Source organism: Molossus molossus, unplaced genomic scaffold, assembly GCF_014108415.1.
Source record: "Molossus molossus isolate mMolMol1 unplaced genomic scaffold, mMolMol1.p scaffold_m16_p_5, whole genome shotgun sequence".
NCBI lineage: Eukaryota > Metazoa > Chordata > Mammalia > Chiroptera > Molossidae > Molossus > Molossus molossus.
Window position 1 is genome coordinate 70,588,102 of NW_023425388.1, and position 1,132,894 is coordinate 71,720,995.

Consider the following 1,132,894-nt stretch of genomic DNA (forward strand, 5'->3'; position numbering starts at 1 on the left):
ATCGAACCAGCAACCTCTTGGTGCATGGGTCAATGCTCAACCACTTTGCCACACCAGCTGAGCTCTCTTTGTCTTTAATCTTTTGCCTTTTGATGTTGATGTGTCTTGATGTCAGCCTCTTTGGGTTCATCTTGTTTGGGACTCTCTCTATGATGCTTCCTGGACTTATGTGTCTGTTTCTTTCACCAACTTAGGGAAGTTTTCTGTCATTATTGTTTCAAATAGGTTTTCAATTTCTTGCTCTTTTTTTCTCCTTCTGGCACCCCCATGATGCAAATGTTGGTTCATTTGAAATTCTCCCAGAGGCTTCTTACACTATCCTCATTTTTGTGGATTCTTTTTACTTTTTGCTGTTCTGATTGGGTGTTGTTTGCTTCTTGGCTTCACCTATTCTACTATTGATTTCCTGTAAAATATTTATTTCAGTTAGTGCATCCTTTATTTCTGAGTGGTCCTTTTTTATGCTCTTGAGGTCCTCGCTAAGTTCCTTGAGTATCTTATAACTGGTGTTTAGAACTCTACATCTGTTAGATTGCTTATCTCCATTTTATTTAGTTTTTTCCTGGAGTTTTGGTCTGTTCTTTCACTTAGGACATGTTTCTTTGTCTCCTCATTTTGGCTGCCTCCCTGTGTATGTTTCTATGTATTAGGTAGAGCTGCTACATCTTCTGTGGTCTTCTGTGCTTGGTAGGGTAGCCTATTGTAGTAAGTGTCCTGTGTGGTCCAGTGGCACAGCCTCCCTGATCATCCCAGTGGCACCCTCAAGGTGCACCCCTTGTGTGGACTGTACAACTTTCTGTTGTAATTGAGTCTTGATTGACATTGGTACAAGTAAATCCCAATGGAAGGGCTTTGGGCTGATCAGCTGCAAGGACTGGCTATGCCTACTGACCACTGACCTCTGACTACCTTGGAAGATCAGCAATGCAGAGAAAGACTTACTTCCACAGGGCTCTGGTTTTACCCTTTGAATATGTCACTTGTGGAAGTGGTTGGCTGATGGTGTTTCGACATGGTCTGCAGCTGTCCACTGGGTATCTTGGCTCTGGGGCAAGGTCAGTCACTGCCTATGTTGTACCCAGGGACACCAGACATAAACTACAAAGGGATCTGCAGATGGCTGCTTCTTGTGCTGGACTTGGGGATGCCCAGGAAAAGCCAACCTGTGAACCAAGGCTGGCTGCTTTTAGTGCCAGGCCTGGGGCCACTTGGCCAGAGGTATGGGGCTCACTGGGGCCAGATGCTGCTTGTTTGAGAAAATTTAGGAAAATCTGAAGCAGGACCAATACAGGCCAATCCTATGGTAAAGCTACTGGAAACAGCTTGTGTGGGCCTGAAAGTTGGGTGGAACAGGGCCTCAGGGAATCACCAAGGGCAAACAGTGTGAGCCAGATTGCTGGAGTCCCAACTATGGCACCCATCTGCTGACCCCATGGGGGAAGGCCTCACCAAAGTAACAATGGCCTCCACAAGCACAGCCTCTGCCAGCATGTCTGTCTGGGAGAAAGCTGCCTCTCCAGCTCTTACTCAGATGCCAAATAACTCAGTTCTTTCCCATATGTCTCTGGTGCCTTTCCAACTGCTTCCTCCATGCTGGAGCCTGCAGGGAATGAGTCTGAAGTCCCTGTGCAGCTCTTTAAGAGGAACTGCCTGGGGCTCCAGAGCCTCAGCCTCCCTCAGCCTCAATTCCCACTGGTTTTTCCAGCCAGAAGTTATGGGGAGTTCTCTTCCTGACACTGGAACCCTGAGCTAGGGGTCCTGGTTTTGGACGGGGACCTCCTCACTCCTTGGGGAGGGCCTTCACAGCCAAGATACTCCTCCCTCCTGACTTTTAATCTATCACACCCTAGTGTGGGACCAGCCTGTCTGTGCCTCTGTTCCTTCTACCAGTCTCCATGTGTCTTCTTCTTTAATTCATAGTTGTAAGACTTTCATTCAGCTCAATTTCAGGTGGTTCTGAAAGATGGTTGTTCTGTAGTTTAGTTATAATTTTGATGTGGTTGTGAGAGGAGGTGTTTACCTATACAGTCATCTTGACTGGAAGTCCCCAGTCATCTTTTTGTATATCTAGAAGTTGAATTGATATCATCTTCCTTGTATACAGTAAAGAAATTTGCCCTTTTAGAAGTCTGCTGTATTCCGGTTTATGGAGAAGTCATACAGATACTCATTTTCATTCACTCAGTACATCACTGTGCATCTACAGTGTGTCAGAATTTGCTATGGATTCATTCATAAAAATGACAATCTCTTCCCTTGAATGGATTCATTCATAAAAATGACAGTCTCTTTCCTTAAATGGCTTAATCTCATGGGTGAGATAACAAATTGGCAATGCTACTAGAAAGAGAGAAAGAAAGATTACAGCATTCTATAGGAGTTCCTAAGAGAAAGCATCCAGGCCAGAAAGTCATCTTCTCAGAGTTTATAACATCTCAGCTGGGTCAGAAGGACTAACAGGACTGGTGACAGAGAGATCAGATAAGCATTCTTGCAGGTAACTATCAAGATAAGTAGTTAATATGGGCATCTGAGCAGCTGCAGGTAAGAACACTGTGGCATGTGACTGCTCAATTACAATGCATTCAAATAACATTCTCTACACATTTTGGAAGGGTTCCCTTTCCCATCTTCCCTAGTAATAAAGCACTTTGCCGTCTTATTCTTAAATCATCAGTTTTGATGCCTATTAATTGACATGCTAAGTAAATGCATTCTATGTTTTCTTATATTGAATGAATGAATGAATGAATGAATGGGGGGTGGGGATCAAATATTCTCAACTGACTAGGCCAGAAAGGCCTTTTTGACACTATCTTTGCTCGGTAAGACCAGGCAGTTTTTCACTGCAGAATGGTCTGTAACATTTGTCTTCATACATACTTCTTAATGACTGACCTATAGTTTCTTATAATCCCCTAAAGCAGTATAAACTGAACTGGAGCAGAGCTAAGAATGCTGATGGAGACTAAATAGATACCGTGGTAGGTTTTGACAGTGGTGGGAACTAGGTCAATTCTAAAGTCATTCACTGATCAGGTATTTTCATTTCAAATTTATCCAATTCACCTTATTACTTGAAAAGCTCCTGATTGACCTTGCATCCTTGGTGCTAACCATTAATTGGACTGAATATTTATTTGGGCAAAATATTATTTTCATATATTAGCTCCAATCTTATTTTTTAACACCTTTAAAAATCATTTTACAATCCTCCCTTTATACTATACATATATTTCATGTTGTAAAAAGCTTACTGTTGTCATAATATTGTCTGTAGAATGACCAAAGACCTATATGACTAAAGTTTATCTTGCATTATGCCTGATTTTTCTGTTCTATGGTTGCTTTTAAAGGTAAATCATTTTTATGACAGTGTGGTTCTATTGCCCTTTCATGGCCTCTTTATATTGTACTGAGGAATATCAAAAGGGTAGTGCTGGTTGAAATCTGATGGTTTCATTTCTTTCCTCACAAAGAAAGAATGATTTTGTGGGGCTTTTTTTGTGGGAACATGAGTGATGATTATCCATTGGTTTTCTGACTGCATGTAAAACATGCCTTTGTTATAACGTCTGTCTTTTGTGAAGGTGTCATCCTGTGATTCAAACTTGAAAGGCTAGACTAAGCTAATTAAAGTTGGCACTGAGTCCTGTAATATATTACTATCCCTATAAAGTATCAATGAAGGGAGTGGTTCTAGGACAAAATAGAGCCTTTTCCCTTTTACCTGTCTATGGAGATGACTGTCATCCCTTCATCTAAAGTATTAAGGGTAGCCTTGGTTGTTTGTGTGTTTCACCATAAGAAGAATTGATTCCTAATGCCCTCTTCATTACTTCTCTGTTATCAGTTGACCTGAAACTTCCACATTTATTAGTATAATTTCTTTTATCAGACATTCCCCAAGGTCACTATGATTAGGATTCTTTTCTAACTCTGTGCATTCTGGGATTTCAAACCCCCTCCTATTGACATAGTGCACTGAGAGCCATGGCACCAGGGCATGTATCAAACAAGAAAGAACAGCAATGCTGAGCATTTGGACCAGGCATACAGAGCTACAGTACTTTACAGACAGCGCTAAGCATTTAGAGAAAACATAACCTTCAGCAAAAATTATCTGATGAAGAGCCAGCACTGAAAGGGTACGTTTCCATAGTGATGCCACCTAGATGGCAGAGTAGGAGATCCCAGCTTCTGTCCCCCAACAAAGATCAACAATTAGACAGCCATGCAGGAACACAAACAGCTCTGGGAGAGCTCCAGAATCCACTTAAGAAACTTCAACAACACAGGGTAACAAAAAACTTGAGTATAAACTGCACAACAAGGGAAAGAAGAACAGCTTCATTCTACCTATATCATCCCATCCCCCCAAGCCAGTATTGCTCAGCAACAAGAGAGAACTTCCACACTAGAAAGAGTTTTTCTCACTAGGAAATAAAAACAAGGTGAGCAACCAGTTTTCCAAACCTTACCAGGCACCACACAGAGAACCTACTTGTTTTTTCCCCAACCAGAGACAGGCAAAGCTGAGATGAATAGAGAGGTCTAAGAACAAGGAGGAAAAGCAGGAGACATCAATATCATCCACACAGCAGAAGTGAATGTGGTTCCCAGTGACTAGCTCTGCAGACAACCCCAGTAACTTTCACCGCTGAAGAAACCAAAGGCCAGCACAGCTGCTGTGGACTCCCTGCAGATTTCACGTGTGGGTGGGTTGCCCCACAGATATTCACATTAGCTGGTGCCAGCCAGCACCCCAGTTGGAGCCCAGAACCTATACCAGCAGCCAGTCCAAGCCTCTGCAGCTGCCTAAGTGCAAGAGGACAGCCTAGACCCCTGCAACCTAGACCCCAGTAGCCTAGACCCTGGAAGCTGACTCAAACTGCCATGTTATGCCATTGGCAAGACCCTGCAGCCACAAAAATGCACACTGATAGCCAAAGCCTTTTGTGGGACCAGATTAATTCTATCCCCTGTCACTGGCCTGCACCGCTGGGCTTACCTGCACCAAGCCTCCCACCTGTCCAACTGCATGCTCCTGGCAAAACCTCCATCACTAGCCTCACTGCAATTCACACTCCTGTAAGGGAATCATGCAGCCTCCATTGGTTCAACTTATGAAAGCCAATTAGTGTGATGCACCATATTAATAGAATAAAAGACAAAAATCATATGATCATCTCAATAGATGCAGAAAAAGCATTCGATGAAATTCAACATTTATTAATGATAAAAACCCTCAACAAACTGGGTATAGAAGGAACACACCTCAACATAATAAAGGCCATGTATGACAAACCTACAACTAACATCATACTCAATGGTGAATGGTTAAAAACCATCCCTCTAAAGTCAGGAACAAAACAAGGGTGCCCACTTTCACCATTCTTATTCAACATAGTACTGAAAGTTCTATCCAGAGCAACCAGGCAAGAGAAAGAAAGAAAAGAGATCCAAATTGGAAAGAGGTAGATAAAGTCTCTTTGCTGATGGCATGATATCATACATAGAAAATCCTAAAGACTTCACCAAAAGAACTATTAGAACTAATCGATGAATTCAATAAAGTTTCAGTATACCAAATTAACATACAAAAATCAGTTTCATTTCTATACACTAACAAAGAATTATCTTTAAAAAGAATAGAGAAAATAATCCCACTTACAATAACATCAAAAACAATAAAATATCTAGGAATAAATTTAACCAAGGAAGTGAAAGATCTATACACCAAACAATATAAGACACTGATGAAACTAATTGAAGAAGATACTAATAAATGGAAAAATAGCTGATGTTCATGAATTGAAGGAGTTATATTGCTAAAATGTACATATCCCAAAGTCATCTATACATTCAATGCAATCCCTATCAATTTCAATAGCATTTTAAACAGAAATAGAAAAAAATAATTCTAAAATTGGTATAGAACCATAAACGACCCAGAATAGCCAAAGCAATCTTGACAAAGAACAAAGCTGGAAGCATCTCACTTCTTTATTTCAAACTATGTTAAAAGCTAGAGTAATCAAAACAGTATGGCACTGGCATAAAAACAGACACACAGACCAGTGGAACAGATTCAAGAGCCCAGAAATAAACTTATACTTGCCCTGACCAGGTGTCTTGGTTTGTTGGAGCATCGTTTCATGCACCAGAGAGGGTCATGGGTTTGATTCCTGGTCAGGGCACATGCCTATATTGTGAGTTAAATTCCTGGTTGGGGCACTTCTAAAGGCTGCCCACATACTTCAACTTCTGCTTCTGTCTTCACATCTTCCTGTCTGACTCTCACCTGCCTAGGTCCTTCTTATAAGGACACTTGTGATTACATTGAGCACACTTACACAATGAAGGGTAATCTTCCAATTTTGATAATCTTAGTTTAACCAAATCTGCAAAGTGCCTTTTACCATGTAAGGTAACATTCACAGATTCCAGGGATTAAGACTTAGATATCTTTGAGGGCCATTATTCAGCCTACCATAGTGGGGTGAATTTTCAACAGTTATTTTCAGACTGAATTTTAGTCAGTAACAGTCAACAAATTCTTTTTGTCATCCTTATTGTCCACTGTGGCTACCCCTGATTCAGAGTCATTTGTGGTGTCCATGAGTCAAGTCTGAGTGAAGAACATCCTACACAAAATTGTATTAGTGAGATTTCTTGTTATCTAAAACTCATGTGCACTATATATTACATAATGCATTTCTTTATTCAAGTCACTGGTGTAAATTTTAAACTACTAAAGACAGAGCCATTTTCTAGTCAAATAAAGATCCCCCTCCTTAAATATTAAGCAGCAACTCTTCGAGAAGTTAGTAATTCATTTAATAATCCATGAAGTGTTTTACCATTTTACCCTAAATAACATGAAGGAAAAATGATCAAATCTTTCACTGAAATCAATAGGCACTAAGGTGGTGATGCTTGCCTCAATTAGCTGTCAATCATTACTTTAAAATGATATAAAATCAATATGGCTTCACTCATGCTTGGTGAATACATATTGGTTCCTAGTCATCACCATATTCTTTCTACAGACTCAGAAGCCTTCTGTTTTAAAATTTAATCTCAGTAGCTGATAAAATTAAAAATTCTGCTGTTGACTTCCAGTCAAGATGGCGGTGTAGGTAAACGCAGTATCGTGTCCTCCCACAACCACATCAAAGTTACAACTAAACTACAGAACAACCATCATTCAAAACTGCCTGAAATCAGGCTGAATGAAAATCCTACAACTATGAAATTAAAGAAGCAGCCACATCAAGACTGGTAAGAGGGGCAGAGGCGGAAGTGCTGGTCCCACACCCACGTGTGGTGGATAAAAATCAGGAGGATACCTCGGCTGGGAAGGTCCTCCCTGAAGACTGAGGGGGTCCCTGTCCCACACCAGATGCCCCGCTCAGGGTTCCAGTGCCAGGAAGAGAAGTCCCCATAACTTCTGGCTGGAAAAACCAGTGGAAACTGAGACTCAGGGAGGCTGAGGCGGCTGAAGCCTCAGGCAGCTCCTTAAAGGGTCTGTGCATGGACTTATCAGACTCACTCCCTCTCAGCTTGGAGGGGAGGCAGCTCCAGGGGCACCAGAGACATATAGGGAAGAACTGAGCTGTCAGAGGCCTTTGTTCCTTTGGTAAGCCTTTCCCTGGGGCAGCAGACAGTCGCCATATCTGGGACTCAAGCAACTTGGCTCATATAGGTAGCCCCACCCTGGTGACTCCCTGAGGCCTGGCCCCACCCATCTTTCAGGCCCACCCAAGCTGTTGCCAGTTGCTTAACCATAGGATTGTCCTGTCTTGGATCCTACTTCAGGTTTTCCTAAATTCTTTCAAACAAGCAGCATCTGGTCTCAGATAGACCCATACTTCTCATTAAGTAATACACAGAAACAAACACAGGGAGGCAGCCAAAATGAGGAGACAGAGAAACAGGTCCCAAATAAAAGAACAGAACAAAACCCCAAGAAAAGAACTAAGTGAAATGGTGATAAGCAACCTAACAGATGCTGAGTTCAAAATACTGCTTATAAGGATGCTCAATGAACTTAGTGAGGGCCTCAGGAGCATAAAAAAGGATCAGTCAGAAATGATGAATGCACAGTCAGAAATGAAGGAGGCATTAACTGAAATAAAGAATGATTTGCACAGATTCAATAGTAGAGTACATAAATCCAAGAAGCAAACCATTGATTTGAAATATAAGGAAGCAAAAAATGCCCAATCAGAACAGCAAAAAGAAAAAAGAATCCAAAAAAATGAGGATAGTGTAAAGAGCCTCTGGGACAACTTCAAGCCTGCCAACATTCACATTTTGGGAGTGCCAGAAGGAGAAGAGAGAAAACAAGAAATTGAAAACCTGTTTGAAACAATAATGGCAGAAAACTTTTCTAACTTGGTGAAGGAAACAGACATACAAGTCCAGGAAGCACAGAGAGTCCCAAACAATATCAACCCCAAGAGGCCCACACCAAGACACATCATCATCAAAATGCAAATGGTTCAAGACAAAGGGAGAATCTTAAAAGCAGCAAGAGAAAAGCAGTTAGTTACCTACAAGGGAGTTCCCATAAGGCTGTCAGCTGATTTCTCAAAAGAAACTTTGCAGGCCAGAAGGGAGTGGCAAGAAATATTCTGAGTGATGAAAAGCAAGAACCTACAACCAAGATTACTCTATCCTGCAAAGCTGTCATTTAGAATCGATGGCCATATAAAGACTTTCCCAGCCCTGGCCGGTTTGGCTCAGCGGTTGGAGCGTCGGCCTGCGGTCCGGAGAGACCCGGGTTTGGTTCCCGCTAAGGGCACGTACTTCGGTTGCAGTTTGTCCCCAGCCCTGGTTGGTCGTGCGGGTGGCAGCCACTCGATGTGTCCCTTCACGTCGATGTTTCTCTCTCTCTCTCCCTTCCTCTCTCTCCCTCCCACTCTGTCTGTACAAGAAATGGAAAAATATCCTCGGGTGAGGATAAAAAAAAAAAGACTTTCCCAGACAAGAAAAAGTTAAAGGAGTTCATCACCACCAAACTGTTATTATATGAAATGATGAAGGGTCTTTTGGAAGAAAAAGATAAAATATATGAACAAACAAAATGGCAATGAATACATATCTATCGACAATGGAATCTACAAACAAAATGAACAGGCAGAACAGAATCATTCTCATAGATACAGAGAACATTTTGTTGGTTGCCAGATGGGAGGGGGGTTGGAGGAATGGGTGAAAAAGGTGAAGGGATTAAGAAATACAAATTCATTGCCAGACTGACAAACCTCAAAGGGAAAGGGGTTGGGGGGTGGGAAGAAATAAACCAAAGAACTTATATGCATAACCAATGGACATAGACATTGGTGGGAAAAGGTCAAAGGGGGGCAGGAGTGGGGAGCAGGGGGTCAATGGGGGAAAAATGAGGAACATCTGTAATACATTCAACAATAAAGACTTAAAAATAAAAATAAAAAAGTTAAAAAAAATTTAAAAAATATTTTAAATAATTTTGCAATTATTAAAACAAAGCACAACTTAAAAAAAATTCAGTTGTTTAGTTCATATATTCTGGCATTAACATGTCTCTCTGTAAAAAGTGAGATAGTATATGAAAGTCTGAAGTTTTATTGTACCTCCCTTCATCTCTACATAGTTAGAATAATCTCTTTGATCATCTTTTTATTCTCTCTCTCTAAAGCGTATTCATTTCACCTGTGCTTTAGGCTTTTGGGTGCTTTTATTTTATATTAATCTTTTATTACATGTCTCCCTTTAGGTCTTTTATAAAAGTCTTTTATGAACTGGGACTTAGAATGAAATACCTATGCAACCACATCATTTTTGTTAGATGTCATTTCCTTTTGCCTTTCTCATTGAATTTTTCTAAACTTGTGTAGCCTGAGTTACATTTACACAACTTTTCACCTTTTGTCATTTATTTTCCTTTCTGAGTCTGAAAGAATTTTAACAATTGGCTTTTTAGGTGTAGGACATATGAATAACTAAGCTCATTTTTTTCTTTTCTTTCATAGTAGGCACTTACTGTTACATTAATAATATTTTTCTTTGTTAGTTAAAATCACGTCCAGGATGATATTTTCCTATATTAAATCTCTTATGTTCTCAGTAATAAAATAATCTGGTAGTGAAAAATTTATCAAATGCCCTTCTTTTGGTCAAATTAGACTTCCAATGGATTTTGAGAGAGCTGAAGTCTCCTGAAACGCCAATATCTATCTTTGGAATCTGCCATATAGAAACATATTTTGTCTGTTCATGAAGTCTGCAAAACATCACACAATATCATTTTAATTTTGTTTTCTTTCTATGTTATTCAATTACCTTCTGCCATGCTTACAGACTCAAGTTCATAAATTTGCAAACATTGGTATATGTTTTTCTGGGACGAACTTCTTTTCGCCTCTTTTTAAAAAAATATATATATATATATATATATATTTCTAGTTGCTATATTCCTGTTTGAGCTAATAACATCACTCTTAGTAATGCTTAAAATTGTGTTTACCTTCTTGACAGCATATTGGATCCAATTTATTACCCATTTGGGGGTGGGACTAATTATGAATCAATCTAAGGCCAAAGTGTCTTTCAAGATTTGTTTTCATACTGTTTTCACTTGATAATTCCTGTTCACAATAACCACTTTTAAAAAGAGGTACTATGGCATACAGGTGATGTGCTGTTAAATAGAATCTACACTTCAAAGCCAACCAATAAGAAATCAATACATTATGGCAGATTTGCACAGTGGAATAGCATGGCTATATAAAATAAGTATGTGGATGATATTGATACATGGAAATAACCATAGCCTTGTATATGGAAAATGTTACAAGAAAGAAGCAGATCACCCCACTGATTCCAAATATGTGAAAATGAATATGTATAAATTAACAGCAATTGGATCATTTGGAGAATGTAAATAGTTGGCAATTAATCTTCAATATCAGTTGGAGGTATATCCAAGGAATCAAGATTTTAAAACTAAGTAACCAAGCAACTAAGTAACCAAGAAGTCCATATTATATTTCTATACATACAATGAGGCAACTTTTTCCAATTGAAGTCTACTCCAGTGTCATCATTAGCTGACCCAGATATAATTTTTGTGAAGTTGACTGGGACCAGAAGAAAGAAAGACAGAAAATTTTGATTTCCTGTTTTTGGTCTTTTATATGTATGTACATATACATATGTGTGTATAGTTGTGTGTATATATACACCTAGAGAATAAATATATAGAGATACAGACATACATATGCAGACATACATAATAAATATCAAAGACATACAGACATACATAATAAATATCAAAGATTTTAACTGGAGGGTTTATGAACTCCTTGGTTTCTCAAATGCAGCCAAAACTAACCTGAATCAGACTCAACCGGTATTTTTGTAGAACATGGGCATTCCTGGACGTTATCTGGGCCTACTCTAATCACAAATGTTGGAGCTTGGCACTCTTTCTTTGTTGAAAAGCACCTGAGTTTATTCATAGACATGCTAAATTTTAAGAAGTACAGCACTATCATGAAAGATTTTAAAGGATCCATGAATCCCAAAACCCTGTATGTATGATTACTTTTCATGGCTGTCATTAGAATTTTAATGGTCTTGACTCCCAAAAGCTAGAAGGAACCAGGAGAAATTTTGAGATGCCTCTCTCACAAACACACAATAGAATTGATTAAGTTTTGGATGGCCCATCGTGCTTTGAGAGATAAAAATAATAAACCCCCATTCCCAACTTTTTCTTAAGGAGTAAATAGTTTTCAAGGTATATTTGAGAACCAATCCTCTTCCACTTTTGGGGCTTAAGTAATATTTACTTATGGAAGGAACCATCTGAAAGACCTATTTGCCACATAGACTGATCAAGTTCAGAATTCAATTTGACATTAACAGGTCTGGTTTTCTTTAAAAAGTACCCTGGTGCTTAATAATGTGAGATATAATTTATGCCTACAGTCTTTATTGTATAGCAGTTCTAAAAATCTTTCCTTAAAATGCAGAGATTGGGCAATGATTATGTTATTGAGGATATCAAAAAATTTCTTTTAAGAATGGCAATTATTTGATGGCAGATATCTTTAGCACAACCACATTTATGGCAATAAAAATATCATCTAATTCTATTCCAAATTACATTGATCAAAACTGTGAACTTCAAACTTGATAATGATGCTGTAATGGATATGACTTTGAGGGGAGAGAATGAGCACATTTTATATTTGGAAGCCAGAGAATAGACTGTGGTAGATTGAAAAATTAAGCTACAATATTTGGCAGCTCTTACCATCAAAAAGTAGTCTATTTTTTTCAGTCTTTGAATCTGGCTATTACAATTTGCTTTGACCAATAAAATATAACAAATTCTGATATCTGGGGCACAATTTCTATATTTGCCTCCTGAAACACTTCACTTCTATGTAAAAATACAGCTACTAAATGAGAGGTTACAAGGAGAGGGAGGGAGGGAGGGAGGGAGGAAAGGACGGAGGGAGGGGGGGGAGAGAGAGAGACAGCCAACAGCCAACATCAAGATCCAGACATGTGAATAAGACTATCTATCTACCCATGAGAGTAAGAGGGGACATGACTGCAGCTACATGAGTGACCTTAGGCAAGACTAGGAGAAAAATTACCCAACTGATCTCAGCCAACACAGAGAATTTTGAGAAATAAATCATTATTTTAAGCCATTGAATTTTGCAGTGTTTTGTTACATAGCAATAAGTAATGCATGTCATAATTTTATATTATTTAAAAAGTAGGTAAGGAGACTTAGAAAACACTAGAATTCTTCAAGACAATAACTTACTGTGCTAGATAAAATTATTTTCTGCCCAATGCAATTAGCAGACAGCCTTCAAGTGCCAGCTCCTTCAGAGTTTATTTCAGCTGCTGAGAAACCCCTCTCCCAGGGTCATGCCTTTCCTAGGGCAACCCACATTCAGTGACTGATTGAAGTGAGAATACAAAATCTCAACAATGAAGTGAAATGCTAATGGGCCATTCTTGCTCAAGAGCTCTCCACTGGGTTGGCCAAGGTTTTTAAATAAGTTTGTGAGAATGGTTGTACTGAGGACAGTTTCTTTAAGGTTGTAGACTGTGATGGTAAGCATTAGCCCATACTTGGCCAGCTTCTAGGTTTACTCTGATAAGGAACACCATCAAGTTCCCTCAAGACTACTACCACCAAGTACGATAAGAAGTGAAGCTGTTATAACTTATTGGTCAATGTGTACTGTAGTCTTGCCAGTTAGGCAAAGAAGACAGTTCTCAACACTTAACCCCACTGGACTTTTTAACCTGGCTATTCAAAAAATAGAAGAAAGATGATGTCAGACTCTGTCTTGAGACTTTCATTGATTTGTTTTGAAAAATTAGTTTTAGTATAATAATATTAAACTACATGCCCAAAGTTTTTCGAATCATTTCATTTTCACAATGACTCATCAAGATGTGTATACTATTCTCATATTTAAAAAAAAAGCAAACCAAAGCTCAGTTACTCAAGGTCATACAGGTAGTAAATGACATGGAGATATTTGATTTCAGTTCTCACTGTTCAGCCCATATTCTTTCTGCAGGTATAGGATCAAGCATTGACTAAAATAGAAGAAACAATGTGACTTCAAAGAAAGGGCATGGCCCAAAAGCCTAACATGTATAATTCTCCTTAGTATACCTAAGTAAGAAATAAAGCGATAGAGACAAAGAAAAAAAAGAGAGAGTATGCCAGAAAGGAAAGAATCAAAAGAAATAAAATAATCACCTCCATGGGAGGAGGAGAGAGCAATGGCCACAACACAAAAGGCTGAATAGAAGCCTGTAAGGTCATGCTTTACATGGAGAGAAGGGACATAAGAGTGCCAAAACTTTGATATGTAAGAACTGAGACCCACCCCTTGAAACTTGATGTGGTTAGTTTTAGGACAAATAAGAAATACCCCCCTTACACAGTGAATTTAAAGAACTCATCCTATTGAGATAGTACTGGCTAAAAATACAAGAGTTACAAGAAACAATTTCATGAGTATGGGGTCCTTAATGGTTCAGTGAAGAAACCCAGAAAATTTGGGGTTCGAGGCAGGAAGATAAACCCATAATGCTCAGTTCCCACAGCCCTTCCCTGGTTCTTGGCCAGAGTCAGAGTTCTGGGCTGGCTGGCCTTCACTCTGCCCTAGTTTAGCATGTCTTATGTTCATTTGCTTGCTTATGGGAGAAAGAATATGCTGCTCCTACAGAATTTTCCTGACAAGGCTTGGATTCAATTTCCAAACACTGAAAATAATCTCTCTCTCTTTCTCCCTTAGAGACAGTTTATCTATGTGTTGAGGTCACTTGCTTGGTGAGATGTGGGGTAGGAGTGGTCCAGGAGAAGTTGAGCCTCTCCATCAACTCTCGGAGCAGCATCCTGTAAGCCCAAAGCTTCCTACTTGAGTTTAGCTGCTAGATTTCTTGAAGACAAACTTCAACTCTGCCCCTAAATTGTGCCTGTAGTGAAGGGGGTTAAATTTTTTGTTTTCACTCTATCGTTGGTAGTTCAATAGATATTTGTTTCTTCATCTCCTGCCCCTCCGCTCTAGGGCTGGAGGCTTGATGTTTAAGTCTCTCTTGAAGAAACAGCCATGCTTCATTTATTCCTGCTGCAGCCAAACTGCTGTGGCTATTATGCTTGTGCTGAGATATTAAATCAAGGTAAACATTAATCCCTCAGGCTGGAGCTTCTATGAAGAGAAGAAAAATGTGGCTTCACTTCACAGGAAACACTGCAGTAGATCCAGGCCCTCTTCTTTGCCCGCAGACCCCACACCCTTAGAGTTAATTATAAAATACCCCCTCTGGAATATATAAAAAACCATATTTAATTTGATAGAAAAAATATATTCACAAACCTTGCCTGAATACAAATGCCTCTGATGGGTAATAGATAACATTGTGCATCAAAACAAAGTACTTTCATTTGCAACAAAGATGACCAATACAATCAAATATTCCTTCATGACCTGGGTTCAATGAAATGAGATACAGACTATATGGGCAATCATGCAATCCAGTTAAATCACCCAAAAAGACCAAAATACATTTGAGAAAAAACCAAGAAGATACCAACTCAGGACTGCTATTTTATACTGTCTTCCTCTAAATGTGTTTTTCATACTTCAATTTAACCTGGAATTTTGATATTAGTTAAGGACATTATTTATTTTAAACTAATTTTCCCAGCATCATTCATTGGAAAATTTTTTATATATATACTGATATAAAATATATATGCTAGGCCTATGTCTATGCTCTCTATTCCATTTCAATGTATTGCCTACTGATTCCCATTCCAGTACACTGATTCAATTATTGTGGTTTATTGTATCCTATAATACCTTATAACCAAGTCTCTCTATTTCTTATTACAACATTTATTGCTATCCTCACCCATTTATTCTTCCAGGTTAAATATTCACTTTGTCAAGTTGAAATAAATAAATCTCAATGGGGTTATCAAAATTTAATTAATTTTGGGAAGAATCAACATATCATCTAGAAATATATCTCCACTAAATAAATTATTTCTTAAAATGTTTCACATTCTAATTTTTAAAAAAATGTGTGAGGGACCTCCATACTGTTTCTTATTGTGGCTGCAACATTTTACAATCCCACCAACAGTGTGTGAAAGGTCCCTTTTTTCCAGATCCTTAGCATAATTTGTTATTTGACTTTTTGATAACAGGTGTGAGATAATATCTCATTGTGGTTTTGATTTGCATTTCTTTGATGATTAGTCATGTTGAACGTGTTGGCTATCCTATGTCTTCTTTAGAGAAATGTTTATTCAGATCCTCTGCCTATTTTTTAATGGATTGTTTGTTTGTTTGGGGATGTTGAGTTGTATGAGTTCTTTATATATTTCAGATGATAACCCCTTATCAAATAAATTATTAAAAGTGTCTTCTCCCATTCAGTAAGTTGTCTTTTTGCTTTGTTGATGGTTTTCTTTACTATGCAAAAACATTTTAGTTTGATGTAGTCCCATTTATTTATCTTTGATTTTGTTGCCCTTGCCCATGGAGACATATTCAAATAAATATTGCTAAGACCAATGTCAAAGAGTTTTCTATGTTTCCTTCTAGGAATTTCATGATTTCAGGTATTATATTTAATTCTTTAGTCCACTTAAGAGTTTATTTTTGTATATATTATAAGAAAATGGTCCAGTTTCATTTATTTGTGTGCACCTGTCCAGTTTTCCAACACATTATCTACCATATGATCCATCAATTCTAGTTTTGAATATTTATACAAAGAAAACAAAAACTCCAGTGCAAAAATATATATGACTTAGCCGGTGTAGCTCTGTGGATTGAGCATCATCCCAGGGACTGAGAGGTTCCAGCTCGATTCCCTGTTTGATTCCCAGTCAGGGCACATTCAGGCTCAATCCCCAGCAGGGCACATGCAGGAAGCAGCCAATTGATGTTTCTCTCTCACATCGATGTTTCTATCTCTCTCTCCCTTTCTCTCTCTCTAAAATAAAAAGAAATCAATAAAAACATATTTTTTTAAAAAAGATATATGGCCCTGGCCAGTTTGCTCAGTGGTTAGAGTGTTGGCCTGAGGACCAGAGTCCCGGGTTCAGTTCCCGCTAAGGACACATACCTCAGTTGCAGTTTGCCCCTGGCCCAGGTCAGGGTCATGTGGGTGGCAACCAATTGATGTGTCTCTCTCACATCGATGTTTCTCTCTCTTTCTTCCATCCTCTCTTCCTCCTGCTCTATCTGAAGATAAATGCAAAAAAATATCCTCAGGTAAGGATTAAAAAGAAAACAAGAAAATATTAAACCCTGGTAAGAAAGTGCAACAATGGGACTTTTCAGTGCAACAATGGTAGTAATGCAAAATGGTAGTCACTTTGGAATAAAGTTTGGAAGTTTCTTGTAACACTAAAAATATATTTACCAGAAAACTCAGCACTCCCATGTTTAGGTATTACCCAATATTATCCAAGAAAAATGAAAACATGTTAAGACAAAAACCTATATGCAATTATTTATTATAGCTTTCTTCATAATCACCAACAACTGGATATACTCCTCATGCCCATGAACAGGTGGATGGATAAGCAAACTATGGTATATTCATATAATAAAATACAACTTAATAAAAAGAAACAAATTACCGATACTTGCAATAATGTGGATGGATCTCAAATGCATTAAGTGCAATGAAAGAAGCAATATTCAAAAGGCTACATTTTTTATTATTCCATTTACATAACATTCTGGAAAGGCAAACTTGAGGATTAGCGGTTGCCGAGGGCAGAGTAGCAGGAGAATGACTATATAGGAGCATGATTCCACTTTCCAGGTTGATAGAAATATTCTACATCTTGATTGTGGTGGTAATAATACAATCTTTATATGTCGATCAAAATTCATGGAACTATTCATCTAAACAGGGTGAATTTTACTGCATTTAAATTATATCCCAATAAATCTGTCCCAAAAGAGGAAGAGGTTATTTATTGGCTCATATAATTAAGAAATGTGGGTGTTTTCTGCTTTCAGGCATATTTGTGTCTGGGTGCTTAAGCAATGTCATTAGCCATATGTCATTCTCTCTTGTCCTTTCTCTCTCTATGTTGGCTTATTCTCTCCAAGTGATAGGGCCTACCAGCCATTCTCATATTACAGTGATCTTTATAGCTTATAAACTCACAACAAATGAGATCTTCTTTTCCCCTAACAATAGCAATCCCCCCTATTTAGGTCTCATACTACCTCAGTCCATCAATATCTGGGCCCTGGAAAATAAGATACTCTGGTTGACTCCCTTGAGTCATTTGTCCACTGCATCAGAAGCGCTTGGTGTGGTAGAGGAGCAGCTTCCCACAGGAAGGGGAGCCAGGCAAACAAAATAACAGATGCTCCACCCTCATTCTTGATTACTACGACACATCAGTGATCTGTCTGCTGTTCTTGTTGCTCAACAATACTCAGTCATCCCTCCTTCAAGCTGTGTTCCAAGAAATCTGTACAGCATGTGTTCTAGATCTCCATCCTGTAGTGTCATATTTTCTCTCCCAATACATCATCTGCTCTGGATACTTCTCTTTACCTCCCCCTTTTCCCACGTGAGCCCACCTCAGTGTCTTTGGGTTGAAATGGCTCTTCCATGCTGAGAGACTGACTCCACCTTCCAGTTGGTGATCTGACCTGCCACTTCAGTGACAGCAGTCCTAGGAAGAAGTCACACCGCTGCCCATATTTGCCTGATTCTATACTGACTCTCTCAGCAGTTGCCCTGACACAAGCAAGAGAGGACAAGACCAACAGGTGAGCTGGACTGACTTGCATAATTAATCTCATCATGCAAACCTAGCCTGTGCACAGTGCTGTCATAGCTCTCTTCTCAGCTGCAGAGACTGATTATACTGCCTGTGGTTTTTTTAGGGCTCTCAGGAAGCAAACAGTTACACATTTGGAAAAAACATTAGAGATTATTTAGTTCAAAAGTCTAATTTTACAAAATGAGAGGAAGTCACTCAGAGCTCCTTGCCCAAGAGCTAGGACTAGAATTGAATCTATCAACCTGTGCCCTTGCGACAGTGTACTTGCTAACACTTCTCTTTTTCTGAGATTTTTCTCCCTGGTTAACAGATTTGTTCCTGAACATTTCTACCACAAATGAATGTAAATGCTTTGAAATGCAAATAAATGAAGATTGCCACTCATTTTGCAGCAGATTGTGATGTCAGTATGTTATCCTGGGAGCATGTACAGCTTAGTGATTTTGGAGTCAGAAAGGCTTGAATTTGAGCCCTGGTTATAAAAGATATTAGTTGGGTGACCTTGGCAACTTAATCAGCTTTTCCTCACCTATAAAATGGGGATATTGATAGTATCTTTTAGAAAGATATAGTGCATGCCCTGGCCCGTTTGGCTCAGCGGTTAGAGCGTTGGCCTGTGGTCCGGAGAGACCTGGGTTCGGTTCCCGCTAAGGGCATGTACCTTGGTTGCAGTTTGTCCCTGGCCCTGGTTGGGTTGTGCGGGTGGCAGTCACTCGATGTGTCCCTTTCACATCAATATTTCTCTCTCTCTCTCTCTCTCTCTCTCTCTCCCCCCTACTCTATCTGAACAAAAAAAAATGGAAAAATGTCCTCAGGTGAGGAAAAAATAAATAAGTAAATAAAATAAAATAAAATAAAATAAAAGATATAGTGCATAATTAATAAGATTTTAGAAATATTTAGCATAATACCCAGTACATGGTCTATGCTTCTGCCCTAGTCAAGAGACAAAGGAGAAAAGAGCAGATAATTTTCCAGACAGTAGAGCTAGCAGAACTAAAACAGCAATTTCACTTAATGCTGCTTTAGGAAAATATTGGTCTCAGCCCCACTAGTATGGCTCAGTGGATTGAGTGACATCCCATGGACTGAGAGGTTTCAGTTGGATTCCCAATCAGGGCACATGCCCGGGTTGCGAGCTCGATCCCCAGTATGGGGTGTGCAGGAGGCAGCCGATCAATGTCTCTCTCTCACATTGATGTTCCTATTTCTCTCTCTAAAATAACAATGAAAAAGAAAATATTGGTTTCTCATTAAAATATTGCATGAATGTTGAATGTTGGGATGGGGGAAGAGGATGATGATTTATGACCAAAAATAACAAGTTCTTGGATTTTTCTAGGTACTATAAGTTTACATTAGTATCTTGGTCTCTTAAAACCCTAGGATGATACAGAAAGGAAAAAAGGTCAGGGCAGGATTTGGGCAACTAAAAGTTGGGTAGGACAGAAAAGACTACCTAAAATGACACATGAGTACAGAGATATTCTTAGATAAAGAAGAAAAAGAAAACAAGGACATTGGAAAGCATCTTGGGTTCAGGTAGTGAAAGAGTCAAGTCCAGATCAGTCAATATAGGTCAAGGAAATGGAGGGTGCAGTTGCAAGAACAAGAAGCAAGAATCAGTAAATTAACTGAAGGATCTGAGTCTCACTCTAAGGAGCTGATACAATAAGACATTGGATCATATGATGGGACTACCAACAAGAGACCTGGGTTCTAATAAATGAAGTCAACATGCCACTAAGGCAAGGGTTCCACACACTTGTCCTGTCCAGCTCCAGGACTGAACCAGAGTACTGTGAAGTCTATAGACAGGACAGAGCGGGACTACTGAAGACTAGCATGGGTAAGTGAGGAAACCCATTTGTGAAGGAAGTCCTTCACAGTCTTCACGTGACAAGTCCCTGTAACTTGAAATAGAAATAAAGAACAGAAAAGCATAATTGCAGAATGTATAGAGATATTTGGTGCATGTACCCAGAGGCATTTAAAAAATATGGTTTTTATTTTTCAGAATTAATAAACTGAATACATTAATAATAAGGATGATATCACACTAAAACCCACTGATATCTCTGTAAATTATTTTCAAGAATACTCTAAGGCTTTTAGGGTGCAGGCTACTTAGTCATGTGGCAGTTATTCTTTCAATTTCACATTTGTAAGGATATGTAAGGACTTTGAAAAAGATACCTTTATTCCTTAATATACCAGTTTCTCTCTCTCTCTCTCTCTCTCTCTCTGTGTGTGTGTGTGTGTGTGTGTGTGTGTGTGTGTAGTGGGGAGCAGGTAGAGGTATGGGTGCCATATGTGGACATGGGAACTACTAAATGAAAGTTGAAGAACTGAATATAAAGCCAACTAGTAATTACAAAAATCACCTAATGATTTTCAAACAGTGATTTACACAGATCCAATAACTGTGTGTTTGGGTCTCAGTGACTAATCTAAGGAGGAAGCTTAGTCAGAAGCCCTGAAACTCATTTCAGCAAAAGTGATTCTGCTTTTTATGTGTGTTTTAAATTGAGATTGATTCCATAGAACATTTTGTTTGAAACAAAGGACTCCAATATTTATCTCAGAAAAATTGTAAAGGATTTCAAAATGGACAAAAAAAAATCTATTACTGAGTATCTTGTTGAGTAGCTCCTTTCAGTTTATTTAATTTGGTGAAGACTACACCTTTTATTGTCTTTGAGGTATTTTGCAATTATATGAATTATAGAATACTTTTAGTAATGCAAATGATTCTTTTATAATTACTTTAGAAAACTTTTAAATTACAATTTATAGTCACAATTATTTTGTATTAGTTTCAGATGTACAGCAAAGTGGTTAGAAAATCACATACCTTACAAAGTGCTCCATCGCTGCTACAAGTACCCATCTAGCCCCACACATAATTTTCACGTTATTGTTGACTATATTCCCTATGCTGTAATCTACATCTCTGTGACTATTCTGTAATCACCAATTGGTACTGCTTACCGCCCAGCCCCACAACACCCTCCTCTCTGACAACTGTCAGTCTATTCTCTGTATCTGAGTCTATTTCTTCTTTGTTTGCTTATTTTGTTCACTAGATTCCACATATAAGTGAAATCATATGATTATTTGTCTTTCTCTGTCTGACTTATTTTACTTAGCATAATACGCTCTAGGTCCATCCAGGCTGTTGCAAAAGGTAAGATTTCACTCTTTTTTTTATAGCAGAGTAGTATTCTGTTGTGCAATGTACCACAGCTTTTTATCCACTCATCTATTAATGGGCACTTGAGTTGCTTCCATGTGTTGGCTGTTGTAAATAATGCTACGAGAACACAGGGGTGCATATATTCTTTCAAATTAGTGTTTCAAGGTGCTTTGGATATATTCTTAGAAGTGGAATTGCTGAATTATATGGCAATTCCATTACCAAATTTTTAAGGAAACTTTACATTGTTTTCCATAGTGGTTGCACCAAATCTTCATTCCCACCAACAGTGAACTAGGGTTCCCTTGTCTCCACATCCTTGCCAACACTTTTTGTTGATTTATTTATTATAGCCATTCTGACAGGTGTGAGGTAATATTTCATTGTGGTTTTAATTTGCATTTCTCTGATGGTTAGTGATGTTGAGAAACTTTTAATATGTCTATTGGCCATCTGTGTCTTTCTTGGAGAAATGTCTAGTCAAGTCTTCTGCCCACTTTTTAATTAAGTTGTTTCTTTTTCTGACGTTAAGTTTTCTGAGTTCTTTATAATTTTGGATATTAACCTCTTATCAGATGTATCATTGGCAAATATCTTCTTCTATTCAGTAAGTTGTCGTTTCATTTGTTGATGCTCTTCTTTGTTGTGCAAAAACTATTTAGTTTGATGTGGTCCTATTTTTTTATTTTTTATTTTGTTTCCCTTGCTCAAGGAGATATATCAGAAAAAAATATTGTTTAAAAAATGTTCAAGATTTTACTGCCTATGTGTTCTTCTAGTAGTTTTACATGGTTTCAAGTCTTACATTTAAGTCTTTAATCTATCTTGAGTTTAATCTTGTATATAGTGTAAGAATAGATACATGCAAAAAAAAAAAAAAAAGAAGAAAGAAAAGAAACTAGACCACCTTTTTACATGCAAATAATTCTTATCAATAGAAAGGCAAATGATTTTTTTCCTGGTGAAATATTTTCTTGTAGATATTGACTAATTTTGCATTTGTTTGTAAACTTATTTCTTATTATTTATGTGTGTGTGTTGTTTGAATTATCTTGAAAACTAATCGTCAGATCGTACTGGTTTCCTCATTGTTTAAGGTGTTAAAATCTTTGAAATGTGTTCATTTTATATAAGTATGAGATTCATAATTTTGCATTTAAATGATCTTTTAAAATTTATGAAGTAATAATTTGCAGCTACTAATGTAAACATCATAACTCACAGATAAAGAAATTAAAGCCTACTGAATCTGATTTGCCAAGTGACAATAAATTGTTAGTGTCTGTACCATGACTAAAACCCAAATTTCACAATTCCCTGCCCAGTGTTGATACTGTTCATGTGAGAAACTAATCATTAGTATTTTAAGTTTGATGAGAAAGAATTTTATTTATCAATACACAAAAGTTTATTGGATATCAAAGTATAAAGGTAAAGTCAATCAGTTAAATTTTGTCACTTATGACACAATTAGCTTTGTCTTATTTGAGAATATGCATAAAATATCTGATTTAAACTTAAATAGGACATGTCTAGATTAAAAATAAATTGTTCTTTACCTTCCTAAGGGAGGCCTCTGGCACCTAAGAACTCTGGGTCTGAAGAATGGCTCTCATCCTTTTTCCTGCCTCGACACCCATGATGGATGAGAGTCACATATGTGACACATTCCCATGGGCACAGATATGGTGACTGTTCATTATATACAAATTCCCACACACTGGCTATGCCTTCCCTTTCTTCTTGCTTCAAGAGAGCATGTCAGAATGCAAATGAATGGGTGACTATTAAGAGTGTATACCGAAATACATACTTTTAAAAAGAAAATCATTAGTGGAATTGGGTATTTTGCCAATTTTAAGGAATAAATTATCTAAATATATCTTACAACCCTGGGATTCACTAGGGCATTTCACCTCCAGGGTTAATAAGCACTGGTTCACAGAGATGTTAACTCCCTTCCCCCCTTTTTTTAATATAAGAAGCAAAAGCAAGTATCCACAATAAAAACTGGAAATAAGCAGGAGGGGGAAAAAACATACGAAACAACAAAGATCTTGAAGGAGAGTATTAGGAATGAGAGAAAAAGAAGATTGCTAATGGAGAGTCTTAGACAAGAAAGGATTGAAAGAGAGCAGAGAAAGATAAAGACCAAATAATAATGTCAACAATAAAAAATAAAATGTAAAAGACCAAATGAAGAAGCCAAACAAGTAAAGAACTGGCTCCACAGTAAGCCTTTAAATATATTTTGTCTACTTGTGTTTTCTGATGTAGAAAGACTATCTTTCTGTTATAAAAGTTGAATTGTATCTTCTCCCAAAATTCATATGCTGAATTCCTAATCCCGAGTACCTCACAAGGAGACCTTATTTGGAGATAGGATCAATACAAAGGTAATCAAGTAAAAAATGAAGCCTTTAGGGTGGATTCTAATCTAGGATGACTGGTGTATTTTTTTAAAAAGAGATAGTACATGCACACAAGGAGAACATCATATAAAGATAATGGCAGAAATAAAGATCATGCTTCTTCTGCCAGCCAAAGATTACCAGCAAACCACCAGAAACTAGGAAAAAGGCATGAAACAGATTCTTCCTCATAGCCCTTAGAAGGAAGCAACCCTGCTGACACATTGATTTTGGATTCCTAGCCTCCGCGACCATGAGACAATTAATTTCTGATGTTTCGACCATCCGGTTTGTGGTATTTTGTAATGGCAGCCCTAGGAAGCTAATATAATTCCAAGGCAGTTGCAGTGGTCCTCAAGAAGATGGGCCCCTATCTCCTTGTCAGGTAAGATGGTTTTCTTTGTTGAAGGTCTAGAAATCAGAGAGAATTAGGGGCAGGGCAGACAGGGAACCAACAGCTTGACAGTGACTGTCAATTAATGTTAATTAAATGGAAAAGAAAAGAAGAAAATCAGACATCTTATTATATATATCCAAAACACATTAAAATAACGAATGGGTTACCAAGTGCTTCTAGGGTTCAGAATTCTGTTTTTGGCAGCGAACAGGTCAGGCAAGGTGGAGGATGAGATAAGCCTGAAAAGTCAGGCTTATCCAGCAACATGGTTCTCTCCAGGTCTAAAATACTGTTGAGAATGTGAGTTCCTGCAGCTTAAATGATAATTCCTTGAGTAAAACAAACAAAAATAAAATGCATGTGTTTTTTTAGCTATTCTTTTTGAAAATGGACTGATTTCAGCTCTGTAAGTTTGCAAGGGTAATGAGTAAAGAGTTACCATGTTTGTTTTCACAGGACCTCTGGGCTTTATACCTCTATAGATGAGTCCTCACACATTTTTCAAGCAGGGGGAAGTGACCACTGGAATGATCAAAATTTTGGATTTAATGAAAAAACCAAATGTGTATAAGAGTACATGGAGGACAAAGAATAATGATTCCTAAAGCTAGCAAACATTCAAAACAAGAAAAGGAGACCTCTGCTTGAAGGAATGAAAAATGTGTTCAACCATCAAAAGTGTAGGCATCAAATAATACAAGAACAATCACATATAATTATATAAAATGGTTGTCACGTCAGATGGTTAGATGGGTCTGACTATATTGAGCTACTATATTGTCATGTGAAAACGTCATACACCCACCATCCCTCCAGGCACCCCAGATCCTGCTTTCTCATAACAGTTCTATAGTGTCAGTAAGGCGCGACTACTGTTCCATTATGTACATGATGGTCAGTAGCCCTGTGGAAAGCAGTGATAAGGGGCATACTATCCTGCCTTAAGAGTAAATATGATATGATATTCTTGACTATCAGTTATCAAGTGATTGTTACAAACTTGCAACACAGTTCTGGTTACATGACATTCTCTTGTCTGGAATATTCCCTACTGACATTATACTTTAGCCTGGATCATCATCCCTGTTTGCTTTTCTCCTTTGTTTGGTCTTCCCTTTTTCTTCTTTGTTTCTTCCTTCCTTCCATTATTGCATTCACTTTCTAAATCAAGTCAAATTTACATTTCATACTTCTGCTTCTCCAGAACACGGTGAATGGTCCCAGCACCTGTCCAGACTGACTTTACCCTCTTACCAGGCCCATATCTTATATGCCTTAACATGTCTTCTCAAAAAGGACACTCTAATCCAAATAGCCTTTATTCTATAGCAAAATAAGTAATTGGGGTAGATATTTCTGTTGTAGGGGAGAGAAGTCTTCCCAGTGCCTTCAAACATTCACAATCCTACTCCTGTCTTTAAAAAATAAATAAAACATCTCTACTTGCCTGTTTCCATCACCTTTCTCTTCCCTTACTCTTGTTACTTAGTCACTTATGTTATCACAAAGAGCATGAGACTAGGAATAAAAAACAAAAACAAAAAACCTAGATTGAAGTCTTAACCATTATCTTATTCTATAAAAGGAAAGTCTAGAAAAGTCCTTGAACTTTTTTAAATGATCACTTATAAAATGAGATGATCATCATCAATCTAGACTACCACACAAAATTATTGAAAGGAGACTGTGTGAGAAACACCTGATCTGTCTTAAATTAGAAAAATCAGCATATTATTGAGACATTAGATGGTTTGCAATCTTGCCTGAGAGAAGTCCATGACCTGGAAACAGATGAGTGAACTAAACCTTATCTAAAATGTTCAAAAGAAGCCCACGTAAGATCATATTGACCAGGAAGCAGTGTCATATTTTGAAATGTTAGAAAAAAAATTTTTTTTAATTGTGAGAAGACTATCTGGGGACAGTTTGAGGAAAATAGCATGCCACTCACTGTCCCTTTATAGAATTCTATTATTGTTTCTCTCCTACTGAGCCAAATTCTTTGCACCCTCTTCAATAATTCCAGTCAACATTGATCGTCCTCTTCCTGACTTCCCAGAGCACAGAAGATCTATTTCATTTACTTGGGTCCTTAATCATCAGGCTATTGCATATTGCCTTGATTCTGTGCGTTCTTTAATGTATTAACATTTAACAACTTCTCAGGTTCTGGGGATTTATACTGGTTCATAGGAATGAGCACACTATTGGACACATTAGCTATTATGTTACCTATCTGACTTTGCATTCTGGCCTATGATGTTTTCAGATTTCTGCTTCTCTTTCCCAGACTTGATGCAGTCTTGTATCCTCTTGGAAAAGCTAATTATCTAAAATTTTCTTCTAGATGTTACAAAACCATTTTCAAAAAAGATTTTTTTAACTTCCTCCCCACACTATACTCTTCTCAGGTATACAACTGGTCTGGGTTGATGTTAACAACTTGGATTTATATGAACTTCTACTGGGCTAAAATGGCTAACTTCCTGGCTTTCTGACACTGAACAGATGAAGTTTTTATATAGACTAGCCTGCATTCTCCCCATCTCTTTTTTATTGATTTTTTTTTTTTTTTTTTTTTAGAGAGAGAGGAAGGGAAAGTGAGATAGAAACATCAATGTGAAAGAGAAACATCCATCCGCTGCCTCCTGCATGCCCCCCACTGGAGATCGAGCCCACAATCAGGGTAGGTATCCTGACTGGGAATTGAACCAGGACCTCTCAGTCCCTGAGATGATGCTCAAGCCACTGAGCCACACCAGCCAGGCAACTACTGTATATTTTACATGTGAAGACTACACTTCCATGATGCAATGCTCTCCACATCTCTTCACCACCTCCTGGTAATGTATCTCCTTTTCTGGTGATGTAGGTTCTAACTTATTATAAAGAGCGAGGTCTTCACAACAATGTGAATGTACTTTTTAACACTACTGAATTATACACTTAAAAAATAGTTAGGATGGTAACTATTATGTTATGTGTTTTTTACCATAATAAAAAAAAATAGGTTTTAGTTCTAAAAATAGGTTTAGTTCTAGCTAGCTCATTTGGTTGGAGCATCATCCCAAAGCACCTGGGTTATGGATTTGAGCCCCAGTCAGGGCACATGCAGGAGTCAGCCAATGAGCACGTGGATGGGTGGAACTACAATCTGATGTTTCTCTCTCTCTCACTCTCCCTTTCTCTCTTGAAAAAAAAATGTATATACACACACACACACACACACACACACACACACACCCATACACATGTATATGTGGCCCTGGCCAGTTTGACTCAGTGGTTAGTGGGTCAGCTTGCATACCTCAGGGTCTCTGGTTTGATTCCAATCAAGGGCATGTACCTGGGTTGCAGGTTTGATCCCCAGCCTGGTTGGGGTTGTGCAGGAGGCAACCAATCAATGTGTCTTTCTCACATGGATGTTTCTCTCTCTCTCTCTTCCTCCCTTCGTATAAAATATATAATGAAAGTGTTTGTGTTACTGCTTGGGAACAAGGGGAAAAAAAGAAAAGGGGAAAAGACAATATAATGGCCACCCCAAAAGCAGCAAACAAGTGGTAGAGGGGTGACTTCTCAAGTTTTTATTTGAAACAAAGATAGCTTTTGTGAACCAAGTGGTGGAGCATGGGATGTGATTAAGAAGACAAGGTCTTCCTGAGTGCTTTCAACCACTTATTATGTCTTTCAATCTAGAAAAAAAGACCTTATAGCTAGTGAAAATTCCCTCAGGTTTCAGCAATAAATTGGTTGCCATTGTTTTCAGTATCAATGAAAATTTTCACTTTTTTCTCTCTTTTATGGGTATGTTTGTAGGAAGACACAACAGAACTTTATTAGAAGCCACTATTAAGGTGTTTTACATGAGAAGCTCCATTGAACAAGTAAATTTTAAATCCACTTTTTATTTTATTTAAAGGTTTTCAACTAAGGAGAAGACAAAGGCAGCCTAATACCAAGTTCTTGAAAAGTTAGAAACTGATTAGAAAAAGAGTAGGAGAAGCTATGAACTATCAACATGGGAAATGAGAAGTTCCAGTTATTTTCAAACATTATAAAACACAGTCTAATTACATGGGAAAAGAAGAACTCACAAAGAGCCATTCTGGTAAACTGCTTGCAAAAGGATTTTTATTTAACGCAATAACTTTTCAATACTGGACAAATGAGGGGTAGGTTCTTTATTAGCATATAGCCAACATTCTGTTACAGTTTCCAGATACACAGTGACACTAAGAAGAGAAAACTAAGACAGCCCACTACTCTCTGAAATCATCAATCTGTGTCTAAAGTATATGGATTCCAGAAAAATATAATCACTCATTCCACAGATATTCACTATTTATACAGAACCAGGTCTAGATCTTACATGAGAAGAATAGCAGTTGCTTCCATGTTGTGTGATAACAGAGAATTTCCATGATTCTTTGTATTATTAAGGGGCCTTTCTCACAAAAGGCCAATGCTCCCAACCCTACCAGTTAACACCTGTTCTTTTCTCACACTAACCATTGCTACCTTTGGAGACAGGAAGAAGGAATACAATCAAAAGACAAATTGCAGCAGAAGTAGACCTTTTCTTTTCTTTTATTTAACTTGGTTTTACTGGGCTCCTACCATATGAAACCACCGTGCAGGGCGCTGTAAAATATGCACAGATTAACAAGACACCATTCTAGCCCTCAAGGGAGATTTATAGTGGAGGGGAACCTCACCTTCATACAAGAGTCTATGGGAGGAAACAACAAAAAGAGTCCATTGATAGTGGACTAAATTGGGAGAAGGAGGTCTCAGGGTCCAGCCAGTGGTGTCTCATCACTTTCAAATCCTGGTTCAGCAGAGAGGAAACTTCCTCTGATCTACTGATTGGGGAAGAGGCTACACACAGGAGTTGCTTTTAAATTTCACTCCAGCTACCTCACACATCTATACCAAAGTTTAAGGGCACTGGAAACATCTAATCCTTGATAATTAACACATGGGAAGGGGAGATACATTTTAAGACAAGAGAATTGCACCCACTTATCAGTTTTATGAGAACAGAGATCTGTTTATCACACTCATCTCTAAGTACAACAGAATGTTACAAAGGCCTTGCAATGATGCAAAATTATATGAAAGGTCTTAGGGAAAAGTAAATACTACTGTCCATTGCCTGATAAATTGATTCATTTACTCATTCACAATAGTTATTGAAGAACTTCTAGATGTCAATCACTATTTTTAAAACTAGGTATATGTAAGATACTGTACAAATATACAATCTAGAGGACCAAACCCAGACCATCCAAACACATCTTCCAAATGCTTTGTAAGCCATATGTCCAACTCTTACATACAGGGATACATCTAGCTGAATAGTCCTAATCTCAATAATTTTGGCATATTTGGCCTTTGACCTTTGGCTTTCTTCTACTGCCAGTGACATTAAGGATTCTTTAAGATATTCACTTGAAACTACCTGTGTTATTAGAAACCATTACAGTCAGAAAATTAGAAATCATTAACAGGCAGATAATGTGCTTGCTTCTATAATATGTGGGACTATATCTATCATGCAGTGCAACATATCTGCTTTATCAGTGTAGGAACAGGACAATCTTTCATCTGGATGAAATAGCCTTGAATGCTTTGTCACTGCAGTGCAGCAAGAAGCTACTTAAATGGTTCTTCCTAGCCTCTTTCTGCTGATTAAAAAAAAAAAAAAAAAAAAGACTGCACCACCTCCCAAGGGCTTCATGCAGTTGCTATAGCAACACTACATCTGAGTCAGAACTATTAAAATCACCATGGCAACAAGTGTCTCACTTGCCATTTCCAGAAACTCATTGCGTTTGGACTAGAATCATCACACCATGTAAAAAGGGGTGGGGTATTCCTCTCACTGGGAAACAGGATACTTTCTGCAAATAACTTACCCAAAACATGTTTTAAATAAAATAATAGGGATTATAAGGGGATCATGCTGTCATAAGCTGATTATCCTTTTTTAAAAAATACTATAGTCTAATAGAAATAATGATTAAAATGTTAGTAATTGATATCATAGATTCATTTTTCTCAATAAAATCCAGTAAAATCTTTGTTATGTAAAAGTTCCTTCCTATTTTGTAAATTCCAATAACTATTTTATTTCTCTTGCCCAGTTCTTTTTGTCTCCACTAATCTTTCTTCCTTCACTCTGACACACACCCTCTTGAATATTTAGCAGAGCAGAATTCTATAGAGATTTGTGGATCACACTTGTCAAGTAAGAAGCAGCAGAAAGGATCACACATTTCTGGAATTGCACCAGTAATGTAGTGTGTGGTATTTGGTGGGAAGTGGTCATGGTGGAACTGTAGGCCCATCCTATTTCTCTCTCTTGCTCTCTTTTTTAAAAACAAAAGATGGTAAGAATGAGCAAATTTTCACCCAGCGTGTGGCTTCCACAAGTGGTTGGATACCAGAGGAGAATCATCACATGGCAGCTGTAGTCCCTGAGACCTGCAGGGTCATCTTTTCTCTCATGTCACCCTCCCTCCCTACCTGTCCTGGCATACCTCTCCACCTCCTGATCTTGGTGCCCTCATCATATCATAGCATGTCACACAATGACATTTTCTTGGGATTTTTGTCCTGAATCACAGTAGCTAGGGCAAGATAAGGTCGACTAGTAGCTTTCAGACAGGTTGTCATGTGTACTGACCAAAAAAAAGTATAAACACAAAACAAATTTTCTTAAACCAAAAGCCAAATTACATCAAACTTTAAATTGATATTTTTCTTTTCTAAGTATCATGTTTCATTGAAAACAAAGATTCTGTGTTCTGATGAGCCATTTCTGATCTCAGAGATCACACCCTGAAGAATGAAGCCAGGCTCCAGAATAAACTTCAGTGCAGAGAATACAGCTCTACCAGTGATGGGAGAAGATTCACTGTGAATCCTAGGTTATTTTATCCTGCAATCCCATTATTTAGAATAGAAATTGAAGAAGGGGAGAGGCAGGTAAAAGTAGACTCGCACTAAATCAATGTAATAGGAAGTCTTTGAGGAAAGACTCTCCAGCCTGTAGTTTTGTTAGTTTGTTTTGTTTTTCTGTTTTTGTTTTTGTTGAGAGGTTAGAAGAACCCCAAGGTCAGGATGACATGAGACTGAAAGCTGAGGGCCATCCTGTAGCCTAGGGTAAACAGCCATTCAGAAAAAAAGAGAAAAAGTTAGCAGGTTATAAAGAAATGAGGCTCCCTCATTGCTGCCCTGCAGCTGGAAGACCCAAGAAAATATGAATTAGACCTTCTCCAGAAAAGGTATGTGATATTGGAAATGCTCAAATTTGCAAAGTTTTGTTTAGAATTCTATAATTTGTAAACAGGTTGCTTAATTGTTGACTTTTCAATATTTTTTTTCATGTTCTAAACAAAATCAATGCCCCTCTAAAAAAGAAACCTGCCTTATGACAAGGTATGGGGTAGTCAAGTTAAGGATTCACCACCTACACAGTAGTCAGTGTAAGGGGCTTCAGCTGGTAGACTCCTACTCTGACTGGCATTTACAATGGTTATTTGTGTATCAAACTATGAGTAAATTACAGAAGCACTCATTTTGGATTCAAATCCCTCTTCCTCATTTTACTAGCTGTGAAACTGAGTAGTACATAACATGATCATGCTGACCACATTTTTTCACTTCTTTGAGACAGGGCAAATGATAATACCTAGTTCATCAAATTGTTTCAGTGATTAAATGAATTAATATACATAAAGCATCTGGTAGTGTGCCTGGCATTTAATAAATATTACATTATAGTTTGATTCTATATACCCACTGCTTCCTACTTAGAGAAATATAAAAGATATTTTTTGCCTTAAAAATTGCTCATTAATTTTATTCATTTATTTCTTCATTCATTTAACAAACTTTGATCTCAGAGAGAGAGAAATAGGATGTAGGCCTTGCCTTGTAGGAGTCATAATTCACTAAAGTAGAACAGACTGGTAGAGGAGGGAAAGCATTACAAATAGTATTTTGGCTTCAGAATTAAACAAGAGATTTTTCCCAACTGAGTGAAGTGGTCATACATTTATCTTAGTGGACTGTTCTCCAACACAACTTTTAATGGGTAAATATACCCACAGGCTTTTGTACTCTATTTGTGAAGCTATAGTATAGGGTGTCCCAATACTGCCATTAAAATTGCCTAGATAAAGTGTGTGTTTCTCTTGGCTGTAAAAATAAAAGTTCCCCATAGACTGAAACTTGGCAAACATAGTTTGATTAAGTTGGGCTATTTTGATTTTATGCTCAAAGGGAAGCAACATGTACTAGTGAATTAAACTAGTGAGAAAACTGGACTTCCATTTTGAATTTGCCCTTGAGTAATATTTGGAAAGTTCCTCAGTTTCCCCCATTTGAAAAAAATGGAGAATAGTTTCTGCCTCCTATGTTTTATTATAATGAAAGTTAGTAAAAGTGTTAAATGTTGTAAAGAACCCTAATTCATTCACATGCTGTCTCAGAATGGGAACCTGTAAACACTGCTTCTACAAATTTCTTTTTCTTTTCTTTTTTTTCGTTTTAAAGTAAGAAGGGCAATTCTCATTCTTTTTTTTTTTTTAATTATACTGACCCTGACAAGTGTGGCTCAGTTGGTTAGAGCATATACAAGAAGGTTGTGGGGTTAGTTCCCAGTCAGGGCATATGCCTAGGTTGCGGGTTTGATCCCCCCTTGTATGCAAGGCAACTGATCATCGTTTCTCTCTCTCTCTTCCTCTCCCTCTAAAATCAATAAAAACATATCCTTGGGCCCAGCTGGTGTGGCTCACTGGTTGAGCTTCAATCCAAGCAACAAGAGGTCACAGTCAGGGCACATGCCCAGATTGTGGGCCAAATCCCCAGTGGGGGACATGCAGAAGGGGGGCATGCAGGAGGCGGCCCATCAATGTTCTCTCCCATCAATGTTTCTATCTCTCTCTCCCTCTCCCCTCCTCTCTCTCTAAAATCAATAAAGAACAAAATAAATTTTTTTAATCCTTGGGTGAGGATTGAAAAACAATTTTTTTAATTTTTAAAAATTATATTGGTTTTTAATACAATCTTGATCAACAAGTCTAAAATAACAGATTCTCACAAATGCTTTAAATATCATCAAGGACAGATGAATCCCAATTGGTATTTTACTTAAAAGTGCATTTACAGATTAATTTTGGGAGAACTAACATCTTATCAAATGAGCCTCTTCAATAAGCTTAATACATCTCATTCATTTAGTAATTCTCTTATGTCTTTTATCTACAAAATAAAAGTAATTAAATATAATCAATACAGCCTGGTTTAATCATGTGCAAATAACCTAGCAAGTGCCATAGATTGAACATTCTAGCAAACAGCCCATTCTAAAAGAATTCAGACATGTGTGGCCACAATCAAAGAACAAGAGGATAAAGAGGGGTGTTCATCCCTGAGCTCCACTTCAAATACTCTGTATTTGTACATTGCTGTTGGTTCTTTACAAATTTCCGCCTCACAACAATTTACAAAATTAGGAAATAAATTGCTTTGAAACACACTCTGCCTTCTATTTCTGCTTTCAAGGAAGCTCAGGGAAGACAGCAAACAGATAAGTTTCTATTTGCCACTCCCTTACACACACATAGAGGTACACTTACAAATACCCACCCCTAAGGCTAAAATCACTTAGTTATCACCATCCCAAGTCCTCTTTCATAGAGGTCATCCTGGGTAAAATTAACTGCACGCCTGACCTGACCAGTGACACTGTCCCAGTCTAGCTTGGACTGGGAAATCAGCTGGTAGGTGAAAGTCGGCAGTAATTCTCAATGAACACAATTCTGCTTTTCTCCATTGTCTTTTCTTCTACTCTCTCCAGCTCAAAGAATTTATCTTTCTTTTCTCATAGAACTTTCAAGTCTGTTTATCTGGCAACATCTTCAAAAAGGTTACATTCTCTCTGTGGGCAGGAATTGTACCTTATGTTTGCTTTCCTTATAGCAGCTAAGACAAATAACTTGTATGGTCTTGTTAACAAATATTTTGATTTTAGAGTTCTACAAGGACAAAATAATTAATAAAAATTCCTTCTGACTGCTGCTGAGATATAGACAAGGGAAACTATTCCATCTGGACACAGTAAGTACAGTTTTCTTTGCAACATTGCCTTCTGAATATGAACAGTGTTTATAGTATACATTGACTCACGATCACTCTAGTAATTTTAACTTATTTATATGGGTCTTATTAGGGCCAAAAGGCACAGACAGCTCAACTTTATCCTAATCAATCAAGGTATGACAAGATGAAGTGGAGAAAACCTAGAAACATGGACAGAAACCACCATTCTGAAGTTTTAAGATTGTCCCTATGATTTAGACTATACAAATGTTACAATTCTGTATTTAAATTGACTCTGTTACTACCAAAGATCCACCCGTTTTGGTGACCCCTCTGACCCTCTTCTCTTGTAAGAAGTAGTCATTCTCCCCTGGCTGGTGTGGCTCAGTGCTGGAGCATCCACCCATGCACCAAGAGGTCGCTGGTTCGATTCCTGGTCTTGACACATGCCCAGGTTGTGGGCCTGATCCCCCATGGGGGGCATGCAGGAGGCGGCCAATCAATGTTCTCTCTCATTGATGCTTCTATCTCTCTCTCCCTTTCACTCTCTCTCTCTCTAAAATCAATAAAGAAAAAAAAAAGAAGTAGTCATTCTCAGATTTAAAGTTAAAAAACTATTCATTAACGTTCTTTGGTTGCTAACAACAGAAATCACTCTGGGTAATTTGAGCAAGTATTATTGGAAAGCTACTGAGCAATACAGTCAAAAAGAAGGTTGGCCCTGGCCAGTTTGGTTCAATGGTTAGTGTCAACCCATGGACCAAAAAGTCACGGGTTTGATTCCTGGTCAAGGGCATGTACCTTGGTTACAGGTTCAATTCCTGGCCCCAGTCAGAGTCATGCAGAAGGCAAACAATCTATGTTCCTCTCTCTCTTTCTCTCTCTCTCTCTCTCTCTCTCTCCATCTCTCCCTACCTTCCTCCCTGCCACTCTATCTAAAAATCAATTTAAAAAATCCTCAGGTGAGGATTATAAAAAAGAAGAAGAGGGTGGAAGACCCCAACAATCAAGAACAAGGTAGGTTCCATAGTTTTGAGAAGAATCTCAGTTAAAGCTTTCCTACTAGAATGAGAGAACTCTTTTTTTTTTTTCCTAGGAGGGAGTCATTAGCCAAGGTAAGGACACAGGCTTACTGCTTGGCTGTCCTAGAAAGAGAATCTGGCAGAAAGAACCTCCAGGGAAACCCATGTTTCCATAGAGATAGGACAGGTATCCAGATCACTAACCCAGCAAGATTCCACTGAATGTAAGGAGAAAGAATCCACCCTCTCTTACCTCCCAAAATAGTTAAGAAGCTTTAAGCAATGGGGAAAGGCTACTGGGTATTTCCAAAACAACAAATACTCACCATAAACACCACCCCTTTTTCTTCTGCTGTAGGGGCAACATTAGACCTAGTTCTCTGCTAGCCCTTATAGAAGTGAGGAAATTATGCGTGCCTGTGGTTTAGAACCTTGCTAAGGAACTTGTCCCATCAGTTAGCCTAACATTCCCAGGATACTCGATTCACATAAGCTTCTGAAATAAAGATTCTGCCTAATCTTCCTCCTCGTGTATAACAGCAAATAATCCAAGTGCTCAAATGAGCAATATTTTGCAGCATTGATACTACCCCTTCCTGATTTGCTTGAAAGATGATAAGTGAAATGATATTGGCAGCTTTCAACATTTTCCAAGTTTAACAAAGGAAGAGGGGTTCTATAATATTAATATACAGTTGGATTGAAATAAGCAACTAAAGTGTTGGCTGTGCAAGGTTTATAATGTCTAAACTCCCACCAAGCTTCTACCACCTCTATATATGTCGCCTGGTCATTAGGAGTCAAGTTTAGGATTTATAAAAATTAGGTTAATGCCTTTTCTGGTCATAATACCTGTAAGTGAGCAAATGATGAAGATGACCTACTGTTCTCCAAATCTGCATGTTTAGTAGCTCTTATCCAAAAAGCATGCTAGAGAGCCAAGAGAGGACCTGCATTTATATAAGCCTTCAAAAGAGAATTTCTGCATGTCCATGTTTCTCTCCAATATTTACACATTATCATATGACAGCATAATGTATATTTACTCTGATTACGAGGTCATTTTCACTTCCCAGCTATTTGGCTGATAATTGCTATCACTGTGTTTTCTAAATGCTAAATGAGAACATACCAGTGCTGAAGAAAGATGTACGTGCAATTTTAGTGCGATGCTAGAAAAAGAGGCCAGGATCATAGGGGTACCAACTGCAAAGGTTTACTCTGTACTGAGCAAACCTAAGATCCTCACTTTTCCATTCAACATTTCAGAAGTTATATCTGCAGTTATATATTTAAAGTAATAGAAATGATTTTTGTGATTCATTTGTGCTGTTGATTAGCCAGAAAACTCAGTCCAAAAGTTCTTGAATTATCTATGTTTTAATTGATTCTTTACAGTTTAAATACACAAATCAAATAATTGCCAACTCTTTCTTCTATCCTGTACATTTATAGGCCAAAAGTTTGGTTATCTTTCATGCTGGTTTTAAATGGCTTCAGATGTCTGTACCAGCTATAGGAACACATGGCTACCCTTTAAGATGTGGCATTTCCTGCCCAGTAAAAACCCTTTGAAAATGTATTTCTCCTAGACTCCAATTTTAGATGCATCCTCTCTGCAACTTTCCAGGCCTAGGCAAGAAAAGGAAGATTAAAGCTAAGGATATCATGCCTGGCTTTGTTTCCTGAGATTTGGGGTGAAGATCAGTAACAGCACAGGCATGACTTAATGTACTTCACCTACTTCTGGTTTCAGGAGAGCACATGTTTCAGACATAGGTTTGCAGAGCTGTAGAATCAAGAAATCAGCCACCAAGAAGTTGAAGCAGAAGCCCTTCCTAGATAAAGCTCCATGCTCACCTGTTCAGCTGTAGTTGCACTTTCCCAGTAAGATGCAGAGTGTTGTATACTAACAAGGGAACCGAGTAAAAAGGCAGTAAAGATAAGGGGGCAAAACCAGGCTTGGTATTCTGTAAGTCTGTTCAGGTTAGGCTACAGAATGGAGAACTGTTCCAGTGCTTGTCCCATGGGTTTGCAGATAACTTAAATTAGGCAGATATTGCTGGGAGGTGTTCCAGCAAAAGCAACAGAAGTTTGGAAGTTTCTGATTATGAATGTAGAGGTGCCTGAGTAGCAAGGAAAACAATGTACTTATTTTTAAGCCACCAGAGAAACCAAGAGACAATATATAATCATTTTAAAAGTGTCACAAATTCAAGAATGAATATTATGTCATACATGCAGTTTGAAAAGGAATAAAGAGTGGCACTACCAATGACAATAACAAATAATCCAGAACACCATCTTTTCCAATGTCCTCATGTCACCCTTGCTTCTTCCTCCTATTTTATTGTTTCCACAGCATGGTCTTACCTTGACATACAGACTGTAATTACAAGATAGCCATCTACTATCATTCACTCTGGGGCTCCACATATTTCTGATGGATCTTGGTTTTACCCCTTGTTTGTCTTTGTTGTTGTTGGTTAGTGTGTTAAAGGAGCTACTAGTCTGTTGGGACCTTTGTATGACACTTCAAGGGAAGATAACTGAATTTGAGTGAGAACATTCGAGTTCCATTCCCTTTTTACAAGGTAAGAGATGAAACCTCCCTGGGCTTTGGCATCTCTATTGCAGAATAACATCTACCATGCCTAACTTACAGGATTGTTTCAGGAATTAAAATAGTTGATATAAAATATGCTTCATAAATTGCAAAGTGCAAAGGAGGGACATCTGTAATACTTTCAACAATAAATAAACAAATGCAAAAATAAATAAATTGCATAGTGCAGAACCAACAGGAGCTGATTCTTTTTAATACAATGTTTTCTTGATTGTAGAAACTTTGAAAACCAAAGAAATGCAAATATGGACAAAGTCCTTTCTCAAAAGAAAAGTTTTAAGTCACAGCTAAAATGTCTCATTCCTCACTTCTGGGGCAATTCTTCTCTTTAGTAAGGTGGCAACATCTGTCACATTCATATCTTGATCTCTGATTCTCTGAGTCCAGAAAATACAAGGGAAATGGGAATTCTCAGAATATACTGAGAATAAAAAAATATACATTCCTTTAAGGAGCACATTTTCCAAGATGGAATGTGCAATATTCATCTATACATGTACAATAGCACACATACGCGTATAATCTTTTTTGTTTTGTTTTGTTTTGTTTTGTTTTGTTATAGATGTTTCTCCTTTTTCCCCCATTAACACACTCCCCCTTCCCTCCCCGCCCCGTCCCCAGCTTTGTTGTCCATGTCCATATGTTATGTGTACATGCATATAAGTTCTGTGGTTTATCTCTTTCCCCCTCTCCCCCTCTTCTGAAGATTGTCAATCCGTACCCTACTTTCATGTCTCTGGGACTACCCTGTTCTTCAGACTGTTATGTTCATTATATTCCACAAATAAGTGAGATCATGTGATATTTGTCCTTCTCTGCTTGGCTTGTTTTGATTAGGATAATACTCTCCAGGTCTCTCCATATTTTCTCAAAGGATAAGAGATCTTTCTTTCTTACAGCTGCATAGTACTCCATCATGTATATGTACCACTGCATTTTTATCCACTTGTCTACTGATGGACACTTGAGCTGTTTCCAGATATTAGCTATTGTAAATAATGCTGCTATGAACGTGGAGGTACATACATTCTTTCTGATGGGTGTTTCCGGCTTCTCAGGGTATATTCCTAGAAGTGGGATCACTGGGTCAAATGGCAATTCAATTTTTCATTTTTTGAGGTAACCCTATAGTGTTTTCCACAGTGGCTACACCAGTCTGCATTCCCACCAGTAGTGTACTAAAGTCCCCTTTTCTCCACACCCTCACCAACACTTGTTGTTTGATGAATTGTTGATGGTGGCCATTCTGACAGGTGTGAGGTGATACCTCATAGTTGTTTTAATTTGCATCTTTCTGCTGATTAGTGATGTTGAGTATTTCTTCATATGTCTCTTGGCCATTTGTATGTCCTGTTTGGAGAGGTGTCTATTTAGTTCCTCTGCCCATTTTTTAATTGGGTTCTTTGCCTTCCTTTTGTTGAGTTGTATGAGCATTCTATATATATTGAAAATTAACCCCTTATCTGATGTATCATCAGCAATTATGCTCTCTCATACAGTGGGTTGCCTTTCCATTTTGATGGTTGTTTCTTTTGCTGTGCAGAAGCTTTTGAGTTTGATGTATTTCCATGTGTTTATTTCTTCCTTTGATTTTGTTGCCTTAGGTGATGTATCAGTGAAAATTCTGCTGCGTATGATGTCTGAAATTTTGTTGCCTACATTTTCTTATAGGATTTTTATGGATTCACAAATCACATTTAAGTCTTTTATCCATTTTGAGTTTATTCTTGTGTATGGTGTAAGTTGATGGTCTAGTTTCATTTTTTTGCATGTAGCTGTCCAGTTTTCCCAAAACCATTTATTAAAGAGGCTGTCTTTACTCCATTGTATGCTCTTGCCACCTTTGTCAAATATCAATTGAGTATAATGTTTTGGGTCAATTCCTGGGTTTTCTGTTCTATTGCATTGATCTATGTGCCTGTTCTTGTGCCAGTACCAAGCTGTTTTGATTACAGTAGCTTTGTAGTATAACCTGATATCTGGTATAGTGATTCCACCTATTTTGTCCTTCTTTTTCAAGATTGCTGTGGCTATTTGGGGTCTTTTTTGGTTACAAATGAACTTCTGAAGTATTTGTTCTAGTTCTGTGAGATATGTTGTTGGTATTTTGATGGGGATTGCAATGAATCTATACATTGCTTTGGGTAGTATGGACATTTTGATGATGTTAATTCTTCCAATCTATGAACAAGGTATATGCTTCCACTTTTTTATATCTTTCAAAATTACTTTTTTCAATGTCGTGTAGTTTTCTGCAAATAGGTTGTTTGCTTCTTTGGTTAAGTTTATTCCTAGATATCTTAATTTTTTTGCCGCAATGGTAAATGGGATTGTTTTTTAGTTTCTCTTTCTGTTAGTTCATCATTGCTGTATAAGAATGACATAGATTTCTTGACGTTAATTTTGTATCCTACTACTTTGCCAAATTCATGTATTAAGTCTAGTAGATTTTTGATGGAGTCTTTAGGGTTTTCTATGTATAATATCATATCATCTGCAAATAATGACAGTTTCACTTCTTCCTTTCCAGTTTGGATCCCTTTTATTTTTCCTTCATGTCTGATTGCTGTAGCTAAGACTTCCAGTACTATGTTAAATAAGAGTGGCGAGAGTGGGCATCTCTGTCTTGTTCCTGTTCTTAAGGGAAATGCTTTTAATTTTTGCCCATTGAGTATCATGTTGGCTGTAAGTCTTTCATATATGACCTTTATTATGTCGAGATATGATCCCTCTATTCCTAAATTGCTAAGCGTTTTTATCAGAAATGGGTGCTGGATTTTGTCAAATGCTTTGTCAGTGTGTATTTGTATGATCATATGGTTTTTATCTTTCATTTTGTTTATGTGGTATATCACATTTATTGATTTGCAAATATTGTACCAGCCTTGCATCCCTGGGATGAATCCCACCTGGTCATGGTGAATAATATTTTTGATGTATTGCTGGATCCAATTTGCTAGTATTTTGTTTAGGATTTTGGCATCAGGGATATCGACCTGTAGTTTTTTTTTTCTTCGTAGCATCTTATTCTGGTTTTAGAATAAGAATTATGCTGGCCTCATAAAACAAGTTTGGAAGTCTTCCTTCTTGAATTTTTAGGAATAGCTTGAGGAGAATAGATGTTATATCTTTGAATGTTTGGTAAGACTCCCCTGTTAAGCCATCTGAACATGGGCTTTTGTTTGTTGGGAGAGTCTTGATTACATCTTCAATTTCCTTAGTTGTTATTGGTCTGTTCAACTTTTCCATCTCTTCCCAGTTCAGTTTTGGGAGACTATGTGTTTCTAGAAATTTTTCAAATTTGCTTAGATTGTCCTATATGTTGCCATACAATTGTTCATAGTATTTAACGATCCTTTGTATTTCTGTGGTGTCAGTTATTTCTTTTCCTCTTTCATTTCTGATTTTGTGTATTTGGGTTCTCTATGTTTCTTGGTGAGTCTAGCTAAGGGTCCATCAATTTTATTTATCTTTTCAAAAAACCAGCTCTTTGTTTCATTGATCCTTTTAATTTTTTTTTGGTCTCCATGTCATTTATTTCTGCTCTGATCTTTACTATTTTCTTCCTTCTACTTGCTCTGGGGTTTTCTTTTAGTTTGCTTTCTAGTTCTTTAAGTTGTGAGGTTAGGTAGCCAATTAGAAATTTTTCATGTTTCTTGAAGTGGGCCTGTAGTGCTATGAACTTCCCACTCAGAACTGCTTTTTCTACATCCATAGATTTTGTGTTGTTTTGTGTTCATTTTCATTGGTTTCCAGGAAGTTTTTTTATTTCTTCTTTGATCTTCAATGGTAACCCATTCATTGCTCAATAGTATGTAATTAGCTTCCATGTTTTCAAATGTCTTTGCATGTTCTTGTTGCAATTGATTTCTAGTTTTGTGCCATTGTGATCTGAGAAGATGCTTTATATGATTTCAGTCTTCTTGAACTTGTTGAGACTTAGTTTGTGCCCTAACATGTGGTCTATCTTTGAGAATGTCCCATGTTTACTTGAGAAGAATGTGAATTCTGCAGTGTTGGGGTGTATTTCTCTGTAGATATCTATTAAGTCCATTTGATTTAGTGCTTCATTTAGAGTCTGTTTCCTTGCTAATTTTTTGTCTAGAAGATCTATCCAGTGATGTCAGCAGGGTGTTGAAGTCCCCTGCTATTATTGTATTGCTGTTGATTTCTCCTTTGAAGTCCTCCAGAAGATTTTTAATATATTTTGGTGCTCCTATATTGAGTGCATATATGTTTACCAAGGCTATATCTTCCTGGTGGATAGATCCTATCAATATTGTGTAGTAGCCTTCTTTGTCTCTAGTTATGGCCTTCATTTTGAAATCCATTTTATCACATATGAGTATTGCTACCCCAGCTTTTTTTCCTTTTCGTTTGCTTAGAAGATTTTTTCCCAACCCTTTACTTTCAACCTATGTGAGTCTTTTGTTGTGAGGTGGGTCTCTTGTAAACAACATATATGTGAGTCATGGTTTCTTATACAGTTAGCTACTCTGTGTCTCTTTATTGGAGCATTAAATCCATTTACATTTAAAATGACTATTGATATGTACTTATTTATTGCCATTTTTGTTTAGCATGATTGTTTTTCTTCCTATTTCTTCTACTAATTACAGCAGTCCTTTTAACATTTCTTGCAGTGCTGGTTTGGTGCTATTGTATTCCCTTAGCCTTTTTTTGTCTGAGAAGCTATTTATTTAACCTTCTATTTTCAATGATAGCCTTGCTGGATAGAGTAGTCTTGGATTCAGATCCTTGTTTTTCATGACCTGGATTACTTCATGCCACTCCCTTCTGGCCTGTAGTGTTTCTGTTGAGAAGTCAGCTGAGAGCCTTATGGGGGTTCCTTTGTAGGTAACCTGTTGCTTATCTCTTGCTGCCTTTAGGATTCTCTCTTTGTCTTTAATTTTTGGTATTTTAATTACTATGTATCTTGGTGTGGGGCTGTTTGGGTTCTTCTTACTTGGGGCTCTCTGTGCTTTTGAACTTTAATGCCTTCTTCTTTCACTAAGTTAGGAAAATTTTCAGTCACTATTTCTTCAATTATATTCTCTAACCCTTGCTCATTTTCTTCTTCTTTGAGGACTCCTATGATGTGAATGTTATTATGTTTCCAGTTGTCCCACAGTTCTCTTAAGCTGTCTTTCTGTTTTTTTCATTGCTTTTCCTTTTGGTTTTCTGATTGGTTGATTTTTTTCTACCCTGTCTTCTAATTCACTGATCTGGTCCTCAGCTTCCTCTACTCTCCTGGTTAGTCCTTCCAATGTGTTCTTTATTTCTGTCATTTTTCATTTCCACTGGTTGGTTTTCAATGTTTCTATATCTTTACTTATGGTGTTGATGTCCTTACTCATGCTGTTGAGCTTTCTCAAGATCATGGCTCTGAACTCTACCTCTGATAACTTGCTTAACTGGATTTCATTTATCTCTTCTTCAGTAGAGTTCTCTTGTTCTTTCATTTGGGGTTTGTTTCTTTGTTTCACCATTTGGCTATCTCAGTGGGTTTTGCAGCCTGCCAAATTTTTCCTGTGAGTATAGGTGTTCTGCTGTTTGTGGCTCCCTCTATTGGGTTTGGACGAGTGTGAGGGCCCATGCTAAACACCACTGTAGAGTCTTACTTTCCTGGGTAGATTTGCAAGCCCAGGAAAGGTCCAGTTATCCTCTAGCTTTTGCCTGGAGGCTATTAGTTGTGGTTACTTGAAGAGCCTTGGGTTTTCAGTTGAATGAAAAACTCCCTCAGGTGTTCAGCATAGGAGGATTTCCAGAAGGTAGGGCAGATTCTCGTTGTTACTGAGCCTCAATTTGCATTTCTTTGGCTTACCTGGGTGGGGCTGAATCTCTGAGAGAGGGTGCTGCCACAGCTCCAGAAAGGAGCAAGCTGGCCACTGTCCTTTGTGGCCGCACCTCAGCACAAACTCTGAGTGCCCTCCAAATCCCAGTGTCTCTACAGAGTTCCAGTCCAGTCCGCCCTTCCTCTGCTGGAGCCCAAGGTGAGTGGTTTTAGCCAATCTAGGGTTCTGTCCTGGTTCTCTGTGCTGTGGAGCCGCTTGGGATTTTATCCCCAAGGGTGCTGCTCACAGCTAAGGCTGCTGCTTTCTATGGGCTCCCAGCCCACCACCCTCTTGCGCCTTCGCAAATCCTACCAGTGTCCCTGGTTATATGGTCCTCTCCTGCTGTTTTTCTCTTGCTTTTTTTCTGATGATCTGTCTTTGTTTTAGTTGTAATTCCAGTTTGGTCCTGGGAGATCATCTGTGTAGCTTCTATTCACTCTGCTGCAATTTTTTTTTTTTTCATATACTTCTTATTCTGATGTTCAAAGCATTTATGAATGCTCTCTCAGAATACATGTTGATGGATTGCTAGAAAATTGTGGTTTCAATCAAGACACCACAAAAAGCAGCTTTCCACTGTGGAAAGAATACCTTGGATTTGTGGTAGGCACAATCCTGGTGATTGGTGGGTACCTTTTATCAGGTCTTTCCTTGTCTGAATCTGCCATCAGTTTGCTGGTTTGCTGATGTCTGTGTTTGTTTATTTGTTAGTTTAACCCAGTTTTATATGTGTTTCATCCAGTTCCATCTATGAGAGTATCCCCAGATATAAGCACTAAGGTGTATGTATTAGTCTTGGTGTGTGGTTGAGCTATGTTTTCATCCTTTCCTGTATACTCACGAATATTTTACTATCAATTAAGAGATAAGATATTTTAATTAACTAACAAATATTTTGCACATTGACTCAGAGGATGTGATTATCTATTGGTTTTTATCCTTGAATCATTGGATGCCACAGCATCTCTGTCCATGCACATCCTCCCTAACACCTGTAACAGTGTAACAAGAAGGCACTCTTAGAGTAGAAGTAGTAATAAAGAGTAGAACAAACATTGAAAACTTACATCTCCTCAATGTCCTCTAATGTAGCACCCCACCCTAAATTCCTGGTTCCCATTCTGGTGCTCTCTAACTGTAATACCTGGTTTCCATTTGCCAAATGTATCTCATCTGTTATATTTTCTTGTCTGAAAGAGAAACTTTAAAATGGTAGGAGCAGAGAAAAGTTAAAGGCCTGATATTGATATAGTAGAAAGGGTTGACTGTGGCAGGGAGCCAGCACAAGATGAGCCCTTGTGAGCACTTGTCTTCCCTTGAGTAGCAAAAAGGGTTCAATCATGTTCATCAAAGATTAAAGTGCTTTGAGCTGCCCCTCCAGAGCACTTGCAAAGAGATGTCTTCTTCTCTCTCATACAGGGCAGTTTAAGTTTTTCCATTTATCTATAAATTTCCTACATCTGGCACAGTTTTTCCAACTTTCCACCAGGGCCTCTTCTTAGAAAACCATTGGTCATTCAGAGACATTTATTTTTCCTTCTCTGAAAAAACTTTGAAAGGCTTGAAGAGTAGAAAGAGGGGAGAATAGGATTGATCTGCAAAAACTGTGAAGTTTTGTTTTCAGAACCTCTGGTTTTCAGCTCTAAATCATGGATATGCAGAAACAGTTCTGAAAATGAAATAGAATGAGTAACAGGAACAAACCTGAATCATTCAACCCTGTAAGAAAGCATGAGTCTGAACCAGGTTCAATTAATTAAATAAGTATTGATTGACTGCCTAGAATGTGTTATCACAGGGTTAGCAGACTAAAAAACAGAAAACCTACAAATAGAACAGTGATTAAGTCTCTATCACTTGTTGTACTTAGTTCTCTTTTATACCTGCATCTTGACTAACAATTTAGCTTATGAATTATAGAAAAATCTTGTGAGAAGTTTTGGTCTTCAGATTATTCATTCCCCATATCCAGGTAACAGGGTACTGTTTTTCTTTGGGAAACACCCACACACACACACACACCTTCAATTCACAATATCCATTAAAATCGATTCCACCACCAGTAACAGGAGATGCAGTAACATGATGCAAGCAAAGGTGATCAGAGCATAACATTCCCTAACTACAGTGATTGGTCCGGGGAAAGCACGTGATAATATCAGAGCCAATCTAAGCTAATTCTGAGACTGCTTTCCAGAACCACCAGACTAGAGATGCCAGCTCTCTGAGGAACTTTCTGAAAGCATAGATTAAGGAACTAAAGCTGCTGGCAATCATGTTACAATTAAAAGAAAGAGGTGCCTGAGAAAAGACCCGTCCAGAGACAAGCAGAACCAAGTACCAAAAGAAAGAACTCTGAAGACATTGTTTGATCTATTAGATCCACCTTTCTCAAAGCCATTCCCCTTGGTATTCCTAGTTACTTGAACAAATAAGTTCCCCTTCTTCTTAACCCAGCTTGAACTGCATTTACTGTCACTAGCAACTCAAAGAATCCAGACAAAGTTATCTCTATATTTGAATTATCCCAAAGGATACAAATTTCCTTCCATTAACCTTTGTTAATAGAAAGAAAAGATAATCATTAAGATATTATATTTATTTTTGTATATAATTTTACAAGCATGTAATTTATCTTAATTGACCTTCCCATTGGAAAGGAACCCACAAGTGGAGACCCACCCTCATTTGTTAATTTGGAATAAAGAAAAGATTGTATATATATATTTTTTTATCCTCACCCAAGGACATTTTTTCACTTTTTGTTCAGATAGGGTGGGGGAGAGAGAGAGAGAGAGAGAGAGAGGGAGAGAGAGAGAGAGAGAGACATCGACATGAAAGGGGCACATCGAGTGGCTGCCACCCACATGACCAACCAGGGCCAGGGACAAACTGCAACCAAGGTATGCGCCTTTAGCGGGAACTTAACCTGGGTCTCTCTGGGCCGCAGGCTGATGCTCTAACCATTGAGCAAAACCAGCCAGGGCAAGGAAAGATTGTATTTAAAACCACTGATCAAAAATGTAAGTTCACAGGAAATGAGAATAAGTATTAGGGTATATTTATTTATTGATACGTTCACCAATGGTTTTTGTCAACCTCTTTTTCCTGTTATCTCCTGCTATAAGCACATGTGAGTACTCATCCCCCTCAACTATATGTAGTAAGTAACTAATTCAATTCCAAAAGAGATCAGCAATTCTACTTATTTGTCTAAAAGATCTTGGGACAACACCAGTCTCCTACTGCAATAGCATGGAGCTCACCATCTCAACAGATCTGCTATTTGTTACAGAATGTTTACTATCTTCCAGTCACCACTCCAAGAGCTTTACATGCCAAACATTTCAATGAATCTTCACAAGACCCTATTATGAATCCCATTAAAAATGAGAAAAATGAGGTTCTTACAAATTAAACAACTTAGCCAAAGTTCAGCTAGAAATGGAAAGCTAGATTTGAAACCACATCCATGTAATCCCAAACCTGTATATTATTCTCAGCCTACAATTTTCTCACTTTCCTAGTCCTTGCTCATCATCATGGTTACCAGCCGAGCTCAACAGAATCTTAAGGCAACTAACTCAATTCAATTACCTGAGGTTCCAGCCCTGCTTTGCCCACACGGCCCTCTTTTCTTAACTCAATGCTAGGATTTACTGCCCCAAACTTTGAGGATTTAATCTATGCCAGGGAGCAACTACCCAAGGAGGCTCAGCCTAAGTGTGGGAAAAGGCAAAGAGCATACAAGGAGTCCTCTAGTCCTTTGTAACTCACATGTCCTATTGCAAACTCATCATCTTCCTCTTTAAACCAACTCGTTCTCAAAAGCAAGGACCAAATCTCAAGTTACTGAGATTGCTTTCTCAAATGAAGTATCCAACTGTTGCCAGCAGAAATGGGGTTCTTCCACAGAGTCACAAGAAAAGCATTTCTGGGAACCCCTGTGTGAGAGGACGAGGTGTAGTGGTAAGATTTATTGGGGTAGAAATAAATGACTGCCCCAGGTGCCCAGTGTTTCATCCATTACTAGATGGCTCGGCTCCATTCCACTGTTGAAGAAGTCCAGTCTTGTCTCCACCAAGCCCCGAGGGGCCAGGATCCTGAAATTCTGTGCCATTGGCCTGGCATTGGCAGGACATAGTTCATTTCAGTCCATGCCAAAGCTTAATCCAGCTCAGTCTCTGTCTCCATCCAGCTAGCTTGGTCTCTGTTCCCAGCTGTGCTCTGGCCAGCACTAAATTGCCATTCTCAGGCCTGTGCTTGGGCCCATGGCTGCTACAGAGAGAATGTATGGGAACAAATGGGCAAACACATGCTACCCAGAGAGACAGGTCTTCGATAAGCTTTAATTATATTACCTCCATCTTGGAAAGGGGCCAACTTTCTTTCAAACTAACCAATCCTTTTCCCAATCCTTCACGGGCTTGTTCTGGGTCCTACCTCTATTACCTGCTTTCCTTTGGATTAAGTTCTTCCCGACCATTTTCACCCCTCTGATCTCTTTCTCCCTCATTTCTCTCAGAAGGTAACCTAAAAGATCCTTTTTAGCACATTAACCAGTTTAAAAAAAAAAAAAACAACTTTATCTGCTCCCATTGTTTACTGAATGGTTATTTAAAAAATTTTTAACATATCTTTTGTGGTTGTTGTTAATCCTCACCAGAGAATATTTTCTCCATTGATTTTTTTTTTTAGAGCAAGTGGAAGGGAGGGGATAGGGGAAGAAGGAGAAGGGGAGAGAGAGAGAAACATTGATGTGAGAGAGAGACATCAATTGGTTGCCTCCTGCACACACCCCAACTGGTGCTGGGAATTGAACCTGCAACCCAGGTACGTGCCCTTGACTGGGAACCAAATCCGAGACCCTTCAGTGTGCAGACTGACGCTCTAACCACTGAATCACATCAGCCAAAGCTTAACATCTCTTTTAAGGACTTTGATAAACTGGCCTCTGTCTACTTTTCTTTATCTTTACTTCCCTAAATTTTTATTCTAAAGTGTCCTGATGGCCGGCCACTGAACTTAGCTTGCTTCCTCAACTCAGTGATCCTGTTCACTTGTTTACACTGCATGAGATGTGTTTCCCCTTGTCTCCACCCATGGTGATTCTATTTCATCCTTAAAGATCCAGATTATATATTTTTAAATATATAGAGCAACACCAATGTGAGAGAGACACATTGATTGGTTGCCTCCTGCACAACACTGACCAGGGCCGGTGACTGAACCACAACCAAAGTATGTGCCTTTGACTGGAATCAAACCCATGACTCTCTGGTCTGAGGGCTAATGCTCTAACCATTGAAGCAAACAGGCCAGGGCCATATATATATATATATTGAAACACCAACCACAAATTACTCCTCTTGCTCTGAAAGCCTAAGGAGCTTACTGACATCACTACTTCCTTGATACTTACGCCATAATGCCTTGTACTGACATTGCAAATGGGGATTTTATCCTTCCCACCTAGCATTGACCTTTTAAGAGCAGAACTCACAACTTTCACATCTTTAGCCTGATACCACACCTGTCTTAGTACCTAGGCTATAAGAGATACTGCACAGATATACTAACTGAATAAATGAAATATATGAAATGAGTAAAATACTGTGATGGTCAACATCCAGGATGGGCCCTAAGTATCCCTACCTCCTGGTATTCATGCCCTTGTGTAATTCCCTCTTGCACTGAATAACCTATAAGATATAGAAATAACAGATTGTGACTTCCAAGGTGAAGTCATAAACAACATTGTGAATACCAAGAATGACCACAATGTAAACTATGGACTTTGGATGATTATAATGTGTCAATATAGGTTCATCATGCTGGTGAGGGATGTTAATAATAAATGAGGCAATGCATGTGAGAGGGGAGGGGGTGTATGGGAAATCTCTTTATTTTCCCCTCAATTTTGCTATGAACCTAAAACTGCTTTAAACAAAGTCTTTCAAAATAATAATAATAAAAGATATTGTGGCTTTCACCTTGTGCTCTCTTCTAGCACTTGCTCTTGGGGAAGGGAGAAACCATGTCATAAGGACACTCAGACAGTCCTATGGCTTGGTCACAAGTTGGAAAACCAAAGCCTCCTGCCCACAGCCAGCTCCCGCCTATCTGCTACATAAGTGAACCAGCTTGATAGTAAACCTCCTAACACTTGTCAAGTCTTCAGATGACCATGGTCCCAGCCAACATCTTAACTACACTCCTGAGAAACCCTGAGAAAGCATTACCTAGCTAAGCTGCTCCAGAATTCCTGACCCATAGAAACTGTGTGAGATAATGTATGTCTATTTTTTAAGACCCTAAGTTTTATGATAACTGTTTACAAAGCAATGTATAACTAATACACAAGTCCATAACAGTAGCTGTAAACATGAGCAGAAGAAAGTCCAAAAACTTCTATTGAATTTGAGGAGAAGATGAAGAGGGGGAAAAAAGAAAGTAATAAAAAAGAGACAACTTAAAAATTTGAACACCTGAGTTGTACATGTAAGATTTTCCTGTTGCAAGAGACTATGAATGAAAGATTGTTTTTAGTATTCAGGTTTCTGTGCACATTTCTGATCTGTGAGCCATAATCTCTAGGTAATTTTGCAATCCTAATTATCAATCATATGATAAATATTGGTGACTATCATTTGTTCAGCATTCCTATGTACTAGAAACTGTTCTAAATTCTTCTCAAAAACCCTAGGATTTAGGTACTCTCAGTATTCCCATTTTACAGAAGAGATCACTAAGGCACACAGAGTAACTTGCTCGAGGTTTCTGAGCTAGAAGTTGGCAGAGCTGGTTGCATCCAGGCAGCCTGGAATTAATTACAGCCCACACTCTGAATCAGTATACTGTATGAGACATCATGCTTCCTTTAAAATTTGACAATATGCACATTTCAGAGAAATCATTTAAATGTATTAAAATAAAGTTTATTTAAAATCAGTGACTAAAATTAATTCATAGATTGCCTCAGGAATCATCATTTGGTTACAAGATGGTTTTACTTTACTTCCTTTGATAGTTAAAATCCTGAAGTAAAGCTGAGAGGCTGTCTCATCCTGAACTCTCTCAAGAGATACTCTCAGAGTCCTGAGTGTATTTATCTCCAGCCTAGTGAAATGTGAAGCATCCTTTGATTCAAGTTGGGTACACCAAACAGGGATGTTTAAATACAGACTGCAACTGTTGAATTTTCAAATACAATAAAATTTATTTTATTCTTTTGGTGAAGTCTAGAAGAAACATGATAAATAAAAAGAAATGTATAACATAGTAGATATTTTAGTTCAGCATATTTTTAACAAATGCTGCTTAAAATTCTGAGGAAGATTAAAAAATCTGTAAGACCCTGTGCTCAGGGAGTTTATACTCTAAGAGTTATACATTGATTATAATAGCTTTTCATTATAAATTATATTGTAAGAATCTAATAAAGTAGACATGAATATTTTTTATATCCCAACCATATAACAAAACTTCTATTGATTAGAGCATAGACTGGTAGGACTGAGGAGACTCATAATTAGCTGGTCTTAAACCCACGTGTGGCAAATTATTGGGAGAGTATCTTGGCTGCGGAGGTTCCCCCTGAGAAGCGAGAGATCCCTGCCCATACCAGCCCCCAAGCACAAGGTTCCAGTGCCAGGAAGAGAAGTCTCCATAACTTCTGGCTTTAAAAACTAGCAGGCACTATGGCTGAATGAGATGGAGGGTCCACACATGAACTTACTCAGACTCACTTCCTCTGAGCTTCAGCACTGGGGCAGCAGCTCCAAAGGCACCAGGAACATATAGGGAGGAACTAAAGTGTCTGGCATCAGGGCAAGAGTTGGAGAGGCAGCTTTCTCCCAGACAGAAGTGCTGGCTGAGGCCATTGTTCCTTTTCTGAGCCCTTTCCCCATAGAGCTGGCAGGCAGGCAACATATAGGAATCTCCATCAGCTGGCTCACTGCCCTGTTAATCCCCTGAAACCCTGCCCCACCCAATTTGTGGGCCACTCTAGCTGTTTCCAGTATCTTTTCCATACCAATGGCCCAAACCTCTCACTAAGTGGTCCCAGGCCCAGCACTAGCAGCAGCTGGCCTTGGTTCACAGCTTGGGCTCTCCTGGGCACCTCCAAGCTCAGCACAAGTAGCAGCCACATGCATATTGCTTTGTACCTAATGCCTGGTGGCTCTAGGCAGAACACAGGTGGTAGTTGACCTTGGCTTGTACCTCCTGGGAGGCTCCAGAGTCAATGCATCCAATGGACAGCTTCAGACCATGTGGCAGAGCCACCCAACCACTTCCACAAGCAACACACTCAAGGGCAGAGTCAGTGGGCACCAGAGCCCCATGGAAGTAAGTCCTGCTCCATGGGATGAGACCCTGCACAGCTGATTTCCAGGGTAGATGAAGCAAGTCTTTGCAGCCGATTGCCTTGGGGGTAAATTCCTCCCACTGACATGCCAACAGCAAGCAAGGCTAAACCACAATATAAGGGTGTACACAGCCCACATGGGAGTGCCCATTGGAGTGCTCAGTTCAGATTAATGGGGAGGCTTGCCACTGGACCCTATAGTACACCTACTACACAAGACCACTCTACTGAGCCCAGGAGATGTAGCAACTCTACCTAATACATAGAAACAAACACAGGAAGGCTGCCAAAATGAGGAGACAAAGAAATATGCCCTGAATAAAAGAATAAAACAAAACTCCAGGAAAAGAGCTAAACAGAATGGAGACAAGCAATCTAATAGATGCAGAGTTCAAAACACTGGTTATAAGGATGCTCAATTAACTTAGGGGAAGAGTAAATGAACTTAGTGAGAACTTCAACAGTATAAAAGAGGACATGGCAACCATAAAAAAGAACCAATCAGAAATGAAGGATACACTAAATGAAATAAATAATTTACAGGGAATCAGCAATAGAGTAGATGAAGCCAAGGATCAAATAAGTGACTTGGAATATAAGGAAGCAAAATGTACCCAATCAGAACAGCAAAAAAACAAACAAACAAACAAACAAAAAAAAACAAGGATACTGTAAGGACAACTTCAAGCATAACAAAATTTGCATCATGGAAGTATTGAAAGGAGAAGAGAGAGAGCAAGAAATTGAAAACCTATCTAAAAAAGTAATAATGGAAAACTTCCCTAACCAGTGAAGGAAACAGACTTACAAGTCCAGGAAACAAAGTCCCAAACAAGATAAACCCAAAGAGGCCCACACCAAGATACATCATAATTAAAATGCAAAAGGTTAAGGACAAAGAGAGAATCTTAAAAGCAGCAAGAGAAAACAGTTAGTTACCTATAAGAGGGCCCCATAAGATTGTCTGCTGATTTCCCAACAGCAACTTTGCAGGCCAGAAAGAATTGCCAAGAAATATTTGAAGTCATGAAAAGCAAGGACCTACAACCAAGATTACTCTACCCAGCAGAGCCATCATTCAGAATCAAAGCACATATAAAGAGCTTCACAGACAAGGAAGCATGAAAGAAATTAATCACCACAGAACCAGTATTACAAGAAATGTTAAAGGGTCTGATTTAAGAACAAGGATAAAAAGATAAAAAATATGAACAATAAAATGGCAATAAATATATATCTATCAACTACTGAATCTAAAAATAAATAAATAAATAAATGAACAAAAAGAAGAAAAAACACAATAGTTTTGATTCACATAAAATTGGATTAGCAGAAGGTAAGATTTATTTAGAGCAGAAAAGCTCTTGAACAACAAGATGTAGATTTATATATAGCAATAGACAGGATAGACAACAGAAAAACCCATAAGGTTCCTAACCAAGGATCTCTGAATGAGAGAGGCACACAGACTGGCAAAATGTGAGGAAAACAGGATGGAGCATGACCATAGATTAGACTGGTAGAACCCAGAGCTAAGGGGAAAGACTGGGGATAACTTTAAAGTAAATGGACATGGGAGCCAAACCCACATCTGCAGACAACCTGTGGCCATCCAACTGAGCACAACACATGTGCTGAAGTCCAGGTTGGATATTCTACTCATGCTGTCAAGTGAGGTCGCGTATGACACCCTGAATTATGCTCATATCTAACATTAAGACTTAACTGATTTCCACCTCAACTTTGAGGCATGGACATCTTCAGGACACTTGTGAGCCCCTAAAATAGATGGTGTACAGCATGATACCCAAAAGCAAACTGGTAGCAGTGTAGAAGGTGAAGTCCTCAGCACTTGTATTTGGATAGGACTGGACACTGTAAAAACCACCAATCACAAGCATTTTAAATAAACCTCCAATGGCACACACACAAAAAAAGAGTATGTTACAAAGTAGTTTTAATTGCTGTAAAGGAAATTTATTATTATTTCCATGTCAGTTTGAAGACTCAGGAATGTTTTAAGTGTATAAATGTTGATAGTGAATAAGGTTGCTTTTAGTGTCTACTACTTACTACTCAATAGAAGCTATTGATAATAGTTGAAACAGACCCTGGCCAGGTAGCTCAGTTGGTTAGCGTCTTGTACTGATGCACCAAGGTTGTGAGTTCAATCCTGTCAAAGAACTCCCAAGAATCAACCAATGAATACGTAAATAAGTGGGAAAAGAAATGCTCTCTCTCTCTCCCTCTCTCTCTCTCTCTCTCTCAAATCAATAAATAGAAAGTGTCCTCTAATACCCAATGATAAACTAGTATTCAAAAATCATAAAACAATAGTGAATATTTCAACCAAGAAAGATGTATCAGTCCTTGATATAGGGAAATCATAGCTTGGCCTTGGTCTGTATGATCATTCCAGTTCCGAATTGGAACACTAGACTACATTGTTTCTTATCTGTCAGTATACTAAGAAACCATTTATGTTAAATAATATTGCCTGAAGGTGGTTGTTTTCAGTCACTGGAGAAAGATCAATGCAATAATCTAGGACCTTAAATTCAATATTTAGTTTTAGAAAGCCCACAATTTTTGAAAATATAGTTTTTTAAATATTATTTTTCAAAACACAGACTCGATTAACATTTTACAACAATATGCCTGGCCTTGGCCAGGTAGCTCAGTTGGTTAGAGCGTCATCTTGATATGCCAAGGTTGCAGGTTTAAGCCCAGGTCAGGGCACATACAAGTATTAACCAATGAATGCATAAATAAGTGGAACAACAAATTAATGTTTCTCTCTCTCTTGCTCTCTCTCTCTCTCCCTTCTTCTCTCTCTAATGATCAATTTAAAAAATATATACACACACATACATATATTCCTATTGTGTTCCTTTGGTGAACAGTAAAAAATATAGCAGGAACAGCAGTAAAATATAAATACCAAAAATTTACTGAAATAATATTTTGAGGAAAACGTAAAGCTCTTATCGATCCAAAGGGACTTATTTAAGTGACTACAACCTTTAATATAACTATCAATCAGATGGGTTGGATAGTCACTCCCTTCATTTCCCACACACTGCAAAAAGCTACACATGTCTCTGACTTGCATAAATAATAAATTGTCCTTTGTACAAAAATGAGCCTTCATTGTTCGATCCTTCAATCAAAATGGAAATGCCAAATAGAAAACTATATCCCCAGGCAAGAAAAGAGTACACTTCAGAAGATATAGGGTTTAAAAGAAAATTAATGTTGTAAAATAAAGAAAAGATTGAAAAACATATCAGGGAAATAATATCTAAATAACTAAGGGGTCCTGTGAAAAAATAATGAGCTATTTAAAGTATATATACAGAACTCACCCATGGCAATATTTCTTCAAAGGAAAGAGAATAGCTTGATCTGGTCCCAGGGTAATGACCATAATGGTGAAAGTTCCGGGTTCTATTTCACAAAATGCTACTGAAATTGCTGTAAGAATTTGAGCCACACACCGTGTCTGTTGGTGGGATCCCAAGTATTTTCTATTCACCCCTTTTCAATATTCATCCACTGAATCTATGCTATAATGAGCCCAGGTAAAGCCAGAAGCATAAACACTCTAATAGCAGAATTCTCAATAGGGAATACCCAACAAATATGGCCTGCTTCTTAAATTTGCATTATTCCAAGAACAACATGACATTTCTGGAGAGCCCTGGCCTATGTAGCTCAGTTGGGTGTTATTCCATGCACGAAATGGGCACATGCCCAAGTTGCAGGCTTGATCCCCAGTAAAGGGTATGTAGGAGGCAGCTAATTGATGTTGTTTTCTCACATCGATGTTTCTCTCTCTCCCTCTCCCTTCTTCTCTCTCTAAAAATTAATAAACTATAAAAAGAAATTATTTCTGGAGAGAATGAGGTAACTATTGGCCTCTTCAAGGAGCTTCTTGGTTGATGGAAACACATGGATAGCACCTCCCTTCCTATATCCCCCCCCCCCTTTTCCCACCTTCCTCCACACCCTCAAATAGGAGATGGGTAGATCTAAACTGGTCAAATAAGAGTGTACACACTAGGCCTCAGCTCCAAGTGCTGCAGTTTTCAAAATCAATTAGGAATGGCCTTCAGGTTCTTTTTTGGACACTTATTGTCCCAGCAATTTGGAGATTTAAAATATAATCCAAATATTCATACCTTAATTAACTTACTTAGGTCTCTCAACCTTGCATTCCCATCTGATTCTCAAGGGTGTGTGAGGCCTGAGTTATAATACCCAAGCCCAGGTTTCAGCTGGGAGGTGAAAATGAAGCAACTAGGCCTTTCAGCCTCTGGTTTTAGGCCATTCAGTACACATTGCTCACCTAAAGGACTTCACAGAGTCCAGCTAAATGCACCAGAATTCTTCATTGGAGTTTGGAGCCAAGGCCCAAGCTAATAAAAATATGTTACTTTTCCACGATTTGCCTTCTCTGTTCATATATTTCTTGGAGACTTTCTAGGTGAGAATGGCCATAAAGATCTAGGGGTAGATACTCTGGTCTCTTGGTCAAACACCATCATAATACTACCTTAAAAACAAAACTATTGCCCTGGCCTATTTGGCTCAGCAATTAGAGCATTGGCCCGAGGACCAGGGAGTCCTGGGTTCGGTGCCCGCTAAGGGCACATAACTTGGTTGCAGTTTGGCCCCAGCTCCTGTTAAGGTTGTGCAGGTGGCAACCAGTTAATGTGTGTCTCTCACATCGATGTTTCTTTCTCTCTTCCTCCCGCTCTATCTGAAGATAAATGCAAAAAATATCCTTAGGTGAGCATAAAAAACAAAAACAAAAAACTATTACATACCATTTTGATACAACTCTATTGCTACAAAAATTAAACTATACTGTCAGCATTTGAGCAAATACTGACAAATCCTCTAGGAATTGTAGATTGAGTTTACTATTGTCTTACCAATTAAGCTAGTGGGCATATATATTAAATAGTTTCTACCTAGATAGGGAACCCTTTTTTTTCTCTGCATCTTTGCAGAGTGTAGACTGCCCAGGGGTACTGTTTTGGCTATGGCCATGAGACCAAAAACCATGTATAAATTCAGATTAGGAACCAGCCATGCTCAAGGGATCTATTTGAGTGTCAATGTCAGAATTCACTGCTCACACGTTTTGGAGACAGTGACCTCTGACAGTGTAAGGTGATTCCTGAGGGCCTTGTGCCACCTTGAGCCAGGAAGATCTTACAGATTAACTGTGGGTTCTGTGTATCACCTTAACTCATGTTTCGATTTATACCCTGCCTTACCAACCACACCAACTCTTCAGACCACACCTTACATCTGTAGCCATGGTCCCTTGACTTTTCGGAGGTTAGTGAAGCCCTGAAATTTTTCACAACAGCATGTTTTTTAACTAAAACTATTGTGGCAAACCCTACATATCTTTAAATTATGCAGAATATATAACAGTTTCCTGAGCAACAGTGAGACCCCTAAGGAACCAGTCACATTAGCTAACAACATGCCTCCACTTAATTTAGCTTTTTCTTGAGAATCATATCATTGCCAGCTCCTTTCTGGTGCAAATTTCCCTACCAATTATCTTATATGTGGATTATATTCTAAAACCTCCATCATTGAAGGTCTAGTATTTCTGTTTTTTAACCAGTACACATGTTCACACCCAAATTTGAACATGCATATTTGCAAGCAGCAATACAAAATATTCATGAAGAATGCATAATCTCTGAAAATTATGAACACATCCCTGCTACCAATACATTTCTAAATACAAAACTGACTACCATATTGTTACTTCTGTGTAGCGAGAGAAGTTCATTTTCAAAACAGATAAAATTCAGTCTGTAGGTGTGAATGGTATGAATGACAGTCTTTTTTTTTTTTTTTTTTAATTTCTTAGTGGGTTGGGATCCTTAAGCATGCAAAACCTCAGAGAGGTTGGGTCCACAAAGGAACCAGGGTTGTCTTATGGCATTCAGTTAAGCTAAAGCTGGGAATGCCTCTGGGTCATCTGCATCAGGAGCAGAAGCACTTGACTTCTGAGTCCTGCTGCCATGGTTTGGATGTCCACCATGCCCACAGCCTCCTTGACCTCCCCTGCCACCATGTCCTGGGCCGCCAAGGTCCCAAAATTGATCTCCAGCTGAGACTTTATATTATTTGCAGCCTTCCAGAAATGATGGTCCATAACCGAATCTTCAGCATGAACCTCTTCATTCTTATGAAGAACAAACCCTTCTTCCACTGTCCATCAGCACCTTCATTTGGTTTTCAGATATTAAATTCTACTTTTGCCCGATCCTTATTTTGAATAGCCTTCCACTCTTCCAAAGTCACTTCTTTTGGACCCTCTTCCTTTACTTCTTGAATTTCATTCTCCTTATTTTCAGTGTCTGCAACTGGATGTTCTTCACCTTCAGGTGTTTCCTCAGTCACAGTGGTTGCTCCAAGTCAGTTAATTCATCTTTGACAGTTCACCAGTTGTGAGATTGTTACCACCACGTTTATCCTTTTGTTTCAGGCCATTGTCATGTGAAAAAGATCCATCACTTCCACTATGCCCATTAAATCCACATTCACCACGAGAATCAAATTCATCTCCTCGGCCCATTCCACATCCGATGCCTCCTCGACCTCTTCCAAGACCACCACGACCTTGAATAGATAGATCAATAATCGGTCTACGTATCAAGTGAACATTCTCCTCCTTCACCCTTTTCTTCATGTAGCTTTTCAGTCATTCACGAGGGGGTCGCCATTCTGGTCTCCTACCAATTATTTTTCCTTCACCCTGAAGTTGTTGATCAGGTCTTCTTCCAACACGTCTTATTCCTTCTTTCTTAAGCGTCTCCTCTTCCTTGTCAGCCAGCGGGTTCTTGTGATCTTTCTGGGACTCTTCATGCAGCCATTTGCTGCTGCATTGGAGTTGTTCTGGGCTGCAATCTGAGCTGCGCTCTTGGCCACAGATCCCCCAACACTGCCACCGCTGGCTTCTTTTTCTTGTTCTCTGCTGCCTTCAACACCTCAAAGGGGTCTGATTCGTCATCAATAACTGGTGGAATCGGTTGGTGACCTTGCAGCTGAAGCCTTCCTGTAAATGCCCAGCATGATGGTGGCTCGGCCACGCGTTCCTCCAGGGATTGCAGCAGGCCTCGCCGAGCCAAGAGCGCCTGCTTCAGCTCTTCCTCCAAGATTGAAGGTCTAGTATTTCTATGACTTCATTGAACAGGTTGCTGGTGGGAAGTCATCATCTCCTCCACCGAGTAGTTTCTACAAAAGCCAAAGGCAATTCTCCTAAGGGGATCAACATGCCCTTTCCCCTTTACAATGGCACTCCCAGAGCAGAAAGAATCTGTGACTTCGAGTAAAAGTCTTCTTTGGCCCAATCTGGTAGTTCTCTATCCTGTTCATAGAGCCTTGGATATTACTCGTTTCCTCTACTTTCTTGCTTTTTGGAAGCCTCCAAATAGAACTCCCAGAATTCTTGACTGCAGATTCCATGGGGTGCAGACCAATGTCCCCAAGGCTCTTATATTCCATAATACACATTTCTGTTCATTAGCCTTTCACATTAATATTCCCAAAGTCTCCCTTCTCCTTATTACTCAGCTTCTGAGTCTATCGGCTATCTCTGTTAACATTCTCTTTCTATAGCTTAGGTTTCCTTAGCCTCTCTTGAGAACATGCATGTCCCTGCTAAGCATTCTAAGGGAATTCGGGGGACACATTTCACAATCATTCTCATGGGAGTCAGCAGATGAAACAATTCTTCCTGGTATCACCCTTTACTACCTCCCCATACAGGTACTCCTCCTCTGGATACTAAAAATGCACAAACCTACTACTCTCCTTTAGATTAAAGTGATTATTCTAAGCTACAGAGGTGTCTTGAAGGGTACTACAGTAGAGTTTCTTACTGTCTCTCAACACCGTCCAAACCCAGGGGTCTTGGGCATGGTAATAAGGCCTTGTGGCCAACTGTTAACTGTTCTCAATGAAACACCTTTCTTAGACTTTATTGCCAGGGAATATGTCCATATTACCAACTCTGACCAGTATGATATGAGAAGTTATATGTGTCTCTTCCAAGTCTTATTTTTAAAACAATTGGACATGCACTCCCATGATACCCTTCCTTCTTCCCATTGACTGCCTGGAAGATGGAGAGAAATGGAAGTGCTCTCTTGGATCCAGAGGTGAAAACCTGAAGGTGAGTTTTGACAGAGTCACCTCATGATTCTGGATTATTACAAAGAAATTATGAGAGACACTATTATAAAAGAAAACTCTTTCTGGTTTAAATCACTGTATTTTGAGCTCTGTTTGTGACAGCAATTTTAGTGTGTATGTAGCAAATTCGCCCCTTTTAAATTCCATATAAATTTCCCAAATCTCATAGGTAGTAGAGTTTTCCAAGAAAAATAAATAAGCCCAACTCTAATAATAATGCTTGATTACACGATTCTATCATAAAGGATCTAGAAGGGGACAGATAATAGTTCTACAACCCTCTGTAGTCAACAAAGAAACTTGCAACACTGCTTATAACTGTTTTGATATTTATTTTTCATTTCAAGCTCCATAAATTTTCAAGAACCTTAAATTCTTCCTTTACATCTAGTGTAATTCAGTATCATATAGTGCAAAGCTATATAGGACTTTTCTTTACTAAATGTGATTATCTGGAAAAAAAAAAAAAACTACTATGTCTCCCTTCAAAAGAAATGTAAGCATAACCACCAATCATAAATTTGCCAAACAAAACCTGAGAAATTTACTGAGCAGTTATGAAAATTGCCCCCTTATAGCTTTTATAATTTTTTAAATGTGTTTTTATTGTTTTTTTTTTTTTTTTTAGAGAGAGAGAGAGAGAGAAACACTGACCAGCTGCCTCCTGCACACCCCTTACTGGGATCAAGCCCACAACCCGGTCATGTGCCCTGACCAGGAGTTGAACCAGGACCTCTCAGTTCATGAGACGATGCTCAGTCCACAGAACCACATTGGCTGGGCACCCCCTTATAGCTTTTAAATTTTTCCTTTACATTTCAGGCTGAGTATTATGATTGACCTCCCCCCACCACTCAAGGAGAGACCCGCTGCAGTGTTGTTCTGTACATTGGTGATAAAGGATCCATGACAGCTCTTGGGTAGGTACTTCTGGAAGTGGAAGAAAATATCAGGGGACTTGATTAGCAGTTTTGATCCAGGGAATGTGATGAAAATGCTTCAGGTACTTGGAGATACTTTTCTGGGATATAGGATCCTAAGAGCCAGTTTGAGGATCATTTCTCTAGGGTGCACAGGCTCATCCCATCATCATCATCATCATCATCATCATCATCATCATCAAACAGCACTATCAACAACTGTGTGAATTTTAATCTCCCTGTATTAGGAATTGTGACTGGAGATAGAAACAGAGAAATCCTTTACCCAGTAACTTTCAAAGAAGAGGAAATGATATGTAAATTTGTTCTACATTTCTCAACATCTGCTTCAGAGATTTAAGATGCCTTCTAGGAACATGCTAACATCCTTTTATCTCTCTTATCAACTTACTTATTATCTCATAACAACAACCTGGAATTTTTTTTATGTCATTCTACATATCATTCTAAAGAAGCCACCCCTCCCTTTTCACATTCTCTCCTCCCATTGCCTCCAACACCATCTGTATTGTACAAGCACTGTCCTATAGATTGATCTGAAACACAGCATTCTGTTTCTATGCTGTCCAGTCTATACTGATACACATCAGTTCCAATGTTTCACAGTCTGTCACACATGTGCATTTTTACTAAACACTCACAGTGAATGGAAATATAAATGGGACTACCTTTTTTTTAGCATTGAGTACAAAGTAACAATCATTGTTCTCTAGTTCCTTGTGTTATGGCTGACATAAGACATAGATAAATTAGTACTCTACAGAGTGACAAGACACACTGAGACCATTTTGAAGAGCATATGATAAGTCAGTTCACTGTACCTCTTGCATTGCTATTAAACACTAAATCTTTGAAAGCAGGTTTTTTGATTGCTTTGATATATACTCCTTTCGACTTAATTGCCCTAACCCAATCATCCTAATAAAATGTTCCAAATGGACAGGAGAGCTTTGTGAAACCAGTACCTTTATTAACACCAAAATGATTACTGTACCTAGTTTCACTGCTCATTAGCCCTTAAAGGCAAGTGATAAATAATGTCATAAAATAGGTGAGAGCCTATGTACTGACACCAGCACTCACACATTTACAGGATTTTTGTGTTGTTCATCTGAGAAGCGTTTGCTGGGCATCCCCTCCCCCTGTACCAAACAGTACACTAGGCTATGACAATGAAGTACCATGCTCATTTAGCAATCCCAAAGCAAAGTCTTCAGCCCTATGCATGCTCTTTTGTTCAGCTCCTTTTCAGTGCAGCGATATCTGAACAATTCACTAGGTGATACCTGAAGGGAAAATAGAGAAAAACAAAATTCTTGGTTTGAATTGTTCTCATAGTTGGGCTTATATAATATAAAAATTAATGATCCTAAGGAATGTGTATTTTGACATATTATGATGTTGAAATGCTCAATTCAACACTGAGACACATAGGACTAGAATACAGTGTTTCCGGTAGAAAAATGAAAGAGACAGACAATGTTTTGCTTCTCTTAAATAAACCAGTCACATTGCTCAGTATGAAAGGCTGTGTGTGTTAGTGTGAGATAATCCTGCCCTCTCCCTTCCTCTCTCCTATTTCTCCAGGGAAATGAGTCACACCTGGTCGCTGCCCTTGATATGATGTTTGATATTCTGAATTCCCATCAGCCCTGCACAGCTAGGATGATGTCAGCACAGTTGACATTGTTAGATCCCTGCTCTGCTTACATCAACTCCCTGTCGCTCCAGCGTCAGATGAGTGTGGCAAAGGGGAGAAGGCATCATCTTCTTAGCAACAAAGCCCATGTATCTAGGATCCAGAAATGACATCTGGCACTTTGCTTTGGGGATTTCCAGAGCTTCCCAGAATTTCAGCCAGATTGGAATACTGTTGCTGTGAGTTTAAACATCATTACTTATTCTCTTCCCATCAGGATGTATATGCTTTTATAACATTTCAGATCAAAATGTTGATCACCAAAGTACCTTTTTACCAAAGTCCTCATCCCATAGTTCCTCAATTCCTCTGGGATATACTTTATTGACATTTTAGAAATAGTCTTACTTCTGGTTAAAGACGTAAAAACTGCCCTGGTCAGTTTGGCTCAGTGGTTGGAGCATCGGCCTGTGGATCAAAGAATCGGGGGTTCAATTCCGGTCAAGGGCACATGCCTCAGTTGCGGTTAGTTTCCAGCACTGGTTGGGTTGTGCGGGAGGCAACCAGTTGATGTGTCTCATCAATATTCTCTCCCCCCCTCCCACTATATCTGAAGATAAATGGAAAAATATCCTCAGGTGAGGATTAAAAATAAAAGATGTAAAAACGAAAATGAGACCCTCCTATCACCCTCTACCTCAAATCAAAGATATGTATAATGTAAACAATGAAGTGGAAAATAAAAATGAGGGTGCTAATTATAATAGTCTCTTAAAATGATTCCAGAGAAAGTGTGCCAGTATTTCTGTGTCTCATTTACTAGCTTATACCCATTTAGTCTAAAAAATACAATGACACAATGAACTCAGACAACTGCAGTCTATATAGACATTCAGTCATATATGATTTTCTAGGTGGTGGGGGAAGGGAGAACTTTGAGAAAGAGGCCTAAGAAGATATTTTAGAAAGTACTGTGCTAGTAGAAGAACTGTGGTAGAGCAATGCCACCATTCTATAGTCAGAATTCCCAACAATGAATAGTTAATGTCTACATTGCGAGAGCAACAACTCCAAGTTATTGTGGGTATCTTGGCCACTTCACATAAACGGTCCCAGTTATTTTGTAGTTCTCTTTCTGTTCACTTATTTATCCAACAAACATTTTGGGGGAAGACCCCTGTCTCCATGACACTTAGAGTCAAATTAGGGGAGGTAGGTAAATAATTAGACAACCACAGTAGTACTGTGTGATCAGTGTTGTCATAAGAAATGAATCTGGGATGCTGAAAGCAAGGAGAACCAGAGCCCAACTCATCCTGGAGCTGAGGTATAGGAAGAAATCCTCAGGGACGGCTGCCTTGAGTTTTTTTCCTTTTTGCTGTTGTAATGCAAATGATTTTCTTGGTCATGACACTTTATCCATCAAACATTACTTCTCAAATTTGTAACAAGCAGCTCTATTCAGTCCAGATAGTTCATTTACCTCCTGACATGTCCAGGTTCTCTTGAGCATCCACATTCCACAAACTAAGAAGCAGTCATTACATTTAGCCTCCCATGCAGGGAAAATGAGAGGAGTTCAGAGAGATCTCTCTTTAAATCTCAAGATCTGACTGAGCTGAAACTGATGGTTGGGGACATATATAGCCCTTGTAGTTTCTCCTCCACGCCACCCCTGCCCTCAGCAGATTACTTCACAAACTGTACCATAACTGCTTATTTACGTAACCCTTGCCTTCAAGAGACGGAGCTCTTTGAAAGTATGTTTCTGTCTTCCTTACCCCACAGCATCACTGTTCTTACCTAGGTTCTGGAGCACAGCAGGTGCTCAACAATACTTTTGTTGAGGGAATCGTTTACGCTTTTGCCTTCTTTCTTGATTTTAATCCTGGCTTTAACCCTATAGTTTGCTGGTTTAGAGCAGTGTTTCCTAACTTTTGTCTTATACTAGCCCACATAGAAAATTACATTTGTGCCAGGCCAGTGTGGCTCAGTGGTTGAGCATCAACCCATGCACCAAGAGGTCGCCAGTTCGATTCCCAGCCAGAGCACATGCCCAGGTTGTGGGCCCAGTCCCCAGTGGGAGGCATGCAGGAGGTGGCCAATCAATGTTCTCTCTCATCAATGTCTCCCTCCCTCTCTCTCTCTTTCTCTCTCTCTCCCCCCCTCTCTCTCACACACTCCTTTCCTCTCTCTAAAATCAATAAGGAAAAAAAAAATTTTTAATGATATTTGCACCCTGGCCAGTTTGGCTCAGCGGTAGAGTATTGGCCTGTGGACCAAAGAGTCACGGGTTCAATTCCGGCCAAGGACACGTACCTCGGTTGCAGTTTGTCCCTGGTCCTGGTTGGCGTCATATGGGAGGCAGCCAGTTGATGTGTCCCTGTCACGCTGGTGTTTCTCTCTCCCTTTCTCTTCCTCTCTCTCCCTCCCACTCTATCTGAAGATAAATAGAAAAATATCCTCAGGTAAGGATGAAAAAAAATTATATTAGTAAGGTACACTGACATAAATGGCAGAGGCTGCTCTAGGCTTGAGGCTCTTAGCCCCAGCCCTGACTGATGCCCTGAGACCTTACTCTCCACAGTCAATGTGCCCCTTCCCCAGAGCTTTAGGGAGCAACATCAAAGCATATCTGAAATGTATTTAAGCCTCATATCTGAAAAGCTCTTTTGGTTTATAGTATTTAAAAGGGAGAGCAAAACAGGTTAACTTTCTTCCATTTGGCTTTTTATACCCCAGCTTTAATTCTCAAAGTTTTGTAGTGTTTTTCCTGTTAATTTTCAGTTTTAAAAATATCTTTTTTGCCCTGGTCAGTTTTGTTCAGTGCTAAGAGCATCAGCCTGTGGACCAAAGGGTCTTGGGTTCGATTCTGGTCTAGGGAATGTACCTGGGTTGCAGTTTCAATATCCCCAACCCCATTCAGGGTCCTGCAAAAGGCAACCAACAAGGTGTCTCTCTCATATCGATGTTTCTCTCTCTCTCTCTCTGTCTCTCTCTCTCTCTCTCTCTCTCTCTCTCTCCCTCCCTCCTTCCCTCCCTCCCTCCCTCCCTTTCTTCCTTCCACTGTCTCAAAAAATCAATGGAAAAAATATCCTCAGGTGAGAATTAACAAATATATATATATATATTTTTAGGAAATCTTGTGTATTGCTGGTAGAATGTATAATGATGCAAACACTATGGGGAAGAGTATGGCAACTTCTCACTAAATTAAACGCAGAACAACCAAGCGATCCAGCAATTCCACTTCTGGGTATGTACACCAAACATAATTGAACAGATATTTGTACACCCATGTTCATAGCAGCATTATTCACAATAGGCCAAATATGGAAGCAAGCTAAATGTCTATTGATGAATAAATGGTTAAACAAAATGTGGTCTATACATACAATGGAATATCATTCAACTTTAAAAAGGAAATTCTGAAAAATTCTACAACACAGATGAACCATAAGGACATAAGTGAAATAGGCTAGACACAAATGGACATTTATACAAGATACTTAGCGCAGTCAAATTCATAGAAAAAAATTTAAAATGAAAGGAAAATAGTGGTTTCCAGGGGCTCAGGGGTGGGAGTAATAGGGAGTTATTGTACAACAGGTATAGAGTTTCAGTTTGAAAAGATGTAAAATTTCTAGATACGGATGGTGGTGAGGCTTGTAGCACAATATGAACGTACTTAATGTCACAGAACTGCAAACTTACAATGACAAGTTCTATGTTATATATGTTACCACAATAAGAAAAAGTATATATTTTTAAATGGCATTATTCAAAACACTTAAAGTAATAAAATAATAATTATTCTTACTATAACTATTTGTGGAATGATCAATGGAATGCTTAGGTGCACTGTTGACTTGTCCAGACATCAGGGAAGGCACTTTGTTTCTCATCTTGCAAAGTAGAGATTGTCGATAAATATTCATCATTTCCACCCCCAACCCAGCCCACCACTACCAGCACCAGCCTCTGTTGTCCAGATGGGTCCCGAACGTTCCACACATTATGAAATTCTCAAGTCATTTCAGAATGGATCTCAACTTGACTTCTTTGTCATAAGCACAGAGCCATACACGCTTCCATTCCCACTCTTGCCTTAAATTTTTAATAAAATGTGATTGATTAACATTTAAATGCAAACACAAAAGCCTGGATCGACCTGCACTTACACTGATCAATGCTTCCAAGAAATGCAAAGCTCTAGTCTCTTGAAAATGGAACACAGTTTGGGACTGACAGGTTTTCATAATGTGTCTAGCATTAGATTAACACTTTTCTCATGACGTGTTTATACAGTACAGGACAGAATTTAACATGACTCGAATAGCCTATTCTTTGCTCATTTCACTCATTGCCTTTCCAAGGAAAAACTAAGACATGTTTTTGTTTTTAGTTTTTTTAATCTTCTACGCCTTTTTTCTCCCCTTCATCTTAGACTCTTAAAGTCTCATTTCTCATTCTTGGATCAGAATCAAATTGAGGACAGGTTAAAAAAATAAACTTGTTTGGCCTGGGCAGTGTTGCCCAGTGGATTGACAGTTGCCCTGTGGACTGAGAGGTCCAGGTTCGATTCTCAGTCAGGGCACATGCCCAGGTTTCGGGCTTGATCCCCAGTAGGGGCTGTGCAGGAGGCAGCTGATTGATATTTCTCTCTCACATCAATGTTTCTATCTCTCTCTCTCCTCTCTTCCTCTCTAAATAAATAAATACATACATACATACATACATACATACATAAATAAAAGTTTAAAAATAAATAGACTTGTTGAGAGTGAGAAAAGGGCCCAACACAGGATCTAATTGTATAGTCACCGAGAATTCTGTGCTCACCCCAGGAAAAAAGGTCAGGAGCATGCCAAGAAACTAAACTTAGCATTTTTTTTTCTTTATGGATTTTAGAGAGAAAGGAGGGGAGAGAGAGAGAGAGATAGAAATATCAATGAGAGAGAACATTGATTGGCCACCTCCTGCATGCCCCACACTGGGAATTTGGCTCACAACCTGGGCATGTGCCCTGACCAGGAATTGAACCAGTGACCTCTTGGTGCAGGGGTTGACACTGAATCACTGAGCCACACCAGCTGGGCTAAGCTTAGCATTTTAATCTCTTGAGGATACAATACATTATTGAGACAAAGCAATTTGGAGTATATACTTCAAATATGTATATGCTTGACCATTGTAGTTTCAACTCCTTTCAAATTGCCTGACCTAGAGAAGGCCTTCAATTCTACTCCACAGAACCCCTTTCTCCTAAATCAGTAAGTGATGCCAGTCTCTGTAAAGTTGCTTAGTATAGGGTACTGTAGCTAAGTAAAAAGTTGACTATGATACTTTCTATTTCACTGAGACATGGCCTTGAAGGGCTAAGAAATGTTCACTGGAAGAATTTATATTCATATTGAAAAATCACTGTAATAATAAGTAGGAGAGGATAAGGAGGAGTTTGACTTTCTCCTTGAAACAGGGATCTATTTAAAGGTTTTAAGCAGGAAAGGAATATGATTAGATTTTCATTTGGAAAGATCTGCAGTTTGGAGATGAGATTGCATTGAAGGCCAAAAAAGAATATATAGTAGGATGAACAGTTCTTTTAACCTAAGTGCTTCTTGGGTAAATTTTTAGAAGATAAAATTTTGGCCATGGAGAAACTGTGAAGGTTCACTGGGTCCCATAACTAATTGTGGTCTACCTCTGACCATACACAACTTCAAACCAGAAATGACCTCAATTAGACTTGGCCTGTTCTTGCTCCTTCTGCACACAAAGCATTGAGCCAGCTCCTAGGGGGGGGGGGGCTCTTTGTTTTCTAGCTCCTCCTAGGAACCCCTTCCTATTTGCTCCATAGGTGCCTCAAATTCAACATGCCCCAAACCAATGGTCGTTTTCTGTCCCTCTCCCTCCTTGACCACAGCTATGCAATCTATATCCGTTATTTCGATCAATAGCATTGTCTTCTTCACCAGACATGTAAAACTGGGAATCTTTGCTCTCCTAGATTTCTCCTTTTTCTTTACCATATACATTTGTGTACTACTACATTCTATCGCCTAAATACCTCTTAAATCTTTTTCTCTTCTCTGACCTCATTGACTGGATTTACTTCAACCATGATAACAGCTACTACTAGGTCTCATTGTGTCCAGTGTCTCTACTAGGAATCCCCCTATCCACAAGTATTGCTGCATTAAACTTTCTTATATGCAAATCTGGTCATGTTGCTCCCCAGTTTAAAATCCTGCAATGACTGAACTAAATTAAAACTCAAATGTTTTCATTTCTGTATGTGGCTCGACTCCCTAGCCAAGCTGTCTGCTTAGCATCATCTCTTGTTAACCCCAATTTCAGCATGCCAGCCCTAGTCCCTGTCTCTGATTGAGAAACCCATACTCAAAATGTCAAACTCAGCATTCAGTGTCAATTCCCTGTGCCCTCAGGGAAATTAGCCACTCTTTTGCTCTGTGCTCCAATAGCACTTGGTATATGTTTGGCTCTAACATTTTTGGCTCTAACATTATTGCTTTACATTGTAACTATTTACTTGCATGTTTTTCTCCTGTCCTCTAAATTCTACGTCTTAACTCTAGTTCCACTGGCTCCAGAATCAGTTTGGATGGCCCCATGCTCCTTCAAATAGCATGCATAACTGTGTGTGCAAGTGTGGGTATGCACTTGCAGGTGATTTTTATCTGCTCTCTGAGATGTCTATGACCCCCCAAAAGTTAAATTATCGCTACTTCCCTAAACCATGAAGTTTTTAAGGGCACAGAACATATTATGTGCTTTTTTTGTATCACCAGTTTATTGAAGAGTCTGATCTCAGTGGGGCATAAACATGAAACAGTTTTATTTTTCTCTAATCCTTCCTTTGAACTATGTTCTGTCAAATCTTCTTTTCCTGCTCTTTCATGACATCTCAGACAGATCTCATAGCTTTCCGGTCTCTTTCAGTTATTAAAAAGACCAGTTCATTTGTTTGGCTCCTGATTCAAACAAATCAACTCTAAAAACACGTCTTTGAAGCAAATCAGGAAATTTAAATATGGACTGCTATTAAAGATCATAAAATTGTTGCTAATATTATTTGGTATAATAAAACTGTGGTTATATCTTTTTAAATATTTTTTTATTTTTTTAAATATTTTTTATTGATTTTTTAGAGATGGAAACATCATGTGAAAGAGAAACATCAATTGGCTGCCTCTTGCACGACCCCTACTGGGGATGGAGCCCGCCATCCGGGAATGTGCCTGGACTGGGAATTGAACCAGGACCTCTCAATCCATGAGAGGATGCTCAAGCCATTGAACCACACTGACTGGGCTTTTTTTTTATTTTAGAGAGAGAGAGAGAGAGAAACATCGATTGGTTGCTTCCTGCATGCCCCCTACTGGGAATCAAGCCTGCAACCTACCTGAAACACAAGTATGTGCCCTGACCATGAATTCATCAGCAACCTCTTGGTGCACAGATGACTCTCAACCACCTGAGCCATACAGGCAAGGGTGGTTATATCTTTTTTAAATGTTTAAGTTTTAGAGCTATATACACAGAAGTGTTTTCAAACTAAAACTACATGTTATATTGGATTTGATTTATAATAGTCCAGACAAATTGTTAATAAGGATTAAAGTTGGAGAATGGGTACACGAATATTCTTAGTATTACTCTTTCTTTTTTGTGTATATTTGACATTTTACTAATATTGTACATTTTTTCTAAACCTAGTTCAGTGTAACCTGAAATTTCACTCTTACCCAAATCCAGTGGTGAGTGACTAATGACCAGCATCTTTTGTGGGGAAAATAGACCTAATTTGTAACATCTACCTATTTCCATAGTGTATACTGCCACAGTCAGTTTCAAGTTATGAACATACTACCATTGAATTCAGAGTTTGGGAGAGATCCACAGTAACACACTACTTAATAGTGTTTTCAGAACACTGATACACTAAAAGTAAATAACCACATTAAGTAAAATGCAGTGATGACTTATGAGTATTTATTGCCTTTGTTTTCATGTAATTTACCTATTTAATTATATGTTAGTATAACAATTTTTAATAATAGCTATGTAACAGTTGGCTTACAAACTTCCTGAAAATTTAACAGTCTGATCGGCCAGGTTCAGAACACCTCTGCAGATCCTCCCTCCCCTTTTCCAAATGCCACCAGAAATTCCTTCCAGCATTATCAGTCTGACTATGGTGGGACAGCCTGTTATTCACATAGAGGGGTTCTCTGTTGCATACGCCATTTGATTTAGGTATGCCATCTTTGAATAGATTTGTACTGTGGAAATCCATGTAAATCCCAGAGATATTAAAAGAATTTCAAAGGGTCCTGGGCAGTTTGGCTCAGTGGTTAGAGTGTTGACCCGCAGACTAAAGAGTCCTGGGTTTGATTCCAGCCAAGGGCAGGTACCTCAGTTGCCATTTGTCCCCGGCCCTGGTTGGGGTTGTGTGGGAGGCAACCAGTCAATGTGTCCCTCTCACATTGATGTTTCTCTCTCTCTCCTCCTCCCTTTCTCCCTCCCACTCTATTTGAACATAAATTGAAAAACATCATCAGGTGAGGATTAAAAAAAAAAGAATTTCAAAGGTTGAAAACCACTGCTTGAACCTGAACTGACACATCTCTGCTCCTTACTCATTACTGTGAACACACCCAGATCCTCTTCTTGAGCCTTGTGTTTGCTTCAAAATAGTTATGCATATAACTCTACAGTATTTAATAAATGCTTCCATCTCTCATAAAACAAAAGCTTAATTTTTCATGAATTGTATTTTAAAGGAAGAGGATGAGATAAACTTTTTTACTGCTAATAAACACTGTTAGGGTATTGATGCCTTAAATTACTGAGTACCCTCTTGGCTTAAGCTTAAGTACAACACATCCATTCGTTATTTATGACCATTTAAAATTTTTAAGTAGTCCAATCCATGCCGTTACTTACACTTGTCTTTTCTGTATTCTAAATTATGTGACTTCAATTCAACAGTGAAAACCTATAACATGCATTTCTATATCCCAGTTGAAAAGACAATTTATTTTTACTACTTTTTTCCCAAAAAAATAACATATTTTATGTAGAAAAAACAGACACAACAAAGCAATTTCAGCACAGCATTTTATCACCAAAGTAAAAAAATAAATAAAAAGTATTAAACAGTATGTACCTGCACTTCCCGTAATCTTTACTCAACCTAAACCGTACCAATTTACATGGATTTCCACAGTACAAATCTATTCAAAGATGGCACCCCTAAACCAATTGGCTTATACAACAGAAAACCCTGCTATGTAAATAATAGGCTGTCCTGCCATAGTCACAGACTGATAATGCTAGAAGAAATTTTTTGCCAACATCTTAATTGCCAGAGATAATGAAAAGAATTTCAAAGTTGCCTTTCACATACACATACACATACACACACATTTCACACAGCTAATTAGTAAGAAAAAGAAAATAAAAAGAATTAATATTTATTGAGCTAAAACTGGACCCATTTATATAAATCTCATTTAATATTCACAATTCTAGTAGGTATTATAATACCCATTTTGTAGATGAAGAGACCAAGATTCGGAGGATTTTAAAAATTTGGTCACCCAGCTAAGTTGGACAAACTGGACACAAATAAAGTCTGTATGACCCCAAAGACTACAGTCTTTGCCCCAATTCATGTAGTCTTCCAAGTCAGGGACTTCACCCTGGTCTGCTGACTCTAATGATCATTAGTGCAAGAAGCAAATACTGCTACCCATTGAAGTATGTGAAATCTTTTTTTTTTTTTCTTTATTGCTTTTAGAGAGAGAGGAAGAGAGGGAGAAAGAGATGGAAACATCGATGAGAGAGAACATCAATTGGTTGCCTCCTGCATGTCCCCCACTGGGGATTTGGCCCACAACCTGGGCATGTGCCCTGACTGGGAATCAAACTGGTGACCTCTTGGTGCATGGGTTGGCGCTCAACCACTGAGTCACACCGGCTGGGAAAAGCAAGTGAAATCTTAAACTCTTCCCTCTCCCAGGCTCTCCTACACAAATGTGGAATAAGAGACAAAACAGCAGTAAGCTGTTTTGATTCAAGGGACTTTGGCCTGTTGCCACTACCACATGTCTGAAGGTGTCTATAAACTAATCCATACAATGCAAGTCAAGAGAATCTGTTAGCCTTTCCAGCCTCCAGCCTTCATCTCTGGCTTAATGCTGAAACCCTATCACCTAGAATAGTGTCTGGACCATTGTAGGAGCTCAAGAAATGTGTTGGCTGTATAGATAGCTACTTCAAATTAGTAGGATTTTGCACATGGCAAGCCACCTTACAGCAAGATCCACAGCTCCTCTTGTGTTCTCCCTTGTACTGATTTAAAATGAAAAATAAAACAAAGTCTTTCACACAAGAGAAGGCAGTCATAAGCAAAACAGATGTGCTACATTGCAGCGGTGAAGGCTATGGGTTGAAGTGAAAAAACCACCAAAGCAAAAATGGCTTTCCTTCTTGAAAATAAATGTTCCTTGCTTTTTATGACTTTTAGGCCGAAGGTTATTTAAAATCTTCCCCAAGAATACAGCTAGGCTGCTGTGAGATAGTCCTTCATTGGTTGAGAATTCCCCAAGGGCTTCTAAACAAGTATGCACAGTAATTTTGTTTTATTTAGTTATTTATTTTTGACAGAGGCTTTCAAGATTTGTGCCCTTTTCCTCAGCAATTTTTTAATTAGCATCTCTGTTACCTCCGAGTGAGACAATTGCTAGAACTGCTGCAATGGCTGCCTGATTGACATGCGAGAGGCATCTCAAAAACATTCAGCTTAAGAGAGAATCTGTAAAGCCTGTCTGTTAGAAAATAAATGGTTGCAAGTGAGTGCCAAGTTATGGGCAGTTCTGCAGCAGAAGATGGTGGTGAGAATCAAGAACATGCATGGGAAAATACTGTGGAAATCATGAAATGGTTCCAAAAAGGAAGAATTGTTATTGAAGTGCTAATGACGGTGCCAAATTAATACATTTGCTACCATCATTTTTATCTTCTTTAAAATTAAAGAAAATTGGTTTAAATCACAGACTAAAATGGAAACTTAGGCTAACAGTTCAAGCAAAAAATGCTGGGCTCTTATCCAAATTGATGCATGACACCCTGCACAGAGCAGCAGGCAAAGTGTTCATCTTTTAGAATGGCCATGATGTTGCTAATGAACTGATAATCACAGTGCAATTTGTCTGTTTTTTTTCCCCCTATTTCAATAGCCTCTCACCTTTTAGAAGCACAAAATCAGCTTTTTTTTCCAGCTATTTTTTTTTTTTACCTAAGTGGAATATGAGTAGGGTTCGTATGTACAGAGAAAAAAAAAGAGCAGCCAAAGTCAATGTCACCAAATCCTGAGCTACAGCACTCATTCATTCTACCATCCTGAGCAGAACCTAATCATGCTCAGTTTGTACACAAGACTTGTCTTTATGGTTTTCAAGGCCACAGTGGACTATAAGCAACACATTTTTATTAGGGAAATGACCAATTTAATCAGATATACTGCACATTGATAGTGAGAAAAGATACCAGTGTAGTGCCTGCAATATTAAAGTCAAGGTGGAAAAACTTCCGGTCAATATGGCGGCGTAGGTAAATGTGGTATCGTGTCCTCCCACAACCACATCAAAGTTACAACTAAACTACAAAACAACTATCATTCAAAACCGCCTGAAATCAAGCTGAATGGAAGTCCTACAACTACGGAATTAAAGAAGCAGCCACATCCAGACTGGTAGGAGGGGCGGAGGCGGAGGTGGAGGGGCTGATCCCACACCCACGTGTGGTGGATAAAAACCTGGAGGATACCTTGGCTGGGAAGGTCCTCCCTGAGGACTGAGGGGTCCCCATCCCACACCAGGTGCCCTGCTCAGGGTTCCAGTGCCAGGAAGAGAAGTCCCCATCACTTCTGGCTGAAAAAAACAGCAGGAACTGAGGCTCAGGGAAGCTGACATGGTTGGAGCCCCAGGCAGCTCCTTAAAGGGCCCACGCACAGACTTATCAGACTCACTCCCTCTAAGCTTGGAGGGGAGGCAGCTCAAGGGGCACCAGAGACATACAGGGAAGAACTGAGCTGTTTGGCACTGGAGATAGGGCTGGAGAGGGGGCTTTCTCCTGGACAAACGTACTGTCAGAGGCCTTTGTTCCTTTGGTGAGCCCTTTCCTGGGGCTGCAGACAGCCGCCATATCTGGGACTCCAGCAACCTGGCCACACTGGTTGCCCCGCCCTTGTGATTCCCTGAGGCCCTGCCCCACCCAACTTTCAGGCCCACCCAAGCTGTTGCCACTTGCTTAACCATAGGATTGGCCTGTCTTGGATCCTACTTCAGGTTTTCCTAAATTCTTTCAAACAAGCAGCATCTGGTCGCAGCTAGCCCCATACCGCTCATTAAGTAATACACAGAAACAAACACAGGGAGGCAGCCAAAATGAGGAGACAGAGAAACAGGTCCCAAATGAAAGAACAGAACAAAACCCCAAGAAAAGAACTAAGCGAAATAAAGATAAGCAACCTAACAGATGCTGAGTTCAAAATACTGCTTATAAGGATGCTCAATGAACTTAGTGAGAACCTCAGTGAACTTAGTGAGGGCCTCAAGAGCATAAAAACGGACCAGTCAGAAATGATGGATGCACAGTCAGAAATGAAGGAGGCATTAACTGAAATAAAGAATAATTTACACAGATTCAATAGTAGAGTAGGCAAAGCCAAGAAGCAAACCATCAATTTGGAATATAAGGAAGCAAAAACCACCCAATCAGAACAGCAAAAAGAAAAAAGAACCCAAAAAAATGAGGATAGTGTAATGAGCCTCTGGGACAACTACAAGCATGCCAACATTCGCATCTCAGGAGTGCCAGAAGGAGAAGAGTGAGAACAAGAAATTGAAAACCTGTTTGAAACAATAATGGCAGAAAACTTTCCTAACGTGGTGAAGGAAACAGACATACAAGTCCAGGAAGCACAGAGAGTCCCAAATAAGATGAACCCCAAGAGGCCCACACCAAGACACATCATCATCAAAATGCAAAAGGTTCAAGACAAAGAGAGAATCTTAAAAGCAGCAAGAGAAAGGCAGTTAGATACCTACAAGGGAGTTCCCATAAGGCTGTCAGCTGATTTCTCAAAAGAAACTTCGCAGGCCAGAAGGGAATGGCAAGAAATATTCTGAGTGATGAAAAGCAAGAACCTACAACCAAGATTACTCTATCCTGCAAAGCTATCATTTAGAATCTATAGCCATATAAAGGGTTTCCCAGACAAGAAAAAGTTAAAGGAGTTCATCACTACCAAACCGTTATTATATGAAATGTTGAAGGGTCTTTTTGAAGAAAAAGATAAAATATATGAACAAACAAAATGGCAATAAATACATATCTATTGATAATGGAATCTACAAACAAAATGAACAGGCAGAACAGAATCATTCTCATAGATACAGAAAACATTTTGTTGGTTGCCAGATGGGAGGGGGGTTAGGGGAATGGGTGAAAAAGGTGAAGGGATTAAGAAGCACAAATTCATTGCTAGACTGACAAACCTCAAAGGGAAAGGGGTTGGGGGGTGGGAAGAAATAAACCAAAGAACTTATATGCATAACCAACGGACACAGACAATAGGGTGGGAAAAGGCGGGAGTGGGGAGGAGAGGGTCAATGTGCAATCCATTTTAGAAATATATCTTTAATAAATGCCTTAAAAAATGTTTTAATCCTCACCGAGGATTTTTTTTCTATTTATCTTCAGATAGAGTGGGGAAGGGAGAGAGAAAGAGAAACATTGATGTGAAAGAGACACATTGACTGGTTGTCTCCTGCACGACCCCGACCATGGCCAAGGATGAACTGCAACCAAAGTACGTGCCCTTGACAGGAATCAAACCCACGACTCTGGTCCACAGGCCTACGCTCTAACCACTAAGCAAAGTCATCCAGGGTAATACCTTAAATTTTAAATAAAACTTTAAGTAGGCAAACTTGCTACCTAAAATGATGTATTCCCTAATAGTTCTGAGTCCTTGAAATTCTCACAAGTCCTACATCTTCTATTTTCCTTATCCTAGTTTCAGAGCTAAGACTACCTGTGCCTTTCCAAGCATTTGAAACTAGTTCTTTCCCTCTTGGTTTACCGTCCAGCTAAGTGATCTTACCACTACCACCTCCCCTTCCCAAAAAACATGTCCCAGGGATCCTAGTTTTGTGGCTACCAAAGCTCCAGCCTATGCAGCTAACGTCTACCTCATACCTAGTGAGGCCTAAGAACTGGGTCAGTGAGATCACTGTGCTGGAAGTTACTAGAAATATGGAGGAGGGTACAGGGATGGATTGGTGAAGGAAAAACCAGGGGAAGAATACAATTATTCTTTATTATAGATCGCTATGGTCTAAATTGTGTCCCACCTAAAATTCATATGTTGAAATCCTAACCTCCAGCATGATGGTATTCACAGATGTGGCCTTTAAGGAAAATTTGGTTGAGATGAGGTCATAAGGATGAGGTAATCGTGATGGGATTAGTTTCCTTCTTAGAAGAGACCAGAGAGCTTGCTCTCTGCCCTCCTCCCTACTTCCCCACTCCCACCCTCAGCAAGAAAGAAGCCATCTGCAAGCCAGGAAGACCGTCCTCACCAAAGTCCAACCATGCTGGCACCCTGACCTTACAGTTCCAGCCTCCAGACTGAGAAGATAAATTTCTGTCCTTTAAGCCACTCAGTTTAGGATATTTTGTTATGGAAGCCTGAGCAGACTAAGACACAACACTCCCCCCACCACACACCCAGCAACTCTTATTCACCATTTGCTATCATCCCCGTAGAAAAGGGTTTAAGGTTCTTACCTTTCCAACCCATAGGTCAGCATGGGAAGGAAACAATCTCCCCAGGGAGGGGAAGGACAAAGCAGGAAATGATGAGGCTGATCATTCCATATATATTTTAATAACTCCTTGGTCCAGCAAGCTTCTGCTCTGACTTGATATTCCCCCTGTGGATGCCAGCACCAGGAATCTGGGCCTCTGCAGTAAAGGAGCTCATAATGATTATTTATATCTTAGGAGAGAGGAAAGAACAAAATTTAAACCACAGACGAGATAAATAATAGTGTTGTTAACAAAGCATATTTCCACCAAAGATAGTAGTTTTTTAAAAATATGATCAGATAATCAAAAAGGATCCTGAAAGTGGTTCCTTACTCCTAAAAAAATAAATAAAATCTGTGTTCTGGGTACTCAATGAAAAGAAACCAAAGTTTGACCTAGTGTGAGATTCACCCCATGGTGAGCTCAGAGAAGGCTTGAAGGGCTGCAGGAGAACAGCTATGTTCAAGTCAAACCTGAGTGCTAAGGAGTCCCAATTATAACTGAATCTCGTTGGAACCTCCATGACTATACAATGCTGGCTGCTAAAAATATCACCAAAATAACCTGTAATAAGACTATTCTAACTGTGGTAAGGGAGAGCACTGCCCCAACAGCCATAGTAGCATCTCATAGGGGAAAAAGAGAAGCTCAGATATTTACAGGATTTTAAAGTCCGATTTATAGCAGGTCTTTCAACAAAGAGGCTTGGTTCGAATTGAGTAAGGATCATCATGATAGTTTAGGACTGGTAGACTCAGAAAATATTTTGAAGTAAGGAGTTCTGAGGTCTTGAGGTATATACTGGGATACTCTCTATGAAAGAGTTGATAGATCTTTTAGGAAGTTCCTAGAATGAACAATAAAGTTATTTGTAACTTTTGTCTTCTAAGGTAAGAGCATCCTAGACAAGAGTAGCATAATATGCCAGCCCCATATAAATATGCCACTTTGACATAAGGATAATTTTGAGCTGAAGGCAATTGAGAGTAACAGATTTTTTTTTTAAAGGTGCCCCCCACCCCCCTTCTAGAAAAACAGAAGTTACCAGGAAAAACTCTAGACCAGCGGTTCTCAACCTGTGGGCCGCAACCCCTTTGGGGGTCAAATGACCCTTTCACAGGGGTCGCCTCAGACTGTTAGAAAACACATATTTCCAATGGTGATTCATAACAGTAGCAAAATTACAGTTATGAAGTAGCAACAAAAATAATTTTATGGTTGGGGGTCACCACAACATGAGGAACTGTATTAAAGGGTCGCAGCATTAGGAAGGTTGAGAACCACTGCTCTAGACTCTTACCAACCCAGAGATGGCATTTTACTAACTAGCCCTTATCTTCCATTAGTTCCTCCATATATTTACCTTCCCCCAATTTGCCACTCTAGAATCTCAAAGTTCTTGCCTTATCAATTCTCTAAAACTTTGTTGTTCTTTTATTAAGACACTACATAAGCCTAGCCTGTATGGCTCAGTGGATTGAGCATCACCTTATGAACTGAGAGATCCTGGTTCAATTCTCAGCCAGGACACGTGCCTGGATTTCAGGCTCAGTCCTCAGTAGGAGACATGCAGGAGGCAGTAGATCAATGTATCTCTTTCACATCAATGTTTCTATCTCTCTATCTCCCTTCCTCTCTTTCTTTTTTATTTTTTTATTATTTTATTTTATTTGGGAAATCACAGGGGTCAGCACATTCGGAGTGCAATGGATAAGCCTCGCCCTAGGAAAACCACCTTCGTAATCATGGTATTTCCCCTGCCAGGTAAGTATTCCCTTCCCCTCATTCTAAAAAATCAATAAAAAACATTAAAAAAAAAAAAAAAAAAAAGAATGCTACATAATCCCAAATTCTAACCACCCCTTTGAGTTAGTCATCTCTGAACATTTCCATTTGCAAGTGGGATGCACATGTTTAATAATCTTCTGTTTATTTTTTTCCTGTGAATCTGGTTTTTGACCATCTAATTTATAGGGTTCCAGTTGAAGAAACTAGGAGGGCAGAGGGAAAATGTAATTTTTCCTCCCCTGACACAGGAATGACAATGTTCTACTGAAGACAACAGTGAAGAGTAAAATCAGGTCATGTAGAAATAATTTGTGTGGATGGTTTTCATTCTCTATAATACTCCTAATTGTGTTCAGTTGTGTACATGTGTGTTTCCCACCCAATAACTTGTAAATTTTTTCAGAGCAGAGATTATATCTACTCCTGAAACACTGCCCATTGTTTTTTCTTTCATATTGTTTCATCTTCAAAATCACCGTCATCTCTAGGGCATGTATATGTTCTAGAAGTTTCTATTATAATTTCCACACCTTCTGTAGGCAAAAAGCTGTTAAACAAGATGAGAAACACCAGTTGTGGGTTTTTCTAAATAAAAAACTAAAATTGTCTTATATTCTCTAAGCACGTTCAATTGAATTCATTCAGAGAGTGTGTGTTTTGAGCTAATTTTAACTTGGATTGATTGTTAAGCCTTCTCAATTGTTTGCAAAACAGTGCTAAAATAAGATAACTTGGATATATAAAAGTGTATTGTTTTTTTTTTCCATAGCAGTGCTAAGTGTTTAAGAATCACAATTGTAAAAATTCCATTTCAATGTGTCTTTATTTTTATTACACCAGTTTGTCATCAGCAAAACACTGTGAAGTTTCCTGAGGAGAGACGAATTCCTTTGCATTTGAAATGCCTCAGAAAGAAATGTTTCTAATTATCACTGGTATTATTTCAGATCCCATGTTAGTCACAGGTGCCCCATTGATGACCTTTTCTATAAACCTGATTTTATTTATATCTTGTAAAATGCTTTTCACTTTCAGAAAAAATGTTGCTCTTCCTTTTCTCGCTTTTATTGCATATTATGGATCACTTCATCAAACGTTATAAGGAAAGGAATTTGAAATGAATTATAAGTTGATGGAATGTTTCTCAGACACATCACTTGAACAACAAGAATGTTCTATGACAATAGCAATGGTTGGGACTTTTTACAGCTGGATTTGCCATACCCAGGCACCCTGGGCATTTTCTCAATTACTCCTTAGGCCTATTTCACATTCCAGATTCAAACTGAGATCCTTGGGTAACTGGGCTTCTGAGAATTCAAATTCTACTTCTATCTCACGTTATCATTCTTTTTCTTAAATAATCTATCAAAGTCTCTTCTTTTGGAGTCTTGAGCACAATTATAAGCTAAATGCAACTCTGTATTCTCCACAGTTGTCAAGTGATGAATTCCAGTGTCCCCTAAAGGCAGCAGAAAAGTGTTATATGGGGTTGCATAAGTCCAAATCAATAAAAACATACCCATCTCTTACATTTTATAATTTGTTTTTATATCATGATCTGCACCTTTTTTAAAAAATATGTTTTTATTGACTTTAGAGAGAGGGAGAGAGAAATAGAAACATCAATGTGAGATAGAAACATCAATATCAATCGGCTACCTCCTGCATGCCCCCAAATGTGGATCGAGCTGGAAACCCAGGCATGTGCCCTGACTGGGATTGGAACCAGTGACCTCTTGGTGTATGGGACTACGCTCAGTCACACCATCCAGGGCATGATCTGCACCTATTATTATTATTATTATTACTATTACTATTAATTTTTATTATTTTAGAGAGAGAGAGGGATAGAAACATTGGTGTGAGAGAAATACATAGATTGGCTGCCTCCTGCACACCCCCAACCGGGGATCGCTCTCACAACCCAGACATGTGCCCTGATCAGGAATCGAATCGGAACCTCTCAATCCATGGGATGATGCTCAACCCACTGAGCCACACTGGTCGGGCTGATCCACACCTTTTAAAGTGTTAGAGGGGAAAAGCTAAGAAAGGCAGCTTCAAAAGAAATAGGAGATAAGGTGAGCACTGCCTTTTATCCTGCTATTAAAATCTTGAATGGTCTAACTACAGTTAGGCAGATAAATGCCTACAGTTGTATTTCCCAAAACATGATAAATAGTAAGCAATAAATGAGCAAAGAGGGCACTTTCATTGCATACCTTCGAGAAAGCTGAATTAAACAAAGATGTCTCTACTGCAGAGCCTTTAAGTTCTGAGGAGGATATATAGTATGCAATGTTTATGTGTAAACATAAACAAAGGTCATGTGTAAAATAGAACACTTTTTCACAGAATGTTTCTTAGAACTGAGTTTAAAGAAAAACCATCAGGAAATGGAGGGCTAAAGAATTAATATCCATTAACAAATGGTTTCAGGTAGCTCTGTTCTATCCTTTATCAAAAGCATATGAAATTCATCTTCTCTTATTGAAAATTTCTGCCGTCATGGGACTAATCTAAATAAATAAAATGAGGTATATGCCTGTCCTTCATTATTTGCTGTGGCCAGAGGGGGAAAGAATATGTTTGTTAGATAACCTGGGACATGTGGCCATCCATAATGTCCCCACCTCTGGGAAGGTGGGAAAGTCAATGGGGCCTGTCCTACCCACATGGACTAAGTGAAAACTCATTGGCCACTACATTTGGCATAATAATATCTACCTTTTAGATATTATTAATGAGATCAATGTATTTAAAGCATTGTAGCACAATGCCTGCCTGGCTCTTAGGAAGTGGTAAATAAATGGTAATTTCTATAACAATAATAAAGATCAACATCATCATACTCTCTATCTATTCAGGGTATGCCATCCTTAGGCATTCTAATCTAGAGCAACTGCCTCCCAACTGATTTACCCCTAATCTTGTAAGATCATTCTTCAAACTGCATCTAAATTATCTTTCAAAAAGTCTTATGTGAGCTCTGGCCAGGTGGCTCAGTTGGTTGGAGCGTCATCCCATACACTAAAGAAATGTTGTGTGTTCAATTTCTGGTTGGGACACTTACAAGAGGCAACAAACCAGTGTTTCTCTCTCATGTGAATGTTTCTCTCTCTCTTTCCTCCACCTAAAATCAATAAACATGTCCTTGAGTTAGGATAAAAATTAAAAAAAGAAATTCTTATCAAAATATGCTATACACCCCTACCCTTCATAGAACTCTATAAAGCTCAAATACTTGCATACAGGAATATCTCTCTGCTGGCTGGTAAAAGTCTACCTTTCCAAGTTTATCTTCCACCATTTGCCTGGTTCCATGGTCTCTGCATTTCAGCCCTACAGTACCTCTTATCCTTGAGGACACTACAATTCTCATTCATCTGTTTAGTCACGTCCTCTGCACATGCTCCTGCTGTGCCCTCAAATTGAGCGTGCTCTCCTGGACTCCAGCTGCAAAGCTTTCAAGGCCACTCAGTATCTATCCCTGATGCCCCCCGTCAGCCTTCACCACTTTCTATTCTCTGCTCCCACATAATTTTTACCTCTGTGATAGCACTTCTCACACATTCTCATATAACAGTTACTTACAGGTATCTATTTCCATGCATTACTCGGGACTGTCTGTTGCAGGTAATAGAAATCTAATTTGAACTTGGTTGGGTAAAAATATGAAGATTAAATTATAAATATTTTGGGTCACTCATGTAATCCATAGAATATATAAATAACCAAACTCCAAAAAGACTGGAGATACATCCCAATTTCTGAAACAATTGCAACCACAGACAAAACACCAGAATTCTATTCTAAAGGCAAACCTGCATCATACTTCCTCTCTATGGGTGGGTTTTCTTTTCTCTGTGAGGTGTGCTGAGTTAAAATCTACATAGAGTAAAATATACCGTTTGTATACAATTCTACAAGTTGTGGCACACACATATAGTCATGAAACCACCATTACAAAACAAAATATATGATTTTATCATCCTCTAAAACTTATCCATACACTTTGTAATCAAATTTTGCCTGCGACCTCAGCCTCTGGTGACCACTGATGTGTTTTTTGTTCCCATATTTTTTTCTTTTCCAGATTGTCATAAGAAATCAATATGTAGCCTTTTGAGTCTGACTTCTTCCAGTGAGGGTAATTGTATTTGAGATTCATCAATGGTTTTGCATGTATCAATAGTTACTTGATCTTGCCTTATTATATTAAATAGGACCCCCAGCATGATGTTGAACACAAGTGGTGGATATTATTGAGTGGATATTATTGCTTTTTCCTCAGTTCTTTGGGGAAAGCATTTGATAGTTCACTATTAATTCACTATATGATGTTAGTTGTACATTTTTTGTATGTGCCTTTTATCTGGATGATGAAGTCTCCTTCTATTCCTAGTTTGCTAAGAGTGATTATTGTTGTTTTAAACCACAATGTATACTTTATAAAATGCTTTTTTGCATCTATTGTAAGTATTATGTATTTTTTTGCCCATTACTCTGCTGATATGGTGAGTTACAGTGATTTTTTTTTTTTTTTTTTTTATCCTCACCCGAGGACACCCTTCCATTTTTTTTTGTTCAGGTAGAGTGGGAGGGAGAGAGAGGAACAGAGAGAGAGAGAGAAACATCGATGTGAAAGGAACACATCGAGTGGCTGCCACCCGCACAACTGACCAGGGCCGGGGACAAACTGCAACCGAGGTACATGCCCTTAGCGGGAACCGAACCCGGGTCTCTCAGGACCACAGGCTGACGCTCTAACCGCTGAGCCAAACCGGCCAGGGCAACAGTGATTTTTGAATGTTGAACCAGCCTTGTATTTCCAGGATAAACCCCACTTAGTTGTAATGTGTTATTCTTTTGCTATATTGTTGGATTACTTTTCTAACATTTTGATGACAATTTTAGCATCTATTCATGAGAGATATTGATTTTTAGTTTTCCTTATTTGTAATATTTTTGTCCGGTTTTGGTAACAAGGTAAAATGAGTCGATCAGTGTTCCCTCTATTTATTGGAAGAGTTTGTGTACACTTGGTGTTATTTATTTTCTAAATGGTTAGTAAGAAGTACTAATTTCTTTAATAAATAAGGATTATACAGGTTAGCTAATTTTGCCTGTGCTGTTTGATATCATCATAATTATTGAATGTATAGACACAGAGTTGTTCATAATCTCTTACCCTTTTAATATCTGTAGAATCGATAGTAATGTCCCTTCTTTCATTTCTGATATTAGTCATTTTTCGCCCCCCCCCCCCCCGCTTTGCTCACTCTGCGTAAAAGTTTATCAATTATATTGATCTTTTCAAACACCAGCTTTCTGTTTCATTAATTTTTTTCTATTTTCTTTGTTTTAATTTCTTTGATTTCTACTCCTTATTTTTACCTCAACTCTGTTTGTTTTGAGGTTTAATTTGTTACTCTTTCTAGATTCTTAAGGCTTAGATTATGAATTTGAGGCCTTTCTTCTTTTCTAATACAAGCATTTATCTATTAATTGCACATATAGCACTGCCTTATAGCACTGCCTTAGATGAGTCCCACACACTTTCATGTATTACACTCATTTTTAAAAATCCTCACCCAAAGATATGTTTATTGAGTTTAGAGAGACAAGAAGGTAGGGGGATAAGGGAGAGAGAAACATAAATGTGAAAGAGATCAGTTACCTCCCATACCCACCCTGGCTGGGGATTGAACTGGCAACTTAGGTATGTGATCTGACTGGGAATCAAACCTGTAATTTTTTGGTATATGGGACGATGCTCCAACCCACTGAGCCACCCAGCCAGGGCTGCATTCTTATTTTTATTTAGTTCAAAATGTTTTTTAATTTTCTTTGTGACTTCCTCTTTTAACACATGGATTATTTAGAAGGTTGTTGTGTTTACTTCCCAAAATATGTGTGGATTATCCACATGTCTTTCTATTATGGATTCCCAGCTTAATTCCATTATAGTCAGAGAACATACTCTATATAATTTCAATCTTTTAAACTTCTTTAGGTTTGTTTTATAGCCCAGAAGATGGTCTACATTGATGAATGTTCCATATGTGTTTACAGAATATGTATATTCTTTTGTTGTTGGGTTGAATGTTCTATAAATGTCAACTAGCTCAAGTTGGTTGATAGTATTCATGTTTTCTATAACCTTCCATACCTTACCAATTTTCTGTCTTCTTGTTCTCTCAATTACTGAGTATTAAATTCTCCAGCTATAATTGTGGATTTATCTATTTGTTTCCAGTTTTACCAAATTGCTTTAAATTATGTTGTTAGGGGGAGATCCAAGATGGAGGTAGAGGAGGTGGAAGCTACACTCATCTCCTCCCAAAACCAGCCTAGAATTACAACTAAAATATAGGACAATCAACCTGAATAATCACTGACAACTAGCCAAACAGAAGTCTTATAACCAGGGATTTACAGAAGACACCACATTGAGACTGGTGGGAAGGGCAGAGATACATAAAGGGCTGGTCCTGAACTCACAGGCAGCAGCTGAGAATCCAGAGGGATATCTCTGCTGCAAAGATACCCGCTGAGGAGCGTGGGGTCTTGACCTCATGCCAGGCTCCCCAGCCCAAAGCAACAGAGCTAGAAAGAGGAGCCTACATTAACATATGGCTGTGACAATCAACAAGGATTCTAAAATTATGCTGTTAGGTACATATATATTTAGGATTGTTATGACTTCTTAAAGACTGAATTCTGTTATAACATGCATGGGTGGGTTTTGAAGTCCATCATAACTCCTTCACTCACAGAAGTCATGAGCAATGCCAGATCCTGAGTTTCACATTTTGTCCCCTATCACCACAGATTGACTATCTTCCCAGGTAAACTTAAAAATTGACTCAAATTGGCTCAGTTTCAGTTAAATACTGAACCCTGGAGAAACCAACAGTGGTGAGGTGGCAGAGTCTGCAAGAACATGGCACCTACCCTGTAAACTGAGGGATGGAATGAGAGAAATAGTTCATAGGGGAGGGAGGCTGGGAAGATAGTACCAGAGGTGTCCACCACACTCTCTTCTAAATCATGACATGGTCATATTGGTAATGTCTATCCCACAGAATCTATCAAAACATCCACCATAGAAGGTTTGGCCAAGGACTTTGATTGCTTACTTCTTCCTCTGCCAAATCCTGTTTCTCTCCCTTCCCCAACAGGTGTTATTGCTAAGGATACTTTCTTCTATACTACCTGCACCCTAATCTGCATCTAGAGTCTGCTTTCCAGGAACTCAACTTGCAACACAATCTCTTCAAGATATAATGAAAGATATAGGTATGCTTTTAAAAACGACCATGTAAACATTCAATTGCATATAAATTTAGGATATTCACCGCACTCTGATTCTCACCATGGCCCCTAAAAGAACAATCTATTTTATTTTATTAAAATGTTTTTCTTTATTGATTTTAGAGAGAGAGGAAGGGAGAGGGAGAGAGAGAGAGAAACATCGATGCGAGAGAACATTGATTGGCTGCCTCCTACATGCCCTCCACTGGGGATTTGGCCCACAGCCTGGGCATGTGCCCTGACCAGGAATTGAACCAGCAACCTCTTGGTGCATGGGTCGACCCTCAACCACTGAGCTACACCTCTGGGCTAAAAGAACCTCTTAAATCTCTCATTTTGCAGAAATTTAGGCCTAGAGGTAGTTGTAATTTGCATCAAGTCATATGATGACTCAGTGGAAAAACTAGAATTAAATCCCTGTTTCTAGTCACATAGTCCATTACATTTTCCACTGTCTTGAGAAATTTGGGGCATTTGCCTGTGTCTATATTTTTAATTACTCAAATTAATAACCTAATAATTATGGAAACTCAAATTAATAACTTAGTAATTATGGAAAACACATCATGTTTTAGTTATTGTGCTTAATGTTTGTCCTGTATTATTTCATTTAATCCTCAGAGGAGACTTTTAAAGTAGATACAATCATCCTCATTGTTCAAATGACAGAAAAGAGGCTTCTTCAGAGTAACTTTCCAGAGATAGTTTGAGAGCCAACATTTCCATCCAGTTGTTTTTCTATACAGCCAGTTCTAATAATAGCAATATTATATTATATACATACATTGGAAATGTTTTTTCATATAATAAATTTTACTGATTTTTCCACTTATTACAGATACATATAATAGGAAGTCTATACAAAATCTGAAAACCTGAACTCATGCTAAATGGTTGTTTCATTAACCTGAAAAATAACATTTACTGAGTGCTTATTATTTGTCAGGAGCTTCAATCAACAATGACCAAGAAACACAGAGTGTCTGCCTACAAGGAATTTAGAGTCTAGCAGAATTACAGACATTAAATTATTATAATTTAATTTATGCTAAGTTTTATTTTTGAATCAAATTTTGATAAACCAAAGTACATAATGTTATAAAGGCATTTAACAGGGGGACCTAACATAGAATCAGGGTGTTTAGGGAGACTTTCCTAAGGAGTGATATTTAGGCTGAGACTAAAGATGAGTATAGCAGAGTCCAGTAAAATTAGATGGGGTAATGTGTTTGGCAGGTAAAACAGGGGTAGAAGAAACAGTTCTCTATTTCAGTGGAAGAAAAGTCTTATAACAGGATTCTGCATGGCTTTGACTACCCTTGCCTCCATCTGTCCTATTTTGAGCATGTCTTACCTTATTTGTACAATGTTTTTGCTATGTTTGGTCTCTCTTCTTCAGTTCTATAATATTCTCCTTGATGAATGGAAATAAGTAGTTAGTAGTTCTCCTTTTCTTTCTGGTACAGGCAGTCATCTCTGTGGAATGACTTGAAGAAAATGCTGAAAGCAGTCTTTATCCCATTCCACTGCCTAACTCATCAATACACAGCTATGTAATACCTCCCACTCAGCCCCTTCATTCATTTAAGTAATTGCTACCCTCCATGGTCCTCATTTGGAAAGGCAAACCCTCCTCCAAGTGACTATAAATGAAGCCCCTAAATCAGGCTGAATGATCCAATTACATTTTCTACTTCCTTATGACCCAAATAAACAAGTGTCAGCAACCTGTCCCCCACTTTTGAAACACTGTTAATTCCTGGTATAGTCTCAGAAACTAGTTTTCCCCTTCTGTGACTGTGAATGCTTCATTTCTGTCTTTGGGACTTTGTAGTGTCACTCAAAGGTGCAGAACAATGTTTCAGCTATTGATAAGAGTGTCCTCCACTCATCTAGAAGAGTAGCCAGGTATTCCCACAGCCAACCAAGTGACCTTTAAATCTAAGAAGAATAATAGCTACTCTTTGAGTCACTCAACTCTATGTTCAGCCCATCCTAGGACCACTTGATGAGAAGGGCCACTTGCTTTTATTGCATAAGCCTATGGTCTAAATTTATGTGACCTGAGAAACTGATAGAAGACCAGACATTGATAAGAATAAGGAGAAAAATAATTCTACAGACATCTTAGGTAGGTCTTTTCATTTCTATAGGCCTCATTTTTTCAACTGTAAAATAAGATTTTAGGACTAGATGGCTTCAAAGATTGCTTCCAGCTAGGGTGACCAACTTATTCCAATTTGCCTGAGATGGTCCTGATTTTAAAACTGCAAGCCTCGCCCTGGCCAGTTTGGCTCAGCGGGTAGAACATTGCCCGCAGACCAGAGAGTCCCGGGTTCGGTTCCTGCTAAGGGCATGTACCTCAGTTGCAGTTTGTCCCCCGGCCCCAACCAGGGTCGTGTGAGTGGCAGCCAGTCGATGTGTCTCTCTCACATGGATGTTCCTCTCTCTTTCTTCCTCCCTCTCTCCCTCCTGCTCTATCTGAAGATAAATGCAAAAATGTCCTCCGGTGAGGATAAAAATATAAAATAAAAATAAAATTGCAAGCTTCATATCCTTGAGCCTTTCTCAGTCCCTGGGAACCTAAGATAGTTGATCACCCACCTCTTTCCTGTGGCTCATGAGGAAGTGCTAACTCATCACTCGGTACACACATATTTAAATTCACTGTTTGGTTTAAAAGGTAATAGTCTCAACTTCATAATATTTAATTTCAACAGAAGTGCAAATCTTTTTGTCTCATTTCTCACATGGGCTTTATAGTCCTTTTATATTGTTCAATGTTTGCTTAGTTTGGTAAATGAATGCTAATAGAGTCAAAGGTTGAGGGGGTTTTTGCCTTGTGAAAATTCTGGATGCACCAAACTACTTGTTTTGACTCGGAGTGTGGCATGGCAACTTTGTGTGGCATGACATCTTTCAAAAGTGCGAAGCACAGTGACGTGATGCCATCAGCGATCTTCTCAAGAGCCGCTCTCCCAGCATCACTTATCTGACAGTGCAAAGCACTTCACAAAATCTAAAACAAGGATCATAGGTATTTGTAACTGCTGCAAAACTATCAGCTGTTATTTGATATTAATATTAATGTAATTGTTTCTGTAATACTTCTAAATTCATTCCATTTCTAGTCTCTGCTTTAAAAGGAAACAATGACCTCATCCTTAGCTACTAGTCTGAAATCAGTCATAGTGACTAAAACCCTTGTTTTCTTCACAAAAAATAGAAATCAGATGACCTTTGTTCCGACCTTTGGCTTGATATTTACAAAAGCTAATTATGGGTGGGCAACTCTCCTTTATCATTCAGGGACATTTGGTTAAGGTCTACACTTTAAATTTAAAAAAAGAAAAGAAGCCATTCTGAGAGCTGTTTAGAGCCATATACAGTATGATGAAATCTAGAAAGGGATAGTTAATTTTGAATTTTCTCCATCAACATCAGTTTTCTGAAAACCAATAAAGTAGAACATAGAGGCGATGTAAATCAGTCATTAAAATCAGTGTTTCAACTAACAAAATGGAATCAGTCCTTTGGTGTTCTGGTGGTTAGAGGTCACAGAGATATACAGCTTTAGCATTAAACCTTTCTCATTTTTCCACCACCACACCCTCTGCTCCTGCATCTGCAAGAAAGGAACTGCAGGCAACTCTGTATTACTTAAACTCTAAAGGTTACTTGGCTAATAAAGAGAAGAATGCCCCTAAGATTGAGTGTAGTCATATACATTATAGTGCACATATCTTACTTATGTAGCTTTAATACAATCTTTATACTTATAAATAAAGATTTTTGAAGGGCAAAAATTAAGAGGAAAAAAAACAAACAAACATTTGTAATTAAAAAAATAATGGGGAGACACAGCATTCTTCTTTCTCCCCAGGCTGCCCCTGGCAATCCTGTTCACAGGGTAAAAGTAGAGGTCTGATTCCTTTTGTTCATTCCAGCCACCGCCCTTTAGTCAGAGCAAGGCTGCCACACCCAATCATGGGACAAAGGCAGATATAGGGGAACTCTGGGCACCGGGATAGCCTGGTCCTATTTACAGATGTGTAATACACTGGTCTCAATGACATGAAGGTGCAAATAAGTTGTTATCTCTATAAATGAACCATTAAAACGGAGGGGGGCTTAATATGTATATGTTCTAAAATGCTAACTGATTAAAGTATTCTTTTCCTAGAAAGAAAGGAATGTGGCCAAAGGGTTTTCTGATTTTCAGAAAAAGGGTGAATGCTGCCCCCTTTTGACTGTTAAGAGCTATATACAGTACAGCTTTAAACCTGAAACATAATGCAATGAATAGACTGTGTGACTCAAGATCCCATTTCTGTAATGAAAAATCTGATTAAATCTTGGAAACTGAAAAGCTAAAGGGGCTCAGAGTTTATCTAGTAAAACTCTTAATAGAATTTTTCTAGCTTCCTAGAAGACTGGTCATTTTTCATCTAGCCTCCTACATCATTTTAGTTGTACCTCTTTCGTTGACTCTTAATTCTGCCTGGAATAATCATTTCAGTTTATTGCTTTTTTTCCCCACTAGTGATAGACTTTTCTTTTTTCTTGAATTTTTTGTGGTGACACTGGTTAATAAAATTGTATATATTTCAGGTGTACAACTCTATAACTCATCATCTGCATATTGTGTTGTATGTTCACCACCCCAAGTCAAGTCTCCTTTCATTAACATTCTCCTCCCTATAACCTCTTAGTGATAGACTTGAGATCCTGAACCATGTTTTGCTTATGTAAGTGTGCAAATGTCTAGCTGAGGTCAAGATTATAGTTTACTAATGAATGCTAGCTATGAATGGTTCTCTCTGAACAAAGCTAGTGAGTCCTTCTTGGGTTTAAAGTCACAATATTCATATAAGTGGTGTCATGCTTTAATCTAGGAACTCTAAACATTTTGAGCACACATTCCCAATAAATATTATGCTTATTTATAAATTATAAGGACCTACCACTGAACTATTGTTATATACATTAAAAATACACGAATCATAAAAATGAAAAACTTAGTTACACTACAGATAGATATAACATTGAATGAAATGAACTAGACACAAAAGAGTGCATACTGTATGATTCTATTGAGATAAAACTCAAAAACATCAGTAGATTAGTGGATAAAAAAGCCGTGGTACATGTACACAATGGAATACTATGTAGCTGTAAGAAAGAAAGATCTCTTAACCTTTGAGATGACATGGAGGGACCTGGAGAGTATTATGCTAAGTGAAACAAGCCAAGCAGAGAAAGACAAATATCACATGATCTCACTTATTTGTGAAATATAATGAACTAAAACAAACTGGTGAATAATATTGACCCAGAACATAGAGGTAGAGTACCGACTGACAAATCTCAGAAGAGGGGGTGGAAAGGGAAGAGATAAACCACAGAACTTATATGCGTGTATGCATAACCAATGGACATAGACAACAAAACTGGGGCTGGGATGGAGGGGGGATGGGAAAGAGGGCATCAATGGGGGAAAAGGAGAAACATCTGTAACAAAAACAAATTAATAAAAATAATTTTTGAAAAAACAAAAACAGAACAAAACAAACAAACAAAAAAAACTAACTTATAGCATATAACATATAATCACAGGCTAGTGATTATCTTTGGGAGAATATTGATTAGAGGAAAGAACATGAGTGATTTCTAGGATGCTACTAATGATTCCTGATCATGATGCTGGCTATATACATGTATTCAGTTTATGAAAATTCAATAAGCTCTGTATTTATGAATTGTGAACTTAGCTGTACATTTGATTACATTTGGCCATTACATACAAATGGCCAAGAGACATATGAAAAAATGCTCAACATCACTAATCAGCAGAGAGATGCAAATTAAAACAACAATGAGGTATCACCTCACACCTGTCAGAATGGCCGCCATCAACAATTCATCAAACAACAAGTGTTGGTGAGGGTGTGGAGAAAAGGGGACTCTAATACACTGCTGGTGGGAATTCAGACTGGTGCAGCCACTATGGAAAACAATATGGTGTTACCTCAAAAAATTAAAAATTGAACTTCCATTTGACCCATTGATCCCACTTCTAGGAATATACCCTAAGAAGCCTGAAACACCAATCAGGAAGAATATATGTACCTCCATGTTCATAGCAGCACTATTTACAATAGCTAAGATCTGAAAACAGCCCAAGTGTCCAAGTAGACGAATGAATAAAAAAGCAGTGGTACATATACACAATGGAGTACTATGCAGTGGTAAGAAAGAAAGATGTCTTATCCTTTGAGATGACATGGAGGGACCTGGAAAGTATTATCCTAAGTGAAATAAGCCAAGCAGAAAAAGACAAATACCACATGCTCTCACTTATATATGGAATATAATGAACATAACAGTCTGAGGAATACGGTAGACCCAGAAACATGGAAGTAGGGCACAGACTGACATCCCTCAGAAGAGAGGGTGGGGGGGGGGTGGGAAGAGATAAACCACAGAACTTATATGCATGTATGCAAGACCAATGGACATGGACAACTAAGCCGGGGACGGGGCGGGGGTGGGGTGGGGAGGGGGATGCCAATGGGGTAAAAAAAGGTGAAATATCTGTAACAAAAAAATAAATTAAAAAAAATAAAATAAAATAAAAAAGGATCTTTAAACAATATATTTCTTAACCCCCCAGAGGCTGACTTGCATATTTCTTAGGGTACATGCCCCCCATTTGGGCTACCTCTGCTTTAATTAACAAAGCTAATCGAACTCTTTGAGTGACTTGTCAGACAGGAAGACACCTTTCAAAATGGAAATTCTCTAGCAGGAATGTCTGTGCATCAGTTCTTAGTTGCTATAGCAACTACAGGGCCCTTACCCTCCTTGAGAAAGAGTTTGTTCATCTTCCTGCCCCTCTCAGGTCTGCAAGTTACTATTGCCCACTTGGGAAGGTCATTTTAAGCATGAGAACCCATCTTCTGGGGTGAAGGAGAACACTTTCTTAGTGAAGAGCCCCAAGTGCACCTCCCACAGCCTCATGTTTCTCATCTGCAAAATGGGAAGTGGACTTCATGGATTTATGAGAAGGATTTACTACATTAAAGTCTAAAGAGGACAGTCTAGGCAGTGTGTGTCAGTGGTTGAGAGTCAACCCATACACCAAGAGGTCACCGGTTCTGGTCAGGGCACATGCCCATGTTGTGGGCCTGATTCCCACTTGGGGGCATGCAGGAGGTGGCCAATCAGTGTTCTCTCTCATCGAGGTTTCTATCTCTTCCTCCCTCTCATTCCCACTCTCTCTCTAAAATCAATAAAGTAAAACAAAAAAATTTTTTAAGCATAAAGAGTACAGAACTTGGCAACTTGTTGATCCTTTAATAAATTTACTAATTTAGGAAATGTCCTAAGTTATTAGGGAAAACATCCTGCTCTAGGAGTCAGAGGACCCAAAGCCTAGACCTGGTCCTCCAGCCATTACTGTGAAAACTTCAGCACATCACTAAATGTCTTTTCGTCTTAGTTACTTCAACTAAAATTACCAGATGGCCTTCAAGTCACAAAGGTAAGCATCTAGACGTGAATAAAGATTAAAAGAACAATGCAAAACTCTGCCAGCCATTGAGTAGACTCAGGAGAGGTTCAATTTATCCCTGCTGCAGAATGAGAATTTTATGACTTGCTGGACAGTTGCTTCCTTGGCTTTTCACTTTATTACTACAATTTCCTGTGATAGTATAATTTCCTGTTTTCTCCCCTGCCTTTTTTCACCTTGCTTAACCACATTGTGTTGTTAGACCACGAAGTTTTAAGGAAAGGACTCCGAGGAGACGTCAAGCCCTTTGTGATTGCCTGTTAGGTCTGCTAACAGGACGTGTCCTCTGACACACTGGAGGCAAGTTACGGTAGTGAGAGCAAACAAAAATGGTTTGGCCTGTGTTGAAAGGTACAGCAAGGAAAGCATATTTTAAAAGGAAGGATGTCATTATTGAATTTTCAGAAGCAAAGTAGAACAATGCAAACCAATTGCTATAAAAAAAAATGAACTGGAGATGATGCTATTGAAGAAAAATCTGTGGAATATTTTAAGCATAAGAAAGGCCAGTGAGAAAAACAAGAGCTTAGACCTCACGTATAAGTCTGCTTTTAGAGAATATTCAAATCCTCAAAGCAAAGAGGTAGATGGGCACAGCTCCAAAAAATACATTGATGCTCAAATGCAAATATTTAGTCATAATGCATATATGAAAAGATATTAAAAGGGGTCAGAAAAAATAGAAAGGTGCTGTTCACTCTTTAAGACTCTGGGATAACTGAACAGAATTACAGAATGAACAAATGGCTATGGAATTGTTGATTTGTAGCCTTTTATATTTATCTCATTAGTATTCTTGAAACAAGAGCTGAGTAAAACTAAGGTTAAACTATGCTAAGGACAGAGTGATGGATGAATATAATTGCAAAGAAGAAGTATGAGAGGAAAAAATTGGGAAATTGAAGTTACCTTTCAAAGACAGTAGGAGTAACAGAAAGAAGCAACTCAAGATAAGCATCCTTATAGAAAAGAATAGATAACAAAACAGGTATTTTCATCTGGGGAAGGCTGAGAGGCCAACGCAAATGCCAGAACTGTCCACAGGAAAGGTCAGAGCTATGAGGGGTGAGGCTGATTCACAGATGGAGGGTGGTTGCTTTAAGCTTACTTTTGGAAAAACCATCATTTGATTTCTACCTAGATTCAGGTGCATAAATTTCTTTAACAAATAATGACAATTTCTTCAGAGAAACTGACTTTGTTATGTAAGGCAATGTTTTTCTGGCTGATGGGGAAATCTTACCAACTCCTAAAGTTGTACACTCCATCAAAGTATGTATCTGAGACAATGAAAAGGGGTTTCCATGTGTTTTAAATGCAAAAGAAACTCTATTAGGTGAAATATCTCCTACACCAGTGCTTCTCAAATGTTATTGTAAATATGAACCCCATGGGGGTCTTGTTATAATGAAGATCCTGATTCGCTAAGTCTGGAGCCTCAGATTCTGAATTTCTAAGAAGGTCCAACATAATGCCTGTACCTGCATAATGGTCTTTGGGGCATACTTCTAGTATCAAAGAAAGCATGCACATTTTAAGAGGAGACACATTAACAATATGAGACATATACCAAATCACCATTCATTCCAGTTAGAGATTGAATATTTCATTTAATAAACAAAGATAACTAGATATAATTCCAGCCCTCCAGAAGTTCATGATTCGAACAGACATTGCATTGTTTGCAGCTGTTCACAAAACTAAATGCTATAGCAGAGATGTAAATATGGTGCTTTACAGCACAGAGATGGGGACCTGACTGACAAGGTCTGAAATAAAAAAATAAACAGTTTGCACAAAAGCACAGAGGCCAGCAACTACATGTAGTTTGGTATTGCTTAAATGCAAAATTTATTTAGATGAGGCAAGCAGATGAGATTAGACAGGTAGGTACAGATCACTACAGACTTGGTCCTTACCTGGAGGCATTTGGGCATTAATCTAATAAGTCATGTTAAGCCACCGAAGGGAACAAAGTAGCATCATTAGGTTTTTTAGTTTGAAAAGTCATTCCTGCCCGGTTGGTGTGGCTCAGTAGATTGAGTGTCACCCCATGGACTCAGAAGTCCCAGTTCGATTCCCTGTCAGGGCACTTGCCTGGGTTGCTGGCTCGATCCCCAGTAGGGGGCGTGCAGGAGGTGACTGATAGATGTTTCTCTCAAAAATATATTTTAAAAAACAAAACCTATTAAAAAAAGAAAAAGGCAGAATTGAAAAGTCATTCCTGCTACAGTATAGGTTTAAGTGTGGGTAGAGCCAGAGATGTAGAAACTATTGTAATAGTCCCAGTAGAAAATAATAGAGGCTTGAAATAAATCAATGGCAGTGGAAATAAAAAGATACAGATTCAAGAAATGTGTATTTAAGCAAGCTGCCAGAGTAAGAACCAAGATACAAGATGAAATGCTCAACAAAAAAAACCTTCAAGTAAAGAAAGGATATGCTTAGACTCCAGAAATAAGTTAGACTCCAGAAATGTAAGACAGTCATACATTTTGTGTCAATGATGCATTATCAGTTTGGAGCAAACGATGATAATGACACAACATACATACTTACATAACACATAAAGTGAACTAGAATTTTAAGGTAAATGTGCTAGAAACAAAGGTAGACTCCACAAAGATGGGACAGAAAGCAGCAGTTGTTTTTTTACAACCTAAAGCCAAACGAACCTTTGTTCAATGTTTGTAAAGGAAGTGAGAACCTACTTAATGGAGAAACTACTTGGAGAAATCGTGAGAGCCTGAATTACCCATCAAACAAACATTTTGGAGATGGACTTAGGAAAAACTATAAACATATAACAGATGCTGCCCAAGCTCTATTGATCTGAAAAGATGTTTTTCTAAATTAATGTGTATAGGTCATGACAGTAACCAAAATGTGCTTCCTGACTCGGGCCCTAATAACATCATCCATGGAAGAGCCTTCCCCAATTCTCTTCCAGAGGGGGTCAGCAATCATTCCTGAACAACTGACACTGGTAAACTCGCCTTGAGTACGTATGGGCCAAGCAGCTCCACTCTCTGGCCTCGCTTTCTTGGCAGCTTCTTTCTCTGTTCGTGCTGCCTCCCTTGGCTTCAGGCTGCACTGCAGCTACACTCATTTCCCCAATGGCATCTGAGCTACTCTCCCAGGGGCCAACCCTCTCCCAGTTAGCTTTTAAGCACTGCTGTCTTTCTTTCCACTCTTCTAAAACAACATCTTTTAGGTTCCTGAACCCAATTCCAATGTCAAGTATGTGTGTGTATGGTCGGGGGGAATCCCCATACAAACCAGCAATTTTCTAACACCACTGGGTGTCCAACCATTCAACTCAATTCTGACACTGTCTACCTGGAAATAGCATCAGACTCCATAGATTAAGAGTTCAGTCCCACAAGACTGCCACTTTCCTCTTCCTGGTGCCCCCTCACATACTTCAGATGCCAGTCACAAGCCCCAGTTGTTACCTGAGCTTCTGAATAACCAGCTACAAATTGGAGGCTCCAAAGACCCTCTCCAACTGAGGACGCCAGTCACATGTTCAGGTTGTTACCTGTACTTCTGGCTATAGATTGGAGGTTCCCATGGCCCCCTTCTTGGGTTCAATTAATTTGCTAGACCCATTCACAAAGTTGAGGAAAACAGTTTATTTATGTTTACCCGTTTATTGTAAAAGGATGATGAGGGATGCAGTGAACATCCAGATGGAAGAGATGGGTAGGGCAAATTTGTGGAAAGCAGCTTTCAGGCCCTCTCCTGGCACACCCCTCTCCCAGCATCTCCAAGTGTTCACCAAACCCAGTCCCTTGCGGCTTTCATGAAGGCTTCATTACTTAGGCATTATTGATTAAACAAATCACTAGTGCCCTGGTCGATTTGGCTCAGCAGTTAAAATATCAGCCCACGGACCAATAAGTCTCAGGTTCAATTCTGGTCAAGGGTATGTACCTTGGTTGCAGTTCATCCCCAGTCCTGTTCAGGTCGTGAGGGAGGCAACCGGTCGATGTTTGCCTCTCACATCGATGTTTCCCTCTGTCTCTCTCTCTCTCTCTCTTCCTCCCTCCCTCCCACTCTGTCTGATGACAAATGGAAAAATATCCTCGAGTGAAGAATTTTTTTTTAATTAATAAATAAATAGATCACTGACCATTGGCAATTGATTCAACCTCTAGCCCCTCTCCCCTCTCTGGACATGTGCGTCAAGAGGAAGAAATGAAAGTTCCAACCCTCTAATCACATGTTTGGTGTGGCAACCAGTACCCTCTTACTTAGCTGGTATCCAAAAGCCACCTCATTAACATAACAAGAGTCATTTTAGTAGCTCTTATCACTTAGGAAATTCCATGGTTTTTAGGAGCTCTGTGACAGAAATGGGGAAGAAGACCAGATATATATTTTTTACTATAAACCACAATATCATCCTCCAGAACACACCTGTAAGCCTCAACCAGGCTGAAAATGGAAGGAATCCCTGCCTCTTACCACATGTAGACCTTTGCCCACTCTGCTCCCACTGATTGTCTCATTGTCACTTTCAAAGATTTGCACCTATCTTTACCATGTGTCTCTGCTCTCCATCAGGGGATTCAGTTCCCATATCTACCTCCAGATCCTAGCCATATAGTAAAATGCCTTCATGAGAACTGATATTGCTACAGCTGAGGCCATTTTGATTGAGAAAGGACCCAGTACCCAACTGAAATGATTTAAGTGTGTTGGAAAATAAAATGCTTTCAATAAGAAATGATTCATATCAGGCTAAATCTAATGGGTGTTGTACTTCAAATCCAAGCTGTATGAGCCATGGTTGTTATTTGAACTAGACTTAGTCATAAGTGTACCTTACTCATTAAGAGGAAGAAATTACTTTCTCAAAAGTCAATGAGTTCTTAACGGACAAGTACATCTGTTCTTTCTATACTGACTTTGGTTGCTGTCACAACAAATTGCCACAAACTTAGCAGCTTAAAACAACAATCATTTATTACATCACAAAAAGTGGGTTCAAAAGTCTGGGCACAGAGTAGTCACCTGGATTCTCTGCTCAGGGTGTCACAAGGCAAAAATCAAAATGTTGACAGTTCTTACCTAAAGGCCCTGCAGGAAAAGCCACTTCCAAACTTATTCTGGTTGTTGACAGAATTTAGTTCTTTGTTTTCTGTTTTCTTGTCACACAATCCCCTTCATCTTCAAACCAACAAGGGCATTTATAATCCTTCTTAGGTTTGGAATATGTGACTTCCTCTTCTACTATCAGACAGAGAATGATCTTTGTTTTTAAGGGCTCATATGGCTTAATAGGTCCACCTGAATATCTGAATGAGCTCCCTACCTTAAGATCAGTTGATTAGAAGCCTTAATTACCTCTTCAAAATTCCTTTCTGCTACCTAAGATAAAAAATTCACTAAAGTAACCCCAGGAGGTGAATGAAGGCCATCATGGGGGCCTAAATTCTGCATAACACATTCTACATCACTTCAACTAAGTAGATTCCATTGTTAGGTCATCTCTATCAATCAGTACTAAGGTTTTCAATCCTGACTGCATATTATAATCACCTGAAGAGCATTAAGAAAAACTGATGCCAGTCCTTGACACCAATTAAAGTAAAACCTCTGGGAGTGGAGCCTACCTCAGTAGTTTTTAAAACTCTCCAGATGATTCAAATGGCAACACAAACTGAAAACCATTGGTCATCACTTTTCTCTTGAATTAGTTTATCAATTGATGTGCTCTATAATAATAATCTTCCAGTCTGTATCTTTATATCTGACCTCTGTTCCATTCCAGACCCAAAGCCCCAAAATGCCTGCTGATGAGAAAATCAGCCCCTCCGTGATCATCAGATCTTCATGTCACCTGTTCTAAAATTTAAATCACAGCTAAAAAAAAGATCTGTAATATCTTTGCTCTCCTAGAAAATTATTATAACTCCTTTATAGAAACAAAATATTTTTATTTATATGTGGCTTTATATTATAACATGCTTTTAAATGTATACTATCATTATTTTTCAAACAGACATTTAAAGTTTGCTCACCCTAACAGAGTCCTTTTCTGTGTCCCTATTGAGTAGCCACTTGGTTTCATATTCCCCATCTGAATGTTCCACAAAAACTTTCCCTTCTCTTACCACAAAACAATTACCAGAGAAGTCTCAGGATATAGTTTTATATAAAATGGAGCAAGGAATCTGGATGTTTTAATGACCCAAGGTGTGTCCGACCGGTGTGGGTCAGTGATTGATCATCAACCCATGCACCATGAGGTCGCAGGTTTGATTCCTGGTCAGGACACATGCCCAGGTTGTGGGCCCTATCCCTAGTGCGGGGAATGCAGGAGGTGGCCAATCAATGTTCTCTCTCATCAATGTTTCTATCTCTCTCTCCCTCTCACTTCTTCTCTCTCTATAATTAATAAAGAAAAAAATTTTAATAGAAATAAATAAAGAACCAAAGTGTGACAGACAATAGTGTGTGAAAAGCAGGAGGTGGGTGGGAGCGGAGAGGAGGGGATCAATGCGGGGGGAGGGGGGGGGACAAGAGGGAACATCTGTAATACAACAATAAAGATAAAAATAAATAAATAATAGAAAGGAATTAAGATCTGATATGGGGTGATTTCCAGAAATTAATGGATATCAAAGAAAGGAAAGAAAGAAAGAAGAAAGAAAGAAAGAAAGAAAGAAAGAAAGAAAGAAAGAAAGAAAGAAAGAAAGAAAGAAAGAAAGAAAGAAGAAAGAGGGAGAGAAGAGAGAGAGAGAGAGAGAGAGAGAGAGAGAGAGAAAGAAAGAAAGAGAGAAAAGAAGGAAGAATCAAGGTGTGATAGTTTCCAGACTTTGGCTGCAAACACTCCCTCATTCCTTGCTGTACTGCTGGCCATTTAAATAATAATCTTGATTTAAAATTCTAAGTATATGTTTTCCCCTAGAACAATCTAGAACAATTCAATATAGATATCCTTTAATGCCTTCAAATTCAACATATCTAACACAAATTCACCAACTAGTGTATGGATTGCTCAGTTGCTTACCTGCATGACTACAAGATTTTCACCAGAGCTCAACATTACACAGAGCTCTCAACTGAGCCAAATGTTATGTCAAGAAAACAGGCATCTACTCTCCATAGATATTATAGCTTTGTTTATTTGTTTCAGGTTAAATCTTGAGAAAGTCATATATCCTCCAAGAAGCTACAAGCAATAATTAATTTTTTCCATTAATATTATTTTTTCACAATGAACATGTTACTTTTATCATCAAAGAAGCCGTATAGCCCCTTGTTCCGGAAGCTGGTCCTAGAGCCTAAGTACAAATCCCAGTGCTATTCCCTTGTGATCTCAAATTACTCATTTTTCTGGGCCTTGTTTTTCTCATCTGCAAAACTGGACAATATTTACTTTGTTTTACTGCATTGCACTTTATTGTGTTCACAGATGTTGCATTTACAAATTGAAGGCAAGACACTCCAGTAGCAAAATGATTACGACTTGCTTTATTGCAATACCTGCTTTAAGGTCATGGTCTGGAACTGAACCCACAATGTCTTTGTGGTGTGCCTGCAGTAATTCTTAATAGGATGGTTCTAAAGATTAAATGAGATAATGCAGGATAAAGCACAAACAACATGGTAAGTACTTTTAAAAAGCTGAACATTATTTCTAAATAAAGTATATGTTAAATAATTTTAAAAAGAGAAATGTTACAGCCCAGCCAGTGTGGCTCAGTGGTTGAGCATCGACCCATGCACCAAGAGGTCACCAGTTCAACTCCCAGGTGGGGCACATGCCCAGGTTTCAGGTTTATTCCCCAGTAGGGGGCATATAGGGGGCATGCAGAAGGCAGCCAATTTATCTCTCATAGATGTTTCCATCTTTCTCTCAAAAAATCAATAAAACATTTTTTTTTTTTTTAAAGAAGGATGTTACATACTGAGACTTCCTTAGCTTAGCCCTACAGAAAGTCATTAGGAAGGCAGTCTAGCAGAGTGGTAAAAGAACAAGTTCATATTCTAGTTATGCCATTTCTTAACTGTGTGGCCTGACTTAAAATTGCTGAACTTTCCCTCACCTGTACCCCTGGGAAAATGTTAGAACCTACCTCATGGGGCTGTTATGGGGATTAAATCAGTTAATATTTGTAAAGAATTTAGAACAAGACTTGGTTCATAATAAGTACTATGTAAGCATTTAATCAATTTTAAAATGGTTGATTTTGTCAACTTTCATTAAGGGTTAATGCAGTAGCTATAATAACTATTTAAATAATTTATATATTCAAACATATAAACTTAGTAATTTTTTTTTTTTTTGCTTTCTTTAAAAATAGAGTTACTGAGGCTTCCGGTCAAGATGGCAGAGTAAGTAAACGTGGTATCATGTTCTCCCACAACCACATCAAAGTTCCAACTAAACTCCAGAACAACCATCATTCAAAACCACCTGAAATCAAGTTGAATGGAAGTCCTACAACTACAAAATTAAAGAAGAAGCCACATCGAGACTGCAATCAATTACAAAATAAAGGTGTAAAGTCCACGTGAGAGGTGCACCTCAAGGGCCCAACTGGGAGACCAAGGAGGCTGTGCCACTGGACCCTACAGGACACTTACTACAATAGGCCACCCTACCAAGCCCAGAAGACATAGCAACTCTACCTAATATACAGAAACAAACACAGGAAAGCAGCCAAAATGAGGAGACAAAGAAACATGTCCCAAATGAAAGAACAAAACAAAACTTCAGGAAAAGAACTAAACAAAATGGAGATAAGCAATCAAACAAATGCAGAGTTCAAAACACTGTTTATAAGGATGCTCAATAAACTTAGTGAGAGCTTCAATGAACTTAGTGAGGGCCTCAAGGGCATAAAAAAGACCAGTCAGAAATGAAGGAGGCACTAACTGAAATAAAGAATAATGTACAGATTCAATAGTAGAATAGGTAAACCCAAGAAGCAAACTATTGATTTGGAATATAAGGAAGCAAAAAACACCCAACCAGAATAGCAAAAAAAAAAAAAAATCCAAATAAATGAGAATAGTGTAAGGAGCCTCTGGGACAACTTCAAGCATACCAACATTCGTATTATGGGGGTGCCAGAAGGAGAAGAGTGAGAACAAGAAATTGAAAACTTATTTGAAACAATAATTACAAAACACTCCCCTAACTTGGTGAAGCAACCAGACATACAAGTCCAGAAAGCACAGACAGTCCCAACAAGATGAACCCCAAGAGGCCCACACCAAGACACATCATAATCAAAATGCAAAAGGTTCAAGACAAAGAGAGAATCTTAAAAGCAGCAAGAGAAAAACAGTTACCTAAAAGGGAGCTCCCATAAAACTGTCAGCTGATGTCTCAAAAGAAACTTTGCAGGCCAGAAGGGAATGGCAAGAAATATTCTGAGTGATGAAAAGCAAAAACCTACAACCAAGATTACTCTATCCTGCAAAGCTGTCATTTAGAATTGATGGCCATATCAAGAGTTTCCCAGACAAGAAAAAGCTAAAGGAGTTTATCACCACCAAACCATTACTATATGAAATGTTGAAGGGTCTTCTTAAAGAGAAAGATAAAAAATATGAACAAACAAAATGGCAATAAATACAATTGAATACAATATTGGCAATTGAATCTACGAACAAAATGAACAAGCAGAATAGAACATTTTGTTGGTTGCCAGATGGGAGGGGGCCTGAGGGAATGGGTGAAAAAGGTGAAGGGATTAAGAAGTACAAATTGGTTGTTAGAGTGACAAACATCAAAGGGAAGGGGGTGAGGGGAGGGAAGAAATCAACCAATGGATATAGACAACAGTGTGGGGAAAGGCAGAAGGGGGGCGGGAGCAGGGAGGAGGGGGTCAATAGGTGAAAAAGGAGGAATATCTGTAATACATTCAACAATAAAGATAAGTTTAAAAAAATAGTTACTATTTCTTTTTACATTCTCTCTTTGTTATTTATATTTTGGAAGTTGGAAACTTTTTACTGTTTCTTAAAGTTCTGATAATAAAGTTGTGTACTTGAAAAATTAATGCTAATATCCTAATCACTTTATGAGTAACTTTGATTTGCTCTCAAGCTTCTGTGTTTCCTCCTTCTGATCTTTCTTGGATGGATGTTGTTGAAAAATTATTTCATATCTCTTTGGAGTAAAATACTTTTTCTGTCTTCAGAAAAAAAGTTAATTTAGTTACAATTACCTAAGAAAAATGGAGCTTTGTGTATTTTCTGCCTCTTTATTCTGAGAATAATATTCAAAATTAATGTGATTTTGTATCTGTAGTTTTCTCTACTTAGATTTAAATATATTTTAAATATTAAAAATATAAGAATTGAATGTATAGAAAGCCTTTCTTTGAGACTATCTTCTGATTGGGATTCAAATCCTAAACTGAGATATCTTTTACATCAACAAAAATGATAGTGAATGTTTTATATAGTTTCCATGTACTCACAGGCCTTTCCCAGGAGATGCTAGATGCCTCTGCAGGCCAACTTTGGATCCAGAACCCATTGGTCCACCTTAAGCTGTTCTGTAGTCTAAGATGCTTCCACCCTAAATTTCTTCACTTTCTCCTTTACTCAGTTGACTTGCATGTAGTATGATGGCTCCCTCGCCATTTTATCACATCAGCAATTTTCCTCATTAAGTACATTTACTTAATCCCTTCTTGGCCTCTGTGTTTTAGAGAACACGGACTAACATAGTGCCATATATACATTTGGAAATACCTACAATGTAGGTCTAGTACCAGAAATAATGGGAAAGCAATAACTAAAAGAAAACCAAGTCTGGCCAGTGCGGCTCAGTGGTTGAGCATCGACCCATGCACCAAGAGGTTGCTGGCTCCTGGTCAGGACACATGCCCAGGTTGTGGGCCCAATCCCCAGTGGGGGGCATGCAGGAGGCAGCCAATCAATGTTCTCTCTCATCGATGCTTCTCTCTCTCTCTCCCTCTCACTTCGTCTCTCTGTTTAAAAAAGAAACAAAGGCCCTGGCCGGTTTGGCTCAGCGGTTAGAGCGTCCGCCTGCGGTCCAGAGAGACCCGGGTTCGGTTCCCGCTAAGGGCATGTACCTCGGTTGCAGTTTGTCCCCGGCCCTGGTTGGTCGTGCGGGTGGCAGCCACTCGATGTGTCCCTTTCGCATCGATGTTTCTCTCTCTCTCTCTTCCTCTCTCTCCCTCTCTCTCTTCCTCTCTCTCCCTCCCACTCTATCTGTACAAAAAATGGAAAAATGTCCTCGGGTGAGGATAAAAAAAAAAAAGAAAGAAAACCAAGAAAAGGCAGGACACACTTTATAGAGCATTGTTCTACTTGGATCCTTAGTCTACACATCAATAAACCCATCCCATTCTAAAGTAATTTGCCTTTTATTTTTTTTATACCACCTGTAGTAGATGAGTAATGTCTGTATGATCACCCATCACAAATCAGTCTTTCCTTTATTAGTTTCCCATCGTGCTTAAAACATAAACTTACCACAGCCACAGGACTCTGCAAGCATCAGGTCCCTGCCTGTTTCAGTCAGTGATGGACCAAATAAGATTATAATGGAGCTGAACAATTCTAATAACCTAGTGACATTGTAGCCATAGTAACATCATAGCCTTCCTAACATCGGAATGTAATGCATCATGTATTCATGTGAACAAACCTATTGGTCTGCCAGTCATATAAGGTACAGCATGTACAATTATGCACAGCACATAATACTTGGTAATGATAATAAATGACTGCTTTACTGGTTTATGTATTTACTATAGTATACCTTTTTATATAAGTAGAAAGAGTGTATTCTAAAATAATGATAGCCCTGGCCAGTTTGGCTCAGCGGTTAGAGCATCAGCCTGTGGTCCAGAGAGACTCAGGTTCGGTTCCCGCTAAGGGCACGTACCTCGGTTGCAGTTTGTCTCCGTCCCTGGTTGGGTCATGAGGTTGGTAGTCACTTGATGTGTCCCTTTCACGTCTATGTTTCTCTCTCTCTCTCCCTCCCACTCTATCTGAACAAAAAATGGAAAAATGTCCTCGGGTGAGGATAAAAATAAATAAATAAATAAATAAATAAATAAATAAATAAATAAATAAATAAATAAATAAAAAAAAGTTTGCTGTAAAACAATATGCCATATTATGCTGGCAGCAGCCTCAGACATCTGTTTCCTATGTCTCTTGGTTGCATTATTTTCTCTTGTGCTTGATTTAATCTCTTGTTGTTTTGTTCATAGTGGTCCCTATGTATACAAAATCCACTGCTAGTGTTTTCAGTAAGAGGCCACATCAAGTAACTGACCTGGAAACAAAATGAAAAGTAATTAAGGACTGCAAAGGTGAAAAATCAGTGGTGGTTATTGCTTGTCAGTCAGGCATGTCCCTTCCCACCATAGCTAAGATATTGAAGAACAAGAACAAAGTGATGGAAGCTCTTAAAGGATCTGCTTTATTGAACTGCTGCAAGGAACTAACAAAAATTAAAGAAGGGCCCATGTCAGACATGGAGACACTTCTAATGACCTGGATTGAAGATCAGACACAGAAGCGTACCCCTCTCAGCAACATAACATGTACAACCAAAGTCAAATGTTCATTTGCGATGTTGATAGAAAGGGTTGGGCCCGACTACAATGTTGAGTTGACTGCTAGTTCTGGGTGGTTTAAACAATTCAAGAATTCTTATTCATTACATAATGTAAAAGTGAGTGGCAAGTTTGCAAGTGCTGATGTGAATGAAGGCAGCTGAAGAATTTTTTTAAACTCTAGATAAGTTGATAGTGGAGGAAACTTATTTGCCAGAGCTGGTATTCAATGTGAATGAATACTCCCTCCTTATTCTGAAAATGGATGCCTGAAAGGACTTTCATCCATAAGGAGGCTAAATGAACTAAATGAATGCCAGGTTTCAAGGCTTTTAAGGACAGGGTAATAGTCTTGCTTGGGGACAATGTTGCAGGCTATAAACTGAACCCTTTGTGATTTGGCATAGTGAGAACCCAGGGCCTTCAAGTATGTCAGTAAGTACACACTGCTAGTGCACTAAGGAGCAATTAAGAAGTCATAAATGACCCAGATCCTCTTCTAAGATGCCCTCCTGAATTGCTATGCCAATGAAATAGAGAAGTACTGTTTGAAGAAAAACATACCTTTAGGATTTTACTTATTGTTGATAATGTTCCTGGGCATTATTTTATTGGTGATCTTCATTCCAATATTCAAGTGGTGTTTCTCCCTGCCAAAGCCAATCAATGGATCAAAGACTTATAGCAGCTTTTAAGGCCCAGGCTATTGCTGCAACTGAGAAGACATGGATGCAGTTCTGGAGGGATTACGTCTGTGACTGCATCCAGAGCCTTGCTTGCGTTTGAGGTGATGTCACCCAGGAGTGTATGAATGGCATCTGGAAAATGATATTCAAGAGATTCATCCATGACTTCAAATGATTTGCCAAGAATGAGGAAGTTACAAAAATCAACAAGCTGGTGGTTGAGATGACAAACAACTTCAGTCTGGGTGTGGATAAGGATGATACTGAGGAGTCCCTGGAGATAGTTTCTGAGGAATTGACTAAGGAGGAGCAGTTGGAGCTGGAACAGGAACACAAAGATGAAGAAGAGACCAGAGAAACGGGAACTGTAGAAGAAAAAGAGGAACCTCTAAACAAAATTCACAGTGAAGGGTGTAGCAGAAACTTTCTGAAGCTTTAACAAACTCCTTAAAAAGTCTGAAAACTGCCCGGCCAGTGTGGCTCAGTGGTTGAGTGTCAACCCATGCAGCAAGAGGGCACTGGTTTGATTCCCACTCAGGGCGCATACCCAGGTTGTGGGCTCAATCCCACTAGGGAGCGTGCAGGAAGTGGCCAAACGATGTTTCTCTCGCACACATAGATGTTTCTATCTCTCCCTTCCTCTCTCCCTAAAATCAATAAAGAAAAATATTTTTAAAAAGAAGTTTGAAAACTGCCCTGGTTGGTATGTCTTAGTTTGTTAAGCATTGTCCCATGCACCAAAAGATCACCAGTTTGATTCCCAGTCAGGGCACAGGCCCAGGTTGCAGTCTCTATCCCAGGTCAGGGTACCTGTGGGAGGCAGCTGATATTAATGTTTCTTCCTCTCTTTCTAAAATTAATGAAAAACATATTTAAAAAGAATCTGAAAACATGGACCCAAACATCAAAGGTTTTCATTTGGAGTAATGTTTATAGTGCATTATCTGCTTACAAGCAAGTCTATGAAGAGAAAAACAAACAAACCAAGCAAACCACCATGGGCATATTTCCGAAAAGAGGGACACCTCCTCAAGAACAGCCTCAGGCAAGTCCTTCAGGAGGTACTCCAGAAGAAAGAATTGTTCTCATAGGAGATGACAGCTCCATGTGTGTTGTTGCCCCTGAAGACCTCCAGTGAAACAAGGTGTACAAGTGGAAGACAATGAATGTATCGCTAATTGGTTCATGGGACAATGCCCAACCAACTAAGCCACACCCGCCAGGGCAAGAACCATGAAAATTTTGTTTTCTTTGTATAGAGTGCCTTAGATACATCCTAGTAATAAGTACCCTGTCCATACTAGTTGAATGAATGAATGAACATTTTAAAACATTTTCTTCAGTTGGGGTTATGTAGCTTGTTGCATTATTGTTCTTTTTGTGCTCACTTCACTTTCTGATAATGAAGGAAGAAAACCTTAGTCACAGTACAGAATACCTTTTGACCTAAATCCCATAAAACATATAAAATGTATACAACTATGATATCCCAGAGATAGATATTCTTTTTAGTGAACAGATGACATCTTTCCACCTTTTCTGGCTTAAAACAAAGTGTTGGTCATTGTCACCTGCTCAGATCCTTAAGCACTATTTTGGAAAATATTCTCCTGAACACCAATATCTGATACCTTCTTCTTCCCATCTTCCACTTGTGATATTCCAGATAGTAGACATGGCTTTCCAAACTGCTCTTAATTTTTTGTTTAGCAGTAATAGATTCTCCCCGGTGACAGTAATTTATTAAAATCTAATATTAAAAGATCATTTTCCTCTATGGAGAACATTTTTAACAGTTCTATCAAAATTAGAAAAGCACCTGCCTTTGGCCAAGTAATCCACTGAGGAATACTGTTTTGTCTTATCAGCTAATTATTTCCATTTGTTTACCCTTTGCTGATGTCCTAATCCATGCAGGTCTCACAAGCACCCTGAGATTGTCTATATAGCCAGCCAATTAGCAGTCTTTCTTTCCATGACAAATGTCTACCCTTGTCCTTTCTATCGTTTCATTTTTGCTAGTGTTTGTAGTAAATTAGTGAGCCTGAGTTCTCTGGAACAGGATCCCAATCCTGACATCTCCAAGTGAGAGAAGTCTTGTCTATAGGGCACAAAGAATTTACTAGATTCAAAGCTTTTGATTAATCTTAAAGGGATATTAGAAGTAGACATCCATCTATGAATATCAGGAATTTCAGCTGGGAGAAAAAAAGGAATGGTTTAATTCCAAGGAGGGAATGCCTAGCCCTTCCATAAATGAGCATTATTCTACACATTTGAGGGTAGAGTCCTATTTCTACTATGACTATCAAAGGAAAATCCTTGGATTTGTGGAAGTCCTCACAGAGTCATATGAAACTTTTACTCCCACTAACGTTCTACATCCTTCCCCAGAACACAGAATTGTTTAAGAGGTTAAATCCCACAACATAGCAGCCTTCACAAGTATCTTCATTATCTCATTCTTTCCGGGACCTTCAGGAATGTGTCTCAGCCCATTAAACTGTACTCAGGCATGCTGTGCTGTCAGGAGCAGAAAAAAAGGAATGAGAGTTAGCTAGACCAGCAGAATTGGAGCAAAGGGTATGAACTTGGCAGTAGGGCTGGTCCCTAAGGAGGAGTGTAAATTTGAACCCAGCCCAGGCTTAGGCTGATATTCAGGAGATGTCTAAGAAGACAGGGCACTATACGATGAGTCTCTGGAGAATAGCTGTATTCTGTTGGTCAAATATTCTGGTTGAAGTTAGTTTAGTCCCATTTGAAAGAGGGCCTGAAAGTAAGGCCCATCACCCCAGGAAAACACATTAACAGAAAAAAAGAAAGAGGATCAGAGCACCAGGTAAATGTCATAGAGGTTGAGTCAAGGCTGCAGTCCCAGCAGGAAGTTGTATGTTGAGAATTACTGGGCAGATTACCCCTCACTGCAAAAGCAAGCAGCAAAGGGCTTTGCCCAGAACACTAAAACTCAGATTCAGACTGGAGGCCACAAACTATTTGTAGGTGCTATCTACTTGTTAATTTGGGCAATGAAATTATTGGTACAGGTGTTGCAGAATTGCGCCTATAGGAGAAAGGTTGTTGGAGCTTGCATCTGGTGAAGGCTAGGAAAGCAATAACTAAATAATATATAACCCTGAGTAAACAGTGTTCTATGGAAAGTAAACTCACAGGGTGATCTGATCATAAATTCCTAACTGGGCAGGTCAGGGTGAGTAGTCATGGCCCAGGCATATAACTTTTTAGTGAAAGGTTTATCTTTGCCTTAAGCAAGCCCTGTCCATTGCATTTACTAGAACTCACTACTGAATTAAACTCTAACCACCCTCAAGAGAGCTCATAATCTTAAAGACCTTGTAATCTAATCTCCAGGAGACCAACTCCAAGCACATAATCTTAACTATTCTGTAATCCCATCTCACTCTCCTCCCACTTTCATGTAATCTTCCTTATCTTCCCTCCTTAATCTCAAATGCATAAAAGAAACTGCAAACTGTTATGTCTTAAGCATTTATCTCAGTCTATTGAGATCCTGCTTCCAGGTGTATCCTCTGGTTCAAATAAATCTTTGTAAATATTACCTACCGGTTTGGATGTTTCTGGCATTGATACAAGCAATATTCATAGATACTACTTCATAAAAACTACAATACCTTATTTCCGTAGCAAAAGTGTTGTGATAAAAAAATTTTTTAAACCTCTGCTCATTACTTATTCCCTTGTCCTTGTGAGTATGCCCACACCTTTTTAAATAATAAGATTTCTCAGCTACGACTCCCTTATATAAAATTTTTATGAATATTTTGTGCCTTTATCCCTCCTAAAAACAGGCTTAAAAATTAATGACAAGCCTGGCTGGTGTGGCTCACTGGTTGAGGGTCAACTCATGCACCAAGAGGTCACCAGTTTGATTCCTGATCAGGGCACATGCGGGGGTTATGGGCCCAATCCTCAGTGAGGGGCTCGCAGGAGGCGGCCAATCGATATTCTCTCTCATTGAGGTTTCTATTTCTCTCTCCCTCTCCCTTCCTCTCTCTCTAAAAAAAAAAAAAAAAAAAAAAAAAAAAATCAATAAAGAAAAAATATTTTTACAACAAAAAAAAGAATGACAAGAACTAATTTGGTTAACAGATATATTGCAAGGTATCCACTTTATTTCCTTAGTAAAGACATGCAAACTGCCTGTAGTAACAGCAACCATCTTAGCTAGTTCAGGCTGCTATAATAAATTATCACAGTCTGGCCCGCATGGTTCACTGGTTGAGCGTCGACCCATGCACCAAGAAGTTGCTGGTTCAATTCCCTGTCAGGGTACATGCCCATGTTGTGGGCCCGATCCTCAATGGGGGGCATGCACGAGGTGGCCAATCAATGTTCTCTCTCATTGATGTTTCTGTCTCCCTCTTACTTCCTCTCTCTCTAAAACAATAGAGAAAAGAAATTTTTAATGAATAAATTACCACTACTATGGGTAGTTTAAATGACAACATTTGTTTTGCACAGTCTAGAGGCTAGGAAGGCCAAGATCAAGGTGTAGGCAGTTTCAGTTCTGGTGATAGCCTACTTGCTGGTTTGTAGACGGTTGTCTTCTCTTGGTATCCTCAGATGGCAGAAAGCAGAGAGAAAAAGAGAAAGCTCTTATTTCTCTTTTTATGAGCACTAATCTCATTCATGAGATATATGATCAGTGGTACAAGAGCTTAATAGTATAAGTAGTTAGTAGTAATAACTAGGAGCCTGAATCACTTCTGTGATCAACCCCACAGTTCCTATCAGAGTTCCAGTGATTGGGCCTGTCTCATTTACTGTGCTTAATTGATTACACTGATTGATTATATACATTTCTTTGTTCATTCATACAAGAACTATAAATTGAAATATACACTGTGCCAGGCATTATTGTAGCTGCTGGGAATACAATATTGGATAAAACTAAGAAAATCTGTGTCCCTGGGACTTACATTCTAGTTGAAGCCATCCAAAGACAGCAGTATAGCTGGAGCAGTATATGCAAGGAAAACAGAGAACATGATGAAGTAGGAGAGATTTAGCAAAGGGTCAGATCACACAAGGCTTTGTAGATCATGGTAGGGAGTTTGAACTTTATTCTCAGTGGTATGGGAAGCTACTGACCAGTTTTGAGCATAAAAGTAACATGATGCTGGTGTCCATCTTAAATATGTTTTTATTGATTTCAGAGAGAGACAAAAGGAGAAAGAGAGAGAAAAAGACAGGCAGACAAACTGACAGACATCCATGAGAAACATCAATCGGCTGCCTCCTGAACACCCCTTCTGGGATCAAGCCGAAACCCGTGCATGTGCCCTGACTGGCAATATAACTAGTGACCTTTTGGTGCACAAAAAGACGCTCAATGAACTAAGCCACATGGGCCAGGGCTGGTTTACATTTTAAAAGAATCACTCTGGCTGCCCTGTGGGAAAGCTAGAGTGGGAGCAAAAAGGATTAGGAAGCTATTGCAGTTGTCCAAGGTAGAGATGGTAGTGGTTCAGATTTGAATGAAGCAGTTGAAAGGGAAAGTGGGAAGAGAAAAAGAAAAATTAGGGAAGATTCCTAGTTTTTTTTTTCTTTTTTTTTTAACCTGAACAAGCAAATAAAAAGGTGTGTTATTTGCTAAGGAAGCATCAAGTGTAGGAGGTTCAGTTTTGGATTTTGAACACGTTAAGTTTGAGATGCCTTTTAGATATCACATTCAGATAGTGATATCAAACAGGAAATTGGATAGAGCTTGGAAGATGAGGGGAGAGTAAAACTTGAGAGAGGCAGTTGGGAGTCACCTGTGGACTTGTGTAGACTTTTAAGAAAATATATTATTACTTTGTTCCAGGGAAAAATTGATTTTCTTGTGTTGTAAATATGGTACATTTCTTCGCAGTGCAAGTTCCAACACAAAGCCTATGTTAGTTATTATATTTTTTTGATTGCAGGCATCAGAAACTGTCTTTGAATAGCTCTAACAAAGAAGGAAATTTATTGAAAAGCATCTTTCGGTTCTCTCACATAATAAAAGAAAAAGGTGAAAGTCTTAACTCAGGAAGGGCAGCAACCAAGGCCTCGCCAGAGACCTTAGTGATGTGAAAAGAGTTTGAAGAACCGTCATTAATACCAGTCAGCTCTAATGACTTTAAGTCCACCAGAGTCACAGTAATGCCCTGCAAAGTGATGTCCTTCCCACATTCAATTCCCTCATCTATTAAACAAAAGGGTTGAAATAAAACCTTGCTATACAAAGTGTGGTCCTTGGACCAACAGCTTGTTTGAAATGAGAATCTCAGGTCACATACTCTAGACCATCTATCAAAATTTTCATTTTAACAAGATCCCCAAGTGATTCATATGCACATTAAAATTTGAGAAACACTGAACTAAATGGTTTTCCGAACATAAAACTCTGGCTGTCTGAGCAGTCAGGGGTTATATGTCGGCTACATTGTGGAAGGCTCTTTGGATTTCAACCCATATATACTTTATTTTAAAAAAAAGTTGTAAATAATTTTATATTAAATGATCACAAAATAGTTAAATTGCATGTTGTGTGTACACCTTGGTTACATGCAGGTAGGTTATAAGATATTGTAGAAATGTTAGAAACTTCTTGTTGTATCCTATGACCCTTCTTCCCAGAAAGTTTAGACTTACTTTTGAGCCAAACTCTACTCTGATGATTGATATATTTACTGTATATCATTCAGTGTTTTAAGACTCAAAGATATGATATTCTTATTGGGTCAAAGTGCTCTAAAGTAGTCTTTTATTTACACCACATAGCTTCTTTCATTGATCAGAATTCTGCATTTGTAGAGCTCTATTATTTAAAGTTTCTTTGCCATGCTTCTTATGACAATATTCTTGGGAGTTCATGCTACCTACCTATTATAAAATAATAAAAATGAAAGAAAACCTATAAATATTAACACCATTGTTTGAAGAAAAGCCGTGACAATTTTTATGTGATGAAAGTAAACATTGGCAGCGCATGAAAATTTTAGCTCAGAATTGTGTGGTCCAGAAAGCCAGCAGGTCTCGACCTATGAACTCAAAATCCTCCTAAATAACTTCCATGATTCCTTAAATAATCTTGTCCAAAGATTTCTCCTAGAAATGTATATAGAAGATATAATTTAAGAAAAATCTTTCAAATTTTTAAGTAGGTTAGCTATTAAAGTTTACTCATTAACACTGTTTCCTTCTTTCTTATTTTTATTATTATTATTATTATTATTTTATTTTTATTTTTTGTACAGATAGAGTGGGAGGGAGAGAGAGGGAGGGAGAGAGAGAGAGAAACATCGACGTGAAAGGGACACGTCGAGTGGTCGCCACCCACACGACCCAACCAGGGCCGGGGACAAACTGCAACCAAGGTACATGCCCTTAGCGGGAACCGAACCCGGGTCTCTCAGGACCGCAGGCCGACGCTCTAACCACTGAGCCAAACCGGCCAGGGCATCTTTCTTTCTTATTTTTTTAAAGCATACTTTATTATGATTTTTTTAATTCATACCCAAGAATATTTTTTCCACTAATTTTTAGGTAGAGTAGAAGAGAAGGATGGGGAGAATGAGAGAGAAAAAGAAAATTGACGTGAGAGTGATGCACCAATTGGTTGCCTCCGCATACCCCAACTGGGGCTGGGGATTGAACCTGTAACCCAGGTACATGCCCTTGACTGGGAATCAAACCCTCAACCCTTCAGACCTCAGGCCGACACTCAAACTGCCAAGTCAAACCAGCCAGAGTTTAGTACTGTTTCTTAAAATAACCTCATATTAGAATTATCTGGGACACTTATTAATATAAAATCTATGATCCACTCCAAACCTACCGAATCAGAATCAAGAATCTGCATTAAAAATAGTTCCTGCCAGGCCGGTGTGGCTTAGTGGCTGAGCGTTGACCCATGCACCAAGAGGTCACCAATTCGATTCCCAGTCAGGGCACATGCCCAGATTGTGGGCCAAATCCCCAGTGGGGGTTGTGCAGGAGGCAGCCAGTTGATGTTCTCTCTCATGGATGTTTCTCTCTCTCTCTCTTCTCTCTCTCTCTCTCTCTCTCTCTCTAAAAAAAAAATCAATAAAGAAAATAAATAAGTAAAAATAGTTCCTTAGCCCGCTGATGTGGTTCAGTGGTTGAGTGTCAACCCATGCACCTAGAGGTCACTGGTTCAATTCCTGGTCAGGGCACATGCCCAGGTTGTGGGCCCAATCCCCAGTAGGAGTTATACAGGAGGCGGCCAATCAGTGTTCTCTCTCATCAATGTGTCTATCTTTCTCTCCCTCTCCCTTCCTCTCTCTCCCAAAATCAATAAAGAAAAAAAATATTTTAAAAAATAGTTCTTTTGGTGAGTGTTATCACAATAAAATTTGAGAATTACTGTACTAAAAACTAAATTTTCAAGTTTGGTTTTCAATTGACATTATTGTCAATTTCCAATGACTGAGCCAAGGACTCACCGTTATTATTTCATACTGTATTCGTTCAGATTCTTCATGCTTTATTTTGGAATGACAGTTTGACAAGTACAGGCTTAATTTTTTAAAATTTCCCAAAGGATTCAAACAAATATTTCTTCTATTTTTTTATCCTCACAGGAGGACATTTCTGCATTTATCTTCAGATAGAGAGGGATCAAGAGGGGAGGGAAGAGAGAGAGAGAAACATCGATGTGAGAGAGACACATCGACTGGCTGCCACCCACACGACCCCAATCGGGGCTGGAGCAAACCGCAACTGAGGTATGTGCCCTTAGCGGGAACTGAATCCGGACTCTCTGATCCGGGGGCCAACGCTCTAACTGCTAAGCCAAACCGGTCAGGGCAAATATTTCTTCTTAACAATTCATTAAGACAATATGTACTAAGATGCAGCATTTCCAGAGCACCTAAGAATATTGCCTTGTCCAGGAGTGAGAATCATTATTATCATTTTTAATTTTCAATTACAGTTGACATACATTATTATATTAGTTTCAGGTGTACACTCGAGGGTTTAGACATTACATAACTTACTAAGTGATGATCCTGATAAATCTCACACTCATCTGACACTATACATAGTTATTACAATATTACTAACTATAGGAAATCACTTTTAATAGAGGATCACTGACCTGCAGTGTGGGGGAGAGAGAGAAAAAGAAAAGAAAAAAAACGAAAGGAGAGACCAACTTAATATTTTGAAATAGAAAAATATGTATCTGCTTTATTTAATTATTTGTTTTTATTAATTAATAAGTTTTTAAATTTTATTTTAGAGATAGAGTGGAAAGGGGCGAGAGAGAAACATTGATAGGTTGCCTCCCGTACACACCCTGACCAGGGATTGAACGCAAAATCTGGGTATGTGCCCTTACTTTGAATGGAACCGGAGACCTTTTGGAGCATGGGTTGACACTCCACCAACCAAGCCACACTGGCCAAGGCAATATTTATCTGTTTTAACATTTAAGAAATCTCTTTGGATTGATGCAACTTTATTGTTTTTCATAGTACATGATTATTAAATCCACAAAAAGAGAAGATAAAAGTTCTCTCATTATCTTACACCCCATATAAAACAATATGGATATCTCTGTAGTGATTTTACCATGCTTAGTTCTTAGAAGGTACACTATAGTTTGGCCAGTGTGGCTCAGTGGTTGAGCATCAACCCATGCACCATGAGATCACCGGTTCGATTCCTGTTCAAGGTACATGCCCAGGTTGTGGGTCTGATCCCCAGTTGGGAGCATGTAGGAGGTGGCCAATCGATGTTTTCTCTCATCAGTGTTTCTATCTGTCTCCTTCTCCCTTCCTCTCTCTCTAAAATCAATTAAAAACTATATTTTTTTTTAAAAAAAGAAATTTGATTAATTTCTAGTTATCAATATACCACAGAATTTTTCTGTAACAATAGAAATCTATTAGTCTGTTGTATTTGATGTATCATAAATTATTCAATCAATATCCTACTAATGGACATTTACTTGCAATTTTATACTACAGAAGTTAATTCTGAAATAAAGATATGTACAATTGTCCGGTTATTTTTTAAGACAAATTCCTAAAGTGGGATTGCTGAATCAAAGCTAAAATTTTAATACATGTTGTCCTCCTGAAATGCTGATTCAATACCTTTATAATTTTTAACTATTTTTTCACAATAGATATCTTTGTCAATCTGATAGTTAATAAATATAATCTCATTATTTTATTTTAATTTACATTTACATAATTACTAGTAAGAATATATCTATTTTAGACATTTCTTAGCCCATGTGTGTATCTCTTTTATGAATTTTGCCTGTTCATGATTTTTAATTTATTTTCTAATAGAATGGAACAGGAAATTTTAAATTCTGATTAGTAAATAAAACACCACGGAAACTCTATTGTTTTGTAATCATAAAAGAAGAAAGACATTTGTAGAAAACTAAAATCAAATAGAAATTGAGAAAGCCATGAAGGAAATGCAGAAAGACAGAGAAAAGAGTAAAGTCATATAAGCAGAGGGATACACTGAAACGGACATCGACATAGAGAACACAAAACTCATATACCTCTACACAGACAGACATGCAGACACAAAGACACACAGGAGATGCATTGACAAGGCATAAACAGGGGTCAAAAGTAAAAAGTGACACCCAAAGGAAAAATACACTGAGCACACATGAAAAGGCACACATATATAGGCACAGAAAATGACACATAAGCAGATGTATATACACAGTGGTATATAGAAAGTCATATAAAAAAAAATAGCACAGAACTAGAGAAAAAAATCTATGCACAGAAATACAAGGAAGAGAAATGAAAGAAAGACAGGCAGAAAATAGACTTAGCAACATGAATTAAAACCCTATAATACGTTTTTTTAAGGCCTTTTAACTTTACCTGGCCTTATCCCTGGAAGCCATAGTTAAGGTTATATTTCTTGCTCTTTCATCTGCAGATCAGATAATCTATAAGCAAGAACCAACCTCATCTATAAGCAAGAACCAACCTTGGCTAGTGTGACTCAGTTGTTTGGAGCATTGTCCCTTACACTGAAAGGTTGTGGGTTCAATTACCAGTCAGGGGCACATACCCAGGTTTCGGGTTCCAGCCCTAGTCACGGTACATAACTGCTGGATGCTTCTCTCTCACATCACTGTTTCTCTCTCTCTTCCTTTCCTTTCTTTCTCTAAAATAAATTTTTAAAAATAAAATAAAAGCAAGAACAAGATTATAATCATACTTCAATTTCCCTCTTTATTTAGAAAAATACAAAAATGAACCCTACTAACGAAAATATGCAAAATGACTTCTTATTTTAGTGATTCCACATAAATGCACAGATTATTTATCCATTTTCTCTCTCTCTCTCTCTCTCTCTCTCTCTCTCTCTATCTCTCTCTCTCTCTCTCTATCTCTATCTCTATCTCTCTATCTCTATCTCTATTTCTCTCTCTTTTTGTACATGCCCCTAGCGGGAATCAAACTCAGGACCCTCCAGTCCACAGGCTGAAGTTCCAACCGCTGAGCCAAATCAGCCAGGGCCCATTTTCTTTTTTCATTTAGACATAGTCATAGAATATAAAAAATAACTTTTAAAAATTATGTAAGCCCAATATAGAGAACCACAGTTCTCACTAAAGCTACTTCTTTTACTAAATCCTAATGCCAAAACAATCCTAACAAATCTACCATTTTCTAAATTTCTGTTGGGAAGGCAATGAAGGGAAGAGGTAAAATAGCAACTGAGAATAAAGCATCTGAAGAGATTATGGTAAAGTTAATCTAATTTGTTTATTAAGTTCCCTTCTCTGAGAAGGAAGAAAGTTCAGAACCCCCTGGTTGTTCCAGACACCTTACTATTGAGTTAATCAAATCAACTGCATGGAAATTCTATCAAACATTCATCAATCAACCATTATGAATGACCAAAAACAAACAAAAAGACTTAACTAGAAACCCATCAATTCAGCCTTGCTATACAGACTCCGCCAAAGTATTGCAGGGATGCATAAATATTTTGAAATATGTTTAAATAATGTGTCCTGACTGCCAGTAAAATTTTTCCAAGCAAATGTTATTGAAAATGTTTGGGCTATCCACAAATGTTTTTACAAGCATTCCTACTAGGCAACTACTGAAGCCTCAGAAAAAAATTCTGGCCAACAGGAGAATTCATGAGAAAGAAGTGCTGCGTAGAGGGTGACCTAAGGAAATGCAGGCAGGATTATTTGAGGTGGTGGGATGGTTCAAACACAAATGCATGTTTCATAAAAGCTTTTGAAACAAATAGCTCTGGCTAAAAACAAACATTTGGACAGTGAGGGCACACCCAAGAAAAATGTTTGTTTGCTGATACTAACATTTTATTTGGCACATATTTGCCAGAGCAGAAGTGGGCAAAAATAAGATAAACGCAAACATCTCGCAGAAGGCAAAATTACAGTATATTTATAAGTGTAAGAAAGATGAGAACATTTGTTTTCCTGAACATAGAGCAAAAAATAGATATTTATGGCTTGCTTAATGACAATTTTACTAGCATAAGATTCCTTTAAAAATCCCGAAATATTAATCATGTTGGATACTATTGTAGCTTTTACATCTGTAAAATGCTGCATAGTTCTTTTCAATTAACTCACATAACAATTCTATGAGATCAGCTGATGACAAGTGTTATTATCCCCTTTATAGATGAAATATATCAACTAGATAAGGCTGTTCTTGACCTTTACAGTACATTTGCTTCCTGGCATTATAAAATACACTTTTAAAACAGCATATTCTTTTGTTCTTTTAGAAAAAAAGAATTAAGGTATATGCTATTGACTAATATAAAGAAAAGAACTTGTACAATAAAGGAGAAAAACTAAAAATTGTAGAAAAACATAAAAGCTTAATTAATGGTGTATTTCTTTAATAACAATTTTTAGAATGCCTGTTTACTCTTTGTTCTCATCCCATATCTTAGTCAACATCATCACAGTATGTCTTAAACTACATAAAATCTTATTTATTTTTCTATTTAAATTTCTTGATCTAACTAGACCCAAATTCTAAATGTTGTATACAGAGGTTCACACTCAAATACAATTTTCCCCTTACTTGACTTGCCTAAGTTTCTGGATCTCCTTTAATTTTGGCTTCTCTTTTCCTTCTTCCCCTGAAATATGGTGAATTTCATAGGTTCTGGTACCAGTTTTTTTCTTCCATGCTGACTCCTTTGCTCCTCTACTCCTTGCAGGACTTTTACTGAGCCTAAGTGGTAGGTTGGGAGGAAAGGAAAAACAGCTTTATTTCTGGCCCCACTCGTCTCACAGCCCAAATCCTACATTTCCAACTGCATGATGGAGATCTCCACTTGATGTTCTACATCTAACTCAAAATGTCTAAGGGTATTCATCAACTGTACCCACAACAAACTTAATTTCTCCATTTTCATGGATAGTAATATCATCAACCACAGATTGAATGTTTGCGTCTCCCCAAAATTCATATACTGAAATCTAATCCCCAACGTGATGATATTTGGGGAAATGATGATAGATGGGGCCGTTCAGGTATAATTGGGTCTGGAGTGCAAACCTTCAATGTTGGATAAGTACCTTTTTAAAAGACACTCCAGAGAGCTCCTTTGTCCCCTTCCTTCCTGTATGGTTAGTGAGAAGACAGTAGTCTATGAACGAGAAAGAGGGCTCTCACCAGACAATGAATCTGCTGACACCTTGGTCTTAAACTTCCCAGCCCCCAGAATTGTGAGAAATAAATTTCTGTTTATTAGCCACCCAGCTTATGGTATTTTGTGATAGCAGCCTGAAGGGACTAAGACATTACCATTCTAATAGCCTTTTTAAAAATCCCTCCAGCTGCCTTTTCTATAAACACAATTGCTGAATCCTATTGATTTTACCTTCTCAATATCTTACACATATAATACTTTCTCTTTATTCTCATCAACATTACCCCAGTTCAACCACCAATCATCATCAACTTTGGCTTCCTTGCTATTTCTACTGTTTGTTTTCCATCTCTCATTTTGCTTGCTGTTGTTAGATTAATCATCCCAAGGCAATGCCACACATTCACGAAGTAAACTAAAGCCCCTCTGGTTGATTTTCCTTTAGTTTTGTGGCAGCCAGGAGAAGGAGTTAGAACTCAGCTTCAAGTACTTCTCACATTTCTTTTACTTCTCCAAACAAGGATTGAGCAATCCAGTCCAAGGTGTATTATCATGGCGTGGTCTTCATGATCAGAACAGTTATAATTTTATAATCTTTCCTCACTAGTTATCATCATACTCCAGCAAAATGAACTACTCTCCATACTCAGAGTACATTCTACATTTTCCAGCTTCATTGTTTTTGCTCAAGGTGTTCACTTGAACACGGGAGTGTTTAAAACTCCCATCTCCACTTGTGCAAGTTCTTTCATTTTTTTTTTAATGATATAAACTAGTCCATAGAAATTTTCCTGATTTGACCCCACACAGGAAGCAATTCCAAATGCCCAAAACATTCTCTGAACCATGTTTGTACTTCTCTGAACTTCTAACACATAATATGTGCCCCTATCACTTTACTGACCAGTAAGTTCTAAAAGAGTTTTCAATCTCCCTTAGCCTTATAACAATAGTTATGATTATCAATATAACTATTGAAAATTGTCATATGATTGGATAAAAGAATCAAGAACTAGAATGAGAATTGCATTATAACGAATATAAGCAATAAGGCATAAAAATGACTTCTTAAAACCTGCTTCAAGGACTTATAGTTTAATAGTCTTCACAGAAATTAATTGTAGAAGCTGTTAAATCTAAAAATTCTACAAATATTGTGTCACTTTGAAGAATTCTAGTGTATTTTGGGCTAGGAACTAGACATATTATCTTTGCAGTGGACCTCTTGTTTTTGCAATCCCGCTATGCATTCCTTTTTATTCTGGTTACAGCATCTAATTTTGGTTTGGCATGCCTTCCCTCTTCAACTCTCAGTTGATGGGATTCAGATGAAACTGATGCCCGCTGTGTCTCCATAAAGTATATCCCTCCAGGCTACAAAATTGATTCAGGAATGGGGCCCTGCAACACCAATTAGAACTCATCTCTGAACTTTCATTATAACTATTGGAAAAGAGGCTTATAAAATGTAAACCTAAAACTCCAAGGTCCAACTTGACCGCATGAGAATGAAATCAACACCAAGGAAAACAAAGATATGGAGAGAAGCATTTGCAGAAGATGTGATCCAACTTGGATCCACCTGTCCTCAAGTTAGACTATACTATACCCTGGTTGTTGTTGTTTCTTCCGGTCATGAGTCAACAACTTCTCTTTTGTTTAATCTAGTTTGTGCTAGGATTCTGTCACTTAAAACCCAAAGAATTCTAAATAATGCAATCATTAATTCTTGCATCAGCTCTGCAAGTTAAGTCTTATTATCCCCCATTTTACAGATTGGAAAAAAATGGGTCTTGGAGCCTTATAAATATACCCAGAAAATTTAAGAAGAAAATTCAAAAATGTCCCTCAATTATTAATAGCATTATTCATGGCTGCTGAAAAGATAAATTATTTATTTTTAGGCTTTTCTATATTTTCAAAATTTCTATAATAAATGTGTATTAATTTTGCATAAAATAATTATTTAACAGTATCTTATTGTATGCTTGTGATATTATTGTATAAACATTATATTATATAACTTTCTTTATTCTTTTAAAATTAAGTCATCAGTATATTAAATGTCATTAATTTTTTTCACAAATATTATTTTTAATGAATGCAAGTAATTTCTTCCTTGCCATTATTTAAACATTTTCCTATTGTTGGGACATTATGTTGTTAAAATTGTTGTGCCACTATGAGTAATGTTCTAATGAAAATATTATATTATGTAAATACTTGTTCACATCACAGATTAATTCATCAGGTTAAATTCCCAGAATTATTTTTAGTTCAAAGGTATAAATGTTTATTAAAAGCATTTCCCTTAAGAACAGGAACAAGACAAGGATGCCCATTTTCGCCACGTTTATTTAACATAGTACTGGAAGTCTTAGCCACAGCAATCAGACATGAAGAAAAAAATGAAAGGGATCCAAATTGGAAAGGAGGAGTTGAAACTGTCATTATTTGCAGATGAAATGATACTATACATAGAAAACCCCAAAGACTCAATCAAACATTTACTAGATTTAATAAATGAATATGGCAAAGTAGCAGGATACAAAATTCACGTCAAGAATTTGATGGCATTCTTATACACCAATGATGAACTCACAGAAACAGAAACTAAAAAAGCAACTCCATTTACCATCGTGTCAAAAAATTAAGATACCTAGGAATAAACTTAACCAAAGAAATAAAGGACCTATTCGCAGAAAACTACAGGTCATTGGAAAGAGAAATAGAGGAAGACATAAAAAAGTGGAAGCACATACCCTGTTCATGGATTCGAAGAATTAACATCATTAAAATGTCCATACTACCCAAAGCAATCTATAGATTTTATGCAATCCCCATCAAAATACCAATGACATACTTCACAGAACTAGAACATATACTTCAAAAGTTCATATAGAACCAAAAAAGACCCCGAGTAGCCACAGCAATCTTGAAAAAGAAGGACCAAGTAGGTGGGATCACAATAGGTTATACTACAAAGCTACTGAAATCAAAACAACCTGCTACTGGCACAAGAACAGGCAGATAGACCAATAGAACAGAATAGAGAACCCAGAAATGGACCCAAGGCAATATGCTCAATTAATATTTGACAAAGATGGCAAGAGCATACAGTGAAGTAAAGACAGCCTCTTTAATAAATGGTGTTAGGAAAATTGGACAGCTACATGCAAAAAAAAATGAATCTAGACCATCAACTTACACCATACACAAAAATAAGCTCGAAATGGATAAAAGACTTAAATGTGATCCGTGAATCCATGAAAATCCTAGAAGAAAATGTAGGCAACAAAATTTCGGACATCATGCGCAGCAGAGTTTTTACTGATACATCACCTGAGGTGACAGAAACAAAGGAGAAAATGAACACATGGGACTACATCAAACTCAAAAGTTTCTGCACAGCAAAAGATACAATCATCAAAATGGAAAGGCAACTCACTGTATGGGAGAGCATTGCCAATGATATATCAGATAAGGGGTTAATTTCCAATATATATATCAAGTGCTCATACAACTCCACAAAAGGAAGACAAAGAACCCAATTAAAAAATGGGCAGAGGAACTAAATAGACACCTCTCCAAACACGGCATATAAATGGCTAAGAGACATATGAAGAAATGCTCAGCATCACTAATCATCAGAGAGATGCAAATTAAAACAACAATGAGGTATCACCTCACACCTGTCAGAATGGCTGCCATCAACAAATCATCAAACAAGTGTTGGCGAGGGTGTGGAGAAAAGGGGACTCTACTACACTGTGGTGGGAATGCAGACTGGTGCAGCCACTATGGAAAACAATATGGTGTTACCCCAAAAAATTAAAAATTGAACTTCCATTTGACCCAGTGATCCTACTTCTAGGAATATACCCTAAGAAGCCTGAAACACCAATCAGAAAGAATATATGTACCCCCATGTTCATAGCAGCACTATTTACAATAGCTAAGATCTGGAAACAGCCCAAATGTCCATCAGTAGACAAATGGATAAAAAATCTGTGATACATATACACAATGGAGAACTATGCAGTTGTAAGAAAGAAAGATCTCTCATCCTTTGACACGACATGGAGGGACCTGCAAAGTATTATCCTAAGTGAAACAAGCCAAACGGAAAAGCAGAAGTATCATATGATCTCACTTATTTGTGGAATATAATGAACATAACAGTCTGAGGAATGGGGTAGTCCCAGAGACATGGAAGTGGGGTACAAACTGACAATCCCTAAAAGAGGGGGTGGTGGGGGAGAGATAAACCACAGAACTTATATGCATGTATGCATGAACAATGGACATGGACAACAAAGCTGGGGTCAGGGTGGGAAGGGGGGAGGGGGGAATCAGTGGGGGGAAAAGGAGAAACATCCCTAACAAAAATAATCAATTAATTATTTTTAAAAGAGGTATAAATGTTTAAAAAAAAACTCTGCACATATATATGGCCCGTATGTCTTCTATAAAAAGAGTTCACCTTTCATCAGAACTCACATCTCAATTATGAGATGACTGCTTTACCTCGCCAACACTGAGTATTATTACTGTTTTTAATTTGCCTATTACAGACAATTAAAATTAGCACTATATTATTTTTAAACATAAATTAATTTTATTATTGATGGCAGCAATGATCATTGCTGAGTTTTTTTATATTTTTATGTTTCTCAGCTACTCATAACAAAATGCCTGTTAATGTTCTTTGCTGATTTACATTAGACTATTTATCTTTTTCTAATGTTGTTATAAATATTAACTCCTTTCTCTTAACTATTTATCATATGCCTGAAGTTTTGTATTCACAAAAGTAAAAATAAATTTTAATGCAAATAAATTATTTGTTTTTTTTTATTGTTACTATGTTTAGAGAGTCTTTCTCCTACTAATAAGCAAGCCAATATTTTCTGAAGTACCTCTCTTGTTTGTCCATTTCTCTTTAACCTCAATCAAATCTCCACCATCTTTCTAGTCTTACCTTTATATTTAAATCTTCAAAATCTCATCTATTGCAATAGTTTCCTATCTCCCAGCACACCTTCTGGCTCCATTATAATTTATTTCTATCAGGGAAATCAAAGTGATCTTTTTACATTATGTTAATCTGACTGCATCTTTACCCAGTATAAAAATCCATGATGAGGCCTGGCCAGTGTGGCTCACTGATTGAGCTTTGACCCATGCACCAAGAGGTTGCTGGTTCAATTCCGTCAAAGCACATGCCCAGGTTGTGGGCCTGATCCTCAGTGGGGGGCATGCCGGAGGCAACCAATTGATGTTCTTTCTCTCTCATTGATGTTTCTCTCTCTCTCTCTCTCTTTCTCCTTTTCTCTCTTTCTAAAATCAATAAAGAAAAATTATTTTTAATAATAATAAAAAAAAATCCCTGATGATACTTACTTAGCAGGGGAGATACCATGATCATGAAGGTGGTTTTCCAGGGCAAGGCTTATCCATTGCACTCTGGATGTGCTTATCCCTTCAATTTCCCCAAATGTGGGAAGTCGACTACATGATTTGTGGTAGTGAGGGACTGCGTTCATGCTCTCCCCTGACCAAAAAAATCCCCAATGACTTTTCACTGTCCTTAGTGTAAAAACCAAAACCCTTATCAAAAGCATATGCAAAATGACACATCATTAATTGTCTAGCTACCTATCTCAATATTCTTTTTTTGGAGGGGTATGTATGTGCCCCTAGCAGGAACTGAACCCAGGACTCTCTGGTCCGCAGACCAATGCTCCAACCGCTGTGCCAAACCAGCCAGGGGTATCTCAATATTCTTTTCTTTGGTTTCTATTTCTAGTCTGTTGAACATCTTTCCACAGATGGCCTTCACATGGACTCTTCATGGTCTTTTAATTTGTTCCCCCTCTATACCTAGGTTGCTAAAATCCTTGAGGTCTTAACTGAAATGCGGTTTTCTCCTATAAGTCTTTCCTAATTTACTCAGTATATTTGTATTGTAATTATTGTAAACAATAGCTACTTTCTCCAATAAATTGTAATCTCCATGACAGCAGGGAAAGTGTATAATTTCCTGAACACTATATTCTTAGTGCCTACCAAAGTGATAAATAATACGTATTAAAAGAAGACAAGAGCCCTGGCTGGTTTGGCTCAGCAGCTGGAGTGTCAGCCTGTGGACCAGAGAGTCCCGGGTTCAGTTCCTGCTAGGGGCATGTACAAAAGAAGAAGAAGAAGGAGGAGGGAGAGGAGGAGGAGGAGGAGGAGGAGGAGGAGGAGGAGGAGGAGGAAGAGGAGGAGGAGGAGGAGGAGAAAAGACAATGTATTATTTCACCAGGGCTATACTATTCTAATAGTATAGCTTTGTTATATGTTTTAGTATTTGGTTGAATATATCATCAAATTTCTTTTATTTTTAAAATGTAGTTTGAGTATCTTTGTTCATTTATTTCAACAGAAAAAAACATTTGTCTAGTTCAAGGAAAAATGTCATTGGTATATTTTGAATGACTTTGAAACTATAAATAAATGTGGGCTGAAAGGACAATTTTATAATATTTGGCCCTCTGATACAGGTGTATGGCATGTTCTCCATTATTCAAGTCTTCTTTTATCAATTTATTTAGAAAAATTGTTCATATAGATCCTGCATATTTTTGTTAATATCCAAAAATTTTATAGTTTATCTCTACTCAGAATGAGATCTTTCTTCCCTTATATTTTATAATAAACTATTTTATTTTAGAGAAGTCTTACATTTAAATTATTAATTGCAAAAATAATAGAGTTCCCCTTTATCCCACACCCAGGTTCCTCTATTGTTATCATCTTACATTAGTATGGTACATTTGCCACAATTAGTGAATATATACTAATACATTATCACTAACTAAAGCTCATGCTTCATTCAGATTTTCTTCACTTTCACCTAATGTCTTTTATCTGTTCCAGGATACCACATTATACTCAGTAGTCATGTGTCCTTAGGTTTCTCTTGGTTGTGATAGTTTCTCAAGTTTGCCTTGAATTTCGATAATCTTTTTGAGGATACTGATAAGGTATTTTATAGAATGTCTCTCGATTGGGATTGGTCTGATTTTTTTTTCTCATGATTAGAGTGGGCTAATGTGTTTTGAGAAGGAATATCACAGAACTAAAGTGGTATACACATCATATCATATCAAGGGCACATATTATGAATATGACATCCCTCTTAATGTTAACCTTGATCACCTAGCTTGTGGTGTTAGACAGGTTTCTCCACTTTCAAGTTACCTTTTTTGGTTTTCTTTCCAATACTCTGCTCTTTAGAAGAATCCCCCCATATATTTTTTTTACTGAATGTGCAGTTTTTTTATATAAGTGAAGATTATTTTAGTATTTACATACTATTTTAAAGTAAATTGTAAAGACCACACTATAATCAAAACATTTACCAATTACAAAATATTAATGAGAAATAAGAGCCTTCCCATAAACAATGCACAAGGACATCTAATTTTTCAATCCCATTTTACAAAAACATATTTACTTGCTGTGGCTTAGCAGTATTTCCATAAATATTGAAATTGTGACTCCAATATTTTATCATTTAAAAAAATATACACAAAAATTCAGGACAAATGCAGGGTTCTAAGTTCCATGGAAAGCTACTCAGTAAAATTTGATTCATTTAGAAGTATTGATTTTGTATAGGCAAGAAGCAGCCTATCCGGCTGTGTGCTATAACTTTTTTACATTTCAATAATCTCATCTTTGTTTTTATTAATTACCTCCTATTATTTTCTTTTTAAATTATTTATTTATTTTTTGTTATAGATATTTCTACTTTTTTACCCCATTGGCACCCCCTGCCCACCCCACCCCCACCCCACCCCCGCCCCATCCCCAGCTTAGTTGTCCATGTCCATTGGTCATGCATACATGCATATAAGTTCTGTGGTTTATCTCTTCCCACCCCCCTCCAACCCCTCTTCTGAGGGATGTCAGTCTGTGCCCTACTTCCATGTTTCTGGGTCCACCGTATTCCTCAGACTGTTATGTTCATTATATCCCGTATATAAGTGAGATCATGTGGTATTTGTCTTTTTCTGCTTGGCTTATTTCACTTAGGATAATACTTTCCAGGTCCCTCCATGTCGTCTCAAAGGATAAGAGATCTTCCTTTCTTACCGCTGCATAGTACTCCATTGTGTATATGTACCACTGCTTTTTTATCCATTCGTCTACTGATGGACACTTGAGCTGTTTTCAGATCTTAGCTATTTTAAATACTGCTGCTATGAACATGAGGATACATATATTCTTTCTGATTGGTGTTTCAGGCTTCTTAGGGTATATTCCTAGAAGTGGGATCACTGGGTCAAATGGAAGTTCAATTTTTAATTTTTTGAGGCAACATCATATTGTTTTCCATAGTGGCTGCACCAGTCTGCATTCCCACCAACAGTGTAATAGAGTCTCCTTTTCTCCACACCCTCGCCAACACTTGTTGTTTGATGATTTGTTGATGGCGGCCATTCTGACAGGTGTGAGGTGATACCTCATTGTTGTTTTAATTTGCATCTCTCTGATGATTAGTGATGCTGAGCATTTCTTCATATGTCTCTTAGTCATTTGTATGCCGTGTTTGGAGAGGTGTCTATTCATCTTCTCTGACCATTTTTTAATTGGGTTCTTTGTCTTCCTTTTGTGGAGTTGTATGAGCACTCTATATATATTGGAAATTAACCCCTTATCTGATACATCATTGGCAATGATGTTCTCCCATACAGTGAGTTGCCTTTCCATTTTGATGATTGTTCTTTTGCTGTGCAGAAACTTTTTAGTTTGATGTAGTCCTATGTGTTCATTTTTTCCTTTGTTTCTGTGATGTATCAGTGAAAATTCTGCTGCGTATGATGTCCGAAATTTTGTTGCCTACATTTTCTTCTAGGATTTTTATGGATTCACGGATCACATTTAAGTCTTTTATCCATTTCGAGCTTATTTTTGTGTATGGTGTAAGTTGATGGTCTAGTTTCATTTTTTTGCATGTAGCTGTCCAATTTTCCCAACACCATTTATTAAAGAGGCTGTCTTTACTCCACTGTATGCTCTTGCCACCTTTGTCAAATATTAATTGAGCATATTGTCTTGGGTCCATTTCTGGGTTTTCAGTTCTGTTCCACTGGTCTATATGCCTGTTCTTGTGCCAGTAGCCGACTGTTTTGATTACAGTCACTTTTTAGTATAATCTGATATCTGGTATTGTGATCCCACCTACTTTGTCCTACTTTTTAAAGATTGCTGTGGCTATTCGAGGACTTCTTTGGTTCCATATGAACTTTTGAAGCATTTGTTCTAGTTCTGTGAAATATGTCATTGGTATTTTGATGGGGATTGCATTGAATCTATAGATTGCATTGGGTAGTACGGACATTTTAATGATGTTAATTCTTCCAATCCATGAACAGGGTATGTGCTTCCACTTTTTTATGTCTTCCTCTATTTCTCTTTCCAATGACCTGTAGTTTTCTGCAAATAGGTCCTTTACTTCTTTGGTTAAATTTATTCCTAGGTATCTTAATTTTTTTGGCGCAATGGTAAATGGGATTGTTTTTTCAGTTTCTCTTTCTGTGAGTTCATCATTGGTGTTCAAGAATGCCGTCGATTTCTTGACGTTAATTTTGTATCCTGCTACTTTGCCAAATTCATTCATTAAATCTAGTAGATTTTTGATGGAGTCTTTAGGGTTTTTTATGTATAATATCATGCCATCTGCAAATAATGACAGTTACACTTCCTCCTTTCCAATTTGGATCCCTTTTATTTTTTCCTCATGTCTGATTGCTGTGGCTAAGACTTCCAGTACAGTGTTAAATAAGAGAGGCAAAAGTGGACATCCCTGTCTTATTCCTGTTCTTAATGGAAATGTTTTTAGTTTCTGCCCAGTGAGTATGATGTTGGCTGTAGGTCTTTCATATATGGCCTTTATTATGTAGAGATATGATCCCTCTATTTCCACATTGCTGAGTGTTTTTATCAGAAATGGATGCTGGATTTTGTTGAATGCTTTTTCAGCATCTATTGAAATTATCATGTGGTTTTTATTCTTCATTTTGTTTATGTGGTTTATCACATTTATTGATTTGGGAATATTGTACCAGCCTTGCATCCCTGGAATGAATCCCACTTGGTCATGGCGAATAATTTTTTTGATGTATTGCTGGATCCGATTTGCTAGTGTTTTGTTCAGGATTTTGGCGTCTATGTTCATCAGGGATATTGGCCTGTAGTTTTCTTTGTTTGTAGTGTTTTTTTCTGGTTTTGGAATTAGAATTATGCTGGCCTCAAGAAGAAGTCTTCCTTCTTCTTGAATTTTTTGAAATAGTTTGAGGAGAATGGGTGTTATTTCTTTTTTGAATGTTCAGTAAAACTCCCCTGTGAAGCCATATGGGCCTGGGCTTTTGTTTGCTGGGAGAGTCATGATTACATCTTCAATTTCCTTAGTTGTTATTGGTCTACTCAAGTTTTCTATCTCTTCCTGGTCCCGTTTTGGGAGACTGTGTGTGTCTAGAAATTTGTCCATTTCGCTTAGATTGTCGAATTTGTTGCCCTATAGTTTTTCATAGTAGCTGTTAGCGATCTTTTGTATTTCTGTGGTGTTAGTTGTTACTTCTTCTCTTTCATTTCTGATTTTGTGTATTTGGGTTCTTTGTCTTTGTTTCTTGGTGAGTCTAGCTAAGGGTCCATTGATCTTGTTTATCTTTTCAAAAAACCAGCTCTTTGTTTCATTGATCCTTTGAATTGTTTTTTTGGTCTCTATGTCATTTATTTGTGCTCTGATCTTTACTATTTCCTTCCTTCTACTTGCTCTGGGGTTTTCTTTTAGTTTGCTTTCTAATTCTTTAAGTTGTGAGGTTAGATAGTCAATTAGAAATTTTTCTTGTTTTTTGAGGTAGGCCTGTAGTGGTATGAACTTCCCTCTCGGAACTGCTTTTGCTGCATCCCATAGATTTTGTGTTGTTGTGTGTTCATTTTCATTGGTTTCCAGGAAGTTTTTAATTTCTTCCTTGATCTCCTCGGTGACCCATTCATTGTTTAATAACATGCTATTTATCCTCCATGAGTTGAAATGTCTTTGCATGTTCTTGTTGAAATTGATTTCTAGTTTCATGCCATTGCAATCTGAGAAGATGCTTGATATAATTTCAATCTTCTTGAACTTGTAGAGATTTAGTTTGTGTCCTATCATGTGGTCTATCTTTGAGAATGTCCCATGTGCACTTGAGAAGAATGTGTATTCTGTAGTTTTGGGGTGTAATTCTCTGTAGATATCTATTAAATCCATTTGTTCTAGTGCTTCATTTAGAGTCTCTTTCCTTGCTAATTTTTTGTCTAGAGGATCTATCCAGTGGTGTCAACGGGGTGTTGAAATCCCCCGCTATGATTGTATTGCTGTCGATTTCTCCTTGGAAGTCCTCCAGAAGATTTTTAATATATTTTGGTGCTCCTGTATTGGGTGCATATATGTTTATCAAGGTTATACCTTCCTGTTGGATAGATCCTTTCAGTATTATGTAGTGACCGTCTTTGTCTCTAGTTATGGTCTTCATTTTGAAATCTATTTTATTAGATATGAGTATTGCTACCCCAGCTTTTTTTTGCTTTCCATTTGCTTGGAAAATTTTTTTCCATCCCTTCACTTTCAACCTATCTGAGTCTTATGTTGTGAGGTGGGTCTCTTGTAAACAACATATAGATGAGTCATGCTTTCTTATCCAATCAGCTACTCTGGGTCTTTTTATGGGAGCATTCAATCCATTTACATTTAAGGTGATGATTGATATGTACTTATTTATTGCCATTTTTGTTTAGTGTGGTTCTATTTTTCTTCCCATTTCTACTGCTAATTACAGTAGTCCTTTTAACATTTCTCGTAGTGCTGGTTTGGTGCTAATGTATTCCCTTAGTCTTTTTTTGTCTGGGAAGCTCTTTATTTGACCTTTTAATTTGAATGACAGCCTTGCTGGGTAGAGTAGTCTTGGATTCAGATCCTTGTTTTTCATGACCTTGATTACTTCATGCCATTCCTTTCTGGCCTGTAGTGTTTCTTGTGAGAAGTCAGCTGAGAGCATTATGGGGTTTCCTTTGTAGGTAAGCTGTTGCTTATCCTTGCTGCTTTTAGGATTCTCTCTTTGTCTTTAATTTTTGACATTTTAATTACTATGTGTCTTGGTGTAGGCCTGTTTTGGTTCTTCTTACTTGGGACTCTCTGTGCTTCTTGAACTTGAATGCCTTCTTCCTTCACCAAATTAGGGAAGTTTTCTGTCACTATTTTTTTAATATATTCTCTATCTCTTGCTCATTTTCTTCTTCTTTGGGGACTCCTATGATGCGAATATTATTACGTTTTCAGTTGTCCCACAGTTCTCTTAAGCTGTCTTCCTGTTTTTTAATCGTTTTTTTCTTTGTTTTTCTGATTGGTTGATTTATTCTACCCTGTCTTCTAATTCACTGATCTGGTCCTCAGCTTCCTCTACTCTGCTTTTTAAACCTTCCAATGTGTTTTTCATTTCTGATATGTCATTTTTATCTCTTCTTGATGGTTTTTAATTTCCAATTGATTTATTTTCAGCATCTCTATGTCCTTACACATGCTGTTGAGCTTCCTCAAGATCATGGCTCTGAATTCTAGCTCTGTTAACATGCCTAATTGCTCCACATTGATCTCATCTTCGGTGGAGGTCTCTTGTTCTTTCATTTGGCTTCTGTTTCTGTGTTTCACCATTTTGGCTATCACAATGGGCTTTGGAGCCTATCAAGTTTTCCCTGTGGGTGTTGGTGTTCTGCTTTTTGTGGCTCCCTCTCCTGGGTTTAGATGAGCAAGGGAGGACCCACGTTAAACACCACCGTCAAGTCTTACTTTCCTGGTTAAAGTTGCCAGCCCAAGAAAGGTACTGTTATCCTCTAGCTTTTTGCCTGGAGGCTAGTAGTCGAGGTTACTTAATGAGTTTTGGGTTGTCAGTTGACTGAAAAACACCCTCAGGTGCTCAGCATAAGGGGATTTCACGAGGGTGGGGCAGATGCTGGTTGTTAATGAGCTTCAATTAGCACTTCAATGGCCCACAGGGTGGGGTTGGATCTCCGAGGGAGGGGCTGCTGCCTCTCCTCAGAGCCCCGGGAAGGAGCAATATGGCCACCATCCTGCGTGGCTGCCACTCAGCAAAAGCTCTGAGTGCCCTCCAAATCCCGAGTGTCCCGACAGAGTTCCTGTCCAGTCTGCCCTCCCTCTGCGGGAGCCCAAGGTGAGTGGCTGTGGCTTTTTTAGCCTCTGTCCCAGCTCTGTGCTGTGGTGCTGCTTGGGATTGTAACCCGAGGGCACTGCTCACAGCTAAGGCTGCTGCCGAGCTGCTGACCGTGGTCTCCCAGCCCCCGTCTTGTGCCTTCGCAAGCCTACCAGGATCGAGTCAGTGTCCCTGGTTATATGTTCCACCGAAGCTGCTTTTCTGTTGGTTTTTCCTGTCAATTTGTCTGTGTTATAGTTGTAATTCCAGTTTGCTTCTGGGAGACGGTCTGTGTAGCTTCCATTCACTCCATTGCCATTTTGGAATTCCTCCCTATTTTCTTTCCTGTAGTAAATTATTTGACTTTTTACCAAATGTTTCAGCTTATCTCTGAATTAATTATGTATTGATGTATAAAAAATCCACCCCCCTCCCAAATCACACACACAACTTAGTGGCTTAAGACAACAAGTATTTATTATCTCATGCTTTCAGTGGTTCAGGAATGTGAATGGCTTAACTGGTTCTCTTCTTCTGGGTCTCCCGGGAAGCTGCAATTAAGGTGTCATCCAGGGCTGAAGTTATCTCAAGATTCAACTGAGTCTGCTCCCAAGCTCACTCAGTGGTTGCTGACAGGATTCAGTTCCTCCTGGGATATTGGACTAAATAGAAGGGTCTTAGTTCCATGCTGGCTATTGGCCAGAGTTCACCCTCAGTTCCTAGCCACATGGGTTTCTCCAGCATGGCATCTTGCTTCATCAATGTGAGCAACTAAAGAAGGCAAGAGAAAGTACCAAGATAGCATATGAGCAAGATGGAAGTTATAGTCTTGTATAACTCAATAATGTAAGTGACATCCCATCACTTTTGCTAAATTCTATTTATTAGAAGGCAGTCACACTCAACAGAAAGGGATGGCACAAGTGTGTGAATACTAGAAGGCAGAGACCATTGGAAACCATGTCAGAAGCTGCCTACCATATCATCTATGTGATGTTCTTGCTACAGGAGTATTATATAGCCCTATCTTGGCTTGATTCAGTTCCCGGTTCTATTCCCGGTCAGGGCACATGCCCGGCTTGTGGACTTGATTCCAGGTTGGGGGTGTGCAGGAGGCAGCCAATTGATGTTTAGCTATCACATTAATGTTTCTCTCTCTCTAAATAAAATTTCTGTGTCAAGATGACCAGTTATATTCCAGATAAAGGCAGTTTCAACAGTCTGGGACCCAAAATGAAGACACATGTGGAGCAGAGTAGCAAGCAAGCCATGATGGATGCAAACAAGAAAACAACCTCTGTTGTTGTAAGCCACCAAGATTTAGACACCTTTTATTTTTAACCCCAGCATAACAGCCTATTCTGACTGACACATTTATCTTCTAAGAAATAAAATGTATTATAACATATTTGTGTTAACTTTTTTACTTTAAGAAGTAAAATGATTACTAAATGTTTTCTGTAGTTCTGTAACAAATATATGGTTCTTTAAATTAAAAATTTTCTGTAACAATTTAGTGTTTCATGCAACTTGAAATCATATAACAAAATTATTTATACATATCTGCACAGTACCTTACTTAGTGGTGGGAATACCCTGGTGAACAAGATAGACATGGCCCCTATCTTCACAAAATGTATAGTCTATAAATCTGTTTATTATCTGTATGCTTTGTATAATCCACTAAAAGTGGATTATAATTTCATTTTAATATTTAATATCTAATCCTTTTAAAAATGAACTAGATAATCATCCTTTTAGATTAAATTTCTGTGACTATCACTTTTGACTTACCATATAATTTTTGAAGTATATATTTTAACTTGCAGTTCTTTGTTATTTCTACCAGCAGGTGGAACCCTTTAGATTTGTCTCTTGCTTTAACACAGCAGCATCCAGTATAAGCCTTTGTGATTTCCTTTCATTTAAAAAACTGTTTTTTCTTTGATTTAACTTTTATTTCTAGAACAGAAGTTAATGATAGTAGGCAGAAACAGTCAGCCCACATATAAAAAAAAAAATTCTACATTAATGAAATCCGCATCAGCATATTCAATTAAAGTTATAAATTGACACTTTGTCATAGAACACCTGTGATGGAGTAAATGATTAAGATAGACTCTATACTTCCAATGGAGAAAAATATGTATGAGCTAAATTTCAATAGACTTATATACTCTAGATGAGGGGTAGGTAAACTTTCTGTAAAGAATAAGATAGTAGCCCTGGCTGGTTTGGCTCAGCGGTTAGAGCGTCGGCCTGCGGTCCTGAGAGACCCAGGTTCGGTTACTGCTAAGGGCGTGTACCTCGGCTGCAGTTTGTCCCCGGCCCTGGTCGGTTGTGCGGGTGGCAGCCACTCGATGTGTTCCTTTCACATCAATGTTTCTCTCTCTCTCTCTGTTTCTCTCTCTCTCTCCCACTCTACCTGAACAAAAAATGGGAAAATGTCCTCGGGTGAGGATAAAAAAAAAAAAAAAAAGAATAAGATAGTAAAGCCCTGGCCGATTTGGCTCAGGGGTTGGAGCTCAGCCTGCGGACCAGAGAGTCCTGGGTTCATTTGCCGCTAGGGGCACGGACCAAAAAAAAAGGGATAAGATAATAAGTATTTTTGGCCTTAAGGTCTCTATTAAAACTACTCAAGTCTGGCCCTGGCCTGTTCGGCTCAGCGGTTGGAGCGTCGGCCTGCGGTACAGAGAGACCCGGGTTCGGTTCCCGCTAAGGGCACGTGCCTCGGTTGCAGTTTGTCTCCGGCCCTGGTTGGTCGTGCGGGTGGCAGCCACTCGATGTGTCCCTTCACATCGATGTTTCTCTCTCTCTCTCTTCCTCGCTCTCCCTCCCGCTCTATCTGAACAAAAAATGGAAAAAATGTCCTCGGGTGAGGATAAAAAAACAAACAAACAAACAAAAAACTACTCAAGTCTGCTATTGTAGCCCACTGTAGCAATACACAATGAACAAGGTTGTATTCCAATAACAATCTTATAAAAGAGGTAGGCACATGTGGCCTTTGGCCATAGTGGCTCTCACAATTACGCATGCATCAGAATCACCTGAAGTGCTTGGTAAAGCACAGATTTCTAGGCCTCACCTCCAGAGTTTCTGATTAGGTGGGTCTGTGGAGGTGCTCAACAATCAGTATTTCTAACAAGTTTCCTGGTGATGCTGATGCTGCTGGTCTAAGAAATAGTTTACTAAGAAATTTCTTTTCTAGGCTATCTTTTATCATTTCTTCTGTGTTGTTTCTGTAACACTTAAAAACAGTTAAAATAGACTTTATCTTAACATAAACACTGTAAGATTTCCTAAAGAGATCATTTGGCAGGAAAAAGGGTTGGATGGGTAGGAAATGAGACTGGATTCTGACTTACCTGGTTTAATTATCACCACCTAGTATAGTGATAGGAAATACATCCTGCACAGGGTCACAGGCTGAAAATGTGCTGACATTAGAGGGAGAAGGTGGGAAAAGAAGCACTCATTACTCAGAAGCAAACATAATTCTCAACATAATTCCTGTATTTTTATTTTTATTATTTTTCGTTTTAATACCACAGTCTTTTACTTTATTGATTGATTTGAGAGAGAGAGAGAGAGAGAGAGAGAGAGATCAATTTGCCATTTTACTTGTCAACAAAATTCAAACCTGTAGAGAATTTTTGTAAATTTATTTGAACCAAACTGTTGACAACAGCCAGGAGGCAAAATCTCAATCAACTGAGATAATGCCCTAAAGAACGGCACTTTTGCACCTTATTTTATACACTACAATCAAAAGAGGGGATGTATGTGAGTTACATGCACTCCATTGGTGATAGATTAGGGAGGCGGAAAAAAGCAAAGGGGCAGACCTCTGGGATTGGATAGTAAGTAAAATGATAGACACGTACATCTTTTACCTAGGTGGGTAACAGTTAACAATTAACATGATAACAATAACTGGTTAGAGAATTTATGGTCTCCCTGGTGCATTGGTTCTGTCTTGAGGGGTCTGGAAAAAGGGGAGTTACCCTGACATTCCAAATGAATGTTAGGTAGATGCAAAAGACAACAGACAGGCTTAGGTAAGGTAAACACTGACTTCTTTTTTTTTTTTTTATCCTCACCCAAGGACACTTTTTCATGTTTTGTTCAGATAGAGTGGGAGGGAGGGAGAGAGAGAGAGAGAAGCATCGATGTGAAAGGGACACATCGAATGGTTGCCACCCGCAAGACCCAACCAGGGCCGGGGACAAACTGCAACCGAGGTACATGCCCTTAGCGGGAACCAAACCCTGGTCTCTCTGGACCGCAGGTTGATGCACTAACCGCTGAGCAAAACTGGCCAGGGCAACACTGACTTTTGTCAGGGAAGAATCTAGACTGGGGCATGACTACCTGCCATAAACTGCTTTTATTTAAAAAGTTTTTTATTTCAGACCATCCTTTGTGGCTACTTTAGGTGTCTGAGTTTCCAAGACCATCTGCAGGCCTTCCCTGAGCTTGTCAGGTTAGCATGTGGCCCCTTTCCAACGACATACTCATCTACGAATTCATTGGTTGACTCACACATGCATGTCCTGAGCAAGGAATGAACCCGCAATCTAGGCCTATTTGATCAAGGTTCTAACCAACTAAGCTATCTGGTCAGGGCTAATTCCTGTATTTTTAATGCATATTTTTATACAGTTGATTTTGTAATATGCTTTTTAAACTTAGTGATCAGAATCATTCCACTTGTTATTAAAAACTGTAAACATTTTTAATGGACATGTAATATTATATTATATACATATATAATAGAGTGAAATGCTGGGCCTCTCTGACTTCATTTTGTTTCAAGCCTGCTGTTTCCATTACCCACTGGTCAGTCCTGCATTATAGACATGCTAATCATTAGAGGAATTCTGCTTGGGGTCTGAGTTTTACAAAAACAGCTACTTATCAAAAAGTGCCTCTCCTGAGCAGATAAGAGAAATGTGTATAAAGATAATGATTGTTTATCAAAGATTTGCAGGAACTTCATGACTGAACTCACATCAACTACTAGAGTCAACAGACTAAGAACAAAGCACAATCTTTCTCAGACCCTGCTAGTTGTCAGATGTCTGCAGTCTTCGATCACCTCTTGCCCCTCCCATTTGCCCCTTCCCTTGATGTAAGAAAAGTCTGAATTTTATATTTTCTCAAGATGGTTCTTTAGGACACTAAGGTGCCATCTTCTTGGCTTGCCGGCTTTCTGAATAATGTTGCTTTCTTTGCCCCAACACTCAGTCAACTGACTTATTGACTGTTGTGCGATGGACGGTATGAGCTTGAACTCACATGTATATAATCACATTCTGAACCATTCTCACCACCTCCATAGTTCTTGGATAGTTATATTTTCCTCAGACTTTCCTGTTAAAAGTAATGTTGTAACAAACATAGTTGTGCATGAATTTTTGACCATTTTAGATGTCTTTCAAAAACAATTAATAGAAGTGGAATTTCTGATATTTTTGAGGTTCTTGATGACTATTAGAGTTATTTTGGTTTTAACTGCACCCTTATTTTATAAGGTTTCCAGCTTCACTATACCCTACCAACACTGTGTAAATACAGCTGTTTTCTTAATTTATATATAAAACAGAAAATAGCTGTAATTGGCTCAATTTTCCCTATCATATTAGAAAAATATCTGTTTATCTTCTCTGTCTTCTGTACCAAACTTGTCCCCTTACGCTGTCTCGTTCTCCTACCCCTCACTGAGTTACATACACAAAAATACAATAGAAAGACACCTGGCTTCAGGCCCAAACACTGCCTAAGGCTGCATTCTCTAAGGTGTTGTGGTATTTGGCAAAAATACTGTATGTATCTTTATGAATGTGCATTGCAAAAGTCCTGCTCAAGGGCAAAACCATACTTAGTGACACTCCAAAGAAGGGTCAGGGGTCAGATCTCTCCAGCCTTGTGGCAGCCTCTCCCTCTCCATGCAGCACAGCTTAAATCAGTAATGGTTGAAGTGAAACAGCACAGGAAAAAGAATGAATTAACTTCTACAAGAAGCCACAGATGTGCTTCCATGGCTATAGTAGCCCTTGCCCAAGGAAATTTCCCCCTGAAGATTGAGGAGAAGAATTCAGCTTTACAGCTTCTGCTTTGCATGGCTTTAAAAATAGTATTTGAGCCCTGGCCGGTTTGGCTCAGCAGTTAGAACGTCGGCCTGCGGTCCAGAGAGACCCGGGTTCGGTTCCTGCTAAGGGCATGTACCTCGGTTGCAGTTTGTCCCCGGCCCTGGTCGGTTGTGCGGGTGGCAGCCACTCGATGTGCTCCTTTCACATCGATGTTTCTCTCTCTCTCTCTCTCTTCCTCTCTCTCCCTCCCACTCTACCTGAACAACAACAACAAAAAAATAGTATTTGACAAGTTTATGGAGAAAACTTAGAAGAATCTTACTGTCAAAAAAAAAAAAGAAACTCAGATGTGCTCTGTGCTGATAGGCAATGAAAGATCAGAGAAACCTGGCCAGTGTGGCTCAGTGGTTGAGCATCGACCCATGCACCAAGAGGTCACTGGTTCAATTCCCAGTCAGGGCACACACCCAGGTTGTGGGCCCAATCCCCAGTGGGGGGCATGCAGGAGGCAGCCAATCAATGTTCTCTCTCATCAATGTTTCTATCTCTCTCTCCCTCTCCTTTCCTCTCTCTCTAAAATCAATAAAGAAAAACAAAAATTTTTTAAAATCAGACGAGAGCCTGACCAGTGTGGTTTAGTGGCTTGAGTGTCCTCCCATGGACTGAGAGGTCCCAGTTGGATTCCCTGTCAAGGCATGTGCTGGGGTTGGGGGCTCAATCCCCAGTATGGGGCGTGTAGGAGGCAGCAGATCGATGTATCTCACATCGATGTTTCTATCTCTCTCCCTTCCTTTTTCTCTAAACAAATCAATAAAAAGTAGTTTTAAAAAATCAGAAGAGAAACAGTCTTGAAGATGCCAGGACTGATAGATGACAACCTATGCCGAATTCTCCCTCTATTTCCACCCCCACCATGTCTTGGCATTTAAAAGTCCCAAGACTCTTGGAATCAGCACTGGGAGCACAGGGGTGTAACTCCAAAGTGATTGAATTTCCACTATTCAGCAGAATGGGATCTCAAAGTTGAAATTAAGTTCAATTGAGAAATAAGAGATGAAAGTTATATTTCTTGCAAGCTGGCTGTGTGGACTGAGACTCAAACCCAAACGCCTCTCCTTTTCTGATATTCTACTCCCAGGTACGGCTCTGATCGTTACAGCTTCTACCCTGTATGAAAAGCATTTCCAGAAATGATGATGATGGATATAACTGAGGTAAAAACATGTCTACACAGTATGAATATTTTCAAATAATTAACATATTGGTGGAAATAACATTGTACCGTGTATTTGATTGAGTTAGTAAAGGAAGCCCAAACAGTGGATCCACAGGATCTCTATGATCCTATCTTTGACAGCTTGACCAAATTTATGGAGAGTAACTGCAGCAGACCCAAGTTTCTGTATTTATATTTCTTGCTTGAACCTCATGATGAAAAACAGAAAACTGTTCTGAGTTATTTTAACATTAAACAAATTCGTCCTTGGACTTGAAAATGCTAATGCTTTCCTATGCCCATATGCCGAATAAAATTGAAAGTAAACAGAGCTAGCATATTTTGGGAGTTGCTACTATAGTCATCAAACCAATTAAAAACTCATTTCAAGGTGTTATTATAGTAGTAGTTGTTATTTATATGTCTGAAAAAGAGACACTTCTGTAGTGGTACGTTATACTACATATATTAACAATATAAAAAGAATCAAGAGAACTTACCTATTTCATAAATGCCAGAATTGATTCTTAAAGCTTAAAATTTTCAGAATCAACATTTTAAGGATGAAATTCTTTCTGTACTATCATGAATTTAACATTTTCAAAAAATTATATGTATGTCATAAAAGTATGTAGATTAAAAATAATAATGTTTGATTGTCTGACTCATATCTATGAGACTTCATTTATTTAATCAGATTGCCAGAGCCTGCTCATAAATTAAAAGGCTTTTAAAGAATTAAGAGTATAGTTTGTCCTTGACTATAACATAGTTTGCTGTATCTAACATATTTACCAATTTAGAAAGAGAAAAAATTAAGTTCTGTTTATGATACTAAATATTAACTTAATATTTATGATATTAAATATAAACTTAAAAGATTTTAACTTTTTTCTTTATTGATATTAGAGAGAGAGAGAGGGAGAAATGGAGAGGAAGAGAGAGACAGAAACATCAATGAGAGCTCTGGCTGGTTTTCTCAGTGGTTAGAGCATCAGCCTGCGGACCAATGAGTCATGGGTTCAATTCTGGTCAAGGGCTTGTACCTCGGTTGCGGTTTGGCCCTGGCCCTGGTCAGGGCATGTAACATGGAGGCCACCAGTCAATGTGGCTCCATCACATCGATGTTTCTCTCTGTCTTTCTCTCTCTCCCTACCTCCCACTCTATCTGATGATAAATAGGAAAACATCCATGGGTGAGAAACAAACAAACAAACAAACAAAAAAACACTGATGAGAGAGAACATCGACTGGCCGCTTCCTGCATGGCTCCTACTGGGATCGGGCCCACAACTGGTCATGTTCCCTGACTGGGAATTGAACCTCTTGGTGCATGGATTGATGCTCAACCACTGAGCCACACCGGCCGGGCTTAAAAGACTTTATAAAGTATTTGCCAGAAAGTTCCTCAGACAGGTAACAATTTTTTCATAGCTAATAATCATTCTTATATACAGAATTTTGTCTTCTCAACCACAGAGTAAGCATGTAGAGAATGGAGAAAATGTTGTACATTGTTGTTTTATACCTCAATGTGCCACATACTTCTCTGTATGTTTGCGCAACACCTTAAGCCTGACAAGATCTCTTTCTACATCTCAGGAAGCTTCACATGCACATGCACCCCTCCCTTTTCTTTGAAAACATTAACTATAGAGTACCATTAGAAATTATTATTTAAATAAATCAAGCTAAAATTATTAAGTAGCTTGTGAGAGGGAAATTGCAGTAGTGGCTATCATACTCCCAAATGTCCCAAACACACTAATGGTGATCATTCTTGCCCTGCGCCATGAGAACTGGTGGATATGAAAAGTCTCTGTGTGGTCTCAGCCTTCTTCAGGGTATGTCACAACTACACTGACATTCCTGACCAGTCTCACAAGCCAAGATCCCTCTCTAGAGAAAAGTCCTACTCTTGGATCCTGAGTTTCTGGCTCAAGTCGCACCTGAAACTCCATGTGCACTTCCTCATCCTGTCAAATATCTACGTTGTCCTACATTTTCTACAGCTTTCTATGAGTGTTGCTTAACATGATGAAAAGGTATGAAAAAGTCTCAGCTTCTAACAGATTTTCTCTTCCAACAAATGCCGGGGATGCCTTCTCTTATGGATATACTGCTTGGTTTTATAACATTACATTGGATTTATCAGCCATATTCAGAGCCTAGAGCACCAAGGATTGAGATTTTGTATATGTACTCACACAAGGAGACACGTTGTTCCTTACCTGAGTTTTTTGTGTGATCAGTGTTTTTTGTGTGATCAGTCTCTTTGTCTTGAGCTTTAAGGGAAACATCTCTTCACTGCAGGAAAGTTTGTGACATTTTGTGTCCCTGTCATCCCTCTATATAACTCCAATCTGGTTAAAGCTAACCCAGCTACAGACTTATGTTGAAGAAATCTGTTAGTTTGCTCTTGCTGTGTGACAAAGAACCTCTAAATATGAATGGCATTTATTTAGCTCATGCAGCAGTGGATTGACTAAATGTTGGCTCATCTAGAAGGGACCAATGGGAATGACCCAGTTGGGGTACTTATATGCTGCATTTATCTCATTCTTTTCCTGGGTCCAGCAGGTTGGCCCAGGCCTGGTCTTTCCATGGCAATGGCAGAAGTACACAAAGATAAGAAAAATCATGCAAGTCCTTTGTCCTTGGCTCAGCACTGGCATATTGCCATTTTTGCCTCATTCTATTGGCCATATGTCACATAGCCAAACCCAAAATGAGACAGTACATTCTGACTCTTCAGCAGGAAGAATGTGGAGTCTCATGGTAAATAGCATGGATACAGAGAAGGGCAAAGAACTAGAGCTATTAATATAATTTACCATACTGTCACAGCTTTCCTTACGCATAAACTACCTTGCCATAAACCCCAGGATCACACTACCTTTGCATTGTTAAGTTAGGAATTAGCATCTGATCAATAGCAGCCATTTTTGTGTGTATCAGTTTATGAGATAACCTGATAGAAGAGTTCTGATCAATGAAAGAACTTTTTGTTGAATGATAATTATCTAATACAATTAGATATTTTCTTCATGGGAGGGGATTTGAAATATAGAGGGACACAGACAACTGAACAGAGCAGAAACTGAATGATACAGAGAATGAAGGCAATGAGTGGGAGATATCAGGCTTTGGCAACTGTGGTAGGCTGAATAATGGCCCACAAGGATGTCCACATACTAATCCCTGAAACCTGTGAATGTTATTTTATCTGGCAAAAGGGACTTTGCAGATGTGATTAAGTTGAGGATTTAAAAATGGGGAGATTACCATGGATTATCCAGGTGGACCTGATACTATCACAGTGGTCCTTATAAGAAGGATTCAGAAGTTAGAGTCAGAGAAGAAGGCAATATGATGACAGAAGCAGAGAACAGGGTGGTGTGCTTTGAAGATGAAAGAAATACAAGCAGCCACTAGACACTAAAAAAGTCAAGGAAATGTATTCTCTCCTCAGGGCCTCCGGAAGGAGCCAGCCAATACCTTGACTTAGCCTACTGATTTCAGGCTTCTGACCTCCAGAACTGTAAGAGAACAAATTTGTTTTAAGGCATTAAATTTATGGTAATTTGTTACATTAGCAATAAGAAATTAATGCAGAAGTGGTAAGTAAAAAATGCCATAAGGTAAAAAGAGAGTACAGATGAGGCGAACCCATTGATTGGCACCAATAGTCACCATAGCAATGTCAGTAGCTAAGAGAGGGAGTAGGTGGGTCTCTTCCATAATGGAACACAGAAATTGGAAGGAATAGATTTCTGATTCTAGGTAGAAGTACTCTATACTTCTGTTGCAATCTCCACTCTAGGGCAAAAGGAGTGGAGGACAACACTATGTGAACAAATGGGGCTGTGTTCCAGTAAAACTTTATTTACCAAAACAGGTTGCATGGTTGAATTTGACGTAGGTCGATCTATAGTAGTTTGCTCAGCACGTGCTTAGAAGGTGACTGGCACATAATAAGTACTCAATAAGTGTTAGTTATTTTTATTATTATTACTGTTATGTGATCTCACAAGAACCTTAATATTCGGTTTTGGTTACTTTTGTCTTTAAGAGCTCATGGTTCTCTCTGGCAAACTATTAAGACCAAAGAAGAAAAATAGGAATCAGTACAGATATTAGGTCCCTTTCCTCCTATTAGAAGTCATTCCTCCTTTGAAGAAATGCCTAGGAATGATACAAAATCTTGCCCAGTTTCCCGTATCTACCAGAGGTCACTGAAATATCTTTTGAAAGGAAAGTATATAGTAGTTCTTTATGGTGCCTTGGGGATACTACAATCCTGACCAATGTGGAAGACCAACCAGAATTATAATTTAAGTTTCCTCACAAACTTTTTTCGGTACTAAATTCTAGAGAACTCTAAGCGAATCACATCAGGAGTTCAGATTTTGAAGGAAGCAAATTTGAAACTAAGCCCCAAAGGAGAAGGAAGGCTTGACATTTCTTGGTGTAAAATAGATCACCAAATTAAACAATTTTCATTGTGTCTGCTCAGGACCCCTTTTCCAAGTATTGCTTCACTCAATCCCCCTACCATAAGTTTGCAGAGAGAGGCCCTTCATTCCTAAACTGTCACCCATCTCTAGGCCACAGTTGATTTGTTCTGGGGTGGACACTAATCCTGGTTGAGCAAATCAGTTCTTGTTCTGAAAATTTTGTATCAGGGATATAAATAGAATGGTTTTCATGTAGGTGCCTAGACATCCCCTAATAGGCACATACAAAGCTATTGATAAATATGGTTTCTACCAGTAGATGGGGAAGCAAAGGAAACTGATCCATACCTTTCCTAGAATGGTTAGAAACTGTACTTCCTAACTCTGTCTTTGCTAGGATTCTCCCCTTTCTTCCCTTCTAGTTCATGTGAGGATTCAGTGTATGCTTATCTCCACTTAGAGATCACATCTCTGCATTGAAGACCTACTTAGTTAGTGGGGAAGAAAACTGTTCCTGGCTTCACCACCACAACTAGAAAATTAGTCCTTAAACAAATTAATTAAATGCTATAAGTGTTTTGGGGCTCAAAGTAAAAAATTTTTAAAGTATATTAATATTTTCCCCCCAGTTACTATGGGTAAAGATAAGAGGTGGTTTGTGGTCATTATTCAGATAGCACAATACTTTTATATTAGCATCCTTCCCTCTCTGTTCTCTAAATTATATTCTTGCCCACCATTCAGGACACAGTTCAAATCCCTTTGTCATCAAGTTTCAATAAGCTAACAATTCCACATTAAGTATTCCCTTCTTTGATTTCCCAGAGCAGTGCTTTTTCAACCTATTCCATCTCATGGCACACATAAACTAATTATTAAAATTATGCAGTACTGCCCTGGCAGGTTTGGCTCAGCAGTTAGAGCATCAGCCTGCGGACCAGAGAGACCCGGGTTCAGTTTCTGTTAAGGGCACGTGCCTTGCTTGCAGTTTGTCCCTGGCTCCGGTTTGGGTCATGTGGGTGGTAACCGGTCAATGTGTCTCTCTCACATCGATGTTTCTTTCTCTTTCTCTTCCTCCCTCTCTCTCTCCCATTCTATCTGAAGATAAATGCAAAAATAACCTTGAGTGAGGATAAAAAAAAATTCTGCAGCACACCAAAATATATATTTTTTGCTGATCTGACAGAAAAATAGGTATAATTTTGATTCATTCACACTGACGGCTACTGTTGTGTTGGCTGTTGTCGTTTTTAAAAATTTTTTATTCGACAATCTAAGGAAAAAGAGGTCAGTACCCCTGACTAAATAGTCAGGTATTGCATGTTTTAAAAATTCTTGTGCCCTGGCCGGTTTGGCTCAGCGGTTAGAGCATCGGCCTGTGGTCCAGAGAGACCTGGGTTCAGTTCCCGCTAAGGGCTCGTACCTCGGTTGCAGTTTGTCCCCGGCCCTGGTTGGGTCGTGTGGGTGGCAACCACTCAATGTGTCCCTTTCACGTTGATGTTTCTCTCTCTCTCTCTCCCTCCCACTCTATCTGAACAAAATATTGAAAAAATGTCCTCAAGTGAGGATAAAAAATAAATTCTTGTCCTGGCCAGTGTTGTTCAGTGGTTAGAGCGTCAGCCTATGGACCAAAGCTTCATAGGTTGGATCCAGTAAAGGGCATGTATCTAGGTTGCGGGTTCAATCCCCGGCACTGGGGAATGTGCAGGAGGCAACCAATTGATGTCTCTCTCTCTCCTTCCCTTTCACTTTCTCTGAAGATCAATGGAAAAAATATCCTTTGGTGAAAATTAACACACACAAAAAAATTCTTGTGGCACACTAGTTGAATATTGCTGTCCCAGAGTATTTACTAGCAACATGCTTACTGCCATTTTCATGTTGGTTATAGTGCCTTCTACCACACTCACAAAGCCTTGTAGAAGAGGCAGCCCTAGGGAGCAGTGTCCTCCATTACCCTCACCCACCTTGCACCAGCTCTCCAACAAACAGCCAGTTTATCTGCCCTTCCACTAATAGCTGGTTGAGAAAAGTTCAGGCTGAATGAGATCTGAATAATTAGCTAAGCCAAACAGACTCTCAGAATTTGAACTTAAAATCTAAGAGAGAGGCAGAGAGGAAAACAGTGACAAAAATAAGCCCAGAGAGTAGCCATTATCACATTAATAGTAGAGCATTGGTGCAGGAGTCCTCCCAGCGCCTTGAATCCAGGACAAGCCTCCAGCTCTTATCCTCCTATAATGCCATGGCATGGATCTTTATCCTAGAGCTCCATTATATCCCATGTCTCTTATTATTACATGAATTCTAATGAAAACCCCCAATGAGTCTCTATGACTGGAAATGGAAATAACTACCTAATACACTAGCCATTTATTATATCCTCTGTTCTCTTTTGTTGCATGGTTCATGCTTGACTATTTACTGAGATTACCAGCTCTTTGAAGGCAGAGATATTACATATCTTCCCAAAGGAGCTAGCACAGTCTTCCCACACACTGAGATCTTCAGGAAGAACTTATTAAATTGTAGTGACATCCAATCCCAATATTCTTTCTAAAACCAATTTAAAAATGATCCCAAATGTATTTGTTATATGCTATTTTAAATAATGACAGCTGAATTTCTTCTTTCAAATGTGGGATGTCCTACAAGACGTCTTCCCAGACAGCAGAAAGAACAGAACACTTTATCTAATCTATTATTTTCTCCTGCATTTAATTTACCTACAGTAAAAATAGAGAATCACCCAGAAACTTCCTTAAACAGTGCTATGTAGTCACAGAACTAGATATCTGCTGGAAAAACTTTTGTCCCTGGATTCTCTGCATAAATAAAATCATACCTGGAGGTGGAAAAATACTATGGCAAGGCAGAATGAGAAATGGTGGTGAGCCAGAAAATATCAGGCAAGTATATGTACTGTTGGGTGTTTGAACTCCCTACCACTAGCTACACTCACCTTGGGAAACAGAAGCGGGGCATTGAAGTACTATTGTCAGACTTCATCTCCTCACTGCATTCTGACAGCACACTAGGGGCTCATCATATATAAGTATACGGAGTAATTCTATGAGGCTTAAGTTTTTTCTCAAGTCTGTGATGTTTTGACATTTCAAACTATTAATCTTTAATAGAAAAGATAAATCAAAGGTAGGTTACCTTGGAAGTATTTTATTTAGCAATATTTTAAAATTACATCTCACAACTTTGATCTTTCCCTGGAAGTCTATACTTAAATTTGGAACTTTTACAAAAATTTAAATCTTCAATTTTAAAAATACTCAATAATGATGCAAGAAAGACAATAATATATCTTAAAAATGTACTCAGGATCAAATTACTTATTCTTTTTTTTTTCTAATAAAGAAAAAGAAAAAAAATGCATAAATATTCTCTCTAATACTAGAGACTATCTGTGTCTCCTGTTTTAGAATTAAGTCCCTGTATCAGTCACACATTTCTGTCCTCTGAAAGTCATACTAATTCTTAAATTTTATGATAGAATTTGGAGAAACTGTCTTTTTTCTACCAATTTGTCCTAAAACATGACTCATTCTCTTGCAGCTTTCATTTCCAGGAAAAGAGATACTGCTTTCTTTGTAAGAAATGCTATTGCTATAAATCTCAATTTTCCCTTCCCATTGGAAAATATTATCTAATCTTTTCATATTCTAAATAAAAATTCAGCTGTTAGTGTTCAAGAATTCTAAAATGTAATTTTTCTAGTTTGTGTGTCCATGGCAGCCGACAAGACTAACTTCTATCTGGAATATAAAATAGAGCAATTGGAGATGTGATTTAAAAGTATGTTATAATACACAACTATTGCTTAGCCTGCTCCCCAAACTCCTCTCTGCCTATAGAGACCCACTCATTCTCCACTTTTAGTCCAATGAGGTCTAGATGAGCCTGAGACTTACATTAACCAATGGAATTCTCCCAATGGGAACTTCCCCCTCCCCCAGGACTTTTGCTGGAATAGTAGAGAAATATGCATCCTGCCTTTCTGTGAATGTGGGTATTATTTTGTCCAGTATCCATCTTACCTGTTTCCTCTTATATGGCAGACATTCAGCTTGGGTTGGACTGATACAATCCCCAACTCCAGAGGTGAGTTCTGTTTAGTATAAGCCAATCAGTAGAGTTCCTATCCCTCTTGCCCTGGGATATTGGTTCCAGAATGGGCAATGACCTAAGTTGGTCCTCACATAATGAAATTCAGAATTGCTGTTCATAATTGAGGAGAAATATTTGTTCTCTTACTCTGATTGATGTGGTGTGCAGCTGACACACAAAGAAGGGCTAAGAGAATTCCAGAGAGTTTCATCAAACTTCATTCAAGTACATCCAAACCACTGCACTAAATCTGGACTTTTTTCTTATGTGAGCTGGTACATTTATTATTATATAAACCAGTTTGTGCTGAAGGTTATGTATGGCTGATGTTTTCATTACCATCTTTGCCATTACATGGAGATAGCCCACCTGAGCATAAAGTCAAAGTGGCAAGAAGCAGAGCCAGGAAAATGAGGAGAGGCTGATTGCTGGTAACATCACCTGAGGTTCCTTCTTTATATGTAAATTAATACAGTGTCCTTTCTTATTTAAATCAATTTGAGTTGGGTTTCTTCTACCTTTAAATGTGAAATTCTGACTAATTCAGTAGTGTTTCTGGTCTGTACAGTTTACGTTTCCAAGACTGGGCTATTCTCCCATCAAAAGAACCATTATAAGAACCAGATTTCAAAACAAATCAAAGAAATAAATATCATAATCTTTCAGAACCAAGTTGAGTATAATATAACTAATAGTCAGAAAACCTTAATTTATTATTCAGACAGATCACCAGTTGCTACTTTAAAGGACAGTACTGGCTAAAATATACAGAAAAAAGTTTTAAAAAATGATTTTGATAAATTCGACCACCCTCTCAATACCTGGTTTAGTGCCCATTCTATATGTTCCCATTGGATGATGAGTATTATCTATACTACATTCCAGGCTCCAAAAAAGATTTAAGGCTTCTTCTTTCCAACACCACCACCACAACTAAAGAAAGATTATATGGATCAAGGCCAAGAGCACTACTAGACTCCAGTGCTAACCCTTCTAATATGACACAAGAGGTCTGACATCCCTATGGCTTCATTCTTCTTCTCTCCACAGGCATCAAAAACTCTCTTTTGGTGCTGGCTTTGTGGGGGGTGGGGACCCTATTCTGGGCTTTTTCCTTCTCCCATGTAACTATTATTGTCAGAGGAGTTTTGGCCCCTTCTTTCCAAGAGTTTTTCTAACCTCATTACTCTAAGGCCTTGACAAATATAAAAAACAACTAAGGACATCAAACAGGACGTAAGTTTGATGGTTAAAATAGAGTTTGGAAGAGAAAGTGGCTATATTAGATAATTTTCAACCGGCTTATCAAAAAAAAAAAAAATCTCATAAATCAATTCTATTCCCAAATAAGGGATACCTCAACTATAACCTAGCTGTCAGTTACAGTAAACTATTTGAGATTCCCTAAATTTACTATGCTTTTAACTTTGTTAAACCTCAATTCTTCATTTGTATTAATGGATATAATAATTGTACTTAGCTCACAAAGCTATTGAAAAAATTAACTATACATATAGTCCCTAGGCTCACAGTAAGCATTAGGTATTAAAACATATCTCTACTGTGGTCCATACAAGATTGTGATAGAATTATCATGTTTCTTTTAATAGACTGTGTGATTTGTAAGGGTAGAACGGTAGGACACTGACTGATTTGTATTTATACATGCAATATTTGGCAAAATTAGGAAGTTCTCAATAAACATATGTCCAATACACAAATGACTGAATGTTTACAGTTCAACAGTTCTATTGGACATGAGGGAGAATGGGAAAAAGACTTTTCCTAAAAATATTTAAGCCATATACAAATCATATTTAAATTACCATATATAAATGCAAATACTAATGTAATAATGTGGTAATTTTCAAAATATGTGCTTTGCATTCCTTCCAAATTAAAATTTTATATTATCTCTGAATTTGAAGGGTAGGCAATAGAGACTACAAAGAAAGGTAGCACTGATCTAGTGCCTACAGATTAAAGTAGATCAGGGTGGTCATAATGAGAGAAAGGAAATAGGTCTAGATGTCTTTTCTTCCCTTGTTGTTCCTCTCCTCTAGGAAGGAACTCAAATTTATGTACCACTTCTCTTAAACTACTGATACAGGGAGGCACTAAAATGTCTGAGGATTGACAGGAAGTAGAAGAGCTAGCAAGGTGTTCAGCGAAAAGGCCATGTATGCAAAAGTAGCCCCTAAATGCTGAAGGAGGCCAGAGAGCGCAGAAAGCAAGGCAGACAAGTCCGGCTTGTCCATTAATGTGTTTAGCAGGGAACTTATATACAGTCCTAAGCAGCCAGAGGACTTTCTGATCTCCGCATCTTTCACCCTTTTTGGCCCCTCTTAGAGATGTGCCTACATACTAGAAAAGGAGTGCACGGGTAGTCAGGGGAGACCGAAAAGCCAGATACTAACAGGCCCTGGTGCCAGGGTGAGCTAAGAGATAGATAACATCTAGGGCTCCTTGCCCCAGAGGAAGAAGTAATGGAAACTTCATGACTAGCCTGAAACCTCTGTACACGGTTCAGAGTCCACCCCGGGGGGTCAGAAGAGAGGGTCAAAGGTCCAGGCTATTTCACACAGAAGTTAGGCTGAAGATTAACTTCAAGATGGAATCAGCTTTTCAAGATGGGCTCAGCTCTGTCCACACACAAGGGTTGTAAATATATGCTCTCCAACCTCAATTATTTATAAGGAACTACTCCTTTGCTTGTCTCCCAAATCTAAATAATCCCAGTTTCCTGAGAATATAACCACCTATTTTAACTGTTTAGTTCTTACATGCTTTCAATAATTCTTATCTTTCAACCAAATCCTTGAACATTTTTAAAGCTCTTGGCTCCTGAACCAGCCTTCTACCCTATAGTGAGCTTATCAGTACTGGCCATAATGACAGATGTATATGGATCCAGTGAAGAAATTTCATTCAGAATGACAGTACTGCTATCTCACAATTTTGAACATTATTTGAAAAGTGTATAGTCTATGAAGGTTTGAAGGAAATACTAAAATTAGAAAGAAAATATTTTTTGTGATGACTTGTTTAAAAACTAGGAAACACATCTTTTTTTTTTTTTTGGCCAGGGGTGGGAATTGGGGGTTATGTTCTCTAAATAGGCCAAGAAAATAAAGTTAAACATAAGATACTTACATATTCTTTAACAACAAAATTTATTGTATAACTGTAGAAGGTGTTGAAAATTGGCATCATTTTTTTCCCTAAACTATCCACCCTTCAAACTTAAAACTTTATCATTCCCCCACGAGGCTTCTGTACTTTCCAGTGATTTTTTATGAGGATAATTTTTTTAATTTGACTTTCAGAAAGGCATCTTGTTTTGAAACTTAAAATGTCCTTGGCATTTAAAATATCATTCATTTAGGTGCATTTTAAAATCTAGAAACATTAAAATTCTAACTAAAATGAAGAACACTGGAGTTACTAAAAGAGGTTTTAAACAAATATTCTCTGGAGACTTAATACAGAGCAGATTGATTTTCTGCACAAAGAGTTTAGGGATGAATAATTTGAGAAAAGAAACAATCTCTCCAATTTCCTTTATGTTTTTCCCTACCAGGTAATGCTCTTTAGAATTTCTTTACTTATAGACATGAGCCACTTGTGGCAGAGTTCACCAAGCTAGCTATACCTGTCATAATGTAAAGTCATATTCTTCATGAGAGAGAGAGAGATTAAAAAATGCTCTGCTGCTGGCTTTGAAGAGGAGGGGACCATGAGCTAAAGAATGCAGGTGGCCTCCAGATACTAGTAAAGGCAAAGAAATGGATTCTCCCCTGGAACCTCTAGAAGGAACTCAGCCATGTGACACCTTGATTTTAGCCCACTGAGATTTTGAACTTCTGATGTCCAGAACTGTGAGATAATACATTTGTGTTGTTTTAAGTCACTAAATTTGTGACAACAGCAATAGGAAACTAATACATCTTCTCTGATAGCTTTCCAATGTATATCAGGTCTATGGACACCTCTTTTAACACTAAAATTGGTCCTGTTAGGCATTCATTGAAAAACAGAGCCACAGAGAGGGAGAACCTTGCTGGGAAAAATCACACTTAGATGATCGTTCTTTGGTATAATTGTAAAATTTTTCCCTAGCTGAAATGTGACTGATCCACTGACAGAAACTGCAATAGACTTTAAGGCTATGAGAGGAAGAATTTCATCTTTACTTGAGGATTAGGAAACAAAGTTTACATGAAAGGGCTTGTTCTAGCCCAGCATGTGATTAAGGCAAGACATCCTTCTGATGCAATCGCCTATCCATTATATGAATACCAGAAGTAAACTGTTTTTCTATCTCTCTCTGTCTTTTTTTCCCCCTGAAAGATCTCTATAATGAAAGAACTATAAATTATATTGACACAGGGAAAGGGTACCCCGCCACTACCACCACCATTCCTGACTCCTAAGAAACCAGGTTGGGACCATTTATAGTGACATATGCATCAGGCATTAAAGCACTAGTTACCTCAGAGAGAGATTCATCTGTTTTCAAAGCAACCCTGGTTGGAAGCAACAGCATCAGTACAATTCCTTCCTGGTGAATAAACCAGATATTTTGGTCATGATACCATAAATGATACCTTGGACTTACTTGGTAGGCATCTCTGAGAATCTTAGACTTTTACTGGGATATCCTGAGTTGGGCTGAAACACATTCTTGCTTTATTTGATGATGGTTGGAAATTTTTAATGGAATATTAGAAGATATGTGAGCTGTTTTTGTATGCTTAACTTGGTAAGTGATATATATTCATTCATAGAGGTTCCAGTCATGATGAAGTAGCTTATCAGACTAATTATGCCAGAAACAACTATAAAAGCTGAATAAAATAGAAATAAATATATAATACATTTGTTTGAAGACAACTGATGCAGACAGAGTTTGAGGGGCTATGATTCCTGAGAGAAGGAGCATAAGGAGAGCTCTAAAGTCAGTCTGGCCCTTTCCCTGAGGCATTTCCCAATTCACAAAATGAGGAAATAGACTCCGAGTAAAAAGCTAAGGGCTCACTTGGTAGAGGCAAGAGGGTATAGGGTTTGACTCTGCCAAAGTGGTTGAAATTTGAGGGGCAACATTTCAGTAAGAAATGACGGATAAGTAAGCCCAAAACTGCATTTGAATTTCTCTTGAGGAGTTTGTGAACTTTAACATGTGTATGCACAGAGTAACACCAACAAATCCATCAGAAAACAGCAGCTATGAGGCTAGAGCTGAGCAGAAATTTCTTGCTAGGGGGATAGAGGGTCAGAGACTGCAAAAATAAAGGAGAATTTGTAAACACCAATAATGTCATTCAAGACTCAGAAAAGCTAGCCTATGGATATAAATCTGCCTTGAACAGACTTGCCCGGTTAAACACTAATGCCAATCTTACTCAGGATCAATGTGATCTGCCTGCACACTATATACCTCCCAGAAGAAAACTTAATCACCATAAATGTTCATTAAATATCTAGAATTCAGTAAAAAAAATATTTAAGAGACACATTTAAAAACAGGAATGAATAACTCAGAAAAACAGTAGAAACAGGTCCACAGGTATGGGGGTTTTACTTAAATATTTAATATTAAATAAGCATATTTAATATGTTTATTTATTTTGTATATCTCTGTATTTTATTTATTTTTATTTTTATTTATTTAATTTTATTTTTGTTACAGATGTTTCTCTTTTTTTACCCCATTGACACCCTCCTCCCCATCCCCCCCCTACATATTTAATATGTTTAGAACAAGAGAGAAAGATGGACAATTTCGGCATAGACATGATCCACCAATAGGAATCAAACAGAACTTCTGTAACTGAGAAATACTATATCTGAAATTAAAACTTAAATATGTGAAACTTTTGGATAGACAGGTTGTGGAAGAGAGTAACATGCCATAACTCCACTTGAACTAGAAAAAAAAATCAGATGAATTACAAAAACTATTAGAAACACTGGAAGCTGTGGACAAATAGAGGAACTGATAAATCAAAATACCAGAGAATCACCCTGGCCAGTTTGTTCAGTGGTTAGAGCGTTGGCCTGTGGTCTAGAGAGACCCGGGTTCAGTTCCCCGCCAAGGGCATGTACCTCTGTTGCAGTTTGCCTCCAGTCCTGGATGGAGTCATGTGGGAGGCAGCCATTCCATGTGTCCCTTTCATGTTGATGTTTCTTTCTCTCTCTCTCTTCCTTTCTCTCCCTCCCACTCTATCTGAACAAAAAGTGAAAAAATGCCCTCGGGTGAGAATTAAAAAAAACAACAACCAGAGAATCAGAACATGCTCAGACTCAACAGATAAAAGTGGTGGGCAAATTCAGCTCACCCCTGCAAATCCAATAAAACATAAAGGGCTTTAGACTTCTGCCATATTGTGCATTTGGGGGTTCAAGGCAAATTTTATATGTCTCCAGGGACAGAAAAACTTGTATCACATTTGGGTTACAGGTGAATTTATAGAAATCTCTCTTTTGCTGCTTTAGATGAAATTGTCAAACCTTAATTAGTGGCATGTTGTCTTAATACACTTTGATGTTTAACTCAGTTTTACTTCACTATGAAAGGAAGACTCATTTTCCTTTTAATATTCTTTTATTGGCTATCATCTGCTCAGATTTTTGGTGAGAACTTGAATAGAAAAATCATACCTGTCTTTGAGTAAACTGTAAAAAATATCAAGTAATGTGGCAAGTTCTCTAATATATCCTTCAAAGACCATCTCAAAAGTCACATTTTTCATTAAAATTTCTGATCTCCCATAGTACTTATTTATTCCATCATTAAGACTTTCCTCATTTTGGCTAGTAACATAGATTTTTTTTCATGTATATGTCTAATTAGTGCCCTTATCAGAATTTAAGCATGATCTGATTTGATTAACTTTTGAATTCAGTACAGTGATGAGTTCAATGTATTACACATATTCCCAAATTGTTGAGTTAGGTATTTTCTTTTCTACATTCCCATGTTGTATATACCACATATGTACACAGTCTAATATTTTATTCCTTTACTTCTCTCCCAATATACCATGAACTCTTTGCAGAAAAATGCCAAATCTTATCTTTAGTTTCTAAATTCTTAGCACTTTTAAATGCTCAACAAATACATCTAGTATGAATAATGTACACTTAATATTTGATGAATGAATGAGTATATAGCATAGTGAAAAGAGGCAGACAATCTTGAGTTTGCAAACAAGGTCTGCCACTCGCGACATTGAAAGTCAAAGTGCCCCCATTTGTAACATAGGGAAAGTACATTTACTACTAGTTTGGCCTCTTTTGAAGCACGTCTGAAGCTTTAGGGACTATAAGTGATTTAGGATCTGTGAAGGCGCTGGGTTAGGGGACTAACAAGAATTCCTTGTGAAGTTCTTTTCTAAGCAATCATCAGTTTTATTTTCATTTTCTATCAATCATGCTTTCATCACTCTCCCAAACTTCCTTATTACATCATTCTTATTGTATTCCTTTCCTTAATTCTGTTAATTGCTAACCAAGAAAACATGTCTTTTGCCTCGACATAATTATAGAATTCTTTTTTTTTTTTCTATTAGGGAAGGACGTTTTTATTTGTTTTAATGTAAAATTACAGAGATGATAGAACAGAAGTGATTTGCTTCAAACATGCAACTTTGCTGCAAGTGTAGAGGAAGCCTGGCAGACCTGGTCTAATCTCAGAGAAGAGGACCCCACTCTGCGGACAACTTCTGAAGACTTGCACAGAGAGCATAGCCATTCATCAAAATGCTATGGAATGTAGTCTTGTGCCAGGCACTGGTGGTGGGAGGTTAACTAAGAAGACATCAGGTTGAACTAAGAAAAGAATAGTATATTTCTTGCCCCTTCTCTAACAATTCACTCAGTTCTGTAGGCTATTTATCCTTCCCAGATAAATAAAGCAAGCCTAGTTGATGGGTGCCAACAGTGACCGGTTCATTGTGACCTGCCCACCCAGACTCCATATTCAGACATGTAGTGAAGTGGACAGCTAAGGGAATACCAATTCCCTCAAGGTAGTAGAGGATTGTTGAATCACTGAATACAATCCTTGGTCTACAACTCAGCATTCATTTGAATTCTTAAATTATGTACAATTATTCGTTATCTAATTCCAAAGTTGCAATGTAAGAGATAATCTCTCACGTTGAGTATTCACTTAGGCCCATCCTATAAGTACAGGTGCTTTACATATTTTACTCAATTTACTTAGCTCAACAGTCTTGAAAAGTTATTACTATTATCCTGCTTTAACAAACGAGGATGCTGAGTCTTAGATTTGCTACTTTATTATACACGTGTGCAAGTGTGCGCGTACACACACACACACACACACACACACACACACATTGTACCTAACTTCAAAGGCCATGCTTTTTCAAGTACACCCTACTTTGCTCTGGAGCCCAGAGTAGGGCTCAGTTTCTCAGAAGTGGTTACAGTTTGTGTCAGAGCAATGCTGCTTTGAGAAAACTAAAGGTGGAGGAAACATGTTCGATGTAGCTGCAGTTTGCAATGATTTCGGTTCAAGAAGTATTTTTGAACAACTGTGTACTTCCCCTTCACCCAACACACACACATTCCCTACTGATCAACTTGGTGGTCACTGAGTAGGAATTTGACACTCCTCCAGGCACTGACACTGTAAGGATATACTTGTATGTTAAGCACTACACCATGCTGGGCTATGGTCTGGTGACTCTTCTGACTGCGGGCGGGGTAATTATGGAATTCTTGCTACAACTTTTGTGGTATTTGTATTTCTGTATGTGTGCGGTTGATGGCCTAGGTGTGTGTGTATATAATGTAAAGATAAAGACCGAGGCACTCTTACAGACAGAACTTTCTAACCCAGATTCTAACATCAGGAGAACTGGATATAACCACCATCTTGTACAGGGCCAGTCATGTCCAAGGCCTCACCTGACCACCAATATTTGAATTAGTATATTTTACACTGCTTTCGTAATGCTTTATCGTTATAATCCTAACAACTTGCATGGCAATGTTGAATAATACCTTTAAAAACTTGTTGAAAACTATGTTTTAAGTAGTACTTGGAGTTGCCACTGCGCCTTGGAAAAATTATGGGAATAACTAAACCCCATAATAACCTTTGTTAAGTTTTACTTACTTTTCTAATTTGAAACTGATTATTGTATATAGAATACTTATTACGGTCACTACATAAGTGATATAGTGACACCAGTTTTTAAGCTAAGATGTATACATAAATTCTAAAATGTTTCAGCTTATAGACTCAATAGCAATTTGTACACTTTACTGGACTTCAAATGTGACAGCTGATGCAATAATTTTGTAGATTCTGAGACCCTCATACATATATTCCACAAAAGATAGATCTAATAGTATTTATGATGTTAAGGCCTGGTACATATTTTTTCACTAGGGCCAATTCATTTTGCTTAAGTTCTGCCAAAAATCTCCTAATCAAAGCCAGGCATCTAATGCCTTGTAAAATCCAGTTTTAGCAAGAACCCAGCTAAGTCAGTTAAGCAAAACCACCCCAACCCCACTCCTCCTACATCTGATCACCCTGGACATCTCATCAGGTTCCTGATCCTCCCACCTTTCCTCAGGTGATGTTTGATCACTCTAACCTGTCCTCAGTAAGAATCCTGTTAGGTTGGTTTAGCCAGAATTCTACCCACTCCCTCCCTTACTGCTAATGTTTCCTCGGTAACATTCCATCCACTACCCAGCCCCCAACCCCCCTGGTCCTTGGCTAAAATTTCCACTTGCCCATACTGTATTTGGAGTCCAGCACAATCTCTCTCACCCACTGCAAAATTCTAGCATTATTGGTCCCTACTGATGGTCCTGAATAAAGTCTGCCCAACCATCTTTAACAAGTGCCACCCATAACTTTTTCTTCATTTTAAAAAATATTTTTTCTTTATTGATTTTAGAGTGAGAGTAAGGGAAAGGGAGAGACAGAAACATCAATGAGGGAGAACATCAACTGGCTACCTCCTGCAGACCTCTATTGGGGATGGGGCCCACAACCTGGGCATGTGCCCTGATGAAGAATCCAATCTGCGACCTCTTGGTGCATGGATCCACACTCAACCACTGAGCCACACCAGCCGGGCAATAATTTTTCTTTAATGCATGCTGTGTCCAAGACAGCCTAGAATAAAATTCAGAGGACTTAGCACAAGTCTATTGGAAACTATACATCAAATACATGTCTTATAAAAATATTGTTTTAAAATTGCAAATATAGCCCAGGCCAGGCTCAGCTGTTAGAGCGTTGGCCCACTGAGCAGAGTCCCGGGTTCAGTTCCCTCTAACGCTACCTACCTCGGTTGCAGTTTGTCCCCAGCCCGGTTGTAATTGTGTGGGTGACAACCACTCTATGTGTCTCTCTCACATCAATGTTTCTCACTCTCTCTCCCTCTGGTTCTATTTGAAGATAAATACAAAAATGTCCTTGGGTGAGGATAAAACAAACAAAAATAAAATTGCAAATGCAGTATATTCTTTGTATGCATGCTATTTTTAATTGAATTTATTGGGAAGACATTGGTTCCCAAAACCATATAGGTTTCAAGGGTATTAACTCAATAAAACATCATCTGAACACTGCATCATGGGCCCACCGCCCCAAGCAAAGTCTCTTTCAGTCCCCTCCTCCTCCCTCTCATCCCCCTCCACCTAGCCCCCAACCCCACTTTCCCTCTGGCTATCACCACACTGACGCATGCTATTTTTTATAAAGTCCCTTATTTTAAGTCATTGATATACGACTTCCCTAAAATGCCCAACTTTTTATTTTGGCAGGATTGATTTTTTTTTCCTTCTTTCTTTGTATAGTGAAAGGAGAATTTGTTTTTCTATCTTAGCCCTTTTTAGGAATCTTCTCTGAGCTTCCCGCTGCCCTTGAGCCTCATTCTTTTCCCCTCCCAATGCCTGAGGACGGCACCAACACTTGGTAAAAATTTGGCTCTGGGCAGTATTATGTTGAGTGACAAATGGATGAGGATGGTCGTTTTATTGAAGCATCGGAACCGCATTTAATTTTCCGTGTTGCTTTATTTATTCCCTAACTCTCAGAATAGTGAATTTCGTGGACTCCAGTTGGGTCTGTGGTACTTCAGACGTTTAGTAATAAGAAACATAATCTGCGTTTCCCGTTAGGATACTAGTCTCATTTACATTAAAGGCGGCTTATTCTGAACTGTTTTACACAGTATTTTTCAAAGCCCCCTGAAGAACAAAATTTCCCTTTGCGTTCCGGCATTGCTTCAGCGGCCTCCGGTGACCTCCTGGCTTGGCAACCTGCGCCCCATTCCGCAGGAATCAAGCCTGACCCAGTATGGCCTTGTGCGCGCCGCCTCGCCAGACCCTCTCCTCTTGCCTTTCCCTCCCACCGCCCAGGATAGAGCTTCCATCCGGCCGCCTCAGCCGTCGGCACAGCGACACCATGTCCTCCCCTCCAGCGGCTCCCCAGCGAGCTCGCCGCGCCAGACAGCGGGTAACCGCCGCCTCCGCTGGGGCATCCCGGCTCCATAGGCCTAGCACGCTCCAGACACCTGTCTCTCACTGGTCACCGCTGCTGCCCCTCACCCCGCTGACGCCTCGGCAATTGGCCCCAGGCAGTCCTTCGTCATTCTCGGCCTCTCGTTGAGTCCCGCCTCCGTCGCCGGGTCATTTAAGTTTATCACAAATAAATAAATAAAGGAGGAAATAGAAATGCGTAGAAAGTAAAAGCAGTCGGGAGGGGTGCGAGGGAGTGGGGGGTGGGAAAAAGAGAAGAGGGGCGGAGGCGTAGACAACCAAACCTGATTGTACCTGTGTCGACCAATCACAGCTCACTCCAGTCCAGTCTGACGGGCTCTCTCAACCAATAGCCTCCGACCTCTCGGATCACTGAACAACAAGCTATGACTGACCTCTCCAGACTGGGCGAAGGTGCGGCAGCGGGGGGCGGGGTGGGGAGACTGTCGACCAATTGTCTGTTAACAATCCTCTGAGTGAATTTTCCACGCCCCAATAGCTGTTTGAGATAGCGGATTGGGCTTCTTCTAGCCCAATCGACAGTGGTAGAGATGAGGGAAGAGGAAGATAGGGGCGGGGACGGGGAGGGGAGGAGAAAGAGTGAATGTTGTTTATGGGCGGCAACCTCACGAGGAGCGTCCCATTTCTATAGGACCACTGAAGCTAGGAGTGGCATAAGAATAACCCAATAGTAAGGAAAGACAGAGGGTTCTCGGTGTGAGACGCCCAATGTGGACCTTCTGCCGAAGAAGTAAGGGCGGGGAAGTTTAGGAGTTGAGGAAAGAAGATTAAAGAGCGTGAGGAGGTAACGCCAAAAACTCTAATTTGTTGTTGGGCGGGAGGGAGGGGTGTGTGCGTGCAGAGGGGGGTGAGGCGTCCGCGAGGCGCTTGGAGTCGGGGGCGGCGGGACAGGAAAGGAGGGGAGCGGGATGAGGTTGGTTGGGGGAGCGAGCAGGAGCAGCGAGCCCGCGGGCCGTCGGCCGGCAGAGAGCGCGCGCCCCTGCGCTCCGCCCCGCTCGCGCCTCCTCTCCCCAGGCGCCCCTCCTCGCGTCCGGCATCCACTACGTCCTCATCCGACCCGGCGGGGAGGAAGGGAGCGCGGGAGGGTCTCAGGTTCCAGGAGCGGGCGGGGCGTCCTGCAGCTGGAAACGTGTCTTCTACCTACTTCTTTCTACTCCCTGCGCCTGGAGCTGCCGTTTCCAAGAAGAGGAGCTGGGGGCGACTAGCCTGGGCTCGGGAGCTGCTAAAAGCGTCCGCTTGTCTTCCGTCCCCCTCCCTCCTGACCCTCCCCTGCTTGCCTTGGCTTCGCGGTCTCTGGAGCGTCTTCAGAGAATTGGGGGGCGGGAGATGTCCTGGCTCCAGAGCCGCTGGACGCCCCCCCATCCCCGACCTTGGATCTACTGGCTCCCGCCTGCTTCGCTGCTACGACTAGAGAGGAGGGGGTTTGGGAAAGGAAGACACACCTTTCCTTCTTTCTCTCCTTTGGGCTCCTTTGCAAACATCAAAAAATGTTGTTTCTTTTCAATAGCTGAGATAAAAAAGGTTGGAAGCTTTTTGAAAGTTGAAAAGAAACGCACTCTTTGTTACATTGTTTAATGCATTACTATCTGTGTGGCTATCTGGTCCTCTTCCCCACCCACCCCATGCCCGCTACCTCTCCGAAGCTGTTATCTGCTGAGAAGGAAGGAGACAGGAATTTTCCAAAAGTTCTATTGATAAACACACTTGCACAACATATGCTAGGCACACACATAAACTATAAACATTAGCTAACAACACAATATGGCGCGCAGCTACACTACCTAGTGCTGTTATCCGCTGATCTCTAACACTGAACCCAGTTGAATGGGGTCAGTAGTAGGATGATAGTTATCCAATTAATCCGAATGAAACCGGAAATGATTTGGCCGCCAGCGGCTTAAGTAGTGTCCGCAGAATCAGCTAAATTGAACATGGTAACTTTCTAGACGTGTGAAAATTGTCTTATTTACCGTTAAAAATACCAAAATGTTGCTAAAGGCGAGTTTTCTCACTTCGTGGTCATGTCTGTGTAAATTTCAGCTAATAAAATTAGCAGAGGCCAGTCTTTGTTCCAATATTTTCAAGTGAACTCAAATCTGAAGTACTATAGTAACTTGCTGCTTTTGAAAATTGTGAAACCTAAATTATAATGACCATTTTGTAAATAAATTTTATAGCTGTAAACACTATTTAAATAACTTATTAACACACTCATAACTCTTTACTGTCCTACCTGTTGCTCCTAATCCCAAGTACCCTTTGCTATCACCTGGAAATAATTAAAATGCACCCTTCCTCCCTCCCTCCCTCCACCCACCCTACACATGTAAATTTGACCACTTCAGATTTGGCTACGTTATGCATTTATGCTTTACAACTAGGTGTTTATATGTTTCTAGGAAAAGAACAAAAGCCCCAAAAACAATTTACATAGATTTTTCGTCCCTGTTATTTTTACTCAGACTATATCAAAGTTGTTCATGCACACATAGTGCATGGGTGTCATTGTGTCCTCTCTGGACTAGTCTTCTCTCAAGAAAGCTTTTGGAATTGTCCTTGAAGGATTGCTGATATTACTCATGGTTCAGTGCTCAAGATTCAGTTCCTAAAACTGGAGTTGTGAGTTCCATTGGGCTCAATTTTGGAAGGCTTTCGGCTTGAGAATACATGGTACTCAAACAGGAGAGAAGAAGAAAAGTGAGTTTTCTAGAAATTTATTAGCTGCTCAGTGAGTCCAGCAGTTGGGTTTTTTTGATTTTGTGATTTCAGATCTCACAGACCAGTGGAATAAAGGCCTTTTGCATATGAAGATCAGGTGACAAGTAAACTGGCTACCAGCCTCCAAAGCAATAAACCCTTTCATGGTGAGGTCCTGATTTTAACAGATTAAAGAAAGAAGTTTAAGATTAAAATTGTCAATTTTTATTCATTTTCAGGAAGAAGTCTTTATGCTTACCTGTATAGTCCAGTTAAGATGCCAGTATTTTGAGATTACTACTGCACCAAGAAAATACAGATATAATTCATATGTACACTGACTAGCCATTGAAAGACAATACGAGTTTAAAAGGAATGCTAGCAGAAATAAAAGCTTTCATGTGAGGGTTCTAATGGGGGTGAGTGTGTATGCTTAGAACAACTATTTGATGTGATGCCAGTTTCCTATGTAGTTAGGTCAGAAAGTTTTTGAGACTCACAAACATACAACTACTCTTGCTGTCAGATTAACACAACCTGACTGCTTGGTATAGGAATAAAATCTCAGAAAAAAAGTCTTTTTAAATGAGTTGTTTTTATCTCAGAAGTGACTTTCTTTGACGAAATTGAACTTCCTAGGAAAAAAGAGGCTAGACTGAATAATTAGGTCATTTTAGAAGAGCAATAAAAAAGGTACATCTAAGTTCCTTTAAAGGACCTAACATGTATAAATGAATTACAAATTATTCTGAATATTTTAGAATGAATCGTAAGGAGATACTTCTTTAAAACTTTTGGCACTAAAAAAAGTGGAGCTTGATGAGCTGTGCTTTATTCTCTGAAGTAATCATGTTTTTCAAAAGTGGTTGTTTAGATTCAACAACTTGTTCTAGACACTTGGGAGGTACGGTGAACAAGAGATGAAATTATCTGCATTGTAGAGTTTACATTCTAATGTCATATATACTTTATGTTCTTCAGATTGTTAGGAGGAGAGATTTTAGATGAAACTTTAAAACCTAGCTGTTTTCTCATTTTAGGGAATACATTCTGAAAGAGCTTACAGAGTTTGAGGGGCAGGGAGTTGTTTACCGTTTGCCAATGATAAAGGAAAAGGTTATTTTATTTCTATTTTTACCCTTTATTATTGTCATGAAATGATCTCCATACATTAAAGTAGAGGTTTGATTTATTTTTTCATAATTTTAAGCATGCCTTTGAAATAAAATGTTATATTTTTTGAAGAAAACCTGTGTCTTGAAATTTTCTGTAAAATTCCTATGAAGCTTTTGTTAGGAAATTGTGGTAGAACGTAAGCTAGAATATCCGAAATGTTTTAGTTAGAATGAATTTCATTTAGAAATAGGTCTGAAAATCAAGTACCTAAGTCTTTTCCAGTTGTGGTTTTTGAAGAGAAGATGGAAATTTGTTGTAATTAATTTATAGGTGACATTAAAGAGAGAAAAAAGAGAAAGGCCTGCAAAAAAAAAAAACACACTTTATTATTTAAACCTTTCTTTCAAACTACAAAAGCATTTGATTGGCACTTCTCTGATTTAATAGACCATTTGTAATGCAAAAGGAACATTACAGAAGATTTTAGCATTACTTTAAATCTAGTCATTTAGTCTGTAGGTGTAAAAATCCTAGGTTTCTAACAGAAGGAAACTTGGTGTCTGGTTATGAGTTTATATGATTTAACAGTGACTGTTGCTTCAAGTAGTGGGTGTTTCACCTTTCCAAAACGTAGTTCATAGTTTTCAAATAACAAGTTCTGATTTTTGTCATTTTTCGTTGTCATGGTGAGTCTTATATTGTTAGCCAAATACGACTTGTTTTCTTAAGTAGGATAATTCTTTTTACACAGTCCCTCCACCTCTGGTTTTCCCATCCTCTGCTATAAAGGGCTTATATTTCTGATACCTACATTAGAACTCGGTTTATGCTAATTTTTTAGCATAATCACCTCCTCCAAAGAGAGTACATAGTAATGAATTTCAGAAAACTTTGAAGTTGTCTCTCACTATTTGTATAGAGACCTGCCAGCGTCTGAAAACTATAAACAGGAAGATTTAGGAAGAAAAGCAGAGACTATTAACTAATGGAACATGCTGTTTTATCTGAAATTTTGGTTGATAGAATGTTAAAAATTTAGAACTTTTCCTAATTTTAGTGAGGATGGTTGATGTATATGTGTTTATGCACATGTAAGTATATATTTATATTGAGCAGTTTTTGAATAAAGGCATATTTCATTGCTGGATAAATAATTCCAGTCCTGCCTGTGGTCCTTGACATGGAAGGCATTCAGACTTGCCAGGTGATTTTGTTTAACTCTGTTAATTACCAAAACTTTGCTCTGAGCAAAATGAAACACAAGCTAATTAAATCTTTGTAACTTATAATAATTTTGGATTCAAAGATATTTTGGAATTTTTTTGTTTTAAAAAAAATTTTTTTTTTTTAAATAATTTTTAGAGAGAGGGAGGGAGAGGGAGAGCGAGATGGAAACATCGACGAGAGAGAACATCCATTGGCCCCCTCCTGCATGTCTCCCACTGGGGATTTGGCCCACAACCTGGGCATGTGCCCTGACTGGGAATTGAACCCACGACCTCTTGGTGCATGGGTTGACACTCAACCACTGAGCCACACCAACTGGGCTGGAAGTTTTTTTAAAAGCAAGATTACCAAGCAGCTCATAAAATGAATGAAATCTAAAGTGAAGAGTTCTTAACACCCTGGATTCACATAAGACATTTGAGAGTTTCAAAAAGAGGTATTCATAGGGCAAAAGATAAAATCTTGACATCTGGTCAAATTTTTATGATATTAAAATAAGCATGACTAACTATTAATATTCATATTTTTAGGTAAGTGCAAGTATGTGTACAGTGCATTTTAAGTCAAAATTTGGGGTGTTATTGGCTAGACACAGTCATTTCTTTGCCAGAGATAGGCTGTGTGAGGGCTAACCATCTGTCAAGTGATAGAGACAAAGAAAGGTTTAATATACTAGTCTAAAATTTCCACAAACTTGTTTTGAATTGTATTGTCATTTTGTTTTGGCCTTCATATTATGTGTTGAATCTGCACTGGGTCACTCACCCCACATTGTTTTATGAACAAACTATTCAAGGTCTGGATGAGGTTATTGTCACAGCTGATGTGATCTAAGGACAAGATAAAATATATTTTGATTTTGCTTTCATGTAATAATAAAAAATTCACAAGTGGGCCACCCACTAGCGGTTATACAAATGACTTTCAAGCACACTTATTTTCACCCACCCATTCTGAATTTTGGGTGTCTTAATTCTTGTGCTTTATATATTCAAGCCTTGTATTTCATACCCATTCCTGAGCTGTTTGGTGGTGGGGGGGAAGTAGCAACAGGAATCCAGATTGCCTGTTTTAGGTACAATATGGTGTGATGTGAAATTGAAACAGCAGATTGGTGAGAAACTTTAGTTTCAAACAAATATAAACTAGTTTGTTCAGTGAAGTCATACACAAAACAGTAGTCTCTATTGACAGGGCAACATTTTTTTTCTCTCTCAGTAATTTCCACATCATGAGGTCATTGTTTCTTTGGACCAGCAGTATATTACCAAGGCATCATATAAGAAAAAGAAGCCCTAATATTGCTGATTGTAATGATATACTTAGATATGGCAGGCTGAGAAATTATTTATAGCAGTGCTAATTATATCAATAAAAATAGCAATATTAATGCTGTGAGTGTCAAAATCCATTTCTGACAGTATGAGGTAAACAGAACTATAGTCAAACAAAGCAGCCAGCCTGTCTCTACTGTCAGCTCATGAATATGCACTTCAGGAAAAATATACACACAGTTTAGAGAATTGGGCGTATTAATTTAATCTTTTTCAATTACTTTTGACTTTTTGTTGTTGTCAATCCTTACTTGAGGATACATTTTCCATTGCTTTCTTTTTTTAATTCTCACCTGAGGATATTTTTACATTTATCTTCAGACAGAATGGGAGGGAGGGAGAGAGAGAGAGAAACATCGATGCGAGAGAGTCACATCGATTAGTTGCCACCTGCATGACCCCAACGGGGGCCAGGGACGATCTGCAATCGAGGTATATGCCCTTGGCTGGAATCGAACCCGGGACTCTGGTCCACTGGCTGATGCTTTTACCCCTGAGCCGAACCAGCCAGGGTTTTTTTTCCCCCCTTTTCTTTTTTTTAGAGAGAGTAGAAGAGGAAAGGGGGGGAGAGAGAGAAAGAAACATCGATTTGAGATCCATTGGTTGCCTCCCGCTTGACCCCGACTGGGATGGGGATCAAATTTGCAAACCCATGTACTTGCCCTTCACTGTGATTCAAATCTGCAACCCTCTGGTCCTCGGGCCAACGCTCTAACCACCGAGCCACACTGACCAGGGCTACTTTTGACTTTTTAAAAAATGTTCTTTATTTCTAATTCATATGATATTAAAACATCTTGGATTTTTAGTTTTGAAATTCTTGGTACCTATTTTACTATGATTAGTAAGATTCTAGAGACTTATTTATAGTAAAGTGCATTAACAATTTAAAAAACAATACAATACAAAACAAAAACCATTACCTACCATACATACACACATACCCAATAAATCTCTGGCTTCCCTTAGGCATTAAAAAGTATCCTTTTCCATGGTTTTAATTTTATGGAAATACATATGTTTCTTTGTTGTTTTCATTACTTCTAGTTAGTTTTTTTAATTTTATGATATTTTAAAGTTACTTTCCTAGGAATATAAAATCAAGGTACTAGAAGTCATTGTATTTAAAGGTTTTAACTTAATGGGACAGCATCTAAATTTTTAATTAATCTCTCATATATTATATTTAATTGCACATTGTCAAATTCTTAGATGCAGAGTTTATGCAGAGGAAAGATTATCCTAGGTCTAGTGCCACCACTATCCTAGGTCTAATTGTATAATCTTGGGCATGTCATGTAATCTGTTTGAACCTTTCCCTTAGCTTCATCTTCAGGGTCCTTTTAGCTCTAATAATATGAGTATGTTTCTTTCAACAATTGAATATTTTAGCTTCAGATAATGTTACTGGAAGTGATGTTTAGGGTACTAGGAAGGATTATATGTAAAATATTTGACTTTACTTTTTACTTTTAGTCCTTGATAAAACTTTCTTTTAAATCATATTTCTTTTCAAGTATGTCATAGTAGTATAAGTATAGCTATTTAATATTAAGTATAGGTAATTAATATTAAGTACTTATAACCCCTTATAGTTGGTAATTATAATAAATTTATTAGTTTACATAAGTAAACTTTTTCCCAACTCACCTTCACTCATGAAGAAATATTGGCAATAGACTTTATAAACATGATTGTTTGCATTTCATTCTGTATAAAGCTGATTAACTGGAAAAGGCAGGTAATAACATTAACTCACAGTCATTTTCTAACTCTATAAAATAATATAGTTAGATAAATATATATATTTCTTCAAAGTGAAAAGGTGAACTTGGTTTTTGTGCCTCTCTAAGCAAACAATCAGGAGCCATGTTCATATAGATCTTATAAAATTGGTAATTTTTATTGCAGTTGATCTTTGATCAATATAACATTGTACTCATCTGGGGATAGATTTACATAAGAGGATTGATAAGATAGACAAAGGAGGTTGACTATTTTGATGAAGAATAGTAGAAAGAATCTATTAGAAAAGATTTTACAAGTATTTCACTGTTATATATAGAAACAAATAACTGCACACATTTCGTGTGTAGCTACTTGATAGGTCTTTATTTAAATGTAACATCAAAGTTTTCATTTAAAATTGAAAATAAAAATTCATTCTCCCTTTCTTTTTTTTTTGACTCATATTCCTTTTCCTGGTATGATAGTAGTATGAGGCTCAAAACCATCAGACACTTAACCTATTCACAAATTGAAAGAGCAATCTAGAGAAAGGTATACTATCTCTGGAACCTCCCCCTTCCCTACACCCACCCCCACCTCTAGATGTTCCTGGTATAACATTTTATAAATCACCTCATAGACAGACTATACAGCTAACATATCCAATGTGGGGTGAAGCAAAAGTAGGTTTACAGTTTGAGTACATTAAATAGTTTATTATTGTATTATTACTTATTAATTATTATTTTCCATACGAACAACTGTAAACCAACTTTTACCCAACCCTGTATATTACTCTGGCCTTCTAAATGTTTAACTGATAGAAATGACAAGACTATTTAACTCAACCATTGGACACAAAAGGTTAAGTATGAGTTTTCAGTGTGCACAAATAAAAGAAAAAAAATATTCCAAGTGATATTTAGAAGGGAAGCTGAGTTTAGACTTAGTTAGCTTATACACAGCACATGTATTGGGGAATTAATGTAGATTCTTTTCTAAAGACATTGGTGCCAGAAAAGACTATTAAAAGTACTGATGAGAAACATAGTGAAAAGAAAATAAAGTACATTCTGCCCTTTTACTAAACAATAACAATAGCAAGAGTAGCCAATATTTATTGAGAATTTACTCTGTACCAGGCATTGGTTATATCTACATTTTCTCAGTTAATTCCATAATGCTATGAGACAGGTACTTTTACTATGCCATTTTAAAAGAGATGCTAAGGCTCAGAAAGGTTAAGTAACTTGTTCAAAGTCACACAGCTAGTATATAACAGCTGGGAATTCAAACTCAAGTTCAACTCTAGAGAACCTAAAGCTTTTAATCACCATCCCATCATGCTTCTATTCTGGGACCATTTTCACACAGTGTTTGCCATATTAGTACTGGTAATTTTATTTTAAGAACACTATAGTGGATTTGGTGGAGAAGGGCATAAGTTGAAAGGTGTAAGTGGAAGAAATGGTTGCTTTGGGAGAGTCTGTTTTTAAAATTTAACTCATCAGTCTAGAATAACAAATGCTGAGAATTTGTCTAAAGGTTTTACAGTGGGTGGATTGGGTAGCTGCTGCCTGATTTGGTTCAATGAACAGCAGAGATTGGTAACATTTGTTAAAGCCAACTGAGGAAATCCTGAGTAGGAAGGTCAAAGGAAGCATTAGATTCTGGGAGGACTGGTAAGGTTGAGGTAAAAAAGAACTAAATCTAAAGAGATTAAGTAACTAAGAACTAGGGATTATACAGGAAAAAAGGATGAGGAAGAACAGAAACAAATATATTAAAAACTGTGGCAGATCCTTCAGACTGAAAAGCCCTTATATTTATTTGTTGTTTGTACCCTTACATTTGTTTCAGAAACCAACAGCTGGCTTAAATAGAGTCATTCTAGAACTTGGGATAGATAGACTGTTTTGATTTTGACACAAAAAAAACATGACCATGAATACTAATTTAGAATTAGGCAATAAGTTCAGGTGCATTACAAAGAAATGCAATTTAGTACAAAAACGTATATGGCAAACCTGAGAATAGCTATTATTAAGTACCTACTGTGTGTCACTCAATTATGAAATCACTGATTCTGGGGGAATTTATAAATGGATGTCTGCTGTCCAAGTGTTAAGTATAAGAAAGCTTTTCTTAGGATTTGATTGTTGAAATAAATAGTACCTCAATTTTATTTCATTTCATTACGTAATTTAGCCTTTAATCTCCTCCTCTGCACATTCATAGAGTTTTAAACCAGGCTACACCAGACTTAAGGAGGAATAGAGTCTACTTCTCTTATGTAACTCTAACTTTCCCTTAATTTGTCACTATACTGAAAGAAAGGTTTGTTTTTATGTGATAGGATAAATCCATTTCTATCAGAGTAACAGGTTCAAATCGTCAGCCCAGATAAAGTTAGTTTATGGGAGTTTCGATTATATTTAGGATAGCCAGCATAAGTTAATGGAAAGGGAATTACAGAAACTTTTAAAGTGAGTTTTTATTTCAAGTAATTTTAATGACATCAAACCAAATACAAACTGATATGTATTCCATTTATACATATATATTCACCCCTTCATACAAGGTATTCTAGACTTCAAAAGTTTTTAAGAGGTAATATTCATTGTCTGTGTGTATGTGTGTGTGTGTGTGTGTATGCGCGCACGTGCGTATATATGAGTTGGAGCATCTGAATGGAGTAAAAGGAGAGATGAAAGTGCTGTACCATCACTTTTGTGACTTCATTAGGAAATATGGTGCAATCATTTTATGTGTTTTCAAATGGATACATCACTAAGAAAAATATACTGTGAAGTTGAAAAGGTGATTAGTGATCAGTTTATACATGATACCTTTCCCCTTCAAGTTCATTGTCATTGGAACTCTTTTGTTCTTGTTCTTTTGACATTTTATGGTACCTAGTCTTTTTAACAGCTATATTGCTTGCATCTTACTTTCCTTTATATATCTGACCTTTAGAATATCTTTGAAAATTCATGCTTTCAATAATTGTTCAGGTAAAGAGAACAAGGTAGTACTATGTTCTTTACTATGATTTTGTATTATTTGAGCTGAAAAACAGTATGGGGGAAAATGAACAGAAGTCCAGACCCTTCTGATTCAGATAAGTCTACATTGTAGTCTCAACATTTGTTATAAGTGAATTGCCAAGTGTATAAAAGCCAAAAACAAGTAGTGGTTGTTTTACTGTAATTTTCTTTTATGCATACCTCTGCTGCTGCCTGTTATTTGTGTAATAGTGAATTTCATTATGCAAAATGGGTACATCTGATATAAAGTGTTTTATATGAAGTTTAACTCTTGACTGAAATTCTTTGACATTCATCATTCAGGAAAGGTAACACAGAATTATACTACACTAAACGGCAGTTCCTTAAGGGCAGGTACCACTTTTTATTAATCTTTAAAGCCTTAGTGCTTAGTTAGCATAGTACCTGGCATACTAGAGGGATTCAGTCTTGATCAGGCTCTTTTGTAGTTGTCATAGGAAGATTACTTTGATCTTTGCTTACCAGGCTACCCATTCCCTCATTTTCTTTTGACTGGTTCAAATTTAGCATTGTTATCATTATGACCTATTATAGGCTTTCTCTCTACATTTATTTATTTATTTATTTATTTATTTATTTAATCTCACCCGAGGACATTTTTCCGAAAGAGACACATCAAGTGGCTGCCACCCGCACAACCCGACACAGGGCCGGGGACAAACTGCAACCGAGGTACATGCCCATAGCGGGAACCGCAGGCTGATGCTCTAACAGCTGAGCCAAACTGGCCAGGGGATCTCTGTACTTTTTTAAATCCTGAACATTTTTGCACGTGCTGATGATCCTTTCTCTTTTTACTTAATGAAATTTTACCATGGCAGAAGTTCCAATAAAAGATTATGTTTACCATGATTCATAAAAGAAATATATCTGGTATCATCCATCAGCAGTAAAGCAAATCTACTACAATCAATTCAGGATATTGTGTTGAATAGAGTACACTGAATTACATTACCTTGTGATTCAAGAATGAAACCCAAATTTCATATCCTATATGATTCCTATCTGGTTAGTAGGACAAACAACCCATAGTGTCTTTTACACTTAGTAAATTGCAATTGAGATTTGGAACATTCTGTATTGTCTTTCTAATTCTTAAACAATAAAGTTCATAAATTTTTACACAACTAAAAAACAGAGTTTCAGCTTATTTTAACTTATCTAAGTTGTTTAGAGGTCTAGTCCAGTGAAACACTTTAATGTTAGGTGATATTATATCCTTTGCTTGTCTGGAAAGTGAAAAAGGTAATTGGGCTATGAACAACATGGAGGGTAATGTCATATACCACTATGTAGAATGCATGTTTAATTCCTATATAATGGCTGGCATGCTTTTTCATATTTACAAGACTCAATAGTTAGACATTGGGAAACATACATGATTGGCCAAGGTCATAATTTGTCTTTCTACTAGCTGAAACTACAGCAAATTGATTTGAAGTTGTTTCCAAAACAAAAGATAATTATGTCCTGGAATAATTAAAACTGGGATTGCATTGAAGCTTACTACAAGTGATTAATAGCTGTAGTATATTTTGGGATCTGTATCTAAGAGCATAAAGAGAACGTATTATCATTTTCATATATTCAGGAATATGTTTTCTGAGAAAAGTATTGATTCTTGGTAATAATTATAACGAAGTCCCAGACACATTGCAGACTCATATACCTCCCTCCCTCAACATTTTTAAAATTAAGGCATCTGAAAACAAGGTGACCTATGTATGGCTATCTTCCCCTTCATTTTCCATTTATGGCTGCCTTTCTGAATCAACTGTCATGACACCTTGGGCAGAAAAACACTGCTTTGAAACTTTTCTGCCTTCAGTTGAGCAAGCAACTAGAGAACAGTACTAGAGTTGAGAGATAAAGATCAGAAAACAAGACACTGGAAAGAACAGCTTGGGTTTTAGAGGGCCTTGAACCACTGTGGGAGAAGATCAGTGTTCACCTACTTTAAGTATCCAAGTCTCTCCTCAGCTAGCTAAAAAGCTAAAGTAGCTGAATATGCTGGCTGAGTTTTCTGTCTCTGAGGTTGTAGAGAAGTAATGAGAGAGGACAACAGATTTTCCCCCCTCATGCCTTGGAAGGGAACCGATAGACTGTCTACCTGTTCTTTTCACTAGTGTGATACTTCTGTCATTTAGGATGCTTCAACACCAGACCTGACCTCCAGTAAGTTGTCATTGAAAAAATAACAGTCCATTGAAGGGGACTAAGTCGTTGGGGGAGAGAGGAGGATCCGTTAGGAAAATCTGAATAGACACTCCAAGCAACTAGGGTTATTAGCAAAAATAAATGAAACCTCGATTTGAAAAAAAAAAAAGCATTTGAGGAAATTCAAATACAGAACAAAAAGAATTTAGGTACTAAGAAAACTATCTCAGCTGAACAACTCAGTGGAAAAATCAAAGGAGAGCATATTGCTGTTGAAATATGAATCTGAACTGAAAGAATAAGTGCAAGAAATATATCAAAGCACATAGAACAAAGACAAAACATGATGAAAATCTTGCATAAAAAGGATGAGTCCTAGAGGATGGATTAGAAGTCAAAACGTGTGAATAATAGGAGTTATAGAGGGATAAATAAAAACAAAAAGGAGAGGTATAATTAAATAATAGAAGAAAATTTCCGTGAGATAAAAAAAGATCAAAGTCTGTGAATTGAAAGTGTTTACTGATTTATACATTTTAGGCCAAATAAACTTTTCTACAAGTTTGAGATCAGATCAAACTCTGGGTCATACCCATGTAAGGGCTGACATGCAGCTGATATCTTTTGATAAAACTTAAATGGCATATTTCAGTTTGCTCAATGTTTATTCTATTTGGTTCGTACCTTCTGTGTCAGTTGTTAAAAAATTTTAATACTACCCTGTTGATGTTACAAATTAATTATAACAAAAATTATATACGAATTGAAGACTTGCATGCAGAAGTTGCTTAATAAATACTTGATGATTTGACATAATAAGTTTGAGGTTCTGTAATGATTTTGACAAAATAGCAATATAGAAATGAAAACATTTAAGAATATTTAACTAGAAGTTGGCATATGATACAATTTTAGACTAATCCCTTGACTTCTGTGTCTCAGAATCTTAATCTTTAAAAGAGTATATTTTTAACACTTGTTCACACAATTCTTTGGAAGGTCAAGTGAAATAAATGTCTAAGTGCTTTGAAAAACACAATGCTTTGTGCAGAGAATGATGATGATGAAAATCTGAAGGCAGTCATATTTTATACTTAATGATCATTTATTATATATATATATTTTAAGTTGCATGTTTGATGTTAAGCCTCTTCACATGTAATAATTGAACATATTACTGATGAAGGTATCAAAAAGCTTCAGAAAGACAGTGGGATCCATGGAAGGTATGAATAAATTTAATTACTTAAAATCCAAGATGAGTCTGTAGAATTTATTTATTTTCGTGGTCATTGAGGGAAATTCTTTATTCAGATATATCTCCTGATGACTTCTTATTCTAGTATAGAAATATTAATGTTTTATGTGAAATCTGGGCTTTTATCACAGCTGGATAAAATGATAATGTTGAATTTTGTTTTGACTTACTAAATGGCCTTGGACAGTGAAGCACAGCTGTGTAATCTGTTGTTATATTTCATTAAAAATACTCCCTGTAATTTGTAGCTACAGTTAATAGAGACTGTAGCAATGAATACTTTAACAAAATCTTTATTGTCTTTTAGTAACCAGACACCAAATTTGCCATTGGGTAATTTGGGAGGGTGGGTGGGGTGCAACTATCAGGAAATAAGTACATTATGATTTATTGGTAAAAAAACAGTAGAAAAGAGTAAAAACTTTTACATTCTTTTATTATGGAAACATAGGTATAATCTTCATATTCTAAAGTCTTTACTATATTATTTAAATGTCTAGATTTTGGTTTGGAAAAAATGGAATGGATGAATGTGTTTCTCTAAGTGTAAATAAATTATTATATCTGACTCTAAGAATACATCCTCATTTTATTTATTTACTTTATTTTATTATTTAAAAAAATTTTTAATTTATTTTAGAGAGAGAGAGGAAGGGAGAGGGAGTTAGAGAGAGAGAAACATCAATGAGAGAGATTATCAATTGGCCGCCTCCTGCATGCCCCTTACTGGGGATTTGGCCCACAACCTTGGTATGTGACCTGACCAGGAATCAAACTGGGGACCTCTCCGTGCATGGGTCAATGCCCAACCACTGAGCCACATCGGTTGGGCTATTTTTTTGGGGGGGGGGGGGGTTTACTTTCTTCATAAATATTCATAAGTAGTAAATACTTCACTAGTCTAATTTTCTTCAGTTTTTCTACCATTCCTCCAGTAATGGAGACAATATTATAAAGAAAGTTGAAAAGAAAAATCTTAAAAGAAATAATTTCCCTTTGCATTTCTTTTTTGGTACGTGCCCCTAGTGGGAAACGAACCCGGGACTCTCTGGTCTGCAGGCCGACGCTCCAACCGCTGAGTCAAACTGGCCAGAGCAACTCTTTACTCTTTTTAAAAAAAACATGTTTTAATTGATTTTTATAGAGAGAGAGGAAGGGAGAGGGAGAGAGAGAAACATCGATGTGAGAAAGAAACATTGATGGGCTACCTCTTGCATGTTCCCTACTGGGGATCGAGGCTGAAACCTGGGCATGTGTCCTGACCAGGAATCAAACCTGGACCTTTCAGTCCATGGGACGTCACTCATTCCACACTGGCTGGGCTATCTATCTCTTCACTCTTGCTTAGCAATACTGGTGTTACTAGAACAGTAGAAGGACTTTTCAGAATACCTGTCTGCATTCTTGGATGTATGTGTCATTGCCAGTCATCTTTTAATTCTGTTTTTTTTCTGCCCCTTTTCAAGAAAATTTCTACTCACAAATGATTGCTCTACCAAATGGAAGTTGCAGTTTGATAGAGAACAGCAGGGACATCTTCAAGTAATCTCTTTATTCTGATCCTCAAGAAACTTAAGTGATCTTCCCTTAATTCTTAATATTCTTTAAGTTTCTTATAACTCAGGAAGAGTTTCTTTCACTTCAAAGTAAACCCTGAATCCCAGAATCTTTTATCAGTATTTTCCGCTTCACTTTGGAATGGGCTGAAACCAAATCATAATTCTTAACACTAATGAACTTCCCAAAATAATGGCACCAATCATCCCATTCAGTGGTGAGGACAGTTTATTTATCCTCAAGTCTGAATTTCTTTAGTAACGGATGCTCAGACCATGGTTTTATTTTTTTCTGCTTAGTTTTTTCTTTTTTCAAACTAAGTTTTAATTTGACTGAATAAAAATGTTTACTTTTTCCATTCACTATCCTCTTTTATTTCATTCTTCATTCATTTGTTATTTTTAATAAAAACCATGATTAAGATTGTATATGTGACATGGTGTCAGGTCTCACATTATATTTGGCTTTAGCTGGTGGGAACCTCTCTCACTCATTTGATCTTTTATCTTTTTAGACGTCCAGAGCTTGTATAGTGGTATATTTGTCAGAGAATTGACAAGTATTCTGCTTAATATTTCTGGTAAAGACAGTCTTTAACAATTTAATCTGCCTCCATTCTTAATCCTTTGTGTTATCTAGAATACTTACTTCTTTTGTTACCTGTTCTCTGTGTCTACTTTGATTTTTAAAATAAAAATATATAATCAGATAGTAAATAATTATATGTTTTATTTATAACTCATATTAAAACATATTCAACTATTAAGCTCCTATTATAGGTATTATTTGTTAAATTATGTGAAAAGCAAAGTTAAGAAAGAAGTTTCTATAGGATGGAATGAAAATAGATGACCACAAAAATATTAAGATATGGTGACAAAGAGCTGATTTATGAGACTCCAACTATTTCTGCTGAATAAAGCTGTCTTAAGAGGATGTAGAATTAAGAAAGTAGAGGAAAGAACTTTCACTGACCTGGAGTGGATGCAATAGGGAAAACTGTATGATGACACAGTACACAGAACTAGTTTGTGATGGATCATTTGGAAAGGAGCAGGAGTTAGAAATTTATGGAAAATCCTGCATGTTTTTCATAGTAATGGGAGTTTTGAGGTACATTATTAGACCTTGACTTTTTTTTTTAATCCTCACCTGAGGAATTTTTTTTTTTTTTTTAAGGGAGAGAGAGGAAGGAGGGAGAGAAACATTGATGTGAGAGAGAAATATCAATCAATTGCCTCTCCTGTGCACCCTGACCGCAGATCAAACACACAACATAGGTATGTGCCCTCACCTGGAATTGAATCCACAACCTTTTGGTGTATAGGATGATGCTCTAAGCAACTGAGCCACCTGGCCAGGGCAACCCTGATTCTTTAATTGATTCATTTTTGCCTCAAGAGTGGATATTTGATATTGGAAATTAGTGCATAGAGAAGGCAGAACTTAAAATGGGATATACCCTACAAGGTTTAGGAATATATTAGAATGTATAGCAATTGTAGGAATGTGTGGTCAGAAAAAACAAAGAATAGGATGTGTGTAGATGGTCTCTATAGACACTCATTGGAAAAGCAAGAGATTAGACTGTGTGGAGAAGCAGAACACATAAAGGCATTATGGGGTTGTGGCATCTTTTGAATGAATTAAAACCTGTGGAGAACAGGGCTGTCTTCAGAGGTATAAGGTTGTACAGAGATATAATTTGAGTTGATTTACATGCAACATAGGAAGGAATATTTTTGAATGAGGACATTTTGTTTTCACATGTAAGGGAGAACCGAGAGCAAGAGACAGCTAGCTATATGCTAACATTTTGCTAAGGAAAATACAGGAAAGAATTAGACAATCTTTGTTCTTTGGATTTGCAATCTAAATGGATAGCCCCTTAATACAGACAACAATGTGAAGGCTGTGTGTGGGGGAAGGGGCTGGGTGGAGCTGGGCGAAGGGGGGGAATGAGGGACATCTGTATTAGTGTCAACAATAAAAAAGAAGTCAACTTGGAGGGCCCAGATTTGAGAAAAAGAACATTTGTCTTGATATTTAGATTCATTCTTTAAAACTTTAGTTGGACCTTCTGATTTAAAATAAATGTTTTCTTTATTTTAGAGAGAGAGGAAAGGAGAGAAAGAGAGATGGAAACATCATGAGAGAGAACATCGATTGGCTGCCTCCTGCATACCCCACACTGGGGATTTGACCCACAACCTGAGCATGTGCCCTGACCAGGAATCGAACCGGGGACCTCTTGGTGCATGGGTCGATGATCAACTACTGAGCCACACCAGCCGGGCATGATTGATTGATTGATTAATTGATTGATTGATTGATTAATTGATTGATTGATAGATTGATTTTTAAAACCTCACCCGAGGACATTTTTCCATTGATTTTTCAGACATAATGGGAAGGAGGGAGAGAGATAGAGATATTGATGTGAGAGAGACACAAGGACTGGTTGCCTCCTACACGACTCCAACCAGGGCTAGGGATCGAACTGCAACCAAGGTATGTACCCTTGACTGGAATTGAACCTGTGACCCTTTGGTCCGTGGGCCACAATCTAACCACTGAGCCAAACTGGCCAGGGCGGGCATGGTTTTTTAATTTAAACTCCCCTCTCCACATCATCTCTCATCTCTACCTAATTTTTGCCTTTTGCTTTATGATTAAAATTGAGACAGTTCAACATAACATTGTTCACATGTTCTTTTCAATGAAGATGTTTTAAATATGCTTACATTTGTGACATGACCAGCTTCTAATAGTCTCTACCTTCAATATTTAGACAGGAAACAAAAATGAGATTCTAAATAATCAGAAGAATTCTCTCAGGTCTAGGAATAATGTAGTTCCATTAAGATCATAAGACCAGTGGACTTGACAAAGTCACTTTATTTCTAATTTAAAAATTCAAAATAAAAAAATGGGAAAACTTTCTTTACATGAGACTCAATGGGAAATAAGCTATTTATACTGTTAAAATAAACTTTGAGCTGTAAAAATAAACTTAGACTTGGTGATATTGAAATTTTGTAATTAGTGCAAACTGTTCTTTCTTTTTTTTTAAACTTATCTTTATTGTTGAATGTATTACAGATGTTTCTCATTTTTCCCCATTGACCCCCTTCTCCCCACTCCCGCCCCCCTCCTGCCTTTCCCCACACTGTTGTCTGTGTCCATTGGTTATGCATATGTACATATAGGTTCTTTGGTTTATTTCTTCCCACCCCCTAACCCCTTTCCCTTTGAGATTTGTCAGTCAAGCAACCAATTTGTACTTCTTAATTCCTCCACCTTTTTTACCCATTCCCCCAACCCCCCTCCAATCTGGCAGGCAACAAAATATTCTCTGTATCTATGAGAATGTTTCTGTTCGTTTTGTTTGTAGATTCAATTGTCGATAGATATGTATTTATTGCCATTTTGTTCATGTTTTTATCTTTTTCTTCAAAAAGACCCTTCAACATTTCATATAATAATGGTTTGGTGGTGATGAACTCCTTTAGCTTTTTCTTATCTGGGAAACTCTTTATATGGCCATCAATTCTAAATGACAGCTTTGCAGGATAGAGTAATCTTGGTTGTAGGTTCTTGCTTTTCATCAATCTGAATATTTCTTGCCATTCCCTTCTGGCTTGCAAAGTTTCTCTTGAGAAATCAGCTAACAGCCTTATGGGAACTCCCTTGTAGGTATCTAACTGCCTTTCTCTTGCTGCTTTTAAGATTCTCTCTTTGTCTTGACCTTTTGCATTTTGATGATGATGTGTCTTGGTGTTGGCCTCTTGGGGTTCATCTTATTTGGGACTCTCTGTGCTTCCTGGACTTGTATGTCTGTTTCCTTCACCAAGTTAGGAAAGTTTTCTGCCATTATTGTTTCAAACAGGTTTTCAATTTCTTGTTCTCTCTCTTCTCCTTCTGGCACTCCCAAGATGCGAATGTTGGCAGGCTTGAAGTTGTCCCAGAGGCTCCTTACATTATCCTCATTTTTTTGGATTCTTTTTTCTTTTTGTTGTTCTGATTGGGTGTTTTTTGCTTCCTTATATTCCAAATCGATGGTTTGCTTTTTGGCTTTACCTACTCTACTATTGAATCTGTGTAAATTATTCTTTATTTCAGTTAGTTCCTCCTTCATTTCTGACTGTGCATCCTTCATTTCTGACTAGTCCTTTTTTATGCTCTCGAGGCCCTCACTAAGTTCATTGAGCATCCTTATAAGCAGTATTTTGAACTCAGCATGTGTTAGGTTGCTTATCTCCATTTTGCTTAGTTCTTTTATTGGGGTTTTGTTCCGTTCTTTCATTTGGGACCTGTTTCTTTGTCTCCTCATTTTGGCTGCCTCCCTGTGTTTGTTTCTATGTATTAACGAGAGGTATGGGGCTATCTGAGACCAGATGCTGCTTGTTTGAAAGAATTTAGGAAAACCTGAAGCAGGATCCAAGACAGGCCAATCCTATGGTTAAGCAACTGGCAACAGCTTGGGTGGGCCTGAAAGTTGGGTGGGGCAAGGCTTCTGCTAATCACCAGGGAGGGGCAAACAATGTGAACCAAGTTGCTGGAGTCTCAGATATGGCGGCTATCTGCCGCCCCAGGGAAGGGCTCACCAAAGGAACAAAGGCCTCTGACAGCAAATCTGTCCAGGAAACAGCTGCCTCTCCAGCCCTTGCTCCAATGCCAAATAACTCAGTTCTTCCCTGTATGTCTCTGGTGCCTTTCAAGCTGTCTCTCCCATGTTGGAGCCTGGAGGGTGTGAGTCGGAGTAAGTCCGAGAGTGGACCCTTTAAGAGGAGCTGCTTAGGACTCCAGCAGCCTCAGCCTCCCTGAGCCTCAGTTGCCATTGGTTTTACAGCCAGAAGTGATGGGGATTTCTCTTCCTGGCACTGGAACCCTGAGCTGGGTGCCTGGTGTGGGACGGGGACCCCTCAGTCCTCAGGGAGGACCTTCCCAGCTGAGGTATCCTCCTCATTTTTATCCGCCACATATGGGTGTGGGACCAACCCACATGGGTGTCACACCCCCACCCCTCCTATCAGTCTCGATGCCTCCGCTTCTTTAATTTCGTAGTTGTAAGACTTTCATTCAGCCTGATTTCAGGTGGTTTTGAATGATGGTTGTTCTGTAGTTTAGTTGTAACTTTGATGTGGTTGTGGGAGGACACACGATACCGCGTTTACCTACGCTGCCATCTTGACCGGAAGTCCAGACTGTTCTTTCTTTAGGTGCTTATTGGATTATGTTTGGTTGGTGACTATGTGAATTTAAAGATGATGAAAGTAATCCTAATGTTCCTCAAACATAAGCCAATCTTTAGAAACTAGAACCTCAATGAAACTTTATAGTTTTTCTTGTCTCACTTCTTTGTGTTAAACCAAGAAAGTTGGAATATGGTGACTATTCTTTAAAATGTCTTCATTTACCATAGACAGTAGTTCTGTTTGTCAAATAACATATCTAGGCTATGCCTCTAGCAGACTTTCACTTTATTATTCCTAACTCTTGTATTTGTTTGCCTAGCAATGTAGAATCTTTCTGGTTCAAGTATCAATGGATAACAGACTGAAAATATTGCTTCCATCCTTTCTTTTTCCTTTTCCCAAAGATGGTTATCTTCTTCATCTTAAATGAGCTCAGTCATCCAGAAAAAAAAGGTGGTGGTAGCAACAGGTAAAATATGAAAAGTAAAATGTTGTGAATTATTGAAATTGGATAATGGCTACAATATAATACACTCATTATATAGTATTTATATATGCTTAAAAATCTTCATAATAAAATGATTTTTAAATTGCCATCAGAAAAATGAAATAAAATAAATTAGCCCAACCAACAGATGGATTTATTGCCCAGTTATAAGTAGATATGAGTTCAGGGACTTTCAGGGCACACAGACTATAAAATTGACCTTATCTCAACAGGTTATAATTTTGTGTCATTTAGTGCTTTATGTTATTTTATGTTACTTAGTCCAGGCTTTAAAGCACTTTGAATTATTACCTCAAAGGCAAAAGCTCAGGTCTGAAACTACCATGCAGGGAAGCCTGTCCTCACTTTCATCCCTTTTCAAATCTCTTTCTCTTTTGGTTAAAGCCATTTTGAAATTGTAGGCATTCCTTGCAGTACTGGCTAGAATACTTGATTCTGACTCAAAGATACTCTATTTTGTCACCTTTTTCTTTTTTCCAGTGTACTTACAGCCTGGAATCAAATATGTTCTATTGCGACAATCTGTTATAGTAGAAAGAGCACTGGATTGGGAGTGATGAGTTTTCAGTCCCAGCTTTCCTGTGAACTAGCTTGATGACTCTGTACAAGTATTTCACTTCTTAAAACCTTCTAATCTGAAATTCTCTTCAATTTCTCATTTGGGGATCTTAACCATTCAAAGCTATATATTAAAAAAAACAAACACACACATTTCCTAGATTAAGGCACTATAAGACTTTGTCATTTGCCCCCGTTTGACTTAAATGCATCCTAAGCTAAGGGTCTCATCACCCTCAAGTTTTGACCTTGTATGTTTGCATTCCCTAAACAGCTCCTACTTACTTTTTTTTTTTTTAACCTCCCCCAAGGACATTTTTTTCTATTTTTTGTTCAGATAGAGGGGGAGGGAGAGAGGGGAAGAAAGAGAGAGAGGGAGAGAGATAGAGATAGAGAGAGAAACATTGACGTAAAAGGGACACATCGAGTGGCTGCCACCCGCACGACGAACCAGGGTCGGGGACAAACTGCAACCGAGGTACATGCCCTTAGTGGGAACCAAACCCAGGTCTCTCTGGACCACAGGCCGATGCTCTAACTGCTGAGCCAAACTGGCCAGGGCCCTACTTACTTTTTTAAATTGAATTTTTTCAAATAAGTTATTATTAAGAACTATTTTAGATTTCCAAAAAATTGAGAACATAGTACAGACAGTTTTCGAATATCACACACCCAGTTTTTGTTATTAATATTTTATATTAGTATGGTATATTTGTCACAATTAATGAACCAGTATTAACATATTAACCAAAGTCCATGGTTTATTCAGATTTCCTTAGTTTCCCCCTAATGTCTTATGTTCTATGATCCCATCCAGGATACTAAATTTTATTTCAAGAGTATATTTCTGGAGCAGTTTCAGGTTTACAATAAAATTGAGAAGAAAGTACAGAGATTTTCCCTATACCCCTACCCTCATATGCATAGCCTCCCCTATTATCAACATCACTGGCCAGAATAGTACATTTTCCCCCAATGATGAAGTTACATTAATCATAAATACCCAAAGTCCATTTTTTGTCTTAGGATTCACTTTTGATGTTGTACATTCTATGGGTTTGGACAGATGTACAATGTCATATATCTAGCATTATAATATCACAGAGAATATTTTTGTTGCCCTAAAGTCGTCTGTGCTCTGTCTCTGTTCATTTTTGCCCCCTCTCCACCTGTGGAAACCACTGCCTTTTTTGCTATCTCCATAATTTTGCCTTTTTTAGATTATTTGGTTGGAATTATACAGTATATAACTTTTTCAGTATATAACTTATTTTATTCACTTAGTAATATGCATTTAAGTTCCTTCCATGTCTTTCCATGGCTTGATTGCTCATTTCTTTTTGGCACTGACTCATATTCTGTTGTCTGAGCATACCACCTATTCATTTACCTACTAAACGACATCCCGGTTGCTTCCAAGTTTTGGCAATTATGAGTAAAACTTCTATAAATATCCTTGTGCAGATTTTTTTGTGGACCTAAATTTTCAACTCCTTTGGGAAAATACCAAGGAGTATGACTGTTGGATTGTATGGTAAAGGTATGTTTAGTTTTATAAGAAACTACCAAAGTGTCTTCCAAAGTATTTTTACTGCTTTGCATGCCCAATATATGAGAGTTCCTATTGCTTTATATCCTTCTCAGCATTTGGTGGTGTTAGTGTTCTGGATTTCAGCCATTCTAATAGGTGTGTAGTGGTATTTCATTGTTTTAATTTGCATTTCCCCAATGACATATAATGTAGAGCATAGAGCATCTTTTTCATATGCTGATTTGCTATCTATATTTCTTCTTTGGTGAGGTGTTTGTTAAGGTTTTTGACTGATTTTCCAATCAGGTTGTTTGTTTACTTACTGAATTTTAAGAGTTCTTTGTATATTTTGGATACTAGTCCTTTATTAGATGTAACTTTTGCAAATATCTTCTCTTGATACTTCTTTTATTGAACAAAATTCTTTAATTTTAATGAACTAATCTTATTGGCTTACTATGGGGACCTGGGGGCCTCTTTATGACTGGATCACTGGGCATTTTTATAATATATATTTTTATTGATTTTTTAGAGAGAGATGAAGGGAGAGACAGAAACATCCATAGGCTGCCTCCTGTACACCCCCACTGGGGACTTAGCCCACAATCTGGGTATCTGCTCCTATCAGGAATGAACCGGGACCCTTCAGTCCATTGGATGACACTCAATCCACTGAGCCACACTGGCTGGGCTCCCCTGGAATTTTTTATTCTCACCTGAGGACATTTTTCCATTTTTTTGTTCAGATAGAGTGGGAGGGAGAGAGAGGAAGAGAGAAAGGGAGAAACATCGACATGAAAGGGACACATCGAGTGGCTGCCACCCGTGCGACCCAACCAGGGCAGGGGGACAAACTGCAACCGAGGTACATGCCCTTAGTGGAACCAAACCCAGGTCTCTTGGGACCCCAGGCCAACTCTTAACTGCTGAGCCAAACTTGCCAGGGCTCCCCTGGAATTTTTAACTCTTAGAGTTGTCTACACTGAGACTGTAGTAACTGGTCAATTGCAGTTCATGCTTTCTTACCCCAACATTGGTTCCCATGACAGTTTCCACTGGTGAGTCCCTACTCCTGGAAGCTGTGACTCCCTATATTTGCTTGTCACTCTCTTATCTTGGGGGCAGCAGTTTGCCCCCCTCTTTTGTTTTCTCCCCTCTTTTGGACCCAAGAAGAATTGTTGATTTTTCTATCTGTTTAACTTTTTACTTGTTGTTAGGACTTCTAAGCTTCGTACATGTGGAACCAGAAAACAGAAGTTGTGTTGAATTTTATTAGTTAAGTGCCATATAGAAATCTGATCCTTTTTTGTAACCATAAATAAGTCATTTATAATTTAGTGCTTGTGTTCTCTCTTTTTTCCCTTACCCCCTTTCCCCTCTTTTAGAATGAAATTGAAATATTTGGGGACTACTTCATTTGCTTTGGAACTATTAATAAGAAGTTGACACCTAGGTAAAATAGAATTAAACACAAAAAAACATAAGCTGAGATTTATTAAGTGCTTACTGGGTGCCGGGCATGAAACTTATTGGATTATACTCTTGAATTAGTCTGTTGGATTTAAATTCTTGTTCTGGTGTGTTAGTTGTGGGACCTTGGACCTCACTTTTTTTAACTGTAAAGGATATAATAATAGTACTTAACAGAATTTTGTGATAATTAAATGAGATAATATGTGTAAAATTTGTATCATATGCTTAAGTGCTTGATAAGTGCTACTTATTATCAGTACTTGAATTACCACATTTAGTCATCACAAAAGCTCTTGTCTATAGGTACTTTTTTTTGTTTTTACAAAATATTTGGAATACATGTTTTTACTTTAGCCACAAACATTTTCTTTCTCAATAATGTGTACTGAATATATTATATCAGGCCCTGTCACCATGGAAAGAACTCCAAAGCCAAGTCAGGGAGGGTTGGAGAAATGTGTTGTCTGCAGAAAGGGCAAAGCCAAGTCCCCCAGCTACCCTTCCACTTCAGAAGGAAGCACTTCCTCTTGGTGCCTGCGAGTGGGTGATAGGTCAGAGCCACCAAAGGACTGAAGGCCTGGGGGAGTGGAGTGCTGGAGTGCTGGTGAGGGCTGGCTGCTGTGCAGGCGGGGGCTTAGAAGCTGGGTGCTGCTGGGGATGAGGGGAGGGAAGATCTAGCCCCCAGCAGGGAGAACTAGGTGAGGGCAAGTGGGAAGGGCAAGCAGTAGTCCACAGGCCCTCAACTCTCCAGTACCCCAAGGTTCAGAAGGTTGGGGCAAGAGGGTCAGGTCATGTCTTGACATCTAGTAAAGGGCATCCCCTTGTGGTGGTAGCCACTCTGACAGCCACATACTACTACCTTGGGGTTTTCCACATCCGAGTGTAGCTCCTGCTCAGCCTCGTGTAGCTCCTCAGCAAGGTTGTAGTTGTACATAGGGAGCAGGCGATGGCGAAGCTGTTCACCTGCTTTTTCATCTGGACATACAATATCTCTTACCACTGCAACCTGACAGGAACAGCCTCAGTTGACACAGGTAGGGTCAACTTTATATATTTGGAAGCTCAAGCATTCCCTGAATGAAAATATTTTGAAATAATTTAATTGTCTAAGATTTCTCTTTATATAATGATACTTCTGAAAAAGTAGTAGTGGGTACAACTCTTTTATGCCTTAAGACAAATATTTGTGAAAGCACAATTTGTTAGAGGTAAAACTCTTTTAAAAATATTTTTTTACACCTGAAGTTTTTTTTTTAATTAATGTAAAACAACACAGGAATGCAAAATTTTCCATGAAAATGGGATTTATCTTAAATCTCAAAGTAAAACACATTACAGTATAATAAAAGTCTTGCTGCTGAGGGAGACTGACGTGACTGTCCTGCACTCGTTCTCAGCCAGAATTGTGCTGGAGAATCACCATCAACTGAGGAACTTAAAAAAGTTTACAAGTGAAGGTTCTTCCTTGAAGATTTTGATGGAATAAATCTAATTAGGCCCAGACATGTATATTGAGAAATATTTCCTTGAGATTCTGATACAACTCTTGGTTAAGAAGTACTGAATGGATACGTGTAATGTATAAATTCACAGATCCCACAAACTTAAGAAATCTCTAGAAGAGTTGGAATTTGATAGGTGATACTTCCTTCAACTCTTTCCTTTCCAGCAATATTAACCTGACTTTCAACTGTTTCTACCTCTTCACTTGAGAAATTATATGGATCATTATCTGTGATGTCCACTGGCTTAAAGATCACCTTTTTTCTTTCAATCATCAATCATTTACTGGTACACAAAGTCTTTAGAAATTTGCTTTTGGTCAGTCTGTTAGTAAGTAGAATCTGACCCTTTATGAATTTTGCAACTTTTATTAATTTTTTTTCCCTCACCAGAGGATACTTTTTTATTTATTTAAAAAAAATTTTTTTGTTGTTGTTACAGATGTTTCTCCTTTTTTACCCCATTGGTACCCCCCCCCCCCATCCTCCCAGCCCCGTCCCCGGCTTTGTTGTTTATGTCCATTGGTTATGCATACATGCATATAAGTTCTGTGGTTTATCTCTTCCCATCCCACCCCCCACCCCCTCTATAGGTACTTTTATTTCCCCTATTTTAGAGATGAGGGGGGAAAATTTTTAATGATATTAAGGGATTTATCTAAAACAATTAGGCCAAGATTTGACTGAATCTAGAACCCACACACACCTTTAACTGTTATGCTCTATTTTCTCCTAATTAGTAAGAAACAGATATAAGAGAAGATAAGGACTCAAAGAAGTGTTTCTCTAAGTGTGGTCTTGAGAGTCTTGAGCTCATGCATATGATTAATCAGTTGTTCTCTTAGAGTTGGTTAGATGAAATGGTTATCTTATTTTAATGGACCATTCAATATTTTAGACATACTTATTTTGCCAATATTTTTTTTTTTTGATGATTAGGTAATTATTTTATTAAGATATTTTTGTAACTATAAAATAATTTGTACATTGTAAAGTATTGAAAATACAGAAAAGTATAAAAAAATAAAGTATGTTTCTAGTATTGAGACAGCTGTTTTGAAAAAAAAACTATGCACACTTTTTTATTTATCTAAAAAAAGTTTCCCTAGTTTTATTGAGCTATGATTTACAAATAAAAATTATATATACTTAGGTTTTACAATGTGATTTTTAAAGGGGTAACAAACATAATTTAATACACATACCTATTGTGAAATGATTACACAGTTAATTAACACATCTGTATCACCTCATATAGTTACCATTTTTTTCCTTTGTGGTGAGAACACTTAAGATCTATTCTTAGCAGATTATAAGTACATAATATAGTATTATTAACTATAATCACCATACTGCATATTAGATACCCAGAACTTATTCATTTTATAATATCATTAGAGAAGAAATAAATTGATTACTGAGAAATTTTACTATATTGCTGAAGAATATAAAATTATACCTTAAATTTTATTTGTAAGTTATTCCTCACCTATAGCAACCGTACTAGCTATTACAAGTTTTCATATGGGCGTGTCTTCTTTAACTCAATGTTTTTCCATAAAAACTATTTTCTAGGAAAGTGTTATAAAATCATTTGGATTTAGCAGCTGAATTCTCAGGTCCTAGAACCACAAGTGATAATAATACGAATATGTCCTTACTTTACTTCTCAGCTAGGTAAATAATTTAATAATATTAATTATCATTAGATATTACTTTCTTAATATAAAACATTCTGTTTATTTAGTTCTGGGTAGGCCTGTTGTTTAGTAGTTGGGGAACCAAGCTTGATGGAATGGTAGGTGAAAGTTCCATTTTGTAACTTACTACTTGTAAGAATTACAAAAAATATTTACTTTCTTGGAAGCTCAGTTTATTACTGTGAAAAATTAGAATGATGTCAAATTACTTCCTAGATTGGCAGTAAGGATTAAATTCAGAAGTTGTGAAGAAATTTTGTAAGCTATTTTGTGGTAGACAAATATAAATTGTTGATGAAGACTTCCATAAATTGAGAACCTCTGGTTTAGGAAGAAAAGGAAGAAATGGATTATCATTTAATGGATTTTTGCTGTGGGTCAAACACTTTATATCAATTTTCATTTAATACTTTCATCTCATTTTTCCCAATGAGAAAACGGAAATTCAAGAAAAATGAATAACTTGTTTCAGGTCATAACTAGTGAACGTGGAAGCTTGATTCATATCTGGGCTTGTTTGACTTTAAAGCTCATATTCTTTCTGTCAAAACACTCTGCTTCTCATTCACCTAGAGAAGGTGTGTACCATCCATGAATAATTGAGAGTGAGATGAAAAGCTAATTTTTTACGTTCTCATTAAGATACAATGATGCCTTACATTTATTATTCCTCCTTATACTGTACTTTTTCTAACTATTTCAAAATGATTTGCTTATTTTTCTTTTAATTTTTTTTTTCTTAATTAACTTTTAAAGAGAGAGAGGAAGGAAGAGGGAGAGAGAGATAGAAACATCGATGAGAGAGAACATAGATTAGCCGCCTCCTGCATGCCCCTCCACTGGGGATTTGGCCCACAACCTGAGCATGTACCCTGATCGGGAATTGAACCGGTGACCTCTTGGTGCATGGGTCGATGCTCAACCACTGAGCCACACTGGCTGGGCTTACTTATTTTTCTTTTTAACAGCAGTATGAGTTAGGTAGAAAACTGTGATATTCCAGATATATGATTAAGTAACTAAATATTGTATATCACAAGTGACCTCAGGTCATTTATCTGAAAAAAAAGTCATGAAGAACATTTATGGTTTGTAATGCAGAACAAATTAATAAAACACTTTATAAAAAATCAAAATGCTTAATTTTAGTGAGGCAAATGGTATATATCATAATATATTTAAAGTGATTTTTTTGTAATACCTAGATAATCATGATTTTTGGTTCATTGATTAGAATTGCCTACTTTATGCAGAAAATATCCCCGTGGAAACCAACATTTAAACATTTCTTATCTTTAGAGAGGGTTTGAGAAAAGGCAAGTTCCATGTAGTTTGAGTATGGTGTAGGTTACACACAGGAGTAAAGAGTAAAAAAAAAAAAATCACACAAACTAAATTACATTCAACTTATTTCTAAGCTTTTCATAGTGCAACTTATTTTGTTGGAAGTGCATTTTCTTTTATAGAATGTTAGGCATATCAATACTCATGTATAAATATGGAAACATTAAAAATCCAAATAGAAATTATTTTTTGATTATCCATACCTTCTACTGTTAGTACAAATAATCAGGGGTTATTGTATTTTCAAAAGCTCTGGAGAGTGCTATGCTTCCTGCAAAGGTATAATAGAATATGTATAAAAATAATAGCATGTTTTGCAATGCTTGTGCAATTAATTGATTATTCCTGTCGATAATGGAGTTGCCAGAAGTTATGGTGGCATCTTATGTATATTCATTTAAAAACATTTATTTAATTATTCAGCACTTAATACATTCAAAGCATTGTATTTTACACTCTATTAAGATACAGGGATGGCTACAACATGACTTTGCCTCCAGGAACCCTGAAGTTTCATGGAAGAGATAGGCATGTAAACAACCAACTGTATATTTTCCCTAATAAATGTTCATGATTTTATACAATTACTCTCTCTTATGGGGAAGCAAACTAATTTTTATTGAGTGTTCATTATTTGTAGACATTATACTCCAAAAATTTACTGTGCTTTGAATAGTGCCTTGCACTTTGTAAGCACTCAACAAATATTATCTGTTTTTATTATCAACCTAATGTAATAATCAGAACAACTCTATGAGATAGCTATTCTTATTGTTATTTTATAGATGAGCTATATGAGACTTGGATAAATAACTTGCTTTAGGATATATAGCCAATAAGTATTAATTCAAATCTGAGTCCACTACCCATGCTATAGAACAGTGCTCTCAAAAGTAGTATGCGTGAACTCTAGGAAATACGCAAGATGACATGTTAGGATTTGAGAATATATAATCTTTTGTGTATATTTTTAATTTAAAATCCTAAGAAATTAAAGTTGACTAATATTTTCTGTAGATAGTTGCTGGCAATGTCAGAGTATTATTTACATGCATTGTAAGTTATACAGAGTATCTTGAGGGGAGTGGGAGTTTATTTTCTTTAAAATTTGGAGGTACTGAATTAAAAAAATTTTTATTGATTGATTTGAGAGAGAGAGGCAGGGAGAGAGAAAGAAAGAGATTTGTTATTCCACTTATTTATGCATTTGTTGGTTGACCCTATGTGTGCCTTGACCTGGGATCAAACCCACAACCTTGGCGTATGGGAATGACACTCTAACCAACTGAGCTACTCAGCCAGGGCTATCGAGGTACTGAATTTAACTGTGCCTTCTTATAAGGAATCATAGATTACACTATTTGGTTTCAACTAAACCAACACTTAGAAAACAGACAAAAAAATAACAAAATAAAGATAATATTAATAATCCAAGCACATTTGAACAAGAATATCCCTGATACATATTATGAACACTTTGTTGACTACAATACAAAGTAAAAGCACTGCCAATTTAATCATATTTGAAAATAAATTAACCAAAAATAATGATCAAGAAGTCTATTTGAAATGTACATTTATATTCACTCTCATTAAGGATGACCCTCATCCTTAGTGTATGGTATACCTTGAAGTATAGACAATGAGATGTTGGAAGGCCATCTCATTGGTAAGACATTAAAATCTAAATATCCAGATCATGAAGCAAGCAGTGTTTAATGTCACATGACTGTCAGCCCAGACTTTACAAAGTTATTAAGTTAATGTTTAAAAGACTTTGGGGGATTTTCTTAACTGCACAGGAAAGGACAAACATATATCATTGGAAACACTGAACTTCCCTAAATATCAAAAATGGCGGAAGTAATGCATGAAAAATAATTTGGCAGAAAACTATATCACGTTTATTTGTTAGCAAATGCTGTTAGATAATGTGTAGAAAACAGTCCTGAAGATTTAAAGGATTGGTTGAACAAATTTTACGGTTTGAAAGATTTCCTATATAGTTAAGTTAAAGTACCAATATGTGTAATATTTCAGCCAATGGTATTTGTTAGGTTTAATTTAAATAATAACAAAGAACTGCATTTTGCCCTGGCCGGTTTGGCTCAGCAGTTAAAGTGTTGGCCTGTGGACCAAAGAGTCTTGGGTTTGATTTCGGTCAAGGGCACGTACTTCAGTTGCAGTTTGTCCCTAGCCCTGGCTGGGGTCGTGCAGGAGGCAAACAGTTGATTTGTCTTTCTCACATCGATGTTTCTCTCTCTTTCCCTCTCTCTTTCTCCCTCCGCTCCGTCTGAGATAAATAGAAGAATAACCTCAGGTGAGGATTAAAAAAACAAACAAACATACAAAGAACTACATCTTTATAAATCACTAAAAGGATTACTGGAGGAGATACCAGCAAAGCATCAAAATTCTAAGTAAAACTGCATTTCTACAAAAATTGTTAACATGGTTATGGAGTGTTGGAGTGGTTGGTTTGGTAGGAATGGAAAAAAGATTTCCAGATAACATTACAGAGCTGCTTCTACACATGAAATTAACTTACTAATCATTTATAAGCAAGCTATTTTGGCAAATCAATGTTAGTCAAAGTTATACACAAGTGCTGTCATGGATGTGATTAATTTGTTGTGTGTGTGTTTTTAAATAAAAGCTTTCAAATGGTAGAAAACAATCAGATTTGGAAGAACAATATTTTGTAATAAGATGGAGAATGGCCATGAATATTGTTTGCACCACATCAGGTTCACTGATTAGCCAGTGGCAGACTATTGAAAAGTGATATCAAATTTATGGCAGTTGTGCATTTTTCTTTTACACAAAGAATTATGTTTTACTTCTCTCTTCAGTGATGACAGGTGGCTGACATTACTATGCCCTATAACATATATGTATTTTTGAAAAGCAACAACATACTTTATCTCTATTTTTAAAGTAGTGATACCTAAAATGAATGAGAAGGTAACTACTTTTTAACAGACCCATGTTATGGAGAGGACATTTTCATACTGAATGTTTGTAATTATTTTGTTTTATGTTCTTCTTTCCTTTTAATTGAATTGATTGTAGTGACACTGGTTAACAAAATTATACAGGTACCAGGTGCACAATTCTACAACACATCATCTTTCCACTGTATTGTATATTCATCACCCCAAGTCAAGTCTCGGTCCATCACATTCTATTCCCTCTATACCCTCCTCCACCCCCTCACCCCTCTGAGTAATTATTTTTATTATAATGTAATTGTGTTTCTAAAACCAATGTTATTGTAAAACTGTAGTATCTGTATAATTTAAAAGCTGTATAAAACTGTAACTGAATACTCAGAACAGAATTTTATAACTTGTGTTAATTTTCCAAATGAAATCTTTAAATCAGTTTTAAACTTCTTTTGTTAAAAAATGAAAATGCTGTATTTTTCTCTTAGTTTATGAGAATGACTGATTGACATCTGGGAAGATGGAAACTTACTAGTCAAATTTCAACAAAATCTTTTATAAAATTGATGGTTGGGAATGAAAATTGAGTATTGTGATTTAATAAGCACAGCCAATGATCCTCTTCCATTTGGACCCCCCCCTCCAGCCCCCATGAAAACCATGATAGCTGAGTATCACAATAACTTGAACACAGTACCAGATTTTCAAATGACTGTTTTGCAAAGTGTAAAACCAGGCCAAGATATAAAGAAAGACAAATATTTAATCAAATTACTCTTTCTAAATATTTTGTTTTTTAGTGAGAGCAAAAATGTTTTTTAAATTGTTGATAAATATAACAGAATTAAAATTTATTTTGAGTATTATTTAATTCTTATTTATCTCATCCTTTAAAATGCTTATTCATATATTCTATGCTTATAATATAGTGGTATATGTCTATAATTTATATATATATTTATTATATATATGTGTGTATATATGTATGTATATATGTATATATATATTAATCAGTGCCCAGTTAATAAAACAGATATGATTTCTAACAGAGTGACTTTAATACAGGGAATTTGTTACAAACGTGTTGGAAAATCTGGTGGAAGGAAAAAAAGGTGGCACTGGCACTATTATTTAGCAATGAGTACCTGTAGAAAGCAAGGGGAAATTCTGTTACCCAGAGATTACAACAGCACTGTGCTGCTTAGGCAGCTGGAGCTCTGCTGTTACTGTAGCTGTTGGAATCACCACTATCACTGCTTTTCAGGAAGCCAGGTGCCTGCACGCCTACTGACACCAAGAGACCAGGAGTCCACTGTTCCAATGAAGCTGTGGTCCTTATCAAGGTTGCTAAAGCTTCCAGTCACCTGTGATGGCTGCTGCTGTTCTACAATTGCAGTACCATTGCTGCAGTCAGCAGTCCTGAGGGCCAGACCCCAAGAGTTCTGTGCTGTAGAGGCTGCTGAAGCACCATTGCTGAGATTTCTAGTGTCAAAAACTGAAGGGGGGAATACAATTCTTTCTCTGATCTTCAGCCAATGCTTCTCATTCTGGCAAAGCAATCTGGGAAATGTAGTTTTCATGTTCCACCACATTAGAGAGCATGGAAGGGTTGGGAATGGAATTGAGAATCAACAGACAAATGATCTACATAAAGTTCAAAATATTTTTACTGATGGGGTGTATAATTTTTGAAAATTGTAGAATCCTTTGCTCTAGAGTATAGAGGTAGTAGCTCAATAGTGAAACTGTATCCTACTCCAAAGTTTATTAACTTGTTTTAGATGTCAGATTCTTATTGTTATTTCAGGAAACACACATTGGTAATATATCATTTATTTATAGTCACTATCTGTTTTGATTAGTTACAGTTACATTTATTTTATTTTTGTGTGTGTGTGTGGTACGTGCCCCTAGCAGGAACCGAACCCGGGACTCTCTGGCCCGCAGGCTGACGCTCAACCCCTGAGCCAAACTGGCCAGGGCACAATATTTTGCCTATTACCCTCCATTACCTCAAAACTGCTTGGATTTATTATTTATGTCTATATATTTATTAATTTTACTTTAAAAATAATAGTAATAGTGAAAATGTAGCTCCTGGAAAATGCTAGAATTTGTTTATAACATCTGATATTTTTTAATATAACATACTTTATATTTATTATAAACATTTTAAACATCTGATTAAAATGCTAAAACAAGTTAATTATTGAATGGCATGTTGAAATAAATGCATTTATTGTTGGAGAGAATTTAGGTGGAGAAGTTTAATTACTTTAGGCAAAACCACATGAATTTTATTAAATTGTTAGCTTAGAGTCACTTGCAGTTTGTTTCAATCACAGACTTTTAGATATGACAACATAAGAACTGTAGTATTGGAATCCAAGACCATTAAATTATAAAATGAACTCAATGATAATTTATTTCTTTCATAGTTCTTTTCATAATACAGATTTAATTATGAGCAGTGTTCTTCTCGTTGATTATTAATTAAACTGTTTCCTCAAGTGGTGAGATACTTGTTTTATATTTATATTCTACATAGGTTTAATTGATGTTGGGAGTATATGTTTGTGTTATGGAAGGACCAGTTATTACATTTTAAGTTGTGAAATTTCATCAGTTTCAATTAGAGTAGGACATCTTATGTAATTAGTGATAAGTTCAAATTTATGGATATTCAACTTGAAGTTGAATTTATTTGGTAATTTGATAATTTTGAAATACCCAATGTAATTATTAAAACTTAATTTAATGTAATTTATTTAAAAATTTATATTTCACAAGAACCCTGTAAAACATATCTTATACATTATATTGTGAATGTATATACTCTGCTTAATAAGTTTTTTTTTTTGTATTTGTTATTAATGGAAATGAAGATAGAAGTTTTATGTAGATTATTTATTTAAAAAATTGACATGACCATGTATATTTAAAAGGTTATGGTTGCGACCCTATAACTAACTTATTGGGGTCAAATGACCTTTTTTAAAGAAAATTGAAATATACTGTTTTTACCCATTTTGAATCATCCCAATGGCCTCTTGCCTCAGAAGAGTTAGCAAGCTGCTGTCATGCTGACTCTATTATTAATAACTGGCTTCAAAATTACTGGACAGATTGTTATTAATGTTTCCAACCCTTTAATCAAACTGGTTCATAGTATGTTTCTTTTGTCACTTTTGAAAGTTATTTATTTAAACACTGCTTTTCTTCATTATCCTTTCTTTAAATTTTACTTTAAGATACAATATATATATATATATATATATATATATATATATATATATATAAAATAAGTATTGAAATTATGTGAGGAATGCTTTTAAACCTGCTCCCCATCATTAGTCTTCCAAAATTTCTTCCTAATGTTACCAGTTGTTTATTCTAGAAAATTTTTGGAGTAATTTTGTCAAGCCCCTCCCTCGATCCCTCACAATTTTATTTGGATTGAATTTAGGCCTGACTTCTACCACTTCTTAGTTACATGACTTTGGACCTTAGTTTCCTTTGTTACAATGCTGTTAGGAGAATTAAATGAGATAGTGTATGTAGCACTAAGCAGTTTCTGACACCTGTGATAGTAATAACTTTTCTTACCAATAGTAACAGCTTTAGTAGTCTGGAAGAACATGAAGACTGAGTTTTGTGTTTTTGTTTTTTTAAAATCCTCACCTGAAGATATTTTTCCATTTATCTTCGGAAGGAGTGGGAGGGAGTGAGAGAGAGAGAGAAACATGATGTGAGAGAGACATCAACTGGTTGCCTCCCACACAACCCCGACCAGGGCCAGGGACCGAACTGCATTGGAGGTATGTGCCCTTGAGTATAGTCGAACCCGCGATCCGCGGGCCAACGCTCTAACTGCTGAGCCAAACTGGCCAGGGCGATGACTGAGTTTTTCAGTGTAGAGATGCCTACAATTAAGATGCCTCTTTTATATCTTCTATGTGACTTCTAATTTTCCTGTATTCACATATTTCTACCATATTTATATACACTTTCTACCATATTTAATATAACCTGTACATATGAATGCATTATTATGTAAGTATTGAAACTTTAAAGACAGTTATTAGAACATGCTGTCCTAGATTGTTTAGGGAAAGGATTGAGCAGGGAGCCAGAGGAGTTCATATAGTATGTATGTCTTACATTATTTTAGAGTATTATTACAAATGACATTTTTAATCCTTTGATTCAAAATTTATTTATTGTATCATGAAAGTACTATCACCTCCTAAATTTCTGATGATATATCATTTAAGATCAGTTTATAGGTGTAGTAGCAATAACAATAACCATAATAATCTTGTAATTCAAACATTAATCTCTATGCCTCCTCTTCACTTTGGCCATATTTCTTCCATATATTTGTGGGAAAAGGTGATTGATTCATAATCATATCTGAGTGATGCTATGTTAAATGCACTTTTGACTTTTTACTATTCACTATTCGCTATTTAATGGTCACTATTCACAGTGCCACTGGTTTGCTCCTTGGAACTCCTGGAGTATTTCTCTCATTAAGGAGCTTCTGTGTTTTCAAAGGTGTGAAAGTATGGCAGTGTCTTCATTTTCTATCCTTTAATTCCTCATTACACTACTAAGCAAGGCTGTAGAATATATCAAGCTATCCACAAGGTTTGGAGAATAGAACATTAGCATTGCAAAATGCAAGCTTCTTAGAATTTAATATTAGGCATCACTATTTTAAAAAAAATTTTTAGCCACCTTTCTTTCCTGTCATTCTCCTCTTATTCCCTTTCATCTCTATACTCCTCTACCTTCAAATTGTTATTTCTTATGCAGCTCACTTTAACCCTACAGGAAGAATTATTTAAGCCCCACTCCTTGACCCCAACTAGCTTACCAAAGTGTTCTCAAAAGGAGATGCTTCCATTCCTATGAAGAACACTAAGGCCAACTTCAGACTTACCCTTGAACACTTAACATTATAGATGTGAAAGAAATAATGGATAAATGAAATGTAAAGGCAAGCTGAATTTTATTCTCAGAGACTATAAATTAAAATTTTGCTAGCTATAGGGCAGTGCTTTTTTTATTCAACATTTTATTATGGCATTTTCAAATACACAGCAAAGTTAGAGAATTACCATTTCCACCCCCTACTATAATCATTTTTTTCACAAGATCTTAAAGTAAAAATGTTTTATATATTATTTAATACATCTAAAATGCTATTTACAGGTTGTTTATATCATCCCTAGAATTAAAATTTATTAAATTTTTTAATTAACCAAGATTCAAAATACCATGTATTGTTGCTTTGTTCATTTGTTCTGTCATTCATTCATTCATTTATGGAGCTTCAATTCTATTTCAGGTGTTTTGTCATGTATTAGGTGGACAAAGCTTAGTAAGTAGAGCCTCTTCCTCAGTCCAGTGGAAAAGTGACTACAGCACTGCAAAAGCATAGTAAATGTACTCCCAGTGATGTAGTTTACATGTAATGCTTTGTTTTTGTTTTAAACTTAAGTATTTGTTGACTAGAATTGAAATTAGACCTGTATATCTTCCCACATAAGGATCATATTACTGGTCTACAATTAGCAAACTACGATTTTCTACACTCCTAGTTTTTTGATAGACTGATAGGATACAATTTTAAAACATGACCAAGATAAAAGATTGTTATCTAATTAGGCCACATAAAATTGACTTTATGATAATAGTCTCAATGACAAAGCCAATAATTTATTAGCACTTATTCATTTTGTTCTACTAATTCCAGACTTCGCTTTTCTACTCATTTACTAGAGCTAAAGACTTTTGTGCTATCCATCATTGCAACATAGTCTTATTTTTACTCCTCCTTCTTTTTAACCTATGCAATAAAAATATCTTTTGGGAATGTTCTTGTGAACAATCTCAAACTATCTTAACATTTTTTTCCTGTTCACCCTCAGGTAATATAAGGACATTAATGTGTGGTGAAGGCCAAAGAGGGGTGGGTGTTGGGAGCAGGGAGGAGAGGCTCAATAGGGCAAAAAAGGAGGGACATCTGTAATACTTTTAACAGTAAAGATAAATTAAAATAAAACATTAATGATACCTGAGAAAGGACTTGGTAAAAGTGTATTGGGATAGTAGAAAATAGTTGAGAAAATTAGTTTTCTTTCCTTTTCAAAATTAAAAAGTCTTACCAGTTAAGTACTTTTGGCAATATTCATTTGCCAAGACACAATCTCTGATCAAGGTACAGTACATTATAACTAAAATTAATGAAATTTTATGTTCCAAGGCAATGGCTATCACTGATTTCTATAATCATTTAAGAAGAACATGTACTGTGTACTTGTAGAAGACACTTTACTAGGCACCTTGGGGACAATGGATAAAATATATTCAAAGGGTCTATAAACTATCTGCAATCTAACTTCAATACCTCCCCCTGCTCCAGGAATTGGTGCATTTCCATGCATGGGCTTGCACGCACACACATACACACATGCACATACATACACACGTCTCTTTCATAAGCCACATTTTTTTTCCCTTTATTGATTTTAGAGAGAGAGGAGCGGAGAGGGAGAGAGGGATAGAAACATCGATGAGAGAGAGCATCGATCAGCTGCCTCCTGCATGCCCCTCACTGGGGATTGGGCCCACAACCTGGGCATGCGTCCTGACTGGGAATTGAATTGGTGACCTCTTGGTGCATGGGTTGATGCTGAACCTCTTAGCCACACTGGCCAGACTCATAAGCCACATTTTAAATTGAGATATTTATTTTGTTGAATTTTTAGCTTTTTGAGGGAGGGGAACAAAGTTTAAGGCACTTCATTACATGGGATATCACGTTATGTAGTGGCAAGATTATTTGCTTGCACTAATATTATTTACATGCCTGTCCCCCACCAGCCTGTGGTTTGCAAAAACAGAAACTATGTCACACATTTTATGTTTACTTTTCACCCCAAATTATACTGTATAGCACATAATGGACATGCAATATATGTTTAGTTAATGCACAACGATCAGAGCAAGGGTAAATTCTTGCAGAATGAATTTATCAAAATCTTCAAAATACATCCATTAATATTTCAAAATTAAAACCAACTGTATAAAATTACATGGTATTAGCATAAATAGATAAAATAACATTAGCATCTCTTAGAAATTATTTATAATTGAATCCTTGCCTTTTTTATACCTGTTTCAGGCTATAGGAAACAGGACATTTTTTTTTATTGTATTTTATTTAATATTTATTTAGTTCTTTAAATAATTATTTGCATTAATATTAGCTATTGTACTTGAACTAATGAATTTAAATAACTATATAGAGGTCCCCCCCCCCTTAATATGGCATTTAGAAAAATCTATGGGAACTATGTATAATGCAAGTAGGCTTTATGAATTGAGAGCTTTATTGATTATAGGTTATTTTCTAGTTTAAGCAAATGGAAACATATTTATAGATATTTGGTAATAAAGAAAAGTGATTGAATATATAATGTAAACTTAAGTATTGTTGCTAGACTCAAACCAAGTGTATTGATGATCTCTGGGCATAAATGTATAAGGGCATATTTGCACTATGCTGTATTAGTAATCAAGGTAGGGTAAGAAATCATCATTAGGATATGTTGGATTTGACTCATATCCACAGAATCTTTTGGCTAGATGGGGCCTTAGTTATTATTAGATACTGGGAGACAGTATATCATAGGGATTAAACACATGAGCTCTTAATCAGGCAGGTGGGTTCAAATCCTATTACTGCTATGCTGTGTGATCTTAGGCAAATCACTTAGCCTCTCTGTTTCATCACCTGGAAAATGCAACTTAAAATAATCTCTCTTACAGGGTTATTAGGATTTAATGAGTTAATAAATGGAAAGTACTTAGAAGATTACTTAGCACCCAGTAAGCACCTAAACACTAGCTATCATCATAATAATTATGTTGTCCAGTTCAATTTCTTCCTTTAAAATGTAACTTTATTGTTTGTGTGTGTGTGTGTGTGTGTGTGTGTGTGCATATATATATATAAAGAAATGGAAGCTGAGATTGGTTACATGCCTTGCCCAGAATATGCAAACTACTCATGGGTATGCTGAGAACAAAACCAGTTTTTAACTTCCACTTTAGGATAGATTTTTCTTTCTTTTTTTTAAATCCTCACCAGAGGACATTTCTGAATTTATCTTCAGATAGAGCAGGAGAGAAGGGAGGAAGAGAGAGAGAGAGACACATCAAGTGGTTGCCACCCACACGACCCCAACTGGGCAGGGACAAACCGCAACCAAGGTACTTGCCCTTGGCAGGAACCAAACCCGCGACTCTGGTCCAAGGGCCGACGCTCTAACCGCTGAGCCAAACTGGCCAGGGCTAGGATCGATTTTTCTACAGGATGAAATTGCCTCGTGGCATAACTTTATAGCTTGCAGAGTCTTATAGTTAACTAAGATGACAGATGATTTCATGTGGTGGTGTGGTTAATTCAGTACATGGGTCTCCAGTCCCAGCAGGGAGAGTGTCTCTTGAACTCCAGAAAGTACTAAGAATGTGCCACTTATTGTGCTTGGAATCTAGTAAAGTGTGCAGATAATGGAGAAAGTCTTGAGATGTGCATTTTTTAACTAGCTAGTTGTTCGTTAGAAAAGGTGAATAGCCTTATGATGCTTTATGTTCCTTTTGGCTCCTGCTGGTAGAAATCAAATACTGTCTTCTTCTCCTTGGGTTAAAACAAAACAAAACTACTTAGAACCTTATTTTAAAAAGGATTGGCATACTAATATCTGATTTGAATCAGTCTCTCAAACTGTGAGGCTTGTGCTTGTTTTTAAGTGGCATTTTTCTTCCTACATATCAATAAAGCTTCAGAGCAACAATAGGGCAATAGTAGAAAACCAGAACTGCCAGGGTGAGCAGTAAGGGGCAAGATGCATGCTGATACCGTAGGCACACTAAATGTATTTTAGAAAGTTTTTTTTAAAGATGTGACCAAAAGTAGGGGTTGATTACATCCCCTTTCATGTTTGTCTGTCCCTGCTTTATTAAGCACCCACCCTGGAGAGGGGTAAAACACAACTGCAGCACCAGAGAATTAAAACTGGTGGTTTACAATGAGAGTGGAAGGTTTGGACTCTTGGTTTCTTTTTCTTTTTAAATATGTTTTTATTGATGTTAGAGAGAGAAGGAGAGAGAGAAACATCCATGATCTGCCTCCTGCATGTCTGCTACTGGGGATTGAGCCGGTAACCCAGGCATGTGCCCTGACTGAGAATCGAACCCACAACCTCTTGGGGGCATGGGGCAACACTCAACCAACTGAGCCACACCAGCGAGGGCTGGTTTATTGACAGAATTTTCCCAGGACAGTTTGCGTAATGTGTGGCTGGACATTGCCTTCTAATGCTATATATTTTGTACCCTTAAAATAGCTAAAACAGTATTGATCTCTGTTCTGAACATGCCTTGAAATTTTCCTGACATTCTAAAAACTTTCTGTGAATCAGGTGAAGATATAGTTGATCTCTAAGTTATATATTGAAGTAATTTAGTTTATTAACTGAAAACTTACTTTTAAATGAAGAAATTAATGCTTAATGTAGTAGTTTTGTTTATGCAAAGGAACGCATTCTAGTTTTTGAAGCATGGTAAAACACTAAACCATATAAGAGGATGATTTTACAATTAATATACTTAATATAGAATTAATTATTGATGCCCAAATGCAGTGTTTGAGTAGATTAGATCCACTTATTTTTTATTTTTATGTATGTTTTTAAAAGAATAGTTAACCTGCATTGTAATGTTTCTACTTCCATCTAAACGGCTCACAGCCAAACTATATAGAAATATTTTACGGAAGGTGCTGTGTAGGTAAACGAGCAGAGTCTAGTCTTGAAAAATTGGGGGACGAGAGGAGGACCGAAACTAGTTCCATTTTCTGATATTTGTAGTTTCATAGCTGCAAATATATCACTAAAGGGAGAAAAGGCACCTGGGAGTGGGGAAAGGGGTGGGTTTCACGTGATGGGGTGAGGAGTGTAATACTGTCATTTTAAAAAATCTAGCATGTGAAAAAAAATTGGTTAGAGGTATCAGGCAAAGAAAAACATTCTTTTCCCTTTTAAGGATGGTTTATTTATAAGCATTTCTATTATTTTTATTTTTCCTTCCTGATTAAAGAACAAGGGGTTTCTGTTATGGTTTGAGATCCATATTGTATGAAATCTTGTCCTGCTTGTGATGGGAGCTCCTTACAGGATTTATTTCTGTTGTAACACTATGTACTATATGCATTGCACCTGTTCACACAGAGTACATTGCATTGTGACGTTTGTACAGATAGGTGCCCCAATTAAGAATCCAATCTGCCTTCTTCTAAAGTACTAGTTTATTAGGTACTTAATTAAGCTTAATTCTGTTTTTGTCTGCAATTTTGCTTATGGTCTTGACTTGTTTACTGAGCATTGATTTCTTCTTTGCAGTTATCAGTTTTGTCTGAGATCAGTTTTCCTATTGTATGGAATCTGTTTCTTTTAGAGTCTCCTTTAAGACTGCTCTGACTTTAAAATCATTACTAGGCTTTTGTCAGAGCAGATTTGTTGACACTGTTCTCACATTAAAAGAATAAATTTAAAAGATTGCACAAATAAGCTATGCATTTCACTATTTCATGCTAATATGCAAAAAATATATTTATGATAATTACATGTACTGTGTGCCAGAAGTGAAACAATACATTCCTCATAATGGAGCATAAATAAAGAAGGTGGAGCCAGCTGCTCTTAAACTGTTTATTTGCAAGCAGTAATGATATAGAGAATATACCTTTTTTCACTCTGTTAGTCTGGCAGTACTGAACCTGTTGCTGCATTAGACGAGTTGCATTTTGCTGGATAGGGGAAGGAAGGCTGTCTGCTGTCTGGTAGGAGGGCTTTGTCTGTGCCTTTCTCTCTCTGTTTCTTTCTGTTTTTCTTTCTCTCTCTCTCTCTCTCCTCTCTCTCTCTCTCTTACTCGCTTGCTCTGTCTCTGTCTCTCTCTCCCTCTCTACCCCCCCTCTCCCTCCCTCTCTTGCTCTCTTTCTCTTCCCGTCTCTGTGGTTTGTAAGGTAGGTTGCAGTGTGTGTATATACACAACATCAAGAGCAGGAAAATGGACTCATTAGGGAGGCAGGCAGTCATTACCACTCACACTGTACTTCCAGGGAGACACCGATTATGAGAAGAGAAACTCAGCGCTGGGGAAGAAGGTAGGGCAGACAACTTTCATAAAAAAAAAAATCCTGCTTCCTCAATTCCCTCCTCTACCTATCATCTCCTTTAGCACCCTATGCTTTGATTCTTTCTCCCTTGGATTTTAATTTGTAGATTTAAGTTTGACAGAGCTGTTGCTAGCTTAAAATTTGGAACATCTATAGGAGGCCTGCCCTTTGCTAATTTTCTTCTTACTTATTTAAGGGTGTGCCCTTGTGATTCAGTTTAATTACTTTAAAAATAATTACAAACAACCCTATTTTTCTCACTAAAGTACCAAATAAATCAGTATCTTTCACTCTTAAAACAGACCCCTCGTATGTTTGTTAGTCTCTTTGCTTTTCTTGTCTGTTTATGCAATTCCATCTGTCTGTCTATATATCATGTTGTCCTTATTTATTGCTAACTGGGTTTTGTTAGTTATGTGCCAATGAGTTTTAGCTGCAGTGCCAGTGTGGGTATTACTAAAGTGAGACTCTTGTTCTTTGTTTTACATTGAAGTTTAAAGTCCATATTTACAGTGTGAATCCTTGAAGCAGGTTGAATACTTTTTGCCAGCATATTTATTTGATGGCATTGGCCATAAGAAGAGGGGTAGTCACCGAGGGTGGGTGAGAATTTAGTAATTATTTTTATCATCACTCTTCTATAGTACATCTGGGGGATGTATTTGGAAAGGAATAGGGTACTCTGTTTTGTAACTTTTATTTTGTAGATGGACTTTTATAGGGATATCACTGTGGTTAGTAAGAATGCAAACTTTCTTAACAAGCAGTTTTTATCCTAGGATAGTTTCCTTTTAGTATGTTACTATTTATTTAGGCTTGGGGAGGGAGGAGTGGGGGCCTGGCCATCTTTTTACAAAGTAGAAGCTATGAAGTATATCAGGCCATCTTGTGCAACAACTGTAAGTATTCTTTTAACATTTTGGAGACGATAAATAATGTATTTGTTATTTCAAACATAGTTTTGAGGTGTTTTTTTCCCTTTATATTTTTTATTTTTTATGGTGGGAAAAGTTGCATTTTACAACTAGCTGACATTGTTGAAGCGTTTTCCCAGAACAGAGTTCTTCGAAATTCAAAAGAGTGGTTAATAGGTCCATTTGAAATGGACTTCTCAATTGAATTTTATTCTGATTTGTTCAAAAGTAAACTGCTATTCATTTGATAAAAATTAAGTCAGATAAGATATAGAAATTTTTTCAGCATGTACATGAGCAGTGATAGAAAATGGATGCTGATCTATAGAGATCTTTGATAATAACAATCACCTTTTTTGTAATAAATTATTTATTTAATAGAAGTGGCAGACTTTATTCTTTCTTTCTTTCTTTCTTTTTTTTTTTAATTCCATTAGGCCTCTCTGACAACACAAAGAAGTCCATAAAGCAATATTCTTAACCCACCTGGGACACCAGAGTAGATTCCCAAACACATTCTCAAGATTCAAACCTAGTAAAATGTTTATTAAAAATCCATTATTACAAGTGGGTGGTGAACTTTTGCTGTTAAAAGTATGTTTTTCCTTTCTTTTAAAAATTTTATTTGGAGACTTTTAATTTGTTTATATTGCCTAAACTGTCTTCTAAGCTGGAAAGGCCAGCTTTGACCAAGAGTAGTACAAATGCTATGTATTATCAGGTCCTGTAAGATTTTTTTCTTAAAGGGGAACTTTGGGGGGGAGTCAGTTGAAAGTGTATGTTAATAAGGGGTACAGAGTATATTATGTTTCAAATATGATTTTCTTCATTTCAGATTCTTTACCCAAAAATTTGTTTTAAAACTAATAAGTCAAAAGTGTGCATGTGTCATGCACCTGTCATTTTCTATGTTAACATGACGAGTACCATCTAAAATTCTATGCCTTTTCTGAAAAGAACCTTTTCATATATCTCTTGATCAGCAATTCTCTTTTTCTGTACTCATGTATGTGTGGAGATATCTGTGTGCTTATGTGTGCACTTATGTGCATATTCTCATACCTGTAAGGATGAAGGAATTACTGATTTTTTTCAGATACGGCATTTAAAAAATTTCATGTTAAGCATATTTATTTTAACCTTTCCTTAAATGGAAAGGCTTTTAAGGGAGGATGAAAAATTTTTTTAACCTAGGAAGAGTATAAAAGAAAGTACAAATTAAATGATTTTTATGTTTGGCTTGGTTTTTAAAATGTGTATATATGTTTTCTTCTGAATTATAATTCTTAACCTTCAATAGATTTAAAATATTTTTAGTATGAGAAATAATCGGGGCATTTTCTAGAAAGGACTGTCACAATCTCAATACAGCAGGACATTGTAAAATGTGTATAAGTAAACTTAAAACCAGTGTACTCTGCTGTATAGGGGTTTGGAAAGCTGGAAGGCTTGAGTCATAGGAGGGCTATAGAGAAATTCATTAACCAGCCTTGCTGGTTATGGTGGGCTCTTCCTATCAGCACATGAGATCTGCCTGTTGAGAACCCTGAAGTCTTGGTCAGGTCACAGTGTGTTTCATTTTAATGTTGGAGCAGACAGTTATCTAAAACACCCAGATAAGGAAGTGCTCTAGAGCAGTTATTTCATGCTTTGCCATGCCCTATAGCTAAAACAATTTAGTATTGAATGACGTGTGTGTGCGCGTGCACTTTTTAACTCCTATCTGATAAAAATCAGCATTGACTCCTCGAGAAGGACCAAAACAGTAAAATGCAAGGCAGTATAATTCAAATGCTAAGCACATGCTGGTTTAAACTTTTTTTTTTTTTTTTTAACTAAGGGAGAATCACTATGATTATTTTTAAGATAAAGACTATATAGTAATTTCCTGGACTTTACTCATCAAGATTTCAAAACTTGCAAATACTTTTCTTTTTTATATTTTTCTCTAGAAACCATTCATCAAAGGGATAGCAGCTGCATACTTTCCCCTGAAATGTGAACAAATAAATGGCATCCCTGTTTATCTATTTTTGAATTTTAATGATTAGTCCTTGTGCTAATTAACAAATTCCTGTATTCATAAAATCTGGCACTTCATAAATATCTAATTGTGTGATTATCTACACATGTTCTGGCCTTCTATAAATATAGAAAGTATGAGTGGACGTGTTTATGGACTTGCCCAGCTTCAGTAGCGGCTGGTAATGCTGCCACATAGTAAACCAGGTTCAGACCCTGAGCAAATGTGTTGCTCCAGGGTCTGGCAAGGTATATGGGAGCAGCATCTGGCTGATACTGCTAACTAGTGAGTGATTCTTTCTGGCAAAGGAAGGACTGATGTTGACATTCTTTGAATGCCGCTAGTTCCATTCTTCTTCAGTCCCAAGGGTGGCCTGTTTAGGTCTAAAAGTTAATAATGAATATTAGAGCCGACTAGCCTTGGAGGAAACTTTAGAAATATACTTTACTGAACTTTTAAAAAAGAAGTAAAATAGTATGCCTATCCTAAGTTCCTTAATCACTGAGGATCTAATTAGCATGAAAAGCCACATAGCACAGAAAAGAAAATCTAAATATTTTCATTTGTACGGCTGTGTAACTATTGTAAGCAAATTATAGAAATCAAATATTACTTACATAGGAACAGTACACCCTGCATCAAGGATTATAAACAGTAGTAGTTGGGTAAGTGTGTACATGCAAGAGTTATTATTAAATTAGAAAACAACCCTTTTAAATGATTTTTTCATATTGTAGAAGCCAGTGGTTATACAAATACTAGGTATTATTTACAATACTACTAGAGTCAGCATTGGTCATTTGATTCTTTGCTCCAAACTTTCAAATCATGTATAGGTTTTCTGGGTATTTGGCAAAACTTGAAACTTGTAATTTTCTTGAAAACCCATGTTTCATGCATTTGCATTGCTTAAGTATTTTCTAGCATTTTGTAGAGTCCTCAGGGATTATAGTCGATGTCAAATAACTAGCAAAATCCATTTAATTCTTTACCAAAAACCCCAGGGCCATATCTATATCCTAGAAATTCTAGGGAATGCCTGAATCCATATGTTTTCCTGTAACATAGATACTATATATTTAATCATCAAAAAAACATTGATGCCATTATGTTTAATGTATTAAAATATATATTTCTTGTGCTCTTTTACTTGTAATTTCAACATAGGCAAACTTCTGAGGCTGTGGGAAGAAATAATGCCATCTATTATTACTATCACGTATGTGTAACCACTACAGCAGATGTTGGAAACAACTTTCAAGGGCCTATAAGAAAAAGGGCTTTTCTGACACTCTAGCTGTTCAACTATAATAATGAAGAAGCAGCATGTCATTTCTGCACTAAACTGGGGAAAAGTTATGCTCCACTTTGGCTTCATAACCTCTCTTCTACTCCAGGATCAAACCTTTTGGTGATTCTACAGTTCACTTGAAAGTAATCAGCTTGAGGACATGCAGCTTGCCTTTCTGGAATCTTTTGACATTGAACTGAAACTTCAGCCTGGGGTGTTTTGTAGTTCAGTTAACCAATGTAAACTTTATATCACTGCTTTAACTTAGGGAAAGTCAGCTACTGACTTCCAAGTGAGAATACTGAGATAAGGAGCAAGGGTGGAGTTAATTGACCCATCCAGTTACCAGATGGGAACTGAAGATATTATTATTAATTTCTTAATATTCAGTCTTAATATTGAAACCTTGTTAGAGAGGGTGGTAATTATAGCATTCTGTATTTACCTTCTTGACATTAGAAGTCATTTTGGCACTGAATACTTCTGTGTCTCAAGGTAGGAATTTAACATTCATATTACACATTATGCATTTAGAATGTTAAGAGTTAATTTGAAAACTTTCAGTATTAAATAGCTAATGTAAGGATTTGCATTTAATAAGTGTAAAACTACATAATGGAGTTTGGCATTTTTGAAAATTAAAAAGATGTCTAATATTGAAACTAAAAATGGCAATAATTACAACTCATACATAATAGTATTGTTTTGGTCTTTGGAAATTCTTAATATAAACTTTTTTAAAAACCATGTTTGAATTTAAATTATTTAAATTTATGTATTTCTAATCTTTAGAAGGCTTTAATTTTTTTTTTTAACTAAAGAGTCTAGATATTTGCTATTTTTACCTTTCCTCCCAGGAATATTCTTTGAATCACTGTTGTAATTAATTTATGATTTATTGTTGGCAAATTTCCTTTTGCAGTATGAGATCCTTCCAGTGAATGAAATGCAACTGGGAAAAAATAAGATGATGTTGTCAGTTTGCATAGATACCAAATTAAAACTTAGTAAAAAATACTATTACTAGCAGAAAATTATCAGTGTTTTAGGCTATGTAATTTTTCTGGTACATGTATGTACATCTGGTAGATGTACAGATATATGAAAACTGTATGTCTTTTATTGTAAACAAACAAAACCCCTTATTTAGATACCAAGACATTTAAACAGTGAGAATATGGTCCTCTCTGTTACTGTTTAAATATGAACTAGGCAAATATAATCACAAGGGCGACTTTATACTGTTGAGTTTCTTTGTGTTGTTGGGTTTCTTTCTTTTTCTTTTTTTAAAACTGGACACGCTAAAACTCCTTTTGACCCAGTAAATGTACTTTGATTCTATATATATACACACACACACATACATACATACATACTGATGTCTCTTTTTTTTTGGTTATTTGCACTCATCACTCAGGCTTTGATTTGGGTAAAAAGAACTGGAATAGTTCTTACTTTTTCTAGTTCTTCAAATCAATGATGATTTTTTGTCCCCTCACTTCATCTCTAGAGGGGAGAAGAATAGAGACGATCAAGAAGCAAATGGAGCTCTGGCTGGTTTTGCTCAGTGGTTAGAGCATCATGGGCCTGAGGACAAAAAGGTTGCTGATTTGATTCTTGGTCAAGGGCATGTACCTGGGTTGCAGGTTCTATCCCCGGCGCCAGTTGGGGTAGTGCGTGAGGCAACCAACCCATGTGTCTCTCTCACATCGACGTTTCTCTTAATCTCCCCGCCTCCCTCCCTTCCACTCTATATAAAAATCTATGGAAAAATATCCTCAGGAGAGGATTACCAAAAAAAAACAAAAAAAGAGAAGCAAATGGAGATGAGAATATAAGTAAAGCTCAGGGTGGAGGGGGTGGGTGCTTTTGAAGCTTCTAAATTTATAAGTGTAATGAAAGAAATAAAATTTTCCCTACTGCTCAATAAAAGCCATCTATCTGACCTATCTGACACAGCACCATCTCATCCCTATGCCTGCCCAAAGCAGATCTGCCTAAATTCCTTCTTCACTCCAAGACAGATTCCAGTGGTACCACCAAAAGAAAATAGAAGAGAAAGTCAAAACATCTCACATTTCTAATACAGTCACTACCAGATGTGTCCCTCATACCTTTTACCTTTTAAACTTTGGGTTTGGAGTTGTGAGCAGATTTTCATAGATGTAGACAGATTTTGTTTTGATAAGATGCCTTCCCAACAAGGCAGTCAGTCCCAAGGCATGTCCCAAAACAGCTTCGGACGATGGCGTCCAATGAATGTGTGTGTGTGTGTGTGTGTGTGTGTGTGTGTGTGTGTGTTCTCTTAAAGTAAAATACTTTTTATATAAAACAAAACACAACTCTAAACTTCTATTAGTCTGAATGAATTCAGTTTTCTTTTTGCTAAATGGCTTTCTGAAACCATTTTTGTATAGTGGTTTTGACCAGCACATTCTACACCATACCTTGCCCACTTGCTGCTTTGCTTTTTAAATGTTGATGAATGTGAATAATTTGTTAGTTTAAAAAAAAAAAAGCATGTTTTTTTAACAGGCTCAGAATATGGCCAAAATATGAAGATATGCTGGAGCATACACAATAGTTTCAGTCCTATCAAGTTAGCATGAAAAATGTGCATAAAAGTTTTAGAATATAATGTTTTCCCTAGTATGTTGAGAGAAATCCCATGGTGTGGTAAGAAACAAACAAACAAAAAACACTGAAGCACTGCTTTGGAGAGTAGGAGGCATTAATTAATGCTAAAAAGGATTTAAAGTAGGTAAATCTGGAGGCCTTGTTTTTAGTCTTAACTGACTATACAATTTTGAAAAAATCATAATCTCTCTATCCTCAGTTTCCTTGCCTGTAAAATGAAGGGAAAAGTTCCTTGTTAGATTTTTTATTTTATTTTAAAGAATGTGATTATATTTTGATTACGTATATAGGTAGTTAATTCTGCTTGCATTTTCTACCTGTAAATCATTTTCGACCTGTATGGAGAAATTGTGTAGATTGGTAACGATGGAAGGACAAAGGGAAGTTAGGTGATCTGAGAAAGCAACTTTATTATTATTTTATTAATAATAAAGCATACTTTATGATTTTTTGGTGGCGGTTGTCCTCAGCTCAAGTAGATTTCAAATATATTATTGGTTCTATTTAATGATTCAATGAATGCAGTAACCCCCAAATTTTTATGTCAGACAAAGTGACATATATTTGTCTATGGGTGGTTTGATAAAAGGGTTGCTTTTAACAGAGGGAAGCACAGTGTGGTTACTGTGGCTCTATTCCTCCCCACTGGCCACTAGATGGAGAGGCGGTTCATGTCCATGGCCTTGCACATGGTAAACAGCTCACCTCTGACTTTCTACTCGTAAAGCTACACTATATGTCTTTGGATATTTCTATGAACACAAGTAACATTTTGCAGAAACCATCAGAGAATAGTTCTCATCTCTACAGGCATGATGTGATATTCATGAAACAAAAAATGATTTGCTCCTTCTTTGGCTACTATTAATGCTTGTAGACGTAGGGGAAGGCCAGTATTAAATTCTGGTTTTAGTTGTCAAAATAGGGTCTTTTGCCTCTTTTCAATTTGTCCATTTAGAAAGGACCCTGAAATGAATGTCAGCACCACAGTGCCACCTTGTGTCCCTGTTGCTGTGAGATTGATGCCTGAGCCAGTGAAAAGGAAAGAACAGGACATTTGCAAAAATTTGGTAAATTGTTTCAAGTTCTGATTCTAGTAGTTGCACAAAAGTCTATGTTTTATTACTCAAAGAGAAGTTAGGATGTATGCACCTTACTCCTCTCATGCAAGTGTATATTAAAAATATTTAAAAATTTCCAGTCACAAACAGGGATGTGTTCAGTTTAGAATTGGGGATAATGAAGGCAGGGATTGTTAGAGATACTCACTTAATTCTTATCACTTATAAAGCATCAGCTCAAACATTTCAGACAGGGAGTGGCTCCTTCCTGCATATTCTCAGAGCAACTTTTATATACACACCTTGGTGCTATCACTTTTCACATTATATTGCCATTGTTTGTAAGCATATTGAGGATGGTGTCTGTGTCTTCTGTGTCTTATTCATCCTTCAGCTTCCAGAACTTTCTGTGGAATTTAGCCCAGAGGCATTCCAGTGCTTGACATCTGAATGAATGATTATGTCAGGATGGTTTATAATGTCTCATTTGCTTTATTTTTATTTTTGAATTTTAAATAATTTTAGATCCTTTTCTCTTTGGAAAAAAACCTTCTGATGCCACCTCCTTTCCAAACATCCCCTTATAAATTTACTTTGTCTCACATTAAAATGACCATTTCTTGTTTTAATTATGAAAACAATGTATTGCCATTTCACTAGTGCATTACTATAATTGACTTTGGGATAAAGACACATTATTTCTAGTTCTAGCATGACAAGAAATATACTGTGTTATTTTGGGTAAGATATTTAACCTTTCTAGGTCTGTTTCTCATGTACACAATGAGCAGGCTGGACTAGGAAATCTTTTTTTTTTTTTTTTTACCCTCACCTGAGGACATTTTTGCAATTATCTGCAGACAGAGGGGAGGGAGAGAGGGTGGAAGAGAGAGAGAGAGAGAAGCATCGATGTGAGAGGGACACATCGAGTGGTTGCCACCTACACGACCCCAACCGGGATGGGGACAAACTGCAACTGAGGTATGTTCCCTTAGCGGAAACCAAACTCTGGCCTCTCTGGTCTGCGGGCCAACACTCTAACCGCTGAGCAAAACCAGCCAGGGCTGGACTAGGAAATCTTAAAGTACTTTAGATTATGTTGTTGTTTTTTTGTAGGGATTGGACACATGTTAGTATTACTCTAGTTGTATATTTGGTTTAACAGTTTTTACAGTACTGTTATAGCTGAAAATTAAATTGCTAGTCCTTGAAATTATTACTTGATATCCCATTTTTAGAGGAGGAAATTGAGGCATGGGGACTTTTATTATAGAAGGCTGAACCGCAGATGAACATGGTAAACACTATTGTAACTGATAGGCTTTCTGATTTCTTGCTTTATTTTTATCTTTTTGTTTGATTTTGGTTAATTGATCTCCACTTTCCTTCTTTTCTTTCACCGTACACTAAATAAATGACAACATATTTAAACTTAAAGCTTAAGCTTTTAAAGCTTGGTTTTCTGATTTTCAGAAAAGTTATAATGTTATCCTTCTTGTCTACCTCACAAAGTTATTGTGAAGTTAAATGAGTGAATATATGTGGAATTTTTAAAAACCCTAAAGTAAAGCCCTAAACTAATTTAATAACATTTATTATTATTATTGCACTAAGTAAAGAAGGAATAGATAATAGAAACCTAAGTCAAAGTAAAACACACAAGACACATTTTATTTTTTACTTTTTTTCCTTTACTGATTTGAGAGAGAGAGGAAGGGAGAGAGAGATGGAAACATCAATGAGAGAGAACATTGATCAGCCACCTCCTGCATGCCCCCCACTGGGGACTGGGCCCACAACCTGGGCATGTGCTCTGACTGAGAATTGCACCAGCGATCTCTTGGTACCTGGGTTGACGTTCAACCACTGAGCCACACCGGCCAGGCACAAGACACATTTTAAAAACACTGAAACTCATGGCATTTGTTAGCTGGATGCTTCTCAGTGGTGATAGGTTCTCTAGAGATGACTTGATATGTTTGCCTAGTTTCCTATGTTTTGGTTTAAAAACCTGTAATAATAATAATGATAATGCTTATGAGCCTAAAGTTAGTTTTTTCTTTCTTTTTTTTTTTTATGGAATAGCTAGCATATATATTTTTTTATTTTATTTTATTTTAATCTTTATTGTTGAATGTATTACAGATGTTCCTCATTTTTCCCCCATTGACCTCTTCCTCCCCACTCCCGCCCCTCCCCCCCCTTTTCCCACACTGTTGTCTCTGTCCATTGGTTATGCATATAAGTTCTTTGGTTTATTTCTTCCCACCCCCCAACCCCTGTCCCTTTGAGGTTTGTCAGTCTAGCAATGAATTTGTACTTCTTAATCCCTTCACCTTTTTCACCCATTCTCCCAACACCCCTCCCATCTGGCAGCCAACAAAATGTTCTCTGTATCTATGAGAATGTTTCTGTTTTGCCTGTTCATTTTGTAGATTCCATTGTCGATAGATATGTATTCATTGCCATTTTGTTTGTTCATATATTTTATCTTTTTCTTCAAAAAGACCCTTCATCATTTCATATAATAACGGTTTAGTGGTGATGAACTCCTTTAACTTTTTCTTGTCTGGGAAACTCTTTATATGGCCATCGATTCTAAATGACAGCCTTGCAGGATAGAGTAATCTTGGTTGTAGGTTCTTGCTTTTTCATCACTCTGAATATTTCTTGCCACTCCCTTCTGGCCTGCAAAGTTTCTTTTGAGACATCAGCTGACAGCCTTATGGGAACTCCCTTGTAGGTAACTAACTGCTTTTCTCTTGCTGCTTTTAAGATTCTCTCTTTGTCTTGAGCCTTTTGCATTTTGATGATGATGTGTCTTGGTGTGGCCTCTTGGGATTGATACTGTTTGGGACTCTCTGTGCTTCCTGGACTTGTATGTTTCCTTCACCAAGTTAGGAAAGTTTTCTGCCATTATTGTTTCAAACAGGTTTTCAGTTTCTTGTTCTCGCTCTTCTCCTTCTGGCACCCCTGAGATGCAAATGTTGGCACGCTTGAAGTTGTCCCAGAGGCTCCTTACATTATCCTCATTTTTTTGGATTCTTTTTTTTTTTGCTGTTCTGATTGGGCGTTTTTTGCTTCCTTATATTCCAAATCAGTGGTTTGCTTCTTGGATTTATGTACTCTACTATTGAAGCTGTGTAAATTATTCTTTATTTCAGTTAATGCTTCCATTTCTGACTGTGCATCCATCATTTCTGACTGGTCCTTTTTTATGCTTTTGAGGTCCTCACTAAGTTCATTAAGCATCCTTATAAGCAGTATTTTGAACTCAGCATTTGTTAGATTGCTTATCTCCATTTCGCTTAGTTCTTTTCTTGGGGTTTTGTTCTGTTCTTTCATATGGGACCTGTTTCTTTCTTTTTGTACAGACAGAGTGGGAGGGAGAGAGAGGAAGAGAGTGTGAAAGGGACACATCGAGTGGCTGCCACCCGCACGACCAACCAGGGCCGGGGACAAACTGCAACCGAGGTACATGCCCTTAGCGGGAACCGAACCCGAGTCTCTCCGGACCGCAGGTGGACGCTCTAACCGCTGAGCCAAACTGGCCAGGGCACCTGTTTCTTTGTCTCCTCATTTTGGCTGCCTCTCTGTGTTTGTTTCTGTGTATTACTTAAGAGGTATGGGGCTATCTGAGACCAGATGCTGCTTGTTTGAAAGTATTTAGGAAAACCTGAAGCAGGATCCAAGACAGGCCAATCCTATGGTTAAGCAACTGGCAACAGCTTGGGTGGGCCTGAAAGTTGGGTGGGGCAGGGCCTGAGGGAATTACCAGAGTGGGGCTACCAGTGTGAGCCAGGTTGTTGGAGTCCCAGATATGGCGACTATCTGCAGCCCCAGGGAAGGGCGCACCAAAGGAACAAAGTCCTTTAACAGCATGTTTGTCCCGGAGAAAGCCCCCTCTCCAGCCCTCGCTCCGATGCCAAACAGCTCAGTTCTTCTCTGTATGTCTCTTGCGTCCCTCGACCTGCCTCTCTTCCAAGCTTAGAGGGAGTGAGTCCAATAAATCTGTGCATAGGCCCTTTAAGAGGAGCTGCCTGGGGCTCCAGCCGCCTCAGCCTCCCTGAGCCTCAGTTCCCGCTGGTTTTCCCAGCCAGAAGTTATAGGGACTTCTCTTCCTGGCACTGGAACCCTGAGCGGGGCGTCTGGTGTGGGATAGGGACCCCTCAGTCCTCAGGGAGGAACTTCCCAGCCGAGGTGTCTTCCTGATTTTTATGCGCCACACGTGGGTGTGGGGCCAGCCCGTCCCCTCTGCCCTCCTACCAGTCTCCATGCGGCTGCTGCTTTAATTCCGTAGTTGTAGGACTTCCATTCAGCCTGATTTCAGGCGGTTTTGAATGTGAGTGTTCTGTAGTTTAGTTGTAAGTTTGATGTGGTTGTGAGAGGACGCGATACCGCGTTTACCTACGCCGCCATTATGACCGGAAGTCAGTGTTTTCTTTAGATACATTTTTTTTACCCTTCATTCATAAATTCATTTTGACAGTGATATTTATTAAAATAGGCAATAAATTTAAAATAACAAATTATCACCCTGGCCAGTTTGGCTCAGCGGTTAGAGTGTCGGCCCGCGGACCAGAGAGCCCTGGGTTTGGTTCCCACTAAGGGCATGTACCTTGGTTGCCGTTTGTCCACGGTCCCTGTTGGGGTAGTGTGGGTGGCAACCACTTGATGTGTCTCTCTCACATTGATTTTTCTTTCTCTCTTTCTTCTCCCCTCTCTCCCCCCGCTGTATCTGAGGATAAATGCAAAAAATGTCCTCGAGTGAAGATAAATTAATAAATAAATAAATAAAATAAAATGACAAAATATGATGAAGTAAATTGTACATACCTTTTTGATTTGTAGTATTGAACTCTAGTCCAGCAGTTCTTAATAGCGAACTTAAGAACTACATAGGATATTCGTTACAATTCAGATTTCTGAGCTCTATCCCAAATAGGTCTAGGGAGAAACTCAGCCATCCTGAGTTTTAGCTGGTCCAAAACTGTTAGAAAATGCTACTTTCTTCTACATCATAATCAGCTGGTGGCTTTTAAAATGTAGACTTCTAGGTTCTGCTCCCAGCTATCCTAAATCAGAATGTTTAGACTGGTATCAGACATCTATAGTTTACAAAAACTACATAAATTCTAATACTGCTCTTGCTTTTAGGGCATAAGTAGATTGCTAAAATACATTTACTATTGCATCTGAATTCTTTCACCTTATTTCTAAACTAAACATAAACTCACTTTATATAGGGGGCAAAGTTGAAACTGCTATATAAGAAAAGTTTAGGCTTGAAAAACAGCAATTACCCTATAACCCCAAAATTAAGGAAAAGGAAAGTTACTAAGCACCTCTTGATAAGTTGCTTAATTTAATCTGCACAGAAACTCTATTTTACACCCTGGTCTTCTGCCTGTGTTGTAGACCAGAAACAGAAAATCGAAGCTCATAGAGTAAGTTGCTAAGTTCACAAAGTTGTTAAATGCTGAAGCCAGTATTCAGAGCCTGTACTCTTTCTACTATATCATATTATTTTTTCTCTTAATTCACTAAATCTTTACCAGGTCCCTATTATGTTAAATGATAATTTAGTTTTGAGGGCCTCAGAGTGCTGACATGGTATAACAATTATTGCTTACACCATGTAAAATAAATAGTAAAATTTTTCCATTAAGAAATAATTTTTAGCTGGAGGTAGAATTCAAGTTTTGTGAGTGCTCAGAAGGGTTCTAATTAGTAATGGTAATCATAATTATTGAACTGTTAAAGAACATTATCTAATGTTCTTAACCCCTGTGCCTTTGCTATGAGGTATTTCTTAATCCAGTTTACAGGTAAAGCCAGAAGAAGTGGGATGGTTAAGTGACTTACCCAAGATTGCAGATTTAGTAAGTGGCACAACCAGGATTGAATTCTGGTCCAATCTAACTTTGACAGCAAAGTTAGTGCTCTTAACTGGTGTATGTAATTTCTGACTGCTTTACAGTTAACCTCCAGAATCAGGCTGTTTCTCCATTTGATAAATACAAGCCACTCAATGCTGATTAAACTTTGTGGGATTTAAGTTCATTTCCTTTGTGGGGAACAAACCAGTTTGCCACACTGAATCAGACCAGTAATTTTTTTTGTCTCATAAAGTTTGGCGTTAAAAATGAATGCCTTAGGGAGGTCAGTTGTCATGAACAATCTTTTGTTTATGTTTTTATTGGATATTTGAAACTCTTTGATGGGACAGATTATTTGAATGAAAATTTCAATCCTACCTATTATAACACACTATGAAGCAACAATTTCATGGCATAGCCACTGTTATTGGTCTTAAAATAATTGATTTGCATTTAAAATCCAATGACATTATTAATAGATTCAATGCAGCAATGCTTCATAAAAATCTAAACATTGACTCCTGAGCGTTCCTGATGTTCTTATTTTTAAAAAATGCCTCATAGTATAAAATGACAGCCTGTGTACACAGTATAGTGTACAAACTAATACAATGTCTTATTTACCCATTACACGAATTGCTAAAAACATTATGTTTATATGTTTTTATAGATTAACTAATACTTTTAAATGCAGTAGGGGTGTTGACAATTTAAAGGAGCCCTGAAATATGTCTTTTAGGTCTGAAAGTAATCATGGTTTTATAAATTTTGATATGCATATATTTGGGGGATATTCTTAATGCCTCTATAATTATGTTAAAAGATACATTTTTAAAAAGACCCACAAAGTCACTAACCAGAGGATTTAGTGTTGTCGTTAGCAGACTTTCAAGTTTATTGGAAATTTGGGTTCTTTTTCAACTTTCTTCGCTAAGGGTGGTCTTTTCCCAAACGGCATTCTTTTAAAGTTTATCAAGTGAATGAATGCTACCATGAAGCAAGAAAGGTAAAAATATAAAGTGAAGAACTTTATCTTTACTCCTTTTTCAGATGTAGAAATTAAAACACGATTTTTAAAATAAAGTTCCATTTAGCAGCAGAGCATAAATTGGAAAATTTGGTCAGTGATTTATTTAGGCTCCACAGGGAAAATCCTGTAGGGTGTTTTTGAATATCCTAAATTTATTTTGATTTGAGACCAGCTTAAAGGGCATGTCTATCTTAAAACAGTTCTCCATTTTCCTGAGAAAAATTCCAGTGGGGCTAGTTGTGGGAGGTAGTATCCCAACAATGAACCTTTTGGGGCCAAATAAGCACTTTAACACAACTTACTCCATCCCTTTCCTTAAACCAAAGTCCGTCTTGCCCACTGGGCTTGTTTAACTTTGACTGCTAATTTTATTTCTCTGCAGAGGCAAAGGAGACAGGAAAAAGTAGGAAAATAACTGATGGCATGTGGGTGAGGTTTTGGCTCTGGGAATACATTTTAAAAGATCCTAGGCAGTATAGGGATGCATAAAGCAGTTGGTCTCTGAAATTTACCCCTGTTTTACAGATTAAGAAATAAAAGTCAATAGAGGTTGAATAACTTGCCTAAGTTTCACCACAGGTTACAGTATTGGGATTAGTCCTGAGAACTAGGTTACTCATAGTTTCAGTAACAGAATTGGACAGTCCAGTTTTTCTTTTGATTAAGATGCCCTTCTAATATCCCTAACATGCTCCCTTTCCTTTTTGCTACTGTCTTTTAACATATAAAAACTATTCTGCTTATAATTTCAGGTTTAGAAGCTGGTTGAGCAAATATATTTTGACTGTTAAGTCTGTTTAGAACTAGCTGAGCTGTGAGGACAGTGTGCATCACGTTAAGCCTTCTGCCCCTGTTTTATTGGGATTATGTAAGTAATGAACATGGAAGCAGAAAATGAAAATGGCTCTGAATAAATTGGGTCTGAACTCATAGCGGAGCTCTAAACATGAAAAAATGTGGTGGGTGCCTAATGCAGGGATAGGCCATTTTTTAAAGTTCTAATTACTGTTGATCATAGGATTTTGAAATCAACACATGCTGTTTTGATACTTTTTCTTCTAAATTGATGCCATTATATGGCTTTAAGGTGGAAAAGGGACTATGATAGAAATATAAATCAGAACTTTAGTCTTCCTTGAAGGGGTTCATGACTGCCCCACATAGCTGCTCTGTTTGGACCTTGTGGGAAAATTGTTTCTTGGTCCCATTATCACTCTGTCAAAGTTGTGAGTATATATTGAGTCATTTCTCACTGATATAATAAATATTTGCTTTAAAAATATAGGCAAAACAATTGTGATATTGAGGTGCCTGGCGAGTATTGCCATTTACCTCTTAATGCCATCAGTACGGCTCTAGATACCAAGCAGACTCAACTACAATATGAGTTTTATTTGGTTACCAGCAACTACCTTAGAAGTGATGCCATCATATCAGACATGTATGTACAGGCTGCAGTATACTAACTAATGTACCCCCTAAATTTTTATTAGGAAATATTTCAGGGTTATGCAGAGCTTCAAAACCTCAATGAAATCCAGGTATATGTCGTCATGTTGACACATCTGCACACTTGGTTTCATTTGAAGAATTGCAGTTTGAATTAGTTGAGAACAGAAGCAGTTACATGTTTGATTTACCAAATGTGTCCTGTTTACTTGCAAATAGCAGCTCCGCTCCTTGTAGGGTCTGAGGAGGTGGTGTGGTTCTTTATGTAGCAGCACACACAGGCTAATTGTCAGAATATAAGGCTTTGGTAGAAATGGAACATAGCTTTCTGGTAATTCTCTTAAATTCACACCAATTGGCAGGAAATTAAATATGGTTCTCTAAGAAATATATCGCAGAAGGCTTAAGCTGGAAGTGGTTAAAAAAAATCCTCTTCATAGGCATTTAGTTATTTTCTACCCAAAAAAGTAATTTTAAAAAATCTACATCTTTACCAAGATTTTAACATGAAAGACAAGAGCTGTAGAATGTCAGTGACCTAAAAGTATAAAGTTATAGTTAGTGGAGTTTGGTAATCTTGAGGACAAATACAGTCCAGGATATTTATCAGTGAGCTAAAAGAGGAAATACTACTAACAGCATACTGCAAATAGAATGCTTCATTAAAATTCCCTTAGAAAGTAACAACTTGGCCCTGGCTGGGTGGCCCAGTTGGTTGGAGCATTATCTCATAACCAAAAGGTTGCAGGTTTGATTCTCAGTCAGGGCACATACCTAGGTTTCCGATTTGATCCCTGGTTGGGGTATGTACGAGAGGCAACCAATCGATATTTCTCTCTCACATCGATGTTTCTCTCTCTCTCCCTTCCTCTCTATAAAATCAATAAAAATATATCCTTGGGTGAGGATATATAACAACTTGTTCCTAAGAAATTACTTTGTTTTGAAGACATTAAGACTGGGAAAAAGAAAAAATGAAGAAAGAAGAAGCTGGTGGTTACAGTTTTTTTCTTACATTTAGGTACTTTTTTTTTTTAATCCTCACCCGAGGACATATTTTTGCATTTATCTTCAGAAAGAGCAGGAGGGAGAGAAGGAGAAAGAGAGAGAGAAACACAGCAAGTGGTCACCACCCACACAACCCCAACCGGGGCCGGGACAAACTATGACTGAGGTATGTGCCCTTAGTGGGAACCAAACCCGGGTCTCTCTGGTCCATGGGCCGACCCTCTAACTGCTGAGCCAGACTGGCCAGGGCCATTTAGGTACTTTTAAAAATTGTTTTTATTCTTAAATTTAAATATGAGGGAGATGGGATTAGATTAATTACCATTTAAATATGCAGTTCCAGGCTTGTAGGCATCTTTCTGAACCAGGTTGGAAAGACCATAGAACAAAATTTTAGTGTGGAAATTATATTTCATGTGGTGAAACAAAAATACAAGAAGTTTCCTGTTATAATAAGGTAAAAGTGGTTACCAAAGAAACAAAAGTTTCTTATCACTCTGCCTGAGGCAAATGTGGCATATTAAGCTTAAAATGAATTCTCCTCTCCTGAATGCACACAACTCTTATTAAGGTCTTGGCAATTATGCACAACAGGAGAAGAGAAATAAGAATTTCTGGATGCATTTGAATAAGCATCCTTTGGGGTATAGGGGCTATCAAATATCTTTGGATATGTTAGTACTGAACTGGCCCCAAATCAGTTTTTGCTATTTTACCTTTTTCTTGGGTTTAACTTTAAATGAAATGACTTGTTTTCATCTTAAAAGAGAACTTTATTTTAGTGAGAGTTAGGTTCCCTGGTGGCCTGAAAGAGTTAATGCAGTTTCCAAGAGTGTCCAACTTACTTCCAGGGAGTACTGCTGTGCATGTGAGAGTCTGGCTCCAGGATATTTGTTCACATCCCAAAACCAATTTGGCACAACTTAAAATGTCTGCTGGGGAGAGGATTCAGAGTGTTGTTAGGCCACGCAATTAGTGCTTTATTTCATGAACACCAAATTCACCCAATAGTGTTTTGTTTTAAAGAAGAGCTTGAAATTCACAATAATGGGTTTCATTTATCAGAGCCATATGGGACTCACCATCTTTGGATATATTTGTAAGGCTTTCACAAAGAAGACTCCTTAGGCATCTCAGATTTCACGGATTGAAGGGCAATCTGGATGAATATTTTTTGGAAATGATGAACTATCTCATATGTAGTCTCCAATTTCAGTAATCCTTGAGAAGCCCCCACCCTCCCATCCCCCAACAGGAAAGAGTTAAGTAAACCTCAGCTTATTAGCTTTTACTGGAAAACAAAGACCATGGTTCTTAGATCTGGTTCAAATGCCAAGTGTACCACTGATGTTGAAATTTGGCCATCTAATCATTACATTTTGTGATGTGGAAGTTATGAGAGGGAAGGTGGATTCTAAGTCTCACTCTATTTTTGCACTTTTTGCGAGTTCTGTCATGGTCAGATGTCAATGGATCGTTGGGGAGCTATCTGCAACATGGCTGACTGATAATATAGCATTGTGGTTTTTTGATGTTTACTTAAGATTATTTCTTTTCTGCCCCCATTTTTTTCCATACTTAACTGATCATTAGAGACCTATCTTTGTGCAATGTATTCTTGAAAATGTTGGTATTAATTGATTTTTTGAGAAACCTCATCTTTTTCAACTCATCTGTAAATTTAGAGATTTAAAAATTAAATGAAAATGATCTTCATTTGACAGTGCTTGCTAATACTTTAATTTTTGGTTCCTAGTTTCTCTTAAGCTATTAATGACCTATAAATAAATATTTAAGTGTTTACTATTTAAAAATAAATGTACTTTTAAAACAAAGTGATATTGTATTATGACAGGCAACAAGTATTTTTTTTAGGTTTTCAAATTTTTGTTTTCTCAATTCTGTAGGCTTTCTTGTAAAGGGCATACTTGATTCTGTTTGAAAAATCTGGTAAATCAGAATATTTACAAGTCATAAATACTACTATAACAGTTGTTCCTGACCTGTATAAAGTCTATGTAAACTTTATAAGAAGGTAATTTTAGTTTTAAGTTGTGATGGTTAGTTAAAGTAACTCTTGCTCATCTTTAAATACCATTTTATTGTGTATTCAACTTTATTTTATTATCCTCTAGTTTATTTTTTTAAAAACCTCTAACACTTTATTTGCTACTGATGTTTATGTTAGTATGTTTTAAGTTTCCCAGAGAATGCCCATTATATTTTGTTCAGATTTGAGCATGTTGAATAACATTAAATTAAGATAAAATTCAGTATATTCTTGGCTACCATTTAAACTTTATATTGATACCAATGACATATATTTTACATACTATTTCATGAAGGTTCAAAAGTCTACTCCCTACCATTTATTCTCTAAAATGCAATATACACTACAGAGAGAGCACTTACATAGCAGTCCTGTAGGGTACATACCATGTAGCTAATATGTCCTTGACCTCCATACTATAGTCTGATGAGGCTGCTAGAAAATATGTAGAACAATGGAATTATAGAATGAGCTGTAAGTGCTGAAATTAACTTGAGTGTTAATTGTGCTGGATGGTTGATTGTCTCATATTTTTTCTACATTTTATTCTTAGTCATGTATTCCAAAATCATTTAATGAGTATAATCAATTGTTAAAATGCTCCTAGGATTAAATTATATTATTTCCTTGTTTCTACAAACACAGACATTGGGACCCAATGAAGTTAAGTGGTTTTCTCATGGAAAAAGTTATTATGGAACTAAACATAAACTCTTTTTTTTGGCTGATGCCCTGGTGTTTTCTACAGAAATTTTGAAATATTTTCTTCAAGAAAACAATATAGTGAGATAGTTGAGATAGTGGTCAATGACAACAAAAATTAAAGATGGCAGAAAGACACAGGATAGCATGTGTGGATATAGACACAGTAGTATTTTATAGGTCTTTGGTTTCAGTATAAACTGTAGGCTGTGAAGAGAAGATGGATCAGATAAGAAAATGTAGATGTAATGGCCAATCGTTAATTCTTTATGAATATTTTTACTAAAGGAAAGATGATGATGGAAAGAAGGACATAATTTGATGGAGTGTATGCGTGAATGGCAAAATAGTTGGATGCTGAGAGAAGGAGAGTGTGAAGAAAAGAGATAAGGATTATACATATGTAGTTTTGTGACTATAACTGCCTAGTTTTCTACATTTACAGTGGGTTTCTGTTGTAGGGATGAATGGCTCCTATATATAATGTTGTTTGTATAAATAGAATCCATATATCATGAGGATTGAGCAGGAATTTTATTTGCTTGTAAACAGACCTGTTTGATTTTGAGGTGTGGTGTGCTATTATTCTTACCTTATGGCCAGAGTAAAGTTTATATTGTTTTTGTTCAAGTTATAATCTGAATATAATTGTGTGGAGCAGGTGTGTGTGTGTGTGTTGTGTACATGCATGTATTTATACACATGTAAAAAAGGACCTTTTCATTTCTATCTTTGCTTATCTGTCTCTGTCTCTCCTATGCTTGCTGCTTTTTTGCTTGCCAGGTTTCCTTTTGATCATTTTTCTTTGAACCCATCTATGTAGAAAAGAGAATGTTTGGTTTTCTAATTTTTAGTGATTTTTTATTTTTTGTTACTATGTTCTCCCAACTTGTTTTCACCTCAAGCATTAAGGCTCAAGTATAAGGCATGTTAGTTCTCACATTCAAGAGGTGTTTCTGCTTTCTTTTCCGTCCGTTTGTCCATATGTTTACTGGTCTCTGATAGGCTGTGCAGTGAGACAGCAGTTTACTATCTGTGTGTGTGTGTGTGTGCGTGTGTGTGTGTGAAATTAGCTAATTGGTGTTAGCAGAAATATTTTCACATGTTTTATAAGCAAAGTGCAGCAAGGTATATAAATGTAGATATGATCCAGACACGCGCACGCTCACAACTGTCACTGCTCATGCATAGGCGCTCAGAAGTAATTAATGTTAATAAGATTTTAATGTGCCTGTGAGATCATAATGAGGAGAAATGAATGCTCTGATTAGGAAAAGGTAACTGTGTGTGTGTTTTGGCTTAGAACAAGATTTCAATTTTTATAAACCGCAATTTTAGAACTTGTTTGTGATTGCATCAATTGGTTTTTATTTTCAAATTAGAGGTCTGTTTAGCCATTTGAATGATTAACCAAATAAATGGGTGAAACCCTGATCATAAGGAATAGTGCAGGTTTTCATTTGCAAGGCAATGTTAGTGTACAGCAAGGCTGTGATCATGTCTTTTGCCAGTGTACCATTTTTATGTTGTTTCTTAGAAAGCTTTTTCAGAAGCTACTTGTGGAGACACTATTCATTTTTATAAATGTAGATGTTATCTATATGTTCAGAGACACCAATCAGAAACTGTAACTATTGTGTCTGAGACATATTTCTGCCAGTCAGTGAGGGTGCGTGTATTCAGTGTCCAAAGAATTTATATCATGCTTCTTGAAATGTTTATGGGGAAAAATGTGAAACAACCAAGATTTTTCTTCTTAAATATAATCTTTACACATTTTAGAGGCTTGACATCTTTTATGGTGAAGTACAATACCTCAAAGTAATCAATGATGCTGTCTTATCGTGAACTCAAATGCTATGCAGTCAACAGCCACGCTATAGACTGGCTTGAATCCAGCTGGACACCAGGGGTCCTTCTCCACAACAAATTTTTTGAAAATACTGTTTACAGAGCTTTTGCATACATTTGCATTATTATTATTTTTTAATTATAGGATAAATCTAAATATCTATTAAAGGCCCTTGCCCTGTAGCACATAGAAATCACTTATGCAGTTTTTTAATATAAATAGTAGATTAAGATATTCAAAGATTGTAATCCCTTTTAAAGTAAGCATAGTACTGAAATACAATGAGAAGTCTTGGAAATGAAGAATTGGAATATGGGGGTAGTGTACTTTGTAACTGAATCCTCCAGATGTGGTTTAGGTTATCCTAGGTTAGGATCATGTTACTACAATCTTTCTGCTGTAGTTTAAAAATGATGATGAAGAAGGTGAAGGTGTTAGAGTTTGTTCTACTGAGTAAATCCACATTTTTGTGATTCCCAGAGGTATGCTGGATTTTGCTTTCCTTAGAATCCATGAGAATGATGATTATCTGACCAAAAGAGTCATTGGTCTTTAATATTTTTTTGTTGACTTTGTTGGGTATTATGTCCCCGAGGCATAATCAGGAAAAAATTTCCTACTTGCGGTTTTTAAAGGAATTCATTTACGTTTTCTTCCTGTACTTGCATGGTTTCCTATTATAAATTTTTCTGTGCATTCATACATATTTTTTTATTTTTTGTTCTGTGCAACTGGTCTATTTGTATGTCATCACATTATTTTAATTATAGAGGTTTAGAATATCTGAAGTGTTAACTTGCCCCACCCCTGCGATTGCAGACCTTGAGGTAAAAATGATGGTATTTTTTTATGATAAAATATGAATTAACATAGAGATAATTAATATCTTTATGAGGCAGAATCTTCTTATCCAAGGACCTGCTTTTTCCCTCATTTGCTCAATAAGTTTTGTGTCTTTTAGAAATGTTGTATATTTTTTCTTACTGAGGTTTTAAACATGTGTTACTGTTTGTTCCTTGGTGTTCTATTCATTTATTTATTTACCTGCTTTCTTACCTTTTTACATATTTAATATCCTAAACAGAGTTTTCTCTTTCATATGTTTTCTAACTGGCTTTTTGTTTCTGTATATAAAAAAAAAAACAACTATAGATTTTTGTAGGTTAATTTTGAAAACTCCCACTTTACAAAATTATCTTCTTATTGGTGGTACCTGAGGTGGGTTTGAGCCCATATTCTAGCACAGTGTTTGGTATCTGTAAGACTTTGGACAAGTTATTCTGAACCATTTTTTATATGTAAAGTGAAAATAAGAAAACCAAACTCCCAGAGTGATGGAAAATAAATGAGATCTTATGGTAAAGATCTAATATTTTGCCTAGCACATAGTAAGTATTTGACTACTGATATTCATTAAGTAATGAATACTGTGATATGAAATGATGTAATATGCTATTATCATTATTATTCTTAAAGTATTACTAATATGCTATTGAATTATTGAAGGTTTATTAAATCAAGCTTTTTACTGCAAAAATGGAGTGAATTAAATAAATTAAAAAAACTTAGACTTCCTGATAAACCTTTGTGATTTAAGACACTTGGACTGAAGATTAGTTCTGAGATTAGGATATTTTGTAGCTATGCACATGTATTTCCATTACTTCTGTTTTTATTATAATTATTGTATGCAAGACTCTTTAGTTCTGGAGACTAAGTAGAGAGGACTTCTTGATCACCTAAACTGGAGTGATTATTCAAAGCAATAATCACTACATTAATACATTAGAGTGTATTGATTCTAGCACTTGTTAACTATGTGAGTGAATGGAAGCATCTAATTTAAAGTCCTATAATCATGTTCAACCTCAAGAATCTGGCAACTTTACTACATTTTCATAATAAACAATGTAAATATTGAACATACATGAATTCATGATGGTATTAATGTAAACAGAATAATAGTGCTTGCCAGCCCATTATGTAACGATTTTAATAAAGTTGATGAAAAATAATAATTGATAAAAAAAAAACTCCAATGTGGTAGTCCTATGACTTTTAAACTTCTACTTTAATTTAATAAAATGGATACTAATGTTTCAAAGTGCTCCTTTACTTAATCTGAAAAAAATCTATTGTTAAAAAATGTGAATGCCAGAATTTTAGGGTTTATCCTATTCCTCCTCATGGTTGTTGTGAGGGTTAAGTGAGATAATGCACCAGCACTATATAATGCCATTAATAATGATAATGCAGATGCTTGGCTCATGGTAAGTGCTGGAAAATCGTACCAATGTTTCTATTGCCATTGTTTTATTATTACCTTTGCTAGTTATTCACTCCCACCTCCACACATATTTTTCACCTATATTTATTCTTACTAGTAATATTGTTCTATGCTTACAATAAATGTATGAAATATGTCTCACAATGGTCATTAAAAATAAACTTACAATTATATATCTGTTATTTGTCAATATTGAAACTAGCTAAGGGTGAAATAAGACTCTATCATTAGAGCACGTGAAAGCTTTAATTGCTTGTGGGTAAAATTTCTGAGGAGCTGCAAGGATGAAAAATAATTTCTCTCAAAGGATTATAGGTACATTTTGTCTATAGATTAGTTTCCCAGTGTTGTTCTGGTTTACCACTTAGTGTAATTACTCCTCCACAGCCTCACAGTGTTCCTTTGTTCATTCATTCATATGGAAAACAACACAGAGTATCCATTAGATATAAAACATTGTTCTGGGTTGTATGAGATATACAAATAGCAAGATTAGTTAGATGAACTGTCTCTATTCAAGAAGTCTAGTAGATGATTCAGACAGCAAAAATCTGGGTAATGTATATGGGCTTTGGAGCCAGAGTATTTGGTTTGAGTCCCTGCTCTGAAGTTTGCTAGTTGTGTAACATTAGGCAAGTTATTTTGTCTCTCTGTGTTTCAGTTTTCTTACATAAAAAATAATGCCTACTGTATAGGATTGTCCAGAGGATGAAATGATTTGGTATGTGTAAAGCATTTAGAGCAATAATGTAGTGAGCACTCAATAATTGTTAATTAACATTAATATTATTAGGTAAAGCAGAATAAAATTAATGCCATAAAACAATAAAAACAAAGTAATACAGTATTATAGAGGATGATAATACTGATTTTTACTGTGCCAAGGGGCTTTAGAATTAGGGGAGCTTTATTGGATGAAGTAATGTTTAAACTGAAACTTTGAAGCATAATTTCCATAGGACAAAGAAGAATACAAGAGTATGAGTGAGTTGATTTCTAGGCTGATGGTGTAGTCTTAGCCAAGATTTAAAGGTGGTAGAAAAGTAAAAATGAAAACTTCTGGGGATTTTGTAGTCAGACTTGTATCTGAAGCTTAGTTCTACTCCTTATTAGCAGTGTGGCCCTGGGCAAGGTAGGCTGTGGTGGGGTTCTACCAGAGTTGTGGTCTGGTAACTCTCTAGGCAGTAAGCTACAACAGTTGTAGGGGCTGACTTTGTCATGTGCTACTACTTGTCCATTGTCAGTAAACCATTATTTTGTGTAGTTTTTAGTGGTTTAAGTCAGGAGGCTAAGTCCTGTTTCTGTTACTCCATCATTTTTGGAAGCAGACTACCAACGTATTACTTCTCATTGAGTTTAGGATTTACCATCTAATTCTGTTAGCACCCTGTAGTTAGTTACCCTTTTTTTGTATTCACTACACTGCATTACAAGTTTTAGTGTATGTATTTGCCTCCTCACTACAGTGGCTTCTTTGGGTACGAGGACTATGTCTGGTTCATCTCTGTCCCCACTACCAGTCCTTTACTCTGTGGAGAGTCTGAAACATAGCAGGCAGTTAATATCTTTTACATTTAAATTGTAATTTAGTACCATACCCTGAAAGACTTTGAATGCTAAGCTGAAGTTTGATTTTATCCAGTAAATCACTCAGGATTTTTGAGGAGGTAAGGGATATTCCATCAGCTTTTTTTTTTTTTTTTTTTAAAGAAGATAACTCTAGAAGAATAAAGATAGATGACAGAGGTTAGTAGTTCAAATAATTAAACTACATATTTAGGATTTTGGGCAATACAAATGGGAATACAAAGGGGACATTGATGGAATCTGATGATTATTTAGATCGAGGCTACAAAAGGAATTGTGAGAAAAATGGTGAGTCAGATTTTCACAAATAGTTGGTCAATTCCTTTAGAATGATATATTAGGTTTTTGTCTTCTTTGAAGGATTTTAGTATGAAAATCTGAGAGTAAAATTTTATGATGTAAAGAATTAATCAATGGTAGAGATTTATTTAAATTCTGTTTTAGTGTTTATTATAGACTAAAGCTTCAATTTAAAATATTTTATATGAAATGAATTATGGATTTTATTTTGTGTATGGATAATTTTCTATTGTACTCCAAATATCATTGCCTTTATATGCATTTTTCATTATAATCTCTCTATTTGCATACTATATTTATATATATATTTTCTTTCCCTGTTAGTTTTTAGGTTTTTCTGAATGATTGCTTCTTTTAGTCTTGAGAATTTGTTGGTAATGGACTCAGGGCTAAAAGTTCATTTTGTGCAATTGAATAAGATAGTACCTGTAGAATGACTTAGAGTGAGAATTAATTTTTCGAAAATGTATTTTAACTTTGGTTTTGTACTATCAATTTCCATCCAAATTGTCTTCTCTTTTTAAGAGAAGTTATAAGAGCTACTAAAAGAGCAGAAGTGGTGGTACAAGTGGGGGAACAAGAAACATTAGAACAATTATGGATACCCTCTAATGCCAAACGTTTCTGTATAAAATATAATAGTAGCTCTTTGAAAAGTTAAAACGCTTGTACCAGGAACTTGTTTACAGTGGTCTGAAGGACATTAATTAGAACTAATGGATTGAATATGTGCAAAGGAAATGTTTCTCCAATGAGTTCTGTTCACTTTGGCATAATCCTCAAGGAAGTCAAATGCTTTTTGTAAAATGTGATCTAACCTGAGAAAAATGACACAATGTTTGAATCAACAATAGTATGCTGACAAGGTAGGAGAATATTTTTTATATTATATCTCATTTCTCATTTCAGTTTCTTATGTGAACTATTTGTTAATCCTCTTATAAAGAACAACATACACAATGACTACCATTTATTGAATCACCCTTTGTGCTGGTAACTGAAATAAGACAGGTATTATTTACGTTTTATCAACAAGAAATCTAAGGCAGAATTAGATTAAATACCTTCTATGAAGCTACACATCTAGCCCGGCCGGTGTGGCTCAGTGGTTGAGTATCAAACCATGCGCCAAGAGGTCAACAGTTCGATTCCCAATCGGGGCACATGCCCAGGTTGTGGGTCCAATCCCTAATGGGGAGCATGCAGGAAGCGGCCAGTTGATGTTCTCTATCATCGATGTTTCTATCTTTCGCCTTCTCTTTTCCTCTCTCTCTAAGATCAATAAAAAAAAAAAATTTTTTTTTAAAAAGCTACACATCTAGTTATGGCAGAGTTATTTAGAATCAGTGGTATAATAGGTAAAAACAGATTTTCTGAGTCTAACGTGTGTACTGTTATGTGCAATGAAAAGAGTTTCTCACTTTAATTTAGTACACAGAAAGATGAGCTGTTTGGAACAGGAGGGGAAAGGGCTAGGGAGGGAGGGCAAATGTTTGTAGTTTTGACAGGTAGAAGTAAGTTCATTAGGGAATAGAAGGCTGATGCTTCACTGTGGCATGTCTTTCCAAAGTCCTAGGTGCTGCTTTTGGCCCTCCTTTAGACACTGATGTCTAGCGAAGCTGGAAAACTGCATTATGTCTTGCTGAGACCAGTTGAGGGGCAGGAGCAATGGTGGCTGCAGGGAACGTTCTTATAATTTTTAACTCTTTGGAATACTTTTTGTGGGCAAACTTACTCAGTGCAGCTATTCCAGGCTGTTAGAGCTTGTTGGACCTGATGCCATGTGATGAGTGTCACTTCATGTTCACTGCTGATCTGCCCTTAGCATCTGTGGTCTTAACCAGTGTGCCCTTCTATATACAAACATATTATTCAGTGTACTCCAATCAGTTGCAGAAAACAACATCAATTCCTGTATAGTTTTAAGCTTTGAAATAACATTGAGCTTTAGCCCAGAGGGGAGAAATCAATGATATAATATGATCTCTTACTATAAATGAGGAACCTGAAATGAGTATAACCAATTAGAAATTTTCTAAGTTTCTGTTAATCACAAGAGTATTTACACCTGGGTGAATTGCGGAGCTGAAAAAACCCCAACTCTCCCAAGTTCCGCTGTAAAGAAGTGTAGTTATTTGCCTTAGTTTCAAAAGAATGGTTCCCAAGTATTTCAAAATGTCCAGTTGGCTGCCACAGCCATTCTCTTTGGAAGCTTCATTCTCATCCTCATGGCACATCCCTCTGGCATGCATGACCAGCTGCAAGCTAAACCCTGTGGAATAAGAATTCTTTCATCCCTTTGTGTGATGTGTTTCATTTTCAGAGTTTGGATGATCCTCTTCAGCAGCAGCAGCAGGCATTGTTAGTTTCAATAGGCGGCCTGGATGCACAAGAACAGTCATCATAGAGAGACAGGCTCTCAGGGTCTGTCCCTTCGTGCCGTGGTGCTATGTTAGATCATTTTCCCCTGCTGGATTAATGGCCAGAAAAAAAGGGAAACAAACTGTACCCAGAGGAATCCAATTAAAGTCCTTGAACTTCACTGACGTCCATCCTATTGTTTTCTTAACTTCCTAACCTATGGTTAATTATTCTGACCAGTAGAAAGGAATAGCATAAATTAGAGAATTATCTCAAGTTCACTACTTTTTTTAGTTTGAAAAGGCATTACAATTTTGTTGTATAAGATGAATAATAATCTATATTTGCTATAGTTGAACTTTTTCTTTTTGGCTGATGTTTTAAATCTCTAATATCTTCACCAAAGTCGCTGCCAGGACTTATTGTATAAAACTGCTCAGCCTTTAAAATGTTGTCTCTGATGACAGTCTGTGCTGTAGCATTCTGGCACTTTGGTTTCCTTGAATCTCCAGTTGATCCTATTCCCTTGACTGTGATATTCTTTTCCTGGTTAATCAAGAATTCTCTATTTCTGCTCTATCATCCATGCTACTGTAAGTAGAAAAGTAATTTAGGCTTTTGGCTCTCAGTCTTGTCATATGTGAAATGACCTCCCCTGACTCTTAAGTTCTGTGTCCAAAATACAAAGTAGGGTTTCCAAGAATAATAACTTATGTGTGTATGATGGTTGATAATCTTCAGAGAGTTTTCATATATTTTATTTTATATCATTCCCACCATAGTTCTGTGAGATGGGGGGGCAGGTATTATTGTCTTTTTTTTTTTTTTTTTTTTTTTAGATAAGGGTACTGCAGCTCAGAGAGGTAAATTAACTTACTGCACATCAAAAGGTAGTACATGGCTGAACCTGAGCTTTAAATTCAGTTTTTCCCATAAGGTGATGGTTTCCTTTAGCAGGAAGTTTCTTTTTTAAAGCCTAAGTTTTTTCATTTATTAATTACAAGTTTTTGTGTGGTCTGATTGTGGATGTTCATGCTTTGGGAAGGGGCTCCCTTATACTTAATTCAATTTGGGATGGAAATTTGTGACTAGTTTTTTTTCTGTGAAAGAGTCTCCTAGGATTTCTAATTGAGAGAGATATGAAATATGTTACCTTTTTAGTTAAATTTAGAATTTTGATGTTATCATTAACTCCTCTATCAAATCTGATTATATTTTTCAATTGTAAATTAATTTTGCCAGAAAGGTAATATACCTATTAAATAGTATACTTTGTGAATTAAGGAAGCTTGGAATACAGTAGAGGTTCTCTAAGTCAAGCCCTGCTTCAGGCCAATAGGATACCTTCTGAAAAATGGTGCATTTCTGTTTATCTTTTTATCTGCTGGTATGCTTACCTAGAGTCCTTTGTGTGTGTTTTCAATTTTGTTTATTCCAGTCGTATGTGCAATTGTAATTTAATTATGCAAACTGATGAAATATGAGTAAAAAGTATAAAAGGTTGTCGATTTAATAAAATTTAAGTTGAATGCTTTGGGAATACTTTTTAAAGGTGAATCACTCAAACAAATTACAGTTTAAATAGGTGTGCCCTAGACAACCAGGAGATTTTGCCTGGGGAGGGGATAAGGGATGAATGTAAAAACTCAGGAAGGATCCTGCATTCAATTTACTTTGCAAGTCCCTTTGAACACTTTCTGACTCAAAAAACCAAGACCTTTATTTTATTTATTTATTTATTTTTATCCTCACCCGAGGATATTTTTCCATTTTTTTGTACAGATAGAGTGGGAGGGAGAGAGAGGAAGGGAGAGAGAGAGAGAAACATCGACGTGAAGGGACACATCGAGTGGCTGCCACCCGCATGACCAACCAGGGCCGGGGACAAACTGCAACCGAAGTACGTGCCCTTAGAGGGAACCGAACCCGGGTCTCTCCGGACCGCAGGCCGACGCTCTAACCGCTGAGCCAAACTGGCCAGGGCAAAAAAAACGAAGACCTTTAAATTCTCACTTACTTTAAATGATACATTGTTTAGTTTAAGCAAGAAGAATAATGTGACATAGCAAATCAAGAGTCAGTGACAGCCCTTGGTCCTATAGCAAACAGTTGTTCAATAGGTGTACATTTTATGTTTTAACTTTAAATAAGCTAAATATGTTGAAAATTGCTTTAACTAGCTTCTTTCTGTGACTCAGTATCCAGTATAAAGAGAAGATGAAAATAATTTTTCCTAACAAGGAAATTTTTTTGTTTTAGTGTGTGAGAATTATATGAGATAATACATGCATAACACCTAAAACAATGTCTGGCAAAAGTACTAAAAAAGTTCTTATCATCGCTATCATCTTTAACATCGTCGCATCTGCAGCAGCAGCAGCAGCATTTCAGATTATCTGTGGTAAGGCTTGTGTACACTTATATAACAAACATAATCTTCTGGATCACTACTACCAGCTATTGACATATTTTATTAGCAAGACGTAATAGTTCTGTTTGGGTGGGCAGCAAAATCATTTCCTACTGAGAAGAGGAAGTCTGATTGCAACTACCTGTTCTTCAGGAAACGCTGAGACCTGAATATGTATTTGAGACATAGTGAAAGGCCTAGGTGTAGTCTCAGCTGAAGACCATCAGAAAGATTGAGCTATGGAGAGATTAAGATGTACTGGTGGAATTGTGGGACTGCTTACCAGGGCTCCTATCCATATTGAGCTAAGTTATTTAGCCAAGGTGTTTCTCACTACACTGAAAACTAACCTTCACATAGTTCTCTCACAATTGTAAATAGAGAACAAACAAAGGAAAAGAAAGCAATCTTGACAACAATTCCTTGTAGCTAAGCTCCAACAGTTGTGTAGTAGTTGCATACTGATCAAAAGGGTAGGTATTATACTGTATCCCATTAGTTCCTAAATGCTTCTGCTGGTTGGTAGATTACAGGTTTTTATTAATGAATCTACATTTAAAAACTTATTATTATTATTTTTTTTTGGTAGGAGAATTAAGCTTTTACCTGCTTTCTTTCTGAATACTGCCACACACATCTTCATATCCTTTCACGTCCTGTTTGCCTACCAGGAATGTACTCCTCATAGGAAAGGCGCTCCAACTTCAAAGTCAGAGAGGACACCAGCCCTGCAGATAGTTTCCTCCTTGGTTTGAATGTTTTAATAATTGATTCAGTTTTGGTGGCATTAGAATGAAAATGCGATCAACTGTTTCTTTTGTTTTTGTCATTATTTAAATAAGTGATACCATTCACCTTCTATAGATGTTTTATATGGCACTTCCGTAATTTTTAAAAATAAGGCAAATGGGTAGTAAAGTGTAATGTAAGATGTTTTCTACAGTTGAAAAAAGTTTTAAATGATATCATCTAAAGTTATTAACTACCCTTTTGCATCCTTAAATAGCACAAATATCCCTATTGGTCACTTTTTGTGCCTATTATGACATTTAGATCTATTCGTTTTGCATATTGTAGGCAATCTTTACCTGTCATAAAGCTTTTGGATAAAAGAAATATTGTTTTTCTTTTTCATGGAGCATTAGAGCATTGGGGTTACTCCTCAGTTCATACAACATACCTTTTTCTACCCATGATATTATTCAAATTTCTCCTCTACTCTTTCTTATACTTTTCTTTCAATCATTATATGTCCTTTCAATTTTGGCTGTCATCAGGCTTTTGCTCTGAGGTGTGTCTTCATACATTTTTCTTTGCTCTTCTGTATGTCAGCATTTGTTAACATGTATTCCTCTCTCTAACTTATACTTTTATTCCCTAATTTTTTTTTTTTATTAACCATTTTTTTCTTTGCACCATATCCATAGAGTTATGTTACATGAGAACAACAGTGGAACTTATAAAAACTAGATAGTATCCCAGGAAATATCTGTCTTTATACTGAAGTACCATAGATGAGGTATTCAGGCTTCTACCCAGGGAGGATCTACCCATCATAGCCTTTTGTTATACAAGGTATTTTTAAGGAGGTAAGATTCAAGCGAATTTTCTTCTTCTTATGTAATTTATGTTAGTCAAAACAACATTCAGAACCCCTTGCTAAGGACATTTTAAGGCAGAGAAAAGAGCCAATCTCAGTTTGGATGTTCAGAATGCTCTGTTCTTGACTCAGATCCCTGGGGCCCAGCCCCTTAATATTTTAAATTTTAGGTTGTGGATTAAGGCATTTGTATAACTGGCCTGGGATGCATTACAAACTTCAGGTTATGTGTTAATACCTCACCAGCAGTGTTTTGCTGTGACAATAAAATTGAGGTAGGCTAGCAAGTTGGCTTTAGTGCATAATAGTGGTCAGAATGTCATGGAACCTGAGATTGATATGATAGAAGAAATGATCAGTTCGGTGTATGTGCATATACAATGGTGCTGTTTCTATTTGTTTAGAAGGCAGTTTGGATATAATTGCAATAATATGAAAGGCAGTAACTTAAAGTTCTAGCTGAGAGAGTTCTCATTTATCTGAATTGGAGAAATGTATGTTGGCCAATCTAAAGAATACTAAGAATGAGATCATCTTTTTTTTTTTTTTTTTAATTCTCACCGAGGATATGTTTTCATTGATTTTTTTAAGAGAGAGAGGAAGAGTACGAGAGAGAGACATCAATGTGAGAGATACATAGATCAGTTGCTTCCTATATGTGCCCTGACTGGGGATCAAACCCACAACCTAGGTATGTGCCCTGACCTGGAATCGAATTCACAACCTTTTGGTGTAAGGGATGATGCTCCAACCAACTGAGCCACCCAACCAGAGCTCATCTTTTTTTTAACTTGTTTGGCAAATAGTATATTTTTTTGTTATGTTGGAAATTTTTGCTGTTATTCAATGAATGATTTAACAAATACCCAAATAAAGATCAGACTGATGGTTCATATAAAGATCTGCTGAATCTATACATACTCTTTTTTTTTTTTTTTTATCCTCACCCGAGGATATTTTTCCATTTTTTGTACAGATAGAGTGGGAGGGAGAGAGAGGAAGAGAGAGAGAGAGAGAGAAACATCGAAATGAAGGGACACATCGAGTGGCTGCCACCCACACGACCAACCAGGGCCGGGGACAAACTGCAACCGAAGTACGTGCCCTTAGTGGGAACCGAACCCGGGTCTCTCCCGACCGCAGGCTGACGCTCTAACCGCTGAGCCAAACTGGCCAGGGCTATACATACTCTTTTAAAAAATATGTAATTCATGCCATTTTGAACAAATTGATCAACTATGATAATAAGTTCCATTGAATTATTTGGCTTTTCAAATAGCAGATAAGCTATTGCTGCCTGGGTTTGTTGGCCCAATGTTATCAATAATTCCATTGAATAATTAATTAATTCACTGGGCACCTATTATGTTGGGGAATGTATTTGTCACTGTAGGGAATAAAATATGATTAAGACTAACCTATTAAAATTTGTAGTCTAGTGGCTATTGCATGAAACATTCTTAGATTTGGTCTTTACTATAATAATGTGTTGATCCCTTAATTAGTCCACATTCAAAAGGTCTGATTATTATTATCATGATCATATATGTAATTTGCATCTTCAGTGTTTTAGATACTCAATTTAATGTACTGCCAATACATTTAAACAGTTTATAACCCCTAAAAGAACATAAAATATCAATGTGACTATTATGGTAAACTGAACTTTATCACATACTTTTATAGGATTAATCCTGGGTTTCACTCATATCACCCTCTTTTGTTTCATCTGCTTCCTTCTTTATTTGGGAGAAGAGATGGGAAAGGACAGTTGGCACTTGGTAGTGAAAATCCATTTTGAGTAGGAAAACCTACAAAAAGCATTTTGGTTTTTACCAGGTTTCTAGTTCAATAAAATGCTAGCTTAGGAGCCACAGGAGATGAAGGTGGAGAGCTGCACAGTTACCCTATATGAAGTATTTTATGTATGCCATGCTCAGTTATATTGAGAAAAAAACATTTCAGCAATTGAATGAGGAAGAAGGGATGCAAAGAGAAGAGACTGGTCTGTGAGACCAGGTGGAAGGCAATGAATGGTAATCAGTAGAGGATGGAACTAAAACAGTAGCTGTGAAGCTGTGAGGAACAGCACGAGGGATGGATTCAAGATATTTTTGGAGGTAGAATTGATAAGATTTGGGGACTACCTAGATGGAGTAGTGGGGTGTGGGTGTTGTTAAGGGAAAAGGAGTTTAGGATGACTCTCAAGATTTTTCCTTGAGTACCTGGGTGGTGCTATTCATGGAGGAAAGAATTATTTTAGGAGAAGCAGGTTGCTGGCCAGCTTGAGGTCAGGAAGAGGGTGAGACCGGGAGATAAGGAAGGATATAAATAATTCAGTTGAATTTCAAACATTACTTTGCTTTGAGAAAACATGGTGGGATCCTGTGACCTGAAAGGGTAAAAATTAGGATAACTCTGGCATGTTCTGGCAGGCTGAGAAGAGTGAGTTTCATGGGAGAGTACTGATTAGGGACTTTTAGTGGAAAATAGAAAGTCTGGAATCCGATATTTATTCTTGGAGTTATTGTTTTCCAGATTTTCTTTAATGGAGCTTTCCCCTATTTTGTTAACCAAAAACTAAAATGGCTTATGGAATGTTTTAACCTTGGAGAGTAGCTGCTTTAAGGAGTTATCTATATGATAAGGCAGTATGGTAATGAGGCAAGTTCAAGTACCAGCTGTATGAATTGGTAGTTAAATAACCTTGCAGAAACCACTTAACCTTTTTGGGTTTCCATGTGCTCATTTGTAAAATAAGAGGGCTGAATTGGATGATCTCTGAGAAGGCTTTTTAATAGCAAAAACTCTATGATTTTGTGACTCTGTGAATAATATGATTATACCTGTAGGATTAACATCTTCTGAAACTTTGACAACAGACTTCCAGTTAAACGTGGTGATGGAACACATGGTTTTCACATTCCTCCCTAGGATGGGCTTAACAGTGTGAGTAAAAGACAAAATAATATATATGAATTCATAAGCATAAGGAAGAGGAAGCAACATATGAAAGAGGTACAATTTTTGGAAGATGTAAAGTGGTTGCAGGAATTAGTAGAACTGAGAAAGCATACAAGTGCCTGGAGGGTATTGTGCCAATGAAAATGCAAGCCAGTCACACTCCAGGTCTGGTTCAAGAATTGGAGGCAGTACTTCCTATGGAAGACGATAGCTGAAGTAAAAAATATAATTAATATACTCACAGAGATAGGATAAGATAGTATTTTCATGAAAGTCAGGATGATATAAAAAAGGAATAATCAGAATAAGCACTCATAATAGCTGAAATTACTTTAACAGAAGTATTGAAATTTTCCTAAAAATAAAGCAAAGAGTGAAATAAATGGAAAATGGGAGAGAAAAGACAAAATCAGACAAACATTCTAATAAGTAAAATAAATATTAATAGAAGTTCCAGAAAATGGGAGAACAAAGAAAATGATAAGAGATTATCATAAAAAAATCATAAAGAGAATATTATAAAATATTTCAGAACTGAAGAACATGAGTTTGTTGGGTGCACATTAAAAAATAAAATAAATCAGATCTATACCAAGTACAAAACTGGATTATTTTCGAATATCAGCAATATAGAGATAATAGAAGCCTCTAGAGAGAAAATATAAACTCTACACACACATTTGCTCAAGGATCAGCATGGTATTTGATCTCTCTCTCTTTTTTTTTTTTTTTTTTTGAGAAACAAAAGCCAAGTATATTTGTTCATTTCTCGCATTTGAAGTACTCCTGGATGACAACCTTTGCCTGAGATTCTTTGCCATAGTCCTTAACCACCACACAATGGCGACCAACCACTTTATGGGGTTTTCCCTCTCCGTGGATTTTGCAGAGGCCTACCCATTCCCCTAGTTTCTGGTCATCAACCTTGATGAGGTTGATTTGGTGTTCTGCACAAAGGGCCTTCACCGACTTGACATATATAGGCTCATCATAGTTGGAAGCGAGCACACAAAGGTGGGCATGGCGCTTGCCTAAGGCTTTGGCAGCTTTGTGAATTTTGTGCGCGAGGCCATCATGGATGAGGACAGTTTTCAGCACCTCTTGTAAAGCTGTGTTAACGTCCATTGTACCTGCAGCAACAATACCTTCCTCGGCATGGCGGTGGGTTATGGGTAGAGCCGAATCTTGAGCGCACCCAAGCCTCCGCCTCTGCGCATCTCCACAGGCAGCAGGGAAAGGGGGTATTTGATCTCTTAATGGCAATAATCAAAGCTAGAAGATGTGGCCTTAAAATTCTGAAGAAAGTTACTTTTAACTTGTGTTTTATACCTAGCCAAACTATTAATCAGTGCGAGGGTAGAAAAAAAGACATTTTTAGATTCATGATCCTCTAAATGTACCTTCCATGGTCACTTCCTGGGGAATCTTTTTATATGTAAATTAAGGTTAATAAGAGAGAAGAGGAAAACAGTTTTTAGGAAAGAAATAAGTGATGAAATGAGATAAAGGTGAAGGGAAGGAAGTTCCTGGATAGCAGTTGTGTATTGATCTTAAGCGTAATCAGCCCTTAGTTAAGTAGGAAGATGAAAAAATCCAGAAAGAGGTGTTTAAAATAAACAGTTGGAATTAATAGAATGCTTCATGCTTAAGAGTGTGAAACAGAAAGGATGAGAAGTACTGATTCGTAGTTACAAAATAGTGATGAAAAGCACAGGAAATACAGTCAACAATATTGTAATAACTAAGTATGGTGCCAGGTGGGTACCTGAAATATTGGGGGAACACTTTGTAAAGTAGATGATTGTCTAACACCTGAAACTAATACAAAATAATGTTGAATGCCAACTGTAATTGAAAAATAAAATGAAATGAAAAAAAAAAAGTGTGAAATATATTCAGAGAGGTTTTACATTTCTGTTGCCTAGCTTGGGAATTGAGGACAAAAGTGGCAGTATTAACTCTAGGAAGGAAAAACTGTTACTTAAGAAGGGAAATATATTAAAAACATACTAGTTGGCTCAATATTAGAATGAAAAGACAGGAAATGGGTGGTATAAGAGCTAAGTCTTTATCTTCCATGATAGGAAATTAATATATTATGTTTACAATTTACAAATCAAAAATAAGAATATAAGCATAGTGTTTAGAGATAACTACTGGAAAGAACTTTGATAGGGGGCCTCAAAGGTTAGAATATGGGCTGCTGTGTGTGTGTGTGTGTGTGTGTGTTTTATGAGTTTATTTGCGCCAAACTGATGACATGCTAGGGAGCAAGATCTCAAATGCTCTAGACCAGCGATCTCAACCTGTGGGTCATGACCCCTTTGGGGGTTGAACGACCCTTTCACAGGGGTCAACTAAGATATAACAGTAGCAAAATTACAGTTATGAAGTAGCAACAAAAGTAATTTTATGGTTGGGGGTCACCACAACATGAGGAACTGTATTAAAGGGTCAGGGCATTAGGAAGGTTGAGAACCACTGCTCTAGACAATAATAGGATTGCATCTTCTTTTATACATTTATTTATTTTATTTTTTTATCCTCACCCGAGGACATTTTTCCATTTTTTGTACAGATAGAGTGGGACGGAGAGAGAGGAAGAGAGAGAGAGGGAAACATCGATGTGAAAGGGACACACCGAGTGGCTGCCACCCGCACGACCAACCAGGGCCGGGGACAAACTGCAACCGAGGTACGTGCCCTTAGCGGGAACCGAACCCGGGTCTCTCCGGACCGCAGGCGGACGCTCTAACCGCTGAGCCAAACCGGCCAGGGCTTCTTTTATACATTTAAAATTGAGAGAATTTAAGGAATATTACCTGAAGGTGGGCAAAAGCAAAACAAGGATTAAATTACAGGATAGTTAACAAGATTATGTGCTCTCTTGAGGGTGGTCACAGTTTATTTCAAATGTGTGTTCACCTCTAGATGCACAGAAACAATGGACAGGATTTACGTAAAACAAAGATAAAAACCTTTCACTAAAGAAATTATGTCTGGGGCATGACTACCTACCATGACCTGCCCAGTTAAAATTTATAATTAGATCACACTGTGAGGTTATTTTTCATAAAACCCCATAAATTTTTGGTCCACAGTCCCCCCTTTTGATTATAAATTAGTTTGAAGGATGCATTCATGACAAACCTTTTAATAGGACAGTGTGGTCTCACAGTGGTAGGAAGACTCATTTCCTACAGAGTCTCAGTATGGACATCATCTTGTTGACTATTGGGGATGGGGCTATACTATAACCATGGATTTGAGTTGAGACTGAATTTTCCCAAAACCTTAAGCGCAGGTAAAAAGAAGAAAGTCAAGTGTTATGGCTTTCATTGTGGAAAAACAACAACATCAAAAAACACTCTGGATTATACTGTTGCAAGAGAAATCAGTGGCCAAATTTCTCCATTGCTAGTGGGAGTGGGGCTCTTGCAATATCTTGAGAAAAGGAATTTTCTAAGACTTGCATGGGAGAATGAATTTTTTTGGCCTCACCCAAGGACATTTTTGCAGTCATCTTCAGATAGAGTGAGAGGGAGAAAGAAAGAAACATTGATGTGAGAGAGACACATCGACTAGCGGCCACCCACACCACTCCAACCAGGGCTGGGGACAAACTGCAACCAAGGTATGTGCCCTTGGTGGGAACTGAACCTGGGTCTCTCTGAACTGCGGGCTGACACTCTAACCATTGAACCAACCAGCCAGGGTGAGAATGAATTATTTTTATTTGCATGGAGTTATATTCTTCAGGCTTTAAGTCTCAGTTTCTTTAGTCCAGGCCTAGAAAAGGGGCAGCTGGGGCTTTAGTAGAGCTAGAAGTAGGGCCAGTGTCCAGAGTTTTTGTTCTATGGTGGAACTGGGTCCAATGTGGCATCGGGCATCAAGTTAATTCCATTCATTGTGTGGAGTCTACATGGCCACGGGCCATGTGGGTGCATGCAGGGAAAGGGTCCCCCTGCGATAGGAGTCCCAAGAGAGCAAGAGGGCCAAGTGCCAAGAGAGACCAAGAGAAGGAACTTCCTTTGTTCAGGAGTTGCACCGTTGTAATGGCCACACCTATTCTGGTCATTAAGTTGTTCCCAGGTGTGACTGACAGGTAAATACCTTCCCACGTCACCCACACCTTAGTGGACATATACCTATACTGCCTTTGTCCAGTTCCCTTTCCCCATCAATCTACCAGGAACAGACCTGGTGAATGTTAACTTGCAGCTTCCTGGCAAAGCTGTATAAATGGCATGCCTATATTATCTAGTCTTCCCTTTACTCCTTTCCTGTTAAATAATAACCAAGTTATTAATTGTATCGATGCATGTCTGTCCTGTGAACTATCATGATCCCAGTTTTGCCTTCTGTCTCATTTTTCTGTATTTGGCATCTAATATAACATTTATATAAGCCATAAAAAGAGTATTAACAGCCCTGACCAGTTTTGCTCAGGGGTTAGAGCGTCAGCCCACAGACCAAAGAGTTGAGGGTTTAATTCTGACCAAGGGCATACACCTCAGTTGCGGTTCGTCCCTGGCCCTGGTATGAGTCGTACAGGAGGCAACCAATCGATGTGTCTCTCTCACATCGATGCCTCCCCCCCCCGCCCCCTATCTAAAGATAGATGGAAAAAATGTCCTCGGGTGAGGAGTGAAAAAAAAAAAAGGTTTTAACAGTTAGGTTATTCATATTCAGTAATTGAAAACAGTTGGACTATATAGAAAAACCCAAAGAACAAGTATTATTCTTATTATGACTAATATTATTAGCAGACAGGTAAAGATAAGCAGTTGGTTTGTGTACAATATCAATATATATGCCTTGCCAATCTCTTTGGATAGCTATCTACCTCTGAAGTCAGCTGCTTCTCATAGAGGACTTTGATGACCATTGTAGGCAGAGTCAAGTGTCAGAAACCTTAGGTGTCAATTTGTGGTTAGGTACCTAGTAAGGACCCTTCCAATGAGGTTGGAGAGTGTCTTTTATTTGATGTTCTTTCCAAAAAACAATGATCTAAAGTCTGTCTCCTGGGAGCTTGCTGTGAGACTTTTTTTGTTTTGTTTTAAAATAAATGTTGTGGTACTTTTTAACTAGTAAACTTGAGAAATTATAATTTAAAAGTTATAAGAGATTAGGAATATAAGTATTTTGGATTTTGATTTTTCAGTTAGAAGAGTAACTATTGATGAAGTGTACGTATTTGACTTCCTGGAGGAATTATATGGGTTATACCTGGTATTGCATAAATTTGGACATTCTGTCTCTTGAGAATAAATGTTTTTTTGGAGGGTTTTCTTCTTATACCTATATGGTACACATGTTGTTTGTATGGTAAAAGTTATGGTGAGAAATCTAAAAGTTGTTGGTACAATTCTCAGAGCTTAAGTATGTATTCCAAATACAAGCAAGTTAACTACTGATGGCTAAGGAGAAATAGAAAACACATGAGTAAACTTTCATTTAACTTTGTAGGTATAGTCATATAAGACAAATTAAACATAGTTCATTTGTTAAACAAAGAATAGCTTCCCCTCATTCTAAGTAATGTCTAAATACTTAAGATCAAAAACTTCACATGGCTAGTTTATGCATTCTCATGGAATGCTTTTAACTGTTCACTGACTCATTACCTATTCATCTATAGCTAATGTAAAACCACTTTTGTTGTGGTTTCAAAAATATGGAGGTTATGTGATTCAGTGCATGCAGTTTAGAATGTAGATTATCTTTCAATAATAAAAAACATCCTTTGCCAAAAAATCCAGTATGAGTGTGCTCAAAATATCAAGTGCTTTTGAAGTTTTAAAATAAAAAAAGCTCCCAACAACAAAAATCCAACAACAAACGAACAAAACCCCCCAGAACATGTCTTGTAAACAAAAGCGCTTAGCAGACATCCTTAAACCTCCTTGAGAGAATTTTTAGAACATAAGAGGGGCAGAGACAGAGACAGAAGTAGAAAAGGAGGGAATTTCTCCTTGAATTTTTTTTTTAACCAAGGACATTTGGTGTTGAGAGGAGAAGGAGGAGAGGAGAAATGAAGAAAGAACATGATTTGTCTCAAAGATTTATTTTGTAATTGATTGTAGCTTATAAAGGTTTTCATTGATAGTTGTACGGGAGGGAGAACTCTAAGTTTCAATGCTGACACTTTGAAGAGTTGCCCTGTTGTTGCAGCTGCTTGGGCAGCCGTGCTCAAACATCAATGGTGCATTGTGGCAGCTTGCTCCGCTTCCCTGTTTCTGATGGACGTTCTCCAGGCAGTGAAGGGCAAAGGGGCTGGCAATGCTGGTAACTGGCATAATAGAAGTTGTTGGACCAGTTTGGAGTGTATGTGTGTGAACTGAACACTTAATGACAGATTCTGTATTATGGTCAGTCTAAGTTCAGGGTCAGAAAGTACTTTCTGGTCAATTAATAGGTGTGAAATATATATTTTTATGTTTCCTTTCTGTGGCATACAATGCATATTATTTAGTTTTTGTTTAGTGTTTGGTAGAAGGGACTAATGTTTATGGCCTGGAAAAAAATCAGTATCTACTCAGATATAACTACACTGAAATATTTCCATCATAAAATAAATAATTAACTTTTACTGTTCATAATGTTTTATTATTGATTTTTTTTAGGATTTCTAAATAAACTTTTCTGCTATTTGTGAAAATTTGTTTCAGTTTTTTGCTCTCTTCTATATGATCAATGACACTCTAATTTATTCTTTTAGAATCATAAACTTTTAGAACAGATATGAAAAGTGACCTCATACTGAATAGATAGGGTCATTACTTGGAATAATATGACATAATGTTAGGAGGTGATGCAGAAAAGGAAGAGATAATGAACATTTTTTACTTATATATTTTTTCTGCTAAGAGGAATAGTCTTCATCTTGGAAGGAGGGAATGGAAATCAATGATTTAATTGGTCAGTAGAGGCCATTTTTGCAAATTTAAAATTTTGTAGAGTTTGGCAAATTTTATTTTAGAAAGATAACTATATATATATACCTGCACATTTATAACTATGTGTTCTTTAAAGTATTGTCAAGATATATTTTTACTGAATTTTACGGTGATTCTGAGAAGTAATAAATTATGATTTAGCAAGCAACTAAAGAATTTTGAATAGTACACCCTAGGTCAGACCTTTCCACTCAATCTCATTTATTATTCACTATCCCCAAGAAGATGCTATTACCTCCATTTATAGATGTGTTTACTGAAATTAAGTAATTTTTTCTTAAAATTTTTTTTTCTTTTATTGATTTTACAGAGAGAGGAAATGAGAGGGAGAGAGAGATAGAAACATCGATGAGGGAGAACATTGATTAGCCACCTCCTGCATGCCCCCCACTGGGGATTGGGCCTACAACCTGGGCATGTGTCCTGACCGGGAATTGAACCCGTGACCTCTTGGTGCATGGGTCAACACTCGGCCACTGAGCCACACTGGCCAGATGAAATTAAGTAATTTTTTTTAAGCGACACAGTTGTCCATCAAAGCACCTGGAATCCAAACTTAAGGACTTTTGTTCCAGAGCCTATGCTTTTCCCACTGAAATTCATAACTTTCAGATATGATTACATTTGGAGAGTTGGAAGATATATAATACTGGATATAAGCAAATGTGTAAAATCTTAAAGATAAAATAAAGATAAATTTTGCAATCTACAGACTTAACTTTGTTTATCTTTTGCAAAATTCTGAAATGAAATATTGACTAGATTATTTGTAATCATGTAGAAACCAAGGTGATTATGAAGAGCCACATCATGATTTCACCAAGGGCAAGTCATATCATACTAATCTCATTTCTCTTATTTGATCAAGTTAAATAGGTTATCAGATAAGAACATTTTGCAAACATGTATCTTGGTGTAAGCATAGGATTTGACAAAATGATGTCGGTAGAGTTAGGTAGATTCTTAAGCTATTTGAAACTACTCAGGTAGTCATATTTGTTTTTGGTAAATATTTAGTAATTACCTACTTAAGAAAACACACTCTCAACTTGGATCTAGGAGAAGGATTTCCTGTAGAGGTGGCATTTTAACTGGACCTTGCATTATAAATAGGATTTGTATAAAGAAATAGGGGAAAGGTTTGCAAGTAATAACGTTAGCTCACATTTATTGACTATATACTCCGTTATATTTATTCTTCACAAGAATCCTTTTTAGGTAGATTCTGCATTATTATTCCTATTTTTAAAGTGATAATACTAAAAGTACAGACGGTGTAAGTATAACTTGCTCTGTAAACTGTTGGAGTCAGGATTTAAACTTAAGCAGATTACCTTAGAGCCTGTACTCTTAAGAAATAAAATCAAGCAAATGGGCAATAAGAGGTTGTTTAGGTAATGATACACAGTTCAGTATGGCTGGAACGTAGGTATGCCTAGAGGAAGATATCAAGTAATACCTTTGACTTTGTTGTTGTCAGTGTTATTTTATATACAATGATTTGGATGAAAGTATAAAAAATCTCCATAAAATTGGCCCTGGCCGGTTTGGTTCAGCGGTTAGAGCATCGGCCTGCGGTCAAAAGAGAGACCTGGGTTCAGTTCCCGTTAAGGGCAAGTACCTCGGTTGCAGTTTGTCCCAGGCCTTGGTTGGGTTGTGCAGGTGGCAGCCACTCGATGTGTCCCTTTTATGTCGATGTTTCTCTTTCTCTCTCTTCCTCTTTCTCCCTCCCACTCTATCTAAACAAAAAAATGGAAAAATGTCCTCTGGTGAGGATAAAAAAAAAAACTCCATAAAATTGTAAAATTATTGACGGATGAACTTTAAGAGGAATAAATATAATTTCTGTATTTTGTTTCAAAATATTAATACCATAACTAAGTGTCACATAAAATACACAGTTCTTGAAAATAAACCCTGACATTTATATGAGACAATTGGGAGAGGCAGATACTTAACAAAAGGAACAACTAATGCCATCTTCTTCTGCATTGAAATAAGTATATGTTCTGTGCCTAGATATACTTTGCTGGCCATAATGCAGAGAAGGGGAAGCAAAGAAGAGCACAAATGATCACACTGAGTTGAGAAGACAGACATTAAATGTCAGAGAGATTGAGAAAGTGGAATTAGTAGGGTCATGCGGGAGGCAACTAGTTGATGTGTCCCTCTCATGTCCATGTTTTGCTCTCCCTTTCTCTCCTTCTCTCTTCCTCCCACTCTATCTGAAGATAAATAGAAAAAAATATCCTTGGGTGAGGATTAAAAAAAAGAAAGATGAACCACTCGCAGAGCTTATACAAGGATTGGAGATACCTAGCTTTGGTCAGCCAAAGTGGAGAGATCTTTTAATAGTGTGGGGAATGGAAACCCAAAAGAATCACCCTTTTTTCCATATCAGGTAAGATTGACAAATTTCAGGAATTAGGATGTGGGCATGTCTTTGGGGCTATCAGTCAACCCACCATACCAGAGAAATTTAAAAAAAAATACTTTTAACTAAATTATAATGAAAATATATTTTTGGATGCAGCAAACACAATGGTTAGAAGAAAAATTGTAGCTTTAAATTATATTAGAAATGAGGAAGATCTATAATCAATGATCTAAGAGTCTGCCTTAAGGAGTTTGACAAAAATGGCAATTGACCACAAAATAAGTAGGAGTGAGGAAATAATAAAGCTAGAAATAAAATAAATAAAAATATACAAACAGAAGAAAAATAAATGATAAACTTTTAGGTACTCAGATCATGAAAAAAGAGAAGGTAAAAATTGCCAATATTAATCATGAAATAGGGAAATAACTACAAATCTTATAGATATTACATAAATAATAAAAGAATATCGTGATCAGTTTTATGCTAGTAATTCAGCAACTTAAATGAAATGGACAAATTCCCTGAAAGACAAAGTTAAATAATACTTAATGATGAAAGACTAAATGCTTTCCTATGAATATCAATAACAAGGTAATCATATTCACTTCAACCACTTCTAATGGAGAGCCACAAATGCAATAAAGCAAGAAAAAGAAAGGCATAAATGTTGGAAAGGAAAAAGTAAACTTTATTCATTCACAAATGACATGATCTTATTCTTTTTTTTTTCTTTGCTAAATAATTAAACAGTGAAGTGAAATATTTCCTTTACTCTTTCTCCCTTTTTTATGCACAGAACAGAAACACATTGTCATGCCTTTATACTATTTTTTTTTTATCCTCATCTGAGAACATTTTTCTATTTTTTTTGTTCAGCTAGAGTGGGAGGAGAGAGAGAGAAACATCGGCGTGAAAGGGACACTTCGAGTGGTTGCCACCCGCACGACCCATCCAGGGCCAGGGGCAAACTGCAACCAAGGTACGCGCCCTTAGTGGAAACCGAACCTGGGTCTCTCTGGACCACAGGCTGACTCTCTAACCGCTGAGCCAAACCGGCCAGGGCTCAAACTATTTTTTATTTGCAAATGCAGCTACATGATTTCACACAATTCTAAACGACATAAAATATATTTCCTTGTGTATAAATAACTTACATACTCTCCATAAAGAAAATGCTCAAAGGTGCTAGAACAGATCATGCACTCCTACAGTGTTCTTATATGCAACAGAGTTGATGCACAATATATAAGCAAATCCAATATTAGAAACTCAGGCACTCGATTAACTTTAATAAAATTTCTCAAACTATATCAATATATCTAAAGTGCATATATTTTTTAAAAAGAATTTATATGAAATTCTATGAATCTACAAAAGCTAATAGAACTAATAAGATAATTCATCATACTTACAGAGTACAAGATAATATACAAAAATCAAGTATACTGCATGTTAACAGCAAACAATTAGAAAAGAAAATATAAAATACCATTTATAATAGCATAAAAATATTTAGGTATAAAATTAACTCTGTATAGATAGATACGATATAGATAGAGATATATGTGACTTATACTTTGAAAACTAACAAAATATTTCTCAGATAAATTAAAGATGACCTAAGTATAAGGAATGATAAACCATGTTCATGGATCCAAAAACTCAAAATTGTTAATGTTGCTTTTTTCCTGATACAATCTATAGAATCAGGGAAATTCCTGTTAAAATTAAAGCTAGCTTTTTTTGTTGTTGTTAAATCCTCACCCGAGCATATTTCTCCATCTTCAGATAGAGTAGGAGGGAGAGAGAGCAAGAAATATTGATATGAGAGAGCTACATTGATTGGTTGCCTCCTGCACGATCCCCATCAAGGGCCAAGGACTGAACCGCAACCGAGGTATGTGCCCTTGGCCAAATCGAACCCGTGACTCTTTAGTCTGCGGCTGACTCTCTAACCACTGAGCAAAACTGGCCAGGGAAAAGCTAGCTTTTTATATATATATTGATAAGGTATTTCTAAAAATTATTTAAAAATATAAGTGACCCAGAATAGCTGGGATAATATTTTAAAATGAAGAACTAAGTAGAAGGACTTGTATTACCTGATTTTAAAACTTACTCTGAACCAGCAGCACTCTAATAGGCTTTTTGCATAAAGATAGACTTATAGGTCAATGCATAAGAATAGAGAACCCAGAAACAGACGCACACATACATGGATAGTAGATTTTTGACAAAGGTGCCAAGATAATTCAGCAGGGAGAAAAAAATCTCCCTAACAAATGATGCTAGTACAACTGGTTAAATCTAAACATTTTCTAGAAGATGGGGGAAAATGTTTGCAACTTTGGAGTAGGCAAATCTTTCTGAAAAAAGATACCAAAAGCATGAACCATAAAAAAATAAATAAATTTTATCACAATAAAAAATGTAAAAATTGACTCTGAAAAATGAGAAGGTAAGCCATATATAATACAGAAAAATATTTGCAGTGCTCGTATCTGACAATTTATTTGTATTCAGAATGCTTAATAACTCTTTTACCCAATAAATAAGATAAACAATACATTTAAAAAAAGTGAACAAGCCCATCCATTGTGACTCAGTAGCTGAGCATTGACCCATGCACCAAGAGGTTGCCGGTTCGATTCCTGGTCAGGGCACATGCCCAGGTTGTGGACCAAATCCCCAGTGGGAGGCATGTAGGAGGCAGCCAATCGATGTTCTGTTTCATTGATGTTTTTATCTCTCCCTCTCCCTTCCTCTCTCTCTCTAAAATCAATAAAGAAAAAAAAAGTGAACAAAATATTTTGATCTTTCACCAAATAAGATGTAAGAATGGTCAATAATACATGAAAATATGCTCAGTTATCATATTTTTTGATTTAGTTATAAAAAAATTGCAAATTAAAGCTGCAAGGAGATAGCACTGCACACTTAATAGAATAGCTGAAATTACAAACTCTGATGATACCATATATGGTAAGGATATGGAGCAGCTAGAATTCTCATTCCTTGCTGGTGACAAATGTAAGGTGGTAGACAACCACTTGGGAAAACTGTTTGACTATTTTTTATAAAGTTTTACCATACGCTCACCATATAGTCCAGCAATTTCTCTCCTAAATGTTTCCCCAAGAGAAATTAATGTGTCCACCTGAAAGACTTGTAAATGAATGTTCATAGCTGCTTTATTCTTAATAGCCTAAAACGAACATCGACCCACATCAGTCTATTGGACAAAAATTATGGCATATTTATATAATGGATACTATTCAGCAGTAAAAATGAATAAGCTATATGCATGGATTTTGTTTTTTATTTCTTTCCTTTTGTTTTTGTTTCTCTGCTAGTTTATTCCATCAAACATTATTTCACAGGATCAACTGAAATGGAGACTGTGTATGGATTCTACAGCAAGATTACTATATATCATTAGTATCTGTTATTATATAGAATGGTATTATATTTATATATAATTGTGTAAGAGATTAGTATATATATAGAAGTTCACATGTCCAGCAGGCCAGACTGCAGGTCTCTCCTTGCTGCTGTGGTGCTAGAGCTGAGTACTAGTTGCAGTGGCCGGAGTCATGGCAAGACAGGCATTTAGAAAGTTTCTTCCCCTCTTTGAAAGAGTGTTAATTGAAAGGAGTGCTGTGGAAACTGTAACCAAAGGAAGCATTATGCTTCCAGAAAAATCTCAAGGAAAAGTATTCAAGCAACAGTAGTAGCTGTTATATCCCACTCCAAGGAAAGGGTGGAGAGATTCAACCAGTTAGTGTGAAGGTTGGAGGTAAAGTTCTTCTAGAACTACCAAAGTAGTTCCAGATGACAAGGATTATTTCTTATTTAGAGATGGTGACATGTTTGGAAAGTATGTAGACTGAAATAAATCACCATTAAAATGGCATTATGTGAAGCTGCTCATTCCGTTGAAGTTCTGAAATCTTTCATCATGTAAATTATTTCTGTGTCTCTTCTGATAAACTAATAAACCCGGCTGGTGTGGCTCTGTAGACTGAGTGTAGTCCCATGGACTGAGGTCCCAGTTCTATTCTTGGTCAGGACACATGCCCGAGTTTTGGTCTGGATCCCCAGTAGGGGGTGTGCAGGAGGCAGCCAATCAATGTTTCTTTCTCACATTGATGTTTCTATCTCTCTCTTCCTTCCTCTCTCTCTAAAAAAAAAATCGATAAAAAATATTTATGATAAGCTAATGATATCCAAACTAATGACATCCCATGTCTCTTAAAATTTAGTTTCATTGTATGAATATAAATATTGCCAAATAAAAAAAATAAAAAAATGGTCCAAAAATATTAGTATACATATACATATATAATATTGTATTGTGTATTTAGTTAGATATGTTATTTATAATAGTATAATAATAATCTTCAGTAAGTGAGGGACATACTTTTTTGTAAGCCCTACACTTTCCTGATACCTTTCTTCTTGAATTTCATTGAAAACTGTCTCATTCTCGCAGTAACTAACAGTCATCAAAGATAAATACATTGAGCTAAGCATTCTTACAAGGGTTCTCACAATAGACCTTTGGTGAATACTTGGAGAGTTCCTTTTTTTTTCATTGAGGGATACTAAATCACAAAGGGGAAAGAGAATCTGTCCAATAGCTAGTACATAGCACAGCCAGGATTTAATCCACCTTGTTTGGGAGGGATAGTACTGGTTCTTAACCATTGCCCAGTACTGTCTCCTTCACTAGTTGAAGCCCAGTGTTCAAGTAATTTGATACTCTACTTGGTGCCAGAACCTTCTTCTCAAATACTGTTGGGGTCCAAAGGAAAATGTCCCATTCTTTTACTACCTTTATACCTGGTTAACAAAATTATATAGGTTTCAGTTGCACAATTCCATAACACATTATCTGTACACTATTGTGTGTTCACCAACCCAAGTCAAGTCTCCTTCCATCACCATTTACTGCCCCATAACCTCTCCCCCCCCTTTCCTCCCCCTGGCAATCACCACGTTTCCCTGTCCGTGAATTTTTTTCTTTTTGCACAATCCCTCCACTACCCCTCCCCGAGCCCTCCACCCCTAGTTCCTCTGACAACTGTCAGCCTGCTGCTTATTTATTGGTCAATCTGTATTTTGCTTATTAGTTCATCTTGTTAATTGGATTTTACATATGAGTGAAACCATATAATTTTTGTCTTTTTCTGACCTGCTTATTTCACTTTGCATGATGCTCCAGGTTCATCCATGATGTCGCAAAGGAAAAGATATTCTTTTTTATGGCCAAGTAGTAGTCCATTGTGTAAATGTATCACAGCTTTTTTAACCACTTATGTGATGGGCATCTGGGCTGCTTCCAAATCTTGGCTATTGTAAATAACACTGCAACGAACATATGGGTACATATATTCTTTTGAATTAGTGTTTCTGTTTTTTTCAAATATATTCCCAGAAGTGGGAACAGTCATAAGAATCTTCCATTTTTAATTTTTTGAGTTCCATACTGTTTTCCACAGTGCCTGCACCAATCTGCATTTACATCAACATGTAAAAGGTTTCCCTTTTCTCCACATCCTCGCCAACACATATTGTTTGTTGGTATGTTGATACTAGCCATTTTGACAAGTGTGAGGTGATGTCTCACTGTGGTGTTAATATGCATTTCTTTGATGATTAGTGACATCAAGCAACTTTTCATGTCTATTGGCTATCGGTATGTCATCATTGGAGAAGTTCAGTCCTTTGGCCATGTTTTAAACTGGATTGTTTGTTTTTTTGGTGTTGAACTTTGTAAGTTATTTATAAATTTTGAACATCAACCCCTTATCAAATGTATCATTAGCAAATATATTCTCCCAATCTCCCAAAGTGGGTTGATGGTTTCCTTTGCTGTGCAAAACCTTTTTATTTTGGTTTAGTTGCATTTGTTTATTTTTATTTTTTCTTTTGTTTCCCTTGCCTGAGGAGACATATCAGAAAATAATATTTCCACAAGAAATGTTTGAGATTTTATTGCCTATGTTTTCTTCTAGGATTTTTATGGATTTGAGTCCTCCATTTAATTCTTTAATCCATTTTGAGTTTATTTTTGTATATGGTGTGAGAAGGTAGTCTAATTTCATTTTTTTACATGTTATCTGTCCAATTTTTCCAGCAACATTTATTGAATAGACTATATTTCCCTTATTGTATGTTCTTGCCTCCTTTGTCAAATATTAATTGAACATAAAGGCATGGGTTTATTTCTATACTCTCTATTCTGTTTGACTTATATGTCTATTTTTGTGCCAGTACCATGCTATTTTGTTTACTCTAGGCCTGTAGTATTGTTTGATATCAGGTGGTGTAATTTCTCTGACTTTGTCCTTCTTTCTCAAGATTGCTGTGGCTCTTCAGGCTCTTTTGTGGTTCCATATCATTTTTAGAATATTTGTTCTAGTTCAGTGAAATACACCATTGGTATATTGATAGGAATTTTATTGACTCTGTAGATTGTTTCAGGTAGTATGGGCATTTTAATGATGTTAATTCTAACTATCCATGAACACAGTATATGCTTCTGCTCATTTGTATCTTCTTTAGTTTCTTTCATCAGTATCTTATAATTTTTCAAGTGCAGGTATTTGATATCCTTGGTTAAATTTATTCCTAGATATTTTATTCTCTTTAAAGCAATTGTGAATGGGATTGTTTTCTTAGTTTTCCTTTCTGACAAGTTAATTATTGGTATAAAAAAGCAACTGATTCCTGGGTATTTATTTTATACCCTGCTACTCTCTAGTAGTTTTTTGGTGGAATTTTTAGGGTTCTCTGCAGTATGATGTCATCTGCAAATAATGACAGTTTTACCTTTTTCTTTCAAATTTGGATGCCTTTTATTTCTTCTTCTTGTCTTCATTGCTGTGGCTAGGACTTCCAGTACTTATATGCATGGATTTAAAATACATTATACTGAGGAAAAGAAGCTAGACCCAAAGCATCCATAATATATTAAGCAAACTAATCTTTAGTGACAGGAAGCATATCATTGATTGCCTAGGGCCATGAGTAGGGATGGAGTATTGAATAGGAAAGGGTACATTGAGATGTTCTGTATCTTGATTATGGTGGTGGTTAAATGAGCATACACATTTGTCAAAATGCAGCCAATTGTGTACTCAAAGTCTGTCCATTATATTGAATGTAATGTATATATCAATTAAGTTAAGTTAAAAAAATGAATCCAATCTTCGGGTGCATGAAAAGAAATATATTGTCTCAGTCAAGAGAGATGGCTGTAGATGAGTGAAGTTGCAATGGCAACTTATCCACCAGAGCTGCTGGAGAAGGCAGAAGGGTGATGAGATGATGTTTAATTCTGTGGCGCTATAATAACTTTGAAAATTATGTGTAAGTAATTGGAATACGGTGATTATTTTAATCTCAATAGAGAATTTATATGAGCACATACTCTGGAATAGATAAGCTTAAAGAGTGCTCCAACAGAATAAATCATACTCTGAGGTACTAATTAGATACAACTTATTGTTATGTAGCTACTTTTCATTTAAAATTGTATTGTGAAGTAAAAGGGGAAAAAATATTTCTTTTTTATTTTTTCTCCTCTTCTCATATTAAGCCACAATACCCTCTAAGTAAATATTGGTAGCTACTGATATAAATGATATGCCATAAACTTGAGAAGGAAGGATTTGGCTATGAAAAGCTAGATAGCTGTATGATTTAATTATCTAGATATAAACTGGGGATCCCTCATTGGAGAACATTATAGTTATATATATCCTTTTTACTAATTTTTGAAGAGAAGACAGTTTAAAAAAACAAAATAACAACATATATATTCTATACATTAATATAAAAAAATCTTAGAAATAGAGGAGACAGGTTTGTTTTTCAAGGATATATGTGTATCATTGTAGATGACTCTTTGTATATTGGGTGATAATTTTCTTAGGATAAAATCATTGCCAGCTCCAGTGGGAAGTGCACATAAAAGACTGTGATATATATTGCCAGAATATTCTTCAGAAATTTCGGACCAGGAGGAAGATGGTAGCGGGCAGGACCGCAGGGAGGGTGAGTGTATGAGAGAGTGAGCGAGTGTGTGAGAGAGTGTGAGTGGACGCGAAGGTAGACAACCAAACCCGAGCAGTGCAGAGACCTGGAGCAGAAAGTTCCTGTGCTGTGGATAGGAGCAACCGGCTACCACGGTAAGCGGCTCTTCAGGTCATTTTTCCCTGCGCTGTGGGGAGGTCCCACCATTTTGGAAGATCTCGGGTCTTCCCTGGGAGGAGGCAGTGGGAGGGGCTAGGGCCCAGCAACCTGAGCCCACCAGCGCACCTGGCACCATCAGACCAGTGGACACTCTGTGTCAACATAGACCAGTGCACAGTAGTGGAGCTCCCAAGGTGCCAGTTGTGGAAGCCTCAGACAGCCCGGAGCCCAGCACCATCCCCCATAGTAGCAGCCCAATCAGAGTCCAGATATACCCCCAGCAACAGAGGCTGGGTAGCAGACATTCATTCCCAGGCAACAGAAGCATAGACCAGCAGCTGAGACCCATCCCCAAAAACTATAACAAAAGCTGAGCAAGAGTTGAGCCCCACGGGGCAGCAGCACTTCCCAGCTGCCAATGGTGGGACCTGGGGCTCCACAGAGGCCTGTGCGGTCCAGTAACTCACAAGAGCAGTGGGAAGCTGGAGCTCGAGAGAGACTGGTGCCATCCAGCTGCCTGCCCTAGGGAACTGCAGGGTGAGGGGGCACCAGAGAGGTCGATGCCACCCAGCAGGGACGGTGTGATCTAGTTACCCAGGGGACCTGTGGGGTGCTGAAGCACCAGAGAGGCCTGTGCAACTCAGCAGGGACTGTGCCATCCAGTTATCCATGGGAGCTGCAGGGTGTTGAAGCACCAGAGAGGCATGTGCGACCCGCTGCCCATAAGATAGGCATAGAGCCCGGTCCCCAAAGGGCCTGAGCAATCCAGTTACCTGCAGAACCTGCAGGGTGCCGGGGCCCCAGACAGGCCTGTGCAACCCACCTGCGCACAAGATAAGCATAGAGGATGTGAAACATGGAGGCAGAATGAATACAAGCTATGCAGATGATCTCCCAGGAACAAATGGGAATTACAACTAAAATAAAGATAAATCCTCAGTAAAAGCAACAGAAAAGCAGCAGGACAGGACCATATAACCAGGGACACTAGTAGGATCTGCAGAAGCATGAGAGGTTGGTGGGCTGGGAGCACATGGACAGCAGCAGTCTTAGCTGTGAGCAGCGCCCTTGGGGAATAAAGGCCAAGCCCACTCCACAGTGCAGAGAGCCAGGACAGAGCTCTAAAATAGCCACAGCCACTCACCTGGGGGCTACAGCAGAGGGAGGGCAGACTGTGCTGGAACTCTGTGGGGACACCTGGGATTTGGAGGGCACTCAGAGTTTTTGCTGAGTTGCAGCCAAAAAGGATGGTGGCCAATGTGCTGCTTCCCAGAGATGTGGGGAAAAGCATCAGTCCACCCCCCTTGGAGATTCAGCCTTTCCCAGGTGAGGCAAAGAAATGCAAATTGAGGCTCATTAACAACCAGCATCTATCCCACCCTCTGGAAATCCTTTTATGCAGAACACCAGGGCTACATTCCAAGGCACTGAGTAACCGAGATTACTAGCCACCAGGAAAAAGCTAGAGAATAACTGAACCTTTCCTGGGCTTGCAGATCCACCCAGGAAAGTAAGACTTGACACTGGTGTTTAACGTGGGCCCACCCAGGCTCATCCAAACCCTGTAGAGGGAGCCACAAACTGCAGAACATCTACACCCACAGGGAAAATTTGGCAGGCTCTAAAACCCACTGAGATAGCCCAAATGGTGAAACAAAGAAACAAATCCCAAATGAAAGAACAAGAGAACTCTATTCTAAGATGAGATCAATGAAATGCAGCTAAGCAAATTATCAGAGGTAGAGTTCAGAGCCATGATCTTGAGGCAGCTCAACATCATGAGTAAGGACATCAGCACCATGAATAAAGATATAGAAACATTGAAAACCAACCAAGTGGAAACGAAGAATGACATAGTAGAAATTAAGAACACATTGGAAGGACTAACCAGCAGAGTAGAGGAAGCTGAGGACCAGATCAGTGAATTAGAAGACAGGGTAGAAAAAAATCAACCAATCAGAAAACCAAAAGGAAAAAAACAATTAAAAAACAGGAAGACGGCTTAAGAGAACTGTGGGACAACTGGAAACAGAATAATATTCACATCATTGGAGTCTCTAGAGGAAGAAAATGGGCAAGGGTTAGAGAATATATTTCAAGAAATAGTGATAGAAAACTTTGCTAACTTGGTGAAGGAAGAAGGCATTCAAGTTCAAGAAGCACAGAGAGCCCCAAGTAAGAAGAACCCAAACAGGCCCACACCAAGACACATAGTAATTAAAATACCACAAATTAAAGATAAAGAGAGAATCCTAAAGGCAGCAAGAGATAAACAACAGGTTACCTACAGAGCAAACCCCATAACGCTCTCAGCTGACTTCTCAACAAAAAACACTACAGGCCAGAAGGGAGTGGCATGAAGTAATCAAGGTCATGAAAAACAAGGATCTGAATCCAAAACTACTTTATCCAGCAAGAACATCATTCAAAATAGAAGTTCAAATAAAGAGCTTTCCAGACAAAAAAAGGCTAAGGGAATGTATTAATACCAAACCAGCACTGCAAAACATGCGAAAAGGACTGCTGTAATTAGTAGAAGAAATAGGAAGAAAAATAGAACCACACTAAAAAAAATGGCAATAAATAAGTACATATCAGTTATCACCTTAAATGTGAATGGTTTGAATGCTCCGATAAAAAGACACAGAGTAGCTGACTGGATAAGAAAGCATGTTGTTTACAGGAGATCCACCTCACAACAAAACACTCACATAGGTTGAAAGTGAAGGGATGGAAAAAATATTTCAAGCAAACGGAAAGCAAAAAAAAGCTTGCGTAGCAATACTCATATCTGATAAAGTAGATTTCAAAATAAAGGCCATAAGTAGAGACAAAGAAACGGAAAGAAAACTCCAGAGCAAGTAGAAGGAAGGAAATAGTAAAGATACGAGCAGAAATAAATGACATGGAGACCAAAAAAAAAAAAAAAATTCAAAGGATCAATGAAACAAAGAAATGGTTCTTTGAAAAGATCAACAAGATTGACGGGCCGTTAGCTAGACTCACCAAGAAACAAAGAGAGAGAACCCAAATACACAAAATCAGAAATGAAAGAGGAGAAATAATAATTGACACCACAGAAATAGAAAACATTGTTAACAGATATTATGAACAATTATACGGCAACAAATTCAACAATCTAAGTGAAATGGACAAATTTCTAGAAACACATAGTCTCTCAAAACTGAACTGGAAAGAGATAGAAAACTTGAACAGACCAATAACAACAAAAGAAATTGAAGACGTAGTCAAGACTCTCCCAGCAAACAAATGCCCACGCCTGGACAGCTTCACCGGGGAATTTTACCGAGCATTCAAAGAAGAACTAATACCCTTTCTCCTCAAACTATTTTTAAAAATTTAAGAAGAAGGAAGACTTCCAAACTCATTTTATGAGGCCAGCATAATTCTAATTTTAAAACCAGAAAAAAACATTACAAAGAAAGAAAACTACAGATCAATATCCCTGATGAACATAGATGCCAAAATCCCGAACAAAATATTAGCAAATCAAATCCAGCAATACATCAAAAAAATTATCCACCATGACCAAGTGGGATTCATCCCAGGGATGCAAGGCTGGTACAATATTCGCATATCAGTAAATGTGATACACTACATAAACAAAATGAAAGATAAAAGTCATATGATCATATCAATAGATGCTGACAAAGCATTCAACAAAATCCAGTACCCATTTCTGATAAAAATGCTCAACAATCTGGGAATAGAAGGATCATATCTCGACATAATAAAGGCCATATATGAAAGACCTATAGCCAACATCATACTCAATGGGCAGAAACTAAAAACATTTCCCTTAAGAACAGGAACAAGACAGGGATGCCCACTTTTGCCACTCTTATTTAACATAGTACTGGAAGTCTTAGCCACAGCAATTAGGCAGGAAGAAAAAAATAAAAGGGATCCAAATGGGAAGGGAGGAAGTGAAACTGTCATTATTCGCAGATGACCTGATACTATATGTAGAAAACCTCAAAGACTCCATAAAAAATCTACTAGACTTAATAAATGAATTTGGCAAAGTAGCAAGATACAAAATTAATGTGAAGAAATCGATGGCATTCTTATACACCAATGATGAACTCACAGAAAGAGAAACTAAGAAAACAATGCCATTTACCATTGCGGCAAAAAAATTAAGATACCTAGGAATAAATTTAACCGAAGAAATAAAGGACCTATTTGCAGAAAACTACAGGTCATTGAAAAAATAAATAGAGGAAGATATAAAAAAGTGGAAGCACATACCTTGTTCATGGACTGGAAGAATTAACATCATTACAATGTCTATATTACCCAAAGCAATCTATAGATTCAGTGCAATCCCCATCAAAATACCAACAACATACTTCACAGAACTAGAACAAATACTTCAAAATTTCACATGAAACCAAAAAAGACCTCGAATAGCCACAGCAATCTTGAAAAAGAAGACAAAGTTGGAGAGATTTCAGGTTATACTACAAAGCCATTGTAATAAAAAAAGCCTGGTACTGGAACAAGAACAGGCATATAGACCAGTGGAACAGAGCAGAGAACCCAGAAATGGACCCAAGGCAATATGCTCAATTAATATTTGACAAAGGTGGCAAGAGCATACACTGGAGTAAAGACAGCCTCTTTAATAAATGGTGTTGGGAAAATTGGACAGCTACATGCAAAAAAATGAAACTAGACCACCAACTTACACCATACACAAGAATATACTCAAAATGGATAAAAGACTTAAATGTGACTCATGAATCCATAAAAATTCTAGAATAAATTGTAGGCAACAAAATTGGAGACATCATACGCAGCAGAATTTTCACTGATACATCCCCTGAAGCAACAGAAACAAAGGAGAAAAAGGACTACATCAAACTCAAAAGCTTCTGCACAGCAAAAGATACAATCATCAAAATGGAAAGGCAACCCACTGTATGGGAGAGCATAATTGCCAATGATATATCAGATAAGGGGTTAATTTCCAATATACATAGAGTGCTCATCAGTTCATCAAAAGGAAGATAAAGAACCCAATTAATAAATGGGCAGAGGAACTAAATTGACACCTATCCAAACAGTACATACAAATGGCTAAAAGACCTATGAAGAAATGTTCAACATCACTAATCATCGGAGAGATGCTAATTGAAACAACAATGAGGTATCACCTCCACCTGTCAGAATGGCTGCCATCAACAAATCATCAAACAGCAAGTGTTGGCGAGGGTGTGGAGAAAGGGGGACTCTAGTACTCTGCTGGTGGGAATGTAGACTGGTGCAGCCACTATGGAAAACAATATGGTGTTACCTCAAAAAATTAAAAATTGAACTGCCATTTGACCCAGTGATCCCCACTTCTAGGAATATAGCCTAAGAAGCCTGAAACACCAAACAGAAAGAATATATGTACCCCCGTGTTCGTAGCAGCACCCTTTACAATAGTTCAGATCTGGAAACAACCCAAATGTCCATCAGTAGATGAATGGATAAAAAAGTTGTGGTACTATGCACAGTGGAGAACTATGCAGCTATAAGAAAGAAAGCTCTCTTATCCTTTGAGACGACATGGAGGGACCTGGAAAGTATCATCCTAAGCAAAACAAGCCAAACAGAGAAAGACAAGTATCATATGATCTTACTTATTTGTGGAATATAATGAACATAACCATCTGAGGAATGTGGTAGTCCCAGAGACATGGAAGTGGGGTACAGACTCACAATCCCCAAAAGAGGGGTGGTAGGGGAGAGATAAAACACAGAACTTATATGCATGTATACATGAACAATGGACATGGACAATAAGGCTGGGGACGGTGGGAAGTGGGGGGAATCAGTGTGTGGGGGGGGAGAAACCTCTGTAACAAAAATAAATTAATTAACTAATAAAAATTACAGACCAGTTTACCCTCAAAATGCTGTGTTAATTTCTCCATTCCCTTATGAATTCTTTTTTTTTCTTAAATTTCTTATGTTTTTATTTATTTGCTTAATTAAAAATGGGGGTCACACTATCCCTTTTGTACTACAGCATTTTTATTCGTGATACCCTTATCAATTCTTAATGTTTCATCTAGGCTAGGTAGAAAGTGATACTCTGATATTTTGATTTTGTATTTTCTTTATTTTGTAGCATCTTTTTAATTAATCGTGAACTTTTGCTAAATTTTTCTTCACTTAACAGTTTGTTTTTTTTAAACTTTTTTTTTTCTTTACTGATTTTAGAGAGAGAAGAAGGGAGGAGAGAGAGAGAGAGAAACATTGATGAAAGAGAACATCAGTTGGCCACGTCCTGCATTACCCCAGTGGGGATGGCCCCACAACCTGGGCATGTGTCTTGACCAGGAATCAACCTCTTGGTGCATGGGTGGACACTCAACCACTGAGCCATATCGGCCGGGCTCACTTAACAGTATTTAAAAAAATATAGTATATATTCATCCTTTTGTCATTTGACTTTCAACTTTTTTATAAAATTGTTTATTTTACATTTAGCTTCAATTTTTATGTAGTCCCATCTCTCAATATTTTCTTTTAAAGTTTTTTTACCTTGGCATTATACTAAGGAAAATTTTCCTACCTTAAGGGTATAAAAATATTCTTCCTATTTTCTTCTTAAACTTTTATTTCATTCTCTATAATTTATTTTAATTCTCTGTACTTATTTTAGTGTGTGAATTTTAACCACTTAGGTTTATAAAGTAAAAATGAATTGACAAAAGATTATGAAACATCGTAAACTTTGCTAATGGTATTGCTATTTTATAATAATAATAATAGTAAAGTAATAAATAACCGTTACTGAGCTTTTACTGTCTGCTAGAAATGGTGTTTTATATATTTTTTATCTTTATAATGATGTAAGTTTGGTATTAGTATGACTGTTATCTCCCAGCAGTGAAGAAACAGATTCAGAGAGCTATGTAATTTACCCAGTATCTCATTTTGCGTGTTAGCTTATCTCTTGCTGTTTAACAAGTTACCTCAAACTTAGCAACCTAAAACAACAAACATTTGTTATCTCATTTCTGTGATCAGGGTGCTACTTAGATGGGTGGTCCTACCTCACAGTTTCTTATGAGTTGTAGTCAAGATGTTAGCAAAGAAAGCAGCCTTGTGAAGACTGGGGCATCTGCTTCCAACAGTGGCCTCCTCACATGGCTTTTGGCAAGAGGCCTCAGTTCTTTGTTGACTGTTGATCAGAAGCATCAGTTCCTTACCACAGACGTCTCTCTGAAGGGCTGCTTGAATGTCCTGATGACATGGCAGCTGGCTTCTTCCTGTGTGTGTGTGTGTGTGTGTGTGTGTGTGTGAGAGAGAGAGAGAGAGGAGAGAGAGAGGAGAGAGAGAGAGAGACAGAAAGAGAGTGAGAGAGAACAAAAGTTTGTGTTTGTGGTGGTTAAATTTCTTTGTGGCTGTATATATTAGTGATAACAAAAGGAAAACCAAAAAGCTGCGTGTTAAAGTTTTGTACATGGCTCTGGTCTTAGGGAGCCTCTGGAATGTTTGTGTTATCAAGAAAACATGAACTATGTAAAAATTCTGACTTCTACAACTGTGACTAGAGGCTAAAACCTTTCAACATGAACTAGCATGAAAATTGGAGTCAGGTCCTAATGGTTCTTATAATTACTTTCTACATTTCCCCATTGCCTATAAAGCATTATAAGAGTAAAATTATTGAGTGTGAAAAGGATAACGTGCTAAAATATTCAACAAGATTGTGTTACTTTTAGGAATAATTGTAGTGACAATAATTTCTGTAGGGGAGCCATTTCTAGTGTTTTTGTTTTTGTTGCATGTTTAGGTTTTGTGGAGATCAGAGTGTCAAATCAACCAATTATGTATTATCAAACTATTCGTTGCTTTCATGATAATGGATAACTTCAAATACTATTCTTGGTTTGGCAAATAATTAATTATGCATTGTTAATTTGTGTTTGAACTGTGTAAATTTAGCTTAGAGAGACTAAACACAGAGCATGATGTAGTGTTCTAATAGAACACCAAACTGGAAAAGATTTGGGTCTGAGTTTGGGTTATAAAGCAGCTACCAATTAACTGAATAATCTGAGGCAATTAATATAATCTCTCAACCTAAATTCTTTATTTTTTAATTTTTTAAAAATCCTCACTTGAGGGTTTTTTTCATTGAATTTTTTGTTTTGTTTAGATAGAGTGGGAGGGAGGAGGAGAGAGAGAGAAACATTAATGTGAGAGAGACATATCAATTGGTTGCCTACCACACAACCCTGACAGGGGGTGGGGATTGAACCCACAATTGAGGTATGTGCCTTTGACCAGGAATTGAACCCACGACTCTTTGGTCCGCAGGCTCATGCTCTAACCTGTGAGCCAAACTGGCCAGCACTAAATTTTTTATATAGGAGTTGGGTGAGAAACTCACAAATTTGCTATGATTCCAATTATTGAGCCTAAATTAACAAAGCCTCAAGACGAGTTAAACTATATGACTCTTATTGGTTATTTCAGCCCTTCCTTGGAAAGACAAATGAAAAAGAACAACCTATACTGAAAGATGAAATAGTGTTTTTTATTAACAGATTATTTGATATTTTTATCTTAATAAGAAATGTTTTTCTTCACATCTAGTTATCTATAGTTTATTTCTTCATCAGTTGAGTGATAGGTTTTCTGTCTCGGGTATGTAAAAAATGTGGAATATGCTGGCTGGTGTGGCTCAGTGGATTGATCGACTTCCCACTGAGAGTGACTGAGAGTTCCAGGTTGGATTCCTGGTCAGGGTACGTGCCTGGGTTGTGGGCTTGATGTCCAGTGGGGGGCTTGCAGGAGACAGCCAAATCAACGTTTCTCTCTCACATCAACGTTTCTCTCTCTCTCAAAAAAAAATCAATGAAAACATATATATTTTTAAAAGTGTGGTATATTTTAATGCCTCATGTTAAAATTCTGAATTTTTATTTTTTCAAAGCAGATTTTTTTACCCTCACCCAAGGACATTTTTCCATTTTTTGTTCAGATAGAGTGGGAGGGAGAGAGAGAGAGAGAGAGAGAGAAACATCGATGTGAAAGGGACACATCGAGTGTCTGCCACTCGTATGACCAACCAGGGCCGGGGACAAACTGCAACTGAGGTATATGCCTGTAGCGAGCGGGAACCGAACCCGGGTCTCTCTGGACTGCCGGCCGACGCTCTAACCGCTGAGCCGTACTGTCCAGGGCTCAAAACAGATTTTGACTAATGGAAGATAGTTGGCTATGATTATACCTACAGAGTAAATAATTTAAATAATTGAACATGAAAGCCCAATTTAATTGAAATTATAATCATTTTTAGTTTTTATGGTAAAGATGGAGGGTTTTTTAGCTATAGTACCAAACCCACCACAAACTAAACCAAATAAAAACTTTGCAACATATTCTGATAACTATGCATTTTGTTACAGTCAGTTTTCATTTTTTACATTTGTTTTTGTGTTATATTGCATCTCTCAAAAGTTTGATTCAGAATTTAAGTATGATGGACTGATACACAGGGAGGGTGTTGAGATAATTTAAGTAAAGAAGAAAAATGATTCTCAGATTTCAGTACTGAATTCCTGAATTATAGAATGTATATATATTACAATGCAAGTTAAGATGGCTGAAATCTCGTTAATAAATATGTTAATATAAGCATATTTAATTTACATCAATTTAGTCATATGCATTAATTAAAAGCAAAAATATATAATTATTGTGAGGAACTCAATACATATTCCACTGAAATGAACTATTGCTCATTAGTGAGCTCATCATTCTCAGGATGAGGAAGGAGACAAGGTTGAACCTTGTATACTTCTCATGTGAGCATTTTTCCATTCTGAATTATGATGACACTTAAATAAATCCTGTATAGTCCCTGAAATCAATTAAACTACTTTGGTGGTGAACTGAAAGAAAAACAAAAACAAACACATAAAACAACAGAACAGTTTTTTTCTATGTTGAATTAAATTTTATATTTAATTTAATTTTTTTATTACAGATGCCCCCCCTTTAACACCCTCCTCCCTGCCCTCCCCGTTCACTGTACTTTTGTCTGTGTCCATTGGTTATGCACATATGCCTATAAATTATTTGATTTATCTCTTCTTGTACCCCCCCTTCCCTCTGCAGTTTGTCAGTCTGTTCCCTATTTCTGTGTCTCTGGATCTATTTTGTTCATCAGCTTATTTTGTTCATTATATTCCACAAATCAGTGAGATCATATGATATTTGTCTTTCTCTGCTTAGTTTATTTCACTTAGCATAACACTCTCCAGGTCCCTCCATGTCATCTCAAAGGGTAAGAGATCTTTTTTCTTATAGTTGCATAGTATTTCATTATGTAAATGTACCACAGGTTTTTTATCCACTCATCTACCGATGGACACTTGTGCTGTTTTCAGATCTTAGCTATTGTAAATAGCGCTGCTATGAACATAGGGGTTCATATATATATATATATTTTTTTCCTCACTCAAGGACATTTTTCCATTTTTTTGTTCAGATAGAGTGGGAGGGAGAGAGTGGAATAGAGAGAAACATTAACGTGAAACGTGAAAGGGACACATCGAGTGGCTGCCACTACACAACCCAACCAGAGCCAGAGACAAACTGCAGTGGAGGTACATTCCCTTAGAGGGAACTGAACCTGGGTCTCTCGGGACTGCAGGCCGACGCTGCCAGGGCTATTCTTTCTGATTGGTGTTTCAGGCTTCTCAGGATATGTTCTGAGAGGTGGAATCACTGAGTAAAATAGCAGTTCAATTTTTACTCTCTTGAGGATACACTATATTGTTTTTTGTAGTGGCTGAACTAGTTTGCATTCCCACCAACAGTGTACTAGAGTCCCCTTTTCTCCACACCCTCTCCAGCACTTGTTTGAGGATTTGTTGATGGCTGCCATTCTGCCAGGTGTGGGGTGATATTTCATAGTCATTTTAATTTGCATCTCTCTGATGATTAGTGACATTGAGCATGTTTTCATATGTCTCTTGGCCATTTGTATGTCTTCTTTGGAGATCTATTCAGGTCCTTTTCCCATTTTTAATTGGATTGTCTACCTTTTGTTGAGTTGTATGAGTGCTCTGTATATTTTTTTATATTAACCCCTTATCTGATGTATCATTGGCAAATATGTTCTCCCATACAGTGGGTTCCCTTTACATTTTGATGCTGGTTTCCTTTGCAGAAGCTTTTTAGTTTGATGTAGTCCCATGTATTAATTTTTCCCTTTGTTTCTCTTTCCCTAGGTGATGTATCATTGAAAACTTTGCCACATGTGATGTCTGAGATTTTGCTGCCTAGATTTTCTTCTAGAATTTTTATGGTTTCACAAGTGACATTTAAGTCTTTTATCCATTTTGAATTTATTCTTTTGTGTGGTGTAAGTTGGTAATCTAGTTTCATTTTTTGGCATGTAGTTGTTCATTTTCCCAGCATCATTTATCGAAGAGACTGTCTTTACTCCATTGTATGCTCTTGCCTCCTTTGTCAAATATTAATTGAGCATAACATCTTGGGTTGATTTCTGAATTTTCTGTTCTGTTCCATTGATCTGTATGCCTGTTTTTGTTCCAGTAGAAGGCTGTTTTGATTACAATGACTTTGTAATATAACCTGAAATCCAGAATTGTGATTCCTCCAACTCTCTTCTTCTTTTTCAAGATTGCTGTGGCTATTAGATGTCTTTTTTGGTTCCACATAAACTTTTGGAGTGTTTGTTTTAGATTTGTGAAGTGAAGTATGCCATTGATATTTTAATAAATATTGCATTGAATACATAGATTGCTTTGGGAAGTATGGACATTTTAATGATGTTGATTATTCCAATCCATGAACATGGGTATATACTTCTACTTTTTTATATCTTCCTCTATTTCTTTTTTCAATGTCCTGTAGTTTTGTGAGAACAGGTCTTTTACCTCCTTGGTCCAGTTTATTCTTAGGTATCCTAATTTTTTTGTTGCAATGGTAAATGGGATTTTTTTTTTTTAGTTTGTCTTCCTGTGTGTTCGTTATTGGTGAATAACAATGCCAACAATTTCTGGATGTTGATTTTGTATTCTACTTTTCCAATTTATTTATTAAATCTAATTTTTTTGTGTTTGTTTGTTTGTTTGTTTGTTTTGTTTTGTTTTGTTTTTGTGGAGTCCTTAGGGTTTTCTATATACAATGTCATGTCATCTGCAAATAATGACAGTTTCATTTCCTCCTTTCCAATTTAAATGGCTTTTATTTTTTTCTTCTTATCTGATTGCTGTGGCTAAGACTTCCAGTAGTATGTTGAATAAGAGTGGTGAAAGTAAACATCCCTGTCTTGTTCTTGTTTTTAAGGCAAATGCTTTTAGTTTTTGTTCATTGAGTATGATGTTGGTATAGGTTTGTCGTGTATGGCTTTTATTATGTTGTGGTATGATCCTTCTATTCCCACTTTGCTGAGAGTTTTTATTAAAAATAGTTGCTGCTTTTTTTCATGTGGTTTTCCAGCAGTTTTGTTTTGTACTTCAAGACCTGTATTGACAATATTTTAGGAAAAAAATCACTATTCCTGAAAAGAGAGTCAAAGTGGCTACCCAAATGAGAGAATCATGGGCACTGATTTTAGCTCTTTATTGTAGATTTTACTACAGTGTAAAAAAAAAAAAAATTAAATAACTAATGGGATTGATTTTACTACAGTGTAAAAAAAATTAAATAACTAGTGAGATTGATTGATTATAAAGATTTTAAATTTAATTAAAAACCTGATTAAAAACATGAAACTTATTGCTAATAGTAACTAAAAACAATTTAAACACCAAAAGTTTACAGTGCTTGTTTTGCAATGGTGGGATTCTGAAAAATTATAAAAGTATTTATAGTGTTATAATAGAAAATTAAATACACTTCAAAATTGTAATAATACTCTTTGAAATTTAAATTTATAAATTTATAAATTGAATTAGGCTTGATTTTGTTTGTTTGTATAGGATAATCAGTGGTAGAAATTAAAGCTTGACACCTTCTTCCAAAGAGAAAGTTTATCTTTTGATTATAAACTTTGCATGAGGAAAGATGATGAATTCCCATTTAATAATACAATCTAATTCTAATTTTATCTCTTTGACTTCATATTTCTTAAAAATTTTTATTTATTGATTGATTTTAGAGAGAGAAAGGAATGGAGCGAGTGAGAGAGAGAGAGAGACATCAACTTGTTTCCTTATTTATACATTCATTGGTTTGATTTTTACATATGTCTTTGGCATGTCGGGACAACCCTCTAACCAACTGAGATATCACCTAGGCTTTCATATTTCTTTAGTACACAAGATAGTACTGTAGTCTAGGCACTTTCATCTTTAGAAAACTGGTATTATCAAATTTTGAGTAAGCCTCTTGCATTAAGATATGACTAATTCTGAATTTGTGATAATTGGAAAAAGAACTTACTGAAATTTCTTATGTAAAAATGGGTTTGTGAAGCACATAGAGATTATGAACAACATTACTAGAATAATTTCTAGCCTACTTAGTAGGACAAACTATCTAGACATTATTTTAGCCCTGGCCGGTTTGGCTCAGTGTTTGGAGCATTGGCCCGCGGACCAGAGAGTCCTGGGTTCAGTTTCCGCTAAGGGCACGTACCTCAGTTGTGGTTTGTCTCTGGCCCTGGTTGGGGTTGTATGGGTGGCAATCACTCAATTGTCTCTCCCACATTGATGTTTCTCTCTCTCTCTTCCTCCCTCTCTCCCTCCCCCTCTATCTGAAGATAAATGCAAAAAAAAAAAAAAAAGTCCTCAGGTGAGGATTAAAAAAAAGATTATTTTAGCAACATTAATTTTTTAACAATTAAATAACAGCTCTTATTGGCCTATATATTCATTTAAGAAAAAAACCTCTAAATCTTTATCCTGGCCCCTACCAGCGTTAGCCTGCCAGCCTTCAAACTTATACTCATCCCACATATCTCAGCTTAAACATCATTGAAGGGAATCTTGATCAGATGTCAGATTACTTTCTCAAATCATATAATAAAATCTTATTTTTTCCCTCCAAAATGTTCTCGCTGATAATTATGTAATTATTTATGTGATTCTTGATTCATGTCAGGCTTCCACTATGCATTAGTTTAATGAAAACAAGGTTGTGTCTAATTTTTCATCTTATTGTCATTTTGGGAACTAACACAGTACTCAAAATGTAATAGGATCACAATACTTATTTATTGAATTAGTATCTAAATGTCTGAATGAATTATTGAATGAATATACCCAACAGAAAATTTAGCCAAGGTACTTTAAGCTTAAAGATTTAGCCTTTTAAACTTTCAATGAATTCTTTTATAATTTGGATTAGAGCAATTTGGAATTTCTGAGTATTGGGGCAGAATTGGGACCTGAAATGGAAGAAAGTGCTTGAAAATGGTAAAGCAACATTTCAAAATTAGTATTCTATAATTTTTTCTTCCTATGTTTCTAGATTGACTTTATCATTCTATTCTAATTGAGTTTTAAAGTTTTCATTTTATTGTCATCCCTTTATTGTTACACTTTTCTGTAGATGAAACTACATAGTGATATACTAGCCATATGTCCATATCAGTTTGACATATTGATTATATACTTTAATCAGAACTGGAATCCATACATAAAAAGTTCTTTCTAAAAGTTCTCTGAGCCCTGGCCGGTTTGGCTCAGCAGTTGGAATGCCGGCCTGCGGTCCAGAGAGACCCGGGTTTGGTTCCCGCTAAGGGCGCGTACCTCGGTTGCAGTTTTCCCCGGGCCCTGGTTGGTCGTGAAGGTGGCAGCCACTCAGTGTGCCCCTTTCACATCGATGTTTCTCTCTCTCTCTCTCTGTCTTCCTCTCTCTCCCTCCCACTCTATCTGAACAAAAAATGGAAAAATATCCTCAGGTGAGGATAAAAAAAAGAAAAGTTCTCTGAGTTTACATTTTAGTTCACCTTTATTTGTAAGATAGTATTTGCTTAAATATTTATTGCAGGTATTGTAGAAAGTTAAATGAAATCAAGAAACCATTGTGAGATGCAGAGGACCAATCATATGACTGCATATATTCCCAAGTTATGTTAACTTGTAAAATGTATTATAAACTTTTTTTTTATATAAAAGTATTTGATAATGTAATAACTAGTTTTGGTTTCTAAGAGGAGATGGAAAAGAGCTTAGTTCATTCACTTAGTTCATTACTCATTTAATCATATATGTAGACAATTACATAAAAGCCCCAAATAAGATAACTCTTATTATTAAGTCAGTGATTCTCTGTTTTATCATGGTAAAAACTTTTGGGGGAAACTTTGGAGGAAATAAGTAAATGATTCTTTAACTTCCTATTTAGTGCCATGTGTAATTAAAAGTAATGCCACATAAGATAACATTTTAATTACTAATATTGTTTTTCTGTCCTAATTTTATGTATCAATTTTATGCAGATCCTTCACATGCATTTAAAAAATTAATATCTTTTACAGTTTTCTGAAAAACATCATCTTCAGTTTTATCTAAGTTATTTTAGTTATAGCATGGTTTAAATCCTGGTATGATATTGTCACTTAAAATTTTATCACAAGACACAAATACTATTTGCATAAGACTAGGAGCTTTTAACACTTGTCCCTTAAGTGTATATTTATAACCACTATGATGTAACCATCTACTTTTTTTGCTTTTCTAAGTGATCTTTGATAGCCTTATTTACTTTGACATCCAACATTTACAAGTGTGAATAAAATTGCCAGGAAGAAACACTGAATTTGTATTAAAGGTTTTTGTTTCCATTTTTAACTATTCTAGCAAAATGACCTATAAAACCATCCAAAGCCAATACTGGTTGAAGTCATTTCAATCTAATAAATATTTCCCAAGTAGTAATTTGTTGTTTAAAATGAAATAATTGGTAGTGTGCCCTAAGACATGGAGCCTCTCTTCTGTGAAATACTACTGTGTAAACAGTTTGCCTTATATTCTAAAATATACTATATTTGGTTAATACCTACTATTTGTCTAGTTGCTAGAGATATAAAAGTAATCACCAAATACTCCCTGTCCTCAAAAAACATATTGTATAGAGGGGAGACAGGCAAGTCATTGGACATTCTCAAATACTGTACAATAATTGCTGTTGAATTAATTTCCTACAGAGAATTATAGAGGCATATAATAGGGGCACCTAACTTAAGCCAGGGAAGCTTCCTGTAGGACATGATGGCTAAGATTTTACTGAAAAGGAGTGTAGGAATTACCCAGAGGTAGAAGTCTAAGGGTATTATTGAAAAAAGAGGAAATTGCTTGTCCCAATGCCTGAAGGTTAATAAAAAAAGTGTGTGACAGGTTTGTGGTACAAATAAGGTTGGAGTGAAGTTTGCAGATAAGAGTGTATCTGGCCTGGCTGGTGTGGCTTAGTAGTTGAGCATTGACCCATGCACCAAGAGGTTAAGGCACATGCCCAGGTTGTGGGCCTTATCCCCAGTGTGGGACATGCAGGAGGTGGCCTGTCGATGTTCTCTCTCATTAATGTTTCTATCTCCCTCTCCCTCTCCCTTGCTCTCTCTCTAAAAAGAAAAAAAAATCAATAAAGAAAAAAAATTGTTTTTTTATCCTTACCTGAGGACATTTTTCCATTTTTTGTTCAGATAGAGTGGGAGGGAGAGAGAGGAAGACAGAGAGAGAAAAAAACATCCATGTGAAAGGACACATTGAGTGGAGTGGCTGCCACCCACATGACCCAACCAGGGCTGGGGACAAGCTGCAACCAAGGTACGTACATGGCTTAGCGGAAACCAAACCCGGGTCTCTCCGGACTGCAGGCCAACGCTCTAACCGCTGAGTCAAACCGGCCAGGGCAAGAAAAACATTTTTTTAAAAGTGTATCTGAAGGAAGTTGTACAGGTAAACTAGAACATACATCAATTATTATAAATGCCTTTTCAGATAATAATCTTTAATACATACTCTTTTGTACATCATCCAAAAAGTACTGTTTTAAGACAGAAGTATTTAAGATATGCTCAATTAAAATGTAAACAAAAATTAAAAAAATAGTCACATCTTTATAAACAAAGGACAAATCACTGGTTTCACTTTCTATGTGTGTGAGAAGAGACTGATGGATGACCTTTTACAGCCCTCCTTAATACATAAGCTCTGTGAGAGTAGCAGTTGTGAGTTTGATTCATTTTGTGAAGCTTATGTTTACTTGGAAATGTAAACAGTAATAATTATCTCAACATTTGTTTTAATTCAGCCAAGATTATTTATCTTACCTGAAATGACAGACACTTTGGTTGGCATATTATTTTAATTATAATTTCGATTTACCAATATAAATCAGGATACCAAGACTCCGACTTTGGCATAGGATTTAAACCCACATTAAGTACACAGGCCTTAAGATGGTATGGAATGGGTGTTGCACAGGCTTGTGTGAGAATTTTTCTATCTTAGCTAAAGTAATTCAGGAATAAAAGGCCAATGGCATTAAATAAAAATAATAGATTTTTCTTGTGTGTGTAGATACACTTCAAGTAAAAAGATAATTGGTATCTGATATAGAAAAATTTTATCAGCTATTATTAGTTATTTGTTTTGTTCATTCCAACATTATGATCATAGTCTTTCTGGGATCAGGACAGTGCCACAATTCCAGGTAACTGCATAAGGAACACACTTTATAAACACTCAATTTTACCATGTATGAGGTACATTTATGTACGAGAGCAAGCTATTTGCCATCAATTAAATCATGATTTTTTTTGTGTTAAATAAATTGTAACAACATTCTGACGCAGCTTCAGATTCTTTGTTTCTGAATGTTTCCTGCAAAATACAATAATTCCAACCATATACCAGAAAACACTCAGAATTTAATAACTAGAGAAATAAGTCAGAGTCTACTCTTGACTACATCTTTTTTTCCAAAGGAAAAGTTGGTTGCAATATGTGGAGAGTAAGCAAACTCAGCAGAAAGTAACAATTGACTTTGAAAGACCCTGCACTGCATATCTGTAATCTTCATTGCTTTTGGTTCTATGGCATTCCCTCATGGCCTCTCATTCTGCAGTATGTTTTTAGAAGTCATATTATTATGACTGAGGGATATGGCCATTAGAAGGTGGAAATTTACGTAAGGATTTGTATCATCATGTGCCAGACAAATGCATGAGCTTGCTGTAAAAATAAAATGAACATTGAGAAAGAAAATATACTGAAATTATATCTACCACGTGTTACTCTGTTTTGCTTGCGTGAGATATTGCTCAAAAGAAGATCCTTTTCAGATGCCTTCTAAGCCATTTCACACCAAGGAAGCTCACTTACATACAGACTCGACTGTTCATCTGAGGTTTTATTACTCAAGAGATTCATTGAATGTGATTATGGTTGGTGTTTTCTTTCACAATGATTCATAATAAGGTATTTGGATGAAGGATGTTTTTCAGTCACAGATGAGGGCAAGAAGCATTGCTTATGATGTGATGGGTTGCTATTCTTGAAAGTTGCTCAATTACGTAGAGTAGTTTTCTTACGTGTAGCAAAGATCTGTCTTTGCTGCATCACCTATCCTAATTCAGACTTCTGTTTTTGTCCTTTATAACAGCATTTCTCTAATTTGTTGCCCATGGACCTGGCAGTTTATCAGTAGGAACAATGAATTTTGGTAGTTTTAGGGAAAAAGAAGAAATGAAATAATTTTGTTCACATTTATTTCACAACATAAGAAATATATATGTACTTCAAGTTCACATATATATTGCAAAGTTTATCTCAACCAATAATCAATTAATTGGATACAGCATATAATATGTCTTGGCTAATATGTTTTTATATCACAGATCATTTACATTTGTTAAATTTTGCTTTGTTTGTCACTTTTTTTACAGTCCTAATTCACAAATGTACTAGTAATGTACTAGTAATTAAAAATAGATTAATTGAATATAAAAGTATCAGTGAAAAATTTTTAAAGAATTATTCACAATAATATTAGAAGTACTGAATATTCTGGAGCAATCTAGAATGTATATTGAGTATATGCTGGGAAAAGTGAATATGACAATTTTGTACAAGCGTTAAAATAGCAAACCCCAATGATGAATATCAGCAGTTCTTTTTCATCTTAGCTCCTTATGTTGTCTTTTCTCAAACTTAGTCAAATAATTAAAGGAAGCCATTGAATCTTTTTTGTCATTTTTAATGTTTTCTGGTACAAAACTTGATGACTTTTATTGCCAAAAGTGAAAAGATCAAAACTACAAAGGCTTAATTCAGAGTTGTATTCCTCAAAGCAAAAACAGATACAGGTAACACATAGGATTGTTTTAAAACTGGTAAATCAACCTTCAAGTTAGTGACAAATATGCTTAGAGATAGTGTACAAGAACCTATTGATAAAATTTCTTTATCAAACTACATTGTTTGATTTTGGATTATGTCAACACATTAATACATTGTAGAAAAATAGATACCATCTAATGTATGTGCTAGCAGATAATTAAATTTTAAGTTAGAAGGTCTAATTCAGCTCTTGACATTTATGCCAAGAATATCTGAGAGAGAAGTGCTTGATGACTTTTTGTTTTGCTTATCACTAAAAATCTATACTCTACAATAGAGATTTGTGTTGGTTTGTTTTGAATAATTATTTTCTGAGCTGTGATGTTGACTGGAAAATGTCATTGTTACAGTGTGGAGAATCAGTCTTACCCATAGCAAGGTGGGGTTTTGTTATATATGAATCAGAATGTTTTCTCTTGAAAGCCAATCCATAAACTACATTAGCAAGTATGAATGAGGGATGAGAGAATATATTTTCATAATTCTTACAATGCCTATAAAGACTATTCCTATAATTGCAAAAAGTGCCAAATTGTATATATCAGTTCTTAAGTGGCCTTAACTTATTAATTTAAGGTCACATGATTTTTAGTTGAGGTAAGAAAGCAGTATTTCTTTACAATCCAAACCCTGTTGGCAATGACTCCTTGATCATTGAGAATGTGACTCTTACTCAACATTAGATATCTTGTTGTAGTTTGGGGGCAAGAAATTGGTGCTACATTTTTAATGCACCAATGCAGCGATTTCCAACCTTTTTTCTTTACTTATTTTTTTTATCCATTTATCTTCAGGTAGAGCATGAAGGAGAGAAGGGGGAAGAGAGAGAGAGAAGTATCAATGCAAGAGAGACACATCGACTGGTTGCCACCCGCACTAACCCAACTGGGCCCTGGGACAAACTGCAACCGAGGAACGTGCCCTTAGCGGGAACCAAACCCAGGACTCTCTGGTCTGCAGGCCGACGCTCTAACCACTTTGCAAACTGGCCAGGGCTCAACCTTTTTTCATCTCATGGCACACATAAATTAATTACTAAAATTCTATGGTACACCAAAAAAAATTGTTTTTGGCCAATCTGACATAAAGATAGGCATCATTTTGATTCATTTACACTGGATGGCTATTGTATTGGCTGTTATAATTTTTCTTTAAAATTTGACAATCTAAGGGAAAAGAGGTCAGTACCCCTGATTAAATAGTCAGATGTTGCATGTTTTAAAAATTCTTGCAGCACTCCGTTTGAAAATCACAATGTTAAAGGATGGATTAAGAATTTATTCTTCTTGCCCGTCTGGTGTGGCTCAGTGGTTGAGTGTTGACCCATGCACCAAGAGGTCGCTGGTTTGATTCTCGGTCAGGGCACATACCCAAGTTGTAGGCCAGGCCCAGTCCCCAGTGGGGGGCATGCAGGAGGTGGTCAGTCAATTTTTTCTCTCATCAATGTTTCCATCTCTGTCTTCCTCTCTCTCTCAAATTAATAAAAAAGAAAAAAGAAAAAAAATTCATTCTTCTCAACATTTCAAGTTGAAAGCTTCAGTTTTTTGAGATCTGAGTAATTATTGCCTTAGCATCTGACACATACTGAATTAGTCCTCAAGCAGAAATTCCATAGCCTTGGGTTTCATGGTTATCACAAATTATCCAGAACTACTGGACAGAGCTACCACTAATTTGCTACTAACCGCCAAAACCTATAACTACAAATCATGGTTCTCGGATCAGTTTTAAAAATTTCTTTTGTATAAAATTTTACTTGTATGGCTTAAACAACTTGTTATTAAGGCAGATAAAGCTACCTTAGTGGAATATTGCAAAAGATAGTAATCTTTACTTGAAATTTCATGGTCCATTTGTTTGTTCACCCCTCATCAAGAGATCTAGCAGACATTAACAGTTTGAGAAATAATCTTAGAATCCTTACAGTGAGAGAAGAAAGAGTAGAGAAAAAGATTCAGAACAAAATTTGAACTTAGGGGGAAAATTTGGAAATGATAGAGAAAAAGAAATATACCCTGAAGATTTTTTCCTACTTTTCTTAAAAGGAGGATTAAATCCTGTATTCATATCCCCTCCCTCTCTTAGTTTTTATTTGCTGTTATAAAGCTTTTTTCCTCCAGTGATATTCTGGAGAATTTGTAGCCCTATGAATTTGACTAAATCAATCCATTTTAGTTGCTTGACAGTTTTCATTTTCATTGAAGAAAGAAGAATTTCAGATGTACAACATGATGATTAGACATTTATATAACTTACGAAGTGATTCCCCATGTAAGTAAGTCTAGTACCCATGTAACACCATACATAGTTATTACAGTGTTATTAACTATATTCCCTATGCTTTACTTTACATCCTTGTCACTATTTTTATTTTTATTGTTTTTAATTTTTAGTTTTTGTTAATCCTCACCCGAGGATATTTTTCCTTTGATTCTAGATAGAGTGGAAGAGGTGGGGGGTAGGGAGGGAGAGAAAGAAAGAAAGAAAGAAAGAAAGAAAGAAAGAAAGAAAGAAAGAAAGAAAGAAAGAAAGAAAGAAAGAAAGAAAGAAAGAAAGAAACATCAATGTGAAAGAGACACATCAACTGGTTGCCTCCTGCATGACTCTGATCAGGGCTGAGGATCGAACCTGCAACCCAGGTATGTGCCCTTCATCGGGAGTCGAACCCATGACCCTTTGGTTCCCAGGCTGATGTTCTTTTTTTTTTTTTTTATGATGATGCATTAATAAATGCAATTTTGAGGGGTACTGATGGATTCCTATATCTCTTTCTTCATACTTAGTTTGTCTCCCTAGTATCAAGTAAAGTTGTATGAGTTTTTAATATTAATGGAATAGTCTGTGACCTAGAATTAAGAGTATACATAACTTGCTTTTACTTACGCTTTTTTTTTTTAATGATTTAAGCCTGTTATAAATTTTTTTTCTTTATTGATTTTTTTAAGAGAGAGAGAGTAAAGAAGAAGGAGAGAGAGAGAAACATTGATAAGAGAGAACATCAATTGGCCACCTCCTGCATGCCCCCCACTGGAGACCGGGCCCACAACCTGGGCATATGCCCTGACTGGGAATCAAACTGTTGACCTCTTGGTACATGGATTGACACTCAACCACTGAGTTACACTGGCTGGGCTATACTTATGCTATTAATGTTAACATCATATTCTGATGTTCTAACCACTGAGAAAAACCAGCCAGGGCCCTGTCACTATTTTTATAACTGGCAATTTGCATATCTTAATTCTTTCTCCATTTCTATCCATTCCCCTTTCCATCTGGCAACCATCAAGATGGTGTCTATGAGTTTGTTTCTGTTTTCTTTGTTCATTTATTTTGTTTTTAGATTCCACATGTAAGTGAATTATATGGTCTTTGTTTTTCTCTGTCTGATATATTTAACTTCGCATAAGTCTCTCTAGGTTCATTCATGTTATCTCCAATGGCAAGATTTCTATCTTTTTATGACTAACACTGTAACATATATATACCACTTCTTCTTTGCCAGTTGGTCTGTGGATGGGCACTTATGTTACTTCCATATCTTGCCTATTGTAAATAATGCTGCAATGAATTTAGGGATGCACATGTCATTTTGAATTAGTGTTTTGAGTTTCTTTGGATAAATAACCAGAAGTGTAATAGCTGGGTTCTTCTTTGTCTCTTGTTATCACCTTTGTTTTAAAGTTTATTTTGTCGACTATAAGTATTGCTACCTCACCTTTTTATTATTTCCCTTTGCCTGAAATATCTTTTTCCATCCCTTTACTTCCAGTCTCTGTGTGTTTTAGATCTGAAATGGTCTCTTGTAGGCAGCATAGCATATGCATGGGTCTTGTTTGTTTTTGTTTGTTTGTTTATTTCTTTTTTATTGAATTTATTGTAGTGACATTGGTTAATAAAATTATATAGGTTTCAAGTGTACAATTCTGTAACACATCATCAGTATACTGTATTGTATATTCAACACCCCAAGGGGTCTTGTTTTCTTACCTATTCATCCACTCTGTGTCTTTTGGTTGGAACATTTAATTCATTTACATTTAAAGCAATTATTGATAGGTCTATAGTTATTGCCATTTTATTATTCATATTTTTTAGGGTTTTTTTCCTTAAAGAGATCCCTTTAACATTTCTTGTTCTTTTTTCTCTTTATCTTTTTTTAAATCTCTTCTTTTCTTTTTTGCTTAATCATTCCCCTCAACAAGCCCTCCCCTCCCCAATAGCTGTCAGTCTGCTCTCTATGAGTCTGTTACTGTTTTGCTTGTTAGTTCATTTTGTTCATTAGATTCTACATATGAGTGAAAGCATATACTTGTCTTTCTCTGACTGGCTTATTTCAATTAGCAGAATGCTCTATAGGTCCATCCATGCAGTCACAAAGGGTAAGATTTCCTTCATTTTTTTGCAGTCAAGTAGTATTCCATTGTGTTAATGTACCACAGCTTATTTATCCACTCATATACTGATGGATACAAACTGCTTCCAAAACTTGGCTATTGTAAATAACACTGCAATGAATATAAGGATGTATATATTCTTTTGAATGAGTGTTTTGGGTTTCTTTGGATAAATTCCCAGAAGTGGAATATCTGTATCATAAAGCAGTTACCTTTTCAATTTTTTGAGGTAACTCTATATTGCTTTTTGCAGTGGCTGCCCCAATCTGCATTCCCACCAACAGTGCACCGGGGGTTTCCTTTTCTCTACATTCTCACTAATACTTGCTTGGTGATTTATTGGCAATAGACATTTCGACAGGTTTGAGGTGATATCTCATTGTGGTTTTAATTAGTATTTCTCTGATGGTTATTGACATTAAGTATGTTTTCATATGCCTATTGTCCATCTGTATATCCTCTTTGGAGAAGTGTCTATTCAGGTCGTTTGCCCTTTTTTAATTGGATTGTTTTTTAGGTGTTGCGTTATGTAAGTTCTTTATAAATTTTGGATATTAACCCCTTACCAAATGTATTGTTGGTGAGTATGTTCTCCCATTCAGCCAGTTGTCTTTTCATTTTGTTGATGGTTTCCTCTGCTGTGCAAAACTTTCTAGATTGATGTAGTTCCGTTTGTTTACTTTTTGTTTCCCTTGCCTGAAGATATATATTAGAAAAAATGTTATGAGAAATATCTGAGATTTTACTGCCTGTTTTCTTCTAGGATTTTTATGGTTTTGAGTCTAACATTTAAATATTTAACCCATTTGGAGTTTATTCTTGTGTATGGTGTAAAAGGTGGTTTAGTTTTATTTTGTTTGCACGTTATCTGTCCAATATCCCAACATCATTTATTGAATAGACTATCTTTACACCAGTGTATGTTTTTGTCTCCTTATTAATTGACTATAAAGGTGTAGACTTATTTCTGACCTCACTATTCTGTTCCATTGGTCTATATGTCTGTTTTTATGCCAGTACCATGCTGTTTTGATTACTATGGCCTTCTAATATAGTTTGATGTCAGTAGTGTGATTCCTCTAACTTTGTTCTTCTTTCTCAACATTGCTGTGGCTTTTCAGGATCTTTTGCAGTTCCATATACATTTTTGGAATATTTGTTCCAGGTCTGTGAAATATGCCATTGGTATTCTGATAGTAATTGTGTTGAATCTATAGATTGCATTGGGTAGTACAGACATTTTAATGATGTTAATTGTTCCAGACCGTGAACACAGTATATGCTTTCACTTACTTGTATATTCTTCAGTGTCTTATGATTTTCTGAGTACATGTCTTTTACATCCTTGGTTAAATTTATTCATAGGTATTTTATTCTTTTTGAAGCAATTGTGAATGGGATTATTTTCTTAGTTTCCCTTTCAGGTAAGTTAATTATTGGTATAAAATAATGTAACTGATTTCTGGATATTTATTTTGTATACTGATAGAGTTTTGGTGGAGCCTTTAGGGTTCTCTATATAGGGTATTATGTCATCTGCAAATAATGGCAGTTTTTATTCTTCCTTTAGCAATGTGGGTGCCTTTCATTTCTTTTCCTTGTCTGATTGCTGTGGCTAGGACTTGTGATTCTATGTTGAATAAGAATTGTGAAGGTGGATATATCCCTATCATGTTCCAGATCTAAGGGAAACACTTAAATTTTGCCCATTGGATCTGATGTTGGGTATGGGTTTGTCATATATGATCTTTATTACATTGAGGTATGTTCCCTTTATTCTATTTGTTGTCTATTAAAAATAACCTATTATGAATATCATTGTGCACACATTTTTATGAACATCTTTGTTCTTAAGATAAATTATTATAAGTAGAATAATTGAGTTCAATATATATGCATTCTTTTCAAGCTTTGGATGCATTTTAGCTATATCTGTTACACATTACTGTAGCATTACCAGCAGTCTCTGAAAGTGTCTGTTTTCTCATATCCTCATCAGTTCTTGGTATATAACATTATATGGCTCAAAGAACAGCTATCAATGGTCTGGAAAGGATGAAGACATTGAGGTGGGAAGAGGTCAAGCATAGGTAAGTGATGTTTTTGTCTAAGAGATGTTGCAGGCTTCCGTAGGCTATGGAGAGCAGCATTCTCCAAAGTGAACTTCCTTTTTGAAGGCAGCTCAGACTCTGGTTGTTAACTTGGCACAGTTGATATTTTCCTTTTTGCTTTGAGTCAGTGGCCTGACCCTTCAAGCACACGCCATGTATTCAGTGATTGAGACCACTTACTTATACTAAACATTGCATACAAAAATATGTAAGATATTTGTATTCATCAGTCAATATATGAAGTCCCTTTAACATTTCTTGTAATAGTGGTTTGGTAGCAATAAATTCCTTTAGCTTTTTCTTGTCTGGGGAGTTCTTTATTTGTTCTTCAATTCTAAATGATAAGCTTGCTGTGTAATCTTGGTTGTAGATACTTGCTTTTCATCACTTTGAATATTTTATGCCATTCCCTTCTGGGATGCAATGTTTCTGTTGAGGAATCAGCTGACAGTCTTATGGGCATTCCCTTGTAGGTAGCTACTACTTTTCTCTTGCTGCTTTTAAGATTTTCTCTTTGTCTTTTACCTTTGCCTTTTTAATTATGATGGTTCTTGGTGTGGGTTTTTCTTGTTTTTGTTTCATGTTGTTTTGGACTGTCTGTGCTTCCTGGACTTTTATATCTATTTCCTTTGCCAGGGTAGGGAAGTTTTCAGTCATATTTCTTCAAATAAGTTTTCAGTTCCTTGCTCTTTTTCTTCTCCTTCTTATACCACCCCTATGATGTGAATGTTTGTTTGCTTGCTTTTTTAAAAAAGCTATTCTAATTGGTTGCTTTCCACTACCTTGTCTTCTAAATCAATAATTTGATACTTTGCTTTATGTACTTTTGATTCCCTTTATTCTGTAGTTTAGTTGCAATTTTGATGTCATCATGGGAGGAGGCAAGCACAGTGTTTATCTGTTCTGCCATTTTGACTGGAAGTCTTGGAAGTCTGGCATTGGTATGTTTAAAAAGGTTACACGTGATTCTTATGGTTATTCAAGATTGGAAATCACTGACATAGATCATGAATAAGTAATTTCTTTTTTTTGGCAAAATTTTCATATACACTCACTGAAGTTCACAAACCAATTTCACTTGGTTTAGCTGTCTTTTAAAATATATTTAAAATAATTTTTTTTATTTTTTATTAACTAGGTAACAGGACTGATCAACATTAGGCTTTAACTTTTCATTTAGGGTCTGAAGCTTAGAGATAAGTATGTGTGACACCTATAAATTAAATGACCCTTTACCTCTGCAAATTCAAACCAGATTTATGGTTTAAATGATTGCTTTTTTTCTCACTAATGAATAAAAGAGAGTAAACCTAGGTTGGCTAGCAGCAACATGCTAATGTTTAGCTTTATATGATTTGGAACCTTTTGGAGAGTAAACCCCCAAAATAGGGCTTATAAATTTAAGGAAATAGAAAATAATAGAGGAGAAATAAAGAGACAAAGACAATGTGTAAATAGTATCTCAAAACTATTCTCACATAGTTGACCTTTTTTTTTCTGGTTTCAACTAGGTTTATTTTTATTTTTTTCTTTATTGATTTTTAGATAGAGAGGAAGGGAGAGAGTGATAGAAACATTGATGACAGAGAACATCTATTGACTGTCTCCTGCATGCCCGTTGCTGGGGAATTGGCCCACAACCTGGGCATGTGCCCTGACTGGGAATCAAACCTGCAACCTCTTGGTGCATGGGTCAACGCTCAACTACTGAGCCACACTGACTGGGCTTAACTACGTTTTTATAATTCATTTAAGGATGTTATACATTCTTTCAGAGAATATATTTTCAGAATTAAAATATATTTTTTTAAATTTACCACTTATGAAATGAGCTGATTCCTTCTGATATCATAAAGAATTTATAAGTCAATATTTAAAACCTTGTTAATATGGGACTTTATGAGTATCAAATAATGATTATCTCCAACCAAAAAAATGTAGATATTCTTTAATATATATTCCCTTGGGCACTAAATGTTGGTCATCATGTTCTTTGGCATGCAGTTTCTTCTAAAATAATTCTCAGAATAGTATGCAAGCCAATTTAGGGTATTCACATTCTCTATCTCTCCATTTTTTACAAAATTACATAGAATCATTTGGTTCTCTCATTTCCTTGTCTTAACCTTGTCCTAGTTCTGAACTGTTTTCAGTTGTGAAATATGACAAAGGGAACCAAGGTTTGGAATAGAGGTTTTGTTTTGGCACTATAATTTACTAATTGTAACATATGAACTGGGGAAGTAATTCAATTTATATGAGCCTCAGGTTTATTTTTGGTAAAATGGGAATAGTAATGTTTGTTCATATGGTCATGGTGGGATGAAAGCAGAGAGAGGAGATGATGAAAAAAAAAAGACTTTAAAAATTTTATGTGGTATGTACATACATGTATTATTATTATTTAAAAATAAATGGCAACTTCTGAAAGAGAAATTTAAAAGCCCATTGAACTCAAGGTTTTACTTTTAATTTGATCTAATATTTTTATCCTTGAATTAACTGCCTTTTCTCTATTGTGTACCAACATGGCCTTTAACTCTTTAAAATGATTATTCCCTGTACAGTAATCTTGTACCAATCAATCTAAATAGTATTGACTCATTTAATGGAACTTTTGAATAAATGAATTATTTAAGTCAAAAATACAGGCTCAGAAATAATAACTGATATTATAAAGAATTGGGTGCTCTGTGATGCCGTCTGGAGCCCATTAGCTTACCCTTGCTGGCACTAATAGTTGGAGGACTCAACCCTTAACCCCAGAATAATATTTCAAAGCAAAAACTAATCTTTGAAAAAAATGAAGTTCTCACACTTATGCTCATAAATTTTCTAAAATGCAAATCTGGTCAAATCATGTCACTTCTCTACCTGGAAACATCTCTTTGTGCTCCAAGTTAACCCAACTCCTTATATTGTCCTGAAGTGTTTAACCACAAACTACTTCATCAATCTTTTTTCTTTTTATTCTCTCCTCACTCTATGTCTTACACTTCAGCCTTCCATGTTGTTTTTGGCCATTTCTCCTAAACACAACACTTAGTTAAATGCTTTAGACACCATGATGCTTCCTCTGCCTGAAATGCCATTCTCTCTCCTTACTATCTAGTAAAATCCTAGTAATCTTTTAAAACCTAGCTTAAATATCACCCCCCTATGTGGAGTCTTCCCAGATTCTCTTGGGAAAAGTAAACAACATTTAGTATGCTCCCAGAGTGCATGCTTATAGAATAAGACCCAGTACTTTATTATTTTTATTTATTTATCTATTTATTTATTTACTTTTATCCTCACCTGAGGACATTTTTCCATTTTTTAATTCAGATAGAGTGGGAAGGAGAGAGAGGAGAGAGAGAGAGAGAGAGAGAGAGAGAGAGAGAGAGAGAGACATCAACATGAAAGGGACACATCGAGTGGCTGCCACCCGCACGACTAACCAGGGCCGGGGACAAACCGCAACCAAGGTACGTGCTCCTAGCGGGAACCAAACCCGGGTCTCTCTGGACCACAGGCCGATGCTCTAACCTCTGAGCCATACTGGCCAGGGCAAAACCCAGTACTTTAGAAAATGATTTGTGTGTGTGTCTGCTTACCCTAATAGATTATAAGCTGAGGCCCTACCTTGCTCTCTCTTTTTGCCTGCCACTTTATAATCTTTGGAACATATCAGGCTCTGAATAAAAACATGTTAAATGAATGACTGAATGATTCAAACCACTAGTCATTTAGCACTTTGTCAGTCCATATGACTTGAAGTAAAAAATCAACAACTTTTGAAAAGCAATCACCATTGTAGAAACTACTTACTAAATTGGGCAAAAAATAACTTTTTCATATTTTGCTATTCAAAATCAGATAATAATGTAGATTGATAACTGCAGATTCCAGGCACCATCAGAAAAACATGTATATCTCAGCAGGATTAAATATTTTAGTTCTTAGCTTTGAGAAGAATCTTAGACTCATATGGTAAATTTACTCTTAAGTGTAATCAAGTCTGATTCCCCACATTTTATTTTTATTTTTTATTTTGTTCAGATAAAGTGGGAGAGAGAGAGAAACATTGACGTGAAAGGGACAATCGAGTGGTTGCCACCCTCACAACCCAACCAGGGCCGGGGACAAACTGCAACCGAGGTACATGCCCTTAGCGGGAACTGAACCCGGGTTTCTCTGGACTGCAGGCCGATGCTCTAACCGCCGAGCCAAACCGGCCAGTGCTGATTCCCCACATTTTAAATAAACACCTTCAGTCTCCTTATGCTCACTTATATTTTGAGTGAGGTATCATATAATCTGTGAACAATTCTGATGTTAAGATGTTCTTATTTACTTTGAGTAGAAATCTATAGCTAGTATTCTCAATCCATTATTTTAGTATGTACCTTGAGATGATGCAGAGTAAAGGTAATAGGAAATTTTCAAACATTTGAAACCTTTCCTATTCTAATTACTCTCCCCAATTCCATAAAAAGATGACATTCCCTTGATTCTTTCAACCATTCCCTGTCTGTTATGATTTTAGTCTTGTACTTTTCCTTGTCCCCTTTCTTAGAATACTATAGTAATTCTGGGTCATTCTGTATCACAATATTGATCATGTCATCTGACCATTGCTGACGAGAGTGGGACTGTTATCTCCTTCATTCTAGATACTGTTATTTTGTTAGCTCAGTTTAAGATTTAATCTGATTTCTTTTAATGTTCATATCACAGAGTTGACTCATGCTGACCTTACTGGAGATACTATCTTTTCCTATTCAAGGATACAGTAACAGGTCACCGAGATATTAACTAATAGTGATTTCAGAGAAGAAGCCTTTAGTCTTCAGTTGAGAGAGAGAGACTCCACAAAAAAGAAAGAAAATTTTAAACAGAATGGTGAAAATTGTGTGAATTAAGTATAAACATGATACAATGGCCAAAAGCTGTTGAAAATATTACATTAAAATGCTAACCCTTTAGATTCTGCAACTTTCATATTAAAGACATATTTCACAAATGTTGAAACTATTAGTTTTTAGAACTACAGTATAATATAAATTTAAATATTTTTAGCATTTTCAAAATATCATATAATGTGTTATATTGTATTATATTGTGTCATGTAGTTTATAAAAAACATTTATTTTATGAAAGTTGTTATTGCTCTAAGGTTGCATGCATTCTTTATATTTAGAGATAAACTTGTTTTAGGATAGTATACCTTAAATTTTATAATAAAAATTCAAGAAAACATGATTTACATAGCAAAAAATATATTACAAGAACTTCATTGGGATGAGTTTAGTCCATTGAACAAGTAATCTATATTATTTTCATTCCTTACTTTCTTGAATACTTAGTAATTTACTGAATTAGTACATGCAGTATATTTACTGATGTGACTGGTTTGTATTTCCATCTATTTATTTGATATTTTAAAACTTCCTAGTTAGATTATAAAACCTATATAGCTAAGTCAGTTTTTTTATTCCTATGTTGAATTGCTCTTATAGTTTTTCATGGTGTTACTGTGCACATAAGGAACAAGCTTTGTTACTGAAGATTGATAGTTGGGTTTGTGAGTACCTTTGGAATGTATGATGTATAATACTCTCCTTGTTCTTAACAAATACATTTTGGATTAGTATGTACTGGTTAACCTACCTTAAAGCTTACATATATTTTCCTTATAAGTTGTTGAACCCGTGACATTTGTCATCTTGCATAGGTTTGGATAATAGATTGGAAGTCTAACCCTGAAAAGATGCTTACTTCTTTTTGTACATTGACCAAAATATATGCCATATGTAGGTGGTAATGGCACATATGTGAAACTTCATTGTTTGAATATAGCTAAGTTTTCTATATAGGATAAGTGAGTTCATTATTTCATTATGATTTTCAATTCATTTGTGCTATTTAGAAATTAAAAGAGAATTCTTTGTATTAAGATGACAGAATTAGTGTTTTCTAGTGGATATATTTATTTAAAAACTAACACTCAAAACCAGATTTAAAGGAATAGCCACATGTAGTTACAGTTAATTTTTTGTTTGTTTGTTTTAAATTGATTTGAGAGAGAGAGGAGTGGATACAGAGAGACAGAGTAAGAAGGAGAGAGACAGAGAGAGAGAGAGGTTTTTGTTGTTACACTTATTATGCATTCATTGGTTGATTCTTGTATGTGCCCTGACGGGATATTGAACCCACAACCTTGGCATATTGGATGACTCTTTAACCAACTGAGCTATTTGGCCAGGGCAGTTATGTGATTTTATAACTGTCTCCTATCAATCACTGCTTAAACCTACCACTTTACATCAGATTAAGTCATGCAATGTATTCATGTATGTACTAAAAGCCCATTAGCTTGTATGTAGCTCAGCTCCCATTGTTCTTTAGATCACTTTAGCTTCAGGTAGTCTTGCAAGGGGACTTTTATTTTAAATTACCAACAATGCCTCAGGTTTGAAATTCCTGTTTACTTAGTTAAAGTCCTTGACTTTGGATTCAGATAGATGTAGGTTTCACAATCACTCTTTGTGATTTTGGTTAGTATTCCTGAGCTCAAGATCTTTGTTTCTAAAATAGGTGAATTTCATCATGTTAAGAGAAAATGTTATGATATTTTATAAAGAATGCTGAACATTGTGTTTGCCTTTAGTAAGAATTCAATAAATAGTAATTATCATAACTATATATTACTATCCAATGAAATTTCTCTATGTCATCCTTTTAAATTAGTAATTCCTCCGTCCCTTTAAGTGTCCTGAATATAGTTCTAGTTTCACTGTAAACTTCCTTCAGGGATGAAGCTGAATTTTATTTGGTATTGCTTTCTGTTACTTCTAGGGAATGTTCTCAGTTTACATTTTGTACATTCCTTATAAATTCTCTAGGAGCTTAGAGTTCTTCCAGAGGATCTTTTTGTTTTTTTTCATTTTCTTAGTCAAATTAGAAAAAGAAAGTCATTACTATTTCTTCCTACCAATGCTTACCAGGTAAGTTGTCCATAATTTTTTTTTTTTTTTTTATCTTTTGTTTGGTGGGCAAAGAGCAAGTAAAAAGTTACAAAGCATTACTGCCATTTTTTTCCCATTTTTTAAAATTATGATAAAATAGCTATAATATAGATATCATCTTAATCATTGTTAAGTGGCTCTCATATTGTTGTGCAACCATCACCACCATTCATCTCCAGAACTCTATTATTCTTGAAACACTGAAACACCCTTAAGCAATAATTCTCTATTCCCTGCTCCCTCCAGCTCCTGGAAATGACCATTTTACTTTCTGTCTCTATGATTTGACTACCTTAATTACTTCATATAGTGGAATCATACAATATTTGTCTTTATGTGATTGACTTACTCATTTAGCATGTGTGAGAATTTCCTTTCCTTTTTAAGGCTGAATAATATTGCACTGTTTGTATACACCACATTTTGCTTATGGACACTAAGGTTGTTTCTGTATTTTACCTATTGTGAATAATTGCTGTGAACATGGGTGTACAAACATCTTTTTGAGACCCGGCTTTACATTTTATTTATATTTTTAGTAAATACCCAGAAGTGGGATTGCTGGGTCATATAGTAGTTCTACTTTTAATTTTTTGAGGAACTATCATAATGTTTTCCACACTGGCTATAATAATTTACATTCCCTCCAATAGTATAGAAGGGTTCTAATTTCTCCACATTCTTTCTTACACTTGTTATATATTTTGATATTAACCATCCTAATTGGTGTGAGATGATATCTTATTGTGGTTTCAAATATCATTTCCCTAGTGATTTGTGATGTTGAGTATCTTTAACTGTGTTTACCATGCGTTTGTAGACTTTCTTTTGAGAAATGTCTCTTTAGGTCCTCCTTTTTAAAAATGCCTATTTTTGAATAAAGTTTCTGTTGTTGTTGAATTTTAGGTGGTCTCTGTCTATTCTCGATATTAATCCCTTATCTAATATATGATTTGCAAATATTTCCTCCCATTCTGTGGATTCCTTTTTTCCTCTATTGATAGTGTCTTTTGATGCAAAATATTTAAAAATTTTTATGAAGTCCAATTTGTCTACTTTTTCTTTTATTGTTTTGGTGTCATATAGATAAAATCATTACCAAATACAATGTTGTGAAGCTTTTATCTTACGTTTTCTTCTAAGAGTTTTATAGTTTTAGGTCTTGCATTTGGGTTATGAATTCATTTTGAGTTAATGTTTGTATATGGTGTTAGGTAAGGGTCCAACTTTAGTCTTTTGTGTATGGATATCCAGTTTTTCTAGTACTATGTTTTGAAAAGACTGTATTTTTCCCGTTGAATGATCTTGGTACCCTTGTTGAAAACCATTTGACCATATGTGTAAAGATTTACTTCTTGATTCTCTAGTCTATGTCATTGTTCTATATACCTGTCTTTATGCTAACACCATGATTTGAATACTGTAGTTTTTTAGGAAGTTTTGAAACCAGGAGTTATGAGTCCTCCATTTTTGTCTTTTTCAAAACTATTTTGGCTATTTGAGGTCCCTTGAGATCTCACAGGAATTTTAGTTTAGGTTTTTCTACTTCTGCAAAAAACATCATTGGGACTTTGATAGGGATTGCTTTAAATATATAGATTATTTTGAAGAATATTGACCTCTTAACAATATTAAATTTTCTAATCCACGAACATGAAACTCTTTCTATTTATTTATGTCTTCTTTGTTTCTTTCTGAAATGTTTGTGTTTTCATTGTACATATCTTTTACCTTCTTGGTGAAGTTAATTCCTAGGAATTTTATTCTTTTTTGATGTTATTGTAAATGGAATTATAGTCCTAATTTATTTTGGGATTGTTCCATTTTGGTGTATAGAAATAAAACTAATTTTTATGGATTGACTATATCTTATTACTTTGCTGAATCTGTTTATTAGTTCTAACAGTTTTTGTGTGGAATCTTTAGGGTTCACTACAAATAAGATCATATCATCTGTGGATAGAGATAATTTTGCTTCTTCATTTCTAATTTACATATTTAAATTTATTTTTCTTGCCTAATTATGCTGGCAAGGACTTTCAGTACTATGTTGAATAGAAGTAGCAATAATAGTCATCCTTGCTTGTTCCTACTTTTAGAGGAAAAACGTCCAGTCTTTCAACATTATGATAGTCACTAAGTTTTCATGCACGGCTTTTATTATGTTGAGTTAGTTCTCTTTTATTCCAAATTTGTTGAGCTTTATTTTTTTTAATTGTGAAAGGGTGTTGAATATTTTGTTGTTGTTGTTAATCCTCATACGAGGATATTTTTCCATTGATATTTAGATAGAGTGAAAGGGAGAGAGGGGGAGAGAGAAACACATCAATTGGCCAATTGGCCGCCTCCTTCACTACCCTACCTGGGGCCAGGGATTGAACCTTCAACCCAGGTATGTGCCCTTGACCAGGAACAAATCCTTGACCCTTTGGTCTAAGGGCTGATGCTCCAACCACTGAGCCAAACTGGCCAGGGTGAAAGGGTGTTGAATTTTATCAAGTTCCTTTTCACATCAACTGAGCTGATCATGTGTTGTTTTTTTTTAATTTTTTTTTTCTTTATTGATTTTAGAGAGAGAGGAAGGGAGAGGGAGAGATAGAAAAATCAATGAGAGAATATCGACTGGCCACCTCCTGCATGCCCCTAACTGGGGATTTGGCCCACAATCTGGGCATGTGCCCTGACCAGGAATTGAAATGGTGACCTCTTGGTGCATGGGTCGACACTCATCCACTGAGCCACACCAGCCAGGTGATCATATGCCCCCCCCCCCACCCCAACCATTTCATTCTGTAAAGAGGGTGTAGTACATCAATTGACTTTCATATGTACACCATCCTTGCATTCCAGGAATATATCTGAACTGGTCATGGTTTGTAATCCTTTTAATATACTGTTGAATTCAGTTTGCTAATCTTTTGTTGAGGATTTTTGCATTAATTTTCATAAGAGATATCTATAATTTCCTTATTTATAGTCATTGTCTGGCTTTGGTATTGGTAATGCTGGTCTCACAGAATGAGTTAGGGAATGTCCCCTACTCTTCAATCCTTTGGAAAAGTTTAGAAGGATTGGTGTTAGTTAAGTGTTTGGTTGAATTCACCAGTGAAGCCATCAGATCCAGGGATTTTCTTTGTCCAGAGAGTTTTGATTACTCTTTTTTAATAATTATAGTAGATTCTATTTCTTTATGGTTAATCTTGATAGGTTTTATGTTTCTAGAAATTAGTCGATTTCATCTAAGTTATTTAATTTGTTGTCATACAGTTGCTCATAGAAGTGGGTTATAATTCTTTTCATTTCTGTGGAATCAGTAGTAATGTCCTCATTTTGATGTCTGATGTTAGTAATTTGAGTCTTCTCTCTTTTCTTCTTAGTCCATCTATCTAAAGATTTGTCCATTCTTTGGATTGTTTTGAAGACCCAACTTTTGGTTTTGTTGTTTTTCCTTTATTATTTTTCTGTTCTCAATTTCATTTATTTCTGCTAATTTTAGGTTTAGTTTATTCTTCTATTTCTAGTTCTTTAAGTTGTAAAGTTAGGTTGCTAATTTAAGATTATTCTTGTTTAATGTAAGCATTTATAGCTGTAAATTCTCTCTCAGCTTTTGGTATGTTATATTTTAATTTTCATTCATTTATATATAATTTCTAGTTTCTCTGTGATTTTTTTCCCTTTGCTTCATTGGTCACTTAACAATGTGTTTATTTAATTTCCAAGATTTGTGAATTTTTCATTTCCTTCTTTTGATTTCTAACTTTATTGCATTGTGGTCAGGTAAGATATTTTGTATGATATTTATCTTTTAAAATATATTGAGAATTATTTTATGGCCTACCAATTGGTCTGTCCTGGAAAATGAACCATGTGCCCTTGAGAAAAGTATAATATATTGTAATTGTGTGGACTGTTCTGTATATGTCCATTACCCCATAATTGTTTTTTATATTACTAATAACAAGTGATCTTTGTAGCTTTTTGTGTGTGTTTTTAAAATCCCCATTTGTACCCCCAGGAAATGTCTAAAATATTTTATGCAATTTGTTCTCTTTGTTGAGACTGTATAACTTATTCCCTACTGCCTCTTCCCCTTCTTCGTATCTCCCATGTCTACACACTTCCCTTTCCCCATTACTCAGGTTTAAAAACATAGACATATAAAATTATTTCTTCATAATAACCAATGATATTACTCATTTAAATAATAATTTATTGTGTGTTTACTGTCAAGGTCATTATATAGTAAGAACTCAATCTGGATCATATTATATAAAAAAGATGCTATTATTTTACCTGTTATTTTATCCTAAATATATATATGTATACTGAATACATATGACTTTTAAAGGAGTAGGACAATCAAATAGGCCCAAGTAATAATAATTCTTACCACTGGTTAATTTATCTCATTTAAACATTTATTTTGAATTTTCCTACTGTTCTTGAAAGCTCATAGGAAGAAAATTTTGTCTTGATAATATGACACTAACTAATCTTTTGATAAAGATGTTAAAAGCAACCAGTCTGATGTACTCAGGGTTGGATAGCATGCCCTAATTTTTGTTGACTAGTGACCTCTAAAACTTATTACATTTGAGCCCACTTAATATCAAGTCACCTAATGGAAGCACATTTCTTTCAACCAAATCATTTTCTACTAATTCAATACAATTTTGCCCATTTAATATCAATTGACACTAAACGATTTCCTGTGCAATGTCAATTGAAAATCACTGATTTCCTGTTAATACAGCACTTAGTGTCAATTTCTATGTTCAGCAAAAGCATTTTTTCAATTAACTACACCATATAATTTTTTGTTTTTAGTTATTTGCATGGCCTGTCTGATTATAATTTTGTGAAACAAAGACATAAGAAGGAGAAAAAGAGGACTTTTTTCCTTGGCATTAAATAATTTAAATCTAATGATTTTATTTTCAGTCTATAGGAGGTCAGATAGCTTACTGGAAAACTTTGGAATATATTAAGCAGTGTGATAGAAAATGGACTTTAGCTGTAAATAGGATGTGTGTTTTGGGAAATTGTATATACTAAGCTCTGTGTAGAAAAAGATCTTTTGATTAACAAGAAAATCCTTACTAGTACCACCTCTCATGATTTAGCTCAAGAAGATCTAATACTTATTAATACATTTTTTTCTATTCATTGTTGAGAGAAGAGCTTATTTAAATATCCTCATAAACTCTACTTTAAAAGTGGGGCAACTTGACCTCCACTAATTCATGAAAATTAGGAAAGCTTTGTGGCCTGGCACAGCTGGTAGAGACATAGCTGAAGCTATTCTGATTTAATAATATCAGGTTAACTTAGCAAGTGCAAGTATTTCTATAATACTCAGTATGTATCTTTCATTTGGATGGTGATAAAGAAAGGAAGAAATTGGAATTGATTCTCCCTGTCCTAGAGAATTATGAAGAAAAGTATGTAAATAAAAACATAGAAAAGAAATCTCTACATATTGATTTTTACTAAAGTGCTAAGTTGTTTAACCAAACACATTGTAGGATACCTAACTAGAATAAGTCATGGCCTCTTTCTATAATAGAGCTCAAAATCTGATGAGAAAGATCTATAAATGAGAAATAATTAAGTAACAATAAACTTTAAATGACAAAGTCTGTAATGTCTTAGATTTTTGAAAAGATCAGTATATGCCTGGGATACTCTAGGGTGAATCATTGAGTTGTACCTTGAAGGAAGCTATTGGTATGTCTTGGAAAGGAATACAGAAAGAATTCTCATTAAGTAGCTATGTCTTTTATTTTTATTTTATCTCAGCCTTCTTATACTGTTTGGCTTCCTACTGGAATAATCCTGATTAGAATACATTTCAGCAATATTTCAAACTAATATATTTTGAATATGTACTACATAACAGATATAATAGTAGGCACTAGGGATGCAGAGAAAAGTAAATATAGTTTTATTCTCTTGAGGAACTTAAATAATAAGATTGGAGTGATATATAAATATATATAATGTTAATAGTACAACACTAATTTGATGGTATGCAACATTGTGCTATGAGCAAAGGAAGGGCCACCTATTTATTGCAGCCAAGTAATTCAGGCAAAAAAATCTCTTTTTTTTTTAAATTAAAAGAATTTTTTATATTGATATTAACGCAGCACCCCCCCCCCCCCCTTTGTCCTCCTCCACCCTGCCCTACCTCCTCCTTCCTTGGCCTTTACCAAATTATTGCCCATGCCCATGGGTTATATGCACATATGTTCTTTAGCTGTTTCCTTCACCTTCTTTATCCAGTTACCTCTACCCTCCTCCCTTTGAAAAATGAATAGTAGGTGACTAGACAGTGAAAGAGGGAAGATATTTTTGGTCAGAAGGAACTGCATGGAGATTACACACAATATGTGATATGTGTAGAAAGCCATTATACGCAGTCATGCATGTATTTTGCAAAGTTGGGATCAGGACATATACTGTATTGTATTGCTTTTTACATTTAACAGCATATGTTTATCATTTTTCTCAAGTTCTTATTTTTCATAGAAAAGAAATTTAAATTGCTACATACTATTATGTCAAGTGTTTCAAATAATTTTTCTGAATTTATTGTCATCTTTTATTTTTGCTTATTTTTGTTATATGGATCTTTTTATTTCTTTATATGTTCAAATCTATTTAAAAAAATCTATTACATTTTTCTTTATGGCTTCTGCCTTTGCTTTTATGCTTAGAAAGATCTTCTTCAACGTGGTTTAAAAATTATCCTATATTTGCTTCTAGTTTTTTATGGTTTCATTGTTTACATAAAACTCTTTAAACCATCTGGAATTTTATTTTGATATACAGTGTGAGATAGGCTCTAAATTTACTCTGTTCTAAATATTTAACCAGTTGTTCCAGTATCATCAATCGAAAAATCTCTTTTCCCTGTTGATTTGAAATGCATTATTTATCATATGCTAAATACTTAATTTACAAATGGGTTTGTTTCATGCCTTTCTATTTGATTTCTAGCCTTTCTATTTTTTATCTTCAGTTCTATCAGTTTCTTTATTCTTTACTTGGACAATGCTATTTTAATTACTGTGGCTTTTATAATATAGTTTAAGCTTGTTAATAACAGTTTTCTTTTATTATTTTTACTTTAAAATATTACTATTCTTTTCCAGTTAATCTTCTATAAGAACTTTAAAATAATTTAATCAATGTAACTTCCTGCCTAGCCTTCAATTTCATTAGTCCTTTGATAGTGTTTGAATTAAATTTATGAATTGTTTTGGGGAGAATTGACATGAGTTTATTAGCTGAAAATGCTGAGAGTCAAAATTTTAGATGATGGGTTCGATTTAGTTATATGTTATACCTAGAAAGAAGTGCCTATATTTAACAATAGGTTTTGTATATTTTTGTTTTTGTTTTTTGCTATTGTTATTATTGCTTTTTATTCTCTCTATTTTTTTTTTTTTAAAAACCCACGTATGGTTTTTCATATTGAAAAGTAAATCCTTTAAATTTTGTTATTTATTCATTCAATGAACAGGAGTGAGAAAAGGAGAGAGAATTCTTGCTAAAGAGAGGCACAGAGTCAAGGGAGATTTATATTAGGATGAGGGTGATTTACATCGAAGATATGGAGAGAGAAGTGATAATTGATAGAGCGAAGTCCTGGAGACTACAAAAATCAAGTATGCAAGTGGAAGGATTGGCTTTAAGTAGAAGGACAATGATAGTGGGTTGGAAGATAAATCATGAAACTATGACATGCAGTGAGTCCATCTGATTATCACAATAACCTGTAATATAGGTATTATTGTTCTGTGGATAAAGAAATTAAGTTTTAGCCCTGGCCGATTTTGCTCAGTGGTTAGAGCGTCGGCCTGCGGTCCTGAGAGACCCGGGTTCGGTTCCCGCTAAGGGCAGTACCTCGGTTGCAGTTTGTCCCCGGCCCTGGTAGGTCATGGGGGTGGCAGCCACTCGGTGTGTTCCTTTCACATCAATGTTTCTCTCTCTCTTTCTGTTCCTCTCTCTCCCTCCCACTCTACCTGAACAAAAAATGGAAAAATGTCCTCGGGTGAGGATAAAACAAAAACAAAAACAAAAAAACAAGAAATTAAGTTTTAAAGACTTTAGATGAAGAACAGTGAATTTCTATAAAACTTTGGTAAGATGAGATTTGGGATTTGTACAATTGAAGTTAAGTGAGGCACTTATATATTGTAGATTAAATAATTTCATACTACCAGGAGTAATTTGGGATAGATTATCAGTAAGCACAGTACAGTGAATGTGCAGAAAGTGGATGAGGGGAAAAGTCATAAACAATCCTAGTTAAAATGGATCTTACTTAACTTTCATTTCTTCATTTTTTAATTTCTTGTTTTGCCCCTCACCCCAAAGTAAGTATTAGTAATTTGTTAAACTATCCATAGAGACTTGAAATCTGTAAAAAGACTCATTCCTGAGTCTTTAGAAATTTAGATATACCCCTGACTTTGCAACATTCATTTATGTCAATGTGTTTTCTGTTTATCCAATCTTCAGTCTTTCCAGCTAAATTTTGTTAAGTCACTTATTTTGGGTTAGGCATTCAGTTAGTATTTGGGGACACAAATATAAAAGAGGTTTCTGTTCATTATGCACACTCTTTTATTATGATATTGTAGAATCTGTAAAATGTCATGTCATTGGAGAATTGGGAAATGTTTATACAGACCATTCACATATGTATAAACCTTGGAAGCAAACATGGAGTTTATTCTGATTTAAGCCCTTTGTTTTATAGAGGAGGACCCAGACCCACAGATATTAAATTATTTTTTACAGACATTATATTAAATAATCTCTGTTTGCCTCAGTAGATACACTTTTGATTTTGTGATTCCATGAATCATGTTCTTCATATATTTAAAAATGTCTGATTCTGTTTTATTCCTATTATTGTAGGAATCATTCATTTCAAATTAGAAAACAGTCATGGGCTATTTTTGTGTATTGAGGTAAACATTCATAATAACATCAAAGAATAAAGGCAAAATTTTATAATTTTAAATCAATATAATCCCTATTTTAGTAACAGTAGTTCCTAACAGTAGCAGTTGATTGAATTGTATTAGATTAGATTAAATTGTATTTTCTAAGTGAATAAGTATGAAGCATGCTGTGTTGTTTAACAAATAATAATGTCAAGGCATAAAAATGGAAGTTTTTTGTGGAAGAGTTAACTGCTCGCTGTTGTGATTGAGGTGCACGAGGAAATTCTTACTAAAATTTCTCCCCTGAAAGCTTACTTACTATTAAGTTCTGGAAGTTGCTACCATTAGCAACCAGTTCTTTTCATATGGAATGACTTGTTAAAATGCAAGAGAGATGATGTACATTCTTTACTCTTTTAATATATATTATGAATTAATTTGTAAGATTGTTTTCCCAAAACATCTGTCCAAGAAGTGTGCCTTGAGGGAAAATAGGCTTACCCAACAGGTAAGTTTTAATGAGGAGGATAGAAAGGACAGAGAAAACCCAAGAAATAAAGTAGAGGACTCTGAGTATCCAAGTGCATAATGAGAGTATGAAATCTGTGTTTACTTCCATGAAGGACCTTATCAAATTACATTACAGTTATGTTCCTGCCTCTCCACCTAAGTTGTAAACTTTTCCATGTCAGAGAAGGCATAATTTATCTTGTTATCAATAGTACTTATTATAGTTCCTCACAAACAGTTAAGGTTCAGTAATTGGATAAAAAAGGAAAAAGAGGGAATCTAGGAGATCAGGATTATCACAAGGAAGAAAAAGCGAGAGTCTGAAGTCAAACACTACCAGGTCCATTTTTTTTTTTTTTTTTTTTGCCTTGACTAACTAACTTTGCCTTCTGCCAACAATAGCCTTTTGATTTAGATCTGCCAAAGTGCAGAGCTATAGAAACTTTCTGTATTCTCAAATTAAACTATGTAGCATAGTTGGGAAATAAGATGTAGATAGTAAATACAAATGTCTCATTTTCTTTAAAAAATAATTTAATAAAATATGTTCATCTCCAAACTACTTGTCATTTAATAGTTTATTTAGAAGGGAGATATACCTTGGAATCATCATTAAAATCCTAACCGAACTTAAGCGATTGAACTAGCAATGCTGGGAAGTACTGTTTAGTAATGTTCTGATTGAAAAGAACATTTGCTTTATCTTAGCATAATTTTTTCTCCTCTGTGTCCATCAGCAAGTGCCATGTAAAAATCAGGAAGGAGGGAGAAAAAAAGGAAAAAAGTTTAAAATTTTTAGATAGTATAAAGAAATGAAATGAGAGAGAAGAAAAATTTAAAAGGGAAGAAGTACAAAGAGAAAGGAGTTGTGGAAAGTGCCATATTGTAAAGGTTTACCCAAGTTGGGTTTGCCTATGGGAAGTCTTTTCAATCATCAGGTAAAGGGTATTCTTTCTTCCTTTTCCTTATTTTCTGTCTAATGGCATTAAAGATAAATACCTAGTAAACTTTACTTATTGTAAACAACTAGATGGTTTAAATTTCAATAGTAGAAACAAACCTTTTGGAAATTGAAACAGATTTTAAAAAACTCTAGAAAATATGTCAATATTATTTCTTCATTGTTTTATTGATCTAGTCAAGGGATTAAGATGATCTGTAAAATATTTTAAGATTTGTGTTTTTATCTAGGATTATGCTCAGTTAAAAAATAATGCTGCAGATAAGATGAAGGCAGGGATTTCCAACAATTTTCAGGCAATCAGCTCAAGTACTTGCGCTCTCTGCAGAATTTGGGTCTCTATTGAGATAAGAAATTGGAGGTTGAATATGCTCATATGTTCAGTCCATACTTGGCCAGCAAGGAAACTGAACTCTGTGCTATTTTCCCAAATAAAAACTCAACATAGGTCATCTATCTTGAAAACTGCATGTTATGTCCTAGAAAGAGTCCTATATGTCCTATATTTGTATATCCAATGTTACCATGTTTTAAAATGACTAAAAGCATGCTTTACCTTTAATCTCTGTTTATGCAGGACTGACTATTATATGGAAGTATTCTGTGATAGTCTTATACTTGCTTTTTCCCTCTCTCCCTCTCTTGCAGGAAGCAGGGTATATAGATTTCATTAGAATATAGCTATTTGTAACTATTTGGCAAGATTTGACACTAATCCTAAGAAACAAATTTCTATGTAGTATAATAAGCCCTAGTATTTGTGCTTTCTTTCTTTTTTTCAGTTTTATACATAAGTAAAGGAAAGACAAAAACAAGAGAGTCTTTCATTTGCCACAATGTTCTTTCCTGGGTGCCATCCCTTTCTGTGTTCAGAGATGAACATTCTGTGTATTCTCACACAGAACACAGCCAGTTTTTCTTTTGCTCTATTTTAAAGGGTATACTATTTCTTGAATTCAAGGACACCTTTATACTGTCATTTCAAAGTGATATTTTATTTACCTACCATTTTCATGGAAGATTTCTTTGAAATTTTGCAAGAGATTTTTGGCTTTAATTGGTCACATTTATCTGTCTTCATTTCAAGGATCTCCATGGTACTGAAATTTCTGTTTAAGGAATTTGAAGAATGTTCAGTTATATGCAACCCATGCAACTTATTTACTTATTCCACTTCTTCCGTATCAGCTATTTCTTTCCAAATGTTAAATATTTGCTAAAGCTCTGTGTGTGTATGCGTGAGTGTGTGTGTGTGTGTGTGTGTGTTTTGATAGGAGAAGCAGAGACAGAGGGAAAGTGGGAAGTCATTGTATTGGAGCCAATAGGCCCATTTCTAGGGTGAGGGATTTTATTCTGAAGAATTTGTTTTTAATTCTCCTCTTTTCAATTAATATATTTTGAAAGGTTTGATACAATGTAGTTGAAGTGAATTTGAATAGAAATTTTCCTTTTTTGGTTTACTTTCTGTTGTAATCGAACAATGAATTAATATCTGTATAACTTTTCTAACACCCTAAATATTTTATGAATAAAAAATCTGAACATTTTCCTTTGTTATCTCAGAAATTAAATACATGTGTGAAAGCCAAAGATTTCATATCTGAGTGGATATTTACTTGCTAGCATTATTTCTAACTTAGAGTGAACATTATTTTTAAATAAGTATTTGTAAAGAACTGAGATTTGTTGCAGCATTTCTCATGCCAAGAACTTACCATGTTTTGTCTCACATAATGCTCTGAAAATCTCTTTGCATTAATATAATTAACCCAGATTTTAGAAGATGAAATCGAGGCTGAAAGAGAGTAGGTAACAACTAAGGTGGTTCAGGACTACAAATCTCTATCTACTTTTCTCCATCTCCACTCTGAGGTTACCGTGATCTCTATTCTGGACTATTGAATTAGCCTCCTAATTGGTCTCCTCAGTCCATTACTCGGCCTTTACTGCCTCCAGTTCATTCTGCATGAGAAGCTGGTTTATTCTTGAACTATGTCATATTTCAGTGGCTTCCCATTTCACTTAGAGTAAAATTCTATAAGATCTATCTCAACATTTTCTCTTTTTTTATTCTTTGTTTTTTCTTTAATTCCTTAATTATTTTATTTTATTTATTCTTTAATTAAATTTATTGAGGTGACATTGGTTAAATAAGATCATATAGGTTTCAAGTGTACATTTCTATGATACATGACCTGTATATTGCATTGTATGCCCACCACCCAAACTCAAATCATCTTCTGTCACCATATATTTTGCCCTCTTAACCCTTTATTCTCCTCTCCTTTCCCTCTGATTACTACCATACTGTTGTCAATGTCTGAGTTTCAGTTTTATAACCCACATTCTCTATATATCATCTCAAATCAACTCTCCTTTTAAGCTCACAGCATTCTAGCCATACCGAATTTTTGTTTTGTTTTCAGTCACTGTCAAGTGCTTTTCTTCCTTGGAGTATTCGTACATGCTGCTTCCTGCCCTGGCTTTCTGCATCATCAGATGCTTTCATCCTTGAGGTCTCAACTAAAATACCACCTCTTAAAATAATTACCCTCTCTCCTCTACCTGGATCTTTGTTAGTTATTGTGAGAGGACCTTCTTATACGTATTTTGTTTGTTTGTTTTTCTATTCTTTCCTCTCTCCATAGTACACTGAAATATCTATTAGGACAGAAATATTCTATTTGTTACTCTTGTACATCATCCAGCACTGTAGGCACTCAGTAAATATTTGTCGGATGACTAAATGACTAAATAAATAAATACTTTCTTCACTTTAATATGTTTTCATATTACTTAGATGTACTCATAACATTTATCCACTTGGCAATGTATATTTTCTTCTTTAACACTTTGTACATTTCTGTTGTTCTTTAGTAAAGTTTGGAATATGTGAAATGATGGCACATCTTTTTCCTTTGAATATTATTCCTTGCTCTGTACATATCATCTCTCTGCCAAAATATATTGTGGCTTTATGTTTTAGCAAAATATCTCAAAGAATCATAAAATCCTTAAGGAGATGAAGGGCACCTTAAATCCTATCTATCCCATCACGTTCCTAGACCCTGAGCCTCCTCTACAGACAGTCCCCAAGTGGCCTTGGAGACTATGTTTGGACATCACCATGCTCTGGGAACTAAGTACCTTCCAAGGCAACCCATCTAATTCTTTGTCTGTTTTAATTGTCTGATATTTATGTTTAGAATTTTAGTTATTAGTAAATTCCAAAAGTCTCTTGTCTATTGAATTTTTGCTATTTATGCCCTTAGATTCATTTGAACTTTTTCAGTTTAACTTGTTTTAATTTTTTCTTTTTATTTAGAAACTTAATTAAGGTAACTCTGTTCTGAATTAATATAGCAATTTATAATGATGAGAGTAGGAGTATTTGGAATTTTTCTGCAAAATATTTCTACCTGTGGTTGTTTTCATTTCTTATTGTGGCAATTCTATTTTCTCAGTCACTGGATTCATATCATAATCAGTTTAATGTTTTAAGTAAAATTCTGAAATAAATTTATTTATTTTTATTCCTCTGAAAAACATATCAGTTTTATCAACAAAATTAATTGAAATAGCATATATTATGAATTCAATTTCTTTTGGATATATTTTCCTATATGTGTTTTTTCATTTAATTTCCCAAATGTGTATTAATTTCGAATAATGTGGGGATACCATTTTCTGAAGTCAAAAAAAAAAGGAAAAGAAAGAGAAATACAGAAAATAAAAGTAGAGACTATTTTAAATAAAGTATAATATGTGTATTCTGAATGCCATCACCCTGATCCCCAAGGACTTTGCTATCTCACAAATAGCTCTATAATACATATTTATTCAACATTTTCTATGTGTTCTATTACTTATCCCTTTTTTTTTTTTCCCTGCTATATACTCAACTTTTTCTTCTTTATCAAATTTTTCTTCCTGGCTTATAAACTTGTGCAAGTATTAGATCTCCCATAAAAAATATACAAAATATATGCAAACAACAAAAAAAGAAGTAAGAAGATATTTTTTTTGAAGATTTGCTCTGTCTTTCTTATTTCTAGTCAAAATTTCTGGAAAGAAATTTTACTTATTCTCTCATCTTCTCTACAACCCACTTAAATCTTCTGTTCATAAAATGTAATTGAAATTATTCACATTAAGATCACAAATTATAAAATTGTTGAATCCAATAGAATATATTCAGTTTAAGCTTACTTTATTTCTTGGATCTTTTTAATATTTTTGGCAACTTCTGTCCTTTGAAACTTTGTCCAATGGGTTTCAGGATACTTTTTTGTTTTCTCCTGACTCTGTTCTCTCTTGTTCCCTTTTCAGGCGGCGGCGGCGGCGGCGGCTGCTGCTGTTTCTTCCTCCTCTTCTTCTTCTTCTTCTTCTTCTTCTTCTTCTTCTTCTTCTTCTTCTTCTTCTTCTTTCTTCTTTCTTCTTTCTTCTTTCTTCTTTCTCCTTTCTTCTTTCTTCTTTCTTCTTTCTCCTTTCTTCTTTCTTCTTTCTTCTTCTTTCTTCCTCCTGCTATATGTTTCTTCTTTCTTCTCCTTCTTTCTCCTCCTTTTCTCCTCCTTTTCTCCTCCTCCTCCCTCTTCCTCCCTTCTTCCTCCTCCTTCCTCTTTCTTCTTCTCCTTCAACTTCCTCTTCCTCTTCTTTCTCTCAGATCTCACACCTCTTCTTGGGTAATGATATTCACATCTTTTGTGAATCAACTTTTATTTCTATTTTGAAGACTTTCAGTTTTGTAGCTCCAGCACATATATCAGGTTTTCCATCTCTCTCCAGACATACATATATCTGGCCACTGGATATCTTCAGCTGAATGCTCCATAGATACTTCAAACTTAGTATCTCAAACTGTAGATTTTATCCTCACTCTAAATTGTGATATTTATCCTGTCCTTTCTATCTCTTTGAATGGCACCATCATCCACCAAAATGGTCTAAAACAGTGATCTCAATCTTCCTAATGCCATGACACTTTAATACAGTTCCTCATGTATGTGGGCATATCTGCATGTGGGTGTACCCGCCTGGAGACAGTGGAGCAGTGTCTCAGTTTCTGATGGTCTTAGGCGACCCCTGTGAAAGGGTCGTTGGACCCCCCAATGGAATCGCAACCCATAGGTTGAGAACCGCTGGTCTAAAAGAACCTTATTTCAAGTTCTTTTCTTTATTCCTCTGCATTTGCCCTGTAGATCTGTATGCTAGGGTTAAAGCTAGAACTAGGAAAGAATGTATGTCTCCCCTAGAGGATATTTATCATCACTACCCCACCAATATTGGAAAAATAACCAAGAAAATGCTTCTGATAACGAGTAGGTAAAATGCTAAGGACATTTCTTTGGAAGTAACACTGGGCATTTCAGAGGTGGAAGTATCCTTGAACATTCTAAAAGTCTCAAAGATTAATCTTACATATGAATAGAGGGATATAGAATATCTAATATAAAGACAAGTTAATGAAAGAACATGAATTAAATCTAGATTCACTTCTGTAATTTTTATGTCTCTTTAGTATTAGAAATAACTAATTTCTCTTTGTCCCCAATCTATGTGATGACAAACATTGTTTTTATTTTTGTTTTTGTTTTTTGATAGGGGATAAATCAGGGCATAAGAGTACAGAGTATCAGGGAGGCAGACTCTAAACAAAGTGTATATGTAATATAAATTTCTGCTAGTGGAATTTATCCTACATTAAACATTTTGAGAGTTATTTCTAAATTGTCTTCCAAAAGATATACTCTCCCACCCACCATGTGTGATATCTGTTTTTGTATGGCCACCAATCCTGAATATTATCCAATTTTAAGAAGTTTGCCTGTCTGATAATGGAAAATGGTATTCATGTATATTCGATTGGACATTTATATGTTTTTTCAATTAATCATGTTTTCATATTGTTGGATCATTTTTATTGGATTATTTATAAATTTGTATTCTTCAGTTTTCTTTTGTTTCTTGGGTTAGATTTTTCTTCTAGAATATTTATATATATATTTTTTTATGCTACATACTCTGTACTATTTACAGATTTGTTTCACTAAATATGAAATATATAAATCACTCTGTAGCCCTTAATCTTCTTGAAAATTGTGTGGGTAAACACATGTATTTATTTACTTTTTTTGGATCTCACCTGAGGATATCTTTTCCATTGATTTTTAGAGAGAGTGAAAGGGGGGTGGAGAGAGAGAGAGAAATAGCTATGTGAGACAGACACATCAATTGGTTATGTACCCTGGGGTCGGGGATTGAACCTGCAACTCAGATATGTGCCCTTGACTGGAAATCAAACCTTGGACCCTTTGGTGTACAGGCTGATGCTTCAACCACTGAGCCACACTGGCCAGGGTGGGTAAACACTTCTTAATGCTCTTCCCATCCTACTTGAATCCAGAGTTATTGACTTACCTTCTGAGCTTTTGTTTGAGAACTAAAATTTTACCTTAACAGAGCCAATCAGCCCTGGTACTTAATTTTCCTATTCACCTATTTTCCACACTGTACTTTCTTTTTTTAGGCACTGAGGACAAATCAGGCAAAATCACTGTGTTTTGCTATTACAATATTAGATTATGTGCTGACAGCTTTGGCTGCTATGAAAAATACCATAAATTGAGTGGCTTATAAACAATAAAAATCTATTTCTCATAGTTCTGGAGGCTGGAAGTCTAAGATCATACTGCCAGCTGGTCTGGTTCTGATGAGAAGATTCTGATGAGAACTCTCTTCTGTGTTGCAAGCAGCTAACTCCTTATTGTATCCTCACACGGGAGGATGAGCAAGCTAGTTCTCTGGCCTCATTTTCGAAGGGTACTGATCCTATTCATCAAGGCTTCTCCCTGATTACCTGATTACTTTCCAAAGGCCCTACCTTCTAATACTGTTATAATGGGGGTTATGATTTCAACATATGAATTTGGGGGAGACACAGACACTCAGTCTGTAGCAGTCTGGAACCAGCAGTCAGGGACTATCTTTGTGCCTGTTCATGTGGCTCTTCCCTCCGTCCTCCTCTTTCCTCAGGAGACTGCGTGTACTTATTTTCCTCTTTTTGTTTATTTTCTTTTAAGTGCCTATTTATTATTAAAAATAGTTATCTTTGGGAAATTATCATGGTTTTTTTTTTTTCTCTTTTCTAGTTTTCTCCTGTAAAGTTGAAACAAATTGGTGAGCATTGACCATTTATCTTTCTTTCATTTTTTCTTTCTCTAACACCCTTACTCTCATCTTAAGGTTGTCGCAATTTTCAGTGTTTCTCCAAATTGGGTGCTATTAGTAAAGGGTTTCTCATTATTTTTTCCACTCAATTAAAACAAAACAAATAAACAAACTTTCTGGTGAGAGAGACTGTTGCGAATTAGGAGTTGTATCTATTGTCTCTCTTATTGTGGTTGCTGTTTTTCAAAAATTACGGAAGGAAGTTGTGTCCCTTTCTTTTATTTATTATTTATTATTGCTAGCAAGTTTTTTTGAGGGGTGGGGAGGACATAGGTGAGAAAAGTTTTGTAAGAAGTCTCTAAATTTATTTTGAAGATAATAAAATTCATAATGTATCTGTGTGTATTTGCATTTAAAAATTTTATTATGGAAAAATCTTAAATTTACACAAAAGAAGAGAGAATGACATAATAAATCCCTATGTGTCCATCACATGGCTTTAATAATTATCAATAAATGTCCAATAAACCACGTCCATGCTCAAGTATTCTGAAGCAAATCTAAAATATAAAATTTCATTCATAAAAGTATCAGTATTTCCAATATAGTTTTAAAATTTCTTTCTCAGTCCTGAAAAGGGGTTTCCAGAAAATTTTTTTTTTTTTAATCCTCACTTGAGGACATTTTTTCATTTTTTTGTTTTTGTTCAAATAGAGTGGGAGGGAGAGAGAGGAAGAGAGAGAGAGAGAAAAACATCAACGTGAAAGGGACACATCGAGTGGTTGCCACCTGCACAACCCAACCAGGGGCCAGGGACAAATTGCAACCGAGGTACATGCCCTTAGCGGGAACCGAACCCGGATCTCTCTGGACCATAGGCTGACACTCTAACTGCTGAGCCAAACCAGCCAGGACCAGAAAAATTCTTTTTGTTGGCTTTCTCTAAGTTAGATTACCAACCAATTGTCTGTAGCCTATTTTATGACTTGCTCTAATCAGAATCCCCAGAAAGGTAGAGGACCAGAGAGCATTTGTGTTTTCAAACTGCTTGATCATTTAGGGCTTGGCCTGTTGTGTTTTTGTCATCAAAGTATGTATGCAAATTAATTCAATTGAATAAGTATCTTAATAGATTTTACTGTGTGAATCATACAGTTTCCTAGGTATTGCATATATTGTAGTGAACCAAAAAAGTGCTCTCATGGAGCTTACAGTCCAGTGTTTAACTTGAGAGGTGCTGTAAAGTTCAGACTGTTTATCTAAGAGTGGTTCTTGGTGTCTTTGTATTTTTCATCTATGTTTAATTTTTTTTTCACTTGAGTATTAAAATATTCTTGTTAAAACATTGGCTTAAGTATCTGCAAAACAAAATTGGTTTTTATTGTGTGGCTTCACTTATAAACTTATAAAGTTGCTGTCACCTTATAAGAACCCGAGGAAACAGTTTCAATGAAAACCTTATTGGCTGTTTTAATGACATCACATCTTATAGTTCTTCTTTGAGGAACTTAACATGGAAGGAGTTGGGAGAAGTTTAGCTGGAGCTATGTTTGTTTACATGCTGTGTGATGAGTCTCAGATGCCCTATACACTATTGTACGTAGAAATTATTGCTTTTTTAAAAAATGTAAGTTTGATTGGAATGTGACTAATTACATAAGAGAGTTATACAAGGAACATAACAGGATATTCTAGATCTGCTAATTAAGATAAGCAGTATGAAGTAAAAATAAAGTACAGTTTGTGCACAAGTAAAGAAACACACTGTTTCATTACTGAGTGATAGGGTTGATAAAGTTATTTTAGACTGAATTCCAATAAATATGCTTAAGAAAAGCTTATTTTATAAATTAATAGTTTAAGATGGCAAACTTCTTTGCAGTAGGCCAAGAAAAAGACAATAAGCTGCCACAGAGAGATGTAAATCGAACTACCTATTGAGGAAGTATGTTGTCACTAATACTTTCCCAGGATTTCTTTTACCAAGGATTTTAAAATCTTACATTGTATCCTGTTGTATATATGTCATCACCTTCTTATAATTTCTTCAACAGATAATATATTAAGTAAATATGTTATAGGCATTGTGCTGGAATTTGGAGGTACCGTGGTGATTCAATGCAGCATAGTTCATGGGTCTTACAGACTAATGGAGATGTATATATTTATACAACACAAATACACATACATTTGCACACATAAACATATTAAATAATCACACAGATATACGAATATTTACTTTCAGATAATGCTACTAAATTGTGGTTAGTTTGTGCTAGCAAGAAGTATTCTTTATGTAGAGATTTATATTTCCATGACTTTTTAAATTTTAAACTTGTTTATGCCCAAAGTTTTTATTCTTTTTGTTTCACAGTTTCAATTACAAATTGAGACATTGATGATTTGTATACATGAAAGTTACTGAGACTTCTTACTCTGTGGGAAGTTTGTATGTTTTAATATTTGTCATTAGTACAGTATGTTAAAAGATGCCTCAGTTGCTTGGAATTTATTCCATCAATGCAAAACAGTGAATAGTGAGTTAAAAGCATCACTGAGTTAATCATGTTCTGCCAGAGTATCATTACTATCCTTTAAATAAGAAAAAAAATTAAGTTAGATCATTTTTAACAAGTTAAAATTAACCAGGGACTATAAAGGAAAGTAATTTTAGCGGGATTATTTATGCACTCAATCAAAGTTTAAAACAAACAAAGTAAAGAAGGTGTATATGTGGCATTTTCTTATTTTTTTGAAGATGATTCTTTCCATCATTTGTTCTTTGATCTCTACATGAGCAGAAACACATAAAATGGGTATGGGGCCAAAGGTGCTAGATGTCTTGGCACTCATTAACTATGGCAATTAGCACTGTTTAGATTGATATAGTTCCAAGATGAAAGCAGACTTGGACCACACAAACAAAATATGATGATAGCATTTGTGAAGGTGGAATGACATTGACCAACAAGAAGCACAAAAGAAACAGAGCTCACCTTAAAGGACTTGGAATATTTGAAAAATTGATTACATGATAAGGCTGTTTCAACATAACTACAGTTCCCCCAGGACTTATTAATGTTTCGGTAGCATTAAAGTATAATGAAAAGATACCGGGGCAGTCTGCTTTAATAGTTTGCTGGCTTGAACCCTGATACATAGTGTTCTTGTAATAGTTTATGGGTGACTGCAGTAAATTGGTAGCGAATGTTTTCCAATTTTTGGCTCTCCATATCAGATCTGCTGTTAGAGAACATTTTGTTCTGAGAGTACTATGAAGTCAATTGATCTAGTTTAGAAGTTGCTTGACAATTTTAGTGTAGTGTTAACTTTTCTCCCCTCCAGATTGTGTAATTCTTGTCCTTTGAGCTGAGGTCTGATGAGAGTTAGTTTGGACTTAATCAGTTTACTCACTTATACTTCACCTAGCCTACCTAAATATTTTGTAAGTACTGCCACAAAAAAGAAAAATCTGAATTTTCCCAATGCTTTTGTTTATTATGTCTATTTAGATCCATTTTTCTCCTTGACAGGATAATTTAAGATGGATTAATTTTGAACCTAAATAGTTTGTTGATGACTCATTAATGATCTTATTCAGAGGTTGTATTTGAAATAAAAAGAGAATTACAATGCACCAAAAGAAATGACTGTATTTTAAACAAAATAAAGGCTGAATGCTGCCTGGGGTATAAAGACCTGAATTATGTAATATGCAGTGCCAGGGGCATTTAGTGCATGCCCTAAATGTTTTTTAGTTTCTCAAGCAGCAAATACTCAGTAAACCAAATAGGTTACAGATTTAATAGAAATCGAAATGGTCTCAATGTTAACATTAGACTCATGAAAAATTAGAGAATATCTGAGTAGCTTATTCATTCTTTTAGTCTTCATGTGCCTAGAAACATTTGTTTCATATAAAAGTTATATTACAAAATTAATGGACTGAGGGTGGAAAGGGAATTTGAAGGAATGTAAAATAGAGTCTGGATATATACTGAATACAGGTGGTAGATGTTTAAGGAACATTTATGGAACAGAGTGAAGTCTCTTTCTACTCAGGTCTAGGCATTCAAAAGCAACAGGAAGAGTCAATGTGGTAATATAAAATTGCAAAAGAAATTCTGGTCTGACGGCTCTAAAGAGGTGGCAGTGAAACAATAAAAGGAGAAACTGAGCAAATAAGAAAATGCACGAGGAGTTAGAGACAATTTAAAAAAAAAATAAAATGCCTCAACAAAAATTCAGGGGATTTCAATGCAGTCCAGTCCAACTGACAGAAAAGGATTTCAGAAGTGTATATGCAAGAAGCAGATAACATGATTGGAAATGAAAGAGTTGCATGCAGGGCAAGACATTCCTGAGCAACACAGCTCTCCACTAGAATTAGTTGCACTTTCTCAAATGTTTTTTGAAGTAAAACACTGGAAGCCAGATGTCTTCAGCCACATGAAGTACCCCATCTTATGTAATACATTGACTTCAGTGTTTTATAGCTTCTACAAGAAAGATAAATTATATTTTATAATTTATCTGTGTGTGAGCATGATTATGCTATACCTATGGATTGATTACCAAAAGTAATACCAATAACAATCAAACAACAGAGTCAATTCAGTCTCAGTATTTAGAAACAAAAACAAAAATCTTAAAATGTTTTGTTAAATCCCATGAAAGTGGTTTCAGTGACAAAGGTTTCAGATCTTAGCAAATGATAATAACTTTGGAGACATATATAATGACAAACTCTATAATTAGGTCTACATATTTAGATAGACAATGACCCACTAGTTGATGGCAGTCATAGTCTTTTCCTTTGAGTAAAGAAATCTTAAAAGCAGTTCAACAAAGAAATGTTTTCTTTACTTTTTCTTTTTAGAACATTTAATTGTGGTTTTTTTGAGGGTGATAAAGATGAAATCTAGAGACTTCATTATATTATACTCATTATATTCCCTCGTTGGCCTTACACATAAATCTGTTTTGCCTTTCACAGTTATTCATCTACTTCTTTAAATAAACATGTACTCTCTCTATAATATATATATGTCCTCTTTATGTATATGGATGTGTGTGTGTACACACACATACATGCATATTCTCTTCCATTTATGCTCATGTAGTAAGTCTTAAAACATTTATTGAAATAATCATTTTGGATGGATTGATTTTACATTAAATAGTTTTATTACAAATAAAAGACTTCCCTTCTATTAAAGTAAAGCTATTTTTTTTGTTTGTTTGTTTTTTTAATCCTCACCCAAGGATATTTTTTCCATTTTTTTTGTACAGATAGAGTGGGAGGGAGAGAGAGGAAGGGAGAGAGAGAGAGAAACATCGACGTGAAGGGACACATCGAGTGGCTGCCACCCGCACGACCAACCAAGGCCGGGGACAAACTGCAACCGAAGTACGTGCCCTTAGCGGGAACCGAACCCGGGTCTCTCCGGACCGCAGGCCGATGCTCTAACCTCTGAGCCAAACTGGCCAGGGCAGTAAAGCTATTTTTAATACTAGAATGAGGCATAACATTACTGCTACAGTATCACCGTATATGGTTGGATGTCCTATTGGTTCTAGGCTCTTAGTTAATTGAAAATTTTACAGGCTGTTAGATGGAGTAAAGGGAAAGATGCAAGTACGGACTCTGGTTTTCCATCCCTCAGTTATTTCTATAGTTTTTACTTTACATTAATGGACACTTTTTATCTTGTGACAACAGTCGACTTTTATGCTATGTGCTATTTTATTTTCCCTTCATATATGGAGTGCACTTTTTAATGTACAGGGATTTTTTTAAGGTGATTCTTTAACTGTTCTTTTCCTGGATGATGCCTTGCATGGGTATATAGAACTTGATGTTTGAATTTTAGATACAATCATCCTAATTTCTCATTGAAATTAAGGCTAAACCCATGAAGTTTAGCAGCAAAGACAAAAGCAACCTTACCTACTGAAAAATCACTATCATTTTCTAACAACCTTACTGTAAATATGGGGACAGTATGCATATTTTTCAGTGTTTTGTATACACACACACACACACACATGAAAAGTTTATATATAAAAAAAAAGGTACACCTTAGAGATCAAAATAAACCAACAAAGTTGAAACAGACTCATGCACACAGAGAGTGGACTGGTGGTTGCCAGGGGGGGAGGATGCTGGAGGGGTTGAGTGAAAAAGGTGAAGAGATTAAGAAGTACAAGTTGGTAGTTACAAAATAGTCACGGATGTCAAGTATAGCATAGGAAATATAGTCAATAATATTATGATAACTATGTATGGTGTCAGGTGGGTACTGTAAATATCGGGGAACACTTTGTAAAGTATATGATTACCTAATCACTATCTGTACACCTGAAGCCAAAACAAAATAATATTGAATGTAAACTGTAATTGAAAAGTAAAATTATAAGTTCTTTTAAAAACATATGCAACATTAAAATATTACTAAATAACATTTATGGGTAACAAAGCTGTTCTTTACAGTGATGTACTATATTGTAAAAATTTGTTTAAAAATTTTAATATAATGAATGCATTGTAGTCACTGTCCAAACATGAATCCTTATTAAAATAAACATATTTGCATGTATTCTACTATGCAGACTAAATTTTTCATAAAGGATAATGCCATTATCTTTGTTGTTCTGTCACCAAGAAGTTCTATTTTTACAATTCGAACAATCTACTCTCCTTCATACTCAAAAAAGTCACCATCCCATAGCAGGTGTATTCTAACAGTGGAGATGTTTGTATCTTTGTCAAATTAAATATTATATTAAAATGTTTCACACATTTGTATGGAGAATGCTGTCCTCATAAATAAAATTAAATCTGAGTAGAGACATTTTGAAAGTGGCTGGACTTTCAGTTCAAAACAAATATGCAATTTGGACACTGGTATGATTATTTCAGTAATTTATTGCATTTTGAAACTTTTTTCCCTGAATGATAACAGTATTTTAGCCTTTAAGACACATTATTCAAAATATTTTGAATAAAAGTTAAGAGACATTTGTTCCAAGGACTAGAATCTGTCTGCATAATAACTCAAGTGATCTCCATTTAAAAAAATTTAATTTATGAAAATTTAGAATTTGCAAAAGAGATAAATTAAGGAATAATGGTTTGCTACATAGAAGAATTGTGGTTTGCAACATATTTTAAAGGTATAATTTCTTTACAAAGTTTGATTTATACTTATTTAATATATAAAAAGAATTAACTCCATAGTCTAAAACATATTTTAAAAAATAAATGCAACTGGCTATTATGAAGTGGATTTTTATGCATCCAAATGAGTATTATTCTTTGTAAAGTAGTCACTGTGGGAGACATCTCTTCATGTAAGTAGTATAGCCATTGTTCTGAACATTGTGCTGTATCAGCATTGCCTTTGGAGCCAACAACTTATCCTTTTGAATATTTTCATTGACAACTACCCTTTAATTTTATTTGATCTTTAGAAATAGTCCAGAGTAATTTAGAGCCATGTTTGCTAAATAGAAAGAAGTGTACTGCCATTGCAAAACTTGGCCTATACTGACTGGTACAGTTCTCTAAATCCCTTATCTTCAGTTCCTCGGACCTCCAACTCTGCAGCCTACTCCAGTTTAATGCCCTTTGCCCTGTCCAATTCATCCAAACTGCTGTTTCTGAGTCTAGAGCCTGTCTATTTTGGATGATGAACATGGACATTTATTTTTTACATATGGAAAATAAAACCATTTATCTAGTGTGCAGTCTCTAAAGGTAGTTTTTCAAAAGAGATGTATGTAACTTAACATACTTTCAGAGTGGCAGAAGCATTGTAATAAACATATTACCTGCACTGTGACAAAGGGTATTTGGATCTTTAGCTTTTGGATATTTGATATATATCTTTAATTCAGTATAGTAAATATTTATTGAGCACATATATTTTGCAAAACACTGTAGAAGGCGCTGAGGCAAATAAAAAGATGAAGAAATAACGAGCCTAACCCCGACTCATGGACAGATAGTGAGGGAGGGGGAGTACCCTTAAATGACTCCACAGCAAGATAGATTTAAGTGTTCTCTTGAAGTTACAAAGCACTATATAATAATTGTTACTGATTTTTTTTAGAGAGATCCCCTCCTACTGGGGACAGAGCCCACAACTCTGGCATGTTCCCTGACTGGGAATTGAACTGGGACCTGTCAGTCCAAGGGACTATGCTCAATCCACTGAACCACACCTGCCAGGCACAAAGCACTGTATAAATATAGGAAAGGGAGAGGGTTCATTTTAATTGGGCATGACAATTATATTGAACCTAGAAGGACAGAGATTGAAACCTCGACAGGTGGGGATGGAAAGAAAGGACCTATGTACTAGGAAAGAGGAGATAACTTGTTCAAGTGTAGAGCAGGGTCTGTGTCTTTTAAAAATGAACATTTTACTTTTTTTTTTGGTATGTGCCCCTAGCCACTAGGGCCTAGTGGGAATTGAACCTGGGACTCTCTGGTCTGCAGGCCGACGCTCCAACCACTGAGCCAAACTGGCCAGGGCAGAACATTTTACTTTTTAACCACAGATTTCACAGTAAAAACTGTTCAATTTTCAACTTTTCCAACGCAGTAGGATTTGTTTAGATTTAATTCAGTTGAATCTCACAGTCTTTGTTTTTTGTTGTTCTGTGTGTGCCTTGGTGGTCCTGTCTGTCTGTGTCTCCTTCCCTTTTCCCTTTATCTTTTTCTCACCTTTCCTTTCTCATCCATTCTCTTCTCATAGTCTCCTTCCATCTTGATTGTCCATAATGAGGAATTGAAATATACCTGTTAAATTTAGTACTTTGATGTTTTCCTGTTTTTAATTTTAGAGATAGGTGAGTTTAACTTTATTTCATTAATTAATAGATTTTACTTTGTGTGTGTATGTGTGTTTTATTTTTATTTTTGGTATGTGCCCCTAGTGGGAACAGAACCCAGGACTCTCTGGTCTGTAGGCCGACACTCCAACTGCTGAGCCAAACTGGCCAGGGCAATAGACTACTTTTTAAAGCAGTTTTAGATTTACAAACACACACACACACACATACGCACACACACACACACATAACTGAGAAGAATGTACAGTTCCCAGATACTCTCTCACTGCCTCCCCAACCCCAGTTTTCCCCATTATTAACTACCTTCATGCATTAGCATGGTATATTTGTTGCAATTAATGAACCAACATTGATACTTTATTATTAATGAAGGTACATAGTTTACATAAGGATTTATTCTGTGTTGTACAGTACTATGGGTTTTGACAAATGATAATGTCATGTGTCCACCATTATGGTATCATACACAATAGTTTCACTGACTTAAAAATTATCTTTGCACCCTGGCTGGTTTGGCTCAGCGGTTACAGCGTTGGCCCATGGATCAAAGAGTCCTGGGTTCAGTTCTGGCTAAGGGCACGTACCTTGGTTGTGGTTTGTCCCTCCCCAGGTTGGGGACTTGCTAGAGGCAATTAGTCAATGTGTCTCTCTCACATCGATGTTTCTCTCTCTCTTCCTCTCTCTCTACCTTCTGCTTTATCTGAAGGCAAATGGGAAAATATCCTTGGTGAGGATTAAAAAAAAAAAATTCTCTTTGCTGCCTGGCTGGTTTGGCTCAGCAGTTAGAGCATCAGGCCATCGACTGAAGGGTCCAGGGTTTGATTCCCAGTCAAGGGAATGTACCTACAGGTTCCATCCCCAACCCCAGTCAGGGTCATGTGGGTCATGTCGGAGACAACCAATAGATCTCTCTCTTCCCATTCCTCCCTTGCATTCTATCTAAAAATCAATTGGAAAATATCCTCCGGTCAGGATTAACAACAACAACAAAAATATCTTTACTGTACCTTTTTCTCTCCCCACATTCTTCCTCTCTCCTCTGCCTCAAAATCCCTGGCAACCTTTTTACTATTTTTATAGTTTTATGTTTTCCAGGATGTCATATAGTTGGAGTCATACAGTATGTAGCCTTTTCATTCTGGCTTCTTTCATTTGGTAATATGCATTTAAGATTTCTCCATCATATTTTTGGGGCTTGATAGCTCATTTCCTTTTTTTTTTTTTTTAATATTTAGAGAGAGAGATAAACATCACTGTGAGAAAGAAACATTGTATGCACAACCAGTTGACATGGACATTAGGCTGGGGAAGGTAGGAGGGGGGTGGGGAGTAGGCAGGGGGGTGTCAATGGGGGAAAAGGGGGGCATCCGTAATACTTTCAACAATAAAAAAGAGAGAGAGAGAGAAAGAGAGAGAGGAGAGAGAGAGAGACATTGATTGGTTGCCTCCCACGTGAGCCCCGATCAGGGATTAAACCCGCAACCTGGGTATGTGCCCTGGCCAAGAATTGAACCTGCTACCCTTTGTGGTATGGAAGAACACTGCAACCAACTGAGCCACACGAGCCAGGGTGATAACTCATTTCTTTTTAGTGATAATAATATTCCACTGTATGGAAGTACTGTATCACAGTTTATTCATTCATCCATCTATTGAAGGACAGATACCTTGGTTGTTTCCAACGTTTGCAATTATAAATAAATCTGCTATAAACATTCATTGCAGGTTTTGTGTGAATATACATTTCAATTAATTTGGGTCAACGCGAAGTAGCACGGTTGCTGGATCATATGATTACACTATGTTTAGCTTTCTAACAAATCATCAAGCTGTGTTCCAAAGTGGCTGTAACATTCTGCATTCCCACCAGCAATGGATGAGTGCTCTTGTTGCTCTACAGTCATGCTCACTAGCATTTGGTGTTGTCAGTTGTCTGGATTTTAGCCATTCCAACAGGTGTGTAGTGGTATCTCATTGTTGTTTTAATTTGTAGTTCCCTAATGGAATATGATGTTGAGCATCTTTTCATGTGCATATTTGCCATCTGTATATTGTTGTGTTTGTTCAGATCTTTGCCCATTTTTTTAGTTGTTTTTCTTATTGTTGGGTTTTAGAATTCTTTGTCTATTTTGGATATTGGTTGTTTGTCAGAAACGTGATTAGCAAATATTTTTTCCTAGTCTATGACTTGTCTTTCACAGAATGGAAGTTAATTTTAATTGAACTCCAACGTATCAGTTATTTCTTTCACGAATCATGCTTTTGGTGTCATATCTAAAAACTCATTGCCAAACTTAATGTCACCTAGATTTTTGCCTATGTTATCTTCTAAAAGTTTTAGTTTTGCATTTTACCTTTAGGTTGATAATCAATTTTGAGATAAATTTTTGTGAAAAGTATAATGTCAGTGTCAGATTTTTTTTTTTTTGCATGTGGATGTCCAGTTGTCTTAGCCCCATTTGTTAAAAAGGCTGTCTTTCTTCCATTGTTTTATCTTTGCTCCTTTGTCAAAATCAGCTTACTATACTTATGTGGGTCTATTTTTGTGCTATCCTGTTCTATTGACCGTTTGTCTATTTTTTCACTAATACAACACTATCTTGATTACTATAGCTTTATAGGTAGTCTTAACTTTGGGTAATGTCAGTACTCTGACTTTGTTCTTCTTTTTCAATATTGAGTTGGCTATTCTTGGTCTTTTGCCTCAACATACAAACTTTAGAATTAGTTTGTCTATATCAGAGAACTAACTTGCTGGGATTTTGATTGGGATTCATTGAATCAATAGATCAAGTTGATATCAACTGACATTTGACAGTATTGAATCTTTTTATTCATGAATATGGAATATCTTCCCATTTATTTAGTTCTTTGATTTCTTTCATCAGAGTTTTGTTGTTTACTTCATGTTGTAGACATTTTGTTAGATTTATACCTAAGAATTTATTTAATATTTTGGTGCTAATGTAAATAATGTTATGCTTTTAATTTTAATAGTTAATTGGTGTTATATAAGAAAGTATACTTTTAATGCCTGACTCAGACTTTCTCTAAAAGGAAAATCCCCAAAGTAGTATAAATATATTACTTTCATATAGTTCCCAATTCTTTTTTATATCAAACAGCCTTTATAATAAATTCATAATACTGCTATTGGTCATGACCTCATATTATATTCTTATATTTGAACTTTATTTTGGGATGTATGTCAAATATGGCATTATATGTTTTCAATCACATTAGAAGTTTTATTTGTGTTCCACTGGATATAAAAGAGTAGTTCTGACTTTTTTAAATAAGGTGATGAACAAAATAGACCCAGAGACGTAGAAGTAGGGTTCAGACTGAGGAACTTCAGAGGAAGTGGTGGGGGGAGGGAAGAGATAAACCAAATAACTTAGCATATAAGCATAACCAGTGGAAATAGACAACAATGCTGTGTGGGAGAGAGAGAGCAGGAGGAGTGTGTCAGTGGGGGTAATAGGAGAAACATCTATAACAAAAATAAATTAACTAAATAAAAGCAAAGATTACAGGGCTAGAAGGTTTACTTTGTTTTTAAATTTTTTTTCAGTACTCATTTTAACGAACCTATGAAACACTGAAGAATACACTTTTTTTTTTTTAAGAATCCTACAACACTGGTAAGATTTTGGAGCATAGGCTCCTGTGGTTTTTGGATTTGTGGGAAGTGACATCAAGGTTAAAGAAGGCCACTCTGGATATCATTTCATCCTAGTTATGATCAAGGGTTGGTTGAGTACATATAAAGTTAAAGTTTATGCTGGTTTCCTTAAATGTAGACATTGTATGTCACTGCTAGTTTAGTATTGTTGGCAGTATTTGGATACGTTATTTCTTTTCTCTCCTTTGAAACCATTGTTTTTATTATTTCTAGACTTCTCACTTATTATTCTTATTATAACATCTATATTACTAAATGTAATTAATACTTTTTTGAAAAATTAAGATATAATTTACGTACCATAAAATTTCACCCATATATATATATATATATATATATATATATATATATATAGTGTACAGTTCAGTGGCTTTTGTATATTCAGAAGATTGTGCAACCATCAGAAAGAGCTAATTCTAAAACATTTATATTACAGTGGGATTCTATATTATGGTCCTAACAGTCATTCTTGGAGATCCAGCCTGTAATACTCCAGTGATTTTATAACTACCTGATCCTATGTCTACATGATACTGTACCAAGAATATTTTGATGCTGGTGATTTCTCTCTTTAAGTCAACCCTCCCTAGTTGCTTCAACTATTCCTACAATTTCAAGAATCCTTACCATGCTGCATGTTTTTCTTTTCTTTTCTTTTTTTAATCCTCACCCAAGGACATTTTTCCAGTTTTTGTTCAGATAGAGTGGGAGGGAGAGAGAGGAACACAGAGAGAGAGAGAAACATCGATGTGAAAGGGATACATCGAGTGGCTGCCACCCGCACGACCAACCAGGGCTGGGGACAAACCGCAACCGAGGTACACGCCCTTAGTGAGAACCGAACCCTGGTCTCTCTGGACTGCAGGCCAATGCTCTAACCGCTGAGCCAAACCGGGCAGGGCTGCATGTTTTTCTTTATAGGCTTCTTGATATGTCATTGTCCTTATAAAAATGGAGTGGCTACAGTAGGATACAGGCTATGGTCTAACCAGTACACATGGGATATATGTTATCTTCTTTATTGTTGTAGTTGATATTATTGATCATAAGGCCTTGACTGATACATAGAAACTCTGAAATCTGTTAACTTTACCAAATACTTCCACACCATCTGTAGTTTTCTGCTTCTAATGAGTAATAATACTTAAAATATATATATTGGGATTTGGAGAGGGCAAAGGGAAGATGAATGTGGGACACTGGGACTCATAACTAACACAAGCTTAATGTACACACCCAGCATAACCATAAAACATTAGTTGATTCACTGCACTTGTACTTCTGAATTTGCTAGTATTTAAAAAAAACAAATTAAGACTAAAGTTGAGATCATATGGTAGTCCTATTTTTAATTTTTTGAGGAACATCCATAGTTTTCTTTAGTGACTGCACCAATTTACAATCTTACCAACAGTCCACAGGGGTTTCTTTTCTTTCTTTCTTTCTTTTTTTAAATCTTCACCTAAGGACATTTTTTTGTTTTTTGTTCAGACAGAGTGGGAGGGAGAGAGAGGAAGAGAGAGAGAGAGAGAGAGAGAGAGAGAGAGAGAGAGAGAGAGAGAGAAACATTGATGTGAAAGGGACACACGGAATGGTTGCTACCCGCACTACCCAACCAGGGCTGGGGCCAAACTGAAACCGAGGTACATGCCCTTAGCGGGAACTGAACATTTTTTTTAATTGATTTTGTTTTAGAGAAAGAGGAAGGGAGAGGTAGAGAGAGAGCGAAAAACATCAGTGAGAGAGAAACATTGATCTCCCTATCATGGATTGAGCCTGAAACCTGGGCATGTGCCCTGACCAGGAATCAAACCAGCAACCTTTTGGTGCATGGGCCAGTGTCCAATGAACTGAGCCAACTGGCCAGGGCTCTTGACTTTTTGATAATAGCCATTCTGAAAGGTGTGAGGTGATATCTCATTGTGGTTTTGATTTGCATTTCCACAATAATTAGTGATGTTTAGCATCTTTTCATATGCCTGCTGGCCATCTGTATATCTTCTTTACCTGAATAAAATGGAAGAACTAACTTGAAAGTATACTTGCCTTGCTATGTTTATTGCAGCATTATTTACAATAGCCAAGATATGGAAGTAACTTAAGTGTCCATCAACAGATTAGTGGATAAAGAAGACAATGGAATTCAGCAATAAAAAAATGAAATCTCAACATTTGTGAATACATGGATGGACTAGAGGACATTATGCTAAATGAATAAGTCAGACAGAAAAAGACCAATACCATATGATGTCACTTATATGTGAAATTGAAGAAAATAAAATAAAACAGAAACAAACTATTGCTCCAGAGAAAAAACTGATGGTTGCCAGAGGGGGGAGTAGGCTGGATGGATAGGTGAAAAACGTGAAGAATAAGAGGCACAAATTTCCAGTTATAAAATAATTAAGCCATGGTATGTAAGGTACAGCACAGGTAATGTAATCAGTAATATTGTAACAACTTTGTATGGTGACAGGTGACATATGGTTTCTAGACTTACCATACTGTTTACATCATAAGATATCTAAATGTCGAATCACTATGTTGTACACCTCAAACTAATATATTATTGTATGTCAACTATAACTATTCATTTTTAAAAAAAGACTAAGATTGAAAATAGGTCTATCTCTTGCAATGGTCTAGACATTTGTAGGGTTTGTGATAACACTAAATGAATAAATGTTATGTTGTGACATTATTTTCAATAAGTAAAATGAGCAAATAATTATATTTCAAAGGCAGAAGATAAAAAATGCTTATATCCAGTTTCTGCTGAGAGTTTTTGCAAAGTTACTAAATAAAAGCAAACATTTGTGACTTAGGGTGGAGCTAAGGAAATACAGGTCTTTGCACTGATATTTTTTTCTTAAAATGTTACACTACTCCTAGTGGATAGTTTAATGATTCTAAATGGAAATTGTGGAAAAGCAGGTCTAACAGTATCCAGATGTCCTTGGATTTAGAATGCTATGCTAAAAGTAGCAGCCTGTATAAAGCTTTTGCAAACTTACAATCCTTGTCATTTCTTATTTTATTTTATGAACTATTTCAAAAATATCATAAAGCACAGAATTAATATAAATACCAAATATCCATCTCTCATTTTAAGTATGTTAGCATTTACCATATTTACTTAGGAAAATTCTTATAGAAATTTATCTTTACATTCCTTTCTGTTTACATTTCTCTATCGTCTTTTCCCTAGAGATAACCACTCTCCTGAGGTTAATGTATATGTTTCAGTCCATACTTTTAATATTTATATTTTGCATGTGTATGTGTGTGTCCATGAACGCTTGGTGTACTTTCATATATTTTTAAAAATTACATAAATCATACCTCAACTTAATGCCATCATTTCCAATTCACATTCCAAGGTGCTGCTGGAGTGCCACGGTGAACACACAGGGGTGGTGTGGGATGTTATAAATTTTCAACCACTGGCAAGTGATAGTCCACAGTTTCAACATTTAACTTAAGTACATTTTTCTTGATGGTCTCATGTCTTTGAGAAGCTGGATTTTTGGCAGTTGCTGTCATAGAAAGCAGGTACTGTGTGACAATCAATAGGCACACACATCCCAATAATAAGTAATTTAAGAATCATTATATAAGAATGGAATTGAAATAATATTTCCTTTCAATTTATGTTTATTAATTTTTATATAACCACTAAGTTTCTGGGACTTAAAACTTGTTGAGTTGTTTAGAACTAAACTCAGTAAATGGTTCTGTTTGGTACTTTTTAGGCTAGGTTTGCTGTGAAAACATTACTGAGACACTAAGGGCTCTGTAAAAAAAAGTAATGAGACGCTGAAGGCTCTTCTGAACTGAGAAATTTTGTGTCATTCTGCAACACATTTTAGTTTCACTTGACATTGTGTTCATTCATAGTTATCTATGTTGGCACGTACAGACCCAAGGCATTTTAGGCACTGTATACAGTGCTATGTATTATTTCATTGTTGTGACAGACACAATTTATCCATTTCTTTTGATGCACATTTGTGTTTTCACTCTTGTCTTCCCCTGTCACACTCTTCACCCTCACTCTTTTCTTTATAATCCCTCTCTCTTCCTCCTTTCCTTCCTGTTCTCTTCCTTCAGTTTTCCTTTTCTCCAGTCCTCCCTCCTCCCTCCCTCCCTCTTTTCCCTTCTCCTTCCTTCCTTCCTTCCTTCCTTCCTTCCTTCCTTCCTTCCTTCCTTCCTTCCTTCCTTCCTTCCTTCCTTCCTTCCTTCCATCTTCCTTCCAAAGTGTATCCATTTTCTACTTTAGCTTTATTTCTATTAAGTAAAGCGGAGCTTCTCTTCATATCCTTATTGGCCAATCAGGTTTTATTTTCTCTGATTTTTTGGTTTGTATTCTCAGCAGTTTTAAAAATTATAATGTTTATGTTTTTTTCTTATTGATTTATTGTAGCTTGTTATATATTCTGAATAGAAATGTTTTGCTGATTATCTATATTGCAAATATATTTTCTTAGTCTCTTAGTTTATCTTTTATGTTTATATTATTTTATTTTTCTGTTTTGTTTTTCTTATATTGAGACAACAATTGTTTTTCTAATTTAATCTCTAAACATGGCATTGTATCACAATGTATTTTCTGGTGTTGAATAAATCTTATATTCCTGGGATAAATTTTCTATAGTTATAACATATATATATATATATATATATATATATATATATATATATATACACACACACACATATACATTGCTTTATTTGATTTGCTCTTATTTTATTTGAATTTTGCATCTAAGTTCTATTTATTTCTTTTTTAAATTAAATTTATTGGTATATCATTGGTTAATAAAATTATATAGGTTTTAAGTATACAGTTCTGTAATACATCACCTGTATATTGCATTGTGTGTTTACTACTCAAAGTCAGATCTTCTTCCATAACCATATATTTGACCCTCTTTACCCTTTACTATCTCCTACCCCTCTTCCCTCTAGTAACCACCATACTATTGCCTGTGTTTGAGTTTTTTGTTTTTCTTGTTTGTTCATTTGTTGCTTTTAGTTTTATATGCCACATATAAGTGAAATCACATGGTTCTTGATTTTTTTCTGACTTACTTGCTTAGCATGATATTCTCAAGATCCATCCATGTTGTCACAAATGGCAGTATTTCATCTTTTTTATGGCTGAGTAGTATTTCACTGTGTGTGTGTATGTGTGTGTGTGTGTGTGTACCCCATCTTCTCTATTCAGTTAGTGAGGGACCCTTTGGTTGTTTCCATATCTTGGCCACATGAATAATGAATGCAGCAATGAATATAGGGATGCATATATCTTTGCAAATATTTTCAAAGATTTTAGGCAGATACCCAGAATAGGGATTGCTGGTTCATATGGTAACTGTATTCTTAATTTATTGAGGAACCTCCAAACCTCCCCAAAAGTAAAAGTCTAGGACCAGATGACTTCACTAGTGAATTCTACCCAACATTCAAAGAAAATTTAATACCTATCCTTCTCAAATTTCTCCAAAAAACTGAAGAAGAGGCAATACTTCCTTTACATTTTGAGGCCAACATAACTGATACTGGAACCTAGCAAGGATGACACAAGAAAAGAAAACTACAGACCAGTATCTCTGATGAATACAGATACGAAAACCCTACACTAAATAGTAGCAAATTGAATAAAACAATACATTGAAAAATAAGACACTGTGATCAAGTGGGGTTTATTCCTGGGGCATAAATAAGGATGGTTCAACATGTGCAAATCAATCAGTGTAATACAGATACCACATTAAAAAAAAATAAAAATTTCATGATCATATCAATAGATGCAGGAAAACCATTTGACAAGATACAACATCCATTTATGATTAAAACACTCAATAAAATGGGTACAAAAGGAAAGTACCTCAACATAATAAAGGCTATGAATATGACAACCCCTCAGCTAATATCATACTCAATGGTAAAAACTGAAAGCTTTTCCTTTAAGATCAGGAACAAGAGAAGGATGCCTGCTCTCACCACTGTTATTCAACATAGTACTCTAAGTCCTAGCCAGAACAATCAAGCAGGAGAAAGAAATAAGGCATTCAGATTTGGAATGAAGAAGTAAAATCATCATTTTTTGCATCTAAGGTCTTAAGTGAAATTGTATATACCTTTCCTTTCTCATGCTCCCTCGTTTTAGAATCAAGTTTTCTATCCATTATTGATCATAAAGTTATTCATTTTCTATTTTTTATGGTATTGATTTTGTTTGGTATCTTTTTTAAAGGAAATTTTCCATTTTATTTTAGTTTGTAAGTTGATTGCCATTTAGTTGTTTAGTATATTCTCTTAGGGTATTTAATGTTTTCTCTGTCTTTAGAGATGTATTCTCTTCACTCCTGAAGTATCTAATTAGTGCCATTTTGCTTAATATTTAATAATTTATAATAATTTATCCCTATACTCTTTATTTTAGGTTGAATATTATCAATTTCATGCGATTTAACAACATTTTATTAATCTTTTTAAAGGAGTAGTTTTGTGTTTTTAAAGAACCAGTTTTGGCTCTCTGTTGTATATTCTATGATACTAATTTTTCTTCTAGTCTTAATAATTTCCTCCTTTTATTGGGCTTTATTCTGCTATTATTTTTAACTTACCAAGTTAGATACTCAACTAGTTAATTATACAACTTTTAAATCTAATGTATGCATTTAAGGCCATAAATTTTCCACTTTAGCTGCATCCCACAGGTTTTGATATGTAGTATCTTTATTGTTCAGTTTCAAATATTTAATATTTTCATTATGATTTTTTTCTCTGACTCATGGATTATTTATAAATGTGTTTTTTAGTTTCCAAATATATAGGGATTTTTAATTGTCATTTGGTACTACTATTTTTATTTTATTGCATTGTGGTCAGATAACTTGGTTTGTATGGTATAAATTCTTTGGTGTGTATTGAGACTTCTTTTAATGGAGCAATAATTGTTGTATTTTATAAATTCTACACATTGGTTTGGAAGGATCATTCAATCCTTGAGAGAAAAGTTACTATACATCAGTTAGTTTGAACTTACTAATTATATTGTTTAAACTTCTGATCTTTACTAATGTTCTTAAAAATTGAAGTATCTTCTGAAGATGCTGTTGAAGTGTCTTCTGCCTCATGATTCACTCCTTCACTTTGTTTATTGTTCTGCTGGAATTTCACTTTCTCAGAAAAACTTTGTCAAAATTCTGTCTAAATTATCTGCTTCTCCATATCATCACTCTCTTTTCCCGTGTCCTACTTTTTCCATGTGACATTTATTAGTACTGGGTAATATATTTTATATATATGTATGTGTTGATTGTCTCCCTTACTAGAATATAAACTTGCTGAAGAAAGGAACTGTATTTTATTCATTTCTGTATCTTCTAGGTCTAAAATAGTACCTGCCTAAACAGGCATTTAATATGCAGTTGTTGAATAAATGAACAAAGTAATTGGAATTTTTAATATTATGGTCAGTTCATTTTCAGTTGAAGGAGGTTGTTTTCTATGAGAATTTTATGGTTTTTTTCCAAAGTGATTAGCATTTCTTTCTGTCCTATGACCCAGTCTTTGCTCATAAGAGTTTAAGGAAATTCTGATTGTGTTTGTGTTCATTTTTAAGTTGAATTCTCTATCCTAAAAATATAGTGTAAATGCTGATTTCTAGGGTGCCCATAGAACATATCTGGGTCTCATATATTTTTGTGTGATTTTTTTTTTTAACCACCCTGAGCCCAAAGAATAATTCAGGTTTTCATACAGCTTCTCCATGGTAGTCTATAGAATTTTTCTCTCTTAATTTTATGGGTACAGCATCCATTAAGAAGCATATCTCATTTGCAGCTCCATCTATCTTATTGGCTTTAGGGATTGTCTGTTGTCCACACATTGGTGCTAATACTCCATACATCATCCCAAAGATATAGGTATAAATGAGTATGATGCCCTAGGGTCCAACAAGTCTTCAGCCCCACCCTCAGCTCTAGATTTAAGTTCTCCCTTCTTTTCTGACAGATATTTTCTTTTCTATATTTCATTCTAACTTGCCTCAGTGTTTAACTATCAAAATTATCCTAAATATCTGAGTATTTGAAGTGAAAGAAAGATAAAATCTGCCATATTCACTGCAATTACTAGCATTTCATAGTAACTTGTCTTTACTTCTAGTAGGTCCATAAGGATCTTTATTTTAATCTTTATAAAGTTTATTTACAGCATGGTGATCCCTTTATAGATGATGTTCACTAAGTTCTTAATGAATTTAGCCCTTGATTTGGATTAACTTCGGTGATGTAATATTAACATTCACATGTTATTTTTTTTTCCAAACAAAATATCCTTTAAGTTAACAATTCACATCATGCAATGGCTATCTCTCTCTCTATCTCTCTCTCTCTTCTCAGTCTCTCTCTCTCTCTCTCTCTCTCTCTGTGTGTGTGTGTGTGTGTGTGTGTGTGTGTGTAGTGTGAAGGAGGGAGAAGGAGAGAAAGAGAAATGCTTAAGAGTTTAGGTGGAAAGAGAGACCATTATAAAGAAAAAGATAGTTTAGAAGAGGAGGAGAGAGATAAGGAGAGAATGGGTAGTGGGTAAGATTGCCTTGATAAGACACCTGGTACCTAAACAAGACAAATCTTTGGCAAGGTTGGTTTAATTTTTTTCAGTGAGGCAGATGAACTATAGCAGAAGCAGATAAATTATTCTAATTCATTCTAATTCCAGTCTGCCTTCCCCTTCAACTCCTTGGCCCTGACTTCTTTTCACATGGACCTAAACTAGTGCCTTTTGCTGATACCCGAGTAAAGTTGAGAGGTTTGCATTTACACTCAATTTTTGGCACTTTATGATTTGCACTGTACTTATGACTACAGGGGAAAATTGGTCCCTCTGAGTACAGAGTAAGTGACTGTCAGCTTGATTGTATGTGAAAGCTCCTATTCTATCATGTGATATTAACAGGAACTCAGGATCAGCAACTCTGTGTTCTTTTGGAACTGCTTTTCTTCAACATTCACAATGCATAGCAAGAAAATAGGTAAAAAAGGTATTCAAGTCTCACATGTGAGCCAGGAACACTTCATCCTCTTTTGTAAATATTGCAACATTTTTATTCTCCTTCATATCAGGAAACAGAAAGAATCTTTCCAATTATTTCTTTAATGAATCAGTTACTTTATGGAGCTTTTGAAAACGTTATTTTCAGATAGCTTCAACAAGCTACCCCGATTGTGTAATTTCGTGGTAAGCTTTTTGCATTCATCTTACCTGGGAGGTCAAGCATTTTATGACCTCAAAAATCCTGATCCTTGTTCTGTACAGACAATTACCTAAATGTTCCCATTATTTAGAATGGCTATTTCAACCATCTCAAGGTTTACTTTTACTCGGGTTCTCAAATGTTTTCATTTATTGAATACTGAATCCAATTGAAGCAGCTTTGAGAATAGTATCTAAAATCTTATATTTTCTCATTTTATTTTAAAGTTTGTGGTTGTATGACATGATGTAACTTAATGGCAAATTTTACATTTGAACATTATAGTTTTTGCAAAAGTTCTTTTGACGCTAAAGTGATACTTTGACACCACAGGCTGTAGAGATTTATGTAGCCAGAATGGATAGAGCAGAATTGGATGTCAGAAAAGTAGAGTACAATTTATTGGTTATCACAAATAGAAGGGCTGATTACTTAATGAAAGCTAATTGGCGGTAGAATTTATTATAACAACTATAAGATAGAGAATAGAAAATATTCTATTTATTCTATTGTTACTAATTAATAAATAACACATCTCATGACAATGTGGATGAATGTACTATCATTTAGAATCTTTACCAAACTAGTTTTAATTTAATTGTTTAGCTATTTTGGTGTTGGGTTACAATTTTGAGAAGCATAAAATTAGTTTAAAATATGTGAAAATAGTTATTAGCTAGAATCTGGTAAAGGAGTATTTAGTACCTTGGATATATGAAGGTATATTCTAATTGGAAACTTTAGTAGACCTAAAAGATTTTGAGGAAGAAACAATTCTTATAATAGATGTAATGAAATGTAACTTGAAATGGCCTGACAACATTTTCAATAAAACACTGGAAGAGAAATCAGTAAACATTGTGAAGACAAAGGAATCATGAGCAATGAACAAGATGAGTTTATTACAAACAAATCATGCCTGACAAAATTAATAGTTGTTTAAAATAGAATTGCAGAAATAGCATGGAGAAAGGGAATGCATTTGTAAAACTTCAAGTATTTCTTATAGCTTAAATTAAAAAAAAATAGGGTTACACATAATCTGATAGATTGAATATTTATGGAAAGAAGATGCATCTACGTAAGGCCAAATGCAATGGCCAGAATATCCCCAAATTGATTGTAGGATTGGGTGGCAACAACAAGGGTGCCCTGAGGGGTTTGGGTCTCCCAAAATCTCCTTTAGTCCTTCAAAACTTATACAATTTATGTAAAAGCAACATGAATATCACACAAAGGAAACTTCTAATATAAGTCCTCCTAGCATCCCTTTTAATCAGATTTTGTTGCTAAGTCTCCCCAGTATAGAAGTTCTGTAGACTTCACTAATTGGTTTAACTCATGAGTCAATAAATTTGTTCCAGTCTCTCTTTATTAAAGATATAATTGACACATAACATTTTAGTTTCATGTGTACAGGATAATGATTCAATTCACGTATATATTGTGGAATGATCACCAAAAGAACTCTAGTTAACAACTAGTACCACACATAGTTTTAATTTTTGTTCTTGTAATGAGAACTTTTAAGATTTAGTCTTTTAGCAATTTTCAAATATACAATACAGTATTATTAACTCTAGACACCATGATGTACATTTCATCACCAAGACTTATTTATTTTATAACTGGAAGTTTGTACATTTAGACCACCTTCACCCATCCACGCTCACCACCACCAATCTGTCTTCTGTGTATATGAGTTTGGTTTGTTTTTTAGATTTCATAAGATTCCATTAGATAGAAATGAGATTATATGGTATTTGTCTTTTTTTTTTTTTTTTTTTTTTACTGACTTTTCATTTAGCATAATGCTGTCAAGGTCAATCTATGTTGTTGCAAATGGCAGGATTTTCTCCTCTTTATGGCTGAATAAGATTCTGTTGTGTATATATACACTACTTTTTCTTTATCCATTCATCCATCAGTGAACACTTAGATTTTTTAATGTGTTGGTTATTGCAAATAATGCTACTGTGAATATGGGGGTGTAGATATATATTTTTAAAATTAAATTTATTGTGTTGACATTGGTTAATGAAATTACGTAGGTTTCATGGAATACTACTCAGCCATAAAAAAGATGAAATACTGCCATTTGTGACATGAATGGACCTTGGGAATATCATGCTAAGTGAAATAAGTCAGAAAGAAAAAGTAAAGATTTCACTCATATATGGAATATAAAACTGAAAGCAACAAATGAACAAATAAGAAAAACAGATAAGCAGATATCTTTTTGAGTTAGTGTTTTCATTTTCTTTGGATGAATATCCAGAAGTAGAATTGCTAGGTCATATGTTCCTTAATTTTTTGAGGAACCTCCATACTGTTTTCCATAGTGGCTGTCCCAATTTACATTCCCACCAACAATGTGCAATTGTTCCTTTTTCTCCACATTCTTGCCAAAACTTATTTCTTCTTGTCTATTTAAAAATGGTAGTCATTTTAACAGGTATGAAGTGAGATCACTTTGTGGTTTTAATTTGCATTTCCCCAGTGATCTCACGCTCTGTTTTTGTAAATAAACTTTTGTTGAAATACAAGCATGCTTTATCGTTTATATACTTGTTGCCTATGGTTGCTTTCATGCTATAGTAGCAGAATTGACGAGTTGAGATAAAAACTCTATGACCTACAAAGCCTAAAATATTTATCATTTGGCCTAACAGAAAGTTTGCTAATCCCTGGATTAAATAAATTATTTATTTATATATTTTTTACCTTTACAAACATTAGATTTATTGTCACATGTGCACATAGGTACATTGTGAGTACATCTTTCATGGAAGGAGTTAATTTCTATATGTTACTACACTTAGAGTGTAGTCTTACCCTGAATCTTCCATGCTTCACAGGGACTGAAACATCAATTTTGGCAATAAAGATCCAAAATGAGATACGTGACACTATCACTGCCTTCATTCAATTCCATTCAACTGTTCTTGAAATCATAAAAGTTGATGATGACATATCTGTAAGTTTAATGGAGGAATGTAAAGGGAACTGTGGTTGAGAAAAACAGTGTTGTTAGTCTTAAGTATCAAGACATTTTAGGTCTAATTCTGTGACAATCTATTTTGTTCAGAACTCTTTTAAAAATAAGTATCATCAAATTTATCTTGGAGTGTTCTACCAAATGTAATTATGTTAAGGGTAGGGATTTCAGTCAGATTCTAGTAAAAAAAAATCACCTTGTACATTGTAGTTACTTGATAAATATTTATGACTTAAATATTAACTTCATAATTATTTCATTTATTTAATTATTCATTTGTCAGGTATTTGAGTGCTTAATATGTGCCAGGCATACAAGTTTAAAAGCCCCAAATAAGTGTGGTCTGATAAAGGAATACAGGGTTAGGCAAAAGTAGGTTTACAGTTATTCTACTGAAAGTAATACAATAATTAATACATAATTAGTAAATAAGTAATTATGTATAATTAATAAATAACACAAGAATAAACTGTTCCATGTACTCACAACTGTAAACTTACTTTTGCCCTACTCTGTATAAAGAAGACCAGTGTGTTTGGATCCTGGTCAAAGAGTTTGTGTGTGTGTGTGTGTGTGTGTGTGTGTGTGTGTGTTGTGTTAATTTAGAATCCATGATGTTTTGTGCCTGTGTGAAAGTATTGGTGGGAACAAAGCATAAGGTTAGCCTTCTGTATTTTTTTCTAAAGTATCCAAATGGTCAATATTTTATAAAGAGAAATGTAGGTGTCTGAGCTAAAATGAGAGCGATTGAATTGATTGTATCTGAATCAGTTTTTGTTGAATCTAAGAGACAGCCATGAACAGATGTCTGGATAGGAATACGAGAAGAGTGAGAAGAGAGAAAGCATTGATATACTGAGCATTTTGGAGAAACTGGAGATTAGTGCTTGGTTTTTTAGCTCCAAGACCATGTCGATTTTTGTTATGTGAGTACCCCTTGCTGAATCATTGTGTATTGGTTTAAAATGGTATCCAAATGGATTGGAGGCTACAATTTCTGCATTTGGAAGAGAGGTTACATAATGGAACCAGATTATGGAGGACTTTGAAAACCAAATATTTAGGATTTGATAACGTGATTAGAATCATTATAAAGAATAAAGTTGATTTCCAAATATTTGTTTTACTGTGGTATGTGTGGGATGATTTAGAGACAGAAGGAGCTGAGGATGGTATTTTATTCCAGGCATACTTTCTATTTTAACCAGGTTCTCATTCCCAGCTGGCTTTACTGCATTGGAATCAACTATTCTGTAAAAGTCCCTGGGTCTAATGAAGAAAAGGGCCTCAATTACCAACGTTCTTTCTTGTTATATATTCTTTAAATTTTTATTTATTTATTTATTTATTTATTTATTTATTTATTTATTTATTTATTTTAGAGAGAGACAGAGACACAAAGAGTCAGAGAGGGAGAAATTTGTTGTTCCACTTATTTATTCATTTATTGGTTGATTCTTATATGTGCCTTGACCAGGGATCGAACCCACAACCTTGGCTATTGGGACAACGCAAGGACATTTTTCCATTTTTTGTTAGATAGAGTGGGAAGGAAGGAGGGAAGGAGGGATAGAGGGAGAGGGAGAGAGAGAGAGAGAGAGAGAGAGAGAGAGAGAGAGAGAGAGAGAGAAAGAGAGAGAGAGAGAGAAACATCGACGTGAAAGGGACACATCGAGTGGCTGCCACCCGCACGATCCAACCAGAGCCAGGGACAAACTGTAACCGAGGTACATGCCCTTAGCGGGAACTGAACCTCGGTCTCTCTGGACCACAGGCCGACACACTAACCATTGAGCCAAACCTGCTAGGGCTCTGCTGTACTTTCTTTACTGATCTTTAATCATGTTTCAGGGCTCTGAACATTCTGCCTTATTTTGCCCTTATTGTTTGTATCTCACTGTTACCTGCTTGATTATATTTATATGTAGGAAGTAATTCAATGAAAATAAAATGAAATAACTTTTTAAATTAAATTTTTTTGGGTTACATTGGTTAATAGAATCATATAGGTTTCAGGTGTGGATTTCTTTGTTACAAAATGAAAACTTGTGTACAAACTGTAAGGATGGAAATCTTTTGTTTTGTTTTCATCCTTTGCTCTTTGTGAGATTACTCAAAATACAAAGGTTGGTACACTAAAAGCAAACCCTTAGATACAAATTGGTTGTTATCTCTGGAAACACTCAATCTGTCGGTGAGAAGGATATGCCAAGAAAATTTTTATGTTTTTCAGCTTTGGCCACTGAAGCAACTTGCCTGCCCTCGCTAAATATGCATTTTATTTTAATATTAATCCATGGACTATTTAAGACTACAAAGTAAAAATAAAATAATCTGGTTTGTTCCTCTCTTCAGATGAATTAGGAATAACAGATAGTTTCACCTTTGGGTACTGTTATGATAACATGTCCATTTGTCTTGTCTTGGTTGGCTCTTCAAATGTATAATCATCTAATTTTATATCTCATCAGAACTATTTCCAAAAAGGAAATGAAGGGTCAGCGTTTATTGTAGGGTCCCACATTTACTGAGATTGTGGTGTCTTATTGGCATTTGACTCTGGGAAATTTACAATGGTATGTAACTGCCAGCTTCACAAGGGTTGTGCCAGCTTTGTCAGCAGCTTATGAACAACTCCTGAAATGGACATGTCTGAGCAAAAAGTATGAATGTTTCTTACATGGTAGTGAAGAGGTGGACTTGTGTTCAATATAAAACCACAAAGAAAACTCATCAGCTCATGAGGGATTGGAACTGGAAATGGAGTTCAGATTGCAGGAGTACAGACTTCAGCCAGATTAAATGGGTGTGAATGCTGGTTCTGTCACTCAGTAGAGAAGTGATCTTTGGCAAATCACTTAATCTCTCTGTGCCTCAGTTTACACACCAATAAAATGGGAATAATGACATCTAATATCAAGGTAGGTACCTCCTAGAGTTTTTGTGAAGTCTAAATAAGTAAACATACCTAAAAGCTCTTAGCACAAAACCTGAATATAGGAATTGCTTATGTAGTTGGTATTATCTGCTAATTGTTAGAAGTAAAGGTGAAAATAAGTAGCTTTCTCCCTGGCATTGCCTCCTCTGAGTTACAAAAGTATAAGAAAATTGTTGCTGCTTCTAGGATGTGGAATGATTTGAAAATAGCACTGTTTTGTTTTACAGTTCAAAGCGCTGATGGTACAATTGTCCTAAAAGGAGACTCACATTTGACCTTTCATCTTAATTCAGACTGAATTAAGCAGAATTGTTTTTACACTCCCTTTTTAGAAAAAAGGAGACAAATCATAAGAAAATAGTTCATTATTAGGATTGTCTTCATAAAGCAACTTTAAAATTCTGGTTATGTCCTGGGGGTCACTGTGTAGTCAATATAGCCTCCTATGTATACATATTTAGAATTCTGTAAAATTAGAAGGCAAGTGGTCTTTATGTGGGTTGTTGGCTTCTGGAAATATTATACAAAATGTTGTGAACATATACACGTTTCCAGAGAAGGAGATCTTTGGTTTTTATTATCTTCTCAGAGGGACTTATGACCCACCAAAAGATTAACAACCATCCTCTAAGGTAGTATACAATTTTCACCTTTAATGAGGATAGAATTATAAGCCATTTACCAAGGCAGAATAAACTTACTAGTACATATTAGGTTTTTAGTTAAGAAAATCAAAACAAAAACTTTATTCACCCATAGCTAGCCAAAATGTTTAATTAACCAGCATTCCAGGTAATCGATGTTTACTTGTATCAAGTACAGACATTCTTGTGTATTAGCTGAGCCGGTATTTGGCTCAGAGAAAATGGTGATTTTTGTCTACTGTTCATTCTTTCTTTTTGTCCTAGTTTGAGAATTATTAATATTTCCCATAGTTTCATAATTGTACATTTTTTATGATATACTTAGGAGTAAGAGCATTCTATAAATGCTTGCTCCAAAACCATTATTATATCAATCTCATTAATATGTTTAGTACAGAGTATTTCTACTCATTCTGTTCAAAGGTACTGAGGAATAAAATATCTGAGAGAACAAGGGAACATTGACATGAAGGGAATTTTACTGACCTCTGAGATCTTTTTTTTTTTTTTAATCCACACCCGAGGAAATTTTTTTGCATTTATCTTCAGATAGAGCGGGAGGGGTGGGGGGAGGAGAGAGCGAAACATTGACGTGAGAGAGACACATCGACTGGTCGCCACCCACACAACCCCAACCAGGGCCAGGGACAAACTGCAACTTAGGTACTTGCTTTTAGCAGGAACCGAACCCAGGACTCTCTAGTCCTCAGGCTAACACTCTAACCACTGAGCAAAACTGGCCAGGGTTGACCTCTGAAATCTTAAAAATGTTTTGCATTTTTTATGTACTCGTGCAACTGTTTAAATTTGCATTTACTTTGGTGTTTTTCAATTGCTTTTATTAAAATGTCTTAATAGAATATTTAAAAGTAATTGTTTTATGGATCCTTAGAAAGAGCACACATTCCAAGCTCAAAAACTTTAAAGTTTTAGTTGAAGAAGTTTAAGTAAATAATTTAGAAATGCATTCTGTTTACCTGTTAAAAATTAAGCAGGTTGGACTGTGTACCTTTTATAGTCATTGAGTTTTAATTTATTTATTTGTTGGTGTGTTGGTTTTTAAGAATTTATTTAAGGCATTCTGCTATAGGAAAATAAAGATAAACAGAGTAAAGCTGCACATAATAAAGGAATGGGCTTGGGTTACATTTAAAGAGACAAATGAGAAAAACATAAATAGATTGGATTTTCAGGTTAAATGCAGTATTTAGTGCATAATCTTTCTGAACTTTTTCCCTCTGTTTGAAAGGGGAACTGAAATACCTAACAGCAAATATAATTGAGTCAAGTGAATGGTCTTTTGTTGTTACCCTAGAGCTCTGCTCAGTGGAATTTGATTTGATTTTAGATGGCTTTAGTATGGGGTTTAGCCAGGTCACTTTTACAGATTCTTGGAGGATGTCTGCTGTAGAACTTGTTAGATTTCTCTGGTGTTTTAAAAACTGTAATATTACCCAAAGCCAGAATGAATACCTTCACTAGAACTAAATTAGTCTTTTCCAGACTTGGAGGGAATGCATCTTGTCCTCTTGACCATGTTTGTACAGGTTATCTCGGATGTTCTTTGAGGATTATAAACTGGTTTTGATTTGCCAATTTTGATGAGATACAACCAAACTTTGTATTTAAATTTTTATTTAATAAAGAAGACTTTGTTTTATCTAATTATTGATAGAGAAGAAACAGCAGTTAGGAGTTTCAGTTTATTTTGTCCTAATGTGTTTACTTTGAATTTTTACTTATTTGAGATTATACTCCTCCTACTTTCAAAACTGATTTGATGTAGCTTCATCTGTTCTCTCTCATGGCGTATTTTGTTTGTCTCTTTATCGTGGTCCTATTTGTGAAGTTGATGCATATTTTACCTGGTTTCTCTTATAATAGTATGCTTACTATATAAATAGAACCTCAAACTGCTGAAGTTTGCTACATTCTATGCAGTGCTTTTTTTTGAAAATTTAATTGAAGATGAAATCAGTTAAAATTTAGCTATCTGATAAATACTATTATAGGTAATTTTTTTTTTGTTTTGTTTTACAAGTCTTATTATTACTGTTAATTGATATTTAGAGAGAGCAAGGGGGAAAGAGAGAGGAAGAAACATCAATGTGAGAGAGAAACCGCCATCGACCTCTTTTGCATGCTCCCTGAGCAGGGATCAAACCCACAACCTGGGTTTGTTCCCTGACTGGGAATCGAACCCACCACCTTTTGGTGTGTTGACCAATGCTCCAACCAACTGAGCCACACTGGCCAGGGCTCTTTTGCTTTTTTTTTTGTTGTTCACTTCTCTCTCTCACTCCATCTTCTTTCCTTCCTTCCTTCTTCTTTTTTAAAAATTTAATCTATACAGTTAACAAAGGTGGCCTTTCCCAGAAATAAGGACAGATAGACATTTCCAAATGGCTTTCTTAACATTCAGGAAATCTAATAATATATTTTTTATTTATTTGTATATTTATTTAGAAACAGAGCAAATGTCTTGTTTTAGAACTTTTTTGGGGTGTCCTGGCTGGGTGGCTCAGTTACTTGAGTGTTGTCCTGTGCACCAAAAGGTTACAGGTTCAGTTCCCAGTCAGGGCACAAACCGAGGTTTCAGGTTTGATCCCCAGTGAGGGTACATAAGGGAGGCAACTGATCGATATTTCTCTCTCTTTGTAAAATCAATAAAAACGTATCCTAAGATGAGGATTAAAAAAAAAGTAATTTGTGTTTATTGTATAAACTTTGAAAAGAAATTGTAAGAAGAAAAATATCTGCCATAATCTTAGTACCTGAGATAAATACCAGGAATAATTTAGTCTATAGGTCTTTACTAATACATACATGTTTTTCTAATATGTACATACACAAATACATACATATCTATATTTATATATTTCTATAACCAAACATTGCATATAGTCTATATGTATGTTTGTATAATATACATATTATTAAAATTGGTATCTTATTATTATCATCATTTTATAACCTGCTTTTTAATCTTAATGGTATATTGTAAATTTTCACTTGCCATATTTAGTGAAACTTTATCATTATATCACATATAATTTTTTTAAATCAGTTTACTACTACTATGGAATATTTTGTTTATTTTAATTTGTATTTTTTTCATTGCTATTACAAATTAATATTATTTTATATATATCGTAGCTTGTGTTTCTTCTATTATAAATATGTTCATTTGAAAAATGAAATTTGTTTTATTTATTTATAGGTGAAGATTATTAACCCTATGAATATCATATACATTAAAATATTTATTGTTATTTGTTGTTGGCTTCTTGATTTTGTTGGAGATAATTTTGGACTTGTAAAAATGTTTACTTCAAGTAGTCAAATTCATAAATCTTTGTGCTTAGGCATATACTGCTGCCATGTGCCTCAAAAGACTTCTCACCTTAGAATTCAGAAAATTATATATATATATGTGTGTGTGTGTGTGTGTGTGTGTGTGTGTATACACATGTATATATATTTTTTTCTTAAAGCTCTTTGATTGTTTTACTAATTATTTTCAAATATAGTAATCTAATTTATATTTTGGTATTGGGTAAGAGGTAAGGAACAAAAATTACTTGTTTTCACATAAATTAGTCGATTATCTCAACTTTGTGGAAATGCTACCTGTAACATTTACCCCATACTGAGTCCCTATGGTCTGTTCTACTCATCTGTCTCTTCTATTGCCAATATCACACTGTCATGTATAATTCAATCTTTGTTAAAAACTAACCTTGTTCGCTACTCCTTTGCTACAGGGCTAAACCTAACACTTGATATTTTTTTCTGTTGTCATCTTCTTTTTTGTTGCATTTTTAAAAATTTGAACTAACTTTAAAGCATCAGAACTACTAAAGATCATTTTAGTTTAATTCAGTTCAACAACGATTTATTGACTGTTTGCTATATATATCAGGCCCTATGCATGTTATAGGAACACGTAAGTGAATTAGATACCTGTGTGGTAGACTCCTTGAACTAGAAAAATATATTACTCTGATGGAGGCAGACAGAGCATATAAATGGTAAAGACAGTGGACTGATATTGAAAACTTTATTTTATTCCCCTGATTCTTCCTTATTACTTTCTTTAATCTATGGTTTACTGGCTATAGCCATTTTACATATATTTTCACCTTTTTCTTTCTTTTTAATCCATAAATGATTAATTATTAAGCAACATTGATTTAACAGAATTAAATTGACTCAAGCATATTAGATATGGTGACTTTTTCATATTCATATAGTCTGTTTACTTTTTCTAATTAATGAACTGGTAATGTGTATTTCTATTTTCAGTTCTATAAATGTTTACTGAATTCTTGCTAGACACTATTTAAAGAGCTATAGGGAGATAAAAATGAATGTCTGACAAATTTTTAATCTAGTGGGGAAATTTACCATTTATAAAAATAATAGCAACATAAAATAATAGTCATTGAGAATACTGTTTGCTGTGTAATAGCCATTGTATGAGAAAGGTAATGTGTATTTTGTTTAATCCTTATAAGAGCCCAGATAGTCTCCCAGATATTTTTTTAATCTTCCTCACTTCACTGTGGCCTTTTCTTATTGTCATCTCCTCTGAGCTTTCCTGTTCAGACTCATCTAAAGTATCAGTCCATGTAACTCTCAGTGCTGCTACTTTGTTTTGTTTGCCCTCATAATACTAATTATATAACATAAGTCTAACACTTTATTTGCTTATTGTTTGCTTCCCCTGCTAGAATGAATACTGAGTGGAAGACTATAAACAATAGGTTGTAACAGTTTGGAGTTAACAAAGGACGCACTTTAATTTAATTCATAACATTTCACTTCTTTAAGTATAACTTTCTTTATCTGTAAATAGATGTAAATCTAGTGCCTGTTTCATAGGTTGATCAGGCTGTTCATTCTTTTATTCAATAAATATTTGTTGATCTCCTACTCTATGGCAGATACCATTCATGAAAATGGTGTAGTACAGTGAAAAAGACAGTGCTGACCTATGGCAGTTTCATTCTAGTGGGGGAGGCAGATCATTAATAAATAAAAATTAATTTTATAATATATCATGTAATAACCAAATTTTCTCCCAAGTGTCCTTCCCTACCTCACCCCTACAATCTGAACATGTTTTTCTTTTCCATTCCTACTTATCCCCTGTTTATCCATGAATAATGGTTCTTTTCTCAGTTCTCCTAAGAAATGCTAATTTTCAGTGCCTCTTCTAAAGTTTGGGGTTGCAAGATAAGTGTGATATTACTCTTGTAGCCTGAATATAATAGGACTGTCACCTTCCTTTTCTGGATCCCATTTATCTATCAGTAAAGCCTAACCTCAGGTTTCTTTTGGTTGACTGGTGTGGTTTGTTGCTGGATTATTTGTTTTCCCTTTGTAAAATGTTGTTTATGCATATTAGAGATCCAATCAATTAAAATCCTTAGACTTTTTGCATTTTAGCAGGTCTGTCACTGTAGATGTACTGTTTTACAGGATTGGATTATGTTTATATATGCATTTCCATTAGTGAAACTGCCTTTGAGACTTCAAATGGCTGAATCTCTGTGGAGATTATTAGTAAATATGACCTTAAGGTCATCATTGAGATTTCATAGCAAATTTGGATCTTGTTCCAAGGACATACAATATCAAACTCAATTTTTAATAGGAGAGTTGTTTCTAGTTAAATGTTTTCATGTTCAAACTCACTAAATTGGCTTCAAAGGCTCCTCAACATCGTGCCTGCTTCACTGCTCCCAGTCCCAGCTTTGATTCTATAGGATCCATTTATTTGATATCCCTCCCTTCAAATCTGAGCAGGGCCCTACTATTAGCCTAGCTTGCTGGGGCAGGAAACAAAATCTCATGTCCATGCATTAGGTACTGTACACCAGTTCAGGCTATTTTGAACGTGTTACTTGCTGCTCCCTATTTCTTCCTGCCCATTTACTTTTTATTCTTTTTGGATATCTTCTTTTTATGTATATCTCTCCAACCTCACTCACTATTTTGAGGATAGGTTTGTGTCTTTCTTAACTTGTATACTTCCTAACTGACCAGTGCTTACCAGTATATTGTACATAGTAGATCTTTGCAAAATCTCTGATACTCAAAAAACAAACAAACAAAAAACCCCAAAACACAAATAAATGGGATAAAGACTATTTGGTATTAGTTTTATTTTTTAATTATAAAAATATAAATATAAAAACCTTTGTATAAACTAAGAAATATTTTAATAATATTATTATAAATAACCTGTTCTCCATATAAACCTTAGACGTACAGTGGTTTACATTATATACTTGTGCCACATTTTGCTGAGTACTTGTTCTGCACATACACAAATGAACATGTTAGCCTTTATTTAAAGAAAAACTATAGGTCTTAGTTGACATACACAAACTCTGCTATCTACTTCTCATAACTAATCAAAGATATTATAGAAATCAAAATTGTTTCCTTGGTAGACTTCTAATTCTAAGTATTTCTTTTTACAGTCACACAATTGAGGTGTTAAGACTTGCCCTTTGAGACTCTGAAGGCTGAAGGTAATGTCCATTGCTATTTTCTTGAACGGTTTTATCTTCTTGAAAAGTGTTATAATACTTAAGTGTTTGAGTTTACTAACTTAAGTCTTTCTTTTATTGCCATTTAACACATTAAATAACCTTTTCTATGTCTGCTTAAAAAATAATCTGAAATTATAAGTAAAGAAAGAAGAAAGCTGTGTCATCTGAGAATATCTCAGCCTAATTGGATGTTGTTGAACCTGTTCTTTCTTCTATATGGGAATCTACTGTGGCCCCTCCCCTTGTTAAAATCATTTTGGAACTTTACTTATTTTATACCTTTCCCTCTTCTTAAATAAACATATTGGCTCAAGCTTCATATTCCTCATCATCAGGAAGAGCTTTATAACTGATTCCAAGAAATAAAAATGTATTTGTTGGGAACAACAAAGCCATTTAGATGACATTTTGTGACTACTAAAGTCCAGGATTTAAGGCAAAAAGTTTACAATTGACTTGTGTCCCTTTATTGTGTATAAAGAGCTCATAGGGATTGAAGAAGGTTTCTTAGACAAGAGGAAACTGTAATTACTTTGCTTCTTACATGCATGGTTAGATCTTCCAGTGAGAATAACATGGTAGGGTAATTTATTATAGAAGAGTAAATCACAGATTACATTGGAGGGGGATGGGATGGTGTGATCCAACCATCAGTTTTGTGAATACATACACTTAAGCATGTGTGATAGCTTGTTTTTAATTTCTTTACACCAGTGCACACCTCAAACATTCTATTTAGCAGTGGGATATGCAAATTGTTCCAAAGGCAGCAACGGTACTTTCACCTGAATGTCAAAACTGTCAGAGAGCTTTAAATCAAATCTTTCTAACATTGAAAAACTACCCAGCCCCAAGATTGAGGCACCAAACACACTGCAAACACTTGATTTCCATACTTTCAAACAGCTCCTGTATGTCAACAGGGTAATGTCAAAGTTCTAATTCACCTGCTTTCTAATTTTAACCTTTTAAGGATTTTATTTTATTTGACTTAATTATGATATTTTCTACAAATTAATGATAAATGCCTTGATTAATAAAACCAAATGTCAGAGAAAATGACAACTTGATGGAAAATTAATACTCGGCAATATTTTAAGGTACAGAAGTACCAAAGATGTATCTTAAACCTCATACTTCATTAGCTCTTTTTGAAGGTAGGTAGATTTCTCCTTGCACTTAAATTTTCATAACTACATATGTTGATGCATTTTAGCTATATAATTTTCAGCTGTTGTTTTACTATTAGCTGTTATAGATAGAAATATATTCTTAATTTTTATCTCTCCTATACTCATAATATTTTTCATTTCACAAAATCAAGATACTATTTTATATTTTGGGTTGGTTATAGAGATGAAGCTATCATACTGAGTCTATATAGCAATGTGTGTGTGTTTGTGTGTGTGTGTGTGTGTTGTGTGTGTGTGTAGTTCAAGAGATCTCATGGAGTAAATATAGTAATTGGTGGTTGGATACCTGCTACACTATGAATTCATTTGTTTATGAGTATTTCAGATGTTATATTTAAAAATTATTCAGTAAAAATAATATATATACAGAGAGAAATAGGTTTTTATAAGGGGGTTGCTTTTTTAAAATGTCTTTTTTTCTAACATTTTGTTAAAATACCTGAATATAAAGAATTGTAACTTGCTTTTCACCCCCCATAAACTGTTGCTTAAATAAAAATAAAAAAATCTGAAGAAGAAATATGACTATTTTATTTTTTCCCTTTAACTGGAGATCATAGAGTTGAAAGATTAAAAAAAAAAAAAACATGTATTTTTTTTATCCTCACAAACATCAGGATGGTTTTTGAATATGAATACTTAAATATTATTCAATTGAATGTTATGTGGAAATGGTGCTATGCAGGATTACAGTCCATCTTGGTTTTTTATTTTCATATTTCACAGATAAAGCTGCCAACTAAACCAGGGAAGGCATAATGGCCTCTTCTGTGTTGTACTTTTGTTTGGTTTGGTTGTTCGGGGATAAAAAGACCCACATAATATACTGTCAGTGAAATGGACTCACTTTGACCATCTGTTCATGTAACAACATGATGGTCATACCTATCAACAGAAATTTTTGCCAATTAATGATAAAGTCACCTTTTTCTGTAATATACTGAACATTTCCTGTTGTTTCAGGCACCTTGCTATGCATAGTAAGGTAAATAGAGGTAAGTGTTGGGCAACGTTCTGTAAATACAGTATACACCAATCACGGGAAACATTATTCAATAGAGATTTCTAGTACTATTAAGCACTGGAGTTGGATTGTGCTGAATCTGCCCTTAGCTGGCTATAGACTTTATTGTTTTTGTGTCATGCCTAGTTGCAGGCATCCAGTCTGTACTGGCAAAGCTGCTTGATGAGGAGAGGCCACCAACATCGCTGCCCTGACTGCTTACATACCTGTCATGAATAATAGATTTGTCAGCTAGTTAATCATTGCATTGTATCTGTCTCTGTTCCTTCTTAGCTGATCACTGCCCAGAGTCTAAGTTCCATTGTGATACAAAGCTTCTGTTTTGTTTCTATACCTGCATTTATTTGTATGCAAAAGCATCCATTCTTTTTTTTTTTTTTTTCATATACTGGTAAGTAAAACATGCCCTGCTTCTTTGACAGTTCTTTTTTTTTAAATCCTCACCCAGGATATTTTTGCATTTATCTTCAGACAGAGTTGGAGGGAGAGAGAGGGAGGAATAGAGAGAGAGAGACATCAATGTGAGAGAGACACATCGAGTGGCTTCCACCCACACAACCCCAACTGGTGCTGGGGACAAATTGCAACGGAGGTACATGCTCCTAGCAAGAACCAATCCCGGGATCCTCCAGTTCGTGAGCCAATGCTCTAACCACTGAGCAAAACCAGCCAGGGCAGACAGTTCTTTTTGTTTTTTATTCCCCACCCCAGGACATTTTTTTTCATTTTTTTGTTCAGATAGAGTGGGAGGGAGAGAGAGGAAGAGAGAGAGAAACATCGACATGAAAGGTACACATCGAGTAGCTGCCACCCGCACTACCAACCAGGGCCAGGGACAAACTGCAACCAAGATACGTGCCCCTAGCGGGAACTGAACCTGGGTCTCTCTGGACCACAGGCCAACGCTCTAACCACTGAGCCAAACTGGCCAGGGCGACAGTTCTTAAATTAGATATTAAACAATGTGCTCCCCCCACCTTGTTTATTCTGTGTTTCGGCCTCTCATCAATTTATTTTCACGTGTGAACCAATTAACTTTTATTTATTAGTTACAAAATTTAATTAAGGAAATACTAATATTTACTTCACAATTCACAGCTTTGTAAATTTTTAGCTGAGATTCTAGTTATTTGGGTATAAGTACTATAATTGAATATCATCCTTTTCCAAAAATGTCTATGAAAAAAAGGAGGTAGACTGAAACCAAAAATAATCTCTAAAAGATTGGTATTACATTGTTTGATTTTAAAAATGAGGACTGTGGACTTGACCTTACTCAGAATTGTTAGTTTCAGGGAGTTGAGTTATAAAACTTTAAACTTGATGCTTGACTCAACATATATAACAGTCAGTTGATGTTCTTGAGGAATCTAAATCTCATGAAAAATTAAAGTATTTGACTATCTCTCATTTAACAAAAACAAATGCTCTAAAAAAATGAAATAAATGTTCTTTATTGGACTTAAGATACTTGAATTCCAAGGTTCAGTATTTAAACTAGACCCTTTCTTCTCTCAAATGACTTTTTAGCCTGTTGGAAACTGTTCTCTCCTTTAAGCCTGCTGTATGTCATTGTGAAGCTCAAGTAAATGAGACCTGACTAGTTTGAAAAGATTAATGTAGCTTCTAAAGTTGCCTAATGTATACCTTAAGTACCAGAAGAACAATCAGTTTATTTAAGTAGGATTCATTTACCTTATTTGTTTTCTTTGGAAGCTTGTGTTTATTAATTGAATAAACTATGCTCATGAAACACACTGATAAATAGAGTAATCAAAAGATATCAAGAGAAACCATGGACATTGTCCATGATATGTAGGGGATTTGTGTTTCTTGCCTAAATGCTGCATTTATTCTTCCACCGTATCTACCATTTCCTCAAATACTCAGGTTTCTCTTTATATCCTTTAGTCATCACAGGATGTTTTTTATTCCTCTGATGAAGTGGGAAGCAGATTAACACGCTTTCTTCTTGGGAATTAGATTATTTATTGTAGTATTGCTTAACATATCTTTGTAATACTCCCCAACCCCTACCCACAACTAATTAGTGACTTCCAGAATTAAGGAAAATGTTGGTTGTGCTCCGGCTCTATATTTACCAGTGATCATGGAAGTGTTACTAATACACTTGTCAGTATTAAAAAAGAATTAAGTAAATAAAAGGCCAGATGGTCGAGCCCAGGACCTATCAAGAGCCCAGTATGTGTGGGCTGGTCCAACGGAATGACGGAAACATATTACCAGCTTAAGTGGAATCAGAGTTAGGCTTTCACTTATAAGAAAAAGGTCATTTTTCAAATGTTTTCTGATGATAGAGTGATTTACATGTTCAGATCTTATTTGTGCTAGTAATATTTCCCTGTGCTTCAAGAGCCAACAGTGTTTACATGTATCAGAAAAGTCTCTTGGAACAGCACATAGTGGCATCAAAGTACAGCAATTACCATATAAGGATTTTTACTGGTTCCAAGAATCCTTTGTTCTCTCACAAAAAAACAACAACAACAAAAAACTGTTTATTTATTACTATTGTAACTTATTTTTTACATTTTATTATAATTGAACATTTTTCTCCTCCAGTAGACTCTAGACTCATGATATAAGGAACATGGTTATGTAATGGCCCCATGAGGAAGTAGTAAAGATTCTTAGGGTTTCATTATAATAAAAGCATTATAATAGGGGTTATAATGAGATTAACATGAAGGAATTAAGAAAGCAAATTTCCTTTTTGTCTTAAGATTTGTCTTTCATATATATGTATATAAACATCTTGTTTCCCACTCTAATTTCTATCTTTTTTATTTTTTATCTTATTTTTAAATGCATTTTAAATCTTTTGGGTTTCTAGGATAGGTGGATAGATCAGTGAATTGTTGGGTAGGTAAACTGACTAAATAGAGTGTACATTTAAAAAAAAATTTTCCCCATAATCACACAAATGCCAAGAGGATTTTAGCTAACCACCGGCCTCCCACCTTCCTTCACTCTATCCCTTCTTCTTATCCTCCAACAAGTATTTATTGGATTTCTGCTCTATGTAAGGAACTTCCTAGGTGTTATATATAACTATTGAACAAAAAAGATAACTGACCTTAACCTTGTGGAGCTTATGGTCTAATAGGAAAATATAATAAACACATAACATCACAAACATAGATATATAATTAAATGAAATTAAATTAAAAATTAAATTGTGCTGGATTTCTCAATTTTGGCACAGGTTAGGAAATTTGGTCTAAACTGGACCAAAGATAATTTGGATAATTATCTTCAATGGCCTTTCTTATTTTAAAAATATTTTTTCTTTATTGCTTTTAGAGAGAGAGGAAGGGAGAGGGAGAGGGAGATAGAAACATCAATGAGAGAGAACATTAACTGGCTGCCTCCTGCATGCCCCCCACTGGGGATCAGGCTCACAACCTGCGCATGTGCCCTGACCAGGAATCGAACCGGCAACCTCTTGATGCATCAGTTGACGCTCAACCACTGAGCCATACTGGCCGGGCAGTGGCCTTTCTTATTAATAGGTTACTTTTAAATTGAAAAAAATGCAGGCAGGCCAAATTAGTTCAGATTATGTTTTAAGGTACAAGTAAATTTAGGATGATGGGTGAAACAATATTGGCTTTCAAGGTAAGTAATAAGGAAAAGTTTTGTAATCCTTGGCTTCTATGTGATATAGATAGCTTCAGTATGTATTTTCAAATCTCAAATTGAAAAATCACAGGACTAATTTCTAACATTTTTTAAATTACAAAAATTGTTTATTTTAAATATTTTTGTGTTAGTAGTTCTGTGAATTGGGTTGTAGTAATAGTGATGGAAGAGCAGGTGATGGAAATGTATATTTACTTCTTCTTTTTGGACATGTGTGTGGAATATTTTTGTGTTCTGATTAGATTGTTTATTATGCTCTCTTTGGATGTGTGTACTGTTTGGCCTTCCTGCCTTGCGTGCTCATTCAAAGGCATTCCAAGTCATTATGCTGGACTTCAGCCGCATTCAGTAAAAAGGCCATTTTCTCCATCAGCTGTCCACTTGGACATACATTCTTTTTACTCTCAAGATTTTATATTCATTCAGAGTATATTAGATGGATTTGTCAAATTACTCGCAGATAATCAGTTTTTTAAAGTTATAATTTGAGCTATGACCTCTCAAACTGTGAATTATAAGGTTTGACCCTTTGGTTCACTGTTTGACACAGCAGCCATTAATTACAGTTTTTAAAGAACATTTTATTTCATTTAGATTTTGTATTATGAAAACAGTTTGAGTATTTTCCCTTTAACTTTCAAGAATAAATGCTGAAATGTAAATATATAAAAATAAGTACATTGAAATATAATAAATAGTTGGCTTGGATATGTATGCTGTATTCAAATGTATGTATGCATATTTCAAGCAGTACATTAAGTCTGTCATACATACCTATAGAAATTTTAATATTAGAACCTGTGAGTTACACAAAGATTATACTTATTCTATATAACTCTAGTTATCAGGATGAGACTGACTTTTAAATATATTTATCATGGCAATAGAGACTTTATTACCATTTGAATCTAGGCTTTTCTCTTTTCTTTTCCTTGAGCAGGAATACAGAAGTGGGTGCCTATGAATAGCTAAGTGCCTAAAGACAGCCAGATGTGTGGATCTTTTCTGATTAAGTACATAGTTTAGGTTGCACTTGTTTTCTTTTAGACCCATTAGTTTGTGGTGTTTAAAGAAATGTTTGCGTCTGTTTTTTATCCTAAAAGCAAAGTCAGGATATATTAACTAAAGGTAGAATTTTCAGAAGGCACAAAGTTTCTGCAACTAATTGTAAACACTATTTCGCAAAGTACATTGAATCATGTTTAGATTTCCCAGAATGCCCTGAGATATGGATCTACCAGCTTCTCTCCCCACTAGCTTTTAATTCGCAATCAGCCAATCTTTTAGGAAGATAACATCTTAGGAATTTTATTTTCCCATTGTAAAAACCAATTCTCTGAACTAAATGTAAGGACTTGTAAATATATTACGGGGATTGTGAAATTTGAAAATAGTATTTAGAGATCAGTATGAAGTGTTCATTTTAATTTTCATGATTTATACTGATCTCATTTTTGTTTGGTAAAGATATTTCTTCACCTTTTCCTATTTCTCATAGCACTTAATAGCTAATATAGTATGACATTGAAATAAAAAAATTTGTTTATTGAATTTTTTTTTATTTTTTAGAGAGGGAGAGAGAAAGAAAGAGAAACATCAATTTGTTGTTCCACCCATTCACACATACATTGGTTGTTTCTTGTTATATGCCCTGACTGGAGATTGAACCCGCAGCGTTGGTGTATGGGGACAACACTCTAACCAACTGAGCTACCTGGCCAGTACTGACATTGAAATTTTAAAAAATTATGTCTCAGTCTACTTTTTAAATGCCTAACTGACAAATTTCTCTTCTACTCTTCCTATCCTTCCTCACCTCCTTCCCCTAAGCTCATAATTCTTTCTGCCCACACTGTGCTGCTTGCTGTGTTAATACACGATGTCCTGCCATGCTTAGTGCCTTTATTCTTTTTAAAAAATTTACTTTTGTTACAAATGTTTCTCTTTTTTCCCCCATTGACACCCTCCTCCCTGCTTCTGTCCCACCGCCTTCACAGTATTGTCTTTGTCCCTTGGTTATGCATCTATGCCTGTAAATTCTTTGGTTTATCTCTTCCCGCCCATCCGACCCCACCCCTCCCTTCCTCTGAGGTATGTCAGTCTGATCTTCTATATCTTTGGGTTTGTTTTGTTCATCAGATTATTTTGTTCATTATATTCCACAAATAAGTGAGATCATGTGATATTTGTCTTTCTCTGATTGGCTTATTTCACTTTTCTCCATGTCATCTCAAAGGATAAGAGATCTTTCTTCCTTATAGCTGCATAGTATGTTTGTTCAGCCTGCTGTGGCCTTCATGTAACCCAGAAAAATGCTGTTTCCATAGCGGAGGCCTTATTTATCCTCTACTACAGGATCAACACATCTTTTCTTTGTGTCTCCTTCTCTTTATGCACATGACACTTAACACATTGCGTCATGGGTTTACTTATGCCTGTCTCCTTTCTTAGAAGGTAAGCTTCTTAAGGGGAGGGAGTATGCCTTCTTCATTTTTGTGTTTAGTTCAGACCAGATTCTCAATAAACGTCATTGAATTGAGTAGCCTGTCGGACTTAGAGGACTATATCATCAATTATACTTGGAATTTATCTACAATGCAAACATAGCAAAAAAGGATCCTTTAAAAATTATGTATACTAAATTTCCTTTGGGTCACTACATGATTTCCTTAATGTCTAGGTATTTGTGTTGGTGCTTATTTTTATAGCTCCATAAGGAAACAGAAGTTTTCCCCTATATACTGTAATAAGGTTACATATAATTTTAAGACAAAAGACATATTTAGTAAAAAAAAAAAAAAGACCAAACCAATGACTTGTTAAAGTAGTTTTAGATCTTCACACTTGAAATGATAACAATGAAGTCTTAGAAGGGTTTGATACTCTAATTTTATACAAACCACTATTGATGATTGAACTTAATTAGAAATAGCTTTTTATATGTAGACTTACCCAAGATTTGAAATTTAGGCAATAATTAGCCTCTCAAATGGATCTGTTTGGAAAGCATTATAAAATAATAGCTGTCTTCCCAAAGAAAGATAGAGTTGTGGGAAGGCTGCACTTATTTAATGGTGTCTCAACTGAAACAGGTGCCTACTTGCTTTGTTCTGCAGTAGCAGCTTTATAGGTTTAAGCACTGAGTATACAGTACACAGTGGCACTATTACAAATCAGAATGAGGCCAAGGGAAAACTCATCTAGGACCCACACACCTAAATGCAGTTAGTAAACAGAGAAACTAACTCTCATTAAGCATAATTAAACCTAATATTGACTGTAAACTGTTACTTACCTTAAACTTCTCTGTAGAGAGTGTGGAAAGGGATTAACCTAGCAGATTGGGACATTAATTACTACCTCTTTCACATTAAAGTTACCATCAAGAAGGGCTGTATTCATAAATAAAACATAGAAGGGATTGAGAGACTGAAAATATGTAAATTTACTTTATGAAAAGGAAAGAAAAGCCTAAATTAAAAAAAAAAAAAAGTGAGCTGTGAGTGATGCCAGCCCTAGCAAAATGGAACTCTGGCTAATTACTACAAGAGAATAGACTGAAGTGATCAGGGAATGTGTCCTTGCCTTCTGACTGACAGACCCTGCCTCACAGGAGATAGCAGGTTAGCCGAGCCCGCTTTCCTCGTGCACAGCTTCTGCTGCTGCTCAGACTAACGTGGGGTTTGAGGAGATGATGAAAGGGCTTGGGAGAGAGAGAATCCCCCCCCCCCAAGTCATTAATAGCCCTTTATTTGTGAAATTGATTATAATGATTGTACAAATGTTTGATTTGTAAGCAAGAAGGCACAGTGCTATTTTTTGTTCAGTCAAAATGGTCTGGTAACTGGTCTCCTGCTACTCTTTAATAATCTCCTTCTTGGGTGCAATCTAAAGAGTATGTTGTGAATGCTATAAAAATGTCAGCTAAATTTAAGATCTACTGTTAAGTTTTTATATTATACTGCTGCCCCAAGGGGGGAGGCCAGGATCTGGGAGATAAGAACTTAAAAAAGCGAAGTAATGACAATATGAACTTTTCTATCGGCCAGTTTGTTTGCCCTGAATGTATGTTGTTATCTATTACTTGTTTTCTATTTCCTTTCCCATAAGAAACCATATACTCATTTCTGGATTTCCTTATTACTCCAGGGTGGGGTTCTAAGTTTTGGAAATGAAGTCCACACACAGCCTTGCTTACGGTGTGTCATATTGAACCACAGCTTAGTTTTAATGGGCTAGGCTCCTACCGGGTGTAGTGCTGTGATGCCAAATTCTCTCTCAGCTGCTCGTGAGCACCGGGGTGATATAGCAGTCGTCATGTGGAAAAGGGCGTCTAGAAATCAAGCCTGGAGCATGTATTTATTTTTATTTAAAGCATGTGAGGTCTAATTTTAGAATAAAACCCTTAATTCCCCCCTCGCCCCCCGAATTTAAAGCCAGTTTCACAGCTCATGAGATGAACTAATGAGAAAGAAATAATTAATGGACCAAAAAAATAAAATCTATCCTTCGTTTCCCCCATTGAACAAAAATTCGAAAACTTAGGTGACAGAGGATGAATAAAAACAGTGAGAGTAAGAGTACTTCTATCCTCTGTTCTTGTAACAGTCGTGACATTACGAAATAACCATAACAATGGCACTCTTATTAATCAGACATATTTATACAGAATTAGTGTTGGCTTCGCTTTATATTACCTTTAGTTTTACATGAACCTTTATTATCTGTGCGTATCAAAAGAGACATGGTAAATGAACAAAGGAGCCCTGTTATGAGACAAGTATTTGACATTTTAGGAAGCTCTTATTACAGGGTTTCCTTCTAAGTGAGAATAACGGGAAGGTTGTCATTAGTTGCGCTATTACAGACACTGGATTTTAAAAAACAGAAATGGAACCGACTTTTTTCCTTGAATAAGATTCCTCAGTTAGATCCATTGGAATGATCCAGTACCTCCTACCAGACTGGTCCCCATGGTCTCCCCGTTTTATCATGTGAAACAATGACCCCATAAGGTGCCTCTTTTTTTTTAAATTAATTTATTTTTTATTAATTAATTTTTGTTACAGATGTTTCTCCTTTTCCCCCCACTGATTCCCCCTCCCCCTCCCTCCCTACCCTGTCCCCAGTTTGTTGTCTATGTCCACTGTTCATGCATTCATGCAGAGGCGCCTCTTGAGTTCATTGTTTTTCCCTTGGTTTACAGAGCTAGCTAGCTGTAAGTTTCTCTTATTTTTTAAAATATGCATAATCATCTTTAGATTTCTGGAAAGTCTCTGATTAAACCAAAGTGCAGAAGTCTTGCAGAGTCTATTATTTTTCATCCTGAAAGAGAACAGATCTAAGTAAGTTCTTCTGAGGTCTTCTTCCTAGGCTTGTGACAGGTCTGGCTGGGAATTATGGTGATGAAAGCATGATTGTGGGTAATATTGTATTTCCTCTTGAAATCCCAGGGCCTATACTTCCAGAGAATGACCAGTTGTCATGTTTTTGGTTTTTTTTGTTTTTTGTTTTTACTATAGCTTGGAATAAAATTTAAAATCCAAAGAATAAAAATATACGATTGAAAAGAAAATAGGTGAGTAACTAGTCACTATAGCTGCAATGCATCAGCTGCCTGAATAAAGAGAATGGTGATTTCTAAAAGTGGAGAAAGGGAGATTAAAATGACCACCTGTGGGGTCTTTTCAAATTATCCTTCCCCATGTTGATAATTATTTGTACAGATGCCTGTCTAAGTGCCAAAGATACTGGAAACAGTTTGACCAATTGATAATTTAGCTACTTTTAATCTTTTAAAGTTTAAATGCAAAAGACAGAAATTTTATAATCAGAGTTTTCCCCTATCTCCATCATATTTTTCTGTTTTATGTTAACAGGCACTAAGTTCAGGGAAAAGAACAAACAACCCTCCCCCCTCTCCCCCCTTCCCCCCCCAATAACATATAAGCCCTCAGGAAGAAAATAGGCTGCCAAGTTTGGAGTTTGAATACATGTATAAGCAAGCCAAGATTTTTGAATGAGCCTTGAAAAATTACTAAACTCCTCTTAATTACCCACTTGTCCTGCATAGCAATAAGAAAGGACAAAACTGTTTTGTAACTTAAGATACTTAAACTGAATCCTTTAAAAATTATTTATTTACTTGCCAGTTTGTTTTAAATTTCTAGTTTTCTATTTATTACACGCTTTTAATTGAATGCAAAGTGATTTTACCTGTGGCGATTCTACTATCTCTAAGTATGGGGAAACAAAACTTATTTAAAGTAGGAGAGATCATCCTTGTTTGGAGTCAAGACAAACCTTGGTTTTGAACTTCAGGATGAAATGTCTTCTCATTTTAGGGGCATTAACCAAACCATTCATTTATGACAGGGTCACCCTGTATACTTTTTTTTTTGTTTTTTGTTATTTATATGGCACTTATTGCCCAAATAACACTTGAAGGTGGTTCGAAGTAGTGTGTATTTCCTCCACATGTCTTAAATCTTCCACCAGATTATGAACTGTGGGAGCAGGGAATAGATCATTTATAACTTTATATCCTCTTTAGTGCTTTGGATATTACAGGTAGGCAGTACATTTTTTAGATTTTTCTTGTTTTAAATTTGGACAAGTTGAGGTTAGTGAGGAGAGTCACCAAATTGAAAGGTAGTTCAGTGAACTTTTTTACACCAGAATGTGATTCATCTTAATTTTGAAGTACATACAATTTCAAGGGAATAAATTCAATAGGGAAATCACTAGTTTCCCTTCATAGCCAATTATGTATATTCCACCTGTGACCTAATCTAAAGCCAGTTATACTTTGGGTTTCTTCCAAGCCAAATCGATCCTTTCATTCACTTAAAAAACATTCATCAGTGCTTGCTATATGTGAAGCATAGAGATATACAAATGAAAATATAGGGTGTCTTCTCTCAAGAGACCATGGGCTACTGGGGTCTAAAACACAAAAGAATTCTGTAAGTATTAATACCTTAAGAGGGGTCTAAAAAAGTTACTTCAGGATGGAAACTTGAAATCTACTTTGGGAATCAAAAAAGAATTCATAAAGATAATACTTCGATGGAGATTTGAAAGATGAGTAGGAGTTGATAGTGAAGGGGAGGTAGGGAAGTGATGGTATTGGGGAAAAACAATCTAGAAAAAAGTAGCAGTATGCATGAAGATCCAGAAGAATGAGAAAACCTGGCTCATTCAGCAAAGGTAACTGGTTCAGTATAGTTGCATCTTAGGGTGGAAGTAAGAAGTAAAGCTAGATGGTTAATGGTGGTCAGATTATAAGAGGCCATGAATCCTATAGTAAGGAAATTGGATTTTATCCTATCACTGTTGGTGAGTCATTGAAAGATGAATGTAAGATGATATATTTGAGTGTGTAGATATATCCTATACTGCATAATGATCAAATAAGTATGAAAAATGATGGAGGAGTCTTGAATGTGTTCAGCTTCCTAGTGAGTTTTAGTGTAATTTATAAATGTTACAAAATGCTACTAGCTAGTATCCTCTCTTTCACAGTCTACACTCAGATTTCTCCAAGGACATATTTATGCTCTGTTTCCATTTTCTCACCAATCCATTCATCAGTTTACCCCATCTGCTTTTGAGACCTCTATCACTTTACCAAATTAACTCTTATTGAAATCTCATTAAGTATTTTTTATCTTACTGACCACTTCTTTTTTGAAATGTTTTCTATCCTTATTCTCCATGCCATCATGCTCTCTTGATTTTATTCCTATGTCCTTTGTTATTCCCTTGATATATTCTTTGCAAGCATATTTTCCCATATTCAGCGATTAAATGTTGGAAATCCTCAAGGCTGTTGATGCCAGCATTTTGGACATCTTTTTTTTTATTTTTTTATCTTCACCCGAGGACACCTTTTCCCCATTTTTGTTCAGATAAAGTGGGAAGGAGGGAGGGAGGGAGAGAGAGAGAGAGAGAGAGAGAGAGAGAGAGAGAGAGAGAGAAACACCGACATGAAAGGGACACATCGAGTGGCTGCCTCCCGCACAACCCCAACTGGGACGGGGACAAACTGAAACTGAGGCACGTGTCCCCAGTGGGAACCGAACCAGGGTCTCTTTGGACTGCGGGGAAACGCTCTAACCGCTGAGCCAAACCGGCCAGGGCTTTGGACATCTTTATAGCCACAACACACTGACCTGTTTTCAAAGAATGCACTATAATTCTTTTAAGGTTCTTTTTGGGGACCATGCTTCAAAGTGATATTTGAGTGCCTAGCTTTATATTCTTTATTACTAGTGATTTTTAATACTCAACACATGCCTACAGGGGAACTCATATGGTAACTTTAGTTCTAATTTGAGTATCTTATGAAATATTTCTGATGTTTATGTTTTAACTTTGGGCAATTATAAATCCTCCTTGAATCTGTTTATTAATGTTTAGTATATGTGGAGTCATCCATCTCTTTAGAATTCCATGATGCTGTGGTTTGACATTTTACTACCTGAAGAGGATAGTGAAATCCAAAGGATATGCAGATGACACTTTGAATTCCATAGTCAAAGTTTATAAAAATGTTTGCTTTTCTTTTCCATATCTGCACTTCAAACTTTGCTTCCTATATCTAAGATCATTCCATGCTTGTGGGAGTATATATTCCTAATTCTGTGCTTACTTAATATTTCTTTGCACAATGTTTGCTATGAAATTTTATGAGAAAGCTATTTTGTGTATTCTGGTTACTGCAATTACAGATCCTTATTGAACCCCACAAGAAGCCCAGATGTAATTAACCAAGTGGGGCTTACATTTTTCAGAATCGCATGCTTTTGTACATTTCCCCCTTATTTGTCTTTGGTTACCAAGCTGCTTCTAAACCTTTTTTGTGATTGGGTCACATTGACAATGTACTTTTAGTACTCTGTGAAAATGGCCACTCTAAGGACTGGTTAATTAGATATTCCAGGCACAGTTTTATTTTTAATCAGCACCAATTTCATGCTAGTGATTCATCTACATCTAGCTTATTACTTTTAGAATGACCATTGTCTTTGTCATACTTTGACTCTACAGCCTCCTAATTTGTGTGCTTTAAAGTATATTTAATGTGTGGAAATCTCCTCAAAGTTTTCTTAGTATATATTTGTGCATGTGTACATACATATTTTTTTCATTATTAGTTTAGTAAAGCTAATCTTTAAATGTTCCTGCTTATTGCTAATTGATACTCCCTTGACTCACAAAAAAAAACCAAAAAACAAGCATACAAACAAAACAAAACAACAATTAAAAAGAAAACCTTGTGCCTGGCCAGTTTGGCTCAGTGGATTGAGTGTCGTCCCATGGACCGAGAGGTCTTCATTCGATTCCTGGTCAGTGCACATGCCCGGGTTGCAGGCTCAATTCCCAGTAGAGGGTGTGCAGGAGGCAGCTGATTGATGTTTCTCTACCTTCTCTCGAAAAAATAAAAAATAAAAAGAAAACCTTGCTGTTGGGCCTCATTGTTCTTATTTATTTACCTTATCCAATATCTAATGGATTTCTTTTCTCCCTTTAGATAATCTTTATTGAACTTGCAATGTATAATGTATTTGGACCTCCCCCCCGCCCCCAGTCTTCTAGTAGGTGACCTTCCTTTACTCATTTGAGCAATCTTTTCTTCCTTTAATAAAATAAATGGGCTTTTCTCTCATATTTCTTTGTTTACTTTATCATTTAAACTTCCAATATGATACTCTCCATTTCCACTTTTCTCTTCCTTTGTGTTCATGTTTTTATTCTTGACATTTTATCTATTAAATGTTTGAAGGTAAGCCTTGAGCAACCTGTGTCATTTTCTATTTTAAAAACATTCCTTTAAGGTTTGCTTGTCTATCTCTGATTGTCCATTAGTGCACAATAGGGGAAGTGAGGGATCAGTTCACTTCCTCTGGGGTTCTGGAAGGAAAATAAGTGAGTAATTCAGAGTATTTGTGATTTTTAGTTTTTGGTCTCCTTAATTCTTGGTTCCCTTGGAACCAAATATGGTTTGGTCCCTTGTTAAACAGAAATGGGAGTGTTTGTGAAAAATTCAAGTTGCAGTGTGACCATTTCTGGATAATTTAGACTATTTCTCTTTTTATCTTTAAAATGTTTATTATTTCAAATTTGGAAAAAATAACTAAGTTTTAAAAATCTATAGGGTAAAAACTTTATTCTTCTCTGAATAAGAAAAATTCCCCCACACAAATGCAAATGTAAATATTGTGCTCCAAAAGGAAGCTCCTGGCTGATTTTATCTTCATTTAAAAAATTTTATGTATTATACTGTTTCTAGGTATGAGCTGTTTGTCACTACCACACAAAGTAAATTATAGGAAGTAAGAAATATCTAAATTTTAAAAATATTACAATATAAATTCTTATAAAAATATTTTTTATTTATTTATTTTAGAGAGAGAGGAAGGGAGAGAGAGATAGAAACATTAGTGAGAGAGAACATCTAATGGCTGCCTCTTGCACGCCTCCCACTGAGGATCGGGCCCACAACCTGGGCATGTGCCCTGACTGGGAAACGAACCAGTGACCTCTAGGTGCATGGGTCGATGCTCAACCAGTGAGCCACAGCGGCTGGGCACAGTATAAATTCCTTAGACCAGAAACTGTGGTTTCTTTTTTCAATCTTGTCTATAGAATAAAGGATCCTCCAAAGAGTAAATACTAGTCAATATAAATTGATAGTGAAAATTCCTAATGGTTACCCTTTAAAAGGGAGCTTTATAATTATCTTTACAGCTTTAAGGAAAACCTCATTCCTGAAATGCTATTTATTGAAAAGCACAAATATTTGTATGGAGACACTCAAATTAAGCTGAGTCCATTTTTAGTATATTGTGTGTGGAGTGACACGCCTGAAACTCCATTAATAGCAATGTATGTTGTGTTCTTTTCATTTCATTTTGCTAATGAATTTATTATCAGATTGATGGGTGCTCACAACAGAAAACTTAATTTGCAGAATAAGTAGTTAACAAATAAGAGGATGCATACATCAGAAATAAGGGCCTAGAAAGCAATTTCCATTGGAGGTCAAGCTCTGGATACACAAGGGCACTGGAACCACTTTGTTCTCATCAGGTATGAATTGAGCCAGTGACCTTATGTCTGTGGACTCATTTTCTTTATAGAGGGTGATATCATCTCCCAGGTAGCATTTGGAAGTGTGTGGTTGTTACAGTGACCAAAAAACACTATTGGAATATAGTAGATAGGGATACAGATGACTTTAGCTCTGCAGTATGTGGACTGATTACTTAGAAAAGGGACTTGACCAGCTCCCAAAGCCAATAGAGAAGTTCTATTTATGCAGAATGGGTTTCCTTTATGGCAGTAGTTTTCAAACACATTTTCATAATAATCCACAGAAAGAAATCCATTTAAATTATGGCCTAGTATATTCACACAGATATATGAAATTAAAATAAAAATTTCACAGGACAATGATTACCCTTCCTATGTGTGATGCCTACAAATATAATTGTTTATTGATTTTTAGAGAGAGAGGGAGAAACATCAATGAGAGAGCATAACATCGAATTGTGCCTCCTGCATGCCCCCTACCGGAGATCGAGCCACAACCCAGGCATGTGTCCTTGACCGAATCGAACCTGGCAACCTTTTGGTGTATGGGATGATACCCAACCAACTGATAGCCACACCAACCAGGACTACAAATATTTTTTATTCTATTAGATTTTATCTCATTCTATCTCATCTCATCCTCTCCTACCATATCTTTTACTTTTTCTTTTAAAGTCTATAACCCACTATCTTAATTTCAAACCACTAATATAACCTGCAGTTTGAAAAACAATATTTTAGAAATCTATAAGTTTTCTGGTCAGTACAGGATAAAAGACAAAATAATTGAAGAGGTAGTTGCCTTTAACATGATTTAGTTTCCTTTTACCTTAAGCAGAGTTCAAAACTTCCATGAATGACTGTGGTACAAATTTCTTTTTGAGGAAGGCCTTGGGCTCATATGTCAGCAGTTCAGGTATAAAGCCTGACCGCCACCCTTGCCCTCTGTTGCCATGCTAATGAGGAAAGAGAAACAAAGAACGCTATCCCAGCTCACTCACAGCATTTGGATCCAAAGGCTCAAAGTTACCTCCGTGGTGCATAGTAGGAACCATGTGGTGTTATGTAAAAATGGACAGGGTTCAATGATATGAGAGTAAAACACTCTGCTCATCCTGTCAAAGTGAGTTATCCCTAAGCAGTGAGATGGTGACCTAGCATATTGGGTCTTCCCTTTGCATGTTGTTGATTGAGGCAGATGCAGAGTTAAGGAGCCTGCATATTTGGTGCAGTGTCCAAATTATCATGGTTGTATAAAGTTAACCAAGATTCTTGGCTTCTCAGAATATTGACTGTTCAGAGTACTTTTAAGGGCATAGTTACTGATGGCAAGCCTACTATTATACCTTAACTTTCTTCATGTCCTTCACCTGAAGTTATTATACAATTAAATCAGTTCTCAGCTGAGGGAGAGAAAGGTTAATTTAAAAAAAAAAACTTCTGTACTGATTTTGGTATGTCTTTCTATAGTAACTATTTCTAAGATACCTACCCTGCTATCTTAAGTCATTAGAAAATCTTCAGCACAGGTTTTAGTAACAGAGGTTAGCTGAGGATGATCAATTTTCTGCTTATCTTCTTGGACCATGTGCTATTTTCATGAGTATGTATCTATCTGTTGGACTGAAAAGGCCCAGATTTACCTTCATCCCTTGCTTTTGTTTCGTTGACCCAGTGTCAACTGCAGAATGCCTTGAGTTATGAATTAGAGATTTATATTTGGGGAACGAGAGATCACAGCTGTCTTGCCTTCCTATGAGCTGAGTTTGATTAGCATTTAAGCACATTTTTGCCAATATTGCTGGTTGTTCAGAGACAGTGGTCTTATTTCCAGTAGTAGACCACAGATTGCCTAGAAAGTTGAAGTCAAAGATGGAATGATGAAGTGACATTTGTTTCTCTCTTTCCTCTTTTGGAGCCATCATTTCTTACTTGAAGTTGGTGACTTATCAGGGCCCTAACCTTCCCTTACAGTGTAAAAAGCCTTACCTGAAAGACACCTTTGTGGATGATTTCAGGGTTAAGTACAAGAACTAAAATAATGACGACTTGTCCCACTTGAGTTGGACAGTGAAAAGAAATAGTGATTTTTTTCTTTTGTTTTGTCAAAGTCCTTGGAGAGTGATTGTCATTAAGTCAGTGAGGCCAAGATCAAAAGACAAGCTCAAATTGCAATAGTGCAATTAATAAGTGAGTTTAAATCAAGAATTAGGAATGAAGCAAAGCCATGTGGAGAGAAAAATATTCTGGCTGTGCTCTTTGAAGAGAACTCAGGAAACTATATCTTATTTATATTGGTCCTTAATCACTTGGTACATGGATAGACATATGTGACTTTTAGTTAGAGTGTCCAAGTAGATAGCAGGAGGCACAGCTATCCTGTTTCTGGCTACTGCAATTTAGAGACTTGCCCAGGAGTCTCTGGAGCTAGAGTTGTTAGCATTAATTCATGGGGTGGCTTATTGTGCTGGTTAATCTGGGCTGGTGAGGGCCTGAGTGCTTCATCTCCAACTTCCAAGTAACCACAGTGGCAGAAGTACTGTTCACATCAGGACCCACTTTCTCTCTGGGATTGTTGTAGGATGAAGGGGAGTTCCAGACTTTCACTTGGCAGCCGTGGTAAAAGTGGTTTTCTCTGGAACAACCATTAGCCCTTGTGTGGTAGAGGAGGTGTGTCGGCAGAAATGGCAGCTGGGAGTGAAGGAACTTTATTTCCCCTGTTCCCCAGGGTCAGCCAGGGCAGGGTGGGATCTACTTAGCTTCACAAGATGTTGTTACAGTCAGAACAGAGGGAAGAAAACATTCCTCTGTTGTTTAATCCAGAGAGTGATTGGCTTCTAATGGTATATTTACTGATGAGTACACTTGAGGTACCACAAATATTCTCTTTGGAAGAAACCTGTGACTATTTCACTTTCTCTTTTATTGTCCTCATTAGGTATGCTGGGACTGGAACTTAAAGTCTCTTTTTGATTGAGTGGGTCCTTCTTCACTATAGTCTCATCTTAAATAATACCACTCCAAAGCAGTTTTTTTAGCATTTTAAGATAGGACCCTCTTGTTAATCCATACCACTATATATTGTGTTTACTTCTTTCTTAGCATATATGACTTTAGGAACTTGTAAGTGTGTGTAAGTGTGTGTGTGTGTGTGTGTGTGTGTGTGTGTCAGCAATTACATTTATATGGAGTGTAATTATTGATATGTTTGAATTTGTCTACCATTTTATATTTCATTTCCTGTTTGTTTCCTGTGTTTTCTATTGTTCCATTTCCCATTTCTTGCCTTGTTTTCAAGTTATTTGAACATTTTTAAAAAAATATGTCTATTGTGCTTTTGACTATATATTTTTGGATAGCTTCTAGGGGTTATTCTAAGGTTTACAATATACATACTTAACTTTTCATAGTATTTTCAGAATCAGTATTTTATCACTTCAAGTAGAATGTAGAAATCTTGCCACCATGTATGTTTTTTATTCTCCTAGTTTTGCATTATTGTCATATATCTACAAACATCAAAAACCTACCAGATGTTATAATTTTGCTTTCAACTGTCAAACATATTTTAGAGAATTCAAGAGGAGAATAGTTTATTATGTTTACTCATATGCTTATCATTTCTGTTGTGTTTTCCTTTATTCCTCATGTATAATATTTCCTTCTGGTGTCTTTTTTCTTCTGTCTGGAGAACTTTCTTTAGTAATTCATTTAAAGAAGTTCTCCTGGCAACAGATTTTTATTATTATTATTTTTTTTAATCTGACAAGGTCTTTATTTCACTTTGTTCTTATAAAGATATTTTTACTAGATATAGAATTCTATGTTGACAGTTCTTTTCTCTCAGCACTTTAAAAAAAGGTGTGTTATTTCCTTCTGGCTTCTATGGTTTTCGATGAGGAATCCACAACAGTTTGAATCATTGTTCCTCTAATGTGTGATTTCCTTTGGATACTTTCAAGATTTTATTTCTTACCTTTAGTTTCCACAGCTTACTTTTGATATATTTAGATATGCTTGCTTTTGTTTTTATCCTGTTTGAAGTTTACTATACTACTTGAATCTGTAGGTTTATATATACAAAATCTGGGAAGTTTTCAGATTATTTCTTCAAATAATGTTTTTAACAGTGTACTCTTTCTCCTGTCCTTCTGATGCTCTGATAACATGAATACTACAGTTCTTATTCTTGTCCCCCTTTATTGGAACCCTTTTTATTTTTCCTCTTTGTTCATACTGTATAATTTCAGTTGATCATTCTTATAGCTCAGTGACTCTTCTCTGTCATCTTTATTGTTATTGAGAGCATACAGTAATTTATTGTTGATTTTATTTTTCTGTTTCAAGACTCTTATTGAAACAATTTTATAATAGCGAATTTAAAGTCTTTGCACATAATTTCAATATCTGTCTCATTTCAGTGTTTGTGAGTGTTAATTATCTTTTCTCATGTATGTTGAGATTTTCCTGGTTCTTCATATGCCTAGTAATTTTGGTTGTTGTCTGGACATTTTTAATATTATATTATGAGATCTAGAGTCTGGTTTAAATTTTTGGAGAATGTTGATATTTTTGTTTTGGCAGTAAATTGATTTGGTTAAGTTTAGGTCCTAAGTTACAAGCTGCCTTCTGTGATTCCAAAGCCAAATTTATTTTGAGTCTTTTTCAGATCTCTCCTGCATGTGTACCAGTGGCCAATCTTGGACCTAGGCACTGGTGTGTTGATTTAGTTCTCAATTTCTTTTGCACACTGATTAAAAACAGATCCATGTATGTGCAGCTCAGGATGAGCTCAGAATTTCATAACTTTATGGGGTTACTTTCTTAAGCTCTTTTCTCCCCATGATATCATTGGTATTTTTTAGTTCCCTAGAGCTTCTCTTTGTGGTCTTCAAGCCAGCAAGCAGAGGCTTAATTTACTGCACTCTGATGTACATTTCTGTGACTGTGCCCATGGGCCAAGTTGTGAGAAGACAGAGAGAGAAAAATGAAAGCAGTGAGAGTTCACCAACCCTCTTGGGACCACAACCATATCTTAAGATATTTTTTAATGAAAGGTTTTACTACAATGAAGCATACATATAAAAAAAATACACCTAGGTGAATTTTTCAAAAGTCAGCATATCCATGTAAGCAGCACCCAGGCCAAGAAACAAAGCACTACCATACCAAAGAGGTCCCTTCATCTCTCTTTCCACTCCTGCTTCACCAGGATAACACCAACATGACCCTAATACAATAGATACATTTGGTCTTTTTGAATAATATATAAATAAAATCATGCGATATATCTTCTTTTCCTTATGTTTGTGAGATTTATTCATGTTGTGTTCCGTCTCTGTGTAGTTGCAGATTTTAAAATATATTTTATTGCTTTATAGTATTCCTGTGTATGAATATATCATAATTTTATTTTAAACTATTTTCCAGTAGATGGACATTTGGTTGTTTACATTTTAAGGCCATTATGACTAGTGGACATTCTAGTGTATGTTTTGTTGTACATGTCTAAGTATTTCTGTTGGATATATATACCAAAGAGGGACACTGATGATATGATTATGTTCAGCTTTAGTAGATACTGACAAAAGTTTCCAAAATGATTATACCAGTTTCTACTCTCAGTATCAGTATAGGAGATTGTCAGTTGCTCTAATCCTTGACAATACTTAGTATTAGCTGTCTTTTTAATTTTAGCTTTTCTGGTATATGTGGCACTGTAATCCATTATGGTTTTAGTTTGTATTTTTCTAATGACTGGTGAAATTGAGCATCTTTTCATGTGTTTTTCTGTTTAGATATCCTTTGCTATAATGCATGTGTTGAAGTTTATTGCTCATTTTATAGTTGGGTTTGTTATTGTATCTGTCATTGAGTTGTAGGTGTTTTGTTTTTTTTATAATGTGAATATATATACTTTGTCAGATATACATATTATATCTGTCTTCTTTCCTCTGAGACTAGTCTTTTCACTCTTATATAATTCTTTTGATAAACAATTTTTTCTTCATTTCTATGAACTTTATCATCTCTTATTTTATAGTTAATGCTTTTTATATCCTGTTTTAAAAAGAAAAAAACCTGTCTACCACAAGATCATGAAGATATTTTTTATTGTTATTATCTTCTTGAAGTTTTATTATTTGCCTTAATGTTTAGGTCTGCGTTTTACCTAGAACAATTTGTGTGTGTGTGTGTGTGTGTGTGTGTGTGTGTGTGTAAGGTGTGAGGGGAGGATTGGGGTGGACAGGATTCATTTTGTTTGTTTATTTATTTATTTTTAACTTTATTGTTGAGAGTATTACAGATGCTCCCCACCCCCCTTTTTTGGACCCATTGCCCCCCTCTACCTGCTTCTGGCCCTACCCCAGGCCTTCACCTCCCTATTGTCTGTGACCATGGCAATGCATATATGCATATAAATTCTTTGGTTAATCTCTTCCCTTGCCTTTCTCCCCCCTTCCCTCTGAGATTCCTCAGTCTGTTCCATGTTTGTTTTTGATGAGGTATCTAATTGATTAAGCACCATTTGTTAAAAATACTATCCTCTCCCGGGTACTTCAGAAGTATCTATCATAATTCAAGTCCTTATATATTTCTGGACTCTATTCAGTTGCATTGGTTCATTGTCCTTTTTATCAATAATACATTGCTAATTAACATAGATTTAGAATTGTTGTATCTGGTATTGTAAATCATTTAGATATATTCTTGTTTTAGATTGTTTTTGTTATTCTTGCTTTTTTGTTGCCATAGAAATTCTGGAATTTTCTTCTCAGTAGCCACAAAATGGAATTTTCTGGCATTTTGATTCCAGTTTTATTTTGGAAAATCAGATATCCAATCTATAAAGCATTATATTTACCACTAATTTTAGTCTGTATTAATTTCTCTCAGGATTGTCTTATAGTTTTCTGGGCAGAGGACTTTTATACTTTTTTGTTAGGTTTATTTCTGATATTCAGTTTTATTTTATAATTTTGTAAAGGATATTGTTTTAAGGTTTTATTTTTTAATGCCTGTTGCTAGTATATAAAAGAACAACTCATATATATATATTTGTTCACCTTGTAGCCAGGAATCTTGCTAAATTCATTTATTATTTCTGTTAGATTCTGTGGTTTCTTTTGGAGTTTTTAGGAAGACAATCATGTTTTCTGTGAATAATTACAGTGTTATGTCTAACTTTCCACACCATATAGCTTTATTTCTTATAGCTTTATTGAGATATAATTGATGTGTAAAACTGTGTAAGTTTAGGAATACAATATAATGATTTAATATACTTACATGTTGTGAAATGATTATTATAGTAAGGTTAGTTAATGCCTTTATCACTTCACATAATTACCATTTCTTTCTTTTGGGGGGGTGTGTGAGAAAATTTAAAGTCTACTTTCTTAGCAGTTTTTAAGTATACTATATAGTATTGTTATATTTCATCCCTATACCTTATTTTATAACTAGAAGTTTGTGTCCTCCATATAACTTTTATTTTTATTTCTTGACTTGTTACATTATGTAGGACCTCTAGTACTGTATTGAATAGAATCACAATGTTTGCTCTGGGTTTTTTCTTTCACATTAGCAGTGTCCTCTATCATATTGAAGCAGTTCCTCATGATTTCTGTTTGCTGAGTTGGTTGTATATGTGTGTTTAAATCATGAAGGGGTATTGAATTTTATCACATACTTCTACAGATCTATTGAAATAACAGAAATTTTTCTTTACTATATTAACATGGTGAATTCAATTATCTATTTTTAAATGTTAATCCACCCTTGCATTCTTAGAATAAACCCAACTTGGTGCTGACGGGTTATACTTTTTTAAAAAATGGAACTGGATTGAGTTTGCTAATATTTTCTTTAAGATATTTCTGTGTACATTCAAAAGATAAATTGGCCTGTAATATTATCTTTAAAGTCTTTATCAGGTTTGGGAATAGTTCTATATTCTCATACAATGAGTTAGAAAGTATTCCCTTTTTATTCTACCCTTGGAAGAATTGGTATATGACTGCTGCTATTTTTTTCTTTAGATATTTTAAAGAATGTACCTGTTAAGCTGTTTGGGCCAGAAGTTTTCCTTATGGAAAGGCTTGTAATTAAAAATTCAATATTTAAAAAGATATACAACTATGCAGTCTTTTCACTTGTTCTTGTGTTTGTTATATATATTTTTCAAGAGATTTATTTATTTCATGTAATTTTTCTAATTTATTGGTGTTAAATTGTTTACCTTTCCTCTTATTATCTTTATAATAGTTGCCTTTTCATCTAGATTTTCAAATATATCAATGTGAAATTCTTCACTATATCTTGTTATTGTTTTAGTAATGTCTGTAGCATCTAGGAATGTTCCATTCTTCACTGCTCTTTAAGTTATATGTGCTTTCTGCTCTTTGTTTTAAAATCTGTATTTCTAGAGGATTACTACTTTTACTTCTTTTCCATAAATAAATAAATAAATAAATTCTGATTTTTTAATTTATCTGTTACTTTATTTTAAAATATTTGGGGTATTTTGTGATTAACATGTTGTTACTGATTTTGAATTTAACTATGGTCAGAGAATGTACACTATGTGATTTAAATACTTTGATATTCATTGAGAACTACTTTATAACTCTGTTTAGGAACATTTTGGTAAATGTTCTATGTGCACCTAAAAATAATGTATATTTTGTAGTTGTTAGATATAGGATTTTATACCTATCCATTAGATCAAATTTGTTAAATCTTGATGCTCAAATCTTTTTATATATTAATTTTGTGCCTTCATATTTTATCATTTACTGAGAGACATGCTAAAATTTCCTATTGTGAGTGTGAATTTGTTTATTTCTCCTATTAGTTCTGTTGGTTTTGTGTACAAATTTAGAATTATGGTATCTTCCTAGTAGATTAGCTAGGACTTCTAATCTTAAGTGATCTTCTTGTCCTATATCTTGTCTTAAATTTTACTCAGGCCGATATTATAATATGTAACTGTATTAGCTTTCCAACGAAAATGACATTTGACTGGTAATTTTTTTCATTTTTTTACTTTCAACTTTTCTGTATACTTATATTTATGATGTGCTTCTTGTGAACAGCATGTAGTTATTCTTAATTTGTAGTCTGAGAGTATTTTTCTTTGAAGTACAATATTTAATCAGTTACATTAAATTCAGTTAGTAATATTTGTATATTTAATACTTTCATCTTACTATATTTTTCTACTTTTTCTATCTGATGTTTCCCATTTGTCCTTTCTTAACTTCCTTATTATTAGTCAATATTTTTATTGTATTTTATTTTACCTTGAAAATGATATTTTTAAAATTTTTACATGGTTATCCAAATAAAGCCTACTGTATATTAAAAAAACTTTTTTTTAAATTGATTTTTAAAAAGAGAGGAAGAGAGATGGAGAGAGAGAAACATCAATGAGAGAGAACATTGATTGGCCGCCTCCTGCATGCCCCCCACTGGGGATCAGGCCCACAACCTGGGCATGTGCCCTGACCAGGAATCAACCCGCGACCTCTTGGTACATGGGCTGATGCTCAACCACTGAGCTACATAAACCGGGCAAATAAAGCCTACTATAAATAATACATTTTATCTCTTTCCAGCAAGGAAACTGCATTTATCCCTCTCACATTTTCTGTTATTATTGTCTGGCATTCTAATCCTTCAGGTGCTCTAATATCTGTGAGAAATTATATTCGGAAATTAAACTTTTCTCATATACTTATTTTCTGCCTGTATTTCTTTCTTTCTCTTTTTATTCCTTACTTGAGGATATGTTTTCATTGATTTTTTTAGAGAGAAATAACCATCAATCTGAGAGAGAAATGTTGATCAGTTGCCTCTTGAATGCACCCTGACTGGGATCAAACCTACACCTTAAGTATATGCCCTAATCAGAAATTGAACCTGCAACCTTTTGGTACACAAGTTGATGCTCCAACCAACTGAGCCAGCTGGCCAGGACTTTTTCTGAATTTCTATCTCACTATCTAAGATAATTGTCCTTCTACCTGAAAGATATTCTTTAGTATTTTTTATAGTATTGATCTATTGGTAACACTTTTTCTGTTTTGTTTTCCTGAAAATATATATATTTTTGCATTCATTTTAAAGGATAGTTTCATTGGTTATAGAATTCTAAATTGGTAATTAGTGTAGGAGGCAACCAGTGGTTGTGTCTCTCTCTCACATCAATGTTTCTCCACTCCCTCCTCTCCCCCTCCCTCCTTTCTATTCTCTTTGAGAAATCAAGGGGAAAAAGAAATCTTTGAGTGAGGATTAACAACAACAGTAAAAAACTGTTTCCAGCTTTCAGTTATTTAAAAAAAAAATGCCTGTGAATAGCTTCTTTGTGCATAAAACTTTTTTTTCTAGGGATAGATTCCTAGATTTGGAATAAAGTCATATATGGTGGTCATGGAGGTGCCCTTCTGAGGTTTCCTTTCAAGAGGAGCTGATGTGAAAAGCATAGATGATTGACAGCCTCCAGTTACTACACCTTTGGATCCACCCTGGCATTCAGGCATTCACACTGCAGCTGTGCTTCTCTTGAGCTGCTCCTAGCCAGTGACTGAGCATGTTGAGGAAAACAGAACTGACACATTCCTGTATAACTCAGGATTATTCTAAGGAGCAACTTTAGCTCAAGGACTCCCCACCAACTTGGCTGAGACTTTCTCAGAACTGCTCTGCATCTGAAGAGACTTCCTTTCCTATCTCCTTTCATATGTGTCAGACTTGCATAATGGTCTGAGCATTCTCCTTGCCTAAACCTCTCCCCCTTCATCATTCACAGGTTATTCTCCCAATAAATATCTCACACACCCAATTGCTCTTGTCACCAGAGGACCAAAACTGACACAATGTATAGTCATTATTCAGGCTCTTGAATTATTTTGCTTGGTTTTTCTTTCAAAAAACTTTGTACCAACTTATACTCACACTGCAGTGCAGGTTTGCAACTGGATTTTTTTCCCTTTAACTTTCTTTGGTTTGATAGTTGAAAGAACAGTATGCTACTTTTTAAATGCCTATTTCTTTCATAAGATTCAGCACCTTTTATTTTCCATTTGATCTATTAAAATTTATTCATTTTTTTTACTAGGAAACATTTCCTCTAATTCATAGTTATAATAATTCTTTTTTTGTGGCATTTTGATAGTGCATTTGAATGAGGATCTCATTCAGTATTCACTTACTAGTACCTGGGGTAAATTAAGAATATAGGACAAATACTATGATCAATCATTTCTTGAAGGATAAACTAAAACTGTTGATACTATTTAAGATTTGCCAGCAGCAGCAGTGGTAGAATCCAGGCCTCCTGTATGTCTATTAAGAAAGCCATAGAGTTTTAACATCTCTGTATTTGAATTGTGTGTGTGTGCGTGTACGTGTGCATGTGTGTGGCCATGCATGTCCACACATGATTATGAGGGTTTGTGTTAAGTGCAGAGTTTGTTGGGTGAGAAGTAAAGCCTAAATTTCTTCATTTAGTTGTGTTATATATTTTTTCTGTTAGTATCTTGGTTTTCTCCTTTGTTTTTCCTTCACTATCCTTTTTCCACCGTTATTTGCAATGTGTCCCTGATCATATGATACTTTTTAGGTAGTTAAGTTATGCACATGCCAATCTCTGTGTTCCCAAACTCACATAGCTAATCAAGAATAAAACCATTTATTGTAAATTTACCTCTAGAATGAGTCCTCCTTTCTCTGGTTTTGAGGATAGATAGATGCTCATTATGATCTGGTAGACAATTAAAACATGCACATTTAGCATATAGGTGGATAGAAGAGTACTGTGTGTTAGGTGTTAAGAGTTTTATTTTACTCATTTAAAGACAATGATTTAAATGTGCTTGTTTAAATTCAACAAGCCCTTAGAGCCATGAGGCCTTGGGGGTAAGAGGTGCTTAAAACCAAATAGCATAGGAGCTGCAGAAGTAATTATATGCCAGACTGAAGATAGAGCTGAACAAGAATGAGCTGATCTGGGAACAGGGGATGGAAAACTAAATTATGTCCCAGCTATCCACAGACCAAGAAAGCAGACTGGGAAACATGTGTCTTCCTACATTTTACCAAATTTTATAGGAGACATTGCATTTCAGAAGGTTTGCTAAGCTGACTTCACCCTTTTCTGCATTTTTACTTTAATTTACATCTTAAAAAATCTTAACTTTAAGGATGCTTTTAGTGAAAAATCACAAAGACTTCATAATATCACACCTATTCAGGATTTGAGGTAGCAGGAAATAAAAAATAATTGGAGTGGAATTTTATTGTCCTTATATCCCTGAAGACCAGCTTTTAATAGCCATCTCACCCCTCTCACCTCTTCCAAGGTGGGGAATGGGGAAGGTGGGAAGCACTCTAAGTAGACTGTAGACATTCTAAGGCAGTAGGATTAATATTATATTAAACACTTAAGATGTCCCACATTCTCCAGTGGTAGGAAGGAGGCAAATATATATTCTTTGTTCTAAATCCTTTCCCAGGAAAGCCGGCTTATGGTTTAAGAAAAGACTCTAGAACTGGGTAGTAGGGCTCAGAAGTGACCATAAGCCCCTACATGATATTTTTAAAATTTTTCTTACGTTGATAGCTCATTCTTTATCAAAGTAAAAACAATACCTATAGAATCTGATGTTGATCAGCCCGTCAATCTAACTACAAAAAAAGGAGGTTATTTTACATTTCTAGAAAAATTTTCATAAATAAACTCATGTGAATACATAAGGACACAATTTTGCTATGAAAATCCTTTTAAACTTAATAAATTCTGAATTTTTGGTCATGAGAAATACAGATTTTGTTTTATAAGCCAGTATCGAAATCTGTTTTGTCATAGCACCACATGACAAAGAGTTCCAAGTTGACAGTGAGTGAGTTCCTAAGCTCCTAAGCAAGTGCATGTTGTTCTTTTTTGCTAAATTATATGCAAACTGAAAAGGGACTTAGGATGACACTTTATAGAAGACTAAAAGGATAAAAGAAGATGATAGAAAGAGGAGGGGCCACAGTATGCTCTGTCCTGCATGTGGCTTTCACTAAAGTCACTGGAATGGTGAGGACAGGAGAACAAGAGGACCCCACTTATTTATTTATTTCAAAAATATTTATTATACACCAGCTGTGTTCCAGGCATAGAGACTGTGGTTCAAAATTTTACAAGACAGATACCTAATTTGGAGGACATTACATTCAGTGGGAAAAAGGGGGGGGGGTATCAAGAAATGGAATTATACAATTTCAGAACAGAGGAAGTTGCTGTGACAAGGGTAAGCAAAGATTTGGGAAGCAGTGGACAGCAAAGTTAGAGAAGACTTTCCTGAGGAGGTGATAGCTATTGAGAACAAAAGGATGAAGAGGAGTTTTCCAGGGAAGAGGAGGAGGGTGGGTGAGGAAGGAAGGAGTACATTTTAGGTAATAGGAACAGTATGCAGTATTTTAATAGATAAAATAGATCAATGGCTTCATCAGGTTTATGTGTTCTGAGAGGCAGACAGGGACAAATACATAGGAAGGGCAAAAACCCTATGGTGGCAGAGGGGTGGTATTTCCAGTGATGGAGAGGTAGATGGATTAACGCTGGATTAAGGTTGATCCTTTCCTGGGGTGTTAGTAGGGATTGAGGAATAGATGGGTATGAGTGCAGTTGTTTGTAAGTTAGGTGGCAAAAAGTCTATCTAATCGCCTTTATTTTCTCATTAAGATAGCAGGTTTCTTTGCAAATACTGAAGGGAGAAAGTAGAATAGATTTCAGGAACAGGGAAACTTGGCAATAGATATCAAATACATAGAGTGGGAGCTGATTAAGGAAAGTTGGAAGGATTATTAAGCAACATTTAGGGCCCAGCTACATGTGGACACAGTGGATGAGTAGTGTTTATAGTCTTTGAGCTTGTGAGATCATGTTTAGCTTCTGAAATCTAGGAGTGGAGAATCAGGTGCCTGAATTGCTCCAAGGATTGGGTTTTCACTGATATTGGTGCTCTTTCCATTTCTCCTAAACACTCATCTCTTGTCACTGAAGATTTCTGGCTGATTCTTGAGGGCTTTTTTTTTTCTTCTTCTGGGTGTTGAGCACAATATGCCACGAGAATTGCTATCCAGTTTACCATAACAGGAAATTGAGCAAGTTTGGCTCAAGTGTTGGACAGACTTCAAGTGCCTAAGAGTTGGTGTCACTAGAAGAAGCCTTAAGCAAATAGTGTCAAGTTAGTGGATAAATATCCTAGCATCCTCATGCTTCACATGGCATAAATGTGAGGCATGTTCTACACTTTCCCAGAATATGCCAGGAGGATTGCAATCCAGTTTACCATAGCAGGAAGTTGCTTTATGCAAGCATTTCTTACTGACTTTCTACCTGTTTTATTTATGGCTGTGTAACAAAGTACCCCAGAACTCAACCAAGAGATCTTGGTAAGGAGGCAGAGGAAAACCAGAAAGTGAATTGAGTATATTAGCCAAAGAATAATGTAATGGGCCTTGAGTTTAGGTTGGGTGAGAAATACAATGTAAAAGGGCTTAAAAGAGCAGAAAACTCAAGAGGCCTAGGACTTGACAATATCTGCGCTATTCAACCTGATACGTTTGGCAGGGAGAGAAGTCTGGAGGGAGAGGAGACTATGGTGGTTGGTCCAGCAGTGGCAGAGTGTATCTTGGGTATTCCCAAGAAGCAAAGTCAAGATTTCATCCATCAGCCTCTGGACAAGCTGCTGCCACCACCTTGATAGTAAGGCTCACACTTTTGAAATCAATGCCCTGGTTGTACATTGGGCAAATACTCCTTCAGCTATACTGTAGTTGATTCATGACACTATATATGGAGAGGAGGCCAGGTGTCCATTAACACAATCAGTATGTAACACCTAGGAAACGAGGTTGCCCAAAAACAGTTGAGGGGAATCTCCTGCCTACTGAAGTTGCAATCCTAAGGAAGGATGCTACTTTTTAAAACTGGGCCGTGAACAAAAACACATGGGAAAGAACAGAAGCTTCAGAGTCAAGTTGGGATAAACAGTGGTGTCACCAGTTAGGTGATACATGGTGTTGCAAAAGTAACTTAGCCTTTTTGAAAACTCACTCATTTCTTGTAGTATGTGTCATGAATACCTCATTTGATTGTGCTGAGATTAAATAGTAAAACACGTGCTAAGTGCCTATTCCAAAATAGGATATAGTAATTGAATATTAGTTCCTTTTTTTACCATTTTTCCTTCCCTCATTCTATAAACCAAGATTGGCAGGACAAATATAACACACCTTCTTTTCCTGCTCTTGTAATTTGTTTCTGAAGGAGCACAAGCCACATGGTTTACTGTCTAGTACTCTAGTGGCCAAAAGGATATACTCTGTCTCCCTCAGTTCTTGTTCACTACTAAGCACTGTCTAGGGAGACTGCAACTTAATGCCCAATCTGAGGAAATGCTTTTTTAGTTTAAATGGAATGCAAGAGAATTCATTTGACTAAGTAGCCAAACAATCTGTTTGGAAGGTATTTGGCATTCATATGGATTTTGGCAAAAAATAAGCTTCATTTGAACTCTGTTGTACTCTTATTCATTTTGTTAAAACTGATATTCAGTAGATGACAGTTACATTCAAGTCAGAATAAGGGAAATTTTCACCATATAATTTGTTTGTGGATTTTGTGAATTGTAAATTAAGCTTGGTAGCTCTTGGCTGAAGTGTGTGACTCTTCATTCAAAGGAAGGAGTTAAAATTCTTATTCTTGTCATTAGTGTGATTATAGATTAATTCATTCTTACTGCCCTTTCAAAACAAAATGAAGCCAAGTGATATTGATCCAACCGTTTCACACTTAAATAGAATGATTTAGAAAGAACAAAACTCAGTTACACATATGAGCTATATAAATAGCCTTCTAGGGGATAGGAAGTTGTAAACAGGGACTTGAAGGTAATTTTGTCCTCGTCCTCTCATTTGATTTAGCCTGTCAGAATTTGCAAACTGATAGAAACTGTTACTTCTTCAGATAATTTCTGCTTATAGTGACATGTTCACGAGGTAGAAAACAAAAACATTTCAAAATTCCTTTCCCTATGATAGAAGTCTCCTCTTAATATTTACTCAACTTGGACTTCCCATAACAGAACACTTACTCGATTGCTGTTTTTTCTCTACTCCCAGTTGCAGAGAATCATCCTTAATTTATGGCCTTTTGCCCAGGAACTAGATCCTATCTTACTGGTGAGCACCTGTTAGATCTTCAACTGACTGCTGGCTCTCTGGGTCCACATCTCTGGCCCTGTTTATCCAGGCTTCTCTAGCCATTCCATCATCTCCTGCTTCCCTGGCTAGCTCTAACTCTCCTGTATGCTGTGTGGTTGGCCACCTCCTGAAGTGTGATTCCTACTAATTTAGTGGAAGCAAAGCATCAGGCACAGAGTTCTCTCTACTTTTTGCTCATAGTATTTACTTCCGCCTGCTATGCACTATTATTATTTATGCATGCATGCCTTTTAGTATATATTGTTTCTGGTAGATTATAACCTCCCTAAAGGCAAATACAAAATTCTTTTTTATATGTACGTGTCTTGCAGTGGACAGTACAGCACCTTGTACCAAAAAGGTGCTCAATAAATGTTTATTAAGGTTATTTGAATGAATGTAATCCAGACCATTGTAACAACATTGTACTTCTTATCCAGTTTTCTTTTTTTGTTTGTCAGCAGTTTTTTTATAAGGTTATAGATGTAAAGGTCTCAGACTCCTAATATTGCATCATATTTTTCTTGAAATTTATAATATCCAATTACTTAATCTTCAAATTTAAAATTATTTTAATACACCATTTACTCACTCACCTGAAGTACTGATGTAAACAAGCTTCTTATCTCTATAGGTATCACGACTTTAGATGCCAGTTGATCATTTACTTGAAATTTTGTGTGGGAACCTGCATTTTTTTCCCCCTTCATTATCTGAGAAGAATGATCAGTCTTTCCTGAACATTTTTTCACGGGCTTGGGATCTGAGGAATTTGCCGTACCTGTTTTGTAGAAATCATACAAGAAGACCTCAAAAATTGAAGAATTCAGAAATAAGGCAATTTATAGTCATAGAATGGGACAATTGAAAAGTAGTACATATGTCCTGGCCTCCTATTTCACATGAATAAACTGAAGCCTTGATAGGTGAAGGGACTTGTCCAACATCCTAAAGATGCTTAATGGTGGAGTCATATTTTTTTTTATGGCTGACGGAGAGATGGGCATAATTTTTTACTATAACATAATAGAATTAGATCCAGAGGTTTACCAAAGGAGAAAAAAAAAATAATGAGATTATTTCAAATGATAGCTCTCTTGCAGAGATTAGATTCTTACTGAGTTTTAAATGAGATCTTTTCTTCTGCTACCTGATGTTACCATGTCTTATAATGCATCAAGTCGAAAAGCAGACCTTGTAATGATAGAGATGAATGAGCTCTATTTTCATCTATAAAGTGAATGTGCTTTAGCTTTTTTTTTTTTAATTTTACACTTGAGTGTGTGCTTGTTTTTAATTTAGAAAATATAATTTAGTTGGGAACTTAATCATAGCTAGTTCTTGAGATAGTTTCTCAAGCTTTGAGATGTGTTGTGGGTTACTGTGAATCTTAACAAAGAAAATTTGCACAGAGATTCCTTTTATTAATTTATTTTCCTACTTTGGTTCTGGGATCTGATAAGAGTATTGATCTTAAAATATTTGGCTGACATTTTTTTCCACTTTCAAAACTTGAGAATTTGCTATATATAAATTTCACTTGTTTTCTTACCTATTTTGTGGTACATATTTCTATACATTTACTCATTGCCCACTTCCTTGTTCTTTTTCTTCACGTGTTATTATTCAGGCTTTTCTACGAAGCAAGTGACGTGTTTGTATCCCATTTACTCCAATTCTTTTCTGTATTTTTGGTACCTTTTAGAGCTTTCTAATCCCAGAATTAATCATAATACAAGACTTTTGGTTCTGGTATGGAGAAATAAACTTCTAATCAAACAGCCTACATGCAAATAACAATAATAAACTGTTAAACAAAACAAAATATAATACAATAATATGGAAGTTTTAGAGGATAAACAATACTAGGAACATTTTAGAGAGGGGGTGTAACTTCAATAAAACAACTGACATGGTGAAGTGAATTCCTGAGAATATTTGAAGTTATAGTGGCAACATCAGGAAAGTAGAGTGCAAAAGAGAGCCCACTGCTTTCTGACCAAAGGAACCCTGGGTAGGAGCAGGGGTACCAGAGAGGGAGGGGTAGCACAGAAAAGGAAAGAGAGATAGAACCTGAAATTCTGTACTGTCTGACTCCTGAACCACACAGACATAGGGCAGACTGAACAGGACAGAGTTTAATGTTTTAGACTAGCCTAGTTAATGGCCTGCTAAAACAAAAATATCAGCACTGTCTGGTTTTATATAACAATGCAGAATATCCACAATTATCATTGACCGAGTCCAAGATAAAATCCCAAATTAATTAAAACAACAACAAAAAAACCCCAACCAAACAGTAAACTGTAACCCAACTCAAAGAAAATCACAGATGACAATCTTGAAATGATCCAGATATTGGAAATATCAGGCAGAAAAATTAAAGCAGCTGTTACAAGTATGCCAAATGAAGTAAAAGAAAATATGGCTGAAATGAACAAAACAGTAGGAAATCTCAATGGAGAAGTAAATATATATAACTAAATGGAAATTTTAGAACAGAAAAGTACATTATCTGAAACAAATAAATTACTGAGGAAACTTAATAACATAATGGAAGTGGCAGAAAGAAAAGTCAGTAAACTTGAAGATCAATACAAATCATCCAATCTAAAAAGCACCAAGAAGAAAAAGAGTGGAAAAATAAACAGAACCTCAGAAGCCCAAAGGACAATTTTAAAAGATGTAACATATAGGTCACTGAAGAAAAATAATAGAGTAGAAAAAAATATATTTAAATATTTCAAGAATAAAGGTAAAGCTTTCCAAATTTTGTGGCAGACATACATAGATTTACGAAGTTTAGTGAACCTGAAACAATAAATTTGAAGAAAACAATGCCTTGGTAAATCACAGTAAAACTTCTGGAAGTCAAAAATAATATTGGGCCCTGGCCAGTTTGGCTCAGCGGTTAGAGCATCGACCTGCGGTCCGGAGAGACCCGGGTTCGGTTCCCGCTAAGGGCACGTACTTCGGTTGCAGTTTGTCCCTGACCCTGGTTGGTCGTGCGGTGGCAGCCACTCGATGTGTCCCTTTCACATCGATGTTTCTCTCTCTCTATCTCTTCCTCTCTCTCTCCCTCCCACTCTATCTGTACAAAAAAATGGAAAAATGTCCTCGGGTGAGGATAAAAAAATAAATAAAATAATAATATTGGATTTAGTTTTATGGAGAAATTATAATGTTCTATTTGAATATATTTTTTCAAAGGTTAGGAAGCATTTGAAGGTAGTGTTTAAATAACAGGTTATTATAGTCTCATAACATTAAACTCTGCTAGCTATTAGCTCTGTGACCTTGATCCAGTTCTTTTCTTTAAGTATCAATTTTCTCCTTTATAAAATAGAGATAAAATGAAAATAAGACTACCTACATGGCTGATGTACGGATTAAATTAAATAATATATGCAGAACTCTTGGCAAGGCACTTAGTAGGAGCTAAATCAGTGATAGCTATTGTTTTGTCTCCCGCTCGCTCTCCACCCCCCAGTTTTCTTTGCTGGGTTTTATCTTGTACTTCTAATTATTGCAAATAATTTTTCTGTCTCATAAGTCCTCTACCTAGTTTTGATATCAGTGTTTAATGGCCTTATGCAATGAATTTAAGTGCTTTCTTGTTTTCTGTGTTATAGTTTTTATAACATAGACCTTGCCCGGTTTCTGAAGGTTTTTTAAATGTTGTCTTTATTTTTTTATAATATCTTTTTATTTCTGATTTTAGATAGAAAGCTTTTATTTTTCTTCATTGAGCATAATGTTATCTGTGGGGTTTTTGTTTATTTTCTGTTTACTGGTAATGATAATTTACCACTTCAAATGCAGTGAAGAAACTTTATGGCCCTTAAGTCCCTTTACCTCTCCCCACTTTTAAATATAATATTATTAAGTGTTTCCTCTACCTTCAGTAAATACTACATAAAATGGCATTATAAATTTTACTTCAAGTGTCAGACACGAATAGAAATATGAGAGGAAAATTTATTATATTTACCTTTATTTTTACTCTCATTTATTTTTTTTTTGTAACAAACTTGAGATAGAAAAGAAAGTTTTTAATATTTTTAAGAGTGTTTCTTCTTTAAATTATTATTTTTTAAATTTTTGTACTTTATTTGATCTCCTTAACCCATTTTGTCCTCTCCCACCATCTTCCCCTTTGGCAACCATCAGTTTGTCCTCTGTACCTATGAGTCTGTTTCTGTTTTGTTTTATTTATTTTTGTTTATGTGTTTTGCATTCCACATTAAAGTAAAATTATATGGTATTTCTTGTTGGACTTATTTCACTTAACATACTTTCTAGGTTCATTCATCCATGTTGTCACAAATGGCAGGATTTCATTCTTTTGTATTGCTGAGTTATATATATAGAACTCAATGACAATAAACACATATTATCATGTGTTTAATGCATATTAAAACTCCAAGGATGCAGCTAAAGTAGTTAATAGGGGAAAATATATAGATTTAAATTTAAAAAGACTAAAACTTATTAAATTAGAAAATATATAATAGTTTAAAACAAACAAAAAAAAAGCAATCAGGAAAATCTCAAAATAATGTCAGAAGTAAATAAAATGAAAAAGTCAAAGATAGGTAACAAAATAAAACATTGGTTCTTTGAAAAGACAAATATGATAGACAAATTTCTGGGATGTTTTAACATAAAAAAGAGAAGGTACAGGTAAATAACATTAAAAAGAAAAAAAGGACAAATCTATTTAGAGATTTAAAATTATTTGAACTAAATATTCAAACTACTTTAGAACTTCGACTAAATGGACAATTTTATAGAAAAATATAACTGACTTGAAAAGAATTGGTAAACCCGAATAGACTGTTATAAATAAAATCGTTATATAAGTGGTTAGAAATCTGTATTAGCACACACATGCGTGCACACACACACACATTCTTACCTAAGCCCTAATACATTTAAAGGCAACATTTAGTCCTGTTTGTTCTTTTTTAATTTAGCTTTTTTAAAAAAATTTTTTTTCTTGATTTTTTTTTTTTTTTTTAGAGAGAGAGGAAGTGAGAGAGAGAGATAGAAACATCGATGAGAGAGAACATCAATTGTCTGCCTCCTACATACCCCCCACTGGAGATTTGGCCCACAACCTGGGCATGTGCCCTGACCAGGAATCAAACTGGTGACCTCTTGATCCATGGGTCGACGCTCAACCACTGAGCCACACCGACCAGGAACAGGCCGGGAAAATTTATCTTTATTGTTGAAAATATTACAGATGCCCTCTCTTTTTTCCCCCCAGTGACCCCCTCCTCCCCTCTCCCACCCAGCTTCTCACCTTCCTCACACTATTGTCTTTGTCCATTCATTGGTTATTCATAAATGCATATAAGTTCTTTAGTTCATTTTTGTTTTTGTTGCCTTTGATCTACATAAAACTAAAAAGTTTTGCACAGTGAAGGAAACCATCAACAAAATGAAAAAAAATAGTCTACTGAATGAAAGAAGATATTTGTAAGTGATACATCCAATAAGGGGCTACTATCCAAAATATATAAGGAACTCATGGAACTTAACAACAAAGACAAACAATCAAATTTAAAAATGGGCAGAGAACCTGAATAGACATTTCTCTAAAGAGGACATACAGATGACCAACAGACATAAAAAGATGTTCAGCATTATTAATCATCAGGAAAATGCAAATCAAAACCACAATGAAATCACCTCACACCTATCAGAATGGCTATCATCAAAAATCAACAAATAGCCTGGCTGGTGTGGCTCAGTGGTTGAGCATCATCCCATGCACCAAGAGGTCGCCAATTCAATTCCCTGTCAGGGCACATGCCCAGGTTTTGGGCCCGATCCCCAGTTAGGGGCGTGCAGGAGGCGGCTAATCTATGTTCTCTCTTATTGATGTTTCTCTCTCTCTGTCCCTCTCCCATCCTCTTTCTCTAAAGTCAATAAAGAACAAAATTTTTTAAAAAAAATCAACAAATAACAAGTACTTGCAAATATGTGGAGAAAAGGGAACCCTTGTACACTGTTGGTGGAATTGTAAATGGTGCAGCCCATATGAGAAACAGTATGGAGAATCTTCAAAAAATTAAAAATAGAGCTTCCAAATGAATCAGCAGTACCATTTCTGGGTATTTATCCAAAGAAACCAATAGCACTAATTCAAGAAGATATATGTACCCCAATGTTCACTGCATTGTTATTTATAATAGCCCAAATATGGAAGCAACCTAATTGTCTATAGATACATAAATGACTAAAGAAGACATGATATATATTTAAGGTGTGGCAAAAATATGTTTACAGTTGTTTATATGGAAAATAATACAATAATTATTAAAAATAATACAAGAATAAACTCACGTACTCACAACTGTAAACCTACTTTTGCCACACCCTGTATGTGTTTGTGTGTTTTCTCTTTTAAATACAGCACCATTCTGTTTTAACAGGAGAATTTCTGTGAGAATCTAGCCTGACAGTTTAATAGAGAACAGAATATTCCTGTGAGGAGCCCTTTCCATTTCTTTGGCTTGAATGCCTTTTCTCCAAGGATATCTTTCTAACTCATCCCCTCATTTATTTTAGGCCTTTACCTGAATGTGATCTTTCAGTGATATCATCAGTGGCCTCATATCTAACATTTCAACTCCAGCTCTCCCATCCAGCATTTATCTCTCCCTTTCTTGATTTATTTTAATTCTTTAGCATAGATCATCATCTTATTATTTTGTATATTTAACTTGTTTGTCTTGCTTATTATCAATTGCTCACACAAAAATAAAATCTCCGTGGGATCAGAAATTTTCATCTATTTTGTTTCCTCCTATATTTTCACCACCTAGAACAATGTCTGGTACATAGTAAGTACTCAATAAGTATTGGTTAATAAATGAATTAGATATCCAGTGGTTGTGCTGTGTGCTTGTTCCTGAACTAGGTGATGATACAAAAAAAGACAGACAAGATTCTAGTCCTCATTAAGATGAGAGGCTTGTAGAGAACAGACTATTTTAAAAAACAGTTTATCACTGCAGGTACACAAAAGCTGTGAATTCAAATGAACATTTTGATAAAGTTATTGATATCAGGTGGGCAACTCTTGAAAAGTATGGAGGCATAGTGGCTACTTTTGGTATGCAATGCATCAAACACTCTTATCCTTTTTCTTTATCTAATAACAAAGGAAAGCACACACACACACTCTATTTTACATACACTCAAATAGACTAGAAAGATAATGAAATGACTTAGATAGAAAGTAATTTTATTGAGGGAGCTGACGTTAAGTTTGACTAAAGTAGTGAGAAAATAAAAGCAGTTATGTGTGAAAAAAAGAATTCCAATAAAGTTTTCATGATACCAAGTTTCTATTCCCATGTTGGAAGCCATTGTCTGATAAGCACGAAATGCAAAAAAAAAAAAATGAGGGTGGTGTCTAACTTTACATTCTACGTCCTTGTACTTGTACCTAAAGAGCAAGCACACATTTATCTTTCATAGCTCTGCAGGTGGTACATAGAGGAGGATATACTGTTACTTTATCATAGTAAATAATAAAGTTCATGGCTATATTTACACAGGCTGAGTTTCCAGCATGAGAAATCATGTGAAGAATGTTAAATCTCTAATATGTGTTTAATGTACGTTTCAGTTGATTTTTCTCCTAACTATAATAGTAGCAATTATTTTATTTATATGAGGGGAAGACTGTGTTACCTAAGGGAACAGCTAATAGATTTCTTGGCAAATTTTCTACCACGTTAAAATCTCTTTCTATTTCTAACTGCTGTTATATTTCTACTACTCTATCTTATACTTTATTTTTTTAACTTATCGTCCCTAACACCTACTTACTATTTTTCTACCTTTGAGCCCCGTTTCTTCCATTTTTCTCTACCTAGGATGCCTGTTGCCAGGTTTTTAGTCAAAGCGTATCTATCTTCCTGCAGACACTGGCTGGCCAATGTGAAGGAACTAATTTACAGTGAGCCCTTCTCCTAATGCCACGAATTATTCTAGCAGCTGCTTTCATATGTACACCCTCAATTCAGTCACCATTCAAAACTCAGTGGCATTAGATAAAATCCTCACATTCCATGTAAGATGAAACTCAGTATCAGGGAGTTTATATAAGTTTCCTCTAGGATACATACTTGAAAGCTGGAATTCAAATTCCAGACTTCAAACTTCTAATGTCTTCAATATAATTTCATGGCTTCTCCTAGACGTTCTACCTCCAGCCTGCCTAGAATTGCTTTGAAGTATTCTTGACTTGCTACTGATTGAATGGAATTTACAATAGAAGAGTACCTACAGTATCAAGGCTTTCATGCAGTAGTTGGAGTTGGAAGTAGAGAAAACAAGGGTCAGAGTAGCTGTTACCTACCTAACTTTAGTCTCTTGATTGAAAGCTGCTGCTCCAAACCTCATGTTTATACATCTGACAAATACTTATTGAGTGTTTACTGTGTCTGGCACACACTAGACCCTGGATATAGAATGCCAACCAAAATAACATGACCTCCATAAGGTGTACAACCTAGTGGGGGAGAGAGAGAATAAACACATAAACCAATAATCACATGAATGATTCAAACTATCATAAATGGCAAAAATAATAAAATAATGGAGGGATTTGTCGCAGGAGCAATAGCCAGAGGCAGCCTCTTAGGGAGAGTAGAAGAACCAAACAGTAGGTTAGGAACTGCAGCTCTCTCTCTCAGAGAGCTCTGAGTCTCAACTTTCATCACACCAGGTTTCTGTTAACAAGTAGGATTTGGATTGCTTACCTCTGCCCACCCTGGGGCCAAACCAACCAGGCCTTCTAATCTGTTGTAACCATTTGAGACTCAGATTCTTGTCATTTAATTTTATAATCATTTAGAGGAAAAGAGGGAAAGAAAGGTGAAAATGGTTGCAAGGTTAGTCTTTCAAAGGCTGAAAAACAATTTGTTTAGGAATGCCATTCTTTTTATGTAGTATGAATTTTCTTGTCAGAAATATATGGTAACACACTTCTTCAAAATTTCTTTAACCAATATTTAAGCCATATCTACCATTTATAAGTACTGTGGTAAGGACTAGAGCTGTAATGGTGAATAAGACAACCACTGTCCCCATGTATACTGTCTTAAGTGAAGGACAGGTACAATGCAGTGTGATGATTATTAGGACATGACTGGATACAGAACATCAGATTCTGGAGGAGATAATACCTAAACTAAGACCCCAAAGATGTATATGTACAAGCAGGTCAGTAGAATTTCCACATTCCCCAAGAACAAATGATTCCTTTCCATTGTTAGAACTTCAAGTTGAGAGTATTTTGAAAGTACAACTCTTAATATTTACCTAAATTCTAGTTTTGTTCATTTTCTTGACTAGCTTTTAAAGTTTCACATAAGGAGTTCAGTTTTAAAAAATCATCTAATTAAAAAAAACTATTTTCTTCTTAATACACTGTGAAGTGTGGATTACAGGATAAATGGAGTTATTAACATTTAGTGTTTTGTAGATCAAGTTTCTACTTGAGAGTTCAAATTCATTATGTTTACACATAAAATTTGATATTAAATTTTATTTTAAGTGGTAGCCCAAATATAGGATTTTTTATAAACTTAGTTTTTCATACCTTTTGTAGTTTTATTTTTTTTTTTTTTTTTTTTTTTTTTTTTGAGAGTAAAATTTTATTATTATTATTATTATTATTTTTTTTTTTATTATTTTTATTTTTTTTTTTGTTACAGATATTTTACCTTTTTACCCCATTGGCACCCCCCACCCCACCCCCCCTCCACCCTGTCCCCGGCTTAGTTGTCCATGTCCATTGGTCATGCATACATGCATATGAGTTCTGTGGTTAATCTCTTCCCACCCCCCCCCATCCCCTCTTCTGAGGGATGTCAGTCTGTGCCCTACTTCCATGTGTCTGGGTCTACTGTATTCCTCAGACTGTTATGTTCATTATATTCCGTATATAAGTGAGATCATGTGGTATTTGTCTTTTTCTGCTTGGCTTCTTTCACTTAGGATAATACTTTCCAGGTCCCTCCATGTCGTCTCAAAGGATAAGAGATCTTTCTTTCTTACCGCTGCATAGTATTCCATTGTGTATATGTACCACAGCTTTTTGATCCATTCGTCTACTGGTGGACACTTGGGCTGTTTCCAGATCTTAGCTATTATAAATAGTGCTGCTATGAACATGGGGGTACATATATTCTTCCTGATTGGTGTTTCAGGCTTCTTAGGGTATATTCCCAGCAGTGGGATCACTGGGTCAAATGGAAGTTCAATTTTTAATTTTTTGAGGTAGCACCATATTGTTTTCCATAGCGGCTGCACCAGTCTGCATTCCCACCAGCAGTGTATTAGAGTCCCCTTTTCTCCACACCCTCGCCAACACTTGTTGTTTGATGATTTGTTGATGGCGGCCATTCTGACAGGTGTGAGGTGATACCTCATTGTTGTTTTAATTTGCATCTCTCTGATGATTAGTGATGTTGAGCATTTCTTCATATGTCTCTTGGCCATTTGTATGTCCTGTTTGGAGAGGTGTCTATTCAACTCCTCTGCCCATTTTTTAATTGGGTTCTTTGTCTTCCTTTTGTGGAGTTGTATGAGCACTCTGTATATATTGGAAATTAACCCCTTATCTGATACATCATTGGCAATGATGTTCTCCCATACAGTGGGTTGCCTTTCCATTTTGATGATTGTTTCTTTTGCTGTGCAGAAGCTTTTTAGTTTGATGTAGTCCCATGTGTTCATTTTCTCCTTTATTTCTGTTGCCTTAGGTGATGTATCAGTGAAAATTCTGCTCCGTATGATGTCCGAAATTTTGTTGCCTACATTTTCTTCTAGAATTTTTATGGATTCACGGGTCACATTTAAGTCTTTTATCCATTTTGAGTTTATTTTTGTGTATGGTGTAAGTTGATGGTCTAGTTTCATTTTTTTGCATGTAGCTGTCCAATTTTCCCAACACCATTTATTAAAGAGGCTGTCTTTACTCCACTGTATGCTCTTGCCACCTTTGTCAAATATTAATTGAGCGTATTGCCTTGGGTCCATTTCTGGGTTTTCAGTTCTGTTCCACTGGTCTATATGCCTGTTCTTGTGCCAGTACCAGGCTGTTTTGGTTACAGTCGCTTTGTAGTATAACCTGATATCTGGTATTGTGATCCCTCCAACTTTGTTCTTCTTTTTCAAGATTGCTGTGGCTATTCGGGGTCTTTTTTGGTTCCATATGAACTTTTGAAGTATTTGTTCTAGTTCTATGAAATATGTTGTTGGTATTTTGATAGGGATTGCATTGAATCTATAGATTGCTTTGGGTAGTATGGACATTTTAATTATGTTAATTCTTCCAATCCATGAACAGGGTATGTGCTTCCACTTTTTTATATCTTCCTCTATTTCTTTTTTCAATGACCTGTAGTTTTCTGCAAATAGGTCCTTTACTTCTTTGGTTAAGTTTATTCCTAGGTATCGTAATTTTTTTGGAGCGATGGTAAATGGGATTGTTTTTTCAGTTTCTCTTTCTGTGAGTTCATCATTGATGTACAAGAATGCCGTAGATTTCTTGACGTTAATTTTGTATCCTGCTACTTTGCCAAATTCATTTATTAAGTCTAATAGATTTTTGATGGAGTCTTTAGGGTTTTCTATGTACAATATCATGTCATCTGCAAATAATGACAGTTTCACTTCCTCCTTTCCAATTTGGATCCCTTTTATTTTTTCTTCATGTCTGATTGCTGTGGCTAAGACTTCCAGTACAATGTTAAATAAGAGTGGCGAAAGTGGACATCCCTGTCTTGTTCCTGTTCTTAATGGGAATGTTTTTAGTTTCTGTCCATTGAGTATGATGTTGGCTGTAGGTCTTTCATATATGGCCTTTATTATGTTGAGATATGATCCCTCTATTCCTACATTGCTGAGCGTTTTTATCAGAAATGGATGCTGGATTTTGTCGAATGCTTTTTCAGCATCTATTGATATGATCATGTGGTTTTTATTCTTCATTTTGTTTATGTGGTGTATCACGTTTATTGATTTGCGAATATTGTACCAGCCTTGCATCCCTGGAATGAATCCCACTTGGTCATGGTGAATAATTTTTTTGATGTATTTCTGGATCCGATTTGCTAGTATTTTGTTCAGGATTTTGGCGTCTATGTTCATCAGGGATATTGGCCTGTAGTTTTCTTTCTTCGTAGTGTCTTTTTCTGGTTTTGGAATTAGAATTATGCTGGCCTCATAGAACGTGTTTGGAAGTCTTCCTTCTTCTTGAATTTTTTGAAATAGTTTGAGGAGAATGGGTGTTAGTTCTTTTTTGAATGTTCGGTAAAACTCCCCCGTGAAACCATCTGGGCCTGGGCTTTTGTTTGCTGGGAGAGTCTTGATTACCTCTTCAATTTCCTTAGTTGTTATTGGTCTGTTCAAGTTTTCTATCTCTTCCGGGAATAGTTTAGGGAGACTGTGTGTTTCTAGAAATTTGTCCATTTCGCTGAGATTGTCGAATTTGTTGCCATATAGTTGTTCATAGTAGTTGTTAACGATCTTTTGTATTTCCGTGGTGTTGGTTGTTACTTCTCCTCTTTCATTTCTGATTTTGTGTATTTGGGTTCTCTCTCTTTGTTTCTTGGTGAGTCTAGCTAAGGGTCCATCTATCTTGTTTATCTTTTCGAAAAACCAGCTCTTTGTTTCATTGATCCTTTGAATTGTTTTTTTGGTCTCTATGTCATTTATTTCTGCTCTGATCTTTACTATTTCCTTCCTTCTACTTGCTCTGGGGTTTTCTTTTTGTTTGCTTTCTAATTCTTTAAGTTGTGAGGTTAGACAGTCAATTAGAAATTTTTCTTGTTTTTTGAGGTAGGCCTGTAGTGCTATGAACTTCCCTCTCAGAACTGCTTTCGCTGCATCCCATAGATTTTGTGTTGTTGTGTGTTCATTTTCATTGGTTTCCAGGAAGTTTTTAATTTCTTCCTTGATCTCCTCGGTGACCCATTCATTGTTTAATAACATGCTATTTAGCCTCCATGTGTTGAAATGTCTTTGCATGTTCTTGTTGCAATTGATTTCTAGTTTCATGCCATTGTGATCTGAGAAGATGCTTGATATGATTTCAATCTTCTTGAACTTGTAGAGATTTAGTTTGTGTCCTATCATGTGGTCTATCTTTGAGAATGTCCCATGTGCACTTGAGAAGAATGTGTATTCTGTAGTTTTGGGGTGTAATTCTCTGTAGATATCTATTAAATCCATTTGGTCTAGTGCTTCATTGAGAGTCTCTGTTTCCTTGCTAATTTTTTGCCTAGAGGATCTATCCAGTGCTGTCAACGGGGTGTTGAAGTCCCCTGCTATGATTGTATTGTTGTCGATTTCTCCTTGGAAGTCCTCCAGAAGATTTTTAATATATTTTGGTACTCCTATATTGGGTGCATATATGTTTATCAAGGTTATATCTTCCTGTTGGATAGATCCTTTCAATATTATGTAGTGGCCGTCTTTGTCTCTAGTTATGGTCTTCATTTTGAAATCTATTTTATCAGATATGAGAATTGCTACCCCAGCTTTTTTTTGCTTTCCATTTGCTTGGAAAATTTTTTTCCATCCCTTCACTTTCAACCTATGTGAGTCTTTTGTTGAGAGGTGGGTCTCTTGTAAACAACATATAGATGAGTCATGCTTTCTTATCCAATCAGCTACTCTGTGTCTCTTTATGGGAGCATTCAATCCATTTACGTTTAAGGTGATTATTGATATGTACTTATTTATTGCCATTTTTGTTTAGTGTGGTTCTATTTTTCTTCCCATTTCTACTGCTAATTACAGCAGTCCTTTTAACATTTCTTGCAGTGCTGGTTTGGTGCTAATGTATTCCCTTAGCTTTTTTTTGTCTGGGAAGCTCTTTATTTGATCTTCTATTTTGAATGATAGCCTTGCTGGGTAGAGTAGTCTTGGATTCAGATTCTTGTTTTTCATGACCTTGATTACTTCATGCCATTCTCTTCTGGCCTGTAGTGTTTCTTGTGAGAAGTCAGCTGAGAGCCTTATGGGGTTCCCTTTGTAGGTAACCTGCTGCTTATCTCTTGCTGCTTTTAGGATTCTCTCTTTGTCTTTAATTTGTGGCATTTTAATTACTATGTGTCTTGGTGTGGGCCTGTTTGGGTTCCTCTTACTTGGGACTCTCTGTGCTTCTTGAACTTGAATGCCTTCTTCCTTCACCAAATTAGGGAAGTTTTCTGTCACTATTTTTTTGAATATATTCTCTATCCCTTGCTCCTTTTCTTCTTCTTCGGGGACTCCTATAATGCGAATATTATTACGTTTCCAGTTGTCCCATAGTTCTCTTAAGCTGTCTTCCTGTTTTTTAATAGTTTTTTCCTTTTGTTTTTCTGATTGGTTGATTTTTTCTACCCTGTCTTCTAATTCACTGATCCGGTCCTCAGCTTCCCCTACTCTGCTTTTTAAACCTTCCAATGTGTTTTTCATTTCGGATATGTCATTTTTTATCACTTCTTGTTGGTTTTTAATTTCCATTTGGCTTATTTTCAGTGTCTCTATGTCCTTACTCATGCTGTTCAGCTTCCTCAAGATCATGGCTCTGAATTCTAGCTCTGTTAACATGCCTAATTGCTCCACATTGATCTCATCTTCGGTGGAGGTGTCTTGCTCTTTCATTTGGCTTCTGTTTCTGTGTTTCACCATTTTAGCTATCACTGTGGGCTTTGGAGCCTGTCAAGTTCTCCCTGTGGGTGTTGGTGTTCTGCTGTTTGTGGCTCCCTCTCCTGTGTTTAGATGAGCGAGGGAGGACCCGCGTTGAACACCACTGTCAAGTCTTACTTTCCTGGTTAAAGTTGCCAGCCCAGGAAACGTACTGTTATCCTCTAGCTTTTTGCCTGGAGGCTAGCAGTCTAGGTTAATTGATGAGTTTTGGGTTGTCAGTTGATTGAAAAACTCCCTCTGGTGCTCAGCCAAGGGGCTTTCACGAGGGTGGGGCAGATGCTGGTTGTTAGTGAGCCTCAATTAGCACTTCAATGGCCCACAGGGTGGGGTTGGATCTCCGAGGGAGGGGCTGCTGCCTCTCTCAGAGCCCTGGGAAGGAGCAATGTGACCACCGTCCTGGGTGGCTGCACTCAGCCAAAGCTCTGAGCGCCTCCAAACCCCGAGTGTCCCGACACAGCTCCAGTCCAGTCCGCCCTCCCTCCGCCGGAGCCCAAGGTGAGTGGCTGTGGCTGTTTCAGCCTCTGTCCCGGCTGCGCTGTGGGGCCGCCTGGGAGTGTAACCCGCGGGCGCCGCTTATATCTAAGGCCGCTGCCGAGCTGCCGACCGTGGGCTCCCAGCCCCGTCTCGCGCCTTCGCAAGCCTACCGGGATGGAGTCAGTGTCCCTCGTTGTATGGTCCTCGCAAGCTGCTTTTCTGTTGGTTTTTCCCGTCGATTTGTCTGTGTTATAGTTGTAATTCCAGTTTGGTTCTGGGAGACGGTCTGTGTAGCTCCGTTCACTCCGCCGCCATTTTTCCTTCCCCCCCCTTTTGTAGTTTTATTATAGCAAGTCTAACCTAAGGTCTAACGGGTATTTTTTTCTGTGTGTCATTTCCCTTTTCTTTTCTTATTGTGCTTTCTTTATCTGTTTCCAGTTCATAGAGTTGATAAATAGATAACTGTTGCTTCTCATACTTCCTTTTTCTGATAGAAAGATAGATTTTTAAGCATAAAAGTCTGTCTTAGTAATTTACAAAATTAACATAATTAATAAGTTTTCCAAGTCGTAATTTCCAATATATATAGAGTGTTCATATAACTCAACAAAAGGAAGACAAAGAACCCAATTAAAAAATGGGCAGAGGAACTAAATAGACTTAATAAATGAATTTGGCAAAGTAGTAGGATACAAAATTAATGTGAAGAAATCGATAGCATTCTTATACACCAATGATGAACTCACAGAAAGAGAAACTAAGAAAACAATGCCATTTATCATTGCGGCAAAAAAATTAAGATACCTAGGAATAAATTTAACCAAAGAAATAAAGGACCTATTCACAGAAAACTACAGGTCATTGAAAAAAGAAATAGAGGAAGATATAAAAAAGTGGAAGCACATACCTTGTTCATGGATTGGAAGAATTAACATCATTACAATGTCTATATTACCCAAAGCAATCTATAGATTTAATGCAATCCCCATCAAGATACCAACAACATACTTCACAGAACTAGAACAAATACTTCAAAATTTCACATGAAACCAAAAAAGACCTCGAATAGCCACAGAAATCTTGAAAAAGAAGACAAAGTTGGAGGGTTTTCAGGTTATACTACAAAGCCATTGTAATAAAAAAAAAAAAAAAGCCTAGTACTGGCACAAGAACAGGCATATAGACCAGTGGAACAGAATAGAGAACCCAGAAATGGACCCAACGCAATATGCTCAATTAATATTTGACAAAGGTGGCAAGAGCATACAATGGAGTAAAGACAGCCTCTTTAATAAATGGTGTTGGGAAAATTGGACAGCTACATGCAAAAAAATGAAACTAGACCACCAACTTACACCATACACAAGAATATACTCAAAATGGATAAAAGACTTAAATGTGACTCATGAATCCATAAAAATCCTAGAAGAAACTGTAGGCAACAAAATTGGAGACATCATACGCAGCAGAATTTTCACTGATAGATCCCCTAAAGCAATAGAAACAAAGGAGAAAATGGACTACATCAAACTCAAAAGCTTCTGCACAGCAAAAGATACAATCATCAAAACGGAAAGGCAACCCACTGTATGGGAGAGCATAATTGCCAATGATATATCAGATAAGGGGTTAATTTCCAATATATAGAGAGTTCTCATGCAATTCAACAAAAGGAAGATAAAGAACCCAATTAAAAAATGGGCAGAGGAACTAAATAGACACCTCTCCAAACAGGACATACAAATGGCTAAGAGACCTATGAAGAAATGTTCAACATCACTAATCATCAGAGAGATGCAAATTAAAACAACAATGAGGTATCATCTCACACCTGTCAGAATGGCCGCCATCAACAAATCATCAAACAACAAGTGTTGGCGAGGGTGTGGAGAAAAGGGGACTCTAGTATACTGCTGGTGGGAATGCAGACTGGTGCAGCCACTATGGAAAACAATATGGTGTTACCTCAAAAAATTAAAAATTGAACTGCCATTTGACCCAGTGATCCCACTTCTAGGAATATAGCCTAAGAAGCCTGAAACACCAATCAGAAAGAATATATGTACCCCCGTGTTCGTAGCAGCACTATTTACAATAGCTAAGATCTGGAAACAGTCCAAGTGTCCATCAGTAGACGAATGGATAAAAAAGCAGTGGTACATATACACAATGGAGTACTATGCAGCTGTAAGAAAGAAAGATCTCTTATCCTTTGAGACGACATGGAGAGACCTGCAAAGTATCATCCTAAGCGAAAGAAGCCAAAGAGAGAAAGACAAGTATCATATAATCTCACTTATTTGTGGAATATAATGAACATAACAGTCTGAGGAATGAGGTAGTCCCAGAGACGTGAAAGTGGGGTACAGACTGACAATCCCCAGAAGAGGGGGTTGTGGAGGAGAGATAAACCACAGAACTTAAATGCATGTATGCATGAACAATGGACATGGACAACAAAGCTGGGGACAGGGCAGGGAGGGAGGGGGAGAGGGAATCAGTGGGGGAAAAAGGAGAAACATCTATAACAAAAATTAATAAAAGAAAATAACTGAAAGGGAAAAAAAACCAAGTCTACTTTTAAAATTACAATTCCTCTTACTCTTTATAGTCTTTCTGTTCAGGTAAACCCCAGAAGTTAGGGCACCTCAATTTTAAATATTAAATTGGATTTATTGATTATTAAAGTCTATAATTTTATAATAACTGTAATAATGATAGAGCACCCAGCTCAGTAGTAGGTCTAGAAGAAGTAAATACATATTAAATAAAATTAAAGTATTTGGGATTATATAGTATCTTTTCTCAAAATAGGTCAAATTTAAAATGTAAAGTACCTAAAATGTTCGTAAGGATGCTTATTCAGTCATAAGAGAAATGTTTTTTAGTCCAAATTTAGGCTCAGAGTCTGTTCATGGAGCCATTGGCCTTACAGACTCAACCGAGGTTCTTCTCAGTGCCCTAAGTGAATTAGCTATAAGAGTTTTAATGGCTCAAGGGGCACCGTTAAGAACCCCTTCTCTCTCCCTGGCCTTTTTGGCTCAGGGGTGAAAGCATCAGCCTGCGGCCCAGAGAGACTCGGGTTCGGTTCCCGCTAAGGGTACATACCTCAGTTGCAGTTTGTCCCCTGCCCTGGTTGGGTTGTGTGGGTGGCAACTACTCGATGTGTCCCTTTCACGTCGATGTTTCTCTCTCTCTCTCCCTCCTTCCCACTCTATTCGAACAAACTATCGAAAAATGTCCTCGGGTGAGGATAAAAAAAAAAAAGAACCCCTTCTCTCATATCTAGCAAAGGCCCAACCAGTGTGGAGGGCAGATGAACTTTCCTAAACTTCACAACATAGCATTGGATCTATTCAGTTTCCACTGTGCCAACCTAGAAGTGAGAGGAACTTGAAAAATATCCTCCACACTATATCTCCATTTGGAATGGTGCTGATAGTAACTTCACCCTCACATGACCCAAACAATTCAAGAGATTAGATAACTGCATGGGATTCTGAAGACACCATTTAACAATTCTGGATCTGTGCAGTCCTCCAAATCAAAGCAGCAGTAAGGACTAGGACAGTAGCAGTATGAATTCTGCCCACTAGTGATTGTTAAGGATCCCACAATACCTTGGCCTCATTCCAGCTGGATAATTACATTCATGTTGTCTTAATTTTCCATATTTTGTTGTTTCAGTTAAATATGGAAAATGATCCTTCATTTTTCACCAGAAAAATGGGCAGTATTGCTGCACATGTTACTACTTAGATGCTACTACCTTCCTCTTTTTTGAAAAAAAAAAAAGCATTTTTAATGATTTTTTTAGAGAGGGAAAGGGAGAGAGAGAGAGAAACATTGATGTGAGAGAGACATTGAGCGGCTGCCTCCTGCATGCCCCTTACTGGGGATCGAGCCCACAACTCGGGCATGTGCCCTGGCCAAGAACTGAACCGGGACCTCTCAGGGGACTAGGCTCAATCCACTGAGCCACAGTGGCTGGGCTTACCTTCCTCTTTAGTAACAGGGATGGCACTTAAAAAGGCTGTTTAGGGCTACTTATTGTGGCTATTAATATTGTTATAGTTTCCTGCTTCAGAGATGTTCTGTGAACTTTCAGCACATGACTGGCTCTTGGCTGAGTTGTGGAATACAGAGTAATAGCTCAAGAAAGTCATTTTTTTATCGCCTCACTCTTTGCTTAGCTTAATCCATTATCTAAAGGGACAGACATGTCCTCATACAACTAAGACAGTAGAATAGCTTCCATTTAGCAATGCTGCTTTATAGCAGGCACTGTGCTAGATCTTTTCATGCCTATGACATAATATGCACAAACAATCCTGTAGGTAGATACCATGATTGTCATTTTTACAGGCAGGGAAAATATAACTTGCTCGAGATTACACAGTTGAAGAGAGGGAGCTAGAATTCGATTTTAGGCTTGTCTGACAGCAAAAGCTAGTCACGTAAGCATCATCCTACCTCTCAGAACTGTTGCCTTCAGAACTCTGGGAGGCCCAGATCTACAGATCATCGATCACACGAATAGCCTGTCTCAGTGCTTGGTTCCACTTCACATAGGCGGACCCCACTGACTGACCTCAGAACCACCATGTGGTACCAGCTTCAGAAGGGGCAAATGGCAATTATTGTTACAGGCCACAAGGAAACCAAACTGTTGTTGAGAGAAACTCTATTCCACAGCAGTTTATCTGCATACAAAAATGGTACCCTTGCCATACCATTACCTACCTTTGGTTGTTAGGGATCATTCCTTCAGCACTTGTCTGTCTATTCCTCTTTTTCTTTCCCTGGTGGTAGGGTTATAACAGTGTCTTTGGCAGGGTTAGCAAGTAACTTACTTATTTACTTTAACTGTTGCCAATAAATAACTGTGGCCTGTTAATAATTGTGCATATTTTTTATGTGGCCTTAGCTGATCTGAGATAATTTTATAAATCTGGCATTTGAGATTGGATCAATAACCCTTCATATCTGGTCTCCTGTTACTCTCTATTAACAAAAAGTCGATCACATAAGGAAAAAAATTAAATACTTAAAGTAATTTACTAGGGTATTTTATGTGTTACACACTCATGTACTCATCAATTTTTAATAACCATTACCTAAATATCAATTTTTGTTCAATAATTTAAAGGAATAAACCCAATATATGTTTTCTTGCTTTTAACTATACCAGACCTGTCACAAATGCCTTAAGCTGTAGTATATTTACATCTTTATGTGAGCTATATGTACATTTTTTTGTTTTGTTTTATTTTTTAGTTTTTTTTTTTAAGACTTTTTTAGAGCAGTTTGGGTTTACAGTAAAATTAATAGTAAGGTATATTTACATTTTTTAGCACTTTAAAATTGTTAGCTCTATGAGAGTAAGATGTATTTCTTTTCTTTTTAAAATTTTTTCTTTATTGATTTTAGAGAGAAAGGTAGAGGGAGAGAGAGATAGGAACATCAATGAGAGAGAACATCGATTGGCCGCCTCCTGCATGCCCCCCACTGGGGATTTGGCCCACAACCTGGGCATGTGCCCTGACTGGGAATCGAACCGGTGACCTCTTGGTCCATGGGTCGATGCTCAACCACTGAGCCACACCTTCCAGGCAAGATGTATTTCAATTTATGTTTTAGCATATCAGCACCAAGGATAACACTTTGCATGTAATAGATGCTCACTTAATATTATTTACTTAGGAAATAAATTAATCTGTACTAGGTTGAACAGATTTGCAGTCCTGGATTGTTCTTGCCATCATTTCACTCTGCATAATTAAAGACACTTTACTAAAATGATTAAAAATGTGTGACTGAATTATGGGTGTAGGTTCCAAAGCAGTGGGATGATAGAGACCATGGCTGTACCCCTATAGGAAGCCTCGAGGATGAGTTTCTCACTGTAGGGTGTACTTGGTGAATTTTGTGTGTAACTGAATTAATTGACATTCGTTAGGAAGGTTGGATTTATGATCTTCGTACGGCACTGTATAACTTTTTTCTTACTCTTTTCCTGTCAACTAATAATTTTTCCCTATTAAAAAATATTATTTACTGTAGAAATTACCTAGGTATGAAAATAAAAATCATTCACAACCCTATTATCCAGATATAATCACTCAATATTTGTGTGTGTGTGTGTGTGTGTGTTTTGTCTTTCAAACAATTTCTTTATGTCCATGCAACTGCTGCCCTGTACGTTTGTATAACATCATAGTACCACTGGGGGTACCATGTGAATTGTTACAAAATATTTCTTTATATTGATATATGTTGTATGTAATTATTTTTCTACTTGGGGGCATTTAGATTGCTTTTATTTTTTCTCTATCATAAAAAGTATTTTTATACATAAATCTCTATTTGTTTTCAGTTATGTAAGATAGATTTCTAGAACTAATTAATGAGTACAGATTTTGAACTTTAAATTGTTGATACATATTACCCAGTAGTTTCCCAGAAACATTTTACCAATTCACACACTCATCAGAAGTATGTGAAACTGGTGTTTTATTGAATCATTATCAAAATTGATCATTGTTTCAATACACTCTTAAGCAAATATTATATAGGGTAACCTACTGATTTTAATATATTACTGTCATCCAGTATGCTTAGAACAAGTATATAAATTAAACACCTCTGTTTGCTTTCAGAAATAATTATGAAACATTTTAATGGTCATGGTAGTGTGGAGGTTGAATGTTACAATACAGGTTCCACCTACATGCAAATGTATTTCAGGTCTAATTGTAAATTTTGCATACTTCCCCTGAAGCTGAACTTGTGTTTTCTTTGGTATTGATACCTGCTTCATTATCAGTTTCCTGAAAATGTTTGGGTGAAGCACTGTATCTGGTGTGGCTTTAACATTCCCTCTTGGAGCAATCAATCTCATTTCTATTTGCTGTTGAAACTAAAGTTAATGAACATTCAAAATTTACTTTATTTATTTATGCTTTTTTTTTTTTTTTGTGGACTGCTCTACAAAAGCAACTCTCATTCCTCACCAATATACTGAACTGAGTGCAGATGAATCTGAGTGGTTTCATTTTAGAGAGTAGTAGTCATATGTGTATTAGGAAGGCAATAGTCTTGGAAGAATACCAAAAAAAATCATTTTAAAGTGTTTGCCTCGTTCTCTAGTGAAAGCATTTTCGTTTCAGAGGCCACGGTGAGTCTTAGTCCCTTGCTGGTACTTGTTTTGATAACACTGTGAGGGGACTCTCTTTGTGTGTATATATTCACACACATGAATTTAAGGTAATTTGAAGTATCCTCTTGGGAAAATATGGGAATAAAATAACTCACCTCTTTAACCACTGCAGTTTTTCCTTCTTTTCTGCAGAAATTGTCTCAGCATAATACTGGTTCTATTTAGAAAATTAATTTTTACTTATTAATTGTTTTGCATTTCAGGTACCTGATAAATCTCATCTGTCTGTGCCCCATAGCTACACAGGTATGTATATGAATTACCTATAGTTATATAAATCTATGTATTAACTGATTTTATTACATTTTTGTGTTTTAAAATTGCTTACAGATTTCATAATATGAAAATGTTAAATTTTCAGTACTTATAAATATTGACATCTTCAAAGGATAATACATTTTATACATACCTTGTATTTCACTCTATTATAAGAATCAAAGAAACAGTTCTAGGATTTGATGAGGCAGAATAATTTTAATTACAAAGCATTGAGCTGGTAAAACATTAGATAATGTTTTATGGAACTGTTCTATTAAAGCGATTGCTGATATGGGGTCAAATGATTGCAAAACCACTGTTTTTGACATTATTGCTTTATTTTCAAACTTTTATTTCTGTTTTAGAGTTTGTTTTCTGTGGTCATTGCTTTAGGTAAGGAGTGGTTGCAGATGTACTGTCTGCTGCTCTGTCTCAAGCAGTAGAGGAATGGAAAAAAAATATTTGCACCTGTTTAAAATCTCAGCCGTGCGGTGTTGTGGTTCCTGGGCAACAGGAGGAATTCTCAAAAGCTTGGTTGCACCTGCTCGATTGTTGCTTGCAGCTGTGTCATACGAGTGAGCGCACAGAGAAGCATGTTAGCAGTTTGCTTGTGCTGTTATGTATTTTGTGTACTCTTTGAGTTTGAAAGATTCTTACTTGATGCAGATCTTGAACTAGTACCTTGATTAATTGTAAAACTCACTGATTTTAGCTCCCAAATATTTTCTCCAAATCCTTCATTTTGAGTCTCAAATATTTTTTAGTCAACTCTCCTAGATAATATGTATGTTAACTTCTCTAAAGGATACCTGGGGAGAGTAGATCTCTCCAGATAAGTGGCTTGATAATAATTTTTGTCCTGGTAGACACATTTTGTGTTTGGCTCAATTTCACCATGTTGGCAACCCCACTATATGAGGCTGGATGTAGTTATTGATCCATTTAGCTGAACAGATTTGAAAGCATTTGGCTATTAGTGGACACATGGGGCACATTCAGAAAATTTAAGGGTATATTGTAAGATGAATTCTAGATTTGGGCATGTGTCTCTGTTGCAGTTGGGTGGCAGTGAGAAATAAGAAAAAGTGAAAATTAAATAGCAGTCATAGAAAAGGGGATACAATCCAGATGTATTTTTTTAAGGCTGGAATATTATCCGTTACTTTCATCCAATTCTGGGCACCTGGTATTTTCCTAAATGTTGCTGTCAGTGATATTGTTTCTTTTAGTTGATAGCTCTGTGTATTTTCTGACAAATATCTATATTTTAATATAGACAAGCTATTATACACTGTATCTTACACTAGTTAAGTTCTGTAAATACAATATAAAAGCTGCAACTCAATATAAAAAGTATTTAAAGAATATATTTGGTAATTCCAAATTCCCCATATTGAAAACTTATTCAAATGACTGACATTGTTCTCATTAACATATTAAAAATGCTAGGGAGTGTCTATCAGTTGTAATATGAAGTCTGAGAGCTGGTGTATCTTTTTCATTTATTGACCCATTTAAATCTGTTTTCTAAAAATAAATCATCATAATATAAATTAACTAATATCTTTGGAAGTAGGAAATATAGGTGCTACGATAGAGATTGTGCACAGCCCCTTATGTTTTATACATAGTAGGTAGTCAATAAATATTAAATTAATATATATATGAATAAAACATGTCTGGGATTATATTAAAAATAGAGGGCTAGAGAGTCCTAGAAACTTATTACTCAGTAGATATTTTGGATGTGCCTTTATGGAGTTCCTTTAGTTCTCATAATGCTGATTAGACAGAGCCGAAGACTACTGATAAATTCTGTCCTTAAAATGAGAAATAACTATGTAAGAATTGATCCTTGTTATAACCAAGAATTGGCATCAGACTATTTGCAGTATACTTCATATTAATTTTTTCTATGAGAAAAGTCTTTATATTATCCTTATTCTATACACAGTGCTGAGATATTTAATGACTAAGTTAAATGGAACTCGTCACCTTAGAAATACTTTGCAGCATAGGAATCAACTAATCTGTGTTATATCATTAATGCTGTAGGTTTCCTGAGCAATCATTTATTCTCGTTGACCTTTCTCTCTTTCTACCACCCCTACCCACTTCCTTTCACATACCCCATCTCTAGCTCACTGAAACACACACACAAATGTATGTTGATTTTCTTTGGGTCAGGTAGGATCAGATCATATTAAAGATCTGTGACTGTTTTGGTAAACAGAAGTAATGGGCCCTGTGTTTACTGTATACATGTTTATAATTATAGTTCCTATTATTTACTAAATTCTAACTGTAAATAAGTAGAGGTAAAGCCAAGTAGAGGTAGAGTCAAAATAGGCTAATTGAGACTTGCTGCAAATAGACCATCTAAAGTTCCATTTTGTGCAGTATGAGTCAGTCACATAAAAATGGCAGAGGTTGCATAATGGGTCAATATCTATTGTATCAAACCATCTTGTTTAGGCTTCTCAAATTTTGATTCCTCTGGTTGATGATATTCATGGGTGCTGCTAGGCTTGGAAGGACCTTTCCACTGGGACCAGTTTTTTTTTTTTTCTTAGTTTACACCAATGGTGAGAGGCCAGTATCAAAGACATTATTGTTATTATTTTTGGAACCTTAGTGTGGTAGATTAAACTATATCCCTCTGTTGGTCTCAACATTAGAAATTAAGAGATGAGTCAAGAACATGAATTAACTAGAATACTAAACCAATAATAGCAGCTTCTTCAGTGACTTGTACCAGGAATTATAGTGTGGAATCCCAAAGAGGTCTTTCTTTTCTTTTTTTTTTGCTTTTTTTAAAATCTTCAGATAGAGCGGGAGGGAGAGGGGGAGGAAGAGAGAGAGAGAGAGAGATATCGATGTGAGAGAGACACATTGAGTGGTTGCCACACATACGACCCCAACCAGGGCCAGGGACAAACTGCAACCGAGGTACCTGCCCTTAGTGGACACTGAACCTGGGCCTCTGTGGTCTGTGGGCTGATGTTCTAACCAGCTAGGGCGAGGTCTTTCTTCAGTGTCTAAGTTGTTGTAGTAGTGGTGATAGAAATAATATTTATCCCAAGGAGGGATAAATCGCCAAGCCTCAGGCTTTCTGGGCACAATTGCAAGATTTTCTGTGACTTCAGGGTTAAAGAAATAAAGGAAGAAAATCATAATAATTATATTATGCTATGTTGTAAATAAATATAATTTCTAGATATAATTTCTTTCAATCTTCCCTTTCTCCCCCACCTCATCTCTTTCATTTCTTTTATTCCACACGGTAAATGGATACCTACTACTTGCCTGACACAGTGCTAGGCTTACAATAAAACAAAGTCCTTGCCAGCCTTGGCCTAGTAGCTCAGTTGGTTAGAGTATTGTCCTAATACAAGAAGGTTGCAGTTTCAGGGCACATATAAGAATCAGTCAATGAATGAATGCATCAATAAGTGGACAAATTGATCTCTCTCTCTCTCTCTCTCTCTTTCCCTCTCACCTCTCTTCTTCTTTTTAAAATCAATAAATAAAAAGTAATTAATTAATTTATTAAACAAGGTCCTTGCCCTCAGAGAGCACACAGGCTGTAGGAGACAAAGGTATGTCAACCGAGCTCCTTTTGGCTTCACCACTTATTATTGGTATAGACCCAGTCAGGTTACCTAATCTTTCTGTTCTTTTGTTACTTCATTATTAAAATTGGAGAAATAATAGTTATCTACCTCATATATTGTTGCGTTGAATTAGATATAACTTAATGCATGTAAAATTCTTAGTTTGGTGCTTGGCACATAGCAAGTGCTTAATAAATCTTAGTGACACTAATATTATTTCTATCACCACTACTACAACTTAGATACTGAAGAAAGACCATCTAATTGCCTAAGTGCAGGGATCCTGGTCTGGGCATTGTCATACAGATTGTCTTAAAGGTTATATCCCATGATACTTCTGCTTCTAGGGCTTTGGGAAGAGTTTCTAAAAATCATATAGTGTTAGAACTTGAAGGGACCTTCATGGTCATCTATCTAACATCTATAGTTCATCCATGGTAATAAAATAAGCTCAGGAGAGTTTATGTACTTGTCAGGGTCATATAGTCTACTAGATAAGATATGTAGGGTTTGAACCCACAGCTCTTGATTCTTGGTCTAGTGTGAGATACCTCGTGTGTAAAAATATTAGAGTTAAAACATATTTTTTACTAGTGAATGGAGAGTTGATTGCATATCTCCAGGAAGTAAATGGGCTATATATATCAAGTTGCTGCAATACTAACCATAAGACAAAGTATAACTATACTGAATCTAAAAGACCTTCAGGCATTATTGTAATGGGATTAATTTTATATGAGTTGATTAAACCTTTTAGTTTGTGTTTGTGAATAACTAGTTTCTTCATAAGGAGAATAAACTGAGTCAGGTTTAGCAAGATATTGCTGTCTAAGTGACTTCAGATGCTTTAAAGGAGTCTGTGAATACCTTAAATGTGAAGGCAAAGGATCTCTGAACTCTAAATCTCTTGCCTGAATTTGAATTTAGGATCTTTGAGGTCCAAATGACATGTACTGATATCACAGTTCCACAATTTAGTAGCTATATGACCTAATCAAGATTGCCGAACTTTACTAAACCTCAAGTTTTCTTGTTCAAAAAATGGTGGAAACATTATCTATCTTTTCAACAATGGATGTAAGGATTAAGTAAATTAATTACAAAATATTTAGCACGTGAAATCTACTAGTATTGCATACATATTACTTTTCTCCTCTTCACTTATGTTAAAATATAAAGGTTGTTATGATGGGCACTGTACAAATTTGATGGAAGAGTGAGATTAAGAAAGTTAATTTTGGCAAAGTTTTGTAACTTTGATGATAATGATTGAGTATCTCAGTTCAGTGTGGTTAGACTCACCATTTCTAGCTATGCATACTATCTGTAGAAGGCTGGGTCTATTTAAAGAAACATTTAAGATGAGGATAATCACATCCACTAGACGGTCCATTGATTTTGGAAATGTACTTTACAGTGGAAGGACTATTGATACAACTCCCAACAACTGTCACCCCCCTTTTGAAAATTAGACACTGTTAAAACCAATCTGTTGCAAACAATGAAGAATCCATACTTGCCAGTTAAACCATGTACTCTTACATGCATCCTAGTGAAGCAAGATTGTTGCATTCTAAGCAGCTCCAGGTTTAGTGGTGATAGTTGGCATTTAGTAGATGGCTTTTTTTTCTTGAGAAGGAAATTAGTGTAGTAAAATGTCCTGAAACCCTCCTATGCAAACTCCCTCAACAGTAGAAAAGTAGATTTGTAAATTTGTATGTACGATTTTCCCTAATTATATTTAATAAAAACTAAATGATTTTAATTACAGTAAACCAGTTTTATTTTTTAATTTATTTTTTCTGCCAGGTTGTTTATAATGCAGCAGTATCTTCCTGAACAGCAATCAGAAAACAAGTAAGGGAAAAGCACTAGATAATTTATGGATAGACCATTACCTAGCAGAGTTAATAGAATTGACTTGCCTAATGTGAAATATACAGTTTTGACCATGATGAATCAAGGTAAATATTAATGATCAATGAAATTTTTAGTTGAGGATTAGTTTTCTAAGGCTGCTGTAACAAAGTATCACAAACTGAATGGTTTAAGCAAGAGAAATTTGTTTTGTCACAATCCAGAAATCTGAAATCAGTGTTTTGGCAGGGTTGGTTCCTTCTAGGATTCTGAGGGAAAGGTCTGTTCAAGGCCCCCCTCCTTAACTTGTAGATGGCCGTCTTCTGCCTGTGTTTCTTCACATCATCTATGTGTATATGTCTCTGGATCCAAGTCCCCTCACTTTTTAAAAATAAGGACACTAGTCCTACTGGATTAGGGTCCACACTAATAGTCTCACTTTGAATTTGATTACCTCTGTAAAGACTCTGCCTCCAAATAAGGTCACATTTTGAGATACTTGGGGTTAGGAATCCAACATATATTTTTTTTTTTTTTAGATGAAGGGGTCACAATTTAACTCATAATAGTTGTGTTAATAATAGTTCAAATTGATTGTGTGACTTTTATATTTCAGATGTTTAACATATATTATTGGTAATTCTTACAATAATCTATTAGGTAGATGTCCTTTTTCCCATTTTACAGGTGGGAAAAGTGAAACTCAGAGAGTATAAGCAATTTGTTCAAGATCACACAGCTAATAAATGTTCAATGCTAGTATTTAAACCCAGAATTATTTACCATATTTTTAATGGGTAAGCTGCATAACTAGTCAAAGGCCTAAAAAGTACTTTGAGCATTTAAGGTGTATTTTTGGGTTTTTTTTGTCATTAGTGCTTGTGCCAAAGGATAGTTTATCCATTAAAAATGGTGCATTATGCTATTGCATAAGTGCCCAACATTGACTGCTTATGTCTTCACTACTGATTTTTTTTTTAATCCTCACCTTAGGATATGTTTATTGATTTTAGGGAGAGAGGAAGGGAGATATATATATATATATATATAGAGAGAGAGAGAGAGAGAGAGAGAGAGAGAGAGAGAGAGAGAGAGAGAGAGAGAGAGAGAGAGAGAAACATCAATGTGAGAGAGAAACATCAATCAGTTGTCTCCCATACACACCCCCACCAGGGATCAAAGCTACAGTCTAGTTATGTGCTCTGACCGGGAATCGATTGGAAACCTTTTGGTGTACCGAACGGCACTCCAACAAACTGAGCATTCACTCCTAATTTTTTTTGCTGATGGTTGTCTTGAAGGCTTAGTATTTTAGCTCCCCTGCACCTGATGAAGTGTTTGGACGGTAAAAATTTTGAACATGGACTGCACGAGTTGATTCTGGCCTCAGTTTGTGTGGATGGCATGAAGAACCAGGTCATGTCCAGTGTCTGCTACTTATACTAAGCACATGTGCACTCTGTTCTCCTTCCTCTCCTTTGTCTTTGTTTTCTACTTTTAACAGGTAGTTTGTGATTTCTTTTTCTTTTTTACACTCCTGCTATGAATGATAAACACGAAGCATCTAGGTGTGAAGAATGACAAAATAGGGACTGTCTATGCTAATATGAAAGCCAGAGCTCCTGGAAGTGTTTACTGTATACTGGCCACACCCTTATTGTTACTCATTCACACTAAAGAACAAGGGGCACTGTGTACCTTATTTAACTTTCCTATCTCACCAATGGAACAGTTTGTTTCTCACTTTCAAGTTTGAAAGCAGAACTTGCTCATGACCCATTTTTGCTAATAAGTCTCTTAAGTAACCCTTGTACTCATTTATAAGATTTTTTTTTCCCACCCACTGTCTGTCTAGCCTGGTTTAAAATTTTTATATATGTACTTTTAAAAAATTGATTAGCTGGAGAGCTGCCCATTCCTCTGTGCTATATAACAAGGATTTAAAAACTGCACACAGAATTCTGTATAGTGTAATTAAAACTGACCCACATTTGGACCTGAGTACACCAGGACTTAGCCAAACTTGCCATGAGCTGAGTTCTGGTGGCAGATGGGAACTAATGAGGACACACTCCACTCCAGAATTTCCCAGCTGCTTGGCCCCTTTTTGTACAAACAAGGTTTGGAGCGAAGTCCGGATCCCAAGAGCATGTTCTGTAAATGTGCTATACCCAGTGATTTGGGAAATGTTCTCATGAAATCAGGCTGTTTCAAGATATCCTTAAGACCTCTGCTACTGTCAGATTTTAAACATGAAAATTCAAAGGGACCATTTGTGCTCGCTCCAACCAGTTTTTAATTTCAAAGTGAATTAAAATTACATTTTCCCCCGTCTTTTTTCTCTGTGACTGGGGATAGAATGATTACTTATATCCAAACCTGGAGATTTGCAGGTGGTTGTTCCAGGATAGACGAGGTCTCCTTGCAACCTATGGATCTCTTCAACTGGTTTGATGTCCTGGGACTATTCAGGCAGATGTAATTGAATCAGTTTGAAGCAGCTGTAGCTGGCATGTGGTCTCTCAGATTGCTAGCACCTGCTTGTTTTTTTGCAACTCACTAGAGTGAGAGAAGTGCCAAAACCAGCATTGGTCTTGGAGCAGATAAAGCACTTCAGATCCTATATTCCATTCTCCGTCCAATCTAGCCACACCATCATTGGTGCCTGAATTAATAAAACCCCTTTTCATAATTATGGCTGAGGTATACTTTTCCTTCTCATTCTTCTCGGTATTGAGATCCTGACAGTACTGACCATACTAGTCCAAAAAAGTAAGGGCCTATAATGGTGATCAGGTGGCTTTGGGGCTCTCTTATCATTAGACAACTCGGTAGCCTGTGGTTTGCAGAATCATTTAAATGAACACACCAAATTTATTTGCTGTTCCAGCACAGTCTTCCTGGCACAGAGAATGAGCAGTTAATGTATAACAAACTGTGAGCTGTTCTGGAATATGATAGATACATTTGCTTAGCAGGCAAAATATAAAATGGAGCTATAGCTCTAGTGTAACTCCAGCATAATCGACGTGGATTTCTTCAACACTTACTATGTGCAAGATTCAGTGTATTTAAAAATGGATTAAAGTTTTAGGACATAATCAACATAAAATATGTTTTAAAAGATAGATATTTGGAACTTTTTAAAGGTTTAAGTACATTTTAAAGTGCTTGTTTACCTTGTCTTTCCTTTGTTCCACTATATTATTTGGCAGGCATATATTTAATTCTCAAATATTACTAATTTCTTAATGTTTAATCTGAACCTGCAGATGATAAAGACAACATATTTACACCCTGGCCAGGTAGTTCAGTTAGTTAGAGCATCGCTCCCATATGCCAAGGTTTCGGGTTTGATTTCTGGTCAGAACACATAAAAGAAGCAACCAATGGATGTATAAATAAGTGGAAGAAGAAACTGATGATGTTTCTCTTTCTCTCTCTTTCTTAAAAAAAAGTCAATAAATAAAAAAATTAAAGACAACATTGTTACTTCTTTTCTAGTTTATGTTACAAGCTTCCTTCAAAATAGGCTTAATATTGATAATCTTTTCAGAGAAGCAAAGACATAAATGGAATTAATGAATAATAGTAATAACTGAATTCTAAAAATGTCATTTCATTATCAGTGGCAGATTCCTATTTTGCAAGGCATGGCTAGTTGCTGTGGACATAAAGAAGCATATGAATCTTATGGTACACTTGAAGTGATGTTATATACATTTTATATATATATTTTTTTAATTAACTTATTTATATATCACTCTCAGTGTTAAATGCATGCTCTAGACTATATTTGGTGTCAAATGAATACTATAAAAGTAAAAAAGTTCATGCACTTTTGTCAAATAAATGTTCTAGACCTGATGATCTCCCTCCCCTTCACTGTCAATGAAAGTTCTCACTAATCCATCATGGCTTTCTTTGCTGCTAAAGGGGAACTTGACCTTAAAATCCTGCTGAAGACAGCACTTTACATAACCATTACCAACTGCTGGAATTTGGATTTAAGATTACAACCCATTTGCCATGACTGAAAAAGTCATTAAGGGCTAAAGATACTCAGTGGAGGTAGAGGGTTTGGTGAGCTGTAAGTAAGAAATAGGACTTGAGAAAATATAATACATAGGACTTAGGTAAGTAGAAAGGAGATCATTTTCAGGCTGAGGAGTAACATCAACAAATGAGTTAAGTTTGGAATTACATGGTATATTCGGGGATCATGAGTAGACATCAGCTGTAAATAGGTAAATGGTGGTGTAATTAATTTTTTCTCCTCTGCTAGACTGTAAACCTGTGAAGCATTATATTATAATTTATTATAAAATACTTCCTCAGAGGGATTTTCACTGACTCCTCCTACCCGAATTAGGAATTCATATGTTTCTATAGGTTCTTATTTTTTTCCTTCATAGTATACAATTCACCTGAAACTTTCGGAGCACCTTTTCACCGCCAAGAATTCTATATTAAGAATTGAGGAGACTCAAAAATGATTTTGTCCTCTACAAACTTGATATAACAACAATACTTTTTAAAATATGATTTTTATTTTTATAAATATTGTGACACTCTCAACACTTTGGGGGGATTTCTATTTTAAACCATAGTATTTAAAAATTTTACTACATATTTCTGTTTTCCAGGAACAAAGAGGCAATATATTATTGTGGAAAGAGTGTGGGGTTTTAGACATAAAAGAGTTGAATTCAAGTGTCTACACTGTCACTTATTGGCTATGAGATACTGGGCAGCCCCTCATGTGCTTTTAGGCTCAGTTTGCTAATCTGTAAATTAGAAGCGACAATATAACAAATTATAACAAAGCACTTTGATATTAAAATAAGCCCTTCTTTTTCTTCTACTCTTCCTTCTCCGTCTTCTTCTCCTTTATTATCATCATTGTAATTCTACTTTGAAACCATACAATAAAATGTTTAACATGTGTTACTCTATAGATCCTCTTTTCTCCACCACTTTTATTATTTGCTCTAGCTCTCACAGATTTATTGTGCACTTTGAGTAGAGCATTACACTTACCTAAAAAGGTGCAAGAATTTTGGAAACACCTCATAACCTAGTCATTACTAATATTTACTTTTGAGTCATTTGCTCTTCAATAACAATTCTCTCCCATTGGTAATATACCTATTTTATATTAATAATTTATAAACTTAAAGTATCTGTTTTATAGTGATTCTATTTAAATGTTGTCTTTTTTATGTTTTAATCATTCATTCATTCATTTATCATTCATTTAATGCAAATTGTTCTAACACTTTAAATAACTATATTCACCTTCCACCTGATTACATAAATATCTTAATTGTCTTTATCTTGCTGAGCGTATATAGAAGTGGAATCACTGGTCAAATGGCAATTCCATTTTTAATTTTTTGAGGAAATACCATATTGTTTTCCATAGTGGCTGCACCAGTCTGCATTGCCACCAGGAGTGTACTAGAGTCCCCCTTTCTCCATACCCTCACCAGCACTTGTTGTTTGAAGATTTGTTGATGGCTGCAATTCTGGCAGATGTGAGGGGATATCTCATAGTCGTTTTAATTTGCATCTCTCTGATTATTAGTGAAGTTGTCAATGGGGGGGGGGGCATATGTAATACTTTTTTTTTATCCTCACCCGAGGACTTTTTTTTTTTATTTATTTATCTTCAGATAGAGCAGAAGGAGAGAGGGAGGAGGAGAGAGAAACATCGATGTGAGAGAGACACATCGACTGGTTGCTACCCATACAACCCCAACCAGGGCTGGGGACAAACTGCAACCGAGGTATGTGCCCTTAGCGGGAACCGAACCCTGGTCTCTCTAGACCGTGGGCTGACGCTCTAACCGATGAGCCAAACCAGCCAGGGTGACATCTGTAATACTTTCAACAATAAAGAGTAAAAAAAAAAAAAATGAAAAGTAAAAAAAAAAAAAGAACCATTTACTTCCACCTTTGGAATATTTGTTGACTAAAATGTTGATCAGGAAGGTTGGCTAACCAAAATTTATTAACTATAGGAACAATTATATTTACTACTAGTCAGTGATTAGTACATCTCTCTTAAGTTAAAAAACTAATAATACTTGATACTTTGTGTTTCTTAGAAAGATAAATCTTTTACTATTTCCTTTTTGAACATATAATATTTAATGATGAATATCATCGTGTGTCATCCTTATCATTTTCAAGACCTTTAAAGGAATTTATGAAAATAATTTATCATTTTCTAAATGTATGCATTCCTGTATACTTAGAGTATAAATATGTGAATAGATCTTTCATCCCTCAAAATATATTTTCTTAAAGTATTTGAATTTTTCACACTATTTATTATTCTCTTTTTAAGAACATCAAAACAAAAGTGTACTCTAGGTCATGACTTTTTAAAGATAAAAATTGTAAATGAATTAGGGTCTTATGAATCTTGAGATTTAAATAAGCACATGATGATATGTACAGAAAGAGGTAAACTGAAAATTAACTAAAAGTCTTGCTTTTATACTGTCTTAATTTCATGTAGTAAATAGGGCAGCTGAGTTCATTATTACTCTAAAAAAATGGTTAATTTTGGATATTTGGAGACAGTTCAAACATAATCTTTAATCATGCTTCAAGCCAAGCGATGTATACTTATTAGAGTTTTCACTAGTTAGGATAGGATAATACCCTAAGCCAAAAGAAAATTGATTTTTCCCCTATAAATTGTCATTTGACATTACATTTAAATTTCCATTGATCAAAATAGGTATACGTACTTTATGAATCCAGTTCTTCAACAACATACTTGTTCATTTGACAGTTGATTTAAATTATGTTCAGTTAAGTGATTTTAAGAATAACTTTTCTATTAATCATGTGCTATAGAGAGTAACTCTTTTACTTCAGAGTTACTATGGAAGGCTTATTTACTTACTCACACAGTAATCCTTTCTCCTCTTGGTGGTTGACAAATTTTGTCTATTCAGCATTTATAGAATACTTGTTGCCTTGGCACCTCAATATTTTTTATGGTTTTAATTGAATTATGAGTCATTTTCTTTCATGTTCTTTTAAATTACTGAAACCTCTCTTCATTATAGATGCAAAACTCGAGACACAGAAGAGGTAATCAACAGAGTTACACTTCACAAAACGCAGTGCAAAATTTAAAACTAACGTTGGTATTACCAGCTTTTCTGTGAATCCATGTGTGTAGAGATATCAAATATACTTTTTTAGTTCATAGTACTTTCAAATAACTTTACTCATTATCTCAATCATGAATTATGGAAAAGTTTTTCATAGTACTCTCCAGACACTGTAAGCCACGTATGCGCCTGGAATTTAGTGTCATAAAGTGACAAAAGCATTGTGCTAGATGATTACTTATTGAAATCATGAGATAATCTAATCTCTCTATATTTATCACAGGCAAGGTCTTTATTAGAGAAATATAAATCTGCCTATACATAAAAAATACTTGTTCATTAAGTGATAGTTGGAAGTGATGAGTGTCCAGAACCAGATTAAAAAAGCAAGGTTCAGCTCAGAGAGGTCAATTTCTAACTTTCTATAGCCATTAAGTGGCTGAGACAGAATGTAAATTTAGCTGTGCCCAACTGAAACACCTGCATTCTTTCTGTGTCTCCCAAATTGATTCTCAAGCTGTTGAAAATGTTTCTTTTTCCTGTGAAGAAAGAGTAGATTACTATTAGGGTGAGGATAGACAGAGGGAACAGAGTAATGTAACCATTCCTAAAATAAATGCAATAGAACTATAAGCATTTGTTGGTCCTTTCCATTTCATTATTGTGGGATATTACAGGTGTGTTTTACAAGTAACAAGTCTGTAAAATTTTAGGGAGACATATTTAACTGGCCACAAAGAGTGGGATCTTAGCTGTTCTTATCAGTTAACTCCACTGCCCACTCTGGTGCAAAGAATTGGTAGAGGAGCCCCAGAGATTCTTGAACCATCATTTCTCTCTTTGACAAATTGTCTTTTCTAGTAGTAGCATCAAGTCTGTATATAAAAGATGTGAATGAAAATGGAAGGTCAAAGTGAATATCCTTAGATTTAATTTTTTAAAGTATTAGTCACATAGTAGGCCACAATTTAACACTGAACTTTTTAGGAATATGTATTTATCTTTTCATTTGAATTGAGCACAGGAAATCTATTCTTCTCATCTTACTTTCATTCTGAATCAGATATTTCTCCAAATGCTTCATTCAAAATTAAATTGTTTATCCATAACTAGACAAGGACATGTGGTGGTAAATTATTGAAATTGATGAGGTTTGATTGAATTTTCCTGAGTTTAATGTGTCTAATCAACATTGCACTCACGGAATTATTATTTTCCCAGTGCTTGCTGCTGTAACAGATGACAGTATTACCGTGACCCAGGCTGATACTATATGACCAAAAAAAAAAGCACAAGAAAGTAGACACTATACAGTGAGCATTTGGAAAGCAGAGACAGCCCTGGCCGGTTTGCCTCAGCGTTTAGAGCCTTGGAAGTCTGGGGTTCGGTTCCCGCTAAGGGTACATACCTCGTTTGCTGTTTGTTCCTGGCCCTGGTTGGGGTTGTGTGGATGGCAGCCACTTGATGTGTCTGTCTCGCATCGATGTTTCTTTCTCTCTCTCTCTCTCTCTCTCTCTTTCTCTCTTCCTTCCTCTCTCCCTCCCACTCTATCTCAACATAAATGCAGGAATGTCCTCAGTTGAGGATTAAAAAAACAAACAAACAAACAAACAAACAAACAAAAGCAGAGACAAATAACATTTTCAGAAATAATTGTTTTAGGTGAGAAGGTATAAAAAAGTTTTTTCACTAGAGAAACTATAAATGTCTCAGTATCAGGTTGATAGGTTTTGCCTACATTCTAATTTATAAACCAAATTATAGTGTGACTAACAACAACATTGTTATCATTTATGTCATTGAATCTTACCAAAGAAATTTCCACGATTTTGTTCTTATCACAATAGTGGGAACCAGAAATGGAAGAAAGAACTACTTTCTTTCTCAGAAATACCATGGTGTACAATTTCTACTGTGTAACTTAGATGACCATATAATTTGTCCTCCAAACCATAACTGAGAACTTCTGCTTTTAGAAACAACTATCCAAGTGACAAGAATATTAACTCACACTAGAAGAGGGCCATTATCATACTGAAGCTTCAAATACCACATATTAAAAAGATACAGAGTACTCCTTATAACTTATGAACATTCACTATAATGTTATAGAATTTTTAAAGAGGGCTTGTGGCAATATATACCTCAATTATAAACCAATTTTGACATTTTGTTCTATGTAAGCTGTATATTTGAGAGCACATATCGAGAGTAGATTCAACAAAATTCCTGGGCCAAGGCTAGAAGTTATCAATGAGTATATAAGAAATACTTTCCTGATCAATCTTATTTGGCATATTTCAACACCTTGACAAAACTAAACAGCTGAGACCCAGAAACACTATTTGTATAGTGAGTATAATATTTAAGATAACTATTCAGTTTGTCAAATTTTTCAGCATATATACATGTTGTTTTCTGTTGTCATAAGCACATGATTATAGTCTGTCTATGATGTACCAAATAGAGATTTTTAAAAATTGTAGTAGCTATAGATTCTCAAAATAAATATGTAAGTCTCAAACATATTTAACTACTATTCTGTATTGGATTATTAAGACATAAAAGTATAAACTATTAGAACTGTAAGATAATTTACATGTTATCTTTTAAGTCTAATTCAGTTATTTTACAGATGGGGAAATGGAAACACTGTTGAATAGGTCTAGACAACTTTAGAGTGAGGATCTGAGCAATGCAGTACTTCGTATTTCATTTAGCGTACTTTTTGCCATATACCACTCACTAAACAGTTTTGTGTTTTTTTGCTATTTTTATTTTAAAAAATGCATGCACATGGTAAAAAATTAAAAATAAAATACTACACAGGATGTAAAATGAAAAGTATGTATTTACTAACTTACAATGCTATTTTCAGAGATACAGCTTTGAGTGTATTTATGTGCAGAAATATACCTACATAGTTGCATTTTAAAAACATTAGGAATCATACTATTGTTTTCTTTGTATTCTGCTATTTTATTCTTAATATTACATCATAGAGATTTTATAGCATTTAAATATATAATATATTATGCTATCGCTTCTTTTTATTTGTGCCTAATATTTCCATTTTATGGATATAACAATATGTATTTAACTACTGTCTAATTTATGGACATTTAGTTATTTCTAATTATTTTTTATTCAAAAAATATTGTAATAAACCACCTTCTAAATATATTTTGTACTTATATAAATTTTACATAATATAATTTCCTAGATATATTTGTATAATTAAAATTTTGTTAGCTACTAAAAATTTTTCTTCAAAAACTTTTTTTTCAAAAATATTGTTCTAATAGATACATCTAGCAATAGTGTGTGAGAATTACTCCTTTCCCACAGCTTCACTAATACTGGGTTTTAACAATTTTTTTCCTACTCAGAAAAATAAAAATGATATTTCATCATTGTTTGAATTTGAATTTATTTATGTGTTAGGTTAACCAACATTTTAAAATTTCAGTGGCCTCTTGTATTTATTTTACCTTGAAATGGATTTAAATACTTTTTAATTTTTTCCTATAAAGTTTAAAAAATCTTTTGTTAACTTGCATAACAAATTATATTATGTATACTATATACATATTATATTATGTATATAATATATTATGAAAAATAGCACTTTTCCTGTAACGGGTATTAAAATGTCTCTCAATTTTAAATTTGCATTTTGACTTTTACTCTAGTCTTTTTATATGACTGCATGTATCAGTCATTTCCTTTATGGTACAGAAAACTCATATTAAAAAATTACCCATGTGTTCTTTAGTACATTTGTGATTACATCTTTTAATAGTTATATCTTTAATCCAAGAAAAATTTATTTTTGTATGCTATACATTTAAAAAAATTATTAACACTTATATTTGGAAATGAAAATATACAATTTTATTTTATCACTGGAAATAAAACTAAAAGCACTTTTTTAATCCCATGAATTCCTTAGGAAGGCAGCGATCAGCCTAAGGTAAAAATGAAGTGATAGAATGAGATCTAGACTGTCAAAATTGATATATATATATTTTTATTTATCAATCAATGATGTCTATTGTTTGTGACAGGAAATTTTCAAGAAAATTTTTTACTTCTGAGAATAAATTATTATATTTTAATAATCTAAGCAATGATTAAATCAAAGAAAGCATCATAGAATAAATCAAACCCCTAGCAAGATCATATGAATAGCAATTCCAGTTCAGTGCTAATGTCAATTTTACTTAAGAGAAGCTCTTACTTATCAGTAAGACCATATAACTGTACAACTAAAGTGAATATGTAAACATTGTAATTTAAGCAGGATGCAATAGCCAGGTGATGAATAAATGTGTTTATACTTTCAAAAGTTCACTTTACATTGTCATTATTATTAAGTAAAAAGGCAGTTACTTCATATGGTTTTTCTGAACTCAAAAAGCAGCTTAAAGACTCTAAGGATTCTGATGGCTAGCATCTTAGTAAGGTTTATAAATAAATAAATGATCCATTCATTTGGAAAACTTGAACATTTAGCAATAGAACATTATTGAGTTTAACATCTATTGTATTTATGACTGGAATTGACAAGGAGAGAAGCAATTGTGAGTGGGTTTTTTTTTTCCCCTTCTGATAGCTCATTATAGTGTATAAAAATGCAACTCATTTCTGGATATTTATTTTGTATCATGTTACTTTACTGAAGTCATTTATTAATTCTAGTATTTTTTTGGTGGAATTTGTATGTTTCTGTATATACAGTATCATGTCATCTGCAAATAAAGATAGTTTTACTTTTTCTTTTCCAATTTTGATGCCTTTTATTTCTTCTTGTCTGATTGCTGTGGCTAGGACTTTCCAGACTTGTTGAATCAAGAGTGGTGAAAGTGAACATCCCTGTCTTAAGGGAAACATGTTTAATATTTTCTCATTGAGCATAATGTTGATTGTGGGTTTGTTATATATGGCATTTATTATGTTGAGGCATGTTCCCTCTATTCTAGTTTTTCTCTATTAAAAATAACCTATGATGAATATCACTGTACACACATTTTTATAAATAACCCTGATTTTGTTCTTAAGATAAATTACTGTAAGAATAGTTGAGTTCAAGATACATGCATTTTTTTCAAGCTTTGGATGCATTTAGCTATACACTTATCACTTACACATTACTGTAGCATTATCAGCAGTCTCTGAAAGTGTTTTCTCATATCCTCATTAGTTCTTGGTATATAACATTACATGGCTCAAAGAACAGCTATCTGGAAAGGATGAAGATACAGAGGTGGGAAGAGGTCAAGCATAGGTAAGTGATGTTTTTGACTAGGAGATGTTGCAGCCTGCCGCAGGCTATGGAGAGCAGCTTTCCCTAGAGTGAACTTCCACTTCATGGCAGCTCAGACTCTGGTTGTTAACTTGGCACAATAGAAATTTCCCTTTTTGCTTTGAGGCAGTGGCCTGACCCTTCAAGCACAAACCATGTATTCAGTGATTGAGACCACTTACTCATACTAATCATTGCACACAGAAATACATAAAAGATGTGTATTCATCACTCAATATATTTTGCTCCTCAAGTGTCATGAAACATTCAGGGTATATTAACTGGCAAATGCACACCTGGAGTATGTTACTTAGCTTTAGAAACTGCTAATTTAAAAAAATCAAATATTTAATTTTGAGGAAAAAAATTAGTTTTGGATTTTGAGCATATATATCATCTTTCATTTTGGCCCAATTAACCCAGCAGGTGTGTGCAAATTAGGTCACTACTTTGTCACCGTGGTAACATGCTTTGGGGAGGTGGATCTTAACCACCTTCCACACAGGTGATGTTGGCTGAGTTAGTATTAAGAGATGCTTTACACACAAACAAGGAAGAATTTAATATGTTAGAGTGTAGAAAATAGGTCTGACACTGGTTACCAACAGATAATATTCTATGACATGAAAATAAATACAGTACCACCTCAAAATTATATTAATAAGAGAGATTAGTGAGCCTTAGAAACAGAACTTTTATGTTAAACTTACTAACAGTCATTCATGAGGTGGTTATCTCATTCCCTCATTGAGCATGGGGCTGGGGTCAGGTTCCCTGGAATTTAAGGACGTTTTTAGAGTTACACTATGGTTTTCAGAGGGTCAGTTCCCTCCTGCCTCTTCATTCTGACTAAATTTCAGTCAGTCCTAGAGGTTTTTTAAAAAGACAGTGTTTAATTCTTTCTTTTAAGTGCTATTTTTGATCATTATTCATAATATCTTATGGGTTAAGAAGCTAGCAGACTTGTCTATGCCAGCACTCCAGCTTTAATACAAGTCTCTAACTCCAGCTTCTTCTCACCAGGTGGAAAATCAGACATGTTTCAAGATCACTGGTAGAGACTGTACAATCTGTTTGGCTGCTGAAGGTTCCAAATCATGTGGGCATTATGCAGCCCCACAGAGTGGTAGAATTTCTTCACTTACCACTGACAAGTTCACACCTCTTTTGGTCATTAAAATTGTAAATCTGCATGATCAGATGCAGAGAACAGGCCAAGTTAATGATATTAAATATATTTCCAAGGAAGTACATCTCCCATGACCACTTTCAGCACCCAATCACAGATGATATTTCCATGGACCCTGTGGTGGCCAATTCATGTGGCTTTATGTTTTTCAGTTTGTCCTAGCATTCTGCCTTATATTTGTATCATTTATTATAATTTTGAAGCATTTATTTTGTATATCCTGTTTCATTTTTTGTAATATTTTACACATGGTATTTCGGAAATTTGAATCTCTCTAGTGTTTATTTTTAGTTGCTTGTGACCGCAGATTATTACTTATTTTGTGTGTTTTCAATAGTGAATATTTACAAAACACTGAACAAACTCTTTAAGATTCCTTTTCATAATCTCCCTCTCCATGCCTCAAGGATGAGATGAACAGAAAAGGGTCATAGTGACTTACCCTGTGTCACAGAATATGTGAATTCACTTTCAGATGAATAGAGGGCATCTGGCTGGTTTTCAGGTCCTTTTTTTCTTCCAAGAGTCTTCCAGGTATGGAGACTTACAAAGGAATAGCACTGCTAAGTGGAGAAACAGTTGACTCAAGTACTTTTTTACTTTCAACTTCTTTTTTACCATATACTCCCTCTGTATGTTTAAGTCTTCTTTCCCCATCTCCTACCCAGTGGACACTGAAAACCATTTTTTTGAAGAGCTACTTCATAACATAAAGATCAGAAGTCTCAGTAAAGTCTATTAACTTGCTAAAGTAAGAGTATATGCATTGTTCACTGGAGAACGGCATGCCCTATTCTACCCTTTCTGTTCCAGGAAAAAGGTGGGTGGCAGCACAAATTAGCACCAGAACAGTTTTGTCACAGTGGAACCCTAGGCTAGTTTAGGAATAAGATGGGGAACAAAAATATGTGAAGGGATTCAATCCATCAAATCTAATAAGGAAATTGTAGATTCAGGGAACTTGGTTCCTTGAATTATAGTAACTAAGCTAGAGAGGAAATGGGCAGTTAAACAAAGTAGTGTTGTATCTTTCGATCATTGTTTGATGAAATAATTTTTGCCCCTTTTAACTGGTATGTTAAAAAAAAAAAGAGCTTGGTATATCTGAAACAAAGAGCTTACACAGTCACCGAGCTGGTTGGTTTTTATACCTTCCTTTACTGAGTATTGTCCTTCAGTACAATACAGAGCCATTTCTTTGTTCTCACAAGCTAGCAGTTAAATTGTATGTAAATGTATGCAAATTAGATGCTGTCTAATAAAGAGAGTCATTAGATGGAAGAAATATTTAGTTTAGGGGAAAAAAGCAGGTGTATTGTGTAAAAGAAAATGTAAGGCTACAAAAAAGCCCAAACTTTTGTGGACAGTTATAGAAAAAAATTATTAAAATAGATTTTTAAAAGGCTTACGTCTTCCTGACCTTTCCTTTGTGCTTATATATATGTGTGTGTTTTTTAAATATTTACATATAAAACTAGGGGATTGGCTTCTTTCCCAGAATTACTGGAAGCACCTTCACCAGGAACATTTGGACTTGAATAATCTCCACAGCAGCATTTTATTTCTTGAATTAAATGAATTGTAAAATGGATGATTGGTCCAGGAACACTGACTGCTTATTTGTGTTCCTTTCCTTTAGGTCAATAGAGGCTTAGTAGCTCCATCTTGCAATTGATCATCTTGACTACGCTGAGGTTCCCTCCACACCACTTCACCCCAGCCTCTTAAAGGCTATTGTAGGCTTCTTAAAAGATATGTAGACTATAAGCTCCTTGAGAGGAATCAACAATTCTTTTGAGTTTGATCAATGCTGTATGAAATGTTGAGCAAAATGCATAGCACTTACTAGGCACTCACATTTACTTTTGAATGATTAAGTGAATGATTGAGTGAATAAATAAATGAAACATAATTTTACATACATTAAATATTTTAAGGGTAGGTTAAGTGGTTGGTATGTCAAATACTGTTGTAGTTCCCAGCAAACAGTGAAACAGTTCCCCAGATTTGCATATAGCAGTTCTATGATAAATACATGAAGAAAAGACTTTGCTGTAGCATTTCCTCAAGTCACTTGTCACAAATGTGTTGACTGCTCAGCATGTGCTTCACTCATTGTGGTGGCTATTATAGGGTCAAGAGTGGGCAGAGTAGTTTCTCCCTAGGAGCCCCAAGTCTTCCAGAGGAATCACACTCACACATACTTAACACACAGCAAATGGTACAAAATAGAGGTACAGATAAAACAGTATGGGCTCATGAGAGAGAAATTCTGTTCCAAGAGTGTCTGAGATGGTTTTTTGAAGGAAATTAAACTGAACTAAGCCATGTAGGTCACAAGGAGCAGATGGTTGGCTATGGTGGGGTGGAGTTTCAGAATTCTCTAAGTTGCAGTCTCAAGTTAATAGAACTATCCTGGATTTTTTTCTATTCTCTCCCTTTTTTTTTATCCTCACCTGAGGATATTTTTCCATTTTTTTGTTCAGATAGAGTGGGAGGGAGAGAGAGAGAGAGAAACATCAACGTGAAAGGGACACATCGAGTGGTTGCCACCCACATGACACATCCAGGGCCGGGGACAAACTGCAATGGAGGTATGTGCCCTTAGTGGGAACCAGACCCAGGTCTCTCTGGACTGCAGACTGACACTCTAACCGCTGAGCCAAACCAGCCAAGGCATATTCTCTTATGAGTTTCCAGCAATAGCTTGATTTTAACCTCTGCAGAAACACAAATGAGGGCTGTGATGGATACAATAAGACTAAAGTTAAGTTATAAATCCAAGTCAAAATTTTAATCACGTTCATCCATTGAATAGGAAATAAGGTAAAAGTATGCAAAATGACTTTATAACTTTTTAATTCTAAGGAATTAAAAATATAAATTATAATTATTCATAATGTGTAAGATTGTCTATGGTATGAAATAAAATTTAGGGGAAAATAGAATGGGATACATCATAAATGTATAGTACCTTACAGTTTATAAAGTATCTTTCTAAATTACTGTTTTATTTTCACAGTAACTCTTGAGGTTGCAGAACTGGTATTATTATTTCCATTTTACAAGTGAGGGAACAAGTTCTGAGAAGTTAAATTACTTACCTAAGGTCATACAGTAAGTGAGCGAGGTTTTCTTGACAGGTTGTCTAGTTCTTTTTATATACCTCATTATCATCCTGAAACAATGCATGGGATAATTATATATCTATAGCAGCAGCATGCAACCTTGTTCTAATTTTATTCCAAATATTTTCCACTGATTTGGTTTTACATCTACATTTTCTCCATTTTGGCATGAGTGAAATATGCAAGCATGGGCAAGAAGAGCTTGTTTTGGTAATTGATATGGATATGAACATCATAATGGGTCTATGGATGGAAAGCTTTTTATTTTCTTGACTTTTGAGTTAAAGAAAAGATTTCAATGTGAAGATGCAAAATAGGCTGCACTGAACTTATCTTGGAGGTAACCAAAGGGCTGTGGGACTAGCAGCTTTTGATATTACTTAGTGCTTATTATTGTTATTATTATTATTTCTTTTTAATTATGCAAAGTGCTAATCAGTTTGATTATGCACAGTGCTAATCAGGTTAATTATGCAAAGTGCTAATCAGTTCTTCTTGAAGCACACGAGGAGAGCAGAGGTGCTGGCGGTGAATGGAGTAGCTGGATGGGGGTAGTCACGGCAGTCATTCCTTATTAAGATAGGAGTAGACAAGATAGCAAGGGGGATTTATCCATAAAAATAAAGAGGAAAGGAAAGAACTATGAGCACATGAAAGAGTGTGGTTTTGGCAGGACGGTGCTTAGGCATAGAAAGCTATTTTTCTCCCTGTTGCATAGTTTGGTTGGGTAGTCTCTGCTATATTTTGAAGGCACTCATCTGAAGCCAAAAAGACTACAGAGGGAAAGAAACAGAGTATTGTATAGCTAGACAAGTTGTCAAAACAACTTATTGTAGTTGGCAAGCACCAATTCCTGGGAGGACAGTAGAGGAAGTAGAATCTAATAGACCTATACATGAAAGAGGACATCAATAAAGAGAATTGAAAAATTAAGGGACTGCCATTCTGATAAAATAAACAGGGTCATCTCACCACTGTATTGTTATTGGGATGGTCGTCTGTGCAGCACATTTCCTGAGGTGAATTGAGGACTTCTTGGTTTGGCAGTGGTCTCTATTGAGAGTGGTGATGATGACGAATATGACAATAAGGGTTTTATGGAATAGCTCCTCGTTGGATCAGCTTTGTTCCTGCTGAAATCAAAGTGGATTTTAATATTAACACTGCAGGTCTATGCTTATTAAGCTGGGTGACTTCCTGTGAAGATGAGTTTATAGTAATGTGTTCATATGTTTTTATAGAACAATGACCGTGGAACTCCCCTAGGAAAGCCCTTTTTACTCCATCCTCCTGTTCTATTTTGTGGTCTGATAAGCTATCAATGAAATGCTGAGACACCTATTTTTTTTTTTTTTAATGTATTCAAAGAGCAGAAAGCATTTCAGGATTACTATGTGAATATTCATTTTAAAAAGTGTTTTCAGTTCATGTGACTTTTCCTTTACTCTGGAATTTGAACATGAGATTTATAAATCATTTATAACAAGGAGGGTCTGCTTTTCCCTTTATAACCTGACAAACAGAGTGTTTACTTACCATCCCTTTTTAGGCCTATGCGTGAGCACAACTCATCTTCACAAATGCCTGCAGTGAGCTTGATTTCTGGAAATGTCTGAATGATGTTAAGAATGCTGCAGTCATTGGCGTCTATATTAATGAGGTATTGTTCAGGTAGCATTGGTACTTGGAATAAAGACACTTTCAGTTTTCATTTTTATTTTAACCAGGACCATTTTCATTTCCAAATATGAGGAGAATGACATAAATCTTTGGTTTCCAAGGAGAATCTGGAAAGAAATAGATTGTTAGAGGACAGTGCCTACAAATTGAGAAAGCCTGTTGGGGGCCCTTTGAGAATTTGGCTGGGAAATTCTGTTATAAGCAGTCCTTCTGCTCAGCTTCATGGGAGCATGGTTTTAGAAATAAAACATTGCTTCTGTGTTCCCCACCCCCCGAAACTAAGATAAGGATGAAATATTCATATTACCACTTTACTAATCTTTGAGTTATTTCTTAATACGTTTAAATTATTTTTTAATGATTCTACCCAAAGGACACCTTGCAAATTCCATTCCTTGATGGTACAATAAACTCTCAATTCCTAATAAAGGCATTTGAAAACCATTTAAAATGTCACTGGAAAGTTTTAAGGAGGAAATGGCAAATAAAAATTAATTTAGTAACATCTCACTAATATGGCCAGTCTCCTGGTTAATTGCACTCTCGCACCCCCACCACACAACTCCCATACACAGACCCATTTATCCCTTGAGAAAACAAATATTTGGGCACCTTCTTTCATAAAATGTGTATTATGTTTTAGTAACAGTACCACATACTGTCCTAGATAATGGAGATATGGCCAAAAAAGACAAGATGCCTGGCATTATGGAGCTCACCTACACAAGGTGAGAAGGTATTTGTCTCATGATCTTCAACCTTAGGGACAACTGTTTTTCACTTTATTTCTCTTTGGAACTTCTCACCTCATTAATCTGTGACTCAACTAGTTGGCCTAGTGTCTTTAATATTTGCAAAAAGAGGTTAGGCTCGATGGTTTCCAAGTTATCTCATAAGCTGTGCTAGAGTTTATTAGCTGGTAGCGCTATAAAATAAATTTATTCTTTGTTACCTGTGAAGAGCCTTAGGATCATATGAAGTTTCTTTTAGACTGATCTTTGAAGAAATAAAGCAATTTTTTTTGGCTGATTTTGTTGACACTGCTTCCTTGGATTTAGGCCAATGTTGAATGTATGAAGGGTAGACTTTGGAATTAGTCCTGAGTTTGAATCCTGGCTCTTCAATTGCTAGCAAGCAAGTCATGGCTGCTTTGAGCCTCTGTTTCCCTATTGTTCCTACTGCACTGGGTGGCTATGAGTTTTAGTTGAAATAAACTGTATAAATCACGGAACTCAGTGCCCAGGGGCACACCAGGGCCTAGCTTTGCTCCCCTGTCAGTCGCTATTTCATTTCTGGCAAATGGAGCCTTTCTGGCTCTCACTACTGAAAATATCTTGAACTAATTCAACTTCTCTCCAAGCTGTTTTTTCTTGCATTAAGCCTGTACTTAGTATTCTCTTTTTCTTGTTACATCTTTAAAGATTATTTCTTGTTCTCTTATTTGTGTATTTTGACTACTTCCGGCTTATTCTAAGTCAGTTTTTAGCTACTTATTTTCACCATATGCAACATAGCCTTGATTACAACAAAAATATGTATGCAACTATAATTCAAGCCAATTACGTAGAAGTATACTGTCTGTAGTAGAGTTGGACTATAGTTGCTTATGTTTTTGACCTCCTGACCATACTGGAAACTTCTTAAGGGCAAGGATAGTGCCTTTAATTAACCTCTGTATTCTAATATTTAGCATGTGCTCTACCAGTAAAATCCCACAATTTAGCAAGAGATAAGTTTAAAGCAGTAGCACATATGATGTGTTGTGGAAGTGAAGATGTTGAAAGCTTCATGGAGCAGACATTGGGAAGACTTCCTGGAGAAGATAATGTTTGAGTTTGACCTTTAAAAAAAGTTCTTAAAATATATTTTTCCTTGTGGAAAAAGGGAAGAGAAAATGAACTCGAGGTGGAGATAAGAACTCGTGTATAGAACGCTGATGGGTAGCTGGAAGGCAGGGAGTGGGGTGTGACAAAGGGAGACTGGAAAGGTAGATTGACATCGTATTATGAAGGACCTATGAGCTGGTTCGAGTCTTGTGTGAATAATCCGAGCTTTCCAAAATAAGTGCATATTTGTGGCATAGAGAATATTGTGTTGCAACACTATGGACATTAGCTTCTTTTTAATAATAATAAAAAAAAATGGTAAGATTTAGCAGCCAATGAATACAGGAGCACTTAAGTTGGATGCTTTGGATCCCAGAAGTTGAAGATGATTGATCTTTTTTAATGAGGAAGATGAATGTTGTACTAGTAGCACATTTAGCTCCAACGAGGTAGGATGTTTGGGAAGAAAAGGAAGATAAATAAGAACAATATTGTTCCAACCCAAAGGAGGTGAAAAGGACCTCTAAAAATAAAAGTAACGTTATGGCTCAAACTATCCAAGAAGTCAGAGATACAGAAAAGTGGATTTAGCAGAGCTTTGCATTTGAGGCATGGCACAGACTGGGAGGGAAAAAAAGAGACCATGTAACCCTAATTTTTCTACCTTGAATATTGGAGGTTAATGCCTAACGTTAATAAGTAACTACAATAAAATGGGGCAGCGGAAGATGTGCAGAGAAGGTCATAAGAAGGCACTGTCTTGTGGTTTGCAAAGCGTTGAGGTTTGCATGCATGTGTTTGGTATAAAAGTATATTTCATGTAAGTGTTCATAACCCCAGTCTTTCTTCTGCCACAAAAGAGGATTCTTTCCAGTTCTCCCCCCTTGCTTTCCTTCTAAGAGCTCAGTTATGCCAGGTAGGTGTCAGGACTTTGATAACACAGAACTGGAAAAGTGACCATGGCCAGAGGAGGAAGGGTAGAAAGTCACTCATCATAAAGTGCCAGAATTTTACTAGGGAAAGAAGAATAGAAATGGAAAGAAATATGAATGGGGGTGAGAAGGAGTGCTGTGAGGGATACATGGAATGGAGAGATGTTTTGGCTGGGCAGTGAAAGTAAGGGCAGAGAGAGATTTTGCTGTTTGTATTCAGTGTTCCAAGACTCTTTTGGTATTTTCTTGAAACTCTAAACAAAAATTGAAATATATATAATTTTTATTATATTATATTTATATTATTTTATATATGTATTCTATTATATAGCTATAAAGTATTTTCTTGGCTGCTCTTTCTTTGGATCAAAACTAAGTATAAGCTGGGACACAACTTTGTTCCCACATTTCACCACCATAACCAGTGCAACACAGTGAAAAAGTAAAGTTCAGAATTGTTCTAGTGTTATATATAGTCTAGGCTTTTTCTGTGATTTATGCTCTGATTATCAATTGTTCTTGATGTTAAGTTTAACTCTATAAAAATATAGAAGTGGAGGGAGATGGCCAATCAGTAGGTATAGTATGATTCATATTAGACAGCAGTCCCTGAATATAGTCTAATTTCTAGGGCATTTCACCTACATGATGATCTTAATTTTTTCTTTTTACTGGTCAGGGGTCAGATCTGCAAAGCAATTTCATGTTAACCACAACAAATTTATGCTCAGAGGGAAGCATAAAAAAATATGTTCAGAGGAAAGAGCTCTTCTTTTCAGGCATTACTGTGTTTCAGAATAATCTTCAGAGGGATAGATAGTCAATAATCAAGATTTCTATAAGAAATGATAGCAAGTAAACATTATCCAATAAAACACAGTCAGTGTTGTTATTTAGGAATTAAAGTTCAATCAGGGTAAATGTTAAGTCACGAAATTATTCTCTATGGGGTTGACCGACCACCACTGCCATATGTGAATGTGCTTTGGAACTTGGAGCCACCTCAGGGCTGGGATTTCAAGGGCTGTGTGAAGGCTTCCTGATGAAACCAAGCAGGGTGATAGGATCCAGGTTCATTGTCTCACAAAATCATATAGTAAGTTCACAGATAAAGGGGCAGGCAAAAATAAAATTATTTGCAAAATAGACTGACTCTCCACAGCAGGGAGGAGACCCAAGTGGGTTGCCAGTGAGGCTCCTGAGTCTAGGGGTAGATTATGCCTTGCTAGCCTTCAGTTTAGTCCTTTCAAGGAATTCTGCCTTAGCCACATCCATATATTTTAAAGCTTTTGTTTCCCACCTAACTGGGTTTAGCCCTAGGTCATCTAGCTCTAAATTCATATTACCCTTCTGGAAAAAGCAAATGTGGGCATTGCTGATTTTAAAAAGCTCGCCCTATCGGGTGAATTGGGGCAGATTTGATTAGCAGACACACACACACACACACACACACACACACACACACACACACACAATCCCATTACATTCCCTAGTTGGAAGTGAACAGGCTCTGATTAAAAAACAGACATTGGGCCCTGGCCGGTTTGGTTCAGCGGTTAGAGCGTCGGCCTGCGGTCCTGAGAGACCCGGGTTCGGTTCCCGCTAAGGGCATGTACCTCGGTTGCAGTTTGTCCCCGGCCCTGGTCGGTTGTGCGGGTGGCAGCCACTCAATGTGTTCCTTTCACATCGATGTTTCTCTCTCTCTCTCTGTTCCTCTCTCTCCCTCCCACTCTACCTGAACAAAAAATGGAAAAATGTCCTCGGGTGAGGATAAAACAAAACAACAACAACAAAAAAACAGACATTGGTTAGCTATTCTGACATTTGTACTGAGAAGCTTTATTCCCAGGGAAGAGACAACTTAGTTGGGTGTGTTTAAGAACAAATAAAGTAGTCCCACATATCTAGAGGGGCCTTAGTGGCTTCCCTTTTTATGATAATTTCAACTTCTCCCAGACTATCAGTGAGGGGGTAGGGAAACGCCCTTGGAGCAATCCTATGGCTGCTCTTGGTTTCTTTTGAAATCCAACTTGGGTTTCCTATAATCCTTTTCAAGGTAACCTGGGTTTCTGCAGTAGGAACATACTCTATAGTTTCACAGCAGAACTCACTCAGTAATTCTTTTGCCTTGCTCCCAGAAACCAGTAGGTATACTAATTGGAATAGGTCAGAATTGCCAGCACTATATTCTTTAAAAATAAAATTCATTTGCAAACCCATCAGGGACCCAGAGAAAGGAAACCAGCCTTTCCATTTTGTTGTTGTTGTTGTTATGTAATTGACCTGTGTTCCTTCCAGGAGCTTCTAATTTGCAATCAAGATAAGCTTTTCATTTCTCTAAGTCAGGAGTGTTAATGGGGGCTGGGAATTTCTGATCTTGGAGGCACAATTTCCCATGTTGATTTTAGTTTTATTTTGAGATCTGTTGAGTCCAAATAAACCTCCAGATCTACTGTGTACTGGGTTAAAACATACTATCTGTGTGCTGAGTTCCAAGTCTTCACAACCCCCCCACCCTGCGTCTCAGCCTTTCCTTCCCATGGACCCATCCTTTACTGTCTAACCTGCCTCTGTCTCCTCACTGACATAACACATTTTTATTGTTGAGAGTATTACAGATGTCCTCCCCTTTATCCCCCATTGACCCCCTCCACCCTGCTCCTGCCCCCCACCCAGGCCTTTGCTGCACTATTGTCTATTAGGTGGATTTTATACATTAGCTAATGTCCATTTTGGAAATTTCCTTTTGTTTTTTATTTTTGGCATTAAAATAGAAATGCAATTTCATTAATGTACACTTAATTTATTATTCACTAAAATGGGATTCCCACTGCATTATGTAACATTACGCATAAGATTAGAAAAGTTGTGGCTATCAGGGATAAATACTGGTAATAACACTCATGGAATTTTACAGATGTAGCTTATTGTGGGAAAAGTAGAAAGAGTTACATAAAATTTAGATAAGGAAATAGGCTTGTTTTTTTGTTTTTTATTTATTTTTTGGTACATGCCCCTAGTGGGAACCCAACCCAAGACTCTCTGGTCCACAGGCCAACGCTCCAACCACTGAGCCAAACTGGCTAGGTGTAGGCTTGTTTTTTAAATAAAAATATGAATGGAGGCATTTGTTATTAAAATGGTAGCCTTTGCAGTTAGCTTCCTGCTTTCATGTAAGAGGAAACACCTTAAATCAGATGATTTTTTTTTCTCCTCTGGGAAGAGTGAAAAATAATCAAACCAATCTATACACATTTTATTATGAAAAAATATTTGGAAGAATTCTATTGGTATAAGCTAATGCAAGATGACAGTTTGTTTAATAAAAAGTGTTTTGAATATCCTCTTCCATTGATCAGGTTCAACTGGTATAAACAAAGATCTTGTGTGTGTCAGAGGACTTATATTTGCATTCCTTTGCATGTTTAGATATTCTTTAGCAGGACTTATTTTTCTGTTTGTTGATTCAAACTTTGTACAATTATAATGTGTACATTAGCAGTGGCAGCATTTGAGTTTATCCAGAGCGTAGGTTCTTCAGTCAATATAGGCAGAATAAAAACTTATGGTATTGGTTTTGATGCTTTGGGTGAAATAGGTTTGTCCCATGGGCTTCCCATTGCACAGGACCAAATGCTCAGGAGACATAAAGGCAGCTGAAGACAAGCTGCATGGTTTTGTTAGGTGAGTGCCTAGCTTTTCATCTGCTTGGGAAAGGAGCAGGCCTCATTGCCAGTTGCCAAGTGTTCTAATGCTGAGAAATATGTCAGTTATGGTTACTCTGGGGATTTTGGCGACAATAAGCACTTTTCCTTAAGAAAAATCAACATAGATGCCACACATTGGAATTGGATGAATTGCTTTTATTTTCTATTTTCTTTAAAAATCAATTTACTTTTTCTTCCTTTCCCAGCTGTTGCAGCTTTCTTGGTTTATATCTTAGATGATGGAAGAAACACATGTTCACTGAGACCAAAACAAAAGCTCACTTAGTTTCTTCCCATGTGAACACCTTGAAGTAAGATACTGACTAACCTTAACTGAATAATGATATTCAGAAGATTTGTCAGGGAGTAGTGTTTATGGGTGATGAGCACAGAGGGTGGGGGTAATAGAGTCAGTATTTCAAGAATATCCATGTAAATCACGTGCATTAAGAAATTTAATTTTCCCATCTTAAAGATATTTTTAGCATAAAGCCTTGGGGACCTAAGCTGCTCCATAGAGAAGTTTTTTCATTCACTATAGTTTGTAGTTGGGGAGGAAATGCACTTGTAGGCATTGGGATGGTTGGATTGGTACACTATAAATCAGATGTAAAAAACAAAAACAAAAAAAGGACCTTTTTCTGTTAATTCCTTTTTTTAAATCTTCACCCAAGGACATTTTTCCATTTTTTTTGTTCAGATAGAGTGAGGGGGAAAGAGAGGAGGAGTGAGAGAGAGGGAAACATTGCTGTGAAAGGGACACATCGAGTGGCTGCCACCCGCATGACCCAACCAGGGCCAGGGACAAACTACAACCGAGGTACGTGCTCTTAGCGGGAACCGAATCCCGGTCTCTCTGAACCGCAGGCCGACACTCTAACCGCTAAGCCAAATTGGCCAGGGTTCTATTAATTCTTTCACTTTCCCTCTAACTTCTTACCTCTCAAAGGGGAAGGCCACATCTGTATTTCTACTGACCTTGCAATCAAGAACCAAAATTCCCTTCCAGGTCAGTATAGGGGAGGCTAGGAGTAGCATTTATTCTGATATGCAGAGCCAGCTAGTTTTACTACTTTCTCTTATTTTCCATAAAGAAACTAATCATCTGACCTAGCTGCAGACTGTGTTTTAAAATTTGCTTCCTCTTTTCTTAAGATCCCTGTGACTGCAGATTATTCATTCTCCTCCTCTGGACATACCTTTGTTCTCATTAATCAAAGAGGCTTTGCCACCTTGGAATTCTGTATGTCAGACATTATGTACTTTACATACTTAATTGGTTAGGCAGAGAGAAAGAGAGAGAGAGAGAGAGAGAGAGAGAGAGAGAGAGAGAGAGAGAGAGAGAGAGAGGAAGAAGAAGAAGAAGAAGAAGAAGAAGAAGAAGAAGAAGAAGAAGAAGAAGAAGAGGAGGAGGAGGAGGAGGAGGAGGAGGAAGAGGAGGAAAGAGGAGAGGGGAGGGGAGGACAGGAGAGAAATTGAGGGAAAGAGATTTATTATAAGAACTGGCTCACACGGTTATGGAGGCTGACAAGTCCCAGGATGTGCAGATGGCAAGCTGGGGACCCAAGAGAACCTGTGGCATCGTTCCAGTCTAATTCAGAAGGTCTGAGAACCAGGAGAGCTGATGATGTAATTTCTGTCTAAAAGCTGGTGGGCTCAAATCTCAGGAAGAGCCAAGGTTTTAGTTTGAGTCCACAGGAAAAAAAACACACAGATATCCCAGTCAGGAGGAATTCCTATTACTCCCAGCAGAGTCTGCCTTTTTGTCCTATGCAGGCCCTCAACTGACTAGATGTGGCCCATCCACATTGGGGAGGCAATTTGCTTTACTTAGTCTGTGGATTCAAATGTTAATCTTATCCAAAAGCACCCTCACAGACACACCTAGAATAATATTTGACCCAGTGTCTGGGTACCCTGTGGCTTAGTCAAACTGACACATAAAAGATCGCTTTACCTAATTTAATTCTGACTAAAACACAGCCAAAAACCCTATGAGGTATACTGTTGGTTATTATTACCAAATTTAATGATTAAACATATGATTTGTGGAGTGAGATTCCTCTTATTCAGATTCTACCTCCACCACTTACTGGTAACAATAGGCAAGTTATTTAATCTCATTTTTCTCATCTCTAAATTGGATATAATGGTACTAGGTACCTTGCTGAGTTATTGTGGAATTAAATAATACATGTAAAACACTTAACTTTGATGACTATCACATTGCTTAATACTCAGTGAAGGCTAGCTACTTTTTATACACACAGGAAATAAAGGTGGATAGAGGTTAAGATCCTTGCCCAAAGCTGCACAACTAGTAAGTGGTAAAATTAGGATTTGAACTTATACTGTCTGACTCCAAAATTATACATTTAATCAGCCCTCTCTACTAATGTCTACTTTACAGGGAAGCCAGCAATATCATGGTTTAGGCTCTGGTATTAGATTCCATGGGTTTAAATCTTGGCTTTTTATTTGAAGACTTTATGCAAGTTATTTAACTTCTCTGTACCTTAGCTTCCTCATTTCTAATAGGAGTAAAATAGTAAGTACTCTTCCCAGAGTAATGTAGAATTGACGGATTTTTAGTGATGCTGCTGTCATCTATGAATTTTAAGTGACAAAATTTTAAGCACAGGAAGGCTGTAGAGGAGAGATTTCTTCAGTTTTCCTCAAATTATATCATTTGGTACTGGGATGGTTAAGTAAGATTTATAAAATCTGGAGCACTATTGAAAGCATATTAACATATATTTAATGCTACAGATAGCCTTAATTTGAAATACATTTCTTAGGAAACAGTTTTTGAGAGAGAATGAAAATGATGCTTTTTATTCAGAATAATTGTATGTATCCTCAAAATGAAGTTAAACCAACGATTAGGAGGTAGAAGGAAGCCAAGGAGCAGTTGATGACAGGATGAAAATGCTAGGGCCTCTTTTTGCCCATTTCATAGAAGCTATGTAGAATCCACTGCCTGGGACCAGATATTTCCTCAGTACATAAGACAGAAAGATTCAGAATTTCAGAATGTCGTATCTGACTTCTCATTTGTCAACCAAAAGGAGCTAAAAAGGCTCTCACCCAGGAGAACTGTTTTTCTACATATGTATTTGCTTTTAGACAAATGTGTTTATTTGAAGGTCTAAACATCATGGAGATGGCACCATGGAAATGCTTGGTCGGGGTGGGGGTAGAAGCCCTGGAAGTGTTGATTCATTTCTTGATCCTTCTGTGTGATGGATTAAATGCCACATGCTTCAGTTTGCTGTGTGTGGGTTCTTTCAGCACAATTTATAATAAACAGCAATCCTGTATGAAGGACATAAGAAATTTGCTGATTTTTTTTTTTCTAAGAGATTATGAGAGGTTAGTTGTCATCTGGCCCTTGCTTATGAAAATTGAACTACAGAGAAAATCATATTGTGTCTTATTCCCCTTGCACCCAAAATATTTACATATACATGAAATCAGGTTAAAATTAATATTAAGGGCAACCTTGAAGGTGAAACATAAAATCCATATGCAGGTTGAAGGGAGTGTGGAAATGACGGGAAGAAATGTAGGGTTACTCTCTTGCCTGAAAGTAGTAAGAGAAATCATAAGCCAGTTACATATTATCCTCAACACTTTTGTGTTCTTCTTAATTCCTTTTTAATTTTAATTCCTGAAGGCATAGCTAGAAAACTCTCATCCTTACCAAGTTTCTTCCTGAGTTACTTACCACCCATCTGCTTGCTACAATTTGGAATCTTCTCAAAATAGGCAATAGTTATGGATATTATGTGAAAACTATTGGAATCACATGAAAATTTTATGGTAAACATCAGATGGAGATGTTCTCTCTGCTATATGATAGTCGTTACTTTATTATACCCTTATTATTGTCATAGAATTACAAGGCTTACTTTTTTTTTTTTTTTTGCAATTGACATGAACCAATTTTTTTTTTCAAAGGAAAAAATACTTAAGAAATAAGAGACTAAGAGGGATAATGTAATTGAGTCTGGAAACCTTTTGCCTTGGCTAAATAAATAAGAAATGATAAGGAGTAAAATACAATAAGAGAAGAGACATACTGAGGTTCATGCAGACTGTTTTTTGTTTTTTTTTTTAACTCCATTCAATTTCACTGGATTGAATTTGATAGAGACAATGTCAGTGGACATGTACAAGGAGATTGGTGGTAGAATGCCTGGAGCTGTTGTATCATTGACATGAAAGTGTATAAACAGAAAAGCAATGTTGAATAATTCTGAATAGTGATTTTAGATATCAAATTTCAGCTTTACAAATGTACAGAGCCAGCAGGTTGAAGCAGATCTGTCACTTATATCTAGTTTTTTATTTCAATGTTCTTGAAAATCAAATACATCAATATCATATTTTCTCTCTTCTTCCTTTGCCAACAAGTGTTTAGAATATTTTCCCAGCATTGCTGAACTCCCAGCTAAAAGATATTTCGGCTTAATTTTTAGAGGAGGTGTAAACCTTAAGTGAGCTTCTAGCAATGGTTAAACATCAAACTTAGGTTGCCTTGGACTCCTTAGTTTTCTTATAAAGTTTAGCTTCCATAGCATACTTGAAGAATCAGTTTACAAGCAAAAATATTTACAAAAGCTTTGTTTTATGTCCTAAAAGTGAAGCCAAAAGAACTGAGATTGTTTTAGAAAAACTAAACATCTCAAGTGCATTATCAAGGTGAAATGAAGTCGATTATGCATGCTCCTCAGTAAGTTATGCTTTGGTCAGTTATGCTTTGATAGAATTTGTGTCCAACAGAGGTAGCTTTGTTATAATCCATAGGGTGACCATGGATAAGATCTTCAGCTTTGTTATCGGTAGATTTTCTTATTAGCCCATATGTGATAGGGAATTTGTTAGACCTTATTTATCTAGTATTTTGTGCATTTCTTTCTTTTCATTGAAATGGCCTCATTCTTGAACTGCACCTAGATTCCAATTTGAGGCAGTCCAAAAGAAGCTCTAGAGTGTGTTTATGTAGATGAAGTTGAGGATTGACACTATGAATAACTGAAATAGATAACTCAGACCTTTCAGAACTTACCGTAATGCATAAATTAACTTTTTGTGCATTTATCAGATTGTCTAGATAATTGTTAGATAACCACTCCTCTCTATGTATATATTTTTTAATCAATCAGTACACCTATATTTTGCTATAGTTTCCTCATGGACACCCAGAAAAAAACTGAATTGTCAAAGCATATTGGGATGGTGAAAACAAGCAAACAAGAATCACTGATTTATAGAAAATTTTGCCTGATAATTACATTATATATAAAAACATCCTCCTCTCAGACACATAAACAATAATTTCAGCTCTGCATCAACAAGGACTTTGTCTTTATTCCTAGAACCTCTCACAATACCTGGCAGATAGTGTGTGTTCAATAAATATTCGTTAAATAAATAAATTCTATTATAAAGAGACTCGCCATTACCCTAGATTTAGATCCGCACGGGTTCAAATCAAATCTCTTTCTCCTTGACTTCAAAGAGCAGGCATTTATATAGACTGTTCCCAACTTACAAAACAGATTGTGCTTAAAAATTCAGACAGTTTAGTCATTTGGAACCAAGAATGCTTCTCTCATTCATACATTTATTACAATAAGCACTGATTCAATATTCATTCTGGCCCAGGCACAGTTCTAGGCTCTGGCGATCCAGTGATGGAAAGACACAAAGTCCCTGTACCTACTAGCTCTTAGAACAGTGCCTGCACATAGTGAATGCTCAGTAATTGCTATTCTTAAATATTGACTATACTATTTCAAGGATGTTTAATTCCAAGCCTTTAGCCTCTGTGCTGAGTTGTCAGCTTGTTTCATTTTCAAAACCAATTTGAATGGAAGCACTAGGTAAGAAAAAACTGGTGCTATTTTAGTTATATTCTTATCTTATTTCATTAATCTTCACTGGGTACCCACTTTCAAAAAGGAATGTGTTCTCTCTCTCTCTCTCTCTCTCAATTTTGCTGTGTGGTTTTGGCAAGTCATAGGCCCTTCCGTGTGATTCTCACTTGAAAATAATGAAGATGTGATAATATTCTAATTCACACAGAGAACACAGCAGAACCTAGTAAATTAATGTTTGCATAGTACTTAGAAATCTAAGGTTAAGATTGCTAAGAGAAATGTACAGAACTATTATTGCCAGTAAAATTATGATAGACATTTTTTTCTCTACCAAAAAACACCTCAGTTAATTGGTGTTTGCATTTTAAAAGTTGCATGCCACCTTAAAGAAAATGTTCAGTGTGTATCTAAAGGAAAAACAAATAAAGATCCTGTCATTTCATTATTATGTGATAAAAAATTTCTAAGTAATCAGTAGTTTGGGGTAAGTAAACGGCACTTAAGACCTCATGATTCATCAGTTCGGACAGATGGACAATTGTCTCTTCTTCCATCAGTGACAGGTGGCAGCTCTGGCGAAATGGCTTCCAAAGGTCTTCAGATTTTTGCCTGTCTTCTTTAGCTGCTGTTGGCTTGAAGTAGAGTGGCAGTGCACTCCAAATCCAGGAGGAAGGAGGGTTTGTGTGCGTGTGTCTTGTGGGCACTCTGGTGAGCTCCACCCATTCAGGGGTCTGGCTAACATGGCAGAGCATCAGTGCTCCGCAGCAGCTGGCTGTGACTTCAGACCAGGTCCGAACACACTCTTCCTAGAATAGTCATCCTTCCATGTGGACTTTATATATTGTCTAGTGTGTGAGGATTGTTGTATGTGATACCTTTTCTTATAAGCAGAAGATGAAGTATTTTATTATTTTTATTAAAAATTTTTTTTCCTTTATTGATTTTACAGAGAGAGGAAATGAGAGGGGGAGAGAGATAGAAACATCAATGAGCGAGAACATCGATTGGCCACCTCCTGCATGCCCCCCACTGGGAATCAGGCCCACAGCCTGGGCATGTGTCCTGACGGGGAATCTTGGTACATGGGTCAATGATCATCTGAGCCACACCAGCCAGAGTAGCCCTAAGTTTTATTTATTAGACAAATATATAGTGAAGACATACCATATATTCTGCATTGTTCTAGACACTAGTGATAGAAAGTTTTTTGACTCATAAAGCTTAATATTTTTATTTTTCATTTATTGATTTTTAAATAAAATGTATTGTATTTTATTATTATTATTTTTTTTATCCTCACCCGAGGACACTTTTTGATATTTTGTTCAGATAGAGTGGGAGGGAGAGAGAGAGAGAGAAACATCGACATGAAAGGGACACATCGAGTGGTCGCCACCCACATGACCCAACCGGGGCCGGGGACAAACTGCAACCGAGGTACGTGCCCCTAGCAGGAACCGAACCCGGGTCTCTCCAGATCGCAGGCTGACGCTCTAACCGCTGAGCCAAACCGGCCAGGGCTTAATTTTTAAAGAGAGAGGAAGTGGGGAGAGAGAGAAACAGAGTGACATCAATTTGTTGTTCCACTTATTTATGCATTTATTGGTTGATTCTTGTATGTGCCCTGACTGGGAATCAAACCCAAGACTTTGGTGTATCTGGATGATCCTCTAACTAACTGGGCTACCCAGCCAGGGCAAAGCTTGTATTTTAGTGAGGAAGACATAATAAGTAAATAAATATGTAACTTCAGGAACGAATGCTGTGAAGAAAACAAAACAGGGTAAATTAGGGTGGAGGTGACAAGCTACTTTAGATTGATGATGAGTGGAGGTCTCCTGAAAAGGTGATATTTGACTAGAGACCTGAATACAGAAAGATTTTGAATATGCCAACTTCTGGAGAAAGAACATTCTAGGCATTGGTGCAAAGAATTCCTCACACTTTGAGCTGGAACTTAGCTTCTTGTGTCCCTGGAAAGAAGGAACACTATGAACTTTGACAATCTTTAAAATTCTGAAGAACCAGGCAGAAACTGGCCCATATAATTATTTGCCTTATATAACCTATAGAGTTGGAGGACATTAAGGCATCCTTAAAACATGATTTCCAGCCTTAGATCTTAAGATGTCTTTATGATACTTAAATTTTAGTAAAACCACAGAAGGGATGACTGCCTTCGGTCAAGTGGCACAGGACTAAATCTATTCCTATAAGACCTGAAATGCACTTCTCCGAAAGTGCTTTGAGAAGAAATGCCACAAGACAGCATCGCAGTGAGAGAGACAGGGTGACCAAGAGGGTGTGAAGGCAGTTGAGACCACAGTGCTGCAGGAGTGACTTTATTTTCAGCCTTTCTCTGCGTAGAAAGCATCTGCCCTCACAGTCACCCGTAGGCATCTCCTACCCATTGGTGTAACTGATCTTGTTAGATGCACGAATACGAGGGTTGTCTTTTGTAATGCTGCAATCCACAATGATGTTCTGCCTCTGGAAATCTCTGATTATTCTGAAAATACTGACATTTCTTATATTATGGCAATCTTTCTTAAAAAGTGTTATGAAGATAAAAAAAATTAAACCACAGTTTTAAACATACTTGGAGTTGCTATCTCCTCAGAGGAGGCCTGCGGCAAATTATTTTGTAAAACATGTAATCAGATCCTATTTCAGAATTTTGTGTTTTGGGTGTTCATCGTGACAGACACTTGTAGAAACAGACTGTTCTCCAATACTTTCTTTGTTATTGGAACATGAAAGATGAGGCAGAGCCTTCCCGTTTTGCCTGTAAAAGAGTCTTCAGAGCCTCAGACATGACTCCAGTATGTAAAACAGCTGGGGGATGATGTCTGTTAGTGACATTGTCCTTTTAAAGTGCAGTTTGAACCCTTGCTTTATTTATGCACATATCCCCTGTCATCGACTCTGTTCCTTTACAAAAGTAACTAGCTATCGCAGTCTTTTGTAAAACACTGCCTTTGTTTGGTGTACATTGCACACTGCTGTGTGCAGTATTGGAGGCCATGATAGGAATGTTTGGAAATAGCTTGATCCCTGAAGGAGATAAATAGACTCTGAGAAGAAAAAATTGTCTTACGAAGTTATCCAAACTTTCCCCCTATATCAGCACTTTGAGGAATAAAAGCACATAGACTCTGAAACAAAAATGTTATTTTCTTTCTAAGAGTTTACCACTTTCTCTCCAAATTTTAAGAAAGAGAGATGGGGGTGGGGGCTCTGCAGGGAGGGAGGGACAGGGGAAAGGAAAGAGCAAAGAAAAGGAAGATAAAGAGGGAGGGAGATTGCTTCTCTTGGCATGTAAAATGCTTCTATTAAAGTTTCAGATATTTTGAGTTTTTTATTTTTTTATTTTTTGTATTTATCTTCAGATAGAGCGGGAGGGAGAGAGGGAGGGAGAGAGGGAGGGAGAGAGGGAGGGAGAGAGGGAGGGGGGGAGAGAGAGAGAGAGAGAGAGAGAGAGAGAGAGAAACATCGATGTGAGAGAGACACATCGAGTGGCCACCACCCACATGACCCTAACCGGGGCTGGGGACAAACTGTAACCAAGGTATGTGCCCTTAGCAGGAACCAAACCCAGGACTCTCTGGTCCATGGGCTGACACTCTAACCACTGAGTCAAACCAGCCAGGGCAGACATTTTTTGTTTTTTAAAAAAATACTGTTTTGTCTCATTTTACAAACTTGAAAATTTTTAATTAACTGGTTTAATGTAAGAATTAAATAAATGCAATTTCTGTTTTGTTGTTGTTGTTAATCCTCACCAGAGGATATTTTTCCATTGACTTTTAGGTAGAGTGGAAAGGAGGGAGGGAGAGGGAGAGAGAAACATCAGTATGAGAGAGACACATCGATTGGTTGCTTCCTGCATGACCCCGACCACTGGGCTGGGAATCAAACCTGCAACCCAGGTATGTGCCCTTGACTGGGAATCAAACCTGTAACCCTTTGGTCCACAGGCCAATGCTCTACCACTGAGCCAAACCAGCCAGGGCTGCAATTTATATTTTTAATGATAGCTCAAATTTTATGTGATATCATACCAGCTCTCCAGTGTAATTAAGGTTATGGCTTTCTTATGCACATCAAATACTCACAATGTATAGTTAATAGTACTTTTTAGATAAGTATTAGGATACCACCACAGTGATGCTGCAGTGGCTGGTGTCTGTAGTAAAATAGATGCCAGCAAGTAATGAAATTAAATGATATTTTGGTGTAATTTGTCTAAAAAGGATCGTGACAGAGAAGTTTGTTTTAGCTGAGTGTGCAAAGAGATAAAAGGCTGATGTGTTCAAAGGAAGAAAAAGGGTGTGAAACAAAGACTATACTTTACAAGCTGCAGAACTTCTCTGCTCTGCACAGGTATTCCCAGAGGGCTCAAATGGAACTTTGTGGTCAGGAGTATATACTTGAGATTAGACTAGTAGCTCATAAAGCAAATATGATGTCCCATGATTCCTTTTAACATCAGAAGAAGAAGGAAAAAAAACCCACAAGTAGAAACTGCAGGTGCTCCTTTTTATTGCACTATGTAAAGAGAAAATGTAAAATGGACAAGCTTTCGACAATCATGTTCTCTTCATCAAGCTGTTATTGTTACTTTAGTGAGTCCACGAAAAAGAATTATCTAGAGCTTCTTGTTTTTACTTCTTTGTGTACTTGATGAATGTGATTACCATTTTTACCTCGTGTATTTAAACCCTTCTGCCATAATCCTATATTCTGCCTAAAAGCCATGTGGGAGCTTCCCCCTTTCCTTGCAATAGTTTTTAGGGATATGACTGCATTTAAGCAGGTGCAGTAAATGCATTTTTGGTGATTTTTCACTGTTGTGTGCAAATGCAAAATGTCTGCCATAATTATGCGGACATTAATAGAGACTATTCGTGAAATAAGCTTGTTTTATGAATGGAGACCTCACACTCATTCAACAAGCCTTTCTTTGACAAACACACGCCATTCACTTATGTGGCACAGCACTGTATGCCTGGAAAGGGAATAAACATTTGTCAGGCTACCTTCCAGAAGTCTCCATTAACCATCTTCTAATTCCTTCCTCGTGGACTGCAAAGGGATTGGCCTAACACCACAAGGGCCAGTGATTGTCAGAATCATGAGAAATTTTTAGTTAATTTTGGTCCTGGAATTGTTCTCAGTCCTGTGTTTTTTCTCACTTTAGAATTTAAAGCATCCTTCTCAAAATGGCCACCATAGAGGGGAGGAGGGAGTGAAGGAAAATAAAAAAGAACAGTGGCAACTGAGTTGATGCTGTATAAATAAGCACATTTGCTGTGCCTCTGTTCTGCAGTTTTTATGTCCCACTGATGAGAGAACTGGTTTGAGATGTAAATTGCTTCCCTTTGATTGAACCAGGGAGGAGATGTCATGTAACTCATCTCATCAGCATAGAGCATTGTGCGCCTTTGGTGAATTATAGGATAACAGAGCTAGGGAGAATCCTTAACCTCTCTCTGCAGCCCTGTTCCCATGTTTAATAACCACAGAAGGGAAGTACTTCCCTTCACTTCACCTGACTTCTGTGGTTTGAGCTCATTTCTTCTGATTCTGCCCTTAACTATTTCGTGAAGGATCACTGGAAAGTGCCACTGCTTTAACTTGCCAAGTGTATCCTGTAAATTAAAATATCAAATTTGAGGGAGGATTTTTGCTTGCTTGTTTGTTTTAGGTAGGGATCATTTAAAAGATTGCTTTGAAAAATGAGAAAGGGGATAAAGAAATGATCTGAAGGCAATATTTTCCATAGTGTATCTTACTTGTTTAGATTTAGGATTAACCTGGGGTGGCAGGCAGCTCTACATGAAATTGAGAAAGGAGGAGGGGCCAGGAGCAGAGGTAGAAGTGGGGGGTAGGAACTCACTGTGCCCTCCATGAGACAGTATGCTATATGAGCAATTAGTAAATGGATTTAAAACAAAAGAATTGGAAATAGGGCTGCAATCAATCTAGCCTGGTATCTCAACAAACCAGGACTTTTTTTTTTTTTTAAAAGAAATTCAGGGCAGATATCACAGCCCTATCATGACAGCACGGCCTTTTCTTCCTCCCCTTCTATTAAATCTACATTTTGAAGGTGGATGGTGCTGACTCATAAATTAAATTGGAGTAATACATACAGTGTATATATATTTCTGTCACTTTGTCTCAAATTAAACACGAACCTTCTCCCCTGACAAGATGATAGAAAAGTTAATTGCTCGCCCTGGCTTTAAATTGGAATTTGAATTTGCAAAATGCTAAAGGTTTATGAGATCTAAATCATGAGGAGCTTAAATTACATTCCTGTGATAAAATATTAATAAATCAATTAAAACATAAGCCGAGTATAATATTACTTTTTTTTTTGTAGGAACCTTGAACACAATAATTCATTAGGGTGTAGTGCAGTAACAATTATTGTATCTTTTTTTAATTTTCTTTTTATTAGTTTTTTTGATAAATACATCATCAGATAACATTTCACATGGTGAGTTAGCATTACCCCACTTCAGCATCCAGAAATTTTGTTGCACCCCTAAACGAGAGCTCATGGCCTAAATTGTCTGCTGTTACCCTTGTTAGCATCAGCTGCTATTTACTGAAGGGGTAGTTTCCTCTTGGGAACATCTGTTCAGTGCCAATTCTGCCCTTTTGTGGTTTCTAAATCTCTCCTCTAAAAACGGGCACAATCATATAATACTGCCTCAGAACTGGCATGAGAATTAAAGTAGATAGTGTATGTGGAGGCCCCGTTTGTAGATGGTAAATAACCATCAAATGTTAATTATTACTGTCATAAATTGGAGAATTTTTATTTCCAAAAGAGCTCTTAGACATCACTTAATAACCAATCCGCTCATGTTAAGTATGAAGGATCAGAGGTCCAGAGAGGTTAAGCCACTTGTCTAAGGTCACACAGATAGTAAAACTATTGTAACTGAAATCAAGACTCCTAAACCCCAACTCAGGATGCTTTCCACAGAAATGCTTGGAAGGTCACATCAAGTTTGGTATGTTATTTACTCTCTCCATATTGTTTTCTCTTTGATGCTGGGATTTTTTGACTGGCTAGGCATTAGTGATTTTTAGGGATAATTTGCTAAAGGGCCTGGTGGCACAAACACATATCCTCACAGCTGTCAGGAAAGGGTTCATTTGGCTAAGGAGATACTGCCTTGTCCTGCTGCTCCCCAAATGAACACTCAGCAGTATGTCATCCTTGCCCACAGGGTTCTAGAAGAAGCCTCAGATGAGGGATGGCAGTGGCCTTGCTTTTAAAATATTTCTTCCATGATCTCACTTATTGGTGGAATATAATGAACAAAATAAGCTGATCAACACAATAGACCCAGAGACATAGAAGGGAGCATGGTTCAGACCAACAAACCTCAGAAAAGGAAGGTGGGGCTAGGGGAGGGAGGAGATAAACCAAAGAACTTATATGCATATATGCATAACTAATGGGCATAGAAAACAATCCTGTGAAGAGGGGTGGGATCAGGAGGAGGGTGTCTAGGGGACAAAAAGGAGAAACCTCTGTAACAAAAATAAGGTAATTAATAAAAAAAACAAACAAAAAAAAACTGGTTTATGTGATTAAAAAAATAAAAATAAAAAATAAAATATTTCTTCCATGTAAAGATAGATGAGGATTCACCCACCACCATTTTTGTCTCTTTTACCTCCTTCCTGAATTCTGGCCCTAGCCTGCAGTTTTCCTACCCTTGCTTTCACCCCCAAGTCCCAGGAATCACTGGGATTTGCTTTTTATTTATCTTGAAAATAAAGAGAACCTCCTCTTCAATACCAGAGAGGCCTTTTCCAAATAATAGTACTTGGAAACGAATAGGTATGGTTCTTACTCTGATGCTAAGATCACTCTAGCTCAACAAAATATCAGCAGATCAGAGAATAAGAGACTGAGTTGCTAATCCTGTTTTTACTGATGGCATGGGATGTGATATCTGACAGGTTTTCATCATTCCATCTTTGTTTCTTCTTCTTGCCAATAATAATAACAATATTAATTTATATTAGTATTTTGAAGACTTTCGTTAAATTGTTATGACACGTTTGCAAAATGATAAAGGCTTATAAAATTTTTATATAACAATATTCTGTAATTTTCTATGAATGAGTTCAGGCAGAGCTTATTCTGTGGAATCTACAATATTCACATTCAGAATCATTATTTAATAGTGGTATAGAACATGGAAATAGCCTGGCCAGTGTTGCTCAGTGGTTTAGCATTGACCCCTGCACCAAGAGGTTGCCGGTTTGATTCCCAATTAGGGCACATGTCCAGGTTGTGGGCCAAATCCCCAGTGGGGGCCACGCAAGAGGTGGCCAATTGATGTTCTCTCTCATCGATGTTTCTATCTCCCTCTCCCTTCCTTTCTCTCTGAAATCAATAAAGGGGGGAAAAATAAAAGAACATGGAAATAAGCAAAAAATGCTTTTAAGAAGGCAAATGAGATTTGATATAATCCAAGAGCTTTACATATTATATAGCCCATCAGGTTATATGTATCTTTGATTTTGAAATACATTTATTAAGCCTATACTATGTACCAGACCTCATGTAGATAGGATGTGATTTTTTTCTCCTCATAACATTCCCTTTACAGATGAGAAAACAGATTCAGGGACATTAAATGATGAGCACAAGGACAGAGAGCTGGGTCCAACCAGGTCTGTCTGACTCCGAAGCTTCTTTGTCTTTTCACTACTCTATCCTACCTTTCACAGCAGACATAAGGCAATAGAAAACAAAACAAACAAGAACAATGAAAGCATGCTGGGGAAGAGGAAGCAGGAAGAGAGAAAGTGTTGCTCACTGAAGGCAGTGAGAAGTGAAGTGGAAGTTCAGAGCTTAGCTGAGCAATTGCAAAAGGCACACGAAGGCCTCACAAAAGCATATCCTATTGTGCGGATAAACTGTCCTGGATACCTGTGTTATATTTGACAGTATCAAAACACCTTGTTTTGATCTGGATCATCTTTTATTATTAGACACATACATTTCTGGTTGTTTATTAGTTTATAGAGCAATATATATATATATATATACATATATATATATATATACACACACACACATATATACACACACACACACAGATATACATATATGTATGTGTATATATATATATATATATATATATATATATATGTATTTGCCACTCACAGAACACTTATATGGTAAGAAATTAAGTTTTGCTATTCATTCCCATTATACAGATGGGAGAACTGAGCCTTGGATAGGTTAAATGATTTACTAAAATTTTATTAATAAGTGGCAGATAGAGCTTAAGAATCTCAGACTTCTTCAGTGTACTCTCTAACATGTCATTTCTTTGTTTTAGAAAACAAGAAATTATTATAAAGATTTCTATCTTAATGTTTAAAAGACAAATAGTTAACTAGAAAATGCACTTGCTTTCTCCTCCTAGTCTCCTATTATAGAAAAAAATTAGGCATTGTGGTAGCAAATTCTTGAAATTAAAGCAACTCAGACATAACTTGATCACTCACCCACATAAGGTAACTTGACAGATACTAATCGGTGTCCTCTAACTTTTTTCCCACGTCTACCACATAACTTGTTGTTCTACAACCCTAGTTTCATTTCACAGCTTCATCTGGAAGTCCAACATTTAGTCTAAGGTTTAAAGTCCCCTATTTAAATACAAATATGCTTATAAAGGGAGACATGCAGTGGTCAACCAATGTAAATGCGTAGTTGACACCTTACACAGATTAGCTCAGGTTGGGGAACAGGGATGGCTGAACACTTAATTGAGGGAAGGGTTGAAGAGAAGCTATTAAATGAAGTTCTGTTTTTTCCAATTAAGAGAACATAGATGAAAAAGTAAATGCAATGTTTTATCTTATGCAAAAAACAAAGAAAGATAAGATGCATAAAAAAAACCCTTTCTTTAAAAGGCAACCACATCCCAAAATTACAAACCATGGAACACTATGATATTTAGAAAAAGTCAAAGGGGGATGTTGAGAGTATGTTAAACATATGCAGTAGGCAGAACCTTCTAAAACAGATAGAATGAGCCCGAGGGACATAAGCTGTAATGACCTACATGGTACAGGAAATTCTGAGGCCAGGGGTGGTCTATGGAAGCACCCTCGACTCTGTTTTACAACAGAGATTAACAGAGGACCTGGCAGTGAATGGGGACTAACACCAACCTGACACATGTAATGTTATTAGTATGTGAGGAAGGTAAGGTAGAGATAATAAACCACATCAGCTTCTGTCAGATGGATCACATTCAGGAGAAGAAAAGAAATACTGAATCATGACCTACAAGATGTGTAACATATAGGACATGCACGTCTTTTAGGGCCCCCACTATTCCAGGTGGGGAAGTCAGTGGGCAGAAGCATACCCCGTGAGCAATGTGCATAGTGGAGTTGCTGAGACAGAATATAATTTGCCTGCAAATACAGCACCGAAAGGAAGCTCCATGCTGTTCCAGTCTACTATCCCAGCCTCTGCTATTCAGTAAACAGCTGATAAAATTAATTCAATAAAAATAAATAATGAGAAAGGAAACAGCATTGGACCCATGCATAGCTAATTATAAAACAAACGTAACATAAGGAAAAGCAGATCAATACATATACCAGAATATAACATATATTTTCATAGTAAAAAAAAAAAAAAAAATAGAAGAAATTGTGGCCTCTTTAAAATAAGAGGTCAAGCCCTGGCTGAGTGGCTCAGTTGGTTGGAGCATTGTCCATATACCAGAAAGGCTGCAGGTTCGATTTCAGCTCAGGGCGTATACCTAGGCTTCGGGTTTGATCCCCAGTTGAGGGGTGTGTGAGAGGCAACCGATTGATGTTTCTCTCTCATAAGCATTATTTCTCTCTATGTATCTCTCTCCCTCTATGTCTCTAAGAATCAACGAGAACATCCTCTGGTGAGGATTTTTTTTTTTTTTAAATCAGAAGACAATAAAATAAGAGGTCAAATTATATATACAAAATTAAATAGATACAACAACAAAAAGAGAAATAAAATGAGCTGTGAGAGAATAGGAGAAAAGTAAAAGTATTATAGAAAAGCAATATTAGATCTAGAAAGTAGCAGAAGAAAAAAACTTCTAATAATACCACCAGAATTATGGATGAGAAAACTTAAGCAAAATGAAACATTTAAAAATAGTTTAAAATGATGTGAGAAAATGATAATTATGATTGGCAACTTATATCTCAGATAAAAGTATTATCTCCCTAATGAATCATAACCCCTGAAAATTAATCAAAGCATTCAAATGGTTCTTAAACATATTAATAGATAGTCAACACATAGATGAGAGAAATAAAGATTAAAATATGCATGATAAAATAAATGCAAATTTGAAAAATACTGAGATATATTTTCATCCATCAAAATGCCAAAAATAACTGCAAGTTGAAATAACTTTTATAATATCTACAAAAATAGCAAGTACAGGATGGGGCAAAAGTAGGTCTACAGTTGTATGTATGGCAAATAATACAATAATAAATAAGAATAAGAGAATAAACTATTTCATGTACTCACAACTGTAAACCTATTTTTGCTTCACCCTGTATATTCTTTGATCATATATTCTGGTTTTAAGAATGTCATCCACCTGAGTAAAACCATATATGCACAAGATTATTCACTACAGCATTGTTGTTGGCAATATTGGAAATAATCTAAATATTTGTCATTATGGGATTAGATTAATTCATCAGTGTATATTTTTCATTGAAAAAATGCAAGATATGGAGCAGTGTGTATAATATGACAATATATGCATAAAGAATATATTTTGGTTTTTACTGGGACATGCAAACAAATGAGTACCAAAGATTACCTGTCACAGGATGGTGTAAAAACTGGGTGGACGGAAACAGGATGAAAGAGAAACTCTTAATATTATTTTGTAGTTTGTATTTTGGAATCACGTGTGTTTTCTATTAAAATTGAATAAATAAAATTTGTTGTTATACCTTTGGAAGGCAAAGAAAACATACAAACAACTGATATCTGTGCAGGAAAAAGAACAGAACAAATGGGAAAAAAATGATGCTCAATAGAATAAGATTTTCTGGAATAAAGATATTCCTGTATCTTTATGAATAGGCACCATATCCCAGGAAAATCATGTTGCTGAGCAATAATCTATCATGGTCAAGTTATAGAACTTCAGGGTTGAAGAAAGAAACCTGAAATAATATAGAAAAAAAATATGAAAAGAGGGAGAGACTGGATTTACCTCAAATTTTAAAATGCAAGAACTCAGAGACTATCACACCATGAAACTATTCTAAACAAACAAAGCAGAACAAAACAAAACAGAATGCTTAAAAGCTATCCAAAGTAAATGTTAGTGAATCTCAAATCAACAATAGACTTATGACTAAATAATGGGGAAGGGGTGGGTAGAATGTTACAGAATAGATTGGGAATGGTATAGTCTTAATGATATAGAAATAATAACATGACTGAACCTGGGATATTCAAATGTTAACGAGGAGGTAGGAGGAAGCAAGGGTAGATTAATTTCATAGCAGACAATGAGGGATCTATATTCTATAACAGAGATGTAGATGTGTTATTTAAAGCTCTGAAGATAAATACTTAAAAATTAAAGGTAGCAATTTAGCCAAAGTCTAATGATAAAGAGGAAGGAGAGAATGGAGGGCAAAAGGAAGTATAAGAATATATTCATAATTTTTTAGAATGATTTCTTAGAGAATCTGAAGCTGTGTTCTAAACTCATCAAAAAGTGTGACTTTAATTCTCTATGAAAATGTATAAAGTTAAGCAGTAGAATAGGGTACTAAATGTGTGGTCATCACACCACCAGAATGAGTATTATAAGGGCATTTTAAGAAATATATAACATGAACTTCCAGTCAAGATGGCGGGTAGGTAAACATGGTATCATCCTCCCACAACCACATGAGAGTTACAACTAAACTACAGAATAACCATCATTCAAAACCACCTGAAATTAAGCTGAATGAAAGTCCTACAACTATGGAATTAAAGAAGCCGCATCGAGACTGGTAGGAGGGATGGAGGCTTGACACCCACGTGGGTTGGTCCCACACTCACATGTGTCAGATAAAAATTAGGAGGATACCTGGGTTGAGAAGGTCCCCCCTGAGGACTGAGGGGTCCCATTCCCACACCAGGTGGCCCACTCAGGGTTCCAGTGCCAGGAAGAGAAGTCCCCGTAATTTCTGGCTGTAAAACCAGTGGGAACTGAGGCTCAGGGAGGCTGATGTGGCTGGAGCCCCAGGCAGCTTCTCTTAAAGGGCCCGTGCACGGACTTATCGGACTCACTCCCTCTAAGCTTGGAGGGGAGGCAGCTTAAGGGGCGACACAGACATACAGGGAAGAACTGAGCTGTTTGGCACTGGAGAGAGGGCTAGAGAGGCAACTTTCTCTTGGACGACTTGCTGTCAGAGGCCTTTGTTCCTTTGTTCCTAGGGCAGCAGAAAGCCGCCATATCTGGGACTCCAGGAACCTAGCTCACACTGGTTGCCCCGCCCTGGTGATTCCCTGAGGCCCTGCCCCACCCAAATTTCAGGCCTACCCAAGCTGTTGCCACTTGCTTAATCATAGGATTGGCCTGTCTTGGATCCTGCTTCAGGTTTTCCTAAATTCTTTCAAACAAGCAGTATCTGGTCTCAACTAGCCCCATACCTCTCGTTAAGTAATACATAGAAACAAACACAGGGATGCAGCCAAAACGAGGAGACAAAGAAACAGGTTCCAAATGAAAGAACAGAACAAAACTCCAGGTAAAGAGCTAAGCGAAATGGAGATAAGCAACCTAACAGATACTGAGTTCAAAACCCTGCTTATAAGGATGCTCAATGAATTTAGTGAGAACCTCAGCGAACTTAGTGAGGGCCTCAAGAGCATAAAAAAGGACCAGTCAGAAATGAAGGAGGCATTAACTGAAATAAAGAATAATTTACACAGATTCAATAGTGGAGTAGGTAAAGCCAAGAAGCAAACCATCGATTTGGAATATAAGGAAGCAAAAAACACTCAATCAGAACAGCAAAAAGAAAAAAGAATCCAAAAAAATGAGGATAGTGTAAGGACCCTCTGGGACAACTTCAAGTGTGCCAACATTTGAATCTTAGGGGTGCCAGAAGAAGAGAGAGAACAAGAAATCAAAAACCTATTTGAAACAATAATGGCAGAAAACTTCTCTAACTTGGTGAAGGAAATTGACATACAAATCCAGGAAGCACAGAGAGTCCCAAACAAGATGAACCTCAAGAGGCCCACACCAAGACACATCATCATTAAAATCCAAACTGTTCAAGACAGAATCTTAAAAGCAGCAAGAGAAAAGCAGTCAGTTACCTACAAGGGAGTTCCCATAAGGCTGTCAGCTGACTTCTCAAAAGAAACTTTGCAGGCTAGAAGGGAGTGGCAAGAAATATTCAGAGTGACGAAAAGCAAGAACCTACAACCAAGATTACTCTATCCTGCAAAGCTGTCATTTAGAATCGATGGCCATATAAAGAATTTCCCAGACAAGGAAAAGCTAAGGGAGTTCATCACCACAAAACCATTATTATATGAAATGTTTCCCACTAGGGGCACATAGCACACACGGAAGGAAGGAAGGAAGGAAGGAAGGAAGGAAGGAAGGAAGGAAGGAAGGAAGGAAGGAAGGAAGGAAGGAAGGAAGGAAGGAAGGAAGGAAGGAAAAGAGAAATGTTTAAAGGTCTTCTTGAAGAAAAAAATATGACCAAACAAAATGGCAATGAATACATATCTATTGACAATTGAATCTACAAACAAAATGAACAAGCAGAACAGAAACATTCTCATAGAAATAGAGAACATTTTGTTGGTTGCCAAATGGGAGGGGGGTTGGGGGAATGGGTAAAAAAGGTGAAGGGATTAAGAAGTAAGTAAAATTGATATCAAGGAAACAGAGACTCTAAATGAAGCACTAGACCAAATGGATTTAATAGATATCTACAGAGAATTACATCCCAAAACTACAGAATTCACATTCTTCTCAAGTGCACATGGGACCTTCTCAAAGACAGACCACAAACTAAGTCTTGGACACAAACTAAGTCTCTACAAGTTCAAGAAGTCTAAAATCATATCAAGCATCTTCTCAGATCACAGTGGCATGAAACTAGAAATCAATTGCAACAAGAACATGCAAAGACATTTGAACACATGGAAGTTAAATAGCATGTTATTAAACAATGAATGGGTTACCGAGGAGATCAAGGAAGAAATTAAAAACTTCCTGGAAAACAAGGAAAATGAAGACACAACAACACAAAATATATGGGATGCAGCAAAAGCAGTTCTGAGGGAAGTTCCTAGCACTAGAGGCCTACCTCAAAAAAGAAAAAAATCTCTAATGGATTATCTAACCTCACAACTTAAAGAACTAGAGAGCAAACAAAAAGAAAACCTCCGAGCAAGTAGAAGGAAGGAAATAGTAAAGATCAGAGCAGAAATAAAAGACATAGAGTCCAAAAAAACAATTCAAAAGATCAATAAAACAAAGAGCTGGTTTTTCTAAAAGAAACAAGATTGATGGACCCTAAGCTAGACTCACCAAGAAACAAAGAGAGAGAACCCAAATACACAAAATCAGAAATGAAAGAGAAGTAACAACTGACACCACAGATATACAAAAGATCATTAACAACTACTATGAACAATTATATGGCAACAAATTCGACAATCTTAAGTGAAATGGACAAATTTCTAGAAACACATAGTCTCCCAAAACGAGACCAGGAAGAGATAGAAAACTTGAACAGACCAATAACAACAGAAGAAATTGAAGATGTTATCAAGACTCTCCCAGCAAACAAAAGCCCAGGATGGCTTCCCGGGGGAGTTTAACCAAACAGTCAAAGAAGAACTAACACCCATTCTTCTCAAAGTATTTCAGAAAATTCCAAAAGAAGGAAGACTTCCAAACTCGTTCTATGACGCCAGCATAATTTTAATTCCAAAACCAGAAAAAGACACTACAAAGAAAGAAAACTACAGGCCAATATCCCTGATGAACATAGATGCCAAAATCCTTAACAAAATATTAGCAATCGGATCCAGCAATACACCAAAAAAGTTATCCACCATGACCAAGTGGAATTCATCCCAGGGATGCAAGGCTGGTACAGTATTCGCAAATCAATAAACATGATACACCACATAAATAAAATAAAGAATAAAAAGTACATGGTCAGCCCTGGCCGGTTTGGTTCAGCGGTTGGAGCATCGGCCTGCGGTCCTGAGGGACCCGGGTTCGGTTCCCGCTAGGGGCGCATACCTCGGTTGCAGTTTGTCCCCGGCCCTGGTCAGTTGTGTGGGTGGCAGCCACTCGATGTGTTCCTTTCACATCGATGTTTCTCTCTCTCTCTCTCTCTCCCTCTCTCTCCCTCCCACTCTACCTGAACAAAAAATAGAATAATGTCCTCGGGTGAGGATAAAAATAAATAAATAAAAAATAAAAACTACATGATCATATCAATAGGCCAAAAAAGCCTTTGACAAAATCCAGCATCCATTTCTGATAAAAACGCTCAGCAATGTGGGAATAGAGGGATCATATCTCGACATAATAAAGGCCATATATGGAAGACCTACAGCCAACATTATACTCAGTGGGCATAAACTAAAAGCATTTCCCTTAAGAACAGGAACAAGGCAAGGATGCCCACTTTCACCACTCTTATTCAACATAGTACTGGACGTCTTAGCCACAGCAATCAGACAGGAAGAAAAAATAAAAGGTATCCAAATTGGAAAGGAGGAAGTGAAACTGTCATTATTTGCAGATGACATGATACTATACGTAGAAAACCCCAAAGACTCCATCAACAATGTACTAGACTTAATAAATGAATTTGGAAAAGTTGCAGGATGCAAAATTAACGTCAAGAAATCGATGGCATTCTTATACACCAATGATGAACTCACAGAAAGAGAAACTAAAAAAAACAATCCCATTTATCATTGCGGCAAAAAAATTAAGATACCTAGGAATAAGCTTAACCAAAGAAATAAAGGACCTATTCACAGAAAACTACAGGACATTGAGAAAAGAAATAGAGGAAGATATAAAAAAGTGGAAGCACATACCCTGTTCATGAATTGGAAGAATTAACATCATTAAAATGTCCATATTACCCAAAGCAATCTATAGATTCAATGCAATCCCCATCAAAATACCAACCACATACTTTCCAGAATTAGAACAAGTACTTCAAAAGTTCATAGGGAACCAAAAAAGACCTCAGATAGCCACAGCAATCTTGAAAAAGAAGAACAAAGTTGGAGGGATCACATTACCAGATTTCAGGTTATACTACAAAGCCACTGTTATCAAAACAGCCTGGTACTGGTACAGGAACAGGCATATAGACCAGTGGAACAGAACAGAGAACCCAGAAATGGACCCAAGGCAATATGCTCAATTAATACTTGACAAAGGTGGCAAGAGCATACAGTGGGTAAGGACAGCCTCTTTAATAAATGGTGTTGGGAAAATAGGACAGCTACATGCAGAAAAGTGAAACTAGACCATCAACTTACACCCTACACAAGAATAAACTCAGAATGGATAAAAGACTTAAATGTGACTCATAAATCCATAAAAATCCTAGAAGAAACTGTAGGCAACAAAATTTCAGACATCATACGCAGCAGAATTTTTACTGATCACCTAAGGCAATAGAAACGAAGAAGAAAATGAACACATGGGACCACATCATACTCAAAAGCTTCTGCACAGTGAAAGATAGAATCATCAAAATGGAAAGGCTACCCACTGTATGGGAGAGCATAATTGCCAATGTAGTATCCGATAAGGGGTTAATTTCCAATATATAGAGAGTGCTCATACAACTCAACAAAAGGAAGACAATGAACCCAAATAAAAAATGGGCAGAGGAACTAAATAGACACCTCTCCAAACAGGACATACAAATGGCTAAGAGACCTATGAATAAATGCTCAACATCACTAATCATTAGAGATATGCAAATTAAAACAACAATGAGGTATCACCTCACACCTGTCAGAATGGCCACCATCAACAAATCATCAGACAGTAAGTGTTGGCGAGGCTGTGGAGAAAAGGGGACTCTAGCACAGTGCTGGTGGGAATGTAGACTGGTGCAGCCACTATGGAAAACAATATGATGTTACCTCAGAAAATTAAAAATTGAACTGCCATTTGACCCAGTGATCCCCACTTCTAGGAATATACCCTAAGAAGCCTGAAACACCAGTCAGAAAGAATATATGTACCCCCATGTTTGTAGCAGTACTATTTGCAATAGCTAAGATCTGGAAACAGCCCAAGTGTCCATCAGTAATAAAATGGATAAAAAAGCAGTGGTACATATACACAATGGAGTACTACGCAGCTGTAAGAAAGAAAGATCTCTTATCCTTTGAGACGACATGGAGGGACCTGGAAAGTATTATTCTAAGCGAAACAAGCCAAACAGAGAAAGACAAGTATCATATGATCTCACTTATTTGTGGAATATAATGAACATAACCATCTGAGGAATGGGGTAGGCCCAGAGACGTGGAAGTGGGGTATAGACTGACAATCCCCAGAAGAGGGGGTGGTGGTGGAGACCACAGAACTTATATGCATGTATGCATGAACAATGGACATGGACAACAAAGCTGGGGACAGGGCAGGGAGGGAGTGGGAGGGGAAATCAGTGGGGGGAAAAAGCAGAAACATCTGTAACAAAAATAAATTAATTGATTAATAATAAACAAAAAAGATATACAGTCTTCTAACTATAAAATTAGGAGGATTTCTCCATAATTTCCCAAATTTAAATAAAGTATAAAGAGATATTTTTAAATCATGCTGCAACTTAATATTAATAAATAAATCAACACTTTGGGTAAATACAAAAAAAAAAAAAGAAGTACAAATTGATTGCTAGACTGACAAACCTCAAAGGGAAGGGGATTTGGGGAGTGGGAAGAAATAAACCAAAGAACTTATATGCATATATGCATAACCAATGGACACAGGCAACAATGTGGGGAAAGGAAAGAGGGGGGCAGGAGTAGGGTGGAGTGGGTCAATGGGGGAAAAATGAGGAACATCTGTAATACATTCAAAAATAAAGATAAAAAATAAAAATAAATAAATAAAAAGATTAAAAAAATATATATATATAACCTGCCCTGGCTGCCATGGCTTAGTTGGACTTTGTCCCATGCACCCTAAGGCTGCTTGTTCAATTCCTGTTCAGGGTACATACCTAGGTTGCAGGCTCAGTTCCTGGTAGGGAATGTGTAGGAGGCAGATGATCAATGTTTCCCATTGATGTTTTTCTCTGTCTTTCTCCCTTTCTCTCTCTCTAAAAATAAATAAAAATATTTTTAAAAAAATACGTAACCTGAGTCTCAATCCAGACCTATTAAATTTGTTATTACAGAGGGATGAGGCTTGGAATCTCTACTTTGAACAAATCCACTGGATTTGAGGAACACTACAATAGAAGAATTAATCTGCCATAAAACTTTCAAATTACTAGAAAAACTTGTAGTAATAAACAAAATAAATGATTAGAAGGGAAAGTTAACAATTTAAAAAATAACATAAGCCCAGGCCAGTTTTGCTCAGCGGTTAGAGCATCTGCTCAGGGACCAGGGAGTCTCAGGTTCGGTTCCCACTAAGGGCATGTGCCTCTGTTGCAGTTTGTCCCTGGCCCTGGTTGGGGTTGTGTGGGTAGCAGCCAGTCAATGTATCTCTCACGTGGATGTTTCTCTCTCTCTTCCTCCCTCTCTCCCTCCCGCTCTATCCGAAGATAAATGCAAAAATGTCCTCAAGTGAGGATAAAAAAAAAATTTAAATTAAAAAAATAAATAACAAATAAGATATAGAATTAAGATCAAGCATGTATTTTATAGCAGTAAGTATAAGGCTAAATTCTTTTCTCTATTTAAAAGTGGTTTATTTTTAAAAAGTAAGTCTGCTAATACAATTAGTCATTTTAATAAAAAAATTTGATGTCCAAAGGACATTTGAGAAAATTCAGGTTATGTTATATTACAGGGTAAGGAGGTAGAGATTAATATTGGAAAGAAAAAATTGAAATCATATCTTTCTATAAATTTAAAAATGTTTAAATTTGTTTTGAATTTAGAGAGATTACTTAACAGAAAATAAGCACATATGGGTATAGCTAAAGCAGTGTTCAGAGGAAAATCCATAGCTTTTAATATTACTGTTACAGAAAAATAATTATAAATAAATTAGCATTCATCTCAGGAAGTTGGTTAAAAAAATCTGCAAAGCAGAAAGAAAGAATTGATAAAATTAAAAGCAGTAATTAATGCAATAGAAAACAAAAGAGATTCTAATAAATCAAAAAGTTATATTTTCAAAGAGAATAACAAAACAACAAATAAATAAGTATTGCATGATTTAATTACTAAATCAGAAAGCCCACAAATGCACAAAATTAGAAATACAAATGGGAGGATAACCATAGAATAAAGGAAATGAAAATAATTATAATGAATACTTTATATACATATAATTTTTAAAATTTTGAACACAATGGATGATTTCTAGGTAAATATAAATTACCGTAATATAGCAAAGAGAAATAGAATTAAATATATAAAGTTTTAGGACTACCAGTAAATAAATAAGTGAAGTGTGTGTGTGTGTGTTTGAATTTCTAAATAAATGAATCAGTCAACTTTGTAAACAGTTTTTTCTTATCTATAATGTGTCCCTAACTTTTCCCCATTAGCCCTGAGTAACCAGGAATAGACTCCACAGGAGTTTCTGTTCTTTTTGTATCAGTGGGCATCCTGTCCCATTGCTTTGCTTTACTGAGTTGTGGGAGCCATGCAGAGAGGGACAGACAGTTTCTGTGTCCACTCAGGTTTCTTCTACCTCGAAGGCTGGCCATCCGAGGAGGTTAACACTGAGAGGGTATTGAAAGGAGCCTGGTTTCTAGGCTTGGTTTTACCATTTGCTTATAATATGTAACATTTACATGCGTTGCAATTTTTTTCAATCTCTCTACTGAGAGATTTGGACTAGAGTTGTGGTTCATATTCTTTTCCCTGAGAAGTATGCTTATCCACAAATTTTTGAGGCTTCACAGTCTTCCCAAACTTCCTCCCCTCACTGGAGTTCTAGAGCCATGTGCTAGATAATTTTAAGTTGCTTCACTCCTAGCATTTTACAGCCTCAGGGACCACAGAGCTTTAAATTAAATACAGACCTCATATGGAATGATTATTACTGAGAAAAGTAGAACTAGGTGATTAGCATTACACTCTGCCTTGGGCAACTTACTTGACCTCTCTGTGCCTCCGTTTCCTCATCTTAAAATAGAGAAAATAATAGCACTTGCTTTGTAGAGTTGTTCTGGGGATTAAATGAATATATACATATAAAATTCTTAGAAAGTGCCTAGTACATGGTAACCTCTTCACAATTGTGAACTGTTACCAATGTTTCCTACTATTCTACAATGTTACCAATGTGAAATATTTTAGCACAGAAATAAACACTTTAATCTACTCATTGTGGAAAATCCTTGTTCACATTTTGGTCATGGCTGAAATAGCACCTTTACTTTTGTGAACCTGTGATTGGATTCATTGCTTTGTTATTAACTGGTAGTTATGAGTGTCCTTACATGCAGGATGCTTTGGGAGAAGCCTTTTGATTTTATAATTCACTTCCTTCATTTGGGGCTGTTTATTAAGCATTCTCTGATCAGTAGAGGAAGTGATTAAACTAAACTGGAGATTAACTTCATCCTGAATAGGAAATTATTTTTTATACTTTCTCTGTATTTGTGAAGTTTTATTTATTATCTATGTGTATGTATAATCTGTGACCCATGGACAACTACTTTCTTTAAAAACCACAATAAAATGAAAAATATTGAATCATGATTTTATTTAAATATACTCAGCATATGTGGCATTTGAAGTTGAGAGCATATTAAGGAAAAACGAACAGTATGTTGATATTTTGGCATACAAATAGCAACTGCCAATTAGAAAACAAAAATGCGCATATATATGTGTGTATACACACACACACACATATATATATAGTTTCAAGTAAGACATGTAGTGTACTGTGCCTTTATCTTCATTGGTAGAAGGTATTTGGTGATATACTCGTGGTCATAAAGTATATCCAAGGTACAGTTAAGTTTCAAAATATTGAACTAGTTACTATTGAGACAATTTTACCTCAAATTTATAAACAGTTATATAGAGTCACATAAAGTATCAAAGGCTGCTTTGCTTATATATGGAAGATAAAAGCCAAAGGTCTTACACGTAAAAGAAATGTTGATTTGTATTGAATTTCAAAGGAAATAATTAGATTATCTGCCTTACCTAGTTATTACAGTTGTCTCATGTTGTCTGACCTTAGTTTATTTTTTAAAAAAAACAGTGCTTTTCTAGGAGGCCAGGAACTATCTCAATACTATCTCATTTTTTTAAAAAAATTATATCAAATTTAATATTTTGAAAATTTATGAACCCAACATGACCAATTTCTCTACAAGTTTTATGTTGGGGTGGTGCCATCCATGGTTGTGAAGACAAATAAATGTTCTGCTGGAGTAGAACACTCAAATCACAGGCAATGGGGTAACCATCTAAGCAGAGCCCTTTGTCATTACGGTCCACTCTTGCGATAGCACATTATCTTGCTCATTGGATTTGTAGGAAGGCATCCACCTGTGGCCCACATTGGCAGAGGAAAAACTTACTGTAGAGGCAGTCCTGGTGAAGTAGGAGGTAGCTGCCCTGGGAGTGGATTCTTTTGCTGGAAAGCCAAAGTGTGCAGGACAGCATAAACAATTTTAGTACATAGGTGATTCCCACATTATTTGGGTGATTTAGATTCCAAAGTAAAGTAACCAAAAGCATAGGAGTAACAACTATATCATTAGAAGTGTCTGGTCTTGAGCAGAAGAAAAACAAGTAAAACATGTAGAGACACCGAGCAGATAATCAAACAAGATTTAAGCACGTGGAGGCCTTTACCTCCATCTCAGAAATGATTTTCTGTGTTTGGACGAGAGCTATTGTAAGAATTTCCATGTCTGTTGGGGGCACTGGGGTTCTCAGACTATGGTAAACATGATTTGGCTCACATGCTCTCATAATCAGGCTGACTTGCACTGAAAACGAGAATGCTGTACAGCAGTGCCAGGCCTCTAGCAGTACCAACTGTTAAATAATAAACAGGCCCTGTGTGTTGGCAGCCTCTTCCCCTCCTGCCAACATGGAGTGCCCATTCTCTGGGTTTACCTACCTGCATGTGTTCAGACACTCCGAACAGTGTGTGCGTTGTGTGAGGTGGTGGTGGCGTGGAGGCATCAGTCTACATCTAATCTGCTCAGTTTATTATTCTCCCAGGACCTCTGTGAGCTAGCAAACATGCAGGGCTCTGGCAGCCTGAACAATGGCTATGCTGTCATTCTAGATAATGTTACAGACTTTGCAGAATGCATTGGCTAATTGTTTTTCTTGCATTCATTTTCTCTTCATGGTCTTTCTCTTCCTTTGAATTGGTTTGGAGCGAGTCGGGATTAGGAAGGGTAAGAGTAGATCTGCCAATTCACTATTTTACTTCTGGGAAGTTAAAATGTATTTGTGTCAATTGATTTATTTATTTATGTCTCCTTTTTATTACATTTATTGGGATGTCATTGGTTAATAAAAATTATATAGATTTCAAGCGTACAATTCTGTGATACATCATCTGTATATTGCATTGTGTACCCACCACCCAAAGTCAAATCTTCTTCTGTCATCATACATATGACCCCCTTTACAATTTACTACCCCTTCCACCCCCCCTCCTTCTGGTAATCATCATATTGTTGTCTGTGTTTATGAGTTTTTGTTTGTTTGTTTTTCCTGTTTGAATATTTGTTTCATTTAGTTTTATATCCCACATATGAGTGAAATCATATGGTTTGATTGTTTTATTTTAATGGCAAGATGTATGAGGTTTATTCACATCGATAGTGAGTCAGACATTTGGTCAATCAGCAAATGCTTACTGAAAGCCTACAGTGTACATAGAATCCTAGACTGGGTGCTTAAATTTAACTTACTGTTGTTGTTTTTTTATTGAAAGTATTTCAGATGTCCCCCATTTTCCCCCATTGAACCCATCCTCCCCTTTCCTACCCTCTTCCTGCTTTCCCCAACCTAATCTGTGTCCATTGGTTGTGCATATATGCATATAAGTTCTTTGGTTTATGTTCTTTACATATAGTGTTAATGAACTGGCGGGCTGAGCTTGGAGTTTTCCCTTGGTTTCCAGGTACCAAAGGGCTGCAGTAGATTCCGGAAGAGCAGTTCAATTGAGAGCCAAGCTCAAACCTCATAAGAATATGATTCCTGAAAGACCTCTATTTGGTTATTGAGAATATTTTCCATTCACTAGTCCCAAGAAGGGTCACTTGGTAATCTTAGTTTTATATTGGGTTATTGTTTTTTTGGCCAAAGGAGTTTGGTGTGCCTTACAGATGCAGTGGTCAAAAATAGACTCTTAATTCCCATAAACCCTTTCCAACCCCCATCTCAACAAAGCCCAGGATATATAGGCATGGTATCAATCTCTAGAAGGAGGCTTTCATTAATCAGTGTAAATAAGGCACATTCAAATAGGGTAATCTGGGGTATGTAGTGGTAGGCAAGGGGTAACTAAAGGCAGTGCCTCAACTTTCAAGTAATGATGGTATCCCTAGAGTAAGTTTCTACCAGGATGACCACTATGAAAAATACCCCTTATTAGAGGTCTATGTTAGAATACACTTGTTTAGAAAATTCAGTCACATGCCTTTATAATGATGGCTCCCACATGAAGAAGCTATCCTTTGTTTGGAATACCGAAAGCATTTGTTTCAGTAAAATGAAACTTCTCCTATCTCAGATCACTAACTATGCTTTCAGCTGTGGGGTAATCATTCAGTTTCTTGAATTAGCGTACATTTTAGGTCAAGAGTATATGTTTGAATGAAAAACTCTGGTGACAGCTCAGGGGCTGTTGCAGACTCCTGAGGTATACTTGTGGTGGTATTTTCCTTTATAAGAAATGCAAGAACTTATCTTCTCATTGGAAAGAATTGGTTAATTTATAGTGTCAAAGGTGGTTTAAAAAATTACAGTGTTGAATTCATTCAGAATGGTTTACAAATACCTGACGGTAAAAATTCATAGGGAAGCAAGCAATCATTTAAAAATCATCTACCATTATATAACAAATAATGCATTCATATTCACCATTATTTTTTTTGTTGGATCCATATCCCCTTGTTAGTGAACTCTAAAGGTTTCATCCAAAGGAACTAGACCCAGATTAATTACCCTTTATCCAAGAAATGTTGCCTATGTCCACTAGGCCTCCTCCTCACTTGCCTCAGAGCCCCCACCAGGGGCTACTAGGAAAGTCCCTAAATGGACCCTATCAGAGCTCTCATTTCTCCCTACATCAGGCTGCTTGCAGCCAGTGTCAATCAAGTTCACCTACACTCTTGAATTATCAACGCTTAATCTGTTGTGGATGGGAAAGCAGATACCCAGAGATTTTAGAATTGTGTCTAAATGGAGATATAGAGGCTCTGAGTACTGCTTAATGAGCTCTCTTTAGAGTGAAGCATATCAATGTGCTGAATTCTGTTGGTGGCTTGACTGTTTTATCTCCTGTGTTCCAGTGAGTTGAGTTTTTATTTCATACACACACACACACAATGTAGGTCTGTATAGTAATATATACAACACATATTATATGCTATATAATATGTATATCTATAATATTGTGTGTTTATCTATCCACCTATCTACAATCTCTGGTAATTGTTCCTAGTGACTTAGATGCTAAAATCTATGAAAATAAGCTTTTTTTTTTTTTTTTTGCATGTGGGTGTGTAAACTATTTAAGCATCCACATGTCTGAAAGTCCACAGTGCTTATGAGATCCCACCAGACCATATGGTCAAGACATGTGCAATTGAAGACCAATATGGTACATTGCTTTATTACTTATTAGAAAAACCTTTCACTGCCTAATTTAGTGTTTTGCATAATATAAAAATGTTTTTGGTGTATTTAATAGAAAATATGTATATAGTTACAGTTAACTTTGTTTGTTGGGGAAATGGGATTGCTGGAACAGCACTTAAATAAAATGAATAGTACTGACCTACTTAGAAAAATTAATTATGAAAGAAAAAATAATGGATTATAGTTGCAGATAATGGTTTTGGGGACGCTGCTGGTTACAATCCATCCTGAGGCTTATTTAAAATTGGCACAATTAGAGTTTTCGAGAATTCAGCAGCTTTGATTTATTTACAGGGATTCATATAGGATTTGAGTTATTGAGGAAGTGGGGAATGGAGATAGGTAGGGGACTTATTGTTTTACACTTAAGTTCTACAGAATTTCAGACTCATAGGTTTTGGAGAAAAGAATTATCTCCAGCAAAAGAGCACCAGGTTCTTTAATAGAGAGAATTTAATACATGTTGGTTCTTTTATCAATAAACTTTTATCTTTTATCAGATATCAAAAATTGAGCATGTCTTTACATTTGGGGCTACTTTATTTTCTTGTTGCCTACACACTGTTTCCACAATTTGCATTTCATTATGTGAAATTTTTATTTATCCACCAGGTATTTATTAAATACCTACTATGTATCATTAGTATCTACTATATAGGTACCATTCTAGACACTTGGGATCCATCAGAGAAGAAAAGTCAATCATGAAGTACGTTAGGAGATGATGAGTGTGTAATCTGTTTATGCATGATCCATAAGATATTGGACTTCATCAAAATTACACATGTCTGCTTCTTGAAAACATTATTAAGAAAATGAAAAGAGAGAGATTCCAAAATGGCGGCAGAGTGAATGGAAGCTACACAGACCATCTCCCAGGACCAAACTGGAATTATAACCAAAATAAAGACAAATCATTGGGAAGAACAACAGAAAAGCAGCTTGTGAGGACCATATAACCAGGGACACTGAATCAATCCTGGTAGGATTGCAGAGGTGAGAGAGGAGGGCTGGGAGCCCATGGACAGCAGCAGTCTTAGCTGTGAGCAGAGCCTTCAGGGTTAAACTCCCAAACCCGCTCCACAGTGCAGAGAGCCGGGACAGAGCACTAAAATTTCCACAGTCACTCACCTTGGGCTTCAGCAGAGGGAGGGCGGACTGGACAGGAACTGTGTGGGGACACTCAGGATTTGGAAGGTGCTCAGAGCTTTTGCTGAGTTGCAGCCATACAGGACGGTGGCCATCTTACTCCTTCCCAGGGCTCTGAGGAGAGGCTTTGGCCCCTCCTGTGTAGATTCAACCCCACCCAGGTGGGCCATTGAAATGCAAATTGAATCTCATTGACAACCAGCACCTGTCACACCCTCGGGAAATCCCCTTATGCTGAACACCTGAGGGAGATTTTCATTCAACTGAGAACCCAAGGTTCTGCAAGTAACCATGACTAATAGCCTCCAGGCAAAAAGCTAGAGGATAACTGAACCGGTCCTGGGCTTGCAACTCTACCTAGGAAAGTAAGAGCTGACAGTGGTGTTTAACGTGAGTACTTCCATGCTCATCCAAACCCAGTAGAGGGAGCCACAAACAGCAGAATATCAACACCCACAGGGAAAATTTGTCAGGCTTCAAAACACACTGAGATAGTAAAAAATGGTGAAATAAAGAAACAAATCCCAAATGAAAGAACAAGAGACCTTTACCAAAGATGAGATAACAGAGTTAGAATTCAGAGCCATGATCTTCGGAAAGCTCAACAGCATGAGTAAATACATAGAAGCATTGAAAATCAACCAATTGGAAATGAAAACCACCAAGAACAAATGAAGAAGGACATGGCACAGATAAAGAACACATTGGAAGGACTAACCAACAGAGTAGAGGAAGATGAGGACCGGATCAGTGAATTAGGAGACAGGATAGAAAAAAATCAACCAGTCAGATAACCAAAAGGAAAAAACATTTAAAAAATAGGAAGATAGCTTAAGAGAACTGTGGGACAACTGGAAACATAATAATATTCACATCAGAGGAGTCCCCGAAGACAAAGAAAATGAGCAAGGGTTAGAGAATATATTTGAAGAAATAGTGACAGAAAACTTCCCTAACTTGGTGAAGGAAAAAGGCATTCAAGTTCAAGAAGCACAAAGAGCCCCAAGTAAGAAGAACCCAAACAGGCCCACACCAAGACACATAATAATCAAACTGCCAAAAATTAAAGACAAAGAGAGAATCCTAAAGGCAGCAAGAGATAAGCAACAGATTACCTACAGAGGTACCCCCATAAGGCTATCAGCTGACTTCTCAACAAAATACTCTACAGGCCAGAAGGGAGTGGCTTGAAGTAATCAAGGTCATGAAAAACAAGGATCTGAATCAAAGACTACTCTATCCAGCAAGGCTATCATTCAAAATAGAAGTTCAAATAAAGAGCTTTCCAGACAAAAAAAGGCTAAGGGAATACATTAGCACCAAACCAGCACTGCAAAATATGCTAAAAGGACTGCTGTAATTAGTAGAAGAAATAGGAAGAAAAATATAACCACACTAAACAAAAATGGCAATAAATAAATAAATACTTATCAAAAATCACCTTAAATGTAAATGTATTGAATGCCCCGATAAAAAGACACAGAGTAGCTAACTGGATAAGAAAGCACAACTCACATATATGTTGTTTACAAGAGACCAACCTCACAACAAAAGATTCACATAGGTTGAAAGTGAAGGGATGGAAAAAAATCTTCCATGCAAACAGAAAGGAAAATAAAAGCTGGGGTAGCAATACTCATATCTGATAAATTAGGTTACAAAATGAAGGCCATAACTAGTGACAAAGAAGGCCACTACATAATATTGAAAGGATCTATCCAACAGGAAGATATAACCTTGGTAAACAAGTATGCACCCAATATAGGAGCACCAAATATATTAAAAATCTTCTGGAGGACTTCCAAGGAGAAATTGACAGCAATACAGTCATAGCAGGGGACTTCAACACTCCGCTGACATCACTGGATAGATCATCTAGACAAAAAATTAGCAAGGAAACAGAGACTAAATGAAGCACTAGACCAACTGGATTTAATAGATACCTACAGAGAATTACACCCCAAAACAGCAAAATTCACATTCTTCTCAAGTGCACATGGGACATTCTCAAAGACAGACCACATGTTAGGACACAAACTAAGTCTCTACAAGTTCAAGAAGATTGAAATCATATCAAACATCTGCTCAGATCACAATGGTGTGAAACTAGAAATCATTTGCAACAAGAACATGCAAAGATAGTGGAACACATGGAGGCTAAAAAGCATGGTATTAAACAATGAGTGGGTTACCGAGGAGAACAAGGAAGAAATTAAAAACCTCCTGGAAACCAATGAAAATGAACACAAAACAACACAAAATATATGGGATGCAATGAAAGCAGTTCTGAGAGGGAAGTTCATAGCACTACAGACCCACCTCAAGAAACAAGAAAAATTTATAGTAGACTATCTAACTTCACAACTTAAAGAACTAGAAAGCAAACAAAAAGAAAATTCCAGAGCAAGTAGAAGGAAGGAAATAGTAGAGATCAGAACAGAAATAAATGACATGGAGACCAAAAAAACAACTCAAAGAATCAATGAAACAAAGAGCTGGTTTTTTGAAAAGATAAACAAGATTGATGGATACTTAGCTAGACTCACCAAAAAACAAAGAGAAAGAACCCAGATACACAAAATCAGAAATGAAAGAGGAGAAGTAACAACTGACACCACAAAAATACAAATGATCATTAACAAATACTATGAACTATTATATGGCAACATATTGGACAATCTAAGCAAAATGGGAAATTTCTAGAAACACATAGTCTCCCAAAACTGGACAGGGAAGAGATAGAAAACTTGAACAGACCAGTAACAACTAAGGAAATTGAAGAGGTAATCAAGACTATCCCAGCAAAGAAAAGCCCAGACCCAGATGGCTTCACGGGGGAACATTCTTCTTTGAACCGAACATTCAAAGAATAACTAACACCCATTCTCCTTAAACTATTTCAGAAAATTCCAGAAGAAGGAAGACTTCCAAACTCGTTTTATGAGGCCAGCATAATTCCAATTCCAAAACCAGAAAAAGACACTACAATGAAAGAAAACTACAGGCCAATATTCCTGATGAACATAGATGCCAAAATCCTGAACAAAATACTAGCAAATTGGATTCAGCAATACATCAAAAAAATTATTCACCATGACCAAGTGGGATTCATCCCAGGGATGCAAGGCTGGTACAATATTTGCAAATCAATAAATGTGATACACCACATAAACAAAATGAAGAATAAAAACCACATGATCATATAAATAGATACTGAAAAAGCATTTGACAAAATCCAGCACCCATTTCTGATAAAAATGCTCAGTAATGTGGGAATAGAGGGATCATATCTCAACATAATAAAGGAGATATATGAAAGAACTATAGCCAACATCATACTCAATGGGCAGAAACTAAAAGTGTTTCCCTTAAGAACAGGAACAAGACAGGGATGCCCACATTTGCCACTCTTATTTAACATAGTACTGGAAGTCTTAGCCACAGCAATCAGACATGAAGAAATAATAAAAGGAATCCAAATTGGAAAGGAGGAAGTGAAACTGTCATTATTTGTAGATGACATGATATTATACTTAGAAAACCCTAAGGACTCCGTCAAAAATTTACTAGACTTAATAAATGAATTTGGCAAAGTAGCAGGATACAAAATTAACACTGAGAAATCAACAGCATTCTTATACACCAATGATGAACTCACAGAAAGAGAAACTGAAAAAACAATCCCATTTATCATTGCGGCAAAATATTAAGATACCTAGGAATAAACTTAACCAAAGAAATAAAGGACCTATTCGCAGAAAACAACAGGGCATTGAAAAAAGAAATAGAGGAAGATATAAAAAAGTGGAAGCACATACCCTGTTCATGGATTGGAGGAATGAACATCATTAAAATGTCCATACCACCCAAAGCAATCTATAGATTCAATGCAATCCCCATGAAAATACCAACGACATATTTCACAGAACTAGAACAAATACTTCAGAAGTTCGTATGGAACCAAAAAAGAGCCTGAGGAGAAATCTTGATAAAGAAGAACAAATTAGGTGGGATCACAATACCAGATACCAAGTTATACTACAAAGCTACTGTGATGAAAACAGCCTGGTACTGGCACAGGAACAGGCATATAGACCAGTGGAACAGAACAGAGAACCCAGAAATGGACCCAAGGTAATATGTTCAATTAATATTAGACAAAGGTGGCAAGAGCATACAATGGAGTAAAGACAGCCTCTTTAATAAATGGTGTTGGGAAAATTGGACAGCTACATGCAAAAAACTGAAACTAGACCATCAACTTATATCATACACAAGAATAAACTCAAAATGGATAAATGACTTAAATGTGACTCATGAATCCATAAAAATCCTAGAAGAAACTGTAAGCAACAAAATTTCAGACATCATATGCAGCAGAATTTTCACTGATACATCACCTAAGGCAACAGAAACAAAGGAAATAATGAACACATGAGACTACATCAAACTAAAAAGCTTCTGCACGGCAAAAGAAACAACCATCAAAATGGAAAGAGAACCCACTGTATGGGAGAGCATATTTGCCGATGATACATTAGATAAGGGGTTAATTTCCAAAATATATAGAGTACTCATACAACTCAACAAAAGGAAGACAAAGAACCCAATTTAAAAATGGGTAGAGGAGCCACATAGATACCTCTCCAAAAGGACATACAAATAGCTAAGAGACATATGAAGAAATGCTCAACATCATTAATCATCAGAGAGATGCAAATTAAAACAACAATGAGGTATCACCTCATACCTGTCAGAATGGCCGCCATCAACAAATCATCAAACAACAAGTGTTGGCAAGGGTGTGGAGAAAAGGGGACTCTAGTACGCTGCTGGTGGGAATACAGACTGGTACAGTCACTATGGAAAATACTATAGTGTTATCTCATAAAATTAAAAATTGAACTGCCATTTTACCCAGTGATCCCACTTCTAGGAATATACCCTAAGAGGTCTGAAACACCAATCAGGAAGAATATATGTACCCCCATGTTCATAGCAGCACTATTTACAATAGCTAAGACCTGGAAACAGCCCAAGTGTCCACCAGTAGAAGAATGGATAAAAAAAGCTGTGGTACATATACACAATGGAATACTATGTAGCTGTAAGAAAGAAAGATCTCTTATCCTTGGAGTCGACATGGAGGGAACTGGAGACTATTATCCTAAGCAAAACAAACCAAGCAGAGAAAGACAAGTAACAGATTATCTCAGTTTTTTGTGGAATATAATGAACATAACAGTCTGAGAAACAGAGTAGACCCAAAGACGTGGAAATAGGGTACAGACTCAGAAGAGGGGGTTGGGAGTAGGGAAGAGATAAACTACAGAACATATATGCTTGTACGCATAACTGATGGACGCGGACAACAAAGCTGGGGATGGGGTGAGAGGGATGGGGAGGAGGGTGTCATTGGGGAAAAAAATAGAGAAACATTTGTAAGAAAAATAAATTAAAAAAAGGGAATAAAGAAAATGAAAAGATAAACTACAGAGTGTAAGAAAATATAATGTCCCCCAAAATGCATCCACAACTTTGAATAATTATAAAGCCAATGTTTATTGAAATACATTTCATTTTCAAAATGTAATAGAATCTTCAGACACCCTGTATACATTTTTGGGGGGACATTTAAATTTGCAAAGAATATATCTGATGAAGGACTTGTGTCCAGAAAATATAAAGTACTTTCAAAACTCAAGACTGGGAGGAAAAACTGTGTGACTTGTTAAGACCTGTATTCCCAAAGTATCCAGCTTAATAACTCATTGTTGAGTGAAAGAACAAATGCCTTTTTGAGAAGAGGAGACAGTATAGATGGAAATAGTGTGAAGCTCTAAGCTCTAAAAAACAGTTTACTCATTTCATAGCTTTGCCTCAGGTTTAGCGCTTCTGTCCTTGGAGCAGTTCTAGAAGGCAAGGATTTTAATTTGATATGTGCACAAAGATCAATACCTTTACAGATGACAGGTAGGCTATTGCCCAGGCTAACACTAAGGAAGAAGCTGTAAGCAGCTGATGCATAAGAGTAGTGTATGGAAAGAAACTAAGCTGGAAATAAAGAGGCCTAAATTCCAGTCTAAGCATTGATGTGCAATAACCTCAGGCTAACCTTTTGGAACTTAGATTCTGATCTGTAAAGAGGTATAATGCCCATAATTATCCCGTAATCTTGTTTGAAAGCCAAAAGACAATGGATGTTAAGAGTGAGTATTGAATTGGTATAGAAATGTAAGGGTTTGGGACTCTCTGTGCTTCCTGGACTTGTATGTCTGTTTCCTTCACCAAGTTAGGAACGTTTTCTGCCCTTATTGTTTCAAACAGGTTTTCGATTTCTTGTTCTCTCTCTTCTCCTTCGGGCACCCCCAAGATGCGAATGTTGGCACGCTTGAAGTTATCCCAGAGGCTCCTTACTCTATCCTCATTTTTTTGGATTCTTTTTTCTTTTTGCTCTTCTGATTGGGGATTTTTTGCTTCCTTATATTCCAAAGTGCTAGACTGACAAACCTCAAAGGGAAAGGGGTTGGGGGGGGGGGGGTGGGAAGAAATAAACCAAAGAACTTATATGCATAACCAATGGACACAGACAATAGTGTGGGAAAAGGTGGGAGGGGGATGGGAGTGGGGAGGAGGGGGTCAATGGGGGAAAAATGTGGAACATCTGTAATACATTTTACATCCAACAATAAAGATTTGGAAAAAAAAAAAAAGAAATGTAAGGGTTTGTTATGAAGGGGGTTAAATTCTTTCTTAAAAGCAGTCTTACTCAACTTTTGTAGTATCAAAGGTTGATATTCTTAGGACTCTCTAGGCTGTCTCCTCACTTTGGACAGTCCTCCTGGTCAATCCCATTTACTCTTGTAGTTTTGATTAGCACCTTTATATGGAAAACCACCACATTATTTTGTTTGGCTCAGACTTATCTTTGTGCATTGCCTTCTAGACTTCTATTCTTGAATGACCCATAGACACTCCAAACTTAGTACGTCCCAAACTAAACTCATACTTTAGCTTCCAAATATGCTCTTACCTCCCATGTTGCTACATAATAGCCTATATTAGAAACCTGGCATTATTTTTACCTTATTCGTATTCCCTACAGTCACATATCTATTCACTCTCTTAGTTCCTTTGATCTTGCTCCGAAGTATGTCTAAATCTGTTCATTCCTCTCCATACCAAAGCTACTACACTTGTCTATGGTGCCATCTTATCTCACCTAAATTATTAGTACATTCTCCTGATCTCCTTAATATTAATCTTACATCCTGGCCCCTGTCTCCTCTCCTAGCCTGGCTCATATCACTTTTTCCTAACATTCTGTGTTCCAGTCATTCTGAAATTATTTTCTGTACCTTCAGTCTGCCACACTCATTCTTATTTCTGATCTTTGCATCTCTCCCCCTCTTTGTTTGGGATACCTCTCTATTTCTCTGTTCTTCCCCCTTCTGCTCAGGTGCACTGAAATAACATAGCAAGTCTCAATTTAAAGGTCAGTTTTTCTGGATGCCTTTCCTAATTCCCTGACTGATTAGAATTGCCTTATATTGTACACCAAAAATATATGCCTTTAAAAAAATAATTGATTTGCTTAAATCTCTTTTAAAATGGGGATTGGTATATCTCATTCAGTGCTGTATTTCTAGTGTCTAACACAATGCCTGGTATTGACTAGGCATTTAATAAATATTTGTTGAGTGAATGAATATATACATAAATTTTAACAGCCACAAATAATAGTATAGCTAATATATTGCATTTTTCACTTTAACTTTTAGTGATTTTTTGTTTTTTTTGTAATATTTGCCCAGTTTGTCCATAGAAAAGTTAAAAACAGCAATTCTTGAAAATTTATTTCACTTTTGTTATATGTTATATTTTGAATACCTCTCATAGAGTCTCAATTTTCCAGTATTAAGGAGTTATTCTAGAACATGAAATACCTGAAATGAATGATTCCTATATTTTTCCTGTGGGAAATCATTGTTAGAGTTTCTTTTATTTTATTTTTTCCTGGCTTAAAGTCAGGGATAATCGAAGGTGTCTATGATTGGTGTGAATATGACAACTTTGTCCTAGAGATTATTATGCTGTTGTCAATTTTCTTAGACTAACATTTAGGAAAATTCTATTATTGGTCTTTTCCTCTCCATCTAGCTGTTTTAAGTCCTAGCAAGATTCAAATATTTTTTGGAATACTCTAGCATTGCTTTTTCATTATTTGTCTATAAGAAACGAGGAAGGATATTAAAAATGAGACAGTAGAGGAACCTGGTCTGACTATGGTATCACTACTTAAAATGGCATAATGAGTTGGTTTGAAATAAAGGTTAGTTGAAACATTTGGTATGACACAACCAGGTTCCACATTAATCAATCCCTTATGCTCTGATTAATACCTTCCTAAAATGTTGATTCTCATGGAAAACACAGTTTTTTAAATTTTATTGATATACAGCATACTTGAATTTATTATTAACAGGTAAATCAAGTACTAAATATTGAGCAGAAATAATATTCAGTTGTTGGAATGCTTAGAGGGAGTAAGTTACCTTACTTATCATCATTTTACCAGAGCAATGAGGAGCCAGTCAGTGAAGATGTAGGGGCAGGACAGTACAAGCAAAGGAGAGAGCCAGACATGTTTGAAGGACATAATGGGCCACTGAGGCAGAAGCACAATGAAGAAGGGAAGAGTGGTAGGAGATGAAATCAGAGAGATAGGCAGGGACAGATCATAGAGGGGCTTTTTGGTCATGTCTTTGATTTTGAATTTAATTCTTATTGTAACACATATGCACTGTAGATTTTATACAAGGGAATGATATGATCTGCCTTGCATTTCAAGACCCTCTGGCTCATTTAGAAAATGCATTTTAAGAAGCAAGAATGGAAGCAGATAAATCTATCAATTAGGAGACCAAAGAAGAGGTAATCGTGATTTAGGTTGGTATTAGAAATGGTAAGAAATGGTTGGATTTGGGATGTACTTTTGGATTTGAGTTAATGGAGATTATTAATGTATTGGATATGTCAGGTGAGGCAAAAGGAATCCAGAGGCTACTAAAGTTTGCTCTGATCAACTAGGTTAATGATGGCACCTTTCACCGAGGGGAAGAAGCAAAGTTTGATTGGAGGTGGAGGTAGTGACCTGGGTACTATGCAGTTTGATTTGGATGTGTTATGTTAGTCTGTAGTCTGTAGAAATATCGAGAGAAGCACCCATTAATCTCTTTTCTGTGCTTTGACCAAGTTACTTGCTTTGGAAAATCACCATATGGGAAAGACATCCCATATATCGTGTTTTTTCATGAATTTGATTTTTTAAAAAATATTTGTGATGGAATTTTGTCACAGGCAATTTGAATGCATAACAGTGACTCCAGCCTTTCAATATAGTGAGTTAATTAAACATAGTTCCTCTTACAGAGTGCTGCAAAATCCACTGAAGGAAAAAAATCAGTGTAGTATTTTGGTTATCATTTATTATAACAGATACCAAATACAAGATAACCTTTGCTCTCTTCTTGACTGAGACTTTGTTATAGCTTCTAATCATGCCTTTCTATATTCATTAGTAATTCATTCATGGCACCCCATTCACCTTAAAAGTTTGTAGCAGCATTGCTGTAAGTCCCATGAGTGCAGTGGGTAATTTTAATGGATCATTGTTTCCCTTCTTCTGCAATAAGTAGTGAGGATAATTATGGTTACATAGATGCATTTGTCCCATAAGACAAAGTGATCAGAAAATTACAGAGAAAATGCTAATAATGCCAACAGCATTCTGTCATGAGAGGGTGAACAACTGTCAAAATCTATGTCTTAAAGAATAAAAAAAAAGATAAATATTATCTAGGCTAGTTGAACATCAGTGCCCTGCATGAATAGTTAGCAAAAATATCGTTACATATCTTAGTGCTGCCAAATATGGAGTGATTTTCTACCCACTGAAAAATTTAGGATTAACTCTCAGATACTAAAATATGAAACTGAGGGGCATAGACTTGATCGACTGATTTGGAGCCAATGTATTGTAACTGCTGTGCATTGGGAGATACTTGTGAGCTGGTATATTATAAAATTAAATTGTATTATATACTGCATTGTATTGTTCCGTCAGATTTTGATATCCTCACTTTAAATAATTCATGGGAAGAAATGATCACTTCATAATGCCACAAACTCACAGCAGGCAAAACTAATTTTACACAATATGAAAACAGATTTTATTTATTTAAAAGGAATATTAAAAAAACACAACAACAACTTTTTTGACACCAGCTGCTGAGAAATAAATAGAATTCTTTATGACAAAAAATATCTAAATCTATAAAAGCTGTTCCTGGGAGATCAAGTTAAGAATTGTGAAGATACATTTAAATGCCCTGGTCAATGCTATAAGCCTTGTTTTGAGGAAAAAGAATCCTTCCATCTTGCTCACTTCCTGTGGGAATAAAATAGTATTGGGAGAAAATTAGCTTTACAAAAATTCTTCTGACACAACTTAGTGCCAAAAGAGTGGTAAGCTTGGATATCACTCCAAGGACCCTTCCCCCCACTGGTCCAAATGATATCTATAGGTAAACAATAACTAACATCCTTAAGTACAAACTAAAAATTGTCCAAACTAGATCTTAACTGGAAATAGAAAGAATATTTTGGTGTGAACACAACAATTTCCCTTTCACTGTGGCTTTAAGAGTGGAATGAGAAAATAAGGTGAAAATATAGTGAGACTATTTTGAGACTATTTATTAGATGGATATTTTATACAATATACAAATGTCATACATTTTTATGCTAATAGTAAAAATCTAGGCTTGCTGTTCAGTTCGATAATACATAACTCTGTATCTGACTCAATCAGATGCTGACTTCAGACAAAGAATGGGACCCATGCCATGGGTGGGTCTGGGATGGGTCTGGATTTAATCTCAGAAGCATGAAGGTTGAGGCATTCAGGTGGTGTGCGGTCCTTCCCCTGAAGCCTCAGAGAGAGAACAAGTGTGAAGAGGGGCAGGGGTTGGAGTGAGGGAACTAGGAGATGGAGAAAAGAAAGAAGAGAGCAGAGTCTAAAAGAATCAGATATTTTAACACCAAAGCCACGAAAACACATTCTGTTGGTAATATAAATGTAGTTTATTAAATTTTTACTTTAAAAATAATGTTTAACTTAAACTCTCGCTGACAGTGGGAATGTAAATCTGAGGCTAAGAGACTGACTCACCAGCAGAAGTTTATTATTATATCTTTAATAACAGCTGAATTCCAGTCTTCTTTGTGTACTGTAAAATGGGGCAGATTTGTATATCCATGGTGTCATAGGCACTGCTGGAAGGGTGTCTCTGGTTTTGTTGTAAGTTTTCTTCTTCAGAGTGAGTTATAAGTCAAGAGTTAGAAATTCATTTTACATTTTAAAAAGTTAACAACTTTGGAGGGACACAAATTAAGCACTCTTATTCTTTAACTTTTTAAGATTTAAATACTTTAGTATGTAGCTGAGATTTTTTTTTTTAATCCTCACCTGAGGACACTTTTCCATTTTTTGTTCAGATAGAGTAGGAGGGAGAGAGAGGAAGAGGGAGGGAGGGAAGGAGGGAGAGAGAGAGAGAGAGAGAGAGAGAGAGAGAGAGAGAGAGAGAGAGAAAGAGAGAGAAACATTGACATGAAAGGGACAACATCCAGTGGCTGCCTCCCCGCAGGACCCAACCAGGGCGGGACAAACTGCAACTGAAGTATGTGCTCTTAGTGGGAACTGAACCCGGATCTCTTTAGACCGCAGGCTGATGCTCTAACCGCTGAGACAAACCGGCCAGGGCTGTAGCTGAGATTTTAAATGATCAGTAGGTATTAGCAAACTTTTTATGGGATGGTGTTTTCAGTAGCTTTCTGTATTTTCCAAGGGCAATTGGCATACATAGAGATGATGGATTTCCTTTACCGTTAGTATGTCAGTGCTGTCTAATATGTACATTCACAAGGTTGCTTTGGGAATAATAGAAAGAGCACTTAGACTCCAGTATTGAAGGTCTACATTCAAATTCTGGCTTAATTTTACTTGCAAGTTGTTGACCTTATGCAACTCATTTTAACCTTTCTGTGCCTTAATATTTTTTTTTATTTGTAAAATGGGGTTAACAATACCTATCCATAAGGTTCTCTCATCATTCACTGACATAACAAAGCTCTTAGGGAAGCTTAAAGCGCTATGAAAATGTTGATTTAATCCTTTTAATGAATATTATATAAATTCTGTTTCTCAAAGGTAACAGTGTTAAGGGATGACTTTGTGCATATGTAATGTAATTTGTGTAAAAATGACTGTTTCTGCTGAGCGTTTTGCCGTAACACAACCAGAATCATCATGTAAACATTAACCAAAGCAAAGTTGGTCAAGCAACGTTAGTATTAGACAGTCCGAACAATGTTGAAATGGTTTTTCAATAAATCAGTATATAGGCCAGACTTTTTTCTAATTTTATTTCTTTTATTTTTTTTGAAGATTTCTATCTTCCAGAATATAAAACTCATATCCTGTTTACTCAAATCTTTATTTCAGCATCAAGCTTCTCTTCACAATGCAAGGACTACAGATAGAAACATTAAATAGAATTATTTATGGCCATATTAATCTTATGAAATTGTATATGTTCTAAAATAAGTGGTCACCTTTTCACCTGTTCAGATAGATGCTGTAAGTCAATTTTCAAAACAGAACACTGGCCTAAAATATTCATTTGTCTTTATGTAGAAATGGGAGTGTCACATCTCAGTGGAGGAGAGGAGGTTCATTCAATGCACAGATTTAGTAGTATCTAAGATATGAAACATCATGGCTGTCCATACAATTAAGAACACTTAATTAAACTTAGATGTTGACTTGAACAAAGAGAATTTTAGCAATAAGAACGATAATATTTTATAGCTTTTAGGAATACAACGATGTCATTTTTATTTATAGAAAAATTTATTATGCTTAGTTATAAAATGTCAAAAATTTTGTCATTTGTCAAGGGGCGATTGTCCCTTTGCTTCCTTGTGGAATGTTAAAGTAGATTGTCACACTATTTGAAGACAATTGCTTTGCTATTGATACTAGTCACCATGCCTTTATTAAATCTGGAGATGAGCAAGATGACATATGAATAGCACTGGCACATTCAGCCTTATGTATGTTATGCTGAACATGATATATATCACAGAATAAGGTGATTTTTGATAGGGAAGAAGTAGTTTAACCTGGATGCACTTTTGTGGAAAAGAACATTTAGTAATTGTTGTATTAACCTGGCATTCTATCCCAACTTGGAATTTGTGTTTATCCAAAGGGCTGCTCTGAGATTCAGCAAGATGCCTGAGAATGAACTGGGCCACATGGGGCAGAAGGAGAGCAAGATTCTGCTGACCTGGCAGAATAGGGCTTTGGGTTATCTCCGAAGTAACACTAAATTCCTTTCTATGCGATTATAATATCTCATTTTCTGGGAGACTCGTCTATAGAATCTAAGAGGCTTATTCTCTTTCATGGAAATAATGCAGTTAAGCTGCTTGAAATCTCAACAGATTAATATAAGTGTTCAGATAAAAAGTTAGTATTTTAATGGTAGTCTTCAAACATAATTAGTAATGAAATTTAAGCAGGGCCTGTGAGAATAGGATCCTAGAATCCTAGAATAAAATAATATCATTTTAGAGGTAGGAATATAGTCCTATTCCTCTAAGTAACAGATGAAGTAGGTAAAATGACTAGTTCAAGATCTCTAAGCTGGGGTGTGTAGAAGACACTGGGTCCTCCACACACCCTAAGAAATAAGTCTCTCTGGTCTTCCTTTAGTCGAGTGCTTTTTCTGATAGAGCTTGACTTCTTTATATCTGGACAATAAAGTCAGTCTCATAGAATGATATAGATCATATTTTTTTCTTGGCAGTTAGGTATTTATCTACTCCTATATCATCAACAATAATGGTAAACATTTATAGCACTTACAACCCTGCTAGGCAGGGCCCTAATTGTTTTACTTCCAGTCTCTCTCTCTTTTTTTTTTTTTTTTTACTGGAGGACATTTTTGCATTTATCCTCAGATAGAGTGGGAGGGATAAAGGGGGGAAGAGAGAGAAACATTGATGTGAGAGAGACACATCAACCAGTTGCCACCCTCATGACCCCAACCGGGGCTGGGGACAAACAGCAACAGAGATACGTGTCCTTAGTGGGAACCAAACCCAGGACTCTCTGGTCTGCGGTCCGACACTCTAACCGCTGAGCCAAACCGACCAGGGCACTTCCAGTCTCTTTTAAATTTTCTTAAGAGCCTTATGAAGTAGGTGCTGTTGTTATCTTCATTTCATAAGTGAAGGAGGAATCTGAAGCACAGGAGATTAAGTAAATCCACCAAGGAAACAGATTCACTAAGTGGTAAGGCTTGGATTTGAATCCAGCAATCTGGGTTCCAGAGTTTAATCACTGTGTTATGTAGCCTCTTAAGCACTTGTTAATTACGTACCTGCTTAGAAATACTTGCATGAATAGGTTCTCAGTGTTTTAGAAGAGTTAGTTTCAAGAAATACTGAAATATATGTAAATAGAAGACATATCTATTATATGAAATAAAAGGTTAGAAGAGCTGGAGAATTTTACCTAGAAAAGAAGAAACCATGAGAGAACTATGATAGCTATGGGGAAATGAGGTTGTTATTGTTTTCTTTTCCTTTTTTGGGCGGGGGGTAATTGTTTTCAATGACTATAGAGCAAAGCTAGGACCAATGGGTAGGAGTTATAAGAAAATAGGTTCTGGCTTAATATTGTAGTGCAGTACTCAGAACAGGCAGCCTTGTTAGTGTGTTCCTGTCTATGCATATGGGTTGCACGCTGGTTCCTGTTGCTGTAGACAGGATCACTGTGTGGGATGGTACAGGCGAGTCCAACCATGCTTAGGTAGGTGAGAGGTAAGGGACGACATTAAATTTCATCTGAAACAATACCGAACAGCATGTAAGGGCAAGAGCTCTAAACAGATCTGTCTGAATTCTGGCACCATCATTTATTAGCTGCATGAATTTAGTCAAGTTACTTAACTCTAACTTCTCTGAGTCCCAGTTTCTTCATCTATAATTCAGATAATTGTATTAGAGTTGTGATAGGAGAAATAAATAAGATCATTATGTAAAATGCTTAGCTCTGTGCCAGGCACACAGTAAGTGCTCAGAAGATATTAGTTTTTTTCAGGAGTGAGGTATTCATTAATTTTCAAAAATTAACTACAGTGCTAATTACTCATTCCTATGGAAAAACTAACTTGGCCTAGCAGGTAATAAGCAGTAAGACTTTTCGCTGCCTTTGGATAAGGGACCATGGACTCTAGATTGTGAAAATTACTTATAGAGGAAGCTTTCTAAATCAACTTATTTAACATGCGCTAGAGCAGCTTATGATTCGAAAGCATCCTTTCGTGAGTCATTTTATAATGTGAATAATCACCCCCTAAGTTTATCTGTTTGGTAAGTTCAGAATTTGGCTTATTGAATCTTAAAACAGAGTATACCTGCACTCTTCTTCCCACAAGGTAGACAGTATTTTTGAGCTGGGCTGACTTTCAGGGAGATACAGGGTGCCTCTTGGATTCAGGACCACATAGGATGGGTAACTGCTGAAACATAGCAGGGCTGTGCAGTCAGTATGAACGTTAACTATACTTTGTGATGCATACATTTTTATGTGTATGCCAGCTCATGTAGGTCAGCCTACTGCTAGACCATTGAACACAGGAATATTGCCTCAATTGAAGAGTTGGTCAATAAAGAATAATATATTTTCTTATATCTCTTTTAATCTCTTTGAAATGTCAATGGAAATCAACATGAAATTATGACATGCTACACAGATCCTTCAGGAAAAACCAAACCACTTCGGGAAGTTGTGTAATAGAAAGAACTCTGAAGAAGACATGCCGTGTACTTGCTGCATGGCATGGGAAAGGATGCTACTTATTTTTTTCTTAGTGTCCTAATTATAAAATAATTAAGTTAGCCTTAGATCTTTTATGTAACTCTAGCTAAATATTTTTAGTGCATTTGATTCATAAAATGAGGTGAAACTATTTTGCTTCTTTCCAATAGAAAGAATAGAAAAATAAATTTAAAAAAAGAACACTATGAATAGTTAAGAGGTTTTCTAATTCCCAATCAACAATACTTGTCACTCTGCCTCAGCTTGAACCCTCTTTTGCAGATGTGAAAATTTATAAGACCATTTCTTTTAACCATGATATAGAAATGAATATGAACATGGGCAAAGTGAAACCATATAAGACTTTTCTCCTATCAGCAAGCAAACATTGATTCATTGATTCCCTTTATTTTCAACAGTATCCATGGGGATTTCGCCAATTCTTTATAGAGTGCTTTAAGCTTATTCATAATCAATTTTGATGAAGTACACTTTGAATATGCTAGTGACTGTCCTCAGCAAGCTGAATGGGGGAATGACATGTGTCAGGTGTACATGCTTAAACTATCTGGTGCTTCTCAAAGATAGCCCCTTGAGAGCTCAGGTGACTGCTTTACAAGAGCTTTAACCTGCTTCGAATTTCCCCAACTTTTCATGCTCCTTGCTATCCACGCGGGATGTTAAAGAAGCTGGAATTCATAAAGGACACTGGCTTATCTTTTATCAAGTGATAATTTAAAACACATTTTTACACAGATTTATGCATTATAAAGGGCTACTATTCAGCCCTGAATTTCAAGCTGATTTTTAAGAGAAACTGCAAAACTTAATTCAATTAAGGAATAAGGAAACTTCAAATTTAACCAAATTGGAAATGCAGACAAAGCCTTAGTATGCCACATTTATTTTCAGAATTATTTCGTCAACCCTAAAAATGCTACAGCCATCAAGATTGCAAGTGTATGAGATGAAAAAGTCACCATGATGCCAGGCATAATGGCCAGTGGCCATCAGTGGTTCACAATACTCTTTATATTCTGAAGGTGAAAAAGAATTTTAGCCTTTTATTTTGATTCTTAAGAAGAACGTTGCTAGGTATGGTTATATGCCATTGCCAAATTTTTAACATGTGAGCAAACAAAAAATCTGCTCAGTTTTTCTAATCAGTAAAAAATTAAACATTAATCACATAACAAAACAATTTCCATGTTCCATTTTCTCTTAAGAATGTAGCAAAAACAGGAAGCTTATAGAAAGCTGCTAAAATCAGGAGTAGTTAGAATATGTCATTTAATAAAAATTCCAGAAAGGTAAAACTACAATTATAGAAAATTTCTAACACATGGAGTAGAGATTACGATTTAATTATATGTCATCCTATCAGAAATTTTTCTATGCAATAAAGGATCCAGAAATAATTATTGACTAGTTATTTAGTACTCAATATTTGACATCATTAAAATTATCAATAATAGATATATAATAATTGCTTGAGATTGATGCTATGTGTCAATTAGATTACTTGTACAGGTCCTATAGAATAATGAACATATTTTAGACATATATAAATTATGAACCTATTTATTATAAGAGTATGATATATTTGCAAAAATAGCTTCATCGGTTGAACCCATTTATCTCACTGTTATAGGTCTGGAAATTTTTGTAGTTATCTAAGAGTGTTGAGTTTTGGAGACCTCTAAGATCTCTTGTGGGTTTTCATTTGTGAAGATTACAAGTGTACCACCAATAGAAACAAGGGAATAACAAGGAAAATAAGAACTAGGCTTAGGTCTGCTTGAGTTATTCTTACATCTATACTGAAGCATTGGCTATGGGTTCCATGACAAGTCCAACTTAAGCAAAAGCAGAATATATTTTTAAAGCAACATTGACAACCCATAAAAGCCCAAGAGCACCCTCTAGTGAAAGTTCTGGAGTAGACCTAAGGGGCTTGATCTTGACCTAGGCTCTCTCTTTAAAATGACCTTTGCCCAAAAAAGAGAAGGGGGATTTTTAGTGCCTGGCTTTATCTTAAAACAATTTCCAGATCACAAAGAAGGTGGTATTCTTACCAAGTTTTTCTAGTGGTAGACATGCTTAAATGCTAGTACTTGATATTCCATCCTTTCCGTGATTCTTTGTTTGTACTTAAAATACCAGCCAACCACACAACAGTTCTACTATAGTCATGTGTTAAAATAGTTTCTGGAACTAATATAACTAAAGAAATAGTTGGAAGCATAAGAAATGTGTTACTGAATTATAACACTACTCCCCTCCCTCCATCTTTTTTATGCCTCTCACTCTTGGCTCATGTGCATTACATTCAGAAAATTTTTAGTCCTTGGCAATATTAGAGGTCAAGAGTGTCAGGCTGAGATTTTAAGTAGAGGTCAAAAGTTATAGGAGGGCGTCAAGAAGATTAAACCCTAGTATTTATATACTTCCAAATTTTTGTATTTTCTGGTTACTGCAAATATATATTTTCACTTAAATCTTAAGCAGAAATGAAAATGACATACCCCACAATGTTCAAGATAGCGCTTTATTCTATCAGAGCTGCTGCTGGAGAGATGATTACAAAGCAGGCCTGATCTTTGCTGTAAATTAGTTAAAGCTGTGAGTATAATACCCTCATTTAGATTAGTAACTGTTACATAATAAATGAAACAAAGTAAATCATTACTTGACTTTGTAGGTGGCTTGTTATAGAATGCTGTTATTGGAAGGAAACCTTTGAGATCTAAATATCCTCATTTCAGGAAAACAAAAAACTGATACACACCTAAATGTTAAGTAACTTGATGATACAAGTTGGGTAGAGGCAGCTTCAGAATTATAATATAGGTCCCTTGTGCCCATTCTGGTGTTCATTATGCTTTAAGAATCTATTTATTAAAGAGCTTGCAATGTAATTTCAAACAGTTTAACTCTCACTGGTTATTGGTTTTTATACCTCTAATAATTTATGGATATGTCTTCACACTTATAGTGAGAAAAAAGTGTGTACCTTTCCATTTCATCTTTTTTCTATCTCTGTGTTCGTTGGTAGAGTAAATGATTACTATTAGGAGGAATGCAAAAATAAATATTTGATATGAATCATATTTATTCTTGATACTGTGTCACACTATTAATTTTATAAAATGAAAAAATGTGGGACAGCATAAGTCAGTTTGATATTCTAGCATTACTGAAAAGCACCCCTATGGTTCTGTGTTCTAACAGTACTTATCTCCTAGTGTTGATGGAAGGAATACATGGGTGAATGCAGATAAAGCATGGGAAACACACTGGCATTAATTAAGTGTAGTATCTCTATTGAAGGTTAATGTCTAATTTCAAAAAAAGAATGGGACACTTAGGATTATCCAGTAGAGGTCAAAGCTATGAACTATGTAAATACTTTTTAGGGTCATAGTCTGATTTCTTGAAAAACAAACAAACAAACAAACAAAAAACAAACAAACAAAAAACCAAAAAAAAAACCTCTGCGGTCTCTCCAAGTTGTTATTTTTAATACATAATGATTGCATAAGAAATTGCCCTTTATAAAGGCATATTACATATTAGTTCTATAGAGTTTTATAATCCATTTCTCAATTTATTATTATATTCTTAGTCTTGGCTTTACACTTAATATTACTACATGTGATATTAATATCCAGCCTTTCTTTCATATTATTGATGACGTTTAGTAGGCGAAGGAGTTATATATGGCAATTCAACTCACAATTATGTAACTTCAGCTTTGCTGTAAAGTTAGTAATTTAGTGAAATTTTCTTCCTTCTCCTTTGCCTATTTTGGTATTCCTCAACACACAGTGTTAATATTTAGAATCATAAACCCAGAAAATATTAGACAGAATTATAGATATCAACAGGTCTGATTCCTTTATCTTACAAATGAAGAAACTGATGTCCCAACAAGGAAGATAACTGATTGAGTTTTATTCTACATACTGATTTTCAGTGATAGAATATTGTATTTCCTTATTTTTCTTGAAGCAATTGAATGTGGAGAAAATTAATTGTTTAATTTTACATTGATATTCTGAACCAATACATTGATAACATAAATCATTGTTATCTACGAATAGACAATACACAGTATTTTAAACCTTTTTATCCAGTGGTACAGAATGCCATGTGTGCCTGCTAGTTTTGTAATTCTTGTCATTTTGCAATGATGTTAAAGCCCACACTGAAACTCTTAAGTGATTATGTTTAAGGATTTTCTTCTCCAGCTATGCAACTAAACAGTCTGAGTAAAGGGACTGCATGTCTCTGCATGATCTACTAAATACTTCTAGGAAGTAGAACCCCCTTCTGGAGTTATGAGAGAAACAGCACTTCTAAAATGCCTTTAAAAGTGCTCCAGTATAAACATTACACTGGAATATTTCATTAACTTTTTGAGAACAATGAAGAAATGTGGAGCATAATAGGCTAATATGTTAAAGTAGCCTTGGTAGAACCCCACTTAACTCAGTGGGATTTTCTGCAGCATGCAGAGGTGGAAAACCATTCCCTACATATTTATTGTGTAGGGCTGCCTCCTTTTTTATTGCATGCAGTTAATATCAAAGAAAAATTACATTCCACCTGTGATTCTAAAATGAAAAAATTCTCAACAAACAACTTTTAGAAAAATCAATATTTAGATATGATGATCAGCAACCAGCAGCGCTGGCTTTTTTGGCACTTGGGGTTGCCGTCAAAAAGACAGAGAGGGGCCAATTTCAATCTCAGTATTTTCTAGCCTCTTAGGATATAAAAAGCCATCAAGGTTTTAAAATTGTGAAATACCTAAATTTCTGAAGAAAACGGCAAGATATAAGCTAAACCTTATTGGTCACAAGTTAAAATAATGAAATTAATAAAATTTTCTGTTACTTAAGCCACAAATAAAACTTATCTGAATAATATTTTGAATTAAGTAGACAAATTAATGTGCAAATGGACAATGGTGATTTTTATGGTGTTATTAGGATTCCAAGTGACTGCAATGAGTATATTGCTGAACTTGCAGTATGATCATTGCCAATACTCTATGTCTCTGAGCTTCTTTTTTCTCTGACATAAAAAAGGGCTTATAATCTTAAAAACACTGTGATTTTTTTCTGAGCTTTTAGGAGAAAATTGGTATAAATTAAGCTATAGTTATAGTATTTTTAAGTAAGATTAGAAAATTATGACGAATTATAGAATTCCCTATAGGTATTGGTTTCTTTTGGGTAAACAAGTCGTCACCAAAATTTATTGAAAAGTAAGAATTCCTATTTGTGTGGCATTGAATTAATGATACACAAAAAGCCTCTTGAATGACAGCTCTAGTGGCTGAAGTGGCATCTTTAAATCATTATGTTTGTTTGTTTCACTTAATGTCAAACTCTGTCTTAGAAATACTATCAACACTGATAGATGGAATCTGTCTTTCAATTTCAGGATGTGTTTTGTATAAAAGTTTCTTGTCATTGATTTTTGGAATCTATAGGCAAAATAACACATAAACACAAATAAAAATCCCAGCTGTAATTGTTTCTCAGCATTTGGTGACATCGTAAATTTTTAAAGATTTATATTCATATTTTATTGTAAATATCACCAGAACCATTTCGTAGGAAAATGAAAACTCTCTATAAAACTTGAAAATAATGCATATGCTGCTTTCCCACTACGAGGAGCGTTTCCTAGCTACCCTATTTACCCCAGAGGAATTTTACAGAAATGTTCCTGGCACTCAAAGTGGATGTAACAAAGATTCAAGTGGGCTTATTTTAAAATTCACCCCTAAATATGTTTGCTGGTTTTGAAATTCTGATTTTTGTGCTTATGTAATACCAAAACAGCTTTGGTTTTAAAACAAAAATTGGCAAAAATACTAGTGCATCATGTGTTCTAATCACGTATGGTGTTTTGGAAAAAATAGATTTAAAATTGACAAAATTGTTCTATTGGCATTGCAGTTCAAATGCATAGCTTTTCTTTCTCACAAGTTGTACAAAATAAAAGTAAAATAAACAGATATGTCTTAAAGAGTAGTATATGAACATAATTTATTTTCGTAATATCTAACAACTGCATTACATATACATTTTCACCCTGTGTTTTTGCATCCTTTGTTTTAATTTTTGTAATATGCCTTAGTATCAATTTTAAAACGTCTGTGCTTCTCAAGAAAAGCCCAGTAATATAAATATTGCTCAAATTCTAGTAGCAATGGCCTCCGCTTACTTTGATTTTCCTTTAAGTGCTTTTTTTTTTTTTAGTAAAACACATAAACTTAGAAAAAGAAGTTTCCCTGGCTCATATTACACTCCAGAGACAAAGATGATACTGAAGTCCTTTTCATAATCAGGGCCTTTGTAAGGATTGTCCAGGTATTCTTAGCCAAAATATCCCTCTCATTGTACACTACTCCAGGGCAACATGTGGTGTGCCAGCTGGATGCCCTCCCTACATGCCTCAGGTGGCCACATTTCAATGGTGTCTATAGAGCACAGGCCAAATTCTCATTCTCTGTGTTAATCAGTGGGAGAATTCCCATGGAAAATGGGATGGGAGCATATTTTAGGAAAACTCAAAGAGATTATCCAGATGATTAGGCCAGGACATTGTAAGTTTGGGTTTTATGTAGGATTTCTATAGCATTATCTTACTTGACCAAAGAATGGTAGAAAAATTGGAGATATTTAAAAATTAAAAATAATCATGTATTTTATTCTACTGTAATTTCTCCAAACAGAATTCTACAAAATTCTCTTTAGATAACAATAGGAGCTCATCTTGATTCATGACATCAAAGACAACTGATATACCTAATAATATAAATTAAGTTTTTTTCCCATGATCTTGAAAGGATCTGAAGTCTACTTACAGAAATCTCATTATACGTCTCTTTTCAATTAAATTCTAATCAATTCTACAAACATTTAGTAAGTACTATGTACAAGCAGTGTGATAGATCCTCTGAATAATTCTGTGTATGGTGCTTTATGGTGTATAACATTTTCACATTTATTATCTCATTTTTGTGGTGAAGATTTTCCTAATAATTATGTATTTAAATTGCGCAGAGTTTCAGATGATGCTATACTTTGAATTTATTTTGTTTCTGATGAGTCTAGAGATCATTCTAGAAATACATTCAGCATTTTTTTGAACAAAACATAAAGTCATGTCATTGTATTATCATAATAAATTGATTTGGGTTGGAACCAGTGTCATTTCCTAAAATTTTCTGTTTGTTTTATATGCCATTAGGCTCAGTCTAAATGTATTTTTAACGATCTAATTAAAAAGTTTGTCAACATGTTCACAAAAATAATTTTATTTACTTCTTTTAAGGCATATTGAGTTATTATATTTTATATAGTCTTTTTTAAGATCAAAAATTGATTTCTCTGAGAAAAAATTAATTTCTTCTCACATTTAAGATTATATCAAATTCTACCACTCTACCATGGAGACAGTTTAAGTTCTATACACTTCTGGAACATTGGTCTAAGAGCTATTATTCTCCATTTAGCAAATACAATGTTTCCTAATATTGTTACATCGAATGCAGAGTAAAATGTTCTACTTCTACATTAATATTGTACTGTGAAGTCTTATTTCTCCATATTTCTGAGATTTTTTCAAGTCTTTCTCACAAACCTACTTTGTAAATTCTTTAAAACAACCTTATTTTTATTTTTATTTATTTATTTTATTTCCCCTTATAGTATTGAAATGCAATTTGCCTTTCTTTGGTATATATAACATTTTCAAGAATCTAAAGGGAAACCATCTTCATGTTAAACACTGAACACATCACTTTTTTTCAGAAACCCCAAATTTAGAAACTGGTAGGAACTTCTTCGTCTTTCTAACTTCAAATTTGCAAAAAGGCACTCTCCAGATAACCCTCAGCTATGTTACCTTGGGTGTCTGGCCAGAGGGCAGTCACGTTGACCCAATCTGCAAAGGCCAGCTAAACTAGAATCTTGGACTATTAGAATACCATCCATCAAGGTCCATGTAAAGTAAGGTAAGTAGGAAGCAGGAGGACAGATGGTAGGGTAGGCAGCAAGGAACTTGTTTGTTGACATTGATATAGACCCTTCTTCTTGCCAGAGTGACTCCATGGACTTGTTTTGGCATGGAAGACTAGACCAAAGCTATCATCTTAATAGAAGGTGAGCTGCAGGCAAACTAGAGAGATCCATGCACAGTAGGTGTTTAGGGTTGGCTTAGATTTTGTCTATCAGCTTGACTGTCATACATATTTGATTGATGTGCAGTGGGGCTTAAAAGTGCTGCATTGATGTTGAGGACTGTGTCATAAGGTTCCTGATATGGTGCACGTGTCTGAATGGAGTTGGACATTGACTATCTTTGCATATGCCAAGCAACACCAGACTTGAGTGCATTATTCTGCGGTTGAGTAGCAGATGGTGAGTGCAGACTTTTGGAGGGGGTGTGCCTTCAAACACAATATGGAGCCGGCAAACTTACTTAGAAGGTTATTGCATGTCTTGACTTTGGAAGCTATTTTTTAAGCACTGATAAAAAAAATTTAGGTCCTCTTCATTGTTACTCTCATAATACTCAGAATGGTGGTTGTTCCAGGCAAAAGAAATGTGAAAATCAAATGCACTATTTATTATGCTGGTCACAGTTGGTTGAAGGTGACTTCTTTGGTGTTGGCTAAATGGGCCAAATAAACATTCTCAAATTGAATATTACTGAACATGGTTCCAAAACAGTTATTAATAAATAGGTAAACTTTATCTAGGAGTAGTAGAAGAAAGGTCATCAAAGCACTGGAAGAACATTGTGGTCAAATATAATACTTAAGAATAACTCTATTTTCTTTGGTTTTTAATTCAGGAAATGTATTTCATACTTCAGAAATAGAAATAAGAGAATCAAATATCTTAATAGATATTCTTTATACACAAAATTGTGAAGATTCACAGATGAATGAGCATAGTAATTTCACATGTATAGGAAAAGCAATTCCTCTTGGTGTTTTATTTTGTTACCCTTGGTTGGATTCTGAACACATATAAATTTGTTTTAGGATTAAAACTTTTTATTTTTTCAGATTACAAAGAAAAGTATGCTCATCAAATATATTATAAAAATATAAAAATATATAAAGCAAATAAAATTTAAATCAGGGATGAACAATTCTAAGATTTTTCTCTGCCTCCTTCCAAGTTTATGTACATTTCTAAGTGTCCGTATTTTTATATGTATGTATATGTATTTTAAATAAAAATTTTCATCATGTCCATATTATTTTTTGATTGACATTAATTGTATTAGTTCTTGGAGTCAAAACATACTCATTTTTTTAATGGCTGCATAATATTGTATTATATAATGTTGTACCAAAAAATGTTAAACACCTCCATATTTGATATTCAGATTATTTTTCACCATTATTTCTACTGCTCTGAGGATTATTCTTATGTATACATTTTTATCTGCATCTTGGATTATGTTTTTAGCATATATTTTTAAGTTTAATTTCTCAGTTAGAGGGTATAAACTTCTCAAAGTTCTTTTGGTAATTCTGTTCAGATTAGATATGAGAGTACTTTTTAAACTACACTCTTGCCTGCCTTGAATAGTATAATTTTATATGTATTTCCAGTTGGCAGGTAAAAAAGTAGTTTATTTTGTTTTAATATGCATTGATTTTATTTCTATAGAGCTGAAGTGTTTTTATATGCTTGTTTGCCATTGTTTTTTTCTTTTTATAAATTGTTTGCCCGTGTCCTTTACTCATATTGTCTTGATGATTTGTAAGATTTTTTAAAATGTTAAGTCACTTATTTTGTCAAATGTGTTCTAGTTTTCATATGCCATTAAATTGTTTTTTGCTGTTGTTTATATGACAAAATTTTAAATATTTGAGGGTTAAATTCTATTGTATCTTTTGCTTTATGACTATGCCCTTTGCTATTGTCTTCTTTTTAACAGTTTGGAGTTTGATAAATATTCAGCATTTCTCTAGTATTATCATGGTTTTATTTTGTATTTTTAATTCTCTTTTCCTCCCAGAATTTATTTTAACCTAAAGTATAAGATAAGCACCGTGCTTAATTTTGTTTTTAATACTTAATTAATTGTCCCAGCATTATTTTCCCACTGATTTTGATGCGATTTTTATTGCTTACTAATTTTTATCAACAGTAGGATCTATTTTTGGACTGCTTTTTTTTTTTTTTCTTGTTTTTTCACTGGTTCCATAGTATTTCCATTGGAACTTCAAAGTAAGTTTACACATTTGTTAAGTCAAAACTCCTTACTTTTCATTTTTCAAAAATAATTTGACTATTGTCACCTACTTATTCTTCTACATTAATTTACTGCATTGAATTCATAAAAATGTTTAATTACAATTTTATGAAACCTATAAAGTAGTATTGGTGTCTTTGAAATATTGTCTTCACATTTAAAAATACTGTGGTTCTATTTATGTGATATTTTGTGTATAAGTAAATTGTGTCTTTCTATTCAGATAGGTTTCCAAATTCCTTCTTATATTTAAGTGTAAGCATGCTATGTTCTTGTTATTGTCTTGAAATGCTTACATTTTATTTTCTAATTGTTCAGTAGAAAAGCCATATTTTCTTTTTTTACATTTATTACCTAGCTATTTCATTCAACTTTCCTACGAATTTTAGTAATTTCTGTTGAGCTTTCAAGGTCATAACTTTTCCGCAAATAGTGATGACTTTCTTCTTTTTGTCCTCTTGTTTGTATTTGATGTCCTATTTCATTGACTAGAATTTCCAAATACGGTTAAATAATCACAGTGATAGGAGACATTCTTGTTTTTGATTATATAGTAATGTCTCTAGATTTTTTAACTCTATTTGAGGTGGAAATTAGTTGTTGATTTAAAACAGATATTTTTTTGTTATATTGGTAAAGTGCAATAGAATATAGTTTTATAACCCTTTCATTGTTTATTAGGAATGAGTATCGAGTTATATTGCTTGCCTTTTTGGGTAAATGTTGTCAAACATTAATTGATGGACATAGACTTTCCTTGTGATGTCTTTCTCAATTCAAATCAGTTCATACACACATTTATTCAGCTCTTACAACCTGTCAGAAATTTCTCACTAGGCACTGGAATTCAGATACATAGCTCCTTCCCTTAAAAACATCATAGCATATTTTGGAACATGATAATTAAGCAAGAGGTTTATAGTAATTTATTTCCCATTATTAAATTGCCCCTGCATTGCTAGAAAAACTCTGCAGTTAGGATTTTATTAAGAAAACTTTGAAGGCTACCTAATAGTATACTATACCATGTCAAAATTTGAATTTTAAAAATTGTTAAGTGTAAAATTATGATACAGTTGAATTATGAGTTTTCACATTTTAAGTAATAATGTTCATTTCTAATCAAGAACATCTATAAAACTTGATAATGTCTTTGAAAATTCATAGACCTGTATAATATAGGTTGTCTATATTCTATATAATCAGGAAATTAGAATTTCTAGTCATCCTTTATCACTTCTTATATAGTATGACAGAAATGATGTGTAATATTGGAGCAAATCACTTTCATGATACCATCATATTTTCATTTCTCTAGGAGTCTTCTGAATTATCCATGGGATTTAAGTATACATTTTCATTGATTTACTTTCACTTGAAGTTTTTTTGTAATAATTTTATTACTTCAGTGTGAATAATTTATACTCATTTTCCCATCTAGTGTTATACTCTATTTTTCAGATTCCCTTATTTTATTCTTTTATACAGTATGCATGAATGAACATCTGGTATTTCTAAACTATACCCTCTTGACCAGATTTTTTATATTTCACACAAATCAAATCAACAAATATTGACTGAGAATCAATTTTCTATTCAGCATCATGCTTATTACTAAGAATTACAGTACAGAAAAGCATAAATCACATACTTTCAAGGAACTTACTTTCTAGTTGGTAGATAAGATACACATAAGGAAAACATTCAAAAATAACAAATTATTTTATTTTTGTTACAGATGTTTCGCCTTTTTCCCCCATTGACACCCTTTTCCCAATTCTGCCCTTCACCCATGGCATTGTTGTCTATGTCCATTGGTTATGTGTATATAAAAACAACAAATTCTGATGAAATGTTTATTCTTAATAATGGCTAACATAAACACAGTCCTGTTCTTATTCTATATTTAAGCAAATGTTTTAGAACTCACAACATACCTTTGTATATTGAACTCATTCTGGCCTCTTCATGCTTTTCCTACTGATATTGTACCTTTACTGTTATTTCTTCACTTGCTGTCATTTTTGAAAAAAAATGTTTAATTGTCTTGTGAACACTGGATGGACAAACGTCATGCACATTAATCTCTGAAATATTATCAGTGATAATTTATCTCACACCAAGTTGATCCTGCTGAATTTGGAAATAGAAATAATGCAGGCTACTATAATTGTAGACTGAAAATCATTGCTTTCTGAGTTTCTTATTTTATTAAAGAACTTACCCTGATTTATAGAATCATTCACAAAAGAATTAACATGCAAAGTAGGACAAATCCAAATGATTACATGAAGTAGCATCTCTACAGAAAGGAAATTATATCAGTAATCTTTGGTATATATTAGGGAAGAAGAGGCTTTGATGAGATTTTTATATTGTAGGGCCATTCATTTTAAACTTTAGCATTGGATAAATGTTCTAATTTATAACCTTAAAAATTTATTGTATTTTGGACATTTTATATCCCCCTTCAGTTTGTAATGCTTACATTGAATAATGTTTGTCATGGACCACAATACTTATCCCTGTGGAACTGTTATCCTGTCTTAATTCAGAAGTAATACTATTGATTAAGTAATACTTAACAGCTTCTAAACTTCAAGGCATTTTGCAGCCACCATTTCTCCCTAACCTCACTATGAGCTTCCTGTGGTATCATTCATTTGAGGTCTTATTAAAATGTAAATAAATTACACCCAGCTCACTTCCTCTATTTGCCCAGCTTGTTACTATATCGAAACAACTGTTTTAATGAAACACATATTGATGTATTGTGTATTTCTGTGCTAAACCAAACTGAGGAGGAAGCTATATGAATATATAACAGAACCCACTTCATAACAGTTTTTGTTAAAGCATTTATGAATTGGAGATAATATGAGCCATGGGAGATGATGTAATTCTACATGACAGAGTTCACAGAAAGAGGATAGCTCCTCAGCTAGAATTGGATTATTTTCTTGAGAGATATGCATTGGGGCTTTCATGGTGCTTCACCTTTGTATAAGCATAGCTAACTCTCACTTTTCCATATGAATATTGTAGTGTTGTGATAAAGAGAGTTAAAAATAAAAGTAAAGAAACAAGAGTGTTATCTAAAATCATTTGTCTTTGGCCTTTGTATAGAATATGTTTTCTTTGTATACAAAATATTGTAATATCAAATTAATCATTTTATTTTTGTTCTCCCTGGGTTATGAGTCTGTTTCTCACTTTCATATTATGAAACAGAAACGACCTAACACTTGCGTAATGTCATAGTACTTTGTAATTTATAATAGATAATCTTCATAGTGCATGATCAGATAAAAACGAACTAATAATGAGCAATAATAATGAATAATAATAAAAATAATCAATAGCAAACCTATGAAATACAGTAATAATCTATTAATTACTAAATTAATCTGTAGAAAATAGTTGCTTTTACTTAAGTACATACCAAATAGTTGCAATAGAACACAATTGAGTGATGTTCAGGAGAAAAAGAGGAAGCCAAACTGGGATTAAAATTCATCATATTTGAATGAAATGCTGAAGTGCCAGTAGTGGTTGATTGTCTCTGTGTGATCGGACTTTTAGCATTTGTAATATTTTCTTATACTTTTCTGTATTTTTTGCAATTTGCATGTGTTGATTTTCTAGTCAGGAAAAGTAAATATAAAAATGTGTTGTGAATAGACCACTTGCAAATAATTTATTGAGAGTTAACTATATAAAATCTCCTGGGAAGAGTGGAAGCCATGAGCTAAATTTAAGGGCAATGTATTGCTTTATACAAATAATCCACCATCTCTGAACATATTGAAGTTTTGCTATCACTTTTCTTATTGCTGTAAAATTCCAAACTGGAGACAACTTAATCATCTAGAGAATAATAATATGAATAACATTATTTTCTGTACCCATTTTTCAACTCTACTTAGGAAGAAAAGCCTTTAGTATGTTGAAAATATGATCTGATATAAGATATGCTGTCATCTATGGAGAAAGACATTATTAGAAGCATTCTTTTCCTCCTTTTCTCTTTCAAAGTCAGTGTCTCTAAGGAGAACTGTTTATATAACTAGCATTCTGTTTTTTAAGCATTGTTTATTACAAGTCATGGAGACTCAAGCTCATGAGATGAGGTCATTACTAGGAGGCTTATCTGAATATTTATGTAACATGTAACAGCTAAGGAGCCAGCTAAATAGCAATGAAATTAATTATGTTTTGTTAGAAATACTATAGAAACACTTTATAAAAGGCCTCTGTTACTATATAGAGTTTTGGTACAACTTTTGTGTAAATTATTATAAGAAATCTTTTCCTTCAGCTGATGCAACGTAGGTCCAGAAGCATGACTTCTAAAAAATAGCACACCTCTGGACTGGATGCCCTTGTGCAGGGCAGAACCGCACAATCAGTTATGGCTGCCCTTTGTTACATGCTTTATTAATGATCTGAAAATAGCTGCTGTTGCTCCATAGGTTCCAAACGGCTCTATTCTTGCACAGAAAGCCAAGAACAACCTTCAGGCGACTTTGCAAAAAGATGCTTATCTGAGCTTTAAGTTAGTCTTGGACCCTGATGATACAAGTCTATTACTTTGCTGCAGACATCTGGTTTGAATAGCATTGAGGGTAGAAGGAAATGAAATAAAGTCACTACAAAAGCATAGATGAGTTTATCAAGTTCAGCTCCTAGAAGATCTAAGTTGACATTTTAAAATTGCATCTAAAATTTTGGGATATCCTAGAGTAAATTTAGATGACTTGAAGTATGGAACAGTAGATAAAAAGACAGAGAGGCAGATGGACATTCTTTGTTCTAATAGAAATAAAGATGGTTTAAAGGGATACATAGATAAATATGTATATTTAACATAAATGAAAATAAATAAATTATAAATGAATTATATTATATATAAATATAAACTAAAATGGGTAAACAAGGGACAAAATATGAGAAAATGGGCAGGAATTAGACTTATATAAAAAAAGCTTCCTTTGTAGAATCTTATAAACATTTACAAACTTGTTTTCTACTGTATGGTTTGAAGAAATACATTGCTGATACTAAGACTAGGAAGAAATAGCTTCCTATGATACCTTCAGTATATAAAGGGATAACTGTATTATGTTATGAATATTATGATCAATATTCACTTTCATGAGAAACACTTTTTTTTAATTTTATTTTTATTGTTACACTTTTGTTGTAGCTTCAATATAGATTGATAACATCTCAGGAATGTGCAATTTGGTTTTCTCAGTCTTATAAGATACATACCAGATAGACAGCACTCCATTCTTGTGTAATTCCTAGGAAGATTTTAGAATATATCTAGATGCTAAACTTCAATGAAAGGACTGCACATCCTTTAGACAAATTTCCATATGTACTGTTTCTTTAAGTTACACCTTTGATTATTATTAGATGACCATGAATTCTAGATTGTATTATTGTATAACACTTGGCATATAGCTACACTTTTTTAATCAATAGAAGAACTACTAATCAAGTAAGGGGTTGGGTTAAAATTCTCTTATAGAAATTGCAAAGCCTAGTAAGAACACACAGATAAGAAATGTCCACTCTCTTTACCCAAGATTTTAGCCGGAGAAGTATCATTTTATAGAAAAAAAAAATACAAAACTCTTTAAACATTTATTTTGATTTTTCTATAATATACAGACAATTGGAAGATGGAGACTCCAAGTTCCTTCTTTGTTATAGCTTGAATATTGTCAAATTGATAATCTCATAGTACAAAGTAATGCATTTTTATTGCATACTTCATCACCAGACTTACTCGTGTTCCTAAGCAATTTATGCAATGTTTCTGTGATTTGTTTTATGGATTAGATTCCTTGTTTTGCAAATAGAAGTAGTCATATTTACTGTTACAGTTTCCTGGGTTAAAGGTGAATTATGATAACATTTTAGTGTGATGAAGTTGGGTGAATACTTTGATTTCTTTAATACTTCGTAAGTATGAATTATTAACACTGATCCAGAAACATCAGTAAGATATTCATAGTTAATGCATTAAACATTCTGAATTTCTACTACACAAAGTTTGCAAATTTTTCCATTTCTTTCAGTCTATTTGAAGAAAAAAAAGTTTTGAAAATTCCCAGAAGTAGATGCTATTATTATTATTATTATTTTTATCCTTACTCGAGGACATTTTTTTTGTTTTTTGTTCAGTTAGAGTGGGAGGAAGAGACAGAAAGATAGAAACATTGATGTGAAAGAGACACATCGAGTGGTTGCCACCTGTATGACCCAACCAGGGCCAGGGACAAACTGCAACTGAGGTACATGCACTTAGCGGGAACCGAACCGGGGTCTCTATGGACCGCAAGCCAATGCTCTAACCGCTGAGCCAAACCGGCCAGGGCTAGATGCTACATTTTTACCTCATTTTATGTAATAGGAGTGATTTGGTAAATCTATTTATAATTTAAATGCTCTAGGAGAATCTATTCTCAAGGGAATTTTATTGTGGATGATCATGTAAAGCAAACATCATTTTTAACATGTGTATTACTTTGTATTTCTATAGGGGAACTTTCTGATTTACAGGAGTTATTTAAGGTACCTGAGGAGCATGTTCTCTTAGTATGTTCCCAAGAAGATATAAACTGGGTGGAACGGGAAACTGAGGAAATAAGTTGGTAAAACTAAACTGCTCCAACTAAGTATTTTGACCACTTCAGAGAGACGTCTGAGCTACTAGTTTGTATGAGATTAAATCTAGATGACATGTTCTCCACAATTGCTTGGAATGGGTTTATTCCAACCTGGTCCAGCTCAAAATTTCCTAGAACTCTATTATGAGCCATATAATTCTACCTCTTCTCATTGAATGTTTTCTCTCAGCTCTGTGAAGTAAAATTCTTTATCTCCCTTAGGATAAGTTTGGTACCTTCATCCTCATCCTCCATACAACTCCCAATCCTCATGGCCCAACCTAAATAAGCATTTTCAGGATTGGCAGATATTCATAATTCTGTAAACTTTTAGACTTTCTAGAGATACAGTGGAACAGGCAGCTGAGAATTTCCTATATACATGCAACCATCATGGAAACTTTCATTCAGTGGTAGCTGGACTTCCCTCTTCACCCACCCACCCACCAACACACACATGCACACCTGTAGCTGTAGCTCTGATTCTAGCATTATTACAAGGAAAAGAACAAGGCAATTTTTTTTTTTTTTTTTTGCTGAAGGAATACCATAAGTTATTTATGCTCACTATATGCAAGTAGATAATACATTATATCACCAAAACTGCATACTTTTGAGAGTAAAAGGGACCACATTAAATAGTACAATGAGAGAACAGGCATAAGTACAATATAGTGTTGTAGCTGAACTACCATCACCTCTTACCTCTCCCAAACTCCATTGGTACAATAGTTCTACCAGGGCAGGGCAAGCCATAAAACCCCACAACTTCACTGCTGAAAGGGGTTGACTTGATGGGGTAAAATATAAAAAAACACATGTGCCTAGGAGCTTTCAGAAACAGTAGCAATCTCAGTGGTAAACAAAAAAGAGTATAGACGTCAGAGCTAGATTGACATTGCAGTTCATGTTGGGATAGGCAACAGACTGGCATATTAGCCAGAAATTAACAAGGAGAATTGCATAAGGATTCTGGTATTGTGGGCCAATCAAAGCTAATACATATCACTGGTGGTTTGGAAGGCTGCACACATATTCCAGGAAAGGCTAGAGAGGGTCCAAGATATCTACTTACCCCAAGCTGACCCTAAGGCTTCAGGCAAAGAGGAGATATGAGAGAAACCAAATGAAAAGTAACAACCAAGGAAGACTTGTAAACTGCTTGAACTTTGATGCATTCTCAATCCACACACATATCCATCTGCAAAGGGTGTTAGCTTATTGGCTCAAGGTGTTTAAGTACAACTTCTGACTAATCATTGGATGTAAACAAAAAACTGTGCTGACACAGGGCAAGTCTTAGCTAAAAAATGAAAATAGGAATTACAAAAACTGAGCAGAGCCATCAGTGGCTGCACAAGATAAGAAAGACTGACCCCACAGAATTATACTGGCAAATCACTAAACAAGTAAATAGCAATAAAAGCAATTATCCCTAAAGGGATAATCAGAAGCCAGAATCATTATAATACATTATACAGAATGTCAGTTTTCAAGAAAAACAATTGTGAGACATACACAAAAACAGGATTGTGACTTATACCAGTTAAAAATGCAGTCAAGAGAAGCTGTCTCTGTGTCTCAGGATGGAGAACAGATCTGGAATGTAGCACACAAGTACTTGAAAGCAGCTATTATAGATATGTTCAAATAATTAAAAAAAACCTTGTTAAATAATTAAACATATATTGCTATAACTACTCTTCAAATAAAGAGTATCAATGTATTTGTAGAATTTAAAAAAATTAAAATTCTAGAGTTGAAAAGTACAACCACTAAAATGAAAAAATATTCCAAAGGGTCCTAAGAGCAAATTTTATATGTCAGAAGAGTCAGTGAGTTTAATAAATCAGTAGAAATTATCTAATTTTTCTGAAGAACAGAAAATAAAATAGTGAAGAAAATGAACAGCAATTCATAAGACACAGTCAAGCATACTAACATATGTGTAATGGAAGAGCAGTAGGGGAGGAAAAGAAGAAAGGGCAGAAAAAGATAATGGCCAAAAAACTTGCCAGATGTGATGACTAACATTAATCTGCACATTTAAGAAGCTCAACAAACCCCAGGTATAAAAAACACAAAAGACTCTAAACATAGACACAATATAACTAAACACTGAAAGCCAAAGAAAAAGAGAAAATTTTGATAGAAGCAGAAAAGGCTCATTCAATACAGGGGATAACTCTCTGATTAACAATTGATTTCTCATTAGAAAAACAAGTGAAGTTAGAATCCAATTAAAAAATGGGCAGAGGGCCCTGGCCAGTTTGGCTCAGCGGTTAGAGTGTCGGCCTGCGGTCCGGAGAGACCCGGGTTCGGCTCCCGCTAAGGGCATGTACTTCGGTTGCAGTTTGTCCCCGGCCCTGGTTGGTCGTGCGGGTGGCAGCCACTCGATGTGTCCCTTCACGTCGATGTTTCTCTCTCTTTCTCCCTTCCTCTCTCTCCCTCCCATTCTATCTGTACAAAAAATGGAAAAATACCCTCAGGTGAGGATTAAAAAAAAAAAAAAAAAAAAAATGGGCAGAGGAACTGAATAGACACCTCTCTAAACAGGACATACAAATGGCTAAGAAATTTATGAAGAAATGCTCATCATCACTAATCATCAGAGAGATGCAAATTAAAACAACAATGAGGTATCACCTCACACCTGTCAGAATGGCCGCCATCAATAAATCATCAAACAACAAGTGTTGGCGAGGGTGTGGGAGAAAAGGGGACGCTAGTACACTGCTGGTAGGAATGCAGACTGGTGCAGCCACTATGGAAAACAATATGGTGTTACCTCAGAAAATTAAAAATTGAACTGCCATTTGACCCACTCATCCCACTTCTAGGAATATATCCTAAGAAGCCTGAAACACCAACCAGAAAGAATACATGTACCCCCATGTTTGTAGCAGCACTATTTACAATAGCTAAGATCTGGAAACAGCCCAAGTGTCCATCAGTAGACAAATGGATAAAAAAGCAGTGGTACATATACACAATGGAGTACTACGCAGCTGTAAGAAAGAAAGACCTCTTAGCCTTTGAGACTACATGGAGGGACCTGGAAAGTATCATCGTAAGTGAAACAAGCCAAACAGAGAAAGACAAGTTTCATATGATCTCACTTATTTGTGGAATATAATGAACATAACAGTCTGAGGAAGGGGGTAGTCCCAGAGACGCGGAAGTGGGATACAGACTGACAATCCCCTAAATGGGGGAGGGGGGGGGAAGAGATAAACCACAGAATTTATATGCATGTATGCATGAACAGTGGACATGGTCAACAAACTGGGGAAAGGGCAGGGAGGGAGGGGGAGGGGGAATCAGTGGGGGGAAAAGGAGAAACATCTGCAACAAATTAATTAATAAAAAATAAATAAATTTTAAAAAAAAGAAAGCAGAGGGATAACATATTCAAAGTGCTAAGAAAAATTATGAAAAAAAGATTGTGACAATCAAGAATTTTATATCCATCAAAACTGTTCTTCAAATATGAAGATGAAATAAAGATATATTCCAAGATAAACAAAACCTGAGGCCTTATAAGAATTACTGAAGGAAGTTTTTTAGAGTGAATGGAAATGACAACAAAAGTAACCAAAATCTACCCAAAGAAATAAATGGCACTGATAATATAATTATGTAGGTAAAAATAGATATGGTACAGACATATAACAAAATTCAAAGAAAGGAAATAATAAAGATTAGAGCAGAAATCAATGAAATAGAAGGTAATAGAGAACATCAGCGAAACCAAAAGTTGATTTTTTTTCAAAAGATCAACAGACCTTTGGCTAGACTGACCAAAGAAAACGGAGAGAAGTTAACAGATTACCAAAACCAGAAATTAAATTAAACTCCTTACAAATTAAAATATTAAAAGTAATGCAATGAACAAATATATTCTAAGAAATTGGACAACTTACATAAATTGGTCTTACTTCTAGAAATGTACAAATTACCAAAACGGATTCAAGAAGAAGTAGAAAATCTGAGTAGACCTTCAATTCAACAGTAGAGATAAAATTAAGTCACCCCATGAAGAACACTTTGGATGCAGATGGCTTCACTGCTTCTAATCCAATATTTATAGAATAAATAATACAGATCTTTCACAAACTCTTCCAAAAATAGAAGAGGGAACATTTTTTAATTCATTGTATGATAACAGTGTTACCCCGAGACCAAAGCCAGATGAAGACATCTAAGAAAAAAAATATCCCTCATGAATATAGACAACAAAATCCTCAACAAAATATTTACAAACCAAATACAACAATCTATGAAATTATTATACACCCAGACAAGTAGGATTTAGCCCAGGAATGCAAAATTGGTTTAACATTCATTAATTAATATAATGTACCATATTAGTAGAATAAATGAGGGAACAACATGACTATCTCAATAGAGATACAAAAAACATTTGTGCAAATCCAATATGTATTTGTGGCAGTAACTTTCAACAAAGAATAGAAGAGAACTTCTGCAACCTGATAAACCCATGAAAAACCTACAACTAACATCATACTTAATGATGAAAGACTAACTGGTTTAACTCTAAGGATAGGAGCAAGGCAGGGTTGTATATTTCATCTCTTCTATTCAACATTGTACTGGAGTTTATGTTCAGAAGATAGAAAGAGAAATAAAGAAAAAGAAAATGAAAGGAAAGGGGAAACCATAGAGCGCGCGCACACACACACACAAAGAAATTAAAGGCATCCAGATTGAAGAAAAGTAAAAAAATAAAACTTTTTATTTGCAGAAAATATAACAAGTATGTAGAAAATCTTAAGGAAAACATTCACACATACATTTAAACACACACACACACAGAAACTAATAAATGAGTTCAGTAAGTTCATTGGATACAAGAGCATTATACAATATCAATTGTATTTATATATACTAACAACAAACAATAAAATAAAATAAAAACAAATCTATTTACTATAGCATCAAAAGAATAATGGCATTTTTGTAGAAATAGACAGGCTGATCTTAAAATTTATGAGAATACAAAGGACCCAGAACAGTAAGATGATTTTGAAAAGGAGGAAAAAGTTAGATGACTTACATTTCTGATTTTGAAACTTACTCCAAAACTATAGTAAAGAAGAGAATATAGTTCTGGCATACTGATCAATGGAATATAATTTGTAAGTTCAAAAAATTAACTTTTACATTTTTTGCTCTGTTGGCATTGACTGTGGGTGATGAGTGCATGGGAATTCATTTTACTATGCTGTCTATTCTTGCATCTGTTTGAGTTGTTTTCATAACATTTTAATTGGAAAAAAAACGAGAAATAATTAAAATATTATAATTTACTTTCTATGCTGACCACAGTAAAGGTATTATCTCTTAAAAATCAAATCTGCCCTGGCCCAGTGGCTTAGTTGGTTGAAATGTTCTTCCTTAAGCCAAAATCTTGCTGGTTCAATTCCTGGTCAGGACACATTTCTAGGTTGTGGGTTCAATCTCCAGTTGGGGCGCATATGGGAGGCAACCAACCCATGTTTCTTTCTCACATCAATATTTCTCTCTCTCTCTCTCTCTCTTCATCTCTTCTTCTCTCTCTAAAAATAAAAACATATTCTTGGGTGAGAATTTAAAAAAAATCAAATCTGAACAATGTCAGAATGAATAAATCAGAGAGGTGAATGAACTCTCAAAAACAATCTGAGCAATATACAATAGATTGTGAATAGATGGGAGAGCATTAAGGGAAGTGCCTGAACTAGGATAGACCTCTTATCTATATGAGGATTTTTACAAAGTACAGTGTGGTGAGAGCAGCCCTTTGTTCCCAGTAAATGTTGAGGTCTATATTCCTTACCCCTCTTCATTTTTTTATTGTTTGGGGGCTATTTTTTTGGCCACGTGACTTACAGGATAGGTTATTATAATGTAATGCATTTGTTACGTCTCAAGAAAGACATTCAGAATCTTTAGTGCAGAATATACAATTCTTTTGCTAACGGGTCTCTGCCAAGAGAAGCATTCTTCTGGGCTTTGTTATTTGCATTGATTATTGAGCTGTATCCCAGTGCATCACTTTGACTGTTATCTACAAAGCCTTACATAGTTTGGTCCTAATTAAGGAAGTCTGACATTGCTGGTCAATATTATAATGACTTAGATTGATCTGGGTGACTTGAAAAAGTTTGAACATATTTTGGAACCTGAAATATTAGGAGCAAGTTATTCTTATGGATGACACATACTCTGGAAATCTATTTTAAAAATGGGCTCAGAGAACAGTACTGAACTTGAAAAACAAACAAACAGGAAGTTTACAAGTAGACAATAGTGCCAAAAATAAGGTTCTAGTTCTAACTTTCTGCTCCTTAATCTAATCTGACATGCCTTCAGAGTATTTCATTTCTTTAATGACTATTCTTCCAAACAGTTTCTACCCAGTACTTAACCCCATACATAGTGACAGAGTTAATGATTTTCTCATGAGGCAGATATGAATAGGAACAGCATTCAAAGACAACTGGTCTCACTTCCAGGTCCATCTTTGGGCCAAGATACGTAGTCGCCAACAGTGAGTTGGCGACTGTATTTTTTGAGTCCTGGCGCAAAGTAAGATCCATCTGTTTTGCCCAGCCGTTTGCCTGAGTGCCACAAAATGGTCCTGTTATTAGTCTTATTTGTGGTCCTATTTGAGGTTAGGGGATAATGTAAATAAACTTCAGTCCTCCTTGTGATGAACGTAACATGGGGATTAAAAGTGGTGGTGTTGGTAGTGGTAAGTGATGTTGTGTCTCTATTTTTTCAATTGCTCTGTTTTCTTTGGATTGGGAAACAGACATTTAAGAATGAGTTTGTCATCTGGAAGGATAGTTGTGACCAAGTTTCCCTCAACAGGATACAAGATGTTATTTTTGAGCTTCATTACCCTCACCAAGGGGAAAAAAAAAAAGAGAGAGGGAAAAATAAATAAGGAAGAAAGTGAAAGTAAGGAAGAAAGGCTGAAACTGAGAAGTGAAAAGAAAGGTCAGAGGAGAGGAGGAATGCGGTGAGGAGAGGTAGAGAATGTAACTTAGATGCTCTATTCATAGAAATGGCTTTCTTATTTTGAACTGATAGTTCAGTTCACTCCACATCTGGTGATTTAAGAAAAAGGAAATCTGACTGATTAAATTGAACTGCTAGTTGTCAGTAAAATCGCTTATATATAAATATGCAGTCTGGTTTCCATCACCTTTTCTTGTCTGAACTAGACAGTGAATCAGTTTCACTAACCATATTTGAGCTATGAGTGGAATAATACCAATTGGTGATGCAGATTTACGTATATGTGGGCAGTTTTTATCTTTCTGAATCAGTTATTGGGGATTATTGTTATTCCATGTAATTTCTGAGCCTGAGTTATTTTTGTCACTTTCTTTTATGAATGTTGTGTTGCCTTATAAGGAAATAGACGCATTCCCCTCCTTTCATTCAGTTGTCCCTGGTGACACCTCCATAATTTCTGTCTTTACAGTGGTACATTTTTAGTTTAATTCAGGCATGAGAGAAACAGGGAAAGTTTAGTCAATGTCAGTGGGTTTTTTTTTTTTTTTTTTTTTTTTATTCATTCATGGATAGATTTAGTGAATCTAAACCAATTTGCATTTTGAATCTATATACATCAAATAGACACAATACTCAAAATATTCCTCCATATGCTTCAAGGGAAAAAGAAAACAGAATTTACAAGTGAAAACTAGATGCATTTTCTAATAATAGATGCAATTTCAGGGGGTGATTTATGATCATGCTCTCATTTGTGGAGATATTAATATATTACCTTGCACTAATGTGAAGGTGGACATAAACATACCACTTTAGTTTTACAAGTATATAAAAAATGCACTGCCATGCTGTAAAGTAAAAGAAAGGTAATTGTATTGTCTCCATTTTACATTTTAAAAACTATATTTTTCTAAATCATGTCATGTCAGTTATGTGAAGCTAAAAATAGGGATGACTTAATTCAGTCTTTTTTTTTTTTTAACTATTATCTTTTTTACAGAGGGTGTTGTATGCAGAAAGGATTGAAAAAAAAATAGGATGATGTTTAATGCCCAAATATTTATGACATACTTGGAGATTTTAATGCTTGGACCCTTTATTTGAAGATTAACAGAACATATTAAGAATGTGATTACAGTTATTTAAACACGGGGTCTGGTTCAAACCCTGATGGTCTTACGGTGCTGCTCCAAAGAGCAGTGGCTGTGTGTGACAGAATATACAATATGATGTGGTAGGGGCATGCTAAACCCACAATGCACTGCAGTGGGCTTTTCACATTGCTAAATACATCCGTTCACCTCTACTTCACCGTCTACCCCACCACCAATTCACTTATTCGAAAGTAGTGGATCTAACATTTTTTTTCCAATTCTATTTAAAGTCACAATTTCCCTTTAACATGTGATCGTAGCTTTTATTCTTTATGACCTGAAACTGACATTTTATGTAATCTTTAGGCTATGAAATTGTTTAGGAGTTTTTAAAAAATTAGATAGAATATTGCTAAAATTCAGAGGCACTGAGCTTCTAGTCATATCATTATGAAGTCCTTAACATGGAGGCATATTTTGTTTTTCAGAATTGCTTTTCTTCCCCCTTTTTAGATCCTTTTCTTTTCATTAAAAAACTACTCTGGGAAGAGAGTTTTTTCTTTTTTTTTCTTTACAGGAAAAAAAAAAGCCACGCTTGACTGATAATGCATTGCTTTGGATGGTGAAACATTATGAAAGTTTAATTTTTAATTAAATCTGAAATACCAATTATAACTGAAAGAGATTTTAACCTGTTTCTTTTCAGACTGCCTGAAGTTACATTTAGAGACTGAAATCACTGCACCTTAAAAACAAAAGACTGAACTGCACTGCATTCCTGTAAGTGAAAGCTTCCTGTAACCTTCCTGTGTGTTTTGGTGACCAACTTAATAAAGGATGAAAATATTGGCAAGGTAGTGCCAGACACGAGTAAACATTCGAATGCCCCTGAAGAAATACATGTTTAAATTATTTTCTTCTTTAAAAAAAGAAAATTTGTTGGGCTCAATAACAGTATGCCTTTTTTATCCAACCTAAATTGTGAGTACTTTCTTTCGGCTGGTTTGCATCGCATTAGGGAGGGTGTCACCCACTGTGCATAAGCACAGTGACACACACCCTGTCAGGAAGGAGTCTTATGTTTTTGTACAAGTCTCCTTGAGAGTAACAGATTTCTTATGGAATCAAAGTAAATTCTTTTTTTCTTTGTGATGTCATTAGACATGTTTACCCTTTGTGTCAATGGAAATGGAGAGAAAGTTTATGATGACATCACAAGATTCTGTTGCCTTAAGAACTTTGGGAAAAACTAAGTAAAATGCATAATTCCCTTGTGCGCGTGTGTTCCCCATTCTGCTATCAAGCAGTCAAAATAGCACATCTTATGTCTTCCCGTGAGCTACAAGGCTGTCTCTCAGAGCCCCATTGTTCCATAAATGCATGTCAGAGTCTACCACAGTCTGGTCTACCCTTATTTAGCTGCTGTTTTGTCAATGTACTTGGAAGAACAATTAACATTTGGGATTTCAATGTCTGAATAACAGGCAGTGAATAGAACCCGAGCATATAAAAGATTCAGAAGCCCAGGATAAGAAAACAGAAGCTTATCATTGGTGAGGGGAAAAAAGAAAAGCATTTTAATGCTGCACTTAAAGGTTGTGAAATACTGTAAGGAAAGTCAATCTGTGTTTTGTTTTGTGTTAATTGTAGATCAAAATGTACATTTTGCTAATGATATCCAGAAGGTTATGATGTCTTCCTAAGTTTCGCAAGGTCTCTTGCTAGAAAATTTTAAAACTCTTAAATAACATTCATCTGTTTGAGTCATTGTTGGGATGCCAGATGTGGGGTATACTGCATCGTGGATTTCAGGGTGTCACAGTGCCTGTCCAACAGAGTACATGAAGGTGATTCACACGATTTATTCTGTTTTCACTTTTGCTTCACTATAATTCTTGTGTGTTGACTGTAGACAGACTTCAGGTTCTTAAATATATCTGCCTATTGTTTGAATTCCTGCTAGGTCCTTGTTTATTTATTTATTTATTTGTTATTTTTGAGAGATGATGCATGGTCAGAGCAAGATTACCTCGCTGTCGGGGTACCCAGGGGAACTTGGGCAGTTGTGCACGTTACCCACCGAGCTTAGTGCCTAGCTGGTGTGAGTGGACAGATGATGGTTATTATTATTATTACTGTCCTAACTACAACAGTTCAACTCCATAGATGGTAAGGTCTCTAAAAGTAGAGTCTATGTCTTACTTATTTTTGTAATCCCAGTGCTGGACATAATAATAGTAGTGAAGATATAGCTGCTGTTATTTGTACAATTATAAAATTTATTAAAAGTCTGAACTTTAAGATTTATTCTGTCAGAAAATATTTATTGTGAAGAGGGGTTGAGTAAAGTTTTTCACAGGAAGTAATTATAAAGGATTTTGTCAAAGATAAATCTACTGTTCATCATATCATATTAGGCACCTGTCTCCCTGTCTTTCCTCTTTGACTATGCTCATTTATACCATATTGTTTGTCTGTGAAATGGTGTTCAGTAGTTTTCTAAACCGGGTGTCTTGCATCCCATACACTGGAGTTGTCTCCAAAGATAAATCTCCTTGAATCAGGATGGATGATGCTCTGCACCTGTTTGTCTAATTGCCATGCAGTGCATTGTGCTTCAAGGAAATAGGGCAAATGGTACAATAGGTATGGGGTCAAGAGACCAGGGATTTAGGAAGGTGCCATTAGAAACGTCTACTTTCATTGCATAAAAAGCCAGGATCAGGTTGTAAGAACTCATAAGACCACACCATTCTTTAGAACTTCGAACCATTGGACCTCTTCTAAGTTTAGAGCCCTGGGTTGATTTTTTCTTTTTTGTTTTGTTGCATGTGGTTCTCTGCCCTCCCCAACCAATTTTAATTTATTTCCAAAAGGGGTTCCTTTATTTTTATTAAATTAGCTTCTGGTGATGCAAATTAAGGCTCTCATAAAAGTTAGCCTCTGAGGCAGAACTAAAATGACAAAATTCAGGTTTAGTGAATAGTACTGTTATCATGTTGAATAACACTGAAGGCTATCAAAGCACTTTATAAACATATTTCACATTTTTTAAGATTAAAAAATTGAGGTGAGAGGGATTTAAGAGCAGTGCATCATCAAACATCACAGGTAGAATGGATATAAGAAATAAAAGTTTAGTCATTTCATTTTAAGATAAGTAAACTGAGGCCCAGTGTAGGGCATTCAGGTGACCCATACGTGCTGACTACCCGTGTAGATCATCCTTAGCCATGTAGGCCCGAGAGTAGACCCAAATTTAGGCTCTTAGGCTTTGATGCTTCCTTTACACTCAGGGACAGAACAGTGTTTCCTCAGAAACAAATTGTCTTTGGCTTATTTTATGAAATCAATTGCACTGTATCTCTCTCCACCATGTAGTCCAAAATTCAAATATAAAGGAGTCTTTTTTTCCTGTACATTTTGATACCATGCTTTGGGTTGTGCAACAAGTCACGTAGAGGAAAATTTATTTAGTTGACTTAATATTCTTGATGATGATTCACAAAGTGGACTGAAGACCATTAGAAACTTCAGTAGGAAGCATGAGGAAACCAGTCCTCAGAACAGAGCCATTGTGACATGGAATTCAGACTTTGCAAGAGTGTGCATCACACCTGTTGTCAGAATGTCACTGTTGCCAGGGGTCGTTTCCATCAGAAAAAGGATTTTTAGGGCTTGAAAAAATGAAATAAACTTTAATAATTTAAAATGAAATACTTGCTTTGGTAATTTATTTCAGGTTTCCTTTATTGGATTCTGTCATTTAGCAGTCCAAAGAGACCACTGTAGGAATGTTTCTATTGTTTTCCCAGAGCTAAGTCCTAGGTACATCTTAGTTTCTTCCTCAGATATATTTTATCTCCTCCAGACTTTTTCATCCCCCAACACGAACGAGCTCAAGTCACTGTGTCCAAAAAATTAGTGGCCTAAGTCTTTGTGTCCCAAATGAGGAGACACAATGTTCTGCCTTAAAATGCCCATGGGCCCAGCCAGTGTGGCTCAGTGGATCGAGCATCATCCAATGGAATGAGAGGTCCCAGTTCGATTCCCAGTCAGGGCACATGCCTGGATTTCGGGCTCAATCCTCAGTGAGGGGGTGCAGGACGCAGCCAATCGATGTTTCTATCTCTCCCTTCACCTCTCTCTAAAAAGTCAATAAAAAAATTGACATATTTTTAAAAATGTCCATGGGCTTTGGCACACAGAGATGAAGGAGACTGAGGGTGCCAGAGCAGGGCCCTGAAGGTCGGGACTCAACAAGATTCTCTCCTCAGACCTTCTTCTCTTTTTTCTCTATAATAATGAATTAAAATTTATTCTGTACTTCTTATGAACAAAGCATTTCTCTAGGATTCATAGGTAAATAACACCTGTTTCCTGTCATCAAGAAGTTTATAATCTATTTGAGCAATAGATAAATCTTTTTATAGACAAAGTGTTACATGGGTAGAGTAGAGAAAGTGAATGGTTATTATTTCTTCTGGACCATCAAGGAGTAATATGGTATTAACAAGCAGAGGGAGTAATAAAAATGACAGTTGAGCCCTGGCCAGTTTGGCTCAGCGGTTAGAGCGTCGGCCTGCGGTCCTGAGAGACCCGGGTTCGGTTCCCGCTAAGGGCACGTACTTCGGTTGCAGTTTGTCCCCGGCCCTGGTTGTGCGGGTGGCAGCCACTCGATGTGTTTCTTTCACATCGATGTTTCTCTCTCTCTCTCTCTCTGTTCCTCTCTTTCCCTCCCACTCTGTCTGTACAAAAAAAAAAAAAAAATGGAAAAGTGTCCTCGGATGAGGATAAAAAAAAAAAAATTAAAAAAAAAAATGACAGTTGAGGGAACAGTGAGTAGTAATAGTGTGATTTGAGTATAGGATGTTGATTGAGGCCAGTGTTTTCCAAAGGGTGGGTTGCAGCTCGTTCATAGGTCCTGAAATCAGCTTAAAGGCTCAGAATCAACATGTTTTTAATGAAATAGAATCAAAGAAAAAATAATTTATAAAAAAATGTGTTACATGTTTTTAAGATAATGACTAAAAATATAGTATTATGTCACTAAAATATGAAAGCAAATCTAAAGATGATAGGTATTTTATTTACTTATTTTAAAATATGTTTTTATTTATTTTTTTAGAGAGAGAGGAAGGGAGAGAGAGAAACATTGATCAGCTGCCTCCTGTACACCCCCTAGTGGGGATCGAGCCTGCGACCCTGGGCATGTGCCCTGACCAGGAATCAAACTGGGACTTCTCAGTCCATGGGAGAATGCTCAATCCACTGAGCCACACCAGCCAAACTAGATGATAGGTATTTTAAATATTCAATTTATGTAATCCTTACTGAGGGATAATATTATTTTTCGCCTTTTCGTATATGAGAAGATGGATTAAGCAATTTATCCAGGTCATACAACAAGTAAATGGTAGAGATAGGATGTGAATATGTCTGTCAAACTCCACATTTATACTCTTCCCATGATTTGACATTGCTTTTCAGAGTTGCATGACTTCAATTATTTCACTACTGATAACTCACATGTCTGTGTCTCTAGTCCTGATATCACTCCCGAACTCCAGTCCTATATCTACAATATCCTTATTTAAATCTTCAACTAAATATACTAGTTTCTTAGAGTCAGTATATCAACATTGACTTTATCCTCCTAGTTAAAAATCCTCCTCCTTTTGACTATCCTAATTTTCTTCACCCCAGTTCTCCATGTCTCTTGGATTAAAATATTCAATTTTCTTCTTCTTCTTTTGCCTCTGCTGCCTCCCCTGCCCCCTCTGGTGTCCCATGAGTATCCAAGTCTTGTTAATTTTCCCTCTTTGGTACTTTTGTCCTAGTCAGGCTTTCGTCTTCTCTTGACTACAATAATCTCCTAATTGGGAGAGACAGGAAGGAAGAAGAGCTTATCCTAAACCCTGTAGTCCCCTTAAGTTTGCTGAAACAGGAGCCCCAAGATTATATCATCTTTGTTCAGATAACACTTTAATAATTTTATATTAATTACTAAAAATTTTCTAACCAATATTTGTGATTTTGTAAAACCTAATTCTAACCTCATTTCTGGCTTAATCTTATGGTATGATATACCATACACTCAGGTCAGTTCTCTTACCCACCTTCATTAGAATCGTTGCTATGAATTCCATGAAACTTTCCTTCCCTGACCTGGAAACTTTCCTTTCCACTCTCCCCTGCTCACCAGGCTCAGCACCTATAGTGGCCCTGCCAACAATTTGACTTTGGACTTCTAGCCTTCAAACTAGGGAGAGAATAAATGTCTGTTGTTTTAAGTCAACAAGTTTGTAGTGATTTGTTATAGTAGCCTAAGAAACTAATACAGTACTTACCTACACTGGTTTTTGAGCCATGAATTACTTTCTGTAGTTTTAAACAATATTTATGTGCACACCTTATCCTTATACTTGAAAATAAATTCTTTAGAGATAGAGTCCATATCTAATTAACATTTCTAAACCCTACAGAAAAACCACAGTAGATCATTAGTTCATTATTGAATCATGCTTACTTTAATACTAGTAATATAGAAATGATCCTCTAGACTCTCGTGGAATTTATAGTGTCCTAAGGGAATTAGACATTAAATCCATAGACAAATAATTACATATTATATATTATAGTCCATGAAAAGAGATAATAGGTATGCAAGGCAACAGTGGGTGGGGGAAATCTCTTATACTGTCCATTGGGTGCTCAGGAAATAGTTTTTAGAAAAAGTCTCATTTAGGTTGAGAGTTGAAGGACAGGAAGATCAGCCAGGTGAAAAATTGGGGTTGGGGATAGAAGCATGTGAGGGGGAGAGAGCTCCAGGCAGAAACAGCATGGACAAAGCCCGAGGCACAGACAGACTGTGCATTCAAGGCAATAAAAAGATTCTAGAGGCGCTAGAGCAACATGAGCAAAGGAGGCGGGTGACTGGAGGTGAGGTCAAAGAAGCAGCCAGAATACGATTTAGATTTAACAGACTTGAAAAGCATATAGTAGATATGGGGGTGGAGGGATCTCCGACAACCTTCTACGATAAGGTCAAGTTAATTTTATTTCTTTTCTAGTTAATAATTATTAAAATTCTGTTGTTGGTTAATGGAGCTTTTATTTTTGTTTATTTGTAAATGCTCGCTGTGTAAGATAGGAATGAGTACCAAAAGTGTGTTTCACTACTAGAATGCATTTTTAACTGTTAAACCTTAATCTTATTTTTAATTTTGGTGTATTTTATCGTATGCAATGACCAAGGGCCTGGAGGCGTAGAAAGCATTGAAAATGAATCATCATTATGCTCATTATTACTACCTACAATATTACTGAATTTCTGGATTAAAAGCAATCCATACTGTTTTCAAGTGTAATGCATTAATATCCTGGAATGCCGCTAAGTCACAACAGAGATATTGGTTTGTTTGCAAAGTGATGGAAATTATCCCCTTTTGCAATTAAAGAAAAAATAGAGTAAAATTAATGTGAAAATTAAACCATAGAGAAGTAGGTTAAGCTCTAAAACATATGAGGAGTTATCTGCTGTAACTCAGGAACAAGACACTAGAATCATAAAATATTATAGCTACAGAGAACCTTAGGAATTATTTATTCCAGCCTCCTCATCTTGGACGTGAACAAAATTCAGGCCTAGAATTCTTATCCAAGTCATGCACTTAAATCTTAAGGCTGGAACTGTAATTCTGGTTCTTGGGAGCAAGATTAACACAGCCAAACCAGTTATTCTGTGATTAAACCTTCCACCATAACCCTTGCAAGGCCCTGGGTGGGAAAAGGAATATTTACTATAGGAGATGAGTCTATGGACAAGCTTTAATTAATAAAAATCTGAACAATATATATTACTCACAATCTGTTTGCTTAATGTAGCAGATGCTTCATAAAAGTTGTTTTAATTCTTGCTACCACACTCAGCAACCCCTCCACAAAGTAGGAATCATTTTTAGTTGGTTATAAGAATACTGAGCTCCAGAGAGATTAAGTAACATTCAAGATTGCAAAGCCATTGAGTTTGTAACAATGCCATACCTAACTGATTCAAACTCTGCGCTGTCTCCTGCATGGTGTTTTTATCTATTGCATTTTGTATCACCTTAGCTCGTGTGGTCACAGAGATCAGTAGTTTTCTAATAATGCAAATGTCTGAAAAACTGAAAAAAGTAGTTAGGAGAGTAAGGAAGAAAGTTACATTTAGCAGGTGCCTCTCTGCATAAAGCTCTTTTCATTTAATTCTCACGATAGTGCCTCAAGATCGGTATCATAATCCTTAGTTTATAATTTAGGAAGCTGAGGCTTCAGTGAGGTTAAATTTAGTAAAAGCCTGAGCCAGAATTCAAACACATATCTATCTGACCTCAAGTGTTCTTCTAATATGCCACCCACCCTGAGTCAGCTCTGCTCCTGAATGCTACTTAAGTCTTCTATGGTCTGCACCTCAGCTCCTTATCTGGCAAAGTAAAATTGTAATGCACGCTCTCATGGACATCCCAAGAAGAAAGAGGGTATGTTGAGAGGATGCTTTTATAATTAAGTTATATCATATCGTCCTGAAATAAATATCATGCCACCTATATGTTTCCTTCTTTGAGAATTGAGGAGCTGGGATTAGTCAAATTCCTGACATTAGTCTTTCATCTCTTCATCATCTTAACTCACCATGTTTCTGTGCCCAAGACCCCAATCATATCAGATAGTGGTGCCACTAACTTAGTTCAAACTTGAAAACGCCTTTGAAAGTGAAAGAAGCAAAACCATTATATTTATTAGACCAAAAAGAAGTAAAATAAGGCTTACACTTTCATTCTTCTCAAGTCTAACTTATTGAAAGCCTTATAAGCCTAATGAACAATATAGGTCTATGAAAATGTTCATAATTGCTGCTACTAAAAATGCCAAACTGAATATCCAAACACACTTAAGAATTATTAGTGTTGTTTTCTAATTACCACTGAGGACTACATTAGAAATGAACTCCTTGCTGAAAACGGTGCCGGGTTGGGGGAGGTTTGAAACTTGCTGATGGCAGTTCCACTGCAGACATGATCCTGAATTTTTCTCCACGTGTTAATGTTAGCAGCACTGCATTTATACACCTCCATTTCTGAGACAGTCATTTTCTATTATTGATAGTTATTCTAAAACCACATGTCACTGTAGAATAGCACCTGTGCATGTAACAAGTTTATGGTAATTAAGCAGTGCCTGCATGTTATGGTTCTGGAGCTTCCCCCCTCCACTTCTTGAGTTTGACTTCTAGTCTTTCTGTGTGAAAGCCCTTAGCAGTCCATTCAAGTCTTCTAAAATAACTCAGTAAGAAACATCCTTCCTGATTCCCAGAAAGGACTTTGTTCTTTGTTTTGACTCAGCCTTGCTCTTTGCAATGCATACATATGTTGCTATTAGCTCTAAATCAAAAGTGCGTTAATATAGCCTTTAAATTTCTGGGTCTCCTCAGGAGAAAAAAAATGTTTTCAAAAGTCTTATAACATTTTATTAAGAATTCAATTCTGGTTCAATGTTTTGTTCTCATAGGAATTTTGAATGAAGAAAAAGCTTTTGTAAGCAATGGAAGCTTATCTCTTCAAGACTGATGAGAAGCAATCAGGAGACCTGTGACTCTTTAAAACAGTAAATTTCCAGGGAATTAGTCACACATTTCTCAGGAACAATAGTGTCATACTCCAGGTTGCAGCACATTGGTTCTAAATGCACCTTTCATGGATCCCAGATGGCAATTTGAAAGCACCATTCTTTGAGTCAACTGGAAGGAGAGGAGGCCATCCTGAACATCCATTCTTTTAGGAGGTCATGAGATATTAAATACTGTTTTATCTAGCATGTTAGTTAACTTCTTGAAGGAAACAACCATGAGTAATTTACTAATTTTAGCTGTCACTGAAATTGGTACCAGATGGGTGTTCAAGTGTTTGTTGAGTATTCTGGGTGAAATTCAGTAAATTTTTAATATATTTTTTAAAAGGATACTAAATTAATTAATTTGACTATATGTGTACCATGTGATATGGACAAATATTATTGAAGCTTACACAGCCATTGGTAAATGAATAAATTATAACTAGAAGGATGGCCACAGTTTATTAAATGAAAAGAGCAAATTTTCAGGTTAATGAATATTTATGAATAAATATGTTGTACATGTTGGTATGAACGTGAAAAAAAGCCATATATGAACACATACCATATTCTTCACAATGGTCATCTCACAGGGTTAAGAACAAAAAACAGACTTGGAAGATTATTATTGTTTTAAAACATGTTTTATTATTTCACTTACTTTCACTTGTGAAAGTAAATTTGAAAATGAATATATAAAATTATTTTTTAAATTACTGCCTTTTTTTCAGAAAAGCAACCTGAGAAAAATAATCACCATACAGAAGTTTAAATTTCATTGTATTGTCTCAACTTCCATTGTAAGGTACTTACTCTACATAGATTGATTCATCTAATCAACAAATATTCCCTAAGCTCTGTGATGGTACTAGTTCTTCTTAGTAAGTATGATATATATATGCATGCATGTGTGTATGTAAAGCTGAACCCTTTCATGATGCAGTTTCATACATGGAACCACATACAAATAGTTGAGCAAGCAAAGTTTTGATCCTTTGCTATAGCTTCTCTGAGTACATAACCTACAAATGCACCAAAGAAAACTTCCTAAGAAGTTTTTGTTTTGCCATCTCTCTCATCCACATATTTCTCCCATTATAGCTACCCTCAGTGTTTCTCTTACCTTTTCCTCATTCTTTTCTTCAAGAGCTCCCACTAACCATTCTTGGTCCAAGTCAGTTTTTTGCTCACTTTCTAACTCTTTCCTGGGTCTGTTATATTTTCTGTTGTATATCCTACTAGACTTACTGGCTGCTATTTCCCTCATTCACAAAGGGGTGGTGGTGGGGGATGGGGGAGGCTTTGCAAGATAAGATTTCAGGAATATATTCTCAACAGAAAATTCATAGGAGTTTAAGTAATTGAAGGGGCAGACCCAGAATCCTTAGGTTAAAAACATAAAAGGTACCCTTTAGAATGCATTTAGTAGGCTTGAGTCAATGACATAGACAGAGCATCTGAATTGGAATCAGGCAAAAGAGGATCATACAGTCTGAGGTCCTGTATTTCCCAGAGCTGGTACAATCTAGATTCCATCTAAAGTAGTCCTGACAATGAACCCACCTTTATGGATGGAGGACAGAGGCGCCATGAACTAAATTTAAATGACAAGAAAGCCCTGGCACAGTGCCTCAATTCATTGGAGCATCGTCCCTTACACCAAAAGATAATGGATTCAATTCCCTGTCAGGGCACACGGCTAGGTTGTGGATATGATCCCCTTTTGGGACACATATGGGAGGCAATCGATCAGTGTTTCTCTTACATGGATGTTTCTCTCCCTTCTCTCTCTCTCTCTCTCCTTTCCTCTCTCTAGAATTAATACGAACATATCCTCAGGTAAGGATTAAAAAGTGAATAAATAAAAGATAAAAGGCAGGAAAGTTGTAGTATGATAACCATCACTTGTGGCGGTCAGATATCCTTTACTTCATGTTATAGCCAGTTATGATAGTGGCTTTAATAAAAAGGAGTGAGAGAGAGGGAAGGATCCAAAGAGGGGGAAGAGAAAGAGGGAGAGAGAAAGAGAAGAACTCTTCCCAAATAAAAAAAATGGGGCAAGGGTGGAAGAGTGCAAGACGGTGGTTGGTTAGGGGAGTATAAAGCATGAAGAAAAACATAAAATGTATGTTGACACCCCAGTCCTTTCTTTAAAACTGCACAAGTCTTTCCTGGTCCCTCATGAGTCCTATCCTGGGTGGGCTGGGTCTGTTTGGCACTTCCCCTGGGTGGGCTGGGTCTGTTTGGCACTTCCAGCCAGCCAGCTGTCCTCTCCTTCCATTTAGAGAGTACTGACTCAGACTGAACCACTTACAGTTGTTGGAAACTCTTTAAAATACGCTCACAATTATGTTTGTTGCTCTTAACTCCAGGGGGCTGAAGACATTAATAAGCAGCTGATCGTGGCAAGCTTGCTCAAAAATGTAGGTCCCCTTCTCTGCCCTGTCCTTCAGTTTAAGAGATTTATGCAAAAAAAAAATGTAAATTCTTGTTTATGTCATATGACTCCTATCTGTGCCCCAATAGTCTAGTGAGAATGGTAAACTCTAGCTAGAAAAATGTCAAATAATAGCAATGTGGTTAGAAAAACAAATACTGTTTATTAAGAGATTTTAATGAGATAACAATGCTTATATAATGTTAGAAGAAGAAAAAGAGCAGATACAAAACTTATATAAGATATTAAGCATTTATTTCTGAGTGTTTATTGCTCATTTCTCTTCCATTTTTTTTTTTTTTCATTTTCCAAAAGGAAGAAAAGAAAAGGGAAGTATTATTGGGATATTCTTTCTTTTTTGTTTTTTGTTTGTTTGTTTAGTAAGTTTGTTTTGATGAATGAATTAATTTTAATGGTGGCATCTCTTAAAGTTATTTCACCTTAAGTTTAATTTTTCAATTGCAGTTGACAATATTATGTTAGTTTCAAGTGTACAACACAGTGATTAGACATTTATATAACTTATGAAATTATTCCCTTGATAAAGTCTAGTATCCCCAACACCATACATAGTTATTACACTATTATTGACTGTGTTCCCTATGCTGTATTTTACATCCCCATGACTATTTTGTAACTGCCAATTTGTACTTCTTAATCCCTTAATTTTTTTCACCTACCCCCTAACCCTTCCTCCAACAGTTTGTTCTCTTTATCTATGAGCTTCTGTTTTTCTGTTCATTTATTTTGTGTGTGTGTTTTAATCCTCACCTGAGGATTCTTTTACATTTATCTTCAGACAGAGTGGGAGGGAGGGGGAGAGAGAGAGAGACATCAATTGGCTACCACCTACACGACCCCAACTGGGGCTGGGGACAAACTGCAACCGAGGTACTTGCCCTTGGCTGGAATCTAACCCGGGACTCTTTGGTCCTCAGGCCGATGCTCTAACCACTGAGCAAAACCGGCCAGGGCCATTTATTTATTTTATTTTTTACGATATACGTATAAGTGAAATCATATGTATTTTTATTTCCCTATCTGACTTATTTCACTTAGCATAATGTCCTATAGGTTAATCCATGTTGTCACAAATGGTAAGATTTTATACTTTCTTTTATGGCTGAGTAATGTTCTGTTGTATCTATGTACCACATTTTCTTTATCCATTCGTCTATCAATGGACACAGGTTGCTTACATATCTTGGTTATTGTAAATATTGCTGCAGTGAACATAGGAATGCATATGTTTTTGATTTAGTGTTTTGGATTTCTTTGGATAAATATGCAAAAGTGGGAAAGCTGGGTCATTTTTGTCTCTTGTTATAACATTTGTTTTAAAGTCTATTTTGTCCGATATCAGTACTACTACCCTGGCTTTAAAATTTTTTTATTTATTTAGATGATATATATTTTTTTCTAGCCCTTTACTTTCAGTCTTCTTGTGTCTTTTGATCTGAAGTGAGTCTTGTAGGCAGCATTTGTATGGGTCTTGTTTTCTTATTCATTCAACTACTTTATCTCTTCAGTCTTTTGAATGGAAGATTTAATCCATTTACATTTAAAGGTTGAAGTGCAAAGTGATGAGGGACGACTGGACCTTGTCCTGTCTTTTATTCTGGTACCTCTGTGATGCAAATGCTGTTAACCTTGATGTTATTACAGAGGTCCCTTAAACTATCTCCATTTTAAAAAATTCTTATTTCTTTTTATTCTTTCAATTGGGTGTTTTCTCCTTCCTTGTCTTTTGAATTGCTGATTTAGTTTTCTGCTTCACCTAATCTGTTGTTGATTTCATCTAATGTATTCTTTATTTCAGTTTTCCTTTTTTTTCATTTCTGACTGGTTCTTTTTTATTGTTTATATGTCCTTATGTTTATATCTCTTTGTTGAAGTTCTCATTGAGTTTATTTGAGCTTATTTGTAACTAGTGTTTTGAACTCTTTATCTCTTGCTTGCCTCCATTTTATTCAATTCTTTTTGTGGAGTATTGTTCTGTTCTTTCATTTGTGATATATTTATTTGTCTCTTTATTTGGCTGACTTCCTATGTTTGTTTCTACATATTAGGTAGATCTGCTACATCTCCCAGTCTTGGCAGGGTGATCTTATGTAATTGGTGTCCTGTGGAGCCCAGTGGCATGTTCTCCTCAGTCACCTGGGCCAGGTGATCTAGGAATATTCCCTGTTGGGTTGTGTGTGCCCTCCAGTTGTATTTGTGTTGTATTTAAACATTGGCGAAATTGACCCTGGCTGACTGGCTGTGGCAACTGTTGTGTGGGGGCTGACCTCATTGAGTGGGATTCACTGTAGTGGGGCTCTGGTGTCCACCCTTTGGGTGTGTTGTTTATGGAGCTAATTGGGTGGTTCTCTGGTGTTTGTCTCAAGCTGGTCACCAGGTATGTTGTTTCCAAGGCTTCTTTGGAGGGGTTCTGGTTCAGGTACAGGTCAGCCATCGCCTGTGCCTGGCTGGGGGGCCACTTGGTTAGAGCAACAAAGTGATCTGCATTTTCTAGATGCCTGTACTGGGCACCTGGGAGAGACTATGCTATCAACAGAGGCTGGCTGCCACTAGTGCCAGGCTAAGGGCTACTTAACAAGAGGTACAGGGCATGCTTAGGCCAACTGCTGTTTGATGGGGTTTATTGGCCTGTCAGGGGTTTTAGGGAAATCTATAGCATGGGACAAGGCCAGCCACTAGTGAGTAACAGCCACTGAAAAATATTTTAGCCTCTGTACTAGTAGAGTGGGGCATATTCTCAAGGAATCACCAGGGTAGCGTTAGTTTGATGGAGACTCAGATTTAACAACTACCTATACTTGTAGGTGGGTGGGAGGAAGGCTCAGCAAAGGGGAATAGAGCCTGGGGGCTCAGTGGGGAAAGGGCTCAAGAAAGGAAGAAAACAGCAGAGAGAGCTGCCTCTTTAGCCACCACCCTGATGTCAGACAGTTCAGTTCCTCCCTGTATGTCCCTGGAGCTTTTCAAGCTGCTTCCCAGCACTGGAGCTCAGAGCAAGTACATCCATCCACCTTAAGTCCATGCATGAGCCCTTTAAGAGGAATGTCTGGTACTCCAGCAACCTTCTGTCTCGTCCACATGGAGTTCCTATTGATTTTCACAGTCAGAGTTGTGGGAACTCCTCTTCCAGGCACTGGTGGTCCATGCTGGGGAGTGTGGTGTGATGCTGGATGGAATCCCTCGCTCCTTAGAGGGGACCTCCAGCTAAGCTCTCTCTCCTGATTCTTAACTACCACACAGAGGTGTGGGACTAGCTCAATTAATGTCCCCGCCCCTCCTATCCAGTCTTAATGTGGCTTCTTCTTTATATTATTTGTTATAAGAGTTCTGTTCAGCTAGTTTTCAGGTGGTTCTCAAGGGTGTTTGTTCTATAATTTAGTTGTAATTTTGATATGGTTGTGGGAGGAGGCAAGCACAGTTTTCCTACTCTGCCATCTTGACCAGAAGTCCCATGATATGATATTCTTGCTGAGAAGTTGTTTTTCTTTATAGACTGCTACCCTGGTGTAATGTTCTGGTCATTTTTAATGTTCAAGCAGCCCTTCAGTTCTGGTGGAATGATTGTGAAAATAGGCAAGTGAGATAGATGGTTCATTATTTAATTATGATGATGGATTAGTGTGGCTCAGAGATCTTCTCACTTCAGGTGTGCATAGCTAAGAGAGGCAAGATAGAGCAATGGATATATTCAAATTATACTTTTGTAAATAAATAAATATTTACTTAGATGAAAAATTAACTCACATTCCACTTATAAAACTTTGTTAGTATAAACATTTAAATGGAACAAAAACTATATACAGTCAAGAAACTTGATATTTCCAAAACTCTGTAATCTTTTTCCTCTAAGTATTTACCTATTTATCTTACTCTCACCTTCTAACTTCCTCAAAACATTTTCATGGCTTATGTTGTAGGTTCTGTAGCTCTTTAGAATCTAGATGTTAATTATCCCTATACAAGTATACCTTGGGTTTGGTTCTAGACCACCACAATAAAGTAAAGTTGAGGGTCTCACCTTTAATTTGTAAACATCACAACATCTATGCAGGGAAAAAAAGTGAAGCACAATAGAATGAATTATGCCGGTAACTGACACCTCTTTCTCTCTTCTGTTTTTAACTAAAAGGCTACTTAATTTCTTCCAGCATGAGTGATTCTTCTGCCATTTACCATTATAAAGTTTTCTTCCCTTCATCTCTGTATACTCCATGGCCTAACTGCTTTTTACAGTTACTGCCACTTGTTTACTCTTAGCTCCCCGTCACTCTGCATCTCTTCCTGTAGCTCCGATTCCTAATCCTGAGTGCATATTAAATCACCTATAAAGTTTTTTGTTTTTTTTAATACCAGTGCATTGACTCCACTGTAGATATTTTGCTTTAATTAGTCAGGTGTAGAGGTTACCTACATGCTACACCCTTACGGAACCAAACTCTTATTTCATCTTAAAATGTTTAATTCAGTTAAGTTTAAATCTCTGCTTCACAATAGAAAATTATTTTTTTCTAGACAGTGATTACCTTCCTAACCAGGCAATAATAAAGTGTTAACATTATGCATAATACAGCTCTGTCTTATCATGTGACACCCACATAAACACACACATTAGCTAATGGCCAAATTTGAACAAATATTTGATAATCACAGAATTGCTATTACTATAATAATTAAGTGGAAACTAGGCATAGCTAACCACATTAAAAATATTTTTTCTCTATTGATTTTTAGAGAGAGAAGAAGGGAGAGGGAGAGAGAGAGAGAAACATCGATGAGAGAGAACATTGACTGGCCACCTTCTGCGTGGCCCCCACTGGGGATTGGACCCACCACCTGAGCATGTGCCCTGACTGGAAATTGAACCGGTGACCTCTTGGTGCATGGGTTGAGGCTCAACCACTGAGCTGCTCTAGCCAGGCAAGCTGACCATATTTTAAAAGTCCTTAAAACTGACTCTTGTAGCCCTGGCTAGTTTGGCTCAGCAGTTAGAGCATCAGCCTGCTGACCAATGAATCTAAGGTTTGATTCCAGTCAAGAGCACGTACCTTGGTTGCAGTTCGTCCCCGGCCGTGGTTAGGTCATGTGGGTGGCAACCAGTCGATGTGTCTCTCTCGCATCGCTGTTTCTCTCTTTCCCTCTCTCTCTCCCTCCCTCCCACTCTATTTGATGATAAATAGGAAAATATCCTTGAGTGAGGATTAAAAAAACAACAAAAACTGACTCTTGTAAATGACATATCCTGCAATGCTAAAAGGTTTCAGAATATGACTTAAGAAGTCCGATGATAATCTAATGGGCATATCCTTTATAAATTTCTTTCTTCTTTTCCCTGGATGCCTTGAAAATTCTTTCTTTGTCATTAATTTTTGACAGTTTTAATACAATGCACCTTGGAGAAGGCCTTTAGATTATCATCACACTTTTCAATGGAAACCCTACAAACTACAAGAAAATGGAATCAAATATTCAAACTACTAAAAGAGAAATATTACCAGCCAAGAATAATATACAGAAAAATTATCTTTTAGATATAAAGGAGAAAAAAAGACTTCCAGACATATAGAAACTCAGGAACTTACCACCAGAAATCTCCATTGCAGAAAGTACTCTGGGGGTTATGCTACCTGAAACAAAGAACAAAAAGATCACAACACTACCAGTAAGATCACCAACAAACTTACAACATAAATAGAAATAATTTGTGACAACAAAAACATCAAAGGAAAGGGGTTAAGATCTGAATTTACAAAGAGGGTTGGAGATTAGATGCATTAATAAAAAAAAGGACTACTATATATATGAAACTTTCTTTTACATATACCTAATGGTGACCACACACACAAGTCCAAAACTGAGACACATAACTTAACAAAAGAGGAAAACGTATGGAATACCACCAAACACAAACAATAGACAGAAACACAAAGGAAAAGAGCCAATAGAGCCAATAGAGGCACAGCGCTACCAGAAAACAAAAGATAAGATGGTTACAGGAAATCCTCATACATCAATAATTACCTTAAATGTAAATGGACAGAAAAAGTTGAGAATCATATGCTTTCACTCCTGTTTGGGATATAAAACTGAAAAAACAGATGAGTAAATAAGAAAACAAAGAAACAAAAACTCATAGACATGGAAAATAATATGGTGGTTACCAGAGGGAAGTGGAGTGTGGGGGTAGTAAGGGTAAAGGGGAGCAAATAAATGGTTATGGAAGATTATTTAACTTTGGGTAGTGGGCACACACTGCAGTATACAGACCATGTATCATAGAAGTGTATACTTGAAACCTATATGTCACCCCAATAAATATAATTTAAAAAGCATATTCATGTGTGTGTGTGTATATACATACATGTATATTATATATATATACACACATATATTATATACACACACACACACACACACATATATGAATCTGATCTGTGGGGGAATAAATGGTGACTGACAACAGAGTCAAAGGGATGTACAATTGATATTCAAAAGGTGGGAATAGCCCAGACAGAAGTAGAATGGAGGTTACTGGGGACTAGGAGGAAGGAATAATTGAGATTTAATTGTTTAATGGGTACAGAGTTTCATTTTGTGAAGATTAAAAAGTTCTGGGGATGTACAGTGGTGATGGTTGCACAACAATGTGGATATACTTAATGCTATTGAATGATATACCTAGAAATGGTTAAAGTGGTAAAATTTATGTTGTGTATATTTACTATAATGAAAAAGGAATGTACATTTGAAAACTTTTATGAAATTTTAGTGAAACTGAATTGCACTTGAAGGGTTTAGAGGCGCAATTGAACTGAGTAGTCTATTCACAGAATCATTAGGGCTTTATTAAATAAAATGTATTAGTTTAAGTAATAGTCTTTACTTTGCTGTTGAGGCTTGTCAAACTTATGAAATTTAAGCACTGGTATTATTCCTGATTCACAAGCAGTAATGACTGTAATAAACTACAGAGACCAAATTTTAAATGAACAGGGTTATTTTTAAACGCTTGTTGCTATATTAGAATTCCCATTTTGGTCAACTGATGGCAGAGGCAGAAGCGCAGGTTTCTTTTTCACCAACAAGACTGTCTCTTACCAAATTATCATCTTGGTAGGAGAAGCAATGGTTTTATATGAACACAGATTTTTTAGCAATTCAATATGTAAGCCTGTTGCTTTCCTTTTTCTCCTGAAAATGTTGAACATTTTTATTGACTTTTATAGAATTCTCTGTTTACAGTCCTATGAATTTTAACACTTGTACAGATTTGTGTAATAGCCACCACCACTATCAGGATACAGAGCAGTTCCATTACCCCAAAGAACTTTATACTCTCTTTTATCTCTCCCCAATCACCTACCCCTGATAACTACTGATTTCTTATCACTCTAGTTTGTCTTTTTTGAGAATTGTCATATAAATGAAGTCATATACTATATAACCCTTTGAGGCTCGCTTCTTTCACTCAGCATAATGCATTTAAGACTCATCCATTTTGTTCCATGTGTCAAAGGCTTGTTTCTTTCTATTGATGAGTTGTATTCCTTTGTGTGGATGTACCACACAAAGTGGCAGTTTATCCATTCACCTATTGAAAGACATTTAGGTTTTCTTTTCTAGTTTGGGGCAGTTATGAACAGAACTGCTGTACATATTTGTGTACAGGATTTTGTGTGAACGTGTTTTCATTCTCTAGGGTAAACACCTAGGTGCTGGATTGCTGAGTCACATGCTATATGTATGTTTAATTTTATAAGAAACTGCCAAAGTGTTTTGGTAACTGGCTGTGACATTTTGCATTTCCACCAGAAATGTATGAGTTCCCATTGTTCCACATCCTTGTCAACACTTAATATTGTCAAAATTTTTTATTTTAGTAATTGTAATAGGTATGTAATGGAAATACTCTTTTGCTTTTAACTACATTTTAAAAAACTATAGAGGATGATGTGATTCTGGGACCATAATCTTTTCTGATTCTAATTTTTACAAATATTCTATTGCTATGCACTTTTTCCCATGTGAAAGAAAAAATGTGGTCTATTATTTTTACATTTCTGGATAATGCATTCATTTAATTTTTTATGAATTTCTTGAAGATATAAAAAACCCCTTCTCTATATCTAAATTCTACTGTAGCTTAAAATAGTGTATGTACCCCTATAAATGCTAAGTAACAGGTGTAAGAAAGTTAATGTACTCATTCAATACATTTTGTTGAATGCTTGCTATATCTCAGACAGTTAGGTAAAAAATATATGGTTCAATGGGAAAGGGCAATCTGAAAAACATCAAATTATAGTTCTGTTTGCGCTTGTAGTGTTAAGGCAAATTATGTTGAGAATGTGGTTACTGAAATAAAATTATTTGAGATCAACACATCAGATGTTGAATGGGTCTTGGTCTCTACTTTAAAATAACCTTTTGGAAATGAAAACAAATTTATGTCAATGAATGCACATTTTCTTTTAGAGAAAAGAGCCCTGTTCTGAGAGTTACAGCCCCATTTCTGCCATTTTGTAGCTTTGGAGCTCAAGCAAGTCATTTCACCTTTCCAAATTTGTTTCCTTGTCCCTGAAATTAGAAAATTGGTCTAGTTGATTTCTAAAATTTCCTCTAACTTAAAAAATTTAAACTTATATGATCTCCTTCCAGGGTTTACATCTAGCTACAAATGATGGCAAGAAAGGTGATGTTTTTCTTATTTTTAACAATATTTTACTTTACATCATAACATTATTAACTAATTTAATTGTTATTCCTTCTTGCTATAGGACAGAGTCTGTACCCTGACATAGATGCCTATTATCACCTTTAAAATTTATTTTTTATTTTTCAATTACATTTTACATTCAATATCATCTTAACCTCTGGGAAGTATTTCAAAATGTGATCTAATATGTTTTTTCCCCCTTTTCTGTAATAATGTCATCCCTTGTCTTCTATGACCTCATATTTTTCTGATTTGTCTCCTACCTTACTGCCTTGTCAGTCTTTTTAGTTAGCCCCCCTTTCTCTACTGCATTATACACAGTAGATGAGCTCATTTAGTCCAATAGCTTTAAATACTCTTTATATGCTGATGACCCCCAGATTTTTATATCAATTTCAACCTATCATCTGAGCTCCAGACTTAACAAACACAATCATTTACTTGCTGTCTTCATTGGATATTCACCACCTTAAATTTTTGGTTCTCCTCCCACCTCTGTGAATAGTACTGACCTGCCAGAAGAGGCTTGCTCCAGTTATGCTCTGTCTCATCTCCTTTCTTATTCTCGTGTCGTTGGCAATACAGTTTCCTGAAACACTTGATTGGCTTCTGGTCCATTTGTTTCAGGTCATTTCCTTATGTAACCACAGCAATGATTCTCAAGTAGGCATAGTTTTAAGCCTGAAAACTCTGTTTATTTTTTAACTGGTTCCATGCTTTTACCATCCCCACCTCCTCTAATGTAATAGTGGCTATCTGGAAGCCACTGGAAATAATAGGCAATATGGGGGAGCATACCCTTGATCTGCTCTTGCTCTAAGCAGGTTGCTATTGTCTGTCTGACAGATAATACTTGAAAAGAGAGGCTTATCCTCTGCTTGTTCGGTTTAGGGGTACAGAAGAAGTTGCCTCTGTGTTAAGCCTTTCTAAAGTTACCCCTTTGCAAGTATTGCCTTCCACTGTCTGGTTCCAAGACCATTGGGTACCATATAATATGTTGCCTGCGGCTGGATTGGTCTTTCCTCTCTTCCCTTCCTAGAAATGATATATTCTGAATGAAGATGGGTAGGTCCCCCACTCAGAAACTTTAATTGACTCCTCATTGCTCTTAGAAGTGCAATCCAACTCCAAAGTATGACAATTAAGCTTTTTATCATTGGATATTCAGAACTTCTCTCTATATAATAACCTTTGTATATTAAATGTATCAATGTGTTTAATAAACACCACACTACCTAGCCTATTAGGTGCTAGGTAATAGTAATCATTTTATTAACAAAGCACTTAATGTTTTAAATGTTTATAGAATTCTTCTTCAAAAAACATTTAAAGGACCATATCTTAAGTTCCAATAATCCACTTCTACTAATCTTTCTATAAGAATACTTGTACATACATTACAAAAATTTTTATTGCAGCTTTATTTATAATAGCAAAAATTTCATAGCATACTAGGTTTCCAGTGGTTTAATACATTGTTACATTAGACTATATTTGGCTAATACAAAACATAAAATGGATCCATATATACTGCTCTAAAAAGATATCCATTGTATGTTTTAAGTTTAAATAGGAAATTGTAGATTAATAAAGGTAATTCTCTTATCTTACACTGATACAGAGTGAAATACTACTGTCTCAAAAAATGGGAAGAGTTTACTCCAAAGTGGTTATCTTAGGGGGTGACTGAGGAAGATCATAGGGACACAGGGTGGTTCTTTCACCTCTTGTTAAAATTTATTTTTAAGTAGTGGGTTTGTTTTTACATGCATACATACACACACTTTAGTTTGTATATGTTTGTGGGGGGAAGGACAGTTTTCATTATTTTTGAATTAAACAAAATTTAAAAAGCCCTAGTCAAAATCAAAGATGTTGCGGGAAGAACCATTAGGAACCATGTACAAAACAGCATGAATTGATTTTTTGATTTGTGCTTTCCTTGGAAAATAAAATGTAGTATATTGGCAAAATATAAAATAGAATTTGGAGAAGGTAAGGGTTTTTGAAGACATCAATTTTACAAAGACCAGCATTATTTAGAATCATTAAGAAGTTTGTATGATAGCACCATTTTTCTATAAAGTCATCCAGAATTGTTAGTTTTCTATTTGATCATTACAAATGATACCTGTTCAGTTATAGCTTAAGTAATTGATAAATCAAATGACATTTGACCTCAAATGTCATAGATCAACTTTTTAAATTCTTTTTGAAAAAAGGCATTTGAGTGTTAATGAATGTATGCCAATAAGTTCTTAATATTTCTACTCTAAGTAAGGGTAAGAAAGTTGTTCTTTTTGTGTGTTTTGAAAAGATTCTATAAATTCTGAAGGCCACCTCTTTTACTATCTCCCATGAAAACTGTCAGTAAGTCTGAAAGCTTCTTGAAAATGCCCCTATCTCACTATAGGATTTTTAATAATAATAATGATAAAGCAATAACAATAATAATATAATATTAAATATAATAATAATAACAACAATAACAAAAATTAAGCAATATAAAAGCCAGAGTTTGCAAATCCATCACTAATTTATGTGAAGCATGAATTTATTGTTTATTTTTATTTTTTTATTTAATTAACTTATTTTTGTTATAGATGTTTCTCCTTTTTCCCCCACTGATACCCCCTCCCCAACCCTCTCCACCCTGTCCCCAGCTTTGTTGTCCATGTACGTTGTTCATGCATACATGCATATAAGTTCTGTGGTTTATCTCTCACCCACCCCTCTTCTGAGGATTGTCAGTCTGTACCCCACTTCCACGTCTCTGGGACTACCTCGTTCCTCAGACTGTTATGTTCATTATATTCCACAAATAAGTGAGATCACGTGATATTTGTCTTTCTCTATTTGGCTTGTTTCGCTTAGAATAATACTCTCCAGGTCCGTCCATGTTGACTCAAAGGATAAGAGATCTTTCTTTCTTACAGCTGCATAGTACTCCATTGTGTATATGTGCCACTGCGTTTTTATCCATTCGTCTACTGATGGACATTTGGGCTGTTTTCAGATCTTAGCTATTGTAAATAGTGCTGCTATGAACATGGGGTTACATATATTCTTTCTGATTGGTGTTTCAGACTTCTTAGGGTATATTCCTAGAAGTGGGATGAGTGGGTCAAATGGCAGTTCAATTTTTAATTTTCTGAGGTAACACCATATTGTTTTCCATAGTGGCTGCACCAGTCTGCATTCCCACCAACAGTGTACTAGAGTCTCCTTTTCTCCACAACCTCGCCAACACTTGTTGTTTGATGATTTGTTGATGGCAGCCATTCTGACAGGTGTGAGGTGATACATCATTGTTGTTTTAATTTGCATCTCTCTGATGATTAGTGATGTTGAGCATTTCTTCATATGTCTCTTGGCCATTTGTATGCCCTGTTTGGAGAGGTGTCTATTTAGTTTCTCTGCCCATTTTTTAGTTGGGTTCATTGTCTTCCTTTTGTTGAGTTGTATGAGCACTCTCTTTATATATATATTGGAAATTAACCCCTTATCTGATGTATCATCAGCAATTATGGTCTCTCATACAGTGGGTTGCCTTTCCATTTTGGTGGTTGTATCTTTTGCTGTGTAGAAGCTTTTGAGTTTGATGTAGTCCCATGTGTTCATGTTCTCCTTTGTTTCTGTTGCCATAGGTGATATATATCATCAGTGAAAATTCTGCTGCATATGATGTCTGAAATTTTATACATTTTCTTCTAGGATTTTTATGGATTCATGAGTCACATTTAAGTCTTTTATCCATTTTTGAGTTTATTCTTGTGTATGGTGTAAGTTGATGGTCTAGTTTCATTTTTTGCATGTAGCTGTCCAATTTTCCCAACACCATTTATTAAAGAGGCTGTCTTTATTCCACTGTATGCTCTTGCCCCCTTTGTCAAATATTAATTGAGCATATTGTCTTGGGTCCATTTCTGGGTTCTCTATTCTGTTCCATTGTTCTATCTGCCTGTTCTTGTGCCAGTAACAGGCTGTGAAGCATGAATTTAGACTGTTATTTTAAGGTACTAAATATTAGCATAGAAATATGGAATTAAATCATATGAAGATTTCTTCAGTAGGGAAACTATCTGTATGTTGTATTTGTTCTTCCCTTGTTTCCCTGCAGTGTTATGTTGATTTTCTTCCTGCCTCTAACATACCATTCAAATGCCTTTTCAACAGAAAGCATGTTCCTCTGTGATGACATTCAAAGAGGCCCTTGGAAATGCAATAAAATCTAAATTGTCCTAAGAAAACAATAATCTGCTAGGCAGATATAAATATTTGATGTATAGCAACATTCATCCATTTATCTAATTATTAGAATATATTGAGTATAGGGTTTACAGATTTTACTTTTTATCTAAATGTACTGAAGGTGTTGGAAAATCAAAATTGTTATGCTTATAAAGTAAGATAGTACCATAAAATCTTCAAGTTGGAAGAGTTCTCAGAAATTATCTAATACAGTACTTCGTTTTCTAGATCAGAGGTTGGTAAATTGTGGCCAATGGGCCAAATCCAGCTTGTTGTTTGTTTTTGTATTACCTGTGAAGTAAGAATGGTTTTTCACAGATGAATATTTGCAATTTATTTCATGATAGGAATACTGTTTGAACCCCAATTAGGCAAAATATCATATTCTAAAAAAAGAATTCTGTTATTATTAGTAGACCTGTATGGAGATATATATATATATATATATATATATATATATATATATAATTATTTTTAACTTTTGTTAATGAAATACCAGTGTGATTTATTTTAAATATTTTTAAATTAAATAATTATCTCAAAAAGTATAGTTTGATTTGTTTTTCCTCTTGTTATATAAGTACCTACATAATATACATTCTTGATTTTGGCTCTTGACCCACAAAGCCTAAAATATTTATGATCTGGCTTTTAATATAAAAAGTTTGCTGACCTCTGTTCTAGATGGACCTAAAGTCCAGAAAAGCTGAATGATGTTCCCAGGATATTAGTTAGCTTTCTTTCATCCTTTTGGTTCAGAATATTCTAATACTCTATGGGCTCTGCAGTATTTAGTTTCAATCTTAAATCTACCTTTACTATCCTGTTGACCTTGAGCAAGTTGCTTAACTTTTCTTTTCCTCAGTTTCCTTATTTGTAAAATAGTGTTTTTGTGAGTCTTTAGTGACATAACATATATGAAATGATTATAACAGGGCCTTGCACATGGTTAATGTTCAATAATTGTTAGTTATTATAATTAGTGTCAATGTGTTTAATTAGTAGACTATTCCAAAGAGAAGGGATTAATTAATCCACATTTGATCCTGTCTCTCATTTCCTTATAAATAAAGCTGAGGATATCTCATCTCAAGTTTGGTAAAGAACTGGAATTTATTCACAGTCTCATTTTTGCAGCACAATTTGTTCATTCTTTCCCCTCCTTCTTCCTCCTCCCCCTCCTCTCCCTATTCCCCCTCTTCCCCCTTCTCTCTTTCTCCTCCTCCTCCTCCTCCTCCTCCTCCTCCTCCTCCTCCTCCTCCTCCTATTTAGGGAGAGAGAGATAGAAATATTGGTGTGAGAGAGAATCATCTATTGGCTGCCTCCTGCAAGCCCCCTCCCCCATCAGGGATCAAATGCACAACCTGGGCATGTGCCTTGACCAGGAATCGAAATGGGACCTCTCAGTCCATGGGATGATGATGCTCAAGCCACTGAACCATACCAGCTGGGCTGTTCATTCTTTTTACAGTAGCTCCATGAGTTAATCCAAAATATTATGTCCTTCTAAAATACAAACATGCATACATAATTTATACTTTTGATGAGAAACTTAAACACATGTCATTTAAATGACAACCACACAGCACATCTGACTTGAATCCCACAGGTGACAGTGAGACAATTTTGTTCTCTCACCCTGCATGTCTTTGCAGACGCTTTCACCATATTTAAGACTACTTGAACTGATCACCTTTCTTTTAGTGATGGGGCAGAGTCAGCTGCTGGTTTTGATGTTGTTGCTTTTAATAATTATACTTAAGTGTGTTTGTTCTGTGCAATGGAAAAGTGTTAAATTTCTGTTCATTGTTTTTTTTTCTCTTTTTTTTTCTTTTTTAAAAAATGATTTTATTGATTTTTTTAGAAAGAGAAGAAGGGAGAGAGAGATAGAAACACCGATGTGAGATAGAAACATCAAGAGGGTGCCTCCTGCACACCCCCTAGTGGGGATTGAGCCTGAAACCCCGGCATGTGCCCTGACCAGGTGTGGAACCAGGACCTCTCAGTCCATGGGACAATGCCCAGTCCACTGTGCCACACTACCGGGTTGTTCATTGTTTTCTTTGCAGTCCACATAAAACTCTATTTGCTCAGTTTAATGATGCTCTTCATCTCCTGTTTAGACTGCAGAGCCATGGTCCTGAACTAGATGAAATCCAGTGAGATAAATGTCCTATGTATTGGATCATTTAATAGTTTAGCCTGTTAGTTTTCTAGCCTGTGGAAGCTCTAGGTAACTATACGTTTTCATGAAAAAAAAGAAGAAGAAAAAAAAAGACAAGTTTTATTACTCTCTAAGAGTTAAAAAGAAGGAGGAAAGCATGCTTTCTGCATTAATCCAGCCGTTTAGTCTCTAAAGCAGACCCACTGTGCAGATTATAATTTTGAGGAAATATTTGTTATAGGAATATAGACTGTAGTTTGTATTTGAAGAAGAACCACAACAAAAGATCAACACAAACCTTTAGTTATTAAAATGATAGGAATTGGTGTTGCCTATAATTACTTCCTCTGTGACTCCTATGCTGTGTCTGTTCAATTTACTGGTCCAAACAGGATTTTACTTTTCTCAGCCCTGTAGATATAATCTCACAAAAGAAAGCATATTTTATCTGTTTCATACATCATCATCATCATCATCTTCCTGAGGTTGCTGTCATTTACAATAAAAGATGTATCTTAACAGAAAAAGCAATATTGAGGTAGGAAAAATGCTGCCATGTTTAGTCTTTAAAAGTTAACAAAATAAATGTATTTTTATGTACTTGATGTATCCATAATTAGATAAGTGGTTCAAAAAGCAAGATTTTAAATAGCAAACAGTATACATAAGACGCACATATGGTAATCTACTCTGTAGATAAACAAGTCCAAATCAGAAGAAATTCAAGGTCAGTAAAAGCCACTAGCACTTCTATTGTCCAAATATAGTCCTCCCATATTTCTGGAATGAATTAAAGTATAAATAGCTTACAAGTATGTATTCCCATAACATCTAGTACTTCACCAAACACAGAATGTATCCCATTGTAATTATTAAGTTAATTATCTGAATCTACTCCTTGGACAGAGAGCTTTTTTTGTGTTGATCACCATGATATCCAATGTACTCAGCACAATTTAGAATCTATTCCATAGTCAGTAGGTCCTAATGTTAGACTGAAAAAAAATGAATGGATGAATTTTTTTAAGGAGTATTCTTTTTTGTTTTACTGGACCAATTGCCATTACAGGGACAGTTCATCCACTAATAGCCAGCTTTTCATATATACTAATACTCTGAGTTGGGAATGCCTTTAATGTTTATGTCACCCGTCACAGACATTTCTACTTATGTGTGCACATCAATCGATTTCCAAATTATGGGATAATACCCTGTCTTCACAGATTTAGATTATTTACATCAATATTCAGCTCAAGTATTACCTCGCTACTAAAATTACTTTGATTCCCCAGCCATAGGTAATTACTTATTCTTTAATATCCCACAACACATTATTAAGGGCTCTTTTACTGAATTTACTTTCAGACTTATGCCATGGTTTATCAGTCTGATTATATTTCCACCTCACATTCCGCTTAGTCTTTTAAAGAGTCAGTTCCTCTGCCTTATAAAGTGTTACCTAGTAGATTCTCAAATATTTGTGATTTTTTTTAAAAAAAGAAAATTATGGTTGGAAAAAACTCACAAAATTTACACGTTTACACTTCAAAAATATTTTATGCTTACTGAGTAAGTATATCCCCAGGACAGTGATCAGAGATCTGTTAACCAGTACCTTAATGGCCAGTCGCCTCTACCTCAGCCCTTCCCTCTGCTGTGCAGGAGTGTCTGTGAGAGTCTTAGCTCTCCCTCTGGGAATTGATATCTAGCCTCTCCCATTGCAGTAGCTGTTATTAATCAACTCCTTAAGTCATTCATTCAGTAAATATTTTACCGAGCAACTATTGAACAAGGATGACTAGAACAATTTTTCTCCTCAAGTAGATCACTATGTGATAGTAGAAAGATAATTACTTAGTAGAAGGTTGATAACTGAGAGACAGGAATGAGATACCATGGGCCATATAAGTGGGGTGTTTGCTTGCTGAAGAGTCAACACCTCTACTTTCCCTCTGTGAGTGTTTCATGTTCCCCCACAGCATCAGAAGAGATAGGTACCCTGCTCAGCCTCTTCTGCTCCCCCTTTTTTCCTTTGCTTTTAACCAGAACTGAGTGCCACCTTTTAGTTCATTCCTTTTAAAAGGATAAAAACACATCTCAGCAAACCAAATTGAGGCCTTTCTTTATACTATTTCATTATTCATACTGAGATGAAATATTGGCATGTGTGAAACCAGGCAATAAATTGAAAGAATACCAAAACAAGTGTCATTAATGAGATGTTTATACTTATATCCTTAACCCTGAAAGTGTTTAATAAGCTTGTACATATTAGTTGTAACAGCTAGCATTTATTGAGTAATTACTATATGCCAGTCCCTGTTTTGAGAGATTGATATGTAAAAGTTTACCATTCTGTCCTCACTACAGCTCTTTTATATAGTCACTGATGTTATCCTCATTTTACTGGTGAGAAAACTGAGGCGCAGAGAGGAATGAATTTGTCCCAGGTAAGCAGGTAACAGAGCCAAGGTTCAGGCACAGGAAGTCTGATTCCAGAGCCGGCACTTCTAACAACTTTACATTCTCTTTAGTTGCAAGTTGCCAAATTATAATTTATCTTTATATCTTCCCACAAAGAAAAGTATCCACATTTTCTTTGCTTTTATGGAATAATTTTTACTTTAAAAGAGATTTTAACAATGGCCCTTCTGTTTCTCTTCATTTGCATATGCTGGGGAAATGAGAGGTGATATGATATGTGATTCCCTAGAAGTAAATCTGTCCAAACTGTTCATATGTTAATAATTTACGTAATTCCTTTTTAAAAAATGGATGCTACCATCTTTGTCCTATTTAAGCCAATCTCCGGCAAAGATGTGGATATGTATTAGAGAACACATCCTAGCTTAGTGTTCTCCCTCTAGTGAAAAAGCCTTTTCCTCTCTTCTGCACAAGCCCTCTACTGTGAAGTCCTTTTCTGCTTCTATCTTCATATAACAGTCATTTTGTCTCCATGCAAAACTTAAAAGTAGGCTTTATTAAAACATTCACACATTGTTTCTTCATCTGTAAAATGAGAGATTGGATTAGATGATCTTAAAGTCCCTATGGGAAGACTCCATAATCTATCTATATATTTGATGAAGATCCCATTTTATTAAGAAAAATGTATGCAGTAATCTGTAACCAACTCACATCATGACAGTCACTGATGTAGAACACTTTTATCTAGAATTTAAAGTCTGGTTTTATTCATTGCAGGTTTTATTTTTAATTCACTAAATTGCTTCAAAGAAAAAAATACTAACTTTACATTTTCTGTGTATGTAATTTGCTTGTGTGGAAGGGGTTGTATAAATCTAAAAACTTTGAAGATCTAAGTGCATAATCAAGGGGTGCTTATTGGAAAATTTATACTAAGTAACTGATAACCTGGGACTTTGATTAATGCAAGTTTCAGAAACATGATGACTAAAATGCTAGAGACAAATCCTTATTTAAAAGGTATATAAGCATATATCATATCTTTCTAAATGTCCTTGATTCTTAAATTTTAAAGCCTCATTCACCTCAACCATTTCTCCTTCACAGCACACTGTGTCATATTAAACTCATCCTCCTGTATATGGTATGGTACAGCATATTTGTTATGAAACAATACAGATTATTAGATTTCTGGAGCATAATCTATGCTAAAGGAGTTAAGGCACTTTTTTTTATTATGATTTAAATATATATATTTTATGTTTTATCTCTTCAGCACAGAGTTTTATTATAATGTTTTCAGAGCCTAATGGGCCAATTGCACTTATTCTGGCTACCCTTTCTCCTGTGTCCATCAATTAGTTACTCCTTAAAAACTTACTGGGTGTCATAAAGCTAAGGGGAACGCTAGTTAAAAGAAAAACATGTTGCTATTGAGGAACTCATAGAAACAGGTGGGATGGTAAATAAATGGGAGTGTTAACAATTGCCTTCTTGGTTGTTGGAAGGGTTAATAAATAAGTAAAGAAAACTGTAATTATATGGTACTGTGAAAACCTACACCACACTCAAAGATATGCATTCTGTCTTTCCAAAGATAAGACGCCAATGGCATTAAAGCAAATAAAATAATGAGACACCGGGCTCTTCACTCCAGATAGTGAATCTCTGAAGTCCTGAGACCTTGAACAGTCTTAGGTCAGGATACAGCTGGGAGCAAATGGAAAAGGCAATACACTAAGATTGTTATTTTACCTGCTTTTCTAAATGTAGGTGCACGGGGATAACTACCAATTTCTTTAGCCTCCTGGTAATTTGAATGCCCTGGATATATTTCTTCTGTGCAATAGTCGTATTAATCGTCAGTTTCTCCTTTGTTTATTTTGTTAAAAATCGAGTATTATGTTCTTTGTTATTAAACCTACTGTCAAATGAATACTCAGTGTTAATAAAATGAAAGTAGTAAAAAATAAATAAATAAATGGTCATCTTTTACATAGCCTGTCATTGGAGTGTATCTTCAAAAGGAAACCTAGGTCTCTATTTACTTTTCAAAGGTAGACTCCATTTCTAGAAAATAAAGTCAGCATACTTGATTTTCTCTGTTCTTCTTACTTACTGACTAATCCAGAATCACTTTTGGCTCTACAGAACTTCATTTCTTCATTTGTATCAGTGGTCTAGGTCGACTGACCTCATGTTGATCATGCAGATTAATGTTTGGTGTTGGAAAGCCCAATAGCTGAAAAAAGTCATGGGAATTGGGAAGCCTTTCTTATCCTTTTTGATGATGCAGCTGCTATAGATTTTTAATGATGAACTAGAGAAGGTGATAAACTGGGCAGTTTGGTCACATAATAGTCATTTTACTATTGGGGTTTTCCAGATTTAAGTTATTGTTTTAATCCATCTATTTAAGAATTATTTGGGTTGAGGTACCAAATTATCTTTGGGTTAATCTTTAAAAATCAGTTGTCCTCGAAAAGCTATAGAAAAGTTACCTCAAGTGCAGACAGAGGATCTTCACTTTCATAGTGTAGTATAAATGTGCTGAATAACCCTGGCCGGTTTGGCTCAGCTGTTGGAGTGTCAGCCTGCAGACCCGAGAGTCCTGGGTTTGGTTCCCACTAGGGGCACATACCAAAACAAAAACAAAAACAAAAAAACAACGTGCTGAATAGAGTATACATCCCAAATCAATTGTCACTAAAGTTCATTATACTGACAATTGATTTACGGGGACATGACTGGCAATACATTATAGGTAAATATTTATTTCAAAGGGAAAATATGATAGATTTGTTCTACTTGATAAAACATGCAAAGTAGTCTTAGAAAATTGGAACAGTCCCATTCACAATCTGTATAATCTGTTAAATGCCCTCCTGTACTCTCTTTGCCCTATTTTATTTTTATTTTTTTTTATTCTTATCTTGTAGATCACTAGCTCCATAAACACTCCTGCATCTCCATGAAGAACTTTGTCTTTAAATGTTGGCACCCTTTCCCACTCCACTGACCTAGGACTGGCAATTTCAAGAATAGGCTGGGTAGTGGAGTCTTGCTACATGATCTGTATTAGTTTCCCATGGCTGCTTTAATAAATTACTACACACTTGTTGACTTAAAACATCAGAAATTGATTTTCTCACAATTCTGGAGGCCAGAGGTTCAAAATCAGTATCACTGGGCTAAAATCAAAATGTTGGCAGGGCTGTGTTTCTTCTGGAGGCTGTAGGGGAGAATGTTTTTCCTTGCCTTTTCTAGCTTCTGGGTGACTGCCAACATTTCTTGGCTTGTGGCTTCATCACTTTAGTCTCTGCTTCCATGGTCCCATTGACTTGTCCTCCTGTGTCTGAGAGAAATCTCCCTCTTAAAAGGATACATGTGATTACGATTAGGGTCCATCTACATATTCTAGGATAATCACCTCATCTCAAAATCCTTAACTTAATTTCATCTGCAAAGTCCCTTTCTGCTATGTAAGGTAACATTCATAGGTTCCAGGGATCAGGATATAGATATCATTTGGAGGGAACAATGTTCCACCTAGTATACCACCAGCACCTGTGTACCTATTCCCTGTCTCCTGCCTTCTCCTTCCTTGTCATTTCTGCTAGCACCCTCAGCCAAACCAAGAAAATACCAGAAATGTCCAAAGACTTTCCTTTCCTGTGCACTTTTTCTACTTCAGATTAAACAAATTGACAAGTGACATGACAGATCCAAGCATTAAGACTTTATAGGATTGTATACACCTCATCCATGAGCAACGGTCTGCAGATTTGTATATTTTCTTTGTCCTGGCTCACATAATTTCTATCTTAATTCTGAAGACACTTGCCTGAAGAAAACCAGTTCTGCTTTCCTCCCAGTTAACCTTTCTCTATCATTGTGCCCAAGGCAAGGAGAACCCAATGGCTCAATCAAATGTCAACTCCCTGTCACACTCCATTCAGGAAAACTGTATACCAAAGCAGTGGGTCTGAGTCTTTATTCTCATGCTACATAATGAAGAGGGACATTGCAGAAAGGTGGCTATGGGGAAAACATCTGGAAGAAATAAATTTCCTAGGATCAAAGGGCTCCGTGTGCAGCCCAGAGGGTCCTCAGGGTGCTCCTCAGAGCAAACAAACAATTCTCTTGATGAGTCATTGCAATTTTCTTCTGCCAAAAGCCCACATGTGTTGCAAGATCTCAAGGAAAGGGGGTGGAGTAAGGAGAGAAGGAAAATTAAAGAAGGCAACAAAAATGATTCTAAAAACTTCTTAACCATCAGCATAAAAGCAATTTCAACCTGATTACAATCCTTTAATATACCTACCATCCTCAACCTTGTATCTCTTATTAATTTAGCAGAGTAAAATTAAGTATAACAAATTATTTTTAAAAACATAAAATCCAGTGGTGCAAAGAAAGGATGCTGGGCAAGAACACAACACTCTGAAACAACATATTTTTTTGCTCTAATACATGAAAATTGGCAGAAGAGGGTGAAGCCCAGGACTATGTCTCGAACCCTAGCCAGTGGCATTTTACTGAGAAAAAAAAGTTACTTATGAATCAGTACAGCCATGCTTTGTTCTGCATGAGTGTTTCAATAGAGCGAGTGTAATATAAGGATCAGGTGGGCTCATGGGAATGGAACAAAAGGTTTTGTAAAATTAAAGCAAAATAATTATAGCTCTAGGTGCAAAGCGAGCATACTCTAGCAGTTGATAGCAAGGACCTGCTCAGAAGGGAGAAGGGAGGGGCATGCTGGAAGGTTTTTCTTTTTCCTTTTTTTTTTTTATTCACTAACAAAGGCTTTTAATAGGTAACAGTTGTAAAGCGTCTTTGAAAGTAATTAATGCACCCACACAAAAATTTATTAAAATGAAAATTTAAGGAATTGTCTAAAATGAATTAATTAACAACAACAAAAAAAAGAACATCATGCCTTTCTTATTTTTTAAAGAGGGAGAGAAGGTTAAGCAAACCAGATTTTTATGAGATTGCATTTTAAAATGTTCTTGGTTTACTTAGTATCTGAATAGCCCTGAAAAAAAAAAAAAAGAGAGAGTTGGTGGGATTTATTACTATTCACTCCCTTTAGAAATATTAAATTGGGACGGACATAAAATGGGGATTAATTTGCTGTGCCTGGGCCTCAATGTCCCTCAAAATTATGATATCTCTTTATAAGAAGAACAAAGTTTTTAATAAGTTTTCAGAGACCTGTAAGAAGCAGAATGTGGTGTTCAAAAGAAGAGAAAAGTGTTTTTTTTCCTCAAGTGTCCTTCTCCTTCCCACACTGCTCTTATCCAGTCTGATAGTACTATGCTTCTTGTTTTGGCCTCATGGACAACAAAAGGAAAACTGCAAGGTGTGGTGTTAGTAATGTTTACCTCAGTGTATTTTCTGCCTCTGCAGAAAAAAAAACATTAACTGCATGTATCATGTTTCTACAAGTCTTTAATCACCATATTTGTGTTTCCTTCTTTTGTATTATTTCATACTGTGATATAATTATAAAGTGGAATATGTATAACCTGCTAAGATTTTACCCTTTAATGTGAGAATCATTTCTGGTTGATTACAAAAGTATGTTTTCAGCATGTTATTGTCGTACCTCATAAAGTTTTAGGTTCTGAAGTTGAGTAATTCTTCAAAGGTCAAGTTTTCTAAATCTTCTATGCTGAAAAATATCATTGGAAATCATTGTCTTTCTTCCGATATTGTTTTGTTCTGTCAAGCCCAGAATCTGGCTTTGTGGAAATGTTGTGAATAAGAGAGAAAATTCATTTTGAAAAATATGTTTGAAAGGTTCTGGTGATGCTCTATAGAAATACATAATTGTAGTTTCACAAATAATTTTCTTTAAATGTATGGTGCTCAGACAACTTATGCAGTGGTGAAAGCACACCCTAGTATACATATGATCTGTGAAATTTCAATAAGATTACTTGGATTTTCTTTGTCTTTTTTTCATTCTCTCTCTTATTTATTTATTTATTTATTTTTTATTTATTTTGTTAATCCTCACCCAATGATATTTTTCCATTGATCTTCTAGACAGAGTGGAAGGAAGGGAAGGAGGGAGAGAGAGAGAGAAACATCGTTGTGAGAGAGGCACATTGGTTGCCTCCAGGGCTGGGAATTGAACCTGCAACTCAGGTATGTGCCCTTGACTGGGAATTGAACACAAGACCCTCAGGTCTGCAGGCCATTGCTCTCACCGCTGAGCCAAGCTATCCAAGGCTCATTACCTCTTAAATGATTATTAAGTCTTTATAACCCTTTGAACTATTGTCAGAGTTTTCTTTTCTATGGATTTAGGTGGTGTGAGCAATGTAGCACCATCAAGGATAGTATTTTTGCCTGTGAGAAAAAGGCAGATTTGTGAAGCAACTTGGAGAGGAAGCTCTGCACTCCTCATGAGCTTTGTTTGTCCTTTGGTTCTGTATTATCTCACTTTCTCTGTGGAAATGACTGGAAAAAAAAGAAAAAAAAAATGTGTTTGTAGTACCAAGAATCTCTGTGTTTTGTTTTTTTTTAAATAAGTATATTAGGGTGACATTGGTTAATAGCGATTTCGGTTTCAACTCTCTGCTATGTAATTTTAAACTTGTATCCGTTGGCCATTGAACTGGAATGGTCTGGTACTTTTCTATTGCTGCTATAACAGTGACCACAAACTTATGAGCCTGTAACACTACAAATTTATTATTTAATTCATAATTCTGCTGATCAGAAGTTTGAGTTGGCTCAACCAATTTCTCTGATCCCAGTTTTATAAGACCAAAATCAAGATGTCAGATGGTTGGGTTATTAATTGGAGGCTCTGGGAAGAATCTGCTTCCAAGCTCATTTAGTCCTCATGACTATGGGACAGAGATCTCAGCTTCTTTGATGGCTGTCAGTTGGAGGCCACCCTTACCTTCTTGCATGTGGGGGTCCTATATCTCAGAGCCAGCAAGAGTGCCTTCAACTGTTATCACACTTGGAATCTCTCTGACTTCCCCTCTACAACATCTTTTTCCAAATTTCAGCCATAAAAAGTTCTCTGCTTTTAAGGTAAATAGATTGGGGCCCACCTGGATAATCTAGGATTCTCTCCCTAATTTAGGGTCTTAATCTTAATTACATCTACAAAGTGCTTTTTCTGTGTAACATAATATTTTGCCATGTAATGGAGGTTCTGGGTATTAGAGAGTGAACATTTTGGGGGTGTAATTATTTTGCCTACCACAGATCCATTATATATTTCTAGAGTACTCTGAATATTCTTTTTTTGTTTTTTGTTTTTGAAGGAAATACTTAGTTTGAATACTTACACAATCTATTGGTAGGTTTTCTCCTAAGAATTTAAACATGTATCCTTCTATATCTCATTGAACTTGATAAAGAGTGGTTTTTTTCTCACTTGATAAATAGAACTAGGGCACAGGAAAAACCAAACTGACCAAGATGGCCTGAGCTAGACTGGAGGTTTTCTGATTTATGGTACAAATTTTAGTCCTCAACCTTTTATTCTCCACAAAGCATGCTAGAAACCATAGTGGTAGCCCGACTGGAAATGGAAGTAAGATTGAGTGAACCAGAATAGGATTACTAAAATATTACCAGAGATGGTTTACATGGAGGGCTGAGATAAATGCAATGATAACGTGCCAAGAAATAAGATAATCAGTCTTTCATTGGTATATAAGAGAGTATGATCTGGTAAGTGAAAGCATGACACGTGCCATAGTGGAATTGGTCAGGTAGATGGCAGCATTTTTTGTGTGTGTGTGTGAAGCAGCAAACCACCTTTTAATCAGTTTTGTGGTTTTTGTGAAGTTCTGTACAGATACACGGCTTGTTGCCGCCTCCAAGCAGACCCTTCCACCGCCAGCCGAGGCACTTGGCAGACCTCCAGCCTGCAGCGCTCCCTGAACCACCCCCTTCCAGCATGATCCTGATGCCCCAGTTCCAGGCTCCTGTCTACTCTCCCCAGAAAATGGGGCTCCCATTTTGTGCTGGAGCCGGAAGGGGGCATGGATGGCAGCATTTTGATTCAGGGGTTGGCAAGGTGGCCTAAGGATGCTGTAGTAGGAATCCAAGTTGAATAAGAGCTTCATTTAGTTTTCAACTAAAATGAAAGAGAAACGTTCTAGTACTGAAGGGAAAAGAGACCAGAAATAAATCTTTTGATAAGGTTGAAGAAAGGGCTAAGAAGGTCAAAAGGAAACAAGGTCAAAGGGAGATAAGGGAGAGGAACTGGGGACAAAGTTATCTACACTTCACAGTTTTACTTAAGGTGGGTTCTGATGACTGAGACGTAAGGGTTGCTTTGGATGTTAGAGAGAAATTCAGGTAAATTTACTAGACTGTAATTTTTGTTATACCCTTTCCTTTCCTCCCCTCCTTCTTCCTTCCCTCCTTCCCTTTTCCCCTATTCCTTCTTTTTTTTTCTTTTCTTTTCAATTACTCTTTAGAAAAGAATGTTTAAGCAAAGGTTATTTTGAATAAGCCTCCCCTCCCCCATTTTTTTAATGCTATAAGGAGGTAGTATTCATATAAAAAATATCTATCATCTTCATTTTCAACATTTTGGTGTTCTACTTTAACATTACCATCTATGCTAAAAATTTCCCCAATTAATAAATAAAACAAATAACTTAATTGATTTGTGAATTAACATAGAAATAGATGAAATTACACTATAATTCTATTTAGTGGTATAATTGAGTTATTTTTAGAGATGTGGGCAGGGACATCTCCAACTTCTGTGAAGAATAGAAAAAGATTACAGTTTTGACTGTCTTAGCACAAACTTCCTATTACCATAAAGAGTGAAGATCTCTTCACTTTTTCATTTCACCCAAGAATATATTTGTACCACCATTAATTCTTTTTTTAGAGAGAATGCTTTTGGGAAAGCAAGAAAAAGATGTCTATGTTATTATGGATTTTTGTTGGCAGTTCAAAATACTGCTCTGCAGTTTCCTCTATACCCTGTTCTTGCAGGATTTGAATTTTCCAGTTGGGTCGACTTGGCTGTCAAAAAGTCAAGTTGATTTTTCTTTCCACAGATTAAGTTGATAATTGTCTGAATAAAATGTTAAGAACAATTAGGAGAGGTAGGATTTTAAAGCTATTTAACACAACAAACAAATTTTATGGGGCTATTTTGTTCTTTTTTTTGTAACTTCTCTAGGGAACACATTGTGTAAAGTTACAGCTTCCTGTTCCATGAAGTATTTCTTCCTTGACCTACCTGCCATAACTGCTTAGCTTTCACTTTAAAGAAAAAGTTTCCATTCCACTATTGAATCCTTTTAAAGAAAAATCAAGGTAGTCTTTCTTTTTCACACAAAAGCATTCAGAGCACTAGTTTTAAAGAGAGATTAATTCTTGCAGTAGATGTCTTTAACTCTGTTCTTGTTCAGAATACAGGAATGCTATCCTCTCTTGTCTTTCTTATAGGCTGCAGACATTTTATTATTTTCTGTGCCCGTTTCAAATTGTTTCACTCTCAATACGCGATACCCTTCTTATGTTTCCTCTTCTACTGTTTCCACACCTTTCCTCTTCCTCCTTCTTTGCCTTGGTCTTCTTACTTTCCCCCCAGTTTAGAATTGTCTATAACTTCTCATCTGGATAAATGCCTCTTAATTTTGATCTAGGCTAAAATTCTAATTCTCTGTTGTTCTCTTCTACATAGGCAGCCTCTTTTCTACCAATAACTTCTCTTGGTAACCATTCCACACTTATTAGGCTACGTATTTTAAACACATAAAAATAAATTCACATTTATCTGCTTTGCTAGTCAAAATGCTTCTTAGAGGTCGGGAACTCTATTTCTTTGATGTGTTCTATGGAGAGCATATCACTTTGTCTTTTTAGTAAAGGTGGCAGTATCTTATTGCATTAGCAAAAATGAAAAACTCTATGTTCCGTATATTTTTGTCACCCATATGCCACTCAGACATCAAATGGTTTATTTATTTAAAGCATATTAATGATACTTTTTCTGCAGTGAAGCATATTTTTAAACCTTCTTAAACAAAGTATTCTGAACATGATTTAATCTTTACATTATTGTATTAGTTTTCTAGGGCTGCTATAACAAAGTACCATAAACTGGGTAAACATCGGAATGTATTGTGTCAGAGATCAAGGTGTCACAGGGTTGGTTTCCTTTGAGGGATGGAAGAAAGACTGAACCTTTCCATGCCTTTCCTCTAACTTCTGATGGTTCACTGGTAGTCATGGTATTCGGTGGCTTGTAGAAGTATCTCCCTGATCTCTGACTTCACCTTTACATAGTGTTCTCCCTGTGTTCATTGTCTGTGTCCACCCCCGACCCCTGCTTTTTTTATGACACAGTTATATTGGATTAGTGCCCACCCTATTCCAGCATGAGCCCATCTTATCTAATTACACTTGAAATGACCCTATTTCCAAATAATGTCACATTTGGAGGTACTGGGGGTTAGAACTTCAACAGATGAATTTTGAGGGAACACAGTTCAACCCATAAAAATTATGAACATTCTTTTTTTTTGTTCATAGATTGAACACAAAAAAGCACTCTATCACATTGATTTCTGCGGGACTCCACTATAGACATGTTTGCAAGCTGTATGTAGTGCTCGGCCCTGGATACTTCATCCCTGTCCTACCCACTCTGCCTCCTCTTCATTCGGAGATGAGGTTATTACATACAGTTGTCATTGCGATTTTTTGCTGGAAGTATCCCATCTTCCCTCTAACACAGTGGTTCTCAACCTTCCTAATGCCGTGACCCTTTAATACAGTTCCTCATGTTGTGGTGACCCCCCAACCATAAAATTATTTTTGTTGCTACTTCATAACTGTAATTTTGCTACTGTTATCAATTGTAATGTAAATATCTGATATGCAGGATGTATTTTCATCATTACAAATTGAAAAAAATTAAAACATAGTGATTAATCACAAAAACAATATGTAATTATATATTATGAAATATTTATTTCTAATTACAAATAAATGAAATTTTGTCTACAAGCATGGTGGAGCATGGGTAACAGTCTTTTTTTTTTTTATCCTCACCCGAGGGAGGAAGGGGAGGGGAGAGAGAGAAACATCAATGTGAGAGAGACACATTGAGTGGCTGTCATCTACACGACCCCCAACCGGGGCCAGGGACAAACTGCAACCGAGTTACATGCCCTTAGCGGGAACCGTACCCAGGACTCTCTGGTTCACGGGCCGACGTTCTAACTGCTGAGCCAAACCAGCTAGGGCGGTAACAGTCTTAATATAATAACAGTAAACTACATTGCTACATTTTGTGAACTGTATTCGTAAAAAGCCAACGTCAGTGCGAAGGTTGAGGTTGCTTCTTTTTCACCAGATCAGAAATTCTCAAGGCAGTCTTTGCAAGAGCACAATGAAGATCATCTTCCACAACAAGTCTACTTCTGTACTTAGACTTGATAACCAACAAACTGGAAAACCCTGTTTCACAAAGATATGTTGTTGGAAATGGAAGAAGAAGGCGCAACACTGTCTCAGACTGAACAGGATATGACTGCAAACTCTTGATCCAGAATTTTGTAACTGGCATTGTAGAGAAATCACTTTTTGCTGCATTGCTGTTAATCAGTTCAATGAACTCCTCTTGTGCTGTCTCAGGAACATCTTCAACTTTGTGAATGGACTTCTGGCAAGTGCAAATGGGGTGTGAGGTAGATTTGGAAAGTACAATTGAATTTCGTCTGCAACCATGTACAACTGTTCTTTCACAGAAATTATCATCGTAATCTTTTTTTCTGGTTCAATGTCATGTTCCTCAAAGAAAGCAGATAAGGTAGGCAACATGTAAATTTTATTTTCATCAATTTTTTTTTTGCCAAAGCTGAAATTTCATTTGGAATGATTGCATCTTTTCAGACAAATCGAGGCATGTTGCATTTGGTCCTCACAGTGATAAATTTAACTCATTCAAGATGGCAAAGATGTCAACCAAGTAAGCTATTTTCTCCAGTTCATTTTTTATTTATTTATTTTTTATCCTCACGCGAGGACATTTTTCCATTTTTTGTTCAGACAGAGTGGGAGGGAGAGAGAGGAAGAGAGAGAGAGAGAGAGAGAAACATCGATGTGAAAGGAACACACTGAGTGGCTGCCACCCGCACGACCAACCAGGGCCGGGGACAACCTGCAACCGAGGTACGTGCCCTTAGCGGGAACTGAACCCGGGTCTCTCTGGACCGCAGGCCGACGCTCTAACCGCTGAGCCAAACCGGCCAGGGCTCTGCAGTTCACTTTTATTGCTGAAAAGTGCTTCAAACTGCGGTCTTGCTTTCTGATTAAAAAACGTTTTGCGTTTATCACAAAGCTCAAAAACACGATTTAAAACTTTTCCTGTCTACAACCATTTCACTTCAGTGTGAAATAGCAGAGCATTGTTTGGCGCGTCCAACTCGTTGCATAGTTGTGAAAATAGTCAAATGTTTAAAGGGCTCACCTTTACAAAATTGATGGAACTTATGACGCTTTTCATTACTTCTTGTAACTCTTGTGGCAGCGTCTTCGTTGTTAATATTAGCCAACGAATCATACAGCGAGTTCTGATGACTTTTGGTGACTCATTCAGTACCAAACATTGAAATCCAGATTGACATCCTAGCATAGGTGGAGCACCATCTGTGCAAACACCACAAACCTTTTCCTAAGAGATCTTATGCTCTGTCAGAAATGAACCAACTGTGTCAAATACATCACATGCAGTAGTTGTCGTTTCCAGAGGTTTGAAAAAAAGAAACTCATCTTTAAAGTCGCCATCATTAATATACCTCACGTAAACCAGTAACTGTGAACAGTTTGTAGCATCTGTAGATTCATCAAGCTGGATGCTAAATATTGGAAGTGGAGCAGATTTAATTTCCTGGATTACCTGATCAAGAATATCAGCAGATATATCATCTATTCTTCTGTGGACAGTGTCATTAGATAAGGAAATTGCACTCAATTTTGTAACTTGAACAATGTCTTTGGCCACTGGCAACAGTAAATCCTCAGCAATGGTGTGAGGTTTCATAGCTCTGGCGATTCTGAGTGCCACCAAATATGAAGCTTCAACGGGTGCTACATTTGTTTGTAGTACTTGCCACCAGTGTCAAGTCTGGCTTTCTTGAGTTTATCAGCTTTGCTTCTAAAATAGTTGGTATCCTTGCTGGCAAAGCTCAGATGCTTGCTATCAAAATGGCGTTTGAGTTTGTTTGGCTTCATAGATTTGGCTGATAGAACTTCACAACAAATAACACATTACGGTTTCTTAATTCATGCTGTAATTATTGAGGTAAAACCACACTGTAAAAAATCTTTACTATATTTTCTGAACATTCTTCTCTACACGAGGCATTGTCATGGGATTGTTTGCTAATGAAAATAATATATAACACTAGCTTTAATAATACAAAAGATGATACATGGCATAGTTTAGTTAATAAAATTCATTAAAGTTTTCTATGATATACCATTCTCTGTGTTTTTTTGTTTTTTTTTTTTACATACCTGTTACTATCACAAGGGGGCAGTATTCACATCAACCATAGCTGAATATAAAAAGACCCATCAGCATCCAGATTAAGTTCCCATGGTACAGATTTATTTTTTGCAGTACTTGATGATTGTATAATACATGATTTTACATTTACCTAGTAATTATAATTCATGAAGTGTCGTTTCACCTCCAATACTGCTGCTTTCAACACAGTAGCTGCTTTTAAGAGTAGGTGCCTTCTACACAGTAGCTGCTCTCTACACATGTGTGACTGGTCTGCATAAGTACATTATGGTGCCAACCCTGTCACATACACCTATATTTGTACGGGGTGTATGTGATAGGGTTGGCATGATGATGTCATCACACTGGGTACTCGTATATGGGAGTATCTGTATGTGGGTGTATCTGCATGTGGGTGGACCCACCTGGAGACGGATAGAGGAGCGGTGTTTTGGTTCCTAAAACCATCGGAAATATGTGTTTTCTGATGGTCTTAGGCAACCCCGTGAAAAGGTCATTGGACCCCCAAAGGGGTCACGACCCAAAGGTTGAGAACTGCTGCTCTAACATAAATGGGAGGTCCAAGTAACTGATATTATTACTGTGTATAGGGGTTCTTAGTTAAAGTCTCACTGGTGAATAAAGATGAGTTTGGGCAATTGCATGTACTTTTTGGAAACTTTTTTTTCCCTGAGGGCTCTGTTTTCTTTTTTCTGGATTATTGACCATGTTAAATCAAGATAGGCCTATAAGACCATTGGAGAATGTGGATAATTGAGGTATTCATGTATCATTTTCCCATGACAGATATGAAAACAAAAGATAGATAGATAGATTTTTTTTTTTTAATCCTCACCTGAGAATATTTTTTCATTTTTGTTCATATAGAGTGGGAGGGGGAGAGAGGGAGAGAGGGGGAGAGAGAGAGAAACATTGATATGAGAGAGACACATCAACACATGACCCCAACCAGGACCGGGATGAACCGCAACCAAGGTATATGCCCATGACCGGAATCGAACCCGCGACTCATTGGTGTGCAGGCCGATGCTCTAACCACTGATCAAAACCGGCCAGGGCAAGAAATATATTTTATCAAAATATTAGAAATTGAATGATCTTATCTACTAGTTGCCCCAGATTTTACTCATTAATATAGGGAAATCAGAGTTCTCTCTAGAATCCTGTAAGGTATGAAATTTGAGTAGACAGAAACTATGCTTTTGTGTGACTTGTAGAATGTCTTTCACACTGAAATCACTCAATAAACATAACACCAGCATAGGCCTGTGTTGAAATCAAATGCTATGAGTGGGTAAGGAAATGTGCATATGTCATCCTCCTGAGCAGGGGGATGGTGCTTACCTACCAGGAGTGGCCCATGTGCTTCTCAGGGCACCATACTGATGAGCCACCCACTGTGGTTCCAATCTTGGCAGGCATGGCCTAATCAGCTCTTTGATCCTTGGAGTGACTCCTGCCACAGTGAGTGCCTTTGGTCATTACTCCCACCTGGTACTATAGGACAAAAAAATGAGAGGTGGGAGGGGGTTGTGAGGTGACACTTCAGGAACTGGACTCTGCCAAGTATGAAAAGCTGCCTAAATAGTCTGGTTCTAAAAGTGCATATAGAATAGTTCTGCCAACCCATTAGTCAGTAAGTTTTATTTTCAATATCATGCATCTCTCTAATAAAAATTGTTTCTCTTGATTTTGTTTTCTTGTTACTAGGGTCTTGGATCCCCCATAAAATGCAGCCAGCAATACAAATAAAAGGCAGTATTGTTTCCTGTCTTTTAATAATCTTTTTCATAATATCTGAATATGCTTGGAAATACTTTATCTTATGCCTCGATATTTTCAAAACAATTCCTCTACTGTATTTGAAAATCAACTTTAGTGGCTTGATTATATTGGTCCTTTTTTCTTTACATTGCATAAAATTTTAGTTGAGAAATTTTAATAGATTTTGCAGTAGTCTCTACATTCCAATACACTATTTGATTAAAAATGTAAACATGACTATACAAATTTTTTAGCTGAAAAAGTAGCAACACTAAGGTGCTAAATATGTTATGTAAGATTGTACAGGGTGTTAGTCTCATTCCACCAGTTTGATGCTGGTAGTATCATTTGGATCCTCTGGGATTTAGGGCTTTAGCACATGCTCTGTGATGTGAAATTTGCTCCATGTATCTTCATAAGGTCATTTAGGTATCATAGATAAGAAGACAGAAACTGAGACATATGGGGATGTTAAATGACTTGTAGCGAATCATAAAGCAAGGTCACAGGAAAGCTGATAGGATCTTGGACTCTTTCACTCTGTGAACTAGCCACAGCTAGTTTTCTGACAAACATTTTTCTCTTTCAAGAAATCCCAATTTTCACAGTTGTGAATGCTGAAGACTTTCTCTGAGAAACAATGCCTCTAAGGACAAAGAACTTTTGAGAAAATTCAAGGTTTTTAACCTCAACCTAGTGGAGCCCAATATATCAATCACCACTTAACCATTTCAGAATATTTGACTTCTAGAATTCTTGTTTAGACAGCAATCAAAATTTGCAACTGGAATTGAATCACCTTTTTTTCTCATAGTTACCATTTAGTAAAACATTTAGGAATTAAATATTTACATATGCATGTAAAATGCATGAATTTAGAAATTGGTATATGGAATGTATTTGGGAAATGTTTATAAAAATAGTATCTACTTGGAAGTGTTTCTGTAATATCTTCTGCTTGACATCATTTTCAACCAGAAGAGGAAATTTCCCAATATAAACTGGAGACTTAGACAATTAGCTAACAAGGAAGCAGGGACCCAACCAGGCCAAAAGTTTACTAAGTTGTTACCAGTGCAGGTATCCCAGGCTAAAACTACATGAAATAGCCTTCCATACTTTTACTTCCTACCGTAGCATCATGATTTCCTATTGAGAAGTAAGCAGATTCTAGAAAACTCTGACTGCCCAGAATGTTCCACTCAGGTCATTACGGCTCAGGCAGTTCCTGTGCTCATTAACCCATCTGCTAAATTCCATACAAACCTGTTCTCAGCCAGAGGCAATAAAGTAAGAACCAGAATGGAGGGTACAGGCAGTCCCTTATCCCAAAGGAATCCCCAAAGGAGCAACTTGATGTACACATTCAAGTAAATGAGAAGAGCCTTTGTGAACCCCCTCCAAGGACCCCTCCATTTCACCTAGAACCAACTTTACCAATATCACTAAATGTGTGTTCCACCAGCATTTGTTCCATACTTTAGGTGAAGAACTGGAGATGGCTGGATTTAATTAAGGTCAAGAGAGAAGAAAGTATGTGGAGAGGGCATCAGAGTGCCTGGAGTGGAGAATGGAATGCTGGTAGTTAATCAAGTTAGCAGCATCGGACTATCTGCGGAGAGCATATGGTTGTACTAAGTGGTGGTTTCCCAGCGAGTTCCAAATAAGCTTTTCCATCTCCATTAAAGAAATTTAATGCTGTATTAATCACTTAGAAAAGTAAGAATTTTTTTCTATTATTAGCCGGTAAATTCCTGTGTCATCTATCTCTGTTTTGTCTGTCAGCTCTGTTTTCTACAAACATAACCATTTCAGCTATATTATTAACATTCTCAAAGACAATCCTACCAGACTACCAAGGGTAATTTGCTGAGACTTATTTACATTTATTGTCTAAGGCAGGCTTAGATAATATATGTGTCATTTGGTCCAGAAATAATAAGTTTTAGTTGTATGTGATAAGCTTTAAATCTGAATACTCCCAACGCCATATATTGTGCACCTATTCTGGGCTAGTTTCTTACATACATTTGCTGTTTCAGTTTTCACAACAAACCATATTAGATATAAGACAGTTGAGCCTCAGAGAACCTAATTAATTTGACCAAGGACGTACAGATAGTAAATAGCCAAGAGAGGATTCACACCTAAGCCTTTTTGACTCAAAGTCCTCCTCCTCCCCACCTTTTAAACCACTATCTCGTGCTGCTTCTAAAGATGTAGAAGATTTTTAATTACCTTCCAAGAGTTTTAATAAGGGAGAAGGGGGCTGCCATCGTGCGTGGTTCTGTGCTGCTGCGCAACCTGCAGGAGCATTTGCTGACTCTGAAAGAGCCTTTTCTGGGGATTGGAGGTATTATTTCTTTGATTCAACATTTCAACCTTAGTACCATGCAGAGTGAACTCTGGCTTAGAGTTATATGTGTGATCACTAAATGAATATAGATTTTCCCTATCCTAATGGTTATACAGATATGATTTATCTCATGATACAATGAAAACAGAAGCTGTAAAGTATGTATATAGTAAAAGAAGGTAAATGGGCTGCAAAAAGCAAAAAGACAGCATGTGTCACAAATGCTTCCTATTTGTCCGAGACAACTGAAACACAGTGAAAGCAAGACAGACATATATTGTCACTATCGGCCCCAGTTCTGGGGGTGCTGTACTCTTCTCTGATCACATCAAGATAGTCTAGTTTGGGGGAACCTTTTATTCTTAAAAATTTTATTTTTAAATCCCCAAATGTTTGTCATTGTGGATCTGAAATTATCATGCTTTAAATAGCATAGTTTCTAAATGGTAATCTCATTCTAGTAAGAGTTTTAGAAATGGTTCAGATGTTTGCCTCTCACCAGAATGCTCTTCCTACCAATGATATTCCAACTCTACCCTTAGAAACAGTCGCTTCTAGGAGTTCTACCTGGTACTTTTAGGCATATTTGTGTCATTGCTATTGCTACATTGTATTACACTGTTTAGATGTGTGTTTTCTCTTTTAGAGCCTAGTGTTTAAACTGGGAGCTCCTTGAAAGGCTGTGCTTTATCTCTTGGTACCTGGTATTATTCGGTTCCTATGATAGAGTAGGTGGTCAATAAATATGTTTATAATAAATTAATGTACTTGCAGTCACACACACATGCACACATATATTAGGCACACGAATAAAATGTCCTAAGTATTAGCATGTTCCTCAAGTGCCTGTGAACCTTTTAACATTGCTTATGAATAGACTGATATGTTTCTGAGTGCTCTAGTCACTTTGTAGGAAATTTTACTAATTAAGAAAAATTTTAACCTGTTTGTAGTTTTTGTTTTCACTTTGAGCATCACTTTTGCACATGAAATCAAGTGTGCTCTCTAGTACACGTTACTTGGTTGAACTACACAGATAGTGTTATGAGTCTTTATTTTTACTCGTGTGCCACCTGTTTGGTGGCTTTGTTCAAGCACATTATCTACATTCAAAAGAAAACATGGATTGTGTCAGTTAACTGGAAAAGTCTTACTTTCCAAACAATTCTCAGCATTTAATACAGTGCTTGGCATATAGTTGGGATTCAATAAATGTTTGTGGAATGCCTGAACAAATCAGCCATTGTTGTTATCTGTTCTGAGATGAGGTATGAGATTAAAAACAAAACAACAAAAAAAGACTAAATGAAGTGCCCAGTATCAGACAGCACATTAAGAGTAAATCTGACACTCCCAATTCTTACCTCTGTGTTTCTAGAGTGTTAGTCAGGCTCACTCAGAAGTGCTGTATATTTCTGATTTCTCAACTTCCCCCTGCAGTAAACTTTTGCAATCTGGAGGCTGGAGACCTCTTTTGTAAATGTTGTCTGCCCGATGACTGCGTTGGCACCGAGGAGGCCTTAGCAGATAAAGTGGAGGAACATATGGCTCCCATCTGAATACAAATTGGTGGACATAGTGTGGTAATTCAGCTGAGATGTCCTCTATATTGTAAGCTGAAAGAGTGTGATTAGAGGTGTTTATAAACGGCGTCTGAATTCCCCCCCCCCTCCCCTTTCCACTGTAGTTTTATCTGCCTGAATCATAGCCATCTAGCGTCCCAGGCTCACTACGTTATTTGTTAAAATGGCCAGCGTGAAGAATTATTAATTAAAGCTAACAAATCACCCAGACGAGCTGTGCCCTGGCATGGCTGAAGGTTGATTGGCGAAAGTGTTCTCCTTTGGAGAAAAGACTTTTTGTGCTCGTGACGCAGTCAGGGACGGATTATTGAATATTCAAGTTAGAAGAAAAATCACAGGACAAGCAAATTGAGTATTTACTGGCAAATAATTGCTCTCTTAAGCTGTGGCTCTCTTCCTAAATTCTTAACATTCCCGAGGGTTAGAAAGAAACAGAAAAATGCATCGGTACAGAGTACATTTCAAAAAATATATATAGACTGATGTTTCAGACTTGTGCAGGTAAGTGTGATTGTGTGTGCATGGAAAGTGAAAGAACAAGGGGGAAGCAAGGAAAGATGGGGACATGTTTAATATGGTGAGCTTTTAAAATCTATTTGTTTATTGGAATACTGCTCGGCGTGTTTCTAAGTTGACTGAGAATCTCGTTTCGGTGCTGCATTTGCTGTGCAAGTCAGAGAAATGAGAAGGAGGGCGGCTTTCTGAGCTACTTTATGTCTTTATCAGCAGAAGAGTATGTTAATGTTTTGCCCCCATAATAGTTATAAACTTTGTTCAGATATTTGTGGATATATGTATAAAATGATCGTTTGATTTAATGCTTTTGAGTTATCCTCAACCTTGTTAATAAGGACCTGCCTTAACAGTGTCCCAAACACATTTGGGTACAACTGTTGAATTTATTTTTTAAAGTCAATTCTGTTTCACATTAACACCAAGCTAGTCCTTGTTCAGAATTTCGAAAGGGACATTGCAGTTTTGGAATACGTAGTTACTTAAACTTCGGGCTTCTGTAATAACCCATGTGTCCTTGTTGTCAGTCGTGTGGTCTTTTTATCTGAAATGTTGATCAGACTGCTAAGTTTTGTGCACATTGTGAAATAAGTGAAACTAGTTTAGAGGCTTTTCTAAAACCAAATTTAAATACATGAAAATATGGTAAGTATGGAATAAAGTCTCATTCTATGTATACAATGTAGACATTAAGAAACAGAGATACTCTCCTACTAGCCTATGTGAACAGCATTATCAAAACACATATATCCACGAGGGTGAATTTCATATCCTGTGAAAACCTGTAAAATGTGCTTTCATCAACAACAAACTGTTTTTCAAATGAGAATAATTGGCTGGCGAAATAGCATTTTAGGGTTGTAATAACTGAGAATAACATAGATTTAAAACAAATGCAAAAACATAATTTAAACTAAATTAACTAATTAATAATTGCAAAGAGCTTTAACAATAAAGCATCTACATGATAGGAATAATAATAAAAATGAAAATCTGGCAATCACCCAGAAATTAAATCAGATGACTCTTATTAGGTTTTAGAGAATCAGAATTTTAAAATATAAGTATATAAAACTTATATTGTACCTTCTAGTATATTTCTTGAACTGTGCAATGCTGTGCTTGGTCAAGGTTCTCTCTTACTCCTATTTTATTTAAAAAATATAGTTTGCCTTAGTATGTATAACAAAGCGTATAAGAAAGTTTAGAAAGTATATTTCCTTAAGGTTTAATTCCCGCTGGATAGCATTTTGTCCTCAGATTTCAAGCGGCAGCCTCCTTAAAGTTTCTCGTGGCTATTTGAGGGCACAATTTAGTCCATTATTTTGAAATTGCAAAGGGGCATTTAAAGCATATGTTCAGAGACTAAACCATCTGCCTGCTTTATTATGAATACCACAAAATTATGAGGACTTGGAAAGGCTCAAAAATTGAACCAGAGTTCTATGCAAGATTAAAAAATACAGCGCTTTGATTTTTAAAAGTGTTTTTTTTTAAACACTTACTTTTGCTAAGTATTTCATTAGGCCTCTGTGGTAGAATAGTATCATTATATCCTTTTGATATATGGGAATGAGTGGTAAAGTGTAGTTGAGTGACATGAACCTATGGCAAGTTAATGGTAATATTTCCTCTGTGATTTAACTCACTAAATTTAAATACCTTTTGGAGTTTGGGATTTACTTGTCAACAGTGAAACTCGCAGTAAATTGGAGAAACATTATAAAATGGTGACTGCTGGAATAAAAACAAAGTCCAGCTGCTAGCTCTGGACTATCTACAAATGAGTTGCAAGAGATATGCAGAGATCAGACGAAAAGCACTTCTGCGATGTAATAGAAGTATGAATCAGCTATTGGTTGCCCATGTCGTGGGTGGGGGAGGACAAAACATGAGCACTACTTAGTGTTATTATGGAGTGGTATTGTATTCCTTTGATATCTGGAAGGATATGAGATCCAGAAATTAATACTAGAGCAAACATCATATTTAGATCCAAAACATAATAATATTTCAGCTCAGAGTGGTCATATAAAGACAAATCAAGATGAGTATCATTGTTAAGATGTCTAGTGCCCAATAAGAGTTCTTCTAACTTATCTGAGTTTTACTAGACCCAGAATTAGATGAGCTGGATTATTATCAGAGGAAATACAGAAAATAAACTAAACCCAGCCTGAATATCAGCTTTCGATGTTGAGATTACTTATCACTATTTGTTGCTTAATGAAAATTATTTAATTAAAAGAGAATAATGATGGAAGCAAAGGACTGGAATGTTTGGTTTGAAGATTCTAAGAAAAAATGCATATATATATTTAAAATACATATAAGTAAATAATATATACATAATTACATATATACATATATAATTTTTAAAAGAAAAAATAGTTTCAAAATTGTATACTTTGTTTGGCTTATTAAGCCTTCGGACTTTTTATGGATAGTCTGAAGACTAAATACACAGCTTTCAGAACTTGAGAATGTCAGAATGATTTGGTGCTGACAATACCTTTGTCTAATTTTATATGGGTTTTCTCATACAGGTATTTAATTTTTTGCCTCCTTAAATTGCAATCCTACTAATAGTCAAGTGAGCCTAATAACCCAAAGACTACAAAATATCTCCATTATTTGAGGAGGTTAATTTTTATTTTATATTTTGGGGGTGTTTGATACATATACCTCTCTCTCTCTCTCTCTCTCTCTCTCTCTCTCTCTCACACACACACACACACACACACACACACACACACTTTTTGTGTTTTTTTGGTTTCTTCATTTATTTCAGCCACATTGTTCCAATAAGGTGATTAAAATGGCTGACAAAGAAAAAGAAACAGATAATACAATAAAATACATGAGCTAGAAGTAGATAAGAAAGATAAACAAAATAAAAAACAATAAACAAGGGCAAGAATATAGAAATGGAGTCAGGACTGAAGTCAGCACACAAACTACATTCAGTAAAGTGCTGTACATTTGCCTTTAAACTTTCTTACAGCCAAATCAGGAGGAAACTATGGCAAATTATACAATTTACAACATTCATAAGAATAATAAAATAATTTTCATCATTCATTAACTAGAGCTCTTGAAAAATGACAGGCTCTGAATTTAGAGAACTCAGTGCTGAGACAACTCCCATTGAAAATAATTATAGGCTGCAGAGACCTAAAGGTCAGGGCAGAGCAGAAGCAATACCTTCCCTGGGACATGTGTGGAGGAGTGGATTTTCAGTCCCAGGGGATAAGTTACAGGAGGTGGGAGGAAGTAGTGGTGTTAGCAAGGCCAAGATCTTATGGAAAATAGGGAGTTACATAGGGATTTAAAAAAATTATTTTATATAAATATATACATACATATTTTATAGTACATCAAAGATTTAGAAGGCATCCACTTTAATAGTAGCCATTAATGCACATTTTATCCAATAAACCTGTTACATCATCATTGCTTCCCTAAGTTGTTCAAGAAACATTGCCGCACGACTGCCATTCTTCTTCCACTTTTACTTTAAACACACTGTCAGTCTTTGTGAAGTTTTAAAAGGAGCCCTTTCTGGCTGCAAATATACTGTTCCTTGCCCTTGCATCTTCTCTGGTTTCATTTTAAAAAGTCTGAGCAAACTGCATGGTCTTTTCACAAGGCATTTTAATGGTTAAGTCACACTGAATTAGCTAGACGTTTCTCTACACTGAAAAGGTGAAGCATAAAGATTTCTTTTCATATTACCTTTTTAGCCCAGTCCAGAGTAAGTAGTCCAAGGACCACCTGTATCAGAATCACGTAGGGTGGTTGTCAAAAGTAAAATTCCTAGAGCTCATTTCAGAATTTCTGAATTAGAAGTTCTGAGGGAGCCTGGGGATCTGTAGTTTAGGAAGCTACCCAGGTTAGTCATGAACACTAAAGTTTGAAAACCACTGTTTCAAGATTGTGACTTTAAAATTTCTAGTATATGAACATAAAATGGTAGGACTTCCATACCACAGTTGGTGAGGATTTATTATATTAACACTGACCAAAACACTAATGCATGTTCAATAATAAATGATGATTGCCTGCTAATAAAATTGGGAAAATCAAGCTCAGGAAAATACCCTGAATTTGTTTGAACCTTTTAAGGCGTATTTCACCATTGTAGAAAACATCCTTGAATTTTTTTGGCTATCATTTATTGAAAACTACTGTATGCTAAGTCATATGTTGGGGCTGGGTATGGAGGTACAAAGTTGAAAATGAACAAGTCAGTCTCTTGTTTGAGAAAAACCTCATAATTTAGGATAGTTTATTATTACTAGGATATTATCTTCTCCATACTAGGATGAATGGGCACATGATCTCTTCTTGAGTAAAACTCAAGATTTCCATTGTATTTTAACAGTATAAGTATACATTTATTGATAGCTTCATACAGCAAGACTCTGCCACAGTTTGGATGCTGCAAAACATAAGAAACCCTCTTAGATTCTTTCTTCTTCCCCTCTGGGGACACTATCCTCCTAGACCAGGATGAGAAGTATCATGGGGACCTTCTAATTTCATTTCTTCTATCAGTTGTGATTTGTTACCAGGATCCGTTTTGAGAGAAGGAGAAAAATGTGTGAGTGAGGGTACCTGACATTATGAAGACTTGCACGTCTCTTTCTACTGTCCCTCTGGGGGCTCAGCTGACCTGTGGGAAATGCTGGAGCTTATATGGCAGCAGCCTCCCTAGTTGACACGTGGAGGCACTGAAGCTGCTCCTGCCTAGTACTCTGCTCCCAAGTCTCAGCAGCGCAAGAAATTGGGTATGGACAGGCTAGAAGGGACATATTGTACATGAAGGAATTTGGTTGCTGGTCTTAGGAATAGGATGAGAACTTGACATTTAATTGGTGATTTGTTTTCCTGGGAAAGTACTAGAGACATCCACCTGTTTTGTTATTTCCAGAACAATATGAGTATTTTTATATCTTTTTTCCTTTCTTTTCCTTCTTTTCAACACATATTTATTGAATATTTAGTACCATGCTCTCTTCTAGGAACTAGGGACATAGTAGTGAATAAAATGAAGTTTCCACTTTCATGATATATATTAGGTATAAAACCTATTAGGGTATATAACATATTAGGGGTAGAGAAGGAATAAAATTACTAAATATAAAATGTAAAGTAATATAAACAAAATAAGCTTTCTTTTGGAGACATTGCCTATTACTTTCTTCCTTACTTCCAATTATATTCATGTTACTGCATAATATGTGTGTATGTGTATAAAGACATATACTCCTGATGCACTGATAAACATTTCTGGGGAACATGCCATTCAATTCAAAATATCCTCTGTTATGGGCAGCTCTTTTTCATGAAGACCTGTATATAATGCACGGGGAAAAACAAGCCACCTGCAAGGATGCTGTCAACCACAAGATCATTCTTTTTCTTCTCTTTGCGTGTTCTAGTGTGTGTGTTGTTTGTCGGTTGGTTGTTGGTTTTCTTTGTTTGTTTTGTTTTTTAACTGAATGCTACTGTCCAAGATTCCCCGGGGGTCTAAGAGGTAGATAAGTTAGGGAGTCAACTTTGACCTGTTCGCCTCAGCAGTTAGATCGTCGGCCCGCAGACCAAGGAGTCAAGAGTTTGATTCTGGTCAAGGTCACATATCTCAGTTGCGGTTTAGTCCCAGGCCCTGGTCGGGGTTGTGCGGGAGGGCCAGTCATGTGTCTCTCTCACATTGATGTTTCTCTCTCTCCCTCTCTCTCTTTCTCTTTCCCTCTCTCCTTCCCTCCTTCCTACTCTATCTGAAGATAAATGGAAAAAACATCCTTAGGTGAGGATTAAAAAAAAGTTATGGGGTCAATCTTCAAGGTCCAAAGATAAAGGAGAGGAGACAATTAACAACAGTATGCAGCTTTGATAAGGTTCTATGGAGGACAGAGTAAGGCATACTCTGCTGTCCTAGAGCAGATCAGAGAGTAGGGGAGCAGGAAAGGTTTCCCAGAGGGGGGTTATATTTTAACTGAGACTAGCAATGTAATAGCAAAACAAAATAAAAAGAATTTTTTAAAGTTCTAATTTTTCAACTGATCACCTAAGTAATATGTGCCTTTAGTAACAGAAAATATTTTAGACAATAGGACAGCATATTTTTTAAAGGGGTGAGTGAAATCATCTATTCACTCAGCACTTATAGAAACCATTGTTAACATTCATCAGACTTTCTTGAGCATGTATTATGTTCTAGGATTATCCAGTCACACTGTCTTCTCAGAATGGAGCATTTTAATTAGCAAGCAGTATGAATAGTAGCAACTCAAACTTTAACTCCTATTAGTTGTCATCAGATTTGAGTTTACAAACCAGCTGGGTTCCAAACCTAGTTGATGTAGAGAGAATGTCACAAGTGCAGAATTTTTCCAAACAGACATCATAGGCCTGCTAGAACCCCCACCTCATGTAGGTATGAGAGCCAGACTCATTGGCTCAGCTTCTGTGTTTGTGTGATCTTGGGCAAGCTTCCTGACTTCTCTGTCTCAGTATCTTTCTCTTTTAAATTGGATTACTAGCAGTACATACCTCATGAGATATTTTGAGAAATGAATAAGATAATGCATGTAAAGTACTAATCACAGTGCTTGGCATGTAGTAAAGTATTTAATAAATGCCATCACTATTATGGTGCTGATTTTTCTTCTTCTTCTTTTTTTTTTTTTTTTTTTACTATTACAGTTATTTTCATTACCAAGGAAACTTGCCGAAAATATATTTTGTCCAGAGCCAGGCTATTATCACTACTGACCAAACAACTCGAAACACATTTCCTACTGAGGGTGGGTCAGAGATATCTTTGAGATACACATTAAGGATCTGGGTTTGTAGATGAAAATAATAATATAATTTAGCTCACTAGATAAATGGCATTATGCAGACTAATATTTTGTTTCTAGGTAGAAATGATGTTTAAATGTGCCTTAAATGCCCTTCATATTACAGATTTTGTTTCAACAATTTGTGACTAACTAGGTTTGTTTTATTAAAGGGAATTTCGAAATCCAAATCCCTAACACTTTTCACATAGTGCTACATTTCTTTATACCATCAGTGATTGAAAAGGATTAGAAATGCAATTTTACCTAAAGAGGCATCTTCACGAAGGAGAGGATTCTACATTGTCAAGTTCTGTATTTTAGCATCACAGTGAACAAAGATATCTCTAGCCCAACAGTTGCCACATAGTAGGTGCTTAAAGAATTTTTTAGTTCTGGCCCGGCCGGTGTGGCTCACTGGTTGAGCGTCGACCCATGAACCAAGAGTTCACAGGTTCAATTCCTGGTCAGGACACATGCCCAGGTTGTGGGCCCGATCCCCAGTGTGGGGCATGCAGGAGGCCGCCAATTGATGTTCTCTCTCATCGATGTTTCTATCTCTCTCTCCTTCTCCCTTCCTCTCCCTCTAAAATCAATAAAGAAAAAAATATTTTTTAAAAGAGAATTTTTTAGTTCTGAAGTATATTTTATAAGAAAAGGTGTGTAAACCTCAATGTAGATATTCTGAGTGTAAATGATTTGAAGAGAATGTTGATTCAATGGAATAAAAATATATTAGGAAAAAAAGCAATTGTGTAAAACTTGACAACACATTATGTTAACTTAAAATTGTGGGCTTGCCCCAATAAGAAAGGCAGACCTATATAGTGAAAAGCATACACAGCCATTCATTTGGTTATCACCTCTGTATTTACAAATTACTGTATGATCACAGACATGCTATCCCTAGTGTTTAAGTCCTCAAATGGAAAATGCAGCAACAATGACTGCATTGAATGGTATGTGTGCATAATGCATAGGAGAGTTCTTGAAACATAATAGATTCTTAGTAAATGATATTCACTAACAACAGCAATAACAATAATACATAAAAGCCCTGTGTACAATGAGCATAGCTCATTATATATATAGTATATATAATATATATGGTTCATATATATCAAGATATAAATGCTAATACTTAAAAATGCCTTGCTAAATATTTGATAAAGTAAGAACTCTGTGTAAGTTTTTTCTCTTTAAATGCCTTCACAAAAAGATTTACTTTAGTTATTGTAGTTAAATGAAAATAGAATTCACAAATCTAAAACTAACTTTATTTTGAAAAATGACAGTAAAAGCAAAATGCCACCAAAGGACTTGTTGCTAAAATAGTCAAATAATTTGGATTTTATTCAAATTAAGAGCAGGGTAACACTCTGCTTCAAATGGTAGAAAAAGTAAATTAACTTGAGAAATTCTTAAGTGACCCCCAAATTTGAATAGTAGTAATTGAAAGTTTTTTTTAAAGATTAAAAAGGCTATTATTTCTTGTTGCAGTGGTAGCTACATATGGAAAATGGCTGCTGAGATTCACAATATAAAAATAGTTCATTGCTAAATTCAAAATTCTGTTAATGTCCCAAACAGTGGGATGTGAAACACAAATGAATTGTGATGACAGTTGAGTCCCAAGCTGCTTATTTTTTTCCTTAAAGCTGCCCATATTTGGCTTTATATTTTCCTCAGTCCTGATTTAACCCATCAATATTTGTATTTTCTGAAGCTAGCCCCCACCTTGGATCATACCACTCAAGGACCCCATACTCTTCAGGTCCTAGGAATTTTGATCTCATTGCTTTTCTTCCCAAAGATACGTGTTCTTGAATCTTTCTTTACCTCTCAGCTTAGCGTCAGTTTGGATCACTTTTTAATCTACAGACTTTTAAGGCTCGATACTGCCATTTACTCCTCCATTTCTCTCCAGTGTCTGCAGCCATCGCATTCTTCTGCAGGTTGTTTCTGTGGGGCACATTTTTTCTCCACATTGCTTTGAGTTGGGGCACTCCTACCATCCTAATAACCTCTATGCGTTTCCTACTGTAGTTTTTGAAAATCTGGTTTTCTAAATGTCACTCTTATTCTGTATGGTAGAAGGTCTTTATGATCCTGGCTTTGGGGAACAAGATGAGATACACTGTTTTATGAACTGAATGAAGCTCCTTTTTAAATACTGGAACTCAACCATAGGCTAGCTGGTATTTTGGGGAATGTCATAAAAAAGCTCTAAAGAGCCCGGCCACTGTGGCTCAGTGGTTGAGCGTCGACCCATGCACCAAGAGGTCACTAGTTCAATTCTTGGTCAGGGCACATGCCCAGGTTGTGGGCCCGATCCCCAGTGAGGGGCATGCAGGAGTCAGCCAATTGATGTTCTCTCTCATTGATATTTCTATACCTCTCTCTATAATCAATAAAGAAAAAATATTTTTTAAAAAATCTCTAAAGAATATTGTTAAGATGACCAAATGATTTCTTCCTAATGGATTTTGTAGCATGGATACCAGACCTACCTCCCAGAGCAGCTGTCCTGGCTAAATGCATTTTTCTGGATTCTACTGCAGGTAGTGATTTGGCAGTTGTTTATGGAGTGACTCTCCACAGCACCCATTTTTTCATTTAATTTCTAAGACAGTCCTGTAAGATAGGTACCATTACCATCACTTATGGGTGAGCAAACTCTGACCTAGAGAGGTAAAGTGACTTGTTAAGGGGTGGGAATAGTCTACAAACATAAGGTTCTGAGACGAAAACTTATCCTTTCTTCATGACCGCTTGTGCTGGGTTCTTTATTTAAAATGTTGGCAGTGGGAAAGAAGTTTGTAGTATAATCTAATTGGAGGCATAGCCAATTTCATCAAAGCAAACAAAGCGATAAGATTTTACTGTGTTATTTTTGTAGAAATATGAACCCAAGGCTGTGGACTCACTAGATCTCCAGAAGGGTGAAGCACACAAATAAAAGTAACTTTCTTTACTGATTCCTTTGGTTTCAGGAGACAGGTTAGTACTAGTTCAGAATAAACTGGATCTTAAAATGGGTGGTTCGTAGATCAAGGGTTTCTGATTTCCCATCAAATGTCTCCTGTGACTTGTGCTAGATTTTTTTTTCCTCCAAAATTAAAATTTGCTGATTATTTTCAGCAAAAGTATTCTGGAGACATTTTCTCCCACCAAATTTCTGAGTATTGAGTATTAGTGGTAGTATTCAGTACTTTTATAAAGCAAACACAATATATTTTTAATCCATTCCTCAACAATCTTTGTTTCTCTTCTGAGACACTAATATCACTTTCCTTTTGTATAACACTTCATGGTTTACAGATCAAAACTACACATCAAAAATACATACATACATACATACATTCATACATACATAACACATTGTCTTTTCCTCAAGCTCAACAAAAGCAGAGAGATATAATTTAACCCCAGTTTTCATTACTGCAGTGATAGGAGTAACCTTCAGATTTAGAATGTTTATTGTCTGAGGTAGTCCTCAGGCCTGCTTTTCCAATCTGCCCTTGTGCAGTTGGGCTACTGAGTTTCCCAGTTTGCATGCCAAGCCCCCACCCTTACTTTGAGCAGGGATTTGAGGGTGGGTGGGAACTGGTTTTATACTTTGCCACAACCCCTTAAATTGGTTCAGAACCTCTAAGTGGAGCTCCTGAAATTTCCCTCGAATTGACACTGAGATTTTAGCTGTAGAAAAAAAAGGAAGAAAGAAAAGAAACTACCAAAACAAAAAACAAAAAAACTCTGGAACCATATTTCTTCAAATATTCTCCTAAAAAATATTATAAAACTTTACTGTACAATGTTGGGTTTTGGATTACACATAATGAGTGCTTTTCCTGGGCTGCATCCCTCATGCTTGCCTTCCCTCTGGTCACAGTGAGGGTTCAGTTTCTTTCTCTCAAAGTCTGGCCATTGCCAGTTTTGATCTCCATTTTCACAATAATTTGTTACTCTATATTTTAAATGGGGTAGATGTTTTGCTCTTTCACTTTTTAAAGATTAAGAAATTTTTATTGTGTTATTTATATATATAAAAAAAAAATCACTGTAGAACTTGGCCCCAAATCCTGATTTTTAAACAAATATCGCCATTTTCTTAAAATCTGAGTACCACCCTTACTCTTAATCCTAAATTTCTTCAACTTTTGTTCTCTATAAATTAGTGAGTCCTGGAAATATAAGTAAAAATTAGGAGTTCTAGAAGGTTATCATAGGAAAGTTTGCTGTTCTTAGTTGTATTTTAAAAAATGGACTTCCTGTCATGCTGTTTGTAACCTATATAGTGTATTGTTTTCACAAATGTAAATTATGTAGATATTAAGGGATATTCACAGATGCTCATTAGCAAAAACATGGAGGAAAATGCATGTAAACACCCCACATTCCCCCTGCACTGTGAATCTTGGGCATGAGAAAATGTCTTTCCAATAGTGTGATATCATGTTGTGCTTGGTGAGTTTTAACATTCACATTCCTTGGTGTTCACGTTTATGAAGCATTGAAGACTTATGACCTCCTTTTCTTTTTAACTGCGGTGGCTCAGTCTAATACATTTTGAATACAGATTCAATATGGTTATAATCCCAATCATACCACATTTAAAAGCAATGTTCTAGACTGTGTTTCTCTGCCAGCATGACTCCTCAAAGAAAATGAAACCAACCCTAACAAAAACCTCCTTAAAACAGAGTAAAATGGGGCTTGCAAGATCTGCTCTGAAAAACTATTTGAACAGTGTCAAACAACCAATTTTTCAAACACTGTTGTAGCCATTTTAAGCTTTAGAGTGGACAGTACATAGGGAAAATCAATAAAAGGAAAAGATCTCTCTTTTCACAGATGAAACCTAAAAATACCTAAAGACCAATTCCCTCTATGTATCTATTATTGCATTCCACCAAAAGGTGTTGAAAAAAAATCCACTAACTTCTACTAGAACAAAATGTCCACAAAAGCAAGTCTGTAAATAATTAAAAGAATAAACTAGAGTAGAAGAAGGAAATTGAGGGGTTGGGAGAGGAGATTAGGCATTTAAAATGTTGAGTGTACCCAAACCAGAAAACCCAGGGAAAGAAAGAACGTGTTCTTCAAAAGAAGACATTTTCCGTCCTTCATCAGTAACAGAATTGATGTTTGATAATAGAAGCCCTTTGGGTAAGGTTGGTGGGAAGAACAATGTCTTCACCAAGGCTTCACTAGGTTTTCAATTGCCCAGGGCAATCTGATCAGTGTGTCCTTGTTTATAGAATTGAATAAACGAAATCAGGATGAGCAACATATGGTTTAATAGTTAACTTTTAGAACAAGGGACAGGGAGATGCTTTTATGCCCTGGTTCCAGCATTCATTCCAATCTCATTGCTAAAGTCTCTTCTGAGAGCATTTACAGCTTTGGCTGAATCCCGAAAATAGAAATATAGCCTTACTGACCTCCTTGTCCTGGAGTCTGTCTTACTACAGGTGAATCTTTGTGAAAAATCATGCTCTGGAATCCAAAGTATTGGTATTAGTATCATTATTACTAATATTATTGTTACTACTTTCTTATGTAGGCAGTTATCTCTCCATTTTTCTATTCTAGAAATAAGTGAAAGTTTTGTGAATATACATAGTTGTTTTCTCCAAGAAAGTTAGTCTTCTTCCAAGTTGGGAATTTGAGATATTCTGAAATATGGCTGTATGTGCAAGTCTGAGCCTGCTTTTTAATGACCATGGATAGAAAAGATCCTAAAAACAATCTTTTAGTCCACAAAGGGAGAGAATTTTGCCTAATTCAGTCTTCAGTGCTCAGTTGTTTGGATAGTGGTATTTTTATTAAGGTCTCTGCTTTCTTAGAATTCTAATCAGACTCTTCCCCTAGGACAAAGAGAATCATCCCAACTCTTAGCATCTTCTCCATCTCTTCAAACATAGAGTAACGTGGCCTAGGATTTAGTATACTTGATGAATGGGCGTTGGAATATGAGCAAGTACTAAGGGAAAGAAAACAAGAAAATTGAAGGTGAATTCAGGATAAGCTCTGAGGTCCTGGAACTGTTCAAAGAATTGGGTATGGAGTTGTTGTTAGTGTTATAGGTAAACAGTAATAAAAACAACAAACAAAAAAGTCATACTTCTCATTCCTTCTTTCCTGATTCCATTTAAAAACAACCACCACTATAAAAATAGCCCAGCAAAGAGAAGAATGCATAGATCTGTATTTTGGGTGCATGACCATATATCCTCATAGTAGTTCCTCTGCCATACATTACAAGTTATTTGTTCCAGATGTTTCTCAAAGTTCACCTTTGTGCGTGTCTCCTTAGCTGTTCTAATGGTGTTAGTATTTTCTCTTCTTCATTATCTCCTGTTATTTGAGCTGGGGTTTTTTTCCCCCATGTGTATGAAAAGGTTCTTTTCACTAGCCTCTTTGCATACATTTTCCATTTTACTAGGACAAACGGGTATTTCTATATGATGCCTTTTTAAAGTGATAAGATAGCAAGAACAGATTTTGAACAATATTTTACCAGTATTATTGAAAAATTAGCAACTGATATTCTATATACACACACAGAAGCTGCATAAAATAAAAATTCTATTCATGTCAGATCCTTTCTGCATTTATATAGTGACTGTTGCGTAGCATCTAGGCACTTTGTTATTTCCTCTTATTATTATTTACCACCTGATCATTCCAAAGTGCTTTTTACAATCAGAGAATTTCATTAACAACCCATTCCGTCGCTCTTTGTGTTTCTGCATCCTTGCATATGAAAGTATCAAGCGTCTTAGCAGCTATATCAGATAAATTACAGTAAAAAAGATGGAATGCTGCTGACAGGAGGGTGGGGAAAAAAATCCCAAAGCATCTCCTAAAATCCAGTTTATATATTATAGTACCCAAATGCTAATATTACAAATATATGTAATATATATACATATATATGTGAAAGCACAGCGCCCACACATGTATTTATCATGGTTTCCACCACTGCAATAATCAGAAATGTGAGGTGGGCAAGGGGAGTACTATCTGTACTTCACATATGGGAAGTCTGGGCAACTGCACCTACTCACTGTAGAAAGCTTGTAATTTCTTAATGCTTCTTGAGCTGCCATAGCCCAGAATCATACGAGTCAATTCGTTTTAAAATTCAAAGAGTTACTGTTATATTTTTTAAGCTAAGAAGATAGAGACTTGTTTATAAAAAGGTTCATTGTTATTATAGATGAAAGTGCGTGGTTGGTACCTTAACAGTTTGATTGAATTAAAATCAAGTTCACTCTGGGGTTTCCTTCTCAGCTTTACTCCTTGCTTTCTCTTTGACTCCGAGCTAATTGCCTAACCTCTGGTTGACTTGTGCCTCGTCTACACATTCAAAGTAGAATTCAGAAATGAGGTGATTAATCTAACTAATGTAGGCTAACACATTATTTCTCTAAATACTTCTGCGAGAGAATTTTAAATTTTGACTTAAGTAGATAGCAATAAAAACTAACAATTTTATGTGCAAGCTCCTTTTATCTTTAGACAACAACCCTAATGAAGTAGGTGCATCAGAATCACCTGGTGATGACAGTCACTTGGCGGGCTTGTTACAACACAGAGCTCTGGGCCCCACCCCGGGAGTTTCTGATTCTGAGTAAAGGGTTGAGATGGATAATTTGCATTTCTAACAAGTTTCCAGGTAATGCTGGTGGGTAGGACATTTTTAAAATCACTGCGGGAAGAGAGATGATGGCTTAAGTACAGAAAAGGAAACCAGCTGAGAGTGGCCTCAGTCATGGGACTCCAGTGGCAGAGTGCTGACGAAACCTAGGACATTTCAGGTAAAACCTTACTGTCTTTCTACTACCCACATTTTCCCCCTTTACTTCTACTGCTTTTGTGATTTGAATGGCTTTGGGCTGCCTTGAGATCCTGAGTAAAACAGCATTGTGAAGGAGTGGTAATTGAACCTTTCCCCCTTGCATCTAGTAGCTCCTCTTACTGGCTTTGTGAAGGGAAAGGAGCAGGCTATTCCCAGTGTTAGTGAGGAGCTTTGGTACGAGGGGCTTTTAAGGCCAGCTTTTACTTCCCTTTTGGGAGTGAGAGTAATACGTTTGAGTCTTCTTTGTGTCCATTCACCGCAGCCTGTAGATAGGCACGAGCACGTTCTCTTTGTGGACTTGTGACCTATTCTGCTGTGACAATGCTACAGATAGTCGTGAGGAACACACATGGCAAGGAGTACATGGTGGGGCAGCGGAAAAGCCACTGCAAAGAGACTGAGGACACTTGGTTTCCAGTACTAACATATCCCAGCCCAGGTCTGCTGACCTTCATGGGAGGCAGACAGCATAGTGCACTGATTGGCAGTCCAGGCTGCAAGTTAGCTTTGAAACAAACACCTACATCTGGGCCCCATGCACAAGAAATTCTGATTAATTGTTTTAGGGATAGGGACTGAGCATCCGCAGTTTTTTTAAGTTTCCAAGGTGGTGCTAACATACAATATGAGTTAAGAACGACTGGCCTGCTCCGGGTTAAGGGGCTGGATTTTGAAATCAGACATATCTGAGTTCGTATCGTGGCTCTTCCACTTAACTGTGCACCCTTGAGCAAGTTATTTTATCTTTCTCAGCTTTAGTTTTCTTGCTGGTAAAAATCAATAATAACACTTGCTGTGTAGGGTATTTGTGAGAGTTAAATGAGATGATATATTTAAATGTTTAACATAGTTCCTGGCTTGCAGAGTGGGTCTATTGCATGTTAGCTGCTGTTATTGTTGTAACACACATTTGGTTTCCTTAACTGTAAAGTGAGTAGGACACTTCAATTTATGAGATGAAGAACAAATACTTTAGGATTCTCCATAGATCCTTGTCTGTCCCCTTGTCCAACAGTACCCTACTCAGTTCTAACTTGCCTTTTGACGTCCTAAATATACATATTTTGTTAGGTGCACTCTTTGACAGACTCAACATTTATTACTACAGTTTACCAATTTTTATTGATACTCTGTCCTTCTCCTTCCCATTAAGATTGAAAACTTGAAAAATAGAACCAATCTACTGAAATCCTGTATGGGGTAATGGAGGTATGATGTTTGTTGACCTATAGGTTTAAGAAACAAATGGCAAAGCATTATAAACATCTACAAAAACAATCAGGACTCCTAAGAGTTCAATCATCACAGAGGAGGTGTCCACACCTCACTTCATGAAGATTGTTGCAGTTTGTTATTTTCCCTGATTTCTTCCTGAAAGTCTTAAAGACTTAGTGCACAGATGAGTAGTAACAATTTCTTAAGGCAGTCTTGGTTGTCTCAGCCCATTTGCCTATGTTTACTATGTTATACTTTTTAGATCATTTTATATCATCAATTTTAAAAATTAGATCCTTTTCAAGAAAACTCTTCTAGTATCTCCCATAAAATATACAAATTATGTTTTTGGATGGACAGAGAGGAATTATTTGACTGTCCAATAAAAGTACAGATGGTTCCATTTTCCTTGACTCATCTTACAGCACACATCAGTCAGGTCACATGCCTATTTGGGAATTTTTTTAGCACTAGGTCACTTGCCGAGCTTTGGTGCACATAAAAGACTATTTGCCTGGCTTTTAAGTTTGTGGATCTTACACTGTGCCTGGCATGGAGATAGGAAGGACATTTTTTTCCATTAAGCTTTTTCACTGTGTTTTGAAAGGAAAAGTTGAAACAGAGTCCCTACTGAGATTTTAACATGTTCCATGGTGGTAACCATAGGAAATAGGGAAACAGAAAATTTTTGGACAGAAGGAAGCCAAGGAGTCCATCTCAGCTTGTCCTCACCTCTCAGATACCAGTTGGATTCTACAATATTATTTTTATCTAGGTGTATATCTAATGCTTTGTATTTCTGTAGCTTGCTTCTGACAGAAGAGAAACATTGCTACTGATCATCATGAAAAAGATTGCTCTCTAAACCAAACTCAGTTCCCTCTTCTGGAAAACTCAATGGAAACATTCATTCAGAAGTTAATAAAGCTAAATCATGGACGTTTTTATTTGGAAAAATTCATTTTGATGTTTAATGGGATTCTCACAGGGTGTTACAATAGAGCCTATGTAAACTCCAGGTATGGAGAAAAGTACTTGTTTCACACAAAGATGTATAAACACAATAATGGCATTTTTCTTCATTAAATTCAGAGTGGTTAAATTTACACAAGTGTGTGCACACACACACACACACACACACACTTACTCATCCTGTGCCTACTCTCCTCTTCCTTCACTCACCTCTGCCCTAACCTAAAGGAACAAAAACGCTGAAATCTAAATCAGCACCCATTTCTGAAAGATTCTATAATGCCAAGTAAAAGTGCTTAAAAAGATCTATTGGAATTTTTCCCTAAAAACTTAATTATGAACATTTTGATGTATGTGGTGTGTGTGTGTGTGTGTGTGTGTGTGTGTACCTGCAGGGAACATTTTTCAAACAATTTCATTTGATAGAGCTTTACTGAGAAGTCACCAGTTCGTTAACATTATATCTATGTTAATAGTCTTTATTTTCTTTTATTATATGGCAGTTATTATGAATGAGATCCTAGATACCACTTTTCCTTGTTATATTTGAATAATGAAATAGAGCTAACCAAGTAGTAGTCATGGCTATTAATAATTTTTTGATATACATTCAATGTGGCAGCAGTTATATTTTTTTTCTCATATCTATACTAGGACCAAAACATAAAATGAATTTTGAAAATTCAAAATGATTACGTTTATTTTTTTAATCTAGCTATTACCAGGTCAGAAATAGTACCTCACAAGACTGATATTAATATCATTATTAATAATAAAAATTGCCATTTCAAACTGGACCACCCCAGATTGCATAATCCTTTACTAACACAATAAAATTAGCTTTTTCTAGTCCAGTTTTGAAAGATGAGCACCATGTACACATAAGTAGATATAAAATATCTCAGAGATACAGAATCGATAACATGGGCATAGTCCATAAAGGTGGGAAAAGGTTTGCTCAAGAAGCCAATTGAAAGGAAGGGAGGTAAGATGGCAAAATGCCTGTGCCTAGTTCAGACTGATGCCACTTAATGAGTTAACCATAATTAAAGGATTTACCTTCCCTGTGCATCAGTTCCACTTCTGGCCCAATGTCAACCCTGGCCTCCTCCTTTTTTTTTAATCCTCACCTGAGGATATTTTTCTATTTATCTTTATTTAGATAATTTGGGAGGGAGGAAGAGAGAGGGCAAGAGAGAGACATCGATGTGAGAGAGACATACCAACTGGTTGCCTCCCGCACGACCCCGACCAGGGCCTGGGACAAACTGCAACCAAGGTACATGCCCTTGACCAGAATCAAACCCATGACTCATTGGTCCACGGGCGCTCCAACTGCTGAGCCAAACCAGCTAGGGCTAGCCGCCTCCATTTTAATAATCTTCTAAATAATTAAGATCTTAGAATTATTGTGAAGTGGTTAATATTATATGCACATGTAGTCTGTCAAAGGTCAAGTTTTAGATGAGAATTGGGACCAAATTGTTGAGAAAAGTTTTCTTGTTCCAAATGTTGGAAACAAATTGAATGATGTCAAGGCCTCAAAGATTTGCACAGTTGACAATAAACGTAGAGCCAGAGAGAAGAGGCTGGCTGACTAGGGCAGTGACAGTGGACTATGTTTTTTTTAAATTAATTAATTTAAATTTTTTTATTGTTCACAATATACAGATGGCCCCATTGTTCCCCCACACCCTGGCTTTCACCACCTTGTTGTCTGTGTCCACTGGCTAAATGTATATGCTTATATGTTCTTTGGCTAACCTCTTCCAGAGTAGACTATGGTTTTTGAATTAATAGAAGAAATCAAAGACACTGGAATCTTTGATAAGCATATAACTTAATCAAATGTGTTAAGTCTCGTGAATTCTTTACTGTTTGACACAAAGGATCAATTGAAAGGATTTTTCTGACAATAGGAAGCTATTGTGAGATGCAGGGATTTTGCCCTAAGACTGTTCTCGTACTTAATTGTACCTTACTAGTTAAGTTAAAGTGCAAATTCTATTCATATCTCTCAGATTCTGATTCCCTGGTAGATCTTGGGTGGGCCTATGAATCTTCATTTTAACTAACTTCCCTGGCCATTTGGTTGCTGATGTCCTTGAGGACACACTTTGAATTTTTTTGTCATAGCTCTTCAGTGCACTAGCCTTCAGATTATGTGGTTTCTGGCTATGGGAAGCACTGAAGAGGTTATTTACTGCTCTGTCAAGCCCCTACAGACAGAACTTTTCATTTGTTTCAATGGAAATTCAATAGCTTTGAAATTTTCTATGTTTGTTCCTACAAAATTTGCATGTTTTAACATTTAGGAAAGAATACAAATAGTTCTGTTTGGTCAGAATTTTTACTTAATTGGCACTATAGAATCTATCAGTTTAGGGAGTCTTTTACACATTTTGGTATTTTTTTGCCCTCCTCTTACGCATGTGCCCAGCTGTCTTTACAATACTAAAATGAATTTTAAAAGCATAAATGAACAGTTCCATTTAATGTGTTTATCACATATTGTCATACGAGGTATTAATACCATCTGATCTAACCTCTCTAAAATCTTTGAGTCCATAGGATAAGCAAGAAATAGCCCTGTTACTAAGAAAATTTTGTCATATGAAAGAAAAATATATCTCATTCCACATATTCAATTCCCTTGTCATTTTACATTATAAATAAATAACAAACCAATTTGGCACATGCCCACCGATTAAAAATAAAAGTTGTCAGAGTGAGAGGGGAAAGACAAAAATATGAATTATTAATTATAATATTGAGCAGCACAAAAAGCCTAACATGAAATAATATCACTTAAAAAGAGATTTTATGAAAATAAAAATGGGACAGTGATATAGTCTTTCTCATATAATTTGCATTGTTGTCATTTTAACCTGGAAATATATTTACTATAGCTAGTGTATTTACATAAAATTTGATGAAAATCTATTTTAGCCATGGCAAAATCATTATTGATAGAACAGTAGCATAAAAAAAAAACTCATTTATAAAGTGATACATTAAATTATCATATCGATCAGGTAGCTCTATTCACTTAAAACATAATCCCACATATGATTATTTGTCTATGTCCACTACTGGAAAAAGAAAGAACACTTCATTAGAAGAAAGAGTGATATTTTTCTTTTTAAGATGATTTTAGAAGTTAATATAGTTTATATTGAAATGGGAATGAATGTGTTTGTTTGTTTGTTTGTTTACCTTAGTGGAGATTTCAAATGAGTATACATTGAATAGTGGTTTATAACTAGATATAGGTTTTCAGTAGAGTGAGTTCTTACCAAGAAGGGAAGATATCAGGGCTTTAATGGAAATATTTCCAGCTACGTCTTCCTACAGCAGAGTTACATAGTGTTTGTGACAGACTTGAGCAGTCTTTTCCTAAGTAGGCTAGCCTTTTGTTTTGGGTAATTTAAAGGTTTTATTTCTGATAAAGTTTCATTTGTTTCAAGAAAGGTCTTAAAATTTCACTTGGAAACAAAAGCAATTCTGAAAAAATAATTCCCACATTTAGAGTAATCTCATAGGGGTTATCCACAAAAATTCTGAGAAAAATTCTTCACTTGCCATTTTCATGGATAGTAAAGATTGCTTCTGTTTAGTAGTATTTTCATGTTAACATTGTAGACAACTTCCTTGACTTGTGCTAAGTTTTCTCTTTCCATTTTGGTTGGTTTTGTTCATCCCGTCTTGATAGTTGAGTCTCTCAGGCATGATGTTATAGTGCCATCTCAGTTTCCTTGGCAGTATCTTTGTAGTTTTGACTGAATTTAGTGCTCATGGGAGTTGAGAAGTAGGTTCATATTTAGGCACAAGAGAAAAAGTCACGAATCTGCTTGCATCTTTGCAGTAAATCTTTGATTTTTTTTGTTGCCTACATGAAATATTTTTCAAACAACAAAATCCTTAGAGTGCTATTTAAGAAAAGCTTTTGTGTCACTGGATACCACATTCCAATATCTGCTAACATGTGTTATCATTTTAATTTACTTCTTTCTCATTCTGTTCTCACCACTAGTTCCCATTTGATCAGAGAACATCCATCCTTTCAGTGTTACTGTCTTGTCCAAGTATTCATCCAGAGGTGGCTTCCCTGGATTCTGCAGTCTTCAGAGGCTGGCTTCCCTTATAAAACATGTAAGGGTCATGGCCTTCCATTTCTTTTTCTTTTGTGTCTTTGGGGTTTACTGATTCCACCATTTCACAGCTGCTGTCGTCAGCTGCTCTCTCTTGGTGTGACTTTTACAGGGTGGGTCAAAAGTAGGTTTACGGTTGTGAATACGCAAAACAGAGTTTATTCTTGTATTATTATTTCTTCATTATCACATTATTTTCCATATGTACAACTGTAAACCTACTTTTGCCCCACCTTGTATTTAATAACATCCCTGTTTACCTAATTTTGATAACCATTTGTCTCGACAAATTCCTCATAATGTTTCATTCTTCCTTAAGTTTTACTTTTTAAACTACTGAGTAGGAACAAGAAAATAACACAAGCAGTGAGCAAACAGGCAAGTGCAGAACTACCAAAATGAAGCCCAGCAATCCTATATGAAGGTTGAAGTGGAAGGGAAGCGATATCAGCCAGAGAACATTCCAGAAACAAAGAAAAAGATCTCTAAATAGAATAGAACATTATTCCAGAGGGAAAAACATTCAGTCAGTCAGTTATGAGTAAAATCAGGTCATAGAAAAAGTAACCAGAAGAAAACAACTGGCTTTTAGGTGTTTAACAATTTTAATAGTTATAATTAATAACATTGAGATTTTTTTATGTGCTAGGCAACATGTTAAGCAACTTATTTATTTACTAGAAATCTATGAGGCTAGATATTCTTTTTATTTCCTCCAGTTTACAGAAGTGAAAACTGAGGCTTTGACAGCTTAAATAATTTGCCCAAGGTCACATAGCTAGGACTGTGGAGCCAGAAAAAAGAAAACTCTTTAATCTTTACATTGTAGTACTTTTTATGTAATAACTTTTAAAAAACAAATATACACATAATGCATGTTTGACTACTCTATGTAGAGATCATGAAAGACCTCCAGTCAATTTATTCTTTTTTTTTTTTTTTTCCAATACTCACTTAAGGATATGTTTATTGATTTTTGAGAGAGAAGAAGGGAGGGAGGAAGGAGGGGGAGAGAGAGAGAGAGAGAGAAACATCAATATGAAAGAGAAACATCAATCAGTTGCCTCCCATATGCACCCCCAGGACAGAACCTGCAACCTGGGTACATGCCCTAACTGGGAATCGGACCTGCAACCTTTTGGTGTTTCAGGATGATGCTCCAACCATCTGAGCCATGCATCTAAGGCTCAATTTATTCTCTTTTTTTTTTATCCTCATCCGAGGACATTTTTCCATTTTTTGTTCAGGTAGAGTGGGGAGGGAGAGAGAGGAACAGAGAGAGAGAGAGAAACATCGATGTGAAAGGCACACATCGAGTGGCTGCCACCCGCACAACCGACCAGGGCCGGGGACAAACTGCAACCGAGGTACATGCCCTTAGCAGGAACCGTACCGGGGTCTCTCAGGACTGCAGGCCAACGCTCTAACCGCTGAGCCAAACTGGCCAGGGCATATTCTTGATTTATACTTCAGTGTTCTAAAAGTTCAAAATGTTTCCGTAGTAGAGCAGAGTTCAGATTTCAGAAAATGTATCTTTCCTCGGGTTTGCTCATTTCATTCTCTGTAGTGGTGAAAAGTCATTTTTGGCTCAGTCTTTCCCTAACTATAGATAATGGCTGATTAATGTTAGAAAGAAATCTTTGGAAGCTTTTAATATAATATATTTTGAGTAAATGTAAAATAAATGAATAAATGTCCATGTATTACATAATTAATATAAGCAATGCTTCTTAGATAATTAAAGAAGTTTCCGTTGACTTATTTCTTGGTTACTATTGGTTAAATTTTAAACTGATATATTAAATTCTGATAATTGAGCATTCTAAAAATATCTGATAAATTTCATGTACTGGGTAAATTTAAGACAAGGTGACTTTTTTGATGTGTGATGATTATATGATAAATAATCTATTCCTCGGTGTAAAAATACTACCTTTCTTAAGCTTGAAGGAATAGCCAGCATATGAAATTCAGTTTGGGACCAGTATATCTGCTGGATACAGTGGCCTGAACCACCAAATTTATAAATTCAGAAACTGAGTTTCCTGGAGCCAGAACTTGAAAATCAAAGTGTCCTTGAGTTGAAGTATTCATACAAATTACTTAATCCAGATATTTTTCATATTTTTAAGCCAGAGACCCTCTTTTCAAAAAAAAAAAATATTTTTAGAGACTTTGCACATAAAATAATGAGCAGTATTTTACTGAAATAAACCCATTTTATAAATTTAAATTATTTATCATTAATTAATAAGAATATAATGGCAAAGAAATAAAGAAATAGAAACTCAGAATTGGATTATTATATTAATTTAAGCATTCAGTGTATTTCTGTATGAGGAATAGAATACTATATGGTATAAAGAAAATCATAAGACATAGGTAAGTAGTTGCATATAGTCACAATTTTTGTTGTTTGTTTTTAAACAGCTTGCTTTCCAATCTCAGGACCTTAATTTGAGGCCTGAATGAAAACTAGTTAACCTTATGAAAATTAGTTAACATACTTAATTTGTAAGAACACATTGGTCTCCAATGTGTTTTAAAATTTATATAATACATTTAAATTTTGCATGTCATTCTTCTCACACTTGTAAATTGTTATAAATATATGATTTTTAAAATTTACCTTTTAATTAAATATTTAGTTGCTCAGTTGTTTCTTTGTAATCATCTCTGTGGGCTTGGGGACTATGAAGCATAGTCTGAAATCCAGTAATTTGGTTCAAATTTATTTGGTTCAAATAAGGAAGTAACCTTATTTTTTTTCTCTCTTCCTCTGTTATTTAAAGACAGTTCTCTCCTTTGGGGATGCTTTATCTTGTAGATTTTGGTACTCAAGAGTTGCCCTTATCCATGGTCTCTCGTTCTGCAGTTTTAGTTAGCCGTGGTCAACTGCTGTCTGAAAATATTCAATGGAAAATTTCCAGAAATAAGCAAGTCATACATTTTTAAATTGTACACCATTCTGTGTAGCATGATGAAATGTCTCATCAACACTCTCTGTCTCACCTGAATGTGAATCATCCCTTTGTCCGGCATCTCCAGGCTGCATATATTCTTCTCTTCTGATAGTCACTTAGCCATCTTGGTTATCAGATTGACTGTTGTAGTATCACAGTGCTTGTGTTCTACTTACTAATGGCCCCAAAGCATAAGATGTTGGCATTTCAGGTAAACCAAAGAGAAGCCATCAAGTGCTTCAAGTGAAAATGCATGTATGTATAGGATAAAACATAGTACACACGTATAGGGTTCAGTACTATCTGTAGTTTCAGGCATTCACTGGGGGGGTCCTGGAACATAATCACTGCAGATAAGGGGGTACTACTGTATTTGAAGTATTTCTTAACTAGAGGTTCAACTCCTGAAGGGCAAGAATCTTTTGTTGTTGTTTGTTTTGCTTTGTTTGCTCCACAAGCCTGATATTACACATTGTACATAGTCATAGAGTTTGTCCAGATGCATTTGGTTACCATCTGTGTTCAGAGAATTTGGAAGAGGAGCCCAGATCTCAGGCCCATCCTCCTCTTATCTCCTATTCTATAGTTCTGCTTCTGCTTCTGCATGGTGCTGTTGATAGCAAAAGCAATCCAGTGACTTCCCTGGGCTTCCAGTTTTCAAAGTTCCCAAGAGCAGACTATGAATTAATAAATTGTGGCTTTCAGAGGGTAGCATTTCAAAGGAATGAGATTAATAGAGCAGTAGTACAAGGTTCAGGGATGCGACTTCCAATGAACTAGAGCAAAGAGGAGGAGGAAGAGAGGATTAAGAGATAGAAAAGAAGTGAAGAAGGGTAAGTAAAAACTAGTGAAGAAGAAAGAACCCTTACATGGTAGAACAAGGTAGTTCTGTTACCATTAGTGCTTTCTGTAGAAAGCTTTGAAGTATACAAAAGAATGACCTAAAATCAGAATTGACTATTTGAGCCAGAAATGAAAAAATGAAAAATAAAATTCAGGTCCAAAGAGAGAATGTGGTATGAACTGTGATACCAACCAAATGATATCAGAGCCCGAAATGGAAAAACTATGTGGAATCCAGAATACTCTCCTGCTTATCAGCTGTCTATCAGGTTGTGGTTATCCAGGTAGGCTTAGCCATTAGGGAACTCTCTAGTATGAATGTTGAACCTATTACTTGATAAGCCAGTGAGGAAATGAGAGCAAATATAGTATGCTATGAATCCACAGAACCCAAAGTAAATGTGTTTTGTTTTGCTTTTTTTCCTTCTAGAAATGGGTAACATTTCCTACTAATTTGTTTGGAAAAAAATGTTTTTATAATATATGTGTTTACATAAAGCCAATGTCTGTGTTAGAACATTTTGCTTTTATGTCTGGTAGACTTTACCTCCTATTCTGTGTCTGTTGGAACATTTGTTTTATATTCTGTATTTCATTCCTGTTGGAGTATTTATGTATGATTTGTTTGTTACTTTTATCAGTTGATCTTGCCCTCCCCATATGCTCATGTCTGACTGGCCTAGTTTCCCACATTCAGTATGTGATCTCTAGCCCTTCTTAAATATTAATTAGTGTAATTGAATTCCCTCCAGTATTTCTAACCTCGGGCACCTGAATCTCAGTGTTTTTATTATAACTGATTTGTTCATTTAAAGTCCAACCTGCCTCCCCATCTCCCATCCCCCAAACAACTTTTCTTGATTAGGTAAGGGTTGGGGTATATGTAGCCTGCCTCAGAGAATGTCTTCATGAGAAACTAAAAGCATTATACATCATAACCTTTCTCGATTAAAGATTGAAAAATGCAAAGCTGTCTTGAATCTTTGGCAAAGGAAATCATCCAGAGTGACTAGAAAAAAGGATGTAGCCGTGTCCAGGTGTACAGCCAGCAGTGAAAACCAGAAGACAGGCAGAGCCATGCCCAGAGATGAAAGCAAAGGCCTACGTAATCATAGCCTGTTCTGCTCTGCCAACACAGTCAGAGACCCAAGGATAACACCTTGTAAAAGTCCTCTCTGTTCTTCCAATTTCAGATCTATCTCTGACCAGCATACCATCTCTGGATACAGTCCAATTGCACTTGAGTGACTCTGTTCCTGAGAAGGAAACAGGGAAAAGGAAAAGGAGATGAGCCAGGAGCCAGGGTTAGAGAACCATAGGCTTGTGAGAGGATCTGTCAATGAGATCATCACTTACTGCCATTCATGTCTGAGGTGAAGACAAAAAGTGTTAGGCAACTAGAGATGTGAAAAATGTTCTGATTTTCAGAAAATATAAGAGGCAGTTTACAAAGACAAACAGCTTGTTGTCAGTCCTGAACAAGAGCCTAGAATGTATTATTAAAACAATAAAGCATAAAGCAAAGGTTTATAATCCCCTGAAAGAAGTGGTGCTTGCTAGGAACCAGGAAGGCTTTATGAGAGCATGTTGACAATATATGATCTGATCTCACCTGGGTTAGATACACAGATAAATTAGTAACTAATCTAAGTAAGAAATTACCAGCTGCTTGAATGACCATACTATTAAGTGCGAAAAAATAAAAAAAATGGCTCAGCGTCAGAGTAGAAGGGATTCCCATGGCCTGTTGCAGGAATAACCTAAGGCTTATCTTGGCTGCCATTTTTTTCAGTGTCTTGGATGAAAGCACGTTCATTAGAATTGTAGGTGACATGAATCCAAACCACAGAAAAGTTGCTGAATGAACTAATCAAGTTCGAAAGACATCTTGAAAATGAAATGATGGGCTACATCTAACCAGGTGAAATTTCTAAAATGGATAAATACAAGACTTTGTCTTTATATTTTTAGAAGACGAGCCCTGGCCAGTTTGGCTCAGCGGTTAGAGTGTGGGCCTGCGGTCCAGAGAGACCCCGGTTCGGTTCCCGCTAGGGGTGCGTACCTCAGTTGCAGTCTGTCCCCAGCCCTGGTTGGTCGTGTGGGTGGCAGCCACTCGATGTGTCCCTTTCACATTGATGTTTCTCTCTCTCTCTCTCTCTCTCCCCCTTCCACTCTATCTGAACAAAAAATGGAAAAATATCCTTGGGTGAGGTTAAAAAAAAAAAAATACTGTTCATGAATGACATAGGGGAGGTGTTGCTTAACAAGCCAGCACAAAAAATCTAAACAAACAGGAACATCTTCAGGGGTCTGTGACCAGGATGTTAGGGGAATGAAACATGTGTATAAAGAATGGTTCAGGGAACTGGGATTGTTTGGAAACCCATGAGGATGAAATATAACCATGTTTAAGTAATATTAAGGACTATCACATAGAAGATAACTTATGTTGTTTTCTCTGGCTCCAACAAGTGGAACACAAGTCAAATAATGAAACATACAAGGATACAATGTTTAGATCAATAAAAATAAATAAATAAATAAATAAATAAATAAATAAATAACCTAACTTTTGAACAATCTTATGTGCTCAAAAGTGGAAACAGAGAAGGGAGAACATATTGGTCTGGAAGAAAGTTAAATCTTGGTTATGCCACTCTTTTTTTTTTTAATCCTCATTCAAGGATATTTTTCCATTGATATATTTCAGGTAGAGTGGGAGGGAGGGGGATAGAGAGAGAGAAACATTGATGAGAGAGAGGCACATTTATTGGTTGCCTTCCTCACAAACCCAACCAGGACCAGGATTGAACCCACACAGAGGTACATGCCCTTGACCGGAACTCTTTGGTCCTCGGGTGGACATCTCCAACCGCTGAGTGAAACTGGCCAGGTTAGTTATGCCACTTTTGATTCTGTGTTGTTGGGATATTTGTTAAGTCTCCCCTAATCTGTTTCTGTACCTGTAAAGTAGACTTAATCAATTTTACGTTGCAAGTTGTTGTGAGAATTCTAGTATCTGTCATACTTTGGTGGTGCAGCCATAACAAAATAGTGCAGACTAGGAGGTTTAAACAGAGATTTATTTTTTAGCTTTGGAGGCCAGAAGTCCAGGATAATCTAACAGCAGGGTTGGTTTCTAATGAGACCTCTCTTCTTGGCTTTCAGATAACCTTTTTCTCAATGCCCCTCCTCCCATAGCCTTTTCTTTGTGTGTGCTCCTCTTTGGTGACTCTTCCTCTTTACATAAGGATACCAGTCCTATTGGATTATAGCCCCACCCTTATGACCCAATTAACCTTAATTACCTCTTTAAAGGCCCTGTCACCAAATACTGCTACTTTGGAGGTTAGAACTTTAACTTCTAATATGGGTTGGGAGGGGAACATATTGAGTCCATAATAGCCCATATCAACAAATATTAATTCGCTAAGTCCAAGGTGTTTAAATATGGAGAATCACTTTACAGAGATGTTTTATAGGGTGTTCAAGCCTTAGAAGACTGTAATATATTACTTTAATGAACTCCACTAACACTAGTATTCTGTTATCATAAAAATAAAATCCCCAGTATAGCATCAACTCTGAAATTCTGCAATTTTCTGAAAATGCTCAGTGGCAAATTAGTTGTTCAGCATATACAGCAATCTTCTTTCAGTAAATGTTTTCATTTAATATTCAAAAATTCAATTTAATTTTGCAAATACTCATTTATATACTAGACCTCCCTTAACCTCTGTAGCCCAAGCTCCCAAGATGCCTTCAAGGTGAAACCTTTGTCTCTTTTGTGGGAAGACATTGCTTTGTCCAACCTTTAAATGCTCTAAGTCAGAAGTTGTGCATACATTAAGTGGAGAGAGAATATAACTATCTTAAAACAAAAAACAAAACAGATAAGTTGTACAAGTAAATGCATGTGAAAAAGTAAAAATAAAAAGATGTATGGCCCTGGCCAGTTTGGCTCAGTGGTTAGAGCATTGGCCTGCGGTGCGGAGAGACCCGGGTTCGGTTACCGCTAAGGGCACGTACTTCGGTTGCAGTTTGTCCCCGGCCCTGGTTGGTCGTGCGGGTGGCAGCCACTCGATGTGTCCCTTCACGTCGATGTTTCTCTCTCTCTCTCCTTTCCTCTCTCTCCCTCCCACTCTATCTGTACAAAAAATGGAAAAATATCCTCAGGTGAGGATAAAAAAAAAAAAAAAAAAGATGTATGGTAAGGCCGGCTGGTGTGTCTCAGTGGTTGGGCATCGACCCATGTGCCAAGAGGTTGCTGGTTCGATTCCTGGTAAGGACACATGCCCAGGTTGTGGGCCAGATCACCAGTGGACGGCATCCAGGAGGCAGCCAGTAAGTGTTCTCTCTCATCGATGTTTCTTTCTCTCTTCCTATCTCTTCCTTTCTCTCTAAAATCAATAAAGGGAAAAAAAAAAAAGATGTATGGTAATTTGGTCAAAAGATTTTGAGGTCTGAATCTATAGCCTTAAGATTTTTTAGTTCAGAACAATGAATGCTTTATTTTGTTCATACATCCTTTGTTGTGATTCCTCATTTTAATATCCATATCTGTTGACCACTTATTTAGTGTTGTCTCTTGTGTCTGTGGGTAGTTGGAGTGACTTTTAAAACTTACTCTCACCAATTGAAACAATACATTCTCTACGTTTTCTCTTGACAAACGAAAAAAGATGCCTATCTTCCCAAGGAGTGTGCATCCTTTTTTGTCACGATAACTAAAAACAAACAAAAACTCTGAACATCCATAGCAGTTATAGCACTTGGCAATTGAACAAGCCACCTCTCGACAGGACAGCTGCTGTGACTGGACTGCCGTGTACAACCGAGAATCACGTGTTCAGTTCAGGGAAACAAGCATGATGCCTTGTGCTGGATGATTTGCTCTCGAGTCCTAGCTCTGCCATTCGTGACTTTGGGGAAGGGTCAGATTCTCCAAGCCTCTTTTATGTGATACACAACTCTGTATTTGGGCTCTTTTCAGGTCTGCACAGAGTTTGACCCAACGTAGATATTTCATAAAAATTGACTTATTTCCTTGTTCTCTGGTCCTTAATTCTCTCAACTTCTGATGGGTATAATATTCATATCTCTCTACTTACTTATCCCATAGAATTGTTGAGATAATCAAATAATATGATGTTTGTGAAAGTGCTCTTATAAACTGTAAAACTCTTCTATACAAATGGTATTTCTTTCTTCTTATGAGTGGATGGGGATGCTAAACTAGAAAAGGAATTGGGACGAGCCAGGAATTAATGTTGATACTGTTTCCTAAGAGACGTTGGAGGCCTTATGTTGTTGTCTATTTAAAATGAAGATTCTTAACAACAGGTATTAAATTTATTGTCTATTTTTCTGTGGTATTTTCCAGGGAGCATAGAAAGGATTTTTTTTTTTTCCTTTCCTTTTCCCTCCCTGTATTATTGGGCTGCAGTTTGTTCTTGAAAATACTGAGACAAATTCTTATTCTTTCTAACTACAGGGATCTAAGCCCATGGTGCTTAGTATCATTATTTCTGTTGTTCTGGTGGTAATTGTTGTTATTATTATTAATTATGCTTTCTAATTATATAGCTTATTATTTTTAGGAAAGATAAAATGACTAGGAAATAAACAAGCTGCTGTTATTGAGAAATTTTTGGCATTTTGAACATTTTATATTCACTATTGACCTTTTTTCATAAAACAAGTTTTAAAAACACCACCTTTTTATTGTGTACCATTGAAAATAAAGTAATAACTTGTGAGACAGTACCCTTGCAGTCATGCTAGAGAAAACCCAGTTTCTCAGTATTTTATTTCCACCCTCTGCTTTTTAAAATAGTTCTTCAAGCATAGTTACTACATAGTGAAGTTTATTTTGGAGAAAGATTTTGAAGCAGGAAGTAGAGATGCTTAAAAGTAACCCACACCTGAGCGGAGAGGTCTCGTTCCCCTGCTCACTCTGCCGTTGAAGAGAAGAAAAGGGTGAACAAAGGCAAGCTGGAAACATCTCCAGATTAGGTGCAGGCGGTTAAGTGTAGCCCAAGTACAACATGTCTGGCATGGCCTGATAGAAGCTCTTTGAAATAAAATGTCCTCTCACCTTCTTCAGTCACTTTGCTCTGTCATTTTCAATTCCTGAATATCCTTAATGCTGATTAAGTCTTCTTTAAGGTACAGGCTGGTTGGCCTGGGCTTCTTTGGATCATGGGTCTCCTGTTCCCATGGTTAAGGATTTGAACCCAACAGAGAGATTAGAAGGTCAGCATAAGCATCTTTTCCACAGGTAATCTCCATGTAGGTTCTTCTATGACCTGAAAGTAGGGATGAAACTTTATAGGAAATAAAGAGTGTTATTCAGTTATTGAATTGTTTCTTTTAGGAAAAACCTCCTTCATCCAACTCTGTCTTATCTTCTAAAGCAGTGATTCTCAAAATGACAGCAGTGTTAGCATCACCTGGGAATATGCTATAAACACAAGCTCTTGGGCTTTATCTAACCTGCTGACTCAGAGACTTTTGAGAACCACTCTCTAAAGAGATGTTGAATTACACTGAGAAAATATTTGGGCAATTAAAACTTTTATCAAGAAAACAAAACTGACTTTTGGAATTTAGAACCCTCTACTGCTTTACCACAAATTATCTTTTACAGCTTTGTCCTAAACATTTTTAACAATCCCTAAAATGTTTTACCTCTGACCTGTGGCTCATACCAACACCCCTACCCTGCCACAGTCCCAGCCTAAAATGATCTTTGTCTAGTCAAAGCATGTTTATTCTGAATTATCCAACTCAAATACCACTCCTTGCAAAAACCTTACCAGTCACGATGACATTCTCTTTATTCAGCATTTCTCTAGCTTTCAATGTCTGCACCATTCATTTAAGCCTTACCTGTGACATATCTTATGTAATCAACTGTCAACTGTTACAATAAACAATACCTTGCATTTATTCAGTACCCACTGTGGTCACCACAGCCCTCTTAGAGAAGTATTGTGCCTGAATTTCTGAAATCCTAAGTAGCTAACCTTAGCTCACACAGTGTGTATTAAAAAGGAGTAAACTGAAGTATTAAAAAAAAAAAAAGGAAGATTCTTCTTTGGCTTCACACTTGACCGGTAGGCTATATTCTTATAATGTTGATAAACTTTTCTCATATTAGTATATATATAGTTTTTTTCTCCAGCTCAACTGTATGATAAGTTGCAATTAGAAACCATAATTCTCTTATTGTCTTATAAAAATAACTGTTAGAATATAGAGAGTCAATTCACATCTGTAGGCATATTGTAGTACAAACTCGAAACACATTTCTGGTATTTGCCTCATTGTCTTCGCCTTAGAAAAATCTTGAAAGTGAAAATGGTTAAAATTTCTCCTTGGATCCAGAACAGTCTCTATTTATAGATTGAGTATCTTCATTTTAACAAAGTAATTGATCAGATGCATTAAAATATTTCACTCACAACTGTGCATTGATTTTATCATTAATTTTGATTAATGCATTTAAAATACTTTATTCTATAACACATTAAAAAAAGGAAATAGCACTTTTGTTTATTTAAAAAAATTACCAACTTTAAGAAAGTTATTTTATTATTTTGTAAGAAAAGGGATGAGTTGATAATGAATTTGACCTGTGCCTATATACTTACATGTACCTAGTAGTGATGAAAAAACTAAGATAATGTTAGTGTCCATATAATAAGTATTCAGGAAGTGTATTTAATTGAAGAACAGATTTTTTTTTACTCTGTGAAATCATACCTGTGAACATGTTCTATTTGTGTGTAAATTAATCTCACTGAGTTCTGACCCAAGGAACAAACAGGTGCTTGTCCTCTTCTAGGTCAGCCCACACTGTGTGTTTTTTCCTAAGGGGAGGGGGTAAATGTGTTTTTTTCTAAGGGGGTGGTGGTGGTGGTTAAATGTTTGGCTAATTTCTTTTCCTTTATAGCTATGTTATCAAGGTGAGGATCCTCAACTGTGAGTCAGAATCACCTGAATGGTTGCTCAAATGCATGTTCCTGGATTCCACACCTACATACCGAGTCAGGATCCCTGAGAGCAGAGCCCAGCCAATTACATTCCAGGCCATGCAATAAAATTTGAAAGCCATTTATATTTAGATCCATCCTCTTTCTCCATGGTGGATCAAGTTTTTCAGAAAACTGATCTTTGAGTCTCAAACTGAGGGTTTTTAGACACAGGTGCAGTGACAACTTTAAGTGATTATTGTAGTACCTTCCCCAGACTTTTATTTCATTTTGATATATATTTTTTTTATTGATGAGAGGGAGGGAAGGAGGGAGGGAGGGAGGGAGAGAGAGAGAGAGAGAGAGAGAGAGAGAGAGAGAGAGATACATCGATGTGAGAGAAACATAGATTGGTTGCCTCCTTTATGCTCCCTTACTGGGGAACCTGGGTATGTGCCCTGACCAGGAATCAAACCCTTGAACATTCAGTGCCCAGACTGACACACTACGCAGCTGAGCCACACCAGCCAGGGCTAGTTCTGATACTTTTGTTTGTCAGTCACTCTTATCTAGATGAATCAATATAAACCCAAATGGCTTTAGGAGATAAGTATTCTTGGCCCCATTTTAAAGATGTGGTAATTGAGGCTTAGAGAAGTAAACAACTTCCTGAAGGCCACCCAACTAATATTTGGATTCAGTTTAACTGTAGAATGTGCGTTCTTTAACTCTAAAACAGGGCTGAGTCAGAGTTTGAAATCATATCTTTTCAATCCTGCCTTTCTTTTTAAAATGAAAGCTGAATAGTGAAGATAACAGCTATTTGCATTGCCTGTGTCCAGACTCTGAGATTTTATATTTGTCAACAGTCATCTTAAATTATATGGCTGGTAGCTGTGGTGTCCTCTGTGATGAGCTCAGTCAGTGAGCCATCACCTTCAGTGTTAGATGGATCAGTGGAAGCATCTGGAACACAAACCTGGCTGTTTTATAGTCTTCCTCGTCTTCCATTACCCTTAAGAGATCTGATATGTGTTATTCTGTGTGAAGGTTACTAAAAAAAGCTTTTTGTCATTTTATTAAGAGAATTTCCACAGTAATATCAGGTAGCTTCATTTCCCTCAACAATGGCTTGTTTTGATACATCTTTTGTAAATATAGCTGGTATACTGTAGAGCTGACTCAGTGGTCCTCGACCCTGGCAGTGTGCTCAGCTCACCTAGGGACTTTCAACAGTATACAGATGTTGAGTCTATTCCTGCAGACGCTGAGTCAGTGGGCCTGGAGTGGGGGCTAGATGGATGCATGTTTACAAAGACTCACAGGTGCTTCTATAGGCACCCAGAATTGAGAATTAGCAGTGCAACTCATTACTTGATACAGAATTTGGAAATGTCTTACACATTGAAGGAAGCAAAGTTTCTTGATTAATCCTACAATGAGTCCTTTGAAATAAATGTGGAATGGTGAGCAGTTTGAGAAGCTGTTGCTTAGACCTTCCAAATATTCAGATTTGAGTGTCAGATCATGAAAAGGCAAGAAATGAGAAGCCATTAGAGCCTGGTCCTAAGTGGAATTATAGGAAAACATTTATAAATGCAGTGGGGTTTGGAAGGGCCTTTTTATAATTGACATTTTTGTAATAGAAATCAGGGTAATGGAAATGGCAGTGTATTTGACTCTGTCTACATGTCCTTTAGATAAAAATAAAAGGGAAAGCTAAAATCTGCAAATGTTTTATGATCTGATATTATTTGTGCAAGTTAGACAGCTATGGGGCTACCAGTCAGCCCGATCAGGGCTAGCTATCAAATCAGAGCTCACTCTTCAAATCCCAGTACTAGTCAAAATGATAAAGAGCTACCTTTCGATTAATCCTGCCCTGGACTTTAGACAAAAGATAGTGCAGTTTAATTACTGAGTGAAATTCACTTTGTCTGATCTGCCTGTCTTTGCTGTAATGTCATAATATAATCAGCATCACCTCCATCTGAAACATAGGGCTGTGGAGTCCAAGAACCTGTGTGATTGGAAGAAATAAAATGATGCTCAAACAACAACCAGCCACAGTGCAGTAATTATTCAAACCTTGTTTTCATCTGTATGTCATTCTCTCATTGGCTTGTCATGACAGCAACTGAGAAAAGGATGGGAGAGAGCGTGATTGAAAAAGAGATTGACCTGATGGAATCAGACTAGGTGTGGGAGGGAAGAGCCAAGCTGTATAAAATCTTAAGGCTAATTAAACTTGGTTTTTCTTTAATATTTATCTCACTGACTGCTACTGATCCCACAAGTCTAAGCTAAACCATTCAGCTGATATGTCTTCCTGCAATTAAAATTTCCCCTTCATTTGAATTCTATAGTTTTTACTTCTCTGAAAATAATTTATTTTTCTTTTAAAACAGGCAATTAGTTGGCAGATTTTTTTTTTTTTTTTGCTTAGGTCTCGATGTAGTTTTTGGAAATGCAACTCAGTAAGAGAAGAGGGTTGCAGATTTTCTTTTGTCAGAGATAATGGCCTTTGGTGGCATTCTTTTCTAGGTTTTCATAGTCCCACAGCCTTACATAGGAGCCCTGAATCCAGAAAGATAACTGGCTTTCCAGTGAATTATTATTACAATGATACAAGATCTTTGAAGTAACTTGCCCTAGATCCTATATTTGGAAAGTTGCTAAGTCATGATTTGAACCAAGATTTGTCTGATTCTGGGTTATACTCTTTTTACTGTCCTCTCCCTCCTTTTATTTCCACTTATTTATGATTAATACTCCATTTGGTTCATTTAACACATTAGTGTTGAGAACCTACATACCAAAATCTATGCTATATTAGATAGGAAGAGTCAGTTCGTATCTATCTTCAAAGAACTGTCAAGTTTAGTGGTTCAGTAACTTTTCTGACTTTTTATATATTATCAGATTAATTCCCAAAATCAATTGGACCATTAAGAACAAATGCAAACTAATAAGTCTAGAAGCTCTATTTTATTTCCTTGTTTTTATTCATAGTATTACCATTATATCCATTCCCCAAAATCTCAGAATCTCAGGGTCTTATGACTCATATATAATCAGTCATCAAGTTCAATGTTTTGTCACGTATGATTCACCATCACAATCCCTAAGCCTAGGAAAAACAGAAAGCATAGAGGTTAAGCAGGCAGGCTCTGGAGTCAGATGACCTGGGTTTGAATCCTGGTTTATTACTCATTAACTGTATAAACTTAATGAAGTTGCTTAATCCTCATCTGTAAAATACAAACAATAAAGTTACTTGCCCTTTAGAGTTGGCATGCAGAATAAATGGGTTCACCTCGGTAAAGCATGTAGTTCAGTGCCTGGCACTTACTAGAGGTTTTATAAGTATTAATTATCATGTCTCTAGAATATTTCATTTCTTTTCCATTTCTAGGATGACACTATTGAGATCAGGTGGTACCTGGCTTTTTACAATGGATTTCTCTCTCAATCTCTCTCACTCTTTCTCTTACTACCTCTAGGCTCTCCCTGTTTCAATTCATTCTGCTCATCATTCCCAGTTACTTCTACTGAAATACCACAGTAGTGATGCCAGTTCCCTACTTACAAGTCTTTTATAGACCTGTTTCTCCCACAGAATAAAGTGAATTGCTCAGCCCCATATTCATATTTCAAGCTCAACCTCTCTTTTCAACATTACTTCCTATCACAATTCCAGCTAAATTGTTTATTTGCTGTTTCAAATCTATTTTCCAGTGATCTGCTCCCATGCTTTTCCTCATGCCCTTCACATAACCCGAACTTTCTTATTCGTTCCAGAATCTTACACATTTTCTTAATGTTCAACTACATTTCTTCATTGTAGTGAAGCTTTCCATTCAACCTACCCTTATATGAGAGATTGTTTTCTCTAAACCCCTATTCTAAATACCTGAATTGCTTTGTATTGTGATTATTTTTGTATGTTATCTCAATAACTAGATGTTAAGTGCCTCAGGCAGAGGTCAGTACTTCAGTACACATTATTGTTTTCCCAGTGGCATCCAGAGAAACTTAACATAGTATCTATGCAATTAATATATGCCAAATGAATAAGTGGTCTGGATTTCAGAGTTTTTCCCTTGCTTTGACTACTTTTTTGTTTCCACAGTCACCCTGAATTTTGCGCTTTATTCCTAGTGTTTGTCTATACTTCCTTTGAATATTTTTAAATGTCTCCCTCTGTAATCCCCCTCCTCTGATCACTCACTTGTGGAGTCTTTCTGTTTCACCATTATCATGCTGTCCCCTTACCCATCATGTTCATATGAGTAGCCAGGCTGCTAATGGGTCCTGGTTCTTCTGTTCTAGTTCATGCATACCAACTGTGTCAGTGTTAGAGTGATCCGTGCACATCTATAGAACAGAGATGACTGAACCTACTCTTTGGAGTTTTCAGGAAAGCAAATGATGATTTATGTGAAAATATTTTATAAACTTTAAAAAGCTCTACAAGGTATAGTCTCCTATGTCTAAATATTTTCCAGTAAGCATATATACATGTATTAAATGCATACTTAAAAATATCAAAAGATCTGATGAACTGTATCATATTTCCTGAATCTAAATAAGATATACATGTGTACCTAAGGATTGTTCCTTCTACATTCATGCATCTTTCCCTCTTTTCCCATCTAGTACAACCCATCTCTTGAGCAATTTATATTATTTGGCGTTACTCTTTCCATCTACAGGGCAAATGTTAGTCTTCCTTAAAAAACCTTCACTGGCAAGATTTTTTAAAAAATTATTATTATTTTTTAATCATCAAGCACAACTGATCTTTAACAGACCGACAGGAAAAATCTTAACAGTTTCTAATTATTTCTAAAACAGCATTTAAAATAAATCAACTTTCTCCTATAATATGGGTATCAAGATTGTGCATATTATCTGGTCATGTAGATTTTCTTGAAATTTTTGAATTAAAAACCTAACCATAAGGCAATATTGATGGTAATACCATTCAGACATTGGTCTACTGCCTCAATCAAAATTTTTTCTTAGGTGATCTGTTTCTGTTAATCAGAGGGTGAATTGATGGATAGTTTGATGATAGCTTAGAACTTGAAATCCCAGTCCCTAACAACTTAGTACTGGAGGGAGACATTTCAACTTTGTTTTATTAATATTAAATAGAACCTGGACCAACAGATCAGTCTTCATTCCATTTTTTCTCGTGGCAGAGTGGTCCTAGAATGCTTCAAATGAGTTCTGTAGCAGGAAGGCAGTGTGAGCCAGCCACCCTTGTATTGGATATCTTACCCATGTTGGCTAACAAAATAAAAGGTGTCCATATCTTGAAGTACATACTTTTATTATCTCTGAATTACTATGCACATTATCAGTAGATTCATATTCCCATGAATTTTCCTTTCTGTGAAGTCTGACCTCATTGCTTTTAGTTTTGAAATTTTGGTGATAAGTAGCAGATGTCTTCCAGGATTTTTCCTTGCCCCCACAAATGCCCTCACCTCCCCCCTCAACACACACACACACCCTGCCCTCATTCCTACACATAATCTAGCAGCCACCAAAGTATTCCCTCGCCTTACTGTGTCAGTCTCTTCCAAGGGAACCCGATTCACCAGAGGCATTCAAATCTTTACTCCTTTCTACTGGCCTTTTGGCTCGTCCTGCTTGTTTGGAGTTTTGAGTTAAATTTTTCAAGTTAATATTTAACTCATGAGATAACTGTTTACAAAATTGTTGGTTGATAATCAGGGATTTTTCCCCCCTACATTAATATGGTTAAAGTTTAACTTAGTGGAACAGCTCATAAAAAAGTAAATATATATATATATATATATATATATATTTAAATATATATAATTAAATAAAAGTATTAACTCTGGGAATTTGATGATGTGTTCTCATGACTTGAAATGGAATATTTGTTCTAGTCTAGATAAAAGAAAGACCTTGGTTGTAGGTCAGGCAAGCAAGCTGACTCTGTGGGGGAATTTAAGCAGAATGATGAACCAGATTCTACTCCTAGGTGACAACTGACATGCAAATAATGGGAAACATCTCTTTTTTTTTTTCTTAAGAAAATGTCCTTTGTTCTTATTCTTTGTAATATCACATTCAAAATAAGTTGTTGGGATTTTCTCCAAATAGTGTATTTTGGGTGGTTTTTGGCTTGGATCAGCCCTGTACTATCTTGTGCTATTTTATCATGTCAGTGACCTTATGTGTTACAACATGATGAACATGGGGTGAGAAGTCACTCTTCAGCTCTTGCCCTCCAGCCTTACTGGTGAGTCAGGAAGGACAATTTCTTTTCCTGAGACAAAGACAAATGCAAGCTCCAGCTGCTGGCTGTGAGTATGTCTTGTGTTCTAAAAAGAAATCTTCATGATGTTGCTAGGATTCGCTGGTACAATCCAGCACTGAAACCATACTCGGGTTACTTTGGTTTATTTGGGAATAGTTCTCATCTTTATTTCTAGCAGGGTAGACATCCAGGAACAATTGTTGGAAGAAACTGTGTGGAACAATGACATGAATCTGGTAGAACTGAGGTGCTGCTTACGTGTGAACTCCAAGTTCAGTATGGAGTTCTCTGAAATTCTAGGCCATCGAAGATACTCTGTGTTTTTCTCATATGTAGAAATCTGTCCATTTAGTGACTTTCTAGTTAAAGAATCATTTATAGTTATTCAAAAGTTAGTTCCTAATAAGTTTTGCTATAAGAATAAACAAGCTTCAAGCCAAACCAAGAACTAGCTTTTCTGCTCTATTCTCATTTCAAACTCATAAAGCCAGACATTCAAAACCTGGATATCTCACAAGCACCTTCTAAGGGTTCATTGTTTTGCCAAATATGCTGCTTTTATCCCAAATCAGAAGTAACTTGAGATTGAATTACTGGTAACAGATTTCATATTTGATGAGACTTAAATAGGTTTTAAGTGCTCAGTAAGGTTGTAGGAATAACTAGAACGAGAGGTGTTCCAGAAGATAGCCAGTGTTTCAAGTAGAAAGAAGTGGTTAACCTTGTAAAATTGTTGCTGAGAAATCGAGTAAGAAGAAAATGAAAATGTGACCATTGAATCTGGCAGCAGCAGATATGGTAGAATGAAAAGCCTAAAGAATAGAAAGTGAAGATATGGTAATAGTTAATATAGACAATTCTTTCAATAACTTTTGTTATTAAAGGAAGAAGACAAATGGGAAGCAACTGGCGAGAAACTTGGGATCAAGAGAGTATCATAAAGATTTGCAAAGCACAGTAGCTTTTTGTCTTGTTTTATGTTTGTTTGTTTGTTTATTCTACTTCCCCAGTTGAAAAATAACATGAATAAGACTCAAAGCCCTAAATCTAGAATAAAAATTAATATATGGAAGAGAAAAAACTAATTTGGTAAGATATTGGCTAAGATTCAACAGATCTTGGTTCTAGTTCAAGTTCTATGAGCTACTGGTAAAATAACCCCATATAACATTTCTGTGACTATCAGTCTGGGTATTTATTGATAACATCCCAAGTCCATTTATAATATTCTAGTTCTATGAAGGGAAAAATAACAGATTATTTCAGAATAATCCATACATCTTAGTTAACCCTCACAAGACTGCTATAAGGTCAGTGGTAATCTTGTTTTATTTAACAGGTAAGGACACCAAGGCTCTAAAGGATTGAGTGCCTGGCAAAATCATGCCATGTGCAGAGGCAGAGCATAAATCCACATTTTCAGAATGTAATTCAAAGTTTCTTCCCACCAAACAGTTCTTTTCCTCGACTTCCCCTGTAGTCTTTTGTTTTGCCTTTTTTCCTCCTTACTCTTCAGTGAATTTCCTTTCTTTCAATTTCTGGTCCCTGTTTCCATTATTTTTCTTTCCATTCCACCTTCCCCAGGACTTTCTGGGTATGGCCGCCTCCCTAAACATCTGCATTTCTTCATAAAACAGGACCAAGCGTACAGGGTTGGGGTGTGTATTAAGTGCATAGAAGAACAGTCCCATCCCAAAACATGCTACGAGTCTAGTAAAATTGTGTTCCAAACAGCCCACGTAAAATCAGGGATCTGACCACAGTGACCAGCGTTAGCAGTCGAAATGCCTTTGTAATATCTTGTCATTTCAGTTTACAAGCTTTTTAAACTAGACATGGAAAAGGAAGAGCAAGAAGGCAGGAGGGGCAGTGGAAAATTCAAATCAAGAGGAGAGATAGCACAAGGGGTACATGTGTTCCTTAGTGTAGGCCCTGCAGACCAAAATTATAGTGTTTCTAACACTATTGATTTTTTTCAGCAGCTGATATTTCAATCTGGGTGCAGTGTGTCTGTGAGTCTACGCACACTGTCAAGAAGAAATATGATAGTGTCTTAAAAGATTAATAATATCGCTGGTCCTCTGGAGGCCTGTCTTAATTCACTGGCCTGTTCCCTGGCATGTACTGTAATTTATCTAGTCTGATTTGAATAGCAAATGGCAATCGGCTGCCATTAGGGAAATGGGCATCATTCTTATTGATCCAGCATGGGCTGGATTTTATTTAAGGAGAACTGCAAAATGTTATTACCTTCAGGAAGAGAAACTGAAAAGGGAGCTTTTCCCTCGTGTATTTCTGGAGTGTTCTACCTTAAAAAGGGGGGAATGGATTGTGGATTTAGGAGCACAGAGGGAGAAGATGATCCTATTGTGTGATCAGAGACATGGACAGACTGTTTTCAGTGTAATTGTTTACCAGCAGGAAAGAAAACTCGGGCCTCAGAGGTTAGGACATTGGCCAGTTAGTCAAATCTGACCTCTTTCATCATCCAACTTAGTGAAAAGTCCCTAATTGTTCAGAATCAATTTGCCAGTCTGTAAAATGGACTAAAAAAAAAAAAAAATCCACTGGCCATTCAAAGGTTTACTTAGTGTTTGTTCCAAATCCTGGAAGCCTTGGGTAAAGGATGCTATGATCTAAAACAGGAAAACACAAAGAGGGCCTATTTAACACAGGAGGTGGAGTTTCAGTATTTATTATTCCTCTTCACTTAGAACTCTTGAAAGGACAGGCTGTGCAGCGAGTGAAGCATGACGAACTAGCCCCGTAATTCTTATTAACCATAATGGGCATTTCTCAGGTTAACATAGAATATATTGACTTTAATGTTCACCTGTTCGTGGCAAATCTAAACCTGCACTTTTACCTTGTTTTACAGAATCAAGGAAAACTGTCAGCACTATGCTAGAAAATTTGGGATATAGTTAGCCCTGTCTTTCTGCCTACCCCCTACAGTTTTTGCCACAGGGACAGGGGCTGAATGTGCCATTCCAGTTGGAGCTCGTTGAAGATTTGCTGTGAAGCACATGCATACCCCATTTAACCTTCCTTAGCAGCCCTAGGAAGGGAAAAAGGTATGACAAAGGTGGCTAAAGGAAGTGCTCATTGCTACTTAAATTCTTCTCCATTCCACCTCGGGTTGTTATGGAAAGAAACGATAATGTGCTACAGGAAATGGCCAAGTATAAAAGCAATAAAATAAATTGAAAATGACTTTGTTTTTTTGAGCAGCAGTAATTGCTATATGTTGTGATGTTTGCATAAGGAATTAGTTAATGTGTAGCAGAATGGCATGTGATACTTTTTATTTGCCTGATGACTATAGTCTCTGAGTGAATGACTTATTAAGGTTAATAAAGAAAAATTTGCTTGTGACTTGTAATGATCCAATTGCTAGAATTTAGCATCCCCTTATGCATTGTTGCCTAAAGGGGAGAAGGAAAAAAAACCCACACACATTAATGGCCGACTGGCTATGATTTTTTATAGTGGTGTGAGAACAAACAATGTCTTCTAAATTGTTGGTCTGTCTATCTTTCTGCCTGCCTGGGCAGGAACGTTATGGCTTTCTTAATTCTCCTGTGTGATTTATCATCCTAAATTCATTGTTTTGCATAACTCTGCTCAAAATGAAGAAATGTCATTATTTTGCAGCGAAAAAGTTGTCATTTGCATAATGCCTGCCATTAATTATTGTGAGACTAATGCAGTTGTTGATATTTTTAGGGCACAGTGGTACAGCCTGCACCTTGTATAATGTCATTCTGAAAACATTGGTAGTTAATAGGTGCCACAACATTGCACAAATGGAAAAGAAGATGATGAAGAAGAAGGGGACACAATGAAACAGGCTGTGATCTTTATTTAGCTTTTTTCTTTCTCTGTTTTTTTTTTTTTTTCTTCCTGAAATGCTTGGTGAGGAAAGACTATAAAAGGAAGCGAATAGAGCAGGGAGCTGTGACATCCAAGAGAACAAAGGGATTGAAAAGCAGGGGTTTTCTATTTATGCTGAATTGGTATAACGTGGGTTCCAGCCAGTTTAATGGAGAAGTCATTTCTCCTCTGTTTTGGCTTACCTACTGAACCAAAGCCCTGAACAGAATGTAGGGTTGGGCCTTTTTAAACCATCAAATAGGATAAGGGTTTGCTTTGAAACATGCTTATCTTGGGGAAGAATTCTCTTAACTGGGGCACTTGGCCAAAGTTAAGAGGACATATCAGAGTTTCATGGAAGAGAGTTAAAGACTATGATTTTCAGGTTTTGATTAATCAGTTTTCTGTACTTCACTTATTTCAGTATTTATATCTAGGGCCATGGATTTCCTTTCATGTAAAAAGCAGAGGAATACTATAGTAACATGTTAGGGTAATGATTTTTTCCCCCTCTGTTTCTCGCAAGAGAACAAACTTGTGCATCTGATTCTTTAGAGGCCAAGAGCCTACCACGGCTTTCTATTTCACAGGTAAATGGAAGTTAGTTATAAAAATTCAATCAGAGATGAAACTCATTACACTGAGTCTGGGAGGCATAAATATTACAAATGTAGGTAACTGTTGATCTTTTTAGTCATGGGAGCTTAAAAAAAAGATTCACATCAAATAGAATTTTTTCCTAATTTTACTGTTTCATGTGTATTATAAATTTAGATGCTTCTTTTTTATCATTAAATTCCAAAGACATAAAAGAAATGGAACCTCAAAAGTAGATGTAGTTGCTAAGACTGACCAGAGATACTGAGAAAGAAGACATTGCCCTTCAGCATTTAAAGCCTGGCATTGTAAATTCTGGAAAAGGCACTGTTTCTCAGACTGTGATCCAGAACCTGATGGCTATTCTGTGCCCCCAAACCAACTACTCTTGGAGTCTGCTCAAAGCCAGATGATGCTTGTGAGGAGTGCCGTGGGACCTGGAGGAGTCCTCAGGGGACTGTCCCAGTTTCATCGGAACTTGGGCCAGAATAGTTGTGTAGACCTCACCGTGGATTTTTGGAAATTAATCTGCATGTGCTCTGTTCCGGATATGCAGAAAACACGCATTCTGGGTTAGGAAGATTTTACTTCCCCACAGTGACATCACCGTCATAAGTTGCCACATTCAGGGTTGTAGGAAACAGAGGAGCCCATGCCGCAATCGAGACCAGTCTTCATTGCTAGTGCTCACTTTTCACTTTCTTCTGAAGTAAAGGAAATTGCCCCAGCACCCCAAATTAGTCCCTTGACCATAGTCCCTTCACTATAATAAAATCAATACATACATACAATTTTAAAACCTAAGGAAGAGGTCCAAATAGGGGAGAAATGGAGAGGAAATAAAAGAAGGGATTTGCACTTCATATGATGTGCTAGGGCAAGACTAATTCATAGTCTTGTATTTGTAACCTACTTTTCTATCATCTATTCTGCATCTACATATAAATCCTACAAATAAATACATATGAATATATCTGATCATTAAATTAGCTGGTTATATACCATGACTAGGGTGACTAACACATCTGGGCTAGGCCTATTTTAACACTGACAGACCCACATCCCAGGAATCTCCTCAGCCTCAGGCAGTCCAAGGCAATTGGTTACCCTCACCATGATGGATACTCACAAATCATATTGATTTAATAAGTGCATTATATATTTCATCTTACATTTGAAGAGGCTTTCATATTTAGTGAAAAAAACTTCTGTTAGGGACCCCTTTTTATAATATTTATTTACTCAAGCATGTTACCTAACTATAAAAAGAATTGATTAAAGAGGTATATAGATTTCCATGCACCGTGTCTAGAACTTTGGCCCCCAATATTCTGGAATGTAGCAGTCTTAGAGACAATAATCGGCATCAGCTCTCATTGCCCTGTGTTCAGGAAATCATGTTAGAGCTCAAGTCTTCCACAGAGACAGGATGGGAATCCATATGTTAGCTGGCATGGTTTCCATCACCTAACCTCTGATGATCATATCAGACTGGCATTTTTTAATACTCACTGATCCCTGCCAGAACTTCTAACTCTTCTATCCTTTGCTTTGGAGTGTTTTTCTTTTACAGCCAGATACCATGCTAAAACTGGAAATACAAGGTGGATAAAACATCCTTAACAATGAGTTTTTCAGTCTAATCTACGAGGAGAAAAGTTGCAAGAATGAGTTTTATATAGCATATTGCTATATAGCATAAAGCGGCAATTGCTTTATTCACTGAGATTAGTGAACACTATCACAAAACTTAGACAAAGGGAATAGCACTTAAAATTTTGTTATAGTGTGCTTCGAGGATCAGTTTGTTCATTTGTTTAATGAACATTGATTGAGGCTCTACTCTCTGTTCAGCAATGTTCTGAACATTGAGGATACAAACTTTTACAAAACAAAAGGTATACTTTACCCCTTGCTCACGTTGGGAGCCCTCAAGCACAAGATTGCCCTGTTGACATGCTATGCCAGTCCAGGACCAGCTGGGCTGGGAAAACTTCTCCTCTTATACACTCAAAGGAGACCTTACTTTTGTTAACTATCTAATTTGACTACTTCTCCCAAGAACTTTATGCTAAGACCCCAGCTCTACCATGTAGCTAGGTGCCTCTGGAACAGTCCAGAGTGGCCACTACACCATGCAGAATACAGATTTTCCATTTAAAGTTCATGTGACTAGGATAAGGTTTATAAGCTCTGAAGCACTTTATTTCTTCGTTTAGTCATTCATTCATTTAGTATCTGTCAACCACCTGTAATGTTTCAGACATTGGTCTTATTCCTGGGAATATGGTGAGAAATTAATCAAAGCCCCTTATCAAACTTACTTTATAGAGGAAGGAAAGAGAGCCAATAATTAAGTAAACACAAAATATATAATTTTAAATACTGATAAAATCTGGGAAGAAAATAATGCAGGGTAAGGGGATAGACTGTAAGGATAGATGATGGAGAAGGTGATGTTTGAAGTAAGGTGTGTAGGGAAGGTCTCGCTGAGCAGGAGACATTTTAGCAAAGATTTAAATAATGAGAAGGAGCTAAATCTATGGTGATTCAGATGCAGAAGGTTTTAGACAGAGGGGATAGATATTATAAAGGACACTTTGAACTATTACAGGAAGAATAAGAAGAAGTATATGGCTTAAGTGGAATGAAGCAAGAATGATCATGTAACTAGGAAGGGAGCAGGTCACATAGGCATGTGAAGGACCGACAAGAAGACATAAGAGGGTTTTAAAAGGTGGCTGTGATCTAATTTATATATTAAAAGACATCTGTGGCTACTCCGTGGAAAATAGACGGAAGGTATCAAGGGTAGAGCAGGAAGACCAGATAGGAGTTATTGTGGTAGCCCAGTATTAGGTAATGGCAGTGAAGAGAGGAAAAGTGGTTCAATTCTGAATAATTTGAAGGTAAGTTTAAGGCAATATCCAAGGGATTTGATGTGGTATAGATTAGAAAGAGAAACATCAGGTGTGATGAGTCCCAGGTGTTTGGCTTGAGTTACTGGATGAGTGTCAATATCATTAACTCAATGGAGTTGGGAACTATGGGGGGATATGGAGGAAAGAGCAGATTTAGGGGAAGAGATTATGAATTAATTTGGGGGCATATTGACTTTGAGATTCTCTTCCAAGTGAAGAAATTGTGTAGGCATTTGGATTTATGAGTCAGCAGCTCAGAGGAGGGATTAGGGCTGGAGATGCAAATTTTTCCTTTTTCTTTTTTTCTTATTTCTACATATATATGTTCTTTAACATGTAAGCCTTCAAAGTACAAGGAATGGACTCTGAGCAGTGTTTGGAGGTAAAAACGCATACCCTATGCTATTTGAAGATGAATATACAAATGCTATTTTCATTCATTCTGCTGTCTTTGGAAAGTCTTGGATCTATATAGCAAAGAGTTACCAACAAACCATCTGAACACTTCCTGAGGACATACTGTATGGTTCATGGTTCCATTGAGATACAAGACAGACATGAATTATTGTTTTTATTATGAGATAAGACAGAAGGGAAAACACATATTCTATAGTTTATTAATGTGGGTAGAATCAGTGTGAGTTAGAAGAAAGGAGATAAAACTTGAACCTGATGTTGGATGTGGGGAGGATTTAAACAGTCGCTAAGGAGCAGGCAATTCATCTCAGGTGGGGAGAAGTCAGGAACAGACTGTAGAAAGACCTAAACTAACTTCCTCTTTGTGGAGGACCAAGGATGGAGAACAGAGATACTGGCATGGCAGGAGCAGAATTGCTGTGCCTGGTAAGTTAAGGGAGATGAATTTATTTTGGTTGAACTTACCCACTGGCACATTGGTCCTCATTGCTGGGTATTTCAGAATCACTTTTGGAGCTTAAAAATGTGGATACCTGCATATACTTCTGGAAATCTGATTCCATAGGTCTTGGAAGGGCCCTGGAATTTGTTGTTTTGTTTTGTTTTACAGGAAGCTTGTTCTAGAACACAGCTCCTTCCAAAAGCTGTGATTATTTGCTAAGGTTAACTGTCCTACCACCAGACTCCTAGATAGAGTTGTCTCCAGTCACCAGTCCAGTGTGGACTCCGGAGCTGGCTCTCCTTGTTTCAGAAGGTTTTTTCCTTCTTACACAGAAATTGAAATCTGTAGCTTTCCCTGTCTTTAGTTGTATTACAGGCACAAACTGTGGTTTTATTTTCTTTCCCTGTTGATCTACATTACTTTTAGAGGTTATTTGAAGAGTTCGAATTTGGTTTGCTGCCATTGTTCAGTAGGAACTGAGAAGCGTGCAGATTGGTTTCAGGAGTAAACTCTGCTTTTGAGAGTGGTTGCTGCATTGTTGTGTGTCATGGACACCTGCATTTAAAACCCCATCGACCTGGCATATAAACTTGTGATGCTCCACTTGAGCTATTTGAAATTTCTATGGTCAAATAAAAAAACCCTCGTTTTTTACAAGTCTGTGTTTTAGAGTCTAAAGTTGGAATGTCAGACATTATTATTATTTAGATGAACAGAGACTCACTCAGCTTGCTCATGGGAATGGGATCTGTTTCTCAGATATGTGGCACAATAAAGGAATTTTCAAGGGAGATTCTGGTGAGGTCACTCCAGACCCAGGGCTGCCCAGGGACCTTGTGGCAGGAGTTCATGGAGCTTGACTCTAGGAGAGTAGGTGTCATGGCTTGGCTTTTATTCAATCTCTGCCTAATTCTTTTTTTAGTACTAGTAGACTATCTGTTGTTTTACTGTTTGATAACTTGGGACCACTTACGGCACAGCTCCTCTATCTCCTTCCTACTTCTGTGGTCCCTTGCACAATGCCTGTGGCTAGAGGTGGCTGTGCAGGTGGGTAAAAGCTGTGGAAGTGGTCGGATCCCTTACAAGGAGTTGTGGGTGTGAGAAGTACCATGAGCATGACCTCAAGCACTGCATGGGGAATTAGACTGCATTGAACTGTGCTCCTCCTTATTTGACCAAACCCGTGACGATTTTTCCCGAATGATTTATTTTCTACAGCATCAACATCTATTAAACATATATAGGATTGGTGAAATAAATAAAAGACTTTGGAGATCAAAAAGGGCAAATATGTTATGCTGTGGGCCTAATAATAAAAATTAATGATATTATTGCTATTATGGAGCCTGAATTGAAAGCAACATTTTGGGCATCAGGAGAAGCAGATACAGAAGCCCTGTTGTAATTCTTAAGCTCACAGGTGATTGGCATTTTTCTAAGGAGAAGCTTCAGACTAAAATCATAGGGCTATTAAAGTTTTTTTTATTTAAGAGGTGGACTGTTTATTTAACTATATTGTCTCAAACACTTAAGATTTTTGAAAACAATACCTACTATCTATACAAACAGGAGAGGGAAGACTCCTAGGGACAAAGAAAGTCACTCTTTAGGACTTCAAGGAAGGAGGCTTTGTGCAGATTAAAATTTTAAGTATTATTTTGCTATAAAGATAACATACTCTCATTATGGAAAATTTCAAAATAAACCAAAATTATCTTAAATTCCTCTGTTCAGGAACAACAACTTTCAGCATTTTCATAGATATTTTCCAGTCTTTTCCACTATGTGTATACACATCTATCATTTCTTAGCATCTAACTTAGCACTATTTACTTAAACAGTAGCTCAACCTTTGCATATTATTTGTTAATATGCCTCTTCATTTAGCTGTATTCCAAAAACATTCCTCTATGTCATTAAGTAGCATTCAAAATATGATTTTTAATAACTGCATAGTATTCCAATAACTGAACGTACTGTCGTTTATTTTATCAACTCTCTATTGTCAGTTTCTAGTTTTTCAAAATTTTTTGAAATGCATTATAAACACTCTTGTTTCTAAGTCTTTGTATAGATCTTTATTATTTCCTTTATGGAAATTCCTAGACATGAAATTTCTGGTCAAATAGTTTTCATATCTTTTTAAGTTTTTGATGCATATTGCTAAGATGCTAAGAGAGTTGTGCCAATTTTATTTTTTCTATGGAAACATGTTAAAGTTTCCTTCCAAAAGAAACTTGAGTTAAAGCTTGCCATTACTTTTCTCTGAGTCCTGTCTGGTCCACTAGTTATAGCTGACTCAACTGAACTCTTACCTTGCAGTAATGGAAACACGTCTATAGATTGTCTATGAGACAGTTTAAAGAATATAATTTGACACTGGAATTAGAATGTTTTTCTGTCTTATTCCTCCTTTATGCAATCATTCTGTTTATCCTGGATAAGAGAGAGAGAAGCAGGGAGGGTGGGAGGAAAGGAAAGAAGGAAGGAAGAGAGGGAGGGAGGAAGGAAGGGAAGGAAGGAAGGAAGGAAGGAAGGAAGGAAGGAAGGAAGGAAGGAAGGAAGGAAGGAAGGAAGGAAGGAGGGAGGGAGGTAGGAAGGGAGGGAGGGAAGGATGGAAGGAAGGAAGGAAGGAAGGAAGGAAGGAAGGAAGGAAGGAAGGAAGGAAGGAAGGAAGGAAGGAAGGAAGGAAGGACAAGCTAGGGGGAGGAAGAGGGAGCAGCACAGAGAGGAAAGAAGGAAATGAAGGAGGGAGGGAGAAAAGAAACTTAGCTTGTTTATTCAGACTGATGGAGCACTCACAATATGCTAGGCCTTGAATTGAACATGCAAGATATATGAGTCCTGCCTTCTGAAGCCCTGCAATTCCATGCACCATGATTTATACGGCATAATATGAATAATGAGCTTCTAGGACAGTGCCCTCTAGCTAAACTGCTGGAACCCTATGGTGCAGGCAGTCTATAGGACACCTGTGATCCACATTTGCAGGTGGATTGTGTAAATCTTAATGTCTATAGATTATGGGAGGAGAGGGCATTTGGGTCTCTGTTTCAACTCTGGAATAATATAGAAAACTTAAGGAATTCCTACAGGGGTAAAGACAGATAAAGTGGTAGAATAGAAAGAGGTGATGGTGATGAGGAGAGAAAAACATCTACTCATTTCCACTTCTCCTACTGCATCCCCTCCAGGGAAGTCTGTGCCACCGGTAGAAGGCCAGTTTCCTCCATGCTGTAGCTTTGAGTAGCTGAGGTTTTAAAATGCTTAGGGGACGGTATGGCATGGATGCGTAGACTATTTTTTTATGATGACAGTGTTTGAAGTCGCCTCTCATGAATAACCAGAAAGGTTGTGGTAGACCTGGGGCTCCTATGGCGTTGGCCTACTGTAGTGCAGTCGGTCGCACTGCCAGGAGGTGTGATGTGGGGAAGGGGTGGCTTGACTAAGGATTAGAGAAGTGAGAGGCCCTATTCCTCTGCTTGGTCTGGAAAGACTTTCCGACAGTTACTTGTTTAGCCACAACGGGCATGAATTCACTGATTAGAGAGACCATTGTAACACTTACATAAAAATTCCAGATAGCCCTTCTGAATAGATATGCACACATTTAGAAAACGCATAACAAATGACATATAGTGAAAATGTAAACAAGCCATTTAATAACATTTTAATGCTCGATTCTGATCTCTTAATTAAAATGTGCATAAAAGAAAACAATGGTGGAACATCTGTGTGTGTTATTGGGATAGCAGGATTTATGCTGCACCCTGGGCTTTTTTGTTCGCTTCTCAGTGTGGGTGAACCTGGGGAGGTTTCCTCTTTGAGGCATGGTTACCCTTACCCTTTTGAGCCCCAGAAGGTCTGTGTTCTCACCCACCTTCTCTTGGCTATGGTTGTCTCCCCTTTCCTTGCCTCTAATGTTAAATACTGTATGACTTGTTCTCTGCAAAAATTAAACTGCTCTCATCATTTGATCTGAAAGCCGCTCTTCACTCTACCTCTATAACCTGAAACCCTGACCTAACCCTGACTCACCCTTCTTATCTCAGCAGATGCACACAGCATTACCTAATGTTTTTGGACTGAGGGAATGATCTCAAAGAGCTTTGGGGAAAGCATGGTCCTTTGTATCTGTGACCTTGCAGTAGTTATTACTCAGCTGGACACGACAGGGTTTAGATGTTAAAGACAGAAATTCTGCTCACCCGTGCTGGCGATTTTTTAAAACTTATTATTCATTTGGGGGATGTATTGCTGAGCTACATTTTGCCCAGTTGTTTAATGAGAGCACCAGCAATCCCAAAAGTTAAGGGTTATTAAATGCTTTAAGATCTTCCAGTGAAAATGTTGCACCATAATATGCTTTTATTTCTGTCATTATTTCGAACATACCTGATCACCAAAAAGTTTGCCTTTGATTAAACCAGCATATAAAGTACCTCATATCTCCTTTTACTCCCAGGAGAGTTCTGTATCATTTATGCAGAAAGTCATAGCCAAAAGTCTTCTTAAACATAATAACTTTTTAAAATGTATTTTTATTGTTGACTATATTACAAATGTTCCCCATTTTTCTTTCTCCCTTTGCCCCCCTCCACCCAGCTCTCACCCCACCCCAGGCCTTCACCACACTTTTGTCTGTGTCCATGGGTTATGCATATATATGCATGTAAGTTCTTTGGTTAACCGCACTCCCTCCCCTCCCCTCTGAAATCTGTCAGAGACTAGTATAATAATGTAATGGTCCCTTTTACGAGGGGGGCATCCCTGGGACTATCTCTAATCCTCAGAATGTTTCTGTAAAATATGTGATTTTATTCTTCATTGCATAGTTGATGCCTAAATCTGTATGGTTAATAAGTGGAAGACCTGGGATTCAAACTCAAGTCCACCTTTCTCTCTCAAGGCCATAATCTTTCCACAGGCCCTATCCTATGGTGGCTCCCTTTCCTGTCACCAGTAGCAAGATGGTGTTCTGAAAGTTAAGTAAAATGTAATGTTTGTGACAAGTGTCTGAAATTTGTTTTTATGACTTGGATTCAATTTACAAATGAAGACTTATTATCAATATATCACAGATCAAGAGCTGCATGCATGGATAAGTGTAATTTTTGTGCCTTGGTTTTTGGATGCAGAACGCCCCAGGGAGTTTCACGAGTCCACATGGCATCTCCTAGCACTGGGTTCTATGTAAGGTGCACAAAGTCCAAAACTCCTGTGTGTTGGAATAGTTCACAACTGGTGACTCTGAGGAAATTTGCATAAAACGACCTTACTATATATAGGAGGCAGTTTCTTTCCTGAATCTGTTCTTAACACTTGCGTTGGGGGTGAAATACCAAGTTTTGGTACTGGCTTTGTATTTTTGTAGATGTTTTTTTTTGGAAGTGGTGCCCCAAAATAGGAAGAAGAATAGAGGGTGTGGTTCTTTCTTCCCTTGGCTTTCTTGGACCTCTGTTTCCCATCTGATTCAGTTGTATCAGTTTGCTATAATCCTTTGATGAAAAAGATATAAAGCGTTCAGACTAGAAGTTATTAGGACTTTAAACTCCATAAGACAACCTTTAGGATTATTTTTCAGCCTGAATTCTGCATATTTCAGTTTTCTAGTTCAGGGTGTGCGCTGTAACTTATACCTGTCCACTCCCCTTTCTTTTTCTGAGCGAGTCTGTGCTTTAGGCTTGTGATACATCCTGAAACAGACCAGTTTTTAGATTTATATGATAGTTATAGATTGTGGTGGTGGGGGGTTTCCTAGGACATTGAGATGTGTATTTAGGAAAACATCATAATGTAGTGGGGGACACGTGGGCTTTGGAGTAGCCCAGGAGCTCAGCTACTCTTCTTTGTAGCTCTGGGTGAGTTATTTATCTCAGCAAGCCTCAGATTTCTCATCTGTAAAATGGACATGAATAATAATGCCTGCTTCATGTTGTGCAGAATGAGATAGCACGTTTAAAACATTCAGAACAGTACCTGACACTCCGTGAATGCTGGTTGCTTGTATCCCATGCAGTACAGAAAGGAAAAAATAGGAAAGAGTAGAAATTAGATGATTTTGGATTTGAGAAAAATGTTTTCATCCTTTCAGTTCAGCATAGGAGAAAGAGTGTTTAGAAAGCGGAGACCTGGATTCTACTTCCAGCTCTGCCACATGCAAAGTCTTTGCTCTTAGCCTCTCAGTGCCTGTTTCCTCGTCTTTAAAATGAGAAAGTTGGAATGCATAATCTCTATTTAGTCATATAGTTTTGCCTTCAGAAGGTTGTCTCCTCCCCGAGTAGTCAATGTTTGTCACTCAGCAATGTGTAAGTCTCAGAGGCCAACAACCAGTTTTGTAGACAGGCCTGCTGTGAAGATGCGCTTTTCCCTGTGCAGCTATGTTTACATGTACATTTATGTTTTTGTGTATTTGTCATGTGTCTGAGTATTTATGCACCTGCCTGCTTGTTAAAGTAAGAACACTAGCATACATTCATACATTTTTGTGGGTATGTGTGTTTATATATAACATATATATATATATACAGTATGTGTGTGTATATATATATATAAATATATGTCTGTGTGTATGAGAAACAGATGCACTGTAGGCAGATAAAGCAGATAAATATAGATTCAAATAGAAGCAAAGCATATAAATATAGACGTTATATAGAGTGAAAGCAAATAGATCAGCACATTTCATTAGTGCTTGAGTCTTTGTAATAAAAGAGTTGAAAATCAGTAAATGACATGGAAATTACCGATGGAGCAACACTGTCAGATCAGAAGGCATGGTGCAAGGTAAGACAATAACCTTTCTCTCAACTTGGAGGAGCAATAAGCAGGAAGATACATGACTTTTAATTATTTGATTTATCAAAGTTTTTAGATACTATGTAGTACGGTGTTTTTAAGAGTACAGATATGTCACCTTCCCTAAAAATACTATCAGATAACGAAAAATTAGACATAAAAGAATACTTGTTGCAGTCCTGAGAAAGGACTGGACAAAGGAGACAAGATCCCTTTTATTTGCGGGCTGGGGTTGACAGGTCTTTCCTGTTTCTGGGTCTCGACAGATGACTCGGCTTCGTTCTATGAGATTTTTCGAAGCCCTCTGAAGTCGTTAAGGAAACCCTCCTAAAGAAGGTGTCTGAAAGCACGAGGCCAAAATCACCCTTGTTGAGTTATTTTTGTGAGTGTGTGTGTGAGCGAAACTGGGCTTCCATCTGCTACTTTCATGTTACGGTTTTCACCAGTCAAAATAATTGGTTGTGAGATTTTGCTTTATTTTGTTTTGTTTTAGTGAGGAGGGTATTGTGAGTTAATTTTAGCAGGTTCAAGTTAACTGTGTCAATGTTTTTTTAATGTGGTAAGTTATATCTCGGTCATGTGTTTAAATACTATATGAAAATAGGGAGTGTGTCCACTTGTCCCCAAACCTCATCTGTTTCCCTAAACAGATTGCTTCTCTTCTTCAGCTTTGTTGTAAGAACATCTGAGAAGCTAGCATCTGAAGGAAGCCCTGAAACTGTGCAGATACAAATTCTAATTTTGCCTAATACCACAAAACTGCCAAAGTTGTTGCTTTTTCTGTTGTTTAGTTTACTATTGCTTTTCCTTATAAGGATGAGAAAAGAAGGCCAGGAAGGTGTTCTGGTTCTCTCCTCGTCTCTGCTTCTTTAACGTGTAGAGTTTCTTCCTTCCTGCTCCCAATCAGGTTTAGGCTTAGGAAGAGAAGGAGGTAGGGACAAAGCAACAGGACTCATTGCAAGTTGTGGTATAAATTAGTGCCACCTAAAGAACTGTGAATTCGCCCTGGCCAGTTTGGCTCAGCGGTTAGAGCGTCGGCCTGCGGTCTGGAGAGACCCAGGTTCGGTTCCCGCTGAGGGCACGTACTTCGGTTGCAGTTTGTCCCCGGCCCTGGTTGATCGTGAGGGTGGCAGCCACTCAATGTGTCCCTTTCACGTCGATGTTTCTCTCTCTCTCTCCCTTCCTCTCTCTCCCTCCCACTCTATCTGTACAAAAAATGGAAAAATATCCTCGGGTGAGGATAAAAATAAAATAAAATAAAGAACTGTGAATTCTTCCTTTCCAATGTGGTTGGCTACTATTACTTTGTTGTTAAGTCCTTCAGCAAACTATGATTTAAACATTATTTTAAAAAGTGTCCCAGAGGTCTTAAGAATAGTACATAATGCACACATATGCACATGCACACACACACAATAATAAAGTTGTATAAGATTTATTCCAAAAAACTGTATTATATGAGAAAATAGAGTGTCTTTCCTTTTTACAGATTATTTTGAAAGAATATTCCCTAGCAATGTGTAAAGTTGGTAAACTCTTTAATATTTCAAACCATAGACTTCAAAACTGTTGCTACTTTCCTGATGAGTTTTAATATTATCTTCAACAAGTGTTTATTTATAAGATTATTATAAAAATTTGCATATAAAAGATTTAGTAGACTTCTAAAAAATAATCATTTGCCAAATTAACATAGTAAAACTTCTTTATCATTATATACGCATACACACACACACACACACACACACACACACACACATTCTAGACTTAAATCATGACCTATTTAGCTTAAGAAATATTTTAGGATTAAAATTCTCTGGGAAGTTATGTACACACACACACACACACACACACACACACACATTCTTGTTCTTTTGTTCTTTGTTTCTTTTCTTTTCTCCTGCCTTAACATACTTACTGTTTAGAATTTTGTCAAGTATTTTATAATAATTACTAAAAATGTTTGCAAGGAGAAAAAAATTGTATACACACACATACATATAGAAACACATACACACACATTAAGTTGTTAATGTGTTAAATATCTGATTTTATACACATTATATTCTTTAAATTTTTATCTAGTATAAATCTTTTTCTTTTAATTTTTTTTTTCTTTATTGATTTTTAGGGAGAAAAGAAGGGAGAGGGAGAGAGAAATAGAAACATTGATGAGAGAGAACATCGATTGGCCACCTCCTGCATGTCCCCCCACTGGGGATTGGGCCCACAACCTGGGCATGTGCCCTGACCAGGAATCAAACCAGCGACCTCCTGGTGCATGGGTCAACCACTGAGCCACACCAGCCAGGCTCTAGTATAAATCTTTAAAGGGATCTTTATAAACACTCATGTATCTGGTCTGATTTAAAAGTTCCTGGGAGATTGTACATTTCCTTACCTGTGACAAAGAACATTTTGCAAATATACGTTTGGAAAACAGGAACTTATCAGAGCCAAGAACAAAATAAGAACCTTTTTCTTTCTCAGAATCATTTACCCTTCCCAACTCTATTTGGAGCATGTGGTGACTCTCATGATTGGCATGGAGAATTTTTTTTCTTGTTCGATCACTTCATATTCTGCTCAGGCTTTGTGGTATATGACAGTACGTGTGGGCCTAGGAATACATGATCCTGAACCTCACCTGCCCAACTTTTTAATTAGCTCTGTGTTCTTAAGAAGGTTAGCTAATGGCTCTGTAACTAGGTTGCTAATCTATGAAATTTAGGTCAATCTTACTTTACAGGGGTTAGTATTAACTGGCATAATATTAATGAAGTATGTGGCGTGTAATATGTACTCAGTAAATGCTATTTTTTTTCTGGCCTGTCAATTTTATGTCTGCGATTTCCTCCTCTTGTCCCTCCTCACCACTGCATGGCATAGCACAATACCGTACCATTTAGATAGTATAGCCAATGTGAGAAAGATAGGAGCAAGGGGTTTAGAAATTATTAATTACCTAACATACACCCTGAGGATGGGTTTATGAGGAAAGAGATATAAGGAAACCAAAAGGAATTCCTGCCTCCTGTAATTGTAATGCTTCCTATTTAGTCAACAGGAATGGGAGGATTTTCAACAAAGTGTTGCTGAAATCCTGTGTACATCAATAGAGTGGAATGAAATATTCATCCCCATGACATGCACTAACCATTTAAAATAATAGAATGTCATTTCATGGCCCATTTATATACCAAGTTAATGTCCTTCATTCCGCAGTGGATGTTGCTCACCTTAGCTTACTGTGGATTAGGCTCCTTAATTAACACCTACAAGTTTTCAGGGAAGGGTGTGTGGTCAGAATTCAAATGTCATTGAAATGTCTGAATAGTTGCTGTATATTTTGTTTTTTAAGCATTAGGGAGAAAAAAAATGTAGCTCTCACTCTAAGATATCTGGAGTTGTGTTTCAGCCTAGACTCAGTCATTCTGGCTCAACTGCAAGCCCCGTAAAGGTTAAGGTTTGGAAGGGAAACAGTGACACAGTCTCATTGACATTGATTTGGGCAGCCATGTCCCTGTTACCAGTTCTCTTTTAACCTCCTCAGCCTTCACTTCCTGAGTAACTGCAATTTTACTATGCCACTGTTTCTGACTTTTTTTTTTGAAATTGAGATATTGCCAGTATCATTAAGCCACATTAAGTCACTAGGACTTCCCTGTATCTCCTCCTTCTATGCCATAATTAGTCTCTAAATAGTTGTATCTATGGAATTGAGAGAAAGAAAAGGGAAAAGAAAGGTGACCTGGTGTAATGGCAAACAAATGGCCTGGAGAGTGTGAGCCTTTGCCCTCCTTCTGTGATCAGAGTCCTTGTAACACAGACTAGCAACTCCCTTCCCTGCTTCCTGACACTGGCAGAGGCCCAGATAGGGTGACCTGATAGCTCAGCCTGTAGCTGTAGCTTGCCCTCAGGTTGTCAGTAGCTTGTTGCAGTTTTCTTTATTTTTCAAAAATTAAAATATATACCAAATGCCTATTTATTGTCTAATACTAAATTTAAATTATTTCTTCCTTTATGGTTTCTGAGGATTTCAAAGCACACTAACCAAAAAGTTATTTTTAGGAGGAGGAGGAATAAATAGAAGTTAGAGAACAGATGAAAAGTGAGAGAAAGGGAAGAATTTGAGGTCAGGAATGGGCATAAATGAGGTAGAAACAAGTAAAGTGATTTTTCCCACACATCCAAAGAAAAGGAGGAGGAAGAGACTTGTTTTAAAGGTAAAATATTAAGTGTAAGATGGCTCTAAGGTGAACATTTTACATGACATAGGATTCCTTATCTTATAAAAGAATCTTTTGAAGTCTTCCTCTATGGCATTTAAAACGAGATTCAATTTATACAACTCTCAGTTATTCTGTGCTGTGGAGAAATGATTTGTGAACTTTAAATACTAGTCCTCAATCTGTCTTAAAATATATACCCTTGTGAAATTACCTTCCAAGCTTCAGAATCTTCATTTATAAAATGAGGCTAGGCAAGTTCTCATCAATGAAAAGAAAAAGTGCTTGGATAGTCTTGATGACATCCTGTAGGATACTCATTGAAGAAAGCTACTGAAATTAATTAGATTATACCAATGACCAGTTTAAAAAAAATAAACAACTTTTTGAGGGTTTTGGCTGAAATGTACGTGCTTAGTTCTATATGAGTTAACAAGATGGTAGCCCCACTTTGTAAAAAAATTGCTATGTCTACCATTGCCGAACTTGCTTTCAGCTGAATTTTCAACTGAAATTTTTTGAGAGATTATACTTGCAACTCTTTCTCTAAAGGTCCTATTCTCCAATTAACAGAAAGATGGCATTTATGATTTTTCTAATCCAGAATTTTTTTTCTCATAAAACTCCTGTTTAACCAAGAAAATGGAAATCAGTACATTCTTGGTTGCCCTTCTATTAATTTAAATTTGCATAACCTAATCAAAACTCAACCTGCCTTGCCCTTCAACAAAAAGCTATATTCTCTCCCATTACTAAATGGCTACATTCTTCTCAGTATTTTTTTAAAGATGAATTATGTTGATATCCCATGACTTTTCCTTTAGAATGTGTCCATGAAAATTAAAATGGACTTTTCTGTGCTAAGACAGAAATGGAAAATAGTCCAAAAAGTCTGGTGGAAATGAACACAAAACTTTGCTGATGCTATCAGTATTATAATTTTATTTAAGGTATTTTTCTAATAAAATGGACTGAAGTCAGCTGACCCCAAACAACTGATACTTCCTCTCTACCATTATTTTGTGTCTAAATCCACCCTAAAATTCCTGTGACTCACTGGAATATGTTTTTCTAGTATACCTTTCCTACAGAGATGTTTATCCTGTAATCATTTTACTGTTTCAACAAATAGTTGCTGAGCATAGAGAATGTGCCAAGCACTGTGTGAGGTGGTAGGTATAAACTACATACGCATAGCCATTGGTCATTAAAGCATTTCTGACGAATGGATGGAGTAGGCATCTTTTTAAATATTTTCTAAGCTAAAATGAGTGAAGAGACATCATTGGATCATCAGAACTGAAACCCCAGCTTTTTGTTCTTTCCTTTGAATGATCTCCTGTGATTTTTCCCAGTCACCATTTACAAACCCACATCCAGGAAGGAAGCAAGCTCCCTGCCTCACTCAGCTGCTAATAAGAACTTCTGTTCTTCCTCACCTCGGTGGTTGTTTTCAGCCATAGGAGGCCACTCAGGTACAGGAAGGCCCTGTGCCTAGCAGAGTCAAGGTCACCCCTACTTTCTGGCCTAAGCTGTGGGAACTGGTTGCGTGGCATGGGAAGCACTGAGCAGCCATGGAGAACTGAGAATGTCTATAATCATCCAGATCAAAAGTTAGCATTTAGGTGTTCTCCATAGGCATAATTTAAGAAGTTAAATTTCTTTTACAAGCATTGTTTATCAGCTTAGAGCCTTTCCTCATTTTGCCATTTCTCTTTCTTTATCTTATGTCAGGCTGTTGTGTTTAACCAAATAATTTGTGGCATTTCTTCTTCCAAGGTAAAATAGTGACCTTTGCAAAGATTTCTAAATGCATTCTTTGTGCATTTTTAAAGGAGATGGGTAAAATAGAATATAATGCTGTTTGCCCTGATGTGTGCCTTGCAAAATAATAATTGTGACTTGGTAAACTAGTTGGACCATAGCATTGGCTCTCACAGGTACAGATTTATAAATGCAGAGAGAATGACAAATAGGTACATGTGGAGAAGTCTGACAGTTTAGTGGAATTGCTATCAAGTAATTTGGCACATTAGTACTTTCAGACGTTCACCTCCCAGTAATCCTCATTACATATAAGATTTGAATATTGGGGTCACTGCTCAAGCCCATTTTTCTGAGACCTGAACAATAACCAAAAGTCAGAACTAAAGGGAATGAATGAAACTACTCTAGGTATTAGAATTGTTTCTCTAAATGAGCTCTTTTTCCCTTCCCACTGTTCCTCTTTTTTTCTCTCCCTGTTCTTCTCTTTCTCTTTCTTCCTCCCTCCCACTCCCACTCCTTTCTTTTCAGTGTTCTGAATTCATTAGATGGCACAGTGTAAATCAATAGTAAACGCTAGCCGCCTACTCTGTACTCAGTTACGCAACATCACATAACGGGTACACAGAGACAAAAAGGGAAAAAGCACACACAGCCTTTACATTCAAACGCTCTTGCATAATTTTACTTTTCCACAGCCAAAAGTGAAAAGAAAAAAAAAAAAGGAAATAACAGATGGGGAAACTTACAGGTCCCCCCCCACTTTCTTCAGACTGTTGAAAAGGGAGTTAGTTAATATCCACGCCATTTCTAGTTGCCCTAGGCTGCAGCAAAATATCCCATAATTGCCAGTGCCTTACTGGCTTCAGAACAGGGCTTGTGATCCTCCACGACATGCATTTTCCAGGTCATATAAGACTTAAATTTTCTGGGGTGTTTAATGCTGACTTAATTTTTACTTATTTTATGAAAACTCAACAACATTTAAAGTATGAAATGAATTTTAAAATAGAAAGAGGATAAGGAAGACAGCTGTGTGTGTGTGTGTGTGTGTGTGTGTGTGTATTCATTTGAAATGCATCCTGAAGTAATATTTGTGTAAAAATCCAGTTATATAAACCCTTTTACTTTTTACTTTGGGGACTGTACAAAGCTCTGATATTTTGTTTGTTTTTTTTTTCCTCATGACAAAGTATATTCAAACCTAAAGTTCATAATGAAAGAGAAAACATCTCGATGCTACAGCAGAGACATTTAATTCAAACTTCCTATAGACTTCATGCCCTAGTAGTTCCATCAAAGAAACTAGTTTCTGGAATTCTCATTTTGAACTTTCTGTCACACTAGAAACACCCAGGAACACCATTTAATTCTTTGTACTGCCTTTAAGTCCCAAATGTACAATACACGTTTCTATCCCTCTCTCCCTCTGTAGCCCTTCACTCCTTTCCCACACCCCCAGCTTCTTCATTGGAGCAGCTCCCTGCCAAGCTTAAATAGGAACACAGTGAGATGTGTATGAGATTGGTCCATCTTCCTTCCAGTTACAATATTTTGTTTCATTTAACTGACTGATGTCCTCTGGGAACCAAGCATTTGTCTGTTCAGGGAGGTTGGGATTTTTTTAGATTTGTTTTGTTCTTCCTTTTTTAGTATCAGTCTATAAATGGTTATAAAATGGATACAAAATGATAGAGAGCATAGCACTAGGCATTATTATGTATCTGTTAGAAGAGGTAGGTCCAGTGTGTGAGTGGTGGTGGTGGTAGTTCTGATTGTTCTCAATGCAGTCAGGAAAGATGAACGTGCACAGGAGAGAGGAGGGATCTGAGTAGGAACTATTGAGACCTTCACCTTCTTGAATTTGGGGGCAGTATCATTCCTGTAGGTCATAGTTATTTCTCAGTGGTAGAGTCATATGAAACTGTTTTATTTGGTTTTACTGAAGGTAAGGGGTGAGTTTTCCTTTACTTTTTAAAAAATGTCAGGTTCTTCCCTAGTTTGTTTGACTTTCTCTTATATTTTAGAATGTAGGATTCCTTTTGTATGGAAAGCTCTGGTGTATGAAGTAAAAAAACCAAAGCCAGGAGAGTTTGGTCTGGTGTTTTGGGCTTTATTGTCTGAATGTGTGGCTCTCTGTTGTTAACAACTGTATGATCATGATCATTGGGATTATGGTCTTTCTGTATTTCTGATGGCATGGAGACATCTTTTGTTGTCTTAAATATGAATATTTACTAAGCTAGTATATCATTTAAGTACTTTATAAATACAGTTTTCCTCTGATTTTCTAACTTAAAAAATCTATAGCTCAGAAAAATATATTTGTGGAAAAATAATGAAAATTGGTCAGAATATTCTTGTTTTTAACCTGGAAATCATATTCACAGGTATATCTTTTCTAAGGCTCCCTTCTTCATGGGTTATGGTAAGTTTGGAGTCCAATATGCAGTTTTGTATGTATGTGTCTGGTTATCAAAATGAATTCTAAACCATGTAAAATATATTCTTTATAATATAATTTTAACATGATTAATTATCTGTAATCAAGCACTTATTTTTGGTGTGTAGTTCTGTATATAGGAAGTCATTTAGAATATTTCGATTTTTTAATAGGTTACCTGTATTTAACCACTGAGATAAACCAGGCAGGGCAGGTTACCTGGATTTAAAAGAAAACTTAGAACTCTATACAGTAGCATCTTCTTGGTTGTCAAAAATAGGTGAAGGCATCTGGTTATGAAAGAAATACAGGAAAATGTCTGAGTAAAACATCTTTGAACTCTTTTTTTCTGCCTTTGTCAGAATAGCTTCCATTTTCATCTTGGTGGATTTTTATATTCTCTGAACCATACTTAGGACAGAATTGACCTTTCAATAGCCAATGGATGCCAACTAATTCATTTCAGCCCTCATTTTCAGTTGTCACCATGGCCCTGGGAACATATAGGCTACTTGTGGTTTTTCTTTTGCAATCTGGGATCCAGGCTTAGGAAGGACTGGCAGGCCTAAACTTTCTATTTCCTGGGAATACAAGAAGCTAGGGAGAGTTTTAAATATTTTCCAATTTTTCAAAAGTCCTTCACAACTATTTCAACCTTGCTTCGAGTTGCTGTTGGCAGTAGTAATAGATACTTTTAAATGTTGCAACAAGAACCTCAGTCACTAACTTACCCTCTCAAACAGAATCACTCTAGTTGTGCCTGGCACCTAGTAGCTGCTTCACAGATATTTTACCATATTTTGGTGAGCTGGTGAGGGAAACTGCTGTGTCTGTTCCCTCATGGTGCTAATGCAGGTAAGCAGTGAGCCATGTGAGTAATCAAGGGGTAAGATGAAAGAGAATATAGATCTTTTCAAGCTTCAGAAATGGACAGATCGTTTTATAAGAAAACTCTTATTATACTTTCTGTGTCTTTATAAAAATAGCAAATTGCAGAAGGCAGTTTTATATTTCTCCTAGAGGTCCTCAGCACTGCATAGACTATTGGATCATTTAAAAAACATAATTTTTGGCAAGCTGCTTGGGTGATCCTCACTAAGTTTCACATGCAAATATATTAAGTACTTAAGATTCTGGGTCTCAAAATATACTCCCCTTGCATTCTGCCACAAGATCCTTTGAATCTTAGCTTTTCTCATTTTCTCTGGTCACTTATATTTTAGACTTATTTTATATATATAGGTCCTAGGATGATGACTATAAACAAATTTCATATGGAGTTCTTTTATATACTGTTTCATTTCTTTTAGCTACACTAATTCCTGATCTTTCTAAATCAAATTTGGCTTCAATTAGTTATGCTGGTTGTTATCAAGGCTTCGTTCTGGTGGTGGTACTGGAGATGGGAGGTTATCTCCAGTAAAAACTACCTATGGCTTCTAATATAAAGCAGTGAGAACACAAGCATGTGGAATTATTGATAGACTGCTGCTTGTTAGGCAGGCAATATTTAAAATGCAGATTATATAATATTTGGGGATTTTGTTGCTCCACAGTAGAAGCTTTTTAAATGTTAATTTGGGGTTTGTTTTGTTGCTCAGTGACTTAGCATGAAAGGTTTTGGTTTCAAAAGGTTTCAGTTCACTCATTTCATTTGTCTTACAGGAGTAGGAATAGAATACTATACATTTACTTATACTCCTGAAGGAGGATAAGACCAGTAACTCACGATTCATGAAACCAGGGGTAAATAATCCATAGCTTGTTCTCCAACCACTGCCACAATATTTATACTCAGAACACAAGTAACAAACAACCAAAAACAAGGAAAAACCAGTTTGGTTTTATTTACAAAACGTTTAACCAAAAGTGCAGTAAAGTTCAAATGGAGCTGCAAATCCCGGTGGTTCACAATGGTTTGATTTATTTTTTTAAACAGACCATGGATAATTAACCATAAAACATAACTTTCTCAACACAAGTCACAGTGAATTGCAGAAATAGGCAGCAAGTCAGTCACAACCGGTTAGAGCCCTTGCAATCAGACACTCAGGCAGTTCTAGAAGCCGTTTCTTGTGCGCAGTTGTATTTTCATTCTCAAAGGGAAGCGTCCTTTACTTTGTCACCAAGTTCGTGTCCCAGAAGGTCAATGGGTTCTTTTCTGTGATCACCATGTTGCCGTGCATTTATGAAATACCTGGCATTTATGGTACTCTTTTCGTTTCAGGATGTGTCGCCCTCACTAACTGAATATTCCTCACGTGACATTGCTGCCTGGTGAGTAACTTCCACTATGTCTAAATGACAGGCCAGAATACTGTGAAAAGAAGGCCAGTATGTTTCTCCCATCCTCGAAGAGAATCAGACTTAAAGGCGTGGCGAGTTCAACACCTCTGGTACAAAATTTGAGCAGAACATATTTTGACATCAGTAAAGTGTATATATTTCATGTCCTGTTTATTCATCTGAAATACCAGCATTTAGAATGGTGAGAAATTGTGATCCCAAGAACCTATTATCACAGATTTGACAACAATTTTAGAACGATTTTGCCACAAAGAAGTGAACAAGAGAGGGTGCTAGGGTGACGTTGGTGCTGCCGTTTCCCATGGGGACATTAGATGCTTTGGCACTAAGCAAACAAACACAAAACCCTCTGACATGTTTTGTGCTGCTTTGAAATACCTATTATTATTCTGTGATGTGCCACAGGTGTGAAATGTGGATCAATCTTAAAATAACATACGACTTCTCTTACGCACACTGACACACAGCAGGGGAGCATGTCCTTTAGGAACATGGGACCCCCTCCCTCTGCCTTTACCAGTTAAGTAAAAGGACCAAGACCAGGACTATAAGTGAACCTAAGTTTGAAACTTTGACGTCTTTGTGTCTTTAGTGAGAGTTGTGAAAAGGTTGGTATTGTGGCCTTCTAGAATTCTTGAGATTTCAGTGGCTGGAAGGAGGGTGCAGGGCAGGACTGATGACCATGTAGTCAGAGCCTGAAGGAGCTGAGCTTGCTAGAGACTGGCCTGCACTGAAGTGCACTGGTAAATACACGGGGGAGGGAGGAGCCGGGAAGGGTGACTTGCCTGGCATCTGACAAGATTCTGCCTGGCTCCAGCGGGCCTATTTAGTCATGAACATCAAACTCATCCAAACCTTTAAAAGTTACACTCTTGACTTCACTGTATATGAATGTGCATAAAATGAGGAAAATAACTTCTTGGAGTAATAAAGATAGCTTTCTAACAAGGACTTTCCGTATCCATAGTCGTCACTGTACTTTTGTCTCTAATTCTATTGCACATCTGTCTGCCTTTCTGAACATACCCATCTCTCCAGTGAAGTCCACAGCCTTTAGGATTGTAGCTTGCCCTCCCTCTTTCTCCCCCTCCTTATTCCCCTCCCATGCTTTACTTGTTATACTGCCCAAAGAGAAACTCCTATCAGAACGAGCGTCAGCAGCTCAGGGAACAGGCTTATTTGGTAACTAATTTGTGGCTGCCATTGCATTCTCTGAAAAATGATCTCATCACAAAATGGCCTGAATTTCACACTCTTTCTGGCTTGCAAAGAAGCCAGTCCCTCCCCTGCTTCTTTCCAGCACAGAAAGGCCTTTATGTTTCTATGATCAGATAAAATCTGTATTGACGTTTCTTTTCCTGTGGGTGTATTTCCCTTCTAGGTATGAAGATTTAAACTATCAGGGCACTGCTGTGTGTCTGCAGTTTCTCTGTTTTAGTAGATGAAAAGGTCCTTGGGAAAGGAGAGCACATCTTACCCACTAATGAATAAATATTTATTTTCATTTTAAAATGATACATACTCATTAAAAATAATTTGGAAAAACACATAGGAGTAAAATGAAGAAAAATTAAAGTAATTATTTCTATAATTTAAATTCAATCATTAATAACCATTTGATATATTTATTTCCTTACTCTCATTTTCCCCTGAGGACATATTTTTTAAAACAGGCTGTAATCATACTTTCTATATAATTTTGTGTCCTGCTTTAAAAATTTAACCTAAGAATTCTACATGTAATTACACAGTTTTTATAAATATTTAAAATAAATATATATTGTTCTTGAAGAGGAATAACTTACTTAACTTAAATGTCCAATAAGAGCATTGTTTTGTTTCTTGTCTTTTTTTTTTTTTTACTTATTACATTTCCACAATATCTTGCATATAAAGAGTAAATGAATCAACCAATAAATAATGAGAAAACAAATGAAAGTTCAAATCAGTATGTATTTTTAAATTTTTTATTATGAAAAATTTAAATACATTAATCTGTCTACATTGAACTCCAGTGTACCCATCACCTAGCTTGCACAGTGATTAACTCAGGACCTGTTATTTTCCAGTGCTACCACCATGTTATTTTGAAGCAAACCCCAGACATTGTAATGTTTAGTCCATCAGTATTTCAGGGCCATCACGACTTTTTAATATGTTAATGTTAAAAACATTCAGATAAATAGTTATAATCATTATATATAGGAGTATTTTTCTTCTGTGTATATTCTTCAGCATATCTGTAAGCCAAAGGGAAATTTGGTTTACTAGAGAGACATTTCACAGATTTGGCTAGGTTTCCTAGGGGACCTAGTATGTTGAGGGGACGGGACACTATCTTTGCTTGACTCAAATTTAGGATGATAATTTGCAAGCCAACCGATACCAGATAAATATGATGAACCTACATAAACCAAATGTAACACTAGACTCAGAAGTGTATAATTTTTAAAGATTTATCAGCAAAAATGGAAGATTTCTTCCTAAGTGAGAATTTATGAAGTCTGAAAAGGTAGGAATTATATATTAATAGTTGGGGTAATTTTTTTTCAATGCTATGTTTAGGAAGTGGAGTGCAGGGAAATGGTATTTTGCAGGACAAATGGACCTCCTTCCGTGCCAGTATGTATTGCTCTAGTTTTCTCTAAGAATGTTTCAGGGACCCTCTATGAGCCAGCTCTCCATGGCCAGATTGGATCATTTCCACCCAGAGCTCCACAGATGAAGATGCTCTATGCGAGTTAGGCTCTCCATAGAGAACCTGTAGTTAGGGTGTTGTCCTGCCTCTGTCTTCGAATTGCATGTCAGTGACTATTCAGTAGCGTTGTATTGTCCAACAGGTGTATTCCACTGATCAGAAATTCAGAATGTGAGTAACATCAGTATAAACTGAATTTATGTGTTACTCAGGTCTATTTAATCTTAGGAACACATTTTCCATTGGCCTCGAAAGTGAGTAGCTAGAATATTGATGTGTCTAACCCTTGAGGAAGAAAAAAAATAGGAGCTTCTCTACCACACTAAATCTCTAGAAAAATATGAGGGTTACAGTACAGACACATACGAAATATTTTCAGCCAAATTTGGTAGAGGCAAGCACATGGGGAAAAAGAGAAAGCAAAGAAATAACATAAGCAATAAACTACCCCAAGCAAACAGAAAGCATCTGTAACATTTGCCAGACTGGATGCTACAAACAGTACAAACTCTTTTTTTCTTTCTGTTTCATTTTTTTGTCCCCTCAGTCTTTTGATAAATTGTGTTTCTCCCTTACCCTGACCTGGCATTATCATCATTAAAATGTCCTCAAAAGGTCAGAAATGAATCTAATGACTTGACATTGAGGCAGGCATTCCAAGAAAAGATAGGTAGGAGCTAGTCACTATAGTATTTTAAAGCTATAAAGATATTTTACCATAACCTATAAACCCATATTTTAAAACAGGTAACCTTTCCATCATTATTTTAAGATTGGTATTGACAGCACAACACTGAAATAAAGGTACAAGTTTTCACTTCTTCCTGCATTCTTTTCTTACATGTGGTTTTGAGTCATGTAGCTTATGTCGTATAAACCTAGAATATAAACTGCCTTTTAAAAATAATAGTAAGTTTACCCATGGTTCTTTCTAGCTAATGTATTCTGTATTATACCCAAGTGAACTATCAGTGTCTCATCATGATAATAGGTTTATTATTATTATTAATTATAGCATTGCTTCTTGGTGTATCTGTGTGGCATTTTCTTATGTTTGTAGTCTTTGGGTCTGGTGTTTGTTCAGTTGTTACATTTTTGACCTGTTGTATTCTCAAACTATAAAACAACATTTCTTGGAATAAAGGATAGTATTCCATATCTTCGATGCCTTTCTCTCCAGCCAAGTTGAGAATCATGGTTGGTTGATTCTCCTTAGATAGGGCAGGGAATGCTTCGCAAATACCACCATCGGGCCAAGATTTTCATTTTAGATTTAAAGACATTAATAATTTTAAAAGAAAAAAATGGTTTGTTTATATCATCAGATCCATGTTTCATAAAGTTGGCATATTTTCTGGATACACATTACTGGACATGTAGCACACCATTATACACAAGTATCTTAAAGATGGAAATTCTAGATTCTCTTACTGAGATAACTTTGGTAATTCTCTTTCACCTGAATTCATGAGAGAAGAGTGAAAACCCCACTCAAGGCAAGAAAATTCCAGGAGATGATTTTGCAGCAGCTTAGTACTTTATTACATTGGAAATGCTTAGGAAAAGTCTTCATCCCACCGGATCCCCCCCACCCCACCTCCGCTTCACTAGAGATCGCACAAAACTTGATATAAAGAACATACTTTGAGTATGGTCTTCTCTTATGGAGACTACTCCATTAGCAAAGCATGCTAAGCTCCACAGAGAACTGGTTCTGTTTGTTCTTTCCTGCTCTGTGGAATATTGTTAATGTGCTGTTGATGTATACTTTTGGTCAAACATAATTTGCTTTCTGGGTTTTTGATGGCCACTCTGTGAATCAACCATGTATTTATGGTGTGGGGATCTGTAACCTCTGAATACTAAGATTAAAGATTTTATAATTCATTATTTAAAGACATGTTAGCCCTTAACTCTTTCTTGCTCTTTGTGCTCAAACAAGTTGATTGGTTAATCATATCTTTGTTTATTTGTATTGTTGTTGCTATACACATTACACATAAAACAAGAAAGAGGAAAGACTGTAAGAGGTAATTACAATGGCAATGTTGTTCTTTCTCTAATTGTTCTCATTTTCTAATGTTTGATTACATCGAGACCTGTACTCTAAGAGGTGTGTTTTTGTTTTACTAGAAATATGGTAGAGGAGAAAGATAGATCTAGTTCTATAAAGTGATGTCAAGAACAAGTTGGCATAACTACAAGTATCAATATTTCATTGAAACCCTATTCCTCCACTCCTGGTTGACTGATTTCCGGCCATCCTTTGATATTAAGGATCCAGAACAAGGGGAAAAAACAGAGACTGCTACTTGCAGTCTTTTATGAGGACATGGTGGGTTTAATGGGTTCTTAGAAGCCTGAGTTAATTCTGGGATGGCTTATCCAGCCCAGGTTAGAATCAGAACTCACACACAGTTTTCTGCAGATCAAATAAAAAATCCAGAGGCTCAGTGAATTTTAGGATTTTCTCCAGGTCATTCTTTCAACAAACTTTTGTCCCAGTGCTTACTATGTGACAAGTGAATGCGAACCCATTTCTTTTTATTGCTTTCTAACTCATTTTAGTCATTTTTTTTTTTTAAATTTATTTGAGCAAGGACAAATCTCCTTATAGATTGCTAAGGGCCCTATGCATATTTACATGTAGCCAAAGTCCCATCCCTTCCAGGAATTCTGGTTGTCAACCAGTGATCTTGCCTTTGTCTTTTCTCATAGTTCTGCCTGTGGCGCCTGTCACTAGCAGTCAAATAAGGACAATTTTACCATTCTCTCCTGCTGCTCTAATTTCTTTTTTAGTGCCGGTACATGAATTTGTTATTCTTTATAATTCCCTTTGAAGTTAGAAATCCAAGGGGAATCTAAAACCGACCAGATGTTTCAGCTGCTGGAACAGGAAAAGAGTAAGGATTAAGTTTAACAAAAACTTGGTCTTTAGGAAAGAAAAAAATCATTTCAGATGGAAATCATCCTTAAATTTACTCATTTGCCACATATCTATTAGTTAATTTACATTTATTAGTCTGTTGTAGAAAATATCACCTATCGATGGGAAAAATTTATAAACTAGACTCATGTAGTGGTTTGCTCCACATGAAGGGTTGTTACCCTTTTGGAGTTTTAGTTCTATTGCTCTACATATTTTTCTCATGTGCTTTACAGTGAGGGTTTCTTGTTATTGTTGTTGAATGATCACTATCATGTAACTTCAGGCAGGGCGGCCCATTCTGCTGATTCTCCCAAGAGGAGTAAGGTCAGTGCCGCCGGCAGCTAGAGAGACAAGGAAGGGGATTTGCCAAAAATGCTTAGCCTTTATGGAGTACTTCTACCTCTTCTGAAATATGTAAATAAAAACAAGAATAAGAGTGATGAAGACCTTCAGGGTAAAAAAAGAAAAGTCTTGCCCTGGCCAGTTTGGCTCAGCGGTTAGAGCGTTGGCCTATGGTCCGGAGAGACCCGGGTTTGGTTCCTGCTAAGGGTGTGTACCTCCGTTGCAGTTTGTCCCCGGCCCTGGTTTGTCGGGGAGGGGGGGGAGGCAAGCGCTCTCTCTCTCTCTCTCTCTCTCTCTCTCTCTCTCTCTCTCTGTCTTCCTCTCTCTCCCTCTCACTGTATCTGAACAAAAAATGGAAAAATGTCCTCGGGTAAGGATAAAAAAAAAAGTCTTGTGGCCTTTCAAGGAATCCAGTGATGTCGCAGAAAGTGTGAATAAACAGGGTGTAATATAGAGAAAGTTAGATATAGTAAAATGCAAAAGACAAAAGGGTGGCAGTGAGATGACATTTGTCAGGTCTCTCAGGCCGGGTGCCTAAGGCTTTAGGTCCTTGTACAAGAAGAAAGAATGATTAAAAATAAAATTGGAAAGAGGTGGGTCCAAGATGGGGTGCAGAAAAACTCTGGACTGACCTCCTTCCATAGACACACCAAATATACACCAATATATAGAGTAATTCCTCCTAAAAGACAATTGAGGGCTGATAGGACAGCTTCTGTACAATTAATGAGAGAGGGGCCATATGAAGAAGGGTGGGAGAAGCCGAACAGTATAATCTTCAGTATACAGTGATACCACTGAGGCTCCCCTGCCCTGACTCTCCTGCCCTGAGGCACAGCGATAAACAGCAATTTAAAGGGCACATAGCAGATGATGACTAAATTTATCATAATCATTACTGTGTAAGGTATATAAATGTCTCGTTACCATGTTGTACACCTTAAACATACTATTGTATGTCAACTATAATTTAAAAGATAAAAATAAATAAAGGGCACTTAGACTATACGTGAAAAAGATTCATTTACTAACCCCAAAGCATCTGCCAAATAGGCGAGGAACTACAGGAATTCTCTGGATCTAGGGAAATTCTCTAGGATCAGAGGTGCCAAGGAACACCATTGTTTACATTCACTTTTCACCTACATAGTGGGGTGGGAACTTAGTCCAAGCATTCTATCCAGCCTATAAAGCTGTCATATTGCACCCTGGGCCACTTTGGCTAGCACCCACCCTATCTCCATCCATCCAGCTGCCAAGGTGCACTCTTAGATGCATGCCCTGGGACACATCAGCTTGTGCCTGTCCAGATTCCCTCAGCTGGCCTGCCAAGGGATCCCCAGAGATGCGAACCCTGGGACACCACACCTAGGGCCCACCTCAGACCTGGCTAGTTGGGCTGCCACGGCAACTCACTGCTTCACATGTAGTCTACACAGAGTTTGCTCCTACACAAAGTCACTCTTTTAAGATTGGGAAAGATAGCCTTTTTTTTTTATCTAATTAAAACAAACACAAAAAGGCAAACAAAATTAAGAGATAAAGAAATATGTTCCAAATAAAAGAACAATACCTTCCTCCCAACAAAACCCTTCAGTGAAATGGAGATAAGTAAAAGAAAAAATTTAAAGTCATGGTCAAAAGGATGATCACTGAACTTGGGAAAAGAATAGAAGACCACAGTGGTAACTTTAACAAAGTTTTAGAAAATATAAAAATGAACCAATCAGAGCTGAAGAATACAATAACTGAAATGAAAAAAATGTACTGGAGGGAATCAAACATCAGATTAATTACTATAGAAGAATGGATTAGTTACCTGGAAAAGAGAATAGTCAAAATCACCTAATCAGAACAGCAAAAAATAAAAGAGAAATGATAAAGCAAGGATAGTTTAAGGGCACTTTCAGACAACATCAAGAATACTAACATTTGAATGATAGGGATTCCAGAAGAAGAAGAAGAAGAGAGAGAAAGGGACAGAAAACATATTTGAAAAATAATCCTGAAAACTTTCCTAATGTGGGGAAGGAAACATTCAGGAAGCACAGAGTCCCACACAAGATGAACCCAAAGAGATCCAAACCAAGACATTTTATAATTGAAGTTGAAAAAGTTAAAGATAAAAAGAGTATCTTGAAGGCAGATAGAGGAAAACAACTGGTTACATTCAAGAGAAACCCCATAAATCCATCAGTTGATTTCTCAACAGAAACTTTATAGTCCAGAAGGGAGTGGCAGGATATATTTAAAATATGGAAAAGAAATAATTTATAATTAATAATAATTTACCTGGCAAGACTATCATTCAAAATTGAAGAAGGGAATAAAAGAGTTTTCTAGATGAGCAAAAACTAAAGCACTTTATCACCAGTAAACAGGCTTTACAAAAAGTGTTAAAGGGTCTTTAAGTAGAAAAGAAAAATCATAACCATAAATTAGAAAATATATGAAAGAAAAAAATCTCACTGATAAAGGCAAATATATAGTAAAGGCAGTGGCTCAGCCACTTTTATAAAGCTAGTCTGAAGCTTTATCTATCAAAGACAAAATTAGAAAAATCAACTGTAACTGCAATAAGAGTTAGGGGTACACAAAACAAAAAAAATCTAATATATAGTTTGATATATATAAACATCAAATCAAAAAATCTAAATAAAAACCTACACATCAAATAAAAAACCTACAAAAGATATATGAAACAGCAAAGAGAAAGGAGCTGAAACATAACACTAAAGAAAGGCAGCAAAGCGCAAGGAAAGAGACCAGGAGAAGAAGAAAGGAATAGAGAAAAACAATGAACAGAATGGCAATAAATACATACCTATCAGTAATTACTTTAAATGTTAGGAGACTAAATGCTCTAATCAAAAGACATCAGGTGGCTGAATCAATATAAAAACAAGACCCATATATATGAAACCTATAAGAAACCCACTCAGATTGAAAGACACACAAAAACTGAAAGTGAAGAGATGGAAAAGTATATTCTATGCAAATTGAAATGAAAAATAAGTTGGGGCAGCAATACTTATATCAGACAAAGTAAACTTTAAAACAAAGAGTGTGAAAAAAAGACAAAAGACAGAATTTGTATAATGATAAATGGGTCAGTCCAAGAAAAATATTCATAAATATTTATGCACCCAACATAGGAGCATGTAAATGTGTAAAGCAAATATTAATAGACATAAAGGGAGAAATTGACAGTATTATAATAATAGTAGGGGACTTTAATACTCACTGACATCAATAGACATTCCAGAAAGAAAATCAATATGAAACATTGGCCCTAAATATCATATTAGATCAAATGTCCTCAGTAAAAGATACAGAACATTTCATCCCCAAACAGAATACACATTTTTTTTGAGTGCTGGTGGAATAATCTCTAGGATAGATCACATGTTAAGCCACAAAATATATTTCAATAAATTCAAGAAGATTGAAATTATATCAAGCATCTTTTATAACCAAATGTTATGAAACTAGAAATCAATTACAGAAGAAAACTGGAAAAAAACACAAACACATGGACAGTAAACCACATGCTACTAAACAACCAGTGGGTCATCATGAAAATCAGAGAGGAAATCAAACAATATCTTGAGAGAAATGAAAATGGGAACACAACTACCGAAATTTATGGGAGTAAACAGAAGCAATCCTAAGAGGGGGGTGCATAGTGATAGAGGACAACCTGAAGAAACAAGAAAAATCTCAAATAAACAATCTAACTTTACACCTGAAGGAATTAGAAAATGAAGAACAAACAAAACCCAAAGTTAAGAAGAGGGACATAATAAAAATCAGATTGGAAATAAATGAAATAGAAACTAAAAAATGATAGAAAACATCAGTGAAACTAGTAGCTGCTTCTTTGAATAGAGCAAACCAAATTGATAACCCTTTAGTGAGACTTATAAAAAAAAAAAAAAAGAAAGAGGGCCCAAATAAATAAAATCAGACATGAAAGAGGAGAGGTTACAATTGACACTACTGAAATACAAAAAATCATAAAAGAATATTATCAACAATTATACACCAACATATTGGACAACCTAGAAGAAATGGATAAATTTTTAGAAACATACAACCTTTTAAGACTGAATCAGGAAGAAACAGAAAGTTTAAACAGACCGATTATTAGGAACAAAATTGAATCAACAATCAAAAAACTCCCAGGAAACTTTTTTTTTTTCCTGGTACGTGCCCCTAGCGGGAACCAAACCCAGGACTCTCTGGTCCACAGGCCGACGCTCCAACCACTGTGCCAAATCAGCCAGGGCAAAACTCCCAAGAAACTTAAAAGAACAGGACCAGCCAGTTCCACAGGTAAATTCTACCAAACATTTAAAGAAGAATTGATACATATCTGTTTCAAACTATTTTAAAAAATGGAAGATAAAAAGAAACTCATTGTACAAGGCCAGCATTACCCTGATACCAAAATCAGACAAGACACTACTAAAAGAAAAAAGTTACAGGCATTATCTTTGACAAACATAAAGACATACATTCTCAACAAAATATTACCAAACAAAATTCAACAATACATTAAAAGAAATCATGCACCATGATAAATTGGGATTTATTCCAGGGATGTAAGAATGGTTTCATATCCACAAATCAATCATTGTGATATACCACATTAACACATTCAAGGATAAAAATCATATAATATCTCAATAGATAAAGAGCATTTGACAAAATGCAACATTCATTTATGAATAAAAATAAAACTCTCAACCAACAGTTATGTGTAGAGGTAACATACCTCAATATAATTAAATCAGTTTCATTTTACTCAATGGTGAAAAGTAAAAGTTTTTCCTCTAAGACAAGGATGCCCACTCTTAACCACTCTTAACATAGTTTGTAAATCTTAGCCACAGCAATCAGAAAAGAAAAAGAAACAAAAGGCATCTAGATTGGAAAGGAAGAAGTAAAACTGTCACTATTTGCAGGTGACACGATATTATATATAGAAAATCCTCAAGACTCCACCAAAAAGAAAACCCCCAAAAAACCGAACTAATAAATGAATTTAGTAAAGCTGCAGGATACAAAATTAATATACAGAAATATGTTGTGTTTCTATATACTAATAACCAACTATCACAAAGAGAAATTAAGAAAATAACCTTATTTACAAGTGCATCAAAAATAATAAAATACCTAAGAATAAATTTAATCAAGGAGGTGAAAGACCTGTACTCTGAAAACAGTAAGACATTGATGAAAGAGATTGAAGGTAACACAAATAAATGGAAGGATATATCATGCTAGTAGATTGCAAGGATTAATATTGTTAAAATTTACATAATACCCAAAGCAATTTACAGGTTCAGTGCAACCCCTAATCAAAATACCAATAGCATGTTTCCAAGAACTAGAACAAATAATCCTAAAATTTATATGGAACCACAAAAGACCCCGAATAGCCAGAATAATCTTGAGAAAGAACAAAACTGGAGGTGTATTACATTCCCTGATTTCAGCCTATATACAAAACTATAATAATCAAAATAGTATGGTATTAGGACAAAAATAGAGACATAGAAAAATGGACAAAATAGAGAAAAATAAACTCATGCTTACATGGTCTATTAATGTACAACAAACAATATATCATGGGTAAATGACAGTCTCTTCAATAAATGGTGTTGGGAAAACTGGACAGATACTTGCAAAAAATGAAACAAGATTACTTTGTTACACTATATACAAAAATAAACTCAAAATAGATTAAAGACTTAAATGTAAGACCTGAAACCATAAAAAATCTTAGAAGAAACATTAGTAGTAAACTCTTTGACATCAATCTTAGCAAAATTGTTTTGTTTGATATGTCTCCCTGGGCTAGGGCAACAAAACTAAAAATAAAAATATGGGACTAAATCAAGCTAAAAAGTGTTTTTCCACAGTGAAAGAAACCATCAACAAATGAAAAGGCAACATACCCAATGAGAGCAGATATTTACAAATAATATATCAGATAAGCGGTTAACATCCACAGTATATAAAGAACTTACACTTTTCAAGATTAAAAAAAAACCCCTCAAATTTATTAAAATATGGCAGAGAACCTGAATAGATATTTTTTGCAAAGAAGACATACAGATGGGCAATAGATGTATGAAAAGATCTTCATATCACTAATAATCAGGTAAATACAAATCAAAACCACAATTAGATATAATCTCAAATCTGTCAAAATAGCCATTATCAAAAAGTCAACAAATAACAAGAGTTGGTGAATATGTGGAGATAAGCAAACATTCGTAAACAGTTGGTAGGATTGTAAATTGGCACAGCCACTGTGGTAAAAAAAACAGTGTGGAGGTTTCTCAATAAGTGTAAGAAAGAACTACCATAAAACCCAGCAATTCTACTTCTGGATATTTATCCCAAGAAAATGAAAACAATAATTCAAAAAGATATGTGCACACATATGTTCTTTGTAGCATTATTACAGTAGTCAAGATATGGAAGCAACCTCGGTATCCATTGACAGACGAATGGATAAAGAAGACAGTACATGTAAAGGAATAATACCCAGTCATAGAAAAGAAAGAAATCTTGGAATTTGCAACAATGGGAATGGATCTGCAGGGTATTATGCTAAATGAAGTAAGTCAGACAGAGAAAGACAAATATCATATGATTTCACTTATATGTGGAATCTAAACAAACAAAACAAACGAACAAACAAAACAAAACTAAAACAGACTCATAGATACAGAAAACAAAATGATGGTTGCCATAGAAGAGGTGGGTGAGGAGAAGGGTGAAAAAGGTGATGGGGGAATAAGAGGTACAAATTTCCAGTTATACAATAAACCATGGGATGTAATATACAGTACAGGGAATATAGTCAGTAATATCATAATAACTTTGATGACAGATGGTTACTAGACTTGTCGTGGTAATCACACAATAAATGTCGAATCACTATGTTGTGCCCCTGAAACTAATATAATATTGTATGTCAACTATACTTTATTAAAAAAATAATAAAAGATTTTTTTAATTAGAGAAGACTCTTATAAACCAATCAGAATGTTTTGGTGGTTTTGCTTAGCACTTCAGAGGAGTGTTGGATTGCAGCGATGGACTTTTTATGTGCTCACATCCTGCACAACATCTGTCTCACTATCCCCGGACATGCTCTCTGGATTTCCCAGGTTTCACTAGGTCTTCAGGAGGACAGATAAATCTGTGAATAACTGCTTTGCGCCCCTTACTTCCTCAGTCCATTAAACTTTTGGGAACCTTTCCCACACATCACAAGGAATGAATACTTAAAATTCATAGTTTCTATTGCCCAAGCTATCTTATTTTTAAATGAAAGGTCTGAGTTCTTAGTGATCATATTAAGCTTCTTAAGCAGCACATATCAATTGCATATACCATTTTAAGCATTTTTTTTTTCAGTCTTTCGAAAAAGAGAGTAGAGGAAGAGACAGAGAGAAATCACTTAGCAGCTGATTCACTTATTTTAAGCAGCTTTCCCCATTTTAAAATATAAAAAATTCAGGTCCTGGAACATTGGGTGATTTGAATGTTCTGTAAGGCTTTGCAAAAAGTTATTTTTTTTTTAAATCATATGTTCTACATTTAGGGAACCCAGATTCTTAATTATGTCTTTAAAAATAGGTTGAAATAAGAGAGTTTCAACCTAAACAGTTTCTCTTCTTCCTTTTCACTTCTTTAGCATTGATGTTGTTGCTATTATTATTGTCAAAACAGATAATATGAAAATTGCTTTTGTTTGTCTCATTGCTGACAGAGCTCACCCTAATAATCCAAGACTTGGAACTTGGTGTTTCAATAAAGGAAACACAGTTTGAGGTATTTTCCATTCAAACCAGAATCAAAAGTTTTTAATTAACACCATCAGAAATTAATGGGCTAAATGCAGGACAGGGTTCCTACATATCCCACTACTGGGAACAAGACATCAAGAGGGACCCATTGTGCATGTTTGTGTTTTGTAATGTATTTTTATTTATTTGCCGAAGCAGAGTCCTAGCTGCAAATCACATGCAGAACCACAGGAGTGAAACCTGCCCAGGGCTGCTTCACTCCAGCAGTTTCATTTTGCTCACTGATTATTATCCTGAGTCCTTTGTGATTGTAATTGGTTAGAAAGTTTGAAATGAGCAAGTCCTTGTCAGCCCATGTAAGCTTTGAAATCACAGGCTTGATACAGCTATCAAGTCTGCGGAAGCCTAATGGCTTGTTGGGTTAAGAGCAGTGAGCACTCTCCTTCCTCAGGCTTTGCCCCCAATCACCACCCACCACCCTCTGGAGTCCCCTGTTTTGCAAGAGGGCTTTGTTTGAGGTCCTTTCTTTTCCATCACTGAAGCCTATTTCAGGATGAACAGATTATGGACTGACTAATGGGGGTGGGGGAAATGAGAGCAAATGGGGTAAAGAGTGAAGTAGAGGCTCAAGGGAATAGAGAGGAAGGAAAGGGGCAGAAAGAGAATAAAAGAAAAAGGAAGCGGGATATAAGATGGAAAGAGCTTTGTAAGTACTGGTTTCTGTGTTACTGAACTTGATGTTTTAGGATAGAACTCACTGACAGAGTTTAAATGGCCCCTGGGCTCTTTTTTCCCCAGAATATTTTAAAGACTTGCCCACTCACTGTCAAAGGGAAACCGCGTGTGTTTACCTAAGGGACCCTAACCTACCCACCACCACTGCCGCTACATTTTCTAGGGATTAAGGATACAGTTGTTTCTTTTATACATTATAATAGAGGAATTTGGATTGTATCAATTCTCCTGTAACCATAAAAAATATCTATTGTTTACTCTTATGCTCTGGCCCTCAAACCAAAATTCTCCAGGAAACTCTTGTGTTGCTTGGTGAATTTCAAAGTAAATTCACCTTCAGCCTTAGAACAATGCAGGAACTGCTGGGGCAGGGTTACAAAGTAGATACTGCATTGTTGGAATGTTTACAGAAGCTAAAGGTCTGAATAACATTGTATAAAACTTCCCATTTATGTTGAAATCCTTCAAGCTTAATACATTTAGGTGCAGTCCTTATTTTCTCCCATTTCTCCTCTACTTTGTTACAAAAGAAAACAAAAATACAAACCACTTACAACAATAACACAGATATTATTGCCATGATTCAGAATGTGAGGAAATTTTTTTGCCTTGACTGGTTTGACTCAGAGGTTAGAGCATCAGCCTGCGGTCCAGAGAGACTCAGGTTTGGTTCCCGCTAAGGGTATGTACCCGCTAAGGGACAAACTCGGTTGCAGTTAGTCCCTGGCCCTGGTTGGGTCATGCGGGAGGCAGCCACTTGATGTGTCCCTTTCACATCGATGTTTTTCTCTCTCTCTCCTTCCCACTCTATCTGAACAAAACAAAACAAAACAAAACAAAAAAGGGGAAAATGTCCTCAGGTGAGGATAAAAAAAAAAAAAGGAATGTGAGGAAATTTTCAGTAGGCCAGGTGATGACAAAATAATGCAAAATGCATCACCATTTTTAGAAAAGCTCCCTAAAGCAGTTTCAATATTTCTTCCCTGAAACACAGAGAGATCAATACATATCAACTTCTAGCGGATAACTGATGAATGAGTGTCAGGATTTTCATAAGAACTGCTAAGAGTTCGGTCTTGACATCATAGGCAGGGAATCAGGTGAGCCGATTAGCAAATCATCATTTTTCTGTTTTTTAAATGCACAGTATCAGGATGTACTGGCCCAAAGTTTGAGTTCTTGCAGGAATCAAAGACACTTTATGTGGAATATAATTTAGTAAAAAAGATGTCAGTCCTCCCTTTCCCCAGATCACCCTTTAGGGGTTGCTAAGATCCTATTGCAGTTACACTCTAGCAAATGTGTCTACCATAGTCCCTAAGCTCACTTCTTGATTTCACACCCAGAACAGTTCTATGTTAGCCCAGACTCCCACCTCAAGAGTGCTTTTCTGCATTCTGCCCCAGGACCTTTTCCAGTGCTGGGAGAGCTCAATAAATCTACATCAGTTTAGGAAGGGAGGATTGACAGCTTAATACCCTGGGAGTAACTCTCAACCAAAGGAGGAATAGAGCTGGAGAAAAAAATGTTCTAGCTTACGTTTATTTCAGATGGATATCTTGGGAGGCATTATGTATAGGTCTCAGAGATCCTGGTAGATTTGTGCTTCAGTTGCCAAACTGGTAGCCTCTTTGACACATATTTAAGGCTTTGTCCTCTTCCTGTCTCACTCTCACCACTCCATCACTCCTGCCTCTGAGGTCACCTTCCAGATTGCTACCTGAACCCCAGTGCTTGTCTGGGACTCTTTTCTTTGGACCAAACCCAAAATTAGATAAGTACTCAGGTTTGTTGTTGTTTTACTCCGTCAGTTTATAGCATCTTCTCTACTGTCTAGTACCTGCAATGAATTGTTGCTCATTCATAGCTTGGCCCAAAAAGCTGGATAGAAGCCCAATTGCTCACATCAGTAAATTGTAACATTTGGAGGGAGAGACATTGTTTTATTTATCTATGGTCTATATCTGTCACTTCCCTGGCACATAGTAGGTGCTCAGTGTTTCTTAGATGAGTGAGTAAATGAATCATTTATACCAATGATTTTTATTGGCAGAAATAGGAAATACTGATATGTTTCAATTATGAGATGTGTTACAACAAATTTGTTATGAATAATAAATTTATGAAGTATATGTAAATGTGATTAACTTAAAAAAATTAAATTAAAACAAACACAAGATTGCTTCTCTAATCAAGTTACACTCATAAACTTCTGTTTTCTAATATGCTTTATTAAGTTGGAGAAAATGGGGACTGACTGCCGTCCTTTGAAGAATCTGGTCAAATTCAACAGGTTTTTGAATGACTCTTATTTTGGGGTATTTGTGGCTGTGATCATGTGAAGCCAGTATGGAATGAGACATGGTGAAGTCTTGATTGTGACTCTTTTTTAGACAGAAGTATTAGATCTATCCTATCTATCATTAGCACCAACGAAGAGTCCAGGTTCTGTGAGAAAGAGTAATGAGCTCCAGAACACAAATAACAGGGAGATAGAAAGTTCAAACTCTCTGCATTTCAGTATCCGAGACATGGATATTTCAAAGTTATTTCCAGAGTGTGGTGACCAAAGATGATCATTCTAACCCACAAACCTTGTCTTTCTTAATCAATGTCCTGGTCTGGACTGAAGAAGGTAAAGAATAGGGAATATTCCAGGACAGTCACCTTTGTTTTTCAAGTAGTTTATTTTGGCTCCAACTGAACACAAAAGTGCTTGATGATGCAACTATATTCTGCTGGGGGTGGGCGGAGATTTTCTTTCCTACGTTTGGAAAATGTTTTTAACTTACATTCTAAAAAGATAAACTATTGATAATTACTGGATTTGTCAAAAAAAAATATCATGTTTCAAGAAGAAATGGTGATTTCTTTTCTACTTTCTTAGCATTCATTGTGACACCTGGAGAACTATAAAATTATAAGTATTTTAGAAACATTCTTTTTAAGAAAAATCAACTCCCTGATTTGCTGTTTTCTAAAGTGGACTTATTTTAAATTTATACTGTGTCTTATAGAATCATTTTTGAAACATACTCATCCTTTCTGCAGTGGTTATTGATCAACTTCCTAGGAAACTCCTTTCCACATTAGTGTTTTCTAAAAAATATCAGCTTAACTGTGAAAGATTCAAAATGAGAGTCCGAGACAGTGATTATGATGGTTGATGCTCTTTGTGCTCTGAAGATTTTGTAGTTATGTCTACTGTTCAGTTTGTCAATAGCCATCTGTGGGATGGCTATTGATCCCCTCAGGGAGGCCTAGTGGCAGCTCGAGCCCCAAGGGTTAGTCCTATCTGGCCATGCGGAGCCTCCTCTGATGCTCAAATTCTTCCTAGTTTATCCCACTGAGCAGGACAAACATGTCCTTGTGTGTGTACCATCACCTGAAAAAACCTTGGAAGCACTAGTGTTATAGGTTGGATGATTGTGTCCCCCAAAATTCATATGTAGAAACCCTAATCCCAATGTGATGGTATTAGCAGGTGGAGCCTTTGGGAGGTAATGGGGTAGATCCTCCATGGCGGGTTAGTGCCCTTATATGAAGAGAAAGGGAGACCAAATCTTCCTCTCTGTCTCTACCACGTGAGGACACAGTAAGCAGGTGGCCATCTGCAGGCTAGCTCAGCTCTCACCAGAACTCATCCATGCTCGCACCTTGATCCTCGACCCCCCCACCCCCACCCCAGAACTGTGAGAAATAAATTTCTGTTGTTTAAACTACCCAGTTGACGGTATATTTTTATGGCAGGCTTGAGCCAACTAAGACAACTAGTCTAATGGATTTCAGTGAAGAGTAAATGAATTATTAAAAAGACGAAATAGACCAAGAAGATTTGCTGTTAGAAAACTACATTACAGAAAGTGAATGTAGATGAGGGATTTTTCCATATGACGGTGCTGCAGGTCATGTTCATCAGCATGTGTGTTCCTATAGAGTGTGCTGGGATGCTCGTTAGCACTGTGTGAAGGGGGCTCTAGTCCTAGTTGTTAACAGGCGTGTCTCTGTGTGGTTGGGAACATATATTCACCATTAGCATGAGGGATGTCATTTGATTTGGTTACAGGGCCTGTTTCCTTTTTCTCTTCTGCCTCTTACCTGAATTGTTTAATTATTAGTTAAATTTAATAAAACATTTAATCAGAAATATCTGCATTCTAATTTGCTTTGTTCCAGGCTTTCTTTCCTGCTTATAGTTTCTTGCAACAACCAGCTGGTCGCATCACTGGGGGCTGTGGTTCCCTTCACCTTTTCTTTTAGAGTGTGCCTCAGTTCAGCTCACTTGTGTCTGTATGGCTACCAGCATCTGTCCTCTGTGCCTCTGCCTCTCCGAGTGCAGAACTGTGAGTGATTTTAGTATCACCTGGGAGCTTGGACACACACTTCAGACCTACTGAAAGAGACTATGCGTTTTAAAACAATCCCAAATTATTTGTCTATTCAGGAAAATGTCAGAAGCATATACATGGCTGACTGAAAAGCATTGTAGCAGCTTCTCCAATTATGAACTTTCAACTGACTACCTTTTTAAAATATTATGAAAAGTATTTATATATCTATCAGCAGAAGTGTAGACAGTGTGCCCCCACAGATAGCATGAATAGGGGTGTTGTTATATTAGTTATTGCTGTGAAATGCTGCATAACAAATGACCCCAATGTAAGCAGTTTATAACTCCATTTATTTCTCACTTATGGATCTGTGTAGCAACTGGATTCCTCCATTTCAGGCTGTGTTTGGGTTAGTATCTTTTCTGTGTGCTTCTCATTCTGAGACCCAGAATGAAAGGAACAAAAGCCTGGGACAAAGTTTTCTTATTGCAAATTGCAGGGGCACAAGAGGCCAAGCCAAATCACACAGTCAAAATTAAATCTCTGCTCATGGCATGTCTGCTAACATTCTAATTGGTCAAAGCAAGTTGCTTACCTAAACTCAAAGCCAAGGGACAGAGATATGTGCCCCACACCCCACATTAATACACACTGTATGAGTTATAGTAAAGTCAGATAATAAAGTGTATAGATGTACATTGTAAAGTGTATGGATACCCAGTTATGTTATAGAGACAGTATGAAGAATTAGGAGAAATCAATCTACCATATATAGCATTAGTTTGGACTCAGAAACAAAATGACTTACATGGTTGCATAAGCAATTTAAGAAGCCTGATGTGGTATAAGGGACTTGGTGTGTGTGTGTGCTGATATCACATTTGCAATCACAGTATCTCTAACCACCCTCCAGAGGTCTTCTTTATAGATTACTTTTGAATTCCTCAATAATGATAACCACTGAATAGAGAATAGGATGTCAGAGAAAACACACTAGGTTAGAAATGAAGAAGGAGCCTTGGGTTCTATTCAAGCTCCATCTCTAAATAAGTGTAGAATCTCACACAATTCTAATGTTGCTGCTTACTATTATTAACTCTCAAACAGAAATGTTTCTGTCCCAGTTATTCTTTTTTAGTGTATTTGTTATTATGAAAGCATATATTGGCATTGTAGAATATATAGAATAAACCGCAAGAGGACAATTAAAATCACCCACAATCATCCAGAAATAATCTCCTTTCAGACTTTGAGGTTATACCTCTCTAGTTATTTCTTTTTTTCTGTGCCCTTGTATTTTTGGTAAAACACTGTGCACACTGTTTTATATCCTACTTTATCTCTTCAATTTATGTTATGAATAACATTCTATACTGTTAAATATTCTTTAACACCATTCTGCTATTAGCTTCCTATATTCCACATTCACTATCCTATTTTGTGAAATTAGATGTTATGAAGTCTTTAAAAAGCAGAATATACTTTAAAAATAAAGATATTATTACTACACTACAATTATAAAGTTTTAGAGATTAATTATTACAATTATAGAATTTTAGACATTGAATAAAAAGAGAGAAAGTAACTAAAATTTAATGAAGTCCTGCTCTGTGCCATGCCCTGTGCGTGGAACTTTAATTTAAGCCATCCCATTTAATAATCTTTCGGCCCAATAAGCTGTGTAGCATGATAGTTCAGTTCTGTGGGCTGTAGGCAGGGAAATCTGATACACAGCCACTTGGTGACTTTGGGAAAATTTATTATCTTCTCTATGGCTCAGTTTCCATACTTTAAAGGGGTAACAATAAGTGCTTGCTGGTGTGGCTCGGTTGGAGCGTTGTCCAGTGCACTGAAGGGTCACAGGTTTGATTCCCAGGTCAGGGCACATACAGGAGGCAACCGGTTGATGTTTCTCACCTCGCTCTCTCTCTCTCCCCCTCTCCCCCCACTCCCTCTTCTCCTCTCCCCCTTTCCCTTCCTCCTTCTTCCTTTTCCTCTCTCTAAAAATCAATAAAAACATGTCCTTAGGGTTGAGGATTAAAAAATAATATTAAATTGGTAATAATAATAAAAACGTTGTAAGGATTAAATGAGTGAATATATCCAAAATGTTTAGAAGAGTAGTAGGTACTCAATAAATATTAGCTATTATTTTCTACCTTTCGATAACTACTAAAGTCCCACTCTTCCATGAATGCCTCCATTAAAATATAAATCCATGCCCTGGCTGGTTTGGCTCAGCGCTTAGAGCGTCAGCCCGCAGACCAGAGAGTTCTGGGTTCGATTCCTGCTAAGGGCACGTACCTAGGTTGCAGTTTGTCCCTGGCCCCAGTGGGGTCATGTGGGTGGGACCACTTGATGTGTCTCTCCCACATCGATGTTTCTCTCTCTCTCCCTCCCTCCCTCTCTCCTTCCCACCCTCTGAAGATAAATGCAAAACTGTCCAGTATATATATAAAAATCTATTTTGATTTGAAAGTGAGTTCTAAGAAGAAGTAATGTAATATAAATGGAAAAGTTCTCTAAGCTTTTTAATCTAGCTCTTCAGCCTCCTAATAGTGTGGCCTCTGGGAATTTAGTTAAGATTCTCACACTCAGTTATGTTTTTATTTTAAATGGATAAATAACCATCTTAGTGTTAGTGTTTTTATGAGGATGTAAATGAGATAATATATCTTTAGATCTGCTACCTTAACTAGTCAGTAAATGTTAAGACTTTTCTCCCTTGTATTGCTATGTTGTTTATGTTTTTATTCTCACCCGAGGACATTTTTCCATTTTTTGTTCATATAGAGTGGGAGGGAGAGAGAGGAAGAGAGAGAGAGAGAAACATCGACATGAAAGGGACACATCGAGTGGTTGCCACCCGCACAACCCATCCAGGGCTGAGGACAAACTCCAACCAAGGTACGTGCCCTTAGCAGGAACCGAACCCTGGTCTCTTTGGGCCGCAGTCTGATGCTCTAACTGCTGAGCCAAACTGGCCAGGGCTGTATTGCTATGTTGTTGTATTTGTTTTAACAACTAATATCTCTGAAAAGATAATTCATATACTTTTGCTGGTAGCACAGGCACTGACACATCAGTGTGAGACAGTCAATATCTATAGGCTTTAGGGAGGCAGTGATGTTACATGGTGAGCTGGGTGTACAGTTCTTTTCTACAGTTTATGACCAGTTTTCCTGACTTTGTCATGGCATATAGACCTTAGATGTACCTATTATTTGTTTGGTTCAATAACAGTACTTACTATATAATAGGCTTCTCTTTCTTAGCCTATTGATTTGTAATATATTTTTATTACAAACAGAAAACTTTTTATAAAGCAGCCTTTAGTTCCTTCAATATGAGCATATAGAATAACTGAATGAGTGAAAGAGTGAGTAAACAATTTAATGAATAGCCCTATCTTATTCATCTAACAGTTACTGAGCATTGGTTATGGCAGTGTAGCATTTGGGCATCTATACTTGACCAAATATAGCAATATAGTTCTTCTTTTCTTTTTTTGTTTATAAAACTTTTATGAAAGAATTAAGGTCAATACTGGCCAGATTCTAGAAGGAGAGAGACTTAGAAACTTCAATATAAAGTAGAAAGGAAGAGTTTCTGTTAGAGAAGAATAGGCAAGCTGCTGTGGGAAACCAGAGAAAGTGGTTGATTATAAGGAGAATGAGAAGAAGAACTTTGGAAAGAAGCTGTCCTTCAGTAGATGTTGGAGAATGGATGAGAATTTCACCTGCTTGAAAAAAGGAATAAGGCAATCTAGGCTGATGAAACATCAGGAGAACGAAGACAGGAAGCCACGATGCAATCTGGTTTGTTTCAGGAATGGTGAGGAGACATTAGGGCATTAATGGAATTGAGTGGGTGATGAGGCTGTTCAGTTTTCAGGAACAGATCATGAATGTGTCAGAATGAAGTTCTGTTGGTTAGTTCATAAGAATTGTTAAAGGTAACTTTTAGAAAATAAAGTAGTGACATCCAATCTATGTATTTTAGAAGCCAGATATTACATTACTTAACTCATAGTGGGTTCCATTAGTAATGAACTTTGGATTGGTTAGAGAATCATGCAGTTACACATCACACACACACACAATATCTTTGTAGGGTGGACATTTTAACCAGTGAAAGTAGAACTGTATCAAAAATGGATGCAACACCAAAGATACCTTTCTAAAAACAAAAATTTGATCGTATCATCCCTCAACTGGAAAATGTTTCCTCATTACTTATTAAATAAAATCTTCCATATGGAATAAAGAATTACAGTAATTCAAAATAAAATAAAATCTAAACTTTGTTTGTTATATGTCATTCCAGTCTTTTATAATCAATCAACCCTTTGATTTTTCTCATCTGTGAGATTATGATCCCTATCCTGCAGGGTTGGTGTGAGGTGGGTCATGTAAAGCACCCAGTATATTGCTCATAATTATACATTATAAACCCCCAGCTTGTGGCAGCTATGCTTATACTCACTGTATTATCTCATCTGTGTTTCTTCTTACCAGCCCCATCTATACTTCCAGTATTATTTTTCAGATCAAGTTGATTGTTTTTTGTATTTTTATTGTAGATTATAATGTTTAGCACACAGTAGGTGCACAACAAATGTATCTTTAATGAATTAATAAATTATGCTAACTTTCTAAGGCCACTCTTATGCCCATGCACTCTAGATAAATATAAAACTCTCTTCATTGGCATTACATTTTAAATAATTCTCTATAATGGAGCCATTTAATGGCAGAATTTCAGGAAGGCTTTCTTTCATTTTAAATCCCTCTTTTGAAATCATGAGCTCTACAACTTAATGTCATATATAAGAAATAATGATGCTGTAGAGTATACCTCAAGACTATTGGCTTTAGAATTATCCAGTTCAAACCCTTAAATAGATATTGTTTAAAATAATGGACAAAATGCCACCCATATATGTCTTCAGTGTGGAGGTGAAGGAAATATTGACAAGACCTGCTACCTGACCGGAGAGTTTGTTACAGTGCTCATTATGAGCTCCCATTGCTCTTCAATTTGTTCTCTCCTTAAGATAGCAGGCTTTTTTGGAGGAAGTTTGTGTGTGTGTGCATTTTTTCAACTCTTTTTCTTTTAAAAAAAAGAATAAGAACATGGTTTTCACAGTGATGCTGATATTAGTTAATGATGCCAAGGTACCAATGAAGAGTGTATTTTTTAAGTTGAATATGTTCTTATTTTTTGTTTGTTGATTTTAAAGCCAATCTAAACATTTGAAGGGAAAAAATAAAATTTTGCCAATTTGAAAAGAACAAAAACAACTAAAACCTTCTTTTAAAATTTCTAAGCCATTATGAGAATATTGCAGACAAAAGATTGTACATGAAAGAATTTTTTTTTTTTTTTAAGTCAGGTTGCTTTGCCTTTCTTTAGTCACTTCAAAAGTCTTTGTCAGATATGAAAAAGAAGTGTAATCAAAATGAAGAGTAAATATAATTAAAATGGTTCTTTGCCTTGACATATAAGCTTCTTATGGACAAAAATCTGTATGAAGTTAATACTATGAAGCAGGTTTAAAAGAAGGAATAAGAAGAGTAGGCTGGAAGAGAAAAGGAGAGAGGAAGAGGGAGAAGTTTGATTTTTATACATGTAGACTTAGAAAATGATGGTAAGTGAAGTGACATTAAATATTTAATTGCTTTTGACAAGAATATTTTAGATCCATGGTTTTGTTTGTGTTTTGCCAAAACTGGCATGTGCCTCACACACAATGTTATTTTTTAAAGATTTTTTTTCTTTATTGATTTTAGAGAGAGAGGAAGGGAGAGGGAGGGAGAGATAGAAACATCGATGAGAGAGAACATCAATTGGCTGCCTCCTGCATGCCCCACACTGGGGACTGGGCCCAGAACCTAGGCATGTGCCCTAAATCAGAATGGAACCGACAACCTCTTGGTGCATGGGTCAACGCTCAGTCACTGAGCCACACCGGCCGGGCCACACATGTTTTTTTAAAGAGTTAACTGGATAGACCACATTGGTTTGCTATAAAAGTTTCTGGTAACAGAAATAAGAATTTAATCAATTCATCATCAAGACCTAATATTTACCAAACACGCCTCTTAAAATCAGTTTTCAGCAGGTAGGCTAGGGTTGTGGTTGAAGGTTCACATTTTTGAACACTTAGTTGTGTGACCTTCATGAGCCTCAATTTTCTCTATGTAAAGTGAAGACTTTGAAAGTTCTTAGTTCAGAGGCTTATAAGGAAGAATACATTTGACAGAGTTCTTGGCACATAATAAGTGCTCACTAAATTTTAGATATTAGTATAAACGTTATGTTATGTATAATATTATAAATAAATATATTACCTGATAGAATTGTTATGAAGATGTAGTAAGTTAATACATTAGAACATCTAAGAGTTCAACAGCATATATTAAATATCTGCAAAGTCCTACCCAAAACAATGAGGATTCATGTTGATAATTTCTGTGAAAAGAAATATGATGTAAATGGGGAATGGAGCATATGTATTCAGAGATAAATATCAGTAGAAATGAAGCTAAAATTTATTAAGCATTGGCTCTCCACTGAGTTCTAATGTGCATTGTTCCCTTAAACCCTCACAACAACTACATGAAATTAGTGCTATTATTTCTATTTTACACGGGAGGAAACGGAGGCATAGATAGCAGTAGAGTTAAGCACTCCTGATATCTAGCATTAAACTCTTTTATCTGACTTCACATCCTGAGCTTTTAACTACCATGTTATTCAAAACAGGTTCTGTGCAAACAAGTGTGCAACTGTTCAGACTGAGAACCGAGAGCTGGTCTGTTGGGGAAGAGCTCAAGGGAGGTTAGGAGGACTCGGTCTTATGGGACCAGATGTTCATCACCTGGCACAGTCTGCCCTCCTCGGTTTCAAACCTGACTCCTCTACTTACTGGCTCTGTGATCTTTGACAAGTTTTTAAACTCTCTGTGCCAATATTTTTTCATCTATGAAATGGGAGTAATAATAGTATTACCTGGTAGACTTGTGAAGATTTAATGAGTCAATATGTGTGATTACAGTGGTCCCTGGGACATCAAAGACTTCGATACATGTTAGCTGATGTTAATATTGTTATTGTTGCTGATGGCATTGTTATTAGTGATGGCAATACTTGGAATTTTTTTCTTCCTAATGAGTTAGCATTTAAAATGTAAGGAGAAGCTAGTATTTCAAAGGTGTATAGATCATTAGAAGACTTAAAGCATGATTTTTCTCCTTTCAGCCCAAGACTATGCTTCAGCCTAACAGGATAGGAAGAGAAAACACATGATGTCAGGATTCCATTTACTGTATATTTAGGTGAAAGAGACTTAGTAAGATAGTGTGTTTGCTACCTTCATGTGTTTTGTGCCTGTCCATTGATATTCTCAATTAGCCTTCTTAAGAAAATAATATCAAGTAAAAAATTAGTGTCATTTTTTTTTTTTTTTACTTCTTGTGGACCTATAAAGATTATTGTTAAAAACATGCATACACAGGCTTTAAAACAGAATCTTAGGAATGCTAAACCACAGCTCCCCCTGTCACATATAGTCCATTTCATTAAAGGAACAGTAATGTGCTTAGCGGCTAGTGTTTAGAAATGCAAAAAAAAAAAAAAGTACAGTAACCTTATTCGTGAGAAGAATATGATAATATTCATTGACAGGGGAACTACCAGGAGCAGTTATCCCAAGCTGTGTCTTTCAGACAATGCTGTCAGTTTTTCCACTTTGATGAGTACAGCTGGGCTTGCAATGCACAGGCAAGACATTCCAGGGCGACTAGAGACCAGCCATTGGCTACCATCTTTGCTATACAAAGGAACAGTAGCTGTCAAGGAAAGATAGGTTTTTCAAACCTTTGTAATAGAAATGATTATAGGCAGCAGTTGACCGGCTTCGCTCTCTGCTGTGACACCCGCAGAAGCAGTGTATCGGACCCTCTCTTTCCCCAGCCCTTTTTCAGAGGCCCTTTGAAGCCAGAAAGCTATACCAGGACACCCATATTTTTGGGGTGTGTTTGTGTGTCTGTTTATGCATGTATATGTTTAAATACACATCGCATTTGAAATAGTTTGCAGTGTTGAGTATTATAGATCATATGACTTTTTTTTATAAATCAAAAAGCATTTATAGTATTTACTACTTCATGAAAAGAAAACCAGCTATAACTCTGGCTTTTTTATTTTTGCCTACCATTCTGCCCTCCTCTTTCCTCCCTCTTTTCCTTTTCTCTCTCTCTCTCTCTCTCTCTCTATATATATATATATTTTTTTTCTCCCTCCCTCCCTCACTCCTTCCTACCTTGTAGACAAAGTAAAGATTAATTTCAGCATTTAAAGATAATTTGAGTTATACTCATTAACTTTATTTTCTGGTACTCATTCACCTTAGTCTATACCTGTTTTTATTCACTCAGTACTGGATTTTTTAAAGATGCAAATCTTTGAGCCGGGAGTTAATAATTAAAAATAGAGCAAGGTACCACATGCTTATGCCTCTCCTTGCTTGCTTTCTTTCCCTTTCAAAATACTCAACTGCAAACTTTATTGCATAGAAGTACAGTACCTCTTTACATCCGCATCGAAACTACTTTGTGTGTGAGCTATAAAACGGCTAGAATTAAAACTTGTCTAAGGCCCCAAAGCCTGTTCTTCACAAAAGAACCTTTCTTGCCTGATTTAGAAAGTGTTTTGAACGATGCATAACTAAGTAGAGTAACTAAACAATTGCTTCTGAGATCCTGAAGCTTGCCCATTAAGATTTCTATAGCCTTTTCTTTTGCTTTTCGTGGTTTAAGAAGTGATTCGTGTTCAGTATATGAAAATTCTGGGTTCAGCCGCTTGAGCTTTTGGTGGAAGGGTCTCCATGAATCTAGTAAATAAAACAAATAAATGTAAGAACTGAGAGTGGTTGAACTCCTGTGAGTTTGTGCACAAAATATTTTCTTTCTGGGGGAAAAAAAATGTATCTCTTGTATGTCTTAGTTTCCTAAATTCAGATACAGAAAAGCAACCTTGTTTCTTTGGAAGAAACACAGAAGTCAAATTGATTGTAAACAACTGATTCAAATTTTACCTGGAATTTCATAGAATAACATCAATACTTTTCAGATAGAAAAATCATTAACCTACCAATAAGAGTGAATTATGAACATATTCCATCTAAGCAAAAGTATAGCCAATTGCCTTAATAATGCTTAATTTTAGATGTTGCACTGGTGAGATATTTTCTATGCAAAAAAAGAAAAGAAGATGAAAGTATATAAAACCTCAGGATGTTTTCCTAAGCTACAATTACAATGTGCTGTCATTTTTGCATTTCTTGGCTTTTATGAAACATTACTACTGAGCCTCTGTCATTTAAATCAGTGGAGAACACGGATTTATCTTAATTTTCACCCTTTGTTTCCCCTTTTTGTGATAACAGTTATGAGATATGATGATGTAAAGTGTTTCTACTTATAATGGTTTCAACCTGTCCCTTGGCAGCCCAAATCTTCTGGCTAATTCACTGATCAGTTAAATAGTCAAGGTTATTATTATTATAATTATTATTTTACATTTATATAGCACTTTCCTCCAAGGGGCTCAAGGCATTTTACACACAGTAAATTACCAAATAGGAATTAATCCTTATATTGCCCTGTGGGGTAGGTACAGTCCCATAAATGAAATTCCACAGAAGTCCCGCCTGTGTCACAGCTCTGAGCTGTACTTCCCCACCCCACAGTGAAGCTGCCTACCTGAAGATAAAGTGGAATGCTGTTGGCCTGGCAAGGAATGGCGTGAAGCAAGAGCTTTGGGAAAGTGGTCCTATGTTTTTTCTTTGTTGCTTTGAGCTATCCTGGAAAACATCACTAATGAGAGGCAGCTAAGAATCTCTGTCTTGATTTGCAGTTCCCAGATAAGTTTCACCTACACTAGTTTAATTTAATCCTCACTTGAGACAAGTTAGGATGTTATCCTTCGACTTGCAAATGTACAAAAATTATTTGGGAAGTGAGTGTCAAAGGGAGACCCCAAGGCTGTCTAGCTCAGAGAGTCTAACTCTATTGATCAGAAAAGGGCCCTGGAGTTTGTGCTTTGACCCGGAGCAATTGTGAGACAGGTGACGCTGACCCATGCTCTGAGAAACTGGAGCTGAGAAGGAAGAATTGTTGGTCCTTATTCTGCACATCAGAAAATGACGGCTCAGGAAAGCAGTATGTCACAGGATTTGGCACAGCCAGGACTAAAACCCAAGTTTTCACATTCCAAACCTGTGTTCTTTTCATTATGAAACAATGCTTCCCAGAAAGGGAAAGCAGAAACACAAATTAAACAGGATTTGAATGTCAAGGGAAAGAGAGAATAGAGCGATGGGCATGTGAAACCCTCGGCTCCATTGTGGACTGGCATCTCCTGCTCCTTTGGTTTGTGATGTCTGGGTGAAGAAGACCATCTACAGGGCAGGGCTAGACCTAATGAAGCCTGTTCCTTGATCTCAGAAAGACCTTCTGCCCCTAGCCTGGGCATCAGCTAGCTCTAATACAGAGAGTGCCTAACAGATTTGCAATGTTTAATTTTTCACTCTGCCCACAAAAAGAGTCCTCTCCTTAATAGGTGCTGCCACCAAAATAAAAAGTGGGTTTTGCCAGGAAACCAAGAAACGCTCTTTTAATAAGCTTCCTGTTTACGTGAGTGGGCCCTTTATGGAATGGGATGGGTTTTACATTTTTTATTTGAAGCTTCTTACTCCATTTCTAAGAGAGAGAGAGAAAAAATATATGACAGGAAATGGTTATGAACAATTTAACTATTATTTTTCAATTTAGTATTCCATTTGGGGTAATTTTTTTCTTGAATTAATTTTTATTCAGTTTTCTTCAAAAAACTGGGACAAGGCATTATAGGAAAAACTGCAGACAGACACAATGCATCCAAAGCTTTTATTTTGTTCTGAAGTGCTTACTCCAAGGGTCAGAATTCCACAGTGGGGTTTAGAGGTGCTTGTGGGATTTATTTGGGGTTTTCAGAAACCAGAAAAACAGGCACGTGATGTTACTCCTGGTAAAAATTCCCACACTCTGCGTAAATTCACCATACTTTAAGTGGGTACTACTGTAAATTTTATTAAGAGAGTTTCCATGTCCTTCTATTTCTCAAATACATTATCCCTTAGCTATGAATAATAATTATTATTGTTTTAGTGAAAAAGTTTGTGAGTCTCTTTCATGTGCCTTTTTATTTTTAGAAATTATCTTCTGCCTTTGGGGAAAAAAAAACAAACAGAAAAGTAACACGGTGACTCTCGCCAGTCATTGAACAGACAGATTTTATTGAAGAGGATTCAGTAACCTTGTTTCAGTGAGGTAGATGGTGGCTATCCTTTGGCAGGGGTGGATGGCAGCGTCAACAGGCAGAGTGCATTCGGTGTCATGCATGTGACATCCTTGGAGAAGTGCCTCTTGTATCCTTCTCAGCATTGGCCTCTCAGGACTATCAGGTTTGATCCCTTCAAGATTACTTTATACCCAGGGTGGATCAAGTTTTTTCCAGAAGCTTAAACTATTTGGGGGATCCTCTTTAAGGAAAAAAAAATACAAAATTATGATTACAAATGAGCTACAGGGCCTTAGAAGGGGTCATACAAGTGAGGGGCCTGAAGTTTAAGCTGCATTAAATTCAATTAATCCACTAATGCATGTCCCCATTTAGAGCTTTCCAGAGGCAACCTTAATACATTTTATTGCTTCATATAATAACAAGATTATTTGAGGATAATGCTCTATTTTAAATGTCTAGTCTTTAGGTTAAAAGTAATAAAACATAGAAATAATGCAACAAACAGTCTGACTAACTGGTTCCCTGTAGTGTTCATCTCCATTTACTCAGGCTAACCCTCATTTAACGCAGGTCAACAAATACCATTACAACAAACATCCCTGCATGTAGCCTGGTATTTCAAGCGATCCTTGAGATAATAAACTACAGGGCAGCAAAACATGTCAACAGTTCCTTGAAGTTCTTTATAATGGGATTATAGCTGTGTTATGAAACTGATACCAGAAACTCAAGTGGGTTGCATTTGATCCATTGTCTCTCTTCAGTATTGTCTCCCCACAGCACTTTGCTTCTACCACCTATTTTTACCCTCAATGGTGCTGTTTCTTACTGTTCTTCAGCTAAGTGGGTTCATCTTTTTCTCTAGAACAAGATTGTAAGCATCTTGAAAGCAGAAAGCAGATTTTCTTTTTTCTGAATCTTGTATAGTGCCAGAACCTTGCTGTTTGCTTCCTACTTATTTCCTTGTTTAAATCTCTCCCTTTGCCTTGTTTTATTTTTATTTGGGGGGCAGGGCTGACATTGTTTAATAAGTTATACATGTTTCAGGCATACAATTCTACAATACATCATCCATATATTATATTGTGTGCTTTTAGGAATAAATTTCAGTGGTGGTCTCTTGGTAGGAGATACTTAACAACTTTGTTATATATTTATAAAACAAAGAAAAGAAGGGAGAGAGAGATAGAAACATCATCAATCGGCTGCCTCCTGCACTTCCCCTACTGGGGATCAAGCCTGCAACCTGGGCATGTGTCCTGACCAGGAATCGAACCAGAAACCTCCTGGTACATGGGATGACACCCAATCAACTGAGTCACACCAGCTGGGCACTAAACAGTTTTGAATTTAACTGCTATGAAAACCTAAAACCATCTCTACTGTCCCCTCTACTGTCCTTCTGACCCTAGAATTTTCTTTTAAGAGAGAAAGAGCAAATGTTTGGAGCTAAATCTAGAAATTAAAGTGGTAAAAAGGAATAGGGAAGATGCAGCTCAGACATAAGTGTTTCCATTTTCTGTGTGGCCCAGCCAGTCACTTTGCCTCTTGTGTCCTTTTCCGCGGTGACAAGTGCTGCCAGGAAGCAGCTTCCCAGAGTTCTGAGAGGGAAGCACTACACACCAGTTTTTCCTGAGGCTCTCAATACATTTTTACTCCTCTGACCACTCACCAAACTAAAGTTCCAAAGCTAGAGGGAAGTAATCATGTAACATCACACACTGGTAGTGCCCAGATGCGCACCTGAATGTCCATTTCAGGCATCCTCTTCCATCACAAAAATATGTGTTGCCTTTGACAGGGACCCTCTTAAAAAATTAAATGTCACATGATTGAATTTTAGCCACATTAAAAAGAATTTTCACATATTTTATTTTCTTCACTTTCAAGTTTTATTTATATTGCTTCTTCCTTTTACGTGCAATCAACCTTCTTCAACGGTGGCGTAGTGCTGAGTTAAATATTTGCAGAATAGTTGCAGCTTATTTAAAAAAATAAATTTCACACCTACCTTAGAGCTCATGTTGTGCTCCCTTAGCTGAAAACGACTTTTGTACAGAAAGCATTCTGGACTCAGCTTTAGCCTAATTTGTCTGTAGAGAGACATGCCGTCCGAAGTGTGGTGCTCTGATCTGCACACGTGGATGCTTGCAACACACGTGGAAAATCTATGTGCAGAAAAAAATCTATCCTGAGAAAATGACTCCTCAGTTTTATAACTCGTTTAGGCATATTTTTCTTCAGTGTGTTCACTGCTTTTTATAAACCATTTCAAAATATTTCTGTGTCAGGATAATGTTGCGTAGTCTATAACTTCATATTTTTAAACCCCCTGGAATGGAAAAAAGGATATTGGTTTGGAGTGATGTAAAATTACATGACTCAGTAACATAAAATTATCTGTTTGTAATATTTGGCATATTAGCTACCAAACAACTACATGCTCTGCCAATTCTTTCCTTAGCAATGTATCCAGATCTGTCAGGTTATATACATATATGAAATGATGTTCCTTCTACTGTATTCTTCAACTGTCTGTTCCTAGACTGAGGATCTTAAATGTTGATGTGGCTAATGGTTTAAGGCCTCTGTGTCTGGGAGATACCAAGTCAGTACAAGGTTTCTCAGTAACAGCACTGTTAACATTCTGGACCAGATATCAGCAGGTAGATGCTGTTCTATGCATTGGAGGACATTTATCAGTGTTCCTGTCTCTACCCATTTGATGCCAATAGCATCCTTTAGTTGTGATCATCAAAATTGCCTCTAACTTTATCAATTGTCTTTTAGGGAGAGAAAGCGCAAAATTTTCTCCCCATTAAGAACCACTGGATGAGTAGTATGCATTACATACAACAACAACCACTGTTGTTGTTCATTTGCTTGTTTTTGTTGTTGTTTTTAATGGAGTACAGAAAATCTGATCTGAAGAAAGTCGCTAGTTCTTAGCTGTGAATCTCTTTCATGGAACTGTGATGGGTGCTATTTTAGATGTCAAATTACAGAGGCAGGACTCAGAGTTCACTTTAATGGCTTATGTGTTAAAGAAAAGGTAGTGAGATTCTGCAAAGATGTTTATTTTCTCCTTTTCATTTACTTATTGGTCTCCTTATTACAGTGATATTCTGAAAGGCAGACCAACCTGGCACATTGCTATTGACTTAACTAAACTCCCCTTTCAACATTTACTTCCTTCAAATAGTTTAATAGTTGATATTTTACCCTTAGTAGCAATCCAGTGAAGACTAAAACCAACAGGTAAATCCATCTTGGGGTTGAGGTTGAAGAATGTCAAATATACAAGCAGGGATTAACTCCACTGATTTTAGAAGGTCAGAGGCCACAAGTGATATTTGGAGATGACTAGCAAAACAAAGAAACCAAAGTTTTGCTTAACTAATCTGATTTCAAATACTTCCAAAGACTCAGAGAAGCTAGCTTCACATTGACTGTATGAAACTCATTAATCTTCATAGTAACCATAGGCTGTAAGGACTGTTATCACACCTTTCTCGCAGGTGAGGAAACTTAGCTTACTCTAAGACACACAGCCTCTAAGAAATAGAGGCACATTCCAAAGTAGTCAGTACTCCACAGTTCATGCTCTCCTTAAGTCCTTGAAAATAGTTAGAATTTAAAGAGAAACTGAAAGATGGATGCCAGATATCTATGAACAAAATATTTATCCAAGGGAATAAATGAAGAAAATAATTGAACTTTTAAATTTAAGGGAGGGAGATGATTAGAAAGAAAGGGTTACATTTAATATAAAAAGAAAGGGTTATACTTAATATATTTAATAATCAGCTATATTGTAATTGTACCATACTATTTTTTAAAATACATAACGTAAAATTTTCATAAAATATCTCAGTTCTGTCCACAGAGTCTCACTTTTTTTTATAATTCTTCATTTCCATTTGAGGGTTGAGATAATATTATTTTGCTCGTGAACATGGATGACCTTCCAAAGATGATCTACTCTTCAGTAACTGTTAGATAATGCTACCTCTCATTAATACTTCTTCCAGAAAATACATGAACTTAGATGATAAATAAAGCAAATGTAATTATTTTTTAAAATTATGCATCCCTATTTATTATTTAAAAATATATTATACCTATTAAAAACTCCTACATCTAGAAAACGATGGCTGAAAATTTTTCTTGATACTTATAATTTCCTAAGCATTGATATTAATCAACGGGTAAGTGCCCTTACTTGTTTGTTTATATCCTGATAATATTCACTAAAACATTTGTGTCACCATTTTAAAAAAATGTCCAAATGATGTTTTACCCAATTCTCTGATTTGTTGGCTAGAGTTCAGTCTGCCATTAATCTATGGAGGAAGAGGAGCAAAGGGGTGGGCAGTTTGAGAAATAGGAGCGACCCATTTCCAAATGTATTTAATCACTGAAGCCCACAATTAGATCACATTTGGGTTGCTATCAGAATAAGTTGATTCAATCAACTGATTGCCTTCAAGTCTAATGACACCCATGGTTCTAGACATAATGAGATTATATATGTTGACTCATTCTTTAAAAAATTATTTGCTTACAGCTGTGCTGTGCTACCAAGGCCATTCTTTGTGAACCTAGTGAAGTTACTTTTGATATATTTTAAAATGCATGATTACACTATAGGAGCAAAATTTCAATACAGCCTAAAAAATAGAGAACTTTCATTTTATTGTTGTATACATTTCATATGTACTCTAGACTATCACGGTAGTTTTTATTGTTTTCTAATTATTTTTTTAAATTGCCTTACTGAGCTCATATCTATTTTTAGTATTTGCATCTCATTGGAAAAGGTATTGGTAATACATCTCTTTGCAAAGCACTGTTATAGGTGAGAGTTCCACCAATAGAAAAGAGATACATTTACCATAGTCTGTCCTATTTATAAAGAGAACCTAGTGGATAGTTTTTAAAAAGAAAGCCAATTATTTATCATGTATTACAGATACTCTAAAACTCCTTTTAATATGCCTATTTTTTCCTTGCAAATGAAGAGAACAGTATACCACCTCTTTTATTTAAAAAAAAAAAAAAAGATAATAGCAATTTACCAATCCCTAGCATGTGTAAAATCACAGAACAGAATCAGTGTTCTCAGATCTTGAACTTGGAGTTCCTGATAACTGAGCCATGCTTGCCTAATAGAAAAAGGGTTTTGAAACCTATCAGCACTCCCCAGAAGTTTTTATTAGCAAAGAAATATCATACTTCTTCTGTCTGCATGCAGAAAGAAGTGGCTAGTCCATCTTTGTTGCCAGGTGAATTAACTGTATTCGGAGGAAATAGGCAACTTATAGAAACAAAGTCTAATAGGTATTTATTTTATAATTCTATCATAATATGATTTAGTAACTGATGTTGGTGAGCAGATTGCTGTTGTCATTTATAATAGGAGAACTACTGTTAACTTTTAATATTTGTAATGAGTCAAAGGAAATAAAATTATTTCTTGATTGTGAGAAGTACCTTCTACCTCTTTAACAAGGAAGTGTGTTTGGGGCTGATGGAATTCCACTCTAGATAGCACTCTGACCACTGCTAAGAATTAGGCAGTTTCTTGGCTCTTCAACGGAAGACAGACCTAAGGTGAAAAGAAATAAATCAAGAAAAATATGTGAAAAAGGAGCTAGGATCAGGGATCTGGATGTATGACCCTGATGGATGATCCCCAGTAAAAATCAGAGGATGCAAGGGACAAAGAAAGTGTGGGGTCCATCCAGGATGGTTACAATAGCTAAAGGATCTAGTCTGGTCTAATTCATAAGCTCAGAGAATACAGAAAGTTAGACTTATTTAGGAAGCTGCTATGGTAGTCAGTTCTAAGAAATGTCAGTATAATGTCTGCTAAATAACATTTATTAACAACCATGTTTGTTTGCATTTTTCTCATAGTCAGTGCATTGTTATGATGTCACAAAATATTTTGGTTTTTACAAGTTTACATTATAGTAATCTGGATTAAATTCTTTAATGACTGCCCTGCGTAAGAGACTCTGGGGTATTACACATAGGAACATGGTACTCTAAGCAAGTGATTTTACGTAAGTGCAGAGGGTTTAATACAAGTATAACACTGTTTTCATTACTTCTATTAATAAAGGCTAACATTTTCTAGGCCTTATTATCCAAAAGAGCCTAGTAACCTTCAAGTCACTTTTCTGCTTAAGACGTAAAGCTATCCTTTTTGTATATTTGAATATTTCAGTTGTCCATGTTCACACTAGCACCTTTCTGCTCACCTGGATAAATACTGTGCCCCCTCAGCTTAGCTTTTTCCTGCTCCAGAAAGTTTACTTTTATTCACATATTAGATAATTTATTGTACAGTCCTTGTTTTAGATTATTCATTCATTCCACAAAAATTAATTGAGCTTCCACTTTTACGTCAGGCATAGTGCAAACCGTGGGGGTGAGCAGGTCATTTGTAAATGTGTTGGGCAAGGTTAGTCCTATTACTAATTCCTAAGGAATCCTAACTTGGGTTCTAGGTTCACCACTGTCCATTTTACCTTTAACTTGCTCTAAGCCTATTGTCTTTCTTTCCAGCATTACACAGAAACCATGGCTAGCCCAGTTTTCTCACTTTCATCTTTCTGCAATGTATATAAAGCAGCTGCTTAGTGGCTCACCAATGCAAATTTAACTGTAGGCATAGTCTAATACTATGTGTGTATGTGAACGTGTGTGTGTGTGTGTGTGTGTATTGGGGAGGAGGGCGAGTAATAGACCTATGAGAACTGTTTTTTACAGATCCAATTCAAATAATCCTTCAAGAACTGTACACAAATGTATCTTCTTTGGTGTTGAGGCTGTCCTTTGGTTAGTTTTGCGTAACGATTGCCTGCATAGTAACATGCTGATACAGTACTACCTCTGTTTCTCAACTCCAATATTGTTTAATCCTCTTCTTCTTGGGGTTGCTATATTTACAGGCTCTGAGTTCCTCATTTTTCAGCATTAATCCTAATACTCTGTATAAAGTATAGTAAAGGTTTCTTTGTACTTCAGTTCATACAGGGCTTGAAGGGGAGTCACCATAAGTAATGATTTTGCTTTATTCCTTGACAGTGCAACCATGAACTAGAGACAGTGGTTCAAAATCTCCAGTTAAGGGATTGTGTGAGATCATATGCAGCCTCAGGGCACTGCTAGAATGCTTAGATTGATTGTCTAGATACAAGTTCATGAGTCTCAAGTTAGAAGAAACTCCAAAGTCACGAAACCACTATTTAATGTCAGCATAAACTGTTTGGTTTTGCTCTAGGAAAGTGGCATCCATTTAAGTAGCAAAATCCTCATTTTAAGATAAAGTTAATATAGAACAGAACATGAAAGGGAAGCATCCATGAAACCTGTAGCAGTAATTTTGGCCTCAGTAGACTTTGTTCTATGTAGCTGTTCTTTCCTTTTCCAATTTCACATTACTAACAAATTCTTGTTTATTCACTTGAGTAGACAAATTCATGAAATGGTCTCAAGCAGCAAATGGTGTTGGAAGCCAGATTGAGTGAACTAATCTTTGGTTATAAATGTGCTGTGATGCTCAAGGAATGGCTGCATTACCAATCAATTTTAACAAGGAATCACGGATTTGAGAATAAGAAGCTGAAATGAGTAAAGAACAACAGTGCTCAGAGCAAATGACATGCCTGAAAAGTAAACTTCCATCATTTGAAGGAGATTATGCAAAAGCCAGTTTGAAAATAATGAATGAGAAGGCCAACTTGATATGTTTTAAAGAGAGTTGGTTCAGATAAGACCTCACCTTGGCTTTGACAGGCTATTGCTAAATGTGGGCAGAGTGAGATTCACACCCCCTAAAATCACAACTCTCAATCTTTATTTAAACTGAGCAAAAATAGCAAGAAGGTACATTTTCCTCCCTCGTTACCAGACCTTTTATCTTTTTTTTCCTTTTGTCCCAGACTATAAATCAGTTAACTAGGTAGAGTCATTTTTTAGAGGTTCCATAATGCCAAGAGACACCAAATAGTGAGAGATCAAAGGGACAAAGAATCGTAGAAGCATTGAGCCATTTTTCTTAGGACCCCGAGTACAATGTGAATAGTCTACTGAGTTCCAGGCCCCAAATCAAGTATTTTGCAGCAGACCAGCCTGGATTTCTTGGGAAGTTTTCCCTGTTGCTTTTCATAGTTTAGATAATCCACAGGAACAAACCTGATTAGATCAGTTATCCCCAGGCTATGGGCAAAAGCATAAATGGCTTTTAGAAGAAATGGTCCAAAAGCCAGTCTTTCTCTCTCTCTCTCTCTCCCCCTTTTCCTCTCTCCCCTCCTCCCTCCCTTCCTCTCTCTCCCCTGCAACCCTACTCTTTTTTTTTCTGTCTATATATTTTCCTGTTTTATCAGTTTTTCTGTTTTATCCCCCTCTAAAATTCTGTCTATTCAATGTAATAGTTAAGTAAAGGGTGTTACTGAGAAGGTGCTGTTCCCCTCATCATTTTATGATTCAGGTTTTGATTTTGAATTACTGATCTGGTTGTACTTACTGTGAAGTTTTTGTAAGTCTGTTATCTAGGGGCTGCTTATCCAAAAATATTATAGACAATCACCAGGCATTTGTTTCTCGAGTCTGATTCTTTTTAAACCAGGCAATTACTCTATCATTTAATAATTCTTACCTCAAAATTTACTTGATAGAAAGCTCGTAAGATTTGAGGGGAAAAAATCCCTAAAAATAAAAGTTAGGCTAGTCTAGGCCAGGGTGGGAAATTCCATTGTGGCTAGAAGCCCATGGCAGGTAGAGTGGAATTTAATGAAGGAAACTGCTGTGTTTTTGTGTCTTTCTGTATGTTTTTCCTTTAAAACCAAGAGCTGGGCAGGCATCCCATTCGACCTGACGTGACCCAAGCAAATTGCTTCTTATATAAAAACAACTGCAGACTTTGAGAATGTGAAAATGCACTGTATCCTTCTCCAACTGAGGGAAACGAAAGCCTGAGAAACTGGACGGTCCTGTCAATACTTGTTGAGCAGAACTATCTCTCAGACCTGATAAAGGGAGATTAGAACAGCCTTCCTTGTGCCACAGAGATTCATTATAAGTTGGACTTCTTTACTTTTTATTTTCTTAAACAAACACAGTGGTAGATGGAAAATGCATTTTTTAAAGGCATGTTTTATGTAGGAAACAATAGCATGCACAGTTTTTTAAGACTTTTCTTAGAACTAACATTTTTAATATTTTTCAAAACTAAGATTAAATTAAAAAGACAAAGAGAAGCCTTTTTTTTTTTTTTTTTTTTTTTGCCAAAGTCTTGGACTAGCAAAGGAGAAGAGCTTCAGGGTGTGTCCACTGATATTGCATTCAGATGTGTTGTCTTGGCTTGTGTACTGACAGATTTATTTTAAAAACAAAGTTTAAAAAATGCATTGTGTGCGAGTGAAGTCACTTCATAAATCTTTTCCTTTATGAATTATTTGATCACAAGGCTCGTTGTTTGAATCACTGAAGGACTATTCTCCCTAAAAGAAAAATGCCTTCATTTCCAAACTGTCAGTTCAAAAGCCAGCAGCTTCCCCTGAACAGCATGCAGGGATCCAGCGGGGCAGAGAAAAGGGGACCACATGAGTCCTGAGTCTAACGTAAGGCATAATCCAGTTTTGATTTGCTGTGGTTTACAGAAGAGACATGTTTTGAAAATTTAGGTGCAGATTTTTTACTTTTTGAAAGATGACTTAGTTTGAAATAGTGATTCTGCTTCAGGAAAAAAGCAAACAAATAAGGGAGCAGTCTTTGATGCAGCTGGTCCATTAGAGGGCGGAAGGTTAGAGTTAGAATACTCTTCAAGCTGTTGCTGAATAATGAAGGGTAGGGCTTCCTAGCTGGGCAGTTACCACAGTCCCCTGGGAGTACAGAGGACAAATATTACCTAATGTGTACAAAGACTTTAAAAGTTAGTTAATTACAAGCTCAGTAAGGAAAGTTGGAAAAGGCAGCAAGGACTGAATTCCACCAGAAGGACCTGATAGGAGTCACAGGGCCCTACTTAGCCCTCAGTTCCCAGGGTTAAATGGATGGGTACCAACAGAAAGTCAATCAAGTTCTTAAAATGAATATCCTGAATGAAATCAATACAAAAAAGGAAGAAGAAAAGTGACATGTTGAAATATATGCGTACATAGAGATTGATAATTTGGATGAAGGTTGCACTGAAGCTGACTCTGTGATGGATAAAAGTCTCCCTAACCAAAGTGTAATGTGCTTGTGACTAAGGACCTTGTCTTGTTCTTCATTTGTTTTCCACACAGCACCTAGAATGTTGTTGAGATATAAAAGTAAATAATTAATGGTTGGCCTGTTACATCAATTTGCCAAGGTAATTGGTCAGGTGGAATGGTAAGTGGTTCCAGGTTAAATATTGGAGGCTCTCTGGGAGAGATGAATTTGAAACTGATCTCTAAGGACAAGAGAGGTAGACAGAGCTGGACAGGCTGTTTCAGGTTCATTGATTCCTGAGGTATTTCTTGATTGCTCAATGCTTCAATCCTGAGATCTACATTTTACTGCTATTCCATGAAATGAACAAGAATTGTATGGTAAGGATAGAGAGCAAGTTACATTACATAGGAAGCAAGTTGCTAATGTAGAAGATGGAAAGATTATTAATAGGAGATGCATATTGTTAGAACAAGTGATGAGTGCTGTATATGAGTTTGATTTCAATTCTGAGTAGGCAAAAGGAGGGACCTTTGGAATTTAACCCTAGAGTCTAACTGGGCTACTTTATAAGTTCATCTATATAAAATACTTAGCAAATACCTATCTTAGAATAGGCGTTAAAAATGGTGGAGATGGTGTTAACCCATTTTCCTTGCACAACAACACCATGTGGTCAAATTGTCTGTCATAAATGGAAATGTCTCTTACCACTAACCTCCCCAGTACATTCCTAAAGTGGTTTTCTTTATTTGTAGCTTTTTCATTTTACTCATATAGATTATTCTGTTGAGTTTAATAATATAAATATTCATTGGTCATATACAGTAAGTGGAATATATACCATTTTCCTAGGCACTGTGAATTATTTTTAAGAGATAACAAATGTTATTTTATCATAATGAACAGGCAGTCTATTAGGAGAGGAAAACCTATTGACACTTCGATTATAATTTAACTTTCCAAATCAATTTCTAAATACTACCTATGATAAAACAACACTTTTTATAGTTCTGATTCTGATAATAAAGAAGTAACTTGTACTATTCCAGGACATATATTTCTGCAGGTAATAATTCCAAATTCTGGTTGTGATTTCTTGGAAACAACTAAACTACAATTAAAAACTAACAAACAATTATTTGAAGGCATTAGAGAATGACCAAAAGCAGACAAAATCTGGAGTGAACTGTACTGGGTGAAATTCCGTCGAGGAATTCCCCAGTCTCTATGGTGTGGGACCATTAGAATTTAAGCAACCAGTCACAATTTTATTGGATGGAGATGTCAGAGGATAGAGTTTGGAGTTGGCAGAGTGGCTGAAGCTGAATGAGAATATCTTGGAAAGGATGGAGCCACTGAAGGAGGGAACCTGTAAATCTGCATATAAACTCTCCTGTTGTCTTGGCTGACTTTTGAGACCTGTGCAGCGGTGGCTATAAAGACCTGGAAAAAAGGAACAACTAGAAATCTAAAAGGACTTAACAAATAAATTTGATGAAGGGAAGGCACAATTAGAAGTTTGGAGTTTGACTAAGTTAGAAGGGTTTGGTAAATGTCTAAGGCTTAATTAAAACCCAGAATGGCCACAACTTAGGAGTGTAGATGATGACTCAGGACTGAGAAATTAATTCAAGAAAAAGGGACAAAACGGCAATATTGAAAGGACGTAATGAAGCATAAAACTGTCACCACAATGCCAAAGTGATCAACCAGAAATTTAATTGCCTGCTGGAACAGAAATTCATTCTTTAGAGAAAGATAACAGAATCCAGAATTTCTATCACATGTTATACACAAGGTCCAAATGCCATTGAGTAATAACTGGACATGGAAACAGGAAAATGTGACTTCTAACTTAAAAACACAAAATAGTCCATAGAAACAAATCCCTAGATGACTCAGATTTTTAAATCAGTAGACAAGGACCTTACAGTGAAAGTTATAAATATATTCAGGACCTAAAGGAAAATATAGTCATAATGAGGGAATAGATGAGAGCATAAGCAAAGAAATGGAAATTATTTCAAAAGAACTAAAAAATTAAGGCACAATATCTGAAACCTATAAACAGAAAAAATTGGAGAAGCTTAAAAGCAGAAAGTGCCATTAAACTTGAATACAGATCAATATAAATATTTAATATAAACACAAAGAGAAAAATGACTGAAAAAATATGCATTGTTCATGACTTGTAGAACATATCAAACAGTCTAATATTCTTAGAGTGTCTCAGAAAAAAAAAGAAAAATAAATTGAATTACTTCAAAGTACCAAAGGGTTAATACAATACCTAAAATAAAAATAATTCATTGGAGAGGCTTAAGAGTAGAATAAAGATGATAGAAGAGAGAATGGGACAAAAAATGATATTTAAAGGAATGATAGCTAAAAATGTCCAAAATTTGGTGAAAAAAAAATTTATATAAGAAAAATCACATGTAGGTATTGTTTTAAAACTTCTCTGAGCCAAAGATATAAAGAAAAGTCTTGAAAGCAGCCAGAAAGATGTGGGGAACAGAATGGCTATAGAGAAACAATTAAGTAAATGTCAGCTAATTCCTAATCATAAATGATAGAGACTAGAAATAGGAGAAAGCCACTTTTTAATGAAAGGAAAAAATGTCAACAATGTACAGCAAAGTACCTGTTATATATCTCTTTTATCTTGTGATTTAAAAAACTGCTTAATACATAAATTATAACATTTGATTTTGGGTCTATAATATTTATAGACTTAAAATACATAAAAAATTACAGAGGTTAGAGTGGTGGTAAAACTCATACATTTCCATGAAAGTAGTACAATATTAAGTCTAAGTAGACAGTGCTAAATTAAAGAGGTATATTGTAATCCCTAGAACAATTGATAAAAACTAGTGCAGAAAAGTACAGCTAAAAAGTCAACAGTGAATTTAAAATGCAATGATAAATTATCAATTTAATGCATTAAAAAAGGAAAGCAGAGAGGAACAAATAAAAAGGGGAAAAAAGAAGGCAAATAATAAGATAGTAAATCTAAATTCAACCATAGAAATAATTTCATTCAATATAAATGGTTAAGCTTTATAATTGAAGAGCAGAGACTGTCAGACTGGATTAAAACAGTAAGATTCGACTATAGACAGTCTATAAGGACTGCACTATCTTGAGATTAAAAGAATTGGGAGAAATACAGAATACAAAGAGTAAATATACAAAAGTTGTATTGACTATATTAATATTAGAATAGACTTTAAGAGAAGGAATATTATTGAAGATAGACAGATATTTTACAATGCCATATGTCAAATTATCGTGAAGACATAAGTAATAAACATGTATGCAGAAACTGACAGAAAAAAAAATAAACACCCACAGATAAATAGTCAAATCCATAATATCAATTGGAGATTTTAATACTTTCCCCTCAGTAGCTGATAGAATAAGTAGACAGAAAATCAGTAAGGGTATATAAGATATTAAAAACACTATCATACACCTTGACGTATTTGACATTTATAATACACTATTTTTACCTGCAAAGTATGCATTCTTTACAACTACGCATAGAACTTCTATTAAGGTAGACGACAATCTGGGCCGTCAAATGAGTTTCAAACATTTTCAGAAGATTGAGATACTACGAAATATGTTCCCTGGTCATAATTTTATTAAATTAGAAATTAAAAACAATAAAATATCTGGAAAAGAACAGTTGGAAATTGAACAACAAACTTATAAATATCACATAGTTGAAAGGATAAATTCATGAGGAGAATTATAAAATATTTTTAATCAAGTTACATTGAAAATGTAATATATTTATATTTATATATTTATAGCATGGGTTTAAGAAGGGCTGAGTCTGGAGGTTTTATTCTTCAATCAGAAGAAAGGTGTAAAATCAATGACATAGATGTCCACTTAATAAAGAAGAAAAATATAATCATATTAAACCCCAAAGTAGTTGAAGAAAAACATAAATAACAAGATAAAAATAGAAAACAAACAAAATTTATAAAGGCAAAGCATGATTTTTTGAAAAGATAAATGAAATTGATAAGCTTCTAAGAAGAATGATCAAGAAAAAAAGATACAAGCTATCAATAGCAGTAATAAAAGAGGGGATATTAATACATATCACAAACATTGAAAGGATAACAAGGGAACAATTTTAATGAAATAGATAAGTTCCTTAGAAAATGTTGAAAAAACTGACACAGGAAACAGAATATCTGAATAACCCTATATTTATTAAAGAAATTGAGTTTTTTATCTAAAACATTTCTAAAAAGACAACCCCAGGCTCAGATAGTTTTCTTGGAGATTTCTATAAAACATTTAAGAAGGAAATAATATGAATCCTATACAAACTCTCAGAAAATACAGGAGAAAACACTTCCCGACTTTTATGAGACCAACATAATCCTACTAGCAAAACATGAAAAAGATATAATAAAATTTTAGATCAGTATCCCTCGTGGCTCTGGACATAATAATCTTTTAAAATTATTAGCAAATAAAGTCCAGCAATAAATAAAATGGGTAATACCTCATGACCAATTAGAGTTTATTTAGGGAGTGCAAGTTTAGTTTAAAATTTGAAAATAAATTAATGTATATTCAACATATTAGAATAAAAGAGAAAAATATTATCTTCTCCATAGATGAAAAAAATTAAATAATTTAACAGGGATTTATAATAAAAACTCTCAGAAATCTGAAAGAGATAGGAAATTTCTTAATCTGATAAAGGGCTCCTATGAGAACCTATAATTAATATCATACTTAATGAAAGACTGAATAAATGCTTTCTGCCTATGATCTAGTACAAGGCAAGTATATTTAGTATTCTTACTATTTCTGTTCAACATAGTACTAAAGATTCTTGCCAGAGTAATATAGCAGGAAAAATAAATTAAAGGTATATAGACAGGAAAGGAAGTAAAACTACTTTTATCACATATAACATGATTGTTTTATTAAAACATCTTAAGGAATATACAAAATGATTACTGAAGCTAATAAGTGCATTTAGAAAGGTCACAGAATTATTATACAAAAAATGATTATATTTGTATGTAATAGTGGCAAATAATGTTATATGAAGTTTAAAGTCAATTTATAAAAGCATAAAAATATAAAATACTTAGGAATAAGTTTAACAAAGAAATATGAGGCTTCTACAGTAAAGACTAAATAGGCCCTAGGGAAATACCCATTGTTCATGGATGAACACTCTATGTTGTTAAAGTGTCATTTCTTTCCAAATTGATCCATAGAGTCAATAATCAAGTTGAGATCTCAACAGTTTGGTTTCTTTTGTAAATTTTAGAGAAACTGTCAAGTTAGTTTTAAAATTCATATTGAATTGCAAATAACCTACAAAAAGAACAAGGTTTTGACATTCACACCATATAATTTTCAGGCTTTCTGTAAATACAGTAATAAATCCCCCCCAAAACACAAATAGGTCATTGTAACAAAATTAAGTGTCCAGATATGAACTCCAAATATATGTTCAATTGATATAAACAACTGTGACAACATAATTTAAATGGGGGAAGGAAAATCTTTTCAATAAATGGTGCTTGACAATGGATAGACATATGGAAAAAAATAATTGTTGTCCTCTATCTTATACTACACATTAAAATTAAGTTAATATGTATTTAACACCTGCAAGAACTAAGATTATAATGCTTCTAAAATGATACAAAGGGAGAAAAAAAAATCTCATAATCTTTGTTTAGAGGACACAGAAAGCCCTACACATAAAAGGAAAAATTTTCTAAATCAGACCTCATCCAAATTTAAAACTTCTAATCATAAAGACATTAAGAAAATGAAAAGGCAAGCAACAACTTGTGTGAAAATATTTGCAGTACATATAACAAAGAACTCATGTCCAGAATATGTAAGGAATGCTTATAAACCAATAACAAGCAGACAAACAGAATTTTTAAATGAGCAAATGACTGGAATAGGCATTTCACAATGGATAATCTAAGATGGCCAATAAACTCATAAAAAAGGTATCCAGCATCATTAGTTATTAGGGAAATTCAAAATAGAAACACAACAAGATCATAGTTCATGCTTACTAAAATGACTAAAACTTTAAAAAACCTGACATATTGAGTGTTGACAAGAATGTAGATCAAATACTTGGCATTCTTACATTTACTAGTGGGAATGTCCCACTTTGGAACACTGGGTCAGTATCTTATAAAGTTAAACAAATACCTACCCTATGATTCTGTAGTTTCATTTCTGGGTATTTACCAATAACACATAAAAACTATGCACTCAAAAAGACTTGTACAAGAACAATTTATAGTAACTTTATTCATAATTGCTTAAAAATGAAAACACCCCAATGTACAAAATGGATATGCAAAATTTGGTATATTCATTGAATAGAATGCTAATAAGCAAACAAAACAAAACAAAACGAAACAGAATATAATACAGACAACAACATGGATGAATTTCAGAAACGTGTTATAGAGAAGAAGCCAGTATCCAAAAGACTGCACGTTGTATGATTCCATGTATATGAAGGCAGAACTAATTTATGGTGATAAAAAGCAGATGGTTTTTAAGAGATGTAAATTGACTGGAAGGGGTCATAAAGAAAGATTCTTTATCTTTTTTAGGATGTTGAACACACAGGTGTATACAGTTTTCCCTTATCCACAGGGGATTGGTTCCAGGATCCCGATCCCCCATGGATACCAAAATCTGAGAATGCTCAAATCCCTTATGTAAAATGGCATTGTATTTGCATATAACCTACACACATCCTTCTGTGTACTCTAAATCATCTCTAGATAACTTATAATTCCTAATGCAATGTAAATGCTATATAAATAGTTGTTGTATTGTATTGTTTAGATAATAATGACAAGAAAAAAGTCTACACATGTTCAGTACAGATCCAGGCATCATAGGCATAACTACGTAGTACATGTCAGGAATAACGTAACTTTGTTTTGGGGATATTTTTGATCCAACATTGGTTGAATCCAGGGATTTGGAACCTGAGAATATGGAACACAAGGATACAGAGGGCCTACTGTTATTTATCAAAACTCTGTATTGCACACTTTAAAATCAGTAAATTTTGCTTCATGTGCCTTTTTTACCCTTAAATTTTTTTTAAAAAATGTATGTTTGATTCTATTCAACTCTTGCTTGGAGTGCTTTATCCATTTTGCTAACATTTTTTCTGGACCCTGCCCTATTTAACCTTCAAAGCTGTGTTAAAACTTTTCTCTTCTGCCTATTGTCTTATTTCCAAGAGATTTGGTAGAACATAAATTGTCAAGATTTGGAAACCCAGGGAATGTTCAGGGTTAAGGAAAGAATTACCTATAACAAGCCCAGATATGGCCTTGGACAGGCATTACCACTTTGGGCAAGTAGTTTTCGCTTCTCATGTTCAGCCATGTGTGTGTGCGCGCGTGTGTATGATTGTTTTCTAAATGTGCTTTAGTTCTTGAGCAAGAGGGGTAAAATCCTTCACATTTACTTTTTGTTTAATTGCAAAGTTAATAGCAAACTCTAGCTTAAAACTTCAAAGAATGTCAGGGCTTTTTAGTTTTTCCTTCTTTCTACTATCCAACCAAAGTTTTGTTTATTCTCTGCTTATCATATGTTTTTAAATAGTCATGGGCAAAGAAAAGAATAACTGAATATTCAAAGTTGACGGTAAGCAAGATTTCAGTTTCTTTCTGAATGTGGACTTAACGCGTCCCTGTGTTTAACTAGGAAGCTGGTGTTCTGGCAGTGTTGTCATATGACTGAGAATTCTGCTTTACCTAAAACATTTTTTTTGTTGTTTATAGTTTATGTAAGTGTCATCAGGTCTTATTTTACTCTTCTCTACCCACCCCCACCAAATAGTGCCTGAATCTGACTATAATGCAGCCTTTCTTTTGCAGTGAATATTTATGAAAGCACTTAATACCTGAATTATGAAATGTAGGCAAGAGCACATTAACCTGGCTGAGTTATTTCCTTTCTTGTTTTTTTTTAACACATAGTCTAAGTCTATCAACGCCAGATGGCAACTACATTTTGATGCAGTGAATATTTACCAAGTCATGTGGTGTGCTTTTGAAGTTTTTTTTTACCCTTTCCATCAAACGAGCTGACTCATCCCTCATTCATTTATTCCTGCTTTTAACAAGTTGCATTTTTAGAAACTTGACCTCAGCCTTATCACAATGATAAATGATGTTTTAGAGTGCATCAGAAGTTCTGAAGGCCTAACTGCATCTTCTGTCCTATGACTACCATGTTTATTGTTTAATTTTTAAATGTTCATAATGTACCAATTTCTCTCATATATTTTAATGAAATTTTACTTAGACTATGTTACCAGATTAGCACAGAGGAATGTGGTAGGAGTATATTTGTACTGAGACAGCTTTAGGATATTCAGGGAATTAAAGCACTCATGGTTGAAATAACTTTAAATGGCCATGAAAATAACAACTGAGGAACTGATATTTATGTTCAAGTCAAATGAAGAGCCCTATATTTCAGGTCTAATGAAAGATTCAGCCTATTAGAAAAAAGCAGTGGGCCTAATAATAATAATAATAATAATAATAATAATAATAGAAAAAAGAAAAAAACTAAAAGGACCTCAGAAAACTATAATTCTCATGTTTTCTTGGTTTTCATAGGAATATGCATTTGTGGGGACACTCTCAGAATGTTTTTGTAAATAAATGCTAATGTTCCTTAATTTAGGGATATAAGGAATAATAGAAGAAAGTGTTGTTGGATAAAGGTACATGGCATTGAAAAATGGAGGTAGAGGCCAATGTATAGTCTAAGAATTCTTCCTGGTCTGTTGGTCTCTGAAGACTATTTTCAGCTATTATTTAAATTTGTATGGCTACTTTTCAGTGATTTTTTTCAGAAATGGTAGAGACTATTACGTGCCTTAAGAAATTAAGAATCAGTGCTTTAAATAAAAGAAATGGAGTTTTCTTTGTTAATTTTTTTTTTCAAAATTATTATAGTCTCTTTTTATTTTTAAAAGAAGACAGAAATATTGGGAGAGAGTCAGTGAAAAAATATGAAAGGACCTATTCAGTTTTACCCAAAAAAACCATGATATTCTTATCCATTATATTTTCTAGCTCTGATGAATAATTAAAATTGCTTCTGTCTTTAGTGTGACACATTTTGTATAGTGCCTAGTCTGAAGTAGGTTATCAAAAGTACTGCTTTATTAATTTATTAATGCATATAAAACACTAAGCATAGTGCCTATACATAGTATATATTTAGTTATTATTATCATCTTCATTTTTTTTTGTTATTATTACTACTTTTTAAAAGCAATCTCCAACTTGCCTTTAGAAGTGATTTCGCTTTGCCTATCCTTTTATAAAAGAGTTGGGAAACGCATAACTTACTAGTGTAAATTTAACATAATGCAAATTATATTCTAGAGGCAAAAAAATAGACATTCTAGAGAGAAAACACCAACAGTATTGAAATCATTAAGGTTTGGATTACAATTCGTTTTTATATATAAGAACTTGAGATTGAGTAATTTTGTCCCTATAACACATGTGGAATTTCTGTCTCAGGATGACCCTCTAACAGGAAGTCTATAGAGCCTGAGTCACAAAGCAGAGACTTGAGTCCATTATGCACCCTTTTGGGTTGTGTAGATCTACAACACTGTTAGTGGTTTATTTAGAAAAGAATCTCATGGAATGCCACATTCTTTTTTTTTAAAGAAATGCAGCTTTTTTACTAATGTTTTCACTTTTAAGCCCTTTTGTGTGTCATCACCTTCTTAAGAACTGGACTTTCTGGCCTACTTATTTTCTTTATTTTATGAAGTTCTCTTAACAATGTTTCCAACTTTGTGGAGACTCATCTGATGGAATGGTAACATTTTGCATTTTGCCAGTAACAGAGTAAGTAGTAAAAGCATCGAGGTTGACACACACACAAAAGTAAGATTGTCCATATTGTTTCTATTGTATTTCTTTTCCTGAAGTAAAATGACAATGAAAGAATATCCTGTCTTCTTTGGTTTCTCTGCTAGATTAAACTCTGGGGTAATTAAGTTACTGTATTATTTGCGAAGATAGGAAATGGATGGGCATAGGTTAAATTTCTGAACTGTGAGACACTTCAAATGTAATGAAGATAATTTTATTTAGTAACATATTGGTCAACTGCTCAAAAGTTATATGAGTTTTAAATCATTATATTTAATTTGTGAGGCTCCTAGTAAGTCAGAAGAATAGGAACTGGGGTAAATTGTGATATTTCTTTTACTTTTATGTTAGGAGACACTACTGTCTATATCTGAATTTCTTGAGTTTATTGCCTTTGGGTTGAAATTTAATGATAATCCCCCAACAGTATCAGTGATCTTCACCCAGTATATTTATGAATTTTGCAATACATTGGGATGAATTCCAGTCAAGCTAAAGTGTTTGATTTTTCTAAATTCTCTGTTATTTCCCTTGAAATTTTGTTCCTTTAAGTGGCTATTCTAATGGATTATTATGTAAAATTTATCAAATGCTATCTTTTAGGGGGAAGCCCTGTGTAATGTAACATTATTATTGCATAGAGTACAAATGAGTAAAGTAGTTAACAATACAGTTTAGGAGTGGCACTTTCTAAATTTAAGATATTGGCATTCTGTTAGTGCTTGGAATGTTTGGACATGGTGAGTTTTTCTTTAACAGGAAAAGATTGTCCTGTCTCCTCATTTAACTAATGATACTTAGCTCATTGGGTCTTTGAAAGTATTAACTGTGAAAATTCTTATAAAATGCTTAGCATAAAATATGGTACACAATAAGTATTCCATAAATGATTTCTATTCTTATTATACATAATATGTTTATAGCTATTAATTATATTGAAATACTAATAGTGCAATTGCTACACTGTCTAGTATGTAATAAGTAATAAATATTAATTATGTTAATTAATAGGTTCCTTAGTAAAATTTTTATTAACTGGGCTGCTAAGACAACAATGAATGGAATGTCATAACAAATTTAATACTACAAGTAAAACAACTAGTTAAGATAGCACAAAATTTGGTTACAATTTACACTTAAGAAACCTCCTTTTCCTCTTCTGATAGACAACCATATCAGTGTATAGGTAAAGAACATGTTCTATAATGTGGGAACACTGAACACCATATGCTTGTGAAAAAACCTCTAAAAGGTTAACCAAAAAATTATCTAGCACTGTCTTCTATTTCTTAGATCTGAGCTTTTTTTCTTCCACTTCTAAGATTTTATCAATTAACACATGAAGAGATGTCAACCAAATACAACTGGTCAATTGTCAAATGATTGTTACCACCAGATAGTGCTCTAGGATCAAATATCTTTTCTTTCTCTCACATAAATCTTATGATTACTAGCTCCTTACTCCAAATTCAGCTTAGAGAGAGATTAGAGGAGTCTGAGTACCTATTGAGTGCCTGTATAATATAGGCTGGGGCAAAAATAGGTTTACAGTTGTTCATATGGAAAATACAGTAATTAATAAATGCTAATACAAGCATAAACTCTGTGTTTGGAGTGCTCACAGCTGTAAATCCACTGTGCCCCACCCTGTGTATGTAACACAGGTGTCCTGATTAATCAGCACTTGAGAGATGACTGAACTGAAGTTGAAACAGGTTGGCTAACTTGCTCAAAATGATGCTGATAATAAGTAATAGAATTGCGTTTTCAATTCATGGCTGTCTGATCTACACCCATGCTTCTCCTAGCATATCACATTGCGTCTTTTACTTAACCTAAGCAAATTGCCAAAAGCATTTCCCAGAAGTTTAACCTCACTGAAGACCTTTGAGATCTCCCAGCTGCCACCTATGTCTTCCTCATCTCGGGTCCTTTATCTTCCAGTTAGTTAAAGAAGAGCTGTGGGGGTGAACGAGAAAGAAAAGGGAGATTTGGGGGATGATGAACACTTCTCTCCAGCTTTCTCTCCATGATGACTCTTACCTTTATTCTTAAGAGGGAAAATGTGAAATTCCTCCCTCTTGGGGAAGTATAAAACTACCTTGACTAAATTTCTTCTAATCAGTGATTAACTAGCAACACTAGCTCAGAATCTGAATCTTTTCCTTTCTACAGATAACTCTTAAACCTTCTCTTCTGCTTCCTCTGCATGTCGTACTGAGGTCATTTATCTTGCAACATTTTGCAGGTTTCCCTTAGGAATAATCTTAGCAACTGACTTTCATACAAACTGCCTGGGAAAGTTTAAGAGGATCAAATCCCTTGTAACGAAACAAAATAGAGCATTTGAATGGAAATTTAATCGCAAATTAGACTGGCATCATTACAGAAACATGAATGAAACTTTTGTTTTCTTTACATTTGCAGTATAAAAGTCAACTCTCTCTCCATTATACAATAGACTGGAAGAAAGGTATTTTTCTATTTTTTGGCTTATTGTACAATATAGCTTGTTTTCACCCCATTCTATCCGTTCAACATCCAAAGCAAACCTTAAACCTGGTCTCTCTTTCTCTTTGCCATTGCTTAGTGCCTTGTCCCTAACTGGATTTTTGTTAGGAAGAAGTTTTGTTAGGGGAAGTAGACTCTTCTTTCTCCAAATATAAACTCTAGCACAGGAGAGGAAATGTGGCTTTTAATCTTTTTAAATGAGGGCTTTCACTTTTTCTCCTTCTCCCATAAAAATGTCCAAACTTCTTTTGTCCATTACAGCCCTACTGAAAGAGGGCACCAAAGCCAGGGCTGGCCTGGGTAGCCTCCTTTTTGGCCTCCACAGACTCTTATTGCTTTCCCACTTAGCTGCTTTTCAGATAGCCCTTCTTTCTTAGTAGAGGTACTTTGAAAACTGAAATTGGAGGAAAAAAAATATTCCTAAAGTGGTTCTGTTCTCTTATTTATTACTAATGATGAAAAGGTGACTCCACTAGCAATGCTTCCGGTCACCTTCAGGAATTCTGCTGTGGTCCTCTGTGATCTTCCCTGGCCTGCTCTGTGCCTCGGACTTCATGCCATAGCCGAGGGCTCTAGTTCAGCCACGTTTCTTTTCTTTCTAACCCTCAAACCTGAACATGGCGTTTAGTGAAGAACTGAGAACAAAATATGTCGTGCTCTATAGATAGTTTTCACATGCATTCTTTGTAATTGTGTCATGTCAGAGAAAAGTGTTTGTGTCTTTTTGGTAAAGCCAAATAGCTAAATAAATCCTGATTGAATGGGTAAAATTAATTTGACTGCTCCAAAACAAAAGTTTATTTAGCTTAAAGAGTCATATTAAATTTCCATGACTCAACATCCCTCTTTGAGGCATTGGGGGGGGGGGGGGGTCGTGCAGGGGAACTAATAATAATATTAAAATAAAATATCTTTGACATTCAACAATACTATCCATTGTAAGCTAATGCCAGCCAGAAAGATAGCAGGAAACAGCTGGCTGAAACAAATATAGTTGAAACATGTCTGGAATTAACAAATGAGACCTGTTTCCGGATAATGCTATCAAGACAAAAGAATATAATCTTTCAGTGATTGGGAAGAAGGTGAGAGGTGAGGTTGGGAGATCCTCACCATTTGGCTATATAATTAATTAGATTTGTCAGTAATACTTTAGATTCTATTCATAAAGTTTTATATTAAGGAATCATGTATAGGAAGTCTTTGATAATGTATATGTGTTTGAGAAGAGTTGTAGTAAAGAAAATCTCTATACGTAAATATTATTTACATTAAAATATATTATATGAATTCTTAAGAGTACATTATCTTCAGTGTTCACTTACCCATCATATAGTCTCCCACAATGGGCTCTTTAGAACACTGCATTTTATTTTTATCTAGGCAAACTTTATTTGTATAGGTCTTTGAGCTTTGTAGTATCACTTTAGCAAACATCAGTGGGGCCCGTAGTGTGTGTGTGTGTGTGTGTGTGTGTGTGTGTGTGTAATAAACTGTATTATATTTAAAAATAAACTTATATGGTTTACTTAAATATGCTATTGAATATCCATTATCTATAGGGAAAGAAAATTAATATTCTGTTCATTTTTTTTTTATTTCTAGAGCTAGTGAATTCATTAAATTATATCCCAAATATGCTTTATCCTGACTACTCACAACTACATAATTCTGAGAAGTAAGGGCTTATTAGTCTCATTTTTCTTTCTGACCACCTTGGCAACATCAATAATTAGACACAAAATGAATGAATTGCAATAATATGCAACAACATGGATAAACTTTAATAGTATAATAGTAAGTGAAAATAATTAAATTCCAAAAGCATTATATAGAGCACAGCAGCATTTTATAAAGTTAAAATTACCCATACATACATATTGCCTGCATAATATGTAGATATATGTATATATACAAACATAAATTTACAAATAGCTGTGGATGTGATAAAGCATGAACAGAAAAACAAAGACATGATAAACATAAGAATCAGGATAGTGACTATCTTAGGTGGAAGAGGCAAGAAAATAAGATGGGTTAAACTATATGGATATGTAGATTATTATAAAGCTCCAAGCAAGCACTTTTGGGGGGACTTAGTTTGCTGGTGTTTATTATTTATTTATTTTTAATTACTTTTATTAATTTATTTTTGTTACAGATGTTTCTCCTTTATCCCCCATTGTGCTAGTGTTTATTAATTTACTAAAAAACAATTATGTGAATAAAAGTAAGCCAAGCATGGACCAATACTAAGTATGCATCAAATACCAAGGATAATTATGAATCCAATTTTGTGCACCTGAGGTACAAAAAAGGAGAGAGAGAGAAAAAAAAAAGCCATGATCACTATATTAGCTATCTATTGCTCCAAAAAAAATTACTTCAGAACCTAGTGACTTGACATAATAAGCATGTATTATCTCTCAGGAATCTCTCATTATCAGGAATTTGGGAGCAGCTTAGTGGGGTGGTTGTGGTTTCAGAACTTTTGTGATATAGCAGTCAAGATGTCAACAAGGGTTGCAGCCATCAGAGGCTTGGCTGGTGCTAGAGAATTCACTTCCAAGGAGGCTCACTCTCATGGCTCACAAACCAGTATTGACTGTTGGTCTCAGTTCCTTGCCACAGGGACCTTTCATGAGGCTGCATGAGTACCCTCACAACACAGGGGCTGGTTTCCCCACAGTGAGTATTGCAGAGAGTAAAAGGTAAGCAGCAATGGTTTTTCTGACCTAATGTTAAGAATCACACCTCATTACATGTACCATATTGTATTGGTCACACAGACCAACCCTGATACAGTGTAGGCAGGATTATACAAGGGTGTGACTACCAGGAAGCAGAGATCATAGGAGGTCGTCTTGGAAGCTGGTTGCCACACAAACCACGTGTCTCATCTTGAACATCTAGCTCTTTCATCTACTGCAACTCTTAAATTCCAAACATTTTTTTCTGTTCTGCTTTTGGTGGCATTGAGGAATTGTTCTCTCTAGAGTTGGAGTAGAAAGAAATGACTTTTTGCTGCTTCATTTTTTTCCTAATTTTTATGAGTTTATCTGAGCCAAACTGATGACAATTGCTGGGAAGCAAACTCTCAAGGAATTGAGAAAATGTTCCAGAGAATGGCAGTTTTACAGCTTATTTTATACATTGGAATCAGAGGACAAGACATAAAGAGAGTTGCATGAAATCCATTAGTGGTAGATCAAGGGGGTCGAAGAAAGCAAAGTGGAAAATCTCTGAGATTGGCTAAAGAGTAAAATGGAGAGACACATATTGCTTTTATGTTGGTGCGTACACGGTAGTTAAGAATGAACACTTACAGCACATGGTAATGGTATCCTGGGAACAAGATAACAATGAGAGTTTCTATGGTCTCCTGGTCACAGGCTCAGGTGCAGTGAGTGTGCCCAGAGCGGTCTGGAAAAGAAGATTACTCTGACATTTCAGAGGTATGTTAGACTAGATGCAAAAAGACAATAGAAAGACTTCCTTTATATAAAGATTAACCTTTATCAAGGAAGCTACAGGCCTAGGATGTGACTACCCATCATGACCCACTTTTAGCTAGGAATTTTTATGTTCAGATCATTCTATGTGGTTGCTTTTGGCCTCCCCTGAGCTTGCCAATTTTACTGTGTGGCCCTTTTTTGTTGTTGTTGTTTGTCCATACTTCCCCCTTTTGGTCATAAATCAATCTGAAGGATGCATTGATGACCAACCTTTAGTTGGATAACACTGTCCCACAGGCTAGGAAGACTCATTCATTCCTAGGAAGTCTGTCGTTAGACTTGCTGAAATAGTGGACCACTGGGGATGGGGCAAGACCGTAACTTTGGATGGAAGTCAAGGCCAAATTTTTCTCAAAAAGATAAATGGGAGACAGTCAGGTCTAATGGGCCTTCATTAAGAAAAAAACACACTGGATCATTTCTAATCTACAAACTATCATAATCTAAGTTTTGCTATCTGTCTCACTTTTCTATATTTTGTATCTAGTATCACCTTTATCTATAGTTTGAGGGCACAATATACACCTCTTTAGTTTTCACTATCTGACCATGAGATGGGTTCCCACTTACTAGTGTTGTTATTGTAATTGTTGTTGTTGTTGCTGTTGTTATTGTATTAATATGGGACATCTCACTGGAAGAACTCAAGTGCCGTTCATTAGTAATCTGATTCCTGCTAGTTGTGCAATTGGGAACCGTAACTTTTTTTTTTTTATTCTCACCCGAGGACATTTTTTTATTTTTTGTTCAGATACAGTGGGAGGGACAGAGGAGAAGAGAGAGAGAGAGAAACATCAATGTGAAAGGGACACATCGAGTGGCTGCCTCCTGTATGACCCAACCAGGGCCGGGGACAAACTGCAACCAAGGTAGGTGCCCTTAGCGGTATCTGAACCCGGGTCTCTCTGGACCACAGGCCGATGCTCCAACCGCTGAGCCAAACTGGCCAGGGCAAGGGAACCGTAACTTTAAGGTTTAATTGGGGCCAAGGCTATAAGAACACAATAGTATAAATTACAATTACCATCTAAAAATTTCCAGAGGCCAGGGGGACAGTAAGAGTTTCATAAGTGAATTTCCTGTGCCTCAGCAGCCATTACAAAGGGACATTTTTATAGCCACTTCAGCCTCCATCTGAATTAGTATAGTTAATAGTCCTTGCTGGGTTAGGGGGTAAGCACATTCCTATAATTGGGTTCTAGGGTTTATACATAAAATCCTTTCTCAATATTCCTTTTTTAGTAACCTTCTAAAACTTATCCTTCTTAGTTTTCTCTTTTTACTCACTCAGAAATAACCAACTTATTAGGACAAACTACTTCCTTGAACTTCTTTCAGAAACTCACATCTCCCTTTCCTTCCTGCTGCAATAACATTCCTTCTAAATTTCAAAAGAGAAGCCAAAAAAAGGACATTATTGATAATACAAAAGTTATCTTATATACCTTCAGAAATTTTTATTTTTATCCTCACCTGAGGACATTTTTAAATTTTTTGTTCAGATAGAGTGGGAGGGAGAGAGAGAAAAACATCCACATGAAAGGTACACATTGAGTGGCTGCCACCTGCATGACCCAACCAGGGCCAGGGACAAATTGCAACCGAGATACATGCCCATAGCGGGAACCGAACCCAGGTCTCTCTGGAGCGCAGGCCAACGCTCTAACCGCTGAGCCAAACCAGCCAGGACATACCTTCAGCAATTATTAACAGTTGGGCTAAATAAAAACAAGGTTTGAGAAAAGCCCAAAGAACATTATTATGACTAATATTATTATCAGATGGGTAAAGACAATCAAACAAATGTTTTTTAAATACAGTGATACCTCGGTTCTCGAACGCCTCGGTTTTCAACCAAATCGGTATTCGACCAGGAGATTCGAGAAACTTTTGTCTCGGAATCCGAACAAATATTTGGAACTCGAACTTCCGAGATGAGCCGAGTTGAGCCGAATGGCGTTCATTCGGCCCAGCGCGCCTTGCTTGCGTCATCAGTGTGAGTGCAGAGAGAGAGTCACGCTTTGTGGAGAGAGTCACGCTTTACACTGAATTTAACCCTTAGACATACTGTACACTTTTATTTCTTGTTGAGACTTATGTTTTTCTACATATTATATACAAATTAGGCCAATAAATAGGCATTTTCTGGGGCTTGGAACGAATTAATCCAGTTTCCATTCTTTCCTATTGGGTTTCATTGCTTCGGTTCTCGAACAATTCGGTTCTCGACCGTCCTCCTGGAACGAATTATGTTCGAGAACCGAGGTATCACTGTATAATATTTATTTTATTTTTTTCAATTTTTTTTTTATCCTCACCCAAGGACATTTTTTTGCATTTATCTTCAGATTGAGTGGGAGGGAGAGGGGGGGAAGAGAGAAAGAGAAACATCAATGAGAGAGAGACACATCGACTGGTTGCCACCCACACAGTCCCAACTGGGGCTGGGGACAAACTGCAACCAAGGTACATGCCCTTAGCGGGAACCGAACCCAGGACACTCCGGTCCATGGGCCGATGCTCTAACCACTGAGAAAAACCAGGCAGGGCTATTTTTTTTAATTTTTATTAACATCTGTTACAGATGTTTCTCCTCTTTCCCCCCCTAAAAAATGGTTTTAGTTCAATATCAATTGTGTATCAATTGTGTAGGTATACAGGCCTTCTTGATGTCTTGGGATAGCTGTCTGCCTCTGATGCTTGAGAAGTCTTTGATGTCTGCTGGAGGAGGAGGCGAGAGTCAGAGACAGGCGATTCGTGGTTAGGCTCCCTTTTCATTAATGAAAATTGTGAATCCATGAGTTAACATCTTTAAGTTTAGCTGCACATGGATTAGTTAGTAGTTCCTGGTAAGGTCTCTTCCAACGAGGTTGAAGAGAGTCTTCAACTGATATTTTTTCCAATGGACAAAATCTCCTGTTGGGAGTTATGGTCTTTGAAGTCTTTGTCTCCCTGAAGCACAGAGATCACTGTGAGTTTATGATAAAAAGGACATAACACAGAATAGCCAGGTGGAAGAGATGCATAGGGCTGGGTGTAGGGAAGGGTGCAGGGCTTCCGTGCCCTCTCAAGGCACACCACCCTCTGTACCTCGCCACGTGTCCACCAGCCTAAAGGCTCATGACTTTCCGCTTTTGATATAACACCGACTAGCATTCTAATTTCAGTCTTTCCATTTAGTTTTTTAAATAAACAGTAGATTAGCTTCCTTCTACACGTGCTTTCAATTCTGTTGAGCTGTATTATTTTTTTCTTTTCTGATTATAGAATTTCTCATTTTTAACCTTCTAGGCTTTATTTTTCCTAGATATCCTTGGAATTTATAATCCTTTGGTTACTCTCATGGACTTTTCCCCAAATGTGGAGATTTATTGATTTGCTTAATTAAAAATATTTCTATTGTTTACTTTATAATTTTTCCTATTGGTTATTCTTGTGTTCAACAAGTCTTTATAGAGAACCTAACATGCCAAAGCAGTAGGGTCTCACTGCCAAGCAGAACTGGGAAGGTGTGAGAGTAAAACTATGTAGGGAAGGGAGGACGAGAGTTGTAAGAAAAAGTCAGGGCAAAATATAAGGTGAGAAATCAAATTAAATAGTTGGAGGGATTCTCAATTGTTCCACATTACCCCTCGACTTGAAAGAACTAAACTTTGACCATGCCAACTAATAGCTGACTGCTACACTCCAAGATCAACTGAGAATCATATACCAAAACTTTATGGTCGGGCTTTGTGATATTTTAATACTGCTGGGACTTTTCACTCCTTCTTATGGGCGAGATACCTTAAAATGGTGATTCACTGATCTGATGGAAAATAAAAGTGTGTAGATTTATATTTAATAATAACAAACACTTGTCTAGTGCTTCACAGGTAGCTGAAAATTCACCACACAAATAATCCCTTTCCTGCTATTGCTTCACTACTTGTCAAAATGCATTCAGGTGAATAAACCACAAAGGGATCAATTGATTGAAGAATGTGCAACATAATGTTTGCTGTCCCCCTGTGTTCCCAGCCCTACAAAGAAAGGGATTTTCATTAGAGGGTTGTTGTTTTTTCCCCTTATTAGAATTCATTTCATTAACAATGGAAAGGAAGAAACTTGTTTAGAACAAGAAGCCACCAGCACAACAAAATAGCACATGGAACAACTGAGGAAAACTTTGCAGCCTCAAAAGAGGAACACTCATGAAGGAAGAAGCATGTTCCAACCATATGTTTTCATGTAATAGTTTACAAATGTATCCAACCACATAAAAACTAAAATTAGCCATTTTGGCAGGAGAGATGACCTCTTTTCTTAACAGTGAAGATTTTAGCATATTTATTTTTCATATAAAAGGAGAGGTGATTAATAATGTTATAAGATGTCATAAAATATTTTTCCTTGAATTTCTGCCCAGCAAAGACTTGTAGCTTAAGTCAACTGAAGTCTAATTTAAATTTTGCAACCTTTTGATATCTGATTAAGTGGCACTTACTAAAATAGATATAGAATTAATATATCACCTTATATTCTTTTGAAACTTCTTACAGTATGTTCTAGGATTATATAGCATAATCTCCAACAAGGTGAAGAACTAGAGAGACAATGAAAAAGGACTGGATTACATTTTTTTTTCATTCATTTATCAGTTAACCTTCAAACTTGGGAAGTTGAACCAAAGGAGTCTTAAGATTCCAAGGTTGATAAATTTGGAGATACTGAGAATGAGCTAGAAGCTTTCCAGGAAAGACTAAACCCAATGAATTTGCTATGGCTAAATGTTTAAAACCGTAAATTTGTATGTTTCCGGACCTGTTCTGATCTCAGCCAGATATTGGTGATCAAAAAGTGTTCGTTTTGTGGTACCCAAGCTATTGCCCCTCTCCTAGACAAAACTGCTATATTGCCCACAAATGAATCCCCTACATTACCACCTGCACCCCACTCCACCAAAATTACTCTATTCCCATCCAGAGCTGTTTGTTCATTCCTAGATTGCCAATATCAGATAAGTGTTGATCATATTCTAGAACATCAGAGTAATTAACAATAAGGTGTGAATGAGGTTTACAGGTTCACAAGGCAGATTTGCATTTTAAAAGAGGGGCTTGTTAAACACAAATGAACTAATAGATGGAATGTGTGAGATAACTTTTCTCTCCCAGGGATGGAGGGAGATTTCTAGTGCTCTTTTTCAGCCCAGGGATACCAAGCACAGTCCTGTTAGCTTTCCTTTTTCCTCTGCAGTTCGTCGCCAGTCATTCCCTTTTTATCCCATCACATCTGCAAGTAGAGTATATTTAAAAAAGAGAATCATGAGTTAGAGAGTTGCTTGATAGAACCTTCTACAAACCTAGAGATCTTGAGGCTTCAGATTAGGTACTAGAGTCCTAATTCTCAGAGTAGTCCATTTAAACAGACATAAATGTCGTACATTACAGGGTTAGCTCTCCTTAGTGTACTTATCTATTTAATTATTTGGACGAAGGATAACTTAAAAGAACATTTTCTACAATTACTAAAAGCTCCAAAGAAATGTCTCTTAAACAGTGGGGAAAGAAGCCATCAGAGACTTAAAATTTTTTATTTTATTACATTTATACAGATGGAAAAAATTTTTTTTTCCATGTAATTTTGATGTCAGGTAGACTAAAAGAATGAAGTCTGAACACCCAGATTTTTTTCTGAGCCAAAGAATTTAGAACTTCTGAGACAAAAAGAGGAACCACCAATAACAAAAAAGAGGAATATATCTGTATGGATCCGGAACTTATTTAAAAATGTGACAAGTAAAAAAAAAAAAAAAATTCTGCTCCACGAATTAGCCTTCTACTCCAGCTCCTCTTAATCCCAAGTTTCCCTTTCCTTTTTGGGAAAGATTATCTATATCAGAAACTCGTGGAACCCGTAACAAAACTTTTGACCAAAACAGTGCACAAGGTCCATAATCTTCCTCCCTAGATTATTGTTCTTATAAACAACAAAAAGTTCTTATAAATTATTCTGTCCAAATAATTAAGCAGCAGGTAAGTACACTAAATGGAGAGCCTACCCTGTAATGCATGGTCAAATTTATGGTTTAAACTCCTGCCTTTCTTTTTCTGGCCCAGTGTATAAGGTCCATAGTTTTCCTCCCTAGATTGTTGTGGACCATAAATGTCCATGCACAGGTGTCACCTAGAAATGTCATGGAGCTGTTTCAGAGGATAGTCTAGTGAAAGGCCCAAACCGCGTGGCTCAATCTTAGCTGCTGTGGGCAGTTTTTCTGCAGTTCATTCAAGAGTCCAGGTATTGAAAATGGAAAAACCTGTGTTTATTATAAAAAGAAATAATAGTAACCATGTTGAAATCATGTTAGTTTTTTTTATGTCTGGTTTTTAACACGTCCTTAAAGGTATTTTAGAAGGGGTTAATAATAATAACGTTCACAGAGATTATCTGAATTTGCCAACTGAGCAAATAGTTGCATTAGGATTCTAATCCAAGATTCAAGAATTTCATTTCAGATCTTGTGCTTTTTTTATTATAACAAATTTTAAGGGCAGAGATGCCTTCTTATATGACGTGGGACTATAAAAAAACAGTACTGCCTTAAATTAGGACTCCTAAGTAATTCATAGAAATATAATTTTCCAAAATTATCATCTTAAAATGAGATGGAAAGAACTCTCTGATTGAAGCATTGGGATTAAAGTAATAAAGTTTTAGTTTATCTCTTTCTCCTCACTGATGTTGATCAATTGTAACTATTTTAATTTATCCTAAAAGAATGATTATCACTGTAAATGGTGTTACAACTTTTTTTTAGCTTATATGTAGGGCAACTTTATAATTTGTCAACCAAACTGGGGCACTTTTGAGAGGGAAAGTGGCCACTATTAATAATTGTGCCTGTACAATTAGAACTGGAATTGGAACTATCCTCAGTCAACTGGGAAACATGGCACCCTACTTATAGGCCATAATTCTGAGTCTTAGGGTAGTGAGTTTTGAATTAAGAAAGGCCAGAAGGATGAAAATCCTTGTAACTCGCCTGGATTCCACAGTCCCCAGGAAGTTGCTTCGTAAGCTCAGTGGCGCTGTTGAATGCTTCAGTCTCATGCTTTGCCCAAGAGATGACAGTGTTGGGACCAAGTCAGAAGGTAGAGCACCACCTGCTGTGATTCAAACCCCCAATATTTTATCGCACTTGGGAGCTGGGGGCTCCCATCTAAACTTTGACTATGTACAAGCTAGATTCTCAGACGAAAAGACATGTCCTGTGCAGTATTCCCCACTAGACCTTAGTCACTTTTATAGGGGTCTAAGTGACAAGTATTAAACCAGCATTTGACGTGTCAAAAGGGAAAACTGTTCAGCACCTAAAATTTTTTTACAGCTGATCAAAATGATATTATGTAATGGAAGGCTCTTAAGTTAGTAATTCATAAGAGAACTAAACTGCTAAAAACTAGAGTTTTATATACCAAATCTAAATCTGATAGCATAGGACTGAACTTAATCTAAGAATATCCTCATAACAGGCATAAAAATAAATTTTTAAAAATATTTTATTTTGAAAAGAGATACTATTTATGAGATTGTATTGCAGTGTGCTTTCCATGTGACATGCTGGCTTTCAATTTCACATATAAAATGCCGGATTGAAAGGTGACCCGCTAAGAGCCGTACACTTACTTAGCAGACTAACACTACCCAAAAATGACAGGCCGAGGGCAAGTTTGAAATCACTAACTGTTGCTGAATTACTTGGAAATTCTCCCTATGAGATTACTTTGTCCACCTAACTTAAGGAGTATTTTCCCAGTGAGTATAAAGTTCAAATTAATTTGGTTGGATTTCTGAAAGAAAAGGGGAAAAAAAAGTTTGTTTTCTTGCCATTTAAACTTGAATTTGAGATAGAAAGTTTCCCTTCTGGACAAGAAGTTACAGCCTGGAAGTGGTAAAATGTCTATGGGGGGCTGGAGGGGCACAACTAATGAAACTTTGTTGTGGAATAGTTCACAAAGGAATACAAGATGCGTTACATAATGCAGCCCTTTGTTTGTGGAGCCTCTGACAGAACCCTGCAGTTTTAGCTAGGGCTCGGCGCTGCCACCAAAGTCCTCCCTAACTCCAGGCAGCTCTGAGTCTTTTTCCCCACTTCCTGCCATGATTACTCTGGCTTCTGATTAAATCACACCTTATATTTAAGGTCACTAACCTAAAACGACCCCAAGTTGCTTATTTCTCTCCTCAGCAGTTCCCCAGGACTTGTAATATTTGGAAACCTTGAAAATAGCTTCTGTCCCAACTTACGTAGTCTTTTCTCCAAAAGCAAATGCTATAATAGTTTCCTCACTCATGGGTTCAAACCTCAGGTGAAAGATTTTGGAAGCTAATTAGCATGCTAAGGAGTCTGGAGCATTTGGGTGAGTCACAGTCATGCTTCCTAAGGGACAGAGAAAATGTCTCATTGCTAGTGATATTTAACAAGTGTTATTTCCTCACTCAGTTTAAATAGAACTGGAATTGCCTTGCATTGTCTTCTTTATATTTAATAAAAATCTTGTTTATATCATCTCTTCTTTCAAACATGTTTCCCTTTGGGGTTTTTTCTAATGTTTTATTTCTTAAAATGTATTTCTACTAATTTTGGAAAACTTGTAGAAGTTTGCTTTTATTGTATTAATAATTGAGCCAGGTTGTAACAAATTCTTCTCTTAGAACTTATTATAGACTCAAGTGTTTCTTTTTTGACCTTGTTTAGCCTCTTTTCTTACCTTCCTACCGATTTCCCACTTGCTTACAGTGAGAATTTTATTATGTATATTGACTGTCTGATATATAAAATCAAGATGTGAAGCAAATGAATATTTATTAAATGCTCAGAATGTGACCAATGTTTGCCCTCCAGTTAGGGAGAACAGTTTGGATAATTCCAATTATAAAAGGGATTTCTTGGTTAGAAATGTGTTCAGTAGCAGAAATCCTGACTTGAGTGGCTTAAACATACAGGGGTTTGTGTTTCTCCTGTAATAAGAAGTGCAGAGGTAGAGAGTTGCTGGCGTGTGATAAAGTCAGGGCCAGCGTCTCTGGAGTTGTTTACCTTCTTTGCATGCATATTGCTTTATGATCACAAAATAGCTGCTGCCCCTCCCACCATCGTGTCCCTGTTCAAAGAGGGAAGGGGGCGGGGGGGAAGGAGAAGGATTGTGTTTTACCTCTACCTTTATTTTTAAAAAAAAGCTTTCTCGGAAACCAGCCTCTCGAACAGATTGCCACATAGATCTTATTGACTAGAGCTGGGTCCCACGGCCATCCTTGGTTGCTAGGGAGGCAAGGAAATCAGGGAACAGATTTGTCATAATTGGCTTAGAAATATCATAACTCATCATCCAGGATTGAGCACATTGCCACTCTGAAAATTAGGGTCTGTAGCTAGGAAGAATTGGGGGAAAGGATACTGGGTGGACAATAGTGTCTACTCCAGTTGTATTAGTCAAAAAATAAAAAAAGGAATGGTATGTGGACTACATAAACTAAAAAATGATTTAGGAACATAAGCTGGACTACAAGATAACTAAAGCACTTATGTAACTCCATTAAAGAATAACCATAGGCCCTGGCCGGTTTGTCTCAGTGGTTGAAGTGTCGGCTCCTGGACCAAAGCGTTGCAGGTTCGATTCTGGTCAAGGGCATGTACCTTGGTTGCAGTTCAGTCCCCGGCCCTGGTCAGGGTCATGCGGGAGGTAACCAGTCCATGTGTCTCTCTTGCACCAATGTCTCTCTCTGTCTCTCTGTCTCTCTCTGTCTCTCTTTCTCTTCCTCTCTTTCCCTCCCACTCTACCTGAAAATAAATGGAAAAGTATCCTTGGGTGAGGATTTTTTTAAAAAGAATAGCGATAGGGCACTCTAGGGAAGAACAGAAGCTTAAAATCAGGAGAACATATGACCCCTATGGAAAGTAACCACTACAATGTGAGTGAATTCTTTAATTCTTTGAAGGCAGGAAGGAAGGCTTTTTTCTATTTCTTTTCCTAGTGTCTCAGACATAGTAGATGCTATTGACTCATAGTAATTAATTCATAATATTCCAACCCAAAAGTCCAGACATGGTTTAATAGATTATGGAGATAATAGAACAGAAAATGTAAAATGTAGGACTCCCTTGACAATACCAGCATGAAAGGAAACATCGATATAGTCTGAATGCTTGTTCAGAAGCATTGGAACTGGGATGCCTAAGCAAGGTAGAGCAAGAAATGGAGGCTGGAATATCAGGTTAAGAATTTGAACTTGACCTGTGAAAGCCTGATGATGTTTCTGGAATCCAGTTTTGGTAATATACAAGCAATAGTCTTCAACACACCCTCCAACCTGTTGCTCTCGCTTGTTCCCCTTTTCTCCGAGTTCTGTTCACAGTGACCTTCCAATGTAAAAGGAGCTTTGGAAGAATGAAAAGTAGTTCATTGGAGATTCCTGGATGCCTACTTTACAATAATTGCAATTTTACATTTTTTTCAGTTTCTGTTTTATGCCAGTCACTCTGCTGCAGTTTTTTTAGGAGATTATTTTTTAAAAAAAAATTCTGACTATAAATTGTTTACATTCTAATCAAGAATTTAAATTTCTTTACTGATTTAAGATCAAGAAAAGGAAAAAATAATAATACTGTTAAGGAAAAAAAGTTAGTCAAAAGGATAGTTTGACTTGCTTTTACTGTTACTGTGCTGATTTAACCAGACAACTTAACCAAGAGTCAAACAAACCTTTTTCTGCAAATACCACACAAGTAACCTCCACTAAAGGCAAATCGCCTTACTCACTGTGGGCCTGCTTCTTTTTTATTTAACAAAGGATAAAGTGTCTTGTCCTATTTTGTTTACTGAACCCTAGAGTTTAAATTTGGCTCACAGTCTACAGTGTGGCTTAATAATAGACTGAAATAATAAATAAAAGTAATTTTATTTTTGAATTATACCTCCATGAGTCTCATATAATTTCAAAGATCTTACATTACTTTTTGTTTTTATGACCTCAGTTTTACCTGAAAAACATACCAATAGACTGGGGGATAGACAGCGTTAAAATGTACAACCTTGGTAACTTGGCATTTCTAGCTCACTTGTGGTCTGTGGCCACTTAGTAAGGTTTTCTTGTGACTTTAAACTTCAGCCTCTCTGGTTAGATTAGAAGACTTCAGATGACTTGAACTGAAGAGTACTTCTTATTTTGACAAAAGATCATCAATTTTGTTTTAATTGATTGAATAATATATTTTCAGTGGCAGATCTTTAACAACTCCTCTAAAGACTTGTAGCATTATTAATATTGCATTTGGATAAGTAACTCAATTTATCTGGTCATCGGTTTTATCATCTGCAAAATGAGGTAACTGTCCTTACATGGTCTCCAGCTAATTTCAGCTCTGAAGTTGTATGATTTCATTTTTCAACTCAATTCAACAAATATTAATGGAATACTAATATAAGGCAAACCAATATGGTAGGACCTGGATGGATACAGGGATGAATAATGTGACCTTTCCATGCAAATAGCTTATAATTGGATGCATTCAAGATTGAGATGTGTATTTCTCACACATGTTCACTTCTTTTTTTTGGTATGTCACTTATAAATGAGGGCGTATGATTTATTTCCCAAGGGTTAGAAACTCATTCTTTCATTAGTGTTTCTCATATCTGAATTTGGAGAACCAAAAAAGGGGTCAGAACTATCATTTTAATAACATGTCTTTGTATCCCACCTTCAGTGCCAAAACTTTAGAGCATTCTACAACTATAATTTCATTCATCCCTAAAAGCTCAGTGCATGTAGAAAAGATAAAAATAGTTATTTCCATTTTAGTGATTAGAGAGCTGGACCCGAGGTTTCCTGGAGTTATGAAAGGAGTCAGTGAGTAAGCACAGGTGGATATCTAGGAACTCTCACTCCAGGACTGCACAGCCAGCTTCCTTTGTGTGTGACAGATTCTTTTAGCAAGTTCTGTGGAGCCTGATTGGTAAACCGCATTCCACACTTGATCCTTCCTTACTCCCTATCCAAACAGCAGCTTAGCTATTGATGATTTCAGGTGTATCAACAGGAGAAACAAAAAGCTGTAGGGAGGAATGGAATGTGTGCAACAACAGAAGTGACATGCAGGCTGTGACACCATGATACAATGTTTCAGCCTTTGGTTTGCATTAAAATTAGAAGTGAAGAAAAGTCGGGACTCGGGCATAAGCATTGGAGTGTAGGCCCATCGGCCGTAAAGAAACGCGAACTCTTCTAGGTCAGGACATCATTCTGAACATGCCATCCTGGACACTCTGCCTCAGTGCTGGTATCACTGGGATTTTCCTTGACTGCTGTTAAGGGGAATCAGGAACATGCGAAATTTATTTCTTTTTACAAATCTCTCAAGCAGCTCCTTGGAAACAGATGATTATATTTCCTTCTTTACCCAAATCTTCCTAGGTAGTTAAAAAAAAAAAAGAAAAAAAAGTCAGATCCATGTTTCATGCCATGGTTTCCTTAGTCAGAAAATTTGCATCTGAGGCCTAGGAAAATGTTTGGCCTTCGCGACTGAATGTTTAAACAGGTGCACGCTGCACTGGTCTGGCTGGGGAGAGGTCGTCGCCTTCTGGAAACCCTGACGTTAAGAGAATGTTCCTGTACCAGCTTTCATGAGTGCACATGAAGGAAAGTTCAGGTGATTCTTAGATCATGTTACCTGGTCCCTGGCCCACTTGCCTCTCTCCCATTCTATGTCCTCCTGAAGAAATTGATTTAAAAGATTCAAGATATTATTAAATACATTCTGCATTAATATTATATGTCCTCTTTGAATCCAAGTGGCAATACAATAGAATTTCATTTTATAAATAACACCTTTCAAGCTAACACCACAGGGCCCAGTACAAAAGAATCAAAATAGAACACAAATGCTGTAATCAAATGCAGACCCCAGGAAGGCTGATTAAAAAGGCATGTTGCTAGTAAGAGCAGCCGACAGGGTAAGTATTAGTGGGTGAGAGCAGAAAAGCCAGCTGAACAGAAGGGCAAACTGGAATAAAACGAATTTGCCTGTCTGGTACACGGGGACATATGACTCGCCTTTGTCATCATCTCCTTTTGGACTCAGGAATTGCAGGGGAAAAGAGTGTGCTTATGCCTGTCCGGGAGGAGGGGATCCAACGTATGTAGGGTCACGAGATTTATCCTCAGTCCTCAAACACAACACAAACCAAAGAAAACCCTAAAGACAACCACTGGCAGCTGGCAGCAATGTCCACAGTGTGATGGTGAGACACCCCAACAAGGCTTGCTTTGCTTGATAATAGCACAGTTTTCAGAAAACACCACTGTGAGGAAACAAGTAGACCCCTTCCACAATAGCAAGAACAGATAGTACAGCATGGCCAGGCTTAGGAAGACGTGGAAAACGAGGGAGACGGGTGCTTTGTGGTCTCAGCCTGGTGGTCTCCTCCCCACAGGACCCTCTTCTCACCCAACTGCTTTCTGTGCTTTAGCTCCTCACCACCACAGTCTCTGCTAATGTCAAGGGTGTATGCTTTAAAACCCTGCCTCTAATTCTAGGATAAAAGGTTCTGTCCTCTTCTTAAAGGAATTAGGCAAAAATTGGGGAGGGGTTTTGGCACATACCTCCCCAGGTATATGTAAAACCAGTTCTAACTGTGATCACTGTATACCTTGAGGAATGCACCAAGTCAGTTATTTACTGATGCTTCTCTATTTAACATTGAGGGCAGAACAGCATAGGGCAGGAATCACAGGGAAAATTCCCTACAAAATATGTGATACATTCAAAATAAGTGATACATTTTTCTGAAAGATAGCAACCTCTAGTTAACAGTCATGGAACTCCAAATATGGGTTCTGCAGTCAAGAAAAAGAAAAGGAGAAAGGAAAATGACACTCTGGAAGCTGTGGGTTGTTTGCTGTGACTCCTGATTACCCACTTAGTTGAAACTCTGGACTGAGATCACTGATGCATAAATTTAGGTGAATAGTTTAGGATTTCTGTGCATCTTTTTCTTAATCTGTCAATTATAAACAATTTAAACAGGTGGGCAGTGTTTTGGGGAAAATATTGTATAAATGCTAGTATTGCTACTTTCATTAAATAGAAGCTGATTTTCCCTGATTCTGTCAGTATTTATTTAGCTTTGCAGAGAGCCAATAGATTAGCAAAGGCGAACAGTAGAATAGTAAATTGAGAACACTGGGTTGTAGTCTCCAAAGTGAGTTATTTCATCAAGTATGTGAACAAATAATACCTATGCCAGTAATCAGTGTACTGCCTCTCAGATCCAGATTTGCCCTTCCTGACCTACTCTGCAAACGTGTATTTGAGACCTTTAAATATCTTTCCTTGTGCTGACCGGTTTGGTTCAGTGGTTAGAATGTCGGCCTGCAGGCAGAAGTGTTGCGGGTTCGATTCTGGTCAAGGGCATGTACCTGGGTTGCAGGTTCACTCCCAGGTCAAGGTCATGTGGGAGACAACCAAGTGATGTCTCTCTCACAAGGATGATGTCTCTCATTCTCTCTTTCCCTCCCTCCCTCCCTCCTCCCATACTTCCCCCTTCCACTCTCTCTTAAAAATCAATGGAAAAATTAAAAAATATCCTCAGGTAAGGACTAACAAAATACCTTTTCTTTCCCTGCTGTGTGAGTGATGTGCCTTGTCAGTAGTGGGCTCAGAGAGACATTAGAGGAGGAAGAGGTTTTTCCCGTGTATTCCTTTGTCAGGCTCTTGCAGCTGCCTCGGTGCCAAGCAGCTGAAGGAAGTTCCTCCAGTGCCTGGAGGCCAGCTTCCCCCAGCACCCACCACACATGCGTGCACGATGCACACACGTACACATATACACACATTGACTGGCTCGGGTAGTAGCGTGCCTCAGGTAAGACATCTCACTGTGAGCAGCTTTCCTGGCACCCTAGAGTACAGATTTCCAGCAAGTTCTGCTCACAGCACCCCAGCCATTTCTCAGCCATTCATTCATTCAGTGGCTGTGCCTAGTCCAACAAGGTCTGGATCCCAGTCCAGGGGTGGAGGAGACTCGTCCTTGGACACTCTATTTCAGCCCTACAAATAGTTATGCTCCCTATATTTGCTTATTCTTATATAATTTTGAATTCTCTCTACTTCTTACTAGCTACTCCCTCATTACTCCAATCCCCTATTATAGTTAATAATTCTTTATATTAAAATTTTCCTATTCAAATTGCTATGTGGTTTCTCTCTCCTAATGGACCCTGACTGATACATAACCAAAGAATATTAAAATAATCTATATTCTTTGGGAGTAGGGGAAAGTAAATATGATAAGCCATCTCTTTATGGAACGGATTAGCATTGGTACCATGTGCCTTATCTAGGCCTGCCTTTTAGCTGAACAAAAACTTGTGAGAAGTTAATGCTGATTGAAAGGTGAAATAATAATATGATGCTATATGCTATTTTTAACTGTACATATGATCTTAAGGACCAATTTTTAAATATATTACTTAATAAAAAGTTTTTAAAAATGTAAACTATAATAAAGCAGACAACAAAAGTTTGCACTCAAAAGTAATTTGTTGGTCTTGAAAAGAGGTTGCAAAATAACGGTGTAATGCAAATGTATAGTTTATTAATGCTAAGGTAACAATGATACCCACTGTTTATTGAAAACTCAGAAAGTCCTCAGCACTTTACAGTCGTTTATTGAATCCTTATAGAAATAGAAGTGGATACTGCTATGTGTTTTACAAATTAGAAAACAGAGGCTCAGAAGGTTAAGGAACTGGCCTAATGTGTGATGCAGGTAGTGAGTTTCAGAGCTAGAGTTTGAACCTAGATCTGCCTGTGAGCCCTGGTTCTTAACCACTGCACTCTGCTCCCAGAATTCTACCACTGAAGCAAATAGCAAGTAGCCTGGACAAACAAGCACAGAATAATTGTTTTGTTGTTTTCATCAAAGATCCAGGACAGGAAACTTGAAGTAATCCTAAAATGTATAGCACACCCTTAGATATTTCTGAGACAGGGGAATCTAGTCCTTTTACCTAACAAGATATAGACAAACTGGGTGAACACTGGTGATCAAATTCCCAGAACCAAAGTGTTAACAGTGTATCAAAAACCCAGCAGCCTTTATTCAGAGCTGAATTGAAGGCAGATGAAATATTAACGGCGGTTCTAGCAGCACAAAATGAAATATGAGATCCTGTATCAGAAATTATTAGTAACCTGTTAAAAGAAATGCTGAAAAATGGCAGTTACCAAATTAAAACTGAGAAACAGAGCTCAAATGGGAAATTTCAAAAAGTTTGGAGGAAAGTAAATGACAGATTGTCCTCTTGGCTCTTATTACTGTGCCATCCTAAGTCCTACTTGGCAGTACGTGGTGGAGGTGAAATAAGAACTGCATCACTGCCAGTGCTGGCCCTCGAGTCTGTAGTCCTAAGTGTCTGCGATGGTGTCTGGGATTGATTAGAAAAGTAGTCGGAATTTGGTAGCATTTAGCTTTATCTAAATTGAAGAGTCTGGAGACTCTTATTATGAAAGGCTTCCTCTCATTTGTGAATTGGCCCCTTTGCTCCACTTTTGGATGGCTGGCTTCCTCCATGCGGAGCTGCACTAAATGTTCTACATGGGAAAGCTATTCTCCTTAAACGCCTTCAAATTTAAAGCATCTATCTGGATATGTTCATATTTATGACTCAAAGTATCTAGCATCGAAAAAAGAAAGAGAGGTTACAAATACCAAATACCGGGTAGTAAACGAAGGAGATATTTTTCCATCAGGAGCTGAGAGCAGAGAGCAGAGAAATGACTATAAGCAGAGTTGTTGAGCAGTTGATGCCAGAGAGAAAAAGGAAATGAGCTATAGAACCATAGAATCTTAGTGTTGGCAGAGACTGTGGAGTTCATGCAGTCCTACCCTATCATTTTTCAATGAAGAGACTGAGACATGGGGAGTTAAGGGACTTGACTTGCCCTAGACACATAGTTGTTTACTGACAGTGAGGCCAAAAACATTTCCCAACTCCCAGTCTGGAACTCTGTAGCCCAGCGTGCTACTGCCATCCTCTACCGAAAATTAACACTAACCCAGCCTGGAACGGGAGGAACTCGGCATCGATAGGGAGCATGAAAAATGGTGAATTTTGAGATGGTAATCATTCTGGGAAAAGAAGAGGGGAACTAGATGATCCTCCTTTGTTGTGATGCATTGGAAAAGCTTGTGCAAGACAGTTTGTCTCAGTTTACTCCCCGTACCCTCTCACAAAAAAAAAAAAAAAAAAGAAAAAGAAAAATAAAAATATTTGGGTTGTAATTCCTCAGGGTTTATATCTATGCTCAGCGAATTCTCCCACATACAGGCTAGCTCCGTGTAGATTGGTTTGTGAGGGACACTGCTATTGATCCCTGTTATTTATCAGAGCTTGACTTTCTCTCTGTATTCGTGAAATGTCCTCCAAAGAACTCATGGGGAGAATCTTCTCCATGGGACACGAATAACCGAGGGTCAGATGTAGGTTTAAGATGTAAGAAATATCTCCTGTTATCCTTGTATTCTATTAACCTCAAGGAGAACTTGGACCATATGGGTGTGAGCCTTTTAATCAGGCTCATGAGTTCGGTAAAATAATGTGCTTCATTAGGAAGCACAGAGTAACTTGAAGTAAATCAGTAGCAAAGGGGATACAATAAAAATGTCTCGATAGGAGTTCTTGTGAAATCGCAATACAGGTCTTTTAGTCCAGTCAAATATTTTTCTGAATAGAACAACCGGAAATGAGAGAATCAAACAGTATGATGAAAACTACAGATGGAATACTTTGCATGAAAAGTGATTATAGACAAAAGAGGGCTCAGGAGAGGGTAGGCGTACAGCTGGAAAGGAGGGGGTAACTGAAATAAGAGAAGATAATGCTTGACCAGGTCTAGTAAAATATTCCCTGCCACAACCACTGTTCCATGAAGAGATTGAGCCAAGAGGCCTGAATAAACGAAGCTTAAGTTCAGAGTTGCCATTATTGTGGGCGGCATCGGGGAGAGCACATCCGGGTTTGTGTTACACAGCGATCACTGTTGGGTGTCAGCATTCATCAGCCAGATGGTCAGACCCACAATTAATCAATTAGGCTGGGATGATCAGCTGGACTAAGTTTTCCCCTTTGGTAAAAAGCCCTCATCATGTGGTCAAGGCCAATAACACTTTTATCCTGTTGCTTTTGGAGAAGCTGCTAAACATCCCTCTTCTTTTTGAGGCCTCTAGTTATAGGACGCTGTTAACCTCCAAGCTGCTTGACAACACAGATACCCCAAACCAAGATTTTCACATTATAGATTCTCATCAGCCTCTGTTCAAGTATGTTTAACCTACCCAGACAGAAATAAGCTTTTTAAAGCAGCATTCTCTGAGGAGTGTTACTCAACTGATTTTACTTGAGTTTTCATATTGGCTCCATTCAGTCAGGTGGAACAACACTGCAAATGACTCTTTCACTGGGCACTTGTGAGGGTGACATGATAGTTACATAAAAATGATAGCAATTTATTGAGTGTTTGGCATATGACAGACATTTCTGTGATAAGGGCCAAATATTGATTCAGTCCTGGTAATAATTCAGTGAGTGTGATAATGTTCCACTTCAAAGAAAAGGAAACTGAGGCTAGAATGCTCATTAGCCCAAGGTTAAGGATTTATTAAAGATGTGTTAAGATGATTTAATACTTTCTGGCTACATAAAATTTACATTTTCTTATACATCTGAGCATCTCTAAGGGATGGCAATTAGAAATATATGGTGGGTCCTTATTATTCCTCTTCAAATAACTTTAAAGGAATCTTTTACTAGTGTTTTCCAACTCTGTTGATCTTACTCTCTTTGCCATGCTGTTTTTGCTGCACGCCATTTGACTTGAGGTGGCTTTCGTCCTTGTTTTGGGGCTTTCACGACTACTTGTTGCTAATTGTCAGTCTCCATTTCAGTTTGCTTATCTAGACATGGCTCCTCTGAGTTGGTTTCAAATACTAAGTCTTTCTCCTACCAGTTGGCTTGTTGGGTAGTTGTCCTCCTCCAGAACAAAATGTCCGTTACTGGTTTATTTCTTACGTTGAACCTGGTCTTTCCCTCTGACTATTTTATCTTCCCTCTCCTCTGGCTGTATTACTGGACTACTGTTCAGGAGAGGTGTTGGAAATTCCTTGTGGTGGGAAGTGTCACTTCCTGGTGGAGGTCTGTGCTGACCTCATTGAGTCGAAATATGGACATGGCATATTTCCCTAGTGTTTCATCATTGGACGTACGCTGTTCTTTTCTCTCAGCTCTTCTCCACCTTACTTAAGCTTTGTTTGAGGAGTGCTTCTCTTTAACCATTTGTGACCAGTGTTGTGCCAGCTATACAAGGACACTATTGACCCAAATACACTTTTTGAGAAATTAGGCTCTTATTTTATGCAGCATGAGGCTTCTTTTACTACTTAACAGCAGTGCTTTGCTCTTATTTATTTGTTTTGCTACCTACCAAATCAAGAAAGCAATACCAAAATACTAGGATGGTATAAAGGTAACCACTTGATTTTTCAAATCAAGCTCGAGAGTACATGGCAGAAAAGGTATTCTAGAAATCTTAATGAGCATCTTTTCTCCTCCAGGGCTCAACCAGTGCCCTCTTTTTCTGACTGTGGTACTCTAATTTGTTCTCGCTGTGTTTGGTAGGCAGCTGTTTTACATTTTTCCCTTGCTGCTCCCTTTTTCTGCAATCCTACAATCTTCACTCCAGAGCTGATGAGGCTCTTTCATTTTGACCTGCAGTATCTCCGCGTACTGCAGAGCCAAGCCCTGCCATCTAGACTGCCTCTCTGCTTCATTTTGCTCCTGACCTAAACCCCCCTGCTATTCCAGGCCTGGCCTCTCATGACCAGAGACTGCTGACTCATCCTGGCCTGTGCCAAGCTGTGCAGTCGCTTAGCGATGTGGACAGGAGTCGAAGGACTAGAATGAGATCACTGAACTCATTTCACTTGTTGCTTACGGTACAGTCCAGCATGAGCTGGAAATGTAGGAACCTCAGCCTCCAGAGCAGAAAGAGTAAGTAGATTAAACACACCGCATCACCAAGTCCTCAACAAGCAGCAGTTGGGTGGAGGGTGGGGCTGGCTTTCTCATGGCTGTGGCTAGGGCATTCGGGTTCACCAGGAGTGTTCCTTTGTCCTCTCTTTTTCCTCTCCTCCACAGACAACCCCCCCCCTCCCTGAACTTCCCTTCTGAAAATGTCCGGATGGCACAGCAATGATCTGGGCAGAAATGAAATTTTGCTAATAAGCAGCCTCCGCAAGAAATCCTGGAACAGTGACACTGTTGAAACTGCTTAGTTTAGTTTGTCTACTGGGAACGCACATGAACTTCCCAACAGAATTCAAGAGGATGAAAAAAATCTTTTTTTGTTCTCCTTTTCTTCTTGATTCTCCTTTTTCTTTCTGTTTCGAGGGAGGTAGTTTCAGGAGACATGGCTGCATTCTGGTGTGGTGTAAAGTTTTCCGTCGGGAGACAATAATGTACATTCCTCTGGCAGGACGGGATGGTGTTTTTTTTTTTTTTTTTTTTTTTTGTTTCTCTTGCTGTTGTTTATTTATAAGACATTTCCTCTCAGTTAGTGGAAGTTAGATCGTAAGAGGCTCCAGTGATTTTCCCTCCACCTCCCCTCCCTAATTTCTGTGCTTCAGCACTCTGGAACACTGTGAACTCGACAAACTCAGCAGGGAGCTTAGCAGCCAGGCCTGGACACTCTCAAGAGACTGTGCTGATTCTCAGTCGACACTCCTTGGATCAGGAACCACAGTCTTGGTGAGTGGTGAGGTTCCAGAATTTGATGTGTCAAGGATTCTATTCTTGGTGTCTCTGAGGCAGTCAGGAAATAACGGGTGTTTTTAAAAAGAAAAAAAAATTGTTTTAAAGCTACCAAACAATCCAACGTAATGGCGAAGATTTCAGTGTGCACAGCTGAGAGCACTCTATGGACAATGGCAGAGCCTTGAGTCTATGCTCAGGAGGAGCCTGCAGGCATAGGTTTCCTGCTGCCAACATGGATGTCAGCCTTGACATGCCTAGCACACATGCTGGTAGGAGGAGGAAGATAGGTGAGTGATTGGGGAGGGAGGTAGTATTCGGGATGGTAGGAGGGGGAAGTGAAAGTGGGATTCATCGTACATTTGAAGTTTCTCTCTGCCAACTTTTCATGCATCTCTATTCTGTATATGTACATTATGCTCCGAATACTTATGTACCCAGCTAAGGAAGGAAGAAAAGTAGATGCAGAGCAAAAGAATATTGTTAACACTGTTCTTCTAAAGATCTCTTTGCTAAAAACTGGTTGCTTTTAAATATTAGGGAACCTCCCCCAACCCGACCTTTGGAAAATATTTGTCACACCCTCTTCTTTATTCTTCTGCATTCATGGTATCGAACAGAAGAATGCAATGAGAATCCTTATTTGGTTTCAGGGAAATTTATCATCCTGACATAGGAAAACTAGATGACTGTCCTCACAGTATTAAACCCAAATATAGTATTGTCCTCAATACAAGAGACTCTGATTGAATGTACTCTGGGAAGTTGTCGAAGGAATGGAATGGGGGTGGTTGCATCCTGTCTAATGTGAGACTAACAGAGGAGTCCACAGACCAGCTTTTGGAGTCAATATGTGCCTTCTATATCCATATTAATAACTCACACTCTCCCTGGAAGTGGAATTTCAGCTGGAATGTGTGTTTGTCTTTTACCATCAGGTCTCTCCTCAGTTGCTCTTCCAGCGATATTTGGTCTTACTGTGTTTTCTTGTCTTCTTTCCAATTTCAAGAATCCGGCATGTTCCAAAATGCTGAGTGGAAAAAACAAAACAAAACAAACAAACAAACAAAAAAACATGGTGGCCATAAAAGCATTTGGCTGTGTGGCAGCATCTGAACTGAATTGCTCTTTGGAGAGAGGGAGGAGCCTTTGATGTCCCCAATATGGTTCTCATAGGCTAAAACTTCCAAGAACCACAACCCAGCCTAAGGGGCACTTACTCGATGTTCTTAAATATTTGGAAAGAGATGCTATTTTATTGTTTTAGTTTTCCTTGCTATTAACACATTGCCAGTAGATTCCTCCTAAAAGTCGAAAATGCTTTAGCAATAGTTGATTTTACATTTAACCAGATGTGTATTGTGTGTGTCTGTTGTGCGTACTCTTGTCCAAGCCGGTGGAGTCATCCAACATATTACATTGGTGCTTAGCTTTGGAATTTTGTTTGCTCCTCTCGCCGATTCAGATTCTTAACCATGTAACTCATGCATGCTCCCAGTTCCCTACAGAGACTGCCCCCTGCTGCAGCCTCCTCAGGGTCTGGCAGGGACCTCTCCAATGAAGGGTCCGCCTCCTGTCACAGTTCCTATCATTTGTGAGGTACATCAAACTCCTCTGCTGTCCTTGTGACAGGAAGCAGTCTCCTAATTTTCTTAGGACCAGTATGCTATTCATTTAATGTATATAAGTTGCCTATTTCAGTTAGGCAACGTTAGTTATGAACATACGATTTGTAAATGTAATGTTTCTTGGGGATTTTCCATTAGGTTTTTTGTTTTCTAAACAAAGAAGTTGAATGGGAAAATTATTAAAGTTTTTAAAATATGGTGTAAAAAATGTGACTAGCTTTTAGCCCATTACTACCAAGACATACACAGGAGGTTGTGCCCCCCTCAATTAATCCTCGGGCGGCACAGACTCCCAGGAGAAATGTCTTTTCGTCTGCAGCAGGGTGTCTAGTAGGGCTACATGAAGGCAAGCTGGATTTCTAACACTTTGAAGACATTTTTTTTATTGAAATCTTCTGCGTCTGTACATAAAATTTTATCAGTGTTGTTAAGCAGAGAATAGGTAAACACAAATGTCTAAGAGATGACATTTAACAAATATAACCTGCCAGAGAGATTTTCCTTATTGTTGCCAAGATCTGGAGTTCCACGTGGCTGTGGAAGAATTACATGGCTAAGCTGGAGTGTACAAGTCAGAATTTGATCAGTATGCCTCTGGTAGAAAGGCAGGAGAATGATGAATTTCCTTTGCTTAAATAGTTGTATTAATATTACCTGCTTTTTTTTCAATTCCCAAATTTAAACCTTTATAGTATACTATCAAGAATTGTTTTCTAGTGCTCATCCTGAAAATTTTAATTTTATTTCAGAAGATGCATGTTTTATTTTTTTTTTTTTATTTTTTTTTTTTTTATCCTCACCGGAGGACATTTTTCCATTTTTTGTTCAGGTAGAGTGGGAGGGAGAGAGAGGAACAGAGAGAGAAACATCGATGTGAAAGGAACACATCGAGTGGCTGCCACCCGCACAACCGACCAGGGCCGGGGACAAACTGCAACCGAGATACATGCCCTTAGCGGGAACCGAACCCGGGTCTCTCAGGACCGCAGGCCGACACTCTAACCGCTGAGCCAAACCAGCCAGGGCAGAAGATGCATGTTTTAATATGTATATTTTCTTGCATGCACACTAGCTGTAAGCATTTCCTACATGTTATAGTCATTTAATTAGGCAGTCATAATTAGACACAAATGACATTGCCAAATAACAGAATTATGATTGACCCAATAAGAAATTATTATTTCTTTGTATAGAAATGATTTTTGATAATTATGTGATTCCTTTAAAATGACTTTATGTTTTCAAAAGTTAAGAAAGGATTGATTCATTGTACCATGTGATTGTGTATTTTTTTTATCTTATAAAAGCATATGTACACTCATAATCACATATCTATATTCAGTTATTAAAATATGACCTAATACTAGCTAGGTTTACTTTCTTTTAATCCAACCAAGCATTTTTCCAAATTGACCATGAGTAAAGTGTAGTTGACATTTTATCACACTTACAGCAGAAATTTTACTAAAATATTTATGAAGAGTTACCTGCAAAAGGTAAGAGTTGGTTAGCTGGTAAGATTGGTAGTTATTCTTCATCAAATATGCATGTTAGATTATAAACCTAAATTTTATTATGCACAACTTCAAAATATCAATTGCTATATGTATAAAGTAGTTTAAGAAAGTAAATTTCTTTCTTTAAGGAAGAAATTAAATGGTTGTTATCTTAATTGAGGATATACTTAATGAATTCAGTTTATTCCATAAGAATTAATTTATGGACAAATTACCCAGTTTATTCTAGTTTCTCAGCTATTTAGTTGTACTTTAAATACTTTGATGCTGTATTTACATATCAGCATCAGCAACTATAATTTTCCAGATACCTTTCCAGATACCCAGCCACGTCATGTCTTTTCCAAGTCACATGTTTTCTCTAAAACTTTTTATAATAACCCAAACTAAAACTGAACTTCCTGTTCTCCACTAATAGCACTTAAAAAATCTATAGCTTTCATCTGTCACTTATTATATACTGCTTTGAAGTGTGTGTGTGTAGTTTTTTTAATGTATGAAACTAAGTGGTTAGAGGGCAGGTACTGTATTTTATGTTTATTTATCTCCCTCCCAAAGAATGGCAAATTGCCTCAATCTGAATGGAAGATCAATGAATAGGTGACGAGTGAATGAATGAATGCATGGCTGTCTATATGCTAGCACATTGACAGTGAATACATCTTGCTTATCACAATAGAAGAAACATGTCCAGAAAACAAGTCAGGAGCTTATTCTATATCTCAGCCCCTTAAACTCACATATTAGATCTCCCTACTAACCAGCAGCATTGCCAGTCATTTGCCGAGGTAGCTTTTCTAATCCCCACAGTGCCCAGGTGATTTCTCATCAGACATCAGGTCTTGAGCTTGCAGTAGTTCCATTTCTATTCCAGGACAAATGAGGGTGGCCAAATACCGAGCTTGGTCTGCTTGTGCAGTCTGCAGGTAACAGACCCACCTATAAAGTATCACATTGACCAAAGGTCTCTCCAGCTTGTCAGACTTGCTTACAGTCAGTGGTTCTCCCAGTACCAAGACTCAACCTCTAAGAAGCTCAGGCTGTCATTTGTAGAAAGGCAGGAACTTAGCTCTGAATATCCCAAGAACTAGATAATTCAGGGGCAGGGCAGACAGCACAATAAAGTGAGGCACAAGAGGACAGGTGGCCAAATCATTTCCACTGTCTTAGCAAGCACGAATCAAATGCCCTCTTTTAGGCAGGTACTAGCTGAAAATAGCCAAGTGCAGTCGTTTCACATGTGTGAGTAGAGAAATTGGTAGACTGCTTGGTGCTGCTTTCATCATTAAGCTGCGGCACGCTAAGGCACCTTCAGTGCTCTGGGGACATGGGAGGAGAGGGGCCCATTTCAGCCCCTCAGTGGTACGCCGCTGACATGAAGCATATCCAGGGAGTTACTTCATGTACTACAAACCAACCATAACAAACAGTAATGAAAAGAAACCAAACTGTTGTGTAAAATATGCTTTAATGACATCTGTTATCAATGGTCAACCAACTTGGCAATTCCCAGACTACATCTCATTCTGTCTCCTACATGGAATTCTTTTCTAGGGCTTCCAATATATTTAAATGAACTTCACTGGTTTCATTTTCATCTCTTTTTATTTTCCCTGCTTATCCTCTAGTAAACTGAATTCCTCGAGGTAAGCAGCCAGAGGGAGAAAAGAGAAGTGATTCACATAATGGATAATTAACCCTTGAACAATGGAAAGTTAACTCTCTATAGACATGCCAAAAACCAAAATGTTTTGTTGTTGAATTTGTTCTCCTTTGGGTGTTAACACATAGAGGACATCTCCATTCGCCCAGACTTGGCACCAAACAACCCATGCACCCTCAAGCTGCAAATGCCACTCTCACCTTCCAGTTCATCCTGGCAGGATTTATAGCATGATGTCCTCTTGGGTAGTCATGTACAATCCACTGTGCAGGGTAAAATTGTATGAGTGCCTAATCCACTTTTGAAAATGAAAGAAAGGGATCTGCTTTATGAAAAGGACCTAATAAGGAGAGACACACATTGTAATAAAAAGTATTAGCACCTTGTACCTCCTCTTAATTGCCTTCCTAGTCAAGAGGAATCAAAATAGTGTAATAAATGTTAGAGGTACATCCCGAACCTAGTGCAAAGAATCGTTTCTACCTTTTAATAGTGAATTGAAAAGAGTAGCCAACATTAAGTTACCCATGTAACTTCAATTTAGGCTCCTAACCTTTCTGAGACTCATCTACTTCATTTGTTTAATGAGGATAATAGTACCCATTCAACATATTTACCAGCGTTGTAAGGAGGCTCAGATTGCGAAGACTGTCTCTTCATTACATTCATTAAACATGGATTTAACATTAATTCATCATTCAGTATTTTATTTACTAATTTAAGAAACATTCTCTGTGCCAGGTACAATTCTAGCTAAAGATCGATTCATTTATTAACAAATATTTATTGAGGCGCACATGCTATGCACCCAACACTTTTCCAAGGTCTGGAATACTACAGAAAACAAAACAAATTCTCCAATCTTGTAATGCTTACTTTTTAGCCAGGGTAGAAAGGTAACAAACAAGTATATCTGTAAAATATGTGGCATGTTAGGACAGTGATAAGTGTTATGGAGAAAAGTGAAAAAGGAAAGAGAGAGAGAGAGAGAGAGAGAGACTGAGAGTGTGTCTGTATGTGTGTGGGGGAAGTTGCTGTTGTAAACTGGACCGAAAGGGAATGCCTCATTGAAGGGACAGGATCTGAGAAAGTTAAAGAAGCACGTTTTGTGGATATCGAGGCCCAAGCATTCTTGGCAGTGGAACCACCAAGTGCAAAGGCCCTGGACAAAAATGCATCTGGCAAGTCTGAGTGAAAACAAGGAAGTGTACGCGGCAGGATCAGTGTGGGCAGGTAGGAGAAAGGTAGGAGGCGAGCAGGCGAGGCAGCAGGGGCCTGAACACATAGGCCTCGATGTGCTGCTATGAAGGTTTGGGCTGTGCCATGGACAATACAAAGGTGAGTAAGACATGGCCTCTACCTGCTCACTAGAGGAGAGACAGGAAGGGAAACAAGTTTGTATAATGCCCTATGCTAAGTACCATAACTGAAAGGTGTTTAAGGAACCTCAGAGGCACAAAATAGTGAGTTGTTGAGGTGACTGTACCTGTGTGTGGAGGGTCAGGGAAAGCTTCAGAGAAGAGCTAATAAACCCATGATGAGCCTTGAAGAATTTTCCCAGATAGTCAGGAAGAGGAAGAACAGTCAGTAAGAGGACCAGCAGAGGCAAAGGCACTAACACAGGAAATAACGTGGAGGAGTCGGGACCAGTATCACCGATGTTTAGTAGAGGAGTGGGGAGAATGATGTCGTAGATGTAGGCAGGGAACAGTCATGTTGGGCCTTGATTTCCATGCAAAGAAGTTTTAACTTCATCTTGTGGCATTTAGGGAGCCATTGAAAGATTTTAAGTAGAGAATGTTAATTACCAAATTGTGTTATAGAAGATCACCCTGGTGGAAAGGTGGAGGGTAGATTGGAGGACTGGGAGAATGGAGACAGGAAAATGAATTAGGAGGCAACTGAAATTATTCAGACAGGAAACAATGAAGCCCTGAACTAGGACAATAACTGTGGGAATAGAGAGGAGGAGACACGTTCAAGAGATAAGAGGCAGAATGGACACAATTTAATAACCTTTGGGCTGGGCATCGAGAGAAGAAGGAATTTTGGATTGCTCCCAAGATTCTGCCTTATACAACTAGACAAGAAAAGCCATGAGGAGGAGGAGCAGGTTTGTAGGCTTGGGGCAGATGGTCCATTTGCTTTTGAAAGTGTTCATTTTGAAATATTGGGGGAAAATTCAGACTGCTATCTGGTAGGCTGTTGGATTTGGTCAGGAAAGCTAGAGAGAAGTCAGGGATAGAGATAAGTTTGGCAGCCAGCTGAACTGACAGCATCATGGTGGTAGTTAAAACTGTGGAGTGGACTTTTCTCAAGGAAAATCTGTGGACAAAAAGCAAAGGGGTACACCACACTGATGAAACAGAGAGAAAGAGGAGCCTTAGAGAAGATTAGCATGAGCAACTATTATGCTCCAATGATTGTGCGAGGTGGAGGTGGACCAAGATGACTGGCACTCAGATGCTGCCCTGGGAGTTTGTGCAAACATCAGAGGCTATTGTTACTGTCACCACCAACCATGAGACAGTGCTAACAGAGGAGAGGCCCAAGCATAACCAGAAAGTCTTGCAGAATGTGTGATTAGCATCAAGGGAGATTATTATAAGGGCAGAATCCTAGAAAGTTTGCTGCATTCATTTTTGCTGTACAGTTCTTTTCCGATTCCTCTAATACTTGAGTGTGTATATTCCAGTGTTAGCATGGGTTCAAGCTATTGGCAAAACAAGCCAGGTGTAAATTATGGTAGAATTGAAATCGATAGCGCTTTGAAGCACTGGAGTGCCCAGTTCACATCAGGGCGTGCGTCTGTGTTCACTGAAACATGGCTATCAAGTGCACCCCGAGTCATTAGATGTGTTATCCAGTGAATAACAGCATAATTATATTTTCGCAGAGCAGCCTTATGATAAATTCTCCTTTAGTGAAACTCCATATACAGGGCAATTTCTCCCAGCCGTGTACATTGCATGGCAAAGAAAGGATATCCTGCTGCGTATCAGAAGGCTGTAATTTCATTTAGGGGTTCTATTGACATCGTAAACTGCAAGAGCAGAGCTCAAGTGGCTATTTAAGTCATAGGAACTTCAAGCTAAAATTACTGCCTAGTCCTAATCGCCACCTCCAGGGGACTCCTGCCTATACATATGCGCTTTATGTTTCTATCTTTGTGTCTATAAATACTCATCACTTCAGAGGCTGAGGTGATAAGCTGTCCTAAAATATGACAGGTATCTGTCACCTTTGCATTTGGTACAGGCTAAGGGATAAAAGCAGTTTTATTATTCACCGGAGGTCAAATGCTAAAAGGGGCCAGCTGTTCCTGACAAGTTCAGGGAATAGGTGTTTTTCTGCTTGAAGAATTCTCTACTCTGTTAAGGTCAGGGTCTTCTAATATGTTGAGGCTAGAAAAGTGGGGACTTTAGACTTACCTGTACAGCAGGGTTTATAGTCCATGAGTCCTTGCCCAGTTCTTTCCCTTCTTTTTCTTGACCCTGGATAGTCTTAGCATCCAGGAAGGAACAGGTTATACAGTTCCCCACAAAAGTTATTTCCTAGATGTCTAAAGGGGACATTCTGTCTTGAGATATAGTCAAGCTGAAAATTGGAAGCCATATTAATCGACCTGAATGTTTATACTCTAAGGAAAATAAATTTATATAAAATTGCAAACTCTTAAATAGTATTTATTAGGTGATGCTTCGGAATTGACTCCAGGAGACCAACAAGGAAAGACTCAAAGCTAAGTACATTTCTCCTTGGCTTTTAATGAAAATTTCATGGTCATGCTGCTGTGTTAACAATCAACTTTGTTAAGAGTGAAGAGTACAAAATTGGACACTCGAGTCCAAACTTCTTCAGTCATTATGGTGCTGAGTTTTATTTGGTCACTCTTTCCTGGGCTTGGGAGTCATCTGTGTATGTGCTATCTTAATAAGAAATCCCAGCAGAATTATCATGGTTCAGAAAAATCACAGTAGTGATAGAACTTATGATTTCTCATAAAGTAAATGTTTTATAGTTTTCTTATTAACCCTTATTTAATCCTGTAGAGAAATGGAAGGCAGAGAGGTGGAGAGCTAGACTCACTCAGTGGCTGATGGAGACTAAAATTTTACTTTTCATATTAGCCTGTCTGTTGTTCTACTGCTTCATCACCATATTGCTTTATTGCTTCAATGGTATAATTAAAATCTAAAGTCAAAGAGCCGAATCTCTCTTATCTGTTACCATGATGCTTTTATTATCTGCCCGAACAACATAACATGCCGTTGTCACATTTCTGAGGAGTGCTACTGCTCTAGTAAGAGTAGCCTCAAATCTTTTCTGTCCGTGGGAATGTAGAAAAGAAGATACTGTGTAGACATAGATAAGCTTCTACATGAGGTCGTACAACTCTCCTACTGTCCTCCAGAATTTGGGCAGCATAGCAGAGTGATTGTGTAGACTGCCTGGCTTCACAATTTACTAGCTCTGTGACTTTGGGCAAACTTTAATTTTTACTGCTTCAGTTTCTTAGTCTATAAAATGGGAATGATACCTTCATCATTAAATTACTGTGGGGAGTAAATGATCCAATAAAGGTAAAATATTTAAACCAAGACCTGGTATATAGTGAGCTACAATAAACATTAGCTGCTGTTATAATCACCATTTTATCCTCCACATTCTGACTTATACTGTGCTATAGGGTTATGGTTAATACCTGTTAGGACAAAACCTACACATATGCAGGTATGCATTCATGCACACACATGCATACACAGCATTCATGCACACACATGCATACACACACACACACTTAAACACATACCCCATTCACCTAGGAATGATTGCTTGCCCCAGCTGTAGTCTTAAGCTTCACTAACATATTAACCTGAACGTCTTTCTAGGCAGAGAATACATGTGGAATCCATGCTTTGGATGAGGTGGTCTTTGTCCTGAGTTTAGCCTTAAAACTTGTTTCAAGTGCTTGATGCGGAATTACCCAGTTGCTAGGCCTCATTCATTACCCACTTACTCTAGTTGGTCTCATCTCATCAATTAAGTCCTTCCTAAACCATAAGTTCTGTTAAGCATAGTCTGGTTCAGATCTATTGATAGAGTCACCATTATACTTCCAGCTCAATAAATAACTGTAGGGCGAATGAATGAATGAATGAATGAATGAATGTTCTATTCCCAGCCTCTTTACTTAGGTTGTAGTCCTGGTTACCTGATGTTCTACATGCTGATTTCATTGCCCTCCTAGGTCATTGTAGTCACCATCCTTAGTTGTTATTTCCAGTCTTCCAGTTCAAGCTCTCCTCGTTATTTTTGTCTTCTTTGACAAAATTTGAAACTCTGATTTGAAACTCGCAGTACTAATATCCAGTTACAATATAGTAGGCCTATCCTCTTATGTGCCTCATATTTTCCTTCATGGAACCACGGACACCACCCTGACAGCTGTGTTTTGTATGCCTCTGCCGATGCCTTTTTCCCATTTGAAATTTGTCAACTTTATTCTTACAAGTGATTCATTACTTGCATTTTAATCTGATGTCCTTGGTTCTAACCTTGATTTTGATCTCCGTATCACATTATACATACCTTTCTATATTTACTGTATTTTGAGAAAATATGCTTATACCAATAATAAGCAAGTAAAAGGTGACATCAACCTCTGTCTGCAGGAAACAGTATTCAACAACCTGGGAATAGCATGTGTTGGATTATTTCTTATGCCTCCCACAATGGTTCTTAAATTAGCTCCTTAATGAATATGAGATCTTATATCATGAACTTACTTCATTGCCCTATACCTGATCTAACCCTAGGCTGATGCTAACAGCAGTCAAAGCTCAATTATTGTAAAATTTAATTGGGCAATGTTGGCATTATATAGAGTGTGTCTAGTAGTAAATATCACACATAAAAGGGAGAGGACCTAACAGCAAAAAAGCAGCATTGTTGCAGCCAGTAAAGACCACTGACCATTACATGTTGATATGTTTATTGTGTTTCCCCTCTTGTCACTATTTTTTGACACTTTACAAAGTAAGAAAAATATTTTTCAAAAAGAACAAAAAGATAATTTAAATTTAGAAATGAGGATGAGGCTCTTAATCCGCATCTATCATAATAGTTAACAGACACACAATACCTGCTCACAAGAAACTTCTAGTTTGTATAATCTTATTGCAGAGATTAGTATTTAAATCCTAAAACTAATTCAGTAGAAATTATTATTCTATTCACCAAAATGCGCAGTAAGGAGAGGCAGTGACTGTTGCAAGAATTCCCACCAAGACGGCCTCTGGTGGGGACATGGAAGGCTTGAGAACAGAGGGAGAACTTTAGTTCTAGATGTGAAAGGTGAGTGTTGCTGGATGAAGGATAAAGGATCTTTTGGAGCCAAGGGGACATGGAATATTATGGTGGTGTGGTATCAAAAACCAGGGAAGGAGGGAGCATGAAGAAAAATGTCAGCCTGAAAGAAGGCATGGGGTGGGAATGAAGTTGGCGTGCACAGGAAGTGATGAAATTAGAGATGAGATACCTGTGAAGATTAAGATACGAATTTGGAAAGGTCAAGTGGAGTCCAGAATGTATTCTTTGTGGGTGATGAGAACAATGGCTGATTTTGAATTAGAACTCATTAAGGGTTTACTAAATAACTGAAACGTTTTAGAGATGCAAACAAAAATAATAAAAGCAGTGTTTTAGGAGTCAACCTGGCTATAGTGCACAGGGTGAATTGAAGGAGTGGAGACCAGTCTGATGCCATCTGGGAGGCAATTGCAGTCATTCAGATATAGAGCACATAAAACTCAAATACAATCATGGCTGTGGACATAGAAAGGGATATTTAAAAAAAAAAAAAAAATTAACGTCACTCTCCATTTCTCTTCCCTACCAACTGTAACGCTGGTCCTATCTAACCATAACTTAAACTGGAAAATATCTCCCAAATCTTCTTTGCCTTTTGATTTGATTGTAGCGAAGTCTATTACTGCTTAGAGAGTAGGCACAGGATGGGAAGTGGGCACTAAGGCTCACTCAAGCCTCCAACCAGTGAGGGCTTCATTATATTATATTCCTGAACAACATAATGTGCTCTCAGAGTGCCACTGCTTGAGAATAAACACAGGGGACACAGACTCCTCGGGGTTCCCATTTATGAGTTCCTGATGTGCAGGACTCTGGGAACCTCATGTGAAACAGCGTGAGGACAAGCTCAGAGAGGTTTTGGGAATCATTCTGGGTTCTTAACTTTTTAATTCTTGTTTTTAAATTGATGTTTTAGTGTAGATTAGTTTAGATTTAGAGAAAATTTGCCAAGATGGCACTGTTTTCACATACCTCCACCCAGATCCCCTGTTGATAGCGTCCTACATCACTGTACTGCGTCCAGTATAGCTAAGGACCAACTTTGCTAAGTGCTTTCATGTTCACTTGGCTTCACACTTTGTTCGGATTTCACTAGCTTTCCCTCAGTGCCCCTTTTCTGTCCCAGGATCCCAGCCAGGAACTCATTATATTTTGTCATCTGCCTCCTTCGGCTCCTCTGGCTTGTGTCAGTTTCTCAGGCTTTCCTTGTTCTTCACGACCTTGAAGATGGAGGAGTACTCATCAGGTATCTGGCAGGAAGTCCCTCCATGTGGGTGTGATGTTTTTCTCATAGCCTGGGACTATGAGTTCTGAGAGGAGGACCACAGAGGTGAAGTGCCATTCTCATTATAATATCATATCAAGACTACCACCAAAATTTTAAAGCTAAATATTTCCTCCTTCTGCCTTTGGTTTAGTTCTTAATTCTCAACATCTGACTCCTGAAATAGCGCTAGAATCCCTTTTCCTACATTTTCTCCATTCTTTCCCAGTTCAACCAGCATAGCACCAAAAGGAATCCTCCAGAAAGACTCCAGGCTCCCAGAGATTTCAGCTCCATCCCAACCTCGCTCCTTAGCCCTGGTGCAGTCTCAGAAATCCCAAGAGAATTCCGAACCTTGGTCATGAGAAACAGCATTTATTAGCATGTCTTCTGCTGTGTGCCTAGTTCACCCATTATCATGCATCCAGTTGATCTTCCTTTGGACAGTTCTGACATTTCTTGAAGGGTAACAAATTGGCCAGTGTACTACATCTATATTCTGCTTCCTGTTGACCAAGAATTGTGTGTGCACATCTTAAGGCAAGTGCCCCATTTTATATTACGGTTATTTGATCAGTGCCTTTTATTGCCTACTCGGAGTTCCTTTTAGATTGGGGCCAAGCCCTACTTTTCTTGTTATCTTCTGGATTCAGTATAATATATCCCCCACAGAAGACCACCCATACATATTTTTGGACTCTCCTGATTTCATGAGTTTTGAAAGGGAACAACCTTCCTTGAGTATTTCATGCCAAGATCTGAGTTTTTAATGTGGAAAATACCTGCTAAGTGCCAAACTCACTAGCCTCTCAGCCAGTCAATCCCAGGTACATACTAGCCTAATATTTCCCGACAGTTGGCATAGTGAATATGAAATTGATGGCTCTGCCTGTCAAACCTGTCTGTCTGCACAGTGTAGAGCAGCACCATTTAGAGGAAGGGTGTTTGGAAAATTAAACAAGGACTGTCTGAATAGGAGACCTGCCGGCCTGCAATGGAATGACAGGTTTCTGCCCACAAACTGGGGTTAAGACCTGCATATTGATGCTTCTTTTCACCCATTTGTGAGTAATGGGTCTCACCCCATTAGTGGGTGAATGTGTTACGCCACTGGAAGCTGCTAGGCATCCTCTGTAGGTCTGTGTGAGGGAGCTGTAGATATACATAAATATGCACTTGCCGCCAGATCCCTGTATTTATCTGCCTGTCAGTGGGAGCAGACAGGGCACAGCTCTTTGATGGGCAAGAACTACAGGTCGAAGCCATGCTCTCACTGCTGCTGCTGCTGTGATTGCTGGGGCTTTATCATTTGAGTCCCAGAGGAGGCTAGGGGCAGCTTGTTAGTGGTTGTTGCAGCCTAACCTGGGAGGCTAGCTCTGGTCACTGACGTAATTAAAGGTACTTTGCAGATGTGGACTGCAAATGCTGTGGCCGGTGAGATGGACACCGAGAACCATGGTCACTGATCATCCATAATCTTTCAACTACGTCTCAAGAGCCCAGACATCTCTGCTATGCCGGCACCGTGCCTAATGCTGTTCCGATGCTGTCTGATCCTCCTGGATTCTGCTTGTCAAGTGTATTTCCTGCTGCAGGCTGGATTGCTCACTGTCTCTCAGCCTCTGCTCCACTCAAGAGACACATTCTCTTTCAATAGGAAAAAATTATTGTGCTTCAGTCTTCTAAGGGAAATAGCCTACTAAACTGGGTGCTTATTTTTGCAGTTACAACTATATACACCCTTACAACTATATACATCATTGACCTTGGTCTTTATCATCTCAATATGCAATATGCCTTGTGAGTAAAATGACCTTTTTTTCCCTAGTGACAGCAAAGTGAATTTGTGATTAGTTTGTACAGGGTTGAGCAAAAGTAGGTTAATAATAATAATAAATACAAAAATAAATAAATAAATAATACAAGAATAAACTGTTCCGTGTACTCACAACTGTACACCTACTTTTGCCCACCTCTGGATTTAACAGGAAAACAAGCAGAGCAAACTTGTGTTTTTAATCTTGCACCATTTAGCAGTTTAATTTGATAGTGGGATTAATTGTGCAATTCTTCATATAACCACAGTATAACCACAATTAACAGACATTCTTTACAGTCATTGCCCCTCCCTCTCATGCTTATAAGAGGGCAGGGACCATTCTTTTCCCCTAATTTAATTTCTCTCAAGATTGTGAAATTATTGCAAAAAAGTGACAGTATTTTTGTTTTCTGGTTGGTTTGGTGGTATCCGTTTAATAGAACTGTGACGGAAGGACACAGGGAGGTAAACTCATGTTAGACAGTGTTTCCTGGTTATGCCTTTCTGAAAGGTAGGTGAGAGAGTAGAGAGTTTTGTCTTAGGCACAGTTCGGAAGGAAATAGACTGACTTAGCAAAAGAGGTGGGGTGATGTGAAAGGGCTTATTTCTATGTGTCCAAAAGGTAGAAGGCAGAAGGGCGACTGGGCTCAAATACAGAGGCTTCTTTCCTTACTTTGTGTGTGTGTGTGTGTGTGGAATGCTTTCTTCTTATTATTATTGTTAATATCTCTGGGATGCAATGAAGGCAGACTGATTTTTCTGAAGAGCACTTCCACCAGGGTAGAAATTAGTAATTTGATGAACCAGATTGGCAGACAATAAAATAAATGTGGGGAAAAAAGGAAACTCTGTATTCAATTAAAGTATGTTGAGTAAGCACAGGCTTAAAACAAAAATAAATTAGGCACTGATACTTGGAAAGTACACGTTGTTGGGAGGGATTTAGGTAAGAACCCCATTTGACATTTTGCTATTGCTAAAAGCTTTAAAATTCAGTAAATGTATCTAAAATTATTTTAAAGGAACATAGGCAGTCATGGTTTAGTGGGAGAGTCTGCACCTGCTTAAAAGGCACAACAAAAATGTTGAAATGGGACAATTCATTAGGAATGAAGAATTGTTTAGATGCTGTGGCAAGGGTTTCCCCAGGACGGTGTGATCTAATCCTAATCCAGCAGGGTTACCTGCGAAGTGTGCACATTTCTGGGCCCCACCAAAGACCTAGAGAATCAGAAACTTCTGGGGCAGACTTGGCATTTGTATCTGAAACAAGAAACCTGGTCAAGTGTTATGATCAGGGACGTTTAGGAAACTGCTCTACGAGATGTTTTTAGAACACATAAAGAGGGAGAATGTTGTTATTTCATATAAAAGTGATCTTATAGATACACATTTCTCCTGTGCTCTTCCCAGTAATTCAGAGGCATTTTAAATGAGTAAAAAGAATGTTCCTCTAGAACACTGTTTTGATTTTTTCATAGCATCTCATTTCTCTCCTTACCCCTCCATATCAGTGACCTTAGGCTGTTGTACTGCCCTCTGTTTCACCCCTCACCCCCACCTAATAAGTGCTTATCACATAAAAGTCCCTAGGTTAGGAATTTGGAGCTTGAGTTCTAGTTCTGGCTAGAAACCAGAGCTAGTGGCCTTCCAGTGGTTCTCAGCCTTCCTAGTGCCACGACCCTTTAATACAGTTCCTCATGTGGTGACCCCCAACCATAAAGTTATTTTCATTGCTACTTCATAACTGTAATTTTGCTACTGTTATGTCTTAGGCGACCCCTGTGAAAGGGTCGTTCGACCCCCTAAGGGATCGCGACCCACAAGTTGAGAACCCCTACCTCAGACCTTCTTACCACTACAATTTCACATCAGAAAACTGATGAGGTTGCACAAAATGTTTTTTTGTGAGCCATACCAGCTCTACATGGTTGCAAAGATTCTCTAGCCATGTTTGGGGATCATCACCATCTATGACGACTTTTGTACTTGATGGGATGTGAGTTCAGATTTAGACATGTCCATAAGTATTATTTACAGACTTTTACTTATTTCTGAAACAAAGTTGAGTTACAGTTTAATGTAAGATAAACTCTGGAAAATACATTTTCTGCTACTATGAAGAGCATCTTCCAGGGAAATTATTGACGAGGGTTTTTCATATTGACAGCCACTTGATGGATACTGATTTATAAAGAGAGTAGGAGAATAAATAACCAACTGAGTGGACTAGCTGGTAGCTATTCTAGGTGCTAACACCTTCAAGTCCATGGAAGCGAGGACAATTACATTCTTCAGCTAAAGGATGGGGACTGGTAGTGAAAATAAATTTATAAATACATATAAATTGCTGTGGCTTGAGGCTGCTATCAAACTATATGGAAAGTACTTGGCTGGGCACAACAATAAAAATAAAGCAGAGAGAAAGCCTGCTGCCACTTGTAAGGTGAAGATAGAGACGCGTAGTGGTCGAGGTTCACATTTCCTAAAGCCCTTCATCAGCTCAGCATGTCCTCTGTGTAAATACACATACACACACATGCGACAGTGGCCTGTGCACTCATTCACACTTCAGAGAAGCCCTTGGTTTCCTTTCTGCCTCCATTTTAGCAGTGGGCAGCCTGCAACCTTTTGATCAAGCTAGCTTTGTACATTACATGACTGAACTCAGCTATGCCAAACATCCTTGAGGAAGTTGACATTTGTGTACTTTGAAAGAAAAAAAAAAAGAAAAGTGAATCCCAACTGCTTCCTCCTGCCCTTTTGATTAAGAGAACTGTAAGTCAGCAGGAGAGGTGCTGCTTTTAACAAGCAGGGGTGTGCAGAACTGATTGGTATCTTTCTTTGAAAAAAAAAGTAGAAAAGATTGATGTTAAACAACACTAATCAGAGTTGATTACAGGGACTGAATGAATTCATTGATGGGAAGGAGCCATGGTTCCAGAGACAACAAAACAGATTAGATAATAGTCAGGAGAATAGTATTTGGAATAGTTCTGCTCGTCTCTGAAACCAGGAATAAGTGTCCCAGGTCTTCAGCCACTCCTCACAATAGACTTATCTGTATGCCAAGTGCAGTTCTCTGCAGGGAGAGCTCTTCTCCCTGAGCTTTGCCTGGCTGACCCTTTCTCTTCATGTAGGTCTCAGCTTTCCCCGATCATCTTATCTAAAGTGGTGCTTCTCTCACAACCTGGGTGGGCCCTACCCACCCCTGAAACCTCATTTCCTGCTGTTCCCAATGGCACCCGGAGCTCTGTCTGGGACCACCTGCAGCTCCCTGAATGGACTAGACTCTGCCTTGCTCTGTGTTTTTTTCCCTATTACTCTACCTGGTATCCCTTTCCAGCCTCTCTAGTTCTTTGCTGATCTGCTCCTCCCATCCTTCAAGTTTCAGTTCAAGCATCACCTCCTTATAAAGCTCCTAATTAAAACCCAGCACCCCAGGCCTCTGTTCTCCCACAGTATTTATACTTAACTCCTATACAGCAGGTCTCATCATGTGTTATAACTAGTTGGATATTTATTTTCTCTTCAATAGACTGGAATATTTGAGAGCAAGGACTGTATATTTTATTTCTGTATTTGAATGATAAGGAAAATACCCAGGGTGTATTGGGTGTTTAATTTAAAAAGAATGAATGAATGAATGAATCAATCAATCAATACTCTCTTTCTACCTCCATGTTTTGGACTAATTCCCTAAAATAAATAACAGAACCCAGAGGAAGAAATTCTTACACAGAATGGGTAACTCCTTGGCTGTCTGTTTACCAAAAAGTAATGGGACAGAGGAAATGGCAGGTCATATTTAGGAACTTCTACACCAGCTCTTTTCTGTGACTTTTAGATTGTTCCAGAGAGCACTCTGACTATAAATACCAGGAAACCTTTGGAGAAACAGTTTGTTGGACTGATGCCATAATTTCTGACCAGTATGTGAGTGTATTGCTTACCTGAGAAAAATTAGGCTCTTACTATTAAATTGATTATTAAATAGAAAAAGGCTTTTTTCGGGACCCCCAAGTACTCAATGTACATCATCAGCCTAATGTTGTATTCTGCCTTGTGTTAATAATCTTATGCATAATGAATACATCACCTGAGCACTTTAGAATCCTGATATTTTTACCTAATAAGTGAAAAGATTATATTCATTATTTTTAATAATCTCATACATTTAAACTCTTACAGAACTGTATTTTCTTCTTATGTAGCAACAAGTGGATAACCCAATCTTCTCCACCCAACACATGGAAAGTAGAACATACAAGGAATAACCCTAGGCTTTTAAAAGGAATTTGTCCCAACTAATTTATGGTTACAACATTTTAATGCCATTTTAGTAACACCAGTGGGCTTAGAAGGGGCAGTTGTTTAATAATATCATAAGAATGCTACTGTGCTAGGGAGGGAGAAACCGGAAACATTGCATGGTCTAAGGTAATGGAGTCTCAAGGATGCCAAATACTGGCCACATTTGCCCAAATGTTGGCTGTACTAGTGGCTAAAAGATGTGAAACTTGGGAAGCCTCTTATCATTGCTGTGACACTTTCATTTTCACTCTTATATGAGATTATTCTTGAATTAGTCAATCTTACGTTTTTCAATGCATTTTCAATACAGTTCTCCATCTTGCATTCTCTGGGTATATCTTGGAGATCTTCCCATATCAGTACATAGAGAGCTACCTTAGTCATTTATCTAGCTCCACAAGTATTCCATTATGTAAATGTATCATAGTTTATTCTACCAGTCCCTATTTATAAACAACTTTTATCATTTCACACAATGCTCCAGTGAACAACCTTGTACATAAATCATTTCATAGAAGTGCAGGCTTTCTGGAGGATAAATCCTGAGAAGTAAAAATGTTGGTCAGAGGGTTACATGCATCTTAAATTTTGCCAAATGGATCTCAACGGGGGTTGTATTACTGAAGTCCTATTGTCAATATATGAAAGTGCCTCTTGACCCCCAGCCTCAACAAAATGGTGATTTCATACTTTGGCTTTTTGCCTATTGTACAGGTAAAAGATGGTATCTCTTTGTATTTTAAATTTGACTTTTCCTTATTATGAGTATCTTTTGATATGTTTAATTATTTTGGTGTTCCTTTTTCTATAAGGTGTCTGTTCATCTTCTTTTCTATTGGCTTTTTGATCTTTTCCATATTGTTTCTTGATATTCATGCATTAAGGAGATAATCCTTTTATCTCTATGTGTTGCAGACATTTTTCTGTTTGCCATTTTTAAAATTACTTTGCTCATGGTGCATATATTTTTGGCCATGCAGAAGTTTGTTTTTAATATAATCAGATTTACCAATCTATTTATATTATGGCTTCTAGATATTGAGTCATAGGTAGAAAGTTTTTCCCCATGACAAGCTTATGAAAGGATTTGCCAGTTTCTTTCTTTTAGCACTTTAATAATTGAGATTGTTATTTTGAAAAATATGACCCACTGAATGAGATTTTTTAATCCAGAAGATATTTTCAGGATAAAGGAGGATCTGAGGAAAGGGTAGCCATAATGTTCCCAGAGCTTGAGGAGCTGTAACTGACTACTATCATTTGCATAGTGCACTAAATCTCATTCCTTTCTGCCATAGGAGGCAATACAATTATGATGAAAAAGAACAATCTGGATTTCAAAGTTAAAATTAAGAATGACTATGTTTAGCTTTTGGAGTTGTTCACCTTTCCTTTTTTTTATCCTCACCCGAGGACATTTTTCCATTTTTAGTTCAGACAGAGTTGGAGGGAGAGAGTTGAAGAGAGAGAGAAGAGAGAAACATCAACGTGAAAGGGACACATCGAGTGGCTGCCACCCACACAACCCAACCAGGGCCGGGGACAAACTGCAACCGAGGTACGCGCCCTTGCGGGAACCAAACCCGGGTCTCTCTGGACCGCAGGCCGACATTCTAACCGCTGAGCCAAACCGGCCAGGGCTCACCTTTCTTTTTATTACTGTTTGTTTGTTTCTTTGAGAAGGCTCCATAAGCTAATTGCATTATTTATGGGTTCAAATTCTGGTATCCTATGCAATTCAGCACTAAAATCTCATTAACAGTGCATAGAACCTAGCCTTTGGAGTCAGAAACCCCAGATTAATCTGCTGTACCCCCAGAGCCATCTCTATAAAACGGAAGGAATTAGATCACTGTTTCAATAAGTAAAAAGAAAGCAAATAGATACATTTTTTTAAATCTTCATCCGAGAATAATTTTTTCCCATTTATATTCAGATAGAGCGAGTGAGAGAAACATCAATGTGAGAGAGACACATCGATTGCCTCCTGCACGACCCCAACCAGGGCCAGAGACCAAACCACAACTGAGATATGTGCCCTTGACTGGAATCAAACCTGCAACTCTTTGGTCCATGGACCCACGCTCCAAACGCTGAGCCAAACTGGCCAGCGCTAGATACATTTTTAAAAGTGCTTTCAGTTCTATAGAAAATCAGTTCATGAAATTACAAGCTGATGATATTTTTCAATAATATGCTATATGAATTTTTGGAGATAGGCTTTATGAAGAAAGCTTCCCCCCACCTTTACTCTAGTTCATATTTGCTTACCCTCTTCAATAGTTTGCTTTCCTTTTCAAAAGTGGTCTATTAACAAGTATCTATTCTAGATTCTGATGTTACAACAGTGAACAAAACCTACAAAAATTATTCAAAGAGCTAATATTTGGGGGGAAGGGAAGAAAATAAACAAATGCACATAAAACATTAAGCATATCAGAAGTCAGTAAGTGCAATAGGAGCAATAGTGGGGGGAATAGGAAGTGCTGGGAAAGGGGTGTTTCTATGACTAGAATCCAACTATCGTGCACATTTAGCAGTGAACATTCAAGGATATGTAAGGATATCTCAGAGTTCCAAATACACTGAAATGACTTTAGGTAGCCTAGGGAGAACCAGAACCAGACATATACAAGAAACCAGTCATTCATGACTATATTGGCTCTATTCAAGGTCAAATGACAGTGTTTGTCAGACTTTTCTACAGAATCTCACATGTGCTCAGGATACTCATGTCTCTCATATGAGTCAGTCTTTGGCAACTATAGAATTTGTTATTGAGAATGAAGGACCAATGCTGATGTGATTAAGAGCCAGTGAGAGTCTTGTTTATGTCATATAATATGATTAACCTCAAAAGATGAAGCATGATAATCTCTGCTGGAGTAAGACTCGTTTGCCTTGAGGATCTTTTCTCTATCCCTAATGTAGCACCTTCCCTGTGGACCCCAAAGACTCAGAGCTGTGACTTACTACTGTTCTCTACTGAAATTACAATGCTGGCGAGGTGTTTAATGAACTTTCTTCAGACCTAGATTATTGACAGAGTGATGTTCTTAGGTTGGCACTCAAATTCCCCTGTTATCTAGCCCTAACTCACCTAAAAATCACCAATTTTACTTATTGCTACTCCCTTTCACAAACCAAAATATTTGCTTTTCTCAATGTATAATGATCTTTCTGTTAATGCAGTTTATTCTGCTTCAAATGATTTCTATTTCCTCTCTGTACTTCGAATACCTTCTATTCTTCAGTGCCTAGTTTATAGGATTCTTCATCTGCAGTCTCCTTTCTTAGCCATTTCTTGAGGTCATTACTGATATTTTATCTAGCTGGATATTTTTTATCTATCTATTGATCAATCTATTTATCAATCATTTATCTACCCATCCTCCAAAGGTACTTGGTAATTATTGTATAATGAATAAATTGATTAGTGCTAAAATGAGGGATAGCAGACGGATATGGGGATGTGGACAAGCAGTAAATAAGATCTTGAGTAGATCTGGTAGTTTGCTGTGACAAAATATTAAATAAAATATAAGCGCACCTTGAATTGGTCCAGAATCAGAGAGGCTGTCTGGTGGCTTCCCAAGCAGCTGTTAGGGGTGAAATCATCTGGAACGTAGTCTCCTTTAGCATTTATAAAGAAAACTTCTAGCTGATGTGTCCAAGCTACCTCATAAGGGTATAGACTATGCTGACCTCTCTCACCTGATACGTGTTGACATGCTGAGATTGGATCTTGTTTCCTACCTGAGCTCTAAAGATAAGAAAGCTAATACATTTAATAAGGTTTTTTGTGCCCCTGATTAGTTGACTGTGCTGTTTTCAAACATCACTGCTTTTCCCAAGGTCTGGGTAACATGTGGTTTACTTTTAAAATTCCATTCTTTCTGAATATTTTCCACAAGTAAAGGATGTCCTGAGAGAAAAAAAAAAAACAAGACATTAATTTAAGAATAAGTCCACAAGAAAATGCAGGCATCAAGAAGCCACTGTTGTTAGGAAGAAGTGCATGGTGGGAGCATATAGCTTGGCCTCAGTCAGTAACATGACACACTCGTATCTAATGAGACTAGGGGGAGAAAATAGCACTTCAAGCCCAGAGTCAGGTTCAGTTAGGAGTTGAAGGTGAAGTCAGTACTATTTAAAGTTTAATTTTATTTATAGGACTCACTTGTAAGTGTAGGGTTCCAAAAAAATAGAAGACATGGTTCCTGACCCAGAAGCCTTTCAATAGAATGAATATGATGAAGGTAGTAACACGAGTATTATTGATACATATATAACAGAATCTTATAACCAGACAGAGTAAGTAGGACATTAATGAATTTACCTAATTGGAAATCTCACATTAAAGGAATTTTCTAACTGTTCTATATCGGTGTGGGATAGGCCATCAGGTGGATATTGTTGTTACACCAGATTTTACTGGACGGAAGGAAAAGAAGGAAATCATCTCTGAAAGCTGCTGGAGTAGATTCAGGAATTACTAGACCAAGGAGGCTGAGGAGCGGGAGATAAGAGGACCTAGAAAGTGCTGCCAACATGCAGCCTGCTCCCAGGATAATTCTCCTAGACCCAACCTCCACCTGAACCCCGGCCTTACATCATTCCAATCTGTTAGGAATCTTTTTTCTATGATTGTATAATGTAATTGCTCTGTGATTTGATAATAGAAGTTAAGCCTATACATTTTCATAATCACCTTCTCTAGAACACATCCATTATGCAAAGAAGGGAAACTTGTATAGCAATAATGATAATGCGTTATTTTAGGTGTACTAAGTGCTTTCATTTATATCATCTCATTTGGTCCTCACAATAAACCTCTGAGGTAGGGGCTATCAATTTTAGAGGCGAGAAACATGGAGTCCTAGAGAAATTTTATAATATTTTGTTTGGCGTTCTCTCTCTCTCTCTCTCTCTCTTTTTCACACACACACACACACACACACACACACACACACACACACACACACACAGTACTAGAAAGATACAAAAGCTCTGGGCATGGTTTGCATCTCTGAATAGGAGTCATGTAAACCTAACCTGGAAGATAAGCTTAAGGAAGGTTTGGAATTGGCTTGACGTAGATTTGAGTCTTCACTTGCCTCTTACTAGATTTCTGACGTTTAGCAAGTTTTTCAACATTTCTAAGTCTGGGTTTTCTCATCTATAAAATAGGAACAATAATAACAACAACAACAGAGGTATTTTGAGAATTAAATGGCCATAATGTAAATAAACTGATCAAACATAGAAAGCACAATGGAAGTTAGCCATAATAAAAATGATTATCATTATTATCTTATTTTTAATTAAAAGCAGTAACAAGGTGAGAATTTTTAAATTTTGAAAGGTGGCCTAGCCGGTATGGCTCAGTGGTTGAGCGTCGACCCATGCACCAAGAGGTCACCAGTTCGATTCCCAGTCAGGGCACATGCCCAGGTTGTGGGCCCAATCCCCAGTGTATGGCATGCAGGAGGCGCCCAATCGATGTTCTCTCTCATTGATGTTTCTCTCTCTCTCCCTCTCCCTTCCTTTCTCTCTCTAAAATTAATAAAGGAAAAAAGTTTTTTGAAAGGAGGATACGGTACTTAAAAGATATAGTAACACCAGGTGTTCACAGGGAAGAGATAGTTAATACCCTTCTTCAGAAAATAATCCTCAACAAAGAAAGTATTAAAAGGGGATATAATAATTAATTCAGTTGCCTGAGAAATAACACCAAGTATGGCAGCCCTCTGTGTTCTTCCTTGAACTTCCTTAGCCTTAGAGGGAGTTCTGGGGCTAAGTACCATGCAGGGAAAGATCGCTGTGTGTTCAGAATAGAGCATTCCTGAGTCCTCCAAAAACTATCTCATATGAACGCAACCATAACTGTGGGGCACCATGAGGCCATCTCTGCTCCATCGTGAAATGGCTTGTACTTTTCTGAGGTGACAGGGATCGTGCTTTTCAGGGAGCAATCCCAGGGGAAGGGACACCTGTCTAGTTTTGAGGAGTGCCACATATATCACATGCTGCTCCCACAACGTTCTGGTTATCAAACGCAGTGTGGTGGTGAAGGGGGTCCAGGGAGGTACAAAACAGAACAGCACATACAGCTGTTTTGGGTTCCCCAACCTAAAGGTATGAAATGAACCTTTGTTGCTCCCAAAATAGAGGAGAGAGGGACTTTGCAAACTGGACACAACCCACCAAAATTTTGACAGCGGTTATTGTTGGGTCAGAGAATTGCAAGTTAAGTTTTTTTTCCAAATGTAATGTATGCTTTTCTAACACTTTCAAATTTCCTATAACTATCATGAATTACTTTTATATAATTTATTTTGGAGATGTTTTCTTTTAAAAGACTATGTCTTAAAATTTTTAATACAGAGAAACATAAAGGAGAAAAAAATTTTTATGACCTTGCCACTCAGATATCCATATTGGCATCGTTTTTTAAACACATAGTTGGAAAATTCAAACAGAATAGAAAAAATATATAATTAAAAGTAATTTTTTATCCCTCTAGTCAATAATGTCTTTTATATCGTCTCAGGGGGGGAAATAAGGTATATTTATGTATATGCCAGTATATTTATATACATATAAATCCTCATTATTTCTACAAGAGGGTTGTACCATATGTCTTACATCCTGTCATATAGCATATATATCTACCTTATTCTTTTTTAGCAGCTTCACACAATTTCTTATAGGAATGTACCATAGTTGTTTACCAGTCACTGAATATTTGGTAAATATTCTTAATTTTATAACCAGAAAAATTCAGTACTATTTTTTACACGTGTTTGCTAGACCTTAGTCTGGAGTAAACCAAAACCTTCTGCTTACTATTTGGTCACAGATTAAAGATCACTGTGACCTACATATAGTATGTATGTGTGTATGTATGTGTAGTATTATAGTATGTATGTGTGTATGTATGTGTAACATATTTGAGATGAATGTCCTGATCTTTAATTTTACAGTATAAAAATTTTACAGTATAAAATGTCAGAATGGCCACAGGCAAAGTGAATAGTGTCTCTATGATCCTGGCTGAACTGTGGCCTCACATGGAAGTTGGCATACTTCTTGAAAGTTTTAATGCAGTCACTGATTACAGTGTTTGAGATTTTACTGCAATTTCCATTTGAGTTAAAACTGATTTTGTCCTCAAAATAAAAGCCTTTAAAAACAGAGAAAAATAATTATTTTTTCCATGGCAGGAAGTCTGAATCCTTCCATTTTGTCTCCTAATATAAAAAAGAAAAGTACTAAGAAATCATTGAGAAGTTGATGCAAAAACAAACTCCCTTTTGAATATCTGAGCTTTGGAACTTTATTCTCCAAGTACCTGCTAATGTCCCATGTACCCAAGACAGAGAGCTAGATGCAGAAAAAAAATGTGTACCAAGATTTGATGTGATGCTAGTAAAAAGGTAATTGAGGCTTTTCAAAACCATTTTGCTGCATGTTAAAAAAAAATATTTTTTTTCTTTACCCATGTGCTTTTTGAATAGGAGGAAGAACTTTGTTTGTAGGCATTGGCATGATTGCCCTTTGTAAAATGTGGAGATTGCACAACTCTAATACAGAATAGTAAATGCACAAGCAAGCCATATTCTAACCTTGAAAATACGCTTGCTTTTAATGACACAGTGCATGAAGGTCAAGAGAAGGTGCCCTCAGCAGATGAAAGACTTTCAGAGTGAAAAAGCTTCATTTACATTTAAAATATGTTGAATTACACATGATTTCTAAGGAAAACTTGGCTGTTCTGGTTATAACCATGGCTCCTTTCTGTTATTGTATGTCAAGTAATGGATTTACCTTGTATGTTTCCCTGGCAGGTATTTTCTATGGAAAGGCAGGAAGAAGGAGGAAGGTATTTCTCAATATCTTGTTATAAACCCACTAGGTGTCACTGCTTTCAGTGGGACTCTGGCAAGAAAACTGTCAGAGGACACATCTGTGCCTTGGTGAAAAATGCATTTCATGGCACCATGAGTTTTAACCTCCATTGTACATAGAGAACTGCTTCGGAGACTTCCTTATATTTATTTGCACCTGTGGTTGCCTTACTTTTATTTTTAGTTTGAATTTTTAAAAGAATTTTTGCAATATTTATATTTGGACCTTATTTTGTTCAGAAATAGTTTGTTACAGCTATTCTATAACATGTATCTTCCTAAAGTGTTTACATACACAATGAAATTATTAAAGGTGCCTGAGTGCTTTGGGAACAGAATGCATTCAGGAGGCTTGACCTCCCATCCCTTGTCAGGCTCTTGAGAGATGAGATGCCTCATGCTTTTATGTCAATGGTATGAAAGTGATTTTCTTCTTTTCTTTCTTTCTTGTCCTGCCTCTCATTCTGTGTTCTTTCTCTCTTCTTGCTCTTCCTTTCTCTCTCTCAGTTTCATGAAAATTCATTTATCTTTGACATTTAAAGACGCTTTCTGAGAGCTGTCTAGAGCTGTGGCCGGCTGTGTACATCAATAGTGTCTTAGATTCTGGCACTCTGTCAATATTTGGGGGCCTCGGTAACCACACTTAAATGCAGTGCCTGCCAGCCACCGTGCTCTTAGTCTCAGTGAGGATTCTGAATGAGTGGATATTAGCATGTCACATCCTTCCACAACTGGCAGCACTTTGCAGACAGTATATGGGCATTTTGCATTCACCCTCTGCACCTCTCTATTTGTCTGATACATTTATATTATATTATTTTTCCTCTGTATATATAAAAAAAAAGGAATCTTCAAAAAATACTGTTATGAAACTGAAGAAAATGGTGTCATTGTACAATGTTTAATTGGTGGGTTTTGTAGTATATAGCTACATATGTAGGCAATGCATTTTAAAAATTATATTGTGGGTGTTTATTTTTGCTTAGGTTATGATATTTGGGTCTAAATTTCTGTTGCTATTTTATGGTAGAAAAAAATATATATATATACACACACACACACACTTTCTAGGTGAAGTTTCCCCCATTTATGTATGAGTTGGTTGAAGGGACAAGGTTGTTCTCTGAAACAAAACTATTTTCATTTTCAAATGTTTCTCGGTGTCCTCTCTACTAGGCCAGTGAATTGACGCATTTCTAAATTGAATCATTACCACATTATCATGCCAACTTTCCCGTGAACTTCCCCCAGATAATGACATATCAGCCTTTCAAGGTGTGTAGGGGAAACTGATAGGGTAACATTGTAGTTACTGTTTACTCTCAGCCCATGTGTAACTTTGACCATATCTTGTAATGAGAATACTTTGGAAATCTGAACTTTAAAGAAACAAGGAAAAATGAGAGTGTATCAGATTCCAGTCTTGGAGATCTGCATCCCACCTTCCACCTAGGACAAGTATGGAAGAACTTGCCAAGCTTTAGGTCATGCTCAGCTCAAATAATGCAGATGTCCAGATAGCCAAGAGACTGTCTTGGAACTCTTAATGCCCCTTGATGGAGTCGTTAACAGCTTCTTCCTTGGACCCACTGGACCAGCCATTACTCCTAAGTTCAATGAATCACCCAAGCTTCATGTCACTAACAGATCTTTCCCAATCTGGATGGTTAAGTCAGGCCCCTGACAGTTGAGTACTTGCTTTCATGTGGGCTATCAGGATCTGCCGTACACCATAGAAATTCTCAGGTGGCTTTTATTGGGACTGAGAAAAAAACTGCCTAGTGACCACCATTAACGATGCAATTTCAGTGCAAACATTGCAGACAAACTCAAGATCTCTAGAGCCTTTAGCAATACTTCAGAAAGGGATACATGTTTATTTGCCTCATAATTATGAGTCATTTGTAAGGTTAAAAGTTCATTTAACCAGTTACAAATGCTGCCTCCAGATTTTATGTCATAATACAGAAGTCATTTCTTAAGTTCATTCAGCCATCAGCTTTTTAAGAGAAATGCCATTGGGAGTTTGAGTTGAACCAGGACAGCATGGATGAACAAAGGGATGTCACAAGAGCTCCAACCACTAGAAATCAACTATAAGGGCAAGCCTCAAACTCAGAAAAAGAAAAACAGGCACGAGTATTGAGAGAATAGCAGAAAGGCAAGTATAGGTATACAAGGATCTGTGCATGGTCTACATCAAGGGATATGGTGTTTTTCTTTCTAATTTATTTCTAATAGAACATAGTGACGGTGCAACTTCTAATGAAGACACAAACATGTTCTCCCGCCTCTGTTTAGACTTAGATATGTTTCTGTGGTCCCAGAGGGGAGGGAAAAAACCCAACAATATGTCACATTAACCACAAGGTTTTTACATCACCAAAACTTCATCTCAAGATATAATCGAGAACATTTTCTGTACCTTCTACAAATGAATCACGCCTCTATTACTGTCAGTAAGACTCATCTTCTGGGCTAAGAACTTATTCTCCTCTTGCTCTGGATCCAGAATTTTATGAGTATACATTATATCTGTTCTTTATTGTATACTGTTTGTTTCATGTTAGACACTAATCCTTTCTAGGGCAGAGGAAGAAACAGGAATGAGATGAGAACACAGAATCGGACTGCAGAATTTATAGCTAAGGACAGGAGGAAATTTCTTTTATTGCTATAGACACACTTTGGAATTATATTTGATATTTGATGGGCTGCAATTTAACCATTTCTTTTTGTTAATACTAAAATGTTCTCTTGCCTAAAGCAGGCAAGATTTGGGTTCTTCTTCCTTAGAAATCCCATCAACTTCAGCTCTTTCTTCTGTAGTATATATTTTGTCTACTGATCACAGAGTGAGATGAGAAAAACGAGGACAGCAGGATGAAGGTGATGACCGAGTATCTCTGACCGCACCTAGGCAGGGAAGGCACATGTAATAGGTCTTCAGCTTTGGCTACCCCTGCCAGAAGGAAAAAAGAAAAAGAAAAAAGAGATGCTTGATTGTATGGATCACAATCAACAAAACACTTGAAGGGGTTGTTTAAAAGGTCTCTCTTAACATAAAGTGGAATCTACTATTATTATGGAAATGAGCTTTGTTAGTGTCTCTGGATTCCTTAGTGAAAGACACCGCTCAAATACAGATCCCAATCCTCACCCTAAAGGACACAAGAGGTAAGTGGCCTATCTAGTTCCAGGTCTGTGTTTATGTCCCAGTCACAGGGCACCTTTATTCAGAAATCTGTTCCCTCTCTTTCTGGCCAATACATTGTTATTCTTGTTGTTAGTTTTGAAGGATTGAATGATTTTTTTTTTTTTTTTTTTTTATCCTCACCCGAGGATATTTTTTTTTTTTCCTATTTTTTTTTTTTGTACAGATAGAGTGGGAGGGAGAGAGAGGAAGGGAGAGAGAGAGAGAGAAACATCGACGTGAAGGGACACATCGAGTGGCTGCCACCCGCACGACCAACCAGGGCCGGGGACAAACTGCAACCGAAGTACGTGCCCTTAGCGGGAACCGAACCCGGGTCTCTCCAGACTGCAGGCCGACGCTCTAACCGCTGAGCCGAACTGGCCAGGGCAGATTGAATGATTTTATAATGATTGCTACCTCCACCTGCCTAAAAAAATTTGCTTGCTAACTGTTAACTCAGAAGTATCCCAAGAAAGAGGTGTTATAACTACTCAAGGAGTGCTTCTTCATATTCACGTTAAGATCTACTTAAAAAAAAAAGTAATGCCCCTGGCCAGGTGGCTTAGTTGGTGAGCATCATCATCCCATACAGCAGAAAGTGGTGGGTTCGATTTTCAATAAGAGCATACCCCTAGGTAGCAGGTTCCATCCCTAGTCGGGATGTGTATGAGAGGCAACCGATCAATGTTTTTCTTTATCTCTCCCCCCCTTCTTCCTATCTCTCTCTCTCTCTCTCTCTCTCTACAAATTAATAACAGATATAATATATACTCATAAAATTTTGAATCCAGAGCAAGAGGAGAATAAGTTCTTAGCCCAGCAGATGAGTCTTACTGACAGAATTATTTTTTTTTAAAGTTAGTACTACTGAATTTCTGATATATATGTACCAGAATGGGGGCCATTGCCTTTGTTCTTCTTAAAGAAATAAGCTCTTGAAATAGATATATGCATCTCCATAATCAAAGTCCATTTTCCTCAATAATTACAAGGCATATACTTTACAGTTTCTGCTCATGTAATGGTGACCTGGAAGCTACCAGTTTAACTAGCAATCATGGACCCAGTAATTATTTATGTGTCCAGAGTAATGAATGTTGGGTGATGTATGTGAATCTCTTGGAATTGTATGCTGGGAGTAAAATAGATTGGGTGAGTATAGAATAGATTATGCTGGTAGAAAACATAATATAGATTTTTATAGACTAAATTTCCACAAAGACAATAGATTGGTCCAAACAGAGAACAGAGTAGACAAAAGAATATACTGGACCAATTAATCTGTTTCAGAGGAAGGTTCTCTATAAATTTAATAATTGAGCTGCTGATTAACAGCATTGTTACATTTATATTCAATGCAATATAAACATACGATCAGCATAAAACTTTAAACTCTTACATAAGTGGTGCTTTACAACTGACCATGCAGGAGGCTGCAGTTAGGTGCTAGCTCAGCTTCCTGCTGTGGGTGACGGTACTTGTGTCACAGTTACCTTTATCTTTCTCTTCTGCCAAAATGAAACTCACTATTTAAGAAATGGCACCTGTATATAACCATTTTAATATTTGTCTCTGCAAGTTATCGACATGAAAATCTAACTTCCATGCAATGAAAGGTAAAACTGACTTGGCTGTCCTTTGATTATAGCACTGGGTAATGACCAACATGGTGCCAGACTGAGACCAAATGAGAACTCTGCAGAACTAAGGGAAAGGTAGAGTTAAGATCCTATTCCCCATAACTAGCAGGGTTTCCAATTTTCCCTCAAATAACCAAAACAACAACAGCAAATAAAACCCCAGGAAATTCTAATCTGTTTATTTGGTGCCAAGCACTTCTGTCCAGATTCTCAGGGAATGATTATTAGGGTATGAGAGTCAACATGAAGAAATGGTATGCCATTGAGGTCTGCCCTGGAAACTGGTTTTTTATTACCTTGATTATCTAAACATGTTTTCTAATATTAACAAACCCAGTGCATTCTAAATTATTGGCAGTAGCCTTTCAAATCTCAAAATCAAATCAGTTTTAATTTAAAACTTTAAGAAGTAGTCAGGGAAGAGTGATGCAAAATTACATTAACCCCAGGACATCAGACACTGTAAATCACTATTTTAGATGTTGAGGACAGGAAGTACATGTTTTCATGGTACAGTGCTTTTATGCACAGCATTCAAATAGCAACAATTTGACACATGGATATAACCACCACTTTAGAGGGAGGACAATCATTTGAAATGAACACTCAGTAAAACAGAAAATAAGCAGAACATCTTTAGCATTCTTCAGGAGAGAAAGCAAACATCACAAGTGGCAATCCATCCCTTGACTCTCTCATCACTTATATATAAAATTTCCTATAGGGATATTAGCTTGCATGTGTTAATAGTTCCTAAACTAACACCACATATCTGACTATTCGTATTCCCATTGCTGCTTTTATGTGAGATTGTCTTCTTGCTCCATAAATTTGCTATATGTTAGGGAAGGCGTATGACTTTGTTTCTTTTGAGTGTTCTTGTAAATCTCAGATATTCCATTATCCATTATGGTTTGATAAATGCCATTGATAAACTGAAAATAAAGACTGACTAGCTCTGTGGGCAAAATAGCATCTAGAAGTAGAGCAAAGGAAGTTAATCAAGAATGTGAAGTGTAAAACTGAAATTTAAAAATAGCTGAAATAGTAGAATGTTTAAGAAGCATACAGAATATAGACATTGCTACTGTTTCCTCTGAGTATAAATCAGACACTTAATCATGCTTGTTCTGAATTCAACTAAAATTGGATATGAACGTTTTAGAGAAAGAGTTATAAAATCCTTCCCAATAAAATTTGAATTTAACATTTGGAGAGAAAAAAAAGTTCTTTAAGAAAAAGTCAAAGACATTGAGATATTTTTTCATCTTAGAAAAAAAGTTGGCTGAGATAGTGAAGTGATTCCACTTCTTAACAAGGTATGGGAAGTAAGATAAATCAGACTTTCTCTCCTACCATCACTGACGTGGACAGTGAGGACATGTGCTCACACAACAACGGAAACCCTGTAGTGTGACAGTGAGGGTGGCTCCTGATAATGCAGCTTCTCAACATGGAGAGGGAAGTTATGGGTTTGTCTCCTGTGAAACTCTTTAACTTAAACGCGATGGACTCTCATCTTTCTGGAATGGTTAGATATGTCAGGGAGAAGGGAAGGAATTCCTTCTCTAGGTGGTTCACATTTTCCAGGAGTTTCTTTTTCTCTCTCTTTTTTTAAAGCCACTGTTATTTAGAAGCAAAAAACCTGCTGGAGGACACCAGGGCGTCTAAATGTGCTTGGCTAAGTTAAGCAATAGAAAGGCCACCAATATTTAAGGGACAATTCTTAGGAATTACTCTTTGTTACCCTTTGTTACATATGATCACGTATGTAACCACCACACTGTACCATCATTTCCTATAATAATTGATTCACTACAAACTTGGAATTGTGGGTACAGCAGCTGAAAACAGTTACTTTTGGGAGTAAAGAGATTAGAGCATAGCCCTGGCCGGTTTGGCTCGGCGGTTAGAGCATTGGCTCGCAGACCAAAGAGTCCTGGGTTTGGTTCCCAGTAAGGGCACATACCTCAGTTGCAATTTGTCCCTGGCCCCAGTTGGGGTCGTGTGGGTGGCAACCACTTGATGTGTCTCTCTTACATCAATGTTTCTCTCTCTCTCTTCCTCCCTCTCTCCCTCCTGCTCTATCTGAAGATAAATGCAAAAAATATCTTTGAGTGAGGATAAAAAACAAAACAAACAAATAAAAAGAGATTAGAGCATATTGTTAAGTGTCCTGTAAAAAGGTGCAGTAGACTTAGTGGGAAAGTCATCACATTTTACTCTCTGCTTGTTGCTGTCAATATTCAAAGACAAACCCATTGCCATTAAACTTAAACCATCCCCTTCTTATGGCACTAACTGAAGTATTTTTAAAAAATTATTATTATTTAATACTTGTCTTTCTCTGTTTGGCTTGTTATATGCATGTATGCATGAACAATGGACATGGGCAACAAAGCTGGGGACAGGGCAGGGAGGGAGGGGGAATCAGTGGGGGAAAAAGGAGAAACATCTGTAACAAAAATAAATTAATTAATAAAAAATTATTATTATTATTTTTATTTTAGAGGGAGAGAGACAGAGAGAAACACCAATGTGAGAGAGAGAGAAATTAATGTGAGAAAGAAACATCGCTCAATTGCGTCCTGCGCGTGCCCTGACCAGGCAAACCTGCAACCTGGTTATGTGCCCTGACCAGAAATCGAACTCACCACCTTTTGGTGTGTATGGGACAGTGCTCCAACCAACTGAATCACACTAGCCAGGACTGAAGTATTTTTGATTCATCTCCAAAAATAAGAAACCGATATGTGTCAGTGGTATTTGTTATAAAATAAGGGGAGATTTCCACAGAATGGAATTAGGAGTAAAGACCCCCTCGATTAAAACAAATATCTACCAAGCTCTTTTTACTTGCATAATACTCTTCTAGGAACTATAGGTAGGCAGGTGGTAAGTACATATCCATCAGTGAAGAGGGCTCACAGACTGCTGGGAGAAACAGACATGGAGGTAGGTAACTACCCTGCTGTGGGTAGGCATTGCAGGAATGATAGGTGCAAGGTATGGTGTAGGTTTGCCTAGGGCGTTTCTGGGTTATATCTGTGGCCATGGTATAATTGTTCATCGGGTCCTTTAAAATAGCTATAGCAGTGTCTGCCTGAAGTCGTCTAGCAACACTTCCCACAGAATAGGACAGAAAATCAAAGAGATTAAGAATGTTACCTACACCCAAACGGAGATGAAAAACTAGGTAGACTGACTTTTGTTTCTCCCAAGGTTATGGGGATGGGGACAGTGCGGGTTTAACTCATGGGGGATGAGAGGAGTGGGACAAGGCAGGACAATCTGAACCCGCTTGTTGGTATATGACATGCACAAGGGTTGTCAGTAAATGAGCCATTGAACTATAATTCCCGGAAACGCTCAGGATTAAAAGATGGGGTAAGAAAAAACTAGGAGCCATGTGGGAAGTTTTAGAAAGATGAGTTAAGGTTCAATATAAAGAAGAACATTTTGTGCAAACAGAAGAGTCCTAAAGTGGCTTTGGGGGGCCTGAGAGGTTGACGGCCCCATGCTCCTGACAGTCCCCATGAACAGACTCAGCACTAGATCAGGACTCGGACCACAGGTTATTTGGGTCCTCTGCACATTGCTTTGTGATTTAATGCCCCTACATTATGTATGGTAACCTTCTGAGTACTGTTTAAGTGTAAATCCTAAGCTTGAGGAAACCCTTACAAGTAAAAAGCAGAAAAGTAGAAATATCATTAAAATCTCATTCAGTTTGTGTGAATTAAAACCTCTTGTGATCTACTCTGAACATACACTAAAAAGAGACCAAAGAATGTTGATACAGATCTCCCTGAGCTTATTCTTTGCCACTCATACAAGAAAAGCTGCCATTAGAAACGTAATATTCAGAAGGCATACCTCTCCCCGAAGTTCCCACCTCTTGGACACATGCATTTGAAGACAGAGTAGCTGCAGAGTCTTGCTTACCAGTTGATTTGCATAGCTCTGAGTTACACACGCAAGGGACCTGTGGCAAAGCTATCATTAAAGAGAAACAAAGCAGAAGACTGAACAAAGGATGCATTCTGTGCAAAGTTTGAAGTTTAGACTGTTGCAGTAATCCTTGTCATGGTAAGAAAGATGTCCGCCCCTTCCCCCACCTGGAAAGAATAGCAGACAAAAGAGGCTCCCTGGAGGTAATGTGGGAGCAGAGAGTAGGGTGAACTAAAGGCTATCCATGTGAAGAGAGAGAAAGGAGTTGGCATGGACACAAGGAGACGCGGCCAAACACCTTGCACTCACAGCTCAGAGATGCGTGATGAGGTTAGAATCGGTTTCACCTCTTCCCCGGAGTGTGAAAGTGGGAATAGGTCAGGCCAGGGAGAAAGGAATGGCATCTTGATGGTGCTCCGCTTTCCCAGAGGCCTCGGAAGGATGGCAACAGCTGGAGCCAGAATATTCTCAATGGCCCTTTTATATCAAATTCATGAATATCTACGTTTACAGATTGAAATGTTTTCCAGTAAACGCTAGAAAAACGTCTTCTGAAGGCAGTGGAAATGACTTTAGTTCTTCCATGGTGTAAGAGTGTAAGAGCTTGGGAGTGAGGGAAAACTTGTTTCAAATCTCTCTCTGCTACTTACAGATTTGTGGTAAAGCATTTAAATTTCTCTGACTTTTAGTTCCAATATGTGGGGGAAAAAAAAAAAAGATAATCCATACACCATCGAGTTAGGGAAAGATTACATTACATATGTAAATTATATAACACATGTAGTGTCTGGCAAATGGTTATTAACAATAAAAATTTGATTCAGCAAAGACTGTCATCCATTTCTGTGACATTCTGTGTCACCCATACTAAGCTCTGCCTCACTTCACATCATGACCTTCTGTCCGATCCTTGACATGTCGCCCTCTGGTTCAGCTTTGCTCTGCTCCTCCAAATACTGTGAGCATCTGTCTCCCTGCCTCCAAACCTCGTGCTTCCATGTTCTTCAAGGGGTATAGCTAGAATTATTTATAAAGTCGGTACCAACAATAGACAGAATATTTGAATCACAGATAGGACACATACATGACTTTTGGGAAATACTAGTCTTGTTCTTGAGTTCTGAAAGCATTCTTCTTTTACAACATTGACCCTGAGACCATTCACATTAGGTGAACCAGGAATAGGAATTACTGATTTGTACTTTCCCTTCCAAGGGGTAAAAATGAATCACCAAAAGTCACTCAGTCATCTTGGAGGAAGAATCCAGTGTGGCAATCTTGAATTCTTAATTCAAAACCTGCCAGACTCTCCATTTACTATGAAAAAGTCAGCCTAGGCAGGGTGATCCCAAGTGTTAATTTTATATTATGACATTACTTTTTATACTTGCAGTGTTTTCAGAATTTGGATTGGCCCTCCAGTTACCCCACAGAATATGGAGAGAAGGTTGTGTGAATTCCCTTCTTAACAGTTAACGGAGTCCTTTTCACTGAAACTCTCATATGTGAGATCACATGTCAGTGTCTGTGGCATAGTCAGGCCTTGGCTTCTCAGGATCTACTCATTGTGAGTGAGTTTATGTGCCTTGAAGCATATGGCCTTGATATGTAATCCTGGAGCAAAGGAACAAGGTATTTTAAGCTGGCCACAATTTTATTGACTCTCACAGGCTTGCTTTGTAGTCATTCCAATAAACTAGATGAGAAATTTCTGATGCCCCAAGCTATCCAGCCCCCAGGACTCCATTTCATGATTCAGAGTCCAATGAAACAACTCCAGAGCGTGCTTTTGTGTGACACTGTGACCACAGGGATAAATAATTGCTTAGTAATTCTCTTTGAGGCAGAAAATTCTAAACATGGAGGAACCATTTCCCCTTAATGGGAGCCAGAAATCCTGTAAGTGCTTGAAATGGCATTCACAAGTCTGAATGGTAAACAGATAAAAACAGGAGCGCACCAGTTGCACAAATGACTTGCTTGTCACAAACTTGTCATTGCAGTGATCTAACATTTCTTTCACAGAGCCCGATGGAAAGTATGGAACAAACAGACCCTGCTGACGTTTTGGCTCTGCTAAGCCTTTCCTCTGAGCTAAAGCATCTGCAGCATCTTCCTGTTCTAGACCCTTTATCTGCTGAAGTTAGCTGATACTGTACATGTCAAAGAAATGCTTGACTGTTGCATTAACAAGTTGATGACAAGCAAGTTATTCCTGCCACTGAAATACTGCTGCTTTTTGCAGGCTGCCATTTTGACCTTCATCTTGTTATACAGAAGGACCCTGACAGAACAGAGTACAAGGGAGATACTGGTATTATTGGCCCAGGCTGACAGACAAACAAAGACCACCTGTCTAGGGCTCAGGTGCAGTGGTGTAGTGGACACAGGCAATTGCATTAGGGTTATGGATGGGATTTTCTAGTAGAACCATAAATGTTGCAAACCACTGGACCATCTCAAGGACTCCTGAGATGAAGGGAACTGGACAGAAATTCATTTCCTCCCACGCCCCCTCTACCCCCCTCACATGCCCACACGTAGGCCTGTATATAGTTTATAGAAAGTTAATAGCTGGAAACATTAATGAAAATCATATAACAACTTCACATATAATTTTTGCCAGTTCTGGGAGTTTCTCCTATCAGTAGCCTCTCCTCAACTCCTCCTCATTCAGCATAACATCTGGAATTACCTAAACCTAACCAGAACGATGCTCTTAACTCCGGCCAAGCCAGGATGTCCATTCGCCTCCTCACAGAAATCTTCGAGAGCCCTAGGACACCACCGGTGCATCTCTAGCCTCGGCTGCCAGCAGAGAGTGCTCATACACTGTGCAACTTCTGACTCTTGTCTTTCTGTTTGAGGAGCCCTGCTCCCCTGGGGGACCTGCCCTTGGTGTCCCCAGAGTGTGCAGACCGGTGGGTCTCAGGCTTATTGGTGTCCAGACTGAGCCAGAGCCTGTAACAGGAGCCTTGCCTGTTGCTTGGGCATATAGGCGTATCAGACCTTGGAACAGTGCAGCCGTTGCCCTAAGACTTCGGCCTTTTCATAAAGCTGAGCTTCTCTTATTCACCAAGGTGTCAGGTGCCCTGTTTCCTTTTTAGACCCTTCCTTACGGGTGAGCTGATAGTGTCTTATCTGGGGTAAATATTGACGGGAAACACATTCTCAGACATTTTCTGGCTGGTGCCCTAGGTGCTTTCATTTTTTAAAGTCTTGTGTAAAATGATTATCACTGTTTAGCCATGAGAACCCAAATTTCTTGCCAAAGTAGTGATGGGGCTTAACTTTCTTTTATATTTGGCAACCTGACCATAGTACTCTCTCCCAGATGAAACGTGTTACTCCCATCCCAAATATCTCCCGCTGTAATCTACACCTCAGCTTTGTTCCCTCAGGACAGGTGGGAAGGGTGTGAGAAGAGAGTCCTATGTGTTAACACAGTTGAGTGTATTGTCCCTACAAAAGGAAATGAAAGTATTTGAGGCTGGCACTTATATTTCTCTGTAAGAGAAAACATAGAAACAAATTATTTGAATTTTAAATGGAGTTTTAGTGACTTTTTCTTCCTTTTGAAAGTTCCTAATAGGATTTCTGTAATGATTTTGTGTGTTCTTTTTTAATAGAACTCAAATGGCAAAGAAATGATATGCTATTTTTGATTTAGGGAAAAAATAAAAATCTTTTTTTATGGGAACTCTCTTTTTAAATACACATTAGGGAATAGATAATGGCAACAACAAAGAAGTTCTCTCTTCCTTTTTAGAGGGATAGTTGGTTAGTGTATGTGTATGTGTTTTTAATATATATTTACTTACTTGAGTGTTTGTCTGTTTATTTTAAGAAAGCAAGAAAGGAAGGAAGAAAAGAAAATGTCTTGTGCTGGAACAATGTCATTAGAATCATAGAATGTTAGGACAGGAAAGGAGCTTGGTGGTAGGGCCGTGACTGTGTATTAAGTCCCACTTTAGCAGGTGGATACTGAGACCCGAAGGTGTTTAATAACATAAGCAGAGACACACAACAGGAGTATGGCAGAGCTGGACCTAAATCAATACCCAACTTTCAATTCAGGCAATGCACTCTCAGAAATCACATTCACATTTTTAAAATTTTCTTTTTTAAATTTATTTTTAAACATTTTTTTTTCTTTATTGATTTTAGAGAGAAAGAAAGGGAGAGGGAGAGAGAGATAGAAACATTGATGAGAGAGAACATCGATCTGCCACTTCCTGCCTCCCACTGGGAATCGGGCCCACAACCTGGGCATGTGCCCTGACCAGGAATCAAACTGGCGACCTCTTGGTGCATGGGTCGATGCTCAACCACTGAGCCACATCGGCCGGGCTTTAAAACTTTCTTTTAAACAAGACAGTCTTATTTGAATAATGTACATCGGTGTGCTTAAATCTAATAAGATATTTGCTTCTGGAATACTGACTGAACTACCTAAGCCAACTTAGGAATATATGCTTGCAGTTTGGAGTTCAGAGATATTGCTTCTTAAGCTGTATTTTAGCTGAGTTATGTAAGGAACTGTTATAATTTCAATAAAATTTTATCTCTTACAAGATTTCAAAGAAATGTTCCATTCCCGTTTAAGCAACTAAAAACATATATTTTTCAATGGGTCTGTTCCTTTAGTAAGTATTTATTTAAACAGGTCATATTCCAAAATTCTTGAAGGTAAAAGAGCTTTTATTAGAGTAAAAGAAATCTGTTCTTTATTCCCACTTTTAGCCATGTTTTGGTTGGTTCTCATAATTGTCAGTTTCAACACAACACTGTTTAAGTCAAAACATCAATGGTTTTGTTTGTTTTGGTTCTTTTAGTTTTAACACAGGGGGATAAATAAAAAATAAATTTACCTTTTTGTAGGTATAATAACTATATGCCCTTTTTTTTCATTTATGCAAAACTTATTTTGAGGGTTTTCTCTTTGTTTCATTTCTCCATTTTTGCATTTTCCAAACATCTGTACCGTGGCTGGTGGTGAGAGTAGCAGTGACTGGCGCTTTTCCTCCACGTTTTGAGAGAAAGAGAATTGGCTGGAATAAAACCTTGCTTTCCATATGGTCGACTTGAAATACTACATTGAAAAGGTATCGTCTCTTTTTCTTTTCTGAAACCAGAGTTGTAACCCATGAACGAATAGCCACATCGATGCCAAACCACCTGTTGATTCGCATCAGAACAGTCCTTGGCAGCGTGGTCCCCACTTCCATCAGTCAAAATATCTAAGTGGATGGATGTTCTTTGTGCATTGGTAGCATTGTATCAATATACACTGCTGGCCACTCACTTAAGAAAGCCTAGATTCTACAGGTAGTCAAGAAATGAATTGAGTTTTGCCTTTGATTCAACAAATGATCGCTTTGTAATATGTTTCACTATGCAGAGCCCATTGATTCCTGGAGTACTGGGATTTGTTGTCAGGGGCGGTGAAGAGAAGATGACACTAGTGCTTTCTGTCACCTTGATTAGTTCTAGTTAGAAAAGGCAGTACCGCCCTGGCCGGTTTGGCTCAGCGGTTAGAGCATCCACCTGCGGTCCAGAGAGGCCCGGGTTCGGTTTCCGCTAAGGGCATGTACCTCGGTTGCAGTTTTTCCCTGGCCCTGGTTGGTCGTGCGGGTGGCAGCCACTCGATGTGTCCCTTTCGTATCGATGTTTCTCTCTCTCTCTCTTCCTCTCTCTCCCTCCCACTCTATCTGTGCAGAAAGTGGAAAAATGTCCTCGGGTGAGGATAAAAAAAAACAAAAACAAAAGAAAAGGCAGTACCCTTTGTCTTGTCAGTTCTTTTAATGTAAAATATTTCAAACACAGAAAAGAACAAAGAATAATGTGAACATGCATGAATTCAGCACCTGGGTTAAACAAATCTTAATTAATTTGGAACATTTATTTCTGAACCTGTTTTGTTTTTATTTATTTTTTTGTTATAAATCACATACAGTGAAGTGCACAAATTAAGTGTATAGCTTGATGAGCTTTTATGTAAATATACATCCATGTGACAGCATCTAATCGAAGATATAAAACATGCATCATACCTAGGAAGGGTCCCTCATGTCCCCTTGCAGGTGATATTCTCCAAAGCTTTAACAAAAGTTTGAAAACAAGCAAAACTGTTTTGGCCTTTATCATCAAAAATAATGTTACATAAGCCATATGTTACAACTTATATAACATGCATCCTGCTGTATGCAAAACTAAAATTTATTTATTCAGTCTCTCATTGTTAGTTAGAAATTATTTCCAGTGTTTCCCAATCATAACCAATACTGCAGTTAACATTTTTATACATGTTTAAACACAGAGAGGAATTACTAACCTATAAGAAATACTGCATTTTCAACTTTACTAGGGATTGTAAAATTTCTCTCTAAAGTGGTAGTACTAATTCATATCGTCATGAGCAATCTATGAGAGCTTCTCCATATGTTTCACCACATTTGGAATGAGCAGACTTAAAATTTCTGTCAGTCAGATGGGTATTAAATAATATCTTATTTAAAAGTTTTTTCACCCTGGCTGGTTTGGCTCAGCGGTTAGAGTGTCAGCCTGTGGACCAATGAGTTGCAGGTTCAATTCTGGTCAAGGGCACATACCTCAGTTGTAGTTCATCCCCAGCCTGGTCGGGGTCATGCGGGAGGCAACCAGTTGATGTATCTCTCTCACATTAATGTTTCTCTCTCTCTCTCCCTCTCCCTCCCTCTCACTCTATCTGAAGAAAAATGGAAAAATATCCTCAGATGAGGATTAAAAAAAAAAAAGAAAAGTTTTTTCACTTATATTCATTGGGATTTGCTCATGTATATTGCCTATTTGTATCTTTGCCCATCATTCTGTTGGTTTAGTTCTTTTGCTATTGTTGTTTGTTTGGATGGCATTTGGTTTTGGTTTTGGTTTTTTTTGTTGTACTATTCTGGATTTCCATCCTTTGGGCAATACACAATACAAATATCTCTTCCTAATTTGTAGTTTCTCTTTTAACTCTTCTATACTAGCATATATTTTTGGGCTTCTAATTTTAATGCAGTTAAGTTTATTGGTATTTTCCTTTATGATGTATGCTTTTATGTCATTTAAGAAATCCTTCCATGTGGCAAGGTCATTATAAACCTTCCTATATTTTGTTTTAACAGTTTTAAAGTTTTGTCTTTCTAGACTGCTAATCTTCTTGGCATTTGTTTGGTATATGGTGTCTTACATGCACCCTACTTTAATTCTTTTCCATGTGGAGAACATTATTATTCCAGCACTGTTTATCAAATTAGTCATCCTTACCACTAATTTGTAATGCCCTCTTTCCCGTGTATCACATCTATTTTTAGGAGCTTTATTTCATCCAGTGAACTGTTTCTCTGTTCTTGTGCTAACGCCATAGTGCCTTAATTACCATAGTTTTATAATATTGTTCTTTAGTGAGGTAAATCTCTCTACTGCATTGTTTTCTTTAAGGTTCTTTTGGCTCCTCTTGGCCTTTTGCTATTCAATATGAATTTGGGGGTTAGTCAAGTCTGACAAAAGCCCTGCTGAATTTTATTTGTAATTACGTAACTATAGAGAATAATCTGGGGGAGAATAGACAGTTTTTATAACAGTGTGTCCTTCTGCCCATTAAACACTATATTCCTCTACTTAATTAGCTCTTCCTTCATGTTCCTTAATGTTGTTTTATAGTTTTTACCCTACAGGTCTTGCTTGAACCTATTTTTCTAGATGTCTTCTCATATAACTTAGATTTTATTGCTATTATATATAGAATCTGTTTTTATTTTATTGTTTATTGGTTATTATTGGTGAATATATAGCTACTTTGCTGAACTCTCATATTAATTCAAAAGACTAAACTGGAAATTCTCTTAGGTTTTCTACATAGACGCATACACAATCAGTAAATAATAACAGCTTTTTTTCTTAAATTTCAATTCTTAAATGCTCAATTTCTTTTTCTTGTCATATTGCATTACTGAGGCCTCTGTACGATGTTGACTAGAAACTGATATTAGGAATATCTATTCTGTTTCTTACTGTAATAAAAATGTTTTAGAAATGTTATATTTGCTTCAGGATTTTTATAAATCAAAATTATTGTATTAAGGAAATTTTTACCATCTGTTTATAATTGGCTAGCATTTTTAGTCATAAAAATATCTAATGCATTTTCTGCATCAGTAATATAATAAAATTTCCTATTAATGTATTGATATTTTATATGACATTAATTAATGTATGTCCTGATATTTAACATTTCTTACATTCCTGGAGAAAAATTTACTTGGTCTTGGTGTGTTTTTTAACCCACTGTTGAGTTTAGTGGTGATATTTTATGTAGTATGTTTGCATGGGGAGATTAGTTTTTAATTTTCTTTTTTAAACTGTTATTGTAGAGTTTTGGTGTCATGGCAATACCAACCTCATAAAATAAGTTGAGCAGCAATTGCTTTATCTTTTTTCTATTTCTGAAACTGTTTTTATATTACAAGGGTTATCTATTCTAAAGATTTGGTTAAACTTGCCTCTGACCCTGTCACTCCTAATATTATTCATCTGAGCCTTTTCTCTTTCTTTGCTAGTTGTTAGATATTCTGTTTTATTTGCTTTTCTCAAAATCTGGCTTTTGATTTTGTTTATCTACTTTATTGTGGTTTTTTTGTGTTCTATGTCATTACTTTCTGCTTTTATCAACATTGTTTTCTTCATTCTATTTCCTTATAGTTTAGACAATTTTTCTTTTTCTAGGTTCCTCATTTAAATTCAGCACTTTTTATTATTTTTAAAAATGAATTTTAGTCTCCAAGTTCTTCAAGTTTCTATTAGAGGCATAACATGTTTTGATATGTAGTTTGGTTCAGTTTTAAATATTTTATGTCTGTTTTGATTCATTTTTACCCCTTGAGTTATTTAGAAGTGTGTGTTTCACTTTCTAAACACATATTTGCTCTATTTCTATAGAGAATCTGAATTTAATTGCATTATTATTATAGGATTTGTTTTATATAGTGTTAAATGAAAAAAATTTTTTGAAATATTTTTTGTGACCTGGTACATGGATTTTACTGCTGGATTTGAAATCTGTAGGTGATTTATCTGTTTCTTTAGTGATCACACTAACATTTTTATATGTATACCTAACTATGTGTTTTTCTAATAAAAATTAAAATCCACTTTGTAGTATTTCCAGCTTTCTCTTTAATGTAAAATAAAGTTGCTTAACATGTTTTGCCTGCTTACTAAGTATCAATCTTGTTTATAACTTGAATGAAGGCTTAGTTTTACCTATTTGTTTTAAACATATACAAAAGTGTTTATCACTAATTTTTGTATTCAATATTTAATTATATTTACTCATATATTTTATTTAACACTGTGACCAGCATTATTCTTGGATTCTATGGCTTCATTTCTTCTTGTGGAATCATACTTTTTTAGTAATTCTCTAGAAAGGTGACTGGCTAGTATACTCTTTCTATATATGTGGAAATATCTATATTTTATCTTTAATATTGAATAACAGTTTATCTGGGTATATTTGCTCAGCATTTGAAGATATTACTCAATTATATCTTAGACTACTGTTCTGTCAGTTATCATTAGTTAAGAGAAATCTGCTATCAGTCTATTTTCCATCTCTGTAGATAGTCTGCCTTTTTTATCTAGTAACTTTTAAGAGTTTTTCTGTATCTTTGATATCTTATAGTTATTCTGAAATGTGTCTAGGTGTGGAATTATTTTGAATTATTAGTCATGAATTCAGGATATACTTTCTAATCTACAGACTCTAATTCTGGAAAATTCTCAGTTCTTTATTGTTTCTTGGCCATTGCCGTCATTTTCTTTTGGGATTATATAAGATATATATTTGTGTTTGCTAGTGAATTTACCCTATCTCAACTGCTCTTTTATTTTCTAAAGATATAGTTTACTTTCTGTGATTTTTATTCTGAGTGAATTCCTTAATATTATTTTCTAACTCACTTAATCCTCTCCTTGAAATTGCCCAATCTTAAATTATCCTATCTATTGCATTTTTATGTCAATAAATATATTTTTCATTTTTTAGATTTCTGTTTGGTTCTCTGTTCACTTACTCTTACCTTATGGCTCTGTGTTTTTACTTAATAATTTCTTATTCCTTTATAGTATGATTATTTTATTTATCCGTGAGCAATATAAACATACTTGTGTTGAAGCCATTGTCAGGAAATTCTATAAAATCAAATTCATCAGGAGTGAATGTTGCAATGATTAATTTTGTTTATTGTTGTTTTATCCTTACTAGTCTTTTTTATTGAATTTATTGGGGTTACATTGATCAATGCAATTACATAGGTTTCAAGTGTATAGGTCTACAACAGATATCTGCACATTGCATTGTGCTCTCACTATCCAAAGTTGTCTCCTTCTGTTACCATTTATCCCTTGTTTACTCTCTTCCACCTGCTCCCACCACCCCCACCTCCCTTCCCTCTGGTAATCACCATACTGTTGTTTGTGTCCATGAGGTATTTTTGTGTTTTTTTATTTTTTACTTAATCATTTCACCTATTTCACAAAACCCCCAGCCCCCCCGCCCCTGACAACTACTTTGTGTATCTATGAGTCTGTTTCTATTTTGTTTCTCTTATTTTGTTTATTATATTCCACATGTAAGTGGAATCACAAAGTATTTGTCTTTCTCTGACTGGCTTATTTCACTCAGCAGAATGCTCTCCAGGTTCACCATGCTGTCACAAAAGGTACGATTTTCTTTTTTGTGGCTGAGTTGTATTCCATTCTGTAAATATGCCACAGCTTTTTTATCGACTCATCTACTGATGGGCACTTGGGCTGCTTCCAAATCTTGGCTATTGTAAATAGCACTGCAATGAGCATAGGGGTACATATATTCTTTCAAATTGGTGTTTTGAGTTTTTTTGGATATATTCCTAGAAGTGAAATCACTAGGTCATAAGGCAGTTCCATTTTTAATTTTGGGGGGGAAACTTCATACTGCTTTCCACAGTTACGGCACCACCCCACATTCCCACTAACAGTGCAGGAGGGTTCCCTTTGCTCCACATCCTCACTACACCTGTTTGTTGATTTATTAATGATAGCCATTCTGACAGGTATGAGGTGATATCTTGTTGTGGTTTTAATTTACATTTCTCTGACAATTAGTGATGTTGAGCATCTTTTCATATGTCTGTTGGTCATCTGTATGTCCTCTTTGGGCCTTACTGTTCTTATCCTTTAAGCAACATTTGACACTTTGGAACTCTCCATTCTTGGCACCCCTGATACTAGACCATCCAGCTCCTCTGCCTAAATTGGGGACCCCTTTAATGGACATTCATAGGGTCTTTTTTGATGATCGGCACACATGTCTCCTTGCTAATAGCTTCTCATTTACCTTTTGTACAGTTCTCCACACTATGCAGTCTTAGTGGGACTGTACATTTTGGTGCCTTGTCCTCTGTTAGTGAGGGGTAGGTGAGTGACTCAAGCCAAAGCTATTGAAGTCCTATTCCTGGACCTTGAAATTTGAATGGAAGACCCAGGGTTGGGGAAAAGTGGTTGAAATGCATTTTTTCTAGCACTAGTGACTGGATAAGATAGTTGGGTAGTTTTTACTTAACTAGACAGCTAAAGTGACCCTATTTCTACTAATGAATTACTTCATTAGCCCTCCCATAAACTGTTTTTTTTGTTGTTGTTGTTTAAATCAGCAAGAACTGGCTTCTGTTTATAATGAAAGAATCAATTTAATGTTCACTTTTCTCTTCAGCCTTGGAAGAATTATCCTGGTTCTTTATTTTAGTTGCCATGTTTAGCTTTTTTTGTGTCCCAAATCAACATATTATACTCTATCACCCATGCTCCAACCTACTGCAGCCCATTTTTAATGAACAGTGTTATAGCTCTGTCAAATATTTGATATATATTTAAAAACCAACCCCATTTTCCCCCAAACTGGTTTTCTTTTTCTACTTCAGTTCTCTTAACGTCAGAACTTTTCTCAAAGACTTACTCTTATGATGACTACGCATCTAATCAGTTGCCAAATTATTAATTCTATAAGAGGTACACTCAAGTGCCAACAAGTTGTACTCTTAAGAACTTGGAAATTAGAGACATAAGTTGCCTCTCAGAATTAAACCAAGAAATCTTTAAGACCCTTGTTAATAGTAGCTATAACATTTATTGCATGATTACTACATTCCAGGGATGATGCTAAGTGCTTTTTACGTGTATTATCATAAGTAGCCCATTCATTAATTTTTTTGGGGGGTAGGTATTTTTATTCTCAGAGAAGTTATATCTATTAAGATCCTTAGTTGTAAATGATGGACACTTACTGGCAATTTATACCAAAAAGAATATATAGCAAAAATATCAAAAACTTACAGAAACGGTAGGAAAGTGTAAGAAGCCAGTTTGGAAATGCATTTTTTTTTTTTTTTTTTTTTTGCTGTGTTTTAGAATGGTTTTTTGTTTGTTTGCAGGTAAATGTTGATCATGGGCTTTTTCTGTCTTGTCTCTTGGTTCTCTCCCTCTCTCTTTCTTTCTCACTCTTTCTCTCTGTTCATTTCTAATGGTTTTGCAATTGCCTCTGTATGTATTCTTGGGTACATAGTCCCAATTCAGACCTTAGAATGGTAGTTTTCAGCTTCTTCCCTTTAAAAGGATCCAAGAAGCTGTGTTTTTATCCTGCCACCTCTCAGTACCTGCAGCTCTATGTAAGCTATTGCCCCAGGCAGAGTTGGACACTTTTTTTACAGCCTCTTGCTGACGTAGTGAGCCAGGTTCATGTCCACTATTTCACAGAGAGCCTGTTCGGCTGCATTGCTTACTCCAAGGAGCTAAACTCTCAGCCACCTTTGTGTGCTTTTGGGTCCAGATTGCAGCAGGTTTATGGCTTCAGCTCCCTTTGCTGCTTTTAGTTATTTTGCAGAAATGATCCCTTCTTTTTATTTATTTATTTTTTTTTTATTTTTTTTTTTAATCCTCACCCGAGGACATTTTTCCATTTTTTGTTCAGGTAGAGTGGGAGGGAGAGAGAGGAACACAGAGAGAGAGAGAAACATCGATGTGAAAGGGACACATCGAGTGGCTGCCACCTGCACGACCCAACCAGGGCCGGGGACAAACTGCAACCGAGGTACGTGCCCTTAGCGGGAACCGAACCCGGGTCTCTCAGGACCGCAGGCCGACGCTCTAACCGCTGAGCCAAACCGGCCAGGGCTGATCCCTTCTTTTTAAGTCTCAGTCTGCCTCTTTGGTTTTCTTATTTTGTATTGTATTAGTTTTGTCAGTTAACAAGATATCTTGAACAATACTTTGTTTGTTTTTATATCTGAGGTATTTATATACATCATTTTAAAACAAATATTATAAGTAATAGTTATTATTATTGAATGTTTAACTGAGTGACACACTGAACTTTATACACATTATTTTATTCACTCCTCTCTCTAATCAGTAACTTTTATTTCCATTTTATAAACTGAGAAATTGAGGCAAATAGGCTAAATAATTCCTCCTTAGGAAAGAGGTTATAACTAGTAAATGGCAGAAGTAAAATTTGAACTCAGTTTCCTCCACTTTGCCCTGGCCGGTTTGGCTCAGTGGTTGGAGCGTCGGCCTGTGGTACAGAGAGACCCGGGTTCGGTTCCTGCTAAGGGCACATACCTCGGTTGCAGTTTGTCCCCGGCCCTGGTTGGTCGTGCGGGTGGCAGACACTCAATGTGTCCCTTCACGTCGATGTTTCTCTCTCTCTCTCTTCCTCTCTCTCCCTCCTGCTCTGTCTGAACAAAAAATGAAAAAATGTCCTCGGGTGAGGATAAAAAAAACAACAACAACAAAACCAGTGCTTTTTAAAGTACTATCCTATGTTTAGATTTTATGGAGCTTTTTTAAACCTATGTTATAGTGTTTATTTTTAATACATTAATTACATTAAGTAATATCTTTTGTAAAAATATATCTGGTTCTATCTCAGAAATTTTATTTCATATCTTCTGTGTTTTTATGCATCACTGATTCTCTCTCTCAATATATGACTCTTTTATTTATTATCAGTCTAAATTTGGAAGTTTTAAAGCATAATTTTTCTTCTAGTAATGATTGCTTTTATTTAAAAAAAACATTTAGTCTTATTTCCTCTAATTATCATTGTTATTGAAATTGTATGCTATATGAAATGAGAAATTTAGGATGCTTCTTCATTCCTTTCCTTCTACCCAATTTCTCATATTTTGTTATAATATATTCTCATGTACAGATTATTATTCATTTTTAGATACAACTGTGGAGAGGATAATCACAAAGAGCTGGATCATGTATTTGAGTAGTAGAGAGCTTCCAGCACAAAGTAGGTGCTCAGTAAATATTTGTTATGTGTGAAGTGAATGGCCTGTTTTGCGTGCACACATGTACACAGAGGAAGAAAGCATAGCTGAGATCTCTTTAGAGTCTCCCACTACTGCTAGATATCCCACCTATTCATTTAAACCATAGATTTTGTAAATGGTTGAATAGACATATGATTTAATAAATACTCTTGCTGTCAATACTTTTGTTAGGCAAACACATGCTTTGTGAACCAACCCTTTACAATCAATAAGCCCCTATTCAAGTTAGTCCCATTCATAGCTATTTCCACATTTGCCCCTTCTGCCTACCCTACCCCTACAAATAATAAATATATTTGGCAACTCCCATTCTCACATCAGTGACTATTGTTAAGTTTTCATTTGACAAATACTGTGTGATTCTTAAATATGAAATAGTGATTAAATAGCAATAGTTGTATCATATTCAATTGCTAATAGCCCATGTTCTTCCAGAATAGTTCATGTTGTTAACTATTTAAATAGAGGCATTTTGAAGTAGTTCTTATTGTTTTATTTTTTAAGGATTGTTCTTAAAATTCCCAATTATAGTCAGAGGAAATTCTTTTTAGAAGTTGCTAAGAAAATTTGATTTTTCATTGAATATCACTAGACGTTACCAGAAAATTTAATGATGATCAGCAACATGCTAGAATAAAAACTTTGATTTTTTACTATAGTAAATCAGACTAATAAAACAATGTAGATTAACAAGAAAAAGTAAGGAAATATAAACTAGGTCATTTGCTGATGTGCAAATTTTATGGAAATTTTAATGACATTTGGTCGATTTATAAGAAGAACAAATTATTTGTGTTTATAAGAACACTTGAGCCTTCTATGTGGCATGATTTTAACAATCTTTTATAAGTAAGAACAGATTAAATTATACATTCTTCCCAGCTGTTTCTATTTTTTAAATTGTAAAAATGACTTTTATTATTCTCTATTTAAAAGGCACTGAACTTGGGATCAGGAGACTTGGTTTCTAGTCCCAATTCTGTCATTTAGCTAGCTCGATGACCTCAGGTAATTCATTGAACTCTGAATCAGTTTCTTCATTCTAAATGTGAAGTTAGGTTCGATGTTCTGTAAAGCCCCTTCCAGTGTATATGTCTAGTATTTGGCATTGTGTGTGTGTGTCTCTCTCTCTCTTATATATATAAACACCTACATGTATAAACTTAAGTGCATATTGGTTTCATACATCAATAACCTAAGTTATTCAACAGAATTCATATGGAAATATTCAAGAATGGGATTGATTTCCTCTGAATAAGGAAGTTTCATTTAGCCAATAAATAAATAACTGGGAGCTCCTGTAGGTTCTTGATCAGGGCTGTCATGATAAAAGTAGTATTTTAAAGGTGCTGTTAGACAGCAGTCTACAGAATGGACCAGAGTGGAAGAAATCTGGAATAGAGACCAGGTATGCATGATGCCATGGTTCAGGATGAGATAAGACGTGTCCAGAGTATAGTGAGAGCATCAGAGATGCAGTAGAAGCAAATCAAGTGAAGATCCTGAGATGTATATTTGTTCAAATAGAACATCTGAAAAGATTATTAAAAACCATGAAAGACGAAAAATAAATGCCTAGTAAACATGTGAAAAAGTATTTTAACTTACTAGCATTCAAAGACATGATTTATAAAAATCATAATTCTCAATGCTAGTGAGTGTGCAGTAAAACTGGCATTCATATCATAGGGATAATGGGGGTATATATATTGATATAAAATTCTTTAAAGTAATATGGCATTATAGTATCAAGAACCTTTTTGTTAAATGTATCCTTTGGCCCAGTAATTTTACTTCTAGGAATCTATCTATAGGAAATAAAACTCAGACATAGATTTATATACTAAGATAGTCATCACAATGTTATTTATAAAAGTGAAAGAAGAGAACAACAATTTTAAGTAGTTCATCAGAAAAAATATTAAATCATGGACCATCCATGAATATTATTGTATATAATAATTATTAATTATATAGTTGATAAAGATATTTCAAAGTATTTTTAAACTAGGAAATTCTCATGAAATAACATAACTAAAAATATCTAATTCAAAAGAAATGTGTATACCTAACATAATCCCAAATTAGAAAAATGAAAGTATTTGGTTATAATTCAAGGAAACACACTAAAATGTGAACAGTGGTTCCTCTGTATGGTAGAATTAATTGATATTTCATTTCTTTTTTCTTAAACTTTCTAAATGTTCTAGAAAAATACTCTGAATACAGAAAATAAAAATTCAAACAAACATCAAATAATCTAATTAACTCTAAATTTGATAATAATCCACCTTTTAAAAAGAATGCATGTCTACTATTTGTCACCTCTTGAAAGGATTCTGATGTTCTGCTTTTCCTATTTACTAAGCTTCTGAAATAGCTACGATAGACATTTTAGGAGTCATATCATATTGACTATGATGCATATTTTTTGAATCATATCATACTGTTTCCATTGCCCGATGTTTTTCAGAGTCTTTTTTTTTCTTCTGGATTCCTGTATATTTGCCTTAGGTTATCTGCCTGCACTCTGACATTCCAGAACCTCATTTTTCTTTGTCCATCAGTCAGTTCTGACATTAATATGCTCAAACCACACGAAGGAAGAAATCTAAATCACACTTTAAGTTTTCAATTGTTTTTAACTTCTAAATTTCTCATTGTGTAAAAATTTCATAATCTAATAATAGAATTTTGAGTAATTGAATCATGAAAACGAAGTAAGGACACAGCCACTATCACTATAGTCACTTTTATTGGGTGGAACCAACTAATACTGATAACATTTATCAGGCACCCATCTTGAGAAGAGAATCTCTGCTGCTCTTTGTAAGAATGAATAAACATAGCAGTTTACTGGCGTATACCCAGAATTTATCCAAAAAGAAACCCAGCGGAATCCAGAAAGAATGAACCAGATAAAGTTTTATCGGCTCGAAATATTTAATTAACTTAGTCTGACTCTTTTCTGACAAAACTGTATAAGTAAAAGTGTTATTTTTTTTTTTTTAAGTCTAAATTCCTTACACTAGCCAATGGCAAAGTGCTGGAGTAACTAAAAATTTCCAGACCGCACCCTCTTTTTCTTCTTCTGCCAGGAGAATGAACCACTCTCTCCCCTGACTACAAGTTAACCCAGAACCATGTGTACACAAACTCATCTCTTTTTCAGAACTGTAAGTCCAGTGAAGGCAGAGGCTGTGTCCTATTTGTCTTTGTCACTTCAGGTTCTGGCAAAGTGCGTGATTGTTGAATGACCTAATGAAAGAGCTGCAGTTTAATTTAGATGATTTTAGTAACTATAAAAATAATCTGAGGAAAAAGTTACTTGGATAGAAATGCTCACACCCTATGTATTATTATATAACCAGTTTTGCTAGCATTTAGGCAAGTTCTTTTACAAGGATGCTATCACCAAATCATGAACATCTTTGGGAGTAAACATCTTTCAAGAACATATTTTTCTGCAAAGCTATGAGTAAAGCAGTCGTTGTTAAGAGCTCTTGCAATGATTAATGTGACACCCACAACAAGTTACTAAATCTCTTTGAATCTCAATTTCCTCATCTGAAAGATGGGAACAGTAATAATCCTTACCTCGTAGTCCTTGCTGTGGGGATTGGATGCGATCTCACATTAAATATCATCATTCCTGGCTAGGCCCTTGGGCTATTATTACTAGAATTAATACCTCCCAGGAAGACAGCTTGTATTTGCACATGCATTTTGACAACGAGGACAGAGGGGGGTACAGCTATACCAGCAGAGCTCTCCGTGGATGCAGAATTACAGAGCTTAAGTGCATGAACCAATGCTTTTCAGGCTTCAGTAGCCTAAGAGTGACTTGGGAAGCTTGTTTAAACTGTAGTTGTTTGAGTTTCACCTCAAGACATACTTATTCAGTTTATTTGCTCTGGGGTGAGACCCTGAAATATGTCCTTTTCACATGCTCCTCATGTGATTCTAGTGTAGCTTGTCCCAGACCAAGCTCTCAGTAACCCTGGAATCATGACTTCGTCCCAGCCTTGATTGCCAATCACTCCAGCCCCATGGCCTTAATCCCCAGGAATTTCCCTGTCAGTATTATATGGCTTGGCTGCCCCCACCCCCTCACCGTACTCCATTGAAAGCAGAAAAGAAGAATGGAGAAGACAGTGTCAACTGGGAACACTACAGTAAAGTATCTGTTATTTTCCAGTATTTTGACTAATGGTCTGCATTCTTCCAAAAGTGAGCTGACTTGAGAAGTAAACCTGAACTTGAGAACAAAAGTTTCTCTCTAATAACTGTAGAATAACTGGCTATAGAGTGAAGTTTATCTCTTCTTATTCCATGGAATTGCTGTCTATAGAGGATATAGATGAATAAGCACAATTGAAGAGCAAAGTGTTAAATGCATGCTTCAATTTAGTCAGTGCGTTTGCACACTGAAGTAATTAGGATGTATTTAAAAGCATTCTGCTTGCAATACTTTGTTCTCCATTTCCTACAAATCAAATTAGTGAGGGCTAGATTTGATTTTGACATCATTTTGAAAATATTTTATTTTTTATTTTTTTAATTTTCTTAGTATTATATTTTTACAAAGTTCAAAACACAACCAACTGTGACTAAATTCATAAAAACAAAACAAAAAGTTTCATAGTGCAAGAAAATGAAAAACAGCAGAATAACATGCAGTAGAACAATGTAAACCGTACCTTACAAATGTAGTTGTAATAACACACCTTATCCATGTCTGATCAATTAATGGCAAATGCTTATTGAAATAGTAACTAGCACATTCTTTTACTTTGACAGCCCCAAATGTAATTTTTCATCTCAGTTCAAATAAATATGAAAAAAACAGTCAGATCCACTGAGAAAAATCTTAACTATCTCCTGTTTTCATTGTACTATATATAATGCAAAGAATGAATGGGCAGAAAGATTATAAAGGGTGTTTTCTTTGTTTGCTAACAGAGCATTCAAGCAAGATTGTTTATTTTTTAAATAGTTATATTCGGCAGAACCTAGACATGTTGTGGAGCTGTGTGGCACACAGACAGACCTGAGCCTATATCCCAACTCTCCACATTATCAGCATTATCTGTAATAACTGACAAATGATTCCACCTCCCTGAGCCTCAGTTTTCACATCTGTAAAGTGAAGGTAGTAATAGCTGCCTTGCAGAGTCGTTTTCCTAATATGCAGTAATATACTTGAAGTGCCTGGAGTTTATTATGTACTCAATAAATGGCAGTTATTATTGATGCGGGGAAGAATATTTGGAGGGATAAGAACTCAAAATCCTCAGAGAAAATAAGACTAAACAAAAAATATTCTGTCTTCTCACTTTCCCACTGGTAACAGATTTTATCATAGAATTTTATGAAATTTCTACAAAAGGGATTGTTTTACATTTATAGTCTCCTTGCCACCCAAATTGTTGTCCTTAATGTAAGTCAGTGATCTCAAAATACATGTTGAGAAAGTCCCTTGATACTATTGAAGTGCATACTTGAATGACTGCAATTACAAATACAAATTATTATCATATTCTTTTGTTGAAGATAAATAGTACTTTGGATTGGACACAGATTAGTTAAATCTAATTCCTGTTATTTTTCTATTCTAATTTTATCATTTTAGAAGCCTATGTGTTTATGTATAGAAGTAAAGGGAAGATAGAATCAGCGAGAAGAATAGATTCATTGGTGTTTCTTTGGAAGCAGAGATGGCAACCCTACTATCTTCAATGACTAGCTCTGTGTTTCATGTGTAGAAAGTGTTCATTCCATGTTTGTTGAATTAAGTAAATGAGCAGAAACAAAATGCTGAGAAAATATTTATATAGCATAAAGAATCCAGCTCAAAAGCAGTGTATGCAGGTAGTAGGCAGAGAGCCTGAAACTCACTTATGGGCATCACTACCGCTTTAGTTAGGAGGCTTCATGTGGAATAATAGTCATTTTTATTCAGAGTCTCTAATTCTTAACTGGGGGAAGCACCTGAACCAGAAGAGCCAATTGACCTTCATGGCAGAGAGCCATGGCATGACCTTCAGTCAGAGCTGGAAGGGACCATGCTATGTTCTAATCCAAGGGCCTCATTTCTCAACTGAAGGAACTGAAGGACTTTATCAAACATTTGGTGGCAAAGTTTATTGAAACTCAACTTTTGGTTTCCTGATTTTGGTCCAATTTACTTGATATTGTAATGTTGCCTTTATGTCCTCAGACTGTCCCCTTGGGGGTTCCCATATATCCACATTGGCTTTTCTTCCTTTGACCAAGAAGACAATGCAATGGACGACCAGCAGTGCCTCTGATTCGAATCATCTCGCCTCTTATGGCACTTTCCATAGAGTCTAAAAGGCCACAATAAAGAGGTTCTTTCATTGACTCTTAAATTCTTTTTTTTTAACCAAGAAACAATCTATATTAAATTGTTACTAACCATTAGCAGTTCATCCAAATTACTTTAGCTCCTTTTCCAGTGATTATTAACTGGAGCTAAAAAGAGTGGAGAAGAAAGAACTGTTATAATTTGAATAAGGAGAAAGTATTAGAAGATTTCTGCCCTCTGGGTTTCACTCGGGAAAAGCGAGGCCAGCGTGGCTGTGGCAGGAGATTGGGGTGGGGGTGGGGTGTCCAGAGTACCCAGGAAGTAGCTCAAGGATTTGAATCTTTGAGAAGGAGAGGGGAGATATGAAGAGGTGAAGCAACAGAAAAAAGAGGAAGTGAAAAAGGGAGAGTATTTCAGGTAGACATAATAATTTGGTCTTTTGGTTCACTATTTACTGTATTTGTAACTCTTGCAGTCAGTGGAGAATCCTTACATTCAGGTCATTCATCTGTTACAGTTTATATTACTACTATCAAGTAATGACAAGAATTCCTTGAATTCAGTATAAGTGACATCCATGAAACAAGAAATAAAGCACTTGGTAGGTGAATATCTTCCCCATCCACCCCCAGAGCGGAGGAAGTGTCGATGGGCTGTTGGTGGCGACTTAAACTGGCATACCAGGAATTTATAAATGGTTTTCCCATGCTCCATTGAATCTGTTGCTGAGACTTTAGTTGTATACCAGCTGTGCGTGCAAAATCTCATAATTATTCTTACTGTATTAAGCATTTTATAGCAATTTTAGCTCTAAAATGCTATGCAATAGTTTTTATGCAAGTGTACCAGACATGTAAGCTGTTCCAATGAAAACATTTCCTTTCATTTAGACACGTGGTTTTAGGATTCCAAACTTAGCTCTCTGCATTGACAAAAGAATCTTTAGGACAGACATCAGGCTATGTGGTAGGGGAAGAAGGAGCAAGTGGGTTTTCTTGCACATGCTTTAATTCTTCAAGCAGCTTCATGAGAAAGGGAGCATTTCACTAATTGCATAAAACTCTGATATTAGCAAGTACTTCTCCTGAGCCCTAGCTCCTCCCCAGCCTGTAGTGTTGAGAAAGGCACTGGAGAGGAAGTAGAGGAAGTCCGGGTGATCTCTGCATCCCTCTGGGGTGTAATGACAAACAGGCAGAAGGACTTGGACTTAACCTCTCTGCAGAAGGCTGACACCTTTAACACTCTGCACATGCTGCTGCGCCCTGCGGTGGCAAGTCTTGGGCCTGAGCCCAAAGCTGGTGTGGAGTTTGAACCCTTGGCATTCTGGCCCAGGGCCAAGCACTATCAATGGAACCCCACTGACACCTTTAGTTATTCTTCCTAGATTAGGATAGTAATTTACTTGTCTCTTTGATTTCAAGTGTCTGGTTTTGTTTCCAGATGCCTCCCAGCTCATCTGTATTCCAGGGGTTTCAAAAGACTTTAACCCCATTGGTTCTTTCCTTTGTCAGTTCCATTTGGTGCTCACAGGAGGGATACAGAACTAGAGAGAGGCAAGGGAGGGGTGTGTGTGTGTGTGTGTGTGTGTGTGTGTGTGTGTGTGTGTGTGTGATATGTATGGGGGCATGTGAGGAGGGCTTGGTGAGACTACAGGAGTAAATGAAAGGCGTATTCACTTTAAGAATATGAGCTATTATACCAGAGCATGTCAGGATGGAGTATAAGAGGTGTGCGTAGGACAATGTAGTGAGAAGTGTCATTAGATAGATTCATGTGTAAAAGCCCTCCAACCAGCAGTAATCTCAAACTCCCCCAAACGATCACAATATATGAAAGAGATGGAGAGACCATAGAAATTTTATCCCAATGCCAATGAGGTAACAGCACTTGGATTTTAACATGCTGTGATAGGAAGAGGCATTTATGCAGGAGTGTCATTTCGTGTTTACAAGGGCCTGTCTAGCACTGTTTATTGATTTTACTGCATTTCTTTCCCCAGGACCCTGTAGATAGATAATTGCTAGAAATGTCCATCATTAGCAGAGCAACGAGTGCAACCATTGCACTAGGAAAAAGATACACACAGGACCCTGCAAGCAGGCATCAAATGGGGGTAAGAGTCACACAATAACACGTGCAGCTATAACTCCAGGCAAACACACACGCAACACCCTGTGTAGCCATTGCACTGAGAAAATACACAGAGCCCCCTGTGCAGCCATCACACATCAGGAAAATACACACATGACACCCCTATGCAACCATCACACCAGGCAAAAGCACAGACATAAAATGCTAAGTCAATGGGAAAGAACAGCTCGTAAAAGCCTACTGGAATAGATCACATCGCAGCCAGGTACATCTGTTCTCAGCACTAACCATTATCGTTAGCTTAAAATGCTTAAAATCACTGTGCATCCTCAGGTCTAGGGACAGATTATTCCAAGAAGATTCTGCTAAATAGATTTGGCAATGCAGTGAAGGGGACCTCGACTACATTAAAGTGATGCATTTTGCATCTCAAAGGCTGTCAACAGTATTTAGAGGAACTGTGTGATTGAAGAACAATGCTCTAGGATGGGATGGCAATTTTTCCAGCCCTTCTAAATCTGGGGGTGATTTTTACCCCAACATGATGAGTTAAGTGTACAATTGAATGGGCAGCTATCAGATAGGGAGGTGACTAATAGAAGCAGAATTGGAAACAGCTTTCATCTGTGCTGTGTTTTAAACTAGAGCTCTCAGAGGACATGTCATATCTAGAGGTCTTAGTGAGGTCAGACTTCAAGCCATCAGCTTGAGATAAATAAGTAGTAACTACAGTCCTTGCTTCATAGGGTTGTCTGCCCAACTGGGGGGAATAAAGGAACCACCCACCTCTTCTTCTGCCAGTGCCTTCTCTTTATCTTCTTGCCTTGGTCTGTGATGTTATCCTAGCTGTGTGACACAGGGGTTACCACACTGCCAGGGAAACTCGGCGTGTCCTTCTGAAGAGTGGCCCAAAAAAATAGAAAGAGTTTCAGGCTTCCTGTTCTATGTTTCAATTACAGTGGCGTTATGTGTTTCTACTGAGTGAGACAAGTTTCAAGCTAGCTTGTTAAGAATGATTTACACCATAATTCTAGGAAAAAACAAATGTGACTGAGATTTGAAAGGGAAGAGTAGGGGGGGAAGTGCCAGACAAAACGAATCTTAAGTAAATAGGGTGGCGTTGGGTTGGAGCTTTTTTTGGTGTGTGTGTGTGTTTTGTTTGTTTGTTTCTTTGCTTTTTTCAAAGACAAAAGAGAAGATGTATGTATTGTTGGTAATTACTTCACTCACCTGGGTGGAATGAAGCAAAAGAAAACCGAGTTGCTCCATTTGCTCCGCGTAAAAGCAAATTTTCAGGAGAGGACAGGTGTTTCTCTTAAATACATTTGACAACATCTTACTTGGAATGGGCAGAACTGGAAATAAGAACTGAGAATTCCACTTCCATTTTCCCCCCATGTGGCGGGAAAGGTTTTGTCAGGATGAGATAAGCATTTTCCATAAAACAATGCAGTAGTGACACGAAGTAATTACATGGTGACTGGGGCACACTGGAGAAATTGCATGATACCTACGTGATAACTATAGTAACTAGTTACCGCTACCGTATTATCTCCGGTGACTATATAATTAGTTTGTGTCACCAAAGCGCCCTAAACGTATGCCTAGTCCAGCTACTCTGGTAGGAAGAAATAAATAAACTTTGCAAGGGGGGCGAAAAAGCTAATGAAGAAAGTTGCCAAGAACAGATATTTTGTAATCTGTGCTAAATCTCTGCTGGAGAACATGAACAGTAACGAAGCTGAGAAGACAGTAAAAGAAAATCGGGGCAAGGTGCCAGACGCCCAGACGGAAGGAGAATGTGGACCAAAAGATTGCGACAATCGGGTAATTATGGTTTATGAATTTCAGCTTATTCTGTAGTTCAGTGAGTCCTGATTAAATATCTGTTAAACACAATTAAAGTTTGTTTTTGTATTTCACCGTCTTGATCAGAATAATTAGAGACTGCGTGTTTCATGTCAAAAGTAGCAAGAGGAATTTTAGTGAATGAACATCGTTTTTAAAAGCCATTTGTAGCACCAGCTGTTGGCATTATTTTATATTTTAGTGTTATCAGCATAAAGATGGTCCTCTGGATGCTGAATAGTTTCCAGCAGGACAAGGATGTTATGCTGTTGTGATGGGCCTGTGCTGATGAAGCTTGAATGTTTAAGGGCCGTTGTTCACTGCAGATAGTTAACAGGGGTGATATAGGCCAGGAAAGCAGATACTTTAGGTGAGAGAAGAAGGAAGACAGTTGAAATTTGTTGAAGCAAAGAGCTGGGGGAGGACATTTTTCATGGTGTAGTCATTTGTGTTAACACCTGCAAATGCTGGTGAGCTTATTGAGACAGGATGTATAGAGTGCCTGAGGGAAGGACATGAGAAGGGTGTGATGAGAAGCATTGGAGCTCTGTCCTGGTTGGATCTTGGCTTAAAAAAAAAAAAGCCATGTATCTTTTCTTCCGAGAGTTAGTAGAAGGTACAACTGAAAGAACTTACCATATTAATAATTCCTTGGCTAGGGATAGCAGTGGGAATTCTGCAAAAACGACAAGTTGGAAAATAAGTAGGATTAACTGAAACTGGGTAAAGGGGTAGAATGAGACTCCACCAACCAAAATGAAGATTATGGTTTCCATACATAAGTGCCAAAACTGAAGCTGGAGAGTTTAAGTTACTATCTCTTTAAAAATTCTGTGAAAGTATACATAAAAGTTTCTATGCAGCTTATCATGATACGGTCTTTAAAGAAACAGGATACTATCTCTCTTGCTATTTGAAATGTGGGTACCTAGAATATTTTGATCCCTGTGATAAAGAGAATAATGGCCCCTACACCCAGCACAGGCCCATCACAACAGCATAACATCCTTGTCCTGCTGGAAACTATTCAGCATCCAGAGGACCGTCTTCATGCTTATCCTCAGGACTTGTGTGTGGCCTTACATGGCCAAAGGGACTTTGAAGATATAAATTAAGGATTTTGAACTGGGAAGATTATCCTGGATTATTTGCGTAAGCCTAAGAGAGAGAGAAAAATTCAAAGATGCTGCATTGCTGGCTTTGAAGATGGAGGAAGGGACCATGAGCCAAGGAATGCAGACAGCCTGTGTGCTGCGAGAAGCACTGTCCCCTTGAGTCTGCTTCCGTTCCAAGCTGCCGGGCCCCACATTCATTTAAGGACTACTGACCTTCACAACTGGGTTGCAGCAGCAATAGGACACCAGTACAGTCCCCATGAACCTGCTCTATGAGCCTGACATTCACTTAGAAGTTTTTCATTTAGAAGTGCATCTAGGTATAAGAAAAACAAGCCTCTATGAATTTAATTTTCTAAGACCCGTTCTTGAGGTTTTCTCTGTGGTGTAATTTGAAGGTAGCTGAAATGTTAAAAATTACAAAAGCCTTTATATTGTAAATTGAAATCATGGGCAAATTCAACCCCATATTCAGCACCACGTACCAGCAAATACTTTCTGCATGAGTAGAAATGTTTACAGGAAGTGAGGATTGTAGAGTGAGAATAATTTCTCTAACAAGATAGCAGTTGACATTTTAATACTTACCACAAGTTGAACATTTCACTTTACCAACATCTGACCATGTTTGACCAACAGAAATGGCAATTTCATATGGTTCTACATACCCAGTGTTGACTCATTTAAAACTTTTAGATCGTAGATAAAATTTTTTCTCAAGATAATATAATTAATACATGTCAGAGTTAGGTACAGTTAGGCTAATAAAATGCTCATATCCAACATATTCTGGTAAAAATGAAATTAAATCCCAATTGGCCAAAGGTGTTTCAGCAGAGTTCAGGATGCAGGCATATGTCTCATGTGCTATTCCAAAAAGTGACAGTTGAAAAGTTATGCGAGAGCTATTAGGTAAAGCGAGCATTACCCATGCAGACAGAAACAGTGACTGAAATTTGCTGCCTAGCATCTTTCTATTCCGAAGAGCCTTTGCCTACCACCACAGAGGAAGACGAAACAGAATGGTATTGTTTAAAAGGATTTCTAGCCCCTCTTAGTTATGGCTTCCATTGATAATCTGATGAAATCTGTGGACTCTCTCCCCAAAAGAGAACATGGTACCTTTCCAGTGAATTCATAGGCCCCCTACAGCCTATCAGCGGACTTCAGGTTATTTTTGGCTTATAATTGTGTTCTAAGAAAAATATTGTAGGTCCAACTGGTCTGACAGGATTTGAGACCAGAATTGTGCAATTCTTATTTAGCACGTGATTTTGGACCAGTCAGTAATGTACACTGAGATCCATGTTTTAATTAGTAAAATTAATGCCAATGTACAAGGAAAGTACATTGTTTTTAAAGCATTTTGAGGTGCATTTAAAGAACCACTGGGATGAGAAGCACTGGTATTGCCCTTGTTTACTATTTGTGTGTGTTTTTTTGTTGTTGTTGTTTAGCCATTAATTTATTCATTCATTTAGCAAATATTTATCGAGCCCCTACTGTTCTAAGCACTGTGAATATAGTAGTGAGCAGAGCTCACAGGGTCCTCCTTCCTCACGCAACATTCTAGTTAGAGGAGATAGATAATAAATATGTAACCATACTAACACACTGATGAGTCACATGAAGCAAATAGGAGTGTAACCTAATAGAGACAGCATGTAAGGAGACGGCATCTGGCTGAGACCCGAATGAGGTCAGAAACCAGCCACATGAGATCTGGAGGAAAAGCACTTCAGGCAGATTAGAACAGCAACTGCAAAGACTCTGCGACGAACATGAGCTAGGTATGTGAGTTATGAAAGAGGCTTAGTCAATAGGAAGTATATTGGCGACGTGATCAGAAAAGGAGTCAGGGACCAGATTACACAAGCTTCATGGTGGTAAATTTGGATTTTATTCTAATTGCAGTGGGCAGCGTTTGGAGATTTATGTATTAGGATCTGATTCTACACTTGAAAAAAGCATTGTAGTTGCTGTATAAAGAATGGAGAGTAGGGCATCATGAAGAGAATTAATTCCAACTAATAGTTAAGAAAATGTCCAAAGCTGAAGAAAATGTCCAAATCTCAGGGTTGCCTCATAGAGGATTTGAGCTGTTTTATGAAGTGTAGTACCTCTTATGTCTTGTTCTACTAACAAGATCATTTTGGCCAAAAATGCTCTTCCTGAGAGGAAGTAGAAAAGGAAATGGGAGCACAGTCCATTGATGTTTGCAAATGAAGCAGTTATTTGATAGGGGAGGGTTATTAAAGTAACTGAGATAGTTACCAGCAACCAGGAACCTCAGGTAAGGGAGCTCCTGAGAGTCTGAGCCCATTTACTAAGATTCATCACAAGCCTGCGTCCTCTGTTTCCTGAAATCTGCCTAAGATCACAGTCATCTCAACTCTTCTCCTGCCCCTTTTGGATATAGATTTAAATGTTCTGCTCTTCCCCACCATTCACCCCTCACAGTAGTCTGCAGAGATCACCACAGGGGTTAGGGGCAAATGTAATGTAATTTGAATGAACAGCAGGAATGGAAGAAATTCTTTTATGTTTATCGATTTTTCCAAAAGAATTGAAAGAGTAAGTCCGAGGTAGATATTAGTGCAATGTATTGAGGCTTTAGTGAATCACCAACATTGCTTGAAAGTTTAGTTCTATTATACTTTGTCAACTGTTTGAAATCTTTAATAAATAGTAAATCATGATAAATACACCCAGGAATACTGGTCTATATAAAAATAGTGTACTGTTAGCTTTTAGACAACTTACTTTCACTAACAAACAAAATTAACTATTTCTCAATATTCACAAATAATATAAATTAGGTAAACTGTGCAATTATATATGAAAATATATCTAGAAAATCATTTAGAAGGCAAGGGGCAGGAGTCTTTTCCAAAGGGGCATTCCTGTGAGACTGTAAGTACAGATTCAGAGTAAGTGTGAAGAGATGAGAAAACGACATTAGGATTAAGGGTGACTAACTGGGAGTAATTTATATAATCAGAGTTCCTAAAAAAACCTTGCAAATTGTATTTGCAGGGAAACATGAGCATAATAGTATAGTACTATAGAATAGCCTTAGTCCATGGATCAAAAACAATTAGGTACTATATATGAAAGACATATTGCAAATACTGAAGGTACTGAGCTTATTTAAACCAACTTGACAATAGGTTGTTATTGTTGTTACTGTTTTTATTTCAGTTACAGTTGAAAAATCCTAGTAGAATTACCTGCCCTTCTGCCACCCTTTAAAGTAGGTCTCTGCGCTGTTTTAAACACTTCTCTCCCTTCAGTTCCCAAACTGCCCTTTCTCTGGGGAACAGAATATAAATTATCCTATCTAAATTCCAATAACGACTATTCCCATGTGAGCATATCAAAACTGAAGAGAATATAGAACTTTTAACAACCAGCACTATTCACACCAGCTCATCTGCTACCTTCTAATAAAACTGGTTGTTAATCTTCCCTGATTTGTCTACATCTTTCAGGTAATAAAAGTGTCTAAACCATAATGCATTCTTCCAGAAAAGATAACCAGGTAACTTAATACCTCTCTGCTCAGTAACGCATTATCCCTGTGTATCCAGTCCTGAATTGGATTGACATTTCTAGCTGACACTTGGCATCAAAGATCATTTTGCTCAGTTCACTATCTGATCTTTTTTATTATCTTCTAGTATATTTCTAATTCTCAAAAAGATTTCTTCATCCCTGGCAGTATACTGAGAGCTGCCAATTTCATTATCTCATTTGTATATTTTATAAATTATTAAGATTGCTCTAATTGTAAGTTTCTCTTCCCAAGAAAGTGTGAGTCCCATCACTAGAAATGTTAATAATCAGAATATTGTGAACACCAAAAGTGTAGTTAAGTTGGGCTTACCCCTTGACTGCCGAGGGAAAAGACAGCTCCCAAATAGAAAGAGTTCAGCTACCTGTACTGACTACATGAATTCATACTTAGTGCATTTTCTTACAATGAAATGAGTCCATGTGAGTAAAAGACTTGGTTTCCCTTCATTTATGTTGAGCCATTCACCTCAGACAGGTTGGAAAACAATTTCTGAGGCAAGACCGACTTACGTTTTATGACTCAATATAGATGCTATGTCCTGAAGGGTGCCTTTTATTTTCCCTTCAGTTTTGGCTATATCTGCTTTTCTTTCTTAAAAATAGAAAAGCATGAACATTTTATAATCTCATTAAGTAACAGAACTTCCAAGGCTTATTTACCGAAAAATAAACTGTAGTCATTAAGTATTTAATGCTATCAGGTTTCCTTAAAAACAAGTGTGGACAGAAATTTAAAATCAAAGGTACATTAAGAAATAACATCACGGAAATATGAAAAAGATAGTACCTTTCCTGGAATCTAAAAGCCCTGAAAACATAGCATTACTAGCAGAACTAAGGGAGATAGAATCAAAAGAGAATATCCAGGTTTAAAAAGAGATATATTTTGGATTAATTTTTCATAGTGATAGAGCATTTACCAAGGTATGAATAGTCCATAGAGTGCAAGTTAGCCTATATTCCCAAGGAGATTTGATAGTAAATATAGATGAGATTGGGAGAGAAGGGAGGATTTAAAGGAAAAGGTCAATAGAGGTTAGATGAGGAAATAGACCTGTTGGGAAATGTTTTGAAAATCATGAGTTCATACTGTTCATCTTTATCCTACTTTGCAGAAACAATGCACGCACAAATTCAGAGATGAAGGCAAGTCCACAGGAAGGAAATAAACAGTTAACTTTTCACTGGCATGCTTATTCTGTTTTTGGTTTTTTTTTTTAAGTGTGTTTATATTGGATGGTGAGATGTCGTTACCTTTTGTTGATAGAGAGGATTAAAAAGAGAAAAGAAAAAAGAGTAGAAGGCAACAATACCTTTGTTATCTCCCAATGTATTTTTGAATGACTCTGATCCAACTTTCAGTTTCAAGCTGTTTAAATCTATCTCACTGATGGGTCCAAATCTAGTGCTCACATGTTTGGGACAATTAAAGTCAGCAGGGTCTGTGGCTCCCTAACCCAGGCTTTATTGTATAAGGAGTAAACAGCCACTTGTAATTTAGTGAGTAAGTGCAGGTCTTTCAAGATGCACATACCAGCCCCACTGAAAACCGATCAATTTTTGTGCTTGGCAGTGGCATTCATAAGGCCCCTATGGAGCATTATCTCATGCCTGAGGGTCATTACTCTTCCACAGAAGCACTGACAGTTGTGATGAATGGCGGTACCTGGGAAGAGGAGTGTTTGGATGTTTAAACAGATTACATTTTCCTTTCAGAGCAGTAGACATTAGATCACATCTTAGACTGTCTACCCAGGTGGACAGTGAGAATGAAATCAGGGCACATGTGAACTGGTGAGATTCAGGTGTACCAATCATCATTTCTAGTGGGATAAGTGGACTTGACTTTGCATCTCGTCACGATATGGTACGTGCTGCATAGCCATGGGTGATAGCCACATACAGTTGCTGAGACACTGGGCTGTCAACAGGCGTGAAATTCCGTCGATCACTATTATCTACAACAAGACTCATTACCTGCCAGCCAGTAAACATCCATTTACACCATCTGCGGTGAATTAAAAAGTGACGAAAAGGATCAGGATCTGTGTTAGTTGCAGCAATGATTGTCAAGTTCATTTTCATCTCTGGAAGCCCCTCCGTTGTTTGAGAGACTTTAGAAGAAAATATATGATGAAGAAATCCAGAAATAGCCTGGCAGTGACAATGTCAGGTTTTTAACCAGGAATTTACAAACACAATTAGCTTCTTAAAGTGTAAGGAAAGTCCAGGCTTTTGTCAATGCTCCATTTTCGTTCTTCCTCTCTCTGCTTTTCTGGTGTGTTGAAATTGGGAATCAGTGTTTGATGCTCCTAAATTGAGAAATATTTCATCAAAATGTATATTTCAACATAACTCTTAGGCAAAGCTGCCACTGTATCCAGGGAGGAAGTGATGATTAGTTTCGAGTTTGCACGTGCAGTGATTTCCTTGGCAAGTGTGAATCCCGTGTCCTACCATAAGGTTCTCTGAGCTGTTCCTACTTGAAGCAGTCATTGGGGTATTAAAAAGATACAAAGGTCTAGTGGCCTTTGAGGCTATTTAATTTATATATAAGCAAACTACTTACCTGTTCAGATTACACAGGTGAGTCAGCCGTTGGTAGAAACTGTGGAGCAAAAGATTAGGAAGGAATGTCACACACAAACCACATGAGAAATAGCAGAAGGATTTGACGTTTATTCACATGCATCACCCTTTATTAGCAAAATCTCTTGTTGTTGTTGTTTTTGTCTTTCTTTTTCCTCATCACATATTCCAACAACAAGGAAATAACTTTCATTTTTACCTTGAAGATGGGGATTCTTGGTGTTTTCCAAAGTATTGCTCTGAGGAAAGAGACCAATTCTGAAATGAAGATATTGAAGATAAGCCCTTCTGTAAATAGCCCTGGCTATGCAGTAGTATTTCACTCCCAGAAATCCATCTCTTCCTCCCACAAATTGCCCTTGTGGTAGTAATATAGAAAGGAGATTATATATTACCTCATCTCCTTACAGAGAAAAGGACAAGTACTGTGGGAAAGCTTTGTTTCTTTTAATCATTCCAGGCATCCCCTGCCTTCAATATTTCACTAAAGAGGTCCTTGGTTGCCTTTAGAAAGACACTCTAGTGAGAGAGGAAGAAGCAGAGTAATGAGAATGATGACCTCATCTGGAAAGGCTGTCTAACCAAAAGGGAAAAACTAGCTGTGACCCCCAGCCTCAAATCTGTGAAGCAGACAAGGATAGAAAGATAATATGAAGGGATGACTACCTCTCCAAGTTTTGCTTAGTAAATGTTCTATCTGATACTGCAATTTAGCAGGAAACATCATATTTTTATCACAAGCTCATCTTAATGTTTTTAGGAGGGAAGATGCAAACCTCTATGTGGGTGATTTTCAGGGCTATTGACTCTAGAAATAAGGAAGAGAAATGTTCCCTTGTGGGAAACAGGAAGCTGTTTTGCAGACCCTAGCAAGGGAGTGAATGAGTTTCATTCTCCCTTCCTCTTCTTCTGTACCCATTCCTGAACTTGTACACTGTGTTAATGCCATGAGGTCAAAGTTCATTGCTGATGGGCTCATATAGCAGTATAGATGTTGCTTGCCCAGAAATAAATTCATATTATATTTTAGTCATTTCAGTATTGAACAGCACATTTTCAAACTATAAATAAAAAGAATGTATAAGAGTATACTATGAATTTATGATGTTCACTTTAACTAATAAATGTGACCAGCCTAAGACTAAGGTTGAATTAGAAAAGCTGTACCCTACTTCCAATAGCATGAGAAAAGGGAAGTTCAATGTACTTTTAGTAAATGCATATATAATCAAACACAAAATCCTGACTTTTCACTGATTTGCCAAGGACCAAAGGAATACTTTAAGAAGGATGGTAAGAAGAGACCAAGTGTTTAGGAAAATGGAAACTAAATTATACTTTAATTTATTACATTTTTCCTACAAAATAACTTAATGTATATGACAGAAATTGTTATAAATTGAACCACTGTGCTCATGAAGTATTGATTAATACTTTATGTACCACATCATAGATATATATAGAATACAAAATGGTGAAGATCTTGAAGTCTTACATATGTCACTAATTTCCAGTTGCTTGGCAGTCTTATGGTACAGTCTTGGACTGGATTGTTTCTCAAGTCTCAATGCCCAATTAAACATGAGCTATTACTTCCAGTTGCTCTCTTGACAAAACGCCATATAACTGTTTCATGAAGTAAACCTAGATTGTAGAGAAGAGGGTACATTTTTGAAGCTATATTGAGGACACTTCTTGGCATGATTCAACATCAGTACTCCAGCTTGGACTTATTTTTGTGTTTATACAAGATAATGTTGAAAATAGTAATTCTGAGGGCAAAAACGTAACGTAACGGAGTAATAGATGCAATCTTCATGTATATTAAACTTCTAGGCTTCTACCTTGGTTATCAACAAGCAAGTTGAGAAACGATATTGGAAAACCTAACCTCTGTGTCTAGCTTCATCTTACTGTACTGAATGTAGGTGTGTGTGTGTGTGTGTGTGTGTGTGTGTGTGTGTGTGTGTGTGTTTAAAGAACAAACATGGATCAAATTGCCTAGTATAGCAGCCAGTGACCACATCTGCAGCAAAGACATTTATGTGGGAATTCCTAAAGCTCAGAGCCATGGAGCGAACCATAATTATATTGTTTAGAAATCTATGTCAGAGAAAACATTCTTATGACTTTAACCATTTTTCCCATTAATTTTGAGGTGTTTGGAAACACCATTTTCTTTACTTGGTACTTGTCCTTATTTTCATCTGTCAAGTGTTATTTATCTTTAAGGCCCATCTTAAATACATACCACTACCTTTATGAAGCCCTCTCGCCTACTTTTTTTTACTTTTCACAGCAAAAATCACTGATTTCTCCTATAGACCCCTCTTCCCCAACCCAACAAACTTTTTGGTGCTTTTTTTATGAAACTTAGTGCTTAATTTCATCATCATCTGTAATTTGTCTAAGCCCTCTGCTAGGTGTGAATTCTTTAAGTGAAAGAAATGTTCTCAATATAGTGTCTTAGACATAGTAGATTCTTAATAAATAATATAACAACGTGAATCTCTCATTGTAAATAGGAAAATTTTTGAGACTTTTTTGTACTACTTAGAGGAGAGATTAATTTTTTTTCAAAAAACATCTCTTGGATTCAAAATTAGAAAAACAAAAATACTTTGTAATCCTTGTGAGTCTATAAGCTCCCTTTGTTTCAGACATTCAGGCAACTTCTACTCCAAATCCTCTTTTAAAAATTGTATTTTAGACTCTGTATGTTCAAGAGATAACTCATAAAATATGACTTTTTAAAAAGAGAACAGCCCTGGCCAGTTTTGCTCAGCAGTTAGAGCATCGGCCTATGGACCAGAGAGTCCCGGGTTTGGTTCCCGCTAAGGGCATGCACCTTGGTTGCAGTTTGTCCCCGGCCTCTGTTGAGGTTGTGCAGGTGGCAACCACTCAATGTATCTCTCTCATGTCAATCTTTCTCTCTCTCTCTTCCCCCCTCTCTCATTCCCACTCTGTCTGAAGATAAATGCAAAAATGCCCTTGGGTGAGGATTAAAAAGAGCGAGAGCGAGAGAGAGAACAAATATACAACTGGAAGAAAATAAAGAAATAAAAAAAATGGGATGAGAAAATAAAAAAAATTATAATTTTTCTTCCTAAAGGTTGAATTAAAGTTTTAAAAGACAACCAAAAATAAAATATTGGAAAGCTAGACAACACCCCTATTGTTTCCAAGGCTTCCCCGTAAGTGGAGAGGAAATAGTGTTGAAGAATGCCAGTCTTGTCCAGTTTCATGCTTACAGATCTCTATAGACAAATCCACTTGCAATTTAGACTTCATTCTGTTCACAGCGAATGTGAATCAGCTTGATAAATATATATACTCTATGCAGTCATCAACCAAACTATGGAATAAGTGATGTAAATAACACTAACCACTGAATCAAAATGTACTCAGGAAATATTTTCATTGCATAAGAAAAATGGGATAAAATGTGATAAGTGAAGGGGAAATGATAAAGAAGATAGAGTTATATAGAAGTAGAAAGAATATTTTATGGAAGGGAAATTGAAGAAGCACAATGATAAAAGCGAAATAATAGAAATGGTGTGGTGGTGGTGGGGTCAGTCAGTTATGCAAGAAAAATGTCAGGTACAGAGTACACTTCTTAACTGATAGGTTCACCCAAAGTTTAATCTTAGCGTCAGTTTTTAAAAAGTCAACTTATAACTTGTTACGAAATTAACCCTGCCCACAGCTTTCTAGAACAGAATATTCTTAGGATGGTGATTAGAGAAATAGAAACAGAGAAAAGCTCAAAAGAGGACAGTAGTAAATCGTTTATGTACTAAATTGAGTATATTAGCACTTTTATAATTTAGTGAAAATTGCCATGTGAAAGCCAAATTTCTGTTTACCAAAAGAAAATGATGCTATAGTAGAGAACAGATTGTACTACATGAGACACGAAGAGCCATTGTTGTACCAGCAATAGGTACCATGGTGGAAAAAAATTAACAATAAAAATTAAATATACACTGAACATTTAACAGGATTTTTCCATTAATTTAATACAATCGTACTAAGGAAGTAGAAATATAGGGCTGAGAATAATTGTTGTATGTAATTGTCTCACTGGACTAGATTATGTACCACAAAGTTAACACTGAATCCATCTTAAAGAAAATATTTAACACACTAACACACAAAGTGCCCTTCTTAAGAAAAAGTCTCATTTATAGTTATAAGGACTGGTAGACAAGACTATGTAAAATGAACACCTAAAATGCTCTTTGGTTGGACAAATATTTAGTTACATTTTATAAAAGGATCTTGTTTCCTTGAATAAGAGGCGCATCTGCCATTATATAGAATACTTATAGAATTGTCCTTCATATTTTCTCAGTAGACAAAGATCAGAAATAAATGTAGTGGTACCTTGGTATATCAAGAGGCTTTCATGTGTTTGTTTCTTCCGTTACTTTTTTCTTTAACCACTATGAAGAAGTTGTTTTTTCAATCCATGACTAGTTTTCTTCAAAGTAGGTTTTCAGGTCTTAATAATTATGAAGAAGTGGGATTTCTATATTCATTTTTTATACTACTTTTGCTTTATCTGGGGTGGGGCAAACGTACATGGAACACAATTTTTTCTTGTATTATTATTTATTAATTATTATATTATTTTGTATGCAAACAACTATAAATCTACTTTTGCCCCACCCTGTATTAATGTTTAAGAAATAATCCAGCCACGTTTTTAAAACTTGATTTCCTTTGGGCACACATTTGGGGGACTCCATTCTGAGGCTAACCAATGTCCTGAGCTCTTCCATTCCTTGGCCATCAGTTGTATGAGAGAGAGAGATGACGTAAGAGGTCAGTGCTGCAGGTCGACTCCCACAGGTGTCCACCACATCTGAATTAATGTCGAACAGAGGCCACAGCCGTTGGATTCCCGCACAGGGCTTTGTGCAAAATACGTGTGAGTTTTCCTCTGTCCTGTTACCTCCAAATGAGCAGGAATCCACAGTGTGATTGATGGTAGTTCCAATACCAGGGCCATAAGGCCAGAATGTGGGTGAAGCACAGAACATGCACACACGCATGTATCCCTTCCGGGGAACCACGTGACTTTCGATCAGGGCTGATCTTAGTGGAAATTGAAGCCTGCTGTAACCCAAAGCCATCTTATTCACTGGCTTCATTTAAATGCATAAATGCTATTTGAGAAAAAGATGCTATCCAAGTGCAGTGAGAAAAATTACTTGATTATAAATTGTGTCGAGATGGCACATCCATCACTGATGAAAGCACTGCTGGGTCGGGGGTCTGCGAATTACAAACAATGGAAAATTAATACCGAAAGTGAGAATTCGCCCTTTAAGTAATGTTGCAATATGGTTTAAACCATGTTCCACTCTGTGATGGAATATTCCATCTCCTTATTGTAAGCCTTGCACATAGTCTTACTGTACACCTTACACATAGTGGGCACTTAATACACACCTGTTTCATAAAGAACTGGGTAGTTGAATGAATGTAGTGAGCTCTTACCTAATATTAGGGCAAAGGAGGCATGGCTTCTAAATCTGCATGTCTGTACCTGCGCACACACAGCACACATGCACACACACACTCCTCATTATTTGGATGTCCCATCACTACCCAGAGCACCTTCCACTCCCACCAGCCATTTTTTCCCTCCCATTTACATATAATGTCCATGGGATCCTTTCCTCGGGCCCCAGCACTAGGATCATGCTAAGTCTCTTCTTTTGTTCTTTACTTCCATTCTGTTTGTCACTAAATTCTGCCACTCATCTCCAAACATCAAACAACATTTTTCTGTTTTCCGCTTTCTTCTCTTTATGTTCAGGATCTCACAGTGGTTCTTGGAAAGGACAGTTCTCAGGCCCTGTCTGAACCCCTGGAAATGGGCCACTTTTGGCTGTTTTCAGAAAACAGTCTTTTTAAGCTCTTTGTGATTTTCCTCGTCCCATTTCTGGTGTAGGATTCTGGACTGCTGCTCTTCTGCTTATAGATTAACATCCAAGTTCCTGTTGGGCTGTAAAACTCCTCTGCTACCGATGATTCTTCTTGGCCCCTTTTTCTTCCCCAGCTCCAAGGAATCCATCAGTTTGTTTCCCCTAAAGTAGAATGAACAGGCTTAGGTTTAGCATCTTGGCAACTTTATGAACCAGCTAAGTCCGCTCCGCACAGAGCCTCATGTACCCGCAGTCACTCTCCGGCTCCTGATTGCCCTGCTTTCTCTGCCCCAGCCAAGTTCATGGACTTGCCCTTTCCCCTCCCTGCCCTATCGTCTGCTCCGTCTCCACTCTGTGATGCTCTTCTCTTTCCCTTCGGAATGTGTCTCTACCACTCCCTTCCACATTCTCCTTTGTACCCTATTTATTACCATTACGTCTTAATATCCTCTGGGTGCACTCGCTTTGAGTTGATCTGTGTTAGGCAGTCTTACCTGGATACGTTTTGTAGTTCCTTCATTCCCAGCAAGAGTATAAACATCTTGACGCAGTAGAGAGCATTTTCTTAAGTATGGTACAGAATTTTCGACATAGAATTTTAGGAAATGTTTGCTGACTACTTAATAAAGCATGTGACCACTAGACCTCAATGAAACATTTGGATTCTTCATTCATGATTTCATAAAAATAAACAGTTGTATGTTGTGAAAGGACTTCCTGCATGTCCAAAACCCACTGATCCAGACCAGAGCATGAGAAGGTTTGAGGACCAGGTGAAACACTCAGGACTCTTCCATAGCATATTCAGTTGCAAGGCCTTGAATGTGGTCTTTCGTGGGAAGAACATCAAAGGACCTATGTTTCCTGGACAAGCAATAGTTCTCAGAGGCAGTGGGCCAGGCTTGCCATTCGGTAGAGGATGTTTGCCAAATGTTGTCATAGTATTCAAATGGGTTTGTCCTTAAATGAACACATCTGATGAGCATCCCCACCCAGGCTGCTCTCTGAAGATGTAAGTGGGCAACAAAGCACAAGTGTGACTCAGTCAGTTGCCATAGACTGACTGGCTCCAAAAACATCCACACCCACCCTCTACACTGTGCAGAATGTACTGTTTTACTCTAGTTGTGCCAGCCCAATGTTTGAGAATTATCAATGAATCTGTAAGACAGAGAGGCCACCAAGATTTTTCCTGTACTTATGGATCTAGAAAATCCTTCATTAGAAAATTTTAACTGACTCTCTGAAGGTCCCTTTGGGACAGCTATTACGCAGGAAAACTTCCTTCTGACTCAATTTTAACCCACCTAATAAAATCTGATGGCAACACATGGCTTGCTTCAGGGCACATAGTTTCAGGGTTAAAGGAAACCTAGAATTAAATTTTGTATCTTGCTCCCAAAGAAGGACTGTCTCTTGAGTATATGGAAAGGCCTCTTGTGGCCATGAATTAAAGAACCATTTTATGAAGATTATTTAGATCTAAGATTTGAAGAGATTATTTCTTTAACTAGAAACTTGGATTATGTAGTCTTAACTAACAGTAGAGACCTCCTTCCTCTACCCTGAAAGAGAAGCATACTATTGAGAAGCCCTTGGTGTCTCTGCTGTGGGTTCTCAATGATAACATTTTAACTGCACCATGACTAACCTATACCTCACTGCAAGGTGGGACTTATTATCCCCAATTTACTAATAGGAAAAGCAAGGCTGAAGCAATGAAGCAGCTTGCACCATAGCATATATAAGTGGTTGTGTGAACACCCAGATGTCTCTGGTGCCAAAACCAGAGCTCTTCATCCCCACCACGGCTACCCTCTAACTAAACAGCACAATGCACATGAAAGCTTTTTTGCAAAACTGTCAGGAGGTACTTTATGTGGGACACAGAAAGTCTGGAAGATAATTTGCAGATTGTCCTGAAAAGAGAGCAAATGGTTTTTATTCTGAACACTCTGAAGATGTTAGCCGCCCTTTTGATTATATACAAAAGGCTATAAATTATTCTTCTGTAATGCCCAGAAGCATCCAGTAACAACAGAGTCCATATTCCTTTTTAACTAGCCTAACCAGGAGCACAAATAACCAAAGCAGGTTTGCCCTTCTTCATGTACAAGAACTCATGGATAATGCCATCCAAAGGAGAAGAAAGAGGTGTGAGCAGAATTCTTGTACCTTAATGTATGCATCAACTTCATGACCCATTTCATTTCAGGTTTCTGACAGGGTTTTTCATGATAATCACATAAACTAGGTAGTAATTCTTCTTAATTTATTGATGGAGTAACATTAATGCATAGAGATACTGCCTTCCATGTTCTAGACACTAAGCAAATACAGACTGAACAAATGAGTCACCATTTTTGACATGGGAAATACCCTACATATTTGAAAATCTATTTTTTGAGGACACTTCTCATAATTTTATTGACCTTAGGTTTTATGCCTTTTTTAAAAAATATATTTCTTCCCCTAAATCAATGTATTTTTTAATGGTTTATTTTTGTTATTTAAAAAAATGGCTCTAGTCAGCAATTCTCAGAATTTTTATAAGAAAATAATATGTAAACAAATACTTAGATAATATAAATTATTAAAGTTTTTTCTATGAAATGAAACTTAAATTATCAGTACTTTTTAAAATTTTAGCTTTATGAGCAAATCCACTAATCCTAACTATGGCTAGTCTTTCCTTGATGGTAACAGGGGATACCCTACATAGTAGGTGCTCAATAAATAGTTGCTGAATGAATTAATGAATTAATTACCTCTAATGTATTTGTCATTTAGTTTTGTGAGATTTCCTGGCGTAGGGAAGGAAGTGTTTAAATTAATATTTACCTATTTCTTGAGTTTTTTCATGCTCACTCTCAATGGCAATTTTTGTAGAAAAATCCTAAAGAAAAAAAAAAAAACCTCAAAAGTTTTTTAGTTAAGCTCTTATATAAAGAGAACTCTTTTCTGTCTCAAAAAGTAGTCATTGTTTTCATGGCTTTTGAAACCTTAATTTCTTTGTTGGTGTTAAAATTGTAAACTATATAATTATAAGTATATGCTGATGTTATTTAAAAATGACTTGGGAAATATAAGTCTTTGGGTGTAGATAGATAGAGTCCTTGATGTATTCTGGGAGAAAAGCCTATTTTCTAATAGAATTTATATTAGCAAAGGGTTTTGCTGTCAGTTTATTAGTTGTTAAGAAGATGAAGTATCAAGAAGCAGGCAAGTTGGCCCACATCACAGGAAGTTAGAGATGATAAGTGGTGCTGTCTTCATTGACTCAACTATTCCCCTCTGTTCAAAATCTCTACACCATTGGTTAACATATGGACTAGGACATTATTGGCTATTTATGTTTTCTGGGTGCTGTAGGTATGTGAGATTTTTGGGTTTCAGTAGTTTTTATCAGTTGTGAGTCATGGTTTCTGTGTCAGTCTGTCCACCTTTCATGTAAACCCATGGGTGGCGTTGTAGTTCGCCCAGCAGCACACCTGGCTGTGAGCACGCCAAGAACTGTGCAAAAAGTTGTCAGTCCACTGGAGAGAGCCACTGAAGAATCCCATTCCTACCTCTGAAAAGGAATTCGGCTATGTTATTCTGAATGGGTCTGATTCTCCTCAGCCCTGCCTGTGTACCTCACTGCCACAGGAGAAAAACCAAGTAAAGTAGGTGGAACACATGTATCTTTTGTGTACCAGTCTGCTAGACCTCAAATGAGATTACTGTTGACAGGGAAAAACAAATTTCCTTTTCATTCCACAAGGTAACTTAGCTGCTTTCAGATGCAAAAGCCCTTCCCCCCACCTCCATTCTCCCTCCCTTCCCCCCACCCCTTTAATTCCTGTCTGGAATGGATTCCTCCCAAATGAGGATAATCCTGCCTTAGCCGTTTACTCACTTGGTTACCTTTCTGGGTTCTGCACAGTCCAGAGCAGGCTTTGCTGCTTGTATTTATTCCTGCCAGAATGCACTTAGGAGTTTTTATTATTGTTATGGTTGAGGTAACACTTTAGCTCTAAGCCCTTATATTTATGATTTATAACTTTCTCTCTAAATTGCATGTTGGACTAGAATTTCTCAAGCATGGTCTCTATTTAGATACAAATGTTTCATAAAATTTGAACAAAATATTGGGCATGGTAGCACAACATCCAAGAATTCACCTCACTCACCTGCCTTCAGAGCTAGCTGATACACCTCGATGTCGCATGTATTGAACAGGTGTGGGTGCTCAGTAATAAGCCATAGACACGTACTAACCTAAGGAAACTATTATGGGGGAAAAAAAACCCTCTATGTACCTTTTAAGAAAATGAATTGAAACGATCATTGTTTTTTGTTTCAGAAATACCTTTGGACCGTCAACTGATGGCTAAATTATGGTTATTCATGTGTCAGGGGTAATAGTTGATATGGTGCTATAAACTCTGGGAGAGCTTTGCAAAGCCTGTGTTACATATATTACTTCATTGAATCTTCCTAACAACCCTAAAAGTAGGAATTATTACTGTGATAAGACCCAGAGAGGTTAAACTTCACTGAATCTTCGTAACAACCCTAAAAGTAGGAATTATTACTGTGATAAGACCCAGAGAGGTTAAAAATTTTGCTCAACATCACCTTAGCTACTAAGTAGCATTAAAAGGATTAAATCCCTATCTCCTCATCTCTAGAGCCTCTCCTTATTCTTCTAGTTATACCCCTAAGCCTAAATATTCTGTTACTCCTTTTAGTGGTAGTCCCACCTGAATACATTTTGTCATAAGTGGAAAGAACACATGCACTATCACAGCACCCAGGTTGTTTGTTTGGTTTGTTTGTTTTTACATATATTCTCTTTCCTTCTCCAGAAGATGGCTAGTTTGCAATAAGAAATAAAAGTTAAGGCACTTGTAGGAGAAATGGACAAATTCTTATAGAGAAATATGGTAATAATTCAAATTGGACATTGAAACTTAAAAATAATTGTGCTTTTCCAGTATGGTTGATTATATAAAATTCTAAGCAGCCATCTACAAGTTGAATCCTAATCTATTGTGCTTTATAGCCTTCCCTAGGAACTCTGTCACAGACATGTAAATGAAACATACATTGCAGAAAATTGCATGAGGAATGTTGTAGAACTGACAGAGAGTGGCACTAGAAACCTTCATTTTACATTTCGTGACTTTTGTGCAATTAGAAGCTCAACTTAACATTGCATTGCATTAACTTAGTTTTTTTGCATTTAAGTATAGATATTGGGTTAAAGCTATGAAAGTTAATATTTTAAGCCTTCTTTAATGGTTGTAATTGATTTTTTTGTATTATATTTTGCCATAATAATGAAAAGAGCATTTAACCTGGCAGGAAATAAAGCCGGGATTCTAGAGATTAATATTAAATCTGCTAATGTATTGTCCTACCATTTCCTGGACGCCTAGGTTATCTAATGCCATATGCAAGAGCTTACAGGTGACCAGAGTCTCTGGGAAATGGCCGAGGTTGAAATTGTCATAGTAGCATTGTTTTTTGTTTTCCGTGTGTGTGTGTGTGTGTGTGTGTGTGTTTTAGTTTCACAGTGGGATGTGTTTTAAGCAAATGGAGGGTGGGGATTCAAAGATTTTTTAAAAAGCAACATGAAACCTAAAGGAATTGCTTAATTTGTACATTTAACCTTGTATCATGATTCTTCATTAGGGATATTTCCGATACCGATTCAGTCCCAAGAGCAGGGGGCAAATGGGACAGAAAGGGCACCAACTGTATTGAAGATGGCACTAGAAATTTGGAGGGCTCTTAATAATTAGGTACTTAAGCTCACCTAGAGAAGTGATTAGTGTTTAGAAGTGGAGACATGGCTACAGGAACATAGGTAAATTAGAAGGGAACAAAATGTCCAGCTTGCCTCCGTTATTTTAAACAATGCCAGCCTACACAAGCAATGTGGGAGTAACTGTGCGTGCTGCTTACACAGACGCGCACAGTCTGGATGTCCCAGTCCACTTGACTGCGGTGGTACAGATGTAGCCTGAGCATGAAGACCCTGAGTGAGTGTTTTTCTTTTTCTTTTTTCGTATCTCTATCGCGGATTCATCAGATACTCTCAAATAAACCATTCGCTCTCCTGATTTTTCTACCCTCCTACTTGTGACATGGATGAAATGCCTTCCACTCAGATAACACTAATATTTGTAACATAGTCTTAAAAATCGTGGGCTAAAGACAGTTTGCAACTCAGATGAACATTTACAGTACAGAGGCACTTGGCAAGCACATGGTAGGAGCTTACCAGGGGCCAGAGATACAGGATGAATATTGTCCTGGAGTAGCTCAGTCCTGTGAGGGCTGTGGGGGACCGAACGGGTAGGTACAATCTAGTAAAGACAACAAATAGAATATGACAGGAATGATATTAGTACAGTGTAGAGGAAGACATGATTTGGATATTTGAAAAGCAATAATAAGTACGTCATGGTAAGTAAATATTAATAATAATGTGATGCAGTGGAAAGAACACTGAACTAAGAGTTTGGTCTGGTCTTGCTGCTTACCATGTGTTCTCCAGAGGAGCACTCTCTGTCCCGGGTTTCTTTATCTCTGTAATGGGTGGAATCTGATTGCATATGCTAAGTATATTGAGAATCAAATAAAAAACTATGTTTTGGCAGCACTTTGAAAACTTGATAATGCTACGCAAATGCCTAACATTGTAACTATCCTATCACCAAAAATGGTGGAGAACCAACATAATTAAATGGGCTCTTCAGACGAAAACTCGCTTCGCCAAAAAAGCCAACTAATTGTGACAGAAGTCAACTTTGATGCTTAAATTATATGAATGATACCTCCAGCTAAATTTTTATTATATGGAATTGATATGTTCTGGCCACATAGTACCAAAATAATTGTGACTTTTCAAAATTATAATCTTCTGAAGCTAAGAGAAAGAAAACTAAAATTGGAAAGATCTTAGACACTTATACATTAAAAATGACAGGATGAAAAAGAGGAGGATTGTGCTTTTCCAAATGTCAAAATTTAAAATGCTAATAAAATCCAATAAACAGGATATTTACCATGGCTACAACAACTAGCAAAGGTTAGCATGGACAGGAACTGGGAACCATGGAAGGTCCTGAGGGACAGCAATCAATGAGAGTACCAGCCCGGGATGAGTTTTAATCTCATTGGCACATGCTCAAGTCACGGAGCTGCTGCTTTCATAGACTCAACCTGACTGTAATCGTTATTTATCAGAGATTTTTTTTAATGCACATGTTATTTCATACTGTGCTTTTTTTTTTTTTAACATAGCAGAAGTTACTTTTGTATCTAAGTGAGAAAAGTGTTCTTACATGATTTAACTCCAACAGTTTGAGCAAGATGACAGAATACGCAGACACAAACAGGACCTGTCTCTACACAGCTCAGACAGAGAGCAGAATATTCAAACATGTGTATCTTGCACTTAATTTAAACTGCGTGGTTGGTTACCTATCTCTTTGGCAATTCAGTATAAAGTTTTATTACTGTGAAATAGAATAGGGTAGGGATTTATGTCACGCAAAAATGAATTTCCATGGATGGGAACACACATGAAATAATTTAGGTAAGCAGTATGTCAAATGAAAATTTAAGATGTTAGAGCTGGTGATGCAAAAGGAGGAAGCAAAGAGGAGTTTTGTATAGTAGATGATAAATATATCACCATGGAAAGCAAAAGGACCACCGTTGCTGTAGGAAGTCATTATTAACATTGAAGAATTGTGAAAAACATTGAAAATGAGTTTTAGGACCAAGAAACCAAAGCAACCGATTAGATGAAGGGAAAGTATTATTTGAATGTCAATGAAAAATGTAACAATTAAAATAAATGTGAACCTTTACTGTTATATGCAGGAATAAATGAAAACCACAGGCCTAGAATTTCTGTAGATTTAGTCATTAGGGAAATTTTTTTAACTTTTCTCTAAAAGAAAAAGTTACCGCAGGGACAGCCGTCAGCAAAGTCCTGTCACCTCTGCAAAAATCCTTGGTTTCCATTGATTGGGTTTTGTTTCAAAGCTGTCCTGATTGTGAGACATCGAGTCTGAATGTTCACTCTCAGAACAGCTCTCCCGGGTCCCTGCGGCTTACTGTGCACCTCAGATATGATGGAAGGGCATGAAAATCTCCTTTTGTCATCTGTACTTCTTGCCTTTTTAGTATGTTTGTGTGAAGAAATTCATGGTGGTAGATCTCTGACATGGAGTTAAAAGAAGTCCTACTGTTAATCTGCTTTCAGTTCTCTAGTCCTCAAACTTAGGCTAAAAATTTCATAACAGCTGTAAGAACATTATAGAATTTAAATTTTAATTAGCTAATTTAGACAAGGGACAGAGGAGAAGGATCAGGGGAGCTTCATGTGACTAACTTGATGTCATCCATCTGCAGGGGGAACACGGGAGGAGGAAGAGGTTTGCTAAGCAAGAGTAAGTGATGCTTCTGACTTAGGGCCACTTGTAGATAAGGTGGCCACAAGATGTATAAATTTTGGTAAAATGTCCAAGAGCTTATAGACAATGCAGGTCTGAGGCTCCAAAGAAAGTTCTGGGCTAGAGATAGATTCGGAAGTTACGTGTGGAAAAAGTGGTGGGTGGAGGCCTGAGACGGCGTGAGATGATTCAAGGAGCAGAGGAAAAACCCAGAGCAGAATCCTGGTACATTCCAACCCTTAAAGACTGGACTAGAAGAAGGAGCCAAAGAACAGCTTGGAGAGAATGGTGAGAGACCAAGAAGGGGAAAAGCAAGCCAGTTTTGAGGGAACCGAGGGTAAAGCGTTTCAGGGAGGGGCTGTGATGAGGTCAGCTAAAAATAAAACAGAAAATGTCCAAGGAATCAGGTTCATAAGAAGTCAGTGCTGACACTGAGACTAAAGTTCCCAAAGTGCAGTGATCTATTTGAGATAATGGTTTATAGCTATGATTTCCTAAGTGGTAGTGATGGTAGAAGCCCCATGTAACTCTAGATATTTTCTTAAAAATCCCTTAGTTCTCATAATTCTCAATGTATCTCTTCACTTATCCCTCCCTTTGGTACTATTTTAATTTTTCAAAATATTGAATTTGCGCTTTATTTTGAGAGCATGGTTATTAGGAAGGCAGTACACGTAATATATTAGGAGGCTATTGTTTGTCACAGTAACACTCACATGTGTGCACACGTGTGCACACACACATCATCATCCTCATCATCATCATCCCTACCTTCTACCCAAATAGGACAAGAAAAAAAGCTAGGATTTTTTTTAATCAAAATTTCTTAACCACCTTCTATAATTTTCAAATTAGGTATGTTCTATTCAGGATTCATTTAACTAGCTAGAGTTCTGTGGAGGATGAGAAAATGAATAAAACACATCAAGTCCTGGAAGATCGGCCATCTCTGGTTTAGCGAGGTTCTTAGTGAAGGTAACATTGGTTTCTATAATACATAAACCTCAAATCTTAATGACTCGACACGATAGAAGTTTATATTTTGCTCATGTAAAGACTGGTCAGTGATCCAGATTTGGCAGAGGCTCTGTCATTTAGCATATAACTTCCAAGGTCACCTCGGATGTGACATCCAATCAGCCAGGTTGAGAGAGAGAGCAATCATTGCACAGGAACTTTTCATGAACTTGGCCTGGAAAGACACATGGCACTTCTGCTGACATCCCACTGGCCAGAGTTGGGTCACAAAGCTGCAGCCACCTTCAGGGAGGGCTGGGAAATGGAGTTCAGCTACGTGCCCAAGAGGAATGGTAGGTTTTTTTTTTAATAATTAGCCAGTGACTTACCTATGGGTCAGGAAAGGCCTGTGGGGTTGGATTTGGACTTACAGACAGTGGGAAGTCCATGGAAGAGTGATGCAGAATGGGAAAGGGGGAGACAGGATTGAAGGGAAAATGAATTCCAGCTTTATCTTCATACATAGGGTCAAAATATTGATAGAGACATTAGTTTTCAATATAAATTCTTTAACAACATTATTCTCTCATCTGAGAAAATTTGTGTATTTTGGAGAAAAAATATGCAACACATAGTAATTTACTGGATATTGAATGTTAAAGCAGAGAGGGATCCCAGACCTTCTCCTTTAAACCCCTCCTTCTGGAGGTGAGGAAGAGGACCCTGGTGAGGCCATGTCCTCTGGCTTGGACCCATGAGGCATTGTCAGAACCAGGGTAGAGTCTAGGCCTCAGCTTCTGTTCCATTGCCCCTTCTGAGGGAGGCACAAGTTTTAGTATTGGAGGAGTGGGGGTTAAATTCTGTTCACAAGTATGTAGAAATAACCATGGAGCTTCATCATAAATTGTTTCTGTCATTGTATTTTAAATTCTGTTGTCAAACTAAAGGAAGTCAGCTAATGTAAAATCTCTTCTGTAGTAATCAGTATATTCCATATTTATTTATTTTTTTAAATCTTGTTTTTATCCTGTAGACCACTTTATATGTCCTCTTCTCATTTCTCATCTGGACATTTAACATTCCAAATATACAGAACAAGGGTAGATGAAATCAACATGTTTACTGTTATTCTTTTACCTAAATATTAGCAGACAGAGGGAACAAAAGGTGAGTGATGAGTAAGTTGTGTGGCTATAATTGAGTCTGTGTTGCTTTTATTGTAATAAAATTTTAATTGGCACAATGTTTAAATGTATATCAAAATGCATGTCACAGCTTTTGTACAAAAATAAATTTGACTTTAGAACATATTTTCTTATGTGAGAATGATAAATTATCTCAAAACTTGTGATTCTTTACTTTTAAAAATTATAAGGTCAGTTCTTTAATTAAAAGATAAAGAAAAGTACTCAGTGTTCATGTAGTCAAATCATTTATATCAGGATAATCTTGTAACCAAAAAATAAAAAATTATGAAGAGAGAGATTCAGTCTGTTTTCAGAATAATTGGCCTAAGAATGACTTCTTTTATAGTTTCATAAAAAATTTGTAGCATCTCTGTGCAGTAGAAATAACACTGGGTACAGCCAATAGTTCGTTCTAAATTCTACTCACATCAGTTTCAATCATGGGGTTTAATTATATTTTCCATTTAATAGTGCCCTTATATGTAAATATTATCTTATCCAAAGCAATTCATATGAATATATAGTGTAGGGAATATAGATACAGTTGGCCTTCCATATCTGCGGTTTTCACATCCTGGGATTCCCAGCATCCAACTGAAAATACTGCTTTCCACATTTGAACCTGCGGATGCAAGGGGCTGACGGTATGTATTGTTCTACGCCATTCTGCATAAGGGACTTGAGCATTGATGATTTGGGTATTTGCAGGGGAGTCCTGGAACCAGTTCTCCACAGAGGCCGAGGATGACTGTATAAATATAGATAGATATATAGATATACATGTGTATAACATACTAAATTGGAATTGCAGTTGTCCCTTGAACAATGTAGAGGTTAGGGACGCCAACCTCCTACATAGTCAAAAGGATAATCTTTGACTCCCCTAAACCTTAACTACAGTCTATCCTTGGTTTCATGGATTCAGCCCACTGCAGCTCTAAAAACAGTATTTCTGATCTGTAGTTGGGAATCTGTGGGTGTGGAGGGTCAACTGTACTAATAACCAGGTATTGACCAGAAGCCTTACCAATACATAAATAGTGGATTAACACATATTTTGCATGTAATATACATTACATACTGTATTCTTATAATGAAGTAAGCTAGAGAAAAGGAAATGCTATTAAGAAAATCATAAGGAAGAGAAAATACATTTATTTTATTTGTGCAAAAAAAATCTGTGTATAAGTTGACCCATGCTGCTCAAACACATGTTGCTCAAGGTCAAGTGTACTAGTAAATACATATGGTTAAATAGTACAGAATATGTATACCCTCACCCCAGCCTGTCTGACAGTCTTCTCCATGTGTTTCTACAGAGGAAGATTAGACAACTACTTTTTATACCCCTTAGATTATGTAAAGGTATTGCAAAGACCATTAGGTAATGAAATACAGATGAACATATAGAAACCAGATCCGAGAATGTCAGCTGATAGAAGTCTAATGATCCAGCTGTATCTGGACATGTGAGTATGTGATGACAATGCTCTACAAACCCACACATCAAAGCACTCTCCTCTCCCTGCAGTCCCGTGAGGTGATGTGCACAGAGCCTTATCCACCCAGTACGGCAGGCAGCAGAGGCTCATTGATAAATGCATGCTGGAGTTTGTGCAAGGAACATTCCACTTCCCAAGTAAGAGTTGCCCTCCCGGGAGGCTCCAGTCAGATTTTTGGACCTGCCATCTAGTGGCCACTGCAGTAATAAGGCAGTTGTAACATTTTGGTCTTCCTTCAAAACCTGGAGTTTAAATGTGTCTCATCTGCAGATAAATATAATGGCGCTCCCCCTATTAAGCTCTAGTCCCCTCCTCCTTCATTAGACACTCCACCGTTTTCATAGAGCAGCTTCAAATGAGAACATTTGTTATATTCACAGGAAAAACAGATTTTTCACACAAAGTGATACACTTCCCACCTGGAAATATAAAAAGAAGAAAAGAAAGAAAGAAAGTCTTCCATTATGGAAAAGCGATCTGGAGCGGTGCAGGGAAAGGGGAGGGGAGAAGGGGAAGCTGGAGAGCAGGTATATACTCTGTCAAGTAGTCCTACTTGTGAGGCTAATTCTTACAAACTGTGCACCCAGCAGAGTAAACCTCTTATTTTGCTGCTTTTGCTCTGATCCCCCACATCGCTGTAATAGTCTAGTTGTTTTCCCTGTCCTGTAAACCACATAGGCATTCGATACAATACATCATGTTGGCAAAGGGACAATTTACAAATGACTTAAGTGGGTAATTATTTATTAGAATATAGGTCTGTAGAAGTCTATGTTATTGTAGCAAAACCTGGTAAGAGGTTAGGGTTTTCTTTTTTCATTGTTTCTATTATAATCCCTGGTTATTAGTTTTCTTTTTTCCAGGGATTTAGGAGTGGAATGTAGAAATGCACTGTGGGCTATTATTATTATTTATTATTTGTCAAAGAAACATGAATACACAGAGCAAAGGCCAATTTGTGAACTACGCCAGACAGTCCCCAGCCCCAAAGACCTCACAATACAGCTCTTAAGCAGGTCTGAAAAATGCAAGACAGAATGAAAACAGATGGATGGATGATACTTATTCAATATCTTAAATATAGAACTCAGCGGGGTGCAGGTGTATCTTCAGATGTTATTTGAAAGAAGAGACAGAATATCTTGGCATTGTGTCATTTATTCATAAATATTATAAATTTTACATTATTTGAGAAACTATTCTAAATATACAGGATGGCTTGAAAGAAGGTGTAAAAGCCGATCCCCTCAAATGAGACAAAGGGCAAACTGAGTGAGAAGTAGAGACTGAACACAGAGAAAATGGAGAAGAACCAGGTCAAGGATGGAGCCATGGAAAAATAAATCCTAATAGAATACATAAAGAATGGTTAAAAAGAATTGCAATGATTTTTTTTTTTAAGAAAGCATCATCATTAACCAAGAAAAAATAAAGATGATTTTGGCAGCTTTGTCGTGAAATTCTAAAATTACTAAGAGACTCCAGGAACTATTATGGCAAAGACAATGATTTGGTTATGAAAATTGCAATGCAAAGGTGTAGATTTTCACGTGGTGGACAGAGGGCATGGTCCTGAAGACAGTATGGATATAATAGGAAGAATAGTCAGATTCAACCTGAAGCAGAATAAAATGTGGGAATGGAGTCAGATTTCCTAATTGCTGAGACAGACAGAAGTCAATAAAACTATCCAGTGAAGCCATGGTATTTGTTTAGAGCATCCATTATCCATCATGTATCCATATATCCACTATGGCTACATTATGTTAGTTGTTATGGAATATACCATAGATGCAAGTCAGGATCACTGAGCCAAAAACAATCCTATGTTCAAAGTAAACAATCAGAAAATATAAGGCAACTGACATTATTGGTCACAGCAGCATTTTCGAGAAGGCAGAGATCAGCAGGTCTCAGGGTAGTCATGGGAAAGCCATCCAGGAGATGAAACCCAAGCTGAGCCTTGAGGAATTGGTGTGTAGAGGAACTGACATTAAAAACAAGGGAGAAATATGATGAAATCATCAGGATAGAAATTAACAGGAGGTTTGGGGAAGCAGCGAAATGCCCATAACCAAGGGGAATGGATGGTTTGAGCAAGAGACTGAGGAGAAACAGGTAGGATGGTAAAGTGAGGCCAGAGTGTGAAACTGAGAAAATGAGGATCTATCACCAGCATGTGATGGGGGCCATTTATTAATTCATTCTAGAAATATTAATTGACAATATATTATGTTTTAGGCTCGAAATAAACCAGGCTTTTCCCCTTAAGGGGTTATATTCCAATAAGAGAAAATAGAGCCTCCTTCCAACAAAAAGCAAGCAAATAAGTGAAAAAGATAATTTTAGATAGTGATTAGTGCCATGAAGAACATTAAACTGAGTGACAGGAAGGGGAGATTGGCAAAAGAGGTGACGGCCAAACACGGGGAGAAAGGAAAGTAAATATTTGAAAGTAAAAATTCTTAGGACTTGGCGATAACTTGAATAGAAAGGACAAAGGGACATCACAGGCGATTTATAGCTATCTAGTCTGACAAATCAGAAGTTTGCTAACGCCAGTCATATAAACTGGGAAGGTGGGAGGGAGGAGAGCTCACTATTCCCATAACTAACCTTGTGGCAGCAATGTACTAAATCCCTGGATGTCACCCCCGTTTCTTAAAGATTTCAGCCACTAACTCACTAATGCCCTTTTTTATTTCTAGCTCATCACAATTCTTGGTCATGGCTGTGTCTAAACACCTAATCCTTCCAGTACCGTGTCTCTCAATTCTCTTGTGATTGGTTCTGTATCCTACCATAGCTACTCACTCCCATGGTTGTGTTTTTTATCTTTTTTTAAGTGACTAACAATTACAACTTTTTCATAAACTTAATGTCTTTTTTTTTCTTTTTATTAAATTTATTGAGGTGACACTGGTTAACAAAATTAGACAGGTTTCAGGCTCTGTATTGTGTGTTCACCACCCCAAGTCAAGTCTCCTTCCATCACCATTTATCCCCCCTCCCCATCCCCCAGGCTATTGTCCGCTTCCATGAGTTTTTCCTCTCTCTCCTTATTTTGGTGCAGCCTTCCATCCATAAACTTAATTTCAAGCATCCCACTCTCCAACCACCACCTAATATTGTCACAGCCCAACCCCTCGTTCCTTGTATTACAATTCCTAAGGCCCACTAGGACCTCTAATTCTACCGCTCGCCCCTCACATCCTCACGTCCATATTTGGCTTGGAGTCCGTGGACAATGATTTTAATCACTTCCTAGCATACACCCTGAACTTCCATGGTCTTCTCTTGCATCGCTGTTCTTTCCTGACAGAGCTCAACAATAGCCCCCATGGGCAACTCCCCCGTTCCATGCCTGCATGTCCGCTGAATGTGGCTGGAGAAAAACACAAGTGAACTGACGGCGCTCACTTTAAACTCATTATCTCTCAGAGGCTCTTGGTGCTGCTCTGCCCTTAGGTTATGCTTCCCTGTTCATTCACTTCCCATGTCTCTACAGGAGCTGTTCATATCTTTCCCGCTTTCAAACTTCCAGCATCTCCCCTGTTCTTACTCTCAACTAGTGACCCTTCATCCTATTTCACTGAGAAAATAGAAGCAACCCAACAAGAACTTGCACAAACACTCACTGGCCAGCACACCTACCCTCCCATCTGCAGCCATGCCCACGTGCTCTGCTGTCCTCCATAACCAGGGAGGCATCTGCGTGCTCTGGTCTCAGCCCACCCCTCGCTGTGTGTTAGATCCCACCCCTCTTCAGACTCGTAAACCGTGCTCTGGAAAGAGCTTCCCTCCTTCTCTTCAGCAGTTTTTCCCCATCTACCAAATTTTCCAAACGTAATTTCTCGCATCCTAAAAAATACTCTTGTGTGACCCAACGCTCCCCAGCAGCTACTGTCCCATTTCTTTGGTTCCCATTATACTAAAACTTCTCAAGAAATGGCTGAACTCACTATGGACACTCTCCAATCCTATTTTCTAATCCTCTCTCAATCCTTCTCTATCTTTTGCACCCACTGGTGTAGTAAAACTGTTCACACTGTCACCAATGACTTCGTGTCGCTGAATCCTTTAACCAGTTGGCAGACTTCTTTCCTGATCTCGCAGCAGCATTTCACATGGCTCTTTATTCTTCCCTCATTAAAACCGTTCTTCACTTGGCCTTAAGTTCCCCTACGCACCTGATTTTTTTCTACCCAACAGACCTTTGCTTCTCAGTCTCCTTCACTGGCATATTCTCATTTCCCCGAAACGTCAACACTGGAGCACCCCAGGGCTCAGTCCTCAAACCTCTTCTTTATATCTGTTCACTCTCTTAATGATCACACACGAGCTTATGATTCAAGCTTGTATCTCTAATTCAAGTCTTTTCTTTGAATTCTGGGCTCACATATTCAACTGCCTACTCAATATCTCACTGTAAGCCTAACAGTTATCACAAATTTAACATCCTCAAATGGAATTTCTTATTTTACCCAACAAATACAGTCTGCCCTATCTCAGCAAATAACATCTCTATCCTTAGAGTTGCTCAAGTAAACATTTATTTATCTCCCAGCCCTTTATTTCTCTCACAAATCCAACCTATCAACAAATTCTGCAGTTCTGTCTTCCAAATACACCCAGAAATGAACCACTTCTCCTTCTTACCACCACTACTACCCTAAATCAAACAATTATCATCTCTTGCCTGGATTATTGCAATAGCCTCCTAATTATCTTCCCTGCTTCTGTCCTTGCCACTTACAGTCTACTCTCAAAACGGTAGCCGGAGTGATTCTTTGTAATCAGGTAATGTGATACACGTCAGACCGTGTCATCCTCTGCTCAGAACTCTCTGATGGCTCTCCATCTACCCCGAGGAAAAGCCAAAGCCTTTACAGTTGTCCAGAAGACCCTATACATTCAGTCTCCCTGTCCCTTCTGTGTCCTCAAATAGCCCTTTACCCCCACTCACTCCTCTCAAGTTTCATTACCCTCCTTGCTCTCCTAACCACCATATAATATTTCACCCAGGGCTTCTGCCCTTGTTCTTGCCACCGCCTGCAGTATTTTCCCAAGATAAAACCCGTCTGCTTACCATGTTCGGGCCTTTGCTTTTTACTCCTAAGTAAGGCCTTTCATAACTACCATGTTTAAAATTGTACCACCTCCTCTGATTCATTTTTCTGAATAGCACTTATTCCCTTCAGATATAATATATGTTTTATTTCCATCTGTATTTCCCCTTACACCTGGATATAAAGCCCCAGGATGGCAGGGTTTTCGTGTTTTTGGTTTGGGGTGTTGTTGTTTTTTTCTGTTTTATACTTTAAAAAATCCCCAGTGTCTAGAACAGTGCCTGGTTAATAAAGGGTGTTCAGTAAATATTTGCTGGATGAATTAAGAAAAAGAATGAGTGCGTTTTCCCTGAGTTCGCAGGTGTTTCTATTAATGTAAAACTTAATATTGTGGCATGGGCCCATGATTCTCCATGGCAAAATTTTCAGATTCTTCAAAATTAATTTTGAAAGTAAGAGCACTTTATGCAGGCTTACCCAGAATATTAGATGGGCTACTATTTCTGTTCAGAACCCAAAGCAGCAACATCTAAAACATTTATTATTTTCTCATTTGGTAAATGTTTATCGGGGAATATGGGTATTTTAGACACAAGTAGTGACACGTGCAAAGGCTCAGAAACACAAGAGAACTTAGTACAGTAGACTGCTACAGTTTTACGGGTGACAGATAATGGAGGCCCGAGCTAATGTGGTGCAATGAGAATGACAGACCTAGAAATGTGAGAAACATCGGTAAGTAGAAGGTCACTAGAATGAAGAAACTTGGTTGATGGGGAAAACAAAAGCGTGCCTACCTTTATATCATGCTATAAAGAAGAAAGTGACTATGAAAGAATCAGGGAAGAGGAATTTGAACATCGGTGACTCTGATAGAATCATTCTGGAAGATGTTTCCAGGTCAGACCTTCTCATTCTTCCAAACCCTTGACAGTTGAAATAATTTGAGATGCCAAATTTTCAACCTCATCCTTCCTGGGAGTGATACTTCTTATCTTATATAGAAATCACTAGATTAATAAATAGAATAATAGATTTGTGTATAGATAGATACACACACATAATAGTTTAAAACCCAGTTAACTGTAAATACTGGTTTCTATGCCAAAACCTCCTTTGGTTATTAAAAGAAAGTTCATTAGAACTGCAAATGTGGTGATTATTTGAGGGGTGATGAAAAGCAACATATGATTTCCAGGTAGGGGGCTTGGGAGATGGGTGAATGCTGATGCTGTTTGCTTGCATAGGGAACATAGAAGGAAGAGAAACTTTTGAAAGAGTAGGTACTTGAGCTTTGGACATGTTGGGATATCCAATTGGTGTTGCCCAGTAGGTCATCTGATACAGAGGACAAGAGGTCAGGAAAGAACTAATGGCTCAAGATACAGGCTTGAGACATATTAACATATTGATGATCATTAAAAGTGGGAGATGGGGATTCCAATGAGCAATGGATATATGTATAATATATGTGTAATACATTAACTAGTATTGACCTGGACATCAAGGAACTTATACTCCCATGACATTTTTCTAGACTGGTTTTCTCTTCATTCACTCCCACTCATCCCCTGCCTACACCAGCCCGCATCCTATCTCCAACCTTCGTTTCTATTTACAAACAACTACGACTCAACTGCAGGCGTGCTTTTATCTCTGTAATAACTGTATACCTCGAAATTGTATACAGAGAAAAAGTATGTACTTGAGATCACACTGTCAGTGAACTCTAAGCTCTCATTATTTTAAGAAACTATGGAATGAGCCTGCTGCATTGTGAACAATGTTCCATAATTTATGTATTGTTTAAGAGTTTTTGTCAGATTTTCTTTGACTGGCATGCCTCATATTCATCTGTTAGAACATCAAACCATTGGGATGTTTAAGGAGATCCTCGTTAAAAGTGAGAGGGAAGTCGTTATTCTTATTCTCTCTCCTTGCGTGGAAGGAAACAGAGGCACTCTGTTATTCCTTGAAGGCCAGCCACCCTGTAAGTCAGCCACCCTACAGAAAGTAACTTTCTATTTTATTTTTCTCCTAAGTTCCTTTTTTTAAAAATCTTTGCCTTCAATTATTTAATTTTTTATTGAATTTATTGGGGTGACATTGGTTAATAAAATTAAACAAGTTTCAGGTGTACAGTTCTACAACACATCACCAGTATATGGACTGTGTTCACCAACCTGAGTTGTGTCCTTCCCACACCATTTACCCCCCTTTACCTTTTCTACTCCCACCACCCTCTTCCCTCTGGCAACCACCATGCTGTCTGTGTCAATGGGTCTTTATTTTTCTTTGCTTACTCCCTTCAGCCCTATCGCCCAGCCCCCAACCCCCTCCCCTCTGACAGCTTTCAGCCTGTTCTCTGTATTCATGAGTCTGTCTCCACTTTGTTAGTTTATTGTGTTCCTTAGATTCCACATATAAGTGAAATCATAGTTGCCATTCCACTTTTGCCACCTCTATATCTTGGTAGGTTCATTTATTTACTTTCTTATTTTGGAATACCTGATGTCTGTTTTTTCTCCTCGGACTTGAAACTTTCCTGACAGGGGCAGCCTTTGCATGGGAAGTTTGTGGGTTTTATGGTAGTAGTTGTAATCTCTGTTGTCCCACATTTCTAGAATCTCATCACCAGGGATGATTATCAGAGACTCCTCTTCCCCATGCCCTTTTTTGGCAGCGTTGCTTTCTTCCTCGTGTCTTATCTTTACTCCTCCACAAAAAGCTTCTGCAAAATGTGTCTTCCCTGCCAATCATAAGGCTACTCTGTTGGTGTCTGCAGGGTCTGTGGTCATGGGATGCAATACCGAGGTGACTGGCAGGACCATCAGAATGGGGCGGTCAGCACATGTGCTCCTCTGGCTTCGTGGCAGTCTCTCCACTGAAACCAGAACCAGATTGCTCTATTTCATCCTCCTGGTGAGGAAGGGAGCGGAGGAAATGCTAGAAACCCCATCTCTCTGCAGGCGCAGTGTTGGGTTGTGGTGGTTCTTGAAGTTGAGCTTACTTATCATGAACAAAACTAGACTGGGGTGCAGATCCTGACCCAGTGTGGATGAACTGGTTGAGTTAAGGGGGAACATTCCTTTTCCTTACAGATACATCATAACTAGTCTCCAAACAAGCTACTTTTACTGAAATTAGGATATATTCTTAGATAAGCTCAGGTTAATTCCAATAAGCTATAAAAATTACTCACTGACATGGTAGAGACAGACTTTTTCAGGTGCTTTCCCCAACAATTGCGTATAGACCCAGTGAGGACAAAAGGCAAATGGCTGTGTCCGAGCAGGGTTCAGAGTGGGGACAGGTCTGCTGGGTCCTGATGGGAATGAGAGGCTCCTCTGGTGGCTTCCTTCGGGACTGAACTCCCAGATGTATGGAGGCCCCACTCCCAGCTACAGCCCAATGGAAACAGGCCTAAGGCAGGGTTTTGTAACAGTGGCCCTATTGAGATTTGGGGGCCAGGTATAGCTTTGTTGTCTGGGGCTGTCCTGTCCTTGCAGGATGTTTAGCAGCATCCCTGGCCCTGCCTACTAGATGCCAGTGGCAATTTCTCCAGTCTTGACAACCAAGAATGTCTTTAGACATTGCTAAATACCAAAAATGTCTGCAGACATTGCCAAAATTGTCCAGGTTAAGAACTACTGGCCTAAAGTGGTGTGAGGAAGAAAGGAGAGCTGGGGTATTCCTTCCGAGGCACAGACTTCTCAGAGTTAGTCGTGCAGCTGCTGCCTCCGGGCACTCTTCTGTGCATCGCACAAGTCCTGATCTCATGGAACTTACGTTCTAGTGGACGTGTCCCACACACGTCTGTCCAGCCCGTCCCTCTGCCTTCATGCAGCCTAACAGCAAGTGCCTCAAGCCAGCTGAGGGCCAAGAAAAGAAGAACACAAGTTCATATTTAAAGACTCTTTTTTCAGTTTATGAACCTCAAAAATGGCTTTGATTTAAAAATGAAACTTGGCAAGTGATTAGTTCATATGTTTTAGTTTATAATATGTTTTAATCATTTGGGGTGTTTTCAAAACAAATGGTGAGATTAGGGTGGTTTTTTTTTTTTCCTTTCTATTTTTGGCCCCTTTCCTCTGGAGAGTCCTTCTCTTGTGTTTAGTTTTGGTGTTCTTAGTATATTTGAAGAACACTTTTAAGTATTTGATATGTGTGCACGTGGATGAAAGGAGATGAGGAAGAGGAAACACAGAACTGCATGATCCCTGCTGGAACAAATGCCCGTACGCCAGCCCCCAAGCAGTGTTCAGGCATCACTTCCTCAGGAAGCTTCTCACGAACCCGGCATGACGAAGGCCCCTGACCCAGGGGCCTCCTGTGCTCTTCCTATAGCCTCACCATAGTTGTAGCGAAGGAGTGGACTGGGGAGGTCGTTCTGGTGTTTCCCTTAGAGCGTGAGCTCAGCAGGGCTTAGCACATGCTGGGGCGGTCCACAGTACTGTCTTCGGCACGGGGCTGGCACAGGAAGTGCTCACGAAACTTGTGCTCAGTAACTGACTGAGAACCCCAGCTTTTGGGGGTATCTTGCCCAAATACTTCCAATGTGCGCTTTACGCCCCCCCCCCCCCTGTGAAGGGGGACTTCATTGTGTTGAACATTATTTTATAGATGCTGGGGGAACAAGTAAAACTCCTAAAATCATGCTTAAATCAGAAAGTCTAGAGAACTGCTTAAATTCATTAATCTTAGGGATATTTCAGGCTTATATAGAGTTTGCAGGAATGTAAGGGAACTAACAGGGTGTGGTATTTAGGAATAGTTGTAAATATTACTAATGCTCTGAGCATTGTTCAAGAGTTAGAGGGTTTAGAGGGTAAACACCTATGATTGTCAGTGCGGGGCAGAGTGGAATTGTATGATTTATTGTCTTGTTTTCTTGTTTGATGTCTGTTTCCCACATTAGAATTTAAGCTTCATGAAGGTGGAGAACTTGTCCTAGCAGTAACTTTATCCTCTGTGTCTAGACTGGTATTTGACACATAGTAGGTATTCCATAAGTATTGGTTGAATAAATAAATGGTAAGCATTCAGTCAATCCTATGTTGATTGATAGATGAATTGCTTATTAGTGCACCAAAAATGCAGTAACATGATGTTCTTATTAATTCATTCAACAAGTGTATTTTGAGTTTTTCCTATATGCCACTCATTATCCTACCTAGACCAGTGCCTAGAACACTGAAGGTACCCATTAAGTATCTGATCAGTGAATGAGCTAATTAGTATTTCAGTATACTCAAATATGGTTTATTTACTAAGTGTGTTAGTTTACAGGGCTGCCATATTGAAGTGCCGCAAAACTGGGTGTCTTTTTGTTTTTTTTTAATCCTCACCCCAGGATATTTTTCTATTTATCTTCAGACAGAGTGGGAGGGAGGGAGAGAGAGAGAAACACTGATGTGAGAGGGACGCACCAACTGCTTGCCTCCCACACGACCCCGATCAGAGCCCGGGATGAACTGAAACTGAGGTACGTGCCCTTGACCGGAATCGAAACCGCAACCGCAACTCATTGGTCCATGGGCCGACGCTCTAACCACTGAGAAAAACTGGCCAGGGCAAAAACTGAGTGTCTGAAACAACAAATTTATTGTCTTTCAGTTCTAGAGGCTAGACACCCGAGATTCAAGTGTCAACAGGATTAGTTCCTTCTGAGGGCTCTGAGAGGAGTCTGTTCCATGCCTCTCTTCCAACTCCTGGGGTTTTACTGGGAATCTTTGATGTTTCTTGTCTTGTAGAAACATCGCCCTGTTCTCTGCCTTCATCTTCACCTGGCTTTCTGCCTGTGAGCATGTTTGTGTCTACACTTCCCCTTGTATAAGGATGCTAGTCATATTGGATTAAGGACACACCCTGCTTCAGAATTACTTCATCTGAACTTTATTAATCACATCTGCAATGACATTATTTGCAAATAAGGTCACATGCTGTGTCACCAGAGGCTAGAACTCCAACAAATGAATTTGGGGAGGACACAATTCAACTCATTACACTAAAATCATGGAGATCTTCAGGTAGTAATATTTTAAAGGTCAACTTCTCTTTTGAAAACATCAACTTCTCAAAATAACATCTAGTTTTATGATTCTATATGGAAAGTGATGTGGCGATATTACCAGCATTTACTATATTACAGGAAAACTTGTGTTTACAGAGCGGAAACATGAAGAACGTCCAAGAGTCATGAATGTACATAGAAAATTTTGTTAAATGGTTATGACCTGACAGTGGGTTATGTGGGGAAAACTTTGAGATTCTAAAGGGATTTGTATGTAAATCAAAAGTATCTGGACTTGACTTTTAGTCATCAAGGAATTAGCACAGAAGTCAACATTTCTTGAACTGTAGAAGGTATGAAAAGGGTGAATTTAGTGTATGTAAATTATCTAGCAATGAACTAGACTTTGAAAAGAAAGAAAGAAAACAGTGAGGTTAAAGAACGGACTTTGAGCCCTGGCTGGTATTGTTCAGTGGTTAGAATGTTGATTCTTATACCAAAGGGTTTTGGGTTTGATTCCCAGTCAAGGGCATGGTCCTGGGTTGCAGGTTCGATCCCCAGCCCCGGTCGAGGTCGTGCATGAGGCAACCAATCAGTGTGTCTCTCTCACATCGATCTCCTCCCCCTTTCCTTCTACTCTCTCTAAAAATCAGTGGAAAAAATATTCTCAAGTGAGGATTTAAAAAAAAAAGAATGGACCTTGGGAACTAAAAATTCAGGGATTTGGGGATGACCTGGGCAGTATAGTTAGAAACAGCCAGAGAAAGAAGATGTTACTGTGTTGAGGAATAAATCAATTTAGGAAGCTGATGGTACAAAGGAAGGAAAAACCAGGTCCACAGAATGTGGTCTTTTGTTTGTTCACTGTAGTTATTATTTGTTTTAGATGAGGGCTGCCGCGACAAGTTGGCAGGTAGTAGGAAAATGGAAAATACAGAAGAAAGAAGGAGTAGCTGATACAATCAGATCCTGGAGGGGGCCATTGGTGCCGGAGAGAAAAGTCTCTGAAATGTTTGGGTGGGTCTGACAGAAGTGGAGTGATGGGAATGCCGTTGGATGGCCTCTGTCTTCTCTGGGAAAAAGGCAAGGTTAATAGCTGAGAATGGGGGGCAGAAGGTGAGTTACAAAGAGTTCATTTGAGTGATAAATGGAAACTGGGAAGTGAAAAACAAAACTGATCGGAAACAAAAGAATTGTAAAGTAGTTCTGAACCCCCAGCTCAAGTTGGAAACCAGGACTCTGGAGGGGCTTCAGGCTGTACAGTTGGACATTTTTCTCCTGTGTTGCTTAGCAGCCTGGGATCTGAGGAGAAAAAACACACATGAACGGGTTCATCTGGGCTCAGGAACTGGCTAGGCTCAGTTGAGAACCACAGATGAGCTGGTAGATGTCTTCATAGTTAACAACCATGAGGGTCTGGACTGGTAGAGAAGAAAATGGAGATTAGTAGTCTAGAAGAAAAGAGAAAAAAATAAAAATAAAAAAGTCATGGTGAGAAGGTAGAGTACTTGTTTTCTGGAGGTATATATATCCCAAGAAGGACACCGGTTGCCGCCACACATGTCTTTTGCCACTGGTCCCGGAAAAACCACAGAAAGGAGACTGAACACTTTGGAGAGCAGAGACTGGACTCAGGAACCTGTCCTGGAGGTCAGAGTCTGATTCTCAGCTTTGTCAATAACTTAAGGCTGCCATCATTACCACTGTTACCACAGAAGGCTGGTCCTTAGGAAAAGAGTGTACTCGTGCACATAGAAGTAGAATAGCTAGGACGCTGCCACAGGGCAGTGGTGATCGTTGACAAGGGGCAAATGCTTTTTGCTTTTTACTTTTTTCCTCAGATTCCAAGTTTCACTCAAAGCATGCTCTTTTATTTCTCTTATTTTAAGATTCTTTATTTTTTCTGTTAGAGTCTCCAGAGCTGGCACCCTTGTCCTCACTTCCTCCTGGCTTGCAGGCATTGGATGTTGTCATATGTCTCAGCAACCTTCCCCACCCAATGACCAAATGAAGTATTCCCATAAGCTTTGTATTGGAATTTTTTCCCAAGAAGACAGGGCCAACAAGTTGGTGTTTAATTAGGGAATACTTTTACATACCTTGCAGATGACACCATATGGCTTGGCTGATCCTTCATGTCTTATGCATTCACATGAATACGGGTGTTTCTGTCGTATTCATAAGGAGCCCCCTGATCATGTGGGCCCTGCCTCCATATGTCGTACTGCCAGATACCATGCTCTAGTTATCCTTTACTTGCTTGAGTGACGGTGAGGAACATCATACACAGGGTTTAGGAGTTTCCTAAACTCTGTGAGAATTCCTAACCTCCTTCTCTTGATATTGTACACATATAAGTTCACAAAGTAATTTAGGTTGGGGGGCATGTCAATAGACAATTTAAAGAAGTCCCCTTTTTCATTCAAATATAAACCTTTATATAACTTCACTCACCCCCGCCCACACCCCCCCATTATTTTCCTTCTCATGATTCTCTTACAGCTCTTTCCTGTAATGCTGAAAACCAACTGATCTGGAGATTAATGTGACCAGACATACCATGAATTTTTTAAATCTCAAAAGTCCCAGATTCTGGTTTATGGTAAATCATATACAGGTTGTATTCATTGTACATATAAAGGTGCAATATATTATCATAAGTCTTCTTTAAGTTTTTTGGGGGGTGGGTCTCACTGTCCCGTAAATTGTTCCTGCGTGCTTCTTTGTTATAAAGAAGCAGAGCAAAGACCCGAAGAATGGAGGGGGAGAAAGTATGAAGTGATGATAGAAAGAGAAAACACTCTAGTGAAGAAGGGAAACCAATGAGAAGAGGGGGAAAAGTAGCGATTTCCCTTTCCCCCAGACCCCACAGAGCACATCTATGTTTGATTTTGATATTCTTCTCTCTAATGCCCCCAGATGACCTCCTCCTAGCCATTTATTCTCAAAAAATATTTCTTTCACTGCCAGCAAATTATCTCCTACCTACCCAACAAGTCAAAATCTCCTGCCCTACCATCTTAACATGCTCTCCTGCCTGCCAAGCAAGCCCTTCCTCACCCCTGGCCCACTGACCCTGAGTACTTGGACCCAGTGCCATTAGTCCACCCCCCCCCCCAACCCCATGCTGGCACGAGAGTGTTATGGTGTGAGTCTGAAAAGAACTTAAGCAATAATTTGGCTTTACTTTATTAATATTCAAAATATAAACAGGTAAACTACATGTTGAATTCATTAATTCTTCCTCCACTATTTACAAAAATGAAACCTGCATTTTTTAAAAAGGCATTGATTGGTGTCATGTACATATTTATTCACTTGTGTTTATGCAAGATAATAAGAATATTAACATAGAGGTAGAGCAATAGTGTTTATAATTCCATCAACACTGTTTATATAAGAAGGAAATACCTGAAAAGAAACAGGGAGAGAACATTTGCTGCTCTGTACATACATTAAATTCTTCCATTTTTATGTAAAAGGATATGAGGAGGAATAAAAAGTTCAACAAGTTAGGGAGGGTTTATACCATGTTCATTGACATTGACCTAATATAGCTAGGTTCAGAAAGACAAAAATAGATGGCGAGATGCCTCCTTAGGAGAAGTATAGGGACCAGGGACATTGTTGCATGAATTCCTCTCTGAGGTGAGATGATTTGCATGAGATTATGATCCTCTGTTGGGTGCTGAAATGTTCTGTCCCAGAGAATAATGAGTGCTGTGTCTGGGCGACCATTGGCCTATAATTTGCTTGCTGCTCAAGATATGCTTTCTAGGGGATGAAGCCCCATTAAATTGTTCCCAAAAGAAGAAGAAAATAGTGTTTTCAAATAAGATTGTAAGGACCCATTTCAAATACTTAAATAGTTCTGGGAAGACTTTTATAGTATTTTCTTGGCTGTTTGAGGAAAACAAAAAACAGTAGTTGGGAGTGGAGAAGGGGTTTCTTATCTAAGTGAAAATTACTTCATAGGCCACAATGGGTCAGATCATTTATGAGGGCTTAATGGATGACTCAGGGCAGTTGAAAAGAGTAAGGAATAAGAAAAGAGGTTGTTATGAGCAGATTGTTATATTTGTCATAACTTACTTAAGTGGACTAATAACGTGTCAGTGATCATGGAGAAATAAAAACTCTTTAAAATATACATTAGAGTAGAAGATGCTTGAGAGCAGGATTGGAGGCTAATTAGCACAGAAATTAATAATAAATTCAAAAGTATCTGTTAAATTAATGGATAAATTAATTTAATATTCTGGGCAATGCTTTGAATATTCTTCCTTATCAAAACCATTTCTCAAGGAAAGTTCAGAAACGTTGTTGGGTTCCGTTATACAGTTATCTCTCCAATGAGGGATCTGAATTTTAACAAGGGCATGGTCACTAATTTTTATTGGCTTATTCCTTTTAATCCCCATTCACATTTTCATTCCTGTACACTGCCTTATATTGCCACATTCTGTTGCCAGTTGGAACCATTTGGCATGAAGGGATGGGAATTAAGGTCAGAGAGGTAGTGAGGGGTTGGGTCTCATAGGCCATGGTAAAGTGTTGAGTCCCCAGTCAGGGGCCTGGACAAAGGCTGATGGGCAGGAAGGAGTCTTCGCAGTCCTAACAGCCCTACTGAAGGATGACCTGAGGAGGCAGTGCCAGCCAAAGGCTGGAAGCACAGATGTACATGCTGAAATTAGGCTGTATGTCAAATATAAAATTTCTGACCAGTGTAAATAAAAATAAACTGTGCCTCATTGTGCCCTGTGTTTTGCCTTTTGGGCCAGTTTTACCCACCCGACACTCCCACTTGGCAGCCTTGCCTTTGAGAAGCTCCAGTCAGCTTTCAGAGGAAAGCGAGGTGGAGAGTTCACGCAAGACTTGCCACTCTCTGACCAAGTCCTACCCAAAGGGGAGAATTGGCCACAAACACTCTTTAAGAATGAGAGCCATCTAATAGTTGGCCTAACTAAGATGGGACATTCAGGAGAGATCATTTTCTTGTCCATTTATGTATAACTCTTTAAAACTGAAGCCATGTATAAGTATAGCTGAGGGAACTAGCCCAGAATTTTTCTCATCATGTACCAGAGATGACAGACTTACAATCTGATGGCTCTTTCAGTCGCTTCTGAAAGAACTAGAAATTGTCTGGCTCCACTTGTCTGGCCAGTTCTCTGATTTATCCATGGGGGTTTTTAGCAGAACCTCACACTTACTGTCTAAATTAATGATATTCCTTTCTTTTGCCATGACAAAAACCACTCTATACGATATACATTATGTTAAAGATTTTTTTTAATTTTAGCATGTGGACACGTTCTGTAAAAGCTTTTTTAGTTTCATCACGTTGACAAGTTGATCCCATTAAATCACCCTCCATCATCATGTTCACTTTTTTTTTTTTTTTTCCTTTTTTGAAAAGTTAGAAAACAGTGATCATCTTTGAGTTTTCAAGGCATTCACTTTGGCAAAAATAAAAACCCTGAAAGCCTATTCCTCGAAATGGAAAAAAGATGTTATGTCATTCTCCTCACTGGACCCTGCTCCCGAAACTGTTAACATCGGGAAGGAGGCTGTGGGTCTTTATCATTTGTTTTCCAATAAAATGGGACTTTTAAAAAAGAAAAATTTCTGAATATAGATCAGACTTTTCTACCTCAGTATTTGTTATGTATTGCTTGTTGTTTAAAATAGAAACATCAATAGGTTGGCTGAATAACACGAAAGGGTTTAATTCAAATATTTTTGAGCATTTCCACACCCTCTGAGAAAACGTCATTGGTAATGTAGGGTCACAGCGCCAGTTTGAATTAGAGCAGCTCCATCCCCGCTCTCCCACCACCAGGCTTCCCTGACTAAGAAGAAGAAGAAATCATCTGCTCATGCACTGCTGGGTCCTTTAAAGCATTGAGTGGATGTGTGAAATGAGAGAAAATGCTCGGTATGGGGTTAATTAGCTCTGTGGAGTTGTGGGTGGGTCACTTCCTCGGGACCAAATCGCGCAGGAGAAGCCATGCATGTGCCAACTCACAAAATGAAAAGGAAGCTAAGACCCCTCAGATGCTGGGGCACAAACTGATTGCCTTTGGAGACAAGAAAGTGAATATTTTGGGCTTCATTGGTCATCAAACGGACTTCCCTTGCCGTGCGTGCGTGGTGCAGGCCGCTGCTGGGCACTGGGCGTGAACCCTGGTTGCAGAAAGCCTGTCAAATCAGGCAGTTTTTGAAATTTACCTCTGCTGATTCTTTAAAATCATATCTTGCTCAGTTTATTTTAACGTTCATATTTTCCGGGTCTCCCCTTAGAAACAACATTTCTTTCTGAAAGTATGGGTGAATCCTCTCCGTTTTCATAATTGTGTTCGGAGACGGCCACAGGTTCCCTGCCTGCTGAGATCAGCTCAGCCATGGTTTGCCCTGAAGGATTCCCGCTAGGCTGTTTACAGTGTAATCCTTTCACGAAGTGGGAGGGGAAAGAGCAGATGGAAAACATCCTCAGTGCCTAGATCTTTAATAGATGAATGCGAGGAGTCAGGTATTTATAAGGAAATTTCACAGGCAGGGTTTTCTAGGGCAGAAAGATATTGTGAAGAAGTCTCCTTGAGCGGATGCTAACAAGGAGCCAGGAACCAATGAAGATGAGCCCCGAGGAAATCACTAATGAAGAAATGTCAGTCAGGTTTCAGTGTGTTTATGTTTTCTTATATTTCTGCCTAAATTACTCTGACATCAGAAGGAACAACACTTCATAAAGTGTATGGATAGAAAAGTCCCTAAATGTTTATAACTTTTTAAGACAAAAATATATATGATGTATGGATATATATGCATGTCTTTATTTCCAGTTAAGACTATAAGTAACATTGGCTTCTTGAGCTGAGGAAGCAGGTGACCCACTTGACAGTAAAACTGAAAAACTGGAAGAGACCAAAGCAGAACCCACCGCCACCACACATTAACACCAAACCCCTCCCTTATCACCTGTGGAAAAACCTGGGTTTGGATGTTAGAGTAGAGGTGGTTACGAAAATGCAAATTCCCCCGAGAGGAAGTATCAGCCAATTAAATTAATAAATTTTCAGATAACTGAGAGCAAGCTGAGGTTGGAAGGATGGAATGCTGACTGAGAGTGTCCCCAAAGAGGCCATCTTAGTCACATTTGTCTCTTCAATTGCCATGGATGAGCAAATAAGAAGGGATGGAGGGAGAGAGCAAGTTTTATGAATTCTAACAGCCTAGATTATCAGTGTATCGTAGCATAGCTTTTCAAAACTCAGGTTGCTGGGTAGCTTGACACCTTTGCCGTTCAGTTCATTCCTGACCTTTGAAATAGTACAAGCAATGGCCACATGCACCGGCCATTGTCCTAGTTAGGTTGTCAGTTAGCTTAATGCTGCCTTTATTTTCTGTGGTGATACCGAACAAAATGTTTCTTTTCAAAGGCCTCAGACCTCTGTCCTCTCAACTCCTGATCACAGTAATAACCAATCTCGAGCAGTCATTAGTGAAGACTAGAACAATATCCTATAACAAGTCAGCTATGGAGAAATTGGCGTAGTTTATCTCTTTTATTTGTGTTCTTGTGAAAATAATGGGTTGCAAAATAAAACTGCATTTCTGTCTCTCAATCTTTTTTTTTTCTCACTGGGTCTTTACAAGTTAACTGGGACTGATTTTTTTTTTTCTAACAAAGGTTGAATAACAACACTTAAAAGCTTTAACAGCCAAAGTCCATCTTTAGAAATAGCTTTCTTCTATAATGTACTGCCAATTTCTTATGTGTGTGTATTTTGACCTTCCCGATGCCTCTGCTATGGGCTGCCTGTTGATTGGTACATGTTAGTGCTTTGCTTATAAGAGTTGGGCAATAGTTCAGTGATCCAGTCCAAATCTGGGCCGCAGATAGAATGGGCTCATCTTCTATTTAAGATATGTGGCAAACTGCTTTAAATGAATTTGGTTCAGACAAGGTCATTGGAACTGTTCATCTCATCCTGTGTGCTGTATGTAATGGACACTTCTGCTGAGCTCCAAAGCTACAAGGTAAAGACAAGAAAGCCGGAAACTTGCCACCCCTATTAGAGCTTTTCCCGGGTCTGTTACTGGGTTTATGTTCTTAATCACATGGGACCCATTTGGTCACTTAAAAGGATTTGTTCCCTGGTTCTACTGATGTCTTCGAAGATAGTCCTGGGAATAATAATAGTGAGTTCTTATATCATTTTCTGGTCTTTTTTTCTTTTTACTTTTTTTTTTTTAATTGGAGATTGGGTTTGTATGCATATTCATACCAGGTTTATGAAATATTCAGCTAAATTTCTCAGACATGAAAGAATTAATTGTTAGAATGTTTTGCTTTAGCTAATTATTATGTTAAAACTATAGTAGATTCAAGTGCATTTTTCCTCAGCTCTGTTTGTGTCATGTACACGTGGCAAATTGAATCATGATTCCCAAATTGAGATGTGAGCACTTTTATACTATTTTGAATTTAGTGACTTACAGACTCTCTGTATTGCCTAATATTCTTCAAGCTACAGAATGTATTTTATTCAACTGTGTTGTGGTTCTGCACAACTTTCAGAGTCAGTGTGCTGTGAGTTGCTGAGATCATATAGAGCTAAACTAGATGAAAGAAGTTATGAATTCATGCTCCTCGGTGGAGTGGAGCTGCATGTATTCCAGCCAAAATAGAGGAAGACCTTTCCTATTTTTAAATGGACATAAACAGACATTTCTTAACTGTTCCTAGCAATCTACTTGGTTACTTACCACTTGTACATTTAGGTTGTTCATCTTTAAGTTTTAAATTCTTCACTAGACACTTTAATACCATTTTCCCCTAGAACAAAAATAACGATCAATATCCTCTTTATAACAACTCTTCTTATCGTCAGAAAACTATGAAGATACACCTCAGCTATTTTTTCTAAGTGAAATTATCCCGGTTTTTAAACATTTACTTTTGTTTTTGTAGCTCTTTCTGTACAAAAGTGGCCAGGGGGACTATTTAAAAAAGTCCTGTCATATACAATGCCTCTGAGAAAGGCATTGCATATTTTAATTTTACTCTGCCGATGTGGAAATAGCCACAGCTTTTTCATTATATGCTGATGGACAGAGCATTTGTGTTCATTTAACCTTGAGGTTGAAACTTGTTCCCAAAAAAGTAACTGACTCATAGCATTGGCTAGGCCCAAGAATAAAGAGCATCAGTTTTCTTAATCTTCAAACTCATCTTGCCCCCACTCCTAAAACTCACTAAAATTAACTTTTCCCTGACCTCTCTCTGGTGCTATTTATTTACTGATTTAGCAACTTTTTCTATCATCTTTGTCTCCTAAAATAGATGGGCAGCATTTATTCAACAAAGTGTGTCATTCTGTGTTTAGGATACTATGCTAGGCTTGGGAGATGCAAGTGTGAACTGTGAGCAAAGGCTCAGTGGCCAAGATGTCCTGGGCATGTTGAGAGAGGAGCAAATAGCCTGTCACAGAATGTAAGGAAACAGTGGTGAGAAAACAAAACAATCAAAAAAAATTTTTTTGAGAGAGGTGGATCGCGGCCAGATTGCGAAAGATCTTGGATGCTCTCTTAGGCAAATAGTTGTTGGTGACAAGGACAAAAGTAACATTTTTAAAATATATATTATGGAAAGATCTTTCCAAGTCTTTAAAACACAGACTGTGCCATGTTGTCCTCTTGGTTTAGTATCAGGTATAAGTATCCACTTAATTGATGTCTTTTGATATAAATTTTGCAGCATGATTTTTCTCATCGTATTTAAAAAAAAAACAAAAAAAACATTTGAATGAACCATTTGAGCAAAGAGAGCCTTCTGTCTGCACTGTTCTGGATGTTTCTTTCTCCTGCTGTGCCCACATTTATTCCAAAGCCCCCTGTCCTACTAATATGTTACTTGGTGTGGTTATACACCAAGGAGTCTCAGGATGAGTTTACCCTATAATAGGCACAACCTTTTTGGTACCAAATAGCATTAATGGTAGGTTGTGAGCAGCATTGCGACCAGGTGTTTCTGACTGATCCCACCACATGACAGCAATGCCCAATCTTTCCTCATCCCTTACGGATATCAATGCACAGTGGTCATGGTCCTGGTATCCTTTGGGAATCCAACTTCAGGAGTTTGAGGTATGGAGGGAAAAGTTATTTGGGATCAGATTGTAGAAAGCTCCTGAATATCATCATGCCACAGAGTTCAGTCTATTTTAGGAGCTGCAAGAAATCACCCTAAATGTAATAAACAAATTCAGTCCCCGCCACTGCTCCCAGCACCCTTCGACTTCGTTCTCATCTCTCAGGCCCAGTAGCTGTGAAAATCAGGAAGGCTTGGGAGGGTCTGTATGGGTTAGGGTGGAGTGGCAAGTTGTACCTCAGCAATGTCTCAGGCTCAGAAACAGTCCCAGACCTAATTACTGAACTTTAGTTTTTGAATTCTCTCTTTTTATTGATCATTATTTCATCCTCTAAGTTCATGAAGGTAGACTTGATTCAGAGTAATCATAGCTTATTAAGGAGAAGTAAGGCATCTCTGTGATTTCCTTATTGTTCTTCTCCGGATAGACTCAAAAAATGGATGGTCTTGAAAAGCAGACCCCGAGATATGAATGACCATTTGTGGCATTTTATGGTTGGTTTGTTTGTTTGTTTGTTTGTTTGTTTTTTAAGAAAGGCCAAAAGGAATGAAAGTATTTCAAGAAACTTGTCTGCAGAAGACTCCAAAACCCTTCCATCTGACTATAACTTGTAAACCCTTGCCAGATAGAAAGAATGACAATTCTAGAAAGAACTAAAAAATTAAAAGCCTCCAAATCCAGGGTGCATTAAATGTCACTAAATCTGGCATAATGTTTCCTGAATCTGTCAGATAAGGGAAATCATGTATCCAGAATGAAGATGGAATATCAGTTGACAGAAGCCTATGAAGCTGGCGCTTCTCCTGAGAGACATATGACTCTAAAAACCCCATGGTGCCTCATCCTTTGAAAACACTGGGAGCCAGGAAGGTATTAGGACAATCAATAAGGTAAAAGTCTTCATCCCACTATTTGGAATGACTCCCACATAAGAATTAACTAACACTATACACAAAAGATATTAAAACGTTATCGCTACCCCTAGAAAACAAAGAGGTAAGCCCGCCTGACTTCTAGGGAGAGTTGTTGGAGAAAGAAGGTTAGAAAGGCTAACGGCAAGTCTAAGAGGTCATTTGTGTGGCACTGTCGCTCTGTCTACCCTCTTCAGGTGGAAGGATGTGTTGAACTTCAGTTCATCCGAATTCCTCTGTTCTGTCAGCGGTGCTGTGACACATTCTAATTTTCTGATTCATTTGTGATGAACAAGCTCTCCCTTTTCTATTCACAGTGCTAAAAGGAACCAATTTCTTTTCTTTCTTTCTTTTTATTGCACTATGATTTTCTCTTAGCAGAGTTCATCTCACTCTTTATCAGCCGGTGTGAGTGCCATGTGCAGAAAAGCCCTTGGACAGTACCAGTACTTAGGTTTGGAGCTAGTCAGGGGAATGAGAATCTGACGGCGGGATGCTGTTTTTAACCCAGCCAGATACCTCAGCTGGCAAGTGGCTCGGCTTCCGCACCATAAAATGGGTATAATAATAGCTTTCCCTTACCACTGTGAAATATTTAGAATGCAAATCGAGCCAAACCTGTCTTCTTCCAAAGGCGACGCTTAAACTAGCCTCCGAAATCCTGAATGAGCCCAGATTTCAAGGGGAAACATAAAGTGGGAACCACCTAGAGGTAGTGTAATTTAGTGGTTAAAAATATGTAGACTTTGGAATGGTACAGCCTTATTCAGAGCCCAGCAGCTGTATGATTTGGGGTAAGTTTCCCAATTTCTCAAATATCTTTTTTTTTCTCTAGTAAATTGGAAGTAACAGTATTTACTTGAATAGTCAGAATTAAATGATATACAGTTAATGCTTTTTGTTTCAAATTCTTCTATGTCCGTGATCTTCACGTTAGAGGGAAGATCCAGGGCTCAGGGTGCTGGGGACACTGCCTAAAGCAGTCTGCCACAAATGAGACTTGTCAGCGAGGTCTCAGGTTTCACCCTAAAAATACATACAGATTTTGCATTCTACTCCTCAATATAGTCTTGTTTGTCTCACTAAACTGGAAGTTCCACGAGGCCCAGAACAGTATCTGGTTTATTTCTTCTATAACATTCAAGAAATAGCTATTGGATACATGGATACATGTACAAATAAGAGTTGAAATTACATAGCCACGGGACAACTGCCCACCAAATAGACAGCCCTGTCTTTCTCAGTTATTCTGTGGCTTTTGTACTCCAGTGACACTGCCCCGCCTCCCCGGGCATACCCATAATCAAGCTTGAGAAGCATTTACTTAGCAGGATGCCTGAAGCCACAGAGGCACTCGGTTAATAGCAACGCTAGCATTTCGCTGCTCACTTCTCTGCCTCACTGTTCCGAAGGCTCTATGGACTTTTTTTTTTTTTAAGAAATTGTAAAGCACTAGGAAGGTCAGAGTCTGGGAGGCCTTTAAAGGAGTCTGTCTCTAACCACACACACTCACCCAGGTGTTTTCTGTACATTTTGTTTACTCCTGGCTTCTGCTTATAGCAACTTGTTAAAACTTCTAGAGGCCATAAGTAGTAGGATTGCAAGAGGGGGACAGGGAAGAGATAAACCAAAGAACGTGTATGCATATAAATATAACCAATGGACATAGACAACAATGCTGGGGGATTGGGGGAGATCGGGAGGGGGGTGTTAATGAGGGGACAAGGAGAAACATCTGTAATAAAAATAAATTAATTTAAAAAATTCCATTCACCTTAAAAAAAAAAAAAAGAGCTTTTTCTTCCCCTTCCCTTAGGCCAAGGGTCACTCACCTGGAATTCTTGATGACCATCATGGAGTCTGGGAGCTCCTTGAAACTTGGTGTTTTGGGGGAGTAATTGAGGGAAGGGATTCTCACAGGGATCTGTTTCACTGTTGTCCTAAAACATTACATAAATTGAAATCAGAATTGACTAATATTTAAGTTACAATTAATAATACTTTTAGTTCCTTGGCGATTGATAGTATATAGTAATTTCCTCTCAAAAATCACAAAACTAAGATTAGACTTCCACAAGTCACCTCCTCTCCTCATCTCCCCCTCTCTCCTCTTGCCTCCTGCACCATGTGTTAAGGTCCTGATTCATCTGGGCTTGCAGTTCTATAATCCTTGCTAAATATTTGTGCCTTGAACCTAGCATGCTTCATGCAAATGTTTTTAATGTTATGCAAAACTAGTATAGATCATCTTTTGCCTTTCAGACAAAAACAACTTACAGACATATAAGGTGAATTATCACTTAGGCAGAAGGGATGCATATTAATAAAATAACAATTTGAACTGAACAAAAATAAACCTATATAGATTAATACATATTCTCAAAATTGTCTAGCAGATTCTAATTCAATCAAGAAGTCGGGGCCTTTTGACGTTTATGAACATTTATTAATTGTATAAGAACTCTGAGATTAAATATTTAGCCTTTATATTAAATTTGGGATAGGCATTATTGTTCTTCATTAATATATAAAGAATAATTATATCCAATAAAATCTTCTATTTAACTTGGCCTTAATTTGTCTTAGACTGTGACATAACACACTGTGATTTTTCTCTCCATTTTGGGTTCCTGTCATTGACAGCCTGTGTGTCATTTGACATCCAGAAAGATAGTTTTTTATTCTAGGCTTTGGATGTATTGGTCAATATGGCACAATTTACATTGACCTCTTCTGATCACATCAACAATTTTGACTGGCTAACTTTTATGAGAAAAAAAAAAACAATGCTCCTTGAAATTTAGAAAGGCACATTATGTGTTTAGATATAAGAACATAAATACAAAGTATAATTTAAAAATAGCATAATATATTGTTGGGAGTTACTGAGTTTAGAGCATGCAACAGAAAAATGGTAAGTGAGCATATTCATAGGTAACCACTAATCATATTTTTCTCTTTCTCTTCAAAGGTTGAGAAAGAAAGCAAGCTCAAAAATGTTGAGAGAGAGGGAGGAAAACAAGGAAGGGAGGAAGGAAGGAAGGAAACAGAAGGGAAGGAGGGAGGGAGGGAGGGAGGGAGAGAGGGACGGAGGGAGGGACGGAGGGAGGGACGGAGGGAGGGACGGAGGGACGGAGGGACAAATATTTTAACAGATGTACCAGTGCAGTGGTCTAGGATCCTGGCTTACACAAGAGACTAGAATGTAGCAAAACTTAGAGCTTTAAAGTCTTTGAAGACTAGTCTGTTATATATTATATACATTTCAGGTTTGTGAGTACTTTCAATGAATCATAAATAATCTAATTATCTTGCTTAAAATTTTCATTGAGCTCATCAGTTTTGTGAAACAATTTGAAAGCATTGGAGAGCCCCGACCTCTCTTGTGTTTGCATACATTACAATCAGATTTTCACCTTAACTCTTGTCCATGGAGAGCTACACCATCCTTTACACTTGCATGTTCGTGGACAGGGTTCCACCTTGGAAATAAAGGAGAAACCCTTTCTTTGGAGGAACTTCTATGATCGTGTGTTTGTCCAGAAAATTTGCTGAGATGTGAAGTCTCTTTAATTGCCAGTTTTCTGCTTTAGCCTTATTCTGTGCCTAGTTATTTAATCAGATCCTTCTTGATCTCTTCTAATGCAGTTTGTTTTGCATCTTTCTGGGGGCCTTCTGTGAAGTGGTTAAAATCATGGTGTCAGAGAGAAGAATTCAAGCAGCATTAAGTCCTTGATACATTTGAGTAGGAGGGGGTGGGGAGACCTGCTTTGTTTTCTCTGCACCTTTGTTTGGTTTATTACTTTCTCCTGGCTGTTCTGTTACTTCTGTTTTATTCTTCTACAAGAGAAGCTATCAAAACAATGGTGAGCAGATCAGCCCCTTAATAGCTTATTTGGCTTGTGAGTTGAAGATTTAAAAGGGGAATTTTTAGATTAGAAATATAGAATGAGAAACTTAAGATCAGCTCCCCCAAACCTGAAGTTGTCATCATTAGAGATGTGTTTTAGGGGATAGACACTTGATCTTAATATCACTTTGTCAGAGGGGACACTGCCAGGCTGGGGTAGAGGAGCTAATATCAAGTCCTCAGCCAGCACCAACCCAGGTCCTCACTTGAGGTCAACAACACATGGAGATGGTGAATTTGTCCAGAGGATCTTCTGGGCACTAAATATAACTAAATATCCTTAAAGAACCAAAGTTTATAAGAGGTTGACTCATCTTTGTCAAAATTAGCTAAAATTTCTCGTGATCTACACAGTAAAGCTCTTACCTATTCTAGCCAGCGTGGCTCAATAGACATTTATGCAGCAATAGAAATGTTCCACCCGTAAGACAGCCACCGGCCACATGAAGCTGTCGAGTACTTGGAATGTCGCTAGTGTGACCTAGGAACTAAGCAGGTGTGCAGCACAGCTTTACAAAATCCTCAGGTGCTTCAGGTCAGAATGAACTGACAAAGAACCAGGTTGGCACTTCCTGTACTGGGAAGTCACAGCTTCGGAAAGTGTCACGCAGTTGGGTCTTTTTCCTTTGGGCTGCCGGTGACAAGGCGCGTCCTTTTGGAGCAACCAGCCCCGTCTGTGTAGTACTTAGATTTGCTTTCCTTCTCCCCATAGTGTCATCGGGTTCATTTTTAATTCCTTGTTTCTTCTTTGATTTCAGTTCGTTGACCATCAGTCCGTGGCCTGCCCCTTCTCCTTATGTAAGTAAAAGCGGTTTCTTTACTTTGCAAAACAGTGTCAGATGTGGGAAATGTGGGTCTTCATTGGCGTGTGCTCTGGTTGACTTTGTCGTGGTTTCCAGCACTTCTTCCGTGTGGGTCAGCTTATTCTGGGTTTGGAGTCGATGCTGTTGGTGGTAGTAGTAGTTGCCGTCCATGAGGGGGCTGAAAAGACCAGCGGCCCAGTGACTGGCCTTCTATAAAGACTGCCTTTTACTCAGCCACAGCTGCTGTTGGCGAGAGGCGCTGGTCCTCCCAGCTCGCGCTTACATTCTTCAGCCAGATGCCCATAACAGGTGGGCTTTTGCTCCACTGTCTGTCAATGGCCAATTATGTACTCTTCAGCCAGACACCATCCCTAGGTTCAGTGGTTCTTAATTTCAGCCTCTCGATCAGAGATTTCATATATTGACAAAATTTCTAATGTCCTTTTACTAAGAACTACAAGACTGCAGTGCAAGACTTCGGCCACTTAGGTTAAAACTTTGTGTGAAATTGTAAATCGGGGGGAACGGAGAGAGAGAAGTCCAGGATTAGATGCACTAGGAAGTTTGTAAAAAGTACCATTCTTCTTTAGAAAAAAATGCAAGTCATTTGAGGGGGGCAAAAACACCCAAAAACTTGATTTCAGATGAAAAGAGAGCATATTTATCATTTGAAACCCTAACTAGGCTGCACTGAGTTGGTTTGGGTAAATTTTACCTTGAGCTGCTTGAAAGAGGTTCTGGGGCAATGAACCTAAATAATCAAAGTCACTGAATGAAACACCACGTGAGAGATGCTACAGGTACTGGCATCACCTTATGTGAGAAATAATCATTTATTTATTTAAATAAATGATTCCTTCCAGCTGCTTCTTACTCTCCGGTGAGCACAGCTGGTTCCTTATTCACAACATCTTATCTTACTTCGCTGGCTTCTCACTCCCAGGTATTTCTTGGGTTGTAGTCATTCGCATGGAAAGGGGCTTCCCATGGCTCTTTTGCTTATGTGTGGTTTCCACTAATGTTCTTAGAACCTTGTTAAATATATTTAGGGGAGCAGAATCCTCCAAAGGATGCCCAGGCGAAAGTCTAAAGTGACAGTTATTTGACAGAAAAAGGAGATTGATTAAACTTCCCCAAAGACTGGTGCTGTGCATAATGCATTTATACAGCAGGGGTAGATCCTCCCTGCCCCTGACAAGTCTTGTCATTTCGCATTCTCGGTGTTGACAGGGGGTCTGTCAGTGTTTTGGAGGGGGTCAGTGTGCATGCTCATGGTTACCACTTTGTGTCTCTGCGTCCCCACCTCAGCCACCTAGCACTGCCTATTTCTAGTTCTCTGACTGGCAAATCATTTTTGTTACAGTTCTTTGTGTGAGAACAGTTCACATAATAGCTCTGTGTTCGACAAGGCATTAATCCTCACATCACCGGGATGAGTCAGCACAGTGCACTCCTGCCCGCACGGCTTGGCTATTATGACGTCAGCACTGTAGGGCGAGCCTCAGACACAAGCAGTACAGGGGACTGGGGACCTGTGTCACAGATTAGAGATCAAAAGGGAGACCTTTGAGATAAAAAATGTAATTGAAAGGCTGTCTCTGACTCATAGGAAAATGTGAAACTGATTCTGTGCTATATCAACCATCCATCGAGCAGCTTATAGAGGGATCCTAGTTTTTAACCAGAAATAGGGCTGGGAGAATGACCTGTAAGGGCTGATAGCCCATTCATGTGGCCACTAACCTTGTCCCACACCTGGGCCAAGCTCCATGCGCGCTGGGATTGTTCCAAATCCTGAGGCTTGCCTTTATGTCAAGGGTGGCAGGGCCTGTGACAGCCCTGTTGCCTGCAAGTGCCCCACAGACACAGCCCATGGCTCCAGAGGTGGCGCCCCAGATGCCTACCAAAGGAAAGAGAAAGGTTCCTTGGGAACAGATCAGAACATTATCCTCCCAGCGCTTCTAGCTCCCGGTGTCTCTGCAATGGCCTCCTTCAAACACGTGCAGGGTTCTGCCCATTTGACCTTCTCCCCTTGGCACTGCATCTAATCCAAAGTCCCAATGTGGATTGGACGCATATTTCAATAGGAACTGAATAGCTTCCAGATGTCCCCCCAGGAGTTTTCCATTTCATTATTATTTAGCAGAAACGAGGAGGAGTCCTCCACAACCTGCCATGCTGCCTTAAAGCAGGTATCCCGGACTTGTTCTCTTTGGGAAACCAGTTCCTATAAGTTAGACCTCTCTACAGTTCAGGCGCTGATTCATTCTCTGGACAATGCCTTTCAATATTGAAAACAGAGTGTTGAAAAAGCTGAAAAGTCACTGCTTCAGTTTACAAGACATTCCTCAATTGCACCATTTACCCCTCCCTTTCCTCTCGCCCTGTGATGACCATCTCGAAGTGCCTTACTTCTGGGATCCTCTGCCTTCCCCAGATTGCTAAGAGGCTCCTACCATGCTTCTAGAAGCTAATATTACTGCTTGGTTGGGTTTGATTCATTATCATGCACAGCTCTTTATTCAGTTTTTAGTCAACAAACATTTATGGAAAGCTAGTTACTGTGCTTAGTACCTGGAACTCCAAGATAAATAAGAAGTGCTGTCTGTTGTTAGGAATCTCACAGTCTGGTAGGGGAGATAAATAGTAAACAAAGGCTACACCATGTGGTCGGAGCTGGGATGGAGGTGTACACAAGATGTAATGAGGGTTGTGAGAAAGGAGGGACACTCTACATGTGAGGAGGTACTCAGGCTGGCCGTAGTCTAAAGAATGGATTGCTGTTTACTAGGTGGATGTGGAAAAGGGGAAAGCAGAAGGGGTTCATAAGCAGGGAAGAAAAGTCCGAACATTTGCAAAGTCAGGAGGCATCAGGCAGCAGCCAGCTCCAGAGGACGGTAGTTAGTTGGGCAGGAGCATGGTGGTTGGAAGAGGAGCCTGAGAGATGAGGCTGAAAAGTGGAAGGAGGCAGATCACAGAGGGCCTGGTGTGCCGTGCACAGGTAGGAGTTTGGACTTGATGCTGCAGGCTTGAGGAGGCTTTGAAGAATTTTAACCAGAGTTGTGTTTTAGAAAAAGGGCACTGTGCCCTGGCCAGTGTGGCTCTGTTGGCTGGAGCGCCGTCCCATACACTGAAAGGTGGCGGGTTTGATCCCCAGTTGGGGTCGGGGAGCCTGTGGGAGGCAACCGATCGATGTTTCTCTCACATCGATATTTCTCTCTCTCCCTCTTTCTCTCCCTTCTTCTCTCTAAAGTCAGTTAAAAAACAAACAACAAACAGAAAAAGAGAGCTCTGGTGATGGCAGAGAGGGATGACTGAGAAAAGGGAGACCAGGTCACACCAAGGGCCTGGACTATGCAGTGGAGGCGGGAGTGGAGAGGAGAGGCTGTCTGGTAGTGTTGATAGAGATGTTGGATTGGCTACTGCCAACAGTGCCCTCGCCTGCGAGGAGAAAGGCTGATGTGTTGTGTGGAGCCAAGTTTCAGATCAAAGTATCTTTACAGGAGCTTCACCAGAGACCTCAATTTGGATCTGACCTCACCCTGAGCTGCTGCCTACTGGTCTCCAGAGATGCGTGTCTCCTTCTCCCATAGTGGAGTTGGGGGTGGAACAGGCAGATACAGAGAAGACATTCCCAGTCCAGCTTTTCTCCTCTTTCATCCGAAAATGAAACAGTTTCTTAAGAATGCCCCCTAATGTCAACCAATGCCCCAATTTTCTATCATTTTCCCTTTGCTGCCTTTTCCTAAGCAGAAGTTTCAAGCCATTGAGCTGAATTCCAACTTATGCACAGCCGGGTGTTGAAACAATTCAGTATATTCATTCCTGCTTTCTGAATTAGAGTTCACCATAAGTGTGCTTTTCTCTTGTTCACTTTGGGCTGCCAGGACAATTTAAAGGAAATTTTCAACAGCTTATGTTTCATGTACCATGTTCTCTTTTGGAAATGGGAGGATATGCGTGGGTGTGTTTAAGTCTTCTCTATATTGCTCTCTGGAGAACGGTTTGAGAAGATGAACAAGACAAGGAATGGGGACCTTATGAAAGCCCAGGTCCCTTCACTGACCTGAGTGCAGAATGTAGGCTGGTGATCAGATGGTCAATTATGTGTTTGTCAAAACACAGTGGGCTGCATTCCAGACTGCCAGCTTTGGAGGCCCAGCTTCTGCCAACCAAATGTCATCTGGGAACATGCAACACTGGGCACTGTGAAGGAGTTTGAAATAGACCATGCCACAGCCAACCTACTGCCAGTCTTATAGCACCAATATGGCATGCACAGCCGGGCCCCATGTTTCAGAGCTCAGGAATTCACTGTACTAAATTCAAGAGGTCAGATGGGTTCATGTTTTCAAAGCCTATGTTCTCTGCTTTGAACATTGTGACTTGCTCCTCAGCAGTTTCCAAGGGATTTTTCCCGTCACATCTCTGTGGAAACCACTCTTTTTGTGATGGTTATGAGAGCCTTGTCAATGTCCCAGAGGAGAGGAAAACAATAAACTTGCTGACAATGACTGTGATTCCAACAGAGGGATTCCAACTCTTAGGAAATTACATTAAAGGTGCATAGCTTTTAAAATATCAGGAACCACCTTGGCAACTTATAAAAAACAGAAGGGCTTTGCCTATTTTATAAAGTGATTTGCATATACCTGCATAAATAATGTCTCCACCTGTACTTTTATGCATTTAGGTTGAATAAATTAAATTCAGTGATCTTTAAAATATTCACCGTCTTTCATTGCTCAGATACCATTTTCGGGACCCTTCCTTCTTATTTTTCTCCTGTGGTGGTAGTGGCTGTTTTTCAGTATTTCAGCTAATTCAGAGAATCCCAGCACTCTTCAGACCACTCTACCAATGCTCCTACCACTGCACGAGGAATGAGCATTGCCTTCCTCGGCTTACATTTCTCTCAGCCTTTCTTTCTTTTTTTTTTTTTTTTTTTTCCTTTAATTTTTTTTTCTTCATTAATTTTAGAGAGAGAGAAAGGAAGAGGTAGAGAGAGATAGAAACATCGATGAGAGAGAACATTGATTGGCCACCTCCTGCACGCCCCCCCACTGGGTATCAGACCCACAACCTGGGCATGTGCCCTGACCGGGAATCAAACCGGTGACCTCTTGGTGCACGGGTCAGTGCTCAACAACTGAGCCACACCGGCCAGGCTCTCTCAGCCTTTCTCTCTGAGAACATGAGTTCCATATGCTTATCATAAAGGAAAATGGGGGAGTATACCAGGATGAACACACAACATAAGATAGAATGAAGGTCCACTACCTGTATGTGTAACCAGCCGTGTATTAATACACATCTCAGGGACACACCCGAGTAACTTTTTTTTTGTTTGGCCACTGCCACCACCCCTCCAGGAACCATCCAGCCACTAAGCCATATCAATTGTAACTTGGGCCTTCAAGTCAAAACCTGGTCAGTAGGCCAACCTCAAGCACAATTATCCCGTAAGATGTTACTAAGCACTAACTATGTACAAAGAATCATGATTCGTGGGGAGTGAAAACATAAGTCTAGGTCACTGCCCTTGCCTGCTCTTAAGGAAGTTAAAATTGAATTAGGACAAGAAGTTATACCTTTGAGTGTTCCATAGGCGTATAAGACAATAAATGACAATTCCAAAAGGAATGATAAGGAATCCAATAAGTACTATAGGATTTTATTCACAAAAGAGCCTTGAGGGCTGGGAAGCTTCGTGTAAGATGTAATTTAACTGGGCCTTGAAAATACCTAGAATGTGTAAAGGAAAGATATTCCCAGCCAGAGCACAAACCTAAGTGCCGGGATCACTGAGGGGATCCAGTTCATAGCATGGCTCTTCCGCACTCAAATTCCAAACACACTGAAAAAGAAAAGAAAAAAAATAATGGCTGGGGAACCAAAATGTTTTATGAAGGCCAAGTAAAACTACATCGCTTAATTCGAGTGGTAAATGGGCTTGCCGTCCCCTTTCCCTTCGAGCGAAGTCTCGGAAAAGCCTGTCCAAAGGACAATTTCTGTCTGCGTAAGAACACCACCTTTCCAGGCCACTAGCTGCAACTAGTCTCAGTAGGAAAGGAAGGAGAAAGAGACTACGTTTTTGCACTTAAAAACTTTGATATTGGTCCATCTAACTCAGAAACAGGGACCAAGTGCTGTCTCGCCAACGGGATGATTTTCCTCCATCGGGAAGTATGAGGAATGAGGCAGGAGGCAAGGTGTGTTCAGAAAACGACCTTCTGGAAACGAGGAGGCGGGAAGACGCATCCCTACCAACTCTAAGCTCCACAGGCTAGAGAACAAGAGGAGGAAGGACGAGTGAGGTGAACATGGGAACCAGAGCAGGAGGCCAGACGAGGTCTGTTTATCTCAGGGGACACACCTGTGGTTCGAGCCAGCAGTCACAGCGTTATCGAAGTTTTAAGCTAAGGGTTCCTTTCCAGACCCTCAGAGTTACCAGGGCCAGAACGCCAGGGAACAGACAAGAAATAAAATATGACTAAAACCTTGTTGGGAAAAAAATACAAGAACTCTTACCTTTTGTTAAACTAATAGTAACAATAAATAAGAGATAGCATTTTTTGAGTGCTTGCCTTGCTTTAGGCTCTGGACAAAACAATTTGAATGACTATCTGATTTAACCTTTAAAACCACTCATTAATTAGCTGCTGTTATAAATTCTGAAGATGAAATGGAGATTTTATGTGTTTGAGTAAATTTTCCAAGTGTGCCTCATGGGCAATAGACATAGAACTTGAATCCAAGACTGTCTTAAAAGCCTTCTCCAAATCTCATTAAACACAAAATGGGTGTCTACTAAATGCTGAAGCTGTCATGGTGAGCAGAACAGACGTGCTCTGTGCCCTCCTGGAGTCTGTAATCTGGGGGGTGGACGGCAGATATGAATCAGACAGTCACACAGAAGAACGTACTATTGCGAACTGTGCTCACTGCTATGACATGAAAGTGCCAGGTGCTATCAGGGCAAATGTGAGGGGAATCTCAGTGCGTCCGGAAGTTCAGGAGAAGCTTCCCTGGGGAAGTGACATTTGAGCTAACATCTGAAGAAGAAAAACAAGAAGTGAGATTAGGTGGTGGATGAAGTTTCTAGACACAGGTTACAGCGTGGGTGAAGCCCCTGAGTAGATGGATAGAGAGAATGAGATAAAGGGCAGCCCAGGTTGAGGTTGAAGAGACATATGTGGGGTCTGATGGTGTCGGAATCTTTGTAGGCTGTGTCAGGGACTTTCCTCAGAGATGGGAAAGCAAAGTTAAGAAAGTGCATTATGATCTATTTTGTATTCTAAAAAGATACGATACTCTTAGACATTTATCTCAGACAAATGGAAACATATATGCACAAAAATCTATACACCAATATTCATAGCAGCTTTAGTTTTAATAGTCCCAAACTGAAAACAACCCAAATTACCCTCCGAGAGTGAGGGTCAAACAAACTGGTACATCCATACCATGGAATACTTATCAGCACTGAAAAGTAATGAACCCTTGATACATACAACAGCTTGGATTAACCACAGAGATATACTGAGTGAAAAAGGCCAATCTAAAGATTATATGCTTTATGATTTTATTTATGAAGCATTCTTGAAGTGACAAAATTATGCAGATGCAGAACAGATTGGTGGTGGACAGAGGTTGGGCAGTGGGGGAAAGATGGAGCTGATGATGGCTATAAACGGGCAGCAAGAAATATCCTTATGCTGGAACTGTTCTGTATCTTCATTGTGGTCATGGTCACATGAATCTATACATGTAATACAATAGCACAAAACTAGTCACACACACATACACACAAGTGAGTGCATATAAAACTGGTGAAATCTGAGTAAGGTAAATGGATTGTGCCAATGACATTGTCCTGGTTGTAATATTGCACTATAGTTATACAAGATATTACTACAGGGCAAAACCAGGTACAGGGTAAGCCAGATCTCTCTGTGTTAGCTCTTACAACTGTATGTTAAACTATAGTAATCTTGGAAGTAAAAGTTTAAAAAAAAAAAAAAAGATTAAGATAGCTTCATTGTAGTGCATGGCTTGGAAGGAGCAAAAGTATAAAGGATGTTATAGTGGACTAAACAGAAGATGGACTAGGGTAGTGGCAATGGAAATGGGAGAAAATAAATGGAACTGACAGGTCAGAAGTACCATATACAGGATTTTCTTACAAAGGAGAGAAAGAGGCCACTATGACTGGTGGCATCATGCTCATAAAGCCATATGGAGGATGGCGCCAGTCACAGTTTTATGAAACACCAAAGGAGAATAGGTGTGGAGGGAAGATTATAATAATCTGTTTTTGAGATGCCCAGTGTGAGGTGCGTTTGAAATAAGCAAGGGTATTGCATAGGCAGTTGGATACAGACAACTGGAACTCAGAATAAAGTTAGGGTAAATGAAGCTGTTGGCATAGATGATAGAGCCTAGGGACAGACTTAGATTGAGAAGAAGACTCAAACTGGGACTGCATAACTCTTAATATTTCATCAGCTGGTAGAGAAAAACAAGGCTGTGAAATGCCCTTGGCAGGAACAGATAAAGAGGTAGTAACAAAATCAGAAAACATTGGCCCGGAACCCAGGAGAAGAGAGTGTTTAAAGAGAGCAGGCAGTAGTGAGAAGTGCTACTGAGAGGTCAAGTAAGTTAAGGACTGAAAAAGGTACTTTTACTATATTAATGTGGAAGTTGTAGTTAACCTGAGCAAAAGCAGTTTTGTTGAAAATGGTCAGAGCGGTTGCTTGTTTGCAATGGGATGAAGAAATAGAGACAGCATGTGTGGATAACTCTTAGTTTTATTGCAAAGGGAAAAAGTGAGAGAGTGTAATATCTTGGGAAGGGGAGAGTGAAGTCAAAAAGAAGTTTGGGGATAATGGAAACACTGCTGTTTTGATATGTTCATGGGAAGAAGACGGTAGAGAGAAGAGATTCAGTGTTCAGAAGAGAGACAAGGATGGGATGATTGGTAATATAAGATTCCTGATAAGGCTGAAGACCTGGGATGCTGAGCATAATGATAAAAGGAGGGTTACTGCCCTGGCTGGTGTGACTCAGTGGATAGAGTGTCAACCCTCACACCCTGAGTTTGATTCCTGGTCAAGGGCACGTACCTGGGTTGCAGGTTCGATCCCTGGCCTGATCAGGGCTCCTGCAGGAGGCAACCAATCGATGTATCTCTCTCACATCAATGTCTCCCTCTCTCCCTTTCTCTCTCCCTTTCTCTCTCTCTCTCTCTCTCTCTCTCTCTCTCTCTCTCTCTCTCTCATCCTCCCTCCCTCCCTTCCACTCTCTCTAAAAATCAATGGAAAAAATATCCTCAGGCGAGGATTAAGAACACAACAACAAAAAGGAGGGTTACCTTGTCTGTTGATACAAGAAAGAAGAAAGGAAGGCCAGGGGAAGATGCGAGCCCTGTGTGGATTGGTGGTAAGAGGCTGAGAAGTTCCTCAATAATGGCTCCTAGGGAGCAAGGTCCTTCTCAGAATAAGTAGAGACAAGATATTAGGAAAGTGAAATTTTAAAATGCTTGTTGGGGAAGAGGGACAGCACGTTGGCCCAAGAAGCATAGTTGGATTCTCCCTGGCAGCGTGGAAGTCCTGGATGCCTCAGGTGGGTTCATGCTGATAACCCAACTCCTTGTGGGCTTTTCTCCAATAGTTCAGTGACCACAGTAGAAGCTCAGAGATGTGTATTTGAATTTAAATTAGGATGGATTCTGCCAGTATGTGTGAAAAGACATTTAGGCATTTTAGCTTCTTTTCTGGGTCTAGCCAAGGCCAGAAGCAAAGGGCAGTAAATAGGCCATTTCAGGTCTCCAAGTCTCTGGTGAGTGCTGACTGCACTAGCCACTGGTTTGGTGCAGAAAAATCAGAGGTGAATAAGGTACCATCTCTGACCTCAAATGGCTCAGTCAAAAGAAGTTTGAGGGTTGCCATTCAGTCAAAAAAGCCAGGAAAAGGTGATCAGAAAACCTTTGCCAATAGGCACAGTGTCCCATGTCATTCCCTCCCTTTTTTTTCTTATGCCTGCTCCTTCCTCCCATCCTGCCATTACCTAGTTGTTTCCGTGCTTTCTCAAAAAAGATCTACTGTATGCCTTTGGCCTCTAACACATATATGCATCATACATATATGAGTGACAGTTCTGATTTCATCATCATTTAGCTAAAATATGATTTAGGAATAATTAGATAATGTACTTAAAATGCGGTATTGGGACTGGGTGAATTTTTTCTAAATTTTAAGAGCTGCCCTCCAACTATGCAGAAAGGCTGTTTACTTACAAGAGGGATGAAGAGAAGAGCGGGTAGGTTAGAAAGTAGAAGGGAAAGAACACTAAGCATGGATAGAAGACCTTATGGGGCAGCTCGTCTTTCTTACTCAGGGAAACTCCCATTTGAAAGGAATAGATGAGCCTCGATCGCTAATGGTGGCCTACACCATCAGCCGAGAAACAGCTTCCAGACCTGGAGACATTCCAGAGCACTATACATTATTGAATTCCAGCTTCTCAGAACGTAAGACAAGATGTGAAGAAGACTTGAAGAACGTGGAGATTTCTAATTTCCACTCGAAGCAGGATTCCATACTCAGAGCTATCCTAAGCATGAACAAGTGCGGCCTGGAGAGGGGCGGTGGCAATGACAGCGTTCCCTTCTTTCAACACATTCCATCCTGCTGGGTTCCCTTCAGGAAATGGCATTAGGGCCATTTGACTGAAACATAAATTGCAGATACATCTGGGGTAAAATTTGGCAGCTGTTGAGCAAAGCAGCTGGTTTTTTTTGTTGTTTTTTAATATTTACTTCTTTCATGATTCTATAATTCACACTTATCGTAAAATATTAAGAAAGTATAGGGTAAGGAGAAAACAGCCATAATCCCACTACACAGAAACAACTATCATTAACAATTTTTTTTGGATCACTCTCTAGTCTCTTCTCAGAATTTTAACATAATTGAGCATACATTGTATCTATATGGTTGTACCCTATTTTTAACTAAATTATGTAATAAGTATTTCCCAGTATAATTGCAAAGTCTGCAATGCCTGAATACTTTTCTATTATATAAAATCCCCCAAATTTACCTAATTATGCCCTAGACATAAATATTTGGGTTATTTTCAGTATTTGAATTTTAAAGTCCTCTAAGGTAAGAACTACAATGCATCACCTGAATTGTCAAACTTGGAGGAAAATTGAGGCAGGCAGTGATGTCACCCATCAAGAAAATGGCCAGGCAATGATGTCACCCTATTAAGAGAGTTAATAATTGCTAATGATCATGAAGCTCATATTTGAATTTTTTAAGTAATTGTTGTGGGGGTCATTTAGGCTCTTTTTCTCCTCAAAGTAAAAGATCTGATTTTTATTTCTAAAAAGTATACATTTAATTTTGTTTTAATTTGTTACACTGCAAATGTATAAAGAAGGTAAAATTCATTCAAAAACTCACCTGGAGATAAATAATCACTATTAACACTATAGCAAATATATTTTCATACATATCTATTTGTCTGTCTGTTTTTCTTTCTCTTGGTCTTTTTCTTTCCAAAATGAAGGGTAAAGCTACATGCTGTTTTGTAATCTGCTTTTTCACTCAACATTGTAATAGGCATTTTCCATTTAATAAATATAGATCTATATTATCTTTTTGACAGCTGTATTGTACTCCAATGTATGATTAATTTATTGAAAGTTCTTACTGGTGGATATTTAACATATTTGGAATTTTTTCTAACTGAACAATGTTACAGTAACTATTTTTATACACATATGCATTTTTGAAAATGCACTTGCCTAATTGCCTCCTTAGAATACATTTCTACTAGTGGAACTACCGAAGTTAAATATATCTATTGCTAAACTGTCCTGCGGTTAAATTGTGTCAATGCATACCTCTGCCAGCAAAGATAAAGCTTGCCCATTTCTCTGCATCTTCATGAAACCTGTAACTGTTCAATGTAATTTTTGCCAGATAAGTGAAGGTTTCATATTGGGGATATGAGATGCTTTTTCCAAGCCTAAAACCAAACTATGAAAATATAAAGAAAAATATATTAAATTTTATTACATAAAAAATATCACTGTGGTAGAAAATATTTTTAAAAAACTGGGAAATATATCTGTGACCCATCATTAATATATGTTTTTTCTTCAGTGATGTTAGAGAGAGAGGAAGGGAGTGGGAGAGAGAGAGAAACACCAATAAGAGAACATTGATTGGCTGCCTCCTGCATGCTCCCCCCCCCCACCCACTGGGGATTGGGCCCACAACCTGGGCATGTGCCCTGACTGGGAATCGAAAAGATGACCTCTTGGTGCATGGGTCGATGCGCAACCACGGAGTCACACAGGCTGGGCTCGCTGGCATTTTAAGAATAGTTATAATTCAACAGTAAAAAGGTCGTTAACACAATAAAAACGTGGAAAGGGCAAATGAGCAGTCTAACACGTATTTTGTGGTTTAGTTTCATTCTTTGCTGCAAAGGCACTGCTCCCAAAAGTCCTGCAAAGCCACCTTAAGTGCCGTTTTTTATGCTCTGATAGTAACCCCCTCCTCACTGCCCTCCTGGGAATGTTTTGGGAGCAAAGCACCAGTCAGGGCACATGCAGAGTTCCTGGTTGGGGGCGGTTAGCACTTCTTCTGCTTATATATATTTATGTTTATTTGGCATCACCATCCCCTCAAGGGGCAGGCCAATTGTTCATGCACAGGAGTGTAAAAGGGATCATCTGAGTCTGCCGTCAGAGTCCAGAATCAGTGAAGTACCGGGAAGGGAGAAATACACACTGGCAATATTGCCTGATCCATGTCTCCAGGGCAGAATTGACACTATTCTTCTACCAGATGTAGATAGAGATTTCTAGATGTTCTCAGAAATAAAGTGCTAGAGGCCATGTCATCAATGTCCTCCACCCACCACCCCCAACTCCCCTGTGTACACACTTAATGAAAAGGAATCTTTTTCAGCAACCTCAGGGAACGTGAAAGATGCTGGAGAGGCGGAAATGCCACACTGACAGCGTCAGTCCTGCCTCCACAACATAAGCTGTGACTGGGCATCTCCCCTGTGTTTGGGGACAGGGAGCACCTTTCAGAGGGGCAGGGGGTGCAGAGCTGTTCCCAGTGGTGATGGGAGCATTCCTCAGCACATTCGTTTGCAGATGATAAGGGATGGCATGTGCTCTGGGGCATTCTTCCTTCCTCTCAGGTGGAAGACTGTGTATATTGAGGTTGTGCGTGCCTTAAATCCCTAGGCCGTGTCCAGAAAGGGAGAAGAGAGACAAAAGTGTTAACGATTGTATGGAAGGCCTTCAGAGCAACCACAAGCCAAGGAGAGTGGTGGAAACCAGGCCTAGTGAACAGCCTGTTCTCCTCCTGAGTATTGAAGACCCAGAGGTGTGAAGGACGTGGCTGCGCCGGGTTTGGTGCTGCCTGTGGTGCTGTTAGAGGCCTTGCGGCCAGATGGGCGGACCCAGAGGCTTGGGGCTAAGTGTCTGGTGCTCTTAATGATGCTCTTAGAAAACTTCACATATCAGACACCTGCCTCCATACCGTAGCCTGTACTCGGAGGCCAAATGAGGACACAGGTAGTGATGATTAGTGTTGATCGTTACGAATGGGCATTATGAGTGTTCCTTATTCAAAGAGGCTTTCTCCTAGGGCACTTGCAAGACATCTTGTACAAGGGGTCTATGCAGTGATAAAATGAAGAGTTCTTTCTTTCATTAGATTCTTCTTTTATGCATGCTTTCTGTAATCTCTTTGTTATTCCTCAGTCATCCCAATGTGGGGTTATTGAGGACAAGTCAGGCATACATACCTACCCTATCCCGGAAAATCATTTCCAGATATTTACTTAGAATGGGCTGCCTAACCTCTCACACTTTGATGGGCTAAAATGGATTCCACCTTTAGTTCCTTTCTGTCAATGTCTAGGCTTTTTGGTACATGATGAATAACTATCACTCTAATTTACATTTAACCATGTATTTTGGATGAGAGAAGCATGTGTCTCATGACAGAATTTGAGGAAAGGGTACACATAAATTTTTGGACAATCCTTGGGTCTACCTGGTCCTTACAAGCTAGTCAAGGATGCATAAGAGAAGTAACAGGAAATCTCCACTTGGAATCATTTTCTGAGCTCTTCCCCCTGCTCTTTCCATCCTCTCCATGTTTGAACAATGTCACTACGGGGGTTCTTCACTGACAGGTTCCCATGCTCCGCCAGCAGCATCCTAACAGCACTTTTTAGGAAAAGTTAGGAAGAACCTTAATAGTGCTAACTTTTGCCAAATTCAGGAAGTATCTGTTGACAGAGGGCCTAAGCACTATCTGTCCTGTACTTTTAAAGAATCAACCAGTCTCATCACCACCAGTCACTAGCCTCCCGCATTTAGAGTAGGTGCAGAAGCCAGCCACCTCACGGTGTGTTCGCCCTCCCCCACTTCTCTGATAGCCCTAGGAAAAGGGTTTCAGAAATGTACACCGACATCCAGAAGACCACTGCAGGGACCTGAGTCTTGGTGCAAGAACTCAAGAGAAATCTCATTGGCCACCTTTGTTTGGAATTGTTCCCTTTTACCCAAAAAGCAAAGAACTACAGCCGTTTTGGTGTTGGATTCTAGTTTATTCTTCTGAGAAAATGGTGGGGGGTACATTTAAATTCCAAATACATGCTTTTACCAAGTAAGAAATGAATGTACAATTTTTGACTGTGGGATAAAATGATCTTCCGTGAAGTGCAGCATCTCACATTCATCTTCAGTCCAGTAATGACCAAGAGATGGAGGCCTTCTTTAAAGGGGACACAGGAGCTCTGTGGGTAGCCCACCAACAGGATGAGGACTTTGAAACTGGAAGGGATGCAACTAGAAGCCAGGAAAACAACAGAGAGCCATGTTCATATTAACAGCACCAACTACTAGGAAATGAGTGACGCTTTAGTTAAGATGGAATCAAAAACACACATCTAGGTATTCATCCATTTCTAGGAGTATACAGGGTTTTGGTTTCTTCTTGTCTCTTAGCAGAATTCTCTTTGTAAAAATAACTTGATCTAAAAAGAAAAACTTCCCCACACCCCAGTCAGATTATTTCATGGGAACAGTTCCCCCCTTGGCAGACCACACTGCCTTGTGGACCAGCCTGAGAATCCAGAGAAAATAGACTGAGTGACCCGCAGGGACAGAGTCAGGGCCAGCTGTGGACACGAGCCTTCACCATCTTCCAAAAGCTACCCCAGATCAGCCATTTATTTCCTTTCTCAACAATAGGCATTGGAAAATTTAAAGATCAAAGTTCCCTTTGAGGCCTGAGTTATTGATGTATTTATATAGAGATTATTTCTAGGTCAGCTACAGTTACCTTTGTCTGAGGCTCTGGACCTCAAAGCAGTCCCACACAGGAACACGTGCACACGCACACACAGTCTATTGGTGTGGGCTTTTCTCCTGCCTAGTACATGCATTACAAATTTGCTTTTAATGGGGCCTCTCTGAATTCCAACAATAATATTTCTGGAGCTCTCCTGGCTCCCACAACATTTGCTGGGTGCACATTTAATATGTTTTAGCTTTACTGCCTGAAGATGGAATCAGGGACATCTACCTGCACATGACAGTGCTTTGGCTCTTGCCGTTGCAGAACTTAATGTATGTATCAGTAATGAAAATCTTAATTAAGAAAGCTGCATCATTGTCCATGAACACTCATTTTTCTCCCCCTGCACAGCCCTTTGTGTATAGCAGTATATACCTGGTCCAGACAGACAGGGCCCTCGAAGAGCTTGTCTGGCAGATCTTCTCTTGATTATTAACAGCTACTGAATGACAAAGTCTCGCTCTCCTTTTGTCTTGAAGCTGAGGCTCAGAACAGCAGAGTACACAGTGTACTGGAGGGTTTGTTTGTGTTTTTTGAAACTTGCTTTTATTACGTTAGTGGGTTTAAAAATTTGACAGTGTTGATCAAAACTAACTTAGGTAACTTAGAGTTGCCAAAACACTGGCAGCTGCATCTTTATATGTATACTCCCTGAGAAATGTAATTTTCAATATAAAAACAATGCACAGACATTAAAAAGGGACAGTAGTAAGCTGCTTGTCCGTGTTTCTGGTGCCTTCGGCCTCCAGTGCTTGAGACCTGCCATGTGACCTAAGCAGTCACTTCTTCTCTTGCACCCATGTGCATGTGGCAGTTTGTCATTTGTCAGAGTAAGAAGCTTTAGAGGATGGAATAACTTTAAGCAAACAAATAACCATTCCCCAGACTTTGGGTGGTGAGCACACAATACAATACACACATGATATATTACAGACTTGTACACTTAAAACATGTAGTCATATTGACTAATATACCTCCAACAAATATAATTTAAAAATGTCTTTTGAAAAGGTGGTCTACTATTATGTGTATGAAAAAAATGTCCAATTATAATGTTTTAGTAATGCCCAAGTCATAATTCCAAAAATAAAAAGTTAATTCATTTGCAGTTCCAGAATAGAAGGACCTGCCCACCTGAACAAGGTCTAATGATAAGTATTTAGGACCTGTCTTCTTACCATACATACACTGTCCTCATCAAGAAGAGAGTAGACATGTGGTCTGGTGATACGACTGCCCTCTGTTTATTTTCTTTACTTCTTAGAACTGCACATGCTTCAGCTCATTTATTTTACAAGTCACTGTGAAGTAGGTAATGGTCAATTTTTTGCCTATCTATAGCTTCAGAAAGTTTACATAAATATTCTCTATGTGGCACATAAGGTGTGAGGAAAACCTTATTAATGGGAAAATTATTATATAATATTCTGACATTAAAATCTTGTGGTTGCACTCAACATTTTTAATTAAAATTAAATATGAAAAGTAAATAAAAATAGACTTGTGATTTTATACTAGAACAATAATGAGAGGTTAGATGAGATGCTATTAGGGCTCTTGGTTGCTAGATAGGAAATACTGTGAACAAGTTGTTTTACTCTGGAACATTTTCCTTTTCAAGAACCATGTGGCCAACCCTGCCATAAATCCTAAAACAACTATGAAGTAATTATCCTAGAAATGTGTCGCAGGTATATAAGGTAAGGCATTTAGTAGGTTCTCAATAAATGTTTGGAGAATTAATAAATGAATATGGGAAAAAAAATGAATTTTGTTGGCCTTTCAAAGACTAAATAAGATGATCAGGTATATTTTTTAATTTTGAAAAGTCCTTCATTGGAAGTTTGAAGTGTGTTGAATTTCTAGACCTTGATCTTCAACTTTCCAAACAATAAAACAATAAAAACACTCAACAGAATTATGAAGAATTTTGAGATTTAAAATTTGGATAAATCAGTAATTTTTTTGTCTCTGGAACACACACACAACGCACATATGTGTGCGTGTGTGTATATGTGCGTGTGTGTGTGTATGTGTTTGTATCCACGAATGTATATAAACAATCAGTGGATCGCGATGTAAAACAAACTTCTTACTGTGAATCATAAATAAATGTTTGAAAACAACAACAAAAAGTTGGGTAGGTAGATCAAGATTGTATCTTCCCCATTCAGCGGCGGGCCTTCTGATGATATCCCCTTATCTCTGCCTCTCTGCTGAGACCTCAGTGTGTTTCCTCATCATTTTTGTGCTTGAAATACCATATGTTGTATCAACTTTGGCCCAGTTAACAGCTGAGGAATCAAGCAGGTTTAGGTCCAAGAAATGCCATATAATGGAGTAAAAGGTCTTTTGAAAGCTGACTGGAAGGATGCTCCTCAGTTCAAACCTGGTCACCCTTTCTCACACAGAAACACGTCCACTAGCAGTTCATAAGTGATCCTGTCAGTAACCATGTGCCTCCGTGGTCCTCCAAAACACTGTATTTATATTAGTGTCTGGTGAGATGTTCATGAAACAATGTGTAGGTTGTTATATTTAGATCTCTCTGACTTCCTTATTTCAAAAGCAAGTATCTTTAAACATAGTAGTAGAATTTCTCTATATGCAAACCTCTGTACATAAAAAGGTTTACATTTTAAAACAAACATGTTTTTGAGTTTTATCCAAATTCAAAAAAAGCATCTGAAAAAATTAACAGCTGAAAAACACTTTCTCCTTGCTGAGAAAACTTAAACCTTGCTAGGCTTTATGCAACTTTAAAAAAAAAAATCACTTCTGTGCTGAGAACTAGCATGAGAAATCTCAGCATGAAAGGTTGTTGGATTTTTTTTTCTTCGTGGAGCTAAAACCATTTGTTGGTTTTAGAGTGATGCCACAATATGCATATGCTTTGTCAGGAATAAATATGATATAATTTCAAGGGCATCTTCAACAAAAATTAGGGGGAAATGAGAAAGACTACTTAAGCAGTGATCCAGTGTCTGAAAGCAAAGGTTGAGGACATCATTGTACCATCAAGGTCTAGAGGTGCTGCTAACCCTGAGCTGGCTGTTACTCTTTGAAAGCCTAAGGGTATTTGCTTTATTATTGTCTCACTCACTCAATCCTTACTTAGCCCTTAGCTGAAGAGGTCTCACAAGGGAAGCGCTGCTCTGTGAGGATGTCCTGGACTTTGTTTTCTGTTTGTTTCAGCACTTCAATAAATGGTCTGTTACCACCATTATGACCTGCGTGCACTTGCTGAGCCTTTTTTCAAATCAAAATAAATTATGGGGCTGGGTTTCCAGAAAGCTGAACCATTTTCAAGATTGGATGGACTCGGAAACACACACAGACATGTCCATGCAGTTGCATGTTTATATTGATGCATGTGTTCAGGCATAGTCAGGAAAATAAGGAAATAGACCAGACAGTGGGGATGTGGGAACACAGCTTGCTCAGGCCTTGGCAGCCCGTGCTCAACAATGCACATGTGTAGAAAGGAGTTTATAAAGAAAGCCCACATTCAGGCTTGTTCTCCTCAATATTCTTCTGGGAAGAAAGGACACAAAGTCATTTTTAAAATACCATCCTGGCAACTTTTACAGTGTAATTCTCTGGGTAGTGAGCTAGCTGGGCCACAGATCCGAGAGGAGACAACAGAAGAGACAACGTAGCTATTGTTTACAGGGTGATTTTTGAGACAAACAAGTCCTTCCTTGAAGACAGGCTCAGATATTTCAAGACCTCCTCAGAAAATATTTCAGCACCTTCTGTGCTCCACACTGAGGCAGTTTGCATCATGTTTCAGTATCACTGAGTAACAGGCTGGCAAATTCCCTGCTTCCTTATTCACCAAAATCCAAAATAGAACTCACAAAAACTCCCTCTTGCAAACCCCCACCCCACAGAAACACCCCACTGTGCCCACCCCAGGAAGAAACACACCAAAAAAAAAAAAAAAATATCCAGTAAATAGAGCCAGGCCTGGAAGACAAATTCCCAGCTATCATTGCAGCACTTTGCTCAGTACTGGGAGCTTGCTCGAGCTGTCACATTCTTTATGATACAGATGCACAAATGGGCCTTCTGAGGCCGAGGACTCGCAGCAGCCCCTTTGCTGTTTCTTGTCTAAAGTATATTGTACGGGAGCAGCCTCCCCAGACCCAGAAAAAAAGACTCAATTTGTTATCTGACTTTTTTTTTTTTAATTCTGCTGTTCGGTGACTTAATTTTTCATGTTTGTAGACTACATGTTTTTTCATGTTTTCAGACTTTCACAGCATTTTCCAAATTCAGACTCTTACTCTATATGTCTTTCTCACACACATACACACCCATTTATAGGTTTCATGTTTGAAATGAAATCATGTAAATGTAGACCACTTTCCAGGTTTTAGAAAGAGTGTGCATGTTCGTGTTTGTGATAATGAGTTATTTTACAGTAGACCTAAGATAATCAAACCAATGGGAAGTCATTGTTTAAAATCAAGAAGGATGAGCCCTGGCCTGTTTTACTCAGTGGTTAGAGTGTCGGCCTGCGGTCCAGAGAGACCCGGGTTCGGTTCCTGCTAAGGGCATGTACCTCGATTGCAGTTTGTCCCCGGCCCTGGTTGGGTCGTGCAGGTGGCAACCACTCGATGTGTCCCTTTCACATCGATGTTTCTCTCTCTCTCCCGCTTCCACTCTATCTGAACAAAATATGGAAAAAATGTCCTCGGGTGAGGATTTAAAAAAATAATAAAATAAAATCAAGAAGGATGAAAGAGATATATACACCCCCAGTTGATTGCAGCATTACTTACAATAACCAAGATATGGAAGCAACCTCAGTGTCTATTGATAGATGAATAGACAAAGAAGATGTGGTATATATAATGGACTAGTAATCAGCCATATAAAAGAATGAAATTAAGCATTTGCGACAACATGGACGGACCTAGAAGATAGTATGCTGAATGAAATAAGTCAGACAGAGAAAGACAAATACCATATGATTTCACTTATATGTGGAATCTAAAAGAACAAAGCAAATAAATAAACAAACAGAAACAGACCCATAGATGTAAAGAACAAGATGATGGTTGCCAAAGGGGAGGGCAGTATATGGGAATGAATGAATGAATGAATTAATTAATTAATTAAAAACCATGAGGAATATTAATCTTTTTGGACCATGAAGTAGGCATTCTTAAAGGACAGCTTATTTTATGGAGTACCCCTTTTTATTCTCTCAAAATTATTTTCTGGAGTAAAGTTTTTTTTTTTTTTTAGATAATGCTGATTAAAGTGAAAGGAAAGAAACATGTGCTCTAATCAGAGGTTCAGTTAAACTTCCAAAATTAGGCCAAAATATTGTCTAAAATTCAAACCTGGCCTCTGAAGGAGAAAGACGAGAAAAGCGGAGGTCTGTGCAAAAGAGGGTACGATCCAAAGGCCATTTCCAGCAGCTCAGGGGCGAATTCCAGAGGCTCACACCTAGGGGTTTTTGTTGTTGTTGTTGTTGTTTTATCCTCACCCGAGGACATTTTTCCATTTTTTGTACAGGTAGAGTGGGAGGGAGACAGAGGAAGAGAGAGAGAGAGAGAGAGAGAGAGAGAGAGAGAGAGAGAGAGAGAAACATGGATGTGAAAGAGATACATCGAGTGGCTGCCACCCGCACGACCAACCAGGGCCGGGGACAAACCGCAACCAAGGTACATGCCCTTAGCGGGAACCGAACCCGGGTCTCTCCGGACCGCAGGCCGACGCTTCAACCGCTGAGCCAAACCGGCCAGGGCAGAGGCTCACACCTAGGTTTGACATCCGGCCCTGCCCGTTTCTGTGTTCTTTGGGGCAAGTTAATTAATCTTTAAGCCCCAGTTGTCTTAGCTATAAAATAAGAATAGTAATAGTAATTGCTTCAGAGAAGTCGTATAATGATTAAATGAGCTAATACATGGGAAGCATTTAGCCTAGTGTTGGCCACACAGAAAATGCTCCCTAATGGTAATTACTAATCTAAATTATTTCAGCATCGGCAGTTCCTTTGGAATAAGAGCCTAACCTGGAGGTGGAGATGATGCATACTTCAGTGTGCTATTTCTGGCATATTTCTCAGATTATACATCATAATTTTTTATACCACAACATATATAAATATTCAGCCAGAATTTTGTTTCTTCAAGGTAATATTTACTATCCGCTGATACTATGCCAGGCACTGCAGAAGGCATTTGATGCACGTCATCTTATATGATTCTTACAGCAGCCATTTAAGTGACCACTGCTGTACCCATTTTTCGGGTGAAGGAAGGAAGCTGAGAAGCATCAGCGATTTGCCCGCAGTTACACAACTAGGCAGTAATGGAGTCTGACTTTGAGCCAGGCAGCTAGTACTAAACTTCTCACAATGAAAATAATTACACACAAACAGAAATTATTGCACACAGATGTTTATCAGAGATAAATATATTTTTACATTTCCATTATAGATATTTCAAACATACACAAAAGTAGAAAGAACATCATAGTAAATCCTCACTCAGCTTCAACAATTATCAGCTTATGGCAAATCTTATGAGATGTAACTGTGTTATAACACTAGAAATAAGCTCTATGTTCAACTCTAGGGGACTGAGTAAGTATACTATGACATATCCACTAAACTGAATTTTTGAACGATTAAAGTGTTTATGAAGAGTATATAATGACCTGGGCTTCTTTGCCACACAGTAATTAAAAGTCAGCTTTTATAATTATATATATTGTTTAATCACAAATATTTTTTAAATGATAGATTATGGATCTTGGAAACCTAAGATTTAAAAAAATTTTTGTCTTACTACTTTCCTGTTGTTCTAAATTGCATATTATTAGCATATTTTATTTTGAATGATACAAATATTATTTCCCAAATATTCAGAAAAATATATAGGTGTACTCATTTGTAAAGAGAGAGCTTATGTATCTGACTTAACAATGTAAATTAGTTTATGTAACAGAACATCCCATATAACCGAAGTTTATCTCCTTTTAATGATTAATTCTTAAAATTTTATTAATATTAAGTTTTGATGTATAATGCATAGTCAGCTTTCTTAGAATATACTTATGATAATTTAAACTTTTCTGAATGACTCAGGGTCATCCTCTTAAACAATAGTGTTACATTTATACTGATGTTGATGGGAATGTGGAAGTATAAAAATAATGCTGTATATTTGAATATTGTTTTGTGATTTCCAAGCAGTTCATTATGTCAATAACCATTTGGTCGTTGGTCTATAAGATTATTTGCTTCTGTGCTTATTTACCACCAGACTGCTCTAATATTTTTAGTTTGTATGTATTCTTTTTAGAGTTTTTATGTATCTTCTTTAGCTTTCCAGTTACTTCTTGTTGTGCAAGCTTCTAAGATCCTCAGTCCTCTAACTCTTGACCTCTAATCTGCTTTGGACTAGGACAACAAGCAACCAAATTGTTTAGGCTGCATAGAAAGCCCATGCTTTCACCCACTCCTTTGACAACTCTTTGTGAGCAGGGCACTGTGGAGAGGGTACACTGATAAACAAGACCCCAGTCCTGCCCTCAGAAAAGTTTTCATCTAGCCGCAGAGCTGAGACACCTGCCTACTTTGCAGAAATCCAGAGTAGAAGGTGATCTGCTCTATGAAAGCAGTTCAGAGAAAGTATTCTTGGAGTTCCGAGGAAGGCTAACTGGAGGTTTTACCAGAAGAGGCGACACTGGCTTTGGGTCTTGAAAGGCAAGGAGAACTTGAGCATACAAAGATAGAAAATAGAACATTTCTGAATGTTCTGGAAGAATCAAAGGGTAAAGGCTCTGCTGAGAAGTAGTTGAATTTAACTGGAGCATGGAGTGCGTAGAGGTGAGTAGTGGGAAATAAAGTGGTAAAAGTAGATAGGGACCAGAAGTGAAAGGACTTGATTACCAGGCCAAGGAACTTGGACTTTATTCAGTAGACAATGGGGAGCTATTGCAAGTTTTCAGTAGGAGAGTAACCTCATCAGAGCTGTGCCTCAGGAAGATTAATCTGGCAACAGTGAGTAAAATGGATTGGAGTAGGGAGAGACCAGAGGACGCAGATCAGGTAGGAGCCGATCACAATAGTCCAGGAAGAGGCAACTAGGGCAGGGGCAGAGGGAACAAATGGAGCGGGGGAGCTGATTGATGAGACATGGCAGAATAAGAATTAATTCGTTGTATTTGGGGCACAAGGGAGAGAAAGGCATCAAAGACACCCTGCGGCGTTGAGCCTGAGTGGGGCCATAAACAGAAGCGGGTTAGGGAGGAGAGCGCACAAGCTTAATTTGGAGCACAGGAGTGGAGGTGCTGACTGGGCACCGCGAGGTCCACTGGGTTTTTGGAGACATGAGACTGCAGTGCAGCCGAAAGGCCGGGCTGAGAGGTACAGATGTGTGGTCATCTCTGTCTCAAAAGCAAAGAAGACAAAGGGACAAGAGGCAGAGCTTATCAGAGACTTCAGGGACTTGGGTGTGGTCTACTTGATGCTGGTTTTGGCTGCTCACAGGTCCTTTACACTTTCTTTGTGTTCTTAACCATATTTGGAATGCCACAAAAGTGGCTTACAGACGAGTGAGCTAATGCTTTGTACATGCAAATACACAAAATATATTCTAAAGTAATGAAATAGTTTGGAATAGAGCTAATGAGGTCAGTTTCACAATATCCATAGTCTTTATTTTCATATATAATATATTCCTGTGTGACCATAGGGAAATCAGTGTACCTCTCTGGGCCTCAGAGACAAAAGTATCCAGCAGTTCTTCACTTTACTGTGTAACCTGCATGAACAAAAAACGGGCCACATACTAAACCTGGCAAGCTCAGGGGGAAGCCCATATGACAGGCTTTACAAACTCAGTAACCAAAAGTAGCCATACAGGATGGTCTGAACATGAAAACTCCTGACTGGGCAGGTCAAGGCAGTTAGTCAAGTCCTAGGCCTATAGCTTCCTCAGCGAAGGTCAGTCTTTATCTTTCGTCAGCCCTGTCCATTGTTCTTATGCACCTAGGATGACATATTTTTGAAATGTCGGCATGATTTTCATGTCTAGACCCCTCAAAGGCACAACCACAGGGCGCAAGACCACCAGAGCATGAGACCACAGAAACCAGATCTCTCCTTGGTTCAGTGAAGATAAGATCCTTGATCTCCATAACTGGCTACAAGCACCTGGACTGACATTATATCAGAATCACCTGGCCAGGGAGGAGAGGAGACCAAGGTTCAGGACTCTGTATTTTTTAGTGATTCGGCTATGCTGCCTAGGTTAGCAACCACTGGGCTAAACATACCAGCTCTCACATTCTAAAGGGTTATCAATATTTAGACAAAATGTGGACTTTTTTGCCACAAAATAAGAAATATATAGCCAAAGTAACAAATTTACTGTCAAATCCAGTTTGTTTATAACTCTCCCTCTCCCCTTTAAGTTAAGAGTAAGATATACAGTATATTTGAAAAGCACTCTAACTTGGAAGGCTCCTGTGATGTCAAATGTGAAAGACTGTGGGGGAAGGTGGAGGGGAAGCAGGCCAGGGAAGGTGAGACTGTGCACACACACAGATCTTCTCCAGCCACATCTGGGGACTGCCCGTACCCAGAATTCACTGTGCCTGTGCTCTGTGGTTGATGTCGGCACTCCAGCTGGGCTTGCTGAGGTGTATGGCCTTGTGCTGTCTCTGGTTGTACCTGTCAGGTTGTATGCATAAGCAATTCAGCAGTGCCTGTGTGGACCGACTGAGTCTATCCAGGCTGCTATAACAAAATATCACAGACTGGTTGGCTTATAAACAGCAGAAATGTATTGAATTTGGAGGTTAGAAGTCTGAGATCATGTGCCAGCATGGTCACATGAAGGCCTCCTTCCAGGTCGCAGACTTCTCTTTGTTCCCTCACATTGCAGGGATCTCTGTGCGGCATCTTTTATTTATTTATTTATTTTTAATAATTTTTCTTTATGGATTTTAGACAGAGAGGAAGGGAGAGGGAGAGAGAGATGGAAACATCGATGAGAGAGAACATTGATTGGCCGCCTCCTGCATGCCCCCCACTGGAGACTGGGCCCACATCCTGGGCATGTGCCCTGACTGGGAATCGAACTGGTGACCTCTTGGGGCATGGGTCAGTGCTCAACCACTGAGCCACATGGCCGGGCTGTGGGGCCTCTTTTATAAGAGCCGTAATCCCATTCATAAGGGCTTTTTTTCTCATGACCTAACACTGTCTCATTGGGCATTAGGATTCTAACATGTGAATTTTGGGGACACAAACATTCAGACCATAGCACAAACCCAGCACAGATCTAGAGTGGAATAAAAGAGCCTATTGAGATTCCAGTACAGGCAGATGAGAATTCTCACTAACGGGCTCATCTTCAACATAGCTCTGTTAGTTTTCCATCATTGAACTTTTACATAGCTCCATTATCATCACAGCGTGCCTCAGCATTCACAGGGACACATTCCGAAGGCCCCACAGAATCCAGAGCATGCTGTCCTGGCCACGCCAGTGGGAAGAAGAGGACTGGGGCATTGATTCTTTCTTCACTTTCTGTATTTTTTCTCCCTTCCTCCCCTTGAGGAAACACTTTGTTGAACTTGACAGGTTGGGCTGGATTAACCTAGACTGAGAAACAGATTGGAATTTGGAAAATCTGAAAGTTCTCAACTTCTGAACTAATTTTGACATCTTATTTTCTCAACAAGTAGTTATTGAGGAGCTGCTATACGTAGGGCATTCTGCTCAGTACGTCAGAAATTAGCAACCAGTTGTCATCCTAATTGCACACTGGCTGCTACCAAAATTCTAGACATAAATGCAGAGAAGGACTGATGATAATGATGACTACCTGACAGTGATGTAACTCTTCGCAGTGTTTTCACACAATTATGTTTGGTACCTTCCCACTCCCCCAAGGAAACCCTTCTCTCATCCTTATTTATTCTTCTTCCCCCCTTCAGTTCTAGTCATCCATTACCTTTCCCCAGTCAAGCTAGGACTTTTTGACTTTTTTTTTTAAATATTTTTTTCTTTATTGATTTCAGAGAGAGAGAGGAAGAGAAAGGAGAGATCAATGAGAGAGAACATTAATTGGCCACCTCCTGAATGCCCCACACTGGGGATTGGGCCCACAACCTGGGCATGTGCCCTGACCAGGAATCGAACTGGTGACCTCTTGGTGCATGGGTCGATACTCAACCACTGAGCCACACCAACTGGGCAGGGACTCTTTGACTTTTAATTACACTCAGTCAGGTGGTCAGGTAACTTCTTTAAAGTAATTTACTCCAAGGTGTAACTGAGGTTTAACCCTTTGGGAGATATTTATATTTTTAAAAAGAACTTTATGAGAGCAGGCAGACAGCTAGCTCTGTTGGGTGGATGTTGGGGTGGAGATGGAGGGATTGAGCAAAAAGGAAAAGAAAAAGAAAACTCACAGACACAGATAACAGTGTGGTGAGTAGGGTGCGGGTGGAAGAGGGTACCAGAGGATAAATGGTGATGAAAAAAAATAAAGTAAAAATAAAATAAAAAGAAGTTTAATAGACAACTGAGTATTTTTCCCCTTCGATTGGTAAAACCCTTAAACACATCCTCTTTGCCCTTGTTCTGAAACACACAGAGCTTTATTTACATTCATAAAAGAGAATAACTTAGGAAATCAGCCAAGCAGCCCAAATTATCTTATCTTCTACCTCCATTCCTCTCTCTCTCTCTCTCTCTCACAACTCTGGATGTCACTATATTGTTAATGTCACGTGACAACCCTTTGTATCAGACACCTGCTGGCCTCCACCATGCTGGACCCATACCTTAGTTTCTAATCTGTTCCTACTCCAAACCTTGAGTCTTGGTTCCATCTTCTATTTATAACCTTATCAGAGCTCTTTAAATTTATGAAGATTAGGAAGTATGTATAAAACGTTGGCATATTGTTTGGTCTAAATAAATATATTTCCTGGAACTCTAGAACCAGGTTTCCTTCAAGATGAAAAGGGTCTGAAATCATGCCCACCTTCCATATGACCAAGCTCTATATTTGAAAACAAACAAAAATGGCCCGGCTGGTGTCACTCAGTGGATTCAGAGTCATCCTGTGGACTGATAGGTCCCAGTTTGATTCTCTGTCGGGGCACATGCCCAGGTTGTGGGCTCCATCCCCAGTTGGGGGCGTGCAGGAGGCAACTGATCAATATACTTCTCTCACATCAATGTTTTCTTTCTCTCTCTCTCTCTCTCTCTCTTCCTTCCTTCCTTTCTCTCAAGAAATAAATAATAAAAACATTAAGAGAAAAAAAACAAACAAAAAAATATACCTATCTAGTATAAAACATGAAAATAAACATTTTCTATATTTATATTTTAACTCTAATTTGTCTAGTATGTATATCCAGATAGACAGGTTAGATTTAAATTAAGTATTTTTTTCAACACTGATATCTAAAAAAGTATTCAAAGGATTCCTAATGTACATTGCTCTATAAAAGTGTATTTTGTTATTATAAGGAAAACATAGGGTAATCTGAGGCTTTGTCATTTTTAAAAGCCATAAAAAATGATCACATTTTGTGGGGAAATATGGAGGCACTTAGTGAAACCTCACAAGAAAGACACTCCATATTTCAATATATTTAATGCATAATTTCCAAGTAGAAATATTTCCCTTATCTAAATCAATCTTGAACATTTTAGATAAGTTGAAAAATTGTATGCTGAGTATTTTTTGTTTTTTATTTCTAATGAATCAGTAATTTTGACCTTCGTTCCATATGCCCCTTTAATTTATGGTGAATAAAGTAATACTGATTTTTCAAAAATTAATACACAATCTCAAGCCACCAAGTTTCCCAATTATGATATTTCCATTGGCAAATGAAATAACATGCTGTCCGTGCAGTTAGTGATTTGAGGCAATTTGAACATCATGATAAAAGGAGGGGGGATTACAAGCAGTGTTATAATTAAAGGTCTGTTGATTCTTCAGTTTAAATGCCATTGTTGAAAGATTTTTCACTCAGATGTCAAAGTCTGTGGCCAGCCAAAACTTGGCATACTAGAACTCAGCCCAGGGAAACATTGTGTTCTACAGATTTAAAAACCAAAATCTGTCAAGAACAGAAATGTTGGGCTTGGGCTGATTTCTCATGAATCAGAACCTGAGCATAGCCAAATACCACCTCCTCTTTATGAAAGGAAGTAGTGCAGGTGGATGTCAATGGGAAATGTTTGTTCAGATGGGAAACGAAAGGAAGTTATCGTTAGATGTCATCATACAGAGCAGTGGGTTAGAGTTGTATGTAATGAAAGCATGTTTCTTTGAGCAGTCTGAAACATTTTAGAAGTTTCTAGTTGACCTTTCCTGGGTGACTGTAAATGGGAAGCGGTATTAACCCATCTTCCAGGATTTGCTTATCGCGGTTCAGTTTCTTCACATCATGTCCCTTGTTATAGGAAAAACTTGAAGCAAAATGTGTTTTGCTTAACTCACCACCTAGAAATATGTTTCCATACACCAGGCTTCCCTTCCTTTCATTGGAAGGTTACCAGTGGCCTGTGAGCTGAATCAACTAGCCCATAGAACTTTTTTTTGGAGGGGGGTTGAGGGGAGCCCAAGAGTATTTTAAAATAATTTGAGAGTTTGAGCCAACCTTTAAAGATCAAGAGATCTCACCAAAAAATATCCAGATTTTATCAGCTTCTCTTGAAAATGTGAAGATCTGGCAGTGTTAGACCTTCATTTCACATGGCACCAATTTCTGGAACTGAGTAGTGGCTGTTCCCTTCAGACAAGCCATTTCCTCTCCCGTTTGACAGTCTCCATGGCCCCAGATTTCACGCCAACCCACTTCACTCATTCACTCTACCAGCCTGGCACCTAGAGGCATTTGACTTTTCTTTCTGTTCTTGTGGTAGATGTTTCCTTTCTTTTCTTTTTTTTACTTGTGATACTAAGTTTTAAAGCTTCCAAAAATTTCTTCCCAATAAACAATAGCATAGCGAAGGCTGTGCATACTTGGTGTTTAACAGAGCGTTATTGAAAATGACAAAAAATGGAAACGTAACCAAAATGTCCCAAAATAGAGGATTGCTAAAATCCATGGAACAAAATACTATGCAAGGCTTAAAAATATATGTCTTGAAAGAATGCAGGTTACAAAACAGTGTATATAGCAAGATCCTATTTTGTAGGAGAAAAAAATATCTGTACATACAATGAAATCCTAAAGTGATGTCTCAGGGCAGTATTAGAAAAATATGTACATATATAAGTTAATAAATAAGCCCCAAGGGTAGCTTTCATAGATCTCCTTCCATATGGCTTCCTTATTTCATTTGACCCAACAGTTGAAATATATCCTGAAGCTAATTTTTAATTCTCTAGCTAAAGCTGATTATTCTTCTTGCTTCACTCTTTAGAGGATACAGTCAAGAATAAGATTTCCATAGTTTTTTTTTTTTTTTCAATTTAAATACTTGAAAAATAATTCTTGTTTGGCCACATAATAGACTGCCGCCATGTTGCCAAGCCAGAGAACCAGCTCCTGTGATGGCCTGGAGTTGGTTTGTTCTTCTAAAGCACCTTTTGCTGATACCAAAAATTATTCAAAACTTTTCTAAAGCATCTTGAAACAGAAAAATTAAACAAATATGCAACTTCATAATATGAACACAGAAACTCTTAGCAGCTGAAATCGAAACTCATCATGACAAAGGCATCAACTTTGTGCTAACCATAGGAAGCAAAGCTCACAGGTAAATGATGGCTAAGCATTAATGGAAAGTCTTCTGATCCTTAGCACAATGCCTAGCAGTTCAGAAAGTCACCAAAAGTATTTATTGAATAAAATGTGATTAAATTTGCACTTCCATCAAGGAACAATTGACCTGTGCATCAAAAAGTCAGTCATCTTTTAAATAAAACTCAAACAATAAAATTCAGACTTTACTCCTAAAACTTCCAGATATAGTTTGAGTACTTCAAAGCTAATAATGCCATAGGAAAATAAAATGTGTGTGTGTGTGTGCGCACGCGCACGCGTGTGTGGTTGAGTGCATGTGTGAGTTTGGGGAAAGAGTAGAAAGGAGTAAGAGGCAGTTCTTCAAAGATAAGTATAGTGATGAAGACTCTAGCTCTTAAATATGCCTCTTCCTCCTACCAGTGCTAGCTTCACTGTTTCTAATTTGACAGTTTTGACCATCTATCTCCACTTCTCTAGACTATTCTTCACCTTTGGGCTCCATAGCATCTGTTTTCATGACATCTGGATGATCTTTTCCTGCTCCTTCATCCATTCTCCCTTCATCTGTCCATGGGATGTAAGTTTGTTTATCTTTCTTCCATCACTGCAAGTTGCCGTCTGTGGGAAATTTTACACAACCATACGGCTGCAACCACACGTTTTCATCCCCCCCCCCCCCCCACACACACACACACACACAGATGTGAGTATCTAATCCTGGCCAATAGACGCTGGTACTACAGATAGTCATGGGTTTCCAGCTGCCCACTGGACATGTCCACCTGGATGTGCCACCCATAACATGTCAAACTCTGCTGTTATCCTTTGAGTATTCTAGAAGCTAATCAAACCAACCCCAAATATATTTTGTGTTTTGTTTTTTTCTACCTCTATGCTTTTATTTTGTATCTCTGCCTAAAACCTATCTCTCCAAATTCTGTGGGAATTTTTTCCCATGTTCCAAAGTCCATCTCAAACACTGCCTTCATCAGGTAACTTGTTTTAGCGGCCTTTGTGGTACTCACTTTATTTTGCATTGCATTTACTTATGTGGTGTTTCTTTCTCCCTTGTTCTAAACATTAGATTTATGGCTTCTTACTTACCTTTGTAGCTATTTTCTAGAGCTTAGGTTCTAGCACAGTCCTTTGTTTATAGCAGGTGCTCACTAAATACATATTGAATGAAATTGGGTTTATATATATTGCTGGTTGTACATGTGCTATGATTTGAAGCACTAACCAGAGTGTTTCCCCTACTTTCCTGGCCTTAAGATCTTGACTTTGAGGACTTTCTCTATTACAAATGGGGATTTTTTTCAATAAATTGTGTCTTTTTCCTAGCAAGTAAGCTGTTGACTAGTTGATAGTCAAGTTCCCCCACCTTCTAAGATTCATTCATTATCACCTAAGAGGAATAAAGTTTTAAATGAATAGGCCAGAGGTCAAGTACGTTCTCAAGGGGTAATGAACAGGAAAAGGCCCATGAGAAGGGTTGGGTAGTAGGAAGTAGCTCAGGCTGTGCCACCTACAAGGTGTGTGCCTGACTTTTCTCATCTGTAAAACTGAATGATAATAATAGTTTCTACCTTAGAGAGATGTTAGGAGAACTAAGTAAACAGTACTAAATACTAAATACTGATTAATAAATAATAAAGTGCTTAGAATAGTATCTGACACACCGTAAGTGCTAGTGTCAGCTTTTAAGTATTAATATATATGGCAAACACATTGTGTATATAATCATATGTAATTAAGTACAGATGTGTATATTTAATAGATAATACGTATACATATATTTAACAATTATTATAATAGTTGTAATCATTATTTCATTCTATGAACCTGATGTCTGATTCCAAAGCAAGTCCTGGGTAGTCGAAGACCTTAAGTGTCTGGGGATGGAGCGTGTAGAAGAAAACACAGAAAACAAACTGAGAGTGGCCAGTGGAGAGGGAGATGGGGGGATGAGTGAAAAAGTTGAAGGAGAATAAGAGATACAAACTTGCAGTCATGGGATGTAATGTACAGCATAGGGAATAGAGTCCTTATATTGTAATAACTTGGTACTGTGACAGATGGTTACGAGACTGGTAGTGATCACATCGTAAGGTGCATGAATGTCAGATCACTATGTTGTTCACCTGAAACTAACATAATATTGTATGTCAACTATACTTTAATAACAAGAAAAAGAAAAGAGAACAGGCGTTGTCAGACAGACAGGGGTTTGACACAGCCCTGCCACTTCTGAACTGCACGGGGAGGAAGTGGCTCACCCTCTCTGAGCCCCCGCTTCTTCATCGACAAACCTGGAAGGCCTTGTCTTCTATATTTGCTTTGAGGATTACGTGAGCTTTTGTTCTCCCTAATCATTTTCAGGTTGAATCTCATTCTTTGAGTGATTCCTATTCTTTTTCTGAACTTCACTTTTGTTTTCTTGACAAATTAAATGCCAGACTTTTTGTTTTAAACCAAACTTAGAAAAAACAGGTGATGCTGTTTCAGGAAAAGAAATAGTGGCTGTATCTGCTAATAATTTCAATTATTAATAATTTCAAGCAGTGGTGAAATGTTAAAAAATGTACCAATTAATATGCACCAAGCCTAATAGAGAACAAATACCAAACTGGCTAAATCCTTAATATAGAACAAACTCAGTCAGACCCAGGCTTTCTTTTTTTTTAATTTTTCTTTCTTTATTGATTTGAGAGAAAGAGGAAGGGAGAGGGGGAGAGAGATAGAAACATGATGAGAGAGAACATTAGTTGGCTGCCTCCTGCATGCCCCACACTGGGGATCCGGCCCACAACCTGGGCATGTGCCCTGACCAGGAATCGAACTGGCATCCTCTTGGTGCATGGTCAATGTTCAGCCGGGCTTCTTTTTTTTTTTTAATGAAATACGTTCTACCTATGGAAATAATTAATAGTACTAATTAATGCACAGGTTTTGCACTTGGTCATTTTCTACAAGTACAAGAATTAAGAATTTTACTAAAAACAAAACGTCCTGTCCGCATACCCCTATAGAAAGGAGTGTGTGGGGTTGGTGGAAGAAGGAAAAACACAGGAAAAAAATGGTCTTGACAATATCTCCAAACTTCTGGATATTTGGATCTGAAAGAAAAGAAACCTTGTAATGTACCTTCTCACATTTAGTCCTGGTCTGGTAGCACTGTGATGTGGCATTTAATGCTCTAGGGGACCCAAAGCAATTGTTACAAAAGCCACCAAAAGTCTCATGAAAATGAGCCTCTTAACAGTGTGTGAGCTGGTCTGCAATGGCCTCAGGAAATCCCCCCAGCTATTCACGTCCTTTTTATCCACTACATTCTTTGACTGTAAGGGAAACTTTATGTCACCTCCTTGACCAGAATTGAGCAGACATTGATTTGGTTACGCAGTGCTTTATTTATTCATTTATTAGTCTTCATCGTTTATATTCCACCAGAACAAAAGAATATATCTTTTCTTTGCATTAATTTAAATTTAAGGATGTGCAAATGTGTGTTTGTAGGAGAATGCATATTTATGTTTGTGTAATTTTATGGGTAGCTTGCTTTAATTTAAAATATTTTCCGTCAAAGCTGTATTACATAGAGCCTCATCATCACCATCAGTGTGCAGAACAGCTCTGCTTGACATATTAGCTGAATTTCTTAAAATGTTACATGTAAAGTGAGCTTTTTTAAAGAGAATCATGTTTTTCTATTCACTTTCATAATTAGTAGGGTTAAATGTCACATGGGAAAAAATAAGTGGCCCAAAGCATAATTTAAAAAAAAAATTAATAACCACAACTTCACCTCCGTGATAATGATGCATTTATCTATGGGCACTTTATGTGCCTTAATTGCCCCCAAGAAATGCCAATAAGAAGTGGATCCAATTAAACAGCAGGTATTTTGGAAGCAAATGCTATGTGTAAACCACTGTACTGGAGGCACTGGGAAATTCAGAGAAATATAAGTCAGAGTTTATCCTCAGGGAGGGTATAGTCTAGTTAAGGCGAGTACAGGACAGAAAAGATGAGACTATATACAACAACTGAAGATTTAAATAACAGTACAAGATATTCAGATGTTCTTTGCACAGTTATGTTAATTATTATTTTTAAAAATACCGCATAGTTAATTGCCCTTCCATTGGAAGGACTCACTGATTGGGTACCATATATACTTACAGCTACTTAAGCAACCATATATGAGATGTTCATCTCAGCACAACTCATGTATTTATTTAAACACAGTTTGAGCAGTTTAAGCAACGATAATTTGCATTGTGGCAGAATACCTGTTCCTTTCCTTTTATTTATTTTTTTTAATCCTCACTCTGTTTTTCTGTTTATCTTCAGATAGAGTGGGAGGGAGGGAGGGAGAGAGAGAGAAATATCGACATGAGAGGGACACATCAACTGGTTGCTTCCCACATGACCCCAACCAGGGCTGGGGATGAACCACAACCCAGGTACGTGCCCTTGACCGGAATCGAACCTGCGACTCTTTGGTCTGCGGGCTGATGCTCTAACCGCTGAACCAAACCGGCCAGGCCTGTTTCTTTCCTTTTAAATGTTGAATGTCCAGTAGCTTTACTACAAATTTTCCTCCAGAAATACTTGCTGAAATAATAGACATTGCTAAGTAGATTTGAGGTTAAGCAACCAAGGTATGGCCTTTGAAGATACTTGCACTCCTCGATACCAGCCTTGGATGCCATGATTTCTTCAGTTTTGTAATCCTGGATTTGTTTTTACTTAGGCAGTACATTTAAAGCAAAGTTGGCCAGAGCACAACTGTAATAAATTCTGCAGCAGTGTCTGTTTAGGGTATAACTGATCAGAACCAACCCAGAGATCATAGGGACTTAATCTTTAGTTACCACTTTAGTTATAACCTGACCAAGAGATTAGTGTAAATTGAGGGAAAAACCATGGAAGTATGTACAATTTAAATATTTTTAAATATTCAGGCTACCATACTCAGTATTTCTATATGTACCTTCACTCTTCTGCTGAAGTGTAAATAATAATAACATCGATAAATCAAGCAAATGGCATCTTTAGCTTATAACATATTTTGGATACATCACTCCCTTGGATCCTCAACTCATATCAACCTGCTATGATTTCATGCAAGACTTTAAAGGTATAGTTAGTTATGTTTTATGGGATATCTTTTTCCCTCACTTATACAGTGCCATTGGCAAATACTGTGAATTTTTATTATTCAGAGATTGGATAAAATCCTGATAATTTTCCATGAAAATCATGTTTGTGTCTAATCTGTTTGTGTCAGAGATTTTTTTCAGCCCCCTAAGAACTTCAGTATCTGCAAAAGTCTCAGTCCTGATCTGTACAGTCCTTCCCACCTACCAGGATTTATGTTTTGTTTTGTTTTTTTTCTGTTGAAAAATCTGAATATAATCAGTTGCCTTTGAGCTGGCATTCTGGAGCTTCTTACTGATTTTAGAATATAATAAGGAAATGATGGAGCTCATGGACCACTTTACTAAAACTGAGTGTCTCTGGGAATGGATAAAGAAGTGTGTGTCTGAACCTGACAAGGCTCAGTCTCTCCTTGGCAATATAGAATTCAAAGCTGGCACTAAATGTTGCTACCTGGTGAATAGGAAAGGTAGAGAGAAGAATAAAAAGGTAGAATTTCAAATTGAAAAATTTAGCATTTAGTTCCAGAAACTTGGTTCCAGAAACATTGGCCAGTGAGTCCTCCATTCAATATAACATCCTTTAAAGATCTACAGTCTTCCAGCCTTCATTTTGACTTGAAGAATTGGACCTGACATCTTGAATTTTTTTAACTTTCTTATTGTTAATACTTTGGAGTCTCAATTAATATGAGATGTAAAGGTGATAGCCCTAACACGTTGGTCTCAGGACACTCACAATCCAAATTAATGTTTCTCCATAATAATAATCCTGCAGTTATAAAATATTTTCATATTTATCATTTCATTAAGTCCTACCTTAGTCTTTTGCATAGACAGGGGGATTATTGTTGCTGCTGCTGCTGTTGTCATTATTCCCATTTTGTAGATGAGAAGATAAACAGACTAAGAATACACTCCAAAGTCACATAGCAGATGACAGAGCCACAGTTACACCCAGGTGAGCAGGTGGTCTTACTCATAGTTCAACATGTACTTCAATAGCCTTGCTGAACCTCATAGATTTGCTCTATGACAGTGGTTCTCAGCCAGTCTCTAGGATTACCTAAGGGGCTTTTTTAAATATAGGCACTCAGATATCTACCTCTGAATGTCTGATCTAGTAATCTGGAGTAGGGCCCAAGGATTTATTTTGTATCAAGTTTCTAAGCAATGCTGCTGCTACTGAAGACCACTCTCTTAGAATCCCTATCCTACTGATTTAATGCAGGAACTTAATAGCAGTGATACATTAAGGCAAAATAGTCATCCAAGAAGGAAATTTATTTTGTGTGATGCTTCCTCATGCTGCTGCTTTTCTCTGTTTCTGATTTCCACTGGGAAAGAGCAGAACAAATGTGAGGTGGGGGCCAGCAAGAGAGCATCTCATTGTTTAGAAAGAGTAGATCTTCTGACGCTCCAGACTGAACAGCAAAACCCTCTGGTTTACTCCTAACTAGAAATTACTGTTGCAGATTATCTTGGAGAGGTGATTGTTAACCCACCAATGAAGAGTGGCTATGAGACTGGACATGGGCAAATAAGATTACATGGATCTATAGACAACTGATCTATTAACTAACAATCCAGATAGGTATCTCCATGTCAACCTGAAGGGAAGTTCTTAATGGCAGAGGGAGAGAACCATTCTTGACCTATCCTAGTCAATATTTTTCTGAAAACTGGTAAGAAGTTCTTGTACCACAAGCTCAATTTGAGCCAACAAAGTTGTATATATATATATATATATATATATCAGCTTTTTAAAAAGCTAAGAATTTTTTCAGCTGTGTTGTGAAAGAATGTTCAGATGAAAGTAGCTGATGACGGGGGACTGGTTCCTGTGGAGGTTCTAGGATAATGAGTTTCCTTGCCTTTTCTAGCTTCTGAAAGTCATCTTCAATCTTCTGCTCATGAGCCCTTCTATGAATAACTCCACCTCTTGCTTCTTCATCACATCTACTATTAGCTCTGATCCTCCTGCCTCTCTCTTGTAAGAACGCTTGTGATTACATGGAGAGCCTACCTAGATAATCTAGGATAATCTTTTCATCTCAGAACCCTTAATTTAGTCACATTCACAAGATCCCTTTGCCATGGAAGGTAACATTCATAGGTTCTGGGGGTAGGTCATGAATATCTTTTACAGGGCCATTATTAAACCTACCACAGTCCCTTTTGGTGTGTTTATCACACTACAGTAGAAATATAGTACCCCTTTCTCTGCACCAGAATGTAAGAGTTTCTTTTAAAAAAAATATATGTCTTAAAGGTGGGTGGCAGGACTGTGGGAGACAAGAGTGTGACTGATGAAAGTGTGCATCCAGGAGACGGAAGAACCAGGTTCCAGTACTAGTTTTACTTCTACCAAGTTGTGTGACCTTAAATTTATTTGATGAAATATATCTGCCACTTAGCTCTTCTCTGTAAACTAAAAGAAACAGAGAATCTCCTAAGTACCTCCTAGGTCTCAGATTCTAAGCTCCTATAAAATCTATCAGGCTATTTCTAGATGACATTTAAATTTAAAACCAAGTGTTTACTTACCTCTAATACTCAATATGAATCCTGTCCAATTTTCTTTTGAATTCAAAATTCACTGAAATTTTGAATTTGAAATGTGTTATTCAAGGACTTCTTGCTGTTAAAATAGGTCTGAGGCTATGAAAATCGTCAATACAAGTGCTTTTCTCTAGCTAATTCTTAAATATCCTACCCAATGGTACTTCTTTAGTCTAAGCATCAAATTACTAGTCTTGGAGTAATAAAATACCCTTTTCACATATTAGAAACTTGAAGCACAGAGAGAATAAATTGCAATTGCATGTAAAGAACTAAGAGAAGTAACAGTTGTTGCCTCCAGCTTTTCTGAGGTATCATCTACCACCATGGGCAAGTGTGATACCAGACAACACATTAAATAAGCCAAGCAGAGTGCAAAGACCTTGTCCCAAAAATCTCAGTCTCGAGGTATGAGTGACAAACGAGAAGACAGTCCCTGAGTGACAGCTGTCATTATTACTAGGGTCAGAGAGGTGGAGAAGGGCTGGCGTTTTATTTATTTTTTTAAATTTAACTTAGCATGGAACTTGACCACTGATTCTCAAACGGAAATAGAACTAGTTTGATACAAATCTCTCTACAGTATTGGAATCATCCCACAAACACCAATTTTAAATGATGATTTACAGAGGGCCACAAAGAGGAATATGGAGGAAGTTTATAGAAAGGAAAGGTTTGAGAGCTGAACCAGAAAAGGTGCTTGAAAGTAAATCAAATTATGGCATACACTGAATTATGGCATTTATTATTATGTGCAGAGTATGCATGGAATTTTGAGCTAAAAGCTGAGGAAGCAAAGGTCTAGAAACTCTCATGCATAGTAAATAAATTAACCCTTTCTTCTTTTACTTTCCATGCATCCTATATTTGGTGACTTGCTCATACAAATGTATTCTGAAAATGACAAATAAACCATGCTCTGCCATGGATGCGTTTAACTCTTTGTGTTCATAATTAAAATACATGCACCCAGGAGATTTTCTTTGTAGACACAGTCTTTTCAAGTATTTCAGAGGCCAAGGATTACTTGGGAAAAGGAGAATTGTTTTGTCTGTTTATGACTAACAAACTTTCCTAAACTTATTAAATTGGGATTCCTTGTCCTTTTCTTCTGTGAGATGGAGACTATTCTAATAATATGTTGGGCAAAGAAAAAACCTGCCAAGTAAGTCAGGGTTTAATAATTGGATTAATGACTGTTCTAAATCCCATGCGTTCAGTATACTGTACCCTTCAGGACCTATTCTCACTTTCTACTTTAAAAGATCAGTTTTCATTGCTATTTTTTATGCGGGAAACTACATAGTATCAGGAAATGAGCTTATCATGAGCAGGTCATCAGCTCTTGAAATATCTGCCCATGAGGGGAAAAAAAAAAAAAGATTGGAATCCTGTCACCAAGGAAATGATTTAAAAATCTGTTTATTTCAGTGCCACATGAAAATCTTTGCTTCAACTAGTTAGCTTTATTTTGCTATGACTTTAATTCCTTTGCCCATTCATTCATTTATTACGTGGCAGCTATACGCTAATCATTTAGGAAAAAAGAACACTGTATGGCTTATGCAAACCTTAAATATAACTATGTGTTTGTGTGCATTCATATGCTTTTTGAAGAGCACATTTGTGACAGGAAGTGAAGAATGGCATGGTCAGGGAAAAATTAAAGAGACATGATGTAATTATCTGAACTGGAATTAAGCCAATTAATAACCCGTGTGCTAAAACTACCCTCAGAGTGCTGAAAATGCCGTCAGATATTTAAATGCCTTGGATAGTCATGGCCAATGATCTTCACCTCATCCATTTTCAACACCACGCAGGGACGTGGCTCAGTCTAGCTTCTGGGGAAGGGCTGCCACCTGACGTGAGCCAGAGAAGAGGTACAGATTTTACAACCCACAAGATTTTCTCAAGTGATTGTGCACAGAATTCTCTCAAGTGATTGTGCACAGATTTTCAGTTCTTTTTCAGTGAAATCAAAACACTTGTGTTTTATGCATTTGCTCATTTATTCCACTCATATTTACCAATCCCTACTGTGTGTCAGCCCAGCATATACTTACCAATACCTACTGTGTTGACCCAGCATCATGGCTGAGGATGGAGGCTGGGAGGTTAGCTGCCTGGATTTCATCTCCAGCTCCACACTTACTAGCTATGTGCTTTTGAGCAAGTTACCTAACCCTTCTACACCTTGATTTTCTTTTCTATGAAATGGGGAGTGGTAGTACCTAATTGATAGGGTCGTTGTGATACTCAAGTACGATAAAAATGTGAAACGTACTAAGCAGACTGCTTAGCACAAATCAAGTGGTCAGTGATATGTTAGTGATTGTTATTATTATGAGCCAGAAAATATACCAAAGTCTGGAAACAAAGAGATAAAAAATCCTGAGATGTTCCTTGAAGTTAAATTCTAGAACTTTGGGGCACTAAACTTGACAGTCTCTGTTGCCAGCCCATTCTAATAGAAGTCCATACATTACATCCTTGCTTTATTATGTGTATTCATCTTTTACCTGCCTGCTTTGAATATAACACACTCAGCACATCCATAGTATGCAGTTCTGTTTATTTACACCCTCATTTTATGCCTTGTTCAATAACAATCACCACATAGTGACCAGCCATGGACTTTATATATGTTAGCTCATGTCATCCTGAAAACAACCTTATGAGATCAATTTTATCACCTTTTACAAATAGGGAAACCGAGTCTTTGAACGTGTCTGTGACTTAGGCAATTGTTATAAAGGTCTGTTTGACCCCAAATCTCATTCCCTTTTCACGCAGTTCACCCAGCATGCATTTACCAAGCACTTTACCGCTCTGCTCTGGGCTCTTGCCTGTCAGGTGCTTTGAGACCTGCAGGAGGACCTACAATATCAAATCACGGATCCCTTTTCCCTCTGAACTGATTGACTGGGGACCACATGTTTTAGACCTGTCACAGCAGCCATTGTTAAAGAGGTGGCTGTGCAAATCAACTAAGTTACTCTGGCCATGACTTCTCTCAGATTACTTGCCTTTGAGTGGGCTCCCAGGTGTCTGACATTTTTCAGTTTTCGTCTTTCACCCTAAATAGAAGTATCATTGTTGAAGCATGACTGAGAGATAGTTTTTGCTTTTATGTACACCATGATTCTTGTTTTAGGACCAGAGACTTAATCTCTCTAGTAACATCTGATGGCTCCCTTCTCCTCATAAGCACCTCTTTCCCCCTTAAAAAAAAAAATTACCTTCATTTTTCTGTTGTCCAGAGGGAAATCCTTACCGAATATGATCATATGTGTCCCCAAAAAAGATACCATCAAGTTTGTGGGCAGACACTACAGTTTCCCCTTTCTATTTTAGTAGCTCATTTCAGTGGAAATATATAGGGTAAGTCGCCCAGACCTTATCTTTCAGGTAGGACATCTCAGCCGTGATTTCAGATGACACGGTAAGCTGAAAAACCCAATCTCTTTCACCCACGGTGCGCCTATATTTTAAAAATGAGTTGTGAGAGAGAACCACATCCTTTCACATGGTGACATATAGCACATAATATTCATAGAGAGAATTGCAAACGCTGGGAGAAACCTTTGTAGATCGATTCTCACTGGCCTTAGCCAGCCTGGAGCCTGGCACCAGCTACACCTTCCTGAGACGAGACCTCCACAAGATAATATTTGTTTGCTTTTCTGTGAGAAGGAATTAAAGACTTGCATCCCTAGAATTTAAAATGGTCAAAAATATTGCTACTTAGACATTTTTAAAAATTGGAGGTTTGTGCACTAGCTGTATAGATGGAGGAATCATGTTATTCTGAAGACGAGGCTGATTTTCATACCTGTTGGGCCAGAATCTTGAGAGAGAGCTGCCGGTTAGATGGTATTCTGGAAAGAGCACTGGCCTGGCAGGCTGCTGGAGCCCCAGGTTCCAGTGCTGTCAACATTGCTATTGCCTTCGTGATTTATGAGCCTGGGTCCCTGGGCCTCAGTTTCCTTATCTGCTACATTAGGGCGTCAGAGAGATTGATCTCTGTGGCCTTTCCCGGCTCTGGTATCCTCTGGGTCTGAGAATCGCCTTCAGTGTCTGCCATAGTCTGCCTTGCCAGCTCTGTTTGTCACAAAGATTAATCCATTTTAACTGTACCTTGGAGTGCTCCCGGGAGAGGAGGCTGGTTGGATTGTTTTGCACCTATTATTGCATCAGAACTTTTGCCTTTTTAGAGGAGATCGTGCCGTGCCTAAAATCTGTCTGCCTCTCAGCCCACTGACTTTGTCTGAGCCGCTCTCTTGCCACGGTGCCTCTTCTTCCAGCATCCATCTCCCTCCAAGATCTAGACTCGGCATCCGACTGTACCTGTCTTGTTCTCTGCAGCATCTGTCTGCTGCACTCCTAGACCATCGCTAATAAACTTTCACACATTACACACAGACCCTAACATGTTGGCACCTGCACATAAATATCCACCGAGCACGAAACTGGGGGAGCACACTCCATTTTTAAAAAGACCTCTATCTAGTGCCATTTGTGTTTGCACTTTTTGTTTAGTTGTAAGTTTTAATAGTTCCCCTTTGAGGATTTGTCAGTACGAGCGGTATTGCTCATCGGAACACACCAACAGCCTTTCTGTAATATTCGCTTTTCCCCTTTGGTTCAGCCGAGCCTGCTGACAGATCATTCAAATTCAATTGTTTTATGTCTAAGCCGAACAGCTAATTAAAGTAGGGATGATTAACCTGACTGGCAGTGTCGCTCTCTCTCGCGCTCTCTCTCCCTCTCCCTTTCTCTCTCCCTCCCTCCTGTTCCAATCAGTCTTTTCTCACACTCTCTCTCCCTCCGTGTCTCTCTCTCTCTCTCCCTCTCTCTCTCACTCTCTCTCTTTCCCCCCTCCGTCTCTCCCTCCCTCGGTTGATCTCTCTCTCTCTCTCTCTCTCTCTCTCTCTCTCTCTGTCTCTTGCTCTACTGTTTTTTTTTTCCTCTCTCTCTCTCCTAAACGTGGTCTGCTTGCTGATGGCAGAATGGCACTCGGAGATTTGTGCATTGTGTCTGGTTTCCTACGGGCAGGCTGACCCAGTGCCTCCAGGGACTTATCAATAGACCACTCAGAAGAGACACAGACAGGAGAGAGGAGGAGGGGTGGGGGGAGAGAGAGAGAATCAATATCAAGAATAGAAGGAGCTCCGAAGCCATTTTTTTTTTAAAGAAGTATCGGGACTTGGGAGAGGGTGACAAAGAAGGTTTTTCAAAGAGGCAGTGGAGGAGGTTCTAATAAATTTGGAAGGAAACAGTTCCCTGTCTTGGGAAAAGGAGAACTCCTGACTGATTAGCATTCACACCAGGTATGAGATGTTCGCTACCCCTTATCACTGTGTCGCAACCGAGATGGAAAAGCCTTTTTTTTTTTTTTTTTTTTTTTTTAGGAGACCGAGGGAGCATGTATTTCGCTGTGTTTGTTGCTGGGGGGTAAGGAGGGTGGTGTGAGATCTGTGGGCATTTGTGTATGGGAGCAGAAAGAATGGGGGCAGTGCAAGGGAGGTGGGAAAGAGTGTGGAGTGCGTTACTGTCTTCCCTGTCTTTGTGCACCCCTGGGGGGTTACCCAAGTTCATTTCTAGCAGGTGGATTTAGACGGGAGTTACTTAACGCTTGACCGCCAGTTTTGAAAAAAAAGAAAAAGAAAAAAAAAACGCTGCTTCCTATGTCTATTAAAGGAAGCTCCAATTCCTCTCTCTCTCTCTCTCTCTCTCTCTTTCTCTCTCTCTCTCTCTCCTCTCTCCCCTCTCTCCCTCTGTCCCTCTCCCCTTCTCTCTCTCCCTCTCTCTGCCCCCCCATCTCTCTTCCCCTCTCTCCCTCTCTCTTCTTTTTTCCTCTTCTAACCAGACAGCGGGAGGGTTCCTGGCTCCCAGCCAGCCCAAAGCCTCTAAGTGTTTTGCACTTGTTTCAGGGAGTAGCTGCCCGGGGATTTCTCAGCATTTTCACTAGAGAACAAAGAGTTCTTTACAAAGGGAAGGGGGGTGGGGGGAGTCAGCTTAATGTCTGATATATGTTTTTCTATTTTTATTAGTTTTTTTGCCTAAAAAGAAAGAGACGGGAACAGAACATTCACTCTATAAAGACACAAAGACATTCAAAAGAAATCCAGTTATCTTTTTTCCCCATCTCTCCTCAATATATATACATAAAAAATAAAAAGGAAAAAGACTAATTAAGTTGGGTATGTTGCTCTTTTCTCCTCTTTTAATCTTTCTAAATCCAACTGCCCTTATGCTCACTCTCTGCTATTTTTTCCTGCTCACAATAAAAGTTGTTCAGGGTGCATCTCCTCAGATCATCTCTTTGCCTTTTCTGGGTCCCCAAAATTCTGTGGAGGACAGAACAAAAGTCCACCAAATCACCAATTTAGTGTTGAGAATGTCTTCTACTTTTGCCACTTGGGTAAAAAGTTCATCATGGAATTTGGGTTCCCAAAATACCGATGGGGTACAGTAGTTCATTCGGTCTCACAAGTTTTTGCATCCATCTGTTTAAAAGGTACCGCCTGTGCCACTTGTCAGTTATCAAGAAAGGTATGAAGGGAGTAGATATTTGCATTTTATTTTTGTTTCTATCTAATTACCTAAATGACAAAACCCCCAGAGTGGTTACTTGCCCCATCCGTGATCCATTAGTTCAGCTGAGATTTCCCAGTGATTCTGATGGCCATGTAGCTTTGTATTCTCCCTGATTGTTTGCCTGTGCATGTGTATTTTTACCATGAATTTGTGTTTGTAGCAAACATTCCACAGTGCTTATCATTTCCAAATTAATGCTCCAACAAAAGAAAAAGAAATCAGCATGTGAAGTGTATGTGCAAGATGTAGGAAACAATTCCATCTTTTATATCTGCTGCACCTTTCTATCTTTATACTAATGTTTTTGAATTATAAACCCAAGACGCTGTTTTCTTTCTAAAAGTTCTAATGCATTTATATTTCGATTGTCATTTGGAAACCATTTTAAGGCACATAATAGACACAAAACTGAACAAGGGGGGAATTTATAATCACCACAAAAATTCTTATATGTTATGTGCAGTACCTAGCTACAGATAACTGTTTTAGTGTAAGTGAAAACTAGCTACAACAGTGATTTCCAGATTCAGAAACTCTTTTTTTTTTTTTTTACTCATTGAAAATATATGTTTGTTCCTGGGGAGGGAAACTGTAGGGAAAATATAGATATATACATTTTCCCCATATTTTTTAGAATGCATTTATGTAATTGCTTCTGAAGGGCGTAATATATATCAGGGCAAAGTGTGATGTCTAGTCTGTAAGCCCTTCTTGCTGGGAGGTGTGAGCGCCTTATGTTTGAAGTAACTTGATAACAAGGAGTCTTTTGGGGGAAACCGTACTGTGTAAGTGTTGCCTCAGTAATGACCCTTCAGAGAGAAAAAAAGACCAAAAAAAAAAAAAAACAAGAGCTAGGTGGCCAGTGTTTGCACTTGAATTCACTGAAAGACATTAGAATCAGGGGAACTTTTGGCAAAACCAAAATTTTCTAGGGCAGCTCACTTCTTCCAGTCATGTGTTTTCTTCAGGAAAATTATTGTATTGCCTTCAGACTTTTCTGTACTTTTGTAGAGATTTTTCAATGCTTTTAATAGTGCTGAAGGAGAAAAAGATCACTGAAGAGAAAGTCACCAAGGAAAAAGAAACTCGGTCTTTGAAAAGTTTTATATTTCAGGCAGGAGCTTTTTTCCCCCTATTAGTTTCTGATTTTTTTCCCCCCTGAACTCTTGTTGCTGTGGGCTGTTGTGCTTGCATTTTTGTTTTTTGTGTTGTTTTTTGCTTTTGCTTTTTTTGTGTGTGGGGGAGGGTCTGTTTTTGATTTGACCAAGAAGGGTGTCTACGAAGGGGCAGAGGGGTCGGGGTAAAAGGCTGCTACTGAAACCTGCTCTGGCCCCTCTTGATCCCAACTCCGCTCCTATCAGCTAGTGTGCTGCCAAGAGTACAGTGAAAGGTGATAGCTGTCATTCTGGGATTCTTCGTGGATCTGACCTGAGAGTAACACATTCACAGTCGAGGAGAAAAGGGAAAAAAAATAGAGGAGGAGGAAAGAAAAGCTCTTTGAGCTGGAACACACTGGCCCTTTCTTCCTGTAGGCAACCCGCTCCAGTTCTTGGCGACGTGTCCTGCGCTATCAGATATCATATGACTTTTTATTTAGACTCCTTCTCGGAGAATGGCCTGTTAGGACTCTGTTTGTTTTCTTTTATTTAATTTCCTTCTCCCCTCACCCGCTAGTTTTGTGTGTCTGTGTGTGTGAGAGAGTGTGTGTGCGCGTATGCATATGTGTGTGCAATTTTTATCTTTGTTTTTGTTCTGCTGATCTGATGCTTTATTTAAGGACAAGGCTTTAATTATTTCAGTATACTGGCTTAGTCATTTGCCAGAAAGAAACCTCATTCTAGGCTTTTTTGGGGGGTCGATTTTTAAACATATCCATTAACACATGAGACTGGAAATCCTAAATGCTTGCTGGTCGGGCCCTTGGTCCACTCCCTCACCTTAATGTAACCCTCCCCTCATCAGCATGCACAGTAGTCTAAGTTAGGAAACACCTGTGCTGAGTTGGGAGGGAAATAACAGTAGAAGTAACTTCTTCAAATCCGCACTCCTAGTTTCACTTTAATAAACTTTTTTTTAATCGTTGAATTTTTTTTGACACCCTCTGCTGAGCTTGAAAGTATCAGAGATAGTGAGAGATGTGTCTGTGGAGCTTTTGTGAGGCTAGCTGAGCACCCCTGGAAGGGAGAGCAGGGGCTGAAAGTCATTCAGAGACTTAAGAATTAAGTGAGAGATTTAAATAAGACCTGTGAGATCTGTGAGGCGTGCAGGGTTTGGTTTGGTGATAGATGGTAAATGGAATACTTAGGGGAACTCAAGGAGAGGAAAGAGAAATTCCCAGCCAGGGGTAACAGGCATTCCTGCTGCAACTGATACTTTAAAAACCATATTTAATCATTTTTTAATTTCGTATAACTCGAGATTTAACCAGTTGATATGCCTTTCTCTTCTTGCTTGCTATGTAAAGCAGAGGAATTCTACTGACATTATTTCGGGGTTTCTCCTAAATTTTGCTATATTTTTTTTTCAGTTTTGAAGAGTTCAGGTTTTAGTTAGCAAAAGAAAAACATAATTTCCCTATGTATGCAAATGTTTGTCTATACATTATTCTTATCGCTACATAACTTTTCTATATCCTGTCTGTATCAGGATTTTTTTTTTTTTCGTATAGTAAAAAGCAAGTCTGCCTTGAAGATTCAGATGACCATTGCATTCTTTAAAACCTATAGTTTTTAGTTCCTTGTTACTTTTTCTAAATTTATTTTTTACAGACTTTAAGTTTCTAGTGCTTTATCTTAGCCAGAGGAGAATTTTGTTGAAACTTGGGAGGAAAATCTATTCCACCCCTTTAAGAGTACCCAAAAGGGAAGGGAGAACTATTTTTCGTTCAACAAAAAATTTTAGAAGCCTTTTTTCCCCCAGCGGAAAACTCCAAAACAGCTTTGTCTCAGAATGTTAAACTTGGCATGGATCAGAAATGTGAGTTTTGCTTTGTTTGAGGAAATTTGTTTTTGAAACAACAATGTTATAAATATTTTTAAATTGCCTGCTGAGCATGCGCTGTATCTCACTTTATTCATAGTTTTAAACACACACCAAAGTGCAGTCTTCTGAATGGCCACAGGTAAGGCTGTTGATGTGTATGATCTTTCTCAGAGCCACCTTCAGTGAGTCTTCTCAGTTTTCCAGAAGGGAAAAGGCGAGAGCTGAGTGTAGACCTGGACTCCCTTCTAAAAGTCATAGAGCAAGAGTAGATTCCCCCATTAAGGCTTGCACATTATACTCAGGGTAAGTACTAATCAACTTTCCTTTCTTATAGGAGTCGCCTGCCTTAACTTTTCGGCTTAATACTAACAGAATGAGGTGGTGTTTTTTTGTTTGTTTGTTTTTTTTTTGGTTTTGTTTTTTTATTTAACTCAAGGAAGTATTTGACTGAAGTAGCAAATTTGCAGCTTTTTAAGGGCATCTATTGTGCATATATTTGGGGACACGAGAATTTGCCAGTGAAACGATAGCAGCTCTGTGCTTCCGAGCAAAGATGTGCTAGTCTGAACACGCCTGGTCTCATCTGGAATCGAAGCTAAACCTAGGTGGGCCTGTAATAATACCAGAAAGGGAGCACATGTATCTTTTGTGCAACCGTTTTTTTTTTAAAGCCCGTCTTCTAAGGGGGATGACAAAGAAGTAGGTTCTCTCTTGCTTAACAACTAGTGATACTTTGCTTCTGGAGATAGATATTTCCAGTTGTTTTGTTTTGTTTTGTTTTGTTGTTGTCATCGCTTTTGACGTATATTTTTTTCTTGTCAGTGGTTGTTAACACTTCCCATTTTTCAGAATGCTTTATCTCCATTAACTTCGTTTGATATTTCCTCACTTGGTTACCTTTCTCAGGTCTGCGATGACCCTCAGGCTTTGCAGGGCCTATTGATTCTTGCCAGAATATATTTATTCATTAGCTATTTGTTAGTTGTGGTGGAGATAATCTCATTTTTCAGGCCTTTATAACTACCCCCCCAAAATTTTCATTTTGAGGTGAAATTTCTTGTAGTTATTTTTACTCAGAACCGAACTTGTCTTGCAAAAGCTTGAAGAAAATCCAATTAGCAATTTTTCAAGATCCAGATATTCTAATAAATGCAAAAGATTTTTTTTAAAAATACATATTGATAGGCAATGCTTTTCTAATTTGTTTTTGTTTTTTTGTGCTGTAAAACAGAACCTGAAAATTAAATGTATTTTTTAAAAAGGAAAGAAACCTGCCAGGTTAATGCTGATATTTAAAATGCCCAGTTTAAAATAATTAAAAGTTTTTATTTCTACGCAACATACCACTTTTCAAAGTCATTCATTAATACTTGGTACAGATACACACACACACACACACACACACACACACACACACACAGAAACGAGTCCACTTTACATTTACATTAATTCTATTTTTTCATAAAGGAGGATTAACATTAATGCAAATTTTTATTAATTTATTATATTTTTATTTTTCTACAATTTAAAAATCTAATTAACTGTTGCCTCCATCTGATTATTTAATATATGTATATACTTATTAAAGCTAGCTATATTCTAATACTTTATCTTAACTTATAAAATATTTCATGTCTTGTATACTCCCGAATATTATGCGGCTATATTAACGTTCAAGTTTATTCAGATACAACTTTCTTTGTTCCATATCTGTTACTATGTTAAGAAGTCTTTAACTTTCCTAATCTAGAACAACCAGGACCATTTTTTTCCTGTATGTGATTTCTATATGTCTTCAGTATTCTGAAGAAAAAAGTTTTTAACCTTGCAATCTCCTGGAAAGCTTTCAAACAAGTGGGAGAAGTCATTTTTACCTTGCTACTCCCTGATCTGTGTGCTCTCACTCACTGTACCACCCCTCCCACCAGCAACCCTGGGAAAAAAACAATAATAAACATGATATGATAATTTTTCTGATCACAGAACCAGGAAATACCAAACAAAATTGTGGCATATGAAGGGAAATGGCAAGAAAGTAAGATCAACTGTTTTCATACTTTTTTTTTCTTTTTCTGAATTTTGTTTGTGACTTTTTTGGCTTGCTGAAGCATATCCCCATCATCTTACAAAGCCACAGCAAATTCTTAATGCCACAACAACACTGCAGCAGGGGAGAGCCCAGGGGAGCTGATCCTGGGTGACTGCAGGCTTCCCCACTGTGATGCAAGGCAGGAAGAGTAAGTAGGCATCTCTTTTCTTTGCTTCTTACCTGGACTGCTCAACTGGCCAGGTGGAGTGATTTTCTTTCTGTCGCTTTCCCTTCATCTGTCTGGGGTTTTTCCTTCAATAGCCATTGGCTTTCTACCTCTTTCCAAGGATGGTTTACAGAGCAAAGCATCGTATTTTTCTTTTATATTGAAACATGGAGAGCTTTGGAGGTTGGGAAGGGCAAAGGAAAGGGACTCGGGGTATCTGGGAAATATTCAAAGTGGCATCAGACTCAAAGCCGGGTGGTCTTGGTCTATAACTTTTCTGTTCTCTCTAGAGCCTCTGAGAGGTGAAAGTAGTGAATGGGATAACTATAGGGTGCAGACAATGATCTAACTGATTCAGTAGATGGAGCTCTTCCCCCTAAGTCTGTATTCAAATTAACTAACGTCCCACTCTAGTTTGTGGGGCTGTTTTAAGGTGTGTTCTACTACACATGTAAAATCAAGGCAGCTGGAGAAGAGATTTCCTGGCACTTTTCAAAAGAGGCGAAGCACTTGTTTTAAAACACAAAGGAATGCAGCAGAGAAGTAAAGACAGGGTGGGAAATGAAGTTTACCTATCGAAATTTCTCCAGTTGTTGATATTCCTAAGTATGACGTTAAATCCAAGCAGGTATTATGCAGATGGTTATTACTGGAAATGTAGAAAAATGTATGGAACATATAATATTTTGGTTGTATTCATTGCAAATCTTTCATGCCATCTGAACTGTGCAGATCTCCTCTCATTTGATTCTGCACAGGAATCTTAATACTGTAACGCAACTGTTTCATCCAATTAGTCTACAGAACCTGGCTGAAATGTTACTGAGTCTGCAGAGTCTGAATCGTGACAGTGCAGAGGAGGGCAGAGCAGCCCTGTTAGGAAGGTGCCTTTAGGAAAGCCAAAATATTTTCAGCAGTAACTGAAAATAGATCTACAGTATCTGGTTTAATATGGAAAGAACTACTTGTTTATTTTATTTGAATTAATTCAAATGAATAATAGCCATGAAATTTGTGTCAGTATTATATTATTCTCAGTACCAAGAGAATAAGTTTGATTAGGTCCCTCCCTGGTTTCAGAAGGGAAAATATATGTAGACTGTATGTAATAAATTATCTTCCTTAGTGGAATGTCTTCTCACAGATTGGAGATATTACTAAATATCTCTTGTTAAATCTTGATAAGATCATTTGGCCAAAGTAGAACTGGGCTTGGCTTTAGTACCAAAAGAAATAGCATTTTTAAAGGACTTGGATTTCCTTTGCATACCACGTGTCTGAGTCCGATGATACGGTCCAGGAAAATAGAGAGGATGAGACAAAATTATTCCTAAGCAGCCGCCGTAGGCCAAACACTGAAACGGTGCCAACCTGGACCAATCAGGCAGGCTTCTCAAAAGATACATGCCTTTGTCAAACACATGAGGCAAAAGAGGAGGAAGCCTCCGACACTGCATTCATATGAATGATTCTTCACTAATTTCAATAAAGTCCGTGGTAATAAATTCAGTGATTTTTTTTATTCTTTTGTAAAGCATAAAATATGAATTTTCTTGCCCAGCTGAGGATCTCTAAATATTGCATTCTGACATCTTTTAAACAAAACTATCCTTTTGAATTTAACTGAGTGAAAAACTTCTCACAGAGAGCGAAGAGTAAAATTGATGGAAACTCAAAATCAATTCCAAACCCATTTCTGGCATGATGAGAATAACATTTGTGCTGTGTTTAAAGCAGTTTAATACAAGAAAATGATAAAATGATCAATATACTTACAGCCAAAAATAACCAGGAGAGAACGATCTGTAATTCATTCCCAGACCTGAGACCCTAAACTTTTGATTTAACATGAAAATAAATGAATATATCTTTTATAAGGTGACATGATAAGACTTATAATATAAAGCAATGCTGAGATGCCAAGCTTTCAACTCTATTTAAGCTATGTTTTCAGAGTTTAGCCAAACAAAAATTCCTAGACTTAAACTATTGTGGATGTATTTATTTGTACATAAATTGACCATAGAAACAGCAAAAGTTAAGGAATATAGAGAATGTCATAGTGAACTACATTGCCATTCACAATCTATGTACTTTTTTTTTTTTTTAAGTTGAAGCTACAGGTGAAAAGAATGTTTTAAGCTATGACTAAAAGAGAATTTAGTCAATGTAGAACTGACTGAATATTTCTTTGAAAATACCTTGACTTTTGACTAATTTATTAAGTTCAATACACACATAAATATGAATCATGCATTTTTTATGCTTATTGCTGCAATAGATTGAAAGACTAAGTTGACACTAATAAATGTTGAAACTGTGGATTCAGGGTCAGTGAAACGCCACTGTCCAGGCTTACTAAAACCTCTGTAGATTTAAGATTTTGCCCCAATGAACTATGTTCTACCAATTTTTCCTGAGTCGTGTAATGGGCTATTTATTGATCAGATAAAGTAAAATTATCCTTCTGGGTGAAGAAATCCTAGCTGAAAAATCAAAATGACAACAAATTGCATAAGCATATTTAGTTTGGTTGACCTAAGGTGCAATAAGAATGATGATAATTCTTATAAGCACTGTGACAAATGTAACTACAAAAAGCATGTGTAATTACATCATTAAGAGTGAACTCAGTGGGCAAGGTCAGAAGGGTGAGACACAGGATCTGTGACCGACTGGGGGCTAATGATGAAAGTTCCTGGAGATGTTTAAGTTTGTGGCTGGCTGCAAAATTTACAGATACCCAAAAGAAGTGCCAGTCAATTTTAGAAGCAGATAAGATAGGACAGTACTTTCCCCTATAGCAGCGGTTCTCAACCTGTGGGTTGCGATCCCTTTGGGGGTCCAACGACCCTTTCACAGGGGTCACCTAAGACCATAAACTGTATAATTCAGTTTTGCAGAGTATTATAACAACCTCACAAGCTTCGATTATCCAGTGTGACAATAATTATAAAGAGCTGTTATGTGCATCTGCATGAAGATTCATATACATGTCATCGTAATAGGAACCTATGATGCTATTGTTTGAAGTTGAAAAGCTCTGCTTTAAGTGACACAAAGCAAATGTCAGCATCATAAAATCATAACCATTGTATCTTAGAGCTTGAAGGAGCCTTAGATACCTCAATACGGGTGAGTGGGTTCGTAAACTCTCCAGAAAGGAATATTGAGAGATGTAGCGTAGGACAGTGTAGAATTTGAATGTGTGTGTGTGTGTGTGTGTGTGTGTGTGTTTTATACTTTACAATGTCTTGTATTTGGAAACACAATTTTTAAAAAACGCTTAAAAAGTAGAGAGCAGAGCTGTACAAATTCACCTTGACCAGGGTGCTACATTGGATTCTGTGAACCAGGATTTCTACATAAGGAAGAGTGGCAGAGTTTACAGAAAAGCACAAGGTTTTATTTTCCTCAAAGGGGGCAGCAGGGTTAACAGATTAAGAAATGCTATTAGGCCATAAAACATTGACTTTGCCGTAAGAAAATTTAAACTGAGAAGTGGCAAAACTTTCTCAAGACCTGAAAGGCAAATTTAACTACAATTTAAGTTTTCTAGCTATTACACCACAAGCCTGACCCCTAAAACAGATTTAAAAATATAAAAAGTGGATATTTCAGAAGTAATTGAAGAACAGAGCAAAGGAACCAAGCCCTTGGGGTTTCTATTTCTGTACCAATAACCCCACATTAGATAGGGCAGGAGCAAATATGTGTGGTAAGAATAAGGCATTCTGGAAAATAAAGAAACTCCACTCAGGTCATGCACTCCCTGGATTCCCTCTGCAGGCCACCCTGCTCCCCTGCTCCCAGAGGCTCTCCAAGGTACCTTGTGTCGAATTTCTCTTCTTCCCTTTACCCCATTTCTCCCCTGCAAAAAAAAAGAAAGAGTTAATATTTTTTGAGAAATGGTAGTGAGATGACCTTTTAAAAAGTTCTTGCCCTGGCCAGTTTGGCTCAGTGGTTAGAGCGTCAGCCTGCAGTCCAGAGAGACCCGAGTTCGGTTCCCGCTAAGGGCACGTACCTCAGTTGCAGTTTGTCCCCGGCCCTGGTTGGTCATGTGGGTGGCAGCCACTTGATGTGTCCCTTTCACGTCGATGTTTCTCTCTCTCTCCCCCTTCCTCTCCCTCCCTCCCTCCCACTGTATCTGAACAAAAAATGGAAAAATGTCCTCGGGTGAGGATAAAAAATAAATAAGTAAAAAGTTCTTCTTAGAAATCGTCCTATACAGATCAGTGTATCATATTATCTTATCAAGGTATGTGTTCAATCAGAGGGCGCTTGCAGATTCAACAAGTTTAAACACATTATAAACGGGTTACTCCTCATGTCCTAAGCACGTACCACATACGTTAACGCATCCTGTTGCTTTTCCCCTGGCAAGTCTGCCTCCTTCATTTCTACAATACTCTGTCTTTTAATGGCTCTTGTCATATTCTGTCTTTGAGATTAGCCATTTGTGTGTTTATTTGTAATGTAAGGAACTTGTTTATGTAATTTTGGGCAATGTCTTCGATTTCACTGGGCCTCCCTTTCTGCATCAGAAAATAGGAAAATGATAACGACCTTGCTGGGATACGGCAAGAATTCCATGGATGCCCTGGCCGGTTTGGCTCAGAAGTTAGAGCATCAGCCTATGGTCCCGAGAGACCCGGGTTCGGTTCCCGCTAAGGGCATGTACCTTGGTTGCAGTTTGTCCCTGGCCGTGGTCGGTCATGCGGGTGGCAGCCACTTGATGTGTCCCTTTCACATCGATGTTTCTCTCTCTCTCTCTCTCTCTCTTCCTCTCTCTCCCTCCCACTCTACCTGAACAAAAAATGTCCTCGGGTGAGGATAAAAAAAAAAAAGAATTCCATGGAAAGGAGTATATAAAGTGCTTCGTACAATGACTAGCACGAGTCATCATTCAGTATCATAGTTGGTGTTGCTACTACTATTATTAATATTCCCTTGCCTCTAGTTCTTTTCCAACAATATTCTTCTTAAGGTCATAGATTGATCTTATTGAGGTCAGTATCTCCTTAAGCAACAAACACAATGACTTTTACATACTAGGAACCAAATAAAAATGTATTCAGTCTGGTTATGCAGGTCCATAGGGCCTATTCCTTCCTTACAAAAGTCCTTCGATTCTTTCCTGGAAGTTTAGAACAGTTGATGGCCACGGCCAGTGCCCACCTGTGTATACCATAAAAGGTATCAGTGTTGCTCACTGTCGACTCTCGGTACCACGCTCTCTTTCAGCCTCCCCACAGACCCTCCAACCACTAAGGATTCTTCTTTGCAGCATCCCCAGAAGTGTCACCTTACAGTCCTGGTGCATGTGATTAATGGGCTTGTTATATCTCTGTCTGTAGCCTGTACTAGAAACTTTCACTTTGGAGAGCAGGTCAAGATATTGAATTTAATTTTAGTTGCATCTGTTATAAGCCAATTGTGTATTCATTACATTTATAAGATTCCCTCTCCAGCCATATATTTTCATGGCTGTTGAGAGCACCTGAATCTGTGTTGAATGGCCTTAGATTTTACTTTGGGGACCTGAAAATGAGGCAGTGAGACATTTTTGATAGCTAGCTGTCATCTTTGGCATTTCTTCCCTTTAGCATCTAACCTGGTCTGTTTAAAGAGGGGGGGAGAGTATAGAATTTTTATATGACTTGAGTGTGCATGGTAATTCTGTATTAATGAGGCCCATGGTCAAAGCGGCTCACCTACACATTCCTGTTTTTCCTGTCATGCACTTTCTGTGGAAATGGGAAACTTCTAACAAGTGAAAATGATCAAATGACCTGAGGCGTGGCAGGGTAGAGATGTACATTAAATGCGCAGGTTCAGCTCTAGGCAGGATGGCATGCAGAGTGGACGCAGTGTGTATGTGGGCCTGGCTGGCTGGTCCTTCTAGGTTACAGTCAATAGTGAGAAAATTAAAAGGGGCAGATCACATGGCCCAGGAGACGCTGACAGCAGGGTGTGCTCCAGTTAGGAAGAATGTTGCATCCTAATCAGCCCGAAGTTCTGTTTATTTGAGCGGGAGCTGATATTTGCAAGGGGAACAAGGTCACATTTAATAAAACTGGTAATTCAGTAGAGGGCTCGGACTCTACCAGAGTAATGGCGTTGGCATCAAGAGCAGAAAGTTTTGTAGATTTCTGTGTGTGCACTTGCTGTTCCTGGTGTTCCTGGTGGGTGGCTGAATCATCCTGATGGCATTCAACAGGAACCAGCTGCTGAGAATATTAAAATGCAAGCATCTATTCCTCTGGAGAGACAGTAGCATCTGTAAAGTTTTCCTATCTTGATAGTACAGATAATCCCAGGGAGCATTCTCTAGGAGTTTTAACTCTCTATTCATTTATACGTTTTTTTAAAAAATCATTATCGACAGTTTCTCAGGTTCTAACTGGAAAGAAGAGTGCCTGAGTCCGCACCAGATTGTAGCGACAGATAGTAAGCACTTGGCCAAGGACACGGCACTGCCTCTTGGGCTTTACCTTGAATTATGATTCTTGGGAGGAGAAATCGGCATTTCCTTCCCTTGGTCTCTCTTCGTAGCAAAAAGCAGCCCGTAGCTCTGGTCCTCTGTGAGCTCCACCAGCGGCTTGGAAAGGCTCAGACTTCCCCACTCAGTGCAGGATTCTTTCCTTTTTACTTGTAAAACTTGTGAATTTGTTGCTTTCCTAGTGTGATTTGTTGTTGTTTTGGGTTTTGTTTTTCTGAGCTAGTATCAACAGTTGGGGGAAAGGGAGGGGCAGAAAGGAGGCTTGGACTCAGTAATCTACGAGGTCTTTTCCATCTCTAATATTTATGAATAATGTATTGAATGGATGGAAAAAATGTTGAATATGTTCATTATGAATTATATTCACCAGTGTGTTGCCTAGAATATTAAAGAGCAAAGCAGTTGCAGCATAACTAGTTTCTTACAATAAATGTGCTGGTACAACAGAGCTCCGTACCCATCCCTGTTCCACTGTGTGTCGTCCCCAAACACACGCTCTACATGTCTGAGTGGTAACTGCAGGCTGGGTATCTGATGGGATGAACCGGGACATTTCTCATGGAGTCTGGTTCCGAGACAGCTTGCTTGCTTGCTTGCTTGCTTGCTTTGAAAATCCTCACCCGAGGATATGCTCTCATTGATTTTAGAGAAAGAAGAAGAAGGGGAAGAGAGAGAGAGAGAGAAACATCAATGTAAGAGAGAAACATTGATCGGTTGCCTTCAGTATGAGCACCGACCAGGGATCAAACCCACAACTTAGATATGTGTCCTGACCAGGAATTGAACCTGCAGCCTTTTGGTGTACAGAACGATGCTCCAACCAACTGAGCCACCCAGCCAGGGCCAAAAGCAGCTTTCTTGAAGGCACTGATAGAGCAGTCTCTTTTATGGAAATCACTACAGCCAGTTTCACCTAGCAGATGGTACTCAGGGACTGTTATGTTGCAGGGTTACGGTGCTTATCGTCAGGAAAGAAACATAATTTTGTCCCTTCATTTTAAAAAATTAAGTATGGATAACTAATTTGTTGGCAAGGTTACATTCTGATATAAATGAGTAAGAGTGGCCGATATTTCAGAATAAAGTAACTTACATTCAGCTTCAAAACTCATTATATGTTCCTCTCTGTTAGTTTTCTCACAATTATGTTTTGTCCAGGATTTATTAAAATAAAATTGTGTTTCCTAAGCATTTACCAGATAATGTTTGGAAACATGAACCAGAAGTATGACAAGAGGCAAGAAATCTGGGGGCTTTTTTTTATTCACACAAATCATCACCAAAATGAATAATACAGAGTCTTCTTAAAAATACCAAAATAGTGTTTCCCAGACCAAAGAACAGTTGGGCCCATTTTTTAAAATCAAGTACAGCACAGTAAGTGACATGCAAATAGGTACCAAAATAGAGAAAGACTCTCAAGGTCAAGAACGCAGAGGACGCAGCCTCCTGTACAGGAGACAGTGGTTCAAGCTGCCGCAGCTCACAGAAGGTGCAGCAGAAAGCCCAGCCCTCATCCGTGACCCCAGGAGAAGCCCGGCCCTAGTCCATGACCCCAGGAGAACAGCGAGGTCCTAACAAGCGAGATCTGCTCCAGGGGTGCCTTTGCTTCATGTTGTGTCGCTTCAGAGCCAGTGAACTAACTCTTCTGCAAGGGGTGTCCCAGACCTCACATGTACCAACACCACCTTTTATAGTGACGCTAAGTCAAACTAGCTATCCCCGCGTTCTTTGCACTTCAGGGGTGATTTTCTTCCCCCTTAGGCTCTCTGAAGACCTAAAACCCATCAGAGCCCAGGAGGAGCAAGTATCAACTTAGATCAGCCACGTTTAGCAATAGTTGATCATTTTAAAGGAGAAGAAGGGAGAGGGGGAGAGAAAGTACGAGGCAGAGAGAGAAAGAGTAAAATCTTTTGTCAGGAAACTACCTGGCCAGTCACTTAGATCAGGCACTCAGAAACAAGAATGGCTACCCAGTTCCAGAGGTGGACCATCAGAGAGGTGGCTGGATGTCCCCAGCTCCACCTTTCTCACAGAGCACATTTCTGACCCTGACTGTGCAATAGTGTGTTTGTCAAATAAACAGAAAACTCTCTCTCCTCATCTTTTTCACAGCGGTATCGCTAAGGCTGACTGTGCACACGTATATAAATGTATATATTATAGCTGTCTGTTTGCAGCAGGGGAGAATGATTTTAAAATAAATGAATCCAGATTTTATGTATGCATCTGTTGTGAAGGTCAATCACTTTCTTTTTAATTGTAAAACCTCCTCTGCTAATTACTAATTGTTAAAACACTTGAAAATAATGACTGAGCCTGTATCACCTCTGTGATAGGGAAGAATTTTTTTTTTTAATCTAAGCATGATTATAGAGATTCAAACCCATTTTCATCTACTTATGGACCCTAGTGGCCTTACTCAAGGGAGTACAAACCTATTAAACAAAATAAAAGGTTAGCTTTGCCAATAGATATCTTAAAAAGTCCTAAATCAAGGCCTAGTATTAAAGTATAATTCTGGCTGTAGGAGTGAACTGGTTCTCTATTAGACACTTATTTATTTATTTATTTTTTTATTCTTATTATTTTTTTAATCCTCACCCCAGGATATTTTTCTGTTTATCTTCAGGTAGAGTGGGAGGGAGAGAGAGAGAAACATCGATGTGAGAAAGGCACATCGACTGGTTGCCTCCCACATGACCCTGACCAGAGCTGGGGACAAACCGCAACTGAGGTATGTGCCCTTGGCTGGAATCGAACCCGTGACTCATTGGTCTGCGGGCCAGGGCTCTAACTGCTGAGCAAAACCTGCCAGGGCTTATGTTTTTTTTTTTTTAAATAGGACAAAGATGACATATCATAAGGAGAGGATAAGCTTCAGCCTACGCAAGCATCCTTGGCATCTGCCCAGGTTACTGGTGTGTCCCAATGTGAATCAGGCTCAGTATATATAAAGGCCCTAAGATCATTGGAAAAGAGGCTACATTTATCTATTTTTTACTGCTGTGATTCTTTTGATGTTCATTTTGGCTATTTGATCTCTGCTTTCTATATACAGACTTCAGCAGAATGATAATGACATGAAGAGGGCAGGTGAAGAGAAATAAATGTAACTTTTAGACATGACTGTTACCCTCTAATAGCTTTTCTCTGCTCCATTCCAAGCATCCATAAAAGAGAAACTGAGCTTCCATGGAGAGTGAAGTCATAGCTCCAACTTAGCACGATAAGGAGAGGGAGCAGGCGTACTGTTAGTGAAGCAAGCGAGTTTCTGCTGGGCTATGACCAGCTTCTCCTGTTTCCTCTATTTCTTCCCAGACTGAAAAGAGTTATTGTGGTAATTCACCTGTGCTTCTGAGCCTGTGTGCACATGCCCAAGACCTGCTCAAGGTAAGGCCAGAAAGAAAGCAGGGACAGGACTTACATCCAGGAAACTCAGCTTCTTTTTAGTGGCATCTGCTTGCTTTGTTTTTCAAGGAAATTTGTGTTTTTAGAAAATGTGTCAGTTCCCAGACACTGATATCCTGGGCATCTTTTGGTTGTGACAGAAGTGGAGATCAGTGGCTGTGACAAATGTGGCAGAAGCCAGTGCAGTTGCAATCTATCAGACCTGCTGGCGGACCGACCCCAGAGTTTTCTGATCCTTGCTGCAGAACCCAGGGGCATCCTTACTCTAGGGTGGGGAACCTTTTTTCTGCCAAGGGCCATTTGGATATTTATAACATCATTCAAGGGCCATACAGAATTATCAACTTAAAAATTAGCCTGCTGTATTTGGTCGGGCTAATTTGGTGAGCCACGTGATGTTAACTGGTATTGATTTCTCGGGCCTAATACGGCCCGCGGGCCAGACATCCCCCACCCCTGCGAAGACAGAGTTGTCTGAGAGTGTTGAGAGTGGTGGTGCTTCTTGCTTAATTTTGGTAACTTTGGGACTGGGATGCCTTGGGGAAAACAATAACTAGAATCGGGGCCGCCTTCCTGGGTATACAACCTGTGCAGTTAGTACTGGGCCCCACACTTAGAAGGCCCTCAGCTTGGTTTAATGTTCTGCTGTTTCTGTCTTGAGATTCTTAATGACTTTTTAATAAGGGGCTCCACATTTTCATTTTGCCTTGAGCCCCCAAAAGTATGCAGGCGGTCCTGCATGGAATATATCTTCCCTGGCATGCCCACGGAAGGTTTCAGTCACATGTGCGTTCCTACTGAAAATGGTCCCCTCTTTTGATTCCTCAGAAGCTAATTCCTGTGTTAAACTCTGAAGATTTCTGTCCATTCAGTGTGGTTAAGAAGAACCCATCTCTCCTTCCTCCAAACACCTTGAGATGATTATAATCAAGATGGTCTTGATTTGTAATCAGAAACTCTATAGTTGTCTCAGCCAAGTATTTCTTGCTAGAGGTTAATACTTGGGAGAAAGAGTGTGGTGGTGAAGTCTTTGCCCTTTATTGGATAGTTAAAATAGGCTTCAACCATTAAATTGAGATTTTAAAAAAGAACATCTAACATTCAAGTTATTTCAGAGTAGGACTTCTAAATCGTTATCAAACACAATGTTTTCTAAAATCAAGTTGATTCACTCCCTCTGGCCCTGGGCTCCTGTCCCTCTCAGACTTCCCCCCCATTGCTGCTGCTGGCTCTGTGTTCTGTGTCCTTCTGGTTTTCCCTTCTGCCATAAGCTCATCTCTGTCCTTTCATCCTTCTTACTCAAAATTGCACTAATGGGAGGGAGTTCCTCTCTTTAGTCTCCATATGGCATCTAATGAGAATAATTCTTGCTAAGTTCTGTAGTGTACAAACACACTATCCCTGCCACCCCATGGTGAGTGTGAGCAACAGAATGGGAAAGTCTAGATTAGATCCCACAGAGTTCATGGGCCTGTCCACAGTGACAGTTTGTTAGGACCAAGCCTTCACCAGAAGGATCCAGGCCTCCTGACTCCCAGCCAGATATGCTTTTGATGAGTCAGGGCATCCTCAACGTTTCTAAAAGATCCATTCTGTGTAGCTGGCCCATGCGCCAGTTGTTAACCATCTGTGACCAGGAGGAGCAGGAAATATGCCACAGGAACCAGGAACTGGGAGAGTCATGTGGGAGAAAGAACCTGACTGGCCACCTTAAGCTAGTTAGATGAACCTATGAAATGCTTCCTACCACTAATAACATCCTCAGGATTGTTGAGAGGATCCGGAGAGATGCTCACCTAACACAAAGGCACACTCACAGTACAAACTCAGGAAGAGTTAGCTTCTTCCACCTCCTCCTCCTCTTCACACATCTACTCTCCTCCTCTACGAAAGGAAAGAAAGGAGGAATCTGACAGAGAGGGGCAGATTGGGTCGTCTTCGTGAGTTTAAATTGTAGATCAGAATAGCCTGTCCTTGTCTAAACCAGGTGGGTAGAACTTTGCAGGTTTTTAAACCGGTGCTGACCTCCTGTCTGGTGACAGCACAGCCATGACTCAGCACAAGGGTCAAAGCATTACTCATCTCCCCAGGGATTCTCAGTGGTTCACCAGCTCCAGACAAGGCCCAGGGCAAAAACAGCAAAGGAGGGTGAGTCCTTTTCAGTCCTGGCCACTCCCTGCTGCCTTCCTCCTCTCCTCTACCTCCATAGCCCAGAGTCCTGGTGTTAATCTGATACCCTCCCAGCCACCCCATTCCAAAATTATCCCTCCTCCTCCCCCATCTCCAATTTAAAACTTTACACTAAGGTACCCAGCTTAGGGTTGACGCGATAGAGCACCAAGGCATGAATGGCTTGGTCTCCCTTTGGGAGGTTCACATCTCAGAAGAAGTGTTGGAAATTGAAATGTACCTCATTAGTGAGGGGGCTTCTCTTGCTCCTTTCTTACTGTGGGTGGCTGCCCCTTCTGAGCTGAACACATCTGTACAGTCAGTGGTGTCCTGATACAGCTGTACCCCCCCTTCATTATCTTTGGTCACATGTGTGATGTGAACTCAGAAAAGCAAACTTTCTTCCTCGGAGATGGGGAGGGGAGGTGTGAGATGTAGGTTTACACAGTGACTAATCAAACCCAGGATGACTGCAGAAAGTCTCTATCACAAAAATATGCCACAGTATCATTTTGAAAAATATGAAAATAAGTTTCTAGTGTGGACGAAAAGGGGGCCACATGCTAAACCAGACAAGCTCAGGGGAGGACTGCGAGGTGACCTCACAATCTCTGAGACCCAGAGGAGCCACACAGGATCATGGTCTGAACATACAAATCTCTAACTGAAAGCAGGTCAGGGCGGTAGTCGCGTCCTGGGCCAGTGTCTCCCTTGACAAAGGTCAGTCTTAAGTGAGCCTGTCTGTTGTCTTTTTGCATCTAAGATAACATACCTTTGGAATGTCAGAGTAATCCCCCTTTTCCGCCCCTCAGGGCACAATCTCTCACCAGAGCAGGAGACCACAGAACCCCTCTTTGTTGTCTTGCCCCCCCAATACATGTCTTTGTGTTGGAAATGTTCATTGTTAACTGGCTTGTACCCACCAATGTAAAAGAAAAAGATGTCTGTCCATTTTACTTTTTAACAAGTCTCAGAGATTTCCCTGCTTTGCTTGCTTCTGCTTCCCTAATTTACCACCAATGAATTTCATGTAGCCCCCCACCTCCCCACCCACCACCCCATGTCTGCTCCTCTGGTTCTCATGAATAGAATAAACTATAGGACTGCCATTCTCTGGAGCATTTTCTCAATCTGTTGAGATTTTGCTTCTCCACAATTGCCAGTTTGGCTCAAATAAACTCTTACAAGACTTTCTCTTCGGTTGGACATTCTTTTGTGGATACTGTCTTGGCTAGCCAAGGCCCTAATGGGTATGATTGTGAAAGTCATGTAAATAAGTTCAAACCCCGGCTGCTTTGCAATAAATCAAGGCTCCTACCTCCGGTGAACTCTGAGCATTTTGCAAATTTGAATAATCAGTCATTTCGAGTTTCCTCTTTTTACAGAGGAGGGTATAACAGCTCAGATGGGACAGGGCTTTTTTCCTGGTCACCCAGCTCACCTGCAGAGCTGTGTTTGGGGTCCCTAGGGAAGACAGGGGAACTCCTGAGGCCCCTCCCACTGCAGACAGCTTTTCCAGCTTCCAGTGGGCTCTTTACTAGGTGTCGCTCCGCTCCGCACTGAGAGGAAACATTAGCACGAGAATCTAAGGAGGCGAAGGAGCATTAAGGGAACATCAGCAACTATTGAAGAGACATTTTGACCTATTTCTGAATTATCAATGTAAGAGTATTTGTTGCCAGGAAATGCACCAGTGGCGGGTGGGAGGCTGGATTGCACCAGCAGCTTGCTCTCAGGGGCCCTCCAGTTACAGGAGGTGGTAATTCTAGTTAATAAAAGGGTGAACTTCAAACACATTTTAACCAAATCAAATTGTAGTGGGAAATATCATATTACTGATGTTCAAGCCGACTCACAGCTGGGAACATTAGTCAGTATATAGGCCCCAAATTCTGACTTTTCAGCATTTTCACAGGAGTTTCTGGCAGTGAGAGAGTTCCCCAGGCACATTGTTATGTAGGAATAGAAGAGTTTTAACTAACGTAGGAGCTAGCATAAGTGAAAAATGTTTTATTCTTGTTAGATGTTTTTATACGATTGTCAGATATTTAAATAATATGTAACCCAGACAAACTTCAGGTGGTTGATAGGAAATCTCCTAGAGCCAGGAGTTTTAATTTTTGTTGTTGTTGTTGTTTGGGTTTTTTTCTGTGACATGTTGGCAAATGATAAAAGCAATTCACTCTGCTCACCAGAGATGCTGGGCAGAGTTCCCCCAACACTGATTTCACGCCATGAAAAGCACAAGGCATGGCGAAGAGCACAGGCTTTGTGTCCTAGCGCTTGGATTTGAACTCCAGTTTAGCCCCTACTAGCTGTGTGACCAGAGGACAGTCCCCTACCCTCCCTGAACCTTAGGCACCCCCCATAGAACACGGGCAACATATCAGTCTTTCATACTGGTGTGAAGAACAGATGAGATAACACACGTAAAGAAGTCCACGTGTACAGAGAAACTGCTGGGCATGTACCAAGTGTTCAGAGGTGATCACTGTTACCGTCTAGCCTCTGTGTGCTGCGGTTTGCAGAGCTTTTCTTTTCTGAGAGTTAATTTTTTCCAATAAAATGCATAGCTTTTAATATGATAATAAAAGGAAATACGACCATGAATACCATGATCAGGCAAACTGGCCTGATCAGTCCTTTTTGAGTGAATATTTGTTGGCCACTGCATCTTAGCACCAACTGGCCTAGACTTCCCTTTCTTAGCCTCCTCTGGGTTTATGCAGTCAGATCATAGGACACGTTTTAACCAAATCAACTGGACCCCCTGGTACCATAGACCCATGTCAGATGGGCACAGGTGAGACCGCGGAGCATACGGCGGCAAGACCTCTCTGTGTCTCTTTCTCACCTGTCCGACCCCAGCTAACCTTGAATTAGGAGAGATGTCAGACATCTTTCTACGGGGTTGCCTCCTGCCCAGATTTTTTTCTAAACTTTTTCCATGTGTCTGAGTCTCCGTTTTCACTGAGATTAGTTCTGATTTGGTTCGCCTACACTTTTGAAGCTCTAAAAGCTTTCCATTGTGGGCAGATTGTCTCGAATACTGTATTTGAGGATGGAAAAAGAAAACTCTGCCCAAATGTAAGCACCATTGAATCAAAGAAACAGTATTTTTTTTAAACTGCATTCTTTGAGGATCCAGACAACCTTGAATCCTTTACAAAAGCACATCAGTAATGCCATCCTCCCTCTTAAAAAGACATGCACACACACTCACTCACACATACACACACACCAACTGCAGAAGGCCACTATTCATGATATAAAGAGCTAGAGTGTCCAAGAGGTGATTCCATAGATGGAACCCAGACCTAGAAGTCAGAATGTTCAAATTCTGTTTTCTACTGCACGGAAACCTCACTTCTCTTATAGATCCCAACATATCCGCCGTACCCCTAGTCCATTGTCATTATTTCTAGGGAGCATGGATTCTGACTCATCTTCCTTACGGGCTATCGGGGAATTCCTTTGTTCCTGTTGAAATACATTACGATACCTGTATCAAGGGCACTGTGTGTGGGCAAAGTGTTTCCCTCACTTGGAAGGATGAAGCCCTGAATCGTGCCTTCCTTTACCCTGGAGTGGATAAAAGACCAAACTGTTCACACTAGTATGGGGAGAAGATGATGTTATTATAATGCCAACTTCTTATCAAGTACCAATAAGCATCTTCCTGTCTAGAGCTGATACAGACCCACTGAGCTGGCCCATCATCCATATCGACTCCTCTCTCACCCGTGCACGCTGTCGGTGAACATTAACTACAAGCCTACTCAGGGCAAGAGGCATGCTGGGTACAGAGCACATGGCCCTCTCCTCACTGCCTAGCTCAGCCCCTCCACACACTGATGGCTAGCTGACTTGTGGATGGTCCAGCTCTCTTCCTTTTTGTGCATTGAGCCGTTTCAGTAAGTCTACAAAAGGGTTGTTCCATAACCAGGAGGTCTTGCTTCTTCTGCACTGTTAAAGCCGTATTTATGTGTCTCATGTAGCACTGGTTATGTACTGTTCCATACTAGAGTAGTTTATGGGGGCCTCATTCTTCCCACCACCGCACAGCAAGCTTCCCAAATATGAGACTGTATTTATACAGTTTGTATCCCCTTCAACACCTGGAATGCACCATCAGAAATAAAAAGTACATGGTGAATACTGTCATTTTAATGAATGAAATTAACAATAGCATATACATATTTGGCAACAAGCTATCTTTTCTGAACTTCGTAAATGCCTACCCAAAAAAGAGAACAACTCAAGTATATCTATAAACCTTAAGGATTTTTTCCAGTTTAGTATTTATAGGCTTTATTCTTTCCTCCTCTTGGTTGACAGTATTTGTACATAATAGGTTTTTAATAAGTAGTTAGTGATTTATTAATTAAAACCATAGAATAAAGCAGCGATTTCACGTCTTTATGTTAAAATAGTCATTTTGATCCCATCTACATCTTTACCTTCAGACCTGGTCAAACCCTGCAACACAGATATCCTGGGATTCACTCCAAATGGCACTTGGCTTAGACTTAGAGGGGGTCGTGAGCTTTAATTTGGCCTCTTTCTCAGCCCTCTTACAGGGCAGAAGGAAAACCTGGCTGGTTTTTTTTTTGTTTGTTTGTTTGTTTGTTTTTTGGTTGTTTGTTTTTTCTGTCTCCTCTTTCTCATGGGTTTTGTTATATAGTTGAATGAGACCTGTGTCTATATAAAAAACATTTCATTCCTGAAACAAAATAATATCAGATGAATAAGGTCAGATAGAGAAAGCTTTGGCATTCCAGCACACCCAAATAATTTTGTACATCCTGTGTCTTGTGCTTATCCATGGACCTAAGGGTCAGGGGTTTATTACTGAAAGCTTTTAGGTTAGGTGCATGTGATCTGTCCGAGCAGCATGGAACGGTGTGCTCAGCCCAAGTGAGACAGCTGATTCACTAGGTCCTCTCCAGCCACACAGAATCTTCACCACTCCTCTCCAACCTGATCCGATGCCAAATTCCATTCACACAGGGTGACCCGAAGCCAGCCACTCTCGTGCGAGGTCACAGGATGTGAATTAGCAAGAAGTCCAAAATAGATACACTCTTCCAGTTTTCCTTTGGTTCTTCCTCAGAGAGATTGTCTCCCAGAAAGCCCGGGGAGCCAGTCCCTCCTCGGCTAGACGTTCTGTTGAGTCATGTTTACTGTCCCCGGCAGAAAGGTTCCAAAAGCAAATGCAAGAGGTTGCTGAATGCAGGGACATGTGGCGCGCGCTACTGAAGTGAGAGGCATAGCACACACCTGCTTTTTGGCTGTGGCAGGCCATCTTGACTATGCCATGCCACAAGTTAGCATTTTGGATGAGCAATTGCCATTCTGTTGTTTTCTTCTCAACACATGGTGTTCAAAAACAGTTAAAAGAAAACTGTACCCATTTGCTCATCCCAGAAATCTAAAATTTCAAAGAAGCATGCCAAATTAATTTTCACATAATATTTTCCAAGCTTTTTTCCTTTGCACTGAGAAATGATATTTCACTTTTTGAACTCTTGGTGTCCCGGCCTGAGGTAAATGGGTGCAGTTTCTCTTTAAATGGCATTAAACATATCAAAGCAGGATTATATCTGTCACTGTCTTTTTTCTTTTTTTTTCTAATGGAATCAAAATCCTTCAGGGAGTGTCCCAAATCCACATTAATGTCTTTGAGTGCTAATGTTTCCACTGGGACTTTTACATTAGCAAAATACAAGTGTGTGGTTTCCGCCCCCTCTGCTGTCTGTATAAGAAAGATGATTGCGCATCCGTTCTTCTCCGTGGCCTTCAGCTCACCCGTGTCAAGGTGGTAGAGGATGACTGGAGATTTTTGGTGCTAATGTTTCCTTTTCCCTCCCATGTGTGGCTCACCCACAAAGCTGATGTGAGTGTTGTTTTCAGCATGGGTGAATTGTTGGCATCCCAGCCATAAATTTTATTCAAAAACGACAAAACTGCAGCAACCGTTTATGTCATCTATCAAGGGCATCTCGAGCCTACGTTTCACCTTTGCTTCTGATTGTAGAAGAATCAGACAAACACCGTGATTTCTGGACCCTGCTATTGATATTTGTGTTGTTGCTTTGCGGATGGCAGTCGCATACTCTTATTCTTGCAATACAATTTCTACCTCGGTCGCCCTTTTTTCTTTCTTCAACAAAGCAATTAAAGTGACATGTTGTCGACTCTTGATGAGCAAGTGGCAATGAAAGATTGCAGTGTCATAGATAGATAATGATTACAAATAAATAACTGAGCGAAATAAAAATATATAAATAATTCTCACATTACATTTCGCCTTAGAGTGCACTTTTCTCCTGCATTTGAATATATTCCAGGAAGTTACAGTATTTCTAGAAGAGGTGTTTTTGTGTGTGGCACAGAAGGGGTTGCAAAGCTCTGTAGCATCCCTCTCCAACCCCTGTCCAGACTCTTCCTTCTCTCAGCGCCCTCCTGGCCACAGAGGGCTTTCCTTCTTTGGAGCCGATGGAGAGAGCCAGCCCTGGGGAGCTGGGAGGTGCCCTGCTCTCTAAGCTCGCTCATTGCATACTTTCACTTTCCAGAGCACTCTGGAGAACGACAGGACTTCCTTAGACACTCTTCCTATCCCCTTCCTCTTTCCTCCTCTCCTGTTTCCCACTTTTCTTCCCTTTCTCTTTCTACCCCACCGGAAACTAGGTGGGGAAGCTTGAACTGGGGTGTATGTCTGTGTGGACACTGGAGGGCAGAGAGAAGGGGGCTCTCCTGATGCCCAAGCCTACCAGGAAAGAAACACACTGTTTTTATTTAAACAACCTTTTCCTACAGCTAAGCCTGCATATGTGGAAGAAAAGCTCAAACCTTTTCTCTTCCCATACTTTACAGAAGACAAGGTAAGCAGAGACAGTGATCATGTCAACCCTGGGCTGAAATCGAAGCCTTTATGCAAACTATGTGCCCACCTTAAATATGTTTTAGGGTAAATCCTCATCTATTGGCAATTAATGGAGAATTGACTGTGCTGGATCTTTGTGGAGATTGTGCATAGTTGTTGTTGTTTTTGTTTTGTTTTTTGGTGTTGAAAGAGTTTTGGGTTCTTTGATTGTTTATGTTTCTAAGCATTCATTGTACAAAAGCTTTGTAATGTCCCATAGACTGTCTTCTATAACTGGAAAAAAATACCCTTTTCTACATGAGTCATTTGAATTTACTGCATTAATATTCTTTGTGGTGGGTCCAGTCTCAGTTTGTTCATGTTAGCATATTTAAATGTCAAGGTGGCAGAAAATGTGTGTTTATATTTGTATAAACTTCTGTACACAATATAGCACCGTGTAGCAGATACTCACTAAAAATATTGCCGACGATGTTCAGAGTTGTTTCATCTTTGGAAATGGGCATGATGATCTCTACTCTGGAAGGTTTTTATAAGGATTAACTGAGATGATAGGTGTAAATCCCTTGGCATAGTACCTGAAGCATGCATGGGAGGCACTCAGACGTTATATCTCTCCTCCCTTCCTTTTTTTTTTTTCTTAATTTTTTTTTTTATCCCACCCAAGGACATTTTTGCATCTATCCTCAAACAGAGCGAGAGGGGGAGAGGGAGAAGAAAGAGAAACATCAATGTGAGAGAGACACATCAGCTGGATGCCACCCACACAACCTCAACCAGGGCTGGGGACAAACTCCAACCGAGGTACATGCCCTTAACGGGAACCGAACCTGAGACTCTCTGGTCCGGAGGCCAACGCTCTAACCACTGAGCCAAACCGGCCAGGGCTCTCCTCTCTTCCTTTAAAGAGAAATACTTAGGTGACATGATCACTTCTTTGGTCTTAAGCTTAATATTAGTGATTTTTTCCTCCATAACCAGATTACTTGAGCCAATTATATTAATTAGGTTTCAGCCACTCAATTTTTATTTATTTCAAAGGCAATCACTGTGCTCTGCCATATACTACAATATCACTATCAGTGAAATGACTCTGAGATGAGGGTATGTTGGAGCTGATAGATGGGGCTCAGCCAGCTTCTTTGCTTCACCCCCAGCTGCTCCTCCTCCTTGTGCTGAATGCCCTCTCAGAGGCTGTGCAGAAGCCAAGCCGCACAGGCCCTGTGCGAGCGACTGAGCGTGGGGAGTTTGGGGGAGACTCTCAAGGGAGACTCTCAAGGGAGAAACGTGTCCAAATGCATAGAACAGCTGCAATCAGTGGCTCAACGGTTAGATTTGGGGTACCAGAAACGTCCCACATTATATCCAGTCACCTCTGACTGTCTTCTTTCCTGATTCAAAATGGACAATTATGGTTTCTGTCCATCCAAGGGGACTGAGTTTAGCTACTTGATTATTTTAGGTGGTATGTGTTGCAGATGTAAAACGACTATATTATAAATTCCTTAAAACAATATAAACCATGTCTGATCATACACTCTTTACCTTCATAATAGTTGCACATAGTTGGAACTCAATAAATGTTTGTTGAATGAGCAAATGAATCTAGCCAATGGCTCCTTGACTGTGACAGGGACAGGGCTACAGCACAGGGCCCTGTTTCTACTGCCCAGCAGCACATTTTATATATACATGTTTTTATCTGTAGATCTCTCCATCTCCATGTATGTGTGTGTGTTTATATATATTTACATACATAATTGTGCAAATGAAAGGCCTTAAGGACCCAGTTCCATTGGATCACTGATAGTCCTGAATCCATCTGTGGACTCATTACTGATCAAATTGCCAGCTGCGTAATTAACTCTGTGACCATTGGCAAGTCCTCAGTTTCCTCATTTACAAAATGACTAGATTAAATAATCACTAAGGTAGAAAACCCTTCCAACTCCATAATTCTGTTCTTTCTCTCTAGCGAGAAGCGACATGGGTTTCTGAGAGATGCGGTATTGTCTGAACCAAGTGCGTTCCCCCTAGTGCAAGAGCCACAGATGGAATCCACTGGAAACTTGTACTTGCTTCTAAAACCCAAGGCAGCCATCGAAACAGGTGTTTTCATTCAGTTACTTATTACATAGACACTGGGACTCAACATGCTGGGGCCAAGCTGGCCCCCCGAGGAGCCTGCCCTGCCCTGCCCTGTCATTCCAGAGAGACTGAAAGCTGCCCGGACGCCCCTCCGAAATCCTTAGGGCACTTCCTCCTTGGTGGAGCTGAGGCCTGCTGGTTCCATTGGAGCTTTGTGTCAGCTTTTCTAGAGTTGTAGGGTGTGCTTGGTATTAGTGACACAGTCTGCCTTAGTCAGCTTCCCCGTTTCTAGAGCAAGGTGTTTCTGGTGGTGGGTTGTTGTTGCTTTTTTAATACCTGCATATTTAATGTGTGTGATACAGCCTGATTGTCCCCATCAGGTTTTCATATCATTATTGTGCTGATTTGGATTCATGAAGGAGAGAGTAAACTGCCCCTATGGTACAGTAATTGTGTGTGTGTGTGTGTGTGTGTGTGTGTGTTTTCCTCTCCTTTTTTTCTTTTCCATTTTTAAGAAGAAAAAGACCCTAAATGTGTCCTTTGGATTATCATCTTCTCCTTGTATATTTGAACATTAAAATCCTCTTTAGATGAACAATTCTTGAGGTTTCCATTAGGACAGCTGTCTTTGGGCGTGTCCCTGGTGACTGTGGCTGCGGGCACTTCTTCCTTTCACTCCTTGTGGATATTCTGCGTCCTGGCCTCTCCCTCAGTCACATGGGCATTCGCACAACCACCTCTCCCCTACTTGGAGCTCCTTGATTACCAAAATCACCACTCCGCCTGGATTGCTTCATCTCTCTTCCAGATGCTCCCCACATTTCTGAAGAAAAAGACAATCTTAACATTTAAATCCTTACATGATAAATTTTGATAAGCACCCAAGTAGTATTAGATTTTGATGAGTGCTAAGGGGAAGACCCAGACATCAGACACCAAATTTTATTTTTGGAGACTACTTTGCAGTGTAAATGTACAGCACTCAGGGGTTGCCAAGTCTTGCACATTTGAATGAGAGAACAGAGTTGTTGCCTTGTCTTGTCAGGATCTCCTCTCTGGTCTGCAGTGCAAGCCTGCTTTGGTTTAATTAATCCATTAAGCTCTATCTTAACCCTAGTCAGTAATGATGGAGGGGCTCACCGGAGCCATCTAGAATGGGAGAAATTAGATGGGTAATGATTTTTGTGCTGATGATGTGTTCTGTCTTTTTATATAGTTGATCCCGTGAGGGACATATTTCTTTGGTGTATTCCTGCTGATGTTCTCAAGACAGATATATTACAGAGAAATAAATCAGACTGTGAGATTGTGCCAGGGTCTAATTCTTAGTGTGTAAATTTAGTGTTTTAAAATCAAAGCTATTTTTAAAACTATATTTTTATCAATATAATATTAAATAATCAAGAGGATGAGAGAAATCTGAGAAACTCTCATTTGGGTATTATTTTTTATTACACTTAGATGCTGTTATGGAATATTTATGTTAATAGTCTTCTGATTACTCCCTCCTCCATAAATAAACTGTTTAAGATGATTCCTCCTCAATCCAATTCAACAGGTCTGTACTGATACCTATCACATGCATAGCAGTTGACAATTCTCAAAAATCGCGAGACTTAAACAGCTCTATAGTTCTTAAAATAACAAAACAGTACAGTTGTTTTTTCTTTAATATCGCTATTTGAAATCAAGACCTAAAGTTGCAAGGCAATACATTAATAAAACTGTTATTGATTGAGTACCCACTATATTTCCCCCACTATCAGTGAAATTTATAAGCAACTACAATATACATTTAAAATGCAATACACTTATTTAAAGTATGGTTATGCAGATGAAGTACTTTTTACCTTGTTTTAGACGGTTGGCAGTTGGCTGATAATAATCTTGGAAATCTCTCTAGCAGAGCAAGATTTAAGTTATAATTTGAGGGAAGGAAAGATGTTCTTTAGTGCGTGAGAGATTATTTCACCAATTCAGCCTTCTGTGGGAATGGTTCAGAGATGAAGCCAGAAGGCAGAGATTTGCCTCGTGGGTGGGTATAGGCGGACCTTAGTGGCTCCATTTTCTGACAGATTATATGAGCAAACCTTCAGGGGGCTTTCAGTGCTGGGAGTTTGGGGTTCACAACGGGTCTGAAATAGGATAGAAATCTACTGGAGGACTGAAGAAACAACTATGACAGTTCAACCAGTGAGAATATGTTTGGAGTGAGGAGGCAGTGTTCATATCTTAGGTACAGTGTGATCAGGAGCTGGCCAAGACTATAGTAAAAAATGTTTATTTGAGTTAAGATCAAAGATAGAATGCTCTATGTGGAATTTGGGGTGCTAGCAGGACTTCTGAAAAGGAAGTTTTAACTAGGTTAACTTAATTAACCATAACTAAGAGAGGTAAGTTATAGACAAATGCAGATGAGTGTAGCCATCCCTCAAATGCATGAATATAAAAAGCAAAAAACAATGGGCCTTAAGATAGTGCCTTTGAGAGACAGATAGTAAAGTCATGTTGAGGGGATAATTGAAGGGATAAGATTGAGCCAAGATTTTAAATGACAAAAACCAAAGACAAAGAAAGAAGCCATTTTGAGAATCTTCTTACAGAAACAGTAGCCACAAACATGAAGGAACATCGCCGGATCATCTCAGCCAATACCCGAATTCTGTGTATAGGGAAAAGGAGACCAAGAAGAGAGAAGTGGTCCAAGGAAGCAGAAATGACTTGTAGAAGAATCAGGTCTTGGGCATAGGGGTCTTTGCTCATGGCCAAGTGCTCCTTCCACTGTGCAGTGCTGCCTCTGTGAAGGACTTGTCTAATTACCTCTTGCAAATGTCATGAATTAAGCAAAGAAAGGCTGAATTGCTAGTAGGCCAGGCTGACATAAACTGACTTGTGTAAATCCATTCATGAGAGAAAAAGAGAGGGTGGTATTAAAATCCCTATCACTGTTTGAGCTGTGGCTGGGATGGTCAACAGAAAAAGGGGAATGACTAGTTTTGAGTATTTCAGAGGAACTTCTTATTGCCAGCTACGTCTCAGATTCACTTGTGTACGAAGGTACTGAGACACACGGCTGCGCGATTTCACAAGTATAGAAGTTTATTTATATTGTGTTTAAATATTAACTCCTTTCAACTTGGTCCTTAAGATTGATGGAAAATTCTAGGGGTTGCATGTCAAATTAAAACAATTAAATTGAACCTAGATTCAGTTGGTTTAAAAAAAAAAAAAAAAAAAAAATGCCTGAAACTGAAGAATCCTTCATTCTAACCCCAACTGAAAGACTGGTTTGCTTTGGACCTTGACTGGCTTTCTTCAGTCCAGCCATGCAAAGACTTGGCCAGTGCTGTAGTCCAGAAAACATGCTGTGCTTTGCTTGCTAAATATTTTTAAATTGGCCCCTTTTCTTCAGGAAGACCTCCTAGGTTTTGCCCATAAACTTGAGCCCATGCTAACTACAACCGCTAAGGTCTTGTGAGGGACGGAGGACATTCTGTGCAGTTGTGACATGTTGAAGGGGGCTCCCCCGCATAATGTGATCCATGTCTTTAGGAATAGAGCTTTGCTCCATATTAATACATTCTGGAAATTGCTCAGGAGGCAGCTTTGGCATTAGAATAGCAACTTTCAAAGCAGTGAACGTCAGCACTTCTATTTCTCCTTCTTCTTGGCGTGCATTACATGAAGCTGGAAAGACTAATTGGCTAAATGAAGGGACTCAGTGTCGCAGAGTTGAAATCCTGGCATGTAAATGGAGAGGTGGGGAGAGACTTTGCATGCATATCTATATGGCCTCCCTTTGTGAATTATCATAATAGAAATGGTTCTGCCCCTTCCCCGGTTCCCCTGTGAGAGGAGTTGGGGTGTGAAGTGTGTGGCACAGACTCGCCATGCTTTGTATCTGTGATTACTTGTCTCTGTGTGCATCTTTTCCACTCCTAAATTGCATGCCTACCTAAGGTTGCTGAATAATGCATTGTTTTAAAAGATGTGTCCCTGAATTAAAGTTATTATATGACAATTAGAATATGGCTACATAGAGCTGAACACTGTACAGAAAAAAAATAGCAAATATCATTTTTAAAAGCAAACAAGGAGATCTCTTATTTTTGCATAGATTTGCTTCCTTGACCTCTGCCTGGCATTTATAAGGACTGATCAATTATGGGACCAGGCAGTTCATATGAAATTGGTTCCCTATGACAGTGGTCACCCTGGCATGTAGGGTGTTTAAGTCATTGTATCATACAGATGCTTTGTATGAAAGGGTACTTCCAAACAAACTTACAACTCATTTTTAACTTTTATAAAAGCCAAAGTCTAGAACACATTTGGTTTTCTGCTCTGCCTTATATCAACACTTTACCTAAATTGTCACAGACAAAAGAAGACCAAATGCAGTTTATTAAACTTATAATAGGACATCGCAGTATTTCAAGTGAGGATTTAACATTTCCTGAAATATATCAGAATTTATAACTAAACTAAATCCCTGATCTTCTTAAGCCTCCTTTTAAAATGTTTAATCTGAATTATAGATAAAGAACATCTATTAGCACATTATCTTACTGATAACCATTATCAAATCACCTCTTAAAATATTTTGGGCCAGGAAGGAGGGAAAGTTCTTTGACCCTCGCCCTGAACCCTCTCTAATTTTTTTCTGTTTCCATTAATTATGGAACTTTGAAGCCCAAGGTTGATATAAAACATGGGGTGAATTTAAGTTATACACTTCTTTGTTAATTTGTGTCATTATTTTATTTCTTATTTATTTTTTTATTCTCACCCGAGGACATTTTATTCCAATTTTTGGTCAGATAGAGTGGGAGGGAGAGAGAGAAAGAGAGAGAGAAACATCGACGTGAAAGGGACAAATTGAGTGGCTGCTACCCGCATGACCAACCAGGGCCGGGGACAAACTGCAACCGAGGTACACGCCCTTATGGGAACCAAACCCGGGTCTCTCTGGACCACAGGCCGACGCTCCACTGCTGAGCCAAATCAGCCAGGGCTCATCATTTTATTTTTAAAGCTTAGTGAAATTTATGAGAGATGAACCTGATACAGTGACAGGCTGGATTATGAACACCTCACAGATTAACAGTGGTTAAATGGATGATCATGGACAAAATAACTTGAAGTCAGTCGATACCATTACCTGAAACGTTGTGGCTAAAAAGTCTTCCGTGGAAGCTTGCTGCCAGAAGAGGGTCTTGGCGACTCGGCTGAAAGCTAGGTGAATTTCAAACACTGGTCAGTTTGAGGATGCTGAACTTGATTCAGAGATCAGATTTTTTTTTTTTTCCCTTTATTGATTTTAGAGAGAGAGGAAGTGAAAGGGAGAGAGAAATAGAAACATCGTTGAGCCGCCTCTTGCACGCCCCCCACTGGGGATTTGGCCCACAACCTGGGCATGTGTCCTGACCAGGAATCGAACCAGCGACCTCTTGGTGCATGGGTCGACGCTCAACCACTGAGACACACCGGCCAGACCAGAGATCAGATTTTAAAGTGTTGCCTTTGACCATGGGAGAAAAGGGTTTGCCTAGAGAAGAACGAGCGTGGGGCTTGGCCAGTCAATAGGAAATGCCATTTCCATGTTGCATTCTACCCAAGAGGGGATAAAATAATCCAAAACTTGGTCTGTTGTCAGTCATTGGTCATGCCTCTCTAGAGGTGACTCACTCTAATATATATAACATCTTTTGTCCAGGAGTTTATCATATCATTCCATTAATCAGTAAATGAATGTGAATGAATACGAATGTACAGGCATCATTCTCCTCAAATGGGAAATGGGAAAGCTGAGGTCCCATGAGGTTAAATACCTCGCGAGTGTTACTTATCTAATTGGAGGTAGAATCAAAATCAGAACTAGGCTTGATATCTGGAATCTGCAGTGTTGTTTTCAAGGCCAAGTGGAGCAAATTAAGTTTAGTTTGATTTTAATCTATGTCAGAATCTGGACATCTTACAGAATGTCTGGGTGTGCCCCGTTTTCCCTGTAGATTTCTCGAGAGGGCGCCACAGGTAGGCGTGGAGGGTAAATCTATTTTCTGACAATGAAATGTCTCTGCTCTTACAATTTCATCAGCTAAATTACCAGAAAATTCATATTCTGTGTCAAACTCGCATAAGGTGAGTAATGACAGGTAGTGATAGAGTCACACAATGTACCTTCTTGTTGTGTGTTCCTCGCACGTCAGACGCGAATGGCTTTTGCAAAGCTCTCCCTGGTGGTTATATAAGGTCCTGATTCACTGCCTCCAGGGCTGCAGCTCTCTGCCACCAGGGAGGAGGCAGCAACACCATAGGGACCTCTGACCTTTGTCATCATACAGTGGCTGCCAGGTCCACTTTGAGTCCCATTGTGAGAAAGTCCTGGGACATGATAGGGAAGCCACAGTGTGCGCAAAAGGTGTGATGGTCTAAGCAAACAGTGATTAGTCTTCCATTTTTCTTTATTTTGGATCCTACTGTCAGGCCTGGGAAAAGGAGAAAGCCTGACTTAGTGGAATAAGAAGTCCTCTACATTTCCTCTCCTGTGCTCAGCAAGGCTAGAGAGGGGCAACAGAAGAAGCTGTGGAATAGAGATTCTCTCGTGTTCAGCACATGCCTTGCAGGAAATTAGTCTTTTGGTCGTTCTTTGAGAGATTGCATGAGGATGTGGCCATAAAATAAGTGATGTGGGCAAGGAGACCAAGTGATGTCAACCAGACGAGGGACATTGAAGGAGAGGGGATATTTTCCCTGAGAGGTTTCCAACCACAGAATTTTATTTAAAAAATAACAGCTATGGTCTTCAATAGCTTTAATGTCCTGTTCTCCCCTTCATCAGGAAATCCGCATTCTGAAAGTTGGGTTTTCATTGTGTCCTGATGTATGTCTAAAACAAGAGCGCATTTCCGTAGCTGGGTTATAAACCCATCCTAATCGTGAGGGGTTAAAATGGAACACCTTCAAAAGATAACCTAGACCCACTGCAGGCTTGAAACTCGATTAGCCCTGCTATTAAAATCAGGAGGACAAACTGTTTCTTCCCTGGATACAAAAGCTGTTAGGCTACGGCCTGACCCAGTACAAAAGTTTTCTGAATCTCTCTCCACTTTACTAAACGTCGGCTCGTTGCTGCCGTCTGCAGTGAAGCTGTTTACAGCTCTTTGCTAAGTGGAAAGTTCAAATCAATTATTGTCCATTAGAGTTTAGGTATAACTGATGAAATATCCCCAGAGGAGTATTGTAAATGTATCAAGCCGTCCTTCCCCATTATAGAAATGGGGACGCGTAGTGAATTACTTACCTTCTCTCTTACCCTTAATGCCTCTGAAAGGCTGCTGGGCAAACAGAGCCTATCTTGTCTTGCTGGGGTTTAAAGTGAGGACTTCATCATTTGCTGAACATGTGTAGTAAGCTGACAGAAATTTTAGGTTCCAACTCCCCTTATAGCCTCTTTAAACTCCCTTGTGGGCATAAGGTCTAGGAAACAAAAGATACAAGGAAAACTCTTTAAAAATGATTAAAACTGCCACCCAAAAGTGCCCTTCAACCAGGTTCTCTTAGCAATGATAAGTTTCTTGTTAACAGTCAAATAGGAAAAGCTTTGACTCCAAATTTTCGGCAGGTGACAGTAAGATTTAGTGCCACATAATTGGTGCCAGGATGCTTCCTTTCATAAATCCAGGTCTCTACATCAAGCTTCAGCAGGGCAGAAAAGGAGACCCACACACTGCTCGAGTGTGAGAGGATTAGCATTACTCTCCCAGATCCTGTGATTCAGTAACAGACTTGAACACTGCCTTTACCCTATAAAGACCAGAACCGAGAGGAAAGAGGGTCTCATCTGTGATCCACTATGACAGGGGATGAGGTCTTTGACTTCCTTTCAAAGTTGTCTATTCTCTTCCTTGGTTCTGCCCCATAACCATCTCCATGCCCTAGTGATCCTAACAGTGAAATATGTGTGGACTCATCTTGTCATGGGACAACCTGGATATTGGTCCTCAGAGTACTATGATTTTTTTCCCAAAACCATAAAATGACAGAGAAAGGTCAAGGAGACATCTTTCTCTTGTATCCACCTTTCCTTCCTCTGTGTGCACAGGTGTGCAAGATACCTTTTTCTTCCGAGCTGGTCCTGTTCCGCTCCAATGGCCGTGGGGAAACAGCAGACACAATTCCAACACAGCTCCACGAACCAGTCATACTGGAGATAAGAAGCATCTTTAAAACGCAGACTGATTTCTTTGTGTTTCTCGTAACTCCACGGAGCACCTCCAGGATGTTTCTTTCTGCTGACAGCCCTGTCCGTGGTGCTAAGTAGGGAATTGGCTCTATTTCTTCCCTGTGGCCCTTACTGCTTACCCCCAGCTCTTCTGGGGCTTACAGTCATCTGTCTAGAGATGCTAATTGCTATCTTAGGGAGTAAATCTGGTTGTGATGAAAACCAAGCTTCCAGGATGTTTATAGGATCAGATTTTCTTCTAAGCGCTCAGGTAATGAGAGATTTTGTGTTGTTTTTCACCTTTATCAAGGTGGGCCTGTTGTCGTCGTTGTTTTTTCAACGTTGTTTTTTCAATCTGCCTTTGACTGTTAAGCCGTCTCTCCTTTACCAAAGGATGCATGGCAGACACTGTCACTCACACAAAGGGAGCAAATGGCTCCATGCCCATCCACATCCCCTCCCCTCAAATGTGCCTCTAGCCTACCTCACCAGCTTCTGATAATTTATGATATTTAAAGAATCTGTTCATTTCATTCCCCACATTTGTACCAGTGATCATTGGCCTGCAGCACTCAGCATGCATAGGATACATTTCTCTTCATTCAGATTTCCATTACTCTACCTGGTACATCGGTTTTTTTTTGAACCTCAGCTTGAACAGTTGTGTCCTCTCGGTATTTTAGGAGAATTATTTTACATGCTAAATTTAAGACTAAAATGTAGCAATTAAAGTCCAAATCCTTTCAAATAATATTATGCCTTCAGATGTGTCCTATGTCTTGATGTCAAAATGCTAAACAATTCTACAGATCCATATCTTTCTTTAGTGGTGCAAAGCATCTGGATTCTACACCTAAAAAACAGCCTAAATACGATGGCCTGAAATATACGCCACAGCACCAAACGTGTGTTTAAAATTATTTTCCTGCCCCATGACTATAGGTACGAGTGTGTTTAGTCAGTCCCTCTCAAGTCAGCTTCCCTGTCCTGAAGCCCGTCTGCTTGCCCTCTGAGTACCAGCCAGCACACCCGTGGCTGGCTAATATGCTTGCTCAGATTTAAGACGCAGTCCTGGTTTTAAAGTTTCTTCTAGCCATTATTTGTGTTCCAAATTATATTACTGCGTCTGTATTAATTTTCTGTATCCAAAAGTAAACTCCATGTATTTTAAGGCAGCACAGTTTCTTTTTTACATTTTCCAGGGAACTGGTGTTTTTAATGTCATGTGAGGACAACATTACACAATGGATCTTTGGCAGGGATACACAGAAATGAATACCGTGTGCGAACAAACATTAAATGGCAGTCTTAATTACAGAGTTTGACTCTGTTGTTTTTAATGCCCTCCAATTTTATAATTTGATGGAAAATGCATCAACACAGCTATTTTCTTTCTACCCTAAATGATTAAGGATTGATATACCCCCCTAAGCCATAGTAGCTGGTTAGATCTGTTTGATCAGGTAGGTCCTACATTTCATCCACTAGAGGGCAGTAAGGATACACATCCACACCAACCAATATGTGCAGCATATGGTCGATGTGGAAACATAGTAGCCATAGCTTTCATGTGTATGAAAAATTCCCATTACAGTGTTGCTTCACTTATAATTATATTGAAAGTAAACACTAATTCACAGACGGACTACGCATATTTTATTTCAACATACCCCACTAGTGTTTTGTCTATTCTAGTTTAAAATGCCCTGAGTAATGAAACTTCTACTACTTCCCTTGGGAAAATGTATCAAAACGCAACTGTTTTTACTGCTTGAATTTTTTTTTTTTTTTTACATGTACTCAAGATCTATTCTTTCTCCTTCAGGTTTATTTAGAACTCTGTTATGTACTCCCTTTCCCCTTACAATAAGCTTAGTTCCATTCTGGAAAGCAAATGTTTATTGAGCTCCTACTATGTGTAAGACATTACTAAGCGAATGAATGGCTGCTCAACAGGGGTTGCAGAACTAACTGCATTTGATGGATTTGAAGGAGTTAGAAAGCTAAAGGAAAAGCTCTCCCAGGTCAAACATCCGAAGAAAAGTTGGTCTGAGTTCTAAAGTAAGCGATATCCATAAAGCTGTCACAGCGCTGGGAAATTTGTGTTTGTGCTTAAGTTTCTGTATCAGAGGTATTACAAATGCATGGCAATATCAGATATCATGTGGAGAACAGCGAGGTGTGCAGCTGACACGGCAGTGGGTTCATGCCAAGCAAATGACCTGGATGCTTACTAATGAAGGTTTGATCCTTCTTCCTTTTGCAGCTGGTTGTCAGCTTTGCCAAGAACCTATACTGAGCCTCTTTATACCCATTTACGGAGGCTAGGGAATGGGTCTGTGAGTCTCTCCAGGGTGGTGGCACCTTGCTGTACATGGTGTTCTCGTGTCCATTTTCTGTTATTGACTTTCTGGGTCCAATCTTGGTCACACTACACAGTGCGAAAGAAGTCCAAGTTCATGTGCAATAGTCTGGTTTGCATCATTAGTTTCTTGGCATATACTTTGATTATTAAGTATCTGAGGGGGAGGATGGAAGAAATTCAAGCCAAGAAAGTTCCTTTAAGGCTAGAACTCATAATTACACAGTTGTTTAAATGTCTCCCCCCTCCCCCCCTTTACATTAGAGACATAGCAAGATTTTTTGCTCTGTTGGGTATATTCATCTGGAAGGATTTCTATAAGGCTGTCCTAATCACCAAGAGCAATCTCCAGATGGATGTGTATGCAAACAAGAACTGTTCAGACTCCAAGAGCAAAAACTGAACATTGCTGAAATTCTAGAAATGATACTATTTTTTTTTATTAACATCCTTTGAGCCTCTGTAGGAAGTAACCTATTCTCCAGAATTTTTTTAATGAAGTGCTTTTCTTTGGTAATTAAGAGAGCAGAAATGTGGTTTCACAGACTCCTTCTTGAGGAAAATGCTAAGGAAGAGTACAGAATCTACACAATACCATAGCCCAGGTGTTCTATCGCAAACAAAGCCTAGATTTGAAATTTCTGTCACCTGTAATAAAATCCACATGGGTGTTTTATATGGAGGTAATTAAGTGAAAATGTGCAATAGTCATTTTTGTGTTTTTGTCTGTTGCAAAATACCAAAGGTGATTAGGTTATATTACGAACTAATTAATTTATTTAAGTTGAAACGAGTTTTGAGTTATACAAGGGCCAAAAACAAGAACTCATTGATTCATCACAGAGAGAAACAAAGCAAAGAGTTAATGCCTTTATTTTATTATGTTACAACACACCAATATTTTGAACACTGATGAGGAGGACCCACGTGGTCAAAACATCTGTATTTGGTAAGAAAATAAAACATAAACTCTTTTTCTCCACCACTTGGTGCTTTCAGTGGCGTGCTGAAATTCGGAATGAATTACTAAAGGTACTAAAATGATGTGTCTTTTTTAGTACATTTTCCTATGGAAAGTTTAAAAGACTCTTCAAACGTATCTGAAAACAGTAAATAAATAACCTACAAAACTCAATATTTTCTTAAATTTGGAAGTAAACCACAGTCATTCTGGAGCTTGGGACTCTGTACACCAAGTTTCAAACCAGAGCATATTCTGGTATTTTGATGGTTGAGTTATAATCCCCTGAAAAGAGGGGCTGCTGTGTACAGTAAAGACAGCTGCTGCGGAGCTCCAGCGGAGCCACGGAAATAAGGCTGGTGTTTACTTGTCCCCGCTGAGCAGGAGCTGTGGGGCTCAGTGGACCTGTTCTGTGGGCCACAAGGGGAGCTCTGTCAGCTCTGTGATTGGGTTTCACCCTCTGCGCCCTACACTTGGCCAGGCTGTGGAGGGAGAGGACAGGGGGAACTCAGTACACTCGTGGAACCAAAAACAAAAGAAAGCAAAACAAAACCCTAGATGTTAGAAGCAAATTGAAGATGTTAGGGAATATTTATGACCTGAGGTTACTTGTTCTGATGTTCGATCCTCCATCGTCCAGGTTCTAGTCCCTTTCTTTAGTTTTTAAAGTATTGCTGAAGAATTCAAAATATGGTCTGTCTGACCATGGATCAGGTGGTTGATACTACTGTCTCACTTAATTTTTATTTTTACGTGTTCTTTTATGACATGGGCCTCATTATCTGAGGCGAAATTCTGATGTGCGAATCCCTCCTAAATCACGGCATCCTACTCATGATCCAAATCAAGGCTCAGATATTTTCCAAAGAGTGAGTGGCTCAAGTTTTAATACTGATTGACATGTTCCTTGCCACTGTAGGAACTGGGGTCTCTGCCTGCAGTGGAAACAGCCTTCTCTTTTCCCAAGTGAAAATGGAGAGAAAAATGTCTGTAATGTTCATACCTCGATGGAATGTTGTGAGGATTTGATGAGCTATTTATGTAACCTTAAATTCAAGGAATTCTCTTTGGATTAATATCTTTTTTGGAAGAATACTCAGCTGATTTGAAGGGTAACAAATGGTAACCTTGTTCTTATACCACAACTAGCTGTCACAATGCCATGGGCTCAATATTAGTTTTGAATTATTTTCCCCAGAGGCTCGGATACATTGGTACTAAGCCCTATTGTCTCTTGGCAGCTCTCTATTTTAACCTAAATCAGAATCTTTGACTATGAAATAGGGTTTTTCTCTATACCAAAACCATTTATTCATTGAGCAAATATTTACTGAGCAAGTAGTATGTATGAACCACTACACAGGGCCATCTTATTTTGTATGAGAACTGAGTTTATGGGGTCAACCTCATTGAACCCATGCTCTAACCAAGAAAACCAACCAAACAAGACTCACCAAATTGGAACTTCTGATTTGAAAGGAGTCCTTCACTTTACAGATGAAGGCATTTACTCCTAGACAGCTAAGGCATTTTGTTCAGCTCCACACATGTAATTGGAATCAAGAACCAGAACCAGAACTCAGAGCTGCTGGTCATCACTCTAATGTTCTGGCCACAGTATGCCCCTCCTCACCCGAGGAGGAGGGCATGAGCCAAGCAGAGGGCCACCTCAGCAATTAGCATCGTCAGGATTCAATCCAGTGGGCTCAGCTGACCAGTCTTCATTGGAGTTTTTTCAGTAGGAGTATTCTATAAAAATTATTACAGTTAAGATTGCTATGTGGAAGGAAAGTCCAGTTGATACACGATGTTGTGAACCTTTTAATACATATAACGTCTCCGCTGAGTAGTTTTTCTCTGGCTTTAGACGACAACCCCTGACATTTTCCTCTCTCTTCTTTGGGCTTCTCAGCCCCTTTCGTTCAGTTAAGCAGTGACGTCATGACGTAGCTTTGCCAGGTTCAGGCCTCATTTGCAGGGAAATTGTCATATTAACATGGAGAGAAAATAAGTCTGTAGGTAGGAAGTGTTTTTAAATAATAAAATAATTTCTGCTCAGAGAATTATTTCATAAATGACTTCAAACCACACTGACTTTTTATTGGCCAGTGGGTAGTCACTACCTGGCTATCCCGTCTCCAAGGGAATATCCGGGAAAGCAATGAGTTGCCAGTCAGTGTTACAAAAACCCCTTACATCTGTGGCTAAAATCCTGGCAAAAAGAGGGAAAGAAGACAAGGGAGCAGAAATGTAAAGAACGAAAGGGAAAAGAACCCTGGAAAACATATTGTAGGTGGCTTGACTTTTGCCTGATTTTTTAATAATACACATAAATAGTATTGTATTCACTTGTAAACATATACAGTAATTCTGAATATATAAAAAATGGCCTCATGTTACAAGGATAGAAATTAAGGTACAAGTATTTGCCAACACATACAAAGGCACAAATAATTTTGAAAGGTTTTCTGTGTTTGTTATGAGGGACCGAAAGCTCCTGAGATATGTTACCACACCCTTTATGTTAGCCACACTCTCGCATCACAAAATCTCCTACAACTGAATTCAAACTCCTCAAAATGAGGAGGGAATCACCCAGAGTCGGGGAAAGTACACTCTGAACTTTTCTTCTCCTCCTCACCATGCTTCTTCTCCCCACCCAGATAGTTCTCATCTTCATTTTATAATCCATTCAACATCACCACTGGTAAGGCAATGAGATAGCTGGAGTCCGTGGTATTCCTTCAATTCCGAGACGTTCATTTTATTGAAATATGTGAGTGTCGAGTAGGAAAACTAAGAATGACTCTGTAGATGAGTTGATAGCGAAGACAGCGTTGCTTTGTGGCCGGAGGCACTCTGTAGTAATCCATAGCTGTGTGCATTGCTGGCCGTATGTCTTCGCCTTCTCATAATCTGTTTGCCCTTGTTCCCTCTTAATGAAAGCTGGAGACATCTTAATGTAAAGCTGTAGATGTTCACATGGTTTCATAGCAAGAAGCTACTGCACACATGACGTAGATACTGAGGGAAATGAAGAACAAGACTTCATGTAGATTTCACGGGTTACCCTGCTCTTCAGCTGTTAATGGTCCAGGTTACTGAGCAGAAAACAGCAGCAGTATGGTGGAAGCAGATAATCCTGAGCTCAAATCCCAGGTCTGCCACTTACCAGCTGTGTGACCTTTGTGAAGTTGCTTTTCCTCTCTGAACTGCTCTGACCCTTAGTTCTGTCATCTGTAACATAGAGATAGCAATTGCTGCCGAGGAAGAGTGGCATGACGTGACTTGGGCAGTGTGACACGTGTGACTGTAGGTTCACGCATTGGTGGCGCTCTGGCCCCAGTGTGTCTAATATCAGCACTGCAGTTGGCCCCTAGCTTTTCGTGATCATGTGGTTATGAACAGAGCAGCACTGGGGAGGCCATGGACCCTGTAGCTCTGCCTGCACCTTCTGCTCACAGGACCAGGAAATTGTTATGTAAGACACAACTGTCCTTGTTGCTAATTTCAGGAATTAGAGTTCCTTTCCTCCAGACATCCTAGTTTCCCTGAATAAACCACTATAGACTTATTATCCATGAATTTAGCTGTGCCTTTGTGATGCTATTTCTATCGTCAACCTTTAATGAATTTTATAAGTTTACTGCCTACTGTGTAAAGTAGTTTTTTACGTTATCTTAAATTGCTTCTTTTAAGGAGTAATAAGAGGACTTCTAATCCACGTACACTAGAATTTGATAAACAAACCCATATTCACTCGACCCAGGGTGTTCATTTCTCTGTAGACATTTACCTTATCCCTTCCTGGATCTGATCATTCTCAGTGGAAATCCTCATCTTATTTCATGGCCATTTAACTAAGTCCGAGCTTTCTCCTGTCCATATTCGTTTATTTATGTATTGAAGTACCTCATCCAGAAACAGTGCCCCTCACACGGACCGCCATCGTGTTGTGCTGGACTTGTTGTGATTTAACTAGCCCTCCCTCCGTCAAAATTATATCCTGAGTCGGCTCTGGGCTCAAACCAGAATGATCTTAATGTGAATGCGATTGTGTTTGGCCAAGGTTCAGCGTGGGGGCAGCTAGCAAAATGTTCAACAAGCAAGACCAAAGAGGAGGAAGCATAACAGAAAATGTGATTCTATCTGTAGCAGGGTGAGCCTTGAGGAAAAGGTAGACTAAAACGTGTGCTCACCCTGGAGATCCTTTGGAAGGGGTACAAGGCAGTGCGTCCCCAGCCAGCTTGTTCGCTGGAGCGGGGACTCGGACGGGAGCACTGGTGGGCCCAGGACCCGTCTAGCTTGGGCTGGCGGCCTGGGCTGCAGAGGCGGGGGCTACGGCTTTGACAATGCCAGCAGACACCGAAGACTGAGGAGCCGAAAACTGCTTACCTCTCCATCAGCATTGCTAGCACGGAGTGAGATCTGAACTTTATGTGACTCATTATGAGTGGGTGGCAGCTTACCGTGGAGGCAGTCTGTGAACCCGAGGTCAGCATCCTGGTGAGAAATCCCTGCAGGTAGTGAGTGATGCAACCAGTCAGCACTGAGATGGAGATTTGTGTCCCCCTCAGCCTTCTCAGAGCACTTCCTGCTTTGTTTCCCATCCAGTTTTAAGGATTTGGGCATGTCATGTGGCCTGTACTTGGCACCACAGTCTTCAGGAAGTAAGAATGTCTTTGTACAGTGCTTTAGAGAATTCTTTTGTATAGATTATCTCACTTGGTTCTAACGACTCTATGGTAACTGTTCATGTTCCCATTTTATGAATGAGGAAAACTGATTTAATCCGATTATTTTGCAAGTGTTGCTAGCGCACGGTATAGCAAGAACCAGTCTCATGATGCTCAGTCTTATGGCCTTTCCATGTTACCACCACAGTGATAACCAGGTCTTCCCCAGATGCCATCCTAAAAATATGCTTTTATTTTTCCCTAAATGTATTGCATTACCCTTGCTTATACCAATGCTGATCTAAATTATTTGGGACAACAGCCAGGTTCATGAGATCACCCTGAGGGCTTGGCCCTTTAATGCCCAGAACAGCGATAATGCGGACATGTCCCTGCACTCTACAGCATCCGTATCATGTGGAGAGGGAGAATGTTCAGGATGTCGAGCACCAGCCTTGTGTGTGGACGTGTGTGAGAGAAGCGGTGGTTTATCCCAGCCCTTTCTTCTTTCCCTGAACTCCCTTTCCATGTTAAAATCCCACTCTTTCGTTGAAATGTGCTTCGCTATTATTTCAATAACTCAGTGGCATCTGCACCTTACATCTTTCTGTGCCCTTCTCTTCCTTGCGAGGGGCAGGATCCCCGAATGATCCCAGTCAGTTCTGAAAGGCCCTGGCAGGGCGGATAGTGGGTGAAGATCATTGCATTTCAGCTCCCTGATCCATTGCACTCCTGCCTTTCACCAGCATGCAGAGTGCTGGGTTTTTTTCCTAACAGAATAAATTAAATATGAAAGAGAAGGACTAATGTAATTCAAATAAACATGTTAATGACCCTATTTTTCCATTTGGTAACTAGACCGGATGTGGTGGAATGCCAGTTTTTTACTGAGCCTGTAATTTAAAACTTTCAACAAGGACACTTTTTTTTCCCTTTTATTTCCATCCTCCACTCCCACCCCTTTTTATTCTTACAGACACTCCTTACTGTCCAATTAGTTTTGGAACATGAAAACTGTCCTCATTGCTGCCTGGAGTGGTGGGGGACCTGGAGTGGGTTATCTCTGTGGGACGGCTTGTAAGCCTCCAGTTTTCTGGTGATCACCAGCCAGAGCTCGTGGCTGTTCACAGCTGTGGGAGGGAGGCGACCAGCGCATTTCACACACCTCCTCTCTGGCCCTGAACCCCCATTTTGTGGATTTTTGATGTGTTGTGCGTACATGCTTGCTGCACTAGGCAGTACTTTAGCATTCGGATTTGGAAACAGAAGAGCTTTGAGTGTGTTTTTAACCCTGTCAGTAGCCATCGATTCCAGTGACATTTTTATGAGTCAAAGCTGAGAGCTTGTTGTCATCCAAACTGAAACCCTGACTGACTCGGTGTGCCCCCACATAACCTCCCCTGCCACCTCTAAGCCATCTGTCTCCCTTTGCACCCCAAGAGCAGTCATTTGCCCTGGCACCCCCACTCTCCTCCAGAAAATGGACTGCCCCAAATGGAGTCCTTCCTCTCCTCCAGACTTTGGATTTGCCACCTGTCTGCTCCATTTACAGCTAGCTGGTTACTGACTTTTCTCCAAAGTGTGCGTGTTTAATCCCTCATTTCTCTTCCATCCCCCAAATGCAATGTCCCTTTGGAATTTTACCTGCTAGACCAGCTCTCTCTTGTTTCTTTTACTTTGGTCCCTTACCAGTGTTTGAAAGAAAACTTTTTGATTAAACACATTTTCGTTTTTTCTCCAATTTACACGCGATGGAAAGGAGAGGGGGCTCTGGCCCTGATACTTCCTGTTGGGTTTGCTCTGGAGAATGCAGACCATCTGTGTCTTTCTAAGCTGGTCTACAGCCTCCGTGCGCACTCTGATATTTAACTTCTTAGTTTTTCTCTCTATTCTCTCCAAATGATTTCCTATTCCTCCTCCAAAAACTCCTAAACCCCTCATTAAATCTTTCTTCCTGAAATTTCTTATCTTAATAGTACCTCTGGATACAGTTCCGTCCCCATTAAGGCCAGGATTCTAATTAAGTAAACAATAATGGGAGAGGGAAGAAAGGGAGAGAGAGGAGAGAGGAAGCAGTAGGCGAAAGAAAAAAAGTAGGATTACTTTTTAAAATTGGATTTCACTAATTCCCAGACCCAATTCCCAGGTCCTCAGACCCAGGTGGGACTGCAGCCTCACCTGCCAGATGGACTTGGCCTGTTTCTGAGGAAACATCATCACAGATGTTAGGTCTGAGGGGCCTGACAGGGTTCCTCCCAAATTTAATTTTCCACCGACAAAGATTTCAATTAAGGTTGACTTTTTCATAATAATCAAGATAATAATCAAGATGGTTATTTCCAAGAACTGGTGGAGCTCTCACTTTTCTGAGGGCTGCCCAATGAATCTGAATGTATGTCACCCTATAGAAAAGTCCTGTATTCTTTCTGTGTGTTTGTTGTTTTTCCTGCAATCTCAGCAACCCAGGTCTCTAAACAACCAGATCCCCTTTTGGTAGACGACGCTAACTTTGTAACTTATGAAAATTTAACTTTCCCACAATGCAGTCAAACAGGCTGGTTCCCATCTTCATTGCAATTTAGAACACAATATTTCCCCTATTCCTCTTTTTTTTTTTTTTTTTATAATTAAAGGACTTTGATTTTTTTCTTTTTCTTTCATTCTTAAGGTCAGAACTAAAAAGCTAAATGAATTCCAGGCTTCAAACTCCCAGCATTATATTTCAGTCAGTTCGAGTCTAAAACGTGCTACCAGCAGGTCCACTGGTGAGGTGGTGGTGGCCGCCCTCCGTGGGGTGCCCAGCAGAGCGTCCACCTGCCGGCTAGCTGGAGCCCTGGCCGTTGTTTTCAACACTGTTCCTTCTCAGCTCCTGCTGTAGGACCTTCGGCCATGAACACACCATTTAATCAGTGGTGTATGAAAATGGACTTGGTGCAGTCAGCAACAGCTCGGCCAATCGATTGGTTATTTTTAAAAGGAAAAAAAGAGGATAGAAAATTGCTCTTTTAATCTAGGTAAATCAAATCGTGCCTGCTCGCTTTCCACCTGTAGCTAAGTGCAGGCCATGCATCTGGATTGAGAATGGTACTTTTCAGTGCTGCTTTCTTCATGCTTATGTACTCGGGGTGAAAGCACCGGGGTGTCTGCAGAACCGTTTCACATTCACCTAAGAAAGCGTGTGCTCCTTTTCTCTTAGGGGGTGCAAAACTTTCCTTTTGCCCCCTCTTAGAAGATTTGAATAAATGCAGAATACATTCAGCCTTTTCTGCCTTTTTGTTTTGTTTTTTTCTGCCATGAACTCCTCTCTGACTGTGACATCACAGTGTGCTGCTTTGGGCGGCCTTGTGCTGTATAAAGGCGAGGACCTTAATTGGGTTAACAGAGCACACCAGGCGCACAGGCTGCGGCGCTGCCCTCCCACTAGGCACCTCTCGCTTTGGGCAGTGCGAACAGGCGAGCGAACCCAGCGAACCGAGCGGGGACCCGCTTGGGAGGAGCTTCTGTTCCCACGGATTTGTTTTTGTGATTGATTCTGGGGCTTTCTCTTTTAGTATATCACCAACAAATGAAATTAATTTTTTAAACAAAAACTGGGCTTTGTTTTTCCAACTGCAGGGGGGTGAGGGGCGAGGTGGGAATGCGCTGTCAGGTTTGTTCTATAGCATTGATTTGTAACCAACAAAGGAAACGTCTGCTTATGAGACACAAATCAATGCAACCAGACTGCGAAAGTGCAAACAGCGATGTGAGAAAATTATTCAATCGTTAGTCTTCTGTGGAATTTCAAATCATGGAGGCCTTTGATTGTTCCCGTCCCCCCACCTCCCCAGAAAAAGGAAAAAAGAAAGTGAATAACTAGAAGAAAGGAAGGGAGGACACGATGACCGGTTCTAAATTCATCAAGTTTTTTTCCGTCGTGGTTAGGGAAAGGTCAGGCAAGGCTAGGAGACTCCTGAAAGATCAGCAGTGTTGTGAATGAATTTCAGAACTCATTAACCATGTCCTCAGATGCTGTTGTGGAAAACTGGTGAAGGACCGGTTTGTGCCTGACCTGCTTCTGTCTATCTAACGTGGTGGCTGCTATAAAACTGACAGTTTCTTGCAAATTCTTCATCCAAAAACAATGTATAAACAAGTAGACCCAACTCTCACATGGCATTTTCAATCATATAAACACATTACAAAAATTAACAAATGAATCAAACAAGTAAAAATATAACTCTGGGAAGCTAAAGATATTTATTTGTAAAACTTGACCAATTCAGACAAACTGGGAAAGAGACAACCGATCTGAGTTAGCTGAAAGTATGAATCATGGAATAGTTTATGTGGTCTGAACAGAGATTTCAAAGTGTTAACATGTTTCTTGAGTACTGACTTCAAATAAATAAGAATTGTCAGTAGTTTATCAGATGTATGTATTTTAAAGTTAAACTGAAAGGTTCTTTTCCCCTCCTACAGGTTAAACATGGTTCTCCCTTCCCCCTCCTCCCAACAGTCTTAACACTATTAGTTTGCGTAGCAATGCTACGTTCAGAGGTAGGGAATAGGTAAATGTCAACACAGTTTGTACCCTAACCATCACAGATTGTGAATTAGACTAAGTTCTCCTTTTGAGGAAAGGGAGAAAAGATCAGATGTTACTTTTCTAAACACTTACATTCATATAAATAGCGTCACAATTTTTTGGTTTTCCTAATGTCCAGTAATGCCAAAGTCCTGTTCAAAATCTAGAGGGCAAAATGGAAATGCAGAGAAATTTTTTATCTTGATATGCTTTTGCTTCTGTTCCTATGATCAAGTCAATTACCAAGATTCTCACCTCATCCTAAAAAAGGTGCTATTTCCTTACTTCTCACCGTTATCATGTTAGTTACATTGCCTGCAGAAGTCAAGGGAGTGAAATGGAATGGATCAGAGACCTACAAATAAAGTAATCAGGAATTAATTTCTGGGAAACCCCTTGGAAAATAAGAACCCTTGCATAAATGTCTCACTCTCTGTTGCACAATAATACCTCGAAGTCCGATTTCTGGCAGTTCAGACTTCTGAATTACAACCCTGAACAAAGAAATAAATGAAGACCTTCGAACATCCAAATGAGTTTCCGAAAGTCTCTGACCAAACTCTGCTTTCAAGCAATATTGTCTCCATAGCACTCGTTTATCTGATTTTCCAATCCCAAGCAGACTAGAAAATACATCTCGCAGAGAGAGCGGGAAGGAGCTGGCTCTCAAAAACTGGGACGGTGACGCCAGCGAGCTATGCCAGTGAGAGTGGCTGCAGCGCAGCCTGTGGCCATTAGACTGAGTGGTGAGGGACGAGGCCAGTTCTCAAGAGAAATAAAAGTGTATTACTGAGAAACAGGAGCGTTGAGTAATCACAAGGATGACCCTGTATCATAAGGGAAAAAAAGTGGTATCAGCACACTCCATTTAAGGAAATGGGGATATGTAAAAGTTTTCCACTAAAAAATAATGTAAGATATATCTTGTTGCTTAAAGAGGCAAATGTATGTCATTAAAATATATACATGGGTCCTGGCCGAGTGGCTCAGTTGGTTGGAATGCGATGCAGTACACCAAAAGGTCGTGGGTTCGATTCCCAGTCAGGGCATATACCTGGGTTGTGGGTTCAATTCCCAGTTGGGGTGCTTACAGGAGGCAGTCAACTGATGTTTATCTCTCTCTCATCCTCTCCCTTCCTCTCTCTCTAAAGTCAATGAAAATATATCCTCAGGTGAGAATTAAAAAAAAAAAGAAATATACCTCTCTCTCTCTCTCTCTCTCTCTCTCTCTCTATATATATATATATATATATATATATGACATTTCATTTCCCAATATAGTTTTTTGTTATTCTTTTTATAATTTGGAAAATATTAGAGATGGTTTTGTAGTGACATTACAAAATCAATCTATCCAGAATTACGCAAGACAAACACCATAGAAGGAAGGATATTTATTCTTAAATATTTTTAAGCCCAGATCTCTTAAAATAAAGATGTTTTCTGTCATTGATCTTATTTATATAATATACATTGTCATCTGGAATAAGGCACAGTTGCTCATATTTAGCTGGTTTACTTTGTAATGCGTCATTATAAGTGACCAAAAGCATGCTACAGGAAGTTGTTTGTGTGTTTTTTCATTGCTTATGCAACTTCCAAGCAGAAAATGTTCTTGAGACCAGATGGTAAAGAACAGTCGATTGCAAGTTCTATCCTCCAGATGTATTGATGTTTTATGTCTTCTTGAAGCCAGTTCAAATACATGTGTGAACTCAAGTCTCAACTTTGAGTAACCCTTTCACTTCTGCTAGCTCTTTTTTCAGTGGACAAAGAATGGGCTGGAATATTTCATTGCAGGCTCTCCGAAGCCAGCTGTGGCATGGAGTGGCAATGCCATGGCCACCTAACTCAGGCCAGGGAAAGTTCATCACTTGTGCTTTCGCACATACCTGGTCGCTGTGCTACAGTGACTTCTCTGTGTTTATGTTCATTGTGCCAGACTGCTTTTCAACTTTATCCTTTTTTATAGTGCCCTTTTTTTTTTTAAGATTAAAAACAAACAAACAAAAAAACAACCATTTACCCAGTGTTTTTATTGGCATGTAGGTGTTTTTTATTGTTTGTTTGTTTGTTTGTTTGTTTTTAATGCGCTCAGTAACTTGGGAGTTTGCTGGAACACAGATGAGTTAAGATAAAAAGCTGTTTAAAAAAAAAAAAAATGCCTCTAGTAAGTAAAAATGAAGATGCTAAATCTGAATGAATGTGAAAAGTTATCCCCTTGTATATTTTTAAAGCTTCCCAAACCAGCCCCGGTTCTCAGCCAAATACATCCTACCCAGATTGTCTTTGGGAAAGTAGCAATTCACAGAGATTTGCAGTTAACCGTATATCAAACTGCACCCTCTCTTCAGTCCCTGCTCACAGCTCACCATTTTAGAATATAGTGAGATATGCCAGAGCCCTACCATCTGTTTAATGGGCTAATTATGTTTGCCACATGCCTACTTCACAGGAATACCATGAGTGAGGTTGCCAAACATCATACAAATATATATGTTTGTATATATAGACATAAAAATATATACATAAATAAAATCATATACATATATAACAGCATCCAGCATTTCTGAGCTTCATTCTATCTTTTGCTATCAGAATATATCACAGCCCATCATTGAAACCCAGCAAGACACTGTCAGAGTTTATGAGGATGCACAGAGTGGCCTTCAGACTGAGTGGGGCTGGGGACAGAAATTCATGTTCTATGTACATACCTCTGTCTTTGCCCTTTGTAGCTATGCCCCATAGTCTCCCTATTAAAATCTTGATATTTTAGCTTCATAATTAAGACAAATTTTATGAAACTTTATATTGTTGTATCCAATATCTGACTCCTTCTTTTGAAAAAATAATATTTTTCCCCTTATTTTTTTTAAAGGCTATTCCTAAACAATCTCTTTCATACAAGACTACAACTTTTCTTTACAAGGCTGTAACTTTTTGTCCAGCCGGTGTGGCTCAGTGGTTGAGCCCATGCACCAAGAGGTTGCCGGTTCGATTCTCAGTCAGGATATGTGTCCAGGTTGTGGGCCAGATCCCCAGTAGGGGCCATGCAGGAGGCAGCCAATCGATGTTCTCTCTCATTGATGTCTCTCTCTCTCTCTCCCTCTCACTTCCTCTCTCTCTAAAATCAGAAAAGGAAAAACATTTTTTTTAAATGTTTTTTTAAAATGGGCCTATTCTTGAAGCTAGACCGGTTAGCCTTTTATGAGGACCCTGCAACTCTCGGCAATCTTTTTCTCTGGTGTCCTCTAAGCACTTTGTAGATGAGTGTTTTCAGTGACTCCAGGTATCACAGAGGGTTTATTATTGCTTGCTAGCCATGACAGGTATCACTGGGTCCCAAGTTGGGTCAGCCTAAGTTGCTTCTTGGAAATAGGGCTTGACCTAAGTGGGTCTTGAAAGATAGGGAGGATTTTAAGCACTAAAGGGAGGTAAACAAAGGGCGTTCTAGATGAGGGGAATTAAACAGCAAAGGAACTGGACGAAGATGGAAGAGCATGTCCTGAGTGACTGGGTGCCTGGCCAGGATATGCTATGAGCTCCAGGCCCTGGGATTTCTGTGTGGCAACTTGGTCTATGTAAAGCCTTCTTGGCTTTGAGGATGCAGTGGCCTGAGAAACATTGAAAGAAATATCCACAACCAGATTGTAAATCCAATGTGTCGTTTTCTTTAAAAATGAAAACAATAACAACATATTAAATTATTATTGCTATAGCATTTTACTTAGTCTTTTGTAAGCTACAGAAGTATTTTTAAAAGCTTTAATTTGCCATGAGTGTTAGAATGTCTTTGTATACTGCCTTAACGCAAGTAAATTATTCAAACAGAGCTGTTTTGTTTTATTTGTTTGTTTTGTTTTTGCAGCTTTATGCTTACCAGGGATTTCACAAACAAGTTGGAAGAGAAAAAAATAGCCAGGATGTAAATATAGAAGTAACTCAGTCAGATAAGCTTGCATGAGCATGAATAAGGGCCTGTGACAAGGATGAGGAAGAATCTTCATCACTGCCAGAATGGTCATGTTTTGTCTTAGGCATGGAAGTCTGATTTGAGAAGAGTCACTGATATAGAAAGAAAGGGAGAGGGAAAGGGAATGGGAGGAATTAGGAGAGGGTAAAGGGGAGATAAATGATGGTGGAAGGAGACTTGACTCGGGGTGGTGAACACACAGTACAATATACCATTTATATATTATAGAATTGTACTTCCTCCCACCCGGAACATATATCATTTTATTAACCAATATCACCTCAAGAAATTCAATAACAAAGAAAGAGAGTATGATTCCCCTATTATTTTCCCATGTATCTAAGGGAAAACGACATGCACATGTACTGTGTGAGTTCTAGAAGCCAGAAGCCTAATACTTGATGCAAACCACATAGGCAGATCAGGAGAGACAAACTAAAGCCAGGAGGTTTACTGTCATCTGGTCTTACTTTATCCCATCATCAAATGTTATGGCTCTTAAAGACCATTTAATCCAATGTTCCCATTTTACATGTGAGGAAAGTGAGACTTGGGAGAACTTTATTTTTTTGAATTTTGTACTTTTATGTTTGTGGTACGTGCCCCTAGCGGGAACTGAACCCAGGACTCTCTGGTCTGCAGGCTGACACTCCTTTTTTTTTGAGACTTGGGAGAACTTTGATTACTTGACACATCATGCAGCAGTCGGCAGATGTGGCGGGGGACACAGCTTCCACCCAAACCTCACTGCCATTGCCTCAGTTTCTCTGCAATGCCTCATCCCACCAATGTTGCTCTGTGTACCTTCATTGTCAGCAAGCTTCTCAGTTAATTGCTTTGGACTGAAGTTTATTTTATAATGATAAATTGTCAGATTCTTATAAATGACTCCAAATTTTAAGGTGGATTCTCAGAAGTGTTCTCAGTATTGTACCAAATACAGAGAAGCTCATTAGCTACGTATACATTAGCTACGTATATATGCCTATTTTGCATAAGAATCCTATCATTCCTATACAAATAGCATGATTGCATTATTAGGGTTTTCAAGGTTCCTGGAGTTCCAGGCATTTGTTGGAACACAGTACTAGGTCAGACCCAATCTGCTCATTTACCTGCTCTGAACTGTCCCTAAGACAGTTCTGAAACTGCTGTGCCTTCATAAAGAAGTCAGTCATTCCCACTGCCATCAGCACCAGCTCCTACTATCGTACTGATTGCCTATCCAGTTCAAGAAAAGCTGTGCTTGGTGTTGTGCTGATATTTTGTTCTGGGATAGGGGAGGGAGAAAACAGGAGAGTGTGACAGCCCAAAGAAGAGGCCATGCTTACTGACAGCAGGGGAGGCATCCGCCCCTTCTCTTTTGCAAAGAAGTCTGTTTCATTTGCAAGTTAACTCTAAGCTTCTGATACAATGTAGTGTGTTTGGTTGCAACACACACAGTTATTATGATCTACGTGTCAGCAAAATCCCAGAAATACTTATTGTTGCCATGCACGGTAATATAATAATCCACTATACGTTTTAAATGTGTCTGGCCCACCAGGTCCTCACTCAGGTGCCAAACACACACTGTGCAGGAATGGGCTGACACAGTGCCCTGAAATTTCATGGCCTCAGATGCATAGAACAGCCTGGGTTTTGAGGCCAACACAAAGAGAAGAGGCAAATTATCCAGTCTTCCAGAAGCCAGAACCATTCGGCAATCTATTCACAGTAGTGAGAGGGAGAAACCTTCAGTGAGGAAAGCGGTGTTGTCTCATGGCTGTTATGATCAAAACCGTTAGTCCACCAGCATTCCAACTCTGAGAACAGTTTAGTTCACAGAGCGAAGGAAACAGGCGTAGGAGTCCAGCCCGTCAGCCACATCCCACCACTGTGCTTCTGTTGTTATGTGGGGTGATTTGGTGGTCAGATCCCTACTGTTCTGCATTTGGATATTTGTTGAGAAAAACCTAGAACTCCTTTCCTCCAGAAACCACATGTGTGTGGCATGTAGTAAAGACTACCGGACAACAGTGTCGAGGTTTTGTTACCGACTCCAGACAGGTTTGCTGCTGGGGATCATGGGGCATGAGTCACTTCCCTTCCTCGTCCTCTCTCTTTTCTTCTTTGTAAATTCTTTTTCTTTCTCTTCTTTCTTGCTTCTATTCAAAATGATTTTGCTTATTGATTCGGAGAATATTCCAAAGGAAGTAGGCAAAGTAAATCCTATTTTGAGATAACACACAGCCATCTTGACATGTAACTATATTCATATGGCCTTTTTTTTTTTTTTATCCTCACCCGAGGACATTTTTCTATTTTTTGTTCAGGTAGAGTGGGAGGGAGAGAGAGGAACAGAGAGAGAGAGAGAAACATCGATGTGCAAGGAACACATCGAGTGGCTGCCACCCGCACAACCGACCAGGGCCGGGGACAAACTGCAACCGAGGTACGCGCCTTTAGCAGGAACCGAACCCGGGTCTCTCGGGACCGTAGGCCGACGCTCTCACCGCTGAACCAAACCGGCCAGGGCTCATAGGGCCTTTTCTATTTCTAAACAACAGAGGAGCGTGCAGAGTAGCCCAGGCACTGGTCTTCGAAGTGGGTGTGTCCTTGGACATTCCTGGCTGAAGTAGCCTGGTTCACTGTTTCACATTGCTGAACAATCAAAACAGAAAGACAAGTTTTCCTTCTGGGGTCCTAGCCCCAATGGGTGTAGCTTCCATCTGTAATTCTCCATAAAGTCCTCCCCCTGCCCAATGGTATCTAGAGCACCTGGGCTCCTGGGAACGCACACTCAAAAATACTGCAGTGATATTTCTCAGGATGGCTATGATGAGGCCACAAGGAAATGAGACATGGATGTTACAAATTTTCTTTTTATCCTCATACACCTCTTAACTTGCTATCTAGAGCCTTTTATTTTTTCTTAACCAAATTAGTGGTTAAAAAAAAACAACAAAAAAAAACTTACCTTTGTAATTTTCTAAGAGTCCTGTGTTTCAGCCTGTCCTATTATTTTGCTTTTTGGTAATCACCTTAACAGGTGGCTAAGTGGGGTTCATATATGAAAAGACCTCATCATGTCTTACAAGACCGAGATCGTGCTCATGGGAAAAAATACAAGTCTTCAGGTGCAGGTCTCTCTACCAAAGCACGTGGCTCAGGTAACAGGGCCCGACACTGTGCGGCCTGCAGAGTGGGGCATTGCACCCCTCCTTTCACTTGCTTTTCACTCCCGGGATTTTATGCTATGACTGTAGCCAAGAAGCTTTGGATCGCTGTCTCTGGTCAAACAAAAAGGGAGGAGGAAAAGTCCTTTGAACATTAAACCTAGTTGGTGCAAGCTAGTAGCCAATCTAACGAAACTTCTACCCCACGTCCAACCCCTTACACCTCCCTTCCCATCTTTAGGATTTTTATATAGTAGTCGTGTGTTAGAGAACGTGTCTGTCTGTCTGGTATGTGTGGGGTTCCTTGCTGTTTCAAATTCTTGAAAAAAGAATGCTTGTTTTGTACAGTTTATTAAACTAGCTCAGTTAAACAAATCGGTCATCCGGCTCTGTGATGCAGGATTATTCATTTTTAAATCCAAATAAAAATTAATCATGCTGGTCCCCTTTTCCCTCTGCCTCCTCCCTGTCTGTCCCACTTTGCCGGGAGGTATTGGGAGGGGTGTGTGTGTGTGTGTGTGTGTGTGTGTGTGTGTGTGTGTGTGTCTGAGAGGAAGACAGACTCCCTACCTGTAAATGGCTTGCTATTATTAGATGTTCAGTTACCAGGGGTTATGTAAGACAATTGAAGCTCTGTTTTTTAACAGAGACATGATTCATGCTGCTTGTAGTAACAGTAACCACCTCCAAACGAGACAGAAACCAGACGCAGACAAAGGCTGGAGAAATCAATGCCGACTCGGTACAGCCATTCTGCTGATACCCTCTGCCTTTCAATCAGAGCACTTAGGGATCAGGAGAGGAGGCTTCTGCTCATTCTGGGCCTTTTCTGTCTCCTGGGGCTGCCAGGTGAAATCATGTGCGCTGAAGCTGTGTACACGAGGAAACCGGGCTCTAGGCGCAGTGATGTCTGACCTGCCCCACCACCACCACCCGAGTTTCCCCAGTGTTTCAGACACACCTGGAAGAACAGTATTGGTCACCTGCACTGGGCTCAGAATTCTCTGTAGCTTCTACTCAGAAAGGCTGGAACTTGAGTGTTTGACTCAGCCACTCAACTAACTCTGCTCAAGCGATGCTCTGTTGGATTGCTGGGAGAGGAGAGGGCGGAGTGGGATTTGATCAGGGCCGGTGCATGATTACAGCTTCTCCCAAAACCTGGGTGGAAGTGGTCTGGCTGTCAGCACCCACAGGCAGGGAACTCACCTCATCCTTCCAGGAGCCACTCCCGAGACTGCGTCGATTCAGAACTTCTCAGAATGCAGAGCACTTTCCCGTGCAGCAGTTGAGTTAGCCTCACAACTTTATGCTAACATCATTAGCCAATAGCACTTTACAGGTGAGCGGTTACACAGTGCCAAGGTAATCATGTCATTCATGGACTCCTTACACATGATTTCATAGGGTTCGGAGAAGTTAGTGACTTGACAACGCCACACAGCTAGTTCTTATCAGATCCAGGGAGACTAGGCAGATCTTGTGATTCTCCATCTAGTGTTCTGTTTCTCAGATTTGCTACAAAGGTTGTTGGCAACCATGGCATTGGGGGAGGGAGATAACAGGATTTTCTACTGAAAACTTTGGTTTTAGATTAAGCTCCTCTGCTCATTAGCTGGGCAGCTGAACCCCCCCCCCCCCCATCTTCTCATCTGTGTAACTCGTGAAGGAGAGAACTCATGTTTAGAGAGTGTTTGTGAAAAAGTATCACACAACCTTTAATGTGTCTAAATCAGCATAAGGCATTACCAATAGTACCTCCTATCTCCACCGTGGGTCACCTGCAGGAGGGAGATGGAGAGATCTCAGACTTCACCCAGAACATAAAAGCAAACTATCTATTTTTAACTACAAAATGAAGAAACCTAGCTGCTTTACTGCAGAAACTGCCCATGGCTCTCGGCCTTGACCCAGTGGCCCATAACACGTCCAAAAGTTATACCACCCCTCACTTCCCTGCCTAAATATGTAAATTGTCCAGAAAGGCAACTAAACAGGGGCATGACAGAAAAATAGCTAAGCCTTTTAGTTTACCCACCCAATAATCCCCCACAATAAAATTTCAGTTTTAAAAATACTTATTTATTGGTTACCACTACTAATAAACACTCTAATATGTTGTTTGAAAATTCCGTGTTGGTTCTTAGTTAAAATTCCTATTCTAGAATTTGCACCATACCTACTATTTTTACACATTACACAATATAATCTATACCTATTTTAAAGATAAACAAACATTCTCATTCATAACTAATTTTTAATAAGTCTTTTGTTTGGGTACCACTTTGTGTCCAGGAAGGTAGCAAAATACTTTACAGACTGTGCTTGAATAAAATGCATGCTCTCTTCTAACACATGAAAACCACTTGTTGTCGTTTTAAGGAAGAAAGCTCTACTCTGTTCTCTCATGTAATAAAACTCCATGACGAGGCATTAAGAGACCAAATTTCTACCCTCACTACAAATTTACTTTTAGGAAACCCATCAAGTCCCATCTTCAGATAACATCTCATCTGATAAACTCAAAGCCACTTGATATCTGCATATTGCGCACTTGCCTGAGACATACACCTACTCTGTGCTCATGTGACGTGGCAGTGAAATGCTTGGCGGGAAAGATGGAAACACATGGTGTGGGCTTACCGTTGGTGCCAGGCTGCCAGCCCAGAGACAGAGGGTGGGATATGACTGGACAGCCAAGCACACTGTGCACCTTGTTGCCGTACCGTCTGTATACCAGGCACAGGGATAGGCTCTGAGTTCTCGCACGAGACTGCCCCTACCCCGTGTAAGAGAACAGCCTTCTCTTTTTCCTCGGGTTCCCGTGACTCAGTGATCCTGCATGGTAATCTTACCGTGAGAGAGTCATTTATTCCAGGGGTTCCTTTCATGAGTCCTTCAGTGTTCCTCCATTGTTTTATACTTCTTCCCATTTGGTGTCAACTAATGCCAATTCCTATTTTTACCAAGAACAGACTGCCTTTGCTCTTCTGGATCTAGCCGTCCTCTCTCCAGAGCATGCATGTCATCATTTGCAGAAGTGATGACCGTGGGGCTTCTTCCCAACAAGGTGGTGGTACATTCCACCTGGGCCTGCAGCGTGCTAAACTGTCCCAATAGCTACAGAATGCAATGATCCCGATGTCACCCATCACTGCCTATGGCCATCATTCACATGGTTATAGCCAACACTATGCACAAGGGCTATGCCAGGCGCTAGAGTTTCTGTACTTTATACAACAAGTTCCATGCCCTGGAGACTTCACAGTCACACCAGTGATGCAGGAAACAGGCATTAAACTGTAGTCATTTATCTAAGTGCTAAATGAGTGGCAGAAGTCTGTATGGACTGAAGCAATTTTCACAAGAAAAAAGTTTCACAAGGAATACACAATTTAATATGGGCCTTGAAGGAGGGGAAAGTCCTAGATGAGAAAAAGATGATCAAGACATTCCAAACAGTCAAAATGGTATGTTCAGGGACCCAGAGATACGGAAAGGAAGTCCGAGGGATGTATTGGACATAGACTCAGTGAACTTACATACCTAGGCAAAAGAGTTTGGAACCAGGGGAAATCCATTAAAGCATCTTTTCTCTGAGTATAGTCTAAAGTTAACAAGTGTTTCATTAAAAAGGGTGGGGGTCGAGGGGGGAGATCTATAATCCTAAGTTGGACAGTGCTGGGTTTGGACCTTTAATATTTTTATATGCATTATGAGTTTGCCAAGGGACATATAGTATGCAGTGTTTCCTATATTTTTTTGACCAAGAAACTTGTTTTGAGATGCATCTTGAAGTTTTAGTGTTGTATAAACTGACTTTGAGCTCTGGCCAATTTAGCTCAGTGGTTAGAGCATTGGCCCACGGACCAATGAGTCGCGGGTTTGATTCCGGTCAAGGGCACATACCTTGTTTGCGTTCATCTCCTGGGCCCTGGTCGGGTCATGCAGGAGGCAACCAGTCGATGTGGTTCTATCATGTCAATGTTTCTCTCTGTCTCTCTCTCCCTCCCTCCTACTCTATCTCATAATAAGTAGAAAAATATCCTCAGGTGAGGAATAAAAATAAATAAATAAAACTGACTTTGAGATGTACAACCTGGACAGATTTAGAAGGGCAGGAGTTGAAGGCAGGCCCAAACACTATATTGTGATGATTAATCTCACATTATTATGAATGGACATGTCATCAACTATAGAGAAGATATCACTGACGGAACCAAAGGGAAGGATAAAGATTAGAAGTAGAGAGGATAACCTCCAAGACAGGAAGAGAATTTGGAAAGAGGTAGAGATATGTCATGAGGAAACAAAATGATTAAAATTCAGAGATATTGGAGAAGGAGATGAGGGCCAATGAGTTTACACACTGGGTGGTCAATGTGTAGAGGGAAGGTCATCAACTGAAAAGAGAGAATGGAACTTAGTGAAGTAGGACGTACTAACAACAAACTAGTATATGTTTGGACTTAGAGACAACACGAAGCAGGAATGAGAGTTCAGATGGCATGCGGGTGCACGGTTTTGTTCTAAGTGGGAGAGGATGGTAAGTTTTTTTTACCCTCACCCGAGGACATTTTTTGATATTTTGTTCAGATAGAGTGGGAGGGAGAGAGAGAGAAAGAAACATCGACATTAAAGGGACACATCGAGTGGCTGCCACCCACATGACCTAACCAGGGCCGGGGACAAACTGCAGCCGAGGTACGTGCCCTTAGTGGGAACTGAACCCGAGTCTCTCCAGACCACAGGCCGACGCTCTAACCGCTGAGCCCAACCGGCCAGGGCGAGGATGGTAAGTTTTGATATAGATTCATGGATGAAGAACATAAGAAGAGGTCACATATATAGACAGTCAGGGAACAAGGAAACCTGGAGGGTGATTGAAAACAGTGTTAAAATGGTTGGTTAAGGGGTAAAGTCAGACGGGAAAAGACATCCAGTGAAGCCACCAGGGGCCCAGGTGGAACCGGAAGCATTAAGGACCCAGATGGAACCGTAAGCATTAAGGACGGGGAGTTCTCAAGCTGGGGTTGAAACACTTGAGGTCTTGAAAGAGTAAATTGAAATGAAAATGAGGGCTAAGATATACCTGATAAAGGTCTGTTGAGAAAAAATGGAAGTATGTTTTTGGATTGAAGTATTGATCAAAGTTGAGAAGGAAGGTTTTGGAGGAGGATAAATATAGGTTCAAGCAGGCATTAGAGGACCATGATGGAGAATCCAGTGTGAGCCTGTGTTGCGGACCTCAAAGGAAGAGGAGTAGACAAAGGCAGGTCAGTGGTTTAGATCACAGGCTAGATGTAGAGTATTATGAATAAAACCTGGCTTTTGAACCCTGCTTTGCTACCCTCTGGCTTCATGATCTATGGCAAGTAATAACCTTTCCTAAGCATCAGTTTCCTCATCTATAAAATTAGAATATAATTCCCACCTTCAAAGGGTGATAAGAAATAAAGTTAAACTATATATGAAAAGTGCCCAGCACAAGACCTGCAACACAGTAGCATTTAGTTAATGACAGTCAGATTTGTGTGCTGAAGTAGGAAAAGGGAAATGATATTCACTCTGGAGAGGTGATGGTGTGTTCTCTGGTATAATACCATTTCAATGTTTCTTGGTACCTGTTTTTCCATTTAGGCACAAACTACAATAATTAGTCCAGAAAACATACTCAGTGTAAGGGGCAAGGTGTATGTACCTCTGATTAACACCACTAACATGCTGCACCATAAATCATACTCATGTTGGAATCCTCATCGCAGAGTTTGCAGTGACCTTGTAACCAGAACCTGTGACAGGCTTTCCTGGTCAGGAAGATTCCAGGCTCATGGTTTAGAGAAAGTGCTCCATCATCAGATATTGATTGAAACCAGAAATCATCATCATATGAATGTGTGTGTGTGTGTGTGTGTACTGAGATACATGTATATAGCTTACCTGACCCCAAAGAGCTCTTATTTTCTTATTTTAAAAAGAATCAACTGTACCTGGCAGTGCTAAGGCTCCTGGGATGTGCGCGTCTTATTAAGAGGGATTGTGAATTGTCAAAGAGGGATCAAGAGGTCTCTATGGAGAAAATTAACATAGATTTAATGTGACAAACAGTGGGACCTTCTATTGGCAGGGCCGTCCCAGGAGTCTTCAAGCCATCAGAGGTATTTCTTCTGGACATGGGTATTAACTAGTGGTTAATTAAAGTAAAACATTTATTACAGCATCGGAAAGCTCCAGGTTAGTTTGTCTGGCCAGAATGCCTGTGGTGCCTTAGTCATTAAATGGTTTTCTCACCAGTTTCCAGAGAGGTGGGATTCGTGATGGAGACTTGGGAATTTGTTTTAGGTAATTAGTTAAGAAGTTAAAGTCAAATAGATTTCTTTAACAGGTTTAATGGTTTAACAGATTGATGAGCTACTTAATTCCCACATCTTTCTACTCAGGGGACTTAGAGTTTTAAGGGACCTTCAGAATCCTAAGCCCTGGCCGGTTTGGCTTAGCAGTTGGAGCATTGGCCTGCGGACCAGAGAGTCCCGGGTTCGGTTCCCGCTAGGGGCATGTACCAAAAAAAAAAAAAAAAAAAAAAAATTATAAAATCCACCTCCTTTTCTTACACGTGGAAAAGCTGGCTGCCTAGACATGAAATGACTTATCCAAGGTCATGCAATTAGTTCTATAACTTTACTTTCTTTTCTATACTCCTGCTCCTTTCAAGTCTCTCCTTCCTTGTTTCTCTTACCAACGTTCTGTCCCCCCACCCCACTTCTCTGCTGATTACTTCTTGGACTTACCCTTGCTTCATGAAATTCCCTGGGCCTTAAATGATGAGCTACTTACTGGGTCTTTGCCAATTCGTCACCCCTCACCACTAATTCATCACAACATTTGGGACAAGGAGAGGAGGGAAGTGGAACAATTTTAAATTTACTGTGATCTTTGAGACAGCTTTATCTACACCTGGGAATTGCTGTTAGACAATTAAGTTTAGTAAAGCTCATTGAATTTCTCAGAGGAAAGGTGTTATTTGAATTATTACCAGATAATTATTGTTAAAAATAACAATAATGTAAAAAATAGGAACTTTACATGTTAGAGACATTATTATTTTAATTTCCAGTGGGGGGAGAAAAGGCCTTGGGGACCTAGAAATGATCTTTTTTTTTTCCATAATGTGCTCTTTGCCGGAAACTCCTTGAATTCTGTCTAATGCCTGATGACCTGACACACTGGCCCAGAATCCAGCCAGCAGAGCCTTGCGAGCTGTTGGCCAGGTTATTCAGCGCGACCTGCTCCCTCAAACACAGCCCTCAGTGGGAGCGTGTCGGAAGAGAGTGTGGCAGCTCGCGAGGGCAGCAGTCAGACTCCATCCCAGGCCAGTCGAGTTTGAGAGGCACCTGTAGGGTAGATGAGAAGACTGTTCTCATCTCCTGATAAGAAGGGGCTGGGAAGAATCTACACTGCCCGAGAGTTTCTGAAAGAGTTCCTTCACCTGAGGTCTGTTCTCGGCTCTTCCAGTGGCTCTGAACCATCACAGAAATAGCATAAGCGTGTTTCTTGTGCTGACATCACAGTGGGAATGAGAAGCGAGTCCGTGCCATGTTGGAGCTGCTGCCGTACAGTGAAAAAGAAGGACAGATTTAGAGTTAGAGAGATCTGGCTTCGAACTCTGCCCCTGCTAGGCACGCCTTTCTAATCTTGGAGAGGTTGCTTGAGCCCTGTGAGCCTCACTTTTCTTCATCTGAAGAATGGGTATGGTAACACCTGCAGAAAGGCATTGCTGTGAGGGTTACATTTAGAATGTCTTTACATTTGAAAGCGCATGATGCAGCCCCTGACAAAATTTAGAGGTCAAATAAATGGCTGCTATTAATTGTTACTGTTATCTAGTCATGAAGGCCCCATCTGTCATTTTAGAAGGACCTGGTGTGGTTCCTAAAGAACGGGAAGGGCCACCCTGAAATAAGACCTTGCAGGAAGTCCCTTACAGTGATGTGTGGCAGTTACATAACAGCTCTGCTGGCCAAGGGCTTCCGAGGCAGAGCTGCAGAGACGACAGCAACAAGCAGGCTGGGGTGGGAATGACCCCCCGTCTTCTGCCTCTGACACCAGCAAGAACCTGCAGCTGGGTTCCAAGAGCAGACTCCTTCTTACGGTGATGATGTAAGAGGCGGGGAGACGGCTGTATTTCCCCATTCTGGGAAGAATGCATGGCCCCAGCAGCCTCTCAAAATTCTCTTTTGACTTAAGAACTGACATCATTGGTTATGGACATCATGACAAAAAGAATAAATGTGAAACTTCATGAAGTCATTTTCACTGCATCTTTTTTTTTTTTTTTTTGGAGGAGAACCACCCTTTAAGCAATAAAACATGACACACCACGTGGTATTCTGATTAACAGACCCTCAGGTGTGTGCTGAGGCCAGAGGGGAAGGAAGAAGGCTCAGGTGACAGCTGTCAGAAAATGAAAGGAAATCAGACTGCAGGGTGTGGGACTAAGAAAGGGGTTAGATTAGAGGACCGGGAGCTCATGTATCCATTCAATTATAAAATGCACAATTTAAATCAAACGCTAGGCATATTTAAAATGCACACTTATGTAATTACACAATGGATTTGTATGCTTCCAGGCAATTTTTCACTGTGATGTAGCAGACATATCGATCAGTGATTTCCTTTATCATTGTAATGTAGTTGCTGGGGTGAGAAAAGACAAGGCAGCTCTGTTTGGTGAGTGTTGAGAACCTGTCCAGCCATCTGATGGTTGAGTCAGAGCTATGAAGAGCTCTCGAGCCCCATTTACTGTTTATGTGGCTACTGGGTTGTTGAGAGTTAATGGACATTTCAATGCAAAGCGTCGCTCCCCCGTATTGGCTGAAAACAGTGTGATTAATAACAGCACCAAGTTTATCCTGAGTAATTATGAGTCGAGTGCTCACCTGAAGTCAGAGGAAGTCTCGAGGACTGTCAGCTAAGATTTAAAGGCTGAGTTTTTGTGTCCAAGTAAACACTGCTGAGATCTTCTGGAAAAGTCTGTTTTCCTAACCTAGGTAAACACTGTGATCCCACGGCATGTTTGGTTCAGCTTCTCATCTTTTGGTGAGAGAAAATCATTCTATTTGAGGATAGAGACGAGATTCAACAATTAATGTTTCTTCCAGCACAAGAGGAGAACAAGGAAGGAAAGTAGACATGGGAGCAGTCATCTGTGCATTTCTTACAAGTAAACTAGTTACCTGATGGGAGAGAAATAAGTAAAAATGTAAACTGATAAATACTGGGCAGAGCTAGGTTGAAAAGAAGTGTTGATGTGGCCATCGTAGCAAAACTGCCAGTAGCCGGTGTCCACATAAGGTCAAGAGTGTAACCGCAGGATGACTGCAGCGTGTTCTCACCCAGAACTTCTGAAACCCCCGCTTCTGCAGAGCATGAGAAATGCCTCCATTCTGGTTTTCACCCTGAGTTGATCACCCCAGTGGTATTTGCAGTGTTGTCATAATTGTTTCTGCTGGTGATGGTAGAATGGTTTGCTTCCTTGTTCTTTAAATCCACCTCATTTTTAAAATATTATTTAACTATAAAACAATATTGATTTGTTTGGTTTATTGAAGTGAATAAGTGAAACAATAGTATCTATTTTTTGGAACCTAGTATATCCTTGCAGACTATGTATTCCCAACCCCTCCCTCCCCCTCGTGTGGTCAGTGCTGACGGTCTGCTGGGCCAATTGGTGCTGAGCAGGCTCTGAGAGATAGTTAGAGATTTGTGACCTTTTGTATCAATTAGCATTACTCACTGATAACAAGGAGGAGGTGTTGAGCAAGTCAGTGCCCTTAATCTCCTCAACTGAAAAACGAGGTTGGCATAGATGAGCTTTAAGGTCTTTCGAGTTCAGTCTCAGTTTCCATTCACTCTAAGCAAGAATCTTTTTTTCCTTTTAAATGTGGTTCAAAGGACATCAGCTGAGCGCAAACCTGTGTGCAAGGCATGCACACTACGGGGCACACAAAGTAAAAGCTCCTCTGCCTTCAAGGTGCTTCAAGGGGGAAGGTAAACTGGACACGTAGTTATCAAAGGCCACAGAATGTGCAAAGCGCTTAGTGCAGAAGTGCTTCAGGGTTCAAGAAGGGCACCTTCCTTTGGGAGAGGCTTTGTCAAGGAGGTGGCATTTGGATGGCCCTTAAAGAAGCTATATGTAGACATTGGGGAAGGGTGGGACTTCGCAGCGGTGCAGAATGGACTGTAACGATGAGAGTAGGAAATTAGATCGGGGCTGTAATACAGGGGCCTTGAATGCCAAACTGAGGAGTAAGCAAAACAGCCAAGAAGTGATGTGTTCACAATGGTACGTTAGAAAAACGAATGTAGTACTGATTATGAAGGATGGGATGGTGGTAAAGAGAATCTAGAGGAAGTGAAGGCGGTTAGGAGGCTCTCACAGAAGTCCTGGTAGCAGGTGGTAAAAGGATAAATTTGTATTGAGGTAGAAAGCAAGTATTGATGCACGAAGCACAGCCTAATAAAAAACACAGAACTTGGCAGCTGCTTAGATTTGGGAAGCGAAAGGAAAGGAGGCGTTGAAGATGACTCCTCAGTGGTAAGCCCAAGTAACTGGATGAAGATGGACCAATGGCAGGAAATGAGAAGGCTGGAGAAGGAACATATTTTGAGGGAAAGGCAGTAATTCTGTTTAAAACTTTATGAATTTGAAATGCCTGTGCAGTGTTTGATGGAGTATTGACCTTTTCCAGGTGCCTATACAAACACTGAATGAATGAATGAATGAATGAATGAATGAATGAGCCAATTACCAGCCCCTATTTAGATGCTGGTCTGGAGCCCTGTAGACAAGCAAACACTAAAGATAGCAATGTGGGTGTCCTCTTTGAAGAAGTGATGGTTGAGGTCATGGAGGGCGGGTGTAGGCAAAGCCTGAGGAGAGAATCTTGAAGTATATCTAAATTTAGGAACAAGAGAAAGAAGATCAGCTGGGGGGAGGCAGAAGAGAAAACTGAAGGCAGGAGGAAAGTCAGAATAATGCAGGGTCCCGATAAGAAGGGAGGAGAGTTTCAGGAACCCAGTGTGGCCAAAGATGCAAGGCCTGGGCAAAGGCCTCTGAGTGTGAGGCTCTGAGACAGATGGTAGTCAATTCTGTAGCCCCTAAGCTGAATCCACAGGTTAGAGGATGTGCAGGAAAGGGGGCGCTTGTAGTGCAGGGTAGAGAGAAGGAAAGAGCTTAGAAACGTGGCCAGGTCAGTGGGTGTCTTGAAATAGGTAAGAGCTGAGCACTAAAGAAGGAGAGACTGTAGTAGAATCAAAAACACTGGGAGAAGACTCAGCTGTGGCAAAAGTGATGGACACTGCCCTCCCCCCACCCTTTGCCCTGCACCTCAGCTTCCCCTCAGAACCACAGAATCAATTCCAGCTGCACTGACAGGTGCTGTTGATACTGCTGAACCACGCAGGCCGTCGGGTAGACACACTGAAAATGGAGCTGGAGGACATCCTCTCCAGTCTCCTTCCCTGACCTGTGGTCCCCTGGTGCACAACCAGCCTCTCAACCCAGCCCCCCTGTTCTGTGTCCATCAAAACGGATGGTTACCATCACTATTCATTTAACAGCCTGGTTTTTGTTTGTTTCTCGTTTGATCTAGATGCAGCCGCTCTCTGTCCCCTGCCCCAATGAACATCTGCACTAGGCCCAAGCCTTGGAGTGATTTACCTGAAGAGTGACACCATTTATTTGGAAACTACTGTGAGTACATCATGCCTCCAGTAAAAGGCCTCCTAGTTCACTGTGTTTAATTTTAAAAAACAACACATACACAATTGTAAAAGCAGATGAAATTTTAGATGGCTTCATCTGTTGGATGCAGCGAGGTAATCAAAGTCAGTCCTGGGTGCCGCTGCGCTTCTCAGCTCCAGCCTGCAGGGCACGCCCAGGGCCCGTCACCCGGTCCCCTCCAGGCTGATGCTGTTCTGCTCGCTCATCTGCGCCTCTCCCGGAAGCAGTGGCGGCTCCTGCCCAGCTTGTTCACCTCTCATCACCCCACTGTGCCACTCTGTTGAGTCTCACTAGAGCTTGTCATTTCATGCCACCCTGGTCAAATCTGGGAGCCTATTTCCCTCACCTGTTTGTTCTTGCTGTCTGCTCTGTGTCTGTGTGCCTGTGCCATAGCCTCCTTGCTACCCTAGGGAACCAAGGCCCGCCCGTGGAGCTCTGGGCGCCTTCAGCCACATCCCTCCGCCATTGTATCCAGCTCAGCTCTGCCCTCTGAATGCATAGCTCTGTGCACTGGGTTTAGTTCCCTCCATAACACGTTTATGCAGAAGCACAGCCCTTGCGAGGCGAGGTCTAGAACTAAGATGGAGCAGGAGATGGGATGCCTCTAGGAAGACACTGGCGAAAGACTGATACCGGATATTCATTAATCGTTGCTAAAAGTAACAGACGAATATATGGGTTGTTTTGTGTTTTTTTAACTAGAAAAGCCAAGAATTTAAATTATTTAGAAGCAATGCATGCAAAATAGCTTAATTGCACATTTTAAAACAAAAAGTCATTGTATTCACAAGTTCTCTTATGTGGTATGAGGCAGGTAATGGGGTAGTCTTTTCCAGACATCTCTTTTACTGGAAAACGCTAAACCTGGGAGGCTACCACCCCTCTTAGGTCTCAGGTAGGATTTTCACATTTATATTTTTTATGTCTTTAGCTATTCTGATGAAAATCAAGCCCAGAGGGATAAAGCCAGGGTTTTTGTTTTGTTTTCTTTTGTGTTGCTTCTTACCCTGAATGCTTTAAGTCCCCTGAGCTGTAACTGATGGCAGCGGATGTTCAGGGGAGAGGCAGGCCCACCTGCCCCAGTGGAGATGGGGGCCACCAGAGTGCCCTGCAGCACCAGTGGCTCCAAGTGACTGGGGACCAAGGACATGACATGAGATCAAACATGGAGTTTATCCATTCCATACCTAGGCAAGGAACTTACTTGTGTGGACACCTCCATTCATCCTGAAGTTCAGGTGCGACGTGGGCCTTAGAATTCCCACATCTGGGTGGTTTTCTGAGTTTTCTTCATCCCAGAGTAACTGCTGGTGCCGGTAGCACAGGTGTCCTGGGATGCAGCCAGTTTTCAAAGTTCCTGTATCCTTCAGGAGAAGAAAGAGGCTTTGCCACACCCACCTCCCCGTGCTGCAGAGCCCAGATCCTGACCCAGAAACCAGGACCTGGGGTCTCCTGGAAATCACCGGGCAGCCCGCCAGTGAGTGTTTTTTCTGCCACTGGCAGTGTGTCACCTGAGCAGAAAGCCAGTGCCTGCGTGCACGTGGCACAGGTCCTGGAGAGTGGACAGAGCGGGTCTAATCCTTGCCACCTCTGCTTTTCAGAAACTCAGCTCCTCATACATGAAGGAAAAATAACAATAAAACTTAAAGAGGCTTGCTAGGCGCAAAAAGCAGTAAGGTGATTAAAGTACAAAAATGTCGACTAATTATAGAACTTGGTCCCTTCCTGGGCCTGTTCTCAAGGCTTAGGGGTTGGTAGGATGGGGGCAATTGTTAGATTTAAAATCTGCCCCCTATCACACCACCTGGACAGCCATGCTCAGTGGCCCTGCCTGCTTACCTGGACTGTTGTGAAAATTAACAGAGAATGCATATGTCGTGTCTGGCACAGCAGAGGTCAGTGTATTTACACCAGCAACTAAAATTTCTTGGACATTCACTGTGCCTGGCACTCTTCTAGGCACCAGAGTTATGGCAGCAAACAAACAAAAACACCTGTTGTCATGGAGCTTACATTCAGTTTTCTTCTCCTGTGAATGGAAAATAGACAAAATAGGTAGGTGGATGCTGAAAGAGAACTGATTTCATTTGATTTTACTGTGTATTTCCCTCCAGAAAGTAAAATTGAGAGGAAAAGGGTAAAGGAATGGAGAGGGAAAGAATAGACATGCCTATTAGTCTCCCACTACCCCCAACAGACACACACACAACCCCAGAACCCTTCCGCGCCCTGATGTGTGGCCCAGGTGGCCGACCTCTCTGGACTCCCTTGCCCAGCGGTCTTCTCCTCTGGCTTCCCTTTGACTTTGGCCTCCAGGAGACATCAGCAAGAGGTGTGAGAGTGGGAGGAGACCGAGGTCACAGCATTTACACGCCAGCCCCCTTCCCCACTCCAGTTCAGGCACCACGCCTTCCCTCGCTCCTTCGGTTTAGCAGCTTTCCTCCGTGGCTAGTCCTTGAGGCTCCGCCATCCCTTAACCTCATCTGTACCTCAGTACACAGTCCTTTTCATTAAACTCTCTCCAGTTAAAACCTTTGAGTGTGCCATCTGTTTTCTTGCCAGGATCCTGATTGATACAGTGGGAGAGATATACACTGAAAAACACTGTAAATCATCCTTGCCAAGAAGGTTAAAAAAAAAAAAAAATGGAGAGAATAAAATGTTTTAATCATGAAAACATCTTAAATTGATCTAAGAACATTAGACCAAGTAGTGAAAGAATAAATGGTAAGAACACGTGATAAGAGAGGGTGCCGGAGGTTGGTTTTACTGACTAGACCATAGTGCTTAGGTTTCATGGGCTTCTGTAGGCCAAGTGCAGCTCATTTGACCCTCGGTGTCAGCAGTGACAGTTGTGAACAGAAAGAAGGTGTCAGGAGGGGGATACAGGAAGGTCAAAGTGCTCAAGAACAGATCACTTGTCCTTTCCACCTTTGCTACAATCACAGTCCATTTGCCTCTGCCCAAATCTAGATATTCAAAAAGGATTGCTGAAATTGAGGAAGTGCCCTGTTCTAGCTGATGTGACAAAAGCCCCAGAGGTGGCACTCTCTGTGAAGAGAGCCACCATCATTGGGCACTGACCATGTGCCAGAACTGTGACAATCACTGGACATGAATGATCTCATTTAATTCTCCCAACAGCCCTAGAAGGTCGGTATTACTATCTCTACTTCACAGATGAGGAAACTGAGGCCCAGAGAAGCAGGGTGATCTGTCTGGAGCACACAGCTACTAGATGGTGGAACTCAGTTCTGTCACCAATCCTCATTGGGGTGGTTTGTTACCACCTGTCCTTTGCCCCATCCCCAAACACCCTACTAAGCCTTTCTCAATGCACTGTTGGGAAAGACAGTAGGGAAATGCTTTCTAGTCCAAAAAGATCGGGGGAGAGCATCATTGGTCTAAATTATCGTGATCTAATGACTGAGCAATTATTAATAAAAAGGAGGTTCTCAGTAATTCTTTCGCAGCCAACCAGGCTGGTAAGTGGAAGGCATGCTAATGTGCAGGAGCGGGTGGGAGCCCAGCGGAGAGAGAACACTGGGAGAGAGCTAGAAGAGAGCACTCTTCTCTCAACAGACCCTGGAGACTGATAAGAGCTCACACAGATAAAATATTTATTTTCCATATGTTGCGGAAAGCATTGCCATCACTGTATGTGTGCAATATGTGCAAAGAAGTGCGAAATATATGCATCAAATGCCACCGATCTGGTTAATTTCCATGCATTTCACATGCGTGATACCTACGTCTCATCAATATGTTTTAATGCATATTTTTTTCCACATACAATATGGTCTAGTAAGGAAAGAGCCAACATCATCCACAGCCGTTCTTACTGCTAGGTTTCAGCCCAGAACTTGTTGCCAGGGCCAGCACAATGAGAGTTAAAAACCAGAAGGTCCTGCTGGCTAACCCAGCTGCCAGTCACCTTAAAACGCCTTCCCAGTTCTTGAAGCAGTCTTTTTCTCATAACAGAAATGTTTGCAGCGGGGAGACGAAAATGTTTTTGTTCTCTTCGGACAGTGGGGAGATACTCGGTCAGAATGTCAGAACCAACCGTTGAAAGGCAGGTGCCCGTGGCCACACTTTATTTTGAATGCAGAGCTCCCACCAGGGTGGCGGGAGGAAGTGCACAATGATTGGTCTGTTTCTCAGTGCAAGTGTTCAGGGTACACCCAGTTTTGCTTTGCATATATTTACGAAACATCTGCCCTTTTCTTGTTCTTAAATCCTTCCCCCTCACCAGCCCCCTTTCCCCTTTCTCCCAGTTCCTTTCTTTGTTGTTGTTGGCCTGTCTAACTTTTTCGTTGGAGCTTTCATTTTCCGGTTGAGGGGCGACTTCATCAGAGTGTATAATTTTAACACTGAGGGAAAGAGGAGGGTTGGGGGGGTGGAGAGAGAGAGAGAGAAGATGGAAAAGAGAGAGAAGAGAGAACTGAAAAGAAAGAAAGAGGCTGAGCGGCCAGAGCTTGGCACACCAACCTTTGGCATGGTGACCAGGAGGAAGGCTCTGGTCTGGTGGGGAGGTCGCCTCTCTGAAAGGCTCCTGGAGTCAGCCGGTGTGCTGCTGCCCTCTAAAGGCTCCAGGGAGCAGTGCACAGCCGCAGAGGCAGAGAGACTGCTCCTCAGATGTGCCATGTTTGTGTAAGTCTTTCTACACAACCAAAGCAGGTATTTTCAGTGAATTACTATAGGACTTGTTCTTTTCTCCTTCATAAACTATGAGCTGCAGAAATGGGGTCAAAATAACCCACCTGTGCATTTGTAGACATAGACTGAAGCTATATCTCAGTGTTTCTCAACTCTGGAAAACGAGGTCCTAAAGGACTGTTAGAGAAAGTGAAATGGGAGTGACTTGCTTCTGAGGACACTAAGTGGCTCTCTGTTATCTGTACAGGTGGAAAACTGCCCAGTGGTATCAAGACAAGTAAAGTGAATGAGGCAGGTGGGGTTATAAACCCATTAAGAGGTGCATTTATAGTATTTTGTGTTTTTAGAGGCGGCTCCCATGCTTCTGTGCTGTGACGGCTCCCCAAAGGTGAGCCTCGAGATAACAGGCAGGAGGGCGTGGTGCAAGGTGTCGAGGAGGAAGCAGGGTCAAATCTAGGGAAGGAAGCAAGGGCATTGATATAAAGGGCAGTACAGCTTGCGTACTCGTAAACTTGAAAGAGTAACGTTGGCCACGCACTCCTACTTGAAAGAGGGCTTCCTTAACTTCCTGAACCACACATCTGAAGCCAGCCCAGGCCTTGATTGGAGCAGCAGAGATGACGATTTTTTTCTGTTAAGTGATAGATGTCAATAGTGTTTCGTCCCTGTATTTACATGGAGTGTGAGGATCGGCCCCAATTCCGTGGGCACAATGTCCCTCCGCTTACCAAGTGCCCTTCATGGATTCACAGTAAAAGCAGCCACTCAAGGTAGATTTCACTGCTGTATAAAGAGTAAGAAACTCAACTGGGATTCAGACTATGACTATTCTCAAAATTAATTTCTGCATTATTTCATTCTGTTAACAAGCATATATTGAATGAGAGATATGTCTAAGGTATTTGGCTTATACGCTAGATGGCAGACACTGGGAGGGCAGAGAGCAGGCTTGTTGTATTCCCTAACCCATGCTGACATCAGAGTCACATAACAGGTATTTGGAAAGTGAGTACATGAATAAACGAATGAGGAGGGAGGGAAGGAAGAAGGGGAAAGTGCATGAACACAGGCAGTTCAGAAGTAACGAGGACATTTCCTCACCCTCAGAGTTTAGTGTCCTACAGGAGGGATAAGCACATCAATAATCAACAGTGAAACAAAATTTAGTGAGTAAAATAAAAGAAGGAAAATGCGTTTTGGGGTTTCAGAGACAGATGGGAGGGAGGGGAATTTGAGAGAGAGAACTCCTACCTGGTGGAGAGAAATCGAGACAGTTATAAGATGAAGCCAACATTTAATAAAAATAAAGGATAAATAGGATTTCAACAGTTAGAACTGAGAACAGGGCATTCAAAGCAAAGGAAATAACTTGAGCAAGGGTGAAGATTCCAGGTTGTTCTGGAAGTATTCGAGGAACTTGCGAGGTCAGTATGGCCAACATGGAGGGCGTGGGAGCTCAGCGCGAACCGAGTGGAACTCACCTTGAGGGTCAGGCTGATGCGGTCAGCTCAGGGTTAGTGAAGGCAAAGAAGTGGGACTGGGAGTCGAGGAGGATGGAGAGCCAGAAAGTAAGCAACGGTCCAGATAAGAAGTGTTCAGGTGCTTGCCATGAAAATAGAAAGGAAAAATGGATGCCAAAAAGATAAACGAAGCCCACGTGTCCACACTGGATGAGTTGACTTTAAGGCAGAGGAAGATGTGTGACCCTGAGGTTTCCAACCTGGTGACAGACAACGACGATAGAAATAGGACCTTAGAGGAGGTGGTGGTTTTTGTAGGAAGAAGAAAAAGGAGTTAGTTAGGTATTGGAGATTTCATCTTGGGGACCTCATTAAACTGAAAACCAGACACCAGGTCTTTGGAGGTCCATATAGACACTCAGAATTTGGGGGTTAGTTCCACAGTCACCCACTCAACCAGCAGTGGGTAAAGCGTTACAATTTGTTTCTTCTCTTACATTGGCTTCCTCCATACTGAACAATGTCTAAAAGCCTTCCCTCTGTTCTCTTCTTTACTGTGCCATCTCTGCCCCCTGCAGATTTTATTTCACAGCCGATCGAACCAGAAACGGCATGCTAAGCCTGACACCGTGTTCTGTGAGGGCGGATTTAACTACCCCACACGACAAATTCCAATAGAAAATACTCTGAGTAACAAATCCATTGCCATGCTTATAGAAACAAGGAACATAGGGAAGCAAATCTACTTACAGCAAAGTCTGTATCACACATAATCTTCTACCAAAAAATAAAATAAAGCACTTTCTCTGGTCACCATGCATGTAATGATAGAAAAGGGCACAGAGCCAAGGAAATTAGGGATAATTCTCAGGGTATGATTAATATTCCAACTTGATTGAGGCCTCGGGTACATGTGGACCGGACCTGACCAATAGCTGAGCTCTTTCACTTCCTATTCCTGACCCCAAATAACAATGAGCAGTAACTACTTTATAATTCCCTTTACCCATCTCTTCATCACATCACATCTCTTCATCACATCACAATCAATTACACTCCTATACTCAAGAGTCATGAAGCCCTGGCCAGGTAGCTCAGTTGGTTAGAGCATTGTCCCGGTACGCCAAGGTTGTGGGTTCAATCTTTGGTCAGGGCACATGTAAGAATCAACCAATGAATGCATGAATAAGTGGAACAACAAATTGATCTCTCTCTCTCTCTCTCTCTCTCTCTCCCTCCCTCCCTCCCTCCCTCCCCTCTCCTCCTTCTCCTCTTCTCTCTAAACATTAAAACAAAAACAAAAACAGGCATGCACTACATCAAAAACAAAGAGAATCTGGAGCTTTGGATGAGTAATGAGTCTGGAACAGAGGATCTCTATGGGACATCTTCCCTCTACCTACTGGAATCTAAGCCATTCTTTTCACTCTTCATTTGCTGCTTGAACAAAAACCTCCATCACTACCCCCTCTCATCTGTACAGTCTACAAATTTAGATTGTGATTGGAAATAATGTATTGATCTAAAATAAAATCTAATAAAACTGCAAGAAAGTTGAATGTGCCATGAACAGAAATTAAAGCTGGAAGGAACCTTTAAGGCCTTCTAATCCAAGCCCTTTATTTTACAGATGAGGAAACTGAAGCCCAGAGAGGTGAAGTGAGGTGCCCAAGGCCACACAGCAAGTTAGAGGCACAGCTAGTACCATAGCTCAAGTCTCCTGACTCCCAGTCCAGTGCTCCTCCCATTACTCCACGGGTCCTGTCTCTAAGCTTCCTGACAAATGCTAGAACGGTAAACCTCCACTAGTATTTTTCCACACCATGTTAAAACTCTTAATGGGGCGGGAGGGGGGTTGGGGGGAGAGAGGATGCTTTCTTGGATAATGTCAGCCATACGTAGCTCAAGCTGTCTAAAGTTCTGGGACAGGGTCTTTTTATGCAGCCAACAGAGTCCAAATGTGGTGCTGTTTGCTTGGCCCATATGCTTTCATGTGTTCCCAGTTAGGACATTACTGGAGGGGGGAAAGAAAAAAAAAAACAAGAATCAGCTTGTTTTAAAACAAGGGACATACTGGACTTCCTCCCATCCCCCCTCAGAAAAAAAAAAATCAAGTTATCTTTAACAGATTCTAAAAATGCCTTTTCCCAAATATGCAGTCAGTTCCTTCAAAGGGCCCTTTGTTTATTTTCAGGAAGAAACCCAAGACAGCTGAAAACCAGAAGGCATCTGAGGAGAATGAGATTACTCAGCCCGGTGGATCCAGCGCCAAGCCGGGCCTTCCCTGCCTGAACTTTGAAGCTGTTTTGTCTCCAGACCCAGCCCTCATCCACTCAACACATTCACTGACGAACTCTCAGGCTCACCCCGGGTCGTCTGATTGTGAGTACACCAGCAAGGTGATGGTGTCTTCGCCGCGGAGCGTGCTCCTCCCCTGGCTTCTGGCGCTTTTGCTTCCCGAGCGAGCTGTTTCCATTTGGTCTTCAAGTAGCCCAGAGTAACTTGTCACCACCATTTTGATTCAGCCAACATCTCTGTTTTCAAAGCTGGAGTGTTAAAACCAGGTGACCGGCCCTTCGGCCTCAAAAGGCTGATTAATTACACAAAAACCACATTCTCTTTTATAACATGAACTCAAAAATGGAAGTTGTGACGCTAGGTTGCTGCTTTCCGATGCTGCCTTTGTCCCCGTGATCAGAATAATGGCACTTACACCATGATTTAATTGAGCAACCAAATATGGGCCTCAAAAGACCAGTTAGTCGCAAGGAAACATCCATTTTGAAATTACATAACACAGATCAGCTTTGCATTAGTTGTTGGAGTCTCATGTAGCTTGGCTGAATTTGTCTTTGCAGTTTTTAATTTATTTTGAAGTGGTTAAAGGATAGCATAAATTTACAGAAGAAAAGAGAGTGGCTTCCAAGGACCCAGAAGCCACCCAGACATCACGTAGCCAATAAGAACTCAGGTTAAAAATATCTTTTAATTAAAAAAACTGCCTATGGGCTAAATTTGGAAATGGGCAGCTTAATGAGATCGTCGCTATTGAAATCACCCCATTGCTGTTTATTTTCGCTGTCTTCTCACTAATCTGGGAGTCACTTCTTTAAATTCTATTTTAAGAAAGTTGATAAATCACATTTAGGAGATTTTTTTTCTTGTTCTGAAACATACCCCAATACTCTCGAGAGAAAGAAATACGTATGTTAAGGAAGGAAAGGAAGTGGAAAACATTGGGGTCCAGTCTGAAAGAACACCCCTTTTAGTCCCGAGATACCCAATAGCTACTCTGAACCCATCTCGAAGAGACTCTGGTGTCAGGCAAAGAGCTGGCATATTCTTGTTAAGAATGACCCAAGGAAAGTTTTGTTTAAAAAAAAAAAAAAAAAAGACTCTATGTATTCTATCCACGAATACAAAAATTACTAATTAGGACATGAGATTCTAACTTTCCCTGTGTTATTATTCTGACAAAACAAATGTAAAACTGCAAAGAGGGCGTGAGGTGCATGAGTCTGGGAGACTGCACACCCTCCTGGCTTCATCATGGTGGTCTCTAGACCCAGGGGGTGGTCAGGGTGCAGGAAGACCGTCCTCTCCATGGTGGGCCGAGACCCCACTCCAGCTGCACTAGAGCGTGAACCGAGAATAAGGAGATCAGATCTGCACAGCCAGAGGGGCCTGTACAAAGTCGCCACTTCTCCCGAGAAACCTGGGGCTCAGAAGCGGGGACTGTGTTCTGTGGGCCATTGTAATAGGAGCATCCTTGGCCCCTCTTGCCTGGCAGTCTCCAGCCGAATAGTAATTACAGGAAGAATTGGAAAACAGCGTGGCAGAGTGCCCACAGACATGTGCACGCTGTCCCTACCTACCAGGAAGGTAGCCTGTTCCTGTGGAGATGGGCCTGGAGCTCCCGCGCAGACCTGCCCCGCCTGGCGCTCTGCCGTGCCGTGTGGGGAAGGCTACATAGAGTGGCCTGAGCCCAGAAGTCCCCTGTTGCAGCAAAGGGCTCTTCTGAGTAGAGGAAGCACTGGGCTTCATTTATTGTACTTTACTGTAAGCATCCTCTGACCGGCCCCGGTGTCGCGTGGAATATGTACACGGAACTATATACACGTGGCGCTGCCATACAGCTCCTCGGCCACGGGAGGACGGTCAGTGGGGGTCCAAGCACCGAGGAGAAACCTAATCTCCAGCTGTTTCAGAAGTCATTTTGATTTTGCCATTAAGATGTGAAAGTCTTTTCTGCTCCAACATGTTGTTTAGATTGATTATATTTTCCTCCAAATATATTCAAACTGTAGTTTGTCCTGATTTGAGCTTACACTTAGAAGAGAATTGCTTTTTAGGAGAGAGTCAGAGAAATCTGGCCATTTGGAGATAGCTTCAGAGAAGATAGGAAAGGGGTTTCGTTTAAGCCGTTAAAGTTTGTGGAGGCTCCTCTTGCATTCAAGAGAATTTTTTCCTTCTTTCTTTCTTTCTTTCTTTCTTTCTTTCTTTCTTTCTTTCTTTCTTTCTTTCTTTCCTTTCTTTCTTTCTTTTTAACTTTCATTGTCATTCTTACCACAGATTGATTTAAAAGCCTAATTTCTTGAAGGTAAAATAATTCAGTTCTTGTTTAGAACTAACAGATTTGGGGCATTTACAGACAGTGCCCTTGACTTGTCGTCTCGTTAACTTCAGAAGTGCCCCCGGCGGGCAGTGTTCCCGCTGTCACGAGCGTCTCGGTGGTACAGCATGTGTTTATTTGTCATGTGTTTAACAGAACTATTCTTAGTCGTGCTTTAATTCCCACCTCCTGTCAGTCGTCATCCTTCCCAGTTTACAGATGAGAACACTGAGAAAACGGACAGACGGATGAATGACTTGCTTGGTCATTAACTCATTCAGATACTGAGGGATGTCTGTGGCTTTGCTCTCGCTGTGGGCAGCCTGGGCTCTCTGTTCCAAGCCCAGAGATGGCATTCCAGGCTGTAAATGGGCATCTTGAGAATGTGCAACTACTCATTTTGGTGAGTGGGTTATAAAACACGGCGTATAAACTTCCCCACAGGAGGGAAGTCGGCTCTGAGTATGAACTGGTGCAGGTGGCTAAGCCACAGCAGGGTTGCATCTGAAGGACACAGGCCACGTTGTAGGGAGAAGGGGAGAAGTCTGACCCCTTAAATTCTCAATGGACTCTTTAACCTGCTGGGCCACTTCCAGTTTGGCCAGAGATCCCAGGAGTGTTCAAAACAAGAAGGAAGCTGGTCGAGAAGTGCTTTCCGCTGTGAGATGATGAAATTAACATCACTGCTGAGATGTGTGGTGCTTTGCAGCGCCCCACTAACATTGTCCTGTTAGCAGTGTTCCCCATTACCTCCTAGCTTGGCACCTCTTCGCCATTCCTCAAAATCTAGTGCCGCCCTGGCCGGTTTGGCTCAGCGGTTAGAGCGTCGGCCCACAGACCAGAAAGTCCTGGGTTCGGTTCCTGCTAGGGGCCCGTACCTCGGTTGCAGTTTGTCCCCAGCCCCGGTTAGGGTCATGTGGGTGACAGCCAGTTGATGTGTCTCTCTCACATCGATGTTTCTCTCTCTCTCTCTCTCTCTTCCTCCCTCTCTCCCTCCAAATCTATCTGAAGATAAATGCAAAAATGTCCTCAGGTGAGGATTAAAAAAAAAAATCTAATGCCAAACACTCAGATGATGATAATCGGAAGCATTAAGGTGAGTTTTGAAATGGGTACAAAACCCCCAGGTGTCTGACAGGACAGTTACCTGCTGAACAGGCTGAGGATAGGCTGAGCCAGGCTCTCCCTTCAGATGCTGAATTCCACCAAGTCAGGAGAGCAGCCACGGCTCTCCCTGTGAAAAACCTCTTGTGACAAACGTCAAGCTGCAGCTCATCCCAGTCACGTATACGTGATAGAAACCACCTGCACTTTTACTTGCATATTTCTTTCGTATCAGTTTCCCCAAAATAAGCCTCCACTTGCAGGGAGTGGAGGAGTGACTGCCTCCTGGGCAGGCCGCCCTCCTTCTGCCTGGGGACCCACCGACCCTGTTGTCTGTCTTTTGTTGGGAGTTGACTCTGTGGTTGCTTACCTTCCCGTGTTTTGTACTGGTCTCATCAGACTGTCTTATTTTTGTGTGTCCTTGCCAAGATGCATTAACAGTTTTTATTTATTTTTAATTTACCCTTTACACATCACCAAACTGTCGTGTGGGTGGGTTTAACTTTAGCTCCGGAGGTAGCGTGACTCTGCTGGGGCTGAACACTGGCGAGAAGGCTGCCGGCTCGTCCCTCTCTCTCGCCATCCACCTTCACGGGCCTTTCCCCTCCCCAGCCCTTTGCTTCGCACATCCAAGTCCCCGCGATGAACATTTTCAGTACACTTGGTTCGGTTTGAACTTTTAAGCAATTTTTTTTGAAGAACAAAACAAAGAGGATTTTTTACGGCAAACTCCATTAATGCCACATTAAGGCTGACATTTTAATTACCCCAAAGTCAGGAAATGCAAAGTTCAGGTTCCCACAGCAACAGAAACTGTCCCCTTCAGTGCAGGCCTCACAGCAGATTCTTTCATCCCCTGATTACACAACACCAGGCACAGGGACATTGTTTTTATCCACATACGTGGAAAGGAGCTCAGCTTATATCCTTTGTTTTCTTCCTGTAACTACAGCTGAGGATATGGGCCGTTGCCCCCCCCCCTCCCCCCCAGGCCATCTATATGCATGATCCTGGAGTGGGGCTATCACAGCCCTGCATGTGCACACGGACAGAATTAAAGTTGCTGTGGGAACATTAACTCTGATTTCCGGACTTCCGTGCCAGTCACATTTAAACCATAATGTTGTAATTTTTGGCATGTAATAAATGTGCATTTCATGTACACAGACAGAAAGAAGCATAAAATGTATTTTAAAGAGCAATTAATTACTAACTTTGTGATTAAAAACCATTTGGTACATGTTCCTTCCCATTTAGCATCAGCTGCTGGTCTTAGCCAGGCCTAATAGATGACATACTGTGTCTCATCCTGTATCTCAGATGTACTTACTGTATGTTCCTGTTCTTCTAGATAATTAATTCCCTTCGTAAAGCTGTAGGGGGAAAACAAAATGGAAGGAATATGCAAGCATGTAAATAGGGTAAAGGATATTTTGAAGGAAATGATTCATTTCTGCAAATAAACCTCTTAGTCCCTGATAAAGAGCCAGAAATCTGCTAAGTGGGTGTAGACTAAGGTTCCTGGCCACCTTAGAGCATCTGGTCCAGGGCCATAGAACAACTTGAAAGCAGATTTCCCCCTGAATTCTGGGCATGCCCAATGGGGGAGTGGTTTTACTCTATAATAACTTTTCAGACGTCAGGCTGAAAAAGTTATTTTACTTTGTAACAACTTCTCAGTTTATGTTCAAACTGGAAAAGAAAAATTGTAGGGAATCAAGGAAGATACGGGTTTTGACAGAAAAAAAAAAAAAAACAAAAAAAAACCCTAATTGAGGGAGTGGTGTTCCGTCCTTCGTTTAGATTGGAATCGAGTTGACCTACTTGTGTTGGAGAAGGAAGTGTTTCAAAATAACTGTTTGAACAAGTTTGTGAGTTAAAAGAATTGGTGATGATACTCTCAGGTGCAGTGTTGAGAAAGGCAAATGCTTGAGCACTTACTCGAAACCAAGTGAGGTAGACTTTTTTCTGAAAGGGTGCGCGACTTAAGCTCTCAGATGCAGCACTAAGGTTTTAGCTTTAAGGAGACATGCCCACGAAGCACCTGACCCTCTGTTCTTGCTGTTCGTTCATTACCTCTCCTGCCGGGATTTCTCTTTGCTCAGTTTGGTTGCATGGAGCGGTTAACCTCTGAAAAAGTAACTTCACTTTTACTCTGACTTGCTTTCACATGGGCTGTCTGTAGGTGTGAACGTATGTCTCTATGAGTGAACACTGCTTAAGCAAGTTTGAAGGTCTCTTTGGCACATCTGACTGTGTGTTCAGAAAGTTTCCAATCAGAAAGCTGATTCAGTGCAAAACCTTCCAAAAACTTCCAGAGGCACCTGTTCACATGAAAAGATTGGATTTCTGCTGGAGGTGCTCAGACGGCGGTGTTTATAACTGAAGATCTCCGTTTGGAGTGCCAAAAAATGAAAACCATTTTGCCCCCCCTCCCAAAAAAAACCTCCATAAATGCTCAAAATGTATAATCAAACAAAAGCTTCATTTGGATTTAAATGCATGTATCTCAGCAGATGTGACTAAACTAACTGGAATCCCCCAGGAGCAGCTGAACTGGATTTTGGTATGTCTTAATAACTGAAAGAGTTATTCTTAGACTTTGAAAGGACAAAGTCCATCTGTGAAGGACCGTAATAGAGACATGGCAAAAAACAGTATCCTCTGAAAGAGTGTATTTATGGAATGTAGGACAAGTTGGACAATCCTGAAAACATTTTGGGGTCACACTAATTTGCGGAGTAAAGATAGCCAAAATGGGATGGGATAAGCTACGCAGATAGGTGTTATCTTATAGCTTGCTATTAAGGGCTAATCGATTCCATATCAGTTAAACAGTAAATAGAGCATCTTTCGTATGACCAAGTGCTCTCGCGGTCTCCAAAATGTTCTACCTTCCTCTTTATTCTGTTTCCCGTGAAGAATTATACCTTTACCTTTTCATTGCTAACAGTTTAAACTGTTTTCCTGCTTTCATTAACCAAGTAAGCCTCTTGCCTGTTAAGAGTGGTTTCATTTCTTTAAAGTCACTTTTCTGCTTCTGAGATCATTGATATATAATCTCTTTGGAATTATTTTTATTACCTTTGATAACCTCTTGTTTAGAGGTTTCAGTGCTTAGTCCAGCCTTTATAGGTTGTAAATTTTTGTTTTGTTTTTTTCTTTAATTTCTTAGAATTTACCCTTAGTATATTTAGGGAGACTTTTTTTTTTTAAATCATATTTCTCGAAGTTTCTGTCACAATCTGCCTTTTTAAATAAAATTGTCCCTCTTTATATAAAGCGTGCCCCCTTCCTACAATGCTCATTTAATTGAGTGTCTGCCATGGTCACTGAATACAATAATTTCTGTTCATCAGTCTCACCTCACGCATTCATGTGCTCCTTCATTTAATCAGTTATCGGATGTTGAGCCCTGCTCTGTGCCAGGTCTTCAGCTAGGACCAGGGGTGAAGAGACGAACAAGATGCCACCCCTCACCTGAGGCACTCACAGCATGCCCCATGTTTTCCTAAACTTGCAGTCCTGTAAGGGGGACATCCAGGTGCAGCATTCAAGTGTTTGAGATGCTCCTGAGGAGGGAGCTGAAGCAGTGGGAGGGGCTGCACAGGGAAGGTGACGTTAGACCTGGGTCATAAAGGAGTAGGTGTGTGTCAGGTAGGAGAGGGAGGGATGGCACCTAGGTAGGAGGCAGAGAAGCGAAACCACAGGCACAAACACAGCATGGTGTTCTCAGCAATTGGAACAGTGCATTACAATACGCAGACCTTCTCATGCCTCGTTTTAATCGTGGGGCAGTTTGTATTTAGGTAAAATTATCTGTCGTTAAAATTCAGCTGGGCTGAATGGTGTGTCTCCTTTAGAGACATTTGCTTTCTAAATAAATAATAAAACAAGATACCCACTTATTTTCTAATAGGCAAAAGTGATCTTCTCTCCATGCAGTCAGTAGATGTAGGAAAGTATTATGAGGGACCTACTGATAATTTATTGATGGACAAATTTTAGAATAACTTTTCTTGTTGAGAAAGGTTTATTCTTGGAGCTCAGAGTCACCTGTAAGTGCCATGCTGGACCTCTGTCACTGACTCATCGTCTCCCAGATTCTAGCAATCTGTCGTCTTATGAACTCCTCCCAGCTCCCTTGGCAAATCTGGGTTCACAGCCCATTGCTGTGAGTCACACCATCACATGCTCCCCCACCTATTGCATGGATGTGCTGCCATTGTCCACATGTAATTGTTGAGACCGACTGCTGATTTCAGGCTCTACTCTTCATCTTGTCATCTCAGATCTGGCAGGAGCACATCTTTCATTCTTATCTGCGGCTGCTAGTGACAGTTTCCAATGTGCTTCCTCCACTCGTGGCAAATTTCATTATAAAAATCAGTATTCCTCCGTGTCTGTCCGGGCTTCTCACATCCAACCTTAAATATCACATGTACTACTGCCCTCAGAAATGGATCATTAGGATCAATTGAGAACATGCACGAAGATTCTAGGAATTCCTTGGTTTAAGGAAGTTTTAAGTCAGATGCTTTCACCAGTCACCTCACACCAGGTCCCACATAGTCAAACCCCTCATTACCTCATCAGCTTTCCTTTTTGCTTTCCTTCTGCCTCTCCATCCTTTGTCCTCTCTAAGGATTGCATACCAGTTAGAACTATTTATCAGCACTGGAAGAGAGTAAAGATTACCTGCTCTAAACCCAGTATTATTCAGATGAGGAAACCGAGACCCAGAGAGGGCAAGAGTCATATCAAAAGGTTCCCAGCAGAGTGTAAAACCCCCAAGTACAACCCTGTTAAGTATGGATTCATACTATACTGCCTGTTACTGCGTCTGCTGCTAAGAGAACTCATGTTTCTGAATATAAAGAGAGTCGGGACCATTCATCCCATCAGTTTCCAGAATGCTTCCAGTGTGGAAGACCAAGGCTAGAAACAGGAGCCTTATGCCCACAGACTTAGAGTCTCATAGAGAAGAGAAGATACATTCACAAACAAGCGCCCTGCAGGGCAGTTAAAGCTGCGCCCCTTGTGCCTGGGGCACCAGAGCAGAGGTGCACTCACTTGGCATGTGCGGAGCAGTCTGTGTGCTTGGCACTGTGCTGACTTCTATAGGGGTACCCCACAAAGGTGGAACCAAACAGGCACTGCCACCAGGAATCTTAACATTTGGCACATGTCCTCAAATCACCATTATCTTACATAGAAGTGAGAAAGATAATAAAATACATTCAAATCCAGTGGACAGTAACGTCCAGCTCAGTGTATCAGAGAAGGTTCCATCTGCACTCTCTTGAAAGCTGAATGGAATGTCATGAGAGGTGAGGCACTGGAGTATAAGGTGGGAAGGTTTCTGGTGCAGATCTGAGACGGGCTGGAGAAGGGGTTGCTGTGGTCAGGACTTGGCTTTGGGAAGATCTACTTGAGCGTCAAACATGTGGAGTGAGCATGGATGTGGGAGCGGGAGAGAGCCCGGGAGCCTTGTCGATAGTTCGGACTATTGGTAACCCGAAGGGGGCTGGTGACAAGGGGAATAGGGAGGAGCCAATGTCAACAGGCTATGGGTGAGGGTGGACAGCTCCGGAAGTTGATTGTGTAGTGAGAGAAGAAATCATCAAAGATAACGCCAAGATATCAGTAAAAGAAGATGAAAAAGAAGTATTTAGAGGAAAAGAATATGGTTTCGTTTTAAACAGCGTTGAGTATGAGATAGCAGGGGAAAGCTAACACTGAGTCCCAAGAAGGATACTGGAGTTGCAGCCGAAGGTTTGAACTTAGGGCTAGCAGATGCTCTGGCCATGAATGTGGGAGTCGATTCCAAGATGGCTTTTGTGAACAGAAAAAAAAGAGAAATGGAAGTTTGGGGAAGATTTGCAATGATTGATTTTAAAAAGAGAAAGATAATGAGTACCATCAAAGGAAGACAAGGAAAGGGGGTCTGAGACATGGGAGGAAAACCAGGATGGTGCAGAGACCGTCCGGGAGGAGGGTCAGCAGTGTGGGGTGCTGCAGACGCCAAAGACTGGCAGCTTCCTGGGGGCTGTCAAGAGAGCAGTCCGGTGCATCCCAGAAACACCATGAAAAGGTGTTCAGAGCAAACAGAGCATGAATGGAAAGCCACAGTTATGAACTACTTTTTAAAGAAGTTTAATGATTTAAAAGAAATAAACAAGTAACACAAAGGCAAAGTCATGAATATTTTTATGATACAGGAATCCCAAGTCCTTTTATAGGCTGAAGAATAAAAAGCAGTGTTAAGGGAGGCTGCAATTAAACAGGCAAGGTGAGAGAGAATTAGAGCTCCCATTTTGCAGGGCAATTGGAATGATAAATATATGTAAATGAAATTTGAAGTCATTACCCAAGCCGGAGGAATCAGTAACTTTATTAGTTCTTTCTCTACTTTCTTCCACCATTGTGTTCTCTTTATTTCAGGTAATAAGAACCAGTGTCTTTTTCATCCTCACCCGAGGATATTTTTCTCTTTTTCTTCAGATAGAGTGGGAGGGAGAGAGAGAGAGAGAGAGAAACATTGACATGAGAGGAACACATTGACTGGTCGCCTCCCACACAACCCAACCAAGGCCAGGGACGAACTACAACCGATGTACGTGCCCTTGACTGGAATCGAACCCACGACTCACTGGTCCATGGGCCGATGCTCTAATCACTGAGCAAAACTGGCCAGGGCAAGAACCAGTGTTTTGAAAGAATTGCTACAGGTCTTCTTCAGATGGCTTCATAAATAGTCACTCACCCTCCGTAATCTCTGAGCTTTCGGCAGAGGGCAGTATCATACTTGAGGCATTTACATTTTCTACAGATTTTTCAAGCAAGTTATCTCAAAGCATAATTTTATTTAAAAAAAAAAAAAAAAAGCCACATTCTGTGAACTCCTTTCTTGACAAGTCCTATTCAAGCAGCTCTGTAGTAATTAGTAGCAAACCTACGTATTGTTCTCAGGTACTGCTTCACTCACAAGCATCCTCAGGTTTGGCATTTGTGGGATTTTCTGAAACGTGTTCACTTACACTGTATTGCTTTTCTGTTGCTCAAAGACATCCCTAAGCCCGCTGTCACCTGGACACACCATATCTGTAGCTTCTTCGACTTTAAGACAGTGCTCTGGAACCAGCTAAATCAAATGTTTCTTTGCTCTGCTATTAAATTACCTGTAAAGCTAATTTTAAAAATAGTTTTATTGCTACTGTAAGATACATAAACAACCACATGGACACATTTTGAATATGAGTCTTTATAATTTCACAAGGAAGAATGAATTCCATGTCAACATAAAACTGGACCTTGAGGAGTTTTTCCTGTCCTCTCCCACTCCAAAAAATAACTTGCTCCTGCTCATTCATCCCCAGTGGTTTTAGGTAGGTTCACATTGCCAGTTTTATTTCAAGATTTCATGCAGTATTATTCCAGGCCATGCATAATTTATAAGAAAGGTTGGTTTGGCACCTAGAACACCACATGAAGAATTTCAAGAAATAGTAACTAAATTAACTTTGTCATTTTGGTTTTTGCTGTAATCATTTCGTTTCCTGTATAATCAGTTATTGTCTTTTTGCTTCATATCTCAGCTGGGTACTTGGATATAAAATAGAAGAAGTGTATATAAATTTGAGCTACAGAGTTTAATTCCATGTATCATGGAAAATACACATGCAAATTCTGAACTTCAACCAGTAGATGTGAACCCTGGGGTCCCTCAGGGAATGCTGTAGGTCTCTCCGGGCAGGCCTGGGTGCTTTTTCCCCAATTTTAAGAACACCCCCAGAAATCTAGCCTTTTCCATTTTATTCCTGACCTAAAGGTCCCAGAGGGGTGATTGGATCTCGGCTCCTGGAGTAGCCTCGTGATCCTGGGTTAACATGCTGGGACTCTCACCAGCAGGCTTGCTGTCCTTGGGCAGTGACACAGGCAGAGGCTTTAGGCAGAGGGCACCCCTCCCTCCAGGGGAGCATTCTTATCCTGGAGGCCTTACACTTCACTGGCAGCATAACCAGGCCTCCTCTAAGAGTCTATGGACTTCCTGAGATATGCCCACATGCATATATGCTTATGTGTTTGCTGTTCTGGGACATGAGTACATAACTGTCATTAAACTAGGGTCACAGAACTATAAGAATCAAAGAGCCACTTCCCCAGGGCATATCCCAATCAGAATCGGCATCTTCAAACCTGGCCCCCATGCGTAAACTAAGAAGCCAGGAGGAGAGGTTGGACTCGAGCATCCAAAGGCAGACTGACTCCTGAAGTTCTTCCGGGTCCCTTCAATGTGCCTGCAGGGCGGGGGCAGGTATGATAACAGACTTCTAAAGCTATTTCTGGAACATGTTGGTAATGGACTAATTTGCAACATAGGTTGCTCAGAAAATGTTTTTTCACCCCCATGGTCTAGTTTTTTGCTCTTTTTAATGTGAACTTCAGCCTATGAATGCATTTGCATGCCTTTACTTAACCTCCCTATGTTTCCATTTCCTCATATGCATAATGAGAATAAAAACAGTATTGGTCTCATTGGGTTATTTTAAGAATTAGATGGAATTCTGCATGTAAAGCCCCTAAAACAGTACCAGACAGCAGCCAGCACTCAGTGAATCTGAGCATTAGCTATAGTTTAAGTGTTTTAAATTATTAAGTAAATATGCACTAAAATTGATGCAATGTGAAGGGAGGTTGTGGCAAGTGCCCCCTCCCTCCCCCTGAGAGTGACAGAGACAGAAGCTGTGGGTCGTAGGAGGAGGGCGTGTGGGGATCAGTCACCCTGCGCACTCCGGAACAATTCATGGCCCCTCTTGTCCCTTCCTGGAGTCAGGCCTGTGTAGACAGGGAAGCTCACCTTCTTTTATTCCCCCATGTCTGGTTTTTCTGTAAAACTGGAAGAGGACTAATAGTCACTAAACACCTACTCTGTGTCAAATACATTTCATCGTTCTTATAAAACACCCCATCCTACAGATAAGGAAACTGTGACACAGAGAAGTTAAAAAAGAAAAAGAAAAACTATCTGAATGTTTTCTTCTTGGTATAGGGAAGGTTTAGAGTATTATTTATATTATAGCATTAATCTATTAATATTAAGTTCCTTCTTATCCTCAAGTGCATTCTAATCAATGAGAGATTTTCAAATTATAGAGATTGGATTTGTGTCTCTCTCATTTCAGGATACACTGCAGACCCTGTACAGGCCTCTACCAGGCACCTGTAGGAGCCTTTAACTGTAGCCACTTTCCAGCCCTAATACCCGGAGAAGCCAAAGCATCAGGTCCTTAAAATGGCAAACAGCTCTGCTGCACATCACAGAGCCCTTTCCAAAGAGATGTACTTACAACTAACGAAATGCACCTTTTATCTTTTTGAAAGACAGTCTGCCCGATGGCTTCAGAGTATTTTGAAATAATTCAAAATAGAGGTAAAGTCAGGAGACTGAATGTGTTTCACTGAAGAGGAGGATTGCTCTTAATCACCCAGCTCACTTACCTTCTTCCATTCTGAAGCAGGTTGTAGTAGTTGAAAATTATATCAAGATATTCAGTAAGACTTGTTGGCTCATTGTACCTAGTGAGTCCGTCCTGTCCCATGGTGCCCACATAGTTTTTGGTAATGCGTGGAGATAATTTCAGACATTTGCTTCTCTTAACTCCGGAGCACTTTCGCTGCTGAGTATAGAATTCCAGGGACACATGGGTACAAAACTTGAGCTACAAGTCTCTTAGTACTAGTTGCAGATCAAATGCTCATCTAGATTGTGTACAAGTCTGTATAAATCCCAAGTCAGAGCTTTAAAATAATAAGTTGCTGAGTCATGATTTCTGCATCTCATATGCATATGCAGTATTTCTAAAATCATATGTTGATGGCTAATCAGCAGAATCCAAAGACACAAATTAGGTGGTACAATATTTACAGAGAAAATATATGTGTCACTTGAAAAGCAAAGATCCTCGATCCTCAGGGTTACAGCCCCACAGGGAAAAAAAAAGATAACAGTTGCAATCTGAACTGACAACACTGTAGCCAAGAAAGGAATGAATAGAACAGTAGAAAAAGAGAGCTTTAAGACAGAACTTCCTGGTTAAAGGAGTTTGGGCCTTCAAGAAATATGTTTGAGAAGATTCAGAAGAAATACTAGGTAAGATAAATTATTCCTGTTCCTCAAATAACATTCTAGTGGTTAAATTATTAAATGCTTATTTTGGCCAGGTGGAAGAATTTGTGAGGGCAGAACTCGTGTCTGTCTTGTTCACTGCTGGATCTTGAGCAGAGTACTTAGCCATAGTAGGTGCTCAGCAAAAACTTGCACGAATGAATGAAGTCGGGAGAACTGAGCAAAAGTAAGAGTTCAGTGCATTTGTGAGCATTTCACCCATTTGTAAAGTAGAGGCTCTAATCTCCCCCCCCCCCCCCCCCCCCCATTTAGCAGACCTGCTAACGAAGTGCATCCCAGATCCCCTCTGGTTTTTATGCCGGGAAGACAGAATCACTTTCTGTCAGATGTAGGCTGCTACATGTTTTGATTATAGTAGCAATATGGCAGGGTTAAGGTCAACTTTGTAGTATAATCTGGCGCCTGTTTTTGATAGATATCATTAAAATAGATACTTATTTTCAAGATGCTCAAACAGATGATTAGAGGAAAGCCCCAGAAAACCTTGAAACAACAAAAAGCAAAGGTTTTCCTACTCCCACCTCCCATGACTATAACCTCCTGCACAGTTTTCTGCAACGCCATACCCTCCGCGGGCTTCACCCTTTTCCTGGGTCTCACCTTTGTCCAGAGAATACAGTATGTGACTACCAGTCTAGCAAGGAGACAGTTCTGGAAAAACCCATCCCACGCGGTCCTCTTAAGCTTCTCTTACGGGAATGGCATGATTTGACCAGCAGCAGGCAGAGTTGGCCCAGGGAAGCATGAGCTTGGCATAGAATCTTAGTGCCCTCCCGGTAGAAGGGCCCTCGAGAGAGTTCTTCATGCCCACCCTCACTCAACTGGCTGTACAGTAGAGGGACGTGTAGGAAAACAAGTTCCTGGCTGAATGAATAGTGGATTAAATGAATGAGAGATGAGTTCACTCCTCCAGAAGTCTCTGCCATCCTACATGAATAAAAAGCTAACTTTGAAAGCTCTGCTCTCCGTGGCACAATTTTGTATATACTCAGCGCTGGAGCACGGTGACCATCTACTGCCAGTGCACAGGACTAAGGAAGTATTGGGGTGGGTAGGAGGCGGCCAGGAGGGAAGAAAAGAGACACTTAAAACGAGCTAATGATCTCCTTTGTGTTGGAGTCTAGATTTCAGAACATCAGTCTTGTACTTCAAGAACAAAAACACCAGTGTGTCTTAGACCACACCAGGCGCCGGCACATCAGATAAGACCTGCGCTGTGTGGCGTTCAGGCACCGAGCCTCAAGAAACTCAGAAAGTGAAATTAAAGGAGCAAACTGAGGAAGCTGAAAGGCGAAAAAGCTTAGGGGAAAACGCAACCAGATGGGCTCTGCAGATGTGTGTCTTCAGGGTTACCGTAGTTCAAACCTGAATCTGCTAATGAAAGGGTTGAAAATGCTATAAATCCCAGAATGTAAGGGTCTTTGGAAGCAATGAGACACTTCTCCATCCGCTCTGAGTACACTGTAATCCTTGAGTGGAATCTTGGGGTGAAAGCGACCTGGTGTTGTGCATTGTTGTAGATGTAAACAGTTGAGTAAGAGTTACCAGCGGCTGTACCAGGGGCACAACAGCCAAGTTGGTGAGACCAGAGGGCATCTCTGGAAGGCAGGGAATCACTCACAGAGCTCTCTGTAGTTTCCCTAATGTTATCTGTATAAATTGGCGTTTGGGGCACAGAATCGTATTGATAATTTATATACTGAAATGACATGTCAGAGAATACTAATTAACCTGGGGGACATGCACTAGTGAAAAAAAGCATACAGTAAAGTTAACTTTGCCTTTGGAAAAGATTAGATAATGGGTTAAGCTCGACATTTGAATGCAAGTATTATTATATATCAGTAGTGGTTCTGGATCTCAAGTTTGAGCAATTTACAAGGTGAGAAGGTAGAAATCCTTTCAGCTGTGCAAGGAAAGAATCTCTTCAGATATGTATGTAATATAAATGTAGAAGCATTGAGAATCCTAGGCATGCAAAACCCACTTTAGGGAGCACAAACGATTACCCAGCAGTGGGTCACACTCAGCGCTTGGGATGGTGGAATCAGTAAATATCTGTTAGCTGTGTGAGCTCTGTCCTTGACTCCTGTCTGCCATCAGGGACAAGTCACACAACTGGGGCTCATCCAGTTAGAATATCAGCAACATTTCCATCTCTCTCGTTTATGGTTTCTCTTCCTAGCAGCCCTGTGCCTCCTTCTTCTGTACTGTGTCCACAGCAGCGCTGTGAAGCACAGCATCTTTATTTCACAGGTGGGGTAACGGGTCCACGCAGGAATAATGGAATCCTTCGTCTTACAATATGCAATAAGTGATCATCATTATATGACCCAGCTGCTTGTACTATGTTTTTTTACATTATTTCAGTTTTCCCAGATATAGGACATATTTTATCTCTCTCATTATTATTTTTAATTGATTTGCAGAAAAGTTGAGATTAAAAAAAACTATCTAACAAATATACCACGGAGATATTTGGTGTTCTCTTTATTTCAAGAATAAATTAGGACCTTCTCTGTTCTCTCTCCTGGCTCACTCTGTAGATAGTCAAAACCCCGTGCCAGTTTTCAAACGAATAAGGGCTCATTCTAATAGCTCTACTGAGGAAACAGTCTTATAAATTCACTTCTGGAACCTGTAGAAGTTCCTTTGGTTATAAAATTTACAGTTTGACCTGAACATTTTTAACCAGTACTAATATGTGACCTGGTTGTGAGTTCAGCAGCAAATTTATATTCAGTATGTGAGAGGCCAAAAAGAAAACTAGTGTTCTATTCTCTCTGGTGACCTATACTAAATATTGCATATTTACTTTGTAAACGAGGACACCCAGTGGCCACCAAGTGAAAATACTCTAAACAATCCCTGACATTATTTAGGCAAATATAAAAATACCCATTATCAAAATTGATTAATAGGTATCTCTATAACGTCTATTACCAAGCAGTTTAGCTTCCCTAAGGTAGGCCACAGTGGTGGGAGTTTGGCCCGATCATTTTTTTTTTTATCCTCACTCAAGGATATTTTTCCATTCATTTTCAGACAGAGTGGGAGGGAGAGAAAAAGAGAAACATCGATGTGAGAGAGACACATAATTGGTTGCCTCCCACACGACCCTGACCAGGGCCAGGGACCAAACCCCAAACGAGGTACGTGCCCTGACCAAAATCAAACCCACGACTCTGGTCCACAGGCTGTTGCTCTAACTGCTGAACCAAACCAGCCAGGGCTGGCCTGATCATTTTTATATCATATCACAGATTGCTTTTTTTCCTCTCTTGGGGATGGTACAAGATATGGCTCAGCTCTGAGTTCCACTGTGTTCTCAGCTGACAGAAGGACCCATTGAGGTGTCTCTTGGGGGAAATGGAATCATGAAGATGGGGACAGTATGGTGTGTCAAAAATCACACGTGAATGAGCATTGTTTGTGGGAAACTCAGTGAGCACATAAAAAATAGAAGTGTGCCTGTTCCTTGATGAAAAGGATGGAGTGACAATGGGTAAGAGAAGAACAGAGCATGGAATTTCAGGGATGGGAAGACCTGGAACTACAACAGACAGATACACCGCAGAGGAAAGGTGCACTGTGAGGCTGCCACTCACTGTCAGCATACCTTTCAAGTGCATTGGAGAGTCGATCACACAAATACTCACATGGGAACTACTTAGTGTAAAGAAATGTACTGGGCAGTGTGAAAGATCCATTAATTTATAGTCACAGCTAAAGTTATGACAGTGCAAGGCACTAGCCTTCTGGAAGCTTGAAGTCTTCTCATAGAGATAAGACAGTCACAAATGACAAAAAAACAAACAAACAAACCCACAATAATCAGTAATCTACTGTTAAGACTAAATTTACTGATTGTGTAGAAAGTTCAGCTCTATTCTTCAAAATAGATGCAAGAAATATTTTCTAATTTTTCTAAAGTAAATTAAACCCAAGGCCAGCCACTAAATCAGCAAAAAATTCAGTAAAGTTCCAGGTCTCCCTTTCCCTTGCTAGACCTGTACAAGAATCATGAAATCTAGGGCGGGGTCAGACCCTTAGTTCATGGCGGTCTCCATCGCCGACATGGCTCGTCTACCGACAAAGATGCCATTGAGCCTTGTCCATTTGACTGCCTGAAACTACTCCATTAGTTGGTTTTAGAGAAGCCCTTCACAGAGGTCCTTGAGCATAGGCCCAGCCCCAAGATCATCACTGTTAATTTCAAGTCAGTGCCTTTTCATTTGAGCCTCTAAAAGTGTGACATGTAATTACTCCACTGGAGTCATTTGCAAGCAGAAACTGCAAACCTGTCACCTTCCCCATTTGAGGGCAAGTTGTTTTTCTACCTCTCGAGCCACCTCAGTCTAACTCAGAGCATCAGCTTTCCCTTCCTCACTCCAGAAAGGGCCCAGCATAATTCTCTGTGGAGAAGGTGGATTCCAAAAACAAAGTTCTTTGTCTTGAGGCTTTGTTTTTAGGTCCTAACTTCAGATTTGGGCTCTGAAGCCGCAACTCCCTAGGGCAAGGGGGCCCAGAACTGTATACAAGGCTTGGCCTTTCTTAATTGCCTTATTATTATGAAAGTTTCCTAACTCTGTGGGGTTAAAAATAATAATAATAATAATGTTAGCTTATTACCTCACCAAGCAATGGGAACTAGGAAAAAGGAACCCAGGATGGACTCCAGTAGTCAAAGAAGCCTCCACAGAGAAGGAAGAACGTTGAATAGGTTCTCAAATGGTTCATAAGATGTGGTAAGTAGAGAAAGCACAGTAATTTCAGAACTCAGGACAAATTCAGCAGAAGAAGAGAAGCAAGAATGGTAGTAATATAGGCAAGGGATGGCAAAATGTCCAGCCTCTTGGATTAGCACAGAGATTTTATTTCACTGAAATAAGATGAAATAATTAGATTATTACCTGTAGCTACAGAAGACTCTTACAACTTAATATCTTTCCCCCTATAATATGTAAATGATATAATAAAAATTTTAAATATATATAAAGAATATAAAAATAAAATACTTTACTCCTTAGTAGAATAATTTCAAAGTATGCCTTCTCCTTCACTTTTTGTTGTTGTTATTAATCCTTGCTCGAGAATATTTTTCCATTGATTTTTAGAGAATGCAAAGGAGGGAGGTAGGTGGAGAGAGAGAAACATCGATGTGAGAGAGACACATATATTGGTTGCCTCCCACACCTACCCCAACCGGCCCAGATACGTGCCTTTGACTGGGTATCAAACCCAAGACCCTTCGGTAGGTGGGCTGACACTCTAACCACTGAGCCACACCAGCCAGGGCTCTCCAGTTATTTACCAGTGCCTCCAAAGGTTTTAAGTTCTGACAACACTTGTTTAGGATCTTCATCCCAGCATGAGCCAAAAAGGAACTCACATCTTGTTTTTTCTTAAGGAAATTCTACGCCTGGTTCTCTAACGGATCACCCTGGGTGGGCTGTTGAGATGTAGTTTCAGCTACTTTCTTAAACTGGCCACATTAACTTACCACTGTGCTAGTCATCCAACTAAACAGTTACCTTTTTCCTTGGCTTTTCTTTATTTCTTTGAGACAGAACAACCTCATTCCTCAGTAAAACAATCCAGCATGGCTCAAGTCCACACCTTCCACAGAGAAATAGTGCAGCCCCTCCTTCCAACATACAGCTACGCTTGAAAATCAGTTGTCACTTTGGAAGCAACTTATTTTTTCTAGGAAGACACAGGCAAAAGCAATTGCAGATCTGTGCAACACAGAGGACAAAAAGAATTCTGTGAAGTGGGAAGCTCTGATTATTTTCATCAAGCTTTTTCTAAATAACACTATGGGGTTCTGTTTTCTCACTCATTGAAGTTCAGTTAAGTTAAAAAAAAAATTATTATCTAACTATACTTTATCACCAACTGATGATGTTTTCAAGGGAGAGAAACAAGTGCCATTCCTGGGAATTATGCTTGATATTCAAACTCACTAGAGTAAAAATTTTATTTTTCTTCTAAAATAAGTATATGATAATGTAGAGATCAATAGAGGAACAGGTTAATAAGAAGATGCTGGTTTTTATATAAACACTTTTTAAATTTATCATTTCTTTTCAAGCAAAATAAAGGACAGAACTTATTAACTGTACATTTGAATATATGGATCCTTCTCTAAAGCCTATGCAAAGTTAAGTTCAGACTGCATACTTTCTGAATTTAAGTAGATCCTTTTGTTCACTTTTGTATCCCACCCACAGATGTAGCATCTCTGTGTTTTTGTTACCCAGATTTAGTGAACAAAGGGAAAGGTTACAATAGGGCAGCAGCTAAATTTGTAAGGAAAGAGCTTTAGAAAAAAAAAAAATCAAACTCCTAAAAGGTGTCTCAAAAGGTTTACGATATAAGAGGATTTAAAGGCATCAACCTCAGATTTCATTGACTTTTCTCCTTCGTCCCAGCAGGTCCTCCCTCTTCAAGAAGCCATTTCATTTCAGCTTTAGAATGAGGGCATAGGTGTCTCTCAGAATGTTGTCTAGAATTATAGCTATCCAGTGCCTTTGTTCACAGAGTTAAAACTTGGCTTTCACAAGAGAGGAAAGAAGGTGTTTGAACTTTCAATGTTTTATTCCACTGGAATCAGATGCTCAAAGTGTAGAAATTCAGAAAGCATGTAGCTTGATTATACCCCAAAGTGAATATTTAGAATTCGTTTAATAAGTTGATAGTAGATTGCTTGCTGAGTGTTTGATTATATTCTCACTTCATAACTACAGGTATTTAAGTTAACTTAAAATAATTTTTTCTTTTTTCTTTTTTTTTTTACCATTTTTAAAATTTTTATATTTTTAATTACAGTTGACATTTGATATCATTATATTAGTTTCAAGTGTACAGCATAGTGGTTAGACATTTATATAATTTTGAAGTGATTCCTCCATAAGTCTAATACCCACTTGGTACCATACATCGTTATTACAATATTACTGACTTTATTCCCTTTGCTGTAATTTCTACCCTCATGACTGTTTTGTAACTACCAATTGGTACTTCTTACTCCCTTCACTTTTTTTACCCATCCCCACCACCCACCTTTCATCTGGCAACCATCAGTTTGTTCTCTGTATCTATGAGTCTGTTTCTGTTTTATTTGTTCGTTTGTATTGTTCTTTAGATTCCACATATAAGTGAAATTATATGGTATTTGTCTTTCTATGTCTGACTTATTTCACTTAGCATAATATCCTCTGGTTTCATCCATGTTTTGCAAATGGTAAGATTTTATTGATTCTTACAGCCAAGTAATAATCCATTGTATATATGTGCCACTTTTTTATCCAGTTGTATATTGCTGGGCACTTAGGTTGCTTCCATACCTTGGCTATTGTAAATAATGCTTCAATGAACATACGGATGCATATCTTTTCAGATTAGTGTTTTGGATTTCTTCTAACATATACCCAAAAGTGGAATTGCTGGGTCTTAAGGTAGTTCAATTTTTATTTTTTGAGCAACATCCGTATTGTTTTTTATAGTGGCTGCACCAATTTGCAATCCCACCAGCAATGCAAGAATTTTCCCTTTGTTCCACCCCTCACCATCACTTGTTGTTGGTTGATTTATTGATGATCGCCATTCTGACAGGCATGAGGTGATATCTCATTGTGGTTTTAATTGGTATTTCCCCAATGATTAGTGATGTTGTGCATCTTTTCGTATGTCCATTGTCCCTCTGTGTTCTCTTTGGAGAAATGTCTGTTCAGGTTCCCTGCCCATTGTTTTTTTAATCCTCACCCAGGAGTATGTTTTTACTGATTTTAGAGGGGAGACGGGAGGGGGAGAAACATCGATGTGAGAGAAATATCGATCAGTTGCCTCTCATATGCACCCACAACCTAGGTTTGTGTATTGAACCCACAACCTTTCATGTACAGGCAGAGCCCTGGGTATTTCTTTATGCAATTGTAAATAAGATTGTTTTCTTAATTTCTCTTTCTGATAGTTTTTTATTGATGTGTACAAATACAACTGATTGCTGAATATTGATTTTGTGTCCTGATACTTTACTGAATTCCTTTAACAGTTCTAGCAATTTCTTGGTAGAATCTTTAGCATTCTCTCTATATAGTATCATGTCATCTGCAAATACTGACAGTTATACTTCATCCTTGTTAGTATGGATGCTTTTTATTTCTTTTTCTTATCTGTCTGCTGTGGCTAGGACTTCCAGTAATATATTGAGTAAGAGTGGTAAAAGTGGACATTTCTTGTGTTGTTCCTGATGTTAAGGAAAATGCTTTCAGCTTTTCACCATTGAATATGATGTTAACTGTCGGTTTGTCATATGGCCATTATTATGTTGAGGCATGTTCCCTCTATTCCCATTTTGCTGAGAGTTTTTATTATAAATGGATGCTGGATTTTGTCAAATGCTTTTTCTGCATCTACGATACAATCATGATTTTGATCTTTCATTTTGTTTATGTGGTGTTTCACATTAATTGATTTGTGCATATTGAATCAAGCTTGCATCCCAGGAATAAATACCAATTTATCATAGTGTATGATCTTTTTAATGTATTGCTGAATTCTGTTTGCTAATATTTTGTTGAGGATTTTTTTAATCGATGTTCATCAGGGATATTGGCCTATAATTTTCTTTTTGTTGTTGTGTTTTTGTCTGGTTTTGGAATCAGGAAAACACTGACCATATAAAATGAGCTTGGAATCCATTCCTCCTTTTGAACTTTTTTGGAATAGTTTGAGAAGGACAGGTGTTAATTCTTTGAGTATTTCATAAACTTCACCTGTGAAACCAGGACTTTTGTTTGTTGGGAGGTTTTCTTGTTTTTTTTTAATTACTGATTCGATTTTGTTAGTAGCTATTGGTCTGTTCATATTTTCTGTTTCTTGGCCTAGTCTTAGAAGACTTGACATTTCTAGGAATTTATCCATTTTTTTCCAGATTGTCTGATTTGTTGCATATAATTGTTCATAGTATTTTCTTATAATCCTTTGTATTTTGGTGGTGTCAGTTGTCACTCTCCTCTTTCATTTCTGATTTTATATATTTGGGTCCTCTCTCTTTTTTCTTGATGAATTTAATTAAAGGTTTATCAGTCTTGTTTATATTTTCAAAGAACCAGCCTTTAGTTTCATAGATCTTTTCTATTGTTTTGGAGTTTTTTGGAATCTGTTTTATTTCCACTGTGATCTTTATTGTTTCCTTCCTTCTACTCTCTTTGGGCTTTCTTTGTTTTTGTTTTTCTAGTTCTTATAGGTGTAAGGATGGTTTATTTGAGACTTTTCTTGTTTCTTGAGGTAGGCTTATAATGCTATAAATTTTCCTCTTAGGACTGCTTTCACTGTGTCCCATAGGTTTTTGAGTTGTTGTGTTTTTATTTTCATTTATTGTAAGTAAAAATATTTTTATATCTTCCTTGATCTCATTATTAATTCATTCATTGTTTAGTAACATATTAGTTAGCCTCCATGTGTTTGTGTGTTTTTCAATTTTCTTCTTGTAGTTGATTTCTAGTTTCATACCATTGTGGTTGAAGAAGATGCTTGATAGGATTTCAATCTTCTTAAATTATGGAGACTTGTTTTGTGCCCTAACATGTAGCCTGTCCTAGAAAATGTTCCATGTGTACTTGAAAATAATTTGTGAAATGCTCTGAATATATCAATTAAATCCATCTGGTCTAACATGCCTTTTAAGGCCACTGTTTTCTTTTACATTTTCAGTCTGGGTGTTAAAGTCCCCTACTGTGACTATATTACTATAACTCTCCCTTTATGTCCACTAATATTTGCTTTATATATTTAGGTGCTCCTGCATTGGGTGGGTAAATGTTTAGGGGGATTATAACCTCCTGTTGGATTAATCCTTTTATCATTATGTAGTGTTCTTTGTCTCTTTTTATAGCCATTGTTTTAAAGTCTATTTTGTCTGATACAAGTATTGCTACCTCATCTTTTATTTGTTTCCATTTGCATGAACTATCTTTCTTTATTCTTTCATTTTCAGTCTGTGTATGTCTTTCAGTCTGAAATGGGTCTCGTATAGACATTTTATTTATTTATTTATTTATTTATTTATTTATTTATTTATCTATCTATCTTGATTTCTTATCAGCCACCCTATATCTTTTGTTTGGAGCTCTTAATCCATTTACATTTGAAATTATTATTGATAAGTATATTGTTATTTTCAATTTATTATTCATATTTATGGGATTTTTTTTCTTTTATTCTTCTTAAAGTAGTCCCTTTAACATTTCTTGTAATACTGGTTTGGTGGTGATGAATTCCTTTAAGTTTTTCTGGTCTGGGAAGCTCTTTATCTTTCCTTTGATTGTAAAGGAGATTACTTTACTTGCTGAGTAAAATAATCTTGGTTGTAGGTCCTTGCTTTTTATCACTTTGAATATTATGTGCAAATCCCTTCTGTAAAGTTTCTGATGAGAAATCAGCTGACAGTCTTATGGGAGCTCTCTTGTAGGTAACTGCTTTTCTCTTGCTTTTTTAAATATTCTTTCTTTGTCTTTAACCTTTATCATTTTAATTATGTTTCTTGGTGTGGACTTCTGTGAGTTCATTTTGTTTGGTACTTCCTGGACTTGTATGTTTATTTCCTTCACCAGGTTAGGGAACTTTTCAGTCTTTTTTTTTTATCAAGTAGGTTTTCTTTTACGTTTTTATTCCTTACCTGAGGATATTTTTCTACTTATTATCAGATAGAGTGGGAGGGAGGGAGAGAGAGAGCGAGAGCGAGAGAGAGAGAGAGAGAGAGAGAGAGAGAGAAAGAAGCATCCACATGATAGAGCCACATCGACTGGTTACCTCCCGCACTACCCAACCAGGGCTGGGGACAAACTGCAACCGAGGTACATGCCCTTGACTAGAATCATTGGTCTGCAGGCTGACACTCTAACCACTGAGCCAAACCAGCCAGGGCTCATTTTTAATTCCTTGCTCTCTCTGATCTCCTTCTGTTACTCCTATTACTCCTATAATGCAAATGTTATTATGTTTAATGTTGTCCCAGGGTTTCCTTAAAGTGTCCTCATTTTTAAAATTTTCTTTTTATTGGTTGTTTTCTGCCACCTTGTCTTCCAAAATGTTGATTCAGTCCTCTGCTTCATCTAATCTGCTCTTTATTACTTCTAGTGTGATCTTTTTATTTCAGTTATTGTATTCTTAATTTCTGACATTTTTTTTATGGTTTCTACGTCTCTCTGTGTTTCCTATATCTTTGTTGAGGTTGTCACTGAGTTGATCTAGTCTTCTAAGTACCTTGAGCATTCTGTAATCAGTGTTTTTAACTCTGTCTGGTACATTGCTTACTTCCATTTGATTTAGTTCTTTTCCTGGAGTTTATTCCTATTCTTTCATGTGGGGTATATTTTTTGTCTCTTCACTTTGGCTGCCTCTGTGTGTTTGTTTCTATGTATTAGGTAGATCTGCTACATCTCCAAGTCTTGGTGGGTAGCCTTATGTAGTAGGTGTCTTATGGGGCTCGGTGGCACAGTCTCCCTGTACACATGAGCTTGGTGTTCTAGGAGTATCTCTTGTGTGGGTTTTCTGTGCCCTCCTATTGTAATTTATCCTTCATTGCTACTTGCTCACCAGTAGGTGGGATTGACCTTTAGGCTGACTGGTTTTGAGGACTAGCCATGCCCATAGCATGTTCTGACCCCATGGAGGAGGATTCACCTCAGTGGGGATCTTGTGCCTGCCAAGATCACCGTTTGGGTGTACCATTTGTGGAGCTATTCAGGTGGTACTTTGTTGTGGTCTGAAGCTGGCCTCCGGATTCTTGGTTTTGTGGCCTCTTAGGAAGTGTCCCAGTACAGGCTGAGGTCAACCACTGGCTGTGCCTGACCCAAGGCCACCTGGTAAAAGTTACTGAGAGATCCATGGTTGACAGCTGCATGTGCTGGGCCCGGAGGTGCATGGGAGAGGTCATGCTGCAACTCAAAGCCAGCTGCCACCTGCGCCAGGCTTGGGGCCACTCAGCAAAAGGCACAGTGCACACTGAGGCCAGCCACCATTTGCCTGGGCCTTCAGATCTTGGGGAGCTTTTAAGAAAGTTTGGAGCATGGACCAAGGCTACCCATGAGGCACAGCTGCTAATAGAGCCAAGGGCAGTGTGTGAGTTGAATAGAGCATGGCCTCAGGGAGTCACCAGGGTGGGGCTAGCAGTGTTGACCAGGTTAATGCAGATTTAAATTGTCCCTCACCTATCCCTGCAGGTTCAGGGGTCGGAGTGGGGCTCAACACAAGGACAATGACAGCCCTCATCCTGAAGCCACACAGTTCATTTTATACCCATATAGCTCTAGTGCCTTGAGCTGCTGTCCCATCGTTAGAGGTCAGGGTGAGTGCCTGTGAGTGATTGATTCTGTGCGTAGGCTCTTTAAGAGTATGCTTTGACCTCCAGCAGCACTCTGTCTCACTGGAGGGGAATCCCTGCAGTGTTGGGTGGGGTGAGGTCTCAGGGAGTCACCAGGGTGGGGTGAACAGTGTTTTCCCCATTGATGCAAATTCATATTTGGCCCTGAGTGCCCTGCAGGCTGCATGGGGGTTGGGGAGCTCAACACCTGGACAGTGGTAACCCCACCCCACTCCAAGCCACACAATTCAGTCTCTGGCACCCTTTGAGCCGCTGAAGCTCAGGGTGAGAGCCTGTGAGCAAGTGAGTCAGTGCTCGGGCCCCTTAAGAGGACACCTGGGATTCCAGCCACTCTCTTGGGACAGAATTGCCACTGTTCTTCACAGCCAGGTATTGTGGGCACCACTCTTCCCAGCACTGGATCTCTGGGCTAGGGAGCCTGGTGTGGGGCTGAGACCCATTGCTCCTTGGTGGGGACCTCTGCAGCTGAAATGTCCCTCCCAAGTTTCAACTGCCACAAGTGGGTGTGGGATCAGCCCATTTTACTCTGCACCCTCCGACCAGTCTTAAGGTGGCCTATTCTTTGCATCCATAGTTATAAGAGTTCTGTTTGGCTAGTCATCAGGTGGTTCTCCACGTTGATTGCTCTGGAATTTAAATTACAATTTTGATGTGGTTGTGGGAGAAGAAGAGCACAGCACTTACATACTCTGCCATCTTGACCAGAACTCACTAGAAAATGTATTTATATGTAACTATAAAAAATAAATCAGAATAGATATAAAATAAGGAATTGGCATCAGAATGAGGCTGGGGGTCAATTTTACATAAAAAAAAAAAGCAGACCATGCTAAATGCAACCTAACTTTGATTCTGAGCTCCAGTTATGATATTCACAGGGTCTAAAAAGATAAATGTAGAATCAGCTTTTCCTGGGCAGTGAAACATCGATGAGAGACAACCTCGATTGGCTGCCTCCTACATGCCCCCCCACTGGGGATCAAGCCCACAACCCGTGCACGTGTCCTGACCGGGAATAGAACCAGCGACCTCTTGGTGAATGCGTTGATGCTCAACCACTGAGCCACACCAGCCAGACACTGGTCAGGCATTTCTTAGACCCCTCTGGGAAATAACAGCAGACCTAATTTGAAATCAGGCAAACCAAAGACCGGGGCTAAGGGGAGAACACCGGGAGCCTCCAGAGCCCAAGTGCAAAGGCTTCCCTGGAATCACTTCTTCCTTTGGATCTGAAAATCCCACTAGTAACATCAGCCTAGTCCCACCCATCAAACAAAGGTTAAGGCTCTTTCTGGTAGTGTGAAAAGCGCGAAAGGAGGTGAGGAACAGAGGAGCGTCCAGATTGGGGATGGGCCTGAAGATCATGGGGCATGTTGTCCTGGTTCACCATTTGCCCTCTTGTTGCCCATACTTGAAGCTTTGTGAAATTTCATGGTTTAATAGAGGGGAGGAGGGAAGGGGAAGAGGAGCCAGGGAGGAAGAAAGAATGGAAAGAAGGGCAAGGAAGGAGAGGGAAGGGAAGGGCAGCCGCCTGTTAGAAGTTCCACAGAGCTTGCAGGCGAGCTCGTCTGGGCGGCTGGATTAGAACTGTGTATTAATTTGTATTTACTTTTTATTCAACGTACACCACAAAATCTAATTCTTAACCGTCAAAAAAGGGAAAGGTTGTTTCCTAGTTCTTCTCTGGGTTTGTGTTAAATGTCAAACTGGATCCACTCTGATAAAAACCTGATTCAAACCAAATTTTGCTAAATAATAGTTGGCTTCAACAATTGTAAAACATGTCTCTGTTATACCCCCCCTATTTCTAGGGTCAGTGTTGTCTATCTGTATCTTCTCTTCTCTCTTCCCTTTTAATCCCAGTTTTATCTTTAAGTCATTCTCTTCTGAAAGGTAACTTCTGTCAGTTTGGCTAAGATTGTTGAGCATATCATATAAAATAACATCAGCTCAACTCAAGTAAATGGGAAACATCAGCTCAGCAGGCCGATGCGTCAGATGTAGTCATGCAGGTTGCATCCGTTTCAGAGGCTTTGATTATTGAAAGTTTTTAAGAGCTGCTTAAAGAGAGAGAATTGCATCGTTCAGTCCATAGGTCTTAACTTGGGAGACCATAGACCTGTTTGAGATTCTAATAAAAGCCATTGACCTCATTCCTATGAAAGTAGAAACGTGTCCATTCATGAAAAAAAAATGTAAATGCCCCCTTAAAGCCACATACACTTCTTAAGGACCTATAATTACTTAACATGTGCTCCAGAAATGTTACAGTACAAATGAAAATTTAAGTACTATGAAAGACATACTCAGTTACAATATTGCGATCATAGACAGAATGATGTTGTAAACACTTTAAACAAGTTAGTAATTTTTAATATCTCTGGCCAGCTAACATAAGAAGCTGTGCCTACAGACATTATATACAGGCTGTCCCCAACTTTTGTAGGTGGTACATTTCTGAAAATATGTTTGAAAGTGAAATTTCTGAAAGTTGAATAATTTATTTATGTTTTATGAGAAGAATTCTGTTACCAATGATTTAAAAAAAAAATAAAAAATAAAATAAAACCATGATGATCTCTAATGGTTCTTGTACCCTGGGCCTAGATAATCTGGAAGATAGAGGAGAACAGTCCCTGGCAGCTGGCCCACAGCATCCCCTTTCCACTGAGGAATGGGTAAGTAAAGCAGGGCTGCTCTCCTTCCCGTAGGCTCATGACTCTCACGTTCACCTACAGGGACAGTGGCACCTGCCGCATGCTAGGTGTACGGATCCGGGGTAGGAAAAAGAGGTCTTGTTCTGCCTGTCACCTCCCACTTACAGAAGTGATTCCCCCAGTCCGCCAGCCACCCTCCCTCCAAAGATTGTGACGAAGCCAGTGAGACAGAAGGGGGGGCCATCTGCTCTAGGTGGTGGAAACTGGGCACACAGCCTCCATCCTCAGTGGCTCAGCAAGTAGGTGAAGTAGACACTGAAGTCCTGTCCCTGGCAGGGCAGCAGAGGTTGATTTAGAGTGTCCAGGACCAGAGTTATCACTCGCATCCCTGTTTTCCAGAGAGGAATGACTCTCTCCTAGTGTGACCACCATGTGACAGCTTGCGGTCATCACTAACCAGCTCATGTATGAAAGAGCAACCTTGGCATACTACAGGCACCGGGGCACAAGGTGGAAAAGGGGACGGAGGAGGCTGAGTTGTGGAGGCCTGGCCACCCTAGCCCTGTTTCATGTGCTGACCCACTTTGCTCGTGTGAGCTGGGTGGCCCAGATCGAAAGCTCCAGGGCTTTCTGGCCCTGCCGTTTGACGTAGGCCTGTTGACTTGACCGAAATTCCTATTGGTTTGCGTTGGAGAGCTAGTGTTTCCTCCCAAGTCGCAGAGACTTCAAATTCCCATCTCCGGCTACAGCATCTCTCACTTGCACTATTCTCATTTATATATCCGGACTGAGGAAGGACTGGATTTCACACCTAATTAAGAGAGATTGTATTGCCTGCTGTTTCCTTTCTTGTTCATTTTCCCTTGTGCACGGGCAGCTTTTTATTCTCATGCTAAGTCCTACCCCAGACCCCTGCCGCTTAAGGGACAGAGAGCAGCTGGGTTCCTACAAAACAAGAGCTGGGCCCTCTGTCACCTATTTCAGCACAAGCAGGTTTTCCCGTCAGTGCTCACGCCGTATTGTGCTCACTCGGGGAACATAATCACTTAGAATGAATGCGTGATCACTTTCTGCGGGAGAACTCCTTGCATGTTCCCAGTGAATGCCATCGCAGGCCGGCTCTGTATTTTCACTCCCTTGAAAAGGAGATAGGTTTGTATTTTAAAACACACAGAGAACGATTTTTAATCACTTTTTTCACTTTGCCATCAGTCCTGAGTTCATACCACTGTGGGGGTTACTAGGTGGGGTGGCCTTCCCAAGTACACATCATCTTTGTAAAGTTGTATGGTTTCGTAGAGAGGTTTTTTTTTATTATTTGAATAGCCCAAATGCCTATTCAGTGCCAATCTAGGAAAGAATGGAGTCAGCATTTTCACACCATTCCTTCCTATACAGTTCCTGAATAACCATCTAATCAAGGTTTGTGTTCAATGGGGACAAATCTTCTACAGTAGAGCATTTCAGATTTATTCCATTGGAATCTATACATTAATGCCCACTGGATGAAAAGGACATGTTTCACAAAAGCCTAGATGTTGCTTTGCTGTGGCAGAAACTTTTTCCCACTGTATTTGTGTTAAAAAAATAAAAGAAAGCCTGGGAAAGGAATTGCTCCAGCATTGTGCGCTGGAGGAAAGAGGCGCTTGAATGGAAAGGCAGGGTCCCCCATCGCGTGTCAGCAAAACCGACTCAGCCCTCCGTGGCCGTTCGCCGCCACGCAGGACCGGTGCACTCCGGAGACGGGTAGAAGGGGGTCTGTGAAAACCCAGGAGGCTTGTCAGGTCAGGTTGTATGTGTACAGGCTTGAGTTCGTCTCTCAGGTTTTTAATGAAGATGGTGGTACCATTACCGCAATAACTAGAACTCAGACCGTTTAACAGATATTTTTGTGTATACGTGATTGCCTCTATAGGGATACCTGATTGTTTAGACAGGCTCAACCACTTCAGTCAAATAAGCAGTTTGAATTTTCCTGAGATTGTGTGTGTGTGTGTGTGTGTGTGTGTGTGTATGAATGCGTGTGATGATAATGACAGTTTTTGCTGTTAACCATTTCCATCTCTAAACCACTTCCTTCATCACTTTCAGAGCCTGTTTTTCCTTCTGTGTCCTGAAAACTAGGACTGCCCTAGATCTTTGGGCAATCCACGTTTCACTCCTCAGCAATCCAGTGAAAGACCATCAAGGGGCAGGGTTTTCCATCCTAACCCTGCCACTTACTAGCTGCGTAAAACTTTGGGCAAGTCATTTAGACACTAAGAGCTTCAACCTCCTTTTTCATCAAATAGTAATAGTAGGACCTGTCCTAAATGCATATAAGGTTGTCGTAAATAGTGAATGAGATGCTACATATGAAAGAGCTTATACGCTGTAAAACACCACGTGGATATTGATTATCATGATAATTGGGATACAGCTTCTTCCCGGGATTATCAGAAGGGGGACATAGCCTTTCTGCTGGGCGCTGTGTGAGACTTTCCTCAGAGATGGTGCTTTGAGCAGAGACTCAGCTCATCTCCGTGGTGACAGTTTGACTGAAGTGAAAGAGACCTTGGGGGTGGTAACATTGTGTTTAGAAAATCTACCTGTTAGTGCCAGGACAAGTTGCTTTATTTCTTGCATTGTTCCATTTATGAACTAAAAAAAGAAAAAGTTATTTATCATATGACTGAGGCTATGTTGAAGTCCCAAGCCCTAGAAAGATGAACATTCATGGATATGTTTAGAAGTAGCTGGAGGACATGCTAGACAAACCTTTTCATGTGGCTTTACAGCAGACCGTGGGCACGTAAAGGCCAGACTTCATTCAGGGTCAGAGCATGCAAAAATAGTGAAGGAAATCAGAGCATGAAATCTAGAACCAACTGCCTGGGTTCAAATGCCATCATTACCACTATCACTACCTGGACTTGAGCAAATGTCTTAATTTCTCTGGCCTCAGTTTCCTTGTCTGAAAAATGAGGGTAATAACACTACCTACATCATAGGGTTGTTCTGAGGATTAAATGAGATAATATACATAAAGTAGTTAGACCAGTTCTAACAGCAGTGAGGATTCGACACATAGTAAGCTAAAAACAAACAAACAAACAAACACAACTTTGCTCCTGTCACTATTATCATGGTACAAATGCATGGGGCACTCAGAGAGAACCTGGAGTTTGGTCCACTGACCTGTTTTCCAAATATTCCTTCCTGGGCTATCAGGGCCTTCTGCTGGAGCCCTATTTGTATGAACACAATCCTAGAGGAGTCACATGATTCTTTAATCTGGCAAAGACCATTTCTTCTACATGATTAAAAAAAAAGAAAAAAGAAACAATAGCCTAATGAACTATTTTAGGCAAGGAACAGACCCAATGGAAGATGAAACAAGAAGGAATTCTTTTACATAAAAATTTGTGCAGATCATATCACTGAAAGTGAACAAAGATCCTGTAGGCATTTGTGAAGTTAAGCAAATACATGTGAGGCTGACTAAATGTAAAAATGGGAACAAAAGAAATGAACGACTGCGTGAAAGGATGTGGTCGCACCGACTGAGCTAGGGCAGCATGGAGGTCGAGGGAAGCAAGTAGAAGTTCCAGCTGAGCTCAGACTTCCCCGAGCAGTCCTCTCTCCTAAGGCAGAGGACAAAGAACCTGAGGAGATGCTTGCAGTCCATTACCTCTGCGGTTCCTTCTAACAAGACACAGGGAGCTGGGTCCTAGGCCAACAGTCAGCAGTACTTGGGCCACCTGGTTTTGAAAGCCCACTTCCTTGGCCTCCCTCTCTCAAGCTGATTGTTCAGTCGTGAAGGCAAGAATGGGGACTCTGACTAAAGAGAGATTTGGAGAGAGGGATTCTTTAGAGCCATTTGAGAGGTGAGGCAGAAAAAGAAGGCAGCCCTTAGACCGGTTGTTACAGCCATCTGTTTTCTTTCTCAGTCTGTGACCTACATGTCACTAACATGGTCCCTTGTCTGCACAGCCTGGGGCATAAAGATGGCCATGGGTCAGGCTGCCCACCGCCTCTACATAGCTGACTTACCTTCCTACTGGGAGCTGTTTGATACTTCCCTCTACCAAGTGCACAGAGAACACAATTATCTAGGGTGTTCATACATTCCACTCTGGGTTTAGTCCTGCTGTCCTGACCAATTGGTGACAGTGTTCCTTCATTCTCAAAGTGCCGAGCTTGAATGGTAAATATGACCACCTGGTGTGCTCAAGTCTCCCTGGTCAGTGCTGCCTTCTCTGAACTTAACAGTCCTTCCTCATTAAGCCTCAGAAAATTCAGAAAACCATCCTGTCTCATACAGCCACCCTGGAAAGTTCCCAGGTTGTCAGAGATGACAAGAAGAGTGTCATCTGTAGAATACTCTGTAGATACAGAAATAGCAGACAAATGTCCCAGTAGCTGGCAGATTACATTCTATACCCCGTCCCTCAACTGGAGAACATGGTAGCAGCTGTTTGGTGAACATCTTAAGTCGGGGTTGACTTTTCCAAGGATTTTTGTATACATGGGGTGGGTTTGGGGAATGTGCCACATAAATTAATAAGAAGGGAATTTGTTTTTGTACTATGAATATCGTTGCAGTTTATGACTACAATAAGGAACTTTGATAAGTTGGGGAAAATGTAAGCTTTCCTGGAGGACCTGGGCTTAGGCCTATTTAAAGCAGAGGCAGAGTTCCTTGAGGACAAGTCTTCCATTTGCCTTTCAGTTCTTATTTGCTGAAGCTGTGGGAGTGGCCGGCAAAGGACAGGTCTGCTAAGTAGGCTGCTCCAACTTACCACCCTGGCTGAAGCGCTAGGGGATTAATAGGGATTCAGTACCCCCAAATAGCTGGGACACTGTTGGGACACAATTCAAGGCCTTGTTCCCATAGGACATGTACCCACAGCTTGAACCCTGTGCAAACCCTGCCCATCTACCACAGAGCCCTCTTGTTCTGCAGAGGGGCTACTTCTGGGAGCAATGAGCATTGCCCACCGGAGACCCAGTTGTTAGGAATGCAGCTCTGACCCACGCCCTGTTTTGTGTCTGTTTTGCCATGCAGGTGACATCAGTTGCAAGGGGATGACCGAGCGCATTCACAGCATCAACCTTCACAACTTTAGCAATTCCGTGCTCGAGACCCTCAACGAGCAGCGCAACCGTGGCCACTTCTGTGACGTGACGGTGCGCATCCACGGGAGCATGCTGCGCGCACACCGCTGCGTGCTGGCAGCCGGCAGCCCCTTCTTCCAGGACAAGCTGCTGCTGGGCTACAGTGACATCGAGATCCCGTCCGTGGTGTCGGTGCAGTCGGTGCAAAAGCTCATTGACTTCATGTACAGCGGCGTGCTGCGCGTCTCGCAGTCGGAAGCCCTGCAGATCCTCACGGCCGCCAGCATCCTGCAGATCAAAACCGTCATCGATGAGTGCACGCGCATTGTGTCACAGAATGTGGGCGATGTGTTCCCGGGGATCCAGGACTCGGGCCAGGACACGCCACGGGGCACTCCCGAGTCAGGCACATCGGGCCAGAGCAGCGACACCGAGTCGGGCTACCTGCAGAGCCACCCGCAGCACAGCGTGGACAGGATCTACTCCGCGCTCTACGCGTGCTCCATGCAGAACGGCAGCGGAGAGCGCTCCTTCTACAGCGGTGCAGTGGTCAGCCACCACGAGACTGCGCTCGGCCTGCCGCGCGACCACCACATGGAAGACCCCAGCTGGATCACGCGCATCCACGAGCGCTCGCAGCAGATGGAGCGCTACCTGTCCACCACCCCCGAGACCACGCACTGCCGCAAGCAGCCCAGGCCTGTGCGCATCCAGACCCTGGTGGGCAATATCCACATCAAGCAGGAGATGGAGGACGATTACGACTACTATGGGCAGCAAAGGGTGCAGATCCTGGAGCGCAACGAATCCGAGGAGTGCACGGAAGACACTGACCAGGCCGAGGGCACCGAGAGTGAACCCAAGGGAGAAAGCTTCGACTCGGGCGTCAGTTCCTCCATAGGCACCGAGCCCGACTCGGTGGAGCAGCAGTTTGGGCCTGGGGTGGCGCGGGATGGCCAGGCTGAACCCGCCCAACCAGAGCAGGCTGCGGAAGCCCCTGCAGAAGGTGGCCCGCAGCCACACCAGCTAGAGACAGGTGCCTCCTCCCCAGAAAGAAGCAACGAGGTAGAGATGGACAACACGGTCATCACTGTCAGCAACAGCTCTGACAAGAGCGTCCTGCAGCAGCCTTCGGTCAACACATCCATTGGGCAGCCATTGCCAAGTACCCAGCTCTATTTACGCCAGACAGAAACTCTCACCAGCAACTTGAGGATGCCTCTGACCTTGACCAGCAACACACAGGTCATTGGCACAGCCGGCAACACCTACCTGCCGGCCCTCTTCACTACCCAGCCCGCAGGCAGCGGCCCCAAGCCTTTCCTCTTCAGCCTGCCACAACCCCTGGCAGGTCAGCAGACCCAGTTTGTGACAGTGTCCCAGCCCGGCCTGTCAACCTTTACTGCACAGCTGCCAGCGCCACAGCCCCTGGCCACATCTGCAGGCCACAGCACAGCCAGTGGGCAGGGCGAAAAAAAGCCTTATGAGTGCACTCTCTGCAACAAGACTTTCACCGCCAAACAGAACTACGTCAAGCACATGTTTGTACACACAGGTGAGTGCAGGCCCCTGGAAGTCTGGCAGTCAGGGTGGGTGTGAGGGAACAGTGGGACGGGAGGGGCAGGACGGCAGGTAGAAGAGAAGGTCTGGTGTCATTTTTCAGAATTTAAGGTGGCCCCATGATAAGCCATCTTTTTTTTTAAATCCTTACCCAAGGATATTTTTCCATTTATCTTCAGATAGAGTAGGAGGGAGAGAGAGGGAGAGAAACATCGATGTGAGAGAGACACATCGATTGGTTGCCTCCCACATGACCCCAATTAGGGCTGGGGACCGAACCGCAACCAAGGTACATGCCCTTGACTGGAATCTAACCCACGACTCCTTGGTCCACGGGCCAATGCTCTAACCGCTGAGCCAAACTGGCCAGGGCTATAAGCCATCTTTTAGAAGCCCAACTGTGCCCCCATCATAGGAGCAAAGCACTCTGCCACCAGAAGACAAAATCACAGAAACCCTTTATGGAGAGGGGTCAAATGGGAAAGAGCCTAACAAAGAATTTACAGGCAGAACATCCCTTAAATACATTGAACTTTGTAAACTGTTCTTTGATCCGAGGTGTTTAGAACTGGAAACGTCCTTGGAGGTCATATACTCCAGTCACCTCATTTTACAGCCCAAAGTCATTAGGCAGAGCTGGGATGAGGGTTTTAGTCTGTGGTAAGTTTTATATAAACCTTACCTTGAAGATGCCACAGCAAGGCTGGTGCGAGCTTAGGCTGCATTTGTGATCCCTGAGACAGGGAGGAGTGATAGACTCATTCTGTTTCCTGTTGCTGTTCTCCATTTTCAACATCTGGAGACCACAGTCTGTTGTGGGTATTACGTTTCAAAAGGACAATAGGCTAATTGGACACATGCAGAGGAGTATGACTGGGATGATGAAGGGACTCAAAGCCATGGCAGGTCCTGGGATGTTCAGACTGCAGGGAAGACTTGGGCATCATATAAGCCATACTCCAGTATTCCAGCTTCAGGGACAGCGTAATGTAGTGGTTAAGCCGGAGCTCTGGAGCCAGATTACCTGGGTTTGAACTTAGATTTAGTGACTACTGAACTTTGTCACCTTGGGAAATTACTTAACCTTCCCGTACTTCAGTTTCCTTGTCAATATAATGGGGATAATAGTGATAGATCTTTCTCTTAAAACATTTCCTTGCACATAAGCATGCTATAGATGATAGCTGTTATTAGCACTATCAACATTATTTAAATGGTTGGGAGGAAAAAGAGAGTACACTTGTTTTGTTTGGGTCCAAAAGGTAAAACTGGACCATGACTGGAAACAATAGGAGATTCTTTCAACTCAATGAGATGATTGTTGACAGTCAGAGCTGCTCCAAGGTGGGATAGGCAGCCTCCAAAGGGAGAGAATTCCTATAATTAGAGGTGTTCAAGGAGAGAACGGATGATCATTTCCTAAATGTGTTGTAGAAGGGATTCAATCATCAGGTGAGCAGTTGGGCAGGATGGTGTTTCATCCCTGGATCTGTGATTCTAGAGCTAGGATCTGACCTCCCAGTCAGTGCTCTTTCCTAGCTCCATAATGGGACAGACATAGAGGCAAGAACTCCATGGATGCTCTTCTATAGGAGGGACCATATATGTAATATGATAGGGTCTCTTGTCCCCGAAAATACCTGTTCCAACAATGATCGCCACATTTGAAATTCCTGTTATGAGAGTCACTGCTGGTAAACCTCTGGTTCCAGAATATCCTTGTTAAATGACAAATTAGTTTGCAGGGGAAAGTTACAAATTGAACTATAATACACAAAATCAAATTAGTTCCCCAAAGCAGCCTTGTTTCTCAGATTAGCTAGCAGGAATAGCCAGGGCATTGGACATAAAGCAGATCATTTTAAATTGGGGAATAGAAAGAAAGGACAGCAACAGACACTGAGACAAAGTACACAGCACGGAAATGAACAGCTACACCAGAACGTTACCGAAGGTGAACTTCTCCTGCTTTGCAGTTCAGCTTAAGTCAGGACATCATGTACCTTATATACCTTTATGCAAGTCAGTTGGTTTTAGAGGTGACAGTTTTCACACCTCTAAAAAAACATACTGATGAACTACTGAATTTAGGAAGAAAATCAGGTAGTGGTGAGTCACAATGTTGATTTGGGGTGAACGTGAATGTACTAATAACCTGAGATCAATCAAGGAAAGTTTCCATGTGGTTTGGGTATTATAATTATTTGGTAAATTAATCAAATAGTGATATTTTTATTTATATGGCAATTTATGGTTTACAGAGTACTCTCACATAGTTTATGTTCTTTCCTACTCTAATTAGCTGTCTTATAAACCATAAAATTAAGGATTAAGGGGGAAAAGGGACCATTTGTGGAAGTGTCTTCTCAGCGAAAGTTGACTTTGCTGGTGTTGAATAAACATGTCCCGTCTTTCCTTCCAGTAGACCTAGCAGATATGAAATTCACACATTCTAGTAGAGCACATATTGAAATAAGTCTTTAAATTTGCAACATAAAAGTTTCAGTATATTACTAAAAATTGTCTTTTTCATGCATAAACACATTTATCCAGTGGATTCACCAGAGGATTCTGTGGTTAACCCAAATAACTAGATTTGCCCATAAGAAAACCAGCAATGGGTTTGCACATTGGTGCATCATAGATACAAAAGCTATAAGTAAAATAATTTTATAAGTCTAAGTAATGCTTAAAGTGTAGCCTACAGAAAGGCAATAGACGGGGAGGGTCCTCAGTCCACTATGAAGGTGTTTGTATTGGTGTGTATAGCATGGCCACGTCTGAGAACAGGTGAAAACGTACATGTACTACTCTAGCACCTTCTTTAAAAGAAACCACATTCTTCTCTTGCACCCCAGAATTATTTGGCATGTCAGTTTGGAAGGGCCATCTGTCTACCAGGACTTTGTCTGACTGAAGGAGTCCATAACCTCACAACGTTTAAGAACAACTGGTCTAGATTTTCAAAAGGCAAGGCAGCCTGATCGTATGGAAATAATGCGGGACCTGGGTTCACGGTGGCCCACATTTCAAAACAAAGTTCTCTCCAGTTTCTTGGGAAAACATCACAAAAGTGGGGCCTCCCAACTGTACAGGAGCCCAGCAGAAATGGTAAAATTGAGAGGAAAAAGTCCCATTGTTGGTCTAAAAAGTGTCTAGAAAGTACTGGGGATACTTGGAAGAGTAGGGATGGACTCAGTATTCTAACCTATAATCTAACCGAAAAGAATCCTACCAATAAAGGGTATTAACAGAGCTAAAAGGAAAAAAATCTGGGTCCTTGGCATCACAGCTGCTAGGCATGGAGGCTGGCTTTGCATTTCAGTAGCTCCAGGTTTTAATGTAAGTGACACTTGCTTTCAACAGCTGCAGAAAATCAGTTTGAAATGTATTCCAAGTAGAATTCTGTGTAGTTGTTTGTTACCAATCCACATATTCATTGAAAGGAAGTGTTTGAGACAAATAAGTAGTCTATCATATTTACTCTGGAGAAAAGCTCTATCTTAGAGAACCAAGGAAGCCCTGGTTATAAAGCATATTCTAAATGATTATAAAACTAAAACGTAGAGTAGGGATATAAGTGAAAGATGATTGTACTGGAATTGGATTATTTGGGCCGAGTTTGGTTCCTCAATAGTGGCCTTACGCAAGTCACTTAATTTTATAACCCTCAGTTTTTTCTAATTTAAAGTGGAAATAATAATCTGCCTGCCTTCTGAGAAGCTATAAAGGTATGGTGCATGGGAGAGCTTTTCATTAAAGGTAAAGTACTACTTAATGTTTAAAAATTATCATCGTTATTACTTTACCCCCTTCTCCCAGGAGACATTGTTTCTTTGCTCTATATCCAATCTCTGCATTATAAGCTCTCAACAGTTTCCTTCCTCTATGGAATTCAAATGCTAAAGCAGTGTGATACTCCTTGGGTTTACTTTGAACTTCCTTCACAAAATGAACATATTTTTCTGATTCCTTAAGGATTTTTTTAAGAGTAAAAGAAAATCTCTCACCTAGTTGCTTTCTTCTGCCAAACACACCACAGTAGGACTTCATCTGTTCTAGGAGTCTCTCAAGTTCACTTGGCTGCATGTTTATAAAATTTGTGAGGAAGGACACCAAGAGTCAAGGAAGTATTTGAAAATGAGAATCAGAGAAAAAGCAAAGATGACACAAACCATTCCTGCCATGGAACAAAGCAAGACTCCTCTATGCTTCCTCCCAAGAGAAAAAAACAAAAGTCAAAGGAATGGGAATGGACGGGAAAGACAGAGTACATAGAAGGGTGTCAGTGTGGATTGGAAGGCAAGAAATAGGGAAAGTTCAAAGATAACTTTGGTTCTGGAAGTGTGAGCTCATGCCAGCAGCATGGAAATTCGTAGGTCCAGCCCAGACCCTGCATCAGAATCTCTGGGGAGGGAGCCCAGCAATCTGTGTTTTAACAAGCCCTGTTTCACAAGAATCACTTCCCTAGATGGCCCAGGTGATCAGGAGGATCTGGTTGCTTTTGTTACATAGCAATGTTCTCTAAAATTCCACTCATAAGAATCCATGTGTTTAGCAAAAGTAAACTGGAGTTATGGGTATCAGCTTGATTTCATTATGGAAGCAAGTATCTCTCATATAAGAGGTGAGCTGAGTCTCCCAAACTGCACGGGTACCATGCCAAAGTACCCCTTCAGGACTGACCCGTATTATCATTATGTGGGTGCCTTTACACCTTCCCATTAGAGTGTAAACTCTGTGAGAGCAGAAACAATTTTATGCATGATCATATATATAAAAGATACATATATATTTTATACTTCAAATATACCCAGCATAATACTTTACAGACAGTAAACACTCAACAAATATTGATCTATGTCAAATCACTTCCAAAAGGAAAAGTGATCTATTTCCACAAAGTGGTTTACTTACTGTATTATGTAGCTCCATAGAAATAATGCAAGAATACTTTACACATTTATATATTAAGTGCTTTCTCCAAGGGTGTGAACAGGTTTCAGATACCATGTTCTGTTCATTCTTACTCTGCCCAATATAACAAAATTGTGTATGTAATAATAAGACTGACCAAGATGTCATTTAGGGTATTTGTTTACCAGAGTACACAAATTAGGCCCAGAGTTATCAAACTCAGAAAACAAAAATACAGGATACTCAGTTAAATTTTAATTTTGGATAAACAGTAAGTATTTTTTTAGTCTAAGTATGTCTCATGTAATATTTGTGACATGCTAAAAAAATCATTGTTTATCAGAAATTCTGATTTTACTGGGTATCATGTATTTTATCTGGCAATGCTATTCCAACTGAAATTTTCTTTTAAAACCCAATCTTAGGACTTTTTTGCTTTCAAATCTATATATGAATATAGGTTACCAGATGTAGTTTCTTAAAACATATTTGTTGAGTAAGTGAATGAATGTTCAGAACTGTGAGCATGCTTTCCAGGATAATTTAATTCAAGGACTTATACATAAATGCATTATTTTCTCAGCAAGACTTGAATTTCTTTTTCTTTCCTTCGCTTTCATTTTTATTTGCTAAAGAATATATTGTGTCTGTGTTCTCACTTGTGTTTTCTTCACCAACAAAGGGTAGATGTTTGGACCTTTTCTTGAATTATTTTATCAATAGCCCATTCAATGGTTTTTAGCCCATTAGTGTCCTCTGCACATATGATAATTTTGTTTACTTTGAGAAGCTCAGCAATCTCAGCCATGAATTTTATATAAATAGATATAGCAATGAGAGTCACATAACAATGTCATCAATAGAGTAATAATAATGAGATCAAGATAATAATATGGTAATTCTCAAATAGAGATCAGGTTATTAATTATATCAAGCCATGGAATAATGAGTGAGTATAAGGTTTGAAGTAAGAAAGCCTTGGTTTTTTTTGTGTGTTTTTTTTTGTTACTTCTCACCTGAGGATATTTTTTTCCATTGATTTTTAGAGAGAGTGGAAGGGAGGGAAAGAGAAAGAGAAACATTGACTGGTCACCTCCCACACACACCCTGACCAGGGCTGGGGATTAAACCCCAACCCAGGTACCTGGCACCAGCCAGGGCAAGAAAGCCTTAGTTTGACCACTTTCTGACTGAGTGACTAGGTAAATTTTATAATCAATCTGAGCCTCCGATTTTTGCCACATAAGATACAAATCTTAATAGTTACTTTATGTAGTTGCTCTGAGAACCAAATAGCATAATTTATTTAAAAGCACTTAACTGTAGATGCTGTAAAATCATCAAACCACTTAGGAACATCCATGTTACGTGTCAGGGCAGCAGCATACATTTCGCAGTGCAATCCACGGAGCAGGACATTGTTAACAAGGGAAGGAGGAGACAGTGTGTCTCGGCTGGGGTCATACTCTCAGCCATTACTGACTTGTTGAGTGACCGTCAGGCTGTTGTTACAACTCTCTGATGGAGATACCATCTTCTGGGGAGGTTAATATCTACCCCACTCCTAAAGTTGTAAGTTAAGTCAAGTAATAGGAGTGAAATTCCTTAAGATCGTCAAAATTCTGCTTCACACCCAAATATTTTAGTTGTCATTGAAGCCACAGATGTGTTGTGAATGCAGTGTGTCCCCAGCAGGCAACCCCTCTCCCCCACCAGAGCCTCCTAGTTCAAGCTGGCACTGGGATAGCACCTGGAACTGGACAGAGGCTGGCAGGCGGTTTCACCAGCCGTATCTCAGGTGTGCAGGCCCTGTGCCCACTGGACTTCTCCGGTGGAGAGCAGACTGTGCAGTCAGTGGAAGCTGATTCCATCTCAGCACCTTTCCGCTGTCGTCACTGCGTCTTTCCCATTTTCTGTTCCAATCATGATTTTCCCCATTCACAGGACCTGCGATTTCAGGGATCCCTTCTCCTGTCCTTGCCTGTAGTCACCTTCCCCAGATGATGCTCCCCTCTCCCTTCCCTGATGCCTGCTCTCCCACCACGTGCCCGCTTGGTTTTCTGGCCCCTCGCTGTATGCACCTGAGGAGGGTGCTGTGCTAGAGCAGGTGATGGCGAAGCCTAGAGAATGGGAGCGACAGGTGGGACCAGTGCTCAGAGAAACATCCTGGTAACAGCACCCACCGTCCTTTCTGCAGCCCAGGAAAAGCCAGCATGAGAAAGAATCGTCAGAATAAATGGCTTTTTGCTGAGCCCCCAATATAGAGGTCTCTCTTCAGAAGTGGGGTGGCTTAGCCCATTGGGATATTTTTTACTTAAACTTTGGGGAGACTCTGCATCTGTTAACCTAACAGTATCTTTCTTCCTCTCTCTTTTTTTCTCCCCGGTTGTCAGTCATGAGAGAGTGTCAGTGCTGGTCCTTGAGGAGTGAAAAGTGGCCCGTTAGAGAGCATGCACCCCAAATGGAGAAAAGCACATGCGCTCACTATTCTCCCACCCAGGGAATAGTCAGGACCCAGCCCCCCCTCAACTCCTCTACTTGATGTCTGGTTTCTCCATCTCCAGAGCTCAGTTGTTGCTCGCTAAGAAATCATCTGTCTGTGCTATTTGCTGACATTTTATTCATGGCACTACTTTTTTCCATTAGCATATGTAACTGAGAGTAGACTCCATACTCTTAACTCAGAATTACATAGCTGCAGTATCGATGATCTGAAATCACTTTTTTTCAAATCCCGAGTTGGCTTACCCACACCAATCAAGTCGTTTCTCCGTAGGTTTCATTTACCGTCAGTCCCTTTGTGCCAAAGGGAACAGCTGAATTTTTCTTAAAATGGTCACATACTCTCTGCTAAGTGCCTTATCTCTTCAATTTTCAAAATACCTTCACAAGGCAGGTACTTACTGTACCATTCTCAAGTTACAGATAAGGAAACTGAGGCTTAGCGAGGTTAAGTAACATGCCCAAGTCACTCAGCCAAGGAAATTGAATTCATATCTGACTCCTGCATCTGATTAGCCCCAAAATGAGTCATTTTAAAGCTAAGGGGCTTATATGAGCTTCCCCCTCACATTATAATTCTAGTGTCTGTTTTGTACTTTGTGTATGTGTATGTGGGTGTGTTTGCTTTGAATCTAACGAATCAGACTTGTCATTTCTGGCCAGAGGTTCAGACCTGGAAAACCATCCACAACCACTCATCTTAGCTTCATTTCTCCACACTGAGAGCAAGTCAGGCCATGTATAATGTTGAAAGCCCTTTGGGGATCGCTATAAGTAATATTCAGGAAAATACTGGGAAAGGAAAATGTTAACATTTCTACTGAGCGATGTTTCAAACCCAAACATGTAGAAACGAGAGCTGTGGATACCTGACTACTCCGAAAGTGCACCCGTTTAGTAAGACAGCCCCTGAAATGCCTGTGTGCCGCCAGCACTGCACCTTCATAGTCACTGAGAACCTTTCCTTTAGGTGCCTTCTTTGCAAACGTTTTCTCGTTGACTGTGATGCCATCTTTTGTGGCAGAGCAAGGAACACACTACTTGGCCCTGTTTAAAATGTGGGACTGCTGATGCATTGGGTGATTTAAGCAGGTGGCCCTCAGGTTATACACGGACAAGGCCGGCACTGGAGTCCTCGGGCTGTGGGCCACCATGGGAAGAAGGCCACCTAATCTGCAAAGGACCATGGCAGGTGCTTGGTCCTGCTCCCCACTTTCAGAGGGGAAACAAACCCAGAGAGATGAAAACACTTAGAAAATCCAGGGCCGCATGGACAATTAATGGCCAAACCAACACTGGGGTGTAGACAACCAACACACAGATCTGTGCACTGGGGTGTAGCCAACCAACACACAGATCTGTGCTATGAAGGGAAAGATTACAACTGGGAAGGATCCATTTAAAGTCAGATTAGAAGGGTGTGAATGCAAAAAGCCTTCCTTGGTAAACCTTGCCTGGAGGAATAATGCACTAGAAGAAGGTGAACATTTCAAAGGCATGTTCTTTGTCTGTGTTAAAGAGCTCTTTAACATAGACAAAGTTTCAACTCCCCAGCAGCCAAAATACCAGCTGGTACTTCAGAAGACATGCTTTCCATTAAAGGTGACAGGTGGACATGTTTTAGAAGATAGTTGGCCGGCCTCTCATATAGCCTGTAGGAAGTGTACCCAGAGTGCTGGGATGGCAAAGACCAGCTTGGGTTCTAAATGTGTTTACAGCTGACAGAAATGTTTCAACTAAAAATAACATGCATAACTCTCTCTCCTAGGGAGTCTCTCATTTCAAAAAAAATGTATCTACGTAAACACCATGCGGAGGCTGAAGTCTTCATTCAGGAATGAGGCTTCCTGAAATTCCCTCATTTGGGTTTAAAAGTAAAGTAAATGTTTCTCTTCTAACCCTGTGATCCTATGGATCATACTGCCCCATGGGTGAGAACGAGGGACAGGAAATCGGAAGAGAGTTTGGACCGGCGGGAGGCAGGCCAAGATGTTTGTGAACAAGCAAAGAGTTCAAAGGTCCATGAAATTAAAAAATGCGTGGGGTAATTCCTGAACAAAACAGCCATGTCTTACAATTGTGTACTTCAGAACATACCCCTTTATGTTCACAAACACAATAAGGAGGCTTTCTGATGGGATAAGCTTTCGTAAAACATGAGCGGAAAGCACCAAGGAGCCTGGCGTGTCGTCACCACTCAATGCGTGGTGACTGTTTTCATCGCCATTATTACTGGACACATCCAACCTCTTTTTTGTAATGGAAGAAAAATGGACACACGAGGCACATGTTTTAATGGAAGTTAACTGGAATTTAAGAAATAGATTTCCTACCTTGATGCATAGTCCAGCTGTTGAAATATTACCCTAGAGAGCTTCAAAGGCCGTGGGGGGTAGGCTGGGTTGTGGAAGAGGACATGGAAGGACTCTTCTCGGAGGAGGGCAATGAGAAATGAGGTGGGAGATGGAAACACCTTAATGTAGTCCACCTCACCTGTCAGGAGCAGAGCTGAGAACAAACAGCACCGACAGAAAGCAAGTCTGCATTTATCCAGAGATGTCCCAGGCCTGTGGACGTTCCTTAGAGCGGAACACCTCGTGTGGCCCTTCGGTGACAATATTCATACATTCTTTACTGTTTTTAACAAGCTTGATGGTTTGGTTTCTAAGCACACCAAAGAAGTAAAGTGAGGAGAAAGAAGAGTTTCAGCCAACAGACTAGGAGCAAAGGAGAAAACTATTTTTAAAATTGACCCCAGAGTTCAAAAAAAGCATATGGAAACATTTAATGGACAGGGGGAAGAGGGAGGGTAGTGTTGTAACAGGAATACCATGCGAATATTCCCACACCACGCTTGGTGGTCTGCAAAGTGATTTCATATGTTGTTTCATGTCAACACCAGCACAGGGAGGTACGTAGGACTGGGTACCGCAGGGGCATTTGAATATCTGTCCGAGTGGTGTGCCATATGCTAGGGCCCGGGTTTGAACAGGACTAATGGGGAGCATCATGTTGCTCACCACCCACCCAACTTCCACACCAGACAGGGCCCATCTGCAGTTCAGTGCAGTCAAGACAGTTAACTCTCAAGTTACATTTTAGGGAGGTTTGTGTCTCAAATAGATAAATTTAAAAGTGTATCTCTTCAGAATGACTAATTCCTATGTTGGCCAATATTTGCCTGACGTAAAATCAAGGCAGGAGTATGTTTACTAGATAGACTACTAGAAATGGAGAATGTCCCCCAGGAGCCAAGCTACGTGATCACTGTGCTTGGTTCCCAAACATTGTAGAAAACCCCACATTTCCAAACAGCGTCCCTTTCTCTCTTATTTCTTGTATGTGTTTGATGAAGTTCATGGGAAACCCATAGTTAAATCCCCTAATGTTGACACGGAAATGACCCCCTTAAAGTAGCCCTCCCTTTTCTCCACAGGATGACCTTTGAAGACTTTTAGTGGGGAGTGTCTTGTAGCTTTCCAAGAAAGCCATTTCTGGCCCAGGGAAACAGAACTGCCCTGGCATCGCCCTAAAGCAAGGTTTCTCAGCACATGAGAGTCCAGGAAGGACTGGATCTTTCCCAATCAAGAGTGATCCATTAACAAATCAGACTTTATTTTTCTTTAATTTTTTGTTTTTGTTTTTTGTTGTCTTGTTTTTCTGTCTCTCTCTCCCTCCCTCGCTCTGTCTCGCTCTGTCCTGCTTGCTGTCTCTTCCCACATCAACAGGTGAGAAGCCCCACCAATGCAGCATCTGTTGGCGCTCCTTCTCCTTAAAGGATTACCTTATCAAGCACATGGTGACACACACGGGAGTGAGGGCGTACCAGTGCAGCATCTGCAACAAGCGCTTCACCCAGAAGAGCTCTCTCAACGTGCACATGCGCCTCCACCGCGGGGAGAAGTCCTACGAGTGCTACATCTGCAAAAAGAAGTTCTCCCACAAGACCCTCCTGGAGCGACACGTGGCCCTGCACAGTGCCAGCAACGGGACCCCTCCCGCGGGCACGCCCCCAGGAGCCCGCGCCGGCCCCCCAGGCGTGGTGGCCTGCACGGAGGGGACCACTTACGTCTGCTCCGTCTGCCCAGCAAAGTTTGACCAAATCGAGCAGTTCAACGACCACATGAGGATGCATGTGTCTGACGGATAAGTAGTCTCTTTCTCTCTTTCTTACGAACAAAACAACAAAAAAGAAACAAACAAAAAAAAAGCTATGGCACTAGAATTTAAGACATGTTTTGGTTTCGTTTTTAATTCCTTGTTTTTGTTTTCGTTTCGTTTCATTTTGTACTACATGAAGAACTGTTTTTTGCCTGCTGGTACATTACATTTCCGGAGGCTCGGGTGAATACTAGTTTTCCCAGCCTCCCTCGGATGGTGGCCTTAAGGCCTGGTAGTGCTTCAAGAGGTCCACTGGTTGGATCTCTAGCTACTGGCCTCTAAATACAACCCTTCTTTACAAAAAAATCTTTTTAAAAAAGTAAAAAAAAAAATTTTTTTTCACTTGTGAAGAGCACTACAAACACATAAGAAATCTAGAAGGCCGACTGTCTTTAAGCACGCCGCTCGCAGTGTTTCAGTGGACACCTTCACAATTCTGGCCACTTGGACTTCACAGTAACCAGTTAAGACTGTGGAATCTCACTTCTGGTTGAAAATCCAGAGGGAAGGCCCTGCTGTTTTCCACCTACCACGTTGTCTGGTTTCGTAAAAGGGCTGTGGAGGTGGGAAGGGGCAGTGGGTTTGGTGATGTGGGGAAGGCGAATGGCAGGCTTCTCCCCCAGATTCTGCTTGGGTCCACACACCCCGGCCCACCTCCTCCGTGTCCCCCCTTTCAGCAGACGCCAGGAAGACCTGGACAAGCATCAAGCAACAGTGGCTATCGTATTTATTCAGTGTCTTCGCTGAGCCACAGCCTCAGCACAATCCAGAGGGACTTTCATGAAAGGCAGGAATGCAGAGAAAACAAAGATATCAGAGGTTTGCACCTATGTTTCTAGGTACAAGAGAAGGATTATTTCCAACAATCTTTGCAAAAACAAAAACAAAAACAAAAGTGTCAGGATATATTCTTGTGGAAGAGAAAAAGAGAGAAATGGAGGGTGGGGGGAATAATAAAAAGTTCTTGAGGCTTTTTTAATTCAAAATTTTATAGAGGGGCAAAAGTGACGTTTACCAGATAGAATGCTGATTTTTTTAATATATTTACAACAGTATTTGTGTAAAAAAAAATCAAAAAAAAGTGAGATTGTTAAAAGTAATTTTTTTTCCATTTTGGTTTTGCATACACTGCCACCAGTTCCTTCTCTTATTTTATTTCACACACATATATATATTTTTTGGTAAGTCAAGACTGTTAAGGTTAGCGATACTGCTTCCAGATAGAAAGAATAAAAGTCAATTAAAGTTATATTTGAAAGAGAGGAAGGATATTTTCTTCATATTTTTTTTAATTTTTCTTCATTTTTATTATTTTAAGTATTGCCTGGGTTGATGAGGGCCTCCGGGGCCCGCCCATCCCTGCTGTAATTTGAACTGCTGCTTTGTATTTTGATATGTAGTTCTTTGACTTTTAGCAAGCTTAGGTTGCTCCACTGAATTTTTTTGTTTTTCCCCAACCGATCCATGTAGAATTCTGTTCTTGTTCATGGGAGGGACTTTCACTTTTAGAAACAGATTTCTTGGTTCATTGAGATCTTATGATTCTAGAATGTCTGTGGACTTCACTGTTTTCTTTGATGAAACACTAGTAGTTTAGATGTGTTGACAAATGGGTCCTTCCCCTTGTGGTCAGCCTGGAGGAGGAGTTCACAGAGCTCTTGCTACAGCTCCTCGCCTGTCTCGCTGCAGAGAGCAGCCACCGCAGACGCCTGGGACAGGGCCGGGCACCTTGATGCCAAAACTACTTTCTTCCTTTCCAGTATCACCTTCTGACTTTGTCCACCGTGGTTGAGAGAGCGAAGTAAGATGACCGTTCTTTAACTGCTTTATTAACCCTTGCGTTTTGGAAAGGTTTTAAAGAAAGTAACAAATTTCCCAGATGCCAACATCCATCATTCAAAGGCCACCAATCCATTGCATCCACCTAGGTGCCACTCTCGCCTCCTAGTTGGGATTTCTCTCCTCGGTCCTGAGCAGGTGTTACAGTACAGACGTTTCCAGTGATAGACAGTGTCCTGAAGGCATTCCGGCTCAAAGACAGGAATTCTTAAACGTAACAAAGACGCCAAAGGTGATTACACTGCTGGGCATATTTTTTAACACACTTAAGGGGGAAATTAAAACTTTAAACAAAGCAGAAACACCAAATTAGAATTTTAAAGGAGAAAAAAAATAGGATATTTTAATTTCAGAATTGTTTTGCATTTTAACTAATTTTTCTTTCAGCAACTTATTTTCAAAAACTGTGTAGCAAAGGAGATGTCTTCTAAGGGAAGCAGCTCTGTAATGACTAAACTGGTTTTACCCCGGGGTATTTTAGACTTTTGGGTGAGATAGGATCTTTTCCATAAGTTCTTGGTGATGTTTAGTAGGGTCAGTGCAGCTGGAGTATATGTGAGCTTGATTTGGTCCTGCGGTTCTTAACTCAGTAAATATTTTGCTAGAAGTTTCAATGTAGACTTGGATGGTTAGTTGACTGTTGAATATCACCCGTCGTGATTTCTAAGAGGAGCCCTGCCAAGAACTGTGTGTCCAAATTGACCTGTTTAAAAGTTAGTAGGAAAATAGCTTCAAAAATAAGAAAAAGTCCATTTTTCTCATGCTATTTGGCTTTTTTAAAGTAGCAATGTTGTAAGACTAATATTTCCACTTAATACCAACAGAGGGAGCAATAGCTAATTAACCATATCATGGAATTGTTTTTGATATTTTGAAAACAAGTCATTCAACCTACGAAAGAAAAAAGAAAAAAATTGACATTAAGGAAAAAAATTTTAATCCAGAGGGAAATGACATATCACTCAGCATATGTTTTAAATGAACAAAGGCCAACAGCCACTTTAAAACGTTTTTAATTATTTGACAGTAGCTTTTAAAATAGTGTCCTTATGTAAACCTTAGCAAAGTAGACCGAATTCATGATACCTCCAGAAAAGTTGACCTTGGATGCCATTATGGGCCACATTTACCTATCAGCTTCTCAAATTCGAAGGAGACCCATTTGCCTTAATGCTATTTTGCCATGTTTTTGCAAAGCTAAGCGATTGGGTTAAAAATCCAGAACGCGTAGGGGAAAAAGTTCCAGTTGGGCTTGAAAACCCAATATTCATTTCTTTCCTTCAAAGAAAGTAAGTCTTTTTTAAAAATGTCAGAGGATCCCTAAAGAATTTGTGGTGAGGTGATGTTATCATCATGACAACATGGACCATCCAGGTTTGCACAGCTGTAGACTTATCTCCACGTCTTCATGTGTGTCTGTCCCTCTGTCCCTCCCAAACATCTCACAGCCTAAAGTCATGGACAGATGGTTCTCTGGGGCGAGGGAGGCGCTAGTAGTGGAAGACCTCACCTAGAGGACCAGTGAACTTGCTGTGGGGCCATTGCCTCATTTCTGGGTCTGAAAAGGCTGCTTTCCAAAGTCACCTACATTTTAGAAAGTAAACCAATCATACCTATTTCAAAAGCATAGAGATGCTTTTAGGTTGTCGATCTTTATTTTTAAATAGTCACAAACATCTGAGGCAATGGGGAAATGTCGTTTGCTTCGAGGATAGAGGAGCACGAATCCTTTTATTTTATTACTTCAAATCCAACAGTCTTCTTGCATTTAAGACTTCATGCTACGATGCTATGAGTGCTAGGAATTTTTTTTCAGTAATAGAAGCCAGTGTTCCAGATTTAACACACCTTAGGATGATGAGTATGAGATGAGTATAAGAACCGGTATGGGAAATAATAGGTGTTCGGGTTTTTTTTTTTTTTTTAGCAATTTATGATTTCAAAATTGGGTCAACTGAACAAGGATAAGGAAAAAAATGTCAAAGAGGAAGATGTATTTCAAGGCATTTAGATACAATTTATGAAAAAGAAAATGTCTAAACACTAAAAACTTGGTAGCATCGCAGCATAGTGGACAGTTTCCATCTATTAAATGCCAATATTTGTACCCCCAAAACTCTACATGTGTATAATATGGCCCTAAACAAGGAAGGAGTTGGAACACATGATCTGATTGAGAAATAAGCCAGTCCCCCCACCCCAGATCTGAAACAAAAGTATATCAATTTTTTCTTACTATATATTTTAATTGAGTTATAAACTTGCACTTCTAATAAGAGTTGTATAGACTTTCTCCTCCCCAGATTTCCAGTGCTCTGAACCTGTTTGTTCCATGAGAAACTCTGGCAGGTAGTTTCCTGCTGATGTCCCAGCTGCAGTCCATTCCTTCTTACTCGGCATCTTGGAGCTCACAACAGCTCCTGGTCTTAGAAAGGATGACTTGGATTTGCTTTGTTTAGAAGTCATAAAGGTTTTATTTTATATCATCCCAATGTTTTACAAGGACCAAGAAAACCCTTTCCCAACCTGTGAATAGTTAGGATTTGTGCATTCTGGTGTGAAGGGAGAAAAGGTTTCCCCTGGGTGTGTCTGTTTCACATAAGTCCCAATGGCTTGACCTACGTGTACTTCCATCTTACAAGCACACCAATAACATGTGTCCAGCCCATGCCCCAAATCAGTGTTTTCCCTCAGCACCGAAGTTCAGAATGAGGTGTGCCCCTTATAGATCCCTCAGATCCCCAAGAGAGCATAATGAAGGTTTGTGTTGCCTCCTAGCTGTGACTCCCACAACGCTCCCAACACCTGTTGCCCTTAGGAAAGGGGGAAATGAAATAGATCTGGATTCACACTAGCTGTGCCCATTCTGGAGCCTCCCTCTGTTGTTATAGATGGTATTTAATTAGTTGGGGCTGGGAGCAAAGGATATCTACAGCAGGGGTATTAGATAACCCGTCCGCCTCTTCTATACCCAGTCCGCTGCTGTAGCAAAAAGAAACAAAACGAAGGTGCAACATAAGAGCAGGCACAACCCGAGATGCCCTTGGGAGGTAGGAGAGTGGGAGAGCCCTTTCTGTTGTGACATGACTCTTAAAAGAAATCTTCTGAAAGAATGCTTTAATTTAGGAATGAGTTGAAGTCCAGCAGTAATGGAAGCCCTGGGGAAGAGAACAAAAGGATTGCAAAATGTATTCAGCACCCAATAATGAAAAACCAAAAAACATCCAATCACAACGCTAGGAAGTTTGGCAAGAGGTATTTAGAGAAATCTCTGGGCTTTTCCATGGGTAGGGCCAACAGACTTTCTTTTGAGTGATTTCTGGCTCTGAGAAACCTCTTTACTCACTAGAAAAGAACTTTATTTAAATGGCTAATTTTGTCCCCCAGAAAAAGAAAAGAAAGAAAAATAGGACACTGAAGACAGAACCATGTGACTTGGTGACAAACAAAAGGAAGGGCGCACTAGGATTTCAATAGACTCCCTAATTCCATAGAAGAAGCAAAGCAACTGAGTGCTTAAGCTGACCAGGCCACCAGGCTTCCGAGGCCGGGCATAACTTCCCGACTGGGATGGCGACAGCTCTTTCTCTCTCTCTCTCTTCACGAAGAAAAGGGCTGTTCTCTTAGGTGCCCAAGAAATAAGATTACACGGGGCAAACTTCCAAAGCAATCTCTACCCTGGTGCTCGGGCTACAGATGGAGGCAGAAAAGAGACACAGCAGTGCCCTTCCTTTAGGGAAAGAATATCTTCATATTTCCAAGGGCGCTCTGTGTACAATTGGCATCTCTGAACCAGCTTCAGCCTCCTCAAGAGGAACAGCTGTGGTGACTCAGCGTTCCCAGCAACACGGACTGTGAAAGTGACTGACCCAAAGCATCATTTCTAGCACTGGGTATTAAGATGATTAGCCTGACCACAGTACTCCAAAGATTTTCTAAGTCTCTGAATACTTTTTTGTCCTTGAACAGTAAATCCATAGTGGTCACTGGTGTACATTAACAGATCACAGAAAATGGCATAGGTTCTTTTTCATCACTATGTATTTCACTGAATGAGGGGTAACAGTGCCCTGGGCTGAAAGAGAAAACATCATCCTTCCGCACCACAGCGGTGACGGAAACACCTGGATTCTGGGGTTTCTTCAGGCCCACCTATTGCTCCGTAACCTGAATACTTTCCGATGAAAATCTAATCTGAAGTGACCTCAGCTAAGGTATTTTCACAAAAAGCCACTTGTAGTGAAGAATCATTGCCTTAAATCAGAAAGCCCAGGCCAGAGGACCGAAGATAGAGAAACTGGAAGGGTGCAGAGAAATGGACACTTCTTGCTTTTTAATGGTTGCATTATCACAAAAATGAGCCCTATTCATGACTGAAGACTATGAAAACAGTGAGCTGGGCAGGAGGCAACAAACTGCCCAGAACTGGCTGCTCTCAGGAAGTGACTGCTATTTCCCATCCTGCTTCCATGACATAGGTCTGGGCCAGGTGTGAAATCAACATATTAGCTAAATAGTGAGCTCCACAGGACGGGATCACAGGTGCCTGGGGCTCCATCTGTAATCATTTCCTTAACAGAAAACAATCTCAAAAAAATCTTTCCTATACTGTGTATATCTCTAAACTTTTTTTCTTAGTTTTAGTGAGCATCTGGTTTATCTGGTGGTTCTTTGTTAAATGCAAACTCATAGCTTTCAAGTCTTCAATGACAGAGCCTAATCTGAGATCATAAGGAAAATCTAGCCACAGTAATGGGAGTCCTGGGTTTTGAGATACCTAATTGGGGTGTAAAAAGTCCCTACTAGCCCTCTTTCAAATTTAGAGGTTTCCTTGGTTCAAAATACCTCAATGAAATTCTGATACACCCAAGACAGAAAAAAAAATTAACCTTGTAGTAGACATCTGTTTCTACTACTGTTGCAACAGAAGTTTGTTAGTGCCCAGCAAAATCATTGCAATTTATATGTAGATTCTAGTAATGAAAGGGACTTAACCCAACAGCATGTCACAGCTGCTGTCCAAAATGCCTGTAAATAAGTACACATTATGCATGTACACACCCAGCGTGGGATGCTCTCAGTACAAAAGTGTTCCAAATTCATATTCCCCAATGACAACATAGACTCTGGAACTTCTAGTTAAAAGTCTCACATATCTGCTTCTGCTCTGTTGCCTGAGTTGGGTGTATCGGTGCAGTCCGCTGTCTGTGATGAGGTTTTAGGCATTCCGCAGGAGCCCAACCATAGTAATTCCCATGCATCCCTTTTATGAGAACCTTGAACATCTTGTGTGGAGTAGTAGAGTGCACTTCTGTAGGATTTACTGACGTGTGTGTGTGCACGTGTGTGTTTGTGTGTCCTTGTGGTCTGGGAGTGTGTGTGTGTGTGTCTCAAACGAAGCACACACAGTAGTAGGTCCTGGTGCATAGATACAGTTGCTTCTTCCCACCATTGTGCTGCAGACTTGTGGCTCCCTTCCCAGGAAGCAGTCACCTGCCCACTCTGTTGCTTTTTGTAGCGTTTCAGAGTTGGGAGAAACAAAGGCAGCTTGTTGGCTCCACAGCAAACCCACAGAGACAGGCTGTTTCCCTCGAGAAGAAGGTAGAACAGAAGTACTCAATTGGCAAGGAGACAAGAGGGAGCAGCAGTCTGGGGCACCTCCCCCGGCCTCCTGGGGAGAAAGGGGCACAGAGGCCATGCAGGCAAGGCCCATAGAAACTTTGGCCTGAGCCATTCCATGGCTTAAAGGCCTCCATTTCTTTCCTCTATGCAACCCAGTGTGTGCACACAAACACCCACCCACCTGTAAGTTATACTCCCAAACTGAAGCTTCCTGATCCTGTCCGCATCTGCAGGACATCATAAACTGTGTCTCCTGAAACCAATGTGGCCTTTGCCGAAGTCTTTCCAGGAGTGGGTTGTTTACTATGCCTAGCAAACCAATAGACTCGCGGGGGAATATTTTTTGGTAATCTCTAAGAACTGATGGCTCTTGCCCATCTCAGATGTTAAAGTAGGTACTATTCTGAATAAATGGACCTGGCTGTCACAGCTGACTTTGAAAGGTGGCCTGGAAACGGATTCCATTTTCTCACTCCCATGTCCTTCTTTTACTAGATGGTTTATTCTTTTTTTATGACATGTAGATTATTTCTGCTAATTTACAGAAGTCAGAGGACATTTTCTTTCCTCTTCTATTTTGGTGACTTTCCCCTCTCCCATTAAGTAAAGGCTACTTATGGTTGCAATCTTTTCCTTGTTATTATTATTTTTTTAATGTATATTGTCTTTCTATATCCAAAAGAAGTCTGTGACTGTAACCATAGTTATTTCTTTTTACTGGAAAAAAATGAGTTTTCTGTTTGTTTTTTTTTAATTAACAGTACTAGTGACTTTGTGGAAGAATATGAGTTACTATTAAGGTATGCTTAAGTACAGTACACTACATTGCAGTATTTCTGAAAGCTAGAACATACACATATATATAACAACTCTATATTGAAATATATATTGCATTATATTCATTTTAACTTTTGAATCTGCCTATGATCATGAGTTGATTGAAACATTATTTCTTTGCATTTATCACCCATCACCAACCTGCTGCAGTTAGTACGGTGCATTTCATGATAATCATTACTGCTCTAGTTTGCTTTTTATATTATCAGCTTCAGTATTGTCTTTACAGGATTTTAGAATTTTTTTAAGCTCAGACTTAGCAAATGTAGGAAAGTGAAAACTTTTTGTAAAAAAATTTTTTTGGTGTGGCTGATACAAAGAGGTTCATATTCAAAGTGATCTTGTTTCGCTGACCCTCTCAATATCTAAAGAACAAAAGAAGTGCATATGAATGTAATTGTGATTTCCCCCTCTAGGACTGTCACTGTCTATATTTGCTTTTAAAAATATGACCAAGAACCTGCTTAGCCTCCATGTGACCTGACCAGCAATTACAGGCTGCGTTTCTAAGGGCTGCTCATCTGAAAAGCACCAGGCAGTGAAATGCCTAGTTGTTCCAACTCTGTTCTCAAACATTGATTTTTAACATTGGTTCTTTACTAACTACTTTCTGTCTTCAGTATGCCTACAATTATTTTAACTAGTCTTTAATGCTTCCCAGAAGGCAGCTTGCAGTATAATATTCATTTCCCTAGATTTAAAAAAATAAATAAAACCAGAGTTTGAGGAACTTTTCATGACAGAGGTAATAGAAATGGAACTCAGAAATTTCATATATATAAATCATATATATAATGTTTTTAGTCTGCAGAATCAATAAAATAAATGGTGGCTCTAGGGTACCTGGCCCTCAGTATCTCCATTTGTCTGTTAAGGTGGGGACTTGATTCCCTTCTTTAACCAGGACACCGTGGACACTTCAGAAATCGGGCATCCTGTCTTCCTGGCAAGAAATGTTGTCAAATACAATTTTCAGGAAAAGAGCTTCTTCAGCTTCCCTCAGCTATTCCACCCCTGCCTGGCAACCCCCAGCGCTGGGTGACCTTGACATCCATCCTGGGCGCCCGAAGCCAGTCTCGTCCTCTCAGTTCCGTATTCAGGACAGAGTGAGAACAGCTATTCCTAGTACTCAGCGCCCTTCCCACACTGGGCCACCATTACGGCTTCTGTGTGAATAATGCCAATCTCTTCCTTTCATCTTTTATTTTCAAATCCCGCCCCGTGCTGCTGTGCCCGTCACTAAATCCTCCGCCGCCCGCTGTGCCAGGCTCTGCTCAGTGTCCTCTGCTTACGAAGCCTGGTCCTCATTAAGGACTTGCCTGGTCAGGGTACTTTGAAGGGCTAGCCTTGAATCTGATAGCAAAATTATTCATCTGTTTCTCCAAATTTTTCAACTAAATATATCTCTACTAGACAAATGTAATATACATTAAGAGTTAGGGAAGCTGTTCCAGTGATCACATAATACCCAAATTTTATCAACTTCATTATTGTCCTCACCCTTTCTCTTTAGTTCTTGTTTCTCTTATTATTATTACCTCTTCATATTGTTAGCACCCAAGAACTCTAATAATGAGGACCCCTGAGTGCCCATTTCCCTTCCTTCCCCTCCCTCACGGTGATGTCCTCCTTTAAGCTTTAGGTATTTAAAGAGCCCTGACGTGAGCGCGCCAGCTGGAGACCGGTGGGCAGAATGAAGCGGGTCTTCACTATACCTTCAGATTCTGAAAGTTATCAATATTCCTTTGTGAGTGGGAGGACCTGAGTCACAGTTTTAAATGTCATCTGTACTAGCTGAAGTCGCTAATTCCTTTCACCTTCACATTTGGCCAAAGATAAAGAGGAAAATATTTTCTTTCTTTTTTTCTTTAAATACCATGGTGTTCAAGTTCCTGATATGAGTAGACCATTTCTGAGGGAGGGAGGGGAAAAAAAGATCAGTTAACTATTTCAATACCTGCTTATATTTAGCCAAATGACATATTACCAGATACTAGATTTACAGAAATCTAGCAAAAGGGATAATAATTTAAAAATAATTTGACAACTGCTCAAGCCTTAGTGAGCTCTTCTACAACAAGCAAAGCTCTTTCCATTCAAACACATTGCAGGACACAGTTAGGGCCACTTTTTGTCATTTGTTGTCTTTCGGAGAAACAAATACTTATTAATTGGTTTAGAACTTTAAGCAGTGATTTACTATGAAATTCAAAGATTCAAAAAGTTTCTAAAGTATTTACTTTGCAACCAGCTACTTTTTAAATGTAAGCTTAATATATGTTTAAATAAAATAATGGGGCTGACTAGATACTTGAAGGTACATGTAATACACTCTCCAGTTCCTAAAGACTGGTCAGATAATTTGGTCATCATCCTAGATCTCACTTCAGTGAGTTAAACTGTCTGTGCACCAGAGCATTGCCCAAAGGACCGACACTGTTCTGGATCTAGCTCTGTACAGGATGTTTATAATGTGATCTGAACAGCAACTCTAACACAGTCTTTCCTGACTCCCTGCCCAACACTCTTCCCAGGACACTACTTTGCCTCTTCGCTCTTAGGAAGACAGATTCTGTGACATTTAGAGTGTTCCCTGATTTTGAGTGCACAGGGCACACTTTCATTCCTTGTTTTACCCATTGACAGACAGAATCAACATTTAGTATCAGAAATGCAGTCTTAACTGGACTTGAGGTTTGACCCAGCTCTTTTCTTAAACCAGTGTATAACCTCAACTCACACCACAGACAACATGCAATACAAAGAAGGTTCGAAAGCTTTCCCGAGTCTTGTATGTAGCAGGAAACCAACACATCTCAAAGCTAGAACTGATGCAGTTAGGACTGTGATCTTCACCTGGCATCTTCTCCCAACCGATCCTCTCTCCTCGTCTTCTTTTGTTCGTTCTGACTCCCTGTATCTTTTTTTTTTAAGTACTATGCATCTACAGTGCTGTTCTCTCATATATTGGCTTCTGAAAGAATAAAAGACTCTCTTTTAAGTTCCAAATACTATCATTTATAGTACAATGTGGAGCAGGAGAGGATCCGGTTCGGATAGGTCCCGTTTCGTCTAGTTCACCAGAAAGATTTCTCCAGGATGCCTTCTTGGCATGGTTCCTTGGTCCCCCAGGAAGAGTTCTAATCCTGACACCAGGATGTCTCGCCACAATCTGCATTTGTCCATATTACTGTCTAAATCCTGTTTAATATTCTAGAGACTGCAGGGTGTGGATTTCATACTGCTTACGAGCCTCCTGCTTTTCCAAACTGACACCTGCCAGGAGCCCTCACAGTAATGCAGCAAAATCGTGGTCAGAAACATTACACTATGAATTTGGGAGGCTAGGAAGGGGTTTCTCTCTGGTTTTCCCCATAAAAAGCTTACTTTCTACCCCAAACCCCACCACAATGCATTTCAGAAAGTCTGCATCTCATTTTACAGATCTGTAGTTTTAGGATTTACCAATGTAACTTAGGAAATGTTCTGAGACTGAGGCTGGTAGGAAACCAGTTCATTTTCTGCACTGGACTTTAGGACAAGTGTGACAGCGGCAATTCCTTCCAAGAAAGTGAAACGAACATAGTGAAGCCAAGGGGTAGTACTTTTACACATCAAAACAGTTGTTTGCTATCTATAAACCTTGATTTACGCGTAATTATTACTTTTCAGAAACCTGAAACTGGAGGAATGTGTATTTTCATGAAGTTTCTTTGTTAATTTATTTGTGTCCCTCTATCTCTTTCTTCTCAAGATGGTAAAGGATTTTGATTCTTTAATTTGATGGCCAAAGGCAGCAGTCAGATGACAGGCCCTCCCATTCTTCTTTCCCTCGCAGGAGAGAGCCTTCCATCCACCCCCAAGGAGTCTTTTCTCCACGAAAATCTTCTCTTCCTTTTCTAGTAGCACTTGAGGGTTTCGTGAGAGACATTCTCTCTGCACCTTGAGGACAGAATAGTTAGAATAAAAACTATTCCTTGAGAAAGAAACCCCATTTACCTAAACGAATAGGTCTTGGGCCAAAGAATAGGAGTTGATTGCAGGTGACGGTCATGTATTTTACACTATGAATCCTCGTTGTCCCCTCAAATTTTAGAAATACGGCTGGGAATAAGTTGATTGAATGAAAATTTCCTTTGGGTGTTTCTTATGGATATCTAGTGAAGAATACCCAGAAAAGGGAAAGAAACAGAAAAGATGCTATTAAAATGCTAAAGTCCACTGAAATATAGGTTTCTATAATTGTTCAGATCTCTGTACATTTTGAAACTGTATGTTCTCACGAGGTCTTCAGTAGAAGAAACATCCACTTCACTGCTTCTCACCTCCCCACCCAGTGCTGGAGGTGACAGCCACAGAGAGAAACGGGCTGCCTGGCTCGTACTTCACCACCACAGTCACCGCCACACACGAAGGAGGAATCAAAGTCAAATTTTTTTAAAAAGAAAATTGTAGTGTTGCATTTGAAAGCCTATTACTTTCAACTCAACTCAATCTACGGATAGCCTGACAACCTTCTTATAACCTGCCTTTTGTGCTATAATTTGCATTCTTAGCTCACTCTTTAAAATAATTGTAATTGCAATGAAGTGGACAGAGGAAAAGCAAGAGGGACACTGGATTCCTGAAGCCCGTTCTCTGGGTTCCCGGGAAGGTCGGCACCACTCACCCTCGGCCATTCTGGCCCCTCTCACTGTCAGTCCCGAGAATTAGTAAGATAACCTCACTTCTTTCTGATTTAAAACTTGTCTTAATACTCTCAAATCCCTACAGAGAAAGTGTAGAAACCCAAGACTGCTCCGAGATCTAACCTCTCTTGAGGGCATGTGCAGAGAGATAACTGAAAATAAAATAATGGTTCAAATTTGATTCAAGATTTAGACCTAGTCTAAAGTGCCCTGTGTGTGTGCACTGCCAGAGGTTCTTTGAAAAATAAGGCTGGTTACTCTGCGCCTGCTGTCCTCGGGACTAGCCTTGATTTGAAACCATCTGTATGTTGATTTGTAGGTGAAAATGGTCGAAGACATTGTCCACAGTGAGACTCCTTCCTTAGTCCCACTGATTTGAACCTCAGTTTCCCTGAGGGGCCTATTAAGATATAAATTAAAGGTAACTTTCATATATCTTTATATTAAATTTGGGTTTTTTTGCACTACTGTGGAAAGAATTGTGGTTTTCAGAGTACGTGAAAGCAGTCTCTTAGTAATCCTCATCACGGCAACCAAAGGCAAAGGGTTGATGGAATCGAGAAAATCTAATTTTAGGTTTTTAAATAATTTGAGTGTACTGAGCCCACTATACCAAACACCTTTGTTTCTATAATCTATCCTGGACTATGTAGCGATTCTCTTGAGACCTCCCCATGCATGTGTGGGTGTGAGCTGACAAACAGGTTCACATGTGCAGAGTGGAGACCCAGACAAACTGAGAAAACTTGTTCTTGAAGATTATCAAATGCAGAGCATTTCTCTAGAATCACTCACTACTGTCATACTAATTCCAGATCAATACTAAGTGAGAAGTAAGCTTCATTAGATATCCCACGATGAATGTTCTTTTCTTACAGAATAATACAGTAAGAGGTACAATGCAGACTCTTAATAATTCACTTTTATATTTAGTAACTGTACTTTTTGTGTGAGTGTGTCACTGAGCTATTTGTACCAATTTTTAATCTGTCATCTGAGAGGGGCCTTGAGAGTTTGTGTGTGTGTGTGCTTAGATTTGTATTTATGTGTATTCTGGGGGAAAAATAGAATAAGAGAAGAATGAGCGAGGGAGATGGTGGTCAGTGTGAAGAAGTGAGTGTTCTGTGCTCCTATTTATGTCAGGTGAGGAGGCTGCTGTCCAGAGCCTCGAGGAAGAGCTGATTGCACTATTCAAAATGAAGAGCCGAGCACTGTTAAATTTAGGACCATGTTTGAGAAACAGGAAAGCTTTATCTTTCCCTTTATCCGTCCCCTTTAGCATCAGAGCCGTTTGATGTGATGAAAACCATTCAATAAAAACCACTACTGACCTTTGCATTAAATAGTTATTTTCCTCTTCTACATACTACCCCCAGTTTCGACTCGACTACTTCCCTTTGTTTTCTGCCAATTGGCTAAACATTTTACAGAATAATACATAGGTGCATGGAAGTTGTTTCTCTCCCTTGAGCTAAAACCAACAGGAGCAGCAGCAGAAGTGACTCAGAAGTGTGCGGTCCGGTCGAGACTGCATTTCACACATCTGTGGCACTGGTGACCTTTAGTAAGAGCTGTTTAGGGTTGAGCTAGGGTTTATAATAGGGCTTTTTTTTTTTTTTTTTTTTTTTGCACTAAATATGACTGCACTGCATTGCACTACTGAAATGTATTTACTTGTGCTGGGAGAGAGTGTGCGAGGTATGACAAAGAAAGAAACAAGTTATGAAACTAGAAGCATCACAGAAATAGAGGGTTCTTTCCATCATGCCTGGTCCTGGCAAGGTTGGTGACAATCTGTGGAACCTGATCAACACTTGATCAGGCCTAGGAACCGCCCTGCCAATAGGATCTGTTTTCTTATTATAAGGAAGCTGGATTAGTGTCGTACATTCAAGATGTTTAAGGAGAAGTCTGGCCTCCAAGGAGATGTTTAAGGAGAAATGTGGTCTCCAACCAAGTTTTCAGTAAGAGTTGCAATGGTGAGGAAGGCGACCGAGGTGATGTGCAAACCCTGGCTTTGCCCCGCACCCCAAGGCCCATGCGATGTTCATTTCAGTGCGGCACAGGGCAGTGGTAATGTCCCCCTTTCAAAAAAGAACACAACCCTATTCATATTGGAGATACCATTTCAGCCTGAGCATGCTTTTCCATCCATGGGTGAAACCTAGGTCAGGCTAACCAAAGAGGAAGGCCATGCATGTGGTAAAAATCCTTTAAGATGACAGTAAGGGAACAGTGCAATAAACACTGAAAACCAGTGAGGTGGGAGTTTTATTTTGAAATAAGCCAGGCCAACTTTGACATTGGAGGAAGGGTTGGAGGACTGAACAGAACCTACTTACTAGCTGCTCTGTCGCAGACTATCCTTTATTAAGCAGAAGACCTTAACAGTGCCTGAAAGTTTAGTTTTGAAGTTGTTGTGTTTTTTTCAGTTTTTTTTTTTTTTTATTGCCTTGTTTAATAAATTAGAAGGAATTAGAGTGTATGGCTCTCTGATATCTATTAATAAAGAATCTGACCCCACAGGGAAAGCAGTAGATTGTATAGGGAATAATGACGCAGGAGTGAAGATGCTCAAGACTCTTCCAGAATCCAAGGGACAATGCTGATGATTCTGGTTCAGTGAGAAAGGATCACAGCCCATGTAAGTGGCTGATGTTGGATTTCTCTGAACACTATCACATGCGGGGGTATCAATTTGGAAAACTCTCAGTGGAGGTCTCTTTCCTAAGATTACAACATTGATACCTATCTCTTTCTCTCTCCTCCTTAGGATCCATCCAAGTCTACTATTCAAGGTTAAAAAAAAAAAAAAGGAAGCTGTCAGCCTTGCTAGTCAGAAAAACTCCATTTAGAGCTTTCAGAGCTAGTAACCAACCCCGTAAGCACTGAAAGCATTATCCATTTTAAGGAAGAAACTCTAAATTCAGAACTTTTTAACAGGTACTTAGAGGTGTGCATTGGGTAGGCACCAAAAGGGTATTGACTGCACCAAACCAAAGTGATAGAAAGAAATAATTGACCTTTTAAAATATATTCACATTGATTGTCCTAGGGTACTTCTCTGGAGGCTTTGGGAAAACAACTTCTTCCTTGGAACTTGCATGCCCACCGCAGTTTTGTCACCAAAGATTTTAGTCTCTAGAGCCTAACCTCTTCTCTCCCAGACAAAAGGAGTACAGTGAGCTCAAGAGATAGGCCTTGGTGGTCAAGGGATGACACATTGGTTTTCATTCTGTTCACAGTGACATTTACAGGAGATTGGTCCTCAGAGGAGCTACTGAACTATCTTTAAGGCTTAGGGTTTGGTTTGAGGTTTAAAAAATAGGAAAATAATGAACAAGAGTACTTGACACTGTAAACTAGTCTTTGATAGAGTCATGACCTGGAGACTGATGGAGAGAAAGAAACTTCCATGGAAGAGAGTGAGCTCAGTCATTTTAGAACCAAGCAAGGGTCACTGGTGAAATGTGGAGCCACATGGACAGAGAGCAGATCTGTGCTCTGTGTGGCCAGAGCCAACAGCAAGGGCCAGTGAGGGAGTCAGGTAACGGGCCAATTAATCCAAGTACTGAAAAAGCCACAGTGTGGGTTTCATCAAGGTTGCTAGAGTAGGTAAAAATGTCCATGCCCATGACAAGAAAAATGCTGAGGCTGATCTGTTGTGATAGTGCCTTTCTTGTTGTAGTGAGTACTATATTAATCATTTGTTCAGTTACGCTTTTCTGGATCATTGCCCCACCAGCCTTCTGAGGAGGTCTGAAGGGATAGTGTTCACTTAGGATGAAGGGATAGGATATTGTTCCTGGAATGCTGTGATTTGATGATATTTGCACTAGATTCTAAACTCTACTTTAAACTGGAGCAACTGAATGAGAGAAAAACCAAGGATAGTTTGAAGTTAAAAGAAACCAAAAGCAGTATTTTCTGACTGACGCCATTTCTTTTTCTTCTTCTTTATTTTTTTTTCTGAAAGAAAAACATCATGTTTGTTGATGACTGAGCTCAACTCTTACCAATGCTTTTCCTTCATATTCCTTTTCCCACACTGGAACATCAATATGAATTAGCCATCAGGTAGGAATGGCTCATGTAAGGAGTCTCTGTCACTACTGCTTTGCATCTCTCCTCTGCCTTGTCAAGGGCTTGGGACGGGGGCAGGCTCCTCCAGAGCCACCGAGCCCTTAGAAAGGCCAGTAAGCATAGATGTACCATATTGAGAGCCGAGCTGGCAAGTGTTTGCTCAGAGGACATTGGGGCCTGTCGCTGAACCTAAAGGATGCTCAGAAAGAGAGAGAAAACAATGTGTTGAAGGAAACAAAGGGAGATGCAGGTGGTGTCCACTGCCTACTGCAACTCTCTTCTCTTTCCCGCCTCGCTGCCATGTCCTCTGTCAGAATTATATTTCATCTCATGTGTTTTATGTCACCAAAAGAATTATTTGGTTCCTTGGTTTCTCTCTTTATTGGTGGGCTGGGAATTCCTCCAAAATTAAAAACAGATACCGTCAGCAGCTCCCCTGTGACCTACCAGTTTCTCAGATGCAGTCCACCTGGTCTTGACCAGTCAGTAAGATGATGTGGAAACTCTGACTGCTTCAGCCACCTGTCCACTTTACTTTTGTTTTGTCTCCATTTCCATTTGAGTTTCGAGTGGTCCTATGGAAAGGTGGAAATCACGGGAAAGGTTTGGAGGCTGCAATTCTAGGGCATAGCTTGTCAGGAGTTTGTATGATCCAAAATATATCTTTCTATACCTATTTTCAGTTTAATCTGTTGCCCTGATTATAATTTCTGTTATTATATTTGTGGTTATTTTTATAAGACTAGAGTCCATTTGCTATGTCTATTTGAGTACCTTTTTCTATTTTCCCATATGGATGCAGTACCAACCTGTTCATGAAATATCTTTTTATTATATTATTAATATGTAATTCTACTGTAGACCAAAAATATAAAAACAAATTTGTCCATTTTAAAGATAAAAAAGACTAGTGAGTTAAAGATGAAGAGTTGAAGGAAAAGACAGAAGAGCAGTGGTTAACTACGTTGAGTTAGAAATCTAAATAGCCTTACCCGTTTTTAACCAGTGCTTGCCAATCATACCGTAGTTGAGATGATGTAGTCTTGGCTTCTTCATTCTTGTGTTCTAGAGTTCTTATTTGTCTGTTTGTTTTTCTTTTATGTGATTGAGGTTGCACATCATGCTATTTTTGGAAATGCCTGATTTTATTATATTGTACTTTTATCAGTCATTTTCTTTAGAAGGATGGGGGGAAAGTTTTATTTCTTCTTTTAATTTAAAATTTGTTTAATGCACTGGAAATAAAATTGGACACATTTCACTGTTTAAAAAAAATCAGAAACAAAACAAAACAAAAACCACAAAGAAAAAACCAGCAACCCAATAAGCAACAGGGGAAAAAAATTAATTTATACTGAATACACATACAAGATACATCCCACACAAAAGAGAAATACTGTCAAATAAGAAAAATACATCATTTAAGCTACAGTGCTGAGAATAGAAAAGAAATCCCGGTTCAATGGGGATAGGGAAAACAGAGCATTCCTTTGAGATCAGAGATCTCGTCATTGTTCCAGTTAATGCCCAATCAGGTTAAATGTGGGAGAGGCAATTACAGAGGAAGTCACTCCAGCCTTCCTCATACCACTGGAGCTCTCCATCACCTTGCCTTCTATGCTCCATTTTGAGAAAGAAAAAAAAGACATGCTATGGTTGAGAAAGTGGCTTGTACTGAGGTATGTGTACCCTACATGTGCCACCTCATGTTATTCTTTTCTCGGTGAGAATTTGCCGGCGGATAGGCCAGCAACACGGTAAACGACTCATAGAACATCAGCTATTGCTAAGCAGCCTCTTGACTCCAGCCTGATCTGGCTTCTTCAGCAGCCCCATACCAGCAGAGCCCGCGAGCCCATACAGATGCACAGTCCATGGAAAGACAGAGGAGGTTAACTACTCAAGTGGCTCTACCTGCCGTTTGTTTAGTGTTTGCTGGGTTTTTCTGGTTTTGTTTTGTTTTAGAGTAGGGGTGGGAGCCGATGTAACTTTACAATCCTAACACAGTCATTGTTTTGCATCTTCCATGTTTTATGCAAAAACAGACATTTAAATCAATAAATAAGTGTGCCCTAGACTGAAAGTTAATGTTTAGGAGAGGAAAAAAATTGTTGGAATTTTTTCTACATTTTTTTGTGAAGAATCTTTTTTGGAAAGGAAGGATACATATTTTTGTTGTGTAATATTTTCTATTTTTGAATGCATTTTATTGGTACAAGACTGTTTTTTTGGTGAAGACATTATTTAAAAAAAAAAAAAAGAAAAAAACTAATCGAAAAGTTTGCCCTTAAGGATATGCTGCAGTTTTGAGGTTAAAAAAAATAACTGATTCAAGATGCGTGTTAAAAGTTGGGATTATATTGTTGTTTTTTGTAATTGTTACAAGAAGAAGTTTGTACCCACTGCTGTTTATTTTGTTTCAGATGAGTAAGTAAAGGGATTGTTCTTGTTTTATTCTTTTTTTAAAGAAAAAAGCTATTTATGAAATGTCAAAAACACTGGACTGTGAGTTTAAGTGTGGAAGCATTTTACCACCCTGTGTCTTCGACCAATTATGGGAACCCCTTTTCTCTTCCCCCCGCCTTAGCCTTGCCAAATGAGAGGAAAAAAAAAAACACCACCAACAACATCAGTCGGACAGTTAAAGCCTCTGAAGCCCGCTTTAGTTTTTAAGGTTTGAATAAGTCAGAAAAACCAAAGTTAAATTTGTTTCTGAATCCCACTGTCCATAGCCTTTTTTATATGATACGGCCAGCTGACTCTGCCTCCCCATCTTGGACCAGTGCCTCCTGAAGGCCTGGGGCCACCTCTGATGCAAAGAGAGGCCAGAAGGTGGGGCGCCTGAGAGTTGAGGTCTGACGTACATGCGTACATGCGAGTGGGGCATCCACCTCTCCGTGGGCACCCAGCTTTCCCAGCCTGGGGCCAGCAACGGAGCAGGCTGCTCACCGTGCCTGGGGAGAGAGCTTCTGACCTCCAAGACCCTCCTGTTACCATCACTCTCCTGCATGGCTGGGCCTTTCCCAGCAGCCCACGTTCCGTGGATGGGTTGAGGGAGGAGGGATTCAGTTGGAAGAAATGACGGTGGGTGCTGGGAAGGCGCGCCCTGCCCCGGGGACGCTGGTGCAAGGGACCGGCCAGCACAAGGGGTCTCGCCTGCCTCCTCTTTGATTCTGTGGATTGTGCATCCATCTGCTCACTGTGAAGATGGAGAGGCAGAGTGCCCTGAGGCTGTTCAGTAGCTTTTCCATATTTTTTTCAACATTGAAAAATTAATTTTTAAAAACTGTGATTTTTTTTTTTTTAATCATTTGGCTGGAGGGAAGGGAAAAGGGACACACCAAAAGCTGTAACATGATTAACTGGAGATATTTAACTGGGGGCACTTTCTAGACCAAGTCAAATGAATTCCATTCTGGACCCTAGAGCAGCCCAAATCTTGAGACTGTCAATGACAGAAAGCTGAAGAGAGGCCTCCATTCCCTCCTTTCTCCTTTCTTCTCTCCGTCTCAGAATCCTCCTGTTCTCCTTTCCCAGCTTGCTCTGGAGGGCGGCCCGGCGGCCCCTGCGGCCCCTGGACTCCCGTCGACGCGCGAGTACACACACGCACGCGCGGGTACACACACGCACTCGCGAGTACACACACGCACGCGCGGGTACACACACGCACGCGCGAGTACACACGCACACGCACACACACACAAACTTGCAAAATGCCATTTTTCTGGGACCGAATAAAATCATGTGCCTTCATTTTTTTCTTTTTTATGGTTAGATGAACCTCCTCCTTTTTACAGTGTTCAAAAAAAAAATAGAGGAGGTTGAAATGTTAGTGGCGGACTTTGGCATGGTTTGAGAAGTGATTTTGTTTCGCACATTCCCCCTGAACATTGAACACAAACATATCAACCCCTTCACGGCGCTCTTTGGACATTTAGAACATCGAGTGACTAGACACCTGACAGCCCAAACCCATTTGATCTTAGAGCAGTTCCTGCAAATTCTATTTCCTGGACTTTTTTAATTTTTTATCAAAAACGAGGTGAGCAATGGCATGCAGCCTTGTTCTCCCGATCTGGTGCTTTTGTGTGTGACTGGGGTGGGCGCGGGGGTGGGGGGCGTGGGTGTGTTTAGGGTTAGGGTGCATTCCTACAGATCTCTGGTGCTGAAGGGCCTCGAGTTCCTTTCAGAGACCGCATTTGACACACTTTAAGTCACACAAATGAATGGTATCACATGCAATATCTTAATGGAACAATGGGAAAGGCTCTTTGAAATGGGGTTTTGCATCTTTTTGTAACATTTTGATTTCTCTGGTGCCTTATTCCTACTCAATGCTGGCACTCACAAACCCACAGGGAACTGACAGGGAAGTCAGCCTTGGGGACGGGACGCATGGGCAATGCCTGAACGTGCGGGCACAAGGGCAGGCTGGCGTCAGTTGGTGGGGAGGGGGGACTAGATGGCATCTCTTGGCTGGAGCCAAGCAGGAACTGCATAAATCCAGACAAAATAACAATTCCGACCTGTAAACACACCACACACTCATCCTCCCTCATCTGAGCTTTCCTTCCTTCTTCCTCTTCTATCTCTGCCTTCTCCTAAAGGTGCTGCTGCTGCTGCTGCTAAGGTGCCCGGAGTCCAGAATGCCCAGTAGTCACTCAGGCACAAGCCTGGCACTGCCACCTCAGCCCCTGGCACGACCAAACCCAAGTTGCTCTTGCTTGGGGCTGAGAACCGTCAGATTTTTCTCATCAAAAATGTTTTCCAAGGAATCAGTGGATTACAGTTATTCTGCATTGAAAATGCACTTTAAAAAACAAGTAGAAGCTCCATCCTGTTTAAAATGGGCAGAGGGAGCAGGGGAAAGATAAGCATGCGCTAGTGTCACAACCCAGTTCAGTTTATCTCCAGTTGAAACAGTATACACTATATTATGTATAAATGTATACACACTTCCTAGATATCCACATATACAGTGTATATATTATACATGTATAGGTGTGTGTGTGTGCGTATATACACATGCATACAACCAATCCAGATGCTCATTACAAATCCAGATGCTACACAAACAGCAGCAGAGGAAACAAGGTTGGACTCTTGCAACAGATCACAAAAAATAAAAACAGCTACGTGCAGTGACTTTGGTCATTTTTGTATGTTCACAAGGAATGGATTGTAACAAAGAAAAAAAGGAACAGTGTTAGTGAAAGGAAAAATGGGCGAAACCATCTTGATACAATGGGAATGCAGTAATGTTCTCTACCATTTCATCTGTTATTTCTTTTAGTTACATTGATTTGATTTCAGTTTTTGGCTCTTAAATACATTTTTAAACTCAAGTGACCCACAGCAAACTGAATAAAACAACTACAGTGAAAGCCCTTTTCAATAGAAGATGTCAGAAATCTCAAAACCGTTGGCCTGGCTCAGAACTACCATGTGCAAATCAGTACTCTCTTAATGTTTGAAATAAAAACTGAAAAAAACAAAAAACAAAAAAAAAACTTTTTTGAAGCACCTTAATGTGGCCATCCATTCGAGGAGTGGGTGCCACTTTTTTCTTTGAGCACCTTATTGACGTGTTTTGCTATCTGCTGTCTTTCTGTTACCTGTTGGCTGAATGGCTGGCTGTTAACACTCACGTTTGCCAGACCAGACATCTGGGCATGCGTGTTCTCAATGACGTTTACTGTGGTGACTGCTGAAAGGTGAGCCCATTTCCTGATTTTCCCGCCACAGTTGTGATAAGATTCAAAGAAACCCTATTTCCTGCACAGAAATGTTTCTTATCACATTGTATCTTCATATGGAAAGGAATATGGTCCCTTTTTTGCAATTGCTACTGTACACACGTGCACGCGTGCGTGCACACACACACACACACACACACATGCACAAACATATCCATTCATCCAAGTGGTATTTTCAATGTCTGTGTGGGTGTCACTGTTTATGCAGTTTCTATTTCCCAGTGAATTTTGAAGGGAGGGCAACTTTTCTAACCAGATTGTCTTTTCAGACCGAACACCTGGGGATTTGGGAAGAGTTTGAATAGAGGGGGAGGGCAAGGGAAAAGAGAGCTTTAAATTAAAAGAATAATTTACCAAGAGGAACCTGGGCTCAATGACTGCAGAGTCAGAGCCTCGATCTTTGCAGGGGGCATGGAACACTGCTTGTATTAATCTGTGTACCGTGTGTAAACCCATGTAAACACCAACACACATCCATCCATCAATATAGACGTGGTTTGGGATGAGCAGGTCAATAGTTTTGAGAGGGAGTTTGTTCCTTTTTTTTTTTTCCTCATTATACTCTTAAATTGTTGTCAGTTATCAAACAAACAAAAAAAATGTTTTGAAAAACCTTGCATACGCCTTTTCTATCAAGTGCTTTAAAATATAGACTAAATACACACATCCTGCCAGTTTTTTCTTACAGTGACAGTATCCTTACCTGCCATTTAATATTAGCCTCGTATTTTTCTCACGTATATTTACCTGTGACTTGTATTTGTTATTTAAACAGGAAAAAAAAAACATTCAAAAAAAGAAAAATTAACTGTAGCGCTTCATTATACTATTATATTATTATTATTGTGACATTTTGGAATACTGTGAAGTTTTATCTCTTGCATATACTTTATACGGAAGTATTACGCCTTAAAAATACGAAAATAAATTTTACAAGGTTTCTGTTTTGTGTGGAAGAGTAATTGATGTTGCTAAGAATGATGTTTGTTTTTTGGGGTTTTTGTTGTTTTTTTTTTAAATGTTACCAGCACTTTTTTTGTAAGTTTCACTTTCCGAGGTATTGTACAAGTTCACACTGTTTGTGAAGTTTGAATATGAAGGAATAATTAAAAGAAAAACTCTTCTATTGGTTTCCTACTGTGTCTTCTTTATCCTGTGACAGTTTTTCTCTTTTAGCCGGTTATCTACATTCTTTTATATATTGTAATCTAGGTGTCGTCTGCGATTTTTCCAACATGAGCACTAACCCTAAAAGGCCAGAAAAAAATCCCAATATATCTATCCTCTTGGTACAAGAGGTAAATTCCAAGACTGGTAATATTGAGGTCACTTTAGGGAAATATAAGGCAAATTGGGGCATTTTCCTTCTCCTGTCCAAACCTCACAAATGATCACATGGCTCGTTTACTGCTGTCTAAATCATTCGCCTTTTTTTCTTTCCTTCCTCACTTGCAAATAAGTACCTATCTGCCTCCTGTAGATGTAACCAACCCAATAGAACACTATGGCCATCTATCCTGTATCCTTGTACTCCGGGAAAGTTCATGTCTCAAAATATGTCCCTGTTGATGACTTTGGAGACCCCTATGGGATTCATTTGCTACAAACACTTTTTCTCTTGTGCTCCTCTATCCAGGGGGCTCTCCAACCTCATCATTCTCGCAGAAATTTGTGGTGTGATGGAGAAGACTTAATCTCGTTTGTCCCTAGGGAAGTCAACCCAGCTGAATTAGGTTCACCAACTCTTCAGTAAAGCATCTGTGTTCCACTCGACGCTGCAGTGTATGAAGGACATGGAGCACATTATTTCAGCCCTGGTAAACCTTAAAATCTAACCACTAGAAATAAAGATTCTATAAAATCAAAAACTAGGTTACACCATTCAAACTCAATGTCATGGGAGTTTATAAACTAGCAAATAGATATGAGCAGGGTACGCCAAGGAAGGATTCAAGAAATAAGCAGCCTAGTCCAGCCGGTGTGGCGCAGTGGTTGAGCGTCGACCCATGCACCAAGAGGTCGCTGGTTCGATTCCCAGTCAGGACACATGCCCAGGTTGTGGGCCCGATCCCCAGGGGGGGCATTTAGGAGGCAGCCAGTTGATGTTCTCTCTCATCGATGTTTCTATCTCTCTCTCCCTCTCCCTTCCTCTCTCTCTAAAATCAATAAAGGAAAAAAAAAAAAAAAAAGCAGTCTAGTTTGGGGGCTCCAAGGACATGCAAGCTTTGGGTTGGAGGGGTTAGCGCAGACATTTCCCACCAGCGTGAGGAACACCAAGGTACCCAGGTGTGGGCTTGGGATGGGGAGAGTCTTAAGGAGAACTCTGGGCTGAAAGATGACCTCTGTGAATTTAAATGTTAACTTATTGCAGCTCAATCACTGAACCCCTAAGTTCACCTGGTAGTCTGTGAAATTGAAAATACAGAGGAAGAAAACACTTTCATGATGCATAATGTGTCCCTACTTGATTTCTGTGAACCCTAGCAACATCCTTATGATGCCAGCCAACTTCCCCAGAGTCTTTGATCTCTCTCTGCACAATTCCCAAACACCTGAGGCCTCCCTCTGCCTGTTGAAATGTTGTGGTGTGGTCCGTAGTAATAGTAAATGGCACATAGGTCATTCATTTGGCACTTAACAGTGTGCAAAGCTGTCCTTCATTTACTTCATCCATCCTCACAGTTACCCCGTGAAACACTGTGCAGTTTATAGAAACAGAGGTTCAGAACTATGATTTTTCCCAACATAAAATAATTAATAAACTAGTGCTTGAAGTCAAGTTTTCTGAAACCCAATGATAGTATACCACACCAGTGTTTCTCAAACTTGAGTAATGTATGTACCCTTACAAGAGGGGAAAAGAAACAATGCTTCTCACAGATCACCCCCCATAGGAGGAATCTGAGATTATGTGTATTATAATGTTTAGAAATAAATTAATAATTAATATAGTGTATAATTAATTTTATTTTAATATTCCTTAAATATGCTCAAACATACAACCAGGTAAACCATATAGCTGTTATAGAATTATAAAATAAAAGTAAATTTTAAGTAAAAAACACAAATAAAACTATAAAATTAATAGGCTAAAGTAACAACATAAGTTCGATATACTGGATGACGCTTTGCTGAACCGGAGTCCCTGCTCACTGCGCGAGGAGTACGGCTTGCCTCGGCGTGTGTCCTTCCGGGCAGCGTCCCTGCGCGCAGTATGTGAAGGGAAGACACTCCAACCACCTCCCCCGTCTGTCATCTGCTGCAAAATCTTATCTTCCACTGCGCCGCCCACTTGGAACACATGAATTATTAATTGAGCCCCCATACACTGAAATCAACTTAATTATAAACACAAACATGGAGACAGAAGATAATAATAGCACCAGTTATAGGAGGGTCATCAATATCCAAGATGTTTGACTTTTTAAGAGATTATCATCTCACAAGACAAAAATTTTAAATACTGTAACTTATAGATCCCCAAGGATATATCTGCAATTCCTAGCATTCCTTAAATTTCAGTTTTTAAGAGTTTGATAACTCCAGATACCTTGGGGATCCCAATAATTTGGTGCCCCCTTAGGGACCTCTGTGGCATTATAAGCAGTACCAGGTACACATACTTATGGGACACAATATAATATTATTGTGAATTCAGCATTTTACAGTTTACACAGAGTCAGCGACATTATCTTACTGTATCTTGCCAAGAACACTATAAACTAGATATTTTTATTACTACTGTATAAATGAGGAAACATTTGTCATGAGGGAAGTTAAGGTGCTCATTCCAAAGTCATGAAGCGGAATAGCAGTGCTCAGCACTTGGACCAAGTGTCTTGACTTCCTGTCCACGACACACCATAGCTATTTCTCTATTGATCTCTGTAAAATCAGCCAGACTTTTGGCCCCAGAGAAGGTGTTCTTCACAACATACATGAAATCAGAATGACCAGGGCAAGGCCTGTGCTCTAAGTCTCTTCCTGCATAACACCAATGAGCTGCAAACTTCTCGACAGCCCTGGACCTGTGCATGCTGGCTGGACCACTTACCTACCTCAGGTATCTTTTGGAAAGAGTCTGAAATAAATAAATTCACATCCTGCTTTTGGCCTTATGCTTTGTCTTGATCAAAGGAAGGATACAAGACACTAGAAAAGAATCTCCATGTTTCTCCCTGGTCATAGTTCTTTCAAATGCATAACATCTGTAGAGTCATCCGATGGCCTGTAAACACACCTCTGTTTTCTCCATATGCAAGGCAATTACTAGAACTGCAGTGTCTGATATACTAGCTTCCAGTCACATGTCACTACTTACATTTGAATTTAAGTTAAGATTAAATACAATTTAAAATTCAGTTTCTCAGTCACATTGGTTACCTTTCAAGTGCTCAGTAGCTACGTGTGGCTAGCGGCAGCCACAATGAACAGCAAAGACACAGAACTGTCATCATGGAAACTTGTGTTGGATATTACTGTCCTAGACTACCGTACGCAGATGAATTCTCTGAAACATCCAAGTACAGAGTTCTGACCTCCAGAATGCTTGGGCTCTGGCACACAAAAGGCTCCCCGGGGCCTCTTGACAGGTATGCAATGGAGTGGAAATGGGGGTCTACTAGTTACAACAGTGAAACAAGACTAGAAAGAACCAGAGGACTGAACAAAACTCAAACCCCACGCTGACAGCTACAGCCAGGCTGCTGATCCCTCCTCTCTGTAGGGTATGGTCTGCCCACCAGAATATGCCATCCACGTGCAGCACACAGCTGCCCTGCCTGGCCAGCTCAGCACTGAGGGAATCTGTGCGAACCCGCCTGCGTGATGATTCGTTGGCATTCCAGGGGCTCACCGGGTGTGAAGGGACAGGTCATGGTTTATGACTGCATGGTTGGGTCCGGTCCACTCATGAAGATCATCTACCTCAAAGCTCCATGACTTAAATTCCTCATCCATATTTGTTCAGTATAATTCTTTGGATTTATACCTATAATCTGCATGCCTGGGCTTAGAATGTGGAGTGGTAAGGGGTAAGGAACCAGTAAATTTGTTTCTCCCTGAACTGGCATGATTCCCTTTTTACTCTCCTGTTTCCTGGCAAAGAATTCAAGAGAGGATCATCCAGGACAGCCCAGGGTCTCTCCCTGGCTGTACTTCCTGTCCCCTACCTCCATCTCCCCTGCGATTTTCCCCTATATATTTCTAGAAAGACACAATAAAAGGGAAAATTCTAATCAAACCCTATTTTGAGTGAGAGAGAAAGATAGAGACCACCAGTCAAAGATGGACACCATCCCCAGGTACCAGCTGGGCTCTGATTTAGAGTCTAACGCTACACGGTCCGATGAAAAGACAAGGCGAGCCACATACACGATTTTAGATGTTCAAGTAGTCACATTAAGAGAGTAAAAAGAAACAGGGGACATTAATTTTGATAATATATTTTATTTAACCCAACATATCCATATATTGTCATTTTGACATGTAATCAATATTTTAAGCAACAGATATGATTGTTTACATTCTTATTATTCACATTAAAGTCTTCAGAACCTGATGTGCATTTTACACATCTCAGTTCAGACTAACCACATCTCACAAGCTCGTAGCTGCAGGTGGAGAGTGGCGACCGGACTGCACTGTGCGTGGCCCCAGGAGTCTGGCCTTATTGTCTCCTCTGGTTCTCCAAGGAAAATCTACTTCATTGACTTACACTTTAAACTTTATTTTCTGTTGAATTCTATCTCATTTTAGTCACCTGACCCCTTACGACTTCTCTGGGTCCTTCTATATTTTTATCAACTCCAAATGGTATTTGTAAATGTTTCCCAGTTACCACAATCATGTTGAATAACACCAACTCTCTACCTCAATGCAACATACATCTCTGTCAAATCAAAACAACACTCCCGGGCTGGTGTGGCTCAGTGGATTGAGCTGAGAGATCCCATGGACTGAGAGGTCCCAGTTCAATTCCCGGTCAGGGCACATGCCCTGGTTGCGGCTCAATCCCCAGTAGGGGGCATGCAGGAGGCAGCCGATCAATGTACCTCTCTCACATTGATGTTTCTCTCTCTCTCCCTTCCTCTCTATAAAAGAAAAAGAAAAGATCAATAAAAACATATTATTAAAAAAAAAAAACAACACTCCCTTTTCCTCCTTACATCATTGTGAATTCTGTTCTATTCCCAACCAATTTGCACTAGTTTTGCAAGAAAAATGCTATGTACTGTCAAGGCAAATAACAGCATTTTCCGTGTATCTCTCTTTCTTCCAAAAAACTTGGCACTCTGGACAGATTTCAGCTCATTGCTCCCAACTATAGACCTGGTTCGTTGAAAAGTGAGAAACAAAAATAAAAATCCAAGGAGGAGTAGAAGCTGAACTGTCCTCTTGCTCAACTAGCCCCATTCCTGGGGAGCCGGACAGCGCCTCACTGTACCGGCTCCGAGAGACAGCTTGTTCAGTCTCTCTCGGTTCCTGTGCCCGGGAAAGAAAACCACTCACCTGTAAGCCAACCTCCCTCCTCACTTCTCCAAGAGAGACTGGGAGGGTAGAAAACTAAATGCCGCCTGAACAGAAATGCCACCCCAACCCCAGCACAAAGAAGTCAGGGCTGAAGTTCAGGGTTTAGAGAAGAGAGTTTGGGGGTATATATATTTTTAAAACTCTCTATCACCCTCTTTTTATTTCTCTCCCCGAGGAAGAGTGCTTATTTTTGAAAGCTGGGTTTTCCTTTTAGTGGGAAACAGATTCCTTCTTCAAAGCTCCGCGGGGGATTGAGAGAGAAAAGGTGGGTCTCCGCCCCAAGGCTTCTCCCCCGGTGTGTCGAGTCCTCCATGTCAGTCCCTCACTACACCCCGAGTATGTCCAACAAGAGGGGACTTGAATCGCCTGCCCAGAGAATAAAATCTGAAGACTCGCTGGTTCCCTCGACAGCAGGGTCTTCCCTGTGGGGCTCTCAGCTCCCGACTTGGGTTTTGACACGTTCCTTGGACAAAGCCCCTGCCCTCACCAGCCCAGCCTCTGTCCCTCATCTTCCTGGGCCACTTCACCCCAGCTAAGCTGTCCTGACCACCCCACACAGAGCTGGCACGTCTTCCCGAAGGCCTGGTCTGCTCTCCGTGCCTCCTCACTGCCTTTCCAGGAAACCTTGTGTCCCCACTTAGCTGGAAGTTCTGAAAGGGCCGAGGGACTGGAGACTGTGGCTCATCATCCTCGGCCCTGCAGAAGCGGGGCCCGTGCCTTCGTCACAGAGCGCCGTGAGCGTGTGAGTGCGGACGGAAATGACAGAAATGGGACGAGTGGCTCTGCAGTCCCCCCACCGTCTCCGCCCACCACAGAACCTGCAGCTGGAACCTCTGGCCAGAGCTGTCAGGAGAGTGCATTGCTCAGAGCCACAGAACTGGCTCGAACTGCCGGATTCAAAACCAGGTCAAACTTTTGTTAACATTGCATTCGTAATCAAGATTCAAGGGGCTCACCCTCGTCTGCTGCAATCGCGTGGAAGGAAAGGGTAGTGGAAATGCAGACAGAGCCGAGGATGGCGTTCGTTCACGCAGCTGCACACACACACACACACACACACACACAGCAGTGATGGAGAGGGCACACCCTATACGTCCATTGGTAGTAGCTGAGACAGGCTGTGTCTCCAGGAAGATGCCTCTGGGAGCTAACCAGTCTCTGCTGGGAAGCTGATGTCCCCAAGGCTTCTGTAGCTCAGGACGTTGAAATAGTCGTGCGGCTCAGCATAGTCATCTCCCCTCTGCTCTCTGCGGAGGCCGGCAGGTGCAGCTTCTGCCTGGACGCAGCTTCCAGCGGAGGACAGAACGCTGGGCCCCCATTCTGCCTGTTCAGCGGGTGCTCTCCTATGGCCACTCTCTGCAGAACGAATTCTGAGAAATTTCTCCTAAGAGTAAACAAACAACAGAATATAAAAGGGTGTTATTCAAAAATGACTCCCCAACATGATACATAATAGGAATGATCTCTCTCTTCCTTTCTTACACACAGACACACACACAGGCAAAGTTGTGTTCTTAGCAACACTGATTTCTTGACCTTTCATTTCTCAGGTTTGTCACAGCTGGATTTCAGGACCAACCACTCCACCATGACAAACCTTTCTCCCCACGCAACGCGCCTGCCCCATCCCCTCTATTCACTACGCCTAGTGAGGCAGCTGCGCCCCACGTGTCTCTTACTCTTACCACCCGTACACTGTCCACCTCTTCCTCTTTCAAATGCCCCCTCCCCCAGCTCCATGGCCCTGGTTCTCCTCCTCCCGGGAGCCCACCTGCACCATCAGCCAGGCCTGCCCTTTTTTCTGCTTGTCCATCAGCTCCCCCAAATAAAGGGGGTTCCCAAAATTCTGCCCTCTGCTTCCTCACATTCAACACTTTCTCTGAGTCACTTTGTCTAAAGGCACATCGACAACCATCTTTCCTCTGAAGAGTCCCAAATCTCTATCCACACCAACGGGGGCTTCCTCCCTGAGCTCCAGGTCCAGCTGTCTGCCTGCTAACTGCGCATGGCCACCAGGTGACGCACCGCACGCTCAGGTTCTGTCTGTGTCAGAGGAACCCAGCATACTCCCTCCTCCAGACAGTCCCTAACCTGGGTCATGACACCAGCTGAGAGACCTGGAGGCTGATGTTCAACACCAAGTGGCCATAAAACCCCGTCCTGTTTTACTCCTAGGAAACTCTGAAATCCACTCCCTTTCCTATTCCTCCTTTCATGTCTCTCCTCTCACCCCCACTTCCTTACTCACCTGCCTCTAGGCCCCTCTCCCCTCCAGGCCAGCTTCCACGCGGCCTCCAGCAGTTAGCTTTCAGAAGTGAAAGCTGGATCGTGCCCTGCTTCTGCCCAAACCCTTCGACGTCTCCCAGCACCCACAGGAGCCATGGGAGGATTTCGGGGGATTTATAAAACCACTTTGGGGGAAGATGGCGGTGGGCAGGACTGGAGGGAGGGTGAGTGTGTGAGAGACTGAGTATGTGTGTGAGAGAGTGTGAGTGGACACAAAAGTGAACAACAAACCCGAGCAGTGCAGAGACCTGGAGCAGAAGGTTCCTGTGCAGTGGGCAGGAACAGCCGGCTACCGCCATAAGCAGCCCTTCAGGGCGCTTCTCTCTGCACCGCAGGAAGGTCCCATCATTTTGGAAGATCCCGGATCTTCCCTGGGAGGAAGCAGTGGGAGCGGCTAAGGCCCAGCAACCTGAGCCCACCAGTGCACCTGGCACCATCGGACAAGTGGACACTCTGTGTCAATACAGACCAGTGCACAGTAGTGGAGCTCCCAAGGTGCTGGTCAGGGAAGCTGCATACACCCCGGAGCCCAGCACCATCCCCCACAGTAGCAGCCCGATCAGAGTCCAGATATACCCCCAGCAACAGAGGCTGGGGAGCAGACATCCATCCCCAGGCAACAGAAGCACAGACCGGCAGCTGAGACCCATCCCCAAAAACTACAGCAAAAGCTGAGCAGGAGTTGAGCCCCACTGGGCAGCAGCACTCCCCAGCCGCCAGCAGCAGGACCTGGGGCTCCACAGAGGCCTGTGTGATCCAATAACCCACAAGAGCAGTGGGAAGCTGGAGCCCAAGAGAGACTGGTGCCATCCAGCTGCTGCCCTGGGGAACTGCAGGGTGAGGGGGCAACAGAGAAGCCTGTGCGACCCAACAGGGACTGTGTAATCCAGTTACCCTCAGGACCTGTGGGGTACTGAAGCACCAGAGAGGCCTGTGTGACCCAGCAGGGACTGTGTGATCCAGTTACCCTCAGGACCTGTGGGGTGCAAAAGCATCAGAGAGGCCTGTGGTACCCAGCAGCCCATAACATAGTCATAGAGCCTGGTCCCCAAAGGGACTGTGTGATCCAGTTACCCGTGGGACCTGCAGGGTGCGGGGGCAGCAGAAAGGCCTGTGCGACCTAGCTGCACACAAGATAGGCATAGAGGATGTGAAAAAGGAGGTGGAGTGAATAGAAGCTACACAGACTATCTCCCAGGTCCAAACGAGAATAACAACTAAAATAAAGACAAATCTCAAAAAAAAAAAGCAACAGAAAAGCAGCAGGACAGGACCATATAACCAGGGACACTGGTAGGATCTGTGGAAGCACAAGAGGGTGGCAGGATGGGAGTCCACGAACAGCAACAGTCTTAGCTGTGAGCAGCGCCCTTGGGGAATAAAGAACAAGCCTGCTCCACAGTGCAGAGAGCCGGGACTGAGCACTAAAATAGGCACAGCCACTCACCTGGGGACTACGGTAGAGGGAGGGAAGACTGGGCTGTATTTCTGTGGGGACACCCAGGATTTGGAGGGCACTCAAAGTATTTGCTGAGTTGCGGCCACAGAGGACAGTGGTCAGTGTGCTCCTTCCACGAGCTATGGGGAAAAGCAGCAGCCCCCCCTCGGAGATTCAGCCTTTCCCAGGTGAGGCAAAGAAATGCAAATTGAGGCTCATTAATAACCAGCATCTATCCCACCCTCTGGAAATCCTCATATGCAGAACAGCAGGGCTACATTCCAAGGCACTGAGTAACTGAGACTACTAGCCACCAGGAAAAAACTAGAGGATAACTGAACCTTTCCTGGGCTTGCAAATCTACCCCGGAAAGTAAGACTTCACAGTGGTGTTTAATGTGGGCCCGCCCAGGCTCCTCCAAACCCAATAGAGGGAACCACAAACAGCAGAACACCAACACCCACAAGGAAATTTGGCAGGCTCCAAAACCCACTGAGATAGCCAAAATGGTGAAACAAAGAAACAAATCCCAAATGAAAGAACACGAGAACTCTATCAAAGATGAGATCAGTGAAATGCAGCTAAGCAAATTTTCAGAGGTAGAGTTCAGAGCCATGATCTTGAGGAAGCTCAACAGCATGAGTAAAGACATCAGCACTATGAGTAAAGATATAGAAACACTGAAAACCAACCAAGTGAAAATAAAGAATGACATAGCAGGAATTAAGAACACCTTGGAAGGACTACCCAGCAGAGTAGAGGAAGCTAAGGACTGGATCAGTGAATTAGAAGACAGGGTAGAAAAAATCAACCAAGCAGAAAATCAAAAGGAAAAAATGATTAAAAAACAGGAAGACAGCTTAAGAGAACTGTGGGAAAATGGGAAAAGTAATAACATTTGCATCATAGGAGTCCCTAAAGAGGAAGAAAATGGGCAAGGGTTAAAGAATATATTGGAAGAAATAGTGACAGAAAACTTTCCTAACTTGGTGAAGGAAGAAGGCATTCAAGTTCAAGAAGCATAGGGAGCCCCAAGTAAGAAGAACCCAAACAGGCCCACACCAAGACACATAGTAATTAAAATGCCAAAAATTAAAGACAAAGAGAGAATTATAAAGGCAGCAAGAGATAAGCAACAGGTTACCTACAAAGGAAATCCCATAATGCTCTCAGCTGACTTCTCAACAGAAACACTACAGACCAGAAGGGAGTGGCATGAAGTAATCAAGGTCATGAAAAACAAGGATCTGAATCCAAGACTACTCTATCCAGCAAGGCTATCATTTAAAATAGAAGGTCAAATAAAGACCATTCCAGTCAAAAAAAAAAAAAAAAATGCTAAAGGAATATGTTAACACCAAACCAGCACTGCAAGATATGCTAAAAGGACTGCTATAATTAGTAGAAGAAATAGGAAGAAAAATAGAACCACACTAAACAAAAATGGCAATAAATAAGTACATATCAATTATCACCTTAAATGTAAATGGTTTGAATGCTCTGATAAAAAGACACAGAGTAGCTGACTGGATAAGAAAGCATGACTCACATATATGTTGTTTACAAGAGACCCACCTCACAACAAAAGACTCATATAGGTTGAAAGTGAAGGGTTGGAAAAAATCTTTCAAGCGAAGGGAAAGCAAAAAAAAGCTGGGGTAGCAATACTCACATCTGATAAAATAGATTTCAAAATGAAGGCCATAACTAGAGACAAAAAAAGCCACTACATAATATTGAAAGGATCTATCCAACAGGAAGATACAGCCTTGGTAAAAATATATGCACCCAATATAGAAGCACCAACATATATTAAAAATATTTGGGAGGACTTCAAAGAAGAAATCAACAGAAATACAATCATTGTAGGGGACTTCAACACCTCGCTGACATCACTAGATAGACCATCTAGACAAAAAATTAACAAGGAAACAGAGACTCTAAATGAAGCGCTAGATCAAATGGATTTCACAGATATCTACAGAGAATTATACCCAAAAACTGCAGAATTCACATTCTTCTCAAGTGCACATGGGACATTCTCAAAGATAGACCACATGTTAGGGCACAAACGAAGTCTCTACAAGTTCAAGAAGACTGAAATCATATCAAGCATCTTCTCAGATCACAATGGCATGAAACTAGAAATCAATTGCAACAAGAACATACAAAGATATTTGAAAACATGGAGGCTAAATAGCATGTTGTTGAACAATGAATGGCTTACCATGGAGATCAAGGAAGAAATTAAAAACTTCTTGGAAACCAATGAAAATGAACTTACAACAACACAAAATCTATGGGATGCAGGAAAAGCAGTTCTGAGAGGGAAGTTTATAGTACTACAGGCCTACCTCAAGAAACAAAAAAAATTTCTAATAGACTATCTAACCTCACAACTTAAAGAAAGCAAACAAAAAGAAAACCCCAGCAAGTAGAAGGAACAAAATAGTAAAGATCAGAGCAGAAATAAATGACATGGAGACCAAAAAAACAATTCAAAGGATCAATGAAACAAAGAGCTGGTGTTTTGGAAAGATAAATAAGATTATCTTAGCTAGACTCAACAAGAAACAAAGAGAAAAAATCCAAATACATAAAATCAGAAATGAAATAGGAGAAATAATAACTGACACCACAGAAATACAAAGGATTGTTAACAAATATTATGAACAATTATACGGCAACAAATTTGGCAACCTAAATGAAATGGACCAATTTCTAGAAAAACATAGTCTTCCAAAACTGAACCGGGAAGAGATAGAAAACTTGAACAGACCAATAACAAGAAAAGAAATTAAAGATGTAATCAAGACTCTCCCAGCAAACAAAAGCCCATGCCCGGATGGCTTTATGGGGGAATTTTACTGAACATTCAAAGAAGAACTAATACCCATTCTCATCAAACTTTTAAAAAATTCAAGAAGGAAGACTCCCAAACTCATTTTATGAGGCCAGCATAATTCTAATTTCAAAACCAGAAAAAGACACTACAAAGAAAGAAAACTACAGACCAATATCCCTGATGAACATAGATACCAAAATCCTGAACAAAATACTACCAAACCAAATTCAGCAATATATAAAAAAAATTATAAACCATGACCAAGTGGGATTCATCCCAGGGATGCAAGGTTGGTCCAATATTCTCAAATCAATAAATGTGATGTGCCACATAAACAAAATGAAAGATAAAAATCATATCATATTAATAGACACTAAAAAAGCATTTGACAAAATCCAGCATCCATTTCTGATAAAAACGCTCAGCAATCTGGGAATAGAGGGATCATACCTCGACATAATAAAGTCCATATATGAAAGACCTACAGCCAAAATCATACTTAATAGGCAGAAACTAAAAGCATTTCCCTTAAGAACAGGAACAAGACAGGGCTGCCCACTTTCACTATTCTTATTTAACATAGTACTGGAAGTCTTAGCCACAGCAATCAGACATGAAGAAAATATAAAAGGGATCTAAATTGGAAAGGAGGAAGTGAAAGTGTTATTATTCGCAGATGACATAATACTATATGTAGAAAACCCCAAAGACTCCATCAAAAATTTACTAGACTTAATAAATGAATTTGGAAAAGTAGCAGGATATAAAATTAACGTCAAGAAATTGATGGCATTCTTATACATCAATGATGAACTCACAGAAAGAGAAACTAAAAAACAATCCCATTTACCATCGTGGCAAAAAAAATTAAGATACTTAGGAATAAACTTAACCAACAAAATAAAGGACCTATTCACAGAAAACTACAGGTCATTGAAAAAAGAAATAGAGAAGATATAAAAAAGTGGAAGCACATACCTTGATCATGGATTGGAAGAATTAACATCATTAAAATGTCCATACTACCCAAAGCAATCTATAGATTCAATGCAATCCGTATCAAAATACCAATTACATACTTCACAGAACTAGAACAAATACTTCAAAAGTTCATATGTACCAAAAAAGACCTTGAATAGCCACAGCAATCTTGAAAAAGAAGAACAAAGTTGGAGGGATCACATTACCAGATTTCAGGTTATACTACAAAGCCACTATAATCAAAACACCCTGGTACTGGCACAAGAACAGGCACATAGACCAGTGGAACAGAACAGAGAACCCAGAAATGGACTAAAGGCAATATGCTCAATTAATATTTGACAAAGGTGGCAAGAGCATACAGTGGAGTAAAGACAGCCTCTTTAATAAATGGTGTTGGGAAAATTGAACAGCTACATGCAAAAAAATGAAACTAGACCATCAACTTACACCATACACAAAAATAAACTCAAAATGGATAAAAGACTTAAATGTGACTCATAAATCCATAAAAATCCTAGAAGAATCTGTAGGCAACAAAATTTTGGACATCATACGCAGCAGAATTTTCACTGATACATCACTTAAGGCAACAGAAACAAAGGAGAAAATGAACACATGGGACTACATCAAACTCAAAACCTTCTGCATAGCAAAAGAAACAACCATCAAAATGGAAAGACAACCCACTGTATGGGAGAACATCGTGCCAATGATACATCAGATAAGGGGTTAATTTCCAAAATATATAGAGTACTCATACAACTCAACAAAAGGAAGACAAAGAACCCAATTAAAAAATGGGCAGAGGAGCTGAATAGACACCTCTCCAAACAGGACATACAAATGGCCAAGAGACATATGAAGACATGTTCAGCATCACTAATCATCAGAGAGATGCAAATTAAAACAACAATGAGGTGTCACCTCACACCTGTCAGAATGGCCGCCATCAACAAATCATCAAACAACAAGTGTTGGCGACGGTGTGGAGAAAAGGGGACTCTAGTACACTGCTGGTGGGAATTCAGACTGGTGCAGCCACTATGGAAAACAATATGGTGCTACCTCAAAAAATTAAGAATTGAACTTCCATTTGACCCAGTGATCCCACTTCTAGGAATATACCCTAAGAAGCCTGAAACACCAATCAGAAAGAATATATGTACCCCCATGTTCATAGCAGCACTATTTACAATAGCTAAGATCTGGAAACAGCCCAAGTGTCCATCAGTAGACGAATGGATAAAAAAGCGGTGGTACATATACACAATGGAGTACTATGCAGCTGTAAGAAAGAAAGATCTCTTATCCTTTGAGACGACATGGAGGGACCTGGAAAGTATCATCTTAAGTGAAACAAGCCAAACAGAGAAAGACAAATATCATATGATCTCACTTATTTGTGGAATATAATGAACATAACAGTCTGAGGAATGGGGCAGTCCCAGAGACGTGGAAGTGGGGTACAGACTGACAATCCCCAGAAGGGGGTGGTGGGGGAGAGATAAACCACAGAACTTATATGCATGTATGCATGAACAGTGGACATGGACAACAAAGCTGGGGACAGGGCAGGGAGGGATGGGGAGGGGGGAATCAGTGAGGGGGGAAAGGAGAAACATCTGTAACAAAAATTAATCAATTAAAAAAAATACCACTTAGGTTGTGTAAAAAAAAAACCTTGTCGCCCAGCTGGTGTCGCTCAGTGGTTGAGCTTCAACCTATGCACCAAGAGGTCGCCAGTTCGATTCCCAGTTAGGGCACATGCCCAGGGTGTGTACCTGATCCCCAGTGGGGGGCATGCAGGAGGCAGCCAGTTGATGTTTTTTTCTCATTGATGTTTCTATCTCTCTCTCCCTCTCCTTTCCTCTCTCTCTCTCAAATTAATAAAGAAAAAACATTAAAAACCAAAACAAAACCTTGTCTGAGGTGCATAATTTCACAGCATCCCCCACAGGAGACTTGTGTGATGCCCCGTGTGGCTTGGTCACACTCACCTTCTCAGCTTCATGTCCTGCAGTGCTTCCCCCACCAACATCCCAACTTCTGGGACAGGGCTTGCTGCCAGAGCCCTCCATGAGCATGGCCTGGGCACCTGTGTCACAACCCACCCGCACCCCCACTGAAGTCTTTGAATTAGCAGATAGGCACAGACAGCTGCCATCAATTGCTTAAGGACAAATTCAATTCTGACTTGGGTTTGTCTGACTCCAGACTATAGGCCCTTTCTCCTCGAGCAAGCTGCCTCTCATCTGCGGCTTCTAGAATGCCAGGCAGTTTCCTGACTCCCTGGTTTTGTATATGTTGCACCCTGTGTCCATTTTCTGGCATTCCCTGGAAAGGCTGTCGACTCTGTCCGCAGCACGTTGTCCAAGAAGCGTTCTCCGACCCTTCCCGTGCGCGGGAACACGGTCCTGGAGTTCTCCACTGTGACGCTGAATGCTGTCTGGAGCTTTCCCTGTACCCTCTGTCTCCTCCAGGCCTCTGAGCTCCCGCGGAGGGGGCTGTGCTGTGCTCTCTGTGTAACCTCAGAGCCCTAGCAGATGCGCAGCATATGTACACGCACGTGCACCCACACGCACACACACATTCGCCTACAGCCCCATCCCTAAAAGAACTGGATTTTCCCAGTCACAGTCAGGACTCACAGTCAGACAACTACAGTCTCACTGTGGGACAATAGGCCAGAACAGTGAAATCGGGGGAAATCCAGGATGTGAGCTCAGCCACCACATGCATGGAGAGCAGCTCGGGCGAGGGCTGTGCTCAGGCAGGGAAGTCCAGACCAGCAGGCACGGACAGGGTGGCATCAGAAGTGCTCAAGGACACCCATACACAGATGACACCGCCTGGTCTTCCTGGAGACTGCTCGGAAGCAAGGCACTCACCTGCGCCGCAGGTCTGAAGGACAGAATCACAGGGAGCCACTCCCAGGCTTGGAAAGGAACAACAAACCAACCAGATTCCATTGTGCCCACCCCCTGGCCCCCGCAGTGCCTCCAGGACAGGAAATACCTGCACTGTTACTGGCTATCGCCACGATCTCGCAGTGCACACCTAAGTGCAGGGGCCGCGTGCTCACAGTGCACACCTAGGGGCAGGGGCCTCGTGCTCACAGTGCACACCTACGGACAGGGGCCGGGTGCTCACAGTGCATACCTACAGGCAAGGGCTGCACGCTCACAGTGCACGCCTACGTGCAGGGACCACGTGCTCACAGTGCACACTTACAGGCAAAAGCTGCGCGCTCACAGTGCACACCTACGGGCAGGGACTGCGTGCTCGCAGTGCACACGTATGGCAGGGGCTGCACGCTCACAGTGCACATCTACGTGCAGGGGCCGCGTGCTCACAGTGCACACCTACAGGCAAGGGCTGCGCGCTCACAGTGCACACCTACAGGCAAGAGCTGCGCACTCACAGTGCACACCTACGTGCAGGAGCCGCGTGCTCACAGTGCACACCTAAGTGCAGGGGCCGCGCGCTCACAGTGCACACCTAAGTGCAGGGGCCGCGCGCTCACAGTGCACACCTACGTGCAGGGGCCACGTGCTCACAGTGCACACCTACGTGCAGGGGCCGTGTGCTCACAGTGCACACCTATAGGCAAGGGCTGCGTGCTCGCAGTGCACACTGTGGGACAATCCTCTCAGGGGCTGCGAGGGGTGAGGGGCGGACAAGGTCGGGTGGATGTGCACCGGAAACAAATGAAAATCAGAGGGACGCACAGCTGCGGGCCCGGGGAGCTGGGTCCCAAGAGAGGCCATGGTCTCAGAAGCACACACGAGTCAGGCAGTCTCTCCCCAAGCACGGTGCCATTCATTCCTTTTCAGTAGCAGCGACTGCACCTTATCTACCAAAAGTGCGAAGAAAAAGGGTAGTTATCCTAGGCCACACCGATGCCGGGCTCAGCAGAAGTGCTGGTCCCCTGTCGCCACCCGGTCCAATTCTGAAGCGCTGACGTGACCTTTCCGCTGGTGTGTTCTTGCTCCCATTCCACCGCCCTTGCCTTTGAATCTTAGGTCTCTCTCGGCTTCTGAAAGTCCCCTGGGAACTGGAAATGTGCCTGCGGGGGGTCTCTCAGCTGTTCCGTTCGCACTGCATCCTGCACGAGGACTCTCATTGTCATCGGTGAGGAAGCGGGTTTGGGAGTGAGGTGCTGGTGTCCTAAGAACCAAAGGCAGCTCCTGGGCGCGCAGCTGGGTCTGCCAGGGACAAACGCTGCCTCTTGGAGAATCTGAGCAAAAGGCCAGTGGGGTTGGTGGTTCTGGTCCTGGAGCCGGACACACCCGTCTCCCCTGTACCTCACAGAAGGTCCCCTTGGGGGCGCTTTTGCCAATAGCTGCTTGGCAGATAATATTCCTTCATTAAGTCTAGTTGATCCATGCAATGTAAATATTTATTGAGTATTATGAGGTGCTATGATAAAATTTATGATAATTACAAGAACATATATTTATAAGAATAATGGTCATTACTACATGCCAGGAAAAATGCCAAGTGACCACTTATTTGACTTAAGTTTTCTCAAAACCTCACAAGGGCAGCACCATAATTATTTCTGATTTACAGGTGAGGAAGCTGAGGCTCAGCAAGGTCAGGTGACACAGACACTCAGGTGGTGGAGGCAAGATCCAAACCTGGTCTGTCTGCTCCCAAAGGCCATACTCCCCAAGACGGCAGTCCGCTGGCCCTCGGGACCGGGGGGACATGCTGTTGGCACCCTGCTCAGATCCCCCGTGCCTGACCAGTGTTCCCATCCCCAGATCTGGGAGCACGGACTTGAGCGCTCACAGTGGCCATTCTCTGCAGAATTGCTCTTGGGCCCTCCTGGGGAGGCGCCAGCAATCCATGACTAACTAAGGTGGGTTTTTAAAAGGCCAGCTCCCTGCCTCAAGGTGCAACCAACTCTGCATACAATTCTTTTTTGTTGTTGTTGTGAATCCTCACCTGAGGATATTTTTTTCCATTGATTTTTGGAGAGAGTGGAAGGGAGGGAGGGAGAGAGAGAGAAACTTTGAGCTGAGAGACACATCCATTGTTCGCCTCCTACTTGGGGTGCCTGAGGATAGACCATGCAATCCGGGTATGTGCCCTTAGCTCTAACCACTGAGCTCACTGGCCAGGGCATGCATACAATTCTTGCTTCAACCAGGTCTCTGGCTGAGACTACATCATGTGGAGCTTTCTTCCCTTGGCCCCATTCTGCTTCCTTCAGTGCCCTTCACCTGAGAGCTCGTTCTAACAAATCGCTGTCACCAGAATTCACGTGACCTGCTCTATGTCCTGAAACTGACCTAAAACAGCTGCCCCTGGGCATGGCCCTAGATGAACTGTGAAAAGAGAGTGCTCACCTGCTGGATGGGAACACGGACCCCACCACTGGTGGAGAAATGGGACGGGACACCGATGGAGGGGGTGGTGAGCTGGTGCCCCTGCTCCGACATTTGAGAAGTATGGGGTAAGCGGTGATTATCAGAACTAGGGACTAGGTGGCTTTTGCTAAATTTATCTGGTGCACTGAAGAGAAAAATAACAGATCTATCAGCAGCTGAGGGCAAGGTGCGAGGGTCAAAGGTCCTCCTCAGCAGCATTCGAAGAGCCTCCCCTCAGCACTGAAGACCAGGCACAGGACTTAACTGTAAGAGAGACGGACCGTCTGGGAGGGAGGGGGCAGGGCTGGTGGAGGTAGGCAAAGGGGATTGGGGTGAGGATAATTTTTTTTTTAAAGAGAGACAGAACTTCAAAGAAGGCTGGCTCCTAAGCCTGGGCAAGTCTCCTACACCAGGATCTTGATCGGAAAAGAGGGGTCCCTCATCCTCCTCTATTTCCCACCCCACAGATGGGTAGCCTAGCATGGCTGAAGGATTGTTAACATTAAATGAGCTAATGTACCAGACTCCCTGGCACAAAGCAGCTGCCCAAGATGTGTCACAGTCAAAGTAGATAAATCAGACCCCCAGCGACTGGCTTGAGGGACAGGCAGGACCTCGGAGTTGTAGGTGACAGCAGGATGGGAGGAGACAGGTCCCACCTTTCAGGAGCTCGCAGTTAAGGGAAGGGACAGAAGAAGAATATAAACAACTTCCCAAGAAGGCAGAACAAGGACCATGAAACGGTCCCAGAGCAGCAGGGGAGACCACATCTACATCTCTCTCTGGACAGAAGGAGAATCTGAAAGGGCCAATGTGGCAGGGTTGGGGGGTCAGGGGGCCACATTACCTTTCTGGTCAATGTGACCACCACAATGACTGCTATGCAGATGACCACCAGCAATACGACTCCAAGCAGTGGGACCTGGAACCCAGCACTGTACGCAGCCCCTAGATGGAGGACAAAGTGAAGAGGGTGAGCTGGGGCCAGACGCAAAGGGCAGCCGTTCCCGGGGAGCCCGCGCGTCAGGGCACAGAGGCCGCGACCGGCTGGGCCTTTCCCTGGACACAGGCCTGGGCCACTGAGCCCAGCTCTTGGGACAGCAGAACATCTGCCTGCCCATCGGGAACCACCGACTGTACCTCGCACATCTGACACCACCTTCGTTAACACTCCCCTCCTCGGCTCAACAAAATCACTCTGAGTAATAATCATGAAATGAAAACATCCAGAAAAAATGGAAAAGGAACCTTTTCTTTTATTAAACTTCATATTTATAATCATACCAGTAGACAAAATTAACTTAAAATTAAAATGAAGTTTATATTAAAGTACAAAAAATCAAAAAGCACATACCCTTTTACCTTAAGCCTATAATACTTACTCCCCCTGAGCTGTGAGACCCCAGCAAGAGCAAGGTTCTTTTTTATTTATGTATGTATTTTAATTTTTTTCCTTTATTAATTTTAGAGAGAGAGAAAGGGAGAGGGAGAGAAAGATAGAAACATCGATGAGAGAGAACATCGATTGGCCACCTCCTGCAGGCCCCCCACTAGGGATCAGGCCCACAACCTGGGCATGTGCCCTGACCGGGAATCGAACCGATGACCTCTTGGTGCTTAGGTCTACGCTCAACCACTGAGCCACACCGGCTGGGCCATTTCACAAACCTTTATTAAACACCTGGCATGGAGCCGGTGCTTCATCAGAATTTTTGGTATGAATTAAAGCATGAACGAGTGAATTTCTATCGGCATAAAATGTAACCAGAAGGAGGAAGAGGCAGGAAGGGAGTCTGAAGAGATGAGTGGCATTTGATCCAAGGAGAGTGGGAGGAAACAGGACAGTTGTCTGCATGCGCAGTGTGCTGAGGGGGGAAGGTCTCCAGGCTGCTCCCCCCATCTCCACCTCCTTCCCTGAAGCTCGGGCAGAACCAAAGTGTCTGGGGAGAAAAGAGAAGGGTGTTGCAGAGGCCGGGCCCTCTTCCCTCCGATTAAGGGCTCAGATTGCCGCAAAAGTGGCTAAGGAATGCCATCCCTCAGGACAAGGGCAGTCCCCACAGTCTTGACACAGTACCAGGACGGGCAGAAGAGGGAGCCCAAATCCCCTGCTTAACCCCTTTGGCCACTGGTAGGGAAAGAGGGCAGATGGAGAGCAGTTGCAGAGGGCAGAGGGGCTGCAGAGGGCCGTCCACCAAACCAGAGAAAGATGTAGGCTCTTGTCCACGCCGACAAGGCTTCATTGGCCTATGTTGGAACCAGCGGAGAAGCAGCATTTGAGAAGAAACTTTAAAGTAACAGTTTCACAGATTTTGCTAACTCATAAAGCTTAATCTTTGACAGCAAATAGAAGTCCTGAGGGTGCAGTTTAGGGGAACCAGAACACCTGTGTTAAAAGTCAGCTCTAGAGCTCTGAGCAACTTCAAACCTCGGTTTCTACCTCCATCAGTCAGATAAGAATTGCATTCATAGGCAAGACTTACTTGGTGCTAACCATGCATGCTCCAGGCTGTTCTACAGGCATTTTCTTGTAGTAAGTAATTTAATCCTACGTTAGCACCTTCTAAATTCTTACAACTACCCTCATTTCACAGATGAGAAAACCAATGCACAGAGGAGCTGAGTAATCTTGTCTGAGGTCAACAGCAGCACCAGAATCTGAATCAGGTTGAACTCATAACCACTCCGCAACACAGTCTCAGATATGAAAAGAATCCTTTCTCACCGTCCAGACAACTGGATCAAGTGTCTTGCTGGATCCTGAATGTGAGATTATTTTAGAAACTATGAAGCACACACTAATGTCAATGAAAACTAGAACTACCATTGTGACACAGCAATTTCACTTCTGGGTATTTATCCGAAACACTAATTCAAAAAGATGTAAGCACCCTTATGTTCATTGCAGCACTAATTACAATACCCAAGCTATGGAAGCAACCCAAGTGTCCATTGGTAGATTGTGGGTAAAGAAGAAGTGATACATATGAACAGTGGAATATTAGTCAGCCATAGAAAGGAATGGAATCTTGCCATTTGCAACAACGTGGATGGATCTAGAGGATATTATGCTAAGTGAAATAAGTCAGACAAAGACAAATATCATATGATTTCACTTATACGTGTAATCTAAAAACAAATAAATGAACAAACCAAACAGAAACAACTCATAGATATAGAGAACAAATTGATGGTTGCCAGATGCGGGGGGGTAGTTGGGAAGAATGGGCAAAATAGGGGAAGGAATGAAGATGTATGAATTGCCAGATATACAAACAATCACAGAGATGTAAGGTACAGCATGGGGAATATAGTCAATAATATTGTAGTAACTGTGTATTGTTAGGTGGGTAGTAGACTCATCAGGGTGATCACTTTGTAAATTATATAAATGTCTAACCACTATGTTGTTTACCTGAAATTGATATATTGAAAAATATATGAGCTTTAGAGCATGTCAACTGTAATTGAAAAAAATTTTTTAAAAACACATTTTTAAAAATGTCAATTATTATACATTTGCATTTAGCACTCAGCTTTGTTTTTTATTATTATTATTATTTTTTTATCCTCACCAGAGGACATTTCTCCATTTTTTGTTCAGGTAGAGTGGGAGGGAGAGAGAGGAACAGAGAGAGAGAGAGAAACATCGACGCGAAGGGACACATCGAGTGGCTGCCACCCGCACAACCGACCAGGGCTGGGGACAAACTGCAACCAAGGTACATGCCCTTAGCGGGAACCGAACCCGGGTCTCTCAGGACCACAGGCCGACACTCTAACCGCTGAGCCAAACCGGCCAGGGCTCAGCTTTGTTTTTAAACAGCTCTAATCCTTTATAAATTTGGGGGATAATTCTAATTTGCATGATTCTTGCCGAACTAATAAATGAGAACATTTTCCAGATGACCTTATCAACTGGTCTCCCTAGAAAATATACATAAAATGTCCTTTCTATACCCCAAAGTGTGGTTCTCAACCCTGACTGCACATTTGAATCACCAGGGATGCTCTTAGCACCTCTCACATCCTGGCTCTGACCCCAGATATTCTGACGGAATTGATCAGGGATGGGCACTGGCGTCAGCGTAGTGTAAAAGCTCCCAGGCGACGGGCATGTGAGCCAGGGCTGGAAGGCCCTGCCCCCCTGTGCCTGGCAGGACCGCATTTCTGTCCTAGGGGAGGAGGTTCTCGGCCGCCCTGCTGCAGAGGGCATACCTGAGCTTTGCAGGACCTCCAGAAACAGACGCCCTCTGTAGATGCCATCAGGGAACGTGTGATAGATGCAGAAGTACTCCCCGGTGTCGTTCATGGTCAGCGACCGGAAGGTGAGGCCCAGGTTGGGGCTGGGGGTCACTCGCTTGCTGAAGGCTGGGGAGATGTGCCACCCCCACTCAGAATGATGAGTGGCCAGGAGTTGGTTCTGCTGCTCCCAGTTGACCTGGGTCACCAAGGCAGTGGTGGAGGAGAGGTGACATTGTAAGGTGACCGAGCCCCCTTCCTCTGCAGAAAGGGTCCCCACGGTCACTATTCTGCCTGTCACAGCTCCTAGGGAAGGGGGAAAAGCCTGCATGAGTCCTGGGTCAACAGCTGGTCTCGAACCTTCCCACAGAAATCCCCAGGGCCCTGCGGCCAGAACTGGTGTTTGGAGCGTTAGCCTCCCCAGTCCGCCCTGTCCCCCCTGAGGCGGACAGAGCACGCCACCAGCTCACATGCTCTGCTGTAAGGCAGCTTGGTGACCAGCTCTCGGATGGTTTCCGTGTGCCCGCTTTGTCTCCCTCCCTGCCTAGAACGTGAACCCTGCCGGCCACTGCCTCTGTTTTATTGTGTCCAACCACCCAGTGCTGGATACATTCTCCTTTGAAATACAATCTGGCTGTTTGGTTGATTGTCATTTGGGGTGCCGGCTAACCCTTCAGGAAAGCCAGGAGATCCGAAGGGCAGGAGCATTGGAGGGAAACGGGGTGTCTATGGCAAAACAGCCCTTTCGGCACGTGCCACCCCTCAGGTGGTTCAGAAAGCAGCATTAAAACTAATTTATCCTGCCGCTTTTAAATATTTGTGTCCTCTTTTAATACAGAAGGACACAGATTTAACATAAATTCAACCTATAATGGTAGAATCTGTGAAGAAAACATTTTGATCCACAGAAAACATACAATGCTTTTCTAGAAGTTTCCTGAAGAACAGAAGAAATCACAATGGATCAGGAGTGAACTTCTACAAGCAAACCAATCACTCTCCCTCTTAGTCCCTTTCTCTCCCTCTGCTTCCTCTCTGGGGTTGGCCATGGCCAGTCAGGGCCCCCCAACCCCAAGCCCTTCATCCGCTGCCCGGAACAGACCTGCGCCTCCTTCTCGGAGGAGAAAAGGAGGCGCAGGGCTTTGAAAACCGTGGTTTCCTTCCCGCAGACAGACGTAGCGTTCACTCCCGGCCTGCCCGTACCTCCTCCCCGCTCGCCCTCTTCCTCGGGTTCTCCGCTCGAGTCCGGCCCTACCTGCAGCCAGGAGGGGAGCCTGCCGCAGCCCCTGCGCCCAGAGCAGGAGGAGGCACCACCGCATGCTTCTGCCCAGGGCCCCCAGGAAGCAGATGTGGCCTCTTCTGCCACGGAAACTGGCCGACTGCAGATGGCAAGGTGAAACTGAGCCTACGGGCAAAGAGGGTCTCGGAAAAACTGACTTCAGCAAAACCAGACACAGATAACGTTCTCAACAAGTGCACCCACAGCGCAGGGCGAGCCACAAGAAAGACCATGAAGGAAACACATGAAAATCTAAGCAGAGATGTGGTTAGACGTACACTACACTGATCTTCGGGTTACTATTCGTCAATCCACTATTTTAAAGCCTCTTACTGAACTTTTCTTTTCCTCCTGTGTTGATTTTAGAGAGAAAGAAAGGGAGAGGGAGAGAGAGATAGCGACATCAATGAGAGAGAACAATTGGCCGCCTCCTGGCCACAACCTGCACGGCTAATGGAACCAGACCTGAGGAGGGGCGATGGGAGACTAAGGACACGAAGACCTAATAGAGAGAAAAGCTGGGGCCGGGTGGGACACTGCTTTCTGATGGAGAAACAGTTCCCCTGACCTAGCTCAGCGTGTTTATTATAGAGCAATAATGAAGGGGGAAGTCCAAAGTTTCGTTATCTTCAAACACCAGATGTTTTCACCGGCCTCTGAGCTCAAGGGCGAGACTGCTGACACATTCTTGCCCGCGACTCAAGGCTCCTGCGTGGGTCCTGCCAGCGCAGGGTCAGCAGGGGACCTTGGGCAGAAGCTCCTGGGGGGGCCTTGCAGACACCACAGGAGCAACAAGAGACCTTGGCTCGCCGCCCTCCACACCTCCTCCATTTTTGTTTTTTCAATCTCTGCCCTTTTTTTGTCTTTAAATCCCCCCATTTTTGTTGTTGTTGTTGTTGTTCACAGTTTATGTTTTAAATTTTTTTCCAATTTTTATTAATTTATTTTTGTTACAGACGTTTCTCCTTTTTCCCCCTTAGACACCCTCCTCCCATCCCACCCCCACCCCCTTTTTTGTCTTTAAATCTTCCCCTTTTCTGTCTTTAAATGCATGCAGTGAGCATCTGTTTGGACTCCTCTGAGCTGGGTTCAGAAGATTCGGCAGCTGACAGGAGACAAAACAGTATTATCAGAACAATAACAAATCCAAGCAAGTACCATGCCGTATGTTTAAGATTGAAAGGGTTGAAACCCTTAACCTCATCGAAAATTTCTTTAGCCAGTTGTGCTGGATTAACAATATCATCATGGCTATTTTGAATATCCTGTATATGTCTATGCAGTTGCTGCAAATCAAGACTGATATTATTGTGAGTCCATATTCCTTGGAGATGTAACTTAACTTTGTCCCAGTCCCACGGGGTTTTATTATACGGGACGGAAGTAACACAGATAAAACTATAAGCAGCATGGCAAAGTGGTTTTTGTCGAACTTTGATTTCCTAGCCTGATAACTGAGGCTTCCAAAGCATTTAATTTTGCTTCTAATTTGGTGTCAATATTTTCTTGATTGTGTAAAGCAGCAGAGGTATTTTGAGCTAAGTCATTCACAAATTGAGCATTATGTATACTTGAGTCGGAGCTAATGAAGCAGTTACAGTAGAAGCAATAAGACCCACAAAAGTGATAATGCCCAAAATAATCAATCCTAAAGCTCTTTTATGATGAGTCCATTGGTTCTTGATCTCTATCAAAGCTGGCAGCCCAGTTTCATGATATCAATCTCCTGATATGTTGGTAGGGAGCATAAAAAAGAGGGCTGATGCAGAATTAAAACATCATCATACTTATTATCTCTTGTTGCACAGTTAGTTCATGTACACTCAGGGCATGAGATAGAATAGTATGTGGGAAGCTTAGTAATATTTACAGAGCTTACCACCATCGCATAAGGGGCCTGCACACAAGCCCACAACCCAAAACAGGGATTAGTGGGGTGACAGGCCAATGTAATGTTTGCCAAAAAAGAGTCAGGATAATTCATAAAATCTAGTGTAGCGGCTAATCGCCAGAGATCCTTCTGTATTTGACCCTTAGGGGTGGTAAGGATGTTACTTACAAAGCCCCCAGAGGACATGAAATCATGATTAGAGTATGTAGGGTCCAATCTATGAGACCAGTCTAACATCTGAAATCCTAACAGGGCTAGGATGAGCACAACCCTGCCATTGGGGAAAACCCCTAAATTGAAGGGTAGTCCTGTTAGGGCAATAAGGACGCTGATAAAGGTACATCCTGGGTGTTACTGGGAAATCCTAGCTTAGTCACAGTCTGAATATATTTCTTTATATCCCAAGGACCTGTAATAGTAGTAATGTTGGTGCTTCCATAAGATGTTTTATTCTCAGGTTTCACAGGCAGGCACCCAAATAGGTTGATCAGTGTCTTCTAGAAAAGTACAAACGTGGTCTCCTCCCCTATCATCACCGGATCTGGCCCCTGCTGAAGCCTGCAGCTGGGTCACCTGGTGCTCAGCAGCAGTAAGGCCAGTGGCATCACAATTTTAAAAATGTAAAATATATAAGGTATGGTTCAGTTGATTCTGGGGAGTAAGAGCATATCCCATATCTCCCCCCCCCTTTTTTTTTATCCTCACTGAGGACATTTTTGCATTCATCTTCAGATAGAGCAGGAGGGAGAGAGGGAGGAAGAGAGAGAGAGAAACATCAACGTGAGAGAGACACATCGAGTGACCCCAACCGGGGCCGGGGGGCAAACTGCAGCTGAGGCAAGTGCCCCTAGCGGGAACCGAACCCGGGACTCTCACTACTGAGCAAGACTGGCCAGGGCTATAGCTCCCCTTTTTGGTTTTGTGATTGTAGCTTTCAAGTTTTGTTCGCTCTGTCTACTATAGCTTGTCCCTGAGGGTTATAAGGAATTCCTGTCTTATGTAGAATTTTATATTGCAAGCAAAATTTTTGGAAGGCAGAACTGGTGTAAGCTGGCCCGTTGTTAGTTTTTATTTCCTGGGGTTCTCCCAGCCAAGTAAAAGTGGCCAGACAATGATTTATAATATGTTTATCACTTTTGCATTTCCCCTGCCTTACTGGCGAAGAGGAAAAGCCGCAGCTCTCGTGGCCTGCTCTATATGGGAAGACCCAATGTCTAAACAGATGTGGATGAATTCAGATATATTAGCTTTTTTACGGTAAGGGCGGAGCGCCTCCCTGCTGGGCTCATTAGCATTTTCATAGGCAAGCTGTTTAACTATTAATGTGCCGTGCTCTCAATCACTTATCACTCTGCCCACTGCCTGTAGCAACCGAGCTACAAAATCATAATATGGCTCTTCAGGTCCATATCATGATGGATGTAAGATCTAGTGAATTTTCCCCTTTTGTTGGGAGCTCTTTCCAGGCCTTCAAAGCACAAATATTAATATGCCTAGAGAGCAAACCCCAGCTGGTCGCGAAGAGCCTGATTTTGCCCTGTACCGGTGAACATTTCCAAAGAGCTGGGCACGCCATGCTGTTGATTGTGTGTGGGCTGCTCACCACTAATCTCCATCCCGCTAGTTTTCCACATCAGATAGTCCCCAGGCTAAGGCAAGCTTTCGCTAATGGTTGCCAGTCACTCCAAGCTAAGGCTTCACTAGCAACATTCTCTAATACACAGCACAGAAGGAGCTGTGGGCCCTACATTGTACAGGAAGACTTGAGATCTCTCAGCGTCTTCAATGGGATGGGCTCATGCATTTTTAATGCCAGACCTGGATTGTTCGGGTCAGGCCCCTCTCTCTATCACTGGGAATATGAAAACCCGGTGATCTTCTCTCTGGCCTGTCTTCCTTGTAAGGAAGAGGGCACAGGGGCACTAGAGCCCCTGCATCCCCTTGGGATGGTCAAGAGGTAAGAGCCAATTCTGCAAAACTCTGGGTAACATTAAACTCCTCGTCTGAATCTTCCTGGGTGCCGGGCTGCCCATCTATCTCTCTCCGCCTCTCTTTCTAGTTCTCTCTCACCCTGGGGGGGGGGGGGGGTCTCATCACGGGGATTAACCTCTCTCACAGCTGCAGCGGCAGGTGCTGGGGGCGTCTTTAAGGACTATACCTTGCCCCCTGCCTTGCTAGCTTCCTGCGCGGGATCAGGGCAATCGCGAGTTAGGGACCAAACTGTAAATGTTTGCACGAATCTTGTTCAGGCCTTTTCGCTGTATCTCTGCCCCGCAGGCCCTTCCCTACCTTGTCCCAAGTTGACTGTCCCTTCGTTAGGAAACCAAGGGCAAGTTTCATTCACATACTCTAAAAACTTGGGGAGTTGATATTTTTTTATTGAGCATCCTCCAGCCTTAAGCATAGTTCTTAACATAGACACAGAGAGTTCTTTCTGGAGCCGTGGAATTCCCGGTGTTTGACACCTGGCTCAGTGAGTTCGGTCCCCTACCTTACTTTCGCTTCTCAATGTGCACCCTCGCGGAGCGTCCTCTCCTCGCCTGGCTGCAAGTTCCCCCGCGCTCAGGTCCCTGTGTGGGCGCCACTTTGCCGCGACCTGTGCAGCTAGTGGAACCAGACCTGAGGGAGATTAACAGACACAGAGACATAATAGAGAGAAAAGCTGGGGCCGGGTGGGACACTGCTTTCTGATGGAGAAACAGTGCCCCTGACCTAGCTCAGCGTGTTTATTATATAGCAATAATGAAGGGGGAAGTTCAAAAGTTTCCTTATCTTCAAACACCAGATGTTTTCACCGGCCTCTGAGCTCAAAGTCAAGACTGCTGATACATTCTTGCCTGCGACTCATTAGGCTCCTGCGTGGGTCTTGCCAGCGCAGGGTCAACAGGAGACCTTGGGCAGAAAGCTCCTGGGGGAGCCTTGCAGACACCACAGGGCCTTGTTCCTGGCACAGAATGCTCCCTGGTGAGCTTTGCAAACACCACAGGAGCAACAAGAGACCTTGGCTCAGCCACCCTCCACACCTCCTTCGTGCCCCCACTGGCGATTTGGCCCACAACCCGGGCATGTGTCCTGACTGGGAACTGAACCTGCGACCTCTTGGTGCATGGGTCGATGCTCAACCACTGAGCCACACCAGCCAGGCACTGAACTTTTTATTTTAATCAGCCTTTATTTAACAAGCTCAGAGCATCTGCATCATGCCCAAGCTTTATAGAACTCTGTCACCAGTGGGGTTCACTGACTTCAATCGACTAAAGATGTGCAGAGAAAAGAGAAAGTTAAGTGTGTGCACTCTTCACCTGGGAACTGCACTAGAAATCTAATAAGCCAGTGAACAAGAGGCATTTACTACTGAGACGAGACCTGGCAGGACCCAGTCTTGGACAAACGTAGTCACTTTCCCTTGAATGAGTTCCTATTCTTAAATCTTACATCTTCTGTCTGGTTTATCTACACTAGAACTTTGTTGAATTCTGGCTTCATCTCTCTGACCCAGTATTATCAGAGGAGACCAGAAGAGTGAGTTTTCTTGTGCCTGGCAACCCCCAGAAACTCGGGAACACAGAGAAGGCTGAGCCCCAGTTGCCTGACCCTAGAAAGAGATTGCTTGACCCTTGCTTGAGGCTCCCAGTTCTTCATCAAATCCTACTGTTGACCGGTCCTCCCTCCCCTCTTCCTTCATCTACTTGAAAGTCCCTGAGTGCCTACCAAGCACCAGACTCGGCAGCAGGCTGTGGAGATAGGAGGGTAATTGATCCTAGTCGAAGCTTGCTCTCTGGTAAAGCCACACTCTGGGGAGAGGGCGTGGAGGGTCCACATTCACCTGCTCCAGGGCTCACCTTCACTCCTGTGGGCGCACTCACGGTGTAGATACTGGACGTATGCCGCACTACCAGGGAGAGCATCTGAAGCCTGACGCTCTGCCCCGTAACCCTGACCCTGAGCATTCTACCCTGTCCAGGGTCCTGCCACCTTCTCCCCTGATGCTTCATCTCAGACCAGCTTCTTCACCTCCCTGGGTTCTGTCTAGTCCCAACTCTACATCATGACCCATTCACCACCGCCCCCACAGCCCACCTCCAGCCCCGTAGGCAATAAATCCTCACCAGGTTCTCTCTGCCTTTCCCATCAACCTGTCCTTCAAGGCTCCATCATTTTCAACAAGCACAGTCCCTTTAGCTAAAGGATCAATAATACCTAACATGTGTCCATGCAAAGGTGCGGAGGCTGAACCTGTGGGGTGGTTGCCAAGCCAAAGGAGCCAAGTGTGGGAAAGCCAAGAGCAGCCTGTGGGAATAGAGCACACAGTGGGGTGGATGCTGGAGTCCGGGCTATAATAAACGTACAGCCTGTGTTTCTATAGCACGGGAGGCTAGGAAGGATAGCGGCAGGACCCGTCTTATACAAGGAGGAACCCAAAGACATTTAGACTGGGTAAAAAAAATAGTTAAAGAATTGTTCTATTTGTTCCTAAGCAATCAAACCAAAGAGGATCACAGTCAAGTGTGACTTGAAGAATGGTGCTCTCCAGACATTTGAGGGTGGCGATTAACAGACTACAGAGTGAGAACTACCTGGGTCCAATTTCATCCTGGCTGGGTGGCCTTGAGAATGGTACTCATCCTCCTTAAGACTCAGTTTTCTCATCTGAAATAAGAATAATAAACCGCCCCCCTCCCCACCCGGCTGGTGTGGCTCAGCAGCTGAGCATCGACCCATGCACCAAGAAGTTGCCTGTTCAATTCCTGGTCAGGATATTCCTCAGTGTGGGGGGACAGGAGGTGTCGAATCAATGTTTCCATCTCTCTCTCCCTCTCCCTTCCTCTCTCTCTAAAATCAATAAAGAAAAAAAAATTGTTTTTAATCCCCCCTGCCCATAAGGCCGTTGTGAAGATTCAGCGAGCTAATGATTGGGAAAGTGTTCAGCACGGTGCCTGGAACACAGGAAGTGTTCAACACATCGGTGATACTTCCTGAATAACGCTAGTTAAGGAAGTCAAAGGAACATCAGAGGAGATCTCGCTCTATCTATGTAATGTATTTGGCCAGAAGTAAGACCCGGGTTTCTGGACTCCAAGACTAGTGCTCTACACAACCTCTTCACTCTGCCATGTAAATCTGATACAAGAATAAGAGGATAAAATGTTCCTACAGAGAAGTGGGCCCTGCGCCAGCCAGACCCTGAGGAGGCCTTCGAGGAAGGTGGATGACAGAAGAGTCTCCCCAGGGAACTTTCCAGAAGTCCCTCTTGGGGCCTCCCACCGGGTGGGACTCCCTCTGGAAGCCTTGGCGGTGTGGCCTCCCCTCAGCAGGGGCCTGCAGCCTGAGCTGAGCAGCACAGCTCTGAGGACCAGGCCAGGACTGAGGGCTCCCGGGGCCACCTGAGCCGCTGGGGCCCGTTGGCAGCCTTTGTGACACAGCACGAACCTCTGTGGCCAGTCAGATCCTGACTCACATTTGTTTTTAATCCTCACCCAAGGATTTTTTTTTCCATTTATCTTCAGCTATAGTGAGAGGGACAGAGAAAGAGAGAGTGAGAGAGGGAGAAGCATCGATGTGAGAGACTCACATCAATTGGTTGCCTCCGGAATGACCCTGACCCAGGCTAGGACCAGGGACCAAACCACAACCGAGACACAGGCCCTTGGCCGGAATCGAACCCGCAACTCTTTGGTCCGCAGGCAACACCAGCCAGGGTCTGACTCACATTTTTATTTAAAGTTCTAAAAGGAGCCACCATAGTTTTTCTGCCCTCACTTTTGTGTTTGTGGGAGAAGCAGGTCTGGTTGGTCTTGCGCAGCCAGAGGGCGTAGGTACTGAGGAAGGGACTGTATGTGAAGAGGGAAGATGTGCCGGCCTAGCACGGCAACCACTCCCAGCCCCCTCAGGTCCCTCCCAGCCCAGCCTTCCCTGCCCTGCAGGCCCCCAGGAGCCCATTTCACCCACTGCAGTTGGACACCTGTGCCAGGCAGGGGTCACAGAACTGGGCGAACAGAGCTGAGAGTGGCCGCACTTTCTACAAGCCCTGTGACTTGTACGCAGGAAACACTACGTAGACTTCTCTCAGGGCACAGCCGTGTCTTTGAGTGGCAGCCTCTCCAGAGTCTTTAGATATGGCCGGGAGCTTCAGGGATACGCAACTTGCTTCTCCCTCTTTTCCTGGCCTCTGTTCCAGTGCATATCCTGCAGGGTGGCGCCTTCTCAGCCAGGCGCTCGCTCTGTGTCACAGCCCAGCGCCTCCTAGTAGTCAAGTGGCCAAGGGGGCAAGGAGGCCCCTGATGCCTGCAGGTCTGCAGCGGGCTGTGGGAGCAGAGAAACCGGCAGCATGAAAGAGAAGGGAACACAGAAGCCCGGGCACCCAGAAGAGCCTGTCCTGTGTCCCCTCACCCCCATCCACCATCTGCCATAGCAAAGCCATCTGAGCGATGGGTGGTTGTTCAAAAGCCCCTTGTGGAGAGAGCTGCCCCGAGAATCAAGAATCGAGGACTCAACATGAAAAGAAGTCTGTCACTGGAAGCATTTAACAAGTCTGTGAGCCACAGGGTTCCTTGGCTGAAACCGGCTGGGTGGATGCAAACGGGGGAATTTGGAGGTGGGACTGCTGACCTTAGTCCAAGCCCCCTGGGGGAGGGGACTCTGAGGACCTCTCTGACAAAGGCTGCCAAGGACTTCAGTGGACTATGGGAAATCTTTGCCTTCCCAGCTGTGAAAATAGTAGAGAGAGCCCCCACCCCCCACCCCGAGGTTGGAATGCAGAGTCAGAAGAAAAGTCTTTGGGAAGAAGTAACATCTCTCCTCAATTTAGGCCTCTCCTGCACCTCTTTGCATAGCCCTCCCACCCACGACATCCCTCCCTCGTGTTCTTCCCTCTCCTAGATGTATTACACTACCATTCCAGCCCTCGTCCCAGCTGCCTTGGGAGAAGTATCCTCTACCCCTGGAAACTCACTTCTTGCTTCCTCCTCCCTGGAGCCCTCAGCATCCAGGACAACAAGCATCGGGGTGAAAGTTCAAGTGAACATGTCATCCGTTCAAAGAACTGCTCAAGCCCGGCCGGTGCGGCTCAGTGGATTGAGCATCGTCCCATGGACTGAGAGGTCCCGGTTTGACTCCCGGGCAGGGCACATGCCCAGGTTTCAGGCTCAATCCCCAGTAAGGGGAGTGCAGGAGGCAGCCAATCAATGTTTCTCTCTCACATGGATGTTTTTCTCTCTCTTCTCCCCTCTCTAAAATAAAAAAAAAGTATATACTCAGGTGAAGATTTAAAAAATAATAAGGATATAAAACTATTTCTAGTTACAGTATTGATGCTTATATGAATGAAAAACCCAAGAGAATCGGGGGTGGGGGGCACACAAAAATAAAATTCTGCAAAATGTGCATGACATAAAAGTAATACAAATAAATAAATAGTCTTTCTATATACAATCAGTAACCAGTTAGCAGATGTTTGGGAAGAGAATCCCCATTTACAATGGCAGCAAAAGATAAAATACTTGGGAATAAATTTGACAAGAAATGTGCAAAAGCCATACAAAAACTTTACACAAATAAATTAGCTATCCAGCCCTGGCCGGTTTGGCTCAGCGGTTGGAACATCGGCCTGCGGTCCAGAGAGACCCGGGTTCAGTTCCCGCTAAGGGCATGTACCTCGGTTGCAGTTTGTCCCCGGCCCTGGTTGGTTGTGCGGGTGGCAGCCACTCGATGTGTCCCTTCGCGTCGATGTTTCTCTCTCTCTCTCTCTCTTCCTCTCTCTCCCTCCCACTCTATCTGTGCAAAAAATGGAAAAATGTCCTCTGGTGAGGATAAAAAAATAAAAAAAATAAATTAGCTATCCAAATATACTTTTAACTGAAAACATATAAATACTAAAAGAAAAGCTAGGTGACTGTTTTTAAAACCTGAAAACAGAAAAAACCTTTTAAACTAGGATTCAAAAGCTAAAATTGTAAATAGAATTTTGTGGGGAGTTTGACTGCATAAATTTTTATTTTTTAAAAAAAGTTTTTACATTTAAAACAATCATAAAGGTCAAAAAACAAGGACAAGCTAGAAAAGAATATTTGGAACTTATTTCATAACCAAATGATTCATCTCCTTAACATAAAGAGATCCTAGTAGCAATCAGGAAGAAAAAGTCAGGTCAAAATACATGAACTGATAATTCATAGAAAAAGAAAATAAATGTTCTTTAAACATATGGAAAGTTCCTCAGTCCCTGTCATAAAAGAGAGATATGCAATAAAACTCCACAGTGAAACAATTTCTTCCCCATCAAATTAGCAAAAAATCAAAATTTTTACAACATGCTCTACTGGTGCAGCTGCTGGTGCTATCATAAATTACTATTAAAAATACAAAATGAGTCCTGGCTAGTTTGGCTCAGCGGTTAGAGCGTCAGCCCGCGGACCAGGGAGTCCTGGGTTTGATTCCCGCTAAGGGCCGGTACCTCGGTTGCAGTTTGTCCCCAGCCCTGGTTGGGGTTGTGTGGGTGGCAACCAATCATTGTCTCTCTCTTTCTCTCTCTCTCCCTCCCACTCTGTCTGAAGATAAATGCAAAAATATCCTCTGGTAAAGATAAAAAAAAATTTTAAATACAAAATGATACAACTTTTTAAATGAAAATTTGTCAATAGCTATTCAGATCTCAGCTGTGTTTACCCTTTGACCCAGAACTCTCACTTCTAGAAATCTATTCTAAGGACATAAATGCACAAATATGAAATGACATACGTACAAAGTTACTCATTAAGGCATTATATGTACTAGCAAAAAAGCATGAAACAACTCAATGTCCATCAACAGAGGCTTGGATGAATAAACTGTGATACCCAGTCCCCTACTGAATAAACTCTGGTGCCTCCACATAATGGAAAACTGGGCAACCAGAGAATGAGAGCATCTCAATGTGTTGACATGGAGTGATCTCCAGAGACTGTTAAAGAAAACAGCAAGGTGCCAGAAGTATGCTATCATATGCTGCCTTTGTGGGAAGGGATAAAAGGGAGTAAATATATGAGTATAAATTTGCTTATATTTACAATAAGAAACACTATAAGAATTAATCACAAATTAATTTTTTAATCCTCATCGAATGTGTGGGTTTTTTTGTTTGTTTGTTTGTTTTTAGAGAGAGTGGAAGGGAGAGGGAGAAGAAAGAGAAACATCAAAGCGAGAGAGAGTTGCCTCCTGTATACACCCCGACCAGGGATGGAACCTGAAACTTAGGTAAGGGCCCTGCCTGGAATCGAACCCAAAACCTTTTGGTGCACAGGATGTTGCTCAAATCAACTGAGCCACGCAGCCAGGGCTAGAAATTAATTTTTAAATTGGTTACCATTAGGTGGTGGGAAAGGGGGTAGGAAGAGGAGGTTGGGATGGAAGAGAAACTTATTTGGGTATAGCTTTTAACTTCTAAGACATGTAACTGTTTCACATATTCAAAACATATATATTGTATAAAAAGAAAAGAGTGCCCTAGCTGGTTTGGCTCAACAGTTACGGTGTTGGCCTGAGGACTGAAGGGTCTCAGGTTCGATTCCCAGTCAAGGACACATACCTGGGTTTCAGGTTCGATCCCAGGCCCCGATTGGGGTCGTGTGGAAGGCAACCAAATGATATGTCTCTCACATCGATGTTTCTCTCTCTCTCTCTCTCTCTCTCTCTCTCTCTCTCTCTCTTTCATTCCCTCCTTTCCAATCTATCCGAAAATCAATGGAAAAATATCCTCGGGTGAGGATTCAAAAAAACAAAAAAGCAACACTGCCATCCTTAAAATTGAAAGAAAAAAAAAATAAACAAATTAATCTAATTGCATATAAAATTAATAATATAATCACATAGAGAAAATAATCATTTTAACTGAATTTAAAACTTAACTACTTTATTTTCTTGGTGGGATAGATTTTAGGATAAAAAAATATATCCTCCAGGTCCAGCCATACTGTCACAAACTATAGGACTTCCTTCTTTTTTACAGCTGTGTAGTATTCCATTGTATAAATGTGCCATAACATTGTTATCACCTCATCTGCTGATTATGCTAAGTGAAATAAGCCAGTCAGAGAAAAACAAATATCATGATCTCACTAATATGTGGAACTTAATGAACAAAATAAACTGATGAAAAAATAAAATGGAACCAGAAGCATGAATACATGGAACAGACTGGCCAGTGCCCAAGGGGAGGGGTGGGGGGGTGAAGGGGTGACTGGATATAGAAGGTGAAGGAAATAGCTAAAGAACATATATGGATACCCCATGGACATGGACAATAATTTTGTAAAGGTCAAGGAAGAGGGAGGAGGGGTAGGGTGGAGGTGGGCAAGGCGGGGAGGTGGACTCCTGCTATAATGTCAACATTAAACAAATATTTTTAATTAAAAAAATATGTATTTTATTCATTCAATTGTATTGTTATTTTGAAAAAACAATATGTTATTTTGAAATACTAATACAACAAATAAGTAATGACATTAAAGTTATTTAAAACCAAGCTCTTTAGACTAAGAGAAAATGAAAGTATAAATTCAAATAAGTAAAGGCATGTAGTGTTAAATTTGAATTTGAACTATCAATACAAAGCCATGATTTAATACAATCTACATATTGTCTAGCTAAGCCCATTGAAAGAACTAAAAACCAACAATATTCCAGTAGCAAAGAGTATCCAGGTGCCAGGTGCTGGTTTCTGAAGCCATTCTGCATTTGAGGAGCCAGAGCTTCTGAGAGAAATGGCCGGCTCCAGGCTTGGGGCAAGGCATATAGGCGAGTGTCTCATTCTCATAGGAAATAATCTTTCAAAGATTAATGGGATCATGTCAAAAAGACCAGACCAATTTGTAGGGGCCACAATTGGGCCAGAGTTGGGCCAATTAAAATGGTGAAAAAGAAAAATGGCTATAAGAATATATTAAAGGCCATAAATTTATAAATGACACTCCCAAAGCAGAAAGTTCCCTCTCAAAAAAGGAACAAACAAAAAAAAAACCCCAACCCTTATCTGTCACTACCGGAGACAGTTACTACACCAACTCCTTGTTCTGAAAATTGGTCATTAAAGTTAAAAGCATTTATTTTGTCTTTCCATTTGGAACTGTATATAAGGAGAATTATATAGCCCCAGGTGCAGAGGGAGCCTGCTTCTTGGCAGAATGATTCCAGCTAATATATATAGAACAAATTTGGTAAACACTAATGAAATAGTTGATTTAGCTAAGAATCACCGATGGAAACTGAAGCCATTACGTAAAATGTGACGGCAAAGTCGAGTTCCAAGGTGATGAGGCAGCCCTCACGGATCACTTGCTGGTCATAAGGGGGGGGGGGGGGGGCATGTAACTGCTCAAAAGAGGGATCAAGCTCTCCCCACTTTATCCCAGGGAGTAAATCTAAACATCACTGAAATTTGAACAACCAGACACACGATGCCATCTAATGGGATCCAATATGTGTACAGTATGATCCACAAAATTTTCTTGCCTGCAATGTTTAACCTGGATCTAGTCAAACCCAGTAGAGCACATGGTAAGTACGTAAACTACTCCACCACAAAGCAGAGACAAAGGCAAAATGTGGCCCAATTGCTTCAACAAGACAATATGGGGGGAAAGAGTGGAGGGAGACTGCTTCAGATTAACATAAATTTAGGAGACATAACAGCCAGATGCAATTCATGGTCCTTGACTGACCTTTGGTTTAAACACAGACTTTTTGGGAATAACTGTAAGAAATCAAATACAGACTGAGAATGAATTATATTAATAAACTCTTGTTAGTTTTGTTAAGTGTGTGTTAAGACCAGAATTGTGTCCTTCCCCTCCCCAACTTCACGTGTTGAAGTCCTAATTCCTAGTACCTCAGAATGTAACTGTAGATGGAAATGAGATCTTTGAAGGGCTTATTAAGTTAAAATGAGGTCTTTCCAGTGGGCCCTAGCCAGGATGATTGTTGTCCTTATAAAAGGAGGACATTTGGACACAGAGATATTGACATATGAGCAGAGGGACAGCCAAGTGAAGAGACAGAGGGAAGGTGGCCATCTGCCAAGCAAGGAGAGAGGCCCCAGAAAAAACCAACCCTGCTGAGACCTCTATCTCAGACTCCCAGCCTCCGGAGATGTGAAACAACACATCTCTGTTATTCCAGCCACCTCGTCTATGGTATTTTGTTATGGCTGGACTAGAAGACAAATACAGTGTGATGATGATCATTTATGCAGGAAAAAAATTGTTTTAGAGATTTCTGTTAAAGTTTTTAGGTGTAAAATGTCATCAGGTCTGTAATTTTTAAATTTTTAGAAAACAATGAAGAAAAGGTGGCAACATGACAGGTACACTTGGGTGATGGGAATGTATTAATTATCTTTCTACCTCTCTGTAAAGTCAACATTCACAGTAAAAAGTCAGCGGAGGGGGGAGGGGGGCACACAGGAGGACAGAGCCAGGTGGGGACTCTGCCTGTTGCAGGGTTGAACTCAGCGCATGACACAGGCGATCAGAGTGGAAATGCCCATGGTATCAGAGGAATTGCTGATAGCAAGTCTGTGAGTCGGGAGTGATTAAAATGAATTTGGTTTGGCTGTAAAACTTGGCTAATTTCAGTCACTTACATGAACTACTAAACATTTAAGTATAAATACTGTTTAGCATAACAATAATTATGCGAGCGACTGAAAAATACAGTCAGAAATATATAATTAATTTAAAATGTCATAATAATTAAAGGAGCTTTTCAGCATTTAGCCAGATTCCTCAGATTGGACAGGCAGTTCCTAGTCTGCGCTGAGGCTGCTTGATTTTCTGTCATAACAAATATAACAGCTAACACATTTCTCCACGTCAATCAGTCAACAAATATTGAGTGCTTACTTTGCAAAACTGCGATGCGATGCATCACGGTTGATCTGAAGAAGAGAAAGTTTACTCAAGGAGTTTATAATCTAATTAGGAAGTCGAATACCCAAACAAAAATACTGTAAAATGTAAGATAGGCTGGGAGTGCAAATGACTGGGACAGACGAGCAAAGGAGGGTCTACGGGATAGTCATTTGTATCAGGTCAAAGGTGAAAGAGGCAGTTGAGTGGATGAAGGCTGTCTAATCTGGGAGAGGAGATTACATTCAGACACTATCAGGTCGGCTGTGGACAAAGGAACAGCCTTGAGCATGCGGCCAGTGCCCAGCCGGAGCCGTGGGACAGTGCTAACCCACACCCTCAGATTCCCCTGCTCCTAAGCAGCACCTCAGAAACAGGAAGGGAACCTCGGGCATGCTCAAGCTGAATGTTCACAAACGTGTACGAGGAAAAACAAGACGTGCATGGTTTTTGGCTCAGTGGAAGGTAACGAAGGGGCATTGATTCACAAGGCCTGGCCTGTTCTCACAGAGGTTCAAGCATTGTGAGCTCCCCGGTCAAGTAAGTCAAGTAGGAAACTCAAATGCTCGATGCTCCTCTGAAAACAGCCTGGGAGCCACGCCTCCTGTGGGCTGCGGGCGAGTGGAAGTGTCAGATTGTGCCTCACGGTCGTCCTGGCTCAACCTTAGAGAATCGCCACTGCCTCTTACAGTGTGTCTGAGAAAAAGCTTCGAAAGGGGTGAGACATGGTCTGAGGATTGAATAACTGAGAGTGTGTACAATTCTGTCAAGGGGGAAAAGAGGGGTCAAAAGTGAGGTTCGGCCTCCTGACCTCTATCTGGTAAGGCCTTGCCTGGTTCCCTTCCACCAAGCCAAACTACCTCCCACCTCACCACGGCAATCTGCAGTAAAGAGCAACGCCAACGAAAGGTTGCAGGGCTCAGCCCAGCGTGGCTTACGTCCTCCTGTGAACCAGCACCGGAAATCCAAGCCTCCATGGCCAATGTTCATCAGGAGATTCCTCTTCCTTTATGTTCTAACCTGATGCACCCTCCCACCTTTCCTGCCTCCCCCACTCCAAATTCTCCCATTCTGCCCTTTGAGTCTCATCAACAATATTCCTTTTCTCTTCAAACTCTTTTTTAAAGCACTGGTTTTCCAAGTGTGGGCCTGGCCCAGCAGCATCACATTGCTTAAAAATGTGGAAGAAATGCGAATTCCCAGACCTACTGAATCCAACCCTGGGATGGGGGTTGGGGAGGAGGTTGAGGGGCGGTGGGTGGTCAGGAGTCTACATTGTAAAGAGCCCTCCAGGTGCTGAAGTCCATCTGCAAAGACTCTCCCTCCAGATCTTTGAGGGGCACCCTGTCACTGCCTTGATCACTGCAGTGACCCACTTCCTTTCTTGCATATTAATTAAAATATCGCAGGCCCTGGCCAGTGTGGCTCAGTTGGTTGGGCATCGTCCCATACACCAGGAGGTTGCTGATTCAATTCCCAGTCAGGGTACATGCGCTGGTTGTGAGCTCAGCCCTCGGTGTGGGGTGTGCCGTGCTGGAGGGGGCTGATCGATGTTTCTCTCTCTCTCTCCCTTCCCTTTCCTCTCTCTAAAAAAAAAAAAAAAAAAAAAATCAATACACTATTCTTTAAAAAATACATATGTATACATCCTAGCCTGAAACAGCAATGAAGACACCTTTTTATATTTTATCTTCACCTCTAGCTCCTGATTTCATCCTGTCTGAACTTCTTAGAAATAATTCTCTTTTACCCTAAAACAGTGGTTCCCACATTTTTCCCTTTTTATTTTATGCACCATCATTTTAAAAGAATTTAAGCAATTACCTCCCAAATGTATATATTTATATAAAGTATGCATACATATGGCTGTAGTTATATTTTATACACTATAAAACAAAAACTGAGAATAGAAAAAAATTAGAGATTAGCTAAAAATATTTTAATAATAAGTGTGAGGTCTTTTTTTTTTTTTTTAATCCTCACCCAAGGACATTTTTTCATTTTTTTGTTCAGACAGAGTGGGAGGGAGAGAGAGAGAGAAACATTGACGTGAAAGGAACACATTGAGTGGTTGCCACCCACACGACCCAACCAGGGCCGGGGACAAACTGCAACCGAGGTCCGTGCCCTTAGCAGGAACCAAACCCGGGTCACTCTGGACCGCAAGCCGATGGTCTAACTGCTGAGCCAAACCGGCCAGGACAAGTGTGAGGTCTTCTTTACACACCCCATTGACTCCTCTTGTGCAGATTACTTTGGAGACATCAGCTTCGAAGAAGCCCAGACGCTGCAAGGACCACACTTCCGCTACAAGCTTCTAGGTCCAGAGCCCTGTGGGCCTGCTGACCAGGAGCACCAATACAATTTTTGCAGTTGTGTGATAGTAAATGGTTAACAACAGATCTCAGAGGATGAAAAAGTGCCAGGTTTGTAGCCTTTGTCAATGTCAGAGGCGTAAATACTCCCACTGTGGTGATTTCAAGCTACCAGCCCGATGTCACTGACGGTGAAGTCTAGGGCGTGCACAGTCATCGCGAGCAAACTGGTGCCAGCCAGCTCCGGCACTACTTTTGTGCCCAGAGCTTCTTGGTTAGATCTATTTTCTAGTTAATTCTTTTTCTCTGGGGAACTGGTTTCCTAATTAAGCATTTCCTAATTAACTTGCTCCCTTTTAATTCCTCAAAGCCCTTACTATGATTGGGATAATTCTTTAGTCCTTCTGGCTTTGGTGGGAGCCTCTAGGTCTGATACAGAAGCCAGATGGTCATCTGGGGTCTGTCCACTTGGGAGTGAGGGGGGCGGAGAAACGGGGACAGCCAGGCCTTGGGAATCCCTACACCTGGCCCTATGTCAAAGGTGTGGGTTTATGCAAATGCACCAGCCTATACCAAGGGGCACTGAGATCTCTCCAAAACCCATGCTCCTTAACTCAACAGCTTCTGCCTCCCGCCACCCCTCCCACATGCAAACCCCAAACCTGACAGTAGCGAGTAGGTAGGAGCTCTTGAACTTTCAGAGCCAAATGAAAGTAAAAGTGTTCATTAATGTGAGTATCACTAACGTGACTGGAGCATTTACTAGGTGCCAGGCACAGTTCCAGCTGCTTTACCCGGCAGGTACTATTAGTATTCCCATTTTGCAGATCAGGGAACAGGTTTGGAGAGGTTAGACAACCTGCCCAAGGTCATATAGCTAATAAGAAGCAAAATTTGGATTTGAACCCAACCAGGCTGACCCCAGAGCCCTTGCTGACAGTAACTCTCATTGCCCTGCTGACTTCTATGATCCCAGGTCCTCACAGAGGCTGGCACTGAGGTGGGCTCCGCCGGGGCAGAAAACCCAGAGGCGTGTGCTCCTGTCCTCAAGGTGCTTTCCCAAAGCTCACAGGCTCCGTGGAAAGCCAGACTACTGCAAGTGAGGTAATTAGAAAGTCTTGGCAGACAGCCGGTAATTAGCTGCAGTGTAATATCCCCACGGCTAAGAAAGGTGCTTCCTGGCGGAGGCCGGAAGACCTAGCCCTGCCTCCAGAGCTATAATCACTCTTTCACGAAGCCGGAATTAGGTCAGAGGGCCCTCAGCCTGCAATCCGTACTGCCATCCTCTCCCCCAAGGCATCCCACCTGACCTAACGACATATCCACGACGTAGCTATATAAAGCTGCATTGTATGCACAGCTTTCCCAGACGAATGAGAAAGAATGTTTAAACTTCTTTTTGAAAGTTGCTGGCTCTCAAGTACCAAAAAGCCGGAGTCTGAGCTCCAACCCTTTACCCCAGCCTCTCTTCCTTTCTGGTAGTATCGATTCTTTGAAGTCGCCCACAGAACTTTGAAGTCCAAGCTTTTTTCTCTTCCCATCTCTGTGGAACAAATTAGCCTAAACTCGGTGATGTAGAACAGCAGTCGTCTATCGTCTTTCATAATCTCTGTGGGTGACGATTCTCCACTGGGTGGGTGTATTCGTTTGCTAGGGCTGCCCTAACAAAGGACCACAGGCTGGTGCTTTATTTTTTTATTTATTTTTATTGTTTTTCTCTATTGATTTTTTAGAGAGAAAGTGAGAGGGAGAGAGAGATAGAAACATTGATGAGAAAGAACATCGACTGGCAGCCTCCTGCATGCCCCCCACTGGGGATTTGGCTCGCATCCTGGGCATGTGCCCTGACCGGGAATCGAACCGGCAACCTCTTGGTGCATGGGTCAACAGCTCAACCACTGAGCCACACCGGCCAGGCCAGGCTGGGTGCTTTAAACAACAGAAATCTACTGTCTCACAGTTCTGGTCGCTAGAACCAAGGTGTAGGCAGGAAGGGGTGATTTTCTTCTAAGGCCTGTTCAAGTAACTGAATTAGGCCCAAGGTGAAATCGCTCATGCTAAGGCCCACATCAGCAAAACAAAACTTAACTAAATTTCTATGCTCAGTTCTCCCAGGAAAGGAAGCCCTAAGTCAACCAATCAGGGCTTGCTTGCTTGGCTCAAGTTCCCTGACCTGGCTCCCAGTCTCCCCTCCCCTCCAAATAAACAAAGCAAGCCTGCTTTAACCAATCAGGAAATGCCCAGTATAACTTCCTCGTCCTCCTCATTTTGGTCTTGCAAACCCCTCTTCTTTGTACAACTCCTTGGAGCCCTTTCTATCTGCTAGATTGGATGCTGCCTGATTCGTGAATCATTCCATTAAAACCTACTACATCAGTAAATTGTCTGTGGAAAATATTCTTTTACAGGCCCCTCTCCTAGGCTTGTATATATTCTCCGCGTGTCTTCACATGGTCTTCTCTCTGTGTGTCTTTGTCTTAATCTCCTCTTCTGGAAATGACAGTCACATTCTGTGGTACTGGGGTATTGCAATTGCAGCACAGGCCTTCTGAGGGGGTAGCTTTAGGCTGTGACAGTGAGCTTTTTCCCTGTGCCGGCACTGTTGTCACTCAGTGGGACTCAGTTGGCAGATGGGCTGATCTGCAGGGTCCAAAACAGCGTCAAGCCTGTGTCCAGGGCCTTGGAGGAGATGGCTGGGAAGCTGAGCTCCGCTGGGCCTGCTCACAGGACAGCCTGCACTGGCCTGGCCATCCTTGGCTGTCCTGAGTCATCACATAGCTTACACAGTGGCTGTCCTGAGTCATCACATAGCTTACATAGTGGCTGTCCTGAGTCATCACATAGAAAACTGGGCGAGACCTTTTAAGATCTAGCCTCAAAAGTCACAGAACACCACCTCTGTCACACTCTGTGGGTCAAAGCAGTCACACATTGAGGGGAGGTAACATGGACCACCCCCAGCTCTCAAAGGAAGGAGTCAAAGAATTGGGGGCCATTTTTTGTAAACTGCCACAATTGTTTACAGTTTGGCCATATGATTCACAAAACCTCATCTTGTCCCAGGTGAAAAGACTAGATGAGCACTCGTTATTCTCAACCATCGGGGCTCCTCTCTGCTTTCTGAGGACTGGTCGAGGTGGCTCAGGTTTGTAAGAACCAGTGGCCCTTTGCAGACCTTGATCTGCCATCTGACCTCATTCATCTGTCAGACGCCCTCCTAGAGGCCCAACCACTAGGGTCTGTGAATCCTTCTTCACTAACTTGGCTGCTATGCCTCATCCCAGAAGTCCTGACTTCCCACTGTCTTCATCTCACCCCATCTCTTCATCGTGATCCCCTTCATTTTCCTTTCTGAGCTATTTCAGTGGCCTCAGATCTCTCACTCTGCACCTCACCACCACCATTTTGTGTCTTGCCTTCCACTTGCTCTCCTTCCATCTTTTTCTTGTAAAAATTGGAATTTGGGTATGTCTGACCCAGATGGGACAGGCCTGCCAGAAACCGACTTGCCGGAGAGACTGGAAAGCCCAGGAGGGGAGCCTCCTGCAGAGGACACAGCGCAAAGCACCGACAGACTGACTGAGGAGCAACACTTCGGCTCTCAGAATCTCTGCTCCCAGATCCGGTCAGATCCTGAATGACACGTCTCTCAAATACATCCTAGCTCCCATCGCTTTGACACAGCCGGAACCCTGGATCCTGGGGAGAGACAGGGCTTTCAATAGAAACGGGAAGATCTAGTTCCCTCCCTACTCCAAGACCTCCTTGTAACTGAGTGTATCACTGAGAAAGGGGCTGTTCTTCCCCTTTTCCATAGAGAACGGGTCCCAGAATATCCTGGGAGATGCCTGTTTTCACTGGCGTAGAGTCCACCAAAGGGTGAAGCAAAGGGGCGTGCCAAGAGATCACCCAGAGAGGGTGTTCCAGGATCAGGAAGCCTTTTACCAATAGTTAAGGGCACTGGAGAGTGAGTGACATTCAAAGGAGGTTGGGAAACTCAAAAAGAGAAATGTCATCGCTTTGCTCCTTCTCCTTGCTTTGCTCCCCTTTTCCATGGTACCAGCGAGCTCCTTCCGTGACCAGCCAAGGAGCTGTGGCACAGCCCATAGCTAAGGCTTGTAACCTCATGCGCTGGGAGCTGTCTGAACTCAGTTTCTTCGTCTGTAAAGTGTGAGTCATACCATCTGCGCATTAACCTCAAAGGGCTGTGTTAAAAACCAAATTTTTAAAAGGAATCACCATGTAAATATAAGTGTCCTAATGATCCTATGTCTTTGAATATCTCCTTTGTAACTTCAAGGGGCAAGGAACAATTTTAACAGCAACTTCGAGACTTCACCTCCACCCGTGTACATACTGCTTTCCCCACCACACTGTGGCCCCTTTGAATGTAGGGACAGTGTTTTATGTATCTTCCGATTCCCTAATGCACCCCCTGCAGAGCTTAGCAAACCACTGGGACTTAACAACTCATTAATAACCAACTTAATTTTAAAACCTGCACACCCTGTTCTTCCTCATCATGGGTTATCTCTTTAATTCATAACCAACCACCTTATCTCTTTTCTGGATTAAGGCATAGTACTCATGATCAATTAATTAAATTCACTATCACCTCTGTGGGACTATGGGGCTGCAAGTGTGTCTTTTCCCAGTGACTGCCTTTATTCCCAGGGGTTGTGTATATGCACACATTCCCTGCTCCCATCCACAGAGGAGTGTCTGCAAGGTCTGGGAGTAGAGCTTCTGAGCTGCTAACTTGACGTCTGCAGACCTGTAGGTCTGGATGCTGCCGGCTGCCTCTGTCGCAAGGCCTTGCCATCCAAGGGGATTAAGATTGTCTAGGATTTCAGAGAAAGGCACACCGTCAAGTCTGTTTCTGGCCATCCCCAGTGGTGACAGCAGTGGATTTAGGAAGTGAGCACAGGCTGAGTGCTACCATTTTTTCTTCATTGGCAAAAGTTCCCTTCTTCCGTCAACTCAACTAAAACTAAAACTAGTGTCCTTTCCAGCTCTTGTTGTAGATATCTGCTGTGGCAGCAGTGAGTCATTCTTTCCCTCTGCTGGCAGATATCAGAGGGGCACTTGGGGGGCAGGGTTGTCGGGGTGCTCCCATCTGAACTGTCTTCAAAAAAATCCTTACCTCTGTTCAAAGGGCTTGAGTCAAAACAGAAGCTACCTGAGAGTTCAATTTAATCTAATTAAATCTACTACATAGACACTAGGTGCCCAGGTCTTAAAAAAATCCTAGGCTCTTTCTTAGATGTGTAGAACCACGGGAAGAAAAGGCCAGAAAGGCCCTGGTTGAACTTGAATGGAATAACTCTGCTTCAGTTATGACAGGGCACCCCAGACTCATTTGCATAGATGAGTCATATGGGTGAGTCTGGATGAGTACCCCAGACTCATTTGCATAGGACAAGGAGTCCCAGGTTGTCAGTGACATGCTGATTGGGTACTAACCTACTGTTTCCACCCTGACAGATCCCTTCAGGCCTGTACAACTGATGATGTGGGGGAAATTCTCTACCTGGGTGACCCACAGGCACTTCAAACTCATCATCTTCAAAGCTGAACTCAACATTTTCACCCCAAACCTGCTCATTCCCTTGTGCTTTCTATTTCAGTTGGTGGCACCCCATCTACAGGGTCATCCAAGTTAGAAATCTTGAAGTCATTCTTGATACCTAGTTCTTCTCCACCACCACACCCAATATCCAATTACCAAGTCCTTAAATTTTTGAACCTTTCCCTATTTCCACATCTCCAATACCCCTGCCTAGAGGGATGCTTTCATCATCTCCCACTTGGAATACTGCAATAGCCTCCCCGTGAGCCCTTGGAATGACCCACCTAAAACTCAAATCTGAACCTGGTGTTATTTCCTTAAGTTATGTCTGTAGATTTTCTAAATGTACAAAAGAAAGTTTAAAGGCTTTTAATAAAGGTGCTTCATCTGGCACTCAAGATCCTCTGCCCATATAGATCCTGCCTACAGTCTTGTCTCTCTTCACTCTCTTATACTTGATCCATCTATCACCACAAACTGATCATTGTTTTTCCTTTGATATTTGGCTGGAGTATGCCAGGTATTATCAAAAAGATTTTCTGTTCTATTTAGGCTACTCTTTTCATGGTCTTTCAATAGAGAGAGAAAAATTGGGGTGGGGGAGATTTTTTTTTTTTTTTTTTGGTCTTTGTTGGGGTTTCCAAGTTAAAGGCATCTCAGCACCTGCCACCTGGGACATACAGGAAGCAAAAGGAAAACCCAGGGAATTCACCATGGTGTTGTTCTCCAAGTCCTGATGTTTGAGGCAGCACATCTTTTTCCTTCCACCATTCCTTCCATCAGTCCTCTGTGCTTGTTGTGTTATGTCTGGGATTGTTTTAGTTGGAAGAGGAAGGACTACTGAAAAATGCAGCTATTCTATCTTGGCCAGACCAGAACCAAAGTCTATCAGTTAAGCTATAATAAATAAATGAAAGGGGCTGCTTGAGAAATAAGTAGGGACCAGCCCAGCTGGGTAGTTTGAAGAATGAATACTTCTCTATTATGGAGAATCTTGAAGAAGGGGATCTCCAGGAAAGTCCTGCTCTGGGGTTTTGGGATGTACTCTGATATCAAAGTGATGAAGAAAACTGAATACTGTCTTATGAAGAATCTGGGGAGAGAGAGTAGGCTGAAGTAAATCAGGCTGTCTTAATAAGGCTAACCAGAGACCATTAGCACAGTAATCAGTCCTACCTCTACCGAAGATCAAAAAACTGCTAAAACATCACCAAATTAACTCCCCTTGTGGAAAGGAGGCTGAAAAAATCTACATAGGGCAGTTGAAGTTCTCATATAGTAACAGCCACACATGCTCAGCCTCTGATAATAGTTTTCAAGTTGGCAGCTTTGGGCAACATTATACAGAAGCATTTAGTTGGACAAGAAAACAAGAAGCTATGGGTAAAGTCTGGGACAGCCCAGAATGTGAAGGCATGGTTTGGGAGATGCCCTACTTAGACTTTAGTATGGACTATATTCAAGATTCCTCCTTCTTCCCTTTACACCATGCCCTGTGGCTAGGAATGGCATGTTAGGAGGGATAGAAATGAGAGAAGTCAATGAGTTCTTAGAGGTGGCATGATCACCCACATCCAGACACTTAAAGACGACCAAAACTGGACCTGACTCTTTGGCAAGGACATAGAGTGTTTTAAAGTAGGGAATCCTGAGCTATATTGAATTAAAATGGAACACAGTGGTCCATCTGATATTTTTCTTTTAAATCCCAAATTGGAGTTATAAATGTAATTATGATTCTATGAATTAAAGAATTCTGTGCTGACAGTATTTTCTGTTTCATATTCCCTTCCTACTCTGAGGTTTATTAATTTTTCACTCTTGGACTTATATGACCCATATCCTACAGTCTTGCTGCAGACTGAGATAGCCTAAAAGGGGAAAGGGGAAAATTCATAGGTCTGGATAATCTGATCTTATCCCTCATTTCCCAGGTAAAGAAACTGAAGCGTAAAGTGAATTTCTCAGGGTTGTTTAACAGGTCAGTCCTGTCTCCAACCGAGGCCTCCCCACTTTGAATTACCAAACCCTCCTTGACCAAGAAACAATGAAGCTTTCTGTTCCCCATTCGTGAATCATTACAGTGGGATATCACAGAATAAGACGTTGACATCTCCTAACAACCTCTAAAGGCTCTGCTGTTGGCCTGGTGATGGGAAACATGCCAAGAAATCAACATTTATTTATTTGTTATATGAATAATTGAGGAGTCAGGCAATCTGTCAGCAAATGGGAGACAAGTAGAACAGACAAAAAGCACATGGGAAACCTCCAGTCAGAAAGAATATATCCTGAAAAAGACAGAAGCTCATTCTCCCCATAGCAACCGCCATGGGAAGGGACATCAGAGCCCACTGGGCGTCTGAGAGACAGGTGTTGAGCTCCTTGCAGCAGCCCAGGGCCCAGAAGCAATTTCCACGTGCAGAACAGGAGGAATTGGTCCCAAAACTCTGGCGGAAGTAAAAATTTGCTTTTGTGTTTGGAGCGAATGGCTCTCATGAGGCAGAAACAGAGTTGTCCTACACAAAGGGAAGAGAGCTCCCCAAACAGGTAATCAATGGATAGCTGTACTGGGTTTCGTATTTTGGGTGTGTTTGTTGTTGTTGGTTAGGCTTTATATTTTTTGAAGCAGTAAGTGGTGGTGAAAGACCTCTACATGGGCTAGTCATTCTCATCTGTGGGCCACACTTCTCTTAGTCAGTTAAAAGGGTATAAAACATCTTTTTCTGAGCTAGAAGAAGAATCAAATTAGACATGTAGTTGCTCGTGGACCACATGCAAGGCACAGTGCTTCTTACTCTGGAAAATATAGTGACAAATTCAACAGGAGCTTATGGTCTGGAGAGAGTCGAGCTGCACACTCCATTAGTCTCATCACCACCAGGCTTCAGTGTTGATATGAGATAAAGGATGAAGGACTAGAGAAATGCAAAGGAGAGTTTATCCCTAACGTGGACAATGAAGTAGAATCCACATTTTTAGAGGAAATGACATTTCAGTTGGGCCTTGGATATTTAGAGAAGGAATAGCACATTCCAGGCCGGGCCAAGGCACAGGCAAAGAGGTAAAAACCGGCAGGCACCTCGAGTCTGGAAAGGGTAAACACCTCAAGAGCTTGTTCCACTGGAGAAAGAAGGAAACTGAGTTTAAAAGTTTCTAGACTCTGGCTGATGACCAGAATGCCTGGGGAGATTTAGTTGTTTGTTTCCTTTTGCTTTAAATACCCTCTTGAGCTCCCATTGGGCCTCTCTCCCTCAGGAGCCTGGGACACCACCGTCCCAGGCAATCAAAAGACCACCAGCACTTAAAGCTGTTGAACTCACCTCTGAAAACATTTCAAGACTTTTTCTTTCTATTGGACTTTTTTTCTTCCACTGAAGACAAAAAATGTGCCAGCATTGAAATATACCACCCATGTCAGTCTCTTTAAAAGTCACGATTTTCATTTTCATTTTCCTGCCTGCATGTCACGGGACCGTTGCTAAGAGCCCAGGGCCCATCAGTTTTTTCCATTTCTCTTTCACTATCTCCTTACAAAAGCTTTTAAAGGGCCAGCTTCATAGGATTGCTGTGGTGGAAGGAGTGGGTGGGACTTGCTGCACCTGCATCCAAGATCCCTGTGGGATGTGACTGGAGCAGGAGTGGCTGCCCCACTGGGCAGCGGCAGGAGAGGAGAGTCTGAGCAGGGCTGTTTTCCAGACCTGCTTCTGACCCTTCTACTCCCCTCCTCTCAACCAGCACCAGTGAAAGGGGAAAGAGGGTACGGCTCCACGATAGGACCCTGAATGTGCTCATATGGGAAGTTCTCTTCCTCCTCCTCTAATTCCTGTGAGGGAGAATCTCTCTGAGCGTTTGTATAAGATAACTTTGGAGAAGGCTCTAGGCCGATCAGCACAGATGAACCCAGGAAGGACCTACTGCTGAGTGGGGAAAAATGTCCAAAGGCACCCTGCCATGCTCAGGGACCTCCCAGGTAGAAATGACCTGCTCCAGGTCATCTCAGTGACAGAACTGGGATTTTTCACTGCTCTATAGCTGGACGTGGGAACCAGATTCAGCTAAGACATAGTGATGGGGACATTTTGTTTCTACTCACTGGCAACAGGATAGATCTAGAAAATATAATGCACACTTTCAGGACAGGTGACACACAGAGCTCACTAGTTAACCATATTGAAACACCTCCTAAAAGAAGTGGAGACCACAGAGAAGTAGAGGTGACAGTGCAGCTGTGGGTCCAAGCAGCTAAATTTCCTGTGTGCCCCTGTGGCTTGGGCAGAATGACCTGCACCTCCCTGTGGCGTCTGGAAGATCCTCACAGGAAACACAGCCTGGACCACACTGTGCATTATCCCACACCACGTGTTATTCAAAACTGAACAAACCAGCCTCCGGAAACATTACAAATCAAAGGGTTACTATATGAATATAAATATTATATAATGTTTATGAATAAACATGTTTTTGTATATATGCACATATAAATATAAATGTAGCAAATGTATAAAACACTCAAGAAATGATAAATGTCAAGTTCGCCTCTAGTAAACAACATAGTTTCTTCCAGAGGTGGCATAAGGTTAATTGAATCAAGAAGAAATACATAAGAGGCTTTCATTACATCTGTAGGATTTTCTTTATTAAGCTGCATGCTAAGTATATGGGTGGTCATTATATTATTGTCTATATGCCTGAAATGAAATGTTTTTAGAACATTTGAATATGGTTCTTTTAAAATAATTTGAGACATAGTTCCCATACACAAAATTTACCCATTTAAAGTATACAATTCAATGGCTTTTAGCATATTCATGGAGTTGTACAACCATCACTACAATCTAATTTTATAACAGATTCCTCACCCCCAAAAGAAACTCTATACCCACTAGCAGTCAATCACCATCCTTTCCTCCCAACCCCCATCCTACTTTCTGTCTCTATAAATTGACCTATTCTAGACGATTCATATAGATGAAATCACATGGTCCTTTTGTACCTGGCTTCTTTCACATAATGTTTTAAGGTTCATCATACTGTGGCATGTATCAATAGGTCACTCCTTGTGGCTGAATAATATTCCACCCTACTAATATATCACATTTTGTTTATTCTTTTAAAAGTTGATGAACAGCCCTGGTTGGTTTTGCTCAGCAGTTAGAGCATCAGCCCGCAGACCAAAGAGTCGAGGGTTTGATTCCAGTCAAGGACACATACCTTGGTTGCAGTTCGATCCCAGCCCTGGTTGAGTTCCTGTAGGAGGCAACCAATCAATGTGTCTCTCTCATATCAATGTTTCTCTCTCCCTCTCTCCCTCCCTCCCTCTCACTGTATCTGAAAATCAAAGGAAAAATATCTTCAGGTGAGGATTAAAAAAATATTAAATAGCCTGGCCAGTGTGGCTCAGTTGTTGAGTGTTGACCCATGCACCAAGAGATCGCTGGTTTGATTCCCAGTCAGGGCACATGTGCAGGTTGTGGGCCCCATCCCCTATGGGGGACCACCTTCTGCATCCCACTGGGGATCGGGCCCACACCAGGGGGCCCTGACCAGGAATCAAATGGCGGCCAATCAATATTCTCTCTCATTGATGTTTCTATCTCTCTCTCCATCTCCCTTCCTCTCTCTCTAAAATCAATACAGAAAAATAAATAAATAAATAAATAAATAAATAAATAAATAAATAAATAAAAATTAATGGACATTTGGGTTGTTTTCCCTTTTTTCTATTATGAATCATGCTGTTATAAACATTCATGTACAGATTTTTGTGTGAACATAATTTTACGTTTCTTTTGGGTATCTACCTAGAAATAAAAGTTGTGGGCTCTATGGTAACTTCATCTTTAAATTTTTGAGGCACTACCAGAATGCTTTCCAAAATGACTGAACCATTTCACATTCCCACCAGTGATGAGGTTCCAGTTTCTCCACAGTCTCACCAATACTTGCTATTTTCTTTTTCATTATAGTCATCTCAGTGGGTGTGAAGTAAGATCATTGTGGGTTCATTCTCACTTCCCTAATGGCTAATAACATTGAGCAACTTTTCATGTGCCATTGGCTATCTGTATATCCTTTATGTAGAAATACCCATTCAAATCTATTGCCAATTTTAATTGGGCTTTTTGTATTTTGATTGTTGACGTGTAAGATTTATTTATATATTCTAGATACAAATCCTTTTTTAAATATATAATTTATAAATATTTTCCCCTATTTTGTGGGTTGTTTTTTACTTTATCAGTGGTATCTTTTGAAGCACAAATTTTTCTTTTTTTTTTTATCCTCACCGAGGACATTTTTCCATTTTTTATTCAGACAGAGCGGGAGGGAGAGAGAGGAAGAGAGAGAAAGAGAGAAACATTGACGTGAAAGGGACACATCGACTGGCTGCCACCCACACGACCCAACCAGGGCCGGGGACAAACTGCAACCGAGGTACGTGCCCTTTGCGGAAACCGAACCCGGGTCTCTCTAGACCACAGGCTGACGCTCTAACCACTGAGCAAAACCGGCCAGGGCCAAATTTTTTAAATTTTAATGAAGCCAAAATTATCTATTTCTCCTTTTGTTGCTCATGCTTTTAGTGCCATATCTAAAAAATGATTACCTAACCCAAGAAATTTACTCCCACATTTTCTTCTAAGAGTTTTATAAATTTAGCTTTTACATTTGGGTTTATGAACCATTTTGAGTTAATTTTTGTGTCTAGTTTAAAGTAACAATCCACCGCCCGGCTAGTGTGGCTCACTGGTTGAGCGTCGACTCAATCACCAAGAGGTCACGGGTTCGATTCCCAGTCAGGGCACGTGCCCAGGTTGTGGGCCAGATCCCCAGTGGGGGGCATGCAGGAGGCAGCCAATCAATATTCTCTCTCATTGATGTTTCTATCTCTCTTTCCCTCTTCCTTCCTCTCTCTCTAAAATCAATAAAGAAATATATTTTAAAAATAAATAAAGTAAGAATCCACCTTTCTTTGCATGTGGATTCAGTTGTCTCAGCACCATTTGTTGAAAATATTATTATTATCATTATTATTATTATTATTTTGGAAAATATCATTCTTTCCCAGCATAATCATTCTTTTTAGTGAAAGAAGCTTTCTTTTTTTTTTTTTCTTCTTCTGAAACTTTCTTTTTTAAGGACATAGTCATACTAGACTAGGGCTCACCTTATACCTCATTATAACTTGATCATCTACAAAGACAATATTTCCAAATATAATCATATTTACAGGTACTGGAGGTTAGGACCTCAACATATTTGGGGGGAGATGCATTTCAAGCCATAATAGTAAATATGTATTATTATGTAGAAATGTTGTTCTATTGTATCCTAAAGGGATATACTGTTGGAGACATAAGGTAAGGCCACTACTGAGTGAATGATGGTGGAGTCTCCACTAAAAGAAGTAGATACTACACCAATCAATCATCTGTAAAGGTAAAAGATGGGGACAAAAAAATGGGGCAGCTAGGTCTGAGATGGGTCCTCTTTCTGAACCTTGACCTAGGCCTAGGCTTGGGAGACTGAGGCATGTTTAAGGTATTTCCGGTGGTAGAGGAAACCTGGTCTCTTTCTCAAGGGGGAAGAATGGGCTCTGAACAGAAATGCAGCCCTGCTGAGTTCCCAGGAGGACAGACTGGGAACTGAGGGCTCTCTGATCACCCATATCTCACAGCCAGTGGTAAATTATTCCGTGTGAAAGTCCCTCTGCAAGCCCCAGGCACCAGCAAATTCTTGTTAAATTCACAGGCTGATCTTATATTAGAGGAAAAGTCTATGGTCACACTTGGACTACAAAGCTCAAGGAAGGTGGAAGAATAGTGTTAGACATTCTGCCCATGAGTATGTCCAAGGACCAAAAATTGCAAGTGACAGTCTACACTCACAATCGTTTAATCATCTGCAGTAGTCCAGGCTGACACAGGAGCCCTTGTAAGAAGCCTCCTAAGAACTCCCAGAGAGCAGACTCTGAGTATAAAGTAGCTATTGATATGACCTAAATTATGCCAACTTCCAGCTGAGCTATTCAGGTTACTTAAAAGCATTGCTACTGATAGTTTAAATGATTGAAAATGTTCATCATTTTGGCAACATCTATATATCATTAAAACCATACACTAAAAGACAAATTCATTTAAGAAAAAATTAGGCTTTTCCAAGAAGCACAGCTAATTCATTATGTAATTACCCACATTATCATAGTTACAGTGCCATTATATAGTGATCAGCCTTTCTTGAACTCTTAAATAAAAGTGAATACATCTGAGACCAAGGGCCATACTTAGAGAACCACTGCTAGAGAGAATTTTGTCTAAAATGTGTAGCATCCTGAGACTAATGGGACACCTGTGACAAGCAAGACTGTCCAGCACGTATTCAGACCAGCTTCTGCATAACTGCCTAAGTCATGACCATCCTCTACTGCTTCCCACCCTGGGAGAGTCCTACTGCCCTGAAAACACAGCTGAGCTCTTTGCCCTGTATCATGACTGTACTGAGTGCCACCAAATCCTTTGGGTGAGAAGATCTGTCAGATTTTCCCAGGTGTCTGCTTGGTCTTTCATTTCTCTGTCAGATGATAGATAGATAGATAGATAGATAGATAGATAGATAGATAGATGATAGATAGATAGATAGATAGATAGATAGATAGATAGAGATCAAGCAGGTGACAAAAACCGAAGTCCATTCTAAATGCATTCTCAATTGTAAAATATTAGTAGAATTTTTTTTTATTATCAGGAAAGTGAAAAGAACACTTTCTGCCCTACCTCTTTATCAACATTGTAGATGGAGGTCTGGCCAGAACAGAAGACAGAAAAATAAAACAAAGTTTAAGTTTTCACTGCAAGTCAACCTTCCAGGCCATTTTGCTAGGAATCTGGCAATATCAGCAGCATCATGTCTCTCCTCTTGAGCTGGTCAGATTCTCAGACAACATCCCAAACAGCTGCCAGGGAGAACAAAGACAGATGGAGGTCCCAGCACTCAGTGTGTCAATGACTATCAATCCTCTTCTTCCCGCTGCTTCCCAGAACCTTCCGATTTGCCTCTCCTTCTCTAGTCCCCAAATCCTCTCTTCAGTTTAATCACCAGTTTCAGCTCAGGCAGACGAGGGCGGTGGATCAGAGTCCTGCTCAAAATGCTGTCACTGCCCTCCACATGATGGTCTCTCCTCCTCACAAGCTCCAGGGGGGCTTTGCACTGCTGGGTCTTTAATTCTGGAAGATTCTGCAACATAAATTGTGATCCTTCTGATTACCCCACTATAGCAGTGGACTAGAGTACCCTGGGCTGCTGAATACTGTTCCATTCTGTGAAGAAGCTACTCACCCATTCTCTTTCCTGGACTCTCCTCCCTCTGGGTGTTTGCTATTGTGTATATTTTTGTACATGTCTCCTGGCACAATTGTGGAAAGGCTTCTTTTTGGAAAAGACTTTTAGGAGGCAAGGTCAAATCTTTACAGTATGGTTTTACTAATGACAAAACTATCAGCAATGTGAAAGAGATCCTGAATTTCCATGTCTTCTCCAACACTCAGTAGTTGGACTAGACTGACTTTAACACACAGCCCATGGGTAGTTTGATGAAGGTCAGTGGGTAAAATAAAGAGGTAAATGGGCTCCTTCTCTCCCCACACCTGCATGACCAAATTCCTGGCACACATGTTCACATGCACATCACGTGCATTTTTAGAGGTTCTCCCTCAAGCAACTGGAGTAAACTTTCAAACACACATGTGAACTTCCTTCCAGAGTAACTGAATATTCAATTCCCAGATATTTTTTAAAAAGTGAAACTGAGGCAGCCAAGCGCAGTACTTTCTGGTATTTGTAGTCTCCGGGCAAGCTCTGCACAGACGGAAGCCTGGGCCACGTATTGCTAAATTGCCCCGCTATTCCAGACGCAGTGTTGGGCATGTCTGTGACCTTCATTTGGAAGAACTGGGAGCAGCTGGACCAGGCCCAGAGGTCCCTGTTCTGGGAAGTGATGCTGAACACCTGCAGATTTCTAGTCTCACTGGGTCTTGTGGTTCCCAAACCAGAGTTTATCTACCAGCCAAGAACAGGTAAGAGAGAAGGAATAAGAGGACTTTGCTGAAGCACCTTTCCAGGTAATAAGTAAAACCCAAGATCAACCAGTTTTGTCTTAGAGAGACTTGCTCCAGGGCAGACTGACTCAGAGAACCAGAAGGTCCGCCTACTTCGGGCAAGCCAGAGATCCAGAAGGGTTGTTGGAAATGCAGGAAGGGAACTTGAGGCCAGCTTCAGTCTCCCACAAGGAGACCATCCTTAGGAAGACAAGCCTTAAACACAATGATTCAGGGATAGATGATAACCTGTGCTCAAGGCAAAACTCTGCAGGAGATACTCTCTATGGATGTGACTCACAGGGACCAAGTAAAGACATCTTCATTCATGCAAGGAAGACCCTCTGCAATTGCAAAGAATGTGGGAAAGTATTTAACAAGAATTGCCTCTTTGTTCCACATCAGCCAACTCACACTGGAGTGAAGCCTTTGAATGCCAGGAGTGTGGGAAAGCCTTTCGTGACAAGGTGGATTCACACTGATGGAGAAGCCCTATAAGTGCATGGAGCATGGGAAGTTCTTCAACCATAGGTCACGTGTCACGTGCTACCAGCGGATTCACACTAGTGAGAACCCTGTGAGTGCAACGAATGTGGAAAGACCGTCCACTAACCTTGTTTTTGACCAGTATCATATGACCCACACTAGAGAAAAATCCCTTTGAGTACGAAGAATGTGGGAAAGCCTTTCACTACAACTCTTCCTTAACACATGAAGATTCACACCGGAGAGAAGCCCTATAAGCACAGTGAATGTGGAAAGACCTTCACCTCCCACTCTGTGTTTTTCCAACATGGTTTGACCCACACTGCACAAAAGCCTTTTGAGTGCAAAGAATGTGGGCAAGAAAAGACATATGAAGAAATGCTCAACATCACTAATCATCAGAGAGATGCAAATTAAAACAACAATGAGGTATCACCTCACACCTGTCAGAATGGCCGCCATCAACAAATCATCAAACAACAAGTGTTGGCGAGGGTGTGGAGAAAAGGGGACTCTAATACACTGCTGGGGGGAATGCAGACTGGTGCAGCCGCTGTGGAAAACAATATGGTGTTACCTCAAAAAATTAAAAATTGAACTTCCATTTGACCCAGTGATCCCACTGCTGGGAATATACCCTAAGAAGCCTGAAACACCAATCAGGAAGAATATATGTACCCCCATGTTCGTAGCAGCACTATTTACAATAGCTAAGATCTGGAAACAGCCCAAGTGTCCATCAGTAGACGAATGGATAAAAAAGCAGTGGTACATATACACAATGGAGTACTATGCAGCGGTAAGAAAGAAAGATCTCTTATCCTTTGAGATGACATGGAGGGACCTGGAAAGTATTATCCTAAGTGAAGGAAGCCAAGCAGAAAAAGACAAATACCACATGATCTCACTTATATACGAAATATAATTAACATAACAGTCATAGGAATACAGTAGACCCAGAAACATGGAAGTAGGGCACAGACTGACATCCCTCAGAAGAGGGGGTGGTGGGGTGGTGGGGGTGGGAAGAGATAAACCACAGAACTTATATGCATGTATGCATGACCAATGGACATGGACAACTAAGCCGGGGACGGGGCGGAGGTGGGGTGGGGTGGGGGGTGCCAATGGGGTAAAAAGGTAAAATATCTGTAACAAAAAAATAAATAAAAAATTTATAAAAAAAAAAAAAAAAAAAAAAAAAGAATGTGGGGAAGGTTCTTGCTACAGCTCTTCCCTTGCTGGACGCATAGGAGTCACATTGGAGAGAAGCCCAGTGCGTGCAGCGAATGTGGAAAGGCTACCTTTCCGCTTTTGTCCGACATAATAAGATCCACACTAGAGATAAAAAAACCTTTGAGAGCAAATAATGTGGAAAGCCTTTGGGGACAGCTTTTCTTTCCCTTAACACCTGAGGCGTTGCCCTGGAGAGAAGCACTCCGAATACAGTGAACGTCGGAAAGCCTTCAGCTGCTGCTCGTCCCTCACTAGCACCGGAGAGTTAAGGTAGGTGGGAAGGCCTTTGGCACGTGGGCCTGTCTCGGTCAACATCAGAGGACTAGTACTGGGAAAAGATCTTTTTAATATAACTACTAAGGAAACTCATTTGGCCACAGGAAATATCTTACTTGGCATTTGAGAATTCATCCAAGAGAGAGACCGCTTGGTTATTGTACATTTAGAAGAAACTTCATCACTAAGTCATCTCAGGAATATTGTAAAAAGATCAAGGAAGGAGCCCTGGCCAGTTTGGTTCAGCGGTTAGGGCGTCGACCTGCGGTCCAGAGAGACCCAGGTTCAGTTCCCGCTAAGGGCACGTACCTCGGTTGCAGTTTGTCCCCTGCCCTGGTTGGGTTGCGTGGGTGGCAACCACTCAATGTGTCCCTTTCACATCGATGTTTCTCTCTCTCTCTCTCCCTCCCACTCTATCTGAACAAAATATGGAAAAATGTCCTCTGGTGAGGATAAAAAAAAAATAAAAAAAAAGAGATCAAGGAAGGAGAGTGCTATAGAAAGAAAAAAATAAAGAAATGCATACACAGCTTCTTTCACACTTTACTGAGAGCCATGCCTATGAAAATTTTAATGCAGTTCTCTATCTGGGGACATCTGAAAAGTACAACGGCCTCGTCCCTTTATCATTATCTGTGTAGACATTCACTTCTGTCTAGTGACAGGAGAGTCGGGCAGTTGAGGGCAGATGTATGGGAAGCACTCTTTGTTCCAAAACATTCGTCTCTAATCTTGGGGAGCATAAATCTTTGTGAGAAATATGCGAGCTTCAGTCATGAAATATGTGAAACTTGTAAGAAATTGAATATTAAAAATACTGCCATATGACAGGACTGTGTATTTAGGAGATAAGGATCCATGTATGAATGGCACATTCTACCTGCATCATTTAAGACTACGGCTTTAATTTTTTTTTTCATGTAGTTCTGAACACCTAGCACCATTTTTTTTCTTACTTCGATATACTTGTTTCTTTTGACTCATTTTCTTGGGGACGTTGGAATGAGTGTGTACTGTATGGCTTTTCCAGGTGAGCCTTCTTTCTTTCTGCCATGGTTGCTCAGTTTAGAGGGGCTTCTGTAAACCATGTTTAAAATAAACTAAATAAAATATAGCTACCTTAAACTAATGAAGGACTCAGGGAAAATTTTTTTAAATGAACACAGTGTAGTAAAATATAAAACATGTTCTACATTTGAACATGTTCGTTCAATTCCTAGAAATCCAGCTTAGAGAAATGTTCTCACACATGTGCAGAGGTGTGTGTACAAAATTCAGTCACTTCTATTTTGTTTCCATATATCAAACATTGAAAACAAACAAAATGTCCATCAATAAGGAAATATTTTATACACTGGTTCTGTGAAATACTATGAAACAGTAAGGTGTCCCTGAACAGGCTGATGTTAAGGCGGCTCCCAGCTGTGGTGTTAGGTGCAAGAGCAAGTGGCTGTAATAAACCTAGATCTGGAATAGGAACAAGCACTGGCCACAGTGGCTTCTGCGGGGAATGGGGTGGGTCAGGGTTGTAGGGAACTTTCAGGTTTTACTTTACATACTTCAGTATTGTTTGCACTTTTAAAAATAAAGAGCATATATTGGCAATAAATGTTTCAAACATTTAAATTAAAATGGTACCTTGGAATAAAAGTGACTCCTTTTATTTCTTAAAAGGCATAAATTTTACAGGATTTTTAAAGTCCTAGTGTTATCATGCCTTTAAAAAATTAGATCAAGGATTCAGAGCTCTTTGGCTACACTTAGTAAATAGTAAGGTCTTTTTAAAAATGAGTCAACATGCATATATATGTGCAAAACAGTGAAACCAGACCACCTTCTTACACCAAACACAAAAATAAACTCAAAATGGATAGCGATCTAAATGTTAAGACTCCAAACCATAAAAAACCTAGAAGAAACATAGGCAGTAAAATCTCGGACATTCCTTGTAGCAATATTTTTTCTGATATACCTCCACAGGCAAGGGAAACAAAAGAAAAAATAAACAAGTGGGACTACAGTCAAACCTCGGTTCTCAAATATCTCACCTCTCAAACAATTTGCTTCTCAACCCAACAACCCTTTCGTGCTGATACCTGTATAACCAGTCATGCATTTCTTAAGCGACAAAGGAGAGAATGTGCTAGTATGAGTCAGTTTACCGCTAAACCTCATGTTGTTAACATCTCAGGAAATTGTGCTGTGAATATTTTTGTGTTTTTTGCTTTTGTTGCTACTTATTATTATTAAATTTTTTTTTACTGTATATTTGATTGCCTTTTTGTTAAATTTTCATTTATATTTTATGTCCTTTTTGTTTTTAAAATGTCTACTTATAGGTTAAACAATATATTAGACATGTACTGTAGATAAGAAAGGTTAAAATGGGGAATCATTTGGGGTTTTGGAACAGATAAATTCACTTTGCATTATTTCTAATGGGAAAAAATGATTCCATTTTCAAACAGCCTTCAAACAGAATGAATTAAGTTTGAGAACCGAGGTTCCACTTTGCACAGCAAAGGAAACCACCAACAAATGAAAAAACAACCCACTGAATGGGAGAACATATTCACCAAAGATACATCTGATAAGTGGTTAATATCCAAAATTTATAAAGAACATATACAACTCAACACCAAAAAATCAAACAATCCAATTAAAAAATGGATAAAGACTCTAATAGACACTTCTCCAAAGAGGACATACAAATGATCGATAGATGTATGAAAAGATGCTAAACATCACTAATAATAAAAAAAATGCAAATTAAAACCACAATAAAATATTACCTCATACCTGTCAGAATGGCTATCATCAATCAATCAACAAACAAGTATTGGCAAGGATGTGGAGAAAATGGAACCCTCATGTACTGTTAGTGGGAATGCAGATTGGTGTGGCCACTGTGGAAAACAGTACTGTATGGAGTTTCCTCAAAAAACCATAAATGGAACTGCCTTATGAGCCAGTGATCTCACTTCTGGAACTATATCTGAAGAAAACTGAAACACTAATTCAAAAGAATATGTGCACCTCCATGTTCATTGCAGTGTTATTTACAATAGCCAAGATTTGGAAGCAGCCCAAGTGCTCACCAGTAGATGAGTAGATAAAAAAGCTGTGGTACAGCCCTGGCCAGTTTGGCTCAGCAGTAAGCTTTGGCCTGTGGTCCAGAGAGACCCCGGTTTGGTTCCCTCTAAGGGCGTGTACCTCAGTTGCAGTTTGACCCCGGGTGGTCATGTGGGTGGCAGCCACTAGATGTGTTCCTTTCACGCCGATGGTTCTCTCTCTCTCTCTCTCTTCCTCTCTCTCCCTCCCACTCTGTCTGAACAAAAAATGGAAAAATGTCCTCGGGTGAGGATTAAAAATAAAAAAAGCTGTGGTACATTTACACCATGGAATACTCTCAATCATAAATAAGAAGGAAATCTTACCATTTGCAACAGCACGAATGGACCTGGAGAGTATTGTGCTAAGTAAAATAAGCCAGTCAGAGAAAGACAAATACCATATGATTTCACTTGTATGTGGAATCTAATGAACAAAATAAACTAACACACAAAATAGAGAGACTCATAGATACAGAGAACAGACTGACACTGTCAGAGGGGAGGGGCATTGGGGGCCTGGGTAAAAACCCCTTATAGACACAGACAACACAATGGTGATTAGCAGAGGAAAAGGGGAGTGGGGGATGTGGAAGAGAGTAGAGGGAGGATAAATGGTGATGGAAAGAGACTTGACTTGGATTGGTGAACACACAGTACAATATACAGGTGATGTATTGCAGAATTATATACCTGAAACCTATATAATTTTATTAACCAATGACACTCCAATAAATTCATTAAAATTAAAATAAAACTGAATCAACATAAATGTAAAATAACACATATTAAAAAATGAGAGTGTAGTATAGGCACTCTTCAATGAGTAATTTATTTTCTTTAAAATCTTAGTATCTTATAAATGCTCATTTGCAAGTGGTTAGATTTTGTATCAGGTTTTTATTTCCTTGGAGTTGATCACAAGGAAAGTATTTTGATAGCTATTAATGTCGATGTATTGCATATAAACACACACAACTGCGTGCACACACACTCACACACACACACACACACACACCAGCCACAGCTGATTTTTTAATGTTTGCTGTGAATGAATGTGGTTTGGTTATACTGGATTTACTTTCAGATTTTGTAATATATGTTAGTGTTCTGAATGAAGAGAAGCGTAGTGGCTTTTCTCCAACATAATATTCATGTCAAGAATCAGATGTATTTTCCAGGAAGGGAAAACAAGTTTGATATCCACTGATTATATATTAGGATTTGTCTGTGTTCTACCTCACAATATTTGTTAATATCATTTCACTGGGAATCATATCCCATTAGAAATATTTTCCCCACTTAGAAATAAGCAAGGAGTGAGAATTTCACACAAGCAAACCTGGAACTCACAGGTCAAAACCTGTTAGGGTATTTTAGTTGTAGTAGTTTGCCCAACAGAATTGCCCCATAAAAGATTGATCTTGTAAGTTTTATTCTCCTTTAGCAAGAGAAGTTGACAGCTATGTTGTGATATAAGTAAATTCTGCCTATGTGGGGTCAGTTCCTGAAAGTGGATTGTGAAAGATAAGTAAGAACACCTAAATGGCTTTGAAGAATATCTTTGTTTGGGCTGCTATAACAACATACTATAAACTGGGTGGATTACAAACACCAAAAATGTATTTCTCACAGTTCTGAAGGCTGGGAAGTTCAAGGTCAAGGCATTGGAAGATTCAGTGTCTGGTGAGAGACCACTTTCTGGTTCATAGATGACTGTCTTTCCATGGTGACCTCACATGGTGGAAGGGACAAGAAAGCCCTGTGGGGTCTCTTTTATAAATAAGAGTATTAATCCCATTGATGAGAGCTCCATCCTATGGCCTACTTACCTCCCAAACACCTCACCTCCAAATACTATCATACTGGGATAAGGGTTCAACATGTGAATTCTGGAGAGACACAAAGTCTGTAAGAGAGGAGAAAATAATCACCTTGAGATCTCTTTTCTGTGAGAGCCATTGAGTAGTATCCCTGGTAACATGAGTGTAGACTAAGCAGGCTTTAGAGTAAGTGCACAATGTTTTTAGACAGTTTAATATAAGGAGCATGAGAACTCTCAGAAGAAGATGCTGAGTTGCATGATAATGAGGCACGTAGGACATGTAAGCAATCAAGTGACTAATTGGAAAAACAGAGGGACATATTTTAAATTTCAAGTTTGTGGGCCAATTCATTCCAGTTACAGGTGAAAAGGTGTTTTCTTAAAGATAATAAAATTTAGGACTTTTGGAGATGTAAATCTTTTTTTGTTTGTTTTAATCCTCACCCGAGGACATTTTTGCATTTTTTTGTTCAGATAGAGTAGGAGGGAGAGAGAGAGAAACATCAACATGAAAGGGACACATCGAGTGGCTGCCACCCACACAACCCAACCAGGGCCCAGGACAAACTGCAACCGTGGTACTTGCCCTTAGTGGAAACCGAAACCGGGTCTCTGTGGACCACAGGCTGATGCTCTAACCGCTGAGCCAAACCGGCCAGGGCAGATGTAATTCTTTACATACTACATTTGGCTTGCTAACTGTTTTTCAGTGAAAGACTTTGAATGTATATTTCTCCTTTAATTTCCACTGATGGTATTAAGAATTCAGCTATCAGTTTATTATTATCCCTTTATAGGTCATTTTTCTTTTCTCTGTAGCTTCTTTAAAGATCTGTTTATCTTTGATACTCTATAATTTCTATATGATGTATCAAGGTGTGGCTTGCTTATTTATCATGCCTGATATTCATAAGGATTTCTGTATTTCATCAATTCTGGAAATTTTTCATTCATTATAACTTTGGAAGTGCATTGATTCCTTTATCTATTTCTATTATTACTTTCTGTAATTCCAATTCAATGTATATTTTACCTTCTTACTTTATCTTCTCTTTCTTTTAACTTATCTCCCATATTTTGTCTGTCCCCCTTTACTTTCAGAGTAATTATTTCATATCTGTCTTCAAATTTATTTGTTCTCTTTTCATCTGTGTAACTAAAATTTCTAAATGCCAGTGGTTATACGTTTTATTTTACAAGCTCTAATTGGTTCTCTTAAAAAATATTCTTGGTTATTTTCTTATATTTTTCAATACTTTTTTATTTTATATTTTGTATCCAACATTTCTAGAATCTGAAGTTTTTCAAGTTCTGATTCTGCTTCTTGATGTTTCTCTTGATTTCTTCCCATGACATCTTATTTCTTCAGGTATTCTGTGATTTTTAATTGTGAGTCCATGTTAACTGGAATTATATCTGTAGGAATTATTTGAGGCCTGAAATCAAGGTGCATGCCTTCACAGAAGATATGTGAGCCTTACCGCACTCAGACTATTTTGAATTCTCAACTTGGGATTTTTCAGCTCATATTAGTAAAGGGAAGTTCAGCCTTAAATCCAGTGAGAGTGATTCATGGTTATGAATTTCTAGGAGACATTTATCCTTCCTGGTATCCCAAGGCTATGATAGGCAGTGTATTTACTGGGCTCTCTTTGAGAGGAACTTTTTTTCCTATTTTCTCTTTTCACCAAGGCTGCCGTCTTCGGGGAGCAGCAGTTTAGAGCAAGGGTCCGTGAGCCAGCTTCTCTCCTCGCTCACCTGGAGATTTGTCTTTTTTCTCCAAAATGTAGTTTTTTTCTGACTTGTGTTTTCTTATCATTTTTGGCCTCTAGGAATTTTCCTTTCTTGCCAATACAACTGTTCATTTTTTTTTAATATATAATTTTTCCAATTTTACATTCTTTTTTAGGTGCATTGCACCAGAAGGATTTTTTTAAAAATATCTAGTATTCCATATTGCCAGAAACAGAACTTCTATTTTTCATTTAGTTACCTGTATCAGGTTTCCCAAGCCTTTAGAATTTACCAAACAATAAATCTTAACAACAACAACAACAAAATGTGACAGACATAGCCTTGCCAACTTTTTATTGTATAAAACAACATTTTAACACAACAAACAAAAACCTAACTACCTCCTACTCACACTATCATTCCATAGTAGAATGTTGGAAAGACAGATAATTACCTCAATTTACTTCATTTTGTATTTTGCTGAGATTGGTGACAACTTTGTCATACACCATCACTGGTCCGTGGACTAGCATTTGGAAACCACTAAGCTATGTCACGTGTCATGAAGATTAGTCTATCTGAAAGTATACTCACTATAAAGTCTATTAACCAGAAATTCTAACTACCAACAGCAAGTCAACTGCCAACCAGGCTAGTGTCATTAAATTATTTGTTTGCAAACGAGCAAATAATGTCCAATTTATAAAAGAAAGAAAGCATGAGATGTCAAGTCAAAATCTGGAGTCCCACCTCTTAGCCTCAGTTTCTTCACCTGTGACAGCAATATATCACTCATATGGATACTTTGAGGATTCATGGGAGGAATGTTCATTGGGGTTATTAACTTCCCTATTATTCTTCTCCCTTCCAAAATACGAACTGAGTTCCTCTGCAAGGAGCAAGGACCCAACTCCAAACAGTAGGACTTTCTTTTCAATATGGATGGAGAGCAGGCAATGTGTCCCATTGGTTCCTTTCATTCCTATCAGGAAGGAAGAAGTTGGGGCCAACTAGGACTTCCAGGAGAATAAAATTTGCTGGCAAGAGAGATAAGCCATCCAAAATTTAACTTCCTGGAAGCTGGGACTTTGTTCACGGCTGCATCCTGGTACCTGTGACACTGCTTGGCACGTGACAAATGCTCAATAACTGAGTGAGGAATAAGAAAACAGATCCGAGCCCCACAACAAAATGGCCACAACCACGTCTACCGAAATCACCCGACAGAGACAGAAATCCGCAATTCTATTTCCCCGCTTCCCCGGCCGTGCTCAGCCCCCTCTGCTCCCATCCTCCCCACCACGCAGTCCTTCTCCACCAGGTCCCGCACAGTCCCAGAGGCAGAACCTGGCTTTGAGACAAAACAGGCAAAACTAAAATCAATATGTTGAACCACCTTTTCGGAGCCCTTGTGGTCTGTGCTCGAGTCGGGCCGACAGTAACAGCCTGTGCAGCGCGCAGAGCGGGCGGCGAGGTCTGCAGGAGCATCAGTCCGCAGCCGGGAGCATGGCCCGCTCAAGGCTATGAGCTACAATACTAGTTACATCCACTGAGCATTTTCATTATGCCAGGCTCTATACTAATGGCCTTTTATGGATTGTCTCATTTAATTCTTAGGGCGACCCACCTGGTTAGGTACTATTTTTATCCCCATTTTATAGAAGCTTAGAAAGGTGAAATAGCTTGTCAGGGGTCATATAGCTAATACACGCTTGTCTGCAAAATGCATGCTCCTGTGGCACTGTGTATGATAGAGTTTGTACCACTCAGAGTCTTTGGGATGGGCTATATGTAAGCATATCCATATTGTTATGTGACTTTGCTTAAAGAAATCTACTCCCTTTGATTTTCTTGTATCAGAAATCATAAGATGAGCCCTGGCCAGTTTGGCTCAGCGGTTAGAGCGTCGACCTGTGGTCCGGAGAGACCCGGGTTCGGTTCCCGCTAAGGGCACGTACTTTGGTTGCAGTTTGTCCCAGGCCCTGGTTGGTCGTGCGGGTGGCAGCCACTCGATGTGTCCCTTCACATCGATGTTTCTCTCTCTCTCTCTTCCTCTCTCTCCCTCCCACTCTATCTGTACAAAAAATGGAAAAATTTCCTCGGGTGAGGATAAAAAAAAAAAAAGAAAAAAAAGAAATCATAAGATGAAAAGACAAATATGGGAAAATAAAACCAAGTCTAGAAGTGAAAATAGAGTTTGAAGTGACCTAGAGTAGAGAGAAAATAACAAAACTGCTCTCCTTTCTCCTATTGTCTTTTTTCTTCTCCAAATACCTTTGACCTGTTTCTTTCTCTTCTTTACTACCACCCCATCCTCTGTCTGAGTTCTTATTTCTTTTTCTTTTTTTTTTTCTTTACTGAGTTTTAGAGAGAGGAAGGGAGAGGGAGAGATAGAAACATTGATGAGAGAGAACATCCATTAGCTGCCTCCTGCATGCCCCCAACTGGGGATTGGGCCCACAACCTGGGCATGTGCATGGTGACCTCTTGGTGCATGGGTCTGCGCTCAACCACTGAGCCACACTGGCTGGGCTGAATTCTTCTTACCTACACTACTGCTGCAAAGGCTCCACAACTGCTCTCCCTATATCTGTTTTGCCCCTCCCCAGCCTTGCAGTCCTTCAAGAAAGAAATAAAGCATGGGATGTTTTTAAAAAGTGTACAGCAACTTTTAAACGCTTGTCTGATCATGGTCATTCTCCCACCTAAAATCCCTTTCCATGGCTTCCCTTTTCCCTTAGGGGAAGGCAAAAGTCCCTAATGGGGCCCATCTGGCCCTGCTTGTGGGGTCCCTCCCCATCCCCCAGTGTCGCTGCCTCGTTACTTCCACTTCAGCCACAGGGCTCCGCACATCCGGTTCTCCTCCTGATACCCTCTTCGTCACTTCTCCATCAAAGGGAGTCTGACCCGTCATTCAGACTGCTTGCCATTGTCACTATGCAGAGCACGCGCAAGCTGGCTGCACCGCGGGAGATGTGAAGGGAGTGAGTGAAGGGATGACTCCATGGTGGTCGCTGCCGGGTCTGTGGGCACCTGGCTTCCATTTTGAATCCTCCTGAACCATGAGGCTGGAGTTCTTTCCCCTCCTGCCTCTGCCATGATGGGCCCGGGGTCTGGATCAGCCAGGGCCTGCAGGTCGGTCTCATGGCTTAGGTTTCTCTGACCTCAGGGGCTGGGCGAATTCTTGGAAGCTCATCTTAGCCAGTTCTTACAGCCCTCAAATAATTCTGTAGCCACTTTGTATCTGGTAATATTTCTGCTTAAATTCATTAGAGTGGTTTCTATTGTATGAAGCTGAATCCACCAACAGGAAGCTGAAAGAGTGAGCTGTAAGCCACCAAGGCACTGGGCATAGCCTTGCTCTGTCTACCCTGAGGCCTTGTTCCCGGCCCAGGCTGATTCACATCTGTGAGAACTGGTCCCTAGCCAGGAGCCTTAAGACACCAAACCACACAGCAAACCCATGTCCAGCCTTTAGGGACACCAGACTAAAAGGTCATTCCTAAGAATTATCACCCAGAGGCCAGACTTTAAATTGCTGCCTCTAGCTTCCTCTTTGTCCGTCCCATGAGTCAGTTTATGGGCTCTCCCAAAGAATCCTCATTGCCCCCACGTCTTAGGCCATAAAAAAACAAACCAAAACAAAAAAACAATGGCTGAAGCTACTTCTATCCACCGCTTCAAATGTAAAGAGCTACCCCTCTTAAGTGCCTCCTACACTGTATACTATACTTCAATGTAGTTTGTCGTACTCTATTAGACTTACCTGCTTACTTTTCCATACTCCTCCTAGGCTGTGTCTACATCAGAGTGAGTTCAGAGTGAGCTTATTTTGTGGAGTATTGACTTAGTGCTAAACACCATGCTTGCCATGTAGTAGACGCTCAACAGATAGTTCTAGAATTTGTTGGGAAATACATAAATGCCTCAGGCAAATGTGGTGTTTCTTGCTAAATCCCAGGGTCTTTCCCCAACTCCTCTGACTAAATCCTCAGCCAATCAGCAAAACACTGCTACCGGGGAGAGAGAATTGCCTCAAGGCCACTGCTTGGACAAATAGACTGCTAGATTTGGTCAATCATATAAAATTTGCATAATTTCACACTTCCTCTCTGGAAAATCAAGATTCTATAAAAGTAAGTTATCGTGCAGCCTTTGCAAAGCCTTTTCCTCAGGTTATGGTTTTCTCCAGCGTGGAATTGAATATATCTCAATATTATCTATCAAGGTATAATTGTGAGATTTCTGAAATGCAAAATAAAATTCTTTGACCATATCCCAGTCCTCCTTGGCAGCTCCTTGTCTTAAAGATTGGCATTCACAGATCTTCTGTTATACCCATGATCCTGCTCATAGCAAGCAACACACAAAGGAATAGCAAATGGTGTCAAAAAAAAAACAGTCTTGAACACCTGTGTGTGTTTGTTTGCTTTTGGCATTTCATTCAACTGCTAGCTATAAATTAATTCTCCCAGTCAAAATTAATTTCTTCCTCTTCTGTTGCCCAATACTACTTCGTTTATTCTGCAATTATAGCACCGAGCATTTTTTTTTTTTTCATGCATTGCAGAATCAAGTTCCCCAGTATACTTGTTTAGGAACTGCTACACCATTTATTCAAACACTGGAGGAGAACAACAAATTATCATTAAGATGAGTGTCCTAGATGGTTAATTAGCTTCACACACTAGCTACATGACTGGTTCTCACACACCAGGCTCAAAGCACTTACATTCAAATTTATACTACAGCAATACTATAAATGATATTCATTACATTTATATATGGTATAGGTCTATGACACTGTTACTCATTGAATGTGTCTCTGACCACTTGAATCACAATCATCCATGGTTATAATTAAGGTTGTAAATATTTAATATATACAGATTCCCAGGCTCCGTGGTAGAGCTACTGAATCAAGGATTCCACCTGAAAGAGGGGCAACATAAAATAAATACTAATGCCCCTTCCATAGTAGTCCAATATTTCTCCAGTCCTGGGCCTGCACATCATAGATGTTCAGTAGACTGTTGTTACTGCTGCTGCTTTTAAATTCTATTGCCCACTGAAGTTTCAGGAGGACTGATTAGCTGTATAACACACCACAATAGGAGAAATAAGTATAAATAATCAAATCAAATAATAAATTAATTAAATATTAGTAAAATAAAAAATGAGTTAAGTATGAACAAAATGTGAGGAAGGGCCGAGGTAGAGATCATCTATTCTGAGTAGAGGCTCTAGGAAGTCATAGAGCAGATTATCGTTGAACTGGGTCATTCAGAATACACTGGAAATAGCCAATCAGAGAAGCAACAGAAAAACTCTGTGGATTGGCAAGCATGAGCTGGTTTGGAGAAGGAAACGTGTCTTGTGTGTCAGAGAGAAGCAAGTCTGCTGTGATAGCCCAGGGGGCATGGGGCAGAGAGCAGAGATGGGCAGGGAAACTGGTGGAGGGGAGGCTAGCTGTGATGACTGGGCCAGCCTGGGAGGCCTCCTGGCCACGTGTCTTCCCTGCATTCTCAGAGCAGTAAGGGATCTCGAGAGGCAAATGGGCATAGCTGCAGCCTCACCTAGTAAGAGAATGGAGCTTCCACGCGCTTGGTTGTTTTGAAGCATGTAGTTGTCCTTAGATAGCCCCCAGATGACCATTTTCAGTTACTTACAGGCCTTTCGGTTACATTGACCAGTCAAGTCTAAGAGCCAAAGACACTGGACTTGTCTGGCTTATGATTTATCTAAAAAGAAATCCTAAATGGGGCCATGAGTTATTTTCAGAGACCACGGCTTTAAAGCCCAACGGTAAATTCTGAGAAACTAACTTCCACTGTGGGCAGAACCCAGGTCCTGGTATCCGGTCATTTGTGCAAGCTTCAGAGTGAAGAAGGTTGAGGAAAAATGCGGTGACAGGTCCAGCCTGACCAGATTTGCTAAGGGGATCTTAGACCTTGGAGAAAAGGGCATGCTCCCCTTATCCCTGCCTCTCATGGAACAGGGTGAGGGCAGGCTTTCTACTGAAACATTCACACTTCATTTCCAGATCATAAAGCAAGAGTGAGGCCTGCAGGAGGCAGGAAAGCCTCGCTGGACCACGAGAAAGGTGGGCAGGAACCCAAACCCAAGGGTTATTCTGGACCTTTCCCTGTGGTTCTACTGAGAGAGGAAAAGCACCCTGGGCGAGGTCCCACTACTACTCTCATCTCATCGACCTGTTTCTGCCTCCGGCTGGGTCCTGTTCCTCAGTCTCAGAGGAAGACAGCAAAGCATGGCCCTTTGCTCAATATCAGCCTGTCTCCCCGTGCCCCTGAACGTGATCTTTGCTGTAAGGAGGCCACACTCAACAGTAATGGCCGATGCTCCCCAAATCCTGACCACAACCTTCCCACAAAGGGTCTCGCGTAATCCTCCCAGCACCTCATGGAGTACATGCTGGTACTATCTCCTTGTTACACACGAGGAAACAGTGGCACAGAGAGGTGACGGCACCCAGCCATGGTCGGCATCCCCTGCAGAGCAGTAGGGCTGAGATGTGGATCCAGATATTCCAACTCCAGACCCATCTGCTTGGCCTCAACACCGCACTGCTTCTCAGGCAGAAATGAAGCTTGATCATAAAAGCAACACAGGCCCGGCTAGGGTGGCTCATTGGTTGAGTGTCGACCCGTGCACCAAGAGGTCGCCGGTTCCATTCCCGGTCAGGACACATGCCCAAGTTGTGGGCCACATCCCCAGCGGGGGGCATGCAGGAGGCAGCTAATCGATGTTTTCTCTCATTGATGTTTCTCTCTCTCTCTCCCTCTCCTTTCCTCTCTAAACTCAATAAAGGAAAAAAAAATTCTTTTAAAGAAGCAACACAGGTTTATGATGGGAAATTTTTTTAAAATGTAGAAGAGGCACAAAAAGGAAAGTAAAATTCACCTACAATCCCACCACTTCCACCATTTGGGGAAAGGTATAAAGGAAAACCTGAAATCCTCTCTCATTTCTAACTTTAGCTCTCAAAGGTGTCCACTGTCCTTCCAGACGGTTTTCCTTTAGTGTTTACACAAATATGCATAAGCAGATATATACACGTACAGTGTTTTTTTAAGTAATAATGTCTGTTTGCACAATGTACAATAAGAGTACTTTTGTGCATTGCTTTTTCACTTAAATTGGCATCTATTTAAATGATTGCATAGTTACCCACTGTCTGCTGGACCATAATTTATTCGACCAGTGTTACAATAAATATCTTTGTCCATATATCTTTATGTACCCATGCTAGTGGTTCTGTACGATACATTTCAACAACTCGTAGAGCATATGCGTTTTTCATGTCGCCAATCATTAAATTACCAGTGGATTTTAACTCTTTATGATGACAGAAGGGGGTTGTTGATAATGAATCTACATTATGTAATGAAAATCACACATAACTTATTTAAGCATAATTGTATACAACACTGAATAAGTGATATAAGAGGGGTTTCTCATGCACATTTGAAATTCTTCCTTCCTAAGAAACTAGATAAATGTCTTTGCTTGTTGTGGGTAAGAAAATGTGTCTCTTTCTGACCCCTCTAGAATCCTCCTCTCTGCTGGGTACTACTGCTTGTGCCCCCACAGGAGTTCACATTGGGGTGTATCTTTCTTCTATATGTGACTTTGTTTATGATTTTCTAAAAGTGTACATTCTTAGTACCTTTACTAGTTCAAAATGGTTTTTTCCCCATTCATAAATTTTATGTTTTTATTCTTAGGAACAGTGAAAAAGTCTTAATATACTAGAAACAAGCAACACTGAGCAAAATTTTTTACTCTTTTTGAAATAGATCCTTATCCTTTATTAAACACTATTCAGAATGCACTTCAAACACCAGATTTTTACCAATAACTCTCCTCAAATGGCCACTCCTTCCAACATCCTCGGCAAAATGCTTGCTGCTGATCTTTCTGTCTGCTTGCCTAGGCTGCCCCTCTGTTCGAGAACTGGTGAATCTGGGGCTCCCTGTACTCTGGTCAGCGAGAGGAGGGCAATGTCGCTGTTTCTGTTTTGGTTTTTGCCTTTGTTTTCAAGAAGAGTCACTTCCAGGTTGAGTTGGGCCTGGTCAAACTCTTCAGCTTCCCTCCTGACTGCTGCCACCCCACCACCGTTCCTCTTAGCCAGCTCCCACTCACTGCCCTTCTGCCAAATGCCCACCTCCTGAGGGACCCTCTGCTGCCAGCCAAGGCCAGCCCACTCACGTGCTAGGCCGGCACAAACCCCGCGCCTTGGCCCACACCATCCTATACTGCTTACTCTCCCTGCCTGAGAGGTAGTGTAGCCAAATACAGAGCATGTGGGGCTTGGGAATCAGGAACTTGGGGATTTGACTCCTGACTCTTAACCCTGTAGGCTGTGTGATCTTAGGAAAGGCACTGAACTTCTCTGTACTTCAATTTCCTCAATTGTAAAATGGGAGTGATGAAAACAATAAACTCACAGGACTATTGAAAGAACCTGGGTCCAGCTGGTGTGGCTCAGTGGTTGAGCGTCGACCCATACACTAAGAGGTCGCCAGTTCAATTCCCAGTCAGAACACATGCCCAGGTTATGGGCCCGATCCCCAATGGGGACATGCAGGAGGTGGCCAATCAATGTTCTCTCTCATCAATGTTTCTGTCTCTCTCTCCCTCTCACTTACTGTCTCTCTAATATCAATAAAGGAAAAAAAATATTTTTAAATAAAGAACCTGATATACAGTGTCTGCCACACAGAGACATAATAATTTGTAACTATTCTTTTTATCCTCAACTGAGGACATGCTGAGAGAGAGAGAGAGAAAGAGAGAGAGAGAGAGAGAGAGAGATTGGTTGCCTCTGTAGATGCTTTGACCAGGAATTGAACCTGCCACCCAGGTGTGTGCCTTGACTGGGAATTGAACTGACAAACTTTCGGTGCAAAGGATGATGCTCAACCAACTTAGCCCCTCCAGCAGGGCTGTAACTACTCTTGATACTATTCCACAGCCAAACCTCTTAAATGAGGTGTTACTGGTCAAATCATATAAAATTTTAGGATTGTTTCAAATTTGGGAATTTGATCAAGTTTCATTCACACAGGAGCTCTGGAAGAGGGTCTGATTCTCCCGCTTCGTGGCCTTAGCGTCAGCCTCCCTCCACCGGGGGCATGTGATGAAGTGGGACATTTACACATGGCTGGAGGAGTGTGACTAATACAGTCCTTTCAGAGAGGGTCACACCCCCAAGGAGGGGACAGTCGGGACCTGCCATCTTTAAATACTTACTCAAGTATGAGAGCTTCCTCTGCCAGCCTCCTCCACTTAAGAACTGGCAATAGGAGGTGACCCAGCTGAGGCCAGGCAGCCAGCCAGCTAGCTGGTGGGCAGACATATTTTTAGGAAGGACATTCCAGGCATGTTGTCCCTCATACAGTGTGAGGAGGTTAAGAAATGTGTGGGATCTGTTTGGTTATTGCAGTGCCCGTGAGCTGAGGGGCTCCACTGACATTTAGTGGGCAGGGACCCCAGGTGCCATATAGCTTGCATTACTTGGGACAACCCCACCCAGTGAAGAATGGCCCCATCCAAAAATGCCAATAACACCGCTTCTGAGAACCATCTGGATGGCTCAGACCTCAACAAGTCATTAGTACTGTTTCCCATCCTGGTGAACTGGGCCGGAGCGTGGGGTGAGCTGTTGGGCTCCCTTTGCCCCTTTAGCCTGGAGTCTGGGTTACAACTGCAGATGTCTCACTCCACGCCTCCTTCCCTGCGTACCACATCACTGCCCACTTGGCTGCCAGCACAGAGGGGCAGAAGGCAAATGCATACTGTGTAATCAATAAAGCTTTGACTTCAGACCCCTACGTAGCACTCTTACTGGTAAACTGCCATTTGGCTTATGTCCAAAGAAAAGCCAACTCAAAGCAAAAATCATTCCAGTGAACGTTGGGTCTCCGCAGGGAACTAGAACCTACTAGGGCCATGGCCCAAAAAAGAATGCTGCTGATTTTACCCCAATGCTACTCCCATCCCCAAATATAGACAGCCTCTAAGTCTTATCTGAAGAACCCAAGAAAATAATTAATGATCAACACTTTCTGAGTGCTTGCTATGTGCTGGTACTGTGCCAAGTACTTTATATACATTATCTCACCTAATACCAAGTGACATAAAACATAGCACGTGAGAAAAAGGCAATGCCAATCCTGTTAATCCAGTCCCTCGGCCTCTGTGGGCAAGTCACTCTTGGACAAAGCTGTACTCTGGGCTGACTGCACTCCCAGAATCCCTCAGGTGTCTCAGCGGCTCATGGAGGCTAAATTCCTGAGTTGGGGGCCCACACGGGGAGGATTTATCTCTCATAGGCCTCCTGTCATTAACAGAGATAAACCCAGGTATTGTCATTACGGTAATGGCCTCTGTGACTAAGAGGAGTTAAGTAGAAAGTCAGCGAATGTCAAATATATTGAAAAATCACTTCACCATGAAGTCACCTTCTAATGTGTTTGGTGGAAACAATAACATCCATTTTCACTCCAGACACTACTCTCTGCGGTAAACAATATCACGAGGTGACTCTATCCCGTAAGTCCCCAGGAACTGTTTCTAATTATTGTCAGAGGCACATCAATTACCAACGGAGCCTCTAGGCAGCCCTCGATGCGGCTCTGATTAGAAACATGTTTTACTTCCATTTCTTCTGTCAAGCCCCTCAACCCTCCACGTATTAATTGCTCCGTCTTGGCTGTGGGCCTGCTTCCCTCAGCCTCCTCTCTGAGCCGAGCCTCTCAGGGCCAAGGCGCATCCTTGTCTGGCCTCGTCCCTGCACCTCACCCTCTTTGACGAGCAACTCGGCACCTGCCACAGGGCTCATCCTGTCCCTTCAAAAATACTGGGGCTCTGTTAACCCAGAGAGCGGATAAAAGTGCTTCAATTAAAAACATATATATTGGGTGAGATACTATGATAAGCACATTGCATACATGTCTCACTGAATCTTCCAGAAAGACCCTGTGAGGGAGGTACAATTATTATGTCCATTTTACATTTAGGAAAAGTGAGGCACAAGGAGGTTAATAATTCTCCCGGAGTCATATAACTAACAATCAGAGAACCTGCAGACACCCAAGTGGAGCCCATCTTCACTTCCAAGTCCTCTCAAGCCCCTGCGCCCAGGGGTAAGTCGGGCTTCCTCTTTACTGCCCCCACCCCCATTCTTATCACTGACCTCTGCACCCTGCGCACAACTCATTCCTTTTTTTTTTTTTTTCATTTTCAATCCTTACCCGAGGATATTTTTCGATTTATCTTCAGCTAGAGTGGGAGGAAGAGAGGGAGAGAGCGATAAAAACATCCACTTGAGAGGGACACATCAACTGGCTGCCTCCCGAATGACCTGACCAGCGCGGGGACGAACCACAGCCAAGGTACGTGCCCTTGGCCGGAATCGAACCTGCGACTCTTTGGTCTGGGGGCCGGTGCTCTAAACGTTGAGCCAAACCAGCCAGAGTTTACAACTCATTCCTTGAAGATTTAGGTTTAGATGGGCTGTTTCCAAAGCTACTTCTATTGCAATTCTTGGTTCTTTCAGCATCCAAGGAGACCTCACAGGTTGGGCTCTAGGGGCACCAGCCTCGTCAACTACAACAGGAAGGGCGGCCTGGAGGCGTAGCTGCCATACAGAGAAGTGCTCCCCTCAAAGTGCTGGCCCCCAGTTACGTACCTCCTCTCTTCGGTTCTACCCTACCTGTGCCAGACGCCCCATAGCAGCGCCCCTGCCTAGACGTCACCGGCAACTACAAGTACAGCTGTGCTGTCTCAATGTCTCCCTCTCCGACCACCACCTCCCCACTCTGAAGCTCATCTGTTCTCGTCTTTCCACTCCAACAATTCTTGGGCCCAGAAACAACTGTTTTTGGCACCTTTTTATTGTCCTCACCTCTGCCTTGCCTCCTGTCTTCCTTACCTAACTGAGATTTGTGGGTCATCATTGCGTTCCTCCCTGTGTAGGCCTGCGGTTGTCCCCGCCCACTCTCCCTTCCTGTACACAGCTGGCAAAACCCTAGCCTACTTCAAACCAGCACCCCCCTTATTACACACCTGCAGCTGAGCAGTTAAGCAAGGCTGAAGAAAACAAACATGCTGACTCGCCTTTCTTCCACATCAACACAAACCTCACACAGGTCCCCAGTGCTGCCTGGCAGTCTACCTGGCATACTACCCTATTTCCCAAGTCCACACACTTTCCCAGGACAGTCTCCTGTTCCTCTCTCTCTTCAAACCTCCAATACCTTCTCTTCCCCTTCAGGAACCCTTGCTTCCCCCTTGACTGAGAAAATTGGAGCAAGTTTCTACCATCACATCTACCCACCTTTCTGCATTTTGGTCCATATAGTTGACCTTCCCTCCTGTTGCTGTGGATGAACTGTCTGGCTTCTGTCTAAAGCCAGCCTCTCCACTTCATGAGAGAGCTCGTCCCCTCATGCCTGCCCAAGGACACTCAGTGCTTGAGCATCAATTTCCCTTCTCTGCTGAATCAGTACAAACATGATGTTATTTCTCCAATCAAAAACGCACTTCCTCTGACTCCACATCAAGATCAACTACTCATTTCTGTTCCCCTTATAAGAAAACTCCTTAAAATGGTTGTCTTTACTCACTTCAATTTTTCTCGTCTGTATTTTCTTGAACACATCCCAAGTAGACTTTTGTTCCCTCCATTCTACTGCAACAGCTCTTGTTAAAGTCACCAATGACCATCATTGCCAAATACAGTAGCAAATTCTCACTCTAACTTGAACTGCCAGTACTATTTGAATTGGGTGCTCACATCTTCCTTCTTATTGATTATAGAGAGAGGAAGTGAGAAAGAGAGAGATAGAAACATCAATGAAAGAGAACATCAATTGGCTGCCTCCTGCACGCACACACACACACACACACACACACACACACACACACACAGTGGGGATTTGGCCCACAACTTGGGCATGTGCCCTGAAGGGGAATCAAACCCGTGACCTCTTGGTGCATGGGGCAACACTCAAACACTGAGCCACACTGACTGGGCTCACACCTTCCTTCTTAAAATGCTTTCTTCCCTCCCCTTCCAGGATACCACTCTCTCACCAGGTGATCACCTCTATCATCTTTGTTTGTTCCTCCTCATCTCTCTCAACATTTAGATATTAGAACACCCTAGGGTTTAGTCTTCTCTTTTCTCTTCTCTAGCTGCCATCATTCCTTGGGTGACAGCTGCAGCCTAGACCTCTCCTTGGACATTCAGACTCATAGAGTCAACTGGCCTCCTTGCTGTTCCTGGGACACACTCCTGCCCCCCTGGCGTTGTGCCTGCTTCTCTCTCTTCTTTGATTCTTCCTCCAAAATAGTTTGTTCCTTTCTGTCTCCACTAAACTATCACCTCAGAAGTGAGTTCTTCACTGCTTGATTGATCTAACATAGAACCATGGTTACCTTCTCCTTAACTCTACCCTTACCCCGACCCCAATGTATTTTTTCCCATAGCGTCTATCTCTATCTGGAATATTATAAATGTAGTTATTTATTTATATGTGTCTCCCTTTGGTGGAACTCAAATCATATGAGAGCTTGAACTGCTCCTTCCTCAACATCTAGAATAGTGTTGGGTTCTTAGTGGGCACTCCTTTTAAATGTACTTTGAATGAATGACTATGATTTGAAACCATGCAGTCTGGCTCCAGTAGCTCTGAGTCAGAATGGTAGAAGAGGGACATCCTTGTCATGGGGGACTTTAAGAACTATTTGAGGACTTGAAGAATTGGAGTCCCTGCCTTGTAAGGGCAGAGTCAGAAAAACCAAAGTTATTTATTTTTGGCCCCTCTTTCGCACTGAGAAACCCAAGTTACAATGAGATGCAAAACACCCTATGTCCTGAGAAAATGTGCTTTGACTTGACATGAAACTGCATCCTCAGATCAGTATGGGTTTTTGTGAGTCTTGTGTTTTTTTTAACTCACCAATTTCTATTCCAACGGCCATGTTCTCACCCCACCTCATACCTCTGCCCTGTGGTAATTTCCCCATCCAAGCACACCTGTGCCCATTCATGGGTAGATCCATGCCCATGCAGACAGCGCCATCTTGCCCTGCTTAGCGAGAAATATGTCTGTCACACTATCATCACAACTGCCATCCCAGCAGAGCTGGATGGAATCAGAGCCCTCATTGGTCCATTAAAGTAAGGATGGTCTTTCTCTAAAGTAAGCCTTGCTCTCTATTTTTTAAAAAGCTAACTTCCCCCCCCCCCCCGCCCCACTCACCTAGATATTCATGCCAGGACTTGCATGAGAAAAACACTTCTTTCTGACCCCTGGAGTGACCCACTGATGCCTCGAAGCAGGAAATTTCATTGCCTCATCTCAGGCTGAGTCTCTGTTTTACCAGTCACAAAATGACTCAACCCCTTTTTAAAAAGCCAGCTGTGACCATGGACTCTGGGACCTCCTGTGGTGGTGAATTCAGTTTTTAAAATGATAATGATAAAATAGCATAGGTAATCGTTATCAAAGCCATTATGCTTTGATTATCAACCCTTTGGGGGCTGGAGAAAAGCAAGTTGGCGGGACCGAGAGGTTGGTGGTACACATTTCCCTCCTCGAGAAGCATCTTATAATGGGTCCCACACCAGCAGTGACTCCCAGGTCGGCGCTCTCCCCGCCACTCTCCATCAGCAAGAGCGCACTGCCACCCAGGCTGACGAGTCGCGCTGAAACATCCTGGGTGTCCTTCCTGCTTCCGCCGCACAGCCTGTCATCCCCTGTTGCCACATGGCTCTTGCTCATTTACTTACCACTCACACTGATCTAGAAGATCAAAGAAAAACTCCACTGACTCACCCCTGCCTAGACCAGCTCGAGGGCCGGTCAAGGCTGTGAGTGAAATATTACGAGATTCGAATCTATTCTTTCCACCTAGCTCGCTGACTCACTTGCTTGCACTCTCTCTCTTCCTTGCTCTCATTTTTCAAAAAATAAATAAATGAATTCTGGCTTGGCTGAAGATTTCAGCACTGTGACTGCTGTGCAGATGGATCCTGCCGAAGCTGGTGCTGGCCCTCTGGGGAGTAGCATGAAATGCTGGTTTTCAAAACCTGAGCAGCGTGTAAATGGCAGCTAAAAAGGAAATGCAGATCGGTGCTGAGCGTTAATTGTCTCTTCCTCTCTTCTTCACACACTTCAGAGACTCGAGGCAGCAGACAGGAAGGCAGGCCTGCCCCTCGCGGGGTGGGCTTGCTTTCTTTCAAGCTGGACTGAGAGGATAACACCTAGAGTCCAAGTCAAAACACGGAACGGGATTTTGTTTTCTTTCTTCCTTTTTTTTTTTTCCCCGAGTTCTCATCTGATGAAAGTCAGAGAGGTGGCACTGAGCTTGTAATGAAAGCAAGATTCTGCTGAGAATGTCGATGAGATGTGACACAGAAAGGGGAAGCAGGATGTCTTTGTTTTGAAATGACAGGTGATAAGCTATGGGGGGTGCCTGGTGAGATTTTAGTCCATAACTAGGTAGCAACCTGTCAAAGACAGGCCCCTTGAATGCATCACAAGAATTCTCACTTGAGATGATTTCAATTCCGGCTCTGCCTGTGTGAGTGTGTGAGTGTATGAATGCATGAATGCACACATAGCAAACATAATTGAATTCCCCCAAAACACTGCCATGTCCTATTGAGGGTACACAGTAATCACACTGGGGTGAGGGCTCGAGTTCCCTGCGTTACCTCCCTCGCTTGGACAGTGACAAGTTCTCATGACCACATCCCAGGCTCCGAGCCTTTTATTTTCATCCCTGAAGACGTGGGTTAGCTCTGTCCCGAGATGGTCATCAAGCGGAAAGTTGATTGGCTGGCTGTTCTTTTTAATGTGTTTTGTCTGAATGAAGTGGGGTTATTTGAATTTGTGCCGTTTTGAATAAGATGGAGGCAAGAGAGAAGCAACTGAGAAAATTGACTGTCAGTTGGTAAGGAGAAAAGAAGAGTCTGGAACTTTTTATAAAAATATGTTTTTATTGATTTTTAGAGAGAGGAAGGAAGAGAGAGAGAAACATTGATAGGCTGCCTCCTGCATACCCCCTACTGAGGACTAAGCCTGAAACCTGGGCACATGCCCTGACCAGTAATAGAACCCATGACCTCTGGGTGCATGGGACCACACTCAACCAACTGAGCCACACCAGCAGGGCTGGAACTTTTTTTTTAATCATAAAATGCTGGCACCCTGGACCTGTGCCTGCCTCATTTCTCCACACATTTATGAAAAGGCCACGTTCCCGCCTGCTGTTGCTGAGTGCCAACTCCATGCTAACATGCCGGTTGGAGGCAAAGATGAGCAATCACAGATGCAAACAAGTTATCGTTTGGATCCAGTCTCCTTCATGACCAGGAATGTGCAGGTGAACTGATTCCACCCCTGACTTCACCGGCATGACCAAGAAGAATGTGTAGCAACCCTTTCCAAAGAATGGTCCCCACCTGTTGCTGCCCCCGGCTCAGCTGGGTGGTGTGCTCCTCACTCCAGCCTCTCCTTGCACCTTTCCAAACCCTGGCAGAGAGTGAGCTCAGCCGAAGGTGGGAAAACACCAACTGATCTTGCTCCAAGTACAAAGTGGACTCACTCGAGCTGTGTGTGTGTGTGAAGAAAGGAAGCAGACAGACAAGGAGTGGCCCTTCAAGGAACTGGCAAGAAAGTAGTTGTGGGGTGGGGAGGGGGCTCGCCGTGGCTGGCCCCAGCCCTGACAGAGCTTCCCTAGAAATGGAGCTCGGGTACGGGAAAGTGCGCTGGGCAGCCTGGCCTCTCTCATTAGAAGCATCTCCTGAGTCTGATTCTAGTCACTTACCTGCCACCTTCTGGTTACAGTCTGATTTCCCAAATCTGTTTTTCTCCCAAAAAGGAAGTGACCCTCGCATGCAGGTCACCGAGGCAGAAAGACCACAGAGTCACCACTAATATGTGGGAGTAGTGGTGGTTGCCACTGAAGATGATGATGTTGGCTAATGGGCTTTAAAGTGTGACTTAGTCTTCCCAGCTGTGCGCATGGGGACAGTCTGTCCCTTGAGAGGACTCCCCAGAGCAGATGTCTCTGTGCTTATAACCCACTCACTGCAGAGGTGGAATAGAATGGGGCTGACATTTTGTCTCAACATGAACTTGATGCCAGTGGCACGTTGTATAAGCCAAAAAGAGCCAAAAATGTCACTCCACTCACTGCCTAGTGATTGCAGAAGAAAGCTGTCATCAGAGACACTGCCTCTTGAGTCACATACACTGGCAGACCTATCCAAGCGGTTCACCTGTAGCCTAGTTTCAAGTTGACCATGGCAACCAAAAGAGAGGGCAAGGGCTGCCAGTCCAGCCCTTCCCACGGGTGACCACAATAGAACCATCATAAACCAGTTCTCCAAATCTATGGGACAGAAATTCGAACTAAGGTTATGTGGCAGAAGGATGTGATGGGAGGGGTTTGATTGAGCAGAGACATGATGTGGTGGAAATGTTCTATATCTTGATCACACGTGGGTTCCATGAGTGCCTCCATTTGCCAAAACTCATCAAACTGTACACTGTGTGTCTGTGCATGTCACTGTATGTACATTATACCTTCGTTATTAAAAATGCTACTCTATTTCTTCTAGGCCACCAGAGGGGCAATTCTGGTAGCCCTCACCTCCAGCCTACCTTTCTGGTACCAGCTGAAAAAGAGCAGCCCGAAGTTCCACTCCTTATTCCCTATGGCCCACTGTGGACCATAACAGATACCACCCAGAACTTTGAATCTAAAGCCTGAATCTGAAACCCCGCCTGACATTCAGCAAATCTGTGACTTTTGGAAAGTCCCTGATTTCTCTGAGGCTATGTTTCTATACCTATAAAACAAAGGGTACGGACCCCTGCCTGCTCTGTAAGATCATTGGAGGAAACACAAAAAAATAATGTTTTATAAACTGGGAAGAGCTATAGGAACACGGATTATACATTGTCTCAAAAAGATCATCGCTGTTTAGACACATGCCAGAAATGGACAAGCTCCTCGGTATAGTGTTAAAACTCCAATTAGACAAGCTGCTTGGAAAGCCTCCATAAACAAGATAAAGCTAAATAATCATAGCTAGTGGTATGAATTTTACTCCATAGGATCCAAGTGTGAAATAATGTTATATCTCCTCATTTCTTTCATCATAAAATCTGTTCCAAGCTCTCACTGACCTGACAGGCAGGAAGTTCACTTTCAATCAGTTTGGGGGAATGCTGATCAGCTCCAAGCATAGGTATTTCTATTGACACCTTCAGATTAATCATGTTCTGTGGGACTGGAAAATACAAGTTCTTTGCTTTCTCTGCCACTACTCTTGTGACAGGGGGTGATAGAGTTAGACTTTACTACAGTGCTGGATTCTCTTTACAGGGTGGGGAAACTGGATGTTAACATTTGTTTTATATTATAAGTAATATGTAATTATATAATTATATATATAGATATAGATATATATAGATATAGATATATCACAGTATATGTATAAACATAACTAGCAACATCTCCCTCAGCACCTAGAGCCCCCACCTATAAATCACAATATAAACTCATGGAGGAAGGTGGACTCAATGGATGTAACTCATTTTAAGAAACATGTGAGGTGAGGAGAAAAATATCCTCCTTAACTGTGGACAATCAGACGCCCTTGGGTTGGATAAAATGAGGGGAGGTCAAAAGCTTGACATGAACAACTCTAAAAGTAACTTGAGTTGAGAGCTATCTTCAATTATTGGAATGGCTGGCTTCCAGTGTGGGACAAGATTGTCCTAGGAAAAGAACAAAGACCTATGGGTAGAAATCACAGAAAAGACAGAGAACCTAAAAGTAAAAAAGACAAGTCCAACAAAAGTTGTCCAACAATGGAATAGGATCTTTCCATGGGTGCTAGGAATTCCTCAACACTGGAGAGTTTCAGGAGACTGTGATAAGAAAAAGTAGATGTTGGGCTAGAGGTTTTCTACATTCAATGCTAATTGTTTATCATTCTGACGCTAGAGGGAGATTAGGATTTGCCAGGGTATCTTCTTGGAATTATCAGGTATGTTTATTGCCCTGAGAGAGAGAAGGAACAACACAGGAGATTCACAATGGGCCATCAGGGAGAGGGATTTAGACTCTGCTGGCTGGACCAGAGGTCCCATTAGGAGGGTGACTGGCCATCCCAAACACTGTTTCTGTAGAGGCTGTAGCTTCCTTGCACCCAAGTGAGCTACTGTCAGTGTCCAAAGGGTCTAGTCTGATGATCTGAGAACACAGGAGGCTCTAGACAGCACCAAGGTTCATCCCTGATCTAAGATTCAAGACAGAGATATAAAGTGACAGCCAGGAGTAGGCATGCTAATGAAAACAAAACAAACAAACAAAAAACCGAAGCACTGGTTCTTAACTGTTTTAAGAATCTATGAAAGTTATAGCCCCTTGCTGAAGAAAAATTATACATTTACACAAACACACACCATCATGTTTAAATTTTCAAAGTCTTCTTTAAATCCCCTATAATTTATTCAAGAACTAGAGGCTCATAATAATAGGCACCATCAATAGTTATTACTGATGATGATGATGGTGATGATGATGATGACGATGGATTGGTTTTCTTGTATGAGTCAGTTTTTCCAAAGCCTGAACAACTCCGGTAAATAAACATTGTGGTCACAATCCAACAAGTTCTAGAGTATGAAGAACTCATAACCCATTTATTTTTTTCCTGGTGTCTTTCCACCCAATGGTAGAACAAAGAGAAGTCAGGGAAGTAGGTGAAGATACCTCAGAAGATAGCTCATTTGTGTGCCTAGGGGAGGCTAGAATGTAGGCCGAAAGTGAATCATCAATAAGTTGATACGCAAGAATATTTTCAGTTTACTATTCATAACCACAAAGAGATTGACTATTTCCACTCCTCAATTTGGCTATTCTTTTAGGCTATCCCAGGCCGCTGTACCCAAATCCAGAAAAAGTACTTATTTCAGTATCTTCTTTTGAAATACCTTTACCAGGCATCTAAACCCGTTTGAGGTTCTTACCAAAGGAGCAGTAAATGTGGTGTGTTAGTTAGATGTTATTGTATAACAAATGAGCCCCAAACTTAGCAGTTCAAAACAGTAAACATTTATTATCTCACAGTTTTTGTGGATCAAGACTCAGGCACAGTGTACCCAGAAGCCTGCATCTCTCACAAAGCTACAGTCAAGGTGCTGGTGAGGACTGAGGTCTCATCCAAAGGCTTGACTGAGGGAGGGTCCACTTACAGCTCTTCACATAGTTGTTGGCAGAAAGCAATTGCTCACCATCTTCTGGACTGAAGGCCTCACGTCCCTACTGGCTGCTGGCCAGAGACCTCCCTCAGTTCCTTGCCACATGAGTGTCCACCACATAGCTCACAACAAGGCAACTCACGTCCCTCAGAGCAAACAAGCCAGAGAATGAAAGAGAGCAAACAAGATGGAAGTCACATTTTTTGCAACCTAATCTCAGAAGTGGCATCCCATCTCTTTTGCTGTGTTCCGTTCATTATAAATGAGTCATTAAAATAAGCCTACATTCAAGGGTGGATTATATAAGGGTATGAATACCAGGAGGGGGGCATCTTAGAGACTGCCCACCAAACATGGGTTCAAATTCTGGCTCTGCCACTTGTTGTAGGACCTCAGGCAAGTAACCCAATCTCTCTCAGCCTTGGTTTTCTCCTCTGTGAAGTAGGGTAATGATGCCTAATTTGCAGGGCTGTGCTGAAGATGAAAGATAATGAATATAACTCCTATACCTCAAAACTAAAGGACAGCAATTTAAAAATGAGAAAAGCACTTGAATAGGTATTTCTCCAAAGAAGATATACAATGGACAATAAGCACATAAAAAGATGCTTAATATTATTAGTCATTAGGGAAATGGAAATCAAAACCAAAATGAGATACCATTTCATACTTAGTAATATGGCTATCATTTAAGAAAAAGGAGGAAGTAAGTGTTGGTAAGGACATGGAGAAATTGGGATCTTTGTATATTGCTGATAGGAATGTAAATGGTACCATGGCTGTAGAGTTTTACTGTTCTCCAAAAGGTTGAACAGAATTACCGTATGACCAAACAATTCTACTCCTAGATATACATCTGAAAGAATCAAAAACAGGGACTCAAACAAATACTTGCATGCAATATTCATAATAGTGTTATTCACAATAGCCAAAAGTAGAAATAACCCAAGTGTCCATCAACAAATGAACAGGTAAATAAACTGTAGTACATATACAATGTTCTTCATATACACACATACACAGTAGAATCAATGAAATATTTTTCAGTCATAAAAAAGAACAAGATTCTGAAACATGCTGCAACTTGGATGAACCTTGAAAACATTGTAAGTGAAGTGATCCAGACACAAAAGGAGAAATATTGTATGATTCCACTTACACGCAATATCTAGAAAAGGCAAATTCATAGAGATAGAAAGTACATTGGAGGTTACCAGGGACTGAGGGAAGGGAGGATGGGGAGTTGTTGTTCAAGGGGTACAGAGTTTCTGTATGGGGTGATGAAAGGGTTTTGGAAACAGAATAGTAATGATGGCTGCACCACATTATGAATGTAATTAATGTCATTGAATTGTACATCTAAAAATAATTAAAATGGTGAATTTTATGTGATATATATTTGATCATAATTTTAAAAAAAGATAATAAATATAGTGTAGTAGCTGCTCAATAAATTTCAGACTTAAATACTTACCTATCAGCAGAGATCATGCAGGCAATAGCTTTGAATGCCTTGGACAATGGCGCTGCCAAATCTGGGATGTGAAAGAGGTTGTAGAGCTGGGGCTGAGGATCAAATGTACTTTCATCAACAGCTGCTTCCTTAGTTATCTTTTCTGGGGCACTGCATTTTCCACAAATTCTTAGTTCTAATAATCTGAGAAGGAATGAGGGGAGAGATTACTACATTCCTTATGATAGTTTGGGAGACAGACATATGCTCATGGTCTCAGGTAAAACTTATACAAAAGCAAAATTTGCCTTTGTTAGATCTTTTTTTTTTTTTTCATCTCACTTTCCCTCAGGATTTGAAGTGATTTCACAAAGTATTCTAAAGTTGCGCAGCTGTCTTTCTTTTTTGTTGTTGTTGTTTTGTTTTGCTTTTTGTTGTTCAGATAGAGCGGGAGGGAGAGAGAGGAAGAGAGAGAGAGGGAAACGTCGACGTGAAGGGACACATCGAGTGGCTGCCACCCGCACGACCAACCAGGGCTGGGGACAAACTGCAACGGAGGTACGTGCCCTTAGCGGGGACCGAACCCGGGTCTCTCAGGACCGCAGGCCGACGCTCCAACTGCTGAGCCAAACCGGCCAGGGCCCTAACTGTCTTTCTATAATGGTTACTTTCCTGTGGCTATCTAGACGGGTGGTTGAGGGCTCAGTCTTGAAGCCAAGTGCCTGGGGTTTGAATCCCAGCTCTGCCATTCTTGAAAGAGTGATCTTTAGCTGGTTAACTAATCTTTCTAATGCTTCAGTTTCTTCCCTTGTAAACTGACAATAACGCCCTGGCCGATTTGGCTCAGCTGTTGGAGCTCCGCCTAAGGGTTTGGTTTCCGCTAGGGGCACATACCAAAAAACCCCAAAACTGCTTATCCTTTGAGAGGACATGGAGGGACCTGGAAAGTATTATCCTAAGCGAAACAAGCCAAACAGAGAAAGACAAGTATCATATGATCTCACTTATTTGTGGAATAATGAACATAACAGTCTGAGGAATGGGGTAGTCCCAGAGACATGGAAGTGGGGTACAGACTGACAATCCCCAGAAGAGGGTGTGGTGGGGGAGAGATAAACCACAGAACTTATATGCATGTATGCATGAACAATGGACATGGACAACAAAGCTGGGGACAGGGCAGGGAGGGAGGGGGAGGAGGGAATCAGTGGGGGGAAAAGGAGAAACATCTGTAGCAAAAATAAATTAATTAAAAATAAATAAATAAATACCAAAACTAACAATAACAATGCCTAGCTTATAAGTTATTGTAAAGTTTAAATGAAATAATGCATATAAATAATTTAGAAAGTAACTTGGCAATTATCAAAGTCAAAGTTGCAAAAAAAATGGCAGCTAATGTTATTTTAGATTACTTTAAGTGAGGGAAGGATTATGTACTTAGTTTCCAGGTATCTGATCAATAAAATAGACCATTCATTTCTCCATTCAAATATTTAATGGACATTTATTTTGTGAAAGGTATACTATTGTACCTTATTATGCAATCTTGCTTCACTCAGTTGAAGATGTAGGGGCAGGGAAAGGTGATGTAAATTGGATAATAGCCATGGAAGAAGTCACTGTAAGAATTAGATGAAATTCTTAGAGCAATTAATATCTTTCGGGTAGCTTAGAGTGTTCAAATCAACTGTTACAAATTTTTTGAAAAGTCAATGTCACTGTGCCAACATCTTTTAAGAAAATTTAATTGATTTATAGAGAGAGAAGAAGGGAGAAAGAGAGAAACATCAATGTGAGAGCGAAACATCGATTAGCTGCCTCCTGGATACCCCACACCAGAGATCAGGCCCGAAATCCAAGCATGTGCCCTGAATGGGAATTGAACTGGCAACCTCTGGGTGCATGGGATGACACCCAACCAGCTGAGTCACACCAGCCAGGGCTGTTTCAACATTTTTAAATAGAGCACACTGTTTCCTGAGTATGACTAATTATGAAGACCAAGTCTGTTCTAACCCTCCTTAGTAGGAAATAAGACTCATTTTAGTACTGTTTATGATGATTATTTGATAGTTAGACCAGAAGGCAAAGGAACACCTGCTTGAGTTCAAATTGTGCAACACTCCAAGAGACAGCATTTCCTTTAAAAACATGAATAACAAGAGAAAGATGCAGCATTGAACCTATGAACTCTTCTGGGTTCTGGGGGCATGACATGAATCACCCCATCCTGGTTCAAATTTCTCCTCCAGGATATTTTTATAGTATTTTAAAATAGGTATTGTAGTAGCTAGTTTCATGTTGATTATTTTATATAACTAATTATAATCAAATAATTGCCTTTCTTTTCAAATGTTTTTTATATACTATCTGTGCCTCCTTACATCAAAATATTCTAAATTAAAGATATTGAACAATATTTACCTTACTCTTCAATTCCCACTCTTCAGAATACAAAATGTACCTTTTCACGCCACGGAGAAAACTCTCTTTTAATTTATTTATGCAAGGAATCCAATAAATATTTGCTTACACAAACTTTAGTTATTGAGTGCCTACTATGTACTAAGAAGAAAACAATAACATGTTCTCCCACTACCCATCATAATAAGAGTAGGGGTAATAATAACAAGGTATGAATGATCATCAAGCTTCCACTTGAATGATTCTAGTGATAAGTAACTCATTCTTTATGAGGGATCAAACTCAGTATTGGCAAGCTCTAATTGTTAAAACGTTATTCATGTACGGAGCTGAGTATAGGTAAGGCTGAGTTCCAACATAACATCTGGCATAGGTTGCCCTGCCAGGCAAAAATTAGGGACACTGCCAAGGCTATTCCACACCAAATACAGAAAAGATATCCTTTGGCACAAAGACAAAATTCCCTACAGAGTTTTCTCCTGGCTCCAGATACTTCTCCACTCCCTTAAGCCTTCAGCATCTTTACAGTAATAACACCAATTTCCAAAGTAAGTAAATATTCACTTTATATTTTTCCTTCATCTTCATTAGAGGTTGGGAAACTAACCCCCTCAATCTCTTAAAGAACCCATTCTAACTATTGTTTTACAGTAAGCTCATAATTGTTGAGCATAACATGACTTACTAAAGAGGAGTAAGCAGAGGAAAATTACTGGATCTTTATAAAGATTCTGTAATTCAAAAGAAAGAAAACTGGTTCCTATTCCAATATGGCAAAGTGAGACCCAACTAGACTAATTCTTCTACATATAACAGTTATAATCTTTGCACAAAATACAAAAAGTAAACTATCTGAAGGTACTGGAGAGTGAACGACATCAGGTGGATTCTAGAGAGATGCTGGAACTTATAAAAGTGAATGAGCACATGGTGAGTTTCCCTTTTTCATCATGATGTTCATCTTGAAGTCAGGCTGCAGTCAGCAACTGTTCAGAGCAGCTAAAAGTCCAATAAAAATTGGAACCTATCTGGTTGGAAGGACCAGAGGACAGAATTGGAGGAACCACAGCCCCTAGAAATTGAGAGGTGAATCCCAGAAGAGAAGGAGCCACAAATTCTGTATAAATTCTTCCTAAACCCCTTGTTGACTCCCAAACCACACATGTGTGGGAAACTCAAACTAAAGATAAAAGAAATGAATTAAGATTTGAGTTGCCACCTAAAAGACAAAGTTTGCATTTTTAGTGCAATCAACTCAATTATCGAATAAAACAACAACAGCAAAATAAATCATTGGAAGTATATGGCAGAATTCATACCTACTATTCACAGTGCCAGGATAAAATGCAAAATCACTCACTGTACAGAGAACCAGGAAAATGTGACATTCTCAGGAGAAACAAATTAATGGAGGGCAACTCCAAGATGTCCCAAATGTTGGATTAGCAGATTAGCAGCTATTTTAACTATAATTGATGAGTTAAAGAAAATTATATTTTTGGTTAATTAAATGATAAGAAATCTCAGCAGAGAAGTAGAAACTATATTTTTAAAAAAACAAATGTAAATTCAAGAACTAAAATTTACACATTTTTTTAAAACCCCTGTATGGATTTACAATGGAATGGAGATGACAAAGGAAAGAATCAGATAATTTAAAGATAAGTCAATAGAAATTATCCAATCTGCAGAAGGAAAAAGAAATTAGAAGAAAAAATGAACAGAACTTTCAGAGACCAATCAGACAATATCAAAACATCAAACATACATATAATTAGTCGCTGAAGGAGAATCGTGTGAAAGGGGGACCTAAAACTATTTGAAAAAATAATGGTCAAACTCTTCCTAATTCTGGTGAAAAACATAAATTTACAGTTTTAATTTTAGGCAGATTCAACTCCAGGAAAAATAAATACTAAAAAGCATCATAGTCAAATAGTCACAGACTAAATAACAGCATCATAGTCAAACTGCTGATTATCAAAGATAAAAAGAAAATCACTTTAAAGTCCTGAAAGAAGAAAGGCAATCCTGGATTTTATATCCAGAAAAAAAATCTATCCTTCAAAAAAAAAAAAAAAAAAAAAAGGCAAAATAAAGAAAACTAAAGAATTTATTACCAGCAGACATGCAATATCAGAAAGTATAAAGGATGTTCTTTAGGCTAAAGGAAAAGGAAACCAAATGGAAATAAAATCTTCAGCAAGGAATGAACAGCATCAGAAATGGTTACTACCTGGGAAATATATGGAACTTAAAATACATACAATTGTTTAAAGCAAAAACACTAACATGACCTTGTTGGAGTTTATAATGTATGTAAATGAAATACATGCAACTATAGCACAAAAGATAGAGGTAGAGATAAATGGAACTTTATGGTTGAAAGGTTTCTACATTTCATGTGATGCGGGACAATATTAACTCTAAGAAAAAAATAAAAGTTAAAGATTCATATTATAAATCCTATATCAACCAATAAAATGTAATAAAAATATATATAGCTAAAAAGACAATGAGCAAATTAAAATGTAATTCAAAAAATATATAAATAATCCCAAAGGAAAGCTCATTCTAAAACAAGCAAAAATGTCTTCTTCAAAGGAGAAATTTCTCCAAAATACTGTTGCTTCTTTTATAATTCTCAAGAAAGAACATTTTTATATATGAAGCTAAAACCAACAATAAAAAGAGAAAGCTAGATTTTTTAAAAAAGGAAAGACTTCATGAAAAATTAAAACAAGCAAGCCATTGTGATCATTGGAAACGCTCATAAAACAAATAAATAGCAGATTGCACACTGCAGAAAAACTAAAGAACAAAATTAAAAACATTGCAGTTGGAGGAAACAGGAATGGTGTGGCATTTTGGCGGGGAGTATACGAGAGCAGGTCTAGGAAATTCTACCTAGGAACACTAAATGCTGTGGAAAGCAAGAGTGGACAGACGAACAGGTTGAACTGTGATGTGTCTCCATCTCTGCTTCCCAGGGAAGATTAGCTACAGTACCTTATAATGAAAAATAATTTTTATTCACTGTTTTAAAAATAATAATAATAATAATGCCACGTGTAATTCTTCAGTCAGAAAGATGATGAATAATCTAAAACATAATAATAAAAATAATCTGGATATAAAATCTCTAATTGTATTAATAAATTCTGGGACTTGGAAGAAAAAAGAGAAAATACCGTAAGTAAACAAATAATAAATTTTTTACCCAACCCAGAGGTTATCGATATACATTTCTTTCCTTTTAAAATAAAAGCTAACATTTTATTTGAACATGACAGGGAAAAAGAAAACCGTAGCATCACTGAACTCCAGAAAATTATTTCTTCAAAACAAGAAACATTCTATCTAAAAATTTTTCACTGAGGTAAAAAAAAAATTAAGAAAAAAATATAAAGAGGGTTAAATGGTTATGTGAGAGTTTATCAGTGTTCCTTAAAGGGCATCAGTTTAAGTTTCTAAGAAGTGACACTTCATCAATTATCTCTTAAGCATCTGAAGATACCACCAAGGGCAAATGGCAAGGGAAAAAAAAAAAAGTTTTTTTTTGTAAAAAAAAAACAAAAACAAAAACCCACAAAGTTGAAACTTGGGAGGAAATCAATAGGACAAGCTGCTCTGAAAGGAAAGATAACCTATAAAAAACACAAATTAGTTTCAAGAGGGGAAAACTAAATACATCACAGCAATATGATTAAATCTAGTAATTTTGACAAGCCCAAAGAAACTACACGTGAACGCAAAATAGTTGATCCTCTCCATCTTCCTGAAATATCTGAAATGTTACTTCATTATTTCATAAAATGCCGCTTTTTAATTTCCATCAATTGTTCAAATCATACAGTATAATTTGCTTCAGTTTTGTAACATGACTTTCTCATATGCACTTTGTTTTCTCTGAATTTCTAATTGTATTTCTTTAAAAATAATTTGTTGTCTTTATTGTTGAGAATATTACAGATGTTCCCTATTTTTCCCCATTGCCCCCCTCCACCCAGCTCCTGCCCCACCCCAGGCCTTCACCACACTATTGTCTGTGTCCATGGATTATGCACATATGCATATAAATTCTTCGGTTAATCTCTGCCCATCACCCATCCCCTCTGAGATCCATCAGTCTGTGCCATGCTCCTGTGCCTCTGGACCTATTTTGTTCATCAGTTTATTTTGTTCATTAGAGTCCACATATAAGTGAGATCATGTGATACCTGTCTCTCTCTGACTGGCTTATTTCACTTAGCATAATACTCTCCAGGTCCTTCCATGCTGTCTCAAAGGGTAAGAGATCCTTCTTTTCTTTCCTGTTTTTTTTTTTTTACAGCTGCATAGTTTTCTATTGTGTATATGTACCACAACATTTTTATCCATTCATCTACTGATGGGCACTTGGGTTGTTTCCAGATCTTAGTAATTGTAGATAGCACTGCTGTGAACATAGGGGTGCATATATTCTTTCTGATTCTTGTTTTGGGATTCTTAGTATATATTCCTAGAAGTGGGATCACTGAGTCAAATGGCAGTTTGGTTTTTAATTTTTTGAGGAAACTTCATAATGTTTTCCATAGTGTCCACACCAGTCTGCATTCCCACCAGCAGTGTACTTAGGGTGCCCTTTTCTCGACATCTTCACCAGCACTTGTTGTTTGTTAATTTATTGATGGTAGCCAATCTGGCAGGTGTAAGGTGATACCTCACTGTCATTTTAATTTGCATTTCTCTGATGATTAGTGACTTTGAGCACCTTTTCATATGTCTCTTGGCCATTTGTATGTCCTTGTTGAAGAAGTATCTATTTAGGTCCTCTGCCATTTTTAATTGGATTGTTTGTCTTCCTTTTGTTGAGTTGTATGAGTTTTTTATATGTTTTAGAAATTAACCCCTTATCAGATGTATCATTGGCAAATATGTTCGCCCATACAGTGGGTTCCCTTTGCATTCTGAGAGTAGTTTCTTTTGCTGTGCAGAAACTTTTTATTTTCATGTAGTCTCATTTGTTTATTTTTTTCCTTTGTTTCTCTTGCCTAGGAGATGTAGCTGTAAAAATTCTGCTACGTGAGATGTCTAAGATTTTGCTACCTTGTTTTCTTCTAAGATTTTTATGGTTTCACAACTAACAATTAAGTCTTTTTTTTCCATTTTGAGTTTGTTTTTGTGTATGATATAAGTTCATGGTCTAGTTTCATTTTTTTGCATATACCTCTCCAATTTTTTCCAACACTATTTATTGAAGAGACAGTTTTTCCTCCTTTGTCAAATATTAATTGAAGGTAATGGCTTGGGTAGATTTCTGGGTTCTCTGTTCTGTTCCATTGATCTATATACCTGTTCTTGTGCCTGTACCGGGCCATTTTGATTACAACAGTTTTGTAGTATAATTTGATATCTGGTATTGTGAGCCTTCCAACTTTGTTCTTCTTTCTCAAAATTGCTGCAGCTATTCAGGATCTTTTTTGGTTCCATATACATTTTTGGATTATTTGTTCTAGATCTGTGAAATATGCTGTTGGTATTTTAATAGGTATTTCACTGAATCTATAGATTGCTTTGTGTGGCATAGACATTTTAATGAGATTAATTCTTCTGATCCATGAACATGGAATAGCTTCCATTTGTTTGTATCTTTCTCTATTTCTTTTTTCAATGCCCTATAGTTTTCTGAGTACAGGTCTTTTACCTCCTTAGTTAAGTTTATTCCTAGGTGTCTTTTTTTTTTCTTAATCCTATTTTTTTTTACCCAAGGACATTTTTGCATTTACCTTCAGATAGAGTGGGAGGGAGAGAAGGAGGAAGAGAGAGAGAGAAACATTGATGTGAGAGAGACACATCAACTGGTTGCCACCCACACGACCCCAATCAGGGCCGGGGACAAACTGCAACCGAGGTATGTGCCCTTAGCGGGAATCAAACCCGGGACTCTCTGGTCTGCAGGCCGATGCTCCAACTGCTGAGCCTAACTGGCCAGGGCCTAGGTGTCTTTTTTGTTGTTGTTGCAAAGGTAAAAGGGATTTTTTTTTTAGTTTCTGTTTCAGAGAAATCATTATTGATGTATAAAGGTTCCATCAATTTCTGGATGTTAATTTTGTATCCTGCTGCTTTGCTGAATTCATTTATTAATTCTAGTAGTATTTTGGTGGATTCTGTAGGGTTTTCTATGTAAAATATCATGTTACCTGCAAATAATAACAGTTTTACTTCCTCTTTTTCAGTTTTGATGCCTTTTTTTTTTTCTTGTCTGATTTCTGTGGCTAGGACTTCCAGTACTATGTTGGATAAGAGTGGTGAAAGTGGACATCCCTATCTTGTTCGTATTTTTAAGGAAAATGCTTTTAGTGTTCTCTCATTGAATATGATGTTGGCTTTAGGTTTGTTGTATGTGGTCTTTTTTATTTTGAGGTATGATTCCTCCATTCCTGCTTTGCTGAGAGTTTTTATCAAAATTGGGTGTTGTAGTTTGTCAAATGCTTTTTCTACATCTATTTTTATGATCATCTGATTTTATTAAATTAATTAATTTATTTTTGTTACAGATGTTTCTCCTTTTTCCCTCACTGATTCCCTTCTCCCCCTCCCTCCCTGCCCTGTCCCCAGCTTTATTGTCCATGTCCATTGTTCATGCATACATGCATATAAGTTCTGTGGTTCATCTCTCCCCACCTTTTTATCCTTCATTTTGTTAATGTGGTATATCACATTAATTATATTTTATTGTTGTTACTTTTCATTCATAGAGATATTTTTTACCTTCCTGTCATCAATAACATAGGTTGTGCCTTCAGGTTCTTAATGATCAGTTTATAATATATATGCCGCTCTTTGAAGACATTTTCCATGGATCTTCTGATTTTATATTATAATTTGCACTATTTAATTTTTGACCTGCTAATCAGTTGTTAAACTAAGAAATTTTTTAATTTTGTTCTGGGGTTAGTCTCAATAGTTATTAACTCCTCATAATGAGGGGGGAAATCAATCAAAAATAACCCAGAACTGACACAGATATTAAATTTGGCAGTTAGGCACATTAAAACAATCATTATGACTGCATTCTTAATATTAAAAAATTTAAGTAGAAGCATGTGAAAAAGAACAAATTTAATTTCTAGACATAAAAACTACAATATGGGAGATGAAAATATTTATTGGATGGAATTAATGTCAGGTTAAACATTACAGAAGAAAAGATTAGTGAAGCTGGCATAAACCAGAAACTATCAAAAATGAAACAGTAAGAATTTTAAAATATAAGAGGCAGCGAGAGAGAAGTAAAAGTCAGCCAAATTGGAAAGAAATAAAACTGTCATTATTTTGAAATGACATGATCATCTATCTATGTGTAGAATTTTTTAAAAAGCTACTAGAATTAGTAAGTGCAAATAAATACTAGAACTAAAAAGTACAAGGTTGCAGGATACCACATCAATATATAAAAAGCAACTGAATGTTTACATACTAGCAACAAACATTTGGAAATTGAAATTATAGAATAATATCACTTACAATAGCATTAAGAATATGAAATCCTTAGAGAGATATCTGACAGAAGTGAAAGAACTATACACTAAGAACTATAAAATATTGCTGAGAAAAATTAAGGAAGACGTAAATAAATGAAGAGATATACCTTCATTCACATGTTGAAAGATTCAATGTTGATTTATAAGGAAGATCCTAACTTGATCTATAGAATAAATGCAATCCCAACCAAAATCCCTGTGGACTTTTTGGGTAGAAAGTAACAGGCTAATTTTAAAGTACTCATGGAAATGCAAAGTACCTAGAATAGCCAAACAACTTTGAAAAGAATCGGAGTCAGGGAGGTCACCTGATTTCAAGACATACAGCTACAGTAATCAAGGCTGTGTAGTATTGGTGTCAAGATAAACAAATAGACCAATGGAATGAGAGTTCAGAAATGCACCTTACATACGTGGACACTTTTTTTTTTTCAGTCATCACCTGAGGATATTTTTTCATTTATGTTCAGATAGAGTGGGAGGGAGGGAGAGAGAGAGAAACATTGATGTGAGAGAGACACATCAACTGGTTGCCTCTGCAAGACCCAACCAGAGCCAGGGACCAAACTGCAACCGAAGTATGTGCCCTTGACCAGAATAGAACCCGAGACTCCTTGGTCTGCAGGCCGTTACTCCAACTGCTGAGCCAAACCTGCCAGGGTAGGACACTCATTTTTTTTTTTTTTTTTTATCCTCACCCGAGGACATTTTTCCATTCTTTGATCAGATAGAGTGGGAGGGAGAGAGAGGAACGAAGAAGGAGAGAGAAACATCGATGTGAAAGGAACACATCGAGTGGCTGCCACCTGCACGACCGACCAGGGCCGGGGACAAACTGCAACCAAGGTACGTGCCCTTAGCGGGAACTGAACCCGGGTCTCTCAGAACCGCAGGCCGACACTCTAACCGCTGAGCTAAACCGGCCAGGGCAGGACACTCATTTTTGACAAAGATACAAAGGCAATTCAATAGTTAAAAGTTAACTTTCTAACAAATTGTGGTAGAAAAATTGAATAACCTTATATAAAATTATGAATGTCAACCCATGTCTTATACTATAAACAAAAATTAAGTCAAAATGTATTATAGATCTAAATATAAACCTAATACTATGAAATTTATAGCGAAAAAAAGAAGAAAATCTATGTGACCTTGAGTTAGACAAAAATTTCTTATATAAGGCACCAAAGCACAATCCATTAAAAAGAAAGTATTGATAAACTGGACATCATTAAAATTTAAAATCTTTGCTTCTCAAAATATATTATTAAGAGAATTAAAAGACAGCTACAGACTGGAAAAAAACATATTTGCAAAGCATATATCAGATAAAGGACTTGTATCCAAAATGTATAATGAACTTCCAAAACTCAATAAAAACAAATGCCCAACATGATGGGGATTGGATTTGAATAGACCACCAACACAAAGATATAAAGATGGTAAATAAGCACATGAAAATATGCTTAATATCATCATTCATTAAGGAAACACAAAATCACAATCAGATATTGTCTCATATTTATTAGTATGACTAATATTAAAACGATTGCTCAGGAGGAGGGTGTCGGAGGGGGGAAGGAGCAACGGCTGTAACAAAAATAAATTAATTTAAAAAAGAAAAAAAAAAGGTTGCGCAGACATGTGTTGCTAAGAATGGAGGGGCTGGAACTTTCATACACTGTTACTGAGAATGTAAAAATAGTACAACCACTTTGGACAACAGTGTCATGCCTATCACATGATCCAGTCATTTCACTCCTCGTAGGTCTTTATCCAAGAGAAAAGAAGCACATATCCACAGAAAGAACTGTAGGTTTATGCTCATAGATGTTTTGTTTATAATAACCAAAAACTAGAAATGGATAAACAATGGAGTACTACTCAGCATTAAAAAAAAAAAAAAAAAAATGCATCACTGATACGCATGCAACATGAATGAATACAAAATAACTATGCCATGTGAAAGGCAGAAAAGAGCACAAGCTGTATAATTCCATTTAAATGAAATTCTTAACAATGCAAACTAATTTATAGTGATGGAAAGCAGAGCAGTGGTTGCCTGGAGAGCGGTTAGATACAGAATGAGATAGTCGGGAGAGATCACAAATAGGCACAGGGGAACTTTGGGGGGGTGATGAATATGCTCACTAGCTTGATGATGGTGATGTTTTCAAGACTGTCAAACTTACGTTAACTTACCAAATTTTATACTTTAAATACAAGCATGCTTCATTTGATCACGCTTCACAGATGTTGCGTTTTGTACAATTCGAAGGCAAGCCCCTCCACCAGCAAAAAGATTACAACTCGCTTTTTCATGATACTCGAATTATTGAGGTGGTCTGGAAACAAGCCCACAATATCTTATAGATGTGTTTATATGTGAAGTTTGTCAACTATACTCCAATTTTAATAAGAACTTTAGGGGTGGTGTGAAGCGTAGTTTGCATGAGACACTGCATTGGTCCTCCTTCGTGGCCACTGGTCCCTCCACCAACGTAGCCATCCTGCCAAAAATGTGCTCCAGTTCCACAACGACGTTCCAAAGACAGAATAGTCTGCAGCACAAAGGGAATGTTCCCTTTCTGGTTTTGTAAACTTTTATGTATACAGTCTAAGGCTGCACAGTTCTGAAGTTTTGTGAATGTTTCCTGTATTTGAATCAGACTACTAAATCATTTCAACCTATGATCCAATCAGCCATTCCCCAACTGTCTCAGTCCCATAACTATCATCGAGTCAGATCGTCCTGTCCTCTGTCCCCTACTTAGATAAATGAGTATTTTATATGCAGCAAAGATATTTTATAACTTTAAACTTTTTTTATAGTATGATAAATATAATGCTTTTTATTTAACCCCTTTGAATCCTAATTGCACTAACATTGCAATATACTAGCCGCCCCTCTCCACTTTGCATTAACTTTAAACTGGAAAGTAAAACTATCTAGAATAGATTGTTAACCACAAGGCCAAAACGCTTAAAAGTCACTTTATTGCCCTGACCGGTGTGGCTCAGTTGATTGGGCATCATCCGGTGCACCAAAGGGTTGCTAGTTCAATTCCTGGCAGCTGGTTAATGCTTCGTTTTCACATCTATGTTTCTCTCTCTCCCTGTCCCTTAAAAAAAAAAAAAAACAACCCACAATGTTCACACTTGTGCGAGGGTGCATCGTTATTCTTGGATGTGCCAGGGAGCCAGCACAATGTCAGCCTGTGACTCTTAACTAGACCAAGGCTACAATATTTGGTCTCCATTTTATAGACAGTTCTGAAAATATTTTCCAGTTACTGCAAATAAGATAAAAATGAAACTAAAGTAACTTACATAAAATAACATTCTCCCTTTAGAATTCAGGGTCTTCCTCTAGAAAAGGTTTTGCTGGTTTCAGTAGCAGATTCATAAGCTCCCCCAGCTCCCCGGTTCTTCATCCACCCTTCTCATCTTCCCCCAGCTCCCCACAAAGCCGAAAGCACTCGACAAGCCTCTGGCTCAGCCTCAAGTGGTTCCTTTCGAAAGAAAATCATTGATGAGTACATTAGAGCTGATTGCAGATACCTGCCTGGGGGAATTGCCTAAGAAATAAGCGCAGACAAGCCTCCCCATCTTGGGAACGTTGTTCCTCCTTCACTGTAGATAACTAGAGAAGCGGGTTTTGCTCTGAACGTTAGTGACAAATGACTTGAAAGCACGAGGAGACTTTGTTTTACTTGAGTGATTTCAAAAGAAAGAAATCTTTGCAATATGATCCAAGACTATGTCGGCCTTTTCAGTGGAAGAAGACAAGGTAGGAAGGGATTTTGTGAGACAACACAGCATGTTTGTTGTCAAAGGAACAGAGAAAAGCAGGTAGTAAGTCCAAGTTCATCACATGGAAAAGTGCCGACAGGATGCTCCGTGGTTTTGTAAGATGGAAACACTAATACTCCTGACACATCTTTAGCGAGCATGGAGGACAGAAAGTACCATGGATTCAGGACTCAGAAGGGACCTGCCACGGTGTGCCTTCTGAAACACAGCTAGACAGGAAAGCCATCATTTGGGTGGAAACAGAGCAAGAAAACTGAGTCTAAAACTGAGGAGGACAAAAATCACTTTGGCCGGGTCATTTTGGAATATCCTTTAGAGCATGCTATCTTGGTCACTAAGGTGAAGAAGGATGAATGCTGATTGACACCTTGAGCATGTTTTATGAATCAAAAGTAGATATGATCTGACAGATACAAAATTACTGTTAGGACAGAACATTTTAAATTAGGAGACCAGGAGAGTCCCCAGATGTATGTTGGCAAAGGAATAGGGCCATGAGGCAACCTAATGTGCATCTGCTCAGTGAACTCAACAAACAAGCTAACTGAAACGGGTTCACACCATCAAATTACGTGTGCGTATTCATTTCACGCAGAAAAAGGAAATACAGTACATACAATTTAAGATGCTTAAGATTTTCTTTTCTAGACTTTGATATTGTACCCTCTGTGTCTTTAGTAGATGAAGGAAGCCAAGATGTAGGTGTACATAAACCCCAACAAGGGGAGATAAAAATGTGAGAAAAATTCCAGTTAGGATACAAGGAAGGTGTGTTCCTCGGCTCCTTCCTCCCCACCCCACTTCTGCCCACCAAGCCATAAAATTAGGCTCTCAGATGCAGCAGGGATGCTCTGTCAGCAAAACATGTGAAATAGAAGCCGGGCATAGACCCTGTGGACGGGGGAAACCCTGTGAGAGGGAGGCAGAGGCAGCCTTTCGGGCCGGGGAAGCAGCACTTCCTCAGTTGGGTCAGACAGGGCGCTGACCCCACAGGTAAGTGGGACTGTTTGCTATCCTCTTGATTCCTCCTCTCGTCCCAGGTACTGGGGTGCTGCCCACTGTAAGGAACCCAGCCTAGCACTTCTCAAACTGTCTGTCATAAAAGCCCAGGCTTTTGTTCTTTTAATTCACAAGCCACACATTGAATTGAAGAAATGGAGAGGAAACGGCACATAAGCCTAAAATTTAAATATTAAGCTGAATAGATATAAAATTATTTCATCAAATTCCTATATGTGTTTTTGAATGCTTACCCTCAAGTATTTATGTTGTTTCAGAAGAGTAACAAAGTTTGCCTAGAGACCACACTTTAAACTCTAGAGAATGTTCTTTTGACAACTGGAATAGGTAGATATAAAATGTCATTAGAGCCCTGGTCGGGTGGCTCAGTTGGTTGGAGCGTTGTCCAGTGCACCAAAAGGGTGCAGGTTCGATTCACAGTCAGGGCATATACCTAGGTTACAAGTTTGATTCCCAGTCGGAGTGTGTATGGAAGGCAATCAATTGATGTTTCTGTCTCATGTGGATGTTTCCTGCTCTCTCTCTCTCTCTCTCTCTCCCTCCTTCCCGCCCTCTCTCTCTAAAATCAATGAAAACATATCCTCGATTGAGGATTAATTTTTTTTAAATGTCATTCGGTAAACCTAGTAGGTCTTAGGATTGGATGTTCAACTAATATCTGTCATAAAATAGTTACCTAGTGTCAAATGGATGCTAGACTTATTGGGGGGATCACTTTGTAAGATATATAAATGTCGAATCACTGACACTAATATAATATATGTCAATTGTAATTGAAAAAAATTCTAACTATTAAATAAGTAAATACAATAATCACCTAAGAGAGGTGAGAGCTGTATGAGCGACTGAAGGATAGTCGCCCCCAGTGGAAAACTGAGCTTGGAGCAGAGACAGACACAGGGAACAACGAAGAGATGAGGAGATATAAACTTGCAGGAGCTTAAAGAAATGTATAGAAATTTACAACCTGCTTTGAAAATAAAAACAAGTATGTCAAGACATTGAGAGACTGAATACACAATCATAAAATCACCAGGCCAGGCCATATATAAAAACCGAACTTTGTCCTACACTATGTAGCAACCTGCCCTGGAATCCAACCCTTTATCTGCAAATAAACAACCCAGGAAGCCAGCATGCTATAATTCAGACTTCTAGACACAGAGATTGCTGTCTCTAGTGACAATCAAGAAGCTAAAAAACAACTTATGTAACAATCAGCCCCAAATGCCTTGGCTTGATTAATAACTGACAGCTTCCCTAATTTTTGGTCCCGACTTCCAACTCAGGGCCAATCACAGAAAGCCAGACAAGCACTCCTAACCATCACGTAAGATGCTGCACTTCTAGCTGACCCCTCTACAGCTCCACCTGCCAACAAGCCTCCAACAGGGGCAAGCCTGAAGCCTTCTCTTTCTGCCTCCACACGGCTGCCTGCTTTTGAGTCCCTGCCTAACGTACTACCGTAGAGCCTCTGCCAAAGCACAAGTGACAGTGGCTGACTCCTCTGCTATCGCAGACTCGTTTGGTTTTCTCTTTGGGTCTTTCTTCGTTTATTTCCACATATGCTTATTTTTGTTTGGAAAGCTCAATGCTCTGATAAAGGTTCCATAAGCATTTCAGAGAAACCAGCACATTCTTAATAAATGAGTCCAATTCTGTCACTACTTTAGCAACTTTGTTTTCTTCATGCCCATAGCCAATCTATTGGTAAGTCCTGGCAACCCTACATCCATAATGTAGCCCAAGTGTATCCACTTCTCCCCCACTCCCAGCACCACCACCGGAGGCCAAAGAAGCATCAGTGTTTTTCTGGATTGCCACAGTGACCTCTTTCCTGGTCGCTGCTTCCTGTCTTGCTTCTGCTGTGATCCATTCTCCTACAGCAGCCAGAGGGATCTGCATATCAGACAGAGCAATTCTCTTCTTAAGCCTTCAACTGGCTTCCATCCCACTCAGAATAAAATACAAGCTCTATACCACCTGGCAGAATGCCTCCCCAGCCTCACCTTGTTCCACCCCTCCCGTCATCCACTACATCCCAATGACACAGGCCTTCTCAAATGTGCCAAACTTGTTCCCATCTCGGGGAACATGCACCAGCTGTTCCCTCTTCGGGGAATGCTCTTCCCCTGACCTTTGCATGGCTGGTTGCTTTTTGCTGTTCAGATATGAGCTTGGCCAGCACCTCTTCAGAGACACAAAGAAGCACCTACTCTACTGTTGACACCCAGTCACTGTCACATCACCCAATTCTACCTCTCTGCATAATGCTCACCACCACCTGAGACTCTCCTGTGTTAGCTGGTCTTATTCTCTCTCTTTCTACCAGAGCAGAAATCTGCCATTATTATACAATGTATAGTTGGGCCTAAAACAAGCCTGGCATAGAATCAAAGCTCAATAAGTATTTGTTGAAAGAATAAATGAATGAGTGAATGAATGAATGAACGGTCTGAGACTTTGGACTCCGGTCGGTGAAACTCTTCTCCCTTACCACACCCTAGCTCAGCCCTAACTGCTGTGCACTGTATGGCCCAAATCAATTCCCAGCTTCTCTGGAAAGTCTTCCTATTCTACTCAGATGCTGTGCCTTTCCCTCCTCCTCGCACACAGCTCTGTCTGAAGGCTTCTTTTGGATTTGATCCTATCCAACCATGAAGCTATTCTCTTGAAGCCTGCTGCCTAGTCCTGTAAAACTCTTTCCTTGCTTCTTAGCTTAGCACATGTGCATTTTCTACCCACCCTAACACACTTCTTTGCACCTTCCATAAACCAGCACAGTAAACATAGTGGAAATTCAATAACTAGTGGCTGAATAATTTTTTCAGTGTATATCAGGTAAAATTAGGGTAGCATAAAAGTTGTGCAGGGTAAAGCCCACATGAAACGAGGTGAAACTGAGCACTTCCTCAGAGCACTTCCACGTGGATTCCCTGCTGGTGGAAATGGCCCACGTTTCCCACGGCCCATTCATTGGTTTGCTCTGTACAAAGCCTGTTGCCTGTTTCATCCCTTTTCTCCCTCTCTGGGATGCATTCTGTGCTGCAGCAGCAATGCTGCGCGTGAACTGGGAGAGCATTTACCGAGGACAGGCGTGTAGCCCCCAGTGGGCAGCCAGCCAGTAATTGCAGCTTGAATGACATTTTTTGCTTTGGCAAAGAAAGAGTTGCTTCAGCACCCCGGAGCTTAGGCACCAGTTCACCTGGTTGGTGAAGGCTTCTTGCTATTTGATTGAAATTACACTCCTGAAAACTCGGTAGTCACTCCCCTCGAGTCTGGTTTGTGATATGGCTCTTTCTAAAGTATGTAAAAACAAAAAAGAAAGAAAGAAAAGAAAAGAATGCTAAAATAATGTTTACAGGGCTGAATTTTCAAAAAGGATCAGCAATTCCACAGGTTATTCCCGACTTTTTTCCCCATCTGCTGTGACAGCAGGTGTGATTTCACAAGCCCACTCCCATCAATCATCCTCTCCAACCTGTCTCTGGTGCCTGACAAGGTGTTTATGTGCATAACATGGGAACCATCACTAGATCTTGCGAACAAACAAGGCTGCCTTTCACAATACTCCGAAAGGAGACTTCTATGGAAACCTGGGTGCCGGGTTCAGGTGAGGGATTCATTTCGTAGTCACAGTCTCACCTCCTTCCGGAGAATGCAAACTCAAAGCCCTTCAGGGGCAAAGGAGGTACTATGACAGCGTGAAGAATCCTAGTGTGAAACAACAGAAAGTGGAGAACACTGGGGCCTAAATGAATGGTGCCTGCTCCAACGAGAATGTGTGTGTTCACTTCACATTAAAATGCGCTGGCTTCGCCCAGGGTTTCTACCACCAGTCTTCAGTCTCTGTGCCTCTATTAAGTATTCTAGCCTGAGGCCCAAGCACTTATGTTGTTCAAAAGATTTTAGAATTCACAAAATTGTGGACAGTTGGAGCTGGAAAGGATCGTAAAATTTTATTCCAGCTTGATCTTTTCCAGGTAAGGAAACTGAGGCCCAAAAGATTGGTAAGCCAGTCAAGGGTACCCAGCAAGCATGTAGTGAGGTTAACAAAATTCGAGTCTCCAACTCCAAGACTAATGATCTCTCAGATACTTGCCATCATTTTTCCTATGTGTTAGTTAATACAAATAACCCCTTTGAAGGTTTACCGCAGTGATATTAATAATAAGGAAAGATCCCTCCAAAATGTCAATATTGCTGGGATCTAGAAAACTTGGTTTAAAGGGTCCCCAACCTTCCTTTACTCATTTTATTTCTCTTACCAAAATTAAAAGCAGTAATTAACACACTGAGAGAAAATATGCAAATGACAGAGAATGGGTTAAAATGTTACATCACTCAATAAAAGAGAATTTGATCATTAAAGTTGATAACAATAATGTAAAGTGTCTACAAATATTATCCACAACTTTTTTACATGGTAAACACAGACCACAACATTAAGATTTCAACTATGTAACAGTGTACGGGCCTGTGGACAAAGACCAGAGTGAAATTTGTAAAATGAAACTAATTCTAGTGGGATGATTGTTGTATTCTTTTTAAAATCATTTTAGTACTGTTACAATATTCTTTGTAGGATTTTAGATGATTCTCTGTAACTTGGGAGTTCTTAGTTTTGGGGCTATTTGCCACTTTCTACCTTTTTCTTTGCTAACAAAACCCTGTATTTTGTTCAGTTACCCAGGCTTTCTCCTTGAGACTTGGGGGGCTGTCCTGATAAAGCTGTCAATAGCAGTGTTTCCTTTGCTAGTGACTGGTTCAAGCATGGACGTAGGATGTCAATTTGGCAAATTAAATATAAAGAGAATTGGCTAAGGGACTACTTAGAAAAAGTTTCCTCAATTTTAAAAGCAGGTTTTTTCCTCCAGTTCCTGATGTTGCCACGAGAATATGAAGACCTAGAGCTGCCACCGGCGTCTTCTGACCTTGAGGCAAGCCAGCATAGACTGGCAGGGCAGAAAGACAGACATGACCTCTAATGAATTAGTAAAGTCACCTACCTCTGGACTTCTTATGTGAGATCATTACCTCCTTATCATTTAATTCTGTGGAAAAGGGCATCTTCTGTTGTTTGCAAAAGCCCCAGCCCAAACAACAAACTTGAATCTCCCCCTTTCGCTTGGAAAGCACACCTGGATATCCTTCTGAAGAAGGCAGTACACCTTCATATTTTCTTCTTTCCTCTTCCTCAGGCATAGATGGCATGACCACATTTAAATTCTCAAATGTCTCATGTCAGAGGTGTGGTCAGGATGGGCATTCGCATAATTCATTTGCCTGAACTACCAGTTTTGGTTCTACTGCTTACCCTAATATGACCACAACCTGATACCCACTCGCACTTTCATGGGACATCTTTATTTTTTTACTCTCACCCAAGGACATTTTTCTATCTTTTGTTCAGACAGAGTGGGAGGGAGAGAGAGGAAGAGAGAGAGAAAAACATTGACGTGAAAGGGACACATCGAGTGGCTGCCACCTGCATGACCCACCAGGGACGGGGACAAACTGCAACCGAGGTACATGCCCTTAGCGGGAACCAAACCCGGGTCTCTCTGGACCGCAGGCCGATGTTCTAACCGCTGAGCCAAACCAGCCAGGGCTTATGGGGCATCGTTAAAACGTAACAGATTCAGAACCAGTTTGAGAGAGAAACCATCTTTTAAGAGAAAATAAGATCAGAAAGAAGAGGAAATAGACGTTTGTAGAAAGAAAGATATCGTCCCAATAAATCTGAGTTTTTTAGCTCCCCAAGAGTTCTTCCAGTGACAACAGATGCCCTTGTATTTGTCCTTTCTCAAACCAGCTACTTTGTAATAGTCATTTTCTTTCCTCGGTAAATGACCATATTTGACTCATGGCAGTGCAGTAGGGTATCTGGACAATAATGATAACTTTACAATGAGGCTGTGGAGGGAACAAAGCAACCAGTGAATGCAAGATTATTGTCATTAACATACAAAGTTCTACAAGTCCTGTCTGCTGGGAGAACTAAACTTTTGAGGATTAGAAAAATGTAGCCCATAGAGAATGGACTGCAGATACACTTTCTACACCCTGAGTATCTTGAAAAATCAGATGTGAAGATAAAGGGACTCCTTTGCACTCTTGGGCAGCGATCAACCCATTATAAAGGCACTTACCCAAGAGAGGCAACAATAATAATATCTATTTTTAATCTTAGAGAACATTTTCTCCTGGGAAATCCTAAAGGGCTTCAAAACTATATTCTACAAGATAAACATACATATTTTCATATATATTTAGGCATTTGCAAAAAACATTTAAAAAGCACAGCCTATGCTATAATACAATGCTGTCAACTACGGAAAAGTTAAAGTATCTCTACTATCCCTCTACTTTATTCCCCATAATGTCCCTAGGCCACTAGAGTAGAATCTCTAGGCCCCTTTTGGGCTCCAGATCTGCACTTTCCCACCCATTTCTACTTACAGCATGACACTTCTTCTCCCTCATCCTCCACCCCCACACATAGAGCCTCCTGATTTCTGGGGGGGGGGGGGGGGGGCAATAAAAGCAAATGGAAAGCAAACAATAAATTCTTTGTCTAGTGTCTATAGTTGCATCTGTTTTACAGATTTTTTTCTCTACACAAGGGCTTCTCAAACTCTAATGAAAAACCTGGGCATCTTGTTGAAATGCAGATTCTGAATTCAGAAAATCTGGGGTAGGGCCCTAGATTCTCCATTTCTAACAACATCCCAAGTAGTGCTGGTGCTGCTGATCCTGGTCCATGGCCCATACTCTGGGTAACAAGATTTTATAAAATTTACAAGATGAACATCACCCGAGATTCAAACAAAACACACTAAATAATTAAATGGCAATTGCTTTGAAATGTGATTGAATTTGACTGAATTTGACAGAATTTGAAATGTGCTCTTCTGAACACTAAATATGACAAGTTCTAGAAAAATTGAGTTTCTATGTGTCTATTATCTGTCACTGCACAATAAAATCATTGGCTTAAAACAATACAAACATGTATTTTGCTCATGAATCTAAAATTTGGGAAGAGCTTTCAAGAGAGAGCTTGTCTCTCTGTTCTCCATGGCATCAAATAGGACAGCTTAATTGGAGATGGGAGAAGCAACTTTCAAAATGACTCACTTTTGTTAATTACTGAATTTATTGAGGTGACATTAGTTAATAAAATTATACAGATTTCAGATGTACAATTCTGTAACACATCATCTTTATATCGTATTGTGTATTTACCACCCAAAGTCAAGTTTCTTTCTGTCACCTCTACCCTCCTCTAGCTCCTCCTACCCCCTTTTTCTCTTGTAATCATCATCCTGTTGTCTGTGTCTATGAGTCTGGTTTTTTGCTTAATCCTTTCACCTTTTTCACCCAGCGCCCCAAACCTCTTCACCTCTGACAACTGTCAATCTATTCTCTGTATCTATGACTATGTTTTTTGGCATCTATTGATATGATCATGTGGTTGTTATCCTTCATTCTGTTTGTATGGTGTATGACATTTATTGATTTGTGTATATTGTACCAACTTTGCATCCCTGGAATAAATCCCACTTGATCATGGCGTATGAGCTTTTTGATGTATTTCTGGATCCAGTTTGCTAATATTTTGTTGAGAATTTTAGCATCTATGTTTTTCAGGGATATTGGCCTATAATTTCCTTTCTTTGGAGTATCTTTATCTGGTTTTGGAATTAAGATAATGCTGGCCTCATAAATTGAGCTTGGGAGTCTTCCCTTCTCTTGAATTTTTTGGAATAGTTTAAGAAGGATAGGTGTTAGTTCTCCTTTAAATGTTTGGTAAAATTCACCAAGACTTTTGTTTATTGTGAGTTTTTTTTTATTACTGCTTTAACTTTGTTAGTTGTAATTGGTCTATTCAGATTTTCTAATTCTTTCTGATTCAGTTTTGGAAGATTGTTTTTAGGAATTTATTTGTTTTGTTCAGATTGTCCTATTTGTTGGCTTACAGTTGTTCACAGTATTTTATTACAATCCTTTGTATTTCTGTGGTGTCAGTTGTTACTTCTCTTTTATTTCTGATTTTATTTATTCAGGTCTCCTCTCTCTTTTTTTCTTGGTGAGTCTGGTTAAGGGTTCATCAATCTTGTTTATCTTTTCAAAAAATCAATTCTGGCCTGTCTGGTGTGGTTCAGTGGATTGAGCATCATCCCATGGACTGAGAGGTCCTGGTTCAATTCCCAGTCAGGGCACCTGCCTGGGTTGTAAGCTTGATCCCCAGTAGGGGGTGTGCAGGAGACAGCCAATCAAGCTATCTCTCACACTGATGTTTCTGTCTGTCTCTCTTTCTCGCTCTCAAAAATCAATAAAAACATATTTTTTTAAAAAAATTCTTGGTTTCATTGATTTTCTGTGGTGTTGCTGTTTTTTTCATTTATTTTTGTTCTGGTTTTTATTATTTTCTTTTTTCTGCTCTGGGCTTTGTTGTTCTTTTTCAAGTTTTTTTAACTATAAAGTTAGATTGTTTATTTGAGCTTTTCTTGAGGTAGGCATGTAATGCTATGAATTTCTCTCGTAGGACTGCTATTACTGTGTCTCATAGGGTTTGGGTTGCTCTGTTCTCGTTTTCATTTCTTTCAAGGTATCTTTTTTATTTCTTCCTTGATCTCGTTGTTAATGCACTCATTTTTTAGTAACATGTTATTTAGCTTCCATGTCTGTGTATGTTTTTTAGTTTTTTTCTTGTGATTGATTTATTTCATACCATTATGGTCAGAGAAGATGCTTGATGTGATTTTAGTCTTCTTTAATATATTGAGACTTGTTTTGTGTCCCAACATGTGGTCTATCCTAGAAAGTGTTTCATGTGTACTTGAAAAGAATGTATTTCTTTTAGTGTTTCGAGTTTCTTTGAATATATGTATATTCTGCTGTTTTGGGTGAAATGCTCTGAAAATATCAATTAAATTCATCTGATCTACTGTGTCATTTTAAGGCTGCTGTTTTCTTATTGAATTTTGTCTGGAAAATCTATCCATTGATGTCAATGAGGTGTTAAAATTCCCTGCTATAACTGTATTACTGTCAATCTCTTCCTCTGTGTCCATCAATATTTGCCATTTTAATTATGTTGTGTCCTGGTGTGGGTCTCTTTGGATTCTTCTTGATACAGACCGTCTGTGGTTCCTGGACAGGTGTGTCTTTTTCCTTCACCAGGTTAGGGATGTTTCCACCATGATTTCTTCAAAAGGTTCTCAATCCCTTGCTCTCTACCTTCTCCTTCTGGTACCTCTATGATGCAGGTGTTGTTACACGTGAGGCTGTCCCAGAGCTCCCTTAGGTTTTCCTCAATTTTTTATTTATTTATTTATTTATTTTTATTAATTAATTTTTGTTACAGATGTTTCTCCTATTCCTCCAACTGATTCCCCCCACCCCCACCCTACCTGCCCTGTCCCCAGCTTTGTTGTCCATGTCCATTGTTCATGCATACATGCATAGATGTTCTGTGGTTGATCTCTCCCTCACCACCCCTCTTCTGGGGATTGTCAGTCTATACCCCACTTCCACGTCTCTGGGACTACCCCATTCCTCAGACTGTTATGTTCATTATATTCCACAAATAAGTAAGATCATATGATACTTGTCTTTCTCTGTTTGGCTTGTTTCACTTAGGATGATACTTGCCAGGTCCTTCCATATAGTCTCAAAGGATAAGAGATCTTTCTTTCTTACAGCTGCGTAGTACTTCCATTGTGTATATGTACCACAGCTTTTTTATCCATTCGTCTACTGATGGACACTTGGGCTGTTCCCAGATCTTAGCTATTGTAAATAGTGCTGCTACAAACATGGGGGTACATATATCCTTTCTGATTGGTGTTTCAGGCCTCTTAGGATATATTCCTGGAAGTGGGATCACAGGGTCAAATGGAAGTTCAAGTCTTAATTTTTTGAGGTTACATCATATGGTTTTCCATAGTGGCTGCACCAGTCTGCATTCCCACCAGCAGTGTACTAGAGTCCCCTTTTCTCCACACCGTCGCCAACACTTGTTGTTTGATGATTTGTTGATGGCGGCCACTCTGACAGGTGTGAGATGATACCTCATTGTTGTTTTAATTTGCATCTCTCTGATGATTAGTGATTTTGTGCATTTCTTCATATGTCTCTTACCATTTGTATGTCCTGTTTGGAGAGGTGTGTGTTTAGTTCCTCTGCCCATTTTTTAATTGGGTTCTTTGTCTTCCTATGGTTGAGTTTTATAAGCACTCTATATATTTTGGAAATTTACCCCTTATCTGATATAACATTGGCAATTATGCTCTGCCATACAGTGGGGAGCCTTTCCATTTTGATGACTGTATCTTTCTCTGTGCAGAAGCTTTTGAGTTTGATGTAGTCCCATGTGTTCATTTTCTCCTTTGTTTCTACTGCCTTAGGTGATGTATCAGTGAAAATTCTGCTGTGTATGATGTCTAAAATTTTGTTGCCTGCAGTCTCTTCTAGGATTTTTATGGATTCATGAGTCACATTTAAGTCTTTTATCCATTTTGAGTTTATTCTTGTGTATGGTGAAAGTTGATGGTCTAGTTTCATTTTTCTGCATGTAGCTGTCCAATTTTCCCAGCACCATTTATTAAAGAGGCTGTCCTTACTCCACTGTATGCTCTTGCCACCTTTGTCAAATGTTAATTGAGCATATTGCCTTGGGTCCATTTCTGGGTTCTCTGTTCTGTTCCACTGGTCTATATGCCTGTTCTTGTGCCAGTACCAGGCTGTTTTGATTATAGTGGCTTTGTAGTATAACCTGAAATCTGGTAATGTGATCCCTCCAACTTTGTTCTTCTTTTTCAAGATCACTGTGGCTATTTGAGGTCTTTTTTGGTTCCATATGAACTTTTGAAGTACTTGTTCTAATTCTGTGAAGTATGCCGTTGGTATTTTGATGGGGATTGCATTCAATCTATAGATTGCTTTTAGTAATATGGACATTTTAATGATGTTAATTCTTCCAATCCATGAACAGGGTATGTGCTTCCACTTTTTTATATCTTCCTCTATTTCTTTTTTCAATGACCTTTAGTGTTCTGCGAATAGGTCCTTTATTTCTTTGGTTAAGTTTATTCCTAGGTATCTTAATTTTTTTTGCCACAGTGGTAAATGGGATTTATTTATTAGTTTCTCTTTCTGTGAGTTCATCATTGGTGTATAAGAATGCCATCGATTTCTTGACGTTAATTTTGTATCCTGCTACTTTGCCAAATTTATTTATTACGTCTAGTAAATTTTTGATGGGGTCTTTGGGGTTTTCTACATATAGTATCGTGTCATCTGCAAATAATGACAGTTTCACTTCCTCATTTCCAATTTGGATCCCCTTTATTTTTTCTTCCTGTTTGATTGCTGTGGCTAAGACTTCCAGTACTATGTTAAATAAGAGTGGCGAAAGTGGGCATCCGTGCCTTGTTCCTGTTCTTAGGGGAAATGCTTTTAATTTTTTGCCCATTGAGTATGATGTTGGCTGTAGGTCTTTCATGTGTGGCCTTTATTACGTCGAGATATGATCCCTCTATTCCCACATTGCTGAGTGTTTTTATCAGAAATGGATGCTGGATTTTGTCAAAGGCTTTTTAAGCATCTATTGATATGATCGTGTGGTTTTTATTCTTCATTTTATTTATGTGGTGTATCACGTTTATTAATTTGGGAATATTGTACCAGCCTTGCATCCCTGGGATGAATCCCACTTGGTCATGGTGGATAATTTTTTTTGACGTATTGTTGGATCCGATTTGCTAGTATTTTGTTCAGGATTTTGGCATCTATGTTCATCAGGGACATTGGCCTGTAATTTTCTTTCTTTGTAGTGTCTTTCCTGGTTTTGGAATTAGAATTATGCTGGCTTCATAAAACGAGTTTGGAAGTCTTCCTTCTTCTGGAATTTTTTGAAATAGTTTGAGGAGAATGGGTGTTAGTTCTTCTTTGAATGTTCGGTAAAACTTCCCCGTGAGGCCATCCGGGCCTGGGCTTTTGTTTGCTGGGAAAGTCTTGATTACATCTTCAATTTATTCTGTTGTTATTGGTCTGTTCAAGTTTTCTATCTCTTCCTGGTCCAGTTTTGGGAGAATATGTGTTTCCAGAAATTTGTCCATTTCGCTTCGATTGTAGAATTTGTTGCCATATAATTGTTCATAGTAGTTGTTAACGATCTTTTGTATTTCTGTGGTGTCAGTTGTTACTTCTCCTCTTTCATTTCTGATTTTGTGTATTTGGGTTCTCTCTCTTTGTTTCTTGGTGAGTCTAGCTAAGGGTCCATCAATCTTGTTTATCTTTTCAAAAAAGCAGCTCTTTGTTTGATCCTTTGAATAGATTTTTTGGACTTTATGTCGTTTATTTCTGCTCTGATCTTTACTATTTCCTTCCTTTTATTTGCTCTGGAGTTTTCTTTTTGTTTGCTCTCTAGTTCTTTAACCTGTGAGGTTAGATACTCTATTAGAGATTTTTCTTTTTTTTCTTTTTTTTTTTTTGAGGTAGGCCTGTAGTGCTATGAACTTCCATCTCAGAACTGCTTTCGCTGCATCCCATAGATTTTGTGTTGTTGTGTCTTCATTTTCATTGGTTTCCATAGAGTTTTTGATTTCTTCCTTGATCTCCTCAGTGACCCATTCATTGTTTAATAACATGCTATTTAGCTTCCATGTGTTCAAAGTTTTTGTATGTTCTTGCAATTGATTTCTAGTTTCATGCCATTGTGATCTGAGAAGATGCTTGATATGATTTCAATCTTCTTGAACTTGTAGAGATTTAGTTTGTGTCCTATCATGTGGTCTATCTTTGAGAATGTCCCATGTGCACTTGAGAAGAATGTGTATTCTGTAGTTTTGGGGTGTAATTCTCTGTAGATATCTATTAAGTCCATTTGGTCTAGTGCTTCATTTAGAGTCTCTGTTTCCTTGCTAATTTTTTGCCTACAGGATCTATCCAGTGCTGTCAACGGGGTGTTGAAGTCCCCTGCTATGATTGTATTGTTGTCCATTTCTCCTTGGAAGTCCTCCAGAAGATTTTTAATATATTTTGGTGCTCCTATATTGGGTGCATATATGTTTATCAAGGTTATATCTTCCTGTTGGATAGATCCTTTCAATATTATGTAGTGGCCGTCTTTGTCTCTAGTTATGGTCTTCCTTTTGAAATCTATTTTATCAGATATGAGAATTGCTACCCCAGCTTTTTTTTGCTTTCCATTTGCTTGGAAAATTTTTTTCCATCCCTTCACTTTCAACCTATGTGAGTCTTTTGTTGAGAGGTGGGTCTCTTGTAAACAACATATAGATGAGTCATGCTTTCTTATCCAATCAGCTACTCTGTGTCTCTTTATGGGAGCATTCAATCCATTAACGTTTAAGGTGATTATTGATATGTACTTATTTATTGCCATTTTTGTTTAGTGTGGTTCTATTTTTCTTCCCATTTCTACTGCTATTTACAGCAGTCCTTTTAACATTTCTTGCAGTGCTGGTTTGGTGCTAATGTATTCCCTTAGCCTTTTTTTGTCTGGGAAGCTCTTTATTTGACCTTCTATTTTGAATGATAGCCTTGCTGGGTAGAGTAGTCTTGGATTCAGATTCTTGTTTTTCATGACTTTGATTACTTCATGCCATTCTCTTCTGGCCTGTAGTGTTTCTTGTGAGAAGTCAGCTGAGAGCCTTATGGGGTTCCCTTTGTAGGTAACCTGTTGCTTATCTCTTGCTGCTTTTAGGATTCTCTCTTTGTCTTTAATTTGTGGCATTTTAATTACTATGTGTCTTGGTGTGGGCCTGTTTGGGTTCTTCTTACTTGGGACTCTCTGTGCTTCTTGAACTTGAATGCCTTCTTCCTTCACCAAATTAGGGAAGTTTTCTCTCACTATTTTTTTGAATATATTCTCTATCCCTTGCTCATTTTCTTCTTCTTCGGGGACTCCTATGATGCGAATATTATTACGTTTCCAGTTGTCCTATAGTTCTCTTAAGCTGTCTTCCTGTTTTTTAATAGTTTTTTCCTTTTGTTTTTCTGATTGGTTGATTTTTTCTACCCTGTCTTCTAGTTCACTGATCCGGTCCTCAGCTTCCCCTACTCTGCTTTTTAAACCTTCCAATGTGTTTTTCATTTCTGATATGTCATTTTTTATCTCTTCTTGTTGGTTTTTAATTTCCAATTGGCTTATTTTCAGTGTCTCTATGTCCTTAGTCATGCTGTTCAGCTTCCTCAAGATCATGGCTCTGAATTCTAGCTCTGTTAACATGCCTAATTGTTCTGCATTGATCTCATCTTCGGTGGAGGTGTCTTGCTCTTTCATTTGGCTTCTGTTTCTGTGTTTCACCATTTTGGCTAGCACTGTGGGCTTTGGAGCCTGTGAAGTTCTCCCTGTGGGTGTTGGTGTTCTGCTGTTTGTGGCTCCCTCTCCTGTGTTTAGATGAGCGAGGGAGGACCCACATTGAACACCACTGTCAAGTCTTACTTTCCTGGTGAAAGTTGCCAGCCCTGGAAACGTACTGTTATCCTATAGCTTTTTGCCTGGAGGCTACCAGTCTAGGTTAATTGATGAGTTTTGGTTGTCAGTTGATTGAAAAACTCCCTCTGGTGCTCAGCCAAGGGGCTTTCAAGAGGGTGGGGCAGATGCTGGTTGTTAGTGAGCCTCAATTAGCACTTCAATGGCCCACAGGGTGGGGTTGGATCTCCGAGGGAGGGGCTGCTGCCTCTCCTCAGAGACCTGGGAAGGAGCAATGTGGCCACCATCCTGAGTGGCTGCACTCAGCCAAAGCTCTGAGCGCCCTCCAAACCCCGCGTGTCCCGACACAGTTCCAGTCCAGTCCGCCCTCCCTCTGCTGGAGCCCAAGGTGAGTGGCTGTGGCTGTTTCAGCCTCTGTCCCGGCTGCGCTGTGGAGCCGCCTGGGAGTGTAACCCGAGGGCGCTGCTCCCAGCTAAGGCCGCTGCCGAGCTGCCGAGCTGCCGACCGGGGGCTCCCAGCCCCCGTATTGCGCCTTCGCAAGCCTAGCGGGATCGAGTCGGTGTCCCTCGTTGTATGGTCCCCCAAGCTGTTTTTCTGTTGGTTTTTCCCGTCGATTTGTCTGTGTTATAGTTGTAATTCCAGTTTGGTTCTGGGAGACGGTCTGTGTAGCTCTGTTCACTCAGCCGCCATTTTTTTCGATTCCCTACTCTGTGTCTTTTTATGGGAGCATTCAATCCATTTACATTTAAGGTGATTATTGATATGTACTTATTTATTGCCATTTTTGTTTAGTGTGTTCTATTTTTCTTCTATTTCTCCTACTAATTACAGCAGTCCTTTTAACATTTCTTGTAGTGCTGGTTTGGTGCTAATGTATTCCCTTAGCCTTTTTTTGTCTGGGAAGCTCTTTATTTGACCTTCTATTTTCAATGACAGCCTTGCTGGGTAGAGTAGTCTTGGATTCAGATCCTTGTTTTTCATGACCTTGATTACTTCGTGCCATTCCCTTCTGGCCTGTAGTGTTTCTTGTGAGAAGTCAGCTGAGAGCCTTATGGGGTTTCCTTTGTAGGTAACCTGTTGCTTATCTCTTGCTGTTTTTAGGATTCTCTCTTTGTCTTTAATTTTTGGCATTTTGATTACTATGTGTCTTGGTGTGGGCCTGTTTGGGTTCTTCTTACTTGGGGCTCTCTGTGCTTCTTGAACTTGAATGCCTTCTTCCTTCACCAAATTAGAGAAGTTTTCTGTTACTATTTCTTTGAATATATTCTCTAACCCTTGCTCATTTTCTTCTTCTTCAGGGACTCCTATGATGTGAATATTATTACGTTTCCCGTTGTCCCACAGTTCTCTTAAGCTGTCTCCCTGTTTTTTAATAGTTTTTTCCTTTTGTTTTTCTGATTGGTTGATTTTTTGTACCCTGTCTTCTAATTCACTGATCTGGTCCTCAGCTTCCTCTACTCTGCTTTTTAGACCTTCCAATGTGTTTTTCATTTCTGATATGTCGTTTTTAATTTCCAACTTGTTGATTTTCAACATTTCTATGTCTTTATTCATGGTGCTCATGTCCTTACACATGCTATTAAGCTTCCTCAAGATCTTGGCTCTGAATTCTAGTTCTGTTAACTTGCTTAACTGCACCTCATTTATCTCATCTTCGGTAGAGGTCTCTTGTTGTTTCATTTGGCTTTTGTTTCTGTTTTTCACCTTTTTGGCTATCACAGTGGGCTTTGGAGTCTGCCAAATTTTCCCTGTGGATGTTGGTGTTCTGCTGTTTGTGGCTCCCTCTCCTGGGTTTGGATGAGGCAGGGAGGACCCACTTTAAACTACACTTTCAAGTCTTACTTTCCTGGTTAGAGTTGCTAGCCCAGGGAATGGTAGTTATCCTCTAGCTTTTTGCCTGGAGGCTATTAGTAGCGGTCACCTGAAGAACCTTGGTTTCTGGGTTGACTGAAAAACTCCCTCAGGTGCTCAGTGTAAGAGGACTTCCCGAGGGTGGGGCAGATGCTGGTTGTTAATGGGCCTCAATTAGCATTTCAATGGCTAGTAGGTGGGGTTGAATCTCCGAGGGAGGGGCCGCCACCTCTCCCCAGGGCCCTGGGAAGGAGTAAGATGACCACAGTTCTGCGTGGCTGCACTCAGCAAAAGCTCTGAGCACCCTCCGAATCCCGAGTGTCCGCACACAGTTCCAGTTCAGTCTGCCTTCTCTCTGCCGGAGCCCAAGGTGAGTGCCTGCTGCCAATTTAGCTTCTGTCCGGACTCTACCTCGTGGCGCTGCCTGGGACTTTTAACCCAAGGGCGCTGCTCCCAGCTAAGGGCAACCGAGGCTGCAGCATCAGCCGAGGGCATAGCACCCAGCCGAGGCCACAGGACCCAGCCGCGGTCGCCAGACCCAGCCGAGGTGGCAGCAGCTTCCAGCCGAGGGCGTAGCACCCAGCCGAGGTCACAGGACTCAGCTGAGGTGGCCGCTGGTCTCAGCCAAGGCCACAGGACCCAGCCGAGGGTGCAGCTTCCAGCCGAGTCCGCTGGTCCCAGCCCAGGCCGCTGCAGATCGTGGGCTCCCAGCCCCCTCTCGCGTCCTCGCAAGCCTACCAGGATTGAGTCAGTGTCCCTAGTTATGTGGTCCTCCAAGCTGCCTTTCGGTTGCCCCTTCCTGACGATTTGTCTTTATTTTCATTGTAATTCCAGTTTGGTCCTGAGAGTTGGTCTGTGTAGCTTCCATTCACTCCGCCGCCATTTTCTATCTTCGGTTTGAGTATTTTCTGTCATCCTGTCTTCTGAATTGCTGATTCAATCTTCTTTATCTAACCTGCTTTTGATTCCTTCTAGTGTATTCTTCATTTCAGATACTGTATTCTTCATTTGTGACTGGTTCTTTCTGATAATTTCTATGTTCTTTTTTACATTTGCTATCTCTTTGCTTAAGTTCTCACTAAGTTTATCCATTATTCTCCTAAGTTCCTTGAGCACCCCGATAACCATTGTTTTGGACTCCGTATCTAGTATATTGTTTGCCTCCATTTCATTTAGTTGTCTTTCTGGGAATTTCTCCTGTTCTTTCATTTTGGGCATGTTTCTATGTCTTTCCATTTTGGCTTCCTGTATGTATTTCTGTGTGTTAGGTAGATCTGCTATGTCTTTCAGTCTTAGTATGGTGACCTTATGTAGTAAGTGTTCTATGGGGCTCATTGGTGCAGCCTCTCTGATCACCTGAGCCAGATGCTCTAGGAATATCCCTTGTGTAGTTTATGTGAGCTCTTTTGTTGTAGTTGAGTCATGATTGTTGTTGGCTCATCCATAGGTGGAATTGACCCTTGGGCTGGCTGACTATGAGAATCAATCCCAACCACAGCACAAGTTGCTGTGCAGGGGCTGATCTCAAAAAGAGGAATTTGGCCAAGCAGATTCTGGCACTTGTCAGTATATGGAGCTAACTGAGTCATGCTCTGATGTGTTCTGAAGCCTGTTACCTGGTGTGTTGGTTTTGGGACTCTTGGGAGGGTCTCCAATGCAAGACAATGTCAGACACTGCCTGTGACCAACACTGGGCTACCTATTTGGAGCTACTAAGTGATCCACAGTTTGTGGCTGCCTCTGTATGGCCTGGGTACACATGGGAGGTGCCATGCTGGAACCAACTTCCACCAGTAGCAAGCCCAGGGTCAGGTCACCAAAAGTCTCAAGTCACCCTGAGATTCACCTCTGCTTTCTGGCTGCCTGTTAAGCTCTCTTTCAGTCTCTGGTAGCCTGCGAGTTGCATGAGTAAGTTCTCAGTAAGTCACAAGGTAGGGGCAAGTGGTGTTTACCCGTGGTGTTCAGAGATTCAAACTTGGTGCCAGTGCTGGGCCTGAGGCTACTCAGCAAAGTTTCAGTTCAGCCATGGCCAGTGTGGCTCAGCTGAGTGTTGTTCCATGCACTGAAAAGTCATTGATTCAATTCCTGGTCATGGTACATGCAGGCTCAATCCCTAGTAGGAGATGTGCAGGAGGCAACTGATTGATGTTTTTTTTTTCTCACATTGATGTTTCTCTCTTTCCCTCTTCCTCTCCCTTCCTTCCTTTCTAAAAATAAATAAATAAATAAATAAATAAATAAATAAATAGGCAATAAAAATTTTTCTTTTAAGTCTCAGTTTACATCAAGGCCAGCCACCACCTGCTTGGGGCCTGAGGACCTTAGTGGTGGGGCAGGGTTTCAGGGACTCATCAGGGTGAGGCCAGCAGAGTTCATCAGACTAAAACAGATTAAAGTTTGGCCATGTGAAGGAAGGGCTCTGCATTCTACTGGTCGGGCAGGTGAGGTAAAATGACCCTCACCCCAGAGCCACAAAACTCAGTCTCTTCCTGTCCATGTCTGCCACCCCCTGACTCTGCCTGGACCTTCTCCAGAGCCTTCCAAGAAAGTCTGCACCAGGGGTCCAGGCTGGCCACAGCCAGCTGACTTCTCCATAGGGAGTGAGCTTGGCAGGGCAGGGCCATAGGTAGTCAGAAGGGAGGGGCTAGTGCATTTCCCCAGGTTGATGCCTATGGAGGGGAATGCTCAACCCAGGAAAGATGGCATCTGTGGGCCGTATAGGAAATAGACTCTGTAGAGGGACCTTGGTAGCTGTCCCTCCAGCCCTCTCCCTTATGACTCCTGTCTGCTTTGGGCCACTGTCATTTTGCTGGAGCCCACAAATGAGATTTTGTGCACTGGTCCTTTAAGAGGGCACCTGGTTTTCTACCAAACCACCCCCCGTACCCCCCCCACACACACACACACACTTCTCCCTGGCACATGGAATTCCCACTGATTTTCACAGCCAGATGTTAAGTGAGTGTCTCTTCCTAGCTCTGGTACTCTGGGCTAAGGAGCACAGTGTGGGGTTGAGACCCCCCCCACACTCCTCAGGGGGGACCTTTGCAGCTGAGATATCCCTGTGGATTCTCTACTACCACATGTGGGTACAAGGCCATCCCTTTCCATGTCTTCATTCTTCCTACCACTCTGGATGTGGCTTATTCTATAATCTTTGGTTATAAGACTTCTGTTCTACCAGACTTTATTTAGTTAATCAGGTTGATTGTTCTGTAATTCAGTTGTCATTCTCATTTGGTCCTGGCCTGGGAGGAGGAAAGTGTAACTTCCACCTTCCCCGCTGCCATCTTGCGTTGCCCAACATCTGTGTGTATTCTGTGGTGAAGTATCTGTCCAGAACTTATGCACATTTTTAAATTGGATTGTTTGTTTTTTCTTGTTGAGGATAAAGAGGGTTTTTTGTAATATATTCAGATACCCATTCTTCATCAGATCTGTGCTTTGAAAACACTTTCTCTGAGTCTGAGGCTTATGTTAAAATTGACTAGAAGACTGACATCCACAGAACTGTCCTCTTCTCTGCTCTCTCCTACTCCCCCTACTATCAGGGCTCTCTCTCCTTTCCTCCAGAGAGGGACAGGTGAATCCCCGCCTTGAGGACCTATGTTCCCTGCTTGGTGGGGCAGGCATCCCATTTCTGGGCAGACAAGAGATATGTCACTGACCATGGCCTCACCTGGCAGCCTCGGACCAAGTGGACTCCACCTGACCTGACTTTGAATGATATGACTTTGAATGATATGAGGACTCTGCCTCATCTCCACTAAGTAGAGCCCCACTCACAGAAGCTGAATGTGCTGGGTATGTGGCCTGGGGGCTGGCAAAGGGCCAGGGCAGAGGTCACTGCTGGGGGATTTCTGTGATTTGGATGCTGTGACCTGCCTTGAAGCCTCAAGCCTGATGCTCTGAAGTTCTGGCACCTCCTGTGAGGCCCCTCTTAAGGTCCCTTCTGCTCACACAAGCTCAAGTGGGTCCTGCTACTGCAACTGAGAACTTTGCCTGGATAGAGCACATTCGTGGTCCTTGTGACTGGCTGAGCCTCTCTAGATCTTCTTTCCAAACAGAGGAAATGGCTTTGCTCTTGGAGGGAGAGGGTGTAGCAAGGGTGTGTGGGCTGCACCAGCCAGTCCTCAATGGCAGGGCCAGGCTGCTCAGCTTAGTTTGTTTATGGAGCAGGGGGGACTGGTGCAGGAGAGGGGGAGGGGGGCAAGGCATAGGGCAGGGCAGAGGCAGGAGGGATGAGACCTTCCAGCTGGCCCTGTCACTTCCAGGTATTTTCACCTCCTCCACTCCCAGCCTCTCCTACGCCCTCCTTCCCTGATGTCTCAGGCCCAGGTGTCCGCATCCCTGCCTTCCTCAACAAGGCTCAAAGTGGACAAGGTGACCTCGGATGTAAGCAACAGCCCCCAACACCTTAAAATCGTGTTTACATTAGACCAAGAATCTCCACTGCTAGAGACCTGTCCTAAATAGATAAAGTTTTATGGACACAAATGTTCCCTTCAGCACAATGATGGGGAATGAAAAATCAGAAATGGCTCATGCTTCACAGCAGGGGACACAGAAATTCTGATGTGGGGACACAGAAAATGCCAAGGAGGAAGAGGACTGCCTGGTCATGTCCACCCCAAGGAAATGAGGCTCTGGAAGGGCACAGGCCCAGGAATCCTTCCTGCCAAACACCCACAAGTTCACACACACATGCAAACATTTGAACATGTATAGACACCCATGCATGCACACATGAGCGTGGGAACACAGGTGCGCACACGTGCACATGCTGGCACAATGTGCACACACAGGGAAAGGACTGGAACGGGGAGCACCCCTGTCTGGCTCTCCTCCCTGAAAGCACTTAGTTCTTTTCTTGATTCTGAATTTCTTCAGAATTCATTATTGCTCTATCTTTAGTTTTCTTATAAGTCCTTTAAAAATAAAAACTAAATAATATACTTGACTCCACAGATGAGTTATAAATAGATAACACTGAACATATGACTTTAATGATTTTAGAACTATTGAAGACAAACATGCTTTATAAGAGATTCAGCCATCACCTCAAGGAGGAGATGAGATTTGCAAGCCTCACCGCAGGGTGACTGTCATAAGTGGCTTGGTGGGTACCTGTCAGACTCTGCCTCTCTGTCTCTCTCTGTCACAGGCTGACGCATGTTCACATTTATGTGTCTCCTGTTGCAATCACATGTATGGGGTCTAACAGGTGGGATCCTGGGTGTAGATGGCGGGTCCACAAGTCCCACGGGAGAGGACCCCTGAAGTCCGCATCTGTCAGCGCATAGAGAGCCCTGCACACACTCGAGCAGCTGCTCAGCTTTCCTCACCCGTGTGGACCAGGACTGGTGGATCCCATCTCCTCTCCATGGATATTAGTGTTTTCCCCAATTCCCAGCATTTTATCAGTGCTCTGATGGGTAGTCTCAAAACACATCTTTGAAAACCTGCGCTAGAATTCCTGTGGGGTAACTTCCTGGGGGAGCACTGCCAGGGGCAGGTGTGCACCTGTGGAACATGGACAGGCCCTGCACGCTGTTCTCCCAGAGGAGGGGCCTTTACCCTTCCCTCCAGGGGACCTGGGGGCCTCTGCTGCCTCACTGTCCCCAGGCTGGTCTCCACCAGACCAGAAGCCTGCCGGTCTGATGGCAACAGTGCTCTCTCCCCAGTGTTGACGGTGCATATGTCCCCATTGGGGAGGTCGACATCTCTGATGTGTATTGATGTGTGCATTGCCTCTCCTTGGAAGGGCACGTGTTTGCCCTCTGTCTCATTAGAAAAAAACGACTTTCAAGAGTCTCCTGCACCACAGGGATGTTACACGTCTTTCTGGCCTTGGCCTGTGAGGAATGCTTTCCAGTTTATGGTGTGTCTTTCCAGATTTCTGCATTTTTATTGTTGGTTTTTTTTGTAATCCTCACCCAAGGACATTTTTTTTTTTTTTTTTTTGCATTTATCTTCAGATGGGAGGTGGGGAGAGAAAGAAGCTTCGACTGGCTGCCACCCACATGACCCCAACCAGCTTTGGGGACAAATTGCAACCAAGGTACCTGCCCTTAGTGGGAACCGAACCCGGGACTCTCTGGTCTGCGGGCCTACGCTCTAACAGCTGAGCAAAACTAACCAGGGCTTTCTGCATTTTATTGTTTTTGTTTGTGGCAGAGAGAGAAAGTCCATTGTTGCCTGACTGGCTTCTGGCCTTGGGGTCACACTTTGCACAGCGGTCTCTACCCCAAAATTATGCGCACTTACTAAAAGGGCTTCTTTTTCTATATCTGATCCATCTGGGATTTTCCTTTTAAATAACCAAAATTTAATTTCAGATAAAAACAAACAAAAATATGTGAGCAGACACACAAAAAAAGGGTACCTATTATAAGATTATTTTTATAAGAAAACATTTAAAACAGGTAAAGGAGCCGAGACAGAAAGCAGATCAGGGGTGGCCAGGGGCAGGAGCAGTGGGGGGTGAGGGCTGTCGGTACAGGGCTCCTTCTGGGGAGATGGAGCATTCTGCAACTAGAGAGTAGTGATGCCTGCACACATCGTGAATGTCCTTATGCTCAGGAATGGCACAATTTAAAATATAAACAATAATTTTTATTTATAACATAAAATAAATTGCATCGTAAATGACATAAAAAGAAAACATAAAAATTAACCAAAAAAGTCAAAGTGGGATGGGGGTAAAACAAATGCTGGTGGGAGTGGGAGAGCAGGTTGCACAGTGGCTCTGGAGCTGGCCCTGAGGCATTGTTTAGAGCCAGCTCCTCGTCTCTGGCAGGAACCAGGGCAGGTTTGGGGCAGGGCTCTTCAGGCAGGGGTGGTGAGGCCTCCGTGATGTCAGGAGCTGCTCACAGGCCAGCCCCGGCTCCAGAGCTGTGGCTGGAGCAGCTGCCAGAGGTGGCATGACCATGGAGGGCGGACATTCCTCCAGGTCAAGAGCAGCCCCCTGGTCTGCCCCTGCATCTAGCTCCCCAAGATGTATGACAGGTGTTGAAGAAGGAGTTGGCCCTTCCTCTTGGGCTGGTGCTGCAGCTACAAAAGAAGACAAGATTATCCACCTGCCTTTTTCCCCATGTATCACCTCCAAAGACCGAATATAGCCAGAGCCTTCCAGAGGAGCCATGGCCCAGGACCCATCACAGGACATCCTCCCTGCTGGCAGTCCAGTAGATGGGTGGTCTGAGGCTGGTCTTTGCTCCTGACGGGATGCCAGGCTCTGGGGTTCCTCCCTATGGGTTTGGCACCAATTCCTCCCCATAAGCTCACATGTACCTCCATCCCTCATTCCACTCCCACCTTACACACCTTCTCACCATTGGGCTCTGCCTCCATGGGCTCCAGGTCCTCAGCCTGGTTGGTTGAACATGGCCACAGTGCTCCAGGTTTAAGTCAGAAATCATGGCCTTCCTGTGGGGCTTGGGCACCTTCGGGGAGAAAAGTCCTTCTCTGGCCATCCTCGGGCCTTAGTTCCCCAGAACCCCCTGGTGGCCACACTCACTTTGAGCCTGCTCTGATCTTCGGTGTGGCACACCTGCCTCTCTCTGGAGGAGATGGGGTGGGGGCCTCCATTGACCAGCTGCTTTCCAATGTCCTGGGTTGAGCTCTGCAATGACAGTGACCAACAACTGGTTGGAGGCCTCAAGCCCTGCCTGGCCCTAGTCACTGCTGCTTCTGCCCACTGGACCTTCTGCTCCCTGATCAGGCCCAGTCCTGTGTTTGCACAGACCTCCACACAGGGGAAATGAGGTTCACCTCCAGGGCTCAAAATAAACCTTGGGCAGAGGCTGCCACCTGAGTGTTTCTCAACAGAAACACTTCAGGCCAGAAGGGACTGGCACAATATATTAAAGTGAGGAAAAGCAAGGACCTACAATCAAGACTACTCTACCCAGCAAGGCTATCCTTTAAAATGGAAGGAGAAATAAAGAGCTTCTCAGACAAGAGAAAGCTATAGACATTTATTTATCCAACCAGTATTACAAGAAATATTAAAGGGTCTCTTTAAGGAGAAGAGGAAACAAAACAGAGGAACACAGTATAAACAATAAAATGGTGATAAATACGTATCTATCAGTAATCACTTTAAAGGTAAATGGCTTAGCCCTGGCTGGTTTGGCTCAGCGGTTAGAGCAGTCCAGAGAGACCCAGGTTCATTTCCTGCTAAGGGTGCGTACCTCGGTTGCAGTTTGTCCCCAGCCCTGGTTGGTCATGTGGGTGGCGGCCGTTCCATGTGTCCCTTTCGCGTCAATGTTTCTCTCTCTCTCTCTCTCTCTCTCTTCCTCTCTCTCCCTCCCACTCTATCTGAACAAAAAATGGAAAAATGTCCTCGGATGAGGATTTAAAAAAAGGTAAATGGCTTAAATGCTCCAATTAAAAGACTTAAGGCAGCTGAATGAATAAGAAAATAAGGCCCACCTCAGAATGAAAGACACACATAGACTAAAAGTAAATGGATAGAAAAAGATGTTTGAGAAAAAGAAAAAAGAAAAAAAAAAAGCTAGGGTAGCAATACTTATATCTGACAAGATTTCAAAACAAAGGCTATGATGAGAGACCAAGAAGGGCATTACGTAACGATAAAGGGATCAATACAAGAGGATACAACCCTTGCAAACATGTATGCACCCAACATAAGAGCAGCTAACTATATAAAGCAAATCTTGATGGAGATAGAGGGAGAGATTGCAGTAATGCAGACATAGTAAGGGATTTTAACACCCCATTGACATCAATGGATAATTCCTCGAGACAAAAAATCAACAAGGAAACAGTGGCCTTAAATGACACACTAGAGCAGATAGATTTGATTGACATTTTCAGAGCAAAATGACACATTCCTTTGGCTACCAACTTGATGCTGGCTTTCAGCTGGACGCTCAGCTAGGGCTTATACCAGCATCTTGATTCTTCTCAATGGGGGCCCTCCAGGAGCTGCTTAAGCTTTCTCACAGCATGGCAAATGAGTTTCAAGAGTAAGTGTCTCAAGATTAAAAAAAATGAAAGTAACACACAGCATTTTTATGTCCTGGCTTCAGAATCACATAACATCACTTCTGTCCTACTCTATTAGCCAAGGTGGTTACAAAGTTCTACCTGATTCAAGAAGAGAGCTATAAGATTCTACCTCTTGATGGTGGAGTAGCAAGGTTTCAGGAGAGCATGAGGGATGGGAAAAATAATTGTGGTCATCTTTGGACAATGCAATCTTCCATACTCGTACAGCCAAAATATTTTTTGAACAAGTGATAATTTAATTAAGATACAAACTTCTCATTCTAGCCCAGCCCCATTCCTATTTATATGTATTTTTGGAAATAAGACAAGAAACATGGACTAGATTGAAAGAAACTGAGAAAAAGGTAGAAAAATATAAGATTATCTGATGGTGATTAGGAAAAAAAAAAAACATGAAGAAAATAGGTGGAAAATACAGAAGTATTAAAAAGTAAAATGAATTCCAAAATGGCGGTGGAGTGAATGGAAGCTACACAGACCGCCTCCCAGGAACAAACTGGAATTACAACTAAAACACAGACAAATCAATGGAAAAAAGCAGCAGAAAAGCAGCTTGCGAGGACCATATAACCAGGGACACTGACTCCATCCCGGTAGGCTTGCGAAGGCGCGAGACGGGGGCTGGGAGCCCACGGTCGGCAGCTCAGCAGCGGCCTTAGCTGTGAGCAGCGCCCTAGGGTTACACTCCCAGGCGGCTCCACAGCGCAGAGCCGGGACAGAGGCTAAAATAGCCACAGCCACTCACCTTGGGCTCCGGCAGAGGGAGGGCAGACTGGACTGGAACTGTGTGGGGACACTTGGGATTTGGAGGGCGCTCAGAGCTTTTGCTGGGTAGCAGCCAGGCAGGATGGCGGCCACATTGCTCCTTCCCTGGGCTCTGAGGAGAGACAGCAGCCCCTCCCTCGGAGATCCAACCCCACCCTGGGGGCCACTGAAATGCAAATTGAGGCCCATTAACAACCAGCATCTGCCCCACCCTCAGAAAATCCCCTTACCCTGAGCACCTGAGGGAGTTTTTCAATCAACCAATAACCCAAAACTCTTCAAGTAACCTGGACTGCTAGCCACCAGGCAAAAAGCTAGAGGATAACAGTACCATTCCTGGGTTAGCAACTCTAACCAGGAAAATAAGACTTGACAGTGGTGTTTAATGTGGGCCCTCCCTCGTTCACCTAAACCCAGAAGAGGGAGCCACAAACAGCAGAACACCAACACCCACAGCGAAAACTTGGCAGGCTCCAAAGCCCACTGTGATAGCCAAAATGGTGAAACACAGAAACAAAAGCCAAATGAAAGAACAAGAGACCTCCACTGAAGATGATATCAATATGGAGCAGTTAGGCAAGTTAACAGAGCTAGAATTCAGAGCCATGATCTAGAGGAAGCTCAACAGCATGAGTAAGGACATAGAGATGCCGAAAATAAACCAATTGGAAGTTAAAAACCACCAAGAAGAGATCAAGAGTGACATATCAGATAAAGAACACATTGGAAGGTCTAAGGAGCAGAGTAGAGGAAGCTGAGTACCAGATCAGTGAATTAGAAGACAGGGTACAAAAAATCACCCAATCAGAAAACCAAAAGGAAAAACACGATTATAAAACAGGAAGACAGCTTAAGAGAACTGTGGGACAACTGGAAACATAATAATATTCGCATCATAGGAGTCCCCGAAGAAGAAGAAAATGAGCAAGTGTTAGAGAATATATTCAAAGAAATAGTAACAGAAAACTTCCCTAATTTAGTGAAGGAAGAAGGCATTCAAGTTCAAGAAGCACAGAGAGCCCCAAATAAGAAGAACCCTAACAGGCCCACACCAAGACACATAGTAATTAAAATGCCAAAAATTAAAGACAAAGAGAGAATCCTAAAAGCAGCAAGAGATAAGCAACAGGTTATCTAGAAAGGAAACCCCATAAGGCTCTCAGCTGACTTCTCACAAGAAACACTACAGGCCAGAAGGGAATGGCACGAAGTAATCAATGTCATGAAAAACAAGAATCTGATCTAAGACTACTCTACCCAGCAATGCTGTCATTCAAAATAGAAGGTCAAATAAAGAGCTTCCCAGACAAAAAAAAAAAAAAAGAAACCTCAGGGAATACATTAGCACCAAACCAGCACTACAAGAAATGTTAAAAGGACTGCTGTAATTAGTAGAAGAAATAGAAAGAAAAATAGAACCACACTAAACAAAAATGGCAATAAATAAGTACATATCAATGATCACCTTAAATGTAAATGGACTGAATGCTCCAATAAAAAGACACAGAGTAGCTGATTGGATAAGAAAGCATGACTCGTCTATATGTTGTTTACAAGAGACCCACCTCACAACAAAAGACTCACATAGGCTGAAAGTGAAGGGATGGAAAAAAAATCTTCTAAGCAAACAGAAAGCAAAAAAAAGCTGGGGTAGCAATACTCATATCTGATAAAATAGATTTCAAAAGGAAGACCATAACTAGAGACAAAGACGGCCACTACATAATATTGAAAGGATCTATCCAACAAGAAGATATAACCTTGATAAACATATATGCACCCAATATAGGAGCACCAAAATATATTAAAAATCTCTGAAGGACTTCAAAGGAGAAACAGACAGCAATACAATCATAGCATGGGACTTCAACATTCCATTGACACCACTGGATAGACCCTCTAGACAAAAAATTAGCAACGAAACAGAGACTCTAAATGAAGCACTAGACCAAATGGATATAATGGATATCTACAAAGAATTATACCCCAAAACTACAGAATTCACATTCTTCTCAAATGCACATGGGACATTCTCAAAGATAGACCACATGTTAGGGCACAAACTAAGTCTCTACAAGTTCAAGAAGACTGAAATCATATCAAGCATCTTCTCAGATCACAATGGCATGAAACTAGAAATCAATTGCAACGAGAACATGCAAAGACATTTGAACACATGGACGCTAAATAGCATGTTATTAAACAAAGAAAGAAAACTACAGACCAATATTCCTAATGAACATAGACACCAAAATACTGAACAAAATACTAGCAAATCGGATCCAGCAATACATCAAAAAAAAATTATTCACCATGACCAAGTGGGATTCATCCCAGGGATGCAAGGCTGGTACAATATTCACAAATCAATAAATGTGATACACAACAGAAACAAAATGAAGAATAAAAACCACATGATCATATCAATAGACGCTGAAAAAGCATTCGACAAAATTCAGCATCCATTTCTGATAAAAAAAAAAAGCTCAGCAATGTGAGAATAGAGGCATCATATCTTGACATAATAAAGGCCATATATGAAAGACCTACAACCAACATCATACTCAATGGACAGAACCTAAAAACATTTCCCTTAAGAACAGGAACAAGACTAGGATGTCCACTTTCACCACTCTTATTTAACATTGTACTGGAAGTCTTAGCCACAGCAATCAGACAGGAAGAAAAAATAAAAGGGACCCAAATTGGAAAAGAAAAAATGAAACTGTCATTATTTGCAGATGACATGATATTATACATAGAAAACCCTAAAGACTCCATCAAAAATCTACTAGACTTAATAAATGAATTAGCAAAGTAGCAGGATACAAAATTAACATCAAGAAATCCACGGCATTCTTATCCATGATGAACTCACAGAAAGAGAAACTGAAAAAAACAATCCATTTACCATCGCAGCAAAAAAATTAAGATTCCTAGGAATAAACTTAACCAAAGAAATAAAGGACCTATTTGCAGAAAACTACAGGACATTGAAAAAAGAAATAGAGGAAGATATAAAAAAGTGAAAGCACATACCTTGTTCATGGATTGGAAGAATTAACATCATTAAAATGTCCATATTACCCAAAGCAATCTATAGATTCAATGCAATCCTCATCAAAATACCAACAAAATATTTCACAGAACTAGAACAAATACTTCAAAAGTTCACATGGAACCAAATAAGACCCCAAATAGCCACAGCAATTTTGAAAAAGAAGGTCAAAGTAGGTAGGATCACAATACCAGATATCAGGTTATACTACAAAGTGCCTGTAATCAAAACAACCTGGTACTGGCACAAGAACAGACATATAGACCAGTGGAACAGAATAGAGAACCCAGAAATAGACGCAAGACAATATGCTCAATTAATATTTGACAAAGGTGGCAAGAGCATACAGTGGAGTAAAGACAACCTCTTTAATAAATGGTGTTGGGAAAATTGGAGAGCTACATACAAAAAAATGAAACTAGACCACCAACTTACATCATACATAAAAATAAACTCAAAATGGATAAAAGACTTAAATGTGACCCATAAATCCATAGAAATTCTAAAAGAAAATGTGGGCAACAAAATTTCGGACATCGTACGCAGCAGAATTTTCACTGATCCATCACCTAAGGCAACAGAAACAAAGGAAAAAATGAACACATGGGACTACATCAAACTAAAAATCTTTTGCTCAGCAAAAGAAACAAACATCAAAATGGAAAGGCAACCCACTGTATGGGAGAACATCATTGCCAATGATACATCAGATAAGGGGTTAATTTCCAAAATATAGAGAGTGCTCATACAACTCAACAAAAGGAAGACAAGGAACCCAATAAAAAAATGGGCAGAGGAGCTGAATAGACACCTCTCCAAACAGGACATACAAATGGCCAAGAGACATATGAAGAAATGCTCCACATCACTAATCATCACAGAGATGCAAATTAAAACAACAATGAGGTATCACCTCACACCTGTCAGAATGGCCACCATTAACAAATCATCAAACAACAAGGGTTGGCGAGGGTGTGGAGAAAAGGGGACACTAGTACACTGCTGGTGGGAATGCAGACTGGTGCAGCCACTATGGAAAACAATATGGTGTTACCTCAAAAAATTAAGAATTGAACTTCCATTTGTCCCAGTGACCCACTGAGGAATATACCCTAAGAAGCCTGAAACATCAATCAGAAAGAATATATGTACCCCCTTCATAGCAGCACTATTTACAATAGCTAAGATCTGGAAACAACCCAAGTGTCCATCAGTAGACGAATGGATAAAAAAGCGGTGGTACATATACACAATGGAGTACTATGCAGCTGTAAGAAAGAAAGATATCTTATCCTTTGAAACATCATGGAGGGACCTGGAAAGTATTATCCTAAGTGAAAGAAGCCAAGCAGAAAAAGACAAATACCACATGATCTCACTTGTATATGGAATATAATGAATATAACAGGCTGAGGAATAGGGTAGACCCAGAAACACGAAAGTAGGGTACAGACTGACAACCCTCAGAAGTGGGAAGAGATAAACCACAGAACTTATATGCATACATGCATAACCAATGGACACGGACAACAAAGCCGGGGATGGGCCGGGGGGGGGGGGGGGAGATGGTATCAATGGAGTAAAAATGGAGAAACATCTGTAACAAAAATAAAATAAAATAAAAAAGTAAAATGAAAGCACATAGAAGAGTAGATGTAAATATGAAGACAAATATCACTTGTTTACTTTCTTCCCTACTCTTATTCTGATACCTGTGAAATAGTGAAGTGGGTACCAATGTGGTTGGTTGGGAGGCCTGCTCTGTGAATTGCTGCCATTCTCTGGTAGAAAGGAAGCAAAACCAGAGCCCAGTACTGGACAATAGTCTTTCAATACATTTTTTACACCAGCAGAGTGAATTCAAACATAAAAACCTACGTCTCTCTCAGACAGCTCTCAGCTATGGCAACATTATCATGTCATTAGAGAGTAATGGGGGTTGGGGTTGAGAAGAAGCAACCATATTGCCTACTTCGCTTACTGCATTTGCGATTTACACTCTAAATCTTGGGATCTGATTCCAGTGAAAAATGCACAGAGGGGCTCTTCTTCAGAGTATATATAGGTATCCATGCAATTTAATATCATCAATCTCAATCTACCAATTTACAGTGAGAAATGCTAGTTATGGTAAGTCATGGAAATAAAAGTCCCTCTGTTATACAGGGCCCCGCAAACTACCTCATTATGTCTCCACACTGTCCAGCTGAGTGTGAGCTCTGGGGAGCTGTAGAGTGGTGTGAGACAGTCATATTTCAGTCCATGTTTGATGCGGAAGGCAAGATTTCTGTGATTAAACCAAAGAATTGCTACCCTGGAGCAGTATTAGAAACACTAGAAAGGAATATTTTCACCACAAGCTCACGCCAGTTCCCTTTTGAGCATGCCTATGAATCAGCTACCCAACACCTTTTAAACCTTCCACTTCAGCTTCAAAAGATAAAGCCTTCCCTGATGAAGCACTGTTGTCCAGTACCTGAGCATGTTCTAGCTATGCTATTGAAATGGGTTTCTGAAAGGAAGATGAGGAAAAGAATCTGTATTTTTCTTGATTTCTGCCCAAGCATGTCTGTTCTGTAGAGATCCTGGAGTTCTTCCCAGAAGGAAGATCTGAAAATCTTCAATGCCAATCATGAATAAGTTTCATTTACTTAAAAGAGTGAAACTTGCCCTGGCCGGTTTGGCTCAGCGGTTAGAGCGTCAGCCTGCGGTCCACAGAGACCCGGGTTCGGTTCCCGCTAAGGGCATGTACCTTGGCTGCAGTTTGTCCCCGGCCCTGGTTGGGTCATGTGGGTGGCAGCCGCTCGATGTGTACCTTTCACATTGATGTTTCTCTCTCTTCCTCTCTCTCCTTCCCGCTCTATCTGAGTAAAAAATGGAAAAATGTCCTCGGGTGAGGATAAAAAAATAAAAATAAAAAAAATAAAAATAAAAATAAAATAAAAGAGTGAAACTTGTTCAGTGTTGCATGAATAAACGCACCAGATTAAAAGAAACAATTGTAGATCTTCACCTAAACTGATGTCCTGAAAGAAAAGATCACTTCACTTACCACCCACCTTCCAGTCTTAGGGCATGTTCAATATAGCTATGCCACATAACAATGCATTTAT

General features: G+C 38.4%; 3 protein-coding genes, 2 long non-coding RNA genes, 1 other non-coding gene and 3 pseudogenes across 7 annotated transcripts; 3 read left to right on the forward strand and 6 right to left on the reverse strand.

Annotated features, from left to right (window-relative positions):
* Window positions 1-58,306: 58,306 nt before the first annotated feature.
* LOC118616966 lies at window positions 58,307-63,286 on the reverse strand (annotated as a pseudogene).
* Window positions 63,287-78,032: 14,746 nt separating this feature from the next.
* On the reverse strand, window positions 78,033-106,627 carry LOC118617892. The gene is made up of 4 exons (XR_004956865.1): window positions 106,610-106,627; window positions 99,799-99,957; window positions 88,504-88,563; window positions 78,033-78,197 (listed from the first exon to the last, which is right to left on the reverse strand). It is a non-coding gene; the product is annotated as an uncharacterized LOC118617892 (long non-coding RNA).
* On the reverse strand, window positions 79,689-79,813 carry LOC118618039 (annotated as a pseudogene).
* Window positions 106,628-127,040: 20,413 nt separating the features above from the next.
* Window positions 127,041-127,202, forward strand: LOC118617921. The gene has a single exon (XR_004956882.1). It is a non-coding gene; the product is annotated as a U1 spliceosomal RNA (small nuclear RNA).
* A 35,795-nt stretch (window positions 127,203-162,997) lies between these two features.
* ZBTB20 (zinc finger and BTB domain containing 20) lies at window positions 162,998-974,823 on the forward strand. The gene is made up of 13 exons (XM_036243711.1): window positions 162,998-163,110; window positions 165,096-165,190; window positions 344,767-344,817; window positions 400,699-400,741; window positions 506,047-506,120; window positions 619,602-619,651; window positions 737,209-737,308; window positions 809,009-809,048; window positions 919,398-919,498; window positions 927,275-927,438; window positions 927,839-928,026; window positions 961,645-963,249; window positions 974,402-974,823. Exons 10-13 carry the CDS (start codon window positions 927,428-927,430, stop codon window positions 974,821-974,823), a joined length of 2,226 nt encoding a protein of 741 aa, XP_036099604.1. The 5' UTR covers window positions 162,998-163,110; window positions 165,096-165,190; window positions 344,767-344,817; window positions 400,699-400,741; window positions 506,047-506,120; window positions 619,602-619,651; window positions 737,209-737,308; window positions 809,009-809,048; window positions 919,398-919,498; window positions 927,275-927,427.
* LOC118616967 (40S ribosomal protein S12-like) lies at window positions 242,643-244,197 on the reverse strand. Its single transcript, XM_036242511.1, has 2 exons — window positions 244,187-244,197; window positions 242,643-243,132 (listed from the first exon to the last, which is right to left on the reverse strand). The coding sequence occupies exons 1-2, from the start codon at window positions 244,195-244,197 to the stop codon at window positions 242,643-242,645; spliced, it is 501 nt and encodes a 166-aa protein (XP_036098404.1).
* On the forward strand, window positions 254,812-255,215 carry LOC118617737 (annotated as a pseudogene).
* A 28,917-nt stretch (window positions 974,824-1,003,740) lies between the features above and the next one.
* TIGIT (T cell immunoreceptor with Ig and ITIM domains) lies at window positions 1,003,741-1,027,253 on the reverse strand. Of its 2 annotated transcripts, XM_036242829.1 has the most exons (5): window positions 1,027,019-1,027,253; window positions 1,022,613-1,022,762; window positions 1,021,334-1,021,663; window positions 1,017,966-1,018,066; window positions 1,003,741-1,005,574 (listed from the first exon to the last, which is right to left on the reverse strand). In XM_036242829.1, the coding sequence occupies exons 2-5, from the start codon at window positions 1,022,674-1,022,676 to the stop codon at window positions 1,005,338-1,005,340; spliced, it is 732 nt and encodes a 243-aa protein (XP_036098722.1). In that variant the 5' UTR covers window positions 1,022,677-1,022,762; window positions 1,027,019-1,027,253; the 3' UTR covers window positions 1,003,741-1,005,337. The 2 variants fall into 2 exon arrangements, 1 of the variants encoding a protein (XP_036098722.1); XR_004956803.1 differs by lacking the exons at window positions 1,003,741-1,005,574; window positions 1,017,966-1,018,066; window positions 1,021,334-1,021,663; window positions 1,022,613-1,022,762 and adding an exon at window positions 1,023,675-1,023,741 and having other exon boundaries at window positions 1,027,019-1,027,245.
* Window positions 1,027,254-1,054,038: 26,785 nt separating this feature from the next.
* On the reverse strand, window positions 1,054,039-1,076,561 carry LOC118617824. Its single transcript, XR_004956854.1, has 3 exons — window positions 1,076,415-1,076,561; window positions 1,062,327-1,062,403; window positions 1,054,039-1,054,526 (listed from the first exon to the last, which is right to left on the reverse strand). It is a non-coding gene; the product is annotated as an uncharacterized LOC118617824 (long non-coding RNA).
* Between the last annotated feature and the right edge of the window lie 56,333 nt (window positions 1,076,562-1,132,894).

Bases quoted from the DNA above. Each gene is read 5' to 3' on its own strand.
- ZBTB20 (XM_036243711.1), top strand. The intron at 928,027-961,644 runs GTGAGTACACCA...TTTGCCATGCAG, and splicing joins TCACCCCGGGTCGTCTGATT to GTGACATCAGTTGCAAGGGG. The intron at 963,250-974,401 runs GTGAGTGCAGGC...CCACATCAACAG, and splicing joins GCACATGTTTGTACACACAG to GTGAGAAGCCCCACCAATGC.
- TIGIT (XM_036242829.1), bottom strand. From the start codon at position 1,022,676: ATGCGGTGGTGCCTCCTCCTGCTCTGGGCGCAGGGGCTGCGGCAGGCT. The intron at 1,021,664-1,022,612 runs GTAGGGCCGGAC...CCCCTTCCCTAG, and splicing joins GGCTCCCCTCCTGGCTGCAG to GAGCTGTGACAGGCAGAATA. The intron at 1,018,067-1,021,333 runs GTATGCCCTCTG...TCCTCCATCTAG, and splicing joins GGAGGTCCTGCAAAGCTCAG to GGGCTGCGTACAGTGCTGGG.